General features: G+C 39.8%; 7 protein-coding genes, 1 non-coding gene and 1 pseudogene across 44 annotated transcripts; 6 read left to right on the top strand and 3 right to left on the bottom strand.

Annotated features, from left to right (window-relative positions):
* Positions 1 to 39,112: 39,112 nt before the first annotated feature.
* ZC4H2 (zinc finger C4H2-type containing) lies at positions 39,113 to 117,157 on the top strand. 7 transcript variants are annotated; one of them, XM_086390098.1, is made up of 6 exons: positions 39,113 to 39,265; positions 68,372 to 68,509; positions 87,077 to 87,248; positions 89,111 to 89,283; positions 90,104 to 90,266; positions 115,714 to 117,157. In XM_086390098.1, the coding sequence occupies exons 3-6, from the start codon at positions 87,093 to 87,095 to the stop codon at positions 115,825 to 115,827; spliced, it is 606 nt and encodes a 201-aa protein (XP_086246224.1). In that variant the 5' UTR covers positions 39,113 to 39,265; positions 68,372 to 68,509; positions 87,077 to 87,092; the 3' UTR covers positions 115,828 to 117,157. The 7 variants fall into 7 exon arrangements, with proteins under 7 accessions (XP_086246224.1, XP_086246221.1, XP_086246223.1 ...); XM_086390095.1 differs by lacking the exon at positions 68,372 to 68,509; XM_086390097.1 differs by lacking the exons at positions 68,372 to 68,509; positions 115,714 to 117,157 and adding an exon at positions 102,735 to 103,393.
* Positions 117,158 to 182,255: 65,098 nt separating this feature from the next.
* On the bottom strand, positions 182,256 to 182,750 carry LOC147340261 (profilin-2-like). Its single transcript, XM_086388798.1, has one exon. It carries the CDS (start codon positions 182,748 to 182,750, stop codon positions 182,289 to 182,291), a length of 462 nt encoding a protein of 153 aa, XP_086244924.1. The 3' UTR covers positions 182,256 to 182,288.
* Positions 182,751 to 185,594: 2,844 nt separating this feature from the next.
* MTMR8 (myotubularin related protein 8) lies at positions 185,595 to 464,516 on the top strand. The gene is given in 14 exon segments (XM_086390090.1): positions 185,595 to 185,746; positions 241,331 to 241,453; positions 245,533 to 245,695; positions 250,029 to 250,186; positions 251,495 to 251,623; positions 252,794 to 252,928; positions 282,072 to 282,204; positions 283,491 to 283,600; positions 290,789 to 290,914; positions 291,770 to 291,819; positions 298,997 to 299,197; positions 301,772 to 301,900; positions 459,724 to 459,850; positions 462,256 to 464,516. Coding segments are annotated over 14 exon segments (2,073 nt in total). The 5' UTR covers positions 185,595 to 185,722; the 3' UTR covers positions 462,721 to 464,516.
* ASB12 (ankyrin repeat and SOCS box containing 12) lies at positions 301,776 to 505,998 on the top strand. Of its 2 annotated transcripts, none has more exons than XM_086390093.1 (3): positions 301,776 to 301,900; positions 504,331 to 505,179; positions 505,723 to 505,998. In XM_086390093.1, exons 2-3 carry the CDS (start codon positions 504,396 to 504,398, stop codon positions 505,854 to 505,856), a joined length of 918 nt encoding a protein of 305 aa, XP_086246219.1. In that variant the 5' UTR covers positions 301,776 to 301,900; positions 504,331 to 504,395; the 3' UTR covers positions 505,857 to 505,998. The 2 variants fall into 2 exon arrangements, with proteins under 2 accessions (XP_086246219.1, XP_086246218.1); XM_086390092.1 differs by lacking the exon at positions 301,776 to 301,900 and adding an exon at positions 498,403 to 498,539.
* On the bottom strand, positions 304,333 to 304,436 carry LOC147340260 (U6 spliceosomal RNA). The gene has a single exon (XR_015159970.1). It is a non-coding gene; the product is annotated as a U6 spliceosomal RNA (small nuclear RNA).
* Positions 440,475 to 446,000, bottom strand: LOC147340259 (NADH dehydrogenase [ubiquinone] 1 beta subcomplex subunit 8, mitochondrial pseudogene; annotated as a pseudogene). The gene has a single exon (XR_015159920.1). The product of XR_015159920.1 is annotated as an NADH dehydrogenase [ubiquinone] 1 beta subcomplex subunit 8, mitochondrial pseudogene (transcript).
* Positions 505,999 to 521,693: 15,695 nt separating the features above from the next.
* AMER1 (APC membrane recruitment protein 1) lies at positions 521,694 to 588,219 on the top strand. 5 transcript variants are annotated; one of them, XR_015159915.1, is made up of 5 exons: positions 521,694 to 521,833; positions 542,734 to 548,057; positions 548,255 to 548,498; positions 555,352 to 555,516; positions 587,454 to 588,219. XR_015159915.1 is itself a non-coding variant. In XM_086390064.1 (3 exons), exon 3 carries the CDS (start codon positions 542,834 to 542,836, stop codon positions 546,188 to 546,190), a length of 3,357 nt encoding a protein of 1,118 aa, XP_086246190.1. In that variant the 5' UTR covers positions 521,694 to 521,833; positions 531,588 to 531,819; positions 542,734 to 542,833; the 3' UTR covers positions 546,191 to 547,604. The 5 variants fall into 5 exon arrangements, 2 of the variants coding, with proteins under 2 accessions (XP_086246190.1, XP_086246191.1); XR_015159916.1 differs by lacking the exon at positions 587,454 to 588,219 and adding an exon at positions 560,733 to 561,899; XR_015159914.1 differs by lacking the exons at positions 555,352 to 555,516; positions 587,454 to 588,219 and having other exon boundaries at positions 548,255 to 549,580.
* Positions 521,694 to 1,076,731, top strand: ARHGEF9 (Cdc42 guanine nucleotide exchange factor 9). Of its 25 annotated transcripts, XM_086390069.1 has the most exons (14): positions 521,694 to 521,833; positions 658,048 to 658,304; positions 735,197 to 736,786; positions 759,133 to 759,277; positions 765,395 to 765,489; positions 916,589 to 916,768; positions 970,706 to 970,897; positions 988,649 to 988,828; positions 1,009,246 to 1,009,478; positions 1,014,630 to 1,014,759; positions 1,028,813 to 1,028,944; positions 1,049,251 to 1,049,494; positions 1,056,573 to 1,056,641; positions 1,073,462 to 1,076,731. In XM_086390069.1, the coding sequence occupies exons 3-14, from the start codon at positions 735,257 to 735,259 to the stop codon at positions 1,073,641 to 1,073,643; spliced, it is 3,312 nt and encodes a 1,103-aa protein (XP_086246195.1). In that variant the 5' UTR covers positions 521,694 to 521,833; positions 658,048 to 658,304; positions 735,197 to 735,256; the 3' UTR covers positions 1,073,644 to 1,076,731. The 25 variants fall into 25 exon arrangements, 22 of the variants coding, with proteins under 22 accessions (XP_086246195.1, XP_086246208.1, XP_086246200.1 ...); XM_086390082.1 differs by lacking the exon at positions 735,197 to 736,786 and having other exon boundaries at positions 759,220 to 759,277; XM_086390074.1 differs by lacking the exon at positions 658,048 to 658,304 and having other exon boundaries at positions 521,710 to 521,833; positions 759,121 to 759,277.
* On the top strand, positions 884,710 to 1,014,683 carry LOC147340255 (uncharacterized). Its single transcript, XM_086390094.1, has 6 exons — positions 884,710 to 885,067; positions 916,589 to 916,768; positions 970,706 to 970,897; positions 988,649 to 988,828; positions 1,009,246 to 1,009,478; positions 1,014,630 to 1,014,683. The coding sequence occupies exon 1, from the start codon at positions 884,710 to 884,712 to the stop codon at positions 884,887 to 884,889; it is 180 nt and encodes a 59-aa protein (XP_086246220.1). The 3' UTR covers positions 884,890 to 885,067; positions 916,589 to 916,768; positions 970,706 to 970,897; positions 988,649 to 988,828; positions 1,009,246 to 1,009,478; positions 1,014,630 to 1,014,683.
* Positions 1,076,732 to 1,096,616: the final 19,885 nt, after the last annotated feature.

Raw genomic sequence — 1,096,616 nt, 5'->3', positions numbered from 1 at the left:
ATTCTGGCCTGAAGAATTCCATGGACTGTACGTCAATGGGATCACAAAGAGTTGGACACGACTGAGTGATTTTCACTTTCACTATCTTATTACGTGATAATGTGTGTGTGTGTGTGTATATATATATATGTGTGTGTATATATATATATATATATATATATATATATATATATATATGTTACTTTCTCAGTTCATCCCACCCTCACCTCCCCTCACTGTGTCCACAAGTCTGTTCTCTCCTAGATTCATCAGTATCATTTTTCTAGTTTCCATATATATGCATTAATGTATGATACTTATTTTTCTCTTTATGACTTACTTCACTTTGTATAACAGGGTTTAGGTTCATTCACCTCACTACAACTGACTCAAATTAATTATTTTTATGGGTAATATTCCATTGTATAAATGTACCACAACTTCTTTATCCATTCATCTGTTGATGGACATCTAGGTTGCTTCCATGTCTTGGCTATCATAAATAGTGCTGTAATGAACATTGTGTTACACATGTATTTTAAAACAGTCATTTTCTCAGGGTATATGCCCAGTAGTGGGATAGCTGGGTCATATGGAAGATTTATTCCAAGTTTTTAAATGAATTTCCATACTGTTTTCCATAATGGCTGTGTCAGTTTACCTTCCTACCAACAGTGTAGGAGGGTTCCATTTTCTCCACATCCTCTCCAGCATTTATTATTTGTAGGTTTTTTATGATGACCATTCTGACTGGTTTGAGGTGATACCTCATTGTAGTTTTTATCTGCTTTTCTCTAATAATGAGCAATGTTGAGCATCTTCTAATGTGTTTATTGGCCATCTGTATGTCTTCTTTGGAGAATTGTCTGTTTAGGTCTTCTGCCCATTTTTTTATTGTGTTGTTTGTCTTTCTGATATTAAGCTATATGAACTGCTTATATATTTTGGAGATTTAATCACTTTTGAGTTATGTCATTTGAAAATATTTTCTCTCATTCTGAGGGATGTCTTTTCATATTGTTTATAGTATCATTTGCTGTGCAAAGCTTTTATGTTTAATTATATCCCACTTGTTTATTTTTGTTTTTATTTTCATTAACCTAGGAGGTGGATCAGAGAGAATCTTGCTGTGATTTATGTCAGAGTGTACTGCCTATGTTTTCCTCTAAGAGCTTTATAGTATCTGCCTTTACATTTAAGTCTTTAATCCATTTTTAATTTATTTTTGTGTTTGGTGTTAGGAAGTGTTCTAATTTAGTTATTTTACATGTAGCTGTCCAGTTTTACCAGCACTACTTACTGAAGAGGCTGTCTTTACTCCACTGTATATTCTTGCCTCTTTTGTCAAAGATAACTTGCCCATAGGTGTGTGGGTTTATCTCTGAGTTTTCTACTTTGTTCAATTGATCTATATTTCTGCTGTTGTGTCAGTACCATACTGTCTTGATGACTGTAGCTTTGTGGTATAATCTGAAGTCAGGAAGATTGATTCCTCCAACTCATTTTTCTTTCTCAAGATTGCTTTGGCTATTCAGGGTATTTTGTGTTTCCATAAAGATTGTGAAATTTTTTGTTCTAGTGAAAAGAGCCACTGGTAATTTTATAAGTATTGTATTGAATCTATAGGTTGCTTCAGGTAGTATAGCCATTTTCACAATATTGATTCTTCCAATCCAAGAACAGGGTATATCTCTCCATCTGTTTGTGTCATCTTTGATTTCTTTCATCAGTGTATATAGTTTTCTGCATACAGGTTTTTTGTCTCTTTAGGTAGGTTTATTCTTAGGTATTTTATTCTTTTTGTTGCAATAGTGAATGGGATTGTTTTCTTAATATCTATTTCTGATTTTTTTATTGTTACTGTATAAGAGTGCAAGGGATTTCTGTGTATTACTTTTATATCCCATGAGTTTACTAGATTTATTGATTAGCTCTAGTAGTTTTTCAGTGGTGTTTTTATGGTTTTCTATGTATAGTATCATATCATCTTCAAACAGTGAGGGTTTTACTTCTTTTCCAATCTGGATTCCTTTTATTTCTTTTTCTTCTCTGATTGCTGTTACTAGGAATTTCAAAATTATATTGAATAATAATGGTGAGATTGGGCACCCTTGTCATGTTCCTGATCTTAAAGGAAATACTTTTAGTTTTTCATCATTGAGAATACTGTTTGCTGTAGGTTTGTCATGTATGCTGTTTATTATGTTGAAATGGTTTCCTTCTATACACATTTTCTGGAGAGTTTTTTTTTTTTATCATAAGTGGGTATTGAATTTTGTCAAATATTTCTCTGTATCTATTGAGGTAATCATATGGTTTTTATCTTTCAATTTGTTAATATGGTGTATCACATTGATTTACTTATGTATATTGAAGAATCCTTGCATCTCTGGGATAAACCCCACTTGATCATGGTGTATAATTTTAATGTGTTTTTGGATTGTTTACTAGTATATTGTTGAGGATTTTTGCATTTATGTTCATCAGTTATATTGGCCTGCAATTTTCTCTCAGTTAAATTTTGTGTAATAGATTATAGACACTGCACAGATAGTACAAATTTATAGGCATACAGGTGAAGTTAAAACCAATATTTTGGCTTTTTTCTATCCCCTTTCTAACCTTGTTCCATAAGCATTAAGGCTGCTATAAGCAATATGTAAAACATTGTTTCTTAGGACTGTCATAAGCACTAGTCTTACATTTTATGAGTGTGGGACTGAAACGTGAAAAAAGAGTGACTGTGGGAGGTGTGAAGTTGTATCAGTACAACTTCAGAAGTGTTAGAAGAGTTACAACCCCAGTGAAATGGAGCCAATTCTGTAGCTACTGAAAAATACTAAGCTCCACCCCATAGGGCTTCCCTGGTGGCTCAGACAGTAAATAATCTGCCTGCAATGCAGGAGACACAGGTTTGATACCTGAGTTGGTAAGATCCTCTGGAGGAGGGAATGGCTACCCACTTCAGTATTCTTGCCTGGAGAATTCCATGCACAGAGGAGCCTGGTAGGCTACATACAGTCCATGTGTTTGCAGAGTCAGACACCACTGAGAAACTAACACATTCACTTTTCAAACACCGCCCAGGCAACTGGGTATACCTACTCTGGCTGAGATAAAAAAACAAAATCAGAAATTGGATATAAGATAATTTTTGACTTTAATTTATCTGGGGGTTTAATTTCCATATACAAAGTAAACAAGTTTCCATATGTGACTCTATCTTTGTGGAAACAATCTTTGAGGGAATTCATATTGTTCAAAAGTAAAAGATTATATTGCTGGGCTAGTGTTTCATTATCTGGACTATTGATGCCATGTAGTATTACTCATTGACCCAGATTGGACAATTGTAGATAAGCATAATTTGAGATGTAAAGTAAAATATTAGATAAATTTCTGGCCTGCTGTGCAGCTGTGGTACAGGGAAGGTAAATAAAAGAATAACGAATGTCTTGGAGATGGTATCACAAAAGAAATAGTAGAACTTACCTGATATTCTATGGGTTTTCTCCCACAAAAGGTGACTACCATTATAGATGACCCTCATCTTGACTGTTAAGGCCAAAGGGTTAAGAGAGAATAAAATGTAGAGGAGTATAAAGGGAGAAGAGCTCTCAGATGTCAAGACACTTTGCAGGGCCCATTTTCTTGTGAACTGAGGAACTGGAGTCACTAAAGACCAGGCAGCTGAACACGGCCTTGCTCTCAGCTGCTCCTCCTTCCATTCCTCTGGGATCATCAAAGTTCTTTCTCTCCACCTAAGGTTCCTGCCACGGAAGTTATAAAATTGTGGTAATATGTTTATTCATAATAAGTTGGGGATGTAGCAACCTCTTTTAGGCTTCAAGTTTCTGTCACTCATGCACTTCAAATCAGGTTTATAAGAACTTTGTATTGCACATATAAGACCCAGGTCTAACTGATAATAATAACATGGTGCTCTGTTTACCTTTTTTTATTTGTTCTGTCTTAAGGGTACAATTAAAGGGGAAGAGTTAAGCAAAATTAAGGCACTCTTAGGTAGTCTAGCCAATACCAACAAAATCTCTTCATACCCCCAGTATGAATCATCTTCTAACATTTTTTCATCAGGTGCCTACAGGATTGTTTACTAGAAAACTCTCACTAGGAATTCTGATCCACTTATCCTTTTCCTCTACCCCACCATCTACATTAAGAGAGAATAAAATGTAGAGGAGTATAAAGGGGAAAGAGCTCTCAGTTCCTCTCCTCATGAGTACCTCCTGTGACTACAGTAAGAGTTGCTATATTATTACATTGTCGCCATAACTCTTAACCATAGTTGATCAGACCAGGGGTGAAGACATTATTTCAGATGAACCTTTTCCTTGGTCTTTTTTGAGGTGAGATGGCAGCACCAGCTCCATCTGTGCCTTCTATTAGGATTTTTAAAAAAATCTTTCCTGGGATCCTTGCAGGCTGATTCCCCCTTATGATCATTGACTAAACCTGGACGCATTGGCTACTCTGGCTTTAAGGAAGCCAGAAAGTAAATATTTTGCCTGGGAGCTTCTCATATTGCCTCCCAGAACAAATTTAGGGGTCTGTTTGCAAGGGAAAAAGTGAGAAATCAGTATTGGGAAAATAGTTAACAAGGTCCACCACACTAACACGTTTATGTACAGATTTAATACAAAAACAAATATAAACATAACTGCCTTTGCAAGGAAAGTGATCCATTTTAAAGGGAGGCTTTACTTTTATTCAGGATAGTTTTGGAAGTCCCAGCCATGGCTATCAGAGAAGAAAAAGAAATAAAAGGGATCCAAATTGGAAAAGAAGTAAAATTGTCACTGTTTGCAGGTTACATAATACTATACATAGAAAATCCTAAAGATGCTACCAGAAAACTACAAGAGCTCATAAATGAATTTGGTGAAGTTGCAGGATACAAATTATTACACAAAAATCTCTTGCATTCCTATACACTAAGAATGAAAGAACAGAAAGAAAAATTAAGGAAACAATCCCATTTATCACTGCATCAAGAAGAATAAAATATCTAGGCATAAATCTACCTAAGGAGACAAAAGACCTGTACTCAGAAAAATATAAAATACTGATGAAACCAACAAAAGGTGACACAAACAAATGGAGATAGATCATGTTGTTGAATTAGAATAATCAATATTATTAACTGAATATATTAACCAGAGCAATCCACAGATTCAATACAAATCTTATCAAATTACCAATGGCATTTTTCACAGAATTAGAACACAAATTGACAATTTGTATGAAAATACAAACACCTCAAATAGCCAAAGCAGTCTTGAGAAATTAAAACAGGATTGGAGGAATTTGGCACCATGACTTCAGACTATACTAAAAAGCTATAGTCATCAAAACAGTATGGCACTAACACCAAAAGAAAAATATCAATCAGTGAGACAGGATAGAAAGTCCACAGATAAACCCATGCAGTTATGGTCACCTAATCTATAACAAAGCAGGGAATAATACACAACAGAGAAAAGACAATCTCTTCAATAAGTGGTGCTGGGAAAACTAGACAGCTACATGTAAAAGAATGAAATTAGAACACTCCATCAGTTCAGTTTAGTTGCTCAGTCGTGTCCGACTCTTTGCGACCCCATGGATTGCAGCATGCCAGGCCTCCCTGTCCATCACTAACTCCCAGAGTTAGCTCAAACTCACGTCCATCGAGTCAGTGATGCCATCCAGCCATCTCATCCTCTGTTGTCCCCTTCTCCTCCTGCCCCCAATCCCTCCTAGCATCAGAGTCTTTTCCAATGAGTCAACTCTTCGCATGAGGTGACCAAAGTATTGGACTTTCAGCTTTAGCATCAGTCCTTCCAAAGAACACCCAGGACTGATCTCCTTTAGAATGGACTGGTTGGATCTCCTTGCAGTCCAAGGGACTCACAAGAGTCTTCTCCAATACCACAGTTCAAAAGCATCAGTTCTTCAGCACTCAGCTTTTTCACAGTCCAACTCTCACATCCATACACGACCACTGGAAAAACCATAGCCTTAACTACACGGACCTTTGTTGACAAAGTAATGTCTCTGCTTTTCAATATGCTATCTAGGTTGGTCATAACTTTCCTTCCAAGGAGTAAGCGTCTTTTAATTTCATGGCTGCAATCACCATCTGCAGTGATTTTGGAGCCCAGAAAAATAAAGTCTGACACTGTTTCCACTGTTTCTCCATCTATTTGCCATGAAGTGATGGGACCAGATGCCATGGTCTTAGTTTTCTGAATGTTGAGCTTTAAGCCAAAGTTTTCACTCTCCTCTTTCCCTTTTATCAAGAGGCTTTTTAGTTCCTCTTCACTTTCTCCCATAAGGGTGGGGTCATCTGCATATCCAAGGTAATCGATATTTCTCCCGGCAATCTTGATTCCAGCTTGTGCTTCTTCCAGCCCAGAGTTTCTCATGATGTACTCTGCATATAAGTTAAATAAGCAGGGTAACAATATACAGCCTTTTTGTACTCCTTTCCTGATTTGGAACCAGTCTGTTGTTCCATGTCCAGTTCTAACTGTTGCTTCCTGACCTGCATATAGGTTTCTCAAGAGGCAGGTCAGGTGGTCTGGTATTCCCATCTCTTTCAGAATTTTCCACAGTTTATTGTGATCCACATAGTCAAAGGCTTTGGCATAGTCAATAAAGCAGAAATAGATGTTTTTCTGGAACTCCCCTGACACTCAATAACCATACACAAAAATAAACTCAAAATGGATTAAAAGCCTAAATATAAGGCCAGATACTATAATACTCTTAGAGCAAAAGTTATGTAGAACACTCTCTGACATAAAATGCAGCAAGATCTTTTAAATCCAGTTCCTACAGTAATTAAAAATAAAAATAAATGAATCAGACTGAATTAAACTTAAAAGCAAAGGAAACCATAAACAAGTTGAAAAGACAACCCTCAGAATAGGAGAAAACATTTACAAAGAATCCAACAAGGGAGTAATCTCCAAAATACACCAACAGCTTATGCTGCTCAATATCAAAAAGCCAAACAACCCAATAAAAAAAAAAATGGGCACAAAATCCAAATGGACATTTCTCTAAGAAGACACATAGATAGTTAAAAACACATGAAAATATGCTCAACATCACTAATTATTAGAGAAATGCAAATCAAAACTACAACGAAGTATCACCTCACACCAATTAGACTTACCTTCATCAAAAAATCTACAAACAATAAATACTGGAGAAGGTGTGTTGAAGAGAGAACCTTTTTACACTGTTGGGGGGAATGCAAACTGGTAGAGTCACTATGGTGAACAGTATGGAAGTTCCTTAACAAACTGAAAATAGAGCTACTATGTGATCCATCAATCCCACTCTTGAGCATATATCTGTTAAAAAAAAAAAAAACATAATTCAAAAAGATACACGCACCCCAATGTTCATTGCAGTACTATTCACAATAGCCAGGACATGGAAGCAATCCAAATGCCTATAAACAGAGGAATGAATAAGGAAGATATGATTAGTTTATGAAATAGAATATTACTAATCCATTGAAAAGAATGAAATAATGTAATTTGCAGCAACATGAATGGACCTAGAGAGTCTCATACCTAGTGAAGTAAGTCAGACAAAGACAAATATCATATGATATCACTTATATGTGGAATCTAAAAAGGCTACAAATGAACTTATCTACAAAACCAAAGTAGAGTTATAGATGAAGAAAATATTTATTGTTACCAGAGGTTAAGTGAGGGAGGAGGGATAAACCAGAGATTGAGATTGACATGTTCACACTACTATATATAAAATAGATACTAATAGGGACCTACTGTATAGCACAGGGAACTCTACTCAATACTGTGTAATGGCCCATATGGAAAAAAAGAATCTAAAAAAGAGTGGATATATGTCTTTGTAAAACAGATTCACTTTGCTGTACATCTCAAACTAACACAATATTGTAAATCAACTATACTCCAATAAGAATTTTTAAATAAATAATTAAAAAAATGAAAAGGAGGCTCTTTGTTTAGCTGCATATCTTTTATAGGTTGGGGTAGGCAAGCTAGTAAGGAAAAGCCAGAGGGACAGGTGTGCTCTGCATAATAGAGGAGGAAGTGTTTGGAACTAAGGGAGCAGTCTGGGAGGGAGAGGGATACAAGGTGATATGAGAAGAGGAAAAAGAAGATGGATGAAAGCCACATGTTCTGTGTTCTGCGTTTTCCTGTTACCTCCAAATATTTAATGATGTCTAGAACTCGTGAAAGGATTTTTGTCGATGGATTTCTTGTGAAAAATAATGAAGGGTTGAGCTCTGTGTATAAATTGTATTGGAGTAAAACACAGACAGCATGTGCAGATACAGTTGCTATAGGCCAGAGCCTGAGGAAAGCAAGAACGTGTAAGCCCCATAGGTAATCACAGAAATCATGGGGAGAATCAGTTCATATATCCTGGAACAATAGAGGCCAAAAACAATTTTTGCAAGATCTCTGCGAAATAAAGCAGGCCCATCCAACATCTGTGATGTATATATTCCTTGTCTCCAATAAGTAGTGAGCTCTTTGAGGATTGGAATAACATTTTATGCATCATTGTGTCCTAAGATTTAGCCAGATGCCTGGTACATAGTATATAGTCTGTAAATTCTTATTGAATTAAATTGAACTGACCTTCCCTATATTGTAACTCTTAATATAATTATCTTACTCCTTTAGTAATTTGGAATCTCTATGATGAGTGTGTCTGATTCACCTTTTCATTAAATAAGTTGCTGTTAACATACTAGGTGCTAAAAGATACATTTTCAGAGTTCTGCCTTCATGGAGAGGGATAAAGTTTTTGGCAATATGAGTCCCATTCCTAGTGTAGTCTGTAGTACAAGCACTGATTTCTTGGCAGCTTGTTTCTCTTAAGCCAGTATGAAAATGAATTTCAAACAATATTAATTGATGGCAGGAAAAGGTAATACATGCACATGCTATGTGGCAGAAGGAAACTGGTTTGGAATTTTAATTTGCCGTCAATGATCCACAAAGAGTCTAGCAGACAATCAAGGGATGGCAGTATATAGTCATTACTCACAATTAGAAATTATAGTTCATTTATTGTAAATATAACTGGGTATATAATTAACAGTGGAATGATATGCACTGTAATGTTGACTGTGAAAATCTTTACAAAGTGAAATTATGGGTGATTTTTTATTCTTTATCCTTTTATGCAATTTATAAACTGCAGAATATGTTCATAAATGCTCTCTAAAGTAAATTCAGTTTATTTTTGTCCAGAAGAATAGAATTAATATTCATTGAATGTCTATTATGTGTTGATCACTATACCAGGGACGTTATAAATATTACATCATTTAATCCTTGGTAGTGCCTTATTCGGTCAAATTTATAGATGATGTAACTAAGTTCCAATATAGTCAGAAAGTTCAAGTTTAAAGATTTAAACTCAAGTTTTGTCTGGAGAGTTTGGTGAAACATGGATTGCTGGGCCTCAACCCCAGAGTTCCTGATTAAGCAAATTTAGAGTGGGACTAAGAGTTTGCATGGGGAGCTCCTCTTGGCTGCTGCCCGTGACCTCAGACATGGGATAGCTCCTGGCAGCCAAGAGGAGCTACCCCACATCCGAGGTCAGGGGCAGCAGTCAAGAGGAGCTACCCCACGTCCGAGGTCAGGGGCGGCGGGCGAAAGGAGCTACCCCACGTCCGAGGTCAGCAGAGGCGGCTGAGAGGAGATACCCCACGTTCAAGGAGCAGTGGCTGTGATGGCACGGGAGGGCCGAGAGGAGATACTCCACGTTCAAGGTCAGGAGGGGAGAAATCGTCCAAGGTAAAGAGCAGCGGCTGCACGTCCAATGTCAGGAAGCATTTAACAGGAGGCTTCCTGTGTGCTGTTTTGGATCTGTCAGGAATTCTCTGTTCCTTATTAATTCCTGAACACTCAGGAATTAAGAGGAGAGGCAAGCCTCTCCCCGGGTCTGAGGAATCCAGGCATTTCCTTCATTAGTGTTTCTACATGGTGATAAGTACCCTCTTCCTTCTTGTGAACCATACAGTAAAAGTGATTGTTAACAACTCTCTCTCTCTTTAATATGGATCGCCTATGTTTTGTAAGTCTGGAATTTTAATCTTTATCTTTGCTGAGAATAACTACCTTGTAAGACAGTATATATGCCCATACCATGTTGATTAAAACACCTTTGCTCCATCAGAGCTCTGGTCCCTGTGTCTTTCTTTCTCTCTCTCTCCCTCTCTCTCTTTTTCAGGCTGATCTCCTGGAGCACAGAGGCTCTCTGAGTTCACTTTCCTGTCCAGGCTTCTAAGACCCTCTCGAGAAGGCACCCTGCACCTTCACCTCATTGAGAGGGTGCCTGAGGCCTTCATGAACAGAGCAAACCTTGTGCAGGGGCTTTGTTGGCTTTCTGCATAAACCAAGGAATATCAGCCTCTTTCTCTCTCCTTTACTTTCTTATCATTGACTCCAGACCACCAGGTTCCAGTCCATTAAAGGACCTCAACAGTCCAAGGTAAGAAAAACCCAAGTAAGACAGTAGGTGTTGCAAGAGGGCATCAGAGGGCAGACACACTAAAAATATATTCATAGAAAAGCCAATCTGATCACAGAGACCACAGCCTTGTCTAACTCATTGAAACCAAACCATGCCATGTGAGGCCACCCAAGACAGACAGGTCATGGTGGAGAGGTCTGACAGAATATGGTCCACTGGAGAAGGGAATGGCAAACCACTTCAGTATTCTTGCCTTGAGAACCCCATGAACAGTATGAAAAGGCAAAATGATAGGATACTAAAAGGGGAACTCCCCCAGGTCAGTAAGTGCCCAATATACTACTGAAGATAAGTGGAGAAATAACTTCAGAAAGAATGAAGGGATGAAGCCAAAGCAAAAACAGCACCCAGTTGTGGATGTGACTGGTGATAGTAGCAGGGTCCGATGCTGTAAAGAGCAATATTGCATAGGAACATAGAATGTTAGGTCCATGAATCAAGGCAAATTGGAAGTGGTCAAACAGGAGATGGCAAGAGTAAACGTTGACATTCTAAGAATCGGCGAACTCAAATGGACTGTAATGGGTGAATTTAACTCAGATGACCATTATATCTACTACTGTGAGCAGGAATCCCTTAGAAGAAATGGAGTAGCCATCATGGTCAACAAGAGTCTGAAATGCAGTACTTGGATGCAATCTCAAAAACGACACAATGATCTCTGTTTCCAAGGAAAACTATTTAATATCACAGTAATCCAAGTTTTGCCCCAACCAGTAATGCTGAAGAAGCTGAAGGTGAATTGTTTTATGAAGACCTACAAGACCTTTTAGAACTAACACCCAAAAAAGATGTCATTTTCATTATAGGGGACTAGAACGCAAAAGTAGGAATTCAAGAAACACCTGGAGTAATGGGCAAATTTGGCCTTGGAATATGGAATGAAGCAGGGCAAAGACTAATAGAGTTTTGCCAAGAGAACACACTGGTCATAGCAAACATCCTTTTCCAAAAACATAAGAGAAGACTCTACATGGACATCACCAGATGGTCAACACTGAAATCAGACTGATTATATTCTTTGCAGCCAAAGATGGAGAAGCTCTATACAGTCAGCAAAAACAAGAGCAGGAGCTGACTGTGGCTCAGATCATGAGCTCCTTATTGCCAAATTCAGACTTAAACTGAAGAAAGTGGGGAAAACCACTAGACCATTCAGGTATGACGTAAATCAAATCCCTTATGATTATACAGTGGAAGTGAGAAATAGATTTAAGGGACTAGATCTGATAGATAGAGTGCCTGATGAACTATGGCCAGAGGTTCGTGACATTGTACAGGAGACAGGGATCAACAACATCCCCATGGAAAAGAAACACAAAAAAGCAAAATGGCTGTCTGAGGAGGCCTTACAAATAGCTGTGAAAAAGAAGAAAATTGAAAAGCAAAGGAGAAAAGTAAAGATATAAGCATCTGAATTCAGAGTTCCAAAGAAGACCAAGGAGAGATAAGAAAGCCTTTCTCAGTGATCAATGAAAAGAAATAGAGGAAAACAACAGAATGGGAAAGACTAGAGATCTCGTCAAGAAAATTAGAGATACCAAGGGAACATTTCATGCAAAGATGGGCTTGATAAAGGGCAGAAGTGAAACGGACATAACAGAGGCAGAAGATATTAAGAAGAGATGGCAAGAATACACAGAACTGTACACAAAAGATCTTCATAACCAAGATAATCACGATGGTGTGATCACTCACCTAGAGCCAGACATCCTGGAATGTGAAATCAAGTGAGCCTTAGGAAGCATCAGTATGAGCAAAGCTAGTGGAGGTGATGGAATTCCAGTTGAGCTATTTCAAATCCTGAAAGATGATGCTGTGAAAGTGCTGCACTGGATATGCCAGCAAATTTGGAAAACTTAGCAGTGGCCACACCACTGACTGGAAAAGGTCAGTTTTCATTCCAATCCCAAAGAAAGGCAATGTCAAAGAATGCTCAAACTAGTGTACAGTTGCAGTCATCTCACACGCTAGCAAAGTAATGCTCAAAATTCTCCAAGCCAGGCTTCAGCAATAAGTGAACCATGAACTTCCAGATGTTCAAGCTGGATTTAGAAAGGGCAAAGGAACCAGAGATCAAATTGTAAACATCTGCTGGATCATCAAAAAAGCGAGAGAGTTTCAGAAAAACATCTATTTATGTTTTATTGATTATGCCAAAGCCTTTAACTGTGTGGATCACAATAAACTGTGGAAAATTCTGAAAGAGATGGGAATACCAGACCACCTGACCTGCCTCTTGAGAAACCTATATGCAGGTCAGGAAGAACAGTTAGAACTGGACACAGAACAACAGACTGGTTCCAAATAGGAAAAGGAGTACGTCAAGGCTGTATATTGTCACCCTGCTTATTTAACTTATATGCAGAGTACCTCATGAGAAGCGCTGGGCTGGAAGAAGCACAAGCTGGAATCAAGATTGCCAAGAGAAATATCAATAACCTCAGATATGCAGATGACACCACTCTTACGACAGAAATTGAAGAACTAGAGAGCCTCTTGATGAAAGTGAAAGAGGAGAGTCAAAAAGTTGGCTTAAAGCTGAACATTCAGAAAACTAAGATCATGGTATCCGATTCTATCATTTCATGGGAAATAGATGGGGAAACAGGGGAAACAGTGGCTGACTTTTTTTTTTTTCTGGGCTCCAAAATCACTGCAGATGGTGATTGCAACCATGAAATTGAAAGATGCTTACTCCTTGGAAGGAAAGTTATGACCAACCTAGACAGAATATTAAAAAGCAGAGACATTACTTTGTCAACAAAGGTCCATCTACTCATGGCTATGGTTTTTCCAGTAGTCATTTATGGATGTGAGATTTGAACTATAAAGAAAGCTGAGTGTCAAAGAATTGATGCTTTTGAACTGTGATGTTGGCGAAGACTCTTGAGAGTCCCTTGGACTGCAAGGAGATACAACCAGTCCATCCTAAAGGAGATCAGTCCTGGGTGTTCATTCGAGGGTCTGATGTATCTGAAACTCCAATACTTTGGCCACCTGATGCAAAGAACTGACTCATTTGAAAAGACCCTGATGCTGCCAAGGATTGAGGGCAGGTGGAGAAGGGGACGACAGAGGATGAGATCGTTGGATGGCATCACCAACTCAATGGACATGAGTTTCGGTGAACCCCGGAAGTTGGCCATGGACAGCGAGGCCTGGCTTGCTGCATTTCATGGGGTTGCTACAAGTCATACATGACTGAGCGACTGAACTGAATGGAATAAGACAACCAATTCCAGGGTGGGAGTTCAACAGAACCGGAAGAAGTAAAAGAAATTTAGATAAGATCAAAAAAGAAACTAAGGGTTTATCCTAATTCTTGAATTATTGGCACTTGGAAGTTGATACAGATGTTTTATGATTGTTTTCTATATTAACATAGGTTGAAAGCGAAAGTTCGATTTGCTCAGTTGTGTCTGACTCTTTGCAACCCCATACACTGTAGGTTAATGGACAGTAAACATTTATTTTCTTCTTATTCAAATACATGAGTTCAATAATTCTCAATATATTCCATTCACAAATTCTGGAATTAAATGTGGTTCCCTCCAGCCTTTTCCTACCTTGGGTGTTTAATGTCAAGAACTTGAAGGATGTGGGGCTTCCCAGGTGGAAACAATGGAAAATAATCCTCCTGTCAATGCAGGAGACACAAGAGACATGGGTTTGATCACTGGGTTGGGAATATTACCTGGAGAAAGAAATGGCAACCCACTCCAGTTTTCTTGCCTGGGAAATCCATGGACAGAGGAGCCTGGTGGGCTACAGTCCATGGAGGTGTAAAAAGTTAGACACAACTGAAGCAACTTCACACACAGCAGAGGAAGGAAAACTCCAAAACTCATTCCACGAGGCCACCATAACCCTGAAACCACAACCACACAAAGATGACACAAAAAGAAAATAAAATTACAGGCCAATAACTCTGATGAACACAGATGCAAAAATGCTCAATGAAATTCTAGCAAACATAATCCATAACACACAAAAAGGATCATATATCATGATCAAGTAGGCTTTATCTGAAGGATGCAAGGATTCTTCAGTATATGCAAATCAATCAATGTGATACACCATATTAACAAATCGAAAGACAAACCCAAATGAGCATCTCAATAGATGCAGAGAACGTTTTTGAAAAATTCAACACCCATTATGATAAAAACACTTAAAATAGGCATAAAAGGAGCATGCTGCTGCTGCTGCTGCTGCTAAGTTGCTTCAGTCATGTCCAAATCTGTGCAACCCCATAGACGGCACCCCACCAGGCTCCCCCGTCCCTGGGATTCTCCAGGCAAGAACACTGGAGTGGGTTGCCATTTCCTTCTCCAATGCATGAAAGTGAAAAATTAAAGTGAAGTCACTCAGTCATGTCTGACTCTTCACAACACCATGAACTGGAGCCCACCAGGCTCCTCCATCCATGGGATTTTCCAGGCAAGAGTACTGGAGTGGGTTGCCATTGCCTTCTCCATAAAAGGAGCATAACTCGACATAATAAAGGCAATTAATGACAAACACACAGAAAACATTTTTCTCAATGGTGAAAAAATGAAAGCATTTCCTTTAAGAACAGAAACAAGACAAGGGTGCCCACTCTCACCACTACTATTCAACGTAGTTTTGGAAGTCTTATTCACAGCAATCAGAGAAGAAAAAATATATATAATAAATCCAGTTTGGAAAAGAAGCAAAACTCACTGTTTGCTGATGACATAATATTATACATGTGCTGTGCTTTGCTTACTCACTCAGGTATGTCCAACTCTTTACAACACCATGGTCTGTAGCCCACCAGGCACATGTGTCTATGGGGATTCTCCAGGCAAGAATGCTGGAGTGGGTTGCCATGCCCTCCTCCAGGAGATCTTCCCAACTCACGGATCAAACCAGGGACTCCCACACTGCAGGCAGATTCTTTACCACCTAGCCACCAGGAAAGCCCAAGAATACTGGACTGGGTAGCCTATCTCTTCTCCAGGGGATCTTCCTGACCCAGGAATCGAACCAGGGTCTCCTGAATTGCAGGAAGATTCTTTATCAGCTGAGCTACCAGGGAAGCCCAATACTATACATAGAAAACCCTAAAGATGTCACCAGAAAATTACTAGAGCTAATCAATGAGTGTAGTAAAGTCACAGGATGTAAAATTAATACACAGAAATCTTTTGAATTCCTATACACTAACAATGAAAAATCAGAAAGAGAAATTAAATAAACAATCACATTCATCATTGCAACAAAAAGAATAAAATACCTAGGAATAAGCCTACCTAAAGAGACAAAAGACCTCTATGCAGAAAACTATAAAACACTGATGAAAGTAATCAAAGACAACATAAAGAGATGGAGAGATATACCATGTTCCTGGATTGGAAGAATCAATACTGTGAAAATAACTATAGTACTCAAGGCAATCTACAGATTCAATGTAATCCCTATCAAACTACCAATATTATTTTTCACAGAACTAGAACAAAAAAATTCACAATTTGTATGCAAACACATGACTCAGATGGTAAAGAATCTGTGTACAGTGCAGGAGACCTGAGTTTGATCCTAGGATCAGGAAGATTTCTTGGAGAAGAGAATGCCTACCCACTCCAGTATTCTTGCCTGGAGAATCCCCTGGACAGAGGAGCTGGTGGGCTACAGTCCATGAGATTGCAAACAGTCAGACATGATTGAGTGACTAACACTTAACACAAAAGACTCTGAATAGCAAAAGAAATCTTAAGAGAGGAGAATGGAGCTGGAGGAATCAACATTTCTGACTTCAGAAAATACTACAAAGCTACAGTAATCAAGATAGTGTGTTACTGGCACAAAAAGAGAAATATAGACCAAAGGAACAAGATAGAAAGGCAAGAGATAAACCCACGCACCTCTGGGCACCTTATCTTTGACCAAGGTGGTAAGAATATACAATGGTGAAAAGACAGCCTCTTCAACAAGCAAATAGCCACATGTAAAAGAATGAAACCAGACATGGGAATTGTGGTTCTTTATAGTTACATATAAAAGAATGAAACAATGAACAGCTACATGTAAAAGAATGAAATCAGAACACCACTTAATACCATACACAAAAATAAACTCAAAATGGGTTACAGATTTATATATAAAGCCAGAAAATATAAAGCTCATAAGGATAACATAGACAGCACACTCACTGACATAAATCATAGCAATATTTTCTATGACCAACTTCCTAGAGTAATGGAAATGAAAACAAAAATAAACAAGTGGGACCTAATTAAACTTAAAAGGTTTTGCACAGCAAAGGAAACTAAACAAAGTGAAAAGACAATCCTTGGAATGAGAGAAAATAATAGCAAATGAAACAACTGACAAAGGATTAACCTCCAAAATATACAAATAGTTCATACAGCTCAATACCAGAAAAACAAATAGTGGGCAGAAGACCTAAACAGACATTTCTCCAAAGAAGACATACAGATAGCTAATAAACACATGAAAAAATGTTCAACATTGCTCATTATTAGAAAAATGTAAATCAAAACTATAATGAAGTATCACCTCACACAAGTCAGAAGGGCCATCATCAAAAAAATCTGCAGACAATAAATACAGGGTAGAATATAGAGAAAAGAGAACCCTCTTGCACTGTTGATGGGAATGTAAATTGATACAGCCACTATGGAGAATAGCATGGATATTCCTTAAACAAACTAGGAATGAAACTACCATAAGAACCAACAAGCCCACTACTGTGGACATGTACCCTGAGGAAACAATATTTGAAGAAGACACATGTATCTCAATGTTCATCACAGTACTATTTACAATAGCTAGGACATGAAAGCAACCTAGATGTCCATCTATGGATGACTGGATAAAGAAGTTGTGATACATATATACAATATAATATTCAGTTCAATTCAGTTCAGTCACTCAGTCGTGTCCGACTCTTTGCGACCCCATGAATTGCAGCACGCCAGGCCTCCCTGTCCATCACCAACACCCAGAGTTCACTCAAACTCACATCCATCGAGTCAGTGATGCCATCCAGCCATCTCATCCTCTGTCGTCCCCTTTTCCTCCTGCCCCCAATCCGTCCCAGCATCAGAGTTTTTTCCAATTTGTCAACACTTCACATGAGGTGGCCAAAGTACTGGAGTTTCAGCTTTAGCATCATTCCTTCCAAAGAAATCCCAGGGCTGATCTCCTTTAGAATGGACTGGTTGGATCTCCTTGCAGGCCAAGGGATTCTCAAGAGTCTTCTCCAACACCACAGTTCAAAAGCAACAATTCTTTGGCACTCAGTTTTCTTCACAGTCTAACTCTCACATCCATACATGACCACTGGAAAAAACATAGCCTTGACTAGATGGACCTTTGTTGGCAAAGCAGTGTCTCTGCTTTTCAATATGCTATCTAGGTTGGTCATAACTTTCCTTCCAAGGAGTAAGCGTCTTTTAATTTCATGGCTGCAGTCACCATCTGCAGTGATTTTGGAGCGCAAAAAAGTAAAGTCTGACACTGTTTCCACTGTTTCCCCATCTATTTCCCATGAAGAGATGGGACCAGATGCCATGATCTTCATTTTTTTAATATTGAGCTTTAAGTCAATTTTTTCACTCTCCTCTTTCACTCTCAAAGAGGCTTTTTAGTTCCTCTTCACTTTCTGCCATAAGGGTGGTGTCATCTGCATATCTGAGGTTATTGGTATTTCTCCCAGCAGTCTTGATTCCAGCCTGTGCTTCTTCCAGTCCAGCGTTTCTCATGATGTATTCTGCATATAAGTTAAATAAATTTTGAGCATTATTTTTACTAGAGTGTGAGTGAGATGAGTGCAATTGTGAGGTAGTTTGAGCGTTCTTTGGCATTGCCTTTCTTTGGGATTGGAATGAAAACTGACCTTTTCCAGTCCTGTGGCCACTGCTGAGTTTTCCAAATTTGCTGGCATATCCAGTGTAGCACTTTCACAGCATCATCTTTCAGGATTTGAAATAGCTCAACTGGAATTCCATCACCTCCACTAGCTTTGTTCATAGTGATGAACTAAGTGAACTAAGGCCCACTTGACTTCACATTCCAGGATGTCTGGCTCTAGGTGAGTGTTCATACCATCGTGATTATCTTGGTAGTGAAGATCTTTTTTGTACAGTTCTTCTGTGTATTCTTGCTACCTCTTCTTTTTTTTTTTGATTTATTTTTTTTTAATTTTATTTTATTTTTAAAATTTACATAATTGTATTAGTTTTGCCAAATATCGAAATGAACCCACCACAGGTATACCTGTGTTCCCCATGCTGAACCCTCCTCCCTCCTCCCTCCCCACACCCTCCCTCTGGGTCGTCCCAGTGCACCAGCCCCAAGCATCCAGTATCGTGTATCGAACCTGGACTGGCGACTCGTTTCATACATGATATTATACATGTTTCAATGCTATTCTCCCAAGTCTCCCCACCATCTCCCTCTCCCACAGAGTCCATAAGACTGATTTATACATCAGTGTCTCTTTTGCTGTCTCGTACACAGGGTTATTGTTACCATCTTTCTAAATTCCATATATATGTGTTAGTATACTGTATTGGGGTTTTTCTTTCTGGCTTACTTCACTCTGTATAATAGGTTCCAGTTTCATCCATCTCATTAGAACTGATTCAAATGTATTCTTTTTAATGGCTGAGTAATACTCCATTGTGTATATGTACCACAGCTTTCTTATCCATTCATCTGCTGATGGGCATCTAGGTTGCTTCCATGTCCTGGCTATTATAAACAGTGCTGTGATGAACATTGGGGTACATGTGTCTCTTTCCCTTTTGGTTTCCTCAGTGTGTATGCCCAGCAGTGGGATTGCTGGATCATAAGGCAGTTTTATTTCCAGTTGTTTAAGGAATCTCCACACTGTTCTCCATAGTGGCTGTACTAGTTTGCATTCCCACCAACAGTGTAAGACCGTTCCCTTTTCTCCACACCCTCTCCAGCATTTATTGCTTGTAGACTTATGGATCGCAGCCATTCTGACTGGCGTGAAATGGTACCTCATAGTGGTTTTGATTTGCATTTCTCTGATCATGAGTGATGTTGAGCATCTTTTCATGTGTTTGTTAGCCATCTGTATGTCTTCTTTGGAGAAATGTCTATTTAGTTCTTTGTCCTATTTTTTGATTGGGTCATTTATTTTTCTGGAGTTGAGCTGTAGGAGTTGCTTGTATATTTTTGAGATTAGTTGTTTGTCAGTTGCTTCATTTGCTATTATTTTCTCCCATTCTGAAGGCTGTCTTTTCACCTTGCTAATAGTTTCCTTTGATGTGCAGAAGCTTTTAAGGTTAATTAGGTCCCATTTGTTTATTTTTGCTTTTATTTCCAATACTCTGGGAGGTGGGTCATAGAGGATCCTGCTGTGATGTATGTCGGAGAGTGTTTTGCATATGTTCTCCTCTAGGAGTTTTATAGTTTCTGGTCTTACGTTGAGATCTTTAATCCATTTTGAGTTTATTTTTGTGTATGGTGTCAGAAAGTGTTCTAGTTTCATTCTTTTACAAGTGGTTGACCTCTTCTTAATATCTTCTGCTTCTGTTAGGTCCATACCATTTCTGTCCTTTATCGAGCCCATCTTTGCATTAAATGTTCCCTTGGCATCTCTGATTTTCTTGAAGAGATCTCTAGTCTTTCCCATTCTGTTGTTTTCCTCTATTTCTTTGCATTGATCACTGAGGAAGGCTTTCTTATCTCTTCTTGCTATTCTTTGGAACTCTGCATTCACATGCTTATATCTTTCCTTTTCTCCTTTGCTTTTTGCTTCTCTTCTTTTTCACAGCTATTTGTAAGGCCTCCTCAGACAGCCATTTTGCTTTTTTACATTTCTTTCCCATGGGGATGGTCTTGATCCCTGTCTCCTGTACAATGTCACGAACCTCTGGCCATAGTTCATCAGGCACTCTATCTATCAGATCTAGTCCCTTAAATCTATTTCTCACTTCCACTGTATAATCATAAGGGATTTGATTTAGGTCATACCTGAATGGTCTAGTGGTTTTCCCTACTTTCTTCAATTTCAGTCTGAATTTGGCAATAAGGAGCTCATGATCTGAGCCACAGTCAGCTCCTGCTCTTGTTTTTGCTGACTGTATAGAGCTTCTCCATCTTTGGCTGCAAAGAATATAATCAGTCTGATTTCAGTGTTGACCATCTGCTGATGTCCATGTGTAGAGTCTTCTCTTGTGTTTTTGGAAAAAGATGTTTGCTATGACCAGTGTGTTCTCTTGGCAAAACTCTATTAGCCTTTGCCCTGCTTCATTCCGTATTCCAAGGCCAAATTTGCCTGTTACTCCACGTGTTTCTTGACTTTCTGCTTTTGCATTCCAGTCCACTCTAATGAAAAGGACATCTTTTTTGGGTGTCAGTTCTAAAAGGTCCTGTAGGTCTTCATGGAACCATTCAACTTCAGCTTCTTCAGCGTTACTGGTTGGAGCATAGATTTGGATTACTGTGATATTGAATGGTTTGCCTTGGAAACAAACAGAGATCATTCTGCCATTTTTGAGACTGCATCAAGTACTGCATTTCGGACTCTTTTGTTGACCATGATGGCTACTCCATTTCTTCTAAGGGATCCCTGCGCACAGTAGTAGATATAATGGTCATCTGAGTTAAATTCACTCATTCCAGTCCATTTCAGTTCGCTGATTCTTAGAATGTCAACGTTCACTCTTGCCATCTCCTGTTTGGCCACTTCCAATTTGCCTTGATTCATGGACCTAATATTCTAGGTTCCTATGCGATATTGCTCTTTATAGCATCAGACCTTGCTTCTAGCACCAGTCACATCCACAACTGGGTATTGTTTTTGCTTTGGCTCCATCCCTTCATTCTTTCTGGAATTATAAAAAGGAATGCAGTTGAGTTAATTCTGATGAGATGGATGAACCTAGAGCTTATTATACAGAGTGAAGTAAGTCAGAAGGAAAAAAACAAATATTGTATACAACAGATATATATGAAACCTAGAAAGATGGTATTGATGGACCTATTTGCAGAGCACCAGTGGAGATGCAGATATAGAGAACAGACTGGTGGTCACACTGAAGGAAGGAAAGTGAGGGACGAATTGAAAGATTAACACTGAAACTTATATATTACCATATGTAAAGTAGATAGCCAGTGGGAATTTGCTCTATGATGCAGGGAGCTCAAACCAGATGCTCTGTAACAACTTAGAGGGGTGGGATGTGGTGGGAGTTGGGATGGAAATTCAAGTGGATGGGACATATGTATTCCTATGGCTGAATTATTTTGATCAATGGCAGAAGCTAACACAATATTGTAAAGCAATGATCCTCCTATTAAAAATATAGTAAAGATGGAATTGTAAATCAGAAAAATATATCAAGAATCTCAATTAAAACATTGCTTGAAAATACCTAGCAAAATCCAGGTAGGCAGGTTCAAATTATATGCTAAGCACCCACAGTTCTCATCTACAAAGGCAATCTTCATTAAAGCTTCAATTACTCTCCCCCACCTCCTATTATATGAATTATTAGGCTAGTTTAATTGAAGGGATAAAGGTCATACAAGTTTCTGAAAGAGTGTGAAAATGTGGTCAACTACCTCTGCCCCTAACTCACTGGTTGACCCCAGATGGATCAATCAAAATTTCTGCTCTTTAGTTTATCCATGTGCAACATGTGGGACCCTTCCAATTCTGACATCCTATAGTTGTCTTCCAGTCTTTCTGGTCTCAGTGAATAGCATTACACTATTACATAGGATAAATATCCAGGAGTCATTTTAGATGTCCCTATTTTTACCTTCATGCTTCCTCATCCCATCCATGTCCTATTCATATCAGTTTGTACATCCAATAATATGTTTCCCATCAGTCTATTTTTCTTCATACCCACGATTATACTCCAATCCATGTCACCATCATCTATTTCCTGGATACTTGCAATAATCTGGCTTGCTTTCCTGCCTCCATTGTTGTCCCAGTACAATTTATTTTCATAGCAGTCAAAATGACCTTTAAAAACTTGATAATTTTACTCCCCAGTTTGTGTGTCGTCTGCTCACTGGCTCTATTGTGGGGCTAATGGTGACCTCCTCCAAGAGGGCTGATGCCACCCTCTGTCTAGTCAAAGATCTGGTTTTTCCAGTAGTCATGTATGGATGTGAGAATTGGACCATGAAGAAAGCTGAGCACCAAAGAATTGATGCTTTTAAACTGTGGTGTTCGAGAAGTCTCTTGAGAGACCCTTGGACTGCAAGGAGATCAAACCAGTCAACCATAAAGGAAATCAATCCTGAGTATTCACTGGAAAGTCTGATGCTAAAGCTGAAACTCCAATACTTTGGCCACCTGATGAGAGGAACTGATTCATTGGAAAAGACCCTGATGCTGGGAAAGATTGAAGGCAGGAGGAGAAGGGGACCACAGAGAATGAGATGGTTGTATGGCATCACCAACTCAATGGACATGAGTTTGAACAAGCTCTGGGAGCTGGTGATGGACAGGGAAGCCTGGAGTGCTGCAGTCCATGGGGCCACAAAGAGTCAGACACAACTGAGTAACTCAACTGAACTGAATGTTACTCCCCTAGCTAAAAGTCTCAACTGCTGCCTATCATAATTAGAATAAAATCCATACCCCTCACCATGATTTACAAGATACCGTTTGTCTTTGTCTACCTCTTCAATATACTACTGTTCCCCTCAATATACTCCTCAATATACTACTGTTACCCTCAGGTTCCTGACTACTTTCTTTCATAGTCCAAGCATGCTCCTGCTTTAGAACCACTTTACTGGTTCCCTCTGCCTGGAACACTTTCTCCAGATCACCACATGACTGACTACTTCTCAGGTCTCTACTTAAGTGTCATCTCTGAAAAGAACCCTTTTCTGGTCAATCTGTGTTAAACATTTCTCCTTCTGCCACCACTCTATTCCATTATCTTCTTTTTTTTAATGTTATTTATTTTTAAAAATTGTTATTGGAGTATAACTGATTTACAATGCTGTGTTTCAGATGTACAGCAAAGTGAACTTGTTATACAAATACATACATCCACTTGTTTTAGATTCTTTTCCCATATAGGCCATTACAAAGTACTGAACAGAGTTCTTTGTGCTATATAGTAGGTCTTTATTAGTTATCTATTTTATATATAGAAGCGTGAACATTTCAATCCCAGTCTTTCAATTTACCCTCCCCTCCTTACCTCCTGGTAACTATAAATTTATTTTCTACATCTCTAACTCTATTTTGATTTTGTAGATAAGCTCATTTGTGGCCTTTTTTTAATATTCCACATATCAGTGATATCATATGATAATTGTCTTTGTTTGACTTACATCACTCACTAAGAGAATCTCTAGGTCCATCCATATTGCTGATAATGGCATTATTTTGTTCTTTTTATGGCAGAGTAATATTACATGGTATATATGTACCACATCTTCTTTATCCATTCCTCTGTTGATGGACATTTAGGTTTCTTCCATGCCTATTGTGAATAGTTCTGCAATTAACATTGGGGTGCATGTAAATTTTTGAATTATGGTTTTCTCTGGATATGTGCCCAGGAGAAGGGTTGCTGGAACATATGGTAGCTCTATTTTCAGACTTTTAAGGAACCTCCATTCTATTCAGGTTTTTAAGGAAACTCCATACTACAGTGGTTGTGTCAGTTTGCATTCCCACCAACAGTATGGAAGGGTTCACTTTTCTTCTTTATCTTCTTTTATCAGTCTTATCTTTACCTAAAATCACCATATGTATTTCTATTATTATTGTCTAGCAGCTCCCACTATAAAGCAAGCTTCATGAGAAGAGCAATAGAACATAGTGGTTAAGAGCATGAATTCTGGAGCCAGACTGTCTAAATTCAAATCCCAGTTCTGCTACCTATTAGTTGAGTGATACTGGGGAACATAATTTCCCTGTGCCTCAGCTTCCTCTTCATGGGGGCAGTAATAGTGATATTTGGTAGGGTGACTGAAATGACTAACTGAATTGATACATGCAAAGCACTATATCTCTAGTACCTAGAAGAATGTCTGGTAAATAGGAGATGCCTAAGAAGTACTTGGGCTTCCCAGGTAGTGCTAGTGGTGAAGAAACTCTCTGCCAATACAGGAGACATAAAAGATGCAAGTTCAATCCTTGGGTCGGGAAGATCCTCTGGAGAAATAAATGGCAATCCACTCCATTATTCTTGCCTGATAAATGCCATGGACAGAGAAGCCTAGTGGGCTTCAGTCCAGTGGGTTGCAAAGAGTCAGACACAACTGAAGCGACTTAGCATGCAGGCAAGACGTACATTGAATGAAGGCTGATTGAATGAAGGAATCCTTGATGCCTCTTGTTCCTTCTCTCGTTTCCTGTCTAGTTTCCCCTCAGGACTCTTCCTTCAGGAAGTTTTCCCTGACTGTTCCCTTTCCTACTTCCTAGGAGCAAGTTGGTTCTTTGATTTTGTGTGCTCACAGAACTGAGACTTCTTCTAATCACTAATTGCTGGATATAGCTGTACACTTATGTGTGTGTGCGATCTTTGTAATAACTAGTCTCTTTAACTGCAAACTTGCTGAGGGAAGGGCCTATGTCTGTCATATCTGCTATGGGATTTCTGCTGCCTAGCCTCATACTTGGCATAAAAGTTACACAATAAATATTTCTTGACTAAATGACTCATTTTTCTCTTAGAAATGTTAAGGAACATGACTTGAGAAACTGAGTGTTTTGCAGCACTTTTCTTGTTAGTTGTATTAGATTATAATGTTTTTTACAATTTTGTACTAGCTTCTGCTCTTCAGCAAAGTGAATCAATTATACATATACAGAGACCCTTTTTTCAGATTTTCTTTCCCATTTAGATCACCATAGAGCACTGATTAGAGTTTTCTGTGCTATACGGTAGGTTCTATTTATACATAGTACTGTAATATGTCAATCCCAATATCCCAATTCATCTCACTCCCCTTCCCCCTAAACAACCATAAGCATTTCTCTGTCTGCATCTCTATTTTTGCTTTTCAATTAAGTTCATCTGAACCATTTTTCCTACATTCCACATATAAGTGATATTATGCAGTATTTATTTTGCTTTTTCTGACTTTTTTCACTCTGTATGAAAAGAAAGTGAAGTCTCTCAGTCATGTCTGACTCTTTGTGACCCCATGGACAGTAGCCTATCAGGCTTCTCCGTCCACATGATTTTCCAGGCAAGAATACTGGAGTGGGTTGCCATTTCCTTCTCCAGGAGATCTTCCTGACCCAGGGATTGAACCCGGGTCTCCCACGTAGTAGGCAGACGCTTTACTGTCTGAGCCACCAGGGAAGTCTCTAGGTATGTTCACATCTATGCAAATGGCATTATTTCATTCCATTTTATGGCTGAGTTATATTTCATCATGTACATGTACCACATCATCTTTATCCATTCCTATGTTGATGGACGTTTAGGTTGATTGAATGTCCTGGATATTGTAAACGGTGCTGCAATGAACATTGGGGAGCATGTATCTTTTCAAATTATGTTTTTCACAGGGTATATGCCAAGAAGTGAGATTGCAGGGTCATATAATATAATTTTTAGTTTTATAAGGAATCTCCATACTGTTCTGCATATTGGGTACACCAATTTACATAGCCACCAACATTCACTTTCCTCTACATCCTCCTTAGCACTTATTGTTTGTAGATTTTTTAAAATGATGGCCATTCTGACTGGTGTGCAGTGATACCTCATTTTAGTTTGATTTGCATTTATCTAATATTTAGTTATCCCACTATGGATCACAACCTTTTCGTGGCACTGGGGCTTGTGTAATACAGTGAAGCTATGGGCCATGCTATGCAGGGCCACCCAAGACAGATGGGTAATAGTGAAGAGTTCTGACAGAACATGATTCAATGGAGAAGGAAATGAAAAACTACTCTAGTTTAGTATTGTCTGGAGAATCCCATGAATAGTATGAAAAGACAAAAGACAGGACACAGAAGATGAGCCTTGCAGGTTGGAAGGTGTCCAATATGCTAATGGAGAAGAGTGAAGGGCAATTACTGCTGCTGCTGCTGCTAAGTCGCTTCAGTCGTGTCCGACTTTGTGCGACCCCATAGGCGGCAGCCCACCAGGCTCCCCCGTCCCTGGGATTCTCCAGGCAAGAACACTGGAGTGGGTTGCCATTTCCTTCTCCAATGCATGAAAGTGAAAAATGAAAGTGAAGTCACTCAGTCGTGTCAGACCCTTAGTAACCCCGTGGACTGCAGCCTACCAGGCTCCTCCGTCCATGGGAATTTTCAAGCAAGAGTACTGCAGTGGGTTGTCATTTCCTTCTCTGAGGGCAATTATTAATAGCTGTAATAAGAATGCAATGCATGGGCCAAAGTAGGAACAACACTCAGCTATGGATGTGTCTGGTGGTGAAAATAAAGATCAGTGCTGTAAAGAACAATGTTGCATAGGAACCTGGATTGTTAGGTCCATGAATCAGGATAATTTGGACGTGGTCAAATTTAGGAGATGGCAAAATTGACCATCAGTATCTTAGAAATTGGTGAACTAAAATGGATGGGCAGGAATGAATTTAATTCAGATGACCATTATATCTACTACCGTGGGAAAGAATCCATTAGAAGAAATGGATTAGCCCTCATAATCAACAAAAGACTCTGAAATGCAGTACTTGGGTGCAATCTCAAAAACAATATAATAATCCCAGTTTGTTTCCAGGGCAAACCATTTGACATCACAGTAATCCAAGTCTATGCCCCAACCACTAATGCCAAAGAAGCTGAAGTTAACAGGTTCTATGAAGACCTACAATACCTTCTAGAACTAACACCAAAAAAAAAAAAAAAAAGTCATTTTCATTATAGGGGATTGGAATGCAAAAGTAGGAATTCAAGAGATACCTGGAGTAACAGGCAAGTTTGGCCTTAGAGAATAAAATGAAGCAGAGCAAAGGCTAGCAGAGTTTGTAAACACCTTTTTCCAGCAACAAAAGAGATGACTCTACACGTGGACATCACCAGATGGTCAATACCAAAATCAGATAGATTATGTTCTTTGTCCTCTTCATGGATCACAGCCTTGTCATGATAAAGGGCCTACACAACTCAGTAAAGCTATAACGCATGCTAAGCAGGGCCACCCAAGATGGATTGCTCATAGGGGAGAGTTCAGACAAAATGAGGTCCACTGGAGAAGGGAATGACAAAATACTCCAGTATTCTTGCCTGGAGAACCCCATGAATAGTGTGAAAAGACAAAAAGATAAGGCACAAGAAAATGAGCCTCCCAGGTCACAAGGTGTCCAATATACTCCTGGGAAGAGCTCCAGAAAGAATGAAGAGGCTGGGCTAAAACGGAAATGATGTTCAGTTGGAGATATGCCTGGTGGTAAAAGTAAAATCTGATGCTGTAAAGAACAATATTGCATGAGAACCTGGAATGTTAGGTCTATGAATCAAAGTAAATTGGACATGGACAAGCAGGGGATGGTAAGAGTGAACATTGATGTTTTAGGAATCACTAAAGTAAAGTGAACCAGAATAGGGTTTCCCAGTTGGTGCTAGTGGTAAAGAACTGGCCTGCCAATGTAGGAGACATAAGAGACACGAGTTCAGTCCCTGAGTTGGGAAGATCCCCTGGAGGAGGGCATGGCAACTTACTCCAGTATTCTTGCCTGGAGAATCCCAAGGACAGAGGAGCCTGGTGGGTAAGAGTCCACAGGGTCACAAAGAGTTGGACATGACTGAAGAGACTTAGCATCAGGCAAATTTAATTCTGATGATCATTCTATCTACTACTGTGGGAAAGAAAAACTCAGAAGACATGAATAGTTCTCATAGTCAAAAAATGAGTCTGAAATGCAGTATTTGTGTACAATCTAAAAAACGACAGAATGTTCTCAGTTCATTTACAAGACAAACCATTCAGCACCACAGAAATCCAAGTCTGTGCCCCAGCAAATAATGCTGAGAAGCTGAAGTTGAATGGTTCTATGAAAATGTACAAGACCTTCTAGAACTGACACCAAAAAGAGATCATTTTCATCTTGGGGAATTGGAATGCAAAAGTAGGAAGTCAAGAGATATCTGGAGTAACAGGCAAGTTAGGCCTTGGAGTACACAATCAGATCAGATCAGAGCAGATTAGTCGCTCAGTCGTGTCCGACTCTTTGCGACCCCATGAATCACAGCACGCCAGGCCTCCCTGTCCATCACCAACTCCTGGAATTCACTGAGACTCACGTCCATCGAGTCAGTGATGCCATCCAGCCATCTCATCCTCTGTTGTCCCCTTCTCCTCTTGCCCCCAATCCCTCCCAGCATCAGAGACTTTTCCAATGAGTCAACTCTTCGCATGAGGTGGTCAAAGTACTGGGGTTTCAGCTTTAGCATCAAGCCTTCCAAAGAAATCCCAGGGCTGATCTCCTTGAAAATGGACTTGTTGGATCTCCTTGCAGTCCAAGGGATTCTCAAGAGTCTTCTCCAACACCACAGTTCAAAAGCATCAATTCTTCGGCGCTCAGATTTCTTCACAGTCCAATTCTTACATCCATACATGACCACTGGAAAAACCATAGCCTTGACTAGATGGACCTTTGTTGGCAAAGTAATGTCTCTGCTTTTGAATATGCTATCTAGGTTGGTCATAACTTTCCTTCCAAGGAGTAAGCGTCTTTTAATTTCATGGCTGCAGTCACCATCTGCAGTGATTTTGGAGCCCAGAAAAATAAAGTCTGACACTGTTTCCACTGTTTCCCCATCTATTTCCCATGAAGTGATGGGACCGGATGCCATGATCTTCGTTTTCTGAATGTTGAGCTTTAAGCCAACTTTTTCACTCTCCACTTTCACTTTCATGAAGAGGCTTTTTAGTTCCTCTTCGCTTTCTGCCATAAGGGTGGTGTCATCTGCATATGGAGCAGGAAAAATGCTAACAGAATTTTGCCAAGAGAACTCACTGCTGATAGCAAACACTCTTTTCCAACAACACAAGACACAACTCCACACATGGACATCAACAGATGGTCAATATCAAAATTAGATTGATTACATTCTTTGCAGCTGAAGATGGAGAAGCTCTATCCAGACAGCAAAAACAAAACTGGGAGCTGAATGTGACTCAGATTATAAGTTCCTTATTGCAAAATTCAGGCTTAAATTGAAGAAAGTAGTGGAAATTACTAGAAAATTCAGGTATGATCTAAATCAAATCCCTTATGATTATACAGTGGAGGTTACAAATAGATTCAAGGGATTAGATACTATAGAGTGGATGGAGGTTCCTAACACTGTACAGGAGGCAGTGACCAAAACCATCCCAAAGAAAAAGAAATGCAAGAAGGCAAAGTAATTGTCTGAGGATCCTTTATAAATAGCTGAGAAAAGAAGAGAAGTGAAAGGCAAGGCAGAAAGGGAAAGATATATGCAACTAAATGCTTCCAGAAAATAGCAAGGAGAGACTTAAAAAAAAAAAAAAGCCTTCTTAAGTGAACAATGCAAAAAAATAGAGTAAAACAACAGAATGGGAAAGACTAGAGATCTCTTCAAGAAAAGTGGAGATACCAAGGGAAAATTTCATGCAAGGATGGGCATGATAAAGGATAGAAATGGCAAGTAAGTACCTAACAGAGGCAGAACAGATTAAGAAGAGAGGACAAGAATACACAGAAGAACTATACAAAAAAGTCTTAATGACCCAGATAACCATGATGGTGTGGTCACTCACCTAGAGCCAGAAATCCTGAAGTGTGAAGTCAAGTGGGCCTTAGGAAGCATAACTATAAACAAAGCTAGGGGAAGTGATAGAATTCCAGCTGAGCTATTTCAATCCTGAAAGATGGTGCTGTTAAAGTGCTGCACTCAATATGTCAGCAAATTTGGAAAACTCAGCAATGGCCACAGGACTGGAAAAGGTCAGTTTTCATCCCAATCCCAAAAAAAGACAATGCAAAAGAATGTTCAGATTACCATACAATTGTGCTCATTTTACATGCTAGGAAGGTAATGCTCAAAATCCTTCAAGCTAGGTATCAACAGTACATGAACTGAGAACTCCCAGATGTTCGAGCTGAGTTTAGAAAAGGCATAGGAAACAGAGATCAAATTGCCAACATTTGTTGGATCATAGAGAAAGCAAAAGGATTCCAGAAAAACGTCTACTTCTATTTCATTGACTGTGCTAAAGCTTTTGACTATGTGGATCACAACAAACTGAGGAAAATTAGAGATGGGAATACCAGATCACTTCACCTGCCTCCTGAGAAACCTGTATAGAGGTCAAGGAACAACAGTTAAAACTGGACATGGAGCAATGGACTAGTTTAAAATTGGGAAAAGAGGACATCAAAGCTGTATATTGTCACCCTGCTTATTTAACTTAAATGCAGAGTACATGAAGCAAAATGCTGAGCTGGAGGAATCACAAGCTGGAATCCAGATTACTGGGAGAAATATCAAGAATATCAGATATGCAGATGATACCACTTTAATGGCAGTAAGCAAAGAAAACTAAAGAGCCTCTTGATGAGAGTGAAAGAGGAGAGTGAAAAAGCTGGCTTAAAACTCAGCATTCAAAAAACCAAGACCATGGCATCCAGTCCCATCACTTCATAGCAATTAGAAGGAGAAAAAGTTGAAGCAGTGACAGATTTTATTTTCTTGTGCTCCAAAATCACTGCAGATGGTGACTGCAGCCATGGAATTAAAAGACACTTGGTCCTTGGAAATAAAGCTGTGACAATCCTAGACAGTGTGTTAAAAAGCAGAGAGATTACTTTGCTGACAAATGTCCATATAGTTAAAGCTATGGTTTTTCCAGTAGTCATGTATGCATCGGAAAGTTGGACCATAGCAAAGTCTGACTGGGAAGAATTGATGTTTTGAAATCGGGCTGCTGAAGAACACTTTTGAGAGTCCCTTGGACTAAAAGGAAATCAAAACAGTCAATCCAAAGGAAATCAACTGAATATTCATTGGAAGGGCTGTTTCTGAAGCTGAAGCCCCAGTACTTTGGCCACCTGATACACAGAGCCAACTCTTTGGAAAACCCTGATAATGAGAAAGATTGAGGGCAGGAGGAGAAGGGGACGATAGAGCATGAGATGGTTGGATGGCATCAGTGACTCAATGGATATGAGTTTGAGCAAACTCTGGGAGATAGTAAAGGACAGAGGAGCCTGACATGCTACAGCCCATGGGGTTCCAAAGAGTTGGACACAACTTAGAGAATGAACAACAACAACTATAATTTGTGAAATTGAGCATCCTTTCATGTGCTTTTTAACTATCTGTATGTCTTCTTTGGAGAAATGGCTATTTATGTCTTCCACCCATTTTTTTTTTTTTCATTCAGTTGTGTGTTTTTTTAAATTGAGCTGCATGAACTGTTTCTATATTTTGCAGATTGATCCCTTGTCAGTTGCTTCATTTGTAAATATTTTATCCCATTGTGAGGTTTGTCTTTTCATTTTGTTTGTGGCTTCTTTTACTGGGCAAAACCTTTTAAGTTTATTTCGAATCCATTTGTTTATTTTTGTTTTTATGTTCATTACTCTATGAGATGGATCAAAAAATATTTTGCTATGATTTATGTCAATGAGTATTCTGTCTATATTTCCCTCTAAGAATTTTATAGTGTCCAGTCTTACATTTAGGTCTGTAATCCATTTTTATTTTAGTGTTTTCTAATTTCATTCTTTTACATATAGCTGTCCAGTTTTCACAGCACCACTTATTGAAGAGACTGTCTTTTCTCCATTGTATATTCTTGCCTCCTTTGTCAGATATTAAGTGACCATAAGTGCATGGGCTTATCTCTGGACTTTCTATCCTGTCTCATTGGTATGTTTCTGCTTAGTCTGAAGCCAGGGAGCCTGATTTTTCCACCTCTGTTTTTCTTTCTCAAGTTGCTTTGGGGGCTTCCTTGGTGGCTCAGTGGTAAATAATCCACCTGTCAATGCAGGAGACATGAATTTGATCCCTGGTCTGGGAAGATCCCTCATGCCTTGCAGCAACTAAGCCTGTGCACCACAACTATTGAGCCTATGCTCTAGAACTCAGGAGTAACAACTACTGAGCCCATGTTCCAGGATTACAGAAACCCACACTCCCTAGAGCCTATGTTCCCATGCTCCACAACAAAAGAAGCCATTGCAATGAGAAGCCTGTGCACTGCAACTAGAGAAAAGCCAGCATAGCAATGAACACCAGCACAGCCACACACACACACACACACACAAAGATTGCTTTGGCTATTCAGGGTCTTTGCGTTTCCATACAAATTGTAAAAAGTTTTGCTCTAATTCTGTGAAAAATGCCATTAGTAATTTGATAGAGACTGCACTGAATCTGTAAACTGCTTTGGGTAGCATAGTCATTTTCAAAATATTGATTCTTCCAATCCAAGAACATGGTATGTCTCTCCATCTGTTTGTGTTGTCTTTGATTTCTTTCATCAGTATCCTATAGCTTTCTAAGTACATGTCTGTTAGACAAGCTTATTCTATGGTATTTTATTCTTTTTGGTGTGATAGTAAATGGAATTGTTTCCTTAATTTCTCTTTCTGATCTTTCATTATTGGTGTATAGGAATGAAAGAGATTTCTTTGTATTAACTTTGTATCCCACAACTTTGCCAAATTCATTGATAAGATCTAGTCATTTTCTGGTGGTCTTTTTAAGATTTTCTATGTATGTGGTATGCTTAGTTGCTCAATTGTGTCCAACTATTTGCGACTCCATGGACTGTAACCCACCAGGTTCCTCTGTCCTTTGAATTCTCCAGGCAAGAATACTGGAGTGGGCTGCCATGCCCTCCTTCAGGGGAATCTTCCCAATCCAGGGATTAAATCCAGGTCTCCCACATTGCAGGCAGATTCTTTACCATCTGAGTCACCAGGGAAGCCTTTTCTATGCAACATTTTCTATGAATATTTCTGTGTTTGTTTCTATGAAGCATTCAATGTAGTGTTTTCTATGAAAACATGTAGTTTTCATGTAAACTGCAAACAGTCACAGTTTTACTTCTTTTCCAATTTGGATTCCTTTTATTTCTTTTTCTTCTCTGATTGCCATGACTCAGACATCCAAAACTATGGTGAATAATAGTGGCAAAAATAGACATGCTTGTGTTCTTCCTGATCTTAGAGGGAATGGTTTCAGTTTTTCACCATTGAGAATGATGTTTGCTGTGTGTTTTGTCATATATGGCTTTTATTATGTTGAGTTAGTTTCCCTCTATGCCCACTTTCTGGAGAGTTTTTATCATAAATGGGTGTTCAGTTCAGTTCAGTTGCTCAGTTGTGTCCAACTCTTTGTGACCCCATGAACCGCAGCATACTAGGCCTCCCTGTCCATCACCAATTCCTGGAGTCTACCCAAACCCATGTCCATAGAGTCAGTGATGCCATCCAGCCATCTCATCCTCTGCCATCCCCTTCTCCTCCTGCCCTCAATCTTTCCCAGCATCAGGGTCTTTTCAAATGAGTCAGCTCTTCACATCAGGTGGCCAAAGTATTGGAGTTTCAGCTTCAACATCAGTCCTTCCAATGAACACCCAGGACTAATCTCCTTTAGGATGGACTGTTTGGATCTACTTGCAGTCCAAGGGACTCTCAAGAGTCTTCTCCAACACCATAGTTCAAAAGCATCAATTCTTTGGCACTCAGCTTTCTTTATAGTCCAACTCTCACATCCACACATGACTACAGGAAAAACAATAACCTTGTCTAGACAGACCTTTGTTGACAAAGTAATGTCTCTGCTTTTTAATATGCTGTCTAGATTGGTCATAACTTTCCTTCCAAGGAGTAAGCGCCTTTTAATTTCATGGCTGCAATCACCATCTGCACTGATTTTGGTGCCCCAAAAAATAAAGTCAGCCACTGTTTCCGCATTTATTTGCCATGAAGTAATGGGACCAGATGCCATGATCTTAGTTTTCCGAATGTTGAGCTTTAAGCCAACTTTTTCACTCTCCTCTTTCACTTTCATCACGAGGCTCTTTAGTTCTTCTTCCCTTTCTGTCATAAGGGTGGTGTCATCTGCATATCTGAGGTCATTGATATTTAACTTATATGCAGAGCACATAATGAGAAATGCTGGGCTGGAGGAAGCACAAGCTGGAATCAAGATTTCTGGAAGAAATGGGTGTTGAATTTTGTCAAAAGATTTTTCTGCATCTGTTGAGATGATGTTTCCCTGATAGCTCAGTTGGTAAAGAATCCACCTGCAATGGAGGAGACCACAGTTTGATTCCTGGGTTGGGAAGATCTACTGGAGAAGGGATACACTACCCACTCCAGTATCCTTGGGCTTCCCTTGTGGCTCAGCTGGTAAAGAATCCACCTGTAATGCAGGAGACCTGGGTTCCATCCCTGGGTTGGGAAGGTCCCCTGGAGAAGGGAAAAGTTATCCACTCCAGTATTCTGGTCTGGAGAACTCCATGGACTGTATAGTCCATGAAGTCACAGAGAGTTGGACACAACTGAGCAAATTTCACTTATATTTATTGAGATGATTATATGGTTTTTATTCTTCAGTTTATTAATATGGTGTATCATATTGACTAATTCGTGTATATTGAAGAATTCTTGTATCCCTGTGATAAATATTTTGATCATGGTGTATTATTCTTTTAATATGTTGTTATATTTTGTTTGCTAGTATTTTGTTGAGGAGTTTTGCATCTATGTTCATCAGTGATATTGGCCTATAATTTTCTTTTTTGTCATATCTGTGTGTAGTTTTGGTATCACGGTGATGGTGGCCTCCTAGAATGACCTTTAGAGTGTTCCTCCCTCTGCAATTTTTTTTTTTTGGCAGCACTTTTTGAAAATTAATTCAGATTGAAAGCTGTTGTTGCACCTCTGCCTCCTCTCTTAGTTCATTATTGAAACAAAGGGAAAGATGTATGAATTCAAACATTCTGGCCTTCACTCTTTAAATCTTGATCTGTTCCCTGAAAATATCAGGTTAAGAAGAAACTGGCTGGCTTCCCCTTTGCTAATTCCTTCCATTTTAATAATATTCATCCCAATATATCCTGCCTCCTTACCTGTTTCTTAGCAATAAGGACAAGGTTGATCCTGATAGAACTATGGCATTTATTTCTACTACCTCAAATCAATATTTTCTAAGAAAATAACACATTATAACTCATTTCTAATACAGCTCTAAAATATTCTGCCATCCATTAAAGAGCTTTCTAATCAACTGAGAGTAATTGAACAGTAATTGAACACTTCTTACTATAAGGCTACCAGATTGTCTTGAAGATACTGTGTTAAGTGCTACTTCAGGAGATAGAGCAGAAGGTAAGGTTTCTTTCCATTGCCTTCTCTTTATCTGTAACATTTTTCTTCATCTCACAGCTAGCTTGGGTTTCATAGCACTCAGCAAGGAGCAGGTGAGACACCTGTTAATAAAGAGGTTAAGAAACCAAGACAAATCAATGACAGTTACAACACTTATGAACCCTTTCCTTAGTTGGATACCTTAACTATTACAGATAACACAAAGCTTCTTCTAAGCTCCAAGTGCTCAAGCCCCCTTTACCTAGATTAACTGTCATCTAATTTTGATGTCCTTGGGTTACAAAGATGGAACATATTTGGTCCTCTGCAGGCTCCCTGTATTGGAGTGTGCTACCTAGCTGAAGTAACAGAGCAATTTGGATTCCGTGGGGGCACAGCAGCTTGATAAAGCCAGTGTGGGACTATGGAAAGAGCACAAGTCCCAGAGTCAAGGCTTATGTTTCTGTGTCAGACGGGCTGGGTTACCCTGGATCAGTCCATTGCCTCTCTTGTCCTGGTTCCTTATTTGTGAAATAGGGTTTTGGTGAGGCTTGAAAGAAACTTGCCAAATTTCTTTGAAAATCATATTGTAAAGGTATTAACATATTAATTGAAACAGATACAAAGCCATATCTAGATCCTTACCAGACATGTGAAAATAGCATGAGATAACGATTCTAGAAGGAAGTGGATGACAGAAGGAGAGAGAAATATTTTAAAACCTCAGAGACCATTTCTGAATAACTTCCCCAACACCCCTATACACACCTTCCATTTCTCTTCAAATCGGAGTTAAGTTATAAAATGATTTTTGACATAAATACATTTAAGATCCCATTTTACTTTTGTTCTTCATATTTTTTCGTAGATATTCCAAAGTCCCCTGGTTCAACCTGCGCCCAGGATCTAGCTTTATAACTTACTTTGTGGCTTTGGCCAAGCCAGTTTTCCAGAGTCACTTTTTTTCCTCTTAAAAAGGGATAAATCTACTCATCACCTTCACAGTGATTGAGAGGATGAAATGAGGGAATATACATACAGCTCTTAGCACAGTATCAGATACATTCCAGGAACTTACATGGCCTTGTTCCCTTCCCCCTCCTCTTATAGAACAGGGCTGCAGCTTTGGCTTTGGACTCTAAGGTACTGTAGCTCAGATCCACAGTCTTTGTGCGCAACCAACTTAATAGTCTTCAGATGCTTTCTAGTGACACTACAAGACAGGGATCCTCAAGACCACCAGGAAATTTTTAGGCTGGATACCAGGGAGAATTTCCTGGTTGTAAAGTTATTGTGTCTAGGATCCAAAGAAGATCAGGGATTCAATTCTTTCTCTAGAGAACTCTTAAACTCAGTATGGATATCCAGAATATCCTGAGACTCATGTCCCACTATTCTCCAGCTCCCGAAAATAGCACCATCTGGGAATGATTTCATTGAGTACTCACAACAAGCTTTTGAGGTGTGGCTTCGTAGGTCCATTTTTCAGATGAGGAAACTGAGGCCCAGAAAAAGAAAGGGCAAGATCAATTGGAAATAACTCCAGCTTACTTTTAGTTGGAAGTGAGTTAAAGTCCTTTATTTGTCCAAAAACCAGCTCTCTGGGCCTGTCCATGCTCTCTAAACAACTACCTCTTGTTCAGATCAGATCAGATCAGATCAGTCGCTCAGTCGTGTCTGACTCTTTGCCACCCCATGAATCGCAGCACGCCAGGCCTCCCTGTCCATCACCAACTCCCAGAGTTCACCCAGACTCACGTCCGTCGAGTCACTGATGCCATCCAGCCACCTCATCCTCTGTCGTCCCCTTCTCTTGCCCCCAATCCCTCCCAGCATCAGAGACTTTTCCAATGAGTCAACTCTTCGCATGAGGTGGCCAAAGTACTGGAGTTTCAGCTTTAGCATCATTCCTTCCAAAGAAATCCCAGGGCTGATCTCCTTCAGAATGGACTGGTTGGATCTCCTTGCAGTCCAAGGGACTCTCAAGAGTCTTCTCCAACACCACAGTTCAAAAACATCAGTTCCTCGGCACTCAGCCTTCTTCACAGTCCAACTCTCACATCCATGCATGACCACAGGAAAAACCATAGCCTTGACTAGATGAACCTTTGTTGGCAAAGTTATGTCTCTGCTTTTGAATATGCTATCTGGTTGCCCCGAAATCATTCACCTCTTTGCCTCTAGAGTCACTTCTCTAAGACATCCCTCCAACTTTACCACTCCTGTGCTTTGAAACATAAAATAACTTGGTATTATTTAGCACACTTAATAAATGTGTGACATATATGTGCCTGTATGATTAAATCCAAACTCGTTTGGATTTAAAAGCATTTCACAACCTGGTTCCAACCTATCTTTTCCAGGTACATCTCCCCATTTCTCCTTTCCTCCTCTGCACTCCATATATTAACCTTGTGCTTCAGACACCTTGGTCTACTTGCCCTTTCCTTTCTGTATGTGTTGTGCCCTGTGCTGGAAAGTCAGTCCTCTTCAGTGGACTGGAAAATTCTCAGTTACCTTTTGAGACCTATTTACACTTTCTCTGCTCAGATTACACTTTATCCATTTCTGTATTATGACAGCACAATGCACTTTAGTTAATGGGTAATTTTTCATACTCTCCTGCTCCTCAAAGGCAAGGACTTGCTTTTATTTATTGTTGTCCCACCCCGGTGCCAACCCCAGTATCCACCCAGTACTGTCCCCAGTACCTCCTTTGTTGATTGGCAAAGTCTGAACTCAGTAACTAGAATGGATGGAGGGCAGGAAGGAAGGAGGTCACCCCCTCTCCATCCTTCAGCTATAGCAGCTGCTCCCTCCTTCCTTCGCCTCTCTCTACCTCCACTCCATCTCCATCTGAATGCCAAAGCCACTAGTTTCCAGACGGTTGCCAGAACACTCAATCTCTCAGAAGCAATGTCACCTGCAGAGTTTCTCTCCAGCCCCAGTGTCCACTAATGAGCGACACCTGGCAAGCTTTTGTTGGTGTGAGGGGCCCCCGCGGGATGTGAGTGTCTCTCATCTGTTCAGTAGCCTTCTGTGGTATTTCTTCCTCATTTTTTTCCGCGCACCGCCCAAACGAATATCACTATTGTTTTGTACTCCTGGCAAACTTTGACACAATTATCGGTGACAAATTGACTTAAAGTGCGGCTGCAGGAAGAGAAACAGGAGTGTCTCGCTTGGCCTTCTGGGAGTTGTAGTCCTGCAGGCCCTGGGCTGCCTGGCTGGTCCTGGAGCTGTGAACTACAGCTCCCAGGCCTTCTCCACGTCCCTACCGCACAGGCTCAGAGCCTCCTGCCGAGAGGAGGTGGTTACATTGTGTCTATTGTATCCCTGGGTCTGTGTGTTTGTGTATTTCTCAGGACGTGAAGTTGAGAGTGAAAAGCATGGCAGATGAGCAGGAAATCATGTGCAAATTGGAAAGCATTAAAGAGATCAGGTAAGTGCAACATTTCAGTGCCCCCCCAAGTCCCCCTCCGAAGCTCCACAAATCCCTCACTACCGGAGAGGGCTATTACCTACAGAAAGTATCTATTGTTGGGCTACTTGCAGAGAGGGACGGGAAAGGATCCCATTCACTATGGAATTCAAGGATGGGAAAGAGGCAGGGGAGAGTCAGAACTAAGACTAGCAGAGAGAGAGGCAGAGAAACAGACTGACCGAGAGGGATCTCTTGTCAGATGTGTTTGAGAAAGCCAGATTGAGACATACAGTGGAGGGGGGGTGGGGGTGGAGCGGGGGTGGGGGTGGGGGTGGTGGGTGGTGTGTGTGTGTGTGTGGCCGGGGTGGCGGTGTTGGTCCCAAGACAGCTTTATTCTTCTTGGGTGGGAGTTAGGGAAATGGCATTCTTGGACCCATTATTCTTTAAAGTGTTGATTGGCTCCAAGGTGTATTTGGCTCCTTGCTCTTTATGAATCTAGATTCTTTTCAGTCTTCTGTTCAACTTCAGGACCTCGAGCTCGGCTGAGCCTTTTAAGAGCAGTCTAACGCATCAGGGGCTGGTGGCAGCAGCTGGGGACTGCCAGCTGGGGATAAGGAGGAATCTTATGCAAGGCCCGCACTGAGAGGACAGACAGCACTCGCTCTTGTGTATTTTTTGCTTTTACTCACCACTTTCTTCCTCTTCTACCAGATGCTCAGGGAGGGGAGAGGGGCGGGAGTGGTGGAGACTGGGGAGGCAGTTACCACCTACTGGCAGTTGCTCTCAGGACCCAGAGGTGATAGGCTGATGGGCAGGTTGGAAAAATGGGTGTTGCCTACATCCCCTCCCCCTTCTCTCCAGGAGTGGCATTAGCTAGAGGATGATACTGTCCTTGCTCAGATCATAATAACTTTGGTTGAGTGAACTGCCTGGGCCAACATTAGGCCTTCCTTCCTCTGCTCTTCTCTGCTAAGACTCCTTGTCCCCCACCTACCCGTCTCTGCCTCGGCTTCCACCCTTCTTCTGAGGGTGATGTGGATCGGGCAGTCTCTTTTTAGTGTTTTTTAGAAACCTGAAGAAAAATGGGGGAGAATATCAAGTGTGTCCCTTTAAGAAATAAGGCTTTGATCAACAGATTTAACCCTTGGAGTGAATGCCTTAGATGAGACTCACACATGATGGTGGTAGTGGGGAAGCGCTTTGGCTTTTTTGTCCTTTGCAGGGATTATATCTCTACCTCTTCTGGAGAGTAAAAGGAAGGAAACTATTATTTACCAAGCTGATTGACCTACTATTGCTGCAAGAGTCCTGACAACTTCCTACACTTCCTTTACAACTGGGAAAATGGAAGCTCAGAAAATTTAAGTAACTTTTCCAGAACCAAACCATTTGAAAATACCAGATTTTGACAGAAACCCAGTCCATTTGTGTGCAGAGGTTCTGGGCTTCCCATTCTGTCCCATGGCTGCTAAGTCATGTCAGTCGTGTTCGACTCTATGCGACCCCATAGATGGCAGCCCACCAGGCTCCACCGTCCCTGGGATTCACCAGGCAAGAATACTGGAGTGGGTTGCCATTGCCTTCTCCAATGCATGAAAGTAAAAAGTGAAAGTGAAGTCGCTCAGTCGTGTCTGACTCCTTGCGACCCCACAGACTGCAGCCTACCAGGCTCCTCCGTCCATGGGATTTTCCAGGCAAGAGTACTGGAGTGGGTTGCCATTGCCTTCTCCAAGGAGGGTCTGGTAAAAGGTAGAGAGGGGGCATGTGTTGCATTTTCTTTTCTGCAAAAGGATCCAGATATAGGGAGTGAGACACCTTGTTGCAGGAAAAGGTCAACTGTCATAACAATTCAGTTAATAATAAACTTTTGCCTGCAAGAAGAGCCTAGACTTATTTTTAACGGACTTTAAAGGAATCCTACCCAACCCCAAGAGAAGGAACAGTTGGAAGCAAGGAGAAGTGACCCATCTTAGTAGAGACCAAATGGAGGGGCATGACTTCCACCCTCACCGGTGGTAAACCTGGCATTCCTACCACTGCTAGCTGGGATAGGATCCTAGGAGGCCCATAGAGAGGCCAGAACTCTCATCCCCAACCAGCAATAGCAAAGAGCCTCTCCTCAAATTGGATGTCAATCAGAGACCCAGTGGATAACCTGGACTCATGCTGCCCCTCTTCCCTGCAAAAGTAGCATGTCAGAGAATGCCTGCAAAAACCAAAGAGATCCAGAGTGTCCAAATTTAATTGAAAAAAAAAAATCACTTGACATACCAACATTATCAATTTCAGTGGCAAGAGAAAGTAAACAGATGCTAGGATTGAGATGGCACAGAGGTTAGAATTGTCCGATAAGGATTTTAAAGTAGCCATCATAAAAATGCTTCAGGGAGCAAATGCATCACACTTGCAAAAATGATAAAATAGACAATCTCAGCATTTAAATAGAAAGTCTCAACAAAGAAATGTAAAGTGCAGAGCAAACCAATGGAAGTTTGAAAACTGGAAAAAAAAAAAGACTTAAAAACTCAATGAAGAGGCTCAACAGCAAGATGGAGAAGACAGAGGAAAGAATCAGACAACTTAAACATTAAACAATAGAAATAACCCAATCTGAACAACAGAGGGAAATTAAATGCAAAAAAAAAAGAAGAAGAAGAAGAAAGAAAAGAAGGACTTGAACAGAGCCAGAACCTCCAGACCTGTAGTGTTATAATAAAGGATCTAACATTCATGTCAACAGAATCTCAGAGAAGAGAAATAAAACAGGGCCAGAAAAGTACCTGAAGAAGTAGTGGCTTAAAACTTCCCAAACTGAGCAAAGGACATAAACCTCCAGATCCAAGAAATTAAGCAAATATCATTAGGAAAGACCTGAAGAAATTCATACGAGACACATTCAACAAGTAAACTTTCTGAAAACAAAAGCAGAGAAAAGATCTAGGAAGCAGCCAAAGAAATAATATTTTACCTATACCTTCTCGACTGAAAAAAATGCACAACATGAGAGTTATGAGTTAAGTTTTATTTGGAGAAATATGATGACTTCACCCAGGGAGACAGCACCTCAGATAGCCCTGAGAAACTGCTCCAAAGAGGTAGGGGGAAAAGTGGGAGTACATGCAATCAAGCACATATTTTTTGTAGAAAGTTTTTGCTGGTCTCATGAAGCTTTTGCTAGTCACAAGAAACAGTTGTTCACCATGAAAGAGTTTTGGGCTTTTCTAAATATGAGGAGATACAAGAATTGGGCTCATCAAATCAGCTCCTGAGAATATCTAACTATCTTAAGACCTGTCCTGCCAGTTTCCTAGAACACAAAATGCCTCATTTCTGCTCTCTACCCTGAACTCCTTCAGAGGGTGTTGGAGGTTAGCAGCTGCAGCAACACATGATTTAATCCTTGTAGAGGTAGATGGCAAGCTCCCACAGCAAGGGCCAATTTGTGATTGACAGGGCCCCTTCATGGTTATAAATTCAGCCATACTTTGGGAGGCATTTCATGACTATTTTGTCCCACATTGCTAGGAAGGCTCATTCTCAGGTCTCAAGAAGATTTTCCAGGCAGGCCACTCAATGTGCTATTACTGGACTAGGTCTTATCAATAGTAATCAAAGGTCTCTGGACTAATTTGTCTTAGTTAAGCCGCTATAGTCCCAGAAAATTTCCCCTTTTTGTATCTTCCCATATAGAGTTACATTATTATAATTGTTGATCACATACAGAATATTTGATCAACTGCTTCAATTTACCTAGTCATCATTATTTTCTTTGGAGGTTCAGTCACACATTTGGTCAAACAAGAAGCAATAATCTTGTAGAACAGGCAAAGTACAAATAATATAATTAGCAATATTATTAAAGTCATAAGTAAGAAGCCAGTAACTTCCATTAGGTGCAGCCCCCTGTATCCTCAGATCTTCTGACTTATTCTTATGCTGTACCAATCTTTATATTTCAGGGAAATTATATATTTTCACTGTCCATATGGCTCCCAATCCAATTTCCTAGTGTCACTAGGCTGCTTATCCTTGGCATAATTTAATTGTTCTCAAGATAAAGCGGGGTGGGGGGGATTGCTTAAATCTTAAATGACCACAATCTGGTGTTAACCATATAAATCCATCCCATAATTATGAGAAGTTGTGTTCCTTGGCTGAATTTTTGCCTGTTGCTCTGCTTGAGCTTGAACAATGACCAGGGTCAGAGCAGGCATTATTAATTGGCCAGTAGAGAAGATCCCACCTAGCAATACAAGAGTAGCCAGAACAGGACAGAAATAAAGTTTTTTAAGGGTCATCCAATTAGAGCCTTGGAGTGGAGAAATCTACCAAGGTAATTTGGAAGTACTAGACACAGGTAGTTGGCCACAACCCAACAATTGGATTGACCTTTAAAATTAGCATAGGATTGTGTCCATGGTAGAAAAACATTTGATTTATATGCAGAGGTCTAAGAAATCAAGAAAACATTATAAATGATCATATGAATCAGGTCTAGCATCTTGGGTAAGCTGTCTACTTTTGATGTCTTTTTCTCATCCTGGTGAGTGTCCTGTGTTTGAACATTGTTTTAAGGTGAATTTGAGATCAGCAGTCCTCTCTATAGAACAGTCTGGTTTAGGGGCCTTTAGAAGTGGGAATTAATCCAAGAGTCAATTTCCCTTCAGTGTTCACTGTGCATTAGCTAGTTAAGAGTACCTGATAAAAAGTCCTTTCATCCAGGTTGGAGATACTCCTTTAAATTGTATCTTTTCCAGTATGCAGGTTGTGGGACAGCTGATCTTCATCCAAAGATTACTGCTCTCCATCCTGAAGTCCTTCAGGGGGTGTTGTAGGTCAGTCGCTGCAGCAGCACATGATTTAATCCTTGTAGAGGTAGATGGCAAGCACCCATGGAAAGTGCCAACTTGTGGTTGACAACCTTCAAGGGAAAAAAAAGAAAAGAAAGTCAGCAGATTCCTCATCAGAAAGTGATGAAGCCCTAGCAGGAAGTAGCACATTTTTCAAGTGCTGAAGGAAAAAGAATCATCAACCAAGAATCCTATGTTCAGTGCTAATAACCTTCAGGAATAAAGGGATAATCAAGATACTCTTAGATGAAAGGAAACAGGGAATTTATCAGTAGGATGTCTATCTTATAAGCATGACTAAAGTAAATCTTAAAACAGAAAAGAAATGGTAAAAGGAGGAAACTTGGAAGAAAGAACATAGTAGACTAAAACCTGGGTAAATACAACAGAATTTCTTTTCCTCTTGAGTTGTATGAATATTGTTTGATAATTGGATCATAATTTATTACACTGTCTCATGTTGTTCTGAATGTGTATAGAGGAAATATTTAAGACATTTATATTATGAACAGAGAGTGTAAAGGAATGTAAAAGGGAGGTAAAATTCCATCTTATTGATCCATTCATCTGTTGATGGACACTAAGATTTCTTCCATATCTTAGCTATTGTAAATTATGATGCTATAAACATAGGGGTGCATGTATCTTTTTGAATTAGTGTTTTCATTTTCTTTGGATTATATACACAGGAGTGGAATTCCTGAATCATATGGTAGTTCTATTTTTAGCTTTTTGAGGATCTAAATTCTGTATGTTGTCTATTATATGTGGATTCTAACAAATAAAACAAACCAATGAACATAGCAAAATATAGAAACAGACTCGCAAATATAGAGAACAAACTAGTGGTTACCAGTAGGATAGGAAAGTGGGGGAAGGGAATGATAAGGGGTAGGGGAATAAAAGACATAAAAAACTATGTATAAAATAAATATTATACATAGATTGTAAAACACAGAGAATTATAGCCAATATTTTATAATAGCTTCGAATGGTACATAGTATATAAAATATTGAGTCACTCTGTTGTACACCTGAACCTAATATAATATTGCAAATCAACTATACTTTAACTAAAAAAAATTATAGATACATTAAATGGAATTCAAAAAAATGTTCAAGTCACCCACATAAATACAGAACAAAGAAAAGAGAAAAAATAAAAACAGAGAGAAAAAACAGGTAACAAAAGATAAAATGGCAGACTTAGCCTTAACATATCAATAATTATGTTGAATATAAATGGTCTAAATACAGCAATTAAATGACATGACTGAACTATATGAGAAAGGGTCAATTCACAAAGAAGACATAATTCTAGATATGTATGTACCAAAAGCGTTTTAAATTAACCTGCTTTTGACAATTTTACAGTAATATGCAAAGGTTATATCACTTGGTTTAAGAATTTAAAATGGGGAAAGTACTACAAATACATACTTGATGTTTACATATGGACAGGTAAAACATGTATTGTAAGTGAAGAGAAGGAAGGGATAGAAGGAACTGGAGAAAAGAACCAACAATGGTTGAACACCTACTAGTTTTAAAACTCTTGGCTCATTTAATACTCAATCTTGCTAATGGGAATCTGTAGTATGAATTATTATCCACACGTTACAGAAAGGATACCAAGGCTCAACGAGGTTAGGTAACCTATCTATGGTCACACAGCTAGGAAAGGAAGAGAGAATATATCCTCCTATTCACTTGGCATATGCATTTCAACAAATGCTGATAATCTGATTAACCATTATCCATAATTCTTTAGCTGTTCTAATCCTAAATCTCCTAAAGGTATAAATAAAGCAGTCTTTTTTGTTGTTGTTGTTTAAAAAAAAATACTTTTGCTTCTTTGCTAAAGTAGTAGTGATAAGGATGAAAAGTAAAAGTGTTAGTTCCTCAGTTATGTCCAACTCTGTGACCCCATGGACTGTAACCCACCAGGCTCCTCTGTCCATGGAATTCTCCAGACAAGGATATTGGAGTGGGTGGCCATTTCCTTCTCCAGGGGATTTCCCGACCCAGGGATGGAACCCAGGTCTCCTGTATTGCAGGCAGATTCTTTACCATCTGAACTACCACAGAAGCCCAATGATGAAGACAATACCACCCCATAATCTGATTAAGTCAAGCTGAGAGCCATACACACCTCCAGGCATATTCACATAAATATACATACTTGTAGTCACATATATATTTGTAGTGACACACACAAACACATTCCCACACACTGATGGCAGAATTTGAAGTGGGAAATATCACCACAGACCATTCCCCACTAATGCTTCTGACACCATGCTCACAGCCCTGTCTTTCCTTTTAATCTAAACCACACTTCAACATTATGTTCCAGATCTCAGCCCCCAAATCCCACTCTGGTATATTTTACCCATGAATTCCTTGGGCTTCCAAGTGGTGATGAAGGAGCATGTGGATATGTGGAAAGGGGAAGGGAAGAATAGGGCAAAAGAGGGGAGATGGAAAACAGGGAAGGAAAGGAGAAGAAGCTACAAGGCAAAGAATGTGAATGCAGCCACCACTAGAGCAACCAGGGCCCTTCACCAGCTCCCCAAATGCATACTAATATCTCCTTAACATGCACATGTCACATCAGATGGCCAAAGTATTGGAGCTTCAGCGTCAGCATCAGTCCTTCCAATGAATATTCAGGGTTGATTTCCTTTAAAATTTTGCATTCCCAACATCCCCTAAAGATCCCTTTATATCAAATTTCAGTCCATCTCTATTCCCACCCTCAGCCCCAGGCAATTAGTAATATACTTTCTGTCTCTACATATTTGCCTTTTCAGGACATTGCACATAACTTAAAACATTGTTTTTTTTTAGGCTCATCTACATTGTACCATGTATCAGCATTTCGTTCTTTTTTATTGGCAAGCAGTATTCCATTGTATGGTTATACATGTGTTTTGCTTATTCTTTGCTTATTCTTTCATCAGTTCATGAACACTGGAGTTGTTTCTACCTTTTGGCTCTTATGAATGCTGCTCTGATCTTTTGCATATAAGCCTTTGTGTAGAAATGTGCTTTCATTTCTCCTGGTTAGATTCCTAGCATGAAATTTCTGGGTCTTTTTTATAACTTTTTAAGATAATGCAAAGCTGTTTGGGCTCTAAAATCACGGTGGATGGTGACTGTAGCCATGAAATTAAAAGGTGCTTGCTCCTTGGAAGAAAAGCCATGACAAACCTAGACAATGTATTAAAAAGCAGACATATCACATTACCTGCAAAGGTCTGTGTAGTCAAAGCTATGGTTTTTCCAGTAGTCATGTGAGAGCTGGACAATAAAAAAGGCTGAATGCTGAAGAATTGATGCCCTTGAACTGTGACACTGGTGAATACTCTTGAGAGTCCCTTGGACAGCAAGAAGATCAAACCAGTCAATCCTAAAGGAAATCAACCCTGAATATTCACTGGAAGGACTGATGTTGAAGCTGAAACTCCAATACTTTGGCCACCTGATGTAAAGAGCTGACTCTTTGGAAAAGACCCTGATGCTGGCAAAGATTGAACGCAAGAGGAGAAGGGGACAACAGAGGACAAGATGGCTGAATGGCGTCACTGACTCAATGGACGTGAGTTTGAAAAAACTCTGGGAGATGGTGAAGGACAGGGAAGCCTGGCATGCTGCAGTCCATGGGGGTCACAGGGTCAGACACAAAGTGGCTGAACAACAAAAAAGCTGTTTCCCAAAGTGGTTGTGCCAATTTCCATCCCTAGAAGCAGAATGTGAAGGTTACAGTTTCTAATCCTGTTGGGCATATTCTTCATACATTTATTTTCCACCCATCTGTCTTCTCTGGTGAAGTGTCTACTGAAACATTTTGCCATTTTTCAGTTTAACCTTTAACCCATTTTTCAGTTGGGTTATTTGTTTACTTACTGTGAATCTTGTGTATTCTTTGCTTTCATCAGATACATGCCTTCCAAAAATGTTCTCCCAGTCTGCAGCTTGTCTTTTCATCCTCTTAAGAGTGTCTTTTGAATTGCAGAAGTTTGTAAAGTTAATAAAGTAGTCTTGCTCATCAGTACTTTCTTTTACAGATTGTGATTTTTGTATCATATAAAAGAAATCTTTGCCTAAGCCAATGTCACAAAGGTTTTCTTCCAGGAATTTTAGGTTTTACACATAGGCCTACAATCCACTCTCACTTAATTTCTGTGTGATTTAAAGTATAGTTTGAAGCCCCTTGCTTGTTTGTCTTTGCATGTAGATATCCAGTTTTTTCAGGACCATTTAGTGAGAAAGTGATTTTTTCTCCACAGAACTGCCTTTGCATCATCATTAAAAACAGTTGGCCATATATTTGTGGGTTTATTTCAGGACTCTATTCTCCACAGGTCTACTTTTGTACCTTTATGCCTATACTTCACCTATTTTGAAAACTTCAGCTTTAAAATAATTCTTGAATTAAGGCAGTGTAAGTTCTCCAAATTTGCTATTCTTCTTGAGAGTTGTTTTGGCTACTCTAGGCCCTTTGCATTTCTGTTTAAGTTTTAGATTCCACTACTCAATTTCTACAAAAAATGTCTGCACTGAGACTTTGGTAGCATTGCCAAGATACCACACTGCATTTAGACAGCTTTCTTTTGAATAGTGTTAGCATGGTGTATCTTCTTCTCCTCTTTATTTGTTTCTTTATATTTAAAGTAGGAATCTTATGGGTAGTCCAGAGTTTGGTTTGTTTATCTGTTTGTTTTTTTCCAATCTGATGATCTCCTTTTTAATTGAGGGTGTTTAGGCCATTTATATTTAACATATTTATTGATATGATTAGAATGAGATCTACCACCTTGTTGTTTCCCATTTATCTTATCTGTTTTTTGTTCCCTTTTCCCTCCCTTTCTGCCTTCTTTTGGATTAAGTATATTTTATTTGATCTGTTTTTCTGACTTTTAAGCTGTTTTCTGTTTTTTTCTTAAATTGTTTTAGTAGTTTACCTGTCACAGTTTATCTTCAAGTGATCTCATATTGCTGCAGATATAGTGTAAAAAAACTTACAATGTTGTATTTTTGTTTCTCCCTTTCTGGTCTCTGTGCTTTTACACTGATGCACTTCTTGGTTTAAATTGTTGATTATCTTTTTTAATTAATTTGAATAACAAGAAAAAGAATCATATTTTTTTCAAGTTCAGTGTTCAATATTCTTCTGCTATCATTTTATTTCTGTTTGAAGGACATCTTTCAACATTTATCATAGAGCAGCTTTGCTGATGATATAGCAGCTCAGGTATTCTATGTCTTAAAAAGTTTTAATTTCACTTTGTTTTTAAAAGTTATTTTCAGTGTGTAAAAATTGTATATTGGTAGAGGTTTTCCGCTCCCCCCCCCCCAGTACTTTAAAAATAATATGCCATCTTGCTTCTATCGTTCATTTCCCTGTGGCTAACTTTTCTTTTTTTCCCTCAAGCTGCTGTGAAGTTTTTCTGTTTATCACTGGTTATGAACAATTCCATTGTGTTATCACTTGATGTAGTTTTTCTCCTGCTTCCTATGCTCGAGATTTTTTGAACATTTTGGATTGGTGTGTGTGTTGTTTTCATCAAATTTGAAACATTTTTGGTTATTAATTCTTCAAATATTTTTCTTTTCTCTCTCCTTCCTGATCTCTGGTTACATGTACTTTTAGCCACTTGAAGTTGTCCCACAGTTTGCTGATGCTGTTTATTTTTTTAATATTTTTTCCTCTATATATTTCATTTGGGAAACTTTCTATTGGTATGCCTTCATGTTCATTAATCTTTTCTGCTTTATTGTCTAAATTGACTAATGTAGTTTTCATTGCAGTCATTGTAGTTTTCATATTTAAATATCTTATTTTTATATTTGAAATTTTTTCATCTCTCCCTCATCTCTACTTAATGTGGCTAGTATTTCTTCAAGCTTTGTGAATATATGAAATACATTTATAATAACTATTAGTATTCTTAGCTTCTAATTCTATCAACCGTGTTATTTCTTGGTCAGTTTAACTTATTATTCTCAACATTATGAACTACATTATTCATGCTTAATTGTACACCTGGCAAAGTTTTGTTAGATATCAGACATTTTGAAATTTACTTTGTCTCTGCATATATTTGCATTCCTATAAATATTCTTGAGATTTGTTCTGGCATGTCATTAAAACATTTGGAATCAGTTTTATCCTTCCAGGCCTTGCTTTTCAGCTTAGTTAAGTGGGACCATAGCAGCATTTAGGGCTGCCCAGGTGGCACTATTTGTAAAGAACCCACATGGCAATGCAGGTAACATAAGACATGCAAGTTCAATCCCTGGATCAGGAAGATCTCCTGGAGGAGGGCATGGCAACCCACTCCAGTGTTCTTACCTGGATAATCTCATGGACAGAGGAGCCTGGCAGGCTTCAGTCCTTGGGGTTGAAAAGAGTCAGACATGACTGGTGTGACTTAGCATGCACGTGCACATAGCAGCATTTAGTGTAGAGCTCATTTTCCTCAGAACTTATCTTTGTATTCTAATGTTTTATAAATTGTGAATTTTTTCTACCTTAGTTGTTTGGAACAGTCACTGTTCTCAGGCCTTTGTGGGCTCTGATCACTGCTTCCTCTAATCTTTGAGGAAAATTAGTTGTTTCCTTGTCTTCAGATAGTTAGTTTCCTTACACACACATGCTGATCAGTATTTCAGTGAGAACTTGAGGGGGAATCCTCTGAAAATTGTAACCATTCTCTATCTACACAAGTTTTCCTTCTCCAGTACTCTTTCCTGCAAACTCCAGATGACTTGGCATCCCCAGACTCATAACTCCATTTCCTCTGTTGAGGGAGATGGCCAGGCTCTGTCTGAGTTCCCTGTCTCTGCCTTGCAGATTAGAGAATTTCTCTAGGCAATAGGATACGGCAATCTTCAGGTTCATCTAAGCTTTTCCACTTCTCAGAGATCACTGACCTTACTTGCCTGATGTCCAATATCTTGAACCCCACTTTTTAATATATTTTTTTCTTGGTGTTTTTGTTTGTTTTCCTTTAGTTTTTCAAAGGTGAGATGGAAAATCTCGTTCCTCTTACTCTATCATGAATAGGATGGAAGTCAAGGCTATCCCCTAAATTTGGTTTTAGAGAATCAGATTTTACCATTAATTATAAACATATTTTATATTAAAAAAAAAAAACTAAAGTCAGGATGTGTCTTAAATACAATTCTACTTTATAATTGCTGTTGGCCAAGAGGGAACTGTGTTATTTTCCATGCGTAAACACATGGGAACTTGACCATGACTGTTCACATTATCATGCCTTCATATAATTGAATAATGTGTATGTTGTGACTGGATGTTGAGTTTAACTGCCATTAAAGTATCTTCAAAAAGATTTTATCATGGTTTTTCCTTGAAATAAAAAGTTATTGTATATGAGAAATGAATCAGACTGGAAAAGTCTGATTTAAATATTTTTTAAAATCAGTCTACCAATGACCCAGCAATCCCACTGCTGGGCATACACACCAAGGAAACCAGAATTAAAAGAGACATGTGTACCACAATGTTCATCACAGCACTGTTTATAATAGCCAGGACACGGAAGCAACCTAGAGGTCCATCAGCAGACAAATGGATAAGAAAGCTGTGGTATATATACACAGTGGAGTATTCAGTTCAGTTCAGTTCAGTTCAGTCGCTCAGTCATGTCCGACTCTTTGCGACCTCATGAATTGCAGCACGCCAGGCCTCCCTGTCCATCACCAACTCCTGGAGTTCACTCAAACTCACGTCCATCGACTTGGTGATGCCATCCAGCCATCTCATCCTCTGTCATCCCCTTCTTCTCCTGCCCCCAATCCCTCCCAGCATCAGAGTCTTTTCCAATGAGTCAACTCTTCGCATGAGGTGGCCAAAGTACTGGAGTTTCAGCTTTAGCATCATTCCTTCCAAAGAACACCCAGGACTGATCTCCTTCAGAATGGACTGGTTGGATCTCCTTGCAGTCCAAGGGACTCTCAAGAGTCTTTTCCAACACCACAGTTCAAAAGCATCAATTCTTTAGCACTCAGCTTTCTTCACAGTCCAACTCTCACATCCATACATGACTACTGGAAAAACCATAGCCTTGACTAGACGGACCTTTGTTGGCAAAGTAATGTCTCTGCTTTTGAATATGCTATGTAGGTTGGTCATAACTTTTCTTCCAAGGAGTAAGCGTCTTTTAATTTCATGGCTGCAGTCCCCATCTGCAGTGATTTTGGAGCCCAGAAAAATAAAGTCTGACACTGTTTCCACTGTTTCCCCATCTATTTCCCATGAAGTGATGGGACCAGATGCCATAATCTACGTTTTCTGAATGTTGAGCTTTAAGCCAACTTTTTCACTCTCCTCTTTCACTTTCATCAAGAGGCTTTTTGGTTCCTCTTCACCTTCTGCCATAAGGGTGGTGTCATCTGCATATCTGAGGTTATTGATATTTCTCCCAGCAATCTTGATTCCAGCTTGTGCTTCTTCCAGTCCAGCGTTTCTCATGATGTACTCTGCATATAAGTTAAATAAGCAGGGTGACAATATACAGCCTTGATGTATTACTCAGCCATTAAAAAGAACACATTTGAATCAGTTCTAATGAGGTGGGTGAAACTGGAGCCTATTATACAGAGTGAAGTAAGCCAGAAGGAAAAACACCAATATAGTATACTAATGCATATATATGGAATTTAGAAAGATGGTAACGATAACCCTGTATGTGAGACAGCAAGAGACACAGATGTATAGAACAGTCTTTTGGACTCTGTGCAAGAGGACGAGGGTGGGATTTTTGGGAGAATGGCATAGAAACATGTACAATATCATATGTGAAATGAATCACCAGTCCAGGTTTGATGCATGATACAGAATGCTTGGGGCTGGTGCACTGGAATGACCCAAAGGGATGGTATGGGGAGGGAGGTGGGAGGGGGGTTCAGGATGTGGAACACGTGTACACCTATGGTGGATTCATGTTGATGTATGGGTAAACTAATATAATATTGTAATTAGTCTCCAATTAAAATAAATAAATTTATATTTTTAAAAAATAAAATAAAATCAGTCTACCAGAGCTCTTTCAACAACTATTAATGAATATTAACATTAAAAGCAAGCATTTTGTTGTAATATAATTGGTAGCATTTCTCTCTTTTAGTAGTCCGTAAGATAATGTGTACCTTATGTCCAATGGCATCTTAGAATTAATTAAATACAGGAGCCAATTAACCAGGATATATATTAGTAAAGCTAATCCAACGTGGTTCCAGATTAACAGTGGCTAAAACAAGACAGAAATTCATCCATTTATTTCTCATATTATCAGCCTTGGAACAAGCTGCCTGTGTTTCTTGTTGTTATTCCATTTTGGGGACTCAGGCTCTTTTTATCTTATTGCATCACCATGTACAGGGTGTAGCCCTCATCTACATGGCTGAAGATGGCTTGATGTTGTGTATACATATTAGGCAGTGGGAAGAGGGCAAAGGGGAAGTGAATGACATGCTCTTTCCCTTTAGGGTCATAGCCTACATGTTGCCTATATTGCTTGTGTGTTCATTCCATTGGCCAGAAAACTGTCACGTGGTCAGAAAAAGCTACAAACGAGAGACAGAAATATAGCCCTTAGTCCAGGTGTCACATACCCAGATGACAATAAGAGGTTCTATTATGGAAGGAGGGGAGGATGAATTTGGTGGGCCAAGGAGCATTTGTGTTCTGTGTGGCCCTAGGGTTTCAAATTGTTGGAACTGCCTATAGAAGGAATGGATTGTCTAGAGAAATGGTGAAAAATCTGTGTAAGTTGTTCAAGGATAGCCTAACTGAACACTGGAAGTCATATATTATAGAAAGGACTTAAGCAGTGGTTGGGAAAGGGACAACAAATGCCTTCAAAAGTCCTTCCCAGCCTGGAGCTTCACATGTGCTCAGGTTCTACCCACACTGGTCTGTGAATCCTACTTGCTGTATGTGAATCACTTGGCTGCCGTCTGTGCCAAGTGTTTGACTTCACTGCAATTGCCCAAATACGTACAGAGAGGCATTACCGAATCAATTGACATGAGTTTCAGCAAGCACCGGAAGTTGGTGGTTGAGAGGGGAGCCTGGCATACTGCTGTCCATGGGGTCGCCAAGAGTTGGACACAACTGAGTGACTGAACTGAACTGAACTGATACAGAGAACTTTAGATAAATTTCTGTTTGGCCCCCAGAGATCAGAGAAGGGGCATGAAGGTGGGCAGAGCACAATAATTTGGTTGAGTTCAGTTCAGTCACTCAGTCGTGTCTGACTCTTTGTGACCCCATGAATTACAGCACTCCAGGCCTCCCTGTCCATCACCAACTCCCAGAATTCACTCAAATTCACGTCCATCGAGTCCGTGATGCCATCCAGCCATCTCATCCTCTGTCGTCCACTTTTCCTTCTGCCCCCAATCCCTCCCAGCATCAGAGTCTTTTCCAATGAGTCAACTCTTCGCATGAGGTGGCCAAAGTACTGGAGTTTCAGCTTTAGCATCCTTCCTTCCAAAGAACACCCAGGGCTGATCTCCTCTAGAATGGACTGGTTGGATCTCCTTGCAGTCCAAGGGACTCTCAAGAGTCTTTTCCAACACCACAGTTCAAAAGCATCAATTCTTCGGCGCTCAGCTTTCTTCACAGTCTAACTCTCACATCCATACATGACCACTGGAAAAACCATAGCCTTGACTAGACGGCCCTTTGTTGGCAAAGTAATGTCTCTGCTTTTGAATATGCTGTCTAGGTTGGTCATAACTTTCCTTCCAAGGAGTAAGCGTCTTTTAATTTCATGGCTGCAGTCACCATCTGCAGTGATTTTGGAGCCCAGAAAAATAAAGTCTGACACTGTTTCCCCATCTATTTCCCATGAAGTGATGGGACCAGATGCCATAATCTACGTTTTCTGAATGTTGAGCTTTAAGCCAACTTTTTCACTCTCCTCTTTTATTTCATCAAGAGGCTTTTTAGTTCCTCTTTACTTTCTGCCATAAGGGTGGTGTCATCTGCATATCTGAGGTTATTGATATTTCTCCCGGCAATCTTGATTCCAGCTTGTGCTTTTTTCCAGTCCAGCGTTTCTCATGATGTATTCTGCATATAAGTTAAATAAGCAGAGTGACAGTATACAGCCTTGACGTACTCCTTTTCCTATTTGGAACCAGGCTGTTGTTCCATGTCCAGTTCGAACTGTTGCTTCCTGACCTGCATATAGCTTTCTCAAAACGCAGGTCAGGTAGTCTGGTATTCCCATCTCTTTCAGAATTTTCAACAGTTTATTGTGATCCACACAGTCAAAGGCTTTGGCATAGTCAATAGAGCAGAAATATATGTTTTTCTGGAACTCTCTTGCTTTTTCCATGATCCAGCAGATGTTGGCAATTTGATCTCTGGTTCCTCTGCCTTTTCTAAAACCAGCTTGAAAATCTGGAATTTCACGGTTCACGTATTGTTGAAGCCTAGCTTGGAGAATTTTGAGCATTACTTTACTAGCGTGTGAAATGAGTGCAATTGTATGGTAGTTTGAGCATTCTTTGGCATTGCCTTTCGTTGGGATTGGAATGAAAACTGACTTTTTCCAGTCCTGTGGCCACTGCTGAGTTTTCCAAATTTGCTGGCATATTGAGTGCAGCACTTTCATAGCATCATCTTCCAGAATTTGAAATAGCTCAACTGGAATTCCATCACCTCCACTAGCTTTGTTCATAGTGATGCTTTCTAAGGCCCACTTGACTTCACATTCCAGGATGTCTGGCTGTAGGTGAGTGATCCTACCATCGTTAATCAGCATTTAGCCGTATCTTGACGGTGGTGGGATAGAGCTGCTAGCTGAGTCAGGCAGAGATTAAGAGAGAAAGGAGACCAGCTCACGATGTATTCTGTTACAGATCTCCAACGAAGCTTCCCCACTGTTCCTCCTTTCTGAGTGCAAGCACAGGTACAGGTGCCCTTATGCACTACTATAAGGAGTGTGAACTGGTGTAGACATCATGCACAGCAAATTGGCACTGCTTAGATAAAATAAGAATATAACTTAACTGTGCACCAGATTTCCCATTCCTTGGATAGAGACCCCCCCAAAAAAAATTTACGCAGACAAGTACAAGAATATTCATCAAAGTATTGCTTTACAGGGGGCGAATGGAAGCAAAGTGAGAATCTATCCTTGGAAGGGTAGACAGGTAAAAATGTGGTAGGTGGCCACATTAGAAGGAAAGAATCCTGGATCTTAATATCAGAGTGCCATGTGAAACCTATATGGTATCATTAGTCTATACTGTGTGTGTGTGAGAAAGAGAATTAGTCAGCTTAGTCTGCCACAAAGAAACAAAGGATATTCTGAGTGTCTTAAATAACAGGCCTTTATTCTCTCTCAATTCTGGAGGCTAAAACTTCATGATATAGATACCAGAAATTTTGATTTGGGTTAAGGGCTCTCTTCCTTTCCTTGTAAATGGCTGCTTCTTCCTTGTGTCCTCATACACCAATTCCTCTGGTCTTGTGTGTAGATAGAGCTCATGTGTCCCTATCTCAACTTATAAGGATGTCAGTACTACCAGATTAGGGCCCTACTCTGATGACCTCATTTAACTTTATACTTCCCTAAAAATTCTCTCTCTAAATATTTTGGAGGTTAACCTTATACCTCCTTAAAATTTATCTCAAAGTACCTGGAAGTACTTTGGGGTTTAGGGCTTAAATATATGTATATCAGGGGGCTCAATACATTCCATAACATTCTTCCCTATGACTTTTACCAAATGCATGTCCTTCTCACATGCAAAATCCATTCATCCCTTCCCAACAGCCCCAAATGTCTTAATGCATTCCAGCACATATGCCCAGTCAAAAGACTCATCTATATATCATCTAATTTAGGGTTCAATGAGACTTGAGGTCTGATTCATCCAAAAGGCAAAATTCCTCTCCAGCTGTGAAATCAGACAAATGATCTGCTTCCCAAATATAATGATAGGACAGGCATAGGAAAAAAACATTCCCTTTTCAAAAGGGAGAAACCAGAAAGAAGAGAGGAATGATAGATCTCAAGAAAGTGCAAAACCTAACAAGGCAAATTTCTTTAGATTTTTCAGGCTGGAGAATAATCTTTGGCTGCATGCCTTGGGCAGTATCACCCCCACACTCACAGCATTTTGCTGTCACTTTTCTCCTGAGGCACTAGTCAGAGGCAGCCTGGCCCACTGAAACTGAGGAGGCAACAGCCTTCCCTCCAGGGTCTGTTAGGTCTAGATCCAATGGTGGGAATTGTAGCCCTGATGACCTCTAAATCACCTTTGGTGCCATTCTTTACTTGAAGGATGAAGCATGTTTGCAGCTAAATAACTCTATTGTCCTGTCTTGTAGATTCCAAACTCTTCCCTTTAGTTCATCCTCTCTCTGCTCCCCTGGTCCATGCTGACAGTGTCTGTGTTTGCATAATCCCATCTCTATTCCTGACTTCTGCTGAGATACCTAATTAAAATCATGAGTAATCTCCTCAGGGAGTGGTTTTCTAGGCACATCCATAGTGTTCACTCCAGAACATGCTTTATATTTTTGGCAATGTGGATAGAATGAGAATTTTTCAAATATTCAAGTTCTGGTTCCTCTTGTTTAATGATTCTTTTGATTTATCTCTCCTCTTGCATTTCACTATAAGCAGCGTCTCTTCACATGCACACTTTGCCTAAAAATCTCCTCAACTAAATATCTAATTTCATTGAGCACAGTTACTACCTTCATAAAACATTAGGGCAAATTTCAGCCAAATCCTTTACCACTGTATAATAAGGATGAATTTTTCTCCAGTCTGTGACAGTCACTTAAAGGCAATATAGGCTTTTTCTAGCATGTACCTCAAAACTCTCCCAGCTTCTACTCATCACCTAGTTCCAAACCCACTTCTACATTTTTAGATTTTTATTAAAATAGTACCCCACTTCATGGTACTGAAATCTGTGTTAATCTGCTTGGTCTTCCAAGACAAAATGTCACAGACTGGGTGTCTTAAAGAACAGACATTTGTTTTCTCATATTTCCGGAGGCTAGAAGTCCACGGTCAAAGTGCCAGCAAATTTGCTTTCTTGTGAGGGCTCTCTTCCTGGCTTATAATCAGCTGTGTTTTTGCTGTGTCTTCACATGGTCTCTCTTCTGTGCATGTAGAGAGAGAGAGAAAACAACCTCTGATATCTCTTCCTCTTCTTATAAGGGCATCACTCCAATAGGATTAGGGTCCCACATTTATGACTGCATTTAACCTTAATTATCTCTCTAAAGCACTCCCTCTAAACTTGACCCACGTTTTGGATTAGGGCTGCAACGTACAGATTTTGGAAGAACAAGATTTAGTCCATGACACTCACAATATCTAGAGATCTCTACAGATAAATAGGCTGATAGATTTTATCTTTCCCTCTCCTTTTCTCCCTATCTGTTGTTCACTGCTTAGTCACTAAGTCATGTCTGACTCTGCAACACCATAGACTGTAGCACACCAGGCTTCCCTGTCCCTCACTATTTCCAGGAGTTTGCTCAAACTCATGTCCATTGAGTCAGTGATGCTATCCAAACATCTCATTCTCTGTCGTCTCCCTCTCTTCCTGCCCTCAATCTTCCCCAGCAGCAGAGCGTTTTCCAATGTGTTGCCTCTTTGAATCAGGTGGCCAAAATATTGGAGCATCAGCTTCAGCATCAGACCTTCCAATGATTATTCAGGGTTGGTTTCCTTTAGGATTGACTGGTTAGATCTCCTTTCAGACCAAGGGGCTCTCAAGAATCTTCTCCAGCACCACAATTCAAAAGCATCGATTTCTCAGACTTCTTTTTGGTCCAACTCTCACATCCATACATGAATACTGGAAAACCAAAGCTTTGACTATTCAAATGTTAGTCAACAAACAGTTGTCTCTGCTTTTTAATATGCCACCTAGGCTCATCATAGCTTTTTTTCCCAAGGAAAAAGCATTTTTTAAATTTGTGGCTGCAGTCACCATCTGCAGTGATTTTGGCACCCAAGAAAATAGTCTGTCACTGTTTCCACGTTTTCCCAAACTATTTGCCATGAAGGGATGGGGCCAGATGCCGTGATCTTTGTTTTTGAATGCTGAAATCTAAGCCAGCTTTTTCACTCTCCTCTTTCACCCTCATCAAAAGGCTCTTTAGTTATTCATTGCTTTTTGCCATTAGAGTGGTATTGTATGCATATCTGAGGTTGTTGATATTTCTCTGGGCAATCTGATCCAGCACAGCATTTTGGATGATGTACTCTCCATAGAAGTTATATAAACAGGGTGATGATACACAGTCAAGAAATACTCCTTTCCTAATTTTGAACCAGTCCTGTAGATGTCCAGTTATAACTGTTGATTTTTGTCGTGCATACAAATTTCTCAGCAGACAGGTGAGGTGTCTGATATTCCCATCTCTTTAAGAGTATTCCACATTTTGTTGTGATCCACACAGTCAAGGTTGTGGTCTGGGCTTCAGCAGTACATGAACTGTGAACTTTCAGGTGATCAACCTGGATTTAGAAAAGGCAGAGGAACCAGAGATCAAAATTTAAAAAATCCATTGGCTCATAGGAAAAGCATCATAGTTCCAGAAAAACATCTACTTCTGCTATATTGATTATGTCAAAGCCTTTGTCTGTGTAGATCACAACAAACTGTGGGAAATTCTTCAAGGATGGGAATAACAGACCACCTTACCTGCCTGAGAAACCTTTATGCAGGTCAAGAAGCAACAGTTAAAACTGGACATGGAACAACAGACTGGTTCCAAATTGGGAAAGGAGTACATCAAGGCTGCCTATCATTATCCTGCTTATTTAGCTTATATACAGAGTACATCATATGAAATTCTGGGCTGGATAAAGCACAAGCGGGAATCAAGATTGCCGGGAGAAACTTCAATAACCTCAGATACGCAGATGACATCACCCTTATGGCAGAAAACGAAGAAGAACTAAAGAGCCTTTTAAAGGAAGTGAAAGAGGGGAGTTAAAAAGCTGGCTTAAAACTCAACATTCAAAAAACTCAGATCATGGCATCCGGTCACATCACCCCATGGCAAATAGATGGGGAAACAGTGGAAACAGTGTCAGACTTTATTTTTGGGGGCTCCAGAATCACTGCAGATGGTGACTGCAGCTATGAAATTAAAAGATGCTTACTCCTTAGAAGAAAAGTTATGGCCAAACTAGACAGCATATTAAAAAGCAGAAACATTACTTTGCTGACAAAGGTCCATCTAGTCAAAGCTATGGTTTTTCCAGTAGTCATGTATGGACATGAGAGTTGGACTATAAAGAAAGCTGAGTTCTGAAGAATTGATGCTTTTGAACTGTGGTGTTGGAGAAGACTCTTGAGAGTCCCTTGGACTGCAAGGAGATCAAGCAAATCAATCCTAAAGGAGATCAGTCCTGAATACTCATTGGAAGGACTGATGCTGAAACTCCAATACTTTGGTGCCTGATGTGAAAAGCTGACTCATTGGAAAAGACCCTGATGCTAGGAAAGATTGAGTGCAGGAGGAGAAGGGGGCGACAGAAGATGAGATGGTTGGATGGCATCACCGACTCAATGGACATGAGTTTGAGCAAGCTCTGGCGGCTCATGATGGACAGGGAAGCCTGGCATGCTGCAGTGCATGGAGTCACAAGGAGTCAGACACAACTGAGAGACTAAACTGAACTGAACTGAACACAGTCAAAGGCTTTAGCATAGTCAATGAAGTAGAAATAGATATGTTTTGGAATTCCCTGGCTTTCCCTATGATTCAATCCTATTTGATTTCTGGTGCCTCTTCCTTTTCTAAGTCCAGCTTATATATCTGGAAGTTCTTGGTTCATGTACTGTTGAAGCCTAGCTTGAAGGATTTTGAATATTACTTTGCTAGCATATGAAATGAGCACAATTGTATGATAGTATAAATATTCTTTTACATTACCTTTCTTTGGGATTGGAGTGAAAACTCACCTTTCCAGTCCTGTGGCCTGTACTGAGTTTTCCGAATTTGCTGGCAAATTGAGTGCAGCACTTTCTCAGCCTCATCTTTAGGATTTGAATTAGTTCAACTGGAATTCCATCACCTCCACCAGCTTTGTTCGTAGTGATGCTTCCTAAGGCCCACTTGACTTCACACTCCAGGATGTCTGGCTCTAGGTGAGTGACCACACCATTGTGTTTAGCTGGGTCATTAAGACCTTTCTTGTATTGTTTTCTGTGTATTCTTGCCACCTCTTCTTAATCTCCTCTGCTTCTGTTAGGTACTTGACATTTCTGTTCTTTATTGTGCCCATCTTTGCATGAAATGTTCCCTTGGTAACTCCAATTTTCTTGAAGAGATCTCTAGTCTTTCCCATTCTATTGTTTTCTTCTGTTTCTTTGCATTGTTCACTTAAGGCTTTCTTATCTCTCTTTGCTATTCTCTGGAACTCTGCATTCAGTTGTTGTTGTTGTTGTTGTTGTTTTGCCTTTTAGCTCCTCATCATTTCTCACCTACTTGTATAACCTCCTCAGACAACTACTTTGCCTTCTTGTATTTCTTTTTCATGCAGATGGTTTTGGTCACCACCTCCTGTACAGTGTTATGAACCTCCGTTCATAGTTCTTCAGGCACTCTGCCTATCAGATCTAATCCCTTGAATCTATTTGTTACCTCACTGTATAGTCACATGGGATTTCATTTAGGCAGTACCTGAATAGTCTCGTGGTTTTCCCTACTTTATTCAACTTAAGCTTCTCTTTTGCAATAAAGAGCTCATGATATGAGCCAGTCACCTTAGGTCTTTTTTTTTTTTTTGCTGGCTGTATAGACCTTCTCCATCTTTGGCTGCAAAGAATATCGTTGATCTCAGTTCAATTTTGACATGTGGTGATGTCCATGTGTAGAGCTGTATCTTGTGTTGTTCAAAGAGGGTGTTTGCTATGACCAGTGTGTTTTCTTGGCAAAATTCTGTTAGCCTTTGCCACACTTCATTTTGGATCCACGGCCAAACTTGCCTGTTATTCCAGGTACCTCTTGATTTCCTACTTTTGCTTTACAATCCCCTATGATGAAAAAGAATCTTTTCTTGATGTTAGTTTTAGAAAGTGTTATAGGTCTTCCTAGAACCAATCAACCTCTACTTCTTCAGCATCAGTGTTTGTGGTATAGACTTGAATTACTGTGATGTTGAATGTCTTGCTTTGGAAAAAAAACAGATCATTGTGTTGGTTTTGTGATTTCACCAAAGTTCTGGATTTTGGACTCTTTGTTGACTATGAGGACTACTCCATTTCTTCTAAAGGGTTCTTGCCCACAGTAATAGATAAAATGGTTATCTGAATTATATTTTCCCATTCCCTTCAATTTTAGTTCACTGATTCCTAAGATGTCGATGTTCATTCTTGCCATCTCCTGCTTGACCACATCCAATTTACCTTGATTCATGGACCTAACATTCCAGGTTCCTATGTGATATTGTTCTTTACAGAATTAGACTTCACTTTTACCACCAAACGCATCCACAGCTGAGCGTTGTTTCCATTTTGGCTCAGCCTCTTCTCCATTCTTTCCTAGTATTATACTGGACACCTACTGACCTTGAGGACTTATCTTCTGGTATCATATATTTTTGCCTTTTCATACTGTTCATTGGATTCTTGAGGCAAGAATACTGAAGTGGTTTGCCATTCCCTTCTCCAATGGACCATGTTTTATCAGAACTCTCCATCATGACCTGTCTGTCTTACATGGCCCAGCATAGCATGGCTTATAGCTTCATTGAGTTACACAGGCTATGGTCCATGTGATTATTTTGGTTAGCTTTCTGTGATGGTGGTTTTCATTCTGGAGTTTGTAAGATTGTAGGAGAAGCTGCAACAAGAGAGTAGAAGGGACACAATCAAGATCAAATGCCATACCTCCAGGTGGGAAACCCACAAACTGGAGAACAATAATAAGACCAAAGACGTTCCCCTACTGTTTTGAAGTTTATAGGCTCCACATCCGGAGAAGGCAATGGCACCCCACTCCAGTACTCTTGCTTGGAAAATCCCATGGATGGAGGAGCCTGGTGGGCTTCAGTCCATGGGGTCGCGAAGAGTCGGACATGACTGAGTGACTTCACTTTCACTTTCCACTTTCATGCATTGGAGAAGGAAATGGCAACCCACTCCAGTGTTCTTGCCTGGAGAATCCCAGGGACGGGGGAGCCTGGTGGGCTGCCATCTATGGGGTCGCACAGAGTCGGACACGACTGAAGCGACTTAGCAGCAGCAGCAGCAGGCTCCATATCAGCTTTCCCAACCTGAGGATCCAGCAAAGGGACTGGGAATTCCCAGTTAATCTGACCTTGAAGGACAACGATATTTGATTACAGAACTTCCACAGGTCTGGGGAAAACAGAGACTCTTACAGGACACAAAAAACGCTTGTGTGCACCAGGATGCAGGGGAAAGAAGCCATGACCCCACAGGAGACTGAACAAGACCTGCCTGTGAGTGTTTGAGGGTCTCCCTTGGAGGCATGGGTTGGCATTGTCCTGCTGCAGGGACAAGGGCACTAACAGTCCTGGGAGGTGAGTGTTGGCATAAGCCCTTTTGGAGGTCACCAAGTAGCCTTACCATAGCAGTTGTAGACTCCAGGACTGGGTACCCACAGGCCATACAACTAACAGGGAGGGAGCACAGCCCCACCCATCAACAGACAGTTCTCTCCTTATCAATAATTTACACTTTAGAAAGACATATGCAATACAACAAATAGGCATTAAATAGTTTTCAATGGTTGCTATCTGGGGTATAAATGATGTAGGGAAGGAAGGAAGAAGAATTAGACAACAGAAAGGCCTTATCTATAGAGGAAAAATAGGGTGAGAGTAAAAAATATTTGCAATGATGGCTGAAGACTCTCCATATTTGTCAAGAGATATACACCCACTGATTCGAAAAGGATGTTGTTATTGTTCAGTTGCTGAGTCATGTCTGACTTTTTGTCACCCCATGGACTGGTTCCCACCAGGATCCTCTGTCCTGGGAGTCTACAGACAAGAATACTGGAGTGTGTTGCCATTTCCTTCTCCAGGGGATCTCCCTGACCCAGGGATTGAACACACATCTCCTGTAGCTCCTGCATTGGCAGGCAGATTCTTTACCTCTGAGTCACCTGGGAAGCCCATAATACCTAGACCAACTACTAAAATACTATAGAAAGAGGTATACTTAAAAACAGTATAGATAAAATATAATTTCATAAAATGCTCAATAAAACATAGGAAGAAAACAATAACAAACTAACAAACCAAAAAAAAAAAAAAACAAAAAACAAAACAAAAAAACAAAACACAGAGACTAAAATGAGAGAGATGCTTCAGCTTCATCATTGATCCTTCCAGAAAATACTCAGGATTGATATCCTTTACAATTGACTGGTTTTATCTCCTTGCAATTCAAGGGACTCTCAAGAGTCTTCTTCAATGCCACAGTTCAAAAGTATCAATCTTTCATTGCTCAGCCTGTTTTATGGTCCAATTCTCACATTCATACAAGACTACTGGAAAAGCCATAGCTTTGACTAAATAGAACATTGTCAGCAAAGTAATGCCTCTGCTGTTTAATACACTGTCTAAGTTTGTCATAGCTTTTCTTCCAAGGAACAAGCGCCTTTTAATCTCATGACTGCAGTCAACATCTGTGGTGATTTTGGAGCCCAAGAAAATAAAGTCTGGCACTGTTTCCATTGTTTTTCCATTTATTTGCCATGAGGTAATGAGATCGGATGCCGTGATCTTAGATTTTTGGTTTTTTTAATTTATTTATTTATTTTAACTGGAGGCTAATGACTTTACAATATTGTACTTGTTTTTGCCATACATTGATATGAATCACCCATGGGTATACATATATTCCTTATCCTGAACCCCCATTCCACCTCCATCCCCATACCATCCCTCAGGGTCATTCCAGTGCACCAGCCCTGAGCACCCTGTCTCATGCATCGAACCTGGACTGGTGATCTGTTTCACATATGATAATATACATGTTTCAATGCTATTCTCTCAAATCATCCCACCATCACTTTCTCCCACAGAGTCCAAAAGACTGTTCTTTACATCTGTGTCTCTTTTGCTGTCTCGCATATAAGGTCATCATTACCACCTTTCTGAATTCCGTATATATGCGTTAGTATACTGTATTGATGGTTTTCTTTCAGACTTACTTCATTCTGTATAATAGGCTCCAGTTTCATCCACCTCATTAGAACGGATTCAAATGCATTCTTTTTAATGGCTGAGTAATATTCCTTTGTGTTTATATACAAAACTTTTCTTATCCATTCATCTGCTAATGGACATATAGATTGCTTCGATGTCCTGGCTATTGTAAACAGTACTGCAATGAACATTGGTACACGTTTCTCTTTCAATTCTGGTTTCCTTGGTGTGTATGCCCAGCAGTGGGATTGCTGTGTCATATGGCAGTTCTATTTCCAGTTCTTTAAGGAATCTCCACACTGTTCTCCATAGTGGCTGTACTAGTTTGCATTCCCACCAACAGTAAGAGGGTTCCCCTTTCTCCACACCCTCTCCAGCATTTATTATTTGTAGACTTTTTGAAAGCAGCCATTCTGACTGGCCTCAGATGGTACCTCACTGTCGTTTTGATTTGCATTTCTCTGATAATGAGTGATGTTGAGCATTTTTTTCATGTGTTTGTTAGCCATCTGTATGTCTTCTTTGGAGAAATGTCTGTTTTGTTCTTTGGCCCGTTTTTTGATTGGGTCATTTATTTTTCTGGAATTGAGCTGCATGACAGGCCTGTATATTTTTTAGAGTAATTCTTTGTCTGTTGCTTCATTTGCTATTATTTTCTCCCATTCTGAAGGCTGTCTTTTCACCTTGCTTAGAGTTTCCTTCTTTGTGCAAAAGCTTTTAAGTTTAATTAGGTCCCATTTGTTTATTTTTGCCTTTATTACCATTACTCTGGGAGGTGGGTCATAGAGGATCCTGCTGTGATTTATGTCAGAGAGTGTTTTGCCTATGTTATCTAGGAGTTTTATAGTTTCTGGTCTTATGTTTAGATCTTTAATCCATTTGGAGTTTATTTTTGTGTATGGTGTTAGAAAGTGTTCTAGTTTCATTCTTTTACAAGTGGTTGACCACTTTTCCCAGCACCACTTGTTAAAGAGATTGTCGTTTCTCCATTGTATATTCTTGCCTCCTTTGTCAAAGATAAGATGTCCATAGGTGGTGGATTTATCTCTGGGCTTTCTACTTTGTTCCATTGATCTATATTTCTGTCTTTGTGTCAGTACCCTCTGTCTTGATGACTGTACCTTTTTAGTACACCCTGAAGTCAGGCAGCTTGATTCCTTCAGGTCCATTCTTCTTTCTCAAGATTGCTTTGGCTATTCAAGGTTTTTTGGATTTCCATACAAATTGTGAAATTACTTGTTCTACGTCTCTGAAAAATACCACTGGTCCTTTGATAGGGATTGCATTGAATCTATAGATTGCTTTGGGTAGTATACTCATTTTCACTATACTGATTATTCCAATACATGAACATGGTATATTTCTCCATTTATTTGTGTCCTCTTTGATTTCTTTCGTCAGTGTTTATAGTTTTCTATATATAGGGCTTTTGTTTCTGTACGTAGATTTATTCCTGAGCATTTTATACTTTTCGTTGCAATGGTGCATGGAATTGTTTCCTTAATTTCTCTTTCTGTTTTCTCATTGTTAGTATATAGGAATGCAAGGGATTTCTGTGTGTTAATTTTATATCCTGCAATTTTACTATTTTCATTGATTAGGTCTAGTAATTTTCTGGTGGAGTCTTTAGGGTTTTCTTTGTAGAGGATCCTGTCATCTGCAAACAGTGAGAGTTTTACTTCTTCTTTTCCAATCTGGATTCCTTTTATTTCTTTTTATTCTCTGATTGTTGTGGCTAAAACTTGGAAAACTATGTTGAATAGTAGTGCTGAGCGTAGGCACCCTTGTCTTGTTTCTGACTTTAGGGGAAATGTTTTCAATTTTTCACCATTGAGGATAATGCTTGCTGTGGGTTTATCATATATAGCTTTTGTTAAATTGAGATATGTTCCTTCTATTCCTGCTTTCTGGAGGGTTTTTTTTTTTTTTTATCAAAAATGGATGTTGAAATTTGTCAAAGGCTTTCTCTGCATCTATTGAGATAATCATATGGTTTTTATCTTTCAATTTGTTAATGTGGTGTATTACATTGATTGATTTGCATATATTAAAGAATCCTTGCATCCCTGGGATAAAGCCCATTTGGACACGATGTATGATCGTTTAATATGTTGTTGAATTCTGTTTGCTAGACTTTTGTTAAGGATTTTTGCATCTATGTTCATCAGTGATATTGGCCTGTAGTTTTCTATTTTTGTGCCGTCTTTGTCAGGTTTTGGTATTAGGGTGGTGGTGGCCTCATAGAATGAGTTTGGAAGTTTACCTTCCTCTGCAATTTTCTGGAAGACTTTGAGTAGGATAGGTGTTAGCTCTTCTCTCAATTTTTGGTAGAATTCAGCTGTGAAGCTGTCTGGTCCTGGGCTTTTTTTGCTGGAAGATTTCTGATTACAGTTTTTATTTCTGTGCTTGTGATGGGTTTGTTAAGATTTTCTATTTCTTCCTGGTTCAGTTTTAGAAAGTTATACTTTTCTAAGGATTCCTCTATTTCTTCTAAGTTGTCCATTTTATTGGCATGTAGTTGCTGATCGTAGTCTCTTATGATCCTTTGTATTTCTGTGTTGTCTGTTGTTGTTTCTCCATTTTCATTTCTAATTTTGTTGACTTGATTCTTCTCCCTTTGTTTCTTGATGAGTCTGGCTAATGGTTTGGGGGTTTTATTTATCTTCTCAAAGAACCAGCTTTTAGCCTTGTTGATTTTTGCTATGGTCTCTTTTGTTTCTTTTGCATTTATTTCTGCCCTAGTTTTTGTGATTTCTTTCCTTCTACTAACCCTGCAGTTCTTCATTTCTTCCTTTTCTAGTTGCTTTAGGTGTAGAGTTACGTTATTTATTTGACTTTTTTCTTGTTTCTTGAGGTAACCCTGTATTCCTATGATCCTTCCCCTTAGCACTGCTTTTACAGTGTCCCATAAGTTTTGGGTTGTTGTGTTTTTATTTTCATTTATTTCTATGCACATTTTGATTTTTTTAAAATTTCTTCTGTGATTTGTTATTCAGAGGTGTGTTGTTTAGCCTCCATATGTTTGTATTTTTACTAGTTTTTTTTTTTTTTTCCCCCTGTAGTTGACATCTAATCTTACCACATTGTGATCAGAAAAGAGGCTTGGAATGATTTCAGTTTTCTTGAATTTACCAAGGCGAGATTTATGGCCCAGGATGTGGTCTATGCTGGAGAAGATTCTGTGTGCACTTGAGTAAAAGGTGAAATTCATTGTTTGGGGGTTAAATATCCTATAGATATCAATTATGTCTAACTGGTCCATTGTATCATTTAAAGTTTGTGCTTCCTTGCTAATTTTCTGTTTAGTTGATCTATCCATATGTGTGAGTGGGGTATTAAAGTCTTCCACTATTATTGTGTTATTGTTAATTTCCCCTTTCATACTTGTTAGCATTTGTCTTACATATTGTGGTGCTCCTATGTTGGGTGCATATATATTTATAATTGTTATATCTTCTTCTTGGATTGATCCTTTGATCAGTATGTATTGTCCTTCTTTGTCTCTTTTTTCATGGCCTTTATTTCAAAGTCTATTTTATCTGATATGAGTATTGCTACTCCTGCTTCCTTTTGGTCTCCTTTGTGTGAAATATCTTTTCCCAGACCTTCACTTTCATTCTGTTTGTGTCCCTTATTTTGAGATGGGTCTCTTGTAGACAGCATATATAGGGGTCTTGTTTTTGTATCCATTCAGCCAGTCTGTGTCTTTTGGTTGGGGCATTCAACCCATTTACATTTTTTTTTTTTTAAATTCGTTTATTTATTTAAATTTTATTTTATTTTTAAACTTTACAATATTGTATTAGTTTTGCCAACCCATTTACATTTAAGGTAATTATTGATAAGTATGATCTTGTTGCCATTTACTTTGTTATTTTGGGTTCAAGTTTATACACCTTTTCTGTGTTTCCCGTCTAGAGAAGATCCTTTAGCATTTGTTGAAGAGCTGTTTTGCTGGTGCTGAATTCTCTCAGCTTTTGCTTGTATGTAAAGCTTTTGATTTCTCCTTCATATTTGAATGAGATCCTTGCTGGGTACAGTAATCTGGGTTGTAGGTTTTTCTCTTTCATCACTTTTAGTATGTCCTGCCATTCCCTCCTGGCCTGAACAGTTTCTATTGAAAGATCTGCTATTATCCTTATGGGAATCCCCTGGTGTGTTATTTGTTGCCTTTCACTTGCTGCTTTTAATATTTGCTCTTTGTGTTTGATCTTTGTTAATTTGATTAATATGTGTCTTGTGTTTTGCCTTGGGCTTATCCTGTTTGGGACTCCCTGGGTTTCTTGGACTTGGGTGGCTATTTCCTTCCCCATTTTATGGAATTTTTCCACTATTATCAACTCAAGTATTTTTTCATGACCTTTCTTTTTTGTCTTCTTCTTCTGGGACTCCTATGATTCGAATGTTGGGGCATTTGACATTGTCCCAGAGATCTCTGAGGTTGTCTTCATTTCTTTTAATTCTTTTCCTTTTTTCCTCTCTGCTTCATTTATTTCCACCATTCTATCTTCCACCTCAATTATCCTATGTTCTGCCTCAGTTATTCTACTGTTGATTCCCTCCAGAGTGTTTTTTTATCTCAGGTATTGCATATTCATTATTGATTGACTCATTTTTATTTCTTCTAGGTCCTTGTTAAACATTTCTTGCATCTTCTCAATCCTTGTCTCCAGACTATTTATCTGTAACTCCATTTTTTTTTTTTTTTTAAGATTTTGGATCATTTTTACTATCATTATTTTGAATTCTTTTTCAGGTAGACTCCCTATCTCTTCCACTTTGGTTTGGTTTGGTGGGTATTTAACATGTTCCTTTACCTGATGAATATTTCTGTGCCTTTTCGTCTTATTTAGATTGATGTGTTTTGGGGTGGGCTTTCTGTATGCTGGAAGTCTGTGGTTCTTCTTTATTGTGGAGGTTGCTCCCTGTGGGTGGGGTTGGACAAGTGGCTTGTCAAGATTTCCTGGTTAGGGAAGCTTGTGTCAGTGTTCTGGTGGGTGGAACTGGATGTCTTCTCTCTGGAGTGCAATGAAGTGTCCACTAGTGAGTCTTAAGATGTCTGTGGGTTTAGTGTGACTTTCGGAAGCCTGTATGTTGAAGCCCAGGACTATGTTCCTGTGTTGCTGGAGAATTTGCATGGTATGTCTTGCTCTGGAATTTGTTGGCTCTTGAGTGGAGCTTTGTTTCAGTGTTGGTATGGAGGCTTTTGGAAGAGCTCTTGTTGATTAATGTTCCGTGGAGTCAAGAGCTTTCTGGTGTTCTCAAGTTTTGGATTTAAGCCTCCTGCCTCTGGTTTTAAGTCTTATTCTTACAGTAGCCTCAAGACTTCTCCATCCATACTGCACCAATGATAAAGCATCTAGGTTAATTGAGAAAAGATTCTCCACAATGAGGGACACCCAGAGAGGTTCGCTGAGTTACATGGAGAAGAGAAGAGGGCAGAGAGAGATAGAGGTGACCAGGAGGAGAAGAGAGGGCATCAAAAGGGGAGAGAGCTATCTAGCCAGTAATCAATTCCCTATGTGCTCTCCACTGTCTGGAGTACCCAGAGAGGTTCACAGAGTTATATAGAAATGAGAAGAGGAAGGAAAGAGATAGAGATGACCAAGAGGAGAAGATGGGGAGTCAAAAGGAGAGAGAAAGATCTAGCCAGTAATCAGTTCCCTAAGTGTTCTCCACAGCCTGGTATATCAAAAGAGATTCACAGCGTTGGGTAGAGAAGAGAAGGTGGAGGGAAGAGATGGAGATGACCTTCATTTAGCTGTGGGGCCCATCCTAACAGCTTCAAGCCATCTGGGCAGATAAGGACTTGGTGTTCCCTCTTCTCACATCATGTATATCAGAGGTCCCTAAGTGCCAGCTCCCAGGCCTGCACAGAGCTCACAAATGTGTCTTGTTCAACCCCAATCAGGCACAATAGTAACCGTCTGCACAAGTTGTCTCTCAACAGAAGATCCTGATAAGATGCAGACAAAGTGCTGCCAGACCAGAAGAACTCAGGAGGGGCCCGATCTTATGTTGAGTTATAAGTCAGCTTTTTCACTTTCCGTTTTCACCTTCATCGAGAGATCTTTAGTTCCTCTTCGCTTTCTGCCATAAGGGTGTGTCATCTGCATATCTGAGGTTATTGATATTTCTCCTAGCAATCTCAATTCCACCTTGTGCTTCATCCAACCCAGCATTTCACTTGATGTACTCTGGATATAAGTTAAATAAGTGGGGTGACAATATACAGCCTTGACATACTCCTCTCCTAATTTGGAAGTAGTCCACTGTTCTATATCTGGTTCTAACTGTTGCTCCTTGTCCTGCATACGGTTTTCTCAGGAGGCAAGTAAGATGTTCTGGTATTCCCATTTCTTGAAGAATTTTCCACAGTTTGTTGTGATTCACACAGTCAAAGGCTTTAGTGTAGTCACTGAAACAAAAGTAGATGCTTTTTCTGGAATTCTCTTGGTTTCTATGATCCAATGGATGTTGGCAATTTGGTCTTGGTTCCTCTGACTTTTCTAAATCCAGCTTGAATATCTGGAAGTTCTTGGTTCACGTACTGTTGAAACGTTGCTTGGAGAATTTTGCACATTACTTTGCTAGCGTGTGAAGAGGTACATTAGATAATGACAAAAGTGTGTAGCTGCCAGGAAGACCTAGCAGTCCTAAATGGGCATACACCAACAATAGAACTGTAAAATATGTAGGATAAATCTGTTGGAACCAAAAGAGGAGAGAGACAAAGCCACAGTTATAGCTGAAGCCTTTAACATACGTCTCTCACTTGACAGAACTAGACAGAAAATCAGCAAGGGTATAGAGCTCTTACAACATCATCAATGACAGAATCTAATTAACGTTTATAGAACACTCCACTCAACAACAGGATATGCATACTTTTCAAGTGTTCATGGAACATATACCAATATAGATAGATGATATTCTGGGATATAAAAAAATTATACAGAGTGAAGTAAACCAGAAAGAAAAACACCAATACAGTATACTAATGCATATATACGGAATTTAGAAAGATGGTAATGATAACCCTGTATGCGAGACAGCAAAAGAGACAAAGATGTATAGCACAGTCTTTTGGACTCTGTGGGAGAGGGCGAGGGTGGGATGTTTTGGGAGAATGGCATTGAAACATATATAATATCATATAAGAAACAAATCGCCAGTCCAGGTTCGATGCAGGATACAGGATGCTTGAGGCTGTTGCACTAGGATGACCCAGAGGGATGGTATGGAGAGGGAGGTGGACGGGGCTTCAGGATGGGGAACACATGTACACCCATGGCAGATTCATGTTGATGTATGGCAAAAACAATACAATATTGTAAAGTAATTAGCCTCCAATTAAAATAAATAAATTTAAATTAAAAAAATAATGAAATAAAATGAGGTTAACGTTGACAAATAAATAAATATTAAAAATTAGCAAATTTAAAGAATGGAAGTACAGAGTGTTTTCTCTGACATTAATAAATTCAAAATAGAAATCAGAAAAAAAGTACCAAGGAAGTCTATAAATATTTGAATTATATAAAAAACACTTCTAAAATAATGCATGTTTTAAAGATGAAGCCTCAAGGGAACCAAAAATACATGGAAAATTTTGAAAACTCAGAAGTGACCACAGGACAGGAAAAGGTCAGTTTTCATTCCAATCCCAAAGAAAGGCAATCCCAAGGAATGCTCAAACTACCGCACAATTGCACTCATCTCACACGCTAGTAAAGTAATGCTCAAAATTCTCCAAGCCAGGCTTCAGCAATACATGAACCGTGAACTTCCTGATGTTCAAGCTGGTTTTACAAAAGGCAGAAGAACCAGAGATCAAATTGCCAACATCCGCCGGATCATGGAAAAAGCAAGAGAGTTCCAGAAAAACATCTATTTCTGCTCTATTGACTATGCCAAAGCCATTGACTGTGTGGATCACAATAAACTGTGGAAAATTCTGAAACAGGTGGAAATACCAGACCACCTGACCTGCGTCTTGAGAAATCTGTATGCAGGTCAAGAAGCAACAGTTAGAACTGGACATGGAACAACAGATTGGTTCCAAATAGGAAAAGGAGTACGTCAAGGCTGTATATTGTCACCCTGTTTATTTAACTTATATGCAGAGTACATCATGAGAAATGTTAGACTGGAAGAAAAACAAGCTGGAATCAAGATTGCCGGGAGAAATCTCAATAACCTCAGATATGCAGATGACATCACCCTTATGGCAGAAAGTGAAGAGGAACTAAAAAGCCTCTTGAGGAAATGAAAGAGGAGAGTGAAAAAGTTGGCTTAAAGCTCAACATTCAGAAAACGAAGATCATGGCATCTGGTCCCATCACTTCATGGGAAATAGATGGGCAAACAGTGGAAACAGTGTCAGACTTTATTTTTTGGGGCTCCAAAATCACTGCAGATGGTGACTGCAGCCATGGAATTAAAAGACGCTTACTCCTTGGAAGGAAAGTTATGACCAACCTAGATAGCATATTCAAAAGCAGAGATATTACTTTGTCAACAAAGGTCCATCTAGTCAAGGCTATGGTTTTTTCAGTGGTCATGTATGGATGTGAGAGTTGGACTGTGAAGAAGGCCGAGCACTGAAGAATTGATGCTTTTGAACTGTGGTGTTGGAGAAGATTTTTGAGAGTCCCTTGGACTGCAAGGAGATCCAACCAGTCCATTCTGAAGGAGATCTGCCCTGGGATTTCTTTGGAAGGAATGATGCTAAAGCTGAAACTCCAGTACTTTGGCCACCTCATGTGAAGAGTTGATTCATTGGAAAAGACTCTGATGCTGGGAGGGATTGGGGGCAGGAGGACAAGGGGACGACAGAGGATGAGATGGCTGGATGGCATCACTGACTCGATGGACGTGAGTCTGAGTGAATTCCAGGAGTTGATGATGGACAGGGAGGCCTGGCGTGCTGCAATTCATGGGGTCGCAAAGAGTCGGACATGACTGGGTGACTGAACTGAACTGAACTGAGCAAAAATGAAAATTAAACATATCAAAATGTGTGGGATGCCACAAAAGTAGTGGTGAGAGGGAAATTTGACCTCCAAGTACTTACATTAGAGGAAATACTTCTAATTAATAATTTTAGCTCCCGCCTCAAATAACTAGAAAAGAGGAGCAAAACAAACGTATGGCAGGCAGAATATAGGGAATAATACAAATAAGACCAGATATCAATGATTCAAAACAGGAAGAAAACAATAGGGAAATCAATTAAACAGAAAGCTGATCATTTGAAAAATATGTAAAATTGAAAAACCTCTAGCAAAATTAACAGAAAAGAGAGAAGACACAAATTATGGACATCAGGAACGGAACAGAAGCTATCACTACTAAACCCACAGACTTCAAAAGAAGAGCAAGGGAATACTCTGAACAACTCTCAGTTCAGTTCAGTTCAGTTGCTCAATCGTGTCCGACTCTTTGTGACCCCATGAATCACAGCACGCCAGGCTTCACTGTCCATCACCAACTCACGGAGTTTACTCAGACTCACGTCCATCGAGTTGGTGATGCCATCCAGCCATCTCATTCTCTGTCGACCCCTTCTCCTCCTGCCCCCAATCCCTTCCAGTGTCAGTCTTTTCCAATGAGTCAACTCTTCGCATGAGGTGGCCAAAGTACTGGGGTTTCAGCTTTAACATCATTCCTTCCAAAGAACACCCAGGGCTGATCTCCTTCAGAATGGACTGGTTGGATCTCCTTGCAGTCCAAGGGACTCTCAAGAGTCTTCTCCAACACCACATTCAAAAGCATCCATTCTTCAGCACTCAGCTTTCTTCACAGTCCAACTCTCACATCCATACATGACTACTGGAAAAACCATAGCCTTGACTAAACGGACCTTTTGTGGAAAAATAATGTCTCTGCTTCCAAGGAGTAAGCATCTTTTAATTTCATGGCTGCAGTCACCATCTGCAGTGATTTTGGAGCCCAGAAAAATAAAGTCTGACACTGTTTCCACTGTTTCCCCATCTATTTCCCATGTAGTGATGGGACCAGATGCCATGATCTTCGTTTTCTGAATGTTGAGCTTTAAGCTAAGTTTTTCACTCTCCTCTTTCACTTTCATCAAGAGGCTTTTAATTCCTCTTCACTTTCTCCCATAAGGGTGGTGTCAACTGCATATCTGAGGTTATTGATATTTCTCCTGGCAATCTTGATTCCAGCTTGTGCTTCTTCCAGCCCAGCGTTTCTCATGATGTATTCTGCATATAAGTTAAATAAGCAGAGTGACAGTATACAGCCTTGATGTACTCCTTTTCCTATTTGGAACCTGTCTGTTGTTCCATGTCCAGTTCGAACTATTGCTTCCTGACCTGCGTATAGGTTTCCAAGACGCAGGTCAGGTGGTCTGGTATTCCCATCTCTTTCAGAATTTTCCACAGTTTGTTGTGATCCACACAGTCAAAGGCTTTGGCATAGTCAATAAAGCAGAAATAGATGTTTTTCTGGAACTCTCTTGGTTTTTCCATGATCCAGCAGATGTTGGCAATTTGATCTCTGGTTCCTCTGCCTTTTCTAAAACCAGCTTGAAAATCTGGAAGTTCACAGTTCACGTATTGCTAAAGCCTGGCTTGGAGAATTTCGAGCATTACTTTACTAGCATGTGAGATGAGTGCAATTGTGTGGTAGTTTGAGCATTCTTTGGCATTGCCTTTCTTTGGGATTGGAATGAAAACTGACTTTTTCCAGTCCTGTGGCCACTGCTGAGTTTTCCAAATTTGCTGGCATATCCAGTGCAGCACTTTCACAGCATCATCTTTCAGGATTTGAAATAGCTCAACTGGAATTCCATCACCTCCACTGGCTTTGTTTGTAGTGATGCTTTCTAAGGCCCACTTGACTTCACATTCCAGGATGTCTGGCTCTAGGTGAGTGATCATACCATCATGATTATCTTGGTTGTGAAGCTCTTTTTTTGTACAGTTCTTCTGTGTATTCTTGCCACCTCTTCTTAATATCTTCTGCTTCTGTTAGGTGCATACCATTTCTGTCGTTTATCGAGCCCATCTTTGCACGAAATGTTTCCTTGGTATCTCTAATTTTCTTGAAGAGATCTCTCGTCTTTCCCATTCTGTTGTTTTCCTCTATTTCTTTGCATTGATCGCTGAAGAAGGCTTTCTTATCTCTTCTTGCTCTTCTTTGGAACTCTGCATTTAGATGCTTATATCTTTACTTTTCTCCTTTGCTTTTCACTTCTCTTCTTTTCACAGCTATTTGTAAGGCCTCCCCAGACAGCCATTTTGCTTTTTTGCATTTCTTTTCCATGGGGATGGTCTTGATCCCTGTCTCCTGTACAGTGTCACAAACCTCCGTCCATAGTTCATCAGGCACTCTGTCTATCAGATCTAGTCCCTTAAGTCTATTTCTCACTTCCACTGTATAATCATAGGTGATTTGATTTAGGTCATACCTGAATAGTCTAGTGGTTTTCCCTAATTTCTTCAATTTAAGTCTGAATTTGGCAATAAGGAGCTCATGATGTGAGCCACGGTCAGCTCCCAGTCTTGTTTTTGCTGACTATATAGAGCTTCTCCATCTTTGGCTGCAAAGAATATAATCTGAACAACTCTAGCTGTGTAAATTAAATAAGTTTCATGAAATGGAGAAATTCTCCAAAAAAACACTACCACAACTATTCCAATATAGAATAGATAACTTGAATAACCCTGAAACTATTTAGAAAATTTTAAAAAATTAATTTAATTTTAAAACTCCCCAAACGAGAACTTCCATGCCCATTTGCTTTCCCTGGAAAATTCTACGAAATTGTTAAACAGAATTAACCTCAACTCTTAACAGTCTCTCCAGAAAGCAGAATTGGAAAGAACACTTTTCCATTTATTTTATGTCTTAATTTTATGTCTTTTACATCTTAATTTTATGTCTTAATGTCCTGATACCAATTTCAGGTAAAGAGAGTACAAGAAAATTACAAACTAAATCTTTCATGGTTATAGATGTAAAAATCATCATCAAAGTATTAACAAATAGAATTCAACTATATATAAAAAGAAATGACCCCATGACCAAAAGAGATTTATTCTAGAGATGCAAGGTTAGTTTGTTATTCAAAAATCAGTCAATGTTACATATCATATTAAAAGGCTAAGCAAGAAAAATATCATGATTATGTCCAGAAATACAGATAAAACACTTGACAAAATTCAACACATATTTATGATAAAATCTCTTAAAAAACTATGAGTTGGGGTGAGGGGGGGCGTGGGAGTACTTTCTCAATTTGATAAAATACATCTGCAAATAGCCTTTGGCTAGCTAACATTACACTTGTGAAAAAATGAATGCTGTCCCACTCAGATCATGAGCAAAGCAAGGGTGTCCACTCTCAGCACTGCTAGTCAATATAGCTCTAGAGGCTAGACAAGAAAGTAAATTAAAGACATACAATATGGAAAGAGAAATAAAACTGTTCTTGTTTTCAGATAACATGATTTGGAATGTTGGAAATCCTGATAAGTCAAAAACAAAACAAACTCCTATGTCGAATAAGTGAGTCAACAAGATTGCAAAATTAAGATCAGCACTATAAATAGCAATGTGCATGTGGAAACTATGTTTACAAAGTATGAAACCACTTACAAGTATTCAGAAGCATGAAATACCTAAGTTTGACAAAGATTTAACAAAAAATGTATAGTGCTTTTTGCTGAAAACTACAAAATGCTAATAAAAGAAATCAAAGGAGATTTGAATAGAAGGACACTGTATTCAGGGTTTAGAAGATGAGTCAATATAAAAAAGACACAAATCCTCCCAAATCAATATACAAATTTAACAAATTTCCCATCAAAATCCATGAAAGATTTTTGGTAGATATAGACAAAATTATTCTAAAATTTATATGGCAAGGCAAAAGAACTAGAATAGCTAAAAGAATCTTGAGATATAAAAATAAAGTGGTAGAAATCACACTTCCTGATTTCAAAACGTATTACATAGCTACAGTGATTAAAACTGGGTGATATCAGCAAAGGGACAGACATATAGATAATTGGAACAAAATTGAGAAGCCAGAAATTGACCCATAGAAGTATAGCCAAGTGATTTTTGACAGGTGAAAAAGTAATCCAACAAAGGAAGGACAGTCTTTACAACAAACGGTGCTGAAGCCATTGCATATCCATAAGCAGGATAGACCACTGCTAAGAGGTAACTCTAGTACCATCAAAAGCTGCAATAATACAGCTGTCCCTCCACTAAAGGATGGGCCAGGCTCCCCGCCCCCCAACCCCGAGAAAATGACTTTAGAAATAACAGTAAATAACTCTGCTTCCCTCTCATAATAAGGAGTCAGCCCTTCTGCTCCTTAGTTGGGGTCTGCAGTCCTTGGCATTTCTTGCCACAGTGGACAATAGAAAAAGGCTCCAAACACCTTGGACTGTGGCTACCCTGGGCCTCATACCCAAAGGACAAAGTTGCCATTTTGCTGATGACAGTCCTCCTCCTGAAGGAGAGAAAATACCATGGTGCTTTGAGGAAGCCTTTGTGCCTTTGATTTTCCAAATCCAGGCAACACTTTGACTGTGACCCCACCAGGTGAAAACCTTTGGTTTATTTTTATTTAATCTGGGATTACAGTGTATCCTGCCCAACAACTTGGAGTTGTCTATAAGCAATATTGGACATGGATGGAAGACATGGATGGGGGAGGAAGGATTAGATAAAAGACACTCACCCAAGCAAGGAAATGTATGCTATGTTGATTTATACGAAGTGTCAATGAGAGAGACCTCTTACCCCTGATTTCTCACCCCTGATTTTAGTACTAATTGCTAGTATCTTAACTGAATAGATTACAAATTAGAAAGACTTGAGCCAGCCCTATAAAATGCTATTATTCTTATGCTAATGATTATTATTATAATCTTAGTAAGTGGTAATATACCTTGCTTCTCATGCTAGTACATGTGCACACATGCATACACATACATTATACATACATTTTACACATTGTAGGCTCTTTTATAACAAAGTTTAAACCACTATGGTAAAGGAGATAGCCATAACAGAAGAGATGGGCAGTGTGGGCAGGGAGAGGTACTATTTGTTGACTGCCCACCATGTGCCATATACTCTGCTTGGGAACTTTTCCTGTCTTAGCTCATTTAACCCTTACCACACAACCTGTGAAAGGTAAGTGCTGTTATTATTCCTGTTTTACTTATGAGGAGACCAGGGTTGAGAGAAGTAAAATAAGATAATCAGATTATATCACTCTCCTGCTTCTTAAATTTCTATAACAATTGTCCCTTCTCCAGAAGATAAATGTACTAACTCCTTATCTCAGTCCCTAGGCTGTATTCTGGCAACTTACCTACCTTCATCTCAGATACTTTCTCCCCCTATACACACACCTCTTGCAGTAGATGTTCCAGCCACACTGACCTTTTTTCAGTTCCTCTAATGTGTCATGTCCTTTTCAGTTCCAGGGCCATTGCTAATAGTATTCTCTCTGCCTGAAATACTCTACTCAGTGTCTATCTGCTACCCACCAGCTACCTCCTACATATTCTCCAGGTCTTAGCTTAGATGTCACATTCTCAGGTTCTCAAGGAAGCTTCCCCTGACTGCCCCCTTGACTATGGTGCCCCTCAGAATATGTTAGAACCCTTTGGTGTGTCTTTCCATTGTAATCTACATCTCATCCGTATTATTCATCACTTTGTTTTACACGTGTTGAGGGTCTATTTTCCTCATTAGAGGAAGCTTCTTCTCCACAGACTGTCCTGTTCTCTGCTCTATCTCTAGCAGCTAGTACAGTGGCTGGCATGTGATAGACGTTCCATAAGTATTTGTTGAATAAATGTATCATTAAGCCCTCTATAATTGGTACAGAATCAGTGCACAATGAATACAATTAAACTATAAATATAGTTGTTATTCATATTGTCTAAGGGCAAATAGCTAGTCAGAGGCAGAATTAGGAATTATTCTCTATCTGAATCTAAAGCTAATGTTCCTTTCATAATATGGTTCTGCACAAATGGGTTCTAGGCCCAGCACTGCCACAGACTGGCTGTATGAATCAGAGTGAGGCACTGTATCACTCTGAATCTCAGTTATCCCTTTTGTAGATTGAGGTAGAGATAGTGAAATTTAGAGTGCTCTATATATCATCTCAGTTCAGTTCAGTCGCTCAGATCAGATCAGATCAGATCAGATCATATCAGTCGCTCAGTCGTGTCCGACTGTTTGCGACCCCATGAATCGCAGCATGCCAGGCCTCCCTGTCCATCACAAACTCCCGGAGTTCTCTGAGACTCACGTCCATCGAGTCAGTGATGCCATCCAGCCATCTCATCCTCTCGTCCCTTCTCCTCTTGCCCCCAATCCCTCCCAGCATCAGAGTCTTTTCCAATGAGTCAACTCTTCACATGAGGTGGCCAAAGTACTGGAGTTTCAGCTCTGGCATCATTCCTTCCAAAGAAATCCCAGGGCTGATCTCCTTCAGAATGGACTGGTTGGATCTCCTTGCAATCCAAGGGACTCGCAAAAGTCTTCTCCAACACCACAGTTCAAAAGCATCAATTTTTCGGCACTCAGCTTTCTTCACAGTCCAACTCTCGCATCCATACATGACCAGAGGAAAAACCATAGCCTTGACTAGACGAACCTTTGTTGACAAAGTAATGTCTCTGCTTTTGAATATGCTATCTAGGTTGGTCATAACTTTCCTTCCAAGGAGTAAGCGTCTTTTAATTTCATGGCTGCAGTCACCATCTGCAGTGAGTCGCTCAGTCATGTCCAACATTTTGGGATCCAATGGACTACAGCACGCCAGTCTTCCCTGTCCATCACCAGCTCCTGGAGTTTGCTCAAACGTGTTTCTCGAGTCGGTGATGACATCCAACCATCTCATCTCCTGTGGTCCCCTTTTCCTCCTGCCTTCAGTCTTTCCCAGCATCAGGGGCTTTTCCACGAGTCAATTCATATCAGGTGGCCAAAGTATTGTAGCTTCAGCTTCCGTTCTTCCAATGAACATTCAAGATTGATTTCCTTTAGGATTGACTGGTTTGATCTCCTTGAAGTCCAAGGGTCTCTCAAGAGTCTTCTCCAATACTGCAATTCAAAAGCATCAATTCTTTGACGTTCAGCTTTCTTTATGGACCAACTCTCACATCCATACGTGACTACTGGAAAAACCATAGCTTTGACTAGACAGACCTTTGTTGACAAAGTAATGTCTCTGCATTTTAATATGCAGTCTAGGTTTGTCAGAGCTTTTCTTCCAAGGAGCAAGCACCTTTTAATCTCATGGCTGCAGTCACCATCTGCCATGATTTTGGAACTCAAGAAAATAAAGTCTGTCACTGTTTCCATTGTTTCCCAATCTATTGCCATGAAGTGTTGGGACCAGATGCCATCATCTTTATGTTTTGAATGTTGAGTTTTAAGCCAGCTTTCTCATTTTCCTCTTTCACTTTCATCAGGAGGCTCTTTAGTTCCTCTTTGCTTTCTGACAAAAGGGTGGAGTTATCTGCCTATATGAGGTTATTGATATTTCTCCCAGCAGTCTTGATTCCAGCTTGTGCTTCCTCAGTCTGGCATTTGCATGATGTACTTTGCATATAACTTAAATAAGCAGAGTGACAATATACAGCCTTGATGTACTCCTTTCCCAATTTGGAAGCAATCCATTGCTGCATATCTGGTTCTAACTGTTGCTTCTTGACCTGCATATATGTTTCTCAGGAGGCAAGAAAGGTGGTCTGGTATTTCCATCTCTTAAAGAATATTCCAGTTTGTTATGATCCACATAGTCAAAGGCTTTAGCATAGTCAGTGCAACAAAAGTAAATTGTTTTTTCCAGAATTCTTTTGCTTTTTCTATGATCCAATGGATATTGGCTATTTGATCTCTGGTTCCTCTGCCATTTATAAATCTGGCTTGTACATCTGGAAATACTCAGTTCACCTACTGTTGAAGCCTTGCTTGGAGAATTTTAAGCATTACTTTGCTAGCACGTGAGATGATTGCAATTGTGCGGTAGTTTGAACATTCTTTGGCATTGCCTTTTTTTGGGATTGGAATGAAAACTGACCTTTTCCAGTCCCGTGGGAACTGCTGAGTTTTCCAAATTTGCTGGCATATTGAGTGTAGCACTTTCTCAGCATCATCTTTTAGGATTTTAAATAGCTCAGCTGGAATTCCATCACCTCCACTGACTTTGTTCATAGTGATGCTTCCTAAGGCCCACTTAACTTCACACTCCAGGAGTCTGGCTCTAGGTGAGTGATCGTACCATCGTGGTTATCTGGGTCATTAAGATATTTTTTGTATAGTTTTCTGTGTGTTCTTGCCACCTCTTCTTAACACCTTCTGCTTCTGTTAGGTCCATACCATTTCTGTCCTTTATTATGCCCATCTTTGCATGAAATGTTCCCTTGGTATCTCTAATTTTCTAGAAGAGATCTCTAGTCTTTCCCATTCTGTTGTTTTCCTCTATTTCTTTGCATTGATCACTGAGGAAGGCTTTCTTATCTCTCCTTGCTATTCTTTGGAACTCTGCATTCAGATGGATACATCTTTCTTTTTCTCCTTTGCCTTTTGCTTCTCTCTCTCTCTCTCTCTCTTTTTTTTTTTTTTTTTTTTGACAATTTATAGGGTCTTCTCAGACAACCTTTTTGTATTTCTCTTTCTTGGGGATGGTTTTGACCACAGCCTTCTGTAAAATGTTATGAACCTCCATTCATAGTTCTTCAGGCACTCTATGAAATCTTATCCCTGGAATTTATGTGTCACTTCTACTGTATAATCATAAGGGATTTGATTTCGGTCATTCCTGAATAGTGTAGTGGTTTTCCCTACTTTCTTCAATTTAATTCTGAATTTTGCAGTAAGGAATTCATGATCTGAGACACAGTCAGCACCCAGTCTTGTTTTTGCTGACTATGTAGAGTTTCTACGTCTTTGGATGCAAAGAACGTAATCAATCTGATTTGAGTGTTGACCATCTGGTGATGTCCATGTGTGGAGTTGTCTCTTGCATTGTTGAAAGAGGGTGTTTTCTATGACCAGTGCATTATCTTGTCCAAACTCTGTTAGCCTCTGTCCTGCTTCATTTTGTACTCCAAGGCCAAAACTGCCTTTGATTGAGTCTCTCCTGCAGAGTCACGGATCAGCAGTGGCCACCATGGGGACAGGGGCTCTGGCTGCAGCAAACCTAGAAGGTGCTGTGTGTGGCATAACTCTTCTTGAAGGAGGTTGCCTTTAGCCCCATCATAGAACCACCAAGCAGATGGCCCCAAAACTAGAAAACAATTATATCAAAGAAGTTCTCACACTGTTGCAAAAGTTGTAGGGCCCACAACAGATTCCCCAACCTGGATTTCTGGCAAAGGGACTGAGACTCTAGGGAGCCCTGAGTAATCTAGAGGAAAAGAATAGAAGTCTAGATGTGAGGGGCTCCAAATAGTGGATTAATCGACAAGGAAAAACCATTATCATCCCTCTGTAAGGTAGTTGAGCAGATATCCCAAGAACACTCAATATGTTTATTATGCCCTTTAGCCTGGTAACTCCCATCAGGCCATGTGGAATAGTGGGTGGCATTAGAGAGCCCTGAGTTCAAACGCCAACATCCCATTTACTAGCTCTCTTGTCTTGGGCAACTTACCACCCCAAACCCCCAATTTACTTTTTTACAAATGGGATAATAACATCCATCCTTTTAACCTTTCCTAAGGTAAAAGCAATATAATAACTTGAAAAGAAATTTTTGAATATTGAAAGGAAAAAATCCCCCTATCATCAGCTACCCACTAACATAATTCTTTCTGTGGTTCTGTGCCATTGAGGGTCACTTTTTGAGGCAGGAGCCACAGGCAGTGTTAATAAAGGAGAGAGAATGAAGAAAGAAACAGGCTGAGGTCAGAGGCCAGGGTGTGGATCAAGAATAACCATGGGATGGATGGACTGAGGCAGATGAGAAAGCCAGCTAGAGAGGTAGAATAAAGGAGATACCTATTCTGAGTAATAGATAATGGTTAGACAGAACTTGAGAACCAGAAAGTAGAGAGCAAGTTGGAGGACAACAGTGTGCCCTAGAGTGGCTTCCTTCCTAAATTTTAAGGCTCTTTCACTTAGGCAGGCTTCAGTGGTCCCAAAGAGCCTTGAAACTGTACTCTTGTCAATTTTGTTTAGTCACATGCATGTGTATTTTGAAATTGCATCTTAGTGTATATACGTTCTTATTTTTTTTACTGAGTATCTTCAACATTTTCTGTGTCACAAGTCTTAATAATGATTCTTTTTAGTATCTGCCAAACAGTCCAATTTCACTTGTAGTCCAGAAAACATACCCATGTGTATTAACTTTTTGCTTCTTTAACTTATTTCCTTAGAATAAAGTGGGATTACCGAGCACGATGGTATGCATCTGTGAATTAACAACCAGAAATAGGCTTTATTTTTCTAAGGAAAGAAATGAACTGCAGTTCTTCCCATCCCCTGCCTCTTCTGGAACTGATGAGGAGACCCTATAGAGTTGTGTGCTCCAATATGAGAGCCATTATTCCCATGTGACTGTTAAAATTTAATTTTAATTGATTAATTAAAATTAAACAAAATTCAAAATTCAATTCCTCACTTGCATTAGCTATATTTTGAATGCTTAGTAGCTACATGAAACAGAAGACATTAAGAAGACATGGCAAGCATACACAGGCGAATGGTACAAAAAAGATCTTAATGACCCAGATAACTATGATGGTGTGATCATTTACCTAGAGCCAGACAACTTGGAGTGTGAAGTCAAGTGGGCCTGAGGAAGCATTACTACAGAAAAAGCTAGCAGAAGTTATGGAATTCCAGCTGAGCTATTTCAAATCCTAAAAGATGATGCTGAGAAAGTGCTGTACTCAATATGCCAGCAAATTTGGAAAACTCAGCAGTGGCCACAGGACTGGAAAAAGTCAGTTTTCATTCCAATCCCAAAGAAAGGCAATGCCAAAGAATGTTCAAACTACTGCACAATTGTACTCATTTCACATACTAGCAAGGCAATGTTCAAAATCCTTCAAGCCAGGTTTCAAGAGCACGTCAACTGAGAACTTCCAGATGTACAAGCTGAATTTAGAAAAGGCAGAGGAATCAGAGATCAACTTACAAACATCTGATGGGCCATAGAAAAAGCAGCAGAATTCCAGGAAAAAACATCTACATTTGCTTCATTGACTATGCTAAAGCCTTTGACCATGTAGATCACAAGAAACTGTGGAAAATCCTTAAAGGGATGGGAATACCAGGCCACCTTACCTGCTTCCTGAGAAACCTGTGTAAGGAGAAGAGACAACAGTTAGAACTGGATATGGAACAATGTACTGGTTCCAGATTGGGAAAGGAGTAGGTCAAGGCTGTATGTTGTCACCCTCCTTATTTAACTCACATACAGAGTACGTCATGGAAGATGGCAGACTGGATGAAGCTCAAGCTGGAGTCAAGATTTCCAGGAGAAATACCAACAACCTCAGATATGCAGATGACACCACCCTAATGGCAGAAAGCAAAGAAGAACTAAAGAGCCTCTTGCTGCAAGTGAAAGAGGAAAATGAAAATGCTGGCTAAAAACTAAACATTCATAAAACTAAGATCATGGCATCTGCCACTTCATGGCATATACAAGGGAGAAAAGTGGAAGCAGTGGCAGGTTTTATTTACTTGGGCTCCAAAATCACTGTGGATGGTGACTAGAGCCATGAAATTAAATGACACTTGCCTTTTAGAAGGAAAGCTATGACAAACCTAGTCAGTGTATTAAAAAACAGAGACATTACTTTGTCAACAAATATCCATATAGTCAAAGCTATGGTTTTCCAGTAGTCATGTATGGATGTGAGATTTGGGATATAAAGAAAGCTGAGCACTGAAGAATTGATGCTTTTAAACTGTGATGTTGGAGAAGACTCTTGAGAGTCCCTTTGACTGCAAGGAGATCAAACCAGTCAATCCTAAAGGAAATCAACCTTGAATATTCATTGCAAGGACTGATGGTGAAGCTGAAGCTCCAATACTTTGGCCACCTGATGCGATCTTACTCATTGGAAAAGACCCTGATGCTGGTAAAGATTGAAGGCAGGAGTAGAAGGGGACAAGAGAGGATGAAACGGTTGGATGGCATCACTGATTCAATAGACATGAGTTTGAGCAATCTCCGGGAAATAGTGAAGAAGATGGAAACCTGGCATGCTGCAGTCCATGGGGTCATAAGGTGTCAGACATGGCCGAGGGACTGAACAATAACAAAGCTACATGTGCTTGGTGGCCACTGTATTATAAAGCATAGGTACAGAAGATTTCCTCCATTGTAGAAAATGTATTGGGTAGTGCTTATCTAGAGTTTTTTTTGTTTTGTTTTGTTTTTCCGGATGTTGTGTTATGAGACTTTCCTGTTCATTGGGACTGTTTAGCATTTCTGCCTCATGTCCACTAAATGCTAGTGGTACTCTCCCTTGAATTAATCTACCAGCTAAAACCTGACCCACATTTGCGAATGTTCCATCAAGGAACTCAGTCACCCACATTTGAGACTCACTGAGCTTTTATGTTAGAAGAATCCCCTACCTTTGTGGGCATATCTTCAGGTTGCTTCTGCCTAAAGAGAGGGAAACTTAGAAAGATGACTTAACAAGATAGCCCTGGCTCAGGGCCTAACTCTGTACTCCATTCTCCCTTTCCTTCTTCCTCCTGCTGATCTGTTTCCTCCATTTGGGGGACTGCAGGAGCAAGACCCTGCAGATGGAAAAGATCAAAACCCGTTTGAAGGCTGAGTTTGAGGCCCTTGAATCAGAGGAGAGGCACCTGAAGGAATACAAGCAGGAGATGGACCTCCTGCTACAGGAGAAGATGGCCCATGTGGAGGAACTCCGACTCATCCACGCTGATATCAATGTGGTATGTGGCTGGCTGCCTGAAGCCTATTTCTGGGCACTTTGTGGAGGAATAGGCTGTAGTGAGTGCTGTGACCTCTCCTCAAGATGTGACTGTGGCCAACTTACGGGAGTAGACAGCAGGCTGTGGTGAAATGGAAGAATCTAGGAGTTCTGAGATCCAGCCCTGGTTCTGTCACTGATTGTGTATCACTGGACAAGTTCCTTCTCTCTGGGCCTCATTTTCCCTCTCTGTGCCATGAGAGGGATTCAGCCACTTCTGAGATCTTATTCAGCTCTGATGTGCTCTGATTCTGGGAGTCTGGGAGTTGAGAGCTAGCCTTGGGGAAAAGCAGAGCAGGCAGATGCCTCTGGTGGTGGGGTTGGGTGGGGGGACTGAGCAGGCAGATGCCTCTGGGGTCCAACTTAAATTTAGGGCTCCAAAGCTTTCAACTAGGCCAAACAAATCATCTTTGCCAGCCTACCAAGCTGGGGCTCCCTCATTTGAGTCTCTCTTTTGGAGACTCTTAGAATGTGGGGAATGAACTGCCTGCTAAGGTGATAGGTTTCCCACTTTTTAGAGTTATTAAAGCATAGTCTCGATGATCACCTGTCTGGGCAATGGTACTGGTGATTCCTTCACCAGGAGGGAGATTGGAGGTGCTGATCTGTAAGGCTCTTCCCAACCCTTAGAGCCTATGATAATGAGAAATAGTTTTGTTTTGTTTTTAAATTACATTTGAAGGAGCTAAGTTTCCATTCTTGGGAAACTCATTTATCTGTCAATATTTCTTTCCTGATATTGCCAGGCCTAGGATCTTAAAGAAAATATGAATGCAATTTGGATAATAGTTACTTGGGATTTTCTGTGTCACAAGATCACAGGATATGAGGGTCTTATTAAGAGTTGGTAGTTCTGCTACCAGCTAACCAAGGATAGAGATAAAACAAGTTATGAATCACAAAGGGGCTGAAAATCTGGACCAGTGGATCTCAAACTTGAACATGCCTCATAAGTCATCTAGAAGTCCTATTAAAACACAGATTGTTGGACTCCACCCCAGAATCTCTGATTGCTTATATCTGGGGTGGTATCTGAGAACTTGCATTCCTAATGAGTTCCCAGCTGATTCTGCTTATCTGGTAACTGCATTTTGGGAAACACTGATCTAGGAGAAGGGCCACTGGCCTGGGAGACAGAAGCCCTGAGGCTTTTCCTAGACTTTGCTCCTAAGAAGCATTTCTCTGAGGAAGTTCCTTCTTCTCTCTGAGTCTCAATTCTCTGACCTGTAAAATGGTGGTGGTGTGTGTACTACATGAGTTCTAAGGACCATTCCACCTTTAAGGTTCTATATTTGAATAATAATTACCAGTTATTGAGCTTTTGGGGGCTTCCCTGGTGGCTCAGCAGTAAAGAATCTGCCTGCCAATGCAGGAGGTGTGGGTATGATCCCTGGGTCAGGAAGATCCTCTGGAGAAGGAAATGGCAACCCACTCCAGTATTTTTTCCTGGGAAATCCCATGGACAAAGGAGCCTGGTAGGCTACAGTCCATAGGGGTAGCAAAGAGTTGGACACGACATAGCAACTAAATACCAGCAAACAAAACTGAGCCTTTACTTTGTGATAGCCCCTATACTGAGAGCTTATATTAATTCACTCATTGAATCTTCACCAACATTGTATGAGATAGGTACTATTATTATCACCATTACATAGATGAAGAAACTGAAGCTTGACAAGAGTCACAAAGAATATGTGGTGGGTTGAGGAGTTGATCATAGATTGGTCTGGCTCTGGAGCCTGTGCTTTTAACCACTCAGCTGTAGAGCCTCACTGAGAATCTTGGAGTTTTTTTTCTGTGTGCCTACCTCACTCTGTGTTCCAGATGGAAAACACTATCAAACAGTCTGAGAATGACCTAAACAAGCTGCTAGAGTCTACCCGGCGGCTACATGATGAGTATAAGCCACTGAAGGAACATGTGGATGCCCTGCGCATGACTCTGGGCCTGCAGAGGCTCCCTGACCTATGTGAAGAGGAGGAGAAGCTCTCCTTGGAGTAAGCTGCCTACCTCCTGTCCCTGCAACACACACACACGTGCACACACACACACATATGTATATATACACACATAAAGCCTGTCATAGCCCCAGGCCAGTCAATGGCTGACTTATTGCATTACCTTGGGTAAGTCTCTGTGTTGGGCTGTTAGATGATTAGACTAGAATTACTAGACGGCTTTCAAAGTTCTTTGTGCAATTTTGAGAATATAGGACTATGTCTATGACTTTATGTGTCTGTGTGTCTGTGACTCTTAAGATCTAGAAGTCAAGTCAAGGTCTACAAGAGGTGTCCAGAAACCTTTGAAAATACAGAAGGGTGAGCTTTCATGGCCTCCAGGGACTAGCTTAGAACTTTATCTTAAGATTCAGAGTTAAGAATTAGGCTTACTTTAAAGAGAAATAAAGTTCAGTTCAGTAGAAGGAAGCAAACTTCCTTAAGGTAGAGCAGGTTGCCTGTGGAAGTGATGAGCTTCTTATTCCTACAGGTATGTCAGCAGAGGCCTGAGGACACTTAATAGGAATGCTGCAGAGGAACTTGGGATGGAGGGTAGGCAAATGCCCTTTGAGAACTTAGATAGCCCTGTGATTTCTTGATTTTCCTGAGTCTGTCAGAGCCAAGGAGCAGGAAGATTACCTTTCCCAACAGACAGTGGGCTTAGTATGCATGGAGAAGAACCTTGTGCTGGAGAGAGTGCAGGAACTTTCTACAGTGAGCCACAGCCCAACCCTCTTTATTCTGTAGCATGGAGTCCTTAAGAGGGGTAAGATTATCCTTGCTTTCAGAATGATCCAGCTAGTGTCTCTTTTCTCCAAAGTTACTTTGAGAAACAGAAAGCAGAGTGGCAGACAGAGCCTCAGGAGCCCCCGATCCCTGAATCCTTGGCCGCCGCAGCCGCTGCTGCCCAACAACTCCAAGTGGCTAGGAAGCAGGACACTCGACAGACAGCCACCTTCAGGCAGCAGCCCCCACCTATGAAGGTGAGTGAGCTGTGTATTGACTGTGGAGGAAGCAAGGTATCCTCAAGCAGCCCCACAGAAGGTTGGGTCTGGGGCTTTGGTCTTATTTGGGGTCTTTCTAAAACAGCTTTTGTTTGGGACACAGAAGAAAGGGTCGTGCATGCTAGAGGAGACCCACTGGTCTTGCCTTGTATTCCCAGAAGAGTTAGAATGGGGGAATGTCAGTGGGCTCTGCTAAAGTATAATTTTCAAAAAGCTAGAAACATGACTTAGAAAATATATAGTGAGTGTATATCATTAGTGAGGGAACAAGCAGCATTACAAATCTAGGGTTCCAGAAGCCTTAGAGGAACAGATAATTATATAGTCAGGAAAGGAAAGGAATGCTGAAATAAGTTTGCAGTGTTAAATCCAGAAATGGTTACTGCCCTATAGAGCAATAAAACTGTAATCTTTGTGATTACCTTTTCTATGAAACACACATAATTTGCATCTATACTGGGCAAAAAACATTTTTGCCTTGTCAACATTAAGGCCAAGAATCTGGACCTTGATCAATAGTAAATAGTCAAATAGTATACTATGTAATGGAACAGTATTTATACTCAATTAAACAGAATAGAGAGCCCAGAAGTAAACCCTCATACCTACGTTCAATGTCTTCAACAAGAAGGCAAGACTACACAATGGAGAAAAGACAGTCTCTTCAGCAAGTGGTGCTGGGAAAGCTGGACAGCTACATGTAAAAGAATGAAATTAGAATACTCCCTCACACCACACACAAAAGTAAACTCAAAATGGCTTAAAGACTTAGATATAAGGCATGATACCATACAACTGCTAGATGAGAAGATAGGCAAAAGATTCTCTGACATAAGTCATGCCATTGTTTTCTTAGGTCAGTCTCCCAAGGCAATAAAAGTAAAAGCAAAAATAAACAAATGGGACCTAATCAAACTTATAAGCTATTGCACCACAAAGGAAACCACAAACAAAAATGAAAAGCAACAATATGAACTGGAAGGAAATATCTGCAAATGATGGGACAAAGGCTTAATACCCAAAATATAAAAATAGCTCATAAAATCAATAACAGAACAACAAGCAGTCCCATCAAGAAATGGGCAGAAGACCTCAATAGACATTTCTCCAAAGAAAATATACCAATAGGCACATAGGCCAATAGGCACATGAAAAGATGCTCAACATCACTAATTATTAGAGAAATGCAAATAAAAACTACAATGAGGCATCACCACATACTGGCCAGAGTGACCATCATTAAAAATTCTACAAGGGTTCTGCTGACCACTGCCAAAGACAGACCTTCTAATTATCTGTTGCAATCCAAGGAGGCCTGTCCACGTGGCAGGCAATACTGAGGTTCCACTGAGTCAGAGATCTCCACTGTGTTCTTGCACACTGGCTTTTGGAACTCAAGTAAAGGCCCTTTCATTTTGGGTGAAATTCCTCTTGGTAGATTAGACCTAGGCTGGTCTTTGGGGAGAGATCAAGCGCTGAGCTTTTGGAGTAGGAGCACTGAATCCAACATCCTAGACTACCAGAGAACTAACATGAGGGAGTATCAAATAGTGAGAACTCACACAAAGGAAACCACTTGAATACAAGACCGAGCATCACTCAACCAGCAGTAGCACCCTGTGCAGGATGCCTCATCTAAATAACAAACAAAACAAAAATACAAACCCAATCATCAGCGGACAGGATCAACACCTCACTCAGCCTTGTCCATCACAGGAAAAAAAAATACAAACAAAAATTCAGCACCAATATCACCCTATATGAAGCTTACACAAACCATTGGACAAACTTTAGGAGGACAGACACAAAAAGGAAGAAAGAATTCAAAGAAAATGAGAAAGAAGGGAAAGAGACACGTGTACCCCAATGTTCATCGCAGCACTGTTTATATAGCCAGGACACGGAAGCAACCTAGATGCCCATCAGCAGATGAATGGATAAGAAAGCTGTGGTACATATACACAATGGAGTATTACTCAGCCATTAAAAAAATACATTTGAATCAGTTCTAATGAGATGGATGAAACTGGAACCTATTATACAGAGTGAAGTAAGTCAGAAAGAAAAACACCAATACAGTATACTAATGCATATATATGGAATTTAGAAAGATGGTAACAATAACCCTGTGTACGAGACAGCAAAAGAGACACTGATGTATAGATCAGTCTTATGGACTCTGTGGGAGAGGGAGAGGGTGGGGAGATTTGGGAGAATAGCATTGAAACATGTATAATATCATGTATGAAACGAGTCGCCAGTCCAGGTTCGATACACGGTACTGGATGCTTGGGGCTGGTGCACTGGGACGACCCAGAGGGAGGGTAGGGGAGGGAGGAGGGAGGAGGGTTCAGGATGGGGAACGCAGGTATACCTGTGGCAGATTCATTTCAATATTTGGCAAAACTAATACAATATTGTAAAGTTTAAAAATAAAGTAAAATTTAAAAAAAAAAGAAGAAGAAAGGAGACCTCAAACACAATAAGTTAAAAAAAAAAAATAATGAAAAGACAGAGAAATACTACACAATGAAGGAACAAACTAGAAACACAGAAGTCCAAATAAATGAAGAGGAAATAGGCAAATTACCTGAAAAATAATTCAGAATAATGGTAGTAAAGATGATCAAAAACCTTGAAAACAGAATGGAGAAAATGCAAGAATCAATTAATAAAGACCTAGAAGAATTAAAGAATAAACACACAGAGACATACAACACTACTACTGAAATTAAAAATAGAAGGAATCAATAGCAGAATATCTGAAGCAGAAAAGCGAATCAGTGAGCTCAAAGACAAAATGGTGGAGATAACCTCTGAAAAGCAGAATAAAGTAAAAAGAATGAAAAGAACTGAGGATAGTCTCAGAGATTTCTGGGACAATATCAAATGCACCAAATTCGAATTATAGGGATCCCAGAAGAAGAAAGGGTATGCGAAAATTTTTGAAGAGATTGTAGTTGAAAAGTTCCCCAACATAGAAAAGAAAATAGTCAATCAAGTCTAAGAGGCACAAAGAGTCCCATAAAGGATAAACCCAAGGAGAAACATGCCAAGACGCATACTAATCAAACTGACAAAGACTAAACACACAGAAAAAATATTAAATGCAGCAAGGGAGAAGCAACAAGTAACATACAAGGGAAACCCCATATACTTAATAGCTGGTCTTTCAAGTGAAACTCTGCAGGCCAGAAGGGAATGGCAGGATATATTTAAAGTATTGAAACAGAAAAATATATACCAAGATTATAGTACCTGGCAAGAATCTCATTCAAAATTGATGGAGAGGCTCCAGGCTGCAGCACCAGTGGGCATGGCTGGGAAGAGCTGATCTTCTCCCTCCCAGGCAGATCTCCCTCATTACAGGCATATTCTTTACCAGTTGAGCCACCAGGGAAGCCCAAGAATACTGGAGTGGTTAGCCTATTCCTTTTCCGGCAGATCTTCCTGACCCAGGAATTGAACCAGGGTCTCCAGCATTTCAGGAGGATTTTTCCAGCTGAGCTACCAAGGAAGCCCCAAAGGTTGGATTACATAGTCTCTATTGCTCTGTTTTCAAGTTCACTAATCTTCCCTTTGTCATCTCCATTGTGCTATGGATCCCATCCAGGGGCAGTCCTAAGATGGCAGAGGAATAGGATGGGAAGATCACTTTCTCCCTGACAAAATCATCAAAAGATCATATGAACCCTGAGCAAATTCCACAAAACCACTTCTGAATGCTGGCAAAGGACAACAGGCACCCAGAAAGGCGGCCCATTCTCTTCAAAAGATGTTTTATCATCAGTGCTGTATGGATGGAGAAGTCTAGAGGCTACTCTAAGAATAAGACTGAAAGCCAGAGCCAGGTGGCTTAAATCCAAAACTTGAGAACACCAGAAAACTCCTGACTCCAGGGAATATCAATCAACAAGAGCTAATCCAAAAGCCTTATACTTACACTGGAACCAGGCTACACCCAAGAGCCAACAAGTTTCAGAGCAAGACATACCAAGCTAATTCTCCAGAGCCAACAAGTTTCAGAGCAAGACATACCAAGCTAATTCTCCAAGAATCCAGGAACATAACCCTCAACATTAAAATACAGGCAGCCAAAAGACACACCAAACCCACAGACATAAAAACTCACTAGTGGACACTTCACTGCACTCCATAGAGAATAGATTCAGCTCCACCAACCAGAACACCAATGCAGGCTCCCCTAACCAGGAAAACCTGGCAAGCCACTCGTCCAACCCCACTCACAGGAAGTAACCTCTACAAGAGGAACCACAGACTTCCAGCATACATAAAGGCCACCCCAAACACAGCAATCTAAACAAGATGAAAATACAGAGAAATATTCATCAGGGAAAGAAACATGACAAATGCCCAACAAATGAAACAAAAGAGGAGGAGATAGGGAGTCTACCTGAAAAAGAATTCAGAATAATGATAGTAAAAATGATCCAAAATCTTCAAAACAAAATTCAATTACAGATAAATAGCCTGGAAACAATTATTTAGAAGATGCAAGAAATGTTTAATAAGGACCTAGAAGAAATAAAAGAGTCAATAAATAATGAATAACACAATAACTGAAATCAAAAGCACTCTGCAAGGAACCAACAGTAGAATAACTAAGGCAGAAGATAGGATAAGTGAGGTGGAAGATAGAATGCTGGAAATAAATGAAGCACAGAGGAAAAAAAAATCAAAAGAAATGAAGACAACCTCAGAGATTTCTGGGACAATGTTAAACGTCCCAAAATTCGAATCATAGGAGTCCCAGGAGAAGACAAAAAGAAAGGCCATGAGAAAATACTTGAGGAGATAATAGTTGAAAACTTCCCTAAAATGGAGAAGCAAGAAGCCACCCAAGCCCAAGAAACCCAGAGAGTCCCAAACAGGATAAACCCAGGGCAAAACACCCTAAGAAACTTATTAATAAAATTTAAAAAGATGAAACACAAAGAGCAACTATTAAAATTTAAAAAGATGAAACACAAAGAGCAACTATTAAAAGCAGCAAGGGAAAAGCAACAAATAACACACCAGAGGATTCCCATAAGGATAACAGCTGATCTTTCAATAGAAACTCTTCAGGCTAGAAGGGAATGGCAGGACATACTTAAAGTGATGAAAGAGGAAAACCTACAACCCAGATTACTGTACCCAGCAAGGATCTCATTCAAATATGAAGGAGAAATCAAAAGCTTTACAGAAAAGCAAAAGCTGAGAGAACTCAGCACCACCAAACCAGCTCTTCAACAAATGCTAAAGGATCTTCTCTAGACAGGAAACACAGGAAAGGTGTATAAACTCGAACCCCAAACAACAAAGTAAATGGCAATGGGATCATACTTATCAATAATTACCTTAAATGTAAATGGGTTCAATGCCCCAACCAAAAGACAAGGACTGGCTGAATGGATACAAAAACAAGACCCCTATATATGCTGTCTACAAGAGACTGACCTCAAACCTAGGGACACATACAGACTGAAAGAAGGGCTGGGAAAAGATGTTTCACACAAATGGAGACCAAAAGAAAGCAGGAGTAGCAATACTCATATCAGATAAAATAGACTTTGAAATAAAGGCTGTGAAAAGAGACAAAGAAGGACACTACATGATGATCAAAGGATCACTCTAAGAAGATATAACAATTATGAATATATATGCACCCAAAATAGGATCACTGCAATATGTAAGGCAAATGCTAACAAATATGAAAGGGGAAAATAACAGTAACACAATAGTAGTGGAAGACTTTAATACCCCACTCACACATACGGATAGATCAACTAAACAGAAAATTAGCAAGGAAACACAAACTGTAAATGATACAATGAAGCACTTAGACCTAATTGGTATCTATAGGAAATTTCAGCCCCAAAAGAATGGATTTCACCTTTTTTTCGTGTGCAAACGGAACATTCTTCAGGATAGATCACATCCTGGGCCATAAATCTAGTCTTCATAAATTGAAAAAAAAAAAAAAAAATCATTTCCAGCCTCTTTTCTGATCACAATGTGGTAAGATTAGATGTCAACTACAGGAAAAAAAAAAAAAAAACAACTGTTTACAAACATATGGAGGCTAAACAACATGCTTCTGAATAACCAACAAATCACAGAAGAAACTAAAAAAAGAAATCAAAATATGCATAGAAATGAATGAAAACACGACAATCCAAAACCTATGGGATTCAGTAAAAGCAGTGCTAAGGGGAAGATTCATAGCAATACAAGCTTACCTCAAGGAACAAGATAAAAATCATGTAAATAACTTAACTCTACACCTAAATCAACTAGAAAAAGAAGAAATGAAGAACCCCAGGGTTACTAGAAGGAAAGAAATAATAAAAATGAGGGCAGAAATAAATGAAAAAGAAATAAAGGAGACCATAGCAAAAATCAACAAAGGTAAAAGCTGGTTCTTTAAGAAGATAAATAAAATTGACAAACCATTAGCCAGACTCATCAAGAAAAAAAAAGGAAAAAGAATCAAAGCAACAAAATTAGAAATAAAAATGGAGAAATCACAACAGCAGCATAGAAATGCAACAGATCATAAGAGACTACTATCAGCAACTATATGCCAATAAAATGGACAACTTAGAAGAAATGGACAAATTCTTAGAAAAGTATAACTTTCCAAAACTGAACCAGGAAGAAATAGAAAAATTTAACAGAGACATCACAAGCATGGAAATCAAAACTGTAATTAGAAATCTTCCAACAAACAAAAGCCCAGGACCAGACGGCTTCACAGCTGAATTCTACCAAAAATTGAGAGAAGAGCTAACACCTATCCAACTCAAAGTCTTCCAGAAAATTGCAGAGGAAGGTAAACTTCCAAACTCATTCTATGAGGCCACCATCACCCTAATACCAAAACCAGACAAAGATGCCACAAAAAAGGAAAACTACAGGCCAATATCACTGATGAACATAGATGCAAAAATCCTTAACAAAAGTCTAGCAAACAGTATCCAACAACATATAAAAAAGATCATACATCATGACCAAATGGGTTTCATCCCAGGGATGCAAGGATTCTTCAATATTCACAAATCAATCAATGTGATACACCACATTAACAAATTGAATGAATAAAAACCATATGATTATCTCAATAAATGCAGAGAAAGCCTTTGGCACAATTCAATATCCATTTATAATAAAAGGAAAAAAACCCTCCAGAAAGCAGGAATAGAAGGAACATAACTCAACATAATAAAAGCCATATATGATAAATCCACAGCAAACATTATCCTCAATGGTGAAAAGTTAAAAGCATTTCCCCTAAAGTCAGAAACAAAATAAGGGCACCCACTCTCAGCACTACTATTCAACATAGTTTTGGAAGTTTTAGCCACAGGAATCAGAGAAGAAAAAGAAATAAAAGGAATCCAGATTGGAAAAGAAGAAGTAAAACTCTCACCATTTGCAGATGACATGATCCTCTATATAGAAACCCCTAAAGACTCCACCAGAGAATTACTAGAGCTAATTAATGAATATAGTAAAGGTGCAGGATGTAAAATTAACACACATAAATCCCTTGCATTCCTGTATACTAACAATGAGATAACACAAAAAAAATTAAGGAAACAATTCCATTCGTCATTGCAACGAAAAGAATAAAATACCTAGGAATAAATCTACCTAAAGAAAAAAAAAAAGACCTATATATAGAAAAATATAAACACTGCTGAAATAAATCAAAGAGGACACAAATAGATGGATAAATATACCATGTTCATAGATTGAAAGAATCAATATAGTGAAAATGAGTATACTACCCAAAGCAATCTATAGATTGAGTTGAATCTCTGTCAAGCTACCAACGATATATATATATTTTTTTTACCAACGATATTTTTCAGAGAACTAGAACAAGCAATTCCACAATTTGTATGGAAATACAAAAAACCTCAAATGGCCAAAGCAATCTTGACAGACAAGAATGGAACTGGAGGAATCAACTTGTCTGACTTCAGACTATCCTACAAATCTACAGTCATCAAGACAGTATGGTACTGGCACAAAGACAGAAATATAGATCAATGAAACAAAATAGAAAGCCCAGAGATAAATCCACACACCTATGGACACCTTATCTTCGACAAAGGAGGCAAGAACACAAAATGGAGCAACAGCAATCTCTTTAACAAGTGGTGCTGGGAAAAGTGGTCAACCACTTGTAAAAAAATGAAAATAGAACACTTTCTATTTCCAGTTTTTTAAGGAATCTCCACACTGTTCTCCATAGTGGCTGTACTAGTTTGCATTCCCACCAACAGTGTAAGAGGGTTCCCTTTTCTCCACACCCTCTCCAGCATTTATTATTTGTAGACTTTTGGATCGCAGCCATTCTGACTGGTGTGAAATGGTACCTCATAGTGGTTTTGATTTGCATTTCTCTGATAATGAGTGATGTTGAGCATCTTTTCATGTGTTTGTTAGCCATCTGTATGTCTTCTTTGGAGAAATGTCTATTTAGATCTTTGGCCCATTTTTTGATTGGGTCATTTATTTTTCTGGAGTTGAGCTGTAGGAGTTGCTTGTATATATTTTTTTTTTCACAGTATTTTTTCTATTTATTTAAAACCTTTTTATGTTTCACAGAAATTTTCATATGTTATACAAACTTTCATACCTTATGTTGATTATTAATTAAAAATATTTTTATTGATACTATGAAGGGCAGTTTTCCATCAAGTTAGGGTCAGTCACTCAGTCGTGTTCAACTCCTTACTCAAACTCATGTCCATCGAGTCGGTGATGCCATCAAAACATCTCATCCTCTATCGTCCCTTCTATTCCCATCTTCAATATTTCCCGCATCAGGGTCTTTTCAAATAAGTGAGTACTTCATACTGGGTGGTCAAAGTATTGGAGTTTCACCTTCAGCATCAGTCCTTCCAATGAACACCCAGGACTGATCTCCTTTAGGATGGACTGGTAGATCTCCTGGCAGTCTAAGGGACTTGCAAGAGTCTTCTCCAGCACCACAGTTCAAAAGCATCAATTCTTCGGTGCTCAGCTTTCTTCACAGTCCAACTCTCACTTCCATACATGACCACTGGAAAAACCATAGCCTTGACTAGATGGACCTTTGTTGGCAAAGTAATGTCTCTGCTTTTTAATAGGCTGTCTAGGTTGATCACAACTTTCCTTCCAAGGAGTAAGCATCTTTTAATTTCATGGCTTCAGTCACCATCTGAAGTAATTTTGGAGCCCTCCCAAATAAAGTCAGCCACTGTTTCCACTGTTTCCCCATCTATTTCCCATGAAGTGATGGGACCGGATGCCATGATCTGAGTTTTCTGAATGTTGAGCTTTAAGCCAACTTTTTCACTTTCCTCTTTCACTTTCATCAAGAGGCTCTTTAGTTCTTCTTCACTTTCTGCCATAAGGGTGGTGTCATCTGCATATCTGAGGTTATTGATATTTCTCCCAGCAATCTTGATTCTGGCTTGTGCTTCCTCCAGCCCAGCGTTTCCCATGATGTACTCTGCATATAAGTTAAATAAGTAGGGTGACAATATACAATTTAACTCAGATGACCATTATATCTACTACTGTGGGGAGGAATCCCTTAGAAGAAATCGAGTAGCCATCATAGTTAACAAAAGAGTTCGAAATGCAGGACTTGGGTGCAATCTCAAAAACGACAGAATGATCTCTCTTCGTTTCCAAGGCAAACCATTCAATATCATGGTAATCCAGGTCTATGCCCCAACCAGTATTGCAGAAGAAGCTGAAGTTGAACAGTTATATGAAGACCTACAAGACCTTCTAGAACTAACACCCAAAAAAGATGTCCTTTTCATTATAGGGGACTGGAATGCAAAAGTAGGAAACCAAGAAACACCTGGAGTAACAGGCAAATTTGGCCTTGGAGTATAAAATGAAGCAGGGCAAAGACTAATAGAGTTCTGCCAAGAGTATGTACTGGTCATAGCAAACACCCTCTTCCAACAACAAAAGAGAAGACTCTATACATGGACATCACCAGAGGGTCAACACCGAAATCACATTGATTATATTCTTTGCAGCCAAAGATGGAGAAGCTCTATACAGTCAGCAAAAAACAAGACCAGGAGCTTGAGATCCCCGTGATCTTGTGGCTCAGATCATGAACTCTTTATTGCCAAATTCAGATTGAAATTGACGAAAGTGGAGAAAACCACTAGACCATCCAGGTATGACCTAAATCAAATCCAGTGGAAATGACAAATAGATGCAAGGGATTAGATCTTTTTTTTTTTTTTTTTTGCTTAATAAAATTCCTATTAAACTCGACGTTTGCCCATGAGGAAATATCAATATATAATCAGAGGACTACAGCTTTTATCAAAAAATATTTTAAGAGACACATTGTATTTAGATTGCTGAAGAGTTGTAATGAACCCCTACTTTCAACTTAGGGGAAAAGGAAGCCCATCATTAAGCAATCTGTTGGGCAATGCCATGTTTAACTATTCTCATTGTTCGATTTTTTTTTTTTTTAACAATGTATTTTTATTTTTTTTATTTTTTTCTTTTTTTTAATTTCAGATATACACATGCTCCCCATCCTGAACCCTCCGCCCTCCCCCCTCCCCATACCATCCCCCTGGGCCTTCCCAGCGCACCAGCCCCAAGCATCCAGCATCGTGCACTGAACCTGGACTGGCATCTCGTTTCATACATGACATTTCACATGTTTCAATGCCATTCTCCCAAGTATATTTTTGAGATTAGTTGTTTGTCGGTTGCTTCATTTGCTATTATTTTCTTCCATTCTGAAGGCTGTCTTTTCACCTTGCTGATAGTTTCCTTTGATGTGCAGAAGCTTTTAAGTTTAATTAGGTCCCATTTGTTTATTTTTGCTTTTATTTCCAATATTCTGGGAGGTGGGTCATAGAGGATCCTGCTGTGATGTATGTCAGAGAGTGTTTTGCCTATGTTCTCCTCTAGGAGTTTTATAGTTTCTGGTCTTACGTTGAGATCTTTAATCCATTTTGAGTTTATTTTTGTATATGGTGATCCAGCAATCCCACTGCTGGGCATACACACTGAGGAAACCAGAAGGGAAAGAGACACGTGTACCCCAATGTTCATCGCAGCACTGTTTATAATAGCCAGGACATGGAAGCAACCTAGATGTCCATCAGCAGATGAATGGATAAGAAAGCTGTGGTACATATACACAATGGAGTATTACTCAGCCATTAAAAAGAATACATTTGAATCAGTTCTAATGAGGTGGATGAAACTGGAGCCTATTATACAGAGTGAAGTAAGCCAGAAGGAAAAACACCAATACAGTATACTAACGCATATATATGGAATTTAGAAAGATGGTAACAATAACTCTGTATACGAGACAGCAAAAGAGACACTGATGTATAGAACAGTCTTATGGACTCTGTGGGAGAGGGAGAGGGTGGGAAGATTTGGGAGAATGGCATTGAAACATGTGAAATGTCATGTATGAAACGAGATGCCAGTCCAGATTCAATGCATGATGCTGGATGCTTGGGGCTGGTGCACTGGGACGACCCAGAGGGATGGTATGGGGAGGGAGGAGGGTTCAGGATAAATTTTAAGAAAAAAAAAAAAAAAGAATTTTCCACAGTTTGTTGTGATCCACACAGTCAAAGGCTTTGGCATAGTCAATAAAGCAGAAATAGATGCTAAAAAAAAAAAAAAAAAAAAAACACTTTCTAACACCATACACAAAAATAAACTCAAAATGGATTAAAGATCTAAATGTAAGACCGGAAACTATAAAACTCCTAGAGGAAAAGATAGGCAAAACACTCTCTGACATAAACCACAGCAGGATCCTCTATGACCAACCTCCCAGAGTAATGGAAATAAAAGCAAAAATATACAAATGAGACCTAATTAAATTTAAAAACTTTTGCATAATGAAGGAAACTATATGCAAGGTGAAAAGACAGCTTTCAGAATAGCAAATGAAGCAACTGACAAATTAATCTCAAAAAAAAAAAAAAAAAACAAGAAACTCCTGAAGCTCAATTCCACAAAAATACATGACCCAATCAAAAATGGGCCAAAGAACTAAATAGACATGTCTCCAAAGAAGACATACAGATGACAAACAACACATGAAAAGATGCTCAACATCACTCATTATTAGAGAAATGCAAATCAAAACCTCAATGAGGTACCATCTCAGGCTAGACAGAATGGCTGCTATCAAAAAGTCTACAAAAAATAAATACTGGAGAGGTTGTGGGGAAAAGGGAACCCTCTTACACTATTGATGGGAATGCAAACTAGTACAGCCACTATGAAGAACAATGTGGAGATTCCTTAAAAAACTAGAAGTAGAACTGCCATACTACCCAGCAATCCCACTGCTGGGCATACACACTGGGAAAACGAGAATTAAAAGAGGCACGTGTTCCCCAATGTTCATCACAGCACTGTTTTCAACAGTCGGGACATGGAAGCAACCTAGATGTCCATTGGCTGCTGCTGCTGCTGCTGCTGCTGCTAAGACGCGTCAGTTGTGTCTGACTCTGTGTGACCCCATAGACAGCAGCCCACCAGGACTCCTTGTTCATCACCAACTTCCGGAGTTCACCCAAACTCATGTCCATCAAGTCAGTGATGACATCCAGCCATCTTATCTTCTGTTGTCCCCTTCTCCTCTTGCCCCTAATCCCTCCCAGAATCAGAATCTTCCAATGAGTCAACTCTTTCCATGAGGTGGCCGAAGTATTGGAGTTTCAGCTCTACCATCAGTCCTTCCAAAGAACACGCAGGACTGATCTCCTTTAGAAGAGACTGGTTGGATCTCCTTGTGGTCCAAGGGACTCCTAAGAGTCTTCTCCAACACCACAGTTCAGAAGCATCAATTCTTCTGTGCTCAGGTTTCTTCACAGTCCAACTTTCACATCCATACATGACCACTGGAAAAAACCATAGCCTTGACCAGATGGACCTTGATTGGCAAAGTAATATCTCAGCTTTTGAATATGCTATCTAGGTTGGTCATAACGTTCCTTCCAAAGACTAAGCATCTTTTAATTTCATGGCTGCAATCACCATCTGCACTGATTTTGGAGCCCCCAAAAATAAAGTCTGACATGGTTTCCGTTGTTTCTCCATCTATTTCCCATGAAGTGATGGGACCAGATTCCATGATGTTAGTTTTCTGAAAATTGAGTTTTAAGCCAACTTTTTCACTTTCCTCTTTCACTTTCATCAAGAGGCTTTTTAGTTCCTCTTCACTTTCTGCTGTAAGGGTGGTGACATCTGCATATCTGAGGTTATTGATATTTCTCCTGGCAATCTTGATTCCAGCTTGTGCTTCTTCCAGCCCAGCATTTCTCATGATGTACTCTGCATATAAGTTAAATAAGCAGGGTGACAATATACAGTCTTGATGTATTCGTTTTCCTATTTGGAACCAGTCTGTTGTTCCATGCCCAGTTGTAACTGTTGCTTCCTGACCTGCATACAGGTTTCTCAAGAGGCAGGTTGGCTGGTCTGATATTCCCATCTCTTTCAGAACTCTCCACAGTTTACTGTGATCCACACAATCAAACCTTTGGCATAGTCAATAAAGCAGAAATAGATGTTTTTCTGGAACTCTGTTCCTTTTTCCATAATCCAGCAGATGTTGGCAATTTGATCTCTGATTCTTCTGCTTTTTCTAAAACCGGCTTGAACATCTGGAAGTTAACAGTTCATGAATTGCTGAAGCCTGGCTTGGAGAATTTTGAGCATTACTTTACTAGCGTGTGAGATGAGTGCAATTGTGCGGTAGTTTGAGCATTCTTTGGCATTGCCTTTCTTTGGGATTGGAATGAAAACTGACCTTTTCCAGTCCTGTGACCACTGCTGAGTTCTCCAAATTTGTGGGCATATTGAGTGCAGCACTTTCACAGCATCATCTTTCAGGATTTGGAAGAGCTCAACTGGAATTCCATCACCTCCACTAGCTTTGTTCACAGTGATGCTTTCTAATGCCCACTTGACATCACATTCCAGGATGTCTGGCTCTAGGTGAGTGATCACACCATCGTGATTATCTGGGTTGTGAAGCTCTTTTTTGTACAGTTCTTCTGTGTATTCTTGCCACTTCTTAATATCTTCTGCTTCTGTTAGGTTCATACCATTTCTGTCCTTTACCGATCCTATCTTTGCATGAAATATTCCCTTAGTGTCTCTTATTTTCTTGAAGAGATCTCTAGTCTTTCCCATTCTGTTGTTTTCCTCTATTTCTTTGCATTGATCGCTTAGAAGGCTTTCTTATCTCTTCTTGCTATTCTTTGGAACTCTGCATTCAGATGCTTATATCTCTCCTTTTCTCCTTTGCTTTTCACTGCTCTTCTTTTCACAGCTATTTGTAAGGCCTCCCAGACAGCCATTTTGCTTTTTTGCATTTCTTTTCCCTGTGGATGGTCTTGATCTCTGTCTCCTGTACAATATCACAAACCTCTGCATAGTTCATCAGGTACTCTGTCTATCAGATCTAGTCCCTTAAATCTATTTCTCACTTCCACTGTATAATTATAAGGGATTTGATTTAGGTCATACCTGAATGGTCTAGTAGTTTTCCCTACTTTCTTCAATTTAATTCGGAATTTGGCAATAAGGAGCTCATGATCTGAGCCACAGTCAGCTCCCGGTCTTGTTTTTGCTGACGGTATAGAGCTTCTCCATCTTGGCTACAAAGAATATAATCAGTCTGACTTCAGTGTTGACTGTCTGATGATGTACATGTGTAAAGTCTTCTCTTGTGTTGTTGGAAGAGAGTGTGTGCTATGACCAGTGCATTCTCTTGTCAAAACTCTATTAGCTTTTGCCCTGCTTCATTCCGTATTCCAAGGCCAAATTGGCCTATTACTGCAGGTGTTTCATAACTTCCTACTTTTGCATTCCAGTCTGCTATAATGAAAAGAACATCTTTTTTGGGTGTTAGTTCTAAAAGGTCTTTTAGGTCTTCATAGAACCGTTCAACTTCAGCTTCTTCAGTGTTACTGGTTGGAGCATAGACTTCGATTACTGTGATATTGAGTGGTTTGCCTTGGAAATGAACAGAGATCATTCTGTCGTTTTTGAGATTGCATCCAAGTACTGCATTTCAGACTCTTGTTGACCATGATGGCTACTCCATTTCTTCTAAGGGATTCCTGCCTGCAGTAGTAGATATAATGGTCATCTGAATTAAATTCACCCATTCAAGTCCATTTTAGTTTGCTGATTCCTAGAATGTCAACGTTCATTCTTTCCATCTCCTGTTTGACTACTTCTAGTTTGCCTTGATTCATGGACCTAACATTTCAGGTTCCTATGCAATATTGCTCTTTACAGCATCAGACCTTGCTTCTACCACCAAATACATCCACAACTGGGTATTGTTTTTGCTTTGGCTCCATCCCTTTATTCTTTCTGGAGTTATTTCTCCACTGATCTCCAGTAGCATATTGGGCACCTACCAACCTGGGGAGTTCCTCTTTCAGTATCCTATCATTTTGCCTTTTCATACTGTTCATGGGGTTGTCAAGGCAAGTATACTGAAGTGCTTTGCCATTCCCTTCTCCAGTGACCACTTTCTTTCAGACCTCTCCACCATGACCCTCCCATCTTGGGTGGCCCCACACGGCATGGCTTAGTTTCACTGAGTTAGACAAGGCTGTGGTCCGTGTGACCAGATTGACTAGTTTTCTGTGATTATGACTTAGTGTCTGCCCTCTGATGCCTCTTTCAACACCTACTGTCTTACTTGGGTTTCTCTTACCTTGGACGTGGGGTATCTCTTCACAGCTGTTCCAGCAAAGCACAGCTGCTGCTCCTTACCTTGGACAAAGGGTATCTCCTGACATCCGCCCCTCCTGACCTTGAACATGGAGTAGGTCCTCTCAGCCCTCCTGCATGCACGCAGCAACTGCTTGCCTTTGCTACGGCCATCTGGGGCGGCAGCAGTTCCAACTTGGTCTCCATCAGGCAGCCGGGGGCTTAGGGCTCCACAACCCTGGCCCCCTCACCTAGGCTACCTCCTTAGGGTGTTGTGATCCCGGGGCTGGGGGCTCAGGGGAGGCTCAGTCGAAGGAACACGGTGGCGGAGAGCAAGCCGCCAGCTCGCCAGTAATGGAATATTACTCAGCTATTAAAAAATAATGCATTTGAATCAGTTCTAATGAGTTGGATGAAACTGGAGCCTATTATACATAGTGAGTGAAGTCGCCCAGTCGTATCAGACTCTTTGTGACCCCATGGACTGTAGCCTACCAGGCTCCTCTGTCCATGGGATTTTCCAGACAAGAATACTTCAGTGGGTTGCTGTTTCCTTCTCTAGGGGGGGTCTTCCAAACCCAGGGATCGAACCCAGGTCTCCTGCATTGTTGGCAAATGCTTTTACCATCTGAGCCACCAGGGAAGTCTGACATATATAGTGAAGTAAGTCTGAAAGAAAAACACCAATACAGTATATTAATGCATATATATGGAATTTAGAAAGATGGTAATGATGACCCTATATGCAAGACAGCAAAAGAGACTCAGATGTAGAGAACAGTATTTTGGACTCTGTGGGAGAAGGCGAGGGTGGGATGATTTGAGAGAATAGCACTGAAACATGTATATTATCATATGTGAAATTGATATCCAGTCCAGGTTTGATGCATGAGACAGGGTGCTCAGGGCTGGTGCACTGGGATGAGCCTGAGGGATGGGATGGGGAGAGAAGTGGGAGGGAATTTAGGATGGGGAACAAATATACACCCATGGCTGATTCATGTCAATGTATGGCAAAAACCGCTACAATATTTTAAAATAATTATCCTCCAATTAAAATTAATTAATTAATTTTTAAAAATTGATGGAGAAGTAAAAAAGTTTTCAGACAAGCAAAAGTTATGAGAATTCAGTACCACCAAACCAGGTTTACAAGAAATGTTAAAGGGAATTATATAGCCAAGAAATACACGGGGAGTAGAAATAGCTACAAAATCGACCCCAAACAATTAAGAAAATGACAATGGGAACATATATATCAATAATTACTTCAAATGTAAATAGATTAAATTCTTTACCAAAGACACAGACTGACTGAATGGATTAAAAAAAAAAAAAAAAAAACAAGACCCATATATATATACTGTCTACAAAAAACCCACTTGAGACCTAAAGACACATATAGACTGAAAGTGAGATGATGGGAAAATATATTTCATGCAAATGGGAAGCAAAAGAAAGCTGGAATAGCAATCCTCATATCAGACAAAATAGACCTCAAAATAAAGAAGATTACAAGAATTAAGGAAAAACACTACATAATGATCAAGGGATCAATCCAAAAGGAAGACAAAACAATTGTAAATATCTATGCATCCAAACGGAGAAGGCGATGGCACCCCACTCCAGTACTGTTGCCTGGAAAATCCATGGACAGAGGAGCCTGGTAGGCTGCAGTCCATGGGGTAGCAAAGAATCGGACACGACTTAGTGACCTCACTTTCACTTTTCATTTTCATGCACTGGAGAAGGAAATGGCAACCCACTCCAGTGTTCTTGCCTGGAGAATCCCAGAGACGGGGGAGGCTGGTGGGCTGCCATCTATGGGGTTGCACAGAGTCGGACATGACTGAAGCGACTTAGCAACAGCAGCAGCAGCATGCATCCAAAATAGGAGCACCCCAATACATAAAAAATTAAACACTAACAGACATAAAAGGAGAAATTGACAGTGACACAATAATAGTAGGAGACTTTAACACCCCACTCACACCAATGGGCAGATCATGAAAAAAGAAAATTAATAAGGAAACTCAAGTCTTATATGATACACTAGATGAGATAGATCTCATTGATATCTTCAGGACATTCCATCCAAATGCAAAAGAATACTACTTCTTTTCAAGTGCACATGGAACATTCCCCAGGATAGACCACATCTTGAGTCACAAATCAAGCCTCAGTAAATAAGAAAATTGAAATCATATCAAGCATCTTCTCTGACCACAATGCTATGAGAGTGGATATCAATTAGAAGAAAAAAAAAACTGTAAGAAACACAAACACATGGAGATTAAACAACACGTTTCTAAATAACCAACAGTTTACTGAAGAAATCAAAAGGGAAATCAAAAAAATTTCTAGAAGCAAATGACAATGCAAACACACAATTCAAAACCCATGGGATGAAGCAAAAGAAGTTCTAAGAGTAAAGTTTATAGCAATACAATCCTACCTCAAGAAACAAACAAACAAACCAAAAAACAAACAAACAAACAAACAAAAAACATTGAATAGACAATGTAACTTTACATCTAAAACAACTGGAAAAAGAAGAAGAAGAAAAAATTATTAGAAGGAAAGAAATCATAAAGATCCAAGCAGAAATAAATGAAAAAGAAATGAAAAACAATAATAAGGATTAATAAAACTAAAAGCTGGTTCTTTGAAAAGAAAAACAAAATTGACAAGCCTTTAGCCAGATTCATCAAGAAAAAAGAGAGAATAATCAAATCAACAAAATTAGAATTGAAAAAGCAGAAGTTACAACAAACCATGCAGAAATACAAAGAATTATAACAGACTAACTATTATGAACAACTATATGGCAATAAAATGGATAACCTGGGAGAAATGCACAGGTTCTTAGAAAAGTTCAACCTTCCAAGCCTGAACCAGGAAGAAATAGAAATTATGAATAACCCAATTGCAAGCACTGAAAATGAAGCTGTGATAAAAAAAAAAAAAAAACTCCCAGAAAACAAAAGCCCAGGACCAGATGGCTTCACAAGAGACTTCTATCAAACATTTAGAGAAGAGCTAATGCCTATCTTTCTAAAGGTCTTTCAAAAAATTGCAGAGCAAGGAACACTTCCAAACTAATTGTATGAGGCCATCATCAACCTGATACCAAAACCAGACAAAGATCCCACAGAAAGAGAAAACTACAGGCCAATATCACTGATGAACATAGATGCAAAAATCCTCAACAAAATTTTAGCAAACAGAATTCAGCAGCACATCAAAATTTCAAACACCATGATCAAGTTGGGTTTATTCCTGGAATGCAAGGATTCTTCAATATATGTAAATCAAACAGTGTGATATACTATATTAACAAATTGAAAGATAAAAACCATATGATAATCTCAATAGATGAATAAAAAGCCTTTGACAAAATTCAGCACCCATTTGTTATTAAAACTCCTCAAAAGCTGGGCATAGAAGGAACCTACCTCAACACAGTAAAGGCCATTTTTGATAAGCCTACAGCAAACATTATTCTCAATGGTGAATAACTGAAAGCATTCCCCCTAAGATCAGGGACAAGACAAGAGTGTCCACTCCAACATTATTGGTCAACATAGTTCTGGAAGACCTAGCTACAGTAATCAGAGAAGAAAAAGAAATAAAAGGAATCCAGATCAGAAAAGAAGAAATAAAGCTCTCACTGTATGCAGATAACATGATACTGTACATAGAAAACCCTAAAGATAGTATCAGAAAATTACTAGAGCTAATCACTGAATTTAGCAAAGTTGCAGGATATGAAATCAATACACAGAAATCACTTGCATTTCTATATACTAACAATGGAAAATCAGAAAGAGAAACTTAGGAATCAATCCCATTCACCATTGCAACAAAAAGAATTAAATATCTAGGAATAAACTTATCTAAGGAGACAAAAAAACTGTATGCAGAAAATTATAAGACACTAATGAAAGAAATCAAAGATGACATAAACAGAGAGATATTCCATTTTCCTGGGTAGGAAGAATCAATATTGTGAAAATGACTATACTACCAAATGCAATCTACAGATTCAGTGTTTCCCCTCTCAAATGACCAATGGCATTTTTCACAGAACTATAACAAAATATTTCACAATTCATATGGAAACACAAAAGACCCTGAATAGCCAAATTAGTCTTAAGAAAGAAGAATGGAGCTGGGGGAATCAACCTTCCTGACTTCAGATTATACTACAAAGATATGATCATCAAGACAGTATGCTACTGGCACAAAAACAGAAATATAGACCAATTGAATAAGATTGAAAGCCCAGAAATAAACCCATGCACCTATGGGTACCTTATTTTTGACAAAGGAGGCAAGAAAACACAATGGGGCAAAGAATACCCCTTCAATAAATGGTGCTTGGAAAACTGGACAGCTACATATAAAAGAATGATACAGGATGCTTGGGGCTGGTGCACTGGGATGACCCAGAGGGATGGTGTGGGGAGGGAGGTGGGAGGGGGGTTCAGGATTGGGAACATGTGTACACCTGTAGCAGATTCATGTTGATGTGTGGCAGAACCAATACAATATTGCAAAGTAATTAGCCTCCAATTAAAATAAATAAATTTAAATTAAAAAAAGAAGAACATTTCCTAACACCATACACAAAGATAAACTCAAAATGGATTAAAGACCTAAATGTAAGACAAGAAACTAAAAATCCTAGAGGAAAATATAGGCAGAACACTCGATGACATAAATCAAGGCAAGATCCTCTATGAATCACCTCTTCAGTTCAGTTCAGTTCAGTCGGTCAGTCGTTTCTGACTCTTTGTGACCCCATGAATTGCAGCATGCCAGGACACCCTGTCCATCACCAACACCCAGAGTACACCCAAACCCATGTCCATTGTGTCGGTGGTGCCATCAAACCATCTCATCCTCTGTCATCCCCTTCTCCTCCTACCCTCAATCTTTCTCAGCATCAGGGTCTTTCCAAATGAGTCAGCTCTCCGCATCAGGTGGCCAAAGTTTTAGGGTTTCAGCTTCAACATCAGTCCCTCCAATGAACACCCAGGACTGATCTCCTTTAGGATGGACTGGTTGGATCTCCTTGCAGTCCAAGGGTCTCTCAAGAGTCTTCTCCAACACCACAGTTCAAAAGCATCAAGTACTCAACGCTCAGTTTTCTTTATAGTCCAACTCTCACATCCAGACATGACTACTGGAAAAACCATAGCCTTTACTAGACGGACCTTTGTTGGCAAAGTAATGTCTCTGCTTCTTAATATGCTGTCTAGGTTGGTCATAACTTTTCCTTCCAAGGAGCAAGCATCTTTTAATTTCATGGTTGCAATCACCATCTGAACTGATTTTGGAGCCCACAAAAATAAAGTCAGCCACTGTTTCCACTGTTTCCCCATCTATTTCCCATGAAGTGATGGGAAAGGATGCCATGATCTTAGTTTTCTGAATATTGAGCTTTAGGCCAACTTTTTCACTCTCCTCTTTCATTTCATCAAGAGGCTCTTTAGTTCTTCTTCACTTCCTGCCATAAGGGTGGTGTCATCTGCATATCTGAGCTTATTGATGTTTCTTCTGCCAATCTTGATTTCAGTTTGTGCTTCCTCCAGCCCAGCATTTCTCATGATATACTCTGCATATAAGTTAAATAAGCAGGGTGACAATATACAGCCTTGACATACTCTTTCCTATTTGGAACCAGTCTGTTGTTACATGTCCAGTTCTAACTGTTGCTTCCTGACCTGCATACAGGTTTCTCAAGAGGTTCCATTACTCTAAAAACCACCTCTTAGAGTAACAGAAAGAAAAAATAAAAGTAAACAAGTGATACCTGATTAAACTTAAAATCTTTTCATAGCAAAGGAAACTATAAGCAAGGTGAAAAGACAGCCCTCAGAATCGGAGAAAATAATAGCAAATGAAACAACTGACAAAAGATTAATTTCCAAAACATACAAGCAGCTCATACAACTGAATGCCAGAAAAACAAACAACCCAATCAAAAAGTGAGCAAGAAACCTAAACAGACATTTCTCCAAAGAAGACATACTGATGGCTAACAAACACATGAAAAGATGCTCAACATCGCTCATTATTAGAGAAATGCAAATCGAAACTACAATGAGATATCACCTCACACCGGTCAGAATAGCCATCATCAAAAAGTCTACAAACAATAAATGCTGGAGAGTGTGTGGAGAAAAGGGAACGCTCTTGCACTGTTGGTGGGAATGTAAATTGGTACAGGCACTATGGAAGACGATATGGAGATTCCTTAAAAAACTAGGAATAAAACCACCATATGACCCAGCAATTCCACTCCTAGGCATATGCCCTGATGAAACAAAAATTGAAAAAGACACATGTATACCATTGTTCACTGCAGCACTATTTGCAGTAGCTAGAACCTGGAAGCAACCTAGATGTCCATCAATAGATGAATGGATAAATAAGTTGTAGTACATATACACAATACCCAGCCATAAAAATGAACACATTTGAGTCAGTTCTGATGAGGTGGATAAACCTAGAACCTATTATACAGAGTGAAGTGTGTCAGAAAGAGAAAGATAAATTCCATATTCTAACATATATATATAATCTAGAAAAAATGGCACTGAAGAATTTACTTTTAGGGCAACAGTGGAAAAACAGACATCGAGAATAGACTTATGGACTTGGGGAGAGGGGAGGAGAGAGAGAGATGTGTGGAAAGAGTTACCTGGAAACTTACATTACCATATGTAAAATAGATAGCCAACGAGAATTTGCTCTATGGCTCAGGAAACTCAAACAGTGGCTCTGTATCAGTCTAGAGCTGTGGGATGGGGTGGGAGATGTGAGGGAGGTTCAAAAGGGAGGGGGTATATGTATACTTATGGCTGATTCATGTTGAGGTTTGACAGAAAACAAAATTCTGTAAAACAAGTATCCTTCAATAAAAAAAAAAAAAATTAAAATTCTACAGATAGCAAATGCTCAAGAATGTGTGGAGAAAAGGGAACCCTCCTGAAATATTGATGGGAATGTAAATTGGCACAGCCTTTATGTAGAACAGTACGGAAATTCCTTTAAAAGCTAAAATTTGTGTTACCATATTATCCTGCAATATGACTCCTGGGCATATATCCAGAGAAAACTCTAAATCGAAAAGATGCATGCACTACAATGTTAATGACAGCACTATTTACAATAGCTAAGACATGAAAGCAACCTAGATGTCCATCGACAGATGAATAGATAAAGAAGATGTGGTACATGTATACAGTGGAATACTATCAGCCAGAAGTAATGCTACTTGGACTTCAAGGAGATCAAACCAGTCAATCATAAAGGAAATCAGTCCTGAATATTCATTAGAAGGACTGATGCTGAAGCTAAAATTCCAATCCTTCAGCCACCTGATACAAAGAACTGACTCATTGGAAAAGACCCTGATGCTGGGAAAGATTCAAGGCAGGAAGAAAAGGGAGGCGACAGAGGATGAAATGGTTGGATGGTATCACTGACTCGATGGACATGAGTTTGAGCAAGCTCCGGGAGTTGGTGATGGACAGGGAAGCCTGGCATGCTGCAGTCCATGGGGTCACAGAGAGTTGGACACGACTGAGCAACTGAACTGAACTTAATGCTACTTGCAGCCACATGGATGGACCTAGAGATTAACATACTAAGTGAAGTCAGACAAAGACAAATACCATATGATATCACTTATATGTGGAATCTAAAATATGATAACAAATGAAATTACTTTCAAAACAGAAACAGACACATAGACATAGAAAACAAAATCATGGTTACCAAAGTGGAAAGGGGATGGGGCAGGGATAAATTAAGAGTTTGGGATTAGCAGACACAAACTACTGTATATAAAATAGGTAAACAACAAAGTCATACTGCATAGCACAGGGAACTCTATCCAATATCCTGTAATAAACCATAATGGAAAATAACATGAAATACACACACACACACTCATACACACACACACATATATATATATATATATGCACACACACACATACATATATATATGCATATATACATACACATATATATATATATATAACTTTGTTGTATACCAAAAATTAACACAACATTACAAATCAGCTATACTTCATTAAAAAAAAAAAAAAGAAGAAGTAGCAAATCGTCAAACGGAGCAAGTGTCAGCAAACCAGAACCCACAAGCCAAGTGTGACCTGTTTCCTGTCTTTGTAAATAAAATTTTATTGGCCCCCACACATGCCTGTTTGTTTATGTATTGTCTATATCTTCCTTTATGTTAAACAGTTAGAGCTGAGTAGTTGCAATTAAAATCATATGACTTGAAAAGAAGGTCTAAAATATTTATTATCTTGGCCTTTACAAAAGAAAGTTTACTGATACCTGTCTTCATTTCAGTTCAGTTCAGTTCAGTCGCTCAGTCCTGTCCAACTCTTTGTGACCCCATGAATTGCAGCCCTCCAGGCCTCCCTGTCCATCACCAACTCCCAGAGTTCACTCAGACTCACGTCCATCAAGTCACTGATGCCATCCAGCCATCTCATCCTCTGCCGTCCACTTCTTCTCCTGCCCCCAATCCCTCCCAGCATCAGAGTCTTTTCCAATGAGTCAACTCTTCGCATGAGGTGGCCAAAGTACTGGAGTTTCAGCTTTAGCATCATTCCTTCCAAAGAAATCTCAGGGCTGATCTCCTTCAGAATGGACTGGTTGGATCTCCTTGAAGTCCAAGGGACTCTCAAGAGTCTTCGCCAACACCACAGTTCAAAAGCATCAATTCTTCAGCACTCAGCTTTCTTCACAGTCCAACTCTCACATCCATACATGACCACTGGAAAAACCATAGCCTTGAATAGATGGACCTTTGTTGGCAAAGTAATGTCTCTGCTTTTGAATATGCTATCTAGGTTGGTCATAACTTTCCTTCCAAGGAGTAAGTCTCTTTTAATTTCATGGCTGCAGTCACCATCTGCAGTGATTTTGGAGCCCCCCAAAAATAAAGTCTGACACTGTTTCCACTGTTTCCCCATCTATTTCCCATGAAGTGATGGGACCAGATGCCATGATCTTCGTTTTCTGAATGTTGAGTTGTAAGCCAACTTTTTCACTCTCCTCTTTCACCTTCATCAAGAGGCTTTTTAGTTCCTCTTCACTTTCTGCCATAAGGGTGGTGTCATCTGCATATCTGAGGTTGTTGATATTTCTCCCGGCAATCTTGCTTCCAGCTTGTGCTTCTTCCAGTCCAGCGTTTCTCATGATGTACTCTGCATATAAGTTAAATAAGCAGGGTGACAATATACAGCCTTGACGTACTCTTTTTCCTATTTGGAACCAGTCTGTTGTTCCATGTCCAGTTCTAACTGTTGCTATTAAATAATCTTTGAGTGGGCCTGATAGACTATGTTCCAGTATAATGCTTAATGGCTATGCAATTCACATTTTGCCTTATTGCCAAGTTTTGGATATTCTTCCTAAATACCCCTCTTTGAATCTCACTCCCTTATATCCATTACATCCCTTACATCCAGCACAGATCTCCCTACTTGGGTCTCACTCATTGATTTCTGCTTCTTCCTAACAGGAAATCGTAACTGCTTTTGGAGCCCCTGGAGATCAGAAGGATGAACCATGGCCTGGAAGAATCCGACCACTAACTTTCTTTGTCTGTGTCTCCCACCAGGCCTGCCTGTCATGTCATCAGCAAATTCACCGGAATGCACCTATATGCCCTCTGTGCAAAGCCAAGAGTCGGTCCAGGAATCCCAAAAAGCCAAAACGGAAGCAGGATGAATGAAGAGAGGGAGAACACTTAGAGCTCTGCAGCTCATGACCCCTCCCCTTGACCAGAGTGATTGATGTTTCCATGTGAAAGAACCCTTCCCCACTTCTATTTAATGTGATAGAAGCACAACCCCCCTCTCACTTTGCTTTTATTTCTTTCTGCTGTCAGAGTTTCTGGTTTAGGAAGAGATGTTGTTCAGGTGCTAATGACAGTTGTGTCTGAAGGTCCCTTCTCTCTCAGCCACATTTTAACCCCTGCCCTTGTTAGGAAACAAGGGAAGGGCAGAAATCCCAGATGTGATTCTCTGTCTCTTGCTTCTGAGGCCTAGTGCCTAAGGCCTGAGGGCTGAGTAGTCCCATATCTTGTTTCAGGTGAAGGTTCCAGTGTTCCCCCTCCCTGTACTTTTATCTTAGGCTCTGAAGGGACAACATTCTTTTTTCTGGACTTTCCTGTAGGTTTGGTGCATATATCTCCCCACTCACACCCTCATCTCATCCTCAAGGCCCAGAGGTGGCTTGGACAAGCTCTCCTTTTTGTATTAATTTGGGAGGCCTAGCTGTTTTATTAGAGTTTACCACCCCATTACCCCCTACCCTGACAGTTTCCCAAATATACTAAAGTTCTCAGGTACCAGGTTATGTGTCTGAGGACCCTAAAATCTGTAGACTTTTCTCCAATAATAACCCTAGCTTTTGACAATTAGTAGTAGATGTTCCCCACAGTGAAATCAAGGAGCCAGACCTACTCTGCAAGTCCTGCCTAATTAATTTCCTAAGTGAGGGCTCTGCTACCAGGGCTGTATTAGGCTGGAGAGATTCCAGGATGACATTTGTGTTACTTTTTGTTCAAAACCATTACTCTAACACTTTACTCCAATGGTGTATCTTAGAGTTCAGAGTAATGGGTTGTGATTCAAGTGAATGCCAGTCACCTTACCATGCAGGTAAGTGGGACCTCTACTTCAGTCATCTCTCCCTCTCTTGGGTCGGCTTTCTTCTCTAAGGCAGCTTCAGCTCAGGTCAGCTTTTGGCGACTCCCTTTCTGGTGAATTGTGCAGGTGACTTTCCCTCTGAGAAGAAAAGATTCCAGTTTCCCCTAAGCCCTACAGCTCTTCCTTTTAAACTTAAGGGATGGGATGGGGACTGATGAAAAAATGTTGGCTTCAGGTATCAGGCCATGGCTGGGGAGGGGAGGATATTTTTCCTTCCTTTCTTAACTGTATTTTTAAGTTACCACAGTGTCTGTGTGTTCATAATATATAGAAGGTTCCTCTGCTCTTTGAAAGTAAGAGCATTATGTCTGTACAAATTCTTTTAAATAAACATTTGTTCATTGGAATAAATGCTGACTCAGTGCTTACTAGTGCCAGGTAATAGAAAAGATGCAATGCCATTTCCCCTTCTGGGTAGCACTTCTTCACTCTTTTTTATTCTACACTATAAATAAGAAAACCAGGAACATCACTGCATAATAATTTACCCTATTTTTATAATAATTTCCACTTATTCAGTGCCTACTCTGTGTCAGGTCTCTATGTAAGATGGTTTATATAAATGATTGTATTTGATTTTCAAAACATTTTAAGCTAAGTATTCTTATTGCCTTTTTCCAAAAATGTAAACTGAAGCTCAGAGAAGTAACTTGTACAGAGTTAAACAGACAGCTAGTAAGAGAAATTTCAGGATTTGAACTCAGATTTGTCTGGTTCCATAGTCCATTTTTTCCCCTACTTTTTCTCCATGGTCATTTTTTAAAGCTTTTCTCCATTTTGAGATGGCTTTATCACAGAAGTAGTTGAAATAACTCTGAACTAGAAGTCAGAGACTACAAATTCAATGACTGATGCAGGAGTATAAAGGCCTGGTCCTCTATGGGGATATAATAGGGAACACCTCTGAAGGGCCATCCCAGCTTCAGAGCTCCCCGTGGGTGGACTGTGGTTTCCATTAAGACTGAGTTGGTAGCTCAGCTGGTAAAGAATCCACCTGCAATGCAGAAGACCTGGCTTTGATCCCTCGGTTGGGAAGATCCCCTGGAGGAGGGCATGGCAACCCACTCCAGTATTCTTGACAGGAGAATCCCCATGGACAGAGGAGCCTGGCAGGCTACAGTCCATAGGGTGGCAAAGAGTCAGACATGACTGAGCAACTAAGCACACACACAATAGTTCAATAGCTCCTTCTGTCAAATCCTGCCTCCTTCTTTTCCCTTGTCTTCTACAAGTGTTGATCCCATGGGCACCCTAGTTAATATTCTGTACGTTAAACTGTCCTAGTTCTTTCCAGAAACCCAACAGTTGACAGAAATTTCTCTGGTTTCAGTGTTGTCATCTGGAAAAATGGAAAAAATAATAGTACCTATTTCTGGCATTGTTGAGAGCAATGCCAGGCATGGAGTAAGCACTCAATGCCAGGCATATAGCAAGTACTTCTTCCCCTTGCACCTCTGGCATCAGGTAGATTGGATGACCACACAGAAAATAATATTTTGGATTTCCCTGGTGGTCCAGTTAGTGTCTGCCTGTCAATGAAGGGGACATGAATTCAATCCCTGGTCCAGAATGATTCCACATGCCATGGTGCAACTAAGTCCATGTGAAGCCCAGGCACCCTAGAGCCTGTGCTCTGTGACAAGAGAAGCCCCTGCAATGAGAAGCCCACAAACCAAAACTAGAGAGTAACCCTGCTTTCCACAATTAGAGAAAGCCCATGTGCAGCAGCAAAGTCCTAGTGCAGCCAAAAATAAATAAATAAAAGTAATATGCACGATACTGGATGCTTGGGGCTAGTGCACTGGGACGACCCAGAGGGATGGTATGGGGAGGGAGGAGGGAGGAGGGTTCAGGATGGGGAACACATGTATACCTGTGGCGGATTCAGTTTGGTATTTGGCAAAACTAATACAATTATGTAAAGTTTAAAAATAAAATAAAATTAAAAAAATTAAAAAATAAAAAAAAAAGAAAAAAGAAACACCATTTGTCTTAGCTGACATCACCATCTCAGATTTTGTTCAGCTACAAGCCTGCTTTTGAGGTGGCTTAAACTCACCCTGTGCAAATGGAGGACACTCGGCTGTGTGACTTGAAGTACATCTTAACCTATATTGGCCTGAGTAGGTCCCTGTAAAATATAGGAGAAGTGGTTATTGCTCTGCATCTTTGCACACTGGAGGTCAGATCTGTCAATTCAGTTGTAGCCCAAATAGTCAGGTCAGCCATTTCCCAGGGAACACTTCTGAATGAGAAGGGAACAATCAAATGTTGAACACCTATATCTTCCACCCACTGGGTGGGGTGCTACTATTTCATTTAATTTTTCTAGCTCATCTATCTATTGTTGCAAAGCAATCAACCCAAAAACTTAGCAACTTAAAATAGCCATCCTTTGCTTGTGATTCTGCAATTGGAGCAGGACTTGCTGTGAATGGTTTATTTCTATTCTATGTGGTGTTACCTTAGACAGCTTTGCTGGGGCTGAAGGAATGAAGATGTATGCCCCCTCATATCTGGTACCTCAGTTGTAGTGGCTGAAACAGCTGTGGGCTGCCTGGGCCTCCCATCTCCCTTTGTAGTATTTTATCCTCCTTTCTTCCTTCATTGGGCCTCCCTTTCCAGTTAGAACAGTGAGACATTTTTTTTAATGTGGCAGCAGTCTTCCCAGAGGGTGAGAACCAAAACTGCAAGGCCTTTTGTTGCATAAAACCAGAAGCCATACAGCAAAACTGCTTCTGTACTCTACAGGTCAAAGCAAGTCACAGAATGAACCCAGATTTAAGGAGTGGGGAAAAGAGACACTACCTCTTGATAGGAGGAGCTGCATTCAGGCCAAAGATGGGAGGAATTGTTGTTCACATTTGCAGATAACTTATCACATCATCCAACAACAAACTTACATTATGTGTGCCCATTTTTACAGATGATAAAAGTGAGGCTCAAAAAAATGGGAAAGTAGTTGCCCAACAAACAACTAGGAAGGAGCAGAACCAAGAGGCAAACCTAGGTCTCTCTACCTTTAAAGCCTGTGTTTCTTCTACCTAAAAGCAGTTATTTAGGTAGGTCTGAAACCTGGTTAGAGGAGACTAAAGGAAGAAAAGGAACAAAATAGAGTAAAAGACAAAGACGATGTGGGTGAAGGAGAGAGAAAAAGGAAGAGGAAGAGAGTAAGAAATTATTTGTTATGCTGGTAAAATGCTTTATACTTAAAGTACCTTCTTCAACATTCTCATTTAATTCTCACATTAATAGCCCTGTACTATTAGGAGAGCATGTAGTATTACATTTTATAGATGAGATCCAGAGAAGGAAACTGACTCACCTGACGTCACTTAGCAAGTTAAGAGCAAAGCCACAACTAGAACCCAGGCCTTCCAATTTGGAAATAACCTGATTTGGGGCCCGCTTTACATGTTTGACACAATGAGGATGAATTCTATACATGCTTTGTGCCAGATGGCTTGCTTTTACACTGAGGATAGGGGCTCACTCCACAGGGAAAGGACAGGCAATTTTAGCAATTCTGCTCTTAAAAGTTTATTTCACTGTTAATATTATGTCCTCAGCTTTCCCATAGCAATTATCAGCATATTTGCAATGATCAATATCTCCCAGGGTGAACTCTGGAAAGTCTGTTAACTCAAGGCCAGGTGCCCTTAGGTTAGGTACTTAACCTCTCTGGGCCTCCAATATCTCATGTAGTAGTCGTCTCCTCATGGCATTGTTGTGAAGATTAAATGAGCTAATAATATACGTAAAGTGCTTAGAACAGAAATTGAGAAGCACTCAGTAAATGATGAGGAAGAAAATTATAATGATTATGACTGGCTTCCTGAGAGGCCAAAGATGACAACGATGATGATGAGGAGGAGGAGGAAGATGGGGAGGAGGTGGGGGAGGAGGAAGAGGAAAGGAAAGAAGAAGAGAAGGGGAAGGGAAGGGGAGGAGAAGGGAGGGAGAGAAAGGGAAGAGGAGACAAGGCACAGGAGGGAAGGGATTACCCCCATGTAGGGTTTCCCACCGGAGAAGGCAATGGCAACCCACTCCAGTACTCTTGCCTGGAAAATCCCATGGATGGAGGAGTCTTGTAGGCTGCAGTCCATGGGGTCATTAAGAGTCGGATATGACTGTCTTCACTTTCACTTTTCACTTTCATGCATTGGAGAAGGAAATGGCAACCCACTCCATTGTTCTTGCCTGGAGAATCCCAAGGATGGGGGAGCCTGGTGGGCTGCTGTCTATGGGGTCACAGAGTCGGACATGACTGAAGCGACTTAGCAGCAGCAGCAGCAGTAGCAGCAGGGTTTCCCACAGAGGGAAAGCTGATAGCTGAGAGTCATGGTTCCTTTCCTGGAGCTTGATGAGATTCCAAGGTTCTGTTGCCACTTGCCAGAGTCTATCTCATGGTTGTAAAAAAACAGAGGCCCCTCATGGGAACTAGGCATAAGTCCCTCTTTTCACCACAATCTTTTCTGCTATCACTGAGGAGGGAAGACCATCACTAAACAAAAATTCCCTATAAGTAGTCTAGGCTCATGTACACTTCAGTGATTTCTGTACTGTGCAGTACAGGCAAATGACACTGACCCAGGAGCCAATTGTTCCTGAGTTCAAATCCCCAATCCTTTATTTATTAGCAGTGCATTCTTGAACAAATTTTCCAACCTCCAGTTTCTTCATCTGTAAACTGGAGACAATACCTACTGTATGAGGTTGCAGAGAGAGGCAAGGATCACCATTTACAGTAGGTCCATAATTTATGGTCACTGTGGGAGGCAGCATAGTGTAGTGGCTAAGAACATGGACACCAAAGTCAGAGAGTCTGGATTCAGCTCTTAGCAAAGCCATTTGCTGACTGTGAGACTTTCAGTGAGCTTGTTAACTTCTTGAAACCTCATAATTACAATGAAGGTAATAATAGAATTTTCCTTATTGGATTGTTCCTAGGATTAGATAAGACAGTGCTTATGAGTTGCACATAGAAAGCATTATCTGAGTGTTTCATAAAGTAAACAAATCAAATCTTCCTACCAACACTCAGTGTCATCAGCTTAGAGATGAAAATTTTTAAGCTGGTAGAAGTCAAGTGCCTTCAAATTTGGGTCTGTCTAACTCCATTAAATCATAAAAATGCTTGGAATAGTGTACTGATGTCTACAATTTATTGTGAAACGCATTGAAACTTAGCAACCTCACATAGAAGGAGCGGTGGCTGCACAGGCGCAGGAGGGCCTAGACGAGCTACTCCACTTTCAAGGTCAGGAGGGGCAGCGGTGAGGAGATACCACTCATACAAGGTAAGGAGCAGTGGCTGTGCATTGCTGGAGCAGCTGTGAAGAGATACCCCACATCCAAGGTAAGAGAAATCCAAGTAACACGGTAGGTATTGCAAGAGGGCAACAGAGGGCAGACACACTTAAACCATAATCACAGAAAACTATTCAATCTAATCACACTAGGACTGCAGCCTTGTCTAACTCAATGAAACTAAGCCATGCCCTGTAGGGCCACCCAAGACAGGCAGGTCATGGTGGAGAGGTCTGACAGACTGTGGTCCACTAGAGAAGGGAATGTCAAACCACTTCAGTATTCTTGCCTTGAGAACCCATGAACAGCATAAAAAGGGAAAATGATAGGATACTTAAAGAGGAACTCCCCAGGTCAGTAGGTGCCCAATATGCTACTGGAGATCAGTGGAGAAATAACTCCAGAAAGAATGAAGGGATGAAGCAAAAGCAAAAACAATACCCAGTTGTGGATGTGACTGGTGATAGAAGCAAGGTCAGATGTTGTAAAGAGCAATATTGCATAGGAACCTGGAATGTTAGGTCCATGAATCAAGCCAAACTGGAAGTGGTCAAACAGGAGATGGCAAGAGTGAACGTCGACATGCTAGGAATCAGTGAACTAAATGGACTTGAATGGGTGGATTTAACACAGATGACCATTATATCTACTACTGCGGGCAAGAATCCCTTAGAAGAAATGGAGTAGCCATCATGGTCAACAAAAGAGTCCGAAATGCAGTACTTGGATGCAATCTCAAAAATGGCAGAATGATCTCTGTTTGTTTCCAAGGCAAACCATTCAATATCACAGTAATCCAAGTCTATGCCCCAACCAGTAAAGCTGAAGAAGCTGAAGTTGAACGGTTTTATAAAGACCTAAAAGACCTTTTAGAACTAACACCCAAAAAAGATGTCCTTTTCATTATAGGGGACTGGAATGTAAAAGTAGGAAGTTCAAAAGAAACAAAAGAGACCATAGCAAAAATCAACAAAACCAAAAGCTGGTTCTTTGAAAGGATAAATAAAATTGACAAACCATTAGCCAGACTCATCAAGAAACAAAGGGAGAAAAATCAAATCAATAAAATTAGAAATGAAAATGGAGAGATCACAACAGACAACACAGAAATACAAAGGATCATAAGAGACTACTATCAACAATTATATGCCAATAAAATGGACAATGTGGAAGAAATGGACAAATTCTTAGAAAAGTACAACTTTCCAAAACTCGACCAGGAAGAAATAGAAAATCTTAACAGACCCATCACAAGCATGGAAATTGAAACTGTAATCAAAAATCTTCCAGCAAACAAAAGCCCAGGTCCAGATGGATTCACAGCTGAATTCTACCAAAAATTTAGAGAAGAGCTAACACCTATCCTGCTCAAACTCTTCCAGAAAATTGCAGAGGAAGGTAAACTTCCAAACTCATTCTATGAGGCCACCATCACCCTAATACCAAAACCTGACAAAGATCCCACAAAAAAAGAAAACTACAGGCCAATATCACTGATGAACATAGATGCAAAAATCCTTAACAAAATTCTAGCAATCCGAATCCAACAACACATTAAAAAGATCATACACCATGACCAAGTGGGCTTTATCCCAGGGATGCAAGGATTCTTCAATATCCGCAAATCAATCAATGTAATACACCACATTAACAAACTGAAAAATAAAAACCATATGATTATCTCAATAGATGCAGAGAAAGCCTTTGACAAAATTCAACACCCATTTATGATAAAAAACTCTCCAGAAAGCAGGAATAGAAGGAACATACCTCAACATAATAAAAGCTATATATGACAAACCCACAGCAAACATTATCCTCAATGGTGAACAATTGAAAGCATTTCCTCTAAAGTCAGGAACAAGACAAGGGTGCCCACTTTCACCATTACTATTCAACATAGTTTTGGAAGTTTTGGCCACAGCAATCAGAGCAGAAAAAGAAATAAAAGGAATCCAAATTGGAAAAGAAGAAGTAAAACTCTCACTATTTGCAGATGACATGATCCTCTACATAGAAAACCCTAAAGACTCCATCAGAAAATTACTAGAACTAATCAATGACTATAGTAAAGTTGCAGGATATAACATCAACACACAGAAATCCCTTGCATTCCTATACACTAATAATGAGAAAACAGAAAGAGAAATTAAGGAAACAATTCCATTCACCATTGCAACAGAAAGAATAAAATACTTAGGAATATATCTACTTAAAGAAACTAAAGACCTATATATAGAAAACTATAAAACACTGGTGAAAGAAATCAAAGAGGACACTAATAGATGGAGAAATATACCATGTTCATGGATTGGAAGAATCAATATAGTGAAAATGAGTATACTACCCAAAGCAATTTATAGATTCAATGCAATTCCTATCAAGCTACCAACAGTATTCTTCACAGAGCTAGAACAAATAATTTCACAATTTGAATGGAAATACAAAAAACCTCGAATAGCCAAAGCGATCTTGAGAAAGAAGAATGGAACTGGACGGATCAACCTACCTGATTTCAGGCTCTACTACAAAGCCACAGTTATCAAGACAGTATGGTACTGGCACAAAGACAGAAATATAGATCAATGGAACAAAATAGAAAGCCCAGAGATAAATCCACGCACATATGGACACCTTATCTTTGACAAAGGAGGCAAGAATATACAATGGATTAAAGACAATCTCTTTAACAAGTGGTGCTGGGAAAACTGGTCAACCACTTGTAAAAGAATGAAACTAGAACACTTTCTAACACCATACACAAAAATAAACTCAAAATGGATTAAACATCTAAATATAAGACCAGAAACTATAAAACTCCTAGAGGAGAACATAGGCAAAACACTCTCTGACATACATCACAGCAGGATCCTCTATGACCCACCTCCCAGAATATTGGAAATAAAAGCAAAAATAAACAAATGGGACCTAATTAACCTTAAAAGCTTCTGCACATCAAAGGAAACTATCAGCAAGGTGAAAAGACAGCCTTCAGAATGGGAGAAAATAATAGCAAATGAAGCAACTGACAAACAACTAATCTCAAAAATATACAAGCAACTCCTACAGCTCAAGTCCAGAAAAATAAATGACCCAATCAAAAAATGGGCCAAAGAACTAAATAGACATTTCTCCAAAGAAGACATACAGATGGCTAACAAACACATGAAAAGATGCTCAACATCACTCATTATCAGAGAAATGCAAATCAAGACCACTATGAGGTAACATTCCACACCAGTCAGAATGGCTGCAATCCAATAATCTACAAATAATAAATGCTGGAGAGGGTGTGGAGAAAAGGGAACCCTCTTACACTGTTGGTGGGAATGCAAACTAGTACAGCCACTACGGAGAACAGTGTGGAGATTCCTTAAAAAACTGGAAATAGAACTGCCTTATGATCCAGCAATCCCACTGCTGGGCATACACACTGAGGAAACCAGAAGGGAAAGAGACACATGTACCCCAATGTTCATCACAGCACTGTTTATAATAGCCAGGACATGGAAGCAACCTAGATGTCCATCAGCAGATGAATGGATAAGAAAGCAGTGGTACATATACACAATGGAGTATTACTCAGCCATTAAAAAGAATACATTTGAATCAGTTCTAGTGAGGTGGATGAAACTGGAGCCTATTATACAGAGTGAAGTAAGCCAGAAGGAAAAACACCAATACAGTATACTAATGCATATATATGGAATTTAGAAAGATGATAACAATAACCCTGTGTACGAGACAGCAAAAGAGACACTGATGTATGGAACAGTCTTATGGACTCTGTGGGAGAGGGAGAGGGTGGGAAGATTTGGGATAATGGCATTGAAACATGTAAAATATCATGTATGAAACGAGATGCCACTCCAGGTTCAATGCACAATACTGGATGCTTGGGGCTAGTGCACTGGGACGACCCAGAGGGATGGTATGGGGAGGGAGGAGGGAGGAGGGTTCAGGATGGGGAGCACATGTATACCTGTGATGGATTCATTATGATATTTGGCAAAACTAATACAATTATGTAAAGTTTAAAAATAAAATAAAATTAAAAAAAATAAAAGTAGGAAGTTATGAAACACCTGGAGTAATAGGCAAATTTGGCCTTTGGATATGGAATGAAGCAGGGCAAAGGCTAATAGAGTTTTGCCAAAAGAATGTGCTGGTCATAGCAAATACCCTCCTCCAACAACACAAGAGAAGACTTTACACATGTACATCACCAGATGATCAACACCGAAATCAGACTGATTATATTCTTTGCAGCCAAAGATGGAGAAGCTCTATACAGTCAGCAAAAACAAGACTGGGAGCTGACTGTGGATCAGATCGTGAGCTCCTTATTGCCAAATTCAGAATTAAATTGAGAAAGTAGGGAAAACTACCAGACCATTAAGGTATGTCCTAAATTAAATCCCATATGATTATACAGTGAAAGTGATAAATAGATTTAAAGGACTAGATCTGATAGAGTGCCTGATGAACTATGGATGGAGATTCGTGACATTGTACAGGAAACAGGGATCAAGACCATCCACAGGGAAAAGAAATGCAAAAAAGCAAAATGGCTGTCTGGGGACGCCTTACAAATAGCTGTGAAAAGAAGAGAAGCAAAAAGCAAAGGAGAAAAGGAAAGATATAAGCATCTGAATGCAGAGTTCCAAAGAATAGCAAGAAGAGATAAGAAAGCCTTCCTCAGTGATCAATGCAAAGAAATAGAGGAAAACAACAGAATGGGAAAGACTAGAGAGCTCTTCAAGAAAATTAGAGACACCAAGGGAACATTTCATGCAAAGATGGGCTCAATAAAAGACATAAATGGTAGGGACCTAACAAAAGCAGAAGATATTAAGAAGAGGTGGCAAGAATACACAGAAGAACTGTACAAAAAAGATCTTCATGACCCAGATAATCACGATGGTGTGATCACTCACCTAGAGCCAGACATCCTGGAATGGGAAGTCAAGTGGGCCTTAGAAAGCATCACTACTAACATATCAAGTGGAGGTGATGGAATTCCAGTTGAGCTATTTAAAATCCTGAAAGATGATGCTGTGAAAGTGCTGCACTCAATATGCCAGCCAATTTGTAAAACTCAGCAGTGGCCACAAGACTGGAAAAGGTCAGTTTTCACTCCAATCCCAAAGAAAGGCAATGCCAAAGAATGCTCAAACTAGTGCACAAATGCACTCATGCCACATGCTAGTAAATAATGCTCGAAATTCTCCAAGCCAGGCTTCAGCAATATGTAAACCATGAACTTCCAGATGTTCAAGCTGGTTTAGAAAAGGCAGAGGAACCAGAGATCAAATTGCCAACATTTGCTGGATCATTCAAAAAGCAAGAGAGTTCCAGAAAAACATATATTTCTGCTTTACTGACTATGCCGAAGCCTTTGACTGTGTGGATCACAATAAACTGTGGAAAATTCTGAAAGAGATGGGAATACCAGACCTCCTGACCTGCCTCTTGAGAAACCTGTATGCAGGTCAGGAAGCAACAGTTAGAAGTGGACATGGAACAACAGACTGGTTCCAATTAGGAAAAGAAGTACGTCAAGGCTGTATATTGTCACCCTCCTTATTTAACTTATATGCAGAGTACAGCATGAGAAATGCTGGGCTGGAAGAAGCACAAGCTGGAATCAAGATTGCGGGGAGAAATATCAGTAACCTTAGATGTGCAGATGACACCACCCTTAAGGCAGAAAGTGAAGAGGAACTAAAAACCTCTTGATGAAAGTGAAAGAGGAGAGTGAAAAAATTGTCTTAAAGCTCAACATTCAGAAAACGAAGATCATGGCATCTGGTCCCATCACTTCATGGGAAATAGATGGGGAAACAGTGGAAACAGTGTCAGACTTTATTTTTGGGGGGGTTCCAAAATCACTGCAGATGGTGATTGCAGCCATGAATTTAAAAGACACTTACTCCTTGGAAGGAAAGGTATGACCAACCTAGATAGCATATTCAAAAGCAGAGACATTACTTTGCCAACAAAGGTCTGTCTGGTCAAGGCTATGGTTTTTCCAGTAGTCATGTATGGATGTGAGAGTTGGTCTGTAAAGAAAGCCGAGCACTGAAGAATTGATGCTTTTGAACTGTGGTGTTGGAGAAGACTCTTGAGATTCCCTTGGACTTCAAGGAGATCCAACCAGTCCATTCTAAAGATCAGCCCTGGGTGTTCTTTGGAAGGAATGATGTTAAAGCTGAAACTCCAGTACTTTGGCCACCTCATGCGAAGGGTTGACTCATTTGAAAAGACTCTGATGCTGGGAGGGATTGGGGGCAGGAGGAAAAGAGGATGACAGAGGATGAGATGGCTCGATGGCATCACTGACCCAGTGGATGTGATTTGAGTGAACTCCGGGAGATGGTGATGGACAGGGAGGCCTGGTGTGCTGCGATTCATGGGGTCACAAAGAGTCGGACAGGACTGAGCGACTGGACTGAACTTAACTGAAACTTAGCATATTGGTGGATGGATAGAAGCATAGATATATGATAAAATAAGTTTAGTAGAATGCTAATTTTAGGATTTAGGTAGGGGACATAAGGTGCTGTTGCTGCCGCTGCTAAGTCGATTCAGTCGTGTCCGACTCTGTGCGACCCCAGAGACAGCAGCCCACCAGGCTCCCCTGTCCCTGGGATTCTCCAGGCAAGAACACTGGAATGGGTTGTCATTTCCTTCTCCAGGACATAAGGTGCTAACTGTAAAATTTGTTGTGCTTGCAATTTTTTATAATAAAATATTGGGGCAATAAACATCTACCTGGTAATGTTACTTCTCTGTCTAAAAGCCTTGTTTTCTTCCCTAGCATTCCCACTGCATAATTTGACCTCTTGACTCATCAGCATAGCTCTCACTGAGCCCCCTACCTATGCTGAATTGGCAGACCACCAGGTAGAACAGATGATAATGCAGAAAGAGGGAGAGACAGCTTTGCACTTCTACTTAGGATGATCAACTTGTCCTAATTTGCCCATGACTGTTCTGGTTTTAAAAGTGAATGTCCTACCTCCTGTTAAATCCTTCAGTTCAGTTCAGTTCAGTCACTCAGTTGTGTCCTACTTTTTGAAACCTCATGGACTGCAGTATGCCAGGCTTCCTTGTCCATCACCAACTGCCAGAACTTGCTCAAATGCATCTCCATCGAGTTGGTGATGACATCCAACCATCTCATCCTCTATCAGCCCTTCTCCTCCTGCCTTCAATCTTTCCCAGCATCAGGGTCTTTTCAATGAGTCATTTCTTTGCATCAGGTGGTCAAAGTATTGGAGTTTCAACTTCAGCATCAGTCCTTCCAATGAATATTCAGGACTTATTTCCCTTAGGATTGACTGATTTGATCTCCTTGCAGTCCAAGGGACTCTCAAGAGTCTTCTCCAACACCACAGTTAAAAAGCATCAATTCTGTGGCACATATACACAATGGAGTATTACTCAGCCATGAAAAAGAGTACATTTGAATCAGTTCTAATTAGGTGGATGAAACTGGAGCCTATTATACAGCATGAAGTAAGCCAGAAAGAAAAACACCAAAACAGTATCAGTCAATTCAGTTCAGTCGCTCAGTCGTGTCCGACTCTTTGTGACCCCATGTATTGCAGCACGCCAGGCCTCCCTGTCCATCACCAACTCCCGGAGTTCACCCAAACTCATGTCCATCGAGTCAGTGATGTCATCCAGCCATCTCATCCTCTGTCGTTCCCTTCTCCTCCTGCCCCAAATCCCTCCCAGTATCAGAGTCTTTTCCAATGAGTCAACTTTTCTAATGAGGTGGCCAAAGTATTGAAGTTTCAGCTTTAGCATCAGTCCTTCCAAAGAACACCCAGGGCTGAACTCCTTTAGAATGGACTGGTTGGATCTCCTTGCAGTCCAAGGGACACTCAAGAGTCTTCTCCAACACCACAGCTCAAAAGCATCTTCTGCACTCAGCCTTCTTCACAGTCTAACTCTCACATCCATACATGACCACTGGAAAAACCATAGCCTTGACTAGACAGACCTTTGTTGGCAAAGTAATGTCTCTGCTTTTGAATATGCTATCTAGGTTGGTCATAACTTTCCTTCCAAGGAGTAAGTCTCTTTTAATTTCATGGCTGCAATCACCATCTGCAGTGATTTTGGAGCCCCAAAAAATAAAGTCTGACACTGTTTCCCCATCTATTTCCCATGAAGTGATGGGACCAGATGCCATGATCTTCGTTTTCTGAATGTTGAGCTTTAAGACAACTTTTTCACTCTCCTCTTTCATTTCATCAAGAGGCTTTTTAGTTCCTCTTCACTTTCTGCCATAAGGGTGGTGTCAACTGCATATCTGAGGTTATTGATATTTCTCCCAGCAATCTTTATTCCAGCTTGTGCTTCCAGCCCAGCGTTTCTCATGATGTACTCTGCATATAAGTTAAATAAGCAGGGTGACAATATACAGCCTTCACATACTTCTTTTCCTATTTGGAGCCACTCTTTTGTTCCATGTCCAGTTCTAACTGTTGCTTCCTGACCTGCATACATGTTTCTCAAGAGGCAGGTCAGGTGGTCTGGTATTGTGATCCACACAGTCAAAGGCTTTGGCATAGTCAATAAAGCAGAAATAAATGTTTTTCTGGAACTCTCTTGCATTTTCAGTGATCCAGCAAATGTTGGCAATTTGATCTCTGGTTCCGCTGCCTTTTCTATAACTAGCTTGAACATTTGGAAGTTCACAGTTCATGTATTGCTGAAGGCTGGCTTCGAAAATTTTGAGCATTACTTTACTAGCATGTGAGATGAGTGCAATTGTGCGGTAGTTTGAGCATTCTTTGGCATTGCCTTTCTTTACTAATGCATATATATGGAATTTAGAAAGATGGTAACAATAACCCTGTATGAGAGCCAGCAAAAGAGACACAGATGTATAGAACAGTCTTTTGGACTCTGTGGGAGAGGGCGAGGGTCAGATGATTTGGGAGAATGGCATTTAAACATGTATAATATCATATGTGAAATGTATTGCCAGTCCAGGCTCGATACATGATACAGGATGCTCAGGGCTGGTGTACTGAGATGACCCAGAGGGATGGTATGGGGAGGGAGGTGGGAGGGGAGTTCAGGATGGGCAACATGTGTCCACCCGTGGCAGATTCATGTTGATGTATGGCAAAACCAATACAATATTGTAAAGTAATTAGCCTCCAATTAAAATAAATAAATTTATATTAAAATTAAAATTAATTAATTTTTTACAAAAGCATCAATTCTTTGGCGTTCAACTTTCTTTATGGTCCAACTGTCACATCTGTACATGACTATGAGAAAAACCAAAGCTTTGACTAGACAGGTCTGTGTTGGCAAAGTAATGACTCTGTTTTTAATATGCTGTCTAGATTGCTCATAGCTTTTCTTCCAAGGAGCAAGCGTGCTTTAATTTCATGGCTGCAGTTACCATCTGAAGTGGTTTTGGAGCCCAAGAAAATAAAGTCTGTCACTCTTTCCATTGTTTCCCATCTATTTGCCATGAAGTGATGGGACCAGATGCCATGATCTTCGTTTTCTGAATGTTGAGTTTTAAGCCAGCTTTTTCACTCTATCACTTTCATCATCACTTTCTCTTCAATTTCTGCCATAAGGGTGGTGATGAAAAGGACATCTTTTTTGTTGTTGTTTGTTTTGGTTTAGTTCTAGAAGCTCTTGTATGTCTTCATAGAACTGTTCAACTTCAGCTTCTTCAGCATTAGTGGTTGGGGCACAGACTTGGATTACTGAGATATTTCCTGATCTGTGATAAACGAACACAGATCAGAAAATTCCTCAGACCTAGGCAAGCTGGGATGGTTAGTCACCCTATTGTACCTTTGTGCCCAGTTGTGCTCTGAGCCTTCATTTTTTCTGGTAGTGCTAATGGAAGCTGTCACCTATTGTTTCTAATTCACAGCATGTTCAGGGTCTTTGGGAAGTTTCAGATCTGGCCCTTACCCACTTACTCTGCCATCTGGGCAGAAGCTGCCCCCACTGCTGATGATGTGGTGCACCTGTTACAGAACCTTCCATCACATTGCTTTTCACACTCAGGGCAGCAGCAGTTGTGTCTCCACCCTTCTCCTCCATACATCACCTTAATCCTAGCTTTCTGTGCTTGAAATTCCATAACGCTGACAACTCCAAGAGCCTGAGACACTGCTTTTGACCTCTGGGTCCTACAGGCAGCCCTGACTCCAGATACTCTTTCACATCCTGAGCAAGTAACCACGTTGCTCCCCCGGAGATGTTTGTGTTCCATCCAGAAAGAAGAGTAGATGTGTCCACAGCAGGCAGGTAGCTATATTCATCCAAAAGGTGCAATGTATAGATGTCCATACATGGCAGCACCATGAAAAAGGGAAGAGCTGGCTTAGGAGTCCCAAGAATATAAATGTGCTCCCAAGAAAAAAGCCTACAGAGAAGTACATTCCTTCTGCCTAATGTTATTCTGGCAGGTAACCACATCCCTTTAAAAAAGTATGGCTTCCCAGTACCCTCAACGGCTTTGCTTTTGGCCTGATGCCTTCTAATATATATCCCTCTGTGACACATGCATTGGGGTGAAGACAGACCTGAAAAAGCTACAGTATAATAGCTTCTCTTTATTGAGTGAACATTTACTATGGTCTAGGCATTGAAATGTGTGCTTCACATAATGCTCACATTTAACCTTCACAGAAGTCCTAAAATATATGGGTTATTATTATCCCCACATTAAAAAACCTGAGGCACCAACTGGTTAAATTTCTTACCCATGGTAAGTTTCAGAGCTGGGACTCAAACCTAAGAAATCAAACACCAAAACTCAAGTGAATAACTAGTCTCCCAGTGAGATCCACCATCTGGTTTTCAACGTATAAACTCCTGGACATAATCATCATGAACTGACTGACATGAGTGTCCTCCTAAAGCCACAGCAGGATTGGGTGATGATACAATGAAAAGTTGTCCTGTGCCCTCTCCATCTCTGTCTTTCTAGCCTATGAACCACAACCTGGGAATAATCAGAGCGTAGCAAGAGAGTACTTCATCTATTATACTTCTTGCTGACATTAAGCTCAGATTCACCATCACTGAATAATTGCTTGCTGTTCTCCATTCTGCCCCAACAGTGGCATTTACTCCTAGTACCCCAGCCCTCAGCACATCACCAGCAGCTCTCAGCCACCTGCATGAGCAGCACGGCTTCGAAAATGTCTATAGGACCCACTAGAGTTTACAGAGGAATAATGTGAAGCCAATATTCATCCCTGAGCATGAGAGAAGACAATCTCCATACAGAGGTCATCTTTATACCCTTACCCTTACAAAAATTTGAAAACAGTTACTAAGAAAACTAAGCCCATGACATTTTGTTTCCAGTTGCCAACATCTTTGAAGATTCACTTCTTTGTTACTGACATGCTCCACCTGGCCTGCTTGGACCACATTTCCCATCTTCCTGCCCTGTGTCCAGCCCCAGCTAGTTGAGATGGAGAGCTGGAGAGCAGAATGGTGGAAGTTTGAACTTCCACTAGCACCGTAGTCAATCCCAGTTTCTGGTGCAGTAAAAGGTTAGGGGCTAGATAAAAGGTTGTAAAAAAAGCACCTTCCATCTAAGGAATACCCATGAACCCATTAGATTCCTTCAGCAATAAAGTCCAGGGCCAACTTTTATCAGAGGATAACATGTATGTGTTGGAGATAGGGATATTCCATCTTTGTTTTGGCCACTTAAGTCAACTAGAGAAATGCCCAAATTAGGCACCCCATGCCTCATAAATGCCTCAAGGCTGTTTATGACAAGCTTCTGAGGCACCCCCTTGCTTATTCCTGACATATACTTGCTCCAGTTTCCTCCTTTTGCAAGACACACTCTTTTTTTTTTAAGGTTACACATTCAGCTGTCCTGTATTTATCTTATTTATTTATTTTATATTTTTAATTTACTTATTTTAATTGGAGGCTAATTACTTTACAATATTGTAGTGGGTTTCGCCATACACTGACATGAATCAGCCATGTGTGTACATGTGTTCCACATCCTGAACCCCCCTCCCACTTCCATCCACATCCCATCCCTCAGGGTCATCCCAATACACCAGCCCTGAGCACCCTGTCTCATGCATCGAACCAGGACTGGAGATCTGATTGACATATGATAATATACACGTTTCAGTGCTATCCTCTCAAATCATCCCACCCTCACCTTCTTCCACAGAGTCCAAAAGACTGTTCTATACATCTGTATTTATTTTGTGGTCTTGCATATAGGGTCATCGTTACCATTCTAAATTCCATATGTATGCATTATATATACCATCGTTACCATCGTTACTATTCTAAATTCCATATATATGCATTAGTATACTGTATTGGTGTTTTTCGTTCTGACTTATTTCACTCTGTGTAATAGGCTCCACTTTCATCCACCTCATTAGAACAGATTCAAATACATTATTTTTAATAGCTGAGTAATACTCCACTGTGTATATGTACCAAAGCTTTCTGATCCATTCACCTGCCGATGGACATCTAGGTTGCTTTCATGTCCTGACTATTATAAACAGTGCTGCGATGAACATTGGGGTACACGTGTCTCTTTCAATTGTGGTTTCCTTGGCGTGTATGCCCACGAGTGGGATTGCTGGGTCATATGGCAGTTCTATTTCCAGTTTTTTAAGGAATCTCCACACTGTTGTCCATAGTGGCTGAACTAGTTTGCATTCCCACCAACAGTGTAAGAGGCTTCCCTTTTCTCCACACCCTCTCTAGCATTTATTGTTTGTAGACATTTGGATAGCAGCCATTCTGAGCGGCATGAGATTGTACCTCACTGGTTTTGATTTGCATTTCTCTGATAATGAGTGATGTTGAGCATCTTTTCATGTGTTTGTTAGCCATCTGTATGTCTTCTTTGGAAAAATGTCTGTTTAGTTCTTTGGCCCATTTTTTGATTGGGTCGTTTATTTTTCTGGAATTGAGCTTCAGGAGTTGCTTGTATATTTTTGAGATTAATTATTTATCAGTTGTTTTATTTGCTGTTATTTTCTCCCATTCTGAAGGCTGTCTTTTCACATTGCTTAGAGTTTCCTTCATTGTGCAAAAGCTTTTAAGTTTAATTAGGTCCCATTTGCTTATTTTTGCTTTCGCTTCCATTACTCTGGAAGGTGGGTCATAGAGGGCCCTGCTGTGGTTTATGTCAGAGAGGGTTTTGTCTATGTTTTCCTCTAGGAGTTTTATGGTTTGTAGATGTACGTTTAGATCCTTAATCCATTCCGAGTTTATTTTTGTGTGTGGTGTTAGAAAGTGTTCTAGTTTCATTCTTTTACAAGGCGGTTGACCACTTTTCCCAGCACCCTTGTTAAAGAGATTGCCTTTTTTCCACTGTATATTCTTGCCTCCTTTGTCAAAGATAAGGTGTCCATAGGTGCGTGGATTTATCTCTGGGCTTTCTATTTTGTTCCATTGATCTAAATTTCTGTCTTTGTACCAGTACCATACTGTCTTGATGACTGTAGCTTTGTAATATAGCCTGAAGTCAAGCAGCTTGATGCCTCCAGGTCCATTCTTCTTTCTCAAGATTGCTTTGGCTATTCAAGGTTTTTTGTATTTCCATACACATTTGGAAATTATTTGTTCTAGTTCTCTGAAAAATACCGTTGGTAGCTCGATAGGGATTGCATTGAATCTATACATTGCTTTAGGTAGTATACTCATTTTCACTATATTGATCCTTCCAATCCATGAACATGGTATATTTCTCCATCTATTTGTGTCCTCTTTGGTTTATTTCATCAGTGTTTTATAGTTTTCTATATATATGTCTTTTGTTTCTTTAGGTAGATTTATTGCTAAGTATTTTATTCATTTCGTTGCAATGGTGAATGGGATTGTTTCCTTAATTTCTCGTTCTGTTTTCTCATTGTTAGTGTATAGGAATGCAAGGGATTTATGTGTGTTAATTTTATATCCTGCAACTTTACTGTACTCATTGAGTTGCTCTAATAATTTTCTGATGGAGTCTTTAGGGTTTTCTGTGTAGAAGATCATGTCATCTGCAAACAGTGAGAGTTTTATTTCTTCTTTTCCAACCTGGATTCCTTTTATTCCTTTTTATTCTCTGATTGCTGTGGCTAAAACTAGAAAAACTATGTTGTACAGTAGTGCTGAGTGTGGGCACCCTTGTCTTGTTCCTGACTTTACAGGAAATGCTTTCAATTTTTCACCATTGAGGATAATGTTTGCTGTCGGTTTGTCATATGTAGATTTTTATTATGTTGAGGTTTGTCATATGTAGATTTTTATTATGTTGAGGTATGTTCCTTCAATTCCTGATTTCTGGAGAGTTTTTATCATATATGGATGTTGAATTTTGTTAAAGGCTTTTTCTGCATCTATTGAGATAATCATATGGTTTTTATCTTTCAATTTGTTAATGTGGTTATTATATTGATTGAATTGAGGATATTGAAGAATCCTTGCATCCCTGGGATAAGGCCCACTTGGTTATGATGTATGATCCTTTTAATATGTTGTTGGATTCTGTTTTGCTAGGATTTTGTTTAGGATTTTTGCATCTATGTTCATTAGTGATATTGGCCTGTAGTTTTCTTTTTTTGTGGCATCTTTGTCTGGCTTTAGTATTAGGGTGATGGTGGCCTCATAGAATGAGTTTGGAAGTTTACCTTCCTCTGTAATTTTCTGGAAGACTTTGAGTAAGATAGGTGTTAGCTATTCTCTCAACTTTTGATATTCAGCTGTGAATCTGGCTGGTACTGGGCTTTTGTTTGTTGGAAGATTTCTGATGACAGCTTCGATTTCTGTGCTTGTGATAGGTCTGTTAAGATTTTCTATTTCTTCCTGGTTCAGTTTTGGAAAGTTATACTTTTCTAAGAATTTGTCCATTTCTTCCAAGTTGTCCATTTTATTGGCATATAGTTGCTGATAGTAGTCTCTTATGATCCTTTTTATTTCTGTGTTGTCTGTTGTGATTTCTCCATTTTCATTGCTAATTGTATTGATTTCATTCTTCTCCCTTTCTTTCTGGATGAGTCTTGCTAATGATTTGTCAATTTTATTTATCTTCTCAAAGAACCAGCTTTTAGCTTTGTTGATTTTTGCTATAGTCTGCTTTGTTTCTTTTTCATTTATTTCTGCCCTAATTTTTATGATTTCTTTCCTTCTACTAACCCTGCAGTTCTTCATTTCTTACTTTTCTAGTTGCTTTAAGTGGAGAGGTAGGTTTTTTATTTGACTTTCTTCTTGTTTCTTGAGGTAAGCCTGTATTGGTATGAACCTTCCCCTTAGCACTGCTTTTACACTGTCCTATAGCTTTGGGGTTGTTGTGTTTTCGTTTTCATTAGTTTCTATGCATATTTTTATTTCTTTTTTTATTTCTTCTGTGATTTGTTGCTTATTCAGAAGTGTGTTGTTTAGCCTCCATATGTTGGAATTTTTAATATTTTTTTCCTGTCATTGCATTGTGATCAGAAAAGAAGCTTGGAATGATTTTAATTTTTTCAAATTTGCCAAGACTAGATTTATGGCCCAGGATGTGATCTATCCTGGAGAAGGTTTCGTGTGCACTTGAGAAAAAGTGAAATTCATTGTTTGGGGGTGAAATGTCCTATATATATCAATGAGGTCCAACTGGTCCATTGTATCATTTAAAGTTTGTGTTTCCTTGCTAATTTTCTATTTAGTTGATCTATCCATATGTGTGAGTGGGGTATTAAAGTCTTCCACTCTTACTGTGTTATTGTTAATTTCCCCTTTCATACTTGTTAGCATTTGCCTTACATATTGTGGTGCTCCTATGTTGGGTGCATATATATTTATAATTGTTATATCTTCTTGGAGTGATCCTTTGATCATTATGTAGTGTCCTTCTTTGTCTCTTTTCACAGCCTTTATTTCAAAGTCTATTTTATCTGTTATGAGTATTGCTACTCCTGCTTTCTTTTGGTCTGCATTTGTGTGAAATATCTTTTTCCAGCCCTTCACTTTCAGTCTGCATGTGTCCCTTGTTTTGAAGTGGGTCTCTTGTAGACAGCATATATAGGGGTATTTTTTTTGTATCCATTCAGCCAGTCTTTGTCTTTTGGTTGGGGCATTCAACCCATTTACATTTAAGGTAATTATTGATAAGTATGATCCCATTGCCATTTACTTTGTTGTTTTGGGTTCAAGTTTATACACATTTTCTGTGTTTCCTGTCTAGAGAAGATCTTTTAATATTTGTTGAAGAGCTGGTTTGGTGGTGCTGAATTCTCTCAGCTTTTGCTTGTCTGTGAAGCTTTTGATTTCTCCTTCATATCTGAATGAGATCCTTGCTGGGTAGAGTGATTTGGGTTGTAGGTTTTTCCCTTTCATCACTTTTAGTATGTCCTGCCATTCCCTTCTGGCCTGAAGAGTTTCTATTGAAAGATCAGCTGTTATCCTTTTGGGAATCCCCTGATGTGTTATTTGTTGTTTTTCCCTTGCTGCTTTTAACATTTGTTCTTTGTGTTTGATTTTTGACCCAAACATGACTCATTTGGGTCTTTCCTGTTTGGGACTTTCTACGTTTCCGGGACTTGGGAGATTATTTCCTTTCCTATTTTAGGGAAGTTTTCAACTATTTTCTCCTCAAGTATTTTCTCGTGCCCTTTCTTTTTATCTTCTTCTGGGACTCCTATGATTCTAATGTTGGGACGTTTGCCATTGCTCCAGAGGTCTCTGAGGTTGTTCATTTCTTTAAATTCTTTTGTTTTTTCCTCTCTACTTCTTTTAATTCCACCATTCTATTTTCTACCTCACTTATCCTATCTTCTCCCTCTGTTATTCTACTGTTTTGTTCCCTCCAGAGTGTTTTTTTTTTAATCTCAGTTATTGCATTATTCATCATTAATTGACTCTTTTTTATTTATCATTATTCTGAATTCTTTTTCAGGTAGACTCCCTATCTCCTCCTCTTTTGCTTGGTTTGGTGGGCATTTATCCTGTTCCTTTACCTGATGAGTATTTCTCTGCCTTTTCATCTTGTTTAGATTGCTGTGTTTGGGGTGGCCTTTTTGTATTCTGGCAGTTTGTGGTTCCTCTTTATTGTGGAGGTTCCTCCCTGTGGGTGGGGTTGGACGAGTTGCTTGCCAGTGTTTCATGATTAGGGAAGCTTGCGTTGGTGTTCTGGTTGGTGGAGCTGGATTTCTTCTCCATGGAGTGCATTGAAGTGTCCAGTAGTGAGTTTTGAGATGTCTATGGGTTTGGTGTGGCTTTGGGCAGCCTGTATATTAAAGGTCAGGGCTATGTTGCCATGTTTCAGGGGAATATGCATGGTATGTCTTGCTCTGGAACTTGTTGTATCTTGGGTGAAGCTTGGTTTCAGGGTAGTTATGGAGACTTTTGGATGAACTCTTATCAGTTAATGTTCCCTGGAATCAGGAGTTCTCTGGTGTTTTCAGGTTTTGGACTTAAACCTCCTGCCTCTGGTTTTCAGTCTTATTCTTAAAGTAGCCTCAAGACTTCTCCATCCATACAGCACCAATGATAAAACATCTAGGTTAATGGAGAAAAGATTCACCACAATGAGGGACACCCAGAAAGGTTCACTGTGTTACATGGAGAAGAGAAGAGGGAGGATTGAGATAGAGGTGACCAGGAGGAGAAGAGGGAGAATTAAAAGGGTAGAGAGCAATCTATCCAGTAATTAATTGCCTATGTGATCTCCACAGCCTGAAACACCCAGAGTGGTTCACAGAGTTACATAGAGAAAAGAATAGGGAGGAAGGAAATAGAGGTTACCAGGACGAGAAAAGTGAGGGTCAAAAGGAAAGAGACAGATCTAGCCAGTAATCAGTTTCTTAAGTGTTCTTCACAGCCCGGAATACCCAAAGAGAGTCACAGAGTTGAGTAGAGAAAATAAGGGGGAGGGAGGAGATAGATGTGACCTAGGGAAGAAAAAGGAGATTTAAAAGGGGGAGAGGGCAATCAAGCCAGTAATCAGACTCCCAAGTAAAAACGGGTACTGAAGATTGGATTCTTAAATGTTCAAAATTAATAACAAATACCAAAAAGCAAAGATTAAAAATCTAGAGTAGAGGTTAGACTCTCAAAAATACAATATTAAAAAAATAAACAAAACAAAATCACAAAGATTATAAAATATATATATGAAGTTTGCTTTAAAAATAGAGTTTTTTTTTTTTTTTTGCAAGGTTATAACAGAGAAGGCAATGACAACCCAGCCCAGTACTCTTGCCTGGAAAATCGCATGGATGGAGGAGCCTGGTGGGCTGCAGTCCATGGGGTCACACAGAGTCAGACACAACTGTCATGACTTAGCAGCAGCAGCAGTAGGTTATAAAAATGAAAATTAAAGGAGTAATAGAGGACTTAAAAATAAAAAAAAAAATTTTTAATTATAATAGTAGAAATATATCTAGGAATTTCTCTGGAGCTTTTGGAGGCAGTGTGGGGTCAGTTCAGTTTCAGATAGTTCCTTGTTCCAGCTTATACTTCTCAAGATCTATAGGCCCCTTCCAATGTAGTCAGTGCTAACTACAGGGTTTTAATCTGTTGCACCTGTCACTTCCAAAGCTGTTCCCTCTGTTTATTTTGGCTTCTTCTGTTTGCAAGTCTCTTCCGTGTCTAATTTCCACCCTGACACAAGGGGGCGAAGGTGGTCACTTACTTAGGCTCACTTGTTCAGTCGTGCTGTGGGGAGGGAGGAACACTAAAAACAACTATCACTGGCCTGTGTGGGGAATGCTCGCAGTGTCTCGGCCACATGGGTTTGCCTCTGCTCACAGCGTGTGTGCTTTCCCAGTCTACACTGCTTAGGCTCCAGGTTGCTCTGCAGGGGAACTGTCTAATGTGGGCCCTGGGTTGCATGCACTTCTCAGGTCTACGCAGCTCAGGTTCAGGTTCTCGGGTACTACACAAAGGCACAGACTCAGTTGGGCCTGTGTTTTGTGCCCTTCCCAGGTCCGAGTAGCTCAGGCGACCAGGTGCTTGACGAGCACACTCTCCTTAGGTGCGGTGCATCTTATCACCTCCCCTGTCCCAGCCGCTTGGTTTCCCTGTGCTCCATCTCAGGTGTGCCGTGTGTCTCTTCTGGGGAGCTGATCTCTGGCTGCAACCCTCCTGACAGATGTCATCCATTGAGGATCCCAGGAAGGCTTGGTTGGCAACTGGGAGCCTGCCTGCAGTTTGGTGGATGATGCGATCTCTGGGGCTGAATATGCCCCTTTCACGCTCTGGCTGCTGCCCGCCTGCCTCCCTGCCTCTGGTAGAGACTGGGCCGGTTGGCTGCTGGCTAGCCCTCCTCTGGTATTCACTCAGTCTTTTGCTTTGTGAGCGGGCACAGCAATGCCTTGGGTTAGGGCTTTTTGCAGGAAAGTTTTCTCTCTCTCTCTTTTTTTTTTTCTCTCTCTCTCTCTGGCTATCTCACAGTTTGGGTTTCTGTCTCACGTTAGCTCCCTCAGATTACCCTCAGGGCATTCAGTCACAGTCCTTACCCTAAGCAATGCAGTCTGTGCCTCCCTGTTCAGCCCCCGATTGCTGGTGGCAGATGCAAGTGTCTGGGCTACTTTTTTGCTGGGAACTGCCATTAGGCACATCATCTGTGGGTTTTATTTATTTATTTTTCCTCCCAGTTGTGTTGCCCACTGAGATTCCAAAAATTCCCACAGACCTGCCGGTGAGAGGGTTTCCTGGTGTTTGGAAGCTTCTCCTATTTTATGACTCCCTCCCCGGAATGGATCTCTGTCCCTAACTCTTTTGCCTCCCTTTTTATCTTCTATATTTTGTCCTACCTCCTTTCAAAGACAATGGGCTGCCTTTCTGGGTGTCTGGTGTCCTCTGCCAGCGTCCAGAAGTTGTTTTGTGGAATTTTCTCAGTGTTCAAATGTTCTTTCAATGAATTTGTGGTGGAGAAAGTGGTCTCACTGTCCTATTCTTCCACCATCTTAGGGCCGCCCCCTGCAATACACACTCTTGACCTTGATTATACCTCTGGTCCTTCTTGGGTCTTGGGGTTTGGGGTAACTGAGCAATACTGGTACCTTGGCTCATCCACTGGCATTCTGTCTTGGGGCTTTATACTCTGGTTGTGGCCTCTCTGAATACAACTTTGACCTCAGTCAGTAAACCTTTTAGACTAGCCGAGAGGAGCTACCCCACACTGGAGGTCAGGGGTGGCAGCCGAGAGGAACGACCACACGCCTGAGGTCAGGGTGGCGGCTGAGAGGAGCTACCCCACGCCTGAGGTCAGGGGAGGCAGCCAAGAGGAGCAACCCCACATCCAAGGAGCAGCAGCTGCATGGGCACAGGAGGGATTAGAGTAGCTACTCCACCTTCAAGGTCAGGAGGGGCAGCCATGAGGAGATACTATTCCTCCAAGGTAAGGAGCAGTGGCTGCGCTTTGCTGGAGCAGCTGTGAAGAGATACCCCACATCCAAGGTAAGAGAAAGCCAAGTAAGATGGTAAGTGTTGCAAGAGGGCATCAGAGGGCAAACACACTGAAACCATAATCACAGAAAACTAGCCAATCTGATCACATGGACCACAGCCTTGTCTAACTCAATGAAACTAAGTCATGCCGTGTGGGGCCACGCAAGATGGGAGGGTCATGGTGGAGAGGTCTGACAGAATGTGGTCCACTGGAGAAGGGAATGGCAAACCACTTCAGTATTCTTGCCTTGAGAACCCCATGAACAGTATGAAAAGGCAAAATGATAGGATACTGAAAGGGGAACTCCCCGGGTTGGTAGATGCCCAATATGTTACTGGAGATCGGTGGAGAAATAACTCCAGAAAGAATGAAGGGATGGAGTCAAAGCATAAACAATACCCACTTGTGGATATGACTGGTGATAGAAGCAAGGTCCAATGCTGTAAAGAGCAATATGGCATAGGAACCTGGAATTTCAGGTCCATGAATCAAGGCAAACTGGAAGTGGTCAAACAGGAGATGGAAAGAATGAACGTCAACATTCTAGGAATAAGCTAACTAAAATGGGCTGGAATGGGTGAATTTAACTCAGATGACCATTATATCTACTACTGTGGGCAGGAATCCCTTAGAAGAAATGGAGTAGCCATCATGGTCAACAAAAGAGTCTGAAATGCAGTACTTGGATGCAATCTCAAAAACCACAGAATGATCTCTGTTCGTTTCCAAGGCAAACCATTCAATATCACGGTAATCCAAGCCTATGCCCCAATCAGTAATGCTGAAGAAGCTGAAGTTGAATGGTTCTATGAAGGCCCACAAGACCTTTTAGAACTAACACCCAAAAAATATATCCTTTTCATTACAGGGGATTGGAATGCAGAAGTAGGAAGTCAAGAAATACCTGGAGTAACAGGCAAATTGGCCTTGGAGTACAGAATGAAGGAGGGCAAAGGCTAATAGAGTTTTGCCAAAAGAATGCACTGGTCATAGCAAATACTTTCTTCAAACAACAAAAGAGAAGACTCTATACATGGACCTCACCAGATGGTCAACACCAAAATCAGATTGATTATATTCTTTGCAGCCAAAAAGGGAGAAGCCCTATACAGTCAGAAAAAACAAGACCAGGAGCTGACTGTGGCTCAGATCATGAACTTGTAGCCAAATTGAGATTAAACTGAAGAAACTGAGGGAAAACCACTAGACCATTCAGGTATGACCTAAATCAAATCCCTTATGATTATACAGTGGAAGTGATAAACAGATTTAAGGGACTAGATCTGATAGACAGAGTGCCTGATGAACTATGGATGGAGGTTCGTGACAGAGTACAGGAGACAGGGATCAAGACTGTCCCCATGGAAAAGAAATGCAAAAAAGCAAAATGGCTGTCTGAGGAGGCCTTAAATAGCTGTGAAAAGAAGAGAAGTGAAAAGCAAAGGAGAAAAAGAAAGATATAAGCATCTGAATGCAGAGTTCCAAAGAACAGTAAGGAGAGATAAGAAAGCCTTCTTCAGTGATCAATGCAAAGCAATCGAGGAAAACAACAGAATGGGAAAGACTAGAGATCTCTTCAAGAAAATTCGAGATACCAAGGGAACATTTCATGAAAAGATGGGCTCGGTAAAGGACATAAATGGTATGGACCTAACAGAAGCAGAAGATATCAAGAAGAGGTGGCAAGAATACACAGAAGAACTGTACAAAAAAGAGCTACACGACCCAGATAATCACGATGGTGTGATCCCTCACCTAGAGCCAGACATCCTGGAATGTGAAGTCAAGTGGGCCTTAGAAAGCATCACTACAAACAAATCCAGTGGAGGTGATGGAATTCCAGTTGAGTTATTTCAAATTCTGGAAGATGATGCTATGAAAGTGCTGCACTCAATATGCCAGCAAATTTGGAAAACTCAGCAGTGGCCACAGGACTGGAAAAGGTAAGTTTTCATTCCAATCCCAAAGAAAGACAATGCCAAAGAATGCTTAAACTACCACACAATTGCACTCATCTCACACGCTAGTAAAGTAATGCTGAAAATTCTCCAAGCCAGGCTTCAGCAATATGTGAACTGTGAAATTCCAGATGTTCAAGCTGGTTTTAGAAAAGGCAGAGGAACCAGAGATCAAATTGCCAACATCCACTGGATCATGGAAAAAGCAAGAGAGTTCCAGAAAAACATCTATTTCTGCTTTATTGACTATGCCAAAGCCTTTGACTGTGTGAATCACAACAAACTTTGGAAAATTCTGAAAGAGATGGGAATACCAGACCACCTAACCTGCCTCTTGAGAAAGCTATATGCAGGTCAGGAAGCAACAGTTAGAACTGGACATTGACCAACAGACTGGTTCCAAATAGGAAGGGGAGTAGGTCAAGGCTGTATATTGTTACCCTGCTTATTTAAGTTGTATGCAGAGTACAGCATGAGAAACGCTGGGCTGGAAGAAGCACAAGCTGGAATCAAGATTGCTGGGAGAAATATTAATAATCTCAGATATGCAGATGACACCACCCTTATGGCATAAAGTGAAGAGGAACTAAAAAGCCTCTTGATGAAAGTGAAAGAGGAGAGTGAAAAAGTTGGCTTAAAGCTCAACATTCAGAAAACGAAGATCATGGCATCTGGTCCCATCATTTCTTGGGAAATAGATGTGGAAACAGTGGAAACAGTGTCAGACTTTACTTTTTGGGGCTCCAAAATCAGTGCAGATGGTGATTGCAGCCATGAAATTTAAAGACACTTACTCCTTGGAAGGAAAGTTATGACCAACCTAGATGGCATATTGAAAAGCAGAGACATTACTTTACCAACAAAGGTCCATCTATTCAAGGCTATGGTTTTTCCAGTGGTCATGTATGGATGTGAGAGTCGAACTGTGAAGAAGGCTGAGTTCAGAAGAATTGATGCTTTTGAACTGTGGTGTTGGAGAAGACTCTTGAGAGTCCCTTGGACTTCAAGGAGATCCAACCAGTCCATCCTAAAGGAGATCAGTCCCAGGTGTTCATTGGAAAGACTGATGCTGACGTTGAAACTCCAATAGTTTGGCCACCTCATGCAAAGAGTTGTCTCATTGGAAAAGACTCTGATGCTGGGAGGGATTGGGGGCAGGAGGAGAAGGGGACGACAGAGGATGATATGGCTGGATGGCATCACTGACTCGATGGATGTGAGTCTGAGTGAACTCCGGGAGTTTGTGATGGACATGGAGACCTGGTGTGCTGTGATTCATGGCGTCACAAAGAGTCGGACACAACTGAGCTACTGAACTGAACTGACCTGAATCCAGTCCTGGCCCTGTCTTATGAGTACAATGGTCATCAGACATCTGCTCCATTCCCCTTCCCCTGCCCTGCCTCCCAACATGCTAAGCACTGCCCCAGCCAAGAAATGGTAGAGCTCTGGCTGGAAATGCCCCATATCTCTCAGCCCTTTCCTTGCCCTCTATGACTCTCTCTTTTGTGGCAATTTGTGACAGGGTGATAGATGCTGGTAGACATCCATGTTGTTCGGTGAAGGCAACTCTACTGCTGCTAAGTCACTTCAGGCATGTCCGACTCTGTGTGACCACATAGATGGCAGACAACCAGGCTCCCCCTACCCTGTAATTCTCCAGGCAAGAACACTAGAGTTGGTTGCCATTTCCTTCTCCAATGCATGAAAGTGAAAAGTGAAAGTGAGGTCGCTCAGTTGTGTCCAACTCTTCATGACCCCATGGACTGCAGCCTACCATTCTCCTCCACCCATGGGATTTTCCAGGCAAGAATACTGGAGTGGGTTGCCATTGCCTTCTCTGGTAGGCAACTCTAGAAGCCTTCTAAACTGCCTTTTTAATATCACCCAAAGCATTTGGCAGGATGCGCCATGATTAGCTGCAGCATGGGGAAATGAGAGTGTTGAGTGAGATGGGAGGATTTAAGGCTATGCTGCAATACCAGCTGATGGAAGATTAATGAGTTCTCCTGATGTATCTATTTAGTCCATCTTATAATTGTAAATTTAGACACACTCATTCTCTTCCTTAAATTTGGGATTGAAGGAGGGAAAGGAGAAACCCCAGTTTCAGTTTTGCCTCAGAGCCTAAATAATGATAGGTATTCAATCAGCCTAGGGCTCTAATACAGAGAAGGCGATGGCACCCCACTCCAGTACTCTTGCCTGGAAAATCCTGTGGACTGAGGAACCTGGTAGGCTGCAGTCCATGGGGTTGCTGAGAGTCAGACACAACTGAGCGACTTACCTTTCACTTTTCACTTTCATCCATTGGAGAAGGAAATGGCAACCCACTCCAGTTTTCTTGCCTGGAGAATGTGGGCTGCCGTCTATGGGGTCACACAGAGTCGGATACGACTGAAGTGACTTAGCAGCAGCAGCAGCAGGGCTCTAATAAGGCAGCCTCTACTCTGTTATCCACAGAGAAGGCAATGGCACCCCACTCCAGTACTTTTGCCTGGAAAATCCCATGAATGGAGGAGCCTGGAAGGCTGCAGTCCATGGGGTCGCTGAGGGCCAGACGCGACTGAGTGACTTCACTTTCACTTTTCACTTTCACTTTTCACTTTCATGTATTGGAGAAGGAAATGGCAACCCACTCCAGTGTTCTTGCCTGTAGAATCCCAGGGACGGGGGAGCCTGGTGGGCTGCCATCTATGGGGTCGCACAGAGCTGGACACGACTGAAGTGACTTAGCAGCAGCACTCTGTTATCCAACCAGATCAGCCAACTTCAGTGTGAGGAAACTCAGCAGTTGTTCCTAGTTAAGCAGAGGAGTAAGCCCCCAGCACACCCTAAAAGTTCAAATTCAATAATCCCTGTGTGATCCCTTCAATTCCCTTGGATAACTTGCCTGACAGTTCCCGTTCCTTACACAGATGATCCCTTATTAGATTTGAGCCTTGGAATCTAGAGGTGGAAAGGTACTTAGAGTCATTTAGTCTAACTCGTCCTCATCCTAGTGGGTACATTAAGCCCAGAGAAAGGAAGGGACTGCCACAAGGTCACAAATCAGTCTACCACAGAGGAAGAGCTAGAACTGAGGTTTCCTCCTGAGTTCCAGCCTATTCTAGGTTTCTGATGCCACCTTTGTCCTGATTCATCAAAGTAGCTAGATGTTCTTCTATTGGATACTCTCTTCTCTGTGGCATCCCAACATAATCCTGTCTTCAAAAAGACCAAAGGATGCCTCTGGCCATTGTTGCTGCTTGGTGGTGAACTGTGAGGTAGTGGTGGAGAAAGTGTATAACGGAGCTCAGTTCAACGGGACAAGCCAACTGTATTTGGGGGAAAATTCAGCTCCGTATACCATCTAGAAAGACTGAAGCTGAGCCCCTTCCAGGGACTAGATGGTCATTTCTGCCTGAAGCTCATCTCAAGAGAAGGTATTGGTTCCCTCCACTTATAAGTCAAAGCTTGTTGGACCTTCATCTCTACATCTTTTCAACTTCCAATTCCAAGATCTGTCCATACCCAAAAGATGTGGACCTCTGAAATGTTATAACCTTATGATTCCATGTCCCCTTTCTGCACCTCACACGTCTACCATGTTTCCCAGTCTCCGTCCTCTTTCCCTCAGTTCCTCCTGCTCACCTATTCTTGGATCCCCAAAATACTTCAGGCCTGGGGCCCTCTTCTGGTCCACTTACCCCATCCTGCCTTCTTCCTCCAGCCTGGACCTCCTGGTCCATTGCTCCTGCATTTCATTTGCCAATACTCTCAGCTCTCCTTGTCCCCATCCTTTTTCCATCTTATCTGTGCTGTCCTTAGTCATTCAGTTGTGTCTGACTATTTGTGACCCCATGGATTGTAGCCCACCAGGCTCCTCTGCCTATAGCAATTTTCCAGGCAAGACTACTGGAGTGGGTTGCCAGTCCCTCCTCTAGGGGATCTTACCAATTCAGGGATCAAACTCAGCTCTCCTGCATTGCATGCGGATTATTTACCATCTGAGCCACCAGGGAAGCCCATTTTATCTGAAGAACCTCAAATCAAGGATCATTGCTAATGTTGTTCCAGGCAACCAGGTGCTGCTGGGAACAACTCCCAGCCCTATGTAGCCTGGTCCTGCTTAGCATTCATGGTCCCTAACCTCATCCGGGCCTTTAGCACTGTGCATTTAGACCCTGGTCACTATCCTTTCCTGTTCCCTTAATGAAGAGGAGTGAGGGCTGTCACCTAGAGGCTACACGGGTGCTCAGAATTGTGTGTGTTATGGCAGCATGAGTAGAGGGCAGGGGCAGTTTACAGTTGTGCTTTGTGTTGTGCTAAGTCTCTTGTCATGTCCGACTCTTTGTGACCCTATGGACCATAGCCTGACAGGCTCCTCTGTCCACAGAATTCTCCAGACAAGAATACTGGAGTGGGTTGCGTGCCCTCCTCCAGGGGATCTCCCCAACCCAATGATTGAATAGTCTTTACAGTCTGAACCACCAGGGAAGCCCAGTTTACAGTTAGACAGGTTCAAATTTGAATCTTGTATCTTCCACTTGTTGGTTGTTTGATCTTGGGCAAGTCAATAATCTCTCTTAAACCTCATTTTCTTCTTCTGTTAAGTGTGGAAAATAATGTTGTAGAGAATCTACCTAAGGGCTTAGAAGAATACTTTGCAGATGGTAGGTGCTTAATAAATGGTGGCTGATTAATAAATAAATAGTGAACTGGGCAGCATGCTGATTGGCCATACATCTTAATCCCAAGTCTGGTTGCTTGGTAGAAGCTGCTGACCAAGTTGTTACCCTGGTAGGGACTGGATCAGGGCCTGTGATGGGCTTGAGCCTGCAAGTAGGCACATGAGGGGCTTAGTTTGGGAAGACATGGGTGGAGGACCCAAGGTTGTAGAGTCTGGATTCAGACAGATCTGAAATTTTTGTGACCTGGAGTAAGTCACCTTACCTTTCTGAGCCTCAGTTTGCTCATGTGTAAAAGAGGGGTAATATTATTGCTTAGTACACCTTCCAGGACTTTGGGGATGGTAAAATGGCATAATAGATGATAAAGTGGCTTTATAAATTATAACAAATTCTACTCGTGTTAGTTGCATAGATGCATATGTGTGTGTTATCTCACAAGGGTTATCTATGTTCTTGAACCCTGATTGAGAAGGTGGCAAGAAGCAACATTAGGGTGACCTCCTTAGGATGTCATTCTGAAGAAGAACAAACCACAAGATTGGCAAGGGTCCAGTCCAGTTAACCTGACTCTTCTTTTTTTTTCTCCATTCTCGAGCAGTTTAGGGTGAAATACTTGAAGCTTTTTTCTAAGATTGAGGCTATCCTATGAGCTAAATATTGAACCATCTAAAAAGCTGATTATATGAGCTCTGCCTCAGTGATCTTTTGAAGATTCATCTAGCCCCAGGACCTGGTGGTATAATGAACTTCAAATTAGAATTATAGTCTCATCTTTGCCCCTAACTTCCTGTATGATCTTGTGTGGGTTCCATCTTCTCTCTGGGCTTCAATGTTCCTAGGAGTCAGACAAGATCTATGGTTTCCAAATGCTGGTCCATGGATTGAATGCTTCAGATCACCTGAGAAAGGAGGACCACTCAATGCTTATGAAGTAGCTACACTGATGAGTTGAACGTGAATCTGATCAAGTCTCTAAATGTAATTACCAGATTACAGGATATACAAGCGATAGAGGAGCATGTTAAATGACACCACAGGAATGAAATCAACTAAATTCAGAATGTAAAAGATTTGGTAGGATAAATGTAGTTTCACCAAGAGATAAATAGAAAAATAGAAAAGAGGGTAAGAGAAGGAATTAGTTTTCAATTCTCTGTTTTAACAAATTACTACAAACTTGATGGGTTAAAACAATACAAATTTATTATCTTATGGTTCTGTAAATGAAAGGTTCAACACGGGTATCCCTGGGGCAAAAAGTGTTGGCAGAGTTGTGTTTTTTTTTTTTCTTTCTGGAGGCTCCAGGGTATAATCCACTTCCTTGTCCTTTCCAGCCTCTATGACTGCCCATATTTCTTGGTTTATGGCCCCTGTCCTCCATCTTCAAAGCCAACAATGCTGAATCTCTGACATTCTTCTGTACTCACATCAGGTGATTGTTTTTAAACTGCTCTGAGAGTCCCCAGATGGTTCTATTGTGTCCTCAAGTATAGCCCTCAAGATGATGGTGATGACTAGGAAGGTGGTACCCAAGGCTGTCACTCATTTCAACCAAGTAATTCTGTCTTTTAATTATGGTTTTTTGTTCCACTTGATTGTCTTTGAGTAGAAAAACTGTTTTAAGAAAGATCTTGAGAAGGAACAAAAGTTGGTCTCTATCTGAGTGGCTCTGAGGGAATGAATGGGATGATATATTAGAGAGTAAAAACTTGAAAAGGAGTGGCTACCTAACAGAGTGGTCAGGGAAACTTTCTCAGCTGAAACCTGAAGAAGGAATTTTTTAAGAGGAAGCCAATTACTCAGAGAAGCAGGAGAAGAGCATTTCAGGAAGAATAGCAGTTAGTACAAAGGCCAGGGGATGAGAAGAGGGTTAGGCTGTTAGAGAAACTAAAAGGAGGCCAGTGTGGCTGGATCATGGTGAAAAGGGGTAGATGGGCAGAATGGAGTGTTGCCAGAAGAGAGTGGAGATAGAGAAGGGATTCCTTCTGATCTTATTTCCTTGTCTGTAAATTAGAGATAATAATAGCAATAGCTACTTCATTTCTCTAACCTAAGGTTCTAGTACAGAGCTTGACTGTAAGCTTGGTGAATTTATTGCATAATAGATAAGTCAAATTATCTATTATAGATAAGATATTATTTATATAGATATAGATATTATATTATTGCATAATAGATAAGTCATATAAGGACTGAAGGGCAAGATTTACTTAGAAGTGTCTCATAGACTCTTAGGGAGCCCTGCATCTGACACTGGCTAAGTTTGCAGATGCTCCAAGCTTTGGTAATCAGATTACAAATTTATAGAATTCACTGAGATTGGCTGACTTTAGTAATTTACATTCTTCCTTTAATTTATTCCTTGTCCATCCACAAGATACAACTCAATTAAGCCCCATTTAAAGGCTGTATATGTGTGTGTGTGCTCAGTCACACAGTCTGACTCTTTGTAACCCCCATGAGCTGTAGCCCACCAGGCTCCTCTGCCAATAGAATTTTCTGTGCAAGAATACTGGAGTGTGTTTCCATTACCTCCTCCAGGGGATTTTCCTGACCCAGGGACTGAACCTGCATGTCTTGAGTCTCCCAAGCCCCATTTAAAGCCATGTGCTTAAAAAAAGAAAGGGGAAGAAGAGGTCATACTAAGTAGGTGGAAAAGAGAAAAGATACAGAAATGATTCAAATTGTCCAGGGATCTGAGCATTCTTCAAGTCAAGACAAGTGGCCTGTGGCAGGTCTGGTATTAATGCCTGCTTTTGGACCAGAGCTCAGATACAGACCTTCATGTTGCCTATCCTAGAAATAGGCAAGGAAGTGAGACTGAGTCTCAAGGCATCACTCCAATCTGTCTCCAGGTCATTTTAAAGCATTTTAACTCCACCCCAGATCTTGTTCATCAGAGCAAAACTAGACTCTCTCTGGTATTTTGCTCACAATGTAGAGATACCAGATTCAGGGACTAGTCTCTACTGCCTTTTCATAGTTTCCCACCCCCCCCCCTTTTCATAGTTTTTGCTCCCTTTTGTATCCAATTTCAAAAGACTCGCCCTCTTAAGACCTAGGAAAAAGACAAGAGGAATTAATTATTATTTATCATTGACTCAATGTTGGCTTACTTACTTTTTCTGACCTAGGGAGACTAGATTAATAAATGAAAATTAGAACTATGTCTAGCTGAGTCTTGCTGCCCAGTACAAAGTTATCATTTGAGTCATGTTTCATACTGAGCAAAAAAAAAAAAAAAAAAAACAAAACAAAACAAAAAAAAAACACTCCCAGGGGGAAAAGAAGATGGCGGAGGAATAGAATGGGGAGACCAACTTCCCCCCCACAAATTAATCAAAAGATCATTTGAATGCTGCGAAACCTCGACAAAACAACTTCTGAAAGCTGGCAGAGGACACCAGGCACCCAGAAAGGCAGCCCATTCTCTTTGAAAGGAGGTAGGACAAAATATAAAAGACAAAAAGAGAGACAAAAAAGTTAGGGATGGAGACCCATCTCAGGGAGCGAGTCATGAAGAAGTTTCCGAACACCAGGAAACCTCTCACTGGCGGGTCTGTGGGGAGTTTTGAAATCTCAGAGGGCAACATAACCAGGAGGGGGAAAAAAAAAAATCCCACAGAATACACGCCTAACCACAACTCCCAACAGAGAAGTAGCCCAGATGCTCATGTCAGCCACCAGCGAGTGGGGGTTGAACAGGGAGGTGCAGGTTGCATGCTTAGGGTAAGGACCAGGCCTGAATGCCCTGAGGACAATCTGAGGGAGCTAACATAAGATAGCAACCCAAACTGTGGGATAGCCAGAGAGAGAAAAAAAGAGAGAGAGAGAAATTTCCCATGAAAAGCTCTAACCTAAGGAACAGCCTAACCCGCTCACAAAACAAAGGATTTAGCAAATACCAAAGGAGAGCTAGCCGGCTGTGGACTGGCTAACCCCCTGACAGAAGCAGAGAGGCAGGCAGACGACAGCCAGAGCCTGAAAGCAAGGGGCAATCTAGGCCCCAGAGATGACATCCTCAACCAAACTGTGAGCAGGCTCCCATTGCTAACCAAGTCTTCCTGGGATCCTGGACGGTACACATCTGCCAGGAGGGTTGCAGACTGAGATCAGCTCCCCAGAGGAGACACATGGCAAACATGAGGTGGTGCTCTTGTGGCACACCCAGGAAACCCAGGGGCTGGGACCAGGGCTGTGATGCACAGCCCACCTAGGACAGTGTGCTCACCAAGCACCTGGTCGCCTGAGCTGCTTGGACCTGGGAAGTGCACAAAACGCACGCCCAACCGAGTCTGTGCCTTTGTGGAGTACCCAAGAAACTGAAACTGAGCAGCTTAGACCCGGGACGAGCATGAAACCCAGGGCGCGCTGTGGACACGTCCCCTGCAGAGCAACCTGGAGCCCGAGCAGTATAGACCAGGAAAGCACACATGCTGTAAGCTGGGGCAAACCCAGTGTGGTCCATACACTGCGAGCACTCCCCACACACACCAGTGATATTTGTTTGCAGTGTTCCTCGCTCCCCATAGCACAACTGAACAAGTGAGCCTAAATAAGTGACCACGTTCACCCCCTTGTGTGAGGGTGGAAATTAGACACTGAAGAGAGTCGCAAACAGAGAAAGCCACAATGAACAAAAAAAGAGGGAACTACTTTGGAAGTGACAGGAGCAACAAATTAAAACCCTGTAGTTATCATTGACTAAGCATTGGAAGGGGCCTATAGACCTTGAGAAAAAGTATAAGCTGGAAGAAGGAATTATCAGAAATTGAACTGGCCCCACACTTTCCTCAACAGTTCCAGAGGAATTCCTAGATGTATTTTTACTATTATCATTATTAAATTGTTTATTTTTTTTAATTTTTAAGTTCTTTATTACTCTAATTTTCATTTTTATAACCTACTATTACCTTGCAAAAAAGACCCTATTTTAAAACAAATTTCATATATATATATATACATATACATTTTTTGTGATTGATTTTGTTTTGTATTTTTAATATTGTATTTTTCAGAGTCTAACCTCTACTCTGGTCCCATCATTTCATGGCAAATAGATGGGGAAACAGTGGAACCAATGGCTGACTTTATTTTGGGAGGGGGCCTCCAAAATCACTGCAGATGGTGATTGCAGCCATGAAATTAAAAGACGCATACTCCTTGGAAGGAAAGTTATGACGAACCTAGACAGCATATTAAAAAGCAGAGACATTACAACAAAGGTCCATCTCATCAAGGCTATGGTTTTTCTGGTGGTCATGCATAGATGTGAGAGTTTCACTATAAAGAAAACTGAGAACTGAAGAATTGATGCTTTTGAACTATGGTGTTGGGAAAGACTCTTGAGAGTCCCTTGGGTTGCAAGGAGATCCAACCAGTCTATCCTAAAGGAAATCAGTCCTGAGTGTTCATTGGAAGGACTGATGTTGAAGCTGAAACTCAAATACTTTGGCCACCTGATGTGAAGAGCTGACTAATTTGAAAAGATGCTGATGCTGGGAAAGACGGAAGGGAGGAAGAGAAGGGGACGATGGAGGATGAGATGGTTGGATGGCATCACCAACTCAATGGGGATGAGCTTGAGTAGTCTTCAGGAGTTGGTGATGGACAGGAAGGCCTGGTGTGCTGTGCTCCATGGGGTTGCGAAGAGTCAGACATGACTGAGCAACTGAACTGAATTGAACTAAACCTCTACTCTAGATTTTTAATCTTTGATTTTTGGTTATTTCTTATCAATTTTTTACCTTTAAGTATCTAATCTTCAGTACCCATTTCTGCATAGGGGTGTGATTACTGGCTTGATTGCTCTCTCCCCTTTTGATTCTCCCTTTTCTCCCCCAGGTCACCTCAATCTCCTCCCTCCCCCTTCTCTTCTCTACTTAACTCTGTGAATCTCTCTGGGTGTTCTGGGCTCTGGAGAACACTTAGGGAACTGATTGTTGGCTAGATTGGTCTCTCCCCTTTTGACTTCCTCTCTTCTCCTGGTCACCTCTACCTCCCTCCTCCCTCTTCTCTTCTCTATGTAACTCTGTGAAGCGCTCTGTGTGTTCCAGACTGTGGAGAGCACATAGGGAATTGATTACTGGCAGGATTGCTCTCGCCCCTTTTGATTCCCCCTCTTCTGCTCCTGGTCACCTCTATCTCCCTCCTCCCTCTTCTCTTTTCAATGTAACTCTGTGACTCTCTCTGGGTGTCCATCACTGTGGAGAATCTTTTCACCATTAACATAGATGTTTTTATCATCTGTGCTGTATGGACGGACAAGTCTTGAAGCTATTGTTAGAATAAGACTGTCAACCAGAGACAGGAGGCTTAAATCCAAAACATGAGAACACCAGAAAGCTCCTTACTCCAGGGAACATTAATCGACAAGTGTTCATCCAAAAGCCTCCATACCTACACTGAAACCAAGTTCCACCCAAAAGCCAACAAGTTCCAGAGCAAGACATACCATGCTAATTCTCCAGCAATGCAGTAACATAGCCCTAAGCATTAAATACAGGCTGCCCAAAGTCGTACCAAACCCATAGACATCTCAAAACTCACTATTGGACACTTCACTGTGTTCCATAGAGAAGAGATCCAGCTCCACACACCAGAACACTGATGCAAGCTTCCCTAACCAGGAAACCTTGACAAGCCACTAGTTGAACCCCAACCACAGGGAGTAACCTCCTCAATAAAGAGGAACCACAAAATTCCAGTATACAGAAAGAGCACCCAAAACACAGCAATCTAAACAAAATGAAAAGGCACATAAATATTCATCAGGTAAAGGAACATGATAAATTTCCATCAAACCAAACAAAAAAGGAGGAGATAGGCAGTCTACTTGAAAAAGTTCAGAATAATGATAGTGAAAATGATCCAAAATCTTGAAAACAAAATGGAGTTATAGATAAATAGAATAGAGACAAGGATTGAGATGATGTAAGAAATGTTTAACAAGGACCGAGAAGAAATAAAAAAGTCAATCAATAATGAATAATCCAATAACTGAGATCAAAAGCACTCTGGAAGGAACCAACAGCAGAATAACTGAGGCAGAAGACAGGATAAGTGAGGTGTAAGATAGAATGGTGGAAATAAATGAAGCGGGGAGGAAAAAAGAAAAAAGAATTAAATGAAATGAGGACAACCTCAGAGACTTCTGGGACGATGTTAAACATCCCAACATTCAAATCATAGAAGCCCCATAAGAAGACAAAAAGAAAGGTCATGAGAAAATACTTCAGGAGATAATAGTGGAAAACTTATGTAAAATGGGGAAGGAAATAGTCATCCAAGTCCAAGAAACCCAGAGAGTCCCAAACAGGATAAAACCAAGGCAAAACATCCCAAGACACTTATTAGTGTCTATTAGTGTCTTAAAACAAAGATTAAACACAAACAGCAAATATTGAAAGCAGGAAGGGAAAGCAACAAATAGTGCACCAGGGGATTCCCATAAGGATTATAGCTGATCTTTCAATAGAAACTCTTCAGGCCAGAAGGGAATGGCAGGACATACTTGAAGTGATGAAAGAGAAAAACCTACAACCCAGATTACTGTACCCAGCAAGGATCTCATTCAAATATGATGGAGAAATCAAAAGCTTTATAGACAAGAAAAAGCTTAGAGAATTCAGCACCACCAAACCAGCTTTTCAACAAATGCTAAAGGATCTTCTCTAGAAAGGAAACACATAAAAGGTGTATAAACTTGAACCCAAAACAACAAAGTAAATGGCAACGGGATCATACTTACCAATAATTACCTTAAATGTAAATGTGTTGAATGTCCCAACCAAAACCCAAAGACTGGCTAAATTGATACAAACAAGACCCCATATATGCTGTCTACTAGAGACCCACCTCAAAACAAGGGACACATACAGACTGAAAGTGAAGGGCTGGAAAAAGATATTTCACACAAATGGAGACCAAAAGAAAGCGGGGGTAGCAATACTCATAACAGATAAAATAGACTTTGAAATAAAGGCCTTTAAAAGAGAAAAAGTACACTAAATAATAATCAAAGCATCAAGCCAAGAAGAAGATATAGCAATTATAAATATATATTCACCCAGTATAGGAGCACTGCTATATGTAAGGCAAATGCTAACAAGTATGAAAGGGGAAATTAACAGTAACACAATAACAGTGCAAGACTTTAATACCTCACACACATTTATGGATAGTTCAACTAAACAGAAAATTAGCAAGGAAAAAGAAACTTTAAATTATACAAAGGACCAGTTAGACTTAACTGATATCTATAGGACATTTCACCCCAAAACAATGTATTTCACCTTTTTCTCAAGGGCACACGGAATCTTCTCCAGGATAGACCACATGCTGGGCCATAAATCTAGCCTTGGTAAATTCAAAAAAAAAAAAAGAAATCATTTCATGCATCTCTTCAGATCACAGTACAGTAAGATTAGATGTCAACTACAGGGGGAAAAAAAAAAAACTATTAAAAATTCCAACATATGGAGGCTAAACAACATGCTTCTAAATAACTAACAAATCACAGAAGAAATCAAAAAGAAATCAAAATATGCATAAAAATGAATGAAAATGAAAACACGACAACCCAAAACCTACAGGATTCCATAAAAGCAGTGCTAAGGAGAATGTTCATAGCAATACAACTTTCCTCAAAAACAAGACAAAAATCAAATAAATAAGCTAACTTTACACCTAAAGCTACTAGACGAAGAATAAATGAAGAACCCCAGGGTTAGTAGAAGGAAAGAAATCATAAAAATTAGGGCAGAAGTAAATGAAAAAGAAACAAGGGAGACTATAGTAAACATCAACAAAACTAAACGCTGGTTCTTTGAGAAGATAAATAAAATAGACAAACTATTAGCCAGACTCATCAAGAAAAAAAGAGAGCAAAATCAAATCAACGAAATTAGAAATGAAAATGGAGAAATCACAACAAACAACACAGAAATACAAAGGATTATAACAGACTACTATCAGCAACTATATGCCAATAAAATGGACAACTTGGAAGAAATGGATGAATTCTTAGAAATGTATAACCTTCCCAAACTGAACCAAGAAGAAATAGAAAATCTTAACAGACCCAACATATGCTCAGAAATCGAAACTGTAATAAGAAATCTTCCAACAAACAAAAGCCAAGGACCAGAGGGCTTCACAGCTGAACTCTACCAAAAATTTAGAGAAGAGCAAACACCTATCCTACTCACACTCTTTCAGAAATTTGCAGAGGAAGGTACACTTCCAAACTCATTCTATGAGGCCACGATCACCCTAATACCAAAACCAGACAAATATGCCACAAGAAAACAAAACTACAGGCCAATATCACTGATGAACATAGATGTAAAAATCCTAAACAAAAATCTAGCAAACAGGAACCAACAACATATTAAAAAGATTATACATCATGACCAAGTGGGCTTCATCCCCGGAATGCAAGGATTCTTCAATATTCGCAAGTCAGTCAATGTGATACACCACATTAACAAATTGAAAGATAAAAACCATATGATTATCTCAATAGAGGCAATGAAAGTCTTTGGCAGAGTTCAACATCCATTTATGATCAAAACTCTCTAGATAGCAGGAATAGAAGGAACATATCTCAACATAATAAAAGCCATTTATGATAAACCCACATCAAACATTTTCCTCAATGGTGAAAAATTGAAAGCATTTCCCCTAAAGTCAGGAATAAGGCAAGGGTGCGCACTCTCACCACTTCTATTCGACATAGTTTTGGAAATTTTAGCCACAGCAATCAGAGAATAAAAAGGAATAAACATAATCCAGATTGGAAAACAAGAAGTAAAATTCTCACTGTTTGCAGATGACATGATCCTCTACATCAGATCAGATCAGATCAGTCGCTCAGTAGTGTCAAAACCCTAAAGACTCCACCAGAGAATTACTAGAGATAATTAATGAATATAATAAAGTTGCAGGATATAAAATTAACACAGAGAAATCCCTTGCATTCCTATACACTAACAATGAGAAAACAGAAAGAGAAATTAAGGAAATAATCCCATTCACCATTGCAATGAAAAGAATAAATACTTAGGAATAAATCTACCTAAAGAAACAAAAGACCTATATATATAGAAAACTATAAAACACTGGTGACAGAAATCAAAATGACACAAATAGATGGAGAAATATACCATGTTCATGGATTGGAAAAATCAATATAGTGAAAATGAGTATACTACCCAAAGCAATCTATAGATTGAATGAAATCCCTGGCAAGCTACCAACAATATTTTTCAGAGAACTAGAACAAATAATTTCACAATTTTTATGGAAATACAATAAACCTCAAATAGCCAAAGCAATCTTGAGAGAGAAGAATGGAACTGGAGGAATCAACCTGCCTGACTTCAGACTATACTACAAAGCTACCATCAAGACAGTATGGTACTGGCACAAAGACAGAAATACAGATCAATGGAACCAAGTAGAAAGCCCACAGATAAATCCACACACCTATCAACACCTTATCTTTGACAAGGGAGGCAAGAATATACAATGGAGAAAAGACAATCTCTTTAACAAGTGGTGCTGGGAAAAGTGGTCAATCACTTGTAAAAGAATGAAATTAGAACACTTTTTAACACCATACACAAAAATAAACTCAAAATTAAAGGTCTAAATCTAAGACCAGGAACTATAAAGCTCCTAGAGGAAAACTCCTCCTGCCCTCAATCTTTCCCAGCATTAGGGTCTTTTCCAGTGAGTCGGCTCTTCGCATCAAGTGGCCAAAGAATTGGAGCTTCAGCTTCAACATCAGTCCTTCCAATGCTTGTTCAGTATTGATTTCCTTTAGAATTGACTGGTTTGAATTACTTCCAGTCCAAGGGACTCTCAAGATTCTTCTCTAGCACCACAATTTGAAACCATCAATTCTTTGGTGCTTAGCCTTCTTTATGGTCCAACTCTCACATCTGTACGTGACTATTGGAAAAACAATAGCACTGACTATATGGATTTTTGTTAGCAGTGATGTCTGCTTCTTAATGAACTGTCTAGGTTTGTCATATTTTTCCTTCCAAGGAACAAGCCTCTTAATTTCGTGGCTGCAGTCACCATCCAGTTATTTTGGAGCCCAAGAAAATAAAATTTGTCACTGCTTGCACTTTTTACCCTTCTATTTGCAATGAAATTATGGGACCAGATTCCATAGTCTTATTTTTTTACTAAAGAGTTTTAAGCCAGCCTTTTCACTCTCCTGTTTCACCCTCATCAAGAGGCTCTTTAGCTCCTTTTCAGATTCTGTCATTATAGTGTTTAGGTTTTCTGTTTAGGTCCATTTTTTTATTGGGCAGTTTGTTTTTCTGATATTGAGCTGCATGTGCTGCTCATATATTTAGGTGATTAATCCTTTGTCAGTTGCTTCATTTGCAAATATTTTCTCCCATTCAGAGAGTTGCCTTTTCATCTTGTTTATAGTCTCTTTTGATGTGCAAAAGCTTTCAAATCTAATTAGTTCCCATTTGTTTATTTTTGTTTTTATTTCCATTATTCTAGGAGGTGGGTCATAGAGAATCTTGCTGTGATTTATGTCAAGGAGTATACTGTCTATGTTTTCTTCTAAGAGCTTTATAGTTTCTGGCCTTAGCTTTAAGTCTGTAATCCATTTTGAGTTTATTTTTCTATATGGTATTATGAAATATTCCAGCTTCATTCTTTTATATGTAGCTCTCCAGTTTTCCCAGCATCACTTATGGAAGAGACTGTCTTTTCTCCATTGTGTATTCTTGCCTCCTTTGTCAAAGATAATGTGCTCATAGGTTTACTTCTGGGCTTTATGTCTTGTTCCCTTGGTCTATATTTCTTTTTTTGTGCCAATACAATACAGTCTTAATGACTGTAGCTTTGTAATATAGTTTAGGAGAGTTGATTCCTCTTGCTCCATTTTTTTTTTCTCATGATTTCTTTGGCTATTTATGATCTGTGTTTCCATACAAATTATGAGACTTTTTGTTCTAGCTCTGCAAAATATACTGTTGGTATTATAGTTTGATGGAGATTGCATTGTATTGGTAGATTGGGTAAAAATAGTCACTTTCACAATATTAATTCTCCAAATCCAAGAAAATGGTATATCTCTCCATCTGTTTGTGTCATCTTTAATTTCTTTCTTCAGTGTGTTATACTTTTCTACATACAAGTCTTTCTTCCCTTTAGGTAGGTTTATTCGTAGGTATTTTATTCTTTTTGTTGCAGTGGTTAATGGGATTGTTTCCTTAATTTTTCTTTCTGAATTTTCATTGTTAGTGTATGGGAAGGCAAGAGATTTCTGTGTATTAATTTTATATCCTGTGACTTCATTGATTACCTCTAATAATTCTCTGGTGTCATCTTAAGGGTTTTCTATGTATAGTATCACGCCATCTACAAACACTGAGAGTTTTATTTCTTCTTTTCCAATCTGGATTCCTTTCATTTCTTTTTCTTCTCTGATTGCTATTGCTAGGATATCAAATACTATGTTGAATAATAGTCATGAAAGTAGACACCCTTGTCTGGCTCCTGATCTTAGAGGAAATGCTTTCAGATTGTCACCATTGAGAATAATGTTTGCTCTGGTTTGTCACATATGGCCTTTATTATGTTGAGATACATTTCTTCTATACCTGCTTTCTGGAGAGTTTGTATCATAAATAGGTATTGAATTTTTCCAAAAGCTTTATCTGCATCATTGAGATGATCGTATGTTTTTTGCCTTTCAGTTTATTAATATAATGTATGACATTGACTGATTGGCCTATATTGAAAAATACTTGCATCCCTGGGATAAACCCCAACTGATCATGGTGTAAGAAACTTTTAATGTGATGTTGGATTCTGTTTACTAGAATTTTGTTGAGGAATTTTATATTTACATTCATCAGTGATATTGGCTTGTTATTTTCTTTTTTGTGTGTATGGCATTTTGTCTGGTTTTAGTAACAGGGTGATGCTGGCCCCATAGAATGAGTTAGAGAGTTTTCATTCCTCTTTAATTTTCTGGAAGACTTTGAGCAGAATAGGACTTTGCTCTTCTCTAAACTTTTGGTAGAATTCACCTGTGAAGCCATCTGTCCCTGAGGTTCTGTTGGGAGATTTTCGGTTACAGTTTCGATTTCCATGCTTCTGATTGGCCTGTTCATATTTTATATTTCTCTCGGTTCAGTTTGGAAAGTTGTACTTTTCTAAGAATTTATCTACTTCTTCAGGGTTGTTCATTTTATTTGCATATAGTTGCTTGTTTCTGCATTGTCTGATGTAACTTTTCCTTTTTCATTTCTAATTTTATTGATTTGAGTCTTCTCTTATTTCTTAATGAGTCTGGCTAATATTTTGATAATTTTGTTTATCTTCTTAAAGAACCAGCTTTTACTTTTATTGATCTTTGTTCTTGTCCTCTTTCTTTTTTTCATTTCTTTCTTCTCTGATCTTTATGATTTCTTTCCTTCTACTAACTTTGTGGGGGTTGTTCTTTGTAGTTGCTATAGGTGTGGGGATAGGTTGTTTATTTGATGTTTCTCTTGTTTCTTGAGGTAGGCTCATATTGCTATAAACTTCTCTCTTAGCACCACTTTTCCTGCATCCCATAGCTTTTTAATTGCTATGCTTTCATCATCATTTCATTGTTAACAAACTGTGGAAAATTTCTAAATAGATGGGAATACCAGACCACCTTACCTGCCCCCTGAGGAAACTGTGTGCAAATCAAGAAGCAACAGTTAGAACCAGACATAGAATAACAGGGGCTCTGTAACAATTGGGAGAGGTTGGGTGGGGAGGGAGATGGGAAGGGGATTGAGGAGGGAGCGCACATGGCTGATTCTTTTTGATATTTGACAGAAAGCAACAAAAATCTGTAAAGCAATTATCCTTCAATTAAAAAATAAGCTTAAAAAGCACACAAATGAAGATATTGTATATACATACATATATACACATACATACATACATACATAATGGAATATTACTTGGCCATAAAAATAAAATCTTGCCATTTACAACAACATGGACAGATCTGGCCCTGGGGTTCTGTCGGGAGGTTTTTGATCATAGTTTCGAGTTCCATGCTTCTGATTGGTCTGTTAATATTTTATCTTTCTCTTGGTTCAGTTTGGAAAGGTGTCCTTTTCTAAGAATTTACTTTTTCAGAAGTAGAGAACGATGATGATAACAATGATGAATATGGGGTAGAGTGCACTAAATAGCCAACATTGTAAGAGCACTTAGGAGCAGCAGTGGGGGCTTGGAAGATTTTTTTTAAGCGATGTGCAAATGATTTTTTATACATAGCATGCAATTCTTTCGGACTACCTGGATGATAGCCATTTGACAAAGAACAGATGTCTTCGATGGCAATAATTTGTCCTAGCTGTGACAATTGAGTGTGAAACTTTTTGGGACATCTAAAATCAGGCTTGCAGGCAGGTTCAGAGCAATATAAGAGCCTGAAAAATATTCTCTATATTTTTCAGTCTACTAGTGCCCCTGTAGTGACCTTTCTGAGTGAAAGTTGGTGTTTCTTTTTGAGATAAAGTTAATCCAATATGCTTGCATCTTGCTTTCATAAGTGAATGCTATTCATTTCTGTCAGGTGTTTCTTAGTTTTCATAGTTGCCCTAAAGAACCAAAGGCCTCCTACCCTGAACCTAGTCTGCCTCTCCCACTCACTTTGATACATCATACTTTCCAGCCAGCCACCCTAGACAAACTTCTCTTGTCCATCCAAACATTTCTGCCACTTGTTTCTTCTCTGTGCTTTTGTTCAAGCTGTCCTCAATACCTGAAATTTCCTTCCCTTTGCTTCTTCTCACCTTTGACAGTTCTGCACATCTCCATAAACACAGTTCAGATCTCACCTTCTCCCAAATTGTTCTGAAATTATTCCATTCTATATTAAGTTCTCTCACCCTTGACATTGCATTAAGGACCATAGACCTTCATTATAGTAACTACCACATTCTACCTCAGGAGAGTTACATGTGAGTGGATTTGACTCTATACCCAACACCCTCTCTCTTCTTAGTATAGCCTAACACAGGATCTTCAGCATATTAGTCCCTTGTAAATGTTTGTTCATTTACTCTTTCAGCAAATATTTATTGAGAACCTTTTATGTCCCAGGCACTGTGCTAGTTTTACTGGGGATATGACAATAATAACAATCAAACATCTATGTTCTCACAGTACTTATATTCTATTATGCAATATATAAGATAAATAAAGAAGTAAGTATATCCCCTGTTAGTAGTAAGTGGTATTTTAAAAGTAAAGCATGGTAAGAGGGATAGAGTTACAAGAATAGGAGAGATAGGGAAAACCTCAGAGAAAAGGTGACATTTTATTAAAAATCTTAATAAAAATAAGAAAGGTAGACACTTTCTTATTTCTTATATCTCAAGAAAGGGATATCTGGAGAAAGAGTGCTTTATATTATAGAAACAGCACGTGCAAATTTCCCGAAATAGGAACATGAAAGGAGGACAGTATTAGGAGACAAGGTCAGAGAAGTAGTGGGAAGCCAAATTACATAAGCACTATTGACCTAAATTGAGTTAAAAAATAAATCAAGAAAGGTGAGTACAGGAGGCTGATGGAATATAAGTAGGGTATGTTGAATGAATTCTGGACCCATGGCCAGTGTTGACTTCAGGTCTTACCTTGCACAGGGCTTTCACCTTCTAAGCTCAGCCTTTCCGTTTGCTCCTTAGTCTTCAGGCATATAGCCTACTCCATAGCTACTTAGTGCCTTTGTCTCAAGTTGAATCAAGGGCTCTGTCTAAATTAACCACAACTACAATTCAACACTAAAACAGAATCTGAGAGCTGCTTGAGGCAGGAAATCCTCAGAGTCCTGTTTTCTAAACTGAACCGGAGACTCAGAGAAGATTTCCAAAACTGAGAGGTTGTTTGGCTTGCTCTTCATTTAATCACTCAAACTCTGGGTCACTTTTGATCTGTGAAAAGAACAGAATGCTTTCTCCTCAAATAGCTTTCCAAGAAGGAAGGTGCTTATAGCTCTCTCTCTTTGGGGGCCAGGTAAAAAGGGGAATGAAGCCCTGTTTTGTGGAGGGTGTTTTGTGGAAAAGAGCAGAGGAAAGAGAATTCAGTCTTGCAGTGTTCTAGGGTGTTACACTGAAGGAAGTAGTGAGGAGGAGGAGGAAGAAAAACATAGACCACAAGCAGAAATGTGACTATTTTTATTACTGGCCTTCAGTATTAGAGCTTGTTTAGTCACAGGAAACTCAACAGCAGATCTTTATGATGGGTGGAACCCCATTAGACATTAGATCTTCCTGCCACAGACTTGGTGCCAGTAACTCTCTTGAGGAGAGAGAAACTCAGAGCTTAAACTTTATACCCCTCATGGCCACTTGGAAATGGCAAGTAGGATAAAGTTATGGTTGCTGCATCCCCTGACTGGCTGAAACTTAGATGGGAAGTAATGGGCTAGTAGGTGGTGATATTCATCCAAGAAAAACCTGGCCTCAGGATTTATCCTGGTGTGAGTTACTTCAGGCAGAATATGTTAAGGAGGGTAAAGAATGGGTTGCAAACTGGTGATAGCTATTTGTATGGCTTCAAGTTATGATTGTTTTGCCAGCATCATTTTTTTTTAAATAGTAACATGATGATTGTACATGGGGTATGAAGTCTCAAGTCCAAAACACTCTCTTGCCTTATACTGAGAGGCAGTATGTGCAATGGTTAAGAAGACTAGAGCTCTAGGATTAAATCTCTTGTTTCTGTAACCTAGATCTGCCACTCACTAGCTTTCTTTAACTTTCCCAATCTGTATATGAAGATGAGAAATGGAATATTTCTTGGTATATCAGTAGACAAGGATGTCACAGTCATCAATGATTGCCACCCTCCATCATGAGCTGGTGAGCCTGAGAAAATTCAGAAAGGAAAAGTCTGCCATCTAGCAGCTATCAGATTGCAGTCACTCCCTATGGTAAGCCCCAAGGAAACTCAGGATGTGGAAAAGCAGGATACTTGTGGAGGCCTATACCAAGGTCACAGGAGCAAGGCCTTGTACCAAGGTCATAGATGAGGAGCCCCACACCAAGGTCATCTCTGGAACTGACTGAGCACCACAGCAACTATTGCCATGAACTCCCCTCCCCACCCTGATCTAAACCAGCCAGCTCCCTGATCCAATGTTAGGTAAAAATACCCATCCTATTACTCACCCTATAGCACCCTACAGAGAAGGCAATGGCACCCCACTCCAGTACTCTTGCCTGGAAAATCCCATGGATGGAGGAGCCTGGTGGGCTGCAGTCCATGGGGTCACTAAGTGTCAGACACAACTGAGCGATGTCACTTTCACTTTTTACTTTTACACATTGGAGAAGGAAATGGCAACCCACTCCAGTGTTCTTGCCTGGAGAATCCCAGGGACTGGGGAGCCTGGTGGGATGCAGTCTATGGGGTTTCACAGAGTCAGATATGACTGAAGTGACTTAGCAGTAGCAGCATAGCACCCTAACAAATCACCTAATGCCAAACTTCCAGAGGGAATTTTCCTTGTCTTAAGACTATAAAAATTGGCTACTAGGATTGTGGTTCAAGATGGTAGAATAGAAGGATGTGTGCTCATCTCCTTCTGCAAGGGCACCAAAATCACAAATAGCTGTTGAACAGCCATCAACAGAAGGATGCTGGAACCCACCAAAAAAGATACCCTATGGCCAAAGACAAAGAAGAAGCCACAATGAGATGGTAGGAGGGGTGCAAACACAATAAACTTAAATTCCATACCCGCTGGATGGGTGAGCCACAATCTGGAGAATAATAATACCAAAAAAATTCTCCCACTGTTGTGAAGGTTCTGAGCCTCATGTCAGTCTTCCCAGCCTGGGGATTAGGCAAAGGGACTGGGAATCCCTAGGGAACCTGACTTTGAAAGCTAGTGGGATTTGATTACAGGACTTCCACAGGACTGGAGGAAACAGAGACTCCAGTCTTGGAGGACACGAACAAAATCCTGTGTTTGCCAAAACCCAGGTGAAACCCAGTGACCAGACAGAAGACTGAGCCAGACCTACCTGCTAGTGTTGGAGGGTCTCCTGTGGAGGTGTGGGTCGACAGTGGCTCACCGTTGGGACTGGGGCACTGGCAGCAGTAGTCCTGGAAAGGGCCCTTTGGCATAAGTCCTCTTGGAGGTCACCATTTAACCCTACCACAGAACCCATAGACAGCACTCAGGGTTGCCTCAGGCCAAACAACTAACAAGGAGGGAGCTCAACCACATCCATCAGCAGATAATTGGATTAAGGCCTTAATGAACACAGACCTGCCTACCAGAGCAAGACCCAGTTTTTCCCACCACCAGTCCCTCCCATCAGGAAGTTTATACAAGCCTCTTAAATTTATACAACCTCACCCCTCAGGAGGCAGACAGAAGAAAAAAGAACCACAATCCCACAATGGCTAGAACCAAAACCACATCACAGAATGTTAATCATGATGAAAAAGCAGAGGATTTCGTCCCAGATGAAGGGACAAGATAAAACCCCTCAAAATCACCAAATGAAGTAGAGATAGGCAACCTTCCAGAAAAAATATTTCAGAATAATGATAGTGAACCTGATCCATGATCTCAGAAAAAGAATGGAGGTAAAGATTGAGAAGATGCAAGAAATGTTTACCAAACAGCTAGAAGAACTAAAGAACAAACAGAGATGAACAATATACTTAGAAGGAATCAATAGCAGAACAACTGAGGCAGAAGAACAGATAAGTGTCCTGAAGGATAGAATGGTGGAAATTGCTGTCACTGAACAGAATATAGGTAAAAGAAGGAAAAAAATGAAGACAGCCTAAGAGACCTCTGGGACAACATTAAACACACCAACATTCACATTATAGGGGTCCCAGAAAGAGGAGAGAGAGAAAGACCCAAGAAAATATTTTAAGAAATAATAGCTGAAAACTTCCCTAACATGGGAAAGGAAATAGTCAACCAAGTCCAAGAAAAAGAGAGTCCTAGGCACAATAAACTCAAGGAGGAACACACAGAGGCACATAGTAACCCAACTGACAAAAATTAAAAGCAAAGATAAAATATTAAAAGCAACAAGGGAAAAATGACAAATAACATACAAGGGAATTCCTATAAGGTTATCAGCTGATTTCTCAACAGAAACTCTACAAGCCAGAGGGAATAAAAGTGAAGAACCGCCAGCCAAGAATACTCTACCCAGCAAGACTTTCCTTCAGATTTGATGGAGAAATCAAAAGCTTTACAGACAAGCAAAAGTTAAGAGAATTCAGCACCAACAATCCAGCTGTACAACAAATGCTAAAGGAATTGTCTAGGCAGGAAACACAAGAGAAGGAAAAGAACTACAAAAAAATAAATAAATAAACCCAGTACAATTAAGAACATGGTAATAGGATAATACACATAGATAATTATCTTAAATGTAAATGGACTTAATGCGTCAACCAAAAGACATAGACTGGCTCTGTCAGTTCAGTCACTCAGTCATGTCCGACTCTTTGTGACCCCATGGACTTCAGCATGCCAGGCTTCCCTGTCCATCACCAACTCCCAGAGCTTGCTCAATCTCATGTCCATTGAGTCAGTGATTTCATCCAACCAGCTCATCCTCTGTCATCTGGGTGGATACAAAAACAAGACCAATATATATACTTTCTACTGGAGACCCATATCAGACCTAGGGATACTTACAGACTGAAAGTAAGGGGATGGGAGAAGATATTCCATGCAAATGGAAACCAAAAGAAAGCTGGAGTAGCATACTCCTATGAGACAAAATAGACTTTAAAACAAAGAGTATTATAAGATACAAAGAAAGGTACTACATAATGATCAAGGGTTCAATCCAAGAAGATATAACAACTATAAATATATATGCACTCAACATATGAGCACCTCGATATATAAGGCAAATACTAACAACCATAAACAGAGAAACTGACAGTAACAGAATAATAATAGTGGACTTTAACACTGCACTTTCATCAATGGACAGATCATCTAAACAGAAAATTAATAAGGAAACAAGGCCTTAAATGACACTTTAGATGAATTGGTCTTAATTGATATTTATAGAATATTCCATTCAAAAGCAGCAGATTACACAATCTTCTCAAGTGCACTCGGAACAATCTCCAGGATTAACCACGTGCTGGGCGAACCTTGGTAAATTTAAGAGAACTGAAATCATATCAAGCATCTTTTCTGATCACAATGCTATGAGATTATAAATAAACTATAAGAAAAAAAAACTCTAAAAAAAACATAAACATGTGGCTAAACAATATGCTACAAAACAACCAATGGATCACTGAAGAAGTCAAAGAGGAGATTAAGAAATACCTACAGACAAATGAAAACAAGACCACAATTGTTGAAAACTTAATGGATGCAGCAAAAGAAGTTCTAAGAGGGAAGTACATAGCAATACAATCTTACCTCAAGAAACAAGAAAACTGTCAAATAAACAACCTAACCTTACACTTTAAACTACTAGAGAAAGAAGAACAAACAAACCTAAAGTTAGTGCATGGAAAGAAATCATAGAGGTCAGAGAAGAAAGAAATGAAATACAGAAAAAGAAAGCAAACACAAAGATCAATGGAACTAAAAGCTGCTTCTTTGAAAAGGTAGACATAATTGATAAACCTTTAGCCAGATTCATCAAGGAAAAAAGGGAGAGGACTCAAATCAATAAAATTAGAAATGAAAAAGGGAAAGTTACAATGGACAGCATAGAAATAGAAAAGATCATAAGAGACTACTGTGAACAGTTGTATGCCACTATTGGACATTAATTGACAACCTGGAAGAAATGGACAAATTCTTAGAAAGATACAGTCTCCCTAGACTGGACCAGGAAGAAATAGAAAATATGACCAGACCAATCACAAGCACTGAAAATGAAACTGATTAAAAACTTCCCAACAAACAAAAGTCCTTGACCGGATGGCTTCACAGGCAAATTTTATCAAACATTTAGAGCAGAGTTAACTCCAATTCTTCTGAAACTGTTCCAAAAAATTGCAGGGGAAGGAAAACTTTAATACTCATTTTATGAGGCTGACATCACCCAGATACCAAAACCAGACAAAGGTACCACAAAAAGAGAAAATTGCAGGCCAATATTACTGATGAACATAGACACAAAAATCTTCAACAAAATACTAGCAATCTGTATCCAACAATACATTAAAAAGATCATATACCATGGTCAAGTGGGATTCATCCAAGTGACGAAAGGATTTTTCAAAATCTACAAATCAATCAATGTGATACATCACATTAACAAATGGAAGAATAGAAGCCATATGATCATCTCAATGGAGGCAGAAAAAGATTTTGACAAAATTCAGCACTCATTATAAAAACTCTACAGAAAGTGGGCATGGAGGGAACATACCTTGACATCAGTTCAGTTCATTTCAGTCACTCAGTCGTGTCTGACTCTTTGCAACCCCTTGGACTGCAGCACACCAGGCCTCCCTGTCCATCACCAACTCCCAGAGTTTACTCAAACTCATGTCCATTGAGTCAGTGATGCCATCCAACCATCTCATCCTCTGTCATCCTCTTCTCCTCCCACCTTCAATCTTTCCCAGCATTGGGGTCTTTTCAAATGAATAAGATCTTTGCATCAGGTGGCCAAAGTATTGGAGTTTCAGCTTCAGCATCAGTCCTTCCAGTGAATATCCAGAACTTATTTCCTTTAGGATGGACTGGCTGGATCTCCTTGCTGTCCAAGGGACTCTCAAGAGTCTTCTCCAACACCACAGTTCAAAAGCATCAATTCTTCGGCACCATGACATAATAAGGCCATATATGACAGACCTACAGCTAGAATCATATTCAATTGTGAAAAACTGAAATCATCTCCTCTAACATCAGGAACAAGACAAGAATGTTCACTTTCTACACTTTTATTCAACATAATTTTGGAATTCCCAGCTACAGCAATCAAAGAAGACAAAGAAGTAAAGGGAATCCAAATTGGAAAATAAGTTAAACTTTCACTGTTTGCATATGATATGATACCATGCATAGAAGATCCTAAAGATCCCACCAGAAAACTACTAGAACTCATCCATGAATTTGTTAAAATTTCAGGTTGCAAAAGTAATACACAGTAATATGTTGCATTTCTATACACTAACGATGAAATATTACAAAGAGAAATTCAAGAAATAATTTCATTTACCATCACATCAAAAGGAATAAAACACCTAGGAATAAACCTACTTAAGGAGACAAAAGACCTGTACCCCAAAAACTTTAAGATGATGATGAAAGAAATCAAAGAAGACATAAACAGATGGAAAGATATTCCATGTTCATAGACTGGATGAATCAATATTGTCAAAATGACTATAATACCCAAGTCAATCTACAGATTGAATGGGATCCCTATCAAATTACCAACGGTATTTTTCACAGAACTAGAGCAAAGAATATCAAATTTTGTATGGAGACACAAAAGAGTCCGAATAGCCAAAGTAATCTTGGGAAAGAAAAATGGAGCTGGAGGAATCAGGCTCCCTGATCTCAGACTACATACTACGGTCATCAAAATAGCATGGTACTGGCACAAAAATAGAAATATAAATAAATGGAACAGAATAGAAACCCGGAATAAGCCCATGCATCTATGGTCAATTAATCTATGACAAAGAGGCAAGACTCCACAATGTTGGAAAGAAAGCCTCTTCAATAAATGGTGCTGGGAAAACTGGACAATGACATGTAAAAAATGAGATTAGATCATTCTTAACATTATACACAAAAATAAGCTCAAGATGAATTAAAGACCTATTGTGAGCTGGAAACTGTAAAACTCCTAGAGGAAAACATAGGCAGAACATTCTCTGACATAAATCACAGCAACATCTGTTTCAATCCGTCTCCCAGAATCATGGAAATAAAAGCAAAAATAAACAAGTGTGACCTACTTAAATGCAAATATTTTTTAACAACAAAGGAAACAATAAGTAAAATGGAAACACAGCCCACAGATACAGAGAAAATATTTGCAAATGATGTGACCAATAAGGTATTAGTTCCCAAAATTCACAGTTTATGATGATTTAACAGCATCGAAACAAACAACTCACTCAAAAAATGGACAGAAGACCTAAATAATTTCTCCAAAGAAGACATACAGATGGCCAATATTCACAAGGAAATATGTTCAACATTGCTAATTATTAGAGAAATGCAAATCAAATCTATAATGAGATACCACCTCACACCAGCCAGAATGGCCATCATCAAAAAATCCACCAAGAACAAATGCTGGAGAGGGTGTGGAAAGACGGGAACCCTCCTACACTGTTGGTAGGAATGTAAATTCATACAGCTACTATGGAGAACAGTATGAAGGTTCCTTAAACTAAAAATAGAGCTACCATATGACCCTACAATCCCACTCCTGGGCATATATCTGGAGAAAAAACATGACTCAAAAGGATATATGCACACTAATGTTCATTGCAGCACTGTTTATCATAGCCAAGACATGGAAGACGTGGAAGGAACCTAGATGTCTGTTGACAGTGTAATGGATAAAGAAGATGTGATATATATATATGTATACTCAGCCATTAAAAAGAATGAAATAATGCCATTTTCAGCAACATGGATGGACCTAGAGAGTGTCATAATGAGTGAAGTCAGTCAGATAAAGAAGGAGAAATATCATATGACATCTTTTATATGTGGAATCTGAAAAGAAATGATACAAATAAACTTATGAAACAGAAAGAGACTCACAGACTTATAAAACAAACTTATGGTTGCCAGAGGGAAGAGACACTTAGGGAGTTTGAGAGCGTCATGTGCACACTGCTATATTTAAAACAACCAACAAGGACTTATTGTGTAATACATGGAACTCTGCCCAGTGTTATGTGCCAGCCTGGGAGGGGGTGAATGGATACTTGTATACATATGGCTGAATCCCTTCACTGTTCACCTGAAACTATCACAATATTGTTAATAGGCTATATCCCAATACAAAATAAAAAGTTCAAAAGAAAAAAATTTCTGACAAATAAAAGTCCAGGAACAGATAGCTTCATGGGGGAATTCTACGAAACATATAAAGAAGAGTTAATATTTATCCTCCCCAAATTATTCCAAAAAATTGAAAGAGGAGGGAATTTCCCAGATTTATTCTACAAGACTACCATTACCCTGAAACCAAAATCAGAGAAAAACACTACAAAAAAAAAAAAAAGGAAAAGAAAAGTACGGGCCAACATCTCTGGTAAATATAGATGTAAATATCCACAAATCAAATTTAATGACATGTAAAAAGGGCCATACACCATAATCAAGTGGGATTTATTCCAGGGATGCAAGGATGGTTCACTATCTGTATATCAATTAATGAAATACACCACATTAACAAAACAAAGGATAAAATCACATGATCATCTCAATAGATGGAAAAAAAAAAGATTTGACCAAATTCAACATCAATCCATGATAAAATTTTTCATCAAATTTGGTATAGAAGGAACATAAGAAAGACCATTTAGGACAAACCCACAGTTAACATCATATTCAATGATAAAAAACTGAAAGCTTTTCCTTTAAAATCAGGAGCAAGACAAGGATCTGCACTCTTGTCACTTCTTTTTTTTTTAATTTAATTTTATTTTATTTTTAAACTTTACATAATTGTATTAGTTTTGCCAAATATCAAAATGAATCCGCCACAGGTATACATGTGTTCCCCATCCTGAACCCTCCTCCCTCCTCCCTCCCCTACCATCCCTCTGGGTCGTCCCAGTGCACTAGCCCCAAGCATCCAGTATCGTGCATCGAACCTGGACTGGCATCTCATTTCTTACATGATATTTTACATGTTTCAATGTCATTCTCCCAAATCTTCCCACCCTCTCCCTCTCCCACAGAGTCCATAAGACTGTTCTATACATCAGTGTCTTTTTTGCTGTCTCGTACACCGGGTTATTGTTACCATCTTTCTAAATTCCATATATATGTGTTAGTATACTGTATTTATGTTTTTCCTTCTGGCTTACTTCACTCTATATAATAGGCTCCAGTTTCATCCACCTCTTGTCACTTCTATTTAACATAGTACTAGGAGTCCTTGACACAGCAATCAGACAAGGAAAAGAAATAAAAGGCATCCAAATTGTAAGGAAAGAAGTAAAGCTGTCATTATTTGCAAATGGTATAATACTACATATAAAAAATGTTAAAGTCTCCACCAAAAAAAACTACTAGAACTAAAAAATGAATTTGGTACATTTGCAAGGTACAATATTAAAATACAGAAACTTGTTTCTTTTCTATACACTATACAATAATTAACTATCAGAAAGAGAGAGCAAAAAAAAAAAAAATCCCATCCCATTTAAAATAGCAGAAAGAGAAAGCAAAAAAAAAAATCCCATCCCATTTAAAATAGCATCAAATTTTTGGCAGAAACCAATACAACATTATAAAGTAACTATCTTTCAATTAAAAATAAAAATTAAAAAAAATTAAATAGCATCAAAAAGAATGAAATATCTAGGAATAAACCTAACCATGGAGGTGAACAATCTATACTCTGAAACTATGAGACAATGATGAAAGAAATTTAAGATGATACAAAAAAATGGAAAAATATTCCATGTTCATGAATGAGGAAAATAATTTCAATGAAATGGTGATGCCACCCAAGAAATCTACAGATTTAATGCAATTTCTATCAAAATACCCATGACATTCTTACAGAACTACAACAAATATTCCTACAGTATGTATGGAACTACAAAAGACCCCAACTAGCCAAAGAAATACTAAGAATAAAGAACAAAGATGAAACTATCATGCCCTTCAGACTATACTACAAAGTAATCAAAACAGTATGATATTGGCACAAAGATAGATAAATAGATCAATGGATCAGATTAGAGAACCCAGAAATAAACTCATATGCATATAGTCATCTGATACAACAAAGGAGGCAAGAATGTACAATGGGAAAAAAGACAGTCTCTTCAATAAGTGTTCCTGGGAAAACTGGACAGCTATATGTAAAAGAATGAAACTAGAACATTCTATAACATCATATACAAAAATAAAATAAAATGTATTAAAGACCTAAATGTAACATTACAAACATAAAACTCCTAAAAGAAAACAGTCAGTACATTCTTTAATATAATTCTTAGTAACACTTTTTTTTTGGAGACAGTTGTCTCCTAAGGTGCTATCACTGAATGTTCACTTTCTCTCATGTCCCACATCCAATCTGTCATCAAATTCTGCTTGCTTTACTTTCAAAACATATCATGTACCTCTGTGTTTATTGCAGCACTATTCACAATAGCCAAGATATGGAAACAATCTGAATGTCCATCAACAGACGAATGGATAAAGAAATGTGGCTTGTATACATACACACATATATATAGCCATAAAAAATGAAATAATGCCACTTGTAGCAACATGAATGGACCTAGAGATTATCATATTAAGTAAAATAAGTCAAAGACAGAATCATTTCGTATCACTTATATGTGGAATCTAAAACACTGACACAAATGAATTTATTTGCAAAACAGAAATAGGCTCAAAAATATAGAAAACAAACTTATGGTTACCAAAGAGGATAGCAGGAGGGTGGAGATAAATTAGGAGTTTGGGATTAACATATACATACCAATATATATAAAACAGGTAAACAACAAGGACCTACTGTATAGCACAAGGATATTAACTATACTTAATATCTTGTAATAACCTGTAATGGAAGAGAATTACATATATATATATATATATATATGAATTACTTTGCTGTACACTTGAGACTAACTCAACACTGTAAATTAACTATACTTCAATTTAAAAAACATACCCAGAATCTGACTCCTAATTCCCATCTTCCCTCCTATCACTCTACTTTGTGATCACCATCTCTTACCTGGATATTGCAATAACCCTATGACTGCTCTCTCTCTTCCTCCTTTGCCCTCTTACAATCTATTCTCAGTATAGTAGCCAGAGTGCTCTCATTAAAACATAATCAGGTCATTTCAACCATCTGCTGAAAATTCTCCCAAAGTTCCCCAATAATTCAGCATAAAACCTAAATTCCTACAAGGTCTTATAAGATCTAACCCACATAACTTTTCTCATCTCACCTAATACAATTCCCTTCCCCTCCTTGCTCACTTTACTCCAACCTTCACCCCAGGTTCAAACATAGCAATTCTGCTTTTACCTCATAGTTTTTTTCCTCTACCCCGAGATAATAACATGACTTGCTTCCTTACCTCTTTTGGGTCTTTTCTTTACATTGTCTATGGGTAAGGTACTCGCTGTGGTCTGAATGTTTATGTCCCCCCCAAAATTCGTTGAAATCCTAACCTTGCAAATGTGATGGTATTAGTAAGTGGGACCTTCAGGCAGTGATTAGGCTCATTGGAGTCCTCATGAATTAGATTGTTGTTCCTATAAAAGAGATCTCACAGAGCTACCTAGGCCCTTCCACCATGTGAGGACACAGTGAAAAGGTACTGGCTATGAACCAGGAAAATGTTCCTTACCAAAACACAACATCCTGGTGCCTTGATCCTGGACTTTCCAGACTCCAGAACTGTAAGAAATAAACTTCTGTTGTTTATAAGCTAACTAGTTTGTGCTATTTTCTTATATCAGCCTGACTAAAACTAAGACAGCACTCTTTATCTTATTTAAAATTGTAAATCTCCCCTATTTTGCTCCACCATTTCCTGCTCCATTCTCTGCTTTCCTTTTTTCTTTCGTGGCACTTATTACCATCTAATATACTATGTATTTTACTTAATTTTGTATAGTAGCTGTCTCCCGTATTAGAATGTAAGCTCCATGAGAGCAGGGAGTTTTCCCTATTTTATTCACAATTGTATTATCAGTGCTTACAATAGTGCTTGAACAGAAGTGGACAGTCAATAAATATTTGAATGAATGAATCAATATACTCTTTAATACCACTTACTATATTGCATTATCATTTATCTGTTCACAGTAGGCACTGAATAAATATCTGCTGAATGAATGGCAAAAGCCTTCTATAAACTGTAAGACACTCAGTGCTTTATCATTAGGAAATAGTTGCCCTGTTCCCCTCTAGACCACAAATATGAAGCTGTTTACTGCTGTTCATAAGAACTGCCTCTACTCTTTCCATAGGGGGCAACATTTTATTCTCAACCCACCTGCATCCTGGCCATCTCCAAATCAGTTAAAGCTTATTGTTATAACTAGCATCGCAGACCCGAAGTTTCTTGTCTCTGTTGTCAATTGCATGGGAGCTCAGTCTGCTCCCCACACCTCCAAATACTTGCCTGAAGACAAGTATCTCCAACTTAACCCCCGCACACATATCCCCACACCTGATCTGATACTTAAAGCACTTTATATTTTCCAAAGCACTTTGTGTCCATTTTTAAATTTGATCTCCACACTAATCCTGCAAGTATCAACATCTCCATTTTTTTTAGATGAGAAACCAGAGGACCATAAAGTGATTAGCCAAGAATATATACCTAATAAATGATAGTTCAGGGCTTGGAATCAGATTCTTAGAATTAAGTTCTTTTCACCCCATTGTAAATGCCTGTATAAAATATCCAACAAGAAAATAAACATGAATAAATGAATATACTGCATGTAGAACTCCTAGTTAGCAGAGAGAATGCATATTCCATATAACAATGAATAAGGACAGCACTCGTTGGAGTTCTTCCACTTAATTCCTACACCATTAGTTGTGTATACCATTCAACTGGCATGGACCTCACCTTATTCAAGAAATATAATAATCACATAAAGCCTCAAAACCAGAGCTAAAGATTTCCCAGAGTGAGACACTCTGCTGCCCAGAAGCAAAGGAAATGTGATAAGTGCTGGGGAGAGGAAGGACAAAGAGGACTCAACAACCTTCCTTCATTCTCCACTAATTTAAACTACAGGAAACCAAGGAAGTGGCTTGGCTGGAAAATTAACCTTTATTCATTCATTATGTCTGTCATTTATTAATCATCCAGGAGGTTGTATATTCATTGAGAACTTCCTAGCAAAAAAGCCTGCTAATAGGGATTACAACCAAATAGTCATCTCTAGGGGACCTTGAAGGCCAATAAGGTAAAGAAAACATACACATGCATAGTAAGGACTGAAAGCTGAAAGAGTTCAGTGTTACGAGAGAGGTGCAAAGCACAAAGTGAGTGATTCCAAGTCAGGAGAAAACATATCCAAACCTGGGGAATAAGAAATATCCTTATAGAAATGGACCTGGTTCCCGGATCTAGACAAATAAATTGGACATTGGCTTGCGATTGTTAGAGAAGGGGAGGGCAAGTAATAGTGGATTCTGAGAACACTGTTCAGGAAATTGTGAAGGATGTGATGAAAACAATGAGTTATTCAGTGTGACTGGACTGCAGAGTACAAGAAAGGATAAGTGAGCATCAAGGTGGCAGATGAAGGTTAAGGCTAGCTTCAGAATTCACTGTGAATACCCAAAACAGGAAGGGCACATAGGGTGGATGGAGAGGGGAAATGAATCCTCGTAGCAAGGCTCAAGTTTCTCTGTACTGACCCTGAGCTCTCATGTAGCCTGTCCTTCTTATCCCTTCTGGTAATAATACAGTCCAAATGAATTTTTCTCTTCATTCAGTTGTACCTTACTTGTACAAGGCACATTCAGTTTCTAGGGAAAGACTTCACCATGGCAACAGGCAAGCATGGTCTGGTACCACAGTGAAGTGCTTCTTTCTGGCTCAAAAGGACAGGATCTCTGCTAGGTGAACACCATGTAGGTTTCCTTCCTCTTCCCAGCTTAACACCCTGGTCCTCAGTCAGTCATACATCCAATTAAGTCTCTTGTTCAATTGGGAATCTGAATACTTTAGCTTATGCTCTAATGAAAGATTTGCTTGGGCCTTTCTAATTGGCAAGGCCATTTTCCTCAATGGCCCTAATTTCTGAACATGTGTTTATGTTTTAGAGATTCAGGCTGTAAAGAATAATGTAGAAGGCTCAATTACTCAATTATCTTAAGAATTTTCCTTCTTTACCCTCCATCTCACCTCTCTTTCTTTCCCTTCAGGGGTATGTATTAAGCCACATTGAGGCTCTATCCAAGATAAAAGTTCTACTGAAGCCACTTTCACATTTAATTTTTTTTTTTCCTGGCTTATTGCCCTACCACTATTTCAAACTCTTTTCTTAACATAAGTGAGTGAAGTGAATGAAGCCACTCAGTCGTGTCCGACTCTTTGCGACCCCATGGACTGTAGCCTACCAGGCTCCTCTCTCCATGGGATTCTCCAGGCAAGAGTACTGGAGTGAGTTGCCATTTCCTTCTCCAGGGGATCTTCCCGACCCAGGGATTGAACCCAGGTTTCTCACATCCCAGGCAGATGCTTTAACCTCTGAGCCACCAGGGAAGCGTTCTTTCTTAACATAAGCCAATGTGAAAAAGCACAAGGGGGTTTAGTTAACCAAGAGCTCAGTGTGAGTCAGAAGTATAACATGGCTGCCAAGATAAAAGTTACAGCAATTTCATTAGAAAGAGAGGATCCAAAAGGAGGGCAATGAGACTATTTGCTCTGCTTTTCTGTTCTACCCCCAGAAGACAGCATCTACTGTCTCACCACATTTTTGAGAATGCTGCGAGTGAGAAGGGAAAGGAGCATTGTCCTGGGAGGCGGCAACCACATGGGTCTCCTGATAGTTCCTCAAAAGAACAGGCACACTCCTGCCTCAGGGCCTTTGAATGGTTCTTTTCTCTACCTGCAGCACTTCCCCTAGTTCTTGACATCACTTAATTTCTCACTTCATTAGGCCCCTATACAGATATCACCTCTCCTGAGAAGCTGCCCTTGATCTCCCATTTAAAACAGTCCTTCCCATCACTCTCTACCTCTCTTCTTACTGCTTTGTTGCATGATATTTATCATCTCCTGACACATATTCTGTTTCTTCCATTAGAATATAAGCTCCATGAACACAGGGTTATTGTGTACTTTGTTTACACAGCATGAGCTCAATACATATTTATACAAACTTTTTCATGCCATCTACCTCATTGTATTGCAACTTATTTTTTTCATTTGTCTTGTCCCCACTAGAATTTTATTTAAGAAACTTCTTTTCTCTAATTTTTGACATTTTTATTAATTATCTAGCCAATACTTGGCATGAAGAGTGTTGGATGGATGGATGGATGAATGTGCTGGCAAGGATATCGTAGAGAGGTTTCAGAAACTGGATGAGGTTGGCCTAGAACCAAATTGCCAAATACAGTAGCCACTAGATACTTATGATAACTGAGCATTTGAAATTAAGCTTGTTTGAATTGAGATGTGTTACAAATGTAAAATGAACACCAGATTTTGTTTAGTTGCTAAGTTGTGTCTGATTCTTTTGCAACGCCAAGGACTGTAGCCTGCCAGCCTCTTCTGTCCATGGGATTTTCCAGGCAAGAATACTGGAATGGGTTGAAATTTCCTTCTCCAGGGAATCTTCTCGACCCAGGGATTAAACTCGCTTCTCCTGCTTGGCAAGTGAGTGCTTTACCACTGAGCCACCAGGGAACCCATGCACACCAGATTTTGAAGCCTTGGCATGAAAACATGTAAAATATCTCATTAATAATATTTTTGTTGATTATATGTTTAAATAACAATATTTTGTATATACTGGGTTAAATAAAACACATTCTACATTCTTAAAATTGAATTCAACTGTATCAATTTTTCCTTCTTAAAGTAAATATTAAAATAAGTTAAAATAAGTTACATATATGACTAACATTATATCTGTATTGAATAGAACAGATTTTTGACAACCTCCATGTTTAAATTTCGACCTTTATAGGCTTGTGAGGGTATATATGGCGGGTATTGAAGCTATTCCTTGAAATTGACAGAGAAGAAGGTTCTCCATAATTACTGCTCCTGGTGGCAGTAGGATCAAATGAGTGATAGTCACTCAATCATGTCTAACTCTTTGTGACCTTATAGACTGTAGCCTGCCCAGCTCTTCTGTCCATGGAATTCTCCAGGCAAAAAGTGCTATGGTTTATTATTCAATCTCATCTTTCTCATTCCAGTCTTCTTTCATGCCAGCTTGTCCACAGTAGCTAGCAACAAGCCAGATGGAATGGTTAGAGCTTTTTACCTCCTTTCTTAGCTTCTGCCCACCCATGTTTTCCCTGATGGTGACAACAATGAACAGATAAGTAGTCCAAAGGTGAACCACAAATTGGAAGAACAAAATCTACCCACAAATACCCTGGATCATCCACATGCAGCAGAATCCCCACTTCGAAAAATCTCTTTTCCTGATTTATCCATATAGCCAACTCCCCTGGCAAAGCCCCATGATGGGTTACCCTAGAAGGGGAAGAGAGAAATAGAAGGGAAACCATCTGTCGTTTTTTTTTTTTTTTTTTTTTTGCAGATTATAATAAAGTTGGAAAACAAAACTAATGTGTGTGTGAAAAGTTAAACAAGATTACGGGACAAGCATTCAAGAAATTCTGGGCAGAGTAAGATTAAGTACATACAAATTACCCATAGAGTTAGTACTCTAGTAATTCAAATTAGGGTCACCCCTAAAGGTTGATGCAAAGAAAGATTCCTTGAGGAGGTGTACTTGTGTTGAATTTTGAAGGATAAATATGATTATCACAAAATCATAGATTTCCAGAACTTATAGGGCCGTTAGAGACATAGTACATTCCTCATTGTACCAATAAGGAAACTGAGGTACAGAGAGAAAAAGATACCATAGTTAGAAAAAAGTTGGGAGTGCAACCAAGACTGTCTAGTTCACCGTCCAGTACTCTTCCCTCCAAGTGCTGAGATGGAAGAGATGGTTCTAGGTGTAAAAAAGGTACAGAAACTCAAATGCTTGAATACTCACTCCCCAATCTGCTCTTCTCCTAACAAGCTTACACACACACACACACACACACACACACATCTCCAAACCTGATCTGGAATTTCCCTTTATTTTCTTCAAGACTGTTAATCTGGAAGGTGAATCAGATAACACTGAATTCAAATTCCAGGTCAAACACCAAGGCCTTTTTATTTACTTAGAAATGGGCCATGTGTTGATTAATGGCCTCTTTGATGTAACCCGCCATCTCAAAAGCCTTGAGGTTGAGAGGCCCTCCTTCTGTTCCTTTTTGTCCCATCACCACAAGGTATACAGACTCGATCTGAACTACTGTCACTGCTTGGCTGCCCCGACTCTGGCCTTTGGTGCGGAGATCCATGGTGTTGTTGCCCTCAGTGTATAGGTTGTCCCGAATCAACAAGCATTTGGTCCCTGCAAGAGTGATTCCCTGAAGAAACAACTTCTCTCTCCCTTCTCTCGCCAGCAAGATCTGAATTTCTTCCTGGGTCAGTTGGAACAGGTTACCTTCAGGATAAGAAGCTAACAACCAAGGTGGGGAATTGGTGATTATCGCCGCATCATAGCACATCCCAGTCTGTAGGAAGAGGGTGATGCAGTCTTGCCAGACTTCTTCACTGATATCCCCTATGCACTGCATGATTCAGGTAAGCTGTCTCTAAATGATGAATAAAGTGATTTTTGGCAAGTAGGTCTTCAAAAGAAGTTTGTTGGTAGTTGGCTCAAGATGAGACTGAAATAAGCTAAAAATACAGTCTGTTTTTGATGGCGTCTCCCCAGCAGCAAGGTGGAGGAGGTCTTGATGACTTGTGTGAAGTTATGCCTGAGCTGCCCTCTGTTGTGACTTATCAAGCTATCTTTTGAGCAGGAGTGAGGTCACAAAGGTTCTGTGACTTGTTAAACAGTCATAATTCACCACATCATGGGTGACCTTTGGCAGTAGCTTTCAGTGGTTGTATCTCCAGCTAGTGAGATATTGGTGCAAAGCACATCTACTTACTTCCCTAGGATACCATGGGAGAAACACCAACCCCCAATATCAGAAAATCCCTCAATGTAGAACATAACTGAGTAATATTTGAGTTGGAGGTTTGGATATAAAGCAGGACATGTGAGATTTAGTGCAGCAACTAGTATTCAGATGTTGGCTAATCTGAGACCTGAGCTCTAGGTACAAAGTAAAAAAAAACACAGCCCCACTGACTTACAACTCTTTTTGGATGGACATAATAGCCTCCTAATGATTTCCTGTCTACAGATTCTTTCCATCTAGTTGTTTATCCTCTGGCCCACACCAGCTGTGAGTCTAGAGTAATTTGTTTTCATCTAGTCATTCAGCAAGCATTTATCAGGCATTCACTATTTGCCAAGTACTTTTCCAAGCACTGGGTTACAGCAGTGAACAGAGAAAAATCTCACAGAGCTGACATCATAATGACAGAAGACAAATAAATAATAAATTATAATAGAATCCCTTTCACAGAATTTTTTTTTTATGAATCTAATACTTTTTCCTTCCACATTTTCCTTCTTAGTCCCAGATGCTATCTACTCCTGTGGGGGTCCAATCTGACATGTGATTCTTCTGAAACCTTTGACAAATCACCATCTCTACCTTAATTTCCTCTGAAATGACACTAACTTGCCTTAAGTAGGGACTTTTAGGAGGAATGGCTAAAGTTAATGGAGAGAAAATTTGGGGTAGTTTAGAAAATTCACTAATTCGACAAATATTTATTGAATACCTACTGTGTTCCAGGTCTGTTCCAGACTTTGGAGATCTAGCAGTGAACAAAATGTCCCTGGCCTCATGAAGCTGACATCCTAGAGGGGAGACAAATAACAGACAAGGACATTTATAGTATATCAGGTGGTGTTCATAATTATTAATATAAAGAAAAAAGGTTAAGATGATAGAGAATTCTGGGGAAGAAGTAGTGGTGGTTTTATTTGATATAAGGTGCTCAAGTAGGATTCTCTGACATTGTGAATTTGACCAGAGACCCGACAGAGATGAGGGAGTGAGCATATGGATATCTGGGGGAAGAGCATTCTAGGCAGAAGGAACAGCAAGTGCTTCTGAGGCAGGAGAATGTATGGTATATTTGAGAAACAACAAGAAGATCAATATAACATAAAGAGAGAAAGAAAAGGGTGATAGAAGATATAGTCAGAGAGGCACTAGGCTTAGATCACACGTAGGCTTATTTTAAGCCATGTAAAGATTTGGATTTTCTCTGAAATGGAGAGCCACTGGTAGGTTTCAAGCAAAGGAGTGACATTACTATAGATTCTAGAGTCTGGAAGATGCCATATTGAGGACAGATTCTAGGGAAACCAGGGCCAAAACATGGTGACCAAACTATGTCAATAATTTAGGCAAGACAGAGGTTTTAGCTAGAATACAGGGCCCAGAGAGGTGACATGATTTGCCCAAGGTCACACAGCAAGTTAGTAGTAGCAGACCTGAGAGTAAAATCCAGGTTTTTCGACTCTCAGACTGTTCTTTTTGCCATCATAATCCTGATTCAGAGAACACTACAGAGTAGCTGCACTTCATCTGAGAGGTGGTTCAGTGGGTCTCTGGTCCTTTTCCCACATCTTTGGTGACAAAGTTATGAGGCTACTCTAATAGTTCAGGCTTTAACTAGGTTTATGGCAGTAGACTCCCCCTGGTTGAGAGGAGTGAAAGGAAAATATACTTATAAACCATCTCAAAAATATTCTATAGTGACTTGCCCAAGGTCTCACAGGAAGCTCTTCAGAAACTCAGTCATCACCACAGAGTAGTCTATGTTATCTTTGACTGGTGCCATCTCTGTTAACATTAAAGAATAGTGGAATGATATTGGTACTCAGAATCCTTACAGCATCATGGGTTGTGAGAAGGGTGCCAGCACTTGAGTCTGGGACTTAAGAATTCCTGGGCCAAACCTGAAGTCTGAACTAGGACAATCTGTTGTTGTTGCTGTTTTTACTCTTAAGAAAATGGAAGCAGTCCTAGAAATATTTGTGAGCCTAATGTTACTGTTCTGCCTCCTGTCTACAGTCCTAATAGTTTTTCCCTTAAACAATATGAAAAAAGCTCCCAATCACCGGATTTTATTTAAACCAAGCGTCCTTAGAAAGCTAGAATGTATATTTAGCAGTTTCTCTTCCCAAATAGTGCAGTGGTAAATAATCTGCCTGCCAAAGCAGGAGATGCAAGAGACTCTCGTTCCATCCCTGGGTAGAGAAGATCCCTTGGAGTAAAAAATAGCAACCCACTCCAGTATTCTTGCCTGGATAATCCCATGGACAGAGGAGCCTGGTGGGTTATAATCCAAAGGGTCGCTAAGAGTCGGATGTTACTGGGTACACACCCCTACCAAAGGAATGGCATTTTGACAGGACCGCCCAAAGAAAAGGGCATTGCCAGGAAGCAAGATGGCGTTAGCGGCGGAAGGCAAAGTGTCGCGAGAGAAGCCTCCGCGAGGATCAGGTGACGAGAACTTGAAGCACGAGAGGGAGGGCAGGGGCTAGAACCAGGGTTGGGCAAGAAGGCTGCGAGAACCGTGGTGGCGGCAGCAGCCTGAGTTGCACTAAGGATTCCGGGTGTGGGGATCCGCGGTCATGGACCATATCACGGTGCCCAAGGTAAGGAGAAGAGATCGGCGAGGCTGGGAGCCGGGGATTCCCTCTCGATGCTCAGCCGCAAGCCCAGCTACACCCTCTCAACTCTTAGAGTGCTCTTTGACGCCCTCTTCCGCGCGGGACCGGAGTAATATTCCTCGGTTCACACCCCGTTTCACCCAAACTGAACTTTCTTCTCCTTGGGACCTGCCTGCAGGCGGCTGCGGCACGCAAAGAAGAGGTGGTTCTGTACCAGTCGTTCTCTCACTTGATGCCGCCTCCGCGCTGGGTGGTTGCCTGCTGGGTCCCTCTCTGTCCTGTCTCCTCCGATCCTAGCTCCTCCTGGCTCCCCAGCGGTTACCTCATACACCCCTTTACTCCAGCCTTTTATACAGACTTGCTGCACTTGTAACATCCTTTCTTGAATTCCCCGAGTGGCATTGCCTCCCAGAGGGTTACTTCCTTTATCCAGGGTTTCCCTGCCCTTCTCTTGACTTCTACCCCAACAGTTGCTCAGACCATCAGTCCAGCTCCTCAACTTGCATGTGTGGGTTTGGGGGCAAAAGCATCTGTACAGCCCCGAGCTTGGCTATAGGCAAGAGGTGTAACAGAGTGGACCTGGCTCTGCTCATCCAGGAAGAAAAAACGTAGAGGTGACATTGCGAGGCCAGTTGGTGTCTGTGTACAGCTGACCCTAGTTAGAGCCTCTTTTATGTCTTTTCTTTCCAGATACTACTCTGTATTTCCCCAACTCCAGCCTCTTTCTTTTAGAATTCACTTCCTTCCTGTCAGTTTTCTTTCTACCGTCAGGCTGAGAACAGGGAAGGGTTACAACTAGTTTTTGCTTAATTTTTTCTATCGATCATAGGAGATACGGCCCAGGCTAATTTAAATCCATATCAAACATAAGGATTACTAACCGTGAAGAGGCAAAAAGGTAGTTTATTTGGGGTCTTAGAATTGCAATTCAGGGATCACAGAAAGTCTAGAAGAAACCAGAATAGTGTCCTACAAGGGGAAAATGGCAAGGATTTTTACAGGAAGAGGGAAATCAGTGCAGGGTTATGCAAGCTGTTTACCAACAATATGGATTGGAGGGTAAAATTATTCTATACATAAGATTTGAGTTATGGAATGAATCTCAGTCATTACTAGGGACAGTTGTGTTTTCTTAGGAAGATAAAGTCTAGTTCTCAACATCAATCTTTCCTTTTAGCAACTCAGCAACTATTCAGCAGTTTTAATTTAGAATGTTCAGCGAAAGTCCAGCACTGGTAGCAAATACGGAGGTCTTCAGGTCATGTCTTAGTCATTCCTGACATAGTTATTTTCACATTTTCCCCTTTTGCCCATGCCTTTTCCTGAAGAAAACATCATTGGAGCAATTCTTATTTCCACATAACCAGAATTGGTTGTCTGCTCCAGGTCCATCATGTCCTTTAGAGGGTGGTTTGTGATGAATCAGTGGATAGATTGGAAAATTCACTGGAAGCAACATGATGTTGTGCTGCCTCAAGTATATCGATTGGGATGAGTATCAGCTGAGCAGTAGAATGGTTAAATATAGAAGTAATCAATTTAAGCAAGCACTTTATCAATATAAAGAAGCTGACAGCATTTATTAACAGTAATAAGCCAGTTTGCAAAACAGTTTTGAACCAAGATTCAATGTTTGAGGGTAACCAACTAAACAAACCAAACATTAGGGAAGTATTAACACTATCAGAATGAAGTCAAGTGAACTTGTTTTGTAAGATTCCAATTTGAGTTTCTACTGTACCAGAGGCATTTATCCAGGTACAACAGGTGGTATTTAAGATGACACAGACTCTTCCAAGTTCTGCTAGAAGGTAATTCAAGGAAAAACTTTTATCTAACACAAGATGGACAAGCAAATTCAGGGAGTCTTTTTGGGTGCTTATTGTTTTAGCTGTGGCATTAGCTGTGTCTGCTATGATAGCAGAGGGGTTTTGAATAATTTTGTCAGTGGCACCAACTCCCCGTGTGGTTTAAATAAATCTTGGGAACCTTTGAAATCCCTCAGAAGGGGTTTCTTGGCAGAGGCAGAAAGTAGACTGTATGTGCCATTTGGTAATTTCTGACAAATTTAATGCAGTCTAATGAACTATTAAAAGTCCTGCTGCTGCTGCTAAGTCACTTCAGTCATGTCCGACTCTTTGCGACCCCATAGACGGCAGCCCACCAGGCTCTCCTGTCCCTGGGATTCTCCAGGCAAGAACACTGGAGTGGGTTGCCATTTCTTTCTCCAATACATGAAAGTGAAAGGTGAAAGTGAAGTCACTCAGTCGTGTCCGACTCTTCATGACCCCATGGGCTGCAGCCTACCAGACTTCTCCGTCCATGGGATTTTCCAGGCAAGAGTACTGGAGTGGGTTGCCATTGCCTTCTCCGATTAAAAGTCCTAGGGCACATTAGAACCTGGTGTTAGGGCATTGAGGCAGGATATGCCCTGAGTGGCAACCTTCCAACCACAAATACATAGATGGAGGGCTTCCCCAGTGTCTCAAATGGAAAAACATCTGCCCGTAATGGGGGAGACCTGGGTTCGATCCCTGGGTTGGGAAGATCCCCTGGAGAAGGAAATGGCAACCCACTCCAGTACTCCTGCTTGGAAAATTCCATGGATGGAGGAGCCTGGTAGGCTACAGTCCATGGGGTTGCAATGAGTTGGACACGACTGAGCAACTTCACTGGAGCACAGAGAAAGGAGACGTCAAAGGTGAAATTCAGCCATGAGCTGGTTATATATGAGCAGCCTAGAAGCCTTCCTTGTTGGAATATATGGGGGTTATCATGAGAATATATTTTGTTGTTGAACAATGAAATAAATTGGGTGTTTGGAAGTTGGATTTCTTGTTTCTGGATAACCACAGGGCCTCATTAGAACACATATTCCTAAGAAACTGTTTGAGGGGTTATCTGGTTCCAAACAAGGAAAACAAGGAAAGGGAACTGTGGATTCAAGTAGATGAGTTCTGAATAACATATGGTAGAGAGTTACCAGTAAGATTAGAGATAGCCAAAGCAAGGGGATCCCAGTATTCAGCGAATGATTAGGGTGCTGATGGCATATCCAACAATTTGTTAGATTTCCTCCAGTGGCTAGACTTTTGGAAATGCAGAATAAGGCATTATTTTCCCAGGTATAAAGAGTCCAGATGGATATTAAGAGAGCTAATACTATAACTCTAGTAAAAACTATCCCAATAAAAGTCAGTCATTTTAATATAAAGAGGACTAAGGGTAACTCATGGCCTTGGTGAGTGAAAGAATCCCAAGTGAAATAGAGTAATTAAATGGCCAAGAATTGGAGCCACAGGCTTATTCCCAGCAAAGTTAATATAAGATAGAATTACCATTCATGGAGGATGCCTACTCTATGTAGTAGGACAAAGCACATTAATAAAACTGTAGCTTCAACGAGGAGTCCCAAAAATTCAATTGTCCAGTCCTTTATAGTCAAAATCAAAGAACCGAAGGACCAGGGTCACTTCCTCTAAATTTTCATTCCTGGCCATAAACCTATTCATGAAAAATTTCACTCCTTGACAATATGTCTATAAGAAGGAGAAGCAAGTTGATGCATCATCAATTATTACATAATGAAGGAGATGTAACAACTCTATGATGGCAGCAATTAGAACAAGGTTAACTTGAGGGATTTCATTGATGGGGATCATGGAGAGTACCAGCCTTGTCCAAATCTTGGGAAAGCCATCCACATTAGGGGCCATTTGCCTCACTTCTGGGTCAGTTTTAATGAGACTTTGACAATAATGTAAAAGATCTCCCTTGACTAGAAGGGGATTATATAGTCCTAAGTCAAGAATCATGGATTTTTCAATAATTTTTTTTTCAAATAGTGACAGTTTGTATTTTCCAAAGGGTATAGATATTAAGTGTAATAGGACTATGTATGGCAGTTTAGGCCAAGGAAGGCCTATAGCCTCAGAGAGTTTTGCCAGTTGAGTTTTGATTACGGCTTTGTTTCTTTCCCCTGGACCAGAAGATTGAGGATGATAGTTACAGTGGAAATGTAGAAGCCGGATTTTACAAATAACATTTGGAATTTGTACAATGAAATGGGCACCGTTATCACTATGTAATTCCAGGGGAATTCCCTCAGTAGGAATAATCCTTTTCAACAGTGTTTTGGCTACTGTAAGGAGAGTTACTCATCTGCAAGGAAAGGCTTCCACCCAATGGGAATACATGCATACTATCATCAGAATATATTTGCATCCCTGAAAGGGAGATAGCGAGGTAAAATCCACTTGCCAGATTTCAAAATGACCCAGAAGCAAAGGAAAGTGGCAGTGAGAAGTATGAATAGGTATTTCTGGGTTCTGCTTAGGACAGATATGACACCTCTGACATATTTCAGCCATTACTTTGGGAGAAGGTTTCCAAAAGAATTGTTTTTCCCAGGCTATCATTTTATCAGTTCCCACAATGAATAATTTAATGTATTAATTTTAGTGTGGTTTCTTGTGTGACTTCACAAAGAGTAGAGTGGCAATTTAGCATATACCAAAGCCCAGTATGTTGATCAAATGTGCATCATTCAGAAACTCATCTCTGTTCCTTAGATGGGCAGCAGGTATCCTCCCAAGTATGGAGCTTGAATCTTGTAATGCTGCTGCCTTAGCAGCTCTATTGGTCTGTCAATTCTCCTTTCCTTCCTCAGTGTTGTCTTTGGAATGTCTCCAGACTTTTATAATTGCCAGTTGTTGTAGCAGCTAAAACAAAGGGGCCATTTATTTTTATGGGAGTATAATTGCTTTACAATGTTATATTAGTTTCTGCTGTGCAATGAAGTGAATCAACCATATTTATACCTTATATCCCCTCCTTCTTGGACCCTCCTCCAACGCCAACCCCCATCCCACCAATTTAGGTTATCACAGAGCACCGACCTGAACTCTCTTTGCTACACTGCAGGTTCCCACTAGCTATCTGTTTTGCACATGATAGTACATTTATGTCAAATCTAATCTTCCAGTTCATCCCAGCCTCCCCTTTCTGCTTGTGTCCACATGTCCATTCCCTACATCTGCCTCTTTATTCCTGTCCTGGACCTAAGTTTATTGGTACAGTTTTTCGAGATTCCACATACATGTGTGAATATATGATACTTTTTCTCTTTCTGACTTACTGCACTCTGTATGACAGAATCTAGGTTCATCCACATCTCTACAAATGATGTAATTTTGTTCCTTTTTATGGCTGACTAATATTCCAATGTGGATATGTACCACATCTTCTTTATTCATTTATCTATTGATGCACACTTAAATTGTTTCCATGTCCTGGCTGCTGTAAATAGAGCTGCAGTGACCTAAATCAAATCTGTTATGATTATACAGTGGAAGTGAGAAATAGATTTAAAGGACTGATATCATAGAGTGCCTGATGAACTATGGACGGAGGTTCATGACATTGTACAGGAGACAGGGATCAAGACCATCCCCATGGAAAAGAAATGTAAAAAGAAATGCAAAAAAGCAAAATGGCTGTCTGGGGAGGCCTTACAAGTAGCTGTGAAAAGAAGAGAAGTGAAAAGCAAAGGAGAAAAGGAAAGATATAAGCATCTGAATGCAGAGATCCAAAGAATAGCAAGAAGAGATAAGAAAGCCTTACTCAGCAATCAATGCAAAGAAATAGAGGAAAACAACAGAACGGGAAAGACTAGACATCTCTTCAAGAAAATTAGAGATACCAAGGGAATATTTCATGCAAAGATGGGCTCGATAAATGACAGAAATGGTGTGGCCCTAACAGAAGCAGAAGATATTAAGAAGAGGTGGCAGGAATACACAGAAGAACTGTACAAAAAAGATCTTCATGACCCAGATAATCACGATGATGTGATCACTCACCTAGAGCCAGACATCCTGGAATGGGAAGTCAAGTGGGCCTTAGAAAGCATCACTATGAACAAAGCTAGTGAAGGTGATGGAATTCCAGTTGAGCTATTTCAAATCCTGAAAGATGATGCTGTGAAAGTGCTGCACTCAGTATGCCAGCAAATTTGGAAAACTCAGCAGTGGCCACAGGACGGGAAAAGATCAGTTTTCATTCCAATCCCAAATAAAGGCAATGCCAAAGAATGCTCAAACTACCACACAATTGCACTCATCTCACACGCTAGTAAAGTAATGCTCAAAATTCTCTAAGCCAGGCTTCAGCAATACATGAACCGTGAACTTCGAGATGTTCAAGCTGGTTTTAGAAAAGGCAGAGGAACCAGAGATCAAATTGCCAACATCTGCTGGATCATCGACAATGCAAGAGAGTTCCAGAAAAACATCTATTTCTGCTTTTTTGACTATGCCAAAGCCTTTGACTGTGTGGATCACAATCAACTGTGGAAAATTCTTCAAGAGATGGGAATACCAGACCAGCTGACCTGCCTCTTGAGAAACCTGTATGCAGGTCAGGAAGCAACAGTTAGAACTGGACATAGAACAACAGACTGGTTCCAAATAGGAAAAGGAGTAAGTCAAGGCTGTATATTGTCACCCTGCTTATTTAACTTATATGCAGAGTACATCATGAGAAACGCTGGGCTGGAAGAAGCACAAGCTGGAATCAAGATTGCCGGGAGAAATATCAATAACCTCAGATATGCAGATGATACCACCCTTAAGGCAGAAAGCGAAGAGGAACTAAAAAGCCTCTTGATGAAAGTGAAAGAGGAGAGTGAAAAATTTGGCTTAAAGCTCAACATTCAGAAAACGAAGATCATGGCATGTGGTCCCATCACTTCATGGGAAATCAATGGGGAAACAGTGGAAACAGTGTCAGACTTTAATTTTTTGGGCTCGAAAATCACTGCAGATGTTGAGTGACTGCACCCATGAAATTAAAAGATGCTTACTTCTTGGAAGGAAAGTTATGACCAACCTAGATAGCATATTCAAAAGCAGAGACATTACTTTGCCAACAAAGGTCCGTTTAGTCCAGGCTATGGTTTTTCCAGTGGTCATGTACGGATGTGAGAGTTGGACTGTGAATAAAGATGAGCACTGAAGAATTGATACTTTTGAACTGTGGTGTTGGAGAAGACTCTTGAGAGTCCCTTGGACTGCAAGGAGATCCAACCAGTCCATTCTGAAGGAGATCAGCCCTGGGATTTCTTTGGAAGGAATGATGCTAAAGCTGAAACTCCAGTACTTTGGCCACCTCATGGGAAGAGTTGACTCATTGGAAAAGACTCTGATGCTGGGAGGGATTGGGGGCAGGAGGAGAAGGGGACGACAGAGGATGAGATGGCTGGATGGCATCACCGACTCCATGGACATGAGTTTGAGTGAACTCCGGGAGTTGGTGATGGACAGGGACGCCTGGCATGCTGCGATTCATGGGGTCACAAAGAGTCGGATATGACTGAGCGACTGAACTGAACTGAACTCAACTGAACACTCGGGTACATGTGTCTTTTTGAATTATGGTGTTTCTCAGGGTATATGCCGAGTAGAGGAGTTGCTAGGTTGTATGGTAGTTTTATGTTTAGTTTTTTAAGGAACCTCCATAGTCTTCTCCATAGAGGCTATGTCAATTTACATTCTCACCTACAGTGCAAGAGGATTCCCTTTTCTCCACACCATTTCCAGCACTTGCTGTTTGTAGATTTTTTGATGATGACTGTTCTGGCTGGTGTGAGATTAAAACCTTATTGTAGTTTATATATATATATATATATATATATATATATATATGTGCGTGTGTGTGTGTGTGTGTGTGTATATATATATATATATAATTTATTTCTTTTTGGTTGTACTGGGTTTTCATTGCTGCATGGAGACTTTTTCTAGTTGTAGTAAATGGGGGCTACTCTTTGTTGTGGTGTACGGGCTTCTCATTGCAGTGGCTTCTCTTACGGAACACAGGCACTAGGCACATGGACTTTAGTAGTTGTAGTAGGTGGGCTCAGTAGTTGTGGCTCTTGGGCTCTACAGTGGGAGTTCAGTAGTTGTGGTACATGGTCTTTAGGTGCTCCATGGCATGTGGAATTCTTCTGTGGCAGGGACTGAACTAGTGTCCTCTGCGTTAGCACGTGTTTTCCCATCCACTGTACCAACAGGGATGTCTCTCATGGTAGTTTTGATTTGCATTTCTCTAATAATTAGTGATGGCGAGCATCTTTTCATTTGCTTCTAGGCCATCTGTATGTCAGTTTAGTTCAGTCACTCAGTTGTGTCTGACTCTTTGTGACCCCATGAGCCGCAGCACGCCAGGCCTCCCTGTCCATTACCAACTCCCGGAGTTCACCCAAACTCATGTCTATCGAGTCAGTGAAGCCATCCAGCCATCTCATCCTCTGTCATCCCCTTCTCCTGTTCCCAATCCCTCCCAGCATCAGAGTCTTTTCCAGTGAGTCAACTCTTTGCATGAGGTAGCCAATATATTAGAGTTTCAGGTTTAGCATCAGTCCTTCCAAAGAACACCCAGGACTGATCTCCTTTAGGATGGACTGGTTGGATCTCCTTGCAGTCCAAGGGACTCTCAAGAGTTTTCTCCAACACCACAGTTCAAAAGCATCAATTTTTCGGCACTCAGCTTTCTTCACAGTCCAACTCTTACATCCATACATGACTACTGGAAAAACCATAACTTTGACTAGATGGACCTTGGTTGGCAAAGTAATGTCTCTGCTTTTGAATATGCTATCTGGGTTGGTCATAACTTTTCTTCCAAGGAGTAAGCATCTTTTAATTTCATGGCTGCAGTCACTATCTGCAGTGATTTTGAAGCCCCCCAAAATAAAGTCTGACACTGTTTCCACTGTTTCCCCATTGATTTCCCATGAAGTGATGGGACCAGATGCCATGATCTTCATTTTCTGAATGTTAACCTTTAAGCCAACTTTTTCACTCTCCTCTTTCCCTTTCAAGAGGCTTTGTAGTTCCTCTTCACTTTCTGCCATAAGGGTGGTGTCATCTGCATATCTGAGGTCATTGATATGTCTCCCAGCAATCTTGATTCCAGCTTGTGCTTCTTCCAGCCCAGCGTTTCTTATGATGTACTCTGCATGTAAGTTAAATAAGCAGGGTGACAATATACAGCCTAGACGTACTCCTTTTCCTATTTGGAACCAGTCTGTTGTTCCATGTCCAGTTCTAACTGTTGCTTCCTGACCTGCGTACAGATTTCTCAAGAGACAAGTCAGCTGGTCTGGTATTCCATCTCTTTCAGAATTTTCCACAGTTTATTGTGATCCTCACAGTCAAAGGCTTTGACATAGTCAATAAAGAAGAAATGTCTATTTGTGTCTTTTGCCCATTTTTTGATTGGGCTGTTTTTTTTTTTTTTTTTTTTTACATTAAGCTGCATGAGTGTTTGTATATTTTAGAAGTTAATTCTTTATCCATTGTTTTGTTTGCAAATATATTTTCCGATCCTGAGGGTTGTCTTCTCGTCTTCTTTATGGTTTCCTAGCCTGTGCAAAAGATATTAATTAGGTCTCATTTGCTTATTTTTGTTTTTATTTTTCTTTTTTGGGGCTTTTAAATTAGTTTTAATTGGAGGATAATTACAATATTGTGATGGCTCTAGTGTAGGAGATGAGTCAAAAAAAAAAAAAAAAAGATCTTGCTGTTATTTATGTCAGAGTTTTTTCCTGTGTTTTCCTCTAAGTGTTTTATACTGTTCACCATATATTTAGGTCTTTAAACCATTTTCAATTTATTTTTATGTATGGTGTTAGGTAGTGTTCTAATTTCATTCTTTTGCATGTACCTGGCCAGTTTTCCCAGCACAACTTATTGAATAGGCTGTCTTTTCTCCTTTGTATGTTCTTGCCTCCTTTGTCATAGATTAGATGACCATAGGTGTATGAGTTTATCTCTGGGCTTTCTGTCCTGTACCACTCATCTATATTTCTGTTTTTTGTGCCAAAACCATACTGTCTTGATTACTACAGCTTTATAGTATAGTCTAAAGTCAGGGAGCGTAATTCCTCTAGCTCCATTTTTCTTTCTCAAGATTGTTTTATTAGTGGCTTTTGTGTTTTCATACAAATTGTAATTTTTTTTTAATTCTGTGAAAAATGCTTTTAGTAATTTGATAGAGCTCACACTGAATCTATAGATTGCTTTGGGCAGTACAGTCATTTTCAAATATTGCTTCTTCCCAGCTATGAATATGGTGTATCTCTTCATTTGTTTGTGTTATCTTTGATTTCTTTCATTGGTGTTTTATAGTTTTGAGTACAGATGTTTTGGCTCATTAGGTAGGTTTATTCTTAGGTATTTTTTTTTCTTTTTGTTGCAATGGTAAATGGGGTTGTTTCCTTAATTTCCCTTTCTGATCTTTTATTGTTAGTCTATAGGAAGGCAAGAGATCTCTATGCATTAATTTTGTATTCTGCAACTTTGCCAAATTCTTTGATTAACTCTAGTAGTTTTCTGGTGGCATCTTTAAGCTTTTCTATGTATAGTATCATGTCATCTACAAACAGTGACAATTTGACTTCTTTTCCAATTTGGATTCCTTTCATTTCTTTTTCTTCTCTGACTGCCATGGTTAGGGCTTCCAAAACTATGTTGAATAATAGTGACGAGAGTGCATATCCTTGTCTTGTTCCTGATCTTAGAGGAAATGCTTTCAGTTTTACGGCTTTGAGAATGATGTTTACTGTGTTTGTCATATATGGTCATTATTATGTGAAGGCAGATTCCCTCTATGCTCAATTTCTAGAAAATTTTATCATAAATAGGTGTTGAATTTGTTAAAAGCTTTTTCTGCATCTATTGGGATGATCATATGGTTTCTGTTCTTTAATTTGTTAATATAGTGTATCACATGGATTGATTTGCATATATTGAAAAATCCTTGCATCCCTGGAATAAATCTCACTTGATCATGTTGTATGATCTTTCTAATGTGTTGTTGGATTCTGTTTGTTATTATTTTGTTGAGGATTTTCAGCATCTATATTTATCAGTGATATTGGTCTGTAACTTACTTTCTTTGTGATGTCTTTTTCTGATTTTGGTATCAGGGTGGTGGTGGCCTTATAGAATGAGTTTGGGAATTTTCCTCCTTCTGTAATTATTTGGAAGAGTTTGAGAGGTTAGGTGTTATTTCTTCTCTAAGTGTTTAATATAATTTGCTTGTTAAATCCTCTGGTTCTGGGCTTTTGTTTGTTGGAAGATTTTAAATTACACTTTCAATTTCATTATGTTTTATTGATTTGTTTATATCTTCTAATTATTCCTGATTCAGTCTTTGAAAGTTGTGCCTTTTTTGGAACTTGTTCATTTCTTCAAGGTTTTCCATTTTGTTGTCATTTAGTTGCTTATGAATAGTATCTTATGATCCTTAGTATTTCTGTGGTTTCAGTTGTAACTTCTTTTTCATTTCTAATTTTATTGATTTGATTTCTCCCCCCTTCTTGATGATTCTGTGTCAAGATTTATTAATTTTATCTTAAAGAATCAGCTTTTAGTTTCATTGATCTTTGCTATTATCTTTGTTTATATTTCACTTATTTCTGCTCTGATCTTTATTATTTCTTTCCTTCTACTAATTTTGGAGTATTTTTTTGTTGTTCTTCTTTCTCTAGTGGCTTTAAATGTAAGGTTAATATTGTTTATATGATGTTTTACTTATTTGTTGAGGTGAGATTAAATTGCTATAAGCTTCTGTCTTAGAACTGCTTTTGCTGCATCCCATAGGTTTTGGGTCGTCATGTTTTCATTATCATTTGTTTTAATGTATTTTTAATTTCCTGTTTTTTTTTGTTGTTGTTTTGTTTTTAATAACCTCTTGGATATTCAACAGCACAGTGTTACAAACTTCCATGTGTTTGTATTTTCTACAGTTTTTTCCCCTGTGATTGATTTCTAATTTCATAGCATTGTGGTTAGAAAAGATTCTTGATACAATTTCAATTTTCTTAAATTTTCTGAGGCTTGGTTTTTGACCTATGATATGATCTATCCTAGAGAATGTTCCGTGGGCACTTGAGAAGAAAGTTTATTCTGCTGCTTTTGGGTGGATTGTCCTATAAATATCAATTAAAATTTTCCAGTCCATTGTGTCATTTAAAGCTTCTGTTTTCTTATTAATTTTATGTCTGGATGATCTGTCCATTGGTGTAATTGGGGTGGTAACCCCCCCCCAACTATTATCATGTTACTGTTCTTTTACAGCTGTTAGCATTTTCCTTGTGTATTGAGGTGCTCCTATGTTGGGTGCATAAATATTTATAATTGTTATATCTTCTTAGATTGATCCCTTGATCATTATGTAGTGTCCTTCCTTATCTGTTGTAATAGTTTTTATTTTAAAGTGTATTTTAACTGATAAGAGAATTGCTACTCCAGATTTCTTATGAAGTTTTTATTTTAAAGTGTATTTTAACTGATAAGAGAATTGCTACTCCAGATTTCTTATGAAGTTTTTATTTTAAAGTGTATTTTAACTGATAAGAGAATTGCTACTCCAGATTTCTTTTGATTTACATGGAGTATCTTTTTCCATCCTCTCACATTCTGTCTCACATATGTATTCCCAGGTTTGAAGTGGGTCTCTTGTAGACAGCATATATATATGGGTTTTCTTTTTATATTCATTCAGCCAGTCTTTGTCTTTTCATTGGAGCATTTGATCCATTTACATTTAAGGTAATTATCGATATGTAAGTTTCTATTACAATTTTTATAACTGTTCTGGGTTTGTTTTTGTAGGTCATTTTCTTTTTTTTTTTTAATTTTATTTAATTTTTAAACTTTACATAATTGTATTAGTTTTGCCAAATATCAAAATGAATCCACCACAGGTATACATGTGTTCCCCATCCTGAACCCTCCTCCCTCCTCCCTCCCCATACCATCCCTCTGAGTCGTCCCAGTGCACTAGCCCCAAGCGTCCAGTATCGTGCATCAAACCTGGACTGGCATCTTGTTTCATACATGGTATTTTACATGTTTCAATGCCATTCTCCCAAATCTTCCCACCCTCTCCCTCTCCCACAGAGTCCATAAGACTGTTCTATACATCACTGTCTCTTTTGCTGTCTCATTCACAGGGTTATTGTTACCATCTTTCTAAATTCCATATATATGCGTTTGTATAACCCTGTGAACGAGACAGCAAAAGGTCATTTTCTTCTCTTGTGCTTCCTGTTTATGGAAGTTCAGTTAGTATTTCTTGTGAATCTGGTCTGGTGGAGCTGAATTCTCTTAGCTTTTGCTTCTCTGTAATGCTTTTGATTTCTCTGTTGAATCTGAATGAGATCCTAGTTGGGTAGAATAATCTTGGTTGTATGTTTTTCTGTTTCATCACTTTAAATATATCCTGCCACTCCCTTCTGGCCTGCAGAGTTTCTGCTGAGAAATCAGTTAACCTTATGGGGATTCCCTTGTATGTTATTTTTTTGCTTTTCCCTTGCTGCTTTTAACGTTTTTTCTTTGTATTTAGTTTTTGTTAGTTTGATTATGTGTTTTCTTGTGTTTTTCCTAGGGTTTATCCTGTGTGGAACTCTCTGCTCTTCCTGTACTTGGGAGGCTATTTCCTTTCCCATGTTAGGAAATGTTTTGATGATAAGCTCTTGAAATATTTTCTTGATCCTTTCTCTTTTTTGTCTTCTTCTGGGACTGGTATAATTTGAGTGTTGGTGTGTTTAATGTTGTCGTACATATGTCTGTGAGATTGTCTTCAGTTTTCTTCATTCTTTTTTCTTTATTTTGCTCCTTGACAGTTTTTACCACTATTCTATCTTCCAGTTCACTTATTCATTCTTCTGCTTCAATTAAGCTGCTGCTGCTGCTAAGTCGTGTCAGTCATGTCTGACTCTGTGAAACCCCATAGACCACAGCCCACCAGGCTCCGCCGTCCCTGGGATTCTCCAGGCAAGAACACTGGAGTGGGTTTCCATTTCTTTCTCCAATGCATGAAAGTGAAAAGTGAAAGTGAAGTCGCTCAGTCGTGTCCAACTCTTAGCAACCCAATGGACTGCAGGCTATCAGGCTCCTCCGTCCATGGGATTTTCCAGGCAAGAGCACTGGAGTGGGTTGCCATTGCCTTCTCCAAATTAAGCTGCTATTGAATCCTTATAGTGTATTTTTTTTTCATTTCAGCTACTGGGTTGTTTGCCTTCCCAGGTGGCTCAGTGGTAAAACATCTGCCTGTCAGTGCAGGAGCTGCAGGTTTGATCCCTTGGTCAGGAAGATCCCCTGCAGAAGGAGATGACAATCCACTCCAGTGTTGTTGCTTGGCAAAATCCCATGAACAGAGGAGCCTGGCAGGCTGCAGTCCATGGGGTCACAGAGTCAGACATGACTGAGTGACTGAGCTTGCCCACATTGAGTTGTTTATCACTGCTTGTTTGTTCCTTAGTTCTTCTTGGCTCTTGTTAAACATTTGTTGTATTTTCTTGATCTGTTGCTTCCATTCTATTTCTGAGATTATGGATCATCTTCAATCATCATTCTGAATTCCTTTTCAGGTAGGTTGCATATTTCCTCTTCATTTACTTCGTCTTTTAGGTTTTTACCTTGTTCCTTCGTCTGTAACCTATTTTTTTTGTTGTCTTATTTTTTGTTGTTGTTGTTTGTTTTTTGATGGATAGGGCCGTGTTCTTGTCTTACTGGTTTGGCCTGAGACATTTAGCATGAGAGTTTTCAGGTGGTTGGGTAGAGCCAGGTCTCAGTGCTCAGATGAGGACCTCCAGGAGAATGCACTGTAATTAATATTCCCTGGGGTCTGAGGTTCTAAATTCATTCAGTGGCTTGGAGTCAGTTCTCCCACCACAGGAGCTTAGGCCTGACCCTTGGCCTGGAAACCAAGATTCCACAAGCTATGCAGTGCAGAAGAAAAAGAGCCAATCAGTAACAAAGAATTAAAAACATAATTAGAAAAATAAAAATATATATATTAGAAGAAAAATATAAATGAAATAGCAATAAGTACACAATAGCAATAAATAAATAATTTTTTAAAAAGGGCCAGAAAAGGTTGACTGTGGGGTGGTGGTGCTTATGCAGGAGTGGAGCCTGGGCCTGGGGCGTGGGGCTTAGGGGGTTGGCTAGATTCAGAATCAGTGCTGCAGGAAAAGTCCCTATGGTGGCTTTTGGGGGTAGGGCTTAGTCTCAGCACAGTTGAAGGGGGCCTTAGAGGGTGGAGGTTTAGGCCAGGGACCCCAGAAGACTTGCTTGGGGCCAAGCAGGCAGGGGAAATACTGGTTGCTCCACTCCTACCCCCGAAAAGTCTCTCCTAGTGCCTGCTGATCCCATCAGTATGGGTGGGTCACTCTCAGTGTGGGAGCCCCTCCCGTCCCCCAGCCACCCCTTAAGGGCACCCTTTTGTCTCTCTTCTAGTTTTCTTACCCCCTTCCCCCTTGCCTCCTTAGACATGGGGTATCTCCTCTCAGCCACTCGCCACTCAGCACCGCACAGCCGACAAGGTCAGGAGCATGGGCCGTGAGGAGACACCCCATGTCCAAGGTCAGAGAAACTCCAGTAAGATGGTAGGCACTGAGAGAGGGCATCAGAGGGCAGACAGAAACCACAATCACAGAAAACTAACCAATCTAATCACATGGACCACAGCCTTGTCTAATTCAATGAAACTATGAGCCATGCCATGTAGGGCCACACAAGATAGATGGGTCATGGTGGAGAGTTCAGACAAAATGTGGTCCACTGGAGAAGGGAATGGCAAACCACTTTAGTATTCTGGCCTTGAGAACCCCATGAACAGTATGAAAAGGCAAAAAGATAGGACGCTGAAAGATGAACTCCCCAGGCCAGTAGGTGCCCAACATGCTCCTGGAGATCAGTGGAGAAATAACTCCAGAAAGAATGAATTGACAGAGCCAAAGTGAAGACAACATTCTGTTGTGGATGTGACTGGTGATGGAAGCAAGGTCCGATGCTGTAAAGAGCAATATTGCATAGGAACCTGGAATGTTAGGTCCATGAATCAAGGCAAATTGGAAGTGGTCAAACAGGAGATGGCAAGAGTGAACATTGACATTCTAGGAATCAGCGAACTAAAATGGACTGGAATGGATGAATTTAACTCAGATGACCATCATATCTACTATTGTGGACAAGAATCCCTTAGAAGAAATGGAGTATCCATCATAGTCAACAAAAGAGTCTGACATGCAACACTTGGATGCGATCTCAGAAATGACAGAATGATCTCTGTTTGTATCCAAGGCAAAGCATTCAGTATCACGGTAATCCAAGTCTATGCTCCAACCAGTAATGCTGAAGAAGCTGAAGTTGAATGGTTCTATGAAGACCTACAAGACCTTTGAAAACTAACACCCAAAATAGATATCCTTTATATTATAGGGGACTGGAATGCAAAAGTAGGAAGTCAAGAAACAAGTAACAGGTAAATTTGGCCTTGGAGTACAGAATGAAGCAGGGAAAAGGCTCATGGAGTTTTGCCAAAAGAATGCACTGGTCATAGCAAACACCCACTTCCATCAACACAAGAGAAGACTCTACACATGGACATCACCAGATGGTCAACACCGAAATCAGATTAATTATATTCTTTAGAGCCAAAGATGGAGAAGCTCTATACAGTCAGCAAAAACAAGACTGGGAGCTGACCGTGGCTCAGATTTTGAACTCCTTATTGCCAAATTCAGACTTAAACTGAAGAAAGTAGGGAAAATCACCAGACTGTTCAGGTATGACCTAAATCAAATCCCTTATGATTATACAGTGGAAGTGGGAAATATATTTAAGGGACTAGATCTGGTAGAATGCCTGATGAATATGGACGGAGGTTCTTGACATTGTCCAGGAGACTGGGATCAAAACCATCCCCAAGAAAAAGAAATGCAAAAGAGCAAAATGGCTGTCTGAGAAGGTCTTACAAATAGCTGTGAAAAGAAGAGAAGCCAAAAGCAAAGGAGAAAAGGAAAGATGTACTCATTTGAATGCAGAGTTCCAAAGAATATCAAGGAAAGCTAAGAAAGCCTTCCTCAGTGATCAGTGAAAAGAATTAGAGGAAAACAATAGAATGGGAAAGACTAGAGATCTCTTCAAGAAAATTAGAGATACCAAGGGAGCATTTCATGCAAAGATGGGCTCAGTCAAAGAAAGAAATGGTATGGACATAACAGAAGCAGAAGATATTAAGAAGAGGTGACAAAAATACACAGAACTGTTCAAAAAAGATCTTCACTACCCAGATCATCACGATGGTGTGATCACTCACCTAGAGCCAGACTTCCTGGAATGTGAATTCAAGTGGGCCTTAGGAAGCATCACTACAAACAAAGCTAGTGGAGGTGATGGAATTCCAGTTGAGCTGTTTCAAATCCTGAAAGATGATGCTGTGAAAGTGCTGCACTCAGTATGCCAGCAAACTTGGAAAACTCAGCAGTGGCCACAGGACTGGAAAAGGTCAGTTTTCCTTCCAATCCCAAAGAAAGGCAATGCCAAAGAATGTTCAAACTACTGCACAATTGCACTCATCTCACATGCTAATAAAGTAATCCTCAAAATTCTCTGAGCCAGGCTTCAGCAATACATGAACCGTGAACTTCCAGATGTTCAAGCTAGATTTAGAAAAGGCAGAGGAACCAGAGATCAGATTGCTAACGTCAGCTGGATCATCAAAAAAGCAAAAGAGTTCCAGAAAAACATGTATTTCTGCTTTATTGGCTATGCCAAAGCCTTTGACTGTGTGGATCACAACAAACTGTGGAAAATTCTGAAAGAGATGGGAATACCAGACAACCTGACCTGCCTCTTGAGAAATCTGTATGCAGGTCAGGAAGCAGCAGTTAGAACTGGACATGGAACAATAGACTTTTTCCAAATAGGGAAAGGAGTACATTAACGCTGTGTATTTTCACTCTGCTTATTTAACTTATATTCAGAATGCATCACAAGAAATGCTGGGCATTATGAAGCACAAACTGGAATCAAGATTTTCAGGAGAAATATCAGTAACCTCAGATATGCAGATGACAGCACCCTTATGGCAGAAAGTGAAGAAGAACTAGAGAGCCTCTTGATGAAAGTGAAAGAGCAGAGTGAAAATGGTGGCTTAAAGCTCACATTCAGAAAACTAAGATCATGGCATGCAGTGCTATCACTGCATGGCAAATAGATGGGGAAACAGTGGAAACAGTGGCTGACTTTATTTTGGGGTCTCCAGAGTCACTGCAGATGGTGATTGCAGCCATGAAATTAAAAGACTCTTACTCTTTGGAAGAAAAGTTATGGCCAACCTAGACAGCATATTAAGAAGCAGAGACATTAGTTTGGCAACAAAGGTCCATGTAATCAAGGCTATTATTTTTCCAGTAGTCATGTATGGATGTGAGAGTTGGGCTATAAAGAAAGGTGAGCACTGAAGATTTTATGCTTTTGAACTGTGATATTGGAGAAGACTCTTGAGAGTCTCTTGGATTGCAAGGAGATACAACCAGTCTGTCCAAAAGGAGATCGGTCCTGAGTGTTCATTGGAAGGACTGATGCTGAAGCTGAGCCTCCATTATTTTGGCCCCCTGATAGGAAGAACTGACTAATTGGGGGGGGGGGGGGACAAAAAACCCTGATGCTGGGAAAGATTGAAGGCAGGAGAAGAAGAGTACAACAGAGGATGAAATGGTTGGATGGTATCACCGACTCAATGGATATGGGTTTGGGTAAACTCCAGGAGTTGGTGATGGACAGGGAGGCCTGGCGTGCTGCAGTCCAAGGGGTTGCAAAGAGTTGGACACGACTGAGTGACTGAATGGAACTGAACTCCTCCCTTGTCTCCAGGACCCTTGCAACTGGAGGGGGCCTCAGAAGTTGGAGGTTCAGGCCCAGGAACCCGGCAGGCTCCCCTGTTCGAGTGGGCAGGGAAAATAATAGCCATTCCCTGCTCCTCCCCAGTCACTGGAAAGTCTCAGTCCCTGCTGATCCCCTCATTGTGGATGGGTATAGGAACCCCTCTGCTCCCTCAGCTACCCCTGGCAGACACTGGTCCCATCTCTCCTTTACTTTTCCTTCCCTGCTCCCTCTCTCCCATGTCCACAGGACCTGTGTAGCCGGAGAAGGCCTCAGAGAGCAGAGGTTCATGCCTGCGTCCCAGGCCGCACTCTGGTGCCTGAGTAGTTCCCTTTTGATCCAATGATTCCTCAGAGGTCTCTTCCTGACTCTGCTGATTCTCTTGCCATGAGTGGGCCCCTCTGAACATGGGAACCCCTTCCTTCTCTCAGCCACCTTTCAGGGTTGCCAGTTCTATCTGGCCTCCACTTCTCGTCCCTCCTACCTTTCCCCCACACCCTCCCCAGTTGTGCGAGGGTTCCTCTCATTTCCTTAGGTGTCTGAGGTTCCTGGCCAGTGCCTGATAGGTGCCCTAGTTGTGAGGAGATACAAACTCTGTGTCCTCCTACTCAACCAGTTCGGCTCTGCCCTCTAAAGGGGGCATTTTAAATTTAATATCCCCCTAAGGTCAAGAAATCTGTTTCCAAAGCATTCCAAAATTTTGAGCAACTCCAGAAGCATACTTGCTCTCAGTGTAAATGTTAATGCATTTGCCAAAGGCCAAAGTGAAGGTATGAGTGAGTGAATACAGTTCAGTGTGCTAGGCTGAAGAATCAATAGGCAGAGCACTGGATTCTGTTCCAGAGAAGGCAGTAGTGATACCATTTCAAGCTTTCAGATGTCCATCATTTCATAGGTAGAAGCCATCAGGGAACCAAGAAATGTTAGGGTTGTCTAAAGGTGTTTCTTATAAATCTGGCTATGGACCTACTATATTCACATTATTTTTCAAGAAATCTCTAGAACTTTTTTTTCTGCAACACTGAAACTGTATTTACCAAACACTAATTTCCCCTCCTGCTTCCCTGGTGGCTCAGATGGTAAAGAATATGCCTGCTAATACAGGAGATACACGTTTGATCCCTGGGTCTGGAAGATCCCTTGGAGAAGGGAATGGCTACCCACTGCAATATTATTGCCTGGAGAATTCCATGGACAGAGAAAGCTGGGGGGCTACAGTCCATGGGTTTGCAAAGAGTCAAACACGACTGAGTGACTAACACTAACTGTTTAAAAGTGTTTTGCAAGCCACCCTACCTGCTCTTAAGATAAAAATTTATATGAAGCTTTCCTAAAAGCAGATAACTTTTGGCTTGACTTCCAAGAAGCTGAAAACCAAATTTAGTGTTCAGTCATATTAACTACATTAGCCCTTGTATGTAGCATTATTGCTTCCTCCTCCTTTTCATGGCTTTGATTTTTTTTGTTCTGATAACCTGATTGTAGATTTATCTTTTATTAGAAACCACCTCAAATTAGGAATGAGGCAAGGTCAAAATAAATCAATATAAAACTGGTAAAGTGTTTTTCTATATCAAGGAAATGTAATTTCTAGGGATGAGGGTCGTGCTCCTCTTCCATTTCTCAGAAGTCTAAATTCAGTTGGCTTTACTTTGATCCTTTCAATCAAGGAAAGTATAATGTAGTGGGAGAAACCCTGGACAGAGCCAAGTTTGAATTACAGATATATTATTTCTTAACTCTGAGTTCTTGGCCAAATCACTCAAAAGACCTGGGTCTCAGTTTCCTCATTTGTAAAATGGAGATGATGTCTAAATCTTGGGACTATGATGAAGATTAAGATAAGTTATGATAAGGGACTGACAGAAATTAAATGTTCTATGACTATGTATTCCCTTCTCTATCAGAGCCAAACAATTGTATATATATACAGAGGAGCCTGGCAGGCTGCGGTCCATAGGGTTGCAAAGAGTTGGACACGGCTGAAGTGACTTAGCAGCATATATCATATCTATACCTCCATCTCTCTCTCTCTCTCTCTCTCTCTCTATATATATATATATATGTATATATATATATATATGTGTATATATATATATATATACATATATATATATATAAAATCAGTCCTGGAAGGTCTCAAAAAACAGCCTATCTCAAAAAGGAGTATTTTCCTGAGCATCCTGAGTCCCAAGGCTCTTGGTACTTACAGTAAAGAGAAGGGCTACCCAGGAAGCCCTGGTGGCAGTGGTCTGATATTTTATAGGAATTGAAATTGTTCTTTTTTCACTACCAGAACCTCCTCTTTTGATCTCACTTTGTAATTGGAAAACCACAGCTAAGCTGTCATTCCTGAAAACCATTGCCCTTATTTTAAAGTTGTCTTTTTAGAACTTATTTTTTGGTTTTGTGGTGCAATAATATTTAAATGCTTTAGAAAGAGTTTTTGATAATCTCCAAAGACATTTTCATTAGTTGAGAAACCCATACAGGACAGGGAGTCAGGAGACCTGATCTGATATTGACATGCTGTGTGATCTTAGGTTTTATTTTCCTTGTGGATTAAATAATAATATCTAACCTTTATTGAGCAATCACTATGTACCAAGCACTATTCTAAGTGGTTTATGTAAATATTGCATATTTATATACTCATTTAAGACACACAGCAATAACTATTATTATCCTCATTGCAAAAATAAAGAAATCAGGACCCGAAAAGCTTAAGTAACTTGCTGAGGGTCAGAAATGAGGCAGTATGTGACTCAAAAGCTTGTGCTCGTAACCCCTACAGTATACTGCTTCAATAAAATGAGCAGATTGGATTATACCAGCATTTCCTAAACTTTGTTCCTAGTGACTACTAGTCCCACAAGATAAGTTGTTAAAAAAAAAAAAAAAGATTCTAAGGTAAAATATGTTGACACTACAAACACTGGAGATTGCTAATGAATTTTCACCTATTAAAGTCTCTGAGAAACCCTGCAGTAAAGAAACCTACTTATAAAGCAGTATTTCCCTAACCTGACCACAGAACTCTGTGTGTGTATATATGTGCGTGTGCACATGCATGCACACCTATTAACATCCTGTGGAACGAGGTTTTATAGAATATGTTTTGAGAAATACTGGTGTTAATCTGGAAGATTCATTCTAACTCTTAAGTGCTTCCAGCACTTAATAATGATAGGTATGTGGACTGTAAAATGCAGTATTCCTCTATGAGTATCAATTTTTTTTAATTGGAGGGTTGATAAAAATCAGGGGGTGGTGAGGCATAAATTCAAGGCTAGTCTATGGTGTATTTTTAACACTTGCTTTAAATGACCTTGTATATCTTGACACAAAGGACTTCATTTGTCCTCTACCTTTTCCTTTCCTTCTCCCTACTCTATTGTGTATTTTCTCACTTAATACTTAAAATAAGAGACCTTAATCAGAGGTGCTTGTTGTGAAAGTAGGAGCAAGTTTTTTAATATATGCAGAGTTCAGCAATTGTTTTCATTGTCAGAAAACAACTGTCAGAACTGATGCTACATGGAGTAGGGCTTATGTGGAACATGGGCTGTTAGATATCATCATGCTATTGGTCCTCCTGGAGCCAGATGTCCTATCTTTTATTTTTGCAGTATTTCCAATTTATTATCAATAATTGTGGCAAATAAGGATAATGAATAGATTCAGAGACCTCTGAAGCACACCTGATTTCCTTCCTCCCTTCCTGGAAGAGAAAGGGGAGAAAAACATGGTTTATGATCCATAGCTTCTCTAAGAGCAATGATCTAGTAAATGTCTGCATGTTCTGTCTATAGTCCTGGTGTGCAAAACTAAAAAAGCAGCTGGGTGGCCTTACTGGGAATTAGAGTCTCTGTAGTGCTTGGTGTTGGTCATCTTCTTCTCTCTTTGCTTTCTCTCCATCTCTCTCTCTCTTTACTCTCCATCTCCTCCCTTCTTTCTCTCTACTTATTCCTTTTTCTCCCTCTCTTCTCTCTCTCTTTCCCCTCTCTTTCCTTTCTCTTCCCTTACCCTCCTGTCATGTCTTTTAAGTCTCTTCCCTGCATTTCTTTTTCTCTTTCCCCTGCTACACACACACACACACACACACACACACACGAAAAAAGCACACCAGGCAGAGACACTCTTACTACACTCTTTTAGAACCAGGGGTGTCCCTGGTGCCCATGAATGGAGAAAGGGGTGGGTCTGAGTAAAAAGTTCCCACCTGCTAATAGACACAGGTTCCCTGCAGTGTGAAGCGCTATAGGAAGTTCACATTAACAATTTCAATACCAACAATTTCCCTCTCCTCTGAGGCACTTAATAACCTTTACACATGGACATTGTGGCTTTTTGGTAGATAATGCCCTGGGCCTTCACTGGAACTCCTTTTGAGTGACCTATTTTCCCCCTTGTTGAACATCCTTCCATTCAAAGCTGCTTGTCCTGGGACAGGTAGAAGAGCACTAAAGATGCTTTATAGTTTCAATTTCTACTCCTCATCCTCTGCCATTATTTTCCTGAGATGTGACTTCTTATTCCTGAGTGTGAGAGAATGAGCTCCTCTTCCAACTAGCACTGATGTCTTCTATTAACCTAATCACAATATAGTTCCTTCTAGCAACAGCAAGCCTACTTCCTTTTAACTCTCAATTAGCTGAAGCAATTACATGTTTTTACCAAACTGTTCCCTGCCACTTCTCTGGCTCTCTTCCCCTGAAAAGCTTTGTTTCCTGGAAGTAATTAAAACCTTCTGCCACCGCCATAGCTGCTGCTGCTGGAACCACAATGAAGTGAAGTTGCTGAGTCATGTCCGACTCTTTGCGACCCATTGGACTGTAGTGTACCAGTCTCCTCCCTCCATGGGATTCTCCAGGCAAGAGTGTTGGACTGGGTTGCCATTTCCTTCTCCAGGGGATCTTCCCGATCCAGGGATCGAACCCGGGTCTCCTGCATTCCAGGCAGACGCTTTAACCTCTGAGCCACCAGGGAACCACCATAGCCACCTTGGTTTCATGGTTTGGCAAAGTATTGGTCTTTACCACCATAGGGGTCAGAACCTCTGCCTCCAAAGTTTCTTCCTATCATAGGTCCAAAATTTGAATATTGATTGTTGTAATTGGCAAAATCATGGCTTCTTCCACCTCCAAAATTACTTCCATTATTATCAAACCCATTATAACCATCCCCACATCCACCATATCGACCACCACCATGATTGCCACCAAAGCCATCATGACCACTGAAGTTTCCTCCACAACCAAAGTTATCATTCCCACCAAAACCATCTCCTCGACCACCACCACAGTTTCTAGAACCACTTCAATCTCTGGCTGGATGAAACACTAGCCATCTCTTGCTTAGATAGGGTTTTCCTTACATCACAGTTGTGACCATTCACAGTGCGGTTTTTCTGAATGACAGTCTTGTCTATGGAGTCATGGTCATCAGAGACTACAAAAGCAAAGCCTCTCTTTTGACCACTGCCTTGGTGGTTTTGATTTTGATCACCTAAGTTTTCCCATACTGTTCAAAATAATCTCTTAGGTGATGTTCTTCAGCGTCTTCTTTATTGTCACCAGCAAAAATCTTTTTCACAGTTAAGTGGGCATCAAGTCTTTGAGAATCTTCTCCTGAGACAGCCCTCTTTGGTTCCACAACTCTTCATCCACCTTGAGTGGCCTTGCATTCATGGTTGCATCAACTTCCTCCACAGTGGCATATGTAACAAACCCAAAACTTCTGGAGCACTTGGTGTTTGGATCCCTCATTACCCACATAGTTTGTGAGCATTCCTCATTGCTCAAAATGACTCCTTAGACTCATTGGTTGTTTCAAAGCTCAAACCTTCCATGAAGAGCTACTGCAGCTCTTAGGGAGACTCACTTAGACATGACAGCAGTGGAAAGGGAAGTCTGCAATGATGCTTACTCGGCGGTGTCCATGGGCAGAAAGGCCCATGTAATCTTTAGAGTCAGTTTGTTGATATGTGTAAAATAACTTGCTGGGATTTTGATTGGAATTGCATTGAATGTATAGATTGAGTTGGGAAGAACTGATATCTTGATAATACTGAGTCTTCCTGTCCATGTGCATGGAATATCACTCAATTTATCTAGATTTGTTTTTAATCAGAAATTTGTAGTTTTCAGAATATCTTGTAAATATTTTGTTAGATTTTATACATAAGTAATTTTGGTGCTACTGTACATTATATTGTGTTTTGAATTTCAAGTTCCAATTGTTCGTTGACAATATATAAGAAATCTATTTTTGTATATTAGCCTTGTATGCTGAAACTTAAGTATAATTGCTAATTAGCTCCTGGAGTTTCTATTTTGTGTATGTTGATACTTACACAACTTATCAACTTATGTTGATATTTTCTACATAGATAATCATCTGTTCTACATAGATAATCATGTGTTCTACAAAGACAGCTTTATTTATTCCTCTGTATGTTCATACCTTTTCATTTTTGACTTATTTCATTAACTAAGACTGCCAATACACTGTTGAGAGCAGACGTACTTGCCTGGTTCCCAATCTTAGCAAGAAAAATCTAGTTTCTAAGTATGATCTTAGCTGTAGGTTTTTTGCCAGTGTTCTTTATCAAGTTGTGAAAATTACCCTCTCTTGCTAGTTTGTTGACAGTTTTTATCCTAGATAGGTGCTGGATTTTGTTAAATGCTTTTTCTTCATCTATTGCTATGATCTTATGTTTTTTTAAATCTTTAGTTCATTACTGTGGTGAATTACATTAATTGATTTTCAAATGTTGAACCAGCCTTGTATATCTGGAACAAATTTCATTTGAACGTGGTATATAAGTTTTTTTTATACAGTATACTGTTGGATTTCATTTGCTAATTGTAATGGGTTGAATTCTGTCCCCCAAAAGTTAAGTATGTTGAGGTCCTAAACTCTAGTACTTCAGATTGTGACTTATTTGGAGATAGGGTCCTGACAGAAGTAATCAATTTAAAATGTGGTCATTAGTAGAGGCATTGCCTTTAGACTAGGCAAACTAATAATAATAATTTTTCTTGTTGTTGAGGATTTTCCTTCTGTGTTTGTCAGAGATATAAGTCTACACTTTGTCTTTCTTCTTCCTCCTCCTATTCTTCTTCTTTTAAGAATATTTGATATAGGATATATCCTCAACATATTTTTAAAGTACATAATACATTATTGTTAATTATGGGCACAATGTTGTGCAGTAGAATATTTCCTTTTTTCTAATGTCTTTTCCAGTTTTTCTCTTAGGGTAATCTGGCTTCGTAGAATGAATTAGGAAACAGTTCTCCGATTATATTTTCTGGAAGAGATTGTAAAGAATTGTTGTAATTTCATGTTTAAATGTTTGATAGGATTTACCATTAACCCCCATCTGGTCCCGATGCTTTCTGTTCTGGAAAATTATTAATTACAGATACAATCTCTTTAATAGATATAGGTCTACTCAGATGATCTGTTTCTCCTTGGATGAATTTGGTAGATTATGTCTTTTAAGGTATTGGTTCATTTCATCTAGGTTGTCAAATTTGTGGGCATAGGATTATTCACAATATTTATTTATTGTTTTTTTAATGTCTGATAGTGGTGGCTCCTTTTCTATTTCTGATATTAGTAATTTGTGTGTGTGTGTGTTTTTTTTTTTTTTTTTCTGTTTTCTACTTAGTTAACCTAGCTAGATATTTAACAGTTTTATTGATCTTTTCATAGAACCAGCTTTCTCTGTTACTTGCCTATTTGTCATTTCATTGATGCTTATTTTTATTATTTCTTTCCTTCTGCTTACTTTGGATTTAATTTGCTCTTCTTTTTCTCGTTTCCTAAGCTTAGATTATTAATGTTAAATTTTTTCTTCTTCTGCGATCAGTGCTATTAATTTCCCTCTAAGCATTGCTTTCACTGCATCTCATACATTTTAAAAGTTGTATTTCAATTTCCATTTAGTTCAAAATATTTAAAAAATTTCTCTTGAAGCTTTTCCTTTGAACCATGTGTTATTTAGAAGTATATTATATAATCTCAATGTATTTCGAGATTTTGCAGTTATCTTTCTATGGTTGATTTCTCATTGAATTCATTGTGTTAAGAGAGGATACTTTGTGTGAATTCTGTTCTCAGTTTATTTAAGGTGTGCTTTATGGCACAGAACATGGTCTGTCTTGATGCATGTTCCATGTGAGCTTGAGAAAAATGTATTTAGCTCTCATTGGATGAAATATTAAATAGATATCAATTAGAGCTAATTGATTGGTGGTACTGTTAAGTTCATCTATGTCCTTACTGACTTTCTGCCTGATGGATTTATCAATTGAGGGGTATTAAAATCTCCAATTATAATAGGGGATTCATTTATTTCACCTTGCAGTTCTATCCATTTTTGGCTCATGTATTTTGATGCTCTGTTTTCAGTATACACATTAAGGATTGTTGTGTCTTCTTGGAGAATTGACCCTTTTATCTCTAAGTGATATCTTTCTTAACAATCCTGATAATTTTCCTTGCTCTGAAGTCTTGCTTTATCTTCTATTAATATAGCTGCTCCAACTTTCTTTTGATTAGTGTTAGCATGGCCTATCTTTCTCTTTCCCTTTTCTTTTAATGTATATGTATCTTGATGTTTAAAGTAGACTTCTTATAGTCTATTTTTATGTACTCTGAAAATCATTTTTCATTAATGTGTTTAGACCATTGATTTTAAAGTGATTATTGATATTGATGGGTTAATGTTTATCAGTTTACTACTGTTTATTAATATTTATTAATGTTTTTATTCATTACCCTTGACCTTTGTTTTTTTTTTGCCTTCTCACTTTAACTGAGAATTATATGTAATTCTAACTTTTTTTTTTTTCTCTCAGCATAAGAATTATACTTTTTTCTCATTTTTCAGTGGTCATCTTTGAATTTGTACTATAAATTTACAAGTAACCCAATAATTCTATACCATTTCATGGGTACTGTAAGCACCTTTTAACAGATTATTACCAATTTCTGCCTTATGTCCCTTATAACATTGTTGTCATTCATTTCACATATCTATAAGTTATAATCACCAAAATATTCCTCTTATTATTCTGAACAAACTATTAACTGTTAGCTCATTAAAAAATAAAAAAAATAATAATTTCATTTATCCCTTCTCTAACATTCTTCCTTTATGATGTTCAAGTTTCTGGCCTGTATCATTTTTCCTTCTCTCTGAAAAGTTTTTAATAGTTCTTTCATGAGAAGTTTACTGGTAACAAATTACTTTATTTTTTGTCTGTTTGAAAAAAGTCCTTATGTATCCTTCACATTTGAAGAATAATTTCCCTAGAGTACAGACTTCTAGCTTGGCATTTTTTTTTTCTTTCAATATTAAATATTTTATTCCACTATCTTTTTGTTTTCTTCGTTGCTGAAGAGAATTCCAGCGTAATTCTTATTCTCTTTCCTCTGTACATAGTGTTTTTCTTTTTTTTTTCCTCCTCTGGCTTCTTTCAAGATTCTTTGGTGTTTATCATGCATGCTGTTTTCTAGATCTGATTTAGATTCTATTATTAATTTTTTTGGAAATTCTTAGTCATTATTGGGTCAAATATTTCATTTATTCCTTTCTCTTTTCCTTCTCCTTCTGGTAGTCTCATTACATATGTGTTATATCTTTTCTAATTATCCCACTTGAATATTCTTTTTCATTTCTGTATCTCTTTTCACTTCAGTTTTAGAAGTTTCTTTTGACATTTTGTTAAGTGTACTTACTCTTTTCTTGGCTGTTTCTAATCTATTGATGAGCCCATGAAAAGCATCTTTCATTTCTGTTACAGTGTTTTAAGATTTCTAGCATTTCTTTTTTACTCTCTCTTGGAGTTTCTATCTCTCTGCTTACATTACCCATCTGTTCTTACATGTTGTCCACTAAGCCATGAGAACCCTTAGAATATTAATTATAGTTATTTTAAATTCTGATAATTCCAAGATTTATGACATATCTGAGTCTGGTTCTGATGCTTGCTCTGTCTCTTTAAACTGTGTGGGTATTTTCTTTAAGTATGTTTTAATTGAAAGCCAGCCATGATGTACTAAAAGGAGTAATGTTTCCCATGGAGGTTTCTGCTTCTGGTCTTCTGTTTGAATAAGTTGTGATTCTCTGTGTTCATTTTTCTCTCCAGTTTGGGGACAGCAGTTTGTCTTGTGATACCAGTTTTCTGATGAATCTAAGAAGAGTTGCTGATTTCCAGTTTGTTCAGCTTTTTTTTTATGTTAGGGTAACAGTGATGTCTTCCAAGCTCCTTACATGCTCATCTAAGAACTGAATTTTATGAAGTCTCCATTCTTTTTTTAATCTATAATCATGATTTTACACCAGTTAACCCACCAAAAATATTCATCAAGGTCACCAATGGCCTCTGAGATCTTGATACATTATTAATATTGTCTTCCATGTCTTCATCCTTCTTTTCTTTATCCTTTTTTTCTGGCCTGGAATCATGCTCATGTCTCCATTCTATAAGACCCTTTTTTAGCAAAGGGGTCTCTCTGTAACTACTTCTTTCTTTCCTAACAAACTTCTCAAAAGAGTAGTTTATGCTCACTCTCTGGAGATAGCTGTATCTGTCAGGAACTTTTCAGTTAAGTTTCCGCTCTGACTCCTTCACTGAAAGTTCATTTGCTAAAGTCAACAATGACTTCACTCATTGCTGTGTCATATGGACATATTTAATTCTTCGTCTATTGAGCCTACATGAAACTCCATTCCTTTGGCTTCCAAGAGACCACTCTCTCTTGTTTTTTTTTTTTTTTTTTTTCCCTCGTACTTCAGACCATTACTTCTGCTCTTTGTCTGCCCTATACATATTATAGTCCCCTTTGAGTTCCATCTTTGGCCATCTTTCATGTCATTCTATACATATTTCCTTGGTGATCCCATCTTCTCCCATGATTTTAAATCAACATAAAGTAACAATTCCAAATGATTTTCTCCAGACCAAATAACTTCTGGTTTCCAGATCTGGATATGTATTCTATAAATAGCCATCTTGAACTGAATATCTAATAGATATATTACACTCTGAATGTCTCAAAATATACTTAATATTATTTTCTGTCTCCACTGGTTGCAATTTTAGTGATAACACCATCACCCACCATCCACCCAGTCATCATGCCTGAAAGGCATCTTAGAGTTCTCCTTATCCTTTATGCCCCATGTTTAGTCAGTCATCAGCCCCCTTTTTTCCTTCTAAATACCCTTCTGATATATTCTCTCCTGTATATAACTATTGCCACTCTTGTGTTCAGATACTCATCTTTTCTCACATGAATTGCTAGCTATAAGAGCCTTGCTTCTGATCTGATTTCTACATTGCTGCCAGGATGAGGTTTCAAAAATACAAATATGACCACATTAGTCTTTAGTGCAAATGCCTTATGTACCTCAAGTTTCCTTAAGGAGTTAACAAATTTCTTCACCTGGCATACAGAACTTTTAGATCTAGTCCCTGTCTGTCTCTCTAGCCTACTTCCTGACTCCTTCTCCACTCCCACTTTAGATTGGCTCCTTGTTTCAGTGTATTCTCAATTGTACTTGGAATGTTGTTCCTTTCTCTACTCCCTGCTGAATTCCTTCTTGTCTTTCAAAACTTAAGCATACTGATTGAGGCTTATGTAGTGACTCTTCTATAAAAAAAGTCTCCCTTTGTTGCCTTCCATCTCCTAGACAAAGATCACTCCCTTTACTGTAGCAATTCTATATATGTTATACATAAGGATATAGCTACACACACCAACCTAGCTTTTTATTTCCTGTTTTACATGTGTATTTTTTTCTGTATTAAGATTGAATACTCTTTGAGGGTAAAGAGCATGCTTAGGCATCTTGAATTCCATAACACTTGGTACAGTGCCTGGCATATATTAGATGCTCAAGAAATATTTGTCAAATGGGTAGATGAATGCAGGGTTTGTGCCTTATTTCCCCAGAAACACCTAACTCCATAATTTGAAAGTAGCAGGTGCTTAATAAATGTTGAGTGAAGGAACCTTTGAAAATTTGGTTCTAGTTGTCTCCCAGGTGTATCTTTTTGAAACTGGGAACTCTGATTGCTCCAGGCTCTAGTCATGCCTCTGTTTTGACATTTATCATAGGCTGTCTTGTGTTATAGCAAGCTGGGTCCATGTTTGTGTATACTTAAGAAATTATAAATTCCTGGGGGTTCAGGGCCATATACATTCTTCTTCTACTTTCCCATAATATGCTTGGCACATGATTTGATACATAGTAGGTATTCAGTAAAATATTATTGAATTAAATATAGCTTTAGTTATTTGTATTTTCTCTGGTATGTGACTCTGGGATACAGTGAGTCTCAAGATACCTGGGATGCAGTGAGTCTCAAGGAAACTTAGCTTCTTTCCTTGGGCCCATGGCTGTACCATCTTCCCAATAGATCAGCAGTCTTCAAAATTAGTTACATTTGCAGGAAGTTTCCCATGGCAGTTGCCTTGTCTCTCCTAATCTATCCTTGCCAAAAAAGAATGGACTATACTTTGGCTTGGGTATATTTGTTTTTTCCCTTAGCCTCCATACCTTTACCACAGTTTCAGTACCCTTCATTTTCTGTTTTAGAGAGAAGGCCATAGGGGTAGGAGGTCTTCAGTTTCCTTCCCTTCCCTTCTCCAACCATATTCAGTGCTATGGTGTGAATGTTTGTGTCCCCCCAAAGTTTATAAGTTGGGGTCCTGATCTACCTAAGGTGATGGTGTTGGGAGGTGGGATCTTTGGGAGATGATCATGAGAGTGGAGCCCTATTGACTGGGATTAGTACCCTTATAAAAGAAGCCTTAGAGGGATTCCTCACCCCTTCTACCATGTGAAGATACAACAAGAAGTTGGTGACCTGGAAGAGGGCTCTCTCCTGACCATATTAGCACTTTGATCTTGAACTTTGCAGCCTCCAAACTGTGAGAAATCAATTTATGCAGTTTATAAGCTACCCTGTCTTTGGTATTTTGCTATAGGAGTCTGAATGGACTAAGACAGTTACTTTCCTGTCTCCAACCAAACTCAGTTAGTTCATCTGTGGCAGTACAGAGTAATGGTTAAGAGTGTGGGTTCTTGCTTTCTTGACGTTCCTTGCCACTTATCTGTGCAGTCATAGATGAGTTTAGCTAACCTCTTTGAGCCCAATTTACACATATATGAAGTGGAACTAACAATAACACCTATCTTATAGGGTTATTATGAGAATTAAATAAGATAACATATGTAGAATATAACACAGCACTTAGCATCTTTTCTCTTTGTTCCCTCTTTTGGGTTGGAACATATCCCATAGATAGCTGTTGTTAGGGTCAGTGGATTGATTGGCCAAGACTCTGGGAATTATTGTGTCTGGAAGTGAAATATATCCTGTTCTTTGGATTTATGTATATGCATTTTAATTTGTTATAAAAAATATTAAGCCCTTGAACACTTGGCCATTTATTCCACAGAAATGGAAAATTATTTTCATTCAGAAACTTGTCCATGAATGTTCTTTATTTGTAATAGCCCCAAACTGGAAACTACCTACATGTCCTTCAGTGAATAAGTGATTAGACATATTTTGGTGCATCCATACAATTGGAATACCGCTCATCAATAAAAAGAAACACAGTATTAATATATGCAAAACTTGGATGGATATTAAGCAAATTATGTTGAGTGAAAAGAACCAATCTCAAATGTTATACCATGAATAATTCTCTATTTCCAGAACTATTTTTTTTTTTTTTCAAAATAACATTGTGGGGGTTGAGAACATATTGGATTACTGTTTGCCAAGAGTTAAGGATAGGTAGATGGAGAAGGGTGAGTGTGACTATAATGGAATAGCATGAGGGCATCTTGTGTTTTATCTTGATTGTGGTGGTAGTTATACAAAGCTATACATGTGATAGAATTGCATAAAGCTACACACACAGTATATAATTATAGAATGTTTACGTGCTGTACATGAATAGGTACATTTATAACTGGTTCAATCTGGATATGGTCTCAATTGAAGCAATGCCAGTTTCCTAAAGTTGATGTTTATTGTGTTTGCAGGATGTTAAATTGACAGTGACTGGGTGAAAGGTTCATGTAAACTTTGTAACAGTGAGAATACTGGACCACAGGACTATGGGATCATACTTATATATGATCTTGATAATGTTTCCATATTGCTTTCTAAAAGTGATACAGCATTGCAATCAGCAATGTATAATTATACTAGTTTTACCACCATCTTGCCAACATAAGGTATTTTGCAAGTTTCATTAGTGCAAAATTGTGGTTCCATATCACTTTAAATTATCACATCTGTCATTACTAGTGAGAGCTTCCCTGTTGGCTCAGTGATGAAGAACCTGCCTGTGCAGGAGATGCAAGTTTGATCCCTGGGTCGGGAAGATCTGGAGATGGAAATGGCAAGACACTCCAGTATTCTTGCCTGGGAAATACCATGGACAGAGGAGCCTGGTGGGCTATAGTCCACGGGGTCGCAAAAAAGTCGATGTGACTTGGCAACTAAATGATAACAACATTATTAGTGAAATTGAACTGTTCAAGTTTTTATTTCCCCTTGTGTGAGTTATCTGTTCATATTATTTTTCTACTGTTTCTGTTAAGGTTGTTATGCTTTTCTTATAAATGCCAAGGTGTTATTTATATTTTACAGGAATGTAAAATAATGAGAATATCTTTGATATCAATAATTATGATATTCTTCTTATTGAAACACAGAATTGTAAGAAAAACAATCAAGTACCCAGTAGATAAATGGCAATACTGTTCATAAATGTCTCTAGGAAAAGAGATGATACCATCTCTCTGTCATCCCTTTTAGCCATATATATTTCTTCTGCATGGTAATTTTTCACAAGACAAAACATGGTCCACTGGAGAAGGCAATGGCAAACACCTTCAGTATTCTTGCCTTAGAACCTCATGAACACTATGAAAAAGTGAAAAGATATGACACTGAAAGATGAACTCCCCAGGTCAGTAAGTGCCCAGGATGCTACTGTAGAAGAGTGGAGGAATAACTCCAGAAAGAATGAAGAGATGGAGCCAAAGCAAAAACAAAGCCCAGTTGTGCATGTGACTGGTGATGGAAGTAAAGTCCAATGCTGTGAAGAACAATACTGCATGGGAACCTGGAATGTTAGGTCCATGAATCAAGGTAAATTGGAAGTGGTCAAACAGGAATGGCAAGAGTGAAATTGACATTTTAGGAATCAGTGAACTAAAATGGACTGTAATGGATGAATTTAATTCAGGTGATAATTATATCTACTACTGTGGGCAAGAATCCCATGGAAGAAATGGAGTAGCCCTCATAGTCAATAAGAGTCCAAAATGCAGTACTTGGTTGCAATCTCAAAAAATGACACAATGACCTCTGTCTGCTTCCAAGGCAAACCATTCAGTATCAGTAATCCAAGTCTATGCCACAACCAGTAATCCTGAAGAAGCTGAAGTTGAATAGTTCCATGAAGACCTTCTAGAACTAACACCAAGAAAGATGTCCTTTTCATCATACAGGACTGGAATGCAAAAGTAGGAAGTCAAGGGAAACCTGGAGTAACAGGCAAATTTGGCCTTGGAGTACAAAATGAAGCAGGGCAAATGCTAACAGAGTTTTGCCAAGAGAATGCACTAATCAGAACAAACACCCTCTTCCCACAGCATGAGAGAAGACTCTACATATGGACATCATCAGATGGGCAATACCAAAATCAGATAGATTATATTCTTTGCAGCCAAAGATAGAGAAGCTCTATACAGTCAGCAAAAACAAGACCTCAAGCTCCCTGTGGCTCAGATCATGAACTCCTTATTGCCAAATTCAGACTTAAACTGAAGAAAGTAGGGAAAACCACCAGACCATTCAGGTCTGACCTAAATCAAATCCCTTACAATTATACAGTGGAAGGGACAAATTCAAGGTATTAGATCTGATAGAGTGCCTGAAGAACTATGGATGTAGGTTCATGACATTGTACAGGAAGCAGTGATCAAAACCATCTGCAAGAAAAAGAAATGCAAAAAAGGCAAAATGGTTGTCTGAGGAGGCCTTACAAATAGCTGAGAAAAGAAGACAAGCTAAAGGCAAAGGAGGAAAGGAAAGATATACCCATTGAAATGGAGAGTTCCAAAGAATAGCATGGAGAGATAAGAAAACCTTCCTTAGTGATCAATGCAAAGAAATAGAGGAAAACAACAGAATGGGAAAGATTAGAGATATCTCCAAGGAAATTAGAGATAGCAAGGAACATTTCATGCAAACATGGGCACAAAAAAGGAATGAATTGGTATGGATCTAACAGAAGCAGAAGATATTAAGAAGAGGTGGCAAGAATACACAGAAGAAATACACAAAAAAGATCTTCATGATCCAGATAACCATGATGGTGTAATCACTCACCTAGAGCCAGACATCCTGGAATGTGAAATCAAGTGGGCCTTAGGAAGCATCACTACAAACAATGTTAGTGGAGGTGATAGAATTCTAGTTGAGCTATTTCAAATCCTGAAAGATGATGCTGTGAAAGTGCTGCACTCAATATGCTAGCAAACTTGGAAAACTCAGCAATGGCCACAGGACTAGAAAACATCAGTTTTCATTCCAAACCCAAAGAAAGGCAATGCCAAAGAATGTTCAAATTACCACACAATTGCACTCATCTCACACACTAGCAAAGTAGTCTCAAAATTCTCCAAGCCAGGCTTCAACAGTACATGAACCCTGAACTTCCAGATGTTCAAGCTGGGTTTAGAAAAGGCAGAGGAACCAGAGATCAAATTGCCAACATCGATAAAGCAAGAGAGTTCCAGAAAAACATCTACTTCTGCTTCATTGACTATGCCAAAGCCTTTGACTGTGTGGGTCACAGCAAACTGTGAGAAATTCTTAGAGATGGGAATACCAGACCACCTTACCTGGCTCCTGAAAGATCTGTATGTAGGTCAAGAAGCAACAGTTAGAATGGACATGGAACAACAGACTGGCTCCAAATTGGCAAGGAGTAGCTCAAGGATGTATATTGTCACCCTGCTTAATTATCTTATATGCAGAGTACATAATGTAAAATCCTGGGCTGGGTGAAGCACAAGCTGGCATCAAAATTGCTGGGAGAAACATCAGTAACTTCAGATAAGCAGGTGACACCACCCTTATGGTAGAAATCAAAGAAGAACTAAAGAGTCTCTTGATGAAAGTGAAAGAGGAGAGTGAAAAAGTAGGCTTCAAAGTCAACATTCAAAATACTAAGATCATGGCATCTTGTCCCATCACTTCATGACAAAGAAATGGGGAAACAATGGAAACAGTGACAAACTTTATTGTTTTTGGCTCCAAAATCACTGCAGATGGTGAATGCAACCATGAAATTAAAAGACACTTTCTCCTTGGAAGAAAAGCTATGACCAACCTTGACAGCATACTAAAGGCAGAGACATTACTTTGCCATCAAAGGTCCATCTGGTCAAAGCTATAGTTTCTTCCAGTAGCCATTTTTGAATGTGAGATTTGGACTATAAAGAAAGCTGAGCATCAAAGAACTGATGCTTTTGAACTGTGGTGTTGGAGAAGACTCTTGAGAGTCCCTTGGACTGCAAGGAGATCCAACCAGTCCCTCCTAAAGGAAATCAGTCCCGAATATCCATTGAAAGGACTGATGCTGAAGCTGAAGCTCCAATACTTTGGCCACCTGATGTGAAGAACTCACTCATTGAAAAGAACCTGATGCTGGAAAAGATTGAAGGGAGGAGGAGAAGGTGATTTCAGAGGATGAGATGGTTGGATGGCGTCACTGATTTGATGGACATGAGTTTGAGCAAGATCTTAGAGCTGATGATGGACAGGGAAGCCTAGCAGCTGCAGTCCATGGGATCATATAGGGTCAGACATGACTGAGCAACTGAACTGAAATGAATTTTTCACATTGCTCCAATTTTGGCATTGCAGGTGAAACAGCTGATCTATGAGTCTGAATAGAGTGACAACCACACAAAAAACCCATGCCTATGTACCTTGGACTGAGTGTGGGTCCACTGGTGTGCACGGGTGCTGGGAACTGGATCATGGGGATTGGAGAACAATCCCAGGGTGAGGACCGCTGTTGAGTGTGGGGATTTGGCTTGAAGGAAAGGGAGGAGGAAATCTGCAACAGGAGATAATCTCCCTTTGGATACAAACTGGGCAGTCATGGAAACAGAGCACTACTGTTGAGTCACATGGAACAGATGGAGCCACCTCTGCAGCCTCTGTCTCCCTACACCGAAGCACTGGCAGCTGCACAGTAGAGAAGGAGCATCCAGGGCAGTCCTGCTCTTGTGGCCAATGGCTTCGTTGCAAAACTGGCACCACAGGGTCATCACAATCCGAGCAGCCATGCCACCTCCATACCCTATCCTCGCTGGAGCAAACCCAAATCCTTCAGAGCAGCCTCAAGAGCAGCTCCTGTGAATGACTCCAATGCAAATATAGAGATGAAGCCACAATTGAGCTCCAGGGGCAAAGTGACTAATGAAGCATATAAAAAACCATCCATGGAATGTAAAAGGACAATTAGTGTTCCTACAAAAGAAACTGCTCTAGCTCTGGCAGACATAGAGATTGGTGAGAAGCACAGGCAGGAGTAGAATCAGATTAGGGTCTGAGCTGTCCCCACAGGGCCCATTGCAGGTACAGAGACCAGCCCTCCACAGCATTGGAAGGCCTTGTAGGGAGGTGGAGATGGGTTGTGGTTCACAGCAGAGGCAAGGGCGGTGACAGCTGAGATCCTAGGAAAATATTTATTATTTTTTATGTTTTGGTTCATTCTCTTGTTTGTTTTGCTTTTTTTTTTTTTTTTGCCTTTAATCTCTTCTTTCTCTTGTTGCAATTGTTATTATTATCTCTATTAAGGCTTTTTGGATTTTGTAAATCATACTTTTTGTTTCTTTTATATACTTTTACTACTTTGGCTTTCTGCTGTTCTGTGTCTTTTTTAAAACATATGTAGATCTCTTGTTTCTATACCTCTGTTTCAGCTTGGCTTTTCTGTTTTTTTTTTGTTTTTTTTTTTTTTTTTTTACCATTTTTGGCTGTTTCCCTTGTTTTCTTGGCTTTATTCCTCTGTTGGTGCTCTGCTTCGGTTTTGCTTTCTGTTTTGTGTTTCAGTTAGTTTTGTTTTTAATTGGTTGATTTCATTTTTTATTTCTTTTGTTGATTGAATTGCTCTCTTATGGTTTGTTTTATTTCATCTCTTTTAGTTTCTTGTGTATGTGTATTTGTTTTTGTTTCTGTTTCAGTGATACTGCTTTTACCATTTGTGTTTTATGATTTTTATTGTTTCCTTTTTAAAAATCCCTTTTATTATCATGGCTTGTAGTATCTTGGTTCCCCAACCAGAAGTTGGCCCTGAACCTGTTGGATGGAGAGCTGAGTCCAGGATGTTAGATCATCAGAAAAGTTCTGACCCCAGGGAGTATTAATTGATGAGAAATCCCATGAATGCCTCCATCTGAATCCAAGATCAGCACCACCCAATTGCCTGCAGCACCCAATACTAGATGCCTCACCCAAATGACAAGCAAGACTGGAACACAAACCCAATCATCAGCATACAGACTGCCCATTGTTACTACAAAACACATCACCTCACACAATCCTGCCCATTAGAGGAAAAAGCTCATCTCCATGCATCAGAAGGAATGCACAAGCCCCTCTCAACATAAAGCCTGTGCAAGCCACTGGACAAACCTCACCCACGAGGGGCAGAGAACAGAAGCAAGAAGAACTGTAATACTACAGCCTGGGGATAGGAGACCCCAAATATAATAACTCAGACAAAATGAAAAGACAGAAATATTGTGAGGATGAAGGAACAAGGTAAAAACCCACAAGACCAAATAAATGAAGAGGAAATAGGCATATTGTGAGGATGAAGGAACAAGTTAAAAACCCACAAGACCAAATAAATGAAGAGGAAATAGGCATATTGTGAGGATGAAGGAACAAGGTAAAAACCCACAAGACCAAATAAATGAAGAGGAAATAGGCAGGCTACCTGAAAAAGAATTCAGAGTAATGATAGTAAATATATCTAAAACCTTGAAAATAGAATGGAAGAAATGCAAGAATCAATTAACACATTTAATATGACCTAGAAGAAATAAAGAATAAACAGAGATAAACAACACAGTTACTGAAATTAGAAATACTCTAGAAGAAATCAGTAGCAGAATAACTGAGGTAGAAACATTGATAAGTGAGCTAGATGGTAGAATTGTGAAAATAACTGCTGAAGAGCAGAATAAAGAAAAAATGAATGAAAATAATTTAGGACAGTCTCAGACTTTTGGGACAGTATTAAATACACCAACATTAAAATTATAGGCATCTCAGAAGAAGAGAAAGAGAAAGGATCTGGAAAATCTTTCAAGAGATTATAGATGAAAACTTTCCTACCATGGGAAAGGGAATAGTCAATCAAATTTGGGAAGCACAGTGTCTGATAAACCCAAGGAGAAACATGCCCAGGCACATATTGATAAAACTAACAAAATTTAAAGACAAATAAAAAATATTAAAAGCAGTAAGGGAAATGCAGCAAATTACATACAAGTGAATCCCCATAAGGTTAACAGCTGATTTTTCAGCAGAAACTCTACAGGCCAGAAGGGAGTGGCAGAATATATTTAAAGTAATGGAAGGGAAGAACCTAAACAAGATTACACAGCAAGGATCTCATTCAAAGTTGATGGAGAAATCAAAAGCTTTACAGACAAGCAAGAGTTAACAGAATTCCTCACCACCAAACCAGCTTTACAACAAATGTTAAAGGGACTTTTCTAGGCAAGAAACAGAAGAGAAAGAAAAGACCTATAAAAACAACCCAGAAAAATTAAGAAAATGCCAATAGGAACATATATGTAAATAATTAATTTAAATGTAAGTGGATTAAATACTATGAGCAGTTATATGCCAATAAAATGGAAAACTGGGAAGAAATAGACATATTCTTAGAAAAGTACAACATTCCAAGACTGAAACAGGAAGAAATAGAAAGTAAGAATAGACCAGTCACAAGAATTGAAATCAAAACTGTGATGAAAAATTTTCCAACAAACAAATCCTAGGGACAGATGATTTCATAGGTGAATTCTATCAAATATTTAGAGAAGAGCTAACACCTATCCTTCTCAAACTCTTCCAAACATTTGCAGAGAGAGGGACAATCCCAAAGTCATTCTACAAGACCTCCGTCATTCTGATAACAAAACCAAAGATAACACAACAAAAATTACAGGCCAGTGTAACTGATGAACACTGATGCAAAACTCCTGCACAAAATACTTGCAAACAGAATTAAACAGCAAATTAAAAGGATCAGACACCATGATCAAGTGGAGTTTATCCTAGGGATGCAAGGATTATTCAGTATACACAAATCAATCAATGTTACACACAATGTTAAACACAATGTTCAATTAACAGATTGAAAGATAAAACCCATATGATCATCTCAATAGATGCAGAAAAAGCTTTTGACAAAATTCAACACCCATTTATGATAAAAAAAAAAAAAAAACTCCAGAAAATGGGCATAGAAGGAACCAACCTAAATCTAATGTACACTATATAAAGGCAAACCCACAGCAACCATTATTCTGAATGTTGAAAAACTGAAACCATTTCCTCTAAGATCATGAACAAGACAAAGGTGCTCTCTCTTGCCACTGTTATTTAATGTAGTCCTGGAATTCTTAGGCAGGGTAGTCAGAAAAGAAAAATGAATTTAAAAATCCAAATTGGAAAAGAAGAAGTAAAACTTTCAGTATTTACAAATGACATGATAGTATACATCAGTTCAGTTCAGTCGCTCAGTCATGTCCGACTCTTTGCGACCCCATGAATCGCAACATGCCAGGCCTCCCTGTCCATCACCAACTCCCGGAGTTCACCCAGACTCATGTCCATCGAGTCAGTGATGCCATAGAAAGCCCTAAAAATGCCACCCCAAAATTACTAGAGCTAATCAATGAATTAAGTAAAGTCCAAGGATTCAAAATTAATACACAGAAGTCCCTTGCATTCCTATACACTAACAATGAAAAGTCAGAAAGAGAAATTAAGGAAACATCATTGCAATAAAAATAATAAAACACCTAAAATAAAACTACTTAAAGAGACAAAAGGTCTGTATGCAGAAAACTATAAGACACTGATAAAGGAAATCAAATATAACATAAACAGATGGAGAGATATACCATGTTCTTGGATTGGAAGAATCAATATTGTGAAAATGACCCTACCAAGCAAAGTAATGTATAGGTTGATTGCAGTCTCTATCAAATTACCAATGGCATTTTTCATAGAATACACACACACAAAATACAGTTTATATGAAAACACGAATACCCCTGAATAACCAAAGCAATCTTGAGAAAGAAAAACAGCTGGAAAAATCAACCTTCCTGACTTCAGACTAGATAGAAAGCCCAGAGATAAACCCATGCACCTATGGGCACCTTATCTTTGGCAAAGGAGGCAAGAATATACAATAGATAAAAGATAGCCTCTTCCATAAGTAGTGCTGGGAAAATTGGAGAGCTACATGTGAAAGAATGAAATTAGAACACTTCCTAATACCATACACAAAAAGAAACTCAAAATGGATTAAAGAGCTATATGTAAGGCCAGACACTCTAAAACTTTTGGAGGAAAACATAGGCAGAACATTCTTTGATATAAGTTGCAGCAAGATCCTCTTTGACCCACCACCTGTGCTGTGCTCTGCTTAGTCGCTCAATCGTGTCTGACTCTGTGACCCCATGGACTGTAGCCTGCCAGGCACCTCTGTCCATGGGGATTCTCCAGGCAAGATTACTGGAGTGGGTTGCCATGCACTCCTCCACGTGATTTTCCCAATCCAAGGAGCAAACCCAGGTCTCCTGTATTGCAGGAGGATTCTTTACCCTCTGAGTCACCATGGAAGCCCAAGCCACCTCCTCAGTTCAGTTCAGTTCAGTCGCTCAGTAATGTCCGACTCTTTGCGACCCCATGAATTGCAGCACGCCAGCTCTCCCTGTCCATCACCAACTGCTGGAGTTCACCTAAACCCATGTCCATCTAGTCTGTGATGCCATCCAGCCATCTCATCCTCTGTTGTCCCCTTCTTCTCCTGCCCCCAATCCCTCCCCGCATCAGAGTCTTTTCCAATGAGTCAACTTTTCGCATGAGGTGGCCAAAGTATTGGAGTTTCAGCTTTAGCATCAGTCCTATCAATGAACACCTTGGACTGATCTCCTTTAGAATGGACTGGTTGGATCTCCTTGCAGTCCAAGGGACTCTCAAGAGTCTTCTCCAACTCTCACATCCATACATGACCACTAGAAAAACCATAGCCTTGACTAGACAGACCTTTGTTGGCAAAGTAATATCTCTGCTTTTGAATATGCTATCTAAGTTGGTCATAACTTTCCAAGGAGTAAGCGTCTTTTAATTTCATGGCTGCAGTCACCATCTGCAGTGATTTTGGAGCCCCCCCAAAATAAAGTCTGACATTGTTTCGACTGTTTTCCCATATATTTCCCATGAAGTGACAGGACCAGATGCCATGATCTTAGTTTTCTGAATGTTGAGCTTTAAGCCAGCATTTTCACTCTCCTCTTTCATTTCATCAAGAGGCTTTTTAGTCCCTCTTCACTTTCTGCCATAAGGGTGGTATCATCTGCATATCTGAGGTTATTGATATTTCTCCCAGCAATCTTGATTCCAGCTTATGCTTCTTCCAGCCCAGAGTTTCTCATGATGTACTCTGCATAGAAGTTAGATAAGCAGGGTGACAATATATAGCCTTCTCCAAGCCAGGCTTAAGCAATACGTGAACCGTGAACTTCCAGATGTTCAAGCTGGTTTTAGAAAAGGCAGAGGAACCAGAGATCAAATTGCCAACATCCACTGGATCATCAAAAAAGGGAGAGAGTTTCAGAAAAACATCTATTTCTGCTTTATTGACTATGCCAAAGCCTTTGACTTTGTGGATCACAATAAACTGTGGAAAATTCTGAAAGAGATGGGAATACCAGACCACCTGACCTGCCTCTTGAGAAACCTATATGCAGGTCAGGAAGCAACAGTTAGAACTGGACGTGGAACCCACCTCCTAGAGTAATGGAAATAAAAACAAAAATAATCAAATGTACAGCACAGTAAACCATAAACAAGATAAGATAACCTTCAGAATGGGATAAAGTAATTGTAGATGAAGCAACTGAGAGAGGATTAATCTCTAAAATGTACAAGCAGCGAATGAAGCTAAATATCAGAAAATCTACCCAATCAAAAAATGGGCAGAAGACCTAAGCAGACATTTCTTCAAAGAGGACTTACAGATGGCCGAGAAACACATGGAAAGATGTTCAACACTGCTCATTATTAGAGAAATCCAAATCAAAGCTACAGTGAGATATCACCTAACACTGATCAGAATTATCATCATCAAAAAATCTACAAACAATAAATGCTGGAGAGGATGTGGGGAAAAGGGGACCTTCTTTCACTGTTGATAGGTATGTAAAGTGATACAACCACTATGGGAAACAATATGAGATTCGTTAATAATTAGGAATAAATCTGCCTTATGACCCAGCAATCCTTATACTGGGCATACACACTGAGAAAACCATAATTCAAAAAGACGCATGTACCCCAGTGTTCATAGCAGCACTATTTGTAATAGCTAGAACAGGTGTGAAAGTTGTACCATAAAGAAGGCTGAGTGTCAAAAAATTGGTGCTTTCAAACTGTGGTGCTGGAGAAGACTCTTGAGAGTCCTTTGGACAGCAAGGAGATCAAACCAGTCAATCCTAAAGGAAATCATCCCTGAATATTCATTGGAAGGACTGATGCTGAAGCTGAAGCTCTAACATAACACTTTGGCCCCCTGATGTGAAGAGCTGACTCATTGGAAAAGATCCTGATCCTGGGAAAGATTGAGGGCAAGAGGAGAAGGGGCGACTGAGGATGAGATGTTTGGATGACATAATTGACTCCATGGACATGAGTTTGAGCAACCTCTGGAAGACAGTGAAGTGTCGACAGGGAAGCCTGGTATGCTGCAGTGCATGGGGTCACAAAGAGTTGGACATGACTGCATGACTGAACAACAACAATAAAAACATGAAAGAGAACTAATGTCTATTGACTGATAAATGGATAAAGAAGCCGTGGTGCATATACACAATAGAATATTGCACAACCATAAAAAGGTTAGAATTTGGGACAGTTCTACTGAGATGGATGAACCTAGAGCCTGTTATACAGAGTGAAGTAAGTTAGAGAAAATCAAATATTGTTTATTAACCCATATACATGGAATCTAGAAAAATTGTACTGATGAACCTATTTGCAGAGCAGGACTAGAGAAACAGATGTAGAGAACAGACTTGTGGACACAGCAGGGGAAGGAGAAGCTGGGATTAATCGGAAGAGTAACACTGAATATGTATACTACCATGTGTAAAACAGATAACTAGTGGGGAGTAGCTGTATAGCACAGGGAACTCAGCTCAGTACTGTGTGATGACCTAGAGAGGTAGGATAGGGAGATTCGAGGGAGGCTTAAGAGGGAGGGGATATATGTATATGTAGAGCTTATTCATGTTGCTGTACAACGGAAACCAACACAGCTTTGTAAAGCAGTTATCCTCCAGTTAAACAAATTTCAAAAAAAAAGAAAAAAGAGCATTGGGCTAGGAATTTTATGTTGATGTGGTCTCAGGCATTTCTCCTTTTATCCCATTGTAAATGAAAGTCAAAATGCCTAAGGATGTAGAGGTACAAATGTTAAAAATTAGTTCAACCATGAGTGTGGATGAATTAAAGAGGCCAACATTATAGAATACCTTTTAAGTGTCTAAAAGGTTATTTCCCATAATTTAAAAAGGAAACGTGGCTTTTTGTTTGTCTCTGTTTTTCAACCTCAGATATATAGAATTGAGTTCATTACGTGTACCTCACTCATGGTGTGTTACCATCATTGATCAATGCCAGACCATCTTTCATTTATCATCATTCCTTGGAGATACTGTTCCAGACCACAGCAATGAAATTAGTATCACAATAAAGCAAGTCACATTTATCTTTTTTGCTTTTCAGTGCATGTAAAATTTTGTTTATATTTTAGTCTACTAAGTGTGTGATAAAGCATTATATCTAATAAAACAATGTATATACCTTAATTTAAATATACTTTATTATTTAAAGGGCTTCCCTATAGCTCAGTTGGTAAAGAATCCTCCTGCAATGCAGGAGACCCTGGTTTGATTCCTGGATCAGGAAGATCCACTGGAGAAGGGAGAGGCTATCCACTCCGATATTCTTGGGCTTCCCTTGTGGCTCAGCGGGTAAAGAATCTGCCTGCACTGTGGGACACCTGGGTTCGATTCCTGGGTTGAGAAGATCATCTGGAGAAGGAAAAGGCTACCCACTCCAGTATTCTGGCCTGGAGAGTTCCATGGTCTGTATAGTCCATGGGATTACAAAGAGTTGGACATGACTGAGCGACTTTCACTTTCACTTTATTATTAAAAAATTGCTAGACATCATCTGAGCCTTCAGCAATTTGTAATTTTCTTGCCTTGATGTTGGTGGCTGCTGACTGATCAGGGTTGCTGAAGGTTGGAGTGGCTTTGGTAATTTCTTAAAATAAGACAACAATTAAATTTGCCACACTAATTAACTCTTTTTTTCATGAACAATTTCTCTGTAGCATATAGTGCTATTTGACAGCATTTTATACACTTTAGAACTTCTTTCACAAGTAGAGTCAACCCTCTCAAGTCCTGCTGCTGCTAATCATTGTTTATGATTACAGCAAATCCTTTGCTGTAATTTCAAGAATCTTCATAGTTCCTTCACCAAGAGTAAATTCCATCTCCAGAAACCACATTTTTTGCTCATCCATAAGACACATCTCCCTCGTTAAAGTTTTATTGTGAGATTGCAGCAATTTAGTCACATTTTGGGGTATAATTTTTCTCTTTTATTGAAGAATAGTTAATTTACAATGTTGTGTTAGTTTTTAGCATATCTCAAAGTGATTCAATTACACACAATTATATATATATATACACACTCTTTTTCAAATTTTTTTACACTGTAAGTTATTACAAGATATTGAGTATAGTTCCATATGCTATACAGCGGGTCCTTGTTTACCTATTTTCTATATAGTGATGTGTATATGTTAATGCCAAACTCCTAATTTGTCTCTCCTCCTCTCCCACTATCCCACTGTCCCTTTTGGTAATCATAAGTTTGTTTTCTATTTCTGAGTCGATTTCTATTTTGAAAATACATTCATTTGTATCATACAAGTAATATCATGTAATATGTGTCTTTCTATGACTTACTTCATTTAATATAATAATTCAGTCACATCTTTAGCCTCCACTTCAAATTCTAGTTTTCTTGATATTTCCATCACTTTTGAGGACTGATCCCTTTAAAGTCATTTATGATGACTAACTTCCATACTCCTGATAATGTTGATATTTTGTTCTCTTCCCATGAATCATGAATGTCCTTAGTGGTACCTAGAATAGTGAATCCTTTCCAGAAGGATTTACACTTACTTTGAACATATCCATCAGGGAAATCACTATCTATGGCAGCTATAGCCTTACAAAATATATCTCTTAAATAATAAACTCTAAAAATCAGAATGACTTCTTGATATATGGGCTGCAGAAGGGATGTTGTGTTAGCAAGCTTAAAACAACATGAATCATGTGCACATTCTCTTGGTTGACCGGATGCAATTAATAATATATTTTTTGAGACTGTTTTATATTAAACAGCCAAGCATAACTGCAACACAATTTTAAATGTTTGAAAATTATGTCACAGAGTTGCAAAATGTCTATGTATGACTATTACATATTCATACAGCTAAAGCCATCAAATCTTACACCAATACAAACATAAGATTATTCCATCATTAGCTTAAAGTTTAATAACCATAAACTACATTAGTGGATCTCTTTTCCTATTTAACATTTTAATATTACTTCTGATACTGGTTTCCTTATCAAATGGAATCTACAAAGTAAATTAAAAAAAATGAAATCTTAAGTGACTAAAACGCTGTAAACCAGTAGTTGTGTTTACAGAAAATTCTGGGAGTAGTATGATAAAATACTGAGAAAGCATCAATTAGTATACATGTAAAATTTTCCCATTTTGTTCATGATTTTGATACTAATACACTCTTAAGGGACTTTGCCAAGTTGATCTGCTAGATATTAAACCTGAGACCAAACTTTATTTTCTTCCAAGTGTGGTTTATATAAGGCTAGCCAAACTTAATTCATTTTCTTATATAGTCCCCCCACAATCTAATCTGTGCTAGAGATAACAGAAATCTTGAGTAAAAAACATTTGGAGTTGGTTACAAGTACTTAACAAGTACTTTCCCCAAACTATTTATATTTTTCCTCAAAATTTTCTATTTCAAACAAACAACCAGAGCTCATCTTTTTAGATAGCACGTGGGTTATTTTGTGCAAAGGAAGTTTTTAACAACAAATCTTCCCAATATGATAATTCAAAGAAAAATCTTCATTTTTAGAGTCTCCATTTTCAGTTGATTAAAGAGAAACCAACTATCCTATCTTACTACTAAACATAACAAATAAGCCCTAACTAAGAAAGTATTTTATTTTGGTTAATTTTTAGCAGTTAGAAGTTCTGCTTCCTCTCCTAGATGAGTAACTACTGAAATTACTTTTTATAAATGTGAAACCATTTTTTTTTTTTTTTTTTTCCGTAGAGGAAGGAAAACGGGAAGAAAGCAAACAGATATGAGGCACACAGTGGTGGACAGGGTACATAAAGGTGTGCATTCAAAAAAAATAAAATAAAGGTGTGCATTCAGTATGATTTTGGTCACTTTGTTGCAACAAGGTGTTTATTTACTTGTATCTCTGTGTCTATAGTAAAATAGAAAGCTAAACCTATAAATAAAAGCAAATTTGATATAACATTCATTTTCAAGTCATAAATATATGCATTTCTAATTGTAAAGTCTCTACAATGCATTTGCATGTTTTCATAGACTAACATAATACACAAACTCATGGAAGTCTTCTGTTATGCTTTTAATTTTTCCCAGATCTGACATCTTTATAAATACTAAGTGAAGCCACAAACAGTAGTCCTATAACTTTTGGAATCTATCCAAGTTTTAAAGGAAAAAAAGATCAGCAGCAATTCCATAAAGACATAATGGATATCAGTCCCTTACTTTCTTTTGTTTTTTCTGTCAGTTGTTTGAAAAACACTAGAATCTTTCATGAAGTTTCAGGATGTGGAGCATGGGTATACCTGTGGCGGATTCATTTTGATGTTTGCAAAACTAATACAATATTGTAAAGTTTAAAAATAAAATTAAAAAAATGAAGTTTTCTATATATTGTTTAAGAACTGGATTTTCTGATTTTAGCTTCATGTTTTCTTCCCTAACTGCGTCTACTCTTGCAGAGAGGTCTTCAAGTGTGTGTTGGGAATCCAACCCTTGATTAATAAGTAATTTTTTCCCTCTAGTTCCACATAATTTTCAGCATCAGCTGCATCTATGTCAGCATTCATCATCTTAAGCAACAAATTTTCAGGTCTTGGATATAGAATTCTTGATGAGTGGTCTGCCGTTTGAGGTGCTAGCAGGGGAAGGAATTAGGAGAACACCTCAGGCCTGGACACTTGGAACAACTGGCACCTGAGGAAACATTTTGAAAGGAATCTTTTTCTGAATAGTAGGTCTCAACAGTAGGTTTAAAATATTCAGTGAACCATGTTGTAAATGGATATGGTGTTGTCCAGGATTTTTTTTTTTTTTTTCCATTTATAGAGCATAGAGTATACTTAGCATAATGCTTAAGGGCCCTAGGATTTTCAGAATTTTAAATGAACACTGACTTCAATTTAAAATCACCAGCTGCATTAGGTCCTAACAAGAGAGTCAATATGTCCTTTGAAATCTGAAGCCAGGCACTGACTTTTTTCTAGCTCTGAAGGTTCTAGATAGCATCATTGCCGGAGTCCAGCTCCAGCAACCAGGGTATCAGCCTGAAGGGGTGAGCGGTGTTGGTGGATGGTGATGTAGCCTCTGACTCATAGTACGGAACTACATGTTTATTTCAAGCTTCAGATTTTCTTTTATACTTTGACAAAAGCATTAGGTCAGAGGTTTGACATTTTTAGTTTCCCCCACCCAGATTTACTGTCTCCAGAAATCATTGTTGTCCTGCAGAGTTCCTGCTTCAGCGATTCTCTCAGAATTGGCTTTACTATCTATTATCTACTTTCTCTTATGTGTCCTATACTTAACTTGTGATTACATTGTAACTCATGCCACATTCCTCAGTTTATTTCTTATCTTTCTAAATCCTGTTTGCCCCTAGCATCTTAAGATCACTATCTCCTAAAAAGGCTTCTAGCTATTCTTAATTATTCCTAAACCCTAAACTCAGCAAACTTCTTTTGCCATAAATATTTCCCTCACAAACAGGTCTCAGATAATAATCCTTCCCATGGCCTCAAGCTCCGGCCCACATGCTCATCCTGGGACATTCTTTGTATAGATCCTTGAACAAATGTCAATGGTTATTTTATAGATTATTTTCTGGGCACAGCTGCAGAAGACTTTGTGCTTTCTCACGCTTCTCTCAAGTACCTTAACATTCTTTCCAGCCAACTCAACCAAAGAAAGGAAAGAACAAGTCAGAATCACAAGGCCTAACTCCTTCATCCCGGGACCGTGCCTGCGAGATGAGGAGAGGGGGTTGGGGCCATGCCTCCATTTTGTCAGTAATGCCTAACGTGGCTCCTGACACATCATCTTCCAAAATAAGACTGTTTTATCTACACTGAAGATCTATCATTTAGTGTAGCCACCTTTATTTATTATTTTAGCTAGGTCTTCTGGATAATTTGTTGTATCTTCTATTAATACATTTACACTTGCTGCTTTACCTTGTACTTTTATGTTGTGGAGAACAAATTTGGGAAACTCAGCAGTGGCAAGAGGAGTGGAAAAGGTCAGTTTTCATTCCAATCCCAAAGAAAGGCATTGCCAAGGAATGCTCAAACTACCACAAAATTGCACTCATCTCACAAGCTAGTAAAGTAATGCTCAAAATTCTCCAAGGCAGGCTTCAACAGTACATGAACGATGAATTTCCAGATGTTCAAGCTGGATTTAGAAAAGGTAGAGGAACCAGAGATCAAATTGCCAACATCCATTGGATCATAGAAAAAACAAGAGAGTTCCAGAAAAACACCTACTTCTCTTTTATTAACTACACCAAAGCCTTTGACTGTGTGGATCACGAAAAACTGTGGAAAATTCTTAAAGAGATGGGAATACTAAACCACCTTACCTGCCTCCTGAAAAATCTGTACGCGGGTGAAGAAGCAATAGTTGCAACCAGACATGGAACAGCAGATTGGTTGCAAATTGGAAAAGGAGTATGTCAAAGCTGTATATTGTTCCCCTGCTTATTTAGCTTATATGCGGAGTACATCATGTGAAGTGCCAGGCTGGATGAAGCACAAGCTGGAATCACGATTGCCAGGAGAAATATCAATAACTTCACATATGCAGATGACACCACTCTTACGGCAGAAAGTGAAGAAGAACTGAAGATCCTCCTGATGAAAGTGAAAGTAGAAAATGAAAAAGCTGGCTTAAAACTCAATATATAAAAACTAAGGTCATGGCTTGTGGTACCATCACTTCACGGCAAATAGATGAGGAAACAATGGAAAAAGTGACATACTTTATATTCTCGGATCCCAAAATCACTTCAAATGGTGACTGCAGTCATGAAATTAAAAGAAGCTTGCTCCTTGGAAGAAAATGTATGACCAACCTAGACAGCATATTAAAAAGCAGAAACATTACTTTCTGACAAAAGTCCATCTAGTCAAAGCTATGGATTTTCCAGTAGTCATGTATGGATATGAGAGTTGGAGTATAAAGAAAGCTGAGTGCCAAAGAATTGATGGTTTTGAACTGTGGTGTTGGAGAAGTCTCTTGAGTGTCTCTTGGATTGCAAGGAGATCCAACCAGTCCATCCTAAAAGGAAATCAGTCCTGAATATTCATTGGAAGGACTGATGCTGAAGCTGAAGCTCCAATACTTTGGCCACATGATGGGAAGAACTGACTCATTTTAAAAGACCCTCATGATGGGAAGGACTAAAGGCAGGAGGAGACGGGGATGACAGAGGATGAGATGGTTGGATGGCATCACTGGCTCAATGGATATGAGTTTGAGCAAGCTCCAGCAGTTGGTGATAGACAGGGAAGTCTGGCGTGCTGTGGTCCATGGGGTCGCAAAGGGTCGGACACGACTGAGCAACTGAACTCAACTGAATATTTGAATATATCCTTCAAAACATGATGGAATTGCATGAATTTGTATTTATATAACTAGTGATATCTTCAGTATTTCATTCTGCTTATTTTTTCACTAAGCTATGTATTTTTTGCATCTATTTATGTTTCTATGTGTACCTCTAACCTATTGCTCCTTTTCTTGTTGTTTGGTTATTAACTTGTGTCCTACTCTTTGGGACTCCATGAACTGTAGTATGCCAGGCTCCTCTGTCCTCCACTGTCTCCCAGAGTTTGCTCAAATTCATGTTCATTGAGTCGGTGATGCTATCTAAGGACCTCATCTTCTGCCGTCCCCTTCTCCTTTTGCCTTCTGTGTTTCCCACCATCAGAATGCAGAGTTTCACAGGATAGCAAGGAGAGATAAGAAGGCCTTCTTATATGAACAATGCAAAGAAATAGAGGAAAACAATAGAATAGCAAAAATTTCTTCAAGAAAATTAGTGATATCACGGGAAAATACATGATTGTATAGAAGTTCTGCATCTTTGGCCGCAAAGAACATAATGTGATTTTGGTATTGACTTTCTGGTTATGTCCATGTGTAGAGTCGTATCTTGTGTTGTTGGAACAGAGTGTTTGCTATAACCAGTGTGTTCTCTTAGCAAAACTCTATTATCCTTTGCCCTGCTTCATTTTCTATGCCAGGGCCAAACTTGCCTGATGTTCCAGGTATCTCTTGAACTCCTACTTTTGCATTTCAATAACCTATGATGAAAAGGATATCTTCTTTGATATTAGTTCTAAAAAGTGTTGTAGGTCTTCATAGAGCTGGTCAACTTTAGCTTCTTCAGCATTAGTTATTGGGGCATAGACTTGGATTACTGTGATGTTGAATGGTTTGCTTTGTATATGAACCAAGATTATTCTGTCGTTTCTGAGATTGCACCCAAGTACTGCATTTCAGACTCTTGTTGACTATGAAGGCAGCTCCATTTCTTCCAAGTGATTCTTGCCCACAGCAGTAGATATAATGGTTATCTGAATTAAATCCACCCATTGCTTCTAATACCTGCTTAATGCTCCACTACATCTTGAATTATCTATTCTCCCTGTGATGGAAATGTTCTGTATTGTATGTGTCCTCTTTAGTACCTATATGAAAACTTCTTTGGGCTAGTTTTCAGAAATAGAATTTCTGGATCATGGAGTGTACTTTGTTACTTTAATTATGTAGTACCAGATTGATTTCCTGAGTGGTCTCAATCTGTCTATATCCTGTCACCCCCTGACATTTGTAACAGATGAGGGTTCTTTTATCCCCAACACCATACTGACACTTGGCATTTTCTAGCCTTCCAGTCTTCTCCAGTCTTACAAACTTAAAGAAATGTCTTGTAGTTTTAATTTTCACTTATGTAATTACCAGTATTTTGAGTGTCTCTTCATGGTTGTATGCCTATTGGATTTCCTTTTCTGTAACTTGCCTGTTCTTATATTTTTGCCTGCTTTTCTATTAGAGCTTCTGTCTTTTTTTCATTAAGTTACAGAAGTTCCTTATATAGTCTAGATAATGATCTGTTGTTAGTTTTAGACATTTTATATATTTTCTCCCATTCTGTTATTGATTGATTTTTCAAGTCTTTTCCTGTCTGTCGATCTGACATGGTTTGCATTTTCTAGTAACTTTATAGTTTTTCCTCTTACATATAGATATATCTAGATCACACTTTTGCATATGGTAATACATAAGGATCTAGTTTTACTTTTCTTCATGTATTGATACAGTTTTCCCCACACTTTTGGTAAGTACTTACATCTTTTGTTCATAATTAGTAGTGCCACGTTTATCCTATATGAAGCGCCCATTCGTACACAAATCTACCTTTGAGCTGTGAGCCTTTATCAATGATCTATTTGTATAGTTTTGTACTAGTACTTCCGGCTTTTTTTTTTCTTTACCCTATGGCTTTGGGTATATCTTAATATCTAGTAGAGCAGATCTTCCTTTTTTCAGTCTTATCTTTTAAGATTTATTTAGCTATTTATGGGGTTATAATCTTCTATTTAGGCAATGGCAGCCCACACCAGTACTCTTGCCTGGAGAATCCCAGGGACAGGGGAGCCTGGTGGGCTGCTGTCTGTGGGGTCGCACAGAGTCAGACAGAACTGAAGTGACTTAGCAGCAGCAGGATATTTAAAAGAGTAGCAGTGATAGATGGGTCCATTTTATCTTGTTTGTGATTTTTAAGTAATGCATTTACTTTCTCCATTACACATGACATTCTTTGTAGGCTTTTAATATATAATCTTTACCAAGTTGTGGATGTTTACTTCTGTTCCTAATTCACTAAGGGTTAGCATCATAAATAGAAATGAACTCAAAAGTATTTTTCTCTATCAATTGAGATAAATCATTTGATTTTTCTCTTTTAATTTATTCATGTGATGTATTCCTTTGAAATTTTTCAGTGTTGAACTCTGCTTTCTTGAGTTAAATTTACCTGATGAATACATTTTTGAAAATATACTGTTGATTCACTAAATACTTTTATTTGAATTTTTGCATCTATATTTCATAAGTGAAATTGTATAAATTTTCATCTCTTATAGTTGTCTGTTTGGTTTTAGAATGAGGATTATGCTAGCCTCATAAATAAGACTAACTGTCATTGTTTTTCTAACACTGAAATCAATTGGATAAGATAGTTTGTTTCATGAAAGTTTGGTAGATTTAACTAGCAAATCCCTCTGGACCTGAGGGATTTTCCTTGAAATTTTTTCACTTCATGTAAGTTTTTCAATGTATTAGCATATTGTTCATAATACTCTCATTTAAAGAATTTTGCTACATTGTTTTTCCTTTTACAATCTGTATTTTGTGTATTTGCCTCTTCCCTTTTTTTTTTTTTTTTTCTTGACCAGTCTTCTCAAAGATCTATTAACCTTTTTAGAGAATTAAACTCTAGTTTTGTTCATGTTTTCTGTTGTTTTATTTTTGGTGTGTGTGTGTGTGTGTATGTGGGGGTGATTATCTGCTTATTAATTTCTGTGATTTGTCTTTTTTCTCTGTTCTTTTACTTTCTTCATTGTATTGGATGATTAGTTTATTAATATTTCTTGTTTAATAATAAGTGTACTTAAAGCTGTACATTTCCTTCTTAGTTCTGCTTCAACTGTATCCCACAATTTTTCACTTGTTGTGCTTTTATTATTTTTCAATTTTAAATATTTATGAATTCATTTATGGTTTGCTTTTAACCCAAGGTTAATTTAATAATTTTGTTTCTTAATATATGCTAACTTTGTCTATTATTCTGTTATTAATTTCTAATGGCATCGTATCATGGTATAAGAATGCAGATTGTGTGATATCGAACCTTTGGTATTTATTGAGTCTTCCTTTATAGACATTATCATGATGTCTTTTTAGAAGTGTTCTATTATTTGTCATGAATGATTTTATGTTCTTTATTTGTTGGATATAGAGTTCTCTGTATATCTAATAACTTGAAATTTGTAGTTGTACTGTAAAAGTATTCTGTATCTCTATTCATTTCTATTTTTTGTTTTTGTATGTTTAATCTATCAATTCCTAATTAAAGTGTTAAAATATCCAAGTGTTTCCTTTGTCTCTGCAATTCTGCTATAAGCAAGTACATGATGCAAGATGTATTTTGTCCTGTTCTTTGTCTCTTAATTCTGTCTTGTCAGATTTTAAGAATGCTACTCAAGCTTTGTTCATATTTGTCAGTGTATCTTTTCTATCTTTTTTATTTTCAACTTGTTTACATCTCTTAATTTTAGGTATATATCTTTTAGACTGAATATTGTTGAGTATTTGTTTTAATTCAGTCTATAAGTCTGTCTTTTAATTGGTAAGTTTAATTTGTGTATATTTGCTATAATTTCTCTTATATTAGGACTTATTTCTGGCATTTAATTTTATAATTTCCATTTATGGTACTCTTTTTTTTTTTCTACTTTCCATTGGGATAAATCAACTTTTCTCTTGCTTTTTAGAAATTTATGTATTCTATTTTCTTGCACTTTAATGGAAGATCTTAAACTTAAGATCTAATCTCATGTTATTTACCCTTATTGATTTTTCCATGCACAATAACTGCCACTTTCCTCCAATAAGATTAGTACTTCATCCATATCCTATTTATCTTCTACACACGTCTACCCTATCATAGTAACATCATCTAGAATTTTAATCCATGTTTCCATCTCACTTTTACAGTTTCTTCATGGTTGATTTAGGAAAAGGAAACACAGATCATACTAGTTTGCTACCTTGACAGAAACCAGAAAAACTCAAAGTTTTGTAGTAAATTAACAGCATTTGTCTTACTTTGATCACAGATGGTGAGTTGATAACTTAATCAGCATTTTTCTCCACCCCACCCTTATAACAGGTAGAAAACGTGAAATTACTGGATCGTTATGTAGGTAAGAAACCAGCTAATGGAAGTCTGTATCTTACTGCAACCCACCTAATCTATGTGGAAGCTTCTGGGACAGCCCGAAAAGAGACATGGGTATGTATGTTCATAGGAAGAAATATCAGAGTCTTAAAGAATTTTGTATACATGCTTTCTCACATGGTAGTTTTTTGAAATTTCAGTTAACAGTTAAATTGCTGTAAAACCTTTTCTTCAAAGACTCTATTCTGGGTGGGTCTTTTCATAAATTGAATCATATAATTTCTCTTCCCTCAAGTTGTTGACTATAGTAATTTTAAACTATATGAGACTTTTCCTCAATATTTTAAGGTAAAGTGATCTCTACGTATTTTCAAGATGCCTACTTGGTAAGCATCCTGAAGTAATTTAAAACCTTGCTACACATAAAATTGCTACACATAAAGTTGGTTCAACAACTAAGAACATCTGTATAACCTGGGAGCTTGTTAAAAATGCAAAAGCTCAGGCCTAAGGTTTTAAATTTCTAAAATGCTCTCAGGTGATGCTGGTGGCCCATGGACTATATTTTGGGTAGCAATAATATAGACCAGCTGTCTAACCTAAGACAGAGTGGTGTGTGTGTGTGTGTGTGTGTGTGTGTGTGTGTATGTATATGCATTGTTACATCTTTAAATAATATTCTGTAATTAGTTTAGCACTAGTAACATTCCTTTACATTACTTTATGCCTTACTTATCCTAGAGTATCATAATTTAATCTTAATCATTAGATTTATGCTTAGACCTCTGTAGCAAGTAAAATATGCTTCTGATATATGGCATAGCACAGCAATTAAGACTAGAGCTAGTGTGTTCAGGGTGAAATCCCAGCTTCAACATTTACTACCTTTGTAACCTTGGGCAAGTTATTTAACTTCTCTGAGGCTCACTTCCCTCATCTGTAAAATAAATGAAATAATAATGCTTGGTTATAGAAATAAAAATGTTGTGCCTAAAATCATGTCTGGCACATGATAGAGACTATTTTATAAGTATAAAATGAATTAAACAGACTGTATATTATAAAAAAGTATTTTAATACTTCCTTTTTAAATATACCATGACTTTTCCCATATGACATTATATCTTGTTCACTTTGGTATGATGAAAGGATTGAGAAAAGAAGAATCAGGAAAGTTGGTTTTAGCTAGACTCAGTTGTACACTAACTGACTATATGAACTTGGGCAAGTGACTCTTGCTTTCTGGGCTTCAGTTTCCTCATCTGTAAAATTAGGTGGTTAGATTATATAATTAGTAAGGACTCTTTAATTTCTAACAGTTTGGGAACCAGTTCTTTAGTACCGTGTCATGAGCCTTTTCCCTTTCTACCTGCATTTACAGACAGCATATATCTCCACTAATCAATGAATATGGTAAAGTTGCAGGACATAAAATCAACACACAGAAATCCCTTGCATTCTTATACACTAATAATGAGAAAATAGAAAGAGAAATTAAGGAAACAATCTCATTCACCATTGCAACGAAAAGAATAAAATACTTAGGAATATATCTACCTAAAGAAACTAAAGACCTATATATAGAAAACTATAAAACACTGGTGAAAGAAATCAAAGAGGACACTAATAGATGGAGAAATATACCATGTTCATGGATCAGAAGAATGAATATAGTGAAAATGAGTATACTACCCAAAGCAATCTATAGATTCAATGCAATCCTTATCAAGCTACCAACAGTATTTTTCACAGAGCTAGAACAAATAATTTCAGGTATTTTTCACAGAGCTAGAAAAAATAATTTCACAAACTGTATGGAAATACAAAAAACCTCGAATAGCCAAAGCAATCTTGAGAAAGAAGAATGGAACTGGAGGAATCAACCTGCCGGACTTTAGGCTCTACTACAAAGCCACAGTCATCAAGACAGTATGGTACTGGTACAAAGACAGAAATATAGATCAATGGTCCAAATTTGTTTCTACTGTGTATTATTTCAAATCTAATGAACTACATTGGGAAGGGAGAACTTATGTTAACTTTCTATATGTCAAAGGAGGCATATTTACCCAGTTAGTACTGTTAATGAAGCTCTTTCCAGCCTTAGTCTACTTCACTTTCTGCCTCTAAGTCACCAGTTTTTTGCCTGGCACCTGTTTTCAATGATCAATGTTTTACTGCTCAAACATAGATCTACCATATTGATCAGGAGGGCTTTCATATTCTTGAAATTTGATATATTAATCCTGTTACATTATCAGTAGTTTTTTGACCCTTCAAAACTTCCACAACAAGAATTAAGTTTGACAAAATAGTTAAGACAGACATTAAGATGAAAAATTCCTTCTTGGAATATGTGAGTAGTCCTGCATCTACCCCATTCTTAGATGATGGATATGATTAAAAGATTTCCTGAAAGAGATTTGTTTTCAAAATAAATGGGAGCTGGGGTATAGATTGTGTGAGATGGAGGAAAAGAAAATAAAATGATGATAGGATGGCCATTCCAGGCACAGGTCAGGAAGTCCAGAAAATGAAAAAAGTACACTTAGGCTTTAGTGGCAGGAAACATCAGAGACACAGATAGGAGGAGAACATCAAAGACTAAAAATGTAAAACCATGATTCCATGGCATTTTGAAATTATAAAGAGAGACTTGCATTATTTGTATACAGTTTCTTGTACCAGTTCCTTTTCCATTTCTTTTTTGCTGCATTAGCATGAGCAGGGATGATGTAACTAAAGACTTAATAATCCTTCATATTTTTTTTAAAATCAGAGTTATTAACCTGTACTCCCATGGGAAATAACTTTCTTAACTACAGTACAGTGCTTATATATAGTTATTTTAGTCCTTAGTCTTATAGTTTCTACTTATTCCCTGAGTCACTTAGGTAAAAAAAAAAAAATCCTTCATTTCTTCTTTACTGTCACTAGAGTCTAAGATGTGGAAGAGAAATTTTCCTTGTAGTATTTCTGCTGCTGCTAAGTCACTTCAGTCATGTCTGACTCTGTGCGACCCCATAGACAGCAGCCCACCATGCTTCCCCGTCCCTGGGATTCTCCAGGCAAGAACACTGGAATGGGTTGCCATTTCCTTCTCCAATGCATGAAAGTGAAAAGTGAAAGTGAAGTTGCTCAGTCGTGTCCGACTCTGTGCGACCCCATGGACTGCTGCCTACCAGGCTCCTCCGTCCATGGGATTTTCCAGGCAAGAGTACTGGAATGGGGTGCCATTGCCCTCTCCGTGTAGTATTTCTAATTACATTTTAATTCTAGGACTAGAGTTTTTAGACTTTCTAGAGAAATAATTGTGAACAAAGTTAGACTGTCATGGTTCAAATTCTGTCTGTGCTACTTTTTGGATGAATGTCCTTTGATGAAGAATTCACATTTAAGAGCTTTGATTTCTTCGTTCCCGAAATGAGATTATTATACCTTAAAGCATTGTTACAGGGGTTAAATAGTTAATGATCATGGAACACTTCATTAGCAATAAAGCAAAATACCAATTATTAATCATTTTAACTAGTAATCTAATAGAACAAGAGGAAGTTCTATTTTTCTCTGTGACAGTCATTCTACTATGATTTTTAAACTCCAGCAGTCTGGTGGGCTATAGTCCATGGAATTGCAAAGGGTCAGACACGACTCTGCATGGGCACGACTCTCTGCACAGACACAGTCGGACATGACAACCCAGAGACTAAACAATAACAATAGTTCTAGAAGCCATCTGTTCTGAGCCAAATTCACCACAACTGCCCCATAAATCTCCTAACCTTATATCCCTAAGGAGAGAAAAGTTTTATACCATAATTTGCTTTGCATTGAAAGTGTGAAAGTGATAGTGTTAGTTGCTTGGTTGTGTCCGACTCTTTGCAACACATGGACTATAGCCCACCAGGCTCCTCTGTCCATGGCAAGAATACTGGAGTGGATAGCCATTCCCTTCTCTAGGGGATCTTCCCAACGCAGGGATTGAACCCAGGTCTCCTGCATTGCAGGCAGATTTTTTACCACTATTTACTTCTGTTTGACAGAAACCCAGTTTTGCCTTACAATGGATGGTTATAGGCTGTAGATATGACCACATGGTTATGCTGTTACCATTACTGAGAGTCAAGCACACTGATAGTTATAGATCTAGTGCATGTCTGTGATCTTTGTTGTTGTTCTTTTCTGTTTTGTAGATTGCACTGCATCATATTGCAACTGTGGAGAAATTGCCTGTCACTAGCCTGGGTTGTCCCCTGATCCTCCGCTGCAAGAATTTCCGGGTGGCCCACTTTGTTTTAGAATCTGATATTGTGTGCCATGAGGTTTATATTTCACTGCTAAAGCTTTCTCAACCAGGTAGTTATGATAGTATTTTTATCTGTTTTAAATAATTTTTTAATTATCCACCCCTCCACCAGAACAGCATAATGGAAGGATCATGGGCTATGGAGTTCAATAGACTTAAATAAGTTTGAATCTGGGCTCTGTTTCTTACAGCTCCATGGTATTTGGGCAAGATGCATAACCTTTGAAGTCAGCTTTGTCACCTATAAAAATAGTGATAGTATAAGCTCGCAATGATAGTTGTTTCATGCATTTTCATTCAGTACTTGGTATATTGTAGATGTTTGACAGATGTTACTTCCTTCTCTTTCTTTCATCTTAAATATCAACTTGTAAATTTTTCCACAGTTCAGGAAGTAAGACTGCTTTGGAGCAAAATTTTTTTGTTGTTGCCTTGCAAGCTGTATGTTTTGCCTGTTGTTCCTACCCCTACCTTTGGTTCCAACTAGCAAACTAGGGAAATTTATCAGAGTGTTTAAACAGTTATCCCTACTTCCTCTGGCCTCACCTTCTTATCTTCCAGCCGAACTCCAGGTGGCTAACCCATAAGCTTCCTCTGGATTCGAATTATATTTCCCTTCACATTTTCTTCTACCTGTGGCCTAGAATGATTTCTTAGAATTTACTGGTATTCTATATTCAGAGGCTATCTGTTAGCTGGCCCAGCATTTTGTAAAAGGTTCTGGAATACTCCATCCATCTCTGGAAAAGTTATTGCCATAGTTCAGTTCAGTTCAGTCACTCAGTCATGTCCAACTCTTTGTGACCCCATGAACCACAGCACGCCAGGACTCCCTGTCCATCACCAACACCCAGAGTTCACACAAAACCATGTCCATTGAGTCGGTGATACCATCCAACCATCTCATCCTCTGTCATTCCCTTCTCCTCCTGCCCTCAATCTTTCCCAGCATCAGGGTCTTTTCCAGTGAGTCAGCTCTTTGCATCAGGTGGCCAAAGTATTGGAGTTTCAGCTTCAGCATCAGTCCTTCCAATGAACACCCGTTATTGATCTCCTTTAGGATGGACTGGTTGGATCTCCTTGTAGTCCAGGGGACTCTCAAGAGTCTTCTCCAACACCACAGTGCAAAAGCATCAATTCTTCAGCACTCAGCCTTCTTCACAGTCCAACTCTCACATCCATACATGACCACTGGAAAAACCATAGCCTTGACTAGACGGACCTTTGTTGACAAAGTGATGTCTCTGCTTTTTAATATGCTGTCTAGTTTGGTCATAACTTTCCTTCCAAGGAGTGTAAGCATCTTTTAATTTCATGGCTGCAATCAACATCTGCAGTGATTTTGGAGCTCCCGTCTATTTCCCATGAAGTGATGGGACCGGAAGCCATGATCTTAGTTTTCTGAATGTTGAGCTTTAAGTGAACTTTTTCACTCTCCTCTTTCACTTTCATCAAGAGGCTCTTTAGTTCTCTTCACTTTATGCCATAAGGGTGGTGTCATCTGCATCTCTGAGGTTTTTGATATTTCTCCCAGAAATCTTAATTTCATCTTGTGCTTCTTCCACCCCAGGGTTTCTCATGATGTGCTCTGCATATAAGCTAAATAAGCAGGGTGACAATATACTACCTTGATGTACTCCTTTTCCTATTTGGAACCAGTCTCTTGTTCCATGTCCACTTCTAACTGTTGCTTCCTGACCTGCGTACAGGTTTCTCAAGAAGCAGGTCAGGTGGTTAAGTATTCCCATCTCTTTCAGAATTTTCCACAGTTTATGGTGATCAACACAGTCAAAGGCTTTGGCATAGTCAATAAAGCAGAAATAGATGTTTTTCTGGAACCCTTTTGCTTTTTTGATGATCCAATGGATGTTGGCAATCTGATCTCTGGTTCCTCTGCCTTTTCTAAATCCAGCTTGAACATCTGGAAGTTCACGGTTCATGTATTGCTGAAGCCTGGCTTGGAGAATTTTGAGCATTACTTTACTAGCATATGAGATGAGTGCAATTGTGCGGTAGTTTGAGCATTCTTTGGCATTGCCTTTCTTTGGGATTGGAATGAAAAATGACCTTTTCCAGTCCTGTGGCCATTGCTGAGTTTTCCAAATTTGCTGGCATATTGAGTGCAGCACTTTCACAGCATCATCTTCCAGGATTTGAAATAGCTCAACTGGAATTCCATCACCTTCACTAGCTTTGTTCGTAGTGATGCTTCCTAAGCCCCACTTGCCTTCCCATTCCAGGATATCTGGCTCTAGGTGAGTGATCACAGCCTTGTGATTATCTGGGTCATAAAGGTCTTTTTTGTATAGTTCTGTGTATTCTTGCCACCTCTTCTTAATATCTTCTGCTTCTGTTAGGTCCATACCATTTCTGTCCTTTATCGAGCCTATCTTTGCATGAAATATTCCCTTGGCATCTCTCATTTTCTTCAGGAGATCTCTAGTCTTTCCATTCTATTGTTTTCCTCTATTTCTTTGTGCTGATCACTGAGAAAGGCTTTCTTATCTCTCCTATTCTTTGGAACTCAGCATTCAAATGCTTATATCTTTCCTTTTCTTCTTTGCTTTTTGCTTCTCTTCTTTTCACAGCTATTTGTTAGGCTTCCTCAGACAGCCATTTTGTCTTTTTGCATTTCTTCTTCTTGGGGATGGTCTTGATCCCTGTCTCCTGTATAGTGTCATGAACCTCTGTCCATAGTTCATCAGGCACTTTATCAGATCTAGTCCCTTAAATCTATTTCTCACTTCCACTGTATAATTGTCAGGGATTTGATTTAGGTCATCCCTGAATAATCCAGTGGTTTTCTTCACTTTCTTCCATTTCAGTCTGAATTTGGCAATAAGGAGTTCATGATCTGAGTCACAGTCAGCTCCTGGTCTTGTTTTTGCTGACTGTATAGAGCTTCTCCATCTTTGGCTGCAAAGAATATAATCAATCTGATTTCGGTGTTGACCATCTGGTGATGTCCATGTGTAGAGTCTTTTCTTGTGTTGTTAGAAGAGGGTGTTTGCTATGACCCGTGTGTTCTCTTGGCAAAACTCTATGAGCCTTTGCCCTGCTTCATTCTGTACTCCAAGGCCAAATTTGCCTGTTACCTCAGTTGTTTCTTGACTTCCTACTTTTGCATTCCAGTCCCCTATAATGAAAAGGAGAGCTTTTTTGGGGTGTCAGTTCTAAAAAGTCTTGTAGGTCTTCAAAGAACCGTTCAACTTCAGCTTGTTTAGCGTTAATGGTCGGGGAATAGACTTACATTACTGTGATATTGAATGGCTTGCTTGCAAATGAACGGAGTTCATTCTGTCGTTTAGTTTGCTGATTCCTAGAATGTCAGCGTTCACTCTTTCCATCTCCTTTTTGACTACTTCCAATTTGCCTTGGTTCATCGACCTAACATTCCAGGTTCCTATGCGATATTGTTCTTTACAACATTGGACCTTGCTTCTATCACCAGTCAAATCCACAGCTGGGTGTTGTTTTTGCTCTGGCTCCATACCTTCATTCTTTCTGGAGTTATTTTTCCACTGATTTCTAGTAGCATATTGGGTACCTACTGACCTGAGGAGTTCATCTTTTCAGTGTCCTATCTTTTTGCCTTTTCATACTGTTCATGGGGTTCTCAAGGCAAGAATACTAATGTGGTTTGCCATTCCTTTCTCCAGTGGAGCACATTCTGTCAGACCTCTCCACCATGACCCATCAGTGTGGGGTGGCCCCACGGGCATGGCTTAGTTTCATTGAGTTAGAAAAGGCTGTGGTCCATGTGATCAGATTGGCTAGTTGTCTGTGATTGTGGTTTCAGTTTGTCTTCCCTCTGATGCCCTCTCTCACTGGCTACCATCTTACTTTGGTTTCTCTTTTATTGCCACATAATCAATTTGTTGCCACAATTTATTGCCACATAAGTTGATCAAATGAGTTATTAACTATATGTTGAATTTTGTTAAAGAGGAAGTAGGGTTGACAGAAGAACAGATGGCTGTTTATCAGCCAGAAGCAGGTACTTGTTTTGACTAAACAAAATGCAAGAACACTGCTAATGTTTTGCTATATGTTACAACAAATACTGCAGTTAAGACATTGAAGATCAGTTAAAAATTTTGGTAAGGACCACTTTCTCAGTGTGTTAAAACTGGAAAATTGAATTCAGTCCATTATCCAGCATTGGGATCATATAAATATTTTTAAAAGAAGACTCTGAAGCATTATTTCAATTCTTATTCCTTGTACACAAATAAAGGCAGCCTTGTACACAAATTATTGTCCTTTTCAGGGGCTGATGACAAATACTCCCTTAGGGAGAAGAAAATCTAGCCTTTATTGCATTATTTGATGTTAAGTTTCATTCATTATTACTTTATTTTCATGCCTATATTTCTTCTATAGAATTACCTGAAGATCTGTATGCTTTTTCATATAATCCCAAGTTCTCAAAAGACATGAGGGAAAGTGGATGGAAGCTGATTGACCAAACATCAGACTTTGGACGTATGGGAATTCCTAACAGGTACTGGACTATAACAGATGCCAACAGAAACTATGAGGTAATTTTGTTATTGTTTTATTTTGGTTCACTTAATTGAAACAGAAGTATTTCAGCAAACAAAGTTTTGAAAAGGGAAGAAACCACTCATTATCTCTCCTTTTCATTCAACATTCAGCCATTCAACAAGAAAGTAAGTAACTAATGCATTTAAAACACCAAGTCAGAGTTCTCATAGTCTAAAGAATAGGGTGCTATGAGAGCATAGATGAAGAATATGGAATTCAAAGTGGAATGCCAGTAAGAGCCTCAAATGCTGGCGAATAGCCTGGAGAAGGGATTCTATCCTAACTTATACAGGGAGAGAAGGAAGGAAGTCAGTAAATAAACTCAGATCATGGATAAATTGAAGAATTTGAACGTTATTCTGAGGACCATAACCACAAGAGTATTTTGATTTGGAAATGTCTGTAAGTATATTTGTATTTTAGAAAGATAACTTTGATATTAGTATGAAGAATTGGTTTGCTGGAGTTAAGAATGCAGGAGAGTGATATGAGAAGTGATGAGAACCTGAACTAAGGCAAGGGCTATGGATGGTGAGGAGGAGATAGTTTTAACAGATTTTTAGGTAGTAGAAGTTAAAGAATTTGGTGACACATTAATGTGGCTGGGAGAAAGAGGGAGAAGTTTAGTAGGCATCCCAGGTTTCCTGGTTTCTGGCTTAGGTGACCCAAGTGGGTATGGATATGTTAGCAAGATAAGGATCACAAGAAGAGGGTCAGACAGTATCTTTAGTTTTAGACGTGAGTTTAAGGTGATTTAAAAAATCAGGTATTTGATATCAAGCATTTTAGCCTAGATCTCCAGAAAGATTTCTGGGCCAAGTATAGAATCTCTCAAGTGTATTGATTCACTAGGAGGACCTGGCATATAGTCACTTGTGACTGTGATTTATTACAGTGAAAATATAGAAGGCAAAATCAACAAAGGGAAAAAGAGTAAAGTCTGGGGAAAACCAAACAAAAGTTGAAGCTTTTGCCCTTTCCCAGTGGAGTCACATAGGACATGCTTCAACTCCTCTAGCAATGTGACATGTGCAAACTGTTTCCACCTATAATGTTAGTTATTCTTAAGGTACATTTTGTTCTTATATATCTCAATATTTTCATTTCTAGAAAATAATAGCATACTTGGAAGAGCTTTTTACGTCAAGGATATTTTTGTTCTTATTTTTGAGGAATCGATGATTCTAGCTTATAGATAATGGATAGCTAATGCTTGAGTGCTATTCCAACCTGTTGCTGCTAGCAGGTAAAAAAAAATGTAAGAAGATTAAGTTTAAAAAATTGAGTTTGTTTTCTTTTAGATATGCAGTACCTACCCTCTTGAAATAGTGATTCCTAAATCTGTTACATTGGGAACGGTGGTTGGAAGTTCAAAGTTCAGAAGTAAAGAACGTGTGCCTGTGCTGTCCTACCTCTACAAAGAGAACAATGTGAGTTGACAAAACTTCTCTGATGAGAACTAAACTTGGCTCTAGAAGAGCTGGGTTTAAGTCACACTACTGTCACTTACTAGCTTTGTGATGTCAAGCATGTTACTTCTCTGAACTTTAGTACTTTTGAGGGGTTTTAAGTGGGTCATATCAGGAAAAAATATATGTGTACTTTGTAAATTTTAAAGTGCTATGCAGATGTTAAGTGGCATTTGTAGTGTGTTCATTTATTTCTTTCCTGCTCTGCCAGCTCCTGCTTGATGGCAAGTAACTGTTAAATGAATGGGAACAGTCATATGGAAGGATATTTGTAGACTGTTGCCTCTCACTATAACACAGATTTCCTTATTCTTTCTCACTGTTTTTCATATAATTTAGGGTCTTATGGGAAAGCACTTGAGTCCTCTGAGTCCCCTTCCATAAGAAGAGACTTCTTGCCTCTTGTGGTCTCTCTGAGATCTGGAATTAGACAAATAGTCAAGTTCTCAGGTGTTCAAGTGCTAAAGAGTATAGTAATGTAAGTGGTTGTCTGTGTCAAACTGTTGAAGTAAGCAGACTATATAACAACACTACCAAAATGTAAGGCAGTTCATTAACTCATCATTATTAGATGTACCTGCTACATAGCTGTGCTATTTTCATATTGAAATGGCTTTAAACAAACCAGTACTATGATTTGGCATTAACTCCTAAAATGAGTGAATTCTGTTCTCTTAAGAAACTCTAGATCTTTGTTCTATCTTGAATTCTTAAGTGAGCCTCTGGTATATGGGTGATATCACTGGGACTATAAAAAGCAAGAAAATTTCAGAAAAAATACTAGCCTAATACATACTAAAAATAGATAAAATTTTATTAAAAACCTCACGATGTGATTTTCTTGTAGTCTGGGTTTGTCAAGACTGGGTTGGGAATCTTAGCCATGTAGAAGAAAGAAAAGACTATCTGAGCAACAGTTTGTAGTAACACAGCCCACATGCTGGAGTGGGGAGGGAGGAAGGAAGCTGAGCTCAGTGTTACTGAAATGCTGGATTTCAGGGCTACATATTTTTTTTATTTCACTATCTTGAGTTGGCTCATCCTCTTCTACTCACTGAACATGGGAACAAGGAGGATTTTTTTACCACCTGTAAATATGATCACTCAACTGACAAACATTTTTCTTTACAGGCTGCCATTTGCCGCTGTAGCCAGCCTCTATCTGGATTTTATACTCGTTGCATAGATGATGAACTCCTGCTAGAGGCTATTCGCCAGACAAATCCAGGGAGCCAGTTCTTGTATGTTGTAGACACAAGACCAAAGGTATCTATGTATCAAAACCCTCTCTAATACTTCTATTTTACTCATGCTGCAATGCCCCTCCCATGTAATGAGCTTTGCAATGTTAATGCGAAAGTTGGATTTGTGCATATGGGCTTGTTGTTGTTCAGTCCCTAAGTCATTTCTGACTCTTTGTGACCCTATGGACTGCAACACGCCAAGCTAACCTGTCCTTCACTATCTCCTGGAGGTTGCTCAAACTCATGTCCATTGAGTCGATGATGCCATCCAACTATCTTACCCTCTGTCGCTCCCTTCTCCTCCTGCCCTCAATCTTTCCCATCATGAGGGTCTTTTCCAATAAGTCAGCTCTTTGCATCAGGTGGCCAAAGTATTGGAGCTTCAGCATCAATCCTTCCAATGAATATTCAGGGTTGATTTCCTTTAGGATTGACTGGTTTGATCTCCTTGCTGTCCAAGGGACTCTCAAGAGTGTTCTCCAGAAGCACAGTTCGAAAGCATCACTTCTTTGGTACTCAGCCTTCCTTATGGTCCAGGTCTTACATCTGTACGTGACTACTGGAAAAACCATAGCATTGACTATATGGACTTTTGTCAACAAAGTGATGTCTCTGCTTTTTAACATGCCATCTAGGTTTGTCATAGCTTTTCTTCCAAGAAGCAAGTGTCTTTTAATTTCATGGCTGTAGTCACCGTCCGCAATGATGTTGAAGTCCAATAATATAAAATCTGCCACTGTCTCCATTTTTTTACCATCTATTTGCCATGAAGTCGACAGCTTATGGTGAATGATGTCAGATTCGTGATCTCCAAAGAAGATTTAGCTTTCCGACCAGTGACCAGGCTTGATCATTCAAGAGCTTTTGTGTAGCAGAATTTTATTAAAATATAAAAAGGGACAGAGAAAGCTTCTGACATAGACATCAGAAGGGGGATGGAGAGTGCTCCTCTAACTAGTCTTAGCAAGGGAGCTATATACTTTTTAATTGGTTATTACAGTAAACCAAAAGAATGTCTCAAGGTTGTAAAGATCTTACTAGACCCACTCCCACAATTTACATTTTAAGATGACAGGATTAGAATTAACAATAGAAAGATTTTACCAGACCCACTCCCATAATATACATTTTAAGATAACAAGATTAGTTGAAAGGTTCTCAAGAAGGAGAAACTTGTCCTCAAGCAGGATACATTGTTGTTATATAATCCTTACTAAGACTAGTGAGGGCTTCCCTGATGGCTTAGAGGTTAAAGCATCTGCCTGGAATGCGGGAGACCCGGGTTTGATCCCTGGGTCGGGAAGATCCCCTGGAGAAGGCAATGGCAACCCATTCCAGTACTCTTGCCAGGAGAATCCCACGGAGGGAGGAGCCTGGTAGGCTACAGTCCATGGGATCACAAAGAGTCGGACATGACTGAGCGACTTAACCCACTCACTCACTCACTCAAGACTAGTGAAAGTCGCTCAGTCATGACTCTTTGCAACTCTATGGACTGTTGGCTACCAGGCTCCTCAGCAGACAGTCCATGGAGTTTTTCAGGCAAGAGTACTGGAGTGGGTTGCCATTTCCTTCTCCAGGGGATCTTTCTGACCTAGGGATCGAATCCTGGTCTCCCACACTAAGACTAAGGAATGTAGAAAAAATGTTTGTCCTTTCCTTCTTCCAGACCCCTATCTCCTCTTTGAGAGCCCCAGACCCTTTGTTCCTCTTTGGGGACCATGGACTTCTTATCAACCTACCTAAAAATTGACTCTCTCATTACCCCCTTTTCTTTTAGGAGAATTGTGTTGCCAAGGGAAAGGGGCATCATTTTCATTCCATAACTACTTCCTGCTTTTGAGGAGTGTCATCCCTAAATTGTGGAGGCAACATATTCTCCTAAACCTCATATTGAGTGTCTCTGATCCAGGGGCCCCAAGTAATAGTTGGAGGAGGCTGTGGCACTTGTAGGAGCCTGGACAACTATTTGTAACTTAAAAGTTTTCAGACAGTTAGAAACAAATCCCATTATACAGTTACAGATCTAAGGCAAAATAGTCATTAAACCAAGTTAAAACATAATCAATATTAAAAGTTACATTATGTCCATAATTAAGGTACAATATGTTATCAGTCCCTCTTAGGCTTGTTAGATGTAATGAGATCAAGAAGAGGCATCAGATATGATTGTTGTTGGTGAAGGTATTTGCAGACTTGAAGAAAGTCCTTTCCATGAATGAGAGAAACTAACCATGTTAAACCTTCAATTGATGAGGAAGGGAGTGCTCCACAGAAACGGCAGTTAGAACAATTGTGTCAGCTGGGTCAGGGGTCACCTCCTGGGGTTCTTGTAATGTCTCTTGAAAAGCTGAAAGCTGAGTCACATAGTTAATTCTAAGGCTTTAGGATCTAAGACAATATCTGTGTGCAAAAACTGTCATAGAGACAGTCCCTTCTTTGGGGGATAGTTCAAGCCCTCATTAAAGGCTGGGCAATTTCCCCGTAACCCAGAATCCAAATGTGCCAGTAGCCTGTAGTGCCCAAGAGGATTATCCTCTCAGTTGTCTTAAAAGTCATAGGTAGAGGATGGTATAGTATAGGTTTAACTCTAGAAAGCATTCTTCAAATCAATGACTGAAAAAATATTTGGCTCATTCAGGAATTTCAGACAATAAAGTATAAGGATTAGGCATTTATTATTCATAAATCTTGAACTAGTCTCCATTTATCATTTGACTTTTTCACACCCAAAATAGGAGTGTTGCATAGACTATTACAAGGAATTAATAGCTCCTGTTCCTTTAAATTTTCAATGATGGGTTTTAACTCTTCCTTAACCTCAGGCTTTAATGGATACTGTTTTTGATGTGGAAATAAGTGAGGGTCTTTGAGCTTGATAAGGAAAGGAACAACATTTTGTACTCAACCCACAGTTTTTCTATCAGCCCACACTCTATGATTTACATTTTCTTCAGTTAAAAGAGCAGGTTCCATATTCATGAAAACAGAGGCCTGGACCTTGTTCAGTATGCTACTGCTGCTAAGTCGCTTCAGTCATGTCTGACTCTGTGCGACCCCATAGACGGCAGCCCACCAGGCTCCCCCGTCCCTGGGATTCTCCAGGCAAGAACACTGGAGTAGGTTGCCATTTCCTTCTCCAATGCATGAAAGTGATCAGTGAAAGTGAAGTCGCTCAGTCATGTCCGACTCTTAGCGACACCATGGACTGCAGGCTACCAGGCTCCTCTGTCCATGGGATTTTCCAGCCAAGAGTACTGGAGTGGGGTGCCATTGCCTTCCCTCCCCAAAAGGGGTGAGGGAGACTTTGGCAGGATCAGAAACTCCTGAGAAAACAGCAGAGTCCCAGTTGCAGCTTAAAGTATGACTGAAATAATAGCATTTGGCTCATCTTGACAGTCACATTACAGTAGTGGATTGGGAGGAAAGTGGACCAGGGGCTTCAGTGAGCACTGAGAAAGTTGCCTCAGGGTCCAAAAGAAAATCGACTGATTGGCCCGCCATAGTTATTAATATCTGGGGTTCCTCAGGTGTTATTAGGATGGGAGCTTGTGTGGGGACCCCAAGGCACCTTCAGTCCTGATTGTCTTGAGAGTCTGACCCCTGGGGCCTGCACCTCGAGGGCAGTCTCTTATCCACTATGGTCCTTTGCAGACTGAACATGGAACAGGGGCAGCTTAGATGCCTGAGGGCAACTTCATATGAGATGCCCCTCCTTTCCACAGTAATAACAAGCCCATCCCTTTTCACCTGGTTTCCTCTGGGCGTTTTTCTCTTCAGGCTGATTCATAGAAGTTTTCATAGCCATCACTAGAGCCTGGGCCTTTCCTTTGGTTCTTTTCTGTTGTTGTTTCTCCTCCTCATATTCTCTACTGTAATATACTGTCTGAGCCAGCTGTAACTGTTTTTCTTAAGACTTATTTGGTCCAAATGCCTGTTTTCATAACTTATGGTGGATATCTGGAGCTGACTGAGTGAGAAATCTATCTTTTAAGATCATTCCTTCTCTGCTCTTTTGGGATCAACATCAGTAAACTTACAGAGAGCCTCTTGTAGTCTAAGAATTTACCAGGAGTTTCCTTCTCCCCCTGTTCTATGTCAGCCAACTTAGCATAGTTTAAGGTCAGCATAGTTTAAAGTCTTAGTGAACGCTCATTTTAGTCCTTCAAGAATGCATCTGACAAAGTGGTTCTGTTATGAGAACTGCTTGGCTTCCAATAGGAAGGAGAGCTATTTCGTGTTCCCTCTTTCCCTTGCCTTCAAGACATTTATACCCATTTCTCTTGTTCTCTACAGAACCAACTAATTGTAAAACAGTATTATAATTATGAGACCCTTCAAAAGGCCAGCATTCCTGTCTTCCAAAGGATACCATGGCCGTTCAGTATCACAGAAGAATATCAGGAGTGTCTTTTTTAAATTCTGGGGATCAAACTTGTCCCAGTTCTTTAAAATATGTTTTAAAGGAGTGTTTCTGGAACTGCTAGCTCCCATCTGTAAGAGAGAAAAAAGTGGTATCCACAGCCTTGGCTTCTTTCCTCTGGAGGTGTCCCTCCCTGCTCTAGATGGGGATGTGGACAGACTTTCCACTGAAGCTTTCCTTCCCTGGTTGGACTTAGTCTGCCCCTTACCAACACAGGCATCATACTCATCCCTCCTGGTTCTGCCACCGAGGTAGGGTGGAAATGCACCAGGAGTAGACCTGATGGCATCCCAAATTGATTTCTAGTTCCATACCGCCAAGACCCTTGTTTGATTTACCCTTTTCCACTGATACCACCTGGGGTGAAGCAGTATAGCTTTCCCGGAATGTTTCCCAAGCTACAGCTGCTAGGGGAAACATCTGTCTTCCATGTGCCTGTGCACATTTCTGAGTACAATCCTGACCACAGTAGAAGTGGTGAGTTATTGCTATATCAGTATATATGATGGCAAAAGAGGTAGTGGAGGGTGGCCAGTGAGGAAAAAGTGATTTTTGTCCTTGAGTTACTAGGGCCAATCCTTCCAGTTCATTTCCACAGACTCCTCAAAAGAAATATCTAAGGAGTTGAGACAGAAGCCAGTGGAGCACTTTCTCTTATCTGCTAAAAGCTAGCACTACTGAAGGAAGAAGCCCATTGCAATTCCAATCAGACCAGATCCTGCACTTCCCGATCTGTGTCCTCAAAAACCTCATGGTCACCAGCAATGCTTCTATCCATATAGATCCGAGACACAGCCATGACAAAGACTCACTTTCAGGTCATTGGCCCCTGAGGCAGGCAGCCAAGAGAGTGCCCTCTAGCCTGAGAGACATTCCTGGAGCTAGAGTTCTGCCTTGCTGCCAAACGTGCTTTGGTAACTTTCGCCTCCTAGCAAGGCTAGGCTCTTCCATACAGTAACTTTCGGCTCTTAGCAAGGCTAGGTGCTTCCATACAGGCAGTCTAAGTAAAAGTACACAGTAACAGCATGGATCACAAGTCCCTTGGAAGTCTGTAATTCATCAGATTAGGTTAGGTTCAGTTCAGTTCAGTTGCTCAGTCGTGTCTGAATCTTTGCGACCCCATGAATCTCAGCATGACAGGCCTCCCTGTCCATCACCAACTTCCGGAGTCCACCCAAACCCATGTCCATTGAGTTGGTGATGCCATCCAACCATTTCTGTCATCCCCATCTCCTCCTGCCGGCAATCTTTCCCAGGATCAGGATCTTTTAACATGAGTTATCTCTTCATATCAGGCAGCCAAAGTATTGGAGTTTCAGCTTCAGCATCAGTCCTTTCAATGAACACCCACTATTGATCTCCTTTAGGATGGACAGGTTGGATCTCCTTGCAGTCCAAGGGACTCTCAAGAGGCTTCTCCAACACCACAGTTCAAAAGCATCAATTCTTCGGAGCTCAGCTTTCTTTATAGTCCAACTGTCACATCCATACATGACCACTGGAAAAACCATAGTCTTGACTAGACAGACCTTTGTTGAAAAGTAATGTCACTGCTTTTTAATATGCTGTCTAGGTTGGTCATAACTTTCCTTCCAAGGAGTAAGCGTCTTTTAATTTCATGGCTGCAATCACCATCTGCAGTGATTTTTGAGCCCAGAAAAATAAAGTCTGACACTGTTTCCACTGTTTCCCCATCTATTTGCCATGAAGTGATGGGACCAGAAGCCATGATCTTAGTTTTCTGAATGTTGAGCTTTAAGCCAACTTTTTCACTCTCCACTTTCACTTTCGTCAAGAGGCTCTTTAGTTCTTCTTTACTTTCCGCCATATGGGTGGTGTCATCCGCATATCTGAGGTTATTGATATTTCTCTCAGCAATCTTGATTTCAGCTTGTGCTTCATCCAGCCCAGCATTTCTTATGATGTACTCTGCATATAAGTTAAATAAGCAGGGTGACAATATAGAGCCTTGACATACTCCTTTTCCTATTTGGAACCAGTCTACTGTTTCATGTCCAGTTTTAACTGTTGCTTCCTGACCTGCGTACATGTTTCTCAAGAGTCAGGTCAGCTGGTCTGGTATTCCCATCTCTTTCAGAATTTCCCACAGTTTATTGTCATCCACACAGTCAAAGGCTTTGGCATAGTCAATAAAGCAGAAATAGATGTTTTTCTGGATCTCTTGCTTTTGCGATGATCCATCAGATGTTGGCAATTTGATCTCTGGTTCCTCTGCGTTTCCTAAAACCATCTTGAACATCTGGAAGTTCATGATTCACGTATTGCTGAAGCCTGGCTTGGAGAATTTTGAGCATTACTTTACTAGCATGTGAGATGAGTGCAATTGTGTGGTAGTTTGAGCATTCTTTGGCATTGCTTTTCTTTGGGATTGGAATGAAAACTGACCTTTTTCCAGTCCTGTGGCCACTGCTGAGTTTTCCAAATTTGCTGGCATATTGAGTGCAGCACTTTCACAACATCATCTTTCAGGATTTGAAATAGCTCAACTGGAATCCCATCACCTCCACTAGCTTTGTTCGTAGTGATGCTTTCTAAGCCCCACTTGACTTCACATTCCAGGATGTCTGGCTCTAGGTCAGTGATCACACCATCGTGATTATCTGGGTCGTGAAGATCTTTTTTGTACAGTTCTTCTGTGTATTCTTGCCAAATCTTCTTAATATCTTCTGCATCTGTTAGGTACATGCTATTTCTGTCCGTTATTGAGCCCATCTTTGCATGAAATGTTCCCTTGGTGTCTCTAATTTTCTTGAAGAGGTCTCTCGTCTTTTCTGTTCTATTGTTTTCCTCTATTTCTTTGCATTGATCGCTGAGTAAGGCTTTCTTATCTCTCCTTGCTATTCTTTGGAACTCGGCATTCAAATCGGTTTATCTTTCCTTTTCTCCTTTGCTTTTCACTTCCCTTCTTTTCACAGCTATTTGTAAGGCCTCCTCAGACAGGCATTTCACTTTCTGGCATTTCTTTTTTTGGGGACATGGTCTTGGTCCCTGTCTCCTGTACAATGTCCTGAACCTCCGTCCATGGTTCATCATGCACTCTATCAGATATAATCCCTTAAATCTATTTCTCACTTCCACTGTATAATCATAAGGAATTTGATTTAGGTCATAGCTGAATGGTCTAGTGGTTTTCCCTACTTTCTTCAATTTCAGTCTGAATTTGGCAATAAGGAGTTCATGATCTGGGCCACAATCAGCTCCTGGTCTTGTTTTTGCTGACTGTATGGAGCTTCTCCATCTTTGGCTGCAAAGAATATAATCAATCTGACTTTGGTGTTGACCATCTGGTGACGTCCATGTGTAGAGTCTTCTCTTGTGTTGTTGGAAGAGGGTGTTTGCTATGAGCAGTGCCTTGTCTTGCCAGAACTCTATTAGCCTTTGCTGCACTTCATTCTGTACTCCAAGGCCAAATTTGCCTGTTACTCTAGGTGTTTCTTGACTTCCTACTTTTGCATTCCAGTCCCTTATAATGAAAAGGACATCTTTTTTGTGTGTTATTTCTAGAAGGTCTTGTAGGTCCTCATAGAACTGTTCAACTTCAGTTTCTTCAGCATTACTGGTCAGGGCATAGACTTGGATTACTGTGATATTGAATGGTTTGCCTTGGAAACGAACAGAGATCATTCTGTCATTTTTGAGATTGCATCCAAGTACTGCGATTCAGATTCTTTTGTTGACTATGATGGCTACTCCATTTCTTCTAAGGGATTCCTGCCTTATTAGGAATCTTTCTTCTAAGGCATTCCTGTGGCAGAGCTTTTATGGGTTCCCTTACCCTGCTGCTCTCACCCCGGGTGCTCTTTCCCATAAAGTCTTTGCTTTGTCAGCACATATGTTTCCTCGGGGCCATGTGGCACCACCCAAGATGGACGGGTCATGGTGGAGTGTCTGACAGAATCTGGTCCACTGGAGAAGGGAATGGTAAACCACTTCAGTATTCTTGCCTTGAGAACTCCATGAACAGTATGAAAAGGCAAAAAGATAGGACACTGAAAGATGAACTCCCCAGATCTATAGGTGCTCAGTATGCTACTGGAGATCAGTGGAGAAATAACTCGAGAAAGAATGAGGTGATGCAGCCAAAGCAAAAACAACACCCAGTTGTGGGTATGACTGGTGATAGAAGCAAGGTTCAATGCTGTAAAGAGCAATATTGCATAGGAACCTGGAATGTTAGGTCCATGAATCAAGGCAAATTGGAAGTTATCAAACAGGAGATGACAAGAGTGAACAGCGACATTCTAGGAATCAGATTAGGTTAGTAGTTCTAATTCCCCACGCAATTACTAAATGGTCAAAGAGACCAGGAAAAGGTGACTGAGAAAGGAAAGTTCGGCCCACATGCTTTGCCCCTTTCTAGCTGCTCCCCTCGCAGGTATGTTGGGAGTCTCTTGGCATTGGCAGGTCTGTATAAACCCTTGACAAGGTGCCCCTTTCTGGGGCTGCCTTCAGTGATTATGAGGCACCAGGGCTCGTCACTTGCTTTGCACAGGGCATGTCGTTCATTCACACAGGCACACCCTAGTGTTAGTGAAGTAAAGTAGAAAACATGTATACTGAGAAAACAGAGGGTTAGAACTCTGAGTGTTCTTACCTTGTCCTGAAGATCCCAGACGAAGATGAGCCCCCACGATGATAGCTTACAGTGAAAAATGTTGGATTTGTGATCTCTGAAGAAGAAGATTTAGCTTCGGGACCATTGACTAGGCTTGATCACTCAAGAGCTTTTGTGTAACAGAGTTTTAATAATGTATAAAAAGGGACAGAGATAGCTTCTAACATAGTCATCAGAAAGGGAACAGAAAGGGCCCCCCTTGCTAGTCTTAGCAAGGGAGCTATACACTTTTAATTGGTTATTGAAATAAATCAAAAGAATGTCTCAAGGTTGTAAAGATCTTACTGGACCCATTCCCACAATTTGCATTTTAAGATGACAGGATTAGAATTAACAGTAGAATGATTTTACCAGACCCACTCCCATAATATACTTTTTAAGATAACAGGACTAGTCAGAAGGTTCTCAAGAAGGAGAAACATGTCCTCAAGCAGGATACATTGTTGTTATATAATCCTTACTAAGAAAAAGGAATGTAGAAAAAAAGTTCATCCTTTCCTCCTCCTTGAGAATTCCAGATCCTTATCTCTTCTTTGAGAGCCCCAGACCCCTTGCTCCTCTTCGGGGACCACAAACTTTTTATCAACCTACCTAGGAATTGACTCTCTCATCCCCCCCCCCCACCTTTTCTTTTAGGAGAATTGTGTTGCCAAGGGAAAGGGGCATCATTTTCATTCCAAAAGTACTTCCTGCTTTTGAGGGGTGTCATCTCTAAATTGTGGAGGCAACATATTCTCCATTTGGAGAACCATTTGGAAACTCTTTTTTATTATAGTCTTCACTGTCAAGCAAGACTGTGAGAAGGTACTTTGAACAACTTAGTCTTACCACTGCCTGTGAGTGTGGCAGAAAGGAGGATCCTCTGGTAAACCTGGACTCCCTTCATTAATTCCTTGACCTTCAGCATGTTGTCTGGCTCTAATAAGGATTGTAGATGAATTGTGTCCCACTAGGCAAGTAAAGGACAAATTTGTTATTGTTGTTCATATGCTAAGTCGTTTCCGACTCTTTGCGACTCCATGAACTGCAGTACACCAGGGTTCTCTGTTGATCACTATCTCCCTGATTTACTCAAACTCATGTCGAGTCAGTGATGCCATCCAACCATCTAATCCTCTGTCCCCCCTTCTCTTGCTCTTATTTTTCCCAGCATAAGGGTCTTTTCCAGTAAGTCAGCTCTTTGAATCACGTGGCCAAAATATTGGAACTTCAGCTTCAGCATCAGTCCTTCCACTAAATATTCAGGGTTGATTTCCTTTAGATTGACTGGTTTGATCTCCTTGCTGTCCAAAGGACTCTCAACAGTCTTCTCCAACACCACAGTTTGAACGTGCCAATTCTGTGGCAGTCACCCTTCTTAACGGTTGAACTATCATATCCATACATGACTATTGGAAAAACCATAGCTTTGACTATATATGGAACTTTGTCAGCAAAGTGATATCTCTATTTTAATACACTGTTTAGGTTTTTCATAGCCATTCTTCCAAGGGGCAAGTGTCCCTTAATTTCATGGCTGCAGTCACTGTCCACATTGATTTTGGAGCCAAAGAAAATAAGTTTGTCAGTGTTTTCATTGTTTCCCCATGTATTTGCCATGAAGTGATGGGACTGGATGCCATGATCTTCATTTTCTGAATGCTGAGTTTTAAGCCAGCTTTTTTACTCTCCTCTTTCACTTTCATCAAGAGGCTCTTTAGTTTCCCTTCACTTTCTGCCATTAAAGTAGTATCATCTGCATATCTGAGGTTGTTGATATTTCCCCCACAATCTTGATTCCAACTTGTGCTTCATCCAGCTTGGCATTTTGTATGATATACTCTGCATATAAGTTAAATAAGCAGAGGGTGACAATATGCAGCCTTGACATACTCCTTTCCCAATTTGGAGCCAGTCCGTTGTTCCGTGTCTGGTTCTAACTGTTGCTTATTCACCTGCATACAGGTTTCTCAGGAGGCCGGTAAGGTGGTTTGGTATTCGCATCTCTGTAAGAATATTCCACCGTTTGTTGTGATCCACACAAATACTTTAACATAGTCAATGAAGCAGAAGTAGATGTGATTTTTTTGGAATTGCCTTGGTTTTTTCTATGATCCAGCCTGTGTTGGCTATTTGATCCCTCATTCCTCTGCCTTTTCTAAATTCAGCTTGTACATCTGAAAGTTCTCAGTTCACATTTTCCATAGCCTAGTTTGAAGGATTTTGAGCATGATCTTGCTGGCATGTGAAATGAGTGCAATTGTGCAGTAATTTGAACATTCCTTAGCATTGCCTTTCTTTGGGATTGTAATGAAAACTGACCTTTCCCAGTCCTGTGACCACTGCTGACTTTACTAATTTGCTGGCCTAAAGAGTACAGCACTTTACCAGCATCATCTTTTAAGATTTGAAATAGCTCAACCTGAATTCCATTACCGCCATTAGCTATGTTCATAGTAATACTTCTTAAAGTCCACTTGACTTCACACTCCAGGATATCTGGCTCTAGGTGAGTGACCACACCATCGTGGTTAACTGGGTCATTAAGAACTTTTCTGTACAGTTCTTCTGTGTATTCTTGCTGCCTTTTCTTACTCTCTTCTGCTTCTGTTAGGTCCTCGCCATTTTTGTCCTTTATTGTGCCTATCTTTGTATGAAAATTTCCCTTCTCCAGTTTTTTTTTTTTTTTTAAGAGATCTGTACTCTTTCCCATTCTATTATTTTCCTCTTATTTATTTGCATTGGTCACTTAAGAAGGCTTTCTTATCTCTTCTTGCTATTCTCTGAAACTCTGCATTCAGTTTGGTATATCTTTCCCTTTCTCCATTGCCTTTTGTTTCTCTTCTTTTCTCAGCTATTTGTAAGGCCTCCTCAGACAGCAACTTTGCCTTCTTAAATTTCTTTTTCTTGGGAATGATTTTGGGTCATCACCTTCTGTACAATGTTACGAATCTCCATCCATAGTTCTTCAGGCACTCTGTCTACTAAATCTAGTCCCTTGAATCACTTTATCACCTCCACCTTATAATCTTATAAGATTTTGATTTAGGTCGTATCTGAATGGCCTCGTGTTTTTCCCTACTTTCTTCAATTTGAGCTTGAATTTTGCAATAAGAAGCTGATGATCTGAGCCACGGTCAATTCTAGATCTCTCTCTCTCTTTTTTTTTTTTTTTCATCTGACTGTATTGAACGTTTCCATCTTTGGCTGCAAAGAATATAATCAATCTGATTTCTGTACAGACCATCTGGTAATGCCCATGTAGAATCTTCTCTTGTGTTGTTGGAAGAGTGTGTCTGCTATGATCAGTGCATTCTCTTGGCAAAATTCTTTGCCTTGCTTTGTTTTTGCCTTTGCCTTGCTTCATTATGTGCTCCAAGGCCAAACTTGCCTGTTATTCCTGGTATCTCTTGACTTCCTACTTTTGCATTCCAGTCCCCTATGATGAAAAGGACATATTTTCTGGTGTTAGTTCTAGGAGTTCTTGTAGGTCTTCATGGAGTCATTCAACTTCACCTTCTTCAGCATTAGAGGGTGAGGCATAGACTTGGATTACTGATGTTGAATGGTTTGCCATGGAAACTATCCAAGATCATTCTTTCATTTTTGAGATTTCAACCAAGTACTGCATTTCAGATTCTCTTGTTGACTATGTGGGCTACTCCATTCCTTCTATGGAACTCTTTCCCACAGTAATAGATATAATGGTCATCTGAATTAAATTCTCAGATGTCCGTCCATTTTAGTTCACTGATTGCTAAAATATCGATGTTAACTTTTGCCATTTCATGTTTGACCGTATCCAGTTTGCCTTGCTTCATGGACCTAACATTCCAGGTTCCTATGCCATATTGTTCTTTACAGCATCTGACTTTACTTTCCCCACCAGATACAACCAGAACTGGACGTCATTTCCGCTTTGGCTCACACTCTTCATTCTTTCTGTAGCTATATCTCTGCTCTACCCCAATATAATACTGGGAACTTACCGACCTGTGGGGTTGCTCTTTCAGTGTCATATCTTTTTGCCTTCTCATACTGTCCATGGGGTTCTCAAGGCAAGAATACTAAGTAGTTTGCCATTCCATTCTCAAGTGGACCATATTTTGTTAGCCCTAACTGGCAGGAACATGCCCTTCAGCCACTCATCATAGCTCAATGACATGCCTGGTGCCCAGGCTTTCCTACTGCTGCTTCTCATTGAGCGTTTGAACCTTCACTGGCTGTCAGCTGTCAGTCAAGGACAGATTCTCATCTTATGCATCATTTAAGATTTGTGTTTCCATATTAATTTTCTGTTTTGATGATCTGTCCATTGGTGTGAGTGGGGTGTTAAAGTCTCCTACTATTACTGTTACTGTCAGTTTCTCCTTTTCTGTCTGTTAATTTTTTTCTTTTGTATTGAGATGTTCCTATGTTGGGTGCATAGATATTTATAATTGTTATGTCTTCCTCTTGGATTGATCCCCTGATCATTATGTAGTGTCCTTCTTTATCTTTTGTAATATTCTTTATTTTAAGGTTTATTTTGTCTGATATGAGGATTGCTACTCCAGCTTTCTTTTGCTTTCCATTTGCATTGAATATAGTTTTCCATCCTCTCACTTTCAGTCTGTATGTGTCTTTAGGTCTGAAGTGGGTGTCTTGTAGAGAGCATGTATATGGGTCTTGTTTTTGTATCCATTCATCAAATCTGTGTCTTTTGGTTGGGGCATTTAATCCATTTGTATTTAAAGTAATTATTAATATCTATGTTTGTATTGCCATTTTCTTAATTTTGGGGGGGTTGATTTTGTAGATCTTTTTCTTCTTTTGTATTTCTTGAATATATAAGTCCCTTTAACATCTGTTGTAAAGCTGATTTGGTGGTACTGGATTCTCTTAACTTTTGCTTGTCTGAAAACCTTTTGATTTCTCCATCAATTCTGAATGAGATCCATGCTGGGTAGAGTAATCTTGGTTGTAGATTTTTTCTTTCAGTGCTTTAATTATACTACCCTGCCATTCCCTTCCTGCAGAGTTTGTGCTGAAAGATCAGCTGTTATTTCCCTTGTATGTTACTTGTTACTTTTCCTTTGGTGCTTTTAGTATTTTTTTCTTTGTGTTTAACCTTTTTTTAGTTTTATTAGCATGTTTCTTGGTATGTTTCTCCTTGGGTTTGTCCTGCATAGGCTCTTTGAGCCTCTTGGACTTGGTTGACTATTTCCTTTTCCATGTTGGGGAAATTTTCAACTATAATCTCTTCAAAAATTTTCACACACCCTTTTTCTCTTCTTCTTCTGGGACCTCTATAATTCTAATGTTGGTGTGTTTGATATTGTCCCAGAGTTCTCTGAGACTATCCTCAATTATTTTCATTCTTTTTACTTTATTCTTCTCTTCATAAGTTATTTTCACCATTTTATCTTCCAGCTTACTGATTCATTCTTCTGCTTCAGCTGTTCTGCTATTGATTCCTTGTAGAGTATTTTTACTTTCAGTGATAGTGTTGTTTTTATTATTATTTAATTTTTCTAGGTCTTTGTTAATTGATTCTTGCATTTTCTACATTCTGTTTTCAGGTTTTTGATCATCTCTACTATCATTATTCTGAATTCTTTTTCATGTAGTTTGCCTATTTCCTCTTCACTTATTTGGACTACTGTGTTTCTAGTTTGTTCCTTCATTTGTGCAGTGTTTCTCTGCCTTTTCATTATTTTTTTTAAACTTAATGTGTTTGAAGTCTCCTTTCCCCAGGCTTCAAGGCTGAATTCTTTCCTCCTTTTGGTTTCTGCCTCTCTAAGATTGGTGCAATAGTTTGTGTAAGCTTCATATAGGGTGAGGTTTATGCTGAGTTTTTTTTTTGTTTTTACTCTCATGGGAAAGGCTGAGTGAGGTGGTAATCCTGTCTGTTGATGATTGGGTTTGTATTTTTGTTTTATTTGTTGTTTAGATGAGGCATCCTGCACAGGTGGTTTGGTAATGCCTGATCTTGTATTCAAATGGTTTCCTTTGTGGGAGTTATCACTATTTGATACCCCCTAGGGTTAGTTCTCTGGCAGTCTAGGGTCTTGGAGTCAGTGTTCCCACTCCAAAGACTCAGGGCTTGATCTCTGGTCAGGAACGAAGACTCCACAAGTGGTTCGTTATGGCAATAAGTGAAATTAAAACACATACCCTAAAACAAGAAACCAAAGATGAACCTCAGACAAATGGTCGTTAGAAAATCAGGTAAATATGATTGAAGTTATAGAATATACACACATACATAAAAATCACTACAGAAGGTGATTTTAGCCATGAAATTAAAAGCAGCACTGTTTATAATAGCCAGGACATGGAAGCAACCTAGATGTCCATCAGCAGATGAATGGATAAGAAAGCTGTGGTACATATACACAATGGAGTATTACTCAGCCATTAAAAAGAATACATTTGAATCAGTTCTAATGAGGTGGATGAAACTGGAGCCTATTATACAGAGTGAAGTAAGCCAGAAGGAAAAACACCAATACAGTATACTAACACATATATATGGAATTTAGAAAGATGGTAACGATAACCCTGTATACGAGACAGCAAAAGAGACACTGATGTATAGAACAGGCTTATGGACTCTGTGGGAGAGGGAGAGGGTGGGAAGATTTGGGAGAATGGCATTGAAACATGTGAAATGTCATGTATGAAACGAGATGCCGGTCCAGGTTCAGTGCACGATGCTGGATGCTTGGGGCTGGTGCACTGGGATGACCCAGAGGGATGGTATGGGGAGGGAGGAGGGAGGAGGGTTCAGGATGGGGAACACATGAGAAATAAAGGAATAAAAAATTAAAAAAAAAAAGAAAAAATATATATATAAAAATAAAATTCTTTAAAAAAAAATAAATAAAAAAAATAAATAAAAGATGCTTACTCCTTGGAAGGAAAGTTATGACCAACCTAGACAGCATTTTAAAAACCAGAGACATTACTTTGCCCACAAAGGTCCATCTAGTCAAGGCTATGATTTTTCCAGTGGTCATGTATGGATGTGAGAGTTGGACTATAAAGAAAGCTGCATGCTGAAGAATTGATGCTTTTGAATTGTGGTGTTGGAGAAGACTCTTGAGAGTCCCTTGGACTGCAAAGAGATCCAACCAGTCCACACTAAAGGAGATCAGTCCTGGGTGTTCATTGGAAGGACTGATGCTGAAGCTGAAACTCCAATACTTTGGCCACCTAAGAGCTGACTCATTTGAAAAGACCATGATGCTGGGAAAGATTGAGAGCAGGAGGAGAAGGGGACGACAGAGGATGAGATGGTTGGATGGCATCACCAACTCGATGGACATGGGTTTGGGTGGACTCCGGGAGTTGGTGATGGACAGGGAGGCCTGGCCTGCTGTAGGTCATGGGGTTGCAAAGAGTTGGACACGACTGAGCAACTGAACTGAACTGAACTGAACTGAACATATACATCGATAAGCAAAATCAAAACAGTCCAACAAAACAAAGTACAATAGATTGACCTAGCAAACAAAGGAAACCAAAAATTATATCTACCTGTTAAGAACAAGACTAACTAAAGCAGAAACTGGAAAACAAAACTAAAGCAATGTGCCAAGTAGGGTATAAAGCAATGAAAACAAAACTAACAAATATGTTGAGAGGAAAGGAAGGAAAGAAAAGAAGGAAAGAATAAACATTTAAAGCAAAATAGAGGCAGATAAAGAAGATTTATGTAAATTAAAGTTTAACTGCAAGGGGAAGAGAACAGTAGGAAAAGCATAAAAAGAAATGTGTAGAAAAAATAATAATAGGTTTAAAAAAATAAAATTAAAAAAGGAGAAAAGAAAAAAAGATATCAAAAAGGAAGAGGAAAAAAATAAAGAAAAAAAAAAGAAAATTCCACAGAAGTGCAAAAGCCCAAAATAGAGTCAGAGGTTTATAACAACAATAAAAAGTGTGACTGCAAAAAAAACCTCAAAAGCTTAATTAGCTTTCATAGTTTCAATAGAATCAACAACTACAACAGAAGGGGAATAAAAAGGAAATGGAAAATAAAATACAAAATTAACAATAGAACAAGTCAAAACATAAGCATAATAAATGTTTTTCTTTAGACACTGCTGTCAGGATCCTTTCCCATGCTTGGAGTCACAGTCTACCTCACCTCCCGAGGATGCCCTCCAACATTGTGCTGGTCTCTGGACCTGCTGTGGGTGCACCTCAGATTCTAATCTGGTCCTTCACCTATATGATCTTGCGTCCAGTGTCCACAGCTCTGAGAACTAGTGCATTTTGTTTTGTGGGAGCCCTCAATGTCCTTTCATATATTCCACAGAAAGTTTGCCGAGTTGATCATGGGGATTTGATATGCAGCTTGGACGGCTGATGAGAAGGTTTTAGTTCTTCTTCCTCAGCCACACTGCCCCTGGGTTTCTATTGTGGTTTTATTTCCACCTCTACATGTGGGTCGTCCACTGAGGTTTGCTCCTGAGGCTGTGCTGGAGGACTTGGATCTGTCCCAGTGAGGGCCAGGTGCAGAGGTGTTTTGTAGCTGCATGGGTCGCAGTGATTCTGGCAGCACCAGGTACTCAGGGGAGTTAGCGGCTAGGGCAGCAGGAAATACAGTGCTGTAGAAGGGTAAGGCAACCAGTATTGGCCAATACACTCCAGTATTCTTGCTTGAAGAACCCCCTGACAGAGAAGCCTGGCAGGCCACAGCCCACAGGGTTGCAAAGAGTTGTACACAACTGAAGCGACCCTGCATGCATGGATGCAAGATATATTTTTTTTTTATTTTGCCTGTGGCAGCTCTACCCCAGTGAGGGTTGAGTGCGAAGGTGGCACAGCTGTGTATGTTGCCGGGATCCTGGCAGCACCAAGTGTGCAGGGACACAGACTGCCTCAGCTGGTGGAGTTATGGCCCTATCAGTCTTTTTTCGAGCTTCTGGTAGCTGGCGATCAGAAGGCCTCTTTGGCTAATCTTTCTTTGTAGCTCTCCCTATTCAGGCACTCAGAGGGCTCCCTTGCCTGGGGTCCTTCTCTGTTGTTCGGTGCATCAGCTACATAGAGCGGCCACCCTGGCTGGGGTCCTACTCTGTAGATCAGCACATCAGGTACTTAAAAGGGCACCCTGGGTGTGGTCCTGCTCTGTAGTTCAGTGTGTCAGATGCTTGATGGGCCAGGCTCTTTATTGTTCAGCTGCTGTTGCTTGCTTATGGAGAGAGAGATGCTATGGTGATGGCTCCAACCCCTACATGTGACTCAGCAGTATTGCCTTGCTTCCATGGGTGCCTCACTTTCCTCCACAGTCATTTCTCACTGCAATCTCCTCCGTCATGTCCCCTCAGTCTGTCTCTCTGCAGTCAACAGCAGCCCTCGCCCTAAGATTGCTCCACAATCCCTAAGGTCCAGCTCCTAACCGCTGCACCTTCTAGGGTACCTGTGTCCCTGTTCAGGGTATGTATGGCTGCAGCAAGGACTGATTCTCATTCCATTTAGGCTGCCACAGATCAGCTGTTTCACTCACAGCCTTAAATGTTTCTCCTCCAACTCAGACAATTACCCTGTTGTGGGGATCAGACCCCTGCTTCAATTCCCCCACCTGCCAAGGACAGGTCCAGTCCTAGTAACACTCCTGTTTTTCCCCCTACTTCCTTCATACTGCCAAGTTTTGCTTGCTTCTATATATTCTTTTCCACTGATCAGGAACTTATGTCCACTCTCAGCTGGTGTTCTCCATGCATTTTTGTATCTGAAGGTGTATTCCTGATGCATATGTGGAGAGACATGTACTCCACATCCACCTACTCCTCCACCATGTTTCAGGTTCCCTTTTCTTAACGCCTTTTCTTTTCACACACAGCCACAGAACAAAATTTTGCCTATAATTTGATATGTGAAATGTGGCTGACTAGGTGGTTTCATTGCTAACTAGTGATTGCTAAGTCAGTGATTTAGATCGAAGCCTAAGCCAGGGGTTGTGACTGCAGAGTTGAGCATGTGCTTGAAACCACACTGTGGCTTTAGACAGATGTGTGTCCATTTTTGCAATCTCTCTGACTCACTGGGATCAGTAGAGAAAATAATTTCTGTTTTTGTTCATATACCGTCCTTGGAGTACAAAATGAATCAGGGTATGAGCTAACTGAATTCTGCAAAGAGAATGGACTGGTCATAGTAAACACCCTTTTCCAGAAATGTAAGAGATGACTTTACACATGAACATAACCAAATGGTCAATACTAAAATCAAATTGATTACATTCTTTGTAGCTGAAGATGGAGAAGCTGTGGACAGTTAGCAAAAACAAGTACTAGCGCTGACTGTGGCTCAGATCATCAGCTTCTCATAGCAAAATTCAGGCTTAAATTAATGAAAGCGTGGAAAACCACTAGAACAGCCAGGCATGACTTAAATCACATCCCCTATGAATGTGCAGTGAAGGTGATGAATAGATTCAAGGGATTAGATCTAGTAAACAGTGTACCTGAAGAACTATGGACAAAGGTCTGTAATACTGTACAGGAGGCAGTGATCAAAACTTCCCCAAAGAAGAAAGAAAGCAAGAAGGCAAAGTGGTTATCTAAGGAGGCTTTACGAATAGCTGAAGAAGAGAAGTGAAAAGTATGGGAGAAAGGGAAAGGTACATCCAACTAAATGCAGAGTTACAAAGAATAACAAGGAGAGACAAGAAGGTGTTCTTCAATGAACAATACATAAAAGTAGAGGAAAACTACAGAAGGGGAAAGACTAGAGATCTCTTCAGGAGAATTGGAAATGTCAATGGAATATTTTGCCCCAAAGATGGCCACAATAAAGGACAGAAAGTGTAGAGACCTATAGTAGAAGCAGAAGAGATCAAGAACGCTTTCCTCCCCTCTATTTGAAGTAATGGGGCCAGATGCCATGATCTTAGTTTTTTTAAACATTTAGTTTTAAAGTGACTCTTTCACTCTCCTCCTTTACCCTCATCATGAGGCTCCTTATAGTTTCTCTTTTCTTTCTGCCATTAGAGTGATGTCATCCACATATCTGAGGTTGTTGATGTTTCCCCCATCCAGCTTGTAACTCATCTAGCCTGGCATTTCTCATGATGTGCTCAGCATATAGGATAAACTAACAGGGTGACATCTTTTTTTTTGGGTGTTAGTTCTAAAAGGTCTTATAGGTCTTCATAGAACCATTCAACCTCAGCTTCTTCAGCATTACTGGTTGGGGCATAGACTTGGATTACTGTGATATTGAATGGTTTGCCTTGGAAACGAACAGAGATCATTCTGTCATTTTTGAGATTACATCCAAATACTGCATTTCAGATTCTTTTGTTGACCATGATGGCTACTCCATTTCTTCTAAGGGATTCTTGCCCGCAGTAGTAGATATAATGGTCATCTGAGTTAAATTCACCCATTCCAGTCCATTTTAGTTAGCTGATTCCTAGAATGTCAACGTTCACTCTTGCCATCTCCTGTTTGACCACTTCCAATTTGCCTTAATTCATGGACCTGACATTCCAGGTTCCTATGCAATATTGCTTTTTACAGCATCGGACCTTACTTCTATCACCAGTCACATCCACAACTGGGTATTTTTTTGCTTTGGCTCCATCCCTTCATTCTTTCTGGAGTTATTTCTCCACTGATCTCCAGTAGCATATTTGGCCCCTACTGACCTGGGGAGTTCCTCTTTCAGTATCCTATCATTTTGCCTTTTCATATTGTTCATGGGGTTCTCAAGGCAAGAATACTGAAGTGGTTTGCCATTCCCTTCTCCAGTGGACCGCATTGTGTCAGACCTCTCCACCATGACCTGCCCATCTTGGGTGGCCCCACGGGCATGGCTTAATTTCATTGAGTTAGACAAGGCTGTGGTCCTAGTGTGATTAGATTGACTAGTTTTCTGTGATTATGATTTCAGTGTGTCCGCTCTCTGATGCCCTCTTGCAACATCTACCGTCTTACTTGGGTTTCTCTTACCTTGGACATGGGGTATCTCTTCATGGCTGCTCCAGCAAAGTGCAGTCGCTGCTCCTGACGTTGGACGAGGGGTATCTCCTCACCCCCACCCCTCCTGACCTTGAACATGGAATATCTCCTCTAGGCCCTCCGGCGCCCACGCAGCCACTGCTCCTTGGATGTGGGGTTGTCCTCCCGGCTGCCGCCCCTGGCCTCGGGCATGGGGCAGCTCCTCCTGGCTGTCACCCCTGGCCTTGGTTGGAAATAGCTCCTCTCGGCTGCTCCTGCGCTGTCACAGCCTGGCACTCTCGGCTGCTGCCCCTGACCTCGGACGCAGGGTAGCTCCTATCGGGCATAGCCCCTGACCTCGGACGTGGGATAGCTCCTCCTGGCCGCCACCCCTGACCTTGAACGTGGGGTAGCTCCTCTCGGCTGCCGCCCCTCGGTCAAAGGGTCCTCCCCGCTTCTGTCCCTGACATCGGATGTGGGGTAGCTCCTCTCGGCCACGCTCTGCATGCCGTCGCAGCCACCTGTGAATACGGAATGAAGCAGGGCAAAGACTAATAGAGTTTTGCCAAGAAAATGCACTTGACATAGCAAACACCCTCTTCCAACAACACAAGAGAAGACTCTACACATGGACATCACCAGATGGTCAACACCAAAATCAGACTGATTATATTCTTTGCAGCCAAAGATGGAAAAGCTCTATACAGTCAACAAAAACAAGACCAGGAGCTGACTGTGGCTCAGATCATGAACTCCTTATTGCCAAATTCAGACTGAAATTGAAGAAAGTAGGGAAAACCACTAGACGATTCAGGTATGACCTAAATAAAATCCCTTATGATTATACAGTAGAAGTGAGAAATAGATTAAAGGGACTAGATCTGATAGAGTGCCTGATGAACTATGGATGGAGTTTCGTGACATTGTACAGGAGACAGGGATCAAGACCATCCCCATGGAAAAGAAATGCAAAAAAGCAAAATGGCTGTCTGGGGAGGCCTTAAAAATAGTTGTGAAAAGAAAAATGAAAAGTAAAGGAGAAAAGGAAAGATATAAGCATCTGAATGCAGAATTCCAAAGAATAGCAAGAAGAGGTAAGAAAGCCTTCCTCAGCGATCACTGCAGACAAATAGAGGAAAACAACAGAATGGGAAAGACTAGAGATCTCTTCAAGAAAATTAGAGATACCAAGGGAACATTTCATGCAAAGATGGGCTCGATAAAGGACAGAAATGGTGTGGCCCTAACAGAAGCAGAAGATATTAAGAAGAGGTGGCAAGAATACACAGAAGAAATGTACAAAAAAGATCTTCACAACCCAGATAATCACGATGGTGTGATGACTGACCTAGAGCCAGACATCCTGGAATGTGAAGTCAAGTGGGGCTTAGAAAGCATCACTACGAACAAAGCTAGTGGAGGTGACGGAATTCCAGTTGAGCTGTTTCAAATCCTGAAAGATGATGATGTGAAAGTGCTGCACTCAATATGCCAACAAATTTGGAAAACTCAGCAGTGGCCACAGGACTGGAAAAGGTCAGTTTTCATTCCAATCCCAAAGAAAGGCAATGCCAAAGAATGCTCAAACTACTGCACAATTGCACTCATCTCACATGCTAGTAAAGTAATGCTCAAAATTCTCCAAGCCAGGCTTCAGCAATACGTGAACCGTGAACTTCCAGATTTTCAAGCTGGTTTTAGAAAAGGCAGAGGAACCAGAGATCAAATTGCAAACATCTGCTGGATCATTGCAAAAGCAAGAGAGTTCCAGAAAAACATCTATTTCTACTTTATTGACTATGCCAAAGCCTTTGACTGTGTGGATCACAATTAAACTGTGGAAAAATCTGAAAGAGATGAGAATACCAGACCACCTGACCCGCCTCTTGAGAAACCTGTATGCAGGTCAGGAAGCAACAGTTAGAACTGGACATGGAACAACAGACTGGTTCCAAATAGGAAAATGAGTACGTCAAGGCTGTATATTGTTACCTTGCTTATTTAACTTATATGCAGAGTACATCATGAGAAACACTGGGCTGGAAGAAGCATAAGCTGGAATCAAGATTGCCGGTAGAAATGTCAATAACCTCAGATATGCAGTTGACACCACCCTTATGGCAGAAAGTGAAGAGGAACTAAAAAGCCTCTTGATGAAAGTGAAAGTGGAGTGTAAAAAATTTGGCTTAAAGCTCAACATTCAGAAAACGAAGATCATGGCATCTGGTCCCATCACTTCATGGGAAATCGATGGGGAAACAATGGAAACAGTGGGGCTCCAAAATCACTGCAGATGGTGACTGCAGCCATGAAATTAAAAGATGCTTACTCCTTGGAAGAAAAGTTATGACCAACCTAGACAGAATATTGAAAAGCAGAGACATTACTTTGCCAACAAAGGTCCATCTAGTCAAGGCTATGGTTTTTCCAGTGGTCATTTAGGGATGTGAGAGTTGGATTGTGAAGAAGGCTGAGTGCTGAAGAATTGATGCTTTTGAACTGTGGTGTTGGAGAAGACTCTTGGGAGTCCCTTGGACTGCAAGGAGATCCAACCAGTCCATTCTGAAGGAGATCAGCCCTGGTATTTCTTTGGAGGTAATGATGCTGAAGCTGAAACTCCAGTACTTTGGCCACCTCATGCGAAGAGTTGACTCATTGGAAAAGACTCTGATGCTGGGAGGGATTGGGGGCAGGAGGAGAAGGGGACGATAGAAGATTAGATGGCTGGATGGCATCACTGACTTGATTGACGTGAGTCTGAGTGAACTCCAGGAGTTGCTGATGGATAGGGAGGCCTGGAGTGCTGCGATTCATGTGGTCACAAAAATTTGGACACGACTGAGCGACAGAACTGAACTGAACAGGGTAACAGCAGACAGCCCTGTTGAACTCCCATTTTAGTCTTGAACTTTTCAATTGTTCCATACAGGGTTCTAACTATTACTTCTTGACCTGCATACAGGTTTCTCGGGAGACAGGTAAAATGGTCTCGTATACTTTAAGAGCTTTCCACAGTTTGTTATGATCCAAACGTCAAAGGCTGTAGCATAGTCAATGAAACAGAAGTAGATGTCTCTCTGGAATTTTCTTGCCTTCTGTATGATCCAGTTAATGTTGACAGTTTGATCTCTGGTTCCTCTGCCTTTTTTAAACCCAACTTGGACAGCTGCAAATTCTTGATTTACATAATGCTGAAGCCTAGCATGCAAGATTTTAACATGAGCTTATTAGAATGGGAGATGAGTGCAATTGTCTGATGGTTTGAACATTATTTAATATTACCTTTCTTAGGAATTAGGATGAGGATTGACCTTTTCCAGTGCTGTGGCCACTGCTAGGTCTTCCAGATCTACTGACATATTGAGTGCAACACCTTTTTGGCGTCATTCTTTAGGGTTTTGAATAGTTCTACTGGAATTCCATCACATCCACTAGATTTATTAACAGCAGTGCTTCCTGAGGCCCATTTGACTTCATGTGAACTCCAGAATGTCTGGCTCTGGGTGACTAACCACAAAATCATAGAAATCCAGTTCATTAAGATCTTTTTTGTACAGTTCTTCTGCGTATTCTTTCCATCTCTTCTTGATCACTTCAGCATCTACTAGTTCTCTACCATTTCTCTCCTTTATTTTGCCCATCTTTGGGCGAAATATTCCTTTGATATTTCCTGAAGGGATCTCTAGTCTTTCCTCTTCTGTTATTTTCCTCTATTTTTATGCATTGTTCATTGAAAAAGGTCTTTTTGTCTCTCCTTGCTATTCTTTGGAACTCTGTGTTTAGTTGGATGTGCCTTTCCCTTTCTCCCTTGCTTTTCACTTCTCTTCTTTCTTCAGCTATTTGTAGAGCCTTCTCAGATAACCACTTTGCTTTCTTGGTTTTCTTTTTCTTTGGGATAGTTTTATTCACTGCCTCCTGTACAGTATTATAGACCTCTGTCCATAGTTCTTTAGGTACACTGTTTACTAGATCTAATCCCTTGAATCTGTTCATCACCTCCACTCCATAAGCATAGCGGGTGTGATTTAAGTCATACCTGGCTGGCCTGTTGCTTTCCCCCTCTTCCTTTAATTTAAGCCTGAATTTTGCTATGAGAAGCTGATGATCTAAGCCACAGTCAGCTCCAGTACTTGTTTTTGCTCACTGTGTACAGCTTTTCCATCTTCAGCTACAAAGAATATAATCAGCTTGATTTCAGTATTGACCATTTGGTTATGTCCATGTGTAAAGTCATATCTTGTCTTGTTGAAAGAGGGTGTTTGCTATGACCAGTGCATTCTCTTTTCATAATTCAGTTAATCTTGCCATGCTTCATTTTGTTATCCAAGGTCAAACTTGCCTGTTACTCCAGGCATCTCTTGATTTTCTACTTTTGGATTCCAATCCCCAGTAATGAATAGAACATCTTTTTTTTGGTGTTAGTTCTAGGAGGTCTTCTAGGTCTTGATAGAACTATTCAACTTAAGCTTCTTCAGCATCGGTGGTGGGGGCATAGACTTGAATTACTGTGATGTTGAATGACTTGTCTTGGAAACAAACTGAGATCATTCTGTCATTTTTGAGGTTGCCCCCAAGTACTGTATTTCAGACTCTTTTGTTGACTTTGAGGGCTACTCCATTTCTTCTATGGGATTCTTGCTCACAGTAATAGATACAGTGTTCATCTGAGTTAAATTTGCCCATTCCCATCCATTTTAGTTCACTGATTCCTAAGATGTTGATGTCCATTACTTCATGGCAGGTAGAAGGGGAAAAGGTGGAAGCAGTGACAAGTTTCCTTTTCTTGGGGTCTAAAATCCCTGTGAATGGTCACTGCAGCCATGAAATCAGAAGACGATTGCTTCTTGGCAGAAAGGTGATGACAAACCTAGACAGTGTGTTAAAAAGCAGAGACATCACTCTGTCAATAAATGTCCGTATAGTCAAGGCTATGATCTTCCTAGTGGTCAGGTACAGGTGTGAGAGCTAGACCCTAAAGAAGGCAGAGTGCCAAAGAATTTATGCCTCCGAACTGTGGTGCTGTAGAAGACTCCTGAGAGTCTCTTGGCCAGCAAGGTGATCAAACCAGTCAATCTTGACGGAAATCAACCCTGAATACTCATTGGAAGGACTGATACTGAAGCTTAAGGTCCAGTGTTTTGATCACCTGATGCAAGCAGCCAACTCATTGGAAAAGCTTTTGATGCTGGGAAGGATTGAAGGCAGAAGGATAAGAGGGTGTCAGAGGATGAGATGGCTGGATGGCATTGCCGATGCAATGGGCATGAACTTAGGCAAACTGTGGGAGATAGTGAGGAATAGGGAGGCCTGACATAGCAAAGAGTGGGACACAACTGGGCAACTGAACAACAACAAACATCCTTCACTTTTTCAGAAGTTTGCTGTCTTACTTCAACTAAAACTGCATTTGACATTCAGGGATTAGAAAGAGTTTCATTAAATCTGTGTCTTTCACCATTATTAATCTTAAAATGGTAAAGAGAAGTACCAAGCTTTTTTAAAAAAACTAAAGAATTGGTGCCCTTTGTCCAAATGAAAGATCAAAAAGTCCATCTTTTTTTTAAGTGTATTTTTTTTTTATTTTTTTCATAAAAAATTTTTTCAATGCCATTCTCCCAAATCTTCCCACCCTCTCCCGCTCCCACAGAGTCCATAAGACTGTTCTATACATCAGTGTCTCTTTTGCTGTCTCGTATACAGGGTTATCGTTACCATCTTTCTAAATTCCATATATATGCGTTAGTATACTGTATTGGTGTTTTTCCTTCTGGCTTACTTCACTCTGTATAATAGGCTCCAGTTTCATCAGAGACACGTGTACCCCAATGTTAATCGCAGCACTGTTTATAATAGCCAGGACATGGAAGCAACCTAGATGTCCATCAGCAGATGAATGGATAAGAAAGCTGTGGTACATATACACAATGGAGTATTACTCAGCCATTAAAAAGAATACATTTGAATCAGTTTTAAGTGTATTTTATTTATTTATCTTGCTGTACCAAATCTTAGTTGTGGCATGTGGGACCTTCGACCTTTGTTGATACATGCGGAATCTTTAGTGTGTGTGTGTGTGCGTTTGTGTGTATGCTCAGTCATGTCCGACTCTTTCTGACCCCCTGGACTGTAGCCTGTCAGGCTCCTCAGTCCATAGGATTTTCCAGGCAAGAATACTGAAGTGGGTTGCCATTTCCTTCTCCAGGAATCGTTAGTTGTGGCATGCAAATTATTAGTTGTGGCATGTGGAATCTAGTTCCTTGACCTGGGATTGAATCTGGGCCCCCTGCTTTGGGAGCATGGAGTCTTAGCCACTGGAACACCAAGGGAGTTCCTCAAAAGTCCTTTTTAGTAGGTCATTTTTTCCTCTCTCAAAGAATGTACAAATATCTAGCAATATTCCTCTTCTGGATGGCTAGATCAATACTTATTAGAAACTGTATTGTGGTGAAAAAGTTCCATCCTTACGAGTTGATCAAATCTGGGTTCAGACCTTGCCTTCAGCTTTTATCCATATGATTCTTGTTGAAATTGGTTCACCACTCTGAACTCATCTTCTTATGGGGATAATAAAAGTACCCATCTTTAGTGGCTCTTGTTGAGGATTAAATGAGATAATATATGTGAAGGATCTAGCATAGTATCTAGTATACACATACTGGGGGCTCAGCAAATATTATATATTCTTTCCTACTTGAACATTAGGCTGCTTATATGTAGCAGTTTCTCAGATATGCCATACCTATTCCCAGAGACTGTGTAGTGGTATGATATAGCTAGCTATCTGTAGTAGCTGGCCTTTCTGCTGCTGCCCAAACTTGGGTAGGGACTGCTATAATTATTGTTTAATTTGTGGATGCATCCATCAATCATAATAAACTTTCTTGTTACTAGGTGGTTGTTGCTTACACCTCCTGAGGTGTCCCTTTGATGTTTGTCATTAATTTAATGAAAGCTCAGTGACATTGTATGATAAGAAATCAGAATTATCATCATTTTCCCCTTTAACAAATATCTTGCATTCTAAGTAGAATATGTTAACTTGTAGATTTTTTTTCCTGCATGTGTTAATGTGAATAGTTTGTGTTTTTGAGGTTTCAATGGCATTCTTAAATTTTTATTACTACAGAAACTACACGCTATCCATATACATGCTCCTCCTACCTTCTGAAATGCACAGTAATGGGAGATTAGAAAATAGGCCCAGACAACATTAGTAAAATGGTCATCATTATAGAAGGTATTTTGGCTCCTTTCTAGTTTTTTGATTAATGTCTCCTCTCTGCAAGTCTCAGAGAAGGCAATGGCAACCCACTCCAGTACTCTTGCCTGGAAAATCCCACGGACAGAGGAGCCTGGTAGGCTGCAGTCCATGGGGTTGCTAAAAGTCAGACATGACTGAGCGACTTCACTTTCACTTTTCACTTTCATGCATTGGAGAAGGAAATAGCAACCCACTCCAGTGTTCTTGCCTGGAGAATCCCAGGGATCGGGGGGCCTGGTGGGCTGCCCTCTATGGGGTCGCACAGAGTCGGACACAACTGAAGTGACTTAGCAGCTCTGCAAGTCTCATTTACTCTCTACCCCACCCAACATTCTTCATATGACCTACAAGTGTTCTGATTATAACAGCTGAATATAGTGTTAAAATGGCCCTTGGTAGCTCCATTTCAATTTTATCAATGAGTGAAAGTCATGTATCTCATGAAGTCATGTTTTAGACATTTTTCTACAGTAGTTCTTTATAATTAACTGGCCCTGAAGTTCTTAGACTTCTTTCTAGAGCTTCTCAGTTATAAATACTTTTGAACTTCTCAATTATAAAGACTTTTTTCTCAATATAAAGCCCTTTCAGGTGAGAAAATGTTTGTTTATAATAGGAAACTCAAAATTATTATTTTAGTTCTTCAGATCGGACATCCTCATAGCTGCCATATCCTTCAATCAATCTCTTAAGCTGGGTTTTAATAATAAAATAAAAATACTAAATCTCCTTATCTTTCCCTTTACTATTCTGTTACTTAAAATACCTTGTCTAAATGCCAATGAAATTCTCTTCATTCCAGAATGTGCTATATCTGATCTGACTTCTTTTTAAATGGGTAAGATTTAAAACTGTTTACAATGAAGCATTGAGATTGACAAACCATGTTCTTTCATCATCTGCTCTATCTGCTCTCTTATGTTCTCAATATTACAGTTAAATGCCTTGGCCAACCGAGCAGCTGGGAAGGGGTATGAAAATGAAGACAACTATGCCAACATTCGCTTCAGGTTCATGAGCATTGAGAACATCCATGTGATGCGGAGCAGCCTGCAGAAACTCTTGGAAGGTACAGGGATTTCACCTGGGCTAGGCCAGAGTCTAAAGAGATCGCATAATTATGTAAGGAAAAAGTATGTCTGATTTTGGGGTAAAATATAAAAGCAACCAGCAGAGCAGAATCAATAGGTGATAACATTTTTGACTATAATGTGAATCCAGTTTGTATAGATAGTACTGAATTATAGCAGTGTTGGTCTGACAAAGGAACTACAGTGTTTAGTTTCATAACTCTGTGGAGTCCATCTGGGAAATAATGTATCTGTATACAATTATAGAGATTGCTATGTAGAGGTGGGTAGATCAACACAAATATAAGTGAATTTGGGATTTATTTCATCTTCCTCATTTAATCTGCTGTAAAGAGTCAGTCCAGTTTCATCACTGTGCTGATAAAGGGGGTGAATTTAGACTTCAAAGGAATAAAGCTGCTATCAAGCAATTTGGGTCATCTGTCATAGCTGCAAAATAATTGGTATCAGAATGGGGGCAAGGTGAGATCAGGGCCTCACAGGACTCTTTGAGTCTAGAACATTTCTCCCAAAGCCACTATCCAGGATTCCATGATGTGATATGTCATCTCAGGCACACATTAGGGAAAACCTGCCTTCCTTAAGTGAACTCCCTGTTCTTCCTCTTCTCAATTTTTTACTTATACTGTCTGCCAGGACCTCTCCTTCACATGACTCTTATCAGATCTTGTCTCCTCAGTCTGCAGCCCTTTTAGGGTATTAGGATTCCTCTTCCTTAGGTCTCTTCCTCCTTTCTTTTTTGTCCCAGAATATTATACAGTAGGAGAAGAGAACCTTTTGCAGATTTTTTTGAGGCAAAAGATTTCCCAGTGCAAAATGCATGAAAATTAACATAATTTTTTCAACTGTTGAGACACCACAGAACTGCAAGGGAGTAGGTGGTGATGTGGAAGTAGAGACAGATGTTAAGGGCTACAGAGTTAGGATGAGTAGGAGGAGTTAGAATGGGAATCAGATGTGTTTTCTAATAGCAGGAGATGTGAGTATTTTCCTATGGATACTATCTTCTGTCTCTGTTCTTTAGAGATTTCTGTGGTCTTGGGGGTGATTCTATGGACTTGAGAAAGCAAACCCAAACTAGGAGATATGGTAGACTCTAGCTCCAGTACTGTCCCTGATTCACTGTGTGATTTCCAACTAATTATTTAACCTTTCTGTGCCTCAGCTTCCTCATTTACGAAATGGGAATCCACTTTGTCTCCTTTCTTGTTGAATAAACTGAGGTAATTGTGAATTTCAATTTATGCTTCCTTTTCTACCTTAGTTTGTGAATTGAAAACTCCAACAATGAGTGAATTTCTTAGCGGCCTGGAGAGCTCAGGGTGGTTGAGACACATTAAAGCTATTATGGATGCTGGAATTTTCATTGCAAAGGTAATAATCAGGACTTTTAAGAACTTGCACTGACTTAATTATGGGATCTCTTAAAGTAACAGTGTATCATGGAAAGAATATAAGAAAAAGACACCTGATTTCTAGATTTAGGTCTACCACTAATTTAATGTGTGCCCTTGGCAAATCTCTTTCCTTCTCTAAGTTTCATCCTCTGTAAAGCAAGGTGGTTAGACTAGAATCTAATGACATAACTTTTTTTGGGGGGGGGTACTGAACTCTTTGACAATATCATTGACCCTCTCCCCTGGAAAAATGTACATATAGCTATGCATACAGAATATAGGCCTTAATTTCAGAGAGTATACAGTATATCCCTGGTTAAAAACTTAAATAATATCTTAAATAATAACTTAAATAATATCTCATGGTCCTTCCAACTCAAATACTCTGATGTATTTTTGTGTTGATTCTAAGGTACCAAGTGGAAGTAAGACTGGGTATAAAATAAATGCAGTTGGTTTCTATGGGTTTTCAGAGCTCTGAGTATAAAGCTGACCTTTCTGATGTTTTTGTATAGGTCTGCCTCTGAATACAGTCTAAGTAGACTTCATCACTCATTTATGCTGAGTCACTTAATTTCTGACTTTCAGAACCCTGGCTTCTGTATCATTTATTAGGTGATGTTAAAAAAAGAAGAAATTTGGAGTGTACGTTTTCTCATTTTGAAATTTTGTTTATATATTCCTACATGAGAACTTCCTCTCTTCACCCCACCCCAATGATTTGTTAGAAGTGAAGAAAAGGAGAGAATCACTTTCACCACTCTTTTGCCATTTTCTCAGTTGAAGATGAGATTTATAGCCTCTGCCTTAAAAGGTTTTTAAAAGAATGTGTGTATTTAACTATCTTAAATATCTAGCCCTAATATTTTTCAATTTCCTAGTCTTATTGCTTACATTTTTCATTGTAATATATTATTAGTGCTTACTGTGTGACCCCCGCCCAGGTCATTTCAAACCCATTATTCTAGCCGCTTACTGTGTGACCCCCACCCAGGTCATTTCAAACCCATTATTCTAGCCATTCTTTATACTGTTCCTTTTTTGCATGTACTATACTCATACATTTGTATTTCCTTTCTGAAACTGACTTCATGAGACCAAAGAGAGTGAGAATGGAGAAGAGGAATAGATTTGGTAGATAGTACAACCTCATAAACATTTGTGATTTAAAATGAATGGGTGAAAAAAAATAGGCTTGCATTTGTACAATTATCCTGTGTTTCCCATCTCCATAACACCTATATATCCCCAGCTTGAAAAAGTCAGCCTTGAATTTTCTCTCTTCCCCTCTGTCTGGTAATTGCCTCATCCTGTCAGCTATCCTCAAGTGTTTCTCAAATCTATCCTTTCTTTCCAGCCTCTGCCTTAAGTACTATAATAACTTTCTGACTGGTTTACTTGTCCCTAATAGTTGCTCCCCAGTTTGGCCACCAAATTGATTCTAAAGTCATCTTTCTTGAGAAAATATGATAATGTCACTTTAAACTCAAAATCCTGCAATGACTCCCCATTGCCCATAAGACCCTGGCAATCATGAAATCTTGTTCTCAAAAACACTATAGTATCCCTCCCTCTCTCTTTGTCTCTCGTTATCTTTATTTATGTTTCTCATTATAAAAGTTATACATGTACATTGTAGAAGTAAACAATTCTAAGTATATAACATAAAATGTATATATTCCCTGTAGTTTGCCCCCACAACATATACATCACTATTAATACTTTAATGTATGCCTCTAGATCAGCACTATTTGAACTTCCTGTGTTGATGGCTTCCCTTTTGGCCCAGAAGATAAAGAATCTGCCTGCATTGCAGGAGACCTGTGTTCAGTCCCTGGGTTGAGAAGATCCCCTGGAGCAGGAAATGGCAACCCACTCCAGTATTCTTGCCTGGAATATTCCATGGAAAGAGGAGCCTGGAGTCATAAAGAGTAGGACATGACTGAGTGAGAGGGTGCTTCCCAATTCATGTGATGTTGGAAATGTTCTGGATCTGTACTAATACAATAGCCACTAGCCACATGTGGGAGTTGTATACTTGAAATGTGGCTAGTGAGAGTAAGGAATTTAAAATTTTATTCAATTTTGATCAGTTTAAATTTAAATAGCCACTTGCGGCTAGTGACTACCATATGGCACAGTACAGGTCTAGATTTTCAGCATATATAATTATATATAGGGCTTCTCTGATATCTCACTTGGTAAAGAATTATAACACTATATATATTATTGTTACTACTTTGTAAAAGTAAGATTATGTTGTGCATATTTTTCTGCAACTAACTTTTTATACTTAATATATGATAAATATTTTCTAGGTCAGTTCAATCAGTACTACCTCATTTTTTTTCAGTGACTATATAATATTCCATTAAGTGAATATTTTAATTTCATTTATTAGGTGATGTTAATAAAAGAATTTGGAGTGTACATTTTCTCATTTTGAAATTTTGCTTATATATTCCTACATGAGAACATGCTCTCTTCACCACACCCCTATTATTTGGTAGAAGTGAAGAAAGGAGAGAATCACTTTTCACCTCTCTTCTGCCATTTTCTCAGTTGGAGATGAGATTTATAGCCTCTGGCTTAAAATATTGGTCCCTGTTAATAGACAATTCAGTTATTCACATTTTTTACAAATGCAGACATTGTTGCATCAAATAGCCTTGAACATATTTCTTTATATGTGTTGGCATTCTTAAAAGTGGATTTTCAGTTGAAGAGTATGAATATTTCAGTCTTTACTAGATGTGGCCAAATTGTCCTTCAACTAGGTTACACCAGTTTCCATTCCCACCAACAATGCCTCTTTCTCTACATAGCCAGCAATGGTTATCATCAGTCTTTTTAATTTTCCTCATTTGATAAGTGATGCATTTTATGTCCTGTTTTGATTTGCACTTCTTTAATTATTAGTGAAATTGAACATCTTTTCCTATCTACCAGTGACTTTTCACTCCATGTCGAGCTCTAAGGAAAGAGTGTAGCTGCTACTATTAGGCCTCTGATACTACCTGAAGTATTTGGTTAACTGGGAAGTTTAAAAGGTTGAGAACTTTTTTCCAGATTTCTGTAACTCTTGTCTTGCAACCTAACTATTTTTCTAGGAATATCATTTTTTTTTTTGTACCATCTATTACAGAGGTTACTCATTTTCCCACACCCCTGAACCTCACAGTCCATGGCAGGTTCAATACTCCCCTTGCTTTTTACAAAGCTTTCCTCCTTTTAGGTCTGTTTCAATTAGCTATGCTACTCTATACCTCTCCTGCTGCTGCTGCTGCTGTGTTGCTTCAGTCATGTCCGAGTCTGTGTGAGCCCATAGATGGCAGCTCACCAGGCTCCCCCGTCCCTGACACTTCTTCAGGCAAGAACACTGGAGTGGGTTGGCATTTCCTTCTCCAACGCATGAAAGTGAAAAGTGAAAGTGAAGTCGCTCAGTCGTGTCCGACTCTTCGCGACCCCATGGACTGCAGCCTACCAGGCTCCTCCATCCATGGGATTTTCCAGGCAAGAGTACTGGAGTGGGGTGCCATTGCCTTCTCCGATACCTCTCCTAGTGGCTCTCTTTTCTCCTTTAAGTACTTTGGAAACCATTTTAGGTAGGTGACTTCCTTTCCATCCTGATTCTTCCTCTCAATCCTGGGAGATTTGAATGTCCATGTACAAACCTATAAAACACTCAGCACTGATATAGTTCTTTGAACTTTTATACCCCAGTTCTCACACTTTTACTCCAGCTAACCTGGTTTTTCTGTCCCATGAAGACCTCTGCACTTTTAACTCCATTTTTTCCACCTTTTACTACTTTCTTCCCTATGGAGCCAAGACCTAGTTGTGTAGCACTTCATCCATTCCACCTTGCCTCTTTATCCTTCCATTCTACCTACCCTGATAATCTCATTCATTCTCTGCTTTTATATCCTGACTACTAAACAATGCTACAAAGGAGTAAATCCCATAGCCATGTTAATTGGTATTGAGTTTATGGTGTATAACATTGGTTGGGTCCCAGCCCTGTTCCACCAAGCAAGATATTTCTAATATGTATTTTACTTTCAAGCTGGCTATAGCACTGTTACTTTCCTCTCTATAAGCACATATTCAGACTTGTCTTCATCTTTATAGAAAAATAAAGGTAATCTCTCATCTTCCCACGCAACTATTTTTTCTCCTTCCTTGCTATCTTAGAGGAAATGGTGCCTCATACCTATATTCTTAATTCCATCCCCTCCTTCTTCAAGGAAACTTTTCCCCCTATATTTTCTTTTTCCCACCTCTCTTACATTTTTAACCTTTTCCTTTCACTGGCTTCATCCCTCAGAAATATGCTCGGCACTTTTTTTTTTTTTTTTTGGGCAGGGGGAGCTACACTGGATCTTTGTTGCTGTGAGGATTTTCTCTAGTTGCAGTGAGAGGGGACTACTCTCTAGTTGCAGTGCACAGGCTTCTCATTGTGGTGACTTCTCTTGTGCAGAACAGGCTCTAGGGCACACACACAGGCTTCAGTAGTTGTGAAACACAGGCTTTAATGCCCCACAGAATGTGGAATCTTCCCAGACCAGGGATTGAACCCATGTCCTCTGCATTGACAGGTGGATTCTTAACCACTCGGCCACCAGGGAAGTAAACTTAATACTTTCTTATTCCTAAGAAAAGAATTTTTCTTATCTTCTTATATTTACTGTTCTCTTTCCTCTTGCTTAGAGCTTTCTTGAAAGTAATTGACCTTCCTTATCCACACTTCCTCACATCCCTTCACTTTTCAGTTCACTATAATCCAGTTTCCTTCCATACCATTAGTACTCTTCTTGCTGAGGTCTCTGCTGCTACGGAGAAGGCAATGACACCCCACTCCAGTACTCTTGCCTGGAAAATCCCATGGATGGAGGAGCCTGGTAGGCTGCAGTCCATGAGGTCGCTAAGAGTCAGACATGACTGAGCAACTTCACTTTCACTTTTTACTTTCTTGCTGAGGTCTCAAATGACCCCTAGCTTGTCGATTTCAAGGTCACTCTTTAACCTTTGTTCTGTTTTCACCACTCTGCTACATTTGACATTGTTATCCCCATTCTCTTTGAACCATTTTTGTAGTTCTGGCCTTAATCCAACTACTATTTCCCATTTCTTTTTCTACCTTTCAGGCTTTTTCACAAGCTGACTCCTTTAATAGCTCTCTCCTTCCTCTACTTTCCCCTTAAAAGTTACTGCTTTTTAAGGTCTTTCCTTTTCTCACTGTGGTCTCTGCATGGACAGCACCAGTCATGCAGTTTCACTTACGATCTCTACTCATATTGTGGTCACATCTATACTCTGGCTCAGTTTCCTCGTTCTCCTAAACTCCAGACCCACATATACAGCTGTCCACTGAATGCCCCATTGAATATCCCCCAACTACCTCAGACTCTCCATGGCCTCAAATTAAATCTTACTTACTCTGAACACTAACTAAAACTTGTTTCTTCCTCTGTGTTTATTGTTCAGGCTAATGGTATTGTCATCCACTTAGTCATTACTAAATGAAACATTTAAGAGTCATTTTTGACTTTTCCCTCTCCTTTATCCCACATCTCTTCTCACACTATGTCCTATTAGATTTTTATTCTTAACATCTCTCTTCTCCTTTTCAGCCCCACTGCTACCACCTTTATTCAGGTGCTTATTACCTTTCACAATTTTGGTGGCTCTTTGACTGATCTTTCTAAATCCAAATTTATTCCCTCTTATTCTCCTTATTGTCACCATAGTGAGTACATCTGATCATGGTACTTCTCTGCTTTTAAAACTCCAGTGACTCCCTATTGCTACCAGATAAAGTGCACACTTGTCAATCTGAACCTTGCCCTCCTGGCCAGACTTGTCTCTCCTCACTCCCTCACTTCTAGTGTAGCCTCAACCACCAAGCTAGTTAATAATTCCTCACCTATGTCATGCCTCCTTGCCTTTGTAAATATTGTCAGATTATGCCCCTTGCCTGGAATATCCATTCCTCCTGGTCTATTGACAAATGTCTATTCATCTGACAAGGCCGACTTTAGTTGTCTCCTCTTCTTTAGTTATTATATGCCTTTGTTGTATCTGATGTTACCTTTCATTGTTTTAGTTATCATTGGTTTATAGTCATTCATTTAAATGTTTGTCTTTTTTGTATCCCCAGTGCACACTATAATGCATCTTGTATAGTCACTCAGTAGTTATTGGCTAGGTGAGTAGATGAATGAATGTGTGAATAAATGCCCTTCTTCCTCACCTGAGAAAATCCTACATTTTCTTCAAGGCTCAAGCTTCCCTGGCTCCTACAAAAGGCTACATTACCCTATAGCATCAGTTTTTCCACTGCATTGTATTTATTTACCTTTGGTAATCCTGAATAGTTTGCTCATTGAAGGCAGAAACTGAGTCTCATCTTTGTATCTCTAATCCTTAGCATATACATGACATAGAGGGATACATAATTAAGTGCTAGAATGATTAAGTGAATGCTCAATAGCTCCCATTGCCAAAATTGCCCAGGTTGAGGAACTGCCCATATTTTTACATCATTTTGATTGTATAGAAACTTACCTAAGACAGGTAAACCTCTCCACGTTAAGTTAAAAGTATTTATATTAGTAAGACTAAATGGCTGAAGATTCCGAAGCAAATTACTATCAGGTCTGGGACTGAGATGCAGAACTGTCTTGTTTTTGAGCATGAATTCTTCCTCTTGCCCACTCCTCGCTATAATAATTGATCCATGTCTTCTTCAGAAGTTTTATAAATGTAGATCTTCTTTTGTTTTTATTTTTACCCATATAATGTGCTGGTTTTGGTTTTCTTTTCCTATTAGGTAAGCTCACCTTCTGTTACATTTCTTTATTTTCTTTTTCATTCCCCATGTGTGCATGCTCAGTTGTGTCTTACTCTTTGCAACCCTATGGACTATATAGCCTATCAGGCTCCTCTGATTCTCCAGGCAATCCTATGGACAGAGAATAGTGGAGTGGGTTGCCATTTCCTTTTCCAGGGTCATTCCTCATATAGGATACCAATATTATGAGAAGAAATTAATGTAGCCCAGTTAAGACCAAGTTCTCCGCTGTATTGATGGTAACCATATATAATTAACCCAGCATGCTGTGTAAAAGTTGTTTATGGTACTTTTTGCCTCTTGTCTTTACAGGCAGTGAAGGTAGAAAAGACCAATGTCTTAGTCCATTGTTCTGATGGGTGGGACCGCACAGCACAAGTTTGCTCTGTGGCCAGCATCCTCCTAGATCCATTTTATAGGACATTCAAAGGACTCATGGTAAGAGAGCAGTGATTGGATTTTACCTTGCACAAGTGGGCGATTATGAATAGATCAAATATAACTCTCAACCAACTTGTTTTCTATAAGAAAGAGGTCTACAAAAACAGCTCTCGTTTTCAGTTTAGCTTCTTTCACTAAAGTAGGCATTTACAGTCTACATACTTTCCATTGCACACTCAACATAGTTTCTTACCCATCAGAAGATAAGTTGGATATAATAGGCTGGTTGGTGTAAGGTAAAGGAAAGACTCAAAAAGTTAACAAAGTTTAATGGATGATTGTTAAATAAGCAAACTGATGGGCTCATCATATTCAGTGTCAGCTGTCTTGATGTCAGACTGATGTTTGTTTTCTGGTGCTGAATCCAACACTTCTTACTTTGTCTTTCTATGAAACAGAACTTACAGTAGGAGTTTATCCTCATTTTTCTTTTGGAAATGCTTTATTTTTTTTTTAATGGTTGAAATGCATTTATACCAAGATTTGTTCTTGGTACAAACTCAAATACTGCCTTTGGATTCCTGTTTCTTCATAGGTTGAATTTACGTTTATCAAGATTTCGTTATGACTTATATAGCCTGCCACACATTATGTAAAAGCCAAAAATAATGTGACACTGAGTACAAATCCAGAATGATTTCTCCTGAGAGCTTTGAAATTTGAAGATAGCCTTTATAGGTCTTTAAAGGAAATCTAAATTACTTATTTATCATGTAGGAAATTAACTTTATGATCATTCAACACAAATTTGTACAAAGTCCACTTCAGCAAAGTGTTTTGATACTTTATCGGTATGATTAATTAATTTTATGATTTTTCTAATGCAAAGTTTTCTTTTTCTATAAAATAAAGATCCTGATAGAGAAGGAATGGATATCCATGGGCCACAAGTTCTCCCAAAGGTAAAAATATCCTCATTTTAAAGGTGGAGGCTAAGGAGAATTCAGTAGGGTGAGATTTATCAAAACCCTGATATATTCTTGTATAAGAAGGAAGAATAAGTTGAACATGGCATAAATCTCTTTTCATCAAGAAACACGTATTCCATACATAATGCTAAGGAATTAGGGACACAGGAGTAACTAGGCAATCATATATGCCTTCAAAGTGAAACAAATGATTATATCAAATCATTTAATATTTCAAGGAAGACTAGACATCACAGGCCACAGAGGAAAAAGAGCTTAACTGTGTTTGAAGAACACAAGATAGGCTTCCAGGAATAGGCAATATTTAAGGATGAATTTTAGGGACTGAATAGGAGTTTGCTAGAGAGAACAGTGGGCATTCAGGTAGAGGGAGTAATATCTAATGCAATGCAACTTTTAATCTTTTATAAGAAAAAAAAAAAGGCATTTGCACATTTCTGTTCTTTGGTAAGAGGTGGCTGCAAGGACTTATATTTATTTAGTGATCTAGTGCTATTATAAGCCAAACAGCCTCACTGAGACTTTGTGTGTTAAGAGAATAACAAATATTTATCAAATACCTAACAATATGCTGTAAACTATGTGAGACACTGAGCTGATAACAAAGGCACATAAAATATGAGTTTTACCCTCAAGGAGGTTGCTATTCAAGTCTTATTATCCCACATTGGTGTGTATACATTAAATTTCTTTTGATTACTACTCTCTAGCTATTTGGGTCCATCCATTTGTTCTTTTGTCAACAAACTTTGGTCCAGGCAATATGCCAGGTTTTGAGGGTACTGTATTAGACCAGATGTGTTTGCTGTCCCTTCTTCTATAGAAAATAAAATCAGTGATGACAGTATAGTATGATACGGGCTTCCCAGGTAGCACTAGTGGTAAAGGACCTGCTGGACAATGCAGGAGATGTAAAAGATAAGGTTTAGGTCCTGGGTTGGGAAGATCTCCTGGAGGAGGGGATTGCAACCACTCCAATATTCTTGCCTGGAGAATCCCATGGACAGAGGAGCCTAGTGAGCTACAGTTCATATGGTCACAAAGAGTCAGACATGACTGAAGTGACTTAAAACACACACATAGTATAACTGCTACAAGGGAACCTTACCCATGCTGGGCAAAGGAAAATTCCTAGAACTGGTGGTATTTTAGAACATTAAGAAGATGAGGTTGATCTATTTTTAGGTTTTGAGAAATCTCCATACTATTTTTCACTCTGGCTGCACCATTTTATATTCCCACAAGCAAGTAGGATGGTTCCCTTTTCTCTATATCCTTGGCCAGTATTTGTTGTGTTTCTTTTTGAGTTTCTTTGTGGGTATATATCTGAGAAAAAACAAAAACATTAATTTAGAAACATACAGTGCACCCCCATGTTCATAGCAGCATTATTTACAGCTGCCAAGGTGTGGAAGCAACATAAGCATCCATCAATAGATGGGATAAAAAGGACGTTGTATATATAAATAGATACAGAGTGGAATACTACTCAGCTATAAAAAGGAGTGAAACTTTGTCATTTGCAGCATCATGGATGGACTTTGGAGGGCATTATGCTAAGTGAAATGAGTCATACAGAGAAATACAAGTACTGTATGATATCACTTGCATGTGGAATCTAAAAAATACAACAAACTAGTGAATATAACAAAAAACTAGCAGACTCACAGATGTAGAGAACAAAGTAGTGGTTAGGAAGAAACTAGGGAAGAGGGGTAAAGAGAGGAGTAGGTAGGAAAGGTAAAGGAAAGACTCAAAAAGTTAACAAAGTTTAATGGATGATTGTTAAATAAGCAAACTGATGGGCTCATCATCTTCAGTGTCAGCTGTCTTGATGTCAGACTGATGTTTGTTTTCTGGTGCTGAATCCAACACTTCTTACTTTGTCTTTCTATGAAACAGAACTTACAGTAGGAGTTTATCCTCATTTTTCTTTTGGAAATGCTTTATTTTTTTTTAATGGTTGAAATGCATTTATACCAAGATTTGTTCTTGGTACAAACTCAAATACTGCCTTTGTATTCCTGTTTCTTCATAGGTTGAATTTACTATGTTTATCAAGATTTCGTTATGACTCATATAGCCTGCCACACATTATGTAAAAGCCAAAAAACAAAACAAAACAAAAAATGTGACACTGAGTACAAATCCAGAATGATTTCTCCTGAGAGCTTTGAAATTTGAAGATAGCCTTTATAGGCCTTTAAAGGAAATCCAAATTACTTATTTATCATTTGGGAAATTAACTTTATGATCATTCAACACAAATTTGTACAAAGTCCACTACAACAAAGTGTTTCGTAGGTAGGAAATTTTTTAAGAGGGTTATGAAATTATATGAAATCATTTGTCTGAAACTTGTGAAAATCATAAAGCACTATAGATTTAAAGAATCTTTCATGCAAAAAGTTTTAAAAAAGATTTGTATAAATCAAAACTATAATAAGATATCACCTCACACTGGTCAGAATGGTCATCATCAAAAAAATCTACAAACAATAAATGCTGGAGAGGATATGGAGAAAAGGGAACCCTCTTGCAAAGTTGGTAGGAAAGTAATTAGATACAATAACTATAGAAGACAGTATGGAGATTCCTTTAAAAAATAGGAATAAAACTACCATATGACCCAGCAATCGCACTGCCAAGCATATACCCTGAGGAAACAAAACTGAAAAAGTCATATGTACCCCAATATTCATTGCAGCACTATTTACAATAGGTAGGATATGGAACAACCTAGATGTCCATTGACAGATGAATGGATAAAGAAGCTGTGGTGTGTATATACAATAGAATATTACTCAGCCATTAAAAAAAAAACCACACATTTGAGTCAGTTCTAATGAGGTGGATGAACCTAGAGCCTATTATACAGAGTTAAGTAAGTCAGAAAGAGAAAAACGAATGTCGTATATTATCACATATATATGAAATCTAGAAAGATGGTACTGATGAACCTATTTGCAGGGAAGGAAAAGAAATGCAGATGTAGAGAACAAACTTATGGACATTGGATGGGAGGGGGAAGGAGAGGGTGGGATGAAAGTAGAGAGTAACATGGAAACGTATATACTACCATATGTAAAAAAGATCAGTTCAGTTGCTCAGTCGTGTCCGATTCTTTGTGACCCCATGGATAGCCAATAGGAATTTAAAATAGATAGCCAATGGGAATTAGCTATATGACTCAGAGAACTCAAATTGGGGCTCTGTAACAACATAGAGTGGTGAGATGGGTGGGAGGTAGGAGGTGGGAGGGAGGTTCAAGAAGGAGGGGGCATATGTATACCCATGGCTGATCAAATTGATATATGACAGAAGCCCAATACAATACTGTAAAGCAGTTGTTATTCAATTAAAAATAAATAAATTTTAAAGAAGATTAAAGATTTGAAAGAAATAGTGGGTGTTTTGTAGAATGACTCCTTAGGAGAAAAGAGGGATAAAGACTTCCATCCAAATGAAAACATTTAGCTTGAGGTATAACCAAGAACCACCCTTACAGCAGAAAGCAAAGAGGAACTAAAGAGGCTCTTGATGAAAATGAAAGAGGACAATGAAAAAACTGTCTTAAAACTCAACATGTGAAAAACTAAGACCATGGCATCTGGTCCCATCACTTCATGGCAAATAGATGTGGAAACAGTGGAAAGAATGGAAACAGTGAGAGACCTTATTTTCTTGGGCTCCAAAATCACTGCAGATGGTGACTGAAGCCAGGAAATTAAAAGACGCTTGCTCCTTTAAGAAGAAAATTAAATCCTTGCTCCATAGAAGAAAATCTATGACCAACCTAAACAGCATATTAAAAAGCAGAAACATTACTTTGCTGACAAAGTTCCACATATAGTCAAAGCTGTGGTTTTTCCAGTAATCATGTATGGATGTGAGAGTTGGACTATAAACAAAGCTGAGCACCGAAGAACTGATGCTTTTTTTTTTTTTTTAATTTTATTTTATTTTTAAACTTTACAATATTGTATTAGTTTTGCCAAATATCGAAATGAATCCGCCACAGGTATACCTGTGTTCCCCATCCTGAACCCTCCTCCCTCCTCCCTCCCCATACCCTCCCTCTGGGTCGTCCCAGTGCACCAGCCCCACGCATCCAGTATTGTGCATCGAACCTGGACTGGTGACTCGTTTCATACATGATATTATACATGTTTCAATGCCATTCTCCCAAATCTCCCCACCCTCTGTCTCTCCCACAGAGTCCATAAGACTGTTCTATACATCAGTGTCTCTTTTGCTGTCTCATACACAGGGTTATTGTTACCATCTTTCTAAATTCCATATATATGCGATAGTATACTGTACTGGTGTTTTTCTTTCTGGCTTACTTCACTCTGTATAATAGGTTCCAGTTTCATCCATCTCATTAGAACTGATTCAAATGTATTCTTTTTAATGGCTGAGTAATACTCCATTCTGTATATGTACCACAGCTTTCTTATCCATTCATCTGCTGATGGGCATCTAGGTTGCTTCCATGTCCTGGCTATTATAAACAGTGCTGCGATGAACATTGGGGTACACGTGTCTCTTTCCCTTCTGGTTTCCTCAGTGTGTATGCCCAGCAGTGGGATTGCTGGATCATAAGGCAGTTCTATTTCCAGTTTTTTAAGGAATCTCCACACTGTTCTCCATAGTGGCTGTACTAGTTTGCATTCCCACCAACAGTGTAAGAGGGTTCCCTTTTCTCCACACCCTCTCCAGCATTTATTGCTTGTAGACTTTTGGATCGCAGTCATTCTGACTGGCGTGAAATGATGCTTTTGAACTGTGGTGTTGGAGAAGACTCTTGAGAGTCCCTTGGACTGCAAGGAGATCCAACCAGTCCATCCTAAAGGAAATCAGTCCTGAATATTCATTGGAAGGACTGATGCTGAAGCTGAAACTCCAATACTTTGGCCACCTGATGTGAACTGACTAATTGGAAAAGACCCTGATGCTGGGAAAGATTGAAGGCAGGAGGAGAAGGGGATGACAGAGGCTGAGATGGTTGGTTGGCATCACCCACTCGATGGACATGAGTTTGAGCAAGGTCCGACAGTTGGTGATGGACAGGAAAGCATGGCGTATTGTAGTCCATGGGGTCACAAAGAGTTGGACATGACGGAGTAACTGAACTGAACTGATAACTAAGAACACCTCTTCAGTGGAGACTACATGGAAGGACAGGTGGAGAAGGAACTAGGTTTGTAAATGTCCAAGGCAGAAGTTAGATATTTTTACTTGATGGCCTTGATCGTTTTCATTAATACTGTAGACGTCAATGTTAAATGTGTCAGGGTTACAGAAGATAGCTTAAAATTTGCAAGAGCTGTTAAGGGTTAATGGGAAAACTGTGTTAAGGATATACATAAAGGTTGCTGCTGCTGCTGCTGCTGTTTAGTTGCTTCAATCGTGTCCCACTCTGTGCGACCCTATGGACTGCAGCCTGCCAGGCTCCTCTGTCTTTGGGGATTCTCCAGGCAAGAATATTGGAGTGGATTACCATGTCCTCCTCCAGGGGATCTTCCCAATCCAGAGATTGTACCCAGGTCTCCCACATTGCAGGCCAAGTCTTTACTGTTTGAGCCACCAGGGAAGCCAAAGGATACTGGAGTAGGTAGCCTATCCCTTCTCCAAGGGATCTTCCCGACCCAGGAATTGAACCCAGGTCTTCTGCATTGCAGGTGTATTCGTTACCAGCTAAGCTATCAGGGAAGCCCATTAATGAAGGTTACTTGGGAGCAATTAAATTCCAGCTGAGTATGGAGACTTAAGTTGTCAATTTGCCTGGTTTTAAATTTTTCTCAAGCAGCATTCATCAGTCAGCATGTGGAAGTAGAGAACATAGCTTTGTTTGTTCCTCAGTGGTTGGATTTTGAAGGAAAATAATGACAAAAAAAGACCAGAAAGTTGAAGAAAATGGGGAAAGAATAGTTGGTGGGGGAAGATCTAGAATATAGAATAGTAAGGAAGCTAGGAGGAATCTGGCAAGTAGAGAGGTCCAAAGATGAGGGCTCGATGAGGTAAGTTGAGCAGCTTTTGGAAATATAATATGTGGTGATCAGAACAGGATATTGATATTAAGGTTTCAAAGTGGAGGAAGCACCTTTAGCTAACATCAAGAAACATGGATGCCATGGATACACAAGCCTGATGTGAAGTAGATAAAGGTAAAGATCGGTGAAGTAGATTAGTTAGTTAAAGAGTCTAAGCCAGTGTAGGTCATCTGCATCTACTCCAAAGATAAGTACTTACAACTGGAGTCAGATTCTTCAGAAAATGTAGAGAAGTGACCCAAATATTGTAGAAGATAACACTGAGGAAAATGAATGAGCATGACCCATAATGGAAGTATTTTTAAGAGAGTAAAAGGAGTAGTTGAATGCAGTGGTAATGAGGAGAAAATTGATCCCACTTCAGCTTTCTTTTAGGATTATGATACATGAAGAGTGAATAACGAGCCTTCTCCATTTTATTTGGGGCCCAAGAAGTAGTGTCCTTGGTGAGGTAGATTTCAATTATATCAAAAGATAGAAAATTCAGTGTAGAAGTTAAGGATGCCATGCATGTTTACAGTGGATTAGGGCTTCTAGTGGATGGTAGAGTTGGGAAAGAGCATCATGGGAGAGAAAACATTAAACAGTTCTGGGATGAGATTTTTTTCATTCATTTAAGGAATGTATTAAATACTATTTTTACACCAGGCACTGTCCAGTAAACAACATAGATATGACCTTTGTTCACATTAAGCTAAATGTAACTGTTAAATTAATTGAAATTAAATATAATTGAAAATTCAGTTCCTTAGTCATACTAGCCACATTTAAAGTGCTTAATAGTGACTGCCATATTGGACAGCACAAATATGGAACATTTCAATCATTGTAGAAAGTTCTATTGTAGAGAATACAAAAGGAAATAGAATAGATGACCAAAAGGTTTACAATCTGGATAATAGTGAAAGTTGCTGGTGGCTAAGAGGTCCACTGGGATTAATGAACTTTGAGATTCTAAGTTGTATTTTGGCATTAGGTATTTCCCTACCAATTCCAATACAGAAACTGAAGGTGACCTTGCTATAGCCTGTTCCAAACAGTGTAATCCCTGATGTTAATCATTGTCTTTCTTTACCTTTACTTGTATCTCTTAGGTGTGGCCACCTGGATGGGGACTCTAAAGAAGTATCCCCTATTTTCACACAGTTCCTAGACTGTATCTGGCAATTAATGGAACAATTTCCATGTGCCTTTGAATTTAATGAAAATTTCCTGCTGGAAATTCATGACCATGTTTTCTCCTGCCAGTTTGGGAACTTCCTTGGAAACTGCCAGAAGGATCGAGATGATCTGAGGTGAATTCAGTTTGTGAGAAAACACTGAATAGGGAGAGGATATCAGTATAAATTTACTAGTCACCCTGAATTTGGGACAGCAGTTCACAAAAGGGGAGGAGATGACAACTATAAAAATAATTTTTGAAGCATAAAACACTTGGTATTTGTATGGGTATTCCTCAAAACCTCAGATTCTTTATCTGTAAAATAGGGTTAATAATATATAATTTTCAGATCTATCATAAGGAACCAATAAAGCAATGGATGTGCAAGGATTTTATAAGGAATGAGTGTATGAGTAGTCATTAGCTACTATCCTTTATCATTTGTGTCTAAGATCACTAAATAGCAGGTCATAGGCCAAGTCTGGCTTAACAGGTATATTCTGTTTCATCTGTAGAGTATTTTTTAAACTGTTAATTAGTAGTCAGCATTTAAATATCATGATATTTCACATAAAAATCCAGTTGTTTTAGGATTTTTTTCCAAAATCAAAAAGCCACTGTGGCAAAATATTCTGCAATATGAGGAACTCTGGCAGTATTGGACCTGCATTTTCTAATGGCAATAATCAGTTGGAGCTGAATAATAGCCTGCTCCATTTGAATGAAGCAAGCTCACTGTTGTTTGCCACAATTCTCACTATTCTCTGTTGTTTATTCTCAGCTCACTTCATATGTTACTTCCCCAGCTCCTATAGGCACTTGAATTGGTACCGGACTTAAACTCTAACATGCTCACAGTGTATAAAATGTAAATAATTTTTGAGGTTGACAATACAGAGTTTCTGGGAATAGCATTCTCCTTGTTTTAGAGTCAGAAGAAAAGAATAGAGAGGGGAAGTGACTATCTCACAATCTACTCTAGTTTCAGAGTTGTTAACTGAGTAGCAGTTAGCTCAAGGGATGGTTCGGGGAGGGAGGTGGAAGAGGGGTTCAGGATTGGGAACACGTGTACACCTGTGGTGGATTCATATTGATGTATGGCAAAACCAATACAATATTGTAAAGTAATTAGCCTCCAATTAAAATAAATAAATTTAAATAAAAAAATAAAGTTCTCAGGCCCTGCTATGATATATCTTGGATAAGTCAGATGATATCTCTAATTCTGTTTTCTTGTTAACACTGAGAACAGTGGTGAATTTTGCTGCTTCAAAATCTGTAGTTACTTAGTACCTTCTGTGCACATTTCTATTTCATTTTGCAACTAGAACTTTCTTACCCTCTTCCCAAATGCTTATAAACACATTTGTTCTGTCTCTGACCTGCTTTTCTAGCACTAAAATCAGAGATCTTTTCCGTATACTTTTTCTCCACCCTCTTAAAATGAGGCTAATATATCGTCAACCCATTCCTCACACAAATCTGAATCTACATGTAAAAGATTAAAAATTTTAGCATATGCTTTAATAGTGGTTATATAAAACAAGCAGACATATCATTCATCCATGAAAGAAAAGACATGGACTCTAGGATCAGAGAGACCTGGGTTCAGATTTTGGCTCTGTCACCTACTAGCTATGTGACTTTTTGCAAATTAATTTTTGTCTCATTTTCTCATTATTATTTTGGGACTAAAATATCTTACAAGGTTTTATTATGAAATTTAATAGGGTATTTTAAGTAGAGTCTGGGACAGTGTTTGACACATAGTAAATAGTTAATAAATACTACTTACGTTACCACTGCAAGATTTTTTTTTCTTTTTTCAACCAACAACAAATGAGAAAGATGCATATACAGTTCCTTTGGCCTCATTGAAATGGTCTGAGGATTCTAAAAGTTACAAGACTATAATTTTTACGTCATATACCCCATATCAGTTCTCTTTGTTGTCCTCCTAGAGCTTTCTTTGACACTTTATGAGCAAATGAACTTCCCATGTGTGGATACACAGCAGCTTTCATTGGGGACAATGAATTCCATGCTTTTTATGTGTTAACTAAGTCGCTCCCCAGGGACTCAGCTAAGGGATAAGAAGAATCAGTCTTGTAATATAAATATCAAAATCAGTGCTGCACACCTAGGATAACTCACAAATATTTGCCAATATAAATTGCTACATTGTCTTTCACTGTCTTGTACCTTCTGAGGGGAGGAGAAGCTGGCTCGAAATAAAATATAGAAAAGCCAGAAATTCACCTCTTGTCTGTTAATTTACCAGATTTTTAAAAGGAATTCTAGATTTTTTAAAACTGGAAAGGTTATTCATGGAATCCAAGATTTGGAAGACACCTTAAAGATCACATTATACAAATGAGAAAATAGGCCCAGAAAGGGCTAGGGACATCCCTAAGATTACATCACTACTCTGTGACAGAGACAGAGAGTCTGCATATATACTCAACACGTTTCTCTTCAATGTGGAACACTTTCTAATCTCTTTAAAAATGGATAAGTTGAAGCCCAGATAATTTGTTACTCTATCATTCTTCATTACCATTTATTTTTATTTTCCTTGTATCATATCCTAGCCTTCTGTCTTAGGTTACTTGTTAATAGAATTTAGATGATTGTCAAGTTCAGCAAATCTATTGATGTTACCTGCTTGCTGCTTTTAATTTTTTGGCTTGTTTTTCTTTTCTTACAGAATATATGAGAAAACCCATTCAGTGTGGCCTTTCTTGGTTCAGAGGAAACCAGACTTCAGGAACCCTCTCTATAAAGGCTTCACTATGTATGGGGTACTAAATCCTAGTACTGTGCCCTACAACATTCAGTAAGTTCCTAAGCTGTTCATCCTTTCTTACAGCAAACCCCAAGGCCTCAGCTTCTTTGCCTCTCCTTGTATAGCTGACATCATCTCCATAACCCAAGCTATGGAGTAGGACATTCTTTCCCAGATTATCCATTCCTTGCTGCCTCTGAAAGCAAGACCACACTCCCATTGGTTTTCAGGGCTTTGTAGTTACTTGCTTAGGGAAATAAACAAGAAACAATAGTTTATTTATAGTAGTACAACCAGTCAAGGTGTAGGTTGTTTCATTCCTTTTAGTCTTTCCTTATGTATTTCTCTTCTTTCTTATCCTTTTCCCTGACAAAGAGAAGGAAAAACAGAGAAAGAGAATGTGCTGATATAGTTTGTTCTACTTTCCCCACAAAGTGTTAAGTACAGGGTGCCATGCTCACTGACCACAATTCAATGAGTACAAGACAGAACTGAATGCATTTATTAAGTCTAATGGTTTATTTTGTATATTCTGTAGGATTTTATATATGTAAGATCATATCATTTCTGAATAGATATTGTTTTAATTATTCCTTTCCAATTTGGATGCCTTTTATTTTCTTGCCTTATGTAGAACTTCCAGTGCTGAATAGAAGTAGTGAAAGCTAGCATCCTTATATTGTTCCTTATCTTAGGGGGAAATCTTTCAGTCTTTCTCCATTGAATATGTTATAATTTTATTTTACAAATGACCCTTATCATGTTTGGGAGAAGGCAGTGGCACCCCACTCCTGTACTCTTGCCTGGAAAATCCCATGGATGGAGGATCCTGGTGGGCTACAGTCCATGGGGTCGCTGAGGGTTGGACACGACTGAGCGACTTCACTTTCACTTTTCATTTTTATGCATTGGAGAAGGAAATGGCAACCCACTCCAGTGTTCTTGCCTGGAGAATCCCAGGGACGGGGGAGCCTGGTGGGCTGCCGTCTATGGGGTTGCACAGAGTCGGACACGACTGAAGCGACTTCATTTTATCATGTTTAGGACATTCCGTTCTGTTCCTAGTTTGTTGAGTGTTTTTATGACGAAAGTGTTTTAGATTATATCAAATGTTTTTTCTGAATCATGTTGAGATGCAGATGATTATGTGTTATTTTCTCCTTAATTTTATTTTTTGTTTGTTTTTGTTTGGCCACACTACACGGCTTGAGGCATCTCTGTTCCCTGACCAGGGATTGAACCCAGGCCATTGTAGTGAAAGCTCAGAATCCAGGGCATTAGGCCACCAGAGAACTCCCTCTTGTTAATTTTGTTAATGTGGTGTGTAGCGCTGATTGATTTTCAGATTTTGAACCAACCATGCTTTCCTAGGGTAAATCCCACTTGGTCATGGTATATAATCCTCTTACTATGCTGCTGCATTTAGTTTCCTAGTATATTGTTGAGGATTTTTGCATCTATATTCATAAAGCATATTAATCTACAGTTTTATTTTCTTATAATGTCCTGGTCTGGCTTTGGTATCAAGGTTATAGTGACCACATAGAATGAGCTGAGCATGTTCCATACTCTTCAACATTTGGAATAGTTTGAAAGAAATTATTGTTAATTCTTCAATGTTTAGTAGAAGTCACCAGTGAAGCCATCTGGTCCTGAATTTTTCTTTGTTGGGAATTTTTTGATTACTGAATCAAAAACTGTTATAGGTCTGTTCAACTTTTTTAGTTCTTGAGTCATTTTTGGAAGTTTGTGTGTTTCTAAAAATTTTTCCATTTCATCTAATTTGTTGACATGCAATTGTTCATGACTTTCTCTAGTATTTTTCTTTATTTATATAAGTTCAATAATAAAATCCCTAACTTAATTTATGGGAGAAGGCAATGGCACCGCACTCCAGTACTGTTGCCCGGAAAATCCCATGGATGGAGGAGCCTGGTAGGCTGCAGTCCATGGGGTCGCTAAGAGTCAGACACGACTGAGTGACTTCACTTTCACTTTCCACTTTCATGGCATTGGAGAAGGAAATGGCAACCCACTCCAGTGTTCTTGCCTGGAGAATCCCGTGGATGGAGAAGCCTTGTAGGCTGCAGTCCATGGAGTCGCACAGAGTCGGACACGACTGAAGCGACTTGGCAGCAACTTAATTTATGATTTTAGTAATTTGAGACTTTCCTCTTTTATTTTTTGAGGCCAAAATACCTTCGTTTAATGTCAAAAGCATCTTGTACATAAACTGGATAATACATATTAAATGATGCATTTCTGTTACTTTTAGGGATTTGAGGGGCATTTTTCCAGTTTTATTGTGATATAATTGACATATAACATGGTGTAAGTTTAAGGTATATAGTGTGATGATCTGATACATGTAAATATTGTGAAATGCTCACCACAACAAGATCAGTTAGCACATCCTCTACTCATACAGTTACCATTTTGCTGTTTGCTGTTATGGCGAAAACATTAATGCTCTACAATCATAGCAAAATTTGGAATGATTCACAAATTTGCATGTTATTATTTTACACCTGTCATGCTAATCCCTGTATCATTCCAACTGTATTATATATGCTGCCAAAATGAGCACCCTCTCATTGTTTTTAATAAGTTTAACTTAACATTTTATTGAATTTATTAATCTTTTCAAAGAACCAACTTTAGTTTTGTTGATATTCATTTATCTCTGTTTTAATCTTTATTATTTCTTCCCTTATGCTAACTTTGGGTTTAATTTGCCTTCCCTTTTTAGCTTCATAAGGTATAAGATTAAGTCTTTCTTTTTAATGAATGCACTTACAGTTATAAATTTCCTTTTTAGCAGTTCTTTCTCTGTATCCCATAAGTTTTGGTATATTGTATTTTTGTTTATATCAATCCCAAAGTACTTTTTAATTTGAATTTCAGATAGTTCAGTTTAGTCGCTCACTCATGTCTGACTCTTTGCGACCCCATGGACTGCAGCACACCAGGCCTCCCTGTCCATCACCAACTCCCAGAGTTTACTCAAACTCAGATAAACAAACAATAATTTGCCTAAAAAGCTTAGATCCTTTGATTCACTTAAAGACAGTTCTAAAATATAAGAAACAATGAATTGGGGCATTCAAGACAAAGCCTTTCTCTCCTCCCTTAGTGTCATCGTCACCCAGGTGAGACTCCCTGAACATCCATTTTCCCATGCAGGTTCCAGGATGCAGTCAGTTAAATCACTTTATTCCATAAAAGTCTACAGAATAGATTCTAAGGAAGGGGATATGTGGGTTTAAGGGAATGTGTTATTTAATTTGTTATGTGTAATGCCAGACTGAGCCTGACCCTCTTGTGGGATAGAAGCACTGCTTCTCCCTTTCTCTCTGCAGGCAGAGCTTGACTTCCAGCCCAATCCCTCTATCTACTTCCTTCAAGAAACAGCTCTGCCTTTTTCCCTGACCCTTTTCATCAACAGTGTAAGGTTCTAACCAGTGCTGTAATGAGCTATATTGGAGCCTGTTGCAATGGGTCTATATATGTGCTTACCATCTCCTACTACCCTGTTCTCTGTATCTATGTGTTTATCTTTTTTGTTTTTCTTTTTATTCCACATGTGAGTGAAATCATATTTGCCTTTCTCCATCTGACTTATTTCACTTAGCATAAAACCCTTAATATCCATCCATGTTGTCACTAATGGCAAGATTTTGCCTTTTTATGGCTGAGTAGTATCCTGTTGTATATATATGTATTATGTGTATATTTGTATATATATATATATTTTTCTTTTCTTTTCTTTATCCATCCATCAATGAGCACTTGGGTTGTTTCTGTGCCTAGGCTATTGTAAATAAATCTGCAACATACATAGGGGTGGTATGTATCTTTTCAAACTATTATTTTTGCATTCTTCATATGAATACCCAAAAGTAGAATAGCTGGAAAATATGGTATTTCTTTCTTAACTTTTTGAAGTATCTCCATACTGTTTTCCATAGTGGATGCATCAAATTACATTCCAATCAGCAGTGCACGAGTGTTCACTTTTCTCTATATCCTTTCCAACACTTGTTTCCTGCCATTGATACTAGCCATTCTGATGGGTGTGAGATGATATATTGGGGTTTTGATGTGCACTTCCCTAATAATTAGTGATGTTGAACTTATTTTCATGTGCCTGTTGGCTATCTGTATGTTTTTTTTGGAAAAATGTCTGTTCAGATCCTCTGCCCATTTTTTAAAAAATGTCATGTATGAAACGAGATGCCAGTCCAGGTTCAGTGCACGATGCTGGATGCTTGGGGCTGGTGCGCTGGGAAGGCCCAGGGGGATGGTATGGGGAGGTTGGGAGGGAGGAGGGTTCAGGATGGGGAGCATGTGATTTTTTTTTTAAAAATAAAATTGAAAAAAAAAAAAAAAAAATCAGGTTGTTTATTTTGTTGTTGCTGAGTTATATGAGTTCTTTATATATTTTATATATTAATCCCATATCATATATTTGCAAATGACTTGTCCCATTTGGTAGGTTGTCCTTTCATTTTGCTGATGGTTTCCTTTACTGTACAGAAGATTTTTAGTTTGATGTAGTCCCACTTGTTTATTTTTGCTTTTGTTTTCCTTGCCTGAGGAGAAAGATATTGCTAAGACCAACGTCAAAGAGCATACTGCCTATGTTTTCTTCTAGGGGTTTTATAGTTTCAGGTCTTATACTCCAGGATTTGATCCATTTTAAGTTGAATTTTGTGTCTGCTATGGGATAGTGGTCTAGTTTCTTTTTTTTTTTTCCCTACACGTGGATTGTCCAGTTTTCCTAACACCAATTATTGAGGAGACTACCTTTCTCCATAGTATGTTTTTTGCTCTTTTATCATAAATTAATTGTCCATATGTGCATGAGGTTATTTTTGTGCCGTCAATTCTGTTTCATTGTTCTATGTATCTTTTTTTCTGCCAATGCTATGATGTTTCTGATACTGTAGCTTTGTGGTATGATTTGAAATCAGGGAGGGGAATACTTTCACTTTGTTCTTTTTCCTCAGAATTTATTTTGCTATTTAAGTGAAAAGTGAAAGTGTTAGTTGCTCATTTGTGTCTGACTCTTTGTGACCCCATGGGCTGCAGCCAACCAGACTCTTCTCTCCATAGAATTCTCTAGGCAAGAATACTGGTGTGGGTAGCCATAGCTTTCTCTGGGAATCTTCCCGACCCAGGGATTGAACCTGGGTCTCCTGTATTGTAGGCAGATTCTTTACCATCTGAGCTACCAGAGAAGCCCAGGATGCACATAGATTTTCGGATGTTTTGTTCTGTGACAAATATCATCAGGATTTTGATAAGGATTGAATTGAATCAGTAGATTGATTTGGTAATATGGACATTTTAGTAATGTTAATTATAATCCACAGCCATGGAATGTCTTTCCATTTCTTTGTGTTTTGTTAACTTTCTTTCAACAGTGTCATAGATTTTAGCAAACTGGTCATTCACTTCTTAGTTAAATTTATCCCTAGGTATTCTTTGTCTTGTGATTGTAAATAGGATTATTTTCTTTTTAATTTCTCCTTCTGCTTGTCTGTTGTTAAGGTGTAGAAACTCAAAAGATTTTGCATATGAATTTTGTACCCTGCAACTTTATTAATTTACTATTTCTAATAGTTTTTTTTTTTTTTTTTTTGCTGGAGGCATTAGGATTTTTAATATATAAAATCATGTCATCCATAAATAGTTACAGTTTTAGATCTTATTTTCCAATTTGGATGCCTTTTATTTCTTTTTCTTTTGTAGTTTCTCTGACTAGGACTTCTCATATTGAATAAGACTGGCAAGAGTGGGCATCCTTGTCTTGTTCCTAATCATAGAGGTATAGCTTTCAGTTTTTCTTTTTGAATATGATGTTAGCTGTGGGCTTGTCATATATGACTTTTATAATGTTGAGGTACATTTACTCTATACCCATTTTATTGAGAGTTTTTATCATAAATGAGTATTGAATATTGTCAAATGCCTTTTGTGCACCTATTGAGATGATCATATAATTTTTATTCTTAATTTTGTTGATTTGGTATATCTCATTGGTTGGTTTGTGAATGTTGAACCATCCTTGCATTCCTGGAATAAATCCCAATTGTCCACATTGTATCCTTTTAATGTATTGTTGTATATGTTTTGTTAATATTTTGTTAACCACTTTTGTGTCTGTGTTCATTAGAGATACTGACCTATACAATTTTTTTTTTTAATTACTGCATTACTCTTGTCTGGTTTTGGTATTAGGTAATATTGAGCTCATAAAATGTGTTAGCAAGCATTCTCTCCTCTTCAATTTGACAAGGGTGGACATTAACTCAACTTTTAATGTTGGGTAAAATTCACCTGTGAAGGGATCTGATTCTTGATTTTTTTTCCTCAGGGTGAGTTTTTTGATTACTGCTTCAGTCTCTTTACTAGTGATCAGTTTATTCATATTTCCCATTTCTTCATTATTCACTCTTGGACAGTTGTATAATTCTAAAAATTTATCTGCTTTTGCTAAGTCGCTTCAGTTGTGTCTGACTCTGTGCAACTGCAGAGACGGCAGCACACCAGGCTCCCCTGTCCCTGGGATCCTCCAGGCAAGAACACTGGAGTGGGTTGCCATTTCCTTTTCCAATGCATGAAAGTGAAAAGTGAAAGTGAAGTCGCTCAGTCGTGTTTGACTCTTAGCGACCCCATGGACTTCAGCACACCAGGCTTCTCCATCCATGGGATTATCCAGGCAAGAGTACTGGAGTGGGATGCCACTGCTGCTTTTAGGTTATCTAATTTGTTGCTGTATAGCTGTTCACAGTATTGTCTTATAATTATTTGTATTTCTGTGGTATCCATTGTAATTTCTTCTGTTTTGTTTTTTATTTTATTTAGCTGAGCCTTCTATATTTTTTCTCTTAATGAGTTATGCTATAATGTTGGTCAATTTTGTTTATCTTTTAAAAAACCAGCTCCTAGTTTCATTCATATTTTCCTGTTGTCTGTTTCATCTCTATTTCCTCTATTTCTGCTCTGGTCTTTATTATTTCCTCCTTTCCATTAACTCTGAGCTTTGTTTGTTGTTTATTTTATAGTGCTTTTAGGTTTATGGTTATATTGTTTTTTGAGATTTTTCTTGTATCCTGAGGTAGGCCTGAATTGCTATAAACTTCCCTCTTCATACTGATTTTGCTGCCTCCCATAAATACTGGTATGTCAGGTTTTCATTTTCATTTGTCTTCAGGTGTGTTTTAATTTTGGAGCTTCTCAGGTAGTGCTAGTGGTAAAGAAGCCACCTGCCAATGTAGGAGACATGAGAAACATGGATTTGTTCCCTGAGTTGAGAAGATCCTCTGGAGGACAGCCTGGCAACCTACTCCAGTATTCTTGTCTGGAGAATCCTGTGGACTGGCAGGCTACAGTCCACAGGGTCACCAAGAGTCAGACACGACTGAAGCAACTTAGCACACACACACACACACACACACATGTTTTTATTTCATCTTTAATTTCTTCATTGACCCAATAGTTGTTTAGTAGCATATTTTTTTAGTCTCTAAGTAGTTGTAATTTTTTCCAGCTTATTTCTTGTAGCTTATTTCTAATGAATATGCCACTGTGATCAGAAAAAAAGACTTGATATGATTTCAGCCTTCTGAAATTTATTGAGACTTTTTGTGTATGTGTCCTAGCATAGGATCTATCACTGAGAATGTTCCATGCACACTTGATAAGAATGTATATTCTGCTGTATTTTTAAGAAGTAGTCAGTACCAACCTATCAAATCTGTGTGCTCTAATGTTTTCTTTAAGGCTCCTGTTTCCTTGAAGACTTTCTGCCTGGATGATTTGTCCACTGATGTAACAGCATGTTAACATGTGCTACACTTACTGTGTTGCTTTTAATGTACCCCTTTAATTCTGTTAATAATTCCTTTATATATATTTGTCACTCCTTAACATGGTTCATATATATTTATAATTTTTATATCTTCTTAATGAATTGTACCCTTTATCATTTATAATGTCCATCTTTGTATCTTGTTAAATTTTTTGGCATAATCTGTTTCTCTGATATGGTATGGCAACATCTACTTTTTTTTGACTGCGATTTGCTTCACTTTGAGCCTATGTTTGTCTTTAGAGCTGAGATAAGTCTCCAGAAGCAGTATATAGTTGTCTCGTTTTTTCCTTTATTTATCCAGCCACTCTGTATCTTTTGATTGATATATTCAACCAATTTTATTTAGAATGATTATTGCTATCAAGAACTCAGTACTGCCATGTAAACTTTTATTTCTGGTTGATCTATAGCTCTATTATTTCTTTTTCCTTGTGTTTCTATCTGCTATTTTAATTTGGTGGCTTTCTATGATTTTACTCAGTTACTGCTTTCTTGTTTCGTACTGTATGGCAGTTACCAGCTGAGCCACAAGGGAAACCAAAGGACCACTAGGACCACAGCCTTGTCTAACTCAATGAAACTAAGCCGTGCCTGTGGGGCCGCCCAAGATGGGCGGGTCATGGTGGAGAGGGCTGACACAATGTGGTCCACTGGAGAAGGGAATGGCAAACCACTTCAGTATTCTTGCCTTGAGAACCCAAAGAACAGTATGAAAAGGCAAAATGATAGGATACTGAAAGGGGAACTCCCCAGGTCAGTAGGTGCACAATATGCTACTGGAGATCAGTGGAGAAATAACTCCAGAAAGAATGGAGGGATGGAGCCAAAGCAAAAACAATACCCAGTTGTGGATGTGACTGGTGATAGAAGCAAGGTCCGATGCTGTAAAGAGCAATATTGCATAGAAAACTGGAATGTCAGGTCCATGAATCAAGGCAAATTGGAAGTGGTCAAACAGGAGATGGCAAGAGTGAACATCGACATTCTAGGAATCAGTGAACTAAAATGGACTGGAATGGGTGAATTTAACTCAGGTGACCATTATATCTACTACTGCGGGCAGGAATCCCTTAGAAGAAATGGAGTAGCCATCATGGTTAACAAGAGAGTCCGAAATACAGTACTTGGATGCAATCTCAAAAATGACAGAGTGATCTCTGTTCATTTCCAAGGCAAACCATTCAATATCACAGTAATCCAAGTCTATGCCCCCACCAGTAATGCTGAAGAAGCTGAAGTTGAATGGTTCTATGAAGACCTCCAAGACCTTTTAGAACTAACACCCAAAAAAGATGTCCTTTTCATTATAGGGGACTGGAATGCAAAAGTAGGAAGTCAAGAAACACCTGGAGTAACAGGCAAATTTGGCCTTGGAATATGGAATGAAGCAGGACAAAGACTAATAGAGTTTTGCCAAGAAAATGCACTGGTCATAGCAAACACCGTCTTCCAACAACACAAGAGAAGACGCTACACATGTACATCACCAGATGGTCAACACCAAAATCAGATTAATTATATTCTTCCCAGCCAAAGATCGAGAAGCTCTATAACAGTCAACAAAAACAAGACCAGGAGCTGACTATGGCTCAGATCATAAGCTCCTTATTGCCAAATTCAGACTTAAATTGAGGAAAGTAGGGAAAACCACTAGACCATTCAGGTATGACCTAAATCAAATCCCTTATGATTATATAGTGGAAGTAATAAATAGATTTAAGGGACTAGATCTGATAGATAGAGTGCCTGATGAACTATGGATGGAGGTTCATGACATTGTACAGGAGACAGGGATCAAGACCATCCCCATGGAAAAGAAATGCAAAAAAGCAAAATGGCTGTCTGAGGAGGCCTTACACATAGCTGTTAAAAGAAGAGAAGCGAAAAGCAAAGGAGAAAAGGAAAGATAGAAGCATCTGAGTGCAGAGTTCCAAAGAATAGTAAGAGATAAGAAAGCCTTCCTAATAAAAAAAATAAAAAATAAAAAAAAAAGAAAGCCTTCCTAAGCGATCAATGCAAAGAAATAAAGGAAAACAACAGAATGGGAAAGACTAGAGATCTCTTCAAGAAAATTCGAGATGCCAAGGGAACATTTCATGCAAAGATGGGCTCGATAAAGGACAGAAATGGTATGGACCTAACAGAAGCAGAAGATATTATGAAGAGATGGCAGGAATACACAGAAGAACTGTACAAAAATGATCTTCACGACCCAGATAATCACGATGGTGTGATCACTGACCTAGAGCCAAACATCCTAGAATGTGAAGTCAAGTGGGGCTTAGAAAGCATCACTACGAACAAAGAGTTGACTCATTGGAAAAGAGTCTGATGCTGGGAGGGATTTGGGGCAGGAGGAGAAGGGGTTGACAGAGGATGAGATGACTGGATTTCATGACTGAGTCGATGGACATGAATTTGGGTGAAGTCCAGGAGTTGGTGATGGACAGGGAGGCCTTGCGTGCTGCAATTCATGGGGTCACAAAGAGTCAGACACGTATGAGCGACTGAACTGACTGACTAAGTAAGTCTGAAATAGAAAAACAAATATGGTATATTAACACATATATATATATATAGAATCTAGGAATGTGGTATGATGAACCTATCTGTAGGTTCAGCAATAGCAATGAACCTATCTGTAGGGCAGTAGTAGAGACACAGACATAGAGAACAGACTTGTGGACACAGTGGGGGAAGGGGAAAGTGAGATGATTTGAGATTGTAGCATTGAAACTCATATATATTACCATATGTAAAATAGATAATTGGTGGGAATTTGCTCTATGACACAGGGAGCACAACACAGTGGTCTGTGACAATCTGGAGGGAGGGTAAGGGATGTGTATACCTGTCTGATTCATGTTGATGTATGGCAGAAACCAAGACAACGTCATAAAGCAATTATCCCCCAATTAAAAATGAATAAATTTTTAAAATAACAGTTAAGTTGATAATAAAAAAAAGAAGTAGCCCTTTTAAGAAAATGTCCTAATGCATCCTAGCAGCAAACTCCTTGCTCATAAACCAAGATATATGTTCTAAGGCTTCCTGCTATATTGGGCTTTGTGGGTCTTTCTTTTGTATTATGCTGGTTATACGGGCAGTCTGATAAATTTGGTTGGCCCCCAGTCTGGTTGGTTGCTACATCTTACCTTATAATGAGGTTGCTAGCTGCTGGTTTATGGGACTTGGTCACAAGATTGACTGTGGAAACCTGGGGTGCTCTGGTGCAAGTGCTTAGTCACTGGTGGATAGAGTCAAGTTCAGCAGAACCCAGGGCTTTTGCCTGCCTGTTAGTGGGTGAAGCCAGGTCCTGGGTCTAGTGCTGGTCCACTTTCATGCAGTGTTGTGGCCTACAGACTGGTTATAAGTCCTAGGTATCCCAGAGCTGGTGTTGGATCACTGGTGCTTGTTGGCCTGTTCATGACACACACAGTTCACTATACATTCTGAAGTATCCTAAAGTTTCTATTGACCTGCTGGTTAGTGTGGCCAAGGCCCAGCTGATTCTAGTGCAGAATCTAGCCCGTTAGTGGGTGGGCTGTGTCAACCAGATGCATAGCTGCTATTTTCTCATGGCTAGTTTCTGTCTATTGGGGGGTTATGCTGACCCCAAGCCTAGAGCAGGTTTACTGGTGTTGCATTTCCAGGACCCAGCTCATCATAACATGGGGTCTGGCTTGCTGGTGGGCAGGTTGGGTGCACAAATTGCAGGACTGTGGTTTTCTTGTGTCTAGTGTCTGCCCCCAGCAGGTACAGCTGGTCCAAACACTACAGTAGACTCCATGGAAGGCCTTGTCCTTCAGAAAATTCGAGAAGATTTTGGGATTCTGGGGCTAGTTCCTGCCAACTGGTGAGTGGAGCTGAGTCCTAGGCCCTCTGCTAGGAATGGCCATTTCCAGAGATACTTGGGGACTCAAAGGGTCTTAAGGTTGCTTGTCTGCTGGTGGTAGGGCTGTGTCCTTACGTAGTTAGTTGCTTGATTCAAGGTATTCCAGTACTGCAACCTATAGTCCCTTGGGCCGGAATGGGGCTAGACCCTGGGGCTCATAAGATACAGGGAAAATTCAACATTGGCACCTGCCATCACTAGTGTCCACATGGTAAAACAAACTGCCAACAATGGCAGCTTCCAGTGCCTGTTTCCCTCAGATGAGCTGAAGTTTGCTCAGTGTCTGGTACACTCTCTAAGTTCCTGTTTACCAGCCCTCTGACACTCCTGAGAGTAAGCCCCACTGACTGTCAACGTCAATTGCTCTGGGCCCTTGTCTTACCGACACAGGACCCCAATGCTTCAGAGTCCAATGTCAAGCTCAGACATCTCCCTAATTTAGGAGAGTCTCTACAATTGTAATTATTCTGTTTGTGGGCCACCAACACAGGGATATTTGACTATACTGAGACTTGCCTGTAATGAGAACAGTTACTTCTACCAATATGGTTTTGATTCCTTCTTTATATCTTTTGTTGTAGAAATTTTTCTGGTAGGTACCAGGTTTTTTCATCAGTGATTTTTTTTTTCTATAAATAGTTGTGATTTTGGTGTTGGTGTGAGAGGAAATTAGCTTCGGGTCTTTCTACTCTGCCATCACTGCCAATCTTAACTATTCCATGACTTTTAAGTTTGATTTCTGGTGAGCTATCATTTTCTTTTTGGAATACAATGTTACTGTGGTTTTTCTTGGGATATGATGAGTTGTTTATCTACTAGTGCATGTGAAGTCAGAAAAGACTTTCTTCTTCAGGTAAAACTTCTATTATTATTTTTTTTTTTACTTTATATTGGAATATAGTTGATTTACAGTATTGCATTAGTTTTGAGTGTAGAACAATGTGATTTAGTTATATATATTCATATATCTATTTCTCAGATTCTTTTCCCACATAGATTATTACAGATTATTGACTATGTGCTCCATAGTAGGTCCTCATTGATTTTCTATAGTAGTATATATGTGGTAATCCCAGCTTCCTTATTTATCACTCCCCCACATTTGGTAACCATGAGTTTGATTGCTAAGTCTGTCAGTCTCTTTCTGTTTTATAAGTAAATTAATTTCTATCATTTTGGATTACACAAATAAGTGATATGATATAATATTTGTCTTTGTCTGACATACATCAGTAGGATAATTTCTAAGTACATGGATGTTGCTGTAAATGGCATTATTTCAATATTTTAAATAACAGAGTAATATTCCATTGTATACATATACCACATCTTCTTCATCCAATCATCTGTCAGTGCACATTTAGGTTGCTTCCATGTTTTTGCTAAGTGCTACAGTGAACATTGGGATGCGTGTATCTTTTCGAATTATGGTTTTCTCCAAATATATGCAGCAGAGAGGGATACTGAATCATATAATAGTTCTATTTTTAATTTTTTCTTTATATATATATATATATATATATATATATATGTATTATTGAGGTATAGTTGACATATAATGTTTCAGGTGCACAGCCAGGTGATTCAGTTATACATATACACACATTATTTTTGAAATTATTTTCCATTATAGGTTATTACAAGATATTGACTATTGTTCCCCATGTTATCCAGTAAACCTTCATTGCTTGTTGTATGTATGTATATATATATATATACACACATATATATATATGTCTTAAACTAGAAACGTAACATTCTATTCATACTCAGCCAAAAGTATGGAATCAAAATGTCATACATTTTTAGTAGACAAAATTGTCTATTTTCTAAATTATATATTATACATATTAGTTATACATATGTATACAAAAGCTTTTCTACTATGCTTGATAAAGTCTTGACAAAGAACATCAAAAGAAAAAGAAGAGATGGAGAAATTGGAAAAAATAAGCTAAATGAAATGGGGGAACTAAATATGAAATAGGAAAAAGTGAAACAAACTAGGTAAAAGTAAAAGATCATCATATAGAACCATTATTTTTATTTTTTATTTTTAATTTATGTATTTATTTCAATTGGAGGCTAATTACAATATTGTAGTGGTTTTTGCCATACTTTGACAAAAATCAGCCATGTGTTTACATGTGTTTCCCATACTGAGCCTCCCCATCCCATTCCTCAGGGTCATCCCAGTCTGCTGGCCCTGAGCACCCCGTCTCATACATCGAACCTGGACTGGAGATCTATTTCACCTATGGTAATATACAAGTTTCAATGCTATTCTCCTAGATAATCCTACACTCGCCTTCTCCCACAGAGTCCAAAGGTCCGTTCTTTACATCTGTGACTCTTTTGCTGTCTCGCATATAGGGTCTTCATTACCATCTTTCTAAATTCCATATATATGCGTTAATATACTGTATTGGTGTTTCTCTTTCTGACTTACTTCACTCTGTATAATAGGCTCCAGTTCCATCTACCTTATTAGAACTGATTTGAATGTGTTCTTTTTAATACCTGAGTAATATTCCATTGTGAATATGTACCACAGCTTTCTTATCCATTTGTCTGCCGATGGACAACTAGGTTGCTTCCATGTCCTAGCTATTATAAACAGTCCTGCGATGAACACTGAGGTACATGTGTCTCTTTCAATTCTGATTTCCTCAGTGTGTATGCCCAGAAGTGGGATTGCTGGGTTGTATGGCAGTTCTATTTCCAGTTTTTTAAGGAATCTCCACACTGTTCTCCATAGTGGCTGTACGAGTTTGCATTCCCAACAACAGTGTACAAGGGTTCCCTCTCCTCCGCACCCTCTCCAGCATTTATTGTTTGTAGACTTTATGATAGCAGCCATTCTGACTGGTGTGAGATGGTACCTCATTGTGTATGTGTGTGTGTGTTTTTTTTAATTAATTTGTTTATTTTAACTGGAGGCTATTTACTTTACAATATTGTAGTGGGTTTTGCCATACATTGACATGAATCAGCCATGGGTATACATATGTTCCCCATCCTAAACCCGCTCCCAACTCCCTCCCCTTCCCATCCCTCAGGGTCATCCCAGTGCACCAGCCCTGAGCACCCTGTCTCATGCATCAAACCTGAACTGGTGATCTGTTTCATATATGGTAATATACAAGTTTCAATGCTATTCTCAAATCATCCCACCCTTGCCTTCTCCCACAGAGTCCAAAAGTTTGTACTTTACATCTGTGTTTCTTTTGCTGTCTCGCATATAGGGTCATCATTACCATCTTTCTAAATTCTATATATATGCGTTAATATACTATATTCATATTTTTCTTTCTGACTTACTTCACGCTGTATAATATGCTCCAGTTTCATCCACCTCATTAGAACTGATTCAAATGCATTCTTTTTAATACCTGAGTAATATTCCATGGTGTATATGTACCACAGCTTTCATATCCATTCGTCTGCCATTGGGCATCTATATTGATTCCATGCCCATGCTACTTTAAACAGTGCTGCGATGAACATTGGGATACACATGTCTCTTTCAGTTGTGGTTTCCTCAGAGTGCATGCCCAGCAGTGGGCTTACTGGGACATATGGCAGTTCTATTTCCAGTATTTTAAGGAATCTCCATACGGTTCTCCATAGTGCTGTATGAGTTTGCATTCCCACCAACAGTGTAAGAGGGTTCCCTTTTCTCTCCACCCTCTCCAGCATTTATTGTTTGTAGACTTCTTGATAGCAGCCATTCTGACTGGCATTAGATGGTACCTCATTGTAGTTTGGATTTGAATTTCTCTGATAATGAGTGATGTTGAGCATCTTCTCATGTGTTTGTTAGCCATCTGTATGTCTTCTTTGGTGAAATGTCTGTTTAGTTATTTGGCCCATTTTTTGATTGGGTCGTTTATTTTTCTGGAATTGAGCTGCACGAGCTGCTTATATATTTTTGAACTTAATTCTTTGCCAGCTGCTTCATTTGCTAATATTTTCTCCCATTCTAAAGTCTGTCTTTCACCTTGCTTATACTTTCCTCCATTGTGCAAAAGCTTTTAAGTTTAATTAGGTCCTGTTTGTTTATTTTTGCTTTTATTTCCATTAATCTGGACGGTGGGTCGTAGAGGATCCTGCTGTGATTTATGTCAGAGAGTGTTTCCCTATGTTTTCCTCTAGGAGTTTTATAGTTTCTAGTCTTACATTTACATCTTTAATCCATTTTTAGTTTACTTTTGTATATGGTGTTAGAAAGTGTTCTAGTTTCATTCTTTTACAAGTGGTTGACCAGTTTTCCCAGCACCACTTGTTAAAGAGATATCTTTTCTCCATTGTATATTCTTACTTACTTGTCAAAGATTAGGTGTCCATAGATGCATCGATTTACCTCTGGGCTTTGTATTTTGTTCCTTTGATCTATATTTCTGTCTTTGTGCCAGTACCATACTGTCTTGATGATGGTAGCTTTGTAGTATAGTCTGAAGTTAGGCAGGTTGATTCCTCCACTTGCATTTTTCTTTCTCAAGATTGCTTTGACTATTCGAGGTTTTTTGTATTTCCATACAAATTGTGAAATTATTTGTTCTTGTTCTCTAAAAAATACCATTGGTAGATTGATAGGGATTGCATTGAATATATACATTGCTTTGGGTAGTATACTCATTTTCACTCTATTGATACTTCTGATCCATGAACATGGTATATTTCTCCCTCTATTTGTGTCCTCTTTGATTTCTTTCGTCAGTGTTTTATAGTTTTCTATATATAGGTCTTTTGTTTCTTTAGGTAGATTTATTCCTAAGTATTTTATTATTTTCATTGCAAGGGTGAATGGAGTTGTTTCCTTAATTTCTCTTTCTGTTTTCTCATTGTTAGTGTATAGGAATCCAAGGGATTTCTGTGTGTTAATTTTATATCCTGTAAATTTAGTATATTCATTGATTAGCTCTAGTAATTTTCTGGTGGAGTCTTTACGGTTTTCTATGTAGAGAATCATGTCATCTGCAAACAGTGAGAGTTTTACTTCTTCTCTTTCAATCTGGATTCCTTTTATTTTTTTTTTCTTCTCTGATTGCTGTGGCTAAAACTTCCAAAACTATGTTGAATAGTAGTAGTAAGAGTGGGCATCCTTGTCGTGTTCCTGACTTTAGGGGAAATGCTTTCAATTTTTCACCATTGAGGATAATGTTTGCTGTGGATTTAACATGTATGGCGTTTATTGTGTTGAGGTATGTTCCTTCTATGCCTGCTGTGGATTTAACATGTATGACATTTATTATGTTGAGGTATGTTCCTTCTATGCCTGTTTTTTATCATAAATGGACGTTGAATTTTGTCAAAGGCTTTCTCTGGATCTATTGAGATAATCATATGGATTTTATCTTTCAATTTGTTAATGTGGTGTATCAGACTGATTGTTTTATGAATATTGAAGAATCCCTGCATCTCTGGGATAAAGTTCACTTGGTCATGATGTATGATGTTTTTCATATGTTGTTGGATTCTGTTTGCTAGAGTTTGGTTAAGGATTTTTGCATCTATTATCATCAGTGATATTGGCCTGTAGTTTTCTTTTGTTGTTGTTGTTGTTTTGTTTTTTTTTTTTTTTTGTGGCATCATTGTCTAGTTGGTGATGGTGGCCTGATAGAATGAGTTTGGAAGTTTACCTTCCTCTGCAATTTTCTGGAAGAGTTTGAATAGGGTAGGTGTTAACTCTTCTCTCAATTTTTGGTAGAATTCAGCTGTGAAGCTGTCTGGTCCTGGGGTTTTGTTTGTTGGAAGATTTCTTATTACAGTTTCGATTTCTGTGCTTGTGATTGGTCTGTTAAGATTTTCTATTTCTTCCTGGTTCAGTTTGGAGCATTATACTTTTCTAAGAATTTGTCCATATCTTCCAAGTTGTCCATTTTATTGGCATGTAGTTGCTGATAGTAGCCTCTTATGATCCTTTGTATTTCTGTGTTGTCCATTGTGATTTCTCCATTTTCATTTCTAATTTTGTTGATTTGATTCTTCTCCCTTTGTTGCTTGTTGAGTCTGGCTAATGGTTTGCCTATTTTATTTTTCTTCTCAAAGAATCAGCTTTTTCTTTGTTGATTTTTTTCTATGGTCTCTTTTGTTTCTTTTGCATTTATTTATTTCTGCCCTAATTTTTAAGATTTCTTTCCTTCTACTAACTCTGGAGTTCTTCATTTCTTCCTTTTCTAGATGCTTTAGGTGTGCTGCTACTGCTACTGCTGCTAAGGCGCTTCAGTCGTGTCCGACTCTGTGAGACCCCATAGACAGCAGCCCACCAGGCACCCCCATCCATGGGATTTTTCCAGGCACAAGTACTAGAGTGGGGTGCCATTGCCTTCTCCAGACTATAAGCTGCTGCTGCTGCTAAGTCACTTCAGTCGTGTCCGACTCTGTGTGACCCCATAGTCGGCAGCCCACCAGGCTCCCCTGTCCCTGGGATTCTCCAGGCAAGAACACTGGAGTGGGTTGCCATTTCCTTCTCCAGTGCATGAAAGTGAAAAGTGAAAGTGATGTCGCTCAGTCGTGTCCAACTCTTCAGAACCCCATGGACTGCAGCCTACCAGGCTCCTCTGTCTATGGGATTTTCCAGGCAAGAGTACTGGAGATGGGTGCCATTGCCTTCTCCGGCTTTAGGTGTAGAGTTAGGTTATTTATTTGACTTTTTTCTTGTTTCTTAAGGTAAGCCTGTATTGCTATAAAACTTCCCCTTAGCACTGCTTTTACAGTGTCCCATAGGTTTTGGGTTGTTGTGTTTTCATTTTCATTCATTTCTATACATATTTTGATTTCCTTTATTATTTCTTCTGTGATTTTTGGTTATTCAGCAGCGTGTTGTTCAGCCTCCATATGTTGGAATTTTTAATAGTTTTTCTCCTGTATTTGACATCTAATCTTACTGCACTGTGGTCAGAAAAGATGCTTGGAATTATTTCAGTTTTTTTTTTTTTTTTTAATTTACCAAGGATAGATTTATGGTCCAGAATGTGTTCTGTCTTTAAGAAGTTTCCCTGTGCACTTGAGAAAAAGGTGAAATTCTTTGTTTTGGGGTGAAATGTCCTATAGATATCAGTTAGGTCTAACTGGTCCATTGTATCATTTAAAGTTTGTGTTTCCTTGTTAATTTTCTGTTTATTTGATCTATCCATAGGTGTGAGTGGGGTATTAAAATCTCCCACTATTATTGTGTTATTGTTAATTTCCCCTTTCATACTTGTTAGCATTTGTCTTACATACTGCTGTGCTCCTATGTTGGGTACATGTGTATTTTTAATTCTTATATCTTCTTCTTGGATTGATCCTTTGATCATTATGTAGTGTCCTTCTTTGTCTCTTTTCACAGCCTTAATTCTAAAGTCTATTTTATCTGATATGAATATTGCTACTATTGCTTTCTTTTGGTCTCTATTTGTGTGGGATATCTTTTTCCAGCCCTTCACTGTCAGTCTGTATGTGTCCTTTGTTTTGAAGTGGGTCTCTTGTAGACAACATATATCGGGGTCCTGTTTTTGTATCCATTCAGCCAGTCTTTGTCTTTTGGTTGGGGCATTCAACCCATTTACATTTAAGGTAATTATTGATAATTATTATCCCATTGCCATTTACTTTGTTGTTTTGGGTTCAAGTTTATACACTCTTTCTGTGTTTCTTGTCTAGAGAAGATCGTTTAGCATTTGTTGGAGAGCTGGTTTGGTGGTGCTGAATTCTTTCAGCTTTTGCTTGGCTGTAAGGCTTTTGATTTCTCCTTCATATTTGAATGAGATGCTTGCTGGGTACAGTAATCTGGGTTGTAGGTTTTTCTCTTTCATCACTTTAAGTATGTCCTGCCATTCCCTTCTGGCCTGAAGTGTTTCTATTGAAAGATCAGCTATTATCCTTATGGGAATCCCCTTGTGTGTTATTTGTTGCTTTTCCCTTGCTGCTTTTAATATTTGTTCTTTGTGTTTGATCTTTGTTAATTTGATTAGTATGTGTCTTGAGGTGTTTCACCTTGGGTTTATCCTGTTTGGGACTCTCTGGGTTTCTCGGACTTGGGTGACTCTTTCCTTCTCCACTTTAGGGAAGTTTTTGACTATTATCTTCTCAAGTATTTTCTCATAGACTTTCTTTTTGTCTTCTTCTGTGGAGAAGGCAGTGGTACCCCAGTCCAGTACTCTTGCCTGGAAAATCCCATGGATCGAGGAGCCTGGTAGGCTGCAGTCCATGAGGTCGCTAAGAGTCGGACACGACTGAGCGACTTCACTTTCACTTTTCACTGTCATGCATTGGAGAAGGAAATGGCAACCCACTCCAGTGTTATTGCCTGGAGAATCCCAAGGACAGAGGATCCTGGTAGGAGGCCATCTATGGGGTCGCACAGAGTCGGACATGACTGAAGTGACTCAGCAGCAGCAGCAGCAGCAGTGACTCCTATGATTCGAATGTTGGGACATTTAACATTGTCCCAGAGGTCTCTGAAGTTGTCTTCATTTCTTTTAATTCTTTTTTCATTTTTTCTCTCTGCTTCATTTATTTTTACCATTCTGTCTTCTACCTCACTTATCCTATCTTCTGCCTCCATTATTCTTCTGTTGGCTCCCTCCAGAGTGTTTTTTATCTCATTTATTGCATTATTCATTATATATTGTCTTTTTTATTTTTTCTCAGTCCTTGTTAAACCTTTCTTGCATCTTCTCAATCCTTGTCTCCAGGCTATTTATCTGTAACTCCATTTGTTTTCAAGATTTTGGATCATTTTCAGTACCATTATTCTGAATTCTTTTTCATTTAGATTCCCTACCTCTTCCTCTTTTGTTTGCTTTGGTGGGCATTTATCTTGTTCCTTTACCTGATAATTATTTCTCTGCTTTTTCATCTTGTTTAGATTGCTGTGTTTGGGGTGGCCTTTCTGTATTCTGGCATTTTGTGGTACCTTTTTATTGTGGAGGTTCCTCACTGTGGTTGGGGTTGGATGGGTGGCTTGTGAAGGTTTCCCATTTAGGGAAGCTTGTGTTGGTGTTCTGGTGGGTGGAACTGGATGTCTTCTCTCTGTAGTGCAATGAAGTGTCCAGTAGTGAGTCTTAAGATGTCTGTGGGTTTGGTGTGACTTTTAGAAGCCTGTATGTTGAAGCTCAGGGCTATGTTCCTGTGTTGCTGGAAAATTTGCATGGTATGTCTTGCTCTGGAACTTGTTGGCCCTTGGGTGGTGCTTGGTTTCAGTGTAGGTATGGAGGCTTTTGGATGAGCTCTTATCAGTTAATGTTCCCTGGAGTCAGGAGTTCTCTGGTGTTCTCAGGGTTTGAACTGAAGCCTCCTGCCTTTGGATTTCAGTCTTATTCTTACAGTAGCCTCAAAACTCCTCCATCTATACAGCACTGATGATAAAACATCTAGGTTAATGATGAAAAGTTTCTCCACAGTGAGGGACACCCGGAAAGGTTCACAGAGTTACATGAAGAAGAGAAGAGGGAGGAGGGAGATAGAGGTGCCCAGGAGGAGAAGAGGGGGAATCAAAAGGAGAGAGACAGATCCAGCCAGTAATCAGTTCCCTAAGTGTTCTCCACAGCCTGGAACACAGAAAGAGATTCACAGAGTTGGGTAGAGAAGAGAAGGGGGAGGGAGGAGATAGAGGCAACCTTGTAGATAAAAAGGAGAGTCAAAAGGGGGAGAGTGCAGTCAAGCCAGTAATCACACTCCCAAGTAAAAATGGGTACTGAAGATTGGGTTCTTAAAGGTACAAAATTGATAACAAATACCAAAAAGCAAACATTAAAAATCCAGAGTAGAGTTTAGACTCTCAAAAATAAAATATTAAAAAAATAAAACAGTCATAAAAATTATATATATATATATATATGAAGTTTGCTTTAAAAATAGGGGTTTTTTTTTGCAAGGTAATAACAGATTATAAAATTGAAAATTAAAGGAGTAATAGAGGACTTAAAAATTTTTTAAAAATTTAAAAAACAATTGTAGTAAAAATATATCTAGGAATTTCATGGTGCCATTGCAGACAGTGTGTGGTCAGTTCAGTGTCAGATAGTTCCTTGTTCCAGCTTATACTTCTCAAGATCTATAGACCCTTTCCTATGTAGTCAGTGCTAACTACAGGGTTTTAATCTGTTGGACCTGTCACTTCCAAAGTGATTCCCTCTGTTTATTTTAGCTTCTTCTGTTTGCTGATCTCTTCAGTGTATAATTTCCTCCCTGACACAAGGGGGCAAAGGTGGTCACTTATTTAGGCTCACTTGTTCAGTCATGCTGTGGGGAGGGAGGAACACTGCAAACAGATATCACTGGCATGTGTGGGGAGTGCTCACAGTGTCTCAGCCGCACTGGGTTTGCCCCCGCTCATGGCGTGTGTGCTTTCATGGTCTACACTTCTCAGGCTCTAGGTTGCTCTGCCAGGAACTGTCTGAGGCAGGCCCTGGGTTGTGTGCACCTTCCAGATCTATGCCGCTCAGGTTCAGGTTCTCGAATACTCCACAAAGTTGCAGACTCGGTTGGGCCTACGTTTTGTGCCCTTCCCAGGTTCGAGCAGCTCAGGTGACCAGGAGCTTGGCGAGCATAGTTACCCCCAGTTGGGTGGTGCATCTTATTGCCTCCCCCGTCCCATCCACTCAGTTTTCTGGGTGTACAATGGCGTGCCTTCTCAGGTGTGCTGTGTGTCTCTTCTGGGGATCTGATCTCTGGCTGCATCCCTCCCGGAGGATGTCAACTGTCCAGAATCCCAAGAACTCTTGGTTAGCAATGGAGTCTGCTTGCAGTTTGGTAGAGGATGCCTCTCAGGGCTGCAATTGCCCCTTTCCGGCTCTGGCTGCCCCCCACATGCTTGTCTCCAGCAGGGGATGGGCTGGTCTGCAGCCTGCTAGCTCTCCTCTGATCCTTTGTTCTGTGAGAGGGCCTAGCAGTGCGTCAGGTTAGTGCTTTTCATAGGATAGTTCTCTTTCTCTGTCTCCCTCTCTCTCTCTCTTTTTTTTTTTTCCTCTCTGGCTATCCCACAGTTTGGGTTGCTATCTCAAGTTAGTTCCCTCAGATTGACCTTAGGGCATTTGGGCCCTGTCCTTACCCTAAGCAATGCAGCCCACACCTCCCTGTTCAGCCCCCACTTGCTGGTGAGGGCTGGGAGCACTGGGAGTTGCTGTTAGGCACATAATCTGTGGATTTTATTTATTCTTCCTTCCAGTTATGTTACCCTCTGAGCTTCCAAGAATCCCCACAGACCCACCGATGAGAGTGTTTCCTGGTGTTTGGAAACTTCTCCTCTTTTAAGGTTCCCTTCCCGGGATGTATCTCCATCCCCACCTCTTTTGTCTCTCTTTTTATCTTTTATATTTTGTCCTACCTCCTTACAAAGACAATGGGCTGCCTTTCTGGGTGCCTGATGTCCTCTGCCAGGTTTCAAAAGTTGTTCTGTGGAATTTGCCCAGCATCAAATGTTCTTTCAATGAATTTGTGGGGGACAAAGTGGTCTCCCCATCCTATTCCTCGGCCATCTTCCATGACTAACTTTGAGTAATGTGGTTTTCATTTTAACCTCTGTAGGACTGTCTCTTCTTGCTTCTTATGTCTGCCCTCTGATGGAAGAGGCTAAGAGGCTTGTGTAAGCTTCCTGATGGGAGAGAGTGGTGGTGGGAAGAACTGGGTCTTGCTCTGATGGGTAGGGACTTTCTCAGTAAAGCTGGAAACCGTTTGTCTGCCAATGGGTGGGGTTGCGCTCCCTCCCTGGTAGTTGTTTGTCCTGAGGCAACACAGCCCTATGTCAGGCTCTATGGTAGGGTTGATGGTGACCTCCAAGAGGGCTTACACCAAGGGAAACCTTCCCAGGCTGCTGCCACCAGTAACCATGTCTCTGTAGTGAGCCCTTACTGACCCATGCCTCCTCAGGAGGCCTTCCCACAGTAGCCAGTAGTTTTGGTTCAGTCTCCTGTGGGGTCACTTCTTCATTCCTCTGGGTCTTAGTTTGTGTAAGATTTTGTTTATGCCCTCCAAGACTGGAGTCTCTGTTTCCCCCAGTCCTGTGGAAGTCCTGTAATCAAATCCCACTGGCCTTCAAGGTCAGATTCCCTGGGGATTCCCAGGCCCTTTGTTGGATCCCCAGGCTGAGAAGTCTGATATGGAGTTCAGATTCTTCACAACGGGGGAACTTCTTTGGTATTATAGTTCTCCAGTTTGTAGGTCACCCACCCAGTGAGTATGGGATTTGATTTTATTGTGATTGTGCACCTCTTAATGTCTCACTGTGGCTTCTTTGTCTTTGGGCGTGGGGTAGCTTTTTTTTGGTGGGTCTCAGCATCCTACTGTCAGTGGTTGTTTGACAGCTTGTTGTGATGTTGGTGCTCTTGCAGGAGGAAATGAGTGCACATCCTTCTACTCCACAATCTTGAAACAGAGGCTACTATTTTTAATTTTTTAGAGAACCTCTGTACTGAACTATAGAATGAGGTTCGTGACATTGTACAGGAGACAGGGATCAATACCATCCCCATGGAAAAGAAATGCAAAAAAGCAAAATGGCTGTCTGGGGAGGGCTTACAAATAGCTGTGAAAAGAAGAGAAGCAAAAAGCAAAGGAGCAGAGGGAAGATATAAGCATCTGAATGCAGAGTTCCAAAGAATAGGAAGAAAAGATAAGAAAGCCTTCTTCAGTGATCAATGCAAAGAAATAGAGGAAAACAACAGAATGGGAAAGACTAGAGATCTCTTCAAGAAAATTAGAGATACCAAGGGAATATTTCATGCAAAGATGGGCTCGATAAAGGACAGAAATGGTATGGACCTAACAGAAGAAGCTATTAAGAACAGAGGGCAAGAATACACAGAAGAACTGTACAAAAAAGATCTTCACAACCCAGATAATCATGATGGTGTGATCACTGACCTAGAGCCAGACATCCTGGAATGTGAAGTCAAGTGGGCCTTAGAAAGCATCACTCTGAACAAAGCTAGTAGAGGTGATGGAATTCCAGTTGAGCTCTTTCAAATCCTGAAAGATGATGTTGTGAAAGTGCTGCACTCAATATGCCAGCAAATTTGGAAAACTCAGCAGTGGCCACAGGACTGGAAAAGATCAGTTTTCATTCCAATCCCAAAGAAAGGCAATGCCAAAGAATGTTCAAACTAACGCACAATTGCCCTCATCTCACGTGCTAGTAAAGTAATGTCCAAAATTCTCCAAGCCAGGCTTCAGCAATATGTGAACCGTGAACTTCCAGATGTTCAAGCTGGTTTTAGAAAAGGCACAGGAACCAGAGATCAAATTTCCAACATCTGCTGGATCATGTAAAAAGCAAGAGAGTTCCAGAAAAACATCTATTTCTGCTTTATTGACTATGCCAAAGCCGTTGACTGTGTGGATCACAATAAACTGTGGAAAATTCTGGAAGAGATGGGAATACCAGACCACCTGATCTGCCTCTTGAAAAATTTGTATGTAGGTCAGGAAGCAACAGTTAGAACTGGACATGGAACAACAGACTGGTTCCAAATAGGAAAAGGAGTACATCAAGGCTGTATATTGTCACCCTGCTTATTTAACTTCTATGCAGAGTACATCATGAGAAGCGCTGGACTAGAAGAAACACAAGCTGGAATCAAGATTGCCAGGAGACATATCAATAACCTCAGATATGCAGATGACACCACCCTTATGGCAGAAAGTGAAGAGGAACTAAAAAGCCTCTTGATGAAAGTGAAGGAGGAGAGTGAAAAAGTTGGCTTAAAGCTCAACATTCAGAAAACGAAGGTCATGGCATCTGGTCCCATCATTTCATGGTAAATAGATGGGGAAACAGTGGAAACAGTGTCAGACTTTATTTTTTGTGGCTCCAAGATCACTGCAGATGGTTACTGCAGCCATGAAATTAAAAGACGCTTACTCCTTGGAAGGAAAGTTATGACCAACCTAGATAGCATATTGAAAAGCAGAGACATTACTTTGCCAACAAAGGTCTGTCTAGTCAAGGCTATGGTTTTTCCTGTGGTCATGTATAGATGTGAGAGTTTGTGAAGAAGGCTGAGCGCCGAAGAATTGATGCTTTTGAAGTATGGTGTTGGAGAAGACTCTTGAGAGTCCCTTGGACTGCAAGGAGATCCAACTAGTCCATTCTGAAGGAGATCAGCCCTGGGATTTCTTTGGAAGGAATGATGCTAAAGCTGAAACTCCAGTACTTTGGCCACCTCATGCGAAGAGTTGACTCATTGGAAAAGACTCTGATGCTGGGAAGGGTTGGGGGCAGGAGGAGAAGGGGACAACAGAGGATGAGATGGCTGGATGGCATCACTGACTCGATGGACGTGAGTCTGGGTGAACTCCGGGAGTTAGTGATGGACAGGGAGGCCTGGTGTGCTGTGATTCATGGAGTTGCAAAGAGTCAGACATGACTGAGCGACCTAACTGAACTGATACTGTTCTCCACAGTGGCTGTACCAATTTACATTCCACCAACAGTGTAAGAGGATTCCCTTTTCTCCAGACCTTCTCCAGCATTTCTATTGTTTGTAGTCTTTTTGTAGAGAGCTGTTCAGGCTGGTGTGAGGTGAATGCCTCATTGTCATTTTTTTTTTTTCTTTTTTTTCTTTTTGGAAGATAGTTGCTTTACATTATTATGGTGCTCTCTACCATACATCAACACAATCTGCCATAATTTATATATATATATATATATATATATATATATATATATATATATATACACACACACACACACACCCTCCCTTTTGAGCCTCACCTCCCTCTTCTTTGTAGTTTTGATTTGCATTTCTCTAATAGTGATGTTGAGCTTTTTTTTTTTTTTATGTGTGTGTTTTTTTAACCACCTGTCTTCTTCAAAGAAATGTCTATTCAGATCTTCCAACCATTTTTTGATTGGATTGTTTGTTTTTGTGACAGAACTACATGAACAGATGTCCAATAAACACATGAAAAGATGCTCACCATCACTCATTATTAGAGAAATGCAAATGAAAAGTACAATGAGGTATCACCTCACACCAGTCAGAATGGCCATCAACAACAACAGCAAAAAATCTGCAAACAATAAATACTGGAGAGGATGTGAAGAAAAGGGAATCCTCCTGCACTGTTGGTGGGAATCCAACTGATATAGGCAATATGGAGAACAGTATGGAGATTCCTTAAAAAAAAGTAAGAATAAAACTAACGTATGACCTAACAATCCTACTGAGCATAGATACCTTGAGAAAACCACAACTGACAAGACCCATGTAATCCAGTATTCATTGCAGTACTATTTACAATAGCCAGGACATGGATGCAATCTAAATTTCCATCCACAGATGAATGGATAAAGAAGTGTGGTACATGTATACAATGGAATATTACTCAGCCATATAATGGAATGGATTTGAGTCAGTTATAGTGAGGTGGGTGAACCTAGAGTCCATTATATAAAGTGACATAAGTCAGAAAGATTAAAAATATCATATATTAACACATGTATATGGAATCTAGAGGGCTTCCCAGGTGGTGCTAGTGGTAAAGAACCTGCCTGCCAATGCAGGAGACATAAGAGATGCGGGTTCAATCCCTGGGTTGGGAAGATCCCCTGGAGGAGAGCATGGCAACCCACTCCAGTATTCTCGCCTTGAGAATCCTCACAGACAGAGGATCCTGGTGGGATACAGTCCATAGGCATGCAAAGAGTCGGAGACAGCTGAAGGGAATGAGCATGCATGCATGGAATCTAGAAAAATAGTACTGATGAACCTATTTGCAGGGAAGGAATGGAGATTCAGACATAGAGAATGACTTGTGGAAATAGTGGGAGAAGGAGACGGTAGGCAAATTGAAAAAGTAGCATTGACATATATACATTATCATGTATATATAGCTAGTGGGAAGTTGTTATAAAGCACAGGGAGCCCAGCCTGGCACTCTGTAACAACCTAGAGGAGTGGGATGGGAGGTGGAAGAGAGGCTCAAGAGGGATGAGATGTATAAATAATCATGGCTGATTTGTGTTGTTATACTACAGAAACCAACACAACATTGTAAAGCATTTATCCTCCAATTAAAAAAAGCAACAAAAAGCTTCATGAGCTCTTCATATTTTGGAAATTAATTCCTTGTCAGGTACTTCATTTGCAAATATTTTCTCCCATACAAGGGGTTGACTTTTCACTTTGTTTATGATTTTGTTTTCTGTGCAAAAGCATTTGACAAGGCCCCTTTGTTTATTATTGTTTTCATTATTCTTAGAGGAAATCCCAAAAGATATTGATGCAATTTATATCAAAGAGTGTTCTGCCTGTGTTTTTGTCTAAGCATATTATATTGTTTGGTCTTATATTTATGTCTTTAATCCATTTTGAGTTTATTTTTGTGTACAATGTTAGAAAATACTCTGGTTTCATTATTTTACATGCAGTGTCAGTATTTTCAGCCCCACTTATTGAAGAGAGTATATTCTTGCCACCTTTATCAGAGATGAATTGGTTATAGTTGTGTGGCCTTATTTCTGGACTTGTCTATCCTGTTTCTTTTTCTGTGTGTCTTGTTTTGTGCCAGTACCATACTGTTTTGATGACTGTAACTTTTTGGTACACCCTGAAATCAGGGTTCTGGATACCACCAGTTCCATTTTTCTTTCTCAAGACTGCTTTGACTATGCAGGTTCTTTTGTGTTTCCATGCAGTTTCAATTTTTTTATACTAAATCTGCTAAAATTGCCATTGGTAATTTGATAGGAATTGCATTGAATCTGTAGATTGCATTAGATAGTATAATCATTTTGACAGTATCGATTTTCTCAATCAAAGGGTATGGTGTATCTTTTCATCTATTGGAGTCATCTTCAGGTTTTTCATCAGCGTCTTATAGTGTTCCTGGAGAAGGCAATGGCAACCCACTCTAGTACTCTTGCCTGGAAAATCCCATGGATGGAAGAGCCTGGTAGGCTGCAGTCCATGGGGTCGCTAGAGTCGGACACGACTGAGCGACTTCACTTTCACTTTTCACTTTCATGCATTGGAGAAGGACATGGCAACCCACTCCAGTGTTCTTGCCTGGAGAATCCCAGGGATGGGGGAGCCTGGTGGGCTGCCGTCTGTGGGGTTGCACAGAGTCAGACATGACTGAAGCGACTTAGCAGCAGCAGCTTATAGCGTTCACAACACAAGTGTTATGCCACCATTGTTGAAACACTGTTCAGTCACTAAATCGTGTCTGACTCTTTGTTATCCCATAGACTGCAGCACACCAGGCTTCCTTGTACTTCATTGCCTCCTAGAGTTTGCTCATACTCTTGTCCATTGAGTCAGTGATGCCATCCAACCATCTCATCCTCTGGCACCCCCTTTCCTCCTGCCCTCAATTCCCAGCATCAGGGTGTTTTCTAATGAGTCAGCTCTTCACATCAGGTGGCCAAAATATTGGAGCTTCAGCTACAGCATCAGTCCTTCCAGTGAATATTCAAGGTTGATTTCCTGAAGGAACAACTGATTTGATTTCCTTACTACCCAACAGACTCTCAAGAATATTCTCAGACACTACATTTTGAAAGCATCAGTTCTCTGTTCTCAACCTTCTTTGTGGTCCAGCTCTCACATCCGTACATGACTACTGGAAAAACCATAGCTTTGACTTTACAGAACTTTGTTGGCAAAGTGATGTCTCTACTATTCAATATGCTGTCTAGGTTTTTCATAGCTTTTCTTCCAAGGAGCAAGCATCTTTTTATTTCATGGGTGCAGTCACTGTATGCAGTGATTTTGGAGCCCAAGAAAATAAAATCTGTCACTGTTCCCACTTTTTCCACATCTGTTTGCCACGACCTGATGGGACTAGATGCCATGATCTTAGTTTTATGAATGTTGAGTTTTAAGCCAGCTTTTTTTCACTCTTCTCTTTCACCTTCATCAAGACACTCTTTACTTCTTTTCTCTCTGGCATTTCAGTGGGTATATTCTGCATATCTGAGGTCGTTGATATTTCTCCCAGCAATTTTCATTTCAGCTTGTGATTCATCCACTCTAGTTTTTCACATGATGTACTCTGCATATAACTAAAATAAGCAGGGTGACAATATACAGTCTTGATATACTTCTTTCCCAAATTCAAACCAATTTTTCCATGGAAGGATCTAACTGTTGCTTCTTTACCCTCATACAGGTCTCTCAGGAGACAAATAAGGTGATCTGATATTTCCATCTCTTTAGGAATTTTCCACAGTTTGTAGTGATCTACACAGTCAAAGGATTTAGCATAGTCATGAAGAAGAATTAGATGTTTTTTCTGGAATTCCCTTGCTTTTTCTATGATCCAGTGGATGTGGGCAATTTGATCTCTGATTGCTCTACCTTTTCTAAATCAACTTGTATATCTGGAGCTCTCAGTTCAAATACTCCTGAAATATGGTTTGAAGGATTTTGAGCATTACCTTGCCAACATGTGAAATGAGCACAAGTGTATGGCAGTTTGAACATTCTGTGGCATTGCCCATTTTTGCCTTTGAAATGAAAACTGAATTTTTCCAGTCCTGTGGCCACTGATGAGTTTTCCAAATTTGCTGGCATATAGAGTGCAACACTTTAACAGCATTATCTTTTAGGATTTGAAATACCTCAGCTGGAATTCCATCACATTCACTAGCTTTGTTCATAAAACACTTGCTAAGACCCACTTGACTTCACACTCTAGGATGTCTGGCTCTAAATGAGTGACAACATTATCATGGTTATCTGGGTCACTAAGACCTTTCTTGTATAGTGCCTCTGTGTATTTTTGCCACCTCTTCTTAATCTCTTCTCCTTCTTTTAGCTCCTTGCCATTTCTTTCCTTTATTGCACCCATCTTTGCATGAAATATTCCCTTGATATCTCCAAGAGATCTCTAGTCTTTCCCATTCTGTTCTTTCCCTCTGTTTCTTTGCATTGTTCACTTAAGAAGGCTTTCTTATCTCTCCTTGCTATTCTCTGGAACTCTACATTCAGTTGGATGTATCTTTTGCCTTTTCCTTTGCCTTTCACTTCTCTTCATTCCTCTGCTATTTGTAAGGCCTATTCAGACAACCATTTGCCTTTTTGCATTTCCTTTTCTTTGTGATGATTTTCATCACTGTCTCCTGTACCATAATCCATGTACCTGAACCTCAATCCATAGTTTTTCAGCACTCTATCAGATGTAATCCCTTGAATCTATCCCTCACATCCACTGTATAATCATAAGGGATTTGGTTAGGTCATACCTTAATTCTGCAATAAGGAGCTCATAATCTGAGCCACAGTCAGCTCCCAGTCTTGTTTTGCTGACCGTATAGAGCTTCTCCATAATCAGCTCCAAAGAATATAATCACTCTGATTTTGGTATTGACCATCTGGTGATATCCATGTGTAGAGTTGTCTTTTGTTGTTGGAAAAGAGTGTTTGCTACGACCCATGTGTTCTCTTGACAAAACTCTGTTAGCCTTTACCCTGCTTCACTTCGTACTCCAAGGCCAAACTTGCCTGGTCCTCCAGGTTTTTCTTGACTTCCTACTTTTTTTTTTTCTAATCCCCTATGATGAAAAAGTCATCTTTTTTGGTGTTATTTCTATAAGGTCTTGTAGGTCTTCATGAAACCATTTAACTGCAGCTTCTTTGGCATTAGTGATTGGGGCACATACTTGGATTACTGTGATATTGAATGCTTTGCCTTGAAAGTGAACCAAGATCATTCATTTTGAGACTGCACCCAAATACTGCATTTCAGAATTTTTTGTTGACTATGAGGGCTACTGCATTTCTTCTGAGGGATTCTTGCCAACAGTATTAGAAGTCATGGTTATCTGAATTAAATTTGCCCATAACCATCCATTTTGGTTCACTGATTCCTAACATGTCGATGTTCAATCTTGACATCTCCTGCTTGTCCCCATCCAGTTTATCTTGATTCATTTACCTAACATTCCAGGTTATTATGCAGTCTTGTTCTTTTCAGCATTGGAACTTTCCTTTCACCAAAAGACACATTCACAACTGTGTTGTTTCTGCTTTAGCCCAGCCTCTTCATTCTTTCTGAAATTATTTCTCAGCTCTTCCCAAGTAGTTTATTGGACACCTACTGACCTGGGGGGCTCATCTTCCAGTGTCATATCGTTTTGCTTTTTCATGCTGTTTATGGGGTTCTGTAGTAGGTTGGTTCATTCATAGGTGTTTTTATTATTTTGGATATGATGGTAAATGGGACTATTTTGTTACTTTCTCTTTCTTTGTTAGTGTATAGGGATGCAGGTGATTTCGGTGTATTAATTTTATATCCTGCTGCTGCTGCTGCTGCTAAGTCACTTCAGTCGTGTCCGACTCTGTGTGACCCCATAGATGGCAGCTCACCAGGCTCCCCCGTCCCTGGGATTCTCCAGGTAAGAACACTGGAGTGGGTTGCCATTGCATTCTCCAATGCATGAAAGGAAAAGTGAAAGTGAAGTTGCTCAGTTGTATCCCACTCTTCGCGACCCCATGGACTGCAGCCTACCAGGCTCCTCAGTCCATGGGATTTTCCAGGCAAGAGTACTGGAGTGGGGTGCCATTGCCTTCAATGTTACCAAATTCATTGATGAGCTCTTATAGTTTTGTGGTAGCAGCTTTAAGATTTTCTATTATAATATCATGTCATCTTCAATCAGTGATAGTTGTACTTCTTTTCCATTTTGGATTCCTTTTATTTCTTTTTATTCTCTGATTTCTGTGGCTAGGACTTATAAAAGTGTGTTGAATAAAAATGCTAAGAGTGAAATCCTTATCTTGTTCCTGATCATTGAGAAAATGCTTTTAACTTTTCACCTTTGAGTATGATGTTAGCTATGAGTTTTCTTATATGGCTTTTATTATGTTGAATTGTGTTCCTTCTATACCCACTTTCTAGAGAATTTTTATCATAAATGGGTGTTGAATTCTGTCAAAAGCTTTTTCAGCATCTATTGAGATGATCATGTGGTTTTTATTCCTCAACTTGTTGATGTGTTGATGTGGTACATCACACTGATTTGTGGATATTGAAGAATCCTTGCATCCCTGGGATTGATTCCATTTGATTATGGTGTCTGATCATTTTATTAAATTATCATATTCACTTTCCTAGCATTTTCTTGAGGAGTTTTGTGTCCATATGCATTAGTAACAATTCCCTGTAATTTTCTTTTTCTGTACTATCATTGTCTGCTTTTAGTGTTAGGATGATGGTAGCCTCGTAGGAAGAGACTGAAAATGTTCCTACATCTGCATCTTTTTTGGAAAGAGTTTCAGAGGGGTTGGTGTGAACTCTTCTCTAAATGTTTACTAGAATTTGCCTCTGAAGTCACCTAGTCCTCGAGTTTTAAATCACAGATTCAATTTCAGTGCTTGTAATTGATCTCTTCATATTTTCTGCTTCATTCTTGGGAGATTTTACTGTTCTGAGATTTTGTCCATTTTTGCTAAGTTGTCTATTTTATTGGCATGTAGTTACCTATAGTACTCTTTTGTGACCCTTTGTATTTCTGTGGTGTCAGTTGTAACTTATTTTTCATTTCTAATTTTATTGATTTGTACTCTCCCCCTTTTTTTCTTGATGAGTCTAGCTAAAGGTTGATCAGTTTTGCTTATCTTTTCAAATTACCAGCTTTTACTTTCATTATTCTTTTCTATTGTTTTCTTCATCTCTGTTTCATTTATTTCTGCTCTGATCTTTATGATTTTGGTTGCCTGCGGTAAAGTTGTGTTGCTATAAAGTTACCTCTTAGAACTGCTTAACTGTGTCCCATGTGTTTTGAGTCATTGTGTTTTTATCACCATCTGTCTCCAGGTATTGGGTTGGCCAGAAAGTTCATTTGGGTTTTTCTATTAGATGCTACCAAAAACCCAAATGAACTTTTTGCCCAATCCTGTATTTATTTTTACATTTCCTGTTTGACTTCTTCAATGATCCAAGTTATTTAGTAACATGTTTTCTAACCTCCATGTGTTTTTGTGTCTTATGCTGTATTTTTCTCTAATTGATTTATAGTTTAAAAAAAATGCTTGATACGGTCTCAATTTTCCTAAATTTACTGAGGTTTGCTCTGTGGCACAGCATGTGATCTATCCTGCAGAATGTTTGATATGCACTTGAGAAGAATGTGTATTCTGTTGCTTTTGGAGATAATCCTCTATTAAATACCAATTAAGTCTATCTTCTCTAATGTGTCATTTAAGGCCTATTTTTCCTTACTGATTTTTTTCTCCTAATGATTTGTCCATTGATGTAACTGAGGTGTTAAAGTCCCCCACTTTTATTGTGTTATTGTTTCTCCTTTTATGGATGTTAGCATCTGCCTTATATATTGAAGCACTCCTATGTTGGGAGCACCTTTATTTACAATTGTTATATCTTATTCTCTGATTAATCCCTTGATCATTATGTAGTTTCCTTCTTTGTCTCTTGTAACAGTCTTGTTTTAAAGTCTATTTTGCCTTATATTACTACTGCTACTCCAGCTTTCTTTTGATTTACATTTGCCCAAAATACCTTCCCCATTCCCTCACATTCAGTCTGATTGTATCCCTAGGTCTGCAGTGGGTCTCTTGTAGACAACATATATACAGTTCTTGTTTTTGTATCTATTCAGCCAGTCTATGATTTTTGTTTGGAGCATGTAATCCATTTACATATATATTTAATCCATATAAATATGGATAAAGTAGTTATCAATATGCATATACTTATTGTCATTTTGTTAATTATTTTGAATTTTTGTAGGTTTTTTATTTCATCTTCTTTTATTTTTTTCTCTTGTATTTTGATGACTACCTTTAGCGTTGTGTTTGGATGGCTTCCTCTTTCATTTTTTGTGTATCTATTTTAGATTTTTGGTTTGTTGTTACCCTGAGGTTTTGATATAGCAGATTATATATATATATATATATATATATATATATATATATATATATATATATAAAATTGTAATAAGTTGCTGGTCTCTAAATTTCAGATGCATTTTTAATATTCTGCATTTGTATTCTTCTCACGATTACTGACTTAGATAACATATTCAGCTGTGGATGATGTCCTACCTTTATTATATGTTTGCCATTACTGGTGAGCTTTCCCATTCATGATTTTCTTGTTTCTTGTTGTGGCCTTTATTTTTATGCCTAGAGAAGTTCCTCCAGCATTTCTTTTGAACCTGGTTTGATGGTATTGAATTCTCTTAGCTTTTGCTTGTCTATGAAGTTTATGATTTCTCCATCAAATCTGAATGAGAGCCTTGCTCAACAGTTTTATTGGTTGTAGAGTTTTGCCTTCCATTACTTTAAGTATATCATTTTACTCTTTTCTGACCTGCAGGATTTCTGCTGAAAAATCCACTGATAACCTTATGGGGATTCCCTTATACATCATTTGTTACTTTCCTCTTGTTGCTTTTAATAATTTTTGTTAATTTGAATAATATGTGTCTTGGCATGATCCTCCTTGGGTTTATCCTGTGCAGAACTCCCTGTGCTTCCTGGACTTGAATGTTTCCTTTCCCCTATTCAGGAAGTTCTGGCTATAATCTCATTTAAATATTTTCTCAGGACCTTTCTCTCTCTCTTCTTCATCTAGGACCCCTGTGATGCAAATGTTGGTGTATTTAATGTTGTCACAGATGTCTCTGATACTGTTCTCATTTTTTTTTTCATTCTTTTTTCTTTATTCTGTTTTGTGGCACTGATTTCCACCCCTCTGTCTCCCAACCCACTTATTTGTTCTGCCTCAGTTATTCTGCTACTGATTACTTCTAGTGTGTTTTTCATTTCAGTTATTGTATTTTTCAGCTTTGTTTGTTTGTCCTTTAAATCTTTTAGGTATTTTTAAACATTTCTTGTATCTTCTTGATCTGTTTCTCCATTATTTTCCTGAGATCTTGAAACATCTTTACTATCATTACTAAGAATTATTTTTCAATTAGATTTCCTGTCTCCACTTCACTTAGTTTCTCTGCATTTTTATCCTGGTCCTTGTTTTGGACCGCATTTGTCTGCTACCTAATTTTGTCTAAACTTCTGTGTTTGTAGTCTCCATTCCACAGCTTGCTTGATTCTAGTCTTGCTTCTGGTGTCTGCCTCCTGATAAGTGAGGTTGGTCCAGGGGCTTGTGTAGGCTTCCTGATATGAAGAACTTGTCTCTGCTTAGTATTGGGTGAAGCTGAGTCTTTTCCTTCTATTGGGCAGGGTCCTGTTGAAGGGTGTGTTTAGAGGTGGCTGTGATCTCAATATGACTTTCGACAGCCTGACTGCTGATGTGTCGGGCTGCATTCTCACCCTGCTGTTTGATTGGCCTGAGGCATTCCAGCACTGGAGCCTGAGGGTTCTTAAGATAGGCCAAGTCTCTGTGGCTAAATGGCAAGCTCTGAGAGAGCCAACTCCAGCCAATATTCCCTAGGACTTCTGCACTAGTGTCTTTGCCCTCACAGTGAACTACAGCCAACACTCATATCCCCCAGGAAACCCTCCATGACCTGCTGGGAAGTTTAGCCCAGGCTTCTATGTAACTTCTGGAGTCGCTGCCTTGTGCTGGGTCAAGTGCACATGAAATCTTTTGTGATTCCTCCACAAGTAGAGCTTCTGTTTCCTCCAGTCCTGTGGATCTCCTGCAATCACCCATTTTACTTCAAAGCCAAATGCTCTAGGGGCTCCTCTGCCAAATGCCAGACCCTCAGGCTGGGGATACTGTTGTGGATTTCAAAATTCTCAGTTCTGTGGGAGAACCTCTGTGATATAATGATTTTTCAGTTTGTGGGTCACCCACCCAGCAGGTATGGGATTTGATTAAATCATGAATGTACCCCTCCTACCATCTCATTTTCTTGGTATTGCTTGTTTGTCTTTGGATGTAAAATATCTTTTTTGTAGGTTACAGTCTTTTTTGTTAATGGTTATTCATCATTTAGTAGTGATTTTGACTTTTTCATAAGAGGATGTGAGCTCAAGAACCTCTACTCTGCCATCTAGTACAGAATCTGTTACAAGGTTCAAGGAAACAATGTTCAAAATGATCAACAAGTTTCATTTCTCCTGAAGTTAGGGCACACCTCTGATGTTTGTTATTGATCAGTCACTAAGTCATGGCTGACTCTAAACCACATGGATGCTACACAGCAGGCTCCCCTGTTCTTCACTTTCTTCCAGAGTTTGCTCAAATTCATGTCCATTGAGAGGGTAATACCATCCAACCTTCTCATCCTCTGCTGTCCCCTTCTCCTTTTGCCTTCAGTTTTTCCTGGCATCAGGTCTTTTCCCATGTGTTGGCTCTTCACATCAGGTAGCCAAAGTATTGGAGCTTCAGCTTTAGCATCAATCTTTCCAGTGAATATTCAGGGTTGATTTCCTTATGGATTGACTGCTCTGAACTCCTTGCAGTCCAAAGGATTCTCAAGTCTTCTCCAGCACCACAATTTGAAAGTATCAATTCTTCAGTTCTCAGCCTTCTTTATGGTTCAACTCTCACATCCCTACATGACTCCTAGAAAAACCATACCTTTGACTATACGGACATTTGTCAGCAAAGTGCTGTCTCTGCTTTTTAATACAATGTCTAGGTTTGTCATAGCTTTCCTTACAAAGAGCAAGCGTCTTTTAATTTGTGATTCTGGAGCCCAAGAAAATAAATATGTCACTGTTTCCACTTTTCCCTTTTTATTTGCCATGAAGTGATGGGACCAGATGACATGATTTTAATGTTTTGAATGCTGAGTTTTAAGCTAGCATTTTAACTCTATGCTTTCATACTCATCAATAAACTCTTTAATTCCTCTTCACTTTATGCCATTAGAGCAGTATCATCTGTTGTAGAATCAATAGTCTTGATTCTAACTTGGGATTCATCCAGCCTGGCATTTCATATGATGTACTCTGCATAAAATTTAAATAAGCAGGGGAACAATATACAGCCTTGATGTAATTTTTTTCCCAATTATGAACCAGTCAGTTGTTCCATGTCCAGTTCTAACTGTTGCATCTTGAGTTGCATATAGGTTTCTCAGGAGACAGATAAGGTGGTCTGGTATTACCATCTCTTTAAGAATTTTCCACACTGTTGTGATCGACACAGTCAAAGTCTTTAGCATAGTCAATGAAACAGAAGTAGATGTGTTTCCAGAATTGCTTTCTCTATGAATCAGCAGATGTTGGCAATTTGATTTCTGGTACATGTTCCTTTTCTAAATCTAGCTTGTACATCTGGAAGCTCTCAGTTCATATACTACTGAAGCCTAGCTTGAAGGATATTCAACATAAACTTACTAGCATGTGAAATGAGTGCAGTTGTACAGTAGTTTAAACATTCTTTGGGAGAGCAGAGGGCACTTACTAATAACTCCAGAAGGAATGAAGTGGCTGGGACAAAGCAGAAACAACACTAAGTTGTGGCTGTGTCTGAGGGAGAAAGTAAAGTCCAGTGCCACAAAGAACAATATTGCGTAAGAACCTGGAATGTTAGGTCCATGAATTAAGGTAAATTGGATGTGGTCAAGCAGGAAATTTAAAGATTGAACATCATAGGAATCAGTGAACTTAAATGAATGGGAATGGGCGAATTTAATTCAGATGACCATTATATCTGCTATCAGTTCAGTTCAGTTCAGTCGGTCAGTCTGCTATAGTGGGCAAGAATACCTTAGAAGAAATGGGGTAGCCCTCATAGTCAACAAAAGATTCCAAAATGCAGTACTTGGGTGCAATCTCGAAAATGACAAATTAATCTTGGTTTATTACCAAGGTAAACCATTCAATATCACAGTAATCCAAGTATATGCCCCAACCACTAATGCTGAAGAAGTTGAAGTTGACTGGTTTATGAAGACCTACAACACCTTCTAGAACAAACACCAAAAACCAAAAAAAAAAAAAAAAAAATAGGGAATTGGAATGCAAAATTAGAAAGTCAAGAGATAATGGGAGTAACAGGTAAGTTTGTCCTTGGAATACAAAATGAAGCAGGATAAAAGCTAACACAGTTTTGTCAAGAGGATACTGAAATCAGAATGATAATATGCTTTGCAGCCGAAGATAGAGAAACTGTATACAGTCAGAAAAAGAAAAAAAAAAAAAAAAAAAAGACCTGCAGCTGTCTGTGGCTCAGATCATGAGCTCCTTATTAGAAAAGTCAGACTTAATTTTTTTTTCTTTTTTTTTTTTAATTTTATTTTATTTTTAAACTTTACATAATTGTATTAGTTTTGCCAAATATCAAAATGAATCAGCCACAGGTATACCTGTGTTCCCATCCTGAACCCTCCTCCCTCCTCCCTCCCCATACCATCCCTCTGGGTCGTCCCAGTGCTCTAGCCCCAAGCATCCAGTATCGTGCATCGAACCTGGACTGGCATCTCGTTTCATACATGATATTTTACATGTTTCAAAGCCATTCTCCCAAATCTTCCCACCCTCTCCCTCTCCCACAGAGTCCATAAGACTGTTCTATACATCAGTGTATCTTTTGCTGTCTCGTACACAGGGTTATTGTTACCATCTTTCTAAATTCCATATATATGCGTTAGTATACTGTATTGGTGTTTTTCCTTCTGGCTTACTTCACTCTGTATAATAGGCTCCAGTTTCATCCACCTCATTAGAACTGATTTAAAGAAAGTAGGGAAAAACACTAGGCTACTCATGTATGACCTAAATCAATCCCTTATGATTATACAATGGAGGTGACAAATAGATTCAAGGGATTAGATCTGATAGAAAGAGTGCCTGAAGAACTATGGATGGAGATTCTTAGCACTGTATAGGAAAGAGTGACCAAAATCATCCCGTGATGTCTAGTAAGGTTTTTATATCTTTATCCTAAGCTGTCTCTTGCTATTTTTGAGAGTAAGAACTCTCAACTATCCATCGTCTCTACTAGAGATGTCACTGAGTGCTTTCTTTCCAGGCACTTGTGCCTCTGGGTTCAGTTCAGTTGCTCAGTCATGTCTGACTCTTTGCGATCCCCTGGGCTGTAGCACACCAGGGTTCCCTGTCCTTCACCATCTCCCAGAGTTTGCTCAAAGTTGATAATGCCATCTACCCATCTCATCCTATGTCTCCCTCTTCTACTCTTGCCCTCAGTCTTTCCCAGCATCAGGGTCTTTTCCAATCAGTTGGCTCTTTGCATCAGGTGGCCAAAGTTTTGACACTTCAGCATCAGTCCTTCCAATGAATATTCAGGGTTGATTTCCTTTAGGATTGACTGGTCTGATCTCCTTGCTATGCAAATGACTCTCAAGACTCTTCTCCAGCACCACAGTTCAAAATGATCAATTATTTGGTGCTCAGCCTTCTTTATGGTCCAACTTTCACCTGTGTACATGACTCCTGGGAAAACCATAGCTTTGATTATACAGACGTTTGTTTGCAAAGTGACGTATTTGCTTTTTAATATGCTGTCTAGGATTGTCATAGCAATCGTCTTTTAATTTCATGGCTGCAGTCATTGTCCACAGTGATTTCAGAAACAATCCCCACCCCCACCCCCCTCCCCCCGCAAAAATAAGCTCTGTCATTGCTTCTACTTTTTCCCACCTCTTTGCCTTGAAGTAATGGGGCCAGATGCCATGAGCTTATTTTTTTGACTGTTGAGTTTTAAGCCAAGCTTTTTCACTGTCTACTTTCACCCACATCAAGAAGCTTACTTAGTTCCTCTTCACTTTCTGCCATTAGAGTGGTATCTGCATAAATAAGGTTATTGATGTTTCACCAGGCAATCTTGAATTCAGATGGTGGTTCATGCAGCCCAGCATTTCACATGATGTACTCTGCATGTAAGTTAAATTAGCAATATAACAATATACAGTTTAATATATTTTGACTTAATGTCTATTTTATATTTATTAGTATATTGCCACCAGCTCTCTTTTGTTTACTCTTTGCATGGAATATCTTTTTCTGTTCATTCAGTTTTTTCACATTAAATCAAAAGTTAAAGTGAAAATAGCTTGCAGCCACAAATTTTTATCCTTTTTGCAAAGTTTTGTATTGTAATTAGACAGTTAATTCCATTTATATTTAAAATAATTACTGATAAAAATTATTTTACTGGTTTCTGAGGACCCCTTTACAAATAGCAGAGAAGAGAGGTGAAAGGCAAAGAAAAGGAAAGGTATACCCATCTGAATGCAGAGATCCAAAGAATAACAAGGAGGGATAAGAAAGCTTTCTTAAGTGAATGATGCAGAGAAATAGAGGAAAAGGACAGAATGGGAAAGACTAAATATCTTTTCAAGAAAATTAGAGACACCAAGGGAACATTTCATGCCAACATGGGCACAGTAAAGGACAGAAACGGTATGGACAAAACAGAAGCAGAAGAGATTAAGAACAGGTGGCAAGAATACACAGAAGGACTGTAGAGAAAAGATCTTAATGACCCAGATAATCATGATGTTGTGATCACTGACCTAGAACAAGACATCCTGGAATTCAAAGTTGAGTGGGCCTTAGGAATCATTACTACAAACAAAGGTAGTGGAGGTGATGGAATTCCAGCTAAAGTGAAGTGAAGTGGAAGTCGCTCAGTAGTGTCCAACTCTGCAACTATACAGTCCATGGAATTCTCCAGGCCAGAATTCTGGAGTGGGTAGACTTTTCCTTATCCAGGGGATTTTCTGAACCCCGGCCTCCCACATTGCAGGCAGATTCTTTACCAACTGAGCCACAAGGGAAGCCCAAGAATACTGGAGTGATTAGCCTATCCCTTCTCCAGGGGATCTTCCTGACCCAGGAATTGAACTGGGGTCTCCTGCATTGCAGGCGGATTCTTTACCAACTGAGCTATGAGGGAAGCCTGGAATTCCAGCTGAGCTATTTCAAATCCTAAAAGATGATTCTATTAAAGTGCTGCACTCAATATGACAGCAAACTTGGAAAACTCAGTAGTGGCCACAGGACTGGAAAAGGTCAGTTTTCCTTCCAATCCCGAAGAAGGGCAATGCCAAAGAATGTTAAATCTAACAAAGAGTTGCAGTCATTTCACATGCTAGCTAGATGATGCTCAAAGTCCTTCAAGTTATGCATCAACATTACATGAACTGAGAACTACCAGATGTATAAGAAAAGACAGAGGAAACAGAGATCTAATTGCTAATATCCCTTGGATCATAGAAAAAGCAAGGGAATTCCAGAGAAACATCTCAGTTCAGTTTAGCTCAGTCGCTTAGTCATGTCCTAGTCTTTGAGACCCCATGGACTGCAGCACACCACACTTCGCTGTCTATCACCAACTCCCAAAGCCTACTCAAACTCAATCCGTAGAGTCAGTGATGCTATTCAACCATCCCATCCTCTGTCGTCCCCTTCTCCTCCTGCCTTTAATCTTTCCCAGCATGAAGGTCTTTTCCAATGACTCAGTTCTTCGAATCAGGTGGCCAAAGTAGTTTCAGCTTTAGCATCAGTCCTTCCAATGAATATTCAGGACTGATTTCCTTTAGGATGGACTGGTTGGATCTCCTTGCAGTCCAAGGGACTCTCAAGCATCTTCTCCAACACCACAGTTCAAAAGTATCTATTCCTCCGTGCTCAGCTTTCTTTATAGCCCAGTTCTCACATCCATACATGACTACTGGAATAACCATAGCTTTGACCAGATGGACCTTTGTTGGCAAAGTGATGTCTCTGCTTTCTAATATTCTATCTAGGTGTGTCATAGATTTTCTTCCAAGGAGCAAGCGTCTTTTAATTTCATGGCTGGAGTCACCATATGCAGTGATTTTGGAGCCTGAAAAAATAGTCTGTCACTGTTTCCATTGTTTCCCCATCTATTTGCCATGAAGTGATGGGACAGGATGCCATGATCTTAGTTTTCTGAATGTTGAGTTTTAAGCCAACTTTTTCACTCTTCTCTTTCACTTTCATCACAAACCTTTTTAGTTCTTCTTTGCTTTCTGACATAAGGGTTGTGTCATCTGCATATCTGAGGTTATTGATATTTCACCCGGTAATCTTGATTCCAGCTTGTGCTTCATCCAGCCTTGCATTTCTCATGATGTTATCTGCATATAAGTTAAATAAGCAGGGTGACAATGTACAGCCTTGACTTACTCATTTCCCGATTTGGAGCCAGTATATTGTTCCATGTCCAGTTGTAACTGTTGCTTCTTTATGTGCATACAGATTTCTCAGGAGTCAGGCCAAGTGGTCTGGTATTCCCATCTCTAAGAATTTTCCACAGTTTGTGGTGATCCACACAGTTGAAAGCTTTGGTATAGTCAATGAAGCAGAAGTAGATGTTTTTATGGAACTCTCTTGCTTTTTCAGTAATCCAACAGATGTTGGCAATTTTATCTCTGGTTCCTCTGCGTTTTCTAAATTCAGCTTGAACATCTGGAAGTTCAGGGTTCACATACTGTTAAAGCCTGGCTTGGAGAATTTTGCACATTACTGTGCTAGCTTGTGAAATGAGTACAATTGTGCAGTAGTTTGAGCATTCGTTGGCATTGCTTTTCTTTGGGATTAGAATGAAAACTGATGTTTTCCAGTCCTATGGCCACTGCTCTGAGTTTTCCAAATTTGTTGGCATATTGAGTGCAGCACTTTCACAGCATCATCTTTTAGGATTTGAAATAGTTCAACTGGAATTCCATCACCTCCCCTAGCTTTGTTCATAGTGATGCTTCCTAAGGCCCACTTGACTTCGCATTCCAGAATATCTGGCTCTAGGTGAGTGATCACACCATTGTGGTTATCTCTGTCATGAAGATCTTGTTTGAAACATTTACTTCTGCTTTATTGACTATGCTAAAGCTTTTGACTGTGTGGATCACAACAAACTGGAAATTCTTAAAAAGATGGAATACCAGACCACCTTACCTGCCTCTTTAGAAACCTATAGGCAGGTCAAGAAGCAAAATTTACAACCTTACATGGAACAACAGACTGCTTCAAAATTGGGAAAGGAGTATGTCCAGTCTGTATATTGTCACCTTGCTTATTTAACTTTTATTCAGAGTCCTGCTGGCTTCTCTGGTGACTAGATGGTTAAAAATCTGCCTGTGATACAGGAAACCCTGGGTTGAGAACATTACCTGAAGAAGGGAATGGCTACCCACTCCAGTATTCATGCCTGGAGAATTCCATGGACAGAGGAGCCTGGTGAGCTACAGTCCATGGGATCACAAAGAATTGGACATGACTAAATGATTAACTCCCTTTGGAATGCTGTTGCTGCTTAGTCACTTCATTTGTGTCCAGCTCTGTGTGACACTATGAACTGCAGCCCACCAGGCTCCTCTGTCCATGGGATTCTCTAGGCAAGAATACTGTGGTGGGTTGTGATGCCCTCTTCCAAGAGATCTTCCTGACCCAGGGATCAAATCCAGGTCTCCTGAATTACCAGCACATTCTTTACCACTGAGTTACCAGGGAAGTCCCTATATACAGAGTATATCATGTGAAATGCCAGGCTGGATGAAGCTCAAGCTGGAATCAAGTTTTCTGGGAGAAATACTAACAACCTCAGATATGCATTTGATACCACCATAATGGCAGAAAGCGAGGAGGAACTAAAGAGCCTCACATTAAGGTGAATGAGGAGAGTGGAAAAGCTGGCTTAAAACTCAGCATTCAAAAAATTAAGATCACAGCATCCTGTCCCATCACTTTATGGGAAATAGATGGGGAAAAAATTAAAACAGTGACAGGTTTTATTTTCTTGGACTCCAAAATCACTGTGGATGATGACAGCAGCCATGAAATTAAAAGACACTTTCTCCTTGGAAGAAAAGCTATGAAAAACCTAGGCAAAGTATTAAAAAGCAGAGACATTACTTTGTCAACAAAGATCTGTAGAGTCAAAGCTATGGTTTTTCCTGTAGTTATGTACAGATGTGAGAGTTGAACCATAAGGAAGGCTGAATGCTGAAGAATTGATGCTTTCTAACTGATTCTGGAGACTCTTGAGAGTCCCTTGGACAGCAAGGAGATCAAACCAGTCAATCCTAAAGGAAATCAACCCTGAATGTTCATTGGAAGGACTGATGCTGAAGCTGAAGTTCCAAAATTTTGGCGACCTGATGCAAAGAGCTGACTCTTTGGAAAAGTCCTTGATGCTAGGAAAGTTTGAGGGCAGGAGGAGGAGTGGGCAGCAGAGGTTGAGATGGTTGGATGGCATCATTGACTCAATAGACATGAGTTTGAGAACTCCAGGAGATAGTGAAGGACAGGGTGGCCTGGCGTTCTGTAGTCCATCATGTCACAGAGAGAGGGACACAATTGAGTGACTGAACAACAACAACTGATAAAAAGGACTTACACTACTTTTTTCTTTTCTTTTTATATACCCCTTTTTTGTTCCTTGATTTCTCCATTACTATTTTCTTGTATTGATTTTTATGCATATCATTTTGCTTCCCTTCCTCTTTCCTTTTCTGTATATATTTTTGATATTCTCTTAGCATTAACTTTGGCAATTGCAAATAACATCTTAAATTCATAACAATTCAGTTTTACTTCATACCAGCTTTGCTTCAATAGTGTATAAAATCTCTGCTTATATAGCGCTTTATTCCCCTCTTTAAGGTATTGTCACAAATTACAACCTGTACATTGTGTATCCATTAACAAAGACATAATTATGTTTTTTAAAATTATTTAAGGAAAAAAAGCAGAATTATGTACCAAAAACACAGTAATGTTTACTTTTATATTTCCCTGACTAGTTGCCTTTATTGGTATTCTTTATTTTTTGTATGGCTTTCAATTACTATATAGTGTATTAATTTCAGCCTGAGGTTTACGTTACAACTCTTCTTATAGCACAAGATTCCTAATGATTGACTCCTTCAGCTCTACTTTATCAAGAAATATCATTATTTCTCCTTAATTTTAGAAAGATATGCCAGATATATAATTCTTGGTTGACAGGTTTTTTCTTTTAGCACTATAAACATGTAGCCTACTGTCTTCTGTCCTCTATGGTTTACAATGAGAAATCAGCTGTTAATATTATTAAGGCTGGTCCATTGCATGTGGTGAGTTGCTTCTGTCTTTTTGCTTACCAGATACTCTGTATTTTGATAATAATACATCTCAGTGTAGATCCTTTTGAATTGATTCTTTTTATTGTTTATTGAGCTTTTTAGATGCCTAGATTCAATATTTTTCATCAAATTTAGATGGTTTTGGCCACTGTGTCTTTGAATATTTTTTCTGTCCCTTTCTTTATCTTCTTTCTTTCTGAGACTGTGATTTTGTGTGTGGTGGTATGCTCATGATCTCTCACAGATCACTTGTGTGCCTCACTTTTCATCATTTTTCTCTTTCTGCCCCTTGGAGTGGGTAATTCAATAAAGCTGTCTTTGAGTTAATGAATGCTTCTGAGTGCTCAGATCTTTTATGAATACCTCTAGTGAATTTCTCACTTCACCTATTATAATTGTCATCTCTAGAATTTCTATCTGGTTCTTTTTTCTTAATAAATTCTCTCTTTTTATTAATACTAATTATTTGGTGAGATTTCATTTGCCTCATGTCCTTTAGTTCTTTGAGCACATTTAAGACTATTGATTTAAAGTCTTTTCCTAGTTAGATTAATGTCTGGGCTTCTTCTTAGAGAGTTTATATTAATTTTTTTTTTCTCCTGTGAATGGGTCATCCTTTCTTGCTTTTTCTATGCCTTTTTTGCTGTTGTTGAAAACTGGACAGTTTGAGTAATATAATACAATAATTCCAGAAGTTAGATTTTCCTTCCTCTTTAGAGTTTCTTGTTGCTACTAGTATTGGGTTGTGGTTTTTTATCTAATTAGTGTCTTTTGAAAACTATTTTTGTCAAGACCATTTTCATTTTCATCAGTCATGACTGAATTCTCTTTCCATTAGCTTAGTTGTCAATAGCAGATGTTTCTTTAAATAGCAAAAATAAAAAATAGTCTCCTATCTGTGCAGATGGGCTCTGTATTGTAATACACCTCCAATGCTTAGTTAAATCATTTATAACTCTCCCTTAACCTTCACTTCCTGTTTGGGCAGTACCTAAAAGTCAGCAACAGATGAAAGCTTAGGATTTTGTCAGACATTTTCTGAACATGTGTCTAGTCCTGGTCATGCACCTAGCCATCTACTGGTGTGTACAGGAGCTTTTCAGTGCCCTTATTTTTCCATATATCTCTTTGCCAAGGCTTTTCCTCCCCAGGCTTTTCAATCTGTCTGCTGCTTGCCCCATCTATTATCCCTTTCCTCAGGTGGCTGCGGCTAGTAGATTTATCTTTAAATTCTTTTGACAATGTCAGTAAGGGAACTTCAGCTTTGAACAAGTTCTGAAGTTGAAAAAACAAGCTCCTGAACTCATCCAGGAGGAGCTACCAGGGAGGTCAAAATATACAACCACAATAATTTAGTAACAATGTATGCATTGTCCTTCTGGTACCAGAAAGCCATGCTGTTAATGTGAACTGTCATTCCCAAAGCTTCTGGAAAGCTGGAGAGGGATACTGGAAGGCAGCTTAGTCAAAATGTTATTATACACTCTTACCAAAATTTAGCATTTTTTTAAATTAAGCCTTCCCCCCATTATTGTAAGCTTTTGATTAAATTTTACAGTTTAATAAGTTGGTTATTTATAATTTTTGCCTGCTTAAGCATTGCTTTAGTGAAGGGACAGAGTTTAAGTGATCTCTACTTAACCCTTTTTAGTGATATCACCAGTGGTAGGTGTCTTTTGTTAACCAAAATGCAACAAAAAATACCTAGTAAGGGAATGATGTAATGGGAATGTTTTTCTCTCACTAAGTAAATCTAAAACCCTTGGTTATTATTTAAAAAAAAAAAAAAAAAAGCATTAAGCCGTTATAAAAGGTGGAGAGAAGATGGCAGACTGACTATGTTCCACAAAACTAAAGGAAAACACAGTGGTGAGTTCCATGGTTTGGGGGGTTGTTTTATTTTGGTTTTGGTTTTACCATGTTTGTTTTATATATGCTAAACATGGAGCTGAAGAAGTTGACAATGGAGAAACATCAAAAAGACAGAAGAGAAATCCATATGTGAAGCCAGTTCTCTTTAGCCAAAGGATCAAAAAAGGGGTAACCTAACAAAACAAAGCATTTTTTAAACTGTTATCTTCTAGTTAAACAGTATGAAAATAAACTGTAACCCTACCTATGTAGTAAATGTCATGAAAGAGCCTAGATTTCTACCTTCACCAAGCTGTAACAATGCACCCAAATGCCCCTATATCCTCTCCCTAGAGTAGTGTCAGAGAAGGTCAAGTGGAGAGCTGGGATTTTTATTCCCACCAGATACTCTCCTCCTGGCAGTATCTGTAGAGACCATGCAGGGAGCCTGGACTTCCACCTCCACTCATTGATGATAATTATCTTTCCCTTTTCCCACTTGGATGGTATCAGAGGAGACCTAGTGTAGTCATGAATTTTACTACCATCAATAATTAATAAGACCACACCCTATGACATCATTAGAATTTGCATAGGGAGAAGTAATGAAGTGCTTCTGTCTATTCCACCTGGAGTGCTATCAGTGTAACACTAGTGAGGTGCTTGAATCCCCACTTCCATGCAGCAGTACTGTGGGGGCCCTCCCCAACTTGAGTGTCAGTGGAAGCCATGTGGGGAGCCTTAAACTCTATTTCCTCCTGGTACTAATAAGAAGCACCCACATTTCCTCTGCCAGAACAGTGTCATAGTCAGCTTGATAAAACAAGACTTAAATAAGTTGTAGAGTCTCATTAAAAAATTACCAAAATTTATAAGTTTCAGTTGAAAATTACTCATCATACCAAGAATAAAGTATCAACTTAAATGAAAAAAACATTCAATAGACATCAACACAAAGATAACAATGAAGTTAGAGTTGTCTGACAAAGATTTTAGATAGCCATCATTAAAATTCTTCAACAAATACAACTGAAAATGAAAAAAGTCTCAGAAAGGAAATTGAAAATATATAGAACCAAATGGAAATTATACGACTGAAAAATAAAATAATATTACAAAAAAAACTGAATTGATAAGCCCAATAGCCCAAGGAATCAATAAAAAATTTGTAAAAAAACTTCTTAGAACTAATAGATGAGTTCAGTATGAGTACAGGATATAATATAAATGTACAAAAATCAATTTGCTGGCATATACTAGTAGTGAACAAAGGGAAACAAATAAAAATATGTATACTGTTTATTTTCTTGGGTTCCAGTATCATTGTGGATGGTAACTGCAGCTACAAAATTAAAAGATTCTTGCCCCTTGGAAAAAATACTATGACAAACCTGGACAGCATATTAAAAAACAGAGACATCACTTTGCCAACAAAGGTCTGTATAGTCAAGGCTATGGTTTCTCCAGTGGTCATGTATGGATGTGAGAGTTGGACCATAAAGAAAGCTGAGGACCGAAGAATTGATGCTTTCAAACAGTGGTGCTGGAGAAGACCCTTGAGAGTCCCTTAGACAGCAAGATTGAACCAGTCAACCCTAAAGGAAATCAACCCTGAATATTCATTGGAAGGACTGATACTGAATCTGAAGCTCCAGTACTTGGGCCACCTGATGCAAAGAGCCAACTCATTGGAAAACACCCTGGAGAGCCGACTCATTGGAAAAGAACCTGAGAAAGATTGAGGGAAGAGGAGAGGGGGGAAACAGAGGATGAGATGGTTAGATGGCATCACTGACTCAATAGACATGAGTTTGAGCAAACTCAGGGTGATAGTGAAGGACAGGGAAGCCTGGCATGAGCTGTAGTTCATGGGGTTCCAAAGAGTTAGACACAACTTAGTGACTGAACAACAATACTGTTTATAATCATTCAATTAAATATGATTCTTGAGATCCTGAATAACCAGAAACAATCTTAAATTACAAGTTGGAGGACTCACTCTTTCTTATTTCAACTCTTACTACAAATCAACAATAATCAAAATAATTTGTTAGTATAATGACACACATATAGACCGATGGAATAGAATAGAAAACCTAAAAATAATCCCCGACATATATAGTCAATACATTATCAATGAAAGTTCCAGGATCATTCAAAAGGGAATTGATAGTTTTTTTTCAACAAATGGTGCTGGGAAAACAATATCCACAGCAAAAGAATGAAGATGGGCCCTTACTGAAGTTGGACATTTACTTTACACCATATACAAACATTAACTAAAAATTGATTAAAGACCTAAATATAAGAGCTAGACCATAAATTTCATAGAAGAGGACATAGAGAAAATCTTCATAACATTAGCTTTGGCATAGTTTCTTGGATATGACACCAAAAATCACAACAGACAACACAGAAATACAAAGGATCATAAGAGACTACTATCAACAATTATATGCCAATAAAATGGACAACGTGGAAGAAATGGACAAATTCATAGAAAAGTACAACTTTCCAAAACTGGACCAGGAAGAAATAGAAAATCTTAACAGACCCATCATAAGCACGGAAATTGAAACTGTAATCAAAAATCTTCCAGCAAACAAAAGCCCAGGTCCAGACGGCTTCACAGCTGAATTCTACCAAAAATTTAGAGAAGAGCTAACACCTATCCTGCTCAAATTCCTCCAGAAAATTGCAGAGGAAGGTAAACTTCCAAACTCATTCTATGAGGCCACCATCACCCTAATACCAAAACCTGACAAAGATCCCACAAAAAAAGAAAACTACAGGCCAATATCACTGATGAACATAGATGCAAAAATCCTTAACAAAATTCCAGCAATCAGAATCCAACAACACATTAAAAAGATCATACACCATGACCAAGTGGGCTTTATCCCAGGGGTGCAAGCATTCTTCAATATCCGCAAGTCAATCAATGTTATACACCACATTAACAAATTGAAAAACAAAAACCATATGACTATCTCAATAGATGCAGAGAAAGCCTTTGACAAAATTCAACATCCATTTATGATAAGAACTCTCCAGAAAGCAGGAATAGAAGGAACATACCTCAACATAATAAAAGCTATATATGACAAACCCACAGCAAACACTATCCTCAATGGTGAAAAATTGAAAGCATTTCCTCTAAAGTCAGGAACAAGACAAGGGTGCCCACTTTCACCATTACTATTCAACATAGTTTTGGAAGTTTTGGCCACAGCAATCAGAGCAGAAAAAGAAATAAAAGGAATCCAAATTGGAAAAGAAGAAGTAAAACTCTCACTGTTTGCAGATGACATGATCCTTTACATAGAAAACCCTAAAGACTCCACCAGAAAATTACTAGAACTAATCAATGATTATAGTAAAGTTGCAGGATATAAAATTAACACACAGAAATCCCTTGCATTCTTATACACTAATAATGAGAAAACTGAAAGAGAAATTAAGGAAACAATTCCATTCACCATTGCAACGGAAAGAATAAAATACTTAGGAATATATCTACCTAAAGAAACTAAAGACCTATATATAGAAAACTATAAAACACTGGTGAAAGAAATCAAAGAGGACACTAATAGATGGAGAAATATACCATGTTCATGGATTGGAAGAATCAATATAGTGAAATTGAGTATACTACCCAAAGCAATTTATAGATTCAGTGCAATCCCTATCAAGCTACCAATGGTAGCTTCACAGAGCTAGAACAAATAATTTCACAATTTGAATGGAAATACAAAAAACCTCGAATAGCCAAAGCTATCTTGAGAAAGAAGAATGGAACTGGAGGAATCAACCTACCTGATTTCAGGCTCTATTACAAAGCCACAGTTATCAAGACAGTATGGTACTGGCACAAAGACAGAAATATTGATCAATGGAAGAAAATAGAAAGCCCCAGAGATAAATCCATGCACATATGGACACCTTATCTTTGACAAAGGAGGCAAGAATATACAATGGATTAAAGACAATCTCTTTAACAAGTGGTGCTGGGAAAACTGGTCAACCACTTGTAAAAGAATGAAACTAGAACACTTTCTAACACCATACACAAAAATAAACTCAAAATGGATTAAAGATCTCAACATAAGACCAGAAACTATAAAACTCCTAGAGGAGAACATAGGCAAAACACTCTCCAACATACATCACAGCAGGATCCTCTATGACCCACCTCCCAGAATATTGGAAATAAAAGCAAAAATAAACAAATGGGACCTAATTAACCTTAAAAGCTTCTGCACATCAAAGGAAACTATTAGCAAGGTGAAAAGACAGCCTTCAGAATGGGAGAAAATAATAGCAAATGAAGCAACGGACAAACAACTAATCTCAAAAATATACAAGCAACTCCTATAGCTCAACTCCAGAAAAATAAATGACCCAATCAAAAAATGGGCCAAAGAACTAAATAGACATTTCTCCAAAGAAGACATACAGATGGCTAACAAACACATGAAAAGATGCTGAACATCACTCATTATCAGAGAAATGCAAATCAAAACCACACTCAGGTACCATTTCACGCCAGTCAGAATGGCTGCAATCCAAAAGTCTACAAGCAATAAATTCTGGAGAGGGTGTGGAGAAAAGGGAACTCTCTTACACTGTTGGTGGGAATGCAAACTAGTACAGCCACTATGGAGAACAGTGTGGAGATTCCTTAAAAAACTAGAAATAGAACTGCCTTATGATCCAGCAATCCCACTGCTGGGCATACACACTGAGGAAACCAGAAGGGAAAGAGACACGTGTACCCCAATGTTCATCTCAGCACTGTTTATAATAGCCAGGACATGGAAGCAACCTAGATGCCCATCAGCAGATGAATGGATAAGAAAGCAGTGGTACATATACAGAATGGAGTATTACTCAGCCATTAAAAAGAATACATTTGAATCAGTTCTAATGAGATGGATGAAACTGGAACCTATTATACAGAGTGAAGTAAGCCAGAAAGAAAAACACCAATACAGTATACTAACGCATATATATGGAATTTAGAAAGATGGTAACAATAACCCTGTGTACGAGACAGCAAAAGAGACACTGATGTATAGATCAGTCTTATGGACTATGTGGGAGAGGGTGAGGGTTGGGAGATTTGGGAGAATGACATTGAAACATGTATAGTATCATGTATGAAACGAGTCACCAGTCCAGGTTCGATGCATGGTACTGGATGCTTGGGGCTGGTGCACTGGGACGACCCAGAGGAAGGGTAGGGGAGGGAGGAGGGTGGAGGGTTCAGGATGGGGAACACGGGTATACCTGTGGCAGATTCATTTCGATATTTGGCAAAACTAATACAATATTGTAAAGTTTAAAAATAAAATAAAATTTAAAAAAAAAAGAAAAATTGAGTAAAATGGGTTTGATTGCAATTAAAAAGTTTTGTGTATAAAAGGGTACTTTGGGGGCTTCCCTAGCAGTCCAGTGGTTGAGACTCCATGCTTCCACTACAATCCAGGACGCATGGGTTCAACCCCTGGTTGAGGAAATAAGATCCTGCCTGCCACAAGGTGCAGCCATAAAAAAGGTACTATCAAGAGAGTGAAAAGTCAGACTAGAAAATGCGAAAATACTTTCTAGTCATATATATGCTATGAGATTAATATCCAGAATATATAATGAACATCTAAAAATTTAGCAACAACAAAAAATAACCCTATTCAAAAATGGGCAAAGGACTTAAACACTTCTCCAAAGAAGGTATACAGATGGGCAGTAAGCACAAGAAGGACAATAAGCCTTCATCACTGATCAACAGGAAAATGCAAATCAGACCATAATAAGATATTACTTCAAACCCATTAGAGTTTCTACTATTAAAAAAATGGAGAAAAGATTGATCAGCAAAGATATAGACAAGTTGTAACACTTGTGTACTGCTAGTGGGAATATAAAATGGTGTAGTCATTATTGAAAATAATTTGGCAATCCTTCAGAAAATAAATGTAGAATTACCATATGATATAGCAATCTCACTTCTAGATTTATTGGGTTTACGAAAAAACATAAAAGTTCATTTCTGAACAAACTTTCTGGCAAACCCAGTATATCACAATTAATTCAATATCTCAAATAACTTTTGCACACGCACATTAATAACAGCATTATTCACATCAGCCAAGGATTAGAAGTAACCCAAATGTCCATTGACACAGAAATGAATAAAGCATAAATGGATGTATGTGGTATATACAGCACAATGGATTTTTCAGTTCAGTTTAGTCACTCAGTCATGTCTAACTCTGCATCCCCATGTACTGCAGCAAGTCAGACTTCCCTGTCCATCACCAACTCCAGGAGCTTGTGTCCATTGAGTGGGTGATGCCATACAACCATCTCATCCTCTGTTGTCCCCTTTTCCTCCTGCCTTCAATCTTTCCCAGCATCAGAGTCTTTTCTAATGAGTCAGTTCTTCACATCAGGTGGCCACAGTATTAGAGCTTCAGCTTGAGCATCAGTCCTTCCAGTGAATATTCGGGATTGATTTCCTTTAGGATTGACTGGTTTGATCTCCTTGTAGTCAGTCCAGAAGACTCTCAAGACTCTTCTCCAATACCACAGTTCAAAATCATCAATTCTTCAGTGATCAGTTTGCTTTATGGTCCAAGTCTCACATCCATACATGACTACTGGAAACACCATAGCTTTGACTAGTTGGACCCTTGTCAGCAAAGTGATGTCTCTGCTTTTTAATATGCTGTCCAGGTTTGTCATAGCTTTTCTTCCAAGGAGCAAGGTCTTTAAATTTTATGGCTACAGTCACAATGAAATATTTATTTTTTAATTTAAATTTATTTATTTTAATTAGAGGCTAATTACTTTACAATATTGTATTGGTTTTGCCATACATCAACATGAATCCACCACGGGTGTACATATGTTCCCAATCCTGAACCCCCCTCCCACCTCCCTCCCCATACCATCCCTCTGGGTCATCCCAGTGCACCAGCCCCAAGCATCCTGTATCCTGCATGAAACCTGGACTGGAGATTTGTTTCTTATATGATATTATACATGTTTCAATTGCCTTCTCCCAAATCATCCCCCCACTCCCTCTCCCACAGAGTCTAAAAGACTGTTCTATACATCTGTGTATCTTTTGCTGTCTCGCATACAGGGTTATCGTTACCATCTTTCTAAATGCCATATATATGTGTTAGTATACTGTATTGGTGTTTTTCTTTCTGGCTTACTTCACTCTGTATAATCGGCTCCAGTTTTGTCCACCTCATTAGAACTGATTCAAATGTATTCTTTTTAATGGCTGAGTAATACTCCATTGTGTATATGTACCACAGCTTTCTTATCCATTTGTCTGCTGATGGACATCTAGGTTGCTTCCATGTCCTGGCTATTATAAACAGTGCTGAGATGAACATTGGGGTACACGTGTCTCTTTCAATTCTGATTTCCTCAGTGTGTATGTCCAGCAGTGGGATTGTTGGGTCGTATGGCAGTTCTATTTCTAGTTTTTTAAGGAATCTCCACACTGTTCTCCATAGTGGCTGTACTAGTTTGCATTCCCAGCAACAGTGTAAGAAGGTTCCCTTTTCTCCTCATTCTCTCCAGCATTTATTGCTTGTAGACTTTTGGATTGCAGCCATTCTGACTGGCGTGAAATGGTACCTGAGTGTGGTTTTGATTTGCATTTCTCTGATAATGAGTGATGTTCAGCATCTTTTCATGTGTTTGTTAGCCATCTGTATATCTTCTTTGGAGAAATGTCTATTTAGTTCTTTGGCTCATTTTTTGATTGGGTCATTTATTTTTCTGGAATTGAGCTGCAGGAGTTGCTTTTGTATTTTTGAGATTAGTTTTTTGTCAGTTGCTTCATTTGCTATTATTTTCTCCCATTCTGAAGGCTGTCTTTTCACCTTGCTTATAGTTTCTTTTGTTGTGCAGAAGCTTTTAATTTTGATTAGATCCCATTTGTTTATTTTTGCTTTTATTTCCAATATTCTGGGAGGTGGGTCATAGAGGATCCTGCTGTGATGTATGTCGGAGAGTGTTGTGCCTATGTTCTCCTCTAATACTTTTATAGTTTCTGGTCTTATGTTTATATCTTTAATCCATTTTGAGTTTATTTTGTGTATGGTGTTAGAAAGTGTTCTAGTTTCATTCTTTTACAAGTGGTAGACCAGTTTTCCTAGCAGCACTTGTTAAAGAGATTGTCTTTTCTCCAGTGTATATTCTTACCTCCTTTGTCAAAGATAAGGTGTCCATAGGTGCATGGGTTTATCTCTGGGCTTTCTATTTTGTTCCATTGATCTATATTTCTGTCTTTGTGCCAGTACCATACTGTCTTGATGACTGTGGCTTTGTAGTAGAGCCTGAAGTCAGGCAGGTTGATTCCTCCAGGTCCATTCTTCTTTCTCAAGATTGCTTTGGCTATTTGAGGTTTTTTGTATTTCCATACAAATAGTGAAGTTATTTGTTCTAGCTCTGTGAAAAATACCATTGGTAGCCTGATAGGGATTGCATTGAATCTATAGATTGCTTTGGGTAGTATACTCATTTTCACTATATTGATTCTTCCAATCCATGAGCATAGTATGTGTCTCCATCTATTAGTCTCCTCTTTGATTTCTTTTACCAGTGTTTTATAGGTTTCTATATATAGGTCTTTAGTTTCTTTAGGTAGATATATTCCTAAGTATTTTATTCTTTTTGTTGCAGTGGTGAATGGGATTGTTACCTTAATTTCTCTGTCTATTTTCTCATTATTAATGTATAGGTATGCAAAGGATTTCTGTGTGTTGATTTTATATCCTGCAACTTTACTACATTCATTGATTAGCTCTAGTTATTTTCTGGTGAAGTCTTTAGGGTTTTCTATGTAGAGGATCATGTCATCTGCAAACAGTGAGAGTTTTACTTCTTCTTTTCCAATTTGGATTCCTTTTATTTCTTTTTCTGCTCTGATTGCTGTGGCCAAAACTTCCAAAACTATGTTGAATAGTAGTGGTAAAAGTGGGCACCTTTGTCTTGTTCCTGACTTCAGGGAAATGCTTTCAATTTTTCACCATTGAGGATAATGTTTGCTGTGGGTTTGTCATATATAGCTTTTATTATGTTGAAGTATGTTCCTTCTATTCCTGCTTTCTGGAGAGTTTTTATCATAAATGGATGTTGAATTTTGTCAAAGGCTTTCTCTGAATCTGTTGAGATAGTCATATGGCTTTTATTTTACAATTTGTTAATGTGGTGTATTATATTGATTGATTTGTGGATATTGAAGAATCATTGCATCACTGGTATGAAGCCCACTTGGTCATGGTGTATGATCTTTTTAATGCATTGTTGGATTCTGATTGCTAGAATTTTGTTAAGGATTTTTACATCTATGTGCATCAGTGATATTGGCCTGTAGTTTTCTTTTTTTGTGGCATCTTTGTCAGGTTTTTGTATTAGGGTGATGGTGGCCTCATAGAATGAGTTTGGAAGTTTACCTTCCTCTGCAATTTTCTGGAAGAGTTTGAGGAGGACAGGTGTTAGCTCTTCTCTAAATTTTTGGTAGAATTCAGCTGTGAAGCCGTCTGGACCTGGGCTTTTGTTTGCTGGAAGATTTCTGATTACAGTTTCAATTTCCGTGCTTGTGGATGGGTCTGTTAAGATTTTCTATTTCTTCCTGGTCCAGTTTTGGAAAGTTGTACTTTTCTATGAATTTGTCCATTTCTTCCACGTTGTCCATTTTATTGGCATATAATTGTTGATAGTAGTCTCTTATGATCCTTTGTATTTGTGATTGTCTGTTGTGATCTCTCCATTTTCATTACTAATTTTATTGATTTGATTTTTCTCCCTTTGTTTCTTGATGAGTCTGGCTAATGGTTTGTCAATTTTATTTATCCTTTCAAAGAACCAGCTTTTGGTTTTGTTGATTTTTGCTATGGTCTGCTTTGTTCCTTTTGCATTTATTTCTGCCCTAATTTTTAAGATTTCTTTCCTTCTACTAATACTGGGGCTCTTCATTTCTTCTTTTTCTAGTTGCTTTAGATGTAGAGTTAGGTTATTTATTTGACTTTTTTTCTTTTTTCTTAAGGTATGCCCGTATTGCTATGAACTTTCCCCTTAGCACTGCTTTTACAGTGTCCCATAGGTTTTGGGTTGTTGTGTTTTCATTTTCATTCATTTCTATACATATTTTGATTTCTTTTTTGATTCCTTCTGTGGTTTGTTGGTTATTCAGCAGCGTGTTGTTCAGCCTCCATATGTTGGAATTTTTAATAGTTTTTCTCTTGTAATTGACATCTTACTGCATTGTGGTCATAAAAGATGCTTGGCATGATTTCAATTTTTTTGAATTTACCAAGGCTAGATTTACGGCCCAGGATGTGATCTCTCCTGGAGAAGGTTCCGTGTGCACTTGAGAAAAAGGTGAAATTCATTATTTTGGGGTGAAATGTCCTATAGATATCAATTAGGTCTAACTAGTCTATTGTATCATTTAAAGTTTGTGTGTCTTTGTTAATTTTCTCTTTAGTTGGTCTGTCCATAGGTGTGAGTGGGGTATTAAAGTCTCCCACTATTATTGTGTTATTGTTAATGTCCCCTTTCATACTTGTTAGCATTTGTTTTACATATTGCGGTGCTCCTATGTTGGGTACATATATATTTATAATTTTTATATCTTCTTCTTGGATTGATCCTTTAATCATTATGTAGTGTCTTTCTTTGTCTCTTTTCACAGCCTTTGTTTTAAAGTCTATTTTATCTGATATGAGTATTGCTACTCCTGCTTTCTTTTGATCTCTATTTGCATGGAATAACTTTTTCCAGCCCTTCACTTTCAGTCTGTATATGTCCCCTGTTTTGAGGTGGGTCTCTTGTAAACAACATATATAGGGGTCTTGCTTTTGTATCCATTCAGCCAGTCTTCATCTTTTGGTTGGGGCATTCAACCCATTTACGTTTAAGGTAATTATTGAAATATTATAGTCTTTAAAAAGTACATTTTGTCATATGCTAAAATATGGTTGAACCTTGAGGATACTATCAGATCAGATCAGATCAGTCGCTCAGTCATGTCTGACTCTTTGCGACACCATGAATCGCAGCACGCCAGGCCTCCCTGTCCATCACCAACTCCCGGAGTTCACCCTGACTCACGTCCATCGAGTCAGTGATGCCATCCAGCCATCTCATCCTCTGTCGTCCCCTTCTCCTCCTGCCCCAAATCCCTCCCAGCATCAGAGTCTTTTCCAATGAGTCAACTCTTCACATGAGGTGGCCAAAGTACTGGAGTTTCAGCTTTAGCATCATTGCTTCCAAAGAAATCCCAGGGCTGATCTCCTTCAAAATGGACTGGTTGGATCTCCTTGCAGTCCAAGGGACTCTGAAGAGTCTTCTCCAACACCACAGTTCAATAGCATCAATTCTTTGGCGCTCAGCCTTCTTCACAGTCCAACTCTCACATCCATACATGACCACAGGAAAATAGCCTTGACTAGATGAACCTTTGTTGGCAAAGTAATGTCTCTGCTTTTGAATATGCTATCTAGCTTGATCATAACTTTCCTTCCAAGGAGTAAGCATCTTTTAATTTCATGGCTGTAGTCACCATCTGCAGTGGTTTTTGAGCCAAAAAAAATAAAGTCTGACACTGTTTCCACTGTTTCCCCATCTATTTCCCATGAAATGGTGGGGCCGGATGCCATGGTCTTCATTTTCTGAATGTTGAACTTTAAGCCAACTTTTTCACTCTCCACTTTCACTTTCATCAAGAGGCTCTTTAGTTCCTCTTCACTTTCTGCCATAAGGGTGGTGTCATCTGCATATCTGAGGTTATTGATATTATTTAGTGTTAAAGTGAAATTAGCTCTAAGCCCTGAAAACACATGGAGAAACCTTACATACATATTACTAAGTAAAAGAATACACTTGAAAGGTTACATTCTTTATAATTACAACTATATGGCATTCTGAAAAAAGGCACAACTTTGGAGACAGTAAACAGATCAGAATTTGGGGGTGAGAGGGGAGATTAATATGCAAAGATTAATATGCATACAGACTAATTTTTAGAACCACAAAAATACTCTATGTGGTACTTAAATGATACATCTATGTAACTTATATGTTTGTCCAGACCCTTGGAATGAACAGCACCAAGAGTGAATCTCTAGGTGAACTATGGAATTTGAGTGAGTATGATGTGTCAGTGTAGGTTCATTAATTGTAACAAATGTGCCATTATGGTTGGGGTGTTGATAATGGAACAGGCTAAATATTTGTGTGTTCAGGGCTGCTGCTACTCCTGCTAAGTCACTTCAGTCGTGTCCGACTCTGTGGGACCCCATAGATGGCAGCCCACCAGGCTCCCCTGTCCCTGGGATTCTCCAGGCAAGAACACTGGAGTGAGTTGCCATTTCCTTATCCAATGCATGAAAGTGAAGTTGAAGTCGCTCAGTTGTGTCTGACTCTTAGCGACCCCATGGACTGCAGCCTACCAGGCTCCTCCATCTATGGGATTTTCCAGGCAAGAGTACTGGAGTGGGGTGCCATTGCCTACTCCAGTGTTCAGGACATATATGGGAAATCTCTGTTCCTTACCTTCACTTTTGCTGTGCACCTAATACTTCTGTTAAAAAAAAAAGGCTTTAAAAAATAGAAGTATACGATGAGAGGAATTACTATTCCCAGTTTGAAAACTTTATAGCTATATTAACAAGTCTGAGTGGCATTGGTGAGGGATAGACTTATAGTTCAATAGAAATGGATTGGGAACCAAGAATGAAGCCTACACAAATATATCTAACTGAGTGCAAAAGCAATGCAGGATAGCTTTTTAAACCAGTGACCAGGGAGCAATTAGACATCCATTGGAGTGCAACCAACCAACCTCCATCAAAACCTCATACTCTTATAAAACTTAACCAAAATGGATTTCAGATTTACATGTAAACCATTTAAATTATAAATCTTTAGAAGAAAACAGAAAAATTCTAGAACTTAGTTAGGCAAGGCACTTAAAGGTATAATCCATAAATGGAAAGGTAAATTAGAGCCTGACAAAACTAAAATCTTTTCCTTTCTAAAAGCAATATGCAGTGGACAAAAGGTAAAGTTACATACTGGAATAAAATATTGTAAAACATATCCAACAAAGAAATGGTATCTAAAGTATATAAAGAACATTAAAGTATATGAAGTATATTAAAACTCGATAATAAATAAAAACCTAATTACAAAATGGGCTAAAGACATAAACGGGCTCTCCTGGTGGCTCAGTGGTAAAGAACCCGCCTGCAAAGGCAGGAGATGCAGGTTCAATCCCTGGGTCCGGAAGACTCCCTCGAGAAGCAAATGGCAACCCACTCCAGTATTCTTGCCTTGGGATCCCAGGCAGAGGGATTCCCTCTGAACAGAGGAGCCTAGTGGACTACAGTCCATGTGGTCCCAAAAGAGTCAGACACAACTTAGTAACTAAACAACAGAGAGAGTCCTTCTTACCAGAGAAAGACAGATATTTCACTAAAGAGGCTATACAGATGATAACTAAGTACCCAAAAAGATGCTTAATATATAAGCCATTAGGGGAGTAAAATGAAAAGGTCAATTAAATCACTGTCACAATGGCTAAATATTGTAAATCAACTATGTGTGCATGCTAAGTTGCTAAAGTCCTGTCCAACTCTGTGATCCTAGGGACGAGACTGCCAGGCTCATCCGTCCATGGGATTCTCTAAGCAAGAATACTGGAGTGGATTGCCATGCCCTCCTCTAGGGGACCTTCCTGACCCAGGGATGGAACCTGTGTCTCTTAGGTCTCCCACATTGGCAGGCAGATTCTTTACCACTAGCACTACCTGGGAAGCCCACAAATCAACTATACTTCATTTTAAAAGGTCTAGAAAACATGCTAACAATACTAAACGCTGACAAGGATGCTAAACAACATATCTTTTCATACATTTCTGGTGGGAATTGTTGTGGCTTTGAAGGATTTCATGCCTGATTGGAGATAAAGATACCACAAAGGGGGTATTAGCATAAAAGGAGCTTTATTTGGGTGGTGCTTTGATGGTTTGTACCTAAGAAATCCCACACAGCATGAGACCATGCTGTCATAATGGTACCCTGCAGAATGGGACAAAGACAAGGAAATCAGAGAGCACTGAGTACGAGTATCAGCTTGTGGTCTTTATTGCCCTGTTTTTATCATATCAAGGGCTGGCAAATATTGGGTGTAGTTTTGTAGAGGTTGCAAAGAGTCAGACACTCAGACACGACAGCAACTGAACTGAACTGAAAGGAAGCAGGCTTTATTGGATAAACATATGCTATTGTGGGCTATATTTAAAACAATTAGATGTGTAAAATTTTGAGTTTGCTCCTGGCCAGATTTTTAACTAATGAGTCCTAAAAACCACATAACATAGAGGCATTATATAGAGGACAGAAGTGAAGTTGCTCAGTCGTTTCTGACTCTTTGCGACCCCGTGGACTGTAGCCTACAGGCTCCTCCATCCATGGGTTTCTCCAGGCAAGAATACTGGAGTGGGTTGCCATTTCCTTCTCCAGGGAATCTTCTCGACCCAGGGGTTGAACCTGGGTCTCCTCCATTGCAGGCAGATGCTTTACCCTCTGAGCCACCAGGGAAGCCAAATAGAGGACAACTTTGGCTTATTTATATAACAATCCATCTCCTGACTCCATGTTTTTGTTTGTTTATGTCCTGGAAAAATATGCATAATGTAAAATTCACCATTTTTATGATTTTAAATGTATAATTCGGTGGCATTCACAATGTTTTTCAGCCACCACCATTATTTTTTACCAGAACCATTTTATCATCCCAAACAGGAACTCCATACCCTTTACACAGTAACTCCCTTTTTCCCCCTACGTGAGGCCCCTGGCAACCTCCTTTCTACTTTCTATCTCAATGAATTTGCCAATTCTATGTGCCTTATAAGTGGAATTATTCTATATTTTTCCTTTTCTGTCTTGCTTATTTCGCTTAGCAAGTTTTCAAGTCCATCCATGAATCAGAACTTCATTTCTTTCTTTCTTCAAGTTTTATTTAGAAATAATTGGCATGCAGCAATGTTTAAGGTGTACAGAGTAATGATTTGACACATACATCATGAAATGATTACCACAATGAGTTTAGTGAACATCCATAATCGCCTACAAATACCAAATTAAAGAAATGGGGAAAAAACTTCCCTTGTTATGAGAACTCTTATAAATTACATTCTTAACAACTTTTATTTATAACACACATCAGTGTTAACTATATATATCTTGTTGTACATTTCCTAGTATTTAGTATCTTATAGCTAGAAATTTCAACTTTTTGACTACCTTCATTCAATCTTCTCTCCTCCCATGCCCACTTCTGGTAGCCACAAATCTGATCTCTTTTCCTTTGAGTTTGTTTTTGAAGTATAATTGACCTACAACACTGTGTTAATTCTTGTTATACAACAGAATGATTTAATATTTCTATACATTTCAAAACGATCACCATGAAAAGTCTAGTTACCCTCTGTCACCATACAAATATATAATTATTGACTATATTCCTCACAATGTATATACCTCATACCCATGACTTTTATTTTGTAACAGGAAGTTTGTACCTCCTAATCTCCCTTAGCTATTTCTCTCCTTCTTGCAAACCTGTATGCTCTGGTAACGGAGAAGGCAATGGCACCCCACTCCAGTACTCTTGCCTGGAAAATCCCATGGACGGAGGAGCCTGGTAGGCTGCAGTCCTTGGTGTCGCTAAGAGTCGGGGATGACTGAGCGACTTCATTTTCACTTTTCACTTTCATGCATTGGAGAAGGAAATGGCAACCTACTCCAGTATTCTTGCCTGGAGAATCCCAGGCACAGAGGAGCCTAGTGGGCTGCCGTCTATGGGGTCGCACAGAGTCAGACACGACTGAAGTGATTTAGCAGCAGCATGCTCTGGTAACCATCTGTTGGTTCTCTGTATCCATGACTCTGTTTCCTTTTTGCTATATTTGTTCATTTATTTTTTAGATTCTGCATATAAGTGAAATCATACAGTTTTTGTCTTTGTCTGACTTGTTTTACTAAGCATAATACCCTCTATCTATGTTGCAAATATTAAAATTTCTTTTTTCTAGCTAATATTCCATTTTGTATATGTATATACCACTTCTTTATCCATTCACCTATTAATGGACATTTAAGTTGCTTTCATATCTGGGCTACTGTAGATAGTGCTGCCGTGAACATAGGGGTTCAGACTAGTGTTTTAATTGTCTTTGAATAAATACCCAATGTAGAATTGCTGGATCATGCTGTAGTTCTATTTTTAATTTTTTGAATAATGTATATAATGTTTTCTATAAAGCCTACAGCAATTTAAATTCACACCAGCAGTGCACGATAGTCCCCTTTTCTCCATATCCTTGCCAACAACTGTTACTTCTTGTTCTGTTGGATGATAGCTATTCTGATAGATGTAAGGTGACTTCTCCTTGTAGTTTTGATTTGCATTTCCCTGATGACTGATAATGTTGAGCATCTTTACTTTGCCTATGTGCCTGCTGATCACCTGTAGGTCATCTTTGGTAAAATGTCTGTTCAGGTCCTTTGCCCATTTTCTAAATCAGGTTGTTTGTTTTTCTAATGTTGAGTTGTATGGGTTCTTTGTATATTTTAAATGTTAATCTATTATTGAATATATCATTTGCAAATATCTTCTCCCATTCAGTAGATGGCCTTTTTGTTTTGTTGACATTTTCCTTCACTGTTCAAAAGTTTTTTAGTTTGATATAGTACCATTTGTTTATTTTTGCTTTTGATTCCCTTCCCCAAGGAGACAGATTCCGCCCCCCCCCCCAAATTATTAAGACCATTGCCAAAAAGCTTACTGCCTCATTGTTTTCTCATAGAAGTTTTATGCTTTCATGTTTTATACTCAACTCTTTAATCCATCTTGAGTTTATTTTTGTATATGGTATAAGAAAGTAGTCCAATTTTATTCTTTTGCATGTAGTTGTCCAGTTTTCCAAACATAACTTATTGAAGAGGCTATCTTTTCCTGCATTGTATATTTTGCTTCCCTTGTCATAAAGTAATTGACCTTTTAGGTGCAACTTCGACTTCCCTGGTGGCTCAGACGGTAAAGCATCTGTCTACAATATGGGAGACCCGGGTTCGATCCCTGGGTTGGGAAGATCCCCTGGAGAAGGAAATGGCAATCCACTCCAGGACTATTGCCTGGAAAATCCCATGGACAGAGGAGCCTGGTAGGCTACAGCCCATGGGGTCGCAAAGAGTCAGACACGACTGAGCGACTTCATTTCTTTCACTTTCTTTCTAAGTGCAACTTCATTTCTAGGCTCTCTATTCTGTACCACTAATCCACTTTCTAACTGCAACTTCATTTCTAGGCTCTCTATTCTGTACCACTAATCTATGTATCTGTTTTTGCTGCTGCCATTCTGTTTTGATTACTGTAGCTTCATAATATAGTTTGAAATCAAGGAGCTTTAAACCTCCACCTTCATTGTTTCTCAATATTGTTTTGGTGGTTTGAGGTCTTATGTGTTTTCATATGAGTTTTAGAATTATTTGTTCTAGTTTTGTGAAAAATGCCAAGTATTTTGATAGGCATTACACTGAACCTGTAGATTGCCTTGGGTAGTATGATCATTTTAACAATATTAATTCTTCTAATCCATGAGCATGGTATATCTTTCCATTTGTGTCATATTCATCAGTGTCTTATACTTTTCCAATAAGAGGTCTTTTACCTCCTTAGATTTATTTGCAAGTATTTTATTTTTGTGATGCTAGTGTAAATGCAACTGTTGTCTTAGTTTCTCTTTCTGATGATTTCTTGTTAGTGTATAGAAAGTCAACATATTTCTGTATGTTAATTTTTTATCCTACAATTTTACTGAATTCAATAATGGGTTCTGGGAGTTTGTGATGGGTACATCTTTATGATTCTATATCTATAGTATTATGTCCATTGGAAAAAGTGACAATTTGACTTTTTTCTGTCCCATTTGGATTTTATTTTCCTTGTCTGATTGTTATAGGTAGGACTTCCAATACTATGTTAAATAAAAGTATAAGAATGGGCATCACTGCCTTGTTACTAATCCTAGAGCAGATGCTTTTGGGTTTTCCCAGTTGAGTATAATGTGAGGTTTGAGCTTATTATATTTCTTCTTCATTATCTTCAAGGTATATTCCTTCCCTCAAAACTCACTTTGCTGAAAGTTTTTTTTTTTTTTTAATACATGGATGTTGAATTTGGTTCAAGGCATTTTCTGCTTTTATTGGGATTATCTTTTTATTGTTAAATTTGTTAATGTTGTGGATCATATTTATTGATCTGTGGACACTGAAATATCCTTGCAATGATTGGATAAATCCTACTTGACTGTTGTATATGATCCTTTTAATGTATTGGGGAATTTGGTTTGCTAATATATTATTGCTTATATCCTTCCTTTTCTCCTTTGCTTTTCACTTCTCTTCTTTTCACAGCTATTTGTAAGGCCTCCCCAGACAGCCATTTTGCTTTTTTGCATTTCTTTTCCATGGGGATGGTCTTGATCCCTGTCTCCTGTACAGTGTCATGAACCTCAGTCCATAGTTCATCAGGCACTCTTCAAGAAAATTAGAGATACCAAGGAAACATTTCATGCAAAGATGGGCTCAATAAAGGACAGAAATGGTATGGATCTAACAGAAGCAGAAGATATTAAGAAGAGGTGGCAAGAATACACAGAAGAACTGTACAAAAAAGATCTTCACGACCAAGATAATCACGATGGTATAATCACTCACCTACAGCCAGACATCCTGGAATGTGAACTCAAGTGGGCCTTAGAAAGCATCACTCTGAACAAAGCTAGTAGAGGTGATGGAATTCCAGTTGAGCTATTTCAAATCCTGAAAGATGATGCTGTGAAAGTGCTGCACTCCATATGCCAGCAAATTTGGAAAACTCAGCAGTGGCCACAGGATTGGAAAAGGTCAGTTTTCATTCCAATCCCAAAGAAAGGCAATGCCAAAGAATGCTCAAACTACTGCACAATTGCACTCATCTCACACACTAGTAGAGTAATGCTCAAAATTCTCCAAGCCAGGCTTCAGCAATATGTGCACCATGAACTTCCAAATGTTCAAGCTGGTTTTAGAAAAGGCAGAGGAACCAGAGATCAAATTGCCAACATCTGCTGGATCATCAAAAAAGCAAGAGAGTTCCAGAAAAACATCTATTTCTGCTTTATTGACTATGCCAAAGCCTTTGACTGTGTGAATCACAATAAACTGTGGAAAATTCTGAAAGAGATGGGAATACCAGACCACCTGACCTGCCTCTTGGGAAACCTATATGCAGGTCAGGAAGCAACAGTTAGAATTGGACATGGAACAACAGACTGGTTCCAAATAGGAAAAGGAGTACGTCAAGGCTGTATATCGTCACCTTGCTTATTTAACTTGTATGCAGAGTACATCATGAGAAATGCTGGACTGGAAGAAGCACAAGCTGGAATCAAGACTGCTGGAAGAAATATCAATAACTTCCGATATGCAGATGACACCACCCTTATGGCAGAAAGTGAAGAGGAACTAAAAAGCCTCTTGATGAAAGTGAAAGAGGAGAGTGAAAAAGTTGGCTTAAAGCTCAACATTCAGAAAACGAAGATCATGGCATCTGGTCCCATCACTTCATGGGAAATAGATGGGGAAACAGTGGAAACAGTGTCAGACTTTATTTTTTGTGGCTCCAAAATCACTGCAGATGGTGACTGCCACCATGAAATTAAAAGACACTTACTCCTTGGAAGGAAAGTTATGACCAACCTAGATAGCATATTGAAAAGCAGAGACATTACTTTGCCAACAAAGGTCTGTCTAGTCAAGGCTATGGTTTTTCCAGTGGTCATGTATGGATGTGAGAGTTGGACTATGAAGAAAGCTAAGCACTGAAGAATTGATGCTTTTGAACTGTGGTGTTGGAGAAGACTCTTGAGAGTCCCTTGGACTGCAAGGAGATCCAACCAGTCCATTCTGAAGGAGATCAGCCCTGGTATTTCTTTGGAGGTAATGATGCTGAAGCTAAAACTCCAGTACTTTGGCCACCTCATGCAAAGAGTTGACTCATTGGAAAGGACTCTCATGCTGGGAGGAATTGGAGACAGGAGGAAAAGGGGACGACAGAGGATGAGATGGCTGGATGGCATCACCGACTAAATGGATGTGAGTCTGAGTGAACTCCAGGAGTTGGTGATGGACAGGGAGGCCTGGCGTGCTTCCATTCATGGGGTCCTAAAGAGTCAGACACGACTGAGCAACTGAACTGAACTGAAATGTATTATTGAGAATTTGTGCATCTCTGTTCATCACTTATCAGTTCAGTTCAGTCATTCAGTCATGTCCGACTCTTTGTGACCCTACAGACTGCAACAAACAGGGCTTCCCTCTCCATCACCAACTCCTGGAGCTTCCTCAAACTCATGTCCATGGAGTGGGTGATGCCATCCAACCATCTCGTCCTCTGTAGTCCCCTTCTCCTCCTGCCTTTAATCTTTCCCAGCATCAGGGTCTTTTCCAATGAGTTGATTCTTCATGTCAGGTAGCCAAAGTATTGGAGCTCAGTTTTAGCATCAGTCCTTCCAATGTATATTCAGCACTGATGTTCTTTAGAATTGACTGGTTAGATCTCCTTTCTACCCAAGGGGCTTGCAAGAGTCTTCTTCAACACTGCAGTTCAAAAGCAACAATTCATCAGTGCTCAGCTTTCTTTATAGTATAACTTTCACATCCATACATGACTACTGGAAAACCATAGCCTTGAATAGACAGACTTTTGTCGGCAAAGTAATCTCTCTGCTTTTTAATATGCTATCTAGGTTGGTCATAGCTTTTCTTTCAAGGAGCGAGTTTCTATTAATTTCTCAGCTGCAGTCACCATCTGCAGTGATTTTGGAGCCCCCAAAAGTAAACTCTCGCTATTTCCATTGTTTCACCTATTTGCCATGAAGTGATGGGACTGGATGCCATGATCTCACTTTTCTGAATCTTGAGTTTTAAGCCAAATTTTTCACTCTCCTATTTCACTGTCAATAAGAGGCTCTTTAGTTTTCTTCACTTTCTGTCATAAAAGTAGTGTCATTTGTGTATCTGATGTTATTGATATCTCTCTTGGCAATCTTGATTCCAGCTTGTGTTTCATCCAGCCTGGCATTTCTTATGATGTACTCTACATATAAGTTAAATAAGCAGTGACAATATGCAGCCTTGACATACTCCTCCCAATTTGGAACCAGTCTGTTGGTCCATGTCTGGTTGTAACTGTTGCTTCTTGACCAGGATACAGATACCTCAGGAGGCAGGTTGGGTGGTCTGGTGCTCCCGTCTCTTTAAGAATTTTCCAAAGTTTGTTGTCAACACAGTCAAAGGCTTTAGCATAGTCAATAAAGCAGAAGTAGATGTATTTCTGGAATTCTCTAGCTTTTTTGATGATCTGACAGATACTGACAATTTGCTCTCTGGTTCCTCTGCCTTTTCTAAATCCAGCTTGAACATCTGGAAGTTAATGGTTCACATACTGTTGAAGCCTGGCTTAGAGAATATGGGGCATTACTTTGCTAGTGTGTGTGGTAGTTTGAACATTCTTTGGCATTGTCTTTCTTTGAGATTGGAATGAAAATTGACCTTTTCCCAGTCCTGTGGCCACTCAGGAGTTTTCCAAATTTGCTGGAATATTGAGTGCAGCACTTTCACAGCATTATTTTTAGGATTTGAAATAGTTCAATGGGAATTCCATCACTGCCACTAGCTTTGCTTGTAGCAATGATTCCTAAGGCGAATTTGACTTCACATTCCAGGATGTCTGACTCTAGGTGAGTATTACACCATTGTTGTTGTCTGGGTTATGAACATCTTTTTTTGTATAGTTCTTCTGTGTATTCTTGCCACCTCTTCTTAATATTTTCTACTTCGGTTATGTCCATACCATTTCTGTCCTTTATTGTGCCCATCTTTGCATGAAATATTTCCTTGGTATCTCTAATTTTCTTGCAGAGATCTCTAGTCTTTCCCATTCTGTTGTTTTCCTCTATTTCTTTGCATTGATCACTAAGGAAGGTTTTCTTATCTCTCTTGCTATTCCTTGGAACTCTGAATTCAAATGCATATACATTTCCTTTTCTCCTTTGCCTTTAGCTTCTCTTCTTTTCTCAGCTATTTGTAAGGCCTCGACAGACAATCATTTTGCCTTTTTGCATTTCTTTTTCTTGGGGATTGTCTTGATCACTGCCTCATCTACAATATCTCGAACCTCCGTCCATAGTATTTCAGGTACTCTGTCTATCAGATCTAATCCCTTGAATCTCTTCGTCACTTCCTCTGTATAATTGTAAGGTATTTGATTTAGGTCATTCCTGAATGACCTAGTGGTTTTCCCTACTTTCTTCAATTTACGTCTGAATTTGGCAATAAGGAATTTATGATCTAAGCCACAGTCAACTCCTGGTCTTGTTTTTGCTGACTGTATAGAGCTTCTCCATCTTCAGCTGCAAAGAATATAATCAATCTGATTTAGGTATTGACCATCTGGTGATGTCCAAGTGTAGAGTCGTCTCATGTGTTGTTGAAAGGGGGTGTTTGCTATGACTAGTGCATTCCCTTGGCAAAACTGTTTTATTCCTTTCCCTGCTTCATTTTGTACCCTAAGGCCAAATTTTCCTGTTACTACAGGTATCTCTTGACTTCCTACTTTTGCATTCCTGTCCCCTGTGATGAAAAGGACATCTTTTTGGGGTGTTAGTTCTAGAAGTCCCTGTAGGTCTTCATAGAACCATTCAACTTCAGCTTCTTCAGCATTACTGGTTGGATCATAAACTTGGATTACTGTCATATTGAATGGTTTACCTTGGAAATAGAGATCATTCTCTCATTTTTGAGATTGCACCCATGTATGCATTTCAGACTCTTGTTGACTTTGAGGGCTACTACTTTCCCACAGTAGTAGATCTAATGGTTATCTGTATTAAATTCATCCATTCCAGTCCATTTTAGCTCACTGATTCCTAAAATGTCAATGTTCACTCTTGCCATCTCCTGTTTGGCCACTTCCAATTTACCTTGGTTCATGGACCTAACATTCCAGGTTCCTATGCAATATTGTTCTTTACAGCATCGGTGATACTGGCCCATAATTTTATTTCTTTGTGGTGTCTTTGTCTGGTTTGGATATCTGGGTGATATTGACTGAGTGAGTTTGGGTATGTTTTTCCATCTGTGTTTTTTTTGTGTGTGTTAGTTAAAAAATGTAAATATTAACTCTTTAATATTTGATAGAATTCACCAGTGAAGACTTCTGACCCTGGATTTTTGACTTTTGTTTGTTGAGAGTTATCTCTCTTTTTTTAAATTTAGTTGTTTTTTCTTTCTTTTTTCTTTTTTGGTGATTTTTCTTTTGCTGATTCAACTTCATCACTGGTTATTAATCTTTTCATGTTCTATATTTCTTCCTTGTTGAGTCTTAGAAGACTGTACATTTCTAGGAATTTATTTCTTCTAGGTGTCTATTTTATTGGCAAATAATTGTTCATAGTAATCTCTTGTGATACTTTATATTTCCATGTTGTCTGTTGTAACTTTCCTCTTTCATTTCTGAACTTATTTATTTGGACCTTCTGTTTCTTTTTTTCTTGGTGAGTCTGGCTAAAGGTTTATCATGTTTTTAATCTTTTCAAATAACCAGCGCATAGTTTCATTGATCTTTTGTCTTGTTTTTCAGTCTCTATTTCTCCCTTTGTGTCTGTTAATATTTGCTTTATGTATTTGCTGCTGCTGCTGCTGCTGCTGCTGCTGCTGCTGCGTCGCTTCAGTCATGTCCTACTCTGTGCCACCCCATGGACTGCAGCCTACCAGGCTTCTCTGTCCATGGGATTCTCCAGGCAAGAACACTGGAGTGGATTGCCATTTCCTCCTCCAATGCATGAAAGTGAAAATTGAAGTCGCTCAGTAGTCGCTCAGTCGTGTCCGACTCTTAGCGACCCCATGGACTGCAGCCCACCAGGCTCCTCCGTCCATGGGATTTTCCAGGCAAGAGTGCTGGAGTGGGGTGCCACCGCCTTCTCTTAATGTATTTAGCTACTACTATTTTTGATTCATACATATTTATAATTGTTATAGTTTCTTTTCATATTGATCACAATATCAGTATGTAGTGTTCTTTCTCTCTTGTTACTGTGTTTGTTTTATAGTCTGTTTTCTCTGATAAAAGTATTGCATGAAATAAATTCCTCCATTACCTCACTTTCACTATGTGTTTCTTTAGATCTGAAGTGATTCTATTGTATGCAGCATATAGATGGGTAATATTTTTGTATCCATTCAGTCACTCTATGTTTTGACTGGAGCATTTAGTCCTTCACATTTACAGTAATTATTGATACATATGTACTTATTTCCATTTTGCTAACTTTTTAGGACATTTTGTGTCTTTCTTTTCCTTTCTTTCTTCCCTTGTGATTTAATGACTATCTTTAATGTAATGTTTGGATTCCTTTCTGGTTTTTGCATATATATCTATTATAGGTTTTTGGTTTATGGTAACTATGGTGTTTATATATAGCAATCTATGTATACATATATGTGATATTTTATTGGGGTATAATTGCTTCATAACGTTATGCTAGTTTCTGCTGTACAGCATAGTAAATCAGTTATACATATACATATATCCACTCTTTTTTAGATTTCCTTTCCATTTATTAAAGGGTCATCACATATCACTGAGTAGAGTTCCCTGTGCTTTACTGTGGATTCTCATTAGTTATCTGTTTTATACATACTAGTGTATATATGTCAATCCCAGTCTCCCAGTTTGTCCCACCTCCCTTCCTACCTTAACCTTAAGTTTGTTCTCTACATCTGTGACTTTATTTCTGCTTTGCAAATAAGTACATCTGTGCCATTTTTCTATATCCCACATATAAGTAATATTATACAATACTTGTTTTTCTCTTTCTGACATACACCACTCTGTATGACAATCTGTAGGTTCATCCACATCTCTGCAAATAGCACTATTTCATTCCTTTTTGTGGTTAATATATATACCACATCTTCTTTATCCTTTCCTCTGTCGATGGACACTTAGGTTGCTTCCATGTCCTGTCTATTATAAATAGTGCTGCAATGAACATTGGGGTGCATACATCCTTTAAAATTAGGGTTTTTTCCAGATATATGTCTAGGAGTGGGATTGCTGGGTCACACATATGTGATATTTTAAGTTGCCAATCTCTTGAAGATCAAATGTATTTTGACAACTCTGTATTTTACTACCAACATTCAGTGTTTTTGATATCATGTTTTACATCTTCTTTAGTGTATGCTCTAGTTATTTATTGTGGAATAGATTATTTTACTGCTTTTGTCTTTTAACTGTCCAACTAGCTTTATAAGTGGTTTATATACTACTTTTATTGTATATTTTACTTTTACAAGAGATTTTTCTTCCATAATTCCAATTGTGAGTTTTTCTTTCCCACTTAGAGAAATCCTTTTAACATTTCTTTAAAAGCTTGTTTTATGATGCCAAACTCTTCCAGCTTTTGCTTACCTTTAAAATTCTTAACCTCTCCTCCAAATCTGTATGATAGCCAGGTAGAGTATTCTTGGTTACAGTTGTTTTTTTTTTTTTTTTTAACCTATATTTGCTTTAAATATATTATGCCACTGCCTTCTGACCTGCAAACATTCTGCTGAAAACTCAATTGATAGAATTATGGGAATTCTCTTGTATGTACCTAGTTGGTTTTTCTTGGCTGCTTTTAACATTCTCTTTCTCTTTATTTTATTTTATTTTTTTTGCTTTTTAATTACAATGTGTCCTTGTGTGGTCCTCTTTGGTGTGGTATTGTTTTAGACTCTCTGTACTTTCTGGACCTGAATGTCTGTTTCTTTTCCCAGTTTAGGGAAGTTTTTAGATGTTATTTCTTCAAACATATTCTCTGCAACTTTCTTCTCCTTTTGGGACCCCTATAATGAGGACGTTTGTGTGCTTGATGTTATCCCAGAGGTCTCTTAAACTGTTCTGTTTTTTTTTTTTTTTTTTTTTTTTGCTGCACTACACAGCGTGTGAAATTTCTCCAACCAGAGATCAAACCCTTGCCCCCTGCAGTAGAAGCATAGAGTATTAATCAGTGGACCACCAGGGAAGTCCTGTCCTCATTTTTTTAAATTCCTTTTTTTTGTTTGTTTCTTTCACTTGAGTGGTATATTACTCTTTCTTCTAATTCATTGAGCCTTTCCTTTATATCATTGAATCTATTGTTGGTTCCTCTCAGTCTATTTTTTTCAGTTATTGTATTTTTCAGGTCTTTTTAAAAAAATATTTTCTATTAAAAACTTATGACTTCTCTCTCTTTTTATCTATTCTTCTCCCCAGTTCTTTAAACATCTTTATGATCATTACCTTGAATTCTTTATTGGGAAGATTGCTTATCTGCACTTTACTTAGTTCTTCTGGGATTTTATCTTGTTCTTTTGTTTGGAACATAGGCATCTGTTGCCTCATTTTGCATAATTTGCTGTTTTTATTTCTATATATTTGACAGGTTGGTTACATTTCCCAATCTTGGAGATGTGGCCTTATGTAGGAGACAAGGTGTGAGTTCCATCAGCACACCCTCCTCTGGTCACCAGTGCTATGTGTTCTAGCCTTACCTTCTATGTGGCTTGCATTGATCCTTCTGTTGTAGCAGGTTTACTACTGTGGATGTGTTTTTAGGCCTGGCTGGCTTCCAATACAATTGGTTGCCAGGGGCCTGCCTGGTGCAAAGCCTGCTAGTGGATGTGAGCAGGTCCTGGCATGGCTGGTTGTACGTTCTGGGGAGTACCATCCTGTTGCCAGTATGCTGGTGAATGAGGCCACGTCATGAGGCAGTTGTGTGCAATAATGTCCTGGAGGATCCCAGTGCTACTGATGGCCTGTTGGTGGGTGGAATGGGTCCCATGATGGCTGCCTGTGATGTTGTGGGTCCCAGAGCTAGTGCTGCCATGCTGATGGGTAGGGCTATTCTCTGACTTGGCTGGTTCTGGGTTCCAAGATGTCCCAGAGCTGGTGTTGGCCCTCTAGTGGATTAGGCCATAGCCTGGGACTAATACAGCCCACTGGTACACAGAACCAGTTCCTGGGGGTCTCTAGCTGCAGAGCTGAGGGCTTCCAGAGCTGTGTCAGCTCACTGGTGGACCAGGTCAGGTCCCAGGTGGTCCTGGGCTGGTATTTTGCTACTCGTGGGTCCTTCTATGTGCTAGAGTCCTGCCTTCAGGACCCAGGTTTCCCTGAGCTGGTTTCTGGCCATTAGTGGGTAGGACTGGAGCCCAGAGGATCCTGAAGCTAGTGCCAGCACACTTTTGATCAGAGCCTTGTCCTGGTGTCTCTGACTTCAGGGCCCAAGGGTTTGAGAACTGGTGTCTGCCTGTTTAAGGGAGGGACTGAGTCTTTTGGCTGTTTATGCCTCAGGGGTCCTGAGGCTAGTACCAGCTCACTAGTAAGTGAGGCTGGGTCTTGGGCCTTCTGATGGGTGGGACAAAGTCCAGGGGTGACTTGGTGCTCAGGGAATCCTACAGCAGCTGCTTTACCTGGGTTGTCCCAGGACTGATGATAATCAGCTAGTTGGTGTGGCCAAGTCCCATCTCTAACAAAATAGAGGGAGGATTTCTAAGTAGTGTTTGTCTGTATCAGTGTCCTTGTGGTAGAAGGAGCTCCCCAAAGGGCTGCCACCAACATCTTTCTCTCCAGGCTGAGTCCCAGTTACCTCCTGCCTCTCCAGAAAACTCTACAATATCAGCAAGTAGGTCTAATCCAGGATCCTTTCAAATTACTGCTTCTGCCTTGCCTGGGTTTTGGAATGTGTGACATTTTGTGCATATACTTTATGTGTGAAGTCTTTTTTCACAGCTCTCTGTCTTTCCTGAAAGTAAGCCCAAGTGGCCTTCAAATCCAGATGTTAATCTTCCAGTGCAGAACCCCTAGGCTGTGGAACCCACTGTAGGGCTTTGACCCCTTCCTTCCTCATTTGGAAGAACCTCTGTAGCTGTGATTATCCTCTCATTTGTATGTTGTCCACCTGGGTGTATGGTGTATGCCATTTGACTATACTGTGTCTCTACTCCTCCAGCCTGTGTCATTGTGGTTCCTTCTTTATACCTATATTTGTGAAAGATCTTTTCTGCTGGTCTTCAGGTCATTCTCATTGATAGTTACTCTGTAAATAACTGTAATCTTGTTGTGCCCTTGGGAGGAAGTGAGCTCATGGTCTTCCTCCTCCTGCATCCTGTCCACTCTCCCAGAATGTCATCACTTTTTAAGAGTGAAAAGTATACCATTGTATGTCTGTATAACAATTTGTTTAATCATTCATCTACTGATAGCCATATGGTTGTTTCTGTACTTGGCTCTTGTAAATAATGCTCCTGTTAACATTGGTGTAAAAATATCCTATTGAGTCCTTGCTTTCAGTTATTTTGAGCATATACCTAGATGTGGAATTGCTGGATTACAAGGTAATTCTATGGGTAACTTTTGGAGGGGTTGCTAAATTGTCTTCAACCATGACTGCAGGTTTATATTCCCACTGGCAATGCACAAGTATTCCAATTTATCCATATCTTTGTTGACTGTTCTTTGTTCCAGTTTTTTGATAGCAGTGATCCTAACTGGTGTGAAGTGGTATATCATTATGGTTTTGCTTTGCATTTTCCTCACAGCCAGTGATGGTGAGCATATTTAATTCCTCTCATTGGCTGTCTGTATATCTTCTTTTGCCCATTATTTAATAAGCTTGTTTGTTTTTCTTGTTGTTGAGCTTTAGCAGTTCCTTATATATTCTGGATATTAATCCCTTATATATATGATTTGGAAATATTTTCTCCCTTTCTCTAGTTTGTCTTTTCCCTCTCTTGATAGTGCCCTTTCATGCGTAAAAGCTTTTAAATTTTTATTAATTTATTTTTAATTGGAAGAACATTGCTTTACCATGTTGATTTTTTTAAAAGTTTTTAATTGTGATCAAGTCAATTTTATCTATTTGTTTCTTTTGTTATCTGTGCTTTTGGTCTCATATCCAAGAAATCATTGTCAAATCCAATGTTGTGAAGATTTTCTCTATTTCTCCCCTAAGAATTTTATGGTCTAATTCTTATATTTAGGTTTTTAATACATTTCAAGTTAATTTTTGTGTATCATGTAAGAAGCCAACTGCATTCTTTTGCATATGGATATCCTGTTTTCCCAGCATTATTTGTTGAAAAGACTGTTATTTTGCCCATTGAATACTCTTAGAACCCTTGTCAAAAATTTGTTGACCATTGTCCAACACAGGGAATATAGCCAGTGTTTTATAAACACTATAAATGGGGCATAACCTTTAAAAATTGTGAATCCCTACATTGTACATCTGTAACATATAATACTGTACATCAACTATACTTACATAAAAACCTATTGGACATATATGCAAGAGTGTATTTCTGGACTCTTTTCTGTTCCATTGGTCTATCTCTGAGTTCTTGTGACAATAAAACACTATTTTGATTCTTTTAGATTTCTACAGACTTTTGAAATCAGGTGTGAGTCATCTAACTTTGTGCTTATATTTCAAAATTGTTTTAGCTATTTGGGGTTCCTTCAGCTTTCATATGAATTAGATGATCGACTTTTCTACTTCTGCAAAATATTGTCATCAGAATTTTGATAGGGATTGCATTGAATCTGTAAGTCACTTTGGGTAGTATTGACATCTTAACAGTGTTGAGTCTTCTAATCTAAATGTTGTCCCATTTGTATTTAATTTCTTTAGACAATGATTTTTAACTTGCAGTAAACAAGTCTCTGACCTGCGTGGTTAAATTCATTCATAAGTATTTTATTCTTTTTGATGCTATTGTAGATGGAATTGTTTTTTTAATTATCCTGTTAAGATTTTTCCTTGCTATTATATAGAAATACAAATGCAGCTGATTTTTTGCATGCAACTTTGCTCAATTTGTTTATGAGGTTTAACTGTGTGTTGTTTGTATGTACATGCATGTGTAATCTTCAGTATTTTCTGCATGTAAGATTGTATTATCTCTAAAAACAGGTGATTTTACCCCTTCCTTTCTAAGTTAGGTGCCTCGTTTCTTTTACTTGCCTTTAATTGTTCTGGCTAGGACTTGCACTACTGTGTTGGATAGAGGGACATACTTGTCTTGTTCCCAATATTAGAGAAAAGATTTTAGGTTTTTGTTTGTTTGTTTGTTTGTTTTTTGCCATTGAGTACATTGGTAGCTGTAGGTTTTTCATATGTGGGCTTTGTCATGTTGAGAAATCTTTTTCTCTATTGTATTCTTTCTTTTTTCCATTAAAGTGTCTTGAATTTCATTAAGTCCTTTCTTATGCATCAGTTGAGATGATCATAAGGGTTTTTTTTCTTTGTTCTATTAGGGTGTTGTATTATGCTGATTGACTTTTGTATGTTGGATCATCCTTTCATTCTTGGAATATATCATACTTTGATTATGTTAATCATGTAGGCTGAAGAAATTGATTTGCTTATATTTTACTGAGAGGATCATTGCATCAATGTTCATAAGAGATACTGGTCTGTAGTTGTTTATTGTTTTGTTTTGTTTTTCCCTTACAGAGTGTTTTTCTAACTTTGTTATCAGAGTGTTGCTGGCCTTGTTGAATGAGTTAAGAAGTATTTTCTCTTAAATCTTTTGGAAGAGTTTGAAAAGGAGTGCTTTTAATTCCCTTTAAATGTTTAATATTATAATCATTGCCTGATTTTGCTATGAGGGTTTTGATCTTCTTAGTAGTTATAGGTTTATTCAGGTTTTCTGTTGCTTCATAGGTCAGTTTTGGTAGATTGTGTTTCTAGGAATCTGTCCATTTTTTCTAGGTGATTGAATTCATTGGTATACAATTGTTCATAGTAATCATTTATAATTGTTTTTATTTCTATAAAATCAGTACTATTGTCCTCAGTTTACTTTCTTATGTTAATAGTTCAAGTCTTTTTTCTTAGATGTCAGTCTACCTAAGTTTGTAAATTTTGTTAATCTTTTCAAAGAATCAACTTTTGGCTTTATTGATGTTCTCTATTTTTTTTTCTGTTCTTTATTTCACTTATCTTCAGTTTTCTTTATATTATTATGTTGGTGCAAATGTAATTGTGGTTTTTGCATTATTGAAAGTTGCCATTTGATATTGGAATACATTCTTAATGTTATGTTATACATCATTTTAATGCACATTTCTCAATTTATGTTTTTGGCTAATGGCTTACTACTTGCTGTTTATTTTAAATTTATTTTAGACTATGGAAATGATGTTAGACAAAAACAAAAATTCAAGTAATTTTCTTATTCGAGCTCAAAATGGGTCTTAAAGCAACAGAGACAGCTTGCAACATCAAAAACGTGTTTGGCCTGCAACTGCTAACAAACGTACAGTGCAGTGGTTGTACAAGAAGTTTTGCAAAGGAGATGAGAGCCTTGAAGATGAGGAGTGTAGTGGCTGGCCATTGGAAGTTCACAATGACCAACTGAGAGCAGTCATCAAAGCTGATGCTCTTACAATGACATGAGAAGTTGCGGAAGAGCTCAACATCTACCATTCTACATTTGATCAACACTTGAAGCAAATTGGAAAGATGAAAAAACTCAATAAGTGGGTGCCTTATGAGCTGACCACAAGTAAAAAAACTCGTAATTTTGAAGTGTCATCTTCTCTTATTCTATGCAACAACAACTAACCATTTCTTGATCAAATTGTGATGTGTGATGAAAAGTGATGACTAGTGATGACTAGTTGCAGTGATGACTAGCTTCAGTAGTTGGACTAAGAAAAAATTCCAAAACACTTTCCAAAGCCAAACTTACATCAAAAAAAAAATGTCATTGTCATTGTTTGGTGGTCTGTTGGTGATCTGATCCACTACAGCTTTCTGAATCCAAGTGAAACGATTGCATTTGAGAAGTATGCTCAGCAAATTGATGAGATGCACTGAAAATTGCAACACCTGCAACCAGCATTGGTCAACAGAAAGGGCCCAGTTATTCTGCATGACAACACCCAACCAATGATTCCCACAACCAATGATTCAAAAGTTGAACAAATTGAGCTATGAAGTTTTATTCATCCACCATATTCATCTGACTTCTCATCAACAGACTACCAATTCTTCAAGCATCTCGACAACTTTTGCAGGGAAAATGCTTGCACAACCAGAAAGATGTAGAACTCTTTCTGAGAGTGTGTAAAATTTCAAAGCACAGTTTATTAGGATACAGGAATAAGTGAATTTATTTCTCATTGGCAAAAATGTGTCAACCTGTAATTGTTCCTATTTTGATTAGTAAAGATCTGTTTAAGCCTAGTTTTAATGATTTAAAATTCACAGTTAAAAACTGCAATTACTTTTCCACCAAACTAATACTTCTGCTAGCTTTGGGTTTAGTTTGCTATTATTTTTCTACATCTTTAGGTATAAAATTAGGTTCTTAATTTGAGATATTCATTTTTTAAAGTATGTATTTATAGCTCTAAATTTCCTTCATAGAACTGCTTTTGAAGCATCCCTAATGTTTGGTATGTTGTATTTTTGTTTTATTTATCTCAAGGTGTTTTCTAATTTCATCTGTGTGGTTTTCTTTCTTTGACATGTTGGCTATTTAATTTTCACATATTTGTTAATTTACCACTTTTCATTTCTAACTTTATTTCTAGTTTCATCTCACTGTCATCAAAAAAGATAGTTTGTATTACTTTACTCTTTTCTTTGTTTGTTAAGACTTGTCTATCCTGGAGAATGACCCCTGTCCTGTTGAGAAAGATGTATATTCTGTTCTTTGTCATGTAATTATCTATACATGTCTATTAGGTCTAAGTGGCTTATAGAGTTGTTCAGGTTCTCTGTTTCCTTAGTGATATTCTTATTATTCTAACCATTACTGAACATTGGTTTTATAAGGTTTTGCAATTTTAAGTTGTATGTGATTTCATAATGCCTAAATTTAGGGCCAACGAAAAAGAATCTTAAAGGCCCAGAATCCTTTAAGGGAACAAACTAAAATTTCAAAGTACATTCACAGCCAATTTGCCCATTAATTGGGGGAAAGCAAGGAAAATATATCATAAAAGGAATATTTCATTCATTCAATAAATTTAGTTAATATAGTGATATTATGGCTCCTTTAGTGGATGCCCCTTGCTATCTATAAAACTTGGTAAGTTTTGTCTACGTGCATGCATTAAAATATATTAGATGTGAAGTAAAGTGAAAGTTGCTCAGTTGTGTCTGACTCTTTGCAACCCCATAGACTATACAGTCCATGGAATTCTCCAGGCCAGAATACTGGAGTTGGGTACCCTTTCCCTTGCTCCAGGGTATCTTCCCAACCCAGGGATCAAACCCAGGTCTCCCACATTGCAGGCAGATTCTTTACCAGCAGATTCTTTACAACATGTTGCAAACCCTTACTATAAGCAGGTAATAAACAATGGAGGATTATGCAGTTATCTATCACTGTGGCCACAGAAGATTCAAATAAGAATTCCTGTACTTTGTTCCATTTGTTAAATTCATGTAAATAATATCATAGAAATAGCTATCTGTGATTCATTTAACTATTGTGTGGTGTCCCTCATTTATGCTGTTCCTATTGCTCCTCAAATTAACAATGCCAGGGTAGTCAGTACCAAGGAGAAAAGTGGAAAACCTCATTTGTAGCATTGGAAAGACACAGCAAGTAGAATTTTTTTTTTTTTTTTTTTTTTTTTTTTGCGGGGGAAGGGTAGGGAGTACTGGAAGTTACTCAGCTGTGTAAACTATACTGGACTTTTTTGCTTTTAAAAAAATAATATTTATTTTTAATTGAAGGACAATTGCTTTACCAAATTTTGTTGTTTTCTGTCAAACCTCAACATGAATCAGCCATCAGATCAGATCAGATCAGATCAATCGCTCAGTCATGTCCGACTCTTTGTGACCCCGTGAATCATAGCACGCCAGGCCTCCCTGTCCATCACCAACTCCCGGAGTTCACTGAGACTCACGTCCATCGAGTCAGTGATGCCATCCAGCCATCTCATCCTCTGTCGTCCCCTTCTCCTCCTGCCCCCAATCCCTCCCAGCATCAGAGTCTTTTCCAAAGAGTCAGCTTTTCACATGAGGTGGCCAAAGTCCTGGAGTTTCAGCTTTCGCATCATTCCTTCCAAAGAAATCCCAGGGCTGATCTCCTTCAAAATGGACTGGTTGGATCTCCTTGCAGTCCAAGGGACTCTCAAGAGTCTTCTCCAACACCACAGTTCAAAAGCATCAATTCTTCGGTGCTCAGCCTTCTTCACAGTCCAACTCTCACATCCATACATGACCACAGGAAAAACCATAGCCTTGACTAGGCGAACCTTTGTTGGCAAAGTAATGTCTCTGCTTTTGAATATGCTATCTAGGTTGGTCATAACTTTCCTTCCAAGGAGTAAGCGTCTTTTAATTTCATGGCTGCAGTCACCATCTGTAGTGATTTTGGAGCCCAGAAAAATAAAGTCTGACACTGTTTCCACTGTTTCCCCATCTATTTCCCATGAAGTGGTGGGACCGGATGCCATGATCTTCGTTTTCTGAATGTTGAGCTTTAAGCCAACTTTTTCACTCTCCACTTTCACTTTCATCAAGAGGCTTTTTAGTTCCTCTTCACTTTCTGCCATAAGGGTGGTGTCATCTGCATATCTGAGGTTATTGATATTTCTCCCAGCAATCTTGATTCCAGCTTGTGCTTCCTCCAGCCCAGCATTTCTCATGATGTACTCTGCATATAAGTTAAATAAACAGGGTGACAATATACAGCCCTGACGAACTCCTTTTCCTATTTGGAATCAGTCTGTTGTTCCGTGTCCAGTTCTAACTGTTGCTTCCTGACCTGCATGCAAATTTCTCAAGAGGTAGGTCACGTGGTCTGGTATTCCCATCTCTTTCATAATTTTCCACAGTTTATTGTGATCCACACAGTCAAGGGCTTTGGTATAGTCAATAAAGCAGAAATAGATGTTTTTCTGGAACTCTCTTGCTTTTTCTAGGTGTACATATATCCTCTCCCTCTTGAACCTCCCTCCCATCTCCATCTTCATCCCACTGTTCTAGGTTGATGCAGAGGCTACGTTTGAGTTTCCTGAGACATACAGCAAATTCACGTTGGCTATCTATTTTACATATGGTAATATAAGTTTCCATGTTACTCTCTCCATACATCTCACCCTCTCCTTCCCTCTCCCCATGTCTGTCAGTCTATTCTCTATGTCTGTTTCTCCTTTGCTGCCCTGCAAGTAAATTCTTCAGTACCAGATTCTGCATATATGTGTTAGTATACAATATTTATCTTTTTCTTTCTGACTTACTTCACTCTGTATAATAGGCTCCAGTTTCATCCACCTCATTAGAACTGTCTCAAATGTATTGCATTTTATGGCTGAGTAATATTCCATAGTATATATGTACAACAACTTCTTTATCCATTCATCTGTCCATGGACATCTAGGTTGCTTCCATGTTATAGCAATTGTAAATAGTGTTGCAGTGAACAATGGGGCACATGTGTCTTTTTCAATTTTGGTTTTCTCAGAGTTTATGCCTAGGAGTGGGATTGCTGGGTCATATGGCACTTTTACTCCTAGTTTTTAAAGGAATCTCCATACCGTCTTCCATAGTGGCAGTATCAATTTACATTCTCTCCAACAGTGTAAGACGTTTCCCTTTTCTCCACACCCTCTCCAGCATTTGCTGGTCATTCTGACCAGTGTGAGGTAATACCTCATTGTAGTTTTGAATTGCATTTCTCTAATAATGAACAACCTTGAGCATCTTTTTATGTGTTTGTTAGCCCTCTGTATTGTCTTCTTTGGAGAAATGTCTCTTTAAGTCTTTTTCCCACTCGTTAATTTGGTTGTTTCTTTTTCTGTTATTGAGTTGTATGAGCTGCTTTTATTGTTCATTTTGGAACTTAATCCTTTGTCAGTTGTTTCATTTGCTATTTTTTTCTCCAGTTGTGAGGGTTGTCTTTTCATCTTGCTTATAGTTTCCTTTGCTGTGCAAAAACTTTTAAGTTTAACCAGGTCCCACTTTTTTACTTTTGTTTTTATTTCCATTATTCTATAAGGTGAGTAATAGAGGATCTTGCTTTGATTTATGTCATCAAGTGTTCTGCCTATGTTTTCCTCAAAGACTTTTATAGTTTCTGGTATTACATTGAGGTTTTTAATCCATTTTGAGTTTATCTTTGTGCATGGCATTAGGAAGTGTTCTAATTTCATTCTTTTACATGTAGCTGTCCAGTTTTCCCAGCACCACTTATTGAAGAGACTGTCTTTGCCCCATTGCATATTCATGCCTCCTTTGTCATAAATAAGGTACCCATAATTGCATGGGTTTATTTCTGGGTTTCTGTCTTGTTCTACTGGTCTATAGTTGCATTTTTGTGCCAGCACCATACTGTCTTGATGACCATAGCTTTGTAGTATAATCTGAAGTCAGGGAGGTTGATTCCTCCAGCTCCATTCTTCTTCTCAAGACTGCTTGGGCCATTCGAGGTCATTTTTTTTCCATATGAATTATGAAATATTTTGTTCTAGTTCTGTGAAAAATGCCATTGGTCATTTGATAGGGATTACATTGAATCTGTAGATTGCATTTGGCAGTATAGTATTTTCACAATATTGAGTCTTCCTACTCAGGAACATGGAATATCTCTCTGTTAATATCATCTTTGATTTCTTTCATCACTGTCTTATACTCTTCTGTGTGTAGTTCTTTTGTCTTCATAGGTCAGTTTATTCCTACATATTTAATTCTTTTTGTTGCAGTGGCTAATGGGATTGATTCCTTAATTTCTCTTTCTGATTTTTCATTGTTAGTATATAGAAGTGTATAGAAGCATATAGAAGTATATGCAAGTGACTTCTGTGTATTGATTTTGTATCCTATGACTCCTCACTGATTAGCTCTAGTAATTTTCTGATATTATCTTTAGGATTTTATATGTACACTATCATGTCATCTGCAAACAGTGAGAACCTTACTTATTTTTTGATCTGAATTACTTTCATTTCTTTTTCTTCTCTGATTTCTGTAGCAGTCATTGAGAATTTCACCATTAAGAATAATGTTTGCTGTAATGTTAGCCTTTACTATGTTGAGGTAGGTTCCTTCTATGCCCATTTTTTGAAGTGTTTTAATCATAAATCGTTGCTGAATTTTGTCAAGGGCTTTTTTTGCATCTATTGAGATTATCATATGGCTTTTATCTTTCAGTATGTTAATATGGTGTTTCACATATATTGATTTGTGTATATGGAAGAATTGATTTATTTGCATATATTGAAAAAAGTTATGGTTTCTTTCCGTTTGCTAATTTGTTGTTGTTGTTGTACTTCTTCTTCTTCATCTTTTTCCAGTTGCTTTAGGTTTAAAGTTAGGTTATCTATTTGATATTTTTCTTGTTTCTTGGGGTACAATTTTATTGCTATAAACTTCCCTCTTAGAACTGCTTTTGTTGCATCCCATTGGTTCTGAGTTGTTGTGTTTTCATTGTCATTTGTTTCTAGGATTTTTTTTATTTCCCTTTTTATTTCTTTAGTAACCTGTTTGTTATTGAGAAGCATATTGTTTAATTTCCATCTGTTTGTATTTTTTACAGTTTTTTTTTTCCTTGTAATTGATATCAAGTCTCATAGCATTATGGTTAGAAAAGATCCTTGATATGATTTAAATTTTCTTGAATTTATTGATGTTTAATTTATGACCCAAGATGTGGTCTATCCTGGAAATGTTCCATGTGCACTGAGAAGAAGGTGTATTCTGCATTTGGATGGACTGTCCTGAAGATATCAATGAGATCCATCTCCTCTAACATGTCATTTAAGACTTGTGTTTCCTTATTAATTTTCTGATTTGATGATCTGTTCATTGGTGTGAGTGGGCTGTTAACATGTTCTACTATTATTGTATTACTGTCAGTTTCTCCTTTTCTGTCTGTTAGCATTTGTCTTATGTATTGATGTGTTCCTATGTTGGGTGCATCAGTTCAGTCAGTTCAGTCACTCAGTCATGTCCGACTCTTTGCAACCCCATGAACCACAGCACACCAGGTCTCCCTGTCCATCACCAACTCCCGGAGTTTACCCAAACTCATGTCCATCGAGTCGGTGATTCCATCCAACCATCTCATCCTCTATCATCCCCTTCTCCTCCCGCCCCCAGTCCCTCCCAGAATCAGGGTCTTTTCCAATGAGTCAACTCTTTGCATGAGGTGGCCAAAGTACTGGAGTTTCAGCTTTAGCATCAGTCTTTCCAATGAACACCCAGGACTGATCTCCTTCAGAATGGACTGGTTGGATCTCCTTGCAGTTCAAGAGACTCTCAAGAGTCTTCTCCAACACCAAAGTTCAAAAGCATCAATTCTTCGGTGCTCAGCTTTCTTCACAGTCCAACTCTCACATCCATACATGACCACTGGAAAAACCATAGCCTTGACTAGACAGACCTTTGTTGGCAAAGTAATGTCTCTGATTTTGAATATGCTATCTAGGTTGGTCATAACTTTCCTTTCAAGGAGTAAGCGTCTTGTCAAATGGGCCTTAGAAAGCATCACTATGAACAAAGCTAGTGGAGGTAATGGAATTTCAGTTGAGCTATTTCAAATCCTGAAAGATGATGCTGTGAACATGCTGCACTCAATATGCCAGCAAATTTGGAAAACTCAGCAGTGGCCACAGAACTGGAAAAGGTCAGTTTTCATTCCAATCCCAAAGAAAGGAAATACCAAAGAATATTGGGGGCATAGATGTTTACAATTCTCATATCTTCCTCTTGGACTGATCCCTTGATCATTATGTAGTATCCTTCCTTATCTCTTGTAATCTTCTTTATTTTAAGGTCTATTTTGTCTGACATGAGGATTGCTACTCCAGTTTTCATTTCTTTTCCATTTGCATGGAATATATTTTCCATCCTCTCACTATCAGTTTATATGTGTCTTTAAGTCTGAAGTGGGTTTCTTGTAGACAACATATATATGGGCCTTGTTTTTGTATCCATTCAGCCAGTCTGTGCCTATTGGTTGGAGCATTTAATTCATTTACACTTAAAGTAATTATTCATATATATGTTCCCATTGCCATTTTCTTAATTGTTTGGGGTTTGTTTTTGTAGATCTTTTTCTACTCTTGTATTTCCTAACTATATAAGTCCCTTTAACATTTGTTGTAAAGTTGGGTGGTGGTACTGAATTCTCTTAACTTTTGCTTGTCTGGAAAGCTTTTTATTTCCCCATCAATTTTGAATGAGATCCTTGCCAGGTAGAGTAATCTTGGTTGTAGATTTTTCCCTTTCAGTACTTTAAGTATATCCTGCCATTCCCGTCTGGGCTGTAGAGTTTCTGCTGAAAGATCAATTGTTAAACATAGGGAATTTCACTTGTATGTTACTTGGTGCTTTTCCCTTGTTGCTATTAATATTTTTCCTTGTGTTTAATCTTTGTTAGTTTGATTAGTATGTCTTGGCATATTTCTCCTTGGGTTTGTCCTGAATGGGACTCTTTCCATCTCTTGGACTTTATTGACTATTTCCTTTTCCATGTTTGGGAAATTTTCAACTATAATTCACATACCGTTTATTTTCGCTTCTTCTTCTGAGACCCTGATAATTCAAATGTTGGTGCATGTAATATTGTCCCAGAGATCTCTGAGACTGTCCTCAGTTATTTTCATTCTTTTTACTTTATTCTGCTCTTCAGTAGTTATTTCCACCATTTTATCTTCCAGGTCACTGATTTGTTCTTCTGCTTCAGATATTCTGCTATTGATTCCTTCTAGAGTATTTTTAATTTCAGTAGTAGTATTGTTTGATTCTATATGTTTGTTCTTTAATTCTTCTAGGTCTTTGTTGATTGATTCTTTCATTTTCTCCATTCTGTTTTCAAGGTTTTTGATCATATTTGTTACCATTATTCTGAATTCTTTTTCATGTAGTTTGTCTATTTCCTCTTCATTTATTTAGACTTCTGTGTTTCTAGGTTGTTCCTTAATTTTTCCAGCATTTTCTGCCTTTTCATTATTATCATTTTTTAACTTATTTTGTTTTAGGTCTCCTTTTCCCAGACTTCAAGGTTTAATTCTTTCTTCCTTTTGGTTTCTTCCCTCCAAATATTGGTCCAGTGGTTTATGTAAGCTTCATATAGGGTGAGATTTGTGTTCAGTTCTCTTTTCCTCTGATGGGCAGAGCTGAATGAGGTGGTAATGCTGTCTGCTGATGATTGGGTTTGTATTTTTGTCTTGTTTTTTTTTGTTTGAAGTAGGCATCCTGCACAGGGTGGTACTGGTGATTGGGTGATGCTGGGTCTTATATTCCAGTGGTTTCCTTTGTGGGAGTTCTCGTTATTTGATACTCCCTAGGGTTAGTCTAGGGTCTTGGAGTCAGTGCTCCCACTCAAAAGTCTCAGGGCTTCATCTCTGGCCAGGAACGAAGATCCCACAGGTGGTTTCTAATGGCATTAAATGATATTAGAACAAATACCCAAAATTGAGAAACTGAAGATGAACCCCAGACAAATGGCAGCTACAAAATCAGACAAACAATAATTAAAATTATGACATATACACCCATAAGCAAAGTTAGAACAGTCTAACAAAAATAAAGTAAAATAGATTGACCCAGCAAACAAAGGAAACCAAAAATGATATATTACAGTTTAGTACAAAACTAAAGCACATGCCAAAGCCTTTGACTCTGTGGATCACAATAAACTGTGGAAAATTCTGAAAGAGATGGGAATACCAGACCACCTGACCTGCCTCTTGAGAAACCTGTATGCAGGTCAGGAAGCAACAGTTAGAACTGGACGTGGAATGACATATCTGTTCCAAATAGGAAAAGGAGTGCATCAAGGCTGTATATTGTCACCCTGCTTATTTAACTTATATGCAGAGTACATCATGAGAAACGCTGGGCTGGAGGAAGCACAAGCTGGAATCAAGATTGCCGGGAAAAATATCAATAACCTCAGATATGCAGATGACACCACCCTTATGGCAGAAAGTGAAGAGGAACCAAAAAGCCTCTTGATGAAAGTGAAAGTGGAGAGTGAAAAAGTTGGCTTAAAGCTCAACATTCAGAAAACGAAGATCATGGCATCTAGTCCCATCACTTCATGCAAATTAGATGGGGAAACAGTGGAAACAGTGTCAGACTTTATTTTTCTGGGCTCCAAAATCACTGCAGATGGTGATTGCAGCCATGAAATGAAAAGATACTTACTCCTTGGAAGGAAAGTTATGACCAAGCTAGATAGCATATTCAAAAGCAGAGACATTACTTTGCCAACAAAGGTCCATTTAGTCAAGGCTATGGTTTTTCCAGTGGTCATGTATGGATGTGAGAGTTGGACTGTGAAGAAATCTGAGCACTGAAGAATTGATGCTTTTGAACTGTGGTGTTGGCGAAGACTCTTGAGAGTCCCTTGGACTGAAAAGAGATCCAACCTGTCCATTCTAAAGGAGATCAGTCCTGGGTGTTGTTTGGAAGGAATGATGCTAAAGCTGAAACTCCAGTGCTTTGGCCACCTCATGCGAAGAGTTGACTCATTGGAAAAGACTCTGATGCTGGGAGAGATTGGGGGCAAGAGAAGGGGATGACAGAGGATGAGATGACTGGACGGCATTACCGACTCGATGGACGTGAGTTTGAGTGAACTCTGGGAGTTGGTAATGGACAGGGAGGCCTGGCGTGCTGTGATTCATGGGGTTGCAAAGAGTCGGACACGACTGTGCGACTGAACTGAACTGAAAGCACAAACTGGAAAACAAAACTAAAGCAAGTTGCCAAGTGGGGAATAAAGCAATGATAACAAAACTAACAAATATGGTGAGTAGAAAGGGAAGAAGGAACGAATAGATTTCAAAGTTAAACAGGGGTAGATAAAGTAGATTTATATACATTAAATCTTAATTGCAAGGGGAGAAGAACAGTGGGAAACGCAAACAAAGGAGTTATGCTGCTGCTAAGTCGCTTCAGTTGTGTCTGACTCTGTGTGACCCCATAGATGGCAGCCCACCAAGCTCCTCTGTCCCTGGGGTTCTCCAAGCAGGAATACTGGAGTGGGTTGCCATTTCCTTCTCCAGTGTATGCATGCATGCTAAGTCTCTTCAGTTGTGTCCAATTCTGTGCGACCCCATGGACAGCAGCCCTCCAGTCTCCTCTGTCCACAGAATTCTCCAGGCAAGAACACTGGACTTGATTGCCATTTCCTTCTCCAAACAAAGGAATAGATGTAGAAAAATAATAATAGGCTTAAAATTAAAATTAAGAAAAGAGAAAAAACAGAAGGGGAAGGAAAGGAGAACTCCACAGAACTGCAGGAGGCCAAAGTGGAGGCAGAGGTTTATAATAACATAAAAAGTGTGATTGAAAATAAAAAAAGAATCAAAAAGTTATTAAATTTCATAGTGCTCATAAAATCTACAACAACAGATTGGGGGAAAAAAAAAGAAAAAAATCCAAAAGAAAATGCAAAACAAGTCAAAAGAATAATAAATATTTTTCTTCATTCGCTGCTGTCAGCATCCCTTCGTTCACTGGGAGTCACAGTCCGCTTCACCCCCCTAGGGTGCCTTCCAACATTGCTCTGGTCTCTGGACCTGCTGTGGGGGTAGCTCAGACTCTAATGTAGTCCTACTCCTGTGTGTTCTTGCCTCCAATGTCCACAGCTATGGACATTGGTGTGTTTTCTTTGTGGGAGCTCTCAATGGCCTTTTATATATTCTATAGACACAGAGTCTGCCTAGTTGATCATGTGGATTTAATCTGCAACTTGTATAGCTTGTGGGAAAGTTTGGCTCTTCGTCCTTAGCCACACTGCCCCGGGTTTCAATTGTGGTTTTATTTCCACCTCTGCATGTGGGTCATCCACTGGGGTTTGCTCCTGAAGCTGCCCTGTAGGGCTTGGTCTGCCCCAGTGAGGACCAGGTGTGGAGGTGGTGCAGCTACTTGGGTCACAGGGGTTCTGGCAGCACCAGGTAATCATGGGAATTGGCAGCTAGGGCAGCAGGAAATACAGTGCTCTAGAGGGATATGGCAACCAAGGGTATGAGACAAATTCAAATTCAAGAAATACCCAAGGTGGATAGAAGTTATTTTCTTCCCTTTCATGCCCACAAAACTCCCTTTAATGCCTATATTTTTAAAATTTCATTGAAGGTAAATTTGTATGACTTAGTCAATTCACAATTCTAGGTAGTAATAAGTGTGTATGTTGTAGTTTACAGTTTTTCTGGCTTTTTTGAGAAGTAGATCACATATACCATTGTATAAGTTTAAAGTGTACAACATAGTGGTTTTAAAAATGTGTATATTTGAAAATGACTACCATTGTGGTTTTAGTTAACACTCCCATCACCTAACAGTTATATTTTGTGTGTGTGTTTAAAATTTAAAATCAACTGACCTAGCAATTTTCAAATATGTGGTACAATATTATTAACTATAATCACCATGTTATACTTTACATCCCCCAAACTTCAATTAATCAATCATATAACTGGATGTTTGTACCATTTTAAGATTTCCTTCACCCATTCCCTGCAACATCACTCCTGTTCTCTGTTTCTATGAGTTTGGTTTTTGTTTGTTATTTTTTCCCTAAAATAATTTTATAAAACTCGAACATATCAAAGCAGAAATAAATGAAATAGAGACAAAGAAAACAAATGAAAAGATCATCGAAACTAAAAGCTGGTTCTTTGAAAAGGTAAAATTGATAAACCTTTAGCCAGTCTCATCAAGAAAAAAAGGGAGAGGACTCAAATCAATGAAATTAGAAATGAAAAATGAGAAGTTACAACTGACACCACACAAATAGAAAGGGTCATAAAAGACTACTTCAGACATCTCTCTGTCAATAAAATAGACAACCTAGAAGAAATTGACAAATTCTCAGAAATGTACAATTTCCCAAGACTGAAGCAGAAAGAAGCAGAAAATATGAAGAGATCAATTGCAAGCTTTGAAATTGAATCTTAAAATTGAATCAAATTGATTTTAAAACTCCCAACAAACCAAAATCCAGGACCAGATGGCTTCATAGGTGAATTCTATCAAATAAAAGAGTTAACATCTGTCCTTCTGAAACCCTTCCAAAAACTGGTAGAGGAAAGAACACTTCCAAACTCATTCTATTAGACCACCGTCACCCTGATACCAAAACCAAGCAGAGATACTACAAGAAAAGAAAATTAAGGCCAATATCACTGATGAACATAGTCGAAAAATCCTTAACAAAATACTAGGAAATCAAATCCAACAATATATTAAAAGGATCACATATCATGAATGAGTGGGATTTTTCCCAGGGATGCTAGGATTTTTCAATATCTGCCAAAAGAACAGTGTGATACACCGCATTAGCCAATTGAAGAATAAAATCCATATGATCATCTCAATAGATGCAGAATAAACTTTTTTCAAAATTCAACACCCATTTGTTTATTTTTGCTTTTATTTCCAATATTCTGGGAGGTGGGTCATAGAGGATCCTGCTGTGGTTTCTGTCAGAGAGTGTTTTGCCTATGTTCTCCTCTAGGAGTTTTATAGTTTCTGGTCTTACGTTTAGATCTTTAATCCATTTTGAGTTTATTTTTGTGTATGCTGTTAAGTGTTCTAGTTTCATTCTTTTACAAGTGGTTGACCAGTTTTCCCAGCACCACTTTTTAAACAGATTATCTTTTCTCCATTGTATATTCTTGCTTCGTTTGTCAAAGATAAGGTGTCCATAGGTGCGTGGATTTATCTCTGGGCTTTCTATTTTGTTCCATTTATCTATATTTCTGTCTTTGTGGCAGTACCATACTGTCTTGATGACTGTGGCTTTGTAGTAGAGCCTGAAGTCAGGCAGGTGGATTCTTCCAGTTCCATTCTTCTTTCTCAAGATTGCTTTGGCTACTGGAGGTTTTTTGTATTTCCATACAAATTGTGAAATTATTTGTTCTAGTTCTGTGAAAAATACCATTGGTAGCTTGATAGGCATTGAATCTATAGGTTGCTTTGGGTAGTATACTTATTTTCAATATTTTCATTTTTCTGATCCATGAACATGGTATATTTCTCCCTCTATTTGTGTCCTCTTTGATTTCTTTCACCAGTGTTTTATAGTTTTCTATATATAGGTCTTTTGTTTCTTTAGGTAGATATATTCCTAAGTATTTTATTCTTTTCGTTGCAATGGTGAATGGAATTGTTTCCTTAATTTCCCTTTCTGTTTTCTCATTGTTAGTGTATAGGAATGCAAGGGATTTCTGTGTGTTGATTTTGTATCCCGCAACTTCAGTATATTCATTGATTAGCTCTAGTAATTTTCTGGTGGAGTCTTTAGGGTTTTCTATGTAGAGGATCATGTCATCTGCAAACAGTTAGAGTTTTACTTCTTTTCCAATCTGGATTCCTTCTGTTTCTTTTTCTGCTCTGATTACTGTGGCCAAAACTTCCAAAACTATGTTGAAAAGTAGTGGTGAGAGTGAGCACCCTTGTCTTATTCCTGACTTTAGGGGAAATGCTTTCAATTTTCACCATTGAGGATAATGTTTGTTGCGGGTTTGTCATATATAGCTTTTATTATGTTGAGGTATGTTCCTTCTATTCCTGCTTTCTGGAGAGTTTTTATCATAAATGGATATTGAGTTTTTGTCAAAGGCTTTCTCTGCATCTATTCAGATAATCATATGGATTTTATTTTTCAACTTGTTAATGTGGTGTATTACATTGATTGATTTATGGATATTGAAGAATCCTTGCATCCCTGGGATAAAGCCCACTTGGTCATGGTGTATGATCTTTTTAATATGTTGTTGGATTCTGATTGCTAGAATTTTGTTAAGGATTTTTGCATCTATGTGCATCAGTGATATTGGCCTGTAGTTTTCTTTTTTTGTAGCATCTTTGTCAGGTTTTGGTATTAGGGTGATGGTGGCCTCATAGAATGAGTTTGGAAGTTTACCTTCCTCTGCAAATTTCTGGAAGAGTTTGAGTAGGATAGGTGTTAGCTCTTCTCTCAATTTTTGGTAGAATTCAGCTGTGAAGCCATCTGGTCCTGGGATTTTGTTTGCTGGAAGATTTCTGATTACATTTTCATTTTCTGTGCTTGTGATGGGTCTGTTAAGATTTTCTATTTCTTCCTGGTTCAGTTTTGGAAAGTTGTACTTTTCTAAGAATTTGTCCATTTCTTCCAAATTGTCCATTTTATTTGCATATAGTTGCTGATGATAGTCTCTTATGATCCTTTGTATTTGTGTATTGTCTGTTGTGATCTCTCCATTTTCATTTCTAATTTTGTTGATTTGATTCTTCTCCCTTTGTTGCTTGATGAGTCTAGATAATGGTCTGTCAATTTTATTTATCTTGAAAAAGAACCAGCTTTTGGCTTTGTTGATTTTTGCTATGGTCTCATTTGTTTATTTTGCATTTATTTCTGCCCTAATTTTTAAGATTTCTTTCCTTCTACTAATGCTGTGGTTCTTCATTTCTTTCTTTTCTAGTTGCTTTAGGTGTAGAGTTAGGTTATTTATTTGACTTTTTTCTTCTTTCTTGAGGTAAGCCTGTACTGCTATGAACCTTCCCCTTAGCACTGTTTTTACAGTGTCTCATAGGTTTTTGAGTTGTTGTGTTTTCATTTTGATTCATTTCTATGCATATTTTGATTTCTTTTTTGATTTCTTCTGTGATTTGTTGGTTATTCAGCAGCGTGTTTTGCAGCCTCCATATGTTGGCATTTTTAATAGTTTTTCTCCTGTAATTGACATCTAATCTTACTGCATTGTGGTCAGAAAAGATGCTTGGAATGATTTTGATTTTTTTGAATTTACCAAGGATAGATTTATGGCCCAGGATGTGATCTATCCTAGAGAAGATTCTTTGTACTCTTGAGATAAAGGTGAAATTCATTGTTTGGGGGTGAAATGTCCTATAGATATCAATTAGGTCTAAATGGTCCATTGTATCATTTAAAGTTTGTGTTTCCTTGTTAATTTTCTGTTTAGTTGATCTATCCATGGGTGTGAGTGGGGTATTAAAGTCTCCCACTGTTACTGGGTTATTGTTAATTTTGCCTTTCATACTTGTTAGCATTTGCCTTACATATTGTGGTGCCCCTATGTTCAGTGCATATTTATGTATAATTGTTATATCTTCTTCTTGGATTGATCCTTTGATCATTATGTAGGGTCCATCTTTGACTCTTTTCACAGCCTTTGTTTTAAAGTCTATTTTATCTAATATGAGTATTGCTACTCCTGCTTTCTTTTGGTCTCTATTTGCATGGAATATCTTTTTCCAGCCCTTCACTTTCAGTCTGTATGTGTCCCTTGTTTTGAGGTGAGTCTCTTGTAGACAACATAGAGGTCTTGTTTTTGTATCCATTCAGCCAGGCTTTGTCTTTTGGTTGGTGTATTCAACCCATTTACATTTAAGGTAGTTATTGATAAGTATGATCCCACTGCCATTTACTTTGTTGTTTTGGTTTCGAGTTTATACACCCTTTCTGTGTTTCCTATCTAGAGAAGATCCTTTAGCATTTGTTGGAGAGCTGGTTTGGTGGTGCTGAATTCTCTCAGCTTTTGCTTGTCTGTAAAGCTTTTGATTTCTCCTTCATATTTGAATCAGATCCTTGCTGGGTACAGTAATCTGGGTTATAGTTTTTCTCTTTCATCACTTTAAGTATGTCCTGCCATTCCCTTCTGGCCTGAAGAGTTTCTATTGCAAGATGAGCTGTTATCCTTATGGGAATCCACTTGTGTGTTATTTGTTGTTTTTCCCTTGTTGATTTTAATATTTCTTCTTCGTGTTTGATCTTTGTTAATTTGATTAATATGTGTCTTGAGGTGTTTCACCTTGAGTTCATCCTGTTTTGGACTCTCTGGGTTTCTTGGACTTGGGTTATTATTTCCTTCCCCATTTTAGGGAAGTTTTCAACTATTATCTCCTCAAGTATTTTCTCATGGTCTTTCTTTTTGTCTTCTTCTTCTGGGACTCCTGTAATTCGAATGTTGGAGCATTTAACATTGTCCCAGAGGTCTCTGAGGTTGTCCTCATTTCTTTTAATTCTTTTTTCCTCTCTGTTTCATTTATTTCTACCATTCTATCTTCAGCCTCACTTATCCTATCTTCTGCCTTTGTTATTCTACTGTTGGTTCCCTCCAGAGTGTTTTGATCTCATTTATTGCATTATTCATTATATATTGACTCTTATTTATTTCTTCTATGTCTTTGTTAAACCTTTCTTGCATCTTCTCAATCCTTGTCTCCAGGCTATTTGTCTGTAACTCCAATTTGTTTTCAAGGTTTTGGATCATTTTCACCGTCATTATTTGGAATTCTTTATCAGGTAGATTAGGGCCTAATTAAAATTAAAAGCTTCTGCACAACAAAGGAAACTATAAGCAAGGTGAAAATACAGCCTTCAGAATGGGAGAAAATAATAGCAAACTAGTACAGCCACTATGGAGAACAAGGTGGAGATTCCTTAAAAAACTGGAAATAGAACTGCCATACGATCCAGCAATCCCACTGCTGGGCATACACACTGAGGAGACCAGAATTGAAAGAGACACGTGTACCCCAGTGTTCATCACAGCACTGTTTATAATAGCCAGGACATGGAAGCAACCTAGATGTCCATCAGCAGATGAATGGATAAGAAAGCTGTGGTACATATACATAATGGGGCTGAATATTTCTCAGCCATTAAAAGAATACATTTGAATTAGTTCTAATGAGGTTGATGAAACTGGAGCCTATTATACAGAGTGAAGTAAGCCAGAAAGAAAAACACCAATACAGTATACTAACGCATATATATGGAATTTAGTAAGATGGTAACTATAACCCTGTATGTGAGACAGCAAAAGAGACACAGGTGTACAGTCTTTTGGACTCTGTGGGAGAGGGAAAGGTTGGGATGATATGGGAGAATGGCATTGAAACATGTAAATTATCACATGTGAAACGAATCGCCAGTCCAGGTTTGATGCATGAGACAGGGTGCTCAGTGCTGGTGCACTGGGATGACCCAGAAGGATGGGATGGGGAAGGAGATAGGAGGGGGTTTCAGGATGGGGAACACATGTACACCCATGGCAGATTCATGTCAATGTATGGCAAAAACAATACAATAGTGTAAAGTAAAAATAAATAAATAAATAAAACTGAAAAAAATTCAACAACCATTTATGACTTCAAAACTCTTCAGAAATTGGGAATAGAGGAAACCTACAAATCCACAGCTAACATCATAAATCAATGATGAAAAAATGAAAGTATTTCCTCTAATCAGGAATTTAAAAGATATTGACTCTTTCCACTTTTATTCAACATAATTTTGGAAGTTCTAGCCCCAGCAATCAGAGAAGAAAACGAAATAAATGGGATCCAAATTGGAAAAGAAGAAGTTAATATGTGAGTTTGATTTTTGTTTGCTTATTTTTCCCTAAAAGAATTTTGTACAACTTATTTCTAGTCACAGCAGTTAATATTTATTTTAAGCCCTTCATACTAATGCTACTACCATTTTCCTACAGCACAACTGAAAAATTTAAAAGGCTAGCTTTCCTTGCATACTTTCATTAATCTCACAGAAATAATCTCTGCTCTGTTCTTGAGTATGGCCTTGAAATAAATAAAAACTGGACTCAATTGCACTAGGAATATCCAACAATCCCATGGAAATGGAAAGGATATGGCAGGGAGAGGAAAGGAAAGGAGTGATTTGGGGGTTCCCATTTAAGAACTTATTCTCAAATTTCAATCCTGATTTATCCGTTGAGACCCTGTAGGATTTTCTGGGGTTTTCTTACTTTTTTTTTTTTTTTTTTTTTTAATGGTGATAAATTGTACTTAACACAAAATGTATCATTTTGACCATTTTCAATGTACAGTTCAGAGGCATTTAGTACACTAATATTTTTTGTGCAACCATCACTGCCATCTTCCCTAGTGAGCTTCCCTAGTGGCTCAGTTGGTAAACAATCTCCCTGCAATGCAGGAGACCTGGGTTTGATCCCTGGGTCAGGAAGTTTCCCTGGAGAAGGAAATGGCAACCTACTCCAGTATTCTTGCCTGGAGAATCCCATGGACAGAAGAGCCTGGAGGGCTCCAGTCCTTAGGATTGCAAAGAGTCGGACACGATTGAAGCGACTTAGCACATACTGAAAATGACAATTAAGTGTAGCTATTCTATTGTACCAGTTAGGATCTCTATTGGCTAATTGATTTGCTCTCTAGAAGATCTGCCCATTGATCTCAGTGGAGTGTTAAACTTTCCTAATGTTATTGTATTCCCATCAATTTCTCTCTTTATGTCTGTTAATATTTGTTTTATGTATTTGGGTTCTTCTATATTAGGTGAATATATGTTGACAATTGTAAAACCCTCTTATAGTATTGATGCTTTTATCATTGTACAATGTATTTCTTAATCTTTCTATAAAGCCTTTAACTTAAAGTCTATTTTGTCTGATATGAGTATTGCAACTTCCTCTTTCTTTTCATTTCTGTTTGTTTCCATGAAATATGCCTTTTCATCCCCTTGATATCTATCTATGCATATCCTTTGCCCTAAATTGGGTCTCTTGTAGGCAACATATTATAGGGTATTGTTTGTTTGCTTTCTTTTTCCTGTACAAACTGTCACTCTGTCTTTTTATTGGAGCATTTAGTCCATTGACTTTTAAGGCAATCATATATATATATGATTTATATATAATTAATATATAGGATTTATATATATATATCCAATTTAAAACTTGTTTTCCTGTTGATTCTTCATTTTTTCTTTGTTTTTCTTTTTGTGGTTTGATGTTGTTTTACACTTATGTTCTCTCCTTTTTGTTTTTTATGAATTTATTCCTTTTTAGTTAATTTATTTTCATTGGAGGCTAATTACTTTACAGTATTGTAGTAGTTTTTGCGATAGATCAACATGAATCAGCTATGGCTGTACATATGTCTGACCATCTTGAAACACCTCCAAACTCCCCACCACCCTATCCTTCTGGGTTGTCCCAGAGCAGGAGCTTTTAGTGCCCTGCTTCATGCATCTAACTTACACTGGTCATCGATTTCACATACAGTAATATACAAATTTCACGTATTGCTGAAGCCTCACTTGGAGAATTTTGAGCATTACTCTACTAGCGTGTGAGATGAGTGCAATTGTGCAGTAGTTTGGGCATTCTTTGGCATTGCCTTTCTTTGTGATTGGAATGAAAACTGAGCTTTTCCAGTCCTGTGGCCACTGCTGAGTTTTCCAAATTTGCTGGCATATTGAGTGCAGCACTTTCACAGCATCATCTTTCAGGATTTGAAATAGCTCAACTGGAATTCCATCACCTCCACTAGCTTTGTTCGTAGTGATGCTTTCTAAGCCCCACTTGACTTCCCATTCCAGGATGTCTGGCTCTAGGTCAGTGATCACACCATCATGATTATCTGGGTTGTGAAGATCTTTTTTGTACAGTTCTTCTGTTGTATTCTTGCCACCTCTTCATAATGTCTTCTGCTTCTGTTAGGTCCATACCATTTCCATCCTTTATCGAGCCCATCTTTGCATGAAATGTTCCCTTGGTATCTCTAATCTTCTTGAAGAGATCTCTATTCCTTCCCATTCTGTTGTTTTCCTCTATTTCTTTGCATTGATTGCTGAGGAAAGCTTTCTTATCTCTTCTTGCCATTCTAAGGAACACTGCATTCAGATGCTTATATCTTTCCTTTTCTCCTTTGCTTTTTGCTTCTCTTCTTTTCACAGCTATTTGTAAGGCCTCCCCAGACAGCCATTTTGCTTTTTTGCATTTCTTTTCCATGGGGATGGTCTTGATCCCTGTCACCTGTACAATGTCACGAACCTTAGTCCATAGTTCATCAGATCTATCAGATCTAGTCCCTTAAATCTATTTCTCACTTCCACTGTATAATCATAAGGGATTTGATTTAGGTGATACCTGAATGGTCTAGTGGTTTTCCCTACTTTCTTCAATTTCAGTCTGAATTTGGCAATAAGGAGTTCATGATCTGAGCCACAGTCAGCTCCTGGCCTTGTTTTTGTTGACTGTATAGAGCTTCTCCATCGTTGGCTACAAAGAATAGAATCAATCTGATTTTGGTGTTGACCATCTGGTGATGTCCATGTGTAGAATCTTCTCTTTTGTTGTTGCAAAAGGGTGTTTGCTATGACCAGTGCATTTTCTTGGCACAACTCTATTAGTCTTTGCCCTGCTTCAGAACTGTGAACTTCCAGATGTTCAAGCTGGTTTTACAAAAGGCAGAGGAACCAGAGACCAAATTGCCAACATCCGCTGGATCATCAGAAAAGCAAGAGAGTTCCAGAAAAACATCTCTTTCTGCTTTATTGACTGTGCCAAAGCCTTTGACTGTGTGGATCCCAATAAACAGTGGAAAATCCTGAAAGAGATGGGAATACCAGACCACCTGACCTGCCTCTTGAGAAATTTGTATGCAGGTCAGGAAACAACAGTTAGAACTGGACATGGAACAACAGACTGGTTCCAAATAGGAAAAGGAATACATCAAGGCTGTATATTGTCACCCTGCTTATTTAACTTCTATGCAGAGTACATCATGAGAAATGCTGAGCTGGAAGAAACACAAGCTGAAATCAAGATTGCAGGGAGAAATATCAATAACCTCAGATATGCAGATGACACCACCTTTATGGCAGAAAGTGAAGAGGAACTAAAAAGCCTCTTGATGAAGGTGAAAGAGGAGAGTGAAAAAGTTGGCTTAAAGCTCAACATTCAGAAAACGAAGATCATGACATCTGGTCCCATCACTTCATGGGAAATAGGTGGGAAAACAGTGGAAACAGTGTCAGACTTTAGTTTTGGGGGCTCCAGAATCACTGCAGGTGGTGACTGCAGCCTACATTAAAAGACACTTACTCCTTGGAAGAATAGTTATGACCAACCTAGATAGCATATTGAAAAGAAGGGACATTACTTTGCCAACAGAGGTCCATCTAGTCAAGGCTATGGTTTCTCCTGTGGTCATGTATGGATGTGAGAGTTGGATTGTGAAGAAGGCTGAGCACCGAAGAATTGATGCTTTTGAACTGTGGTGTTGGAGAAGACTCTTGAGAGTCTCTTGAACTGCAAGGAGATCCAACCAGTCCATTCTGAAGGAGATCAGCCCTGGGATTTCTTTGGAAGGAATGATGCTAAAGTTGAAACTCCAGTACTTTGGCCACCTCATGGGAAGAGTTGACTCATTGGAAAAGACTCTGATTGTGGGAGGGATTGGGGGCAAGTGGAGAAGGGGATGACAGAGGATAGATGGCTGGATGGCATCACTGACTCTATGTACGTGAGTCTGAGTGAACTCTAGGAGTTGGTGATGGCAGGGAGACCTGGCATGCTGCAATTCATGGGGTCGTAAATAGTCAGACACGACTGAGCGACTGAACTGTACTGAACTGAATATACAAATTTCAATGCTTTTCTCTCAAACTGTCCCACCCTCACCTTTTCCCACATAGTCCAAAAGTCTGTTCTTTATATCTGTGTCTCTTTTGCTGTCTTACATATAGGGTCGTCATTACCATCTGTCTAAATTCCATATATATGCTTTAAGATACTCTTTGCTTGAGACATCATTTCTTTTTCACTTATTTCTGCTCTGAGTTTTATGATTTCTTTCCTTCTACTAACTTCGAGGTTCTTCTTTTTCTAGTTTCTTTAGGTATAAAGTTAGGTTGTTTATTTCATGTTTCTCTTGTTTCTTAAGGTAGGCTTGTATTGCTATGAACCCCCCTCTTAGCACTGCTTTTACTGAATCCCATAGGTTGGGGTTGTCGTGCTTTCATTTTCATTTTTTCTGTGTATATTTTTATTTCCTTTTTGATTTCTTCCATGATCTGTTGGTTATTCAAAAGCGTGTTGTTTACCCTCCTTATGTTTGTGTCTTTAATAGTTTTTTTTTTTTTCCCTTGTAGTTGACATCTAGTCTTACCATATTATGATTGGAAAAGATGCTTGAAATGATTTCAGTTTTTTTTTTTTTTAATTTATGAAGACTAGATTTATAGCCCAGGTTGTGATCTATCCAGGAGAATGTTCTGTGTGCACTTAAGAAAAAGGTGAATTCCATTGTTTTGGGGTGAAGTGCCCTATAGATATCAATTAGGTCTAACTTGCCCATTGTATCATTTAGAGCCTGTGTTTCCTTGCCAATTTTCTGTTCATTTGATATATCCATAGGTGTGAATGGGGTATTAAAGTCCCCCACTATTATTGTGTTACTGTTAATTTCCCTTTTCTTAGTTGTTACCATTTGCCTTATGTATTGAGGTGCTCCTATGTTGGGTACATATATATTTATACTTGTGCTATCTTCTTCTTGGATTGATCCTTTGATCATTATGTAGTGTGCTTGTCTCTTATCATGGTCTTTATTTCAAAGTCTAGTTTATTTGATATGAGTATTGCATCCATTTGCATAAAATGTCTTTTTCCAGCCCCTTACTTTCAGTCTGCATGTGTCCCTAAGTTTGAGGTGGGTCTCCTGTAGATAGTATATATAGATGACTTGTTAGAGGTTTGACTCTCAAAAATACAATATAAAAAGTACAAAACATAATCAGTCCCCCAAATTTTAAAATATATATATGGAATTTGTTTTAAAAAACAGGGTTTTTCTGAAAGGTAATAGTAGGTTATAAAAATGACAGGTAAAGAAGTAATGAAGAACTAAGTTTTTTAAAAAATTAAAAAGTGATAATAGTAAAAATATACCTAGAAATTTCTCTGGAGCTGTTATGGGCAGTGTGGGTCAGTTCAGTGTCAGATAATCCCCTGTTTGGGCTTCTACTTGTTCTCAAGGTCTATAGGTGCCCTTCAAATGCACAGTCTCCAGTGTTAAATGCAGGGTTTTATTCTGATACACAAGTTACTTCCATAGCGGCCCTCTTTTTTTTTTTTTTTTTTTTTTGGTGGGGGGGCATCCTCTGTTTGCAAGTCTCTTTAGTGTCTAATTTCTACCTTGACACAAGGGGGCGAAAGTGGTCACTTATTTAGGCTCACTTGTTCGGTGGTGTTATATGGAGGGAGGGACACTGCAAACAAATACCGCTGACATGTGTGGGGAGTGCTCACAGTGGATGGACCACACTGCGTTTGCCACAGTTCATGGCTCAAATCAAGAATTATATGTGAAAAAGAAATTACAGCTGACACCACAGAAATACAAAAGATCGTAAGAGACTGCTATAAACACCTGTATGCCAATAAAACAGACAACCCAGAAGAAATGGACAAATTCTTAGAAATGTAAAAACTTCCAAGACTGAACCAGTAAGAAATAGAAAACATGAGAGACCAATCACAAGTACTGAAATTGAAGCTGTGGTTTAAAATTTCAAACAAATTTCCAGGACCAGATGACTTCAAAGGCAAAATCTATCAAACATGAAGAGTTAGCAAATATCCTTCTGAAACTCTTCCAAAAATTGAAGAGGAAGAAACACTACTAAGCTTATTCCACAGGACCACCATCACCCTGATACCAGAAACAGATACAAAAAAAGAAAAGAAAATTAAAGGCCAATATCACTGATGAACACAGACATAAAAATCCACCACAAAGTATTAGCAAATTGAGTCCAACAATACATTAAAAGGATCATACACCATGATCAAAGTGGAGTTTTTACCTGTGATGTAATGATTCATCAGTATCATCAAATCAATAAGTGTGATACACCACATTAACCAATTGAAGATTAAAAACAATATGACCATCTTAATAGATGCAGGAAAAGCTTTTGAAAAAATTCAATACCCATTTGTGATTAAAAAAAAAAAAAAAAAAAAACTCTCCAGAAAGTGGGAATAGAGGGACCTACCTCAACATAATAAATGCCATATATGACAAACCCACAGCTAACATCATACTCAAATGGTGAAAAATTGAAAGCATTCCCACTAAGATCAGGAACAAGACCAAGATATCCACTCTTGCTATTTTTATACAACTAGTTTTGGAAGTTCTAGCCATGGCAACCAAAAAAGTAAAAGAAATAAAAGGAATCCAAATTGGAAAAAAGTAAAACAGTCACTGTTTGCAGATGACATATTATACATAGATGACGTGATATTATAAAGATGATACCAGAAGACTATTAGGGTAAAGTTATAGGATACAATGAATTTGGTAAAGTTATAGGATACAAAATTAGTACATCAAAATTTGTTGCATTCCTGTATACTAACAACAAAAGATCAGAAAGAAATTATAGAAAAAAACCCCACTTAATGTCATATCAAAAAAATTAAAATAAAATACCTAGGGGAAAACCTACCTAAGGAGGCAAAAGACCTGTACTCTGGAAACTGTAAGATCCTGATGAAAGAAATCAAAGATGACACAAACAAATGGAGAGATATAACATTCTTTCTTGGATTGAAAGAATCTATATTGTCAAAATGACTGTACTGTCCAAAGCAACCACAACAGATTTAATGGAATCCTTATCAAATTAGCAATGGCATTTTTCTGACTCAGATGGTAAAGAATCTGCCTGCAGTGCAGGAGACCCGGGTTCAATTCCTGGGTCAAGAAGATCCCCTGGAGAAGGGAATGCCAATACACACCAGTGTTCTTGCCTGGAAAATTCCATGGACAAAGGTGCCTGGTGGGCTACAATCCATGAGGTCACAGAGTTGAACATGACTGAGCAAATTCCACAGAACAACAACAACAAAAAATTAATTGTGGAGAAACACAAAAGACACCAAATATCTGAATGTAATCTTTAGAAAGAAAAACAAGCTTGGAAGAATCAGGTTCCCTGACTTCACACTATATTACAAAATTACAGTCATCAGAACAGTATTGTGATGGCACAAATACATAAATATAGATGAAGGGAACAGGATAAAAAGTCCAGAGATAAACCAACGCACCTGTGGTCAGCTAATCTATTAATATGACAAAAGCAACAAGATTATAAAAAGGAAAAAAGACAGTCTCTTCAATAAGTTGTTCTGGGAAAACTGGATAGCTATATCGAAAAGAATGAAATTAGAACATTCTGGTTCCCTTGGTGGCTCAGGCAGTAAAGAATCTGCCAGAAATGCAGAAGACTCTGGTTTGATACCTTGGTCAGGATGACCCTTCTGGAGAAGGAAATGACTACCCATTCCAGTATTCTTGCCTGGAGAATTCCATGGACAGAAGGAGCCTGGTGGGCTACAGTCTATGAGGTTGCAAAGAGTTGAACATGAATGAGCGATGAACATTAACACCATACACAGTAAACTCAAAATGGATTGTTGTTCAGTTGCCAAGTCGTGTCAAACTCTTTGTGACTCCATGGACTGCAGCATGCCAAGCTTCCCTGTCCTTCACTATCTTGCAGAGTTTGCTCAAATTCATATCCATTGAGTCAATGATGCTGTCTAACCATCTCATCCTCTGCCACCCACTTCTCCTTTTGCCTTTAATCTTTCCCAGCGTCAGGGTCTTTTCTGATGAGTAAGCTCCTCACATCAGGTGGCTGGAACTTCAGCTTCAGCATCAGTATTTCCAATGTATATTCAGGGTTGCTTTCCTTTAGGATTAACTGGTTTGATCTCCTTGAAGTCCAACGGACTCTCAAGAGTCTTTTCAAGCACCATAATTCAAAAGCACTGATTCTTCAGCGTTAAGCCTTCTTTATGGTCCAGCTCTCACATCCGTACATGACTCTTGGAAAAACCATACCTTTGACTATACAGACCTTTGTTAGTGAAGTGATGTCTCTGTTTTTTAATATGCTGTCTAAGTTTGTCATAGCAAAATGGATTAAAGACCTAAATTTAAGGCTGTATACTATAAAAACCCTTTGACAAAACATAGGCAGAATGCTCTCTGACATAAATCACAGCAATATCTTTTCTGATCCACTTCCTAGAGTAATGAAAATAAAAACAAGCATAAACAAACAGGATCTTATTAAACTTAAAAGCTTTTGCACAGCAAAGGAAACAATAAACAAAACAAAATACAACCCAACAAAATGGGAAAACAAAAATTTGCAAACAAAGTGACTGACAAGGAATTGATCTCCAAGATATAGAAATACCTCATACATCTCTGTATCACAAAAACAAACAACTGGGAGAGAACAAGATGGCAGAGGAGTAGGTGGATGTGGAGTCTCTCTCCATGGATACTTCAAGAATACACCTTCTGAAGTGCATGCAGAACACCAGCTGAGAGTGGACAGGAGTACTTGACCAGTGGAAAAGAATATATAGAACCATGCAAAACTCGGCAGGATGAAGGAAAGAGGGGGAAAAACAGGAGTGTTACTGTTGGGGGAACTGAAACAGGGGTCCAATCCCCACATCGGGGCAGTTGTCTGAGTCAGAGGAGAAACATTTAAGGCTTAGAGTGAAACAGCTGATCTGTGGCAGCCTAAATGGAATGAGAATCAGACAGTACTTGCCACAGCCATACATATGCCGGACAGGAACACGGGTCTCCTGGAAGAGGCAGCAGCTGGGAGCTGGAGTTTAGGGATTGTGAAGCAATCCCAGTGTGAGGGCTGCTGTTGACTCCAGAGAGATGGATTGAGGGGATGTGAGGGAGGGGATCGTGGTGGGAAATGCCTGTGGAAGAAAGCCAGGCAGCCATGGAAGCAAAGCGATACTGCTCAGTCATGCATAGTGGGTGGAGCCGTCACCATAGCCTCTCTCTCTACACATGCCAGTATGAACAGCTGAACAATAGAAAGGCTGGCCCATCAAACACCTGATGCATTGAAATATGGAGTAGGACCCCACCCAGGGTGCTCCTTTCAGTGTCTGATGTGCCAGTCTACAGAGTAAGACCCCAGTCAGGAGGGCCCCTCTTTGTGCCTGATACACCAAACAACAGAGAAAGTCCGCACCCAGGGTGCCCCTTTATGTGCCTGATGCACCAATCTACAGAGTAGGACCCCAGTCAGGAGGGCCCCTCTATGTGCCTGACATGACAAACCACAGAGAAGGGCCCCAGGCAAGGGATCCCTCTAAGTGCCTGAATGGGCAGAGCTATAGAGAAAGACTGGCCAAAGAGGCCTTCTGATCGCCAGCTACAAGAGGCTCAAAAAATGACTCTGATAGGGCCATACCTCCTGCCGTGGAGGCATTCTGTGTCCCTGAACACTTGGCGCCACCAGGGTCCCCACAAGCCAAGCAGCTGCACCACCTTCACTCTCAACTCTCCCTGGGGCAGAGCTGCCACAGACCAAAAAAAAAAAAAAGTCCTGTCTTTATGCATGCAGGGTCGCTTCAGTCCAGTCCTGTCTGACTCTTTGCAACCCTGTAGACTGTGGCCTGCCAGGCTTCTCTGTCAGAGAGGGGTTTCTCCAGGCAAGAATACTGGAGTGTATTGCCCAGTACTGGTTGCCATACCCTTCTCACTTCAGTTCAGTTCAGTCGCTCAGTCGTGTCCGACTTTTTGCGACCCCATGAATCGCAGCACACCAGGCCTCCCTGTCCATCACCAACTCCCAGAGCTCACCCAAACTCATGTCTATCGAGTCGATGAAGCCGTCCAGCCATCTCATCCTCTGTCGTCCACTTCTCCTCCTGCCCCCAATCCCTCCCAGCATCAGAGTCTTTTCCAGTGAGTCAACTCTTTGCATGAGGTGGCCAAAGTACTGGAGTTTCAGCTTCAGCATCATTCCCTCCAAAGAAATCCCAGGGCTGATCTCCTTCAGAATGGACTGGTTGGATCTCCTTGCAGTCCAAGGGGCTCTCAAGAGTCTTCTCCAACACCACAGTTCAAAAGCATCAATTCTTCGGCGCTCAGCCTTCTTCACAGTCCAACTCTCACATCCATACATGACCACAGGAAAAACCATAGCCTTGACTAGACAGACCTTTGTTGGCAAAGTAATGTCTCTGCTTTTCAATATGCTATCTAGGTTGGTCATAACTTTCCTTCCAAGGAGTAAGCATCTTTTAATTTCATGGCTGCAGTCACCATCTGCAGTGATTTTGGAGCCCAGAAAAATAAAGTCTGACACTGTTTCCACTGTTTCCCTATCTATTTCCCATGAAGTGATGGGACCAGATGCCATGATCTTCGTTTTCTGAATGTTGAGCTTTAAGCCAACTTCTTCACTCTCCTCTTTCACTTTCATCAAGAGGCTTTTTAGTTCCTCTTCACTTTCTGCCATAAGGGTGGTGTCATCTGCATATCTGAGGTTATTGATATTTCTCCCGTCAATCTTGATTCCAGCTTGTGTTTCTTCCAGTCCAGCATTTCTCATAATGTACTCTGCATACAAGTTAAATAAGCAGGGTGACAATATACATACTCTTCTAGAGTACTATATTACCTGCTGCCCTAGCCACCAACCCCCCGAGTACCTGGTGCTGCCAGAACCCTTGCGACCAAAGCAGCTGCACCACTTTTACAGCTGGCCCTCACAGGGGCAAACCCAAGCCCTCCAGGAGAGCCTCAGCAGCTAAACCCCAGTGGACAACCCACATGTAGAGATGGAAATAAAACCACAATAGTACCGGGGTCCAGACCCAGTTGGATCCAGGGATTCCCTCGGGAGGACGACATTGGCGATTAAAGGATAGCAAAGCAGAGATTAGAGGCTCATTATAACTGGTTTATGTGGAAAATCAATAAAACCTGTGACATCAGGTTTGCTCTGACCATGGAGGCCACAGGCGCCCTCTCAAATTGCTGAAGGTGCCCCACCTTAGGCACCTTCTCGAGTGGGTCTTAGAAGCCCAGGCAAGTAAGTGGTCCCAGAGGACCCGTGTGCTCCAATTAAATGTCCTGAAGGAAGAATAGAAAAGAAAAGGAGAGAGAAAGAAACAAAAAAAGAACAACACGGGGAGACCAAGCTTTGAGCAAGGCCCATAGCTTTATTTTCAAAGGAAGCTTATATACCTTAAGTTGTGCATAGAGGATAATAGGGGGTGTAAAATCATGCAAAGTCAGCAGTCTTTGATCCTCATCGAGACCAGGCTTTTCTTTTCTGCAGACTTATCGTATACAAATGGTTTAGGTGATTTACATCATCTTTTGGCCAGAAGGCCTGTTAACATTTTATGACTCTGATAAAGGTTTGTCAACCATAAGACTTATTTTCTCTAAGAGTAATTATTTTAAAGTTTGGTGCCATCCTCGGAAGGTGTTAGATAAAGTTGCATTCCTATAGGGCAAAGGTGCAGTGGGCTTACAACAAAGGAAAGAATTCATTATCTTAAGGGTCTAAAGTTGTTAACACCAAGGCCACTACTTATTTTTTCTATATACCAACTATATTAATTAATACACTTCCAAGGATACAATACAGGGGATGTGGAAACTTGGCAGCAAGCATTGGCTCAAAAATGAAATCTTCTACAAGTCCTATTCTAACAATTTCTAACTCCCAGAGAGGCTCTATACTAAGACTGTAAACAATTGTATGCATAGCTATAGGAGTCCGGGTAAACCTGTCAGGTAAGTTAGAGATCCGTCTGAGGGGTTTGGATTTAAACACTCCTATTATGCCCAGGAGGCTTATTAACTAGAGCTTTAAGTTTATTTCCTTCAGAGAAAGGTGGTCGGGGATAGCCCCCCGTTAATGTCAGAGGAGTTGGTGAAAGTCGTAAAATAGTAAAACAGACAGATTCTGGTTTGGGGGTAGACCCTCAGGCAGATCCGGGGGGTCCCTCGAGCCCTGACTCGCCTTTGCATATCAGGCCTCTCCACATGATCTTTGTCATGGGTGGGAACTCCCATGCTGGCTCCCCGCACAATAGAAACCCAGGGGCAGTGTGGCTAAGGAAGAAGACCCAAAACGTTCCCACCAGCTGTACAAGCTGCAGATTAAGTCCACACAATCAACTAAGCAGACTCTGAGCCTATGGAATATATAAAAGGCCTTTGAGAGCTCCCATAAAGAAAACATGCTAGTTCCAATATCTATGGACACTGGAGGCAAGAACCCACAGGAGTAGAACCAGATTAGAATCTGTGCAGCCCCCACAGCAGGTCCATAGATCAGTACAGTGTTGGATGGCATGGTAGGGAGGTAAGGTGAACTGTGATGCCCAGCATGGCAAAGGACTCTGACAGCAGTGACTCAAGAAAAATATTTATTATTCTTATTTTTTTGACTTGTTCTGTAGATTGTTTTGGATTTTTTTTTTTCCTTTTTTTCCCCTTTATATCTCCATCTGTTGTAGTTGTCGATTTTGTTAGCATTAAGAAATCCTACTAAGCTTTTGAGCTTTTTCCTTTTTTCTTACTTTTTCCTCAGTCACAGTTTTTATTGTTGTCATTAACCTCTGCCTCTGTGTTGGGTTTTTGCAGTTCTGTGGAGTTTTCATCTTTTTCTTTTTTTCTCTTTTTTTTAATTTTATTTTTTAAATCTATTATTGTTTTTGCTACTTTTATTCCTTTCCTTGCTTTTCCTACTGTTCTTTTCCCCTTGAAGTTAATCTTTAAGGTATAAAAATCTTCTTTATCTACCCCTATCTAACTTTGCATATCTCTTTCTTTCTCTCTTTCTTCTCAACATGTTTGTTAATTTTATTTTCATTGCTCTATTCCACAATTGGAAACTTCCTTTAGTTTTGTTTTCAGATCAGATCAGTCGCTCAGTCGTGTCCGACTCTTTGCGACCCCATAAATCGCAGCACGCCAGGCCTCCCTGTCTATCACCAACTCCCGGAGTTCACTGAGACTCACATCCATCGAGTCGGTGATGCCATCCAGCCATCTCATCCTCTGTCATCCCCTTCTCCTCCTGCCCCCAATCCCTCCCAGCATCAGGGTCTTTTCCAATGAGTCAACTCTTCGCATGAGGTGGCCAAAGTACTGGAGTTTCAGCTTTCGCATCATTCCTTCCAAGGAAATCCCAGGGCTGATCTCCTTCAGAATGGACTGGTTGGATCTCCTTGCAGTCCAAGGGACTCTTTTTTGTGCTTTAATTAGTTTTGTTCTGGTAGATATAATTTTTGGTTTCCTTTGTTCTCTAGGTCAATCTATTGTACTTAATTTTTGTTGGACTGTTTTGATTTTGTTTATGGGTGTATATGTATATGTATATATTCAGTCACACTTTCTGTTGTTGTTATAAACCTCTGCCTCTACATTAGGTTTTTGCAGTTCTGTGGTGTTTTCCATTTTTTCCCCTTTATTCTTTCTTCTTCCATCTTTTTCTCTTTTCTCTTTTTTATAATTTTAATTTTTTAAAACCTATTACATTTTTTCTACATTTATTATTTGGTAACCTTTCCAACTATTCTTTTCCCCTTGGAGTTAACCTTTAATGTATATAAATCTTCATTTACCTCTATTTAAATTTGCATATCTATTCTTTCTTTTCTTTCTTTCCTTTCCCCTCAACATATTTGTTAGTTTTGTTTTCATTGCTTTATTCCCCAGTTGGCACCTTGCTTTAGTTTTGTTTTCCAGTTTGTGCTTAAGTTAGTTTTATTCTTAACTGGTAAATATAATTTTTGATTTCCTTTGTTCACCAGATCAATCTATTATACTTTATTTTTTGTTTGACCGTTAACACCTTGCTCATGCATGTATATGGATATGTGTATATTCCATTATTTGAATTATTATTTGCCTGATTTTGTAACTGCCATTTGCCTGGGGTTAATCTTTGGTTTCTCCTTTTTGGATATTTGTTTTACTCTCCCTTAATACCATAACAGGCCACTTGTGAAATCTTCGTTCCTGACGAGAGATCAAACCCTGAGCCTTAGGAGTGGGAACACTGACTCCAAAACCCTAGACTACAAGAGAACTGACCTTATGGAGCGTCAAATAGTGAGAACACAATGGAAACCACTTTAATAAAAGATCAGGCATCAGCCAACCTTCAGTAGTACCCTTTGCAGGACGCCTCATCTAAACAACAAACAAAACAAAAATACAAACCCAATCATCAGCAAACAGGAGTACCACCTTACTCAGCCTTGCCCATCAGGAAAAACAAAGAAGCAAACAAAAACTCAGCACAAATCTCACCCTATACAAAGCTCACACAAACCACTGAACCAAACTTAGGAGAGCAGAAACCAAAAGGAAGAAAGAATTCAACCTGCTTCAAGGAAAGAATTCAACTTTCCTTGAAGCCTGGGAAAATGAGACCTCAAACGCAATAACATTAAAAAAAAAAAAAAAAACGCAAAGAAATACTGCACAAATGAAGGAACAGATTAGAAACACAGAAGTCCAAATAAATGAAGAGAAAATAGGAAAATTACCTGAAAAAGAATTAAGAATGATGATAGTAAAGATGATCAAAAGTCTTTAAAACTAAATCGAGAAAATGAATCAACTAACAAAGACCACAATGGCAACCCACTCCAGTACTCTTGCCTGGAAAATCCTATGGACACAGGAGCCTGGTAGGCTGCAGTCCATGGGGTCACAAAGAGTTGGACATGACTGAGCAACTTCACATTCACTTTTCACTTTCATGCACTGGAGAGGGCAATGGCAACCCATTGCAGTGTTCTTGCCTGGAGAATCCCAGGGATGGTGGAGCCTGGTGCGCTGCTGTCTATGGGGTCGCACAGCGTCGGACACGACTGAAGAGACTTAGCAGCAGAAGAAGAAGAATTAAAAAATAAGCATACAGAGACAAACAACACAATTACTGAAATTAAAAATACTCTATAAGGAATCAGTAGCAGAATATCTGAAGCAGAAGAACAAATCAGTGAGCAGGAAGATAAAATGGTGGAAATAACTTCTAAAGAGCAGAATAAAGTAAAAAGAATGAAAAGAACTGAGGACAGTCTCAGAGACTTCTGGGACCATATCAAACGCACCAACATTCTAATTATACAGGTCCCACAAGAAGAAGAGAAAATGAAAGGGTATGAGAAAAGTTTTGAAGAGATTATAGTTGAAAATTTCCCCAACCTGGAAAAGGAAATAGCCAATCAAGTTCAAGAGGCACAAAGCATCCCATACAGGATAAACAAAGGAGAAACATGCCAAGGCACATACTAATCATACTAACAAAGACGAAACACAAAGAAAGAAGAGTAAAAGCAGCAAGGGAGAAGCAACGAGTAAAATACTAGGGAAACCCCATACACTTAACAGCTGATCCTTCAGCAGAAACTCTGAAGGCCAGAAGCAAATGGCAGGATATATTTAAAGGACTGAAAGGGAAAAATCTACAACCAAGATTACTGTACCCAGCAAGGATCTCATTCAAAATTGATGGAGAAATAAAAAGCTTGTCAGACAAGCAAAAGTTAAGAGAATTCAGTACCACAAAACCAGCTTTAAAACAAATGTTAAACTGACTCATGTAGTCAAGAAATACAGCAGAAGAAAAAAGATCTACAAAATCAACCCCAAACAATTAGAAAATGGTAATAGGAACATATGTATGAATAATTACTTTAAATGTAAATGGATTAAATGCTCCAGCCAAAAGATACAGAGTAGCTGAATGGATTAAAAAAAAAAAAAAAAAACAAGACCCATATATGTGCTGTCTACTAAGAAACCCACTTCAGACGTCAAGACACATATAGACTGAAAGTGAGGTGATGGAAAAATATATTTCATGCAAATGGAAAGCAAATGAAAGCTGGAGTTGCAATCTTCATATCAGACAACATAGACCTTAAAATAAAGAGGATTACAAGAGATAAGGAAGGACACTACATAATGATCAAGGGATCAATCCAAGAGGAAGTCATAACAGTTGTAAATATCTGTGCAACCAACATAGGAGCACCTCAATACATAAAACAAACACTAACAGACATAAAAGGAGAAACTGCCAGTAACACAATTATAGTAGAAGACTTAAAAACCCCACTCATACCAATGGACAGATCATCAAAAAAGAAAATTAAGAAGGAAACACAAGTCTTAAATGATACATTAGATGAGATGTATGTCATTGATATCTTCATTACATTCCATCCAAATGCAGAAGAATATGCCTTCTTCTCAAGCGCACATGGAACATTCTCCAGGATAGACCACATCTTGGGTCACAAATCAAACCTCAGTAAATTTATAAAAAAATTGAAATTGTTTCAAGCACCTTCTCCAACCACAATGCTATGAGACTAGATATCAATTACAAGGAAAAAAAATGTAAGAAACACAAACACATGGAGATTAAACAACACGTTTCTAAATAACCAACAGGATACTGAAAAAAATTTAAAAAATCTCTAGAAACAAATGACAATGAAAACACAACAAATCAAAACCTATGGGATGCAGCAAAAGCAGTTCTAAGAGAGAAGTTTATAGCAATACAATCCTACCTCAAGATATAAGAAAAACATTGGATAGACAACCTGACTTTACACCTAAAGCAACTTGAAAAAGAAAAAAAAAAATTAGTAGAAGGGAAGAAATCAAAAAGATCTGAGTAGAAATAAATGATAAAGAAATGAAAGAAACAACAGTAAAGATTAACAAAACTAAAAGCTGTGTTCTTTTAGAAGATAAAATTGGCAAACCCTGAGCCAGACTCATCAAGAAAAAAAGAGAGAAGAATCAAATCAACAAAATTAGAAATGAAAAAGGAGGGGTTACAACAGACAATGAAGAAATGCAAAGGATTATAAGAGACTATTATAAACAACTATATGACAATAAAATAGATAACCTGGAAGAAATGGACAGATTCTTAGAAAAGTTCAATCTCCCAAGACTGAACCAGGAAGAAATAGAAATTATGAACATCCCAATTACAAGCACTGAAATCAAAGCTGTGATCAAAAATCTCCCAGAAAACAAAAGCCCAAGACCAGATGGCTTCACAGGAGTATTCTATCAAAAATTTAGAGAAAAGCTAATGCTTATCCTTCTAAAGCTCTTTCAAAATATTGCAGAGGAAGGAACACTTCTAAATTCATTCTAGGAGGCCACCATCACCCTGATATCAAAACCAGACAAAGACAACACAAAAAAAGAAAACTACAGACCAATATCAGTGATGAACATAGATGCAAAAATCCTTAACAAAATTTTAGCAAACAGAATTCAGCAACATATCAAAAAGCTCATATACCATGATCAAGTTGTGTTTATTCCAGGGATGCAAGGATTCTTCAATATATGCAAATCAATCAGTGTGATACACCATATTAACAAATTAAAAGATAAAAACCATATGATCACCTCAATAGATGCAGGAAAAGTCTTTGACAAAATTCAAAACCTATTTTTGATTAAAACTCTTCAAAAAATGGGCATAGAAAGAACCTACCTCAACATAGTAAAGGCCTTATATGATAAGCCTACAGCAAACATTATTCTCAATGGTGAAAAACTGAAAGCATTCCACCTAAGATCAGGAACAAGAAAAGGGTATACACTTTCGCCACTATTATTCAACATAGTTCTGGAAGTCCTAGCTACAGTAATCAGAGAAGAAAAAGAAATAACACGAATCCAGATCAGAAAAGAAGAAGTAAAGCTCTCACTGTTTGCAGATGGCATGCTACTGTACATAGAAAACCCTAAAGATAGTATCAGAAAATTACTAGAGCTAATCAGTGAATTTAGCAAAGTTGCAGGATACAAAATCAGTACACAGAAATCACTTTCATTTCTTTATACTAACAATGAAAAATCAGAAAGAGAAATTAAGGCATCAATCCCATTCACCATTACAAATAAAAAGAATAAATTATCTAGGAATAAACTTACCTAAGAAGATGAAAGAATTGTTCACAGTGAATTATAAGACACTGATGAAAGAAATTAAATATGCAATAAGCAAATGGAGAGATGTCCCATGTTCCTGGGTAGGGACAATCAATATTGTGAAAATGAGTATACTAACAAATGCAATCTACAGATTTAATGTGATCTCTATCAAATGACCAGTGGCATTTTTCACAGAACTGGAACAAAAAAGTTCACAATTCATATGGAAACACAAAAGACCCTGACTAGCCAAAGCAATCTTGATAAAGAAGAATGGACCTGGAGAAATCAAGCTTCCTGAGTTCAGGTTATACTACAAAGCTACACTCATCAAGACAGTATGGTACTCACACAAAATCAGAAATATAGACCAATGGATCAAGATAGAAAGCCCAGAAATAAACCCATGCACCTGTTGCTAAGTCACTTCAGTCGTGTCTGACTCTGTGCGACCCCATAGACGGCAGCTCACCAGGCTCCCCTGTCCCTGGGATTCTCCAGGCAAGAACACTAGAGTGGGTTGCCATTTCCTTCTCCAATGCATGAAAGTGAAAAGTGAAAGTGAAGTCACTCAGTCATGTCCAACTCTTCGCAACCCCATGGATTGCAGCCCACCAGGGCCCTCCGCCCATGGGATTTTCCAGACAAGAGTACTGGAGTGAGGTGCCATTGCCTTCTCCACCCATGCACCTATGGGTACTTTATTTTTAACAAAGGAGGTCAGAATATACAATGGGGCAAAGACAGCCTCTTGAATAAGTGGTGCTGGTATAACTGGACAGCTCCATGTAAAAGAATGAAATTAGAACACTTCCTAACACCATACACAAAGATAAATTCAAAATGGATCAAAGACCTAAATGTAAGACCAGAAACTATAAAACTCTTAGAGGAAAACATAGGCAGAACACTGAATGACATAAATCAAAGCAAGATCCTCTATGACCCACTTTCTAGAGTAAAGGAAATAAAAACAGAAGTAAACAAGTGTGACCTGATTAAACTTAAAAGCTTTTGCATGGCAAAGAAAACTATAAGCAAGGTGAAAAGACACCCCTCAGAATGGAAGAAGATAATAGCAAATGACACAACTAACAAAGGATTAATTTCCAAATATACAGCAGTTCATGAAGTTTAATACCAAAAAAACAAACAACCCAATTAAAAAGTGGGGAAAAGACATAAACAGACATTTCTCCAAAGAAGACATACAGATGGCTAACAAACACATGAAAAGATGCTCAGCATCACTCATTATTAGAGAAATGCAAATCTGAACTACATGAAATATCACATCACACTGGTCAGAATGGCCCTCATCAAAAAGTCTACAAACAATAAATGCTATAAAGGGTGTGGAGAAAATGGAACGTTCTTGCACTGTTGGTAGGAATACAAATTGTTACAGCCAATATGGAAGATGGTATGGAGATTCCTTAAAAAACTAGGAATAAAACCACCATATGACCCAGCAATCCCACTCCTAGGCATATACCCTGAGAAAACCAAAATTGAAAGAGACACATGTATCCCATTGTTCACTGTAGCACTATTTACAGTAGCTAGAACATGGAAGCAACCTAGATTGCATTGACAGATGAATGGATAAAGAACTTGTGGCATATATACACAATGGAATATTACTCGCCCATAAAAAGAAAGACATATGAGTCAGTTCTAATGAGTTAGATGAACCTAGAACCTATTATACAGAGTGAAGTGAATCAGAAAGAGAAAGATAAGTACCATATTCTAACACATATATATGGAATCTAGAAAAATGGTACTAAAGAATTCATTTACAGGGCAACAGTGGAGAAGCAGACATATAGAATAGACTTATGGACATAGGGAGAAGAGAGGAGAGGGTGATATGTATAGAAAGAGTAACACGGAAACTTACATTACTATATGTAAAATAGATAGTCAATGGGAATTTGTTGTATGGCTCAGGAAACTCAAACAGAGGCTCTATATCAACCTAGAGGTGTGGGATGGGAAGGAAGATGGGAGGGAGTTTCTAAAGGGAGGGGATATATGTATACCTATGGCTGATTCATGTTGAGGTTTGATGGAAAACAACAAAATTTTGTAAAGCAATTATCCTTCAATAAAATATGTTAATTATAAAAAATAAATAATTTTTTAAAAATTAAAAAAATCAAACAACTGAATCAAAAAATGGGCAGAAAATCTGTGTAGACATTTCTTCAAAGAAGGCAGACAGATGGCCAAAAAGTGCATAAAAAATGCTCAATATCACTTTTAGAGAAATGCAAATCAAAACTAAATGAAATATCACCTCCCACTGGTCAGAATGGCCATCATCAAAAAATTTACAAACCATAAATGCTGGAGAGGGTGTGGAGAAAGGGGAACCCTCCCACACTGTTTGTGGGAATGTAAATTGGCACAACCATTATATGAACATTATGGAGGTTCATTGAAAATCTATAGATATAATTAGCTTTTGATCTTCTGATTCTACTCCGAGCATGTATCTGGAAAAAAACATAATTTAAAAATATACATGCACACCAATGTTCACTGCAGCACTAGTTACAATAGCCAGTATATGGAAGCAACCTGAATGCCCATTGGCAGATGAACCCCTAAAGAATATGTGGCCCTTATATACAATGGAATATTACTCAGCCATAAAAATGAATGAAATATGATGTTTGATAGAAACCAATGCAATACTCTAAAGCAATTATCTTTCAATTTAAATAAATACAATTTTAAAAAAGAATGAAACAATGCCATTTTTAGCCGCATGGATGGAACTAGAGATTGGCATATTGCATGAAGTCAGACAGAGAAAATGAAGTATCATATAGTATCATTTGTATGTGGAAACTAAAACACACACACATACACAAACACACAATGGAATACTACTCATGCAAAAGAAGGAATGAAACTTTGCCTTTTGCAACAATATGAATTGACCTAGTTGGTTTTATGCTTAGTGAAAGTAGTCAGAGTAATACAAATAGTGTGTGATATCACTTCTATATGGAATCTAAAAAATAAAGCACACTTGTGACTATACCAAAAAGAGACAGATGAACAGATATAGAGAACAAAGTAGTAATTACCAATGGGGAGAGGGAAGAGGGAGGGGTAAGATAGGGGCAGGGGATTAAGAAATAGAAACTACTATGCATAAAATAAAAAAGCTACAAGGATATATTGTACAACACATGGAATATAGCCACTGTTTTATAGTAACTGTAAATGGAATATATTCTTTAAAAATTGTCAATCACTATATTATATACCTGAAACTAATATAATATTTTACATCATCTATACTGAATAAAAATTATTTCCTACCTTTTTAAGGCTCAATATTATATTTTGTGTATCCATGAAATTTTGTTTGTCAGTTTATCTGTTGATGGATGTGTTGCTTCCACTTTTTAACTAATGTGAATAATGCTGCTATCACATAGTTGCACAAATATCAGTTTGAGTTTTGCTTTTAATTCTGGCCTAGACCCAATAATGAAACTGCTGAGTCATATAGTAAATCTATTTTTAGTTTTTTGTGGAGCTTCCATGCTGTTTTTATAGTAACTTCCCATTGTACATTCCTACCAAAATTGGATAATGGGTACAGTTTTTCAACATCCTCGCCAATGCTTGTAATTTTCTATTTTTTTTGTTTGTTTATATGTTTGTTTTATAATAGCCATCCAAATGGATATGAAATCGTATCTCATTGTTTTTATTTGCATTTACCTAATGATTAGTGATACTAAGCCTCTTTTCATGTAATTATTAGCCATTTGTATGTCTTCTTTGGGGAAGTGTCTATTCAAATTGTTTTTCCATTTCTTTTTTTATTTACATATGATTGACATTTAATAGTGTATTAGTACTAGATTTAAGTTTTCTAAGATTTCACATATAAGTAAGAGCATACAGTATTTTCTTCCACTGACTTATTTCACTTAGCATAATGCCTGCAAAGTTCATCTTTGTTGTCACAAATGGCAAGATTTTCTACTTTTATGACTGAATAATATTACTTACTATAGATATTCATGACTGAACAATATTGTTGTTGTTCAGTCACCAAGCCATGTCTGACTCTTTGTGACCCCATGTACTGTAACACGCCAGGCCTCCCTGTCCCTCACCATATCCCAGAATTTGCCCAAGTTCATGTCCATTGACTCGGTGATATCATCCAACTATCTCATCCTCTGTTCCTCTCTTCTGCTTCTGCCTTCAATCTCCCAGTGTCAGGGTCTTCTCCAGTGAGTCAGCTCTTTGCATCAGGTGGCCAAAGTATTGGAGCTTCAGCTTCAGCATCAGTACTTCCAATGAATATTCAGGGTTAATTTCCTTTAGGATTGACTGGTTTGATCTCCTTGCTGTCCAACGGACTCTCAAGAGTCTTCTCCAGCACCACAGTTCAAAAGTTTCAATTCTTTGGCACTCTGCCTTCTTTATGGTCCAACTATCACATCCATACATAACTACTGGAAAGACCATAGCTCTGACTATATGGACCTTTGTCAGCAAAGTGATGTCTATACTTTTTAATACACTGTCTATGTTTGTCATAGCTTTCCTTCTAAGAAGCAGTCATCTTCCGATTTCATGGCTGTAGTCACCATCTGCAGTGACTAGAGCCCAAGAAGAGAAAATCTGTTACTGCTTCCACCTTTTCCCCTTCTACTTGCCATGAAGTGATGGGACCGGATTCCACGATCTTAGTTTTTTTAATATTGAGCTTTGAGCTGGCTTTTTCACTCTCCTCCTTCACCCTCATCAAGAAACTCTTTAGTTCCTCTTCGCTTTCTGCTATTAGAGTGGTGTCATCTGCATATTGGAGGTTGTTGAATAACATTATACAGTCATAAAAAGTAGGAAATCTTTCCATTTGTGACAACATGGATGAACTTGAGGGCATTATGCTAAGTGAAATTAGTCAGTGGAAGGCTTCCCTGGTGGCTCAGATGGTAAAGAATCCGCCTGCAATGCAGGAAACCCAGGTTCAGTCATGAGTCAGAAAGATCCCCTGGAGAAGGAAATGGCTACCTACCCCAGTATTCTTGCATGGAGAATTCCATGGACAGAGGAGCCTGGCAGGCTACAGTCTATGGGGTTGCAAAAAGTCAGACATGACTGAGTGATTAACACTTCCTTCCTCTTCCTCCAATATTCCACTTAGTATACATATCACTCTTTCTTTATCTATTTATCCATTGATGGAAACAAGTTATTTCCATGTCTTGGCTATTGTAAATAATGCTTCAGTGAACATAGAGATGATACAGATATGTCTTTTTTTGTTGTTTTTGTTTTGTAGTTGTTGTTGCTTTTAAATATATATATTATTGAAGTATAGTTGACTTACAATGTTTCAGATGCACAGCAAAGTGATTCAGTTATACAAAATACACATATAATATTTTTGAAATTATTTTCCATCATAGGTTATTACAAGATATTGACTATAGGTCCCTATGCTATACAGTAAACCTTTGTTGCTTGTTGCATATACATTTTTAATTAGAAATGTGTCATTCTATTCGTACTAAGTCAAACAAGCAGGATCAAAATGTCATAAATTTTTTAGATAAGCAAAAAGTCATGTTTTTTTAAATGTATATATTATATATATATGTATACTAAAGCTTTTCCACTACACTTGATAAAGTCTTGAGAAAGAACATCCAAAAAAAAGAAGAGATGGAGAAATTGGAGAACATAAACTAAATGAAATAGCAGCACTGAATATGAAATATAAAAAGTGAAACATATTAGATAAAAGTAAAACAACATCATATAGTCCAGTTGTTTTTAAACATGACTGCTCATTTGAAACATTCTGGAGCTCTGAAGAAAAAAAATTCCTGATCATTTCTATTTTTCAAAAAATGTTGACATACTTCTGCTATGCATCTTTATTTTAAAAAGTGATTGCAGGTTTTTCTGTTAGATACTAGTTTGGGTGATATAGAATTCTACTGTTTTTCTGTTGACCAGTCATGATACAATGAATGGTATTAAGTGAGTAAAATGGTTACATAATCACAGTAGTAAAAGATGTTTACCAGTTGTCACAGTCAATATCCAGACAAAAAGTAAAAGATAATTACAATTGCAAATCATAATGGAGACATAATTAACTTAGCAATATAAAATAATTACATATAATTTGGGAGGGTCAGACTGAGTGATCTGGTCAGTGGGAGTGCATACATACACATGTTTTTATCTACCCAGCCAGTCTATGTTTTTTGGTTGGTGCATTTAATTCAATTACATTTAAAGTAATGGTTGATATATATGATCCTATTACCATTTTCTTAATTGTTTTGGCTTTATTTTCTGTAGACCTTTTCATTTTCTTGTGGTTCCTGCCTAGAGAAATTCCTTTAGGATTTGTTGTAAAGCTGGTTTGGTGGTGCTAAACTCTCTTAACTTTTGCTTGTCTTGAAAGCTTTTGATTTCTCCATCAAATCTGAATGAAAGTCTTGCTGGGCAGAGTATTCTTGGTTGTAGGTTCTTCCCTTTCATCACTTTAAATATATCATGCCATTCTCTTCTGGCTTGTAGAGTTTCTGTTGAGAAATCAGCTGATAGCCTGATGGGAGTTCCCTTGTATGTTATTTGTCATTTTTCCCTTGTTGCTTTTAATATTTTATCTGTGTCTTTAATTTTTGTTGGTTTGATTTTTATGTGTCTCAGTGTGTTTCTCCTTGGGTTTATTCTGCCTGGGACTCTCTGTGCTTCCTGGACGTGATTCACTGTTTCCTTTCCAATATTAGGGAAATTTTCAGCTATTATCTCTAAATATTTTCTCAGGTTCTTTCTCTCTCTCTTCTCCTTCTGAGACCCGCTATAATGTGAATGTTGATGAATTTAATGCTGTCCCAGAGGTCTCTTAGGCAGTCCTCATATCTTTTCATTGTTATTTTTTTTTAATATTCTATTATGTGGCAGTGATTTCCAGTATTCTGTCCTCCAGATCATTTTTCCATGCTTCTGCTTCAGTTATTCTGCTATTGATTCCTTCTAGTGTATTATTCATCTCTGTTCTTTAGTTCTTCTAGGTCTTTGGTAAACATTTCTTGCAAGGGGTGCAGATACTTCTTTGAAATAGTGAGTTTATTTCTTTCAGGTATATACACAAAAGTGGAGATGTTAGATCTGATAGTTCTAGTTTTAATTTTTTGAGCAACTTCTGTACTGTTTGCCATAGTGGTCCAACTAATATACCAACAATGCACAATTGTTCCATTTTCTCCACATCCTTGGAACACTTGTTATTTCTTGTCTTGATAATAGTGATTCTAATGTGTAAGGTGATATTTTAATGTGTATTTGACTAGAATTTCCCTGGTGATTACTGACGCAGAACATCTTTTCATGTGCCTGTAGCTCATCTGTATATCTTCTTTGGAAAAGTGGCAATTCAGATCCTCTGCTCATTTTTAAATGGGTTCTTTGTTTTTTGTTGGTGGCTTGAGTTACATGAGTTCTTTATATATTTTGGATATTAATCCCTTATCAAATTTATTATTTGAAAATACTTTCTTTCAGTGGATGTGTTACCTTTTATTCTACTGATGATTTATTTGGCTGTGCAGAAACTTTTTAATTTGATGTAGTCCCATTTCTTTATTTTTGCTTTCATTGCCTTTGCTTTTGATGTCAAAAGGGTTCAAACTTTTGGGGCTCAATAATCACTGAGGAAGGCTTTCTTATCTCTCCTTGCTATTATTTGGAACTCTGCATTCAAATGGCTATATATTTCCTTTTCTCCTTTGCCTTTAGCTTCTCTTTCTTTTCTCAGCTATTTGTAAGGCCTCGTCAGACAACCATTTTGCCTTTTTGCATTTCTTTTTCTTGGGGATGGTCTTCATCACTGCCTCCTGTACATTGTCACTAACCTTCAGCCATAGTTCTTCAGGCACTCTATTGGTCACTTTCATTGTATAATTGTAAGGGATTTGATTTAGGTCATACCTGAATCATCTAGGGGTTTTCCCTACTTTCTTCAGTTTAAGTCTGAATTTGGCAATAAGGAGTTCATGATCCGAGCCACAGTCAGCTCCCAATCTTGTTTTTGCTGAATGTATAGAGCTTCTCCATCTTTGGCTCCAAAGAATATAATCAATCTGATTTAGGTATTGACCATCTGGTGATGTCCATGTGTAAAGTCGTCTCTTGTGTTTTTGGAAGAGGGTGTTTGCTATGACCAGTGTGTTCTCTTGGCAAAACTCTGTTTCACTTTGCCCTGCTTCATTTTGTACTCCAAGGCTAAACTTGCATGTTACTCCAGGTATCTCTTGACTTCCTACTTTTGCATTCCAGTCCCCTGTGATGAAAAGGACATATTTTGGGGGTGTTTTAAAAGGTTTTATAGGTCTTCATAGAACCATTCAACTTCAGTGTCTTCAGCCTTACTGGTTTGGGCATAGGCTTAGATTACTATGATATTGAATAGTTTGCCTTGGAAACGAACAGAGATCATTCTGTCATTTTTGAGATTGCATCCAAGTACTGCCTTCGGACTCTTTTGTTGACTATGAGGGCTACTCCATTTCTTCTAAGGGATTCTTGCTCACAGTAGTAGATATAATTAATGGTCATCAGAGTTAAATTCACCCATTCTAATCCATTTTAGTTCACTGATTCCTAAAATGCCAATGTTTACTCTTGCAACCACTTCCAATTTACCTTGATTCATGGATCTAACATTCCAAGTCCCTATGCAATATTGTTCTTAGCAGCATCAGACTTTACTTACATCACCAATTGCCTCCACAACTGGGCATCCTTTTTGCTTTGGCTCCATCTCTTCATTCTTTCTGGAGTCATTTCTCCATTCTTTCCAGTAGCATAATGGGTACCTACCTGACCTGGGAGTTCATCTTTCAGTGTCTTTTTTTTTTTTTTTTTTTTTTTGCCTTTTCCTACTGTTCATGGGGTTCTCATGGCAAGAATGCTAAAGTGGTTTGCCATTGTCCTCTCCAGTGGACCTCAGTTTGTTAGAACTCTCCACCATTACCCATCTGTCTTGGTTGGCCTTACACGGCATGGCTCATAGTTTCATTGAGTTAGACAAGGCTATGGTCCATGTGCGGAGAAGGCAATGGCAACCCACTCCAGTACACTTGCATGGAAAATCCCATGGATGGAGGGGCCTGGTAGGCTGCAGTCCATGGGGTCGCTAGGAGTCGAATACGACTGAGTGACTTCACTTTCACTTTTCACTTTCATGCATTGGAAAAGGAAATGGCAATCTACTCCAGTGTTCTTGCCTGGAGAATCCCAGGGACAGGGAGCCTGGTGGGCTGCCGTCTATGGGGTCGCACAGAGTCAGATACTACTGAAGCGACTTAGCAGCAGCAACAGCAGCAGCATGGTCCATGTGATCAGTTTAATTAGTTTTCTTTAATTGTGGTTTTCATTTTGTCTGCCCTCTGAGGGATAAGGATAAGAGACTTATGGAATCTTCCTGATGGGAGAGACTGACTGTATGGGAAACTGGGTCTTGTTCTGATTAGCAGGGCCATGCTCAGTAAATCTTTAATCCAATTTCTGTTGATGGGTGGGGCTGTGTTCCCTCCCTATTGTTTGGCCTGAGACCAAACTATGGGGGAGGTAATGAAGATAATGTCATCCTCCTTCATAAGGTCCTGTGCAGGTACTGCCACACTCAGTGACCCTGACCCTGCAGCAGACCACTGCTGATCCACGCCTCCACCGGAGACTCCTGGACATTGACAGGCAAGTCTGGATCAGTCTCTTGTGTGATGACTGCTCCTTTCTCCTGAGTCCTGGTGCACACAAGGTTTTGTTTGTGCCCTCCAAGAGTCTGTTTTCCCAGTCCTATACAAGTTTTGACAGCTCAACAGTAGAGTTAATGGCAGCCTCTTCCAAGAGGGCTTATGCCACACCCAGCTCTGCTGTATCCAGAGCCACTGCTGACCAGTACCTCTGCAGGAGACCCTCAAACACTCAAAGGCAGGTCTTGCTCAGTCTCTGTGGGGTCTCCTGGTGTGCACAAGGTTTTGTTTGAGCCTTCTGAGCCTCTCTGGTGGGTATGGGGTTTGATTGTAAATGCAATTTTGACCCTCCTCTAGCATATGCTTTTTTTTAATGATTTCTTTTTCGTTGTTAAATTTCTCATTGTGTTCATGGATTTTTATGTTCCTGTTTTTATTTGGCTCTCTGTGTGTTCTTGTTTTTCACTGAAATTTTTAGAGGATTATTCTGAATACTTTACCAGACATTTCACAGATCTCTATTTATTTAGGGTCAGTTAGTAAAACTTTGTTACTTTCATTTGGTAGTGTCATGTTTACCTGATTCTTCATGATCCTTGATTCCTTTTGTAGGTATCTATACATTTGAGTAAGCAGTCTCCTCTCCCAGACTTCACAGATTCTCTTCAACAAGGATATTCCTTCAGTTATCAGCATACCTTGAGGTTCTAGATGGCTCAGCTGTAGCATCCTTTGGCATACAGGGCTTCCCACTGGGTTCTTTATTAGGGTGAAGCCACTGCCTGAACTCTGAGAGTGGCAGGTACACTACTAACTCAGCTCCATGGTTGCATGAGATTATTGGCTGGGCTTCATGTTTAAGCAGGGCTGATACTTAGGCTTCCTGTTCAGGGGCCCTGCTGATTGTGTTCCTCAGTAATATGGGACCATTAGATGGGTTCTGCAGTCACCTCTGTTCAGGCAGGGTCACTGGCTCTGTTCCCTTTTAGTGTGATGCCACTGGTTGAATTATTCAACTGAGCAGAGACATAGGCTTTGCTCCACAATCAGTCCTGGTTGAGTAGAGATTTAGGTTGTGATGCCCAACTAGACAGAGCTTCTGGCTGGACTCTTTTTAAGTGGGGCCACTGGCAGGACTTCAGTGCTGAACAGATATGCAGGCAGTGCTATGTAAACAAGCTGAGATTCAGACTGTGCTGCAGAGTAGAATGGGCCATATGCTGGGTTTGGTAGTCAGGTATGTTTCTATTCAGATGTACAAGTTGGGTTTAGAAAAGGCAGAGGAACCAGAAATCAAACTGCCAACATTTGTTGGATCATAGAGAAAGCAATGAAATTACAGAAAAACATCTGCTTCATTGTCTATGTGAAAGCTTTTTACCATGTGGATCACAACAAACTATGGAAAATTCTTAAGAGCTGGGAATACCAGATCACTTTATCTGTCTCCTGACAAATCTGTATGCAGTTCAAAAAGCAATAGTTAGAACTAGACATAGAACAAAATCAAAATCGGGAAAGGAGTACGTCAAGGCTGTATATTGTCACCCTGTTTATTTAACTTATATGCAGAGTACATCATTCAAAATGCAGGACTGGATGACTCAAAAGCTGGGATCCAGATGGCTGGGAGAAATATCAACAACCTCAGATATGCAGATTATATGACTCTAATGATATAAAGACGAAGAGGAATTAAAGAGCCTCTTGATGAATAGAAAGAAGGGAGTGAAAAGGCTGGCTTAAAACTCAACATTCAAAAAACTAAAATCATGACATCTGGTCCCATTACTTTGTGACAAATATATGGGAAAAAAGTGAAAGTAGTGACAGATTTCATTGTCTTGAGCTCTAAAATCACTTGCAGACAGTGACTGCAGCCATGAAATCAAAAGACACTTGCTCCTTGGAAGGAAAGCTGTGACATACCTAGAAAGTGTATTAAAAAGCAGAGACATCACTTTGCTGAAAAAGGTCCATATAGTCAAAGCTATGGTTGTTCCAGTAGTCTTGTACGGATATGAGAGCTGGACCATAAGAAGGCTGAGCACCGAAGAATTAATGCTTTTGAGTTGTGGTGCTGGAGAAGACTCTTGAGAGTCCCTTGGACTGCAAAGAGATCAAACCAGTCAATCCTAAAGGAAATCAACCCTGAATATTCATTAGAAAGACTGATGCTAAAGCTGAAGCTCCAATATGTTGTCTACCTGATGCCAAGAGCCAACTCATTGGAAAAAGCCCTCATGCTGGCAAACACTGAGGGCAGAGGAGAAGGGATTGACAGAGGATGAGATGGTTGGATGGCATCATCGACTCAATGGACATGAGTTTGAGCAAACTCCAGGAGATAGTAAATGACAGGGAAGCCTGGCATGCTGCAGTCTATGGGGTCGCAAAGACTTAAATGACTTAGTGACTAAACAACAACATCCTGCTGCTCAACAAGTTTTCTGATTGGGGCCTTGGCTCAGGAGAGGACTCCAGCTGTATACCACAGGTAGGAGGGGCTACGTATTGTTTTGCAATTGAGCAAGGTAGCTGGTTAGGCTCCCTCATGAGACAAGGCTGCAGGCTATGCTCTATGATGGGGTGACATGCCTGGCTGGGCTTCCTGCCTGAGCACAGCTATTGGCTGACCTCTGTTGCCTGTAGACTAGGCTTCGTCACCTGGTGGTACCATAGGCTGGATTCTTAGACTGTCCATGGTCACTGATAAGGTTCCCTGGTTATGCAAGGCAGAGTCTATACAATTTGGCAAGACTGCTGTCTTGGTTCCCTGCCCAAGTATTACTTTAGGATGGGCGTTGAGGCTTTCTGGATTCTCTAGTTAGGCTTCCTGGTCGGGTGGGACTAGTGGCTATATTCAGCAGCACACAAAGCTTTGCATTTGGTTCCCTACACAGGTGGAGCTACAGAAAGAAATTAATAGCTGATTTGGCTTTCTAGTATCAGAACCAGGTAGATCTACCCACTTATCTCCCCAGCCAGATAGGGCCACTGGCTCAGCTCTACCAGTGGATAGAACTACTGGCTGAACTGCAGTAAACATGACTGAGGATGGGTTACAGGACTGCAACAGTTCTCTAGTTAGGTTTGGGTGTATATAACATGATAGTCAAACAAACATGTATGTTTTCCACCTTACATTCAGCACCTAGGTCAACTAAATTGGTAAAGGTCTTAGCCCACCATTGTCCATTTACCTATGTGAGATAAGCCTCTCAGTTTTGTTGTTGAGTATCACTGGTTAGGGGAATAGGTGCATCTTGATAAGTAAGGTTTATGTGTGAGCTGGGCTAGGGAAAAGTTAATATGTTGTGTGTACTAAAATTAGGTTGCTGGAAGGAACCTCAGAATGTGGTTAAATTTGCCATCTTATTTATTTCTGTGGCTAAACCTATATGAAGGTTGGGTTTTATGGATAACTATATTCCTCCTCTTTTATATTGGTATACTTTGGTGTTTTGGTTTCTTGCCAGTTACAGTGGCAAACAATATGTTTCCACAGTTGTGAGATAAGCTTCACAGGTGCACTCAGAAGTTTTTTTTTTTTTTTTTTTTTTTTTAAGTTATTAATTTATTAATAAGACACCAAATTAGATCCTAAATTATGGGACATTACAACATGGGATCCTCATGGGTGGGCACATTATTTCAAAAATAGACACCAATTGTATTGTACACTTTAGCCTATTTCTGTCTCTGTTTATCACAACATTGCTGTATTTCAGTGCAGGACCAGCTGCTCCATTGCTTGTGTTCTAGGGGAAATCTCTCTAGGACAGGCATTTCTATAGCTTTAATAACCTCATAGTGGACCCTTGGGAGTAGTGGTGTAACCAAACCAACAAATTTCTTCCCATGCTAAATTTGCTACTAGGTTTCTTTCTCATAATCATTTCTATCTCCTCAAAGGTGGGTTGTGTATGTTTTTTAGGACCCCAGAAGATTACCTTTGGGTCTTAATTTGCCTCAAGTATTTTCCAAATCCTTCTAACAGTGACCTTTGTAGGCCCAGCAGATTTTGTAACAGCCATAAACACATAGATGTCAATTTGATTGGGGATTCCCATGTAGAGAGAGGCTAGATCTTTATATGGGATCAAGTATGATTTTCATAAGAATTATCTTTTCAGTGATACCCAAGAGCTATGGCTATTTACTATGGGCAGGCAGCGTTGCATCTGTATTATATAAAATTTGCAGTTGGTCCTGTGAGGTTAGATTAGGGAAGAATTCCCAAGCTGATTATGCATGTGTGTGTGTTCAGTTGCTTCAGTTGTGTCCAATTCTGCAACTCTATGGACTGTAGCCCACCAGGCTCCTCTGTCCTTAGAATTCTCCAGGCAAGAATACTGGAATGAGTTGCCATGCCCTCCTCCAGGGGGTGTTCCTGACCCAGGAATTGAACCCGTATCTCCTGTGCCTCCTGCATTGCAGGTAGATTCTTTACTGCTGAGCCACCAGGGAAACTCCAAGCTGGTAATACTCCCCAGTTTTTTAGATATGCCTTGACTTAGGCTATATAGTATACATTGCCTTCCATATAATATATTAATTAGTGGTCAAGGAAGAAGTTTTTGGTACAGTTCCCTTGGTCATATGGTTAGTACAGCTTCTCTCTGCTTCAATAAATAAGACTCATAATGGAGGGGGAAAGAGAATATTATAATTAATGTTACACGAAAAAATGGGCCTATAGCCCCATAATGTAATGTAAGAATGTACATTATTGGCAGGTTTCTACACTCATCATCCTGCCACGGAATAATAAAAACTATAATTTTATCTCTGTAATCCCACAGAGTTTGTTGGTATTGACTCTGCATTACAGCATTTTTTATTTGATTACACCAATCTCGAGCATACTGATTGTAGTATTAGGTACATACTATTTCTAGGAATTCCTTAAATAAAACCCAATAGGTCATGACCTGCTGCTCTGTTAGATGGCCTTAATAATAGTTAGATTCATCTGATTTGAAGTAAAAGTTAGCACGTAGGGCTTACAAATCATTTATGAGTCATAAGTGATATTTTAAAGTTGGCTTAGTCAGAATGTGTGTTATTGATGTAGTAGACTAGACTTGAGGAGGAGGATTAGCCTCAGTATTGATGTTTGTGATTGCGTTAGTGGGATTGACTGACCCAGATAGTAATAGCATGGTCTCTGTTGTCCTCAATCTGACCCATGTTGTGTGTTTCCAATGGTGTGTATGTGGCATGCTATTTCCAGACATACTTTGTCAACCATGGAATGTATGGTTCAGGGTTAGGTGATCAATGTGTAGTTGACACTGGTGATAGTAGGAGTGGCACAGCAACAGAGTAGGGATTAAAGTTAGATGTCACCTGCAGCCAGCACTAAGGAATATGATTGCACACTGGGTATCACCCAAATGGTATTATTCAGTCCAGGGGTGATTAGTTCTAACCTCTTAGATGTTGGAAGTAAGTTCTGGTTTGTTCCACAGTACTTTTAGTGGGCAGCATATGAAGTCATATCTCCAGACAATGGTAGGTGGTTTGCTTAGCTTGCATTGAGTCATGAGTGACCACAAGCTGAGGATGGTCCCAGAATCAATGGTTCAAGTTAGGTCCTTGTCACGACTGATGGGGAAGTAACTAGGCTCTGGATTTTTCTATGAGGGAGAAGAGAAGGGTGAAAGTACAGGGAAGATATTACTTTGCTGTAGATAGCAATATCAGGACTCCCAAGTCCAAGAAAAGTGGTAATTGGGTTGTATCTGTTGTGAGTGTATATATCAGCAAGGGTTGCAGCATCTCTGTTGGTGTTCCCTTCATTTGTCAAAGATGTCAACATAGTGTAGTTATGCCATAAGGGTGTGGGGGTGAGTTAATGTAAGCAAGACTATGTGCAGTAGTTTTGGCCACTTGGAGGACCACTGTCCTCTAAGATCTCTCAGGAGCCCTTGTTTTAAAAGCTCACTATTTCCTTCTATGATATCTGCTGTCATAGGACAATGGGGTAGGTGAAAAACCCAAGCAATATTATCTTGTAGTGCCCGCTGTTACATTCGCTTTATGATGAAGTGGGTGCCTTGAACTATGTAACTGTGGCACACCCAAAGACTGTAAAAGTTGTTTTGTTAACCCCTCACAACATTAGAATTTTATCTTTGCATAGGGAAGCCAATAGAAGACCTCTGTAGGTATCCATCATTGTTAACACATATATAATGGCTCTGTCTGCTACATGGAGAGGCCCAGTGAAACTGGTTTGCTAGTTCTGATGTGGTCATTACTATAAATTTCTCCTCCCATGCCACAGGCCCAGAGTCTAGATTTCTGGCACATGGTACAATCCATAATAGCTTTGTGTAAATGTTTCTCTGCTGATTTGACTCCTCTATTAACAATCTATTTTTGCAACCCCATGATACCCAAATGCCTTGACTGACTTCTGGTATGCTTACAAATGGAAGTAGTAGGGTGGCTCCTCCCAAAGTTTTGGGAACTGTCCCTTCTTTAAGTGGTTACCTGAATTGCTGCTTTGATTAGTTAGTAAGCTTCAGCATTATACTGTGCCCCATCTGTGTCTTGTTTGATATGAGACAAGGTATGATGCATGAATATCTTCAGAGTGGTAGCCAATGTGGTGATTTTTAGAACTGTTTACCCCCAAATGTTTCAGCCTGTGTTTTCCAGCCTTGATCAAGTAGTTAGCACACAAGCCATCAACCAGGGATCAGTGAAAATATGAATCTTAGGAAAATGTCTGTCAAGGGCATGCTCTATTGCTAGAAGTATTGCATATTGCTTAGCCAATTGGATACTTTTGTCTATCCCTGTTTGAAAATCGGAGTGTTTAAAAAGGGTAAATTTTATGCATTGAACTTCCTGGCCACCTTATGCTCTATGCTCAATCCATCAGCAAAGAAATACTATTCCTTTTCTTGTTCCATGAGTGCTGATGACTCCTACTTAATTCCTTGGTTAGCAAAAGTCAGAGACATTTCTTGGGGTTTTGACAAGTTAACCTCAGTGGCAAGGTTTGTGACTGTTGTTTCTTCATGGAATTGTGACACTCCAGTAGAACTGGATTTAGCCTAATCTTGCAGATACCACTTCTGTTTTAATTAGTAAACCTCTATTGCTGATCCAGTTTTTCAGGGAACTTTTTCCATTACTCAGGTCATAGTAGGAATATTGGTCTACAGAGTGAAAGCCTCTGCTCTAGTAAGAGCTTCATTTTGATAAATGCCTAATACACCACTAGGAGTTTCCTCTCTTGTGGTGAATACTTATGGGCTGAGTTTGGGACTTTGCTTACCCTAAAGATCATGGTAGACATTTATCTGTCTGGTCAAGAGGATCCATGAAGCAAAATCACAAGTGTCAAGAAACTTCCAATTTTGAGGTCTACCCTACTAGTTTATCTAGTACCTGTTGTTGCTCAGATACACACTAAGAAGCAGATATTCCCAGGTGACATGATAGCTGGGGACCAGCAAATATTGGTGATAAGAAATGTATTAAAGTCAGAGTCCAAACATTCCTATCCAATATTCGACCTTCTTTACCAGTATGGGAGATTGAAGTGCTAGGAGCTTGTCTTTTACTAGGTTGGGAAATAGTTTACCCTTCTGAATTCCAAATGTAGTCCCAAAATGTCAACAGATTGGAAGAGGTCTTATGCCTTATGCAGGATATTTGCACATCCCCTATCTGTGACAAGTTTGCTCACAGTTGTGATGGCCTATAAAACAGAGTGTTGGTCAGGTTCAGTGAGGAGGATGTCATCAATATAATGTCAGAGCCAAATTTCTAGTGGGATGTGCAGCAGGGATCTAGGTCCTATCTGCAAAGCACATGTACTATTACAAGATTATTTACATATACCATAGGCAAACAAGAAAAGATACCTTCGACCCTGAAAGCTGAAGACGGATTGTTCAGTTCAGTTCAGTTCAGTCGATCAGTTGTGTCCGACTCTTTGTGACCCCATGAATCGCAGCACACCAGGCCTCCCTGTCCATCACCAACTCACAGAGCTCACCCACACTCTTGGCAATTGAGTCGGTGATGCCATCCAGCCATCTCATCCTCTGTCATCTCCTTCTCCTGCCTGCAATCCCTCCCAGAATCAGAGTCTTGTCCAATGGGTCAACTCTTCACATAAGTTTGCCAGAGTATTGGAGTTTCAGCTTCAGCATCAGTCCTTCCAAAGAACACCCAGGACGGATCTCCTTTAGAATGGACTGGTTGGATCTCCTTGCAGGCCAAGGGACTTTAAAGAGTCTTCTCCAACAATACAGATCAAAAGCAGCAATTCTTCAGCGCTCAGCTTTCTTCACAGTCCAACTTTCACATTCATACATGACCACTGGAAAAACCATAGTCTTGACTAGACAGACCTTTTTTGGCAAAGTAATGTCTCTGCTTTTGAATATACTATCTAGGATGGTCATAACTTTCCTTCCAAGGAGTAAGCATCTTTTAATTTCATGGCTGCAATAACCATCTGCAGTGATTTTGGAGCCCCCCAAAATAAAGTCTGACACTGTTTCCCCATCTATTTCCCATGAAGTGATGGGACCAGATGTCATGATGTTAGTTTTCTGATTGCTGAGCTTTAAGCCAACTTTGTCACTCTCCTCTTTCACTTTCATCAAGAGGCTTTTTAGTTCCTCTTCACTTTCTGCCATAAGGGTGGTATCATCTACATATCTGAGGTTATTGATATTTCTCCGGGCAATCTTGAATCCAGCTTGTGCTTCTTCCAGCCCAGCGTTTCTCACGATGTACTCTGGATATAAGTTAAATAAGCAGGGTGACAATATACAGCCTTGACGTACTCCTTTTCCTATTTGGAACCAGTCTGTTGTTCCATGTCCAGTTCTAACTGTTGCTTCCTGACATGCATACAGATTTCTCAAGAGACAGATCAGGTGGTCTGGTATTCCCATGTTTTTCAGAATTTTCCACAGTTTATTGTGATCCACACAGTCAAAGGCTTTGGCATAGTCAATAAAGCAGAAATAAATGCTTTCTGGAAGTCTCTTCCTTTTTCGATGATCCAGCAGATGTTGGCAATTTGATCTTTGGTTCCTCTGCCTTTTCTAAAACCAACCTGAACATCTGAGAGTTCACGCTTCACATATTGCTGAAGCCTGGCTTGGAGAATTTTGAGCATTAATTTACTAGCATGTGAAATGAGTGCAATTGTGTGGTAGTTTTAGCATTCTTTGGCATTGCCTTTCTTCGGGATTGGAATGAAAACACCTTTTCCAGTCCTGTGGCCACTGCTGAATTTTCCAAATTTGCTGGCATATTGAGTACAGCACTTTCACAGCATCATCTTCCAGGATTTGAAGTAGCTCAACTGGAATTCCATCACCTCCACTAGCTTTGCTCGTACTGATGCTTTCTAAGGCCCACTTGACTTCCCATTCCAGGATGTCTGGCTCTAGGTGAGTGATCACACCATCGTGATTATCTGGCTTATGAAGATCTTTTTTGTACAGTTTTTCTGTGTATTCTTGCAACCTCTTCTTAATATCTTCTGCTTCTGTTAGGTCCATACCATTTCTGTCCTTTATTGAGCCCATCTTTGCATGAAATGTTCCATTGGTATCTCTAATTTTCTTGAAGAGATCTCTAGTCTTTCCCATTCTGTTGTTTTCCTCTATTTCTTTGAATTGATCACTGAGGAAGGCTTTTTTATCTCTTCTTGCTATTCTTTGGAACTCTGCATTCAGATGCTTTATCTTTCCTTTCCTTTGCTTTTTGCTTCTCTTCTTTTCACAGCTATTTGTAAGGCCTCCTCAGACAGCCATTTTGCTTTTTTGCATTTGTTTTCCACGGGGATGGTCTTGATCCCTGTCTCCTGTACAATGTCACGAACCTCCATCCATAGTTCATCAGGCATTCAATCTATGAGATCAAGTTCCTTAAATCTATTTATCACTTCTACTGTGTAATCATAAGGAATTTGATTTAGGTCATACCTGAATGGTCTAGTGGTTTTCCCTATTTTCTTCAGTTTAAGTGTGAATTTGGCAATAAGGAGTTCATGATCTGAGCCACAGTTAGCTCCCGGTTTTGTTTTTGCTGAGTGTATAGAGCTTCTCCATCTTTGGCTGCAAAGAATATAAACAATCTGATTTTGGTGTTGACCATCTGGTGATGTCCATGTGTAAAGTCTTCTCTTTTTTTGTTGGAAGAGGGTGTTTGCTATGACCAGTGTGTTCTTTTGGCAAAACTCTATTAGCCTTTGCCCTGCTTCATTCCGTATTCCAAGGCCAAATTTGCCTGTTACCCCAGGTGTTTCTTAACTTCCTACTTTTGCATTCCAGTCCCCTGTGATGAAAAGGATGTCTTTTGGGGGTATTAGTTCTAAAAGGTCTTGTAGGTCTTCATAGAACCGTTCACCTTCAGCTTCTTCAGCATTACTGGTTGGGGCATAGACTTGGATTACTGTGATATTGAATGGTTTGCCTTGGAAATGAACAGAGACCATTCTGTCGTTTTTGAGATTGCAGCCAAGTACTTCATTTTGGACTCTTTTGTTGACCATGATGGCTACTCCATTTCTTCTAAGGGATTCCTGCCCACAGTAGTAGACATAATGGTCATCTGAGTTAAATTCACCCATTCCAGTCCATTTTAGTCACTGATTGCTAGAATGTTAACGTTCACTCTTGCCATCTCCTGTTTGACCACTTCCAATTTGCCTTGATTCATGGACCTAACATTACAAGTTCCTATGCAATATTGCTCTTTACAACGTTGCACCTTGCTTCTATCACCAGTCACATCTACAACTGGGTATTGTTTTTGCTTTGGCTCCATCCCTTCATTCTTTCTGGAGTTATTTCTCCACTGATCTCCAGTAACATATTGAGCACCTTCCAACCTGATGAGTTCCTCTTTCAGTATCCTATCATTTTGCCTTTTCATACTGTTTATGGGATTCTCATGGCAAGAATACTGAAATGGTTTGCCATTCCCTTCTCCAGTGGACCACATTTTGTCAGACCTCTCCACCATGACCTGCCCATCTTGGGTGGCCCCACGTGGCATGGCTTAGTTTCATTGAGTTAGACAAGGCTGCAGTCCATGTGATTAGATTGACTAGTTTTCTGCGATTATGGTTTGTGTGTCTGACCTCTGATGAATTGTTACTCTCCTGCAATATTTTTAATGAATAGAACATACTAGTCAAGTCTGTTACTTCAAACTGTTTATCTATATTTCTTTGAATGTTAAGGTGAAGATATCTGGTAGGGATGCTCTAAAAAAGGGAACAGCCTTGTTCAACTCTCTATAGTCTATAATTAGCCTCCACTTATTAGTAGTGGCTTTAGAGCACAGGTCGTACCAGGGAACTGAAAGGTGAGATATGAGGAATCAGTACCCATTCTTTAAGTCAAGCCATAATCCTTCAGCGCCTTGTCTTAGCTGATACTGTCTCATATGTAAGGGATCATTAACTGGTTTTTACCATGCATTGCCCACCAATAGCATAAAAGCCTTTAGTTTGTTCCATGAAATACTTGCTAACTGCAGAGCTCCATTCCAGTAATGGATAGAGGGATAGTCTTGGCAGAAGGGATAGCAGTTACAAACAAACAAACTTTTTTTTTTTTTTTTTTGCAGAACTGGGTCAATTTTAATAGATAAGTGGGTAATTATTACTTTAATCTTTCCTTCTCCCAAGCTGATCACCTCCTGTGTTGGGAGGAGAGTTGAGGGGTCCCTTTAAAAGATGAGTGATTTCTGGGGTAAGGGAGGTTTGAAAAACCATGTGCAACAGAGCCAGCCAGTGGTGGGTAGATTTTGAAATACAAAGCTATAGTTTCTTTTGTTTCTTTTTTTAATTTTTAACTTTATATTTGACTATACTTGATTTACAATGTTATGTTAGTTTCAAATGTACAGCAAAGTGATACAGTTATACACATATCTATTGTTTTTCAAATTACTTTCCTATTTAGGTTATTACAGAATATTGAGCAGAATTCCTTCTGCTATACCGTAGGTCTTGTTGGTTATCTATTCTAAATATAGGAGTGTGTATATGTCAATCCCAATCACCCAATCTATCCCTCCCACCCCCACCCTTCATTCCCGGTAACCAAAACTTCATTTTCTGTTTCTGCAAGTCTCTTTCTGTTTTATAAATAAGTTCATTTATATCTTTCTCTTTTTTTGATTCCACAAATAAGCGATATTATATGATATTTGTCTTTCTCTCTCTGACTTACTCCACTTAGTCAAATAATCTCCAGACCCACCCATGTTGCCAAAAACAGCACTATTTCATACTATTTAATGGCTGAGTCTCCATTGTACATATGTACCACCTCTACTTCATCCACTCATCTGTAGATGGACATTTAGGTTGCTTCCCTGTCTTGGCTATTGTAAACAGTGCTGCAACAAACATTTGGGTGCATGTATCATTTTGAACCATGGTTTTCTCTGGATATATGCCCAGGAGTGGGATTGCTGGATCACATGGTAGCTCTATTTTTATTTTTTTAAAGAACTTTCGTACTTTAAATCCTCTGTAGTGGCTCTACCAGTTTGTACAGTGTAGGAGGGTTACCTTTTCTCTACACCCTCTCCAGCATTTACTGTTTGAAGACTTTTTGATGATGGCTATTCTGACTGTTGTGAGGTGATAGCTCATTGTAGTTTTGATTTACATTTCTCAGTGGCTCAGTGGTAAAGAATCCACCTGCAATGCAAGAGACTTGCAGGAGATGGGGTTCAATCCTTATGGTCAGGAAGATCCCCTGGAGAAGGAAATGGCAACCAACTCCACTATTCTTGCCTGAGAAATCCCATAGACAGAATTGCCTGGCAGGCTACAATCCATTGGCTTACAAAAGTGTCCGACACAACTTCACAGCTAAACAACAACAATAATTAGCAATGCTGAACATCTTTTCTTGTGCCTCTTGGCTATATGTATGTCTTCTTTGGCAAAATGTCTATTTAGGTGTTCTCTCCATTTTTTGATTGGTTCATTTGTTTTTTTCAAACCACCATCACCCTGATACCAAAACCAAACAAGGATACCAAAGGAAAAAAAAAGAAAATTACAGGTGAATATCACTGATGAACATGGATGTAACAGTCTTCAACAAAATACCAGAAAACTGAATTCAACAATATATTGAAAGGATCATACACCATGATCAAATGGGAGTTTTCCTAGGGATGCAAAGAATTTTCAATATTCACAGACTTAATCAGTGTCATGCACTATATAAACAAATTAAAGAATAAAAACCACATGATCATCTTCTGCAATATGTACAAAAGAAAACTTTTGACAAAATTCAACATGCATTTATGATGAAAACACACCAGGAAGTGGGCATAGAGAGAACCTACTTCCGCATAGTAGTGTATGTATGTATGTGTGTGTGTCCGACTCTTTGTGAACTCCATGGACTCCATGGACTACTTCAGCATAATAAACCCATATATGACAAATCTAGAGCTAACATCACACTCAACTGTGAAAAACTGAATGCATTTTCTCTAAGATCAGGAACAAGACAAGATGTCCACTGTTATCACTTTTATTCAAGATAGTTTTTAAAGTCCTACTATGGGAATCAAGAAGAAAAAGAAATAAAAGGAATCCAAGTTAGAAAAGAAGTAAAGCTATCACTGTTTGTAGATGACATGATACATACATAGAAAATCCTAAGTTCAGTTCAATCACTCAGTCGTGTCCGACTCTGCAACATCATGGACTGCAGCATACTAGGCCTCCCTGTCCATCACCAACTCCAAGAGTTTCCTCAAACTCATGCCCATTGATTCGGTGATGCCATCCAACCATCTCATCCTCTGTCATCCCCTTGTCCTCCCACCTTCAATTTTTCCTAGCATCAGGATTTTTTTAAATGAGTCAGTCCTTCGAATCAGGTGGCCAAAGTATTGGAGTTTCAGCTTCAGCATCAGTCCTTCCAGTGAATATTCAGGACTGATTTCCTTTAGGATGGATCTCCTTGCTTTCCAAGGGACTGTCAACAGTCTTCTCCAACACCATAGTTCAAAAACATCAATTCTTCGGCACTCATCTTTCTTTATAGTCCAACTCTCACATCTATGCATGACTATTGGAAAAACCATAGCCTTGACTAGATGGACCTTTGTCAGCAAAGTAATGTCTCTGCTTTTTAATATGCTGTCTAGGTTGGTCATAACTTTTCTTCCAAGGAGCAGGCATCTTTTAATTTAATGACTGCATTCATCATCTGCAGTGATTTTGGAGCCCAAGAAAATAAAATCTGTCACTATTTCACATCTATTTTCCATGAAGTGATAGGACCAGATGCCATGATCTTAGTTTTCTGAATGTTGAGTCTTAAGCCAACCTTTTAACTCTCCTCTTTCACTTTGTTCAAGAGGCTCTTTAGTTCTTCACTTTCTGCCATAAGGGTGGTGTCATCTGCGTATCTGATGTTATTGATATCTCTCCTGGCAATCTTGATTCCAGTTTGTGCTTAATCTAGTCCAACATTTCTCATGATGTACTCTGCATATAAGTTAAATAAGCAGGGTGACAATATACAGCCTTGACGTACTCCTTTCCCAATTTGGAACAAGTCAGTTGTTCCATGTCCAATTCTTTTTTTTTTTTTTTTTTACCACAGCACTAAGTTTTATTAGGGATTTCATTAAACTTAAATTTCTAGGATTGAAGGAGTCAGTTAGGGAACACAACGCTCATGAAGCCTCCTCAGATCTCATAGTGAACCACTGGCTCAGGTTCTTTGTTGGGATCGCCGCCTCGTTCCAGGTACAGATTATTGTAAGGATACTGCTTTGGCCCCACAGGCTGGTAGGCGGGGTAAGTCTCCCCTACCCAAAACATGAACAGCATGAAGGCGACGAAGCCGAAGAGGTGCTTACACATGAGGTTCCAGTTAACAGGAGTCGGGGACGTGTCCACACGGTTCCTGATATACATGTCCAGGTCCCAGTGCATCAGTTCACCCCAGTTCAACCGCAGGTCTGGGTGTTCCCAGTCATACCATGGATCCCTCTCCTGCTGTGAGCGGTCAGGCAGTTTCGGATAGTCACCATACCCCATGCCATCATCTGGGTACGGCTCGTAGTCTTCCACCTGCATATTATACTTCTTGGCGGTGGCAGCCCGTTCTTCTGGGGTCTTGGGATAGGGTCCCGGGAGCATGTCCTTGGTAATGTGGGAGGCTGTCCGTGCACCCAGCGGCACCACGTTTTGGGCTGCCTTTTGTAGCCATCGGACTCCCAGGACCCCCACCCTGGCCGCCGCCATCTTCACCTTCTTTCTCCATGTCCAATTCTAACTCTTTCTTCTTGACCTGCATACAGATTTCTCAGGAGGCAGGTCAGGTGGTCTTGTATTCCCATGTTTTTAATAATTTTCCATAGTTTGTTGTGATCCACATGTAAGGCTTTGGCATAGTTAATAAACCAGAAGTAGATGTTTTTCTGGAATTCTCTTGCTTTTTTGATGATCCAACGGATGTTGGCAATTTGATCTCTCATTCCTCTGCCTTTTCAAAATCCAGCTTGAACATCTGTAAGTTCTTGGTTTACGTATTGCTGAAGCCTGGCTTGGAGAATTTTGAGCGTTACTTTGCTAGTGTGTGAGATGAGGGCAATTGTGTGGTACTTTGAACATTCTTTGTCATTACCTTTCATTGTGATTAGAATGAAAACTGACCTTTTTCAGTGCAGTGGAAACTGCTGAGTTTTCCAAATTTCCTGGCATGTTGAGTACAGCACTTTCACAGCATCATCGTTTAGGATTCGAAATACGTCAGTGAAAATTCCATCAGCTCCATTAGCTTTGTTTGTAGTGATGCTTCCTAAGGCCCACTTGTCTTGAACATTCCAGGTGTCTGGTTCTAGGTGAGTGATCACACCATCATGGTTATCTGGGTCATGAAGGTCTTTTCTGTATAGTTCTTCTGTGTAATCTTGCCACTTCTTAATATCTTCTGCATCTGTTGGGTCCATGCATCTGTCCTTTATTGTGCCCATCCTTGCATGAAAAGTTCCCTTGGTATCTCTGATTTTCTTGAATAGATCTCTAGTCTTTCCCATTCTATTGTTTTCCTCTATTTCTTTGCAGTGATCACTGAGGAAGGCTTTCTTATCTCTCCTTGCTATTCTTTGAAACTCTGCATTCAAATGGGTATATCTTCCCATTTCTCCTTTGCCTTTAGCTTCTCTTTCTTTTCTCAGCTATTTTTAAGACCTTGTCAGACAACCATTTTTCCTTTTTTCATTTCTTTTTCTTGGAGATCCTGCATCCATAGTTCTTCAGGCACTTTATCAGATCTAATCCTTTGAATCTATTTTTCGCTTCCACTTTATAATCGTAAGGAATTTGATTTAGGTCATACCTGAATCGTCTAGTGGTTTTCCCTACTTTCTTCAATTGAAGTCTGAATTTGGCAATAAGGAGTTCATGATCTGAGCCATAGTCAGCTCCCGGTTTTGTTTTTGCTGACTGTATTAAAGCTTCTCCATCTTTGGCTGCAAAGAATACAATCAATTTGATTTTGGTATTGACCATCTGATGATGCCCATGTGTAGAGTCTTCTCTTGTGTTGTTGGAAGAGGGTGTTTCTATGACCAGTCTGTTCTCTTGGCAAAACTCTATTAGCCTTTTCCCTGCTTCATTCTGTACTCCAAGGCAAAATTAGCCTGTTACTGCATATATCTCTTGTATTCCTACTTTTGCATCCCAGTCCACTATAATGAAAAGGACATATTTTGGGGGTGTTGTTTCTAGAAGGTCTTGTAGGTCTTCATAGAACCATTCACCGTCAGCTTCTTCAGCATTACTGGTCGGGGCATAGACTTGGATTGCTGTGGTATTGAATGGTTTGCCTTGGAATGAATAGAAATCATTCTGTCGTTTTTGAGATTGCATCCAAGTTGCATGTCAGACTCTTACGTTGACTATGATGGCTACTCCATTTCTTCTAAGGGATTCTTGCCCACAGTAGTAGATATTAATGGTCATCTGCGTTATATTCACCCATTCCAGTTCATTTTATTTCAGTGATCCCTAAAATGTTGATGTTCATTCTTGCCATCTCCTGTTTGACCCTTTCCAATTTGCCTTGATTCATGGACCTAAAATTCCAGGTTCCTATGCAATATTACTCTTTACAGCATTGGACTTTACTTTGATCACTAGTCATATCCACATCTGAGTGTTGTTTTAGCTTTGGCCCCATCTCTTCATTCTTTCTGTAGTTATTTCTCCGTTGATCTCCAGTAGCATATTGGGCACCTACCGACCTCGGGAGTTCATCTTTCAGTGTCTTATCTTTTTGCCTTTTCATAATGTTCATGGGGTTCTCAAGGCAAGAGTAGTGAAGTGGTTTGTCATTCCTTTTTCCAGTGAATAACATTTTGTCAGAACTCTCCACCATGACTCATCCATCTTGGGTGGCCCACATGGCATGGCTCATAGTTTCATTGATTTAGACAAAGCTGTGGTCCATGTGATCAGATTGGTTAGTGTTCTGTGACTGTGGTTTTCAGTCTTTAGAGTTTTTTAGAAAATCCTAAAAATGCTACCAAAAGACTACTAGAGCTCATGAATGAATTTGATAAAGATGTATATTACAAAATTAATATACAGAAATCTGTTGCATTTCTGTAAACTAAAAATAGAAGAACAGAAAGAGAAATTAAGGAAACAATCCCATTTACCCTCACATCATAAAGAAAAAACAATACCTAGGGAAAAAAAAAAAAAAAAAACCTTTACTCCAAAACCTAAGATGCCCATGAAAAAAATAGACTTCCCTGATGGTTCAGAAGATAAAGAATCTGTCTTCAATGCAGGAGACCCAGGTTCGATTCCTGGGTTGGGAAAATCCAGTGGAGAAAGAAATGCAAGCCACTTCACCATTCTTGCCTGGAGAATTCCATGGACAGAGGAGCCTGGCAGGCTACAATCCATGGGATCACAAAGAAAGAAAAAGAAAGTGACACAACCAGATGGAAAGATATACCATGTTCTTAGACTCAAAGAATCAATACTGTCAAAATGACTATACTGCCCAAGGCAATCTACAGATTTAGTGCAATTCCCATCAAATTACCAATGGCACTTTTCATAGGACTAGAAGAATAAACTTTAAAATTTGTATGGAGACACAAAAGACCCCAAATAGAAAAAAAAAAAAAAAAAAAAAACTTGAGAAATAAAACAGAACTGGAGGAATCAGGCTCCCTGACTTCAGACTATACCCCAAAGCTACAGTAATCCAAACGATATGGTACTGGCAAAAAAAAAAAAAAAACAGAAATATAAGTCAATGAAACAGGATAGAAAGTACAGATATAAACTCACCTACCTATGGTCAGTTGCAGCTGCTGCTAAGTCGCTTCAGTCGTGTCTGTCTCTGTGCGACCCCATAGATGGCAGCCTACCAGGCTCCCCCATCCCTGGGATTCTCCAGGCAAGAACACTGGAGTGGGTTGCCATTTCCTTCTCCAATGCGTGAAAGTGAAGTCATTCAGTCGTGTCCGACCCTCAGCGACCCCATGGATTGCAGCCTTCCAGGCTCTTCCGTCCATGGGATTTTCCAGGCAAGAGTACTGGAGTGGGGTGCCATTGCAGTCAGTTAATCTTTGACAAAAAGAGGCAAGAATATACAATGGAGAAAAGACCATCTCTTCAATAAGTGTTGCTGGGAAAACTGGACAGCTATATATAAAAGAGTGAAATTAGAACATTTTCTAATACCATACACAAAGTTAAACTCTAAATGGATTAAAGACCTAAATGTAATACTGTATACTATAAAACATAAACAGAACCATCTCTGTCATAAATTTGAAGCAATACCTTTTCCATCAGTCTCCTAGAGTAGTGAAAATAAACACAAAAATAAACAAATTGGATCTAATTAAGCTCAAAAGCTTTTGCCTAGCAAAGGAAACAATAAATAATATGAAAAGACAACCCACAGGATGAGAGATAATATTTGCAAATGATGCAACCAATGAGGGATTAATCTGCAAAATTTACAAACAGCTCATACAGCTCAATACCAAAAAAAAAAAAAAAAACTATAGTTAAGGTGGCAAAAGGGTGATTTTCCACTAGAAGGGGCCAGCTTCTACAACCACCCCTTATGTGACTGCCAGATCACTATATGGAGGTTGGTGCCTGCTACTGGAGGAAATCAGAGGTAGCTTTGCAAGGGTAGCGCTTTTGAAGGTGATGCCTGTTGTGGATTGTAATCTAACCCTAGTAAATATTGTAATTGCTCCACCAATTTACCAGACAGCATCCAATTTGGATTTCTCTTGTTTCTTAGGATCCAATATAACCTCTCTTGTTCATTTCATACTTCACATTTAAGCAAGGACCTGGTTATAATTGGTTTGTATAGTGTAGAGGAAAGAGACATCCCTATTGATAGCAATTAGGGTATTATTTGTATAATTAACAAGTGATGCTTGACTCTGAGTTTCTCTTTCATGTGTTTCTATTAAATGTAGTGCAGCTGTGACTTCTTCAATTGTTTTACCTTTAGCTGTTATGACTCATAAAGAGAACTTACACTTAACAGAGAAGAGGGTATGGCAACCTACTCCAGTATTCTTGCCTGGAGAATCCCATGGACAGAGGAGGCTGGCGGGCTAAAGTCCATAGGGTCACAAAGAGTCAGACACGACTGAAGCGACTGAGCATGCATATGTGCATACTTAACAGAAGACCTCCTGACAAAGAACTAGATAGACTCAAGACATAATTAAGTCACTTCTTGACTTGTAGAGTCATCATACTACCTGCCATGCTGCATCCATCTATTGCCTAATAAGTCCACTCCAACATCCCAGCTGACAGAGGAAATATTTGGCCTCAGCTAATATTTTCTATTAACAGTTTGCCTAGGCCTTTATGAGTCCTAATATAGAATGGTCAACCCTATAAGCCATAAAAATTCACATCAAAAGGAATATGTGGACCGGAGTCCAAAGCTTTCTCTATTGGTCAGTCCCACCTTTCACACTAATTGTATAGGATCCTTTATTAGGGACACCACTTTTCTATTCTGAGCAACCAACTGCTTAAATTTAGCACCCATAAGGTGAATTTTATTCACCAGATCTATTCTATATGGCCAGGCAGCCTCTTTTTTACTTCACTCTAGGGTTCTTCAAGGAGAGACTAGGCCTCAGGGGCACTGAATACAACAGTCCTTTTACCCTACCATTACCCCTCCCGTAGTTTGACCTCAGACCAAACAATGGGCTTGGGAGAGGGAGGACACAGCCCCACCCATCAACAGAAAATTTGATTAAAGATTTAATGAGCATAGTCCTGCCCATCAGAAAAAGACCCATTCATTTCAGTTCAGTCGCTCAGTCGTGTCCAACTTTTGCAACCCCATGAACCACAGCATGCCAGGCCTCTCTGTCCATCACCAACTGCCAGAGTCTACCCAAACCCATGTCCATCGAGTCGGTGATACCATCCAACCATCTCATCCTCTGTCGTCCCCTTCTCCTCCTGCCCTTAATCTTTCCCAGCATCAGGGTCTTTTCAAATGAGTCAGCTCTTCGCATCAGGTGGCCAAAGTATTGGAGTTTCAGCTTCAACATCAGTCCTTCCAGTGAAAACCCAGGACCGATCTCCTTTACAATGAACTGGTTGGATCTCCTTGCAGTCCAAGGGACTCTCAAGAGTCTTCTCCAATGCCATAGTTCAAAAGCATCAATTCTTCGGTGCTCAGCTTTCTTTATGGTCCAACTCTTACGTCCATACAAGACTACTGGAAAAACCACAGCCTTGACTAGACGGACCTTTGTAGGCAAAGTAATGTCTCTGCGTTTTAATATGCTGTCTAGGTTAGTCATAACTTTCCTTCCAAGGAGTAAGCGTCTTTTAATTTCATGGATGCAATCACCATCTGCAGTGATTCTGGAGCCCAAAAAAATAAAGTCAGGCACTGTTTCCCCATCTATTTGCCATGAAGTGATGAGACTGGATGCCATGATCATTTTCTGAATGCTGAGCTTTAAGCCAACTTTTTCACTCTCCTCTTTCACTTTCATCAAGAGGCTCTTTAGTTCTTCTTTGCTTTCTGCCATAAGGGTGGTATCATCTCCATATCTGAGGTTATTGATATTTCTCCTGGCAATCTTGATTCCAGCTTGTGCTTCCTCCAGCCCAGCATTTCTCATGATGTACCCTGCATATAAGTTAAATAGAAGGGTGACAATATACAGCCTTGATGTACTCCTTTTCCTATTTGGAACCAGTCGTTGTTCCATGTCCAGTTCTAACTGTTGCTTCCTGACCTGCATACAGGTTTCTCAAGAGGCAGGTCAGGTGGTCTGGTATTCCCATCTCCTTTAGAATTTTCCACAATTTATTGCGATCCACACAGTCAAAGCCTTTGGCATAGTCAATAAAACAGAAATAGATGTTTTTCTGAAATTCTCTTGCTTTTTTGATGATCCAGCAGATGTTGGCAATTTGGTCTCTGGTTCCTCTGCCTTTTCTAAATCCAGCTTCCCTACAATCAGTGTCTCCCATCAGGAAGCTTCAACAAGCCTCTTACCCTTATCCATCAAAGGGCAGACACAATGAAAACCACAGTCATAGAAAACTGACCAAACTGATCACGTGGATCACAGCCTTCTCTAACTTAACGAAAGTATGAGCCATTCCGTGTAGGGCCACCAAAGATGGACGGGTCATGGTGGAGAGTTCTGACAAAACGTGCTCCACTGGAGAAGGGAATGGCAAACCACTTCAGTATTCCTGGGTTGCAAACCCCATGAACAGTATGAAAAGGAAAAAGATAGGACACTGATATAAGAACTGCCCCCGTCTGTAGGTGCTCAATATGGTACTGGAGAAGAGTGGACAAATGACTCCAGAAAGAATGAAGAGATGGCGCCAAAGGGAAAACAATACCCAGTTGTCAGTGTGACTGATGATGGAAGTAAAGTCCGATGCCGTAAAGAACAATATTGCATAGGAATCTGGAATGTTAGGTCCATTAATCAAGGCAAATTGGAAGTGGTCATTAACAATTTAGGAATCAGTGAACTAAAATGGATTGGAGTGGGTGAATTTAATTCAGATGACCATTATATCTACTATAGTGGGCAAGAATCCCTTAGAAGAAATGGAGTAGCCCTCATAGTCAACAAAAGAGTCTGACATGCAGTATTTTGGATGCAATCTCAAAAACGACAGAATGATCTCTGTTCTTTCCAAGGCAAATCATTCAATATCATAGAAATTCGAGTCTATTTCCCAGCCAGTAATGCCAAATAATCTGAAGTTGAATAAATCTATGATGACCTATGAGGTCTTCTAGAACTAACACCAAAAAAAAAAAAAGTCCTTTTCATCATAGTGGACTGGAATGCAAAAGTAGGAAGTCAAGAGATACCTGGAGTAGCAGGCAGGTGTGGCCTTAGAGTAAAAACTGAAGCAGGGCAAAGGCTAACAGAATTTTGTGAAGAGAACACACTGGTCATAGCAAACACCCTCTTCCAACAACACAAGAGACGACTCCACACATGGACATGACCAGATAGTCAATACCTAAATCAGATTGATTATATTCTTTTTAGCTGAAGATGGAGAAGCTCTATAGCGTCAGCAAAAACAAGGCTGGGAGCTGACTGTGGCTCAGATCATGAACTCCTTACTGCCAAATTCAGACTTAAAGAAAGTAGGCAAAACCACTAGACCATTCAGGTATGACCTAAATCAAATCCGTTACAATTATGCAGTGAAAGTAACAGATTCAAGGGATAAGATCTAATAAACAGAGTACCAGAAAAACTATGGATGAAGGTTCATGACAATGTACAGGAGGCAGTGATGAAGACTATCCCCAAGAAAAAGAAGTGCAAAAAGGAAAAATGGTTGTCTGTTGAGGCCTTACAAATATCTGAGAAAAGAAGAGACACAAAAGGCAAAGGAGAAAAGGAAAGATATACCCACTTGAATGCAGAGTTTCAAAGAATAGCAAGGAGAGATAAGAAAACCTTCCTCAGTGATTACTGCAAAGTAATACAGGAAAACAATAGAATGGGGAAGACTAGAGATCTCGTCAAAAAAAATTAGAGATACCAAGGGACCATTTCATGCAAACATAGGCACAATAAAGGACAGAAATGATATGGACCTAACAGAAGCAGAAGATATTAAGAAGAGGTGGCAAGAATACACGGAACTGTACAAAAAAGATCTTCATGACCCAGATAACCACAATGGTGTGATCACTCACCTAGAGCTATACATACTGAAATGTTCAAATCAAGTGGGCCTTAGGAAGCATCGGGAGAAGGCAATGGTACCCCACTCCAGTACTCTTGCCTGGAAAATCCCATGGATGGAGGAGCCTGGTAGGCTGCAATCCATGGGGTCGCTAAGAGTTGGACACGACTGAGCGACTTCACTTTCACTTTTCACTTTCATGTATTGGAGGAGGAAATGGCAACCCACTCCAGTGTTCTTGCCTGGAGAATCCCAGGGACGGTGGGGCCTGGCAGGCTGCCGTCTATGGGGTCGCACAGAGTTGGACACCACTGAAGCGACTTAGCAGTAGCAGTAGGAAGCATCACTACGAGAAAAGCCAGTGGAGATGATGGAATTCCAGGAGAGCTATTTCAAACCTTAAAATATGCTGCTGTTAAAGTGCTGCACTCAATATGCCAGCAAATTTGAAAAACTCAGCAGTGGCCACAGGATTGGAAATGGTCAGTTTGCATCCAATACCAAAGATAGGTAATGCCAGAGAATGTTCAAACTACCACACAATTGCACTCATCTCACACGCTAGCAAAGTAATGCCCCAGATTCTCCAAGCCAGGCTTCAACAGTACATGGACTGAGAACTTCCAGATGTTCAAGCTGGATTTAGAAAAGGCAGAGGAACCAGAGATCATATTGCCAACATCAAGTTTGATCATAGAAAAAGCAAGAGAGTTCCAGAAAGACATCTACTTCTGCTTTATTGACTATGCCAAAGCATTGAATATGTGGATCACAACAAACTATGGAAAATTATTAAAGACATGGGAATATCAGACCACCTGACCTGACTCCTGAGAAATCTGTATGCAGGTCAAGAAGCAACAGTTAGAACTGGAGATGGAACAACAGACTTGTTCCAAATCAGGAAAGGCGTACATCAAGTCTGTATGTTCTCACCCTGCTTATTTAACTTATATGAAGAGTACATCATGCGAAATGCCAGGCTGGATGAAGCACAAGCTGGAATCAAGATTGCTGGGAGAAATATCAATAACCTCAGATATGCAGATGATACCATTCTTATAGCAGAAAATTGAAAAGGAGCTAAAGAGGCCCTTGATGACAGTGAAAGGTGAGAGTGAAAAAGTTGGCTTAAAATTCAGCATTCAAAAAACAAAGATCATGGCATCTGGCCCTATCACTTCCATGGCAAATAGATGGGGAAACAATGGAAAGAGTGACAGACATTATTTTCTTGGGCTCCGAAATCACTGCAGATGGTGACTGCAGCCATGAAATTACAAGAAGCTGCTCTTTGGAAGAAAAGTTATGACAAACGTAGACAGCATATTAAAAAGCAGAGATATTACTTTGCCAACAAATGTCCATCAGTCAATGCTATGTTTTTTTAGGACTCTTCTATGGATGTGAGAGTTGGACCATAAAGAAAGCTGAGCACCAAAGAATTGATCCTTTTGAACTGCGGTGTTGGAGAAGACTCTTGAGAGTCGCTTGGACTTCAAGGAGATCCAATCAGTCCATCCTAAAGGAAATCAGTCCTGAATATTCATTGGAAGGACTGATGCTGAAGCTGAAGCTCCAACACTCTGGCTTCCTGATGCGAAGAATGGACTCATTGGATAAGACCCTGATGCTGGGAAAGATTGAACACAGGAGGAGAAGGGAACAACAGAGGATGAGATGGTTGGATGGCATCACCAACTCGATGGACATGAGTTTGAGCAAGCTTTGGGAGTTGGTGATGGACAGGGAAGCCTGGCTTTCTGTAGTCCATGGTGTCACGAAGTGTGCTACTGAGTATGTACTGAGAAGTATGCTACTGAGAGACTCAACTGACCTGAGGCCTCAGGGGAAAAGAGATGACATATCTCTTTATCCAACTGAGATCCGGCCCCTCCTTTTTGCCCCTCCCCTTTTGCTGTTTCAATATCTCTTACTTTTGCAATCGGTTACCAGGAAAACAGGGTAAGTTATCCTCATCACTATCATGATGGTACTGTGTTGCCTTTCCCTCTAGTGGAAACTTCATAGGGTCCTACCTTCCATTTCATCTCCCCCAGAAGTTTAATCTTCAACCTCATCTTTAGGCAGTGTTCTGGTGAGAAGCTCCCTCTGGCAGAACTCAACACATAGCTAGTTGAGCTCAGAAGCACCTGTTCAGTTACTGTACAGAAATTCATCTTCTTTATGGCTTGCGGATACTGAGTGTACTTTTTCAGGGTATGCAAAGCAAGTAGGCATTAAATAACTAAAAACTGCTTATTTGGGCTATGTTGAAAATGACTGGATGGGTAAAATTTTGAGTTTGGCACTGATGGGCTTTGCAGCTAACAGGTCCCAGCCTTCTATTAAGAAGTAAACTATATAGAGCCATATGCAGAGGCCTTTTTTGGCTCATTTATATAACAGCAATCTATAATAGTATAATCACTGTGGAAATCAGTTTTTAAATTTCCTAAAAAGCTAAACATGCAACTACCATTTGATCTAACATTTGCACTAATTGCACTTCTGGACATATATCCCAAACAAATAAAAAATTTTGTTCACAAGAAACCTATACACTAGTGTTCATAGCAGTGTTATACAAAATAGCCAAAAACTTAAAACAACCCAAGTTTCCTTCAATAATTAAATTGTTCATATGTAAACAAACTGGTACATCAATGCCAGTGATTATTACTCAGCAGTAAAGAATGAACTATTGATACATGCAACACCTTGCAGAGAATTGGGGTTAAATTTTAAAGCTAATCTCAAAATATTACATACTTTATGTATCCATTTATATAAATTTCTTGAAAGGCAAAATTAATAGTAAATGGTTAGGATAATGATTACCAAGGGTTAAGGACAAAGTTGAGGGATAGAAGGTACAGAGCTGTGTGTGGCTATAAAAGTACAGTAGCAATATTCCTTATAAAGGAATTGTTATCTTGAATATATCATATTAGCCTAGTTGTGATATTATACTACAGTTATCCATTGAGGAAACTGGATACAGCTTTTGGGGGATTACTCTTTACTATTCCTTTTTAAAATTGGTAAAATACACATAGCACAAAATTTACCATCTTAACCATTTTTAGGGGTTTCCAAGGTAGCACTAGTAAAGAACCCAGTTGCCAGTGCAGGCGATGTACTAGATGCAAGTTTGATCCCTAGGTCAGGAAGATCCCCTGGAGAAGAAAATGGCAACTCACTCTGGTATTCATGCCTGGAGAATCCCATGGACAGAGGAGCCTGGTGGTCTACAGACCATGGGGTCACACAGAGTCGGACACAACTAAAGTGACTTAGCACAATGATCATTTTTAAGTGTACACTTTAGTAATGTTAAGTATATCTGAATTGTTCAATCAGTCTCCAGAAATTTTTCATGTTATGAAACTGAATCTGTACCCATTAAGTTTTCTATTTCCCTCTCACTCCATCCCCTAACAACTACCATTCTACTTTCTGTCTCTATGAATCTGAACACTCTACATACCTCATATGAGTGGAACCATATATTATATGTTCTTTCATGCCCGGTTTGTTTCACTTAGTATGATGTCTTCAAGGTTCATCCACGTGAAACTTCTGTCAGAATTTTCATTCTCTTTTAAGGCTGAGTAATATTTCATTGATTGCATATCACATTGTGTTTATTCATTCACCTGTATATAAACAACTGTATAACTTCTACCTTTTGGTTTTTGAAATTAATGCTTCTGTGAACACTGGCTTATTTTTGAGGCCCTCTTTTCAAATTCTTTTGGATATATACTGAAAAGTAGAATTAATTTCATTGATTGCATATCACATTGTGTTTATTCATTCACCTGTATATAAACAACTGTATAACTTCTACCTTTTGGTTCTTGAAATTAATGCTTCTATGAACATTGGCTTATTTTCGAGGCCCTCTTTTCAAATTCTTTTGGATATATACTGAAAAGTAGAATTAATGGATCATATGGTAAATCTATTTTTAATTTTTTTGAGGAATAACCATTGTGTTTTCCATAGAAGCTGTACCATGACACAAACAGTTCCAATTTCTCCACATTTTTGCCAATATTTTGTTTGTTTGCTTGTTTTGAAATACTAGCCATTCTAATGGGTATGAATGATATGTCATAGTTTTAGTTTCCATTTACTTAATGGGTTGCTGTGTTTCAGTCACTAAGTCATGTCCAACTCTTTGCGACTTCATGGACTGCACCATGCCAGACATCCCTGTCTTTCACTATTTCCTGAACTTTCCTCAAACTCAAGTCCATTGAGTCGGTGATGCCATCCAACCATCTTATCCGGTTTCCCCCTTCTCCTCCTGCCCTCAGTCTTTCCCAGCATCAAGGTCTTTTCCAATGAGTCAGCTCTTTGCATCAGGTGGCCAAATTATTGGAGTTTCAACTTCAGCATCAGTCCTTCCACTGAATATTCAGGGTTGATTTCCTTTAGGATTGACTGGTTTGATCTCCTTGCAGTCCAAGGGATTCCAACACCACAGTTCAAAAGCATCAATTTTTTGGCACTCAGCCTTCTCTATGGTCCAACTCTCACAAACATACATGACTACTGGAAAAACCATAGCTTTGACTGTAGGGACCTTTGTCAGCAGTGATGTCTCTGCTTTTTAATACACTGTCTAGGTTTGTCATAGCTTTCCTTCCAAGGAGCAAATGTCTTTTAATTTCGTGGCTGCAGTCACCATCTGCAATGATTTTGGAGCCCAAGATAATATATGGCCTTGACGTATTCCTTTCCCAATTTTGAACCAATCTGTTGTTCCATGTCCAGTTCTAACTGTTGCTTCTTGACCTGCATACAGATTTCTCAGGAGACAGGTAAGGTGACCTGCTATTCCTATCTCTTTAAGAATTTTCCAGAGTTTGCTGTGATCCATGCAGTCAAAGGCTTTCACTTAGTCAATGAAGCAGAAGTAGATGTTTTTCTGGAATTCCCTCGCTTTTGCTTTGATCCGGTGGATGTTGGCAATTTGATTTCTGATTCCTTTGCCTTCTCTAAATCCAGCTTGTACATCTGAAAGTTCTTTGTTCACATACTGCTGAAGCCTATCTTTAAGGATTTTGAATATTACCCTGATAGCATGTGATACCCTAATGATTAGTGATGATATCTTTGTATGCTTATTGTCCATATGTATCTCTTATTTGTAAAAATTGTCTATTCAGGTCCTTTTTTAAATTATAGTTAGTTTACAGTGTTGTATTGGTTTCAGGTATACAGCATAGTGGTTCAGTTATGCATACGCATATATTTTTTTTATTTTTCAGATTCTTCCCTCATATAGATTATTAAAGAATATTGAGTACAGTTTCCTGTGCTGTGCAGTAGGTTGTTGTTGGTTACCTATTTTATATATAGTTGTTTATGTATGTTAATCCCAGGATCGTAATTTATCCCTCCCCTTACATGTTTCCCCTTAGGTAACCTTGATTTGTTTTTGAAATATGAGATCTGTGAGTTAATTTTAGTTGCCCAGTTGTGTCCAACTCTTTGCAACCCCATGGACTGTAGCCCAATGCCAGGCTCTTCTGTATGTGGAATTTTCCAGGCAAGAACACTAGAGTGGGTTGCCATTTCCTTCTCCAGGGGTTCTTCCCAACCCAGGGATTTAACCTGGGGTTCCTGCATTGAAGGCAGTTTCTTTACCTTCTGAGCCACCTGGGAAGCTCTTGCATGATTTCATATGATATTTGTATTTGCCTGACTTCACTTAATATGATAATCTCTAGGTCTATGCCATGTTGCTGCAAGTGGCATCATTTTGTTCTTTCTATGGCTGAGTAATATTCCATTGTATATATGTACCATGTCTTTATCCATTCCTCTGTCAATGGATATTTAGGTTGCTTCCATGTCTTCACTTTTGTAAATAGCACTGCAATGAACATTGCTGTGCATGTATCTTTTCAAATTGTGTTTTTCTCTGGAGATATATATATATATATATATATATATATATATACATACATACATACATACATAGAGAGAGAGAGAGAGTAGGATTTCTGGATCATATGGTACATCTGTATTTAATTTTTTTCATGAACCTCCATACTGGTCTCCATACTGGTTGTTCCAACTTATCAGTACATTCCATCAACACTGTAGGAGGGCACCCTTTCTTCCCACTCTCTCTAGCATTAGTTGTTTATAGACTTTTTAATAATGGCCATTCTGACCAGTGTGAGGGGATACTTCGTTGTAGTTTTGATTGGCATTTCTCTGATAATTAGTGATGTTGAGCATTTTTTCACATACTTTTTGGCTATGTATATGTCTTATTTGAAAAAAATGTCTATTTAGATCTTCTGTCCATTTTTTAACTGGGTTGTTTGTTTTTGTGACATAGAACTGCATGAGCTCTTTGTATATTTTGGAGATTAATCCCTTGTCACTCACAAAGATTTACTCCCATTCTGTATGTTGCCTTTTCATTTTGTTTATGGTTTCCTTTGCTGTACAAAAGCTTTTAATTTTAATTAGTCCCATTTTAAAACTTTTTGTTTTCATCTTCATTACTCTAGGAGGTAAATAAAAAAATATTGCTTTGATATTCTGGTTCCTGCCCAGAGGTGTGGAGAGCTGGGTCTTGTCTCTCTGATTTGCAGGGCTGTGCTCAGGAAGGCTTTAAGCTACTTCTCTGCTGATGGGTGAGCCTGTGTTCTTGCCCTGTTGGTTGTTTGGCCTGAAGCATTCTAGCACTGGAGCCTACAGGCTGTTTGGTGAAGCTAATGTTCAGGAGTGCTCATACCAATGAGTGCTCCCCAGAACTGCTGCTGCCAGTGTCTTTGTCCCTAGAGTGAGCCACAGCCACCCCTGCCTCCACAGGAGATCCTCTAATATTAGCAGGTAGGTCTGGCCCAGTCACTTATATGGTCACTACTTATTTTCTCCTGTGTCCTGGTACACACAAGAACATTTGTGCACCCTCCAAGAGTGGAGTTTGTTTCCCCCAGTCCTGCGGAATTCCTTGATCAAATCCCAGTGTCCCTCAGAATCAGATCTTCTGGGGGATTCTCCCAGTGCCAGACCATCATACTGGGAAGTCTGATGTTGGGCTCAGAAATTTCACTCCTGTGAGAGATCTTCTGTGCTATAATTGTTTGGCAGTTTGTGGGTTGCTCACCCAGCAGGAATGAGATTTGATTTTATTGTGATTGCACCCCTCCTACCATCTCCGTGTGACTTCTTTGTCTTCAGATGTAGGGTATCTTTTTTCATAGGTTGCAATATTTGTTTATTTGTTTGTTGTTGTTGCTGCTGGTTGTTTATAGTTGTGATTTTGGTGTTCTCATAAAAAGGTGTGAGCTCATCTCCTTCTATTCCACCATCTTCTCATCTCCTTCTATTCCACCATCTTGAGCTAACCTCATGTCAGAGTGTTCTCCCTATGTTTTTCTCTTATTTTATAATGTCTGGCCTTAAATTTAGGTCTTTGATCCACTTTGAGTTTAATTTTTGTGTATAGTGTTAGAGAAAGTTCTCATTCCATTCTTTTAAATGTAGCTGTCCAGTTTTCACAGCACCACTTATTGAAGAGACTGCCTTTTCTCCATTGTATATTCTTGCTTCATTATCAAAGTTATGTGGACCATAGGTGTGTGGATTTATCTCTGGGTTTTCTATCCTGTTCCACTGATCAATATTTCTGTTTTTGTGCCAATATGATCCATACTGTCTTGATTACTGTAGCTTCATAGTATAGTCTGAAGTCAGGGAGCCTGATTCCTCCAGCTGTGTTTATTTCAGGATTTCTTTGGCTATTTGGAGTCTTCTATGTTTACATACAAATTTTAAAAATTTGTTGTAGCTCTCTGAAAAATGCCATTGGTAATTTGAAGGGATTGTTTTGAATCTGTAGATTGCCTTGGGTAGTATAGTCATTTTCACAATTTTAATTCCTCCAATCCCAAGAACATGGCATATCTATCCATCTGTCTATGTCATCTTCAATTTCTTTCATCATTGTCATATAGTTTTCAGAGTACTTTTCCCTCCTTAAGTAGGTTTCCTCCCAGGTATTTCATTCTTTTTGATGTGATGATAAATGTGATTGTTTCCTTAATTTCTCTTTCTGATCTTTCATTGTTAGTGTATATGAATGGAAGAGACTTCTATGTATTAATTTTGTATCCTACAACTTTACCAGATTCATGTTTGCCTTTACCACTGAGCCTTCCCATTTATAATTTTATTGTCTTAGTTGTGGACTTTTCATTTCTTCCTAGAGAAGTTCCTTTATCATCTGTTGTAAAGCTTTTTTGGTGATGTTGAATTCTCTTAGCTTTGGTTGTCTGCAAAGGTTTTGATTTCTCTGTCAAATCTGAATAAGAGCCTTGCCAGGTAGAATATTCTTGTTTGGAAGTTTTTCCCTTTCATCACTTTACATATATCATACCACAAGCTTCTGGCCTGCAGTTTCTACTTAAAAATCAGCTGTATATATGTATGTTGTCTGTTGCTTTTCCCTTGTTGCTTTCAATATTTTCTTTTTGTTTTTAATTTGTCAGTTTGATTAATATGTGTCTCAGCATGTTCCTCCTTGTGTTTATCCCATATGGTACTCTGTACTTCCTGGACTTGAGTGAGTGTTTCTTTTCTCATGGTAGAGAAGTTTTTGGCTATTATCTATTCAAATATTTTCTAAGACTCTTTTTCTCTTTCTTCTCCTCCTAGGACTCCTATAATGTAAATATTGGTGCTTTTAACATTGTCCCAAAGGTCTCTGAGACTGTTCTCATTTGTTTTCATTTTTTTTTCTTTATTCTGTTTCATGGCAGTGATTTCCACCACAATGTTTTCTAGCTCATTCATTAGCTCTTCTACCTCATTTATTATGCCATTGATTCCTTCTAGTATATTTTTTCATCCCAGTAATTGTATTATTTATCTCTGTTCTTTAAATCTTATAGCTCTTTGTTAAATATTTCTTTTATCTTCTCAGTCTACTTCCATTCCTTTTCCAAGATTTTGAAACACTTTTACTATCATTACTCTGAATTATTTTAGGTAGATTGTCTACCTCCACCTGACCTAGTTGTTTTTCTGCAGTTTTATCTTGTTCCTTCGTCTGGAACATACTTCTTTGCCATCTCATTTTGCCTGATATTCTGTGTTTGTAGTTTCCTTTCTGTATGCTTGCAGGACTATAGCTCTTCTTTCTTTTAGTGTCTGCTCTCTGGTGGATGAGGTTGATTCTGGGGCTTGTGCCTGCCCACTAGTGGGTGGAGCTGGGTCTTATTCTTTGGGGTAGGCAGGGTATGTCAAGGGGTGTGTGTTAGAGGTGGCTATGAGCTCAGTACAACTTTAGGTGGCCTGTCTTCAGCAGAGATCTTTCTGCTAAGAACATTACTTTTAAATTATGAGCATGTCCTATGTTTTTAATGTTATCATGTTACCTTACTTTTGAGATCTGCCTACCTACCAAGCTGATATTTTCTTGACATGAACAAAACATAAATAATCTATTTCTCTAGCTAAACTAACCCACTTTTTTTTTTTTCTTTTTGTTTATTCAAGGTTCTGGTGTGGGATGTATAACCGCTTTGACAAAGGGTTGCAGCCCAAGCAGAGTATGCTAGAGAGCCTCCTGGAAATTAAGAAGCAGTGATCAATGCTGGAGGCAGATGTGCACAAACTAGAAAAGGTGAAAAGTTGAATCTCAAAAAGAGAATCTCTTACACCTTCTGAGTAGTCCTAACTCACTTGGAATTGATTTGGTACTTGTGAGAAGCTACCTGGCTGGCTTGTTATCCTCTCTGCTTTGCAAGCATCCTGTGATGCACAGCTCTTCTTTTTTTTTTAACCTCCCATGCTGCTGCTAAGTCGCTTCAGTCATGTCTGACTCTGTGCGACCCCATGGACTGCAGCCTACCAGGCTCCTCCGGCCATGCGATTTTCCAGGCAAGAGTACTGGAGTGGGTTGCCATTGCCTTCTCCGTAACCTCCCATATTAAATGGTAAATATCACAGTCAGATAGTTAAGCCAATTTGTTCCCTTTTTGGATCTGGATGGAATTATGAGGAGGAGCAAGAGGGAGTTTCAGGGAAATAATGCAGGTATTTGTTATCCATCAAGAAAATAAGTATAACTTCTTGGGTGTACTAATGAGAACAATGGCATTGCTATTTCCAACAATCAAAACCTTTTAAAAAATCTGATTTCTTTCCCATGCATATGATAAACTTTGTTCATTGAATGGTTCTTTTGCTTTAGGATATGATTATGTGTTGATTTCCTTTATGATACCAAAAAAACCAAAGTCACACACTTGTTTTTAATTAGAGTTGAACAAGTCAACAGGGATTTCTTTTCCAAAAAAAAAAAAAATGGAAAATGCTGAGCTGCTTCTGGAATCCAGAGGTCCCTAGGGTATGTTTGAAATAAAGGGGAGGGATACTTCTTAGAAAAGAATTCTTAGAAAGGGTGTGCTGCTTAGGAACTGGGTGTGAACCTCCTTTCCACCAGATAAGTCATAGCATTTCTGCTGCTCCCTGTAAGTAAACAAATATCCTTTTATTTTTTAAATAAATGTATTGTGGTTGCATCAGATCTTAAACTTTTGAATGTCCTCTTGAAAAGCAACAGTCAGTTACTTAGTTCCATTAAAAAAAAAAAAAAAAGATGAAGAAGAGGGAGGGGAAGGAAGAAAACTGAAATATGACTTAAAATCAGGAAATAAAGGAAACAAGCAGTCCCAGGAAAGAAGCCCTAGGCAGAATTGAGAAGTAAGGAACCTTTCTCCTGACTCCTCTTTTACCTTTTAGCAACCTTCTCCACAGGGTCTCCAGAGCAGTTCCCCTTTTATAAACCTAGCCCTTTTATTTATTCCTGTTTAATTCCTAAGAGAATCAGATTCATTCTGTTAATAGAATCATATCACTCTCTGATTCTAAAGTTAAAAAGTAAGTAAGGCTTCCTTTTAAAATAACCAATACAATATTTTAAAGCAATTATCCTCCAATTAAAGAAAAAGAAAGCAAAAAAGACAATAACTATTATTAACATTCCTTTTTTAATACAGAGAAGAAAAACAAAAGCAGCCCATATTATATTACAGATACCCTGTTGATGTTTTTTAAAAGGCAATACAAATATAAAGTTAGAATATGCACAATACAAAAGTGTACAAAATGAAATGTTTAAAAAACTCTCCCAGCCACCTATGCAGTCAGTTTCTTTCTCCAAGTGTTATCACTGTATATGTGTGTGTATGTGTGTGTGTATAATTTTGTGAGTTCCAGGAAAATAAGGATGGTATGCTTATCCCTAAGGCAGGAGCTCTTAACTGGAGTCCATAAACCCATAGACATCCACAGATGACCTTCAAGGGATCTGTGAAACCCCTGAAATTATCCCTAAAAACTGTTTGTGTGCCATCTCATTCACTCATTTATTCCTGCATGTGATTTTCTGAGAAGAAGGTTCATCCTTTTCTCCAGATTTTCAAAGGTATCAGTGACCTCCCAAGAAAGCTAAGAATCACTGTTGTAAAATATCAGTGAATCATTATGTTATCCCTGAAAGTGAAAATATCCATTGGAGACAGCATGAAGTAGTAGACAGGTCATAGACTTTGGCATTAAGTGGAGGCAGGGTCAGATCCCAGCTCTGCCACTTCTTAAATGTGTGAATTTGGGTGAACTTATTTAAATTCTCTGAACCTCAGTTTCCTCATCTGTAAAATATAGCTAATACTTAACTAATAGGACTTAAGCATAAAATGAAATACTATAGTGGTTGGCACATGGAAGTAATCAATAAATGTTAGTGATCCTTTCCCTTGCCCTCCCTGTTCTCAGTAATAAAATAGCATTTATCAGAAAAGGGAACTTTTATAGATACAAGACCTTTGAGGATATTTAGTGGTAGGGCTTTTAAAGCACTATGTTAAGTGATGAATAAAAGATATTTGAGGATGAGGAGGGGGCAAAAAGTCATTGGCTACCATATAAGTGACAGCTGACAGGATCCCTATATGTCAGTATGATATTTGCCTAGTTTTATTCCAGTTTCTAATTCTTTTCAACCATTCCTTGCTCCCATGACAGAAACTGAAAGCCCATGATGAGCCACCAGAAGTCTGTACCTGCTCTCAATTAGGGCATTTATTATCTCAGCACCTGGGAACTCCTTTGACAAATCCTGTCTGTTTTATGGGTACCAATGGAGACCTGAATACCTTGATGGAGAATGGCACTCTTTCTAGAGAAGGAGGCCCTCTAGTTCAGATGGATCAAGTAAAAAGTCAGTGTGCAGACCTCCACCATGACTATTATGGGATCATGGGCAACCTTAGGGCCATAAACATTTCTAGGGATGTGGGCTTCTCTGGAGACACAGGCATCTCTGGGTTCTTGGGCATCTCTGACAACATGGGCACCACTGAGACTATGGGCTTCTATGAAGACACCAGCATTTCTGAGACCATGAGCTTCTCTGGGATCATGGGCATCTCTGAAGACATAGGGCTATCTAAGGCCAGCACCAAGACAGGCTTCTCTAAGCAACAGTGAGCTATTCATCTGTTTCCATGTTAGTTGTACCTACAACACCCACAATGATCCTTGTCTCAAAAAGGCTTTGCTGCTTTTCTAACTGGATTAAATGGCTGAGGCTTAAGATTCTAGAAGGGGATTTAGGGCCTTAACTAGTTAAGCAATCAGTGTATGTACCTCAGGGCTTCCCTGGTGGCTCAGTGGTAATGAATCCACCTGCCGATGCAGGAGACATGGGTTCGATCCCTGGATTGGGAAGATCCTCTGGAGAAGGAAATGGCAACCCACTCCAGTATTCTTGCCTGAGAAATCCCATGGACAAAGGAGCCTGATGGGCTCCAGAACATAGGGTCGCAAGAGTCAGACATGACTTAGCAACTAAACAACAAGAACAAACAACATATGTATGTCAAGCAGCCTAGAATATAGGCAAAAGAAAGAATACATTATAGTTCTAGAATGGGATTTAACTTTAAAAATATCTTGCTTTTCAGTTGAGATATTAGATTGGTTCCATTATTCCATTTTCCTTAAAGGTCAGTCTCCCTTACTTTTCCACCCTTACTATTCTAGCACAAGAACAAGTAGAAATATTGTCATACTGAAGAATTAAGACCCTGCTGAAGGGATGGTATGTGCAAAGGTAACTGAATTGCAGAATGACTTGAAAGAAAATTTTACTTGAAGGTATATATATAGTCATACAATGTAAGCTCACATTATTGCCAGTAGAGACCCCCAACATTTGCCTGAGAATAAATCAAAATGGTACATGGGTACTTGGTGATTTAGAACATATAAGGAAAATTTTCCCAGTTCGTTCCCTAGCTAGGTCTTATAATACTCACTTAGCCAACTCCCTTTTTTATAGATAGCCCATCAATAAACTTGAATCCACTACATTCTAAAATGATCAATTCCAAAACAGTGGGGTCTGAATTAATAATGTTGATCAATAGCATTTTCAACATCAGTTCAGGAGACAACTGAAAATCTTAGTGCTTTAGACCCTGGCTTATACATGGCATGTGTGCCCACCTAAGTTTTCCTAAAATAGGACTCTTCTTGGTTTTTTTTTTTTTTTTTTTTTTTTTGGCCATACCACATGGCCTGTGGAATCTTAGTTCTCTGTACAGGGATTGAACCCATTCCCTGTGCAGTAGAACCATGGAATCTTAATCATTGGACTGCCAGGGAAGTCCCTCTTCTTAGGCATTTTTATGAAGATCCGTGGTTTTACTTCCCTAGAGATCACATTAGTTTGTGGATTTTTAGACATAATTGGCACTACTTTTAAAATCTGGTAGGCTTAACATCTTGTACTAATGTAGACTTTTGAAAAAAGTCTGTTCTTAAAGCATGCCCAGCTACTCCAGGGGAAGGGGAAACTAAACTTTCCCCAATTTGGGGTTGATACACTTGCTGTACACTTTCCTATTGGATATACAGTCATAGTTTACCCACTTCCACATGTTGGAGTAGGATAAGCCTTGCATAGTTTGGGTCATGCAATATATTGTCAGCACTTTCAGAATTTCCTTTGGCAGTAGAATCCATATATTCACCCAGGATGTCTATTTTGTATACCATGTATTTGGTTTAAGCTAAAAAAAAAAAACCTGAGATTCTTAGTGAAAGAGCCATCTCTGTTACTATCACATCCATTTGTAAATACAGATATCTCTAAAGGATCACCTTATTAGTTACTAACTCTTCCAGAAAATTGCAGAGTAAGTTAAACTTCCAAACTCATTCTATGAGACCACCATCACCCTAATACCAAAACCTGACAAAGATGCCACAAAAAAAGAAAACTACAGGCCAATATCACTGATGAACATAGATGCAAAAATCCTTAACAAAATTCTAGCAATCAGAATCCAACAACACATTAAAAAGATCATACACCATGACCAAGTGGGCTTTATCCCAGGGATGCAAGGATTCTTCAATATCCGCAAATCAATCAATGTAATACACCACATTAACAAATTGAAAAGTATAAGAAAGGTAGGCCTTTTAATCAAAGTGTTAGAAGTAGCAGAGAAGAGCTAAACTATGGACAAAAAAATAGCCCTACTTAGAAGAAGAACTCTAAGTCATTTTGGTTGTCTTTTTTTATATGTAAATTGGAGCCATTTTTCTACTTACCTCTTCTTGATAGCTGCCTTCTTCCTTTAATGTTAAAACATCAATGTGATTTCCTATCGTATCTTCTCTTATCCCCCTCTTTCCACTAGTTGATCTTTCACTTATGTTCTTAATTGCTCAGTCATATCTGACTGTTTGCGACCCCATGGACTGCTGCCTGCCAGGGTCCTCTGTCCATGGGGATTCTTCAGGCAAGATATACTAGAGTGGGTTGCCATGCCCTCCTCCAGGGGACCTTCCCAACTCAGGGATCGAACCTAGGTCTCCTGCATTGCAGGCAGATTCTTTACCGACTGAGGTACCAGGGAAGCCCAGGGATCTTTGGCTTATATAACATAAATCATCAGATGTTGCCAGTTGTCATTTGACTTGTTACTTCTTGAAAAAAATGGGATTTGTGCAAGTCATTTTGATCTGGAAGCTCCATCTAACTCTGGCTCTGTGAAGGAGGATGCCAAAGACATTGACAATAAGAAAGATGTCAAAGACAATGACAATACCAATCATCTGCCACAAGTGAGTTTATTCTGGATTTTGCTTTATACCAAAGACTTTCTCCCACATCTCAATCTGAATTTTATAGTCCATTAACTAGCATGATATTTCCAATAGTGTGTTAAGAGTTTTCTATAAAAAAGAAAAAGGCAAATAACTTTTGCAAATCCTATAAAAGTTAAAGTCTCATATTTATTTCTACAGACCTGTACAAGGATGTACACAGTACCAAACTTTATTTCTTAGATCCAAAACAAAATTAATTATTAGTGACGAGTTTTTTTCAATACAATTCTAAACTGAGAAGTGATGAAGAAAAACACAGTGTTTCCAGTCAACTTGTTTGGTGGTTATTATGTTTATTCCTTAATATGTCCTATATTACTTGCATATGACATACATAGAACTAAGGAAAACCTTGCAAAAATCCCCTATTTACTCTCAACACCTAATACCTACTGTTTTACAGTTGGATTTGAAAATCTAAGGAAGGAAAAATGTTCAGTAGAATCCAGATATTTATGCACTGGTAAAAACCCAGTAGCTATCTGTAGTTAAGAGCCTAGCAATAGAGGGGAGAGTCCTGAAGGAAAGTTACTGAGTGTACTAGAAAAGATCATCTATTAATGGCTTTAATTTCATATCCTCATATAGCATCTATGCTGTTACAGAAATGTGACTCCCTCCACTACTGCCCTACCATTCCAGTTCCCTGGGCAGAAAATTCCATTCTTGTGTGACTGCCCGTTTAATTAGGAAGGCATTTAACCACCTGCCACTGTCTTATGCATGAACCTGACACCTGCCTGTTTCCTATACAGTTTTCACAGGTCTGGGGTCACTGCTTATCTTTTCCAAGCCTGAAACAGTCTTTGTGCCTGGGAGTGTGGCCATTCTCAGATTTTACATGAACACTTTGTTTTAAAAATTCATTAATTATTAGTTTATAGAATAACAGATTCCTCATGGTAATAAGTAAAACAATCCTAAATAACAAACCTAAGTAACAGTTAATAGTCCAAGTTTTTAAAGAAAAAAATTAAGGCTGGGGTTTGCTGTATGAAAGAAAGCATGAAGATTTATTTAGCACTAATTTGGCAAGACTAGAAAGCTTATGGTACATGTATTAGGCACAGATATCTTTTGGAAAGTCACCCTAGAAACTGTGTTCAATTACTACCAACATAGTTGTCATGCCTGTTAACATGCATCGGCATATTTTTTTCTGAGACACACCTCAAACTTCACTGAAAGTAAAATCTTTCCTTGAGCACTTCGAACAAGAAGGAATGAGAGTCTTTTTAAGAGATGTTTTCAAATAAAATTTGTAAATATTTAAGCTTGGCCTGAATTTAGCAGAAAGAGAAGTTTAATAACTATATCAGATCTTTGTTACATAGTGATTTTTATTAACACATAACACCTTTTCTTGATGCTATTAAGCGTTGATATACCACTGGGAAATCTTTCTATGAGAACATTTTATAAAGTGGCTTTTTTTTAAAAAACAGGTGTGTGAGAAAAGATAAAGTTGTCTCAAAAGGGGAATATTATATTTCAGATTGGTTTCTTCCTAGGAAGATTGTTCTCACTTTCTCTCTCAATTTCCAAAGTAAATGATTTAATGATGTCTGTTGTACCAAATCATTCCCCCACCCTCAGGCCTCTCCTTCCCAGAATTCTATGTATGATACACGCAGATATGATTATAACCAAATCTGGTTACTGTCTTCTAAGTGCCAAATCTAGACCTGACATTTTATATAGACATTTCAAAAGAAAAGTTAGAAATGGATTAAGCCTTAAATTTTTTCCTATGAGGTTACTTTTTTTAATATAATGTAAAGAGATGACAGCTGTTAGATGAAACCAAATAGGAAAAGGATAAGAGAAAAGATTTGGGGTCATAAAGGACTCTTAGTTTGTTGCCCTTTTGGAGGAAGTTCTGTTTTTACAGCATTTGATGGCAGCAATAGAAGCTTTTTCAAGGCCAAAAAAAAAAAAAAAAAATGATTTTCAAGCCATACAGAACATGTCTTCTCTAATTCCCTGGCTATGACATTTGACAGTCTTTGCCTTCCTCTTAAATGAGAAGTATTGATTTCATCACCAATCACAGCAGCCCATGTCTCCTTTCGATGTCAGTGCAAGTAGAAGTGTGTTACATGCTCTGTGATTGTGACTTGTCTTCACAAAAGGCAAGTACTCTTTGAAAGCTATCTAATTTATGCCCATGTGTCTTGCTGGGGCATTTTCTAAAGCTTTGGGGGTTACCTAAAAGCCTCTTTCTCTTCCAAAGCTTTGTTGCCTTTCAACCATTTTCATGACTTTGACTCTTAGAGAGCTGTACACTAGCCTTTATAGAATACCAGTTGTGGAGAAGGTAGAAGAAAAGGAGGAGGAAAGAGAAGATACAGAAATACATCTGTCCAGTTAATCAAAAGGAGCATATGGCAGTCCAGGATGACCAGCATGCCAATTAATTAAGATTGAATGTGCTCCAATAAGGTCCAAATTAGGTCCTCTTTTCCAGTTAGTATTATGGCTGGCATATTTTCTTTTAAAGTTATATTTTACACTGGTAGAATTGTTTTCCTTTAGAATGCTCTGTGTATTTTCTGTGTCTCAACAATTTGCACTTCTAGGGTATGTGGTCCTGGGTTTTCTTTTCTTTTAAAGGGTAAAGGATGGTAGGTGGTATCCTCTCCCATCAATATGCTTCCAAGGCTTATGTGTCCTGAGTTCCTTCTTTGCCTCTTTGTAGATAAACCACCACTTGACAGCCCTCTCCCAGAGTCAGATGAAACTATATACACCAAAGTCACTAGGTGATCACTGTTCAAAGACTCACATCTCTGATCCCACCTCACATTCAGTTGGCCACACCAGTTCACATAAAGTCTTTCTATGTCTCCAACCTCACATTTGCTGACAGGGTTGTTTCCATATTTTGCAAATGTCAATAGATGGTACAGAGCATGTATCCTAAATTTTTCCCCTTGTTTTGAAATAGAGCATGTCCTATATTCTAGTTAACAGTGTATCAGGCTTAGGAACAGATAACAAATTCAGTTTTTTAGAATGTAACTCAGAGTTTGTATATGTGTATGTGTTTACTGTAACTTTAGTAGCATCTGGTTGAACAGGTTATTTGGGCATTCATTAAGATGAAGAGAATTTATCCAAGAATAAAAAGCTGCTTTAGTTCTAGACCTCTTAACTATGGGGCTTTCCTGGTGGCTCAAAGGTAAAGAATCCTACTGCAGTGCAGGAGCCACAGAAAATGCAGGTTCAATCCTTGGGTCAGGAAGATCCCCTGGAGAAGGGAACAGCAACCCACTCCAGTATTCTTGCCTGGAGAATCCCATGGACAGACGAGCCTGGCAGGAAGTTCATAGGGTTACAAAGAGTTGGACTTGACCGAAGTGACTTAGCACACATGCATGTACTCTAACTTTGATAATGTCCAACTGAGTGCCATAGAAATTTAGGACATGTTAAGCCAGACATACAAACCAAAGAAATGGTGAAGCAACTGTCCTTTTCACTGTATCAATCAGGCATCTTTAGAAGTACTATTCATCAATGGAGGAACAGACATACAGAATATGTCTTTAATTTTTGTCAGTTTGCTTACTGTGTCTTGGTATGTTACTCCTTGGGTTTATTCTGCCTGGGACTCTCTGTACTTCCTGGACTTGATTGACTATTTCCTTTCCCATGTTAGGGAAGTTTTCAGCTATTATTTCTTCAAATATTTTCTCAGATCCTTTCTCTCTTCTCCTTCCGTGACTCCTGTAGTGTGAATATTGGTACATTTAATGTTGTCCCAAAGATCTTTTAGACTGTCTTTATTTCTTTAAATTCTTTATTCTATATTCTGTTTTGTGGCACTCAAGAGTACTCTACCCAGTAAGACTCTAGTTCATATTTGACAGAGAAATCAAAAGCCTTCCAGACAAGCAAAAGTTAAGAGAATTCAGCAACACCAAACCAGCTTTATAAAAAAATGCTAATAGAACTTCTTTAGGCAGAAAACACACAAGAAGGAAAAGACCTACAAAAAATAAACCCAAAACAATTAAGAAAATGGTAATAGGATCATACATATCAATAATTACCTTAAATGTAAATAGATTGAATGCATCAACATAGACTGAATGGGTGGATACAAAAACAAGACAAGAGATCCATATCAGACCTACAGACACTTACAAACTGAAAGTAAGGGAATGGGAGACAAATGAACTTACAAAACATAAAGAGATTCACAGACTTAGAGAATGAACTTACGGTTGCTGGTGGGGAAGGATGGAGGGAAGGGATAGTTGGGGAGTTTGGGATGGACACATATACACTGCTATACTTAAAATGGATAACCAATAAGGACCTATTGTATGGTATATAGCAGATGGAACTCTGCTCAGTGTTATGTGGCAGCCTGGATGGGAGGGGAGTTTGGGAGAATGGATACATGAATATATATGGTTGAATTCTTTCACCATTCACCTGAAACTATCACAACATTGTTAATCAGCTATACCTCAATACAAAATAAAAGTTTTTTTTTTAAAAAAGAAGTACTATTCAAATATATGATCACTGTTACCTGTAGTGTGATAATATTAGCCATATACCTGCATGAATGTCATGTAACTGATATATAAATCAGAACCCAGGCTGTGTAAGTTCTTGAAAACCTGACTTTTCATTAGCCTCAGGTTTACAGAATGACTATCACAGCAGCTCAAGTCTGAACTTTATAAGGTACAACAGTGTATATGATTGACTTTAAATTTCCTATTGTGTGTTATCTTGAACGTGTCATACCAGTGGGGTATGGGTGTGTGATGTGTAAAAATATTCACTGTTATTTCTTTAATCCAGTGTCAAATTGTTCACTGGCCCAATTTTGTACTTGTGTCCAATTTAAAGATATTTGATAACAGTTTTTTGACCTAGAATTTAAAAGCTTCAATTTTTTATGTGTGTAAGGTTACCATGTAATAGTTACAAATTAGAGGAAAAGTGGCATACCTTCAAAAAAGAAAGGTACACTGACCTAGCCTTAATGGATGAACCTCATTATAAAGACAAAATCTGCAGGTAGGTTAAATGTTAAAATAAGACAAGCATCAGAGAGGGTGCCTGGTTCTGGACAGCACTATGGAGTGCAGAGTCTAGCTAGCTTTGATGAGCTGGGAGAGCAAGACTGACACCCACTTAACTCATAAACCATACTGTCTGACAACACATTTTGTTCATTCACATATAGCCTATTTCCCTCTATTGGAATCCTCAACATCTTTTCTGATATAACATATCCTCTTCCCTGAGATGACCTGTTCAAATGGATAATTTCATCTATCTGGCAGGATTTTTTACCAACAGATTATCTAAGGGTAATTTGATCTCTAAATCAGGGTATTATATGGAATATAAGTTTTTACTTGGAATTTATCCACTGTATAGTCGCATGGTAACATTGCATTAGTTGCAGCTGAGGACATGGCAAGCCAAGTCCCCTTAAATCAGCTATTTCCACAGCCTCCTGTCACCCATAGAGATCTGGTTTCACAGGGGGAAAGGTATCAATGGAAGGCCCTGGTTGGGAAATCACTTCTGGATAAGTCTCAGCCCCTCAACTTACTATGTTTTTTTATTTTCAAAATACTAATAATCTCTTTCCTGTAAGTTTCACACTATGATTGTGGAAAGCAAGGGAAGTTGTAACTGCAAAAGCATTGGAGGTGTTTTTCATGTATAAACTGGCAAATCCTGTCAAACTGAACCACATAGAAGCTATTGCATAGAAGCAAGGAACCAAATAATCAAGAATTGGCAATGTCAATTCTTTAAGGGGAAAATGTCACAAGGGATATATGTGAGTCACAGCACATTTGAAAGTCTTCTTCATTTCTCTAGGCCTCTGTTGTCTTGTGTTTAAAATAGGTGATTTGAACTAGATGATTTCTAGGGAAAGATATTAAATACCTATTGAATGACTCATCTGTGTCAGGCCTTGAGGTAGGAGCTTTAAATGTATTTCATGTGGCTTAAATAACTGAAATCCTGTGTAAGACACCAAACGAGTATGTAAGTTACTTGGAACCCAAGGCCGCCTTAAAATTTTGTCTCTCTTCAGAATTCCGTACTCTAAAATCCTGTTTATTGGACTTCTGGTCCAGAAAAGATGTTGTAGACTCATTTATCACTGCTCCTGCCAATTAAGTACAACTTTTAAACCCTGTGAATAACACAAGAGCCAACCAAAGGAAAACTCTGAAAGGTGGTAAGAGAACTGGTTTGGGACTCCAGTACTGGAGTAACAGCCCAAAAGAAGAAAGCAGTCCAACTTAGCTATTTCCTGACCTCTAATTTAAGAACAGAAGGGCAGCCTGGGAAGGCTCATTTCTCCCCCAGATTGAAAAAGAGTCCCTCTGACAGGTGAGCATGGCAGAATCAGCAAGAGGGATTGATTAAGACCCTATCCCCCACTAATAATAATAAACTAGGTGAAGAGCTTTCCATCCCTGACTTTCCCACTGAGAGACACTGTAGTAGCCAGGAGGTATCAACAAGAGATTGCTTGCCACAACAAGTGCTCATCCCAGGAAGCTCCCTCCATTTCCACAGGCAGGGAGAACACTGTAAAAATAAAGGACCAGCCAGGGAAGCCTCTTTGTCCTTGAAGACCTGAAATTTCCATTCCCTAGTGAGAGACACAGGGCAACAGGCCTGGAGAAAGCCCTTCCACTCTCTGAGCTAACACAAGCAGAAAGCACTGGTAACACTCATTATACCAGATAAGTCAGGAAGAAAAAAGCACTACAAAGGCTCTGAAGCCTAGACTTCCATTGTAACCACAGCTGACAAAAGTAGGCCAGAATCAGCATGCTAAAATTAAGGTGACTGCCTACTAAAAAAGATTTAAATAGGACCCAGAGTCTCCTAACATACTAAACTGAAATGTTCAGGATAAAACAGAAAGTCACTCATAATACCAAGCCAGGAAAATCACAATTTGAATAAGAAAAGACAAACAGCTGACATCAACACTGAAATGAATCAGATTATCTGAAAAGGATTTTAAAACTGTCATCATAGGTACTATTAAAAAGGCAAATTATTTTGAAACAAAAGAAAACATGAATATATGAAAAAATTAATATAACAGGATAAAATTTGTGAACTTAAGGACAAGTTAATATAATTTACCAAATCTGAAAAACACGTAAAAATGGCTTTAAAAATAAATAAGCAGAGCCTCAGGGGCCTGTGTAACATTTTTTAAGCCAACATTCATATCTTTGGAATCAGAGAAAGAAAGTAGAAAGAATGGGGCTGAAAGAGTATGTGGAACAGTAATGGCTGAAAACTTTCACCAAATTTGGTGAAAAGTACAAACCTAAGGATTTCAACTGAGCAAACCCCAAATAGAATAAACTCATGTGTTTGTTAGCCATCTGTATGTCTTCTTTGGAGAAATGTCTATTTAGTTCTTTGGCCCATTTTTTGATTGGGTCATTTATTTTTCTGGAGTTGAGCTGTAGGAGTTGCTTGTATATTTTTGAGATTAGTTGTTTGTCCGTTGCTTCATTTGCTATTATTTTCTCCCATTCTGAAGGCTGCCTTTTCACCTTGCTAATAGTTTCCTTTGTTGTGCAGAAGCTTTTAAGTTTAATTAGGTCCCATTTGTTTATTTTTGCTTTTATTTCCAATATTCTGGGAGGTGGGTCATAGAGGATCCTGCTGTGACATATGTCTGAGAGAACATACAGATGGCTAACAAACACATGAAAAGATGCTCAACATCACTTATTATCAGAGAAATGCAAATCAAAACCACTATGAGGTACCATTTCACGCCAGTCAGAATGGCTGCGATCCAAAAGTCTACAAGCAATAAATGCTGGAGAGGGTGTGGAGAAAAGGGAACCCTCTTACACTGTTGGTGGGAATGCAAACTAGTACAGCCACTATGGAGAACAGTGTGGAGATTCCTTAAAAAACTGGAAATAGAACTGCCTTATGATCCAGCAATCCCACTGCTGGGCATACACACTGAGGAAACCAGAAGGGAAAGAGACACGTGTACCCCAATGTTCATCTCAGCACTGTTTATAATAGCCAGGACATGGAAGCAACCTAGATGCCCATCAGCAGATGAATGGATAAGAAAGCAGTGGTACATATACAGAATGGAGTATTACTCAGCCATTAAAAAGAATACATTTGAATCAGTTCTAATGAGATGGATGAAACTGGAACCTATTATACAGAGTGAAGTAAGCCAGAAAGAAAAACACCAATACAGTATACTAACACATATATATGGAATTTAGAAAGATGGTAACAATAACCCTGTGTACGAGACAGCAAAAGAGACACCAATGTATAGATCAGTCTTATGGACTCTGTGGAAGAGGGAGAGGGTGGGGAGATGTGGGAGAATAGCATTGAAACATGTATAATATCATGTATGAAACGAGTCGCCAGTCCAGGTTCGATGCACGGTACTGGATGCTTGGGGCTGGTGCACTGGGACGACCCAGAGGGAGGGCAGGGGAGGGAGGAGGGAGGAGGGTTCAGGATGGGGAATGCAGGTATACCTGTGGCAGATTCATTTCGATATTTGGCAAAACTAATACAATATTGTAAAGTTTAAAAATAAAATTAAAAAAAAAAAAGAATAAACTCAAAGAAATCCATGCCAGGACACATAATAATTAAACTTCTAAAAACTAAAGACAAAAAATATTGAGAACAGTCAGAGCGAAATGATACATTATCTGTAGGAGCTACCAATTCAAGTGAGAGTGAATTTTTCATATGAAGCTGTGAAAACCAGAAAAGAGTTGGTATTTTTTCCACTGCTGAAAGGAAAAAAAAAAAAAAAAAAATTGCCAACTGGAAATGCTGTACTCATTGAAACTATCCTTCAGGAATGCATAGGAAAAAGACATCCTCAGATGAAGGCAAAATAAAAGAATTTGTTGGACCTACTCTTAAATGAAGCTCTTCAACAGAAAGAAGAAATGAACAACATGCAAGAACAGATGGGTAATTTAAGTTGATAGATGGGAACTCTGAGGAAGAATGAAAAAGAAGTTTTGGAAATGAAGCATAATGTAATAGAAATGAAGAGTGCCTTTGACTGGTTCATCAACAGATTGGACACAACCAAGGAAAGAATCAGTGACTTGAAGAGACATCAATAGAATCTTCCAAAACTGAAATCCCAAGAGATTTTAAAAATGGAAATTACAAAACAGAATAACCAAGAATTGTGAAAGTTACATAAGGTATGACGTGGGTGTAAGGGGAATATAGAAGAAGAAGAAAGACAAGAAAGAAAAAAAAAGGGAGGAAGAAAGAAAAGGAGGGAGGAAAGGAGGAAGACAAGCAATATTTGAAGCAATAATGACTAAGAATTTCTGAAAATTAATGATAGACACCAACCTACAGACCCAGGAAGCTCATAGAATACCAAAAAGAATAAATACCAGGAAAGTCTACACATACGTAAATCATATTTAAAATGCAGAAGATCAAAGACAAATTCTTGAAAGGAACAAGAGAGGGAGAATTCCTATACCTATAACAAAGCAAGGGTAAGAGTTATATCAAACTTCTCTTCAAAATCTTGCAAGCACAGACAGAATAGAATAAAATATTTAAATCATTAAAAGTAGAAAACAACCAATCTAAAATTCTGTACCAGTGAAATTTTTCTTCCAATGTGAAGATAAAAGCTTAAAGCAAGATGGTAGAATAGGAAGATCCAAATCCTCATTCCCCCATAGGAGCATTTTTTAAAACAATCAGAGAGTAAATAAAATGACTTTACAAGGTTTCTTGAAATCAGACAGATATCTGTAACATCCAAGCAAATGCCCAATCAAAAAAAAAAAAAAAAGCCCCATTCAAAAAGCTAGAAAAATTTGTGATGTTTTTACTCATCCTTGATCTACTCCCTCCCTAGCATGGTGTGGATGTAGAGAAGTGGTGGCCCAGTCCCCAGTTAGTTCTTCAAACCAGAGAAAACAGAGTGGAATTAATTTGCAATGAAGGCTATGGTTTTTCCCGTGGTCATGTATGGATGTGAGAGTTGGACTGTGAAGAAGGCTGAGCGCCGAAGAATTGATGCTTTTGAACTGTGGTATTGGAGAAGACTCTTGAGAGTCCCTTGGACTGCAAGGAGATCCAACCAGTCCATTCTGAAGGAGATCAGCCCTGGGATTTCTTTGGAAGGAATGATGCTAAAGCTGAAACTCCAGTACTTTGGCCACCTCATGCGAAGAGTTGACTCATTGGAAAAGACTCTGATGCTGGGAGGGATTGGGGGCAGGAGGAGAAGGGGACGACAGAGGATGAGATGGCTGGAGATGGCTGGATGGCATCACTGACTCGATGGACGTGAGTCTCAGTGAACTCCAGGAGTTGGTGATGGACAAGGAGGCCTGGCGTGCTGCGATTCATGGGGTCGAAAAGAGACGGACACGACTGAGCGAATGATCTGATCTGATCTGGTCTGAACCTTCCTGGGGGCTATAGGAAGGACTGGTCTCTGTATTGTTTAAAATGGATCTCAGATTCCAGGTTAGGAAAAACCATGTGAAACAGCACAGTTCTTGCCGGGGTCCAGCCCCGGTGGATCCAGGGAATTCGAAGCGGGGATGGCGTCGGTGAAGATCAGGAAACAATTGCTTAATTAAATGTTAATTAAAGATATAAAGAGTAATAGAATAAGGATAGCTCAGTGAGGAAATTCAGTGGAGAAAAGAGGCTGAATAATTCAGCCAGAAAGTGAGAGAAAGAACGACATGGGGAGACCAAGCTTCGGTGAACAAGGCCCGCACTTTATTTTCCAAAGTAGTTTTTATACCTTAAGTTATGCATAGAGGATAATGGGGGAAGGGGTAGAGTCATGCAGTATGCCAGGCTTTCTTCCTGCAGACTTAATCATATGCAAGCCACCCTCCAAAAGCATTAGATAAAGTTGCATTCCTATAGGGCAAAGGTGTGGTGGGCTATAACAAGTAAAAGAATTAACTCAAGGGTCCAAGGTTACAAACACTGCCAGGGACACCGCAGGTAAGGGATATGGAGACTTAGCAGCAAACATTGGCCCAACAAGTGAAAAACCCCTCACCAATACAATTTCTAATCAATCTTTTAACTGATCAAAGGAATCTGTATTTAGACAGTTTAGAACATCTCATGCCTCTCACAGTTGGGAGGCTCTGAGCAATCACATGTGGCCGAAAAAAAACCTATTCAGGCAGGCTAGAGGACTTGCAAAGGAGTTTGTAGGTTGAAACACTATCAGACCCAGGAACTTTATTAACTGGAGCTGTAAGTTAACTCTTTTTTAGAGAGAGGCAGTGGGGGACAGCCCCCTGTAAAGTCAGAGGTGTAGGTGAGAGCACAAAGCAGTAAAGTAGGCAGACTCTGGTTTTGGGGTAGATGCTCGAGAATTTCCAGGGGGACTCCTGAGGCTCGATCCCGCCTTTGTGTATGCCGAGCCTCCTTCCTCATGACCTTTGCCACGGGCGGAGTTCCTCACGCTGGCTCCCAGAAGTGATAGAATTCCAGTTGAGCTATTCCAGATCCTGAAAGATGATGCTGTGAAAGTGCTGCACTCAATATGCAATATGCCAGGAGATGGCTTCCAGCAGTGATGGACAGGGAGGCCTGACGTGCTGCAATTCATGGGGTCACAAAGAGTTGGACACGACTGAGTGACTGATCTGATCTGATCTGAACCTTCCTGTGGGCTATAGGAAGGACTGGTCTCTGTATTGTTTAAAATGGATTTCAGATTCCAGGTTAGGAAAAACCATGTGAAACAGTGAGCACAGTTCATGAAAGCCACAGAAAGACTACAGAGCCACAGATAATGGAGGCAAGAAAATACTGGTAGAGGAATACAATATAAAAGCAAAGACCTTGAGAAATTGGGATGTTAATTCTTAAGGAAGTTATTATATTTCAGTTCAGTTCAGTCACTCGGTCGTGTCCAACTCTTTGCGACCCCATGAATTGCAGCACGCCAGGCCTCCCCGTCCATCACCAACTCCCAGAGTTCACTCAGACTCATGTCCATCGAGTCGGTGATGCCATCAAGCAGCTATTTGTTAGCACAACACCTGACCTACAAGAAATACTAGATAGAGGTCCTTCAAGTTGAAGTGAAAGAATTCTTGAAAGGAGTTCAAAGTCATACAAAAAATAAAGTTCTCCATTGAAGGTAAATATGTAGACAAATCTAAAAACCAGTATTACTGTGATTAGGTTTAAAACTCAGCTTTACATTTTCTACACTATTTAAAAGAGAAATGCCTAAAAAATAATTGGAAATCTATGTCAGTGGTTACATTGTATAAAGATGTAGCTTGTGACAACACTAACATAAAGTAAGGGAGGCAGAGATGTAAAGGGTAGTTTCCATATGCAGTTGAAGTTAAGGTGGTAACAATTTAAAATCGATTGTTATAACTTTAAGATGTTTTTGTTATCGCCATGGTAACCACAAAGAAAATATAGAAGATATACAAAAGGCAATGAGAAAGGAATCAAAATGTGTCACTACAAAAAAAGTCAACTGAACACAAAGGAAGGCAATAATGGAGAAAGGCATAAGACGTAGAAAACAATAAAATTGAAATAGCAAGCTTTTCACCAATAGCAATTACTTTAAATGTAAGTGAATTAAACTCCCAAATAGAAAGACATATATTGACAAAATGGATTTAAAAAAAACAGAATCTAATTGTATGCTATCAGCAAGGGACCCAACTTAGATCGAAGGGCATGCATAGATTGAAAAATGTTGGAAAAGGTATCCATCAAAATAGTAACCAAAAGAGAGGAGGGGTGACTATACTACTATCAGACAAAATAGACTTTAACATAAAAACTGTTACAAAAAGCAAAGAAGGACAGTATATAATACTAAAAGGGTCAATTCATTAGAAAGATATAACCCAAAGCTACCAGAAATAAGAATAGTTCAACATACTAAAATCAATCAAGGTAATATATCACATTTATGTCACAGAATATAAGTCTGTGTTCCCAATGCTGAGTGAGGCCAAACAATACCCAAAGGTCAGAGTTTGGAGCAGAGAAAGTTTTATTGAAGGGCCATGCAAGGAAACTGATAGCTCATGCCGTAAAAAGCCTGAACTCTATAAGGCTTTCAGCAAAGCACTTTTAGAGGCAAGGTGAGGGAACGGTGTAGTTAGTTGTTGCAAACTCCTTGGTGTAGGCTCCTTTGTTCTTGCAGCTGTCCAGGTAGGTCAGCCCAAGGTCAGGTCACAATGTTCCTGTAAACCTCCAACAAGACAAACTATTCTCTCTTCAAGTCAGGTCATGATCAGGCTATTTTGTGTTTTTCAAGCTATAGGCAACATTCTTTTAGAAAAGGTGCAGAGCCAGCATGACTAAGCACAGGCAACAGAGTACAAAGATTAAATGTATGGCAAAAACCACTACAATATTGTAAGGTAATTAGCCTCCAATTAAAATAAATAAATTTTTAAAAATTAAAGTAAGGTTAAAGTAAAAGGAAAGTATCAGGGTTAAAAGTAAAAGTAAAGTATCAGGGCTTCCCTGATGGCTCAGTTGGTAAAGAATCTGCCTACAATGCAGGAGACCCCAGTTCAATTCCTTGGTCAGGAAGATCCGTTGAAGAAGGAATAGGCTACCCACTCCAGGGCTTCCCTTGTGGCTAAGCTGGTAAAGAATCCACCTGCAATGCAGGTAGACTTGGGTTCAATCCCTGGGTTAGGGATTGGAGATCCCCTGGAGAAAGGAAAGGCTACCCACTCCAGTATTCTGGAGTGGAGAATTATATGGACTGTATAGTCCATGGGGTTGCAAAGAGGAAGACATGACTGAGCAACTCTCACACAAAGTAAAAGGAACAGTTCTAATAAGTAGTCAGATTTGCTCTTCCCTGTTACATTAGTAGAATGAAGGAGAAAATCATATGATCTTTTCAATTCATGAAGGAAAAAAACTTTTTTTTTAAATCAACAGTATTTCATGATTTTAAAAAACATCTCACTAAACTCGGAATAGAAGGAAACTATCTCAACACAAAAAAGGCCACATACAAAAAATCCAGAGCTAACATCATACTCAATGGTAAAATCTTTTTCTCCAAAGTGAGCAACAAGAGAGTAGTGACTGCTTACACCATTTCCTACTCAGCATTGTACTGGAAGTTTTAACCAGAGAAGTTGGCAAGGAAAAAAAAAATGTATATATATATATATATATATATATATATATATATGATACAAACTGGAAAGGAAGAGGCAAAATATGTTTGAAGATGTAAATACTTAAATAAAATAGATAATATTGTGTTAGGACGGATAAGTGAGTCTAACAAGATTGCAGAATACAAAATCAACATGCAAAAAATCATTTGCACTTCTATGTGCTAATAATTAACAATTTGAAAAGGAAATTAAGAAATCAATTCCATTTACAAAGCCATATATAATAATAAAATACCTAGGAGTAAATTTAATGAAGGAGGTCAAAGAAATGTACACTGAAACCACAAAAAGATGCTGAAAGAAATAAGACACAAATGGAAAGATATTCATATACATGGACTGGAAGAACTAATTTTGTTAAGTGTCAATACTTCCCAAAGTAATCCACAAGTTCAATGCAATCCCTATCACAATTGTAGAGGCATTTTTTTGGCAGAAAGAAAACTCCATCCAAAAATTCATATGGAATTTTAAGTATTCCCAGAGAGACAAAAATATCTTGAAAAAGAAAAACAAAGCTCAAAACCTCACACTTCATAGAAAGCTACAATAATCAAAACAATGTGGTACTTGTATAGGGAAATACACTAATGGAATAGAATGTTGTTGTTCTCATGTTGTTGTTCAGTTGCTAAGTCATGATTGACTCTTTGTGACCCCATGGACTACAGCATGCCAGGTTTCCCTGTCCTTCACTATCTCTTGTAGTTTGCTCAGATTCATGTCCATTGACTTGGTGATGCTATCTAACCATCTCATCCTCTGCCACCCTCTTCTCCTTTTGCCCTCAATCTTTCCCAGCATCAGGGTCTTTTCCAATGAGTCACCTCTACATAATGTGGCTAACACATTGGAGCTTCAGCTGCAGCATTAGTCTTTCCAATGAATATTCAGGGTTGATTTCCTTTAGGATTGATTAGTTTGATCTCCTTGCTGTCCAACAGACTCTCAAGAGTCTTCTCCAGCACCACAGTTCAAAAGCATCAATTATTTGGTGCTTAGCCTTTTTCATGATCCAACTCTCACATCCGTACATGACTACTGGAAAAACCATAACTTTGATTATATGGACCTTTTTCAGCAAAGTGTTATCTCTGCTTTTTAATACACTGTCTAGATTTGCCATAGATTTTCTTCCAAAGAACAAGTATCTTTTAATTTCGTGACTGCAGTCACCATCTGCAGTGATTTGGATCCCAAGAAAATAATATCTGCCACTGTTTTTATTTTTTTCCCATCTATTTGCCACAAAGTGATAGGACTGGATGCCATGATCTTATTTTTAATTAATTATTTTAATTGGAGGATAATTACTTTACAATATTGTGCCATACATCAACATGAATCAGCCACAGGTGTACATATGTGTTTCTTCTTTTTTTTAATGTTGAGTTTTAAGCCAGCTTTTTCACTCTGCTCTTTCACCCACATCAAGAGGCTCTTTAGTTCCTCTTCGCTTTTCTGCCATTAGAATGATATAATCTGCATATCTGAGGTTTTTGTTATTTCTCCCAGCCATCTTGATTCCAGCTCATGATTCATCCAGCCCAGCATTTCACATGATGTACTCTGCATATAAGTTAAATAAACAAGGTGACAATATATGGCCTTGACATACTCCTTTCCCAATTTTGAACCAGGCAGTTGTTCCAGGTCTGGTTCTAACAGTTTCTTGACCTGAATGCAGGTTTCTCAGAAGACAGGTAAGGTAGTCTGATACTCCTATCTCTTTTAGAATTTTCCACAGTTTGCTGTGATCCACACAGTCAAACACTTCAGTGTGATCAATGAAGGAGAATCAGATGTTGTGTGTTTTTTTGTTTTTGTTTTGTTTTGTTTTGTTTTCTGGCATTCCCTTGCTTACTCTATGATCCAATAAGGTTGACAATTTGATCTCTGGTTCCTCTGCCCTTTCTAAACCCAGCTTGTACATCTGGAAGTTCTTGGTTCTCAGCTGGGCCAAAGCAGAAACTCTCGTACATATGATCAAATGATTATCAATAGAAGCACTAAGATCATTCAACAGAGAAAGGATGAAAGGATGTCTTTTCAACAAATGTTGTTGGTAAAATTATATCCACATACCAAAGAATCGAATTGGAAGTTATAGGGGAAAGTTTCATGATATTTGATATAGCAATTATTTCTTGTATATGTCATTAGAAGTAGAGACAACAAAAGGAAAAAATGTATAAATGGATTTCCAAAATCAAAAACTTTGTCTGTAAAAAACTATTACTGAGAATGAAAAGGCAAAACATGAAATGAGAGAAAATATTTGTGAACCATGTATCTGATAAGGGATTAGTACTTAAACACAAAAACAACAAAATGAACCTGATTAAAAATGGGCAAAGAACTTATACATGACTCTAAAGAAGATATACAAATGGCAATAAGTACATGAGAGGTGTTCAGTGTCACTAATCATCAGGGAAATGCAAATCAAAACCACAATGAGATACCATTTCACACCTGTCAAAAGGGCTATTACCAAAAAGACAAGAGGTAATACATGCTGGCAAGGATGTGGAGAAAGGGAACCCTGGTGCACAGCTGGTGGGAATATAAATTAGTAGAGCCACTAATAAAAACAGTATGGTTTCTAACCATAAAAGGTCCTTGATTTAAAATATATATATATAGTTACTCAAAAGATTAAAAGCAAAACTACCATATGATCCAATAATTTCACTTTTAAGTGTATATCCAAAGGATACTAAATCATTGTCTCAAAGAGGCATCTGTACTCTCATGTTCACAGCAGCATTATTCACAATAGCCAAGACATGGAGACAACCTCAGTGTTCTATGCTGTGCTTAGTCGCACAGTCCTGTCTGACTCTTTTGAGACCCCAGGGACTATAACCCACCATGCTCCTCTGTCCATGGGGATTCTCCAGGCAAGAATACTGGAGTGGGTTGCCATGCCCTCCTCCAGGGGATCTTCCCAAGCCAGGGATCGAACCCAGGTCTCTCACACTGCAGGCAGACTCTTTCCATCTCAGCCAACAGATAAATAGATAAAGAGAAATTTTAGATATAGATACATAATAGTATGCAGCCATTAAAAAGAAAGAAATCCTGCCAACTGTGACAACACAGTTGGACCTTGAGGGCATTATCCTAAGTGAAATGTCAGACAGATATATTGAATGATCTCACATACATGTAGAATCTAAAAACATTCAACTCATAGAAACAGTAGAATGGTGGTTGCCTAAGGGATAGGGGAAATTGGGAGATATTGGTCAAAGTGTACAAACTTTCAATTACAAAATTAATAAGTTCAGGGGATCTAAGGTACAGAATGGTAAATACAGTTAACAATACTATAGTCTATACTTGAAAGTTTCTATGAGAATAGAGTTTTATTTTTCTCACCATAACAAAATGATGAGTATGGGAGCTGAAAGGTGTTTTAACTAACCTTATTTTCATAGATACTCTACATTATATATGTGTATCAAATCATCACATTGTATACCTTAATTTACATAATGTTATATGTCAATTACATCACAAAAAAACTGAAAAATTAAAAAATAGAAATTAAAAAAGTATACTCTAGGACCACAATAGAATTATACTACAAATTGATCATCAAAATGTAGCCAGCAAAGTCTAGTATATAAGGAGATTAAACAACACATTTCTAAATAACACATGGGGCAGAGAAGAAGCCTGAAAAGAAATTTTAAATGTTTGTAAGTGAAAATTAAAAATACAAGTTATCAAAATCCAGGGAATGCAGTGAAAGTAATGCATTGAGATAAATTATAGTGTTAAATTAGAAAAGAAGAAAGAGCTAAAGTAAATAAGATTCCACATTAGAAAGCTAGGGGAAAAAAGAGCAAATTAAACCGAAAGGAGGAGAAAAAAAAAATAGAGCAGACATTGAGGAAAATTATAAAGATAAAATAAAACAGAAACTCAATAAAGAAAATAACAAAACCCAAAGCTTGTTCTTTGCAAAGATTACTAAAATTGCTAAGCCTCTAGCCAAGTTAACTATGTGAAGAAGAGAGAAGATATAAATTATTATTTGGACAATAAAAGGGTAATAAGAGAATATTATGAACAACTATATGTCCACAGATTTGATAACCTAGATGAAATAGACCAATTGCTTGAAAGACAAAAGCAACAAAAATTCACACAAGTAATTAAACTCCAATTAAATAAATTTATATTTAAAAAATAAATAAAAACATCATACAAGTGTAAAAAAAAAAGAAAACCAAAAAAAAAAAAAAATTCACACAAGAAGAAATAGACGATCTGAATGGGCCTATACCTATTAATGAATTGAATCAAGAAATAATGAAACAGAATAGAGAGCCTAGAAATAAACCATAATTAAATAAAGCATATGTTCAATTAATCTACAAGAAAGGAGACAATGGTTAAAAGACAGTCTCTTCAATAAATGGTAATGAAAAAACTAGACTGCTACATGCAACAGAATGAAACAGGACCACTTCATTACACCATATACAGAAATAAACTAAAAATGGATTAAAGACTTAAATGTAAAACCTGAAACCATAAACCTCCTACAATAAAACAGGCAGTATGCTCTTTGACATTGGTTTTAGCAGTATTTTTTTGACATGTCTTTTCAGGCAAGGGCAACAAAAGAAAAAGTAAACAAATGAGACTAAAAACTAAAATGCCTATTTTTTTTGCAGGTACAAAGTTTATTATTTGAGACATAGCACAACAACAAGTGGGAGGGCACATAGAGTAATGCTTTGTTTACTTAAGATAGAAGCAAGGCAGAGATGCACACCAGGAGAGAAAGGTAAAATGCCTTTTACAGTGAAAAAAACTATCAACAAAACAAAAAGGCAACCTACTGAATGGGAGAAGACATTTGTAAACAATATAACCAATAAGGGGTTGATAACAAAAATGTATAAAAAATGTATACAACTCAATATCAAAATACCAACAACCCTATTAAAAATTGCAGTAGTGATGAATAGACTCTTTTTTCCCCAGGGAAAGCATACAAATGGCCAACAGGGACATAAAAATATGCTCAACATCACTAATCATCAGGGGAATGCAAATCAAATCCACAAAAAATACCACACCTCACACCTGTCAGAATGGCTATTATCAAAAAAACAAGAAACAATTGTTGGTGAGCATGTAGAAAAAAGAGAACACTCATACACTGTTGGTGGGAATGTAAATTGGCACACCAAGTATGGAAAACAGTATGGATAACCCTCAAGAAACTAAAAATAGAACTACGATCTAATCCACAATTCTACTTCTGAGTACTTATTTGAAGAAACAAACTAATTGAGATAGACTTTGGAAGGACTGTTGCTAAAGCTGAAACTCCAATACTTTGGCCACCTCATGCGAAAAGTTGACTCATTGGAAAAGACTCTGATGCTGGGAGGGATTGGGGGCAGGAAGAGAAGGGGACAACAGAGGATGAGATGGCTGGATGGCATCACCGACTCGATGGACATGAGTTTGGGTGAACTCCTTGAGTTGGTGATGGACAGGGAGGCCTGGCGTGCTGCAGTTCATGGGGTCGCAAAGAGTCGGACACGACTGAGTGACTGAACTGAACCCCTATATTCATTGCAATACTATTTACAATAGCCAAGATATGGAAGCCACCTAAGTGTCCATCGATAGACAAATAGATAAAGAAGAGGTAGTATATATAAATAATGGAATATTACTCATCCATAAAAAAGAATGAAATCTTGCCATTTGCAACAATGTGGATGGAGAGAAATGTCAGAGAAAGATGAATATTATATGATTTCACTTACACGTTTTGTAATCTATAAAAGAGAACAAATGAACAAACAAAGTAAAACATAAACAGACTCATAGGTATGAAGAACAAATTGGTGGTTGCCAGAGGGGAGGTGTGTTGGGGGATGGGCAAATAGATAAAGGGGATCAAAAGATGCAAACTTCCAGCTATAAAATAAATAAGTCATGAGAATGTAAAGTGCAGTATAGGAATATAGTTAATGATATTTTAATACCTCTGGTGACAGATGGTAACTAGATCTATCATGGTGATCATTTTATAATTTATAAAAATAGTGAATCACTATTCTATACTTGAAACTCATATAACATTGTATATCAATTATAATTTTTAAAAAAATTAATAACCTTACAAAGCAAATCACTAGTCTTAGATGGGCTCACTGATGGATTCTATCAGACAATAAGGGGGAAAAAATTATACCAATTATCTGCAGTTTCTTCCAAAAATTGAAGCAGAGGGAATACTTACCTCACTCTATGAGGGGTTTACCATAGGTGGCACCAGTGGTAAAGAATCTGCCTGCCCTACAGGAGATGCAGGAGACACGGATTTGATCCCTGGGTCAGGAAGATCGCCTGGAGTAGGATATGACAACCCACTTCAGTATTCTTTTCTAGAAAATTCTGTGTACAGAGGAGCCTGGCAGGCTATAGTACATGGGGTCGCAAAGAGTTGGACATGGCTAATTGTGCACGTGCGCACACACACACATATGATGAGGCCAGCATTATACTAATACCAAACCTAGACAAAAAAAAAACTTCGTAGGAAAACTACAAATCAATTATCTATCATGAACATAGCTGTAAAACCCCTCAACAAAATATTAGCAAATCAAATCAAACAATGTTTAAAAAGAATAATGCAACATTTAACAAGTGGAATGACCACAAGTTTGGTTCAACATTTGAAAATCAATTGATGTAATTCATCATAGCAACACACTGATAAATAAAAATCACATCATCATATCAATAGATGCAGAAAAAAAAAAACATTTGCGATATCAAACACTCATTTATGATAAAAAAAAAAGTTGAAATAGGAGTGCAGGGAAACTTCCTCAATTTGATAAACAATATCTGAAAAGCCTGCAGCAAACATCATACCTAATGGTAAGAACCGCAAAGCATTCCTATGAAGGAATCAATAGGCAAGGATATCTCCTTACTACTTTTCTACATCATACTGGAAGTCCCAGCTAAGAAAAGAAAATAAAAGGTATAAAAATTCAGAAGGGAGATATAAAACTGTCTATGTACTAGATGACATTATTGCATATAGAAAGTCCAAAATAATGGATGGAACAACTCCTGGAACTAATAAGAATTATAGCAAGCTTTCAGGACACAAGGTTAATATACAAAAGCCAACCATTTTCCTATATATCAGCAAAGAATAAGAATTTAGAAATTCAAAACACAATGCCATTTACATTAGCACCAAAAAATACATAGACAGGTTTATCAAAATAAATACAAGATCTACTTGAGGAAAACTACAAAACCCTGATGTATGAAATCAAAAAAGAAGGAAATAAATGGAGAGAGAGTGCATGTTAATGGATAGAAGACAAAATGTCAAGTTTTCAGTTCTCTCCGACTTGATCTATAGATTCAATGCAATCTCAATCAAAATATCAGGAAGTTATTTTGGAATATCAACAAACTGATTATAAAGTTATTATAAAGTTCATATAGAGGGGCAAAAGATCCATAATAACTGACACAATATTGAAAGAGAAGAACAATGGAGGGCTGATACTACTCAACTTCAAGACTTACTATAAAGCTGTAGTAACCAAGAAAGTGTATTATTGGCAACTGTTACTGCTAATTCACTTCAGTCGTGTCCGACTCTGTGCAACCCCATAGACGGCAGCCCACCAGGCTTCCCCATCCCTGGGATTCTCCAGGCAAGAACACTGGAGTGGTTTGCCATTTCCTTCTCCAATGTATGAAAGTGAAAGTGAAGTCACTCAGTCGTGTCCGACTCCAGCGGCCCCATGGACTGCAGCCTACCAGGCTCCTCTGTCCATGGGATTCTCCAGGCAAAAGTACTGGAGTGGGGTGCCATTGCCTTCTCCAATTATTGGCAAATAATAGACAGATCAATGGAAAGCTTAGAAGTAGAGCCATGTAAATATAATCAACTGATCTTTGACAAAGTAGTAAAGGCAATACTATGGAGCAAAGATAGTCTTTTCAACAAATGGTGCTGAAACAACTGGATATCCACATGTTAAAAAAATGAATCTAGACAAAGACCTCACACTTTGACAAAAATTAAAGATGAATCACAGACCTATGTGTAAAATGGAAAACTATAAAATTCCTGGAAGATAACCTAGAAGAAAACCTCTATGACCTTGGGTATGGCAATGATTTTTTAGGTACAAACCAAAGGCAGGTTCCATGAAAAAAATTACTGATAAGCTGAACTTAATTTTTTAAGTCTGACAGGCAAAAGGCACTGGTAAAAGAATGAAAAGCCAAAGACTTGGAGAAATTTTTTACAAAAGAAACATCTGTACAGCAGAAAGTAATACAACACCATAAAGCAACTATACTCCAATAAAAAAAATTAAAAGATACCCATGATAAAAGACTTATATAGAAATTACAAAAATAACTCTTTTTCTTTTTTTTCTTTCTTTTTTTTTTTTTTTTTTTTCTGTAAGTAGGTACTTTTATTAGCCTTACTTGAAAGATGCAGAAACAGAAATACAGACAGATTAAGTAATCTGCCTCAAGTCACACAGCTGGAAAGCAGCAGAGGCAACATTTGAACCCAGACAATCCGGCCCCAGAGCATCTGCTTTTAACAATTCTGTGTCATTTAATTCACGGTCTCTATGATTTTATAAACTTCTATCATTTATCACTTCTATCTGATCCCTCAGCCTCCAGACTGCCAGGCTATTTTTAATTACCTCCTTGGAAGAATTCACTGTTTTTCCCTCTACTTTCAAAAGTAATTCTTAAAGTCAACAATAAGAAAACAAACAACCCAATTAAAAAATGTGACAAACATCGTAACAGACACCTCACCATAGAAGGTATACAAATGGCAAATATGCATATAAAAAGATGCCTATGTCTTAGTCATCAGGGAAATGCAAAATAAAACAATAAGATACTACTGCACACCTATTAGAATGGTCAAAACCCTGAATATTGACACCACCAAATGCTGAGAAGGATCTGGAATAATAGGAACTCTTGTTCATTGCTAGTGGGAATGCAAAATGGTACAGCCACTTTGGAAGACACTTTGGAAGCTTCTTACAAAGCTAAATATAATTTTACCATACAATTCCATCAATCAAACTCTGGAATTTACCCAAAGGAATTGATAATTTATATTCCCTCAGATGGGGTTACCTCGTTGCTCAGAGTAAAGAATCCATCCACAATGCAGGAGACATGGGTTTGATCCCTGGGTCAGGAAGATTCCCTGGAGAAGGGAATGGCTCCCCACTCCAGTATTCTTGCCTGGAGAATTCCATGGACAGAGGAGCCTGGTGGGCTACAGTCTGGGTCACAAAGAGTCGGACACAAATGAGTGACTAACACTTTTCAGTACCTTTCTTTTGCACAAAACCTGCATACAGATGTTTCTAGCGGCCTTATTTATAATCTCCCAAACTTAAAAGTCACCAAAATATTCTTCAATAGGTGAACTTAAAAATAAACTGTGGAACATCCAGACATTGGAAAATTCTTCAGCACTGAAAAGAAATGAGATATTAAGTAATATAAAGACATACAGGAACTGTAAAATCAAAAACAAAACCACAGAACCCTAAATTAAATAGAGTTGGGAGACTAGAAGGAGGAGCTCTCATGCCCTGTGAGGATAGCAGAGCCCAATAGAAAGAAGGCCTTCTTTCCTGGCAAGAACTCTGACAAAGAAAAGTCATAAATTCTGTTTACTATAGCCCTCCCAACTTTCTTTTCCTCTCTATAAAAGTGTTCTCCTTTCCTTGCTGTAGGAGGACTTCCACATGACTCACCATGGTTACTGACTCCAAATTGCAATTCTCTGCTGATATTGAATAAACTCATTTTTGCTTGAGAGATATCTGATAGTCTACTTGTTTTAGGTCAACAGAATCTTAAATGCACATTACTAAGTGCAAGAAGCCAATCTGAAAATGCTACATTCTAGAAAAAGGCAAAACTATGGAGACAATAAAAATATCAGTGTTGCCTGAGCTTGAGTAGGGGTAGGATGAATAGGTGGAACACAGAGGATTTTTGAGGCAATGAGAATACTCTGGATGATACCATAATGATGGTTACATATCATTAGATATCAATATTTAACCAAATCCATAGAACATACAACACAGAGGATGAACCCTCATGCAAACTATGAACTTAGGGTCATTATGATGTGTCAATGTAAGGTCATCAGTTGTTATAAATAGCCCACTCTGGTAGGGGATGTTGATAATAGGGAAGACTATTTGTGCATAGGGATAGAATATTGGGGAAATCTGTGTATCATCCTCTCAATTTTGCTGTGAACATAAGACATAACATGACTGAGCAACTTCAAAAAAAAAAAAAAGCTATGAATAGAAGGGAAGTTCCTGAACCTAGACGAAGGGCATCTATTTAAAAAACCTATAGTTAACATCATACCTAGTGATGAAAGACTAAATGTTTCCCCACAAGACTGGGAAAAAGCAAAGACGTCCACTCTCACCACTCTTACTCAATTTATTTCTGGAAGTTCTAACCACTACAATAAGACAAGAAGAGGAAATAAGGCATACAGATTGGAAAGAAAGAAATAAAATTGTCCCTATTTGCAGATGACATGACTGAATACATAGAAATTCCAAAGGAATACACAAAAAACAAAAACACTGGAACTAGTAAATTCAGCAGTGTGGCAGGATAAAAAATCAACACACACACATACACACACATCATATATCTACATGAACACCCAATGTAATTGGTGTTCAAAATCAAAACCCAAGGTAATTTACAATGTATCCAAAGAAATTCAAATACTTAGGTATACACTTAATAAAATATGTACATGATACATACACTAAAAACTACAAAATGTGATGAAAGAAATTAAGGACTTAAATAAATGTAAAAACATATACCATGTGTAGAAAAGACAAATATACAATATCACTTATATGTGGAATCTAATGAAAGGATACAAAGGAACTTATCTACAAAACAGAAATAGTTACTGATGTAGAAAACTAGTGTATGGTTACCAGGGAGGAAGGAGGGATGGGGATAAATTGCAAGACTGGGATTGACATATACACACTACTATATATAAAAATCACGATGGTGTGATCACTGACCTAGAGCCAGATATCCTGGAATGTGAAGTCAAGTGGGCCTTAGAAAGCATCACTACGAACAAAGCTAGCGGAGGTGATGGAATTCCAGTTGAGCTATTCCAAATCCTGAAAGATGATGCTGTGAAAATGCTTCACTCAATATGCCAGCAAATTTGGAAAACTCAGCAGTGGCCACAGGACTGGAAAAGGTCAGTTTTCATTCCAATCCCAAAGAAAGGCAATGCCAAAGAATGCTCAAACTACCACACAATTGCACTCATCTCACACGCTAGTAAATTAATGCTCAAAATTCTCCAAGCCAGGCTTCAGCAATGTGAGCCGTGAACTTCCTGATGTTCAAGCTGGTTTTAGAAAAGGCAGAGGAACCAGAGATCAAATTGCCCACATCCGCTGGATCATGGAAAAAGCAAGAGAGTTCCAGAAAAACATCTATTTCTGCTGTATTGACTATGCCAAAGCCTTAGACTGTGTGGATCACAATAAACTGTGGAAAATTCTTCAAGAGATGGGAATACCAGACCACCTGATCTGCCTCTTGAGAAATCTGTATGCAGGTCAGGAAGCAACAGTTAAAACTGGACATAGAACAACAGACTGGTTCCAAATAGGAAAAGGAGTTCGTCAAGGCTGTATATTGTCACCCTGTTTATTTAAGTTATATGCAGAGTACATCATGAGAAATGCTGGACTGGAAGAAACACAAGCTGGAATCAAGATTGCCAGGAGAAATATCAATAACCTCAGATATGCAGATGACACCACCCTTATGGCAGAAAGTGAAGAGGAACTCAAAAGCCTCTTGATGAAGGTGAAAGTGGAGAGTGAAAAAGTTGGCTTAAAGCTCAACATTCAGAAAACGAAGATCATGGCAACCGGTCCCATCACTTCATGGGAAATAGATGGGGAAACAGTGGAAACAGTGGCTGACTTTATTTTTCTGGGCTCCAAAATCACTGCAGATGGTGACTGCAGCCATGAAATTAAAAGACACTTATTCCTTGGAAGGAAAGTTGTGACCAACCTAGGTAGCATATTGAAAAGCAGAGACATTACTTTGCCAACAAAGGTTCGTCTAGTCAAGGCTATGGTTTTTCCTGTGGTCATGTATGGATGTGAGAGTTGGACTGTGAAGAAGGCTGAGCGCCGAAGTATTGATGCTTTTGAAGTGTGGTGCTGGAGAAGACTCTTGAGAGTCCCTTGGACTGCAAGGAGGTCCAACCAGTCCATTCTGAAGGAGATCAGCCCTGGGATTTCTTTGGAAGGAATGATGCTAAAGCTGAAACTCCAGTACTTTGGCCACCTCATGCGAAGAGTTGACTCATTGGAAAAGACTGTGATGCTGGGAGGGATTGGGGGCAAGAGGAGAAGGGGACGACAGAGGATGAGATGGCTGGATGGCATCACTGACTCAATGGACGTGAGTCTGGGTGAACTCCGGGAGTTGGTGATGGACACGGAAGCCTGGTGTGCTGCGATTCATGGGGTCCCAAAGAATCGGACATGACTGAGTGCCTGATCTGATCTGATCTGATATATAAAAATAAATAACAGTAAGGACCTACTCTCAATATTCTGTAATGGCCTATATGGGAAAAGAATCTAAAAAAGAGTGGGTATATGTAAAAGTGTAAGTGATTCACTTTGCTATACACCTGAAGATACCACAATGGTGTAAGTCAAATATATTCCAATAAGTAAAAAAAAAAAAAAAACACCATGAGTTCAACACAGTAAAGCAGTCAATTCTCCTGAAATTATTATATAGACTTAACACAGTTTTTACCAAAGTCTCAGCAATTTTTTGTAGACATAGGCAAGCTTATTCTAAAAGGTATTGATAATTAAAAGCTACAGGTCCTAGTATAGCTAAAACAATCCTGACATGGAAGAGTAAAATGGGAGTAATCACTTTAGGGTTAGGGTTAGGGTAATCACTTTGCTCATAAATCCTATGTTATAACCGGAGTGATAAAGACCTGTGCACAGATGTTCATAAAATGTTTTTCCTTATTAGCCAAATAACTACATGCAATCTAGATGTCTTTCACTGGGTCAGTGGTTAAACAAATCATGGTACATACACACCACAAAAACAAATGATGCAGGCAACAACTTGGATGAATCCCATGGGCATGCTGGGTGGGAAAAAACGCTACTTTCAAAAGGTACAGTTTCATTTATATAATTTTGAAATGTCAAAATTATAGAAATGGAAAAGAGATTAGAGATTGCTAGGTTAAGGACCAAGGAGGGAGAGTGGAAAAGAAATAGATATAGCTATAAAAAGGAAATCTGAGGTATCCTTATTGTTCTAGAACTATTCTGTATACTGTCTGTATATTCGTATATTGGGGTGGTATACACAAAAACCTACTATGTGATAAAATTGTACAGAAGTAAACAAACACTGAGACACACATGACTACAGGTAAACTTCGGAAATCAGAATGAGATAGGTGAATCAATGTCAACATTCTACTTAAGGCACTGCATTGTCTTACAAAATTCTACCATTGGAGGAAATAGTAAAGTCTACAGGGAATCTCTGTATGTTAATATGCAATTATTTCCAAAATTTTCTATTAAAAAAATCCTACTATTTTTTTCCCAAGAATAATACTGAATAATAAATAGCTTGTTTGTTGGCTGCTAATCAGGTTTGCATGAAACCTCAGGTAATAAACAGCTACAGGCCACTGCCTCAAACCAAGCTGAAGGAGATATGCTTTTTGATGTTTCCAATGGTCAGTCCACTGGAGAAGGGAATGGCAAACCACTTCAGTATTCTTGCCTTGAGAACCTCATGAACAGTATGAAAAGGCAAACTGATAGGATACTGAAAGAGGAACTCCCCAGGTCAGTAGGTGCCCAATATGCTACTGGAGATCAGTGGAGAAATAACTCCAGAAAGAATGAAGGGATGGAGCCAAAGCAAAACCAATACCCAGTTGTGTATGTGACTGGTGATAGAAGCAAGGTCCAATGCTGTAAAGAGCAATATTGCATAGGAACCTGGAATGTCAGGTCCATGAATCAAGGCAAATTGGAAGTGGTCAAACAGGAGATGGTAAGAGTGAACGTCAACATTCTAGGAATCAGCGAACTAAAATGGACTGGAATGGGTGAATTTAACTCAGATGACCATTATATCTACTACTGTGGGCATGAATCCCTCAGAAGAAATGGAGTAACCATCATGGTCAATAAAAGAGTTTGAAATGCAGTACTTGGATGCAATCTCAAAAACGACAAAATGATCTCTGTTCGTTTCCAAGGGAAACCATTCATTATCACAGTAATCCAAGTCTATGTCCCAACCAGTAATGCTGAAGAAGCTGAAGTTGAACGGTTCTACGAAGACCTACAAGACCTTTTAGAACACCCAAAAAAGATGTTCTTTTCATTATAGGGGACTGGAATGCAAAAGTAGGAAGTCAAGAAACACCTGGAGTAACAGGCAAATTTGGCCTTGGAATACGGAATGAAGCAGGGCAAAGACTAATAGAGTTTTGCCAAGAAAAAGCACTGGTCATAGCAAACACCCTCTTCCAAAAACACAAGAGAAGACTCTACACATGGACATCACCAGATGGTCAACACTAAAATCAGATTGATTATATTCTTCCCAGCCAAAGATGGAGAAGCTCTATACAGTCAACAAAAACAAGACCAGGAGGTGACTGTGGCTCAGATCATGAACTCCTTATTGCCAAATTCAGACTTAAATTGAAGAAAGTAGGGAAAACCACTACACCATTCAGGTATGACCTAAATCAAATTCCTTATGATTACTGAGTGGAAATGAGAAATAGATTTAAGGGACTAGATCTGATAGATAGAGTGCCTGATGAACTATGGATGGAGGTTCATAAAATTGTACAGGAGACAGGGATCAAGGCCATCTCCATGGGAAAGAAATGCAAAAAAGCAAAATGGCTGTCTAGGGAGGCCTTACAAATAGCTGAGAAAAGAAGAGAAGCGAAAAGGAAAGATATAAGCATCTGAATGCAGAGTTCCAAAGAATAGCAAGGAGAGATAAGAAAGCCTTCCTCAACAATTAATGCAAAGAAATAGAAGAAAATAACAGAATGGGAAAGACTAGAGATCTCTTCAAGAAACTTAGAGATATCAAGGGAATATTTCATGCAAAGATGGGCTCGATAAAAGACAGAAATGGTATGGACCTAACAGAAGCAGAAGACATTATGAAGAGGTGGCAGGAATACACAGAATAACTGTACAAAAAAGATCTTCACGACCCAAATAATCACAATGGTGTTATCACACACCTAGAGCCAGACATCCTGGAATGGGAAGTCAAGTGGGCCTTAGAAAGCATCACTCTGAACAAAGCTAGTGGAGGTGATGGAATTCCAGTTGAGCTGTTTCAAATCCTGAAAGATGATGCTGTGAAAGTGCTGCACTCAATATGCCAGCAAACTTGGAACACTCAGCAGTGGCCACAGGACTGCAAAATGTCAGTTTTCATTCCAATCCCAAAGAAAGGCAGTGCCAAAGAATGCTCAAACTACCACACAATTGCACTCATCTCACATGCTAGTAAAGTAATGCTCAAAATTCTCCAAGCCAGGCTTCAGCAATACATGAACTGTGAACTTCCAGATGTTCAAGCTGGTTTTAGAAAAGGCAGAGGAACCAGAGATCAAATTACCAACATCCGTTGGATCTTTGAAAAAGCAAGAGAGTTCCAGAAAAACATCTTTTTCTGCTTTATTGACTATGCCAAAGCCTTTGACTTTGTGGATCACAATAAACTGTGGAAAATTCTCAAAGAGATAGGAATACCAGAGCACCTGACCTGCCTCTTGAGAAACCTATATGTAGGTCAGAAAGCATCAGTTAGAACTGGACATGGAACAACAGACTGGTATCAAATAGGAAAAGGAGTATGTCAAGGCCGTATATTGTCACCCTGCTTATTTAATTCTATGCAGAGTACATCATGAGAAATGCTGGGCTGGAAGAAGCACAAGCTGGAATCAAGATTGCCGGGAGAAATATCAATAACCTCAGATATGCAGATGACACCACCCTTATGGCAGAAAGTGAAGAGGAACTAAAAAGCCTCTTGATGGAGGTGCAAGAGGAGAGTGAAAAAGTTGGCTTAAAACTCAACATTCAGAAAATGAAGATCATGGCATCCGGTCCCATCACTTCATGGGAAATAGATGGGGAAACAGTGTCAGATTTTATTTTTCTGGGCTCCAAAATCACTGCAGATGGTGATTGCAGCCATGTAATTAAAAGATGCTTACTCCTTGGAAGAAAAGTTATGACCAACCTAGATAGCATATTGAAAAGCAGAGACATTAATTTGCCAACAAAGGTCCGTCTAGTCAAGGCTGTGGTTTTTCCAGTGGTCATGTATGGATGTGAGAGTTGGACTGTGAAGAAAGTGCCTACGAATTGATGATTTTGTACTGTAGTGTTGGAGAAGACTCCTGAGAGTCCCTTGGACTGCATGGAGATCCAACCAGTCCATTCTCAAGGAGATCAGCCTTGGGATTTCTTTGGAAGGAATGATGCGAAAGCTGAAACTCCAGTACTTTGGCCACCTCATGCGAAGAGTTGATTCATTGGAAAAGACTCTGATGCTGGGAGGCATTGGGGGCAAGAGGAGAAGGGGACGACAGAGGATGAGATGGCTGGATGGCATCACCGACTCTATGGACATGAGTTTGAATAAACTCCGGGAGTTGTTGATGGAGAGGGAGGCCTGGCGTGCTGTGATTCATGGGGTTGCAAAGAGTCGGACACAACTGAGCGACTGAACTGAACTGAACCGAATGATCAGTCATTGATCACACTGGGACACACTTGACACTTTCCTAAGGAGTTATCTAACCTCCTGTGAACTCCCTGATGCTGTTAATGTGTAAGCAGGCTGCACTACCACTTCATGAATTGGCAGACAAGACTTGGGAAGGGATTGGATAGATCTTGAAATAAATAGTAGATGGAAGGGAGCTGTTTCCACTGAGATAAGATAATGGTATTATATCTGAGATCAGATCCCCAGAGGGCTTTTTTGGGACAAACAAATTGACTGTGTTGTCTGAGGTTCTAAAAGTAAGTGAAGTTTGGATCAACAGTTGACCTCAGGAGTGCTTTATAGATGCAGATAGAGGCTTGGCTGAAAGAAGGACCAACTGAACTGTCCAATAATGAGATGTACTACTTTGGGATGTAGACTGTCCTATTTTTGGAAGCATTTAAGCAGAAGTCATTAAACGTCTCAGAAATGTGGACATTTCCTTTCAATATGCAGATTCTAATACCAAAGTAATCATATAAAACACAGCTGCTGGTATTTAATTGCAACACATCTCTCGTTCCCTCACTGGCTTTTCTTTTTTTCCTGACTGGAACCTTCTCTTCTGTGATAATTGGAAGTTAAAAAAAAAAAGTACTCTGAGGTCTTGGGATCAGTGTTCTATATAGACTGCAATCTCTGCAGGAAAATTCAAGTTATTATTGTTTTTGGTGGCATGTAGGGACACAGAACCCTGCAATTACCCCCTGGACTAATCTGAGAGATTGATATGGACACAAGATAACCATTGTAGCATTATGAGAAAAACCAATTGTTTTCATGTCTGTTTTTCCTAATAAACTGTGAACTCTTTCAAGGATACCATATTTTACATTTTTAAAAAAGTTCTTCCTACACATAGTGGTTTCTCAATAGTTTCTCCATAAAATGTTTCTCAGGCATGATCAATAGCTTGTGATGTAGTTTGTATAACAAATGCTGGCCTGGCATTTCTTCCCAGGAGGAAGAAGGTGCTCGCTTCCACTTGCTTTTTTGGGTGACATCTAAGGTAGATAATGTGACTATTTCTAAAGATATCTCTCTACCATTTCCTTCATTTAATGGCAACCAGAGGGCTAAAACAATACTTTAAAGATCTGAGCTTTTGACAGAGTTCCTAGTGCTAGACACATGAATCTAGTTTGATGTCTTAGGTGTGAAAAGGGTGGGAAGGCTCTGGATATTTTCTTTAAGCTGAGGCTGGTGGGTTGGTGGACAGGGGAGGCATTTATAAATGATCAGGGCCAACTGAGTGACTTAGCACACATAGGGCCTTCTAAACTTTGGAAAACCTTGTTGATATGTGTTCCAGTATGGCATTCTCTGCTTCCCACCATCCTCCTCACTCTTGGGAGTAGGGGTATTGGGGTGGGGGAAGGAGAGGGCAATGTGTTGTTGGTCATTCAAAAAAGGAAATAGGAAATCCAAAGAGGCTAAGTTAGGAAGAGAAAAAGAAGAAGCCTGGGACCAGAGGAAGGTGTGCTAAGAAAGACTGGGCCTTCTCTTGCCCCTTGGTGAAAGGACAGGAACACCCACAGCCAGGAGTCTGGCCTTGTAGCCTATTTTAGTGGTGGGGAGGGGTACCCTGGGACACACTAGGAGCCTAAGTCTCAGCACAGCCAGACACCTGTCAGTCAGTCCTTCCAAGACTTCCCCATGGATGGCCCTGTTCTCAAAGGGATCTCTCCCAGAAAGGCATTAGTAAGATAACACGGCCTTCAGAGCGAGGTGGAGGCGGGGTGGAGGGTAGCCTAAAATTAGCCCTCTGGATCTATTCAGCCAGACTGCAGGCAGTGTTATTAACAGTGGAAACTAGGGGCTCTGCCTGCTCCAGCCCCTGGGGCAAGTAGGGGGCTCCCTTTGGAGGGGCCACCAAGGCCCAGTGCTTCACAGAGGTGTAGGGGCAGCCTGGTGAGTACCTGGAGCCTAGAATATGATAATGCTATCAGGAACAAGTGAACTCTTAGGGCTGCTGTCTGGTGAACCTATGATCACCACCCTTTGTAGTCTGTTTCCACTGGGTCTGGTTTCTGGTGGTGCTTGGGAGGTCAGTGAGGAAACCTGCCCACAGAGAGAAGGACGGGTTCCTGCTGTGTTTGTCCCAGGAAAGTATGTCTGCCTGGGCTCTGGGATTCAAATGGTCCTACTTCTTCAGGGAAATCACTGCAGTTATGCAATACAGGAAGGGGGAAGGTTTGTTTGTCTTTGTGTCCTTGTTTAGTATAATATCTAATTCATGACTAAACTTAGAAAATGAAGCTAGATCTTGCACTGTGTCTGTTTAAATATGTCTTGGTATGTCTTTGTCTCTGGGTAATATTTTTGAGGTTAATTTGTAAATAAGCTCTATTTATTTGGCTTAAAAAAAGGTAAGCACTTACAAATCAAATAATTCTAAATTAAACAATAAATTCCAGGTTCATATGAACTGGGAAATATTCAGTATTAAATACCTGATAGTAATGCTTGTTCATTGACCTATCTAGTATAGACATGTCTTAGAGTAATTAGACCACCCTCGTGACTTCCCTGGTGGCTCAGATGGTAAAGCGTCTGTCTACAATGTGGGAGACCTGGGTTCGATCCCTGGGTTGGGAAGTTCCCTGGAAAAGGAAATGGCAACCCAGTCCAGTACTCTTGCCTAGAAAATCCCATGGACGGAGGAGCCTGGTGTCCATGGGGTTGCGAAGAGTCAGACACGACTGAACGACTTCACTCACTTTAGTATTTGTGAGTATGTGTAGATGCAGAAGGATAGGCTCAAGGACAGAAAGGCAGAGCTCCTCGATGTAGGGGGGGTGGAGAGGGGAAAACAAGCATTAAAAATAGTCTATTAATGCTTGGCAGACTATTCTGGGGCCCACTGAAACCAGCCACTCTCCCAAAGGAGTTATTAACCTAAATTCACAGACACCCTCACAAGAGGGCCTTAGATAGAATTCAAAAAATCAAAAAATACAGATGATATGAACAAATACTTTTATTTCCCCTAATCTAACTGAAATTTACTACTTCCTTCAAGGATGAATGCAGGCAGCAAATAGCAATCATATTACTAGTTTCTATAACTTGGTCACCAGAAGAAATCATAGATATTTCCTTTCATATTACAGTTGTGACAGAGATCTAGAAATGTCATTTGTGCTCATTATAACTTAGAAATTATTAGTAGAACTTGTTATTTAATGTGTTAATAAAGAACTTTTATTACTACATATGCAATTTTAAAAATATTTTGATAGCTATTTTTCAATATAATTGGTTTCCTTTAATTCTATATAGCTTATGGATGGAGGGACACATATGCCTGTGGCCGATTCATGTTGATGTATGGCAAAAACCATCACAATATTGTAAAGTAATTATCCTCCAATTAAAATAGATTAATTAATCTAAAAAAGAAAGAAAAAATTAAAAATTATTCTGAGATGGGGCCAGAAACTTAACAAGATTGCCACAGAGGCTGATGTCACCAAAAAAAGAGTTTAAAACCCCTGCACTTTGGGGATCAGGAGAAGGATCCTTGCACAGAATGGCCGCACACAATAACTCTGATTAATAAACAATAGTATGGTGAGGTTAGACAATAGATGGCTTAGATTTTCTTATCCTGTCTAATGAGATGAGGTACAATTCACTCAAGTACCCAAGGCTGCTGGGGTTTATGTCTTGTTCTCCTTCTGGAGGCTCATTATATTGGCCCTGCTGTAGGCTCATAATATGACCTTGGTAAGATCTTCAGCATTTCCCTTCACACTCCCTTTCCTCTTCATTTCCCTGAACATCACTCCCCCAAGAGTAAGATATTAATATTGTAAAATAGTAAGATTTATTTTATTTAATGATTTCGTAAAGAAATCATTTCTTTACAGATCACATGATTAAGGTCGTGGAATCCAGCATGACCTCAAACCTGAGGATTCTGGGAGCTACAATACAAATGCTTGAGGCAAGGAGGAGGGATATGTGTTTGCTTTTCAGGTGGTAATAGAAAGGACAGGATGGGGAGTAGGGAAACCTGGTTTCTATTCCATCTCTAAATTTAAGTTATGGAGCTTTAACCTCAGGAGGGAGCAGCAGTCATAGAAATTGAAGACCTAAGTAATAATAATAATCATAGTGAAAATAGTTACTGAGTACTACATTCAAGTGGTATTATAAATATTTAAGATGTATTAACTCATTTAATCCTAACAATAGTCCTTGAGATAGATACTACTATTACTCTATCTTTACAAATAAAGGAATAGACACAGAGAGATTAAATGATCTGCCCTGGGTCACACAGCTACTAAGTGGTAGAGATGAGATTGAAACAGAATCCTAGACCATGTTTTACTACTTCCATATATGGACTCCCAATCTGCAGTAGGGAAAAAACAGATCCACACAGAAGGAGTTATGATACAGTGTGATGACTGCTATAGTGCTATAAGAGCAAAGACTCAAGGAAGTAACCAATCAGAGGAAGTTGCATGTGAAAGAAGAAAGCATGATATATATCAAGAGCCATAATTTCTCCTCCCTTATTGGTGGATTTTGGAGTATAAGTAGAGGAATGATAGAAAGTGAGGCTGGAGATTTTGGCCAAGGTTTTCTCATGAAGGACGTAAGCTTGGCAAGGCATCTGGGCTATACTCTGAAAGAAAGGGGAGTCATTAAAAGATTTAAAATAGAGGATTGGCGCAGACAAGGTTTATATTTTTAAGTGATCACTTTAGCCATAAGAAGAAGAAATTATTGAAAAAGTAAACTAGGAGACTACTGTAAGAGTTGATGCAAAAGATGATAGAGGCCTAGACAAAGTACAGGCAATGAGTATAAGCTTGAGAGGGGTAGCCTATAGAGGTCTCTAGGAAGTAAAATCCATATGATTTGGTAAATCAGTTAGATGGGGGTGGGAGAAAGAGTTAAAGATACCTGACATTAGTCTGGGTATTTGGTTTGTTTGACCAGTTGGATGATGATGAACTGAGATGTGGATGTAGTGTGGTGATGGTAATGGTAGTAGTGATGGTGTGATACTGCTGATTTTGAAGTACCTGAAAGAATTCAATGAATACATACCTTTGCTGAAGAGAGAGCTGGTGTACTTGGAGTAGTGGGCTTGAAATCATCCTGATAAAGGTGAAAGCTATAGCTCTAGAAGGAGAGAACACGGAAGACAAAACTATTTCAGGGGAGAACAGAGGGGGGGAAATCAGAAGAGTGTGCTGGCCAGGAAGCCAAGAGAAGACTACAAAGGAAGAAGTGTCAGATGCTTCAGAAGAGTCAGAAAAGGAAAGATCTGAGAAATAGCTAGTAGATTTAACCACAAGGATGACTTTTAAAGAACTATTCAGTTTGTGATTAAGGTGGATGGAGCCACTGCAGAGGGTGGAAAAGTGACTTGGAGGTGAAGAAGAAAAGAAAGATAGCTAGAGTAGGACAAAGGACCATAGAAGTGTTTTGTTTCCAAAGATGGCTGAGGGAGAGGAACCAGTGGAGAGACTGAAGGCACAGAGGAAGCTCACCTTTGAAGATCTAACATGTGGTAGCTCTGTTTCTCTTGGGGTTTCCCTGGTCGCTCACACAATAAAGAATTCGCCTGCAATGCAGGAGACTTGGATTTGATCCCTGAGTCAGGAAGATCTCCTGGAGAAGGAAATGGCTACCCATGCCAGTATTCTTGCCTGGAGAATCCTGTGGACAGAAAAGCCTAGTGGGCTACAGTCCATGGGGTCACAAAGAATCAGACATGACTGAATGACTAAGCATACATGCACACACACACTCTTTCTCTTAACAGTTCCATTAAGGGACAATTATTTCTGTCTTATAAATGAGGAAACTGAATCGCAAAGAAGGGAAGAGACTTGCCCAAAGGTTACTCAGATAGAAAATAGGGATGCTGAGTTGCAAACTTAGATCTGCCTGATTTCTCAAATCCTCTTGTTATAACTGTACCCAAAAAAATGGATAAATAATAAATATATGGAGTTGATGCTGACTTATAGGGGGAGCTAAAGTTTAGGGAGACCCATCCACTCACCTCACAATTTATTCTATGAAGTGTATATTTGAGGTCCCAGGCTAACAAAGAGGGGTTGAGGTCAACGGTGAATAAAAGGAGGTGTGTGGCCTTGAGCCCAGGGCTGCAGGGTATGGGATAGGATGAAAACTCGACTTCTGAAAAACCTACCAGCTTATCCTGATGACATTACAAACTGAGATGGGTGACTTTGACTTTGGAGCATTACAAACAGGACAAGAAAGGTCAAAGCATTAGGTTGAGTCAGTCACTGGGCGATGAGTGATTTTGTAGAGCCTGGGGGTAATGAAGAGACAAGAGTTGAGGGTTGAGGCAAGGCTCCAGGCTGGGTAGAGCAGAGAAGATGGGAAAATGCTTGACTCAGAGAGATGGGAAAGATTGAAGGCAGGAGGAGAAAGGGACAACAGAGGATAAGATGGTTGGGTGGCATCACCAACTCAATGGACATGAGTTTGAGCAAACCTTGGGAGATAGTGAAAGACAGGGAAACCTGGCATGCTATAGTCTATGGGGTTACAAAAAGTTGGACATGACTTAGTAACTGAACAACAACAGCAGAGAGATGGAGAAGCCATAGTTTCCAAAGAGTTGCTGGCAATCAAAGGGACTCCTGGATTGAAGTGGTCCTGGTGGAAAATCTAGTTGTCAACAGAGAGGAGGACTTGCCCTGGAAACCTCAACTATTTCTTACTATCTCTTTAAGTTTGTTTTACTTGAAGTATATTTCTTATAATGTCATTTCTTTATTTAATCATTGAATGCCATTCAGCATCCATTTCCTGAGCAACTCTGTTGCCTGAAGCATGGGACCTGAGTCTGAGTGGACATCACATATGAGGGGCTATAAAGAGGTTGAAAAGTAAAAGTGAAAGTTAGTCACATAGTTGTGTCTGACTCTTTGTGATCCCATGGATTGTAGCCTGCCAGGTTCCTCTGTCCATGGAATTCTCCCGGCAATAGTACTGGAGTGGGTTGTCGTTTCCTTTTCCAGGGGATCTCCCGACCCAGGGATCAAACCCAGGTCTCCTGCACTGCAGGCAGATCTTTACCATCTGAGCCACTAGGGAAGCCCATGAAGTTGTTGAATCTCATCTAAAAGGCTGAGAGGTAGAGTTGAGGGCCTGCCCCCATAAGACTGATGTCAGAATGCTCAGGGATGACTGCTTGACACCACAAAGCACCATTCTGTTGGCCTAGCAACTGCCAGACTAGAACCCCCTCATTAGCCCACACATTCTGAACTAAGATGCATCTACCAACTCCCTAGCCATGATGTAGGCTATGCTTGGAGTGGAGGAATAATAAGATGGATACAGGAGTCCTCACCTTGGAGTTTACACACTGATGAAGCACAGATAAGTGGAAATAAGATGTGAAAGTTCATGGCTAAGGCCTAGTTGTAATCCTTTAGAAACCCTGAGAATGGGCAGAGATTAGGGAAGGCTTCCCAGAAGTAGGAGTTTGAAGGGTAGGCAGAACAACATATGCAAAGGTACCAGGCTGTGAAATGACCTGATCTATTTTGGCAGCCATCTGTAGGGTCTGAAATAAGATGGAGTAGGAGTTAGAAGCAGGGTGCCAATGAGTGAGGAGTCTGATAGTGAAGGATAAGGGAGCAAGCATCCAGGCTTTTGATGGCAGCCCTCAGTCTTCTGTTTTTATCACCCACAGATCTGGCATATCCTCCTGCTCATAATGAGAATAGTTCTGCTCCAATCAGCCAAGGTGAAAACCTCATGGACATCACCAAGATTTTCTCCCTCCTGCAGCCTGATGATGAGGAGGACACCAACACAGGAGAGAAACAAGCTCTCAATCAAGCAGTGTACAACAATGATTCCTATACTTTGGACCAGCTTTTGTGCCAGGAGCGTTACAAAAGATTTATCAACAGTAGGAGTGGCTGGGGTGTCCCTGGGACACCCTTGCGCTTGGCTGCTGCTTATGGCCACCTTAGCTGCCTGCAGGTCCTCCTGGCACATGGTGCTGATGTTGACAGCTTAGACGTCAAGGCACAGACACCACTTTTTACCGCTGTCAGTCATGGCCATCTGGACTGCGTGCGTGTGCTTTTGGAAGCTGGTGCCTGTCCTGGTGGTAGCATCTACAACAACTGCTCTCCTGTGCTCACAGCTGCCCGTGATGGTGCTGTTACCATCCTGCAGGAGCTCCTGGGTCATGGTGCAGAGGTCAATGTCAAGGCGAAACTACCAGTCTGGGCATCGAACATAACTTCATGTTCTGGCCCCCTCTATTTGGCTGCAGTCTATGGTCACCTTGATTGTTTCCGCCTGCTTTTGCTCCATGGGGCAGACCCTGACTACAACTGTACTGACCAGCGCCTACTGGCTCGAGTCTCACGGCCCCGCACCCTCCTCGAAATCTGCCTCCACCATAATTGTGAGCCAGAGTACATCCAGCTGTTAATTGATTTTGGTGCTAACATCTACCTTCCATCTCTCTCTCTGGACCTGAACTCACAATATGATAAAGGCACTGCATTGTTGGTACAGGCCCGAGGTGAGTGTCAAGCAGACCAGCTCTAATAGGTCTCCTGGCTTGGATGTCCCAGGGACACAAATCACCCCCAAAGTTAATATTTCTGGGGTGAATTGGAGAAAGCACCATTGTCTTCCCTTTCTTGGGGCCCCAGTAGAAAAGAGGTTACAGATTCCTTTTTAGAGAAAGGCAGTGGCACCCCACTCTAGTACTCTTGCCTGGAGAATCCTATGGACGGAGGAGCCTGGTGGGCTGTCGTCTATGGGGTCACACAGAGTCGGACACAACTGAAGTGACTTAGCAGTCACTAAGATGAGGTAAGGTTTGCACAATCCCAATTTGTGGTTCTGGCTCTGCCAATGACAGTTTTGTGGCCTTGAACATGCTCTCTCTAGGCTTCAGTGTGTCCCCATTGGTACCATGCATTTTAGGGCAGGAAGCGGGACATTTCTTAGAAGGGAAAGATCAGTTAGGGCTGCAGTAGCCAGGGCAGGGTGGATGTAGGCTTGAGTGGGAGAACTACACTGAGAATTGCTTCTCAAAACCTGTTTTTCCTTACTGTAGCCACTCCACGGTCACTACTATCACAGGCTCGTTTAGTTATCCGCAGATCCTTGTGCCACACCAGCCAGCCACAGGCCATCGACCAGCTGGATATTCCCCCCATGTTGATTAGCTACCTCAAACACCAACTGTAATCTTGCAGCCTGCCCAGAAACCTACAATGCCTCCAAGAAATCACCTGGGGACCCAGGTAGCTGGAGAGAACTACAGCTCTACACACTCACCCAAAGCTGCTCTCCTGTATTATCCTCCACAATAAAATCCTCAGGGAATAAATCCTGGGGGCTGTTGTGTCTGGTGTGTGTTAGGTTGGAGGGGGCACAGAGTTCACTGGGGGAAGGTGTCTGGTTGGTCATGGGAAAGAATTATAGTGATCTGGGATTCAACAGGCATAGGAGCCTGACTACTGAAAGATAAGACTAACCCAGTAGCCTATACCTCCCCACCAAGATCCTTGAAACAACTGGCACCGTAATGTCCTAGGAGCAAGGTCCTGAAGAAAGCAGGTAAGTATAAGGGTAGCATCATCTTGTTCAGCCCTGTGTCTCCATTGACTCTCTGGCTGCTATTGTTACTGAACCAAACTTGGGTCCACAACCAATCTATTGACACCAGGTTGTGGTGAATGAAAGCCACCTTTTCAGGGGCTGTTGCCTGTCAAGACCAGCTTGACAAGCAGGGTTTCTGAAAGTACGATATGGCAAGAGAATGAGAAACAAGGCACAAGAATTCAGAGAAAAGTGAGGATCAGGGGACCAACACCACTCCAAGGTGAAGGCGCCGAAACTGAATCTAAGCCAGCTTTATTATACTTTCAGCTGTGAATGAAATAATATGCAGGGAGTTAAATTATAATATATGTGGCCTTCAGGGCCAAAGAACAAAATGATCATTAACCATTGAGTAATTAAGAAACAGTTATCAATAACAAATCAGTAACTAAGACTAATATTCTTATCTATAGATTTTCCACCAGATACATAAAACATGTGACTCTGAGACGCCAGTTGAGAAACAGTCTGGGGTTGGTTTTCTGACCCCAGGATCATATCTTGTTTTCAAGATTATGAACTGTTCCCTCTGGACTTGTTCCAAGAGTCTCATGCCTTATAGCATCCAGTTTATCAATAATTATACATTTCTTTTGCAGCCTTGCCAGGGCCTGCTTTTCTTTTATTCTTCCTGTCTCCTACAGTTGCCAAACACTTTATTTGAGTCAAATGACCAAGGAGTCTCCCATTCACTCACCTTGAATCATAGGCTGCATTATTGCTAGTCTATTTTATAGTCAAGATCTAGCTAGGAACACAAATTACCAAATATTTATGACAACAGATTTAACATGGAAAATGGTTACATAGGTGATAGGCAGAGGATCTAAGGACAGGAAGTTATAGATTAGTCATAGCAGGAGTCTAACACCATCCTTAGGCTGAAGGGGTAAGGGAAGAAGTATGTCCAGAGTCTAGGGACTTGGGTCATCTGATGAAAAGTGAAATCACAGGTCTATCATGGATTATCCAAACAAGAAGAAAGGAAGAAACGCCCTCTCCTTTACATCATTCTTGCCCATCAGTCTGCTTCCAGTGTCTCACTGGAGAAAACTAGAGGTCAAATAATATGAGAGCTTGGGAAACACAATATAGAGGGGTCAGCCCCTCTTGCAACATCTGGCAGAGCAGGACAAGGTGAAAAGTGGACAGTGGAAGGAGGTGGTATGACCTGAGCCAGGAATTGGATCACACAGCAGAACTGGAAGTATACTGACAGCAGAAGCCATAGAAGAGACACCGCAGAGATGCCACCAAAGGCACAAAAGGTATAGCTTAAGTACCCTGGCTTCCCCACATTTCTTACCCTCCCATCAGTGCCTTCCATTGGTTGAACCCAACCAGAAGGTGGTTGACGAGGAAGCCTGGGAAATACAGCCTGCAGTGGTCAGTCAGCCTATGGTGTGGAGAAGAACAGGGGAAGGAGGCAAAAGGGGCCTGAACCAGCACAGATAGCCACCCAAATCCAGATCTAGACACCTTCAATTTTGCTAAATCTTCATCCTTTCACAGTACCTTCTTTTATATCTCCTGGACAACTGTGGGTGAGGATATGGATGAGCAGTTAAAGAGATACAAGGTGAAGGCATAGAGGATGCAAGCCCAGATAATAGCTATGTGGAAAGTACTTTTGATGTTTAGAGCTTTTCCTGAGAGCTGCCTTGACAGACCCACCCCCAACACCCCATAATTATCTCCTATCGTGCAAGATGGGAGGCAGGGAATGGGCTCGAAAATTACTTGCCTCTCCTTCTTACCACCCGCACACTCCCTAGCTCCTAGGGCTTGAGAGCCATTAGAAAGGAAGGCAAGAAAACTGGCCATCTATCCCCATGGCCCTGCCCCACACAGACTCCAGACTTTCAAATGCATAAGGCATTTTGGATGGCAGTGCAACTGTTTATGTCCAAGAAACAAGAGAAGTAAAGGACTGGAATATACTATAAACACAGATTTCAGGGCAGAGAGCCACAGGTATCTTTTACCTTTCCTTCAATCTGGGTTCCTGATGGGTGAGGTGTCTGGGACCCCACTCCTTGCTCTGTTCCCCATCCCCTTAGTCAAGGTTTAGGAGATTTGGAGTCAAGTTCAGCAGCCCCATCTATTGGGTTGGCCACAAAATTCATTTGGGTTTTTCTGTAAGATATTATGGAAAAACCTGAATGAATTTTTTGGCCAGCCCAATACTTTAGGACCCTGGGAAAATACACCCTTCAAATGGGGCCTGCCCAGAGTAGCCTCTCCTGTGCAACCTAGAATACAGATTTTCTGGTTGACCTTTGAAAACGTGTGGATACTCTTGGCATGCCAGAAGACTTGCATTTGATGAGAATGTAGGAGCACATCAAATCCTAGACAGAGAGGAAAGGCTGAAACTCTATGCCCTATTTCCAAGATAAGCAGATTGAGAACCTTTCAAAATTAAGTGCCCATGTTATTCGTAGCTCAGCTCTCGAGACCTCTGAGCTATTGTTCTTCTACTTGCTTGTGCTTCTATGAACAGAAACAACTTAAAAGCCTGGTACCTTGGTCTCTTTCCCACCCAGACAAGAGACCAGGAGTTAAAATGGATCATCTCAAATGCTGATGATGAACCTTCTGAGGCAACTTTCCCTAGGAGATATGAGAAGGAGGTGCCTGGAATGAAAGCTCACTCTTGGCCTTTAGTCTCTTGTTGGCACTGCCCCTAGATGATAATCTAGCTTCCTTCCTATCCCCCATTACAATCACCAGTTTCCAGGTACTTTGTTTTCCCAGTTAGATCTTGACTATAAGCTAGACTAGTGGGAATGCAGCTTCCAAGAAAGCCAAACTTTAACCCTTCTCTCCCTCTCTCCCTGTCTCCTTCTAACATTTATTTTCCTTTCTTCTCTCCCTATGTCATACCCTCCCTTCTATACTGGAGTTGCCATGAGCCTAGGGCTGGCTCTGCTCTGCACATGACACTAACAAGTCTGCATTCTTTCCTGCAATAGGAAAATTATTTTGCTTTATTCAGAAATGTGGCTACCAAAGACAAGATACAAACTGCAAATGGTCCACTGTCTGCAGAAACCAGAGAGTTCTCTCCTTCAGCTACTAATTTGAGGCAAAGGATAATGGAATAGGTGGTGTTTGATTTTGGCCTTGAATGGTAGAAAATATTGTAATTGGTAGAGAGTGAAAAAAAAAAGGTATTAGTGGGGGAAAATCAGTCAACAAAGACATTGTTGCTGTTCAGTCGCTCAGTTGTGTCTTTATGACACAATGGACTATAGTATGCCAGGCTTCTCTGGCTTTCACCATCTCCGAGAGTGTGCTCAAACTCATGTCCATTGAATCAGTGATGCCATCCAACCATCTTGTCCTCTGTCATTCACTTTTCCTCCTGTCTTCAATCTTTCTCATCATCAGGGTCTTTTCCAATGAGTCGGCTCTTCACATCAGGTGGCCAAAGTATTGGAGCTTCAGCCTCAGCATCAGTTCCTCCAATGAAAACTCAGGATTGATTTCCTATAGGATTGACTGGTTTGATTTCCATGTATTCCAAGGGACTCTCAAGAGTCTTCTCCAACACCACAGTTCAAAAGCATCAATTCTTTGGTGCTCAGCTTTCTTTATAAACCAACTCTTACATCCATACAAGACTATTGAAAAAGCTACATAACTTTGACTAGATGGACCATTGTAAGAAAAGAAATATCTGTGCTTTTTAATATTCTGTCTAGGTTTATCATAGCTTTTCATCCAAGGAGCAAGTGTCTTTTAATTTCATGGCTTCAGTCACCATCGGCAGTGATTTTTAGAGCCCAAGAAAATAAAGTCTGTCAGTGTTTCCATTGTTGCCCCATCTGTTTGCCATGAAGTGATGGGACTGGATGCCATAATCTTAGTTGTTTGAATGTTGAGATTTAAGCCAACTTTTTTACTCTTTCACTTTCATCAAGAGGCTCGTTAGTTCCTCTTCACTATCTGTCACAAGTGTGGTGTCATATGCATATCTGAAGTTATTGATATTTCTCCTGGCAATCTTGATTCCAGCTTGTGCTTCATTCAGCCAAACATTTCACATGATATACTGTGCATGTAAGTTAAATAAACAGGGTGACAATATACAGCCTTGACTACTCCGTTCCCAATTTGGAACCAGTCTGTTGTTCCATGTCTGGTTCTAACTGTTGTTTCTTAACCTGCATACAGGTTTTGCAGGAGGCAGGTAAGGTGGTCTCATATTCCCATAGCTAAGATTTTCCACAGTTTGTTGGGATCCACACACTCAAAGGCTTTAGCATAGTTAATGAATCAGAACTAGGTGTTGTTTTCTGAAATTCCCTTGCTTTTTCTATGTTCCAACGGATGTTGGCAATTTGATCTTTTGTTCCTCTGCCTTTCCTAAATCCAGCTTGAACATCTGGAAGCTCACGATTCACATACTGTGAAGCCTAGCTTGGAGAATTTTGAGCATTATCTTGCTAGCATGTGAAATGAGTGCTCAACATTCAGAAAACTAAGATCATGACATCCAATCTCATCACTTCATGGCAAATAGATGGGGAAACAGTGGAAGCAGTGGCTGACTTTATTTTTCTGGGCTCCCAAATCACTGCAGATGGTGATTGCAGCCATGAAATTAAAAGACGCTTTCTCCTTGGAAGGAAAGTTATGACCAACCTAAACAGCACATTAAAAAGCAGAGACATTACTTTGCCAACAAAGGTCCATTTAGTCAAGGCTATGGTTTTCCCAGTAGTCATGTATGGATGTGAGAGTTGGACTATAAAGAAAGCTGAGCACCAAAGAATTGATGCTTTTGAACTGTGCATTGGAGAAGACCCTTGAGAGTCCCTTGGTTGCAAGGGGGTCCAACCAGTCCATCCTAAAGGAGATCAGTCCTGGGTATTAATTGGAAGGGCTGATGTTGAAGCTGAAACTCCAATACATTGGCCACCTGTTCTGGAGTGCTGACTCATTTGAAAAGACCCTGATGCTGGGAAAGATTGAGGGCAGGAGGAGATGGGAACGACAGAGGATGAGACGGTTGGATGGCATCACCGACACAATGGACATGGGTTTGGGTGGACTCTGGGAGTTGGTGATGGACAGGGAGGCCTGGCATGCTGCAGTTCATGGGGTTGCAAAGAGTCAGACACGACTGAGCAACTGAACTAAACTGAAATGAGTGCAATGATGTGGATGTTTGAACATTCTTTGACATTTCCCTTCTTTGGGGTTGGAATAAAAACTGACCTCTTTCAGTCCTGTGGTCACTGCTGAGTTTTCCATGTTTACTGGCATATTGAGTGCAGCACTTTAATAGCATTATCTTTTAGGACTTGAAGTAGCTCAGCTGGAGTTTCATCACCTCTGCTAGATGTTTGTAGTGATGCTTCTTAAGGCCCACTTGACTTCCCACTCCAACATGTCTGATTCTAGGTGAGTGATCACACCATTGTGGTTATCTGGGTCATTAAGATCTTTATTGTATAGCTCTTCTGTGTATTCTTGTCACATCTTCTTAGTATCCTCTGCTTCTGTTATGTCCATACCATTTCTCTCCTTTATTGTGCCCATCTTTGCAAGAAATGTTTCCTTGGTATATCTAGTTCTCCTGAAAAGATCTCTAGTCTTTCTACTGTTTCTTTGCACTGTTCACTTAGGAAGGTTTTCTTATCTCTCCTTGCTATTCTTTGGAACTCTGCATTCAGATGGGTATATCTTTCCCTTCCTCCTTTGCCTTTAGCTTCTCTTCTTTTCTCAGCTCTTTGTAAGGCCTTGTCAGACAACCATTTTTCCTTTTTGCATTTCTTTTTCTTGGGGATGGTTTTGATCACCATCTCCTGTACAATGTTACAAACCTCCATCCATAATTCTTCAGGCACTCTATCAGATCTTATCCTTTGAATCTATTTGTCACTTCCACTGTGTAATTGTAAGGGATTTGATTTAGGTCATACCTGAACGGCCTAGTGGTTTTCCCTACTTTCTTCAATTTAAGTCTGAATTTTGCAATAAGGAGTTCATGATCTGAGCCACAGTCAGCTCCCAGTCTTGTTTTTGCTGACTGTATAGAGCTTCTCCATCTTTGGCTGCAAAGAATAGAATCTGATTTTGATATTGACCATCTGATAATGTCCATGTGTAAAGTTGTCTCTTGTGTTGTTGGAAGAAGGTGTTTGCTATGACCAGTGTGTTCTCTTGGCAAAACTCTGTTAGCCTTTGCCCTGTTTCATTTTGTACTCCAAAGCCAACTTGCCTGTTACTCCAGGTATCTCTTCACTTCCTGCATTCCAGACCCCTATGATGAAAAGGACATATTTTTTTGGTGTTGGTTCTAGAAGGTATTGTAGGTCTTCATAGAACTGTTCAACTTAAGTTTCTTTGGCATTAGTTGTTGGGGCATAGATTTGGATTACTGTGATATTGAGTGGTTTGCCTTGGAATCAAACCGAGATCATTTTGTCATTTTGAGATTGCATTCAAGTACTGCATTTTGGATTCTTTTGTTGACTATGAAGGCTACTCCATTTCTTCTAAGGGATTCTTGACCACAGTAGTAGATATAATGGTGATCTGAATTAAACTCACCCATTCCAGTCCATTTTAGTTCACTGATTCCTAAAATGCCGATGTTCACTCTTGCCATCTACTGTTTGGCCACTTCCAATTTACCTTGATTCATGAACCTAGCATTCCAGGTTCCTATGCAATATTGTTCTTACAGTATTGGAATTTACATTCACCACCAGACACATCCACAATTGGGCGTTGTTTCCGCTTTGCCCCAGCTTCTTCATTCCTTCTGGAGCTATTTTCTGCTCTTCTGCAGTAGCATATTGGTCACCTAACAACCTGGAAAATTCATTTTTCAGTGTCACGTATTTTTACCTTTTCATACTGTTCACCAAAATCACAACTAGCTCCTGAACAACTATTGACAAGAGAATGTTGGACCCCACAAAAGAAAGATATTCTGCATCCAAGGACAAAGGAGAAGCCCCAACAATTTGGTAGCAGGGGCATAACATGTTTAAAATCAAATCTCATACCCACCAGAGATGCTCGGAGGGCACAAGCAAAACCTCATGCACACCAGGACACAGAGAAAGAAGCAGTGACCTCCACAAGAGACTGAGCCAGAACTGCCTTTGAAAAGTGTTTGACTGTCTCCTGTGGAGGCATGGGCCAGCAGTGGCCTGCCATGGGGACAGCGGCTCTGGTAGCAATGGTCCTGGGAGGCACAGTGTGTGGCATAAGTCCTTTGGAGGAGGTTGCCATTTCATGCAAAGATGGACTCGATAAAAGACAGAAATGGTATGGACCTAACAGAAACAAAAGATATTAAGAAGAGGGGCAAGAATACATAGAAGAACTGAACAAAAAAGATCTTCATGACCAAAATAATCATGATGGTGCGATCACTCACCTAGAGCCGGAGATCCTGGAATGTGAAGTCAAGTGGGCCTTAGAAAGCATCACTACGAACAAAGCTAGTGGAGGTGATGGAATTCCAGTTGAGCTCTTTCAAATCCTGAAAGATGATGCTGTGAAAGTGCTTCACTCAATATGCCAGCAAATTTGGAAAACTCAGCAGTGGCCACAGGACTGGAAAAGGTCAGTTTTCATTCCAATCTCAAAGAAAGGCAATGCCAAAGAATGCTCAAACTACCACACAATTGCACTCATCTCACACACTAGTAAAGTAATGCTCAAAATTCTCCAAGCCAGGCTTCAGTAATATGTGAACCGTGAACTTCCTGATGTTCAAGCTGGTTTTAGACAAGGCAGAGGAACCAGAGATCAAATTGCCAACATCCGCTGGATCATGGAAAAAGCAAGAGAGTTCCAGAAAAGCATCTATTTCTGCTTTATTGACTATGCCAAAGCCTTTGACTGTGTGGATCACAATAAACTGTGGAAAATTCTGAAAGAGATGGGAATACCAGACCACCTGACCTGCCTCTTGAGAAATCTGTATGCAGGTCAGGAAGCAACAGTTAGAACTGGACATGGAACAACAGACTGGTTCCAAATAGGTAAAGGAGTGCATCAAGGCTGTATATTGTCACCCTGCTTATTTAACTTCTATGCAGAGTACATCATGAGAAACGCTGGGCTGGAAGAAGCACAAGCTGGAATCAAGGTTGCCGGGAGAAATATCAATAACCTCAGATATGCACATGACACCACCCTTATGGCAGAAAGTGAAGAGGAACTAAAAAGCCTCTTGATGAAAGTGAAAGAGGAGAGTGAAAAGTTAGCTTAAAATTCAACTTTCAGAAAACGAAGATCATGGCATCTGGTCTCATCACTTCATGGGAAATAGATGGGGAAACAGTAGAAACAGTGTCAGACTTTATTTTTTGGGGCTCCAAAATCACTGAAGATGTTTACTGCATCCATGAAATTAAAAGATGCTTACTCCTTGAAAGGAAAGTTATGACCAACCTAGATAGCATATTCAAAAGCAGAGACATTACTTTGCCAACAAAGGTCCGTCTAGTCAAGGCTATGGTTTTTCCAGTAGTCATGTATAGATGTGAGAGTTGGACTCTGAAGAAAGCTGAGCACCAAAAAATTGATGCTTTTGAACTGTGGTGTTGGAGAAGACTCTTGAGAGTCCCTTGGACTGAAAGGAGATTCAACTTGTCCATTCTAAAGGAGATCAGTCCTGGGTGTTGCTTGGAAGGAATGATGCTAAAGCTGAAACTCCAGTACTTTGGCCACCTCATGTGAAGAGTTGACTCATTGGAAAAGACTGTGATGCTGGGAGGGATTGGGGGCAAGAGGAGAAGGGGACGACAGAGGATGAGATGGCTGGATGGCATCACTGACTCGATGGACGTGAGTTTGAGTGAACTCCGGGAGTTGGTGATGGACAGGGAGGCCTGGCATGCTGGAGTTCATGGGGTCACAAAGAGTCGGACATGACTGAGTGACTGAACTGAACTGAACTGAACTGAATATCATCTTTTTTTTTTAATTTTATTTTATTTTTAAACTTTACAATATTGTATTAGTTTTGCCAAATATCGAAATGAATCCACCACGGGTATACCTGCGTTCCCCATCCTGAACCCTCCTCCCTCCTCCCTCCCCTACCCTCCCTCTGGGTCGTCCCAGTGCACCAGCCCCAAGCATCCAGTACCGTGCATTGAACCTGGACTGGCGACTCGTTTCATACATGATATTATACATGTTTCAATGCTATTCTCCCAAATCTGCCCACCCTCTTCCCTCTCCCACAGAGTCCATAAGACTGATCTATACATCGGTGTCTCTTTTGCTGTCTCGTACACAGGGTTATTGTTACCATCTTTGTAAATTCCATATATATGCGTTAGTATACTGTATTGGTGTTTTTCTTTCTGGCTTACTTCACTCTGTATAATAGGTTCCAGTTTCATCCATCTCATTAGAACTGATTCAAATGTATTCTTTTTAATGGCTGAGTAATACTCCATTGTGAATATCATCTTTTATATGGTTTCTGGGAGAGTCAGATCTCCTGGTTCTGGTCTCCCTTTGCCAATCCCTTCCTCTCGTAGTTTGTAAGCTCCTATTCCTTACTCTTCTCTCACACCCTTCATCATCAAGTCTGGCCAGTTCTATTTTCCAAATACATCTAGAACTCAATTACTTCTCCGCATGTCTACTGCTTCTCCCTTGGTCTGAGCCACCATTACCTCTCAACTGGATCCCTTTAGGGGCCTCCATTTGGTCTCACTGCTTCCTTCCTTGATGCTACAACTCCCTAGCCATTTTACTAAGACCATGTCAACTTCTCAACTCAAAATCTGCAAAGCTTAGTCTTTAAATAATGTACAAAGTCATATGCCATCTACCTCCCATGTCCTCTCTGACCCCCTCTTCTACCACTTTTCCCCACACTCACTCTGCTGTAGCTATACTGGCTCCCTTGTTGTTCCTCTAACATTCCAACATGTTCCCACCTTAGCATCTTTTTTAGTTGTTGTTCCTTGGGCCTGTACTGCTTCTCTTCCACATATTCTCATAGTTTGCTCCTTCAGTTCCCTCGGATCTTTGCTTGACTTTCACCTTTTCAATAAGTGCTACCTCAACTGCCCTATTTAAAGCAGTATTCTCCCACCGGTACTCCTTGTACCCCTTTCCTGGTCTATTTCTCTTCATGTCATTTATTGCCTTCTGACATACAATATACTTTACTTATGTATTTTGTTACTTGTCTGTCAGCCCTCATGGAGCTTTCATTAGCATGATGAGAAATAGACAATAACTTAAAGGGGTGGGATGAGGTGGGAGGTGGGAGGGAGATTCAAGAGGGAAGGGACATACATATACCTATGGTTGATTCATGTCAATATATGGCAGAAGTCAACAAAATATTGTAAAGTAATGATCCCCTAATTAAAAATAAATAATTTTTAAATGACTATAAAAATAATATACCAGGAAGTGATAAATTCTGTGGGTAAGAATAAAAGGACAATTAAAGGATTGGAGAATGAAGGAGGTAGGAAAAGGGATTTTCTATTTTCTATTTCAAGTATCCAGGGAAAGTTTCACTAATAAGGTGACACTTGAAAGATATCTGGAGAAAATGAGGCACAAACTATGTCAGTATTCAGAGGAAAAACATTAGGGGTACTCTGAACAGCACATGCAAAGTTCTCAGAAGGGGAACTTTAAAACAAGTCAAACTCAGACTGTCCTAAACAGAATCATTACATCCTCTAATCCTATTCCTATATTCTTCAGTTTAGTAGATGGTAACCTCATCAAGTGCCTTGCCCAAGTCAGATACTGCAGGGCATTAGTCAGATTGGCTGTGTGCCTCCTCCACTACACTGGATGCCCTGAGGCCATAAACTGTGTCTAGCTTATCACCATGGATGTGGCACCAAACACATCATCTGGTGCAGATGAGAATGACAACATCACATTTCAATAGTTGGTGTTGGCAATTAAGCTCAATATTAGACCTAAAGGTGTCTTGTTTGACTATGTTCAGCAAACACATGATTAGCACTAAGTCTGTGCTAAACTCTCTTTTGGATGCAGAGGGTATAAGTATGAAAGAGACCCCCTTCTCTGGGAAACTTGGTGTGTCTGTGCTCAATCAAAAATAATCTCTGGGTGGGAGAGATAAAATAGTGGAGAAGGACCCTAAGTTCACACCCTCTAATGAGCACACCAAATCACAAGTAACTGCTGAACAACCATCTATAAAAAAGACTGGAACCTACCAAGAATAGAAATTCTACATCCAAAGACATAAAGAAGAAACCCAATGAGACAGAAAGAGGGGCACACTTGCAATATAATTAATTCCCCAGGTGGGCAACCCATAAACTAGATAACAATTGTATCACAGAAGTTCTCCCAGAGGAGTGAGAGTTCAGAGCCCCATATCAGGCTCCCCACCCTGGGGGTTTGGCATTGGGGGGAGGGGCCCCTAGAGCATCTGGCTTTGAAGACCAGGAGAGGTTGAGTGCAGGACCTCCACAGAACTGGGGGAAATAGAAATTCCACTCTTGGAGAGTGCACACAAGGTCTAGTGCTCACCAGGACCCAGGGCAAAATCAGTGACATCATAGGAGCCTGGATCAGACTTACCTATGTGTTTTGGAGAGTCTCCAGCTGAGGCAGGGGTAAGCTGTGGCTCACTGTGGGAAAAGGAAACTGGAGGCAGAGGTACTTAAGAATATTCATCAGCATGAATTAGCCTGGAAATCACCCATGAGCCAATCCTACTCATGGTGCCAATTGTCTCGCTGTTCACACTGTGTGCACTGTTCGCTGAACCCAGGGTAAGCAAGGCGCGAGCTAAGAGGCTGGAAAGAGACTCAAGGAACTTTAGGAATTGCAGACACATTTACTCTTTCCTGACTTCTCTGGTGGCTCAGAGGGTAAGGCATCTGTCTCCAATGCAGGAGACCCGGGTTCAATCCCTGGGTCAGGAAGATCTCCTGAAGAAAGAAATGGCAACCCACTCCAGTATTCTTGCCTGGAAAATTCCTTGGATGGAGGAACCTGGTAGGCTACAGTCCATGGATCGCAAAGAGTCGGACACGACTAAGCGAATCCACTTTCTTTTATTCTTTCCTGGCTGGCATGGCAGCCATAACACAGTCTCTCTCTTGGCTGATGCAGCAGCCATAGCAGCATCCACAACATAACCATAATGTAGCTGTTATACAGAGCCATAGCATAACCTCATATAACATAACCATGATGTTGCTCCAGTGTAACCCCAAAGAAGTAGTAGCTAGGGCTTTCATGGTGAAGCTTATACAGGGGTACTGCACAAAGTAGCCATAACCAAATGAGTACCTTGTAATGCACATGTGCAGTGCTATAAGTGATCTCAGCTATTACATAACCGTGCAAAGTCATTGTTTACAGAACATGGGGCAAGAGGGCATGAGAGCATGGGGTGAGAGAGCCTGACTGGCACCATCTTGCTAATTTCCCCACACCTACTTTTCTAACTTGTTTAACTTGACATAACCATCAAGGCCATCCTCCATGAATCTTTGATGCCCCTCCCCCTCCCCCTGGAGAGAAGGAATCTTTTCATCTGCAGTGCTCCAGATCACCTTTGCTAGACCTCTAGTCTACCTTTCAGCTCCTCTCAGAACTCTATCCCCAATTTCCCCCTTCTCCCAGAATGTTATCACTGTACCCACTTCTCCCAATGCTTATCACCAGGCCTGCCATAGAGGAGGTGCCCATGGAACATTTGGGGAAGAAAGAAATGAGCACTGTAGTCATGTGAATCAGTCTATGTTTATAGAGTTGCCTCTAAACAGCCTGCACATCTGTTCTCATGGGTTTTTCACCACAGGAACAAGGTATTGAGCAGCAGAGAGATTATCTCCACTTTGTAGGTGAAGAAACTTAAGGACATATTCTTGCTCTCCACCACCAGCCCCTGTAGTGACCAAACAAGTTGATTGTGTGTCAGTCTGCATGTATAATGGGGGCCTGGAGGGCACTCTCTTCAAGAAAGCAGTTTGAGGTATAAGTTTATGCCCACACTTGGTCTTGCCATACATTGTTCCTGGGGAGGAGTGGGCCATACAAACAAGGAGCTGTGCCATCCCCCATAACCTCCCTTCTACCTTAATGTGCATATATACAATCTTCACCTGAGACTTAGAAATATCAGCACCAAGAAGAAGTGCACCCATCTGGGACCTCTTTATCATGTCAAAAATTATTTTCATTTTCTGCAATCCCTATTTCTTTTGGGCCCAGCCCAATGTCAAATACTTATCAGTCCCAAATCTGACTGCTGTGGAATATTGTTGGTAGCTGGGTAGAGGATATTGAGGACTAGCTCCTCTGACAGGAGCAGTGCATCAGTGCCCCTCACCTCAGTGTTATTTCAAGCCCACCACTTTACTACTCTGTACATCTCATCTTCCTGCTCCCACAGCTGAAACTATCCTGGCCCTGTGTTTCCCTGGACTCCAGATTTAGAAACTGTCTCCTCCAAATTGTAGTCTTTGGTCTACTCCAGAGAATCAAGGTTCTGGGTGAAATGGGAACAGGTGGCAGGCAACCAGAGGCATGGGGCAGTGAAGAAGTTTATGAAGGAGGTACTGGGAAAAAAGACACCTCCAAATCAGGTCCAATAAATGAGAATCAGGGCTTTACAGAGCAGGAAATCACATCTCCAGGGAAACATTACAGTCCAGCCATCTAAATGGGGAAACTGAGGCTAGCCACTTGTCCAACAAAGTTGCACAATGAGCCAGCCGCAGCCCCCTTCTCTCTGACATTTATTTGGACCTAAGATGATGAGAGGAGGTATGATGTTCAAATACTGATGTTTGTTGACAAAGTATAGAATGTCATGGAAAGTCATGTAATATTATAAAAAAATTGAGTTGAACTGTCAGAGTTGGAAGACTCTATATGCTTGACCAGTTTTACACCCTCCTTGTGGAGATGGTGTGATGGTCTGGCCCACAAGATAAAATGGACTGGCTAAGGTCATACAGCAAGTCTGAGGCAGAGCTGGAGCAGATCCCAGCCCTAGCAACCGTGTAACTTCCTTTGGTCCACACACGCAGGGGCAGTAGTCCTCCTCTTACCAGTTTAGCAGCTGGATCTTTTCAAGGCAAATAGAACCCAATAGAGCAACAGACAGCACTCCTTCTGCAATGCAAAAAATGGTAGGCATCCTTCTCTAATCCCTCCCCTCTCCTCAACTGTACCACTTCCGCCCCTCCTCACCCCCCTCCCCTGCTTTTTTAGACATTCACAGAGTTTTAGGGCTGGGCCTTCTGGATACTCCTGAGCTAGTGGTAGAACTGGATTCTTTGTTGCCTCAGCTCACCTGGCCCTGACAGCCACTAATGCCATTTAATGCCCTCAGGCTAGAGACCCAAATTCAGGCTGGCCCCCTACCACATCCCAGACACATCAGCAGCAAGGCTGCTACAGGCCTCCTCATTCCACCTTCAACTTTGACCTCCAGTCTGAGCCCAGACAAGATTTTTCTCTCAATACCCAGGTTTTTCAGGGATAGGGAACTGCACAAAGCCTAGCTCAACATCAAAGGGCTGAGAAGGCCACTAGAGACATTGGGGATCCCCTCAAGTTCCATAAAAAGTGGGAAATTAGGGTGAGAGTCAATCACGGAAACAGGTCTTTACAAAGAAGAAAAGTGAAAGCAGCCCTGGACTGGGAGCCCGGGTCCTGAATTCCAAATCTGCCCCAGTTACTAGCAGGATAGGTGACCTTGGGGAAGCACTCTCTCTTCTCTGGGCAGCAACAGACTTTTCATTAACTGGCAGAAGCTGGACTCTATGGTCTCTTAAGGCTCCAGTGTGCCGAAAAGGCGGAGGAAGCTGGGACGCTGGAGCTGCAACTGACTTTCCTGGCAGGTGGGTCCCTCTGAGCGGCTCCGGGGCAGGCGCCCGGGGCCTTGATTCTATGCCTAAGGAGGGGGCCGGCAAAGTGCAGGGGGTGCTCTGTAGTCCCCCAGGAACCCCAACCTCTCCACCCCGCCTCTCCCAGAGGGCCTCTCGCTCTGGAATAAACTACCGGTGGCGGCCAGCGCGCCGCGGCCCGATTGCACAGCGGCCACGGAAATAAAAGCGCCTGCAAAAGCGAAACCGGGCTCCAGAGAGCTCCATACTGACGGGACCAGCCCCTGGAGCTTACGGCGTCGCCAAGCAGCTACCCGCCCGGCGTGAGAGGGTGGGGGACCGAGGAGTCCCCGCTAGGGGTTCTGGAGCCTCTCCGCCCCCTGCCAACACCACGCCCGCGCTTATTTGCATTTAAAGAGAAACGCACCAAGGAAAACAGTGGGTGAGTCAGGAAACGCCTTCTCACTGTGGTGATTGGACCACACGCCTGCCAATCAGGAAGCCAATGCCCCACCCTGTGGCTGCGAAGTCCGGGGCGGGGGAGGGGTATGAGGGAGCAGTCCAGAGCCTGGGGAAGGGGACCTGGTGCAGGAGGTGACTGGAGCCACAGCGGCGGCAGGGGCGGCGGTGGCGACGCTCTCAGCCGTAGCAGCCAAGGCTCCAGCTCCGGCCAGTGCGGCGCAAGAGACAAAAACCCGGCTGGAAATCGGACAGGGCCGGGTAAGCATTGCGCGCAGCAGGAGCCTCCGCCTGCCCGCCATACGGTGCAGTGCTCCACTCTGGCCGCCTGGAAAGGAGCTCTAAGGGCTGGGCCGGTCGGCGTCCGGACCGCTCTGCGCTCCCCTTTGGAACCAGCTTTAAGGACTTTCTGGTGAGGGTCAGAGCCATGTCTTCTGAGCGCTAGCGACCGCGGCTAGAGGTGGAAAGAGGAAGGCAGGCCGGCGGGCTATCCTGGGCCATACCTCGGGGCTCTCGGGGGAGGCAGGGGAGGCAACCCGCACGTGCTGCCCTGTGGTCTCATGAGGGGAGAAGCCAACCAGCACCCCCAGCGGTGCTTTTGTAGGCCCGGAGCTCTACAGCTTTGTTGTAGCACATTAGCTGGAACAGCTGTGTTAGACGAGTATCGCTCATTACAGCGGCCCGGCTGCCGCCCCTCCTCTTCCCGGCGCATCTCCTGCCTTTCCCTCTTCTCTAGGGACGAAGCCTACGCGCTGGCCTGGGCCCGACGGGTACTTGCATTGGCGTGGGTTGGGGTATCTACTTTGTCTGTCTCCTCCCTCGAGGAGCTCAATTTGGCCTGTGGGCTGCTCACTTCCCTTTGGAACCTCGGCCTTGAGGCCCCAACCAGCCGCGCCCCCTGCTCCTGGGCTTCCGGGCGCATCTGGCGCCCGCCCCCGCGGACAGAGGGGCTGGCAACCCATCTCTCGGAGTACCTTGGGTTAGGTCAGCAGCTCAAGCTAGTCCTTGGGTTAGAGCTGCAAGGCCGCTTTGTCAAACTCTCCCTCGCCCCCGCGCCTCCCTCCTGTCCCTGCTCCCCCTCCCCCGCCCTGCCTCACCTCCTGTCCCCTTGGAGGGTACTGGCTGCGCTTTTCTCTCCAACCTCTGGTTTAAAAATAGCGATAACCATGGTGTGATGTGGTGTGGTGTATGTGTGTGTGGCGGGGGGCGGGGGGGGGGGGGGGGCGCGCGGTTCTGTGCCATAGGTCGGGGAAGCAATTATTGTAGTAGAGAAACAGCCGTTTGGGTGTGTGTGAGAGAGCTAGAGAAGCAGCCAAATCCTCCAACTTCAAAGTTGCTGAAAATACCCAGCCTGCTGGGCCGCTGTCATTGTCTACTGCAGACACCTCTGACTGGTGACCGTCAGACTTGGCCTAGGCTCTCCCGGCGGTGAGGGGCTGTGCTAGGCGTGCCACAGCTCAGGACAGGCCCTGCAGATCCAGCCTCCATGGGCCAAGCTTGCCTTGGCATGGGCCACGGGAGTCAAGGTGAACCTTTGCCCCTCACACAAATATCTCCTGCAGCTTTACCTGCCTGCTGCATTCACATGGGCTTGATGGAGGGTCCTTCTTTGTTGGACTCCCCACCCACACCTTGGGGAGTCCAGCAGAGCCCCCTCCCTCAGTGCAGCTCCCCTCAATCGGCCCCACCCACTGCTCAGTCTGCATGGAAGTGTGCCCCTTTCTGTGGACTATAGGCCTTTCTGAGGAGCAAGAGGGAGGGAGCTATCTGTGCTGTGCTGTACTTAGTTGCTCAGTCGTGTCTGACTCTGCCATGCCATAGACTGTAGCCCACCAGACATCTCTGTCCACGGGAGTTCTTCAGGCAAGAATACCAGAGTGGGTTGCCGTGCCCTCCTCAGCGGATCTTCCCAACCCTGGGATCGAACCCAGGTCTACTGCATTGCAGGTGGATTCTTTACCATCTGAGCCACCAGGGAAGCCCAGGAGCTGTCTAGGGACTTGAAAGGCACTTCTTGGACCTTTAACACACCTCTGAGGGTGGAAAACTTTGTACACTACAGGTCCCTGGCAAAGCCTAGGCACCTATGAGAGGAGAAAATGAGACCCAGTAAATCCCTCACTTTAATGGAAGGCTAGCTGGGGACTTTTGTGACACTAGCAAGAACTGCAAATAGGACAGTACAGTCACCTCCTCTCACTTTGGCCAAGCACCAATTCAATCCCCCTACTTACATCTGGGTATCTCTGGTTCAGAGCTGGACATGTCCTCTGCACTGTCTCAAACCAGCAGCCACCCAACATCCCTGCCCTATATGACTCTCCTCCCCACACTCTGACTCACTCACCCTACAGTGTTCAAATTCTCTTCCTTCTCAGCTCTGGGCCTATATCCTTAGTGCCTTTCCATCTCTTGCAATCCAGATGACCTCTTCTTTCTCAGAACTCAGAACTCCTCCAGGCCACCTGCATCCCTTGGGCATTTTCTGGCTTAGGAAACAAACTATAATTAAATTTCCCTGCCTCTACCTTGTTTCCCTGATACCATGAATGTCTGGGTTCTTTCCGAACTTCTCACAGGGGTAAATGAAACCTGAATCTCAGCTGAAGTTCCATGAAACCCTAGCAATGCACAGCGGTAATGAATACTCAGGAAGGACTTAATGTCTGTCAAGCTTTGGAGAAGACCTTTATGTTCCCAACTGGCTCTTGTCCTGATTCACATGAAAATGATTAGAAAAATGATACTCAAGTCTCAGATATTTATTGAGTATACATAATGATGATTGAGAAGGGGAATGGGTTTCATCTACAATTAAAAAAAATAAAGCACAGTGTCTATAAGCTCAGGACCTGCATTGCCCAGTCCCCAGCTAATTCATGAATCTAGAGACAGCTGCCATGGAGAGAGATGAGAGATCTGTGTGTACATGGGGTATTGTCCTGGGAAGCCTCCAGAAATTAGAGGGGTTTTGGTTAGGCAAAGTATAGTTGTATAAGCAAAATTAGGAATGGGAGGGAGTGGCTGGCAAGCAGGATGAGTGAAGTGACAGTCTTTTCTGGTTGAAATTGTATGGCTCCAAGGTAGAAAGGCCCCTTACAATCTCAACCAAAAAATACCCAGAACTTCCAGATGTTCAAGATGGATTTAGAAAAGGCAGAGGAACCAGAGATCAAATTGCCAACATCCATTGAATCATAGAGAAAGCAAGGGAATTCCAGAAAAACATCTGCTTCATTGACTATGCTAAAGCCTTTGACTGTGTGGATCACAACAAACTGTGGAAAATTCTTCGAGAGATGGGAATACCAGACCACCTTACCTGCCTCCTGAGAAACCTATGTGCAGTTCAAGAAGCAACAGTTAGAACTGGACATGGAACAATGGACTGGTTCAAAATTGGGAAAGGAGTACATCAAGGCTGTATATTATCACCCTGCTTATTTAACTTGTATGCAGAGTACATCATGTGAAATGCTGAGCTGGATGAATCACAAGCTGGAATCAGGATTTCTGGGAGAAATATCAACAGCCTCAGATATGCAGATGATACCACTCTAATGGCAGAAAGTGAAGAGGAACTAAAGACTCTCTTGATGAAAGTGAAAGAAAAGAGTGAAAAAACTGGATTAACACTCAACATTCAAAAAACTGAGATTATGGCATTCATTCCCATCACTTCATGACAAATAGAAGGGGGAGAAAGTGGAAGCAGTGACAGATTGTATTTTCTTGGGCCCTAAATCACTGCAGACAATGATTGCAGCCATGATATTAAAAGACGCTTGCTCCTTGGAAGGAAAGCTATGACAAATCTACATAGCATATTACAAAGCTGAGACGTCACTTTGCCAACAAAGATCTGTATAGTCAAAGCTGTGGTTTTTCCAGTAGTCTTGTATGGATGTGAGAGTTGGACAATAAGAAGGCTGAGTGCTGAAGAATTAATGCTTTTGAACTGTGTTATTGGAGAAGACTCTTGAGTCTTCTTGGACTGCAAGGAGATCCAACCAGTCAATCATAAAGGATATCAGTCCTGAATATTCATTGAAAGGACTGATGCTGAAACTGGACCTCCAATACTTTAACCACCTGGTCCAAAGAGCTGACTCGCTGGGAAAGACCATGATGCTGGGAAAGATTAAGGGCAGAAGGAGAAGGGGGCAACAGAGGATGAGATGGTTGAATGGCATCACTGACTCAATGAACATGGATTTGAGCAAACTCTGGGAGATAGTGAAGGACAGGGAAGCCTGGCATGCTGCAGTTCCTGGGGTCTTAAAGAGTCAGACGTGACTTAGCAACTGAACAACAGCAACAGCAAGGTAAAAAGGAAATTGAGGCCCAGTGGTGTTGGGTTTCCCAAATGCCAGGTTGTGAAATGGGGTCTGATCTTGAAGGAATGAAGGAAGGGGCCATCAAAGAGTGGGGAACTGGGAAGTTCTGATATTTTTTTGTGTGCAGATATGCCACAATAAAACAGGATTTTAGAAAGGGTTTTAGAATGGGTTCTTAGAAAGGGATTGGAAGAGTGCCATAAGTTGGGCGGGTAAAAAGTCATCTTTGGATCTGGAGGAACTAGGGGAGCAGGCTATCTCTAGAGGGAAACTGTATATTGTCAGCCTCTCTTTGGCCTTGCAGGGGATCTTGGTGGGGTGGCGAGGAAGGACAGAGCCAGGATTCTATATACCAATGTGGTAAAGGCTGAGTGCTCCTTAGTCCTTTGCTGATCATTTTTCTCCAAGCTGGACACGCCTTCGGGAAGCACCAGTTTGGGCTCCTTTTCTTACAGACGGGAATCCCAAGGCCTCGCAAAGCAGCAGAGACTCGCTTAAGTTCACATAGAATTTAGGGAGAGACTTAGCAACTAAACACCATCACCACCACCAACTGCCTCCTATGCAGCTCCTCTTATCCACTGTATCCATTCAGCATAAATCAGTACAAATCACATGAATCAACCCCTCTTCTTACCTCACCCATTCATCAAGAGTGAAAAGAAGCTTGGTTAGCTTTCTAGGAACTCCTCCCCTTTCACGTCTCTTGCTTTTTCAGTCTTGTTCTACAACCTGTCAGGGGCTGAAAGTTTCAGAAGAGAAGTAGTTGAAAGAAGCTGGCAATCCAGTGTTTCTCTCATAGTATAGTGGAGGTGTTAAAAATTCCTCAAGAACTGTTACATTTACACTCTCTGAACCAGAGGATGAAGGGAATGAAAGAAATAGCAACAAGTCTAGCTTCTTTGAAGAACCAAAGAGGAAGAAGGGGTTAGAAGAGAGCTGCCTAGTGTTATTTCTTCAGTTCCCCAGCCTCAAGTCCTGTCCAGGTAGATAGACTGGGTGATAAAAGTAAAGCCCTCGGAAGAGGCATTTCATAGACTTTTGTGTCAGTCATTCTTGGTTTACCCATCTCATGGCCAGGAAGTTCTTTCTCAGATGTAATCTGAGCCTCTCATGCTATACTTAAACCAAGTGTGTGTGTGTGTGTATGTGTGTGTGTGTTGGCAGGTGGGGTTGAGAACAGCTGGCCACCATAGCTCTGCTGCTGCTGCTGCTGCTAAGTCACTTCAGTCGTGTCCGACTCTGTTCGACCCCATAGACGGCAGCCCACAAGGCTCCCCCGTCCCTGGGATTCTCCAGGCAAGAACACTGGGCTGGGTTGCCATTTCCTTCTCCAATACATGAAAGTGAAAAGTGAAAGTGAAGTCGCTCATTCGTGTCCGACCCTCAGTGACCCCATGGACTGCAGCCTTCCAGGCTCCTCCATCCATGGGATTTTCCAGGCAAGAGTACTGGAGTGGGGTGCTATTACCTTCTCCCACCATAGCTCTACTGCTTGACAATTCATGGCGATTTCATGGGCATTAAACCATCTCTTCCACCTTCAACTTCTCTGAATTAAATAATCAGTCTTTCATGTCTCCTTGGTCTTATTTTTCAAACCTGTTCATGTTGCTGGCAAGGCAGGCAGAACCACTGCAGAAGTGCAGGTGCTAGCTGAATGAGGGTGCATTGCTCCCCTGCACCTCCCCTTTTGGGATTAGGGGATAATAAGTACAATGAAGAAAATGGCCTGAGGGAGTTTGGTGGAGTCAGAGGCGGGCATAATGGTGCTGCAGGGGATGGGGATGAGTTGGGGAGCTTTGCAACCTTTCGATCTGCATTTCTTGTTGCAGAGCCTTCACTGCTTTTAGCTACAGTTTTTTTTTTTTTTTTTCCCCTGCTGGGTTTCCAAGCAGATACTAACACCTCTTCTCTAGACAGTACCCCTCAACTGGGGGCTGCAGTTCTCCAGAGAGAGGGCTGGGCCTGGCCAGCTTGTGGTCCCTCAAGAATCTGTACATTTCATATATTCATAGGCTAGGCCTAGCACATTCAGAAAAGTAGAGTGTTGGGTGGGCTTGCAGAGGGAGGGTAGAAGTGAGAGGCATATGGAGTGAGGCAGGGCTGCAGTTCACCTCTGTTCTGCAGTGGGCCCAACCAGATAGGCATCCAGGCCTCCCAGTGAAGCCTAGAACCCCCAAAATGACATTTCCTCAACATGACTCCTGACTCAGCAGCCACTGGAAAACTAAACACAATACTGTCCTTTCCCCAGCTTCATGCAGCCTGGAGGAAACAGATTCCCAGTCCAGTCTCCCATTTCTAAATGGAAAAACTGAGGCCCAGAACAGGGAAGTGATTTGTTTGCCAAAGGTTACATAAGAGCGTAAAGTCCCTGGCCCTCAGTTTAATGCTTCTTCCTCTAAGCACACTGATTTGATCCCCTCCCAAACCTCCGTTTCTTTACTGAGGTCTCTCACTTAGGGTATGGTGCATATACAGGATATGGTACATATAGAGGATACCTAGGAAAGTCAGGAGTCTCCATTGTTAACTTGATCCAGCTGTTCCTCTGCAGGCTTTTCTGACTGCCTTATCACATCTCTTTCCCTGGAGTTATCTCCTCTCCTGTTCTTCATCTGAACAGAGGAAGAAGGAGGTATGTTGCCTTTGATCTCACCCTTGCTGAGTTAGTACTGAAATAATGGAAGCCTTATGATTCAGGCATGACACCTTTGAATACATTCCTTTCTAAGGCAGTTTGGGAGCCTTAGAGGAGAGTAGCAAGTAGGTGGTTCCCAGAGCCCTCACCATTCGAGGCAAGCTGGAGAGGCAGGCTCAGTAGCCTGAGGAGAAAGCTGCTGCATCAAGAAGTTTCACCAGGTAAGCCCATTTCTAGGTAGAGGCAGAGTCTGAGTGACCATACCTCCTAGACTGGATAAGCCCTGTATATTTGGGGCTGAGGCTAAGGGCCAGAGAAGTGAGCCTAGGAAACCTGCAAGCGACATGGAGAGAGCAAGTCTTGAAGGTCAGGCAAAGGGAGTTGGCCTTAATCTTGTAGGCAGTGCCGAATAATTTAGTAAGTCAAGGTGTGATGCACTGAAATCAGAGTTGTAAGAAAATGAATCTGGCAAGGGTGTGCAGGATGGATGAGATGGAAGTGGGGAGGCAAGGGGGTGGGATTTCAGTGCTGCAGCAGGAGGGACCAGAGGAAATGCTGTTAAGAGACTTTTGTCATCCTCATCTCAGTGAGGGGAAAGCTGAGGAACTAGAGTGGAGAAGGTAGCTGCAAGAGGCCCTATCACAAGGGCCCTTTATTGAACATCTTGGTACCTAGCAAGTAATCTATCTTTTATATTTATCATCTCTAATCCTTACTGTGACTCCATATGGTAGGTAGCATTTTCTTCAAAAAGGTTAGGTCTCTTTCTCAAATCTCCAGCCTGAAAGGAGTGACTCTGGCATTTTAGTTTTGGGCTGATAAGCTCTAGCTGAATTAGAATTCAGTTGAACCAACATTGTTTGAGCTGCTGCTCTGTGCTAGATGTGGTGACTGCTGTATAAGATGAAGGAGGCTGCATTCAAGAGAAAAGAACAGACAGGCTGAGGCTGGGGTGAATGAATTACTCATGGCTGAATAAGATAATTCATTTGAGGGGCTGGTGTTGAGGAAATGGGAACAGGGGCTAGAGGGCTCATTTTGGAGTCTATGCTACATCTAGAGTTAGTGAGATGCCCCCCTTAAGAAGAGGTGCCTCTCAGGAAGGCTGCAAATTAGGGGAGGAGTAGTTGCAGGGATAGCTTGATTGGGGCTCTACCAGCAGCATTTACAGCTCTCCCAAAGGGTACCAAGCTAGACAGCCCTTCCTTCAGGTCCTGAAAAAAAATGGTTTTGAGAGTAGACTTTGGCTGTGGGCTTTAGAAATGTTAATTCAAATTCCAGATCTTGTAGGTCATTTTTCTTAAACAATAGCTCAAATTCTTTAGTTTCATTTTGTCTTTACCTTTATGTTTGTCCCCAATGGCAGGTTTCTGTTTGGACCTTTGTTTTGGCCCCTCAAACTTATCTCCCAAGGAGAAGAGTAGAGGAACATGTTCCACAGTTTGGGAGTGGTGATAGTGGGGTTTCTGGATAAGAATAATAGCCACAGAAAGCTTTCTGGAATGTTCTAGGTGGGACCAAAATAGTAGTAGCCAGTGAGGACTGGAAATGCTGAAGAGAAGGCTCAGCTGGATTGGTACAAGAGTGTGATGGGAGAGGAAGAGGATGGCTCTTACAGGTGTGAGGGGAACCTGCATAGTCCTCACTCTAAGTCTTCTTCCTTGATTAGGGGCCAGCACAGTGCAGCAGAGTGGCATAGAATTGAGACTCAGAGGCCTGGAAGTTGGTGTGGCTCTGTCATCATCCCACTGTGTGACCTTTGGCAAGTCTTCTCCCAAGCCTTAACAATTTTTTTCTCTGTGTGACAAGGAGTTAACATCCCCTAGGGAAATGGCAACCCACTCCAGTATTCTTTTTTTTTTTTAATGTATTACTTTATAATTTAAGGATAATTATAATATTGTATTGGTTTCTGCCCTATATCAACATGGGTCAGCCATAGGTATACTGTGTCCCTTCACTCTTGAGCCTCCCTCCCACCTCATCCCACCCCTCTAGGTTATCACAGAGCCCCAGTTTGAGTTCCCTGAGTCATACAGCAGATTCCAACTGGCTGTCCATTTTACATATGTTAGTGTGTGTTTCCATGCCACTTTATCCATTCGTCCCACCCTCTCCTTCCTACCACTCTGTGTCCATAAGTCTGTTCTCTATGTCTGCATCTCCATTTCTGTTGTGCAAATAGGTTCATCAGAACCATCTCTCTAGATTTCATATATGTGTGTTAATACATTATATTTGTTTTTCTCTTTCTGGTTTAATTCACTCTGTATAATAGGTTCTAGGTTCATCCACCTCCTTTGCACTGACTCAAATGTGTTCCTTGTTATGGCTGAGTAATATTCCATTGTATATATATGTACCATATCTTCTATATCCATTCATCAGTTGGACATCTAGGTTGCTTCCATGTCCTAGCTACTATAAATAGTGCTGCAGTGAACACTGGGGTACATGTGTCTTTTTTAATTATGGTTTTCTCAGGGTATATGCCCAGAACTGGGATTGTTGGGTCATATGGTAGTTTTATTCCTAGTTTTTTAAGGAATCTCCATACTGTCTTCCATAGTGGCTATATCAATTTACATTTCCATCAACAGTGCAAAAGGGTTCCCTTTTCTCCACACTCTCTCTAGAATTTATTGTTTGTAGATTTTTTTATGATGGCCATTCTGAGAGGTGTGAGGTGATATTTCATTGTAGTTTTGATTTGCATTTCTCTAATTATGAGCAATCTTGACCATCTTTTCATGTGTTTTATTAGTCATCTTTATGTCTTCTTTGGACAAATGTCTGTTTAGGTCTTCTGCCCACTTTTTGATTGGATTGCTTGTTTTTTTCTGGTATTGAGCTGCATAAACTGCTTGTATATTTTGGAAATTAATTCTTTGTCAGCTGTTTCATTTGCTGTTATTTTCTCCCATTCTGAGGGTTGTCTTTTCACCTTGTTTATAGTTTCCTTTGCTGTGCAAAAACCTTTTAAGTTTACCTAGGTCCCACTTGTTTATTTTTGTTTTTATTTCCATTACTCTAGGAGGCGGGTCATGGGACTTCCCTGGTGGCTCAGTGGTAAAGAATCTGCCTGCGATGCAGGAGACACAGGTTCAATCCCTGAGTTGGGAAGATCCCCTGGAGGAGTGCATGGCAACCCACTCTAGTATTGCCTGGAGATTCCCATGGACAGAGGAGCATGGCAGGCTGCAGTCCATTAGGGTAACACAGACTCAGACAAGACTGAAGTGACAAAGCAGCAGCAGCAGTGGGAGGTGGGTCATAGAGGATCTTGTTGTAATTTACGTCAGAGAATATTTTGCCTATGTTTTTCTCTAAGAGTTTTATAGTTTCTGGTCGTACATTTAGGTTTTTAATCCATTTTGAATTTATCTTTGTGTATGGTGATAGGACAGAGTATGCAATGGCAACCCACTCCAGTACTCTTGCCTGGAAAATCCCGTGGATGGAGAGGCCTGGTAGGCTGCAGTCCATGGAGTCGCTGAGAGTCAGACATGACTGTGTGACTTCACTTTCACTTTTCACTTTCATGCATTGGAAAAGGAAATGGCAACCCACTCCAGTGTTCTTGCCTGGAGAATCCCAGGGATGGGGGACCATGGTGGGCTGCCATCTATGGGGTCGTACAGATTCGGACATGACTGAGGCAACTTAGCAGCAGCAAGGTGTTAGGAAGTGTTATAATTTCATTCTTTTACAAATAGCTGTCAAGTTTTCCCAGCAGCACTTATTGAAGAGACTGTCTTTGCCCCATTGTATATTCTTGCCTCCTTTGTCAAAGATAAGGTGCTCACAGGTGTGTGGGTTTATCTCTGGGCTTTAAGATCTTATTCCATTGGTTTATATTTCTGTTTTTGTGCAAGTACCATACTGTCTTGGGGTTGAGAAGATGGCAACCCATCTTCTAGTATTGTTGCCTGGAAATCCCATGGACAGAGAAGCCTACAGCCCACGGGGTCGCAAAAATTTGGACATGGTTGAGCTACTGAGCACGCATACCATACTGTCTTGATGACTATAGCTTTGTAGTATATAGTCTAAAGTCAGGAAGGTTGATTCCTCCAGTTCCATTGTTCTTTCTCAAGATGGCTTTGGCTATTCAGAGTCTTTTGTGTTTCCATGCAAATTGTGAAATTATTTGTTCTAGTTCTGTGAAAAATACCATTGGTAGTTTGATAGAGATTATGTTGAATCTATAGATTGCTTTGGGTAATATACTCATTTTCACTATATTGATTTTTCCAATCCAAGACATGGTATATTTCTCCATCTAATTGTGTTATTTTTGATTTCTTTCATCAGTGTTTTATACTTTCCTATATACAGGTCTTTTGTTTCTTTAGGTAAATTTATTCCTAGGATCATTTCCTTAATTTCTCTTTCTGATTTTTCATTGTTAGGATATAGGAATGCAAGGGATTTCTGTGTATTGATTTTGTATCCTGTGACTTTACTAAATTCACTGATTGGTCCTGGTAAGTTTCTGATAGTATCTTTAGGATTTTCTATATATAGTATAATGCCTGCAAACAGTGAGAGTTTTACTTCTTTTCAAACCTGGATTCCTTTTATTTCATTTTCTTCTCTGATTGCCATAGCTAGGACTTCCAAAACTGTGGTGAATAATAGTGACAGGAGTTGGCACTGTTGTCTTATTCCTCATCATAGAGGGAATGCTCTCAGTTTTTCACCATTGAGAGTAATATTTGCTGTGGGTTTATATGGCCTTTATTTTGTTGAGGTAGATTCCTTCTATGCCCATTTTTTGAAGAGTTTATATCATAAATGGGTGTTGAATTTTGTCAAAGGCTTTCTTTCTATTGAGATTATCATATAGTTTTTATCTTTCAATTTTTTTCTTTTATTTTAAATGTATTTATTTTAATTGGAGGCTAATTACTTTACAATATTGTGGTGGTTTTTGCCATACATTGACATGAATCAGCCATGGGTGTACATGTGTCCTCATCCAGAACTCCCCTCCCACTTCCTCCCCATCCCATCCCTCTGAGTTCTTCCAGTGCATTGGCTTTGAGTACCCTGTTTCACATATGGTAATATACATGTTTTAATGTTAGTCTCTCAAATCATCCCACCTTTGCCTTCTCCCACAGAGTCCAAAAGTCTGTACTTTATATCTGTCTCTTTCACTGTCTCACATATAGGATCATCATTACCATCTTTCTATATTCCATATATATGCGTTAATATACTGTATTGGTGTTTTTCTTCCTGACTTACTTCACTCTGTTTAATAGGCTACAGTCTCATCCACCTCATTAGAACTGATTCAAATGCATTCTTTTTAATAGCTGAGTAATAATTCCATTGTGTATATGTACCACAACTTTCTTATCCATTTGTCTACCAATGGACATCTAGGTTGCGTCCATGTCCTAGCTATTGTAAATAGTGCTCCAGTGAACATTGGGGTGCACATGTCTCTCTCAATTCTGGTTTCCTCAGTGTGCATGCCGAGCAGTGGGATTGGTGGGTCATAAAGAAGTTGTATTTTCAGTTTTTAAGGAATCTTTACACTGTTCTCCATAGTGGCTGTACTAGTTTGCATTCCCACCAACAGTGTAAGAGGGTTCCCTTTTCTCTACACCTTCTCTAGCATTTATTGTTTGTAGACTTTTTGACAGCAGCCATTCTGACAGGCATGAGATGGTACATCATTGTGGTTTTGCTTTGTATTTCTCTGATAATGAGTGATGTTAAGCATTTTTTCATGTGTTTGTTAGCCATCTCTATGTCTTCTTTGGAGAAATGTCTGTTTAGATCATTGGCACATTTTTTTATTGGGTCCTTTATTTTTCTGATATTGAGCTGCATGTGCTGTTTGTATTTTTTTGAGATTAATTCTTTGTCATTTGTTTCGTTTGCTGTTATTTTCTCCCACTCTGAAGGCTGTCTTTTCACCTTGCTTATAGTTTCCTGTATTGTGCAAAAGTTTTTAAGTTTAATTGGGTCCCGTTTGTTTATTTTTGCTTTTATTTCCATTACTCTGGGAGATGGGTCATAGAGGATCTTGCTGTGATTTGTGTCAGAGAATGTTTTGCCTATGTTTTCCTCTAGGAGTTTTATGGTTTCTGGTCTTACATTTAGATCTTTAATCCATTTTGAGTTTATTTTTGTGTATGGTGTTAGAAAGTGTTCTAGTTTCATTCTTTTACAAGTGATTGACCAGTTTTCCCAGCACCTCTTGTTAAAGAGATTGTCTTTTCTCCATTGTATATTCTTGCCTCCTTTGTCAAAGATAAGGTGTCCATAGATGCATGGATTTATCTCTGGACTTTCTATTTTGTTCCATTGATCTATATTTCTGTCTTCGTGTCAGTACTATACTGTCTTGATGACTGTAGCTTTGCAGTATAGTCTGAAGTCAGGCAGGTTGATTCCTCCAGTTCCATTCTTCTTTCTCAAGATGGCTTTGGCTATTCGAGGTTTTTTGTATGTCCATACAAATTGTGAAATTGTTTGTTCTAGTTCTGTGAAAAATACCATTGGTGGCTTGATAGGGATTACATTGAATCTAGATTGCTTTCGATAGTCTACTCACTTTCACTATATTGATTATTCTGATCCATGAACATGGTATATTTTTCCATCTATTTGTGTCATCTTTGATTTCTTTCATCAGTGTTTTATTGTTTTCTATATATAGGTCTTTTGTTGCTTTAGGTAAATTTATTCCTAAGTATTTTGTTCTCTTCATCACAATGGTGAATGAGATTTTTTCTTTAATTTCTCTTTCTGCTTTCTCATTGTTAGTGTATGGGAATGCAAGGGATTTCTGTGTGTTAATTTTATATCCTGCATCTTTGCTATGTTCATTGATTAGCAATTTTCTGGTAGTGTCTTTAGGGTATTCTATGTAGAGGATCATGTCATCTGCAAGCAGTGAGAGTTTTACTTCTTCTTTTCTGATCTGGATTCCTTTTTTTTTTCCTTTTTCTTCTCTGATTGCTGTGGCTAAAACTTCCAAACCTATGTTGAATAGTAGTGGTGAGAGTGGGCACCTTTGTCTTGTTCCTGACTTTAGGGGAAGTGCTTTCAATTTTTTGCCATTGAGGATAATGTTTGCTGTGGGTTTATCACATATGGCTTTTATTAGGCTGAGGTATATTCTTTCTGTGCCTGCTTTCTGGAGAGTTTTTATCATAAATGGGTGTTGAATTTTGTCAAAGACTTTCTCTGCATCTATTGAGATAATCATATGGTTTTTATCCTTCAATTTGTTAATATGGTATATCACATATGATTGATTTGCAAATATTGAAGAATCCTTGCATCTGTGGGATAAAGCCCACTTGTTCATGATATATGAGCTTTTAGATGTGTTGCTGAATTCTGTTTGCTAAAATTTTGTTGAGGATTTTTGCATCTATATTCATCAGTGATATTGACCTGAAGTTTTCTTTTTCTGTGTTGTCTTTGTCAGGTTTTGGTATCAGGGTGATGGTGACCTCATAGAATGATCGGAAGTGTCCCTTCCTCTGCAATTTTTTGAAAGAGTTTTAGAAGGATAGGCATTAGCTCTTCTCTAAATGTTTGATAGAATTCTCCTGTGAAGCCATTTTCTGGGAGATTTTTGATCACAGCTTCAACTTCAGTGCTTGTAATTGAGTTGCTCATTGTTTCTATTTCTTCCTGGTTCAGTCTTGGAAGATTGAACCTTTCTAAGAATCTGTCCATTTCTTCCAGGTTATCTATTTTATTGCCATATTGTTGTTCATAATAGTCTCCTATAATGCTTTGTATTTCTGCATTGTCTGTTGTAACCCCTCCTTTTTCATTTCTAATTTTGTTAATTTGATTCTTCTCCCTTTTTTTCTTTATGAGTCTGGCTAAAGGTTTGTCAATTTTATTTATCTTCTCAAAGAATCTGCTTTTAGTTTTATTAATCTTTAGTATTGTCCCTTCATTTCCTTTTCATTTACTTATGCTCTGATGTTTGATTTCTTTCCTTCTGCTAACTTTGGGTCTTTTCATTTGTTCTTCTTTTTCCAGTTGTTTTAGGTGTAAAGTTAGGTTGTCTATTAGATGTTTTTGTTTGTTTGTTTGTTTCTTGAGGTAGGATTGTGTATAAACTTCCCTCTTAGAACTGCTTTTGCTGCATCCCATAGGTTTTGGGTCATCATGATTTCACTGTCATGTTTTTCTAGGAACTTTTTGATTTCTCTTTTCACTTCTTCAATAACCTGTTTGTTATTTAGAAATGTATTGTTCGATCTCCATGTGTTTGTGTTTTATACAGTTTTTTTCCTCCTGTAATTGATACCTAGTCTCAGTGTTGTGGTCAGAAAAGATGCTTGATATGATTTCAGTTTTCTTAAATTTACTGATTCTTGATTTGTGAACCAGGATGTGGTCTATCCTGGGAATGTTTCATGTGCATTTGAGAAGAAAGTATTCTCCACTCCAGTATTCATGCCAGGAAAATCCCATGGACAGAGGAACCTGGTTGGGTACAGTCTATAGTGTTGCAAAAGAGACATGACTTAGTGACTAAACAGCAACAGCAACCAGGCCTGATTAATGGATCACTAGAAAGGAGAAATGGGGGTGAATGAGGATGTGGGGAACATTTTGTAAGCTGGTAAGTACCATGAGTGCTTCCCTTGTGGCTCAGTGGTAAAGAATCTGCCTGCCAATGCAGGAGATGTGGGTTCTATCCCTGGGTTGGGATGATCTCCTAAAGAAGGAAATGACAACATACTGCAGTATTTATGCCTGGGGAATCCCATGGGCAGAGGAGCCAGGCAAGCTACAGTCTATGGGAGTCACAAAAGAGTAGAACATGACTTAGTGATTAAACAACAAGTACCAGGAGTGGATGAAGGACATTTGTTGATTTGAATTTCCTTTGTATCGGTACTTTAGCTAAGTTTGGATTGTTGACCTTTCTGGCTTGGGCTAGAGAACCTGGCTAGTGGAGATTCCCAGATAAACTAGAGCTGTAAACCAGTAGCTGATTTGAGGAAATATTTTGGGCCCCCGAAATCAAAAGTTGACTAAAGGAACTGAAGCCTCCTGTGAGAAGAAATGAAGGCTCCTTCATTTACCATTTGTGTAAATTGAGGCCCAAGAAGGTTTGGTGACATACCCTTAGAGCCTGGGAAGCACCTTAGTCAACCCTGACTGAGGTAGTTTTGCTGCTAGAAATTGTCCAACTATAGTTTGAATAAAACAGAGAAGGCAATGGCACCCCACTCCAGTATTCTTGCCTGGAAAATCCCATGGACGGAGAGGCCTGGTAGGCTGCAGTCCATGGGGTCGCTATGAGTCAGATACAACTGAGCGACTTCTCTTTCACTTTTCACTTTCATGCATTGGAGAAGGAAATGGCAACCCACTCCAGTGTTCTTGCCTGGAGAATCCCAGGGATGGGGGAGCCTGGTGGGCTGCTGTCTATGGGGTCGCACAGAGTTGGACACGACTGAAGCGACTTAATAGCAGCAGTTTGAATAAAATATATGTAAAACTCATTGCTATGTTTTTGAGCCTCTGTTATATAATGGATTTTATTTGTTACTTTATATACATCAGATTTTAATTCCTTAATATAGCTTTAAAATGTAGGCACTCTTAATAGCCTTATTTTCCAGTTGAAACCAAAAGAACTTGCTGGATTTCCCCCAAGTAGGGAGAACTGATTACAGTGCAGAATTGGCTGACTCTCAGGAAGTGGGGGGAGGCTGGCTGGACTTCCTGTCCTTATTACTCCTTCCTTAGACCACCTTCCACTGCATGTACAAGCACAAGATGCACCCAGAGTGGGATTGCTCCCAGGAAAACTTCTTGGAGGAGGTCTGGGAAACTACGACTGGTTGAGGCCATGCCTCTGAAGCTACCGCATAAATCCACACACTTCTTCCCTGAACTCAGCCTTCTCTAAGTTGGCTCAGCTGGCCCCAGGAAATAGGGCTGGGAGCAGAATGTGCAAGACTCACTGCAGCTGTTTCCCTGTTACTGAGATGGATTCCTGGGGCAAATTTGTGACTGGTCTCTTGCTGTGTTTTGAGAGGAGAGGAGGAGGAAGTAGCTCTGACTTAGCCTTCCACTGGTCTAAGAATGGCCTGAGGCTGGCCTCTCTGGAGCAGGGATGGACACAGCCCAATTCCTGCCGTGCTAGCAATAGCTTCAGCAAGTGGCCCCTGCCAGGGATCACAGGGTAGCCTTAGAGTATTCCCTCACCCACCAGTCCAACTGAAACTTAGATAGGCATGCAGTTTGAGAAACCTTAGGGTGGAGGGACTCTGCACTTAGCAGGACTACTTTCTTGGCAGAAACTATGAAGGGAGCCAGCCTCAGCCTGAGGGAGCTGCAGAATCTGTCTCTTTTCAGTCCCCTATGCAGTCCCCTTTGCCTTCTGCCCCACCTCACTCTCCTGAACTGTGGTCCCGAGCAAAGGTAGCATAGCCCAGTGGGAAAGGACAGCATTGGGACCTGGTGAGGCAGTAAGGAGTATGGAAAAGAGGCCTGAGTCAGATGGCTAGGTGGGACTGGGCTTAAGGAGCACTAGCTACAGGTGATTCCTGTCAGCTTCTGTCCTACTGCCTTGTGGGGGAAACAGGGCAGTGACACTATGGGTGGGGTACCTGGCTCTGGAAGGGACAAAGCAGGAAAGTAGGAGACAGCATAATTTCAACTCTGACCTTTGCCAGCAGAGATGGCCCTGGGCCTAGTTAGGAGGAGAACCTGAAGCTAGGGGAAGAGAATTTGAATCCCAGGGATACAACCCTGCCTAGTTCACCCACTCCCACAACATATACAGAAGGCTTTTTAAATTGCCCTTAACAGAGGACTTTGTATAAATCCACAAACATCTTTAAAATCCCTTAACATTTGGCTCTTCCTTAGCATGGGCCAAGGAAGCTGGTTCCTTGGACCTCCTGTAGTTGAATGGCTTTCTCAAATGAGTGGCGTTTTACACATGGTCTCAACTTAGTGACTAAACAACAACAAACAACTACTTCCTAGGAAACTGAGATCTGACTTATATAACCGGAATGCCAGTCTTTCTCATTTGCTTTGCACTTTACAGCTTACAAAATGCTTTTGGTGTTCATTATCCTATCTAACCTCACATCTCTGTAGTGGACCACAGGTAGAGAAGCTATTTTGATCTCCATTTCACAAGTGCCCAAGGCTTAGATGGATGCCTTGGCATGATCTGGAACCCAACTCTGTGGACCATGGCTCTTTACACAGCATACTGCTGATCCCTATTACAGAGAAGGGGACAATGTAGAGAGCTGTGGGCTGGCCTCTACTCCAACAGAGCAAAGAAGCAAGGGTAAGAGAAAGCCCAAAGGGCCTACCTTCTAGCCAAGGCATCAAGGTTCTATAAAGCAGCCCTGTTTAAGATTCAGTTTGCCTAATTCTTCTGTTTGCAGAAATTCTAGCTCCAAAACCCATTGGACAACTAAACCTTCAATTCACAAGGATGGGTAAGCCTATAAGGTTTTTCACTTAGCCTTTGGTTTTCCTTGATACCCAGCCACACTTACTAGTCTTGCCCATCCTTTCCTCTAAATAATTGACAGTTTCACTCACTCCTGTCTAAAAAGGCCCAGATTGAATGCCTCCTTCTCAAGGCATTCTCTTTTCTGAGCCCAGGGATTATCTTTTTGCCTTTCAAGTTTATCCTGGGATATGATCATAAGGTATGAAGAGTGATATTTCAGCACTCAGCTTAACCAGTAAGGAGGGCTCTTCTCTAAGGTCTGCATCATATTGTGCCTTGAGACTGTTATATAGAAGATTCTCTGTTAGCCTAGGAGCTTCCCAAAAGCAAGGATTGGGGTTTTGAACCCTTCTGGCAGCACTGAGCTTAATAATTATCATTTAACCAAGTGTTCTAGTGAGGTTCCTTTCAGTAATTCCTCAGAGGGGAATAGAATTTCACAAATAACTGCACTTATTGCCACCCCATCTCCTCAATGCCCAAACCATAATGACAACATTGTCAATAATTTCAGGGCTGAGGTAAAAACATCTGTGTTTTGGAAAGTGAAGGACTCAGATAGATGGTAGGGTCCCTATTCCCTTTAGACCCCAGGGCAGAGGACTCGGAGTGTGTGTGTGTGTGTGTATCATTGTGTATTTGAGGGGTAGCACTGTTTATTGTGGTCCTATCAGTTGCAGGGTTAAGCTGGAACAATGCCATGTTAAAATATGTCACACAGAATCAAAAAACAAGAACCTAACCTGAGTAAATTGCAATACAGATTTCTGCAGAGAAGAGATCAGATGATGGTATTTTTTTCTCTTATTTTGGGGGTAACCAAACATTATCATGCTACAAGTTTAATATTCAGTTCTGCAGAGTGCTTCTGAGGGAAGCTTAGATCACATTGATGAGTCAAGTGTCAGGCCAAGCATGGCACAAGGCACAAAATTACTATTTGCAAGACAAGATTAGCGACTCCAGGAAGATTCCTCTAAGGTGGTCAGAGGATAGATTTTAGCTGCCAGGCTCTCTCCACCCCCAGAGTGCTAGTTCTTAGTTTCCCACTGTTGGTGAATGTGAGAGTGTTTTTACCGTGGCAACCAGTCACAAGGCTGATGTGCTGGCCAGCTACTCTTAGGACAACAGTGTTGCTTGCCCCTCTTTCTCTCTCTCTCTCTGGCTCCCAGCAGCTATTCTGTCTCCCTTTCCTACCCAAGCTTCTTAGGTGCTGGTGGCCACCCTGCAAAGAGAGGATAGTGGTGAGGGACTTTCCAGGGAGGGGTCACTGGGCTTTAGCAGGCTGGTCAGTGATCCAGCTGTTAATCAGCTATAGTCACTGGATTGGATACATCAGACCATGGGGGTGGGGAGGGGGATATGTTGGGATAGGTGGTGGCTAGCCCTTCTTTTTTTTTTTCCTATCTCTGTGACATTTGGCTATTTAGAGGACTGGGAGCCTAGACCAGAAGGGTGTGTCTTGCATCAGGTTTGTTTATTCAAATAGCTGTTCAGAGCCTAACTGACCAGGGACATGAGTCATGTTGAGTTGTGCCTTCAAGGAGTTCCCTTTCTAGATAGGAAGTTAGATGGGGGTCAAAATAATGAAAGAAGCAGAGAAGAAACAATCTGTCTCATGGTTCTCATGGTGGTTTCAGTTACAGAAAGCGAAAGTGTTAGTTGCTCAGTCATGTCACTCTTTGCGACCCCGTGGACTGTAGCCTGCCAGGCTGCTCTGTCCATGGGATTCTCCAGGCAAGAATACTAGAGTGGGTAGCCATTCCCTTCTCCAGGGGATTTTCCCAACCCAGGGATATGAACTTGGGTCTCCTGCATTGCAGGCAGATTCTTTACTGTCTGAGCCATCAGGGAAGCCCCTGTGGACCACATTAAAATCTGTTACCAGCAGAACAGTCACTAGAGAGTCTAGGTTAGACCTGTCCCTCACATAACCACTATGAGAGGGAGGTATTTCTAGGCCTCTTGGACAGAGTATACTGAATCCCAGAGAGTGCCTTGCCCCAAGGCTACCATGCCATCTTAGCTGATTCTGTATTGCAGCTCTGGAATGTGGGTCTGCAAGGCTACTGTTATGCACTTTTGAAGGTCTGAACATGGTCCTACAAGCAATTTAGGTAGCCTGAAGGAAGAAAGTGAAACTTCAGGTCTACTTTTCTACCCAGTTCCAGGCAAAATGTCAGTGAGAGCTCTGGCTAATATGAAATTGAGGCCTGGTTCTTACAGAACCCAGTGAATACTTAATGGGCTGTTTTTGCCAGCTGCTTTTCAAAACTTCTGTGTCATCAGAGCTGACTTCCCTTCCACCTTCCTACACCACCCCTCCTGTGGCCAATAGCACCTGGGCCTTTTTCATATTTGCAATTCTCCCTGCCCAGTGTGCTCCCCTGAACTTAAGGTGACCTGAAGTGAGTAGACCCAGCAAACGGGATAGGGGTCATGGCTGCCTGTTGCTCAGTGTATGGTTTTGGGATAGGGGTCATGGCTGCCTGTTGCTCAGTGTATGGTTTTGCTGCTTTGTGGCCCAGAGGGGTCTGACCCAGCAAGCCAAGCATATGGAGTGCATTAAGGTTTTCCCTACATTTTCTTTCTTTGTGGTTCAATTCAAGCCTGAAACCACAGACACCTGTGAAAACAAACCCAGCCTGGATGCTTGCTCACCAGTACTGTCTCTCTTTGTCTCCCTTATCTTCAGCCCCAGCTGTGATGCTTCCTGACTGATGATGTTATAACAGTGCCGAGAAGCCAAAAGGCTGCATTTTTTAGCTGAATATACCTGAGTTTTCCCCACCATCATGGAGACCCGAAAGGATGAAGCTGCTCAGGCCAAGGGAACAACAGTCTCTATGGATACCCAGGATCAAGGGACAGAGAAAGGGGCCAAAAACAAGGCATCTGAGACAACAGAAAGGCCCACATCAGAGCCACCCTCATCTGGTCCAGGTAGGCTGAAGAAAACTGCCATGAAACTCTTTGGTGGCAAGAAGGGCATCTGTACCCTGCCTAGTTTCTTTGGAGGGGGACGAAGCAAAGGTTCTGGGAAAGGCAGTTCTAAGAAGGGTCTTAGCAAGAGCAAGACCCACGATGGCCTGAGTGAAGCAGTCCATGACCCTGAAGACATTGTCAGTGAAGGAACTGGCCTCTCCTTACCTTTGCCTGAGTCATCATGCCAACTTCCCAGCTCTCAGAGTGTCCATGGGTCTTTGGAGACAGACTCCAGATGCAAGAGGTCTGTGGCTGGAGCCACGGAGAAAGCTGGGGCTGAGAAGGCTCACTTTGTGCCCAAGCCAAAAAAAGGCCTGAAAGGTTTTTTCAGTAGTATCCGGCGTCACCGGAAGAGCAAGGTCTCTGGGGCTGAGCAAAGCAATCCAGGAGCCAAGGAGTCTGAGGGGGCCAGAGCCAGGCCTCATGAGTATGTGAGCTCAGCCCTTCTGTCCCACGCTGATGAGGTCCTCCAAGCCCCAAGAAAGGAAAATGCCAAATTTCAAGATGTCCCTGGGCCGAACATTCCTTCAATATCAGAGACTTCTCTGGCAGCCACTGAGAAAGCAGCCTTTAAAGATGCAGAAAAAACCTTGGAGGCCTTTGTCTCAGCATTCTTGCAGCCCAAACCTGCCCCTGAAGCCAGTGGCCCAGAGGAGTTCCATAGTCCAGAAACAGGGGAGAAGCTTGTGGCAGGAGAGGTAAATCCACCCAATGGCCCTTTAGGAGACCAGCTGAGCCTCCTCTTTGGGGATGTCACATCTCTGAAGAGTTTTGACTCACTGACAGGTTGTGGTGACATAATAGCAGAACAGGATATGGATAGTATGACAGATAGCATGGCCTCTGGAGGCCAGAGGGCCAACCGAGATGGAACCAAACGAAGTTCCTGCTTGGTGACCTACCAAGGAGGGGGCGAAGAGATGGCCTTGCCTGATGATGATGATGAGGAAGAAGAGGAAGAGGAGGTGGAATTAGAAGAGGGAGAAGAAGTCAAGGAGGAAGAAGATGATGATTTAGAGTATCTGTGGGCAAGTTCCCAGATGTACCCAAGGCCCATACTAAATCCAGGCTACCATCCCACAACATCCCCAGGCCATCTTGGCTACATGCTTCTTGACCCAGTTAGGTCTTATCCTGGCTCAGCCCCTGGGGAACTTTTGACTCCTCAGAGTGATCAGCAAGAGTCCGCCCCCAATAGTGATGAGGGTTATTATGACTCCACTACACCAGGACTTGAGGATGATTCAGGTGAGGCCCTGGGGCTTGTCCATAGGGATTGCTTGCCCCGAGACAGCTATAGTGGTGATGCCCTCTATGAGTTCTATGAGCCAGATGATAGTCTTGAGAACTCCCCACCTGGGGATGACTGCCTTTATGACCTCCATTGTCACAGCTCTGAGATGTTTGACCCCTTCTTGAACTTTGAGCCCTTTTCTTCCCCTCGGCCACCTGGGGCAATGGAGACAGAGGAAGAACGGCTAGTAGCCATCCAGAAACAGTTGCTATATTGGGAGCTTCAGCGGGAGCAGCGAGAGGCCCGGGAAGCATGTGCCCAAGAGGCTCACACCAGAGAGGCCCATGCTCGAGAGGCCCACACCCGAGAAGCTTATGTCAGAGAGGCCCGACCTCGAGAGGCCTATGCCAGGGAGGCCTGTGGCCAAGAGGTCTGTGGTCGAGAGCCTCAAGTCCGAGAGGCCCAGGTGCGGCAGGAGAAGCCCGTCATAGAGTATCAAATGAGGCCTTTAGGCCCATCAGTGATGGGTCTGGTGGAAGGGGCATCAGGGGCCTCTCAGACTTCCCACAGAGGAACCACATCAGCTTTCCCTGCCACTGCAAGCAGCGAGCCAGACTGGAGGGACTTCCGTCCTTTGGAGAAACGTTTTGAGGGAACCTGCTCCAAGAAAGATCAAAGTACTTGCCTGATGCAACTCTTCCAGAGTGATGCTATGTTTGAGCCAGACATGCAAGAAGCAAATTTTGGAGGATCTCCCAGGAGGGCCTACCCTACTTATTCACCCCCTGAGGAGCCAGAGGAAGAGGATGTTGAGAAGGAAGGGAATGCTACAGTGAGTTTCTCTCAGGCCCTCGTGGAGTTCACCAGCAATGGGAACCTCTTCTCCAGCATGTCCTGCAGCTCTGACTCTGATTCATCCTTTACTCAAAACCTTCCTGAGCTGCCTCCCATGGTGACCTTTGATATTGCTGATGTGGAACGGGATGGGGAAGGCAAGTGTGAAGAAAACCCTGAGTTCCACAATGATGAAGACCTTGCAGCCTCCTTGGAAGCTTTTGAACTGGGCTACTATCAGAAATATGCCTTCAACAACTACCGCAGCCGATTCTACCAAGGCCTACCCTGGGGTGTGAGCAGTCTCCCTCGATACTTGGGACTACCTGGCATGCACCCTCGTCCTCCACCTGCTGCCATGGCCCTCAGCAGGAGGAGCCGCTCCCTTGACACTGCTGAGACCCTGGAGCTGGAGCTCTCCAATTCTCACCTGACCCAAGGCTATATGGAGTCTGATGAGCTTCAGGCCCAGCAAGAAGATTCAGAAGAAGAAGAGGAGGAGGAAGAATGGGGCCGAGACAGTCCCCTATCTCTCTATACTGAACCTCCAGTAACCTACGACTGGCCTGCCTGGGCTCCCTGTCCTCTCCCAGTGGGGCCTGGCCATGCCTGGATAAGTCCTAGCCAGTTGGATGGGCCTTCTAGCCATCCATTTGGGCAGGCAGTCTGTTGCATATCTCCTTTCACCATGTCAATGTTGCTCTCAGTATCAGGGCCAGAGCCAAGAGCACCTGGGGAATCCAAGTCTCAGCTAGCTCGGCCTTCGCACCTACCCCTGCCCATGGGCCCTTGTTATAACCTCCAGCCAAAGGCCTCCCAGAGTGTGAGGGCCAGGCCTCAAGATGTGCTGCTGCCTGTTGATGAGCCCAGTTGTTCCTCCATTTCTGGAGGCTTCAGCCCCAGCCCTGTGCCCCAGGCCAAGCCTGTGGGCATTACTCATGGCATCCCTCAGCTGCCCAGGATCCGGCCTGAGCCCCCAGAGCCTCAGCCCATTCACTATGGGGCTTCCCGCCTTGACCTGTCAGAGAAGGCTGAGCAAGGTGCCTCTCTCCCCACCAGCTGCTCCTCCACTGCTATGAATGGAAAACTAGCTGAGTAGTCATCATCAATTCTGGAGTGAGGGGCATGGGGCCTGAGCATGTGAATGGGGATCAGGGTTGGGCAGAGGGGTGGGGGTGGGGGTTACTGTTTAACTTGAAAATCCTTTTGGCCAAGGAAAGCTCCTATGAGTTTTCACCTTTGTTTTCCCACTTCCCTTCTGTGGCCACATTCAGCTCAAGTACATCTGCCCTGGGAGATTGCTGCTTCTGTGCTCCAATTTTTGTTTTTGGGTTTTTACCTTGTGACCCATGCAGGGTTAGAAATGCTCTAATTTTGTGCCTATTCCAATTGCCAAGGTAGTGATTTTATATATGTATAAAATCTCTGCCATTTTTCCATCCAGTAGATGAGCAGCCAAGTCTACACTGCCTCCCACTTGGGGACAAGGAGCTTGTTTGCTATTAGCAGTGTAAAATTATGGTACAAATCCTACCCACTCCCACTTCCTTTGGTCTTGGCATAGCTGCCACCATCACATCAGATAGTATAATCTAGTAGCCCCAGCTAGCTGTCCTCAGAGAGGATCAAGTAGCATGTGTCACACTGCCTGTTGCTATGGACTTAGGTATCATAACCAGCGAGGGTCTTTTAACCTGGCCTGCTATAGCTTGGGTTGAAGACAAAAATGCTAATTTCCTTAATGTAATGACCAAATTCATCTAGTTGCAAACAAGACAGGGTTATATTGTAGACACTACCATAGGTCTTGAGCTCCAGAATGATAGGATGTTTTTTCCTTCTTCGTTTCTTTAAGCTTGTGACAGCCTGAATTGCAGATGCTTTTGAATTTTGGTTCTTTTTTTTTTTCTCCAAAGGAAATTTTCGTTATCTCATTACAAGGAACACATTCTTTTAATCGAGATACGGGAAGAGAAGTGGCCTAAACTAGGCTCAGCTGTAGGGGATGGGATTTTTACAGGTTGCAGGAGAAGGATAGGAAAAGGAATTCATTCATTCTTTTCACAGAAGAGAGGATTTCATACATTGCAGAGCTCATGTCAACTCAGCTTCTTAAAAGGGAAAATTGCTTTCCCCCAAAGACAAAAACTTCCTTAAGCCTTGCCCACCCTTTCACTGGATGCTTTAAAGAGGCTTCATGCTAGCATTCCCAAGAGACAGGACACCAAGGGTATTTAGGTTACTGTTCCAGTTTTTCTAAAGAGCCTTCATTTTCCAATTAGCCAAGTTCTTAGTATCATCATAGGACTGGGCGTCTTGAGAGGAAAGACTGATCTGCCCTCAGTCTGCCAAGCTGAAGGACTCCGATTTGTGTGGTAATTGCAGCTCCTTATGGAAAGAATGGCACCCTTATTTCTGCATTCACACAGTTTTCATGTTAAACTAGCTTGGAAATATTGGTGAGGAAGAGTTGCTGTCAGGAAGACATTGCAACAGGCTAATCTTACCAGGCTCTATCTCTCATTAATCACCAATACGGAGGGGTCCTTTTAAATTTCACCATTGGAAATGGTATATGAAACTTTTTACCTAGGCATGTTGACCCAAATTATGATCCTTGCTCCCTTGATCCTGTCCCCATCCTCCACCCATCTCCATGCCTATTAAGAGGCAAACAGGGCTCTTGGTATTCCAGAAGAGATGCTGTTGCCTGCCACCTGAAGTTGAGATGACTTTGTGGGAAAACTGCCCCTTGGCCATGGGATGTGTGTGCTGGTCTTTGTCACCATTTTTCGGATTGGGGTTGGCCCAGTGCCCATCCCCACAAAAAGTACACCTGGATGGTAGAAGGTGTACCCCTGGAAGCACCACATGAATTTGCATGGCACCGACACCAGCACTCAAGGGATGACTTTGTCTGCATTGTGAAGAAATCTGTCAGTCATGAAGCTGGAGAATCAAAGAAGGTGAGAAAGGCCCTCCTCAACCCTAGCATAGCATTCCAAGAGAGAAGTGCCCCAATTCTGGCTTCTCACCAAAGTTGCCCTGGGAGGGTGGGACTAAAATTGGCCTGGCTGTTTGGCAGGAAGGAGACACTCACCAAATGCCTTTACAACAGAGGAACGCTCACCACTTGCCTCTTCTGTCTCTGCTTGTCCTTCAGGGCAGCACAAGCTCCTGTTTGTATGTAGACTGTGCCAACCACAGCAGGTAGTAGAACCATCACCAACCACCAGAGCCTGCTGGATCACCAACCTGTCTGAGAAGAGAAAAAGTAGGTGGTCAGCCTTTGGCCAAGGGCTGAGAGCTACAGTCTCTAACAAGAGGGCAGCAAGAGGTACCACCTCTGAAGAGGGCAGTCATAGCCCTGACACACATTGCTGGGCTTTGGAAGGTCTCATATCACAGTAAGTTTTAGGACTGAGCATCAGCTCATGCTTTGAACACTGCTGCCTGCAAGTCCTTTCACTGTCCTGGCCAGCCCAGAGATAGGATCCTCACCATCAGAAATAAGGCAGTCAGGGTGCATGGCTGCAGAAGCAGCCTCCTTTGAGTCTACTCTAGATCCAAGCAGTTCATTTCTGAATCCCAGCTGTGGCCTAGAAGAGGAAGGAGGACCAGCTGGAGACTTGTGTGACAGCACAGGGTGACACTGGGAGAGCCAGCCAAGCTCTAGGCCTCTCCCCAAACATACACCAGTGTTTGCTTGGCTAACACCAAATATGTCCCAGACTACTAAATGTGTAGATGTTAAGTCCACAAATGAACACCATTTCAGCATTGCAAGGTCAATGTTTTTGGATGTGACTTCACAGGAAGGTACGACTTGAGAGAAGGTGACTGCTCTTAGCTATCCAGCAAGCAGGCTTATATATAGTGTCAGATAGCTCTGATCCTGAGAATTTCCAAATGAGACTGATCCTTAGGGGACCAATGACTGTGGATAGAGAAGACCACTTAGAATGTCTCTCCCAGGGCTGTCAGTTTCTCTGTTTTAACGTCTTCAAGGAAGCCCTGCCTTGGGGCTCTTTTAAGGCCTGCCCCAATCATCTGGACTCAACTTAGGCACCAGTCCAGGAGCCTTCTGGGCCAAAGGCTTTGGTCAACACCAGTCTTTTCTCCCTCAATACTGTACCAAGGAGGGAAGTAGCTTCCCACACCCAAGGTGCATTCCCCTCATCCTGCTGCCAGTGACTTTCCTACCCTTGCCACTACTACCACCCCACCTGCCCTCGGCCCTCAGGCCCAATTGCTAGAGGGAGACGGGGTTTAGCAGGGAGACTTCAAGTTTACCCATGTGTATGTTGCATCCAAGTTGTTTTTAATATATATATATATATATATACCTATATATATATATATCTCAAAAGTCAATTATCTATTTTTGTATTGTTTGCATTTTATATTCATGGAAAACAATGTACCAATTGTTCTTTTCTGATGTATTTTATTTTTAAGCGGTGCTGTTTACAGTTTTAGACAAAACGAAGATGACACAAAAATTGCTGCTGCTTGTGCAGAGGGCTGGCATCTCAATTGCCCAGGACCCTCGCTCTTTCCCCTCTCCCCATCCCTGATGTATCGCACTGTCCATCCCCTCCCTCCATGATAGGGACAGCATAAGATGCCCAGGTATTAAGACAAATGCCAGGTGACTCAGGCATGTGGAACCTGATAGATAGCATGTCTTTTTATGGTTTTATTTTTTTCTTTCAGACTCACCTTTCCCTGTGTGTAGATCTTCTAGAAGTACTCATGTCTGTGTCTCTCTCCTCTTTATGTTTTCCGCTCTAGTTTTGAAACCAGAATGCCCATGTTTTGCTATTTGTCATGTTGGGTTTCTCCAAAGAACATTTTGGGGGTATTCTCCACCCAGTAAGGAGGGCAGGAGATTTCTCAACTATTCCCCCTTTCCCTAAGAAGCTGGGGGAGACAAATGAAAGTGATGCTTAAACCATCAGGAATTAGCCATCTCATTGAGGAAGTCTCTTACATGGGACTTTCCAGGAGCTCAGTTGATTGTGACATTCACCCAGAAGAGACGTTGGGGAATTCCTTGATCCCTCTTGCTGCTTTGGGGGAATCTCTTCCTCTACCACCATTCCCACTCCCCTGCTGTGCTCCAGCTCACACATGGATGGAACTTTGGGGGAACAGTGACTATTAGGGTGATGGCTTGCTGGCCTGATTCCCTACTTTTCCATTATATAGTCACTCCAAAGAAGAAAATTCACATGGCATGTGTGTGTGTGAGGACTGGACCTACTGAGAGGCGGGGCTTTAATTATTATTCTTGTTACTATTGGTGCTTATTTTCCCTGATGTATATGGGGGTGGGGTGGGGTGGGGTGGGGTTGGGGGGAACCAAGAATGTATACTTAGGTCATGTTAAATAAAATGGCTGGGGGACAAAGGGAAGAAGTTGGAAACTGCAGTACATCCTTACCCCAGGTATAAGAGTTCTTTCTCTCCCAGTGAAAAATGGGAAGCATGGCCCCTGGATGTGCCCTAGCTTCCCCTTCCTTATCCCTGAGACATCATGGAATTGCCTGGATTGTGACCTCTCCAATCCTAGTTCTCATTGATGTCTGGATATCTTGATGCACTGCCTGTTTGTAACAACGAATATTTCTTTTACTGAATGTTAATAAACTGGGTTCAAGAGGGACCCCCGGTCACTAAAGCGCATTCTTGTGGTTTGTTCCACATCAGTATGCCTGTGACCCATGGTTGCTGGGTTTGCCCTTGAAGGGAAATGAAGAAAGCAAAGGGATGTGAGGCGTCAACTAGCAAGGGGGAAAGAAGAGCTGAAAGTAAAGGAAAATTTAACTTCAGTTCATCCAAACCATCCCCTGCATCTCAATCTGATGATGTAGTACTCTCCATCATATTGTCCATGGCCTGAAACCTGCCAGGGAGCTGGCTAGCACTTCTGAAATTAACCTCAGTTCATGTAAATGTGTTAGCCTCCCCACCAGCTGGGAGGCAGAGGTGTGAACCTCTTACCCATGGCTCAAGCCAAAGGATACATTTCATGGTAAGACTCTCAGGCCAACCTGAAAAGAACAGCATCCTTTACTCAGGCCTATGGGCAGAGCTGCTGGCCAGGCTGCCCCACCTATTTAATTGTGGGGCTGAGTGGGGAGCATGTGGCTTCTGCCCTATTGCAAATCATCTAATCTGTTGGCACCAGAGGTGTACCACAGCAATAACTCAGTCACCTAGGTCATATCCCGATTTCCAGGCCTTTTCTAGCCTAAGCAGTAATCACTCTCCCCCTTTCTATTATGCCATCAACTAGGAGAAGGTGACTGTGTTAATGGCTCAGATTTCTCTAATCCAAACTCTTTTCATTCATCCCTGGTAAGCAAGGGTGTCTGGAGGACTAAAATAGCTGCTTGAATGTGCTGTGGATAGGGCTCCTAGGCTCCTTGGGGCCCCTTTTCAGACTAAGATGCTTATTGGCCCCCAGGACGTCATGAATCAAGCAAAGCCAAAATAGGCACAAATTAGCAAGAGAGAAAAAGGAACATTCTGGAAGGGAAGTTGATAATGATGTATAGAAATTGAATTCTCTGTCCTGGGCTCTCATTGAAGGAAGCATAGTTGCTCAGGGGACTTTTGGGGCAACAACTTCTGGAAAGGCCTTATTACATCCATGGGAAATTCATGGGGGTCAGGGAGGCTTAGATTTCTGCTGTAATTTTTGCCCCTCATTAATCAGTGAGGACTTGGGCAAATCCATTCTCCTTGTGAGTCTCAGTTTCCCCAATAATAATATATGGGTGGCATGGGCATACATTAGGCTTCCCTGATGGCTCAGCAGGTAAAGAATCTTCATGCAATGCAGGAGATGAGAGTTTGATCCCTGGGTTGGAAAGATCTCCTGGGGGAGGAAATGGTAACCCACTCCAGTGTTCTTGCCTTGAGAATCCCCATGGACAGAGGAATCTGGCGGGCTACAGTCCAAAGTGTTGCAAAGAGTTGGGCATGACTGAGTGACTAAGCACACACACACAGCACATGGGCATAGATTTGACTAGACTAGTTTCAATATGTAAGACAAGACTGGGCTAGGAGTGACCTATGGAATTTTTTCAACTACCTAAATCCAGCACTGCTGCTGCTGCTGCTAAGTCGCTTCAGTCGTGTCCGACTCTGTGTGACCCCATAGACGGCAGCCCACCAGGCTCCCCCATCCCTGGGATTCTCCAGGCAAGAACACTGGACTGGGTTGCCATTTCCTTCTCCAATGCATGAAAGTAAAAAGTGAAAGTGAAGTCACTCAGTCATGTCCGACTCTTAGCGACCCCATGGACTGCAGCCCATTAGGCTCCTCCGTCCATGGGGTTTTCCAGGCAAGAGTACTGGAGTGGGGTGCCATTGCCTTCTCCCAAATCCAGCACGTCCCACCCTATTCTAATTCAGCTGGACTTGGGGGGAGTTCTGTTGTGGTTCCCAGCATGACTGATGTATTAGACCTCTTCCTACTGTGACTAATGGCTACGTTCGCTGTGACCCTCTGGGGAGTCCTTAGCAATACTGGAGAGAGCCATTGGTGGAGGGAACCTCTAAAGACCTTTCTTAGATCATCAAGAAAACTGCCTTGGTCAGCTCTAGTGCTGTTCTCTGGTCTGCTTGGGCGCTGGGGTTGTGCATAGTGAATGGACCTTCTTTGTTCCTCATTTCTGTTTAGAGCAGATGGAAATCTGATAGACAAGAGACATTTGTGGAAGTCTTTTGGAGGATGCTGTAGACAAGCTGCTAGCTCTGTACTGCTTCTACCCTGACTGGATTCTGGGCCCCAGTGACTGTGCTCCTTTTCTCTCTGGATAATTCCTAGACTTTGGCCTGTATGGCTTTTGGGGGCCAGACCTAGCCAATAGGAACAAGTGGCCTGAGGTAGCACTTTCTAGTCTGCAAATTTCTTCTATCTCCATTATTTTCTAAAAGGCCCCTGAAGCAGTTGGGCAGAATGGATGACTTCATCCCAACTTTATAGATAAGGACATGGAGGCCATGAGAAGTGAAATGACTTGCTCATGGTGATCTAGAACATTGACTGCAAGTCAGGATGGGTAAGAGGATGTGCAGGCTGGGGTGAAAGATGTGGTGTGAGAGAATACTACTAATAATTTTCCAAGCACAAAATAAATAATATAATTGATATGTGCCAGGCACTAGACACTTTAACTGCATTATCTTGTGTAATGTTTACCTTAACTGTATGAGGTTGACATTATTGTATCTGCATTTTCAGATAAGAAAACAGAGCCTCAGAAAGTTTAAGACCCTTGCCAAAATTCACACAACCAGGTCATTAGACTTCAAATCTCCTGCTTTTTCTGTTGCACTTGTAGTGAAGCTGCTGTTTCAATGTACGATAAGGTGCTAGGAGTTGAATCTCAGCAGCAGGCCCAAAGTCAGAGCATGCTAAAGCTAAATTGGACCTCTGACTGCCTCTTTATCCCACTGAGCCCAGCCAAGCTTCCCAGCTCCAAGCCCAGGTCAGAGGCCCTTGTGAGCCCAGGGAGCAACTACTTTTCCCCATTCCCACCTCTAGCCTTGGATCTCTGAGAATTGTTCCCAGCCAGGTGGGCCTATCCCTTCTCCCATTTAAACCTGCTAATAAGCAGCCTGGGGAAAAAAGATGACTAGCAGAGTGAATCAATAGATGTGAGCTTGGAGAACTGGCATCTGCCCACTCAGAACTTCACCATCAACTGGAGCATTTCCTCATGAAGAGTTAATTGCAAATCACTTAACAGTCACAGTGAGAAACAGTCTCATTTTCTGGAAGAATAATTGCTGTCTGATGGGCTCTTGAAGGCTACTCACCTCTGTTCCTTCAGTTTCTCTCCTGCTTTTCCACTTCCTTCCTCTGGATGCCTGAACATATTTTCTCTCAGCCCATGGAGAACCTCATGAGATTTCCAATGGGCTCCTATGTAGAACCCAGTGCCAACAGGAAGTGGATGCTCTGTCCACAAATGCTGTGATTAAAATTAATATTTATGTCCTTCAAGAGGCAGAAAATGGAGTGGACATCCATGTTCATCCACAAACTCAGATGTGGGTGGGCAAGAAAATAATCCTTGTTTGTTTTATTTAAAGTAACTGAATTCTGACTCCAAACCTCCCATTCTAGCAGAGAAGCAGAAAATTCCATGTATTTCATGACTGGGGACCCACTTAAGGTTGGCACTGGAATCCAAGTGGTACTTGTATTACCCAGAAATTAAGGCAAAGGCAACTAATCTCTAATCTATTCCAGTCACCACTGATACCCTCATTTTCCATGCCTGCAGTGATGGAAGAGAAGCTGAGAGCCCCAAGGTCCTAGGTCCTGCCTCCCTCTGGGTACCTTAAAACCATCTCCTCCCCATCTTTGAGGCACTTCCCTAAGCCATTTTTATCCTTCTCTACTGCCCCAGACTTAGGAGCTCTCCATTCCTACGTGGGGCTGGGAGTGGGAGGGATCCCTCTTCAATTTTTTTTTTTCTTTCAGGACTTTTCCTTGTCCTTATATATCAATGGTGTTTTCATACTTTGATAAAAGAGTGATAGATTCAGTGATATCAGCCTGCTTTGGCTTTCTACACTGTGAAATCCATCTTGCAAGAGGTCTTTTAAGGGCCAGGTTACCTCCATGTAGCAGGGGTAGGGTATGGGGTGTGGGGATATAGAGGGGCAGCAAATAAATAAACATGAATATTTCCAGAAATTACCCTGCCACAAAATACTGCTTTATTGAAGGAAAAAATTATTTCACTGTCCTACAATTTAGGACACCAAGATTTTAGTCCCTGTTCTACCTGCAATTGATGGAAACTTCATATCTCAGAGCCTCAGGTTCTTCATCCTTAAACGAGTTGGAGAACACAGAATCTCAGACTGTGGTCCTTTCCTCACCCTTTCCTTTTTGATGCTTAAATTCTTCCTATATCATCTGTCTTGCTCCTGCTCACCTCCACTAGCATAGATTCCTGGGGCAGTTTTAATGCCTAAGATGTCCCTATTTACGTTGAGCTGGAATAGGCCTAGCTTAGTCCCTGGGAGTCACACAGATCCTATTTGCTATCTACTCTCTTTGCCCCATAACAGTCCTTCCAGATCTGAAGGCAGAGATGGTATTCTTTGGTTCAACAAATGTTAAGTACCTATTCTAGGTGCTGTGGGTCCAGCAGTGAATAAGCAAGATTAAAAAAAAAAAATCCCTCTCCCCATCTCCCTGCTTATGGGACTTACTTTTTTCTGTAGGTGGGCAGATAATGAAGCAAAATAAATAAAGTTATCATATGTCGGATGGTGATAGATACAATGGAGGGAAATAAAGGAAAGACAGGAGGTTCCAATTTAAAATAGAGTGGTCAAGAGAAGACTCACTGTGCAGGTCACATTTGAGAGAAGAACTGAAACTTCAAGGTAAGAGAAGATAATAAATACCAGGAACAAACATGAGTCCAGTGTACCTGAAGTGGAGTGAGTGAAGGGATGAGGTTACAGAGGTAATGTTGGAGTGAGGGAGATGAGAAGACTGTTGAAAAGACTTTGACTCCTGTCCTGAGTTAGAGGGGAGCAGAGAATGACATGGAGAAGGAAATGGCAACCCACTCCAGTGTTCTTGCCTGGAGAATCCCAGGGATGGGGGAGCCTGGTGGGCTGCCGTCTATGGGGTCACACAGAGTCAGACACGACTGAAGCAACTTAGCAGCAGCAGCAGAGAATGACATGGCCTGATACTTGTTATCTGGTGTTGTCTCTTTTCCAGGCAAAACAGTGTTACATCCTTCCAGTCTTTCCTCATATGTCCTTGGTCTAAGTCCCTTCCCCAGCCTTCTCAATCCATGCTGAAAGCACTCCACTATTAGTGGCCCTCTTCAAGTGTGGGTCTCAGAACAAGACTCTTTAGACAAATTCATCTAGGTCCTTTTTTATTATTCCTAAACACCTGCAAGAGGCTAAGTGGTATGAGTTTTCAGTCAAACAGACCTTGATTCTCTTTTTGGTTCCACGACCTACTTATGTGAGCTTGGATAAGTGAGAACTTCTCTAACCCTCAACTTCTTCATCTATAAAATGGAAGAAAGTGGAAGAAAGTGAAGTTGCTCAGTCGTGTCCGACTCTTTGTGACCCCATGGGCTGTAGCCTACCAGGCTCCTCTCTCCATGGGGTTTTCCAGGCAATAGTACTGGAGTGGATTGCCATTTCCTTCTCCAGGGGATCTTACCAACCCAGAGATCGAATCCAGATCTCCCGCATTGTAGACAGGCACTTTACCATCTGAGCCACCAGGGAAGTCCATAAAATGGAAGAAATAATCTATATGTTGTAGGGATTAGCAATGATGTGTATAAAACTTCTCTATCCAGTGCCTGGCCCATGTGGGCCCTACCCAGATGATGGTCAATCTCAGTTGTCATTGTGGCCTGTACCCTTGGCACATAGGCAACCTCAATTTGGATCCTTGGTAGGTGTGGACCCTATAGTGATTGAGAATCTAGTCAACCTGGTCACCCTCTGTAAAGACCTAAGCTGCTCAAGAAATATGAGTATGGGCCTTTCATACTTCTCTCACTGAGTTTTGTGAGTGCCTGTTGGTGGCTAGACTTAAGCATCCCAGAAAAGCCAGAGCTGTCAGCATCCAGGATCAAGGTCCCATGTCCCACCCCAGGAAGATAGAATTGGAGACTTCAAGGAGGATGAGTGACAAGTTTGTTTCTTTTATCAGAAATTGGAAATGCCTGGTGCCAGGAAACCTTAGCAGGCTGTACCTGGAAGAGCATGCTAAGATCTGAGCTGTATAATTAAAATTATCATCTAAGTAAGGAGTTTAAGGTAGGCATGAGAAGCTCAGGTGCAAAGGGAGGAAGAAAGTGAGGAACAGTGGGACCAAACAGGTGAGCAGGAAGGAGATAACAATGGATGGTGCTTGGTGTCAAGGCTGAGCTTTTATGAGTTGTCAATAAATGTTTGTGTAGGCATGTGAACTGTATCTACACACAGGGTGCAAACAAAGGACTAACCAAAATACTTTCCTCAGGGTCCCTCCCTTGAGGGCTGCTTTCAGGCCTTAAAGCCAAGTATTTGTAGGATATCTATAATGCTACTTCTGGGCCTGAACTTAGAGGTATGGCAGTCTGAAGGACCCTACTCACCTGGAAGTTGAAAAAAATGGCTTGGGACAGGCCTGTGCAGAGAGCAGCCAGAGTGTGTAACAGGCAAGTCCTTGAGATTCTGAATAGGTCTGTCAACAGCCCTGAGCATGTTTTCTCCCCTTCTAAATGGGGTCATTAATACCTATTCAGCCACTCTCTCCCACCAATCCTGTGCTTCAGCTGAGACTATCTTCATTTTTCCTACTGGAAAATGCATGCGTGCTAAGTTGCTTCAGTCATGTCTGACTCTTTGCCACCCTATAAACTGTAGCCCACCAGGCTCCTCTGTCCGTGGGGATTCTCCAGGCAAGAATACTGGAGTGGGTTGCCATGCCCTTCTCCAGGGGATCTTCCCTACCCAGGGATTGAACTAGCCACTCTTATGTTTCCTACATTGGCAGGTGGGTTCTTTACCACTAGGGCCACCTGGGAATGCAGTAGATAGTAAATGTGAAGGTACTTTTAAAAAAGTTGTAAAAGGCTACAGAAATGCAAAATGGTAGTAGTATTCAAATGCTTTGGTACTGGTTGTCTGCCCTCTATGAGCTCATTTTTCTCACAAAGTCAGGGCCCTGTGAAAAGGCATTTATACCTACCAGTAGCCAGATCCCTTCTGCTAAAAATGGCATTCTATTAGGTTGAAGTACATGAATTATCCAGTCATTGAATACAGTGACTTAAGAGTCTTATTTTTGACATGTATGTGTGGGGCATATTTTTTTAATTGCGGTAACTAAAGGAATTCACTTTCTTAATGCTCCCAACCTCTCGATCTCAGTTTATCCCCAGCTTCCTCATTCAATAAGATAAGAATATGAATTCCTATCCTGTCTCCCTCCTGCCTTCCTCCTAAAATAGATATGCAAATTATTTGGAAAACTGTAAAGCAAAGTATCAAAATGGTTGTTATTACTGGCATTTTCTGTGCAATTTGGATTCTTCAGGAGAAGGCTTTATGTACAAATTGACCATTACTGCCCTCATACTGAGATCCTTTACTAAATGTTATAAAGGGATATAGAGATAAAGCAGTGGTATGTTACAGCCAACTTATACCAACTCTTAAGAGCCAACTGTGCATGCACATCTCTTCCCAACTCCACATTCAGTGACATCACATGGTAGTGGTGGTTTAGTTGCTAAGTCGTGTCTGACTCTTGCAACTCCATGGACTGTAGCCTGCCAGGCTTATCTGTTCATGGGATTCTCCAGGCAAGAATACTGGAGGGGATTGCCATTTCCTTCTCCAGGGAATCTTCCCAACCCAGGAATCAAACCTGGGTCTCCTTCACTGCAGGCAGATTCTTTACCGACTGAGCTACGAGGGAAGACATCACATTGGTAGATGAAATTGGCAATGAGAGAGTAATTTCCTCTATGGAAATGGGCAAACACTACAAATACGAATTTTTTTTCAAAAATCTACAATTGTTTCAATCATAAAGGATCTGCCAATTTAGCAGTGGTGTGTGTGTTTCCATGTATATATGTCTGACTGCACATGCGTACATACTGTGTGAAAGTGGTAAGGTAAGCAGGCACATGATTACAATAGATGAAAATACTAAGTTGAACCATGTAATACTGCTGTTTGTGCCAGTCAAAACTAGGTGAGTATTGGGAAATTCATATAGTTCAACCTAACAGAATGTCATCTTTAGCAGAGGGGAGTACTTGGAATGGAAAAGGTTTTACTGAGGCCCTTCAGATGACCTGAGGTTGAGCTGGAGTTAGGCCCCAGGGCTCTTAGTTCTTTGTCTTAACCCTAAAGGCTACGTTACCACTTTTTTTTCCTCTGATTCCTTACCAAAATGGACAAGGCTTTGACATGAGAAACACAGCACTGATGGGCTAAGATATCCACAGGTCTTTTGCCTCATCGCCTCCACTAAGTTAAAGGTCTGAATTCAGGTCCTTATATCCTTATGCTATAGCCTCATTATTCCACCACACACTTCTCTCTTCCTCACTCTTTCTCTTCACTCCACCCTCACCAGTCTGCCTGTGTCTTACACCCTAAGAGTGCTGGAAATTTGAGTGTGTCCAAAAGAGAGCAAAGGAAAGTTATTATAACAGTTGGAAATAGGATCTATGAGGAAAGGTGAAAGGAAGTGTTCCTTGAGAACAGAAATGTGTCTGTCAACAGAATAATAGTCTTCACATATCAAAAGACTGATACACAGGTGATGCTATACTGCTTTTTTACGTTTCCCAAAGGCAGAAGAATTCAACATATCACTTAATGGCATTACCAGCCAGCCAGACTCCTAAAAAGAGTCATTATTGACTCCTTTCTTTTGCTCAGTCACCATATCTAATAAGTCACTAAATTCTCTTGATTCTACCCACTAAATATCTCCTGTATCAATTACCTCCTTTCCATCTTGGCTGCCATGGTCCTAGGTCAGGCCTTCACCCACTCCTAGTCGCCATGAACTCCATTTATCTACTCTCAGCTACTGCCACTAGAATGTTCTTTAGAAATCACCAAACTACTCAGGTCATGCCTCTTGTGAAGTCACTATTGCCTATGAAATTAATACTGACTTCCTCAACTTGGCATTCAAAGACTTCTATCTTATTGCTCCAAACTTTATTATAGTCCTAACTCTCACCACTCTATATACTAGAGTGGTTTCCTCAGTAGGCCCCATTGTTACCACCACAGGGTCTTTATACATGCTCTTCTTTCATACTAGACTTTCACCACCTTTACCCATTGAAATCCTTCTTATCCCTCATGACACTTCCTAAATGCTACCTCATCCTGATTTCCACATCATAGCAGGTTCATTTACTGTTCTGAACCCTATTCATTTGCCTCTTTGTATTGTTATTCAACTTAGTATAGTAGAGTAGCAGCTTTTAAGTAGGACTGCTTAGGTTTTAGTCCTGACTTTGCTAATTACTAGCCATGTGACCTCCTTGGTGGCTCAGATGGTAAAGAATCTGCCTGAAATGTGGACGACCCAGGTTTGATCCCTGGGTTGGGAAGATCTTCTGGAGAAAGGAATGGCAATCCACTCCAGTATTCTTGCCTGGTGAATTCCATGGACAGAGGAGCCTGGTGGGCTATAGTCCATGGGATCACAAAGAGTCGGACATGACTGAGTGACTGACACAGCTGTGTGACACTGAACAAGTTGCCTAAATTTTCTTGCACATATTTAAAATGGGCAACTCATTAGTACCTCTTTCAGAAGGTGTTATAAAATTTTAAATACTTATTAACTTAAACTCATGATACTGTGAAAGTGCTGCACTCAATATGCCAGCAATATGCCAGCAAATTTGGAAACTGAATGCTTACTAACTATAAACTGAAACATAGTAAATAGTAAATGCTATTGTTATGTTTATATTCTTGTCTCATCTCTCTGACTAGCCTATTGTTCCTTAAGGGCAAAAGTAATACATTACTCTTCTTTATGACAGGTAGTAATGATTTTTTTTTAATGTTTTATGGGTGTCTTCTGGACAAAGGAGCCTGGTGGGCTATAGTCCATGGAGTCACAGAGTTGGCACGACTGAGCAACTAACACACACTGGTCCAGATGTGCTTCACTTAAAATACAATGATAAATTCTGGAAATAACATAAGACATACCAGAGGAGAATGTGAAAAGTGGTAAGAAGAGGTGAACTGGTTAGGGATCATAGAATTGGAAGAATGTAGCACAACAGCAGAACATCATACATCCTCCCACCCATGAAAAAAGGTGACATAGACCTGGCATTTCCTGACCCCAAACCTAACAACAGAAGGCTGCCAAGGAAGGTTTAAACTTCTCCCAGAAAGAACAGATATCCCTCTGACAACATCATGTGGTTCCAACAGCACCAGCAAAGAGGATTGACGGGGAGTCCAGCTGATAAAAAGCAGTAAAAGGAATCATTTTCCTTCTCTGCCAGGCCTCAGAGTCTACTATTAAGAGACATCAAGTAACTAGGTGATACCATCAAGGGATATCCTAGCAAAACAAATGGCCTAGCCTGGGATATGCTCCTCCTCCTTGCAGGACAATGACTATTTTCACCCAATCTAGGTTCACCAGGTAGCCTGGCCTGGGGGATTCTCTCTAACCCCCAGGCAGCAGCATCAGAAATAAATGGGAATTCCATCAGGACCAGATAGACCATGAAGACTAAAATAGTATGGTAAAGACCCAAAGAAAACTACTGTCAGTGCCACAGCTAACAAAAGTAGTCCAGGCTACTGTTAAACCTAAACAGGATGACTTCCTTCCAACATAAAACATTTATATAGAACTTAGAGTCTCCTAACACACTATACAAAATATCCATGATAAAATTTAAAAAATCACCTGTCATACAAGAGCCAGGATAATCAAACTTTAAAGAGAAATGACAATCAACAGATGCCAACACTGAGATAAATCAGATGTTGGGAATTATGTGAAAAAGATTTTTTTTTTAATTCAAATTTCTCTTTATTCTCTGGCATTACAAGTGTCCTTGAAGTTTAAATTTAAAATAAAGACACAAAATATCTGGATATAGACTTGCATTTTCATTTAAAGACACAATTCTTTTTTTTTTTTCTTTCTTTCTTTTTTTTTTTTAACTTTTATTTTATTTTTAAAGTTTACAATATTGTATTAGTTTTGCCAAACTTAAAACATTAAGCTAGAGAGAGAGAAGAAAAAAGGAGCATTTACAACTACGAAGAGCGACATGATAGGCTTTGCAATCATTTTTTTTTTTTTTTGCTTTTTTTTTTAAATTAATTTTATTTTATTTTTAAACCTTACATAATTGTATTAGTTTTGCCATGAAAAAGATTTTAAAGCAGCCATCATAAAAATGCTTCAGTAGCCAATAATAAATTCTCCTGAAGCAAATGAAAAATCAGAAAGTCTCAAGAATGAATTAGAAGTTATCAAAAAGAACCAAATAGAAATTAAAAAAAAATTAAAATGTGGGTAGGCTGACTCATTGAAAAAGACTCTGATGCTGGGAGGGATTGGGGGCAGGAGGAGAAGGGGACGACAGAGGATGAAATGGCTAGATAGCATCACTGACTCGATGGACGTGAGTCTGAGTGAACTCCGGGGGTTGGTGATGGACAGGGAGGCCTGGCGTGCTGCGATTCATGGGGTTGCAAAGAATCGGACACGACCGAGCGACTGAACTGAACTGAACTGAGGCTCAAAACTGAAGAAGATAACAGAATCAGTGAACTTGACAGTTTAGTGGCATTTATGCAGTCTGAACAACAGAGACAAAATAGGTTGAAAACAATGAGCAAAACCACAAAACTGGTGGGACTAAAAAAAAGATATAACATTTGTATCATTTGAGTCATGGAGAGAAAAGAGAGTGAAGGTGAAAGAGTATATGAAGAAATGATAGATGAAAACTTCCAAATTTTGATGAAAGGCATAAACTTACATATTCAAGAAACTGAATGAATACCAAATAAGATATTCAAGCAATATAATTAAAACTTTGAAACTAAATAAAAGAAAAAAAACCTTGAAAGCAGCCATAGAGAAACAATATATTGCTATAGGGGAAGAAGAATTTATTTTAAAATTTATTAAAGAAAGTCAGAATTTTATTCCATTTATTGTTTCTGGTTTTAGTAAATAAAAATTCAGTGGTTCAAAAATAATTCTTTTCATATTGAAATATGATTGAATTATTTATGTTTCAGGTATACAGCATATTGCTTTAGTATTTTTAGATTATGCTCCATTAAAAGATGTTACAAAATAATGTAAGCCCCTATGTCTCCCTGTGCTGCACAATATATCCTTGTTGCTTTTATATTTTATACATAGTAGTTTGTGTCTCATAACCCTGTACCACTATTATGCCCCTCTGCTCTTTGCTCTCCCCACTGGGAATCATTAGTTTCTTTTCTATATCAGTGAGTCTGTTTCTATTTTACTATTTATATCAGTTTTCTTTATTTTCTTAGATTCCACATATAAGTGATATCTATGACTTAAATCACTACCATTATATTTTCTAGGTCCATTCATGTTGTTGAAAATGGCAGAATTACATTCTTTAATATGGCTGAGCAATATTCCATCATATGTGTGTTAGTTGCTCAGTCGTTTCCGACTCATTTGCCACTCAATGGATTGTAGCCCACCAGCTCCTCTGTACATGAAATTCTCCAGGCAAAAATACTGGAGTGGGTTTCCATTCCCTTCTCCAGGGGATCTTCCTGACCCAGGGATTGAACCCATGTCTCCCATATTGCAGGCAGATTCTTTACCATCTGACCCACCAGGGAAGCCCATTGTATACATATGACATATCTGCTTTTTTTTTTTTTTTTGGCCAAACTTTGATAATAGCCATTCTATCAGGTGTGAGGTGATATTTCATTGTGGTTTTAATTTGAATTTCTTTAATGGTTAATTATGTTGAACAGCTTTTCATATGCCTGTTAGCCATCTGTCACCTTTGGAAAAATGTCTACTCAAGTCTTCTCATTTTTTGATTGGATTTTTTTGGACGTTCAGTTGTATGAACCATTTATATATTTTGTATATTAGCCTTTTGGTAGTGATATCAGTTGCAGATATTTCTTCCATTCCATATGTTGTCTTTTCATTTTGCCAATGGTTTCCTTTGCTGTGCAAAAGCCTTTAAGTTTAATTAGGTCCCATGTGTTTAATTTTGCTTTTATTTCTTTTGCCTGAGGCAGATTAAAAAAATGCTATGATTTATGTCAAAGAATGTTCTGCCTATGTTCTCTGCTAAGAATTTTAAGTTTTGTCTTTCAGTCTTTAATTCATTTGACTTTATTTCTATGTAGTATAAGGAACTATGCTAATTTCATTCTTTTACATATAGTTGTCCAGTTTTCCTGGTACCACTTATTAAAGAGATTGTCTTTTCCCTGTTGTATATTCTTCCAAACTTTGTTATGGATTAATTGACCATAGTTGTGTGGATTTATTTCTGGGCTCTCTGTTCTGTCCTATTGTTCTATGTGTCTGTTTTTGACACCCCACTCCAGTACTCTTGCCTGGAAAATCCCATGGACGGAGGAGCTTGGTAGGCTGCAGTCCACGGGGTCGCTAAGAGTCAGACATGACTGAGCAACTTCACTTTCACTTTTCACTTTCATGCATTGGAGAAGGAAATGGCAACCCACTCCAGTGTTCATGCCTGGAGAATCCCAGGGACGGGGGAGCCTGGTGGGCCACCATCTATGGGGTCACACAGAGTCGGACATGACTGAAGTGACTTAGCAGCAGCTTTGTAATTCAGGGAAGGTGATACCTAGAGCTTTGTACTTTTTTACTTTTTTCTCAAAATTGCTTTGGCAATTTGGGGTCTTTCATGTAAAGACCTAAAATATAAATTTTAGAATTATTTGTTCCAGTTCTGTGGAAAATGTCATGGGTGTTTTGAGGAAATTACATTAAATTTATAGATTGCTTCGAGAAGTTTGGGCATTTTAGCAAAGTTAATCATTCTAATCCAAGAACACTGGATACCTTTCCATTTCTTTGTATAATCTTTAATTTCCTTCCTCAGTGTTTTATAGTTTTCAGAGTATAATTTTTCAACTTGTTAGTTAAGTTTATTCCAAGGAATTTTATTCTTTTTGATGTGATTTTTAAACAGGATTTTTTTTTCCACTTTCTTATTCTGGTAGTTTATTATTAGTGTATAGAAAAGTAACAGATTTCTGTACTTTAATCTTGTCTCCTGAAACTTTGCTGAATTCATTTACTGGATCTAATAGTTACCTGGTAGAGACTTTAGGGTTTTCTATATAAAGTATCATGTAGATGACAGTAGTGACACTTTTACTTCTTCTCTCCCAGTTTGGATACCATCTATTTCCTTTTATTGTCTGAATGCAATGGCTAAGACTTCTGATGCTATGTTAAATAGAAGTGATGAGAGTGGCCATCCTTGTTTCTCTTTTCTCAATTTTCTTTATAATTTTTGCGGCATTGTTTTTGTTTGTTTGTTTGTTTTCTCTCTTTATGTTTCTTCTTCCTTTTTTTTAACATTGTATTTTTGAAATTCCAAACTCTACTCTTTTCTCAATTTAGAGGAAAGACTTTGAAATTTTCACCACTGAGTATGATGTTAATTGTGGATTTGTCATAAATGGCCTAGCTAATGTTTGAGATATGTTCCCTCTATATTAACTTTGATAAGAGTTTTTTTTTTAATCATGAATGAATATTGAATTTTCTCAAATGCTTTTTCTGCATCTGTTGAGATGATCATGTAATTTGTATTCTTCCTTTTATTGCGGTGATGTGTTACATTGACTGATGACTATTGAATCATCCTTGAGTCCCTGGAATAAATCCCACTTGATCATGATGTATGACTATTTTATATATTGTTGGATTCATTTGGTTAATATTTGGGGGGGGATTTTGTTTGTATATTCATCAAAGATATTGCCTGAAATTTTCTTCTTTTTTTTTTTTTTAAATTATGTCTTTGTCTGATTTTGTTATCAGAGTAGTGGTGATCTCATAGAATGAACTTAGGATTGGTCCATCCTCTTCAATTGTTTAAAATAGCTTTAGAAAGATAGGTATTGTTTCTACATTCTATGTTTGGTAGTATTCCCCTGTGAAGCCATCTGGTCCTGGAGTTTGGTTGCTGGGAGTTTTGTTTATTTTTTTTTTTTTATTACAAATTCAATTTAACTTCTAGTTTTGATCTTTTCAAATTACCTGTTTCTTCTTGCCAGGTGTATGATCCTAGAAATGTGTCAATTTCTTCTAGGTTGTTCAATTTGTTGTCATATAGTTCATAGTATTCTCTTATAATTTCTTGCATCTTGTGATATTGGTTGTTACTTTTTCTCTTTAATTTCTTATTTTGTTTATGTCTCCACCCTTTTTCCTTCTTGGTGAGTCTAGCTAAAAGTTTATCAGTTTTATTTATCTTTTGTTATATCTTAAAAAACAGCTCTTGGCTTCATGGATTTTTAAAAATTGTTATTTGGTTTTATTTCATTTATTTTCTCTCTGATCTTTAATATTTTATTTTTTGCCTATTCAGACTCTTTTCTTCCTTTTCTAATTGTTTAGGGTGGTACTTTCAGTTCAGTTCAGTCGCTCAGTTGTGGCCGACTCTTTGCAACCCCATGAATTGCAGCATGCCAGGGCTCTCTGTCCATCACCAACTCCTGGAGTTCACTCAAACTCACATCCATCGAGTCAGTGATGCCATCCAGCCATGTCATCCTCTGTTGTCCCCTTCTCCTCCTGCCCCCAATCCCTCCCAGCATCAGAGTCTTTTCCAATGAGTCAACTCTTCGCATGAGGTGGCCAAAGTACTGGAGTTTCAGCTTTAGCATCATTCCTTCCAAAGAAATCCCAGGGCTGATCTTCTTCAGAATGGACTGGTTGAATCTCCTTGCAGTCCAAGGGACTCTCAAGAGTCTTCTCCAACACCACAGTTCAAAAGCATCAATTCTTTAGCATTCAGCTTTCTTCACAGTCCAACTCTCACATCCATACATGACCACTGGAAAAACCATAGCCTTGACTAGACGGACCTTTGTTGGCAAAGTAATGTTTCTTCTTTTCAATATGCTATCTAGGTTGGTCATAACTTTCCTTCCAAGGAATAAGTATCTTTTACTTTCATGGCTGCAGTCACCATCTGCAGTGATTCTGGATCCAAAAACAATAAAGTCTGACACTGTTTCCCCATCTATTTCCCATGAAGTGATGGGACCAGATGCCATGATCTTCGTTTTCTGAATGTTGAGCTTTAAGCCAACTTTTTCACTCTCCTCTTTCACTTTCATCAAGAGGCTCTTTAGTTCCTCTTCACTTTCTGCCATTAGAGTGGTGTCATCTGCATATATGAGGTGATTAATATTTCTCCTGGCAATATTGATTCGAGCTTGTGCTTCTTCCAGCCCAGCGTTTCTCATGATGTACTCTGCATAGAAGTTAAATAAGCAGGGTGACAATATCCAGCCTTGACGTACTCCTTTTCCTATTTGGAACCAGTCTGTTGTTCCATGTCCAGTTCTAACTGTTGCTTCCTGACCTGCATATAGGTTTCTCAAGAGGCAGGTCAGGTGGTCTGGCATTCCCATCTCTTTCAGAATTTTCCACAGTTTATTGTGATCCACACAGTCAAAGGCTTTGGCATAGTCAATAAAGCAGAAATAGATATTTTTCTGGAACTCTCTTGCTTTTTTGATGATCCAGAGGATGTTGGCAATTTGATCTCTGGTTCCTCTGCCTTTTCTAAAACCAGCTTGAACATCTGCAAGTTCACTGTTCATGTACTGCTGAAGCCTGGCTTGGAGAATTTCGAGCATTACTTTACTAGCGTGTGAGGTAAGTGCAATTGTGCAGTAGTTTGAACATTCTTTGGCACTGCTTTTCTTTGGGATTGGAATGAAAACTGACCTTTTCCAGTCCTGTGGCCACTGCTGAGTTTTCCAAATTTGCTGGCATATTGAGTGCATCCCTTTTGCAGCATCATCTTTCAGGATGGGTATCTATTAATTCCAGCTGCCTATTGTGTCATTTAATACCACTGTTACCTTACTGATTTTCTGTCTGGATGATCTGTCCATTGATTCCAGTTGTGTTACAGTCCCCTACTATTATGGTATTATTGTAAATTTCTCCCTTTACATCTATTAGTATTATTAATAGCTTTATATATTTAGGTGCTTCTGTATTACGTTCATATTTTTTTTGGTTCATATATCTTCATAAGTATAATATTATCTTCTTATATTGATCCCTTCATCATTATATAATGTCCTTCTTTATCTTTTGTTATAGCCCTTGTTCTAAAGTCTATTTTGCCTGATATGAGTATTGCTACCTCTGCTCTCTTGTTCTTTCTGTTTACATGAAATGTCTTTTCCCATCCCCTCACTTTCAGTCTGTGTGTATGTTTATGTCTGAGGTGAGTCTCTTGTAGGCAGCATATAGATGGGTCTTGCTTTTTTATCCCTTCACCCTATGTCTTTTGATTGGAACATTTATTCCATTGATATTTAAAGTAAATATTCATAGGTATGTACTTATTGCCAAGTTATTACTTCTTTTCTGTTTTTTTTTTTTTTTTTGTAGCTCTCTGATCATTACTTCTTTTTGATTCTTTCCTTGTAATTTGACACTTTTTTTTCCCCCGATAGCTCAGTTGGTAAAGAATCTGCCTGCGATGCAGGAGACCCTGGTTCGATTCCTGGGTCAGGAAGATCTTCTGAAGAAGGGATATGCTACCCACTCCAGTATTCTTGGGCTTCACTTGTTGCTCAGCTGGTAAAGAATCTGCCTGCAGTATGGGAGACCTGTGTTCCATCCCTGGGTGGAAAAGATCCCCTGGAGAAGGGAAAGGCTAACCACTCCAGTATTCTGGCCTGGAGAATTCCATAGACTGTATAGTCCATGGAGTTGTGAAGAGTCGGACATGATGGAGTGACTTTTACTTCCCTAGTTTTATGCTTGTGTTCCTTTATTTTTAGTTTTTTGTGTTTATTGTAGGTTTTTGATTTTTGGTTACCATGTGTTTCATATATGTTGACCTGGTGGTGGTTTTTTAAGTTCAAACTGGCTGTTATTTAAGTTCAAGCACATTTTAAAATATCTATGTTTTTCTCCCCTTCCTCATATTTTGTGTTTTTGATGTCATATCTTAAACCTTCATGTTTATCCCATACTGGTTTTTGTAGTTGTAGTTCCTTTTACAGTTTACATGATTTTTCCCTTTTGAATAGACTCTTACTTCTTTTCCATTTAGAGAAGACCCTTCAGCATTTAATTTAATGCAGTTTTAGTATTAATGGACTTTTACATTTGTGCTTGTCTGAGAAGGTCTTTTATTTCTCCTTCAATTCAACATTATAATCTTGCTGGGTAGAGTATCCTAGGTTGCAGGTTTTTTCCCCTCATCACTTCCAAAATACCATGCCACACTACCTTCTGGTCTATAAATTGTGTGCAGAAAAATCAGTATTCCCTTGTGTATGACTTTTTTTTTCTCTTACTGCCTTTAGAATTCTTTCTCACCTTTAAATTTACCATTTTAATTATTAAATGTCTTGGCATAGGTCTTTCTGAGTTCATCTTGTTTGGGACCCTCTATGCTTCTGTATCAGAGAAGGCAATAGCACCCCACTCCAGTACTCTTGCCTGGAAAATCCCTTGGGCGGAGGAGCCTGGTAGGCTGCCGTCCATGGGGTCTCAAAGAGTCGGACACGACTGAGCGACTTCACTTTCACTTTTCACTTTCACGCATTGGAGAAGGAAATGGCAACCCACTCCAGTGTTCTTGCCTGGAGAATCCCAGGGACGGGGGAGCCTGGTGGGCCGCCATCTATGGGGTCGCACAGAGTCAAACACAACTGAAGTGACTTAGCAGCAGCAGCATGCTTCTGTACCTGTATATCTGTCTCCTTCTTAAGATTTGGGACCTTTTCAGCTGTAATTTCATCAAATACAATTTTGATCTCTCTCTTCTCCTTCTGTGACCCCTGTAATGCAAATGTTGATATGCTTATTGTTATCACAGAGACCTCTTAAACTGTTCTCATGTTTTTACTTACTTACTTTATAGACATTTATTATTTTTTTATAATCACTCATTTAAAATAAGATTTTTTTTTGCTATATAGTAGGTGCTTCTTGGTTATCCATTTTAAATATAGCTGTGTGAAACTGTTTTCATGAAAAAAAAATTTAATTTCCTGTTCTAACCATTGATTTCCATTATTCTATCTTCCAGATCACTTAGATGTTCTTCTGTGTCACTTAATCTGTTCTTCATTCCTTCTAGTGTGCTTTTCATATCAGTTATTGAATTCTTCATTTCTGATTGGGTTTTTAAATAGTTTTCGAGTTCATTATCAAAATTCTCACTGTGTTCATATATTATTTTTTCCTAATTCAATTAATGTTCTTATTACCAATGATATAGAGTAAGTGGGGCTGGGGCTTTGCTTGGCTCAGGCTGGGGCACAGAGCTAGGTGGTTGTGGGAAATGAGTCAGCCAGCCATGTGATTTCAATCTGCCCTTTCTGCCCTGCCTTGAGGGAAAAGCAGGGTTCATATGCTCCTCAAGAGCAAAGTCCAGGCTTCCTTCAGCTTTCTTGTTAGTTCCAGTCCTCTACCAACCAGCCAAGGGGTCTCAACTCCTCTGTGTAGGACTCTAGAACTGTGGCACCCAATCTGTGGCTCAAAGCACTCATTCCCCAGGTAGATTTCCACCCATGTATTCTCTCTTTTCCTGTGAGTCTCCTCCCAGGTGTACAGGTCCTGACCTGATCACTTTTCTTCCCTTCCTACGCAATTACCCGTGGATCTTTCTTACAGTCTTGGTTGTACAGAAGTTTCTGCCAGTTTCCAGTTAGTTTTTAGTGAGAATTATTCCACATGTAGGTGTAACTTTGATGTGTGTGTGGAGGGAAGTGAGTTCCCCATCCTCCTATGCTGCCATCTTGATCTCTTCCGCAGGGGAGCTAGAATTTGAATGGCAGCAGATTTCTCATCCAAAACCATGAAGGACAAAGAGAAGTGGCAGAATATTTTTCAAATGCTGAAAGAAAGGAAGAGCAAAATGTGAATTCAGTGTCCTGTGAATAGGGAAATAAAAGCATCCTTGGAAAACCAAGACTAAAATGTTTAGCAAGGTTAAAAATATAAGATCAATATACAAAAGTTAATCCCAACTCTGTGTAATAACAATGAACCTGTGTAGAGCAAAATTAAAAACTCAATAACCGCATTTACAACTTAAAGCAAAACAGAGACTTAAAAGTGAAATGTAAAACTATCATGTAAAAATAGAAGAAAATTTGGGGAGATCTAAGGCTACGCCACGAGTTCATAGACTTGATAACAAACGTGTGATATATAAAAGGAAAAACTGTTAAACTGGATCTTTATAAAATTAAAAACTTTTGCTTTGCAAAATACTCACAAGAGGATAAAACGATAAGTTACATAAAGGGAGAAACTTTTATTTTGTTATGGTCATAACTGTAAATGTGAAGTGGCGTTACATTGCACTTTGGAATTATGTTTTTCTAATAAAGAATGATGTTGAGCATTTTTCTTGTGCTTATTTACCACTGTAGATCTTCTTTGGATGAACATCTATTCAAATCCTCTATTTAAAATTAGATTATCTGCCTTTTTCTGGTTGTAAGTTATGTATATATTCTAAATACTAGGCTCTTTTCAGATATATGAAGGCCTTCCCTGGTGGCTCAGCAGTAAAGAATCCACCTGCAATGTAGAAGATACAGTTTTGATCCCTGGGAAGATCCCCTGGAGGAGGGCATGGCAACCCATTCTAGTATTCTTGCTGGGAAAATCCCATTGACAGAGCACCCTGGCAGTTTACAGTCCATAGGGTCACAAAGAGTTGGACACAACTGAAGCAACTGAGCATGTGTCAGATATATGAATTCCAGTCTACAGCCATACTATCTTGAATGCACCCAATCTCATCAGATATATGAATTCCAAATATTTTCTCCAATATGTAGATTATTTCTTAACTTTCTTGATAGTCTTTTGACTCACAAAATTTTAAAATCTTGATGAAATCTAATTGATCTTTTTTTTTTTTTCTTTTGTCACTAGTTATTTTGCTTTAATATATAAGTGTGCACGCATGGTAAGTTGCTTTAGTTGTGTCTGACTCTTTGAGACCCTATGGGTCATATCCAACCAGGCTCCTCTGTCCATGGGATTCTCCAGGCAAGAATATTGGAGTTGGTTGTCATGCCCTCCTCTGGGGATTGTTTAACCTGAGATCATGAAGATTTACTCCCATGGTTATATATTAGTGAACAGCAGAAATGTATTGTCCCATAGTTCTGGAAGCTAGAAGTCCATGATCAAGGTGTCAGTTGAATTGGTTCACTCTGAGATCTATGAGAAAAATTATGTTCCATGACCCTTGCCAAACATCCAGTGGTTTGCTGGCAATCGTTGGAGTTCTTCAACTTGTAGAGGTGCCATTTAGTCATCATCTTCATGTGGTATCATCACTATGTGTATGTGTGTCTCTGTGCAAATTTTCTCCTTCTATAAGGAAACAAATCATGTTGGATTAGGGCCCATCCTAATGGACTCATTGTAAAATTACTACCTCTGTAAAGACCGTCTTCAAATGTGGTCACATGCTGAAGTTTATAAATGCAACAACTGAAGGGGAGCAATGCAACTCAACCCATTACAGTTTTTATCTAAATATTTAATAATTTTAGATTAGATTTAGCTTTTACGTGCAGGTATCTCTTCCATTTTGAGTTAATTTTTGTGTATGGTGGGAAGTAAACATCCAAATTCACTCTTTTGCATTTGGATATCCAATTGTCACTGTAGAAGCGACTGGCTACCCACTCCAGTATTATTGTCTGGGAAATCTCATGGACAGTTTAGCCTGGCAGGCTACAGTCCATGGGGTTAAGAATCCCCCTACAAAGCTAGAGTTGCAGGAGATGCGGGTTTGACCCCTGGGTCAGGAAGATCCCTTGGAGGAGGAAATGGCAACCCACTCCAGTATTCTTGCCTGGAAAATCCAATGGACAGGGGAAGCAGATAGGCTGCAGTCCATGGAGTCACAAAGCATCAGACATGACTTGGTGAATGAACACATAGTAATGACCTCATAAGATGAGTTGGAAAGTGGTCCAGTAGAATTCAGTAAGAAATCATCCTTGGCTTCTTTTTGTAAGATTTTATATGACTAAATCACTCTCTTTTATGTAATATGTCTATTCATATTTCCTATTTTTTCTTGAATCATTTTAAATAATTTGTGTTTTCATGGGAATTTATCCATTTCATCTAGGGTAACTATTGGCATGCAATTGTTCATAGCATTTCATTATAATAGTTTTTATTATGCAAAATTATGTTAATGCCCATCTCTGATTTTAGTAATTTGAAAGTTCTTTTTTTTCTTGGTCACTTGAAGTAAAAGTTTGCCACTTTTTTACCTTTCTGAAGAACAAAGATTTCTTTTTTTTTGTTTGTTTGGTTTGTTTGCAGATTTTCTTTGTTGTTTTTATATTCTCTATTTCATTTATTGATGTTCTTTTCTTTATTTGAATGAAAAGACACGAAAAGGCCTTCATCTATCACTTCTGTCTGACTTTGTGATGCTTTTCTATTATCATGAAAGCTAAGGCAGAGTTGAAAACAGCCTAACTGAATATTTAAGGCTTGCTCCAACATATACACTGAACTCCTTTGTAACAGCTAGAAAATTTACTGGTTTCAGGCATTCAAGGACATTTTTATTCATTTATTAGTTGGTCATTAAGCTATCCGAACAGAAACTTCAGTCGCCACATATGTCAAATACAGACTTCACAGAATTAGATGAGGAAAGCCACTAAACAAACAGTAACAAAAATAAAAGCCATAAAGACAAATCTTGTGGAAGAGAGCAACTAATTTCCTGAGTTGCCACATTGTATTAGTTAAAAGGCGTTTTTTTTTTTTTAATCAAAAATTATGGCACATTAAAGAATTCTTTAATTCTTTAAAGAATTAAGGAAAAACATTAAAAGAATGACTCACTAAACATAGATTTCCTAAAGAGAAAGATGCTTCCCTGGTGGCTCAGACGGTAAAGAATCTGCCTGCAGTGTGGGAAACCTGGGTATGATACTTGGGTTGGGAAGATCTCCTGGAGGAGAGCATGGCAACCCATTCCAGTATTGTTGCCTGGAGAATCTCCATGGACAAAAGATCCTGGCAGGCTACAGTCCATGGGGTTGCAAAGAGTAGGACGTGACTGGGTGACTAAGCACAAAGAGAAAGATAATGAAAGTTAAAAAAAACAACTGAATAAAACTTCTAGAGTTGAAAAGTTAAATAACTGAAATTAAAAAAAAAAAATTACAGGTGCTCAATGGAAGATTTAACCTAGTAGAAGAAAGAATCAGTAAACCTGAAGGATGTATCATTTGGTATTGTCCAGTCTGACGGACAGAAAGAAAAAACAATTAGAAAGAATAAAGAGACCTGCAGGACACCATCAAAGGTATGCATAGTGGGAGTCTAGAAGGCAACCAGAGAAAGAGAAATAAAGAATATCTGAACAAATATTAGCTGGGATCATCCTAATTTTATTGAAAAACAGTAATCCACACATCCAAAATGCTCAGTGAACTTCATGTAAGATAAATTCAAAAATATCCACATCTAACCACAATTAAACTGCCAAAAACAAGGACTCTTGAAAATAGAAAAATGACTTGTCATACACAAGAAAATCACAAGAATAACAGATGACCTGGAAACAATGGAATTAGTTGGACAGCATAGCCAAAGTGCAGAGAGAAAGAAAATAAACTATGGAACAAGAATTGTATATATGGCAAATTTATCCTTAGAAATGAAGGAGAAATTAAGACATTCACAAATTAAAACAAAGAATTTGTTGCTTGAAGATATGCCTTACAAGAAAACTAAAGGGAATTCTTTAGCTTGAAAGAAAGTGACACCAGATTCTAATTTGAATCCCCATGAAAATATTAACAACTCCAATACATGTAATTATGTAGGTAATAATACAAAGCAGAATTGCATACTTGTTTACTTTTTTCTTAACCAATTAAAAAGTAATTGTATAGTATGATGTCAGTGAAAGGGATAGGCAGTAGGACCTCGAAAATTTTCCGTTATAAAAGCAAGGTAAAGCCTGGTAAAATTTGTCAAAATCAACGTTTTCAAAACACTGAAGTTAACAAAAGACTTTTAAAAACCTGCATAGTGTTTATTCAAGAAACACAATTGAATCTCAGTAAGAATAGTGAGCTGTATGGTATTATAATTTTCTGTATGATATTATAAGTTCCAGGCTCTAGAAGTGAAGTTGCTCAGTCGTGTGCAACTCTTTGCAATCCCATGGACTGTAACTTACCAGGCTTCTCCATCCATGGAATTTTCCAGGCAAGAGTATTGGAGTGGGTTGCCATTTCCTTCTTCACGGGATCTTTCTGACCTCGGGATGGAACCCAGGTCTCCCACATTGCAGGCAGATGCATCCACGCTCTAACTTCTCTCCAATTATGCCATAAACTTAAAAAAAAAAAAAATACCAGCCCATATTCCAAAGCAACTTGACAGCCACTAGAGGAAGTAGAATGAAACAACTCTCCCAAAGAATTATTATCGAAAAATTGTTATCTGTCTGTTGGTTTACTCCAAGATCCCCGTTACAAGACCAACTCAGCTATCAGTTCAGTTCAGTCTCTCAGTTGTGTCCAACTCTTTGTGACTCCATGGACTGCAGCACACCAGGTTTCCCTGTCCATCACCAACTCCTGGAGCTTATTCAAACTCATGTCCATAGAGTCAGTGATGCTTTTCAACCATCTCATCCTCTGTCATCCCCTTCTCCTCCTGCCTTCAATCTTTCCCAGTATCAGGGTCTTTTCCAATGAGTCAGTTTTTTTGCATCAGGTGGCCAAAGTATTGGAGTTTCAGCTTCAGCATCAGTCCTTCCAATGAATATTTAGGACTGCTTTCCTTTAGGATTGACTGGTTGGATCTCCCTGCAGTCCAAACAACTCTCAAGAGTCTTCCCCAACACCACAGTTCAAAAGCATCAGCTCTTCAGTTCTCAGCTTTCTTTATAGTCCAACTCTCACATCCATACATGACTACTGGAAAAACCATAGCTTTGACTAGATGGACCTTTGTTGGCAAAGTAATGTCTCTGCGTTTTAGTATGCTGACTAATTTGGTCATAGCTTTTCTTCCAAGGAGCAAGCGTCTTTTAATTTCATGGATGCAGTTACCATCTGCAGTGATTTTGGAATCCAAAAAAATAAAGTTTCTCACTGTTTCCATTGTTTCCCCATTTGTCATGAAGAGATGGGACTGGATGCCATGATCTTAGTTTTCTGAATGTTGAATTTTAAGCTGTATCCATTGGGATTTGCTCCTGAGGCTGCCCTAGAGGACTTCAGTGTGCCCCACTGAGGGAAAGGTGCAGAGGTGGTGCAGCTGCTTGGTTCGCAGGGGTTCTGGCAGCACCAGGTACTCAGGGGAGTTGGCGGCTAGGGTAGTAGGAAATACAGTGCTCTAAAATGGTATGGCAACCAGTGTTGGCCAATATACTCCAGTATTCTAGCCTGGAGAACCTCCCTGACAGAGATGCCTGGCTGGCCACAGTACACAGGGTTGCAGAGTCAGACATGACTGAAGTGACCCTGTGTGCATAGATGCAAGACATTTTTGCCTGAGGCAGCTCTGACCCAGTGAGAGTTGAACACGAAGGTGATGCAGCTGCTTGGCTTGTGGGGACCCTTGCAGTGCCAAGTGTGCAAGGACATGGACTGCCTCCATCACAGGAGTTATGGCCCTATCACAGTCTTTTTTTGAGTCTCTTGTAGCCGGCAATCAGAAGGCCTCTTTGGCCAGTCTTTCTCAATAGCTCCACCAGTTCAGGCACTTAGTAGGCTCCCTTGCCTGGAGTCCTTCTCTGTTGTTCCTTACGTGAAGCACATAAAGTGGCACCCCTGGCTGGGATCTCACTCTGTACATCAGTGCACCAGACACTTAAAGAGGCACCCTGGGTGCAGTCCTACTCTGTAGTTCAGTGCGTCAGGCATTTGATGGGCCAGCCTCTTTATTGTTCAGCTGCCAATGAACAATAAAGGCTATGGTGATGGCTCCACCCTCTATGCATGACTCAGCACCATTGCCTTACCTCCATGGCTGCCTGGCCTTTCCCCACAGGCATTTTCCACCACAATCTCCTCCCAGACAGCCCCTCAATCTGTATCCTCACAGTCATCAGCAGCCCTCACCCTGGGATTGCTCCACAACCCCCAAATTCCTGCTCCCAGCTGCTGTGCCTTCTAGGGAACCTGTCTCCCTGTCTGGAGTGTGTATGTCTGTGTCAAGGACTGTCTGATTCTCATTCCATTTAGGCTGCCACAGATCAGCTGTTTCACTCTCGGTCTTAAATGTTTCTCCTCTGACTCAGACAATTGCCCCGGTGTAGGGATCAGACCCCTGTTTCAGTTCCCCCACCCCGTGAAGGCAGGTCTAGTATAACTAGTCCTGGTTACACTCCTGTTTTCCCCCTAGTTCCTTTGTTGTACCAAGTTTTGTGTGGTTCTTGATATTCTTTCCCACTGTCAGGTACTCCTGTATGCTCTCAGCTGGTGTTCTGCATGTACTTCTGTGTCTGAAGGTGTATTCCTGATATATCCATGGAAAAAGATTTACTCCATGTCCACCTACTTCTCTGCCATTTGGTCTGTCCTGATCTTCTGCCTATTTTTTAATTGGGTTTTTATTATTGTTGTTTTTGATACTGAGCTGCATGAGCCATTTGGATATTTTGAAGATTAATCTCTTGTCAGTTGCTTCTTTTGCAATTATTTTTTCCATTCTGTGAGTTGTCTTTTCTTTTTGTTTATGGTTTCTTTATGTTTATATTTCTTTTTGTTTATGGTTGTGCAAAAGTTTTTAAGTTTAATTAGATCCCATTTTATTTTTATTTTTTTTTCAATACTCTAGGTGGTGGATTGAAAATGATCTTGCTGTGATTTACATAAAAGTGTGTTCTGCCTATGTTTTCCTCTAAGAGCTTTAGAGTATCAGGCTGTACATTTAGGTCTTTAATCCATTTTGAGTTTATTTTTTATGTGTGGTTTTAGGGAGTGTTGTAATTTTCTTCTTTTACAAGTAGCTGTCCAGTTTTCCCAGCATCACTTATTGAAGAGGTTGTCTTTCCTCCATTGTATATTCTGGCCTCCTTTGCCATAGGTCCAGTCACTTCAGTTCAGTCACTCAGTCGTGTCCGACTCTTTGCGACCCCATGAATCGCAGCACGCCAGGCCTCCCTGTCCATCACCAACTCCCGGAGTTCACTCAAACTCACATCCATCAAGGCGGTGCTGCCATTCAGCCATCTCATCCTCTGTCATCCCCTTCACCTCCTGCCCCAAATCCCTCACAGCATCAGAGTCTTTTCCAATGAGTCAACTCTTCAAACGAAGTAGCCAAAGTAGTGGAGTTTCAGCTTTAGCATCATTCCTTCCAAAGAACACCCAGGACCGATCTCCTTTAGAATGGACTGGTTGGATCTCCTTGCAGTCCAAAGGACTCTCAAGAGTCTTCTCCAACACCACAGTTCAAAAGCATCAATTTTTCAGCGCTCAGTTTTCTTCACAGTCCAACTCTGACATCCATACATGACTACTGGAAAAACTATGGCCTTGACTAGACGGACCTTTGTTGGCAATGTCATGTCTCTGCTTTTCAATATGCTATTTAGGTTGGTCATAACTTTCCTTCCAAGGAGTAAGCGTCTTTTAATTTCATGGCTGCAGTCACCATCTGCAGTGATTTTGGAGCCCCAAATAATAAAGTCTGACACTGTTTCCCATAAAGTGATGGGACCAGATGCCATGATCTTCGTTTTCTGAATGATGAGCTTTAAGCCAACTTTTTCACTCTCCCTTTTCACTTTCATCAAGAGGCTTTTGAGTTCCTCTTCACTTTCTGCCATAAGGGTGGTGTCATCTGCATATCTGTGGTAACTGATATTTCTCCTGGCAATCTTGATTCCAGCTTGTGCTTCTTCCAGTCCAGCGTTTCTCATGATGTACTCTGCATAGAAGTTAAATCGCAGGGTGACAATATACAGCCTTGACATACTCCTTTTCCTATTTGGAACCAGTCTGTTGTTCCATGTCCAGTTCTAATTGTTGCTTCCTGACCTGCATATAGGTTTCTCAAGAGGAAGGTCAGGTTGTCTAGTATTCCCATCTCTTTCAGAATTTTCCACAGTTTGTTGTGATCCACACAGTCAAAGTCTTTGGCATAGTCAATAAAGCAGAAATAGATATTTTTCTGGAACTCTCTTGCCTTTTTGATGATCCAGTGGATATTGGCAATTTGATCTCTGGTTCCTCTGCCTTTTCTAAAACCAGCTTGAACATCTGCAAGTTCATTGTTCATGTACTGCTGAAGCCTGGCTTGGAGAATGTGGAGCATTACTTTACTAGCGTATGAGAGGAGTGCAATTATGGAGTTTGAGCATCCTTTGGCATTGCCTTTCTTTGGGATTGGAATGAAAACTGACCTTTTCCAGTCCTGTGGCCACTGCTGCGTTTTCCAAATTTGCTGGCATATTGAGTACAGCACTTTCACAGCATCATCTTTCAGGATTTGAAATAGCTCCACTGGAATTCCATCACCTCCACTAGCTTTGTTGGTAGTGATGCTTTCTAAGGCCCACTTTACTTCACATTCCAGGATGTATGGCTCTAGGTGAGTGATCACACCGTCATTATTATCGTGGTCGTGAAGATGTTTTTTGTACAGTTCTTCTGTGTATTCTTGCCACCTCTTCTTAATATCTTCTGCTTCTGTTAGGTCCATACCATTTCTGTCTATCGAGCCCATCTTTGCATAAAATGTTCCCTGGGTATCTCTAATTTTCTTGAAGAGATCTCTAGTCTTTCTCATTCTGTTATTTTCCTCTATTTCTTTGCACTGATCACTAAGAAAGGCTTTCTTATCTGTCCTTGCTATTCTTTGGAACTCTGCATTCAGATGCTTATATCTTTCCTTTTCTCCTTTGCTTTTCACTTCTCTTCTTTTCACAGCTATTTGTAAGGCCTCCTCAGACAGCGACAGCCATTTTGCTTTTTTGCATTTCTTTTCCATGGGGACGGTCTTGATCCCTGTCTCCTGTGCAATGTCATGAAACTCCGTCCATAGTTCATCAGACACTGTGTCTACCAGATCTAGTCCCTTAAATCTATTTCTCACTTCCACTGTATAATCATAAGGAATTTGATTTAGGTCATACCTGATTGGTCTAGTGGATTTCCCTACTTCCTTCAATTTAAGTCTGAATTTGGCAATAAGGAGTTCATGATCTGAGCCATAGTCAGCTCCCGGTCTTGTTTTTGCTGAGTGTATAGAGCTTCTCCATGTTTGGCTGCAAAGAATATAATCAATCTGATTTTTGTGTTGACCATCTGGTGATGTCCACGTATAGAGTCTTCTCTTGTGTTGTTGGAAGAGGGTGTTTGCTATGATCAGTGCTTTTTCTTGGCAAAACTCTCTTAGTCTTTGCCCTGCTTCATTCTGTATTCCAAGGCCAAATATGCCCGTTACTCCAGGTGTTTCTTGACTTCCTGCTTTTGCATTTCCAGTCCCCTATAATGAAAAGGACATCTTTTTGGGTGTTAGTTTTAAAAGGTCTTGTAGGTCTTCATAGAACTGTTCAGCTTCAGCCTCTTTAGCCTTATTGGTTGGGACATAGGCTTGGATTACTGTGATAGTGAACGGTTTGCCTTGGAAATGAACAGAGATCATTCTGTCGTTTTTGAGATTGCATCCAAGTACTGCATTTCAAACTCTTTTATTGACCATGATGGTTACTCCATTTCTTCTGAGGGATTCCTGCCCACAGTAGTAGATATAATGGTCATCTGAGTTAAATTCACCCATTCCAGTCCATTTTAGTTCGCTGATTCCTAGAATGTTGATGTTCATTCTTACCATCTCCCGTTTGACCACTTCCAATTTGCCTTGATTCATGGACCTAACATTCCAGGTTCCTATGCAATATTGCTCTTTACAGCATCGGACCTTGCTTCTATCACCAGTCACATCCACAACTGGGTATTGTTTTTGCTTTGGCTCCATCCCTTTATTCTTTCTGGAGTTATTTCTCCATTGATCTCCAGTAGCATATTGGGCACCTACCGACCTGGGGATTTCCTCTTTCAGTATCCTATAATTTTGCCTTTTCATGCTGTTCAGGGGGTTCTCAAGACAAGAATACTGAAGAATATAATCCTTAGTAGAGTTTAAACTGAATTGTTTGTTGTGTAATCATCACTTCTGGGCTTAAAGAAAAAAAAAATGTTTTATGTGACTAAGACTAAGGAATGTAGAGCAAAAGATGTTTGTCCTTTCCTCCTCCTTGAAAAGTCCAGAACCCTTTCTCTTCCTTGGGATCCCCAGACCTGTCTCTCCTCCTCAGGGACCCTGGACTTCTTACCAACCTGCCTAGGAATTGACTCTCTCATTTCCATATCTTAGATATTGTAATTTTTGTTGTTGTTGCTATTTAGACACTAACTCATATTTGACTCTTTTGTGACCCCATGGACTGTAACCTGCAAGGCTACTCTGTCTGTGGGATTTTCCAGGCAATTCTATTGGAGTGGGTTGCACTTTTCCTTCTCCACTATTGTAAATACTGCTGCAATTAACATTGGGATGCACATATATTTTCAAATTATGGTTTTCTCCATGTATATGCCTAGGAGTAGGATTTCTGGGTCATGTGGTAGCTTTATTTTTAGTTTTTTAAGAAGCTTCCATAACGTTCTCCATTGTGTCTGTACCAATTGACGTTACCACTAACAGTGTAGGAGGGTTCCTTTTTCTCCACACCCTCTTCAGCATTTCAGTTCAGTTCAGTTCAGTCGCTCAGTCGTGTCCGACTCTTTGTGACCCCATGAATCACAGCATGCCAGGCCTCCCTGTCCATCACCAGCTCCCAGAGTTCACTAAAACTAACATCCATCGAGTCAGTGATCGTTTGTAAAATTTTTCATAATGGCCATTCTGGCCAGTGTGAGGTGATATCACATTGTAGTTTGGATTTGCATTTCTCTAATAATTAGTGATGTTAAATATGTTTTTACGTGCTTTTTGGCCATCTCTATGTGCTCTTGGGAGAAATATCTGTTTAGATCTACCATTAATTTTTTAACTGTTTTTATATTGAGCTGCATGAGCTATCTGTATATTTTACAGATTAATCCTTTGTCAGTTACTTTGCTTCCAAATGTTTTCTCCTATTCTGAGCATTGTATTTTCATCTTGTTTATAGTTTCCTTTGCTGTGCAAAAGCTTTTAAGTTTAATTAGATTCAATTTTGTCTATTTTTGTTTTTATTTTCATTGTTCTAGGTAGTGGATAAAAAATGATCTTGCTATGATTTATGTCAGAATGTTTTGTGTATGTTTTCCTGTAAGAATTTTATAGTGTTCACCATATATTTAGATCTTTAATCCATTTTGAGTTCATTTTTGTGGATGGTGTTAAGGAGTGCTCTAATTTAATTTTTTTACATGTAGCTTCCCTGTTTTCCCAGCATCACTTATTGAACAGGCTGTCTTTTTTCCATTGTGTATTCTTGCCTACTTTGTCATAGATTTGTTGACCATAGGTGGGTGGGTTTATCTCTGGACTTTCTATCCAGTTTCATTGATCTATATTTCTGTATTTGTGCCAATTTCATACTGTTTCAATGACTGTAGCTTGGTAGTATAAATGGAAATCAGGGTGCCTGATTCCTCCAGGTCTGTTTTAAATTCTCAAAATTCCTTGGCTATTTGACGTCTTTTATATTTTCATATTTTCATGGGGCTTCTTTGGTGGCTCAGTGGTAAAGAATCTGCCTGCTAAAGCAGGAAACACAGGTTTAATTTCTGGGTCAGGAAAAACCCCTGGAGAAGGGAATGTCAGCCCACTCCAGTATACTTGCCTGGAGAATCCCATGCACAGAGGAGCCTGGTGGGCTGCAGTCCATGGGATTGCAAAGTCAGACACGACATAGTGACTAAACTACCATATTTTCATATAATTTGTTAAATATTTTGTTCTAGTTCAGATAAATATACCATTGGTAATTTTTCTTTTTACAAATTGAGTTCCATTATGATCTGAAACTTGACCTTTATTTTTCCCCATGTTGTATTGGTATTTGATGTGGTTTTCAATTTTTTAATGGATTTTTTAAAAAATTTAATTGAAAGTAAATTGCTTTACAATTTTGTGCTCAGTTCAGTCTCTCAGTTATGTCCAACTCTTTGCAACCCCATGGACTGCAGCACGCCAGGCTTGCCTGTCCATCATCAGCTCCTGAACCTTGCTCAAACTCATGTCCATCAAGTCGGTGATGCCATCCAACCATCTCATCCTCTGTTGTCCCCTTCTCCTCCTGCCTTCAGTCTTTCCCAGCATCAGTTTTTTTTTTTTTTTCCAATGAGTCAGTTCTTCGCATCAGGTAGCCAGATTATTGGAGCTTCAGTTTCAGCATCAGCCCTTCCAATGAATATTCAGGACTGATTTCCTTTAGGATGGACTGGTTGGATCTCCTTGCAGTCCAAGGGACTCTCAAGAGTCTTCTCCAACATCACAAGTTCAAATGTATCAATTCTTTGGCGCTCAGCTTTCTTTATGGCCCAACTCTCACATCCATATATGACTACTGGGGAAACCAAAGCTTTGACTAGACAGACCTTTGTTGGCAAAGTAATGTCTCTGCTTTTTAATATGCTAGGTTGGTCATAACTTTCATTCCAAGGAGTAAGCGTCTTGTAATTTAATGGCCGAAGTCGCCATCTGCAATGATCTTGGAGCCCTCCAAAATAAAGTTTGTCACTGTTTCCATTTTTTCCCCATCTATTTTCCATGAAGTGATGGGACCAGATGCCATGATCTTCGTTTTCTGAATGTTGAGTTTTAAGCCAACTTCTTCACTCTCCTCTTTCACTTTCATCAAGAGGCTCTTTAGTTCTTCTTCACTTTTTGCCATAAAGGTGGTGTCATCTGCATATCTGAGGTTATTGATATTTCTCCCAGCAATCTTGATTCCAATTTGTGCTTCCTCCAGTCCAGCGTTTCTCATGATGTACTCTACATAGAAGTTAAATAAGCAGGGTGACAATATACAGCCTTGATGCACTCCTTTTCCTATTTGGAACCAGTCTGTTGTTCTATGTCCAGTTCTAACTGTTGCTTCCTGACCTGCATACAGATTTCTCAAGAGGAAGGTCAGATGGTCTGGTATTCCCATGTCTTTAAGAATTTTCCACAGTGTGTTGTGGTCCACAGAATCAAAGACTTTGGCATAGTCAATAAAGCAGAAATATATGTTTTTCTGGAACTCTCTTGGTTTTTCGATGATCCAACAGTTGTTGGCAATTTGATCTCTGGTTCCTCTGCCTTTTCTAAATCCAGCCTGAACATCTGGACATTCATGGTTTGCATACTTTTGAAGCCTCCCTTGGAGAATTTTGAGCATTACTTTGCAATTGTGCTATAGTTTGAGCATTCTTTGGCATTCCCTTTCTTTGGGATTAGAATGAAAACTGACTTTTTCCAGTCCTGTGGCCACTGATGAATTTCCCAGATTTGCTGGCATATTGAGTGCAGCACTTTTACAGCATCTTCTTTTAGGATTTGAAATAGATCAACTGGAATTCCATCACCTCCACTAGCTTTATTCGTAGTGATGCTTCCTAAGGCCCACTTGACTTTGCATTCTCGGATGTCTGGCTCTAGTTGAGTGATCATACCATCGTGATTATCTGGGTCATGAGGTCTTTTTTGTATAGTTCTTCTGTGTATTCTTGCCACCTCTTCTTAATATCTGCTGCTTCTGTTAGGTCCATACCATTTCTGACCTTAATTGAGCCCATCTTTGCATGAAATAGTGCTCTGGTACCTCTAATTTTCTTGAGATCTCTAGTCTTTCCCATTGTATCGTTTTCCTCTATTTCTTTGCACTGATCACTGAGGAAGCCTTTCTCATCTCTCCTTGGTATTCTTTGAAACTATGCATTCAGATGGGTATGTCTTTCATTTTCTCCTTTGCTTTTTGCTTCTCTTCTTTTCACAACTGTTTGTAAGGCCTCCTCAGACAGACACCTTGCTTTTTTGCACTTCTTTTTCTTGGTAATGATCTTGATTCCTGTCTCCTGTACAATGTCACGAACCTCCATCCGTAGTTCTTCAGGCACTCTGTAAATCACCTAATGCTTTATTTTACAGATAGACCCAGACATATAACTACTAAATCAGTCCCCACCAATCTTTGGGAGGTATGCTTTTCATGGCAGCCAGTTTTCTGAGCAGTGAGCAAAGCGAGAAGTACAGAAAGTAAGAGAAATGCATTTCTCAGTAGAGGGAGAAACAATAGCTCATATATATGAGTGCCTCTTATGTGATGGTTACTGTTCTTAAGCTATACGTGCTCAGTGACTCAGTCCTGTCTGACTTTTTGTGACCTCATGAACTGTAGCTTGCTAGGCTCCTCTGTCTATAGAATTCTTCAGGCAAGAATACTGGAATGGATTACCATTTTCAATTCCAGGGGATCTTCCTGACCTAGGGATCAAACCCATGTTTCTTGCATCTCCTGCATTGGCGGGTAGATTCTTAACCATGTTTGCATAGTTAATAAGTGGCAGAGTCGGAAATGAGACTGAGGCAGTCTGATTCCTGAGCCTAAAATCCTTTTTCATCTCTTCACTTTTTTCTTGTCTTCCATCCCACATATGATCAGTCACTAAATTAAAGAAATGCTTCTTTTTTATTGAAATGTAATTGACATTAATTTCAGAGGTACAGCATAATATAATTTGTATATGTATTAGGAAATGCTCACCACAATAAGTCTAGTTAACATCCATTGCCACAAATAGTTTCAATATTTTTTTTGTAATGAGAATTTTTTAGATATACTCTCTTAGCAACTTTCAAATATGAAATAAAGTATTTTTTAACTATAGTCAACCTTCTGTAAATTACATGTCCAGGACTTACTTATTTTATAGTTGGAAATTTGTACTTTTACCTCCTTACTCATTTTGTTTGCTTTTCACACCCCACCTCTAGTAACCTCCAATCTGTTTTCTCTATATATGAGTTCAACTTTTTTTAGGATTTGTAAAATATTCCATTTATAATTGAGATCATACTGCAGTTGTCTTTTTCTGTCTGACTTATTTCACCTAGAATAATGCCCTCAACATCGATCTCTGTTTTCACAAATTGCAATATTTCCATTTTGTGGCCAAATACCATTCTATTGTATGTGTGTGCTGCTGCTGCTGCTAAGTTGCTGCAGTCATGTCCGACTCTGTGGAACCCCATAGACAGTAACCCACCAGGCTCCCCTGTCCCTGGGATTCTCCAGGCAAGAACACTGGAGTGGGATGCCATTTCCTTCTCCAATGTACAAAAGTGAAAATTGAAAGTGAAGGCGCTGAGTACTGTCCAAACCTTAGCGACCCCATGGACTGCAGCCCATCAGGGTTCTCCATCGATGGGATTTTCCAGGCAAGAGTACTGGAGTGGGTTGCCATTGCCTTCTCTGTTGTATGTGTGTGTGTATATAAATATATAGATAGATAGATAGATAGATAGATACAATACATGTATATTATAATAATGCTATGTATATATGTATAATATATATACATATATGCACAATATATGTATAATATAATATCTGCATATATAATATACAAATATATTATATATATATCACATTTTATTTATCCATTAATCCATCAATATACAATTAGATTGTTTACAGTTCTTGGCTGTTGTAAATAATGCTGCAGTGAACACAGGATTGCATATACATTTTCTTTTATTCTATCATCAATGTTTATTATTTTGACTTTTCAAAAATAATACATAAATTTAATCATTTTACGTGGAAGTTTTGAAATTGGATTTTCTTTTACTCAACATAATTATCTGGAGTTCATTTAGATTGTTGCATATATCAATAGTTTGTTCTTTTTATTGCAGTGCAGTATTCATGATATGACTGTACTGTTTGTTTAATCATTCCCACATTGATAAACATCTGGGTTTTTTCTAGTTTTGTGATATTACAAAGAAAGCTGTTATGAATATTTATATACAGGTTTATAGTTAACCTAAATTTTCATATTACTAGTATAAATATCCAGGATTATGATATGTGAGGCTGTGGTACTTTTGTTGCATGTTTAGTTTTTTAAAATTTTTAAGAAATTTTCAAAATGCTATCCTGAGTGGCTGTACTATTTTACATTCCCATTAATAGCATAAGAATAATTTAGTTTTTCCATATCCTCAAAGTTTCATATTGTTATTATTGTCATCTTTTTTTGGCTTAGTGATTCTGAAAGACATGATAAAATCTCATATTAGTATTATTCAACATTTCCTTAAGGTTGATGTAGTTGAACATCTCATGTACTTATTTGCTACCTGGATACCATCTTCAGTGAAATGTCTTTCCTTCATTCTACTAAGATTTTTTTTTTACTGTTGAGTATTGAGAATTCTCCATATTTTACTATTTATTTATTTTTATTTTCTTTGTTTATTTTTTATTGAAGTATAGTTGACTTACAATGTATTTATTATTTTCAAGTGTATAAAAAAGCGATTCTTTTTTTTACAGGTTATATTCAATTTAAAGTTATTATAAATGCACTCCAGTTTCCACTGCAGCATTATTTGCAATAGCCAGGATATGGAGGCAACCTAAATATCCATCAAGAGATGAATGAATGAAGAAGATGTGGTACATATATACAATGGAATATTCAGTTCAGTTCAGTTCAGTCGCTCAGTCGTGTCCAACTCTTTGCGACCCCATGAATCGCAGCACGCCAGGCCTCCTTGTCCATCACCAACTCCAGGAGTTCACTCAGACTCATGTCCATCGAGTCAGTGATGCCATCCAGTCATCTCATCCTCTGTTGTCCCCTTCTCCTCCTGCCCCCAATCCCTCCCAGCATCAGAGTCTTTTCCAACGAGTCAACTCTTCGCATGAGGTGGCCAAAGTACTGGAGTTTCAGCTTTAACATCATTCCTTCCAAAGAAATCCCAGGGCTGATCTCCTTCAGAATGGACTGGTTGGATCTCCTTGCAGTCCAAGGGACTCTCAAGAGTCTTCTCCAACACCATAGTTTAAAAGCATCAATTCTTCGGCGCTCAGCCTTCTTTACAGTCTAACTCTCACATCCATACATGACCACAGGAAAAATCATAGCCTTGACTAGACGAACCTTTGTTGGCAAAGTAATGTCTCTGCTTTTGAATATGCTATCTAGGTTGGTCATAACTTTCCTTCCAAGGAGTAAGTGTCTTTTAATTTCATGGCTGCAGTCACCATCTGCAGTGATTTTGGAGCCAAAAAAAAATAAAGCCTGACCCTGTTTCCATTGTTTCTCCATCTATTTGCCATGAAGTGATGGGACCAGATGCCATGATCTTCGTTTTCTGAATGTTAAGCTTTAAGCCAACTTTTTCACTCTCCACTTTCATGTTCATTAAGAGGCTTTTTATTTCCTCTTCACTTTCTGCCATAAGGGTGATGTCATCTGCATATCTGAGGTTATTGATATTTCTCCTGGCAATCTTGATTCCAGCTTGTGCTTCTTCCAGTCCAGTGTTTCTCATGATGTACTCTGCATAGAAGTTAAATAAGCAGGGTGACAAGATACAGCCTTGACGTACTCCTTTTCCTATTTGGAACCAGTCTGTTGTTCCATGTCCAGTTCTAACTGTTGCTTCCTGACCTGCATACAGATTTCTCAAGAGGCAGGTCAGGTGGTCTGGTATGGAATATTACTCAGCCATCAAAAAGCTAATAATGCCATTTGCAGTAACATGGATGGACCTAGGGATTGTCATATTGAGTGAAGTAAGTCAGACAAAGGCAAATATCATATAATGTTGCTTATAAGTACAATCTAAAAAAATGGTACAAATAAATTTATTTACAAAACAGGAATTGAGTCAGAGATATAGAAAACAAATTTATGGTAAGCAATGGGGAAAGGGGAAAGGGACAAATTGGGAGACTGAGATTGATATATACATACTACTATGTATAAAATTAATAACTAATAAAGACCTACTATATAGCACAGGGAACTCAATACTCTGTAATAACAAGAATGGTTAAAGAATCAGAAAAAGAGTGAATACATGTATATGTATACCTGATTCACTTTCCTATACAGCAGAAGCTTACACATTACAAATAAACTATACTCCAATGAAAATTTTAAAAATATAGTTATTATGAAATATTGGCTATATTCCCTGTGCTAGGCAGTATATCCTTGTAGGTTATTTCATACATAGCACTTTGTACCTCTTGATCCCCTACCCCAATCTTGACCCTCCTCCGTTTCCCTCTCCTTTCTGATAACTACTAGTTTGTTCTCTCTATCTGTGCATCTGTTTCTTTTTTTGTTATATTAACTAGTTTTTTTTTTTTTCTTTTTGTATTTTAGATTCCACATGTAAGTGATTTCATGCAATATTGTCTTTCTCTGTCTGACTTATTTCACTAGGCACAATGTCCTTCAACTCCATCCATGTTGTTGCACATGGAAAAATTTTACATCTTCATCCATTAATCTGTTGATGGATACTTAGATTATTTCCATCTTTTGGGTATTGTAAATAATTTTGTTATGAACATTGGCGTGCATGTTTTTTTTTTTTTTTCAAATTAGTTTTTAGTTTTCTTTGGATATATATCCAGGAGTGAAATTGCTGAATCATAAGGTAATTCTGTTTTTCATTTTTTGAGGAGCTTCCATACTGTTTTACACGTGGCCCACACCAATTAATGTTTCTACCAATGATGTACAAGTATTCATTTTTCTCTACATCTTTGTCAGCTCTTGTTATTTCTTGTGTTTTTTTGATAATAGCCATTTTAACAGGTGTGACAGGATAACTCATTGTGAATTTGATTTGCACTTCCTTGATGAGTAGTGATATTAAAATATTTTCATGTATCTGTTTGCCATCTGTATGTCTTCTTTGGAAAAATATCTATTCAGATCCTCTGACCATTTTATAATTGGATTTTGTTTGTTTTTGCTATTAAGTGGTATGAGTTCATTATATATTTTGGATATTAACCTCTTATCAGATACATGAATTTCAAATATTTCCCCCCATTTGGTATGTTGCCTTTTCATTTTTTTGATGATTTCATTTGTTATGCAGAGGTATTTTAGTTTGATATCGCATTTGCTTCCTTTTTCTTTTGTTGCTTTTATTTTGATGTTAAATCCAAAAAAAAAAAATCACAAAGACTGATGTCAAAGAGCTTACCACCTGTTTTTTTCTAGGAATTTTGCAGTTTCAGGTCTTGCATTCACATTTTAAATTCATTTTTAAAATATACTTAAAATATTTAGTAAAGACAAGCACACATATTAACAAGTAAAGTAGAAACCAAAAATACTTGAAGTGAGAGAAACACTCAATTTCCTACTTTTTCCCACTCCCAGTGCAATTTCTGTAGAAACGATTATTTTATTTTATTTATCTTTAATATAAATTTCTTTATTTTAATTGGAGGCTAGTTACTTTACAATATTGTATTGGTTTTGCCATACATCAACATGAATCCACCACGGGTGTACATGTGTTCCCCATCCTGAATCCCCCTCCCACCTCCCTCCGCATACCATCCCTCTGGGTCATCCCAGTGCACCAGCCCTGAGCACCCTGTATCATGCGTCAAACCTGGACTGGTGATTCATTTCACATATGATATTATACAGAAACAATTATTTTAAATTATTTTCTTGAAAAATCCCTCCGTATGTGCTAAAAAAAAAACATCCATACACATTGCATTCTCTGTTTCCTCTTAGGATATTGAGGATTTACTCTTTTACACCACTTTCCAACATTACACTCATCCTTAAAAAGTAATAATAAATCTTAATTTTAGGTAAATCAGCTAACAATATTTGCATTAACAAGAAGAAATAAATTATTTCTTTAGTGTCAAGTATTGACCTTCATTGCATTTTATTTCTGCTAAAATTTTGTTTGCTATATTTGATTATTGTTTTGCATATCGTTAGAAGAGACATTCTTAAATAAATGTTTATTTTACTCAACTGTTTCATCAGAGTCATTTTAATATACATAGAAAAAAATTGAGCCCAATATTCTTCTGTTGCCCTCTAGGCCAGTGGCTGAGGACCATGGCGACAGTCCTAAGAGTTCCTTTGTGTATGATCCTAAATAGGATCCACTGCATCCTAACTCATAAGATTTTCCTTCTTGGTATAAGCACTACCATAATCTTCAGTGCTTTCTAGAAAGAGTGTATCAATTCAGTTTAGTTGCTCAGTTGTGTCTGACTCTTTGTGACCCCATGGACTGCAGCACACCAGGCCTCCCTGTTCATCACCAACTCCCAGAGCTTGTTAAAATTCATGTCCATCAAGTTGGTGATACCATCCAACCATCTCATCCTCTATTGTCCCCTTCTTCTACACCTTCAATCTTTTCCAGCATCAGGGTCTTTTCAAATGAGTCAGTTCTTTGCATCAGGTTGCCAAAGTACTGAAGTTTCAGCTTCAGCATCAGTCCTTCCAATGAATATTCAAGACTGATTTCTTTAGGATGGACTGGTTGGATCTCCTTGCAGTCCAAGGGACTCTGAAGAGTCTTCTCCAAGACCACAGTTCAAAAGCATCAATTCTTCGGTTCTCAGCTTTATGGTCCAACTCTCACATCCATACGTGACTGCTGGAAAAACCATAGCTTTGACTAGATGGGCCTATGTTGGCAAAGTAATGTCTCTGCTTTTTAATATCTTGTCTAGGTTGGTTATAACTTTTTTCCCCAAGGAGCTTCTTTTAATTTCATGGCTGAAGTCACCAGCTTCAGTGATTTTGGAACCCAGGAAAATAAAGTCTCTCACTGTTTCCGTTGTTTCCGCATCTATTTGCGATGAAGTGAGGGGGCTTGACGCCATGATCTTCGTTTTTTGAATGTTGAATTTTAAGCCAGCTTTTCCACTCTCCTCTTTCACTTTCACCAAGAGGCTCTTTAGTTCCTCTTCGCTTTCTGCCATAAGGGTGGTGTCATCTGAATATCTGAGGTTATTGATATTTCTCCTGGCAATCTTGATTCCAGCTTGTGCTTCATCCAGCCTGGTATTTCTCATGATGTACTCTGCATATAAATCAAATGAGCAGCGTGACAATATACAGTCTTGATGTACTCCTTACCCAACTTGAAACCAGTCCACTCTTCCTTGTCCATTTCTAACTGTTGCTTCTTGACCTGCATACAGATTTCTCAGGAGGCAGGTAAGGTGGAATGATATTCCCATCTCTTGAAGAATTTGCTAGTTTGTTGTGATCCACACAGTCAAAGGCTTTGGCATGGCCAATAAAGGAGAAATAGACGTTTTTCTGGAATTGTCTTGCTTCTTCTATGATCCGACAGATGTTGGCAATTTGATCTCTGATTCCTCTGCCTTTTCTAAATCCAGCTTGAACAACTGGAAATTCTTGGCTCATGTACTGTTAAAGCCTCTCTTGGAGAATTTTGAGCACTACTTTGCTAGCATGTGAGATGTATGCAATTTTGCAGTAATATGAAAATTCTTTGTCATTGCCTTTCTTTAGAATTGACATGAAAACTGACCTTTTGCAGTTCTGTGGCCACTGCTGAGTTTGCTAAATTTGCTGTTATATTGAATACAGCACCTTCACAGCATTATTTTTTAGGACTTGAAATGGATCAGCTGGAAATTCCATTACCTCCACTAGCTTTGCTTGTAGTGATGCTTCCTAAGTCCCACTTAACTTTACATTCCAAGATGTCTGGCTCTAGTTAAGTAATCACACCATCGTGGTTGTCTGTGTCATTAAGATCCTTTCTGTTTAGTTCTTCTGTATATTCTTGCCACCTTTTCTTAATATCTTCTGCTTCTGTTAGGTCCATATGGTTTTTGTCCTTTATTGTGCCCATCTTTGCATGAAACTCCCTTGTTTTCTCTAATTATCTTGAAGAGGTCTCTGGTCTTTCCATTTCTATCGTTTTCCTCTAATTCTTTGAGTTGATCACTGAGGAAGGCTTTCTTAACTCTCTTTGCTATTCTTTGGAACTCTACATTCAGATGGTTATATCTTTCCTTTTCTCCTTTGCCTTTAGCTTCTCTTCTTTTCTCAGCTATTTGTAAGGCCTCCTAGGACAACCATTTTGCATTTTTGCGTTTCTTTTCCTTGGGGATAATCTTAATCACTGCTTCCTGTATGATGTCACGAACCTCTGTCTACAGTTCTTCAGACACTCGTCTGTCAGATCTAATCCTTTGAATCTGTTTGTCACTTCCACTGTATAATCATAACAGATTTGATTTAGGTCATATATGAATGACCTAGTGGATTTCCCTACTTTCTTCCATTTAAATATGAGTTTTGCAATAAGGAGTTCATGATTTGAGCCATAGTCATCTCCCAGTCTTGTTTTTGCTGACTGTATAGAGCTTTTCGAACTTCGGCTGAAAAGAATACAATCAATCAGATTTCAGTATTGACCAGCTGGTTATGCCATGTGTAGAGTCATCTCCTGTGTTGTTGGAAGAGGGTATTTTTTATGACCAGTGCATTCTCTTGGCAAAACTTTGTTAGCCTTTGCCTGGCTTAATTCTGTACTCCAAGGCCAAATTTGCCTGTTACTCCAGGTATCTCTTGACTTCCTACTTTTGCATTCCAGTCCCCTGTGATGAAAAGTGCATCTCGTTTTGTGTTAATTCTAGAAGGTCTTGTAGGTCATTATAGAACAGCTCAACTTCAACTCCTTCATCATTAGTGATTGGGGCATAGACTTGGATTGCTGTGATATTGAATGGTTTGCCTTGGAAATGAACAGAGATCATTCTGCCATTTTGAGATTTTACCACACTGCTGCATTTCAGACTCTTGTTGACTATGAGGACTACTCCATTTCTTCTAAGGGATTTCTGCCCACAGTAGTAGATATAATGGTCATCTGAGTTAAATTCACCCATTCCAGTCCATTTTAGTTCAATGATTCCTAAAATGTCGATGTTCACTCTTGCCATCTCCTATTTGATCAGTTTCATTTACCTTGATTCATGGACCTAAGATTCCAGGTTCCTATGCAATATTGTTCTTCACAACCTTGGACTTTACTTCTTTCACTAGTCACATTCACGACTGGGCGTTGTTTTCACTTTGGGTCTATCTCTTCATTCTCTCTGGAGTTATTTCTCCACTGATCTCCAGTAGCATATTGGTCACCCACTGACTTGGGGAGTTCATTTTTCAGTGTCCTATCTTTTTGCCTTTTCATACTGTTCATGGGGTTCTCAAGGCAAGAATACTGACGTGGTTTTCCATTCTTGTCTCCAGTGGACCACATTTTGTCAGAACTTTCCACCATGACCCATCTGTCTTGGATGATTCTCCATGGCATGGCTCATGGTTTCATTGAGTTAGACAAGGCTGTGCTCCATGTGATCAGTTGGTTAGTTTTCTGTGATTGTGGTTTTCATTCTGTCTGCCTTCTGATCATACCTCCCTGCCAAGAGTCACCACAGGAAAAAGTGCATAGAACAAGAATATATGCATCCATGCATGCTGAAAGTGTCTTTATTTAACTCACATTATTATTGGTGATTTTTTAAAAATCGGTGGATAACTGCTTTGCAATATTGTATTTGTTTCTACTACACAAAATCATTAATCAGTCATAAGTATACATATATCTCCTCCCTCTTGAACCTCCTCCCACAGCCCCATCCCACTCCTTTAGGTCATCACAGAGCACCAGGATGAAATCCCTGTGTCATACAACTTCCAACTAGCTGTTTTACAAATGGAAATGTATATATTTCAATCCTACTTGCTCAGTTCATCTCACTCTCTCCTTAACCCACTGTGTTCACATGTCTTTTCTCTATGTAGGCATCTCTATTTCTGCCCTGCAAATATGCTCATCAGTACCATTTTTTAGATTCCATAGATATGCATTAATTTTTTATATCTGTTTTTATCTTTCTGACTTTATTCTGTATAACAGGCTTTAGGTTCATCTACCTCTGTTCAATTGACTTAAACCCATTCCTTTTTGTATCTGAGTAATATTCCATTGTATATATGTACCACAGCTTCTTTATCCGTTCATCTGTTGATGGACATCTAGACTGGTTCCATGTCATAACTATTGTAAATTGTTCTACAATTAACACTGGATACAAATGTCTTTTGGAATTATGGTTTTCCCAGTATATATAACAACTGAGCTTGGTGGGCTATAGTCCATGTGGTCACAAGGAGTCCAACATGCCTGAGCATGCACACACACACATGCATAGTAGTGGGATTTCTGGGACATATGGTAGTCTTATTCCTAGCTTTCTAAGGAATCTCCATACTGTTCTCCATAATGGCTGTATCAATTTACATTCCCACCAACAGTGCAAGAAGGTTCCCTTTTCTCTACATCCTCTCCAGCATTCCTTGTTTGTAGGTTTCTTCATGAGGGCCATTCTGAACTACCTCTTTGTAGTTTTGATTTTCTTTTTCTAATAATGAGCAATTTTGAACACCTTTTCACTTGTTTGTTGGCCAATTGGATGTCTTCTCTGGAGAAATGTCTGTTTAGGTCTTCCACCCAATTTGAATGAGTGGTTTGATTTTTCTGATATTGTGCTGCATGAGATGCTTGTAAATTTTGGAGATTAAGCCTTTGTCAGTTGCTTCATTTGCAATTCTTTTCATCTTATGTATAGTTTCCTTTGCTGTGCTAAAGCTTTTAAGTTTAATTGGGTCCCATTTGTTTATTTTTGTTTTTACTTTCATTATTCTAGGAGGTGGGTCAAAGAGGATCTTTTTTTAACATAAATTTATTTATTTTAATTGGAGGTTAGTTACTTTACAATATTGTATTGGTTTTGCCATACATCGACATGAATCTGCCACAGGTATACACGTGTTCCCCGTTCCAAACCCCCCTCCCTCCTCCTTCCCCATACCATCCCTCTGGGTTGTCCCAGTTCACCAGCCCCAAGCAACCAGTATCATGCATCAAACTTGGATCTTGCTGAAATTTTTGTCAATGTGTGCCTCTTTTCATCTGAGTTTTCTAGTTTCTGGCTTTACATTTAGGTATATCTTTAATCCATTTATTTTTATGTATGGTGCTAGTAACTATTCTGATGTCATTCTTTTGTATGAAGCTGTCCAGTTTCCCAGCACCACTTATTGGAGAGGCTGTCTTTTCTCCATTGCATAGTCTTGCCTCCTTTGTCAAAGATAAGGTGCCCATAGGTGCATGGGTTTATCTCTAAGATTTCTGTCTTGTTCCATTTCTATTTTTGTTCTATATTTCTATTTTTGTGTCACTACCATTCTGTCTTGCTGACTGTTGCTTTGTAATATAGTCTGAAGTCAGGAAGGTTGATTCCTCCCACTCCATTTTTCTTTCTCAAGATAGCTTTTACTGTTCGGGGACTTTTGTGTTTCCATACAAGTTGTAAAAAAAAAAAAAAAAAAAAAAAATTCTAGTTCTGTGAAAAGTCCCATCAGAATTTGATTGGGATTGCATTGAATCTGTAGACTGCTTGGGCTAGCATGATCACTTTCATGATGTTAATTCTTCCAATCCAAGAACGTGGTATATCTCTCCGTCTCTTTGTGTCATCTTTGATGTCTTTCATCAATGTCTTATAATTTTATGCATATAAGTGTTTTGTCTCCTTACATAAGTTTATTCCTAGATATTTTATTATTTGTGTTGCAATGGTGATGGGATTGTTTCCTTAATTTCTCTTTCTGATTTTTCATTGTTAGTGTATAGGAATGCGAGGGATTTCTGTGTATAAATTTTGTATCCTGCAAGTTTAATAAATTCATTCATTAGTTCTAGTAATTTTCTGGTGGCATCTTGAGGGTTTTCTGTGTATAGTAAATAACATGCCATCCACAAACAGTGAGAGTTTTATTTATTCTTTTCCAATCTGGATTCCTTTTATTTCCTTACTTCCAAAACCATGTTAAATAATAGGGGTGAGAGTGGGCACCCTTGTATTGTTTTAGATCTTAGAGGGAATACTTTTGGTTTTTTAACATGGAGGATAGTGTTTGCTGTGGTTTTGTCATATATAGCCTTTTTATGTTGATGTAGGTTACTTATATGTCTGTTTTCTGGAGGGTGCTTTTCATAAATATTGTTGAGTTTTGTCAGAAGCTTTTTCAGCATCTATTGAGATGATCATATAGTGTTTATCTTTCACTATGCTAATATGGTGTATCAGATTGATTGATTTGTATTTGTAGAATCCTTACATCCCTCGAATAAACCCCAGTTGATCATGGTGTATGATCCCTTTAATGTGTTGTTGGAGTCTCTTTGCTAGTATTCTATGGGAGATTTTTGCACTAATGTTCATCAGTGATATCAGCTTGTAATTTTCTCTTTTTGGGGTGATATCTTAGTCTGGTTTTTGGTATCAGGTGGCCTTGTGTAATGAGTTTGGGAGTTTTCCTCCCTCTGTGATTTTTGGAAGGTTTTGAGAAGGGTAGGTATTAGCTCTCCACTAAATGTTTGATAGAATTATCCTGTGAAGCCATCTGGCCCTTGGCTTTTTTGTTGTTGTTGTTGGAAGACTTTTGATCACAGTTTCTATTCCAGTGCTTGTGTTAATTCTGTACATAATTTCTATTTCTTTTCGGTTCAGTCTTGGTAGGTTGTAATTTTCTAGGAATTTGTCCCTATCTTCCAGGTTCTCCATTTTATTGCATTTGGTTGCTTGTAGGAGTCTCTTTTGATCCTTTGTATTTCTGCATTTTTTTCCTGTAACTTCTTTTTCACTTCTAAATGTACTCATTTTAGTCTTCTCTCCTTTGTTCTTGATGAGTGGCTAATGATTTCTCAATTTTTTTTTAACCTTCTTAAAGAACCAGCTTTTAGTTTTATTGATCTTTGTTATTGTTTTATTTCTTTTTCATTTATTTGTGCTCTGATCTTTCTTTCTTTCTTTTTACTAACTTTTGGATTTTTTTTTTTTTTTTTTTGGTTCTTTTTCTACTTCCTTTAAGTGTAAGTTTAAGTTGTGTATTTGATGTTCTTCTCATTTTGTAAAGTAGGATTGTATTGCTATAAATTGTTTGTTAAAACCACTTTTTCCAAATCCCATGGGTTTGAGGTCATTGTATTTCATTGTCATTTTTTTTCTAAGTATATTTAATTTCCTCTTTGTTTTATTAGTGAATTCTTGGTTATATAAAAGTGTATTGTTTAGTCACCATATATTTATGATTTTTACAGTTTTATTCCTGCAAATTATATCTAATCTCTTAGCACTGTGGTCAGAAAAGATGCTTGATATGAATACAATTTTCTTAAATTTACCAAGGCTTGATTTGTGACCCCAAATATGATCTATTTTAGAGAATGTTCCATGTACACTGAGAAAAACTTGTATTCTGCTCTTTTGGATGGAAGTTCCTATAGATATCATTTAGGTCCATTTGGTTTAAGATGTCATTTAAGGCTTGTGTTTACTTATTAATTTTCTGTCTGGATAATCTGGTATAAGTGGGATGTTACAGTCCCCTACTATTATTACTGTCCCCCTATTGTTACTGTCAGTCTCCCCTGTTATGTCTGTTAGTGCTTGCTTTATGTATTGAAGTACTTCTATGTTAGGTTCATAATAATTTACAGTTGTTATGTCTTCTTCTTGAATTCATCCCTTGATCATTATATAGTATCCTTTATTGTCTCTTACAATATAATCTTTAAAGTCTATTTTGTCTGATAGGAGAGTTACCACTCTGGATTTCTGTTGATTTCCATTTGCCTAGAAATTATCTTTCCATTCTTGAACATTTACTCTGTATGTCTCCCTATGTCTGAAGTGGGTCTGTGGTAGGCAGCATATATACAATTTTTTTTTTTTTTAATCTGTTCAGCTAGTCTGTGTCCTTCAGTAGAAGAATTTAATCCATTTACATTTAAAGTAATTATTGATATAAATTCCAAATTGTCATTTTCTTAATGTTTTGAGTTTGTTTTTGTAGGTCTTTTCCTTCTCTTGTGTTTCATCCCTAGATAAGCTCCTTTAGCATTTACTGTAAAGCTGATTTCAGTTCAATTCAGTTCAGTTCAGCCACTCAGTCATGTCCGACTCTTTGTGACCCCATGAATCGCAGCACACCAGGCCTCCCTGTCCATCACCAACTCCCAGAGTTCACTCAGACTCACTTCCATCGAGTTAATGATGCCATCCAGCCATCTCATCCTCTGTCGTCCCCTTCTCCTCCTGCCCCCAATCCCAAGCTGATTTAGTGGTGTTGAATTATCTTAACTTTTGCTTGTCTGGAAAGCTTTTGATTTCTCCAGTGATTTAGAATGAGATCCTTTCTGGGTGGGGTAATCTTAATTGTAAATTTTCACTATCACTACTCTGACTATATACTGCCACTCTTTTCTGGCCTGCAGAATTTCTGCTGAAAGATCAGTTGTTAACCCTATGGGGATTCCCTTGTATGTTACTTTTTGCTTTTCCCTTGCTATTTTTAATATTTTTTCGTTGTATTTAATTTTTGTTGATTTGATTAATATGTGAGTCAGCATGTTTCTCTTTGTGTTTATTCTGTATGGGCTCTCTGCCCTTCTTGGACTTGATTGACTATTTTATTCCTCATTTTAGGGAAGTTTTGACTATAATCTCTTCATATGTTTTCTCAAAACTTTTCTTTTATTCTCTGGTACTTGTACAATTCCAATGTTGCCATGTTTAATATTGTCCCAGAGGTCTCTGAGTTGCTCCTCAGTTCTTTTCATTTTTTTTTACTTTATTCTGCTCTTCAGCAGTTATTTCCAACATTCTGTCTTCCAGCTCATTTATTTATTCTACTGCTCAGTTATTCTGCTACTGATTCCTTCTAGAGTATTTTTAGTTTCAGAAATTGTATTGTTCATCACTGTTTGTTTATACTTAATTTCTTCTAGGTCCTTGTTAAATGTATTAAATGATTATTGCATGTCTTCCATTGTATTTTTTAGATTTTGGATCATCTTTTCTATCATTACTCTGAATTCTTTTTGGGTACTTTGCTTATCTCCTCTTTGTTAATTTGGTCTTGTGTGTTTTTACCTTGTTCCTTCATCTGCCTGATATTTCTCTGCCCTTTCATTTTCTCTGATTTATTGTGTTTGAGGTCTCCTCTCCCCAGGCTATAGGGTTGTATTCCTTCTTGATTCTTATCTCTGCCCCTGATTGGTGAGGTTGTTTCTTGTGTATGTTTTGTGTTAGGAGGGATTTTGCCTGCATTCTGGTTGGAGGTGAGTGTTTCCCTCTGATGTGCAGGGCCATGTGAGATGATGTTTTTTAGGGTGTCTGTGGGCAGCCTGTCTGTTGATGATTGGGTTTGTGTTCCTGTATTCCCTTTGTCTGGGTGAGGCATCCAGTACTTGGTGCTGCAGGCAGTTGGGTGGAGCCAGGTCTTGAATTCCAGTGCAGATCTTCATGATAGTTCTCCCTGGGGTCGGAGTTTTCTGGAAGTCAATGTCCCGGATTCTGTGTTCCTGCCCCAGAGGCTCAGGATGGGCTTCTGATTGGGGAAACCAAGAAGCCCCAAGCCATTTGTCATGGATTTGAAGGGGATTTAAAAAAACAAAACTGTCAAAACCCCCAAAATGAAACCCAGACAAATGAGAAAAGCAAAAGCAAACGAACAAAAACAAAACAAAGGGTCATACACACACACATACACACACACACAAAGATGAATGAAACCAAAACATACCAAAGAAAGCAAAGTACAATGGAGTAACCCAGTGAACGAAACAAACCAAAAATGAAATCAATCAATTAAAAATAAAACCAACTAAAACACATAACAGGAATCAAAACAAAAGCAGAGTGCTAAGAAATAAAAAAACAGAAAACCAAAAAAAAAAAAAAGTGAATACAAGAAAAGTAAAGTTAAATAGATGTGTACTAAAAAGATATATATATATATATATATATATATATATATATATATATATATGAAAAATAACAGGAAAAAACACCTACCAAAAAAGATAAAAGCCAAAATATGGGGGAAAAAACCCCACAGAGTACCAAATAATCAAAGTAGAAGAGAAGAGCAAACACCTATCCTACTCAAACTCTTCCAGAAAATTCACAGGAAGGAAAACTCCCAAATTCATTGTAGGAGGCCAAAATCATCCTGACACCAAAACCAGACAAAGGTGCCACCCACAAAAAAGAAAAATACAGGCCAATATCATTGTTGAACATAGATGTAAAAATTCTCAACAAAATTCTGACAAACAGAATCAAACAACATATTAAAAAGATCATACAAAATGATAAAGTGGGCTTTATTCCAGGGATGCAAGGATTCTTTAATATTCATGAATCAAACAATGTGATATATCATATTAACAAATTGAAAAATAAAAACCATATGATTATCTCAATAGATGGAGAGAAAGCCTTTGACAAAATTCAATACCCATTTATGGTAAAAACTCTCCAGAAAGCAGGCATAGAAAGAACATACCTCACCATAATAAAGGTCATATATGGCAAACCCACAGCACACCTCATCCTCATTGGTAAAAAATTGAAAGCATTTCCTCTAAAGTCAGGAACAAGACAAGGATGCCCACTGTCACCACTGTTATTCAACATAGTTTTGGAAGTCCTAGCCACAGCAATCAGCGAAGAAAAAGAAAGAAAAATAATCGAGATTGGAAGAAAAGAAGTAAAACTCTCACTATTTGCAGATGACATGATCCTCTACATAGAAAATCATAAAGATACCACCAGAAAACTACTAGAGCTAATAAATGAATGTAGTAAATTTTCATGATACAAAATGAATACACTGAAATCCCTTGCATCCTATACACTAATAATGAAGAATCAGAAAGACAAATTAAGAAAACAATCCCAGTCACCACTGCAACAAAAAGAATAAAATACTTAGGTATAAATTTGCCTAAAGAAACAAAAGACCTATATATAGACAACTGTAAAACACTGATGAAAGAAATAAAAAATGACACAAATAGATGGAGAAATATACCATGTTCTTGAACTGGAAGAATCAATATAGTGGAAATGAGTATACTACCCAAAGCAATGTATAGATTCAATGCAATCACTATCAAACTACCAATGGTATGTTTCACAGAACTAGAACCAATAATTTCAAAATTTGTATGGAAACACAAAAGACCTCGAATAGCCAAAGTAATCTTGAAAAGAAGAATGGGACTGGAGGAATCAACCTTCCTGACTTAAGAATGTACTACAAAGCTATAGTCATCAAAAGAGCATGGTACTGGTACAAAGACATAAATATAGATCAACAGAAGAAAATAGAAAGCCCAGAGATAAGTCCACATACCTATGGACACCTTATCTTTGGCAAAGAAGGCAAAACTATATGCAGTGGAGAAAAGACAGTCTCTTCAACAAGTGGTGCTGGGAAAACTGGTCAACTACATGTAAAAGAATGGAACTAGAACACTTTATAACACCACACACACACACACACACAAATTCAAAAAAGACCTAAATTTAAGACCAGAAACTACAAAACTCTTAGTGGAAAACATAGGCAGAACACTCTCCAACATAAATCTCAGCAAGATCCTCTATAACACACATCCCAGAATAATGGAAACAAAACAAAAATAGACAAATGGGACCTGATTAAACTTAAAAGCCTTTGCACATGAAGGAAACTATAGACAAGGTCAAAAGACAGCCTTCATTATGGGAGAAAATAATAGGAAATGAAACGACTGACAAAGAATTAATCTCCAAAATATACAAGCAGCTCATGTAGCTTAATACCAGAAAAATGAACAACCCAATCAAAAAGTGTGTAAAAGACCTACACAGACATTTCTCCAGAGAAGACATAGAGATGGCTAATTAACATATGAAAAGATGCTCAACATCACTCATTATTAGAGAAATGCAAATCAAAACTATGAGGTATCATCTCACGGCAGTCAGAATGGCATAATCAAGTGTCTACAAACAGTAAGTGCTGGAGAGGTTGTGGAGAATAGGGAACCCTCTTACACTATTGGTGGGGATGAAAATTGGGGCAGCCACTATTGAGAACAGTGTGGAGATTCCTTAAAAACTGGGGATAGAACTGCCATACGACCCAACAATCCCACTGCTAGACATATACCCCAAGGAAACCAGAATTGAAAGAGACACATGTACCCCAATGTTCATTGCAGCACTATTTACAATAGCTAGGACATAGAAGCAACCTAGATGTCCACTGGCAGGTGAATGGATAGGGAAGTTGTGGTACATACACACAATGTATATTGTGAATATACACTGAATATTACTCAGTTATAAAAAATGAATGCATTTAAATCAGTTCTAATGAAGCAGATGAAACTGGAGCCTATTATACAGAGTGAAGTAAGTCAGAAAGAGAAAGAGAAATACTGTATATTAATGCTTATATATGGAATTTAGAAAGATGAAATGACAATCCTCCATGTGGGGAAGCAAGGGAGGTGTAGATGTAGAGAACAGACTTTTGGACTCAGTGGGAGAAGGTGAGGGTGTATCAATGTGAGATAATAGTATTGAAACATGTACATTGCCATATGTAAAATAGATGACCAGTGAAAGTTCAGTGCATGAAGCAGGACACCCAAAGCTGGTGCTGAGACAGCCCAGAAAGATGGAGTGGGGAGGGAGATGGGAGGGGGGATTCAGGTTGGAGGGACATGTGTTTACCCGTGGCCAATTCATGTTGATAAATGGCAAAAACCACTGCAATATTGTAAAGTAATTATCCTCCATTTAAATAAATTAATTAAAAGATTAAATAAAAGCAATGATTTGAAAACATCCCAAAAGACTAAATGTGTGCTGTGTGTGCTAAGTTGCTTCAATCATGTCTGACTCTGTGACCCTATGAACTGTAGCCCACCAGGCTCCTCTCTCCATGGGATTCACCAGGTAAGAATACTGAAGTGAGTTGCCATGCTCTCCTCCAGGGGATCTTCTCCTCCAGGTGTTGAACCTATGTCTCTTGCATCTCCTGCATTGACAGGTGGGTTCTTTACCACTAGCACTACCTGGGAAACCCAATAGCCTAAATATAGGAATAACGAAAACAACAGCCACAACAGAAAAAAAAAAAAAAGAAGAAGAAGAAAGAAGGAAAAAACACAAAGTAGAACTAAAAACAGAATAAATTGAAACATAGAAATGATAATAAATGTTTTCTTAGTGTCTCAGCTGTCAGCCTCCTTGCCCCTGCTGTGAGCCACAGCCCACCACTGCCTTCTTAGGAAGCCCTCCAATGCTGGTGTGGGTTGGTATCTGGGATTGATGTGGGGATAGCTCAGACTCTAATATGCCCCTACTCCAATGTGTGCTTGCCTTCAATGTCAATAGCTGCCAGATCTAGGGGTGTGTGTGTGTGTGTGTGTGTGTGTGTGTAGGAACACTCATGGTCCTTTCATATAGTCCATAGGCGGACAAAGTCTGCCTAGTTGATTGTTTGGATTTAATCTGCCACTTTTGAAGCTGATGGAAATGTTTTTGACCCTTCTTCTTAGTTGCTCCACCCCTCAAGCTCAATTGTGGTTTATCTCCACCTCTGTGTGTGGGGCATTCACAGAGGTCTGCTCCTGAGGCTGCCCTTTATGACTTGGGGGGAAGAGGGGACCCAAGTGAGGACCATGAGTGGAGGTGGTGTGGCTGCTTGGATTTGGGGGACCCAAGTGGCATCAGGTGTTCAGGGAAGCTGGTGGCCCTGGGCACAGGAGATATGACTGCATTAGAAGTTTTTTCTAGCCTCTAGCAGATGGTGCTCAAAGAGGCATGTAGGTCCTTCACTATTGCTTGGTGCATCAGGTGCTCAAAGGGCTGCCCTATCTGGCATCATTCTCTCTTGCTCATCTGTCATCACTGGTGTGTGGCAAGAGAGAGACTCTGCACATTACTCAGCAGTGAATCTCCCTGCTTCCATGGCTGTCTGGTTTTCCTCCAAAGGCATTCCGTGCTGTGGATTTCCCCCCTATTGTTCCCTCAGGCCATCTCCCTGCAGCCAACCACAGTCCTAGCACCAGAATTGCTCTCCAGTCCCTATGCTCTAGCTCCCAGTCCCCACGTGCACCAGTGGCCATACAGCCCTATCTGGTGTGTGGGGGCCGTGGCAGATTGTCTGTGTTGTTCTTACTCTTTCAGATTGTCACAGATCAGCTGCTTTACCCTCTGACAGCATCAAATGCATCCCCTCTGTCCTAACCAATTTCCCTGGATGCAGGGATCTCTCCCATGGGTGCTGGTCTGGTCCTGCTTGCTCTCCTCTTCCTTCTCCCTTCTTTGTTTTTTTTCCTACCTTGTTAAGCATCGATCCCTATAATTTTTTTTTTTTTTTTGGTGGTTAGGGATTTCTGCTAGTATTCTGTGAATGTTCTGTGAGAAAGAACTTTTGTATCTGTGGAAATATTATTGATGCATCAATGGAGAAAGATGTGCTTCATGTCGATCTACTCTTCTGCAATTTTGCCCCTGCCTTTAATTCATTTTGAGTTAATATTTGTGTATGGTATAAGATAGGTGTCCAGTTTCATTCATTTGCATGTGGCTTTTCAGTTTTCCCAACACCATTTATTGAAGTGATTGTCCTTTCTCCAGTGTATATTCTTGGTTATTTTTGTTGAAAATTAATTGACTTTTTATACATGAGTTTATTTCTCGATTCTCTTCTGTGTTGCATTGAGCTATGTCTCTGTTTTTTTCCCCATACCATACTATTTTTATTAATTACCTTTGTAATGTAGTTGGAAATCAGTGAGTGTGATGCCTCTTGCGTTGTATTTTCTCAAGATTGCTTTGTCTATTTGGGGTCTGACATTTCTTAATGAAACTGCTTCCATGCCTATTAGACCCCACTGTGTTAAATTCCTTGAGCAGTGGTTTTAGTCATGTTTACTCTTCTAATGCTTTTGGGTCCTGTAAGCAGTAAAATAAGATCTATCTCCTTCTACCAGTAGAGAAGTTCAATGAGATCCAAAAGAGGTTGAAGAGACTTCCAAAGGACAGAAGATCCAACGAGTCCATCCTAAAGGAAATCAGTCCTGAATATTCATTGGAAAGACTGATGCTGAAGCCGAAACTCTAATACTTTGGCCACCTGATGTGAAGAACTGACTCATTTGAAAGGACCCTGATGCTTGGAAAGATTGAAGGTGTAGAAGGGGATGACAGAGGATGAGATGGTTGGATGGCATCACTGACTCAATGGACATGAGTTTGAGTAAACTCTGGGAATTGGTGATAGACAGGGAGGCCTGGTGTGTTGCAGTCCATGGGGTCACAAAGAGTCAGACACAACTGAATAACTGAACTGAAGAACAGAAAGATTCATCTGAGCCTGAAACAGTGGCCAGGTTTGAATAAACAAAAGACAATTGAGAAGGCATATCAAAAGGGGAGAATAGCATAGCTGAATGTGTGGAGGCAGGAATGAGCAAAATCTGAGAGTGACCAGTCTAGCTGAAGAAGAAATCTTGTCTGGGTAAGAGTGGGAGATATAGATGAAAGGTAATGTGGGACTGTTTTATAAAGGAGCTGGAATGCAAGGATAAGGAATTGGGATATAGTTTTTCAGTCTGTCAGTCATGTCTGACTCTTTGCGACCCCATGGACTGCAGCATGCCAGGCTTCTCTGTCCATCATCTCCCAGAGCTTTCTCAAACTCATGTCCATTGAGTCAGTGATGCCATGCCCTGATTGGGATGTATAAGGGCAAAGAAAACTGAGAGTCTCCAGGCACAGTCTCAAGCAAGGATCCAGGCTCCTGTCAGCAAATGTTAAGATGCCACAAGAGGGCTTCTTACTTAACCTTGGGGTCTTTATCATCCTTCTCTTGGCACATAGTAGACACTCAATAAGTGTATTTTTTCTCCCCTACTTTGTCTATCGAGCATATGATCAGGGTATGTAAGGTCAATTTTGTCCAGTTCCACAGGCCACTTCTCATGCAAATGCTAATCATTGAGAGCTGTGGAAGCAATTCCTTAAGGCCTTTCACATTTTCTTTCCTTGGAGACAGCCTGAGAGGCTCCCAAGACCTCCATAAGGTCTACTGTATTTGATCATATTAACTTCAACACTAGGACAAGCCAAGGTCTTATTGATTTGTTGGTATATTAATTTTCTATTCAGTTCACTTCAGTCACTCGGTCGTGTCTGACTCTTTGTGACCCCATAAATCACAGCACACCAGGCCTCCCTGTCCATCACCAACTCCCAGAGTTCACTCAAACTCATGTCCATCAAGTCGGTGATGCCATCCAGCCATCTCATCCTCTGTCATCCCCTTCTCGTCCTGTCCCCAATCCCTCCCAGCATCAGAGTCTTTTCCAATGAGTCAACTCTTCGCATGAGGTGGCCAAAGTATTGGAGTTTCAGCTTTAGCATCAGTCCTTCCAAAGAACACCCAGGACTGATCTCTTTTAAAATGAACTGGTTGGATCTCCTTGCAGTCCAAGGAACACTCAGGAGTCTTCTCCAACACCACAGTTCAAAAGCATCAGTTCTTCAGCGCTCAGATTTCTTCACAGTCCAACTCTCACACCCATACATGACCACTGGAAAAACATTAGCCTTGACTAGATGGACTTTTGTTGGCAAAGAAATGTCTCTGCTTTTGAATATGCTGTCTAGGTTGGTCATAACTTTCCTTCCAAGGAGTAAGCATCTTTTAATTTCATGGCTGCAGTCACCATCTGCAGTGATTTTGGAGCCCCCCAAAAATAAAGTCTGACACTGTTTCCACTGTTTCCCCATTTATTTCCCATGAAGTGATGGGACCAGATGCCATGATCTTAGTTTTCTGAATGTTGAGCTTTAAGCCAACTTTTTCACTCTCCTCTTTTCACTTTCATCAAGAGGCTTTTTAGTTCCTCTTCGCTTTCTGCCATAAGGGTGGTGTCATCTGCATATCTGAGGTTATTGATATTTCTCCTGGCAATCTTGATTAAGCTTGTGCCTCTTCCAGCCCAGTGTTTCTCATAATGTACTCTGCATATAAGTTAAATAAGCAGGGTGACAAGATACAGCCTTGACGTACTCCTTTTCCTATTTGGAACCAGTCTGTTGTTCCATGTCCAGTTCTAACTGTTGCTTCCTGACCTGCATATAGGTTTCTCAAGAGGCAGGTCAGGTGGTCTGGTATTCCCATCTCATTCAGAATTTTCTATTGCTGCATAATAAATTGCCACAAACTTAGAGACTTAATGTTCATTTTACATTTCTCAGTTCTATGTCAGAAGTCAAGCACAATATGACTGGGTTTTCTGCTCAGGGTATCACAAAGCTAACATCAAAGTGTTGTCTTTGCTGAGTTTCCAACTGGAGAGTCTAGAGAACAATCCATATTTAGGCAAATCTTGCTGATAAAAATCAGTTCCTTGCTCCTAGCAACAAGGTCCTAGGTCCAATCTTTTAGATCTTCCATGTGGCCTTGTCTACCTTCAGACAGGCCAAGACAAGATAAATTCTCCTCATTCTTAACTTTCTCTCTTAAATTCCTCTTCCTCTACCAGACTGAGAAAACCTTTTTTTAATTGAAGTACAATTAATTTACACACAATGTTCTATTAGTTTCAGGTATACAATATAGTTACCAACATTTATATACCTATAAGATGATTATCATGATAATTCTAGTAGCTATCTGTTAGCATTTAAAGATATTACAATGTTATTGACTATATTTTCTATTCTGTATATTACATACTCATGACTTGCTAATTTTATAACTGTAAGTTCGTGTCTCTTAAGCCCCTTCACTGGTAATGTTTTTAGTGTCCATGTTTCTAATAATAGTATATTCATAACAATTAAGACATTCTCTATCATACTCCTCAAAGTTCTAGCCTTCACCCATTGCTTGATTACAAAACTGCTTCCATATTTTTTTAGTATTTACAGCAGCACCTCACTTCCAGTTATCAAAATCTGTATTAGTTTTCTATTATTATATAACAAATTGCTACAAACTTAGAAGCTTTAAATCACAATCATTCATTAGTTCAAACTTCTTTAGATTAGAAGTCTGGGCACAGTACACCTGGGTTCTCTGCCCAGAATATCCCAAGGCTAAAATCAAAGTGACAGCTATGGTGACTCATCTGGAGGCTCTGTGGAAAAAAAAAATCCACCCCAGCTCATTCTTGTTGTTAATAGAATTTGGTTTCCCTTCATCCCAGCCCAGCATTTCACGTGATGTACTCTGTATAAAAGTTAAATAAGCAGGGTGACAGTATACAGCCTTGATGTACTCTTTTCCCAGTTTGGAACCAGTCCAATGTTCCATGTCCAGTTCTAACTGTTGCTCCTTGACCTGCATACAGATTTCTCAGGAGGCAGGTAAGGTGGTCTGGTATTCCTATCCCCTTTCCACAGTTTGTTGTGATCCATATAGTCAAAGACTTTAGCATAGTCAATGAAGCAGAAGTAGATGTTTTTCAGGAATTCTCTTGCTTTTTCAATGATTCAATAGATGTTGACAATTTGATCTCTGATTCCTGTGCCTTTTCTAAATCCAGCTTGGATATCTGCTAGTTCTAGGTTCATGTATTGTTGAAGCCTGGATATTGAATATAAAACTAAGGGCTTCATTTCTTAGTTGAATGTCAGCTATGAGCTGCTTTCAGCTCCTAAAGTCCACCCACTTTCCTTGCTACTTAGCATCTTCAATCTTTAAGCTAGCAATAACACAAATCCTTCTCATTTTAAACAGATAATCTAATCAAATTCATAGCCCTCAGGAGTTATGTAGGGCATGTACATGATGGGGGTGGGAAATCTTGGAGCTATCCTAGAATTCTGCCTACACAATGGGTTTACCTAACTCTGTAGTTATGGTGTCATTCACTGGCAAGTTTTTTAATCCCCTAACCCTGGGAGAATTTGGCCGCAGTCTGTAAAAGCATCTGAAGTTCTGAGTTTATCCCTGTGACTTTCAATTTCCTGGTAGAGGTCTAGTCACTGTAGAGCTTTATTTCCAGCCTGATATGATTTTTGAGGTCTTCTAAGTGAGGTCATTAAAGCCAGCTTCACTTTATCACCAAGCTAATTTTAACTTTTGGTTTACTTAGTCCATGCTTTCTTTTCCAGCTGAGCTATTTCAAATCCTGAAAGATTATGCTGTTAAAGTGCTGCACTCAATGTGCCAGCAAATTTGGAAAACTCAGCAGTGGTCAGAGGACTGGAAAAGGTCAGTTTTCATTCCAATCCCAAGGAAGGGCAATGCCAAAGAATGTTCAAACTACTGCACAATTGCACTCATCTCACATGCTAGCAAAGGAATGCTCAAAATTCTCTAAGCTAGGCTTCAACAGTATGTGAACTGAGAACTTCCAGATGTTCAGGCTGAATTTAGAAAAGGCAGAGGAACCAGAGATGAAATTGCCAACATCCATTGGATTATAGAGAAAGCAAGGAAATACCAGAAATACATCTACTTCTGCTACATTGACTACGCTAAAGCCTTTGACCGTGTGTATCACAGCAAACTGTGGAAAATTCTTAAAGAGATTGGAATACCAGACCACCTTACCTGACTCCTGAGAAATCTATATGCAGGTCAAGAAGCAACAGTTAGAACTGGGCATGGAATAATGGACTGGTTCAAAATTGGGAAAGGAGTACATCAAGGCTGTATATTAAAACCCTGCTTATTTAACTTGTATGCAGAATATATCATGTGAAATGCTGAGCTGGAGGAATCACAAGCTGGAATCAAGATTGCCTGGAGAAATATCAACAGCCTTAGATATGCAGATGATACCACTCTAATGGCAGAAAGTGAAGAGGAACTAAAGACCCTCTTGATGAAAGTGAAAGAGGAGAGTGAAAATGCTGGCTTATAACTCAACATTAAAAAACAAAGATCATAGCATCCTGTCCCATCACTTCATTCAAATAGATGGGGAAACAATGGAAACAGTGAAAGACTTTATTTTCTTGGATTCCAAAATCACTACAGATGGTGATTGCAGCCATGAAATTAAAAGACACTTACTCCTTGGAAGAAAAGCTATGACCAACCTAGCAGCATATTAAAAAGCAGAGACATTACTTTGCCAACAAAGGTCCATCTAGTCAAAGCTATTGTTTTTCCAGTAGTCATGTATGGATTTGAGAGTTGGACCATAAAGATAGATGAGCACCGAAGAACTGATGCTTTTGAACTGTGGTGTTGGAGAAGACTCTTGAGAGTCCCTTGGACTGCAAGGGGATCCAACTAGTCCATCCTAAAGGAAATCAATCCTGAATATTTATTGGAAGGACTTATGTTGAAGCTGAAACTCCAATACTTTGGCCACCTGATGAGAAGAACTGAGTCATTGGAAAAGACCCTGATGCTGGGAAAGATTGAAGGCAGGAGAAGTAGGGGATGACAGAGGATGAGATGGCTGGATGGCATCACTGACACACTGGACATGAATTTGAGGAAGCTCCAGGTGTTGGTGATGGACAAGGAAGCCTGGTGTGCTGCAGTCCACGGTGTCACAAAGAGTCAGACACAGCCGAGTGACTGAACAGAATTTGCTTTCATCTCTCCCAGAATAAAAGATGTGAAACCCCCATGGGGCAGATATTCCTGGTCTCCTCAAACCCAAGATACAGCAGGGGCACCAATGGATTTATTGATATTCTCCTAGTAATTGCTTCTAAAAAAACTGCACAGTCATTATTTTTGTTTTCTTTTTCCAGTGCAGCAGAATTGCAACTGAAAAAAAAGAGGTAGACTACTTCTAGTATGAACAAGTGATTTCAGTGTCTCCAGTAATCAAAACACTGCACTCCTATTTTCTGCTGTATTCAATGAACAATGGAAATTTCAAATAATGGGGAGAGACTGGGAAGCACATAGTGGTTAAAATACCAAATCTCTGAAAAGGCCATCTTTCTGACATTACTCCATCTTCAAACAGGAGAAGGAAGGCAAGAGTTAGTTGTATATGATTTAGATTCTTATGGAAGTAACAGAATGTCAGAACTGGGAAAAAAAAAAAAAAACTAACATGGGCTTTGTATATTAGTAGCCTCTTGGGTGAAATTAGGCCTATGAAACAAAATGTGTTTTGTTTGACCAACCTAGTTCAGTTCAGTTCGGTCGCTCAGTCGTGTCTGACTCTTTGCGACCCCATAAATCGCAGCATGCCAGGCCTCCCTGTCCATCACCAACTCCTGGAGTTCACTCAGACTCACGTCAATCGAGTCAGTGATGCCATCCAGCCATCTCATCCTCTGTTGTCCCCTTCTCCTCCTGCCCCTAATCCCTCCCAGCATCAGAGTCTTTTCCAATGAGTCAACTCTTCGCATGAGGTGGCCAAAGTATTGGAGTTTCAGCTTTAGCATCATTCCTTTCAAAGAAATCCCAGGGCTGGTCTTCTTCAGAATGGACTAGTTGGATCTCCTTGCAGTGTTTTCTTTTAAATGTTGAACCTGAAAACTTTAAGTAGGGCATGAATGGTCCAGGTTTTGATGCAGTCCTCACCAATCCTTGGTGTCTTAAACCAGGGTTCATATATTTTCCCAAAGCCTGAGAAATAGAATGGAAAGATGAAGAATGTGGCCTCTGAAGGCAGACTGCTTGGGTACAGTTCAGCTCTTCTACTTGTGATTTTGTGCAAAGTACTTTATTTTGTGCTTTCATTCCCAAATCTGTAAAAATGAAGTTAATAAAATAGAGTTGTATTTCCCTGGTAAGACCAGGGATATCTGCCCCGTTGGGGGTTCCACATCCTTTATTCCACATCTAGTGCCTGGCACATAGTATTAGTGCTGTTGAACCCCAGAAATCATTTCAGTTTGTGTCTCCTGATTTCAGTAAAATTTCTTGATCTCATATTTTACAGGTGAAGAAAGTAAATCCTGACAAGGACAAAGGGTTACCCTGGTTGTCTGATGCCAAAGTATATGTACTTAGTCACTGTTCATTGACAAAACTGTAATAATATTATAACAGTGACTTACATAAGATTTCTCTGTACCGGGTGCTATTCCAAGTACTCCATACAAATTAACTCTTTTAATACCCATAGCAATCCCAGAACATAGGTATCAATATTTGTTCTGTCTTAGTCAGTTTGGGCTTCTGTAACAAAAACATCATAGACTGAGTGGCCTAATTAAACATTTATTTCTCTCAGTTCTGGAGGCTTCAGGTTCAAGATCAAGAACCTATTTAATTCCTGATGATGGCCCTCTTCTTAGTTTGTAAATGGCCGTCTTCTTGCTGTGTCCTCACATGGCGGAAAGTAGTGAGGGGAAGCAAGTTCTCTCACATTTCTTCTTATAAAGGCACTAATCCTATCACAAAGCCTCAACCTTCCTGATCTAATTACCTCCCAAAGTCCCCAAATCCAAATACTATCACAGTGAGGATTAAGGTTCCAACATATGACTTTGGGAAGGGGGACACATTCAATCCTTAGCAAGCTCCATTTTTTATGGTTGAGAAAACCAAAGCATGGGAGATGAGTACTTTCTAAAGCTATGAGCTTAAATTATCAAGTTTTACCCAAGGAATTTTGGTGTTTTCCTTGGTCTCCACTCAGATGGATTTAATATGGTGCATACCGTGGTGAACAGGGCCTGGAATTTGTAGTGGGACAGCTGTGGGCTTCTCTACTAGCAAGCTATGAACTTGGAAAAGTCATTTAACCTGAGGCTTGATAAAAATAGTAACGAGAGATATATCCCAAGGTTGATGCATGGGTCAAATGAAGTGACTGTGAAAAATCCTAGCACATAGTTACATAGTTAAGCATTCAACAAATGTGTTCTTTTTCTTTCCAACTATGTACTAAAGTTGTGTTCTTGTATAGTGATGTTTTTGTATATAAATCTCGCAACTGACCCCCAACCCTGACTACCACATAATATTTTAAAATCTTTATACCATGAATCTTGGCTACATCTTGGCTTTGCTGTCTTTGGCATTTCTACTGGTGGATTGTCTCTGTCAACAGTATATTCTGGAATGTCTCATCAGATCAGATCAGATCAGATCAGTCGCTCAGTCGTGTCCGACTCTTTGCAACCCCATGAATCGCAGCACGCCAGGCCTCCCTGTCCATCACCAACTCCCAGAGTTCACTGAGATTCACGTCCATTGAGTCAGTGATGCCATCCAGCCATCTCATCCTTTGTTGTCCCCTTCTCCTCCTGCCCCCAATCCCTCCCAGCATCAGAGTCTTTTCCAATGAGTCAACTCTTCGCATGAGGTGGCCAAAGTACTGGAGTTTCAGCTTTAGCATCATTCCTTCCAAAGAAATCCCAAGGCTGATCTCCTTCAGAATGGACTGGTTGGATCTTCTTGCAGTCCAAGGGACTCTCAAGAGTCTTCTCCAACACCACAGTTCAAAAGCATCAATTCTTCGGTGCTCAGCCTTCTTCACAGTCCAACTCTCACATCCATACATGACCACAGGAAAAACCATAGCCTTGACTAGACGAACCTTTGTTGGCAAAGTAATGTCTCTGCTTTTGAATATGCTATCTAGGTTGGTCATAACTTTCCTTCCAAGGAGTAAGTGTCTTTTAATTTCATGGCTGCAGTCACCATCTGCAGTGATTTTGGAGCCCAGAAAAATAAAGTCTGACACTGTTTCCACTGTTTCCCCATCTATTTCCCATGAAGTGGTGGGACCTGATGCCATGATCTTCGTTTTCTGAATGTTGAGCTTTAAGCCAACTTTTTCACTCTCCACTTTCACTTTCATCAAGAGGCTTTTGAGTTCCTCTTCACTTTCTGCCATAAGGGTGGTGTCATCTGCATATCTGAGGTTATTGATATTTCTCCCGGCAATCTTGATTCCAGTTTGTGTTTCTTCCAGTCCAGCATTTCTCATGATGTACTCTGCATATAAGTTAAATAAACAGGATAACAATATACAGGCTTGACGAACTCCTTTTCCTATTTGGAACCTGTCTGTTGTTCCATGTCCAGTTCTAACTGTTGCTTCCTGACCTGCATACAAATTTCTCAAGAGGCAGATCAGGTGGTCTGGTATTCCCATGTTTTTCAGAATTTTCCACAGTTTATTGTGATCCACACAGTCAAAGGCTTTGGCATAATCAATAAAGCAGAAATTTCCTTCCCCTTGGTCCATATATCCATTGATTTAGGGGAATCCAGTTCCCCCACTGGGAAGACCTGGGTCTAAACTTCAGCTTTTCCCTGTGTGACCTGGGGCCTATTCTTTCTCTTCTCTGGTCTCATCTGAAAAATGAGAGAAGTTGGACTGAATCATCTCTAAAGACCTTTCATCACCCAACACTGGCATTCTTCTGGGCTATGACAAGGTTGTGGTCATTTTGGCAGTAGCTGTGGGCAACTTTTAGGTAAGGGAATGGAGGAGTCTCCCAACTCTGAACCTAGAAAGCCTGTGACAAGTAGGTGAAGATTTCTCCTAGGCCCAACCAGTACTCAATTGAAAATACTTAAAAATTGCTTCCAGTCTTAAGCAAAATAATGTATCAGTTTTGCTAATTAATGTTTTGTTTGGCCTTTTGTCCCCAGGGATAAAGGTTTCTTGGGAAGCAGTATATTCTTTGACTAATAATTAACAACTGAATGGAAAAGTGTCAATGAAATGCAGTCAAGTTAGAATTTCGCAAATCTTCCAGTGTGTTACAGAGAACCGTATCTGGCCAGCAAGCTTGTGCGTGTTAAACTGTGAATTGTGACAGGGACCTTTGCTTTACGTTACTTGGCATTTCCAGATTTCAGTCTTTAATTCTACCAAAAAATACATTCTGTTTAGATTCTGCCACGCTCTGTGTGATATTGAATCAATCCCTTTCTCTCCCTAGGCCTCAGTTTCCTTCTCTGTACAATGTGAAAAGTTGAGCTAGAAAGTTATGATGTAGGATTCCATGAATGGTAATGATGAGCTTACACTTATCTTGCATTTACTATATGCCCCACATGCTTCTAGATTCCTGTGTGGGTTATCTCATTATATTTTTGTACCATTGCTATGAGGTAAGTGTTATTTTATAGGTAAGAGTATTGAGGCAACAGAGAAGATAAGATTAAGGATGGATTTATGTCTGAGTAGTCTAGTTATGATATAAATACTGTGACCAGAGTTTCACCATAGGTTTTTCATTTGACCTGCACAATACAAGTTAGTTCTATATAATGCAAGCTGGAGGCAGGAGTTGGGGGCTTCTTAAGTTACAAGATTTGATAGAGGGCAAAGAAGGCAAAGGCAGAGGATGGATCCTGGCCACAGGACTTTATCTTCCTATTAAATTATATGTATGTGTGTGTTTCTGTGCTTTAATGTTTAAAAATTATTTCACATCTATTTTCCATGTAACTTGCACATAACACTGGGAAGCTAACAGGGCAGGGAATATAAACTCTGCTTTGTAGAAATAGATGCTAAAACTCTGAGAAGAGAGGCTCCTAAGTGAAGAACCCTCTATGGGAGGCAGTTCAGCATATTAGTTAAAAGCTGAAGACTCTAGACTTGAGCTGCCTTCACAACCACTGGCAAATTCTGATCTTCTGAGAGAAAGTTTAAATTTTGATAGATAAAATGATGAGCAAAGAGAGCTGCTTATTTGGGCAAAAATAAGGCTTTCCTGAGGCTGTTATCAGAGAAGGCAATGGCACCCCACTCCAGTACTCTTGCCTGGAAAATCCCACGGGCAGAGGAGCCTGGTAGGCTGCAGTTCATGGGGTCGTGAAGAGTTGGACACAACTGAGTGACTTGACTTTCACTTTTCACTTTCATGCATGGGAAAAGGAAATGGCAACCCACTCCAGTGTTCTTGCCTGGAGAATCCCAGGGACGGGGGAGCCTGGTTGGCTGCCATCTATGGGGTCGCATAGAGTCGGACATGACTGAAGCAACTTAGCAGCAGCAGCAGCAGAGGCTCTTATAATGCCTTGAGAGATGTCTGTCCCCCAGAGTAGAGTGATGAAGAGTAATTGTGCCAGACGTTAAACTTAATTCATTCTCCAAACAACCTGCTAGAAGAGCTCTATTAGCTCTGTTTTACTGATGAGGAAACTAAAGTTCAGAGAAACTTAGTAGCTTATCCAATATCATTCAGATAATAGGTGACATAGTGCTATTTGAATGCAGGTTTATCTACTTCCCATCTTCTGAACCATAGCAGAATCATAGGAAAAAGTGGACAGCTTCTTAGGGAGCATGCATGCTTGGTAAGTTGCTTCAGTCATGTCCAACTCTTTGTGACCCTATGGACTGTTGCCCACCAGGCTCCTCTGAACTTGGGATTCTCTAGGCAATAATACTGGAGTGGGTTGTCATGCCCTCCTCCAGGGGATCTTCCCAACCTGGAGATTGAACCTGAATCTCTTACATCTTCTGCATTGTCTGGTGAGTTCTTTACCACTAGAGCCACCTGGAACTTTGCAAAACAACCTTCTAGGATATGTAAGTTGAAGGGAAAAAAAAACCTCATCTCTTTATTTTGCAATCACATATATTTATGTAATATCAGAGAGGCAATGATCCCAGGGCAATTTGTTCATGAAGCTGAGCACATCAACATTCACATCTACAGACTGAGCCTGATTCATTCATTGAGCTTCTAATGTAAAGATGGGAGAGAGAGTGCTAAGTTAGTGTGGGGTATAGCACCTGTGTTGGCACCACTCATGGTGTGATTTCAGAAATCTGTTTTATCCACTCCAATTGACCAATGTCTGAAATCCCTCCATTAAAGCAACATTCTTCTAGCTTAGGACTCTTCTAATTAAAATATAGCTTCAAGGAGGAAAGGTAATAGCATAAATAAGTATTTCTTATAGTGCAACCTGTTTTGGATATCTGGGATGGGGTAAAGTTACTAGGTGTTAATAGTAAAAAAAAAAAAAAAAAAAAAGGCAAAAACTAAGGGGTTCTTTGACCTTGAAATTTCACAATGTATATTAAAAACCCCGAAAAGTTCTGTGGCAGACAAAGCATTGATCTTTATTTAACTCATTATTTCCTAAACTTGTTTGAAGATGAGACTTTGTCTACAGTTTTACCATCCTGAACATGCCCAATCTTGTTTGAAGAGGAGAATTTTTTTCTTTTAACATAACAGCATTCTACAGAAGGAGTGTTTTCCAGAGTATACTTTAATGTACTTTAACCTGTTCTCAGTGGTTTATACCTTAACTGAAGAAACATTTGATGAGAGATTGGGGATTAAAAAGTAATATGCCTGTGATAGAGTGAGGGTGCCTGCTATTTATGATATTGTCTAGGATGTCCTGCATTTTGTTACGTCTTTTTTTTTTTTTTGGCTGTGCTGGGTCTTTGTTGAGGCACACATTGCATTGCAGTTTGTGGGTTTCTCTAGTTGTGTTGTGTGGGGTATAGAGTGCAGGCTCAGTAGTCACAATGCTTGATGCTCGGGCTTAATTGCTCTGTGGCATGTGGGATTTTAGTTCTCTGACTAGAGAATGAACTCACATCCCCTGCATTAGAAGGTGGACTGGTAACCAGTGGACCACTGGACCACCAGGGTAATCCCTTGTCTTGTCTTTTTGATATTGGCCATTCTAACAGGAGTGAGGTAATATCTCATTGTGATTTTGATTTGCATTTCCCTGATGATTAGTGATCATCTTGAGCATCTTTTCATGTACTCGTTGGCCTTTTGTATATCTTCTTTGGAGAGATGTCTATATACATATATTTTGGATATTTGTCTCTTATGAGATATAGGATTTGCAAATTTTTTTTGCATTCTGTAGGTTGTCATTCACTTTGTTGATCATTTCTTTTGCTGTGCAGAAACTTTTTAGCTTGATGTAGTACCATGTGTTTTTTTTTTTTTTTGGTAGCTTGTGCTTTAGGTGTCATATCCAAGACCCATGTCAAAGATCTCTTTTCCTATTTTCTTCCAGGAGTTTCATGGTTTCAGGCTTAACATCTAAGTCTTTAATACATTTTAAACTAATTTTTGAGTGGTGTAAGATAGGGGCTGAGGGAATTCTCTGGCAGTTCAGTTCTATGATTTCACTGCCAAGGGCCTCAGTTCAGTCCCTGGTAGGGGAACTAAGATCCCTCAAGCCATGCAATGAGGTCAAAAAATAATAATAATAAATTGCACTCTTTAAAAAATAGGGCTGAGTTTCATTCTTTTATAGATGATTCTTCCAGCAGCATTTGTGTAAGAAACTGTCTTTTTTTTCCATTGTGTATTCTTGGTTCCCATGTCAAATATTTGTTGACCATATTTGTTTGGGTTTATTTCTAGGCTCTTGATTTTGTTTTATTGATCTATTTGTCTGCTTTTATGCTGCTGCTGCTGTTGCTGCTGCTAAGTCACTTCAGTCGTGTCCGACTCTGTACGACACCATAGATGGCAGCCCACCAGGCTCCCCCATCCCTGGGATTCTCAAGGCAAGAACACTGGAGTGGGTTGCCATTTCCTTCTCCAATGCGTGAAAGTCAAGTCTCTCAGTCATGTCTGACTCCTAGCGACCCCATGGACTGCAGCCTACCAGGCTCCTCCGTCCATGGGATTTGCCAGGCAAGAGTACTGGAGTGGGTTGCCATTGCCTTCTCTGACCAAAATGCCTATAGTTGTAGTAATTTAGTTTAGGAAATGAATTTCCCTGTACCCCAGCTAATCAAAGCTATGGTTTTTCCAGTGGTCATGTATGGATGTGAGAGTTGGACTGTGAAGAAAGCTGAGTGCCAAAGAAATGATGCCTTTGAACTGTGGTGTTGGAGAAGACTCTTAAGAGTCCCTTGATCTGCAAGGAGATCCAACCAGTCCATTTTAAAGGGGATCAGTCCTGGGTGTTCTTTGGAAGGAATGATGCTAAAGCTGAAACTCCAATACTTTGGCCACCTCTTGCGAAGAGTTGACTCATTGGAAAAGACTCTGATGCTGGGAGGGATTGGGGGCAGGAGGAGAAGGGGATGGCAGAGGATGAGATGGCTGGATGGCATCACCGACTCTATGGACGTGAGTTTGAGTGAACTCTGGGAGTTGGTGATGGACAGGGAGGCCTGGCGTGCTGCAATTCATGAGGCCGCAAAGAGTCGGACACGACTGAGAGACTGTAACTGAACTGATGTGGAAAAATTTTATATATATTTAGGAATAGCTTTAACTGGTAAATAACTATAGGAACAGCAGCTGAATATATCAAAACAAGATAAAAAGCTCATCAAAAAAAGGCTGAAAGGAGAAAAAAAAGTAAAAAGAATCTTAGAATGATTTTTTTTTTAAACAAGAAAAACACAGAGGAAAACTCCACAGCACCACCAAAGGTTAATATGAAGGTGGGAATATGCATGGGGAGTAAAGAGTGTGGTTTTTAAGAAAAGAAAATAAAATCTTGAAGTGATTTTTTAAATAAGAGAACCAAAGAGGAAAATTCCAGGACACCACAACAGTCTAATGTGATGGTGGAAATGTTTAGGGGGAATAAACAGTGTGATTTATAAGAAAAGAAAAAAAAACTTAAAATGAATTTTTTTTTAACAAGAAAAGCAAAGATGAAAAACTCCAGAGCACTGCAAATGGCTAATGTGAAGGTGGAAATATGCAGGGGAAATAAACAGTGTGATTTATAAGGGAAAAGAAAAAAATAAGGTTCTCAAGATCGTAGTTCTTCTTGGTTGTGGAGGCTGCTCCCGTGGGTGGGGTTGGATTAGTGTCCTGTGATGTTTTCCTGGTTGGGGGAGCTTGTGCCTGTATTCTGGTTGATGGAGCTGAATCTTGTCTTTCTGAAAGGCAGTGCAGTGTCCAGTAGTAGGTTTTCGGGTGTCTATGGGCTCAGTATGCCTTTGGGCAGTCCTTCTCGCTTTGGCAATGTTAGATATGTCTATTTCCACAGCCACTTCAAAGTGGCCCTCTCAGCATGTCTTCACTGCCGCCAGTCCCCTACTTCTCTCTGGGATCATTGCCAGTGCTTCTGTTCCCTGTCCTGCCCTGTAATGCTGACTGAAGCTTGGTAGTGGCTTGTGTGGATATTTTCTTTTGCTGTCTGCATCATGGAGGCTTTGTGGGCTTCTTTCAACCCCCTCAGCTCACCCTTCATGTTGCGGGGCTTGTGTGCACTTATGTCATCTCCCCAGGCCAGCCCTGTATATCATGGGGCTTGTGTGCACTTGTCTCTGCTCCCTGTGCCTGCCATCTGCTTCGTGGGGTTTGTGTTCACTTGTCTCAGCTCCCTGTGCCCTCCCTCTGCATCAAGGGTTTTGTGTGCACTTGTTTCATCTCACCTGCCTGACCTATTTGTCACACAGCTTATGTGTTCTTCTTTAGACTCCCCAGGCCTGCCCTCTGTGCTGCGAGGGTTGTGTGTGCTCCAGGGGTTTGTACACCATGCCACACTCGGCTACTTGGGTCTTCCCTCTGTGTCACAAGTGTTGTGCACACTGACTAGGTTTGTATGCCTTCCCACACTCGGTTCCCCAAGTCCACTGTCTGGTTGGGGCCACAATCTGTGAGCTGTTTATGGGCTGAAAGTGCAGCTTTCTCTGTTTTCTGCCCTCTAAGTCCCTGCTTTGCCAAGTTTCCCAAGACTCTGCAGCTCCTCCTTGGGCCCACCTGCAAGGGAGCTTCCCTGTGCATGGGAATTCCTCCTGTTTCAGGACTCCCTCCCTCCCTTGGGGCATACGCTCCTGCCCAGAAGATCTCCCTCTTTCCCCTTTTTATGTCTCCATCGTCTCTCCTACCTCATTTCAGGGAGCTTAGCCTGTCCCCCTGGAGGCCTGGGGTCTTTTGCTGTTGCCTAGAGGTTGCTTTGTAGGAGTTGTTCCCTATCTTGATGAGTTTTTGATGTATTTGTGGGGAGGCATAGATCTCCCCGTCTTATTCCTCCACCATCTTCTTCTGCCTCAGGAAGGCTTTCTTATCTTTCCTTGATGTTCTTTGGAACTCTGCATTCAGATGGTTATTTTTCCTTTGCTCCTTTGCCTTTCACTTCTCTTCTTTTCTCAGCTATTTGTAAGGCCTCCTCAGACAACAATTTTGCCTTTTTGCATTTCTTTTCCTGGGGATGGTTTTAATTATGTCCTCGTGTACAATGTTCCAAACCTCCCTCCAAAGTTCTTCAGGCTCTCAGTCTATGAGATCTAATCCCTTGAATTTATTTGTCACTTCTACTGTATAATCATAAGGGATTTGATTTAGGTCATATCTGAATGACTTAGTGGATTTACCTACTTTCTTCCATTTAAGTCTGATTTTTTTCTATAAAGAGTTCATGATCTAAGCCACAATTGGCTTCAGGTTTTGTTTCTGCTGACTGTAGAGCTTCTCCATTTTTGATTCAAAAAATTATGATCAATCTGACTTTGGTACTGACCATCTGGTGATATCCATATATAGAGTCCACTCTTGTGTTGTTGGAAGTGGGTGATTGCTTGACCAGTGTGTTCTCTTGCCAAAACTCTATTAGCCTTTGCCCTACTTCATTTTGTACTCCAAGGCAAAACTTGCCTGTTCTTCCAAATATTTCTTGACTTCCTACTTTTGCATTCCAGTCCCCTATGATGAAAAGGACATCTTTTATGTGTTTTAGCTTTAGAAGATCTTGTAAGTCTTCATAGAACCATTCAACTTCAACTTCTTTGATATTAATTGGGGCAATAATTTCTATTACTGTGGTGTTGAATGGTTTGCCTTGCAAACAAAGCAGGAGCCTTCTGTCGTTTTTGAGATTTTACCCAAGTACTATGGGGAAACAGAGGAAAGAGTGGCTCAATTTATTCTTTGGGGCTCCAAAATCACTGCAGATGGTCATTGCAGCCATGAAATTAAAAGATGCTTACTCCTTGGAAGGAAAGTTATGACCAACCTAGACAGTATATTAAAAAGCAGAGACATTACTTTGTCAACAAAGGTCCATCTAGTCAAGGCTATGATTTTTGCAGTGGTCATGTATGGATGTGAGAGTTGGACTATAAAGAAAACTGAGCACCGAAGAATTGATGCTTTTGAACTGTGGTGTTGGAGAAGACTCTTGAGAGTCCCTTGGACTGCAAGGAGATCCAACCAGTCCATCCTAAAGGAGATCAGTCCTGGGTGTTCATTGGAAGGACTGATGTTGAAGCTGAAACTCCAATACTTTGGCCACCTGATGCGAAGAACAGACTCGTTTGAAAAGATCCTTGTGGGCAGTGTGGGGTCAGTTCATTTTCGGATAGTTCCTTGATCTGGCTTATATTTCTCTAGATCTATAGGCCCCTTCCTATGTAGTTGGTACTAACTACAGAGTTTTAATCTATTGCACCTGTCACTTCCAAGGAAGTTCCCTCTGTTTTAGCTTCTTCTGTTTGCGGGTCTCTTCAGTGTCTAATTTCTGCCCTGACACAGGGGGCGGCGGTGGACACTTTTTTAGGCTCACTTGTTCAGTCGTGCTGTGGGGAGGGAGGGATGCTGCAAACAAATGACACTGGCATGTGCTCACAGTGTCTCGGCCACACTGGGTTTGCCCCCGCTCACGGCGTGTGTGCTTTCGCTGTCTACCCTGCTTAGGCTCTAGGTTGCTCTGCCGGGAACTGTCTGAGGCCGGCCCTGGGTTGTATGCACTTCCCAGGTCTAAGTCGCTCAGGTTCATGTACTCAGGTAGTCCTCAGAGGTGCAGACAGGGTTGGGCCTGCGTTTTGTGCCCTTCCCAGGTCCGAGCAGCTCAGGTGACCAGGTGTTTGGTGAGCGCGGTTGCTGCGACTTATCTCCTCCCCCGTCCCTGCCGCTTGGTTTTCTGGGTGTACAACTGGCACACCTTCTCATGCGGATGTTGACAGTCCCGAATCCCAAGAAGTCTTGGTTAGCAATGAAGCCTGCTTGCAGTTAGGTAGATGATGCCTCTCTGGGGCTCCGACTGCCCCCTTCCAGCTCTGGCTGTCCTTGCCTGTCTGTCACTGTAGGGGGGAGATGGGCCGGTCTGCAGCCAGCTAGCTCTGCTCAGTCCTCTGTTCTGTGAGCGGGCCTGATGGTGTCTTTGGTTAGGGCTCTTCGCATGGTAGCTATCCCACAGTCTGGTTTACTATCCCAAGTTAGTTCCCTCGGATTGCCCTTGGGGCTTTCAGGCCCAGTCCTTACTCTAAGCAATGCAGACCATGCCTCCCTGCCCAGCTCCCGCTTGCTGGTGGCGGATGCAGGCGTCTGCGCTGCTTCTCTGCTGGGAGTTACCATTGGGCATGTAATCTGAGGGGTTTAATTATTTATTTATTTTTCCTCCTGGTTATGTTGCCCTCTGTGGTTCCAAGGCTCTCCACAGACTCGGCAGTAAGAGTGTTTCCTGGTGTTTGGAAACTTTTCTCTTTTTTAAGACTCCCTTCCCAGGATGGAGCTCCATCCCTACCTCTTTTGTCTCTCTTTTTATCTTTTATATTTTTTCCTACCTCCTTTCGAAGACAATGGGCCACTTTTCTGGGTGTCTGATGTCCTCTGCTGGCATTCAGAAGTTGTTTTGTGGAATTTACTCCATGTTCAAATGTTCTTTGATGAATTTGTGGGGGCAAAAGTGGTCTCCCAGTCCTATTCCTCCGCCATCTTAGGACCACCCCCCTGAAAAGACCCTGATGCTGGGAAAGACTGAAGGCAGGAGGAGAGGGGGACGACAGAGGATGAGATGGTTGGATGGCATCACTGACTCAAAGGACATGGGTTTGGGTGGACTCCGGGAGTTGGTGATGGACAGGGAGGCCTGGTGTGCTGTAGTTCATGTGGTGGCAAAGAGTCAGACATGACTGAGCCACTGAACTGAACTAGAACATCTCAAAAGATTTTTTCTCTAAACTTATAAAAAGATATATTAGTTAGGCTTATTTGATATATTAAATTATGGGGAAAGCATTGTCAGATAAGTGATGCTAGTCCTTGATGTGTTATATTTTTTGTAGATATATACTATTAACATGAGTATTCCAGAAATTGTATAAAATTCCTAGAGATCTGCTATGTCCTGGTATGCTATCACTTGTAATTCTAGTTGTTTTCTTGAAATGTTATTTGTCACAGAAATAATCAAACTTCTTTGGCCAAAAAATTGCAACTCTCAGCAGATCTTTAAGTGTGGAAATTAAGTCTTTTGTCATTTATAATTATTGCTTTACTCTGATGCATTTACAAAATTGTCCCTGTGAAGAGCTTGGAGGTGGGATCAGAAGGTGGAGTAGGAAGTTCCTGAGCTCACCTTCCCCCACAAATACACCAAAATTGCAGCTTTAACATAAAAGTAAAAACAACAACAACAACAACAACAAAACTCTCTCTGAGAATAGCTCTTCTACAACTAAGGATATAAAGAAGAAAATATATCAAGACAGGTCGAAGGGAAAAAGAACTGATCCAGTCATGACACATACCCCTGGAAGAGGAAGAGGATATCACGAACTTGGAGATCACCTCTATGGAGTGAAGAATTTGAGCCCCACATTGTTCACCTCAGCCCAGAGGTCTTGCACCAGGAAGACAAAACCCCATAACTGATTTTGAAAACCAGTAGGACTTATAACTGAGAGAACTAGAGGACTCTAGGAAACCAAGACTCTGCTACTAAAGGGTGTGTGAGCAAACTTACTCATTTCCAGTCCCAGCACAGAAGCAGCAGATTTAAAAGTGCTTGGTGCTTAAGTGTTAATCACTTAGATGTGTCTGACGCTTTGTCACCCCAGTGGACTATATTCCACCAGACCTCTCTCCATGGAATTCTCCAGGCAAGAATACTGGAGTGGGTAGCCATTCCCTTCTCTAGGGGATCTTCCCAACCCAGGGGTCAAACCCACATTGCAGGCATACTCTTTACCCGCTGAGCCACTGGGAAAGGCTGATGCCCAACGTGGCCTGCAAAAACTGTCACAGCATGTCCACCAGCCTGCACCAGGCTCTGGAACCAACAATCCTTTTGACAAGGTGGCCACCAGTAAGCCCAGGGGAAACTACCTTGAATCAGGCCCTAGCTCTAATCCCTCAACTACACTCACAATTCTTGCTGATGTAGCAGCTTCCAGCATGCCCCTGGTGAAGACTCAACTCACATGGGGCTACAGCTTTAGCCCATCTACCTTCAGCTCCACTCCTCCATGAAGGCATCAGTTAGCAATGCATCCCAAAGAAAAGTCCTGGCCCACACTTTCTTCAGATCAACCATTCTCAGCAAAACCACTGACCACAAGTAGACTGCATAGGGATGCTCCCACACAAGGACATACCTTCAAGAACAAGATTTCACCTAACTTCATAGATACAAAAAGTAAAGCAAAATGAGAAATTAGAGGAATACATTCCAAACAAAAGAAAATTAAACCCAGGGAGAAACTAATAAATAAATGTATAAGTATTTTACTTAATAAAATATTCAAAGTGGTTGTAATAAAAATGCTCTGAACTCAGGGGAAAAATAGAGGAACACAGTGAGAACTTCAACAAAGGATTAAAAAATATAATGTCAGAAAATATAAAATTAGAGTTCAGGAATATAATAACTGAACTGAAAAATACACTAGAAAGAATCAACAACAGATTGGGTGATATAGAAAAATGCATGAGACCTGGAGACAGAATAGTAGAAATCACCAAATAAGCAAAGCAAAAAAAATATGTTTTTTAATGAGGATAGTTTAAACGAACTCCAGGAAAACATCAAGTGTACTAACATTAGCATTATAGTGGTACTAGAAGAAGAAGAGAGAAAAGGGAGTAGAAAATACATTTAATAAAATAATGACACAAAACTTCCCTAACCTAAACAAGGAAACAGATATCCAGGTAGAGGAAGCACAGAGTCTCAAAGAAGATGAACTCAAAGAGATCCACATAAAAACAGCATGATCAAAATGGCAAAAGTACAAGCGAGAATTTTGAAAGCAGCAAGAGAAAAAGAATCACATTCAAGGAAAATTCCATTAGACAATCAGCTAATTGGTCAGGAAAAACATTGCAGACCAGAAGGATGTAATATATTTAAAGTGCTGAAGGGTAAAAACCTACAACCGAGGACACTACCCAGAAAAGAAATCATCCAGAATGGAAGGAGAGGTAGTTTACAAGACAAGCAGAAGTCAAGAGTTCATCACCACTGAACCAGTCTCATAGGAAATGTTAAAGGATCTTCTTTAAGCAAAAAAGAAAAGGCCATAACAAGAAATAGGAAAGTATATAAAGGAAAAAAATGTCACTGCTAAAGGCAAATATAGTAAAGATGGGGAACAAACACTTTAAAAGTTATAGAGGATGAAAAACAGAAGTTGTAAAATCAACTATAGCTACATAACAGTTATAACAGTTAGGGGACTCACATAAAGATGTAAAATATGGCATCAGAAACAAAATGTTAAGGGTGAATAAAGATATAGAGCTTTTAGAATGTTTTGGAACTTACATTACTGTCATCTATCTATCTATCACATGGTATTCACAAATCAGAAACCTACAAAAGACACACAAAAAAAGAGAAAGGAACCCAAACATAACAATAAAAAAATTTGTCAAACCAAAAGGGAAGAAACTAAAAGAAGAAGAAAACAAACAGCAAAATCAACCAGCAAACAAGTAACAGAATGGCAATTAAATGCATACCTACAGGCTTCCCTTGTGTCTCAGCTGATAAAGAATCCTCCTGCGATGAGGGAGACCTGAGTTCGATCCCTGGGTTGGGGAGATCCACTGGAGAAGGGAAAGGCTACCCCTGCCAGCCTTCTGGCCTAGAGAAATTCCATGGACTGTATAGTCCATGGGGTCACAAAGAGTTGGGCATGACTGAGAGACTTTCACTTACTTCCTTACTTATCAGTAATCACTTTAAAAGTAAATGGACTAGATACTCTATTCAAAAGACTAAGAGGGGCTGAATGGCTAAAAAATAAGACTCATTTGTATGCTGCCTACATATAAAGTAGGCACCTACTACAGTCCATGGGATCGCAAAGAGTCCGACACAACTGAGCGACTTCACTCACTCCATATGCTGCCTATAAGAAACCCAGGCTGCGACAGCACAGGAGCAACCAAGAGGAGCTACCCTTGGCCCGAGGCCAGGGATGGCGGCTGAGAGGAACAACCCCACGTTCAAGGTCAGGAGGGGCGGTGGTGAGGAGATATCCCTCGTCCAAGGTCAGGAGCAGCGGCTGTGCTTTACTGGAACAGCCGTAAAGAGATACTCCAAGTTCAAGGTAAGAGAAACCCAAGTAACATGGTAAGTGTTGCGAGAGGGCATTGGAGGGCAGACACACTGAAACCATAATCACAGAAAACTAGTCAATCTAATCACACTAGGACCACAACCTTGTCTAACTCAATGAAACTAAGCCATGCCTGTGGGACCACCCAAGATGGGCGGGTCATGGTGGAGAGGGCTGACAGAATGTGGTCCACTGGAGAAGGGAATGGCAAACCACTTCAGTATTCTTGCCTTGAGAACCCCATGAACAGTATGAAAAGGCAAACTGATAGGATACTGAAAGAGGAACTCCCCAGGTCAGTAGGTGCCCAATATGCTACTGGAGATCAGTGGAGAAATAACTCCAGAAAGAATGAAGGGATGGAGCCAAAGCAAAACCAATACCCAGTTGTGGATGTGACTGGTGATAGAAGCAAGGTCCAATGCTGTAAAGAGCAATATTGCATAGGAACCTGGAATGTCAGGTCCATGAATCAAGACAAATTGGAAGTGGTCAAACAAGAGATGGCAAGAGTGAACATCGACAATTCTTGGAATCAGAGAACTAAAATGGACTGGAATGGGTGAATTTAACTCAGATGACCATTATATCTACTACTGCAGGCAGGAATCCCTCAGAAGAAATGGAGTAGCCATCATGGTCAACAAGAGTCCAAAATGCAGTACTTGGATGCAATCTCAAAAATGACAGAATGACCTCTATTCATTTCCAAGGCAAAGCATTCAATATCACAGTAATTCAAGTCTATGCCCCAAGCAGTAACTTACTTCTTCAGTAAGCTGAAGAAGCTGAAGTTGAATGGTTCTATGAAGACCTCCAAGACCTTTTAGAACTAACACTCAAAAAAGATGTCCTTTTCATTACAGGGGACTGGAATGCAAAAGTAGGAAGTCAAGAAACACCTGGAGTAACAGGCAAATTTGGCCTTGGAATACGGAATGAAGCAGGGCAAAGACTAAGAGAGTTTTGCTAAGAAAATGCACTGGTCACAGCAAACACCCTCTTCCAACAACACAAGAGAAGGCTCTACACATGGACACCACCAGATGGTCAACACCGAAATCAGATTGATTATATTCTTTGCAGCCAAAGGTGGAGAAGCTCTATACAGTCAACAAAAACAAGATCAGGAGCTGACTGTGGCTCAGATCATGAACTCCTTATTGCCAAATTCAGACTTAAATTGAAGAAAGTAGGGAAAACCACTAGACCATTCAGGTATGACCTAAATCAAATCCCTTATGATTACTGAGTGGAAGTGAGAAATAGATTTAAGGGACTAGATCTGATAGAGCGCCTGATGAACTATGGATGGAGGTTCGTGACATTGTACAGGACACAGGGATCAAGACCATCTCCATGGAAAAGAAATGCAAAAAAGCAAAATGGCTGTCTGGGGAGGCCTTACAAATAGCTGTGAAAAGAAGAGAAACAAAAAGCAAAGGAGAAAAGGAAAGATATAAACATCTGAATGCAGAGTTCCAAAGAATAGCAAGAAGAGATAAGAAAGCCTTCCTCAGTGATCAATGCAAAGAAATAGAGGAAAACAATAGAATGGGAAAGACTAGAGATCTCTTCAAGAAAATTAGAGATACCAAGGGAACATTTCATGCAAAGATGGGCTAGATAAAGGACAGAAATGGTATGGACCTAATGGAAGCAGAAGTTATTAAGAAGTGGCAGGAATACACAGAAGAACTGTACAAAAAAAGATCTTCATGACACAGATAATCACGATGGTGTGATCACTCACCTAGAGCCAGACATTGTGGAATGTGAAGTCAAGTGGGCCTTAGAAAGCATCACTACGAACAAAGCTAGTGGAGGTGATGGAATTCCAAATCCTGAAAGATGATGCTGTGAAAGTGCTTCACTCAATATGCCAGCAAATTTGGAAAACTCAGCAGTGGCCACAGGACTGGAAAAGGTCACTTTTCATTCCAATCCCAAAGAAAGACAATGCCAAAGAATGCTCAAACTACCACACAATTTGCATTCATCTCACACGCTAGTAAAGTAATGCTCAAAATTCTCCAAGCCAGACTTCAGCAGTACGTGAACCGTGAACTTCCAGATGTTCAAGCTGGTTTTAGAAAAGGCAGAGGAATCAGAGATCAAATTGCCAACATCCGCTGGATCATGGAAAAAGCAAGAGAGTTCCAGAAAAATATCTACTTCTGCTTTATTGACTATGCCGAAGTCTTTGACTGTGTGGATCACAATAAACTGTGGAAAATTCTGAAAGAGATGGGAATACCAGACCACCTGACTTGCCTCTTGAGAAACCTATATGCAGGTCAGGAAGCAACACTTAGAACTGGACATGGAACAACAGACTGGTTCCAAATAGGAAAAGGAGTACGTTGAGGCTGTATATTGTCACCCTGCTTATTTAACTTATATGCAGAGTACATCATGAGAAACGCTGGGCTGGAAGAAGCACAAGTTGGAATCAAGATTGCCAGGAGAAATATCAATAACCTCTGATATTCAGATGACACCACTCTTATGGGAGAAATTGAAGAGGAACTAAAAAGCCTCTTGCTGAAAGTGAAAATGGAGAATGAAAAAAGTTGGCTTAAAGCTCAAATTCAGAAAATGAAGATCATGGCATCTGGTCCCATCATTTCATGGCAAATAGATGGGAAAACAGTGGAAACAGTGTCAGACTTTATTTTTCTGGGCTCCAAAATCACTGCAGATGGTGACTGCAGCCATGAAATTAAAAGACGCTTACTCCTTGGAAGGAAAGTTATGACCAACCTAGACAGCATATTCAAAAGCAGAGACACTATTTTGCCAACAAAGGTCCATCTAGTCAAGGCTATGGTTTTTCCAGTGGTCATGTATGTATGTGAGAGTTGGACTGTGAAGAAAGCTGAGTGCTGAAGAATTGATGCTTTTGAAATATGGTGTTGGAGAAGACTCTTGAGAGTCCCTTGGACTGCAAGGAGATCCAACCAGTCCATTCTGAAGGAGATCAGCCCTGGGATTTCTTTGGAAGGAATGATGCTAAAGCTGAAACTCCAGTACTTTGGCCACCTCATGCGAAGAGTTGACTCATTGGAAAAGACTCTGTTGCTGGGAGGGATTGGGGGCAGGAGGAGAAGGGGATGGCAGAGGATGAGATGGCTGGATGGCATCACTGATTCGATAGATGTGAGTCTGAGTGAACTCCGGGTGTTGGTGATGGACAGGGAGGTCTGGCGTGCTGCGATTTATTGGGTCACAAAGAGTCGGACACGACTGAGTGACTGAACTGAACTGAATAATGAAAGAGAAAGCAAGAAAATAATCAAATTTATAACTGAATCAAAACCATAAAATCCCTAAGGATAAACTTTAACAAGGAGGTGAAAGACACTGAAAACTATGGACATTGTTGAAAGAAACTGAAGATGATATAAATAATTGGAAAAATATTTTGTTCAGGAACTGGAAAAATTAGCATTATTAAACTGTACACACAATTCAAGGCAATCTACAGATTTAATGCAATCCCTATTATAATATTTATTGCTGTTGTTCAGTCGCTAGGTTGGATCTGACTCTTTGGGACCCCATAGACTGCAGCATGCCAGGCTTTTCTGTCCTTCACTATCTCCCAGGGTTTTCTTAAATTCATGTCCATTGAGTCAGTGATGCTATCTAAAGAGCCCATCCTCTGACACAACTTCTTTTGCCTTCAGTCTTTTCCAGGATCAATGAGTCTTCTCTAGTGAGTTGTCTTCTTGCATCAGGTAGGCAAAGTCTTGGAGTTTCAGGTTCAGCATCAGTCTTTCCAATGAATATTCAAGACTGATTTCCTTTAAGATTGACTGCTTTGATCTCCTTGCTGTCCAAGGGACTCTCAAGAGTCTTCTCCAACACCACAGTTCAAAAGCATCAACTCTTTGGTGCTCAGCTTTCTTTATGGTCCAACTCTCACATCTATACATGACTACTGAAAAAACCATAGCTTTGACTAGCTGGACTTTTATTGGTAAAGTAATGTCTCTGCTTTTTAATATGAGAAACTGCCAGGATATTTTTCATAGTGGGTGCACCATTTTACATCGCCTTTAGTGATATATGCTGCTGCTGCTGCTACGTTGCTTTAGTCGTGTCCGACTCTAGCGACCCCATGGCCTGCAGCCTACCAGGCTCTTCCGTCCATGGGATTTTCCAGGCAAAAGTACTGGAGTGGGGGGTTCCAATATCTCCACATCCTCACCAACACTTGCTGCTGTTTATTATAGTCACTCTAAAAGATGTGAAGTGGCATCTCACTGTGGTTTTAATTTGCATTTTACTAATCCAAATTCACTAATGATGTTGAACATATTTTCATCAACTAATAGATAATTGCATATCTTCTTTGGTAATTGTCTATTGGCATCCTTGCATATTTAAAAATTATATTATTTCTCTTTTACTTTGAGTTGTAATATATTTACTTATTTGCACATTTTAGATACTAGGTATAACAGGTATCTGATTTGTAAAAAGTTCCCTCATTGTGTTGATTGTCTATTTCAATTTATTTTTCAGCTCACTTCAGTTCAGTCAGCTCAGTCGTGTCCGAATCTTTGCAACCCCATGGACTGCAGCATGCCAGGCTTCCCTGTCCATCACCAACTCCGGGAGCCTACTCAAATGTATGTCCCATTGCATTGGTGAGGTCATCCAACCATATCATCTTTCATTCCCTTCTCCTCCTGCATCTTTCCCAGCTTCAAGGTCTTTTCCAATGAGTCAGTTCTTCGCATCAGATAGCCAAAGTATTGGACTTTCAGGTTCAGCATCATTCCTTCCAATGAATATTCAGGACTGATTTCCGTTAGAATGGACTGGTTGAATCTCCTTGCAGTCCAAGGGACTCTCAATACTCTTCTCCAACACCACAGTTCAAAACCATCAATTTTTTGGCACTCAGGACAGGATGCCATGATCTTAGTTTCTGAATGTTGAGTTTTAAGCCAACTTTTTCACTCTTCTTTTTAACTTTCATCAGAGGCTCTTTAGTTCTTCTTTGCTTTCTGCCATGAGGGTACTTTATTTTTAGTATCTTTTAAAGTGCAAAGTTTTTAAATTTGAGGAATTATAATTTTTCTAGCTTTATTTTATTGTTTATGTTTTTTCATCATATCTAAAAATCCACTTCCAAACTCAAGGTCATAAAAATGTGCATTTATATTTTTTCAAGAAAATCAGAGATACCAAGGGAACATTTCATGCAAAGATGGGCACAATAAAGGACAGAAATGGTATGGACCTAGCATAAGCTGAAGATATTAAGAACAGGTGGCAAGAATAAACAGAAGAATGATACAAAAAAAGATCTTCATGACCCAGATAACCACGATGGTGTGATCACTCACCTAGAGCCAGATAGCCTGGAATGTGAAGTCAAGAGGGCCTTAGGAAGTATCACTATGAACAAAGCTAGTGGTGGTGATGGAATTCCAGTTGAGCTATTTCAAATTCTAAGAGATGATGCTGTGAAAGTGCTGCATTCAATATGCCAGGAAATTTGGAAAACTCAGCAGTGGCCACAGGACTGGAAAAGGTCAATTTTCATTCCAATCCCAAAGAAAGGCAATGACAAAGATGTTCATACTATCACACAATTGTACTCATCTCACATGCTAGCAAAGTAATGCTCAAAATTCTCCAAGTGAGGCTTCAGTAGTTCATGAACCATGAACTTCCAGATGTTCAAGCCAGATTTAGAAAAGGCAGAGGAACCAGAGAACAAGTTGCCACCCATTGGATCATAGAAAAACCAAGAGAGTTCCAGAGAAATATCTACTTTGGTTTTATTGACCATGCCAAAGTCTTTGTGTGGATCAAAACAGACTGAGGAAAATTCTTCAAGAGATGGGAATACCAGACCACCTAACCTGCCTTCTGAGAAACCTGTATGTAGGTCAAAAAGCAACAGTTAGAACCAGACATGGAACACGGACTGGTTCCAAATTGGGACAGGAGTACATCAAGGCTATATATTGTTGCCTTGCTTATTTAACTTATATGCAGAGTACATCATGTGAAATGCCAGGCTGGAATCAAGATTGCCAGGGGAAATATCAATAACTTCAAATATGCAGATGACACCACTCTTATGGCAGAAAGCAAAGAGGAACTGAAGAGCCTCTTGATGAAAGTAAAAGAGGAGAGTGAAAAAGCTGGCTTAAAACTCAACATTCAAAAAACTAAGATCATGGCATCCTGTCCCATCACTTCATGGCAAATAGATGTGGAAACAATGGAAACAGTGACAGACTTTATTCTCTTGGGCTCCAATATCACTGTACATGGTGACAGCCATGAAATTAAAAGGCACTTACTCTTTGGGAAAAAAGCTGTGACAAACCTAGACAGCATATTAATAAGCAGAGACATTACTTTGCCACCAGAGGTCCGTCTAGTCAAAGCTGTGGTTTTTCCAGTAGTCATGTATGGATGTGGGAGTTGAACCTTAAAGAAAGCTGAGGACTGAAGAATTGATGCTTTGGAACTGCAGTATTGGAGAAGACTCTTGAGAATCCCTTGGACTGCAAAGAGATCCAACCAGTCAATCCTAAAGGAAATCAGTCCTGAATATTCATGTGGGAGACAGCAGGCACAGGAGAGTCAGTCCTGGCAGGGCCCTTCCTGCTGCCTGGCCAAGGACATGTGAGAGCCAACCCAGAGGTAATGAAGTAAGTGGAAAGGTCAACAACCACAGGCATGAGAGAGCTGGCCCTGGTGGTGGCCCCTCCCAGTGCTTTGGGGAGCAGGTGCTGGTGCATGTGGAGAGAGGTTGCAATGGTGACTCTGTTCCTTGCATGTCATTTAATAATGGCACTCTGCTTCTGTGGCAGTCCTGGTCTCCTCCACAACCCTTCCCAATTACAGACCTCCTCACTCTTATTCCCTCAGGCCTTCTCTTCCCAGCCAACAGCAGTCAGTCTTCTCCCAGAGTTTGCTCTCCAAACCTCAAGTTCTAGTCCTCATCTTCACCAGCATACATTTGTCTTAGGTTGGGGTGTGCAGGGCTATGATACAGACCATCTGTGTAGGTCTCACGTTGTCTTGTATGCCACAGATCTTTTTCTGTACTCTCCTTCAATAACCCTCAAAGTTCCTCTTCTGTCCCAACTGATCTCTTTGGTGAGGGGCCTTCCTCAGGTGCAAGCACATTCTCCTCTTCTTCAGCTCTTCCATTGATGGGTGGGTGAGGGTCCTGTCTTGCTTCCTGTCCTCTTTTTTTCCCCTTATTCTTTCCTCCTAGCCAGTTATGTAGGGATATTTCATGTTCTTTTAGGTGTCCAAGGTCCTCTGTTCTGTAAGAATTGTTCAATTTGTGGATGTATTCTTGATGCATTTGTGGGGAGATATGAACTCCACGTCCTCCTACTCCTCTGCCAGGTTGTCTTAGTTGTTTCTTATTTCTTTGTTAATCAACCTAATTACCACTAATTATTCTCATATTTTTACTGGCATCTCTAGGACCCATTGAGTGGAAGCAGACACCAGAAATAAGGCTTCCCAAACTGTTTTTGTTTGTTTGCTTTAAATTAAAGGAGTTCTTAGGTTGACTATTATACTGTGCTGTGCTTAATCACTCAGTTATATCTGATTCTTTGTGACCCCATGGACTGTAGCCTACCAGGCTTCTCTGTCCATTAGGAGTTTGCACAAATAAAAAGGACCATAGTACACTAAGTTGAACAATGCATGTGTGCTTATTCGCTCAGTCATGTCCAACTTTTTGCAACACCATGGACTTCAGCTCACCAGGCTCCTCTATCCATGGGGATTCTCTGGGCAAGAATATTGGAGTGGGTTGCCATACCCTCCTCCAAGAAATCTTCCTGACCCAGGGATGAACCCAGTTCTCCCACATTGCAGGCAGATTATTTATCATCTGAGCCACCAGGGAAGCCCAAAAATACTGGAGTGGGTAGCTTATCCCTTCTCCAGGGGATCTTCCTGACCCTGGAATTGAACTGGGTTCTCCTGCATTGCAGGTGGATTCTGTACCAGCTGAGCTATCAGGAAAGCATATATATACATATACACACACACACACACATACATACACACATACATACATACATATGTATTTCCCACCCTCTAATTTGTTTTTGTTTATACAGGTACCACTAAAACAACTTTATAATGAATGCTATTAAACATTTATCAGTTTAGAAGTTTTTCCAATTTAAAAGATTTAACACTTGCCTGTTAAGGAGACATATCTTAATAATATCTCAAATCAATAAGATGCAAGAGGCATCCCCACAATAGAGTAAAAAGCATGCTGCCTAAGTAAGACCCAGAAAGTTTATTCCCAAAAATATAAGTAAGTAAAGACCTTCATTATACAAGCTGATACAACACAGGTTAAGATGTCAAAAATACACTGAGAATTGGCACAGAGAAAAGACTGCATAGCATCCCAGTCTATTTGATTGGTTGCCAAATGTACACACTATGTGTATCTTGCAGATGCCAGAGACCATGTTCTTAATACACAGACACAGACACACACACACACACACACACACAGAAGATCATATAGAACATTTACTACTATTAATATTTACTCTTTTAGTAAATTTGCTAAATTTATTGTTTAGTGTTACTTTTACATTTACTGTTACTTTTGAAAGACACAGAAAGAGAAATATAAGTTCTTCCTCAAAGGACTTTAGTTTCTTTACGGTCAGAATTTTTAAAGGATGTATTATCAAGTTGGCTTTCTCTGACTTAACTGTGTATGCAATAAAAGACCCCCATCTTAGTTATTTTTCAGGGTGAGGTTGCTTTAATTTATAATTAAATAAGTATTTTAAGTGTAAGTTTTGTAGATACATAAACCTCAGATATGCAGATGACACCACCCTTATGGCAGAAAGCAAAGAAAAACTAAAGAGCATCTTGATGAAAGTGAAAGAGTAGAGTCAAAAAGTTGGCTTAAAACTCAATATTCAGTAAACTAAAATCATGGCATCCTGTCCCACCACTTCATGGCAAATAGATGGGGAAACAGTGGAAACAGTGACAGACTTTATTTTGGGGGGCTCCAAAATCACTGCAGATGGTGACTGCAGCCATGAAAATAAAAGATGCTTTCTCCTTGGAAGAAAAGCTATGACCAATCTAGACAGCATATTAAAAAGCAGAGACATTACTTTGCTGACAAAGGTCCATCTAGTCAAAGATATGGTTTTTCCAGTAGCCATGTATGGATGTGAGAGTTGGACTATAAAGAAAGCTGAGCGCCAAAGAATTGATGGTTTTGAACTGTGGTGTTGGAGAAGACTATTGAGATTCCCTTGGACTGCAAGGAGATCCAACCAGTCCATTCTAAAGGAAATCAGTCCTGAGTATTCATTGGAAGGACTGATGCTGAAGCTGAAAGTCCAATACTTTGGCCACCTGATGCAAAGAACTGAGTCATTGGAAAAGAACCTGATGCTGGAAAAGATTGAAGGCAGGAGGAGAAGGGAAAGAAAAAGGATGAGATGGTTGGATGGCATCACCAACTCCATGGACATGAGTTTGATCAAGCTCCGGGAGTTGGTGAAGGACAGGGAAGCCTGGGGTGCTGCCGTCCATGGGGTCGCAAAAAGTAGGACATGACTGAGTGACTGAACCAAACTGAACCAAAACAGTGATGTATTAGTTGGAGCCTGGCAATCTTTCATTCCTTTTTCTCTTGTTTGAAAGTTTTGTTCTCCATTCTAAGCTTACTTTGTCAAGATAATTAAAATGAATGTGTTTCCCTATAGGGTTAGCTGCATGATATGAGGACTTGCCTCCACTTCTCCATAAGTTTCTCAGTTGTCTGAGAACATCATTACTGGCTGGGAGGAGATATACCTTCTTTGGAGCTGAAGGTTCTCGTGAGATAATTTCACTTTTATTTTAACACTATCTTAAAATAGCGAATTCAAGGAAAAACAAAAAGCCAATCTTGTACCTAATTATCCAGTCCAACTTTACTCAGTATCTTTCAACTGTACAAATTCTTCTCAGTCTTTGAAGTGAGGATAACCTACTCAGTGACTAAACTGAGCAAAAATCTTTGCAGTATCTTTCAACTGAATATAACCCAGATACCTTTTCTTGAAACCAAGTTTCAAGGATAACTTTCTCTTCCAGAGAGGAATTCAACACCATCAAATAAAACTTATGATCATCAGCCAATATTGGGAGATCCAAGAACCAGGTGAGACTCACACAAATTCATCTGGACTCTGCAAGGAGTCAGACAGGCTGAAGAGGCTTCTGCTGATACCAGGCTAAAAAAGCTGCCCTGGGTCCCTTTGTTGGTTGCCAAAGCAGCCAATTAAAAAAAAAAAAAGCACAACCTAAAAGTTAAGAACTATGTTTTATTTAGCAGAGTTGCCGAAAACTTAAGCCTAGGAGGCAGTCTCTTAGAGAACTCTGAGGGACTACTTCAAAGAGGTAAGAGAGGAGCCAGGCTATACAGAGGTTTTTGAAACAAAAATCAAGTAATAGGAACATTAAAAGATTATGATTAATTTAAGAAAAACTAGAAACCTCATGTCAATGAATTTAGCACTTTTTGTGTATGGAGAGATGCAAGAGTCTGGGCTCACTTAAATCATTCCTTTTATATGCACTTTAACTATCTAGGGTGAGTATCTTGTTTTTCTCCATCTTGAATCCCTTCAGGGTACAGTCAGGGGAAGTTGCTGTGGCTGATCGCTGCAACATCCTTTGTTTATCCACACGGCAGAAGACATTTTTGTCCACAACTGTGACAGTAGTTTTCAGACAGTAATGTATGAATTGCTGCCTTTTTGTTTTGTCTTGTTGTTTCTTGCAATGGATTCTCTCAGCTCTCCAAAAGAAACTGTTCTGCAACATTTCTGGATCACATCTCCTGGTGTCTCATAGTCAGGAGGTGTTTAATAATGCCTACCTAGAAGCTGAACTGTTGCTCTTTGCATCATTTTTGTCCTGCCTGGCTGTTGGAAAACCAGTAATCAACAGCCAATGATCACCATTATCTCCCCACTTTGACCCCGTTATTGTTAATGGTCCCTTAATAGAGTTGGAGTTGCTATATATAGGGTTGAACAATCTGTGTTCTGTACGACTCTAGGGAGTAAGATTCACCTAGACTTCAATGTGAATTGTACCCCTTGGAACTGAGCAACTTACTGGTTCTCTGAGAGCTCTGCTAATTAGATAGGCCCAACTGGTTTCTATAGCAAGTAAAGCCTCTGTATTTTTATAATGCACTTCCACTGCTGAAAGCAGATGGGGAGGAAGTGAGACAACCCCCACATCCTCTTTGTCTAGGAACAACAGTTGTAATGGCTATGCCTCAACTTCCCTTTCCTCTTGCAGCCTCAGCCTTCACTAGCAGTCCTCACACAAGACTAAAGAGTACTCAAGAGAGGGAATACTTCTTTTATCTTCTTCTTTGGCTCCGTTAAGCTTATAAATTTTCATTTCTTAATCAAGATAATATCCTTAACAAGTATCTTTAGAATTTCTTTGAAGAAGACATGGCTTTCCCAGAAACAATAGAGACAGCACTTTCTTGGCTGACTTTTTGGTTGTGACTAAAACAGAAATGTTTAATAATGTTACAACCTAGATCTACTACTACTGTTTTAATTCCTTCAAGGTCTACCTTTTAGCATCCCATGCTTAATAACAGTCCTTACTTTCCACACCTCTAAGAAGCTTGCTCCAGAAACCACAATTCTGCTGATTTGGAATATAATTCTTCCAGAATTGAAGGATATGATTGTGAAATGCAGCTAGAAACTAGACTATCAGGATTTTTGAATGGAGGGGAAAAGGAAGCCATGGATAACTCGCCCAGGATGGGTAATCAAATATGTAACCATTTGCTTAACTACTGTCAGATTTATTTGAAGTTAACATGTGTGATTGCTTCAGAAGGGACCAAGCAAATCTTGCCAGCAAGAGTCTACTTACTGGGGTCTCAGCAACAGACTACAGGCTTATGCCATATGAGGAAATGCTTGTTTGTTTTCTTCTGTGACTCACTCTCAGAGTTGTGAGAAAAGGGACTGCCACAGCAATGGTGTGGGCACAAAGAGGCACAAAGCCTGGATCTCATGCCAAGATGTGCTCAGGTACTATTAGGTGCATCAGAAGAATCCAAAACCAATAAGACCTATGAGATCATTCTTCTCTGCCCAGGAACCAGTAAACTACTCCACCTACTCCTTTTACCTTCCTCTATCTACCTATTGGGTGATTCAGAAAGCAATATTTTCTTTATCTTTTCTTCTATTTTATATTTAGTAGTTACTCTAGCAAGAGTACTGGGCAGGACAGTCTGTTCTTTTTTAGTCCTGGGTTTAATTGCAATAGATGAACTTGTCAACATCCAGTCAAGAGTTCTTTAGGCAAGAAAACCAGGATGCAGCAAAATATAGTAGCCATTCCCAGTCTCTCCCTCACCCCAACATGCAAACACCTGAAGTGCATGTAGGTGAAATTCAGCACAGGATCCTAGACATGAGGAACATGGCTTAGATAGGGAATGGCAAGATGCTAAGTCATCATTCAGTATCTTGCTGGCTTGACTGGATATGTACAATCAGAGATGGTTAGTTTTTTTCTACAGATTAGCCTGGGGATTGATTCAAATTGATTGGCTTCTAATCAATCTTGAGTGGATGGGTGGCACCTATAGCCCTCAGAACAAAAGATGCTTTCAAATGGGCACTTATAATAAAAGATAAAAGACTTTGGACAGTCAACAGTGACCACATCTGCATTCTCTGTGGTCAAAACAGAATAAAATCATAGCTTCATATTTTTAAAAGAAATCTCTAATATATTTACCTCTTTAAGACTTTGTACAAATCTATATGTTGGTTGACCATTTTAATTAAACTTATCTTCCTTTTTTAAACCAGTGGTATTACAAGGTAAATGCTCTTTTAAAAATTATTCATTAAAATTTTAATTCTTTTATAACTGATTTCATTCCTTCTAATTAAGATCTTAACAAAAGATATATAGTACATTTGGCATGATTTATCCTTTTTATTAAAAAAAACAGACTTTATTTTGTGCTAATTGTAGATTCACATGCAGTTGTAAGAAATAATGTAGAGAGATCCTGTATATTCTTTATACATTTTCTAATGTTACCCATTAGTAACATTTTGCATAACTGTAGTACAATAATCACTGGAGAAAGCAATGGCACCCTACTCCAGTACTCTTGCCTGGAAAATCCCATGGACGGAGGAGCCTGGTAGGCTGCAGTCCATGGGGTCGCTAAGAGTCGGGCATGACTGAGCGACTTCACTTTCACTTTTCACTTTCATGTATTGGAGAAGGAAATGGCAACCCACTCCAGTATTCCTGCCTGGAGAATCCCAGAGACAGAGGAGCCTAGTGGGCTGCCATCTATGGGGTCACACAGAGTCGGACACAACTGAAGTGACTTAGCAGCAGCAGCAGCAGTACAATATCACAATCAGAATATTGTTATTGATACAATCCAGTTTTCAGATTTCACCAGTTTTATATGCAGTCAAGTGTAAGTGTGTGTGGGGGGTAATTAAGTTCTATTCAATTTTATAATGTGTAATCATCACCAAAACTAAGATGAAGAACTGTACTGTAGAAAGTATCCTTTATGCAATGTTTTTATAGATACAGTCACCACCATCCTACTGTCTTTCCTAACCAACTGGAAGCCACTAATATTTATAATTATGTCATTTCAGGAACATTATAAAATTGGAATTATACACTATGCAACTTTGGGGATTGCCTTTTTTTCACTCAGTATAATTCCCTCTAAGGTTCATACAAGTTGTTGTGTGTATCAAGAATTTGCTTCTTCTTATTGCTGATTTGTATTTGATGACATGAATGTACCATTATTGATTTAACCACGCAGCTTCTAAAGGACATCTGGGATATTTCTAGGTTTTAATTATTACAAGTAAAGCTTCTATGAATATTCATATATAAGTGTCTGTGTGAATAGTAGTTTCTTTTTTCTGTAGAATAAATGCCCAAGAGTTCAAGCTAGATTGTGGTAATTGCATGGCTTCTTGTCTAAGAAACTGTCAAACTGTTTTCCAAAATGTATGACCATTTTACATTCCTAAGAGCAATGGACAAGTGATTCAGTCTCTTTAAATCCTCTCCAGCATTTGGTGTTATACTATTTTATTTTTAATTTCTATATTTGGCTTTTGATATACATTCTTATAGGTGTATAGTAATATCTCATGGAGGCTTTAATTTGAATTTCCTTATGACTAATAAGGATCATCTTTTCAAGTGTTAATTTGCTATCTATATAAAGATCAGCAGTATGATTTCCCTTCAGTGAAATATCTGTGTGTTTTGGAATAACTTCACTTTTCCCTCCTTTCTCTACTTCATAAGTCTTTCCAAAATTCTCAAGTGGAATGTACGATCCCCAAACACTTTAGAGGTGTAGAAGTTACTGATAAGGACATTTACTGGGTCTCAGAATCATCTCTAACCATCTACCTATCACCAAAAAAAGCCCTGATAAGTATCTTTCTGAACCTGGGGGATCTTATTATAAAGTCTCATTATAAGAAGTCTCATTATATAAGTATAATGAGAAGTCTCATTATAAAAATCTCATTATATATGTCTCAGTATAAGAAGTCTCATTATAGTGTTTTGGCAAACTAGGATAAGAAAGAATCAGAGATGGAGTTTTTATGAAAAGTTCACTTTCAAAAAGTACACATTAACATAGAGAGATGAAACTAAATAGCTTGTCAATGCAGAAAGATCTTTATGCTCTATCTTTAGTCTTCCCTGAGAGGCTTCAGAAGCACACAGTTAGCCATGAAAAATAGGAAAGTTGAGGTTTCCATTTTTTTTTTCCCCCACTGGATTGTAAAAGTTAGCCACAAGATTCTTCTTGAGCAATTCCTCAAGCTCTTATTTTAGTATCAGTACTATGATTGTTATGCTTCTGGTAACTGTTTCATAAAACAGAGGCTGGATAATAGACCTTGTGAAGAAGATTATTTAGATAAGGGCTCAGCTTTTATGCAGTTGGCAATAAGAAAATTCAGAAGCTTGTATGTGCCTATGCTTGAAGACTGATGTGTGATTCCATAGGTAAGGCTGAGGAGGCAGCTGAACCTGCTGTTTTAGTTAATAATTAATGACCAGACTCAAGATCACCTCTTCTTTAAAAGGTAATGAACCAAATCCCAAGTTTGAAGCGACATCATTTCTAGGGTGTCCTTTCCCCTGTTACGAGCACTAGCCAAACACTATGATCTTTGGGCCTTGAATGGGTGTGAAGAAATAACCTCTCTTCCCTTTCCAGTTTATATCATGTGTTTTGTGATCAGATAGGTAACATAATGTATGTGAAGTATTTAGCATTAATGACTGACACTCAGTAAGACTTGGATTTAATCTTGCCCTTGACTTTGCTTGAATGAGAGGTGTTTAAGTATATTATGAACTTCGAATATGCTACTGTAGTTTCCAGGTGGTGACATCAGGCACAAAGAAGAGAAAAGCTGTTTGGAGATGGAAACTGAAGAAATGGTGGACTAAAAGAAGATCAAAAGAGAAAAACTTGAGAGGAGGGGAGGTCAAGATGGCAGATTAGGAAGATGCTTCCTCCATATGGAACACATAATAAATACATCTACATGTGGAAAAACTCTCACTGAAAACAAACTGGAGGCTGGCAGTAAGGTTCTCCTATAAACAAAGCTATAAAGATTCACATGAAATTGTGTAGGAAGAGAGAAGCAATCAGGTCTGGAGCTATACTCTTAGCAGAAAACACAGAAGAGGAGAAGAATATCACGGGCTCAGGAATCCTTCCTGGGGAGCTTGAGCCACATATTGGGCACCTAGGCACTGGGGACAAACACTGTAAAGATAAGTCCACTCAACTGATTTAAAAACCAATGTGACTTACTGGAGGGCTGTAAGAAACTGAGACTGATCCTGAAGAGTGTGCACACTATGGGATGCAGTAAAGGCACTTGTAAGAGGGAAGTTAATAATAATACAGGCTTTCCACAAAAGAAAAGAAAAATTTCAAATAACAAACCTAAACTCCCATTTAAAGGACTTATAAAGAGAAGAATGAATAATATCCAAAACCAGCAGAATATGGAAAATAATAAAGATCAGAGTATAAATAAATAAATTAAATTAAATTAAATTAAATGAGTAAAATAGTAACCAGAAAATGATAGAAAATATCAATGAAATCGAGTTGCTTTTTTCAAAAGATGAACAAAATTGTTAAGCCTTTATTTAGACCCAATAAGAAAAAAAGAAAGAGGACTCAAATAAACAAATTAAGAAATGAAATGGGAGAAATTACAACTGATTTTTACAGAGATTACAACTGATATATGGGAGAAGGCAATTGCAATTCCACTCTTGCCTGGAAAATCCCATAGACGGAGGAACCTAGTAGGCTGCAGTCCATGGGATCGTTACAAGTCAGACACAACTGAGCGACTTCACTTTCACTTTTCACTTTCATGCACTGGAGAAGGAAATGGCAACCCACTCCAGTGTTCTTACCTGGAGAATACCAGGGACGGGGAAGCCTGCCATCTATGGGTTAGCAGAGAGTCGGACACGACTGAAGTGACTTAGCAGCAGTGGCGGCAACTGATATACACAGAATTCTGTTGCTTTTATATACTCTCATAATGAGAAAGCCAAAAAAGAAACACTTAAAATTGCATCAAAAAGAATTAAGTACTTAGGAATAAACTTAAAATGGAATTGAAAAACCTATATTCTGAAACTATAAAAAATGATGAAGGAAATTAAAGATGATACGAAAAATGCAGACATTAATATTACTATTAATATTAGTAATACTATTCTTTTGCATACTATTCTAAGCAATCTACAGATTTAACATAATCTGTATCAAAATACCAGTGACGTTTTTCACTGAACTAAAACAAATAGTCCTAAAACTTATATGGAACCACAAAAGACCATAATAGCAAAAGTAGTCTTAAAAACAACAAAGCTGGAGGTATTACACTACCCAATTTCAGACTACATTACAGAGCTACAGTTATCAAAATTGAATGGTACTGGCACAGAAACACAGACATAGATTAATGGAGCAGAGTAGAAAGCCCAGAAATAAACTTACACATTCATGGCCAATTAATCTACAACAAAGTAGGTAAGGACATACAATGGAGAAAAGACAAATTCTTCAATAGGTCTTGCTGGAAAAAGTGGACAGCTAGATATAAAGCAATAAAATTAGAACATTTTCTCACACCATATAAAAAATAAACTTGAAATGGATTAAAGACCTAAATGTAAGACTGGAAACCATAAAAGTCCTAGAAGACAACATAAAGAACAATTTTTAACATAAATTTTAGAATTTTTTTTTTGTATCTGTTTCCTAAGGCAAAGGGAATAAAAGTAAAAATAACCCATAGGACCTAATTGATCTTAAAAACTTTTGCAGAACAAAGGAAACCATTGACAAAAATATTTAAAGTATATAAGCAGCTCACACAATTCAATATCAAACAAACAACCTGCCTGGTTAAAAAAATAGGAGAAGATCTGAGTAATCATGTTTCCAAAGAAGATTCACAGATGGCTAACAGGAATGTGAAAAGGTTCTCAACATCACTACTTGTCACATAAATAAAAATCAAAAGCACAAAGAGGTATCAGCTTACATCTGCAACAATGGGTATAATTTAAAAGTCTACAAATAGGGATTACACTGAATCTGTAGATTGCCTCAGTAATATGGTCATTTAAAAAATATTAATTCTTCCAATCAAAGAACACAGTTTATCTTTCCATCTGTTTGTGTTGTCTTCAATTGCTTTCATCAGCATCATAGTTTTCAGAGTATGAGTCTTTTGCCTCTTTAGGTTTATTCTTGGTGTTTTATACTTTTTGATACAATAGTAAATGTATTTGTTTCCTTAATTTCTCCTTCTGATCTTTCATTGTTAGTGTATAGTAATGCAACAGATTTCTGTATATTAACATTGTATCCAACAAATTCATTGATGAGGTCTAGTAGATTTCTTGTAGTGTCTTTATGATTTTCTATACACAGCATCATGTCATTTGCAAAGAGTGACAATTTTACTTCTTTTCTAATTTGGATTCTTTTCATTTATTATTTTTTTCTTCTCTGATTGCCATGGCTAAGACTTCCAAAACTATGTTGAATAAAACTGGTGAGATTGGACATCCTTGTCTTGTTCCTAAATGTAGAGGAAATGATAATTTCAGCTTTTCACTGTTGAGAATGATATTTGCTGTGGGTTTGTCATGTATGGCCTTTATTATTTTGAGGTAGGCTCCCTCTATGTCAATTTTCTGAAAAGACTTTTATCATAAGTGGATGTTGAATTTTATCAAAAACCTTTCTGCATCTATTTAAATGACCATGTGGTTTTTATTCTTCAATTTGTTAGTGTGCTGTATCACATTAATTGATTGGTGGATATTGAAAAATTCTTACATCTCTGGGATAAATCCTACTTGATCATGGTGTATGATACTATTAATATATTATTGGAGTTGATTTATTGGTATTTTGTTGAGGATTTTTGCATCTATGTTCACCAGTGATATTGGCCTGTGATTTTCCTTTTTGTGTGTGGAACCTTTGTCTGGTTTTGGTATCAGGGTGATGGTGGTCTCATAGAATGAGTTTGGAAGTGTTCCTTCATCTGCTAGTTTTTGGAAGAGTTTTAGAAGAATAGTATAATCCCTATCAAATTACCAATGGCATTTTCCATATAACTAGAACATTTTTAAAATTTGTATGTAAATACAAAAGACTCTGAATAGCAAAAACAATCCTGTAAAGGAAGAATAGTGCTGGAGGAATGACCCTGCCTGACTCCAAATTACACTAATAAGCTACAGTAATTAAAACAGTATGTCACTGGCAGAAAAAGAGAAACATAGATCAGTGAAACAGGATAGAAAGCACAGAAATAAACTTACATACCTATTGTTAAATTAATCTACAACAAAGGAATGAAGAATATACAATAGAGAAAAGACTGTCTATTCAATAAGTGTTGCTGGGAAAACTGAACAGCTACATGTAAAAGATGAAATTAGAACATTCTGTAACACCAATACAAAAATAAACTCAAACTGGATTAAAGACCTAAATGTAAAGCCAGGTACTATAAAATTCCTAGAGGAAAACATAGGCAGAATACTCTTTGAAATAAATTACAGCAATAACTTTTTTGGATCCATCACCTAGAGTAATGAAAATAAAAACAAAAATAAACAAATGAGACCTAATTAAACATAAATATTTTTGCATGGCAAAGGAAATCGTAAACAAAACATAAAGCAAAGAAAATATTTGCAAATTATGCTATGGACAAGGGATTGATTTCCAAAGTAAATAAACAGCTCACAAAAGTTAATATTAAAAAAAAAAAATGGGCAGATGACCAAAATAGACATTTCTCCTCAGAAAACATAAAATGGCAACAGGCATATGAGAAGATGCTCAGCCTCGCTAATTATTAGGGAAATGCAAATGAAAACTACAATGGGGTATCACCACACACTGGTCCAAAATGGCTATCATTAAAATGTTGACAACAATAAAGGTTGGAGAGAGTGTGGAGAAAAAGGAACCCACTTACACTATTGGTAAGAATGTAAATTGGTTCATACACTATGGAGCATAGTATGGAAACTCCTTAAAAATCTAGAAGTAGAGTTACCATATGATCCTGTAATCTTATTCCAGGGCATATAGCTGGAGGAAGCTCTAATTCAAAAAGATGCATGCACCCCAGTGTTCAGAGCAGTACTGTTTAAATAGCCAAGCATGAAAACAGCCTAAATGTCCATCAATAGATGAATGATTAAAGATATGTCATATATATATATATATATATGCATATATATATGTGTGTGTGTGTGTGTGTTTCCTGTGTGCTGACTCTTTGTGACCCCATGGACTATAGGCCACCAGGCCTCCTCTGTTCAGGGGGCTTTTCCAGGCAGGAACACTGGAGTGACTTGCCCTGCCCTCCTCTAGGGGATCTTCCCAACCAAGGGATTAAATCCAAGTCTCTCGCATTGCAGTTGAATTCTTTACCATCTGAGCCACCAGGGAAGCCCATGAATATTGGAGTGGGTAGCCTATCCCTTCTCCAGGGGACCTTTCTGACCCAGGAATTTAACAAGAGTTTCCTGCATTGTAGGCAGATTCTTCAATAGCAGAGCTACCAGGGAAGTCTATATATATATATATATAAAATACAGGGAATTTGACTTTGAAAGCCAGTGGGGTTTGAATACAGAGCTCCCACAGAACTGAGGAAACAGAGACTCTTGGGGGGCAGAAACAACCTTGTGCACACCAGGACCCAGGAGAAAGGAGTAGTGATCCCACAAGAGACTGAGCCAGCTTTGCCTGTGAGTGTTCCGGAGTCTCTGGTGGAGGTGTGGGTCAAAAGTGGCCTGCCGCAGGGTTAGAAGCACTGACTACAACAGTTCTGGGAGGCAGGGCATGCTGGCATACATCCTTTTGGAGGAGGTCACCATTTCCCTTACCATAGTTTGGCCTCAGGACAAATTATAGGGAGGGAACAAAGCCCCACCCATCAGCAGAAAATTGGATTAAAGATTTATTGAGAATGACCTTGCCCACCTGAGTAAGAATCAGTTTTCCCCACATCCAGTCCCTCCCATTAGGAAGCTTGCACAAGCCTCTTATCCTCATCCATCAAGGGAAGACAGAATGGAAACCACAATCACAGAAAATTAACCAAACAGATCACATAGATAACAGCGGTCTAACTCAGTGAAACTATGAGAAATGCCATATAGGGTTACCCAAGAAAGACTGGTCATGGTGGAGAGTTCTAAGAAATGAGGTCCATGGAGAAGGAAACGCAAACCACTTCAGCAATCTTGCCTGGAGAACCCCAGGAACAGTATGAGAAGGAAAAAAGATATGTCACTGAAAGATGAAATCCTTAGGTCAGTAAGTGCCCAATATGCTACTAGCAGAGTGGAAAAATAGCTCCAGAAGAAAAGAGGAAACTGAACCAAAGTAGAAAAAATGCCCAGCTGTGGATGCCTCTCATGGTGAAAGTAAATTCCAATGCTGTAAAAGAACAATATTGCATAGGAACCTGGAATCTTAGGTCCATGAATCAAGGTAAACTAGACATAGCAAATATGCTCTTCCAACAATACAAGAGATGGCTCTACACATGGACATCACCAGATGGTCAATACCGAAATCAGATTGATTCTGTTCTTTGCAGCTGAAGATGGAGAAACTCTATAAAGTCAGCAAAAACAAGACCAGAAGCTGATTGTGGCTCAGATCATGAACTCCTTACTGCAAAATTCAGACTGAAATTGAAGAAAGTAGGGAAAACCACTAGACCATTCAGGTTTGACCTAAAAAAAATCCCTTACGAATATACAGTGGAAGTGAGAAACAAATTCAAGGGATTAGATCTGATAGAGTGCCTGAAGAACTATGGATGGAGGTTCATGACACTGTACAGGAAGCAGTGATCAAGACCATCCCCAAGAAAAAGAAATGCAAAATGGCAAAATGGTTGACTGAGGAGACCTTACAAATAGCTGAGAAAAGAAGAGAGGCTAAAGGCAAAGGAGAAAAGGAAAGATATCTGAATGCAAAGTTCCAAAGAATAGCAAGGAGAGATAAGAAAGCCCTCCTAAGTGATCAGTGCAAATAAATAGAGGAAAACAATAGAATGGGAGAGACTACAGCTCTCTTCAAGAAAATGAGAGATACCAAGGGAACATTTCATACAAAGATGGGCACAGTAAACGACAGAAGAGGTATGGACCTAACAGAAGCCAAAGTTATTAAGAGGTGGCAAGAATATACAGAAGAACTCTTCAAAAAAGATCTTAATGACCCAGATAGCCATGATGGTGTGATCACTCATCTAGAGCCAGACATTCTGGAGTGCAAAGTCAAGTGGGCCTTAGGAAGCATCACTACAAAAAAGCTAGTGGAGATGATGGAATTTCAACTGAGCTATTTCAAATCCTAAAAGATGATGCTGTGAAAGTGCTGCACTCAATATACCAGCAAATTTGGAAAACTCATCAGTGGCCACAGGACTGGAAAAGGTGTTTTCATTCCAATCCCAAAGAAAGGCAATGCCAAAGAATATTCAAACTGCTGCACAATTGCACTCAACTCACACGCTAGCAAAGTAATGATCAAAATTCTCCAAGCTAGGCTTCAACAGTACATAAACTGAGAACTTACAGATGGATTAGAAGAGGCAGAGGAATCAGAGATCAAATTGCCAACATTTGTTGGATCATAGGAAAAGCAAGAGAGTTCCAGAAAAACATCTACTTCTGCTTCATTAACTATGCTGAAGACTTTGACTGTGTAGATCACAATGAACTGTGGAAAATTCTGAAATACATGGGAATACCAGACCACCTTAGCTGCCTCCTGAGAAATCTGTATGTAGGTCAAGAAGCAACAGTTAGAACCAGACATGGAACAACAGACTGGTTTCAAATAGGAAAAGGAGTACGTCAAGGCTGTATCTTGTCACCTTGCTTATTTAACTTATATGCAGAGTATATCATGTGAAATGCTGGGCTGGGTGAAGCACAAGCTGGAATCAAGATTGCCAGGAGAAATATCAATAACTTCAGATATGCAGATGGCACCACTCTTATGGCAGAAAGTGAAGAGGAACTGAAGAACCTCTTGATGAAAGTAAAAGAGGTGTGAAAAAGCTGGCTTAAAACTTAACATTCACAAAACTAAGATCATGGCATGCGGTCCCATCATTTCATGGCAAGTAGATGGGGAAACAATGGAAACAGTGACAGACTTTATTTTCTTGGGCTCCAAAATCACTGCAGATTGTGATTGTAGCCATGGAATTAAAAGATACTTGCTCCTTGGAGGAAAAGCTATGACCAATCTAGACAGCATACTAAAAAATAGAGATATTACTTTGCCACCAAAGGTCCCAATAGTCAAAGCTATGGATTTTCCAGTAGTCACGTATGGATGTGAGAGTTGGACCGTAAAGAAAGCTGAGCACTTAAAAATTGATGCTTTTGAACTGTGGTGTTGGAGAAAACCCCTGAGAGTCCCTTGAATTGCAAAAAGATCCAACCAGTCACTCCAAAAGGAAACCAGTCCTGAATATTCATTGGAAGGACTTACACTGAAGCTGAAGCTCCAATATTTTGCCCATCAGATGGGAAGAACTAACTCTTTGGAAAAGACACTGATGCTGGGAAAGATTGAAGGCAGGAGAAGGGGACAACAGAGGATGAGATGATTGTATGACATCAGTGACTTGATGGACATGAGATTGAGTAAAATCTGGGTGTTGGTGATGGACAGGGAAGCCTGGTGTGCTTCAGTCCATGGGGTTGCAAAAAGTTGGACACGACTGAGTGACTGAACTGAATGAACTGAACTGATAAAGAAGGATATACGTAGAATTTTATCCCTTAAGTAACTAATAAGTTACCCATTTCCCAATTGTCAATTACGTAGTGGTCATGTATAGATGTGAGAGTTGGACTATAAAGAAAGCTGAGGGCCGAAGAATTGATGCTTTTGAACTGTGGTGTTGGAGAAGACTCTTGAGCGTCCCTCGGACAGCAAGGAGATCCAATCAGTCAATCCTAAAGGAGATCAATCCTGGGTATTCATTGGAAGGACTGATGTTGAAGCTGAAACTCAAACACTTTGGCCACATCATGCAGAGCTGACTCATTTGAAAAGACCCTGATGCTGGGAAAGATTGAGGGCAGGAGAAGAAGTGGATGACAGAGGATGAGATGGTTGGATTGCATCACCGACTCAAGGGACATGGGTTTGGGTGGACTCCGGGAATCGGTGATGGACAGGGAGGCCTGGCATGCTGCGGTTCATGGGGTCGCAAAGAGTCGGACATGACTGAGCAACTGAACTGACTGAGTTACATAGTCTTCTCAGGCCTAAGGTGATTGCAATTTCTCCTTGAATTATTCTATTATCAAAGCATTTGATGGGTATTTCTATTTGGTTGGTACATTTGGCTGAGGTATTGGGCCCATCCCAAAGACCTGTAAATACCATGGCTTCCCTTCCACCAATAAAGAGATGTATGGCATATATACTCTCTCCTTTGCTTCCTCTCTCCCTCCTTCTCGGCCTAGTGGTCCCAAACTGACAAGGATTTCTCTCTACTTCTCCTGTGGAGCTCTCTCTCTAGTCAGTCCTCTATCCCCAACCTCCTCCTCCAGATAAAGTTCAGTGAAGTCCTTCTCTGCATTGTGTTGGCAGGGAGCAGCATGTCTTTCAGGCAAGGCCTTCCTTGCAATTAAGTGATGAATGCATGAAGAGAAACATCTTGGGCCTCTGCCAGGCAGAGCAGACAGCTGTTTGGGGTAACCCACAGGTTACTGGATAAAAGTCTGGCTACTTACTAGGACCATCTAGAATAGGCCTGAGTCATAGGCCTACTGTCCTTTTGGAGAGGGAAAGTTAGAAGAAGCCCTGTATTCATTTTATACAATTAACACCCTGCAGTCTGCTTCCAAGGAAACTGGTAGTTAAGAGCTTGTGGAAAAACATTTGACTGACTTAAAAAGATTCTGCTATACAGGTGGTCAGAAGCAGTTTAAGCCAAGGTCAGGAAGAAATTAGGTGAGGCTAAAAAGAAATCAGACTGTAAGGAGGAATTATTAGTAAAATACAAACCCATACTGGAATTTTGGTCTTTTCCTATGATTTTGTTTACATGGGATATTGCATGTGTTTTTTTAAAAAATATTTCTTGTATATAATTTGCATACCATAAAAATCTACTCTTTTAAAGTATACCACTCAGTGAAATTAAATATATTCAGAATTCAGCAACCATTACTGTTATCTTTTTAGCACCCCAAAAGGAAACTCCATACTCATTTCCAGTTGTTTCCCATTTCCTTCCCTCCCCCAGTCCCTGGCAACCATTAACCAAATTTCTATCCCTATGAATTTGCTTTTTCTGGATATTTCATATAAATATAATCGTAATATATGGCCTTTTGTGTCTGGCTTCCATCACTTAGCATAATATGGTTAAGTTTCATCCATATTGTAGTTTATCCTTTCTAAAAGTTGAGTAATATATAGTACTCAACTGTATGGATAGACCACATCTTGTTTGTCCATTCATCAATTGATAATATTTGGTTTGTTTCAGCTATTATAAATGATGCTCCTATGAACCTAGGAGAGGAATTGTAGGTCATATGGTGACTCTATAATTAACATTGTGAGGAACTACCTCACAATGTATGAGGGGCATTTTTAAGTATGGGACATTTTAGGTTTATTTTGTGGACTGATTTGGTGAGTATCTACCAGGACTCTACTCTGTGTGTAAGAAGATGAAAATATTAGGTTGGCCAAAAAGTTTATTCAGGTTTCCATCATACCATCATATGGAAAAACCTGAATGAACTTTTTGGCCATCCCAATATATCAAATAAATAGGGTTCAAGTAAGGGAAGGGAAGAGGTGCTTCATTTTTGCTGGATCAGGGAGGGCTTCATGGAGAAAGTGTCATTTGGTTAAGCTTTGAAAGATTAATAAAATTTCCTTAGGCAGGTGAAAGGGAGTGGAATCGAGGGGACAGTAGTGGGAGCAGCATAGCAAAACAGAAGTTTTGGAAAGGATGTGACAATGTTAGCTGAAGCACAGACTTCAGATAATGATGAGTTGATTAGTAAAGGAAGGCAGGGCTAGATCGTAGAAAGCTTCCAAATGTCATGCAAGGGATTTGAGACTATATTTCTAAAGCAATGAAAAGCCACTGTATATTTTTCCTGATACAAGTGACATTTTGGGGCGGGTGTTTGAGGAAACCCAGTAATGGTTCACTGCTTTTCTTTTCTTAGGATTACTGTGACATTGACTAGAAAATGAAACCAGAGAATGTTAGTGTTATGAGAATATATACTGTGAGGTACTCTGAGTAAAGTGATTGTAAAAGGCCAAAGCGGAGGTACAGAAATACATTATGTCTGCAAGTGCATGGGAGTATGTCATCTCCTTTCAAAAAAATTAAAAAGCTTTGATGCTTTCCTTCCAGTACCATCATTTCTTGATTTTCTTTCTTTTCTTACTGCTTACAACCTCACCATCACTGATTTAGCACCTCCCCACCAAAGTGTAAAAATAAAGGGGATGCAGACAGTCACAGAACAGTGGTGTAATTCTAAGAACTATTGAAAAATGTTGGAAGGGATCTTCCAAATAGTCTAGAAACTTTCTTATGTTACAGATGGGGAAACAGAGGCTCTGAGTTGGAGTATTACCTACCCAAGGTCATAAGTGAACTGATAACAGAGCTGGGATTTAAAACTCAAGCCCTTACGTAACTACTTCAGCATACCATACTGCCTAATTAACATCCTGTAGGATATTTAGAAATTACACAATGTATTGTTCTTTGTTTAAGAAGAAATATACCAACTGAACCCAGCACACCATTAAGGTATAGAAGTAATAGATATAGGTTACAATGAGATAGGCACTTTTTCCCTGCTCTGACCACTTTGCTGATGAGTGACATCAGTTCATTCATTCATTAGGTTAGTTAGTTGTCCAGTAAGTAGAAATGTGTTGAATGCCCTTTGCTGTGCACTGTAGCTTAAAATCTGGTAGGGAGTTGTAGCAAAGACACAGACAACAAACTTGATGAGATAGAATTAAATATGATTATAAAAGTATATTCATTTTCTTTGGCTACTGCAACAAATTACCACAAAGTTAGTGACTTAAATTTATTCTCTTACTGTCGTGGAGATCAAAAGCCTAAAATTAGTTTTATGGGGCAAAAATCAAGATGTTGACAGGGCTGTTTCTTCTAAAGGCTCTGGAGGAGAATAATTTCCTTGTCTCTTCCAGTTTCTAGTGGCAGTTGGGATTTCTTTGCTTGTGGCTTCATCAATACAATCCTCAAGGTCAGTAGCTTTAAAACTCACACTGCTCGATCTTCATATCCTTTTATTCTCCATGTGTATAAATCTCTCTCTGTCTCCTTCTTATAAGGATACAGGTGTTTGCATTTAGGGCCCAACTGGATAATCCAGGATAGTCTCCCGATCTCAAGAACTTTAATTACAACTGCAAAGTCCCTTTTGTTATGTAAGGTAATATTTTACAAGTCTCGGGGATTAAGATATAGATATTTGTGTGAAGTAATTATTCAGTCTTACACAAAAGGTATATGTTTTAAAGTTGATGGAAGGCATAAAACCCAAGTATGGATCTAAGAGGAAGATGGCAGGATGAAATATAAGGGCTGGGGAAAGGGTTTTTGTCTTGTTATCCCCAATTGCAGAGGCTGTTACCCAGCACAGACATTATTATTGTTGTTATTATCAGAGTGAGTATGATGAAGAAGAATTATGGCAATCAAAATATGTATTCTTACCTATTTTCAAAAGCATGCCTGCAACTTGTGTTTCTCAGTCGTGTCTGACCCTTTGTGACCCCGTGGACTAGGGCCCCCAGGTTCCTCTGTCTATGGAATTTTCCAGGTAAGAATACTGAAGTGGGTTGCCATTTCCTTCTCCAGGGGATATTCTCAGGGATCTACATATGGTATGTAGAAAGAGCTGGCCTTTGTTTTGAAGTCTCTGATCTGAGCTCATTAAGACAGGCCTGTAGGGACTCTTCTGGCAGTCCAGTGTTTAAGACTCCATGCTTCCACTGTAAGGGGCATAAATTCAATCCCTGGTCAAGGAACTAAGATCCTACAAGGCATAAGGAAGACTAAAAAGAAAAAAAAAAAAAAAAACCAGGCCCTTTGGAAAGCATGAAGGGGCTTGTTTTTAAAGCAGGAAGCTAGGCCCTTTCCCTCAGAGTATGGTCATCCATTGGTGATCTGGTTCTGCCTTCATCAAGGGCAATGGGCCATGTACAACAATGAGAATAAAAGGCAGTCTTGGAATCACTATCTTTCTTTTGTCTTGGAGGAAGAAGAGAAATACAGAGCTCTGATTATTGGCCAGGCACAGATCAACCCATTGAATCCTTTCTAAAATACTGGGAAGAAGGTCCTTTTATTAGTGTCATTTAATAGATGAAGAATATTGAAGGTCTAAGGGCTTCCCTCACATCTCAGTCGATAAAGAATGTGCCTGCAATGCAGGAGACCCGGGTTTGATTCTTGGGTTGGGAAGATCCCCTGGAGAAGGAAACGGCAATCCACTCCAGTATTCTTGCCTGGAGAATCCCCATGGACTCCTCTGAACCTGGTGGGCTACAGTCCATGGGGTCACAAGAGTCAGACACGACTTAGCAACTAAACCACCACCATTGAAGGCCTAAAGACGTGAAAGCTTACTTAGCTCATAGGTTTCCTCTCAGTTTGGAGGTGGTGAAGTCTTCTCAGACTCCTACCAGATACTACACACTCTGGAAGGAAGACTAGGAGCAAAAGGAGAAAATGAGAGGTAGGAAAGGAGTAGGAGGAGTGTAATGTAAGAGAAGCCCCAGATCTGGCTTTTGTATGGAGTTGACCATCTATCCTGAAAGTCAGGTCCCCTTTCACATCTCCGTGGCAATGTTACAGGATAAACTTGTTCAGTACACGCATTTGTCAAGGATGGTTGCTTTTCAACCTACTGGCAGAATTTCAAGAAAATCGTTTCCAGAGGAGTGCTGCCTTACACAATTCCCTCCATTGAACACTGATGTTTTTAGAGTGCTGAAGTGATTCATGTGAGTCCACCCCGCCCCCCCACCCCGCTTGAGGCATGTTATACAGATTCATTAGTATAATTTCTGGGTTGATTAGCTTAACTTCTCTATTTAAAAACAGAGGTGTGTTCACTAAGCCCTCCGGAAAAATTCTGAAGTCAGTTCCTTCCACCTAGCAAGCAAGGGCTCAAATGTAGGTTTCCTCAGCCAGGAGGTGGGATATCTAAGAGGCAATGTTCCTTCGTGTTCTAGTACACATCTGGTGAGAGCTGAAGGAAAGCAACATTCAAGTCCTCCTGCCCACCGCACTTGAGCTGTGGAGCTGTGTCTTTTCCCAACCATCCCAAGCTTGTAGGCTGGAAGCATGCCAGCTAAATTTTCAAAAAGATAGGGGGGAGGTGGTTTAAAAATGCACACCATGATTAACAGGCGGGGAATCTGCCCTCCTGGGGATGTTGTAATTGCCAGGAAACTTCGAGTAGCGGATTGAATAGATCCAGGAAAAGGTTGTCGACAGTCCGTCGCGCCATCCCACCCCACCCTCCCCTTCCCTCACAAATCGCTGGGCCTCCCGGAGCCATGAGATGGGGACTCCAGGCCAGGGTGTGGTGCACCGTAGGAGTCTCTGGCGGCCTCTCAGAGGGGCCTGGAAAGGGGAGGATCCCTCCTTACTCTGCCCTCCCAGCCTTTGGCTCCAGAGAGGTCAGCCATTTGGCTAATGAAATGTTTGTGTTACGTCAGGTATTGGTGGACCAAGTCAGTCTTCGCGACCCAAGCACACGGCAGGGAGGGGAGGTGGGTGGCGTTAGCGAGCAGCGAGTTTGACGCTCTGCCGCTCACCCTAGCTCCGGTACCTCCGCCTCCACCCCCTAGAGTATCTAGGCCGCCCAAGTCCGCCCCTGGGAGGGAGTGTGCGTTGGCCTTCAGCCAGCCTTCTCCGTGCAGGCAGCAGAGTTCCGATCTGAACTTCAGGATTGGGGCCCCTCCCTACCACTCCTACTCACTTTACTCGCCTCTAAGGCTCCGTCTTCCGCCAATTGTGACCCGAGGAACCCGCCGTCCTGACGCCCAGTAGCTGGCGAGCAGCAGCGCCAGGAGAGGCTCAGTTGAATTCAAACCTCCTTGACCCCTAGCTGACGCCGCAGGCACCTCCGCCAGAGCTCTCGGGCGTGCGGGTATCCTGCTGAGAGCGACTGCGGCCTACAAGCGAGGCGCAGCTGGGGGCCAGGGGCTGTCACAGAAACCGGTGGCTGATTCTCTCTTTTGGGCTGCCTAGGCGGCGACCAGCAGCGCTCCCTCCTCAGCGGCGCCCCTTCCGAAGCTGCCTCTGTGCTATCCTCTGCCGGCCCCCTAGCCCTGCTGCTCATCAGTGGTCAGTCCAACTCCTGGCTACGAGGGACGGGAACCCTCCATCCAGCCTGCCGCTCTATTCCAGGCCTGACCGTGGCGAAAGGAGCGCAACCTAGGTGAGGACCCATCCACCTCTAGGTCCAGTCGTCCAACGGAGCGCTTCAACCACTCAATGCTTGCAAGGTAACTCCCACTGTAGGCTCTCTGCTGAACTAGTGTCTTGTGCCCGCCAGGGCAAAGGTCCACTTTTGCCACCAGCTTGGGGAAAATGCTCGAGACAAGGGCTACCTGGGGGGCCTGCAGGGACCACTGGGGCATGCCAGGATAGGTAGTTGAGCAGGAGCACCTGCCTGGCGCGACTCAAGGCTTAACAGTTTACATGGTTCAACAATTGAGCCTACAGATTTAGGGATGTAGGGTAGCTGAGTTCTACCGTGGGAATGGGATGGGGAAATGAGGAAGAGAGATGGGGGAGGTAAGGAGCCAAGGACAGTGTTGGGGAAGCTACCAGTGGCAGTGTGAAGCTACTGGCTCACCTGAGGACCGAACACTTCAACACTTGGCCACCTTGGGGTGTTGTGCTCAGTTCAGCCTTTGCTTGTGTTGTAAGGGGTTTGAGGCCACAAGGTAAGTGCACTTCTGTTGGCCCAATTCTCCAGGCAGAGACCAAATGACAACCTCTCATTATAAATGTAATGATTTTGTGGAAAATGAGGCCAACCTTAGTCCCCCTATTTGCAGGAAGATGAAATCTGAGTGGGTGAAGGATAGTCTTGCAGTGAACCATTTTGAAGGAAGGGAAGTAGAGCAAGGGTGCTCTCTTCACATGCCTTCAAAGCTGTCATGTGGAAAAGGATTATTTGTCCTAAGTGTCTCTAGACAGGAGGACCTAGGATGGGTCAGATTTCAACAGAGTGGAAACCACCAGGAGGCAGAATTAAGCTTACTATAAAGGAACTTCATTCTAACAGGGAGGGAGGAGTATTTTTATTGTGTATCAGGCAATTTGCTAAGTGCTTTACATAAATTCCCTGGTGGCTCAGAGGTTAAAATGTCCACCTGCAAGGCGGGACACCGCGGTTTAATTCCTGGGTCGGGAAGATCCCCTGGAGAAGGAAATGGCAACCCACTCCAGTATTCTTGCCTGGAGAGTCCCATGGACAGAGGAACCTGGTAGGTTATAGTCCGCAGGGTCACAAAGAGTCGGACACGACTGAGCGACTTCACTTTCATTTTCACTTCTTTACATAAATTATCCCATTTAACACTTAGCAAGGTTTGGATATGTCCAATGATAAAATGGAATGCCAGGAAGTAACAGAGTCTCTGTTCGTCTAGGCTGCAGCTCTTTCTGTTCTTAAGACGAGGTTTGTGACAACCATCTATTCATTTGCTGGGGCTGAAAAAGGCTTGTACAAGATATTGGGAGAGTCAATCATTCATTCATGCCGTGACTTTAGAGAAATACCATCATCTCTCTGGACTTCAAGTCCCTCTTCTTTAAAGTCAGAGAATTAGACTTCACTGGGTTACCTGAAAAAAATCCCTTTGACCAGTAAAAATAAAATTGTAAAAAAAATGGGCTTTAGTTTTTTGCACTCTTGAATTTACAGGAGTTGTAGAATTGGATCTCCACAACATCTTGAAGATGGATCCCTAAAGGAACTAAAATGCCTCTCCCTTCTTTCACTGGCTGAGGTGTGACTCTAATGTCCATCCAACAGATACACTTTGAATGGCTGTAGTGTTTCCCAACAGCCAAGGTCTCTGAAGAGTAAAAACTCAGGGCCTCCTTTGATGTTGCTTAGATTGTCCAATGACAACTGCATTGCTTTTTAGTCACTGCAAAGGCAATTGCTCTGTCTTGTTATGCAAAAACGCAGAGCATCTGCTGGTGTGGTACATTGTACTGAGCAAATGGAGATGAGGACAGAGAGTAATGGATGAAATAGGCTCTTGCCCTTAGAGAGCTTCAAGTCATTTATGGGAAAGGCAGGTACAAGGATCACAGACCGTATTATAAGGCAGAATGTTGCTTTGAGGGGGGTGTACAGAAAAGACAGAAATCATGTGGAGCCATAAAAATACACTAGGTTAGAAATTTGGGAGCCTTAGATTCTAATCTTGGCTGGTCACTTAAGGCAGGTCAGCCCACCTTCTGAGGCCTGAAACTTTAAGACTTTCTGGTATTAGATGAGAATTTCTGGTTTGGGTGGGTCCTCAAGAGGCATTTGTGGTGGGCCTTGAAGTGCTCTGGGTAGGGTTTACACTAACAGAGGAAGATAGCAGAAACTGGGACAAAATTCCTGGACACATGAAAAACATATGTGCCTTCATGGATATGTTGTTGTTGTTCAGTTGCTCAGTTGTGTCCTACTCTTTGCAACCCCGTGGACTGCAGCACACCAGGCTTCCCTGTCCTTCACAATCTCCCGGAGCTTGCTCAAACTCATGTCCATTGATTCAGTGATGCCATTCAACCATCTCATCCTCTGTCATCATCCTCTTCTCTGCCTGCCTTCAATATTTCCCAGCATCAGAGTCTTTTCCGAGTCAGCTCTTCACATCAGGTGGCCAACCTATTGGAGCTTCAACTTCAGCATCAGACCTTCCACTGAATATTCAGAGTTGATTTCCTTTAGGATTGACTGGTTTGATTTCCTCGATGTCCAAGGGAGTCTCAGGAGTCTTCTCCAGCATCAGAGTTTGAAGGCATCAGTTCTTTGGTGCTCAGCCTTTTTTACTGTCCAGCTCTCTCATCTGTACATGGCTACTGGAAAAACCATAGCTTTGACTATATGGTCCTTTGTTGGCAAAGTAATGTCTCTGCTTTTTAATACACTAAGTTTGTCATTGCTTTACTTCCAAGGAGCAAGCATCTTTTAATTTCATGGCTGCAGTCATCGTATGCAATGATTTTGGAGCCCAAGAAAATAAAGTCTGTCACTGTTTCCATTGTTTCCCTGTCTATTTGCCATGACATGATGGGACCGAATGCCATGATCTTAGTTTTTTGAATGTTGAGTCTTAAGTCACTTTTTCACTCTCCTCTTTCACTTTCATCAAGAAGCTCTTTAGTTCTTCTTCACTTTTTTGCCATAAGGGTGGTATCATCTGCTTGTCTGAGGTTATTGATATTTCTCCCAGCAATCTCAATTCCATCTTGTGATTTATCCAGCCCAGCATTTCACATGATGTACTCTGCATATAAGTTAAACAAGCAGGATGACAAGATACAGCCTTGACATTCTCCTTTCCCAATTTGGAACCAATCTGTTGTTCTATGTTTAGTTCTAACTGTTGCTTCTTGTTCTTGACCTGCATACAGGTTTTGCAGGAGGCAGGTAAGGTAGTCTGATATCCCCATGTCTTTAAGAATTTTCCACAGTTTGCTGTGATATACACAGTCAAAGGCTTTAGCATAGTCAATGAAACAGAAGTAGATGTTTTTCTAGAATTCTCTAGCTTTTTCTATGATCCAGCAGATGTTGGCATCGATCTCTGGTTCCTCTGCCTTTTCTAAATCCAGCTTGTACATATGAAAGTTCTCACTTCACATACTGTTGAAGCCTAGCTTGAAGGAACTGACAGCTAATGGCTAGTGTGACTGCTGATCCAAAAAAGGAAAATAGAAATTGGGGTTGCAAACGGAGCCCTTGAGCACTAGACTGACAGTTTGTACCTGCTCCTGGAAAGGCAAAATTAGCAGCTTGCAGCCACGCTTGGTTTTTGAGCTGGGCAGTGCCAGTGAACAAACACCTGTGACATTGTGTAGTCTCCCATAAAAAACTATGCCTTGCCCAATCTTCATTCTACTCAGAAGTTCAAGGAATGGCAGTGCTTCCCTGTCTAATGGTAGACAGTACCTCCTAATGACAATGGAGAAGAAACACCATAGGGGTGGAGTGAGCCATCCTTAAGATGGCTTCCAATGAACTGCATATGGTCTGGCCCTTCGCTAGGAGTGAGGGTGGTCAGCCTTGTTGGCTGCTGAGGGATGGAGGATGACACTGATGGGCTGAGTGTAATCCTCACTGTCTGACTGAGGCTGAAGGACATAGGGCACAGTGGAGACTTGGAGAAGGGCAAGGGAAGACAGACTTTTTGAGATCATGTGACTTGATTTAATGGTATATCCTGTCCAGAAAAAGATTTTGGAAACCACTGGTGGAATCAAGAGTAGATCCAGGTTTCTGATGTGGTCTGGTGATATTGAAGAAGCCTAGCCAGTCCTGCTACAGAGATGGAAAGAACTTTTGCCTGGGAGTCAGGAGACTTTAGTTTAATCGAGTTTCTTTCCCTCTCTGAGCCTCACTTTTTCCACTGTTACTTGTGGAAGTGGGAGAGTTCGGCCTCAGTGAGTCTTTAGGTCCTTTCTAGCTCTAAAGAGCTAGGAAAGATATATAATTTCTATCCCCCATGGATGAATCCAGAGAGACTGTCCAGATTTGAAGTTATAAAACTGGGATTCATTGTGAACCTAAGGCTTACAAAAGAATCTTTGTATTGCAGACTGGGACTCCTTGTCCTTATTAGAGGAAGGTCAGAAGGAGTGTCATTGAGCTGAATTCTTAGGATATTTCCTTTCTCAAATCCACTTCCTTTTCCATCCTCTACCAACAATTCTTTTTCAGATTTCGAGTGACCATTGCTCTGCCCTTAGCACCTGGCACATTGGGCCTTTTTTTTTCCTATTTCTTACAGAAGGGAGCTTTTGGGCTCTTTGCCTTGTGTTTACACAGTGAACCTCAGAGCCATTGTCATCTTCTCTTTCCTAGAATCCAACATATACAACCTTGTCCCAGTTGACTTAACTGCTAAGTCTTTATAGTCAATGTCAATAATATCTTTTGTCTTCTGCAACTTACTTTGAAATGCATCAAAAGATAAGAAAATACAGTGCCAGACTGGGCTCTATGCTACACAACAATGGATGGGATGGGGGCAAGGGAGGGAAGCCAGGGAGGGAGGGGGTGTATGTATAATTATGGCTGATTTGCGTTGTTGTACGGAAAAAACCAACACAATATTGTAAAAATTAAAAAAAAAAACTTTACAAAAAGACTTCAATCAAAAATGGATAGATGGATTAATAAGTAGATAAATGAATAATTAATAAATGGATGCTAAATCAAAGATAAATGAATGGCAAACAGATAAATAAAATATCAGGGGAAATAAGTAATGTACAGTTAAAAGTGCTATGTGCTCAATCACTCAGTTGTGCCCATTTGTGGCCCCATGGACTGTAGTCTGCCCTACCCACCCCCCCAGGCTCTTCTGCCCATTGAATTTTCCCAGGCAAGAATAATGGAGTGGGGTGCCATTTCTTTTTCCAGGAGATCTTCCCAACCCAGGGATAGAACCTGCTTCTCTTGCATCTCCTGCATTGACAGGCAAATTCTTTTACCACTAGTGTCACTTTCTTATTGGTTGCACTAGTGGTAAAGAATCCTTCTGCCAATGCAGAAGATATAAGAGATGCAGGTTCGATCCCTGGATCCCTGGGTTGGGAAGAGCACCTGGAGCAGGGCATGGAAATCCGCTCCAGTATCCATGTCTAGAGAATCCCATCGACAGAGGAGCCTGGCAGGCTACCGTCCATAGGGACTCACAGAGATGAATACAACTCAAGCGACTTAGCACACACGCCACCTGGGAAGCCCCAGTCAACAGTCATATTGCAGACAATTCGAACTATATAAAAGTACACAGAATAAGAAGGAAAAGCTCCTTACATCCATATTTTCCTCCCAGAGGTAAATATAGTTCACAATTTTCTGTGTATTCTTCTAATCCTTTTTTCTATATGTATCCAAAACTATATACATCCATATCAACCTAATAGTTTTGCTTTTAAATTTAAATGGATCACACTTTATAGCTGAGTCAGTAATTTGCATTTTTGACTTCACAATATATTTTGGACATCTCATTTCAGTATATGGATCTACCTCATTTTTAAAAACAGCTACATATTTCATAGTATGGGTATACCATAGTGTATTTTAATATTTCTTCTGATGTATAGCTAAATGATTTCCAATTCTTTCCTATGACACATAAGGCTTCAGGATACCTCTTTGGTTATTTATTATGTACATGTGAACATCTATGTCTGTAAGGTAGATTCCTAGAAATGAAATTGTTGTGCCAAAAGAGTTATGCTTTAAAATTCTGCCCCTCCCCTCCAATATTTCATTATGGATATTTTCAAACATACAGATAAGTTGAAAGAATTATACAGTGAACACCCATATATCCACTACCTAGATACTACCATTAACATTTAACTGTATTTGCTTTATCACATATCCCTCTTTCTATACATTCATTAAGTCATCTTTCAAATTCTGTACATTGTACAAATGAAATATGGTTTTTTGAGCCATTTACATATTCCTTACTACTGCAGAGGTTAAGCATATAAAAATACACTTAGCCATTTATATTTCTTTTCTATAAATTTTCTTTTCATATTAGTGCTCATTTGTCTGTGGTAACTTGTTCATATTTTGCTCGTGGATCTGTGAAAGCTCTTTATTTTGTAATATGTCTTATACAGTGATGATCTTGCAGAACTCAGAGTTTTTCCAAAAACATAATTTGGCTGATTGAAAATTCCTTCCTTTCAACCCATCTCACTATTTTCATCCTCAAGCTGTCATAATTTCTCTCCTGGACAATTTGTTTAAAAACAAATATGATGGCATCACTCTCCTGCTTAAAACAAATCTGATGATGTCAACAGTCCCACAATGCAGAATATAGTCCAAGCTCTTTAGCCTTAAGTCTAACTCTGACAACAAACTGCCTCTCTATTGCTATCCCTTCTACTCTAGTTTAAAACTCCTGAATTCAGCCAAATTTAGCAACTTGCTTTTCTTCATATGCACACCAAAAATTGTATCCTCTTTTTTTTCCTCAGGCCTTCCATCTGAAATATTTTTTACTCCTCCCATCTCCACATGACTAAATTTTGTTTATCTTTTAATGCCTCTTCCACATGGTCATCCCAAAGTCCATTCCTTCAAAATGCATGTACTTTAGAGGAAATGTACACTCTTCTCTGAAGTTTCAGCCTCTCTCACTCTCTCCTTCCTCTTCCCCATGCTCCACACCTGAACTAGCTATTATACTATCTAATTAGCTACATGCATAAAAAGTATTACATTTTCTGTTTTCTTTTTCTTTAAGGGCCTTAAACATTAGATGTTCAAAAAATTAAGAAACAGATGAATTTAGCCTGAAAATAAGTGCAAACCCATATACCTAAAGAAAGGAATTTCCACATCTGCCTTGGCATTCTTGGTGTATCTGAAGATTTTGGGGTGGAGTGCAATAGAGGCATATGGAAGGATAAAACAACTTGGAACGTTTTTAGTGCTGACTGATGTCCTTTCTCTGAGACAGATGATGTAAGAAGTATAGCTTAGTGATGGAGGTTATGGGTGGGAATCACAGAGCTATTTCTAAGCTGTTAACACTTTGGGCACTGCTGATTTGCCAAAGTCAATCTGAATGTAATGTGGCTAAAGCTACTTTGTTATGTCATCTTGGACAGACTGCCAACACACTCTGAGCTTCAGGTTCTCATTGGTCAAACAATGGGAAAATAATACCTATTTTGCCATAGGAAGGAGCAAATTATATGATCTGTGGAAATAAAAACATACAGTTTAAAAAGAACTAAAATACTACATAAGTTTGAAGTATTTCTGATTCTTGTGGTGTTGAGTCAGGAGACCTGAGTTCGAGGTGTTACTTTTGACAAGTACCTTGCTCTTTCTTGGCTTTGGTTTGTCATCTATACAACTTGATTAGACTAGATTTGTGATTTTCAGCAAAGATGTATTCCATGGAAGCCCAGTATGCTCCCAGTGGAACTCCTTGGGCTCTTAGATTATCTTCTGTGTTGGTACCCAAGAGATGGTCTAGACTAAGCTAAATAATCTCCAAAATTCTTTGAGTTCTGATGTTTTTGATTCTGCCTCTCTAGTGGCTCTACCATCACTGCAAAACATGGTGGTAATGAATCTATTCGGATAGATATATTCCAGATATTCCTATCTGAACTTCTCTCACACTTCTTTCCCAGGGTCTTTACTGTCTCCAGTTTTCTGCCAGGATCTGTGGCCTGTCTCCTAGGACTGGCTATTTTAGGAGCTTGTTCTTAGATACCAACGCCATTATTAATGCCACAGTTGAGGGCTGTGGGGGCAATGGCCAATGGAAGAAGGAAGGAAGGCACAGCCTGAATTCCCAAGTGCTTTTTGGAAGCCCCCTTGACCATGACCTTTTGGGTTATGAGTGGGAAGAGCAGCATCAGTGAAACAAGTAGCCTACGAAGGTTCACTATCCATTCCCCTAGTTTGATTCTCAAAGCTTACAGCTAGCTTCGATTAGCTTACAGTTGCTATCTGAAGTCACGCCTGGCTTTTGGACACACAAGCAGACAGTACTGGCCCTTGCCTAACACCTAAAGCCAAGCTCTCAGTCTAGCTCCCAAGGCATCCTTCTAAACTAGCCTATTTATCCTATTTTTTCCATCCATTTATTAGGTAACTGAATCCTAATAAACCTAATTGAGGACCACCCTCAAATAAAATGTAACTGAGCTCCAGAAAAGCTCATTAATGACCATTTGCAAACAAGACACCACAGTTTGTTCTGTTTCAGAATGGCATTTTCCTGATTTAAAAAAGAACAAGGAGTGAAAAACTGTAGTCAACATTTTGAAATTCCTCCCAAGTATATTTCAATCCAAGTATTGACTGAGGAGAGAAACAAAAGGGGAAGAAAAGAAGAAAGAGAGATGGGGGAGGGAAGGTGGGATGAAAATCAGTGAGTGACGCAGGCACTCACAAAGGTAAAATTATGAAGTTTTGAAGTGCTCTTTATCCCTGTGCCTTCACAGCTTCGATCTGAATGAGAGGGAAATTATTCATAATAGCTCATCAGAAACAGTGATCAGAGTACCATTACCCCAGACTATCTCTGGTCTCCCAGAATTAGGCCCCCTTAAACAAGCCATTTGTTCACTTTTTCCTTGCTTACCCATCCCCCCAACCTGTTTGTTGATATCTTGATGCTTTCATAACTACCATTCTGCAAGCTAGACTGGGGTACAGGAGGTCAAGAGAATTGGGATGTTGGAAGATGAAGATGGGTAGGGAAGTTTGGACCCTCGGGCTGAGGACCTTGAAGCTAGAAGTGGGAGAGTTTATATAGTTAGTACTCTGTTCTTCCTGTCCCTGGTGATGGGGGGTTGTTGGGAGTTGGGGGTAGGGTTAGAGGACAAGATAATGTAGGCTAAAGAAACTGGGTCATGAACATTGTTGAAGTCAGATAATCTTGAAGTCTGATTTTAGTCAACAGCTTCCATCACTTTTTTCCTAGCCCCAAACCAGTGATGAAGGCACATTTGCTTTTCTTTTTGTTAGTTTTACCATTTTTATTCCTGTGGAGCAAAATGAGAAAGAGCCAGGGGGATAAGACTTGGGAGGAGGGTCAGGTGAAATGAGTCAGCTAGGGTTTCAGAGAAGAGCTGATAATCAGGACAGTGGGAATGGGTTTCTGGAGCAGAACAGGGGCTGGTGGGAGGAGTTTCCCTGCTTATCTGTCTTGGATTCTGACAGAATCCTGAGCAGGAAACGGGCTGTACTCATATTGCTCTCCAAGGTTGGAAGATAGGTGCCTTGTGGCCTTCTCCATCTGCAAAAGTAGACAAAGGGCTGATGGGAAAGCACTAGGCCCTGTGTCTGGAGTCTCTGCTCTTCCCATCCCCAACTTTGATTACTGGGCCTCCTTTTATAGTGTGTGTGTGTGTGTGTGTGTTTATTTTAATGTATTTTTTTCTGGTATGGAAAACAGTAGACCTCATGAGTCCTGAGAGTCTGATTACAGGAAATAAGGGGTTAATATGGGTGAGTGTGGGGCATAGTGTCTATCTTCAGGGTATTCTAATTGCCCACTTCATTTGCTTCATCCCCTTGCCCTTAGCTCCCAAGTGCCGTAGCTCGACAATTTCCTGTCTTTTCTCTCTTCCCTTCCCTTCTGTTCCTCCCCTCAGTTAAAACCCAATTTCTTCTATGCCATTTGATCTCAGCTAGATTTTAGGAAATGTCCTGTGATTAATTCATACTAAGGTGTACTGATTGATTTACAGCCATCTTTTCCCACCCCATTCTCTCACAGGATAGTTCTTCCTCTCTGATAGCAGTGTTTGGCTATCATTGATGGACCTTTCTGGCTTCTGGCCCCCATTCACACTTCATAGTTCAGTTCTGTTCAGTCACTCAGCCATGTCTGACTCTTTGTGACCCCGTGGACTGCAGCATGCCAGGCTTCCCTGTCCATCACCAACTCCCCAGACCTTGCTCAAACTAATGTCCATCAAGTCTGTGATGCCATCCAACCATATCATTTTCTGTTGTTCCCTTCTCCTCCTGCCTTCAACCTTTTCTGGCATCAGGGTCTTTTCCAATGAGTCAATTCTTCATATCAGGTGGCCAAAGTACTAGAGCTTCAGCTTCAGCATCAATCCTTCCATGAATATTCAGGACTGATTTCCTTTATAATTGATGGGTTTGATCCCCACTATCCAAGGGACTCTCTCTTCTCCAACACCACAGTTCAAATCTGACTTCACAGGGAATAAATAGAGCAGATTTTTCTCTGTCATCAGGTTATTATTCTGTTAACCAGGATAATAGTAACCACCTCATCACCTTATTATGAGAATTAAATGAATTTATGCAGTAAAGCACTTGGAACAGGGCCTTACACAGAGTAACCCCACAATAAATGTTAGCTGTTATTAATTCTGTCATGAAAGAAGCAGTGTGGTAGTATGAAGAAAGCACTGGATTAAGAGTCAAAAGTTCTAGTACTGGCTATTCCACTCTCTTGCTATGTCTCCATGGACAAGTCCCTGAACCCTCTGGAGTTTAGTTTCACTACTGAGCCATGAGGAATGGAACCAAGTTATTTCTAAGGGCCCTCATAGGTCTGTCATTCCTAGTTATAGAATTCTAATCCCCTAAGGACAGCGGATACTTGGTCAAAAGGGTGAGGTAAGAGCAGGATATATAAATTGCCTGGGTAGTAAGCCTTCCACAGAGTAAAGGTTTTTGCTTGGTACTGGCACTAGAGCTGCCTTTAGGCTGTTATAAGTTGACACATAAGCCAGAGACTTTTAGCTGTAGACTGAGAAGCTGCAGTATCTTCAGAAGTCCTCTGTATTTAGTTATATAAAGGCTTAAAAATCCTTATATATAGGCAAATTCACAAGACTCTTACTACCTTAGGGGTGTATGGGAGCTATCATCCAGAATATAAGCTTACTCTCTGCATGTCATTCTCATTTCAAGCTTTGCTGTGATCACTTGTCCCTTAGTTCAAGACAGAGTTGGCTGGGCCATTCACTGTTCCCCAGAAAGAAACAATGGGTTACATATGTGAAACATAGACTGATTTTCCCTGGATTGAGATCCTCTCCTCACCTCTCAGTATATCTCCCTCCCCAGAACTCTGAGGCTCTTTACCTTCCTAGGCTTGGGATGTGAGAGAGATCACTAATCTAATAATGAATCTAAGAGGAAGTGGAGCATTTTGCTGAACCTTTGGCTTGACCCTTGGTAATGAATGGGACAGAGTTTTCTGCACTAATCTTCTCTTGCCTATAACTAGAATTTGGTGTGCCAACTTCCTTTTGGCTGAGTCAAGAATGAATGTTATAACCTGGGGTCATGATGTATCTCAGCTTAGAATCATAGGAAAAAGTTTTTCCTATTACTGTCTTTTGTTTTTTCCCCCCTGAATGTTATGCATCAAAGTAATACAGGCCGGTTGGCCAGTCTTAAGACTCTGTGGTGGAGAAACAGCTGCTCTGTCTGAGCCCATGCTATTCCTGTGACAGAAGCCTGCAAATGTAAATTACTTTGCAAAGGTAGGAATGAGCTACTCAAACTCTTTCCCTTATGCAGAGATGAACCTATGGAAGGTTGAAGGTTGGAGTTGGTTTGGGAGAGTGTTTGGGTAAAAAGGAGAGCAGGATGGGAAATAGTAAGACTAACTTTTAAACAGTCAGCATTTATTGAGGGTCAGCTATGTGCTTAGCCTTGGACCAGGCAATGTTGTAGAGGGGAGGAGAGACTCAGGATTGGTGAAAAGAGATTGTAGGGAAGGTCAGAGGGGCAAGGACCCTAGCCCAGAATTCTTCACATCTAAGACTTCCTCACTGCACTTTTGGAGCAGCAAATGATAGTTAAGTTATAACCTGTGTGATCTTAATATTCAGAAAATAAGAGGAAGTAGAAATCACTTCCCACTGATGTGGGCCAGTGCGAACCTTTGTAGGGTGTGTAAGGAGAAGCAAGGATAATATTCCAAGCAGAGTGTAGGGCATTATGGCTGAACTGTTAATAAATGTTGGTCCTCTTCATCTGTTTCACCATCTAGGACAATTACTTCATTTCTCTCCCCACATCTCTTACCCTCCCTTCCTCATGTTCTTTGACTTAACAAAATTGCAGCCAACACTTGGAGATGCCTCTTTGGGAGTCAGGCAAAACTACAGCTTTGTGAACTGGTCCATGTGTCTCTTGGTCATTATATTCCACTGTCCTGGAACATGCAATAGAGAAGTTTTGAAGATGGGAAAAGCCTCTTATCCTCATCTCATCCATCAGAGGACAGAGAGAAGAAGCAAGAACTACAATCTTGCAGCCTCCAGAATGAAAACCACAATCACAGAAAGCCAACCAAAATGAACATATGGATCACAGCCTTGTGTAACTCCATGAAGCTATGAGCCATGCCATGGAGGGCCACCCTAGAAGAATGGACATGGTGGAGAATTCTGAGAAAACATGGTTCACTGGAGATGGGAATGGCAAACCACTTCAATATTCTTGTGTTGAGAACCCCATTAACAGTATGAAAAGGGACAAAGATATGACATCAGAAGATGGGCCCACCCAGATCAGTAGGTGTCCAGTATGCTACTGGGGAAGAGCAAAGTAAGAGCTCCAGAAGGAATGAAGAGGCTGAGCCAAAGTGGAAATGATACCAAGTTGTGGATATGACTGGTGAAAGTAAAGTGTGATGCTGTAAAGAACAATATTGCATAGGAACCTGGAATGTTAAGTCCATGAATCAAGTTAAATTGGAAGTGGTCAAACAGGAGATGGCAAGAGTGAACATCGACATTTTAGGAATCAGTGAACTAAAATGTTCGCTAACTAAACTAAATGAACTAAAATCAGTGAACTAAAATGGACAGGGATGGGTGAATTTAATTCAGATGATCAGTACATCTACTACTGTGGGTAAGAAACCCTCAGAAGAAAATGGAGTAGCCCTCACAGTCAACAGAAGTGTTCAGAATGCAGTACTTGGGTGCAATCTCAAAAACAACAGAAGGATCTCAGTTCGTTTCCAAGGCAAATCAATCAACATCTCAGTAATCCAAGTCTATGCCCCAACCACTAATGCTGAAAAAGCTGAAACTGAATGGTTCTATGAAGACTTACAAGACCTTCTAGAACTAACACCAAAAAAAAAAAAAAAAAAGATGTCCTTTCATCTTAGGGGATTGGAATGCAGAAGTAGGAAATCAATACATACCTGGAGTAACGGGCAAGTTTGGCCTTGGAGTACAAAATTAAGCAGGGCAAAAGCTAATAGCATTTTGTCAAGAGAAAACACTGGTCATAGCAAACAATCTCTTCCAATAACAAGAGAGGCCATTCTATTCATGAACATCACTAGATGGTTAATATCGAAATCAGATTGATTATAATATATTCTTTGCATCAGAAAATGGAGAAGCTCTATATAGTGAGCAAAAACAAGACCTGTATCTGACTGTGGCTTAGATCATGAGCTCCTTATTGCAAAATTCAGGCTTAAATTGAAGAAAGTCGGGAAAACCACTAGGCCATTCAGATATAACCTAAATCAAATCCCTTATAATTACCTAGTGGAGGTGATAAATAGATTCAAAGGATTAGATATGGTAGACAAAGTGTCTGAGGGCTTCCCAGGTGGGGCTGCTGCTGCTTCTGCTGCTGCTGCTAAGTCGCTTCAGTCGTGTCTGACTCTGTGCAACCCCATAGACGGCAGCCCGCCAGGCTCCGCCATCCCTGGGATTCTCCAGGCAAGAACACCGGAGTGGGTTACCATTTCCTTCTCTAATGCATGAAAGTGAAAGGTGACAGTGAAGTCACTCAGTTGTGTCCGACTCTTAGCAACCCTATGGACTGCAGCCTACCAGGCTCCTCCGTCCATGGGATTTCCCAAGCAAGAGTACTGGAGTGTGGTGCCATTGCGTTCTCTACAGGTGGGGCTAGTGGTAAAGAAATCACCTGCCAATGCAGGAGGCATAAGAGACACGGGTTTGATCCCTGGGTCAGGAAGATTCCCTGAAGGAGGGCATGGCAACCCACTCCAATATTCTTACCTGGAGAATCCCATGGACAGTAGAGCCTGGCAGACTAGAGTCCATGGGGTTTCACAGAGTCTGATATGACTGAAGCAACGTAGCATGCACACACACACAGAGTGCCTGAAGAACTATGGACAGAGGTTCACAACATTGTACAGGAGGTGGTGACCAAAACTTTCAAAGGAAAAAAAATGCAAAATGGTTGTCTGAGGAGGCCTTACAAATAGCTGAGAAAAGGAGAGATCAAAGGTAAGAACCACAAGAAACTAACAGAAGTAGAAGAGATGAAGAAGAGTTGGCATGAATACACAGAAGGCCCATACAGAAAAATTCTCAATGACCCAGATAACCACAATTGTATAGTCTCTCTTCTAGAGGCAGACATCCAGGAGTATGAAGTTAGGTGGGCTTTGGGAAGCACTACCTAGAGCAAAGTTTGTGGTGGTTATGGAGTTCCAGCTGAGCTATTTCAAATCCTAAAAGATGATGTTGTTGAAGTGCTGCACTCAATATGCCAGCAAATTTGGAAAACTCAGCAATGCCCACAGAACTGGAGAAGGTCAGTTTTCATTCCAATCTCAAAGAAAGACAATGCCAAAATATGTTCAAAGTACCATACAACTGTGCCAATTTCATATACTAGCAAGGTAATGCTCAAAATCCTTGAAACTAGGCTTCTACAGTAACTGAACTGGGAACTTCCAGAAGTACAATCTGGGTTTAGAAAAGGCAGAGAAACCAGAGATCAAATTTCAAACCTTAGTTGGATCATAGAAAAAGCAAGAGAATTCCATAAAATATATACTTCTCCTTCATTGACTATGCTGAAGCCCTTGACTGTGTGGATCACGACAGACTGGAAAATTCTTAAAGAGATTGGAATATCAGATCACCTTACCTTCCTCCTGAGAAACCTGTATGCAGGTCAAGAAGCAACAGTAAGAATCAGACCTGAAACAATGGAGTGGTTCAAAATTCAGAAAGGGGTACATCAAGGCTGTATATTATCACCCTGCTTACTTATAAGCAGAGTACATCATGTGAGATATCTGGCTGGTTGACTCACAAGCTGGAATAAAGATTGCTGGGAGAAGTATCAACAACCTCATATATGCAGATATTACCACTCTAATGACAGAAAGCGAAGAAAAACTATGCTGGCTTAAAGCTTAATATTCAAAAACCGAAGATCATAGCATCCGGTCCCATCACTTCATGGCAAATAGATGGAGGGAAAGTGGAAACAGTGACAGGTTTTATTTTCGTGAGCTCCAGAATCTGTACAGTTTGTGACTGCAGCCACAAAATTAAAAGACGCCTACTCCTTGGAAGAAAAGCTGACAAACATAGTGCATTAAAAAGCAGAGACATCACTTTGCCAACAAAGGTCCATATAGTCAAAGCTATGGATTTTCCAGTAGTCATGTACAGATGTGAGAGTTGGACCATGAAGAAGGCTGAGTGGAAAGAATTGATGGTTTCCAATTTAGTGCTGGAGAAGACTCTTGAGAATCCTTTGCACTGCAAGGAGATCAAACCAGTCAATCCTAAAGGAAATCAACTGTGAATATTCATTGGAAGGACTGATGCAGAAGTTGAAGCTCCAATGCTTTGGGCACTTGATGCAAAGAGATGACACATTAGAAAATACTATGATGCTGGGAAAGATTGAAGGTAAAAGAAGAAGGGGAGGACAGAGGATGAGATGGTTAGATAGCATCACTACCTCAATAGACATGAATTTGAGCAAAGTCTTGGAGTGAAGGACAGAGGAGCCTGGAGTGTTGTAGTCCATGAGGTCACAGAGTCAGATGCAACTCAGCAACTGAAAAACAACAAAATTTATTTAATTTTGCTTTTATTTCTTTTGCTTTAGAAGACAGGTACCAAAAATATTACTACAGTTTATGTCAAACAGTGTTCTACCTATGTTCTATTCTAAGAGTTTTATGGTTTCAAGTCTACCTTTATGTTTTTAACACACTTTGAAGGTTTTTTTTTTTTAATATGGCATGAGGGAATGTTCTAATCTCTAATTATTTAAAATATAATTGTCTAGTTTTCACAGGAGTCATTAATGATGGGACTGTCTTTTCTCTATTGTTTATCCTTGCCTCATTTGTCATACATTAATTGACTAGAGGTGCATGCATTCATTCTGGGGTCTCTATTCTGTTACATTGATCTATGTATTTGTTTTTATGCTAGTACTATGCTTTTCTGTAAAAAAATAGTGTTAGCTTTGCAGTGTAGTCTGAAGATGGGAAAGTTGATCCCTCCAGCTTTGTTTTTTGTTTTTTTTTTTAATTTTATTTTTAAACTTTACATAATTGTATTAGTTTTGCCAAATATCAAAATGAATCCGCCACAGGTATACATGTGTTCCCCATCCTAAACCCTCCTCCCTCCTCCCTCCCCATACCATCCCTCTGGGTCGTCCCAGTGCACTAGCCCCAAGCATCCAGTATCGTGCATCGAACCTGGACTGGCAACTCGTTTCTTACATGATATTTTACATGTTTCAATGTCATTCTCCCAAATCTTCCCACCCTCTCCCTCTCCCACAGAGTCCATAAGACTGTTCTATACATCAGTGTCTCTTTTGCTGTCTCATACACTGGGTTATTGTTACCATCTTTCTAAATTCCATATATATGCGTTAGTATACTGTATTTATATTTTTCCTTCTGGCTTACTTCACTCTGTATAATAGGCTCCAGTTTCATCCACCTCATTAGAACTGATTCAAATGTTTTCTTTTTAATGGCTGAGTAATACTCCATTGTGTATATGTACCACTGCTTTCTTATCCATTCATCTGCTGATGGACAACTAGGTTGCTTCCATGTCCTGGCTATTATAAACAGTGCTGCGATGAACATTGGGGTACACATGTCTCTTTCCCTTCTGGTTTCCTCAGTGTGTATGCCCAGCAGTGGGATTGCTCTGTCATAAGGCAGTTCTATTTCCAGTTTTTTAAGGAATCTCCACACTGTTCTCCATAGTGGCTGTACTAGTTTGCATTCCCACCAGCAGTGTAAGAGGCTTCCCTTTTCTCCACACCCTCTCCAGCATTTATTATTTGTAGACTTTTGGATCGCAGCCATTCTGACTGGTGTGAAATGGTACCTCATAGTGGTTTTGATTTGCATTTCTCTGATAATGAGTGATGTTGAGCATCTTTTCATGTGTTTATTAGCCCTCTGTATGTCTTCTTTGGAGAAATGTCTATTTAGTTCTTTGGCCCATTTTTTGATTGGGTCATTTATTTTTCTGGAGTTGAGCTGTAGGAGTTGCTTGTATATTTTTGAGATTAGTTGTTTGTCGGTTGCTTCATTTGCTATTATTTTCTCCCATTCTGAAGGCTGTATAGTTTCCTTTGATGTGCAGAAGCTTTTAAGGTTAATTAGGTCCAATTTGTTTATTTTTGCTTTTATTTCCAATATTCTGGGAGGTGGGTCATAGAGGATCCTGCTGTGATGTATGTCAGAGAGTGTTTTGCTTATGTTCTCCTCTAGGAGTTTTATAGTTTCTGGTCTTACATTTAGATCTTTAATCCATTTTGAGTTTATTTTTGTGTATGGTGTTAGAAAGTGGTCTAGTTTCATTCTTTTACAAGTGGTTGACCAGATTTCCCAGCACCACTTGTTAAAGAGATTGTCTTTAATCCATTGTATATTCTTGCCTCCTTTGTCAAAGATAAGGTGTCCATATGTGCGTGGATTTATCTCTGGGCTTTCTATTTTATTCCATTGATCAATATTTCTGTCTTTGTGCCAGTACCATACTGTCTTTTGTTTTTTTTTTTAAATCAAGATTGCATTGCCTATTTTTGTCCCTTTTTGGTTCCAAATGAATTTTAGAATAATTTGTTCTAGTCTTGTGAAAAAAATATCATGCATATTTTAATAGGGATTGCATTACATCTGTAGGTTCATTTAGGTAGTTATGCCATTTTCACAATATTCTTCTGATACAAGAGCACAAGCCATCTTCTCACTTCTTTGTATTATCTTTATTTTCCTTTATGAATATTTTATAGTTTTTAGCATATAGGTCTTTGACCTACTTGGTTAATTCCCAGATGTCTTGTTCTTTTTGTGTGACATTAAACAAGATTTTTAAAGAAGTCTTTCTGTTTCTGATATTTCATTATATGTATATAGAAAAATAATAGATTTCAGTATATTAATCTTGTATCCTGAAACTCTACTGAGTTAATTTCATAGTTCGAGTAGATTTTGTGTGGAGACTTCAGAGTTTTCTATATAATGTATCATGTCACCTGTAAATAGATACTGTTTCACTTCTCTTCATATTGGGGTGCTATTTACTTCTTTTTCTTTTCTAATTACTGTGGCTAGGACCTCCAATACTGTGTTAAATGTAAGTGGTGGGACTGGGAATCCTGGTCTTGTGTCTGAATCTAGAAAACATTTTCAGCTTTTCACTGTTGTGCATAATGTTAATTGTGTTGCCTTTATTATGCTGTGATACGTTCCCTCTATACCCACTTTGATGAGAAATTTTATCATGAATGAATGTTGAATTTTGTTAAATCTCTTTCTGCATTTCTTTATATAATCATGTGGTGTATCACACTGATTGATTTGCAGATGTTGAACCATCTTTGTGACCTTGAATATTTCTAACTTGATTGTGTTGTATGCCCCTTTTTATGTATGTTTCAGTTTGGTTTGCTAATATTTTGCTGAGGATTTTTACATCTGTATTCATCAAAGATATTTGCCTATAATTTTCTATACTTTTGCTATTAGGATAATGATGGCCTTGTAGAATAAATGTGGGACTTTCCATCCCCTTCAAATTTTTGAGTAGTTTTTGAAGGTTATGTATTATTACTTCTTTAAATGTTTGGTAGAATTCCTTGTGAAGCCATATAAAAGTGAAAGTTGCTCAGTCGTGTCCGACTCTTGCGACCCCGTGGACTATATAGTCCATGGAATTTTCCAGGCTATAATACTGGAGTGGGTAGCTGTTCCCTTCTCCAGGGGATCTTCCTAACCCAGATATTGAACTCAGGTCTCCTGCATTCAGGCAGATTCTTTACCAGCTGAGCCACCAGGGAAGCCCAAGAATACTGGACTGGGTAGCCTATCCCTTCTCCAGTGAATCTTCCTGACCTAGGAATTGAACCAGGGTCCCCTGCATTGCAAGAGGATTCTTTACCAGCTGAGCTACCAGGGAATCCCATCTAGTCCCATACTTTTGTGAGCTGGGAACTTTTTATTACAAGTTCAATTTCCCTACAAGTGACTGATCTAATCAAGTGTTCAGTCTTCTTGATTCAGTCTTGGCAGTTCTTCTGTTTCTAGAAATTTTTCCATTTCTTCTAAGGTGTTCAATTTTCTGGACATAAAACTGTTAATAGCATTCTCTTTATTTTTGTATAACTGTGATATCTGTTATTTTTCCTCTTTAATTTCTTACTTTTTTCTTTTAATTTGGGTCATTTCTCTTTTCTTCTTTGTGATCCTGGATAAGGACTCATCTTTTTTTTTTCCCCCATTGTCTTTTTGAGCTCTATTTTGTTTATTTCCTTTCTGATCATTATTACTCTTTCCTTCTGCTTACTTTGGATCTTGCTTCTTCTCTTTTTTTTTCCATTTTTTTAAACTGCCAGCAAGGTAATTTATTTCAAGTTTTTTCTTGCTTCCCAGATGTAAACTGCTCTTAAAACAGTGTTTGCAGCAAAAGCAGAACCGAGGATTCCAAACAATGTCTCTTTGAGTTCACATTGTTTGACATCCTGTTCTTCCTCCACATGGATATATGTTTATTTTAATTTAGGTTTAATAAGTTTGTAGCCATAATTTTATCAAATGCATTTTCAACCCATTTCTCTTTCCTTCTGGGACACATATAATGAGAATGCTGGTAGGCTTGATGCTGTTCTAAAGATCCCTCAAATTGTTCTTACTTTTTAAATTATTATTTTTTACTGTTCTGTTTGGGTGATTTATTTTATTCTGTCTTTCAAATTGCTTATGTGATCTTCTGTATCACATAATCTGCTGTTAATTCCCACTAGTGTATGTTTCACTTCAGTTAATGAATTATTCTGTTCTGACTTCTTTTTCATATTTATTTCCTTGTTAGAATTCTCACTGTGTTCATCTCTTCATCTGTTCCATAATTCAGTTATCATTTTATTACTAATGCTTTGAAATCTTCATATGGTAAATTATTTATCTGTTTCACTAATTTTTAGTTTTTCTTCATATTCTTTCATTTGAAACACATTCCTCTGTCTTGTTATTTTGCTTAACTTTCTGTGAAATTAGATGAAACAGTTACCTATCCCAGTCTTGAAGGACTGGCTTTGTGTGGCAGCATCCTATACACTCTGTGTGTGCCCAGTGATTTTGGTGGGAGACCTGTATTTTATGTAAGCATGAGTTGTATCTTCCCCCACGTTGTGGCAGTTGGCACATTGGTAGGAGGTGAGGCTGGAGATGAAGTGTCTAGAGCCAGAATCAGGTGTGAGCTGGGTCTTCTCCTTTGCTCAGTGGCCAACATCACCCTATTGAGAGTGGGATTGAGGCCCAAGTTGCTAGAGCAGAAGTCTTGAGAGTTGAGTCTAAACTAGTTCTGTTCCTTCTAAATATGTGTTCTCTCTCCTCCCATCATTGGAACCCACACCATAGAAGGGATTAGAGCCAGAGAAAGTGGGGCTGGAGCCAGCACGTGGTATCTGTCATGATATTGCTAAAGCAGTCCTGGAACCAGAGTTCCAGACCACTCTAAATCTGCTGCTTCCATGAGTAATGGCTACCTTTGCCTTGCCCAGTTGCGATGGCAGGTCTAAGCTGGCTTTGACCCCTAAAACTATACACTCTTCCTGGCTGTGGCTATTTTTCCCTAGTGTTTAATTGTGCCATAGAGTACTTAGGGTGGCAGAATGCACTGGGCTCGAGTTGAGGTACATGCTAGGGCAGTTGAGAGAACCAAGCTGGAGTCCTGGGTAGTTTTAATCTACTTTTCTTTGTTTCTGGAGTAAGCAAGTGTGTGAGTATTCTTTATGAACAATAGAGTCTAGGTTTCTTACAGATCTGCCCTTAGTACCATTGGTTTTCAAAACGGCTAAGTGGATTCATCTTCCCTGTGTGGACCATAGATCTAGGGAGCCCAATATGTAATTCAAACTGTTCATTCCACAGGGAGGATTTCCAAGCTCATATAATCCACCTTCACTTCTGTGCCCATCTTAGGGCTGCAGGTGCTGATATGATCATTTCTGTTTTTGTCCTATTTGACTTTCTGTGGATCTTTCTTACAGCCTTGGTTGTGTGTCTTTCTGCCAGTCTCCAGCTTAATTTCAGTGAGAATTGATAGACATATTGATGCATTTTTCATGAGTTCATAGAGAAAGGTGAACTCTGCTTTCTCCTACTCTATCATCTTGATCTCCTCTTATTTTTCTTGGCCAATATATCTAAAGATTTGTCAATTTTCTTTGCTATTTCAAAGAACTTTAAAAATTTATTTTCAATTTTGTCTTTTGTTCTTCTCTGCTCCACTATTTATTCATTTTTTTTTCTCCTAGCATTGATTTAACATTGCTTTTTGTTTTTCAAGTTCCTTTTGTATGTATAGTTTAATTATTGATTTGAGACTTTCTTTTTTAGTATATGAATTTACAGGTATAAATTTCCTGTCTTAGTACTTTTTAATTGTGTCACATAAATTGTTTTCTTTTTCATTTTTCTCAGAGGGTTTTCTAATTTCCTGTTTCAAGGTTTTTTAAAGAGTGTATTGCTTAATTTCCACATATTTATGAATTTTTTTCTGTTATTATTTTCTAGTTTCCTTCTATTGTGATTAGAAGAGATAATTTATATAGTTTCAATCTTTCAAAACGTCTTAGTCCCTGTAAGGTTTGTTTTGTGGTCTACTATCATTGGCTGTCCTGGAGAATGTCCACTTGAATAAAGTATTTATTGCACTGTCATTGGGTAGAGTATTCTCTATATGTCTGTAATGTCCAATTGATTCATTATTCAATCATTTATTCCTTATTGATCTTATATCTAGTTTTTTTATCCATTAATAAAACCAAAATATTGAAGTCTCTATTAATGTAAGACTGTTTTTTCTCCCTTCATTTCAATTTGCTATTCACTTCATATATTGTGGAACCTGTGATGTTTGACACATATGCATTTATAGGTATTTATAGGTATATATTTGAGGAAAATTGATCATTTAAATCAATATGTAATGTTCTTTGTCTTTTGTAGCAGTTTTTTAAGGTATCTATTAGCTCAGGTTACTATAACAAAATACCATAGGTTGGTGTCTTAAGGAGGAAAAAATAATTTTCTCACAGTTCTGGAAGCTAGAAGTCCAAGACCAAGATTCCACTAGGGCTGGTTTCTGTGAGAACTCTCTTCCTGGCTTGTAGATGACTGCCCTCTTGCTGCATCCTCCATGGCCTTTACTCTGTACATTAAGATAGAGTGTGGTCCTTGCTGTTTCTTCCTTTTTTATAAGGACCCTAGTCCCATCAAATTAAGGTTCCACCCTATGACTTCACTTAACTTTTTAAATATTCTTACAGGCTTTATCTCCAAACATTGGGGTTGAGACTTTCAAGATGAATTTGCTTTGGAGAGGGGCACAATTCATCTATAAGAATATTTTGTCATACTAGTGTAGTCAGTCCATCTCTGCTTTGGTTATTATTTGAATGGAGTGTTTTTTCCATTCTTTTAGTTTCCATCTATTTGTGTATTTAAATTTTAGAGTTTCTTTTAGATGGCATATATTTGTGCCATTAAAAAAAAAATCTATTCTTCCAATCTCTGCCTTTGATTGGAGAGTTTAATCTATTTACATTTGATGTAACTACTGAAGGGCTTCCCTGGTGGCTCAGCTGGTAAAGAATTCTGTCTACAATGTGGGAGTCCTGCGTTCAATCCCTGGATTGGGAAGATCCCCTGGGGAAGGGAACAACTACCCACTCCAGTATTCTGGTCTAGAGAATTCCATTGATTGTACAGGCCTTGGCGTCGCAAAGAGTCGGACATGACTGAGCGACTTTCACTTTCACATTCACTGAAAAGGAAGGACTTACTTCTGCAACTTGCTCTTAAGATGTTTTCTAAATTTCTTGTAGCTTTTTTGACCCTTGTTTTCTCCATTACTGTCTGATTTTGTGTTTAACTGATTTTAGTAATGACACGCTTTGATGAATTCTCATTTCTTTTTGTGTATATTCTATAGGTATTTTCTTTGTGGTTATCATGGAGATCATATATAATATCCTAAAGTTATAATAATCTAATATGGATTGCCACCAACTAATTTTCAATCACAGGCAAAAACTCTGCTCCTATACAACTCTGCACATTCTATGCTATCAGTGTGACTAATTGTACCTTTATAAGTATGTGCCCAAAACATAGATCTAATATTATTTTATGCTATTATGTTTTAATTATATAGAAGATATATATATATATATATATATATATATATATATATATATATATAATAGAGTTACAAAACAAAATTACTATGATATTGGTTTTTATTTTTGCCTATATCAGAGATTGTTATATCTTCAGAGGGCTTTGAGTTAATATTGTTTAGTGTCCTTTCATTTCAACCTAAAAAATTCTCTTCAGCATGTCTTGGAAGGCAGGTCTAGAGGTAATGGTCTCCCTTAGACTTTGTTTATCTGAGAATGTCTTAATTTCTTCATTCATAGAGGACTGTTTTTCCTGGAAAGAACATTTTAGGGTGACAAGTTTTTTTTTTTTTTTTTTCTCTCAGCACCTCTTATCAACCATTGCCTTTTGCCTGCAATATTACTGGTGAAAAATTGATTTATATTTGTATTGAGGATTTCTTTTTCATAAGTTGATTTTCCTTGTCTTGACTTACAGCAGTCTCTTTGTTGCTCTTTGTGGGTCCCTGAATTTATTCCCATGTGGAGTTTTTTTAGCTTCTTGTAAATTCATGACTTTCAACAAATTTTGGATTTTTTGTGCATGCATTATTTCAAATATTCTTTCTCCCCCGTTTCCTCTCTCTTCTAGGATTCCCATAATGCATATGTTGGGCTTGATTGATCTTGCCCCACAAGTCCATTAGTCTGTGTTTACTTTTCTTCATTTGTTTTTCTTTCTGCTCTTCAAATTTGGTTATTTCTGTTATCATATCTTTATGTTTGCTGATTCTTCTTCCTGCACAAACTTTATCTGAGTCACTTTTGGTGAATTTTTCATTTCAGTTATTGTACTTTTCAGTTCTAGTATTAATTTAATTTCTTTTTATCTATTTTTGATATTATTTTTTGGTTCATGTATCATTTTTCTGATTTCCTTCAGTTCTTTGTCTATGTTTTCCTTTAGCTCTTTGAGTATATTTAAGAAAATTGTTTTAAAGTACTTTTCCAGTAAATCTGATGTCTGGACCTCCTTTGACATATTTCTGTCCAGTTATTTTGTTTTCCTGAATTAACCATGTTTTCCTGTTTCTTTGTGTGACTTGTGATTTTTTTTTTTTTGTTGTTGAAAATTGGGCATTTGATTATTATAATATGGTAGTTATGGAAATCAAAGAAGGGTGGTCCCAAGATGGTGGAGGAATAGGAAGGGGAGACCACTTTCTCCCCCATAAATACATCAAAAGATAATCTTCAAGTGGAACGACTTCCACAAAAAAAAGTTCTGAACGCTGGCTGAAGACCCCAGATACCCAGAAAGACAAAAATTCTCTTCAAGGTGAGAGATTTTATTACTGGCTTGATTGCTCTCTTATCTTTTGACTCTCTTTTTTCTCTTCCTGGTCACCTCTATCTCTCTGCTTCCTCGTTTCTTCTCTATATAACTTTTTGAATCTCTTTGGGTATTCCTGTCTGTGGAGAGTTGTTTCACCCTTAGCCTAGGGACTTTATCATCTGTTCTGTGTGGACAGAAAAGTCTTGGTGCTACTGTAAGAGGGGGACCAAAACCCAGAGGTTGGAGGCTCAACTCCAGATCTTTGACCAACACAGAACTCCTGATCTCAAGGAACATTAATGGATGAGAGCCCACCCAAAAGCCTCAATACCTACACTGAGACCAAGATCCACCCAAGAGCCAGAAAGCTCCAGTACAAGACACCCTACACTAATCTTCCAGCAAAACAGGAACACAACCCTGAACATTAAAGACAGGCTGCTCAAAGCCATACCAAACCAACAGACACCCAAAAATGTACTACTGGACACTGTGCTGCCCTCCAGAGTGACAAGATCCAGCTCCACCCACCAGAACACAGACACAAGATCCCCCAAGGAGGAAACCTTCACAAGCCACTGATCCAAACACACCAACAGGGAGCAGACTCCACAATTAAAAGGAACTACAACCCTCCAGCCTGCAGAAAGGAGACCCCAAACACAGCAATCTAAACAAAATGAAAAGGCAAAGAAATATCCAGCAGGTGAAGGAACATAATAAAAACCCACCAAACCAAACAAATAAAGAGAAGATAATCTACCTGAAAAAGAATTCAGAATAATGATAGTAAAAATGATCCAAAAAATTGAAAACAAAATGAATTTACAGATAAATAGACTAGAGACACAGATTGAGAATATGCAAGAGATGTTCAGCAAGGACCTAAAAGAAATAAAGAACAGTCGATCAGTAATTAACAATACAATAACTGAGATTAAAAACACTGGAGGAAACCAACAGTATAGTAACTGAGACAGAAGAAAGGATAAATGTGCTGGAAGATAAAATGGTAGAAATAAATGAGGCAGAGTGGAAAAAAGAAAAAAAGAATATGAAGAAATGAGATCAGCCTCAGCGACTTGAAACAATGTTAAATGCCCCAACATTCTAATCATAGGTGTCCCAGAAAAAGAAGACAAAAAGAAAGGGCATGAGAAAATATTTGAGGAGAAAATAGTTGAAAACTTTCCTAAAATGGGAAAGGAAATAGCCACCCAAGTCCAAAAAGCCCAGAGAGTCCATACAGGATAAACTCAAGGTGAAATATGCTGAGACACATATTAATGAAACTAACAAAGATCAAACAAAAACAGAAAATATTAAAAGCAGCAAGGGAAAAGCAACAAATAACATTCAAGGGGATCCCCATGAGAATAACAGCTGATCTTTCAACAGAAACTCTGCAGGCCAGAAAGGAATGGAAGGATGTACTTAAACTGATGAAAGGGGAAAACCTACAACCAAGATTATTCTATCCAACAAGGATCTCATTCAGATTTAAAGGATAAATTAAATGCTTTCCAAACAAGCAAAAGCTGAGAGAATTCAGCACCACCAAACCAGCTCCTCAACAAATGCTAAAAGATCTTCTCTAGACAGGAAACAAAAGTTTTGTAAGAATGAACCCAAAACAATATAGTAAATGGTAATGGGGTCATACTTACCAATAATTAGCTTAAACATAAATGGGTTAAATACTCCCAACCAAAAGACCAAGACTGGCTGAATGGATAAAAAAATAAGACCTGTTTACAAGAGACCCACCTCAAACCTAGGGACACATGCAAACTGAAAATGAGGAGCTGGAAAAAGAAATTGCCTGTAAATGGAGACCAAAAGAAAGTGGGAATAGTAACACCCATATCAGATAAAATACACTTTAAAATAAAGACCATTAAAAGAGACACTTTAGAGACAAATTATAAGAGACACGTTATAAGAGACAAATTAGAAAAACACTACATAGTGATCAAGTGATCTATCCTCTAAAATAGATATAAGAATTATAAATATATATACCCAACATAGGAGCAGCTCAGTACATAAGGCAAATGGTAACAAATATGAAAGTGGAAATTTACAGAAAGACAAAAATAGGGGGGGACTTTAATACTCCACTTACACCAATGGACAGATCATCCAGACAAAATTAAAAAGGAAACACAAGGTTTAAATGATACATTGAAACAGTTAGAGATAATTGATATCTACAGGGCATTTCATCCAAAAGCAATGTATTTCACTTGTACCTCAAGTGCACATGGAACACTCTCCAGAATAGATTACATCCTGGGCCACAAATCTACCCTTGGTAAATTAAAAAAAAAACTGAAATCCTTTTAAGCATCTTTTCTGATCACAATGACATAAGATTAGATATCAACCACAGGGAAAAAAACTATAAAAAACAAAAAATATGGAGGCTAGGCAAAATGCTTCTGAATAACCAATAGGTCACCAAAGAAATAAAAAAAAATCAAAATATGCATAGAAACAAATGATAATGAAAGCATGAGAACCTGAAATATACAGAATTCAGTAAAAAGCAGTGCTAACAGGGAAGTTTATAGCAATAGAAGCCTACCTTAAGGAAGAAGAGAAACATCAAATAAACAACCTAAATTTCCATCTAAATCAACAATAAACAGAATAATAAAAATATGTCAAAGTTAGTAGAAGAAAAAAAATCACAAAAGTAAGAGCAGAAATAAATGAAAAAGAAATGAAGCAGACTATAGCAAAGACCAATGAAACTAAAAGCTAGTTCTTTGAGAAGATAAACAAAATAGACAAACCATTAGCCAGACTCATTAAGAAAAAAAGGGATAAGACTAAAATCAATAAAATTAGAAGTGAAAATTAAGAAATTACAATAGATAACACAGAAATACAAATGATCATAAGAGACTACTATGACCAACTATATTGCAATAAAATTGACAACTTGGAATAAATGGATAAATTTCTAGAAAAGCATAACCTTCCAAAAATGAACTGGGAAAAAATAGAAAATTTGAACAGACCAATCACAAGCACAGAAATAAAAATTATAATAAAACATTTTCCAATGAACCAAAGCCCAGAACCAGATGGCTTCACAGGTGAATTCTACCAAAAATGTAGAGAAGAGATAACATCTATCCTACTCAAACTCTTTCAGAAAATTGTGGAGGAGGGGAAAACTCCCAAACTCGTACAAGGCCAGCTGCACCTTGATACCAAAATCAGACAAAGATGCCACCCAAAATAAAAAACAACAGGCCAATATCACTGATGAACATAGAGGCAAAAATCCTCAACAAATTTCTAGCAAACAGAATCCAATACCATATTTAAAAGATTATGCATCATGACCAAGTGGGCTTTATCCCAGGGATGCAAGGATTCTTCAATTTTCACAAATCAGTCGATGTGATACACCATATTAACAAACTGAAAGATAAAAACCATATGATTATTTCAATAGATGCAGAGAAAGCCTTTGACAAAATACAATACCCATTTATGATTCTCCAGAAAGTAGGCATAGAAGGAACATATGTCAACATGATAAAAGCCACAGACAACAAACCCAAAGCAAACATTATCCTAAATGGCAAAATATTGAAAGCATGTCCTGTAAAATCAGGAACAAGACAAAGGTACCCACTACTCATCAATCTCACCACTACTATTAAGCATAGTTTTGGATGTCCTTGCCACAGCAACCAAAGAAGAAAAAGAAATGAAAGGAATCCAGATTGGAAAAGAAGAAGTAAAACTCACCCTGTTTGCAGATGACATGATTCTTTACATAGAAAACCCTAATTATGCCACAGGAAAATTAGTAGAGATTATCAAGAAATATAGGAAAGTTGCAGGATATAAAATTGAAACACAGAAATCACTTGCATTCCTAGAAAACACTAACAATGAAAATTGCCAGGAGAAATATCAATAACCTCAGATATGCAGATGACACCACCCTTATGGCAGAAAGTGAAGAAGAACTAAAGGGCCTCTTGATGAAAGTCAAAGAGGAGAGTGAAAAAGTTGACTTAAAGCTCAACATTCAGAAAACTAAGATCATGGCATCCGGTCCCATCACTTCATGGCAAATAGATGGAGAAACATTGGAAACAGTGGCTGACTTTATTTTTCTGGGCTCCAAAATCACTGCAGATTGTGACTGCAGCCATTAAATTAAAAGACGCTTACTCCTTGGAAGGAAAGTTATGACAGATCTAGATAGCATATTAAAAAGCAGAGACATTACTTTACCAACAAAGGTCCATTTGGTCAAGGCTATGGTTTTTCCAGTGGTCATGTATGGATGTGAGAGTTGGACTATAAAGAAAGCTGAGCACAGAATTGATGCTTTTGAACTGTGGTGTTGAAGAAGACTCTTGAGAGTCCCTTGGACTGCAAGGAGATCCAACCAGTCCATCCTAAAGGAGATCAGTCCTGGGTGTTCATTGGCAGGACTGATGTTGAAGCTGAAACTCCAATATTTTGGCCACCTGATGCAAAGAGCTGACTCATTTGAAAAGACTCTGATGCTGGGAAAGATTGAGGGCAGGAAGAGAAGGGGACAACAGAGGATGAGATGGTTGGATGGCATCACCGACTCAAGGCACTTGGGTTTGGGGGACTCCGGGAGTTGGTGATGGACAGGGAGGCCTGGCGAGCTGTGGTTCATGGACTCGCAGTTTGACACGACTGAGTAGCTGAACTGAACTGAAATGAACAATGAATAATCAGAAAGAGAAATTAAGGAAACAATCCCATTCACCATTGCAGCAAAAATAATAAAATATCTAGGAATAAATTTGCCTAAGGAAACAAAAGACCAAGTGCTTGAACAGGTGGAGCTATGCAGAAAGACTGGGCAGAGGCCTTTTGATCACCATCTACAAGAAGCTTGTAAAAAGACTGACAGGGCTGTAATGTCTGCCACAGAGGCACAATTGGCGCCTCCAGGGTCCCCGCAAGCCAAGTAGCTGCACCACTTTCACGATCAACTCTCACTGGGGCAGAGTTGCCACAGGCAAAAAAAAAAAAAAAAAAAAAAGTCTTGTGTTTATGCACGCAGGGTCACTTCTGTCCTGTTTGACTCTTTGTCACCCTGTAGATTGTGGCATGCCAGGCTTCTCTGTCACAGAGGGGGTTTTCCAAGCAAGAATACTGGAGTACATTGGCCGGTACTGGCTGCCATACCTTTCCAGAACACTATATTAACTGCTGCCATAGCCGCCAACCCCCCTGAGTACTGGTGCTGCCAGAACCCATGCGACCCAAGCAGCTGCACCACCTCTGCACCTGGCCCTCACAGGGGCAAACACAAGCTCTTCAGGGTAGCCTCAGGAGCTAACCCCAGTAGACGACCCAAATGCAGAGGTGGAAATAAAACCACAGTTGAAACCCAGGGGCAGTGTGGCTAAGGAAGAAGACCCAAAACATTCCCAACAGCTGTACAAGCTGCAGACTAAATCCACATGATCAACTAGGCAGACTCTGTGTCTATGGAATATATAAAAGGACATTGAGAGCTCCCACAAAAGAAAATGCACTAGTTCTGATACCTGTAGACAATGGAGGCAAGAACACACAGGAGCAGGACCAGATTAGAATATAAGCTGCCCCCACAACAGGCCTAGAGATCAGGACAGTGTTGGAGGGCATCCTAGGGAGGTAAGGTTGACTGTTATTCCCAGCATGGGAAAGGACACTGACAGCAGTGACTCGAGAAAAACATTTATTATTCTTTTGACTTGTTCTGTAGATTCTTTTGGACATTTTTTCTTTTTTCTTTTTTTTCCTTTTTATCCCCCTCTATTGTAGTTGTTGATTTTATTGGCACTAAGAAATCCAATTAAGCTTTTGAGCTTTTTTTTTTCCTCAGTCACATTTTTTATTATTGTCATAAACCTCTGCCTCTACGTTGGGCTTTTGCAATTCTGTGGAGTTTTCTTTTTTTCTTTTCTCTTTTTTTAATTATAATTGTTTAAACCTATTATTATTTTTTCTACATTTATTCCTTTGTTTGCTTTTCTTACTGTTCTTTACCCCTTTTAGTTAATCTTTAATGTATATAAATCTTCTTTATCTACCTCTATTTAAGTTTGCATGTCTATTCTTTCTTTCTTTTCTTTCTCTCCTTTCCTCTCAACATATTTGCTTTATTTTCATTGCTTTATTCCCCAATTGGCACCTTGCTTTAGTTTTGTTTTCTAGTTTGTGCTTTAATTAGTTTTGTTCTGGTAGATATAAATTTTGGTTTCCTTTGTTTTCCAGGTCAATCTATTGTACTTAATTTTTCTTGGACTGTTTTGATTTTGCTTATGGATGTATATGTGTATATTCAGTCACACTTTCTATTGTTGTTATACACCTCTGCCTCTGCATCGGGCTTTTGCAGTTTTATGGAGTTTCCCTTTTTTTCCCTTTTTTCTTTCTTCTTCCTTTTTTTTTTCTTTTTTCTCTTTTTTATAATTTTAATTTTTAAAACCTATTATATTTTTCCTACATTTATCCCTTCATTTGTCTTTCCTACTGTTCTTTTCTCCTTGCAGGTAATCCTTAATGTATATAAATCTTCATCTACCTCTATTTAATTTTGCATATCTATTCTTTCTTTCTTTGCTTTATTTCCTTTCCTCTCAACATATTTGTTAGTTTTGTTTTCATTGCTTTATTCCCCACTTGGCACCTTGCTTTAGTTTTGTTTTCCAGCTGTGTTTAAGTTTGTTTTGTTCTTAACTGGTAAATATAATTTTGAATTCTTTTGTTCACTAGATCAATCTGCTGTACTTTATGTTTGTTGGACTGTTTTCACTTTGCTCATGGGTGTATATATATATATATATATGTGTGTGTGTGTGTGTGTGTGTGTGTGTGTGTGTATTCCATTATTTGATTTATTATTTGCCTGATTTTGTAACTTCATTTGTCTGGGGTTTATCTTTGGTTTCTCGTTTTTGGATATTTGTTTACTCTCCCTTAATGCCATAACAAACCACTTGTGGAATTTTTGTTCCTGACCAGAGATGAAACCCTGAGCCTTTAAAGTGGTAGCACTGACTCCAGGACCCTAGACTACCAGAGAACTAACCCCAGTGAGCATCAAATAGTGAGAACTTCCTCAAAGGAAACCACTTGAATACAAGACCTGGCATCACCCAATGACCAGTTGCACCCTGTGCATGATGCCTTATCTAAACCACAAACAAACAAAAATACAAACTCAATCATCAGCAGACAGGATTACCACTTCACTCAGTCTTGCCCATCAGAGGAAAAACAAACAAACAAACAAAAAAAAACAAAACAAAAACTCAGCACAAATTTCACTCTATATGAAGTTCACACAAACCACTGGACCAACCTTAGGAGGGCAGAAACCAAAAGGAAGAAAGAATTCAACCTTCTTCAAGGAAAGAATTCAACTTTCCTTGAAGCCTGGGAAAAGGAGACCTGAAACACAATAACTTAAAAAACAACAACAACAACAACAACAAAAAAAAACAATGAAAAGGCAGAGAAATGCTGCACGAATGAGGGAGCAAACTAGAAACACAGAAGTAAAAATGAAGAGGAGATGAGAAAATTACCTGAAAAAGAATTCAGAATAGTGATAGTAAAGATGATCAAAAACCTTGAATTGAAAATAGAGAAAATGCAAGACTCAATTAACAAAGACCTAGAAGAATTAAAGAATAAGCATACAGAGACAAACAACACAATTACTGAAATTAAAAATACTCTAGAAGGAATCAATAGCAGAATATCTGAAGCAGAAGAATGAATCAGTGATCTGGAAGATAAAATGGTGGAAATAGCTTCTGAAGGGCAGAATAAAATAAAAAGAATGAAAAAAGCTGAGGACAGTTTCAGAGACCTTTGGGACCATATCAAATGCACCAACATTCGAATTATAGGGGTCCTAGAAGAAGAAGAGAAAAAGAAAAGATATGAGAAAAGTTTTGAAGAGATTATAGTGGAAAATTTCCCAAAATGGAAAAAGAAATAACCAATCAAATCCAAGAGGCACAAAGAGTCCCATACAGGGTAAACCCAAGAAGAAACACGCCAAGACACATAGTAATCAAACTAACAAAAACTAAACACAAAGAAAGCTTCAAGGGAGAAACAACAAGTAACATACAAGGGAAACCGCATATGCTTAATAGCTGTTCTTTCAGGAGAAATTCTGCATGCCAGAAGGGAAATGAAGAATATATTTAAAGGACTGAAAGGGGAAAATCTGCAACCAAGATTACTGTAGTTAGCAAGGATCTCATTCAAAATTGATGGAGAAATCAAAAGCTTTTCAGACAAGCAAAAGTTAAGAGAATTCAGTACCACCAAACAAGCTTACAACAAATGATAAACGGACTTATATAGTCAAGAAATACAACAGAAGGGAACAGGTCTGCAAAATCAACACCAAACAATTAGAAAATGGCAATAGAAACTTATATATCAATAATTAATTTAAATCTAAATGGATTAAATGCTTCAACCAAAAGACATGGACTGGCTGAATGGATACAAAAACAAGACCCACATATATGTTGTCTACATGAAACCCACTTCAGACCTCAAGACACATATACACTTAAAGTGAGAGGATGGAAAATATATTCCATGCAAATTGGAAGCAAAAGAAAGCTGTAGTAGTAATCCTCATATCAGACAAAATAGACCTTAAAATAAAGAAGATTACAAGAGATAAAGAAGGACATTACATAATGATTAAAGGGTCAGTTCAAGAGGAAGACATAGCAATTGTAAATATCTATGCAGCCAATATAGGAGCACCTCAATACATAAGACAAACACAGACATAAAAGGAGAAATTGACAGTAACACAGTAATAGTCAGAGACTTGAACATCCCACTACACCAATGGACAGATCATGAAAACAAAAAATTAATAAGGAAACACAAGTCTTAAATGATACATTGGATGAGATGGATCTCATTTATATCTTCAGGACATTCCATCCAAATGCAGAAGAACACACCTTCCTCTCAAGTGCACACAGAACATTATCTAGGATAGACCACATCTTGGGTCACAAATCAAACCTCAGTAAATTTTAAAAAATTGAAATCATATCAGGCATCTTCTCTGACCACAACGCTATGAAACTAGATATCAATTACAAGAAAAAAGTGTAAGAAAGAGAAACACATGGCTATTAAGCAACACGCTTTTAAATAAGCAGCAGGTTACTGAAGAAATCAAAAGGGAAACCAAAAAAATTCTAGAAACAAATGACAATGAAAACACAAGTAAAAACCTATGGGATGCAGCAATTCTAAGAGTGAAGTTTATAGCAATACAATCCTACCTCAAGAAACAAGAAAAACATGGAATAGACAACCTAAACTTTACACCTAAAGCAACTGGAAAAAAAAAAAAAAAGAAGGAAAAAGCACCCAAAATAATAGAAGGAAAGTAATCACAAAGATCTGAGTGGAAATAATTGAGAAAGAAAGAAACAACAGTAAAGATTAATAAAACTGAAACCTGGTTCTTTGCAAAGATAAACAAATTAGACAAACCCATAGCCAGACTCATCAGGAAAAAAGAAGAATCAAATTAACAAAATTAAAAATGAAAAAAGGAGAGGTTACAACAGAAAATGCAGAAATACAAAGGATTATAAAAAACTATTATGAACAACTATATGGCAGTAAAATAGATAACCTGGACGAAATGGACAGATTCTTAGAAAAGTTCAATCTTTCAAGACTGAACCAGGAAGAAAAAGAAATTATAAACAACCCAATTGCAAGCACTGAAATTGAAGCTGTGATCAAAAATCTCCCAGAAAACAAAAGCCCAGGACCAGATGGCTTCGTAAGAGAATTCTATCAAACATTTAGAGAAAAGCTAATGCTTTTCTTTCTAAAACTTTTCCAAAAAATTGCAGAGGAAGGAACACTTCTAAACTCATTCTATGAGGCCAGCATCACCCTGATACCAAAACCAGCCAAAGACAACACACACAAAAAAACTACAGACCAATATCACCGATCAACATAGATGCAAAATCCTCAACAAAATGTTAGAAACAGAATTCAGCAACATATCAAAAAGCTCATACTCCATGGTCATGTTGGGTTTATTCCAGGGATGCAAGGATTCTTCAATATATGGAAATCAATCAATGTGATACACCATATTAACAAATTCAAATGTAGAAACCATATGATCATCTCAGTAGATGCAGAAAAAGCCTTTGAAAAAATTCAGCACCTATATATGATTAAAACTCTTCCAGAAATGGGCCTAGAAGGAACCTATCTCAACATAGTATAGGCCATATATGATAAGCCTACAGCAACAGCTTATTTGACTTTATCAAAGTGCCCCAACATTCAAATCATGGGTGTCCCAGAAAAAAGAACACAGAAGGAAAAGACATGAGAAAATATTTGATGAGATTATAATTGAAAATTTCCCTAAATGGGGAAGGAAATAGCCACCCAAGTCCAGGAAGCCCAGAGAGTCCCATACAGGATAAACCAAGGAGAAACAAGCCAAGACACATATCAATCAAACTAACAAAAATTAAACACAAAAAATAAATATTAAAAGCAGCAAGGGAAAAGAAACAAAAACATACAATGGGTTCCCCATAAGGCTAACACCTGGTCTTTCAACAGAAACTCTGCAGGCCAGAAAGAAGTGGCAGGAGATAATTAAAATGATAAGAGGGGAAAACCTACAACCAAGATTGCTCTATTCAGCAAGGATTTCACTCAGATTCAAGAGAGAAATCAAAATCTTTACAAACAAGTAAAAGCTAAGAGAACTCAGCAGCACCAAACCAACTCTTCAACAAATGCTAAGGGAAGTTCTCTAGATAGAAACACAGAAAATTCTTAAAAAAAAAAACCCCAAAGGGTCCTAAATTGGTGAAGGAATAGGACGGGGAGACCATTTTCTTCCCCACAAATTCATTGAAAGTTCATTTGAACGCTGAGCAATTTCCACAAAACAACTTCTGAATGCTGGTGGAGGACACCAGGCCCCCAGAAAAGCAGCCCATTCTCTTTGAAAGGAGGTAGGACAAAATATAAAAGATTAAAAAGAGAGACAAAGAGTTAGGGATGGAGACCCATCCCAGGGAGGGATTCATGAAGGAGAAGTTTCAAAACACCAGGAAATCCTCTCACCAGCGGGTCTGTGGGGAGTTTTGGAATCTCAGAAGGCGACATAACTGGGAGGAAAAGGAAAACAAAAACCCACAGATTACGTGCCTAACCACAACTCCCAGGGGAGAAGTAGCCCAGCCGCTTGCATTGGCCAGCAGCGAGTGGGGGCTGAACAGGGAGGCATGGGCTGCATGCTTAAGGTAAGGACCAGGTCTGAAAGCCCTGAGGACAATCTGAGGGAGCTAACCTGAGATAGCAAACCAAACTGTGGGATAGCCAAAGAGAGATAAAAAAGAGAGAGAGAACTTTACCGCGAAAAGCTAAGGCACAACCTGGCCCTCTCACAGAACAAAGGATTGAGAGAATACCAGAGGAGAGCTAGCCGGCTGTGAAATGGCCCCTCCCCCAACACAGGCTCAGTAGTTGCAGCTCACAGGCCCTGGAACGCCAAGGATTCAGTAGTTGTTGTACATGGCTCAGTAGTTGCAGCTTGCAGTCTCTAGAGCGCAGGCTCAGTAGATGTAGTGCACGGACTCAGTTAAACTGCATCATGTGGTGTCTACCCAGATCAAGGATCAAACGGGTGTCCCTTGTATTTGCAGGCAGATTCTTATCCACTACCGTACCAGGAACTGTATTGTACATTTTTGATTTATTGTTACCATGTAGTCCATGTATGTTGACCTGTAATGATATCTACTTGTTTTAAACTGGTACTCATTTAAGTTAAAATATATTATAAAAATCTATATTTTTTATTCTCCTTCCATACATTTTGGTTTTTAATATCATATTTTGCATCTTCATACTTATCTCTTAACAGCTTATTCTAGACAAAATTGCTTTTACATTTTTGTATGTCAGTACACATACTAGCTTATTTAAGTAATGTTTAAACCTTATTATACAGTTGCATTTGTTGATACGACTTTCCCTTTTCTATAAGTTCTTACTATTTTCCATTTAGAGAGGAGAGGGCTTTTCAACTTTGCCTTTAAGTTAGGCTTATTATTGGTGGCTCAGAGAACAAAGCTAGTGGAGGTGATAGAATTCCAGTTGAGCTATTCCAAATCCTGAAAGATGATGCTGTGAAAGTGCTATACTCAATATGCCAGCAAATTTGGAAAACTCAGCAGTGGCCACAGGACTGGAAAAGGTCAGTTTTCATTCCAATCCCAAAGAAAGGCAATGCCAAAGAATGCTCAAACTACCGCACAATTGCACTCATCTCACACACTAGTAAAGTAATGCTCAAAATTCTCCAAGCCAGGCTTCAGCAATATGTGAACCGTGAACTTCCTGATGTTCAAGCTGGTTTTAGAAAAGGCAGAGGAACCAGAGATCAAATTGCCAACATCTGCTGGACCATGGAAAAAGCAAGAGAGTTCCAGAAAAACATCTATTTCTGCTTTATTGAGTATGCCAAAGCCTTTGACTGTGTGGATCACAATAAACTGTGGAAAATTCTGAAAGAGATGGGAATACCAGACCACCTGATCTGCCTCTTGAGAAATCTGTATGCAGATCAGGAAGCAACAGTTAGAACTGGACATGGAAAAACAGACTGGTTCCAAATAGGAAAGGGAGTACATCAAGGCTGTATATTGTCACCCTGTTTATTTAACTTCTGTGCAGAGTACATCATGAGAAACGCTGGGCTGGAAGAAGCACAAGCTGGAATCAAGATTGCTGGGAGAAATATCAATAACCTCAGATATGCAGATGACACCACCCTTATGGCAGAAAGTGAAGAGGAACTAAAAAGCCTCTTGATGAAAGTGAAAGTGGAGAGTGAAAAAGTTGGCTTAAAGCTCAACATTCAGAAAATGAAGATCATGGCATCTGTTCCCATCACTTCATGGGAATAGATGGGGAAACAGTGGAAACAGTGTCAGACTTTATTTTTCTGGGCTCCAAAATTACTGCATATGGTGACTGCAGCCATGATATTAAAAGACGCTTACTCCTTGGAAGGAGATCCAACCAGTCCATCCTAAAGGAGATCAGTCCTGGGTGTGCATTGGAAGGACTTATGCTAAAGCTGAAACTCCAATACTTTGGCCACTTCATGTGAAGAGTTGACTCACTGGAAAAGACTCCGATGCTGGGAGGAATTGGGGGCAGGAGGAGAAGGGGATGACAGAGGATGAGATGGCTGGATGGCATCACAGACTCGATGGACGTGAGTCTGAGTGAACTCCGGGAGTTGGTGATGGACAGGGAGGCCTGGCGTGCTGCGATTCATGGGGTTGCAAAGAGTCGGACACAACTGAGTGACTGATCTGATCTGATCTGATCAGATGGTAAAGAATCTGCCTGCAATGCAGGAAACCCAGGTTTGATCCCTGGGACTGGAAGATCCCCTGGAAAAGAGAAAGGCTACCCACTCCTGTATTCCTGCCTGGAGAATCCCATGGATAGAGGAGCCTGGCAGGCTAAAGTCTATGGGGTCGCAGAGTCAGACACGACTGAGTCACAAAGACACTTTTATTATTGATGTACTGTTTTTCTTTGAAAAGTTTTTTCCTTATATTCTAAATAATAATCTTGTTAGAGTATAGTAAATTACAAGTTTTCCCCTTCAGTTCAGTTCAGTTGCTCAGTCATGTCAGATGCTTTGTGACCCCATGAACCGCAGCACACCAGGCGTCCTTGTCCATCACCAACACCTGGAGTCCACTCAAACTCGTGTTCATCGAGTTGGTGATGCCATCCAACCATCTCATCTTCTGTCATCCCCTTCTCCTCCTGCCCTCAATCTTTCCCAGCATCAGAGTCTTTTAAATGAGTCAGCTGTTCGCATCAAGTGGCCAAAGTATTGGAGTTTCAGCTTCAACGTCAGCCCTGCCAATGAACACCCAGGACTGATCTCCTTTAGGATGGACTGGTTGGATCTCCTTGCAGTCCAAGGGACTCTCAAGAGTCTTCTTCAACACCTCAGTTCAAAAGCATCAATTCTTCTGTGCTCAGCTTTCTTTATAGTCGAAATCTCACATCCATACATGACTACTGGAAAAACCATAGCCTTGATTAGACGGACCTTTGTTAGGGAAGTAATGTCTCTGCTTTTGAATATGCTGTCTACTTTGGTCATAACTTTCCTTCCAAGGAGTAAGTATCTTTTCATTTCATGGCTGCAATTACCATCTGCAGTGATTTTGGAGTCCCCCAAAATAAAGTCTGACACTGTTTCCACTCTTTCCCCATCTATTTCCCATGAAGTGATGGGACCATATGCCATGATCTTAGTTTTCTGAATGTTGAGCTTTAAGCCAGCTTGTCCACTCTCCTCTTTCACTTTCATCAAGAGGCTTTTTAGTTCCTCTTCACTTTCTGCCATAAGGGTGGTGTCAACTGCATATCTGAGGTTACTGATATTCTCCCGACAATCTTGATTCCAGCTTGTGCTTCTTCCAGCCCAGCGTTTCTCATGATGTATTCTGCATAGAAGTTAAATAAACAGGGTGACAATATACAGTGTTGATGTACTCCTTTTCCTATTGTTCCATGTCCAGTTCTAACTGTTGCTTCCTGATCTGCATACAGGTTTCTCAAGAGGCAGGTCAGGGGGTCTGGTATTCCCATCTCTTTCAGAGTTTTCCACAGTTTATTGTGATCCACACAGTCAAAGGCTTTGGCATACTCAATAAAGCAAAAATAGATGTTTTTCTGGAACTTTCTTGCTTTTTCTGTAATCCAGTGGATGTTGGCAATTTGATCCCTGGTTCCTCTGCCTTTTCTAAAATGATCTTGAACATCTGGAAGTTCACATATTGCTGAAGCCTTGCTTGGAGAATTTAAGCATTACTTTACTAGCATGTGAGATGAGTGCAATTGTGCAGTAGTTTGAGCATTCTTTGGCATTGCCTTTCTTTGGGATTGGAATGAAAACTGACCTTTTCCAGTCGGGTGGCCACTGCTGAGTTTTCCAAATTTGCTGACATATTTAGTGCAACACTTTCAGAGCATCATCTTTCAGGATTTGAAATAGCTCAACTGGAATTCCATCACCTCCACTAGCTTTGTTCATACTGATGCTTTCTAAGGCCCACATGACTTCACAGTCCAGAATGTCTGGCTCTAGGTGAGTGATCACACCGTCGTGATTATCTTGGTCGTGAAGATCTTTTTTGTACAGTTCTTCTGTGTATTCTTGCCACCTCTTCTTAATATCTTCTGCTTCCCTACCATTTCTGTCCTTTATTGAGCCCATCTTTGCATGAAATTTTCCCTTGGTATCTCTAATTTTCTTGAAGAGATCTCTAGTCTTTGCCATTCTGTTGTTTTCCTCTATTTCTTTGCACGGATCACTGAGGAAGGCTTTCTTATCTGTCCTTGCTATTCCTTGGAACTCTGCATTCAAATGCATATATCTTTCTTTTTCTCCTTTCCTTTTCGCTTCTCTTCTTTTCACAGCTATTTGGAAGGCCTTCTCAGACAGCCCTTTTGTTTTTTTGCAGTTCTTTTTCTTGGGGATGGTCTTGATTACTGTCTCCTGTACAATGTCACGAACCTCCATCCATATTTCTTCAGGCACTCTGTCTATCAGATCTAGTCCCTTAAATCTATTTCTCACTTCCACTGTATAGTCATAAGGGATTTGATTTAGGTCATACCTGAATGGTCTAATGGTTTTCTTCACTTTCCCCTTCAGCACGTTGCATATATCATGCTACTCCCTTCTGTCATGGAAATTTTCTGCAGGAGAATTAGCTGATAGCATTATGGGGATTCTCTTGTACATGAATTTTTTCCTCCCCTTGCTACCTTTAGAATTCTTTCTTCAGATTTAATGTTGCTATTAAAATGTTCTATTCATTGGTGTGAGCATGTTTGGTTTCATGTTGTTTGCGACACTCTATGATGCTTACTGCATCTTGGCATCTCTTTCATTCTTCAAGTTTGGGAACTTTTCAGCCAAAATTAATTCAAATATTTTTCAGTCCTCTTCTCTTCCTGTTTTCTTTTTGGAATATTTATCATGCTAATTTTGGCACACTTATACTCCTAGAGATCTCATACACTGTTTTCATTTCTTTCATTTATCTTTCTGCTTTAATGATTGGATGATTTCCATTATTATGTCTTCCAGATTACATATGCATTCCTCTGTATCACTTAGTCTAGTACTCATTCCTTCTAGTTTTTTTTTAAATTTCAGATATTGAATTATCTATTTTTAATTGAGTCATTTTCATATTTCCTATTTTCGTCTTAAAATGATCAATTCTTTACTCCAATTCAGTTAACATTTTTATTGTTGTTCAGTCACTAAGTCATGTCTGACTCTTTGGTACCCCATGAACTGCAGCACACCAGGTTCTTTATCCTTAACTACCTCACAGAGTTTGTTTAAATTCATGACCATCGAGTCAATGATGTTATCTAAACATTTCATCCTCTGCCACCGTCTTCACTTTTTGTCTTTAATCTTTCCCAGCACCAGGGTAATTTCCAATGAGTTGGCTCTTTCCATCAGATGGCCAAAGTATTGGAGCTTCAGCTTCAGCATCAGTCCTTCCAGTGAATATTCGGGGTTGATTTCCTTTAGATTGACTGGCTTAATCTCTTTGCAGTCCAAGAGACTCTCAAGCATCTTCTCCAGCACCACAACTCAAAAGTAAAATTTCTTCAGTGATTCAACTTCCTTTATGATCTAACTCTCACATCCATACATGTCTATGGGAAAAATAATAACTTTGACTATACAACATTTGTCAACAAAGTGATATCTAAGCTTTTTAATTCACTAAGTTTACCATAGCTTTCCTTCCAGAATCATGCATCTTTTAATTTCACAGGTACAGTCACCATCCGCAGTGATTTTTGGAGTCCAATGAAAGAAAACCTGTCACTACTTCCACTATTTTATCTTCTATTTGCCATGAAATAATGGAACCAGATATCATGATCTTAGTTTTATTCGTGTTGAGTTGCAAAGCCAGCTTTTTCACTCTCCTCTTTCACCCTCATCAAGAGGCTTTTTAGCTCCTCATCACTTTCTGCAATTAGAGTGGTATCATCTGCATATCTGAGGTTGTTGGTAATTCTCCCAGTGATCTTGATTCCAGTTTGTGCATCATCCAGCCCATAATTTTGCATGATATACTCTCATAGAAAGTGAATAAGCAAGGTGACAGTATGCAGCCTTGTCATACTCCTTTCCAATTTGGAACCAGCCAATTGTTTCATGTGCAGTTCTAACTGTTGCTTCTTGACCTGCATACACGTTCCTCAGAATACAGGTAAGGTGGTCTCGTATACTCATCTCTAAGAATTTCCCACAGTTTATTGTGATCCACACAGTCAAAGGCTTTAGCATAATCAATGAAGCAGAAGTGGATGTTTTTCTGGAATTCTCTTACTTTTCATATTATCCAATGAATGTTGGCAATTTGATCTCTGCCTTTTCTAAACCCTACTTGTACATCTGAAAGTTCTAAGTTCACATACTGCTGAAGACTAGCTTTAAGGATTTTGAGCATAAAATTACTAGCATGTGAAATGAGTGCAATATTATGGTAGTTTGAACAATCTTTTGCATTGCCCTTATTTGAGATTGGGCTTCCCTCGTGGCTCAGATGGTAAAGCGTCTGCCTGCAGTGCAGGAGACTTGGGTTCGATCCCTGGGTTGGGAAGATCGCCTGGAGAAGGAAATGGCAACCCACTCCAGTACTCTTGCCTGGAAAACTCCATGGACTGAGGAGCCTGGTGGGCTACAGTCCATGGGGTCGCAAAGAGTCGGAGACGACTGAGCGACTTCACTTTATTTGAGATTAGAATGAAACCTGAGCTTTTCTAGTCCTATGGCCACTGCTGAATTTTCCAAATTTGCTGACATTGAGTGCAGCACTTTAACAATGTCTTTAGAAATTTAAATAGCTCCTGTGTATTCTTGCCACCTTTTCTTAATCTCTTCTGCTTATGTTAGGTCCTTACGATTTCTGTCCTTTGTCATGTCAATCCTTACATGAAATGTTCTCTTGATATCTCCAATTTTCAAGAGACCTGTAACCTTTCCCATCTATTGTTTTTCTCTATTTGCATTGTTCACTTAATAAAGCCTTCATATCTCTCCTTTCCATTCTCTGGAAATCTGCATTTGGTTTGTTATATCTTCCCCATTCTCCCTTGTCTTTGGCTTTTCTTCTTGCCTCAGCTATTTATAAAGCCTTCTCAGAACCATTTTGCCTTCTTGCATTTATTTTTCTTTGGGATAGTTTTGGTCACTGATTCCTGTACAGTGTTACAAAACTTAGTCCATATTTCTTCCAAAAATGGACAAATTTCTAGAAATATACTGTCTTCCAAGAGTGAACCAGGAAGAAATAGAAAATGAACAGATAAATTACCAGTAATTGAAATTAAGCAGTAATTATAACAATTCCATGAAACAAAATTTCAGAATCAGATGGCTTTGCAGAGAAATTCTAGCAATCATATAAAAAAAAGTTAACACTTATTCTTCTCAAATTGTTCAAGAAAATTGCAGAGGAAGGAAAACGTCTGAACTGACTCTATAAAACCAGAATCACCCTGATATCAAAAGTAGACAAAGACTTTTTAAAAAAGAAAATGCAAGTTAATATCACTGATGAACCGAGATGCAAAACCCTCATCAAAATATTAGCAAACAGAATGCAACAATAGGCAGCATATTAAAAAGCAGAGACATTACTTTTCAGACAAAGGTCCATCTAGTCAAAGCTATGGTTTTTCCAGTAGTCATGTATGGATATGAGAGTTGGACCATAAAGAAAGCTGAACATTGAAGAAGTGATACTTTTGAACTGTGGTATTGGAGAAGACTCTTGAGAGTCCCTTGGATATCAAGGAGATCCAACCAGTCAATCATAAAGGAAATCAGTCCTGAATATTCACTGGAAGGACTGATGCTGAAACTCCAATACTTTGGCCACCTGATGTGAAAAACTGCCTCATTTGAAAAGACCCTGATATTGGGAACGATTGAAGGGGACCACAGAGAATGAGATGGTTGAATGACATCGCAGACTTGATGGACATGAGTTTGAGCAAGCTCCGGGATTTCGTAATGGACAGAGAAACCTCGCGTGCTGCAATGCATAGGATCACAAAGAGTCAGACAGGACCTAGCAACTGAACAGCAACAAGGGGACAGTGACTGGCAGGTGAAAAGTCAACAGTGATAGACTGGGGTGTGAACAATGCTGCAGTAATGCAGACTAGGGGTGTGCTTCCCTCTGGAAGTACTTAGAAAACTGCTTCTTAGAAAACTGAGCAGTTATATGTCGAAGACTAAATCTATAACATTTGCTAACACCATAAACAGAAATAAAGTCAAATTTATTTGAACCTACATGTGAAACCAGGAATAATAAAATTCCTAGAAAAAAAACATAACCAGAAGACTCTTTGACGTAATTAATTATTTATATTATATTTTCATTTGTTTCCTAAAGCAAACAAAAGCAAAATAAAGAAACAGGATGTAATTAAACTTAAAAGCTTTTGCACATTAAAGGAAACCATTAATGAAATGAAAAAGCAACCTATCTAAATTGAGACTATCTTTGCAAATGATATGACCAATAATGGGTTAATATGCAAAATATATAAACAGCTAGTACAACTCAATATCAAAAAACAAAGAGGGCGGTCGTAAGATGGCTGAGGAATAGGATGGGGAGACCACTTTCTCCCCTACAAATTCATCAAAAGAACATTTGAATGCTGAGCAAATTCCATGAAACAACTTCTGAACAGTGGCAGAGAACATCAAGCACCCAGAAAGGCACATTGTCTTCGAAAGGAGGTAGGACAAAATATAAAAGATAAAAAGTGAGACAAAAGAGTTAGGAATGGGTACCCAGCCTGGGAAGGGAGTCTTTAAAGAGAAGTTTTGAAACATCAGGAAACCCTCTCACCGGCGGGTCTGTGGGGAGTTTTGGAGTCTCAGAGGGCAACATAACAAGGAGGGAAAAATAAATAAATAAATAAACCCCACAGATTACGTGCCTAACGGCAGCTCTCAGCAGAGAAGTAGCCCAGATGCTTGCATTCACCACCAGCAAGCAGGGGCTGAACATGGAGGAGCAGGCTGCATTACTTAGGGAAGGACCACCTGAATGACCTGAGGGCAATCTGAGGGAGCTAATGTGAGATAGCAACCTAAACTGTGGGACAGCCAGAGAGAGAGAGGAAGAAAAAAACAAAGAACCGTATTAATGAGTGGGCATAAGTCCTGAATAGACTATTTTTTTTTTCATTTCCAAACAAGAAAAAACTACAAATGGCCAATTGGTACATGAAATTATACTCACAATTATTAAAATTCATCAAAAAAATGAAAGTCAAAATCACAATGAGATATCACTTAAAACCTGTCATAATGACTCTCATCAAAAAGACCACAAATAAAAAATGTTGCTGAGAAAATGGAACCAGTGTACAATGTTGGTGGGAATGTAATCTGGTTTAGACACTTTGAAAACATTATGGGGTTTCCTCAAATAATTAAAATATAGTACAGCAATTCCACTTCTGGCTACATATCCAAAAATAAAATGGAATGTACTGTATGATATCATTTATATGTGGAATATAAAAAAATAACAAACAAATTAGTGAATGTAACAAGAAGGAAACAGACTCACATATGTAGAGAAGAAACTAGTGATTATCAGTGGGGAGAGGGAAGTGGAGAGGGCCATAATAGGGGTATGTGATTAAGGGATGCAAAATACTTTATGTAAAATAAGGTTTAAGAATATATTGTACATAATTGGGAATTTAGGTAATATTTGATAATAAGTATAAAGTATATTATAATCTTTAAAAATTGTTCAGCACTGTTATGCATATGAATTATATAATATTGGTAATCAACTATATGTCAGTTAAAATTTTAAATAATAAAAAAGCTTTTTTTTTTCCTTCACACAGTATTTCTTCAAACGCTTCCATTTTTTATGTAGTTCTGAGTTCCTAGCATACATAATTTTCCTTTTCTTCAGATAACGTTTTACATTATTAGAAGGGATGTGGCCTTGGGTGTGATGGAAAACCAAGAGCAAGGCCCAATATAAAAGAGGCAAAACTGATACCTTGGGAGACCTGTGTAGCAGAGAAGGGCTTATCTGTTTATTCTTCCCAGTAAGAAGAGGAAGCAGTATGTAGAAAACATAAAAAAAATACAGGCAAGTGTAACAGAGGGGTGTGTGGTGGCTATTTATATGGTGTTGTTTGATGAGTGCTAGGAAGGTTCTGCAGTCCATGGGGTCGTGAAGAGTCGGACACGACTGAACGACTTGACTTTCACTTTTCACTTTCATGCATTGGAGAAGGAAATGGCAACCCACTCCAGTGTTCTTGCCTGGAGAATCCCGGGGGCAGGAGAGCCTGGTGGGCTGACGTCTATGGGGTCATACAGAGTCGGACATGACTGAAGTGACTTAGCAATAGTAGTAGCAGGAAGGTTCTCTGCCCCCAGATTTCTCTCTTACATACATGAAATTCTACTCTCAGTGATTCATTTTTTCCAGGAACTTAGCAGTGGATTTTGCAGAGAAGACTGACTTATTGGCTTGAAAGGAAGTTCTCTGAATCTTGTTGTAACTCTATGTGAGGATCTGAGGAAGAACTTGGGAAATAAATCTCAGAGATGTAAGGGGCCTTGGAGAGATACAGATGATGTTTATGAAAGAAATAAATGAGAACCCTCCCCTCACTTTTTGCTGAGAGGTGCTCTTTATATTCACAATACAGTGTCCAGATCAGCAGCATTGGCATCAGTTGGTAACTTGTTAAAAATGCAAAATCTCAAGTCCTACTACATACCTACTGAATCAGAATTTGCATTTTAATAAGATCCTCACATTATTCAGGGCTTCCCTTGTGGCTCAGACAGTAAAGGATCTGCGTGTAATGCAGGAGACCTGGGTTTGATCGCTAGATTGGGAAGATCCCCTGGAGAAGGGAATGGCTACCTACTCCAGTATTCTTGACTGGAGAATTCCATGGACAGAAGAGCCTGGGGACAGAAGAGCCTACAGTCCATGGGGTCACAAAGAGACACACCTGAGAAACTAGCACTTCACTTTCATGTTATTTATGTACACATTCAAATGTGAGAAGCTAGAGTTTTTCATAGTTATAGTTCCTTTATTTCCATAGTTACATAGTATTTCATTGTCTGAATGTACTACAACTTTTTTTAATTGAAGTATAGTTGACTTACAATATTATATTAGTTTTACACATACAACATAGTAACTTGATACTTTTATAGATTATACTCCATGCAATTTTATCATAAAATATTTACTATATTATTTGTGCTATACATTACACCCTAGTAACTTATTTTACACCTAGTAGTTTGTACCACTTATTCGCATTCACATATTTTGCCCCTCCCCTAAACCTTTTCCTTTCTAGTAACCACTAGTGTCTTTCTGATTTGTTGTATTTGTTCATTTGTTTTATTTTTTATAATCCACATAAAAGTGGATAAAGTATTTTTCATTCTCTAAGCATAATACCTTCTAGGTCCATCTATCTTGTTACACATGGTATATTTTAATTCCTTCAACAGCTGATATCACATCTTCTTATCCATTCATTGGTTGATGGACATTTACTACTACAAGCTAGAAACTTCTAAAGCAACAAAGGAGCCTGCAGTGGTTCCAATTTGGTTCCTTCCAGCCTCAGTATCTTCTTGGAATGTTCTCATTTATGCCCTGATGTTGTTCCCACTGTCATTCCTAGAACATAGCCAAAACCTAGACACAGACAGACCCTGGGGCTCTCTGTTGAGATTCATTAATAAGAAAGTTAAACAAAAAACTAATCAATGAATTAATTACAAACAATGTACATAATAACAGGTTTTCAAAGTTTATCTTTGTATAAATATAACATTAGTAATTTTTTTCCTGTGTGAAACAGCCAACACAATAGCCTGTTGAGAGAATATGAAATACAGGTTTCTGATTCTATAAATGTAATATATGTAGAATATTACAGTTACCCTTTTCTCAAGGTAACTAATTCCCTTCTTGCCCCAGATTGGCTGGCTTTGCTTTTCAATTACTTCACTAGGGTTTTACTCCCCTTCAGGTTCCTCCCAGCAACATGAGGTGGGCAGTATCTTATTTCTTGCTACATGGCAGTTGGTGATGGACAGGGAAGCCTAGCATGCTGCAGTACATGGGGTCACAAAGAGTCGGACACAACTGAGTGACTGAACTGAACTGAACTGAACATGGCAATGGCTTTCCATGAGTAAGAACAGACACAAAAGACCTTCACTTTTCATTCTTAAGCCCTAGTTCCCAAACTCTGTGTGCCTCAGAATTACTGAGGGTACTTGTTAAAGATGTATATTTCTTAGTTTCAACTACCAGGGTTTCTGTATTAGGTGGCTATGACTCAGGTGTGCTATACCGTACTTTGAGAATATTGTCTTAGGGGAAAGATGCTAGCCGAATGAGAGAAAGAGTTTTAATTAACAATGTTTCTTCCTTTCTCTGGACTTCAATATTTCTATCAGTATTTACCATTTAGGGTTGGCTGGACCATATGTTTCCCATGGTCTTTTATATTTTCATTAGCCCATAGATATGTATACACAAAGTAGTCAGTGTGTATACTACGACAAAGGCAGTGCCAGTGCTGTGAAAACTAAGAAAAATGACTGAGTCCAAATATGAAAGAGGGCCCAACAAACCAGGAATGTGGTTAGGTGAGCAGATTGCAGAGGGGTTGAAGGAGCTGGTGCTTTACACCTTCAACAGAGGAAACTCAGGTAGATGCCATCTTTGGCTTCAGGAGCTGTAATATAGAGAAGAAAGAGCAGATAGGGCCTCCGTGGCTCTACCCATGTATGCATAGAAGGGAAAGTGTGAGAATATTAAGTATTTAGTGAATACTTAACATGCTTACCTGAAATCTATAGGGTGACATATTTCAGCTTCACACAAACACAACATTTCTGACCATGAAATGTACTGTCATAAGGTTAATGAACTCTCCATTACTGAAGGGTGAAAGCTAATTTTTGCTTTATGGGAGTGCCACACGTGCTTGCATGCTAAGTTGCTTCAGCTGTGTCTGACTCTTTGTGACCCTACGGATGTAGCCCACCAGGCTCATTTGTCTGTGGGGTTCTCCAGGCAGGAATATTGGAGTGGGTTACCATGCCCTTCTCCAGGGAATCTTCCCGACCCAGGGATCAAACCCACATCTCCTGCAGCTCCTGCACTGTAGGTGGATTCTTTACTACTGAGCCACCAGGAAAGCCCCATGGGAGTGTCATATTTAAACATTAGATAGTGACAAGTGCTGGCAAAGGTTGTTGAGGAGTGGGGAGAAAAGAGGGTCAGATGAGATGGTTTTTAAGGTCCTTTGTCAAAGTACTAAGAACCAGTGAAGTTAGCCTTTGACATTCCTGCTTCACTTTTCTGTACCCACTTTGGCCCCAAATCCCTTGTGCTACCTGCCTAGCCTACTAGGGGCATACAGTAAGGCTACAGAGACTTTAGCAACCCTCTTTCCTCTCCAGAGTTATTTTGCCCCAGGTTCTGGACCCCTCTGACATCAGAAAAATCTAGGAAATCCTAAACAGTTACCAGCATCCTGTCTGAGGATGCCCAATTCTATGTTTTCTGGTATGTAGAAAGGATGCAGTTTTATGTCATTGTCTATGTGTGTGTGTGCATGACAGAGACAAAAATGAATAATAAAAAACATTAAAATAGTATAGATGTTAAAACTGTAAAATTGGCTTGAATTTTAAGCAAAAAAGGCTGAAGCATTCAGAAACTCTCATCTGGGGACTGTCTGACTCTTTAATTCTGTGTGGACTGCTGAAAGAGGAAAGTGTGAGGAAAGGCAGGCTTGAAGAGTACTGAAAGGCAACCTGGGATGAGAGTTGCCCTGCTACTAAGGACCTCAGGTAAATTGGCTTCTTTCTCTGGTTCTTAGTACCACCATCTGTAATGTGAAGTTGTTGGCTCAATGGTACATGGCAAGAGAATTTGGGCCAGCACCCGCTCCCTCATGGTCATATAAGATGGTAATATCTCCATTAGTCATATCTCCAATTCTCAAAATACTCACAAGGCAGGGCTACATGGGCCCTATAAGACCGTTAGAAAAGCAGCAGAGGGTAGTGATTAAGAGATTAAGAAATCGCAAGCTTTCAGGTAGTCCTGGATAGCAGTCTTGACTCTTCTACCTAGGAGCTATGTGTCTTTGGGCAAGTCACTTAATTTCTGTTTTCTATCTGTAAAATGAGAGCCCAATAGCACCTGTATTACAGGATTTTAAGGATCGTCAAGGAAAACAGTGATTGACAGTACTCAGAAATTTGTGCTACAAAGTAAAGGCTGAATAAATGGTAGCTATTATTGTTACCATTATCTCATCCCTGCTCCTGGTGCCTTGGGCTTTCATCAACATTGCACTGTGGACAGAAGTTGTGTTGCTTAAGCAGGAACAAGTTTGAAAATTATGACCATCACTGCAAGGAGAAGCTGCCTCTTCCTCTGTCCTCCTTGAAGTGTGAGACATTTGGGAGTGGTGCCTTCTGTTTCTGTGGACTCTGAGTTGGGGCTTATTCTTTCTGTTGGGCTAGGCACAACCACACAGCTGGGTCTCCTGCTACTCATGCTTACAGTGTTGCTGTGCCCTTGCTGGTTTAAAGAATATGAACTGAGGGCAGTGGGCTGTTTTCCTCTGGCTGGGAATTTGGCCAAGGGACACAGGAAACACAACTAGGGTGGGGCCAGGCTTTCTAGCTGGTAAGCAGGAACAATAGGAAGAGAGGGCTTTAACTGGGATTTCTGAATAGGGAAAAAATAGAAGAAAGATGAACTGACAGAGGGGAGCTCCATGAAGACTCAGGTCCACACCTGCACTATTTGGTCCACATTCTAATGTTAGCCCAGTGTCTTCTGAACTGATACACCAGTTTCCTGCATGTATTTGAAAATGGTGCTTCTTGGCAGGTCAGTGAACTGCAATTATGGAGAATATGCATGCAAGCATGCATTCACTACATACTGAGTGACAATGTAGTGGAATCGTTAGGAACAGGACTCTGCAGCTAGACTGTCTGGGTTTGAACTTTTACTCCAAAACTTACCAATTGTATTATTTTACTTCTCTGTGCCTCAGTTTCTTCATCAGTAAAATACAAATAATACTACCTACCTTGTAGTCTTTTTCTGAGCATTAACTGAGTTAATAGTGAAAGGCATCTACAGCAGTGCCTGACACACACTCCACAAGTGTTTACCATCCCCATTAAGTCAATAAGCAGTTCAATCATTAATTTAAGGAGGGAAGTTCAAAAGGGAGGAAATATATCTATGCTTAGGACTGATTCACATTGTTGAAAGGCAGAAACCAACACAACATTGTAAAGCAATTATTCTCCTATTAAAAACAAATTTAGAAAACTTTAAAAAATTAAAAAAGAATTTAGTCTTCAGTCAATGCTTACTCTGTGCCATATTGGGTACAGAACATAAAAGTGATGTATAGGATGCGGCACTTGCTCTCGAAGTCCTTATATCTAGTAGTGTTATGCAAAGAGCTTTGAGTGATGGGGCAGAAGACCTGAGTTTGAGATCTGGCTCTGCTGCCGCTGCTGCTGTCACTTCAGTCGTGCCCGACTCTGTGTGACCCCATTGACGGCAACCCACCAGGCTCCCCCATCCCTGGGATTCTCCAGGCAAGAACACTGGAGTGGGTTGCCATTTCCTTCTCCAATGCATGAAAGTGAAAAGTGAAAGTGAAGTTGCTCAGTCGTATCGACTCTTAGCGACCCCGTGGACTGCAGCCTACAAGCTCCTCCATTCCTTGGGATTTTCCAGGCAAGAGTACTGGAGTGGGGTGCCATTGCCTTCTCCAGACCTTGCTCTACTACTTGCAAATCTAGAGTAGTAGGTTGAAATGGAGGTAATCTGGCTTAACACTATCCTCCTCCTGCCATGTAATATGTAAAGTCCCCTAATGCCTGCTAGAAAAAGACAATCAAATTCTGATTGAAACCTTCAGAACAAGGACTCACTCCCTATCCAGGTTAGCCATGACACATTACTTGACTACTCTATGCCTCAGTTTCTCATCTGTTCAGATCAGTTCAGTTCAGTCGCTCAGTCGTATCCGACTCTTTGCGACCCCATGAATCGCAGCACGCCAGGCCTCCCTGTCCATCACCAACTCCCGGAGTTCACTCAGACTCATGTCCATCGAGTCAGCGATGCAATCCAGCCATCTCATCCTCTGTCGTCCCCTTCTCCTCCTGCCCCCAATCCCTCCAAGCATCAGAGTCTTTTCCAATGAGTCAACTCTTTGCATGAGTTGGCCAAAGTACTGGAGTTTCAGCTTTAGCATCATTCCTTCCAAAGAAATCCCAGGGCTAATCTCCTTCAGAATGGACTGGTTGGATCTCCTTGCAGTCTAAGGGACTCTCAAGAGTCTTCTCCAACACCACAGTTCAAAATCATCAATTCTTTGGCACTCAGGCTTCTTCACAGTCCAACTCTCACATCCATACATGACCACAGGAAAAACCATAGCCTTGACTAGACGGACCTTTGTTGGCAAAGTAATGTCTCTGCTTTTGAATATGCTATCTAGGTTGGTCATAACTTTCCTTGCAAGGAGTAAGCATCTTTTAATTTCATGGCTGCAGTCACCATCTGCAGTGATTTTGGAGCACAAAAACAATAAAGTCTGACACTGTTTCCCCATCTATTTCCCATGAAGTGATGGGACCAGATGCCATGATCTTCGTTTTCTGAATGTTGAGCTTTAAGCCAACTTTTTCACTCTCCACTTTCACTTTCATCAAGAGGCTTTTTAGTTCCTCTTCACTTTCTGCCATAAGGGTGGTGTCATCTGCATATCTGAGGTTATTGATATTTCTCCCAGCAGTCTTGATTCCAGCTTGTGCTTCTTCCAGTCCAGCATTTCTCATGATGTACTATGCATAGAATGATGGCAAATAATATGTACATTAGAAGCTTGTTGTGAACATCAAAAGAAAGAATATTTGTGAATCTGTTAATCACCCTAACACTTTAATATTCTTTTCATTAGGGTCAAGGAACATCATTGCAAAGTAGATGTAAGATTGGAAGTCTTTCAAAGGGGGCATCAGTCCTTTAGATTAATATTCAGAGTTGATTTCCTTTAAGATTGACTAATTTTATCTCCTTCTTGTCCAATGAACTCTCAAGAGTCTTCTCTAGAACCACAGAAAGAGCCAACTCATTGGAAAAGACCCTGATGCTGGGAAAGATTGATGGCAGGAGTAAAAGGGAGTGACAGAGGATGAGATGGTTGGATGACACCACTGACTCAATGACTGTTAGTTTGAGCAAACTCTGGGAGATAGCAAAGGGCAGGGAAGCCTGGTGTCCTGCAGTCCATGGGCTCATAAAGAGTCGACATAACTTAGTGACTGAACAACAACAGCAAAAGGGGCAAGAGAAGTTTATTCTCCCATCTTGTGATACATGTGTGTAGGGGATGGGTGGCTATGTATTAATCACCAGAGCTAAAATGAGAAGCAGAAGGTGGAACTTACATTATTCTTGGGAGTGGAGCTAAAGGGGATTTTCATAGCTTGGTGGGCTGGGGATCACGGTGGGGAGAAGAGAAGCTGTGCTGTCAGCTTTCAGCCCCCACAGAGATGCACCTGTGCTGACTGCTAGACTGTGACAAAGAGAGGTATGGCAGCTGGAACTTGTCTACAGGGAACTGACTGTAGGCTCATGTACCAGGTCTGGCACACTCCCAAAGGTTTGCAACTTTTTGACTGACACATGGATCCCTGCCTTTGCCCAGAGGCATGCTTCCACATCAAGTTGCCAAATGTTTGTGGCAACCAGAGTGTAGTCTCAGGTTATCAGTTACTAGAGCGTAGACTCAGGTTTTCAGTTACTAAGGACTGTCTGACTGTGTTCTCAACATCTCTGTCAACAGGATAAAGGAAAGGAAGGAGGAGGAAAGCAGTTCTGAAGGACACATCTTTAGAGCTCACCCCAAAGCTCCTGTATTTGAGAAATATGATACAAAGCCCCTCCCTATCACATTCTGAGCCTACCTAACAAATACAGATTTCTATCACTACTTTTAGGGTGCTGACAGGCTGACCCCTGATGCCACTGGATATACCCAGAAATAAGAAATAAGAGGGATTGGTGCAAACATTATTTTTTTTAAATTTTATTTTATTTTTAAACTTTACATAATTGTATTAGTTTTGCCAAAGATCAAAATGAATCCATCACGGGTATACATGTGCTCCCCATCCTGAACCCTCCTCCCTCCTCCCTCCCCATACCATCCCTCTGGGTCGTCCCAGTGCACTAGCCCCAAGCATCCAATATCGTGCATCGAACCTGGACTGGCATTTCGTTTCATACATGATATTTTACATGTTTCAATGCCATTCTCCCAAATCTTCACACCCTCTCCCTCTCCCATAGAGTCCATAAGACTGTTCTATACCTCAGTGTCTCTTTTGCTGTCTCATACACAGGGTTATTGTTACCATCTTTCTAAATTCCATATAGATGCATTAGTATACGGTATTGATGTTTTTCCTTCTGGCTTACTTCACTCTGTATAATAGGCTCCAGTTTCATCCACCTCATTGGAACTGATTCAAATGTTTTCTTTTTAATGGCTGAGTAATACTCCATTGTGTATATGTACCACTGCTTTCTTATCCATTCATCTGCTGATGGACATCTAGGTTCCTTCCATGTCCTGGCTATTGTAAACAGTGCTGTGATGAACATTGGGGTACACGTGTCTCTTTCCCTTCTGGTTTCCTCAGTGTGTATGCCCAGCAGTGGGATTGCTGGATCATAAGGCAGTTCTATTTCCAGTTTTTTAAGGAATCTCCACACTGTTCTCCATAGTGGCTGTACTAGTTTGCATTCCCACCAACAGTGTAAGAGGGTTCCCTTTTCTCCACACCCTCTCCAGCATTTATTATTTGTAGACTTTTGAATCGCAGCCATTCTGACTGGTGTGAAATGGTACCTCATAGTGGTTTTCATTTGCATTTCTCTGATAATGGGTGATGTTGAGCATCTTTTCATGTTTGTTAGCCCTCTGTATGTCTTCTTTGGAGAAATGTCTATTTAGTTCTTTGGCCCATTTTTTGATTGGGTCATTTATTTTTCTGGACTTGAGCTGTAGGAGTTGCTTGTATATTTTTGAGATTAGTTGTTTGTCAGTTGCTTCATTTGCTATTATTTTCTCCCATTCTGAAGGCTGTCTTTTCACCTTGCTAATAGTTTCCTTTGATGTGCAGAAGCTTTTAAGGTTAATTAGGTCCCATTTGTTTATTTTTGCTTTTATTTCCAATATTCTTGAAGGTGGGTCATAGAGGATCCTGCTGTGATGTATGTCAGAGAGTGTTTTGCCTATGTTCTCCTCTAGGAGTTTTATAGTTTCTGGTCTTACGTTTAGATCTTTAATCCATTTTGAGTTTATTTTTGTGTATGGAGTTAGAAAGTGGTCTAGTTTCATTCTTTTACAAGTGGTTGACCAGACTTCCCAGCACCACTTGTTAAAGAGATTGTCTTTAATCCATTGTATATTCTTGCCTCCTTTGTCAAAGATAAGGTGTCCATATGTGCGTGGATTTATCTCTGGGCTTTCTATTTTGTTCCATTGATCTATATTTCTGTCTTTGTTCCAGTACCATACTGTCTTGATAACTGTGGCTTTGTAGTAGAGCCTGAAGTCAGGCAGGTTGATTCCTCCAGTTCCATTCTTTCTCAAGATCGCTTTGGCTATTTGAGGTTTTTTGTATTTCCATACAAATTGTGAAATTATTTGTTCTAGCTCTGTGAAGAATACTGTTGGTAGCTTGATAGGGATTGCATTGAATCTATAAATTGCTTTGGGTAGTATCCTCATTTTCACTATATTGATTCTTCCAATCCATGAACATGGTATATTTCTCCATCTATTAGTGTCCTCTTTGATTTCTTTCACCAGTGTTTTATAGTTTTCTATATATAGGTCTTTAGTTTCTTTAGGTAGATATATTCCTAAGTATTTTATTCTTTCCATTGCAATGGTGAATGGAATTGTTTCCTTAATTTCTCTTTCTGTTTTCTCATTATTAGTGTATAGGAATGCAAAGGATTTCTGTGTGTTGATTTTATATCCAGCAACTTTACTATAGTCATTGATTAGTTCTAGTAATTTTCTAGTGGAGTCTTTAGGGTTTTCTATGTAGAGGATCATGTCATCTGCAAATAGTGAGAGTTTTACTTCTTCTTTTCCAATTTGGATTCCTTTTATTTCTTTTTCTGCTTTGATGGTGCAAACATTATTAATTGAGCCTTGGAATACTTGGTCATGTTGCTGATGCATCTTAAGTCTGGGAGCATGAAGCAGTGAGTAGCATGAGAATAACGTTAGACACTTAATGCCATGAATCAACTAACATGTACCCAGTCCTTTTCTGAACATATTAGATTACTAAGAAAAAGTCTCACTCCTAGCCTCCAGGAGACTCCCTCCATGGGACTATTCCCCAAGAGGGACAGTTCAGCCCAGCAGGCAAGGTTCTGAGCTACAAACAATAGAAATCAACTCTGATTTAGTCATTCAAGGAATGGCAAAAAGGAAACAGTCATATATGGGCAACAGATTGAGGCCAGCCCTGGGAACATAACCTGAGTCTGACAGGCTCCAAAGCCCATCCTCTATCTGTGTTCATGGACTAGCAATAGTAAAAATAGTTCATAATTGTGTAAATTTTACAAGTTTACATATTGTTCTATTAAAATCATTATATGTTATTATGATTACTTGATCTGCACAAATAAAGCTTGGAGTACACAGGGAAGGTGTTATTTTGACCATTCTCCAGATGAGGTAAATGAGGTTCAACAGGATTGGATACTAGAGCCAAGATTTCAAATCAGAGTTTCTACTCCAAATCTGATATTCTTTTCCTTATACATGTCATGGATCCCTCTGACTATATAAGTAAAGGAGTTGACCCACTTGGTGCTGATCCCAAGAATCATAATTAGGGGAAAGCAAGTATAGAAAGACAGATGACACAAAAAAGAAGGTCCTAGCTAAAAGTTTCATCATAGAGGACTGCTTCAAGAATGAGTGAGCTCCTCAACACCAGGGAATAAAAACTGAAGATTGCTTGCTGGAACAGAATGGAGTATCTGTCTGAGTCTCTTAATACTTCCTGTAATTGGCTTTTACCAATCAAGACTGGTCTTAAGATACCTACTCAGTGTTTCAAGCATCTCAGAAACAGAGGCCATTTATCTTTGTTTCCCTGACTTCAGTCCACCTAATTAACTTCTCCACAAATTTGTGGGTGGTTTTCTATGCCTTTTTCTCTGAGCTGAACCATCTGTTTCTTCTCAGCCTCTCTTCTAGGATCAACAAGCTTGTCTGATACCTTTTTGTTTTCCTTTTTCCTGATTATTGCCTTTGTAACTTTACCTGTGGAATGGTTCTCATATAAGATATTGTTGTCATCTCCTCCTCTTGCTGCTTCTTTGCTCCCTTTAACATACTCAAAATTACTCCCAGCTCTAATTATCTCTACCCACTCCCCAAGCCATCCTAGAGCTCTACAACATGGTCTCAAGGTTTCCCAAATAGTAATTTCCTCTTCAGCACATTCACATCTTTTTCCCACCCCTCCATTCTGACTTTTAAACTCCTCTAGTATCCTCACACTAGTCACCTGAGGTGATTAGGTCAAGAATTCTTCCCAAATTTGACAGGGGGAAACTAAGGCCCCAAGGAGGTAGGATGAGCAAGTTCCTCTAGCATGGGCATTGGCGATTTTTTTTTTTTTTTTTCTGTGAAGGACTGGACTGTAAATATTTTAGGCTTCAGGGCCACTGTGGTCTTTATCATTCCTTCTCCTCTTCTTCATCTTTCTCCTTCAACAATTTAAAAAGTGAAAATCATTCTTCCCTAAGGGCCTTTCAAAAACAGGCCCCTTACTGCATTTTGCCCAAACTTGGTAGTCTATCAACACTTGCTATAAAGAATCCTTCCCATCTAGTATTTAAAAATCTTCACTTTCAAGAAGTTCTCTTCAAGATCTAACTCTTGTTTCCACTTGTGTATTTTAAGACAATTCAACTTTGGTAAAATTTTTCTGTAAAAAGTTTGTTATTGTTGTTGCTATTTTCCAAAGTGCTCATGAAAGTGTGTTGTTGAACCGTGAAAGATGCTGGGATTCTTGGCCTCTGGAGGAGAGGAATTCAATCCAGGGCCAGTGACAAGGCTTGATCACTCAGAGCTTTTGTGTAATAAAGTTTTATGAAAGTATAAAAGAGATAGAGAAAGATATAAACATCAGAAGGGGGCAGAAAGAGTGTCCTCCTGCTAGACTTTAACAGTATGTTATATACCTATCAGTAAGCTGTTAATTAGAGAAAAGAGATGTCTCAAAACTCAGAGTGGCACCAGGCCCCTCACCCACAACATGCATTTTGAGATAACATTGACACCAGGTGAGTCATTCCGGGCCATAAAATGACTGACATGAATCGAAGAAAGACAGGTTTTCCGCTCTCTGACATAAATCACAGCAGGATCCTCTATGGCCTACCTCTCAGAATAATGGAAATAAAAGCAAAAATAAACAAACAGGACCTAATTAAACTTAAAAGCTTTTTCACAACGAAGGAAACTATAAGCAAGGTGAAATGACAGCCTTCAGAATGGGAGAAAATAATAGCAAATGAAGCAACTGACAAATAATTAATCTCAAAAATATACAAGCAGCTCATGCAGCTCAATTCCAGAAAAACGAAAGACTCAATCAAAAAATGGGCCAAAGAACTAAACAGACATTTCTCCAAAGAAGACATATAGATGGCTAACGAACACATGAAAAGATGCTCAACATCACTCATTATCAAAGAAATGCAAATTGAAACCACAATGAGGTACTATCTCACGCCAGTCAGAATAGCTGCTATCCAAAAGTCTACAAACAATAAATACTGGAGAAGGTGCGGAGAAAAAGGAACCCTCTTACACTGTTGGTGGGAACGCAAACTAGTACAGCCACTATGGAGAACAGTGTGGAGATTCCTTTAAAAACTGGAAATAGAACTGCCATACTATTCAGCAATCCCACTGCTGGGCATACACAACAAGGAAACCAGAATTGAAAGAGACATGTGTACCCCAATGTCCATCACAGCACTGTTTACAATAGCCAGGACATGGAAGCAACCTAGATGTCCATCAGCAGACGAATGGATAAGAAAGCTGTGGTACATATACACAATGGAATATTACTCAGCCATTAAAAAGAATACATTTGAATCAGTTCTAATGAGGTGGATGAAACTGGAGCCTATTATACAGAGTGAAATAAGCCAGAAAGAAAAACACCAATACAGTATACTAACACACATATACGGACTTTAGAAAGATGGTAATGATGACCCTATATGCGAGACAGCAAAAGAGACACAGATGTAAAGAACACTCTTTTGGACTCTGTGGGAGAAAGCGAGGGTGGGATGATTTGAGAGGGTAGTGTTGAGACGTGTATATTATCATATGTGAAGTGGATCACCTGTCCAGGTTTGATACATGAGACAGGGTGCTCAGGGCTGGTGCACTGGGATGACCCTGGGGGATGGGATGGGGAGGGAGGTGAGAGGGTGGTTCTGGATGGGGAACACATGTGCACTCGTGGCTGATTCATGTCTATTTATGGCAAAAACCACTACAATATTATAAAGTAATTAGTCTCCAATTAAAAAAAATTAATTTAAAAATTAAAAAAATAAAAAATAAGGACAGGTTTCCAAGTAAATATATAGTTTCATTAACAGATTAGGAGAGCTATGTATGAGTAAAACATATAGGTTTGTTGAGCCTTTATCAGTTCTGAGTCTTAAGTGGAACCAACTTGAAGAAAGACAGAGTCTAGGGTAAATACACAGTTCATTAACATAGCTTAAGAAAAACATTTCCATAAGAAAAACACATTGGTTAGCTCAAGGTTTGAGAAAAGTTAAGTTCAGGTGGAGCCAGGTGTCATTATGCCAACACAGAATTTTAAGAGAAATCTCTTTTTAAATGGGTATAGAGAAGGGGAAAAAATCTAACACTTGTTTGTTTCCTCCTGCCCCTTAAGAGAGAGATAAAAAATGTCTGACAGTATTTTCTCCATTTGAGACCCCTGGCCTTCCTGCCTGTTACCCTCTCACTCATCTCCTGCTGCTCTTGCCGATTTCTCAGAATTTTTTTTTAACTACTCTAAGGTACTGTTCTTTTTTGTACAGTTCTTCTGTGTATTCCTGCCACCTCTTCTTAATATCTACTGCTTCTGTTAGGTCCATACCATTTCTGTCCTTTATGGAGCCCATCTTTGCATGAAATGTTCTCTTGGTATCTCTAATTTTCTTGAACAGATCTCTAGTCTTTCCCATTCTCTTGTTTTCCTCTATTTCTTTGCATTGGTTGCTGAGGAAGGCTTTCTTAATTCTTGCTATTCTTTGGAACTCTGCATTCAGATGCTTGTATCTTTCCTTTTCTCCTTTGCTTTTCCCTTCTCTTCTTTTCACAGCTATTTGTAAGGCCTCCCCAGACAGCCATTGGCTTTTTTGAATTTCTTTTCCATAGGGATGGTCTTGATCCCTGTCTCCTGTACAATGTCATGAACCTCCATCCATAGTTCATCAGGCACTCTATCTATCAGATCTAGGCCCTTAAATCTATTTCTCACTTCCACTGTATAATCATAAGGGGTTTGATTTAGGTCATACCTGAATGGTCTAGTGGTTTTCCCTACTTTTTTCAATTTAAATCTGAATTTGGCAATAAGAAGTTCATGATCTGAGCCACAGTCAGCTCCTGGTCTTGTTTTTGTTGACTGTATAGAGCTTCTCCATGTTTGGCTGCAAAGAATATAATCAATCTGATTTCAGTGTTGACCATCTGGTGATGTCCATGTGTAGAGTCTTCTCTTGTGTTGTTGGAAGAGGGTGTTTGCTATGACCAGTGCATTTTCTTGGCAAAACTCTATTAGTCTTTGCCCTGCTTCATTCTGTATTCCAAGGCCAAATTTGCCTGTTACTCCAGGTGTTTCTTGACTTCCTACTTTTGCATTCCAGTCCCCTGTAATGAAAAGGATATCTTTTTTAGGTGTTAGTTCTAAAAAGTCTTGTAGGTCTTCATAGAACCGTTCAACTTCAGCTTCTTCAGCGTTACTGGTTGGTGCATAGACTTGGATTACTGTGATATTGAGTGGTTTGCCTTGAAAATGAACAGAGATCATTCTGTCGTTTTTGAGATTGCATCCAAGTACTGCATTTTGGACTCTTGTTGACCATGATGGCTACTCCATTTCTTCTGAGGGATTCCTGCCCGCAGTAGTAGATATAATGGTCATCTGAGTTGAATTCACCCATTCCAGTCCATTTTAGTTCACTGATTCCTAGAATGTTGACGTTCACTGTTGCCATCTCCTGTTTGATCACTTCCAATTTGCCTTGATTCATGGACCTGACATTCCAGGTTCCTATGCAATATTGCTCTTTACAGCATTGGACCTTACTTCTATCACGAGTCACATCCACAACTGGGTATTGTTTTTGCTTTGGCTGCATCTCTTCCTTCTTTCTGGAGTTATTTCTCCACTGATCTCCAGTAGCATATTGAGCACCTACTGACCAGGGGAGTTCCTCTTTCAGTATCCTATCATTTTGCCTTTTCATACAGTTCATGGGGTTCTCAAGGCAAGAATACTGAAGTGGTTTGCCATTCCCTTCTCCAGTGGACCATGTTCTGTCAGACCGCTCCACCATGACCCGCCCGTCTTGGGTGGCCCTATGGGCATGGCTTAGTTTCATTGAGTTAGACAAGGTTGTGGTCCTAGTGTGATTAGATTGACTAGTTTTCTGTGATTATGGTTTCAGTGTGTCTGCCCTCTGATGCCCTCTTACAACACCTACCATGTTACTTGGGTTTCTCTTACCTTGGATGTGGGATATCTTTTCATGGCTGCACCAGGAAAGCACAGCCGCTGCTCCTTAACTTACAAGAAAATCAAGATGGTGTGATCACTCACCTAGAGCCAGACATCCTGGAATGTGAAGTCAAGTGGGCCTTAGAAAGCATCACTATGAACAAAGCTAATGGAGGTGATGGAATTCCAGTTGAGCTCTTTCAAATCCTGAAAGATGATGCTGTGAAAGTGCCGCACTCAATATGCCAGCAAATTTGGAAAACTCAGCAGTGGCCACAGGACTGGAAAAGGTCAGTTTTCATTCCAATCCCAAAGAAAGGCAATGCCAAAGAATACTCAAAGTACCACACAATTGCACCCATCTCACACGCTAGTAAAGTAATGCTCCAAATTCTCCAAGCCAGGCTTCAGCAATACATGAACTGTGAACTTCCAGATGTTCAAGCTGGTTTTAGAAAAGGCAGAGGAACCAGAAATCAAATTGCCCACATCTGCTGGATCATCAAAAAAGCAAGAAAGTTCCAGAAAAACATCTATTTCTGCTTTATTGAGTATGCCAAAGCCTTTGACTGTGTGGATCACAATAAACTGGAAAATTCTGAAAGAGATGGGAATACCAGACCACCTGACCTGCCTCTTAAGAAACCTATATGCAGGTCAGGAAGCAACACTTAGAACTGGACATGATACAACAGACTGTTTCCAAATAGGAAAAGGAGTAAGTCAACGCTGTATATTGTCACCCTGCTTATTTATCTTATATGCAGAGTACATCATGAGAAACGCCGGGCTGGAAGAAGCACAAGGTGGAATCAAGATTGCTGGGAGAAATATCAATAACCTCAGATATGCAGATGACACCACCCTTATGGCAGAGAGTGAAGAGGAACTAAAAAGCCTCTTGATGGAAGTGAAAGTGGAGAGTGAAAAAGTTGGCTTAAAACTCAACATTCAGAAAACGAAGATCATGGCATCCGGTCCCATCACTTTATGGGAAATAGATGTGAAACAGTGGAAACAGTGTCAGTCTTTATTTTTTTGCCTCCAAAATCACTGCAGATGGTGACTGTAGCCATGAAATTAAAAGAGGCTTAGTCCTTGGAAAGAAAGTTATGACCAACCTAAATAGCATATTCAAAAGCAGAGACATTACTTTGCCAACAAAGGTCTGTCTAGTCAAGGCTATGGTTTTTCCTGTGGTCACGTATGGATGTGAGAGTTGGACTGTGAAGAAAGCTGAGCATCGAAGAATTGATGCTTTTGAACTGTGGTGTTTGAGAAGACTCTTGAGAGTCCCTTGGACTGCAAGGAGATCCAACTAGTCTATTCTGAAGGAGGTCAGCCCTGGGATTTCTTTGGAAGGAATGACGCTAAAGCTGAAACTCCAGTACTTTGGCCACCTCATGCGAAGAGTTGACTCATTGGAAAAGACTCTGATGCTGGAAGGGATTGGGGGCAGGAGGAGAAGGGGACGACAGAAGATGAGATGGCTGGATGGCATCACTGACTCGATGGACGTGAGTCTGAGTGAACTCCGGGAGTTGGTGATGGACAGGGAGGCCTGGCATGCTGTGATTCATGGGGTCACAAAGAGTCGGACACGACTGAGCTACTGAACTGAACTGAACTGAAGGTACTGTTCTAAATGAAAGTGGGCTTCCTTGATATCTCAGTTGATAAAGAATCCGTCTGCAATGCAGCAGACCACGGTTTGATTCCTGGGTCAGGAAGATCCGCTGGCGAAGGGATAAGCTACCCACGCCAGTATTCTTGGGCTTCACTTATAGCTCAGCTGGTAAAGAATCCGCCTGCAATATGGGAGAACTGGGTTCGATCCGTGGGTTAGGAAGATCCCATGGAGAAATGAAAGGTACCCACTCCAGTATTCTGGCCTGGAGAATTCCATGGACTGTATATTCCATGGGGTTGCAAAGAGTCAGACAGGATTGAGTGACTTTCATTCTACATCACATGGTACTGTTCTAAATGAAAGTTCATTGGAGGAAAATAAGAGTTAATGGCATTGATGGCCTCTCATTGATTGATTTGTAGCATTTTAAATCATCTGGGACTGTTTCTGGGCAAAGAAAAAAATCTTCCATCCTGTTGCTGGGGTAGTAACGTAACAGCCTCTTCCTGTTAGAGATGCAAGGTGTGTCTCTTCCTGTTTGGGGAAATCGACAATGAATGGAAGGGCATGAGAACTCCTTCTTTAAGACTCTCCAGCTTCATTTTTAGTATAAGTTATCTTTTTTTATTTTCTCATTTTTCCCTTGTGATCAATACTTTTCTCTGACAACTTTGCTGATCAAGAGTCAGATTCTCAACATATATTCCCACACAAGGGATGGTATCTATAGATGCATTCACTGGCATAGAAGCATTGGCATCATTAAACTGATAAGCTGTCTGAATATATAGGTATGTTAGCAAATTTATAAAGGGCATCATTTATGTTGATTGTCCCACAGAAACTCTTTTATCTCATTTTCCCATACCTGGATTGGATTAGATTAAAGCAGGGATTGAGGTTAGGTGAGCTTAGTACCCTAACTTTATTAAATGGGCCCACAGGACAAGTTAGTAAAATTATTTATAAGGTGAACTAAAGGGACATTACTGTCTTGAATAGACTGAGATTCCTAGTGACAAATCCAACAATTAGAGTGGTTTCTCCTTTTCATAATAGATTAAGAAATGTGGAATGGGTCCTGTATAAAATATCGTGGGCATTGTCTTTCCATGAAAGAGAGAAAGAAAAAGGAAAACAAAAACAAGCAGAGGTTAAAAAGATATATAAATCTGGCCCAGACATCCTGAGAAACTTGTCTCCATCCAATGCTGTCTCCTTGAGTTCTTGGAATTCTGTACTTTCGGGTCACCAACTGATTTGCATATCCAGTCAGGAGTTTGGTGGTTTTTTTTTTTTTTTTTAGATGTAACATGTGAATCCAAAAGTCTGTCCCTTTCAGTTTGGTGACACAAAAATCAGTCATAGTACCTGATAGGTATCTTTCCAGTGAGGCTAGAGAAGGCCCTCTTGAAAGTGTTTTTTGTAGTAAACAAAATTTCCAGATTGCAGAATGGTGTTGAGTCTTCATTTCCTGGGAACGTGGTATGAAAAGATTGCTTTACTAAAGCATGGATAATTTCGATAAAAACAAGTAAGCCTTTACAATATTGAAGTATATTCCCATTTTACTAGCTGTGAATCAAAAGAAGAAGCAGTCAGGTGCATTAGACATCCTGTCACATGGAGAACATACTCCTATTAAACTTACACATTGGCATGAAAAACAAGAATATTTAATAAGAGTTTAAGAACCTTTAAGGATCAAGTAAGAAGAAAAATGATAAATGCTACAACCTTTGTTGCAAAGATACAATTTGCCAATTGCTTTAACTTAAAGTAGAAGAGAAGGGGTCCTTCAGGGCTCAGAAATCACTGCAGATGGTGACTGCAGCCATGAAATTAAAAGACGCTTACTCCTTGGAAGGAAAGTTATGACCAACCTAAACAGCATATTCAAAAGCAGAGACATTACTTTGCCAACGAAGATCTGTCTAGCCAAGGCTATGGTTTTTCCTGTGGTCATGTATGGATGTGAGAGTTGGACTGTGAAGAAGCCTGAGTGCCAAAGAATTGATGCTTTTGAACTGTGGTGTTGGAGAAGACTCTTGAGAGTCCCTTGGACTGCAAGGAGATCCAACCAGTCCATTCTGAAGGAGATCAGCCCTGGGATTTCTTTGGAAGGAATGATGCTAAAGCTGAAACTCCAGTACTTTTGCCACCTCATGCGAAGAGTTGAGTCATTGGAAAAGACTCTGATACTGGGAGGGATTGGGGGCAGGAGGAGAAGGGGATGACAGAGGATGAGATGGCTGGATGGCATCACTGCCTCAATGGACGTGAGTCTGGGTGAACTCCGGGAGTTGGTGATGGACAGGGAGGCCTGGCGTGCTGCGATTCATGGGGTCGCAAATAGTCGGACATGACTGAGCAACTGATCTGATCTGATACCTGGAAACAAAACATTAAAACAATTGATTTTCTATTTGAATTTTATAAATTATTGCCTCGTTTAGTATTATGTTCTTGAAGACATCAAAAATCGTTGAGGTCCTTCAATGGACCGGAACCTGGTGTTCCGGAGTCGAGCAATGAGAATGTAAAGGAGAGAGAAAGAGGCTGACAAAGCCAATAAAGCCCCTGCACAGGGCTTGCTCTGTTCACGAAGGCCTTAGGCCCCCTTTCGATGGGGTGAAGTTGCAGAGCACCTTCTCGAGAGGGTCTTAGAAGTCCGGACAGGAAAGTGAACTCAGAGAGCCTCTGCGCTCCAGGGGATCAGCCTGAAAAAGAGAAAGAGGGAGAGAGAGAGAGAAAGCAAGACACGGGGACCAGAGCTCTGATGGAGCAAAGGTGTTTTAATCAACATGGTGGGGCATATATATTGTAGTTATTATCAGCAAAGATAAATGTTAAAATGCCAGACTTACAAAAATAGGAGATCCATATTAAAGAGAGAGAGTTGTAAACAATCACTTTTACCATATGGTGCACAAGAAGGAGGAGGGTACTTATCACCGTATAGAAAAACTAATGAAGGAAATGCCTGGATTCCTCAGCCCCCAGGAGAGGCTTGCCTCTCCTCTTAAATTCCTGAATATTCAGGAATTAATAAGGAACAGAGAATTCCTGACAGATCCAAAACAGCACACAGGAAGCCTCTTGTTAAATGCTTCCTGACAACCAGAGTCCTTTCTGTGAATTTTTCTGATGGTGAAACACTTGAAAAAGCATCACAGTGAAGCAATAACTGTCTATAAGTGTCAAAAAGACCTGAAAATGCTCATTACAAAAGATTTGATGAAAGTTCATTATAATGAAATTGACAAGGCATCTGCTTATTTCTGTGATATACCTGTTAAAATTATGGCTGGTAACATTATATATAGAACACGTGTATTAAGTACCATTTCATATTAGAACACTTGTACTAAACTTATATGCAGAGTACATCATGAGAAACGCTGGACTTGAAGAAGCACAAGCTGGAATCAAGATTGCCGGGAGAAATAGCAATAACCTCAGATATGCAGATGACACCATCCTTATGGCAGAAAGTGAAGAGGAACTAAAAAGCCTCTTGATGAAAGTGAAAGTGGAGAGTGAAAAAGTTGGCTTAAAGCTCAACATTCAGAAAACGAAGATCATGGTATCTGGTCCCATCACTTCATGGGAAATAGATGGGGAAACAGTGGAAACAGTGTCAGACTTTATTTTTGGGGGCTCCAAAATCACTACAGATGGTGACTGCAGCCATGAAATTAAAAGACACTTACTCCTTGGAAGGAAACTTATGACCAACATAGATAGCATATTCAAAAGCAGAGACATTACTTTGCCAACAAAGGTCTGTCTAGTCAAGGCTATGGTTTTTCCAGTGGTCATGTATGAATGTGAGAGTTGGACTGTGAAGAACACTGAGCACCGAAAAACTGATGTTTTTAAATTGTGGTGTTGGAGAAGACTCTTGAGAGTCCCTTGGACTGCAAGGAGATCCAACCAGTCCATTCTAAAGGAGATCAGTCCTGGGTGTTCTTTGGAAGGACTGATGCTAAAGCTGAAACTCCAGTACTTTGGCCACCTCATGTGAAGAGTTGACTCATTGGAAAAGACTCTGATGCTGGGAGGGGTTGGGGGCAGGAGGAGAAGGACGACAGAGGATGAGATGGGTGGATGGCATTACTGACTCGATGGACATGAGTTTGAGTGAACTCCGGGAGTTGATGATGGACAGGGAGGCCAGGTGTGCTGGAATTCATGGGGTCGCGAAGAGTTGGACACGACTGAGTGACTGAACTGAACTGAACTGAAGCAATGTTTAGCTTTTTTAAAAGGTGAGAAGATTCAATCTTAAGTAATCAAAGACTTGATTAAGATAACATGAAGCATAGGAAATAATTTTGATAAAACACACATCTTTATTTTCTAAGATTACTTGAAGAAAAAGAAAAAACTTTCACAAGCTCTTATCAGGAGCAGATCAATAGTCCAATAATTTGTTGTTGCTCAGTTGCTCAATTGTTTTCGACTCTTTGTAACCCCATGGACTGCAGCATGCCAGGCTCTTTGTTCTTCACTATGTCCAGGAGTTTGCCCCAACTCATGTCCATTGAATCAATGATGCCATACACCTGTCTCATTCTCTTTCACCCCCTTGTCCTCCCCTCAATCTTTCCCAGCATTAGGATATTTTCCAATGAGTCGGCTCTTTGCATCAGGTGGCCAAGTTATTGGAGCTTCAGCTTCACCATCAGTCCTTCCAATGAATATTCAGGGTTGATTTCCTTTACAATTGACTGGTTTGATCTCCTTGATATCCAAGGGACTCTCAAGAGCCTTCTCTAGCACCACATTTTGAAAGTATCAGTTCTTTGCCACTCAGCCTTCTTTATAGTCCAATTCTTACATCTGTACAGGACTACTGGAAAAACCATAGTTTTGACGAATACCTTGTCCTTACAGAGAGAAAAACCAAATCCCAATTTTACAGTGTATTTTTGACATTAAAGTCACTTAAAAACAAACTTATTTTAATCTTAACCAGTATGAAAACACATAAAACTCAGGTTTCAAAGATTCCTTTCCATCACCCTTGTGCAACTTACTATTTCCATTTCCATTCAACTTTTGTTCTGTCTTTTATGTTTTCCTATACTAAAACAATTAGCTTCACTTTAGGACAAAATTACTTTCTTTCCCCTTATTATTTCTAGTAGCCTTAAACAATTGTGAATGGTCTTTTACTGGCAAATTTATGAATACATTTCATGATTCCTAAAAGTGTATTTTCCTTGTTGCACATTTTCCAATATGGAATGTCTACTAAGAGACCCAAATATCTTTGGTTCTTTTGTAAAGGAAAACAAAAGTGGATGAACATATTCTTAGTAATGTTTCAATATTTTATTTGGAAATGATCTAGATATTTGATGACTACCTATAGTCCTATAGTTTAATATAATTTAGCAAAACTGTAAAGTTTCAGGTTACCAAAAAGACTTTGGGAAGCTATTTTAAACGTTCACTTAGAAACATTAAACTCATTTATATACATTTAATTTATTTGTTTTCAACCACTATGTTAAGATTGCTTATGGTAATTTCATCATATCAAGTTGTTTACTTCCTAAGAAATTTTGTGACAGAGATAACGTGAATTTATCTGACCAATCAACCCAGGTAGAGTGAAAGTTTTCAGTGCTAACTCCAAAGACACACCTGTTTCAATTAAACCACCAACTTTAAGCTGGCTTTTATTTACTAAAAATTTACCCTAGATCATGGGCTTCCCAGGTGACTCAGTAGGTAAAGAATCCGCCTGCAATGCAGGAGTTGCAGAAGATGTGGGTTCGATCCTTGAGTCAGGAAGATCTCCTGGAGGAAGGCATGGCAACTCACTCCAGTATTCCTAACTGGAGAACCCCTTGGACAGAAGAGCCTGGTGGGCTACCGTCCATGCAGTCACAAAGAGTTGGACATGACTGAAGCGACTACACATGCATGCACCCTAGATTATGTGAACTTGAAAATCATTTGGTTTAGTTTTTTTATATTTCTTTAATTTATATGAGTACTTGTTTGTTTTATGCCAATTAAATAGAGCTCTTTTGCAAATTAATTTTAGCAATGCCATACAGAGCTAGAAGAGAAAAAAAAAGTCACACATATATACACGTGTTTAGACACACATGAGCATATATACAGATGCAAACAGAGATCTTATAGTTTTATTTTAAATTTTAGTTATGTATCAGGTGCAATAACCCAAAAGTCAAAAGAATGGATGGATCCAAGTTGTGTTTCTGGCAGATGATCTAGGTTCAGGTTATTTGCTGTAGGTATGAGTCTTCTTAAAGCTGTTTTAGAGCAAATCTGTCTTTCAGAAACTCCTTCATAATAATCAAAGAATGCATTCCATTGTCTCTTGAGAGGTTTGAAATCCTCTTGTTCAAAAGTGACCCCTAAGGTATACTTATTTAAAACAAAGTTTCTTCCCATTGAACAGGACGGGTAACTTACAAAGACAGAAACAGAAAGCAGGTTTTCCCTTGGGCCTTTTAGAATATATTTATCTGTTATAAAAAAAATCTAGGTTGATAGATACTTACGTTTTTCCTTCTAATCTTTTTTTTTGCCCCAGTTAACTTAGAAACAGTAATTAAGTCTTTAGTATTTAAATCTTCAGAGTGCCTGATTTTAAAGGAGCAGGTTTTCAAAAAGGAGGAGAAGAAGATGGCACTGGGGGCAGGATAGGTGCACAAGATGTCTACCCACATGAAGAAAATGGGTGAGGGGAAAAGTAAACCTCAGAAGCCATTTTGTCTTATTTCAATTGTTTGTTCATATCAATTAATTTAGAAATTGTATTTTGCAAAGAAGTGATTGTAGAATTGTGAATATAATTGGAAGACTCCAGGTACCAAGTAAAATAAAGGTGAAATTAAATTACCTTATCTTAGAACTATGACTTTATAATTTAGTTCTGAGAAAAATAAGCTTGAAAATTGAAAGTTCATTATAATGGCCACTGCAGTTCTAGATTAGTTTTGTTCATGTTGGCCCATTTATTTAAAAATGTGTATATGTAGGGCTCATAGTTCTTAAATGTCCCTGAAGGAAGGCTGCCCTTGGAGCATTTAGATGACTGGGATTCTATTTCTCAGGATTTTTCCAAGAACAAAGGAAAATTGCTAGCTAGGCCAATTCCATTCCAAGAGGAGCTGCACCAAAGTGTTAGCACACTTCCAAAAGGGAAATAATTGATTACTTCTCTATGATAAAGCATTGACAGCAGGGACAGAGCCTTGAACCACAAAGGATAAAGCATTTCATGGTCCTGAATTAAACTGGAGAACTCAAAATGCAAAGAGAATGGGCCCAGGATCTGAGAGACTCATCAAACCAGAAGAGGGTGACAAATCAGGGAAGTCATGAGCACAAGAGCTCAGTGCAGGTACCTTGCACAAGTACAGAAGTTGCTTCCTTCCATCCCCACTTCTGACATTATAACTGTCAAATTTAAAAATAAAACATACAGTTATCTCTTCAGTTAAATGAATTTATTTGGAAATAGCCAGAGAAATTGGAACTAAGGAAATACAACTTATAGTAGACCATAAGTAAATCCAAAAAACAAAGCTTGCTTTTATAGAACAAATAGGCAATTGGGAGGGCTTGTTCTAAACGAAGGTTTATTGGAGGAAAGTAAGAGTTCAGGATGGTGAAGATTTCTCATTAGCTGAGCTGTGGTATTTTTCATTGACTGGGCTTATTGCTGGGCAAGAAGAAAATTTTCCTTCCTTTTGTAGTATATAGTATATAGCAAACTGTAGTAGTATAGCAAACTTTTTCCTATTGGACATAAAAGGTACATCTTTTCCTGTTTGGGGGTATTCAATTATGAGTAATAGGGCATGAGCTCCCTCTACAGGGTTTCTCAACTTCAATTTTAGTTAGTTCATTTCAGTTCAGTCACACATGCTTGTCCAGCTCTTTGTAATCCCATGGACTTTAGCATGCCAGGCTTCCCTGTCCACCACTAATTCCTGGAGCTTGCTCAAACTTATGTCCATTGAGATGGTGATGCCATCCGATGACCTCAGCCTCTGTTGTCACCTTCTCCTCCTGCCTTCAATCTTTCCCAGCACCAAGATCTTTTCCAATGAGCTAGTTCTTTGCATCAGGTGGCAAAAGTATTGGAGTTTCAGCTTCAGCATCAGGCTTTCCAATGAATATTCAGGACTGATTTCCTTTAGGATTGATTGGCTTGATCTTCTTGCAATCCAAGGGACTCTCAAGAGTCTACTCCAACACCACAGTTCAAAAGCATCAATTCTTCAACACTCAGCTTTTGTTATGGTCCAACTCTCACATTCATACATGACTACTGGGAAAACCATAGATTTGACTAGACAGATCTTTGTTGGCAAATTAATGTCTCTACTTTTCAATATGCTATCTAGGTTGGTCATAACTTTCCTTCCAAGGAGTAAGCATCTTTTAAATTCATAGCTGAAATTACCATATGAGGTGATTTTGGAGCACCCCCCCCCCAAAAAAAAAAAAAAAAAAGCCTCTCACTGTTTCCATCGTTACTCTTCTATTTACCATGAAGTGACCGGATTGGATGTCATGACCTTAGTTTTCTGAATGTTGAGTTTTAAGCCAACTTTTTCACTCTCCACTTTCACTTTCATCAAGAGGCTTTTTAGTTCCTCTTCACTTTCTGTCATAAGGGTGGTGTCATCTGCATATCTGAGGTTATTGATATTTCTCCCGGCAATCTTGATTCCACCTTGTGCTTCTTCCAGCCCAGCATTTCTCATGATGTACTCTGCATACAAGTTAAATAAACGGGGTGACAATATACAGCCTTGACGTACTCCTTTTCCTATTAGGAATCAGTCTGTTGTTCCATGTCCAGTTCTAACTGTTGCTTCCTGATCTGCATACAGGTTTCTCAAGAGGCAGGTCAGGGGGTCTGGTATTCCCATCTCTTTCAGAGTTTTCCACAGTTTATTGTGATCCACACAGTCAAAGGCTTTGGCATACTCAATAAAGCAGAAATAGATGTTTTTCTGGAACTCTCTTGCTTTTTCCATGATCCAGCAGATGTTGGCAATTTGGTCTCTGGTTCCTCTGCCTTTTCTAAAACCAGCTTGAACATCTGGAAGTTCATGGTTCATGTATTGCTGAAGCTTGGCTTGGAGAATTTGGAGCATTACTTTACTAGCGTGTGAGATGGGTGCAATTGTGCGGTAGTTTGAGCATTCTTTGGCATTGCCTTTCTTTGGGATTGGAGTGAAAACTGACCTTTTCCAGTCCTGTGGCCACTGCTGAGTTTTCCAAATTTGCTGGCATATTGAGTGCAGCACTTTCACAGCATCATCTTTCAGGATTTGAAATAGCTCAACTGTAATTCCAGAAGGCAATGGCACCCCACTCCAGTATTCTTGCCAGGAAAATCCCATGGATGGAGGAGCCTGGTGGGCTGCAGTCCATGGGGTAGCTGAGAGTCAGACACGACTGAAGTGACTTAGCAGCAGCAGCAGCAGCAGCAACTGTAATTCCATCACTTCCACTAGCTTTGTTCATAGTGATGCTTTCTAAGGCCCACTTGACTTCACATTCCAGGATCTCTGGCTCTAGGTGAGTGATCACACCATCGTGATTATCTGGGTCAGGAAGATCTTTTTTGTACAGTTCTTCTGTGTATTCTTTCCACCTCTTCTTAATATCTTCTGCTTCTGTTAGGTCCATACCATTTCTGTCCTTTATCAAGCCCATCTTTGCATGAAATGTTCCCTTGGTATCTCTAATTTTCTTGAAGAGATCTCTAGTCTTTCCCACTCTGTTGATTTCCTCTATTTCTTTGCATTGATCACTGAGGAAGGCTTTCTTATCTCTTCTTGCTATTCTTTGGAACTCTGCATTCAGATGCTTATATCTTTCCTTTTCTCCTTTGCTTTTTGCTTCTCTTTTCACAGCTATTTGTAAGGCCTCCCCAGACAGCCATTTTGCTTTTTTGCACTCTTTTCCATGGGGATGGTCTTGATCCCTGTCTCCTGTACAATGTCACAGACCTCCGTCCGTAGTTCATCAGGCACTCTATCTATCATATCTAGGCCCTTAAATCTATTTCTCACTTCCACTGTATAATCATAAGGGATTTGATTTAGGTCATGCCTGAATGGTCTAGTGGTTTTCCCTACTTTCTTCAATTTAAGTCTGAATTTGACAATAAGGAGTTCATGATCTGAGCCACAGTCAGCTCCTGATCTTGTTTTTGTTGACTGTATGGAGCTTCTCCATCTTTGGCTGCAAAGAATATAATCAATCTGGTTTCAGTGTTGACCATCTGGTGGTGTCCATGTGTAGAGTCTTCTCTTGTGTTGTTGGAAGAGGATGTTTGCTATGACCAGTGCATTTTCTTGGCAAAACTCTCTTAGTCTTTGCCCTGCTTTATTCTGTATTCCAAGGCCAAATTTACCTGTTACTCCAGGTGTTTCTTGACTTCCTACTTTTGCCTTCCAGTCCCCTATAATAACATTATAAAATATAATGTAAATAAATATTTATTTATTTATAAAATAAATATTTTTATTTTACTAAAATATAACTACATTTTAATGTAGTGCCTCATACTTATAAATGTTAGCTATTGTTATTTTCTTGAGTTGTACAGAAAGCCTACTTGGAGAAACAGAATTCATGGATGAGGGTAGAAATGTGGGACTGAGGTAAAGAAACTTCCTGGCCTGGAGGACTAGGCTTCTATTCTTGGCCCGCCACTGGCTTGGCATATGACCTAGGTCAAATCTCTTCCTCTTTTTTTTTTTTTTTTAAATTTTGATTTTGTTTATTTTATTCATTGAAGGATAATTGCTTTACAGAATTGTGTTGATTTCTGCCAAACAGCTACATGAATCAGCCATAGGTACACCTATGTCCCCTCCCTCTTGAAGCTCCCTCCCATCCCCCTGCCCATCCTATCCCTCTAGGTTGTTACAGAGCCCCAGTTTGAGTTCCCTGAGTCATACAGCAAATTCTCATTCGCTATCTATTTTATATATGGTAATGTAAATGTCCATGTTACTGTCTCCACACATCTACCTTTTCCTTCCTCCCCACTTCCATGTTCATTTATGTGTTCTCTGTGTCTGTGTCTCCATTGCTTCCCTGCAAATACTTTCATCAGTACCATCTTTCTAGATTCCATATATATGTGTTAGTATATGATATTTGTTTTTCTCTTTATGACTTACTTCACTCTGTATAATAGTATCTAAGTTCATCCACTTCATTAGAACTGACTCAAATGGGTCCCTTTTTATGACTGAGTAATATTCCATTGTACACATGTACCACAGCTTCTTTATCCATTCATCTGTCAATGGACATCTAGGTTGCTTCCATGTTCTAGCTATTGTAAATAGTGCTGTAATGAACATTGGAGTGCATGTGTCTTCAATTTTGGTTTCCTCAGAATATATGCCCAGCAGTGGGATTTCTGGGTCATATGGTGGTTTTATTCCTAGTTTTTAAAGGAATATCCATACTGTTTTCCATAGCGGCTGTATCAATTTGCATTCCCACCAACAGTGCAACAGGGTTCCCTTTTCTCCAAACCCTATCCAGCATTTATTGTTTGTAGACTTTTTTGATGATGGCCATTCTTACTGGTGTGAGGTGATATCCCGTTGTAGTTTTGATTTGCATTTCTCTAATAGTGAGCCATGTTGAGCATCTTCTCATGTGTTTGTTAGCCACCTGTATGCCTTCTTTGGAGAAATGTATGTTTAGGTCCTTTTTCCCACTTTTTAATTGGGTTGTTTGTTTTTCTAGTATTGACTTGTATGAGCTGCTTGTAAGTTTTGGAAATTAATCCTTTGTCAGTTGTTTCAAGTCCCTTCCTCTTTTTGGTCTCATTTTCCCAAAATAGATAATCTCACTGGTCAAATGAACATTTTGTGAGTCAAACAGATTCTGCACAGGCTGTGCTCATAAATATAGGAAAGATACAGATTAAAGACATACTTCAGGTCAAGTGAAGTTAACTCTGCAGACCAGACCCGAGGAAGAGGACCAAAGAGACCATGAGCTAGTAACCTGACACCCGGGACAACCATCAAAAAGGCAGAAACTGTCTTTAAGCTCTGGGCTCCACCCACTTTCTCTTCTTTTTCCTTTCTTTCCTTTCAGCCTCTGAATATTAACCTGCCTTCTTGCCTCTCTCTTAGCAAATTCTGTTCCAGCCTGTTCAGGGCAGAGGGGCAAAAAGCATTGAATGGAGAAAGATTTCATCATGGGTGAGCTTCTAGTTCTAGTCCCGGCTGTTCTCGGAAACATTCTTGGGACTTCTAATCTCCTTTTTGCTTCCTTGAAGAGGCACCTCCTCTACTGTTCCCTTTCTCTTTCCCTCTAAGTTTCTGCTGCCCTTGTGGATACCTCTGTTAAAGCACTTATCAGGCTGTATTGTAATTGTTTATGTCTACAAGTCTCTCCCAGTAGAATATGATCTCAGATGAGAAGCTGTATGTGTCTATAATCTTAGTGGTATCCAGCTCTTAGCTAAGGGGTCAATGCTTAGTGGGTGTTTGACTGGTGAACTCACTTCCTGCTGTTTTTCTGTGTGAAAGCAGGAGCATGGAGGAGCAAATGAGAGAGAGGGAAGAATGGACTGAATCCTTACCTGCTGCTCCCTTGGTTTTGTAGTTTAGACAAGATAAGTATCTTCTCTGGATCTCTAGAACCTCTTTATAAAATGAAAGGATCAAAGTGATAGACTTTTGAGATAACTTGTGCTTTTTTTAAAATTTATTTTTTGGCTTTTTAATGTATTTACTCAATTATCAAGATCTGATAATAATAGCTGTTAAGTTTTGTCCTTCTCCAGTATATTTGTATTTAAATAAGAATTGAAGGATGTTTTGGCACACAGGATAAGCTGTGATCTTCCCCAATCCTAAATTAGTGGGGTCCAAATGAATGCACTTTTGCTTTGCAAAGGTCCGAAAAATTTAGTGGTCCAGTGGTGACAAAGTATGAATCATTTATTTGATTGTGACAAATCTGCAAAGAACCTTGTTTGTGGCTTTGCGTAATCTAGCTCTCTCTCTCTCTCTCCCCCTCTCTTTATCTCTCTCTCCTTGTCAGCTGGAAATAACTCACCAACCCTCCCTCTCTGCCTTTGTGGCCCCATCCCCTGCTGTGACCATGGAGACTCTCAGCAGCTGTCGGACTACCTTCCTCTCTGATCTGGTGCCCAATGGTTACCTGGTTCAGGTCTTCCCAGGCCACCCTGAGGTAGAAGGCCTGGCCAGGGAGGTAGGGCTGGAGAAGTCTGAGCAGTGTGACCAAGGTGATTTGAGCTCCAGGGAAGAGAATGGTCAGAACAAGAAGAAAATCAAAGTCAACAAGATCTGGGATTTTATGAGTCGTAGAAAAGAGGCCTCCAGTCAGGCGAAGAGACCCCAGTCCATGATTTTACTGGGAGACAGTTCCAGACCATCAGAGTTGAAGCCCAAAGTCACATTAAAAGATCGAATGAAGGCATTCAAAAGGTTGAAGCCTTCGACTGGGGCCTCCAAGAATACTACTCTTAGGAGCAGCAAGGTCCAGGAACCCCAGGAGGTGTCACATATTTACCACATGAGAAAGGCCCAGGAGGCCTCAAAGCCTTTTCGTTATTCCTACTCAGGACACAATGAGGGCCTGGAGCCCTTCCTTGCAGATGTGCAAAGACTGATGCCCAAGAACCAGAAAGTGTTGGCCTTTGATGATTTTGGCATCCATGTGGAGGAGGATCACTGGGAAAAAGAGTCCTCTGAGCAGTCTGGTAGGGGCAGGTGGGCCAGGAGCTACCTGAAACACACATTCCCTGGAGACTGTGAGGCCCCATGTAGATCAGCTGGAGACTCCAGAATCCAGGATCCTGAGTCTGCCATTAAGGCCTCCACCTTAGAAGGGAATGTGGAAAGGGGCTACGAGGAGAGCCTTAGGCACCTGCGTCGAGACAAGGCTGTGCCTTTTGGTAGTGTTGTCAAGTTCTTCAGCAATGTGGCCGAGATGGCCCGCAAGTGGCGTGCATTATCCCGGGAAGAGCTGCAGATGAGCCACCGGCGTGACAAGACCTACTTCATCAGTGGTGGCAGTGAAGCCCTCATCATAGAGGGTGCTGCCTCCCAGGCCTCCTTCCCACTCAGCCAGACCCCTGAGGTTATGGTGTGGGGCAATGTCATTGAGAGGTGCCAGCACTGTCACCAAAAGGCCTCACAAGCCTCATGCACATTTGAAATGAGCATTGAGGGCAAGAAGACTTTGGGCCAGGCCCTTGAAGACCCCTGCACTGCTGCTGCATTAGTCTCAACCTCCACCTCACCTGTCTTTGAGCTCCAGGATGACCCAACTCCACAGACTGGGTGCAGTTGCCATTATGGCCATGTCTTCACCATGGAGAGCTCCTCAGAGGAACTTGATGAAGACATTGAGACTGTGGTCAACATCCTTAAGGAAGATGACAGTGCTGGACAGTCCCCTGAGCCAGGCACCTGTGCCAAGTTAACCACCAAAGCTGTCATGGAGAAGCTAGAAGAGAAGCCCAATGAGATGGAGAAACCAGAGGCCTGCAAGGGGGCCGGGGCATCCATCCAGGGAGGACAGCCCCAGGATTCTGACTTGGATATGAGAACAGCAGGTGCAGACAGAAAAGCCAGCAAGTCCAGTACTGGAGTCCTGGGTACTCAGGTAAGGTGGGAGCTGACTTTCCAAATCACCATTTGAAACATTCAGAACCCCGGAAGCCAGTTAAACTCTCATGCCTTTCCCATTACCCTACCTTCCATCAGAAATGTCCCAGAAGGAATGTTCCCACCAGTCAGTTGCCTGGGAATTGACTCATCCTAAAAATACTGGGCAATTTTTGTCCCTTCATTGGGCTGAACGCCTGCAGTTACATCTCAATTCAACCTTGAACAAAAACTGAAGCTCTGGGAATGCCAGCAGAATGACCAGGGTCATTTAATTATGCTCAAGAGAGCCATAGTCTCCTATTTTCCTTAGCTGTGGGGCATTTCCATGGCTTTGCCACCCTATCCTTCCCCACCAACAGGAGCTGAATTCAGAGACTAGTGTCCAGCAAATCCTCTGGGACTGAGTGTCAGGAGACCTGGATTTGTGTCTCAGTTCTGTTCTCAGTTGTCCATATGACTTTGAGACAAGTCCTTTCATCTTGTTGGACCTCAGTTTCCCTGTGGAGGGGAAGGCGCTTTCTTGGTGTCTGGAAAATCTCTAGGTGTCTTCTGACAACAACACTCTGTTGTTCAGCCTGAAGAATGTAAGTAGAAAACAGCCCAATAACCTTCTTCCAGCATTCATTATATCCAACATCTGTCAGGGTGTAGTCACATTACATTGTTTTCATTTAATTAAAGTAACCTTGTGAGGATGGAGTGATTATCCTCATTTTACCAGTGAAGAGGCAAGCTGAGAGGGGTTTAATGACTTATCCAGAGTCATAGATTGTAGCAGAATTTGGATTCAAATTTTCACTTTTGACTCCAAGTCTGGTGCTTTTGTCTAGTTGTCTGTAGTGTTCCAGGGATTTTACTTGAGTGATGACAAGCAGGTACTCACCATGCCCTCATGCATGGACAAAAAGAAATGTGCTAAAAGTAGTAGGAGGAATGTTGGATAAGTATGAGAAGGGACTATCTGGCTTTGGGACTTAAGAATGTCTTTGTAAGCAGATATTCTGTAGTTTATCCAGATAATTTTATGGCAAAGTGTTTTTTAAGGGTAGCTAATTAAAATTCTTCTTGGTGGTGGTGATGGGAGTAGTCTAGCCTGATAGCTCTCAACCTGTCCTGTCATCTTTCAAATCATACTTTGAGAGAAATTGGGTCCCAGCAGGACAAAAGCAATAAGCCTGCTTTTTCTGGAAGGGAATTAATATGTTTATAAATATTTTATTTTTATTTTTATCATATTTGGTAAGCTTTAAGAATATAAAGATTGGCATAATATTATTAGGAGTAAATTTTATTGCAGTGGTTTTAAGACCAACAATCAAACAAGCAAACAAACATACTTAATGATTCCATTAGCTGATAATTGCAGTTGGAGACTGCATATCTGATGTTACCAGTCACTAGGAAAAGGGTATAGATGAGCAAGCACCTCACTAAGTGGCTGTGTGGACTGGACACAGAGATGCTTTGTAGGTTCTTTAAAAGCATGGGCTTTGGAGTCACAAGGGCTTGAGTGGGATTTTCCTTCTCATCTGTGAAACAGGATAAAACACATCCTATATAAGGGGACTTGTTATGGGGAATCAAATAAGCTAGAGAACCCAGTCTATCACCTTTTGTGACACATTGCAGGTTTCCACAAAGTGGTAACTGTTGCAATTATTAAATTTTGGTAAATTATTAATAATTGTGAACAATATCCAGCCAGGAAAACAATTCAAAACAGTACTGCAGCTGGTGAAGGCTGCTGAACAAAGTGTCTGAAGTCAGGAAACTGGCTTCTTTCTAGTGCCATTTATATCCTTGAATTTGTGAACTTAAGACAGATATTTCCCCTCTATGGGTCTCAATTTCTCCATATGATCCAGAAAATTTGTACCAGATAATTCCTGAGTATCTTTCCTCTTTGCCATTCTCTAGTTTTTTCCTCTCAGCTATTTCTCTGAGTCCAGTGGGAGACCTCTTACTGTGCAGTGGGTTGTTTTGGATTAGATCTCTTTGGCAGGCTTCCTGTGCCCTCTGCTGGTTGCTCAGATATGCTGCCTATCTTTCCTTGGAGTAGTAAACAGCAGCCTAGACAGACGTTGAGGTCCAGGGAATAAGCAAAGTGTATTGGAAAAGCTGCATGCCAGGAAACATTGGTGTAGGACAGGGGTCCTGTTGACCGTCTGATCCAGTCACTCTGTTTTACAGATGATGGGGACACTGAGTGCAACAGGGACAGGATTTCCCCTGATACACAGAAACGGTGAGGCAAGTGGGATATGAGAGTTCTAGTCTAGGATCAGCCACAAATTTCTCCTGACAGACCCCCCTCTCCCTTTGGGTTTTAGCATCTACCAAATCTTCATCCTTCCCAAAGACACCTTGCAGGTCCACTGTGAGGCTAAATTGACATAATGAATATGAAAGCAGTGCATTGTTAAGTAGCAAAGACCATGTGATTACAGTGGATCATTACATGTTAATAAAGGTGAAAAACCCTGCTTGCAGAATGGCTTAGGTCTTTTTGTGTTTCCTAAGGAAACTGCTCGGCTTGCCCCACAATGATGGGGTTTACCTTCAAGGGAATAATATCAGAATGTAGGGATGGGCTTTCTTCAGAGTCCTTAATTTGGAGTTTATCAAGGGAATTGAAACTTCTCTGTGCCTCACTCTTTGTATTAGGAAAACCAGGGAATTGATATTAATTATAGCTAACATTTACGAAGTGCTTATTATGCACTCAGGCACTTACACATATGGACTCATTTCATCACACAACTACCCTCTGAGTCATGGAATGTCTTTAAAATACAGATGATAATAATACTTACTTCATAGGGGTTTTGGGAAGATGAAATGAGTGCTTGCTTATAGTAGTGTCTGGCTAAGAGTCATGGTGCAATAAATGTTAGCTATTTGCATAAGTTATTAAAAACAAGATTGCTACTTTAAAAAGTATTCACAACCTAAGAAGTTGAGAGTTATGTTTTATTTGGGAAATGTTATGTTATGTTATAAATGTTATGTTATATGTGGGAATTTTTAGGACTTCAAACCTGGGAGACAGCTTTTCGAGTATCTCTGGGAGAACTAATCTCAGGAGGCGAGGAGAGGAGCCAGGCTATATAGAAGTTTTTCAAAAAGAGGCAAGTAGTCTGAACATCAAAAGGTTACTGTTAGTTAAGGAAAACCAGATAACCCAAGTTAAGGAATTTAGCAATTTAGCACTTTTCTGTGTATGGGAAGATGCAAGAGTCTGGGTTCACTGAAATCATTCCTTTGATATGCACCTGAGCTATCTGGGCCAGTATCCTGTTTGCACATTCTGAGTTTCTCATGACTCACCAAGGGGAGTGATTGTAGTCTAATGGCTACTAGATGACAGATATTCTTCTTCCTGAGTTACCTTAGTACTCACCAGCTCACATTGGAGGGCTGCAATGGCTGATGACTGTGGCATCCTTGTTTACTGATACGGCAGGAAATATTCCATTCTTCAACATATAACAAGAAGAGACTGTACCTCAAGTCTGGCATTAGCTAACACTTTAGTGAGGATTAGTAGAGTACAAATTGAAGGAAAAAGGAAAAGAAAGATAAGCATTCTTTAGATTTGAAAGGGACTTTGTAGAGTGCTTTTCCATATATAAATTGATTGCAAAACTAATTATCATTATTATTATTTTCATATGATAGATAAGGAACTTGAGCCATGGTTTATGAGAAACAAAATATTGAAGCTGGAAGCAAAATGCCTATTATCAAATTTGTGGTTTGTCAACTGGTATGACAGAACATACAAACACTTGCTCATCAGTTTTCATTAAAGATTAAGACTTTTATTTATTTATACTTTTTTTAAATTTTATTTTATTTTTAAACTTTACAATATTGTATTGGTTTTGCCAAATATCGAAATGAATCCGTGACAGGTATACATGTGTTCCCCATCCTGAACCCTTCTCCCTCCTCCCTCCCCATACCATCCCTCTGGGTCGTCCCAGTGCACCAGCCCCAAGCATCCAGTATCGTGCATCGAACCTGGACTGGCGACTCGTTCCATTTATGATATTATACGTATTTCAATGCCATTCTCCCAAATCATCCCACCCTCTCCCTCAAGTTTAGAATTGTAATATGTGCAATTAAAGCTACAGGGATAGTAAGAAAACTATTTCAGTATTCAAGGAGAGTAGGATGTGTATTTTCAGGAAAAGATGGTATGAGGAATGGAAATGCATTTTGTTTAGAGGAAGAAAGTGATTTTTCCCCTAACACTGGTTATTTCTGTATGGAATGAAAATATGAGACAAATAAGTATAGATACAAAAAATTATGAGAGGTTTGTAAAAAGGAAGCCCTGAGAAAAGAGTTTTGTACAAAGTCAGGCTGGGATTAGATTATGTTTAATTAAGAAAGTGGATTTTGTTACAGAAGGTAGGCAGGTGTAGGCCTAGAGTTTGGTTTTCTCTCTTTGCTAAGAGAACAAAATTTTCTTGGACTGTTGAACTACTTTTGATAACAGATTGTGAGTTTCCTTGCCTTCTAAATGATCTGTATCTGCATTAAAATATTATATTGTCACTTCTGAAAAAATAAGTATTGTTTCATACTGATCTATGATGCTTTTAATATTTGCTTTTTGTTTTTTTTTAATTTATTTTAATTGGAGGCTAATTGCTTTACAATATTGTAGTGGTTTTGCCATACATTGACATGAATCCACCATGGGTGTACATGTGTTCCCCATCCTGAAGCCCTCTCCCACCTCCCTCCCTAACACATCCCTCTGGGTCATCCCAGTGCACCAGCCCCGAGCACCCTGTATCATGCATTGAACCTGGACTGGCGATTCATTTCACATATGATAATATACATATTTCAATGACATTCTCCCAAATCATCCCACCCTCACCCTCTCCCACAGAATCCAAACGACTGTTCTATACATCTGTGTCTCTTTTGCTGTCTTGCATATAGGGTTATTGTTACCATCTTTCTAAATTCTATAAATATGCATTAGTATACTGTATTGGTGTTTTTCTTTCTGGCTTACTTCATTCTGTATAATAGGCTCCAGCTTCATCCACCTCATAAGAACTGATTCAAATGTATTCTTTTTAATGGCTGAGTAATATTCCATTGTGTATATGTACCATGGCTTTCTTATCCATTTGTCTGCTGATGGACATCTAGGTTGCTTCCACGTCCTGGCTATTAAAAACAGTGCTACGATGAACATTGGGGTACATGTGTCTCTTTCAATTCTGGTTTCCTCAGTGTGTATGCCTAGCAGTGGGATTGCTCTGTCATATGGCAGTTCTATCCCCAGTTTTTTAAAGAATCTCCACACTGTTCTCCATAGTGTTCCCACTAACAGTGTAAGAGGGTTCCCTTTTCTCCACACCCTCTCCAGCATTTATTGCTTGTAGACTTTTGGATTGCAGCCATTCTGACTGGCATGAAATGGTACCTCATTGTGGTTTTGACTTGCATTTCTCTGATAATGAGTGACATTGAGCATCTTTTCATGTGTTTGTTAGCCATCTGTGTGTCTACTTAGTTCTTTGGCCTATTTTTTGATTGCGTCGTTTATTTTTCTGGAATTGAGCTGCAGGAGTTGCTTGTATATTTTTGAGATTAATTCTTTGTCAGTTGCTTTGTTTGCTATTATTTTCTCCCATTCTGAAGGCTGTCTTTTCACCTTGCTTATAGTTTCCTTCATTATGCAAAAGTGTTTAATTAGGCCCCATTTGTTTATTTTTGCTTTTATTTGCATTACTCTGAGGTGGGCAGGTGAGTCTTTTTAATATTTCCACCTTGTTGGGAAGAAGTCTCTAGAGTTTCACCTCAGTTTTATCTTATTTCCTTGTTAATCAACCTAATTAACTATCCTAATGTTTTATTTGCATCTGTAAGACCCATTATGGTAAAGCTGGTTTATTTTTTTATTTGTTTGTTTTAAACTAAGGAAGTTCTTAGGTTAGCCATATATATTTGTGTGTGTGTGTGTATATATATATATATATATATATACACACACACACATATATCTCACATACTAGCAAAGTAATGCTCAAAATTCTCCAAGCCAGACTTGAACAGTACGTGAACCATGAGTTTCCAGATGTTTGAGCTGTGTTTAGAAAAGATAGAGGAACCAGAGATCAAATTGGTGACATATGTTGAAGCATAGAAAAAGCAAGAGAATTCCAGAAAAACATCTACTTCTGCTTCATTGATTATGCCAAAGCCTTTGACTGTGTAGAGCACAACAAACTATGAAAAATTCTTCAAAAGATTGGAATACCAGACTTCCTTCACTTGCCTCCTGAAAAATCTATATGCAGGTCAAGAAGCAACAGTTAAAACTGGAAATGCAGGGGTTATTATTCAGCTGCCTGTTGCTCTGGCTAAGCCATGAGAAAAACACCATGGGGAAAGAATAAAAGCAAAATATAGCAATACAGTATAATCTAAACAAAAGTACATCAGGTTTATTAGTTGGGGTCGTCAAGCCCTGCAAAGCTAAGGAAAAATATAGTGTGGACCTTGGAATGCTGGGTCAGTGCCACTTCAGAATGCTGCTTGTGCACACACGAAGATGTTTTCCCAAGGCATATGTGGGTCTATGACCTCCAACTGGGTGATACCACTTCTACAAGAAAATAACAAAGATAGTTCAAATTAATCAGTAAAATAAGAGACGTGACCGGGGATACAGGAGGCTGACTTCATCATAGCATAACAGATACGTTCTGCTTACCAAGACACTAAATAAAAGTGATGTGACTCCAAGGAACGGGGCTCTTGATCCAAGAGGTCTTGAGTCCCTCAGTCCCATCTTTTTAAAGCTTTAATTCTGTCTCTAGCTTCTTTTTCTCAAACTGTGCATCGACCACTTTTGATCCCTACTTGCTGTGCTGACCACAGCAAGTGGTGCCCAACATAGGGCTCCAAAGTGAAGGATAGCTGAGAGCAAAGCTAAAGTTGAAATATCAGTGCAGGGTCCTGAAGAACAGTGGGATGAGGTCTTGAAAATACCCCTTTGCATTAAGTAATACTCTCTCAGGCATTGAAACTGGGGTTAAGCATGGAAAATTCAGAAAGCTCAGAACGATACCGGCCATATATATGCTTCTTAAAGCAGCTTTTAAAAATGAGGGTGAGGGGGTAAAAAAAATAAGTGAAGGCCAGCTATTGGAAGTTTTACAAACCATTAAGAAACATTGCTTATGGTTCCCTTCTCTCAGTACTTTAGATTATACTGTATTGCTATATTTTGCTTTTATTCTTTTCCCATGGCTTAGCCAGAGAAACAGGTGGCTGATTATTAACCCCTGAACCTTACCTGCCTCCTGGTAAATCTGTATGCAGGTCAAGAATCAACTGTTAAAACCAGACATGGAACAACAGACTGGTTCCAAACTGGGGAAGGAGTAAGTCAAAGCTGTATATTGTCACCCTGTTTATTTAACTTTTATGCGGAATACATCATGAAAAATGCTGGGCTGGATGAAGCACAAGCTGGAATCAAGATTGCCAGGAGAAATATCAATAACCTCAGATACACAGATGATACCACCCTTATGGCAGAAAGTGAAGAGGAACTGAGAGCCTCTTGATGAAAGTGAAAAAGGAGAGAGAAAAAGCTAGCTTAAAACTCAACATTCAAAAAACATGGCATCCGGTCCCATCACTTCATGGCAAATAAGTGGAGAAACAATGGAAACAGTGACAGACTTTATTTTCTTGGGCTCCAAAATCACTGCAGATGGTGACTGTAGCCATGAAATTGAAAGATGCTTGCTGCTTAGAAGAAGAGCTATGACCAACCTAGACTGCGTATTGAAAAGAAGAGACATACTTTGCTGACAAAGGTCCATCTAGTCAAAGCTATGGTTTTTCCAGTAGTCATGTATGGATGTGAGAGTTGGACTATAAGGAAAGCTGAGAAGTCAAGAATTGATGCTTTTGAACTGTGGTGTTGGAGAAGAATCTTGAGAGTCTCTTGGACTGCAAGGAGATCCAACCAGTCCATCCTAAAGGAAATCAGTCATGAATATCCATTGAAAGGACTGATGTTGAAGCTGAAACTCCAATACTTTGGCCACCTGATGAGAAGAACTGCCTCACTGGAAAAAACCCTGATGTTGAGAAAGATTGAAGGCAGGAGGAGAAGAGGACAACAGAGGATGAGATGGTTGGATGGCATCACCAACTCAATGGACATGCCTTTGACTCAACTCTGGCAGTTGGTAATGGACAGGGATGCCTGGTGTGCTGCAGTCCATGGGGTCACAAAGAGTTGGACACGACTGAGCGACTGAACTGACTGATATATATATATATATATATATATATATATATATATATATATATATATATGGTGGGCAGGGCACTCCCTGAGTGAGTAAGACTGCCCCCCCCCCCCCACCACCGCTTGTGGGTTCTGCTATCTAGTCCTTCCAGGACACTTGAAAAGGAAGAAGAAAGTCCAAAATGAGTACCACATTAAGGTGTTTCTGAATGCACCAAATTGTGAAGTTGATGCTGTTGCAGCCCCAATTTGGCAACCCACTCCAGTGTTCTTGCCTGGAGAATCCCAGGGACAGGGGAGCCTGGTGGGTTGCCATCTATGGGGTCGCACAGAGTTGGACACGACTGAAGCGATTTAGCAGCAGCAGCAGTTTATTTTCCAGAGAAGACAAGGGCACCCCACTCCAGTACTCTTGCCTGGGAAATCCCATGGATGGAGGAGCCTGGTGGGCTGCCGTCTATGGGGCTGCACAGAGTTGGACATGACTGATGCGACTTAGCAGCAGCAGCAGCAGCAGCACCAGCGGCAGCCGTATATTTTCCTTTAAGACATTATAGTCTATGGATAGTGTAACCTTAATTCAGAATGTGCCCTAGTAAAAGTACAATTGGCTGCCTTTCACCTTGTTTTTCTTAGCCTCTGACTGATTTGGAGGCCCCTACCCCTGTCCTCTAAGCTTAAAGCTGCTTAGTTCTGGTATCCCTCTAAGCTCACTTTCCAAAAGGCTGTGTCCTCCTGAATTGCATAGAATAGTGTTTCACAAATACTTCAAGTCCTAACGCTTAGTACCTGTGAATGTGACCTTATTTAAGAATAGGGTGTTTGTAGATGTAGTCAAGTTAAAATGGAATCATACTGGATTAGAGTGGGCCCTAATCCAATGACTGATGTGTTTATGAATATTGAGAAATTTGTACAATAACAAAAAGACACAAAGAAGACCGTGGAATGATAGATACAGAGGCTGGAGTAATGTACCTGCAAGCCAAGGAATTCCAAGGATTGCTGAGAGCTACCATGAGCTAGGTCCAATAGAAGCAAGGTCCGATGCTCTAAAGAGCAATATTGCATAAGAACCTGGAATGTTAGGTCCATGAATCAAGGCAAATTGGAAGTGGTCAAACAGGAGATGGCAACAGTGAACGTCAACATTCTAGGAATCAGCGAACTAAAATGGACTGGAATGGATGAATTTAACTCAGATGACCATTATATCTACTACTGCAGGCAGGAATCCCTCAGAAGAAATGGAGTAGCCATCACGGTCAACAAAAGAGTTCGAAATGCAGTACTTGGATGCAATCTCAAAAACGACAGAATGATCTCTATTCATTTCCAAGGCAAACAATTCAATATCACAGTAATCCAAGTCTATGCCCCAAGCAGTAACGCTGAAGAAGTTGAAGTTGAATGGTTCTATGAAGACCTCCAAGACCTTTTAGAACTAACACCCAAAAAAGATGTCCTTTTCATCATAGGGGACTGGAATGCAAAAGTAGGAAGTCAAGAAACACCTGGAGTAACAGGCAAATTTGGCCTTGGAATACGGAATGAAGCAGGGCAAAGACTAATAGAGTTTTGCCAAGAAAATGCACTGGTCATAGCAAACACCCTCTTCCAACAACACAAGAGAAGACTCTACACATGGACATCACCAGATGGTCACACTGAAATCAGATTGATTATATTCTTTGCAGCCAAACATGGAGAAGCTCTATACAGTCAACAAAAACAAGACCAGGAGCTGACTGTGGCTCAGATCATGAACTCCTTATTGCCAAATTCAGACTTAAATTGAAGAAAGTAGGGAAAACCATGAGACCATTCTGGTATGACTTAAATCAAATCCCTTATGATTATACAGTGGAAGTGAGAAATAGATTTAAGGGCCTAGATCTGATAGGTAGAGTGCCTGATGAACTATGGACGGAGGTTTGTGACATTGTACAGGAGACAGGGATCAAGACCATCCCCATGGAAAAGAAATGCAAAAAAGCAAAATGGCTGTCTGGGGAGGCCTTACAAATAGCTGTGAAAAGAAGAGAAGTGAAACGCAGAGGAGAAAAGGAAAGATATAAGCATGTGAATGCAAAGTTCCAAAGAATAGCAAGAAGAGATAAGAAAGCCTTCCTCAGTGATCAATTCAAAGAAATAGAGGAAAACAAGAGAATGGGAAAGACTAGAGATCTCTTCAAGAAAATTAGAGATACCAAGGGAACATTTCATGCAAAGATGGGCTAGATAAAGGACAGAAATGGTATGGACCTAACAGAAGCAGAAGATATTAAGAAGAGGTGAAAAGAATACATAGAACTGTATAAAAAAGATCTTCATGACCAAGATAATCATGATGGTGTGATCACTCACCTAGAGCCAGACAACCTGGAATGTGAAGTCAAGGGAGCCTTAGAAAGCATCACTACGAACAAAGCTAGTGGCAGTGATGGAATTCCAGTTGAGCTACTCCAAATCCTGAAAGATGATGCTGTGAAAGTGCCGCACTCAATATGCCAGCAAATTTGGAAAACTCAGCAGTGGCCACAGGACTGGAAAAGGTCAGTTTTCATTCCAATCCCAAAGAAAGGCAATGCCAAAGAATGCTCAAACTACCACACAATTGCACTCATCTCACATGCTAATAAAGTAATGCTCAAAATTCTCCAAGCCAGGCTTCAGCAATACATGAACCGTGAACTTCCTGATGTTCAAGCTGGTTTTAGAAAAGGCAGAGGAACCAGAGATCAAATTGCCAACATCTGCTGGATCATGGAAAAAGCAAGAGAGTTCCAAAAAAACATCTATTTCTGCTTTATTGAGTATGCCAAAGCCTTTGACTGTGTGGATCACAATAAACTGTGGAAAATTCTGAAAGAGATGGGAATACCAGACCACCTGACCTGCCTCTTGAGAAATCTGTATGCAGGTCAGGAAACAACAGTTAGAACTGGACATGAAACAATAGACTGATTCCAAATAGGAAAAGGAGTACGTCAAGGCTGTATATTGTCACCCCGTTTATTTAACTTCTATGCAGAGTACTTCCATGCAGAGTACTGAAGAAGGCATTACTCTTGCCTGGAAAATCCCATGGACGGAGGAGCCTGGTAGGCTGCAGTCCATGTGGTCGCTAAGAGTCGGACACGACTGAGTGACTTCACTTTGACTTTTCACTTTCATGCATTGGAGGAGGAAATGGCAACCCACTCCAGTGTTCTTGCCTGGAGAATCCCATGGACAGAGGAGCCTGGTGGACTACCATCTATGGTGTTGCACAGAGTCGGACACAACTCAAGCAACTTAGCAGCAGCAGCAGCATGCAGAGTACATCATGAGAAACGCTGGACTGGAAGAAACAGAAGCTGGAATCAAGATTGCCGGGAGAAATATCAATAACCTCAGATATGCACATGACACCACCCTTATGGCACAAAATGAAGAGGAACTAAAAAGCCTCTTGATGAAAGTGAAAGAGGAGAGTGAAAATGCTGGCTTAAAGCTCAACATTCAGAAAACGAAGATCATGGCATCCGGTCCCATCACTTCATGGGAAATAGATGGGGAAACAGTGGAAACAGTGTCAGACTCCAAAATCACTGCAGATGGTGATTGTAGCCATGAAACTAAAAGATGCTTACTCCTTGGAAGGAAAGTTATGACCAACCTAGACAGAATATTAAAAAACAGACATTACTTTGCCAACAAAGGTCTGTCTAGTCAAGGCTATGGTTTTTCCAGTGGTCATGTATGGATGTGAGAATTGGATTGTGAAGAAAGCTGAGTGCCGAAGAATTGATGCTTTTGAACTGTGGTGTTGGAGAAGACTCTTGAGAGTCCCTTGGACTGCAAGATCCAACCAGTCCATTCTGAAGGAGATCAGCCCTGGGATTTCTCTGGAAGGAATGATGCTAAAGCTGAAACTCCTGTACTTTGGCCACCTCATGCGAAGAGTTGACTCATTGGAAAAGACTCTGATGCTGGGAGGGATTGGGGGCAGGAGGAGAATGGGACAACAGAGGATGAGATGGCTGGATGGCATCACTGACTCGATCGATGTGAGTCTGGGTGAACTCTGGGAGTTGGTGATGGACACAGAGGCCTGGGTGCTGCGATTCATGGGGTCGCAAAGAGTCCGACACGACTGAGCGACTGAACTGAACTGAAGCATGAGCTAGGAGGCAAGGAAATATTAATCCCTGGAGTCTTCATAGAGAGCATGTCGCTGCTGATACCTTGATTTCAAACTTCCAGCCACCAGAGCTGTGAGAAGAAATTCTGATTGTTTAAGACACTCAGTTTGTGGTGATTTGTCATGGCAGCCCTATAAAATGTATGCTCCTCCAGCTAGAGTTCTGGCCCCAGGTACAGCCTGGAAAGAGATCTAATTAGGCTAATTAATATGGAGGTCTGTTTTCATCCTCACAGAGAATGATGAACCCCTTCTGCAAAATGATATTGAAATTAGTGGACTGTCAGTAATTGTGACCAGAGAAGTGAAGATGTTCAGATCATATAAAGAGGATTTAGGGGCAAGTATCTCCAAAATCTTACTGTAGAATTTGACTTCATGCTCTGTAGGTATCTCCCCCTCCCTTTATCCAAAATCAAAAGAATTAAGTGATGTAGTCCCTTCCATTTCTGGGGCTCAGTGTTTTTTTTTTTTTTTTTTTTTCCATCTGTTTAATGAGAGAGTTTGATTGTATGACCATAAGAGGCTTTCCAGCTCTAACAATTTATGGATCTAGGAGGCAGAGTTAGGATTAAGGAGAATTATAAAAAGCAAGCTTGTGACCATGTCTAAGGATTCATACAGATTTAGTACAGTAACTTGTACCTTCTACTGCTTTATTTTCAGAACTACCCAGTGGCTTTTGTTGTGCCTAAGAATGAACTGACTTTGATAACTTGTCTCAGCCCTTGGAAACTGGGTTACCAATTTGGCACAGAACCTTACCTGTATTGACCTAAAACAAATAGACTGCCAGATATTTCTCCAGCAAAGATGGGTTTCTTGGAACGCCACAAAGAAATACAATTCATGGTGTGCAACTTTGGCAGGCCATGTGCATGTCCTTGCACAGAAAAGGAAGGAGAACACTTTTATACAGGAGAAAAGAAATTTGGGAAGGCTATGGTAAACAAAGAGTCCATGGCTTTTCATTGGCTGAGTCCTTGCCAGGAAAGAATATGAGTCTTTCCTCTTCTTTTTTAGTTTTGCTATTTTTTCCAAACCAAACTTGGCCCACTTACCTGATGGGCAGCAAAGCCAATCTACTGGCACTAGGTTGTGGGGAAGGAAAGTGCTACATCAATTTTCTCTCCCTTGGTTCTTATTTTGTCATAGCAAAGAATTGAAATGACAGACCAGGATAGCTTTGGGAGGCAAGGTTTATTGAAAAAGCAGTACACTCTCAAGACATGAGAGCAGGCCAAACCCTGAAGGAGTGGTCCCGTTCAATTCTGGCTTTCATTTTTATATCCTTTGTTCCCTCCCCTGGGTGGTTCAGTTCAGTTCAGTCGCTCAGTCATGTCCGACTCTTTGCGACCCCATGAATCGCAGCACTCCAGGCCTCCCTGTCCATCACCAACTCTTGGAGTTCACTCAGACTCATGTCCATCAAGTCATTGATGCCATCCAGCCATCTCATCCTCTGTCATCCCCTTCTCCTCCTGCCCCCAATCCCTCCCAGCATCAGAGTCTTTTCCAATGAGTCAACTCTTCGCATGAGGTGGCCAATGTACTGGAGTTTCAGCTTTAGCGTCATTCCTTCCAAAGAAATCCCAGGGCTGATCTCCAGAATGGGCTGGTTAAATCTCCTTGCAGTCCAAGGGACTCTCAAGAGTCTTCTCCAACACCACAGTTCAAAAGCATCAATTCTTCAGTGCTAAGCCTTCTTCACAGTCCAACTCTCACATCCATACATGACCACAGGAAAAACCATAGCCTTGACTAGACGGACCTTTGTTGGCAAAGTAATGTCTCTGCTTTTGAATATGCTATCCAGGTTGGTCATAACTTTCCTTCCAAGGAGTAAGCGTCTTTTAATTTCATGGCTGCAGTCACCATCTGCAGTGATTTTGGAGTCTGACACTGTTTCCACTGTTTCCCCATCTATTTCCCATGAAGTGATGGGACTGGATGCCATGATCTTCGTTTTCTGAATGTTGAGCTTTAAGCCCACTTTTTCACTCTCCACTTTCACTTTCATGAAGAGGCTTTTTAGTTCCTCTTCACTTTCTGCCGTAAGGGTGATGTCATGTATATCTGAGGTTATTGATATTTCTCCCAGCAATCTTGATTCCAGCTTGTGCTTCTTCCAGTCCAGTGTTTCTCATGATGTACTCTGCATATAAGTTAAATAAGCAGGGTGACAATATACAGCCTTGACTTACTCCTTTTCCTATTTGGAACCAGTCTGTTGTTCCATGTCCAGTTCTAACTGTTGCTTCCTGGCCTGCATACAGATTTCTCAAGAGGCAGGTCAGATGGTCTGGTACTCCCATCTCTTTCAGAATTTTCCACAGTTGATTGTGATCCACACAGTCAAAGGCTTTGGCATACTCAATAAAGCAGAAATATATGTTTTTCTGGAACTCTCTTGCTTTTTCCATGATCCAGCGGATGTTGGCGATTTGATCTCTGGTTCCTCTGCCTTTTCTAAAACCAGCTTGAACATCAGGAAGTTCATGGTTCATGTATTGCTGAAGCCTGGCTTGGAGAATTTTGAGCATTACTTTATTAGCATGTGAGATGAGTGCAATTGTGTGGTAGTTTGAGCATTCTTTGGCATTGCCTTTCTTTGGGATTGGAGTGAAAACTGACCTTTTCCAGTCCTGTGGCCACTGCTGAGTTTTCCAAATTTGCTGGCATATTGAGTGCGGCACTTTCACAGCATCATCTTTCAGGATTTGGAGTAGCTCAACTGGAATTCCATCACTGCCACTAGCTTTGTTCATAGTGATGCTTTCTAAGGCCCACTTGACTTCACATTCCAGGATCTCTGGCTCTAGGTGAGTGAACACACCATCGTGATTATCTGGGTCATGAAGATCTTTTTTTGTACAGTTCTTCTGTGTATTCTTTCCACCTCTTCTTAATATCTTCTGCTTCTGTTAGGTCAAACCATTTCTGTCCTTTATCAAGCTCATCTTTGCATGAAATGTTCCCTTGGTATCTCTAATTTTCTTGAAGAGATCTCTAGTCTTTCCCATTCTCTTGTTTTCCTCTATTTCTTTGAATTGATCACTGAGGAAGGCTTTCTTATCTCTTCTTGCTATTCTTTGGAACTTTGCATTCACATGCTTATATCTTTCCTTTTCTCCTCTGCGTTTCACTTCTCTTCTTTTCACAGCTATTTGTAAGGCCTCCCCAGGCAGCCATTTTGCTTTTTTGCATTTCTTTTCCATGGGGATGGTCTTGATCCCTGTCTCCTGTACAATGTCACAAACCTCCGTCCATAGTTCATCAGGCACTCTATCTATCAGATCTAGGCCCTTAAATCTATTTCTCACTTCCACTGTATAATCATAAGGGATTTGATTTAGGTCATACCTGAATGGTCTAGTGGTTTTCCCTACTTTCTTCAATTTAAATCTGAATTTGGTAATAAGGAGTTCATGATATGAGCCACAGTCAGCTCCTGGTCTTGTTTTTGTTGACTGTATGGAGCTTCTCCATCTTTGGCTGCAAATCATATAATCAATCTGATTTCAGTGTTGACCATCTGGTGATGTCCATGTGTAGAGTCTTCTCTTGTGTTGTTGGAAGAGGGTCTTTGCTATGACCAGTGCATTTTCTTGGCAAAACTCTCTTAGTCTTTGCCCTGCTTAATTCCGTATTCCAAGGCCAAATTTGCCTGTTACTCCAGGTGTTCTTGACTTCCTACTTTTGCATTCCAGTCCCCTATAAGAAAAGGACATCTTTTTTGTGTGTTAGTTCTAAAAGGTCTTGGAGGTCTTCATAGAACCGTTCAACTTCAGCTTCTTCAGCATTCCTGCTTGGGTCATAGACTTGGATTACTGTGATATTGAGTGGTTTGCCTTGGAAATGAACAGGGATAATTCTGTCATTTTTGAGATTGAACCCAAGTACTGCATTTCAGACTCTTTTGTTGACCATGATGGCTACTCCATTTCTTCTGAGGGATTCCTGTCTGCTTTAGTAGATATAATGGTCATCTGAGTTAAATTCACCCATTCCAGTCAATTTGAATTTGCTGATTCCTAGAATGTCAACATTCACTCTTGCCACCTCTTGTTTGACGACTTCCAATTTGCCTTGATTCATGGACCTGACATTCCAGGTTCCTATGCAATATTTCTCTTTACAGTATCGGACCTTGCTTCTATCACCAGTCACATCCACAGGTGGGTATAGTTTTTGCTTGGCTCCATCCCTTCCTTCTTTCTGGAGTTATTTCTCCACTGATCTCTAGTAGCATATTGGGCACCTACTGACCTAGAGTGTTCCTCTTTCAGTATCCTATCATTTTGCCTTTTCATACTGTTTATGGGGTTCTCAAGGCAAGAATCTTAAAGTGGTTTTCCATTCCCTTCTCCAGTGGACCACATTCTGTCAAAACCTGAGTGGTACCTGGGGCTTAAATGCTTGTGCCTTATGAAAATGAGGCATGAGCCTGAGACCAAACAGAGAAGCGGATGTGCCAGGCATATTTTCCCAGCAGAAGTCTTCAATGAGTTTCACAGTTCTCCTTTTTTGATTTTTATTTTGTTCACACTCTGTGTGTGTGTGATCTCCTAGTCATCACTTTGTCTGACTGCAATTTTGGAACCTTTTCTTCCTAATCTAACTGCCTAACACGCCCCCCTCAAGAGATGGGAGGCCCAGTTCTTTAGGAGTAGGGACACCAAGATCTCTCTGACTACTTCCTGCTGAACTGGGGTGGCAAGGGGTGTTGAGCCTCTCCCTTTTGCTATTCTTAGGCCTTGGGGTCCTCAGGGTCTGGATAACAGTGTCTATCTAAGGGCAAGTGGTAGATACCATCAGTATTTATCTGTAGTTCTGTGTATCCCCTCTGAAGCATTATGGCATTTTGTAATTCGGTTACCTGGGCAGAAACAAAATGGGTTAAACAATTAATAATGCATGGAGCAACCATGAGCAGAATTAGTATGGTGACAACAGTGATCAGCAGAGGCAGTAGCCAACACCAAATCCCTCCTCTCCAAGAAAAGATCCCAAAGAGGGACTGGAGCCAATCTGGAGGTGCCCCTGCTCAATCATTAAGATCTTAGGTGATTTATATGATCTTTTTTTTTTTTTTTTTTGAACTTTTTGAGAACTGAAAAGCTTTCTTCAATTTTGATTGAGGTGTTAACTCCAAAACAGCAGGTCTCATTCAGAATGGCACAGGTTTCTCCTTGTTCTGCATTCAAAAGATCTATAGCCTGCCTATTTTGGAGTACCACCCCTTCCAAGCTGTCAATAGACTTGTTGAACCTCTAGAGCTGATACTGTGGCTTCCCATCCCTGTTGCATCATTATTGAAATATTAAGCACTGCCCTTGTGAGGAGGGTGATCCCCACAAACCAAAGAGCCCTGTAGCTATAGAATATCCTATCTCCAGTCTTTCCAAGATGGGATTATCACTAATGTATGTGCCTCCTCAACTGGATGGTATATGGTAAGAGGGGAGGTCGCATAAGTGTTGATATGTGACTTCTTTTATTGCCTGTATTGTGCAGATCCTATACCATTTGGTCAGGAGAATAAAGTATAGAGATCTTTGACATAAGAAATGATATCCCATTCCTACAAGGGAAATTCCCACCTAATGGGGGCTGACCTAGGTTGTTAGATTTAGCCCTAGTTGGGTGAATCTGTTCCCTGTGCATCGGATGGAGGCCTGTGCTTGATGGTGATACCCCCATTTTATATACTGTGTCACTATTGAGGGTGATGTTTGGCATGAGGGATGTGTTCGCATTAGTTGACAAATGGTGTTTCAGAAGGTGAGTGAAATAATATTATGAGGGTGTGCATGGACTGGTTAGTGTAGCATGGCCTTATTTCTCATGTATTTCCACAATCTTGGTCAGGGTTTCAGAGATTTGTTCCCCATATATTCCCCAGATCCTCCCCCAATCTCAACTCAGATAGATGTATATAATTGTATGTGGGCATCTGCGAACCAGGCTCCATTATTATTGTTAGGGAAGTTATTGGTTATTGTAGGTCTAATAGCCATACACTGTGCCACTTGTTTTCCAATTTTGGGGAAGAAGGTTCCATTTCCAGCCCCAAGGATTGGTGGCTAGAATTTCACATCATGTAATTCTTTCTGAAGTGTGTCCTGGGAAGCTTTTAGCTTTAGCATATTTGAGTCTAGCAACCCAGAGTTGAGAGGAGTTCAGTAGCTCCATAGTCCAGTTACAATGGGAGGATGAGTTAAGTGCCCCAGTGAAGAGATCACTAGGAATCTTTATGAGTGGTTTTCCATCTCACCAAGGGTAACTCACAAAGCATTTGGGCATGATGCCAGACATTATTTCAACTTCCCTGATCTTTAAGATATTTTTTCCTTCTGAGTTAACTCATTTAGGTTTTGCAGAATTGAGAGTGGAACTTAGCCAATTTCCACTGACTTGTGTTAGGTTGGCAAAGGGTACAGTAATGGCCAATAGAGAGCACTCAAGCAAGTTACCATTGGCACAATTTTGTTTTTTATGGCCAGATCAGGGCACACCCAACAGTTAGACTTGTTCCGGCATTTGGTGACCTTGGTGATGGCCAGTCTTAAAGGATGTATCTATGAATAGCCTAAGCCAGACAGACAAGAAAGAGGTGCCACATCATGGTGTGTAGGGCATGAGGCTTAGACAAGAAAGAGGTGCCATATCATGGTGTGTAGGGCATGAGGCTTATGGGATCTGAGTATAGCAAATATGGAAAGAGTTTCCCTGGGAAAAGCAAATCAAGAGGGTAATTGTAATAAAGTATAAGCAGAGCAGTAGGCTTAACCTGAGAAATTCAGTTTCCTGAATATTCATCTGAATAGCACTAATCTGTAGTCTTGAATAGATATCAGAGGTCTCCCAAGGGTTCGCAGGTGTACTGAGCATCCTCTTTTTCCTTCCACAGCTTGACTCGAGAGTGGTGAATCTAGGAGTTATGTCCTGGTACCTTGACTGTAGGAGTAAAAAAGTAGGGTATGGGACCTTCCATGTAGGCTGAAATTGAGACCCTGGAGATTCATCTTTCTGAACTTTGATTAGCACCTGGGTCCCAAGAGCATACAAAGGTGACTATTTGAGCTCCATTGAGTCTTGATTATTTGCCCATAAGCACATCTCTCACTGAAATTGCCCACTAGTCATAGCATAGGAACAAAGAGCTTGGGATTCTGGGTCTAGAAGGAGGTCATTTACATAGACAAAGTGTCTTCCATATAATGTCTCACAGAGGCTGAGACTGACTTGTTCTCTAGGTGCAATGCAAGTGCTAAGGAGAACTAAAGGTAGGCCTTTCTCTACCCCAAAGAGGTCTCTTGGATTCTTTCTTATTGCTATTTTAAAAAATTGGTTGGCTCTCTCTACTTTTCCTGAGGACTGAGGTCTCCAGGGACAGTGTAGATAATAGTTTATACATAGAGCTTATTTTTTTGTTTGTTTTTATTTATTTTTAAAAAATTTATTTAATTGGAGGCTAATTACTTTACAAAATTGTAGTGGTTTTTGCCATACATTGACATGAATCAGCCATGGGTGTACATGTGTTCCCCATCTTGAACCCCCCTCCCACCTCCCTTCCCATCCCATCCCTCAGGTCATCCCAGTGTGCCAGCCCTGGGGACCCTGTCTCAATGCATCAAACCTGGACTGGCGATCTATTTCACATACGATAATATACACGTTTCAATGCTATTCTCTCAAATCATCCCACACTTGCCTTCTCCCACAGAGTCCAAAAGTCTGTTCTTTACATCTGTGTCTCATTTGCTGTCTTGCATGTAGGGTCATTGTTACCATCTTTCTAAATTCCATATATATGCATTAATATACTGTTGCAGTACCCGGGCTTCTCATTGCAGTGGCTTCTCCTGCTGCAGAACACGGGCTCTAGGGTGCCTGGGCTTCAGTAGTTGTGGCACATGGGCTCAGTAGTTGTGGTTCCTAGGCTCTAGAGCATAGGCTCAATAGTTATAGTTCACAGGCTTAGTTGCTCCATGGCATGTGGGATCTTCCCAGACCAGCGATTGGTAACTCGGATGGTAAATAATCTGCCTGCAATGCAGGAGATCCTTGGCTGGGATCCCAGGGATTTGATCCCTGGGTGGAGAAGATCCCCTAGAGAAGGGAATGGCAACCCACTCCAATATTCTTGCCTGGAGAATCTCCTGGATAGAGGAGCCTGGTGGGCTATAGTCCATAGGGTTGCAAAGAGTTAGATATGACTGAGCGACTAACAGTTTCACTTCACTTGATAGGAGAGGACTCTTCTTCTTGTTGGGCTCTGCTATCATTACAGGTCCTAAGAGCTCCCCGTTTTGATCTCTGGAATTTATTTATTTTAATTTTTTCTTTTAACTTTTAATTTTGTATTAGAGTATAGTCAATGTTGCAATAATTTCTGGTGAATAGCAAAGAGACTCAGCCATACATATACATGTAGCCATTCTCCCCCAAACTCCCCTCCCATACAGGATGTCTAATGAGGTGGATGAACCTAGAGCCTATTATACAAAGTGAAGTAAGTCAGAAAGAGAAAGACAAATACTGTATATTAATGCATATATGGACTTTATTTAATTGAAGTTTTTATTAGGTTTTTACACTTGTTCCATCCAAATTGTTAACTTCTCTCCACATCCAGTCCTCTTAGGGATGAATAGTACAGGTGGAAGAAACCTGTAATATGTTCATGTGACTTAGGAATATTGAGGAGGAACTTTAAGAATGTCAGCTCAAGGAACTATTTATCTTTTCTGGTCTGTAGTCAGATAGACCTAGAAAATCCCATGAACGGAGGAGCCTGGTAGGCTGCAGTCCATGGGGTCGCTAGAGTCGGACACGACTGAGCGACTTCACTTTCACTTTTCACTTTCATGAGTTGGAGAAGGAAATGCCAACCCACTCCAGTGTTCTTGCCTGGAAAATCCCAGGGACGGGAAGCCTGGTGGGCTGCCGTCTATGGGTTGCACAGAGTCGGACACGACTGAAGCGACTTAGCAGCAGCAGCAGCAGCAGTTAGATAGACCTACAATTCAGTAGTTGTGAGACCGTGGGCAACTCATTTATTTTTTCTGACCCTTGGTTTCCTTATTGTAAAATGGGCTACTAGCTACCTTATGGAGTAGTTATGAAGACTGAATGAGACAATATGCATAAACATAGTAGGGTATCTAATACATAATACTGTGCTATACAGTTATTTCACAGATGTTACTTACTTCCCTCTTTTTCCACTTGGAGGTCAGGATTTTGGAAAAGAAAGAAGGATTGGGATTTAAAACAGATGGTTATGTTGATATCAAAGGAGAGGACTTGGTCTTAGCTAAAATATGCTTCTGGCAAGAGAAAGTTTCTCTCTTTCAATCATTGTCTCTCACTCTCTCATTCTCATTTTTGTGCTTTATATGCATTATCTCATTTTTGAATCTTAATTCTACAAGTTAGGTGTTATCACAATCCCTTTTATGTAGATGAAGAAACTGAGACTTAGATAAATTAACTTGCTCCAGGCCTCACATTGAGTAAAGGTTAAAGTTTATAGCAGGTGCAGAATCCTCACTTCCTCCATCTTAATACTAACCAAACACACACAAAATGCTTAAGAAAGAGTAAACATATAGATGCTATTTTCTTTAAATAAGTTAATTTTCCTTTTCAACACTCCTTGATGTCTTTTAAGCTCTTTGTAGTTTGATCTTTGATCACATTTATTGATAATACATAGTGACCCTGCCTGAATTTGGAGGCTGGATCAGATGATATTTCAGATTGGAAGTTCTTCTGTTTAAGCAAAGTGTTGGCCCACACCCCAACCCCATGAGTAACTGATCCTGAACAGTTTTCTTTGCAGACTTTCTTTCCCCCAGCTGAACCATCACCAAGGACTGCACCACTCAAAATCCTTCTGGAAAAATGCCATTCTCTGTCTATCTCACAGAGCATCCCCATGGAGCTGGATCAAGTGGGTTGGAGGAGATCCAGGAAGCTTTGCACAGGTATGGCTTTTATGCCCTTTTTTTCTTGAGGTGGGATATGCTTGGCAGGCCTCATGCACAGACAGATTGTGTTGACATTATCCTACTTCTGTGACAACCCTTCCCCCACCCCCACCCCCCCGCCCCGCCCAGTTCCCTAGTTCCCAAGTCCCTCATTGGCACTTGAAAATTCACATTAGCAATGACAAGGTATAGATTTTTCCCTCTCCATGCTCTTCTTTTCTTATTTGGGGCCTTTAATATCAATACACTCAAATATCTTGCTAAAGCCTTCTTTTCCCCTCAAGGCCCTCTGTACCCAGTACCTTCCAGGTCTCATAAACTCTAGTTCCCCCTCTTCACCATTTTCATAGTACTCCTATATACACCTTCCTCCTGGCCTCAAATGGACCAGTCCCATTGTTCCCATCTCCCATGGTGTCATTCTAGCCCTGTCTCTTTTGCATCTTGCTTAAACTTACTCTCTGTGGGTCCCAGGTCATCCCGTGTTTTGCTGACCACTGACCATGGAAAGCCCCTCAAGGCTCAAGGCAACTTCATTTACCTCACTCAAAACACAGAGATTTCCCCCAAGCAAAACCAGTTACCTCCTAGAGCTTCAGGGTATATCCTTCCTAACTCAGGCCACTGACCCTGCCTGCTAGACTGTTGTCACTTGCAAGTAAAGCTCCATCTTTTGGTACAAATGGGAGAATCCATGCTCTCTTACCCATTGGCCTTAGACCACACCCTAACAGTCTCCTAGCAGACCCCACCACCAGTCATTTTACAGCAATATAATTTGCATGAATACTAAGGATACACAAGATTTCATAACATTCCTTTCCAAAGTTTTCTATAGTGTTACAAGCTCTGGGAACCTTGATCCTACTTCTCTGTGAGCCAAAGATTCCCTCAATCCCAAAGGATCTGTAGCTGCTCTGAACTGGCCACATCTTTTTTATCTTCACTTCATGTGTGGAGAACATGTGGGATGCTTTGACTTGGAGCTTATTTCCAACCCTGTGATTCCTTGCCAGAATTCTGTGAAGTTAGGAGCCAAAGAAATTGCAAGCTTGGGTCTTTTGTAGCATCATCTCCCTCAGAAATCCCCAGAAGCCAGCAAGGTGGTGAAAGGAAAGAGTGAAGAATTCTGAACGGAGATAATCCTTCACTGTCAAAATTAGGAGGGTCCTTATAGGTTTCTCAGTCCTCTTGATCTATGAATGGGGAAATAGGCTGATACAGGGAAAGGGACCTGTTCAAGGTCATAATCAGTTCATAACAGAGTTAAGACAGGACTTCAACCTCCTAACTTTCAACATGTCAGAATGTGATTTTACTACAGTTCTAGAACAAAGTCTTAAACATTGGAATTACAAGCTTTGATTACTTTCAAGCTCATCTGTACTGGAATAATAAGTCACCTCCTTCCCCTTAAAGAAGATGGCAAGTGGGACACAAATCAAGTCATCAAAGTGGCAGCAGATGCCTACCATAATTTCTAAGTCCTCTGCCTGAGAATAAGGCATGCTCTCATAATCCCCTGGGAGATTAGGCCAGGGGTATAAAGCAGGGGATATGGTCAGAGCTGTTTCCTTCCTCTCTCCCTCTTAGAAAATGAGCCCAACCCCTTAGCAATTCAGAAGCTTTTTAGCAGCTGCTCCACTCCACTGCCGATTGCATCAGAGTGCCCCACCCCCACCATGCTCCTGACTGCTAACAGCAAATAGCAATCACTCAGGGAGAGTCTGGCAAATTCAGGATTAATAGCTACCTTGAGGACTGTTATGGGCTTATTTATAAGCTATGGGTGGGAAAATGTACCCCTGAGTTTGGCACTTTCACCTTAGGGATATAAGTGGCTCCCATGTTTTCAAGGTCCCAAACAGACACTTGGGTTAAAAATATCCCTAGGAAGGAGGATGATATCAGGATCCCATTTGGGAAGTCTGTTTCAGCTCCTCTTACAACCCTGACTGTGATAGCAATGAGATCCAAGGATCCCATTCCCACTATGTTTAGTACCTGTTTTACTTCCATATTGCTCAAGGCCTGAAGGACTTCAGTTTTTTTTAGTGCTCAGTCTCTGTCCTTACATGTTTCTCTATAAACACTACCAGTTCCTTCCTCTTGGCTTCTAATCAGGAGTTTCCTAAGGCAGACTATTATAGTGGAAAGAATCAGCTTTGAAGTTGAACAGACCCAGGTTCAAATTACTATTCCACCACATTGTGCAAGTTGCATAACCTCTTTGCACCTCAGTTTCACCATCTGAGGAATGAGATGCTGGATAACATCTGACTTATGGGATCATTGTGAAGAATGAGTGAAACAGAATCTATGAACATTCCTGCCACAGTTTCTGGCTTGCAGGGTGCTCAGTGATGGCAGTTTTCTTCTTCCCACTGCTCTCTACCAGTTCTGAATACCCAAGGACTTACCCCACATACACACTAACAGACATTACTATGGGGCCCAATCTGAATTTGCTACTTCCTCTGATTGTTCATTCATTTTCTCATTCACTCAACACATATTTATTGAACAAAACTAGAAAGTCAATGGAGTTTGCTCTCCAATAGCCTGTTGTGCTGGAAGGAGCAAAAATTTTGAAATCAGACATACCTGGATTTGACTCTTGGCTCTGTCACTTATTAGCTATGTGATGTGGAATAAATCACTTTACTACTTTGAGACTTAGTTTTCTTATCTGTAATGTTAGGGTAATAATTTGAACTTCACAAGCTCAAAGCAGATAGCAAACATAAAAGTGCTTTATAAGCTCTGAGGTGCTATACAACTAGATGGGAATGATAGTAATAGTAATAACAATAAACAAGTTAAGAAATAAGAGTTATGTCTTATACCTATCCAGGGCCCTTACATAGTTGAATATATATATATATATATATATATATATAAAATATATAACACATATAATATAACACTCAGGTGTTAGAAGACCTGAGTTCTCTTACAGGTTTTCTCTTTTTAAAAAAAAAAAAAAATATATATATATATATAAAATCAATTATATTATGATAATATTGTGTGTGTATATATATATGGCAATATTGGAAGTCGAGATTTACTTTCTAAATGAAGTATTGAAAAAGTGGAAGTGTTAGTCGCTTAGACATGTTAGACTCTTTGTAACCCCATCAACTGTAGCCTGCTAGGTTCCTCTATCCATGAAATTCTCCAGGCAAGAACACTGGAGTGGGTTGCCATTCCTTTCTCCAAGGGATCTTCCTGACCCAGGGATTGAACCAGGGTCTCCTGTATTGGAGGTAGATTCTTTACCATCTGGGCCACCAGGGAAGCCCAAATGAAGTGTATGTGTGTGGCGGGGCGGGGGCGGGGGGATGCTTCCTACTTGAAAGGGCCAGAATTCCAGAGCAGACCCTATGCAAGCATTACCCTTATGCATATCACCCCACATATTTGCTGAGCTATGCTCAAACCTCTTGAAGCTTGACTGACTCAGAAGCCCTTTTGGCAATGACAATCAAATAATTTCCCACTGAGGATCTATCCCTCCCAGTAGGGATGACTTTAGGTTCATATTGATCTAGAGTGTTGGAAAGTATAGCAAGAAGAACCTAATGCCACTCAGTTAAATGGCTCTGGGGCAGTTGTAAGCAATGCTAAGCAAGACACTGGCTGCAGCAAGGTAACAACAAACTGATATATCTTTATCTATTATTTTAGTATATCTGTGGTGAAGGTATCCTTTAGCCATGCTTAATGACTGAGCCAGGTGTTAGAAGACCTGAGTTCTCTTACAGGTTTTCTTTTTTTTTTTAATTGAAGTGTAGTTGATTTAGAGTATTATGTTAGTTTCACGGGCATGTCATAGCAATTCAGTATTTTTGTAGATTATATTCCATTACAGGTTATGGGTTAGATAATAGGTATAACTACCTATACTACCTAGTATATCCTTGTTGCTTGTCTATTTTATATATAATAGTTTAAGTTATTAAAATTTTCATTTTTGAAGCCAATAATTGGGCAAATTCCAAAACAGTAGCAATATAGACTATTTCACAACATTTTAACATCTACTTAGCAGTCCATTTTTGCATTTTGTCTCCTCTAAGCAAATACACTAGATTAAAACAACAGTGCCCTTAACCCCAAGTTCAGTGCCTGAGTATTTCCAGTATTTATTTTGAGCACATAATAAAGCAGAGGCAATTACTTTTCTTGAAGATTTTATTTCCATTCAGAGCTTAGCAATTACTTTAGCTTCACATTATTCTTTTATAAATGATAACCAAATAGCCTATATAAGTGGTTAAAATCATAAAACTATTGTAAGCCAAGTCGATGGTATATATATAAAGTTAAAATGACAACTATACTGGTACATATTTGTTTTGAACCCTACTAAAATATACCAAAATAACAAGCTTTAGTAAAGAATGAGGTCCTTGGATAGACAGGGGGATAAAGAGTTATATCATCAAAAATTATTAGGGAAACTGTAGGCAAAAAAAATTATTCTACAGTTTTAACCAAGTAAAGGAGGAAAGAAGAGTACAACATCGGAGTGATAACAATTCAGGAAAACTCATTCACCATCCATCACAGACTTGCTCACCACATCAAGAGCACAGCACCAGGCTCTTCAGGCATTGCTACTCTCCTACTAAGTTTCTTTATGTGGAACATAAACCTACATTTATGGTAAGAACAAGATTTTATACTGCTCTTTAATCTCACAGCAAAAAAACAGGAAAAATTTGTTAGGGACAGACTGAACCTCAGACCATGTCTGTCAGACCGTGTATGTCTGTTAATCTCATACTCCTAATTTATCCCTCTCCCCTTAACTCTCTTCTTTGGCAATCACAAGCTTATTTTCTATATCTGTGAGTCTGTTTCTGTTTTGCATGTTGATTTACTTCTTTTTTTCTTTTTTAGATTTTACCTGTAAGTAGTAGCATATAGGGAGAAGGCAATGGCAACCCACTCTAGTACTCTTGCCTGGAAAATCCCATGGAAGGAGGAGCCTGATGGGCTGCAGTCCATGGGGTCACACTAGTTGGACACGACTGAGTGACTTCACTTTCACTTTTCACTTTCATGCACTGGAGAAGGAAATGGCAACCCACTCCAGTATTCTTGCCTGGAGAATCCCAGGGGCGGGGGAGCCTGGTGGGCTGCCATCTATGGGGTCGCACAGAGTCGGACACAACTGAAGCGACTTAGCAGCAGCAGCAGTAACATATAGTACATTCTTTCTTTGACTTATTAGACTAAGCATATTATCCTCTAGGCCCATCCACATTGCTGCAAATGGCAATATTTCATTATTTTTATGGCTTCAGGGTCTTTTGTGGTTCCACATACATTTTGGGAGGGCTTCCCTAATAGCTCAGTTGGTAAAGAATCTGCCTGCAATGCAGGAGATTCCAGTTCAATTCCTGGGTCTGGAAGATCTGCTGGAGAAGGGATAGGCTACCCATTCCAGTATTCTTGGGCTTCCCTTGTGGCTCAGCAGGTAAAGAATCCACCTGCAATGTGGGAGACCTGGGTTCAATCCTTGGTTGGGAAGATCCCCAGGAGAAGGGAAGGGCTACCACTCCAATATTCTGGCATGGAGAATTCCATGGACTGTATAGTCCATGGGGTCACAAAGAGTAGGACATGACTGAGCAACTTTCACTTCACATACATTTTGGGATGATTTGTTATAGTTCTGTGAAAAATGTCATGAGTACTTTGGTAGGGATTACTGTAAATCTGTAGATTGCTTTGGGGAGTATGGCCATTTAAACAGTATTACTTCTTCCAATTCCAGAGCACTGGATATCTTTCCATCCCTTCTTTCATCTCCAATTTCATTCATTAATATTTTATAGTTTTCAGAGTGTAGGTCTTTCAACTCCTTGGTTAAGTTTACTTCTGCATAGCTTTATGTGATTTTTAAATGGTACTTTAAAAAATTTTTCTCTTTCTGATATTTCTCCCCATTACTGGAATCACTTGAGCAGAACCTTACCTCCCATGCCTCATTCACCTCAGTTCTGGTGGTTCTGAGTGGTATACTAGGTTGACCAGCAGCCAGAACCTCTCTAAAAGAAGCTGCAGTCGGTATTCAATCTAAAGGGTATTCTTTTACCACAGATAACTTGGACCAGGGCTCCAAGACACTAGAAACCTGCAAGAACATTGGTGGATACTTCAAACCTCAGGGACCAGGAACTGAGCATATTAATGAGGTAAGATCTGTTTTCTTAGTTCCTTTGGAACTTACTGGGCATCTAAGACCATTTATTTTCTCTAAGCTTTCTTTTTATTAGACAAAATGCAAATATTAGAGCTTCCAGTATGTGGAATGGAGACAATTTTTTAAATTGTTTTAAAATGGGTTTATTTTATGACTACCAAAAAAAAAAAATTCGGAGCATTAACCTTTTCTCCCTGAGGTTAATTTTCCTATGAGATAAATTGAAGACTTTTTATGACTTCCACACACCCTGCTGCTGCCAATGTATTTGGCTGCCTTTCCTGTAGCAGACTGGATGGTGGACTGTGAGATTTTTAAGGCATATGTGATTTGATTTACTTTTATTATACCCTCTGGGTTCATGATCATCTTCAGTGCTAACTGGTGGCATGTTTATATGCATTTCCCTGGAGAAGATGTTTTATAAATGCAGATATAATACCTGATGCTTAGGAATTCAGAGGCTTCTCTACCTCCATGTCTTCATATCCATGTCTGTTGAGTACTTAGGTGAGTGTAGTAAGTGTAGGTTTTTCTTGTTATATCTCTGTGCATGTGCATGCTTGTTCATATATATCTATTAATATACATGCATCTTTGTCCACCTACATATCTGAATTAGAGTACTTCTCTTATGCATGTATGGTTTTCCTTGAGCATGACTACAATGTGTTTTTTTAACTGAAGTTTTTGTTTGTGTGTGACCCCCTTTGTGTCCTCCCTTTCTATATATCTATATCTCTCTATATCAACATATTTTTATCTGAGTTTATCTTTGGGTATTTTGACATTTGATACTTTTTTGTATGCATTTGTATCTATGGGCCTGTTAATTTGCATCTTTTTGGTTGAGGTGTGTGCAGATATCTGTTTTCTATTATGTCTCTATGTCTGCATGAGTCAGTCTATGTGGGAACAAGTATCTACAGCTCTGTGGTTAAACCCTGGTGAGAAATTACAGCTAAAATGCAATCCCCAGAGATATCTGGCCTAGTGACTTAGCTTTCACTAATCATTACCCTCAAACTTGAATATTCTTGCTCAGAAATAGACATCTAGTCACAGCACTTCAAGCCTGTTTCATGACAAAAACTCTTGGTCAGGGAGAGGTGTCATGAAGTTGAGAGTTTTGTTTTGTTTTGTTAGTTTGGCGGTTGCAAAGTATGGCCCAGAGGAAAAGTTCTATGGCACTTGGCTTGCCTTCTATTTGCTGCCTCTGCACACTTGCTTTCTTGCCAGCCTTCCCTCACTTGAGTTCCTTGGTCCAGATTCAAACTGATTCATTACTCCTAATACAAAGGGCATCAACAGACAAATCTGAACACCTGTTTTCATTTCAGCCAGATCTCCATGCTGGTCCTCTTTTTACTCAGAGAACAAATGATCAGCATACTTCTAATCAATAGTTTTTGTATGCTCAAAGGCAACAACTAGTCATGTGTGATAAGGCCCTTGCTTTGAGGAAGCCAGACTTTGTATGGCCTCAGGAAATGAAATCCAGGGAGGTGGTTCCAGCAGGATAAAGTGTCCAGACTCAATGATTAAAAGGAATGATGGAAGTCACCAAGAAAGCCTTGGGGAACTCTATGGCATTCACAATACTTGAAATACTTAAGCAATTGTTTTTGTAGTCCTGGTTCATCCTTGGTCTTTTTATGAGAGTAATAATAGTAATAAAAATGGCTTACATCAAATGGTCTGGATTCTCAGGAAGAAAGGAGCTTTCAAGGCTAGAAAGATAATACAGTTAGATGTAGTATAATTAACACAGACTTGATAATCAAGACACCCAAGTCCAATACTGGTTTTGCTAATGTTAGCTAATCTTAAGGTTGTTTAAGATCAACTTGAGACTTTTTCTCTGACTCTGTTAAATAGGGGCAATAATACGATGCCTTGCCCTCTCAGGATATGAGGTTCCAAAGAGATGATGGATATGGCTGCATTTTAAAAACTTTAACACATATTATTGTGATCAGAATCTCTACTCTGTAAAAAAAAATTCACCAGATCCAGAGACTGCCTATAACCTAGAGTCAGGAGAAACACATTGGATCCTGAAACTTAAAGCTCATCCTCCCCAACTCTTCTACACTACTTTCTCCTCATCAACTTATTAATAAGAGAGAATCTAGAGTATTTTGGTTCAGCTTTATGAATATATAATTTACTCAAATTAAAACTCACCAAGTTTAAGTATGAAATTTGAGGCAGTTTGAAAAATATGTATAGTCACATAACCACCAACACAATCATGATATAGAACATTTTATCACCCCCCAAAATTTCCCTCATGTACCTTTCTATTCCATGCTGTCCTCCCACTCCCCTGGCAGTTACTGATATACTTTTGATCTCTATAATTTTGCCAGAAGTTTTGAACCTGTGATAATTAATTTGTCCTCAAAAAGTTGTGAGGACAGTAATGATCCCTATTCTGAATCTTGCAGGGAACTGAAATGATTTTTTCTAAGTCACTCATTGTATTTGTTTATTCATTAATTTCTTCATTCAGAAGACAGACTATGTGCCAGGAACTGAGCTGGGTGCTTGGATACAGAATTTAAAAGACAAGTATGCTCTCAAGGAATCCATGGTCTAATTAGGAGAGAACAATAAACCAGTGAGGAATCAGATCAGTGGGATACATCCTAAGAAAAAAACGATCAAGCCCAAGTTTGTAAAAGAAGTGCTTCACTGTTTGAAAAAGTCAAGGAAACAGATTAGATCCTGAATCCCAGAGGAGGTGTTCTTTGAAAAATGATCAGAAGTTCTGAAAATGGTGTGTGTGTTTGGAGTGGGTGGTGAGAGGTATGGGATTGTTGTGAAGACAACAATCAGCACGTCATGCATGGGAAACTGTAAGATGGATGGATGGGGAGGTGGACATCCTGGAAAATTTAAAAAGAGTCCTAAAAGGCAGGAGTACTAGTGGGCTTGATAATAACCATGACATCAAGTTGGCAACTTTTAGGGAGTGCCAGAGTGACAATTATCTTCTGAAACCCTGGGGTATTGGGGCTTTCAAGACTGGAGTTGGACAAAAGTTCAGTGTTGAGAACAGATTTCCTTGCTCCGAATGCAAAGATATATTATCTCAGGACCTGGAGGATCCTGCAAGTTGCCATTTGCATTTTACCAAGAGCACAAGATCAGTAGAGGCTATATTCTTCTCAGCCCACTTTGGCTACATACTCAATATTATGGGAGCTTCAGTTTGTGGGAAACTCAGAGCTGGGAGTGATGTGTATGTCATGAAATTGTTATGCTGCCAGCATTGCTGTAGCTGACTATGAACTTTAGAGACTGGTGAACCTCACTCTACCAGAAGCTAAAATATTTCTTGAAGGAAAAGCTTTCCTCAGAAATTGGGCTCTGGAGTCAGACAGGTAGGGATTTCCATCTCCATCCTGGCTTGGATAAGGACCTGAGAGGGTTTTTTCCCCTCCTGATACAAACCAATTCTGAAGAGACCAGCAAACAGAAGAAGCTAAAACAGAGGGAACCTCCTTGGAAGTGAAAGGTGCAATAGATTAAAACCCTGTAGTTAGTACCAACTACATAGGATGGGGCCTATAGATCTTGAGAAATATAAGCCGGATCAAGGAACTATCCAAAAATGAACTGACCCCACACTTCCCACAACAACACCAGAGAAAGTCCGAGATGTATTTTTACTATTGTTTTGATCTATTTCAACTATCCAGAAAGTGTTGAACTATTTTTGATGAACTTGTTTCCTACACTGTGGCTACATGGCCACTCTAGGCAGCCTAGCCAGTAGAACAGAACCAATACATAAATGTATTTAATCACGTACATAAAGAGATTTGTTATGAGGAATTGGTTCATATAATTGTGGAGGCTAGAAAATCCAATCTACAGACTGCACCAAGTGGGCTGAAAACTCAAGGGAAGTCAATATTCCATTTAGAAGGAGGAAGAACTGAAGTTCCAGTTAAAATCTAAAGGCAGTGCACTGGGAAATACTCTTTTGCTTGGGGGCTTCTATCTAGGCCTTTAACTGATTAGAAGAGGCCCACACATATTATAGAGGGAAATCTAATTTACTGATTAAAAAGTTAATCTAGTGAAAACATTCAGGAAGAAACATTCACACAAACCTACTTAAAACAAAATGAGAAGGAAATAGTCATGATAATTATGGTCCTCATTCCTATAACTGGTCACATAGTCATAGCTAGTATTCATAACCACATTCTTCCACTGTCCATTCAGTATTCCCTTTACTCTCAACAAGCACCTCAGCTGGCTGTAGTTCTTTGCCTGACAGAGTGACCCAAACCTTCATTTCTGAAAAGTCCAGGTCATTAGCAGTCCTACGTGGCTTGGGTTGTCATAGTTTTCCACTGACTTTAATCACTGGCATGGTAATAGTAAAAGATGCCATAAGGGATCTCATGTATTCCAGACATGCTCTTCCTTACTTCCATTGTGAAGTAACAGTCCAATTCCTCCTTGATAGTCAGGCATGATCACCCCAACCAGCACAGTAAATCCCATATTTGCCAATTGATTTAGAGACAAAATTTTGAGGACCTAAGTAGAAGTCCTATATGTGTGCTATGAAATCCCAGATGAGTTACATCTGACTAGTGGTAGAGGGGGCAGAAGAGAATCATGTAAAATTTCATGGACTGCTCACTTTTGAGCTGGGCTTTTAAGGACCCTCTAGAAATTCAGTGCTGACTTAAACCAAGGATATCCTCAAAGGGAAGATACAAGGCCTTTGAATGAGAAACTGCTATGTGCTCTGCCCTAGCCAAAGCATGTAAAACACATGCTTAGTTAAACTGGGAAATCAGAGAAGGTGGAACTCAAGTTACTTTCTTACCTGAAGCCAGTGTTCTACACTCTGTCCTTTCTCCATCTCTCACAGTGTTCTCTTTATTTCTTAATTTTTATTTTTAATTAATTAATTTTAATTAGCATACCAAGGAAACATTTCATGCAAAGGCAGGCTCAATAAAGCACAGAAATGGTATGGACCTAACAGAAGCTGGAGATATTAAGAAGAGGTCGCAAGAATACACAGAAGAACTTTTCAAAAAAGATCTTCAAAACCCAGATAATCATAATGGTGTGATCACTAACACTCACCTAGAGCCAGATATCCTGGAGTGTGAAGTCAAGTGGGCATTAGAAAGCATCACTATGAACAAAGCTAGTGGAGGTGATGGAATTCCAGTTGAGCTATTTCACATCCAGAAAGATGATGCTGTGAAAGTGCTGCACTCAATATGCCAGCAAATTTGGAAAACTCAGCAGTGGCCACAGGACTGGAAAAGGTCAGTTTTCATTCCAATCCCAAAGAAAGGCAATGCCAAAGAATGCTCAAACTACCACACAATTGCACTCATCTCACACACTAGTAAAGTAATGCTTAAAATTCTCCAAGCCAGACTTCAGCAATACATGAACCATGAACTTCCAGATGTTCAAGCTGGTTTTAGAAAAGGCAGAGGACCAGAGATCAAATTGCCAACATATGCTTGATCATGGAAAAAGCAAGAGAGTTCCAGAAAAACATCTATTTCTGCATTATTGACTATGCCAAGGCCTTTGACTGTGTGGATCACAATAAACTGTGAAAAATTCTGAAAGAGATGGGAAAAGCATACCATCTGAACTGTCTCTTGAGAAACCTGTATGCAGGTCAGGAAACAACAGTTAGAACTGGACATGGAACAACAGACTGGTTCCAAAAAGGAAAAGGGGTACATCAAGGCTGTATTGGAGAAGGCAATGGCACCCCACTCCAGTACTCTTGCCTGGAAAATCCCATGGGCAGAGGAGCCTGGTAGGCTGCAGTCCATGCGGCCGCTAAGAGTCGGTCACGACTGAGCGGCTTCACTTTCATTTTTCACTTTCATGCATTGGAGAAAGAAATGGCAACCCACTCCAGTGTTCTTGCCTGGAGAATCCCAGGGACGGGGGAGCCTGGTGGGCTGCCGTCTATGGGTCACACAGAGTTGGACACGACTGAAGTGACTTAGCAGCAGCAGTAGCAGCAAGGCTCTATATTGTCACCCTGCTTATTTAACTTATATGCAGAGTACATCATGAGAAACGCTGGGCTGGAGGAAGCACAAGCTGGAATCAAGATTGCCAGGAGAAATATCAATAACCTCAGAGATGCAGATGACACCACCCTTATGGCAGAAAGTGAAGGGGAACTAAAGAGCCTCTTGATGAAAGTGAAAGAGGAGAGTGAAAAAGTTGGCTTAGAGCTCAACATTCAGAAAACTAAGATCATGGCATCTGGTCCCATCACTTCATGGCAGATAGATGAGGAAACAGTGGAAACAGTGGCTGACTTTTTTTGCGGGGCTCCAAAACCATTGCAGATGGTGACCGCAGCCACAAAATTAAAAGATGCTTACTCCTTGGAAGAAAAATTATGACCAACCTAGACTGCATATTAAAAAGCAGAGACATTACTTTGCCAACAAAGATTTGTCTAGTCAAGGCTATGGTTTTTCTAGTGGTCATGTATGGATGTGAGAGTTGAACTATAAAAAAACCTGAGTGCCAAAGAATTGATGCTTTTTAACTGTGGTACGGAGAAGACATCCCTTGGACTGCAAGGAGATCCAACCAGTCCATCCTAAAGGAGATCAGTCCTGGGTGTTCATTGGAAGGACTGATGTTGAAGCTGAAACTTCATTAATTTGGCCACCTGATGTGAAGAGTTGATTCATTTTAAAGACCCTGATACTGGAAAAGATTGAGGGCAGGAGAAGGGAATGACAGAGAATGAGATGGTTGGATGCCATCACCAACTCAATGGACATGGATTTGGGTGGGCTCAGAAAGTTGGTGATGGACAGGGAGGCCTGGTGAGCTGCAGTTCATGGGGTCGCAAAGAGTTGGACACGACTGAGTGACTGAAGTGAGGCAATTACTTTACAATATTGTAGTGGTTTTGGCCCTACATTGACATGAATCAGCCATGAGTGCACATGTGTTCCACATCCAGAAGCCCCCTCCCACCTCCCTCCCCATCCCATCCCTTAGGGTCATTCCAGTGCACCAGCCCCGAGCACCCTGTCTCATGCATCGAACCTGGACCACCGATCCACTTCACATGTGATAATATACACTTTTCAATGCTACCCTCTCAAATCATCCCACCCTTGCCTTCTCCCACAGAGTCCAAAGGATTGTTATTTACATCTGTTTTTCCTTTGCTGTCTCACATATAGTGTCATCATTACCATCTTTCTAAATTTCATATATATGCATTAATACACTGTATTGGTGTTTTTCTTTCTGATATACTTCACTCTGTATAATAGGCTCCAATTTCATCCACCTCATTAGAACTGATTCAAATGCATTCTTTTTAATCGCAGAGCAATATTCCAATGTGTATATGAAATATACAGCTTTCTTATCACAAAGCTTTCTTATCCATTCATCTGCCGATGGACATCTAGGTTGCTTCCATGTCCTGCCTATTGTAAACAGTGCTGCTATGAACATTGGGGTACACATGTCTCTTTCAATTCTGGTTTCCTCAGTGTGTTCCCAGTATTGGGGTTTCTGGGTCGTATGGCAGTTCTATTTCCAGTTTTTAAAGGAATCTCTGCACTGTTCTCCATAGTGGCTGTACTAGTTTGCATTCACACCAACAGTGTAAGAGGGTTCCCTTTTCTCCACACCCTCTCCAGCATTTATTGCTTGTAGACTTTTGGATAGCAGCCATTCTGACTGGCGTGAAATGGTACCTCATTGTGGCTTTGATTTGCATTTCTCTAATAATGAATGACGTTGAGCATCTTTTCATGTGTTTGTTACTCTTTTGTATGTCTTCTTTGGAGAAATGTCTTTTTAGTTCTTTGGCCCATTTTTTGATTGGGTAGTTTATTTTCCGGAATTGAGCTGCAGGAGCTGCTTGTATATTTTTGAGGTTAATTCTTTGTCAGTTGCTTCATTTGCTATTATTTTCTTCCATTCTGAAGGCTGTCTTTTTATCTTGCTTGCAGTTTCTTTTGTTGTGCAAAAGCTTTTAATTTGCTGGAAGAGTTCAGATTACAGTTTCGATTTCCGTGCTTGTGATGGGTTTGTTATGATTTTCTATTTCTTCCTGGTTCAGTTTTGGAAAGTTATACTTTTCTAAGAATTTGTTCATTTCTTCCCAGTTTTCTATTTTATTGGCATATGGTTGCTGATAGTAGTTTCTTATGATCCTTTGTATTTCTGTGTTGTCTGTTGTGATTTCTCCATTTTCATTTCTAATTTTGTTGATTTGATTCTTCTCCCTTTTTTTATTGATGAATCTGGCTAATGGTTTGTCTATTTATTTACCTTCTCAAAGAACCAGCTTTTAGTTTTGTTATTTTTTTTTTTGCTAAGGTCTCCTTTGTTTCTTTTTCATTCATTTCTGCCCTAATCTTTATGATTTCTTTCTTTCTACTAATCCTAGGGTTATATATTTCTTCTTTTTCTAATTGTTTTAGGTTTAGAGTTAGGTTATTTATTTAATTTTTCTCCTGTTTCATGAGGTAAGCTTGTATTGCTATTAACCTTCCCCTTAGCACTGCTTTTACCGAGTCCCATAGGTTTTCAGTTGTTGTGTTTTCATTTTCATCCATTTCTATGCATATTTTGATTTCTTTTTTAATTTCTTCTGTGATTTGTTGGTTATTCAGAAGCATGTTGTTTAGCATCCATATATTTGTATTTTTAATATTTTTTTTCCTGTAGTTGACATCTAATCTTACCACACTGTGATCAGAAAAGATGCTTGGAATGATTTCATTTATTTGAATTTACCAAGATGAGATTTATGGCCTAGGATGTAATCTATCCTAGAAATGTTCTGTGCACACTTGAGAAAAAATTGAAATTCATTGTTTTGAGGTGAAATGTCCTGTAGATATCAATTAGGTCTAACTGGTCTATTGTATCATTTAAAGTTTGTGTTTCCTTGTTAATTTTCTGTTTAGTTGATCTATCCATAGGTGTGAGTGGGGTATTAAATGAAATTCATTGTTTTGAGGTGAAATGTCCTGTAGATATCAATTATTTATTTATTCTGTTATTTCTTGGTTATTCAGCAGTGTGTTGTTCAGCCTCCATATGTTGGGATTTTTAATAGTTTTTCTCCTGTAATTGAGATCTAATCTTACTGCATTGTGGTCAGAAAAGATGCTTGGAATGATTTCTATTTTTTTGAATTTACCAAGGTTAGATTTATGGCCCAGGATGTGATCTATCCTGGAGAAGGTTCCGTGTGCACTTGAGAAAAGTGTGAAATTCCTTGTTTTGGGATGAAATGTCCTATAGATATCAATTAGGTCTAACTGGTCTATTGTATCATTTAAAGTTTGTGTTTCCTTGTTAATTTTCTGTTTAGTTGATCTATCCATAGGTGTGAGTGGGGTATTAAAGTCTCCCACTATTATTACGTTACTGTTAATTTCTCATCTCATACTTGTTAGCATTACATATTGTGGTGCTCCTATGATGGGTACATATATATTTATAATTGCTATATATTCTTCTTGGATTGACCCTTTTATCATTATGTAGTATTCTTCTTTTTCTCTTTTCATGGCCTTCATTCAAAGTCTATTTTATCTGATATGAATATTGCTACTTCTGCTTTCTTTTGGTCTCCATTTGCATGAAATATCTTTTTACAGCCCTTCATTTTCAGTCTGTATGTGTCCCTTGTTTTGAGGTGGGTCTCTTGTAGACAGCATATATAGGGGTCTTGTTTTTGTATCCATTCAGCCAGCCTTTGTCTTTTGGTTGGGGCATTCAACCCAATTACATTTAAGGTAATTATTGATAAGTACGATCCCGTTACCAATTACGTTGTTGTTTTGAGTTCGAGTTTATACACCTTTCCTGTGTTTCCTGTGCAGAGAAGATCCTTTAGGATTTGTTGGAGAACTGGTTTGGTGGTGCTGAATTCTCTCAGCTTTTGCTTGCCTGTAAAGCTTTTGATTTCTACCTCACATTTGAATGAAATCCTTTCTGGGTACAGTAATCTGGGTTACAGGTTTTTCTCTTTCATCACTTTAAGTATGTCCAGCCATTCCCTTCTGGCCTGAAGAGTTTCTATTGAAAGATCAGCTGTTATTCTTATGGGAATGCCCTTGTGTGTTATTTGTTGCTTTTCCCTTGCTGCTTTTAATATTTGTTCTTTGTGTTTGATCTTCATTAATTTGATTAAAATGTGTCTTGGGGTGTTTCACCTTGGGTTTATCCTGTTTGGGACTCTCTGGGTTTCTTGAACTTGGGTGATTACTTCCTTCCCCATTTTAGGGAAGTTTTCAACCATTACCTCCTCAAGTATTTTCTCATGGTCTTTCTTTTTGTCTTTTTCTTCTTCTGGGACTCCTATGATTTGAATGTTGGGGCGTTTAACATTGTTCCAAAGGTCTCTGAGATTGTCCTCAGTTCTTTTAATTCGTTTTTATTTTTTCCTCTCTGTTTCATTTATTTCTACCATTCTATCTTCTACCTCACTTTATCCTATCTTCTACCTCTGTTATTCTACTCTTGGTTTCCTCCAGAGTGTTTTTGATCTCATTTATTGCATTATTCATTATATAGTAACTGTTTTTTATTTCTTCTAGGTCCTCGTTAAACCTTTCTTGCATCTTCTCAATCCTTGTCTCCAGGCTATTTATCTGTAACTCCATTTTGTTTTCAAGACTTTGGATCATTTTCACTATCATTTTTCGGAATTCTTTATCAGGTAGATCCCCTATCTCTTCCTCTTTTGTTTGGTATGGTGGGCATTTATCCTGTTCCTTTACCTGCTGGGTATTTCTCTGCCTCTTCATCTTGTTTATATTGCTGTGTTTGGGGTGACCTTTCCAAATTCTGGGCTTCCCTGGTGGCTCAGAGATTAAAGCATCTGCCTGGAATGCGGGAGACCTGGGTTCAATCCCTGGGTTGGGAAGATCCCCTGGGGAAGGAAATGGCAACCCACTCCAGTACTCTTGCCTGGAGAATCCCATGGAGGGAGGAGCCTGGTAGGCTACAGTCCATGAGGTTGCAAAGAGTTGGACACGACTGAGTGACTTCACTTTCACTGTCCATATTCTGGCAGTTTGTGGAGTTCTCTTTATTGTGGAGTTTCCTCCCTGTGGGTAGGGTTGTGTGGGTGGGTTGTCAGGATTTCCTGGTTAGGGAAGCTTGTGTCAGTGTTTGGTGGGTGGAGCTGGATTTCTTCTCTCTGGAGTGCAATGAGGTGTCTAGTAATGAGTTATGAGATGTCAGTGGGTTTGGAGTAACTTTGGGCAGCCTGCATATTGAAGCTCAGGGCTATGTTCCTGTGTTGCTGGAGAATTTGCCTGGTATGTCTTGCTCTGGAGCTTGTTGGCCCTTGGGTGGAGCTTGGTTTCAGTATAGGTATGGAGGCTTTTGGGTGGGCTCTTGTCAATTAACATTCCATGGAGTCAGGAGTTCCCTGGTATTCTCAGGATTTGGACTTAACCCTCCTGCCTCTGGTTTTCAGTCTTATTCTTACAGTAGCCTCAAGACCTCTCCATCTATACAGCATCAATGATAAAACATCTAGGTTAAAGATGCAAAGTTTCTCCACAGTGAGGGACACCCAGAGAGGTTCACAGAATTACATAGAGAAGAGAAGAGGGACTAAGGGACAGAGGTGACCAGGAGCAGAAGTGGGGGAGTCAAAAGGGGAGAGAGCCATCTAGCTAGTAATGAATTCCCTATATGCTCTCCACAGCCTGGAACACCCAAAAAGGTTCACAGAGTTACATAGAGAAGAGAAGAGGGAGGAGGGAGATAGAGGTGACCAGTAGGAGAAGAGGGGGAGTCAAAAGGAGAGATGCAGATCTAGTCAGTGATCATTTCCCTAAGTGTTCTCCACAGCCCAGAATATCCAAAGAGATTCAGAGTTGGGTACAGAAGAGAAGGGGGAAGGAGGCGATAGAGGTGACCTGGGGGAGAAAAAGGAGAGTCAAAAAGGGGAGAGGGCAATCAAGCCGGTAATCACACTCCTAAGTAAAAATGGGTACTGAAAATTAGATTCATAAAGGTACAAAATTGATAACAAAGACTAAAAGGCGAAGATTAAAAATCTAGTGTAGAGGTCAGATCTTCAAAAATACAATATTAAAAAAATCACAGAAATTATAAAAAGTATATATGAAATTTGCTTTAAACATAGGGTCTTTTTTTTTTGCAAGGTAATAGTGGGTTATAAAAATGAAAATTAAAAGAGTAATAAAGGACTTAAAATTAAAAATTTTAAAAATGATAATAGTAAAATATATCTAGGAATTTCTCTGGAGCTGTTGCAGACACTGTGGGGTCAGTTCAGTTTCAGATCGTTCCTTGTTCCAGCTTATACTTCTTTTTGATGTCTGTAGGCCCCTTCTAATGTACTTGGTGCTAGCTACAGGATTTAACCTGTTGCACCTGTCACTTCCCAAGCAGTTCCCTCTGTTCATTTTGGCCTCTTCTGTTTGCAAGTCTCTTCAGTGTATAATTTCCACTCTGGCACAAGGGGGTGGAGATGGTCACTTATTTAGGCTCACTTTTTCAGTTGTGCTGTGGGGAGGAAGGAACACTGCAAACAAATATCACTGGCATGTGTGGGGAGTGCTCGCAGTGTCTGGGCCACACTGGGTTTGCCCCCACTCATGGCATGTGTGCTTTCGTGGTCTACACTGCTCAAGCTCCAGGTTGCTCTGCAGGGGAACTGTCTAAAGTGCAGCACACCAGGCTTTCCTGTTCTTCACCATCTCCCAGAGTTTGTTCTAACTCATGTCCACTGAGTCAGTGATGCCATCCAACCATCTCACCCCCTTCTCCTCCTGCCTTCAATCTTTCCCAGTATCAGTCTTTTCCAATGAGTTAGATCTTTGCATCAGGTGGCCAAAGTATTGGAACTTTGGCTTCACTGTCAATCCTTCCAATGAATATTCATGGCTGATTTACTTTAATATTGATTGGTTTGATCACCTTGCTTTCCAAGGAACTCTCAAGAGTCTTCTCCAGCACCGTAGTTCAAAAGCATCATTTTTATGGCTCTCAGCCTTGTTTATGATCCAACTCTCACATCCACACATGACTACCGGAAAAACCATAGCTTGACTATATGGACCATTGTTGGCAAAGTGATGTCTCTGTTTTTCAAAATACTGTCTAGGTTTGTCATAGCTTTTCTCCCAAGGAGCAAGTGTCTTTTAATTTCATGTATACAGTCACTACACACAGTGAATTTGGAGGCCATGAAAATAAAGTTTGTCATTGCTTCCATTTTTTCCCCATCTATTTGCCATAAAGTGATGGGACAGGGTGCAATGATTTTCATTTTTTGAATGTTGAATTTTAAGCCACGTTTTTCACTCTCCTCTTTCATCTTCCTCAATGGGGCTCTTTAGTTAGTTCCTCTTCACTTTCTGCATTAAGGTGATGTCATCTGCTTATCTTAAGTTACTGATATTTTTCCTGGCAATCTTGATTACAGCTTGTGATTCATCCAGTCTGGTATTTCACATCATGTGCTTTTCAACTGTGGTGTTGGGGAAGACTCTCGAGAATCCCTTGGACTGCAAGGAGATCCAACCAGTCCATTTTAAAGGAGATCAGCCCTGGGATTTCTTTGGAAGGAATGATGCTAAAGCTGAAACTCCAGTACTTTGGCCACTTCATGCAAAGAGTTGACCCATTGGAAAAGACTCTGATGCTGGGAGGGATTGAGGGCAGGAGGAAAAGGGGACAACAGAGGATGAGATGGCTGGATGGCATCACTGACTCGATGGACGTGAGTTTGAGTGAACTCTGGGAGATGGTAATGAACAGGGAGGCTTGGCGTGCTGCAATTCATGAGGTCGCAAAGAGTCGGACACGACTAAGCAACTGAACTGAACTCTGCCTATAAGTTAAATAAGCAAAGTAATGATATAAAGCTTTCACATATTCCTTTCCCAATTTGAAACCAGTCCATTGTTCCATGTCCAGTTCTAACTGTTGTTTCTTGCCCTACATACAGATTTCTCAGGATGCAGGTAAGGTGGTCTGGTATTTCCATCTCTTTAAGAATTTTCCAGTTTGTTGTGATTCACAACAAAGTCATAAACTAAAGTCAAAGACTTTAGTGTAGTAATGTAGCAGATGCTTTTCTGGAATTCCCTTGCTTTTTCTGTGATCAAATGGATGTTGATAAATTGATCTCTGGTTCTTCTGTCTTTTCTAAATACAGCTTCTACATCTGAAATTTCTCAGATCAGATACTGTTGAAGTCTAGCTTGAAGGATGTTGAGCATTACCTTGCTAGCATGTGAAATGAGAACAATTGTGTTTGAACATTTTTTGCCATTGCCCTTCTTTGTCATTGGAATGAAAACTGTCCTTTTCCAGTCCTGTGGCCACTGCTGATTTTTCCAAATTTGCTGGCATATTGAGTGTGGCACTTTCACAGCGTCATCTTTTAGGATTTGAAATAGCTCAGCTGGAATTCCACCACCTCCACTAGCTTTGTTGGTAGTAATGCTTCCTAATGCCCACTTGACTTCAGACTGCAAGATGTCTGGCTCTATGTGAGTGACCACACCATTGTGGCTATCCAGGTCATTAAGACCTTTTTTGTACAACTTTTCCATGTATTCTTGCCACCTCGTTTAATACCTTCTGCTCCTGGACCTTAAATGTGAATGGACTAAATATTCCAACCAAAAGACATAGAGTGGCTGAGTGGATACCAAAACAAGACAGATATATATGCTCTCTACAAGAAACCAACTTCAGACCTAGGGACATATATAGACTGAAAGTGGGAGCATGAAAAAACATAGTCCATGCAATGGAAATCAAAAGAAAGCTGGAGTAGAAATAGTCACATCAGAAAAAATGGACTTTGTAATAAAGACTGTTGCAAGAGATAAGGAAGGACATTAGATAATGATCAAGGGATAAATCTGAGAAGATAAAACAGTTGTGAATATTTATGTACCCAACACTGGAGAAGGCAATGGCAACCCACTCCAGTAATCTTGCCTGGAAAATCCCATGGACAGAGGAGCCTGGTAGGCTGCAGTCCATGGGGTTGCTAAGAGTCGGCCATGACTGAGCAACTTCACTTTCACTTTTCACTTTTCACTTTCATGCATTGGAGAAGGAAATGGCAACCCACTCCAGTATTCTTGCCTGGAGAATCCCAGGGACAGAGGAGCCTAGTGGGCTCCTGTCTATGGGGTTGCACAGAGTCAGACACAACTGAAGCAACTTAGCAGCAGCAGCAGCATGTACCCAACACAGAAGCATCGTGATACTTAAGACAAATGCTAACTGGCATAAGAGGGGAAATCAATGGTAATACCATAATAGTGGGGCTTTAACACCCTGACTTCCCTGGTGGTTCAGATGGTAAAAACGTCTGCTTACAATGAAGGAGACCCGGGTTTGATCCCTGGGCTGGGAAGATCCCCTGGAGAAAGAAATGGCAACCCACTCCAGTATTCTTGTCTGGAAAATCCCATAGAAAGAGGAGCCTTGTAGGCTACAGTCCATGGGGTCACAAAGAGTTGGACATGACTGAGCGACTTCACTTTCATTTTAACACCCCACTTACTCCAGTGCATAGACCGTCCAGACAAAGAATTTAAAAAACAAAAGCCTTAGATGACACATTATACTAGATATAATTAATTTATATTTAGAAGACATCCCAAATGAAAGCAGCAAAATGTACTTTCTTCTCAAATGCACTAGGAACATTCTCCAGGATAGATCTTATCTCAGATCAGAAATCAAGCCTCTGTAAATTTAAGAAAATTGAAATCATATTAAGCATTTTTCCAACCACGAATTTTAAAATCAATTATAGGAAAAGCTGTAAAAAACCCAAACACATGGAGGCTAAACAGTATGCTACTAAATAACCAATGGATCATTGAAGAAATCAAAGATGAAATTTTAAAATATCTAGAAATAAATGACAATGAAAACATGGTGACCCCAAACCTACGAAATGCAGCAAAAGTAACTCTACGAGGGAAATTTATAGCAATACAATCTCATCTCAAGAAAGGAGAAAAATCTCAAATAAACAACCTAACTTGACACCTAAATCAACTAGAGAGAAAAGAACAAACAAAACCCAAACTAGTTGAAGAAAAGAAATCATAAAGATCAGAGCAGAAGTAAATGAAATAAAAATGAAGAAAACAATAGCAAAGATCAATGAAACTAATAGTTCTTTGAGAAAAACAAAGCTAAAAAAACTTTAGCCAGACTCATCATGAGAAAAAAGGAGAGGACCAAATCAGTAAAATTAGAAATGAGGAAGGTATGTTACAACTGTCACAGCACAAATACAAAGGATCATAAGAGAATACTACAAGCAACTATATGCCAATAAAATGGCCAACTAGGAAAAAAATGGACAAATTCTTAAAAAGATACTATCTTCCAATACTGAACCAGAAGAAAAAAAAATGTGAACAGACCAATCACAATTAATGAAACTGAAACTGATTAATAATTTTCCAACAAACATAAGTCCACTACCAGATGGCTTCACAGGCAAATTCTATCAAACATTTAGAGAAGAGCTAATACATATCCTTCTCAAACTCTTCCAAAAATTAGTAGACAAAGGACCACTCCCAAACTGATTTTATGAGGGTATCGTCACCCTGACACCAAAGCCAGGCAAAGATACCACACCAAAAAAAGTTACAGGCCAATATCACTAATAAATATAAATGCAAAAATCCTCAACAAAATAGTGAACCAAATCCAACAATATATTGAAGGTATCATATACCCTGATCAATTTGGATTTATCCCAGGGTGCAAGGATTCTTCAAGTCATGAAAATCAATCTATGTGATACACTATATTAACAGATTAAAGAATAAAAACCATATAAACATATCAATAAATACAGAAAAACTTATAATAAAATTCAACACACATTTATGTTAAAAACGCTCCAAAAGTGGTCTTAGACAGAACCTACCACAACATAATAAAGGCCATATATGACAAACCTACAGCTAATAACATACTCAGTGTTGAAAAGATGAAAGCATTTCCTCTAAGATCAGCAACAAGATAAGGATGTTACTCATATCACTTTTGTTCAACACACTTTTGGAAGTCCTAGACACAGATAGCAGAGAAGAAAAAGAAATAAAAGGAATCCATATTGGGGAAGAAGAAGTCAAACTGGCACTGTTTGCATATGACATGATATTATATATAGAAAATCATAAAGATGCTCCTAGAAAACTAGTAGAGCTCATCAATGAATTTGATAAAGTTACAGGATGCAAAATTAATACAGATAAATCTCTTGCATTCATATACACTAACAAAGAAAGTTAAGAAAGAGAAATTAAGGAAACAATTTCATTTAATACCACAGGAAAAATAAAATATTTAGGAATAAAGGAGCCGAAAGACCTGTACTCAGAAAGCTGTAATATATTGGTGACAGAAATCAAGGACAACACAAATATATGGAGAAATATACCACGTTCTTGGACTGGAAGAATCAATATTTTGAAAATTACTGTACTACCCAAAGAAATCTACAGATTCAGTGAAATCCCTATCAAATTACCTATGGAATTTCTCACAGAATTATAACAAATTATTTTGCAATTTTTATGGAAACACAAAAGACTCTGAAAAGCCAAAGCAGTCTTTTTGAGAAAGAAAAATGTGCTTGGAGGAATCAGGCTACCTGACTTTAGACTATACTAGAAAGCTACAGTAATCAAATAAGATGGTACTGGTACAAAAACAGAAATATAGGCCAATGGAATAGCATCAGTTCAGTTCAGTTCAGTTGCTCAGTCATGTCTGACTCTTTGCGACCCCATGAATCGCAGCACACCAGGCCTCCCTGTCCATCACCATCTCCCAGAGTTCACCCAGACTCATGTCCATCGAGTCAGTGATGTCATCCAGCCATCTCATGCTCTGTCATCCCCTTCTCCTCCTGCCCCCAATCCCTCCCAGCATCAGAGTCTTTTCCAATGAGTCAACTCTTCACATGAGGTGGCCAAAGTACTGGAGTTTCAGCTTTAGCATCATTCCTTCCAAAGAAATCCCAGGGCTGATCTCCTTCAGAATGGACTGGTTGGATCTTCTTGCAGTCCAAGGGACTCTCAAGAGTCTTCTCCAACACCACAGTTCAAAAGCATCAATTCTTTGGCACTCAGCCTTCTTCACAGTCCAACTCTCACATCCATACATGATCACAGGAAAAACCATAGCCTTGACTAGACGGACCTTTGTTGGCAAACTCTGCTTTTGAATATGCTGTCTAGGTTGGTCATAACTTTACTTCCAAGGAGTAAGCATCTTTTAATTTCATGGCTGCAGTCACCATCTGTAGTGATTTTGGAGCCCAAAAAAATAAAGTCAGCCACTGTTTCCACTGTTCCCCCATCTATTTCCCATGAAGTGATGGGACCAGATGCCATGATCTTTGTTTTCTGAATATTGAGCTTTAAGCCAACGTTTTCACTCTCCACTTTAACTTTCATCAAGAGGCTTTTTAGTTCCTCTTCACTTTCTGCCATAAGGGTGGTGTCATGTATATCTGAGGTTATTGATATTTCTCCCGGCAATCTTGATTCCAGCTTGTGCTTCTTCCAGCCCAGCGTTTCTCATGATGTACTCTGCATATAAATTAAATAAACAGGGTGACAATATAAAGCCTTGACAGACTCCTTTTCCTATTTGGAATCAGTCTGTTGTTCTATGTCCAGTTCTAACTGTTGCTTCCTGACCTGCATGCAGATTTCTCAAGAGGCAGATCAGGTGGTCTGGTATTCCCATCTCTTTCAGAATTTTCCACAGTTTATTGTGATCCACACAGTCAAAGGCCTTGGCATAGTCAATAAAGCATAGATGTTTTTCTGGAACTCTCTTGCTTTTTCTATGATCCAGCGGATGTTAGCAATTTGATCTCTGGTTCCTCTGCCTTTTGTAAAACCAGCTTGAACATCTGGAAGTTCACATTTCACATATTGCTGAAGCCTGGCTTGGAGAATTTTGAGCATTACTTTACTAGCGTGTGAGATGAGTGCAATTGTGCGGTAGTTTGAGCATTCTTTGGCATTGCCTTTCTTTGGGATTGGAATGAAAACTGACCTTTTCCAGTCCTGTGGCCACTGCTGAGTTTTCCAAATTTGTTGGCATATTGAGTGGAATATGAGTGGAATATGAATGGAATAGAGTAGAAAGCCCAAAAATGAACTCACACACCTATGCTCACCTAATCTATGACAAAGGAGGCAAGAATATGTATACAATAGAGAAGGTAATATCTTCAATAAGTGATGTTAGGAGAAATGGACAGCTACATGAAAAGGATAAAAATAGAACACTTCCTAACACCACACACAAAAATGAACTCAACATGGATTGAACACCTAAATGTAAAGTCAGAAACTATAAAACTCTTAGAGGAAAACATAGATAGAACAGTCTTTGACATAAATTGCAGCAAGATCCTCTTTGACCCACCTCATAGAGTAATAAAAATTAAAAGATAAACAAATGGGATCTAATTAAATTTAAAAGCTTTTGCACAGCAAAGGAACCCATAAACAAAACAATAAGACAACTCTCAGAATGGAATAAAATATTTGCAAATGACACAATTGACAAGGAATTAATCTCCAAAATATGCGAATAGCTCATGCAGCTCAATATCCAAAACATTAAGGAAAGTGAAACTGAAAGTGAAGTCGCTCAGTCATGTCCCACTCTTTGCGACCTCATGGACTATAGCCTACCAAGCTCCTCCCTCCATGGGATTCTCCAGGCAAGAGTATTGGAGTGGGTTGCCATTTCCTTCTCCAGTGGATCTTCCTGACCCAGGGATCAAACCCGTGTCTCCCGCATTCCAGGCAGACGCTTTAACTTCTGAGCCACCAGGGAAGCCCAATCAAAAACAGGATGAAAATCTAAATAGACACTTCTCCAAAGGAAACATTCGGATGGCCAAAAAACACATGTAAAGATGCTCAATAGCACTAATTATTAGAGAAGTGCAAATCGAAACCTCAACGAAGCATCACCTCACATAGGTCAGAATGGCCATCATCAGAAAATCTACAAACAATAAATGCTGGAGAAGGTGTGCAGACACAGAAACCCTGATACCCTGTTGATTGGAATATAAATTGTACAGCCATTATGGAGAATGGTATAGAGGTTCCTCAAAAAACTAGAACTACCATAAAAATATAGAACTACCATATGACCTAGAAATCCCACTCCTGGTTATATACCTAACACAAATCACAATTCAAAAAGATGCATGCACCCCAATGTTCATTTCAGCACTATTTCCATTAGCCAGAATATAGAAGAAATCTAAATGTCTATCAACAGAACAATGGATAAAGTAGATATGGTAAATATATACAGTGGAATATTGCTCAGCCATAAAAATGAACAAAGTAGCACCATTTGCAAAGATGTGGATAGACCTAGAGATGGAAAATACAGAGTGAAGTATGTCAGAAAGAGAAAAACAAATATTGTATAACATCACTTATATGTGCAATCTAGAAAAATAGTACAGATGAACTTATTTGGAAAGCAGAAATAGAGATACAAATATAGAAAGCAAACTTATGGATGCCAAGGGAGGAAGAGGGATGAGACGAAATGGGAGATTGGGATTGACTACTATGCATAAAATAGATAAATAATGAGAACCTATTGTACAGCACAGGGAACTCTACTTAGTGTTCTGTGGTGACCTAAATGGGAAGGAAATCTAAAAAAAGAGGAGAGATATGTATATGTATAACTGATTCACTTCACTGTAGAGCAGAAAGTAATACAACATTGTAAAGCCACTATACTTCAACAAAAATTAATAATAAAATGAAAGAATTTGGTGCCTCCAACCATCTGTCAAAATGCACTCCACAAAGCCTTCTTTATAGAAATTCTCCTAGGGTCTGTCTTAGATCCTGAACCTAAGTTACTCAGAGAGGGAGAGATATGGGCCTGGCTGAGTAAGTGTGATATAAATCTGCAAAGCAGGTATTGGTATTTCTTGTACCTTTAAGCAGGTGAGGTCTAAATAGATCTACTTGCAAATGCTCTCCAGTAGTTTTTTCCTACAAGTACATTTTATTTTTTTAATTTTTTTTCTACAAGTACATTTTAATAGACTTTTAAGAAATAATGCTTTTCTCACCCAATCCATTAATGACTCAAAGGCTAAGAATTTGAAGATATTTTAATAATTAAACAGAATACTTAAATGGAAAGAAATTCAGATATAATTACATCTTATCCCTTTCTTTATAATCAGGGGTAAGTGATACTCAGAGAAGTCAAATAACTTGCCCAAGGATACATACATGGTCCAAAGCAGAAATTCAACTAGAACCTAGCTCTTCTTATACAGAAGGTTCTTTTCACTAACATGTGGTGTTCTTGAGTTTTAGGACAGAATCAGTGAACATACAGGGAAAACATTAAGCTTTGGAATTATATAGTGATTTATACAGATTCTTGGGAACAAAGGTAACAAACTCGTCTCCATTTGCTTATAGAGGGTATTTTGGCCAGCTTTGTCCTACACAGTTTCCCAGCTTAGCCATTAGTGGAACAGAAAACACTGCCCACTTTATTGGCTTGCTGGCATCCCTTTCCTGAAAGAATGCTATTAAATGTGTTTGCATATAATTTGCATACTCATTTAATTTATTTATAATATCTCTTGAACTAATATCAATATATATAGAAATCTCCTCCATCTCATACATTGGTACACACAGAATCTCAAGCGTTCTTGGTGCTTGCATGTAAAAGATGTGTGCCATTAAGCAGTCTAACTTGCTGCAAGTGATGAAATATCTAAGAGGAACTTTACTCTGGGGAAAGGTTTGTGTTTCCAAGAATCTCTGTTAAAATACATATACATCTTAAGAGCAATCACATCTTTTATCAGCTTTCTTATCTTGGAAGGAATTGATTTAACAATCAGCCCAGCAAACCATAAGGCAGTGAGACACATAGTTGCATAGTGTTGAGGTGAGCCAGACCTAGGCTTGAATCTCAGCTCTGCTTGTGAATCGAACCTTGATTTCTTCTGCTATCCCATGGCACTGATGTAATAACAGATGTCATACCTCATGTGGTTTTTGTGAAGATTAAAGGAGGCAATTTAATGCTTCTTAACATAAGTTGCACTGGATAACATGCAGTTCACAGTATGGGTAGTGGATCTGAGCGAATTGTTTAATCAGAGAAAAGCAAATTTCTTGGGGTTGACTGGAATCAAACTGCTTATATTCAAATCTCAGTCTTGATATGCATTTTTTGTGAAACTTTAGACAAGTTATTCAAAATTTTGTGCCTTAATTTCCTTTTTATAAACCAAAGACAAAGATGGACCCCACCATATAGGGTGATTTTGATGGTTGAATGAGTAAATATATATAAAGTGCTTAAACAATGCTTAGTATATAATAAATGCTATATGAGTATGCACCATTATGTCTCACCGATTGTACTGGTTCCTTAGAACTCTACCATCTCTACATCCTTTTCTTCTAACCTCTCCTCCTGCTACTTATACCCCTGCCATTTACTGGAGATCATCTTACCTACATCTCTACCTTTAGATAGCCTCTTATCACACCAACAGATTCTGGCAGAGAGGTCTCTTACTCTTAAAGCTCTCCAAGGAAGATGCTTCAGCCACCCAAGATCCTTAAACAGATCCTACCAGTTCTAAAATCAGAATTTCTCTTCAGGTTTCATGTCCTGAAATGGGGCAAGTGAGGGCATCCTAATTAGCAAAAGAGTATGGTGCAAAGTATAACTTATATGCAGAGTACATCATGCAAAATGCTGGGCTGGATGACTCATGAGCTGGAATCAATATCAACAAGCTCAGATATGCAGATGATACCACTTTAATGGCAGAAAGTGAAGAGAAACTAAGGAGCCTCTTGATGAAGGTGAAAAGAGGAGGATGAAGAAGCTGGCTTAAAATTCAACATTCAAAAAACTAAGATCATGGCATCTGGTCCCATCACTTCATGGCAAATAGATGGGAGGAAAATGGAAACAGTGACAGATTTTATTTTCTTGGGCTTCAGGATCACTGTGGATGGTGACTGCAGCCATGAATTTAAAAGATACTTGCTCCTTGGAAGAAAAGCTGTGACAAACCTAGATGGGCTATTAAAAACCAGAATATCACTTTGCTATCAAAGTATAGTCAAAACTATGCTTTTTTCAGTAGTCTTGTAGGGATGTGAGAGTTGGATCACAAAGAAGGTTGAGGGCCAAAGAACTTATGCCTTTGAACTATGGTTCTGGAGAAGACTCTTGAGAGTCCCTTGGATAGCAAGGATATCAAACAAGTAAATCCTGAAGGAAATAAACCCTCAATATTCACTGGAAAGGATGATGGTGAAGCTGAAGCTCCAATATTTTGACCACCTGATGCGAAGAGCCAACACATTGGGAAAGACCTTAATGCTGGGAAAGATTGATGGCAGGAGGAGAAGGGGGTGACTGAGGATGAAATGGTTGGATAGCATCACTGACTCAATGGACATGAGTTTGAACAAACTCTGAGAGATAGTGACGTTATTGTACTATCCATGAGGTAGTCCATGAGGTCGCAAAGAGTTGGAAACAACTGAGCGACTGAACAACAGCATAGTGCAAGGAGCATTTCAGAGATACCTTGGTGTCATATGGATCTGAGTTCAAATGTCACTCTGCCATTTACTGGACCCATGACTTGGGCCAAGTCAAATTCCCTTTATGGAGCAAGTCATTTTTCTTTCTAGGGCCTTAGTTTTGTATGCTGAAACATGGGCATAATAGTTAAGTACCTACTGTATAGATTTGTGATGCAAATAATGAAACAAGGCATCTGAGAATCCAGCCCAGTACCTAGCACAAATTCAATAGATGATGTTGCCTGTTCTTATCATTAACAAAAACAATAGTGTTTTTTATGCCTATGCCAGGCTTTACCTCTCCTGTCCCTGGAACTGGTATGAGTTTAATTATGTCCCCTTCAAATTCATATGTTGGAGTCCCTATCACCAGTACCTTAGAATGTAACCTTTTTTGGAAATAAGATCATTGCAGAAGTACTTAGTTAAGATGAAGTCATACTGTAGTAGTGTTGGTCGCTCAGTCATGTCCAACTCTTTGCGACCCTATGGACTGTAGCTTGCCAGGCTTCTCTGTCCATGTAATTCTCCAAGCAACTATACTATAGTGGGTTGCCATTTCCTTCTCCAGGAGGTCTTCCCAACCCAGGGATCGAACTTGGGTCTCCTGCATTACAGGGAGATTCTTTACTATCTGACCCACCAGGGAAGCCTATACTGTAGTAAGGTGGACCCCTAATCCAATATGACTGATATCATTATAAGAAGGGGAAATTTGCACGCATATATGTACACAGGGACAAGGCCACATAAAGATTAAGACATAATCTACAAGCCAAGAGACATCAAATATTGCCAGAAATAGTTTACCAGAAATTAAGAGAGAGGCATAGACCAGATTCTCCCTCACAGTCCTCAGAGGGAACCAACTCTGCTGTCACCTTGTTTTCAGACTTGTAGTCTCCAGAACTGGGAAGATAAATTTCTGTTGTTTAAGCCACTCGGTTTGTGATACTTTGTATAGTAGCTCTAGCAAACTAATACACAGTCTAACAAACTCCACCTGAGCCCAGGTATTTTCACTGTGTCCCAGGAATTCAGCTGCTTCCTCTGTTTCTGCCATCAATCCCAGAAATAAAGCAGCTGCTGCTGGCAGTCCTGATGCACACTCACTATTAGGATCTGGCTTGGCACTTCCCAATCTTTGTCCAACTGCCTGTGTAGTGCTAACTGTAGCAGAAACTTGTTTGTGTTAGACAAAGAAAGAATGAAATGACTTGAAGCCACCAGAGTGTAGCTTCATTTCAGCTACAAGTGACTATTTTTATCATTGTTTTCTGCCTAGAGATGATCTCCTAGCTAGTCAGTTTTCATAAACCTTTTAGCTGTAGGCTCGATTCTTCCCTCCTCCCTTTTCTTATCCCCAAATATAGAGTGCTGTAAGATGAGGAGCCAATTTTTCTGACTCTCTGAACTAGGGGCTGGGGAATGGCTTAAGTGTTAGAGAAGGTCAAGCCAAATACTGGGCCTACAGCAAAGATTTATGAGGTAGGCATATGTTGGTGGCCCTGTCTTAGTTGTCACTGTTTTCTCCAGAGACTTAATCAAAATAATAATCACACACCACAGTAGGAATGAGGCTTCCAATCCATCATATCCACTTGGCAAGATATACGCCATCCAGCTGATTCATGTTTTCTCACTGGCTGTGCACAAACAGAACTCAGTGTGCTTGTTAGAGAGGAAGGGAAGAGCATTAAGAAGGAGACTGTGGGCAATGAAAGAGGAAGAAGGAAGGATTGGGAATGAAAAGAATAAAATAAAGATAAAGAGCAGGATAGACCAGGCTAGACTTCTTAGCCTTTGAAGTGGTATTGAATTGAGGAGCCCTGTTAAAGGAAAAAGGGAAATTAATAGTGCTACTTTACTGGATCATCATTTGCTGAGAAGAATTTATACATTTATTAAATGCCTGTTTCCTGCCAGACCCTTTGTGCACACTACTCTCAATGAGGAAATTCAGGATCCAGAAGTGCAATTCCAAAGCCTTCAGATGGTCTCTCACTTATTGCAGGTACACGTTTCAATATGCCTTGTGGGGATCCTTAGCTTGGAATTAGAAATAATAAAAAGAAGAATTATAAGCTCCCAAGGATAGGTATCAGGTTTCCATCATTGTCTTTGGTGTCAATTAAAAATTAAAATACAGAAGAATAATAAATCTCCATGCTATTCAGCACCATATGGACCAGCCCCTGCTTGATGCTCTTCACATATTAATCATTTTCCAAATGATATTATCAACTTGGGAGATAAAATGGTACTCACAATATACCAGGGAACCAAAGGAGATCTGAAACATGAAAGAGTCACCCCAGGAGAATGAGCATAACCCATGGCATGCTTTAGGAAGATAGTAGATAAGTCTATTTGTAAGTCAAAACATATTGGTCATCAATACCCCCAGAAGCCACTCTTATAATTGATTTGACTGCTAATCTGTTGTATACGCACTAATCTGGAATCAGGAGGCTTAACCAGATGATCCTTCAAGGTCCTTGCTAGTTTCCTATTTTCTGGAATGGAAGATACTGGAGTCAGTATTGGTGGTTAATATTTTGGTTTCTGACAGTTTCACCTTGGGTGAAATGGCAATGGTGACTGTAGGAAGAAGTCTATTTTTAAACTTTTGTATTTTGATATTTTTGTTATTATTACATGTGGGTCTAATACTTTCCATGGGTCATTTTAGCAGAAGAACTAATGAAAAACAGCTTTTAAATGAACATTAGAGTGGCTCTCTAGGTTACTGTGGCATGCTTGGAAATAACTTTCAGATCAGAGGCAAAAAAGCAAGAGATCAAATGAAGAAGCTGTCCTCAATAGAGAAGGATAGGATGGAGCTCAATTAGCCAACTAACACCAACAGTCCTGGCGAACAATTTTGTATCATTTTTTTTTTCCTTCAGTAAAAAAGCGGATCTACTTTAGATTTGGATTAGGCACACCTATCACTTTGTCCCTTGGGGCCTCCAAGGGCCAAGGGAAATGCACAAAAATATCTTAAACCCAGAGAACAAATTACTTATACCAAGATAAAATATAGAACAAGTCCTCTAAACCCACTCAGCTTCAAACATCAGCATTAAAGCATCTCACATAAAACATTTGATACAGTCTACTAGAACCTGGGTTGCCTTCATTTTTTTGTTCCTGAACTATAACTATATGGAGGGAGACTTACCACCAAATGTTATGCCCGCTGGATTCCTTGCTGTAAATTGGACAGAGGGACCCTGGCTGCATTTCCCAGGTTCCAGGAGATTCAATTCTACCCTTACTGCTTCTCAGATCTCTGAGGTCCTGCCTTCTGACTCAGGTTTAAACAGAAGGGTATGATAGCTTACATGAACAATGTCAGATTCGTGATTTTGGAAGATTTCACTTCGGGATCAGGGTTGATACTCAAGAGCTTTTGTGTAGAAGAGTTTATTACACTATAAAAAGGGACAGAGATCGTTTCTGACATAGACATCAGAATGGGGATGGAGAGTGCCCCCTCACTAGTCTTAGCAAGGGATCTATATACTTCTTCAGTTGGTTATTACAGTAAATCAAAAGAATGTCTCAAGGTTGTAAAGGTCTTACCAGACCCACTTCCACATTCTACATTTTAAGATAAGGGGATTAGAACTAACAATAGAAAGGTCTTACCAGTGATCAAGACCATCCCCATGAAAAAGAAATGCAAAAAAGCAAAATGGTTGTCTGAGGAGGCCTTACAAATAGCTGAAAAAAAAGAGAGAAATGGAAGGCGAAGGAGAAAAGGAAAGATATACCCATCTGAATGCAGAGTTCCAAAGAACAGCAAAGAGAGATAAGAAAGCCTTCCTCAGTGATAAATGCAAAGAAATAGAGGAAAATAATAGAGTGAGAAAGACTAGAGAGCACTTCAAGAAAATTAGAGATACCAAGGGAATATTTCATGCAAATACAGACACAATAAAGTACAGAAATGGTATGCATTTAACAGAAGCAGAATATGTGAAGAAGAGGTGGCAAGAACACACAGAACTATACAAAAAAGATCTTCATGACTCAGATAACCACGATGGTGTGATCACTTACCTACAGCCAGGCATCCTGGAGTCCAAAGTCAAGTGGCCCTTAAGAAGCATCAGTATGAACAAAGCTAATGGAGATGATGGAATTCCAGTTGAGCTATTTCAAATCCTAAAAGATGATGCTGTGAAACTGCTGCACTCAATATGCCAGCAAATTTGGAAAACTCACCAGTGATCACAGGACGGGAAAAGGTCAGTTTACATTCCAATTTCAAAGAAAGGCAATGCCAAAAATGTTCAAACTACCACACAATTGCACTCATCTCACACATTAGCAAAGTAATACTCAAAATTATCCAAATGAGACTTCAACAGTATATGAACCAAGGGCTTCCAGATGTTCAAGCTGGATTTAGAAAAGAAAGAGAAACCAGAGATCAAATTGCCAACATCCGTTGGATCATAGAAAAAGCAAAATATCTACTTCTGCTTTATTGACTATGTCAAAGCCTTTGACTGTGTGGATCACAACAAACTGTGGAAAATTCTTAAAGAGATGGGAATACCAGACCACCTGACCTGCCTCCTGAGAAACCTGTGTGCAGGTCAGGAAGCAACAGTTAGAAGCAGACATGGAACAATGTACTGATTCCAAATTGGGGAAGGAGTATGTCAAGGCTGTATATCATCACCCTGTTTATTTAACTTATATGCAGAGTACATCATGTGAGATGCCGGGCTCGATGAAGTACAAGCAGGAATCAAGAATGCCGGGAGAAATATCAATAACCACAGATATGCAGATTTCACCACCCTTATGGGAGAAAGTGAAGAAGAATTAAAGAGCCTTTTGATGAAAGTGAAAGAGGAGAGTGAAAAAGCTGGCTTAAACTCAACATTAAAAAAAACTAAGATAATGGCATCTAGTCCCATCACTTCATGGCAAATAGATGGGGAAACAATGGAAACAGTAGCAGACTTTATTTTCTTGGGCTCCAAAATCACTCCAGATGGTGACTGCAGCCATGAAATTAAAAGATGCTTGCTCCTTGGAAGAAAAGCTAAGACAAATCCAGACAGCATATTAAAAAGCACAGACATCACTTTGCCAACAAAGGTCCGTCTAGTCAAAGCTATGGCTTTTCTAGTATTCAGGTATGGATATGAGAGTTGAACCATAAAGAAAGCTGAGAAATGAAGAATTGATGCTTTTGAACTGTAGTGTTGGAGAAGACTCTTGAGAGTCCCTTAGACTGCAAGGAGATCCAACCAGTCAATGCTAAAGGAAATCAGTCATGACTATTCATTGGAAGGTCTGATGCTAAAGCTGAAACTCCAATATTTTGGCCACCTGATGCGAAGAACTGACTCACTGGAAAAGACCCTGATGCTGGGAAAAACTGAAAGCAGGAGGAGAAAGTGACAACAAAGGATGAGATCATTGGATGGCATTGCTGTGTCGATGGACATGAGTTTGAGCAAGTTCTGAGAGTTGGTGATGGACAGGGAAGCATGGTGTGCTGCAGTCCATGGGGTTGCAAAGAGTCAGACATGACTAAACAATAGAAATGAACTGAACTTAACCAAACCAGACCCATTCCTTTAATATATATTTTAAGATAAAAGGATTAGTCAGCAGGTTCTTAAATAGGAGAAACATGTCCTCAAGCAGGATACTTTGTTGTTATATAATCCTTAGTACAGAGTGTAAGATGGGTTTTTTTGTTGTGTAATGATCAGTTCTGGGCTTTAAGGGAAAAAAAAACACACACTTTATGTGACTGAGACTAAGGAATGTAGAAAAAATATTTGTACTTATCTCCTCCTTGAGAACCTCAGACTCCTATCCCCTCCTTGAAAGCCCCAGATCCCTTTCTCCTCCTCAGGCACCCCGGACTTCTTATCAACATACCTAAGAATTGGCTCTCTCAGGTATGGCCTTGAGGCCTAAGCAGGGCTCCCAGCTCCAAACTGGAAATGGCTTTTACAGAATAGAATTGAATGGCTCTGAACTAGGAGGTCATCTAGTAAACGCCATTCACTTACTGACTGTTGTAACCTTGCTGTTGCTTTACCTGTTGTTCAGTTGCTCAGTTGTGTTGGACTGTTTGCGACCCCATGGACTGCAGATGCCAGGCTTCCCTGTCCTTCTCCATTTTCCGGAATTTGCTCAAACTCATGTCTATTGAGTCTGTGATGCCATCCAACCATTTCATCCTGTATTGTCCTCTTCTCCTCCTGCCTTCAATCTTTCCTAGCATCAAGGTCTTTTCCAGTGTCAGTTCTTCCCATCAGGTGGCCAAAGTATTGGAACTTTATCTTCAGCATCAGTCCTCCCAATGAATTTTAAGGACTGATTTCCTTTAGGATTGATTGGCTTGATCTCTTTGCTGTTATATCCAGCAAAGATATAACAGCACCATGGTGATCTCCAGCACCAAAGCTCAAAGGTATCAATTATTCAGTGCTCAGCCTTTTTTATTGTCCAGCTCTCTCACATCTGTACATGACTACTGGAGAAACCATAGCTTTGACTTGACAGACCTTTGTTGGCAAAGTATTGTCTGCTTTTTAATATGCTATCTAGGTTTGTCATAGCTTTTCTTCCAAGGAACAAGCATCTTTTAATTTCATGGCTGCAGTCACCATCTGCAGTGATTTTGGAGTCAAAAATAAATAAATAAAGTCTGCCACTGTTTCCATTGTTTACCCATCTATTTGCCATGAAGTGATGGGACCAGATGCCATGAACTTCATTTTTTGAATGTTGAGTTTTAATCTAGCTTTTTCACTCTCCTCTTTCACTTTCATCAAGAGACTCTTTAGTTCTTCACTTTCTGCCATAAGAGTGGTGTCATCTGCATATCTGAGGTTGTTGATATTTCTCCCGGCAATCTTTATTCCAGTTTTTGATTCATCCAACCTTGGGCCCACTATTTCCTCTGTCTGTGCCTCAGTTTCCCCATCAGTAAAATGAATAGAAATTACTTCCTAGCATTGTTGTAAGGATTAAATGAGGGAATATATGTAAAGAATTTAGAACAGTGCCTGGCACATACAAGAGCATATGTAGCATCAGCTATCACAGTGATAGTTATACTGCTACCTTCATGTTTCACATGAGGAAACTGAGGCACAGAGAGGTGAAATCATTTGCTTAATGTCCCATTGTTCCATTAAACCCCCTAATTAGCCCTAGTCTCTTGACCCAGTACACTTTTTTGTAAGCAAAGATAAAACCACCTTTGCAGAAAATGGTTTCAAAAATTTTGGCCAATTCCATATTATTGGTCAGAGGTAAATCATATCATGCCTGGATTATCTAAATTCTTAACAAGTATTTCAGAGTCTAGCTCATAAAGATACTCCATAATTAATATTTATTGCATAATGAGTTGTTCTGAACAAACAACCCAAGAGAAGACTCTACACATGGACATCACCAGATGGCCAATACCAAAATCAGATTGATTATATTTTTTGCAGACAACAATGAAGTTCTAAACAGTCAGCAAAAACAATACCGGGAGCCGACTGTGGCACAGACCATGAACTCCTTATTGCCAAATTCAGACTTAAATTGAAGAAAGTAGGGAAAACCAATAGACCATTCAGGTGTGACCTAAATCAAATCCCTTACAATTATACAGTAGAAGTGACAGATTTAAGGGATTACACCTGATAGAGTGCCTGAAGAACTATGGACAGATGTTCGTGACATTGTACAGCAGGCAGGGATCAGGACCATCCCCAAGGAAAATAAGTGCAAAAAGGCAAAATGGTTGTCTGAGGAGGCCTTAAAAATAGTTGTGAATAGAAGAGAAGTAAAAGGCAAAGGAGAAAGGGAAATATATACCCATTTGAATGCAGAGTTCCAAAGAATAGCAAGGAGAGATAAGAAAGCCTTCCTCAGTGATCAATGCAAGGAAATAGAGGAAAACAATAGAATGGGAAAGACTAGAGATCAAGAAAATTAGAGATACCAAGGGAATATTTCATGCAAAGTTGGGCACAATAAAGTACAGAAATGGTATGCACCTAACAGAAGCAGAAGATATTAAGAAGAGGTGCCAAGAATACACAGAAGAACTATACAAAAAAGATCTTCCCAACCCAGATAATCACGATGGTGTGATCACTCACCTAGAGACAGAAAAGGCTCACTATGAACAAAGCTAGTGGAAGTGATGGAATTCCAGTTGAGCTATTTCAAATCCTAAAAGATGATGCTGTGAAAGTGCCATACTTGATATGCCAGCAAATTTGGAAAACTCAGCAGTGGCCACAGGACTGGAAAATGTCAATTTTCATCCCAATCCTAAAGAAAGGTAATGCCAAATAATGCTCAAACTACTGCACAATTGCACTCATCTCACAAACTAGTTACCTTACTAAAATGCTCAAAATTCTCTGTAAAATTTGATCTGTAAAATTCCAGATGTTCAAGCTCGATTTAGAAAAAGAAGAGAAACCAGAGATCAAATTGCCAACATCTGTTGGATCATCGAAAAAGCAAGAGTTCTAGAAAAACATCTGCTTCTGGTTTATTGACTATGCCAAAGCCTTTGACTGTGTGGATCACAGCAAACTGTGGAAAATTCTGAAAGAGATGGGAATACCAGACCACCTGACCTGCCTCTTGAGAAATCTGTATGCAGATCAGGAAGCAACAGTTAGAACTGGACATGGAACAACAGACTGGTTCCAAATAGGAAAAGGAGTATGTCAAGGCTGTATATTGTCACCCTGCTTATTTAACTTATATGCAGAGTGAATCATGAGAATCACTGGGCTGGATGAAGCACAAGCTGGAATCAAGATTGCTGGGAGAAATATCAATAACCTCAGATATGCAGATGACACCACCCTTATGGCAGAAAGCAAAGAACTAAAAAGCCTTATGATGAAAGTGAAAGAGGAGAGTGAAAAAGTTGGCTTAAAGCTCAACATTCAGAAAACGAAGATCATGGCATCTGGTCCCATCACTTCATGGCAAATAGATGGGGAACAATGGAAACAGTGGCAAACTTTATTTATTCATTTTTGACTCCAAAATCACTGCAGATGGTGACTGCAGCCATGAAATTAAAAGACACTTACTCCTTGGAAGAAAAGTTATGACCAACCTAGACAGCATATTAAAAAGTAGAGACATTACTTTGCCAACAAAGGTGCATCTAGTCAAAGCTAAGGTTTTTCTAGTAGTCATATATGGATGTGAGAGTTGGACTGTAAAGAAAGCTGAGTGCTGAAGAATTGATGCTTTTGGAACTGTGGTGTTGGAGAAGACTCTTGAGAGTCCCTTGGACTGCAAGGAGATCCAATCAGTCCATCCTAAAGGAAATCAGTCATGAATATCCATTGAAAGGACTGATGCTAAAGCTGAAGCTCCAATACTCTGGCCACCTGCTGTGAAGAACTGACTCATTTGAAAAGACCCTGATACTGGGAAAGATCGAAGGCAGTGGGAGAAGGGGACGACAGAGGATGAGATGGTTGGATGGCATTACCAACTCAATGGACATGAGTTTGAGTAAACTCCAGGAGTTGGCACTGGACATGGAGACCTGGTATGCTGCAGTCCATGGGGTCACAAAGAGTCAGACACGACTGAGTGACTGAACTGAACTGAACTGAAACTTCTTCCATACTTCCTGTCTGTACAGTAGCTGGGAGGCTCATTTAGTGCAATTCTTTACCTGAGACTTGATGTCTTCCTCCATACTGGAAAAGAAATATTGAAATGCAAAAGTAGGTATTTGGGGATAGTTCTAGTGGAAGAAATTACTGATATTAAAGGTTTGCTAGGCCCTAGAACCAGTCGTCTGCTGGTAGATGTTTAACAACCAGCCCTCCACTGTGATAGAGGGTAGGACGAGTGAGACCTAATTTGTAGCATTCACTGATTTCAGACTACCAACTCCATGTCATTAAATGCAAATTTAGGAAGAGATGTGCAGAAGCATATATTATGTAGTATTTCCATGATGCATATATTATATATTATATATGTGTATAATGTAGCAGTAATATTATACATAAATTGTGAAATACGGTAAAAAAAATTCTTAGAAGTGATGACTTTTGAGTACTTATTACCTTGTTTATAATATAATTTATTTAATTCTAGGTTTATATAATTTAGTTACATTTTATTTTTCATTTTTAATCATGATAAAAAACACAGGATTAAGTATATTCACATTGTTGTGAAACAGATCTTCAGGACTTTTTCATCTTGAAAAACTGAAACTTTAGTCTGATTATCCAACTTTCTATTTCCTCCTCTCCCAGCCACTAGCAACCACCATTTAACTTTTTGTTTCAAATTTGATTACTTTGGATACCAATGTAGGTAAAATCTTACATGCAGTGTTTATCTTTTTGTGACTGCTTTATTTTACTTGGCATGTGTGTGTGCTCAGTCGTGTCTGACTCTTTGCAACCCCATTGACTGTAGCCCCACAAGGCTCCTCTGTCCATGGAATTTTTCCAGGCAAGATTACCAGAGCAGGCTGCCATTTCCTATTCCAGGGGATCGTCTTTACCCAGGGATCAAACTCGCATTTCTCGTGTCTCCTGCAGGCAGATTCTTTACCACTGGACCACCTGGGAAGCACATTTTACTTGGCACAATGTCCTTACAGACATGTTATAGCATATGTAGAATGTATTTCCCTTTTTAAAGACTTAGTAATATTCCATTGTATGAATATAGCAAAGTTTGTTTATCTATTCATTCATCCATAAATACTTGGGTTGCTTCCTCTTAGCTATTGTGCATAATGCTGCTATGAAAATGGATATTAATTTAATTTTAAATGATGGCTATGTTTAACAACTTGCAAAGATCCTCAGAATTTGACAATCAGTTCTTGAAAGCTAGTACTAGCTGATTTCAGGATATCACTGCTTGAAACTAATGATCAGGGGTGTACACAAACCTTCCCTTGAAGATTTTAAAACTGGGGGACTTTGTCTGGGGTATATTAAAGCATGCCTCCCATCTGGGGATAGAGAAATAGATAAAATTATCAGGAATTTTGGACTTGTGTGATTGCAGAACTGGGAGGTCCCTGAGATAATTCAACCTTGTTACTCAATGGACCTGGGAATTTGTTAGAAATATAGAACCCCAGACTCCACTTCAGACCTACTAAGTCAAAATTTCCATTTTAACAGGGAGGTCATGTGTACTTTAAAGCTTGAAAAACACTAGTTTGGTGCACCGCTATTCCTAACACATACACATCACTCTACCTCTCCTACACCATTATACAGATGAAAAAATTTAGGTCTACAGAAAGAAACTTTTCCAAAATTAGAGTGTATATCAGAGGCAGAGGTGAAAGCAAAACTGCTGAACCTGTAAAGGAGCCTTCTGTATCCTTCATTCATCTCTGATTATATAAAAATATATATTAAAAATATAGTCTGAATTATTTATGAATAAAATGATATGATGGTATATTTGGGTTTTGCTTTACAATATTCTGGAAAGAATGTTTGTGTGTGGGAAGGATTTGGATAAAATAAGAGTGACTGGTTTGCTAACTATTGAAGCTGAGTGATAGATACATAGGGATTCATTATATGACTCTATTTGTGTGCATGTATGTGTTTGAAAATTTCCATAACCAAAAAAGTTTAGTTGGAGGGAGGGTTCCAATAATACGGTAGTAGCTGAAGGTTTTAGATTATTTGTGGATTTTATTTACCCAGAAAGTGAACTCTGTATCCAGAAAATCCCAGCAGCTGCATGGGTCCCAGGAAGGAGGGAAGCTGGCAAAAGACATTCCTTCTGTCCAGGAGCCTGAGTATCTGACACTTGGAGGTGGGCTGGATTTACATAATTAGTACTCTTTTGCCTCTACCAGACGAGATAGGAGAAGGCTTGAAAAAGAGTCCCAAGCACTGAAAAGCAGAACCTCTCATCTGATTAGATCCTGACACACTGGGGTGTTGCCCTGTCAGGCTCTTCCAACCCAATCTGTTTGGAAAGCATCTAGTCCTGGGAATAAGAAGGGACTGGGATAGCAATGAGTAGGGAGATATACCTACTAACTAGACATTCAGCAAAACTAAATTAGGGGAAAAGGTGAAAACTTTTTGTTCTAAAGATGGCACCATGCTTGTTGAATTTTATGGAAGACTGATATCTGAGCCCAGATCTAGGGTTGGAAGCAGGGATGAAAGCCACATAATTCACCGTAGGCAAGGATTTGTTCTTCAGAAAGTTGGGGTATAGTTCAGAGACAGTTTGTGGACAGGAATCACCCAGCATCCTGTCTCCTTTCTGATTTCCTGACTCTCAGGAACCAGAAAATGACTGAAGCTGCTCCTTTAGGAATTATAGAATTCTCAGAGCTGTTTCCATTTCTGATTTATGGCTGTAATAGGATGGGAGAAGACTGTGAAGTTGACAAATGAGAGAGATACTCTAATAGAGTCCCACTCTCTGAGAGACTTTCTGCCCCACCCAGTCTCCTAAAAGTTCTCCCAGCTTAGGATCCACAGCTGTACCCTTGTGGCCAAGAGACCCATATTTAACAATATGATTGCTTGTGGTATATTTATTTGGTGGAGTTCACAGAAGAGTGCACTTCAAGTCTCCCAGTCCTTTGTTACCCAGTCAGGGAAGGCCTTGTATAAAACTGTGACCCCTGAAGTTCCCCAAAGTTTTTCCAGCTCTCTTATTCCTAGAAATTAAGGCTTTTTATTTTAGTACATGTGAAAAACACTGTAAATACCACTGTGATGATTGGACCTGGGCAACTACCAGGGCTGGGAGGTGGGGGATATAGGCCTCTGTGGTATAAGTCATTTGGGTTGGAGGTGTGGTGTACCTTATTTAGTGGGGTATAGAGGAAGGCCTGGCAAGGAGGAACAGCTCTCTGAGGAAAACTAAAAAAAATGATATATCTTACACTATAGTCTGTTCCTAGTACTAGGGTAAAAGTCCTAGAGAAAAATTATTCAAGTCACAAGAATGTCGGGGGCTCCCAAGCCATGAAACAGTCTAGGGCTAGGGGCTGGGAAATCCACTCTTTGTACTATTTCTCTGCTTTTGTATGTGTTCAAAAGTAGATCTCCCTCAGTCTAAAGTGTAAGTGGTTTGGTCTATCCTTAAGCCAAACTCAAGTAGGCCTGGGTTACCATAGAGTGTTAAGGTATACAGAAAATATACCAAAATAGCATTGCTGAGCTTAAAGCATGGAAGGGTTTTAAATCCCCCCGCCTTGATACATGCATTATTTCACCTAACAGTAGTCTCCAAGGTGTGCCCTCAGAACTCTCTCTGCTCTGTTCAGTCACTCAGTCATATCTGACTCTTTGCGACCCCATGAATTGTAGCCCACTAGGCTGCTCTGTCCATGAGATTCTCCGGGTAAGAATACTGGAGCAGGTTGCCATTTCCTTCTCCAGGAAATCTTCCTGACCCAGGGATTCAACCCATGTCGCCTATGTCTCCTGCATTGACAGGTGGATTCTTTACTACTGCAGTACCAAGGCTCCTTAAAATGATTGCACTAATCTATATTTCCCCTTTTTAAACATTTTCATTTATTATAAGAACTTTGAAACATCTATAAAAGTAAAGGAAACAATATAATGACCCCCCATACCCATTATATGGCTTCTGCAATTAGTAATTTATCTATTCCTCCATCTAATCCTTCATTAAAATTTTCTTTATTATTTTGATGCAAATCTTGGACATCATATCTCTCTAAATTACAAGGATTCTAAACATTATAACTAATACCATTATCAAACCTAGAAATATACTAAGAATAATTCCTTACTAGCATCTAGTATTCAATCAATGTCCAATTTCCTTGCTGTCTCACAAAAGTTATTTTTAAACAGCTGTATTCCCATACAGATCCTAATAAGATACATATATTAAAAATGACTAACATGTCCCTTAAGTCTCTGTTGAATTTAGATTCTCTTTCTCTTTCTCTCCACCCCTCCTTCTCTTTCTCTCAGTGTATTTATTGAACAAACATGAACTGCTTAATTTGTCCTATAGTGCTTTCTACTACCTTGTCTGCGTTTCACTGACCACATCTTTGTGGTAGACTTCAATGTTCCCCACTATTCTATTTCCTGCAAATAAGAGACATCTGGAGGCCTTGATCAGATTCAGATTCATTTTTTGGCAAGATTGTTTCACAAGCAGTTAAATGTCATCCCATTCAGAAGCATTTAATGGTCAGTGGCTCTCTATTTTGATATTATTGTCTTATTTCTTTACAGACGGGAGATGCAGATTCAGACAAGGACAATGCTAACCAGAGCTGGGAAATCTATCAAGGCCAGATCTTCTGACTCCCTAGCCAGTACTCTTTGCCCTATACTACATCCTACTAGGTCCTTGGAGGAAGTATTTAATGAACAGGTCAGGAAGACCAGTGGGAAGAACTGGCTACTTTTTCTGTTTCAAGCAGAATTTCTCCTTAGAGTCCTAGGGGTCTCTGGCTCCAGCTTTAGCCCAGTATTCCTAAAGCAAAGTTTAGAAAAGCCTTATTTGGAATAAAAGGCAGGGGTGAGTGTCCTCACTTGTTTAGGAAAATTTCAAATAGGGTGGGGCAAAGTGGCTCCTACAAGATGGGAAAGGAAAGGAATCATTTGGCTTAAAACAGGAGGGGTATATGTATGAATTGGTGGAACTGAAAGTGTGAGGGGAGGGCCTTGTCTACTAGGAGAAGCATCCTGGGCTCACTGCCAGTGGAGTCTAGAAGAAAGAGAAGATAGGAGGTAAGAGAAAATATGGAGTGAGAATTCTGGGAAATCACCCTGAAGGAAGAGGTTGGCCTTTGGTGCTTCTGCTCTTTGTATTGATAGAAGGGAAGAAGAGCATTCTCAGCCTTCCTAAAAACACCCTTTCTGCCTGGAGATTACCTAGTGATTGATTGGTAAGTTCAGATTCTGATTGCAAAGATTGGTTTATCTATTGATTTATGTCAATCTTAGATTTCTATCATGTTTCAAGGACGAAAAGGGCTATTAATTGAGCTTAGGTGATCTGGAAATTCTTTGACAGACCTTAGGAGGTCATCTTTATCCCTACCTTTCCTAAGATATTCCCCCAATTTCCTTCCCTCCAGTTCTGTTTCCCTTTTTTAACAACCTTCACTACTGGGCATTCTTTTCTTAAAGTTAACTCAAATCCTTCCTAATGAAGCATAAACTCATTTTCTTTTCCTTTCCTTTTCAGAAAGGACAAACACCTCCAAGCCATAAAAAAATAACTCAAATACTTAGTATTATGGTTCAGACCTCCATTATATCCTAGGCTGATGATTCTACTTAGCTATCTCTATGCCTCATCTCTCATCCCTCTCATCATCATCATCTAGTCCTTAATCTTCACAAGAGAGAGCACTGCTCATGTTAGAGAAACTGTAGAACATTATGATCAGAGTATGGACTGCATGCTTAATCAACTATCCAGTTTGGCTACTTCCTGGCTCTGTGACCTTAAATTAACTTCTCAGGTCTGTTTACTCAAGTGTAAAAGTATATATTATATTGTTGTGAGAGTTAGGCATACGTTAGGCACTTAAAACAATATCTGGCACATAGTTTAGGCTTTGATTTTGACATTTCTTCTGCCTGAACTAACCATTCCCTATTGTCTCTTTTCTCTGTTTCTTGAATTCTACCATGCTTCTAAGTCCAACTCAAATGCTACCTCTTCCCTGAAGATTTTCTTGACTCCTCAATTGGAATCAACCATTTCCTTCTTTATGTTCTAGAGGATTTTTATTTGTATAGGTCTTATGACATCTCCACATTGTCATTGCTTACATGTGATATCTTAATGATATATCCTTAAGAGAGATTGCCAGATACACACCTCCCACTTCATCTACTGCTCAGTCAGTGGGGATGGTATTATTCATAGATGCTTGATGTTTAACCAAGTGGTTCAATCCCGGACACGACTGAGCGACTTCACTTTCACTTTTCACTTTCATGCATTGGAGGAGGAAATGGCAACCCACTCCAGTGTTCTTTCCTGGAGAATCCCACAGATGGCGGGGCCTGGTGGGCTGCCGTCTATGGGGTCGCACAGAGTTGGACACGTCTGAAGTGACTTAGCAACAGCAGCAGAAGCAGTATATCCCAGATCGTCTGACTTAGTCTGTTAAATAACTATAGGCTGTTGTTAATCTCCTGGTTGTAGATCATAGAGCATCTGATTCTTATCCAAAGATTGAATATGAAGTTAGGCTTCAGAAACAAACTTAGAATATCCTCTTATTAACTCAACTAAATCTTATAACAGTATAGTATAACCACAAGGAACTACTGGGGAGTGAGTCTTGGCAAAGATAGGCCCTAATTAACAAAACTAGAATTAAACATACAGTGAAGCATAAGTTTTTTGAAGTTACACCCATTTTTATTAAACACAGTCAAGACAAATTTGTTTTTAAAAATAAGTTTGGTCCATTGACTATAGATGCATAGGCCTGCCATCAAATTTTGCTTAGGTGAGGATTTTTTCCTCTAGAGGTTCCCAAAGTAATTTGATATTTCTCTATATGTTAGGAGACAGTCTTTTTATTTATCTGATAAGGCTTTTCAGAACCAAGGTGTCTCAAATTTCTGGAGGGACAAGGCAGAGAGAAAAGAAAAATGCTTTAATTTTACCCACAGGTATAAATCACCAAATTGTTTTGAACCATAAGTAGCTTGAGAAGACCTTCTTTATATCTGAAAACAAAGATTAGAAGCCAGTAAATATGTCAGACCAAAAGTCATGAAAATTATAATCATATGTAGCAGTTTATTTCATCCCTCATTATTAATTTTTGTCCTATTGGCCTTGCCTGATGATTGAGGATGATAGTGACAGTGATAGTTTTTAGAAGTTTGTGAAGTTTTTGTTAAGGCTTGTATGATTTGTTCAGTGAAGTAGGTGCCTTAATTGCTAGGGATTTTAGAATGTATACCCAAGTGGAAGACACATTTTAAACCATTTTTTTCTCTAAGGTGAGAGAAAAAGCCAGGAAAGGCTTTATCCCATCAAAAAAAAAAAAAAATGAGGTTTGTCAGGGAGCCAGGAAAAGCCAAGTAACCTTCTTGGATTTCCCATAGCTTGGGCTGTTTGATTTACAGTCATTGTTTATCCATTTTAAATCCTCTGACTTGCTGCTGCTGCTGCTGCTAAGTCTCTTCAGTTGTGTCTGACTCTGTATGACCCCATAGGCAGCAGCTCACCAGGCTCCTCCATCCCTGGGATTCTCCAGGCAAGAATACTGGAGTGGGTCGTCATTTCCTTCTCCAATGCATACATGCATGCTAAGTCGCTTCAGTCATGTCCAACTCTATGCGACCCCACGGACAGCAGCCCACCAGGCTCCTCTGTCCACAGGACTCTCCAGGCAAGAACATTGGAGTGGGTTGCCATTGCCTGCTCTGCCTGACTTATGAGTAGGCTGTTGCCATGTTTCAAGGACATCAGAGTAAAAGTCTGACAGTGAGGGGTTAATATTTGTAGATGCAGAGTGATCTTTGTCTATATATGCCATAGTCTTCATAGATCATTGTGAAATAATATTTATTTTATCACAGTAACAGTAAGTTTTAAAAACAAATATAAATCACTAAAAGGCAAAGAAATTTACATAGTCTGTTATCAAAAGCTGCATTCCAAGAAAACATTATTCTTTTAACAGGGAGAGAAAACCAAATTCTAGTCTAGTACCAGCTTATAGTCACTGTGAAACAATAGTTATTCACTTAGTCAAAGTAATAATAAAAGGTTTCAAAGGCAGTTTAATATCCTAAGAAACTTGTACCATGCACAGAACTCTCTTCTTGGGTTTCACGTCCCACAAACCTTTTTTGCACTTTCTGTATTCAACACTTTATTTGCCCATTCATAGAACTGCCATCTGTAAGGCACATTTACTTCTTTTTCCCTTAATAAAATGTAATTTCATTCCTTATACCTTTTTTACTGAAAACATACATCCTACTTTCCTTCAGAAACCATGAACTGTCATTTATATTAATATGCTATAGATTGGTAAACAAAGTTTTTGTCTCATTTGCACTTTCTTTCCTTAAAAGTTTCTTCATAATGAATTCTTAAGATATGTCTATGTTAATTAGATTCACAAACAAACATTAATAGTGAATATTTCCCAGTTCACATGAACCTGAAATTCATTTACTTTAATTTTTCTTGAATTTGGAGTTGTTTGACTTGCAATCACTTACTTTTCTTTAGGCCAATTAAATTAGAGCTCATTTACAAATTAACCTGAGCAATATTATCCAGAGACAAAGACATACACTGAGACATACATATATATCCAGACAGACAGAGATCTCACAGTTTTCTGCTTTAAGATTTAAAAGGTCTCTTTGCCCTTTTCTTTTCCTTGGCTTGAAGTTCTACTAATTTGCCCAAGGCTAACATCTGAGGCAAAGTGGGTTGTCTATTTCAATAACATGAAAAGAGTTAACTACAGGCTTTTGCCTAGGCAAGTTTCTGTTATACCAGGGTTCAGATCAGTTCAGTTCAGTCTCTCAGTTGTGTCCAACTCTTTGCGACCCCATGAACTGCAGCACGCCAGGCCTCCCTGTCCATCACCAACTCCCGGAGTTCACACAAACTCATGTCCATCGAGCCAGTGATGCCATCCAGCCATCTCATCCTCTGTCGTCCCCTTCTCCTGCCCCCATCCCTCCCAGCATCAGAGTCTTTTCCAATGAGTCAACTCTTCACATGAGGTGGCCAAAGTACTGGAGTTTCAGCTTCAGCATCAGTCCTTCCAATGAACAACCAGGACTGATCTCCTTTAGAATGGACTGGTTGGATCTTTTGCAGTCCAAGGGACTCTCAAGAGTCTTCTCCAACACCACAGTTCAAAAGCATCAATTCTTTGGCGCTCAGCCTTCTTCACAGCCCAACTCTCACATCCATACATGACCACTGAAAAAAACCATAGCCTTGACTAGACGGACCTTTGTTGGCAAAGTAATGTCTCTGCTTTTGAATATGTCATCTAGGTTCGTCATAACTTTCCTTCCAAGAAGTAAGCGTCTTTTAATTTCATGGCTGCAATCACCATCTGTAGTTATTTTGGAGCCCCCCCCAAAAAAGTCTGACACTGTTTCCACTGTTTCCCCATCTATTTCCCATGAAGTGATGGGACCAGATGCCATGATCTTAGTTTTCTGAATGTTGAGCTTTAAGCCAACTTTTCCACTCTCCTCTTTCACTTTCATCAAGAGACGTTTTAGTTCCTCTTCACTTTCTGCCATAAGGGTGGTGTCATCTGCATATCTGAGGTTATTGATATTTCTCCCAGCAATCTTGATTCCAGCTTGTGTTTCTTCCAGTCCAGTGTTTCTCATGATGTACTCTGCATATAAGTTAAATAAGCAGGGTGACTAGATACAGCCTTGACGTACTCCTTTTCCTATTTGGAACCAGTCTGTTGTTCCATATCCAGTTCTAACTGTTGCTTCTTGACCTGCATATAGGTTTCTCAAGAGGCAGGTCAGGTGGTCTGGTATTCCCATCTCTTTCAGAATTTTCCACAGTTTATTGTGATCCACACAGTCAAAGGCTTTGGCATAGTCAATAAAGCAGAAATAGATGTTTTTCTGGAACTCTCTTGCTTTTTCTATGATCCAGCGGATGCTGGCAATTTGATCTTTGGTTCCTCTGCCTTTTCTAAAACTAGCTTGAACATCTGGAAGTTCACTGTTCAGGTATTGCTGAAGCCTGGCTTGGAGAATTTTGAGCATTACTTTACTAACGTGTGCTGCTGCTACTGCTAAGTCGCTTCAGTTGTGTCTGACTCTGTGTGACCCCATAGACAGCAGCCCACCAGGCTACCCCATCCCTGGGATTTTCCAGGCAAGAAAACTGGAGTAGGTTGCCATTTCCTTCTCCAATGCATGAAACTGAAAAGTCGCTCAGTAGTGTCCGACTCTCAGTGACCCCATGGACTGCAGCCCACCAGGCTCCTCCTTCCATGGGATTTTCCAGGCAAGAGTACTGGAGTGGGTTGCCCTTGCCTTCTCTGACTAGCATTTGAGATGAGTGCAATTGTGCAGTAGTTTGAGCATTCTTTGGCATTCCCTTTCTTTGGGATTGTAATGAAAACTGATTGTTCCCATCCTGTGGCCACTGCTGAGTTTTCCAAGTTTGCTGGCATATTGAGTGCAGCACTTTCACAGCATCATCTTTCAGGATTTGAAAGAGCTCAACTGGAATTCCATCACCTCCACTAGCTTTGTTCATAGTGATGCTTTCTAAGGCCCACTTGACTTCACATTCCAGCATGTCTGGCTCTAGGTGAGTGATCACACCATTGTGATTATCTGGGTCATGAAGATCTTTTTTGTACAGTTTTTCTGTGTATTCTTGCTACCTCTTCTTAATATCTTCTGCTTCTGTTAGGTCCATACCATTTCTGTCCTTTATCAAGCCCATCTTCACATGAAATGTTCCCTTGGTATCTCTAATTTTCTTGAAGAGATCTCTAGTCTTTCCCATTCTGTTGTTTTCCTCTATTTCTTTGCATTGCTTGCTGAGGAAGGCTTTCTTATCTCTCCTTGGAGTTCTAAAAAAAAAAAGTATTTTAACAAGTCCACTTTTTCTAATTGCACATGCAAAAAGAACCGGTTTTGCAATTTCAAAAAGATTTCATTTAACCAGGTTTCTCCAGGGTTTAAAGAATATCATAGCCATCCTTTGTCAAAAATTCCATCTCTCCTTTTTTATAGCCATAGTATCATAGCTAAAGTATAGATCGAACAGTGCTCAAATTGGCTCTGCTGACAGGGGCAGACTGAAGATGTTGTCCTAGCAGGGATTGTTCCTTTGGGGAGGTGGGGTCTTCATTTGATCAGAAGACTCTGAAGGATTAAGGGAACTTGCAGGAGTAGGGAAAGCTTGGTTTTTTCTCATCCCCTCCTCGCCTCCCACCCCCCCCCCCACCCCAGCTCTGAGAAATATGAGGAGTTAGAAGGGGAGTACTTTCTTATGGGAGAAAGTCCTGGGCTGGGAGATCTGATGAAGGGAGAGATGGGAGGGAATGAGAGGATAGGGCATGAACAGAAATAGATATACAGCATGAATCCCTTAGGTCTAGATTCTGACTGAGTGCCATAAAGATTTGAGTGTAAGGAATGATAAAAGAGATCAAGTTGGAGGATTATGCTATAATTTAGTGTGCCATTAAGAAGCCATTTTTCTTCATTCCCCAATGTGTACTGACTCCAAGTTTTGTTGCAAAAGAATCTGAGTCTCTTTAAGATTTTCAGGGTCAGAATTTTTCCAATTCCTGAAAACATAGCCTAGAGGTGAGTGTGAGGGAGGTTCTCAACATGTACTCAAGCCCATTCTTACAATGGGAGTAACGAGAGTTCACCAGCCACAGAAGGTGTCCCAGCTGTCCCAGCTGTCCCATTGAACCCTCCATGTGTCACAAGGTATTTTGTAGCTAATGGCACAAATGGTCAACGATCCCAATGATTGTGTCTGACAGTGAGAGGGGACCCCTGAGCATGTGACAGAGAGTGGTACAAAACTGTGCAGCTAGGCCCAAGCCTAGGCACAAACTGTGTGCAAATGCACTGGTCAGTAGCCTAAGACCAAAAATAATAGAAAAGAGTTTCCTGGATCCAATTGTGACTCAGTTTTTGATGACTCCCTGAAACATGGAAGGCATTCTTTGGGATGATTCCGAGGCTAGTCCTAAGGCTCCTGTGAATTCATCCAAACCAAGGGAGGAAAAGTGAAAGAGACAGAAAAGACAGGCTGTGGAATCCACCTTATAATACTGCTGGGAAGGTCTGGGGAATGGGCTTAGTGTTTTGCCTGAACCAGTATGTGCCTGAAGTCACATGGACATTGTCTTGCTGGGGGCAGATACTCTGATAGCCTGTCTGTTCTGTGACATCATCTTGTCACACAAATCTTAAAGTGGCAGGTGCCCTAATGCCTTTAACTGTCTGACCCATGCCTGCACACTTTTAATTGGCCTGGTCCTCACCTTAAGGGAGAAGCAGGAAAAAGAAGAAAGGAGAACCCTCACCTGTTTGGGTGGCAGCTCCTGGGGCACAGTGGGCAATGGGACCTTTGTAACACACCAGAGAGCAACTCTGACCAGAGTTCCTCAGTTGATTCCACAGCCACTTGCCTGTTGGCAGAGGGTTCGAGGAAAAGGAAAAGAAAGAAGAAAGAAGAATGGGGTAGGGCCCCCGAGAGTCCCCAAATGGGCCACCAAATGTTGAGGCAGTCCAACCATGAGTTGGAAAAATATTTCCAGACACAGAGCATTTCAGAAGAAAGGGAGATTATTAAGAACAAAGAGCAGAGATAACTTGGGCACTGAGAGCACAGTGGGCCGACCTCTTCGCAGACCAGGGAGAATCAACAGTTTCCAAAAGTTAATAGCCAATTTTTATAGCCTCAAGATAAAGAAAATCCTTTCTGGAAGGTTGACATTAGGTGATTGCTTGGTGTGCTATAGGGTGTTTACTGGAGTGGGCATCTTTGCCTAATTTGGAGTCAGGAAGCTTGTTAGTGATGATTAGGGGCTTTTGGCAATGGTTACTGCTGCTGCTGCTAAGTCACTTCAGTCGTGTCTGACTCTGTGCAACCCCATAGACGGCAGCCCACCAGGCTCCCCCATCCCTGGGATTCTCCAGGCAAGAACACTGGAGTGGGTTGCCATTTCCTTCTCCTATGCATGAAAGTGAAAAGTGAAAGTGAAGTCGCTCAGTCGTGTCCGACCCTCAGCGACCTCATGGACTGCAGCCTTCCAGGCTCCTCCATCCATGGGATTTTCCAGGCAAGAGTACTGGAGTGGGGTGCCATTGCCTTCTCCAGGCAATGGTTACAAAGGGGCCCAATTACCTTTCTTCTTGGTTCTGGGCTCCACTTCTGTGACTTTGGTACAAGGCCTCACACCTGTGGCTTGGGGCAGAACTCAACAGTTCGTTTTAGTTCCCAAGGCCTGATTTTTTTTGAACATCTGAGTCACACACATACACACACACACATACACATACAAACATGCACACATGCATTGCCATCTTTCATGCTTTATATGTAAATTTCTCAATCATTGCACTGCTTACTGCATGGTTATTAAGATCTATCAGGCCTCCATATGGTGAGGGGAGATGGGAGGTGAGGGCTTTCTACTGGAAAAGCAATTTCAAGTTGCATCATGCCACAAGTGTGTGTTGGTAAATGTTCACTCAGGAAATTCTGAAAATATGTAATGTTATATACTGATTTCCTATATTTAATTTTCTCAATAGCAAAGTGACCATACTAGGAATGACAAAGCACATTTATAAGTAATACAAGGAATAAGAATCCTTTTTCCTATTTCCCTTACCCAATGGTGATTGTATGGTATAGTACAGGATGGTAAATATGTCACCCATGCTCAGTCTATGTCCAAACCAGACAGCAATAATCAGTTATGACCCCTCTTTCCCAATGAGCCTTAATGCAGCCTTCCTCATTAAGTGCTACAGGCAGCTATCACACAACTGATCACAGTCTGTATCAGTCAAGAAATCCATTTTCTTTCCTCAAAGTGAGTGAAAAGTCAGGGTTTTAGGATAGTAAAGGCCTAGAGTCTCCTTCCACTTTTTCCACTTACAAGCTCTGTAGCCTTTGGCAGGTCATTTCTCAGAGCCTCAGTTTCCTTATCTGTGAAATAAGGAAAACAGGACTGCCATGAAAATTCAAAGTGTAAAACACTTGACACATAGTCGATATCCAACATGTTATCACTGAGTTCCAGAACCTTATAATTAATATGTCTGCCTTTCAGAATTCTTTTTAAAAGGGGCTAGGAGCACTTGAGAATTTATCAGCAGCTAGTGGGGCAAATGCAACCCAAGAGATAAACGGTATCAAAGAAAAACCTTACTGAGCTGAGCCATTTTTTGGTCAGACCTTGTTTCCCTTGACCCTGGGCATTCACAGTCCTTATGCCCAATCTGTTCTTTCCTCAGAATTTCCTTGTTGTTGTTTAGTCGTTCAGACGTGTCCAACACTTTTCGACTCCATGATTTACAGCAGTCGGGCTTCCCTGTCCTTCATTATCTCCCAGAGTTTGCCATCCCCTTCACCAGTGGACCACATTTTGTCATAACTCTTCACCATGACAACCATCTGTCTTGGGTGGCCCTATATGGCATGGCTCATGGTTTCATTAAGTTATACAAGACTGTGATCCATGTGGTCATTTTGGTCAGTTTTCTGTGATTATGGTTTTCATTCTGTCTGTCTTCTGAAGGATGAGGATAAGAGGCTTGTGGAAGTTTCCTGATGGTAGGGACTAGATGTGGGGAAAGTTGAGTCTTGCTCTGGTTGGTAAGGCCATGCTCTGTAAATCTTTAATCCAATTTTCTGTTGATGGGTGGGGCTATGTTCCTTCCCTGTACTTTGGCCTAAGGCCAAACTATGGAAGGGGTAATGGTGACCTCCTCCAAAAGGACTTATGTCAGCATGCTGGGCTTTCCAGGACTGTGGCTGTTATTGTCCCTGACCCCACAGCAGGCCACTTTTGACCTTCACCTCTGCCAGAGATTCTCACTTACAGGTAAATCTGGCTCGGTGTCCTGTGGGGTCAATGCTCCTTTTCCTGGGTCCTGGTGTACACAAGGGTGCCCTCCAAGAGTCTCTGTTTTCCCAGTCCTGTGGAAATTCTTTAATCAAATCCTGATGACCTTCAAAATCACATTCCCTGGGGATTCCCATCCCTTTGTTGGATACCCAGTTTGGGAAGTCTGTTGTGGAGCCTGAACTTTCACAACAATGCAAGAAGTTTTTTGGTATAATTGTTTTCCAGTTTGTGTATTACCCATCTGGCAGCTCTATAGTTGGGATAATGGCAACCTCTTCCAAGAGGACTTATGCAACATGCTGCACCTCCCAGGACTTCTGCTGCCAGAGCCCCTGTTCCCATGGCAGGCTGCTGCTGGCTCATGCCTCCATAGGAAACCCTCAAATAATCGCAGGCAGGTCTGACTCAATCTCTTGTGGGGGTCACTGCTCCTTTCCGTGGGTTCTGGTGTGCACAAGGTTTTGTTCATACCCTCCAAGTGTCTCTGGAAGGCATGAGGTTTGATTTTAAACATGATTGCACCACTCCTCCTACTGTCCTGCTGTGGCTTCTCCTTTGCCCTTAGATATGGGGTATCTTTTTTTGATGGGTTCCAACATTCTCCTTTTGATCATTGTTCAGCAGCTAGGTGTGATTTTGGTGTTCTCCCAGAAGATGAGTGCATGTCCTTTTACTATGCAACCTTTTATTAATTTTGTTTCCTGAGAAACTAATAAATGCTTCAAGATATTTAATTGGGACAAAACAGCACTTCATGGAGAGCCATGCTCTTGCTAGTCTCCTACCCTTTCTGGTGGCTCAGTGGTAAAGAATCTGCCTGTAATGCAGGAGCCACAGGAGACATGAGTTTGATCCTTGGGTCAGGAATATCCCTTGGAGAAGGGAATGGTAACCCACTCCAGCACTCTTGCCTGGAGAATCCTATGGACAGAGGAGCCTGGGGGGGCTACAGTCCATAGGGTTGCAAATAGTCAGACACAAATGAAATGAGTGAGCACACATGTACAGCCACTCCTAGGAATTTAATTCCTAGTTGCCTAGTTTTCTAGGGCTGCCATAAAAAAAAGCATCACAACTTGGTGGCTTAAACAACAGAAATTTGTCTCACATTTCTGGAACCTAGAAGTTCTAAATCAAAGTATCAACAAGGTTGGTTCCTTCTGAGGGCTATGAGGGAAAATCTATTTCATGCCTTATTCCTATCTTTTGGTTGTTTGCTGGAAATATTTGGCATTCCTTGGTTTTTGCTGTATTATTCTAATCTTAGCTTTCATCTTTACATGGCATTCTACCTGTGTGTGTGTAAATCTAAATTTCTGTTTTATATAAGGGCACCAGTCATACTGGTGTATAGGCCAACCCTGTTACAGTATGACCTAATATTAATTAATTAAATGTACAGTGACCCATGAAATTAAAAGACACTTGCTCCTTGGAAGAAAAGTTATGACAAACCTAGGCAGCATATTAAAAAGCAGAGACATTATTTTACCAACAAAGTCCATCTAGTCAAGGCTATGGTTTTTCCAGTAGTCATGTATGGATGTGAGAGTGGGACTATAGAGAAAGCTGAGTGCTGAAGAATCAATGCTTTTGAACTGTGGTATTGGAGAAGACTCTTGAGAGTCCTTGGACTGCAAGGAGATCCAACCAGTTCATCCTAAAGGAAATCAGTCCTTAATATTCATTGGAAGGACTGATGGTGAAGCTGCAACTCCAATACTTTGGCCATCTGATGCGAAGAACTGACTCATTGGAAAAGACCCCGATGCTGGGAAAGATTGAAGGTGGGAGGAGAACGGGATGACAGAGGTTGACATGGATGGATGGCATCACCGATGCAATGGACATGAGTTTGAGTAGGCTCTGGGAGTTGGTGATGGGCAGGTAAGCCTGGCGTGCTACATCCACGGGGTCACAAAGAGTTGGACACGACTGAGCGACTGAACTGACTGATTGACAGTGACCCTGTTTCCAAATAAGTGCATATTCTTAGGCATTGTGGTTTAAGACTTCAATGTATCAATTTGAGGGGAGTTACAATTCAACCAATGACACTGATCATCTGATGAATTCCCCCAAAGACCATCAGTACTACTACTCTTACTGATATTCAGATCTGTATGTCAACTGCCTGATGGACTAGTCCATCTATATGTCTCTTAGGCATTTCCAGCTCAATCCAGATGCTTTCCCTGCTACCACCACTAGGATCTCACTTAAACTTGGCTCTCCTTCTGAGTGATTGCTGGTATTAGCTCTACCATTCTCCTAGTCATGTAGCTGTTAAACCTCAGTCTTCTCTGACTCCTCCCTCTTTCTTTCCCTCCCATTATAATCATTTGTCAGGTCTTGAAGATTCTAGTTTTATGATATCTTAATTATGTCTTGTCTTGCTTCTCCTTTGTCCTAATTGAAGGCTGGTATCATGACTGAAGCGACTTAGCAGCAGCAGCAGCATTGCTTTTCACCCCACAACCTCCTAGCTGTTCTCCCTACTTCTCATCTCACCTCCCCTCGGGTCCATCCTCCTTGGCATATGAGTCTGTCTTTAAGCATAGTTCTTCCAGTGGCTCCATTCACCAGCAGCAGTTGCTTTCCCATTTCTGAGCCTTTCCTGTGTTGAACCTGCTCCATTTAATGCCCTCCCCTTACATTCACCAATTTAAATTTTAGCTGTATGCCCGTACAGTTTCTGGGCTCTATTTATAATTCTCCAAAAGCACTTAACATATTCTACCCTGTCTCAGAGCTGTATAATGTTTTATCTCCATTATTATCGTCCACACACACACTAATACAATGTAATTGTGTTAAGGCAAGATCTGAGACTTCCTCATCATGGTATTCTACATGTCTGGCTCACAGCAGGTGCCCAATTTGTTGAATGATTTAAAAAACCTTGAACCTTGCTGCCCTGGTCTCTCTGTGCACTGCTGTATATTGCCGCATAAAACCCAGCCCTCTCAGGTTTAAAAAAATCTTCTAAATTGGGTCAGTTTATTGACTAGGAATATCAGCTGCTTAGAGCTCACCAACCAACCTCCTCAGCAAGCACCTTCCAGTGAGCTGATAGGGAAGCCCGGGACAAAGAGGGATTGGATGAGCTCCCCCCACCTAGCAGCAGCTGCTCAGCAGTAGGATAGGGGAGGCTCAGAGAGCAACAAGGCCAAATATACAGGTCAAAACCCGATTTATACAGGCATAAAAAAACATGTGGTGACCTTAATGGCAAGGAGGCTTATCATCTAAAACTTACTGTGTCAGACATCCCAGAAGCATTCATTGAGGGATAACTTTCTAGCCTACCCCTATTGTAAACTTCATTTGAATCTTCTTTTGACTTCTCTTTGAAATGAAATACACACACACACACACACACACACACACACACACACACACACTAAGCTGTTACTGGGTATATAAAATAATCATTTTTACATCCTCTGTTGCTAAACTTGGACACAAAGACTTTTCATCTGCCCACTTCTCAGCAGTGGAGATGAGCATGAAGACATCACAAAGGTGAACTGTCTTACACAAGGTCATAAGGTACCAAGGAGGGGCTCAAGCTTAAAATTAGAAGGTATCTTTGCCATCTTTTCTCCTTGCAAGAGTCCAAGGATGGAACGATGCATCACTGGAAATGAGCTCTCCAAAGGACTAGAGGGGGCAAATAGTGAGATGCAAATAAGTAGAATCTGAGGCCTAGAATACCTAAGAGCACCACTGTAGCAAATGCCAAGGGAAAGGAATTGCCCACAGCTTAAAAACATGGGCCCCAGGGTGTGAATGACATAAACAAATGATAAAATGTGTGTTGCTACTGGCTACAGAGAGAAAAGTAGTTTATTGAATAAATGAATGATGTGATTATATGGAATGCAATAGCTCTTCACTTCTTAGGTAATGGGTAAGAGTGTGGGCCCCAGGCTAGTCTGTTTTCATTCCAGTCTTGATTCTACCACTTGATTCTTGTGACCATGGGCAAATCATTTAAATTCTCCAAATCAGAAAACTTAAGCCTTAGTTTTTTTTTAGTTTCCTCACTCAGAAGATGGTGCCTGTTATTCACAAATATATATTGAACACATGCTATCCAGGCACTGTTTTAGGTACTTGGGATATAGCAGTGAATATAACAGACAGAAATCTTGACCTTGTAGAACTGGCATTCTACTTAGAGGGATAGTTACAAATGATAGTCCTCACTTCTTAGAGCTGTAGGGAGGGGTAAATGAAAGAATTCTTAAAAGGTGCTAGGCACAGAGCTTGTACCAAATGAATGTTCCAGGTTAAACTTGACTTGGCAAAATGGAGAACTTAGATGTTTTAGAGTAGTGAAAATGGTGCCTACCTTCCTGTCCTGTCTTTCCACTCTTCCATTTAGCTCCAGCCCTATTCAGAATGGAATAGATACTGTACTGATGAACATCCAAGATCAGAAGAAGGTAGAGGAAGTGGCATTTGAACTTGACCTTTAAAATGAATGGAAGAATAAAGAGGTGGAAAGGCCATTACAGGCCAGGCCAAGGTCTTTGGGCTTTGTTATGTGTGGGGACACTGACAGTTTAGGAGTAAAACTGTCACAGACTAGGGAAGCTTTGACTGGGTGAAGGGTAAGAGGTCTCTATTCTTTGAGATTGGAAGTGGGTGACAGAGCTTCAGTTCTATGGGGTGTGTCTGTGTGTGTGTGTGTGTGTGTGTGTGTATGTATAAATTAACCGAAATTTCAGCAAGTCGTTCTCAGGGGAGGAATCCAGCATTAATCTTGGCAAATTACATGAAAGATCTTATCATTGTTCTGAGGTAGAGTTTATAGAAGCCAATTGAAGCTACAGTCAAGCCAATGAAATATAGAGGCTGGGAAAGTCCAGGTAACTGGAAGGGCAACAAATAGTGATGATTCTGTAGCTTGAATTCAGGTCCATTATCCCCTGACTCCCTTCCCTCTGGACTTGTAACACCTTTTCCCACCCTGAAAGCCAACAAGAGCCCTGACTGCACCAATTTCCCCAGCTTTTATTTCAGTGGAACAGAATCAGGCACGATTTCCCAGATCTTTTGCCCCTCTGTGGAGGGTCATTAAAGGACAGTACATTTGCTACCCTCAGCCTGGGCTTATTGTCTGTTGCTATACTACTGATATGGCCTCCATATAAGACTGACTTTTTTTTTCTTCCCATGTCAAGATTTCTGGCTTTCACCTTGCAGTGAAACATAGCAGTAAAGAGTGTGTTGGCTCTGAAATCAAACTGCTTTTGTTTGAAATCTGTTTCTGTTACTTCCAAGCAGTGTGATCTTGGGCAACATGGTTAATTTCTCTGGACCTCAGTATCTCTGTGTATAAATTGTGGAGGATAATACTTACCTTACAGGATTGTTATGTATGAGGATTCGGTAACTTTCTTCAGGTAAAGCTACTAGAATTTTGCCTAGCTCATAGGAAGTGCTATCTAAGCTATAAGCTAATGTCTTGCTCTAGTCACTTCCCCTTTGGGGGAAGGGGCTCTCTTTCCTCTTATGTGCAATACAATAATGCTTACCCTGTAGAGATCCTAAAGTCAGGAACCAAATGAATGAGATAGCATTTTAATAAGAAAAGTAATAAAGAATGCAGTGTATTTTCAGGGAGTGGTATAATGTCTAGGGCATGTTTAAGCAGAGTTTTGGGTATAACTGTAATTAATGCAAATTGTTGAAATTAAGGTGTAGATATGATTGGTGACCTTCATCTAATGACTTAGATAGCTGAGATTAATTGTGGAGGGTTGCACCAACCTCTATTTTGATTGACATTAGGTGGTCTCTCTCTTACACACAACTTTAATTTTCCAGACAGTGAAATATTTCACAGCCACTTGTTACTTTTGACTGTTATAACTTAACACTTACATGTAGCTAGGTTATAGCTAATATTTAATAATGTCAAAGGTAATTTTATTCAGTCAGTCCTATTAAAGGAGTTATAGATATTTGACTAATTTAAAAATTTATTTAAAAATTAAAAAACTAATATTATGATAAGTAACTTTTAATCTTATGTTAGAGTTTTGGAATTTCCATGCAAAATCAAAAAATGGCCATGTAAAATATCAGGAATGTGAATAGAGTCCAGTCAGGTCAATTTCCTCATCTGTCACTTGGGATTGATAATCCTTTCCCTGACAGGACAATGGTAAAACTAAAATGTGATCATAAATGTCAAAATGAGTAAAAATTATAAAGTAATATATACCTATGAATTATAATAACAGTAATACTAACAATAATGATCATGTATTGAGTATCTACTTTGGGCTAAGTGCTTTTAATAATGATAAACAACACTCCATGCCCAATGCTATTTACAAAATTTACATGAATTAATTCTCACAACAACCTTAGTAAATACTGGCATCATCATCATCCCTGTGGTACAAGGATGACACTGATGTACAAAATCACTTGTCCTAGGCTAATAGCTAATATGTGGCAATTCTGGGATTTGATCCCAGATAGTTTGATTGTGGAATGTATACATATAATCACTATACTGCATGCCTTTAGAGTCTTTCAGAGTTGTGTTGGGTAGTGTTGTTTAATGACAGTTAATCTACCCTGAAAAGCTCTCCCATTGGCCAAATAGTGGCAAATTTTTAAAAATGCAAAAACATACACTCATTTCCTTCTCCACAAAACCAAAACATCATGGGTAAATGAATGAGTTGAGTCCATAAGAGTCTTGAATCTATAAGCATGCTGCTGCTGCTGCTGCTGCAAATAAAACACTGACTCAATAGAATTGGGTAGAAATGCTTCAGGCAGCAACAATAGTGATAATAGCTAACATTTATTAAGTTTAATGCTTATTGACTTTATTAGATTACTTACTGTGGACCAAAGTGAAGTTGCTCAGTCGTGTCCGACTCTTTGCGACCCCATGGACTACAGCCTATCAGGCTCCTCTGTCCATGGGATTTTCCAGGCAAGACTGTGGACCAAGGACTGTTCTAAATAATTTACACATATTAGCTCATCTAATCCTCACAACAGATGCAATCATTGTCATCCCCATTTTACACATGAGATAAATTGAGGCACAAAGAGGTTATATATTATATCCAATGTTCTAAGAATAACAAATGGTAGAGAAAGGATTTACAACCCAAGCAGTCTGGCTCCAGAGTCCTTTGTACTCATCCATCATACATTACTCCCCAAATACATTCACTTATATTCTTTCCTGAGGCTAAATCCTGGGTTGTTAAATATAGTAATTAACATTTGTTGAATGCTGACTGTGTGTCAAGCACTGTGACAGCTTTGCAGAAAGGGAGATAGATCCCTTCCAGGGCCCAAGAGTGGGACTTTTAGTATTCTTATCAGCACTTGGAAATTAATTGTCCGAGGAGACACATGTACTGACAAAGCAAGAGACTGTTGGGAAGGGACGCCCTGGCAGGGAGCAGCAGGGTAAGGGAATCTAGAACTTCCCTGCCATTGGGGTCACAGTCTCAGGTTTTATGGTAATTGGGTTAGTTTCTGGATTGTCTCTAGCCAAACACTCTGACTTAAGGTCCTTCCTGGTGGTGCGTGCATCACTCAGCCAAGACGGATTCCAGCAAGGATTCTGAGAGGTTGGTAGGACATATAGACTGGAGTCTCCTCTCTGCTTTTGACTTTTCCTGAATTCTTCTGGTTGGTGGAAGTTTGTTAGTTCCACATTCCTTGCCAAGACCTCCTTTTGTAAAATAATCTATGCAAGTGGCTACTCTCTTGCCTTCCTAGGGCAGGTGGTTTTAGTCAGTGTTTTCTCTAACAACAAGACCAATTACAAACAAATTTATTTAATCTTCAAAATAATCCTGAAAATCAGGGACTATTTTTTAATCCCCAATTTGAGAAAAGGAAATAATTAGAAAGGATTATATGAGTTACTACTACAAACAAAACACTTAGATCTGTGCCAGGAGTGTCAAGAGTGGGGGCCCAAAGTCATAAAGCTAGCTAAGTGTTGAAGGTGGCATTTGAACTTCAGTCTTTCCTCTACCCAAGGCTATGGCAACAATACCTCCTCAATGTGTTCACCTTCATGGTCCCTCTAGATCTACTCTCCACACTTCAGCCAGAGTAATTTTTTTCTGAAATGTAAATCCAAGCAAATTCCTTTCATTTTTCCCCTTTGGTTTTTGGATAAATCCCCTCTAGGAGGCCCAGTGGCTACATGTGGGAAGGAGGGAAGAGCCATAGGTGAATGGCTTCTGAGAGATTGGTACTAACTCCTGCAGGGCTTTGGAGGCCTTGTTTGGATTTTATGTCAGAAGTCACTGGAGGTGTTTGAGATGGGCAGTAACATGATTTAAATGGCTCTCTGGTTTCTAGGAGGAGAATGGTCTCCAGGGCCTAAGGGAGCTGGGAGCCCAGTGAGCAAGACTGCTGCAACATCCAGGTGGGAGAGAGTGTTGGTTTTGACGAAGTGATCAGAGTCTGCAAATATTATTATTTAGAAGGTAAAACTGATGAGCTTTGCTGACAGACTGGTTAGGGGTGTGAGGGAAAATGAAAAATCAAAATATTGCCACTAGTTTTTTGGCCCCATCAATTATGTGATTGGTGGTATTGCTGGTTAATGAAATGGGGAAAATGGGGGCAAGGGAAGGGAATTAGTGAAAATTCAGAGTTTTTTTGTCGGATATGTTTGAGATGCATATAAGAGAAAGAAACTGTGGGAATTCAGAGCAGGAGGCAAATATTTCCAGATGTGGAGATCAGGGGAGACTTTCTGACAAAGGTGGCGTGTATGTTATACTGGGCTTGGAAGAAGAGGTAGGATTGGGTATAACAAGTTAGTAGAAGGAAGGGCCATGGAAGAGGATAGAGCAATGTTTCTTAAACTGCAGAAGTTTTGCCTTTTTCAGTGATAAATTTACTTATTATTTTACTTTAAAGTAACCCATTTTTTTTTAAAGTTTGATACTAAAAAAGAGCTTTATACTGGTATTATAAATTGATTTTTGTTATCTGTTCTGAAATACACGTTTAAAATAAGCATCTATTAAAGATCTTGTTGATGTAATAACAGCTGGCATTTGTTGAATACTTACTGCATGGTAGAAACAGTTCTAAGTGCTGCAGATCAATAATTTTGTTTCACTCTGACACTAATTGCTTATAAATTCTGTTCTAAGTGCTTTACATGTGCTAATTCGTTTAATACTTTGTGACAGTGTTATGCTATAGGGATTGTCTTTCATGTTTGACAGATGGGGAAGCCATAGCCCAAAGGGGTCAGACAACACGCCCAGAGTTGCACAAATAGTGAGTAGCAGAGCTGGTCTTTGAGCTCCAGGTCTGAATCACTACTCCACTGGCTCTCAGTCTTGGTTGGCTATGAAAATAACCTGTGTAGGTTTTTTTTTTTTTTTAACACTCACATTTAATATTCATTTTTTTAAATACTCACCCCACCCAGACCAATTAAATCAGAATCTCTGGGGTAGGACTTTGGCATTATGTCTTTGGAAAGCTCCTGGACAATTCTCATATACATCCAGGAGTGAGAATATGTGCCCTATGCAGTAAGACTTCTACCATGCATAATCACCCCTTAACTACAACACTCTGGAAAACATGAGCTTAGGGCATTTGAGGCAGAGAAAAGCAGGCAAAAGATGAAGATGTTCATTAGCAGCTCAAATAAATGAATGTGGCCTCCTTTAGATTCACAGAGGTCCAGGAGTTCATGCATCTGGTGGGGAAGCAGCAACTGACACTGGGGATGTACTGGGTAGAGGGTCACACAGTCCTCCAAGATGAACTTGGATCACCTGGTTCCCAATTAACATGCTGTCTGATCTTTTCACCAAATTTAATTTGCTGGCAGATTATTAACTTCCAGTTGCTGAAATGTGCTGGGGCCTGAGAGGGGGAAGGAAGCCTAGCAACAAATTACATGGCTTAGCAACGAATTTCCACACTTCAGTTACAGCAGATGTGGGAGTCTGTCTGCAAAATTGCCACTGTTGGAGCTGAAAAGACTAGTCATAAACTAGTCATGCAGCAGCAGCTGGTAGCAAGTAAGGGGAAAGTACCTTACCACTAATTCACTGCTTACATATTTTTCACTCAGTTTCCCCAATGCTAAAATAGGGATAGGTTCCAGGGATCAAATGAAAAATGTCTGCTTTTTTAGCAAATATGAACTTGGATTAAGAGTTATTTCGTTTTGTATTTATCATTTATAGGGCACTTACCATGTGTATTCATTTCCTATTGCTACTGCACAAATTACCACACACTTGATGGCTTAACACAAACAACATTAATTTTCTTAACGTTATGGAAAGCAAAAGTCCGAAATGGGTCTCACTAGTTAAAATTATGGTGTCAGTGATAATGTATTCCTTTTGGGAGACTTTAGGAGAGAATGCATTTCTTGCTTTTTCCAGCTTCCAGACACTGTTGACATTCTTTAGCTTAAGGCTACAGTCCTTCTTCAAAGCCAGCACTGGCTGATCAAGTCTTTTTCACATCACATCACATCATTCTGACACCTACTCTTCTGCCTCCTGCTTCCACATTTAAGAATAATCCAGGATAATCTCCCTATTTCAAAGTGTCTGATAAGTGTTGACTGGAAAAAAAAAAAAAAAAAGGACACAATATGAGAGCTGTGAGTTTCAGTTTTATTTGAGAACTTATTGGGGACTGTAGCAGAGGAGACAGCCTTGAGAAACTGCTCCAAAGAAGTAAGAGGGGAGATCAACATATATGTGATTTTGGTGACAGGAGTACCTGCAACCAAGCACACAACTTGGTAGAAGTTTGCTGTTAGTCATGAAGAATAGATGTCTTAGTTAATGGTTTTAGTGTGCTTTTATAAGCATGGGAAGATGCAAGAGCTTGGGTTCATGGAAAAAAAAAAGTTCTGAAAACATCTACCAATAAGAAGGTCTATTCTTCCAGTTTCCCAGAATACAGAGTGCCTAATTCCTGATATCCAACCTGAACTGTTTTCAGGATATGCTAAAGGTCAGTGATTATAGTGGCTAGTGACATAATTATTGTAGAACTAGATGGTGAGCAACATTTTTAGTTGTCATTAGCAACCTTAATTCCATCTTCTATCTTAATGCTCCTTTGTCCTGTAACCTTTGTCCTCTCCTTTGTTCTGTAATCTAGGATTGAGAGGGAGTGAAGTCACTCAGTCCTGTCCCACTAGATATCTTTGGGACACAATTAGTCTGCTTACCACACCATGAGTGAGTGAGTGAGTGAAGTCGCTCAGTCCTGTCTGACTCTTTGTGACCCCATGGACTGTAGTCTATCAGGCTCCTCCATCCACAGGATTTTCCAGGCAATAGTACTGGAGTGGGTTGCCATTTTCTTCTCATGAATCAGTCACTATTCTAAGTGCTGTACATGTATTTAGTTTAGTTCAGTTCAGTTCAGTCGCTCAGTCATGTCTGACTCTTTGCAACCCCATGAATTGCAGCATACCAGGCCACCCTGTTGATCACCAACTCCCGGAGTTCACTCAAACTCATGTCCATCGAGTCGGTGACGCCATCCAGCCATCTCATCCTCTGTTGTCCCCTTCTCCTCCTGCCCCCAATCCCTCCCAGCATCAGAGTCTTTTCCAATTAGTCAACTCTTCACATGAGGTGGCCAAAGTATTGGAGTTTCAGCTTCAGCATCAGTCCTTCCAATGAACACCCAGGACTGATCTCCTTTAGGATGGACTGGTTGGATCTCCTTGTAGTTCAAGGGACGCTCAAGAGTCTTCTCCAACACCACAGTTCAAAAGCATCAATTCTTCAGCGCTCAGCTTTCTTCACAGTCCAACTCTCATATCCATAAATGACCACCGGAAAAACCATAGCCTTGACTAGACAGACCTTTGTTGGCAAAGTAATGTCTCTGCTTTTGATTATGCCATCTAGGTTGGTCATAACTTTCCTTCCAAGGAGTAAGTGTCTTTTAATTTCATGGCTTGCAATCACCATCTGCAGTGATTTTGGAGCCCCAAAAAATAAACTCTGACACTGTTTCCACTGTTTCCCCATCTCATTCCCATGAAGTGATGGGACCAGATGCCATGATCTTAGTTTTCTGAATGTTGAGCTTTAAGCCAACTTTTCTACTCTCCACTTTCACTTTCATCAAGAGGCTTTTTAGTTCCTCTTCACTTTCTGCCATTAGGGTGGTCTTATCTGCATATCTGAGGTTATTGATATTTCTCCCAGCAATCTTGATTCCAGCTTGTGTTTCTTCCAGTCCAGCGTTTCTCATGATGTACTCTGCATATAAGTTAAATAAGCACGGTGACTAGATACAGCCTTGACGTACTCCTTTTCCTATTTGGAACCAGTCTGTTGTTCCATATCCAATTCTAACTGTTGCTTCCTGACCTGCATACAGATTTCTCAAGAGAAATTTTTCAGAGCTTTCCACAGTTTATTGTGATCCACACAGTCAAAGGCTTTGGCATAGTCAATAAAGCAGAAGTAGATGTTTTTCTGGAACTCTCTTGCTTTTTTGATGATCCAGCGGATGTTGGCAATTTGATCTCTGGTTCCTCTGCCTTTTCTAAAACCAGCTTGAATATCTGGAAGTTCACGGTTCACGTATTGCTGAAGCCTGGCTTGGAGAATTTGGAGCATTGCTTTACTAGCGTGTGAGATGAGTGCAACTGTGTGGTACTTTGAGCATTCTTTGACATTGCCTTTCTTTGGGATTGTAATGAAAACTCACCTTTTCCAGTCCTGTGGCCACTGCTGAGTTTTCCAAATTTGCTGGCATATTGAGTGCAACACTTTCACAGCATCGTCTTTCAGGATTTGAAAGAGCTCAACTGGAATTCCATCACCGCCACTAGCTTTGTTCGTAGTGATGCTCTCTAAGGCCCACTTGACTTCACATTCCAGCATGTCTGGCTCTAGGTGAGTGATCACACCATCGTAATTATCTGCGTCATGAAGATCTTTTTTGCACAGTTCCATGTGTTCTTTCCACCTCTTCTTAATATCTTCTGCTTCTGTTCAGTCCATACCATTTCTGTCCTTTATCGAGCCCATCTTCGCATGAAATGTTCCCTTGGTATCTCTAATTTTCTTGAAAAGATCTCTAATCTTTCCCATTCTGTTGTTTTCCTCTATTTCTTTGCATTGATCGCTGAGGAAGGCTTTCTTATCTCTTCTTGCTATTCTTTGGAACTTTGCATTCAGATACTTATATCTTTCCTTTTCTCCTTTGCTTTTCACTTCTCTTCTTTTCACAGCTATTTGTAAGACCTCCCCAGACAGCCATTTTGCTTTTTTGCATTCTTTTCCATGGGGATGGTCTTGATCCCTGTCTCCTGTACAATGTCACAAACCTCTGTCCATAGTTCATCAGGCACTCTCCCTGATGAACTATGGACAGAGGATCTAGGCCCTTAAATCTATTTCTCACTTCCACTGTATAATGATAAGGGATTTGATTTAGGTCATACCTTTATGGTCTAGTGGTTTTCCCTACTTTCTTCAATTTAAGTGTGAATTTGGCAATAAGGAATTCATGATCTGAGCCACAGTCAGCTCCTGGTCTTGCTTTTGCTGACTGTATAAAGCTTCTCCATCTTTGTCTGCAAAGAATATAATCAATCTGATTTTGGTGTTGACCATCTGGTGATGTCCATGTGTAGAGTCTTCTCGTGTGTTGTTGAAAGAGGGTGTTTGCTATGACCAGTGTGTTCTCTTGGCGAAACTCTATTAGCCTTTGCCCTGCTTCATTCCATATTACAAGGCCAAATTTGCCTGTTACCCCAGGTGTTTCTTGACTTCCTACTTTTGCATTCCAGTGCCCTATAATGAAAAGGGCATCTTTTTTGGGTGTTAGTTCTAAAAGTCTTGTAGGTCTTCATAGAACTGTTCAACTTCAGCTTCTTCAGCATTACTGGTTGGGGCATAGACTTGGATTACTGTGATATTGAATGGCTTGCCTTGGAAATGAACAGAGATCATTCTGTTGTTTTTGAGATTGCATCCAAATACTGCATTTCAGACACTTTTGTTGACCATGATGGCTACTTCATTTCTTCTAAGGATTCCTACCCACAGTAGTATATATAATGGTCATCTGAGTTAAATTCACCCATTCCAGTCCATTTTACTTCACTGATTCCTATTAGCCTCACTTAATCTTCACAACGACCCTCTTAAACAGAGAGTATTACTATTTCCAGTTTACAGACAAGGAGACTGAAGCATGCAGAGGTAAATTAGATTGCCCAAGGTCCCACAACTAAGAAGTAATAGAGTTAGAATTTGAACCCATGGGATCTAACTCCAGAGTTTAACACTCTTACCTATTTACCTAATCAATAATGGTGCAGATGTCCCAACCAGATTGGGATGGAGTCTCATTCAATTGTATATACCCCAGTGCTTAGCACACTCCCAGGCTCACATGACTGTTGAACTGAATCAAGTAAGTAGGCATTTATTTAATGGAGAGCAGATATGAATAATTGATTAGAGGCAGAAAGATACAGTATCATTTATGATAAAGAAATAAAATGCCTGCGACAAGGAAGGGACCAAGAGAAAGATTTTTTTTAAGGTATTTTAGAATTATAGGGTAGTTATTTGGGTTAGACCTAATTATAATTTTCTCTCCAGCATTCATCTTTACTACCTCAAAGCCAATCTAATGCTTGTCTTACGTATTAGGAATTACATTCAGCTGCTGGTAACAGAAATGAAATATAACAGTAGCTAAAATAACATAGACAATTATTTTTCTATCATGTAAAAATGATCTAGATAGAGGTAGGCTGTTCAGGGCTGGTATGGTGAGTCTATCATCCTTAGCACATGGTTTTCATCCTTAAGGTCAAAGTTAGCTACTAGAACTCAAGCTGTCACATCTGTATTACAAACAGTGGGAAGGACAAAAATGGCATATGCTACCTGCCATCGTTTTAAGGAGCTTTCCTGAAAGCTCCCCCCAAGAACTTCCACTGACCTCCTATTTGGCAATCTTAGTAGCAAAGGACTCCTGATACATTCATACTCAAGAAGAAGGGAAATGGGTTTTTGTTAAGCAACTAGTTTCCCTAAAACAACTCTTAAGAATGAGAAACAAGCCTCTGAGAGTCCATGACTCTGCCTCCTCAGCATATCTTTCTCCAGGAAGCCCTAGGATGGGACTGTCTATCCCTTGTTTGGAAGAATGCTGTGAAATTTAAGGAGGGAGAGGTAAATCATAAATGCCTCTAAGAGTTTAGTTGATAAGTTACATGAGTGGTATTACAGAGTGAATTCATTTGAAAGTGGTGAGGAACATGGCAAAACCCTTTCTAAAGGAGGCAGCCACTATTTAGCCCCATTGGACCCTGGTCATTTGGAGAAGTGAACCTATTTTGCCAGATCTTATAATTTAGTTCAGTGGAATTTGGAAATCCAGATTTTTGTGCAATATTGTTTTTTTTTTTTAAATGTTAGATCAAATTTTTTTAAAATTTTGTGATACAAACTAAACAGATTCTAGCCCCAAGATACTAGTTTTCAACCACTGATTTAATGAAAAAAGCGCTACATTTGGAGAACAGGATGCTAGTTCCAGATGCGCTGTGTGACCATGTGTAAGTATCTTCCTATCTATGGGCTTCAGAGTCCCCATCTTTATTCTGAAAGTGTTTGACTAGAGAATTTCTATGGAGTCTTTGAGCTCTGATGTTCTATAATTTTTCCTTATATGTAATAGTCAAATGAAAGATCACTTTATTTAAAGTTTTCTAGATATTTATTCAAAATTTTGTTTTTTAGGAGACATAACCCATCATATATTGATTTTCTATCTCTGGAAATATTATTTAGTCACTTATTTACCATTTGTTGTCAAAACTTTCTTAAATAGAACCTACTTGCTTCATCCAATTCATTTAGGAATTTAATACCACTGAAAGTCCTACTGAACTTAAATTTTCTAATGTGTTCTGTCAGTGGTGACATTAACTAATAAATGGTTGATATTTCCATCTAGCTCAATTATTTCTCGTAACATTTCAGCAAAGGTTGGTGGGGAAGATGGGGAGTACTGGAATGAATCAAATCTAACAAGAATTCTTCTGGGGAAGAGTGAAAGAAGCAGACAGCTAATAGCAGAAGGATATAAAATTAATCAAGAAAAACTGCTATTTAAAAAAAAGAAAAAAAAAAGAAAAACTTCTATTTTTGAGCACCTACATCTGCTTTCTATATATTATGTCATTTGATATACCCACAAACTAATTAGAGGTATTTTCTTCCGCTTTTATAGTATGGAGCAGGGAAGGGTAACATCTTTCTGTAAAGGGCCTTATAGTAAATATTTTAAACTTTGTGGACTATATTAGGTCTCTGTTGCATGATTTTCCTTTTTTTGAACAATTCTTTCAAGATGTGCAAGAATACACAAAAACAGCATAGCATGTGTGCAGGATTTGGCCCACATCTGCTAATGCCTGTTTGAAAAGGTTAAGAACATTTACACTGCAGACAGCAGATTTAAAATTCTGGATCTGCCTCTTAGTAACTGTGTACAATTGAACTAGTCACTTAGACTCTCCCTTGCCTCAGTTTTTTCATCTGTAAAAATGGGATAATTATACAACTTACCTCACAGGGCTGTTGTGGAGATTCACTGAGTTATTATTTGTAAGTGCTTAGAACAGTGTCTCTGGAGAAGGGAAAGTCTACCCACTCCAGTATTCTGGCCTGGAGAATTCCATGGAATGTATAGTCCATGGGGTTGCAAAGATTCGGACACAACTGAGAGACTTTCACTTTCACACTTTAGAGCAGTGTTTCACACATAGTGTTGATTGAATAAACAAGAAAGGCTAGAATCTGATCTTGGAATGGGAGGATGTTTGGAGAGTGTGCTTCTAACTACTCTCTGCTGCTGCTGCTAAGTTGCTTCAGTCGTGTCCGACTCTGTGCGACCCCATAGATGGCAGCCCACCAGGCTCCCCCGTCCCTGGGATCCTACAGGCAAGAACACTGGAGTGGGTTGCCATTTCCTTCTCCAGTGCATGAAAGTGAAAGGTGAAAGTGAAGTCGCTCAGTCGTGTCTGACTCTTAGCGACCCCATGGACTGCAGCCTACCAGGCTCCTCTATCCATGGGATTTTGCAGGCAAGAGTACTGGAGTGGGGTGCCATTGCCTTCTCCAGACTGCTCCCTAGTGTGCTTATAATTGTACCCTATGGGTAGCTGCTCCTTATACATCTATTTCTGGTAGTCCAGTGTTTCCAGTGTGGTTCACAACTACAGCTGCTCTGCTCTCTGTATTAAGTGTCTCACATGACACACCAAGCACACAGAATTGCTGGCCAGTCCAGCCCAGGTCCATGTGCCTCTTGAATCAGAATCTTTATGCCACACTGCCTCTATATAGACCACTCAAGAAGCTGTTATCTAGGGAGCAAACACTTCCCCTTCCCTAAAAACACATGCCACTGTTATGTCAGCTTTCCATGGGCTAACCCTCTTACTAACCCGTAAAAGAACCCCTCTCAACTGTACTTGACAAAGCTGACTATTCCTTCATCATTGAAATTCTGTCTTCCTTGGTTTCCAGGATGCTCTTCTGGTCTCACTCCTTCCTCACTGACTGCTCCTTCTCAGACTCCTCTGCTCCTTTCTCCTCATTTTCCCAGTCTCTAAATGTTAGAAGGCTCCAGGGCTCAGTCTTTGGACCTTTTCTCTTCTCCATTTATATTAGCTTCTTTGGTGAATTCCTCATCTAGCCTCATAACTTTAAATAACATTTATACATTAATGACTCCAAGCTTATATCTCTGGCCTGGCCTGCCTGGACACATCTAGCTGCCAATTTAATATTTTCACTTGGATATCTAATAGGCATTTCAAACTTAATATGTCCCAAACTGATTTCTTGATATAAAACCCCATATCTGGTTCTCTTGCAATCTTCTCTGCTTCAGTAAATAGTAACTCCCAAATACTTTCTTCTAGATGCTCAGATCAAAATCCTTGATAACTCATTTTCTCTCACATCCCACATCCAATTCATCAGGAAATCCAGTTGGTTCTACCTTCAAAATTCATGTGGAATTGATTATTTCTCTCATGCTACCACTCTAGTCTAAACCACTATCATCTCTCACTGTTACTGCATTATTCTTCTTTCTGTCCTCTCTGTTTCCTCCTTTAACCCCCTAGAGTCAATTCTTTACACAGCAGCCAGAGTGAGCTTGTTAAAACTTAAGACAAATCATGTCACATATTACTTCTTGGCTCACCATTCTTCATTTTTCTCCCACCTCACTTAGAGTAAAAGCCTAATCCTCATGATAATCTATTAGACCCTACATGCTCATGCCTATTACCTCCATGACCTCATTTCCCACCATTGTCTCTTATTGCTTACTCCATTCCAGTTATACTGCCCTTCCCTATCTTATTCCAAATCACCAGGCATATTCCAGTCTCAGGCCTTGCTTGCTATTCCTTTCACCTGGAACACTCTGACCTCAGATGTCTACATTGCTTTCTCACTTCAATCAGGTCTAGTTCACATGTCTTCTTAGTGATATTGTCACTGACTATCCTTTTAAAAATTGCATGTTTGTTACCCCCATCTTCTCTGCCTTTTCACCTAACAGCATTTTTAACCATTTGACATACCATAAATTTTATTTATTTATTTTTCCTTGTTATCTGCCTCTTTCTGCTAGAACATAAGTTCTATGAAATCAAAGATTTTTTGACAGCTTCATTCACCAAAATATCCCCAGTACCAGATACAGAAAGTGCCTAGCACATAGAAGGTGCTCAATAAATATTCTTTGAATAAAAATAAATGACAAGAATTCTTCCCTGCCACTGCCTACTTATATCTCTTTACATCTCCCCAAGAATATAAGATAGACCTAATCATCCTGAGACAGAGAAGGCAATGGCAACCCACTCGAGTGTTCTTGCCTGGAGAATCCCAGGGACGGGAGAGCCTGGTGGGCTGCTGTCTATGGGGTTGCACAGAGTCAGACATGACTGAAGTGACTTAGCAGCAGCACCCATCCTGAGAAGACAAAGCAGCAGGCTCACAGAAGAATCACACCCCGAAAGGAAAGAAAGATTGATGGAAAATAAGCAAGTGGTCTTATGCCTGCCTGTATTTCATTTGTCTGACTCCCAGGGTTTCATGAGGCTCTTTCAATGTATGCTCTGTGCTTTGGAGACTAGGATATTTTCATTGCTCCTAACACAACTGTCCCCCTATCCTAGGCCCTCTTTTCTTCCTGGCCATCCTGAATATTAGACCCCAAACACTTTATTTTGTGACAGGCTCAGATTCCTCACCGGAGCAAAGTGACAGACATGATTCATTACTTGTAGGGACTATAGTTTGTGTGGGGCTATTGGATGTACAAGTATGTGTGTGTGTGTGTAACTACATATAGTTTGTATCATATTTGGACCCACTATGTATGAGTGTCACTTCATGTGGTCAACAACAGATCTGTCAAGGTCTTTTACCATCCTTAGAGATCCTTACTGCAATCTTTTCAACCCTACCCCCTACCTCCATCCCACAGTTAATCACTATCATCAGGGTTAACATGTGCCAGAAACTGTGCTAAAGACTTTATGTGTATTCACTTGTTTACTCTTCACAGCAACTTTTTGATATAGATACTATTAGTATTCTTGTTCTTCTGATGAAGAAACTGGGATCCAGAGAGATAAAGTAAATAGCTTATGTTACTTTATCTTGCTCTCAGCCAATGTTGGCTTAGGAAAACATATTTTAAACTCTTTTGACTGGAACCCACATTAAAAACTATATATTCAACATCACAACTAACATACAAAATAGAAACAAACTTTTCAAACAATTTATTATTTGCCATGTAGTTAGGCATTATTTATTATTTGCCATGTAGCCTGAAACTTTCTCTTCAGTTAAAAAAAAAAAGCTAATCAGGACACACCTAATTGGTTTTATTACCCAAATGGGTCCACATTAGTGGACATTCATTGAAGGCTTGCAGTCTACCCTTTGAAAATCAGTGCTTTAGGCTGGGTGCCCCCTTTCAAGGTTACTTTCATTTCTCAGAGACCTCAAAAATGTCTCCAGTTCCAAAAGGGGGTTATTATAATACTGGAATGTGAAGAATCAAGAGGAGCATTAGTTGTGGAGGCGGAGATGGAGACACCCCTAGTATGCCTTAAAGCCTCCAGTAAAAGGTGAACCCTACATGAGTCACTGTACCCTTTTCAGAAATACCCTCTCTGAATCCACATGGAGCCCTTTTTAAAATGCCTTCTCTGAACATAAATTCATTAAACAAACATTTTCTAAGCCTCTGAACACTAAGTGCTCTGCCAGAGGCTGTGGGGAAGCAAAATTATATGGGGCAGACAAGCTCATAAACATCTAACTACATATAGCAAGCAGTAACAAGTGACATAAGGTTGCCAGTAAAATGTCGTGAGCATACAGAAAAAAAGAGATGGATTTCAATTTGGGTTGAAGCTTCCTAGAAGAGATGACTTTTGAACCATGCCTGGAAGGATAGCTAGGACTTAGACAAGCAGAAATAAGGGAAACATTTCTCAAATGATATTTTTAAAATTAATTAATTAATTTGAATTGGAGGCCAATTACTTTACAATATTGTAGTGGTTTTTGCCATATATTGACATGAATCAGCCACAGGTGCACATGTGTTCCCCATCCTGAACCACCCTCCTGCCTCCCTCCCCATCCCATCCCTCAGGGTCATCCCTGTGCACCAGCCCTGAGCACCCTGTCTCATGTATTGAACCTGGGCTGGCGATCTATTTCACATATGGTAATATACATGTTTCAATGCATTCTCTCAAATCATCCTACCCTGGCGTTCTCCCACAGAGTCCAAAAGTCTATTCTTTAAATCCATGTCTCTTTTGCTGTTTTACATATAGGGTCATCGTTACCATCTTTTTAAATTCCATATATATGCATTAATATACTGTACTGGTGTTTTTCTTTCTGACTTACTTCACTCTGTATAACAGTTTCATCCACCTCATTAGAATGGATTCAAACACATTCTTTTTAATAGCTGAGTAATATTCCATTGTATATATGCACCACAGCTTTCTTATCCATTTGTCTGCCAGTGGGCATCTAGGTTGCCTCCATGTCCAAGCTATTGTAAACAGTGCTGTGATGAACATTGGGGTACACGTATCTCTTTCTTTTTTTTAATATAAATTTATTTATTTTAATTGGAAGCTAATTACTTTACAATATTGTATTGGTTTTGCCATACATCAACATGAATCCGCCACGGGTGTACACGTGTTCCCCATCCTGAACCCCCCTCCCACCTCCCTCTGCATACCATCCCCCTGTGTCATTCCAGTGCACCAGCCCTAAGCATCCTATATCATGCATTGAACCTGGACTGGCGATTCGTTTCACATATGATATTATACATGTTTCAATGCCATTCTTCCAAATCATCCCACCCTTGCCCTCTCCCACAGAGTCCAAAAGACTGTTCTATACATCTGTGTCTCTTTTGCTGTCTCCCATACAGGGTTATCATTACCATCTTTCTAAATTCTATATATATGCTATATATATAACATATACTGTATTATATGTTAGTGTACTGTATAGGTGTTTTTCTTTCTGGCTTACTTCACTCTGTATAATAGGCTCCAGTTTCATCTACCTCATTAGAACTGATTCAAATGTATTCTTTTCAATGGCTGAGTTATACTCCATTGTGTATATGTACCACAGCTTTCTTATCCATTCGTCTGCTGATGGATATCTAGGTTGCTTCCATGTCCTGGCTATTATAAAGAGTGCTGAGATGAACATTGGGGTACATGTGTCTCTTTCATTTCTGTTTTCCTCAGTGTGTATGCCCAGCAGTGGAACTGCTGGGTCATATGGCAGTTGTATTTCCAGTTTTTTAAGGAATCTCCACACTGTTCTCCATAGTGGCTGTACTAGTTTGCATTCCCAAGAACAGTGTAAGAGGGTTCCTGTTTCTCTGCATCCTGTCCAGCATTTATTGTTTATAGACTTTTGACAGCAGCCATTCTGACTGGGAGGTCAGGTGGTCTGGTATCCCATCTCTTTCAGAATTTTCCACAGTTTATTGTGATCCACACAGTCAAAGGCTTTGGCATAGTCAATAAAGCAGAAATAGATGTTTTTCTGAAACTCTCTTGCTTTTTTGATGATCCAGTGGATGTTGGCAATTTGATCTCTGGTTCCTCTGCCTTTTCTAAAACCAGCTTGAACATCTGGAAGTTCACAGTTCATGTATTGCTGAAGCCTGGCTTGGAGAATTTGGAGCATTACTTTACTAGCGTGTGAGATGGTGACTGCAGCCATGAAATTAAAAGATGTTTACTCCTTGGAAGAAAAGTTATGACCAACCTAGATAGCATATTGAAAAGCAGAGACATTACTTTGCCAACAAAGGTCCATCTAGTCAAGGCTATGGTTTTTCCAGTGGTTATGTATGGATGTGAGAGTTGGACTGTGAAGAAAGCTGAATGCTGAAGAATTGACGCTTTTGAACTGTGGTGTTGGAGAAGACTCTTGAGAGTACCTTGGACTGCAGGGAAATCCAACCAGTCCATTCTGAAGGAGATCAGCCCTGGGATTTCTTTGGAAGGAATGATGCTGAAGCTGAAACTCCAGTACTTTGACCACCTCATGTGAAGAGTTGACTCATTGGAAAAGTCTCTGATGCTGGGAGGGATTGGGGGCAGGAGGAGAAGGGGACGACAGAGGATGAGATGGCTGGATGGCATCACTGACTCAATGGACATGAGTCTGAGTGAACTCCAGGAGTTGGTGATGGACAGGGAGGCCTGGCGTGCTGCAGTTCATGGGGTTGCAAAGAGTTGGACAAGACTGAGCGACTGAACTGAACTGAACTGAACTGATTCTGACTGGCATGAGATGGTACCTCATTGTGATTTTGATTTGCGTTTCTCTGATCATGAGTGTTGTTGAGCCTCTTTTCATGTATTTGTTAGCCATATGTATGTCTTCTTTGGAGAAATGTCTGTTTAGTTCTTTGACCCATTTTTTGATTGGGTCGTTTATTTTTCTGGAATTGAACTGCATGAGCTGCTTGTATATCACATGATATTATTTTAAAAGCATGTGAGCTGGAAACTGTAGATACTCAGAGAGACTAAAGAGTATTTAGAAGATCTAGGGCCAGGTTATAGAGACTTGTTAATATCTTTTTAAATAGTTTGAGCTTCGTTTTGTAAGCCATGAGGATTCATTAAAAAATGTTTCATGAGAGGAAGATCAAATAATGCTTTAGGGCTCTAACTCTGGAAGTAGAGTGAGAATGGATTGGACGGCAGCAAAAATGGAGGTATATTGGCACTTAAGCAGTTGATGTGATGGTCAGAAGAGAAATAAAGGCTTGGCCTGAAGCAACTGTTATAAGTATGGGAAGGAGGGGATAAAGAAAAAATGCCATAGGGGCAGAGCCAACAGGACTTGGCAACTAATTGTATGTATATGTATAGGTGATGCCTTCTCTCTTCCTTCCTGGTTTACCCCTCACCTCTGGACTTCCACAGAAGCCTGATGAATTCTGTTAATCCACCTATACCAGGAAGAGGAAGCATGGGTGTGGATGGGTGTCTCCCGCTATGCAACTGGTGAGGAAGAAGAAACATTGCATCATAGGTAAGCTAGGAGGCTAGGCTGAATGCAGTCACCTTGTCCTGTTGCCATAGCATTTCAGAAGATCATTGAAAGGGACCTTCAATTCAGTTCAGTTCAGTTGCTCAGTCGTGTCCGACTCTGGATCCTGCTGTGAAGATATTCTGCTGTGAGGAGTGGTCAGATGAGGATGGAATGTAGCAAGGAGGGAGCCTTTAGGAAAAGTCTTAGCCTTGACCTCTTAAGCTCACCTCTTTCCGATTCTTCCTCCTTTCCTTTCCTCCCACCTCCTCCTCCCTCTTCTTCTTTCCCTTTTCCCCTTCCTCATCTACCACTGCTTCCTCCTCTAACTTCTTTACCCTCCTTTTTCTCCCTCCATCACTTCATCCTTTTACCTCTCCTCCTTATTACCTTATTTTTCTACTTATTCTCTTCATTTCCTCTTCTTTTTCTCCCATTTCTCCCTCCTTTTTTTCTCCCCTCTCCCTTGACTGTCCTCAGCACCTTCACCAGGAAAAAAAAAAATGTCCTTGAAGTTCAGGAGTCAGAATTTGGAAACTGAGAGGTGACTCAAGTCATCTAGGTTGATGGGAGTCAGGGGGTGGGGGGCCAAGTGTTCTTGAAGGAAACGTACCTTCTGGTAAATGGACACCTTGCTGATTTTCTTTGCAATGCTTTTCCTGGCCAAGCATGCCTCTGGCTGGAAGAGTCTCTTCTTGTCCTCTGACCATCCCACTCTTACCATCCCCAGGCCTGGGGAATGGTTAGCAGAAGATTTAGTAGTTTTCTCAGAGAAGCTCTCAATGAGAATTGGGACTGGAGCCCATGGCTCTTGCTTCTTCTTTACTTTTTCTATTGGCCTCTCACTTCTGTAAGTGTGGGCCATGGGTCAGTAGTATCTGTATCACCTGATAATCTATTAGAAATGCAGAACCTTAGGTTCCATGCCAGACCAAACTGAGTCAGAATATTCATTCAGAACATCCGTGAATATTAAAATTTTAAAGGCATTGCTCTTCATGGACTACATCCCTATACAGACAAAATCATTCCTAAATCATCCCATTCTGAGTTTGTCTGAAACTGTGTCTGCATGCTAAGTCACTTCAGTCATGTCTGACTCTTTGCAACTCTATGCACTATAGCCAACTAGGCTCCTCTGTCCATGGGATTCTCTAGGCAAGAATTCTAGAGTGGGTTGGCATGCCCTCCTCCAGGGGATTTTCCTGACACAGGGATCAAACCCACAACTCCTGCATTAGCAGGTGGGTTCTTTACCACTAGCCCCACCTGGGAAGCCCCCCTGGAACTATGAAGAGGTAAAGAAGCAGAAGGTCAGAGAGCCCTAGAAAGCAGGAATCACCACTCAGATGTCCGCAGAGGCTAGATAGGGGCCAGTAGTCAGGCACATTGGCTCTAAAGAAGGAAGCTGCCACTTAGCTAAGCTGATGGCTGTATGGTGGGAATACCAGCCCTAGGCTGCCAGACCTTCTGATGTTTCTAGAGAAGCTGGAACTTCATATTTTATATGAAATATCCCAATTAAAAATGTATATCCATATATATTTGTTGAGCATCCCAAAACTTAAAGCACTGGTGGGCTGTTGGCCAGACTTTCCATTTTCAGCCTTTGATGTAGTCTTGGTTTGTTTTTAGCAGCAGGGATGCTTTGTTTAACCAGAATCTTAGCTAGAAATTTAATGCATTAAGCAGATGAAAGGAGAACTACTTGGTTGAAGTGGGGCCCAGAGCTCCTCCTACTCAGCCTCCTTCATGTCCTCCAGAAAAAGAAGTGGCCTCTGAAGGACATTCTCTACACTTTGTAAAACCACAGATCAAAAAGCATTAAAAGACTCTAACAACAACATTTGACAGGTAAAAAGTCTGAATGGCTTGTCCAAGGTCACACAGCAACTCAGCAGTCATCTGACTCCCAGTCCAGTGTTTTTTTCATCTTGGCTCACTGACTTCTTTGCACGGTTCTCTAACACACCCTTCCATCAATGGAAGATTCATTCTACAGCATCTCTGGCAGGTGTTCTTCCAGACTCTACTTTGTTGCCTTCAATAATGGGAAACTCATCACTTCATAAGGTTGAACATCAACATGTGAGTTTGTTTTGCCAGAGAATCTTTGAGCAGATACACAGGCAATACCTCTGCCCAGATGGGGATTTTTTCTGTTCACCCAACTGAAGCTAGTAGTTCATGCAGTTATTTCAGCTCCTATCTTTGTAACTAAAAATGAATAGTGTATTTTTGAATAGGAAAGAAAATCTCTTAGATAAAGAAGAAGTTGTTTGAGGCTGAAAGGCATAGCATATGGGAGAAAGAGAAGAGGGAGAGAAGGAGGAAAGAGGTGAGTGCTAGGAAAAGGGTTTGACTGAAATGAATGTGAAATTATTTTATTTATCTAAATTTAAGAGTAAAGACCCTATGGAGAGCTTACAGGAGAAGAGTAACTAATGGATCTCTACCACAGAGGAAGGAATAGGCTTTTCATCTGACTTGTGGCTGTGATCAAGCTAAAGTTGCCTTGGGGGAAGGCAGTTGGGCCAAGGACCCTTACATTTCAGGGAAGTGATTTCTGTAGCAGCTCTAGCCTCAGCTCTGCCTGCTGAGGCCTGAAGAAAGACAAGTGTGACTATTTCCTTCCTGCTCTTCCTTGGGCTGCTTGAAGCTACATTAAGAGCTTATTTCAAGTGTCTCATGATCCACTGGATCTCTACTGTGGCTTGGATCTGCAAGATCATTGAGCTGCTTGGGGAGCTTAAGGATGAGGAATTGTGTTCCTAGACAAGTGACTATCTTCGCTGATGTTCCCTCAGAAGAAACGGGAGTACACATGTTCAGCAAACCTTCTTCCCCAAATCAGGAACCTTAGCTGATCTCAACATCTCTGACTATTAATTATGCATCCATATATACATGAAGATGTTTCCTACCCTTTTTTTAGCAAGGAAAATTACCTCAATGACTCCAACCTAGTGGCATGAGTTTGGTCTAGAGATGGGCTTTCTACGCTTTAATGTGCATGTGAATCACTAGGAATTTAGTAAAAATACTGGTGTTAAGTCAGTACGTCTGGGGTGGACCTGGGAGTCTGCATTTCTAATAAACTCCCAGGTGATGCTGATATCACTGGTCTGAGCTCCAGACTTTGAGTAGCAGCAAAGGGATAGATGACCTTAAAAATTCATCTAGTTGGATTTTTCTTCTCAAAGTCTAAGCCAATGTATATTAAGTCTATATATTTAGATATATACCTATACACACTTTTCCTATTGCACTAACATCTTGCTTTAAATTCTTCCCTGTTTTTGCTTATTTGGGATGACATCTATCGTGTTTAGCACTTCTTCCTCTCCTGCCTTCAAAACTCTCAACTCCTTGGAAGCACAAGTCATCTGCATCTGGCACCAACTCTCCTTTCTTTTTTACTTTCCTCTCCTGATATTCTGGTCCTGCCTGCTTCTCTGACATTATCTCCCACCACTGTCTTGTGTTTTACTACATTCTGCCATGTTGATCTTTTTCTGCCCCTCACACATATCAGTCTAATTTCCAGTTCTGAGCCTTTGCTTTTGTTGTTCCTGTTGTTTGGAATGTTCTTCCCCCAGCTCATTTTTTAAATTAACTAATTAATTTATTTTGCTGTGTCCGATCTTAGTTGCAGCACACAGGATCTTCATTATGTCATGTGATCTTTCCTTGTGGTGCACGGACTCTCTCTAGTTGTGGCACCCAGTCTCAGTAGTTGTGACATGCAAGTTCCAGAGTGTGAGGACTTCAATAGTTGCAGCATGTGGGCTCTCTAGTTGTGGGGTGTGGGCTTTGGAGCACATGGGCTCAGTAGTTGCAGCATGCAGGCTTAGTTGCTCTGTGGCATGTGGAATATTAGTTCTCTGACCAGGGATCAAATCCATGTCCCCTGAATTGCAAGGCATATTTTTAACCACTGGACCACTAGGGAAGTTCCAGCTGGTTTCTTATCATTGTGGTGTCAACTCCGATGTCATCTCCTCAGAGAGGCCTTCTTTGGCCACCTAGCTAAAATAATGTTTTCCTTTCTCAGTTACATTTTATTATATCACCCTGTTTATTCAGGTATTACCTAAATTAAATCCCTTATGACTATACAGTGGAAATGAGAACTAGATTTAAGGGACTAGATGTGATAGAGTGCCTGATGAACTATGGACGGAGGTTCATGACACTGTACAGGAGACTGCAATCAAGACCATCCCCAAGAAAAAGAAATGCAAAAAAGCAAAATAGCTGTCTGAGGAGGCCTTACAAATAGCTGTGAAAAGAAGAGAAGCAAAAAGCAAAGGAGAAAAGGAAAGATATAAACATCTGAATGCAGAGTTCCAAAGAATAGCAAGGAGAGATAAGAAAGCCTTCCTCAGTGAGCAATGCAAAGAAATAGAGGAAAACAACAGAATGGGAAAGACTAGAGATCACTTCAAGAAAATTAGAGATACCAAGGGAACATTTCATGCAAAGATGGGCTCAATAAAGGACAGAAATGGTATGGACCTAACAGAAGATATTAAGAAGAGTAGGCAAGAATACACAGAAGAACTGTACAAAAAAGATCTTCATGACCCAGATAATCACGATGATGTGATAACTGACCTAGAGCCAGACATGCTGGAATGTGAAGTAGGCAAGAATACACAGAAGAACTGTACAAAAAAGATCTTCACAACCCAGATAATCACAATGGTGTGATCACTCACCAAGAGCCAGACATCCTGGAATGCAAAGTCAAGTGGGGCTTAGGAAGCATCTCTATGAACAAAGCTAGTGGAGGTGATGGAATTCCAGTTGAGCTATTTCAAATCCTTAAAGATGATGCTGTGAAAGTGCTGCACTCAATATGCCAGCAAATTTGGAAAACTCATCAGTGGCCACAGGACTGGAAAAAGTCAGTTTTCATTCCAATCCCAAAGAAAGGCAATGCCAAAGAATGCTCAAACTACCACACAATTACACTCATCTCACACACTGGTAATGCTTAAAATTCTCCAAGCTAGGCTTCAGCAATATGTGAACCATGAACTTCCAGATGTTCAAGCTGGCTTTAGAAAAGGCAAAGGAACCAGAGATCAAATTGCCAACATCCACTGGATCATCAAAAAAGGAAGAGAGTTCCAGAAAAACATCTATTTCTGCTTTATTGACTATGCCAAAGCCTTTGACTGTGTGGATCACAATAAACTGCTGAAAATTCTGAAAGAGATGGGAATACCAGACCATTTGATCTGCCTCTTGAGAAACATGTATGCAGGTCAGGAAGCAACAGTTAGAACTGGACATGAAACAACAGACTAGTTCCAAATAGGAAAAGGAGTATGTCAAGGCTGTATCTAGTCACCCTGCTTATTTAACTTATATGCAGAGTACATCATGAAAAAAGCTGGGCTGGAGGAAGCACAAGCTGGAATCAAGATTGCCGGGAGAAATATCAATAACCTCAGATATGCAGATGACACCATCCTTATGGCAGAAAGTTAAGAGGAACTAAAAAGCCTCTTGATGAAAGTGAAAGAGGAGAGTGAAAAAGTTGGCTTAAAGCTTAACATTCAGAAAACGAAGATCATGGCATCTGGTCCCATCACTTCATGGGAAATAGATGGGAAAACAGTGGAAACAGTGGCTGACTTTATTTTTCTGGGCTCCAAAATCACTGCAGATGGTGATTGCATCCATGAAATTAAAAGACGCTTACTCGTTGGAAAGAAAGTTATGACCAACCTAGATAGCATATTCAACAGCAGAGACATTACTTTACCAACAAAGATCCATCTAGTCAAGGCTATGGTTTTTCCAGTGATCATGTGTGGATGTGAGAGTTGGACTGTGAAGAAAGCTGAGCGCCGAAGAACTGATGCTTTTGAAGCTTTGGAGAAGACTCTTGGGAGTCCCTTGGACTGCGAGGAGATCCAACCAGTCCATCCTAAAGGAGATCAGTCCTGGGAGTTCATTGGAAGGACTGATATTGAAGCTGAAACTCCAATACTTTGGCCACCTGATGCGAAGAGCTGACTCATTTGAAAAGACCCTGATGCTGGGAAAGATTGAGGGTAGGAGGAGAAGGGGACGACAGAGGATGAGATGGTTGGATGGCATCACCGACTCAATGGACATGGGTTTGGGTGGGGTCCGGGAGTTGGTGATGGACAGTGAGGCCTGGCGTGCTGTGTTTCATGGGGTCACAAAGAGTCAGACACGACTAAGTGACTGAACTGAACTGAACTGTTTATTATTTTCATAATAAGTATTCAGTACCTAATATTAACTTATTGTTTTGGGAGTTTAATATCTAAATCTCTTCATTATAATATAAGCTCCCTGAGAATAGAGATCTAATATGTGTTTTTCACTTCTGTATCCCTAGTACCTAGAACAAAACTTGGCACATAGTAGGTGCTTTAAGCATAATTGTTAGCTGGTAGAGTATCTTTCTGGATATTCTTCCTCATTCATTGAAGACTTTAGCTCCTGTAGCATCACTTGTTTTCATCTTTCTCTGGTCTGTCTAACCTCAATATTCCTGTAGTTGGCTTATTCAACCCTGGCCTCACTTTCATCTCCTCAGTCAGAAAACTCCTGTGGTAATCTTTGATCTTGTTATAGCAAATATCTCAATGAATTGCCTCCAGAATCTCAATATCAGGCATTTCCCCGCTGATCATTTTCCTATTCTTCCAGCCCACTTACACTGGTGCATCTACTCCAGCAATTCTTCCACATCATCAAGATATATAATGTCATTAACCTAACCCATACTCATCATCCCTTCTCATGTCTTTTCTTTTCTGTCCAACTTAGGTTACCTGGTCTGTTATTATTATCAATTCCTTGAAAACATTTTCAGCTCTATTTCCCATTTCTTTTCCTATTGTGTTTTCCTGGCAAATCTACCCCAGATTTAACCAACCACCTATCCTTTCTGTACCTGTGCTTGAACAGCAAGGGAAACTGAATAAAAAGTCCCACGGTTGAGCTGACTAATTTTGCTTTACCACAAGTCTCAGCTGGACACTCAACACTTCCTGTTTAAATCTCCTCTCATGATTCCAGTGTGTAACTGAGACTGAGAACCATTGCTCTTAGAGGACTATTACATACTTGCTCCAAAGCACTTGCACCCTTGTGCATTTTTTTTCTTCCTTCTTGCTAGAGTATAAGAAGTAGCTCTGTTCCTGCCAAGAGCAAGTAACATGTCTTATGCTCTGGACTTTCCCTATCACCTTCTTGAGGCCTTTGCTCCTGCAAGTATCCCTTCTGCTGAACCAGTGCCTCTGAGAATTTAAAATACATGCAAATCACCTGGATTTCTAGTTAAATGCAGATAGTGATTCAGTGGGTCTGGGATGGGGCCTGAGGTCTATGTTTATAATAAGTGTCCAGGTGATGATAAGGCTGTTGGTCTGTGGACCATGCTTCAAGTAGCAAGGTCCTGTGTCATCAACCTTTCCTTCTCACCCTCATCATCATATAAGCATGCTCTTAAACTCTTATTTAAATTTTAAAAAAGAACAACTTGATCACACATACCATTTCAAATATTACCCTATTTCCTATTCCCTTCAGCGCAAAACTTTTCAAAGAGATATCTATGCTCTTCCAACTTCTTTACCTTCATTAACTCTTTTCCCCCTCATTCACTCCTCAGCTCATTCCAGGATGACTTCTGTTACCTTTGTGCTAATGAAGCTACTCTTCTTAAGACCAATGGCTATGACTGTCTTACCAATACAATGGTCATATCTCTATTAATATCATCATCCACTCAAGTTCTCAGTGTCATTTCTCAGAACTTTTTTGTGTGAATAAGATTTCTTCTGGTTTTCTTTCTACTGTACTGACCACTACTTCTCAGTCTCCATTTTTGACCCCTCCCTCTCAACATTAGTCTAATTCTTGAGGGTCCAGGACCCTTTCCTACCTACATTCTCTCTCTGGATAATCTCATCCTGTCTACCTGAGGATGACTCCAAAATGTATATTTCCCAGCAGATATTTGCTCCTGAGGTCTAGGCTTGTATATCCCATTGTCTTTCTGACATCTCTTCTAACAATATGACTCAAGTATAGCTCACACTTAACACATCAAAAATGGAAGTCTTGATTTCCTCCCCTCCTCAAATCTGTTTATTCTAGTCTCTTCATATCAGCAAATGGTGCAACCATCTACCCAGTTGTTCAAGCCAGAAACCTAAAGGCATCCTTAATTTCTCCTCTCTTTGCCTCATACTCTACATACAACCCATCACAAGTTCTGTTGTTTCTACTTCTAAAATATATCTCAAATATTTTTACCTCTATTTATCATCTTCACTGCCTTTCCATCACAAGATACATCATCTTTTTCCTGGATGACTACAACAGCTTCAACCTATTGTCTCTCTATCAATTTGTTTATCATTTAACAACCTAAGTGGTCTTTACAATACAAATGTAAATCAGATCGACTCATTCTCTTGCTTGCTGCTGCTGCTGCTGCTGCTAAGTCGCCTCAGTCATGTCCGACTCTGTGCGACCCCATGGACTGCAGCCTACCAGGCTCCTCCATCCATGGGATTTTCCAGGCAAGAGTACTGGAGTAGGGTTCCATTCTCTCCCTGTTGTTCTCAAAATAAAGGTTTTATATGAAATGTTTCTGTCAAATATGTCTCCTACACTCTCCTATTTTCTTTCTATGTTTCAGCCTCACTGGGCTTCTAATTCCTGGGGCTCTCTGTGCGCATGCATGCAAAGTCGCTTCAATCATGTTTGACTCTTTGCAACACTATGGACTGTGTAGTCTGCCATGTTTCTCTGTCCATGGGATTTTCCAGGTAAGAATACTGCAGTAGATTGTCATGCCCTCTTCCAGGGGATCTTCCCAACTCAGGAATTGAACCCGCATGTCCTTGTGTCTCCTGCAATGGCAGGTGGGTTCTTTACCCCTAATGCCAGCTGGAAAGTCGAATCTTTTGGACTTTCTGTTTTCTATGCCTGGAATACTTTCCCCCTACCTCTTTACATGGTTGGCTCACATTCAGGCTATAGTCCTCAACTTAAATGTCATCTCCTTGGAGAAACCTTTTTAATCTAAATTCTGTCTTCCCTCACAGTGACTCTTGATTCTTTCACTTTATTTCTCTCATAGCATTTGTCACCTTCTGTATTAACATTTATTTACCTCATTTACTTGTTTATTGGATAGAAATGAAGGCACCAATGGTGTCTGTTTTGTTCATTGTTATATAATCAGTGGTTAACATACTATGCCTGCCACATAAGCAGCCATATTTATTGAATTTACAAATGAATAAACAAGAATAGATAAATGATATATGTAAATAATATTTTGTCAAGACATCAGAGGTTATAAGGTGGATTTGAGCATTGGACTCTCAATACTAGCATCATAGTAGTTGTGTACATTTAACTTTTATCTTTTTTCACTGCCACATTCCACTCTCTGTCAAGAATCAAAGGTCTTAGTCTCATTCCAGTTCAGCCATTAACTTACTCTGTGACTCTGGGAATTACATTTATTCTTGGAGGCTACATTTGATTGTCAGTCACAGAAAAATAACCAAACAGATCACACAGACCACAGCATTGTCTAACTCAATGAAACTATGGGCCATATGAGCCATCTAGAGCCACCCAAGACAGACGGGTCATGGTGGAGAGTTCTGACAAAAGGTGGTACACTGGAGATGGGAATGGCAAATCACTTTTGTATTCTTGCTTTGAGAATCCCCTGAACAGTATGAAAGGCAAAAAGATATGACACTGAAAGATGAGCTCCCCAGGTTGGTAGGTGCCCGGTATGCTCCTGGAGAAGAGTGAAGAAATAACTCCAGAAAGAATGAAGAGATGGAACCAAAGTGAAAACAATGCCCAGTTGTGATGTGACTGGGGACGGAACTAAAGTCCAATGCTGTAAAGAACAATAGTACATAAGAACCTGGAATTTTAGGTCTGTGAATCAAGGTAAATTGGAAATGCTCAAATAGCTGATGGCAAGAGTGAGCATTGACATTTTAGGAATCAGTGAGCTAAAATGGACCAGAATGGGCAAATTTAATTCAGATGACCATTATATCTACTGCAGTGGGTAACAATCTCTTAGAAGAAATGGAGTAGCCCTGATAGTCAACAGAAGAGTCCAAAATGCAGTACTTGGGTGCAATCTCAAAAATGACAGAATGATCTGTTTCCAAAGCCAACCATTCCATATCACAGTAATCCAAGTCTATGCCTCAACCACTAATGCCAAAGAAGCTGAGGTTAAACAGTTCTGTGAAGTCTTTCTAGAAATAACACCAAAAAAAAAAAAAAAAAAGAATTCCTTTTTATCATAGGGGGCTGGAATGCAGAAGTAGGAAGTCAAGAGATACCTGGAGTAACAGGCAAGTTTGGCCTTGGAGTACAAATTGAAACAGGGCAAATGCTAACAGAATTTTGTGAAGAGAATGCACTGGTCATAGTAAACACCCTCTTCCAACAACACTAAGGATGACCCTACACATGGACATCACCAGATGAGCAATATCAAAATCAGATTGATTATATTCTTTGCGGCTGAAGATGGAGAAGTTCTATACAGTCAGCAAAAACAAGACTGGGAGCTGACTGTGGCTCATATCATGAACTCCTTATTGCAAAATTCAGACTTAAATTGAAGAATGTAGGAAAAAATCACTAGACCATTCAGTTATGACCTAAACGAAATCCCTTATGATTATACAGTGGAAGTGACAAATAGAGTCAAGGGATTAGATCTGAAAGACAGAGTGCCTGAAGAACTATGGACAGAAGTTCATGACATTGTACAGGAGGTGATGATCAAACCATCGCCAAGAAAAAGAAATGCAAAAAGGCAAAATGGTTATCTGAGGAGACCTTACAAATAGATGAGAAAAGAAGTGAAAGGCAAAGGAGAAAAGGAAAGATAAATCCATCTGAAGGCAGAGTTCCAAAGAATAGCAAGGAGAGTTAAGAAAGTCTTCCTCAGTGATCAATGCAAAGAAACAGAGGAAAATAATAGAATGGGAAAGACTGGAGATCTCTTCAAGAAAATTAGAGATACCAAGGGAACATTTCATGCAAAGATGGGCACAATAAATACAGTATACTAACGCATATATATGGAATTTAGAAAGATGGTAACAATAACCCGGTGTACGAGACAGCAAAAGAGACACTGATGTATAGAACAGTCTTATGGACTCTGTGGGAGAGGGAGAGGGTGGGAAGATTTGGGAGAATGGCAATGAAACATGTAAAATATCATGTAGGAAACGAGTTGCCAGTCCAGGTTCGATGCATGATGCTGGATGCTTGGGGCTGGTGCACTGGGATGGCCCAGAGGGATGGTATGGGGAGGGAGGAGGGAGGAGAGTTCGGGATGGGGAACACATGTATACCTGTGGCGGATTCATTTTGATATTTGGCAAAACTAATACAATTATGTAAAGTTTAAAAATAAAATAAAATTGGAAGAATAAAAAAAAAAAAAAAAAAGATGGGCACAATAAAGCACAGAAATGGTATGGACCTAACAGAAGCAGAAAATATTAAGAAGAGGTGGCAAGAATATACAGAAGAACTATACAAAAAAGATCTTAATGACTCAGATAACTATGATGGTATGATCATTCACCTAGAGCCAGCTATCCTGGAGTCTGAAGTCAAGTGGGCCTTAGGAAGCATCACTACGAACAAAGCTAGTGGAAGTGATGGAATTCCAGCTGAGCTATTTCAAATCCTAAAAGATTATGCTGTAAAAGTGTTGTCAATATGCCAACAAATTTGGAAAACTCAGCAGTTGCCCAGGACTGGAAAAATCAGTTTTCATTCCAATCCCAAAGAAAGGCAATGCCAAAGAATGTTCAAACTACCACACAGTTGCACTCATCTCACATGCTAGCAAAATAAGGCTCAATATTCTCCAAATGAGGCTTAGACAGTACATCAACAGAGAACTTCCAGATGTTCAAGCTGGATTTAGAAGAGACAGATGAACAAGAGATCAAATTGCCAACATGCATTGGATCAGAGAAAAAGCAAGAGATTTCCAGAAGAACATCTATTTCTGTTTTATTGACAATGCCAGAGCCTTTGTGTGTGTGTATCACAACAAACTGTGGGAAATTCTTAACAAGATGGGAATACCAGATGACCTTACCTGCCTCCTGAGAAATCTGTATGCAGGTCATAAAGCAAGAGTTAGAACCAGACATGAAACAATGGATTGATTCAAAATTGTCAAAGGAGTATGTCAAGGCTGTATATTGTCACCCTGCTTATTTAACTTATATGCAATGTACATCATGCAAAATGCTGGGCTGGATGAAGCACAAGCTGGAATCAAGATTTCTGAGAGAAATATCAATAACTTCAGATATGCAGATGACACTACCCTTATGGTAAAAAGTGAAGAGGAACCAAGGAGCCTCTTGATGAAAGTGAAATAGGAGAGTGAAAAAGCTGGCTTAAGACTCAACAATCAAAAACATGAATATCATGGCATCTGGTCCCATCCCTTCCTGGCAAATAGACGGGGAAACAATCAAAACAGTAAGACACTATTTTCTTGGGCTCCAAGATCACTGCAGATGGTGACTGCAGCATGAAATTAAAAGATGCTTGCTCCTTGGAAGAAAAGCTATGACCAACCTAGACAGTTCGTTATTTTACCCACAAGTTCCATTTAGTCAAAGCTATGGTTTTTCCAAAGACATGTATAGATGTCAGTTGGACCATAACAAAACCTGAACACTGAAGAATTAATGCTTTTGAACTGTGGTGTTGGAGAAGACTCTTGAGAATCACTTGGACTGCAAGGAGATCCAACCAGTCCACTCTAAGGGAAATCAGTCCTGAATATTCATTGGAAGGACTGATGCTGAAGCTGAAACTCCAATTCTTTGGTCACCTGATGCGAAGAACTGACTCACTGGCAAACACCCTGATGCTGGGAAAGATTGAAGGCAGAGGAGAAGGGGAAGACATAGGATGCAATGGTTTGATGGCATCACTGACTCAATGGGCATGAATGTGAGCAAGATCCAGGAGCTGGTAATCGACAGGGATTCTTGCCCTGCTGCAGTCCATGGGGTCACAAAGAGATGGACACTACTGAGCAACTGAACTGAACATGTTATCATCTCTAAAATGAGAATGTTGAAGAAGATAATCTTGGAGATCATTGCCAACTTTGATATATATGCATAAGTGATTGTTTAAGATTATTACAATTTGGATGAAGCACAAGCTAGAATCAAGATTTCCAGGATAAATATCAATAACTTCAGATATGCAGATGACACCACCCTTATGGCAGAAAGCAAAGAAGAACTAAAGAGCCTCTTGATGAAACTGAAAGAGGAGAGTGAAAAAGTTGGCTTAGAGCTCAACATTCAGAAAACTAAGATCGTGGCATCTGGTCCCATCACTTCATGGCAAATAGATAGGGAAACAGTGGAAAAAAAACTCTGGGAGTTGGTGATGGACAGGGAGGCTTGGCGTGCTGCAGTCCATGGAGTCACAAAGAGTCAGACACGACTGAGTGACTGAACTGAACTGAAGACTATTACATAAATGACGATTAGTTTATTCATTGGATAATTGAGAAATGTGATGCAGAGAAGCTGGGCACTTGAACCAGGTTACCCAACTGTAGCGAATTCAGTTCCTTATTCTGCACAAAGCCACAGCCACATTAGATAGTGACTAATTTGCGCTGGTAGCTCTGCCCTCAGAAGCCTGCCTCTGAGTTCCTTGAATCACGATGGACTCAAATAAAGAGAATGTAGCTGGGGACATACCTATGATTGTCTCTCTCCTCATGCTGCTCATGGCTGAAAAGAGGACAGCATTTGGCACTTGTCCACTGAGAGCTGCTGCCCGGCTAATTACCAAATAGGCTTCTGGGAGATCACAGGACTTCAAAGGCGAGGTCTGGGGCACAGACCTTTTCTGAATACTTACTGGCTGCCAGGGTTTGCGCTAAGTACTTTCTTTCCATGGACAAATTTATCAAATGTTCAAAACAATCTAGTGAAGTAGACAATATTATTACCCTTATTTCACAGATAAGAAAACTATCGAGATGCAGAACATGAAATATCTGGCTGAGTAATTACCAAAGTCAATAATTAAATTCAAGCAGTTCTGGCCTCAGAGCTTATACTCTAACCTTCTACATTGGGTACCTGCTAAGTTGCTTCAGTTGCATCCAACTCTTTGTGACCCCAGGCTTCTCTGACCATAGGATTCTCTAGGCAAGAATACTGGAGTGGGTTTCCATTCCTTTCTCCAAGGGATCTTCCTGACCTAGGAATTTAACCCGTGTCTCTTAAATGTCTCCTGCATTGGCAGGCAGGTTCTTTACCACTAGTGCCACCTCATTGTATCACCTATAGCTGCTCATAGGTTTTAGGCAAATAGCACTCCAGACATACTGGATTTGGTAGTGTCTATGCCCAAATAGGGAAAGGAGTACGTCAAGGCTGTATATTGTCACCCTGCTTATTTAACTTATATGCAGAGTACATCATGAAAAACGCTGGACTGGAAGAAGCACAAGCTGGAATCAAGATTGCCAGGAGAAATATCAATAATCTCAGATATGCAGATGACACCACCCTTATGGCATAAAGTGAAGAGGAACTAAAAAGCCTCTTGATGAAAGTGAAAGAGGAGAGTGGAAAAGTTGGCTTAAAGCTCAATATTCAGAAAACGAAGATCATGGCATCCGGTCCCATCACTTCATGGGAAATAGATGGAGAAACAGTGGAAACAGTGTCAGACTTTATTTTTTAGGGCTCCAAAATCACTGCAGATAGTGGTTGCAGCCATGAAATTAAAAGACGCTTACTCCTTGGAAGGAAAGTTATGACCAACCTAGATAGCATATTCAAAAGCAGAGACATTACTTTGCCAACAAAGGTCCGTCTAGTCAAGGCTTTGGTTTTTCCTGTGGTCATGTATGGATGTGAGAGTTGGACTGTGAAGAAGGCTGAGCACCGAAGAATTGATGCTTTTGAACTGTGGTGTTGGAGAAGACTCTTGAGAGTCCCTTGGACTGCACGGAGATCCAACCAGTCCATTCTGAAGGAGATCAGCCCTGGGATTTCTTTGGAAGGAATGATGCTAAAGCTGAAACTCCAATACTTTGGCCACCTCATGCGAAGAGTTGACTTATTGGAAAAGACTCTGATGCTGGGAGGGATTGGGGGAAGGAGGAGAAGGGGATGACAGAGCATGAGATGGCTGGATGACATCACTGACTCGATGGACGTGAGTCTGAGTGAACTCCGGGAGTTGGTGATGGACAGGGAGGCCTGGCGTGCTGCAGTTCATGGGGTCGCAAAGAGTTGGACATAACTGAGTGACTGAACTGAACTGATGCCTACGGGATCAACATCTGTTCTTCCACATATGTCATACATTAACACTGAAATATTTGCCCTCAGATCAGTTCTTCCCCCTTCTCCTGCAAACTAAATTTCTCATATTCCCTTGCTATCTCACTTGTTTTGTCCAAAGGAAGATGCCTGTGGGAGACTGGTGAACAGGAGGAAGAGTATTCCTTTACCTCCTGCTTCAGAGTCTCCTCAGTGACTCTAGTTTCTGGGGACAATTCCTCTATTCATGGCACCTGCACCACCAGGCCAACCACCCCATGCTTTTAGCTTCAATTTAATACCAGTTTCTGGGTTCTGACAATGTTACCTTTTCCCATTACCCATCTAGCTCTAGATGGGTAGAAAACTAGTAATAGCTTTCTATGGTTGCTACATGTTGGCTTGCCCCACCATCCCCTATTTGGCTTCTTTGTTTTGACAGTGTGATTTGTTCTCTGTATTTAAACCATTCAGAAGAAATATCTAGAGTGGTTTGTATTTTCCTGACTGGGTCATTATTGATATAGGCAACTTCTATAATCCCAAGGCTTCTCACTATCACACAAATTGGTGTATCTCCTTCAAAGCATGTGTCACAACCTTTCATTACCTTGTTTGTTTACTTTTTTGTTGTTTATCTTTTCTCCACTTCAAGTAGATTACAAAGTCCATGAGGAACTTTGTCTTGTATTTTGAATAGCTATCCCAATGCCTGGAACAAGGAAGCTCAATAATATTTTTTATGTTTTGTCTTTTTATTTATTTTTTTATTGGAGTACAGTTGCTTTACAATGTTGTGTTAGTTTATGCTGTACAATGAATGAATCAGCTATATGTATACAAATATCCCCTCAATAATATTGTTGACTGAATGTATCCATTAAAAAAAATCCAAATTTTATTGGATATCTCCTATATGCCAGTCACTACTGTAGGAGATAACAAGGTTAGTAATTCATTGCCTCTGCTTAAAAAAAAAAAAAAAACACATATTTCCACTTAAGTGACATTAAATAGAAAAATGTACACATAACTAGTGTATTAATTTGCCAGGGCTACCATAATGAAGTACTGCAGTCTGGGTGGCTTAAATAACATAAATGTACTTTCTTACAACTCCAAAGGCTGGAAAGTCCAAGATCAAAGTAGTCTTTTCCAAGGCCTCCATGTCCAAATTTCCTCTTCATGTAAGGACACCAGACATATTGGAGTAGGGCCTATACAATGACCTTGTTTTTACTTAACTACCTCTTTAAAGACTCTGTCTCCAAATACAGTCACATTCTGAGGCACTGGGGTTTGCACTTCAACATACGAATTTGGGGGCGGGGTGCACAGTTCAGCCTATAACAATCAGTGAGTAAAAGATTATTTTCAATTGAGAAAACTAAAGGTGGAACTATAGAACTTAGATGAAAGGTGATAAAATCAGGTCTTAGAGTATTTCAGAAAAGCTTTCCAGAGGCTGTGTGCCTAGTGTCAGGTCTTAAAGAGATTTTTATAGAGTCGTGAGAGTTGAATGGGCTGGTTGGCCATGGAGGTGCATTCAAGAGCCTCAGTCTGAATGAAGGTCCCTAGATGAGACAGTGAGGAGACATTGTAGAATCTCTGAATACTGAACCATCAGACTTGAAAGGAAGTTGAAAGGTCACCCGGGCTAAGTTCCCATTTGATTCAGGAATCCCTTGCCAAAGGACAATTCAGCTTCTGCTTATACCCCTCCCAGGACTGAATACTCATTAAGGCAGTTATTTTGATATTAGGCCAGCTCTGTTTGGCCAAAACAATGCCTTGGATGAAGAGGGGAGCATTTGCTCGAAAGGAGAGGACAGTAAAGTAGTGTGTGGGGCATGCCAGTGATGTCTTCATACCAACCGCCTTCAGGCACTTCTTTCTGATGTCATATTTTAATTCCTTCTTGCTGTAACCCCAGTCTCTGCTTTTTGTAATCCCTTTCTTGCTTGAACCTCCCTGTGGGTCAGGAGCCTTGGATTCTTGCCTTCTTTGGTTGTGCTACCATGGGCAAATATCTTTCACTCTCTAGTCTTCAATGTTCATGTCTATAATAAGGGACTAATTAATTAACACTGACTGTAATGTCTTCCTCACAAAGTTATTGTAAGACTATATGCAATAATAATAGGTATGAATGTGACCAACAGCATCAACTCCCAGCAGATGCAGAGGGGCCAGTCTGGGTTGAAGAGGTGGGTGGTTTCTCCGTTTGCCTGTTTTGCTGATGTTCATTTGACTTATTCTCAGCAAAATAAGCAAATGGAAAATTCATCCATCAACAAGCTACCTTTTATATTCCTGAGGGTGTCAGGAAGAATCATGAGGGTGTGTGTGTGTGTGTGTGTGTGTGTGTTTGTATGAACTATAGCAAAAAGAAGCGTGGAAAGCTGCAGAGGGTAAAGTTGAGACTATCTTTTTTATGTGACCTTAGGTAGGTCTCTTCCATCATCTAAACCTCCACTTATTTATCTGTAATATGGATATACCAATGCCTGCCTCCACAAGGTTGTTCTGAGAAATGAAAGTGATAAAGCAGGAGAGTGTTGGCATGGCTTCACGGGGGCAGGATCGTATTATTTCAAAGCCTGGCCGAACACCTCTGGCAACTTTGGAAAAGACTTTTCGCTGACTCGACACAATTGGGGAGCCCCACAATAAACAGCATCTAACTCCAGCACAGCCGGAGGCAGGCAGAGGTGGCAGCTGCCTTCTCCTGTGCGGAGGTTATTCACCCACATCATCTCCCTGCATCCCTGCCTCCCAGATCTCAAGCCTTGGCAAGGGACAAAGGCGGTCGGTGGGAACCCCCCCTCCCACATCTCCCCAGGCCAAGCACCTCGGGAGCTGTGGGGCAGAGAGGCAGAGCCTGCTGCAGGGATGGAAAAACCTGAATGAAGGGGAGGTCCAGAGAAGAGGGGATTGGGCTGTAGGGCTGTGAAGGAAACGAGGGGGAGGGGGCGCTGGGGCTTTCGCTTGCTCCAGCGCTGCCAGCCCAGCCTGCCTGAAACAACCCGCGACAGCCTCCAGGGCCTTGACGAGAAGCCGGACTTCATTAGCACCATGCAGTGGATAAGGGGCGGATCGGGAATGGTGAGTGAACATAACCGCAGCTTCCCCAGCTTCAGTCCCCTAGCCCCACCCCCAGTTCCTTCACCAGCCGCCATGCAGTGAGCCCCCTAGCTTCTGCACACAGCCCTCTCCGCTGTCCTTGAGATACCAGCAAGCTTGCTGTGGCCATTTTAGGAGTCTTTGCTCGCCTGCCTGTGAGGAAAGCCCCCTCCCTTCTCCGTCCCCTTTCTTACCACCCCGGAGTGGGAGTGGGATAAGAGTGTGTGTGTGTTGGGGGGCGGGGGGTCACCTGGCAGACCAGAGAGGCAAGGGGGTGGGTAGAGGGACTCTCTGGGATCAGTGAGTCTCTCAGGAGAGAGGATTGGCTGGGGGCGGGTGGGGAGGCTGGGGGGTGGCACGGGGTTGGGAAAAAGGGGGGAGTTACAAAGCCTGGGATTGTGCAGGGGGCAGTATGGGAGAATTGCATTGTCCCCCAAATAGGCTGTGTGTATCCCCTTACTGGGAGAGCCAGAGAGCCCCTCTCAGAGAAGCTGCCTGGGGGAGTCCTAAAGCCTTTCTTTGCCTAGGCTGGGGTCACCCTGTCCACACTTGAGGCTTTGCCAAGGAGAGGCTACAGAACCTGCCATTCTGGAAATGGGTCCGGCCCCATTCGGTTAGAACTCTCTCTGCCACCCCCATCCAAGGAGTGTGTGCTTGTGTGTGTGTTTACTATCATCCTCCCAACAGTTCACTGTATGCTGTTATGTTCCCTTCTCTACCTGGAGACCTTGGAATGACTTCCTTTGCAGAGAGGAAGTGGTGGCTTCATCTTGATGATTCTCTGACTCAGCGAGGGGTAGCTCAAGTCTGGTTTGGGACTCTGGGGCATGGGAGGCCACCATGCCTTTGTCTTCAGCTGGGAGGCATCGGCAAGAGAGTCTTGGAGGTCAGTCAGGTTGGGTGAGCAGGCACTGATGGCAATGCCAGCCTACAGTTCCCCACTGCTACCCATAACCTGCAGCTGAAGGAAGGTAGCCTGAAGCTTTTGGGGAAAAATGGATATTTAACTCCTTTTTTGTTTCCATTCTGGAAGGGAGGCGTAAATTTGGTGTGGGCTAGGACTGTGTTCAGAGGAGTTTCCTCAGACCTCTGTTTCAGTGGTTCTTGAAATCATTCAGTCTGTATTTGCCAGGGCTTCAAGGGACTCTTCTCAGATCTTCCTCTTTCTGTGGGGTCCCATAAGGCTATTTCAAATGTTTGTAGAACCAGAAAGCAATAGAACAGGAAAAGACCTTCAGACCCGTGTTGTCCATCCAGGAAAGTTGTGATCCAGAGAGTGGGAGAGACTTGCCCAGGGCCACACAGCTCCATGAAGGTAAAGCTCAGTCCAGCACAAGAGTCTCCTGACTCTGTCAGTGTCCCTCTCCACTACTCCACAGAATCATCAAATGGTGCTGAGAAAGGCAGAAAGGAACAGAGAGTCATGATCTTGGTAAAAGACTTCTTTCATAATGAACTAATGCCATGAAATTTGCCTTAAAAAAAAATGAAAGTCCTAGTATTTCTGGAAGCTGGGTCTAGGAGATACTTCCCTTCTCCTCTAAGTATATTATAACGTAGGGATCCAGAGCCACCCATTGACAACAGAGTAAGTTAATAGAGAAATCTGAAGTTTTGCTAATCGTGTATGAGAAAGAAGAGAGGGAAACAGAAACCTTGTGGAGACTATGTAATTGAAGATTGATGGAGAAATTGCATAATATTTTTAGGGGACTGAAGTAGTGAATATTGTATAATGAAAGCATTTATTTAACTGTTTGCCAGAATTCAAGTGATAGGGGTAGTAAATTCCATTACAGCCTGGAAAGCAAGAAACTTCTAATCTTGGCTCTGCTGTTTACTAGGAGTGCTTTGAACCTCAGTTTTCTCACCTATTAAATGGGGCTATTAATGATTACCAAAATCCTTCCAGATCTGAGATTCTCAGATTCCTAGGAGTAAATGTTGGGTAAAATTTAACTAGTGGTCCATTGTGAAAAAATAAGAGTGCATATTTAGCCACCATTTTATAATGTGGCTGGTCAAAAGGTCATTGCTCCTCGTTCTTTCATTTTCAAAGCCCTGGAAATTCATATTGAGCTTTTCATTACAGTCAGAGTTCTTCACTGAACACTCGACTGTTGAACTGATTGCAAGTGTCACATGTTATTCAAAGGTCCTTGAACATAAAACAGTTGGCATTTACAGAATAAAATCTGTCTCAGTAGATAGTGTTAAAAAAGAAAAAAAAATATGAGCTCACTTTTGATGGTAAATTGTTCAGTGTATTTATTCATAGCTTGTATCTGCAATGTCAGTTTGTGCTAGGTTAGGCAGTACTTCGAGTGGAGGGAACACTGATCTCAGAATCACAAGTCTGACATTGAAGGGCCTGGCTTTCATACTTCTCAACTCTGAAACACTTGACAGTTGTCAAACCTCTTTCATTCTCAGTATTCTCATCCATCAAATGGGGCAAAGTACCTTATCTCATAGATGCTACTGAGTTTCTTAATTAATTCAACAAAAATACAGAGGCTACTATGAATTGATACTGATCTAGGTATTGGAGGTTGCAGTGAACAAAATGAAATTCTCTGCTATCATATATCTTACATTCAAGGGGTTGAAGGGGCTCACTAAACAATTGCACAAATAACTATGCAATATGTCAGAAGGTGCTTAGCTCTAAGAAGAAAAAGAAAACCTAGTAAGAGAATAGAGATAGGGTTGGAATAATGTATTAGATGTCAGTTGAACCTCTCTAACTAAGAAACATTTGAGTGGATATGTGAAGGAAATGAAGGAACAAGGTCTGTGGGGATATTTAGGTGAAATGGGTGAAAAAACAGCCAGAGAAAGAGAGAGAGAGAGCACATTTGGTTTGTTTAAGGAACACAAGGAGGCCACTGTCCTGGGGACATTTAATCTGAGTGAGATGGGTAATTTTTGGAAGGTTTCAAACAGATGAGGGACTTAATCTGACTTAAATTTTAAGAGGATAATACATTGTAGTGGAGCAAAGAGCTGTGAGGTGGCTCTTGTAATAGTTCAGGTTAGAGGTGATGGTGGCTTGGGCCAGGGTGATGATAATCTATATGAAAGGACTGTACTGAGCATTATAGATGATCTGTATCTTTCTCCTTTCTGGCCAGTCATCCAAATCTCAGATGGCTGAATGTGGAGCTAGAATGAACACAGAGTGGGTAGATGCATGCAAGGGAATTTTGTGTCTAAGTTAATGATCAAATGATCTTCTCTGGGCTCCTGGCCTCTAAGTGGGCTAACTAAGGGTTGATTCTGTATGGATTATCAATGAGTCAGTCTCTTGCTTTCTGGGATTCTGGAGAATATTAAGTATATTATTAGTATTTTGGAGATATGATACACTTAACATATGTAACATCTGGAATGGATCATTTTTAATACTCTCTTCTCTATGTGACAAAATTATTTTCAGTAATCATGTAATAATCAGTTCTAATAATTATTTTATTGATTTGTTTTTTTAATTTCCAAATAATTAACAATGAAAAAGAAGAATAATTCAATTTTAAAGATATGCAAATTCAGTAACATCTCATATTTGATCTAAAATCTGTACTTATTGAACAAAAGTACTACACTCTATAGTTTGTATTGTTTTCTCTGTTCTATATTTTAAACACAAATAAAAACTCTAATTGGTCACAAATGACAGAATTGAAATAACTTACATTGTATCTTTGACTACAATTATTGTGCTATCTTTGTTTACTTCAAACCTGCTACTTAAATTCTGGAACATTTAATCCCACAGGGATCTGCAGACATGAAATGCACCCAAAGCTACTTTGAATGCTTCTTAATCTGGGTTTCCCAGGTGGCACTAGTGATAAAGAACTCACCTGCCAATGCAGTAGATGTAAGAGACATGGGTTTTATCCCTGAGTGGGGAAAATCCCCTGGAGCAGGGCATAGCAACCCATTCTAGTATTCTTGCCTGGAGAATCCCATGGACAGAGGAGCCTGGTGGGCTCCTCCAGGAGTCCATAGGGTCACAAAGAGCTGGATATGATAGAAATGACTTAGCACCCATGCACACAAACCTTTTCAAAGTAAAATGAACTAAAGAAACTCATGTAAAATCTGTACGCATGTTGGGGGTGGCAAGTGTACAACTGGAATCAGCTGAATCAACTCTGAATCAACTTCCATGTAGAATACAATATTATTAAAGGATAAGTAATAAAAGTTGCTTTGAGACTGTATGTATATATTACTAAAACTCAGTAATAACAATAGTTGTTTAATGTTTTGACCAATGAAAGATGTTTTTCAAGGAGGAATATTCTGTTACTGAGATTATTTAAAATTGCTGGTGCATGGTGATACTAAAAATACACTTTTACTTTTAGTCTTAAAATAATCTATAGGTAGTGCACTCTTTCATTACATACACTAAGGATTGTCTACTCCTATTGTTCCACTCTTGGTATGCCACTGCTTTGAAGACTATGGAATCTTGAACTAATTCCATGACAAATTTCATGTTGCCAGTATAAAAGCCACAGCATTTGAGCTGGTGGAAGTCTCTGCATAAGCAAGATAAAGTGGCAACTGGTAAGTTTAATGGTTGATTTATTTCTGCTATGAATAATAGGAATCTATTCACAGTGGCTTAAAACATGCAGATTTCATTCTTTCACATGAAATAGGTCAGAATATAGGCATACCTGGGCCAGTATAGTAGCTTTAAGAAGTCTTTGGGGACTTCTCTGCTCCACCATCCTTAGCATTTTGCTTTTATTCTGGAGGTTGCTCCATGATCCAAGATGGGTGTTGAAGCTCCAGAACATTTATTAATATCCATATTTTAGGTATAAGGAAGACATAAAAGAGGAGGAAACAGACTTGACCCTCCTTTTAAAGGAAACTTTCCGTGAAATTCTATTTAATACTTCTCCTTAAATCTAGTTGGTCAGAACTAAGTCACATGGACACTTTCAGCTGCAAGGGAAACTTGGAAATGTAGTCATATAAACTGGCTGGTTATGTGCACAACTAACAATCAGGGGAAAGATTTCTGATACAAAGGAATAAGGGGCCATTGGGAGATAACCTACAGTTATTGTCACAGTTAACCCACATGTATGCCAATCAGTGTAGAAATGCAGAGATTTAGGGCTTGAACTCAGCTTTGGACTATGAGCTACAACCTAATAGATGTGACCAACAGCTAAAATGTGGCCAATAGTAAAAATGCTGCCATCAATCTGGTGAAGGATCAATCAAGGCTTGATGTATTCTAGCCTTCCATTACATCCCCTTGGTGACAGTCTTTTTGTGAGACCAAGTGGATGGTAATATCCTTCACAGAGATCATGAATACAAAATGAGTATTTAGAGAGGGTAGGGAGGGGAGATGACTAATACAGTCTGAGCTATGTTAAGTCTAAGATGTTCAAACAGCCTCAAATGGGAGATAGCTAATAGGCAGTTTGTGATCTACACATTGAGCTCATAGGAGGATTGGGAGGCATTGGTTACAGTTGAAGTTCTGACAGTAGATGAATTGCCAAGTAGTTTGAAATGCAGATCAGCCTGGGAAAGTGAGGGGTAGGATCAGAATTTGAGCCTTCTCCTTTTTGTGGTCCTCTACTCTTGAGCAGACCCAATGTACTGTTTTATCTACTTTCTGGAATTTCCGTGGCAACAATATAATTTCGGGCTTTACTTTCTATACTGCTTAAGTTGCTTCTGGACTGCCTTAGCTATAATGTCCAATCTAGTTGATATTGGGTATAATTTAGCCCAACTCTTTAGATCAGGGGTCAGCAAATTACAGCCTAACGGTCAAATCCAGCCCACAGACTAAGAATGATTTTTACATTTCTAAATAGTTGGGAAAAAATGAAAGAACATTTTTTGACATATATGAAATTACATGGAAATTTATATGAAATTCTAATTTCAGTGTCCCTAAAGTTTTATTGGTGATGGACAGGGAGGCCTGGCATGCTGCAATTCATGGGGTTGCAAAGAGTTGGACACAACTGAGTGACTGAACTGAACTGAAAGTTTTATTGGAGCACAGTCATGCTCACTATGCCTTCATGGTACAAAGGCAGATTTGAGTAGCTTTGACAGAAACGATATGGCCTGAAAAGCCTGAAATATTTATTATTTGGCACTTTAAACAAAAGGAGTGTGGACTCCCTGCCTCAGAGCCCTAGGGTTGCCATGGCAGTTCCTCACAGGAAGGGGATGGACAGGGGCAAGAAAAAGTTTGGATCTCCTACTTTTGATTTATCCAAAGCACCTAGGTTTTTGCTTTATGTGACTGTTGCTTGCTGCTGCTGCTGCTAAGTCGCTTCAGTCGTGTCCAACTCTGTGCGACACCATAGACGGCAGCCCACCAGGCTCCCCCGTCCCTGGGATTCTCCAGGCAAGAGTACTGGAGTGGGGTGCCATTTCCTTCTCCAATGCATGAAAGTGAAAAGTGAAAGTGAAGTTGCTCTTTCGTGTCTGACTCTTAGCGACCCCATGGACTGCAGCCTACCAGGCTCCTCCATCCATTGGATTTTCCAGGCAAGAGTGGGGTGCCATTGCGTTATCCGAGGTTGTTGCTTACAGCTTTGGAAAAGGGTTTTACTTTCCCTGTGTTCTCCCTACTTCCCACACAAAAATTTTTTTCATGCCACTCATTTTGTAGATTGTGAAAACTGAGCCTCAGATAGAGAGGGTACTTTATCCAAGACCACAAACTGAGTGTAACTTGGAAAAGAATCCACATATTCAGCTATATTTCAATTAAAAAGAAAAAAAGAAAAGACACACACAGAATTCAAGAGATAGCAGTAGTAAATTCTGTTATAGCCTGGAAAGCAAGAAACTTCTAATCTTGGCTCTGCTATTTAATAGGAATGCTTTGAACCTCAGTTTTCTCACTTATTAAATGGGGCTATTAAAGATTACCAAAATCCTTCCAGATCTGAGATTCTCAGATTCCTAGAAGTAAATGTTGGGTAAAATTTAACTAGTGGTCCATTGTGAAAAAATAAGAGTGCATATTTAGCCACCATTTTATAATGTGGCTGGTCAAAAGGTCATTGCTCCTTGTTCTTTCATTTTCAAAGCCCTGGAAATTCATATTGAGCTTTTCATTACAGTCAGAGTTCTTCACTGAACACTCGACTGTTGAACTGATCGCAAGTGTCACATGTTATACAAAGGTCCTTGAACATAAAACATCAGTTGGCATTTACAGAATAAAATCTGTCTCAGTAGATAGTGTTAAAAAAGAAAAAAAATATGAGCTCACTTTTGATGGTAAATTGTTCAGTGTATTTATTCATAGCTTGTATCTGCAATGTCAGTTTGTGCTAGGTTAGGCAGTACTTCGAGTGGAGGGAACACTGATCTCAGAATCACAAGTCTGACATTGAAGGGCCTGGCTTTCATACTTCTCAACTCTGAAACACTTGACAGTTGTCAAACCTCTTTCATTCTCAGTATTCTCATCCATCAAATGGGGCAAAGTACCTTATCTCATAGATGCTACTGAGTTTCTTAATTAATTCAACAAAAATACAGAGGCTACTATGAATTGATACTAATCTAGGTATTGGAGGTTGCAGTGAACAAAAAGAAATTCTCTGCTATCATATATCATATAACTTGGAAAATAATCCACATATCTAGTTATATTTCTATTAAAAATAATAGAGAAACACCCAGAATAATCTTTGACCAGATGTCTAGCATCACTATGGCCCAGTCAAGTTAATACATAAAATTAATCATCACATAGCCTAACTTATCTTTCCAGTTTTTTGTGAAAATCGTATGTATGAGTAGATAGGAAGGAACTGTGTAAATTTTGTTGCTCTCTACCCATAGGGGAAGATTATTATTCTTGATAAGACAGAAGGGATACACATGTGGGTAGGAAGAATATGATCTTTCCTACTACCCTGAATTCAGCTCTCAGAAGATGAGACCCAACTTACTCTTCTCTGAGTGTCAAGAGATCCAACAGGAATTTCATTCACAAATAACTATCCCTCCCACCCCAGCCCAAGGCTTCTTGAATTCTCTGCTTGAGGAGAGACAAAAAGGCCCCCAAACAGTCCCATGACATGATGAGAGGAACTCCTTCTTAGGAACCTATTGTTTTGAGAAGTTTGTACATCAGGCTGTTTTTGGTGTGTGTGTGTGTGTGGGGGGGTAGTTGTGTGTGTAAGTGTGTGTGTGTGCAAGAGAGAGAATGTGACTAGTTCTCCAAGTGATTAAGCTGTTCAATAATGAAAACCAAGCAGTGGCAGAAAACAAATGCATTCAGCTAGCTCTAAGAAGTCCTGTTGGCATGAAGAAATATTTTGTCAAAGTGCCTGTGTGGCATACAAGGGAAGTGGCATTCAAGTTGAGTAAGCTATGTAGAGATTTGGAGAAAAATCTTAACAAACTTGCATTATAATAAAAAATAAAGAATGAGATAGTGAAGTTTTTGGGGAGTCTGGGAGAAGCAGCAGGAATTGTGTGTGTAAAGTCCTTAAGGTTGAGATAGTTTTGTATGCTCAAACGACAGAAAGAAGGCAAGTTTGGCTGGAGCACAGTCAGAAGGGGAGACAAGTGGCATGATAAAAGTTAGAAAGTCAGGCAGGGACCAGATCACACAGGATCTTGTAGGCCCAGGGAGCTTGCAGGCCCAGGGAAGATATATACCACTATACTCAAAGATAGTATGGTTCTGTGTTTAATAGCATATTCAACCAGACTGCCTAGGTTCAAATTCTCACTCTGCCAGTTATTAGTTTAGTGACCTTGAACATGTTACCTAACCTTTCAGTGCCTCAATTATGGCCTCTGAAAAATGAGGATAATAATGGTCTATCCATACTGTTATTGTAAAGATTGAGTTGTGCTAACATTGTGTGTGATAGTGCTGGGCACTGACAAGTGCTATTTATTATAAGTACAGTAGGAAGCATTTGAAGCTGTGGAATAATGGGATCTGCTTTGTGATATGAGAAATTGAATTTTTCAGGCTATAGAGGCTAGACTGAGGAGAGTGAAAGTGGAGAAGTCAAGCCCAGTTAAGAAACTGCTGCAGAATAAAGTCATTGGAGCTGAGAAGAGGGCAGATTGGACATAATTTTGAAGATAGAATCAATTAAAATTGATGCTGGATTGAGTGAGAAGTATAGGATAGGGAGGAAATGTGAAAGAAAACCTTTAGGTTTCTGGCTCTGTCACTGACTAGTTGTGTGATTTGGGGCAAAGGATTTAACCGGATATCCTAGGCTCTAGTTTCCTTATGTATTAATCAAGGTTCTCCAGAGAAACAGTACCAACAGGATATGTATGCACATGTGCGCACACACACACACACACACACACACACAGTTGACTCTTGAACAACACAGGTTTGAACTGAGTGGGTCCACTTATATGTGCATTTTTTTCACCAAAATATAGACTGCAGTACTACATGATGTGAAACTGTGGTACAGAGGGCTGTCTGTAAGTTATACATGGATTTTCAACTGTGTTATTGCTCAGCACTCTTAACCCTTCCATTGTTCAAAAGTCAACTTTATAAATAAATAAACATACACATACACAGAGGGTGAGAGATTTATTTTAAATAATTGGCTCCTGTGATTGTGGAGATTCAAATCCAAAATCCGTAGGGTAGGCTGGCAAGCTGAGAAAAGTTGCAGTCTGAGTCCAAAGGCAGTCTGCTAGCAGAATTCCTTCTTGTTAGAGGGATGTCAGTCTGTTTTAAGACCTTCAACTGAGGCCCACCCACATTGTGAAGTATGATCTGCTTCACCCACAGCCCACAGATTTAAATGTTGATGTCACCTAAAAGAATAATTTCACAGAAATATCCAGAATAATGTTTCACCAAATATCTGAGCATCGTGGCCCAGACAAATTGACACATACAATTAACCATCACACTTTATCTATGAAACTAGAATGATAGTCATCATTCGTCATTGGTACTATTGTGAAGATGAAATTATGTAAAGCACTTGAAACAGTGTATTTCACATAGCAAGGGTTCAAATAATGATCATCCTTATTATTTTAATGCAATAATAATCTCACATTTTGGGGGTATTTTGCATTCCCAAAGCCCCTTCACATACATGCATTTATGTAGGCATCACAACAGTCTTCATACTTTAAAGCTGGGGAAACTGAGACTGGGAGAGATGACATATCTTCTTTTCCTCTTGATGAAAGAGGAGAGTGAAAAAGTTGGCTTAATGCTCAACATTCAGAAAACTAAGATCATGGCACCCGGTTCCATCATTTCATGGCAAATAGATGGGGAAACAGTGGAAACAGTGGCTGACTTTATTTTTCTGGGCTCCAGAATCATTGCAGATGGTGATTGCAGCCATGAAATTAAAAGACGCTTACTCCTTGGAAGGAAAGTTATGACTAACCTAGACAGCATATTAAAAAGCAGAGACATTACTTTGCCAAAAAAGGTCCATCTAGTCAAGGCTATGGTTTTTCCAGTGGTCATATATGGATGTGAGAGTTGAACTATAAAGCAAGCTGAGTGCCGAAGAATTGATGCTTTTGAACTGTGGTGTTGGAGAAGACTCTTGAGAGTCCCTTGGACTGAGAGGAGATACAACCAGTCCATCCTAAAGGAGATCAGTCCCGAGTGTTCACTGGAAGGACTGATGTTGAAGCTGAAACTCCAATACTTTGGCTACCTGATGCGAAGAGCTGACTCATTTGAAAAGACCCTGATGCTGGGAAAGATTGAGGGCAGGAGGAGAAGGGGACGGCAGAGGATGAGATGGTTGGATGGCATCACTGACTCAATGAACATGGGTTTGGGTGGAGTCCGGGTGTTGGTGATGGACAGGGAGGCCTGGCGTGCTGCGATTCATGGTGTCACAAAGTTGGACAGGACTGAGCCACTGAACTGAACTGAATTGATCTTCAAACAAAGCCAGGATGAGACCTTGAGCATTACTCACCCCGCTTGCCAGGAATGGATGTTTGCCTGGCTTCCTTCATTCCAGTGGTAAGGGGTACCAGTAATAAGATCATGAATGCAGTAGGGCTTGAGAATGCTGCTGCTGCTGCTAAGTTGCTTCAATTGTGTCCGACTCTGTGTGACCCCAGACAGTAGCCGAGCAGGCTCCTCTGTCCCTGGGATTCTCCAGGCAAGAATACTGGAGTGGGTTGCCATTTCCTCTGGGTTGAGAATAAGGGCTAACATTTACAAAGCCAATGTTCATCTTGTGACAGGCACTGCATTGCTCTGTTTTGCATGTGTATCTAGTTTAATCTTCCCAACAGTCCTATAAGGTAGGTGTGAAATTACCAGGTAGGTTGTGGAAGAGAACAGGGCTCTTAGGCTACATGCTGAGAACTCAAATAACTTTTGCTCCTTCCTCTCTCACTATTATAAATTCTAGAGATTGTGAAAACTGAGAGAAGCCATTTGAATGTTTGTGAGACATATGTATTTGGGTGTGTAAAGGTCAATGAGGCCTGGCAGAATGCCTTTTGTGTACAGAGCAGGTACTCCTATGAATATTTGTGGAATGGATGAGTGAACTGATGAAGGAAAAGATTCTTAAACTGCCTATAGTCAACCATACTGGAGCTGGCCCTAGAAAAGGCAGAGGAATTTGTGATAAATATTTTCTTTGGCCCAGGTGAGACACCCCTGAACCAGCCAGGCTGTTAGGTGAGGGTTACAGGCTGAAATGGGAAGCTTCAGAAGTCCTTCCTGAGAAAATTGCTTAACTCCTTTGGATACCAGTTTACTAATATGCAAAATGGGGCCATTTTATCCCTCTCTTTTTCTCTCTCTCTCTCCCACACACACATGCACACTGCCCTCCCCACTCCTTCATTCACTTATTCAATAATACATATTGAGCATCTGCTATGTACCAGACACTGTTTTAGGCACCAAATTGTGAACAAATCAGACAAAATCCTGTTCTTGTGGAACAAATTTTCTAGTACGGCAGATACATGATAAGCAAATTATTACATAAAGCATATAGTATGTTCTAAGTGCTAAAGAGAAAAAATACAGCAGGGAAGAGGGAGAAGAAGTATACATAGGGGCAGTTCGAATTTTAATTTCCTATTTTCGGCTGCACTTCTCTCACAAGTTTGCCATGAGTTTGAAATGTGATAAAAGGCTTGTTTAAGAAGCTGTGAATTTCCATTTCAATGTAAGCTGCAGTTATTCTTGGTGGGGGGGAGGATAATTTTTCTTGATCCTTATTTGCTGTTCTCTTTTCTATCAGTGTAGTAAGAGTTCTGATCTGGAGGACAAGAAATTTGGGTTCTAAGCCTAGCCCTGGTATGATAGTTTCTTAAAAATTCTAAATGTATAGAACTTTATGGACTCGAAAGTACTGTCCCCAGAACTGAGTTTTCTGGCTTTTAATTCTTGGTTCTTTCTATTCTACCATGAAGCAGTGAGAGCTGAGGTAAGTCTCTTTCCTTCTGAGAACCAGAGTGTTCCCCTTATGTAAGTGGAATTACCCTCCACCCCTTGCTAGCCTTCTTTGGCTGTTGTGAGGTCCAACCAGATAATGTCATAAAATGAGCCTGTAAGGGCTGTTTGCTGTGATCTGGAGAACTGGTACTCCTGCTTAAGTGACTTTTTTTTGTACTGTATAAATTGGTTGTATGTGTGGAGGTGGGAGAGTGAGCCTTTGGGACTGAGTGCAACTTTCCTTTTGCAGAAGCTGCTGGGTATAGTGGAGGAATCGATGAGTCTTAGCACCTCCAGAAATGAACAGTTATACAGAAACATTTAGCATCTCATGATGAAGTGGCAACCAGTGGTGTTCAGCCCCTTTTCACCACTCTGCTTTAGAGAAGTGGGAACCAGGACTAACCTTTTGACATTTAATACACAAGTGACTCATGACCTTTAGAGACTTCCCCTTGCTGCTTAGATATGATCTCATTCAGAATACTAGGGGTGGGATGGGGAACACTGAATAAGTAGAATCTTCATTTAGTATTCCCCTCACTTTTTCTACTATAACAGTTATTCTCTTCTTAACCAAATGTTTTACTCCATATAGAACTTTCAAATTCATTATATCATCATCTTTTTAGTAGGTATTATTTGTTTCTTCTATTATAGATGAGGAAAATGAGGCTCGGAGAGTATATTATTTGCCTAAAGTAAGGGGAAAAGATAATATTCAAACCTTCAAATAATAGTAATTGTTAGCATTTACTGAGCTTCCTATATGCCAGTCATTATTCTAAGTGCTTTACATGAATTCACTCGTAAACCCTCACCAACAACTGTCAGAATCTCTCTATTTTTCAGGTGAGGAAACGACAATACTAAGAGTCTGGAGCTTGCTTAAAGTGAAGGGCAGAGTGAGTACCAGGACATTATAGAATTCTCCCCATTTTAAAGGTAAAAAAAAACGAGGCTCAAAAACATTAAGAAACTTGCTCAAGGTCAAGCAACCAACAATCGGAAGAACTGAGGTTGAAATTCAGCAAGCTGACTCTAATGCCTATGTTCAGACTCTCAAACTGTACTGCTTCTAGTGTAGGGCTCTTTGTAACCAGGTTAATTGAAGCAGAGAGAAAGAAAAAGGGGGTGCATATTAACATTACACAGCATATTTAACATTTAAAAATTAATTTTTAATGAATATAACAGTCACATCTTTAAAAATCAAGCAAACTTTTTAAATGTATAAATGAATGAACCTTATTCATCCGGGTCCCCCCATTAGAGGTTACTAGAGTTTCTTTATGCAGATATGAGCAAAATTATTTTATTTTCTTTATTCTTCATCCCCCAAATCATACATTTTATGTACCATTCAATATATTTCTTTGTACTTCTTTACTGAAGTATAATTAACTTATTATATTAGTTTCAAGTGTACAACATAGTGATTCAATATTCTTATACTCTACCAAATGATCATAACAGTAACTCTAGTTATAATCTGCCACCATACAATGTTATTATAACATTATTGACTATATTCCCTATGCTGTACATTACATCACCATGAGTTATTTATTTTATAACTGGAAGTTTGTGCCTGTTAATCTCTCTCATCTATTTTACTCATCCCTTCCCCCTCTCCCCTCTGACAGTCACCAGTTTTTTTTTTCTCTGTATCTGAGTCTGTTTCTGTTTTATTATGTTTGCTCATTTGTTTTTTTAGAATCCACATGTAAGTGAAATAATACAGTATTTTTCTTTCTCTGTCTGACTTGTTTCACTTAGCATAATACCTTCTAGGTCCACCTGTGTTGTCTCAAATGGCAAGACTCCATTCTCTTTAAGGCTGAATAATATTCCAGATCTTCTTTATCTATCCATCCATTAATGGACACTTTAGGCTGCTTCCATATCTTGGCTATTCTAAATAATGCTGCAATGAACATAGGGGTATATATATCTCTTCAAATTGTGCTTTTGCTTTCTTTGGGTGCCCAGAAATGTAATTCTTGTATCATATACTGCTGTTGCCTCTGCTGCTACTAAGTCGCTTCAGTCATGTCCAACTCTGTGTGACCCCATAGATGGCAGCCCACCGGGCTCCGCCGTCCCTGGGATTCTCCAGGCAAGAGTACTGGAGTGGGTTGTTGCCATTGCTTTCTCCAGTGCATGAAAGTGAAAAGTGAAAGTGAAGTTGCTCAGTCATGTCCGACTCTTCGCGACCCCATGGACTGCAGCCTACCAGGCTCCTCCATCCATGGGATTCTCCAGGCAAGAGTACTGGAGTGGGGTGCCATTGCCTTTTCCGATTGTATCATATAGAAGTTCTATTTTTAATTTTCTGAGAAACTGTTTTCCATAGTGGCTTCACCAATGTACATCCCCAGCAACAGTGCACAAGGATTCCCTTTTCTCCACACCTTTTCCAGTACTGTCACTTGTCTTTTTAATGATAGCCAATCTGACAGGTGATATTTCATTGTGGTTTTGATTTGCATTTCCCTGATGATTAGTGATGTTGAACATCTTCACATATTTGTTAGCCATCTCTATGTGTTCTTTGGAAAAATGTCCATTCAGGTCTTCTGCCCATTTTTCAGTCAGATCTTTTTTTTCCAATATTGAGTTATATGATATTGTGTATCTTTATATTAACCTCTGATCAGCTATATCATTTACAAATATTTTCTCCCATTCATTAGGCTGCTTTTTCATTTTGTTGATAGCTTCCTTCACCACATAAAATCTTTTTAGCTTTATGTAGCCCCATTTGTTTGTTTTTGCATTTGTTTCCCTTGCCTGAGGAGACACCTAAAAGAAAATATTGCTGAGACTGATGCCAAAGAGCATACCATATGTTTTCTTCCAGAATTTTTATGGTTTCAGGTTTTAACATTCAAACCGTTAATCCATTTTGAGTTTAATTTTGATATATGGTATGAGAAAATAGTCAAGTTTGATTCTCTTACATATGTATGTCTATTTTTCCCAACAACATTTATTGAAGAGGCTGTTTTATCCCCATTGTATGTTCTTGCTTTCTTTGTTATAGATTAATTAACTATATAAAAGTGAGCTTTTTTCTGGACTCTCTAATCTGTTCCATTGATAGATGTGTCTGTTTTTGTGCCAGCAGTATACTGTTTTGATTATTGTAGCTTTGTAGTCTAGTTTTAAATCAGGGAACATGATACCTGGGCTTCCCTGGTAACTCAGCTGGTAATTCAGGCTACAATGCAGGAAACCTTAGTTTGATTCCTGGGTCAGGAAAATCCCCTGGAGAAAGGATAGGCTACTCACTCCAGTACTCTTGGGCTTCTTGGTGGCTCGGTAAAGAATCTGCCTGCAATATGCGAGGCCTGGGTTCCACCCCTGGGTTGGGAAGATCCCCTGGAGAAGGGAATGCCAGCATACTCCAGTATTCTTGCCTGGAGAATCCCCATGGACAGAGGAGTCTGGCAGCTACAGTCCACAGGGTCACAAAGAGTCAGACATAACTGAGTGACTAAGCACACACACATACACAGCATGATGCATCCAGCTTTGTTCTTTTTTTCTTAAGATTGTTTTGGCTATTTAGAATCTTTTATGTTTCCATACCAGTGTTAGAATAATTTACTCTAGTTCTGTGAAAAATGCCATTATCTGTATCTTGATAGAGATTGAATTGAATCTGTAGATTGCCTTGGAGAATATTAACAAAATTAATTCTGCATATTTCTTTTTTCATACAATATATCTTTCAGATGTCTCCACATCAATCCACAAAGACTTTCAGAAGTCTCATCTTGATGCTCACAAATCTCTACAAACCTCTATCGATCTGTGTGTCCTGCACACATCTTTTTATTTTTTACCAACCTTTGGTAGTGTCCAACTCTGTTTACATCTTCGCTCAGAGCCTCACTGCTAGACTATCTGGGACTTCTATAGAAAATATAGTGCCTAAACTAATTCCTTGGTCTTCCTCTGACACATAATCCAGTATCTTACAAACTCCCTAGCTGAACTAACCCCCTCCCCTCCTATTGCAGTTTCAACTTACTCCTATCATCTACCTACCTACCAGCCAATCTACCTGCTTATCTATATAATGCTTGTTGGGCATCTATTCTGAGCAAAGCACCATGCTTACTTTGATGATGAATGCTTAGTGTCCTTGCTGTTCAGCAGTTTTCAGTTTAAATGGAGCCTGTAAATAAATAATCTTGGACATAGGAGTCAGAGAAGTAGCGGATTGAGTGAGTCATGAGGCCCAAGGATGGAATTGTTCAGATTAGGCTCCTAAACTAAACACTGGGCCTCAGGGAAGGGTTCACTGCCCATATAAACCCTGAATTAATGCATTATTGGGTTTGGACTTCCCAGAAAAATCCTGAACCTGATATGAAAGCATAGTACTTCCTCTGAAGGGTCTTTTAGACCCTTGCTACTTTCTTCTAACCAGTCCTTTCTACTCTGAGTAGAGGCAAGTTGTCTGACCCGCCAGCTTGCTTGAAATGGAACTGCAATAAGCCTCCACCCTCACCCCCATCCCCCGCAAAAAAAAAAAAAAAAAAGAGAGAGAGAGAAAGAAAGAAATAGGCCCCAAATAAATCATGTAAAGAAACAGGAGGAAATGCTGGTTCTGGGTATTTATTCAGCAATGTATTCAGTCTTTGGCCACAGGAGGGCGGTATAGGCAATGTTTCTTGAGGGAAGGGCTTCCTTCTGAGTGGTGGTTTAGGATGGCTTCTGCCAACAGGGAACAGAAAACCAAAGAGGTCCTGAAATTCTCAGGCTGTAATCTGGAAATTTTAGTCCCTTTGGAGAAGTTCTAACTAACGGAAGCCCTAGGGGAAGGGAGGCAGTGCAAAGGTTGGTATTCACAGCCCACAGCAGAGAATAATTCCGTGACACTTTTCTTCTACATCCTAAATTGTGAATCAAGAGGACTATGCCTTGATCTTCATTCACTCATTCATTCATTTACCATTTAGTTATTCACTCATTTAAAAATATTTATTGAATTCCAAGCACTGTTCTAGGTGCTAGAGATACAGCAATGAAAAAAACAGTCTCTACCTTCATGGAGCTTACACTTTATAAAGGGAGAAAACAAACCAATAAACAAATAATTATAACATTTCAAGGCTAGAAAGAAAAGCAGGATTATGGAATAGACAGTGATTGTATGGTTCAGGGATGGACTCCTTTTGAAGAGATGTAATTATACCTAAACTTGTAGATAGCTAGGAGAAAAATCTTCAGGCAGAGTCAAATTCTTAATCCTGTCTGATTTTCCCTGTAAAATGCCACCCACACAACTATACAATTATATGCAACCTTATTCTTTAACTTAAACCAATCACTCGCCTTTCCTCAGGGTACCCCACTTGAGACCAAATCCACGTCTGCCACATTTTTAGCAAGGCTGTTGAAATTTTAAAACAACCAATGCTTTAAGTTACAACTTTAAAACAAGTCACGGTCTTTTAAGTTTTAAGTAAGTTTAAGGACTTGTTTGAGGTCATACAGCTTTAGCTTTTCATCCACTGTCCTTTTTTCACTTTGCCATCAGCTTCTCAAGGCATTGTGGGGGCACAGCAGCACACGAAAGCATCAGCCATTTTAGGTGAACATGAGTTCACAGGTAGCTCTTCCTAAGAACTAGTGTTTAGAATAAGGGAAGTGACAGTTTCACCATACTCCCCATTGTCACTTCCACCTGTATGTGTGTTCTGAGGGATGTGTGGGCAAACTTCCCAAGCAAAAGTCCCAAGGGGACTGTAAATCATGCCACAAGGGGAAGGGCTTAAAGAAATGTCATGTTTACTTGGAAAACGTGTGTGTGTGTGTAAGATAGGTGTTCGGGGGGGATCAGAGTTTGAACTCATGATAGATATCTTCAAACACTTAAGAAGACTGTTGCTTAGATGGGTAGATCCTTCTTGCATAGCCCAGAGGCGAACAAATGGACAGAAACCAGAGAAGAGTGAATTTCAGCTCAAAATGAATAATGGCTTTGGAAGCTACAGGATGAGATTTTTTTTTCTTCTTCTTGTTACTGAAGATATTCTAGTGGCTGCTAAACAAAACTTATCAAGGGTATTGGAGGAAGAAAAAGTGGGCTTTGGAAATAGATCTCAATTTAAATCCTGCTATTGGATTTGGGAACCTATATGGCTATGAACAAATGATGTAAACATTCTTAACCTTAGTTTTCTACTCCTTAAAATAACAATAACAGTTACTTCTTTGGGGGCTTCTGGGAAGGATTAAATATAATATGTTGAAAAGCCTAAAGTAGATATTTCTTCCTCCCACTCTACTTCCTCTACCCTGTCACATATACTGTAGTGAGGAGTCCTACAAAGGGAGGTTGGGAGGAAATAACTTTTTTTCCATTTCAAGTATGGAATTCTTTGATTTGCTCTATAATCATCAACAGCTTTATTCATTATCTGATTATGCTTAGAATACTATGACTTTGAAATTACATGCATTTGTGATTCTTTTTCTCACTAGACTTTAAGTTTCCCAAGAGGCTCTCTTTACCCCTTAGCTGTCAAAATAACTGCTTACTGAATTTAACTGCTGAATAACTGAACTAACCAAGAGTTCCTGTCCTCAGGGAATTGCCTCTCCTAAATAGAACTGACATAATGAATGTACAAGAGCATCTAGTCATATAGGTTACCAAGAAAATTAACAGACAAGGTTTAATATCTTCAGATTGTCCATGGCAAACATCAGGGACTATGAGGTGGCTGAGGTGGGAGTTGGATGGCCAATGAATGAGTAGCAATAGAGGTCAGGACAAAATGTGGAACTTTCCTTGGGTATGCTTTCTGATAGAAGTGGGGCTTTGGGAGCTATTTGAACCATGAGAAAACCAAGCATTGGCTTTTCCCTGAGAGAAGGCAAATATTTAAGACCTAGATATCATACCTGGGTGGTAGGCCATTTGGATTCAAGTCAGAACATTGAAACAGTTTATTCTTGTGACTGAGGAGATATCACGTCAAATGCTTTTGGAAGGTGGAACATGTGTCACCTAGTGGCATTTATACAGCATAGTGTTGAAAAGCATAGGCTCTAGAGCCAGACAGGGTTGGTTTGCACCTCGGTTCCACCACTGACTAGCTATGTGACATTGGGCAAGTTATTTAAGGTCTATGCCTCAATCCTCTCATCTGTAAAATAATGACAATAATAGTATCTTCCTCATAGTGTTATTGTGAGGATTGAAATAATTAATATATGTAAAAGGCTTAGAACAATTCTATGAGTAAGCACTCTATAAGCATTTATTATTATTATTATCTAATGAGTTCCCTTTGGATCCTGAGAAATATGCTGGGTACTTATAGTAATTTCAGTGTGAGTTTGGCAACATTTATATTCTAGACAATATTTATAAGTTTATATTATATATATATTTATATTTATAAACAAACATTTATATTCTGAATAATATAATTCTATATTATATTCTAATCCATGTCATTAGCTCCTCAGCAGTGGCTGTAATAGAAGTAGTGATAATATCTGGCTCAAAAAGATGAAAGAACTTTTCACCAACTGAAATTGTCCAAAGGACTACCAGGTTATCTTAGGAGAGAGGAACCTTTCTATTGTCGTGGGTGTTGGAGCGGAAAACTGGATGAGGATGTTACAGAAGGGATTGAAGGATGAAATTGGGACTTTGCTATGCCAAGAGAGTTTCTGATTTCTTGATTCTTATCAGCAGAAGGGCTGCCTTTGAGGTGCTTCTTGAAATGTCAGGGCCTCTTCTAATTTTTTGAAATTAAAATTGTGAGTCACCTTACACAGAAAGCTAACTGTAAATAAATGGGGCTGGGATCAAATGTCATGTTTCAAAGTCTGAAATCCCCCAAAAGTACTTTCAAGACTCAAGAAATGAGTTTTGTTTTCTGCTCTGCCAGTAATTAATTATGTAACCGTGTATAGCTTACTTTCTCTGGGCCTCAGTTTCCTAACCTAGAATATGAGGGGTTAGAGTAGATTTTCTCTGAGGTCTCATAAGGTTACCTTCTGTGGTTGGAATATATAATTCTCTGAGTAGAAACAACTAGGTGAAGGAGCTATTCATGTATTCAGCAGATGTTTATGAAGCACCTGCTAAGTGTCAAGCAAAGGATACCAGATTGGCAAGGCATTGTATGCCATGCTACAGAATTTGCCTTAAAGGCAGTGGGGAGCCATGGAAGGCCTTTGAACAGAGGAACTATATAACTCAGTGTTCAGCTGTGGAAATTATATTGCTCTAGTTATTTTCAGCAGAGTTTTAATATAGAAAATTTAGTGTTTCCAAAATTGGTAGAAGGGCTGAAGGGGCAAGCTTTAGACTAGGCCTCCAGGAATGAATCTCAGAATGAATACAGCTGTTTTCTCTGCCAGAAGAAAGAAGGTAAAGCATCAGCAGCTTTGGGAACACTGTACCTGATTTGCAATCTAGGAATTAGGAATCTGCCACTGCCTTAACTATTGTATAGAGTATCATTATGCCTGCTAGATCCTCCATAGCAAAAACAAATAAGTAAAAATATTTGAAAGTCTCATTCCCTGCTTGTACAAAGACACAAAGCAGGGTCTAGACACTGAGACCTATGGAAAGGTAACACAGCTGCAGAAAACTCTAAAACCCCACCATTCTACTTGTCACTAGAAGCAGCAGAAGTATGTTTTCTGTATTATCACTTTCTTTCAAATATTGTGCATATGCCTATGGTTGGCAGAAATAAATCACATCCAAAACAATGGATGCAAAGAAGTTTGAGAAATCACAGGTTGTTGTTGTCATTTTGGTTTTTATTAATAGCTTTTCAGCAATACAGGAAGGTAAGCTAGAAGGAGGGTGGCATGGATTCTCAGCATCCAGTATATAGTATCCACCATAGAATTAAGAAGAACAGGACTGCTTTTGAAAGAGATAATTTGTCCAGGAGAGTAGAGGCTGAATTGGGGAGACAGAGCAGCACAAAAGACCACAGTAGCTGGCAGTAGGGAGAGAGAGGAAGAACACATTCCTCAAGGAGGAAGAGAATCACCAAGACTTAGAGACTGGTTAGCTAGTAGCAAGGTGAGGGAAAAGGAAGACTTATGGATATTTCCTTCGTATCTCCTTGGCTAATTCTGTGTGTGACATTCCCAAGGGACAGGGAACTCAGGGAAAATAGGAAGCTGGCAGGGGTGGGAGAAAACTGCTTTGATTTTGGACTTACCAAATTTGAGGTTCTTGTGAGATATTCAGGAGACATCCAGAAGGCAGGTGGAGATTCATCTCTGGAGTTCAAGAGAGTTACCTGGGGCTTATCAGCTAACCCCCAGGGAGGTTGTAAGCTCCCTGCAGGCAAAGACCAATGCCTGTTTTGTTCCTCCACTGGTGTCCTGTAACCTTGTTGAAAGGTGGTACTTCAGTGTGTAATGTAGGTGGCGGGTAGTTAAAGCCTTGGGAATGGATAGGTCCATCATTCAGTGCAAGTGTGGAATAAGAAGAAAAGGGGACTGAGATTAGAGGAACTTTGAGAAATCATGGCCTTAATGACTAAATGAAGAACCCAAACAGGAAGCAAAGATAATACAATCAGACAGGTCATGTGAATGTGTCCCCAAGGCAGAGGGAGTAAGGAAGGAGTAAGGCATCAATGGAGACCAGACCATTCAGAAGATGATGGAAATTTGAATTCTTTCCATCTTTTGGCTATGGTGAATAATGCTGTTATTAATACACACATACAAGTTTGTTTGTGTGGCATGTTTTAATTTTTCTTAGGTGTATATATAAGAGTGGAATTGTTGGGTCAAATGGCAACTCCATGTTTAAGTTTTTGAGGAACTGCGGACTATTTGCCAAAGTGGTTTCATCATTTTACATTCCCACCGGCAGTGTTATGAAGGTTCCAATTTCCCACATCCTCCCCAACACTTATTATGTAGCTTTTTGATTATAACCATCCTAGCATGGGATGGGGGAGCCTGGTGGGCTGCTGTCTATGCGGTTGCACAGAGTCAGACATGACTGAAGTGACTTAGCAGCAGCAGCAGCATGTGTAATGTGGTATCTCATTACAAATCTGATATAGCAAATATCTTTCATTTGCATTTTCCTGATGATTAATATCGTAAGGGATTTGATTTAGGTCATACCTGAACAGAACTGAATAGTCTAATGGTTTTCCCTACTTTCTTCAATTTAAGTCTGAATTTGGCAATAAGGAGTTCATGATCTGAGCCACAGTCAGCTCCTAGTCTTGATTTTACTGACTGTATAGAACTTCTCCATCTTTGAATGCAAAGAATATCATCAATCTGATTTCGGTGTTGACCATCTGGTAATGTCCATGTATAGAGTCTACTCTTGTGTTGCTGGAAGAGGGTGTTTGCTATGACCAGTGTGTTCTCTTGGCAAAACTCTATTAGCCTTTGCCCTGCTTCATTCTGTACTTCAAGGCCAAATTTGCCTGTTACTCCAGGTATTTCTCGGAGAAGGCAATGGCACCCCACTCCAGTACTCTTGCCTGGAAAATCCATGGACAGAGGAGCCTGGTAGGCTGCAGTCCATGGGGTCACTAAGAGTTGGACAAGACTGAGCGACTTCACTTTCACTTTTCACTTTCCTGCATTGGAGAAGGAAATGGCAACCCATTCCAGTGTTCTTGCCTGGAGAATCCCAGGGACGGGGAAGCCTGGTGGGCTGCCGTCTATGGGGTCGCACAGAGTCGGACACGACTGAAGCAACTTAGCAGTAGCAGCAAGGTATTTCTTGACTTCTTACTTTTGCATATAATGAAAAGGACATTTTTTGGGGGGTGTTAGCTCTAGAAGGTCTTGTAGGTCTTCATGGAACCATTCAACTTCAGCTTCTTCAGCATTAAGGGTCAGGGCATAGACTTAGATTACTCTGATATTGAATGGTTTGCCTTGGAAATGAACAGAGATCATTCTGTTATTTTTGTGATTGCACCCAAGTACTGCATTTTGTATTCTTTTGTTAACTGTGATGACTACTCCATTTCTTCTAAAGGATTCTTGCCCACAGTGGTATATATAATGGTCATCTGAATTAAATTCACCCATTCCAGTCCATTTTAGTTCACTGATTCCTAAAATGTCAATGTGAGAAATATATTCAAGGGATTAGATGTGATAGACAGAGTGCCTGAAGAACTATGGACAGAGGTTCGTGACATTGTACAGGAGACAGGGATCAAGACCATCCCCAAGAAAATGAAATGCAAAAAGACAAAATGGTTGTCTGAGGAGGCTTTACAAATAGCTGTGCAAAGAAGAGAAGCAAAAGGCAAAGGAGAAAAAGGAAGATATACCCATTTGAATGCAGAGTTCCAAAGAATAGCAAGGAGAGCTAAGAAAGCCTTCCTCAGTGACCAGTGCAAAGAAATGGAGGAAAATAATAGAATAGGAAAGACTAGAGATCTCTTCAAGAAAATTAGAGATACTAAGGGAACATTTCATGGAAACATGGGTACAATAAAGGACAGAAATGGTATGGACCTAACAGAAGCAGAAGATATTAAGAAGAGGTGGCAAGAACACACAGAAGAACTGTACAAAAAAGATCTTCACGACCAAGATAATCACGATGGTGGGATCATTCACCTAGAGCCAGAAATCCTGGAATGTGAAGTCAAGTGGGCCTTAGAAAGCATCACTACGAACAAAGCTAGTGGAGGTGATGGAATTCCAGTTGAGCTCTTTCAAATCCTGAAAGATGATGCTGTGAAAGTGCTGCACTCAATATGCCAGCAAATTTGGAAAACTCAGCAGTGGCCACAGGACTGGAAAAGGTCCGTTTTCATTCCAATTCCAAAGAAAGGCAATGCCAAAGAATGCTCAAACTACTGCACAGTTGCACTCATCTCACATGCTAGCAAAGTAATGTTCAAAATTCTCCAAGCCAGGCTTCAACAGTACGTGAACCGTGAACTTCCAGATGTTCAAGGTGGATTTAGAAAAGGCAGAGGAAACAGAGATCAAATTGCCAATATCCATTGGATCATCAAAAAAGCAAGAGATTTCCAGAAAAACATCTGCTTTTTTGACTATGCCAAAGCTGTTGACTGTGTGGATCACAACAAACTGTGGAAAATTCTTCAAGAGCTGGGAATACCAGACCACCTGACCTTCCTTCTGAGATATCTGTATGCAGGTCAGGAAGCAACAGTTAGAACTGGACATGGAACAACAGACTGGTTCCAAATCGGGAAAGGAGTATGTCAAGGCTGTATATTGTCACCCTTCTTATTGAACTTATATACAGAGTACATCATGAGAAATGCTGGGCTGGATGAAGCACAAGCTGGAATCAAGATTGCCAGGAGAAATATCAATAACCTCAGATATACAGATGACACCATCCTTATGGCAGAAAGTGAAGAAGAACTAAAGACCTTCTTGATGAAAGTGAAAGAGGAGAGTGAAAAAGTTGGCTTAAAACTCAACATTCAGAAAACTAAGATCATGGTATCTGGTCCCATTACTTCTTGGCAAATAGATGGGGAAACAATGGAAACTATGACAGAGTTTATTATTGTTATTTTTTTGGCTCCAAAATCATCACAGATGGTGACTGCAGCCATGAAATTAAAAGATGCTTACTCCTTGGAAGAAAAGTTATGACCAACCTAGACAGCACATTAAAAAGCAGAGACATTACTTTGCCAAAAAAGGTCTATCTAGTCAAAGTTATGGTTTTTCCAGTGGTCACATATAGATGTGAGATTTGGACTATAAAGCAAGCTGAGTGCCGAAGAATTGATGCTTTTGAACTGTGGTGTTGGAGAAGACTCTTGAGTCCCTGGAACTGCAAGGAGATCCAGTCAGTCCATCCTAAAGGAAATCAGTCCTGAATATTCATTGGAAGGACTGATGTTAAAGCTGAAGCTCCAATACTTTGGCCACCTGCTGTGAAGAACTGACTCATTGGAAAAGACCCTGGTGCTGGGAAAGACTGAAGGCAGGAGGAGAAGGGCACGACAGAGGATGAGATGGTTGGATGGCATCACCAGCTCAATGGACATGAGTTTGAGTCAACTCTGGGAGTTGGTGATAGACAGGGAGGCCTTGTGTGCTGCAGTCCATGGGGTTGCAAAGAGTTGGACACAGCAGAGTGACTGAACTGAACTGATGATTAGGATATTGAGTATCTTTTTATGTCTTTTTGACCATTTTTTGGAGAAATGTTACTCAGATCCTGTGCCAATTTTTAAATTGTGTTTTTAAAAATAATTGAGTTATGAGAGCTCTTTATGTATTCTAGATACAATCCCTTATCAGATATATAATTGGAAATATTTCATTCTGTGTATTCTCTTTTCATACTTTTTTCATATTTCTGTCATTTTTTAAATAAAATATTATTTTTAATTGAAGGATAATTGCTTTACAATATTGTGTTGGTTTCTGCGATACATCAACATGAATCAAACATAGGTATACCCTTCCTTTTGAACCTCCCACCCACCTCCCCCACGTCCCACTCCTCTATGTTGTCACAGAGCACCGGTTTGAGTTCCCTGAGTCATACAGCAAATTTCCACTGGCTATCTATATCACATAGCATATTTTTACCATATATTAAATAGATAGCCAGTGGGAATATGTTTTCCACTGTATATGTTTAGCCAGTATATATGTTTTCATGATAGTGTCCTTTGAAGCACATAAGTTTTTTAACATTGACCAAATCCAATTTATTTACGTTTTGTTGCTGATGCTTTTCATGTCATATCTAAGAAACCATTACTAAATCCAAGATCACAAAGATGTACCTGTATTCTCCTCATTTTGTTAAACTTAGCCACAATATCATTACCACAGCTAAACAATTAATAGTGATTCCTTAATATTACTGAATATTCAGCCTGTTCAAGTTGCCATTTGTCTCATAAATGTCACATATGGGTGGTGATGCACACATATGCAAGTTCCACCTGAATCGATCACTCTTTTTCTTCATTGTTTACTTGTTAGAGAACCAGATTTTTGGTCCTGTAGTTTTTTACAGTCTATGTCACCATACTGCAGTTTAAATTTCTTTTTTGTCCTCTGTGTATCATGTAAATAGCTAGATCTAGAAGCTTGATCTGATTCAAGATATTTTGCCATTTGTTTTGGCGCAAATCATTCATAGGGGATGTGATAAGTCAAACTTTTAAAGTGGGCATTTCTTTGGGTTTTATTCTATCTTGTAAGGCTAGGGGCCATTTTATTTATACCTCCATTGACTCAGAATTTCCACTCACCAAGTTTGAATAGCTGACTTTCCTAGACTCAAAGATTTTTTGAGAATAGAAAGCAATTCTCATTCCTCTTGGAGTTTATAGTATGGTAGAAATACCAGAAATTAATTAGTTCTATCCCTGGATAATCTAGTTTCTTGCCCCTTTCCACCAATATCTATCTGTTCATGTGTACAGTCCTGTAAGAGTAAGAAAGGCCCTTAGAGATATTCAGTGTAAGTTAGTCCTTGGTTTTGAGGGCCCAGAAGCCTGCTCTATATTTTTCTGAGGTAAGGTTCAGAGGTTTCACTGAATTCTGACAGGTCTAAGGTCTCCTGTGGCAGAAGGGAGATGGAGTCCCATAGAGGGGAAAGGAGTTGCCCAAAAGTCTTATAGGAAGCTTGAAGTAGGCCTAGGAGTAAATCTGAAACCTTTCTGTCTCTACTCCAGGGCTTCTCCATTTCAGACACCAGACCACAAAGACAGAACAGGGCAGTGATTTCAAGCAGATTGCAAGTTTTATAGGTTTTGTAGAGGCTTTTCCAATGCAAAACTGTCCTCTCTTCCTAGTACCCAGTATGCTGGAATAGTGCAAGCTGTCATAGTTCAAAGAAACAAGAAATAGGAAAGAAATCTGATCTGCAAGTGCAGAGATATCAGAGAAAGATAAATATAATTGAATTTTGTATAATTTGTAGAGTGTCCTTGTGATTCTGTACACAGCACTGATTTGTTGGATTTGTATAGCTAATTGTGAGTGGCCTATAATACTTGAAGTGAAGTTGCTCAGTTGTGTCCCACTCTTTGCAACCCCATGGACTGTAGCCTACCAGGCTCCTCCGGCCATGGGATTTTCTAGGCAAGAGTACTGGAGTGGGTTGCCATTTCCTTCTCCAGGGGATCTTCCCGACCAAAAGCATCTTTGCTTCCTCCTTGGCCCAGGCTCCAAAGTTGCTCCAAAGGGTCCCTTCCCGCCACGCACCCCCATTCCTTTTCCCTCCTCCCTGTCCTTTTCCCATCCTTTACCCCAAGCTTCTATTTCTTCATCATACCCCCCCCACCATTTCTTCTTTCTCTTTCCCATCTTTCCTTTTTTTTTCCTTCTGCTTCTCACCGTCTTCTCATCATTCCCTCCTCTCTCCCTGCCATGCTCTCTCCCCTCTGGTCCGTTCTGTCCATTCCCTTCCTCTCTCCCAGGCCTTTCCCTCCTCTCTCTCCTCAGCTCCATCAACCCACCCACAACAAGCTCGCCACCCCTACGCCAGAACTGGCAGCCTGGAGCTCCGGCTGGGCTGGATGGAGCGGGCCTGCTGGGGGACCATGTGTTCACCGATTGGCTGCCGCTGGTAGCACGCCAGCTCAAGTACCGCCCCCCCGGCGAGTAAACTCTCCTCTGCGGCACCTGTTATTGGTCGGCGGGCCTGTCAGCATTTTGGCTGCACCTCACGCAGGCGCGGGCAGTCGTTCAGTGAATAAAAACGCAGAATATGGGCTGGGGGGTGGGGAGAGGCGAGGAAGAGAGCCAGCGAGGCAGGGATCGAAAGAGTAGCTGGCAGCCCAGAGCCCGGCGAACAGAGCGAGCATAGAAAAGCGAGCGAATTAGAGGGAATAGAGGAGACCGAGACTGACCGGTAGCCAGCCAGGCAGGCGGACGGACGCACCCCCGGACAGACAGACTGAGCAGGCGCCGGAGAACCTCGCGCTGGTTTCTCCTGCCTTTCTCTTTGAAAGCCAGGATTTTGCCTTTTCCCGTGGCGCCCGAGAGAGAATGCTGGACTCTGCAGACTTCAGCGCAAGCTAAGATTTCTCAGCTAGGGAAGAAAGATCAGCTCAGTTCTGAGAAGGGGGAAGCAAGCACCCCTGTCCCCATCCCCCCTTCCCCCCTCCCATACCAAACTCGGGCGCCAAACCCAGCCCTTCCCCAACCACCCGACTTCCTCCTCTCCTTTCTAGCATGGTGGCTGTATGGACAGTCTGACAGAACAGAGACTGACATCTCCCAATCTGCCAGCCCCTCATTTGGAACACTACAGTGTTCTGCATTGCACCATGACCCTGGATGTGCAAACTGTAGTCGTTTTTGCCGTGATTGTAGTCCTTCTGCTTGTAAATGTCATACTCATGTTTTTTCTGGGAACGCGCTGAATGGAGTCCAGCCGCCTGAGCTGTCTGGAATTCTCGCTTTGATTTCATCCCGAGAACCTCCAAGGAAAAAAAAAAGAGAGAGAGAGAGAGAGACAGGGAAAGAGAGGGAGAGAAAGAGCACGCTTTCTTACTCAGGGGGGAAAACGTTTTGAGCTTCAACATGGCCTCGCTGTGATATGTATGACGTTGGTATATTATCTCTCCCTAAATCTTTTGTTATGTCTTGTCTTTTAAGTATGCCTGTGAGTGTAGTTGCTTATTGCTTGAGTAAAATTGTTGATAAAGAAATGCTTTCTATTTAAGTGTGCATGTGTGTGTGTGTGTATGTGTGTGTGCATTCTTCATTGATGTGACGTTCATGAAGCAAGCTCTGCATCCTTACACAATGGCTTTGCTGATTGTGGTGTTTTGTCAATTCATTTTCTGGAAAACGACCTTTAAATTCCATCAGAGAATTTTAGAATTTCTTTCTTGCCATCAGAAGATGGCATTTGGGTTTGTCTGGGGCAAGGGAGGTTGTGGGAAAAGCATGATGAATTTCTGGCAGCTTAGGAAAAACAGTGTTGCACTAGATGTTTAGAGGAAAGAAATTGATACAGGAATGAATTTAGGGAAATTATTCTTCAGTCTCTTAATGAGAAGCGAGAATATGGAAAGTGATGTGGTGGGGTGCGTTGTGCTGGCAGTTGGTGACTGTGTTCTCTGAATCTTAATTTGCTGTCCAGCGTTTACAGTTTCCAATTTGGAAAGAAGCCACGTTTAAAACATTTCTTAAAAATCATTAAATGTCAATTTCTTTGGAATAATGGTATGTGGCATCAAAATGTTCTTTGATTTTTATGAATTAGCAGGAGAAGACGTTGACAGTAACTGTTTGGGTTCTTTTTCCCAAAAATTGTACCTATGAATTTGAGTTTGGGGATTTTGTCTCTATGGCCTCCAAAAACAACTAAAGCTAGCTTTCTACCAACCTTGGGAATAATATATTTAGATATGCCTCTTTGGGGTAATCTCATTTGCAGTGATGTTCTTGAACTACATTTTAAATAGAACTTGCTAGTGTTAATAAGAAAATGGTGGTTTTGTTTGCTTCCTTGTTCTTTAAAATCAGAGGTCTCTCTATTTGGAAAGTTTCCATTTTAAAATGAAATTATGTATCATGCTAAATTGAGAGTTTTGAGCACCCTCCCCCCCCAAAAAATGACTGGATGGAAAGGGATGAAAGCTCTGGAAAACGTGAGCTAGAAGCAACATTCCAATTTGATATTTATTTGCCTGTCTTTATCAGGTGGTAGTGGTGGTCATTGCTGTTATTTTTGCTATTGTTATTATTTTTATATTTCTGTTTCCCCTAAGAAAGCTTTTGTCAAATCCAGTAAAAAATTTGTCTCTGATGCCAGTGTGCATAATATTATGCACCCCCCTCCCCCACCTGCTGTTGTTGGCAGGTCTTCTTTCTGTTGCTTACCTGACTTGAAAGAGTACCATTTCTGTCTCATATAGCAATTAATCAGGACACATAAAACATCCACACACATGGTCCTCCTGCACCCATGTGGGTGACTGTTCATGAGTGTTGTGTACATCTGCTGGCAGTGTGCTTTCAAGTACCATGTACTGTTGTTCGGACTGTTTGGAAAAGATTTTGAAGGGAGGAGGGCTGTGAAGGGGGCTCTTGAAATTGTCCAGACCTTGGGGCCCAAAGAGTATAATTTTATGGCATTAGAAGAGGTTTTGAGTCACAAGGTGTGCTCTCGATGGCTCTGTGTGGGTAAGAAACTGATTTTTTAATTTGGTTGGCACCATGTTGTAAGCATGATCTGGGAAGTTTGCTGGCATTGATTCTTATTATTTACTCTTTAGTCCCTTTGTGGGAGCCCCCGGGTTGAACTAAGAACTTGATTTTTTTGCAAAGAGAATCTAGTGAGTCCCACTTGCCCTCCCTTCCTGCATTTGCTCCAACAGTATTGTGTGAAGTAACCTGATATTTTAGTTGGACACTTTGTTTTGAGACAGTGTTGGAGAGTGATGAAAGAAAGGCTGTAGGCCGGGCAGCTACAGACCTGGGTCTTCTCTGTTCAGCAACTGCTTGACATTGAGCAATTTTGGGATTCTCTATAACATGGCATTTGGGGATGGTTGGACTATGTTTTTGAATTCTGTGATTTTGGGTGTCCATATGCACTTGAAATCAGAGGCTAATGAACTGGGAAGATAACTGAAAAGGCAAATGAAATGTTAATAAATGTTCATCAAGGGGTGATGGGAGGGGGGAAGGAGGAAATATCTGGTTGCTGGTATCTGGAGAAACTTGTTTTACCTAAGAGATTCTTTTACCTAGTTATGTGGGAAGAAAACTGGACTACAACAATAGAATGCTTTTTGATTTTTCCTTCAAGGAGATAAGGATTCTCCAAGGCTAGTCTTTGAACCAGGTTTATGACAAAGTATGTGTCACCTTTGGATGCCTGACAGACCCTTGGCAGAAAGCCTTTGTAAATGTATGTGTGTAGGATGTGTGACAGTATGTATGTGGGTGTGTATGCACATCTACTCTGTGTGTCGGATACAGACTCCTGAATCTGGATGGGGTTGAATGTGCTAGGAATGAAGAAAAACAGCAGGACATGAATTGAGTTCCCCAGTTCTGAAAGGCCTCCTTGTGCTAAGGCCTACAAGGATTTGACTGGTGCTAACTCTGATGCTGGGAGAGATTGGGGGCAGGAGGAGAAGGGGACGACAGAGGATGAGATGGCTGGATGGCATCACCAACTCGATGGACGTGAGTCTGAGTGAACTCCGGGAGTTGGTGATGGACAGGGAGGCCTGGCGTGCTGTGATTCATGGGGTCGCAAAGAGTCAGACACGACTAAGCGACTGAACTGAACTGAAGGTGGATGAGTGTCCCCCTCTATCGGTTTTCCCCTACCCTACACAGCCTCAGACTAAAGGGGTAGCTTGGAAGAGCTCTTTCATCAGTAATTTAGTTTGTGAAATGGGTAAACATTTTTCAAATTAACTTATCTTTAGGCACATAAGGGAATGTTGCTAGCCAGATGGCAGGCTACCATAGAGCAGCTAAAACGGAGTTTAGGGAGTAGTGAACAGGGTGACTTTTTACTTGTGTGGATCCTGAAGGTTTGGCATTTCTTCTTCAAGATTGTGAGAGTAAGCAAAAAGAGAAAAGAGTGGGAGAAAATGAAAAATGCAGCCAAGAGGAGTGGGACCCTCTGCATTTTGACTTTTTCCTCCTTTCCTGTCTCTTCTCTTCATCTTCCCCCTTCTAAGCTTTTCCCCTCTTTGCTGATATAGCCTCCTCTCTCTCCCCCACCATCCCTGCTGTAAGGGGTAGGAAGAAGAAGGCTTTACCTCTCTGATTTGTCCCAACATTTTCTGACAGAGCTCCTTGTTCCCTTTCCTTCTGTCTAACTCCTTTGTAAAGGATACTTTTTGCTACAAGCTCCCCACTAGAAGATTCAAGAAAACGTCCTTGACCAGTATCCAAGCAACTCCTGCATCACATAGCTCCCGCTGAGGTCTAGGGCACTTGAAAGTTCCAGGCACAAGCGCTTTTGGAGAAAGGCGGGAGCTGGCAAGGCAGGACTTGGAAAGATGCTTTTGGGGAGAGGATAAAGAAAGAGCAAAATCCTCATTGCCCACAAATACCTAGAAAACATATCCAGGGAAGGCATACAGAGCCTCGCTGCATCCCAGTCATGGGACTATTTATTTGAAGGTTCTTGGGTTCAAATCCCTGTCTAGTCACTGCCTTCTCCTTAAGATTAAATGAGCCATTTCACAGTCTAGCTTTAGTGCAAGGAGATCTGAAGGCTGTGAAAAATGTTTATGTCCACCATGCAGGGAGGAGGTAAACGGATAGTGTGCATGCATGCTAGTTGCTTCAGTGGTTGTCTGACTCTTTATGACCCTATGGACTGTAGCCCTCCAGGTTCCCTCATCCATGAGATTCCTCAAGGCAAGAATACTGGAGTGGGTTGCTGTGCCCTCCTCCAGGGGGTCTTTCAGACCCAGGGATCAAACTCAAGTCTCCTGCATTGCAGGCAGATTCTTTGCTACCTGAGCCACCTGGGAAGCCCAAAGGGATAGCATGTGGGAACAAACTGAGCAGTGCTTCCCCTCTCCCCATTGAGACAGCTTCTATCTGTCAGAACCTGTAACATCTGCCTGTGCAGTGTACTCCAATTTTGGCTGTGGCTAGAGAAACTTTTGGAGAAGGCAATGGCAACCCACTCCAGTACTCTTGCCTGGCAAATCCCATGGATGGAGAAGCCTGATAGGCTGCAGTCCATGTCGCTGAGGGTTGGACACGACTGAGCAACTTCACTTTCACTTTTCACTTTCATGCATTGGAGAATGAAATGGCAACCCACTTCAGTGTTCTTGCCTGGAGAATCCTAGGGACTGGGGAGCCTGGTGGGCTGCTGTCTCTAGGGTCGCACAGAGTTGGACACGACTGAAGCGACTTAGCAGCAGCAGCAGGGAAACTTTCCCAACCTAGCTGCAGTGTGAAATTGGTTTTTTGTTTGTTTGTTTCTATGTTGTTGGTCTCTGAATAGATTCCAACTGAGATAGCTGAGCAGATTGGAGAGGCCAGTTTGATTGTTAGTTTGGTGAACAGGGTTTGGGCCCTGATTCAGACTTTCTCATCCGTGTGTGTGTGTGTGTGTGTGTGAGAGAGAGAGAGGGGGGGGTGGTGAGAGAGAGAGAGAAATTAAGTTGCTAGGGGCCTGAAGGATCCCAATGAACCTGTGGGTGAGGTGCTCTTCTGTACTCTGGTGAGGTCTAGATTGGGAGTGCTTGGCTATAATCAGAGGGTACACTTTAGCAGTTGCAGAGATGCTGCCAAAGCATGTCCTCCTTCTAGCCTCTCTTTGTCATCTTGGCCTCTGCTCTCCTTGGCCTGTGGAGTACTTGCTCTGTATAGAGATATGATTGGAAACTGAGCTATTCTCAAAAAATAACTGCCTCCTCAGAAGACCTCCCAAAAAGCATCTGGATTCAGTCCCATTGGCTTTGCCCCAAAAAGTGGGATGGAAGTAGGGAATCTCAGACCCTCTAGCCCTTATTTCTAGCTCTGCAACTTGTTTAGGCCAACTGAGTCTCTGGCTTTCCAGGAATCCTTGATCAAAGCTTAGCTTTTCTGATGTCTACCCAGAGTGTCTCCTGTCATTAAGTAGGTACAGCCCTCACGAGTATTTGGTATGGTGCTTTGCCTTGGCACCAAAGTACTGAGTGGGAAAACTAGAGAGGGGAAGGGCCTCGTAGGGAGAGAAGACTGGGGAAATAGCCCAGTAATGACAATACTAATAATCCCTTGTCAGTGCATGGGCCTATACAAAGCAATTCTGTATTTTTTCCCAATTTAGAGCATCACATCAACCTTGTGAAGTAGATAGGAAGTATTGTTATTCCTGGTTTTACCGATGCAAGAGGTAAAAGTCAGATTTATGGGATGGTAGTGGGTCTGCTTTTCAAATGGACAGGGGCAAAAGAGTCAGATTTGATCATTCCCAGTTAGTGTGCAGCTGAATGGAGTCAGGTGGAGGGGAAGGAGCATAAGTCATCCCTGAAATCATACTAGCTTCCTCAGTTACTTGCTTTAATTTTTAGTGCTTTTTTCATACCTCTCATTTATATAGCAATTTTGGACAGAATTCTTTATTCAATAAAATGTTGCTTTTTAATCTTGCATATACATCAAAGAGTTCCCTTTAGTCTCATGAAAACTCACTATTTGGGATCTTCAAGGAGAAAGTCAGTGTGAATTGGTGAAGCCTGAAACACTATATATATATAGATATATATGTATGTATGCTGCTGCTGCTGCTGCTAAGTCGCTTCAGTCGTGTCTGACTCTGTGCGACCCCATAGACGGCAGCCCAACGGGCTCCCCGGTTCCTGGGATTCTCCAGGCAAGAATACTGGAGTGGGTTGCCATTTCCTTCTCCAATGCATGAAAGTGAAAAGTGAAAGTAAAGTCGCTCAGTCGTGTCCGACTCTTAGCGACCCCATGGACTGCAGCCTACCAGGCTCCTCTATCCATGGGATTTTCCAGGCAAGAGTACTGGAGTGGGGTGCCATTGTCTTCTCCGATATGTATGTATATATACATACATATGTATGTTTATATATGTATAAACGTGCTGCCCAGAACTGATCATATTATACCATGTGCCATCTAATCAGGATTAAATTAAAAAAGGACTTTGTCTATGAAATACCTAATTTTGCAATCTTCTACTGGTCCTCAGTCCTCAGTGAACATACAGATCACTTGGAGAGTTTTTATTTTATTTATTTATTTTTTTTTTTGAGAGTTTTTAAATACCTGTGCCAAGTTTCCACTCTAAGAGATTCTGATTGAATTGTCACATGATAGGTTCCAAGCAGCTTTTTATTTTTAAATAAAAAATAAGTATTCCAAGGTGATTCAAACATGCAGAGAGGATTAAAAGCCTTCTTAATGGCTTTGCTGCCTCGTCCAGTCGTCTATGCTCTTGTGAAATTGGCCTTTTGAACCTAACTTCAGGTGTTTTTGAACCAAGCACTAAATTTTGTTTGGTTGATCGATTACTCTAGCTTTTTATGGCTTTTAAAATTTTGCTTCATTGTGCCAAAACTTAGCAGTTCCTTCTAGCATTGCATCAGTTGAACTTTTTTTTTCTTTGGTTGGTCTTTCCTAGCTTTTGGAGTTTTTCTTTTTTTCCTTGCCATGAAACAGATTAGCAGTCTCTTCTAGCATTGCATCATTTAAAAACTGAATAAGTACCATCCAAACTATTGATTCCAAGTGGTGTTGAATATAATTTGATTAATGCTAGCTCCTCTGGCAACTCATCAAAGCTGCCTCTTGGAATTGGAGCCAGGAGGAGAAGGGGACGACAGAGGATGAGATGGCTGGATGGCATCACTGACTCTATGAATGTGAGTCTGAGTGATCTCCGGGAGTTTGTGATGGACAGGGAGGCCTGGCGTGCTGCAATTCATGGGGTTGCAAAGAGTCGGACACAACTGAGCAACTGAACTGAACTGAACTTTTGTGTACATCTGGTCAGATAGTGCAGAATCCACTGGGCCCTACCATCATCTATCCTATCAGCCTGTTGATGAGGATAATGTAGCATGATGGATTTGTTGTATGCTTTGTGGACATCAATTTGTACGCAAGTTTCATAACAATCATCTACCAAGCCAATGACCCCATGAGAAAAAGTATGAATCATTTGGTATCTTACCCCTAGTAAATCCTTTTGCAGACTTTGGGGTTCCCTGTTTTCTTTGAATACCCACAAACCATATGTTTCCTAATTGAGTCCAGAATTTGCCTGAGGGTCAGTGCCACAAATGTAGATTTTGGGTACCACTTTCTTTTCCCCTCTTTGGAAAAGCAGGGCATCATAGATTTAGCTTTAAAATAATATATTTAGTTTTCAAACAGTTCACGTAACTCTGTATGTGTATTTCTTTTGCTTGACTGCATTGTTTCTATTAACATGGTGGTTCTCAGCCCTAGCAGCACATTGGAATCACCTGGGGAGTTAACAAGACTAACAACAATTCCTAAGATCTCTGGGGGAGATCTTATTGAGTTGGTCATGGTGAGGCCTGGCATCAATATTTTTTTAAAAGCTCCCTGAGGTGACAAGAATGTTCAGCCAGGGATGAAAATGACTGCTATGTTCAAAGGAAATGTCAGCTCAGCCTGAATCTGGCTTGTTGCACACATGAATAGGCAGGCTTCACAGATGGTGAAATTTTATTCTAGGATTGTGGGGGCCTTGATGAATCCTAGGGGCTTGTGCCCACACCAAAATGGAGGATTCAACCCTAGAGAGTGAGTAGTCTGAGGGTCTATTTGGATTTTGAATTATCAGCTGTGAGATAGTTTGAACCTTTCAGGAAAAAAAGTTCCTATGCATTTTCTATAATGGTGAAGAAGATTCTGTTCATTTGCTGGGTGACCTTGGTCAAATTATCTCTCCCCTCTGAAATTTGGTTTCCTCATCTGCAAAGTAAGATCAGGTGGATTAGATAGCTTCAAAGATTTCTTCCAGGTTTAATGATCTGTGCTTACTTTGTGATGAATACTAATGATCAAAATGATTAAGAATATTATTATTCAAAACTAGTAGGTGATCCAAAGATCTCTTTTAGCAGGTTTGGGATGCACAGGGTTATTTTGGAGGTAGGAGACTTGCCTTCCTAATTATATTTAGCTTAGGTCTCTTCTAGAATAACTGAACTATGGGGTTATATTCATTGAGCACACACTGGTTGCCCACAGGGAAGTGAAATCTACTGTGAACTGAGTGGCAGGGGGGATGTTAGTTTGGGATTTAGTATTTATTCAAGAGACATGTTGCATGGGTAATTGAAAATTGCCTCTTATAGATAAAATGCCAGCCTTATAGGTCTGGGAAAGCCTGGGAGGCAAGCAGCTGGCTCTTTTGACACCTCAGAACCCCTTTCCTACAGTATTTTAAGTAGCCATTCATTTAGTTAATACTGCTACTAGTGCTAATATGAATTTAAATGAATAAAATTTTGTACTTATTTCATTGGCTGTTCGCTTAAATCTGGAAGTAGTTGAAGGAAACTGAGGCACTGGGAGATCAAGCATCTTACTCAAGGTCACATATTCAGAAAGTGATCATTCCTGGCTTAGAACCCAGGTCTCTTGATGGCAGATCTTTTCAGTTCTTCCAGTGTAGCCTGCATACTGAACTCTGTGGTCAGAATGTGGTCATGACTGAGAATTTAAAAGTTGTTACTGACGTACAGCAGAATTCAAGAGAAAACTCTGAAGAAAGGAACAAAGAGATAACCTAGAGGAAAGGGAAAGGTTAAGGGAGGGATGTGTCCGAGGTCAGTTGTTTCTTGCTTTTATCACTCTTCTGTGCTAGTTTCAGGCCCCTGACAAGAATTGGGCATTTGGGCTTTGAGCATCAAGATTGAGAGTTGGTAGTAGAGAAGAGGGAAATTGTGAATGCATGACGGAGAGACAGCATATGGAAGGCAGATCTTTAGTAGGAGAAAAAACTCTATAAATGGCCTTGGGCCTACTAAAATCAAGCTGTGGCTCTGTACCTACCTTGCTGCCAGAACTTGATCAAAGCCCTTCTCCACTAGGCCTCTTGTTTCCATGTGACTAAAATGAGAAGTAGATTTAGTAGGAGAATCGTGTTCTTAAATGAAATTTTAGCCACAAACTTCTCTATAAAACATGGCATGAAAAAGCAGAACTTGTCTTTTTGAGTGGAGGAGAGTCTAGAGTTCCAGACTTGCTAGTGCAGACCTTATTCATTAGGGGAATTAGAAGAGCAGGGATGGTTGCCCAGCACAACCAAATTGCTTGGAAGATAAGGTAACTCCATGGAGGAGGCCAGGGTGGGCCAGCAATTAAAGTATTTTGGAAATTTGCATGCCTCTCCCCGTCACGTTTTACAAGTGAAAGAATTAAGGCACTGAGGGAGAAAAGGTGGGTCTGGTATCCTGAGTCATCAAATCAGCCCCTTGCCCCCTATAACCTTCTACCTCTGCTATAGAGTTCTGGCTCTGTGCTCCCTTGGCTGTATCAGAGACCTGGATGCTCTCTCAGGTTTGGTTGGAGAGAGCTCTTAGAGAGAGGCTGGGAGAACAAAAGTATTATGTAACCTCCTAAAGGGGAAAAGGCCTGTCAGAGCCCTTAGGGTGCCAGGCAGTCAGATGCGGGTAGGGGAGCGGAGAATCTTCTGCAGACTACATCAGTTCTTCTGAGGAAGGGCTCCCTGGGTGCAATACTGTGCTGCTCAGCCATCCACCCTCAGGGTCCAGAGGCATCTAGCATTGTGCATCCATAGCCAGATCTGGGAATGGTTCTGGCAGCTATGACCTCTGTTTGCCTGCCTTCATTAGAGGAGGGGAAGGATGTACCTCCCTGCCCAGCAGGCTGCAGGAAGGATGTGCTAAGAGCCCACCCACACCCCCCCAGAGTGTGTTGCCTAAAGGCAGCATCTACTTTTAGCTGTGCTTCCCACAGCCTCTCCTCTGCCCACTCTCTTCCATCCTCCTCTCTCTGTGAACCCTGCTGGTTGGCAGTAGGGCTGGGCAGTGGGTGCTTTGACATTTGGAAAGAGGCATGGTAGAGCCAGGAATCCTTAGGAGAAGCTTTGATAGAGCTGACATGGTGGGGAATGCTCAGAACAGGCATAATGATGAGACTGCTTTGTGTTTAGGGCCTAATAGGCAGTGGAGAGATTTACTAATGTCCTTTGGACCTTGCAGCCAGCTGAGGCACTTGTTTTGAAATCTAGATTGAACTGCATAGGAGGGCTTAGAAAAATTTATTGGATAGAAAGTGTATTGACACTTTCTCTACTTAGATTTAGAGAAAAGCCACTGGGGCTGGTGGATGCTTGCTTGATTCTTGACTCTCTTGAACATTGTCTTAAACTTTTCAGTGGGTTTTGCACATTGTCTCACTTGGTAGTGGCCCTATGAAGTAAGTAAAACAGGGACTACTGCATTTTGCAGATGAGAAAAATGAGACTCAGGGATGTATTGTCATATAGTGCCTGATCTGGGCTCAAGCTTTGAAAGTTACAGTGCCATTTAAATCATTCCGAACAGCTCTATCTTCTAGAAAGGGAGTGTTACAGCTGTCTTGAGTCCAATTTCCTCATTTTGGAAGCTGGGGAACTAGGCTCAAAATAAGAAAGGATTCACACAAGGAAACACACAGTATGTTTGAAGCAGTACTTGAGCTATAGCTTGCAAGAATGTGAGTTCCTGGATCCATGGGACTTGCAAGCTGCTCTTGTCTTTCAGGAATGGTAAAGGAAATCTGTATGATGTGATAGAAAGCAAAAGATCACTGAACTAATTGTCATTTTTTAGCTCTGTGACCTTGGGCAAGTCACTTAGCCTCTCTGAGTTGGTTTTCTTTTCTATTAAATGGGGCTGATAATCCCTGAGAACTTTCTGAGGCTAAAATCCCTGAGTGACTGCTGTAGTGGAAGGGCCTGACACTTGGTAGGCCTCTACCTTTAACAAATTCTCTCTGTAAAGGATTTGTTAAAGACTTACACATGAATATAAAGAGGGGCTATAAATATGAACTTAGTTGCTGGGTGACCTTTAACAAATTCCATTGTCTTTGTGCCTCATTTCTCTCTGTTACAACATGGAGGCCTCTTTTATTTTCCTCCCCTGGAAGGATAGAATCCCTATGTCCCGGCCCATGTCTTGGGTCATTGGTGGGAAGCTGGAATTTTTTTTTTTTTTCTTATAAGAAGCTTTCTTTTATTTAGCCCCATCTCCACCCACCCCACCACCTGGCCACACATGGTACTATAAATACCAGACTATCTTTCTGTCTCCCTATCTCCTGCAAAGATAAAAGAGGAGCTTGGAAGAAAGCCAAAGTTAATTGTATTTTTATTTAGTGCCTTCTTAAATCCATCAAGCCAGAATCACCTAGGTACTTAGCTTTTAAAAACCAATTCTTTGCTCCCAGGTCCTTGACCAGAATTTGTGATGGGCATTACTGGGTTTCATGATATGATTAAGAGCTGTGTTTAGATTTCACAAGCTCTGGACAAATGACCTAATTAGGACACGTCTGCACTTTTTACCTTTATCTGTATTACTTTGGAAAATTCTCATTACCTCGTGAACAGGGCAAGAGGATAAGGACTATTGTATAGTCCTCTATAGTCATCTGTTCCTGCCATGTTTTTATTTTCTTACAACCCTGTGAAGTGAGCAAGGCTTGGATTATTCTCCCCATTTTAAGGTTAAGTAAATTGAAACTATTAGTGTTTCCTCTTAAAGCAGTGGTGTGCTCTTAAGAGCATTGCATATATAGTTAGATGTTATCAACCCACCCATACCAAATGGCCTTGAGCAAGGAGTTCATTGTAAAGATGCCTTCTGCACTTTGCTTTTATCCATGTCTTGTTATAAAAGTCAGTCAAGATAGCGGAGAAAACTAGGCAGATGTCACCATGTAACTCTGACTAGGATGGCATTGGACTACTAATTGGCAGCTCAGATACAGTTATTTGACCTATAAGTCCACCCATGCATGAGAGGCCTTGCCAAATTCAGAAGGGTGGCCCTACATCCTGTGACCCTTCACGCCCTGTTTGGAGGTTTTCTCTTTGTAGATTTATCTGGTTGTACCTTGAGCCTAAAATGGCTTAGTACCATCACTAGTTCCCACAATCATCCCAAAAGATGGGAAAGGAATGCTTTGGATAAACCCCATCTCATTTTGCCTGAGCTTTAGTGAACATTGTATGCATTTAGAGTTTTATCCTTTTTACTTCAAGTGGCTCAAGACACTGGAAAAATGAGTGTGGAATGACAAATGTAGGGAAGCAACCAATAGCCTGTCCAGGGCTAAAGGGAGTCTAGCTAGAATGAGGCATCTGTACGTGCTAATCCATATGCACATATATGTACAACTTTCTTTTTGTTGTGGTAGTGGTGGTAGGAGAGATCAGAGTTAGTCCATGATGCTTAAACTGAGTAAATCACTGGATAAGAATGAGGAACAACCCATAAGCCCACTCCCTCACGGTACTGCTAAGGAAACTGCTATCTGGGGAGAGGTAAGGACTTGCCCAAAGTCTTAGAGTTGGTCCTTGATCCTTGTCTTTCTTTTTGAGGCCTCTTGGATAAATGGAGTGGTGGCTAAGCCTCTTGGGAAAAGCACCTATGAACAATATATTCAGAAAGTGACAGATGAAATTTGAGTCAATGTCCTCTGACCTTCTTGGGAGCAGATTAACTCAGGTGTCTTAGGGGAAAGCTGATAGAAACAAATTGTACAGGAGGAAAATTAGTTCAGTCTTGCTGTCTATCAATGGCCTCTGCCCATATTCACACATTATAGGTCACATGTGATGCACACACTCAGACATACGTGGAGTATATTTAGGATACACACAGGACACACATATGGGATATACTTTCTCATTGACACCCTTGGAGCATACACATTCAGTTTGCCATGGGGCACACTCACACTTGCACATGCTTGGCACAGGCAGAGTACACACATACACACGTGAGGCATGCTTATGAAAATTTGTGTGGGCATACGTGGATGCATATAAAACATAACTGCACATTCACATACATGTAGAGTATACTGAGATGAATACTCAGATATACTCCTACCCCTGGGCACACACTTCTAAGGACTTGAACAAACAACCCCCCCACCCCACCTTGAGACACATTTGAACCCATCTATGGGACACACACACAGGCCCCACACATCCTTATGGGACACATTCTGATGAAGAACACAGTGTATCCCTAAGACCAGTCAGCTGTCCCAGTCTTTCAAGTAGGCACAACAGGGCACTGGCCCCATCTGGTGGGGCCTCTATCAGTTTGCTCTGCCCCTTTATCCCTGAAATCAGGCTTCAGGGAGCAGTAAGCTCAGTAATAAAATGGATACTCAAGGTGGCATGTGTTATAGCAGGCTCCATCATTCAAACAAAACTTAGAACTGAGCCCTGAGATGTTAACAGGCAGATGGAGAAGATAAATTGACATTGATCAACATAGAAAGTTTGAGCCTGCTCCTCTATTCCCTAATCTACTTACAGACCATTAGGGAATGGTATAATTGTGAAGTAATATCCTACAAAGCCAAAAGTAATTGATATTAAAGTTTGTTTTTCTTGGGAATGAAGTAACAAGTTGGAACAGAGTAAGTATATCTAAATTGTGAGTGGGGGATTGTGAGGGGAAGTACATAGGATGCATAAAGGAGGGCAGAGGTTCAGCCTCTCCTGGGTCAGTGGTGGATGGAGAGAACAGCCACATCCTTAATGACCACAGCCCTGCCCCTAGGCACAGCAGCTTGGACCATCTGGCCCCACTAATGAAGATCTGTTATTTTTAGAGTTTCTCAAGCTGGAAACCAGGTCGGGGTGTCCTGGAGAGGCCTTTCTGGCCCTTAGTACCAAAGGCTGGAGCTAGAAGGAGGGGCCCTAGACTGTGTCTGGGTAAAGGGTGGGGAGGAATTAGACAGGTGGCCAGTGTGCCAGGTCTGCCTTTTAGCAGCAGCCTCAAAGCCCCAGGGGATTACTGTTGAATGTGACAGCCTCATGTCTGTTTCTGAGCTTTGGACTTGAAATCAAGAAACACAAATTTCTTACTATGATTTTACATTTAGGGTAGAAGATTTTGAAGATCGAAAAAAATTCTAATATTCTTTTATATTGTTCCTTACCTGAAGAAAGAGTGCAATAAAATTTCAAACACACACACACACTTCAGTTGCTATTCTGCCACTTGGGGTGTGTCTCAGTCAGGTTCCCTTCCTCTCTCTGAGTCTTATTTGGTCTATGTGTAAAATCACCAATATTGCCTCTCAGAATCTGGCAAAGCTCAGATAGACTCAGTTGAGAAAATGCTTTGCAGATCTATTTGTTCTTCACCCATAAAGCTGTATCTCCCCTATTCCTAAGTTGATGTCAATACCTGCCAACTACTGAGCCTAACTTACAGAGTAGCAGTAGAAAGAAAGACCAAAGAGAGGCAACCTCATGGGGTCAGGTTGGTCAGTTATGCTGGGATCACCCTCACTCATAAAGATGCTTTTCAGTACCAGGTCAGTCCTTTCCCAGAATACAGGTTTGCAACATTTATATGGTCATATAGCTTTGGCTTCTTAGGAACTCTAGGTAGGGAAAGGGGGGAGCATCAGAAACAGTTTTCTTTCTAAACTAGAAAAAGCAAGCTCAGATAGCCTGTACCTGCCCCGTGCCAGAGGATGTAGCCTTTATTTCCAGTATTGACCCTGAGAATGTGCCTTATTCTAAGTTTTGTGCTCAGGGCCATTTCCACCTGCCTTGTTGAAGGGGGTGGGTCAGGAACTAGACTATTAGCACAAGTTCAGATTTCTCCTCATCCCATAAATTATGGGCAAATTCCTTCTGAGTCTCTTTTCTGGTCTGTAAAATGGGCTTAACTGTTAAGTTTCAGGATTGTGGGGTGCAAGAATTCATAGTGACAAAATATGTAAAAGTGCCTTTTAAAATGTTGACCATGTTTTACTATTGTTAATTGTTATGAGTCTATCCAAGTTGTGATTACATGTACTTTGGAGGTAATCTAGGAGCTTGTCTTCACTTTATTTCTCAATTTCTTCCCCCTACCCTGTTATACGGAGAAGGCAATGGCACCCCACTCCAGTACTCTTGCCTGGAAAATCCCATGGATAGAGGAACCTGGTAGGCTGTAGTCCATGGGGTCACTAAGAGTCGGGCACGACTGAGCGACTTCACTTTCACTTTTCACTTTCCTGCATTGGAGAAGGAAATGGCATCCCACTCCAGTGTTCTTGCCTGGAGAATCCCAGGGATGGGGGAGCCTGGTGGGCTGCTGTCCATGGGGTCGCACAGAGTCGGACACGACTGAAGCGACTTAGCAGCAGCAGCACCCTGTTATAAACTAGTATTGTCTCCATTTTGCAGATGAGAATACTGAGTCTGAGGGTACAGGGTTAGGTAATGGTGGATTCTGGTCTGGAAGCCAGGCCTCGAGACTCGTGTTCTTTCTATGGCCCCAAGCTATCACCCCATGAAGTCCGGTACTAAAAGGAAGCTGCTGGTGGCAACTTAATGTTAAAAATTTAGGTTTGTCTCTGACACATAGCAAGGGACAGGAGCTCTCTGGGGCACAGCCTAACCCAGAAATGCCCTGCTTCTCCATGAGAGGCACTGACCTGTCATCCCTTCCACAACAGCTCACGTCCTACTTGTCTCCTGCATATTAGAAGCAGTGAAGCGTTAGAGAAGATGCTAAGCTGTTGTGAGAGGGAATTGTGCTGCCGATTTAATTCACTTCAGGAGGATCCCTGAAGGCACTTGGTTTACCTTAGCTACTCCCACCTCCTCACAGCTTCGACTACAGAAGCCCTGTATGACTGACCTGCCTAAGGGGTTGGACCTAAAGGTATCTGAAGAAAAAATATTTTAAACCCTTAATCTTTGGGGTATTTTGCCAACTCTTGAGAGTTAAGATAGTAGAGATCCAGAAACCACAGCTGAGAGAGTTCCCTGAGACCATTTGGGCTGACTCTTACCGGCCTTGATGTGAACATTAAAATATAGCTAGGCTGACTTTTTCTCCCTTTGTGTATTTTTCTTTGTACACCACAGACTCACAAGCTAGGCTAAATTTCCTAGAGCCTTTCTAGCTTGTGTATTTTCCCTTTCTCAGCCCAGGAGAAGGGTGGGTAAGCACACTGAGACAAGAGTGGTGAGAGGAAGGAAATGGAAGAATCTGTGGAGCTTAGGCCTTGGGTGCTAGGCTCTGGGGAAGGCCTTTTGTGTCTTTTGTCATCTGTCCTACCACTAATAGGTTATTTTCCTATAACTTACAGATTTGCTATGAGAGCCTAACTCAAACTGTTGCTGTTTTCACTTGTGCCACTGAAACCTATGGAATGACTATAATACTGACCTTTAAAGGGGATTGGACAAGCAATGTCAGGGGTTAGGAAATTGGAATAAAAAAGGAGAGAGACACCTTCTGTTCTTAAATTTTGAGCACCCAGAGAAGTGGATAGGGAAGGGTCAGTCACCAGAGCTCTGCCAGGAAGCAGCCACATAGTTTCTTCAGCTCTCTTGACTATAGAAGATTCATTTTAAAATTACTTTATTTTTGAAAAGGAAATACAGTCACATGGTCCAAAAGGTACACAGTGAAAAGTCTCACTCTAGCCCTGCCTTCCAGCCACTTGGCTTCCTCTGCAGAGGTCATCAGTGAATCCTTCCAGAGAAATGTTACATGGATATATAAAACATATATGAATATATTTTTCTCTGTTTATGATAATATACACCCTAATCTATATCTTGCTATGCTTTGGAGGTTCTGTGATCCTGTAGGAGCATGAGGATATGCTGTGGAGAGCAGAGGTTAAGAGCAGTGGTTCTAGAGTAAGACTACCTGGGTTTTGGTTCTGACCCTGTGTGACCTTCAGCAATTACTTCATCTTTCTGAGCCATGTTTTTCTCATTTTTAAAATGGGGATCAAGTAAGTTAGTTTATGTAAAAACTTAGATTTGTCCCTGACACATACTAAAGTGAAAGTGAAGTCACTCAGTTATTTCCGACTCTGCGACCCCAGGCTCCTCAGTCCATGGGACTCTCCAGGCATGAATACTGGATTGGGTTGCTATTTCCTTCTCCAGGGGATCTTTCTGACCCAGGGATCAAACCCAGGTCTCCTGCATTGTAGGCAGACGCTTTACTCTCTGAGCTACCAGGGAAGCCCTGACACATACTAAGTACTCAGTAAATGTTAACCATTTTTTATTATTAGAAAAATTCTGGACTGTGAGTCAGAAGATTTGGGTTCTCTTTTTGCCCGTTCTCCTGGGATACCTGAGGGACTTCCTTTGTCCAAGCCTGTTTCCTCATTTTAAAAATGAGGTCTCATCCCTGCTCTTCTTACTCCCCAGAATTGCTGGCAGGATCTAGTGAGCTCATGAATGTGTAATGAATATGAAAGGAATTTAGAAACTATAATGTGTTAAGCTCATGGTAGGTGAGCTGCTTTCTCTTTTCTTGAAACTACTTTAGGTGGCTTGAACTGGGTGGAGAAAGCAGTACTCATTCTTCTGGCAGCGGAACCTAAAGGCCATCCTTGTACTAAAGTTCTATTCTGGGTAAAGGTAACCCATGGCAAAAATCTAAAATAGTCAAGTTTTGTCTTCTGACCTTTCTTATCCCACTCCATCCCACTTCTGACTTCCTTGTTTCCATGTCTTCTTCAATTCCCCTCTGTCTCTTGACAGCAGCATCTGTCAAAGACAACCTAACTTTCCATTTGAGATAAGCTGGTACAACTAGCTCAGGGAGTTATATTTGCTTAAGTTCAATTTGCTTAAGTTCAATACTCAGAAACCAAGTCAAGCCTGGAGCCCATTCTTTCCTTCCCACTGTTTTTTCACTAGCATTTTCATTTTAGTGTAAATTTGAATTTCAGACTCCTTAGCAAAAACATTTAGTGGTGAATGAGATACTGGAAGTAATTCGTACTTAGCCTTCATTTCCAGGGAGGGTCAGATTTGTTTGGGGCCCTGAGAGGAGGGTGAGGCAAGTGATGGTTGTAGTATTCAAGGGGTGACATCTGTAGGGCAGAGGGAGGAAGGACCATCAGAAAATGTCTAAAACTGATCTCCAAAATTAAACTTAGGAAGAAAATATTGCAAGTTCTTTATATATTAAATTGTTAATCTCATCATTTCATTTCTACTTTTTTGTATAGATTTTTTGTAAAACACATACTACATTAGTAGTAGGTAGATACTGGGATAGATGTTTATTTTTTTAACCAATTGATTATTTTTTAAACAAAATCTTGAACTTTTTATTTTGTATTGGGGTATAGCTGATTAACAATGTTTTGATAATTTCAGGGGAGCAATTTTTAACCAAAACAATTGACAACTGTCCTTTTAAACTATTGTAGGCTTGGTTTCTAATCTTGGCTCTGCTGCTGACTAACTTGACATGTTAGCCACTTCTGTTTACTAGAACCTCAGTTTTCTTATCTGTAAAATGTTAGACTGAACTAGATGTGCTAGCTCTTGGGAGTCTCCAATCCTGGCCTTCTCTGAGTATAATAATTCACTCTTTCAGGCTTTTGAACCTGAGACAGAGTCAAGAAGAGTGGGTTCAAGCCCTAGTATCTTGCTGTTTGCCTTGTCCCTCAGTCAGCTTTCCTGGGTCCCTTCCCTTCTCCACTCCTACCTCCTTTACCTAGCCCAGACAGGCAGAGGATCTCTTACATAAGCCTAACTGACCTACTTGAAGATCTTTTGTTACAAGCACAATCACTTTTCCTGCAAACACAGATTGGGTGTTTGCATCCAATCTGCATTCTATCCTTCCTGGGCCCTGAGGGGGGGTCTGATTGTGCTTTTCTTGTGTCTTCACTGTTAGCCTAGGTTTAGATGTTACATCCCTCTGTCTGTAGTCTTAAAGGACACAGTCTGAAGGGGAGACAGCTCAGCCAGTTTGAGTCCCTGGGGGCCTGATCTAGTGAATGCTCACTGACCATTTCTGCTCATCAATCATTTATCATGTCTTCTGGGAACCCAGGACAGTGCTAGACTTTGTCAGGAGAAAAATGACCCATCCCTGAACAGGAAACTACTGACAAGGGCCAGAAACACTGCTAAATGTCTTGGCCAATGTCTTTTCTCTTGCAGGGAGTAAAAGAGAAGAGGGAAATCAATAAGCCACTGGAAACCATCTTTCACTTTCTAATGGGCTGTTTAAATGCAGATTTCCCTTTTGGGCTATAGGGACTCCTCAGGAGATAATTACATTCTCTTTGGAAATGCCTGCCAATGCTAGAGACTTTGCAAGCCGGTGTCCTGGGTGGGCATGCTCAGTAGAGTTCAAGGTGGTTTAAGTTGGTTGAAATATATTTATTTTTTCTGTTTCTTCTCCAGGTATAGAAGCAGGTCACAGTATACCTTACTAAATGCTGTTCCTGTTATCACTACCTTAGACCAGATGGCCACATTTAAGAATACATTAGAACTATTAGTTCCAACCTATCTCCTCCTCTGCTCCTCCCCCCCACCTACAGTCCTCTTTCCCCTACAAGATTTTAACACGACATCTGTCAAATGGATAAAAAATGACTTTCCCTTCTTGCTGCCTTGCCCACCCACCCTCTGGCTGCGGTGTTGATGAGTATAGAACTATACATGTGGGAGACACAGAGGACAAATTCTTCATGTAGTTCTAGCCCCCTCCTCCTAACCCTTCTGTAAACCTGGAGGAGCCCCACCTCCATCCTTTGGAGGAATTCCAAGGCTGGCCTTCAAGTCACAGTCCAGAAAAAGTTAAAGCTCCCAAGTCTTGTCTCAGTGGAACTATGTATAGAAATTCAAGAACCCAGGTGTAGGGTGATGGGTCTAGGTCACTTCAAGCATTTGGGGCTTTTTGAATCTCCTACCTATCCCTCAGGCTTGCCCTGGCCATCTTTCAAGGTATGTAGGAAACAAGCGACCCACATGGATAGGTGGAACTTAGTAGCCACAGCAAGCCAAGAAGGGTGAGATAATCAGGGCAGGAATATTTTGGAGATAGGTCCCAGTCTGACTCCAGAGATAGGTAGGGGTCAGAGGACCTCCAGCTTGGGATGACATGCTTCTGACTCAACTCGTGGAAAGAGCATTGCTGGGTCTTTTTTCTTTTTTTACTGATAATTTTTCTCTTAGAGTATTGGGAGCTGACTTGGGTAGATTGAGCATAGCTCTAGGAAATTGCTTCCAGATTGTAGTGTAGAGACATGCTGCAAAAATTTTCCATTAGGGGCATCAATGTTGAAGGTCTAGGAGGGAGTGGAAGTAGGGGTGCAGGTGCAGATAGTCTCTTGAGGCAGCCTAGGAAAATCCACTTAGACAAACTACTATAACTCCTTAGCCTGCTTGAAAACTGACACAAGAAAGAGAAGCCAAGAGCCAGAATTTCAGAGATTCTGGTTTCTTCGGAAACCATTGCAATTAGAGGAAATTCTTGTACTTCAAACTCAGGCTCTAGAAAGTTTAAAAGACACTTGGTCTCATTGTGATATATGATTTAGAATCACTCAGTCTGCTTGTTAAAAATGCTGCAGTGATTCTGAGCAAAGAGTCTGGGAATGACAATTGAGAAACTGGTATAAAGAATCAGAGTCACCTGGATGATACCAAAAAATTCCCAAACAACTTGACAGTAACTTTTATTTCCAAGATGCTTTGAAGGTGCAAGCTGATGCTTATCAGGTTGGGAGCTACTCTGTTGAGGGGGACCTCTGCAGCCAATGGTATCATAATTGGTGGTCTGGAAACACTTCTTTCTGATCTTTGCAATCCTTGGCCCTGTTGGCTGCATTTTCTCTAAAAGACCTATTCCTTCAACAAGACCGAACTCTTGACATCATAAGCTTTGGGGCAGCAGCTGGGTCTTACTTCAGAAACTCCTGGGCCAATTAGGTTGAGTTAATGGCTGAAGTGTCATACTAGAAGAGTCAATTGCTAAGGTGTAAACCAAACAAGCAACTTCCCTTACCTCATATATTTGGTCACTGTTATAGCTGAGATCACTTTGTAACTTCTTTTAGAAGAGGTCTAGAAAGAGGTGTTATCCTTTGTTATTAGTCTGTAATAATTGAGAAAATGTCCTGGATGGCTTCATATCTTAAGATGCTTATCTGGATTTACCAAGCTTTTAGGAGCTGACAGGTGTGAATTGGCTTTTGACATATTGGCCTCTGGATCAGGTGGTCTGTTTTGTTCCTGCTGAGCTGACCTGCATCTAGCCTCTTCTTTCAAATCAAGCCAGCTGGGCTGGGGTTTGTATCTACCAGGTGTGGCTAAAGCCAACCTTCATTTTGTTAAAGTGAAAAATTATGTTAACAGTGGGATATTGAAGGAAGCCAATGCCTAATGACTCACAAATCACATGCCCAAACTAGGAAAAAGATAATCACGTCATGAAAAGTGGCAATATTTGCATACTTCCTTTTAATACATTTAAAGCCACCATCACTTGAATGCATTAATTATTCTTCTCAGAAATGAAATTATCTGGTTATGGGTGATTGCAGCATCCAGATTAAAGCTGAAACTAGCTAGGTGTGAAGTATTAAGTCATATGGAAAACAAATAGCAGTCCTTATGATTTAAAAAAAAAAAATCAGTTTTTTTTTTTTTCTTACCTGACATTTCTTCTTTCTCTGATGACCATTGAGCATCTGTGAAGATCTTCAGCAAAAGCCAGCCCACCCCAGAAGCCACCTGGCCATAAATTCTATCAGCAATGGATTGGCCTATAGGGCATCTGGTACATATTATGCAAACAATTTCTTTGACCCCATAGAATATTCTGCAACCTGACAGAGATGCTGACTCTTTTACTGTGATCTTCCTCAGAGCTTACCTTGTTTTAGGGCTCTGGGCACAGAACTTTAGAGGCTAAAAACAGTGTTCATTATAGATTAAGCAGATGTTTTAGATTTACTGTTCACAAGTATACAGTCTGTTTGGAGAATAACACCCTGGTTAACAACTTGAATAACTCTATGTTATTTAATATCTTCTTCTTATCCTAGGTAGAAATTAGGGAAAGAGGCAAGGGAGAGAAGATACAGGGTGGAGTCGTCAGGGACAAGATTAAGGAGCAGGTGGGCCAAGATCATATGGCAAGGAAGAGGAAGTGTATCTCGTATCCCTACACTTAACCATGGACAAGGGAATGGCTGAATCAGGCACAGAGGTAGGAGTCATCTACCTGAAAGAGACTCTGTGTTACCAGAGTGGAAGGTCCCTGTTGGTTCAAGACAAGAATTGGATCCATAGATGGGACTAGATTAAGGAGAGCTTTGAGAGATTGACAGTAGGGAGTTTTTGAGGCTTCCTGAGCATGAATAGTGGCACCAACAAAGAAGTTTTAAGAAATGCATTATTAAGGAGGAGAGAGACCTGTGAGCCATAGGAAGGTCAGTTAGGAGGCAACTTGAGGTGATAAGGCCCAGGCCTAAGATGAGGCATTGAAAAAGAAGATAAAGGGTCATATCTATATGTAGAAGAACAAAATCAGCAGGCCCAGAAAGTTTATCAGAAATGAGAAAAATAAGGATGGAGGGGAATGGGGCCTTAATGTTATGAGTTTTACGTATGTTTTATTGGAGGCAGTAGCAGGCCCCCGGGGAAATGTGAAACAGGTAGTTGGAAATATGGGACTGGAGGTAGTAAGAGCTGATGTCATGAGAAAGATGATTTATCTGAGGAGCTATGTGGCTAGAACAAAGAGCAAAGGTCCTTACTGACTTTTATTTATTTTTGGCTCTGTTGGGTCTTTGTTGCTGTGCATGGGCCTTTAGTTGTGGCAAGCTAGAGCTACTCTCTCACTGCAGACTTCTCACTGCAGTGGCTTTTCTTGTTGCAGAGCACGAGCTCTAGGCACATGGGCTTCAGTAGCTGTGGCACGTGGGCTCAGTAGTTGTGCTTCATGGGCTCTAGAGCACAGGCTCAGTATTGTGTGTTGTGTTAGTTGTCCCACAGCATGTGGGATCTTCCCAGATCAGGGATCAAACCCATGCTGCTGCATTGGCATGCAAATTCTTTACCACTGAGCCACCAGGGAAGCTTTCCCTGCCACGGACATTTTTTAAAATTTATTTTTGGCTGCACTGGGTCTTCATTATGGTGCGTGAGCTTTCTCTAGGTGTGGTGCAAGGGCTTCTCTATTTGTGGTGTGTGGGTTTCTCTTGTTGCCATGGGGCTTAGTTGCCCCATGGCATATTCCTCCACCAAGGACTGAACCCAAGTTCCCTGCATTGGAAGGCAGAGTCTTAACCACTGGACCACTAAGAAAGTCCGCCCCCACCCCACTGCCCCACAGCCCCACACTGACTTTTGAATAGAGCAGTCAAGGGCTAAAGTAGAAAACCCATTCCTCAGTTTTCCCAGTCAGTCTGACTGGCTTGTCCTTTAATGTGTCACTAACAATGCCTGAGTGAGTTATATTCAGGAAGGGACTAGCCAGTGTCAAGTTCTCATTTTCTTGAGTAGAGAGCAATAAAAAAATCCTATCAAGTGCAAAACTTCCCTTGTACCTCAGTCGGTAAAGAATCTGCCTGCAGCGCAGGAGACCTGGGTTCGATCCCTGGGTTGGGAGGATCCCCTGGAGAAGGAAATGGCAACCCACTCTAGTATCCTTGCCTAGAAAATCTCATGGACAAAGGAGCCTGGTGGGCTGCAGTCCATTGGGTCGCAAAGAGTCGGGCACGACTGAGCAACTAACACTTACTTATTTACTATCAAGTGCAAAGATCAGTGAGAAGAAATAATCTACAATAATGAAATTCCTGACCTTTGCAAAGCTCAAGTGTTACCCTTAGTAGAAAGCCAGAACTGGAAAGGGCTGTTTGATTCAAGTCTGTAACTTGACAGATAAAAAAACTGAGACAGGTAAAGGGACCCATCCAAGATGATTCAGTGACTTACTGGTAGAGCTTCTTCTAATAGCTAGTCTTTTGATACCTCCCCACTATTGTTGAAACAGTCTGAGTTACACCTTTGTAACCCAGAAATGGGTAAGAGTCTTGTCCTTGAACAATTTGGGCAAGATAAGAGTCTGTTTACAAGGCCATATGCAAAAGATCTCTGGTTTATTCAGGAGAGAATAAAATCCCAGCCTATTTTGGATGTGTGTAAAGGAAACAAGGGCTTCCCTAGTGGTTCAGATAGTAAAGAATCTGCCAGCAATGTAGGAGACCCAGGTTCAATCCATGGGTCGGGAAGATCCACTGGAGAAGGGAATGGCTACCCACTCCAGTGTTCTTGCTTAGAGAATCCCATGGATAGAGGAGCCTGCAGGGTTACAGTCCATAGGGTCATGAAGAGTTGGACATGACTGAGCAACTAACATCAATCAGCCAAATGGAACAAAGAAAAGGATTTTCTTTTGTCCATGCCTAGCTGTTTAGGGCACTCCAGTACTCTTGCTTGGAGAATCCCAGGGACGGGGGAGCCTGGTGGGCTGCCATCTATGGAGTCACACAGAGTTGTACACAACTGAAGCGACTTAGCAGGATCAGCAGCAGCTGTTGAGGGAGGGGAGCTTTTGAGAGAATGGGGGCAAGTATCAACTGAAAAAAAAACCTTATAGAAAGGCAAAATCCTTCAGGCCGCTTCTTATCCCCTTGTGAAGCTTCTCAGAAGGAAAGCCAGGCTCAGCTACTTTTCATGGCAATAGGACATATACTATTCTGAACAACAGTTTTTTAATCCTTCCCTCTGCTGATCCTTGCCATTAAAACTCTAGTATTTCTGGCAGCCACCCAGGCTAATTAAATAACTATTTTGGGGGTGGTTCTGTTCAGCTAGAGGTCAAGAATGTGAAGAGGAAGACAAGAGGTGCAAGAAAGAAGGAAGACAAAAAAACTGGGTGAGGGTTTTATTTCTGTGTTTGCAAGGCCTGGCATTGAGAATGCTCCCTATGTGACCCAAAATACTCATTCATTCTCAGACATACCAACCAATAAGCAGTACATTGTTACCAAGCAAGGAGTGGGGTGCCATGGGGATCCTTAGGAGAATGAGGCATCAGGAAAGGCAGGGGTAAAGTCTAGACTAGAAAGACCCTCTAGGTCTGTGGTTCACCAAGTGTGGTCCCTGAACCAGCAGGCATCCCCTGGGAACTTGTTTGAAATGCAAGTTCTCAAGCCTCACTTCAGAGTACTGAATAAGAGACTCATGGGACCTAGCAATCTGTATTTTAACAAGCCTTCCAGGGGATTGAGAACTACTGATTTAGATCATTCACAGGGTGGACTGGTCTCCCTGGAGAGAGAAACCAGCTGGGAGCCCTCTCACCGTGCCTTCTTGATAGGTAGTGTTGGGGATTCATAAAAGCAAAGCTATACAATAAGGTCAGCTAGACATTCATATCTGCTCGACCACCTACTAACTTGGTGACTGTGGGCTATTTGGTAACCTCACAGGTTATATTCAGTAAAAATGAGTATATTAATGCTTACCTTGGAGACCTATAGAGACTAAGATCACAAAAGAAATCCCCTTACCCAATGCCTGGCACATGTTTTCAACAAGTGCTTCTCTTTCTCTCTGTTTTTCTTTCTTCCTCCCTCTTCCTTGCCTTCTTTCCTTCCTCCTAAAAGGGCTCACTGGCCACTCCAAGTTAGCTATAGGCACATGCCTCATTGTTGATCAGAAACCAGCCTGAGAGATCAAACTCCCAATGCCTACAATGAATAGTGATCATATTTTCAGGTAAGAAGTCAGGACACATGGGTCAGATAACAGATTATTTGTAGGACAATGGAATAGAATATTTGAAATTAGAATTGCTGGGAAATCTAGATTAAAAAGGAATTGGATATTATTCCTTTAAGAATTATGACTCTTCTCCCTCTTCATCTTTTTATTCATGTCCAAAAGTGTCTTTGGTTTGGGAATGCAGAACACCATGTGCCCCACTCAGTGGTAAGTCTGAGCAAGAACCAACCTATATTTGGTCCTGTACTTGAAATGCCCTGAGGATTGGGAAGTATTTTATTAGAAGTCACATCAACAGTGTCCCAAGGCCAGGTGCAATTTGGGCACCTTGCTGGAGTAACCCAATACCATCTCCTGGCTTTTGGGGATGACGGGATCGCAAGATGAAGAAGTTGTGACCATTGGGAAATTAGGGATTTTGGTGGGGGTCATAAAACAGTTATAAACAAGAAATGAAGAATTTAAGCCTTGATACAGCCACTCCCAAATAGACTTTTCTTGATTTTTTTTTCCTCTCATAGGTAGTTCTGTTTTATTTGATAATTTGATCAGTTCCTGCTGCTGAAAACACTTATCCTTGGTTTTTGTGAGATTGAACCCCTGGGTATCCTAACTATGTGCTGACAACTCCATTTTCATTTGTTTCTCTGGCTCCTCTTCTCTTCTTCACCTCCCATTATTGCTGTTTTCCTAGATTTCTGGTCTTCTTTCTTAGCACTTTCTTCCAGGGCAAACTTCCTTGGTTTCTATAATTTCTTCTGGATCATTGGCTCTCAAACCTATATAACTATCTCCCTTGCTCTCTCTTGAACTTCAAATCTACTTGCATGTCCTGCTGGCCACCAGCATTCAGCACATTAGAGAAAACATTATCTTTTATGCCACTCCCAAACCAACATTTCCTCATTACTTATCCTTATGCTTTAATGATCATATTTAGGATTGAACTCCCTCTACCAAATCAACTTTGATCTCCTTTTCCTCAAATGAAATTTAAAGCCTTCAAACAAGACTCCAATCAACCTTTCTAGCTGTCTTTCCATCCCAATCTTCCCAGCCCTTTCCAAACTTCACTATGTTTACCATCAAATTTCCCATACTCTTTACCTTTGAGACTGTAGTCTGCCTCCCATGCCTTTTCTGTTTCCTTCTCTATCCATTACAATAGTACCTATTCTTTAAGGCCTACTTCAGTGCACCACAAAACTGTTTTAGAGCCCACACATGAGCCTTCCTTCCTCTGAAGTCTTGCACTAGGCCAGAGTATACCAGACACAGTACTAGACATTATACATCTAGCACTCAGTTCACTTTCTCTACAATTCTGCCTGTGAGGCAGGTATTAATAACCCCATTTTGCATATGAAGAAACTAAACTGAAGGTTGTATAGCTTGAAAGTTTTGTCTATGGCTTTTGTGATAGTGTACTCTTGGTATCCTTAATTACATGCTGACAGTTCCATTTTGGATTACTTATGTGGCTTCTCTTGTATTCCTCACCTCCCATTGTCACTTCTACTTTCTAAAGTAGCAGAGCCCAGAACTGAAGCTAGGTTTGCTTGCCTTTAACCACTTTGGCATACTGCTTGAAGGGCATTCACTGTTGGTACAGTGTTGAGTGAAAAATGGATGAGCAGAGAAAAGTCATATTTATGAAAAATTGTAGCAAGTTAAAAGTCAATTCTATATACAAAAGGGAGATTTGAAACTAATTTCCAGCCCAAATTTAGCTTACTTTTAAATCATCTCAGAGGATAAGAGAAGAATATCCCCTTATTCCTGCTTGCATTTGTGACTAGAGAACACAGGAGCCCTATATAACTACATCCCCTTCTAAAGTGCCCTCTTCTCATTGTCTTTACACACATTTGTCAATTCTTGGTTCAGTGTCTTACAGCTCATGAATCATGTGGGAGTGTAGAATTATCTTCACTTACCAGATGAAGAAAGTGAGACTCAGAGGCAGTATAGTTTGTAAGAGCAAAGATGCTATAAAAATCAGACTGTGCCTGCATTTGAATTATGGCTTCAGTACTTATTGGCTGTATGGATTTGAGCAAATTTTTTAATTTCTCTGAGCTTCAGTTTCCTCATGTGTAGGATAGGAATAATAATAGGGCTGCTATGAGGATTAAATGAGTTGATGTGTATAAAGTGCTTATAATAGTGTCTGATATATAGTTAGTGCTCTGTATTAGCTAATATTATCATCTTTGCCATTCCTTCTTTAGCAAGGTCTTAAATCCAAGTATCCTTTTTCCACCTTCTCTATCAATTGTGTTATGATGGGAAAATGGGAAAGAGGTTGGCCATCTATTGAGCTTAGGCAAGTCACTACTGCGATATTATACCTAATCTATAAAATGAGGTATTAAGGGTGATGATCTTTGAAGTGCTATCCAGCTTTGTCACTGACTCCAAGTAGGCCCTGACAACAGGCTTTCCAGTTGGTTTATGGCCACAGGGTCCTATCTAGGGATTGGTTTTCTCCAGGGTGTAGCTGGAGTTTATGACCTGAGGGCCCAGGCATGTCAACTAGACTAAATGGGGACAAGAATGAGCCAACTGCTCCTGGGGAAAGCCAAGAATGGACTCCCTAAAAATAAGACTGCACTGTGAAAAACATACAGGTAGCAGAATCAAGTAGACCTGGGCCTGCTGTTGCTGCTAAGTCACTTCTGTTGTGTCTGACTCTTTGTGGCCCCATAGACAGCAGCCCACCAGGCTCTCCCTTCCCTGGGATTCTCCAGGCAAGAATACTGGAGTGGGTTGCCATTTCCTTCTCCAATGCATGAAAGTGAAAAGTGAAAGTGAAGTCGCTCAGTCTTGTCCGACTCTTAGCGACCTCATGGATTGCAGCCTACCAGGCTTCTCCATCCATGGGATTTTCCAGGCAAGAGTACTGGAGTGGGGTGCCATTGCCTTCTCCCAGACCTGGGCCTAGGGGAATTCAAACAGCATCACAGTTAGATTCGTGAGCAGAGTGTTGGTAATTGATGCCAAGATACTCTTTTGACCCTTGATAAACAGTCAGTGATAAAACTTTAAACCCTCATGGTGCTCTGAGTTGGGCTGTAGGTACTTGTTAAGCTCTAGTAACACCCTGTTGGTACCCATTTTTGGCAGGAGAGGGGAGACTTCTCTGTAAATACTTATTTTATTGAGGCCAGTGACCAGCAATTCTTTTCCTGCACTGTGGTCAGAATAAGAAGAAATTGACTTTTAGTGTAATTGTAAAAAGACAAGTTTAAATGAAGCTCCATTTAGAAGGGGTACCAGTGACTGAAAGTGGCTGTCCAAATCTCCTTCTTCGGGGTTCTTAAAGAATAGGAACAATCTGGTTTATGGTGTGAATGCAGTTCTATGAGTTAATTATAGCTAATTAGTAAATATCAATAACCTCAGATATGCAGATGACACCACCCTTATGGCAGAAAGTGTAGAGGAACTAAAAAGCCTCTTGATGCAAGTGAAAGAGGAGAGTGAAAAAGTTGGCTTAAAGCTCAACATTCAGAAAACTAAGATCATGGCATCTGGTCCCATCACTTCATGGCAAATAGACAGGGAAACAGTGGAAACAGTGTCAGACTTTATTTTTCTGGGCTCCAAAATCACTGCAGATGGTGACTGCAGCCATGAAATTAAGACGCTTACTCCTTGGAAGGAAAGTTATGACCAACCTAGATAGCATATTGAAAAGCAGAGACATTACTTTGCCAACAAAGATCTGTCTAGTCAAGGCTATGGTTTTTCCGGTGGTCATTTATGGATGTGAGAGTTGGACTGTGAAGAAAGCTGAGTGCCGAAGAATTGATGCTTTTGAACTGTGGTGTTGGAGAAGACTCTTGCGAGTCCCATGGACTGCAAGGAGATCAGTCCTGGGTGTTCTTTGGAAGGAATGATGCTAAAGCTGAAACTCCAATACTTTGGCCACCTCATGTGAGGAGTTGACTCATTGGAAAAGACTCTGATGCTGGGAGGGATTGGGGGCAGGAGGAGAAGGGGACAACAGAGGATGAGATGGCTGGATGGCATCACCAACTCGATGGATGTGAGTTTGAGTGAACTCCGGGAGTTGGTGATGGACAGGGAGGCCTGGCATGCTGCAGTTCATGGGGTTGCAAAGAGTCGGACACGACTGAGCGACTGAACTGAACTGAATTAGTAGACATTGGTAGTATGGCATGATAGATATGGGGGCATATGCAGTCAAAAGACTGAGCTCTATTACATGTGTGATTGGCCAAAGGACCAGTTCACCACTTTGAGACTCAGTTTCCTCATCTTTAAAATATAGCTCATTCATAAGGATCAAGTGATACAGTAGATGTGAAACACTTTGTAAACAGTAATTCATGAGGTACTCAAAAGGTGGTATTATAAAAGGTCCTATTTGAAATCTCTCTTGCATCCAAGCTGAGGAGCTCCCTCTATGCCTTCTATCAAAAGAACAATGGCTATAACCCAATAAAGGATTCCTTATGCAGGAGCTAACCAACAGAATGTCGTAACTAAGTCAAAAGATCAGTGTGTGTGTTTTTTCCTATGTGTGTCATGTGTTATGCATTAATATCATGACCATAGGGTTATTCTCTGGCTGGTGTGTTGGAAGGCAGACCTGTATGAGAGGATGCATGATCCATATTCTGTCTCTGTTGTCTGAATTATTTTGACTTTGGTTTTGCGGAGCCAATAATTACCTTGGTGTCCTTCATCAGAGTAGACTGATAGAAAAGATGACTTCTAGAGGACATGTTCAGCAATTCAGTTCTTGGAAGGGAATGTTTAAGTCCTTTGCCTGATGAGCCATATGTTCTCATTCTGGAAATTGTTTCTCCAAATGCCAAGAAGATTGATGACCCATACAGGCTGGAACCAGTTATGGAGGAAAGGAGAACAAATAATACAGTAGTCAAGATGGTAGCCAGAGAGAAACAGCCTATTCCCCCATACCCATCCTCATTAATGTGCCTAGACAAATGTCATGAACATGTGTGTGTGTGTGTTTATGTGGAAGTGGCAAGATGTCTGCCTGCTACTATGTGGAGCCAAGTCCTGCTGGCCATAAAGTCTAAAGACCAAGGTACATAGCCCCTACCTTGCTGGGTGATCTGAGCTTACCCTTTAATCTCCTTGTGGCTCAGTTTTGACATCTAGCAAATGCAGACGTCAACCTACATTCCCTATGTATCTCACAGGGTCATTGTATAAATCACTGAATGAATCTGTGACAAGGTCAAGTTTCCTGGGAGCAAGGCATCACAGAATGCCAGATTCTTTCATACCTATGAACACATGAATTCTCTGGATAACATCATGTGTGGGTGAGAACAGGAGGCTGCAGGACTGGGGTCCATTATATGTGAGGAATGCCATGGTCTGTAACTCATGAGGGTGAGGTACAGTAGAGTTAAATAATGTATCACCAACTCTCAATTAGACAGTTGAAAGGAAGAAGAGGAAATGGGGAGAACAGAGAGTTTAGAGCAAATATGTTTGAGCCTCATTTTAACAATTGGTTTCAGACTCTCCACTTGTTCCAGATCCAGAGCTGCCTTGAAGCATCAAGGACAGATGGACTGGAGCTTTTTCTTTTCTAGGGGAGGAGCTCATGAGTAGGGATAAAAGTTTGAGGCCTGCATAGTCCATATACACATTCTGGGTCATTCTACCCACTGGCTAATGGAGAGTTGATAGTATTGTCTTGTGGTCCAGTAGAGCTTGCTCTCCCAGTGTCATCTCCATCAACCCCACCCTTCACTGCTAATATGTGAGTTTTTCCATAAGTAGTAGAGCTTCGGGGAGCGGGGGAAGTAAGGTAGCTAGATGTGTGGACTGAACACATTCTTATTTTGTCTCCTAAGCTGATCACTGGAGATTCCATCGTTAGTGCTGAGGCAGTATGGGATCACGTCACCATGGCCAACCGGGAGTTGGCATTTAAGGCTGGCGACGTCATCAAAGTCTTGGATGCTTCCAACAAGGATTGGTGGTGGGGCCAGATCGACGATGAGGAGGGATGGTTTCCTGCCAGCTTTGTGAGGGTGAGTGTCAGCTTTCACTCTCCTCTCCTTTCTCCTTGGCTACTTGCCCCTGGCTTCCCCCTCACCAGTCCCTTTTCTCCTTCTCATTCCCCTTCTTGTGGCTCCTCACATTTTTCCTCCATGTTTTTGGTCTCCTACCCGGGACTTGGGCTTTCTTTAATCTTTGCCCTTCTAATGTTGAGGTTTTTTTCTTGTTTTTATAACAATTCCCATCTCCTGCCTCCCACCTTCTACCCATTGTGACTTTGCACAAATTACTTCCCTTTTGGCCTTGATGGTTTTGAAGACCTTTTCAACTCTATATTGCTGTGAAATTTTACCTTTCTTACCTCTCTTTTTTGCTTTCTTTCTTTTACTTGCCTCTTCTTTTTTTATCCTGTCTTTATATAGCTCTCTTCCCACCCTCTTTCTGCCCTCCCCACTCCTCTCTGCTTCCTTTGCCTCTTTTCTCTCATTTAGGGAAGTGTGAACACCCCTGCGTGTTGTCTCATGATTGTCTACAGCTGTTAATGTAAGAATCTGGGCTCCCTACCCTCTCAAGGGCTAGAGTTACTAACTGCAAATATTGCTTTTTGCAAGGTGGTTGGGAACTAAGATGTGCCAAGGGTGGGAAGCAGGCAGCTTGATAAGGCTGCCAAGGCCTTGGCCCTTTTGACATTATGCCATGAAGAACCTGGCCCTTAAAAGAAGGGGTTCTTGAGAAGGGGATCCTTAGCAGTCTCTTCTTCCTCTGTGTTATCCATTAGCAGGATGCTAATGGGGGAAGAACACTGACCTGGTGTTCCAGCTTGTGGCCTTCCTTGGTGTTATGAGCTAGAATTAGCTGTTTGGCAGTCATGAGCTCTGATTTTCCCCATATGCAAAATGCTGTTGACAATTATTTCATGCTAGGGTTTATCACAGTGAATAAAATAATATATATTAAAACAGATTCGTGGCAATACAAGTACCAAAGCCACATCAGGGTGTCTTATAGCTATCCTTACTATCACCTTTTGTTAGTTTCTTTTGTAAGATGAGGGTGAAGTCCTGACCTCAAACAAAATATCAGAGTGGCTTGGGTCCTTGGAGAATGAAGGGCCTCAGGATATGAAGGATAGAAGTGTGACATGAGGAAAGGAGCAGGGCATTTGGAATCAGATAATCCAAGATGAAGATGTAGTCTCATTTTTACTACTTCCTGCCTCTATGGCTTTTGGCAAGACTTTTATCTTTCCTGAGCCTTATTTCCTCATCTGAAAAATAGGAATAGCAGAAATTTTATGATGATTAAATGAGATTACTGTGTGAGTAAAGTGTCTGGCACATAGTGGGTACTTAGCACATGGTAACTTGCTTTATCATCCTCACCACCACCCCCTTATTATTAATAGCTCTAAGAAGGTCTATGTATCAAGGCTGACCATAATGATTGAAAGAAGCCTCCTTCTTAGGGGAGTTGCAAATGTAGGAAGCACTGTTATCTGGTTACAATAATTTAGGTGAGAACACTGCTCAGAAGCAAAGAGGTAGACAAAATGGCCTCTCAACCCCTCTGTACTGAGAATTTCTTAATGAAATATCCAGTCCTTTTCCCTCTAATATATATGGTGTCTTCCATCAGAGTCTCCACAGACCATGTGTCCCAACTCAGCTTTTTGGTTAATGAATTGGTCCCAGGGGTAGTTAGAAAGAGCACAACAATAACCATGGGCCTTTGTAACTAGCATGAGACCCTGTATACAGACAGCTTGTGTGCCTTGGGCTGACAGCCCCCTCTTTAAAAAAAGGATTAAATTGCACTCAGTGAAAATCACCCAAATCTGCATGTATTTCATCTTCAATGAAATGTCATTTTTATAATAAACTGTAATTCAAGGGGTGGGATAAAATACTGGGAAAAGCAGAAAGACTAGGAGACAAATAACAGAACCAAGCTTTAGAATATCAATGAACTGACGTTGATGTTCATACATCCAAGACCAAGAGGGGTGTTTCTCCAAGCACATAGCTTCAGTAGCCACATGGGTGGGCTGAAGCTGACCTTTGAGGGGACCCCTGGCTAGGCCAGACATGCACAGTATAGAGTCTAGCCTGCTGTTGCTGCTGCTGCTAAGTTGCTTCAGTCATGTCCAACTTTGTGCGACCCCATAGACAGCAGCCCACCAGGCTCCCCTGTCCCTGGGATTCTCCAGGCAAGAATACTGGAGTGGGTTGCCATCTCCTTCTCCAATGCATGAAGGTGAAAAGTGAAAGTGAAGTCGCTCAGTCCTGTCTGACTCTGAGCGACCCCATGGACTTTAGCCTACCGGGCTCCTCCATCCATGGGATTTTCCAGGCAAGAGTACTGGAGTGGGGTGCCATTGCCTTCTCCGAGAGTCTAGCCTAGTGGTCCTCAATCTTGGCTGCACAATGAAATAATTCACTTCGGTAGCTTTAAAAGACACAAACACTAAAATCCCAGCTCTAGGCTGGTTAAATCAGAATCTTTGATATTGAGAACGATTTGGCTTAGGCCAGTATAGTCCAATAGAAATATAATGTGAGCCACAAATGCAAGCCACAACTATAAAATTTTCTATTAGCCACACTAAAACAAGTTAGGAAGATATTGGTGAAAGTAATTTAATGTATTTTAGTTAACCCAATATATATAAAATATTATGGTATAATATTATCACTATACATTTTTAAATATTTTACTAAGTTTTTGAAATCTGATGTGTATTCTATACACATCTCACTTCACACTGGTCACATTTCAAGTGCCTATTAGCCACATGTGGCTAATTGCTACTGTATCAAATAGCACCAATCTAGACTGAGAACCATGACAGCAGACCAGGAGCATTAATGAAAAAGCCTAAATCATAAGTTAGAACTCCAATATTCTATTATACCAGTGTTTATTCTTTGAGAAACTAAGATGTTGCCTCAGATTGTATTTGTAATGAGTTTTTGATCATTGCAAACCTTTTTAAGTGATAAGTAAATGGACTTCTGATCTCTAAAGGGGAATACAATGGAACTTTAGCAGCTAGCAGTTGTGGTGTCACCAGTAAAAGGAAATCGGGTTAAACTGTTGTGTGAATGATGTGAAAATTGATGCCAAGTTAGACCTTTCAGTTCTCATAAATGAGCATTTATGTATAGGTTTACATTCTGGTAAGATTGTGTTACTCAAGGAATTGAAGGGCAGAGGTTATGTAGGCTCTTTTCTTGTTGTTGTTTGTTTGCTCACTCATTAAGTTGTGTCCGTCTCTATTGTGACCCCATGGAGTGTAGCCTGCCAGGCTCCTCTGTCCATAGTATTCCCTAGGCAAGAATACTGGAGTGGGTTGCCATTTCCCTCTCCAGGGGATCTTCCCAACCCAGAGATCTAACCCACATCTCCTGAATTGGCAGGTCGATTCCTTACTACTGAGCCACCAGGGAAGCCCAGGCTCTTTTCTAGTACGTATTTAAAAGTAGAATTGCTAACAACATTCTTCTACATTGATTTTGGTTGAGGTTAGAATTGTACTGTGGAGGCAGTGCTAACTATATTAGAAAATGAGAGACCTGAGTTGTAATCTTTGCTTTTCCAAACATTCGACGTATCATCATGGGTTTTCCAGAGAAGGCAATGGCACCCCACTCCAGTACTCTTGCCTGGAAAATCCCATGGACGGAGAAGCCTGGAAGGCTGCAGTCCATGGGGTCGCTGAGAGTCAGACACGACTGAGCAACTTCACTTTCACTTTTCACTTTCATGCATTGGAGAAGGAAATGGCAACCCACTCCACTATTCCTGCCTGGAGAATCCCAGGGGGTGGAGCCTGGTGGGCTGCTGTCTATGGAGTCGCACAGAGCTGGACACGACTGAAATGACTTAGCAGCAGCAGCATAGGTTTTTAGTTCCTCCTTCATCTCTGAAGCATTCTCTAGAATCTATTCAAGCTCTGACATGTCTAGGTAGGACATATAGATTAATAACACTCAACTATTGAATCTTCATTAGTACTGATATAGGTAGATGTTGATTTCCTGAGATGACGTACCTCTATGTTGTAGTATTGTTGCCTTGTTTATCCAGTCTCATCCTGAGCTGAGATTCAGTGACTCCTTGAGAATACTGTCCTTAGGGTATTTGACATATAACATAAAAGTATAATGGCAAAGAAAAGACTTTCCTCCTAACTCTATCGCAACTGGACACCTTTGTGGATCATTGGACCAAATAGGTCACTGACATAGTGGAGCATTTCCATTTCCTACCTGGAAGTCTCATTGCTATGTGAACATCAGCCCTAGGATGTTTAGTGCTGTTCTGTCCAAGGTAGACTTACCTGCTGTTGCTGCTGCTGCTGCTGCTGCTGCTGCTAAGTCACTTCAGTCATGTCTGACTCTGTGTGACCCCATAGACGGCAGCCCACCAGGCTCCCCCGTCCCTGGGATTCTCCAGGCAAGAATAGTGGAGTGGGTTGCCATTTCCTTCTCCAATGCATGAAAGTGAAAAGTGAAAGTGAAGTCGCTCAGTCGTGTCCAACCCTCAGCAACCCCATGGACTGCAGCCTTCCAGGCTTCTCCATCCATGGGGTTTTCCAGGCAAGAGTACTGGAGTGGGGTGCCATTGCCTTCTCCGTTACCTGCTGTTAATTAGGCTTAAATTAGGTGGAATCTGAGAAACTGGATTCTTGCCTCAGTTCTGAGTATGCACCTTGAACAGTTTTCTGTATATTTTTGAAGCCCAATTTTCCTCCTTGTAAAATGGGGATAATTAAGTCTTGTGAAAATAATTTGTAACCTTAGGTATGCTGGATATCTGTAAATAGGAAGTGTGATACCATTTTGGGTGCTGTACAAGACACTTCTGAGTTTATATGCCTTCTATCCAGTCAACTATCTGCCTCTCCTTTTATTCAGAATTTTAGTCTGTATGTACATAGATGTATGTGTGTGTGTGTGTTCTCAGTCTCTCTCATATCTCTGGGGATATGACTTCACAAGAGCAATGCAGGAGTTGATTTACTTTCTCAGCAATTGGTCATGCATGCTCAGTTGTGTCCATGGACTGTTATCCCGCCAGGATCCTCTGTCCATGGGTTTTCCCAGCAAGGATACCCGAGTGGGTTGCCATTTCCTTTTCCACAGCAATTGATCAGGTTAAGTGAATTAGAGCTTGCTGAACATCAATCCTCACATCTAAGTGCTGACATCTTCAGCTGCTTTTCTGGGCTGGTGTCCCCTCTGGGAGCTGAAAGCCGACTGCCAGGATATGATGTGTCTCTTAAGTAGAAAATCCCATTCCTGTGGTAGGCCTCCTATCCCATTCGGGGCCCTAATTTCCAAATCATTCAGTCATATTTCTTTTATCACCATGTAAAAATTGGCCTTTGTTCTGACTTTGGGCCATGGTCTGGGGTCAGCTTATTGCCCACTCGAGGGCAGGATCTGTACAGAATACGTAATAACCTGCTATTAGTGGTAGCTGAGGCCTGAGAGACAAGGCATGGGTTTGTTCAGAGTGTAAAGAGCCTACTCAGAAGCCATCAGCATATATTTTCCTTGTTTCTTAAAATTCTAGATCTCCCTGGTTTTTGGCCTTCTGGCAGAAGATGAAAGGATGAGCTAATCAGATCATTACCATCATTCCTTAGGGTTGTGCAGATCAGATGTCACAGAAAGTAAACCTCTCCCATTTATAGGAAAGCCCATTGCCCCCAGAATATTACTTGGCTTTTGATTATATAGTGTCTCTTTTTTCATTGCACTTGGGAAAACTTTTCACCTATATAAAACCCTGGACTCACAGTAGATTTAGAGCTGTAAAGACCCATCTTAGCCAGGAGTAGCTGACTTAGATGTTTACAGGGCCAGGCAGGTAACTTACATGAGTAAAGCAGCCTGGTACTAGGGTAAGTGGGAGCCTGTGTCAACCTGGGAAATCTATGGCCTACCTAAAGGGAGCAAAAGTGACTTGGATACTTCTCATTGGTAGAATGCTGCTGCTGCTGCTAAGTTGCTTCAGTCGTGTCCGACTCTGTGCGACCCCATAGACAGCAGCCCAACCAGGCTCCTCTGTCCCTGGGATTCTCCAGGCAAGAACACTGGAGTGGGTTGCCATTTCCTTCTCAATGCAGGAAAGTGAAAAGTGAAAGTGAAGTCGCTCAGTCGTGTCCGACTTTTAGCAACCCCATGGACTGCAGCCTACCAGGCTCCTCTGTCCATGGGATTTTCCAGGCAAGAGTAATGGAGTGGGTGCCATTGCCTTCTCTGCATTGGTAGAATAGAGTATAGCAAGTATGAAAGTCCAGCAAGCTCAGATCTTCCAGATTTTTCAAGAAAAGCCAAGAATTGGATTTCATGTAAAAATCTTCATGTTTTAAAAATGTTGACCAATAATTAACATTTTAAAAGAAACACTGTGAAGAATAAACTGAACATATCAGTAGGCTAAATTGAAATGTCATTCCCAGCTTGTGACCACTGGTCATCCTAGTTTCCTCATTTTATAAATCCCAAAGAAACATAGACTCAGAGAATGGAAGTGACTTTCTTACTCATGTAGGGAATTAGTGACAAAGACAGGACTTGAACTCAGGCTTGCTGACTCTTACTTAAGACAGGTGATATTAAGTCTTTGTCTAGTAAGTACAACATATGGAATTCCTCAGGTATGGTTTCTGTCTATTGTTTTCCTGTGTATGGGCCATAATTTCCTGTTTCTTTGTATGCCTTGTAATTTTTTTTGTTGAAAACTGGGCAGTTTGAATATTATAGTTTGATAACTCTGGAAATTAGATTCTCTTCCTTCCTCAGAGTTTGTTGCTGTTGTTTGTTGAGGGATACAATTGCCTACTTATTTAGTGACTTTTCCAAACTTTTTTTTCTGCAAAGACTACATTCCTTGCCATGTGTAATCATGCAAGTCTCCATTCCATTATTTCATTAGTCAGCCAGTAAACTGACAGAGATTGCTTTTAAATACCTGAAGCCAAAATAAACAAATTACTGACCAGGTCTTTGCAACTTGGCTAAGATTTGGGGCATTCCTTCAACACTAATCCAGGCTGCCCACATCTCTGCCTTACTTTTCTTTTCCTACATTCCCGATTGCATGGAACCTACAGACCCTCCAGAAGTGCAAGCCTACCATCTACTCAGGTGTTTACTGAGCACGCATCTGGTTCAGGGCATGTGTGTTGCACTCTGACTTCCTCGGTGTGCACAGTGGCCCTTCTGAGGCTTTATTCTCCCAAGAAATTTTTTCCTCAGTCTCTTTCTTTCTGTGGCATTGGATCCATTTGCTGTTTGCCCCTTCTGCCATCCTTTGCCCCAGATGGACATGGGAAGTGTAAGTCTTTAAGTCTTGCGACAAAGGGAGTCATGACCTCTAAAGCCAATTTAACCTTGTGTAGGGGTATAAGACAAAGGTCAGTCTCTATGCCTGACCCTTAGGATCAAAAAGGTCAAAACACACAGCCACAGTATTTTAAGAACAAGGTCATTAGCCCCTTGGCACCAGCAAGCTGCAGGAGGAATATGGGCCACCTTTCTCTCAGCTGCTGGGGAATCAGAAATGGTAGACAAATTAGCACACTGCTTCAAAATTCTCTTATCAAATTTTAGCCACCCTTTTCTGCATCAAGAGGGATAAACTGGAAGATTGGGATTGACATATACACACTATTATATATAAAACAAATAACTAATAAGGGCCTACTGTATAGCACAGGGAATTATACTCAATACTCTGTAATGGCCTATATGGGAAAAGAATCTAAAAAGAAGAGTGAATACATGTATATGTATAACTGATTCACATTGATGTACACCTGAAACTAACACAACATTGTAAATCAACTATACCTTGATAAAATTTTTTAAAAAGAGTTCCCTGCTTGTTGTAAGTTTTGGATTAGATTCCAGAATTCTGAAAAAGTTGGTTCTGTTGGTCTTAGTCAGCTAAAGGGTGATTCAGTAGAGGGACTTATTATTTGTACATCCCAATCTACCACTTTTAGTGATGTTCCCCTCTCCTGAATCTTAATCCTGTGCATTCTGGGCTACAGAACAGTCAGGAAAGGGTATACATGGGCTGCTAACACGACTGTTAATGCTTGAGGACCTACTTCCCATTTTAGGCTAATGGCAACAGTGTTTTGATTTCTTGAGATGAGTTCAAACATGCTCTTGTTTACCCATTCAAGTTTCAGGTGGACAAAGACCTATAGTCTTAACCATCTATGTAGAAACTCTTGTTTGTGATGCTGGAGGTGATTTATTATAAGATCTGTGAATTAAGGATGGCATAAGCAGGGAGGGCCTTTCTTCCTGGATTACAGAAATTTCTCTTCTTCATACTAAACTTTCAAATAGCATTATTAGCAGTCATTTGCATTCACATGATCCACCTTAATTGCTTCTCATTATATACACACTTTGTTTTTTTTTTAATTTTATTTTATTTTTAAACTTTACATAATTGTATTAGTTTTGCCAAATATCAAAATGAATCCGCCACAGGTATACATGTGTTCCCCATCCTGAACCCTCCTCCCTCCCCATACCATCCCTCTGGGTCATCCCAGTGCACTAGCCCCAAGCATCCAGTATCGTGCATCGAACCTGGACTGGCATCTCGTTTCATACATGATATTTTACATGTTTCAATGCCATTCTCCCAAATCTTCCCACCCTCTCCCTCTCCCAGAGTCCATAAGACTGTTCTATACATCAGTGTCTCTTTTGCTGTCTCATACACCGGGTTATTGTTACCATCTTTCTAAATTCCCATATATATGCGTTAGTGTACTGTATTGGTGTTTTTCCTTCTGGCTTACTTCACTCTGTATAATAGGCTCCAGTTTCATCCACTTCATTAGAACTGATTCAAATGTTATATACACACTTCGGATAACATTATCCACTTCATCTTTTGGCTAATTGGAGGGGATTTTTTTTTTTTTTAATATGAAGTCATCCAGCTCAGAGATAAGATGATTTCCTCCATATTAAAGTAGGTCACCCTGTAGGTCTCACTTCAGTTCAGTCGCTTAGTCGTGTCCAACTGTTTGTGACTCCATGGACTGCAGCACACCAGGCTTCCCTGTCCACCACCAACTCCTGGAGCTTGCTCAAACTCATGTCCATCGAGTCAGTGATTCCATCCAACCATCTCATGCTTTGTTGTCGCCTTCTCCTCCTGCCTTCAATCTTTCCCAGCATCAGGGTCTTTTGCAATGAGTCAGTTCTTCGCATCAGGTGGCTAAAGTATTGGACTTTCAGCTTCAGCATCAGTCCTTCCAATGAATATTCAAGACTGATTTTCTTTAGGATGGACTGGTTGGATCTCCTTGCAGTCCAAGGGACTCTCAAGAGTCTTCTCCAACACCACAGTTCAAAAGCATCAATTCTTCAGTGCTCAGCTTTCTTTATAGTCCAACTCTCACATCCATACATGACTACTGGAAAAGCCATAGCTTTGACTAGACAGACCTTTGTTGGCAAAGTAATGTGTCTGCTTTTTAGAGACATTACTTTGGTCTCATTCTAAGGTCTCACTTAGAATCCCCAAATTGAAAATAACCATGAAGGACATATAATCTGTGTCCCAGTCTCCAGGCACGATTATAACTAACTCATCTTGGACTTTTGAGAACCTGGCTAGCATGTGTCAGATAAGCCTAAGCTACTTCGTTGATTAAAGCTGTTAGCCCTTACATTGTAATCTAAGCCAGTTTCTTGAAACATTGCTATTTGCATGAAGCAGATGATATTTAAGAGCTTGCAACAGTAGAAGACACTGTGACTCATTCCCTTCATGGTGGGGCTTTCCTTCCAAGGCTCTGTTGTTTCATCCATAACATTAGTTGGAAATTTGATTGGCTGCCTTAGTTTTAAGACTATGATCTGAAGCCTAGGGCCTGTTTTTCTTTGTGTAGCTAACCCCTAGGTTCATTTAGGGATAAGACTGGGCCTCCCTAATACCATGTCTACATTGTTTTGGTGGTCTTGATGATTTTTGGAGAGGAAGATCATGACTGACTGAATGCTTGGGGATGAAATCTGTTTCTGAGGCTCTTTGGGAAGTACACAATTTTGTAAAATCATGATAATTGTACATATATATTTCTGTTTATATATGTTTCTTTTTTGTCATTATAGATGTCATTATGAATCAAGGTAAGCCTCTTACCTTTTTCTTCTTATTATTACTGCTGTTACCATCTGCTCACCAGTATTTACTAATCCTTGAACAAAAGTGACTGTCTAGCACTTAGCAAAGCTGCCTCCTTGAGCCAGGTAGACAAGGGCTGAAGTTATCTGGCATCTTGAGAGGCCTCCTCCCAGGAACTTTGTCCTGCTTATTAGAAGGTCACCAGAAAAATCATACTTAGATACCCATGGGTCTCTTTTTTTTTGGTTTTCAGAAGTGAGTTTTCTTTGAAGAACCTTGATTTGGGAATGCCTTAGTGTTGAGTGAGAGAATTGACCTTTTTTTTTTTTTTGCTTTAATTGTTCCCAGAATGGGTTTGGTCCCTCAGGTTAACTCAGGGAGGACATAAAGGCTGGTTGCCAATCTCTAGGATGTGAGCCACAGAATAAAGGGCCTGAGGGCTCAGGCCTTGTCTGTATCATTCGTTTTAGAGATCCAACCAGCAAGGGAGTCTGATGTTTCGCGGCCTAAATACAAATAGGTACCATTGCCTTTTTAGAGACATTTTTCTCTTGTACAATAGGACAGGAACAAAGCAAAAGTAGGCCCGAGCCTTAAGCAAGAGACTAGACTCCCTCATCAAGAACGGTACTCCCTGAGTATGGTAGACTGGACTAACTTAACCTTTGCTTGACTAGGATTAGAATTCAGATCCAGTGAGATCTGAGCTGCAATGTAACTTTTGTTGAGTTTTTTGCCTTAAAGGAGTCAAAAGAGTAGGTGAATGATGCTAAGAGGGCAGGAGAGGAGTATGAATAGGGAGCTTTGGGGAGAAACTTCTCTAGCCTTTGAGGTTGGGTGATCCTTCTCTATTGGAAATATGCTGTGTAGGAATATCAAAGATCAGTTTCTGTGTGTTGAACAGGGGGCACTCTCTTTGGAGGAATAGGGAATGATAGGGCTCCTTGGAGATAGAGAGATGAAACACTTGACAGATTACCATGCAAGAAGAACATAGTGAAGGTAGCAGGAGCATTGGGCTGTAAAGTCAGAGATCTGAATTTAAGGGTCAACTCTGATGCTGATTCTCTGGGAATGTCAGGGAGGTACCTCTTCTTGGCCTCAGTGTCTCAACTAAAAATGCAAGAAGTTGGACTTGGTGGTTTCTGATGGCCATATCTGCACCAGTTTGAGCTTATTCCATGATTCTGTAACCAAGATCACCTGTGTTTACCTGTCTGCATTCAGTCAGAATGGTATATCACATTGGTTTGATGGGACTTTCTGCTGGAGAAAGAAGGATTTGGCTTCACATTACGGTTGTTGACTAGAGAGTGGAGGAACCACTGACATATTAATAGGTAACACTCCATCCCCAGGATGTGGTAAGGCTGTTTCTGTGAGGCACCAGCCAGTGAGTACCAATAGGAAGATGATGCAAGGTTGTGTGAAGAAGCCATTCAGCAAAGAAGCTGTGCCCTTCTGTCCTTTATACAGCCAGATTCTAAATTAAGAGGCAATTTGCTTTTGATCTCTACCTGTATCAGTTGAGTAGGGAGCTTTCTGAGGTGAAAATATCCTGGCCCAAGGCTCATCTTAAATTTAAGCCAGGCTGCTCTCTATTAGAAATCAGAGCCTCTCATTTCATATTTTAAAATGTTTTTAATTTTTTATTGGAATGTAGTTGATTTATGATGTTGTATTAGTACAGAAAGTGAGTCAGTTATACATATACTCTTTTATTTTTAAGATTTTTTCCCATATAGGCCATAACAGAGTATTATGTGGAGTTCCCTGTGCTATGCAGCAGGTTATTAGTTATCTCTTTTATATATAGTAGTATATATGTCAATCTCAATCTCCCAATTTATCCATCCCTGCCTTATCCTCTGGTAACCATAAGTTTGTTTTTCTACATCCATGTCTCTACCTCTGTTTTATAAATAAGTTCTTTTGTACTCTTTTTTTTTTTTTAATTCCGTGTATAAGCAATATCATATGGTATTTGTGCTTCTCTGGCTTACATCACTCAGTATAACAATTTCTAGTCCATCCATGTTGATGCAAATGACATTATTTGTCATTGGTCTTTTTTTATGGGTGAGTAATATTACACTGTGTATATGTACCACATCTTTATCCATTCCTCTGTTGATAGACATTTATGTTGCTTTCATGTCCTGGCTATTGTAAACAGCACTGCAATGAAAATTGGGGTGTATGGATCTTTGGGAATTATGGTTTTCTCTGGGTATATATCTAGGAGTTGGATTGCTGGTTCATATGGTAATTCTTATTTTTAATTTTTAAAGGAATCTCCATACTGTTCTCCATAATGGGTATACTGATTTGTATTCCCACCAACAGTGTAGGAGGGTTCCCTTTTATCCACACCCTCTCTAGCACTTATTGTTTGTAGAGTTTTGATGATGGCCATTCTGATTGGTGTGACGTGATACCTCATTGTAGCTTTAATTTGTATTTCTCTAATAATTAGTGTTGCTGAACATCTTTTCATGTCCTTTCTGGCCATCTGTATGTCTTCTTTGGAGGAATATCTATTTAGATCTTCTGCCCATTTTTTTTTATTGGGATATTTGCTTTTTTGATATTGAGCTGCATGAGATTAATCCAATAAGAAAATAATTAGTCTCCTTTCATTTTATAATTACCACTTGGCTTTAAGATGCGGACTTCAGAGAAGGAAGGAGAAGGCTTTAGCCTCTTCATATTGAAGTGTGAATGACTGATATCAGACTTTTGCTTGAGAATGATTTGGAGGAGAGAAGGGACCATGAAGGAAGCAAGGAAACAAAGTCAGCAAAACCAAAAAAGAAAAGGTAGATGGGGGAAGAAAAGTGGAAATAAACACAAAACACTATGGAAAGGGAGAGTTGCAAACACACTTACTTTTAGCACCTCCATTTGTTTGGTGCCAGCTGGTCCTCCACAGGGACTTCATGCCCCTTAAGAAGTATTTCAAATTCTAGGCGACTGGCCTGAGAATCAGATAAAACTGACTTCATATCTTATACCCAAGTACTTGTGATCAGTGTGACCTTTAAAATAATTTCTTCATGTCTTTGAACCTTTTTTTTCTCACCTGTAAAATGAGGACAGTGAGCCCAATTTTCCTTAAATATCAGACCCTGATATTTGAATAACATGCTATAGTTTGATGTGGCATAATTTGCCCTCTCTCATATAGAGCAGGGCAGAGAGGTTACAGCTGAAAACCAGAGCAGAGAGAGAGACTATCTTCTCCAGAGACCTTAGAGTAATACCTAAAGCTTCAGCTTCTTAGGGATCACAATGCAGTACCTTCTGCATTCTCCATGACCATTGTGGAGTTTGAAAGAGTTAATCCATGTGAAAGGAGGTTAACAGCTCTGAAGTCTATGCCTGCATGAGAGATTAGACTTGCTTTTAACCTGAAGGAAGCCTGAAGATTGAGTTGGCTTTCTTGAAAGGGAGAGACCACAGGTAAAACAGGATCAGATCAGTGCAGAAGGAAGCTGCCTAACAAATGAATGCCCCTGGTACTGTCAGAGCCACCTGCTCATGATAGCTTGGCCCTGACAGTTCTCTTTTGGCTCATATTTGTCTTCCAGTTCCAGTTCTAATATGGCAGGATTCTTAGGTCCTACTTACTAATGACAAGTTTCTGGACTGGCCTAGAGCCAAAGTATCCCTGGCTATTAGACTGCTAGTCTCCAGGCCTCTTTATGACTCTGCAAGGGCCAGCCTCTCCTTTACTTGATGCCCTTCAGAGGGATCTGGAAACATCTTACAGTAGCTATGAAATCTCCAAGTATATAAAGTTTGGCTTTAGAATGTACCTCATTCTCTCTTTATCTTCTCTTCTCTTGATCTCGCCAAGTAAGTCTTTGAAACAAGTTGCTGCCCAGAGCAGTACATCTGCTCAGGTGAGCTACTGTCCCAAATAAGCATCAAACTCAGGTTCAGGTTGAATTGGTACCACAATATGCCAGAAATAGGGTGAGCACTGAATTTCTGCCCGTCTCAAAAGAACTAGAGTTCTAACCCCTGGGCAACAATTATTGGTTCAAGATGAGATTGTCTTCCTTAGGTTCTTGCATTAACTGGCTGAACTCGGAATAGTGAGTAGTCTTGAGGTGCAATCCAAAGGAGTTATATAACATGAGGACAATTGACCAAACCATTCTCTTCCCTTCAGATTTTATTACTTTCCCAAGAGCTTTATTTCTGGCTTTAATTTCGTTTTCTTGATTGGGGCAGATTGGAGACTATTCCCTGGCTCTTCCTCCCACCCCAGACACAAATACAACCCTCTAGCCTTGGAATAGGACATTTAGAGCTGACAGAAAAATTCACTTATTTTCTTCCCTCATGTAAGACTGATATGGCTGTCTTTGGATGACGTATTAAGACAATGAGTAGAAAGTTGAAGATAGGATGTTTTTATATAACAGCATATCTGAAGTGGCACATCTAAGGTGCTCTATCCTTGATCGTCCTATAGGGATGATCCTGGAGAAGGCAAGACCAGAGCAAAACACAATTTCAGGTTACTTCCTTAGAAAGGAAAGCATTTTCCTTTATGGCCAGTTCCATAAATGCCCAGTTTTCTTCTTTTACTTTGCTTGCTTTTTCCCCTGTTTGCTGGGGAAAGATGCATTTATACAAGGAGAAATCCACTTGAGTTGGTGGTGGATACGAGTTCTTTGTTAAAAAATAGATGAAGAAGACTTTTGACAAAAAAGGGTCCACTGGAGAAGGGAATGACAGACAATTTGAGCATTCTTGCCTTGAGAACCCCATGAATATTATGAAAAGGCAAAAATATATGACACTGAAAGATGAAGCCCCCAGGGCAGTAGTTGTTCAATATGCTACTGGAGAAGAGTGGAGCAATAGCTCCAGAAGGAATGAAGAGGCGGAGCCAAAGTGGAAACAATGCCCAGTTGTGCGTGTGTCTGGTGATGAAAGTAAAGTCTGATGCTGTAAGAACAGTACTGCATAGGAACATGGAATGTTAGGTCCATGAATCAAGGTGAATTGAAAGTGGTCAAGCAGGAAATGGCAAGAATAAATATTGACATTTTAGGAATCAGTGAACTAAAATGGAAAGGAGTAGGTAAATTTAATCCAAATGACCATTATATCTACTACTGTGGGCAAGAATCCCTTAGAAAAAATGGAGTAGCCCTCATAGTCAACAAAAGTGTCTGAAATGCAGTACTTGAGTGGAATCTCAAAAACGACAGAATGGTCTTGATTCTTTTCCAAGGCAAACCATTCCATGTCACAGTAGTTGAAGACTATGCCCTGACCACTAATGCCAAAGAAGTTGAAGTTGAATGGTTCTATGAAGACACAATAGAGTTTCTAAAACTAACAACAAAAAAAGATATCCTTTTCATCATAGGGGACTGGAATGCAAATGTAGGAAGTCAAGAGATACCTGGAGGAACAAGCAAGTTTGACCTTGGAGTACAAAATGAAGGGGGACAAAAGCTAACACCTTCCCATGTTGGTTGGGACTGGCTGAGGCTGTGAGATGAGTGAGGACCTTTCCAACTGTATACATTGGGGGAAGTACAGCTCAGTAGGGAGAGTGCAGTGTCAGGCTGTAGACAGAGGGTGACTGTGTTGCCATGACAAGTGGTTGATGTTAGTGGGTCCAACACTGAGTTGTTGGCTGTGCTCCAATAAGTAGATGACAGGGAATTCAGAGGCAGGCAGTGTGCAATGAACCAATAATGGTTTTCTTATCTGTAAAATGAAGTCCTTAGAAATTCCTCCAACAGATTATCATCAATTAGTTACTGAGGAGGTACAGAAGTACTTTGCTGACAAAGGCCCATATATTCAAAGCTATAGTTTTTCCAGTAGTCAAGTACAGATGTGAGAGCTGGACCATAAAGAAGGCTAAGCGCCAAAGAACTGATGCTTTTGAACTGTGGTGCTGGAGAAGACTCTTGAGAGTCCCTTGAACAGCAAGGAGATCAAACCAGTCATCCTAAAGGAAATCAACCCTGAATATTCATCAGAAGGATTGATGCCAAAGCTCCAATACTTTGGCCATCTGATGTGAAGAGTTGACTCTTGGAAAAGACCCTGATGCTGGAAAATATTGAGGGCAAGAGAAGGGGGCCACAGAGGATGAGATGGTTCGATGGCATCTTCAACTCAATGGATATGAGTTTGAGCAAATTCTGGGAGATAGTGAAGGACAAGTAAGCCTGGGATGCCACAGTTCATGGGGTCACAAAGAGTCGGACATGATGAGCAACTGAACCACAGCAACAGAAGTACTTTAGACCTGAAGCCAATCCAACAATCCTACATGATAGTAGATATGAAAACTTATATAGGAATTAAATGACTTACCTAAGTTCTGTGACCTTACTCAAATCCTTTCTGTTTTCTAGATCACAGTTTTCTCACCTAGAAGATGGAGGGATTGGACCAGATAAACTCCAAGAATCCTTCTAATCCATACTCTATAATTTTTAACATTGACATAAAATACACTTAACATAATTTTTTTTACCATTTCAACCATTTTAAAGTATACAGCTCAGTGCACTTATGATGCTGTAAAACCATCACCACTATTTAGTTCTAGAACTTTTTCATTACTCCTAAAATAAACACCTACCCATTAGTAATAATTCCTCTTTCTTCCCTCACCACAGCCTCTGGACTCCATAACATTTGTATACAGGTCAGCAGGTATAAGGCAGAGGATTTTGAGGGAAGGGATGTGGTTCAGTAGTTCAGTAGTAGGAAGAAAGAGGCAAATGAGTAGCTACAGGAGACTATTTCAGCCTGGATAGGATTGAGAAGTGGTTAGAAATACAAGGCAGATGTTGCAGGAGAACCCTAAACAAGGAACATGCCAAGTGTGGGGCACTGGCACAGTTCTATAGGATTAGTTAGTGAGACCCTACCTGTAGAGTAGCAAGTGATATAGCCTAAACAACATAACAGGTCTGACTCTAAAGTGACTCCATTTTGCCAGGTCACCACACTGAAGCAGTTTTTCTAATGTCTATCAAGTATTGTGACCTTTCTAGGAGATGAATAGATTTCAGAGAAAAGTGAACTTCCGAAAGTTCTGGCAAAGTCCATAAATATCTATACATGTACACATGTTACTTTTTTGTTACCCATCTGTCCCCCTCTCCACCCCTAGGGCACAAGACTTTGCACACAATATTTTAGAAGTAAATTCTGCATGATTTTATTTTATTTAATCAAACTATTCCTTTTGTGATTATTTGACTAATAGAAACCTAAATTCTATCAAGGTCTAAGCAGTTGATAGCCTTAGAGATCAAACTGCAACATCTGTTTGATGATAGAAAAAGCTAGAGAATTCCAGAGAATTCTACTACTACTACTGCTTCATTGACTATGCTAAAGCCTTCAATTGTTTGGATCACAACAAACTGTGGAAAATTTTTAAAGAGATGGGAGTACCAGGCAGGCCACCTTACCTGCCTCCTGAGAAATCTGTATGCAGGTTAAGAAGCAACAGTTAGAACCGGACATGGAACAATGGACTGTTTCCAAATCTGGAAAGGAGTACATCAAGGCTGTATATTGTCAGACTGCTTATTTAACATCTATGCAGAGTACATCATGCACAATGCCAGGCTGGATGAAGCACAAGCTGGAATGAAGATTGCCAGGAGAAATACTAATAACCTCAGATATGCAATTGACACCACCCTAAGGACAGAAAGCAAAGGCTGTCTTTTCTTCATTGGTTATTCTTGCTTCCTTTGTCAAAGATAAGGTGCCCATATTTCTGTGGATTTATTTCTGAGCTTTCTATCTTGTTCCATTGGTCTATATTTCTGCATACAGATCTTTTGTCTCTTTAGGTAGGTTTATTCCTAGGTATTTTATTGTTTTTGTTGCAATGGTTAATGGGATTGTTTCCTTAATTTCTCTGAGTTTTCATTGTTAGTGTATAGGAATGCCATGGATTTTTTGTGTATTAATTTTATATCCTGCAACTTTACTAAATTCTTTGATTAGCTCTGGTAATTTTTTGGTGGAATTTTTAAGGTTTTCTATGTATAGTATCATGTCATCTGCAAACAGTGAGAGTTTTTTTCTTTCCAATATGAATTCCTTCTCTTCTCTGACTGCCATAGCTAGGACTTCCAAAACTATATTGAATAATAGCGGTGAAAGTTGGTACCCTGGTCTTGTTCCTGATCTTAGAAGAAATGGTTTCAGTTTTTCCCCATTGAGAATAATCTTTGCTGTGGGTTTGTCATATATGGCCTTTATTACATTGAGGAATGTTCCTTCTATGCCTACTTTCTGGAGAGTTTTTATCCTAAAGGGTGTGGAGTTTTTTTGAAAGATTTCTCTATATCTATTGAGATGATCATATGGTTTTGATATTTCAATTTGTTGATATGGTATATCATATGAATTGATTGCATGTATTAAAGAATCCTTGCATCCATGGGATAAACCCCATATAATCATGGTGTATGACCTTTTAATGTGTTGTAGGATTTTGTTTGCTGGAACTTTTTTGAGGATTTTTACATCATTGATATCAGCCTGTATTTTTCTTTCTTTCTTTTTTTTTCTGGTATCTTTTTCGGGTTTTGGTATCAGGGTGATGATGGCCTTGTAGAATGAGTTTGGGAGTTTTACTTCCTCTACAATTTTTTGGAAGAGATTGAAATTAAGCAGGATAGGTGTTAGCTCTTGTCTAACCATTTGATAGAATTTGCCTAGGAAGTCATCTGGTCCTTGGCTTTTGTTTTTTAGATCTTTTTTCACAGTTTCAATTTCAGTGCTTGTGATTGGTCTGTTTATATTTTCTATTTCCCTCTGATTCAATCTTAGATGAGTGTTCTTTTCTACGAAATTATCCATTTTCTTCAGGTTGTTCATTTTATTGGAATAGGGTTGCTTATAGTAAGTAGTCTTATGATCCTTTGTATTCCTGTGTTGTCTGTTGTAACTTCTCCCTTTTCACCACTAATTTTTTGATTTGAATCTTCTCCCTTTTTCTCTTGATGAGTCTGGCTAATGGCTTGTCAATTTTGTTTATCTTCTCGAATAATTTGCTTTTAGTTCTATTGATCTTTGCTATTGTTTCCTTCATTTATCCCCATTTATTTCCACTCTGATATTTATGATTTCTTTACTTCTAGTAACTTTGGGTTTTCTTTTTCTTCTTTTTATAGTTGTTTTATGTGTAAGCTTAGGTTGTTTATCAGAGAAAGCAATGGCAACCCACTCCAGTACTCTTGCCTGGAAAATCCCATGGACAGAGGAGCCTGGTAGGCTGCAGTCCATGGGGTCGCTAAGAGTCGGACACGACTGAGTGACTTCATTTTGACTTTTCACTTTCATGCATTGGAGAAGGAAATGACAACCCACTCCAGTGTTCTTGCCTGGAGAATCCCAGGGATGGGGGAGCCTGGTGGGCTGCTGTCTATGGGATTGCACAGAGTCAGACACGACTGGTGACTTAGCAGAAGCAGCAACAGGTTTTTTATTTCTTTTTCTCATTTTTTTTCCCCCAGGGAGGATTGGATTGCTATAAACTTCACTGTTAGCACTGTTTTACTGCACCCCATAGGTTTTGATTTGTCATGTTTTTGTTGTTCGTTTCTATGTATTTTTTATTTCCTCCTTGATTTCTTCATTTACCTCTTGGTTATGTAGAAGTGTCTTGTTGAGCCTCCATTTTTTTTGCACAGATTTTTTTTCCTGTAATTAATATTTAATCTTACAGTGTTGTGATCATAAAAAATGCTTTTTACAGTTTTAGATTTTCTTATATTTACCAATGTTTGATTTGTGACCTGAGAGGTGATCTATCTTCAAGAATGTTCTGTGTGCACTTGAGAAAAAAGTGTATCCTTCTGTTTTTGGATGAAATGTCTTATAGATATCAATTATATCTGTCTTGATCACTGTGTCATTTAACGTTTGTGTTTCCTTATTAATTTTCTGTTGGGATGATCTGTCCTTTGGTGTGGGTAGAGTTTGAAAGTCCCCCAGTATTATTGTGTTACTATTGATATCTTTTATAGTTGTTAGCATTTGTCTTATGTATTGAGACATATGTTTGTATGTTGGTTACATATTCTTGATTTTTTTTTTTTTTTTGCATTCATCACTTTGTATGTTGGGTGCATAATCTTGATATTTTTTCCCATTCATCACTTTAAATATATCCTGCTACTCCATTCTGGACCACAGAGTTTCTACTGAAAAGTCAGTTGTTATTCTTATGGCGAGTACTTTGTATGTTTAATATTTTGCTGCTTTTAATATTTTTTCTTTGTGTTTGATTTTTATTAGTTTGAATAATATGTGTCTTGGCGTATTTCACTTTGGGTTTATTCTGTATGGGACTCTCTAGACTTTCTAGACTTAGTTGGGTATTTCTGTTCCCATACTAGGGATGTTTTCAACTATAATATCCTCAAATATTTTTTTTTAATCCCCTTTCTCTCTTCTTCTGGAACCCCTATAATTTTAATGTTGTTGCACTTAATGTTGTCCCAGAGGTCTCTGAGACTGTTCTCGTTTCTTTTTATTCTTTTTTCCTTAATTTGCTCTGCTTCAGTATTCCCACCATTCTATCTTCTAGCTCACTTATCCATTCTTATGCCTCAGTGATTTTGCTATTGGTTCCCTCTAGTGTATTTTTTTCCAGTTATTATGTTGTTCATTGCTGATTGTCAGTCTGTTCTTTGTTTCTTCTAGGTCCTTGTTAAACATCTCTTGTACCTTCTTAATGCATTCCTTCATTCTATCTGTGCCTCCATTTTATTTCCAAAGTTTTGGATCATCTTTAATATCATTACTCCAAATAATGTTTCAGATAGACTGCCTATTTCCTCTTTATGTGTACTTTTTTTTTTTTTTTTACCATACACCTTCATCTGCTGCGTGTTTATCTATCTTTTCTTTCTGTTTAATTTACTGTGTTTGGACTTTCCATTCTGCATGCAGGCTCGAAGGTCATAGTTCCTCTTGCTTGTGGAGTCTGCTCCCAGTTGGTGGGGTTGAACTAGGGCCTTGTGAAGATTTCTTGGTGAGAGGGACTGATGCCTGTTTTCTGGTGGGTGTAGCTGCTTCTTGATTCTCTAAAGGAAAGTTTCATGCTCAGTGGTATGTTATAGGGTATCTGTGTGCTTAGTATAACTTTGGACAGTCTTTCTGCTAATTGCTAGGTTTGTGTTCCTGTTTTCCTAATTGTTTGGTGTGAGGCATCTGGCACTGGAGCCTGCTGGCCTTTTGGTGGGGCCAGGTCTTAGGGTTGAGGTGGAAGCCTTTGGGAGAGCTCTCGCCAATTAATATTCCATGGAGTCAGCAGTTCTCTGGTGATCCAGTGTCCTGGATTTGGATTTCCTATATCTTACTTTCAGGCCTGACCCCTTGCTGGAGCACCAAGACTCCACAAGTCATGCAACATGGAAAAGAAAATGAAAAGAAGAAATAGAGAAATAAGTCAAAAATGCAAACTAAAAAAATTGGAAACACAGGACTCCAAGATAAATGGGAAAAGCAACATTAATTAGACAGGAACACATAAAGAAACCCACACACTCACACTCACATAAAGAAAAAATAAAGAATACAAAAAGGAACCAAGAAAGAAGAGAGTTATTCTCTCAATTTATCCCGCCCTCTCCTTCCCCCACTGTGTTCACAAGTCTGTTCTCTGTGCTTCCATTGCTGCCTTGCAAAGAGTTTCATCAGTACTGTCTTTCTAGATTCCATACATATGTGTTAATCATGATATTTGTTTTTCTTGTCCCGACTTACTTTGCTCTCTGTAATAGGTTCTAGCTTCATCCACTGATTAAATCTTTAACCATGGTTTCCTCAGGAAAGGTGGAAAATAACTAGGATGAGGAGTAGTCAAAGCAGAAATTTCACTTTATCTAGACTTTTAACTTTTTCTTTATTTTTTTATAAAGTTGTAATCCACATATAGAAATTTAACATTTTAAAATGTACAGTTTAATATACACACATACTTGTGTGTATGTGTATATATGATATAGATGTATGTATGTATGTACACCACATCATCACATTTTGGCTTATCCATTTATTAATTAATGAATGTTGTGATTGTTTTCACTGTTTGCCTATTAAGAATAATGCTGCTATGAACATTTGCATATAAGTTTTTGTCTGAACATATATCTGCAGTTCTCTTGAGTATATGCCTAGAAATAAAATTGCTGGATTATATGGTAACTACGTGTTTAACTTTTGAAGAACTGCCACAGGGGCTGCACCATTTTATATTCCTATCAGCAGTATATGAGGGTTCTGATCTCTCCACTTTTTCATCAATACATGATATTATCCTTTCATTTTTATTATAGCCATCCTGGTGGGTATAAATTGGTATCTCATAATGACTTTGATTTTTATTTCCCTGATGACTAATGGTATCAAGCATCTTTTTATGTGTTTATTGCCATTATCTTTTTTGGAGAAATTTCTATTCAGATGCTTTGCCCATTTTAAGTGGGTATTTGCCTTTTTACTGTTGAATTCTATATATTCTGGATACTAGATCCTTATCAGATATAATATGTGCAAATATTTTCTCCCATTCTGTGGGTTGTTTCACTTTCTTGATGCTATCACTTACAGTACAAAAGTGTTTAATTTCAATGAAACCTAATTTATATTTTTTCCCTTTGGTTACTTGTGATTTAAAGGTCATGTATAAGAAGTTAGTCTAATCCAAGGTCACAAAAGTTTGCTTCTATGTTTTCTCTGAATTATTTTATAATTTGGCATCTTACACTTAGGCCTTTGATACATTTTGCATTAATTTTATATACAGAATGAGATATGAGGACAAATTTATTCTTTTGCATTTGGATATCCCATGGTCTCAGCACAATTTGTTGGAAAGATTATACTCTCCCCCTTGAATTGTCTTGACAACTTTGAAAAATCTTAATTCAGTATAAATGTAGGGTATATTTCCAAACTTCATCTATCACATTAATCTTTATGTCTATTTCTGTGAGAGTATACCTTTGGTTGTATACCAAAGAGTATACACTTTGGTTATTAAAGGTTTTTAGTAAATTTTGAAATCAGGAAGTGTAAGTCTTCCAACTTTGTTCTTTTTCAAAATGTTTTGGTTACTTTCAGTCTCCTGAATTTCTATATGAAATTTGGAATCAACTTGTCAATTTCTGCAAAGACTCAGTCTGAATCTTTTGATATGGATTGTATTGAATCTAAATCATTTTGCAGTTCAGTTCAGTTCAGTAGCTCAGTCGTGTCTGACTTTGCAACCCCATGGACTGCAGCATGCCAGTCCTCCCTGTCCATCACCAACTCCCGGCGTCCACCCAAACCCAGTAAATATTTAGTGATCATTCATTCAGGAAGTTTTTATTCAGAGGCAGTATCAGTTCAGTTCAGTTCAGTCACTCGTCATGTCCAACTCTTTGAGACCCCATGGACTGCAGCATGCCAGTCCTCCCTGTCCATCACCAATTCCCAGAGTTTACTCAAACTCATGTCCATTGAGTTGGTGATGCCATCCAACCATCTCATCTTCTGTCGTCCCCTTCTCCTCCTGCCTTCAATCTTTCCCAGCATCAGGGTTTTTTCAAATGAGTCAGTTCTTCGCATCAGGTGGCCAAAGTATTGGAGTTTCAGCTTCAACGTCAGTCCTTCCAATGAACACTTAGGACTGATTTCCTTTAGAATGGACTGGTCTTTGCAGTCTAAGGGACTCCCAAGAGTCTTATCTAACACCAGAGTTCAAAAGCATCAATTCTTCAGTGCTCAGCTTTCTTTATAGTCCAACTATCATATACATACATGACTACTGGAAAAACCATAGCTATGACTAGACGGACCTTTGTTGGCAAAGTAATGTCTCTCTGCTTTTTAATATGCTGTCTAGGTTGGTCATAACTTTTCTTCCAAGGAGCAAGTGGAATCTAAATCATTTTGCAGAATACTACCTTAACAATGTTAAATCTTCCACTTGATGAACATGAGGCATCTTTCTCTTTACGTAGGTCCTCTTTACTTTCTTTCAACAATGTTTTGCATTTTTCAGTGTACAAATATTGTACTTCTTTTATTAAATATATTCCTAAATATTTTGTTCCTTCTAATGTACATATATGTAATTGTTTTCTTAATTTCATTTTTAGATTGTTTATTACTAGTGTCTAGAAAAACAATTGGTTTTTGTATATTGATCTTACATCCTGCAACATTGCTGAACTCATTTATAATTAGTTATAAAAGGAGTTTGTTTTGTGTGTGGATTTCTTAAGATTTTTTACATATGAACACATCATACATGAATAATTTTGCTTTTTCTTTCTGATCTGAATGCCTTTTTGTTGCTTTTCTCCCCAGTTGCTCTAGTCAGAATGTTCAGTACAAATGTTGCATGGAAGTGATGTTCATTTTGACTGTAGGATGAAAACATTCAATCTTCCACTCTTAAGTATAATATTAGCTGTATTTTTAAAAATAAATTTCCATCATCAGTTTGAGAAAGTTCCTTTTTAATCCTAATTTGTTGAGTGTTTTTTTTTTAATCAAGAAAAGTGAAAGTGACATTGCTCAGTCGTGTCTAACTCTTTGTGACCCCAAGGACTGTAGCCCACCAGGATGGATTCCATGGAGAATCATTGGAATTAGACAACCTGAAAAGATGGACAAATTGGAGGATTCCATGGAGAATCCTTCCATGGGATTCTCCAGGCAAGAATACTGGAGTGGGTTGCCATTTCCTTCTCTAGGGGATCTTTCTACCCAGGGATTGAACCCGGGTCTCCTGCATTACAGGCAGACGCTTTAACCTCTGAGCCACCAGGGAAGCCCTTTATCAGAAAGGGTGTTGAATTTTGTTAAATGCTTTTTCTGTGTCTACTGATATGATGATGTCTGTTTTTAAAACCTTTATTTCATTAATATAGTGTATTCTGTTGACTGATTTTTATGTTGAAACAACCTTGCATTTCTGGGATCAATCCCATTTGGTAAGGTGAAGGATTTTTTTAAGTGTTAATGGATTTTATTTGCAAAGTATTTTGTTGAAAATTTCTGCATTTCTATTAATATTTTTCAGAAGGGCTTATGAAAACTTGATGTTATTTCTCTGTAAATGTTTGATAGAATGCACTAGTGATGCCATCTGGTCCTTGGCTTTTCCCAAGTGGGAAGTTTTTTATTACTAATGCAGTCATTTTTTTTTGTCATAGGTCTATTCAGATTTTCTATTTTTTTCTTGAGTCAGTGTCTGTAGTTTTTTTGTAGTTTGTTTCTTTCTAGGAATTTGTCCATCTTTTCAGGTTGTCTAATTTGTTTTTATGTACAGAGTATTTCCTTTAATCCTTTTTATTTCTGCTAGATTGGTGCTAATATTCCCTCTTTTATTCCTGATTTTAATAATTGGAATCTTCTCCCTTTTTTCTATTTTAACTTTTTACAAAGCAATGTATTCCTGTACCAACTATGTAACTTAAAAAAAAAAAACAATAAAAATGGAAGATGCATACAAAATAAAAAGACATATCAAAATGGTGATCTGGGTATGTTGCTAACACCTTAGTAGTCATTTCTTCTCTATGGGCCCCAGTTTCTTTATTAGGAAGTTGAGATGTTGGTTTATAGTTGCTGAAGCAGTTGAAAGTTTTTGGATTGTATTATTTCCATATTCAAATGTGGGATTAAACAAATTTCCATGTTCAAATATGGAATTAAAGATTATAGTTGAGAATGTTTCTGGACAGAAAGTTAAACAGTTTGGGAAATGTCCAGTATTTCTGAAGGGGCATAATAGAAGGTAATGATGGAAATGTAGACCGAAACCATATTATTGTAATTTCTCTGTAACATGAGAGACTTGGACTTGGCAATGGGGAGCTATTTGAGAATTTGGGGGTGTGAGAGTAGCCAATCAAAGGGTTCATCAAGGAAACCGGCCTGATAGTGGTGTGTGGGCAGGGATTAGAGCTGGGAGATCACCCAGGTAGATCACTCAGGAAGTGGGGGCCACATCAATGGAAATGGAAAAGGAAGAGATGAAAAACAGAGATTTTTTTTTTTCTGATTTTGAAAGTACTCTCTAGAAATGAGGGAAGAAGAGTCAGTTGTCTTGCTTACCCCATGTTGCTCACAATGATTAGGCACAGAATAAGTCCAAAGTAGATATTTGTTAAATTGAATTACATTAACACAGGCTTGTTTAGAGTTCAGTAAAGGCTGAAGGAAATTGTCTTCAAGTACTCTGGAAGTGCTTCCAAGAAAGCCTTCCAATTTGCCAGGTTTAGGGCATTGTCTATCTTCTTATTTGTGTGCATGTTTGCTAAATTGCTTCAGTCCTGTCTGACTCTTTGCAACCCTATGGACTGTAGCCCTCTAGGTTCCTCTGTCCATGGGATTCTCCAGGCATGAATACTGGAGTGAGTGCTGTGCCCTCCTCCAGGGGATCTTTCCAACCCAGGTATTGAACCCATGTCTCCTGTGGCTCCTGTATTGCAGGCAGATTCTTTACTGCTGAGCTTATTATTGACAGTCTTCTTACTTGTCACCCAGGAGCCTGTGTATGCTCATTGCAGTGTCAATGAATAGTATGTTCATACTTGTAAGCAGCCTGAACAAATTTTTGGGAAACAGATTGATATAGTACTCTGGGTACTTAGAACATCCAGGGAAAAAGCTCATGGGCTGATTTGGATCAATTCACTTTAATGTGCAAGCAGAAAAGGGCATTCATCTCCATAGAACAGGGATGTTCTCAAGAGCAGGAAACTTAGAGGTTAGATCAGAAAGTCATAGCCTCCTGCTCAAGGTATCTTTTATGAGATCTTGGGCCTGGCGGGAGGCACAATAATTGGATCTTATGTGACACTTTTTTCAAGGCTGAGAAACATCATCCCAGGAATATCAGCTCCACAAAAGGCAGATATTTTTTTTTTCCTGTTGCTGCTTTATCTCTGGTATCTGGTATACAGTAAGCAATTAACAGATTTAATGAGTGAATGAATCTGCCAGTTGTTCTTTAGGATTAAGGCAGTATCTTAATCCAGGTAGTGGGCTCCTGGGGTTGTTACAGTATAGTAAAGAAAGGCTTTGTCTTCTGAGTCTCCTTATGAATGGTCTTGCCAGAAGAGATTCTTCCACCAAATTCTGTGTAAGGCATCTGCATCTCCCAGGTTGCAGTTGCCTTTCTGCCCTCTCATTTTTAATTGGAGTATAGCTTAACCCTAATTATGATTTTTGTCTTGCCCTGACTTCCCTGGATGCCCTCCCCTTCTAATATCCTGTGTTCCTTCCTACTTGAATTGTTCCATATAGTCATCTCATTCAAGCCATCTAAAACCAGCATTTTGACCTGATTTGTCTTAAACTTCTAAGAATCAAAGAAATATTCTTATCTCTTAAAGGCTTGCCTATGGTACCCTTTTTATAGCAGGACTTAGCTTGCTTTGTGAGAAGCTGCTGCTGCTAAGTTGCTTCAGTTGTGTCTGACTCTGTGCGACCCCATAGACAGCAGCCCATCAGGCTCCCCCGTCCTGGGATTCTCCAGGCAAGAACACTGGAGCGGGTTGCCATTTCCTTCTCCGATGCATGAAAGTGAAAAGTGAAAGTGAAGTCGCTCAGCCGTGTCCGACTCTTAGCGACCCCATGGATTGCAGCCTACCAGGCTCCTCCGTCCATGGAATTTTCCAGGCAAGAGTACTGTAGTGGGGTACCATTGCCTTCTCCTGTGGGAAGCTAGGGAAAACTAATGGATGATTAGAGGATGGGGTTTTATTGTTATAAATAGCATGATGTATATGATGTGTTTTCTTCAATGCCAAAAAAGAGTCACTTTTTTGAACAGACTTGTTCCTTGAGTAATCCTCCCACATTATTGCCTACTGATTGTGTTAAATGGCAGCTATTAACATATCAAAGATATAAAGCTGACATTTGGAAGCTGGAAACAGATTTTCAGTAGAGCATTTGCAGAAGTTGATAGGTTCTAGGTATAGATACATTTTTGCACACTTAGCTGTTTTGCAAAATGTATTAGAATTGAGTGAGCCCTACTTGCTGTGGCCTGTAGCAAATAAGTAGAATATATGCTAGTGACATCCCAAGGTTACTAAGTAGAAACCATGCTCCCTACTCTGCAAAGCAAAGGGAGAGAGGAGAGTCCATGGACTTGGGAAATAACTACTGTCCCTGTGGCTTCATCCCAATACCACTGTCCCCTAAGGTCACCCACCAACAGGTTTTTCTGGTGACAGAAATAGGGGTGCATCTAAATTGCTTAATCTCAGCTTCTTGAGGCAGGAGTGTGGGAAAACCTGGGGAATATGGAAGGATAAAGATGGATTGTTGATTAAGGCTGTGGATACAACTGACAAGCTCTTTGGCTAATTCCCCTGGCAGATTTTAACCACTTCTCCTAGGGTCCCACCCTTCCCTTTCTCCCTACATATGGTTTTCTTCCTTCCTAGGACAGGGATGAAATGAGCAATCTCCCTGATTTAAGCTAAGTCATCATCCTAGATCCAAGGAAATTTCAAACATCCTCCCCAAAGGAGGTTTTTCCAACGTACCTTTACCTTCATGATTTGGGATGCATAGTCTCAGTCTCTATCCACTATACTCATTTCTGATCATTCTAACAATTCTCAGCTCACTTTGGGCCAAGTTCTGTCTCCCTTAGAATAAGAAGCACAAAGGTGCTAGCACAGTGTTTAAGAACATAGGCTCTGGAGTCAGAGTGCCTGACTCCTATCCTAGCTACTCTGCTTCTGAACTGTGTGACCTGGGACAAATTCCTTAACTTTTCTGAGCATAAGTCCCCTCTTCTGTGAAATACTGAAACTAATGTACCTGCCTGCAAGATTGAAAGCTCTTAGCATAGTGACTGATATATAGTAAGTACTCACTCAAAAGCTGTTGCTATTATTATTATTATGTAGTATGAGAAACTCTGCCATCCTCTGCTCCAACTTTGAGGAAGTAGAGATCTTTGCATAAAAAAGGAGTTATACAATCAAATTGTAGAGATTATTTTTACACGCTTTGATGGAAATCTACACCAGAGGCCCTGTATCAAGATGCCCACTCTAGTATCTAACTTTGGTCTCCAAGTACATAGGAGTGTTTGATAATAATCCAGATGTGGCACCCAAGATATATAGCTTTTTAAAAATACAGTTATAATTAATATACAATATTATGTTTCAGGCATACAGCATAGTGATTCTATATTATTATAGTTATGAAATGATCCCAGCATTAAGACTAGTTATAGTCTGTCACTATACAAAGTTGTTACACTATTATTGACAGTATTCCCTATGTACATTAAATCTTGTGACTTATTTATTTTACAGTTGAAAGTTTGTACTTCTTAATACCATTCACTGATTTTGTCAGTCTCCCCAACCCTCTCCCCTCTGACAACCAGCAGTATGTGCTCTATGAGTCAGTTTCTGTTTTGTTTTGTTTCTTCATTTGTTTTTTAGATTCTACATATAAATAAAGGCATATAGTATTTGTATTTCTTTGTCTGACTTACTTCACTTAGCATAATTACATCTAGGTTCATCCATGTTGTTGCAAATGGCAAGACTTCATTTTTTTAAAACAGATTATAGGAGTATAATTGAATTACTGGGTTGGCAAAAAGATTTTTTTTTCTTTTTTTTTCCCCAGAAGATACGCTAGTAGCACTTAACTGTCCTTAATTTCATTTGAAGCAATTCTGTTAGATTGTATGTGAAAGCTGTCATATTAGCATACATTTAAAAATCCATCAAAATTGTTGAATTTTTGTGTAGCCATTTACATGTTGAAGATGGAAGAAAAATAGCAACATTTTGGGCATATTATGCTTTTTGTTTCAAGAAAGATAAAAATGCAAATAAAAGGCAAAATAATTTGTACAGCATATGAAGCAGGTGCTGTGAGTAACTGAATGTGTCAGACTTGGCTTGCAAAGTTTCGTGTTGGAGATTTGCTAGATGATGCTCCATGGTCAGGTAGATCAGTTGAACTCAATGGTGATCAAATCGAGACATTAACTGAAAACAAAGAATATTATACCATGTTGGGGATAGCCAACATATTCAAAATATCCAAATCAAGTGTTGAAAATTATTTACACCAACTAGGTTATGATAATTACTTTGATATTCAGGTTCCATATTTGTTGTTCAGTTGCTCAGTTGTGTCCGAATGTTTGTGAACCCCATGAACTGAAGTACACCAGGCTCCCCTGTCCTTCACCATCTCCCAAAGCTTGCTCAAACTCATGTCCTTTGAGTTGGTGATGCCATCCAACCATCTCATCCTCTGTTGTCCTTTGACGGTACAGACCTCTGATTGCAAAGTACTGTCTCTGCTTTTTAATATGCTAAGTCTGTCATAGCTGTTCTTTCAAGGAGCAAGCATCTTTTAATTTCATGGCTGCATTCATCATCTGTAGTGATTTTCAAGCCTAAGAAAATAAACTGTGTCATTCTTTCTATTGTTTCCCCATCTATTTGCCATGAAGTGATGGGACCGGATGCCATGACCTTACTTTTTTGAATGTTGAATTTTAAGCCAGTGTTTTCACTCTCCTCTTTCAATTCATCAAGAGGTTCTTTAGTTCCTCTTCAATTTCTACCATAAGGCTAGTGTCATCTGCATATCTGAGGCTATTGATATTTCTGCCGGCAGTCTTGATTCCAGTTTGTGCTTCATCCAGCCTGGCAATAGGCATGATGTACTCTGCATAGAAGTTAAATAAGCAGGTGACAATATACAGCCTTGATGTACTTCTTTCCCAATTTGGAATCAGTCCTTTGTTCCCTGTCCGGTGTTTACTGCTGCTTCATGACCTGCATGTAGGTTTCTCAGGAGGCAGTTAAGGTGGTCTGTTATTCCCATCTCCTTAAGAATTTCCTACAGCTTGTTGTGATCCACACTGTCAAAGGCTTTGGCTTAGTCAATGAAGCAGAAGTAGATGTTTTTCTTGGATTGTCTTGATTTCTCTATGATCCAGCAGATGTTGGCAATTTGATCTCTGCTTCTTCTGCCTTTTATAAATCCAGCTTGAACATCTGGAAGTTCTGGCTTCACATACTGTTGAAGCCTGGCTTGGAGACTTTTCAGCATTATTTTGCTAGCATGTGAAAGGAGTGCAATTGTGTGGTAGTTTGAACATTCTTTAGCATTCCCTTTCTTTGGGATTGGAATGAAAATTCACTTTTTTCCAGTCCTGTGGCCACTGCTGAGTTTTCCAAATTTGCTGACATATTGAGTGCAGCACTTTAATAGCATCATATTTTAGGATTTGAAATAGCTCAGCTGGAATTCCATCAGCTCCACTAGCTTTGTTCGTAGTGATGCTTCCTAAGGCCCACTTGACTTTGTGGTCTAGAATGACTGGCTTTAGATGAGTGATCACACCATCATGGTTATCTGGGTCATTAAGATCTCTTTTGTGTAGTTATTCTGTATATTCATGCCACCTCTTCTCAATTTCCTCTGCTTCTGTTGCTGCTGCTGCTGCTGCTGCTAAGTCGCTTCAGTCATGTCTGACTCTGTGCAACCCCATAGACAGAAGCCCACCAGGCTCCCCCGTCCCTGGGATTCTCCAGGCAAGAACATTGGAGTGGGTTGCCATTTCCCTCTCCAATGCATGAAAGTGAAAAGTGAAAGTGAAGTCGCTCAGTCTTGTCCGACTCTTAGCGACCCCATGGACTGCAGCCTACCAGGCTCCTCCATCCATGGGATTTTCCAGGCAAGAGTACTGGAGTGGGGTGCCATTGCCTTCTCTGCTACTTCTGTTAGTTCCATACAATTTCTGTCCTTTAGTGTGCCCATCTTTGCATGAAATGTTCCCTTGATATCTCTAATTTTCTTGAAGAGATCTCTAGTCTTTCCTATTCTATTGTTTTCCCGTATTTCTTTGTATTGATGGCTTAGGAATGCTTTCTTATCTCTCCTTGCTATTCTTTGGAACTCTGCATTTAAATGGATATATCCTTCCTTTTCTTTTTTGCCTTTAGCTTCTATTCTTTTCTTAGCTATTTGTAAGGCCTCATCAGACAAGCCTTTTGCCTTTTTCCATTTCTGTTTCTTGGGGATGGTTTTTATCACTGCCTCCTGTACAGTGTTACAAACCTCCTTCCATAGTTCTTCAGGCACTCTATTAGATCTAACCCCTTGAATCTATTTGTCACTTCCACTGCTTAGTCACAAGGTGTTTGATTTAATTCATTCCTGAATGGTCTAGTAGTTTTCCCTAGTTTCTTCAATTGAAGTCTGAATTTTGCAATAAGTAGTTCATGATCAGAGCCACATTCAGCTCCCAGTCTTGTTTTTGCTGACTGTATAGAGCTTCTCCTTCCTTGGATGCAAATAATATAGTCAATCTGATTTTGGTATTGAATATCTGTTGATGTTCATGTGTAGGGTCATCTCTTCTTTTGTTGGAAGAGGGTTTTTGCTATGACCAGTGCATTCTCATAGTGAAACTGTGTTAGCCTTTGTCTTGCATCATTTTATACTCCAAGACCAAACTTGCCTGTTACTCCAGGTATCTCTTAACCTCCTACTTTTGCATTCCCATTACCTGTGATAAAAAGGACATCTATTTTTGGTGTTAGTTCTAGAAGGTCATGTAGGTCTTCATAAACCGTTCAACTTCAACTTCTTCTGCATTAGCTGTTGGGGCATAGTCTTGGGTTACTGTGATATTGAATGGATGTGCGCTCATCTTCTCCTGCAAGAACACCAAAATTGGAGTTAGCTGCTGAACAATCATCAACAAGAGAATGTTGGATTCCACCAAAAAGGACACCCTGTGTCCAAGGGCAAAGAAGAAGCCCCAAAGAGACAGTAGGAGGGGTGAAATCACATTTAGAATCAAACCTCACACCTGCCAAAGATGCTAGGATGGCACAAGCAAAATGCTTGTGTGCAGCAGGACCCAGGGAAAGGAGCAGTGACCTCCACAAGAGACTGAGCCAGACCTGCCTTTGAGTGTTTGAGTGTCTCCTGTGGAGGCACGGGTGAGCGGTGTCCTGCCACTGGCATAGGGCCACTATCTGCAGTAGACCTAGGAGGTGTGGTGTGTGGCATAAGTCCTCTTAGAGGAGTTTTCCATTAGCCCCACCATAGAGCCATCAAGCAGACGACCCACAAACTGGAGAACAATTTTACCAAAGAAGTTCCCCCACTGTTGTAAAAGTTCTAGGGCCCACAATAGATTTCCCAACTTGGGGATCTGATAAAGGGAATGAGAACCCCCAGGGAATTTGAAGGCCAGTGGGATTTGATTATAGAATTTCCACTGGACTGGGAAAACAGACTCTTAGAGTGCACAGACAAAATCTTGTATGCACCAGGACCCAGGAGAAAGTAGCATTGATCCCACAAAAGGCTGAGCCAGACTTGCCTGGGAGTTTCCAGGAGTCTCCAGCAGAGGCATGGGTTGACAGGGGCACTGAATACAACAGTCCTGGAGCCTTGGTGTGCTGGCATAAGTCCTTTTGAAGGAAGTCACCATTACTGCCATTACCCCTACCATAGTTTGTCCTCAGGCGAGCCTACAGGGAGGGAACACAACCCCACCGATCAGCGGAAAATTGGATTTAAGATTTACTGAGCAGGGCCCTGCTTACTAGAGCAAGACCCAGTTTACCCCACAGCCAGTTCCTCCCATCAGGAAGCTTCCACCAGCCTCTTATCCTCATCCATCAGAAGGCAGACAGAATGAAAACCACAATCACAGAAAAATAACCAAACTGATTCCATGGATCACAGCCTTGTCCAACTCAATGAAACTATGAGTCATGCCGTGTAGGGCCACCCAAGATGGAAGGGTCATGGTGGAGATTTCTGAAAATACGTGGTCCACTGGAGAAGGGAATGGCAAACCACTTCAACATACTTGGCTTAAGAACCCCATGAACACTATGAAAAGGCAAAAAGATATGACACTAAAAGATGAACTCCCCAGGTCAGTAGATGCCCAAGTTGCTACTAGAGAAGAATAGAGAAATAGCTCCAGAAGGAATGAAGAGGCAGAGCCAAAGTGGAAACAACGCCCAGGTATGGGTGTGTCTTTTGCTGAAAGTAGTCCGATGCTATAAAGAACAATATTGCATAGGAACCTGAAATGTTAGGTCCAGGAATCAAGGTAAATTGGAAGTGGTCAAACAGGAGATGGCATGAGTGAACATCGACATTTTAGGAATCAGTGAACTAAAATGGACTGGAATGGGTGAATTTAATTCAGATGACCATTATATCTGCTACTGTGGGCAAGAATCCCTTAGAAGAAATGGAGTAACCCTCATAGTCAAGAAAAGGTTTCCACATAAGCTAAGCAAAAATAAAAAATAAAAAACAAAACAAAAAAAAACCCCAAAAACTTCCTTGACCATATTTCTGCATGTTTCTCTACTTAAACATAACAAAAACATTCCATTTTAAAAGAAATTTTGTGATAGGCAATGAAAATAATGTGGAATGAAGGAGACTGTAGGTAAAGTGAAATGAACCACCACCAACCACACCAAAGGCTTGTCCTCATCCAAAGAAGGTGCTACTGTGTATATGGTGAAATTGGAAGGGCATCTGCAATTATGAGCTCCTTCCCAAAAACCAAATTATTATTTCTAACAAGTAAGACCAAATAAAGCCAGCTGTCAACAAAAAGCATCTGGAAATAGTGAGCAGAGTATACATCATCTTCCATCAGGATAACACAAGACCACAAGTTTTTTGATGACCAGGCAAAAACCGTTACAGCTTTGCTAGGAAGTTCTTATTCATCCAGTGCATTCACCAGATATCACATCTTTAGCTGTCCATTTATTTCGGTCTTTAAAAAATTCTCTTTATGGAAAAAAATTCAATTCCCTGGAAGACTAAATGGCACCTGGAACAGTTTTTTTTTGATTCAAAAAGACCAAAACTTTTGGGAATATGGGATTATGAAGTTGCCTCAAAAATGACAGAAGGTAGTGAAACAAAATGGTGAATACATTGTTCAGTAAAATTCTTGATGAAAATGAAAAAAAATGTATCTTTTATTTTTACTTAAAAAAAGATGAAACTTTATTGGCCAACCCAGTACAATGTTCTGGTAGTTTCAGGTGTGCAGCAAAGTGAATCTGTTATATATATATATATATATATATATACACACACACACACACACACACACATATACATACACATACATACACAGACATGCACGTCTTATCCAGTTTTTTTTTCCCATATAGACCGTTATAAAGTATTGAGTAGAGTTCCCTGTGCTATACACTAGGACCTTATTAGTTATCTATTTATATATAGTAATGTATATTTGTCAACCCCAGTCTTCCAATTTATCCCTCTCCCCATACACACTGGTAACCATAAGTTTATTTTTTACATTTCTAACTCTTATTCTGTTTTGTAGATAAGTTCATTTGTAACCTTTTTTTAGATGCTACATATTAATAATATCCTATTAATGTATTTGTCTTTTTCTGATTTACTACACAGTATGAAAATCTCTAAGTCCATTCATGTTGCTGCAGATGGTATTGTTTTCTTCTTTGTTGTGTGTTTCTTTCTTTCTTTGTTGTGGCTGATTAACATTCCATTGTGTTTGTGTGTGTGTGTGTGTGTGTGTATATACCACATTTTCTTTATCCATTCCTTTTTTGATGGACATTTGAGCTGCTTCCATGTCCTGGCTATTGTAAATCATGCTGCAATGAACATTGTGGTGCATGTATCTTTTTGAATTATGATTTTTGCCAGATGTATGTCAAGGAGTGGGATTGCTGGATCAACTGGTAGCTGTAAGATTGCTGGATCATACAGTAGAAGAAGAGGGTGACAGGAAATGAGATGGTTGGATGTCATCACTAACTCAAAGGACATGAGTTGGAGAAAACTCTGGGGGAGAGTGAAGGACAGAGAAGCCTGGTGTGCTACAGTCTATGGAGTTGCAAAGAGTCGGACATGACTAAACAACTGAACAATAACAAAGCTGTATTCTCAGTTTTTTAAGGAACCTCCATACTGTTCTCCACAGTAGTTGTACTTTTTTGCATTGCAGCCAACAGTATAGGGTCATTCTGTTTTCTCCACACCCTCCCCAACATTTATTGTTTGTAGGTTTTTTGATGATGGCCATTCTGACTGGTATGAGGTGATACCTCATTGTAGATTTGATTTGCATTTATCTAATAATGAGCAGTGTTGGTCTTTTAATGTGTTTATTGCCAATTTATATGTCTTTGTTAGAGAAATGTCTATTTAGATCTTCCATCCATTTTTTTGGTTGGTTTGTTTGATTTTTGATACTGAGCTTCATGAGCTGTTTGTATATTTTGGAGATTAATTCCTCGTCTGTTGATTCCTTAGAAATATTTTTCTCCCATTCTGAGAATTGTCTTTTCATTTTGTTTATGGTTTCCATTGCTGTAAAATGGCTTTTAAGATTAGTTAGTTCACTTTTGTTTGTTTTTATTTTCATTACTCTTAGGAGGTGGATCAAAAAATATTATCCTGTGACTTATGTCAAAGAATGTTCTGCCTACGTTTTACTCTAAGAGTTTTATAATATCCAGCCTTACATTTAGGTCTTTAATGCATTTTGAGTTTATTTTTGTGTATGGTGTTAGGATGTGTTCTAATTTCTGTCCAGTTTTCCCAGAACCACTTATTGAAGAGACTGTGTGAGGTGGGTTAGTTCAGGATGGGGAACACTTGTACACCTGTGGCTGATTCATGTCAATGTATGGCAAAACCACTACAATATTGTAAAGTAATTAGCCTCCAATTAAATAAGTTAATTTAAAATAAAAAATATATAAATAAAAATGAAAAAGTGTCATTAGTAATTTAAGAGAATAGATTTCTGTTTATTTATATTAATCTTATATCTATACAAATATATTTAAAATTTTATATCTTATACATTATTAGATGTCCATAGGACATTTTAAAAAAATGGAAAAAAGAAAAATTATTAAATTTCAAAAAGTAGAATTCTTTTTGTGTGTGATTCAGTTATACATATACACATACATTATTTCTGAAATTGTTTTCTTTTATAGATTATTGCAAGATATTGACTATAGTTCCCTGTGGTAGTCAGTAAAACTTTGTTGCTTATTGCATATATATTTTTTAAAAATTAGAAATCATGTGTAAGCCAATGTTCTTCACAGCACTATTTGCAATAGGTAGGACATGGAAGCATCCTAGATGTACATTAGCAGATGAATAGATAAGAAAGTTGTGGTGCATATACACAGTGGAATGTTTCTTGGCTATAAAAAGGAATGCAGTTGAGTCACTTCTAATGAAGTGGATGAACTTGGAGCCTATTATACAGAGTGAAGTAATTCAGAAAGAGGAATATAAATATTGCATGTTAATGCATATATGTGGAATTTAGAAAGATGGTACTGACAATCCCACATGCAGAGCAGCAAAGGAGACACAGATGTAAAGAACTGATTTTGGATTCAGTTGGAGAAGGCAAGGGTGGGATGGTTTGAGAGAATACCACCAAAACATGTACATTATCATATGTAAAATAGATGACCAGGGCAAGTTTGATGCACGAAGCAGGGCACCCAAAGCCCATATTCTGGGAAAACTCGGAGGGATAGGATGGGGAGGGAGGTGGGAGGAGAGTCCCGGATGGAGGGGACACATGTATTCCTGTGGCTGATTCATGTTGACATATGACAAAAACTGTCACAATATTGTAAAGTAATTATTCACCAATTAAAATAATTTAAAAAATAAAATGGCTGATTCATGTCAATGTATGGCAAAACCACTACAATATTGTAATTAGCCTCCAATTAAAATTAATTAAAAATAAAATATTAAAAAAAATCACAGAATGAATGTCAGAATTAGAAGAAACAAAGAGGTGTAGTGCTTGTTCCTCTTTAGACTTCAGCAAGTGTGCTTTTTGCTTGATTGTGGTAGTTTTTTTATTTCTTTTTCTTAAACCTGAACTATAAGGTTATTATGAAAAGAATCCTAAGTATAATCCATTTCTAATTCTCATTAACAAAAAGCATTGTATTAATAATTCCATTAATATATGGAAATATTCTTTTCAAAAAAATGTGCTGATTGTATACTTGGATTTATTTGAATTCAATTTTGTTTGATTTTCATGATGTTGATTAAAAAGATTAGTGTTTTCAGTATCTCAATGGAAAACTCTGTTATTCAGTTGAAATTGGGAAGAAAATCTCTAAATCTATGTCAGATTTTATTAAATTCACTTTATAATATAAAAATGATAAATTAGAAATCTAGCATTCTATTTATACTAAGTCAAACAAGTGAAATAAAAATGTCATAAATTTTTCAGTGAGGCAAAAATTCATTAGTTTCCTAAAATATTTATATGATAGATTTTATTTATATATATGTATATAAGAGCTTTTCTACTACACTTGATAAAGGCTTAAGAAATAACATAAAAAATAGAGGAGATAGAGAAATTGGAAAGCATAAACTAAATGAAATGGGAACACTGAATATGAAATAGCAAAAGTGAAACAAACTAGATAAAAGTAAAAGATCTTCATCTAGTCCAGTTGTTTTTAAACATGGCTGCTCATTAGAAACATATCTGGAGTGGTGGCAGAAAAGAAGCAATACCTGAGCAGTTGCATTTTTCAAAAAATCAAGATAATTCTGGTATGCATCTGGATTTAAAAAGTAATTACAGGTTTTTCTATTACATGGTGGTTTTGGTGATATAGAATTCTACTATTTTTCTGTTGACCAATCATGATAGAATGTTATTAAGTGAGTAATAGTTACATAATCACAATCGTGAATGATGTTTATCAGTTTTCACAATCAATAGCCTGACAAAAAATAAAAGACAATTACAATTGCAAGCCATAATGGGAACATGATTAAACTAAGAATATAAAAAAAAAGCATTTCTCTGATAATGAGTGATGTTGAGCATCTTTTCATGTGTTTGTTAGCCATCTGTATGTCTTCTTTGGAGAAATGTCTATTTAGATCTTTGGCCCATTTTTTGATTGGGTCATTTATTTTTCTGGAGTTGAGCTGTAGGAGTTGCTTCTATATTTTTGAGATTAGTTGTTTGTCAGTTGCTTCATTTGCTATTATTTTCTCCCATTCTGAAGGCTGTCTTTTCACCTTGCTAATAGTTTCCTTTGATGTGCAGAAGCTTTTAAGTTTAATTAGGTCCCATTTGTTTATTTTTGCTTTTATTTCCAATATTCTGGGAGGTGGGTCATAGAGGATCCTGCTGTGATGTATGTCAGAGAGTGTTTTGCCTATGTTCTCCTCTAGGAGTTTTATAGTTATCAGAGAAATGCAAATCAAAAGCACTATGAGGTACCATTTCACACCAGTCAGAATGGCTGCGATCCAAAAGTCTACAAATAATAAATGCTGGAGAGGGTGTGGAGAAAAGGGAACCCTCTTACACTGTTGGTGGGAATGCAAACTAGTACAGCCACTATGGAGAACCGTGTGGAGATTCCTTAAAAAACTGGAAATAGAACTGCCTTATGATCCACCAATCCCACTGCTGGGCATACACACTGAGGAAACCAGAAGGGAAAGAGACACGTGTACCCCAATGTTCATCGCAGCACTGTTTATAATAGCCAGGACATGGAAGCAACCTAGATGTCCATCAGCAGATGAATGGATAAGAAAGCAGTGGTACATATACACAATGGAGTATTACTCAGCCATTAAAAAGAATACATTTGAATCCGTTCTAATGAGGTGGATGAAACTGGAGCCTATTATACAGAGTGAAGTAAGCCAGAAGGAAAAACACCAATACAGTATACTAACGCATATATATGGAATTTAGAAAGATGGTAACAATAACCCTATATCCGAGACAGCAAAAGAGACACTGATGTATAGAACAGTCTTATGGACTCTGTGGGAGAGGGAGAGGGTGGGAAGATTTGGGAGAATGGCATTGAAACATGTGAAATGTCATGTATGAAACGAGATGCCAGTCCAGGTTCAATGCACGATGCTGGATGCTTGGGGCTGGTGCACTGGGACGACCCAGAGGGATGGTATGGGGAGGGAGGAGGGAGGAGGGTTTAGGATGGGGAACACATGTATACCTGTGGTGGATTCATTTTGATATTTGGCAAAACTAATACAATTATGTAAGGTTTAAAAATAAAATAAAATTAATTTAAAAAAAAAGCATACAATTTGAGGGATCAAGCAGAGTGATGTGGTAAGTGGAAGTGCAAACACGCACAGGTTTTCATATGCTCAGGCAGTCTATGTCTTCTGGTTGATGCATTTAATCCATTTACATTTAAGGTAATTATTAATATGTATGATCCTATTGTGCTTTAGTCACTCATTCATGTCTGACTGTGACTCCATGTGCTGTAGCCTGCCAGATTCCTCTGTCCATGGCAATTTTCAGGCAGGAATACTGGAGTGGGTTGCCATGCCTTGCTCCAGGGGATCTTCCCAACCCAGGGATTGAACCCAGGTCTCCCACATTGCAGGTGGATTCTTTACTATCTGAGCTACTAGGGAAGCCCTATTACCTAATGATCCTATTACTTTTTCTTAATTGTTTTGGGTTTATTTTCTGTAGGTAGGTCTTTTCCTTCTCTTGTTTCCTGCCTAGAAAAGTTCCTTTTGTATTTGTTGTAAAGCTTGTTTGGTTGTGCTGAATTCTGTTAACTTTTGTTTGTCTGGAAAGCTTTTGATTTCTCCATCAAATCTGAAGAAGAGTTTTACTGGGTAGAGTATTCTTGGTTGTAGGTTCTTCCCTTTCATCACTTTAAATATATTGTGCCTGAAAGAGATGGGAATACCAGACCACCTGATCTGCCTCTTGAGAAATTTGCATGCAGGTCAGGAAGCAACAGTTAGAACTGGACATAGAACAACAGACTGGTTCCAAATAGGAAAAGGAGTTCGTCAAGGCTGTATATTGTCACCCTGTTTATTTAACTTATATGCAGAGTACATCATGAGAAACGCTGGACTGGAAGAAGCACAAGCTGGAATCAAGATTGAGGGGAGAAATATCAATAACCTCAGATATGCACATGACACCACCCTTATGGCAGAAAGTGAAGAGGAACTAAAAAGCCTCTTGATGAAAGTGAAAGTGGAGAGTGAAAAAGTTGGCTTAAAGCTCAACATTCAGAAAACGAAGATCATGGCATCCAGTCCCATCACTTCATGGGAAATAGTTGGGGAAACAGTGGAAATAGTGTCAGACTTTATTTTTCCGGGCTCCAAAATCACTACAGATGGTGACTGCAGCCACGAAATTAAAAGATGCTTACTCCTTGGAAGGAAAGTTATGACCAACCTAGATGGCATATTCAAAAGCAGAGACATTACTTTGCCAACAAAGGTCCGTCTAGTCAAGGCTATGGTTTTTCCTGTGGTCATGTATGGATGTGAGAGTTGGACTGTGAAGAAGGCTGAGTGCCAAAGAATTGATGCTTTTGAACTGTGGTGTTGGAGAAGACTCTTGAGAGTCCCTTGGACTGCAAGAAGATCCAACCAGTCCATTCTGAAGGAGATCAGCCCTGGGATTTCTTTGGAAGGAATGATGCTGAAGCTGAAACTCCAGTACTTTGACCACCTCATGCGAAGAGTTGACTCATTGGAAAAGACTCTGATGCTGGGAGGGATTGGGGGCAGGAGGAGAAGGGGACGACAGAGGATGAGACGGCTGGATGGCATCACTGACTTGATGGATGTGAGTCTGAGTGAACTCCGGGAGTTGGTGATGGACAGGGAGGCCTGGCGTGCTGCGATTCATGGGGTCGCAAAGAGTCGGACACAACTGAGCAAATGATCTGATCTGATTTCATTCTTAATGTCCCAGATGTTTCTGAGTGTGTCCATATTTCTTTTCACTCTTTATTCTTCATTCTTTTCCACACCAGTGATTTCCACCATTCTGCCTTCCACCTCACTTACCTATTCTTCTGCCTCATTTATTCTGCTATTGATTCCTCCTAGTTGATTTATTCATTTCTGTTACTATATTGTTCATCACTGTTTGTTCTTTAGTTATACTAGGTCCTTGTTAAACATTTCTTTGATCTTCTTAATCTATTGCCTCCTTTCTATTTTAAGATCTTAGATCATCTTTACTGTCATTACTGTGAATTCTTTTTCAGGTAGATTGCTTATTTCCTCTTCATTTGTTTGGTCTTTAACCTTTTTTATGTTGCTTTTTTCATATGCAGTATGTTTCTGTGTTATCTCATTTTGTCTTACCTACTCTGTGGTCTCCTTTCCACAGATTGCATAGTTGTAGTTCCTCTTGCTTTTGGTGTCTGCCCCCTGTTGGATGAGATTGGTTCAAGGTTTGTGTAGGCTTCCTGTTGGGAGAGACTATTTCTTGCATTCTGGTGGGTGGAGCTTAGTCATGTTCCTCTGGTGGCCAGGGCCATGTCAAAAGGTATATTTTCGGGTATTTTAGTATGACTTTAGGCATACTGTCTCTAATGGGTGGGGTTTTTGTTCTTGTCTTGCTGGTTGTTTGGGCTGGTTCATCCAACACTGGAGCTTGCAGGCAGTTTAGTGGATCTGGGTCTTGGTGCCAAGGTGCAGACCTCTGAGAGAGCTCACACCAATTGATATGCCCTGGGCCTGGGAATTCTCTGGCAGTCTGGTGGCCAGACTCTAAGCTCCCATCACAGGAGTTCAGGCTTGACCCCCATCAGGGAACCAAGACCCTGCAAGCTGCATATCATGACCAAAAAAAAAAAAAAGTAAATAATATATACAAACAAACAAAAATCATGACAAATAAAAGCAAATCAAACAAGCAAAAATACAAGAAAAAAAACAAAACCCCCAAAGCAACAATGATGAACCTATAGAATGTCATATTGAGTGAAATAAGTCGGACAGTGAAGGAGAAATATTGTATGACATCCATTATATGTGGAATCTAAAATGAAATGATGCTAATGAATTTACTTACAAAACAGAAGGAGATACACAGTCTTAGAAAATGAACTTATGGTTCCTAGGGGGATGGGATAGTTAGGGACTTTGGAAAGGTCATGTACATACTGCTATATTTAAAATGGATAACCAACAAGGACCTGTTGTATAGTACATGAAACTATTCAATGTTATGTGCCAGCCTGGATAGGAGGGGGAGTTTAGGGGAGAACAGATACATGTATATGTAAGGCTGAGTCCCTTTGCTGTTCAGCTGAAACTACCAAGTAACAACATTGTTAATTGGTTATTGTTTAGTTGCTAAGTTGTGTCCAGGTCTTTGTAACTCCATAGACTGACAGGTTCCTCTCTCCATGGGATTTACCAGGCAAGAATCCTGAAGTGGGCTGCCGTTTCCTTAACTCAATACAAAAAAAGTTTAAAATTTGAAAAAAAAGCAAACCAAAATATTAAAATCATAACTAAAAAAAAAATGAAAAAACAAACCACTAAAAATCAAAAAACAAACAACAAATAAACTCACGGAATAAAAATAACAGAAAAGAGAAAATGAAAACAAGAAAAAAAATTAAAAAATAGAAAAATCAAGATATATTAAAAATAAATCAGCAGAAAAAAGAAAACAAAAATTCCTGAGGCCTATACTATCTATCCTTTCCTCCACTGTGAGCCACAGCCACCTTCGCTTCCCCAGGAAGACCTCCAGTACCTCTAGTTTGGTCTATGGACCTGCTATGGACACTGTGGGGGCAACTGAAACTCTGACCTGGCCTAACTCCCACATATCTGTGCTCATAAAGTCCACAGCCACTAAAACTAGACTGGGCTTAGTTGTAAAAACATTTGTTTTCCATTCAAATGTTTCTCAGAGGCTGGGTTTACCTAGACTATCACAGAGATTTAATGTGCAGCTTGTGCAGCTGCATGGAGGGATTTCAGTGTTTTTTTTTTTTTTTTCTTTCCCCTAGTAGTACAGACAATCAGGCTCAGCTTTGTTTTTGGCCACAACTCTACATGTGGGCCACCCTCAGGCTTCTGCTCCTCTCTCAGGCAAGAGGGGCCAAAGGCAGCGACTGAGGCACACTTGTTGGCTTAGATGGGAGGGGCAAGAGGTGGCCATAACTGGAGTGCATGTGCTCTATCTGATGAGATCTCCTCTCTGGTGCCTGTGGAGGCAGGGGCTGTGACAGACTGCTACACAGTCACTCCTGTGGATGTTCCTCCCAGTGCACATGGAGGCAGGTGCTGGCATGTGGGAACTGAGGCTGCTACAGTTGGATGGGAAATGAGATAGTTGGATGGCATCACCAACTCAGTGGACATGACTTTGAGCAAGTTACAGGAGATGGTGAAGGACAGGGAAGCCTGGTGTGCTCCAGTCAATGGGATTGCAAGGAGTCAAACATGACTGAGCAACTGAACAACAACAAAGAGTAGCCACACCCCTTGCATGCCATGCAACAATGGTGTCTTGCTTCCAAGGCAGTCAGTGCTTCCTCCTGGAACATTCCCAGCTGCAGAATTCCTCACTCTCATCCCCTCAGGTTTTCTCCTTGCAGCTAACCTCCTCACTCCCATCACTTCAAGCTATCTCCACACAGCCAACAGCAGGCCTCTCTCTAAGTTTGCCTGCCTAACTGCACACTCCAGCACCCAGCCCTCCTCTTGCTTTGGTGGACACCCATCTCAGTCTAGGGCACATCAGGCTGTGGCTCAGCTGTTCTTGCTCTGTCCTACCTGCCACAGGCCAGCGACTGCTCTTTCTTCCAGTAGCTCCCAAAGTTCCCCCCCGCCCCTTGCCATTTCAACATATCTTACTCTTGGTGAGGGAGCCTCCCCTGGAGTGGTAACCAGCTCACCCAACCAGAAGTGCAGGTCCCATTCCATTTCCTCTTTTCTTCCCTTTCTCTCCTTTGTCCTACCTGGTTGCACAGAAATCTTTTCTTGTCCTTTTTTATGTTGAAAGGACTCTGCTAATGTTCAGCAGAATCTCTGCATGAATAATTTCACTTGTAGATGTATTTTTGATGTACTTGTGGAGAGAGGCAAACCCTAGGTCCTCGTATTCTACTCTCTTGACCCTCCTTCTTCATTCTTTTCTACAGCTGAGTCATATTCTGTTGTGTGTGTGTGCCCGTTCATCTATATCCATTCATCATTTAATGGAAACTTGGGTTGCTTCCATGTCTTGGCTACTGTAAATAATACTGCAATTTATATAGAGGTGCATATATCTTTTTTGATTAGTGTTTTTGTTTTCTTCCAGTAAATACCCAGAAGCACAATTGCTGAATCGTGTGTGTGCATGTGTACTGAGTCTTGTGCGATTCTTTGCAACCCCATGGACTGTAGCCAGCCAGGCTCCTCTGTCCATGGAATTTCAGGCAAGAATATTGGAGTGGGTTGCTCAATTATATGATAGTTCAAAGTTTTTGAGGAAACTTCATACTGGAAAACTGTCTTCTATTAAAGGCTCATGTGATTAGGTCAAGCCAATTGGATAATCTTACTTTTGTAGAGCCAACCATATAATATACCCTAATCATAGGGATAAAACCAACCTATTCAAACTTGGAAGGATTATTCAGGGCATGTATATCATAGAGATGGGAGATATTGGAGACTATCTTTGAATTCTCCTTATTTATATGTTTTTATTTATTAAAAAAAGGTAAATAGTATATACAGACAAAAATCATGACAAGTAAAAGCTAATAAAACAGACAAACAAAAATACAAGAAAACAAACAAAAACCCCAAAGCAACATGGATTAACCTATAGAATGTCATATTAAGTGAAATAAGTCAGACAGAGAATGAGAAATATTGTATGACATCTGTTATATGTGGAATCTAAAATGAAATGATGCTAATGAACTTACCTACAAAACAGAAATAAACCCCTTATCAGATATATTGTTTGCAATGTCTTCTCCCATTGAGTAGGTTGCCTTTTCCTTTTGTTGGTGGTTTCCTTTCCTGTGCAAAAGCTTTATAGTTTGATGTAGTCTGATTTATTTATCTTTTTGTTTCCCTTGCCTGTGGAGACATATTCAAAAAGATTTCTAAGACCAATGCAAAAGTGTACTGCCTGTTTATTCTAGAAGTTTAATGGTTTTAAGTCTTACCACTAAATCTTTAATCAAGTTTGAGTTTGTTTTTGAATATGCCATAAGAAGATGGTCCAAGTTCATTATTTTGCATGAAGCCATCCAATTTTCCAAACATCATTTATTGAAAAGACTGTTTTCTTTCCCAAATATATATTCTTGATTTCTCTGTCATAGATTGGTTTGGTATATGAGCATGGGTGTATTTCTGGACTCTGTCTTTTTTTCTATTGATTTTTGTATCTGTTTTCATTCCTGTACCATACTGTTTTGTTTACTGTAGCTTTTTATCATAATTTCAATTCAGGAAGCTTGATACCTTGAGCTTGGTTCTTTCTCAAGACTGCTTTGGCTAATTGGCATCTTTTGTGGTTACACACTATATTTAGAATTAGTTGTTCTAGTTTTTTGAAAAATGTTATTGCTACTTAATAAGGATTACATTGAGTCTATAGACTGCTTAGTGTAGTATGGCATTTTAATGATAGTGATTCTTCCAGTGCATGAACATAGTATATCTTTCCATTTGTTTGCAGTTGTCTCCAGTTTCCTCCATGTCTTATAGTTTTCAGAGTATAGGAGGTCTTTCACCTCCTTTGATAAATTTATTCCTAGGACTTTTACTATTTTAGATGAAATTGTGAGTAGGAATTTCTTCATTTCTCTTTCTGATAATTTGTTATTAGTTTATAGAAATGCAACAGATCTCTGTGTATTCATTTTGTATCCTGCAGCTTTACTGAATACATTTATGAGTTCTAAGAGTTTTTTAGTGAAGTCTTTTGGGTTTTCTATATATAGTATCATGCCGTCAGCAAATAATGATGTTTTTACTTCTTTCTTTCAGGTTGGATGTTTTTCATTTCTTTTTCTTGCTTAATTGCTGTGGTTAAGATTTCCAGTACTATTTTGAATAAAGTAGCAAAAGTTGTTATTTTTCTCCTGTTCCTGATCTTAGAAGAAAAGTTTTCAGATTTTAACCATTTGATATTATGTGAGCTGTAGGTTTGTCATATATGGCCTTTATTATGAAGTATGTTCCCTCTGTACTCACTTTGTTGAGAATTTTTGTGTTAAATTGATAGTGAATTTTGTCAACATCAAAACCAAAATTTTTCCTAAAAAAATTTATTTTGTATTGGAGCATAGTTGAGTAACAATACTGTATCAGTTTCAGGTGTGCCCAAACTGTTATTTCTGTATCCATTGAAATGATCCTATGATTTTTACTTTTATTTTTATTAATATGGTATACCACACTGATTTATGAAATTCAAAATGTTCTTTCATCCCTGAAATGAATCCCAGTTAATTATGGTATATGATCCCTCTAATGTAATGTTGAATGCATTTTGCAATATTTTGTAGAAGATTTTGATATCTGTTTTCATCAGATATTCTGGACTGTAATTTGTGTGTGTGTGTGTGTGTGCGTGTGTGCATGTGTGATTATCTGACTTTGCTATCAGTGTAATGCTGGGCTCATAAAATAAGTTGAGATGTGTTCCTTGCTCTTTAATTTTCAGGGATAATTTTAGAAGGATAGGTATTAACTCTAAATATTTGGTACAATGGTGAATCCTATGAAACCTTAGACTTGTGCTAAAGTTTTGTCTATTTTCTTTATCTTTTCAAGAAACCAACTCTTAGTTTCATTTATTTTTTCCTATATTCAAATCTGTATTTCATTTATTTCCACTCTGATCTTTATTACTTTATTCCTTCTGCTAACTTTGGGCTTTGTTTGTTCTTATTGTTCCACTTCCTTTAAATGGTATGTTAGGTTGTTTATTTCATATTTTCTTGCTTGTATAAGTATGAACTACCCTTTTAGAACTCCTTTTGCTGCATCTTATAGATTTTGTACAGTTATGTTTCCATTTTCAGTAGTCTCAAGGAATTTTTTAAAATTTCCTCTTCAATTTTTTTCATTGATCCATTTGTTCTTTAGTAGCATGTTGTTTATTCTCCATGTGTTTGTGCTTTTTACAGTTTTCTTCTTGTATTATATTTCTAGTTTCATATCCTTGTGTATGGTAGAGATTCTTGATATGATTTCAGTTTTCTTAAATTATTGAAGTTTATTTTGTGGCATCCTATGATCTATCCTGAAGAATGTTCCTGTACACTTGAAAAGAATGTGCAATCTGTTGTTTCTGGATAGAATGTTCTATATATATCTATTAAGTCCATTTGTGATTTACTGCGTTGCCTAAAGCTATTGTTTTCTTATTGATTTTCTGTCTAGATGATGTAAGTGTGATATTAAAGTCCCCTACTATTACTGTGTTACTGCTGATTTATCTTATTTTATCTAGTATTTTGTATACATTTAGGTGCTCTAATGTTGGATGCATAAAAGTTTACAAATGTTAAATCCTTTTGTTGTGTTGATCTCTTTATCATTATGTTACCATTCTTTGTCATTTGTTATAGTCTTTGTTTTAAAGTTTGCTTTGTCTGATATAAATGTTGCCACCCCAGATTCTTTTTTTTTTAATTTGCATGGCATATTTTCTTTTCCATCCCTTTGCTTTTAGTCTACATATACCTTTAGACCTTCAGTCAGTCTTCTGTATGCAGCATGTAGATGGGTTGTGTTTTTTATTCATTCAGCTCTCCTATATCTTTTGATATAGAATGTTTAGTATATTTATATTAAAATAATTATTGATAGATATGCGCTTATTGCCATTTGGTTAATTATTTCTGGGTTTATTTGGTCTTCTCTATTCCTGTGTTCTTCTCTTGGATTCTTCCTTTGAAGTCTGATGGATTTCTTTAGTGTTTTTTTTAGAATTTCTGTCTCATTATTTTTTGTGTACCTTTTGTAGGTTTTGGGGTTATAGTTGATATGAGGTTTATATATATATCAACCTGTATATAGCTGTCTTTCTGGAGGTATTAGTAATTGCCTTCCATTCTTCCCCAGTAACATATTGGACACCTTCTGACCCGGGGGGCTCATATTCCAGGGTCATTTCTTTTTGCTTTTCATACTGTTCTTGGGGTTCTGCTGCTAAATCACTTCAGTCGTGTCCGACTCTGTGTGACCCCATAGACTGAAGCCCACCAGGCTCCCCCGTCCCTGGGATTCTTCAGGCAAGAACACTGGAGTGGGTTGCCATTTCCTTCTCCAATGCATGAAAGTGAAAATTGAAAGTGAAGTCACTCAGTCGTGTTCAACCCTCAGCGACCCCATGGACTGCAGCTTTCCAGGCTCCTCCATCCATGGGATTTTCCAGGCAGGAGTACTGGAGTGGGGTGCCATTGCCTTCTCCGTCATGGGATTCTAGCAGCAAGATTACTGGAGTGATTTGCATTTCCTCCTCGAGTGGACCATGTTTTGTCAGAACTCTTCACTATGACCCATGTGTCTTGGGTGACCCTGCTTTGCATAGTTCATAGCTTCACTGAGTTATACAATTCCCTTTGCCACAAGGCTCTGATCCATGAATGAGGCCAAAGCAGAAACGATGCTCACTTATGAATGTGTCTGGTGGTGAAAGTAAAGTCTGATGCTATAAAGAACAAGATTGCATAGGACCTGGAATATTAGGTTCACAAATAAAGGTAAATTGGACATGGTCAAGTAAGAGATGGCAAGAGTGAACATCAACATCTTAGAAATCAGTGAACTAAAATGCACAGTAATAGGCAACTTTAATTCAGATGACCATTATACCTACTACTGTGAGCAAGAATCCTTTAAAAGAAATGGAATAACCCTCATAGTCAACAAGAGAGTCTGAAATGCAGTAATTGGGTGCAATCTCAAAAATGACAGAATGATCTCAGTTCATTTCCAAGGCAACCATTCAACATCACAGTAATCCAAGTCTTGCTCGAGCTACCGAGGCCAAAGAAACTGAAGTTGATCAGTTCTAAGACAAAATACAAGACCTTCTAAAACTAACACCAAAAAAGATGTTATTTTCATCATAGGGGACTAGAATGCAGAAGTAGGAAGTCAAGAAATACCTGGAGTAACAGGCCGGTTTGGCCCTGGAGTATGAAATGAAGCAGGGCAAAGGCTAACAGAGTTTTCCCAAGAAAACATACTGCTCATAGCAAACACCCTTTTCCAACAACACAAGAGGTGACTCTACACATAGACATCACCAGATTGTCAATACTGAATTCAGTTTGACTATATTCTTTGAAGCTTAAGATTAAGAAACAGTACACAGTCAACAAAAGCAAGACCTGGAGTTGACTGTAGATCAGATCATCAACTCCTTATTGCAAAATTCAAGCTTAAATTGAAGAAAGTAAGGAAAACCCCTTGATCATTGAGGTATAACCTAAATCAAATCCCTTATGATTATACAGTGGAGGTGACAAATAGATTCAAGGAATTAGATCGGATAGACAGATTGCCTAAAGAACTATGGAGAGAGTTTCATAACATTGTACAGGAAGCAGTGACTAAAATTACCACAAACCAAGGAAATGCAAAAGGCAAAGTCGTCTGAGGAGGCTTTACAAATAGCTGAGGAAAGAAGAGAAGTGAAAGGCAAGGGAGAAAAGGAAATATATACCCAACTGAATGAAGAGTTCCAGAGAATAGCAAGGGGAGATTAAGAAGACTCTCTTAAATGAACAATGCAAATGAGTAGAGGAAAATAATATAATGGGAAATACTAGAGACCTCTTCAAGAAAATTGAGGTGATCAAGGGAATATATCATGCAAGAATGGGCATAATAAAGGAGAGAAACAGTAAGGACCTAACAGAAGCAGGAGAGATTAAGAAGAGGTGGCAAGAATACACAGATAATCTATACAAAATGTCTTTATGACTCAAATAACCACGATATTGTGGTCATTCATCTAGATCCAGACATGATGTGGTGTGAAGTCAAGTGGACCTTAGGAAGCATTAGTATGAACAAAGCTAGTGGAAGTGATAGAATTCCAGCTGAACTATTTGATTTGAAAAAAATAAAATCCTAAAAGATGATGCTGTGAAAATGGTACACTCAATATGCCAGCAAATTTGGAAAACTCAGAGGTGGCCACAGGACTGGAAAAGGTCAGTTTTCATTCCAATCCCAAAGTAAGGCAATTTCAAAGAATGTTCACACTATTGTACAGTATTGCTCATTTAACATACTAGTAAGGTTATGCTTAAAATGCTTCAAGCTAGGCTTCACTAGTACCTGAACTGAGAACTTCCAGAGATACAAGTTGGGTCTAGAAAAGGCAGAAGAACCAGAGGCCAATTTGTCACCATTCCTTGGATCATAGAGAAAGCAAGGGAATTCCAGAAAAATATCTACTTCATTGACTATGCTAAAGCCTTTGACTGTGTGGTTCTCAACAAACTGTAGAAATTCTTAAAGAGATGGGAATACCAGACCACCTTTACCTGTCTCCTGAAAAACCTATATGTGTCAGGAAGCAACAGTTAGAACCTTACATGGAAAAGCTGACTGGCTCCAAATTGGGAATGGAATATATCAAGGCTGTATATTGATTCCCTGTTTATATAATTTGTATGCAGAGTACATCATGTGAAATATCATGTTTGATGAATCACAAACTGGTATCAAGGTTGCTGGGAGAAATAGCAACAACCTCAGATATGCAGATGATACCATGCTAATGGCAGAAAGTGAAGAGGAACTAAAGAGCTTCTTCATGAGGGTGAAAGAGGAGAGTGAAAAAACTTGCTTAAAACTCAACATTCAGGAAACTAAGATCTTGGCATATGGGCCCATCAATTCATGGCAATTAGAATGGGAAAAAGTGGAAGCAGTGACAGATTTAATTTTCTTGGGCTCCAAAATCACTGCAGATGGTGACTGCAGCCATGAAATTAAAAGACACTTGCTCCTTGGAAGGAAAGCTATGACAAACCTAGATAATGTATTAAGAAACAGAGACATCACTTAGCCTACAATGGTCTGTATAGTCAAAACTATGGTTTTTCAAGCAATCATATACAGATGTGAGAGTTGGACCATAAATAAGGCTGAAGGCCAAAGAATTGATGCTTTTAAACTGTGCTGGAGAAGACTCTTGAGAATCCCCTGGACTATTAGGTCAAACAAGTAAGTCCTAAAGGAAATCAACGCTGAATATTCATTGGAAGGAATGATGCTGAAGCTCCAATACTTTGGCCATCTTATGTGAAGAGTTGACTCTTTGGAAAAGACCCTGATTCTGGGAAAGACTGAAGGCAAAAGGAGGAGAGGGCGACAGAGAATGATATGGTTAGATAGCATCTCTGAATCAATAGACATGAATTTGAGCAAACTCTGGGAGACAGTGAAGGTAGTCCATGTGATAACAAAGTATCGGCCACAGCTTAGAGACTGAACAGCAAACAACAACATATATCTGTCTATTACAGTGAAAGTTTGAAGGCATTCTCAAAGCACTACACTTTTATTCCCTCACCTCACATTTTATATTTTTGATGTCACATTTTGCCTCTTTTTATTTTATGTATCCCTTAACAAATTAGTATAGTTATAGTTGGTTATTCTACTTTTGTCTTTTAGCCTTCATTGCTTTTTAAGTGGCTAATACACTGCCTTTTCTATATTTGCCTTTACCATTAAGATTTTTTCTTTAATAGATTTTATTTCTATTTATGAGCTTTTCTTTTCCACTTGAAGAAGATCCGTTAATATTTCTTGTAAGATTGATTTAGTGGTAATGAAGCTTTTGTGTTAGTAAATGGATTTTCTTACTGTATAGTCTAGGTGCTCTTTATTTTTACTTCTTTGTTTTCATTTTATGTTGGAATATAATTGATTAACAATGTTGTGTTTCAGATGTAGAGCAAAGTGATTCAGTTATATGTATGCATGTATCTATTCTTTTTCAAATTATTTTAAGTTATTACAGAATATTGAGCAGATATATAACAGTTCCCAGTGCTATACAGTAGGTTTTTGTTGTTTATTTTAAATACAACAGTGTGTACATTGTCAGTACCAGACTCCCAATCTATCCCTCCCCAATCCTTTTCCTCTGGTAACTATAAGTTTGTTCTCTAAGTGTGTGTGTCTGCTCTTTAAACTGCTGGGTTTAGGTGAGTCTTTGCTTATGCCCCTCAGCAATATCCCTTACCATGCAAATTGCTACTTCAGAGGTGTGGTTCATGGATATCATGTTTCCATCTTTACTACCTATTTCTATCTGGTCCTTTTATGTGCAGTAACTATCCAATCACCCCTCAAAAATTGCTCTATAAAAATAAAATGAAGTCCAGTTTTAAAATTGCTCTCTATATAGGTGTAGATTTGGTGTATCCATGGGAGGAGGTGAGATCAGGGTCTTCTAATGTCACCATCTTGGACCCTTCACCTCCCAATATTATAATTTAATATGTATTTGTTGATCCAGCTGTGATGGCTCAATATGCTCCAGCACAAATGAGTTCTGCTTGCCATAACTCTTTTCTCCTCTGAAACCTTCCTAGCCAAGAAGTCTCTTAGAGATGATTTAGTCCTACTCTTCTCCATCCTCCATTTTATGGATAGGTCACTAAAGGCCTAGAGAGGTATAGACTCATAGATAAGTCCAACAAGTCACCCTAGAGCTGGTCCTGGCATTCAGTTTAAGAGGGCTCTGGTTGAAGGTTCTGGCTCTATGAATACCTGAATATTTTAGTTTATCCTTTTTCTACTTGGCTGAAAATTTCTCAAAGAAGGAAGCTAACCCATTCTTCTTCTTCTGCCTGCCTCTACAGCTATGGGTGAACCAGGAGGATGGGGTAGAGGAAGGGCCCAGTGACGTTCAGAATGGGCACCTGGACCCCAACTCAGACTGCCTCTGTCTGGGCCGGCCACTCCAAAACCGGGACCAGATGCGGGCCAACGTCATCAATGAGATCATGAGCACCGAGCGTCATTACATCAAGCACCTAAAGGACATTTGTGAGGTAGGCCCAACTCTGATGGTCCATGTGAGGGCCCTTAGGATAAGATAGAGAACACTTCCATGAAGAAATGACAACCTTCCTGGGCTATACCTGTGACAGTCCCAAGGTGTTAGAAAAAGTAGCTGGACTGATCTAGACTCTGTTCAGTGGATGAAACTGCTCCCTTGGGATTACTCTCCCTCTGTTTACTTCTCCCCTTTTTGCTATCTATCTGTTTGTCTAACTTTCATATGCATATTCATATTCTCTCTCCCCCCCTCCCTCCCTTCCTCTGTCCCCTCGCTGGAATCTCTATCTGTATCCTCTTGGCTTCTGATCCAGTTGTTGGCACCCCATGTAAGGGCCTGACTTCATTATAGCACACAAACATTTCGGTAAGCCAGTAGTTTACAAACTTGAAAGTACACCAAGGTTCCTGTGCAAGCTTGTTAAACATGTCAGAGTTCTTATTTCTTGTTTTTTAAATTGGGGTGTAGTTGCCTCACAATGTTGTGTTAGTTTCTGCTGTATAACAAAGGGAACCAGCCACATGTATACATATATCCACATGTATACATATATCTCCTTCCTCTTGGAACTCTCTCCCAACCTCCCCTCATCCTTCCCATCTAGATCACCTCAGAGCACTGAGCTGAGCTCCCTGTAATGTATAGCAGTTTCTCACTAGCTATCTCTTTTACACATGATAATGTATTGGATTGGGCAAAAAGTTCATTTGAGTTTTTCTGTAAGGTATTAGGGGAAAACCTGAATGTACTCTTTGGCCAGTCTAATATGTATGCCAATCCCAATCTTCCATTTTATCCCACCCCTCTCCCTGCCCCGCTGCATGTCCACATGTCCTTTCTCTACATCTGTGTCTCTATTCCTGCCCTGCAAATAGGTTCATCTGTGCCATTTTTCTAGATTCCACATATATACAATGATATACCATATTTGTTTTATTCTTTCTGCCTTACTTCACTCTGTATGACAGACTCTAGGTTCATCCATGTCTCTACAAGAGATCCAACTTCATTCCTTTTTGACTGACTAATAGTCCATTGTATATATACACCACATCTTCTTTTCCATCCATCTGCCTTTGGACATTTAGGTTGCTTCCATGTCCTGGCTATTGTAAACAGTGCTACAATGAAGAATGGGGTGAATGTCTTTTTGAACTGTGGTTTCCTTATGGTATATGCCCAGTATGGAATTGCTGGGTCATATGGTGGTTCTGGGGCTTCCCTGGTAGCTCAGCTGATAAAGAATCTGCCTGCAATGCAGGAGACCCCAATTTGATTTCTAGGTTGGGTAATTCCCCTGGAGAAAGGATAGGCTACCCACTCCAGTATTCTTGGGCTTCCCTGGAGGCTCAGATGGTAAAGAAACCTCTTGCAATATGGAAGACCTGGGTGTGATCCCTGGTTTGGGAAGATCCCCTGGAGGAGGGCATGGCAATCCACTCTAGTATTCTTGCCTGGAGAATCCCCATGGACAGAGGAGCCTGGCAGGCTACAGTCTATGGGGTCATAAAGAGTCAGACATTACTGGGTGACTAATCACAGCACAGCACTGTGGTCCTGTTTTTATTTTTTAAGAAACCTCCATACTGTTCCTCTTAGTGACTGTAAAATCTTTTGCACAACAAAGAAATCCATAAACAAGATGAAAAGACAACCCTCAGTGTGGGAGAAAATATTTGCAAATAAAGCAACTGTCAAGGGAGTAACCTCCAAAGTACACAAATAGCTCATGCAGCTCAATAACAAAAAAACAACACAATCAAAAAATGGGTAGAAGACCTAAATAGGCATTTCTCTAAAGAAGATATGCAGATAGCCAAGAAGCACATGAAAAGATGCTCAATATTACTAATTATTAGAGATGCAAATCAAAACCACAATGATGTATTACCTTACACTGGTAGAATGGACATCATCAAAAAACCTACAAACGATAAATGCTGGAGAGAATATAGAGAAAAGGGAACCCTCTTGCATTGTTTGTGGGAACGTAAAGCCCTTGTTTCTGTAGTGCTGCATAGTAGAACTTTTTGCAGTGATGAACAAGTTGTATATCTGTACTCCCTATTACAGTAGCCACTGGTCAACCATTTGTGGCTGCTGAGCATTTGAGATGTGGCTAGTATGACTGAGAAATGGAATTGTAAATTTTATTTCATTTTAATTTAAATATCCACATGTAACTAATACCAACAACAACTGCATGTGAAGATATTAAGGCCAAGGACTTTGGGCCTTAACTTTCTTCACCTAAACTCCTTTTCTCACCCCGTCCAGGAAGGTTGAAGTTTATCTTCTTCCACTTCCTCAAAGCAATAATGTAGGATAGAAACAACAAGGGCTCTGTAGACATGGAGTGCTGGCTTTCACGTCTTAACTTAGTCACTAATTAACTTGTGGCCTTGAAGGTGCCCTTTACTCCTATAACCTTTGATTTTATGATTTCTCCAGTGAGTTTCATTTTCAGTTCAGTTCAGTTCACTCAGTCATGTCCAACTATTTGCAACCCCATGGATGCCAGGCTTTCTTGTCAGTCACCAACTCCTGGAGCTTGCTCAAACTCGTATTCATTGAGTCAGTGGTGCCATCCAACCATCTCATCGTGTCTTGTCCCCTTCTCTTCCTGCCTTCAATATTTCCCAGCATCAGGGTCTTTTCCAATGAGTCAGTTCTTCACATCAAGTGGCCAAAGTATTGGGGCTTCAGCAGGCATTAAAGAGAATGAAATAATGCCATTTGCAGCAACATGGATGGATCTATTTATTGTCATACTGAATGAAGTCAGACAGAGAAGGACAGCTATCATATGACATCATGATATTGTGGAGGCATGGGTCGACAGTGGCCTGACACAGGGCCAGGGGCACTGAATACAACAGTACTGGCATAAGCCCTTTTGAAGGAGGTTACCATTACACCATTCGATATCACAGTAATCCAAGTCTATGACCCAACCAGTAATGCTGAAGAAGCTGAAGTTGAACGGTTCTATGAAGACCTCCAAGACCTTTTAGAACTAACACCCAAAAAAGATGTCCTTTTCATTATAGGGGACTGGAATGCAAAAGTAGGAAGTCAAGAAACACCTGGAGTAACAGGCAAATTTGGCCTTGGAATACGGAATGAAGCTGGGCAAAGACTAAGAGAGTTTTGCCAAGAAAATGCACTGGTCATAAAAAACACCCTCTTCCAACAACACAAGAGAAGACTCTATACATGGACATCACCAGATGGTCAACACCGAAATCAGATTGATTATATTCTTTGCAGCCAAAGATGGAAAAGCTCTATACAGTCAGCAAAAACAACACCGGGAGCTGACTGTGGCTCAGATCATGAACTCCTTATTGCCAAATTCAGACTTGAATTGAAGAAAGTAGGGAAAACCACTAGACCATTCAGGTATGACCTAAATCAAATCCCTTATGATTATACAGTGGAAGTGAGAATAGATTTAAGGGCCTAGATCTGATAGATAGAGTGCCTGATGAACTGTGGAATGAGGTTCGTGACATTGTACAGGAGACAGGGATCAAGACCATCCCCATGGAAAAGAAATGCAAAAAAGCAAAATAGCTATCTGGGGAGGCCTTACAAATAGCTGTGAAAAGAAGAGAAGTGAAAAGCAAAGGAGAAAAGGAAAGATAGAAGCATTTGAATGCAGAGTTCCAAAGAATAGCAAGAAGAGATAAGAAAGCCTTCTTCAGCAATCAATGCAAAGAAATAGAGGAAAACAACAGAATGGGAAAGACTAGGGATCTCTTCAAGAAAATCAGAGATACCAAAGGAACATTTCATGCAAAGACGGGCTCGATAAAGGACAGAAATGGTATGGACATAACAGAAGTAGAAGATATTAAGAAGAGGTGGAAAGAATACACAGAAGAACTGTACAAAAAAGATCTTCATGACCCAGATAATCACGATGGTGTGATCACTCACCTAGAGCCAGAGATCCTGGAATGTGAAGTCAAGTGGGCTTTAGAAAGCATCACTACGAAGAAAGCTAGTGGAGGTGATAGAATTCCAGTTGAGCTATTCCAAATCCTGAAAGATGATGCTGTGAAAGTGCTGCACTCAATATGCCAGCAAATTTGGAAAACTCAGCAGTGGCCACAGGACTGGAAAAGATCAGTTTTCATTCCAATCCCAAGGAAAGGCAATGCCAAAAAATGCTCAAACTACCGCACAATTGCACTCATCTCACACGTAGTAAAGTAATGCTTAAAATTTTCCAAGCCAGGCTTCAGCAATACCTGAACCATGAAGTTCCTGATGCTCAAGCTGGTTTTAGAAAAGGCAGAGGAACCAGAGATCAAATTGCCAACATCTGCTGGATCATGGAAAAAGCAAGAGAGTTCCAGAAAAACATCTATTTCTGCTTTATTGACTATGCCAAAACCTTTGACTTTGTGGATCACAATAAACTATGGAAAATTCTGAAAGAGATGGGAATACCAGACCACCTGATCTGCCTCTTGAGAAATCTGTATGCAGGTCAGGAAGCAACACTTAGAACTGGACATGGAAGAACAGACTGGTTCCAAATAGGAAAAGGACTTCGTCAAGGCTGTACATTGTCACCCTGCTTATTTAACTTATATGCAGAGTATATCATGAGAAAAGCTGGACTGGAAGAAACACAAGCTGGAATCAAGATTGCCGGGAGAAATATCAATAACCTTAGATATGCAGATGACACCACCCTTATGGCAGAAAGTGAAGAGGTACTCAAAAGCCTCTTGATGAAAGTGAAAGTGGAGAGTGAAAAAGTTGGCTTAAAGCTCAACATTCAGAAAATGAAGATCATGGCATCTGGTCCCATCACTTCATGGGAAATAGATGCGGAAACAGTGGAAACAGTGTCAGACTTTATTTTGGGGGGCTCCAAAATCACTGCAGATGGTGATTGCAGCCATGAAATTAAATACACTTACTCCTTGGAAGGAAAGTTATGAACAACCTAGGTAGCATATTCAAAAGCAGAGACATTAGTTTGCCAACAAAGTTTCGTCTAGTCAAGGCTATGGTTTTTCCTGTGGTCGTGTATGGATGTGAGAGTTGGACTGTGAAGAAGGCTGAGCGCCGAAGAATTGATGCTTTTGAACTGTGGTGTTGGATAAGATTCTTGAGAGTCCCTTGGACTGCAAGGAGGTCCAACCAGTCCATTCTGAAGGAGATCAGCCCTGGGATTTCTTCGGAAGGAATGATGCTAAAGCTGAAACTCCAGTACTTTGACCACCTCATGCGAAGAGTTGACTCATTGGAAAAGACTCTTATGCAGGGAGGGATTGGGGGCTGGAGGAGAAGGGGACGACAGAGGATGAGATGGCTGGATGGCATCACTGACTTGATGGATGTGAGTCTGAGTGAACTCCGGGAGTTGGTGATGGACAGGGAGGCCTGGCGTGCTGCGATTCATGGGGTCTCAGAGTCGGACATGACTGAGCGACTTATCTGATCTGACCATTACACCTAACATAGGTTTGCTTCAGGGAATGCAGCCCCCATACTTAAAGTGAAAACTGGATTAAAGATTTATTGAGCACAACCCCGCACATCAGACAAAACCTAGATTCCCCAGAGCCAGTCTCTCCCATCAAAGAGCTTCCACAACCTCTTAGTCCTATCTGTCAGAGGTCAGACAGGATGAAAATGACAGTCACAGAAAACTAAACAAACTGATCACATGGATCATGGCCTTGTCTAATTCAGTGAAAATATGAGGCATGCTGTGTAGGGCCACCCAAGGTGGACGGGTCATGGTGGATATTTCTGTGAAAACATATTCCCCTGGAGGAGGGAATGACAAACCACTTTAGTATTCTTGTCTTGACAACCCATGAACAGTATGAAAAGGCAAAATTTTATGATACTGAAAGATAAACTCTCCAGGTCGATAGATGCCCAATATGCTACTGGAGAAGAGTGGAGAAATAGCTCTAGAAAGAGTAAAGAATGAACCAAAGTTAAAACAATGCACAATTGTGCATGTGACTGCTAATGGAAGTAAAGTCTGATGTTGTAAAGAACAAAAATGCATAGGAACCAGCAATCAAGGTAAATTTAAAGTGGTCAAACAGGAGACAGCAAGAGTGAACATAGACATTTTAGGAATCAGTGAACAAAAATGAACAGGAATGGGAAAATTTAATTCAGATGACCATTATATCTACTATCCTGGGCAAGAATCCCTTAGAAGAAATGGAGTAGCCCTCATAGTCAACAAAAGAGTCCAAAATGCAGTACTTGGGTGTGATCTGAAAAAAGACAGAATGAACTCTGTCCCCTTCCAAGGCAGACCATTCAATATCACAGTAATCCAAGTCTATGCCCAACCACTAATGCTGAAGAAGTTGAAGTTGAATGGTTCTATGATGACCTACAAGACCTTCTAGAACTAACACCACAAAAAGGATGTCCTTTTCATCATAAGGGACTTGAATGCAAAAGTAGGAAGTCAAGAGATACCCAGAGTAACAGGCAAGTGTGGCCTTAGAGAACAAAATGAAACAGGGCAAAGGCTAACAGAGTTTTGCCAAGAGAATGCACTGATCATAGCAAACACCCTCTTCCAACAACACAAGAGAGCACTCTATGTATAGGCATCACCAAACGGTCACTACTGTAATCAGATTGATTACATTCTTTTTAGCCGTGGTTGGAGAAACTCTATACAGTCAGCAAAAAGACCAGGAGGTGACTGTAGTTCAGATCATGAACTCCTCATTGCAAAATTCAGGTTTATATTGAAGAAAGTAGGGAAAACCACTAAGTATGACCTAAATCAAATCCCTTATGATTATACAGTTGAAGTAACGACTAGATTCAAGGGATTAGATCTGACAGACAGAGTGCCTGAAGAAGTATGGATGGAAGTTCATGACATCGTACAGAAGGCAGTGATCAAAACTATCCCCAAGAGAAAGAAATGCACAAAGGCAAAATTGTTGTCTGAGGGGGCCTTACAAATGGCTGAGAAAAGAATAGAAGCGAAATGCAAAGGAGAAAAGGAAGGATATATCCATCTGAATGCAGAGTTCCAAAGAATAGCAAGGAGAGATAAGAAAGCCTTCTTAAGTGATCAACGCAAAGAAACAGAGGAAAACACTAGAATGGAAAGACTAGAGATCTCTTCAAGAAAACTAGAGACACCAAGGGAACATTTCATGCAAAGATGGGCACGATAAAGGACAGAAACGGTATGGACCTAACAGAAACAGAAGATATTAAGAAGAGGTGGCAAGAATACACAAAAGAACTATAGAAAAAAGATTTAATTAACCAGATAACCACAATGGTGTGATTACTCACCTAGAGCCAGACATCCTGGAGTGTGAAGTCAAGTGGGCCTTAGCAAGCATCACTACAAACAAAGCTAGTGGAGGTGATAGAATTCCAGCTGAGCTATTTCAAATTCTGAAAGATTATGCCGTTAAAGTGCTGCATTCAATGTACCAACAAATTTGGAGAACTCAGCAGTGGCCACAGGACTGGAAGACGTCAGTTTTCATTCCAATCCCAAAGAAAGGAAATGCCAAAGAATGTTCAAACTATCATACAATTGCACTCATCTCACATGCTAGCAAAGTAATGCTCAAAATTCCCCAAGCTATGCTTCAACAGTAGGTGAACTGAGAACTTTCAGATGTTCAAGCTGGATTTAGAAAAGGCAGAGGAACCAGAGATCAAATTGTCAACATCTGTTGGATCGTCAAAAAAGCAAGAGAGTTCCAGAAAAATATCTACTTCTGCTTTATTGACTACACCAAAGCCTTTAACTGTGTGGATCACAACAATCTGTAGAAAATTCTTAAAGAAATGGAAATACCAAACCACTTTACCTGCCTCCTAAGAAATCTCTATGCAGGTCAAGAAGCAACAGTTAGATCAGGACATGGAACAATGGACTGGTTCCAAATTGGGAAAGGAGTATGTCAAGGCTGTATATTGTCACCCTGGTTATTTAACTTATATGCAGAGTACATCATGCGAACTGCTAGGCTGGATGAAGCACAAGCTGGAATCCAGATTGCTGGGGGATATATCAATAACCTCAGATATGCAGATGATACCACCCTTATGGCAGAAAGTGAAGAGGATCTAAAGAGCCTCTTGATGAAAGTGAAAGAGGAGAGTGAAAAAGCTGGCTTCATTTTACCAAACTCTTAAGTTCATTGAGGAAATTAAGTAAATCTAATATTATAAGTATTTGGGGAAATGTGGTTTTTCTTTCCTTCTTTCCCTTTTCTTCTGTTTGCCTATCCATCCATGCCTCTCTTTTATCTTTTTCTCTTCCTCCTGTCTTCTTACAAATGGTTAATTTTTTTTTAATTACCCTCTAGAATGTGTTAGTTAAATTGGGCATCAAACCACTGATATTCATTCAGCAAAAATTTAGTGGAGCTCTGCTCTTTGCCAGGCCTTGGACATATCTCCTACCCTCAAATTGTTCTGCCCTTGACCAACAGCATATGAATCACCTTGAGTTTTTAAGAAATTCAGAATCTTTAACTCTATTCCAGACATGAGTTCAAATCTGCATTTTAACTAGGTTAACATTTGACTTACAATACATATTAAAGTGTGTGGAGCACTGCTATAAAATGATAATTATCTTAAACTATTTACAATAGCCTGGATATGGAAGTTGCCTAAATGTCCATCATCAAGAGGAATGGATTAATAATTTTGTGGTACATATATACAATGGAATATTAATAAGCCATAAAAAATAACAAAATAATGCTATTTGTACCAACATGAATGGATCTAGGGATTGTCATACTGAGTGATGTAAGTTAAAGAGAAAGACAAATATATGATATTGCTTATATGTGGAATTCTAAAAAAGGCCATAAATGAACTTATCTATAGAACAGACAGTTACAGACATAGAAAAGAAACTTATGGTTTTTGAGCGGTAAGGAGGGGAGGGATAAATTAGAAGACTGGGACTGACCTCTGCACACTACTATATATAAAATAGGTAACTAATTAGGACCTACTGTATAGCATAGGGAACTGTACCCAATATTCTGGAATGGCCTATATAGGTGAAAGTGAAAGTGAAGTAAAGTGAAGTCACTCAGTCGTGTCTGACTCTTTGCGATCCCGTGGACTGTAGCCTACTAGGCTCCTCTGTCTGTGGGATTTTCAAGGCTAGAATGCTGGAGTGGGTTGCCATTTCCTTCTCCAGGGCATCTTCCCTACCCAGGGATCGAACCCACGTCTCCTGCATCGTAGGCAGACACTTTACCATCTGAGCCACCAGGGAAATGTTCGGCCTACATAGGAAAAGAATCCAAAAAAAGAGTCAGTATATGTTTACATATAATAGTCACCTTGCTGTATACCTGAGAATAGCACAACACTGTAAATCAAATATACCCCAATACAAATTTTTTAAAATGATAGCTGTCTTATAAGCTCTAATACAAGTTAGTACATTCTGTTCTTTACTAAGCAGCCAAGGGATAATATATCTAAGTCAGTTTATATCACTTCTCTGCTCAAAACCACTATGAGGTACCATTTCACACCAGTCAGAATCGCTGTGATCCAAAAATCTACAAGCAATAAATGCTGGAGAGGGTGTGGAGCAAAGGGAACCCTCTTACACTGCTGGTGGGAATGCAAACTAGTACAGCCACTATGGAGAACAGTGTGGAGATTCCTTAAAAAACTGGAAATAGAACTGCCTTATGATCCAGCAATCCCACTGCTGGGCATACACACTGAGGAAACCAGAAAGGAAAGAGACACATGTAACCCAAATGTTCATCGCAGCGCTGTTTATAATAGCCAGGACATGGAAGCAACCTAGATGTCCATCAGCAGATGAATGGATAAGAAAGCAGTGGTACATATACACAATGGAGTATTACTCAGCCATTAAAAAGAATACATTTGAATCAGTTCTAATGAGGTGGATGAAACTGGAGCCTATTATACAGAGTGAAGTAAGCCAGAAAGAAAAACACCAATACAGTACACTAACGCATATATATGGAATTTAGAAAGATGGTAACAATAACCCTGTGTACAAGATAGCAAAAGAGACACTGATGTATAGAACAGTCTTATGGACTCTGTGGAAGAGGGAGAGGGTGGGAAGATTTGGGAGAATGGCATTGAAACATGTATAATATCATGTATGAAACGAGTCGCCAGTCCAGGTTTGATGCACAATACTGGATGCTTGGGGCTAGTGCACTGGGATGACCCAGAGGGATGGTATGGGGAGGGAGGAGGGATGAGGGTTCAGGATGGGGAACACATGTATACCTGTGGCAGATTCATTTTGATATTTGGCAAAACTAATACAATTTGTAAAGTTTTAAAATAAAATAAAATTTAAAAAAATAATAATAACTGGAAAAAAAAAAAACTTTCCAGTGGCACACCTTTCCCTCCTGAATAGAAGACAAAGACAAAGTTCTCATTATTACTTACAAACCTGTGTGATCAACATTTCCTTACTTCTGTGACTTCATCTCTTGCTCCTTTCCCATGTGCTCTCACTATTTTAGCCACAATGGCCTACTGTTGTTCCTTAAAAAGGCCTGATATGCTCCCCACTCATAGCCTTTCCACTGGCTTTCCCTTCTGCCTAAAATAGTCCTACCTCAGTTCAGTTCAGTGCAGCCGCTCAGTCATGTCCGACTCTTCACAACCCCATAGACTGCAGCGCTCCAATCTTCCCTGTCCATCACAACTCCTGGAGCTTGCTCTGACTCGTCCATTGAGTTGGTGATGCCATTCAACTGTCTCATCCTCTGTCGTCCCATTCTCCTCCTGCCTTCAATGTTTCCCAGTATCAGGGTCTTTTCCAATGAGTCAGTTCTCATCAGGTGGCCATAGTATTGGAACTTCAGCTTCAGCATCAGTCCTTCCAATGAATATTCAGGACTGATTTCCTTTAGGATTGACTGGTTGGATCTGCTTGCAGTCCAAGGGACTCTCAAGAGTCTTCTCCAATACCACAGTTCAAAAGCATCAATTCTTTGGCACTCAGCTTTCTTTATGGTCCAACTCCCACATCCATACATGACTACTGGAAAAAGCATAGCTTTGACTAGATGGAACTTTGTCGGCAAAGTAATGTCTGCTTTTTAATATGCTCTCTATGTTTGTCATAGCTTTTCTTCCAAGGAGCAAGCGTCTTTTAATTTCATGGCTGCACACACCATCTGCAGTGATTTTGGAGCCCAAGAAAATAAAGTTGTTTCTCCATCTATTTCTCATTCTCCCCTACTATAAAGTAAATTGCATGAGGGACAGTTTTCTTCATTTATTTACTGATGCATACTCAGCACCTGGCACAGTAGTTGGCAGATGGTAGATGCTCAATAAGTATTTTTGAAAGTCAGATTTAATTACAAGTGCACATGTGTATGTACGCTTTGGCAAAGTACATTCACATCTTGACATTTCATTTTCATACAGGAAATAGGTTATTATTGTCATAACTATTTTTGAGGTCAGTAGACTGAATCTTTAAGAAACAAAATTACTTTCCTAGAGTTCTCAAATACTGGCCCAGTATAAATCTGTTAAGTCTTAGATGGATTTTATTCTCAACTTTCAAATATCTTGGCCTCTTTTCCCAAATTTCTTGGGCATGGGCTCAGGACAGCAATGCAAGAATTTATCTTTCCAAAAGATGGAGTGTCATTCCCTGCTTTGAGAAATTTCCCAGTCCAACTAACCTAACAAAGTTTTTTTTGGTGATATTTTAGTTCCATATCTCTTAATTATTCTTGGTGCTGAAGCTAATGGTTTAAATGGGAAATATCTCTTTGCCCCTGCAACCACAGATGTCAAAGGAACATTTAGCTAGAACAAAAGAAGGGTAGAGAAACCTGTGTCCAGCTGGGTCAGAAAAACAATATTTTAGCTCAGGGTTGTGTCACCTCTAAACCAAAAGCTATGAGGAACAATATGATTTATAAGAAAGAATACCAAAACCAGAATTGGGATTCCTAAGTTTACGTCCCACCTTAGTCACTAACTGACTGAGGAACCTCAGGTGAATCTTTTCCATCCTGGAACTTGTTCCCTAATTCTAAAATTAGCAGATTGGAAGAGTTGCTCTTTAAGTGCTGTCTGGATAGTACTTTCTCTGATTCTGTGAAATCTAGGTATGCTCTCACTAAAGAACACTGTGATAGTAATCCATGTTACTTCTGCCTTTTCTGCCATTTTCTCACTGATACCAATGGAGGCATGTCTTACTCATGCACAAATGTGTTAGCATGGTATCTACTCTTTCTGTAGGTTAAGGGAGATCTATAAATATTGTATTCAGTGTAGAAAAAAGTCACTATCAGAAAATAATCATTTTTTTGTATTTATTTATTCATTTATTAATTACTCCTGGAAGCAGAAAGTGCCTCACCATTTAAGTTACACTACAACCTAGATAGCATATTGAAAAGCAGAGACATTACTTTGCCAACAAAGGTCTGTCTATTCAAGGCTATGGTTTTTCCAGTAGTCATGTATGGATGTGAGGGTTGGACTGTGAAGAAAGCTTAGCGCCGAAGAATTGATGCTTTTGAACTGTGGTGTTAGAGAAGACTTTTGAGAGTCCCTTGGACTGCAAGGAGATCCAACCAGTCCATTCTAAAGGAGATTAGTCCTGAGTGTTCTTTGGAAGGAAGGATGCTAAAGCTGAAACTCCAGTACTTTGGCCACCTCATGTGAAGAGTTGACTCATTGGAAAAGACTCTGATGCTGGGAGGGATTGGGGGCAGGAGGAGAAGGGGACGACAGAGGATGAGATGGCTGGATGGCATCACTGACTCGATGGACGTGAGTCTGAGTGAACTCTGGGAGTTGGTGATGGACAGGGAAGGCTGGCGTGCTGCGATTCATGGGGTCACAAAGAGTCGGACACGAGTGAGAGACTGAACTGAACTGAACTGAACGCTCATTTTACAAATGTGGAAGTAGGAAATAGAGTTATTTTTATCAAAGTTATTCAGTGAGGCCAGTAAAAGAAAGTATATTTTTTAATGAGTTCTCTGAAAAGATGACATTCTTCTTTCTAAATTCAAACAGTGATATAAAAGAGAATTGGCTTAGTTCTAGGCCATCTTGACCAATGGCTTATGGTATTTACTCTTGTTTCAGAAATCATATTGTGATCAGGGAAACTGAGACACAGGTCAAACAAAGTTAAATACTCTCTGAGTAAGACAATCTCAGTCATTTGATACCTGTGAAATAAATTCTGTCCTCAAATGCCTCTAGAAAAGCTAGACTAGTTGTCCTTTGCCATTTGTATTAGTGTCTCATACACCATCAAGGAATTCTTCCTAGACCTGACAGAGTTTCTCATACTATAGCTTCAAGACATTTACATTTGATATGTTTAAGCCTGGAGTTTTCAAACTTCCTGACTTTTTCTTTCTGTTATTTGCCTATCCTGATTTATTCCCAATTGTCTTTATATCTTGGTGTATATGTAGAAAATAACACATTGTAATAAACAATAATATTTGTATAGCATACTAAACTAAAAAGATAAGGCAGCTCCTTGGCCTTTAGTGACCAGCCCAGGGTTTTCTGGATGCTCTAGGCCCTACCTATCCATACCACCTGGACACTCGAGGCCCTTTACCTATCCTCTGCCCATTTTCCTGTAGTTTCTCTCTTTTTTTTTTTTTTTTTTTTTGCTGATTTATAGGAGTTCCTGGTATATTCCAGATATTAATCCCTTGGCAGTTTTCCAAATTGCAAATCTTCTTCCTGTCATCCTCTTATTTTTTAATGGTTTCATTTAATCTGAAAAAAAAAGACTTCATGGACAAAAAAGTGAAAGAAGAAAAGCTCTAGAGATACAGCTGTGAACAGGGCAACCATGGTTATCATTCCCTAATAATATTGAAATTATTTTCAAGACATATATCAAGTCTCTTTTCAGGCTTCCAGGCAAAACAATATATGATATCTATAGCGAGTCAGAGTTGAATGAGGCCCTGTAAATCTTTTCTGATATATACATTTTATAGATAGAGTCACCGAGGTCCAGGTTTGCACAGCCCTTTCCCTAAAGGTTTTTTAAAACCATAGTTGATTCAGAGGTTCTTTGATTAATCTTATTTCCCACAAGTCTTTGGAATCTTCTCTGGAGGTCATGATTTTGATTTGTATCTCATATAAGGCACTGATTCTAGCTCACTGTATTAGATTTAGACTTTTAGATCAACCCTGAGGGTTTAGAAACAGTAAAATTAATAGTCAACCTTCTTTGCCTATTACCATGGCAATAGCAGGGCTAATTCATGCTGATTGTGATTGATTTGATAACTCCCACAGTACTGCCTTCACATTCATGCTCACTTTACTCCTAAGAAAGGTGAGGCTCTCAGAAACTACTTTTGTTCAGTTAGTTCACACCTGCTGCCACATCACCTTATTTTCTCTTACCATTCAGATGGAGCTAGAAGGTGTTCAAAGCATGCTTGACAGTAAGATCCATAGACCCCTTCTGCTCCCTTTGCCCTGTGACAAGCCTTCAGAGGTCCTCTGCAACTTCTGTTCTCTAGGACAAACAACCCTGGCATTCCACCATTATTCATGGTGTTGTTTTCAGGCCCCCCTCTGCCCTGTCTATTTCCTTCTGGCTCTGTATCCTTTTTTTCATGTTTCTCTGAAAACAGGGCTCAGAACTGAATGATGCTCCCCTGAAGTAGTGTGATTGCCTTTCTATTACTTCTCTCATTTCACCTTCTCAGTCTGTTTTCCCTTTATCCCTAAATTAAAATGGCATTAGGTTTCTTTTTTTTGAAAGTCATATTCCACTACCAACTCATCTTAAACTTATACGTCCTTAAAAATGAATAGATGAGAAGAAACAAAGATTGACTGACCCCTAATCAAAGTGCTGTTCATTGTTTTTGTGGAAAATTTGATAAAAGTCACTAAGTCAGCCAAAGAAGGTAGTGAAAAATAAAATCAAGACTCCAGAGAACTAGTCAACTCTCCTGGCCTTTGTCCCCTCAGAAGCCTAGGCAGTTGGGTGAAATAGGGCTAAGGATGACATTTAAGGGTTCTCTGGCTACTCCCATATCCTTATGTCCCTTTTTTAATTTCCTTCATAAGGACATGTGTGTGCCAAGTCGCTTCAGTCATGTCCGACTCTTTGTGACCCTATGGACCATAGCCCATCAAGCTCCTCTGTCCATGGGATTCTCCAGGCAAGAATACTGGAGTGGGTTGCCATGCCCTCCTCCAGGGGATCTTCCCAACTCAGGGATCGAACCCATGTTTCTTATGTCCCCTGCGCTGATAGACAGGTTCTTTACCTCTAGAGTCACCTGGGAAGCCCAATAAGAGCAGTTTCTATCTATTATTTTGGCAAGTCATGTGTCTTAAACACTAGGGCTGGAGAATTTAAGAAGACATTGGATTCTCCTCCTTTGCTTGATAATATTGTGTTCAAGGCAATCTTCTTGAGGCTGTATTTTCTTTGTATTCTCTGGCAAAGACTTTTTTCTTATTTTTAATCATAAAGACACAGTGACACCATTTTGTATTCTACTTCTTAACTTTATACCATAAACACATCTCCATGTTACAAGATAGCCTTTCTGACTTTAATGGCTGTGTGATATTCCATTAAGCTAAATGCACCATAATATATTTATTTATAATCTAGCATTAGCTTTAAAGAAAAACAGTTGACAGTACAGTCTAGGGCCCTACCATCCTATGGGTAGTTACATTTCTCCTAATATATAACCTTATATTCCCTTGTTACAGCACATTCCCTTTCTATATAATGTAATATAAAAAAAATGGTATCCTTGACAAAGATAATGAATAGCATATTGGGGGAGTTAGGAAGCCATTCTGACATCTCTGTCTCTTTTTTTTTCAGACCCCACTTTTTCCTTTTTCCCCCATTTCTGTTGTATTCCATACTCATGTTAAGATATAGCATCCTTGCTGCACTTTTAAGGATTTGATGGTAATTTGTCAGTTCCCTGAGATGTTGCAAATGGGAGCAGTAAACAAAACTATTAAGTATTTCATGAGCTGGCTTATCAGGGGATGAATGAGCTGTCCAGGCTGACTTCTTCTGTTTCCTGTCACTCACTAGTACTTACTACCAACTCAGAAGTGACATGCTAATGTAACATTGTTACCATTTTTTTCCAGTTATACTCACAAGCCAACTTTAGGGTGAAAAAGTGGGAGCAGAGGTGAGTCGGTCTTTGCCCCTTGCCTAATGTCAAGATGGAAAAGTTCCTGCCAGATGATATGCTCACTGATTTTCTTGCTCTACTGTAGCTAAGACACTTCCAAAGGTGTTAAGAGTGAAAAAGAGAGAGTAGGGAGAGAAGGGAGGAAAATAGAGATAAGGAAACTAGGAGTTACATATTAGGCAGAGAGGAACCTTCAGGAATTTATTACCTGTCTTCCTATTAGTGAAAGAAAGTTTTTGAGGGAAGCAGAATTTCGGAATCCACTTTAGTAAAGAGAGTGAAGCTAAAAGGATATTCTGGGAGTAGAAAGTGTCTTCCTCTTGGTCAGGAATTGTATATAAATGAATGTAGGACATCTTGAGCATAGTAGTCAGGGAGGGCATAAGCCATTAATTAAATAAATGTCAACACAGGCACAAACTATTAATTTGCAAATTGTTAAAAGACACTCATTAATGGCTGAATTGGAGGGTAAGAAGATAAAAGAGAAGTGAGATTTTGGTAGGAGTTGGTAAAGGGCATTGAAACCAGGGATGAGAATCTTCCTGGAGTAGCCTAGATGCCTTCATTGCAAACTGTGTTAGAGGAGACAAAATGGAGTTAGATAGGGCCAGAAGTGATAAGTCATTCACCATAATGCTCCTCATTAGGGGTTCAACGGATGTTATAAAAATCACATTTAGCTTTTAGATAAAAGCAAGTGGGCATAATTCATTCTCACCGGGCTTTTTACATGCTAATGATTTCTAATGAAGACCATTACTATTAGTTAAAAATGTACACTGGGAGGTTCAGAATGGAAAACTGTGTTTGTTTGTTTGTTTGTTTCCTTTGCCCTGACTTACAATGTGTTCTGAGTCTGATTGTGTTATCTCAGTTCTCTTATCAGACTAAGAATTTCTTTCATTGATTCGTTTTTCATCAGTGGCTAGCTGTATTAACTCATCCATTTATTCACAAATGTGTCCTAAACACTTACCCTGTTGAAAACACCATGCCTGGGCACCTGTGGGCTTGCTCACTAAGCTCATCCAAACAACCTCTCCTGACCAGCTACTCAGATGACTACAACATTCACTTTAAGAATGGTTTGGTTTTGTCTGTTCCTTTTTGGGAAGTTTTCCTACCAGAGCCTTTGGACTGGTCCTACAAGAAATAGACCATTAGAGTTGTGAATCAATTCAGCTAACCCAATAGCTACTAAAGCGAGTGAAATTATTTGTGCTTAACCAGATTCTAAGAAAGAGTCCTTTCACTTTTGGGGGTCCTTGTCATAGAGAATTGTGGACAAAGCTCTATGCTCTGGAATCTTTGCACTCTGGAGACCTTTCCTTAAGATCCAGCTTTCCTAATTATTCACTTATCGAGTGACTTCTTTCTTTAAACCCAATTTTCTTGTATGAAAAATAGAAATAATTATACCCTGTTTACATCATGGAACTGAAATAAGGCTCCCAAATGCTTAAGTGGTAAAACCCTCAAGGAATGAAGGGCATCCTCATCCTGGACTTTTACTTTGTCTGCAGGGCTACCTGAAGCAATGCCGGAAGAGAAGGGACATGTTCAGTGATGAGCAACTGAAGGTGATCTTTGGGAACATTGAAGACATCTACAGGTTTCAGATGGGCTTTGTAAGAGACCTGGAGAAACAGTACAACAATGATGACCCCCATCTCAGCGAGATAGGACCCTGCTTCCTGGAGCACGTAAGCATCTTCCCCTTTGGGGAGGGTTTTGAGAGACGTTTGGAATCCATGCAAGGAGTCTCTGAGCTATCTGGTCTGCTCAGCTGCTTTGTCCCACAGTAGTGGATGGATTCCTCTCTGACCTTGATGTTCACCCCCTTGCTACAGCATGAGAACTTGGAAAGATATGATGACTTGACCAAGGACTCTCTTTCTTTACTGTTCCCCTCTCTTTTTCTCCTCTTCCAGATAGTTACCAGTAGGATTTTTCTTCAACTTCTCTTTTTCGTTCCTATTGGGCTCAGTTCCCATGGGACCCAACATTTTGGGAGGGACTCTGAACATATTCACATATTCCAGGAGTCTGAGAAATAGGAAAGACTGTGGTCACCATGAAAGTGGACCCCTGCAAGGCATTTAGGGGAGAACACTATGGTAGGGGAAGTGACTTGTGTAGGAAAAAGGGCCACGTGACTTAAGAGAAAGGAACACTAGAAACAGGAAAGTGAGGATGCAAGTCATAAATATAATGACTGTCTCAGTAACTGGGTAAGTTCCTTACCTTCTTTGGGCTTTTTCACGTGGATTTAAGAAGGTTTCACTTTATACTTCTATGGTTCTCTAATGTCCTTTAGGATCTTATTCACAGGTAACCTAGTTTTGACAACTTTTCTCTCCCTTTTTATAAAGTACTTATTTTTAAAAAGATGACACATTCATGTGGTATAAAATTCAAATGACACATGGAAGTATGCAGCTGAAAGTAAGTCTTCTTACAAATTTTCCTACTTTGACTGTGGGAATTTCTGTTGAGGCGATAGCCTTAAGGCAACCCCTATGTTCAGTGATTTGCTGGAAATCCCAGGACTCAGCATATAGTCATACTCATGGTTATGATTTAATATAACTAAAGGATACAAAGCAAAATCACAAAAGGAAAAGGTATATAGGACAAAGTCTGAAGGAAACCAGGTATAAATTTTCAGAGTCCTCTCCCAGTGGAGTTACACAGGGTGTAATTAATTCCCTTTACAATGAGTTATGACAGCACATGTGAAATGTTGTCTACCAGGGAAAATTATTAAGGACTCAGTGCCCAAGATGTCTATGGGAGACTGGTCATGTAGGCACTCCATGTCTAGTGTGTACCAAAATTCCAGACTCACAGAAGGAAAGCAGGTCTTCAGCATAAACCACAATGTTCATACAAATAGTTTAGGCAGAGTGAGCCATTCTTGTCAGGGAATGGTGAGAACCCTCTTGAGATCCAAATTCCAAGATGCCAGCCAAGGGCCAACTTTTCAAGTAGGCCTTTTTAGGGATAGCAGTCTCAGGCCTAATAAGTTAAGTGCTTTTTTTTTTTTTTTTTTTTACAGCTTTAAACTGATTCAGTCATTCCATAAAACACCTGGGTAGTATTTACCAAAGTTAAGCATGTTTACTACTTACTGGTTTCATTTGTGGGAATATATCCCAGAGAAATTCTCAGAGGTCCATGAGAAAGGGAACATTTACAAGGCTGTTGATAACATGGCAGTGTTATGTCATTGAGTGCAGTTAGATGCAGCTTAGGTATTTATCACCAGGGCATGGATGTGAAACATATGGGGAATGCTTACTCTGGGTTAATATGTAGTAAGAAATAACAAGACTAGATGTGTGTACCCAATAGAAATGTGTGTGAATATCATAAATATAATATTGAGTTGGGAAAGTAGAATGTGGAATACTGACTCTCAATGAGAGTCTACCCTGTGCCTTGTAGAGTGCTTAACAAAATATCTATTAAGCATTTTCTATCTACTGGAGGTCAGTAGCAACGCTTTCAGTTGTGACAACTGAAAATGTCTCCAGATGTTGTCAAATGAACCACTAATCTATTGAAATGATCTTATGCTTTTACCCTGTAATGTTAACATGGTGATTTAAATTAAATAATTTTCATATCTTAAATGAGCATTGCATTGCTGGGGTAAATGCTAGCTAATCGTGGTGTATTATCCTTCTTTAATAATGCTGCAGTTCATGGGATTGCAGTCCATAATAATGCTGCAGTCCATTTAATGCTGCAGTCCATTGGATTGCAAAGAGTTGGACATGACTGAGAGACTGAACTGAACTTAACTGATCCTTCTTTATGCATTAATTCACATTTTTAAAAGTATTAGATTGTTTTCTCTTTACAGTTCTAAGGTTTCTTTTTTTTAGGATTTCATTTTTTATCATCTTTGTTTAGGTATAATTTACAAGCAATAAGATTCACCAAATGTTTAATTCGATGGGTTTTAACAAATGCATGTAGTTGTGTCAGTTCAGTTCAGTTCAGTTCATTTCAGTCGCTCAGTCATGTCCGACTCTTTGCAACCCCATGAATTGCAGCACGCCAGGCCTCCCTGTCCATCACCAACTCCCGGAGTTCACTCAAACTCACTTCCATCGAGTCAGTGATGCCATCCAGCCATCTCATCCTCTGTCGTCCCCTTCTCCTCCTGCCCCCAATCCCTCCCAGCATCAGAGTCTTTTCCAAAGAGTCAACTCTTCACATGAGGTGGCCAAAGTTCTGGAGTTTCAGCTTTAGCATCCTTCCTTCCAAAGAACACCCAGGACTGATCTCCTTTAGAATGGACTGGTTGGATCTCCTTGCAGTCCAAGGGAATCTCAAGAGTCTTCTGCAACACCACAGTTCAAAGCATCAATTCTTTGGCGCTCAGCTTTCTTCACAGTCCAACTCTCACATCCATACATGACTACTGGAAAAACCATAGCCTTGACTAGACAGACCTTTGTTGGCAAAGTAATGTTTCTGCTTTTGAATATGCTATCTAGGTTGGTCACAACTTCCAAGGAGTAAGCGTCTTTTAATTTCATGGCTGCAATCACCATCTACCACCATAATCAAGATTATGGAACATTTCTATCATTTCATCAGGTTCTAATGTTTTTCCTTTGTTATCAAACTTTGCTTCCACTCTGGCTCTTGGCAAACATTGATCTGCTTTTTGTTACTATAATTTTGCTTTTTCTAGAATTTCATATAAATGGAATCATACCATAATGATATTTTATGTTGTATTCCTTTAACTTAATTTCTTTGATATCCATCCATATTCGTGCATGTATTAGTAGTTTTTTTTTTTTTTTTTTTATTGTTTAGTGATATTCTCTTGTGTGGATATGCCACTCATTCACTAGTTCATTCCAGGACATCTGGGTGGTTTATTAGGTTACTTCCATGTTTGGAATTACTGGGTTGCATTGTAGGTGCTTATTTAATTTTATAAGATACTGCCAAACTGTTTTCCAAAGTTGCTCTTTCATTTTGCATTCTCACTCTAATCTATAAGAGTTGTAGTTGTTCTGCATGGTTGTCAGCACTTGATATTATCAGTATTTTTAATTTTAGCCATTCTAATATGTATGTAGTGGCATTTTATTGTAGTTTATTTTTACATTTGCTAATGATATTGAGCATTTTTAAATGTTCTTATTTACCATCTGTATAAAATCTCTGATGAAGCATCCTTGTCTTTTGTCCTTGTTTACTAAGTGAGTTGTCTGTTTTCATATTATTTAGTTTCAAGAGTTATTTCTTATTGTGTTTGCAAGTCCTTGGTCATATATGTGATTTTCAAAGGTTTTCTCAGTCTTTGGCTTAGTTTTTCATCTTCTTAGCATTGTCTTTGAAAAGGCATAAAACTTTAATTTTGTCAATTCAGTTAATCATTTTTTCATGGTTCATGTTTTCTGCTTCTTATTTAAGAGATCTTTGCCTAATACAAAGTCACGAAGTTTTTATCCTGTTTTCTTATAGATATTATGTAGCTTTAATATTTATATTTAGGTCTAAGATCATTTTTGAGGTAACTTTTAATATACAATGTGACAAAAGGATCAAGGTAAATTTGTTAATTTGTTTCCATATGGATATTCGGACATTCCAGCACTTTTGTTGAGAAAGCTTGTTAATTTCCCCATTGAATTACCTGGCATCTTTGTCAGAAATCAGTTGATCATATATGTGTAGTTCTATCTTTAAGAAGACTATTCTGTTCCAGGGATCTATATGACTATTTATATAGTAATGCCACACTATGTTTTCTTGTTGTTTTAATTGAGATATAATTCTCATATAGCATTATATCAGTTTCAGGTGTACAGAATAATAATTTAATATTTCTATATGTTATGAAATGATTGCCACAATAAATCTAGTTAACATCCATCACCATACATAGCTACAACTTTTTTCTCACATCATCTTGAATAATCTAGCTTCATAGCAGGTCTTGAGAGCAGGTAATCTCCTTTGTATTCACTTTTTTTTTTTAAATAATTTTATTTTAGATGATTTTTTGATTTATTTTTTATTGAAGGATAATTGCTACAGAACTTTGCTGTTTTCTGTCAAACTTCAACATGAATCAGCCATGTGAATGAGTGAAGTGGCTCAGTCGTGTCCGACTCTTTGCAACCCATGGACTGTAGCCTAACCAGGTTCCTCCATCCATGGGATTTTCCAGGCAAGAATACTAGAGTGGGTTGCCATTTCCTTCTCGAGGAGATCTTCCCAACCCAGGGATTGAACCCAGATCTCCCGCATAGTAGGCAGATGCTTTACCGTCTGAGCCACCAGGGAAAATCCGTATATACCCTCCCTTTTGAACCTCCCTCCCATCTCCCTCCCCATCACACCCCTCTAGGTATTTCTATATATATATTTATCTTATCACAATAAGAATTTTGTTCTTTTTATTGTATCTATATGAGATGAGGGAAGTTAAATAAACATTGTGATTATCATTTCATAATATATGTAAAGCAAGCCATCTTGCTGTACACCTTAAACTTATACAGTGATGTATATCAGTTATTTCTGGATAAAACTAGGGGGAAAAGAATCAGCTTGCTTAGATCTATGAAAAACATGCCAACTAAAAAGAACTCTTCAGGCAATTTGATTAGAACAAACACCCTCTTCCAACAACAAAAGATAAGACTCTACACATGGACATCACCAGATGGTCAACACCGAAATCAGATTGATTATATTCTTTGCAGCCAAAGATGGAGAAGCTCTATACAGTCAGCAAAAACAAGACCAGGAGCTGACTGTGGCTCAGATCATGAATTCCTTATTGCCAAATTCAGACTTAAATTGAAGAAAGTAGGGAAAACCACTAGACCATTCAGGTATGACCTAAATCAAATCCCTTATGATTATACAGTGGAAGTGAGAAATAGATTTAAGGGCCTAGATCTGATAGATAGAGTGCCTGATGAACTATGGAATGAGGTTCGTGACATTGTACAGGAGACAGGGATCAAGACTATCCCCATAGAAAAGAAATGCAAAATCAAAATGGCTGTCTGAGGAGGCCTTACAAATAGCTGTGAAAAGAAGAGAAGCAAAAAGCAAAGGAGAAAAGGAAAGATATAAGCATCTGAATGTAGAGTTCCAAAGAATAGCAAGAAGAGATAAGAAAGCCTTCTTCAGCAATCAATGCAAAGAAATAGAGGAAAACAACAGAATGGGAAAGACTAGAGATCACTTCAAGAAAATTAGAGATACCAAAGGAACATTTCATGCAAAGATGGGCTCGATAAAGGACAGAAATAGTATGGACTGAACAGAAGCAGAAGATATTAAGAAGAGGTGGCAAGAATACACAGAAGAACTGTACAAAAAAGATCTTCATGACCCAGATAATCACGATGGTGTGATCACTGACCTAGAGCCAGACATCCTGGAATGTGAAGTCAAGTGGGCCTTAGAAAGCATCACTATGAAGAAAGCTAGTGGAGGTGATAGAATTCCATTTGAGCTATTCCAAATCCTGAAAGATGATGCTGTGAAAATGCTGCACTCAATATGCCAGCAAATTTGGAAAACTCAGCAGTGGCCACAGGACTGGAAAAGGTCAGTTTTCATTCCAATCCCAAGGAAAGGCAATGCCAAAGAATACTCAAACTACCACACAATTGCACTCATCTCACATCCTAGTAAAGTAATGCTCAAAATTCTCCAGGCCAGGCTTCAGCAATATGTGAACCATGAACTTCCAGATGTTCAAGCTGGTTTTAGAAAAGGCAGAGGAACCAGAGATCAAATTGCCAACATCCGCTGGATCATGGAAAAAGCAAGAGAGTTCCAGAAAAACATCTATTTCTGCTTTATTGACTATGCCAAAGCCTTTGACTGTGTGGATCACAATAAACTGTGGAAAATTCTGAAAGAGATGGGAATGCCAGACCACCTGATCTGCCTCTTGAGAAATCTGTATGCAGGTCAGGAAGCAACAGTTAGAACTGGACATGGAAGAACAGACTGGTTCCAAATAGGAAAAGGAGTACGTCAAGGCTGTATATTGTCACCCTGTTTATTTAACTTATATGCAGAGTACATCATGAGAAATGCTGGACTGGAAGAAACACAAGCTGGAATCAAGATTGCCGGGAGAAATATCAATAACCTCAGATATGCAGATGACACCACCCTTATGGCAGAAAATGAAGGGGAACTCAAAAGCCTCTTGATGAAAGTGAAAGTGGAGAGTGAAAAAGTTGGCTTAAAGCTCAACATTCAGAAAATGAAGGTCATGGCATCTGGTCCCATCACTTCATGGGAAATAGATGGGGAAACAGTGGAAACAGTGGCTGACTTCATTTTTCTGGGCTCCAAAACCACTGCAGATGGAGACTGCAGCCATGAAATTAAAAGATGCTTACTCCTCAGAAGGAAAGTTATGAACAACCTAGATAGCATATTCAAAAGCAGACATTACTTTGCCAACAAAGGTTCGTCTAGTCAAGGCTATGGTTTTTCCTGTGGTCATGTACGGATGTGAGAGTTGGACTGTGAAGAAGGCTGAGTGCCGAAGAATTGATGCTTTTGAACTGTGGTGTTGGAGAAAACTCTTGAGAGTCCCTTGGACTGCAAGGAGATCCAACCAGTCCATTCTGAAGGAGATCAGCCCTGGGATTTCTTTGGAAGGAATGATGCTAAAGCTGAAACTCCAGTACTTTGGCCAGCTCATGCGAAGAGTTGACTCTTTGGAAAAGACTCTGATGCTGAGAGGAATTGGGAGCAAGAGGAGAAGGGGACGACAGACGATGAGATGGCTGGATGGCATCACTGACTCGATGGACATGAGTCTTAGTGAACTCCGGGAGTTGGTGATGGACAGGGAGGCCTGGCGTGCTGCGATTCATGGGGTCGCAAAGAGTCGGACCTGACTGGGTGACTGATCTTATTGTTTATAGTTTTCGTTTGTATAGTTCTTGATCTTATTTATAAAAATTTATTTCCAAGTAATTAATTTTTTGCTGCTTTATAATTTGCATTTTTATTTCAATTTCCTGTAGTTTGTTATTATGGTATAGAAATACAATTGTTTTTTTTTAATTTAATTTAATTTTTAAACTTTACATAATTGTATTAGTTTTGCCAAATATCAAAATGAATCAGCCACAGGTATACCTGTGTTCCCATCCTGAACCCTCCTCCCTCCTCCCTCCCCACACCATCCCTCTGGGTCGTCCCAGTGCACTAGCCCCAAGCATCCAGTATCGTGCATCAAACCTGGACTGGCAACTCGTTTCTTACATGATATTTTACATGTTTCAATGTCATTCTCCCAAATCTTCCTACCCTCTCCCTCTCCCACAGAGTCCATAAGACTGTTCTATACATCAGTGTCTCTTTTGCTGTCTCGTACACTGGGTTATTGTTACCATCTTTCTAAATTCCATATATATGCTTTAGTATACTGTATTGGTGTTTTTCCTTCTGGCTTACTTCACTCTGTATAATAGGCTCCAGTTTCATCCACCTCATTAGAACGGATTCAAATGTATTCTTTTTAATGGCTGAGTAATACTCCATTGTGCATATGTACCACTGCTTTCTTATCCATTCATCTGCTGATGGACATCTAGGTTGCTTCCATGTCCTGGCTATTATAAACAGTGCTGCGATGAACATTGGGGTACACATGTCTCTTTCCCTTCTGGTTTCCTCAGTGTGTATGGTTTTTTATACAGCTGTCCCCCAGTATTGCAGGGATTTGGTTCCAGGACACCTAGCAGATTGAGGTTTGATTTGTGAACCAAGATATAGTCTATCCTGGAGAATGTTCCATGTGCACTTGAGAAGAAGATATATTCTTCTTCATTTGGATGAAATGTCCTGAAGATACCAATGAGATCCATCTCATCTAATGTATCATTTAGGAGTTGTGTTTTCTTATTAATTTTCTGTTTTGATCATCTGTCCATTGGTTTGAGTAGGTTGTTAAAGTCTCCTCCTATTATTGTGTTACTGTCAATTTCTCCTTTTATGTCTGTTATTGTTTGTCTTATGTTTTGAGGTGCTCCTATGTTGGGTGCATAGATATGTACAATTGTTATGTCTTCCTCTTGCACTGACCCCTTGGTCATTGTCTAGTAGTCTTCCTTATCTCTTGTAATGTCCTTTATTTTAAGGTCTATTTTGTCTGATATGAGGATTGCTATTCCAGCTTTCTTTTGCTTCCCATTTGCATGGAATATATTTTCCCATCCTCTTACTTTCAATCTATATGTGTTTTGAGGTCTGAAGTGGGTTTCTTGTAGACAGCATATATATGGGTCTTGGTTTTGTATCCATTCAGCCAGTCTGTGTCTTTTGGTTGGAGCATTTAATCCATTTACTTTTAAAGTAATTATAGATATATTTGTCCCTATTGCCATTTTCTAATCATTTGTAGTTGATTTTTTAGATCTTTTTTCTTCTGTTGTGTTTCTTCATTATATAAGTCCCTTTAACATTTGTTGTAAAGCTGTTTGCTGGTACTGAATTCTCTTAACTTTTGCTTGTCTTAAAAGCTTTTGATTTCTCCATCAATTTTGAATGAGATCCTTGTTGGGTACAGTAATCTTGGTTGCAGATTTTTCCCTTTCAGTCCTTTAAATATATCCTGCCATTCCCTTCTGGCCTGCAGAGATTCTGCTGAAAGATCAGCTGTTAAGCATATGGGGTTTCCCTTGTATGTTACTTGTTGCTTCTCCCTTGCTGCTTTTAATATTCTTTCTTTGTGTTTCATCTTTGTTAGTTTGATTAGTATGTGTCCTGGCGTGTTTCTCCTTGGGTTTATCCTGTATGGGACTCTTTGTGCCTGTTAGATTTGATTGGCTATTTCCTTTTCCATGTTGGGGAAATTTTCAACTATAATCTCTTCAGAAGTTTTCTCATATCCTTTCTTTTTCTCTTCTTATTCTTCTGGGACCCCTATAGTTCAAATGTTGCTCATTTGATATGGTCCCATAGCTTTCTTAGACTGTCCTCAGCTCTTTTCATTCTTTTTACTTTATTCTGCTCTTCAGAAGTTATTTTCACCGTTTTATCTTCCAGCTCACTGATTCATTATTCTGAATCAGGTATTCTTCTACTGGTTTCTTCTAGAGTATTTCTAATTTCAGTAATTGTGTTGTTTGTCTCTGTATGTTTATTCTTTAATTCCTCTAGGTCTTTGTTAATTGATTCTTGCATTTTGTCCATTTTGTTTTCAAGGTTTTTGATCATCTTTACTATCATTATTTTGAATTATTTTTCAGGTAATTTTCATATTTCCTCTTCATTTATTTGGACTTCTGTGTTTCTAATTTGTTATTTCATTTATGCAGTATTTCTCTGCCTTTTCTTTTCTTTCTTTTTTTTTTAAGTTATTGTGTTTGGGGTCTCCTTTTCCCAGGCTTCAAGGAAAGTTGAATTCTTTCCTTGAAGAATGTTGAATTTTTTCTTTCTTTTGGTTTCTGCCCTCCTAAGGTTGGTCCATTGCTTTGTGTGAGCTTTCTATAGGGTGAGATTTCTGGTCAGTTTTTGTTTGTTTGTTTGTTTTTCCTCTTCTTGGCAAGGCTGAGTGAGGTGGTACTCCTGTATGCTGATGATTTGGTTTGTATTTTTATTTTGTTTGCTATTTAGACCAGGCGTCCTGCAAAGGTGCTACTGGTAATTGGGTGATGCCAGGTGATATAGTCAAGTGGTTTCCTTTGTGGGAGTTCTCACTATTTGATATTCCTAGGGTTAGTGTTCTTGCCTGGAGAATCCCAGGGACAGGGGAGACTGGTGGGCTTCCGTCTATGGGGTCGCACAGAGTCGGACACGACTGAAGCAACTTAGCAGCAGCAGCAGGGTTAGTTCTCTGGTACTCTAGGGTCTTGGAGTCAATGCTCCCAGTCCAAAGTCTCAGGGTTTGATCTCTCGTCAGAAATGAAGACTCCACAAGTGGTTTATTATGCCATTAAGTGAGAGTAAAACAAATATTCAAAAACAAGAAACTAAAGATGAACCCCAGAGAAATGGCAGTTACAAAATCAGGTACGTAGTAATTCAAATAATGGAATATATACATATACATATACACCCATGAGCAAAATGAAAATAGTCCAACAAAAATAAAGTACAGTAGACTGATCCAGAGAACAAAGGAAATCAAAAATTATATTTAGCAGTTAAGAATAAAACTAACAAGCACAAACTGGTAAACAAAACTAATGCAAGGTGCCAGGTAGGGAATAAAGCAATGAAAATAAAACTAACAAATATGTTGAGAGGAAAGGGAAGAAAGAAAGAGGGGGGCGGTCCTAAGATGGTGGAGGAATAGGATGGGGAGACAACTTTCTCCCCCACAAATTCATTGAAAGATCATTTGAACGCTGAACAAATTCCACAAAATAACTTCTGAACACTGGCAGAGGACACCAGGCATCCAGAAATGCAGCCCATTATCTTCAAAAGGAGGTAGGACAAAATATAAAAGATAAAAAGAGAGACAAAAGAGTTAGGGATGGAGACCCATCCTGAGGAGGGAGATGTGAAAGAGTAGAAGTTTCCAAACACCAGGAAACCCTCTCACCAGTGGGTCTATGGGGAGTTTTGGAATCTCAGAGGGCAACATAACTGGGAGGAAAAAATAAATAAAGCCCACAGATTATGCGCCTAACTGCAACTTCCAGCAGAGAAGTAGCCCAGACCAGCGAATTCGCCACCAGCAAGCGGGGACTGAACAGGGAGGTGTGGGCTGCATTGCTTAGGGTAAGGACCTGGCCTGAATGCCCTGAGGATAATCTGAGGGAGCTAAGGTGAGATAGCAACCCAAACTGTGAGACAGCGAGAGAGAGAGAGAGAGAGAGAGAGAGAGAGAGAGAGAGAACTTTCCCATGAAAAGCTCTAACCTAAAGCACTGCCAGACCTGCTCACAGAATAAAGGACTGAGCAAATACCAGAGGAGAGCTAGCCACCTGTGGACCGGCCCATCCCCTGCCAGAAGCAGAGAGGCAGGCCAGTGACAGCCAGAGCTGGAAAGGGGCAATCTCGGCCCCAGAGACGGCATCCTCTACCAATCTGCAAGCAGGCTAGCAGTTGGTAACAAAGTCTTCCTGGGATCCTGGATGGTTGCCATTCACCAGGAGGGTTGCAGTCAGAGATCAGCTCCCCAGAAGAGACACACGGCACACCTGAGATGGCTCTCCCACTGTGCACCCAGGAAATCGAGGGGCTGGGACTGGTGAGGCGATAAGATGCACCACACTCCTGGGGAGAGTGCACTCACCAAACAACTGGTTGCCTGAGCTGCTCTGACCTGGGAAGGGCACAAAACACAGGCCCAACCGATTCTGTGCCTTTGTGGAGTATCACAGAACCTGAGCCTGTGCGGCTTAGACCTTGGAAGTGCATGCAACCCAGGGCCTGCTTTTGACAGTTCCCCTGCAGAGCAACCTGGGCCTGAGCAGTGTAGACCAGGAAAGCACACACACTGTGAGTGGGCTCAAACCCACTGTGGCCCAGACACTGCAAGCACTCCCCATACACGCCAGTGATATTTGTGTGCATTGTTCCTCCCTCCCTACAGCACAACTGAACAAGTAAGCCTAAATAAGTGACCACATTCGCCCCCTGTGTCAGGGCAGAAAGTAGACACTGAAGAGAGTTGCAAATAGAAGAAGCCAAGATAAACAGAGGGAACCGCTTTGGAAGTGATAATTGCAACAGATTAAAACCCTGTAGTTAGCACAGACTACATTGGAAGGGGCCTATAGACCTTGAGAAGAAGTATAAGCTGGAGCAAGGAACTATCTGAAACTGAACTGACCCCACACTGCCCACAACAGCTCCAGAAAAATTCCTAGATATATTTTACTATTATCATTTTTTAATTTTTTCATTTTAAGTCCTTTATTACTCCTTTAATTTTCATAGTTATAATCTATTATCTTGCAAAAAAGACCTTATTTTTAAAGCAAATTTCATATATATTTTTAATAATTTTTGAGATTTTTTTTTTAATATTGTATTTTTGAGAGTCTAATGTCTACTCTAGATTTTTAATCTTTGGCTTTTGTATTTGTTATCAATTTTGTACCTTTAAGAATCCAATCTTCAGTACCCATTTTTACTTAGGAGTGTGATTACTGACTTGATTGCCCTCTCCCCCTTTTGACTCTCTTTTTTCTCCTCCAGGTCACCTCTATCTCCTCCCTCCCCTTTCTCTTCTCTACTCAATTCTGTGAATCTCTTTCAGTATTCCAGGCTGTGGAGAACAGTTAGGGAACTGATTACTGGCTAGATCCGTCTCTCTCCTTTTGACTTGCCCTCTTCTCCTCCTGGTTACCTTTATCACCTTCCTCCCTCTTCTGTTCTCCATGTAACTCTGTAAACCTCTGTGGGTGTCCCCCAGTGTGGAGAATCTTTTTTCCATTAACCTAGATGTTTTACCATCAGTGCAGTATAGATGGAGAAGTCTTGAGGCTACTGTAAGAATAAGACTGAAAACCAGAGGCAGGAGGCTTAAATCCAAAACTTGAGAACACCAAAAAACTCCTGGCTCCAGAGAACATTAAGCAAAAAGAGCTCATCCAAAAACCTCCATACCCGAACTGAAACCAAGGTCCACCCAAGTGTGAACAAATTCCAGAACAAGACATACCACACTAATTCTCCAGCAACACAAGAATATAGCCCTAGGATTAATATACAAGCTGTCCAAAGTCACACCAAACACATAGACCTCAAAATTCACTACTGGACACTTAATTGCACTCCAGAGAGAAGAGATACAGCTCCACACACCAGAACACCGACTCAAGCTTCCCTAACCAGGAAACCTTGACAAGCCACTTGTCCAACCTCACCCACAGGAAGGAACCTCTATAACAAAGAGGAACCACAAACTTGCAGCATACACAAGGGCCACCCCAAACACAGCAGTCTAAACAAGATGAAAAGGCAGAGAAATATTCAGCAGGTAAAGGAACATGATAAATGCCCACCACACCAAACAAAAGAGGAGGAGATAGGGAGTCTACTGAAAAAGAGTTCACAATAATGATAGTAAAAATGATACAAAATCTTGAACACAAAATGGAGTTACAGATAAATAGTCTGGAGGCAAGGATTGAGAAGATGCAAAAAATGTTTACCAAGGACCTAGAAAAAATAAAAAAGAGTCAATCAATAATTAATAATGCAATAAATGAGATCAAAAACAATCTCGAGGGAACCAACAGTGGAATAACTGAGGCAGAAGATAGGATAAGTGAGGTGGAAGATACAATGATGGAAATAAATGAAGTAGAGGGGGGAAAAGAATTAAAGGAAATGAGGACAACCTCAGAGACCTCTGGGACAATGTCAAATGCCCCAACATTTGAATCATATGAGTCCCAGAAGAAGAAGACAAAAAGAAAGTCCATGAAAAAATATTTGAGGAGATAATAGTTGAAAACTTCCCTAAAATGGGGAAGGAAATAGCCACCCAAGTCCAAGAAACCCAGAGAATCCCAAACAGGATAAACCCAAGGTGAAACACTGAAGACACATATTAATCAAATTAACAAAGATCAAACACAAAGAACAAATATTAAAAGCAGCAAGGGAAAAACAACAAATAACACACAAGAGGATTCCCATAAGGATAACAATTGATCTTTCAATACAAACTCTTCAGGCCAGAAGGGATTGCAAGACATACCTAAAGTGATGAAAGAAAAAAACCTACAGCCCAGATTACTGTACCCAGCAAGGATCTCATTCAAATATGAAGGAGAGATCAAAAGCTTTACAGATAAGCAAAAGCTGAGGGAATTCAGCACCACCAAACCAGCTCTCCAACAAATGCTAAAGGATCTTCTCTAGACAGGAAAAGAAGAAGTAAAACTCTCACTGTTTGCAGATGACATGATCCTCTACATTGAAAACCCTAAAGACACCACCAGAAAATTACTAGAGCTAATCAATGAATATAGTAAATGTGCAGGATATAAAATTAACACACAGAAATCCATACCATTCCTATACACTAACAATGAGAAAAGAGAAATTAAAGAAACAATTCCATTCACCATTGCAACAAAAAGAATAAAATACTTAGGAATAAACCTACCTAAATAAACAAAATACCTATATATAGAAAACTATAAAACACTGATGAAAGAAATCAAAGATGATACAAATAGACAGAGAAATATACCATGTTCATGGATTGGAAGAATCAATACAGTGAAAACGAGTATACCACCGAAAGCAATCTATAGATTCAATACAATCCCTATCAAGCTACCAGTGGTATTTTTCAGAGAACTAGAACAAATAATTTCACAATTTGTATGGAAATACAAAAAACCTAAAATAGTCAAAGCAATCTTGAGAAAGAAGAATGGAACTGGAGGAATCAACCTGCCTGACATCAGACTATACACAAAGCTACTGTCATCAAGATGGTATGGTACTGGCACAAAGACAGAAATATAAATCAGTGGTACAAAATAGAAAGCCCAGAGATAAATCCATGCACCTATGGACACCTTATATTTGACAAAGGAGGCAAGAATATACAATGGAGAAAAAGACAGTCTCTTTAACAAGTGGTGCTGGGAAAACTGGTCAATCACTTGTAAAAGAATGAAACTAGAACACTTTCTAACACCATACACAAAAATAAACTCAAAATGAATTAAAGATCTCAATGTAAGACCAGAGACTATAAAACTCCTAGAGGAAAACATAGGCAAAACACTCTCTGACATAAATCACAGCAAGATCCTCTATGAGCCGTCTCCCAGAGTTATGGAAATAAAAGCAAAAATAAACAAATGGGACCTAACTAAACTTAAAAGCTTTTGCACAATGAAGGAAACTATAAGCAAGGTGAAAAGACAGCTTTAAGAATGGGAGAAAATAATAGGAAGTAAAACAAATGACAAAGAATAAATCTCAAAAATATATAAGTAGCTCTTGCAGCTCAATTCCAGAGAAATAAACATCCCAATCAAAAAAATGGACCAAGGAACTAAATAGACATTTCTCCAAAGAAGACATACAGATGACTAACAGACACATGAAAAGATGCTCAACTTCACTCATTATCAGAGAAATGCAAATCAAAACCACAATGAGGTACCATCTCACACTGGTCAGAATGGCTGCTATCAAAAAGTCTACAAACAGTAAATGCTGGGGAGGGTGTGGAGAAAAGGGAACCCTCTTACACTGCTGGTGGGAATGAAAATCAGTACAGCCATTATGGAGAACCGTGTGGGGATTCCATAAAAAACTGCCATATGACCCAACAATCCCACTGCTGGGCATACACACTGAGGGAACCAGAATTGAAAGAGACACGTGTACCCCAATGTTCATCACTGCACTGTTTACAATACCCAGGACATGGAAGCAACCTAGATGTCCATCGGCAGATGAATGGATGAGAAAGCTGTGGTACATATACATAGTTGATTATTACTCAGCCATTAAAAAGAATGCATTTGAATTAGTTCTAATGAGGTGGATGAAACTGGAGCCTATTATACAGAGTGAAGTAAGTCAGAAAGAAAAACAACAATGTAGTATATTAACGCATATATATGGAATTTAGAAAGATGATAATGACGACCCTATATGTGAGATGGCAAAAGAGACACAGAAGTATAGAACAGTCTTTTGGATTCTGTGGGAGAAGACAAGGGTGGGATAATTTGAGAGAATAGCATTGATACAGGTGTATTATCATATGTGAAACAGACCGCTAGTCCAGGTTTGATGCCCAAGACAGGGTGCTCAGGGCCGGTGCACTGGCATGACCCTGAGGGATGGGATGGGGAGGGAGGTGGGAGGGGGGGTTCAGGATGGGGAACACATTTACACCCATGGCTGATTCATGTCAATGTATGGCAAAACCCACTACAATATTGTAATGTAATTAGCCTCCAATTAACATAAATAAATTAATTTTTTTAAAAAAAGAAAGACTAGATATGCAAAGTTAAATAGAGGTAGATGAAGAAGATTTATATACATTAGAGATTATCTGCAAGGGGAAAAGAACAGTAGGAAAAGCAAACAAAAGAATAAATTTAGAAATAATAGGCTTAAAAAATTACAATTATAAAAAAGAGAAATGAGAAAAAAATGGAAGAAGAAAGAAAAAAGGGGAAAAAAGAGGAAAACTCCACACGATTGCAAAAGCCCAATGTAGAGGCAGAGGTTTATAACAACAATAGAAAGTGTGACTAAATATACACATATACATATAGACACATAAGAAAAATCAAAACAGTCCAACAAAAATTAACTGCAATATATTGACCTGGTGAACAAAGGAAACCAAAAATTGTATCTACCAGAACAAAATTAATTAAAGCACAAACTGGAAAACAAAACTAAAGCAAGGTGCCAATTGGGGAATAAAGCAATGAAAGTAAAACTAACAAATACGTTGAGAGGAAAGGAGAGAAAGAAATAATAGATATGCAAAGTTAAATAGAGGTTGATGAAGAAGATTCCTATACATTAAAGGTTAATTGCAAGGGGGAAATAACAGTAGGAAAAGCAAACAAAGGAATAAACGTAGAAAAATAATATTAGGTTTAAAAAATTACAATTAAAAAAAAAGAGAAAAGGAAAAAAAAGAGAAGAAAACTCCACAGAACTGCAAATGCCCAATGTAGAGGCAGAGTTTTATGACAATAAAAAATGTGACTGAGGGAAAAAAAAAAAAAAAAAAAAAAAACTCCAAAGCTTAATTGGGTTTCTTAGTGCCAATGAAATTGACAACTCTAACAGAGGGGAGAAAAAAGAAAAAAAAAATAAAATCCAAAATAATCTACAGAACAAGTAAAAAAATAAGAGTAATAAATGATTTTCTTGAGTCTCTGCTGTCAGAGTCCTTTCCTGCTCTGGGAATCACAGTTCACCTTACCTCCCTAGGTTGCCATCCAACACTGTACTGATCTCTGGACCTGTGTGGGGGCTGCTCAGATTCTAATCTGGTCCTACTCTTGTGTGTTCTTTCCTCCAATGTCCCCAGCTATCAGAGCTAGTGCATTTTCTTTTTTGGGAGCTCTCAATGGCCTTTAATATATTCCACAGACACAGAGTCTGCTTAGTTGATGGTGTGGATTTAATCTGCCACTTATACATCTGGTGGGGATGTTTTGGGTCTTCTTCCTTAGCCACACTGCCCCTGGGTTTCAGTTGTGGTTTTATTTCCACCTCTGCACATGGTTCATCCACTGGGGTTTAGCTCCTGAGGCTGCCCTGGAGGGCTTGGGTTTGCCCCTGTGAGGGCCAGGTGTGAAAGTGGTGCATCTCCTTGGGTCGTAGGGGTTCTGGCAGCACCAGGTACTCAGGGGGATTGGCGGCTAGGGCAGCAGGAAATATAGTGTTCTAGAAGTGTATGGCAACCAGTATTGACCAATAAGCTCCAGTATTCTTGCCTGGAGAACCCCATCTCTGACAGAGAAGCCTGGCATGCCACAGTCTACAGGGTCACAAAGAGTCGGACAGGACTGAAGCAACTATGTGTGTGTAAACACAAGACTTTTTTTTTTTTTTTTTTGTCTGTGGCAGCTCTGCCCCAGTGAGAGTTGAGTGTGAAGGTGGTGCAGCTGCTTGGCTTGCAGGGACCCTGGCAGCACCAAGTGTTCAGGTACACAAACTGCTTCCATGGCAGGAGTTATGGCCGTATCAGTCTTTTTTCAAGCCTCTTGTAGCTGGTGATCAGAAGGCCTCTTTGGCCAGTCTTTCTCCATAGCTCCGCCTGTTCAGGCACTTAGAGGGATCCCTTGCCTGGGGTCCTTCTCTGTTGTTTGTCACGTCAGGCACATAGAGAGCACCCCCCCCCCCCCCGCCCCGACTGGGATCTACTCTGTAGATTGGCGCATTAGGCACTTAAAAGGGCACCTGGGTGGGGTCCTACTCTGTAGTTCGGCTCATTGGTACTTAAAGGAGCACCCTGGCTGGCGTCCTACTCTGTAGTTCAGTGCATGAGGCATTTGATGGGCCACCCTCTCTATTTTTCAACTGCAGATGCTGGCATGTGGGGAGAGACATGCTATGGTGATAGCCCCACCCCCTATGCGTGACTCAGGAGTATCACCTTGCTTCCATGGCTTCCTGGCTTTCCGACTTCCCTCCATAGACATTTCCCCCCATGATCTCCTCCCTCACATCCCCTCAATGTGTCTCTCGGCAGTCAACAGCAGCCCTCGCACTGGGACTGCTCCAGAATCCCTAAACTCCAGCTCCCAGCTGCTACACCTTCCAGGGGACCTGCATCCCTGTCCAGGGTATGTATGGCTGTGTCAAGGACTGTCTGATTGTCATTCCATTTAGGCTGCCACAGATCAGCTGTTTTACTCTCAGCCTTAAATGTTTATCCTGTGACTCAGACAGTTGCCCTACTGTGAGGATCAGACCCCTGATTCAGTTCCCCCACCTGCTGAGGGTAGATCCAGTCCTACTAATACTCGTGTTTTTCCCCCTAGTTTCTTCATTTTACCAAGTTTTGCGTGATTCTATATAATCTTTTCCACTGGCCAGGTACTCCTGTCCGCTCTCAGCTGGTGTTCTGCATGCACTTCTGTGTCTGAAGTTGTATTCCTGATGTATCTGTGGAGAGAGATGTACTCCATGTCCACCTACTCCACCACCATCTTGTTATCTCAGCTTCACTCTTTTCTCTGCAGCTTTCGCATCTCTTTCAGCCTTTGCAGAATTGAAGAGAGTTAGAGTCTTGCTCTGGGTTAGGTTAGTTTGATCTATCCAGACCATTTAACCTTTCTCCATATCAGCAATAAGGTTGTTTTCACTTCCTTATCATTTGTGTGTTCACTGGAGTAGCACTTTTAGTTTCCTTCAAGAATGTTTCCCTTGCATTCACAACTTGGCTAACTATTTGGTGCAAGAGTTATAGCTTTTAGCCTGTCTCAGCTTTTGATATACCTTCCTTCCTAAGTTTACTTATTTCTAGTTTTTGATTTAAAGTTAGAGACATATAATGCTTCCTCTCACTTGAACACTAGAGATCATTGCAGAATTATAAATTGACTTGACTTCAGTATTGTTGTGTCTTAGGGAATAGTGAAGCCAGAGAAGAGAGAGATAGGGGAACAGTGGAGTAGGCAGAACACACAACACTTATGTATTACATTCACCTTGCTATATAGGTTTGTAGCATCCACAAACAATTACAATATTAACATCAAAGATCACTGATCATAGATCACCATAACAAATATAATAATAGTGGAGAAGTTTGAAACATTGCAAGAAATACCAAAATGTGGCACAGAGGCATGAAGTGAACAAAAACTATTGGAAAAATGATGCCGATAGACTTGCTTAACCAAGTCTTTCTCCCAAACCTTCAATTTGTGAAAAACATATCAGTGAAGTGCAATAAAGTGAAGTGCAATGAAATGAAAGATGCCATTTACCCAGATTCATCTAATATTAACATTCCTCTGATTTTGGTATATCATTTGAATATACTCCCCTTACCTTCTCTTCCCTTCTTTACATGTACACACACACACACACACACACACACATACACACACACACACACACACACACTGTTTTCCTCAGCCATTTGTGTTTAACTTGCATTCATCACTCCTCTTTACTCCTGAAAATTCCATGGTAAATTTCCTACAAAATATTCTTTGGAGACAATTAAAAACTCTGGATGATGTGATTCATTCAAACAGAAATTTATTATGTTTTTTCCAGATTTTCTAGCTTTTCTCAGTGATTAAGTTTCATATAAAACTATTTAGTCTGCCACTACAAGAAATAGACCTCTGACCTACCTCTATGATCCAATGCCCGAATTTTATTACGATATTTTGTTTTACTATTTTCAGGGTCAGTCTCCTCTCATTAGCCTTCTTTTATAGCATTTACATGCTATTCCTACTTATTTATTTTTATATATGAATTTTTGCAGTTTGTCTAATTCCCAAATAATTTGTTATTAAATTATGAATCAGTTTAGAAAAGATTGACGTTGTTTTCATTTTTATATTTCTACATAAGAAGACGGTTTGTCATTCCATATCTCCAGAATTTCTTTTGGAGTCCTCAGTAGCATTTCCTTTTCTCTCCATCTTTCCTCTGCTCACAGCAAGATGGATTCTGGATATACTCTGAGTACTGTAACAATCACCTGGACGCCTGTATGGAGCTCTCCAAACTGATGAAGGACAGCCGCTACCAACACTTTTTTGAGGCCTGTCGCCTCTTGCAGCAAATGATCGACATTGCTATTGATGGTTTCCTTTTGACTCCAGTACAGAAGATCTGCAAGTATCCCTTACAGTTGGCCGAGCTCCTCAAGTATACCGCCCAGGACCATAGGTAAGGGATTGAGGGAGGCAGTAGTGAAGGAGAGAACCTCCTCTATATGCTAGTCCTTATTGACAGTATATGTTCTTTTGCCTTTTCTGAGCTGTTAGCTTATATGTACAATGGGATAATGATATATTCTTGCTTACTTCTCAAGACTCTTGTGTGTATAAAGTGAGGTAGTATTTATAAGAGTTGTTTATAAATTTGTAAATAAATATATACACAAAATCAGTGTGCATCATTATTGTACAACTTAAGACACTGTCTTCAGGAAGCTTATAGCCTGGTCCTTAGTCCTGAATTCAGCCAAGTGAAGGTGTTTGGCTATTCAGTCATGTCCAGCTCTTTGCAACCCCATAGACTGTAGCCCACCAGGCACCTCTGTCCATGGGATTTCCCAGGCAGGAATACTGGAGTGGGTTGTCATTTCCTTCTCCAGGGGATGTTCCCAACCCAGGGAACAAACCTGCATCCCCTGTGTCTCCTGCATTGGCAGGTAGATTCTTTATCACTCCCTCACCTTGGGAAATTAGCCAAGGGAACCAACTTTTTATTCTCCGCTTGATAGAGTAAAATATCCTGGTAACAGACTACTCAGCTTGTACTGACCTTAGAATTCTTCTGAAAGGCTACATACTTGGACTTCTTTAGTCTTTTCCTCCCTCTTCTGCCTCATCCTAACTGTACCCTCCCCTTAGATCTAGAGCATAACTAGGAGGAAATAGACTTGTGAGTTCCCCTGAAGTTTTTCAAAAGTTTTTCAGTATTTTCAAGAAAACACCAAAAGGATGAAAGAACTTTATTTGTCTCTTTGAATGGAAATAGTACTTCTGATCCCCTATTAGTAAGGTATATACTGGAAGTTGGGCTTTCCAGGTGGATCAGTGATAAAGGATCTGCCTGCTAAGCAGGAAATACAGGTTCCATCCCTGGGTCAGGAAGATTTCCTGGAGAAGGAAATGGCAACCCACTCTAGTATTCTTGCCTAGGAAATTTCATGATCAGAGAAGCTTGGTAGTCACAGAGTCAGACATAACTGAGGGACTAAACCACCATACTGGGAGCTATCTCCAGCAATGGGAGTGGCCTACAGTAAACCATCCCCTAGTTTTGCATATCCTTTACTTCATGACCTAGAACCCCCAGGCTATTTATAGCATGCTTTTGATTGATATTAAATATCTGACCTTAGGTTTGTTGGCCCAGCTCTCAACTCTCTTCCTGATTGAGCACTCCAAGAATAAAGAAGGCCTTTGCCCAATTTCCTTTAGTTTTTGTCTCATTCTCATCAGGCTCATATCTTACTTTCATTTAACTTTCCTTGGAGCTGATTTCCAGACTTAGTTGCATAAGGCCACGTGTGGGAGTCAGCTGGCTTTTGTCAATCTCTAGGTTCATTTTTAAGTTGATATTGTTTCTTTAGCAAATCATGCGTCATGTGCTCCAGGGTTTCTGAAGCCCTGGACAGATTCAGATTTGAAACTAAATGTGGCAGCAATGGGCTCTCCCTTTGTGTAAGTAACACCACCAGTGATAGCTCTGCCTTCCTTGATCCATTGGCTGTGAGGGAAGTAGGTATAGAAAGACTTTGCAAAGGAAGGCTCTGTGTTCTCTTCTCCTTGATTCTGTTTACTAGCTGGGGGATGGGAGTACTCAGACATGAAACTTGGAGGTGAATAAATCTCACTTAAAATATTTAATATAGCCCATTACCAAAACTGAGTCCCAACTTTTCGAAGGAGAAGACTTGTGAGAACTAATAGGATACTGAAAAAAACCCACTAAATTAAAAATAAAAATGAAAAACATTTATGGCCCTAAAATGGCAAGGGCCTTAAAGGAAGTTCTTCTAGTCAGACTTCCTCATTCTATGGCTGGAGAGACTGAGTCCCAAAGAAAGAAAATGACAAAGAGGAAGCCTGTGGCATAGCAGGGACACAAAGTATGGCCAGTGGTCTGGGAGCCTAGCCTTTTACAGAGTCCTCCAAGTGCCCAGGAAGATTTGTGAGCTATTATACTACACAATCTGGAAGGCCTTTTCTAGTTCTGCCCGCTCATGATGTGATGAATTTAAATGACCCCCACAGGTATATTTCAAGGTGCTAAGTGACCAGAAACAGCCACTCTTGTACCTAAATCTCAGTGGAGCAGCTTTCAGATCAATGGTTCTAAAATCAGTATATTCAAAGAGTGATTCTCAAATGTTTTTATATCACAGCTCATCTCCTGCCTACTCCTGAGTATCTGTTCCATGGAACCTACCTAGCAGGAGGCTCTAAAAATCAAACTTATGGACTAATGATATTAATTATGTAAATTATATATTTGCATAGGTGCTTTTAAAAGTCCTCCAAATGTCATTTTTAAAGCACAGCAAAAAACTACGTTAGTGTTTTAGGCCAAAGCAATCGTAAGGCCTTTTTGGGTTTAGTGGGAGTCAATAAGATAGAATATCTCCCTGGGATTTGCCATTCCTATACTCCTTCACCTTGTGAGTGGAACCCCTGCCTCAAGGCCTTTTTTCCCCTTTGTCTCTGGTCTCCTCCTCTTCCAGCCCCAGGCACTAACGTGCTGAGAGAATGTTTCAGGCAGTTGCAGGCTACATCAATCCCTGTCCTCATTTGGGGTGACCCACTGAACCTAGCACTATCTCCAGTCCATGGACAGTTCCTTCTTTCTGGCCTCAGGAAGCTGTATCAAGGTGATAGGTCCTGCACTGCATGTCAGAGTAGCTTGGATTTGAAGGCAATTAGAGGCTACTGCAAGCTTGAAGGCTTAGTAACATAGGTATTCAGTTAGGTAAGTCTGAAATGTAGGCAGTCAGAGTAGTTTATGAGGGAGAAGATTAGATGGATAGAGAATGATAAGTGGAGAATAATGCTACCTTTGTTTACAGAAGGGTGACGTGTATTCACCCCCCTACCCAACCTTGCTTAAGCTGACAAGAAGGAAGGCTCTGTGCAAGAAGGAGGTTAGCTGACCTGTCTAGAACAAGACAATCTTGGTTCAGTCAGTCTCCTCACTAGGGTGCTGGACTCAGACCCCCTCTGGAAGCCTGAGGGCTCTAGAAGGGTTCAGGCTAGACCACAGCTATTTATTGACAGTTTGGCACAGTGGCAGTGATAAATTCATGGCTGAGTAGTACATGGGGTCAGGTAGAGCATTCTCATACCAGTACTCTCCAATAAGACTTTGTACAGTGATGGAAACATTCTATATCTGTAACGTTTAATATAGTATACACTGTCAGCATATGGATATTGAGAACTGAGAAATGTAGCTGGTGCAACTAAATAATTAAATTTTAAAATGTTTAATTTTAATTAAATGTGGCTAGTGGCTACCATATATACAGTGTAACTCTATGCTTTACTTCCCAGAATGTGGCTTAAGGCATTTTCCTGATGCTCTCAAATCAGAGAGTGGAATAACATAAGACTAAATAATGGGGTGCTTATTTATATCAGCAGCTTCTGCACTGCAACTACCCCTTCTGTCATTACCCTACCCTGCTTCTAAATGGCGGGCTAAGATAGTCTTGCCAGAGCAAAACTTTGACAGTTTTACAGAGCACAGTAGTTATGCTATAGATTGAAGCAAGTAACTGTAAAACGTTGTAATGCAATAGGAACAAATATAATATTTTGTGGTTGGGTCTAAGAAGTCAACAATTCAAGGACCAACTGAGAGAAACACAGCTTCTAGAAAGCATATTATAAAGAAATTTAAGAAGTGTTGGTTAATTATAAGTTCAGTATGAGTCAGATGTGACATCCATAAGAAAAACTGGTAATAGCCAACATTCATTAGACTCAGAATAAAAGAGTTTTTGGTGCATGTGTGTGTGTGTGTATGTGAGCACACGCGCATGTTAACAGAGTTGTCTTGAGACAGAATGGACTGCTTAGGATATGTAGTGAGTATCTTGTTACTCGGGGTGATAAGATGTAGTAACACTTGAAGACTATAGTCTGGAAGGTATGCAGAGAAAAGACTGGAGTCAGGGAAGCCAGATAAGAGGAGGCATCTGCCCTGGCAGTTACAACTCCCTTTCTTCTGTGCTGATGTTTGATCTACCACCCCACAGCTCAATATATTAGGAAAGAAAAAGACAATTGCTGTGCTCTTCTCTTTCTCTTCTCTTCTTTCCAGTTGGTACTGGGACAGTGAGCAGGTTAGTGACCACAAAGTATGTTCAGCTTAACTTTTCCTTAGAGAAAAGTTAACTCATCGTCCTGCCTTCTCAGTTTATAGTAATTCCACCAAATATCTGGGGTTTCACTTTCAACATGCTTTTCACAGGAGCTATTTGATTGGAAATTAGAGCAGACAGGCAGAGAAAACTTGGCAGGGTGATATAACCTTCAACAAGTGGACCATCCAAAGTCCCAGGAAAATGAGATTAGGATTATACTTCTGAGTTAGAGGTTTTGAGAGACAACCCATATAACATCTATACTAGAGAAATGTTTCCTTTGTATTAATAATACTGCTAACATTTGCTATAAGCCAAGAGTAGAACCATTGTCATGGATTAATAAAACTTCAACAAATTCTACTGTAATTCTCCCCCATTTTACAGATAAAAAATATGTCACTGAGAAGGTAAATGTGATTTGTCAAAGACCACACCACTTGTCAGTGACTAAAGTCTGTTTTGTGTCCAAGGAGTTTATTTCTGGGGGGGGAAGGTTTGATTGTTATTTTATAGTTACTTTGGGCAGAGTTCCCTAGAAATAGGTGCTAGAACAGATGGTAAAGTTGTCTGGACTATGCCATGTGTAAAGCTCCCTTCTGGATCCTTTGCGAGTATGGAGCTTGTCCTTATGATCCAAGATGGCTGGAAGAACTTCAGCCTTCACATCTAAATTCTAAGCATCAGGATGAAGTAAGGACCAAAGAATGGCCTTCTGTCTTTCTTAAAGGAGATTTCTCAAAAGTTCTGCCTAACATTTCTATTTATATATCACTTAACAGAACTAGATCACATAAATCACCTCTTGGAAATGTATTCCTTTACTCCACATGGCTTGGATTCCATCTGAAAATGAGGGCTCTGTTGCTAAGTAGGAACAGGAGAATGGATGTTAGGGTTGACACCCAGCACATTGGTTCTATGGCACATTAACTCATCCAACTTGTAATTTTGTGTCTTCACAGTGACTACAGGTATGTGGCAGCTGCTCTGGCTGTCATGAGAAATGTGACTCAGCAGATCAATGAACGCAAACGTCGCTTGGAGAATATTGACAAGATTGCACAGTGGCAAGCCTCTGTTCTAGACTGGGAGGTAGGACACTTTCACCAGCAGGGACACTGGAGAGTTAAAATACCTTAGCCAGAACCTCACATTTTAGCCAAAGATGAAAAAAGAGTAATTATATTTGAAAAGCAGGAGAAAGGATTTAGATTAGAGCCAAGGCAAAACTCACTGCTAATGAGAGGTGTCGTGTACTTAAATAGCTTTCTAAGAAAGTTAGAGAAAAGTCTGTAGTAAAAGTTTACTAGGACTGGAAAGATTCATTTCCTTGGGTGTTACTAAGAAACAATTGGGTTGACTCAGTAAACTTTCAAAGCTATTTCAAGTCCTGGAATTTTATTACCACCAGATAAATACTTGGATAAGTCGTAATATATAAAAATCCATTCCCAGACCCAGAATGCAAGGTTGGTTCTCTGATGCAGGCCAGCCAACATACTTCTTTTCCTCTTGTCAGGGATCACCTCACCCTGACATATCTACTAGTTCTATCGAAGCCTGCACACTTGAGGTCAGGATCATCATCCCTGCCCAAGTGATAGACCACATTCTGTTGTTTAATCATCTGATCATAAAAATAATCCCTGAGTCTTAATTCTATTGGAAACAATCATGACTTCTCTGAACTCAGAAAGCCTTCAGTGAAGTCACTAAAGCTTTGTCATCTGAAATGTTCACTTGAAGAAGATATACAGAGCCTAACAACTAAATAGAGATTTTGCCTCTAATGCCATAGTTCCTCTGAAGTTCCTGAGGTGTCTGTTCAGTAGAAACAGTGATGGGAGTTTTAATACCTCACAGGTACCTATATGTTAAGTACGGTATTTATTGTTTGTCTCTTGTGCCCATCAGGAGAACCAGGAGTAATGACATTTCATATTTATCTCTTAGGCCCAAGTTATAAAATATGACAGTTCATAGCTAATATAACCAAGATGGAAAAAGCTGGACATGCTACCACAGAGGAAGAGGCAATCTTAAGCCTTGTGGTCATAGTGTAAAAGTTGAGTCAGCTCCGCATTCCACTCGCCTCCACACAGGTATAATTTCCTGTAATTTGAGAGGTAGTATTCCTCTAACTTCTCATATAGTTTAGCACATTATGAGGGGATTAAATATCAGCCTTAGAGTTACTTAACCAAGATCCAGGAAAAAATCATCTTTCCTTTGTTCTGTGACCTCTGTTGCTCTTTAATGTAAATGGCTGGAAATGTCCACAGTTCTGAGCAGCGGGCATATTTTTGAGTCTTATTTAAAGGATAGTATCCCCATATAGAATAGAAAACAGCAGTGATTCTTTGAGGTGCAGGGAAAGGAAGGAAACATCTAAAGAGATCTTCTTGCTCATAAGAAGCCAGCACTGGCACAGACTTATTAGAAAATCACAGATTCTCTTTCCCTTCGTCTGGTTTGCTTTGGCTAGTTGCCTGATCAAATGACCTCTAGCAAGGAAAACCACTAAACCATACAGGTATGACCTAAATCAAATCCCTTATGATTATACAGTGGAAGTGAGAAATAGATTTAAGGGCCTAGATCTGATAGATAAAGTGCCTGATGAACTATGGAATGAGGTTCGTGACATTGTACAGGAGACAGGGATCAAGACCATCCCCATGGAAAAGAAATGCAAAAAAGCAAAATGGCTGTCTGGGGAGGCCTTACAAATAGCTGTGAAAAGAAGAGAAGCAAAAAGCAAAGGAGAAAAGGAAAGATATAAGCATCTGAATGTAGAGTTCCAAAGAATAGCAAGAAGAGATAAGAAAGCCTTCTTCAGCAATCAATGCAAAGAAATCGAGGAAAACAACAGAATGGGAAAGACAAGGGATCTCTTCAAGAAAATCAGAGATACCAAGGGAACCTTTCATGCAAAGATGGGCTCGATAAAGGACAGAAATGGTATGGACCTAACAGAAGCAGAAGATATTAAGAAGAGGTGGCAAGAATACACAGAAGAAGTGTACAAAAAAGATCTTCATGACCCAGATAATCACGATGGTGTGATCACTGACCTAGAGCCAGACATCCTGCAATGTGAAGTCAAGTGGGCCTTAGAAAGCATCACTATGAACAAAGCTAGTGGAGGTGATGGAATTCCAGTTGAGCTATTTCAAATCCTGAAAGATGATGCTGTGAAAGTGCTGCACTCAATATGCCAGCAAATTTGGAAAACTCAGCAGTGGCCACAGGACTGGAAAAGATCAGTTTTCATTCCAATCCCAAAGAAAGACAGTGCCAAAGAATACTCAAACTACTACACAATTGCACTCATCTCATACGCTAGTAAAGTAATGCTCAAAATTCTCCAAGTCAGGATTCAGCAGTACATGAACTGTGAACTTCCAGATGTTCAAGCTGGTTTTAGACAAGGCAGAGGAACCAGAGATCAAATTGTCAACATCTGCTGGATCATGTAAAAAGCAAGAGAGTTCCAGAAAAACATCTATTTCTGCTTTATTGACTATGCCAAAGCCTTTGACTGTGTGGATCACAATAAACTGTGGAAAATTCTGAAAGAGATGGGAATACCAGACCACCTGACCTGCCTCTTGAGAAATCTGTATGCAGGTCAGGAAGCAACAGTTAGAACTGGACATGGAAAAACAGACTGGTTCCAAATAAGAAAAGGAGTTCGTCAAGGCTGTATATTGTCACCCTGCTTATTTAACTTGTATGCAGAGTACATCATGAGAAACGCTGGACTGGAAGAAACACAAGCTGGAATCAAGATTGCCGGGAGAAATATCAATAACCTCAGATATGCAGATGACACCACCCTTAAGGCAGAAAGTGAAGAGGAACTCAAAAGCCTCTTGATGAAAGTGAAAGTGGAGAGTGAAAAAGTTGGCTTAAAGTTCAACATTCAGAAAACAAAGATCATAGCATCCGCTCCCATTACTTCATGGGAAATAGATGGGGAAACAGTGGAAACAGTGGCTGACTTCATTTTTGGGGGCTCCAAAATCACTGCAGGTGGTGACTGCAGCCATGAAATTAAAAGACGCTTACTCCTTGGAAGGAAATTTATGACCAACCTAGATGGCATATTCAAAAGCAGAGACATTACTTTGCCAAGAAAGGTCTGTGTAGTCAAGGCTATGGTTTTTCCAGTGGTCATGTATGGATGTGAGAGTTGGACTGTGAAGAAGGCTGAGCGCCAAAGAATTGATGCTTTTGAACTGTGGTGTTGGAGAAGACTCTTGAGAGTCCCTTGGACTGCAAGGAGATCCAACCAGTCCATTCTGAAGGAGATCATCCCTGGGATTTCTTTGGAAGGAATGATGCTAAAGCTGAAACTCCAGTACTTTGGCCAGCTCATGTGAAGAGTTGACTCATTGGAAAAGACTCTGATGCTGGGAGGGATTGGGGGCAGGAGGAGAAGGGGACGACAGAGGATGAGATGGCTGGATGGCATCACTGACTCGATGGACATGAGTCGGAGTGAACTCTGGGAGTTGGTGATGGACAGGGAGGCCTGACGTGCTGCGATTCATGGGGTCACAAAGAGTCGGACACGGCTGAGTGACTGAACTGAAATGAACTGAACTGAAGCCCATAAAGTCTCAGGTACTCTGAAACTTTGGCTGGCTTGCAGGCGTCTCTTTCTCTACCCTTGATGGGATTCTCTGTAATACAAGTTTCCCAGCAGCAATTGACTTTTTTTTTTTTCCTTTTTTTTTTTAAATTTTATTTTATTTTTAAACTTTACAATATTGTATTAGTTTTGCCAAATATCAAAATGAATCCACCACAGGTATACATGTGTTCCCCATCCTGAACCCTCCTCCCTCCTCCCTCCCCATACCATCCCTCTGGGTCGTCCCAGTGCACCAGCCCCAAGCATCCAGTATCGTGCATCAAACCTGGAGTGGCAACTTGTTTCATACATGATATTATACATGTTTCAATGCCATTCTCCCAAATCTTCCCACCCTTTCCCTCTCCAACAGAGTTCATAAGACTGTTCTATACATCAGTGTCTCTTTTGCTATCTCATACACAGGGTTATTGTTACCATCTTTCTAAATTCCATATATATGCGTTAGTGTACTGTATTGGTGTTTTTCTTTCTGGCTTACTTCACTCTGTATAATAGGCTTCAGTTTCATCCACCTCATTAGAACTGATTCAAATGTATTCTTTTTAATGGCTGAGTAATACTCCATTGTGTATATGTACCATAGCTTTCTTATCCATTCATCTGCTGATGGACATCTAGGTTGCTTCCATGTCCTGGCTATTATAAACGGTGGTGCGATGAACATTGGGATACACATGTCTCTTTCCCTTCTGGTTTCCTCAGTGTGTATGCCCAGCAGTGGGATTGCTGGATCATAAGGCAGTTCTATTTCCAGTTTTTTAAGGAATCTCCACACTGTTCTCCATAGTGGCTGTACTAGTTTGCATTCCCACCAGCAGTGTAAGAGGGTTCCCTTTTCTCCACACCCTCTCCAGCATTTATTGCTTGTAGACTTTTGGATCACAGCCATTCTGACTGGCGTGAAATGGTACCTCATAGTGGTTTTGATTTGCATTTCTCTGATAATGAGTGATGTTGAGCATCTTTTCATGTGTTTGTTAGCCATCTGTATGTCTTCTTTGGTGAAATGTCTATTTTGTTCTTTGGCCCATTTTTTGATTGGGTCATTTATTTTTCCTGGAGTTGAGCTGTAGGAGTTGCTTGTATATTTTTGAGATTAGTTGTTTGTCAGTTGCTTCATTTGCTATTATTTTCTCCCATTCTGAAGGCTGCCTTTTCACCTTGCTAATAGTTTCCTTTGATGTGCAGAAGCTTTTAAGTTTAATTAGGTCCCATTTGTTTATTTTTGCTTTTATTTCCAATATTCTGGGTGATGGGTCATAGAGGACCCTGCTGTGATGTATGTCAGAGAGTGTTTTGCCTATGTTCTCCTCTAAGCAATTGACTTTCTATCCCATGGAACATTTTTCCCCTTTCCACTACTTGGAATACTATCTAATTCCTCCATGTGCTCTGAGCCTCCAGTCCCTGCATCTGGGGTCATACAATACTAAGAATAGCTTGAAATTGTTTGCCCTGCTCAGGAAGCTTCAGTCACACCCAACTTGAAAGCAGTGAACTATAATTTAGAGATTCAGCATCTCAGAAAGAATTTTATATTTTTATGTCTATAGGTCAGGGGGGAGTGAGAAACAAAAAGGCAAATCTGAGGTAGGATTGATAGGAGGCAGTTACTCTCTCCCTCTTTTGTAAGCATGATTGATTTGTCCTCTAATCTCATCTAAGCCCACACAACCCTGCTTGAAAAAGCCCTTATTTATCTAAGTTAGTTAGAAGAAAAATTCTTTGTGGTTAACTTTTCAGACTCTGTGGTCACTGTGGAACTTACCAGATGCAGAGAGGTTGCACTCTAGGAAGGCTTTTCTTTAGCAAGGCCTGTTGGGTACATCTCAGAAGCCAGGCCCAAAGTTTCAATCAAGGCACCATAACTAGTCTTAAACACTTCTAGAATGTCAGTGTCACTAGGGCTTTTAGTGAATTCCCTGAGCAACAACCCTGGTCATGCTTATGCACATGTGTGTGCATAAACATACACATGCACATGCACATATGCATACACATGCACACCTTGTAATGATGGTGAAAGTCTGAGAAGCCTATTTCTCAGCAAGGCCAAATAGCAAGTCAATGACAAAACTAAAACTTGAATCTAGTCTCCAAATTCTTTTTTTTTTTTTTTTGGAGATACAAATACAAGCACTTTGTTTTAAAAAGTAAACACAAAAGATAGATGTAAATTCAAAAGTGTTTAAATACTTCCATTTTGAATAATTCAATTAAGAGGGTATTCTTTTCACTGCTGCACCACATACTCTTGTAGCCTTCTGCTTCCTGCAGCCCAGTTGCTGTCTTTTATGATATTACAGGGACTTGTTTCTGCAGTAAAGTGTCCATATCTAAGAAAGAGAGGAAAACTCTCTTGGGGGTGGGGTGAAATCCAAATCCCAGTAAGGCTAAAGGTGGATGAGTGCCGGAGCCTCCCCCAGAAAGAAACAGGATGTGTCTGTTCCATGGCTGGTTGGCTCTTGGCTTAGGTGGTCCAAGATCACTGGTTCCTTTCATTGTATATTCCACCTACCCAAGCAGTTGAACAGGCAGAGAGAAGCTCTGCCAGCTTGCCAGCTTGGTGCGGGCTGCTGTGGACAAGGCTTGCATATCAAGAAAATGAAGCAGTGCTTTTCTCTTTCTGCCACTCCCTTACCTCCTCCAGATGTTTGGAAAAACAAGGTAGCTGTTAAAAACATCTACAGAATAATTCAAGTTTAATTTGTCAAATGAAAAAGAACAGTCATAGAAGGAACCTTCAGAGCTTAATATCACTTGAAGAGAAATTAGGAAAAAGGGTGGACAGTTGGTAGTATACAGGCAATAGCAATTTTTGCCTTCTCAATAAATCAGAGCATTTGGCTGGAGAGCAGGACATCTTGTATTATATCCACACCTGGCCCTCCCTTAACTTATTCCATGAACATTCTGGGTCTTTTTGCCCACCTCCCGTTACCATCCTTCTCCATGTCAACCTATGGGGCTTAGAATTCTTCGAGTACCCCCTGCTCTGCCTCACCCTCTAGGGCTCCTGAAAGTCAGTACCAGTATCACCTATACTTCTAAATAATAAGTCCCTTGGACAGCTTAGGGGAGCAGCAGGAAGAAGAACCTGCACCCAAGAATTACAATGTCTTGGAAATTTCTATTTCTAATTTCTCTGATGCTGATATTTGGTTAAGCTGTCACTTTGCTACCCTTCACATGCATTAGATCCACTTGAAGGGAAGGGAGAAGGAGCATATCCCTGACAGCTTCTTTTTATCTTTTTTATTTTTTTCTGGAGATTTTTACCAGGATCCCAAATTTGCAGCTCGTATGTAGGAACTTGATTGTGTGTAGTTGTGATTACTTGTTCATAACACCCCTCCCCTCAACAGCCTGGTTGTACAACACTCAAGAGCATGTTCTAGTTTACCATTGGAGTTCCGAATCCAAAGAATTTAGAGGAAACACAAAAGCCCAATGTGATGGAGGCAGCAAAAACATCTACTTAAAAGCTAAAGTGACTGGATGAAGCATGCTCCTGGGACCATTAGATAAAATGTGGAGCTGAATGTATTTGTTAATTCCATGCCCTCCTGCCAGCAGGAAGAATCAAAAATAAACTATGAGAAGGATAGCATTTCCCTTGTCCTTCTCTCCCTTGATGTTCTCAGGGCACAGCCCCACACAAGATAATTAGCCTGTAATTAGAATGAGGTGCTAGAAACTGAGATATCGAGATGAATGAGATGTGGCCTTGGCTATCCAGTGAGGGCGAATATGTCCTAGGAAGAGCAAAATCATGGAAGAATAGAAGAAAACAGAAGGCATGTAGGGGAAGAGGAAGTAAGAAGTGATTGCACTCGAGGGGTCAAGGCAAAGAACTATGTGGTGCAAGTGGGGCAGAGGGGCAAAGAAGAGAGCTCTAAACCTAAGGTCTCTCTCCCTTACATGAACTGATTTGATGCTCTCAAGCAGCCATGTAAAGTGGGTTAAACAGAAACTTTTGTATTAGCCACATTGTTTAAATGAAGAAGCAGATTGATGGTAATTAAGCTACCTCCTAAGGAAGTGAGTTGGTGGCAGCACTGGCCCCAGAACCTCATACTTGACATTCCCACCTTAGAAATCTTCCAAGGCAGCTGGTTGTTCCATTATGGGATCATTATTTTGCTGTGGTTTGATGGTTTAAAGCATGACAATTAGAGGGACTCTGTCCTATATTCTTTCACTGTGGCCATATTACTTCTAATTTCTCTGACATTGGTTTAGGAGTAAATAACAGTACCTCCCTTATTCATCAGAGGGCAGACAGAATGAAAACCACAATCACAGAAAACTAACCAAACTGATCACAGGGATAACAACCTTGTCTGATTCAGTGAAATTATGAGCCATGCTGTATAGGGCCACCCAAGATGGACAGGATATGGTGGAGAGTTCTGACAAAATGTGGTCTTCTGGAGAAGGGAATGGCAAACCACTTCAGTATTCTTGCCTTGAGAACCCAATGTCAGCTCAGTTCAGCTGCTCAGTCATGTCCGACTCTTTGCAACCCCATGAATCACAGCATGCCAGGTCTCCCTGTCCATCACCAACTCCTGGAGTTTACTCAAACTCATGTCCCTCAAGTTGGTGATGCCATCCAGCCATCTCATCCTCTGTCGTCCCCTTCTCCTCCTGCCTTCAATCCCTCTGAGCATCAGGGTCTTTTCCAATGAGTCAACTCTTCGCATGAGGTAGCCAAAGTATTGGAGTTTCAGCTTCAGCATCAGTCCTTCCAATGAATACCCAGGACTGATCTCCTTTAGGATGGACTGGTTGGATCTCCTTGCAGCCCAAGGGACTCTCAAGAGTCTTCTCCAACACCACAGTTCAAAAGCATCAATTCTTCAGCGCTCAGCTTTCTTCACAGTCCAACTCTCACATCTATACATGACCACTGGAAAAACCATAGCCTTGACTAGACGGACCTTTGTTGGCAAAGTAATATCTCTGCTTTTCAATATGCTATCTAGGTTGGTTATAACTTTCCTTCCAAGGAGTAAGTGTGTTTCAATTTCATGGCTGTAATCATCATCTGCAGTGATTTTTGAGCCCCCCAAAATAAAGTCTGACACTGTTTCCACTGTTTCCCCATAACCCCATGAGCAGTATGAAAAGGCAAAAAGATATGACACTGAAAGATGAACTTGTAGGGTCATAGTTGCCCAATATGCTACTGGAGAAGAGTGGAGAAATAGCTCCAGAAAGAATGACGAGACAGAGCCAAAGCGAAAACAATGCCCACTTGTGTTTGTGACTGGTGATGGAAATAAAGTCCAATGCTGTAAAGAATAGTATTGCATGGGAACCTGGAATGTTAGGTCCATCAATCAAGGTAAATGGGAACTGGTCAAATAAGAGATGGCAAGAGTGAACATCGGCATGTTAGGAATCAGTGAACTAAAATGGACTGGAATGGGTGATTTTAATTTTGATGACCATTATATGTACCACTATGGGCAGGAATCCCTTAGAAGAAATGGAGTAGCCCTCAGAGTCAACAAAAGAGTCCAAAATTCTGTACTTGGGTGCAATCTGAAAAATGACAGAATGATCTCTGTTCGTTTCCAAGGCAAACCATTCAATATCCCAGTAATCCAAGTCTATGCCCCAACCACTAATGCTGAAGAAGCTGAAGTTGAGTAGTTCTATGATGACCTACAAGGTCTTCTGGAACTAACACCAAAAAAGGATGTCCTTTTCATCATAGGGGACTGGAATGCAAAAGTAGAAAGTCAAGAGATACCCGGAGTAACAGGCAAGTTTGTCCTTAGAGTACAAAATGAAGCAGGGCAAAGGCTAATAGACTTTTGCCAAGAGAATGCATTGGTCTTAGCAAACACCCTCTTCCTACAACACAAGAGAAGACTCTACACATGGGCATGACCAAATGGTCAATACCAAAATCAGATTGATTATACTCTTTGCAGCCAAAGATGGAGAAGCTCTATACAGTCAGCAAAAACAATACTTGGAGCTGACTGTGGCTCAGATCATGAACTCCTTGTTGCCAAATTCAGATTTAAATTGAAGAAAGTGGGGAAAACCACTAGACCATTCAGGTATAACTTAAATCAAACCCCTTACAATTATACAGTGGAAGTGACAAGTAGATTTAAGGGATAACATCTGATAGAGTGCCTGAAAAACTATGGATAGAAGTTCATGACATTGTACAGCAGGCAGTGATCAACACCATCCCCAAGTAAAAGAAATGCAAAAAGTCAAAATGGTTGTCTGAAGAGGCCTTACAAATAGCTGAGAAAAGAAGAGAAGTGAAAGGAAATGGAAAAAAGGAAAAATATTCCCATCTAAATGCAAAGTTTGAAAGAATAACAAGGAGAGATAAGAAAGACTTCCTCAGTGATCAATGCAAAATAGAGGAAAACAATAGAATGGGAAAGACTAGAGATCTCTTCAAGAAAATTAGAGATACCAAGGGAACATTTCATGCAAAGATGGGCTCGATAAAGGACAGAAATGGTATGGAACTAACGGAAACAGAAGATATTAAGAAGAGGTGGCAAGAATACACCGAAGAACTATCCAAAAAAGATCTTAACGACCCATGTTACCATCATGATGTGATCACTCACCTAGAGCCAGACATACAGGAGTCCAAAGTCAAGTGGGCCTTAAGAAGCATCACTATGAACAAAGCTAGTGGAGGTGATGGAATTCCAGCTGAGCTATTGCAAGTCCTAAAAGATGATGCTGTTAAATTACTGCACTCAACATGCCAGCAAATTTGGAAAACTCAGCAGTGGCCACAGGTCAGTTTTCATTCCAATCCCAAAGAAAGGCAATGCCAAAGAATGTTCAAACTGCCACACAATTGCCCTCATCTCACACATTAGCAAAGTAATGCTCAAAATTCTCCAAGACAGGCTTCAATAGTACATGAACTGAGAACTTTAGAAAAGGCAGAGGAACCAGAGATCAAATTGCCAAATCCATAGGATCATAAAAGAAACAAGAGAGTTCCAGAAAAACAATTATTTCTGCTTTATTGACTACTCCAAAGCCTTTGACTGTGGATCACAACAAAATGTGGAACATTGTTAAAGTGATGGGAATATCAGACCACCTTACCTGTCTCCTGGGAAATCTGTATGCAAGTCAAGATGCAACAGTTAGAACTGGACATGGAACAATAGACTGGTTCCAAATTGGCAAAGGAGTATGGCAAGGATATATATTGTCACCCTGCTTATTTAACTTATATGCAGAGTTCATCATGAGAAATGCTGGGCTGGATGAAGCACAAGCTGGAATCAAGATTCCTGACAGAAATATCAATAACTTCAGATATGCAGATGACACCACTCTTATGGCAGAAAGTGAAGAGGAACTAAAGAGCCTCTTGATGAAAGTGAAAGAGGAGAGTCAAAAAGTTGGCTTAAAACTCAGCATTCAGAAAACTAAGATCGTGGCATCTGGTCCCATCACTTCATGGCAAATAGATGGGGAAAAAATGAAAACAGTGACAAACTTTATTTTGGGGGGCTCCAAAATCAGTTCAGATGGTAACTGCAGCCGTAAAAGTAAAAGACGCTTGCTCCTTGGAAGAAAAGTTATGACCAACCTAGACAGCATATTAAAAAGCAGAGACATTACCTTGCCAACAAAGGTCCACCTAGTCAAAGCTATGGTTTTTCCACTAGTCATGTATGGATGTGAGAATAGGACCATGAAGAAAGCTGAGTGCCAAAAAAAAACTGATGCTTTTGTATTGTGTTGTTGAAAACTCTTGAGAGTCCCTTGGACTGCAAGGAAATCAAACCAGTCAATCCTAAAGGAAATCAGACCTGAATATTCATTGGAAGGACTGATGCTGAAGCTGAAGTTCCAATACTTTGGCCACTTGATGTGAAGAACTGTCTCATTGGTAAAGACCCTGATGATTGAAGGCAGGAGGAGAAGGGGACAGCAGTAGAATGACATCACCGACTTGATGGACTTAAGTTTGAGTAAACTCCGGTATTTGGTGATGGACAGGGAAGCCTGGCATGCTGCAGTCCATGGGATTGCAAAGAGTCAAACATGACTGAGTGACTGAACTGAACTAAACAGTACATCCCTTATTGGGTTATGAGTATAAATAGGAGCATGTGGCACAAGATTCGGGGCACACAGTAATATTCAAGATAATAGCTATCATTATGTGGAAAGTACACTTAGAAAAGTACACTTTTCTAAGCACTTTGTATGTTATATAATTCTTGCAACAGCCAGATGAGGTTGGTCATATTATCATCATTTTAAATGAGGAAACTGAGTAACAGAGAACATAAGAGAGTTACCTGACAACAGTCAGCTTGGTGAGCACAGAGGTGTATTTATTCAAGTTTCCTTCTTGGTAGAAAGACACCAAGTGGCACTCATGGCAAGTACTTAGAATACAATTGATAGAATTGGGGTACTCCTCACTGGTAGAGTGGGTGGACCAGATGGCAATGAGCAGTACCCTTGGTCTGATCATCTTCAGCTTAGCAAATTGTGCCTTTAAAAGTCATCCTGCACATCTTTGTATAGCATTGGCCCCCTTTATACCTTTCTTTCACTTCATACATGTTTAAAATGGATTTTAATACATGTTCCTGGCCTGCCTCAAGTTGGGGCATGGATGAGTGGTACCACTTTCAGCTTCCAACCCCTCCAACACTAAAACCTTGCATGGCCCCCACACTCTCAAGGATTTTTTTCCTAATCCTGGGCCTCCAGAAGTTCTGGGTTAGTATGTGGGCCCGCCAAGGAGGAATGTTTATCAAAATTCCAAGGAGCTCCTAGGCTGTGGTCTGGAGTCACATTAGTATCACTGAGATTTCTTTTTGAGGTTGTATTATTAGAAAATATTTCCACAGAGCTCCTGTTTTTCTTCCTATCTCTTAGACTGAAAAAAAAGTGGTATGCTCAAGAATAACATTTCTAGCTACCCCTCTTTTTGTGCCACTGCTTTGCCCAGGTTGTTTGCCTCTGATTGTTTCCAGGAAAATGCAGGACCCTCCATGTCTAACTTTGACTTGAAACTTTTTGGTGCAAGGCTGAGATCTTAGCATTAGAGTGTCAGGGCTAGCATTGGAGAAGGAAATGGCAACCCACTCCAGTATTCTTGCCTGGAGAATCCCAGGGATGGGGGAGCCTGGTGGGCTGCCGCCTATGGGGTCGCACAGAGTGGGACACGACTGAAGTGACTTAGCAGCAGTAGCAGCAGCAGCTAGGAGCTTAGAGATCATCCTCACATACCTCATTTAACAGCTAGAAAAACTGACACCCAGAGAGAGAAAGGGACTGACCCTTCAGTGCCTTTTTGGCCTAGAGACAATATAATGTATTGGCAAAAATGAGCACACTTTCTGGAGTTGCAGACTTAGGTTTGGATTATGAATCTTTGGCTAATTAGCTGGGTGACCATGGCTGATCACTTGACCTCTTTGTCCTTCAGAATATACAGATGATAGCAAGACTATCTACCTCCCAGGGCTATTGTGATGCACAAAAGACAGAGTGAAAGTATGTAGCATGATGTCTGACCCCTGTAGGTGCTCAGTAAGCATTAACTCTCCTGAATCATGGAGCCACTGCTCTTTGTCCCCATAGTTTGCCTTGCATTCCACAAGTTCTGAGCATACCTGTAGTAGACTCCTCTGCTGAGGTGTAAACTCCTTAAGAACAGGGCCAGATATGGCTTGGCATCTGACATACACCCCTACATATCAAGTTCCTACAAATAAAAGGCCCTTGGAAACTGTGGAATAGAATTAGCTAAGAGTTAAGTGTCTTAATGGGGCTTTTGGTGTGTGTCTGATTCTACATAGCCAGAAAGATAAGCAAGTTATTCAGGCTTTCTGGATATCAGACCAAGGTAGCATGTGGTGATAAAATTTCCTATTTAATCAGTATATTTTAATGAACTGAGAAAAGAAGGAAACACAATTTTAAGAGGGTGAATGGATTCCCTTTCTCTCCCTCAAAAATCATCTCCTCTTTATCCCTCCTTGTCTTGTTTTACTTGTCTAGGAACCAAAGTGACTTCTTACACCTGCTCAGGCTTTACTCTTCAGGTACAAGAAAGAGACTTAAAGTCTAGAACTGGGATGAAAGATTAAGATGGAAAGAGAGATTCATAGAAAAAAAAAAGAGAGGGAGAATATGAGAGACAGAGAGAGAGAAACATCTCAAGGCAGCTAGTGGCTCTGTGGCCAGAGAGCAACTGGTAAAGAAGGACTGTAGCAGTCCTGGGTAGTGGGGCTCATTTGACTTCAGAGTAAACAAGACTATGGGTCTTTATAACTCATGGAGCCTTTCAGGGACTCCCAGGGATCCCTCCCTCCATTCCTTCTTCCTTACTAGTCCCTTTCTGTCCTGCTTATTTCCCAGCTTATAGCCAACTCTAGGTGCCTCCAGGCAGATGAAGATGCCATGCTTCCTGCCTGGCTGCCTCTCATTATCATATGTTCTTTCCAGGGCGAGGACATCCTAGACAGGAGCTCGGAGCTGATCTACACTGGGGAGATGGCCTGGATCTACCAGCCCTATGGCCGCAACCAGCAGCGAGTCTTCTTCCTGTTTGACCACCAGATGGTCCTCTGCAAGAAGGTAACCATACCCCTTTCTTCCCTGAGGGAGATGGTCACCTAAGGAGCACCAGACCCTTCCTCACTGTCATCCCTTGCTCCAAATGAGGTGGGCAACCCTGCCAGGCAAGAACAAGACAGGAAATTGGCAGCAATTCCATGTCATCAGTGGTATGCCTTGACATCACAGGCAGTGCTGTCTTATTGGCTGTGAAACTCTGAAATTCGTAAATTTTGTGTTGCCATATTTTTTACACTTTTCCCTCCTGCTCTTCATGGTGATCTTTCTCACTCTCTTCCACCCAGAGCTGATAGACTACACTGCTGATCTGTACCAGTTCCTAAAAATATTGTAATATTTCTATCCTAGTTTGTGAACAGTGGCTTCCCTGAGTATCTCCTCCCATTTATTCTCTAATAGCTTTGCCCATCTGGCCCTTACTGCCCTAGGAAACAACACAGGACATCCTAACTTACCCTTACAGGTAGGTACCTTTGTAATAGGAAGTTTCTCTGTTCCCCTACCCATTTCCTCTATAAGGTGAGTCACATCCCTATAACTCTCAACTGAGCTCTCCTTTACATTCCCTTCTCTTTAATTCATTTGAGAAAATGTCTTACTCTTATGATTAACTCAGTATGAGTGTTTGTTTCTTAGTATCTTCTCCTTGGCAGGTAGGAGGGTGGCATATGTTTTCAGCCTGATTCCTCCAAATTGGATACTGTTTCCTCTACCTCCTCCCTTAGGATAGGGAGTTCAGATAACTTTTGGCTCCAAGGACTGCTGGAAAGAATTTGGGACCAGGGAAAGTAAAAGAGGAGGGCAAAACCAAAGAATGCTTAGAGTGACTAAATTCACCATCCTACCCTTGGCTCTTTCTCCATAATTCACTCCCTTTGTTCTCTTCCTCACCCATAGAAAATACCTTTGCAAGGGAATACTAAGTCATGAAACATTAGGTTAAACACTGATGTTTTCTAACCCGGAGAAGGAAATGGCAGCCCACTTCAATATTCTTGCCTGGAGAATTCTATGGACAGAGGAGCCTGGTGGGCTACAGTCCATGGAGTCACAAAGAGCTGGATACGACTGAGTGACTTTCTTTTTTTTCAGCCTGGAACAAGAACCACACATTTGTTTTTAAGCCGCTGTTCTCTGTGTATGCCACATCTTGTATTAAATCTTTGTTCATTTTCCTTTGATGGTACATTAAGAGAACAAATTGAGTTTCAAGTGAAACCTCCTCAGTGTTTGGGGATAAGCTTTTAAGTGCCAGCTCTGGAACTGATAGCTGGCTAGTTAATAGAGATAGTTACTGCCTTGGTCTTGACCTGGCCCTGGAAGAGATAATTTTTAGGAATCTGGAACTTGGCTAAGCACCCAGCCCTCTTATTATTTACCCCCAACTCTTCCTTAGACCTACATCAAATCAGGAGGCAGATTTTTGAGCATTAATTTAGGTAGCCAAGGAAATTCTCAGCATATCAGCCATGTTACCCATAGGCATCTGCCCATTCTTCCCATTGAGGCATTTTTACACTCAGAACAACCAGTCAGAGAGAGACACAGAAAAACAATTAAGAAGCTGGTTTATTTTAGAGTTGTGCACAACTCAGACCCTGTTAATCTGGGTACCTGTCTGCCAAGGCTGAGATTACTTTAAGTAAAATGTGAAACTCAGCTCTGGAAAGATGTAGATATAAGAAACTAAGAGACAGTGCCAGGACCCAGGACACAAAATAGTGAGGCAAAGGCTAGGAATAAAGGGAAGAAACAAGATGGACAGTGGGATTAATTTATGAGCAAGGGGCAGAAGAAGAATAAAATTGAATGAGAGTCAGCTCCAGGCCAGTTAGTATGAGCCAGTGATTAAGGAGAAACCAGAAGTCAAAGCAGGGTTGGGGGTTCAAGCAAGCCAACCTGGCAGGATGGGGGTAGCAGGCAACGAGGATCACAAAAACAAGAGAAACCTTGAAGCTAGCATAGCTTTATTCCAATGAGAGGCTTCTTTTTCTAATAAGAACTGTGGACTCGCATTCCAGAACAAAGCTAACTCAGACTCTTGAGTATAAAGGGCACTAACTACATACCTGGGCCTTCTTGACTCTGGTTCCTCAGAGCATGAGCAACTACAGTTTGATTTTTCAAAGGCTATTAAAGCTATATATGATGCTTGTGTTGAGGCTATGGTTGAGGATTTCTATTTGATACCTAAAATAGACCTTTCTATTCAGCAAATAGGGAGTAAACTTTTGAGAAATGACCATGAAGTCAAAATAAGGTATAGAAAGAGACAAGGTCCTTTGTCTGCTGAGTGGTTGAGAGACTTCTTGTCACTGCTATAAAAGACTTTCCTTATGAGGTAGAGCTGGAAGAAATGGACAGAGCCTTTTGAAGGTGAAGATTCCTTTGGCAAAGGAAATATACAAAGGAAAAGAAGAAGGGCCAGGACTAGAACTGGGTGAGTAAGGCACTCACCTTAGGCACAGATTTAAAAACAATGCCCCAGAACACAGTAATCTTTTTACAAGGAAGAAAGGGGACAAGAAAGCTAAGTAATCAAATGTCACTACACTAAGCTTTCTGATGAGTTCATATTTTAAAAGGAAGAGGAAACATGGGGCCCTAGCAAGTGGATAGATAATAGGTAACATTTTATATGTGGTAGGATGTTTAATAGGAGTGACAAAGATTAGTTTCATGAATCCTAGAATGGGTAAAAGTTAGTTATTAAAGATTCTAAGATAATATCAATGATTTTAAAAGATCCGTTCATAGAAAGAAGAAAAAAAATGATATTCTGTCAGCTCCCTGCTAAGGATAACTAATTTACTATTAACAGAGGAACATAAAACTTCTCTGTCAATGGAAAAAGAGCATAAACCTGTTGAGGGGAAATTTAAACCTAAAGTATCTGTAGTTATAGGAAAACACTTCAGTGTTCTGAATTTCATGCTGTAATTATTGATCCCCTGCTCTGTGCCAACCAGCTCTGCCTTCTTCGGGCTTGTGATCTAAAATAATTTAAAAATATATACATCATTGGGCACTGAAATAATTCTCAGATGTCCTCAGCAGAATTGCTGTAGATAAATGCAACAGAATCATGTGTTCCAGGAGATCTATCAAAACACTATCAATTCAGTACAGTCTCTCAGTCGTGTCTGACTCTCTGCAACCCCATGACTTGCAGCACGCCAGGCCTCCCTGTCCATCACCAACTCCCGGAGTTCACCCAAACTCATGTCCATCGAGTCGGTGATGCCATCCAGCCATTTCATCCTCTGTCATCCTCTTCTCCTCCTGCCCCCAATCCCTCCCAGTATCAGAGTCTTTTCCAATGAGTCAACTCTTCGCATGAGGTGGCCAAAGTACTGGAGTTTCAGCTTTAGCATCAGTCCTTCCAATGAACACCCAGGACTGATCTCCTTTAGAATGGACTGGTTGGATCTCCTTGCAGTCCAAGGGACTCTCAAGAGTCTTCTCCAACACCACAGTTCAAAAGCATCAATTCTTCGGTGCTCAGCTTTCTTCACAGTCCAACTCTCACATCCATACATGACCACCTGAAAAACCATAGCCTTGATTAGACGGACCTTTATTGGCAAAGTAATGTCTCTGCTTTTGAATATGCTATCTAGGTTGGTCATAACTTTCCTTCCAAGGAGTAAGCATCTTTTAATTTCATGACTGCAATCACCATCTGCAGTGATTTTGGAGCCCCTAAAAAATAAAGTCTGACACTGTTTCCATTGTTTTCCCATCTATTTCCCATGAAGTGATGAGACCAGATGCCATGATCTTCGTTTTCTGAAAGTTGAGCTTTAAGCCAACTTTTCACTCTCCTCTTTCACTTTCATCAAGAGGCTTTTTAGTTCCTCTTCACTTTCCGCCATAAGGGTGGTGTCATCTGCATGTCTGAGGTTATTGATATTTCTACTGGCAATCTTGATTCCAGCATGTGCTTCTTCTAGCCCATGTTTCTCATGGTGTACTCTGCATATAAGTTAAATAAGCAGGGTGACAATATAGAGCCTTGACATACTCCTTTTCCTATTTGGAACCAGTCTGTTGTTCCATGTCTAGTTCTAACTGTTGCTTCCTGACCTGCATATAGGTTTCTCACAAGGCAGGTCAGGTAGTCTGGTATTCCCATCTCTTTCAGAAGTTTCCACAGTTTATTGTGGAAGGCTTTGGCATAGTCAATAAAGCAGAAATAGATGTTTTTCTGGAACTCTCTTCCTTTTTCGATGATCCAGTGGATGTTGGCCATTTGATCTCTGGTTCCTCTGCCTTTTCTAAAACCAGCTTGAACATCTGGAAGTTCACGGTTCATGTTGTACCACTTTTCAAAATTTAAAAGATTCTATAAAATATAGATTGACAATGATGGACTAACATTCACTGTGTACCTCTATGATTCTGTTCTAAGACCTTTATTTTCATTAACTCAATTTAATCATCACAACAAACATATGAGGTAAGTACTATTATTTTTCCCATTTTAAATATATATAAAGTGAGGTACAGAGAAGTTATATGGTTATGAAGTTGCCTAAAAATTGACAGAAGGTAATGGAACAAAACCCTGAATATATTGTTCAATAAAGTTCTTGGTGAAAATGAAAAATGTATCTTTTATTTTTGCTTAAAAAAACAAAGGAACTTGTTGACCAACCCAATATAATTTGCCCAAGGTGATACCATAGCTATTGAGTGATGGAGCCAGGAATTGAATCTAGGAAAGCTAGCTCCAGACTTTTCATTAGTAACCTCTATGTCATTATTCCCATTGAGCTTGTCAGAATTCTATAATAGATTATCAAACAGAGGTGAACATTTAAATGGAGGTACAGTGACAGGGACTCACCATTGGTTTCCTAACAGCAGATCATGTCACATAAAATCCAGTTTCTGTCTTGCCATTAACTAGAGTAGTTGATGAGCAGGTTGCACTAGATAGAAAATATCATGATTTTAGCCTGGTGCTTCAGACTTTCTAAGGTTTCCTTGGAGATAGAAGGAATGTGGAGTGGTAGAAAAAGCATAAAATTTATGGTCAGATTTTGGGCTCCTTAGTTCCAGCACTCCCTAACTACATGATTTCAAACAAATGACTTTTCACTTCCTCCACTTTTATTTCATTGTCTGTAAAATGGAGATAACAGCTATTCTACAGGATTGTGAAGATTAAATGAAATCAGTGCATATAAAATGCCTGATAGAGGGCCTTACACCTAGTAGGTACTTGTTAGTCTTCTCCCAACCCAATAAAGAAATAATCAGCCCTGTAAGATAGTGAGGCCTCCATCACTAGCATGCATGCTCAGTCCTCTGTTGATGAGATTCTCCAGGCAAGAATACTGGAGTGGGTTGCCATTTCCTCCTCCAAGGGATCTTCCCAACCCAGGGATCAAACCTCCATTTCCTACATTGCAAGTGAATTCTTTACCCACTGAGCCATCAGGGAAGCCCCTCCATCACTAGATGTACCACCAAGTGAGCTAGATGTTTTTCTGCCAGAGATAGTATAAGAGAGATTGAAAGACCTGACTCCTGAGATAATTTGGCCCAGTTATTATTAATAAGTTCTCATCTAGCTCTCAAGATTCTGTTCATTCCCAAAAAGTTAAGCTAAAATTTCCCTAACTGGAAGCTGGGATTGTGTACACCACTTATAACAGCTTGAAAAACGTGTAGCTTGTTTCAGAGTGTGCATATATGTGTGTGAATATATATATGAAGATGCTTTCTAAGGGTCATTATACTCGGTGGAAAATGACACCAGTGGCTTCTAACTATGTGATCCCTTCCTTAACTTTTGCTGCTTCCCTCTTTGTCACTTTTGTTTTGAAAAATTTAGATAAGCCTTTTTTTGTTTTCTTGTCCATTATGATATCACTTAAGTTTCTGCTCCTCTGCATCTTGTTGTTGTTGTTCAGTCATTAAATCATGTCTGACTCTATGTGACCTCATGGACTGCAGCACGCCAGGCTTCTCTGTCCTTCAGTATCTCCCTGAGTTTGCTCAAACTAATGTCCATTGAATAGGTGACGCTATCCAATCATCTCATCCTCTCTTGGCCTCTTTTCCTCCTGCTATCAATCTTTCCCAGTATCAGGGTCCTTTCCAATGAATAAGCTCTTCTCATCAGGTGGCCAAAGTATTGGAGCCTCAGCTTCAGCATCAAATAGCATCAGTCCTTCCAATGAATATTCAGGGTTGATTTCCCTCAGGATTGACTGATTTGATCTCCTTGTAGTCCAAGGGACTCTCAAGAGTCTTCTCCAGCACCACAGATTGAAAGAATCAATTCTTCAGTGCTCAGTCTTCTTTATGGTCCAAATCTCACATCCATACATGACTACTGGAAAACCATAGCTTTGACTATACTTTGTTGGCAAAGTGATATCTCTGCTTTTTAAAATGCTGTCTAGGTTTGTCACAGCTTTTCTTCCAAGGAGCAAGCATCTTTTAATTTCCTGGTTGCAATCACTGTCTGCAATGATTTTGGAACCCAAGAAAATAAACTGTGTCACTGCTCCCAATTTTTCCCCATCTATTTGCCATGAAGTGATGGTACTGAATGCCATGATATTACTTTTTTGAGTGTTGAGTTTTAAGCCAGCTTTTTCACTCTCCTCCTTCACCCTCATTAAGAGGCTATTTAGTTCCTCTGCACTTTCTGCCATTAGAGTGGTATTATCTGCATATCTGAGGCTGTTGATATTTCTCCTGCTAATCTTGATTCCAGCTTGTGATTCATCCAGCTTGGCATTTCTCATGATATACCCTGCATCTAAATTAAATAAACAGGGTGACAGTATACAACCTAGACATACTCCTTTGCCAATTTTGAACCAGTCCATTGTTCCATGTCCTGTTCTAAAAGTTGCTTCTTGACCTGTATACAGCCTTCTCAGGAGACAGGTAAGGTGGTCTGGCATTCCCATCTCTTTAAGAATTGTCCGCAGTTTGTTGTCGTCCACACAAAGACTTTAGCATAGTTAATGAAGCAGAAATAGATATTTTTCTGAAATTCCTTTGCTTTCTCTGTGATCCAATGAATGTTGGTAATTTGGCGTCTGGTTCCTCTGCCTTTTCTAGACCTTGCTTGTACATCTGGAATTTCTCAGTTCATGTACTGCTGAAGCCTAGCTCGAAGGATTTTGAGTTGCTAGCTTATGAAATGAGCACTACTGTACAGTAGTTTGAACATTCTTTGGCATTGCTCTTCTTTGAGATTGGAATGAAAACTGACCTTTTCTAGTCCTTTGGCCACTGCTGAGTTTTCCAAATTTGCTGACATATTGAGTGTAGCTTGTTAACAGCATCATCTTTTAGGATTTGAAATAATTCAGCTGGAATTCTATCACCTCCACTGGCTTTGTTTGCAGTAATACTTCCTAAGGCCCACTTGACTTCACACTCCAGGATGTCTGGCTCTAGAAAAGTGACTACATATTTGTGTTTATCCGAGTCATTAAGACCTTTTTTGTATAGTTCTTCTGTCTATTCTTGCCATCTCTTCTTAATCTCTTCTGCTTTTGTTAGGTCCTTACCAATTCTGCCCTTTACCATGCCCATCCTTGCATGAAATGTTCCCCTGATATCTCCGGTTTTTTTGAAGCGATTTCTAGTCTTTCCCATTCTATTCCTTTCTTCTGTTTCTTTGCATTGTTTGCTTAAGAAGTCTTTCTTCTCTCTCCTTGTTATTCTTTGGATCTCTTCATTCAGTTTGGTATATCTTTACCTTTCTCCTTTGCCTTTTGTTTCTCTCCTTTTCTTTTTTTTTTTTTTATTTTTTTAATTTAATAATTTTAAAACATGTGTTCCCCTAAAGCCTCCTCAGACAACCACTTTGGTTTCTTGAATTTCTTTTTCTTTGGGATGGTTTTGGTCACTGCCTCCTATACATAGTTACAAACCTCTGTCCATAGTTCTTCAGGGACTCTGTCTACCAGATCTAATCTCTTGAACCTATTTGTCACCTACATGGTATAATCATAAGGGATTTGATGGCCTGTGGTTTTCCCTACTTTCTTCTATTTAAGCCTGAATTTTGCAATAAGGAGCTCATGATCTGAGTCAGCTCCAGGTCTTGTTTTTTGCTGACTGCATACAGCTTCTCCATCATTGGTTTTCAATGTTGACCATCTGGTGATGTCCATGTGTAGAGTTGTCTCTTGTGTTGTTGGAAGAGGGTGTTTGCTATGACTGGTGTGTTCCCTTGACAAAACTCTGTTAGCTTTTGCCCTGCTTCATTTTGTACTCCAAGGCCAAACTTGCCTGTTACTCCAGGTATCTCTTGACTTCCTACTTTTGCATTCTAGTCCTCTATGATGAAAAGGACATCTTTTTTGGATGTTGATTCTAGAAGGTCTTGTAGGTCCTCACAGAACTGTTCAACTTCAGCTTCTTTGGCATTAGTGGTTGGAGCATAGACTTGGCTTACTGTGATATTGAATGGTTTGCCTTGGAGACAAACCGAGATCATTCTGTTGTTTTTGAGATTGTACCCAAGTGCTAGGATTTCCTGATAGCTCAGTTGGTAAAGAATCTGCCTGCAATGCAGGAGGCCCCAGTTTGATTCCTGGGTTGGGAAGATCCCCTGGAGAAGGGAAAGGTTACCCACTCCAGTATTCTGGCCTAGAGAATTCCATGGACTGTATGGTCCATGGGGTTGCAAAAAGTCAGACATGACTGAGCACCTTTCACTTTCATTTCACCCAAGTACTGCATCTTGAAGTCTTTTGTTGACTGTGTGGGCTAATCCATTTCTTCTCAGGAATTTTTGCCCACAGTAGTACATATAATTGTTATCTGAATTTAATTTTGTTTAATAATTTTTTTGTTATTTTCCTCCTGAGATGATTATATTGGAAATGATTTAGTTGCTTCCGGAAATTTTACCCTTTTTTGTTTCTTCCCTTTCATATTTTATTGAGGAAGAGAGAACCCCTTTTCCCTCTCCTCAGTCAATCATCCACCAATATTGTTACAACTCTGCTGTTGCCACAAACAGCCTTTTCCCTATCTTTCATCAATTGTGCCAGTCTGGACATGCTCTGTTGTCCCCTGCGTCATAACTGCTTAGTTTTTTGTTGCTTTCATCATATTCTGGGAGAATTGGAACTAAATTGAATGTAGGGATGCTGGAGAGATAATTTCTTCTGTTCATGGAACTTTCTGCCTTTGGACCATTTTTTCATGAACTAAAGGGCCAGACTTGGAGGTTGAGGCATTTGGAACAACTCAAAAATGCATCAGAGATGGAATAGAGTAGAAAAAAAGATTTCTACTTTAAAACCAGTGGATTTAAAACAAGAACACTTGAGTCCAAGACTCTACTATCTCTTACTAATTTGCTTAACCTTGCATCAGTTCTTTAAGTCTTTATTCTTATCAATGTCAAGTCAACCTGATGATAGAATTCACTTCAGGAGGATTTGAGGAGAATCACTTGAAGGAATGGGATGCAGTGAGCTATAATGTTAAGGTCATGGGTTCTAGAGCCAGACAAGAGACCACCAGTTTACTTTTTCCCATCAGCTATGTAATCTTGGACACCTCCTGGGTGCCTTTTATTATCCCCTCATTTGCAAAATGGGAATCATCAAGCTGAACTGAATAGTATCTACATGCGAGGAAGTGTTGCATGTTGTTGTACCTCATGCAAGTTCATGTACATGTACAAGTGTGTTGTATCTCAGTGTTAAATGAGGTAATACAGTTATAGGGCCTGGCACACAGTAAATATTCAGTGATCATTCATTCAGGACATTTTTATTCAGAGGCAGTATCAGTTCAGTTCAGTTCAGTCACTCAGTCGTGTCCAACTCTTTGAGACCCCATGGACTGCAGCACGCCAGGCCTCCCTGTCCATCACCAACTCCCAGAGTTTACTCAAACTCATGTACATTGAGTTGGTAATGTCATCTAACCATCTCATCCTCTGGCATCCCCTTCTTCTCCTGCCTTCAATCTTTCCCAGCATCAGGGTCTTTTCAAATGAGTCAGTTCTTCACATCAGATGGCCAAAGTATTGGAGTTTCAGCTTCAACATCAGTCCTTCCAGTGAACACTCAGGACTGATTTCCTTTAGAATGGACTGGTCTTTGCAGTCCAAGGGACTCTCAAGAGTCTTCTCCAACACCACAGTTCAAAAGCATCAATTCTTCAGCGCTCAGCTTTCTTTATAGTCCAACTCTCACATCCACACATGACTACTGGAAAAACCATAACCTTGACTAGATGGACCTTTGTTGGCAAAGTAATGTCTCTTCTTTTTAATATGCTCTCTAGTTTGGTCATAACTTTCCTGCCAAGTAGTACGCATCTTTTAACTTCATGGCTGTATACACTGGTTAAAACAAGAACAGATTTTTAGAGCCAGATATCTTAGACTCAAATCCCAGCTATGCCATAAATGGTAGCTTTTATTCCTGGGCAAGTTTCTTAACTGCTCTATGTCCGCAGTTTCTCATAAAATGGGATTATAACAGTACCTAACTTGTAAGATAGGATGATTTAAGTTAATAAATGCAAAGTGTAGTTGCCAAGGGATGAACACATAAAGGTAACATCATACACACACACATATACACAATGTGATATTATTAAATATTTGAAAAAGAAAGAAACCCTGCTGTGCCCAACAACATGGTTGAACCTGGAAGATATTATTCTATGTAAAATAAGGCAGAGAAAGACAGATACTATATTATCTCATTTATATATGGAATTTAAAACAGTCCAACTCATAGAGGTAGAGAGTAGAATGGTGGTTGCCGGGGCTCATTTGGGTGGAGAAAATGGGGAGATGTTGGTCAAAGGGTAAAAACTTTCAGTTATGTAGGATAAATGAGTTTTGGATAGCTAATGTATTATACATATGGTGACTATAGTTAGCAACACTGTATTGTATAATTGAAATTTGCTAAGAAAATAGATCTGAAGTATTTTCTCATCTCAAAAAAAGACAACTATGTGAGATGATGGATATGTTAATTAACTTGATTGTGATGATCATTACATAATGCATACATATATAAAAACATCAAATTGTATACCTTAAATATATATAAGTTTTGTTATTTATCCCTCAGTAAAGCTGGGGGGAAAGTATTTAGAGTAGTGTCTGCTGCATAATGTCTGTTGTTTAAGTGTTCACTGTTGTCGTTGTTGTCGTTATGGCTGATTTATGTCAATGTTTGGCAAAAACCACTACAATATTGTAAAGCAATTAGCCTCCAATTAAAATAAATTAATTAAAAAAAGAATGTATTCTAGATGCTGCAATGTTATAATGATAAAGACAAATCCAGTCATAGCACCATGTGCCTTCCCCAGGATCTGAAGAGAAAGCCAGGGTTGTTAGGCTAGAGGTGAGTAGCCAGGGCCCCCTCAAAAGAGGTAGGGAGAACCTTGCTGACAAGCAAGTGAGGCAAACTTCAATCCTGAACAGTTACATTCCCCAGACTGCAGCATCTGCCATTTGTACAAAATGTACTATAGTATTTCAGTAAACCCCATGAATACCCAGTAAGGCCAAGTTCAAACAGCTCCCAGCTGTTTCAATCACGTAATGTCAGGGATGGGGATAAGCTCCTTGCTGGAGACATGGCTAGAGCCAGGGCCAGAGTGCTTGGCTGCAGGTGCCAGGACCATCCTAGAGAAGCACTAGCTCCCTTAATCTCCTCCAACTTGGATGAGTAGAAAGGAAAAGGAGGAAGGTGGCCATCCTGTTAGAAACAACCCCATTTAGACAGAGAAATTGTGAAGACCCAAATAGCATCTGTGAAAGTGAAAGTGAAAGCTCAGTCCTGTCCGACTCGTTGCAACCCCATGGACTGTAACCTACCAGGCTCCTCCATCCATCGGATTTTCTGGGCAAGAATACTGGAGTGGGTTGACATTTCCTTCTCCAGGAGATCTTCCCCACCCAGGGATTGAACTCCGGTCTCCCACACTGTAGACAGACGCTTTACCGTCTGAGCCACCAGGGAAGTCTAAATAGCATCTGTGCTGCTGCTGCTGCTGCTGCTGCTGCTAAGTCGCTTCAGTCGTGTCCGACTCTGTGCGACCCCATAGACGGCAGCCCACCAGGCTCCCCCATCCCTGGGATTCTCCAGGCAAGAACACTGGAGTGGGTTGCCATTTTCTTCTCCAATGCATGAAAGTGAAAAGTGAAAGTGAAGTTGCTCGGTCGTGTCCGACTCTTAGTGACCCCATGGACTATACAGCCCACCAGGCTCCTCCGTCCATGGGATTTTCCAGACAAGAGTACTGGAGTGGGGTGCCATTGCCTTCTCCGAAATAACATCTGTAGGGAGCACCTATTCACCATGTGCCTTTGAAAGCACTCAGATCACCATTAACAATTTGCATGTGGGCATCCCAGTCCCAGCAGTCCCACAGGCAACTAGGGCCCAGGAGAGCTTTGTCCCCTTGCTATGTGTGGAAGCTGAGCAGAAAAAAAGTTTGAGCCTTTATCAGCTTTCCTTCCCTGGATAACTCCTAAATGAGGCAAAACCAAGGAAAGCTCAGTACGGGGCACAACCTGAATGGACAGACAAAATTAGCAATAAAACATATAAAACAGAACTAATGCAAATTCACTAGGGTGGTAATTGAATGCTGGTTGTCTTCATAGTCTTTATAGTTGTCTTCATAAGTGTCTTCATAGTCTTCATAGTCAGTGCTAGTGTTCAGAAAAGGAAAACTGTAGTGATGTGATCTAGAGGGTGCAGTCATGGAAGGCTTCTTTGAGGAAGAAGAATGTGTGAATTTGGTCTTAAAGTCTGAAAGGACTGGAATAGAAGGCTTCTTTGGGTCAGGGAGGGGATAGTAGTGTGAGCCCAGGTATAGATCTGTGATTTTGGTGAGTAAGTAGCAAACAGTATTTGCCACCCACCACTAATACCACCCCTGCCCTGAAAGGGTTTATGGAATTTCCAGGGACAGTGGGGTAGCTATGTACATTTTAAAACATTCAGAGTTGCTTTGACTTTGATTTCTTTTCTATCACAATATTTAACTTACTTTGAAAGTTCAAATGAACTAAAGGAGGCAATGGGTTTTTTACATTTATCAAAAGGAGTTTTTAAGATCTATGAAACACTGGTCTGAAAGCAAGAAAGCTCAGCACCATGTTTATCAGGTAAGGCTAGCCTCATGACCTGGATACTGCATGTTTAGATTTGAGATTTACAACAATTTTACAAGGTAAATATGACTCTCCTAGTTTTATAGTTGAGGGAATTGAGCCTTAGCAAGGTTAATTCATTTGCTGAGTACCACACAGCTAGGAGATTAAGCAGCTAAAATTCAAACTCAGAACTTTAAACTCTAACTGATGTTCTTTCCACCATTCTGTGCTGCTTAGTGGCCTTAGCTACCCTTTCTGGTTGGTTTTCTGAACAGTGGGTCATTCTTAATCATTCCTAGCACATCCCTTCACTTAGCTTTATGACTAATCTGATGTCTGAAAGCTCACTTTCAACCCTCTGGGGAGCCAGAAAGACCAGGAAAAGGGAGAATTTTAATGACACATCCCTCTAGTCCTATTCCCCTGCCACAAAGACAGAATTCTCTGTCATTCATTATTATCCTCAAATACCTATAGAAACAATAGGAGGTTCAGTTGATGCTTTTAATTTAGCTCTAAGATCATGTGCATCCTTTCCATTTTTGAAAACTATTAAAGATTTTGAAGGCTAATAATGTTTATGACACACCAATTCAGAGGGAAAGGAAGCAGCAGGCTGAAGTTAGGAATAGAGGGAGGGTTGACTCTGCCTATATTCTAGCCAGGTGGGCACCCACCTATTAGCTGTGTGGTCCAGGTCTATGTGCATGTGTATTATGTTTTGTAAGGTAGGTTTCATGCCTTTACAGAATCAAAGTAGACTACATGGATACATTCTCCTCAGCTTGTCCTGCTTTTGTAGTTAGTTTGACAGGGCCAACTTTTTATGCATATTGTTTCACAAAGTGTTCCTAGGTATTATAGGAGTTAGTTCATGAGTGTGCATGTATGCTTAGTCGCTCAGTCATGTCCGACTCTTTATAACCCTTTGGACTGTAGCCCACCAGGCTCCTCTCTCCATGGAATTTTCCAGTCAAGAATACTGGAGTGGATTGCCATTTCCTACTCAGGGAATCTTCCTGACCCAGGGAATCTTCCTGACCCAGGGATTGAACCCACATCTCCTGTGTCTCCTGTGTTGCAGACAGATGGATTCTTAACCTGCTGAACCATCAAGGAGCCACCCCATTATTTTGGCAGGACCAAACTTGTCCAATTTGAGCATGGTAAAAGGAATCCAAACTCTGAAACAGACTTGTAACTACATTGTCCCACTCTGTATAGCAGACCTATCTTTCTTGTAAACTTGATATCAGGATTACCCAATGGATTAGAACCAATCTCTATGCAAAAACTTAGAGATTGATTATAAATAAAATGATTTATATGATTACAAGATGATTTATGTGCATAATCATTATGGAAAGAAAAGAACACCATGATGTATTTGGCAACCTAGGGTTTTGAGATGGACAGAGCTATGCTGAGAATCCTTAAAGACAGTTTTCCACACCCTACAGAAAAGCTCTGTTTACCATGCAGTGTGAAGACTTAGGATTGGGAATCTGAATATATGTGTGCTAAGTCCCTTCAGTCGCGTCCAACTCTCTGAGACCCTATGAACTATGGCCCATCAGGCTCCTCTATCCATGGGATTCTCCAGGCAAGTATACTGGAGTGGGTTGCCATACCCTCCTCCAGGGGATATTTCTGACCCAAGGATCAAACCCATGTCTCTTAGGTCTCCTACATTGGCTGGCAGGTTCTTTACCACAGCGCCACCTAGGAAGACCGGGGAATATGACATCAGTTCAGTTCAGTCGCTCAGTCCTGTCTATCTCTTTGTGACCCCATGGGCTGGAGCACACAAGGCTTCCCTGTCCATCTCAAACTCCCTGTCCGTCACCAACTCCAAGAGTTTGCTCAAACTCATGTCCATTAAGTCGGTGACACCATCCAACCATCTCATCCTCTGCCATCCCTTTCTCCTCCCGCCTTCAATCATTCCAAGCATCAGGGTCTTTTCCAATGAGTCAGCTCTTTGCATCAGGTGGCCAAAGTATTGGAGTTTCAGCTTCAGCATCAGTCCTTTCAATGAAATTTCAGGAGTGATTTCCCTTTGGATGGACTGGTTTGATCTCCTTCTGGTCCAAGGGACTCTCAAGAGTATTTTCCAACACCACGGTTCAAAAGCGTCAAGTCTTTGGTGCTTAGCTTTCTTTATACTCCAATTCTCACATCCATACATGACTACTGGAAAAATCATAGCTTTGACTAGAGGGACCTTTGTAGGCAAAGTAATGTCTCTGCTTTTTAATATTCTGTCTATGTTGGTCATAGCTTTTCTTCCAAGGAACAAATGTCTTAATTTCATGGCTGCAGTCACCATCTGCAGTGATTCTGGAGCCCAAGAAAATAAAGTCTGTCTCTGTTTCCATTGTTTCCCCATCTATTTGCCATTATGTGATGGGACCAGATGCCATGACCTTAGTTTTTTGAATGTTGAGTTTAGGCCAGCTTTTTCACTCTCCTCTTTACCTTTCATCAAGAGGCTCTTTAGTTCTTCACTTTCTGCCATAAGGGTGGTGTCATCTGCATATCTGAGGTTACTGATATTTCTCTTGGCAATCCTGATTCCAGATTTTGCTTCATCCAGCCTGGCAATTAGCATGATGGATTCTGCATGTAAGTTAAGTAAGCAGGAATTGCTGACAATATACAGCCTTGACATACTCCTTTCCCAATTTGGAACCAGTCTGTTGTTCCATGTCCAGCTCTAATTGTTGCTTCTTGACCTGTATACAGCTTTCTCAGGAGGCAGGTAAGGTAGTCTGGCATTCCCATCTCTTGAAGAATTTTCCACAGTTTGTTGTGATCCACACAGTCAAAGACTTTGGGTAGTCAATAATGCAGAAGTAGATGTTTCTCTGGAATGCTCCTGCTTTTTCCATGACCCAACGGATGTTGGCAATTTGATCTCTGGTTCCTCTGCCTTTTCTAAATCCAGCTTGAACATCTGGAAGTTCAGGATTCATGTACTGTTGAAGCCTGGCTTGAAGACTTTTGAGCATTACTTTGCTAGCGTGTGAGATGAGGGCAATTGTGCAGTAGTTTGAACATTTTTGGCTTTGCCTTTCTTTGGGACTAGAATGAAAACTGACCTTTTCCAGTCCTGTGGCCACTGCTGAGTTTTCCAGATTTGCTGGGATATTGAGTGCAGCACTTTCACAGCATCATGTTTTAGGATTTGAAATAGCTCAACTGGAATTCCATCACCTCCACTAGCTTTGTTGGTAGTGATGCTTCCTAAGGCCCACTTGACTTCACATTCCAGGATGTCTGGCTCTGGGTTAATGATCACACTATCACGGTTATCTGGGTCATTTTGTATAGTTCTTCTGTGTATTCTTGCCACCTCTTCTTAATATCTTCTGTTTCCGTTAGGTCCATAGCATTTCTGTCCTTTATCAAGCCCATCTTTGCATGAAATGTTCCCTTGGTATCTCCAATTTTCTTGAAGAGATCTCTAGTCTTTCCCATCCTATTGTTTTCTTCTATTTCTTTGCATTGATCACTGAGGAAGGCTTTCTTATTCTCCTTGCTGTTTGGAATTCTGCAATCAAACGGGTATACCTTTCTGTTTCTCCTTTGCCTTTAGCTTCTCTCCATTTCTCAGCTATTTGTAAGGCCTCCTCAGACAATCATTTTGCCTTTTTGCATTTCTTTTTCTTGAGGATGGTCTTGATCACTGCCTCCTATACAATGTCATGAACCTCCATCCATAGTTCTTCAGGCACTCTGTCTATCAGATGTAATCCCTTGAATCTGTTTGTCACTTCCACTGTATAATCATAAGGGATTTGATTTAGGTCATACCTGAATGGTCTAGTGGTTTTCCCTACTTTCTTCAAATTAAGTCTGAATTTGGTAATAAGGAATTCATGATTTGAGCCATAAGAAAGCCTTCCTCAGCGATCAATGCAAAGAAATAGAGGAAAACAAAAGAATGGGAAACATTAGAGATCTCTTCAAGAAAATTAGAGATACCAAGGGTACATTTCATGCAAAAATGGGCTCAATAAAGGACATAAAAGGTAGGGACTTAACAGAAGCAGAAGATATTAAGAAGAGGTGGCAAGAATACACAGAAGAACTGTACAAAAAAGACCTTCATGACCCAGATAATCATGATGGTGTGATCACTCGCCTAGAGCCAGACATCCTGGAATGTGAAATCAAGTGGGCCTTAGGAAGCATCACACGAACAAAGCTAGTGGAAGTAATAGAATTCCAGTCGAGCTATTTCAAATCCTGAAAGATGATCCTATGAAAGTGTTGCACTCAATATGCCAGCAAATTTGGAAAACTCAGCAGTGGCCACAGGACTGGAAAAAGTCAGTTTTCATTCCAACCCCAAAGAAAGGCAATGTTAAAGAATGCTCAAACTACTGCACAATTGCACTCATTTCACACGCTAGTAAAGTAATGCTTAAAATTCTCCAAGCCAGGCTTCAGCTGTATGTGAACTGTGAACTTTCAGATGTTCAAGCTGGTTTTAGAAAAGGCAGAGGAACCAAAGATCAAATTGCCAACATCTGCTGGATCATCAAAAAAGCAAGAGAGTTCCAGAAAAACATCTATTTCTGCTTTATTGACTATGCCAAAGCCTTGGACTGTGTGGAACAAAATAAACTGTGGAAAATTCTGAAAGAGACAGGAATACCAGATCACCTGACCTGCTTCTTGAGAAACCTGTATGCAGGTCAGGAAGCAACAGTTAGAACTGGACATGGAACAACAGACTGGTTCCAAATAGGAAAAGGAGTATGTCAAGGCTATATATTTTCACTCTGCTTATTTAACTTATATGCATAGGACATCGTGAGAAACGCTGGGCTGGAGGAAGCAGAAGCTGGAATCAAGATTGCTAGGAGAAATATCAATAATTTCAGATATGCACATGACACTACCCTTATGGCAGAAAGTGAAGAAGAACTAAAGAGCCTCTTGATGAAAGTGAAAGAGGAGAGTCAAAAAGTTGACTTAAAGCTCAACATTCAGAAAACTAAGATCATGGCATCCGGTCCTGTCATTTCATGGCAAATAGATGGGGAAACAGTGGGAAAAGTGTCAGACTTGATTTTTTTGGGCTCCAAAATCACTGCAGATGGTGACTGCAGCCATGAAATTAAAAGACGCTTACTCCTTGGAAGGAAAGTTATGACCAACCTAGACAGCATATTAAAAAGCAGAGACATTGCTTTGCCAACAAAGGTCCGTCTAGTCAAGGCTATGGTTTTTCCAGTGGTCATGTACGGATGTGAGACTTGGACTATAAAGAAAGCTGACCACCGAAGAATTGATGCTTTTGAACTGTGGTGTTGGAGAAGACTCTTGAGAGCCCCTTGGACTGCAAGGAGATCCAACTAGTCCATCCTAAAGGAGATCAGTCCTAGGTGTTCATTGGAAGGACTGATGTTGAAGCTGAAACTCCAATACTTTGGCCACCTGATGCAAAGAGCTGACTTATTTGAAAAGACCCTGATGCTGGGAAATATTGAGGGCAGGAGGAGAAGGGTATGACAGAGGATGAGATATTTGGATGGCATCATCGACTCGATGGACATGGTTTTGGGTGAACTCTGGGAGTTGGTGATGGACAAGGAGGCCTAGCCTGCTGCAGTTCATGGGGTCACAAGGAATCAGACATGACTGAGCGACTGAACTGAACTGGACTCATCTGAGCCATGATCAGCTCCCACTCTTGTTTTTGCTGACTATATATAGCTTCTCCATCTTTGTCTGCAAAGAATATAATCAATCTGATTTCAGTATTGACCATCTGGTGATGTGTAGAGTGTAGAGTCTTGGAGAGTGTAGAGTAATGTGTAGAGTTGTCTCTTATGTTGTTGAAAGAGGGTGTTTTCTATAACCAGTGCATTCTCTTGGCAAAACTCTATTAGCCTTTGCCTTGCTTTATTTTGAATCCCTTAGAAGAAATGGAGTAGCCCTCATAGTCAACAAAAGCTTCAGAAATGCAGTATTTGGATGCAATCTCAAAAACGACAAAATCATCTCTGCTTGTTTCCAAGGCAAACCATTCAATTTAAGAAATAAATCATTATAAATATCGTCTTCCTCCTCTCCCTCTTCCATCCATTTCCCTTTTTTCTCTCTTGTCCCCATTCTCCTCTTTGTATTCCCTTGAATTTGGCATGTATCATTGTTGTATTTTTCTTATAATTTTTGTATATATCCCTAAACATTATGTGGCATTGTTTTGTGTTTTTTTAAACTTTATATAAACAGAATACATGTAGATGAGATAAAATTATATAGAATAGAAAGCAGGGGAATTATGAACATGTGATTTAATATGTGGGCTGCCTTGGTGTTACAGGTTTTGGAATGGGCATTGGGTTCACCAAAACTTAATATGTCAATAAAAGTAAGTAAGCAAGTAAATGAATAGAGATATAAGGGCACTATACATTGAGTAATTATGAGTGTCTAATAGACTGGGTTTAATTCAATTTCATATACCCAAGAATAAAAATAACAATCATAATGGATAGGCAATATATTTTTTGTATCCAACTACTACTTTTATTTTTCTCATGCAATAAGATTTGTGAGATTCATCCATGTCAACATATGAAGCTTTTTATTCACTTTCCCTACATTTCTCCTGCTAGACGAGTCCTTTTCCAAAAACCCCCAGAATTCTAAGTGTTCAGCCTTCTCTAGGTAATCCTTCCTGGCCAGCAGCCTTTGACTACCTAGCTACTCTTATCACTCATTCCCTCTCTGATATGCCAGTCTTGATGGCCTACTTAGATTCCTGAGTATACTTCAGGCAACTAGTCAGTTCATTTCATACTTCTGGAAGGCTTTCAAATATTTTGGAAGAGGAAAAGCCCTTTGTAGCAGTGCATGTGTGGCTTACTGCTTCCTACTTCACATCAGCAGTCTTGTTGTAAACACATATGTGCATTGAGGCTGAGGTCTGAGACAAAATCCACAGATGTAGGCCAGAGGATTTCTCTAATAGCATCTAGTTAGCCAACTGTTAGTGTCATAAGCTAAGGTAACCTGTCCAGATTTAAACCAAACCACCTCTCACTGATACACCAGAACAATGGCAATGTTAGCGTTCTGCTGTGCATATGTGCCAACTGTCCTTATACCCACTCTCCACATACCTCCAACAAAAAGCCTTCTCTTTCTTTCTGTCTAGGACCTGATCCGGAGAGACATTCTATACTACAAAGGCCGCATTGATATGGATAAATATGAGGTAGTGGACATTGAAGATGGCAGAGATGATGACTTTAATGTAAGCATGAAAAATGCCTTCAAGCTTCACAACAAGGAGACTGAGGAGATACATCTATTCTTTGCCAAGAAATTGGAGGAGAAGATACGCTGGCTCAGAGCTTTCAGAGAAGAGAGGAAAATGGTACAGGAAGATGAAAAAATTGGTAAGTGACCTGAGAGGAGAAAGAAGAATATGGATATGAAGAACATAGAAGAGTTAAATTAATTTTCATTTTTCTAGAGGCAGAGAAATTTGTGTTGTAAACTGACATAATCCACTTTGGTGGTTTCCTATTATTAGGTTATTTTTGGCAGATAACAATAGTTTCTATTAGTCAGGGTTAAGTGATACTTAGAGGTTGATTTCCCCTACATTATCACTGTTAGATGAGATTAATACACTTAAATCAAACCTCAGGCTCAATTCTCCCAAACATACAAAAGTGTATTAGCAAACAAACACAAAAGCAGTCATACAGCCTGTTCTGTAATTTCAATGAAGTCACAACTCTGTCTTTAGATACACAACAGCATCTTCTGTGAAAAGTTTAGGTTAGTTGAGGCAGATTTGGTAATTTTGGAGAAGGGAATGGGTACATACTCTAGTATTCTGGCCTGGAGAATTCCATGGACTATATACAGTCCATGGGGTTGCAAAGAGTCGGACACGGTTGACAGACTTTCACTTTCACTTTCAGCTAACTTCCTAGTCAAAGTCCGGTGACAAAATCCTCTGATTAGGCCAAAATATAGTACTCATTTTCAATCTTAAATTTCAGGCTTCCTTCTGAAGTATATATATAGGCTATAGGGTTCACTGTCAGTGAAGGCAATGGCAACCCACTCCAGTACTCTTGCCTGGAAAATCCCATGGACAGAGGAGCCTGGTAGGCTGCAGTCCATGGGGTCGCTAGGAGTCGGACACGACTGAGCGACTTCACTTTCACTTTTCACTTTCATGCATTGGAGAAGGAAATGGCAACCCACTCCAGTGTTCTTGCCTGGAGAATCCTAGGGATGGGGGAGCCTGATGGGCTGCCGTCTATGGGGTCACACAGAGTCGGACTCGACTGAAGCGACTTAGCAGCAGCAGCAGCAGCAGCAGGGTTCACTGGATTCTTATACCCAGTTCTTGTGAAGGCTTAAGTGCCTATATGACATTTGTGGAGAGGGCACATCTTGTACAGCATTCTTTTTTATCAGTGAAAATTCATTTTCACATGTATTAGACTAATTAGGCCTCCCAAATTAAGGTGACTGAACTGCTGGTAGTTGTGGCCTCTTGAGCAAAGACTTCTGAATGTTCAATATGTTAACAAATCACTTCTTGAGTGTGTATTCCTGATTAGATCACTTTAGGTGTTAACTAAATGCCCCTATTAATGTTCTTGTATATATCATGTTCTCTGTATAAAAGTATTTTAAAGTAAATTATAGAAAATATAACAGGGCCACTTGCATGATTTAAAACCAGGACCATTTGCATGATGTAGAATCACACTAAACCATACTCTTTTATTTCAAATAAGTTATTCTCCTTTCCACAGGGAATATAGCTGGTAGAGATACTTTTTATACTGCTTTCCCACTGTGGGATTTAGCATTTAACCTTGTGGTTTACAAAGTACTATCTGGTCTCCTGCTCATGGTCCTGCCTTTCTGGCATAAAAAATACAATACAGCCAGGCTTTGAAATTCCTTGAGAGGACACCAGAGTTTCTGGTTTTGCCTCACTCCTGCTGCTGCTAAGTTGCTCCAGTCGTGTCTGACTCTGAGCGATCCCATAGATGGCAGCCCACCAGGCTTCCCCGTCCCTGGGATTCTCCAGGCAAGAACACTGGAGTGGGTTGCCATTTCCTTCTCCAGTGCATGAAAGTGAAAAGTGAAAGTGAAGTCGCTCAGTCATGCCCAACTCTTAGTGACCCCATGGACTGCAGCCTACCAGGCTCCTCCACCCATGGGATTTTCCAGGCAAGAGTACTGGAGTGGGGTGCCATTGCCTTCTCCTGCCTAAAGGAGGAGAATTATACCTTAAAACATCTGTATTCAAGTTGGAAGAAACTGCCTCTCAAAAAATGGGCCTACCATTTGAGTCCTGGTACAAATATATTTTCCTATCTGAAGTATTGGGATTGAAATGGTCCAAAGGCAAGGAAGGATCATCAGAAAGACACTGCTTAGTCTTATCTAAGTCTTCTCAGGTTTTGGGTAGAGTACTTATTGATAATTCACTTTAAGTCCCATTGAATTCAGTTTGCTTTTAGCATTTGGGCACTGCTTTAGGACATGATGTAGAATCATTACAGAAATTCTACTGGCTGCTTGTCCTAATGGAAGGCACCAACAATCTCTGACACTGCCTAGATTGTTAGTGCTATTAGAGGAATTGTTTTAGTGTGCTTTTTGCAGATCCTAGATCAACTAGAAGACTCATACCATTCACTCTGGTTCCAACATATCTCCCACACTGTAGAAAAGCTTCCAGAAATTGCTTCCCAACAGTCGTCTTTTTAAAAATATTAAGAATTTGGTCTAATTATAACAGTAAGTCATTTTCTTTGAAAGAAATTTTGGGGAAAAAACACAAAATACAAGGAAAAAAACACCTAAAAATCACACATGAACATACTACCCAGAGATAAATTTTATAAATATTTTTGTATATTTCCTTCCCATCTTTTTTCCTATGTGTCTAAATTAAAAAAAAAATTAGAGTGCCTGAATCTTTATTTCTGTCTCCCCCAACCTCTGCCACTTCATGACAGATATAAATTTATATCTTTGTCACTTAAAATTATATCATTAACATTTCTGTAAATCATTTACTATTTTAATCATTATTTTTATGGCTGTCATGTGGATTTACTATAATTTTTGTTTTTTATTTTTATTTTTAAATTATAAAATACATAGTCATAATAACCATTTAAGCACATATGGAAATATAATAAAGTTTAGCATTCTGTTCCCTTCTCTGTTGCTCCTATGCTGTGTGAGATAATCAGTATTAATTTGATGTGTTTCTTTTCATACTAATCTCAAGTTCATATAAACATATACACATAAGACTTTATAAAAATATAAATATTATACTAAAAGATACAAATTGTACTATACATATTACTCTGTAACTTGCTTTCTTAAACATAATTTATCATCAGAACCACTCCAGTTGAAGAATACAGAATCTAACTATAACTCCTTATATCAGTCAGGGTTCAATAAGAGAAGCATAACCAATAAGAGATAAATTATTATTAAGAAATTTATTATAAGAATTGGATTATGTGATTGTGAAGGCTGGCTAAGCAACTCCAGGCATTCAGGTTCAAACATCATGGGTAGACTTGAACTCGTGGGCATAGAGCAAAGCTGTCTTTGGATAGGGCTTGTAGGTCCGAAGCTTGTAAGGCAAAATTTCTTCTTTTAGGTGAGACCTTAGCCTTAGTTTTTTAACTGGCAAAAACACCATGAGCTCTGTACTTAATTTTTTTCCTTTTATTTATTTGTTTTTTAATGTATTTATTTATTTTAATTGGAGGCTAATTTAAAGGCACAATATACTAGTCTTAGCTGTATGCTTATTGTTGTGCAAGTTTCAAGGACTTATTCATATCTTATGTAAATGAAACTTTATAGCTATAGAAAAGCAGCTCCCTGTTATCTCTGGTGATTCTCTCTGGAATCACCATTCTGCTCTCTGTCTATGAGTTTCACTAGTTAAGACACTTCATATTCATGCAAATATAGAATTTGTCCTTCTGTGACTACATTATTTTAATTAGCAAATGTCCTCCAGATTTATCCATGTTGCCACATATGGCAGAATTCCCATTCTTTTTAGGGCTGAATAATATTCTAGTGTGTGTGTGTGTGTGTGTGTGTGTATGTGTGTGTGTATATAAAAAGATACATACAACATTTTCTTTATCCCTTTATCCATCCTCAGGCATTTAGATTGTTTCAATTATCATGGCCTTTGGGAATAATGCTGCAATGAATATGAGAGTACTGATATCTCTTCAAGATCTTGATTTCAATTATTTTGCACATATAACCAGAAGTGGGATTTCTGGATCATATGGTAGTTTTCCATAGTGACTAAATCATTTTAATTAACCTAACAGTTTACTATGGGTCCAGTTTCTCTACATTCTTGCCAATACTAATCATCTTTTGTTTCTTCAAGAATAGCTCTCTAAACAGGAGTGAAGTGATATCTTATTATGGTTAAGATTTGGATTTCCCTGATAATTAGTGATGTGGAGAATACTTTTATATACCTGTTGGCCATTTGTATGACTTCTTTGAGAACATGTCTATGCAAGTCCTTTGACCATTCTTTTTAATTGCTATATGTTTGTTTGTTTATTTACTGCTGAGCAGAGAAGTTTCTTATATATTTTGGATATTAAGCCCTTAGATATATAGTTTCCAAATATTTACTCCCATTCCATAGATTGCCTTTTTTTTTTTTTTTTAAGAAAATTCTTGACTGAGCTCAGTGAACTTCAGTTTGTGTGTGGGCATGCTCAGTCATGTCTGACTCTTTGGGACCCCCAGGGACTATAGCCAACCAGGCTCCTCTGTCCATGGAATTTTCCAGGCAAGAATACTAGAGTGGCATAGATTGCCTTTTTATATGTTGTTTCTTTTCTTTGCTGTGCAGAATCATTTTAGTTTGATGTAGTCCTATTTGTCTGCTTTTTCTTTGTTGCCAGTGCTTTTGGTATTTAAGAAATCATTGTCAAGAAGATTTTTCCCCTTTTTTCTTCTAGGAGTTTTACAATTCCAAGTCATACAATCAAGTCTTCAGTCCACTTTGCATTGATTTTCATGTATGGCATAAGATAGAAGTTCAGTTTCATTCTTTTGCATGTGGATATCCAATTTTCACAAAACCATTTGTTGAAGAAACTATCCTTTCCCCATTGTGTATTCTTGGCAGCCTTGTCAAAGATATGTTGACTGTATATGTGTGCATTTATTTCTGGCCCTCTATCCTATTCCATTGATCTGGAGTTCTCTCTTTATGCCATACAATACTGTTTTAATTACTGTAGCTTCATAATATATTTTTAATCAGGAATTGTGAAGTCTCTAGCTTTGCCCTTCTTTCTCAAGATTGCTTTAGCTATTATGGGTCTTTTATGTTTCCACATAAATTTTAGGCTTGCTATTTCTGTTTCTGTAAAAAAAATACCGTTGGGGTTTTGATAGAATTACATTGACTCTATAGATAGCTTCAAGTCAGAATGGATATTTAACAATATTAAGCCTTCCACCACAAGAAAGGTAAACTACAAATCAATATCTATAACAAAATCCATGGGAAAGTCCTCTGTAAATCACTGGAAAAAAAAATTCAACAATACAATAAGAGGATCAGACACCATGACCAAGTGGGATTTATCTGGGATACAAGAATGGTTTAACATATGTAAATCAATTAATGTGATACACCACACTAACAAAATGAAGGGGAAAAGTCACATGATCATCCTTATGGATACAGAAAAATCATGTGAAAAAATTCAACACACTCTTATGATAAAAACTATCAATAATATATAGAAGGAATTTACCTCAATATATAAACCATATATTGAAAGCTCACAAGGCTCATAGCTAATATTATGCTTATTGGGGGAAAGCTGAAAGCTTTTTCTCTAAGATCAGGAACAAGAGATGTTTACATTCACCGCTTCTAGTCAATGTAGTAGTGAAAGTCCTAGCTAGAGCAATTAGGCTTAACTAATTAATTCCTCCAAATCAGGAAAGAGAAAGTAAAATTATTCCTGTTTGCAGATGAGATCATCTTATATGTAAAAACCCTAAGATTCCACAAACAGCTTTTACATCTAATAAATGAATTTATTTGTAGGATACAAAATCAACATACAAAAGTAAATTGTGTTTCTATGTACTAACAACAAACTATATGAAAAAGAAATTAAGCAAGCAATCTCATTTACAATTGCTTCAAAAAGAATATAATAGTTAGATATAAACTTAACCAAGGATGTAAAATACTGGTACACTGAAAACTACAAAACATTACTGAAAGAAATTAAAGAAGACATAAATAAATAGACATTCTGTATTCTTGGAATGGAAGACAATGTTAATAACATGGTCATTTTACTAAAGATTTACTATAGATTCAATGTGCTCCTATTAAAACTCCAGTAGCATTTTTTATGGAAACAGGAAAAAAAAAGAACAATCCTAAAATTCATGGGGATCCACAGTATACCCATGAGAGAGAAGAATAAAGCTGGAGACATCACAATTCCTGATTCAAAATATATTACAAAGCTATAATAATTAAAACTGTTTGGTTCTGGCATAAAGACAGACATGTAGATGAATGCAATAGGATAGGGAGCTCAGAAAAACACATACATTTATATATTCAACATATCTTCAACAAGGATTCCAAAAATACACAATTGGGAAAGGATAATTTCTTCAATGAATGATGTGAAAGCTGGATATCCACATGAGAAAGAATAAAATTGAACTCCTACTTTATGCCATATGTGAAAATCAGTTCAAAGTGGCCTGAAGACTAGAACATGTGACTTGAAACTGTAAAAATCCTAGACAAAAACATTCGGGAAATATTTCTTGATGTTGGTCTTGACAGTGATTTTTTTGGATATGACACCAAAAACATGGACAGGAAAGCAAAAATAGAAAACATCAAACCAAAAAGCCTTTGCACAGCAAAAGAAAAAAAACAACAACACGAATAAGCAACCTGTTAAATGGGAGAAAATATTTTCAAAAAATACATGTGATAATTTCTAAAATATATAAGGAACTCCTACAGCTCAATTAGTTAAAACCCAAAACTCAGTTAAAAATTGGCAAAGAACTTCCACAGATATTTTGATTATTTCTTTGATTGTTTTTGCCATTCAATTTTTTTCCTCCTTGTAAAACTTTTCCTTAAGTCTATATATATTTTCTGCTGTAATCTCATTTTTTAGCTCATTTTTCTTTTTAGTTTTGCTTTTGATTGTGAAATGTCTTTCCACTTTTCACCATATTTTATTCAACCACTCTCCATTTAACAGCCTCTTAACTCATGTTCTCACCTTTTTGCCCCTCTATACATTGAAATGCATTGTTGTAGGTAAGTGTTAATATTACTCTTCCAGAAAACTTGTACTAATTTATACATTTTAAAAAAGGTCTATGTTACTCATAACAAAATGATTTATTTTTGTGTTATAGGGTTTGAGATTTCTGAAAATCAGAAGAGGCAGGCTGCAATGACTGTGAGAAAAGTCTCTAAACAAAAAGGTAAAACTGCCTTTAACTACAACCTCCCTGACCTCACTCACTCTCATTGTGAAACTGAAAAGCCATAAGCTATGTATTTGCATATTCATATGCTTATTTCCATGCTAAAGTTCACTTAGGGTCATGGGAAATGTCCAGATTCCCAGGTGTCTCTGATGATAAGTGGTAAATGATCTTTAAAAGACTTAAGGCTTAGGAGTGAATAATTTAAGATAACCATGTCTACAGATAGCTCATTGGGTACAGGAAAAAAATAGAAACTTTGTTTCTTTTATTTTCCCTTAAAGTGAGAAACTAAATTTTATTAACAATTTAGAAACAGTTGGACAATAGTAAATATATGGAATTTATTAATACATGTATGTATGTATGTATATATATATATATATATTAGGGATATGCATATAACCTTCTTTCATTGGACTGGGGGCATTTGCCAAATCATGAACCCCAAATCAGAATGGAGGACTTCAAACTGAACCTAGACAGAAGATTCAGATATTTGTTCTCTTTTTGAGTCATAAACTAAAGTATTTTAAAAAGAAAAATACCTTGGAAATCAACTTGAGTATGAAATGAAGCTTTATTTTCTCATTTTCATGAACTAGAAAACATTAAAATGGTTAATTGAACAAAGGGAAGGAACTACCCTCTGTTTATTCAAGAAGCTATTCAGTACCAGTCATTTTATATAAGTTCCTTCATTTCGCTTTTATGATACCCCTGAAAAGGTAGACGTTATTAGTCTTATTTTCCAGATGAAGAAACTGAAGATATTTGGCATAAATTGACTCTGAACTTAAGTCAGCTTGTTTCCAAGTCTGCTGCACCCTCCTCTCCACCTCAGGGTTCTGTTGATCCTTCATGCTAGTTAAGAACAGCTCAATTTTTTTGTCTCACCTCAACCACTGACAGCTGTTTCTATTACTGACAGCCATTATTATTCTCCCCAGGGTAGGCAATCTTAGTGAGACTTCATTTTCCTTAGGCCCTTCTTTGTGCTCTCTTAAAGGGCTCTCTGATTCAGAATTAGTAACCATTTAAGTGATTAGATTCAAGTTGCCTGAAGTTCTAGCAGTCACATAATATACCCTTAATTATTCCCAATGAAGTTCCTTTTTATTGAAGAGGTTTAGTGCCTGTGGATATCTGATTTCCAGTTGACCAGTGCACCTAGCTTGGGCATCCAGCTAGTCATGGCCTTCCTTTTAACTTCTTATTGCTTCTTAGTCTTTGAAGATGCTCACTGACACTTTCACTCGTTGTGGAAATGTGATTCATTTTAGGTAGGAAATTAAAGGCAACCACTCCTAACTCCTTAGTGGTGAAAACAGGAGTGTTAGAAAGTAATCTGGAGTTAATTACACTAAGTCTATGATCTGTATGGATAGGAGAATCCTTTGAGAGAATGTGCTTATTCCTTAGAGATATAAGCCCCCACTACCTGGACAGTCTTCAGGGTACAAAAGGGCTGCTGTCCTAGTGGCCCACCTCTGTCTCCTGGAGGCTCTTTCCTCCTGAACTTCTCTCATTCTGAATCCTTCCACTGCCCCTACCACATTGACCTTCAAAATGGGATGGTATTCCTTTACCTCAGCCCAAGTTCTCCCAAGTCTATCTGAGACTGGCTTATTTTTCCACTGAGAAACCTTAAAGCAGAAGAACATGCACAAAGCAACCAATTAGAAAATAGTCCTACTTGCTCATACCAAGCGTTTGTGTCATGTTCCTTCTCTGCCTTGTCTCAAGACTATCTCTTGCAGGTCTTTTCTTGTCTCCCAGTATCCAAACAATTGTTCACCTGAACAGCTTTCCATCTAGACTTCAAATAAACTTATCTGGTTTCAAACCACTGAATTCCTAAAAATTTCCTCCATTATTTCTGTTTCCATTTTCAAGGCCCTCCTAGTCCAGGACTGTGGTGACTGATATATTTGAGACACATGGGCACTACATTTGTAGAAGTGATTTTCACTACAATCCATGGGGTCCCAAAGAGTCAGACACAACTGAGCGACTAACACACACACACACATATGGGAAGAACAAATGAGTTTTCTGAGATACCTAAGAAAGCCAGCTTTCTTAATCCTTCCAATGACACCTTTTTGGAAGTGATAAGGAGCATTTTTATCATTTCTCTAATTCAGATTTAATATAGATTCCAACACAATCTATAATGCCATGTGAAGTGAAGTGTTAGTCACTCAATCGTGTCTGACTCTTTGCAGCTCCATGTACTGTAGCTTGTCTTGGCCCTCTGTCCATGGAATTCTCCAGGCAAGAATACGGGAGTGGGTTGCCATTTCCTTCTCCAAGTCACATGAGCCACCATGGAAGCCCATAATGTCATGGGGCCTTATTCACTTAGTCTATTGTTCTGGGGGAGGGAAGCCTGGCTGAAGAAAAGCAGAGGACAGAGCCTAGCTCCAAGGGAGGCCTTTTCACTTTACATTTGCCTTTTATACTGTCTTGAGAGTCGATTATTAATTCCTGGTACATCAACTCATTTCAGTTTGCCATTATGGAGCTCTCTAGGGCCACAAGTACAGTCCTCCTCTCCAGAGGCTTTAGGACAGGTCAAAATCAAATGAATATGTAAGAATAATTAAAATAAATGTGAAATAGAATAAAGTTTGAACAATAAGTCTACCCTGATTTCAACACTAATAGCTACAGTAACCAAGACAGTGTGGTGTTAGTAGAATAGACATAGTAGATTGTTAGAGAATAGAGAACCAAAAAAATAGACGTACACAAATATGTCCATCCAATTTTTTGACAAAGGTACAAAAGCAATTCGGTTAAGGAAGGATAACCTTTTAAACAAATGGCACTGAACAACTTCAGATATGCATATGATACCACTCTAATGGAAGAAGTGAGCTAAGACACCTATTGATGAGGAAAAAAGAGGAGAGTGAAGAATCTGGCTTAAAACTCAACATTAAAAACCTAAGATCATAGCATCCCATCCCAGGGTAGTCCCATCACTCCATGGCAAATAGAAGGGGGAAAGTGGAAACAGTGACAGAGTTTACTTTCTTGGGCTCCAGAATCACTGTGGACAGTGACTGCAGCCATTAAATTAGAAGATGCTTGCTTCTTGGAAGAAAAGCTATGACAAACCTAGACAGCATAGTAAAAAACAGAGACGTCACTTTACCAACAAAGATCTTTATGGTCAAAGCTATGGTTCTTCCAGTAGCTATGTACGGATGAGAGAGTCGGACCATAAAGAATGCTGAGCGCTGAAGAACTGATGCATTCAAATTGTGGTGCTGGAGAAGACTGTTGAGAATCTCTTGGACAGCAGGAGATCAAACCAGTCAATCCTAAAGGAAATCAAGCCTGAATATTCATTGGAAGGATGGATGCTGAAGCTCCAGTGCTTTGACTACCTGATGGGAAGAGCTAAATCATTGGAAAAAACCCTGATGCTTGGAAAGATTGAAGGCAAAAGGAGAAATGGGCAGCAGAGGATGAGATGGTTAGATAGCATCACCAACTCAATGGACATGAGTTTGAACAAACTCTGGGAGATAGTGAAGGATGGGAAAGCCTGGCATGCTGCAGTCCACTGGGTCACAGAGAGTCAGACACGACTTAGCAACGGAAAAACAAAGACAATAATCTCAACCTAAATTCACAACCTATAAAAAGTAACTCAAAATAGATAATGAATTTAAATTTAAAGTTACAAACTTTTAAAAAACAGTAGGAGAAAATCTTCAGGATTAGGTTTAGGCAAATAATTCTTTAGAACTGACACCAAAAGCTTGAATTATAAAATCAAGTATTGATAAAATGGACCTCATCAAAGTAGAAAATTTTGCCTTGTGTAGGACCATGTGAAGAAGATGAAAAGATAAGCTACATGCTAGGGAAAATGTTTTCAAACCATGTACCTGACAAAATAATGGTATTTAGAATATATAAAAAACTCTCAAAACTCAATAGTAAAAAAATAAATGAAAACAAACAAAAACAAATTACACATTCCAATTAGAAAATGGGCAAAAGACAGATAATTCACTGAAGATGATATTTGGGTATCAGCTGAACATATGAAAAGATGTTCAGCATCATTAATCATTGAAAATATGCAAATCACAATGAGCTATCACTACATATCTTTTACAAAGGCAATAGAAAAATAAATAGTGAAAACACCTAATGTTGGCAAGGGTGTATAGAAACAGAATCATTCATACCTTGCTGATGAGAGTGTAAAACAGTATAGCCACTGTTTTACATAATTGTTTGGCAGTTTCTTAAAACATAAAATAAACAACTACAAGATGATCCAGCAATTACACATCTGAGCATTTATCCCAGAGAAGCGGAAATTTATTTTCACTTAAAAACTTCTAAACAAATGTTCATAGCAGCTTCGTTCAAAATAGACCAAACTGGAAATAACTTAGATGTCTTTCAGTGGGTGAGTAATTAAGCAAATACTGGTACATCTATATCATAGAATACTATGCATCAATAAAAAGAGCCAACTACTGGTACATGTAACAACTTGGGTGAATTTCTAAGGAATCTTGATGATTGAGAAAACCTGATACCTAAAGGTTACAGATGATATGATTCCATTCATATAATGTTCTTCAAATAATATAATTTGGAAATGAGGAACATACTAATGGTTGCTAGGAGTTAAGGCGAGATTGAGAAAAGGAAAGAAATAAGTGTGGTTATAAAAGAGTAATAAGAGTAATCCTTTTGATGATAGAAATGTTGTCTCTTGACTGTGTCCTATAACAATGTTAATATCCTAGCTGTGATATTATAATATAGTTTTGCAAAATGCTATTATTGGAGAAATTAAATAAAGGGTCCAAGGCATATTTCCATATTTTTGATTCCTGTATGTGAATTTACAATGACCTCAAAATAAAAAGCTTAATTAAAAAATTAAAATGAACACTCCACAAACTCCCTCCCTAATATCTATATATCATTTGTTGGCCTCTGATACTGTCATATTTTTGATACCACATTTGAAAACTGTTAGACAACATCATCAAAATGGCATAATAGTTTTTTACCTTAGTCTCTCCAAAGAACACAGATTTTGACAATTACTAGCAGCTGGGAGTGTCATTCTGAGAGTCTGGGAGCTCAGTGGAGAAGTTCCAGACAGAATAATCTATGATTGGATGCAAAAAAGAGGCCAGTCAATAAAAACTGGAATATGTGACTGCCCCTTTTTATGCAAAGATAGCAACACAAAACTAGAAGGAATATGAAAAGTCAAGGAAACAAGACATCATCGATGGAATGCAATAATTTCCAGAAACTGACACCCAAAGACCAGGAGATCTGTGATTTGCCTGATAAACAATTCAAAATATATTATAGTTATTTTAAGGAAGTCCAGAGAGCTACAAGAGGGACAGTTCAACAAAATCAGGGAAACATTGTGAACAGAATAAGAAATTTAACAGAGGAAATTATAAAAAGAACCAAACAAAGTATAGAGCTGAAAATACAATGTATGAAATGAAAAAAATACAATACAGAGCATCAATAGCAGACTTCATCCCCTAGAAGAAAAGTATCTGTGAAGTCAAAGAAAGGTCATTTGAAATTGTCTAGTCAGACTAGGGAAAAAATGAAAAAGAATAAAGTATGCCTATGTGACTTATGGGGTAAAATTAAGATTAACAATCTATAAAATATTAGAGTCTAATAAGGATAAGAGAAGAAGGAAGGAGAACAAAGACTGTTTAAACAAACAATGGCTAGAACTTCCCAATTCTGGGTAAATATTTGGATATCCGAGTTCATGTGGCTCACTGATATCCAAACAATTTAACCCAAAATGGTCTTCTCTAAGACACATTCTAATAAAGCTATTTAAAATCAAAGACAAAAAGAGAAGATTAAAAGTAGCAAGAGAAAAAAAAAAAATCTCATGTGCATGGAAACCTGCATGAGGCTATCAGCAGATTTCTCAACAGAGAGTGGAATGATATGTTCAAAGTACTAAAAGAAAGTATCATCCAACAAGAATGCTGCACCCAGAAAATAAAGGAAAGAAAAAGACTTTTTCAGACCAGGAAAAATTTAAAAAGCAGAAAGAGTTAATCACCACTAGATTTGACTTACAATAAATGCTGAAATTTTTTCAAGCTGAAATGAAAGAATGCTAATTAGTAACATGAAAACCTGAAGATGAATGTACAATAGGGGCAGCAGACAATATATCAGAGTAGAAAGAGTTGAGCTCACCTCCTTTCATGAAAGCAACAAAATCAAAACTAACTGCTGAACAATCATTAACAAAAAAGTCTTGAACCTATGAAACAATGTATTCTACAACCAAAGACAAAGAAGAAAAAAGACAGTGGGGGGGGTGCTTTTGCAATATAATCAAATCCTATACCTGCCAGGTGGGCAGCCCACAAACTTGAAAATTATTATATTGCAGAGGTTCTCTCATAGGAGTAAGAGTTTTGAGTGCAACATTAGACTCCAAAGCCTGGGCTCTGGCCATGGAAGGAGAAGCTCACAAACATTTGGCTTTAAAGGCCAGTGGAGCTTGTGTCCAAGAGTTTCACAGGACTGGGGAAATCAGTGATTCCACCCTTGGAGGAATCACACATTTTATGTGCACTGGGACCCAAAGCAAAGCTGTGACTCCATAGGAGCCTAGGCAAGACCTGCCTGTGAATCTTAGTCTCCTAGGGAGGCAGAGGTTAGCTATGAGTCACTATGGGGACAAGGACACTGGTGGTGGGAATTCCGAGGAATATTATCCACATAAGCTCTCGTAGAAGTCATCATATTGGCATCAAGATCTCGACTCACTCAACAGCCTGTAGGATCCAGTTCTGGGATGCCTCACATCAAACAACCAAAATAGTGGTAACACAGCCACATCCATCTGCAGACAGGCTACCTGAATTCATCCTAAGCCAACAACCACCTATAAACACATGGCTTGACATGGCCTTGCCCACAAGTGGGACAATACCTAGCTCTGCCCACCAGGGGGCAGGCACCAGTCCCTCCCACCAGGAAACCTGTACAGGGACCTTGGATCCACCTCACTCAACAAGATGCTGGCACAAGAAGCAAGGGAAATAATCTTGCAGCCTGAGGAAAAGGGACCATAAACACAAAAATTAAGACAAAATGAGATGACAGAGAAATATGTTAAAGAAGAAGGAACCAAATAGAAACCACAGAGAAACTAAGTGGAGATAGGCAATCTACCTGAGAAAGACTCAACAGTAATGACAGTAAAGATGATTCAAGAAGTCAGAAAAATAATGAAGCACAGACCAAGAGAATACAATAAATGTTTATTATAGACCTGGAGAAAGAAATGGCAACCTACTCCAGCATTCTTGCCTGGAAAATCCCATGGTCAGAGGAGCCTGATAAGTTAAAGTCCATGGGGCTACAAAGAGTCAGACATGACTAAGCAACTTCACTTTCACTTTCTTCTAGGAGCTTAAAAGAACAAAGATGAACAATACAATAACTGCAATGAAAAATACACTAGAAGGAATAAATAGAATAAATGAGGCAGAAGAACAGATAAGTGAGCTAGAAGACGGATTACTGGAAATCACTACTGCAAAACAGAATAAAGAAAAAAGAATGAAAAATAATGAGAACAGTCTTAGAGACTTCTGGGATATTAAATGTACCAACACTTGCATTATAAGGGTAACAGAAGAAGATGAAGAGAGAAAAGGCCTGAGAAAATGTTTGAGGAAATAATAGCCAAACTCTTCACTAAAATGGGAAAGGACACACTTACTCAAAACCAGGAAGCACAGAGAGTCCCATACAGGATAAATCAAGGGAGGAACATGCTGAGATACACATTAATCAAAGTAATGAAAACTAAAGACAAAGAAAAAATATTAAAAAGCAACAGGGAAAAGCAACAAATAACATACAAAAGAATTTCCATAAGCTTATCTCCTGATTGTTCAGCAGTAGATCTGCAGGCCAGAAGAGAGTGGCATGATATATTTAAAATGCTGGAAAGGAAAAAACTACAACCAAGAATACTCTACCCAGAAAGGTTCTCATTCAGATTCCACAGAGAAAACAAATGCTTTATGGGCAAAGAAATGCTAAGATAATTCAACACCACCAAATCAGCTATACAACAAATGCTAAGGGAACTTCTCTATATGGGAAAGAAAAGGCCATAACTGGAAACAAGAAAATTATGAATGGGAAAGCTCAATGGTGAAGGCAACATACAATAAAGGTGGGCAAGCATCCATATAAAATATAATAACAAAACCAGTAACAGTGAAAAGAGAAGAGTATAAATGTAGGATATTGAAAATGCATTTGAAATTAAGAGACCAGCAACTTTAAACAATCTTGTATATACAAAGACTGCCATAACAAAACCTCATGATAAAAAGAAACCAAAAATATGTAATAGATAAGAACAAAGAAAAAGAAAAAGCAATCCAAACACTAAAGATAAACATCAAATCAGAACAGTAGAGAACAAAAGAGGAAGGGAAAGAAAAAGAACTACAGAAATTAATCCAAAACAATTTTAAAAATGACAATAAAAAATACACATTAGTGATCACCTTAAATGGAAATTGTTTAAACACTCAATAAAGAGATATAGACTGGATGAATAGATACAAAAACAAGACCCATATATATGCTGTCTACAAGAGACATACTTAAAATCTAGAGACACTTACAGACTGAAAATGAGAGGATGGAAAAAGATATTCCATCCTCTGGAATGGAGTAGCAATACTAATATCAGACAAAATAGACTTTAAAATAAAAGAGTGTTACAAGAGACAAAAGAAGGACACTACCTAATGAACAAGGGATCAATCCAAGAAGAAGATATAACAGCTGTAAATATGAATGTACCCAACATACGAGCACCTCAATATATAAGGCAAATTCTAGCAGCCATAAAATGAGGAATTGATAGTAACACAATAATATTGGGGGCACTTTAACGACCCATTTTATTCAATGGACTGGTCATGCACACAGAAAATCAGTAAGGAAACACAAGCCTTAAAATGTCATATTAGACAAGATGGACTTAATTGATATTTATAGAACATTTCATTCAAAAGCAGAAGAACACACATTCTTCTCAAGTGCACGTGAGAGATTCTCCAGGATAGCATTCTCTCAATTGCTATGCCATAAAAGAAGCCTCAGTATATTTAATAAAATTTTAATTATATCAAGCCTGCATTCCAACAAAAATGCTAAGAGATTAGAAATTAGCTATAAGAAAAAACTGGAAAAAACACAGTCACATGGAGGCTAAACAATATGTCACTAAACAACCAATGGGTCACTGAAGAAGACAAAAAGGAAAAAAAAAAAATACCCAGAGACAGATGAAAATGAAAACATGATGATCCAAAACCTATAGGATGCTACAAAAGCAGTTCTAAGAATGAAGTCTGTAGCAATACAATCTTACTTCAGGGGAAAAAAATACAAACTAACCTAAACCAACAGACAAATAAGAACAAACAGTGGAATCCAATTTGGAAAATAAGAAAAATTGTCACCGTTTATAGATGACATGATATTGTACATAGAGAATGCCAAAGATGCTACCCGCCACCCCCCCCACACACACACACACACACTAGAGCTTATCCTTGAATTTGGTACAGTTGCAGGATAGAAAGTTAATACTCAGAAATCATTCACATTTCTATACATTAACCACAAAAATCAGAAAGGGGAATGAAGGGAACAATCTCATTTACCACTGCATCAGAAAGAATAATGTACATAGGAATAAACCTACCTAAGGAGGCAAAAAATTTTACTATGAAAACTGTAAGATGCCAGTGAAATAATTGAAGGTGACATGTCAAATTATATACTATGTTCTTGGATTGGAAGAATCAATATTGTCAAAATGACTATACTACCCAAGGCAATCTACAGATTCAGTGCAATCCTTATTAAATTACCAATGACATTTTTCAAAGAACTAGAACAAAAAAATCAAATTTACATGGAAACACAAAAGACTCTATGGTGTTAAAATCATCCTGAGAAAGAAAAACAGAGCTGGAAGAATCAGTCTCCCTGACTTCAGACTATACTACAAAGGTACAGTAAGCAAAAAAAAAAAAAAAAAAAAAAAAGTATGCTACTACAAGGGCCTACTGTATAGCATGGGCACATTTGCTCAATACTCTGTAATATACTAATGGGAAAAGAATCAGAAATAGAATAGATACATGTATAATGGAATCACTCTCCTGTACACCTGAAACTAACACAACATTGTTAGTTAACTATATTCCAACATAAAATAAAAATGTTTAAGTTATTACTAAAAAAGAGAGTGGAACTGGCACGCACACACACACACACGCACACACACACACACACACACACACACACACACACACACACACAAACCCAGAAATATAGATCAGTGGAATAGAATTGGAAGCTAAGAAATAAACCCACACACCTACGGTCAGTTTATTTACAATAAAGAAAGCAAGAATATACAATGGAGAAAAGACAGTCTCTTCAATAAATGGTGCTGGGAAAATTGGGCAGCTACATGTAAAAGAATGAAACTAGAACATTCTCTAATACCACACACACAAAAAAACTCAAAATGGATAAATGACCTAAATGTAAGATTGCATACTGTAAAACTCTTAGAGGAAAACATAGGCAGAACATTCTTTAACATAAATTTGCAGCAATATCTTTTTGCATCCACCTCCTAAAGAAAATAAAAACAAAAATAAACAAATGGGACCTAATTAAACTTAAAAGCTTTTGCACAGCAAGAGGAAACATAAAAAATGAAAAGACAACCTACAGAATGGAAGAAAATATTTGCAAAGCGACTGATAAGGGATTGATCTCCAAATATATAAACATCTCATGCTGCTCAATATCGAAAATACCAAACAACCCAATCAAAAAATGGGCAGAAGATTTAGTAGATACTTCTCTAAAGAAGATATACAGATGACCAAAAATCACATGAAAAGATGTTCAACACTGCTAATTATTAGACAAATGCAAATCAAAACTACAATGACAAAACTTAAACTTTTCAGAATAGCCATCATCAAAAAAATCTACAAGGAATAAATGCCAGAGAGATTGTGGAGAAAGCTCTTATACTGTTGGTGGGATTGTAAACTGATACAACCACTATGGAGAACAGTATGGAGGCTCCTTAGAACTAAAAATAGAGCTATTATATGATCCAGAAATCCTACTCTTGGGCATATATCCAGAGAAAGCCATAATTCAAAAAGGCACTTGCATTACAATATTCATTGCAGTGCTGTTTCCAATAGCTAGAACATAGAACCAACCTAAATGTCTATTAACAGATAGGTAGATAAAGAAGATGTGATACATACATACAATGGTATATTACTCAGCCATTAAAAATGAAATAATGCTATTTGTGGTGACATGGATGGATCCATGACATGGATGCTATTTGAGATTGCCATGCTTAGTGAAGTAAGTGAGGCAGAGAAAGGTATATATCATATGATATCACTTATATGTGGAATGTAAAAAAGGTACAAATGAACTTATTTATAAAACAGAAATAGAGTCACAGATATAGAAAGCAAACTTATAGTTGCAAAGTCAGAAAGCAGGAGAGGGATAAACTGGGAGATTGGAATTGACAAGTAACTAGTAAGAACATACTGTATAGCACAGGGAACTCTATTTAATACTCTGTAATTACCTTTATAGACTTCCCTGGTGGCTCAGATGGTAAAAGCGTCTGCCTACAATGCAGGAGAACAGGGTTCGATCCTTGGGCTGGGAAGATTCCCTGGAGAAGGAAACAGCAACCCACTCCTGTATTCTTGTCTGGAAAATCCCATGGACAGAGGAGCCTGGTAGGCTACAGTCCATGGGGTCGCAAAGATATAATGACCTTTATAAGAAAAGAATCTAAAAAAGAGTGGATATATGATATGTATAACTGATTAACTCTGTCATACAGCAGAAACTAATGCACATTATAAATGAACTATATTCCAATAAAAATTAATTTTTAAAATGTGCAGAATTCATAAATACCCATTTTCCAAAGAAAATTTTCCAGTAGCTACCATATACATGAAAATTTCTCTGCATCATTAATCATCAGGAAATGCAAATAAAAACCACAGTGAAATATTACCTCACACCTTCCAGAATGGCTGTTAACAAAAGAAAAGTGCTGACAAGTGCTGGCAAAGATGTAGAGAAAAAAGAACCCTTGTGTTCTGCTGGTGAGAATGTAAATTGATACAGCTGTTATGAAAAATAATATGGAGGTTCCTCAAGACTTAAAAATAGAACTACTATATAATTCAATTCCAGTTCTGAATATATATCTAAAGAAATGAAATAGCTATCTTGAAGAGATCTCTGTACCCCATGTTCGTTACAGCATTATTTATAGTAACCAAGAAAACAGAGGATGAGATGATTGGATGGCATCACTCAGTATCCAAACTCAATGGACATGAGTTTGAGCAAGCTCCAGATGGTGAAGGACAGGGAAGCATGGCAGGATGCAGTCCATGGGGTTGCAAAGAGTCAGACATGACTGAGTGACTGAAAAACAAGACACAGAAACCACCTAAGTGTCTTTGACAGATGAATGGATAAATACACAATAAAACTTTATGCAGTCATAAAGAAGGAAATCTTGTCTTTTCCACATCACGGACTAACCTGGAAGGTATTCTGCTAAAAGAAATATTGCAGAGAAAGAAAGACAAATACTTCATGATCTCACTTATATGGGGAATCTAATAAAATTGATTTCATAGAAACAGAGAAGAGATTGGTGTTTGCCACATGCAAAGAGTGTTGGTTAGGGAAAATAGGTAAATGTGATCAAAATATAGAGACATTCAAGAGCTAACATGGAAAAAAAGATGTCCTTTTCATCATATGGGACTGGAATGCAAAAGTAGGAAGTCAAGAGATACCTGGAGTAACAGCAACTTTGGCCTTAGAGTACAAAATGAAGCAAGGCAAAGGCTAACAGAGTAATCCCAAGAGAATGCACTGGTCATAGCAAACACCCTCTTCCAACAACACAAGAAATGACTCTACACATGGATATCACCAGATGGTCAAATACCAAAATCAGATTGATTATACTCTTTGCAGCCAAAGATGGAGAAAAAACAAGATCAGGAGCTGACTGTGGCTCAGATCATGAACTGCTTATTGCAAAATTCAGACATAAATTCAAGAAAGTGTAGAAAACCAATAGGCCATTCAGGTATGACCTAAATCAAATCCCTTATGATTATACAGTGGAAGTGACAAATAGATTCAAGAGATATGATAGAGTACCTGAAGAACTATTGACAGAGGTTTAAACATAGTAGAGGATGTGGTGATCAAAACCATCCCAAAGAAGAAGAAATACAAAAAGGAAAAATGAGGAGGCCTTACAAATAGCTGAGAAAAGAGAAGCTAAAGGCAAAGGAGAAATGGAATGATATACCCATCTGAATGCAAAGTTCCAGAGAAGAACAAGGAGAGATAAGAAAGCCTTCCGAAGTGAGCAATGAAAGAAATAGAGGAAAACAATAGAATGGGAAAGACTAGAGATCTCTTCAAGAAAATTGAAGCTTCCAAGGGAACATTCCATGCTTCATGGGCACAATAAAGGACAGGAACAGTATGGACCTAACAGAAGCAGAAGATATTAAGAAAAGGTGGCAAGAATACACAGGAGAATTATACAAAAAAAAATCATAATGACATAGATAACCATGATGGTGTGATCACTCACCTAGAGCCAGACATCCTGGAGTGCTAAGTCAAGTATGCCTTGAGAAGCATCACTACAAACAAAGCTAGTGGAGGTGATGGAATTCCAGCTGAGCTATTTCATATCCTAAAAGGTGATGCTGTTATAATGCTGCATTCAATATGCCAGCAAATTTGGAAAACTAGGAGTGGCCAAAAGACTGGAAAAGGTCAGTTTTTATTCCAATCCCATAGAAGGGCAATGCCAAAGAATGTTCAAGCTACCATACAATTGCAGTCATTTCACACACTAGCAAGGTAATGCTAAAAATCCTTCAAGCTAGGCTTCAACAGTATATGATCTGAGAATTCCAGATTTACAAGCTGAATTTAGAAAAGGTAGAGGAACCAGAGATCAAAGTACCAGCATCAGTTGGACCATAGGAAAAGCAAGAGAATTCCAGAAAAAATAAAATCTACTTCTGCTAAAGTCTTTGATTGTGTGTATCACAACAACCTATGGAAAATTCTTAAAGAGATGAGAATACCAAACCACCTTATCTGCCTTCTGAGAAACCTGTATGCAGGTCAAGAAGTTAGAACTGGACATGAAATGACAGACTGGTTCAAAATGGGAAAGCAGAACATCAGATTGTATATTGTCACCTTGATTATTTAACTTATATGCAGAGTACATCATGCAAAATGCTAGGCTGGATGAAATACAAGCTGGAATCAAGATTGCCAGGAGAAATATCAGTATTCAAATATTCAATAACATAATATTCCATGGTAAGAATTTGAAGGCATTTCCCCTAAGATCAGGGAAAAGAGAAGGACACCAACTCTCACCACTCCTATTTGGCATAACTCTGAAAATCCTAGCCAGAGTGATCAGGAAAGAAAAAGCAATTAAAGTCAGAAGTCAATTATCTCTGTTTGCAGATGACATGATTTCATACGTATAAAACTGTAGAGACTCTTAAGACATAAAAATATTCTAATAGTCAAGGAATTCAGTAATATTTCAGTATACAAAATCAGTTGTACAAAAATCAGTTTTGTTTCAATAACAATAAATATCCACAGAGAAATTAACAACATAACCCCCTTTGTAATAGAACAAAATAATAAAATACTTAGGAATAGGTTTACCAAGAAAGTTAGAGATCTGTACATTTAAATCTATTAGACATTTATGAAAAAATTTGAAAAAAAACAAATAAATGGAAAGATATCACATATTCATGGATTATAAGATGATATTGTGGAAATGACCTTATTACACAAAGCCATCTGTATATTTGGTGTAACCCCTATCTCAAATTCCATGGCATTTTTCATAGAAGGAGGAAAAAAAAAGAGTCCTAAAATTCATATGAAACCAGAACAGAGCCCAATTTACCAAAGAAATTCTGAGAAAGAAGAACAAAATTGGGGGCAATCATACATCCCAATTTCAAACTATATTACAAAACTATAGTAATCAAAAAAGTATCAACATATACATGAGTGGAACAGAATTGAGGGCCCAATTATAAAACTATACTTATGTTCAACTACTATTTGTAAGGGGCCCAAGAATATTCAGAAAGGGAAAATTTGTTGTTTTTGTTTTAGTGGCTTATGATGTCCAATTCTTTGCGACCCCATGGACTGTAGCCCACCAGGCTCCTCTGTCCATGGGCTTACCCAGGCAAGAATACTGGAGTCGGTTGCCGTTTCCTTCTCCAGGGTATCTTCCCAACCAGGGATCGAACCTGCATCTCCTGCATTGAAGGCAGATTCTTTACCGCTGAGCCAGGGTGGAAACACAAGGGAAAACTACTCTTTTATAAATGACATTGGGAAAATTAGATATTTACATGCAGAGGACTGTATCAACCCCCCCATACTACACCAGTCACAAAAATTAACTCAAAGCAGATTAATGATTTATGTGTAAGACCCACATATGTAGAAATCCTAGAAGAAAACATAGAGAAAATACTCCTTGACATTGGTCTTGCCAATGAGATTTAAATATAACACCTAAAGCACAAGCCAGAGAAACAAAAATAAGCAAGTGGGACTTGTAATCTGCTCAGCAAAAGACAAACTATTAACAAAATGAAAAGGCTCCCTATGAAATGGGACAAATTATTTATAAACCATATACCCAATAAAGACATATACATATACACCATGGTATACTGTTCAGCCATAAAAAGAAAGAAATCCTATCATTTATGGAAATATGAATGGTCTTTAGGGAGTTATGCTGTGAGAAATAAGTCATAAAATACAAATATTATCTGATGTCTCTTTTAAGTGCAAGCTGAAAAAAGGAAAGTTATAGAAATAGAAAATAGATTGCTGGTTGCCAGGATTTGGGGTTGGCATTGAGGAAAGTGGGGATTTGTTGGTCAAAGGGCACAAACTTCTAGTTACATGATGAAGTTCTGGGGATATAATATACAGTATGGTTAATATAGTTAACAATACTCTATTGTATACTTAGGAGGTGCTAAGAGTATTACATACTTAGGAGGTTCTTAAATGTTCTTACCACAAACAAAAGTAATTGTGTGAGGTGATGGATGTGTTAACTAACCTTATTGTGGTAATTATTCCACAGTATATACATGTAATGAATCATCACATTAACATCTTAACACTTACACAATATTATGTCAGTTATATCTCAATAAAGATGGAAAACAATAAGAATAAAAAACAGCAAAATACTCACTTTTAGAAGTGTTTCCTTCTCACTGACCTGCCAATGGCTTAATATGATATATGATGGCTTAATGTGACATTGCTTCCAGGGTAATGGGATCAAGTAATCAAACAAAGACAAACAGAGAAGCTGTAATGTTGAAATTTCAGACACTGACCAGCAAATGAAAAAGGTATTTGGGAGCAACAGAGAAATCATCCTTGCATTCTGAATCATATGCTTTGTGCTTCAGCCTATTCTGTTCTGAATATAGATAAGGATTAAAAGTGGGGCACTAGGTGATTTGAGAAGCCCCTTGCTACTTAATTTATACCATTTCCCTTTGATCTCCCATCTACTCTAGGTGTCAACTCTGCCCGCTCAGTTCCTCCTTCCTACCCACCACCACAGGACCCGTTAAACCAGGGCCAATACCTGGTCCCCGATGGCATCGCTCAGTCGCAGGTCTTTGAGTTCACCGAACCCAAGCGCAGCCAGTCACCATTCTGGCAAAACTTCAGCAGGTTAACCCCCTTCAAAAAATAATACCAACAGGGAGGCAGATAATTTTAAAATAAATAAAATTATATTTATAGATGGACCTTTTTTTGGAGAAGCACTGTTGAAATTTATATATATATATACATATACACACACATGCATACACACACATACACAAAAACACACAAAGTCTTGAGTGTACACACCCACACACCCAACTACACACACACACTCACACTCACACTCACACTCACACTCACACACACACACACGCAGAAGGACCAAAAATGTTTTCTGTTGTTTTGGGCAAGTAAAATCTGTAGTTGGTAGGAAGAAGTACCAATGACTTCCAAACAGGTGATCCCTTAAAAAGTTTTCTGTTCTTATCCTGCCCCCCTCCCCTTTACTTTCAGAAACTTACATTTCTATTTGTTCCTTTTTTGTTGAAATAATCTTTTTGCTCTCCTGTGAATGATTCATTGACTTGTCATTATTAACATAGATGTGTTGTATTGTTTTTTACTTTCCTGATGATACTGATGCTGATGACTTTTGAATTTAATTTAATATGGTGGAGTTTGGGAGTTTTGAATTTCTTTTTTTTCCTTTTACTTCTCATTGGGTAAAGGAAGGATCCCCTTTCTCCTCTCCCTCGACTGATCATCTGCGAATGTTTCTGCAGCCCTGCAGTTACCCCAAATAGCCTTTTTCCTGCATCTTCTGTCCTAGTCATACCAGTCTGGACATGCTCTGTTGTGCCCTGTGACATAACTGCTCAATATTTCTATTGCTTTCACTGTGTTTTAGGTGTTGTGGAGGGATTGAAACTAAACAGAAGTAAGAGAACATCAGAGTAATGATACTAGAAGGGACTTTTGTTCAGAAAATGTTCTGCATTTGGGCTGTTTCTTCTTCTAGCACTGGGGGTTCCCATGTTGTAGCACTGCTGGGTCATGACAGTTTTGTATCTGGGGTTTAGTTTGGGTCAGTTATTCTCTTCTTCATGCCACTTTGGTTATGGGGTTTCTTCTAGGCTTCTTCCTCCCCTAACTTAAAAAGTCTGAACTAGAAGCAAAGAGGCTGAGACTCTGCCCCTTGAAGGAGGGATTCAACTGTCTCCAGTAACAGGTAGGTTTAGGATATGGTTCCCCACTGCAGTCAGTTCAGCAGCCTGGTTATACCTGCTTCACATTTGCAGATTGTTTAGGAAGCATTGTTCAGAGTCTGTGAGAGGTCAAAACAGAGCTCACCTGACCAAGATCATCAGCTGTATTCAAATTATTGACCTAGACAGAATCCAGGGCTGAGAGTAATGTAGAAAAGAATAAAGATGGGGATGGAAAGAGACGTCCTCAGTCCAAGATATGTACTTAAAGTTCCTAACTTAGGTGTAACTTGCCCCATTGTTAGCAGATTGCATGGATAATCTTCCATGGCTCCTTCCATCTTCCTCCCTGTTTTCTTTCTTTCCCCTGCTCTCCCCTACACAGGAGGATTGCTGGTATGAGCATAATTAAAGCACTTCTGGAACTCAAAGAATGCCCTATTTCCAACATTCTCCCATCCCACCACATTTGAAGTAAGCAAGTGAGAAACCCAGAGGACACTTCCCTGTGGAGAAAGGATCTGAGGCAGAGTTGCTGCCCTCAGGTTCATTTTTGGCAGGCTTTACACTTCCCACACAAAGAGACAGGCTCCCTATGTGTACTCCCTATTCCTCCTCTCCACATGGCCTCTTGGGTAGATAGACCTTGAATTGTAAGAAGAATGTAGTACAAAGGAGTAAAGATGGGCCCTACTATGGAGCGCCATTCTAGTGAGGAGATTGAGTCTGTCCTGGACCCTGTGGGAGAAGACTTCATCATGAAAGGACCTCAGCTTAATGAGCAGCAGCTGTGGCTGCATGGGACACTTAACATAGCTAGCTTGATTGCTGCTTTTATGCTTCCTGATCCAGACCAGGCCCTGTCCAGCCTGGGAATTTTTCCTCTTTGGGAATCAAATTACAAGCTGTTTAAGCTCACATTCCACCACACCCAAATGAGACTTGAGGAGTAAGCCAAGGATAAGCCTGAATTGAGCAGAGGGCTAGAGCTCGGGACTGGCCACCACTGCTCAGCACAAGACCCAACTACTTAAGCTCCGTTGGCAAGGAACCTGGTACTGAGTGCCTAAGCTAAATTGACCTCCCTGTCAAACAGAATAGCTGGCTGTGTAGGCCTCCCTTGAGTGTACATTATTTTCCCACTTTCCATTCTTTCCCATTAGGCCTGGCCTTGACATGTTTCTCCAGAGCTTGGGGGCACACCAAAAGGGGATTCTTGGACAGGTCCCTGGAGCTACAACTTCTCTTGGCCAAGCTCCCTCCCACACCCCCTTCCTGCTCCCCTGGGACTGTGTCCAGGGAAGCAGGACACAGAGCTCCAGGATCAGGGATTATCACCTCTTTTCCACCTACCTCTCACTCACCCAACTCACTGGTCTCATCAGATGCCAATAACTTGTGAGAACAATAAGAAATCAGTTTACCATTGGTCAGAAAATTCACCTAACCAATGACAGCAAGCAGACCAGTGATGGACAGCCTCAAGGGGATCCCCCATTACCTGAGTTCAGAATTCAAGCCTATTCTATGTCCCCACAGCAGTGCTCTCCCCAAGGAATCTGTAAATCTCTGTTTCTGCATGGCCCAGAGATCCCCTTTCCTCACTTCAATGAGGCCTGGATTTGCTCTCCAAAAGGCTTGGAACCTGCCATAGAATGGCCTAATCCAGAAGCTCAACTCCTCTTTCTCCCTCTCTCTCTCATCCCTTCTACATGTATATCTCTAAAGGATGTGTAAGGACAGCAACAAGAGAGTTCTAACAATTCTAGTGTGAAACCAAATAGTGATCTTTTAGTGCTTTGGGGATGGGGTGGGCTGGGGTGGATGGATGGGCAACAGTGATTTTGATTACCCCTGCTGCTCTGCACTTGCCAGTTTATTATTTCATTTCTTCTATCTGATTGTTTGACCCTGTCAAACAAGTGTCAAAGTTGTGTGTTTAAAAAATGTTTAACAAAAATATGATGTTGTAATGACACAAAGCCTTATGAAAATATTTATGGAGTTCAATAAAAGAAGTAAAAGACACCTCTAGGCATAGCTCTCATGCTATTTTGTGTGTGTATGTTTTACCAAGTGCTAAATAAAGGGAATTTGCCTGGTGGGGGCAGCTTATCCCAGCCTCGCCTACCAGTCCTGTTGTTCTATAGCCAGGCATACGATGGGCTGTCTGTGGCCTTCCATGTCATTTCTTAAAGAGTAGGCCACAATAACCAATTTTGATTCTGTAACAGAGGCACTTCAAATGTCTTTATGGGTAGGACTGTCATTCACGTCACTTCACCCTTTGACAAGTCTTAAAGACCCATTCCTGACTTTGCTCCTTTTCCTTGCAGCTGCCAAGTCCAGTACTTGCCCTGTGCACTCTCACATGATCTTAAAAGCTGCTTTTTGAACCTAACCAGAATACATATCACTTAGGAATCCTTCACCTCCAGCTATTTCCTAATGCTTCCAGTCCTGTTTCCTCTGAAATAGACATATTTATCCATCCCCCAAAGTGTTTATTTCATCATGGTGTCTCCTACACATACATGCTCCTTGTTGTCCACAAGGCTCCTGTGTGGTATCTTATGTTACCCAGCAGAGACACAATAATAGTTTGTATGTTCTGGTACTACTTCACCTGCCTTTCTCCAGAAGAAATAAACACTGATCCCAGTAAAATGCTTATTTGTCACTCATCTCCCAATCTGCTTCAAACTGATCTCAGAGTTGCTTACTCTTAGAGTGTTCCTGGGTATCACATGAATTGAGGGGAGTTGGAAGCAAGAATATGGAATGAGCTGATACTAGCATATGAATGAGTATCACTCTCTATATTCTCCTCAAGAGCCCTGTCTCTTTAAGTTTTCTAGCGTAGGCTTCCAACAGATGACTACGACCACCGGTCCTTTTGTCTCTAGTACCAAGAGCAAATAGAAGGAGGCCCAAGGTCTCTGCTGTGGGTTTTGGCTTACTTCAGTGTTTTAGTCACTGAGGCCACCACTCTACTGCTTAGCCTGCTTAACTTTTGGACCCTTTGGAATTTCCCTATTTATATTGACCTGCTTACCCCTGCCTCCCAGAGGCTTCTGTCCTGCATAGAATAGAATGCTGATTAGATAGACCTTGCTCACCCAGGCCTTTACCTATCAGGTCCAAGATAACAAAATGAGATCTCAGCATTCCCCCAAGTACAACCACTTGCAGTGCAACAGTTTAGCCTGGTCATAGGTATATTAGACAATCTGGGTTTCCCAACATGGTTGGAGAGGAATTTTGGAGGTTACTTCATGTTCACTAGAAGCACACTATTCTGGTTCCATCTCTCCCAATTCTTTCTTTTTTCTCTAGTAGGCCATGAGTGTTTTCTCATATGATTGGGGAAGAGTGAAAGGAATGGTGCATGGTCCTTTGTCCTTCAGAAGCCTGTATTACTTCTATTTAACTCACCAATAGGTCCTTCAAGGCAGCTTTTTAGGTGAGGCTTTGTCCATCTCCACAACAGCCATGCTGCCAACCAACTGAATTAGATTCAACTTGCATGTCCTAAGTATATAATCTGGGCTAGGCCTTGTGGTTGGTACACAAGAGATACCAAGATGACTAAAATAAAATCTCTGCCTACAGTCTCAGAGTTCAGTGAGAACATATAAACATGGGCCATAAGAAGGATGGATGAAGTCCTCAAGGCACTCAGAAAATGGAATGGTTAATTCTGATTGAGGAACATCTTTGTAATCAGTCAGGATAAGTTTAGTGTACTGCAGTAAGAGATATTCCCTCAAATCTTTTTTTCCTTGTTGTTTATCCATTTTATTTTTTAATTTATTTATTGTAAATTGAATGATAATTGCTTTACAATATTGTGTTGTATTCATACATCAATATGCATCTTAATGGCTTAACATATAAGAGTTTATTTCTTGCTCATACAAATCCTACTCTGAGTCCAGGCGACTTTCCAGAGCAGCTATCACCCATGTGATAGTACACAATCTGGGCTTCTGCTGCCTTGCTACACCTCCATCTCAAGATGTAGTTCTATAATCACCACAGCTGAAGAGAGAGCCCTAGATTGTTTCTCACTTACAGTTAAATTCTCTAGCCAGAACTGATCATATGGCCTCATCCAACTTTAAGGAAACAGAAAACTGTAAAAGTCCTACAAACTCAGAAGGGCAGGAGAACTAGATATGAATGAACATTAGACATCTCTACCAAAGAAGGAAATGTTTGAACTAAGTCTCAGAAGACAAGGAAAATTCTACCATATTGTGAATGTTAGAGCAATTGAGAAGTTAGGGGAAAGAGTTCACACAAGACAACCCTTCCTTCTGACACCAATTGAGAGTCTAGGGATCCCAAATAACACCCTTCAGTTCAGTTCAGTTCAGTTCAGTTCAGTCATTCAGTCGTGTCCGGCTCTTTGCGACCCCATGAATCACAACACGCCAGGCCTCCCTGTCCATCACCAACTCCCGGAGTTCACTCAGACTCACGTCCATTGAGTTAGTGATGCCATCCAGCCATCTCATCCTCTGTCGTCCCCTTCTCCTCCTGCCCCCAATCCCTCCCAGCATCAGAGTCTTTTCCAACGAGTCAACTCTTCACATGAGGTGGCCTAAGTACTGGAGTTTCAGCTTCAGCATCATTCCTTCCAAAGAAATCCCAGGGCTGATCTCCTTCAGAATGGACTGGTTGGATCTCCTTGCAGTCCAAGGGACTCTCAGGAGTCTTCTCCAACACCACAGTTTAAAAGCATCAATTCTTTGGCGCTCAGCCTTCTTCACTGTCCAACTCTCACATCCATACATGACCACAGGAAAAACCATAGCCTTGACTAGACAGACCTTTGTTGGCAAAGTAATGTCTCTGCTTTTGAATATGCTATCTAGATTGGTCATAACTTTCCTTCCAAGGAGTAAGCGTCTTTTAATTTCATGGCTGCAGTCACCATCTGCAGTGATTTTGGAGCCCAAAAAAATAAAGTCTGAAACCGGATGCCATGATCTTCGTTTTCTGAATGTTGAGCTTTAAGCCAACTTTTTCACTCTCCTCTTTCACTTTCATTAAGAGGCTCTTTAGTTCTTCTTCACTTTCTGCCATAAGGGTGGTGTCATCTGCATATCTGAGGTCATTGATATTTCTCCCTGCAATCTTGATTCCAGCTTGTGTTTCTTCCAGCCCAGCATTTCTCATGATGTACTCTGCATATTAGTTAAATAAGCAGAGTGACAATATACAGCCTTGACACACTCCTTTTCCTATTTGGAACCAGTCTGTTGTTCCCTGTCCAGTTCTAACTGTTGCTTCCTGACGTGCATACATGTTTCTCAAGAGGCAGATCAGGTGGTCTGGTATTCCCATCTCTTTCAGAATTTTCCACAGTTTATTGTGATCCACGCAGTCAAAGGCTTTGGCATAGTCAATAAAGCAGAAATAGATGTTTGGTTTGATAATTCACTACAAGACTCACAGAATTCATTGGTATACTCATAGTTATGCCTTATGAAACCTAAATGATACAGATGAAAATCAGCCAAGGGAAGAATCATAGAGCGGAGTATAAGAAAGTACCAAACAGAGAGCTTCAATTTTCCTATTCCTGTGGAGTGAGGACAATGTTACTTTCCAGAATAAATATGTGACAATATGCATGGAGTATTGCCCCCAGGAAAGCACACTCAAGTTTCTTAAGATTTTGTTAGAGCTTTATCATTGCACTTGTGGCTGATCCCTGTATACAGTCCCCTCAGAAGATGAACTGATACCAGGTAACTCAGCGCCCCCACCATAAATCACATTGTTGGTGTGGACAAAAACCCCATCCTAAATCACATTGCCATCCAGACAGAAAATTAGTAAGGAAACACAGGGCTTAAATAAAACTTTAGATCACATGGACTTAATTGAAATTTATAGAACATTCCATCCAAAAGCAGCAGACTACGCATTCTTTTCAAGTGCACACAGAACATTCTCCAATATTGACCACATGCAGAGCCATAAGGTGAGTCTCAGTAAATTTAAGAAAATTAAAACCACATCAAGCACCTTTTCTTATCACAATGCTATAAGATTAGAAAGAAACTACAATAAAAATTACAAAAAATACAATATGATATTTAACAGCTAAAGGATCACTGAAGAAATCAAAGAGGAAATAAAAAAATACCTAGAGACAAATAAAAACAAAAGCACAACAGTCCAAAACCTATGGGAGACAGCAAAAGCAGTTCTAAGAGGGACGTTTATCACATACAGTCGTCCTCAAGAAATACAAATAAATCTCAGATAAAAGTCCTGACCTTACACCCAAAATATCTAGAGTAAGAATAAACAAAAGTAAAGTTAACAGAAGGAAAGAAATAACATCAGAGAAGAAATAAATGAAATAGGAACAAAGAAAACAATTGTAAAGATTAATGAAATTTAAAGCTGGTTCTTTGAAAAGATAAACAAAACCAATAAAACTTTAGCCACACTCATGAAGGAAAAAAGGGAGAGGACTCAAATCAATAAAATTAGAAATAAAAAAAGAGAAGTTAAAATTTACTCTGCAGAAACACAAAGGGTCATTAGAGACTACTATGAGCAACTCCATGCCAACAAAATGGACAACTTGGAAAAATGGACATATTCTTAGAAAGGTGCAAATCCCAAAAGTGAACCAGGAAGAAATATAAATTATGAATATACCAATCACAAACACTGAAATTGAAACTGTGATTTTAAAACTCCCAGCAAACAAAAGTCCATGACCTGATGGTTACACAGGTGACTTCTATCATACATTTAAAGAAGGGTTAACACCTATCTTCTGAAACTGTTGCAAAAGATTGCAGAGGAAGGAACACTTCCAAACACATTCTATGGGGCCACTACAATCCTGATACCAAGGCCAGACAGAGATACCACAAGAAAAGAAAATTACAGGCCAATATCACTGATCCACATAGATGCAAAAATCCTCAACAAAACACAAGCAATTTGAATCCAACAGTACATTTTAAAAGACCATACACCATGATCACAGGATTCATCCCAGGTATGCACGGATTTTTCAGTATTTGCAAATCAATCAATGTGATACACAGTATCAACAAACTGAAGAATAAAAAATATACATTTCAATAGATACATAAAAGGCTTTTGACAAAATTCAGAACACATTTATGATAAAAACCCTCCAGAAAATGGACATAGAGGGACTATACCTCAACATAATAAAGGCCATATATGACAAACTTACAACTAACATCATACTCAATGGTGAAAGCTGAAAGCATTTCCTCTAAGATCAGGAGAAAGACAAGGATGTCAACTCTCAGAGAAGAAAAAGAAGTAAAGGGAAACCAAATTGGAAAAGAAGAAATTAAACTGTAACTATTCACAGATGACATGGTACTTACTATACATAGAAGATCCTGAAGATGCTACCAGAAAATTTCTAGAATGCATCAGTGAATCAAATAAAGTTACACGTTTCAAAATTAATACACATATGCAACAGAAATCTGTTGCCTTTCTATACACCAACAAGGGAATTCCAGAAAAACATATACTTCTGCCTCACTGACTACGCTAAAGTCTTTGACTGTGTGGGTCACAACAAACTGTGGAAAATTCTTAAATGGAAATACAAGACCAACTTATCTGCCTCCTGAGAAACCTGTATGCAGGTCAAGAAGCAACAGTTAGAACCGGACATGGAACAACAAAATGGTTCCAAATTGGGAAAGGAGTAAGTCAAGGCTGTATACTGTCACCTGCTACTTTAGCTTATATACAGAGTATGTCATGCAAAATACCAAGCTGGATGAAATTCAAGCTGGAATCAAGATTGCTGGGAGAGATTACAATAACCTCAGATATGCAGATAACACCACCCTAATGGCAAAAAAAAAAAAAAAAATGAAGAACTAAAAAGCCTCTTGAAGAAGGTGAAAGAGGAGAGTGAATAAGCTGGCATAAAACTCAACATTCAAAAAGCTAAGATGATGACATCAGGTCCCATCACTTCATAACAAATAGATACGAAAACAATGGAAACAGTGACAATTTTATTTTCTTGGGCTCCAAAATCACTGTGGATGGTGGCTGCAACAATGAAATTAAAAGACACTTGCTCCTTGGAAGAAAAACTATTACAAATCTAGACAGTGTATTAAAAAGCAGAGACATTACTTTGCCAACAAAGATCTGTATAGTCAAAGCTTTGGTTTTTCCAGTAGTTATGTAGGGATGTGAGAGCTAGATAATACAAAAGGCTGATCACTTTTGAACTGTGGTGCTAGAGAAGACTCTTGAGAGTCCCTTGGACAGCAAAGAGATCAAACCAGTCAATCCTAAAGGAAAAGGAAATAAACCCTGAATAGTCATTGGAAGGACTAACACTGAAGCTCCAATAGTTTGGCCACCTGATGTTAAGAGCCAACTCATTGGAAAAGACCCTGATGCTGGGAAAGACTGAGGGCAAGAGGAGAATGGGGCAACAGTGGGTGAGACAGTTCAATGGCATCATTGGCTAATGGACACGAGTTTGAGCAAACTCTGGGAGATAGTAAAGGATGGAACCCTGGCATACTGCCATCCATGGGGTCCAAAAGAGATGGACATGACTGAGTGAGTGAACAACAAATGAAAAAATCAAAAAGAGAAATTCAAGAAACAATTCCTTTTACCATCACATCAAAAGGAATAAAACACCTAGGACTAAACTAGGAAAGACTGAGGGCAGGAGGAGAATGGGCAACAGAGGATGAGACACATGGATGGCATCGACTAATGGACACGAGTTTGAGTAAACTCCGGGAATTGGTGATTGACAGGGAGGCCTGGCATGCTGCAGTCCATGGGGTCACAAGGAGTCAGACATGGCTGAGCGACTGACCTGAAACATACCTAAGGAGACAAAACACCTGTATTCCTCAAAACTATGAGAAACTGATGAAAGAAATCAAATACTCATGTTGATGTTTGGTAAATACCAACACAATTCTGTGAAGCAATCATCCTTCAATTAAAAAATAAATAAATTAAAAAAAACAAATAAGACCCAAACAGATATTCATATATTGGAAGAATTAATATTGTCAAAATTACTACACTACCCAGGGAAATCTTCAGATTCAACACAATCCCTATCAATTACCAATGGCATTTTTCACAGACCTAGAACAAAAAATTCTTAAAATTTCTATGGAGACAAAAAAGATCTGGAATAGTCAAAACAATCATGAGAAAGAAAAAGTAAGCTGGAGGAATCAGGTTTCCTGACTTCAAACTATGCTACAAAGCTACAGTAATCAAAGCAGTGTGGTACCAGTACAAAAATAGAAATATAGATGAATGGAACATTATAGAAAACCTGGAAATTACCCCCATGCACCTGCTGCTGCTCCTAAGTCACTTCAGTCATGTCCGACTCTGTGCAGCCCCATAGACGGCAGACCACCAAGCTCCCCCGTCCCTGGGATTCTCCAGGCAAGAACATTGGAGTGGATTGCCATTTCCTTCTCCAATGCATTAAAGTGAAAAGTGAAAGGGAAGTCGCTCAGTTGTGTCCGACTCTTCGCTACCACATGGACTGCAGCCCACCAGGTTCCTCCGTCCATGGGATTTTCCAGGCAAGAGTACTGGAGTGGGGTGCCATTGCCTTCTCCAACCCCATGCACCTACTGTCCATCAATCTATGACAAAGGAGGCATAGCTACACAATGTCAAATTGATAGTCTCTCAACAAATGATGCTGTGAATACTGGACAGCTAAATGTAACAAAAATGAAATTAGATAAATCTTTAACAACATACACAAAAATAAGCTCAAAATGGATTAAAGACCTAAATGTGAGACTGGACATTGTAAAACTCCTAGAGGAAATCATAGGCAGAACACTCTCTAATAAATCACAGAAAAAAAATTTTGATATATCTCCTACAACAATGGAAACAAGAAATAATAAACAGATGGGAGCCTACTCAAACTCAAAAGCTTTTGCACAGAAAAGGAAACAATAAGCAAAACAAAATGACAACCCAAAGATTGGGAGAAAATATTTTCAAATAATGTGACAGACAAGAGATTGTTCTCCTGCATTTATAAATAGCTAATTATGCTTGGACATCAAAACAAATAGTTCAATCAAAGAAATGGGCAGAAGACCAAAACAGACATTTCTCAAAAGTAAACATACAGATGTCCAAGAGACTCATGAAAAGATGTCCAACATCATGAATTATTAGAGAAATGCAAATCAAAACTGCAATGACATATCTCCTCACACCAGCCAAAATGGCTGTCATTAAAAAATCCACAAGCCATAAATGCTGGAGCAAGTGTGGAGAGAAGGGAACCGTTTTGCACCATATGTGGGAATGTAAATTTGTACAGACACTATGGAGAAGAATATGGAGGTTCCTTAAAAAACTAAAAATAGAGCTACCAAATGATTCTCCAATCCCACTCCTGGGCATACATCTGGAGAAAAATATGATCCAAAAGGATACATGCACCTTCCCATCAAGAAGTTTCAACAAGCCTTCTAAGTTTGTCCATCAGATGGGAGAGAGAATGAAAACCACCACAATAGAAAACTAATGAAAGTGATCACACGGATAATGGCTTTGTCTAACTCAATGAAACTATGAGCTATGCCATGTAGGGCCACTCAAGTTGGACAGGTCATGGTGGAGAGTTCTGACAAAACGTGGTCCACTGGAGAAGGAAATGGAAAACCACTTCAGCATTTCTGCCTTGAGAACCCCATGGACAGTATGAAAAAGCAAAAAGATATGACATTGAAAGATGAACTCCCCAGGTCAGTAGGTGCCCAGTATGCTACTGGAGAAGAGCAAATAAATAGCTCCAGAAGGAATGAAAAGGCTAAAGCAAAGTAGAAACAACACCCAGTTGTGGATGTGTGTGATGGTGAAAGTAAACTCTGATGCTGTAAAAACAATACTGCAAAGGAATGAGGAATGTTATGTGCATGAATCAAGGTAAACTGGAGATGGTCAAATAGGAGATGGCAAGAGTGAACATCAACATTTTAGGAGTCAGTGAACTAAAATGGGCTTGAATGGGTGAATTTAATTCAGATGACCATTATAGCTACTGTGGGCAAGAAACCCTGAGAAGAAATGGAGTAGCCCTCACAGTCAACAAAAGAGTTCAAAATGCTGTACATGGGTACAATCTCAAAAATGACAGAATGAACTCTGTTTGTTTCCAAGGTGAACCATTCAATATCACAGTAATCCAAGTCTATGACCCAACCACTAATGCTGAAGAACCTGAAGTTGAGTGGTTCTATGAAGACCTACACGATCTTCTGGAACTAACACCAAAAAATTATGTTCATTACATCACAGGTGACTGGAATGCAAAGTTAGGAAGTCAAGAGATACCTGGAGTAACAGGTGAATTTGGCCTTAGAGTACAACATGAAACAAGGCAAAGATTAACAGAGTTTTGGCAAGAGAACACACTGGTCATAGCAAACGTCCTGTTCCAACAACACAATATAAGACGCTACACATGGGCATCACCAGATGGTCAATACCAAAATGTGATTGATTATATTCTTTGCAGCCAAAGATGGAGAAGCTCTATACAGTCACCAAAAACAACACCGGGAGCTGACTGTGGCTCAGATCATGAACTCCTTATTGCCAAATTCAGACTTAAATTGAAAAAAGGGAAAACCACTAGACAGTCAGGTATGACCTAAATCAAATCCCTTACAATTATACAGTGGACATGACAAAAAGATTCAAGGGATTACATCTGATAGACAGAGTGCCTGAAGAACTATGGAAGGAGACTCATGACATAGTACAGGAGGTGGTGATCAAGACCATCCCCAAGAAAAAGAAATACAAAAAGGCAAAACGGTTGTCTGAGGAGCCCCTATAAATAGCTGAGAAAAGAAGAGACACTAAAGACAAAGGAGAAAAGGAAAGATATACCCATTTGAATGCAGAGTTCCAAAGAATAGCAAGGAGAGATAAGAAAGACTTCCTCAGTGATCAGTGCAAAGTAACAGGAAAACAATAGAATGGGAAAGACTAAAGATTTCTTCAGGAAAATTAGAGATACTAAGGGAACATTTCATGCAAAGATGTGCATAATAAAGGACAGAAATGGTATGGACCTAACAGAAGCAGAAGATATTAAGAAGAGGTGGCGAGAATACACAGAAGAACTATACAAAAAAGATCTCTCTGACCCAGATAACCACGATAGTGTGACCACTCACCTAGAGCCAGACATCCTGGAATGTCAAGTCAAGTGGGCCTTAGGAAGCATCACTATGAACAAAGCGAGTGGAGGTGATGGAATTCCAGTTGAGCTACTACAAGTCCTAAAAGATGCTGCTGTTAAAGTACTACACTCAATATGCCAGCAAATTTGAAAAACTCAACAGTGCCACAGGGCTGGAAAAGGTCAGTTTTCATTCTAATCCCAAAGAAAGGCAATGCCCCAAAATGTTCAAACTACTGCACAATCACACTCATCTTGCATGCTTTCAAAGTAATCCTCAACATTCTCCAAGTCAGGCTTCAACAGTACATGAACCTTGAATTTCCAGATGTTCAAGCTGGATTTAGAAAAGGCAGAGGAACCAGAGATCAACTGCCAACATTCGTTGGATCATTGAAAAAGCAAGAGAGTTTCAGAAAAACATATGCTTCTGCTTTATTGACTACACCAAAGCCTTTGAATGTGTGTATCACAACAAACTGGAAAATTCTTAACAAAATTGGAATACCACACCTTAGCTGTCTCCTTCGAAATCTGTATGCAGGTCAAGAAGGAAGAGTTAGAACCAGGCACGGAACAACATACTGGTTCAAAATTGGTAAAGGAGTACGTAAAGGCTGTATATCATCACCCTGATTATTTAACTTATATGCAGATAACATCATGAGAAATGCCAGGCTGGATGAAGCACAAGCTAGAATCAAGATGGCCAGCAGAAATGTCACTAACCTCAGATATGCAGATGACACCACTCTTATGGCAGAAAGTGAAGAGGAACTAAAAAGCTTCTTGATGAAAGTGAAAGAGGTGAGTGAAAAAGTTGGCTTAAAGCTCAACATTCAAAAAACTAAGATCATGGCATCTGGTCCCATCACTTCATGGGAATGAGATGGGGAAACAGTGGAAACAGTGTCAGACTTTATTTTGGGGAGCTCCAAAATCACTGCAGATGGTGACGGCAGCCATGAAATTAAAAGATGCTTACTCCTTGGAAGGAAAGTTATGACCAACATAGATAGCATATTCAAAAGTAGAGACATTACTTTGCCAACAAAGGTCCATCTAGTCAAGGCTATAGATTTTCCAGTGGTCATGTATGGATGTGAGAGTTGGACTGTGAAGAAAGCTGAGCACCGAAGAATTGATGCTTTTGAACTGTGGTGTTGGAGAAGACTCTTGAGAGTCCCTTGGACTGCAAGGAGATCCAACCAGTCCATCCTAAAGGAGATCAGTCCTGGGTGTCCATTGGAAGGACTGATGTTGAAGCTGAAACTCCAGTACTTGGCCACCTCATGCGAAGAGTTGACTCATTGGAAAAGACCCTGATGCTGGGAGGGATTGAGGGCAGGAGGAGAAGGGGACAACAGAAGTTGAGATGGCTGGATGGCATCACCAGACTCAATGGACATGAGTTTGAGTAAACTCTGGGAGTTGGTGATGGACGGGGAGGCCTGGTGTGCTGTGATTCATGGGGTCACAAAGACTGAGCGACTGAGCGACTGAACTGAACTGAACTGAACTAGGCAACTTGGCTGCTTCAACAAGTGCAGAGGTGGAAAAACAATGGCTTGTTATAAATGTGAAATTTTCTCTCCTCATGTAGATTTGACTCCAGTCTCATTATCCATGGGCCTGCCATCAGCCCCTTCTGCCATGGCATCAATGAGAAGATATGCCATTCTCTGCCCCTGGCAACACTTCCCTCTAATCTTGGACTGAGTGTATTTCCTGAAATAGTCCTGTGACCCACATCTAGCCCTACTCTACTATAGTCCTAAGGAAGTCCTGACAACCTAGAGACCCACCCAGGGCACAGCCAAGGACCCATAAGCATCCCTGGTAACAGACATTCCAGCAGCATCCAAGGGACATGGCTGACAACATACAAGGTTGCTAAAAGCCCCAGCTACTTCTCTGTCACAATCTGATTTATAGTGGTCAAGCTCTGCCAATTTTACTGCCACGTCTGTGAGGTTAGACATGAGTGGGCCTCCTAGGAAGTGACTCACACTACTAGGGAAGCTCTATGTTCACTCTGGGCTCATTTTTTTCCCCACTAGGGAAACTATAAGCTCAGGAAGGCCCTCTTGGTATGACTTTATGCTGGCCTGGGGGTGGGATGGCAATGTGGTCAGAGTATAGCCACCCTTCTTACAATTTTGAACCAGTCCTTTTCAGTCTCCCTGTGTTCCAGGGGTTGCTTCAGCCTCACTCTTGGGTTTCAGGATTTCCACTCTGGTGTCTTTTCTTTAAATAGTTGCTGCTAGGTCTTCTTGTGAGGGAGACTATGTCACCATATTGGTCTATACAAGTTTTATTTGACAAGTATACCTCAAGAAATCTGAGTGGGGATACATATCAAACTTCTGGTTCCAGTTAGATAAGTGGCTTAGAGGTTACCATTCTATCCTAACAACAAGTGAAAAGTTGAAGTGACAGAAAAATCAACATCTCTTCTGCTGGGTAGAGCAAAGGGCAAATTGCTGTACTCAATACTGGAGCCATGGTTTGCCTGAGCAGAGACTCATGATCAGAATATACTTGGGAATCAGTTACCCAAACTGTAACTGATGAATTGCTGGAAGCTCAGTGTGGACAACTCAGAGTTGAAAACTCAATTGGGACAAAATCTTAGGGGGTCCTTTACAATACTGTGAGATTTAACTCCAGGAACTCAACAAGGTTCTAACAGTAAATATTGGAGAAAAACAACAATCTTGCTTATGGTATGAAACAGGAAAAAGGAACAATTTTGAAATATGCCAAAACAATGTGTTCTTCTAAGAAAAGCCCACCACCAGAGGAAATTAGTTAATGAGAACCTAACCTGCTGGAGTATTATCAAAACCTAACTTCCTGGCACAAGGGCAGTACCCAACTATAGCTGAATCTAGCTTTCCACATGAAAGAAGGAAAATACCCAATTCTAGCCCGTTCTAAACCATTCTGACCCAACTAAGGGGAAATAAAAAACCTGAGAAACATTTGTGAATTTAACAGTCTAAAAACAGGGTCACTAAAAAACTGACACCTGATTTTAGGACTACAACACATTTTCCCTGCCCCCACATCTCACACACTTTAGTAAAGGCCTATTTACCTTTTTACAGTTCTTTTTACCCAGTACAACATTTCTGGCTATAAAGGAAAAAAATTATAATATGTATCAAGGCAAAGACCCTCACCTCTGAACACACACGCACACACACACACAATTTGAAGAGAGCAAGCATCAGGACATACCAAGAATGTTGGGATTATCAGTCTGGGAATATAGAACAACAGTGATAAATATACTCAGTGTTCTAGTGGTAAAGTCTACTGCATGTAAGAATACATAGGAACTTCCCTGGTTGTCTAGTGGCTATGACCCCATGTTCCCAATGCAGGGGACCCAGATTCCATCTCTGGTCAGGGAACTAGATCTCACGTGCAACTAAAGATCCCACATGCTGCAAATAAACAATTAACATGATGCAACAAAGATCAAATATCCTGCAAGCTGCAGCTAAGACCCAGCAAAGACAAATAAATATTTTGTAAAAGGATAGGAAATGTAAGCAGAGAGATAAAAATCTTAAGACAGAACCAGAAAACAAAAGCTAGAGATTAAAAATAAACAAACACTGCTATAAAAACAAAGAATGGCTTTGATGGGCTCATTAGTAGATTGGATACAACTGAAGAAAGTATCTCTAAGATAGATGATTCAATAGAATCCTCAGAAACTGAAAGAGAGAAGAAAGAATGAAAAGAAAAGAGAACAGAACATTTAAGGACTATGGAAAAACTAAAAAAAAAAAAAAAGTATCATTTGTCTAATGGGAATACCAAAAAAGAGAAAAAGAAAGAAACAGACTGTGCGCCTTGGTGCCCTTGGAGGTGCTGGTCACCCAAACCCTCTGGGATGGCTCAGCTGTCCTTGGCTTGAACAACTTCAGTGCTGGTTTATCAAGACACACTAGCCTCTGGTGGCTGGTTTTTCTGGAAAATTTTAACTGTGGAAGAGAAAGGAAATATCTTTGCTTTAAGCTGGACCTGCCTTGAGGGTGAGGCAAACAGGTGGAGGGGCCTCCATTTCTAAGAAGTAGAGAGGAGTCTGGAGGAACATATAAGGTCCTGAGGGCTTCTGAACCCCAACCATATTAGCCAAGCATGGCTTTGCCCAACATGCCCCTTGGAAGGGAAGAAGTGATATCAAGCTCTGAACATTTGGAGTGGGAGCACTGATTCCAAGACCCTAGACTACCAGAGAACTAACCCTAGGGAGTATCAGATAGAACTCCCACAAAGGAAACTGCTCGAATACAACACCTGGCATCATCCAACCACCAGTAGCAAAATGTGCAAGAAGCCTCATCTAAACGACAAACAACAAACAAACAAAAAGTACAAACCCAATCATCAGCAAACAGGATTACCTGTCTGCTGTCAGGATTCCCTCAGCCTTGCTCTGCTGACAGCATCTGCTGTCAGGATTACCTCAGCTTTGCCCATCTGAGGAAAAACAAACAGGAACTCAGCACAAATCTCACCCTATATGAAGCTTACACAAACAATTGGGCCAATATTAGGAGGGAACAAATCAAAAGGAAGAAAAGAATTTAACCTTGAAGCCTGGGAAAAGGAGACCTCAAACATAATAAGTTAAAACAAATAAAGAAAAGGCAGAGAAATACTATGCAAATGAAGGAATAAATTAGAAATACAAAAGTCCAAATAAATGAAGAGGAAATAGACTAGCTACATGAAAAAGAATTCAGAATAATGATAGTAAAGATGATAAAAAACCTTGAAAACAAAATGGAGAAAATGCAAGAATCAATTAACAAAGACCTAGAGGAATTAAAGAATAAGCATACAGAAGGAAACAACACAATTACTGAAATTAAAAATACTCTAGAAGGAATCAATAACAGAATACATGCTTCAGAAGAACGAATCAGTGAGCTGGAAGATAAAATGGTGGAAATAACTTCTGAAGAGCAGAATAAAGTAAAAAGAATGAAAAGAGCTGAGGACAGTCTCAGATACTTATGGGACCATATCAAATAAACCAACATTTGAATTATAGGGGTCCCAGAAAGAAAAGAGAAAAAGAAAGGGTATGAGAAAATTTCTGAAGAGATTATAGTTGAAAATTTCCCCAAGATGGAAAAGGGAATAGCCAATCAAGTCCAAGAGGCACAAAGAGTCCCATACAGGATAAACTCAAGGAGAAACATGCCAAGACACATACTAATCAAAGAACAAAGACTAAACACAAAGAAAGAATATTAAAAGCAGCAAGGGAGAAGCAACAAGTAACATACAAGGGAAACTCCATATGCTTAACAGCTGATCTTTCAGCAGAAACTCTGCAGGCCAGAAGGGAATGGCAGGATATATTTAAAGGACTGAAGGAAAAATCTACAACCAAGATTACTGTACCCAGAAAGGATCTCATTCAAAATTGATGGAGAAATCAAAAGCTTTTCAGACAAGCAAAAGTTAAGAGAATTCAGTACCACCAAACCAGCTTTACAACAAATGTTAAAGGGACTTATATAGTCAAGAAATACAATAGGAGAAAAAAGATCTACAAAATCAACCCCAGATAATTAAGAAAATGGCAATAGGAACATATATATATCAATAATTACTTTAAAAGTAAATGGATTAAATGTTCCAACCAAAAGACACAGACTGGCTGAGTGGATACAATAACAAGATCCATATTTATGCTGTCTACAAGAAACCCACTTCAGACCTCAAGACACATATAGACTGAAAGTGAGTGGATGGAAAAATATATTCCGTGCAAATGGGAAGCAAAAGAAAGCTGGAGTAGCAATCCTCATATCAGACAAAATACACCTTAAAATAAAGAAGATTACAAGAGATAAGGAAGGCTACTACACAATGGTTAAGGGATCAGTCCAAGAGGAAGACATAACAATTGTAAATATCTATGCACCCAACATAGGAGCACCTCAATACATAAGAAAAACACTAACAGACATAAAAGGAGAAATTGACAGTAACACAATAATAGGAGGAGACTTTAACACTCCACTCACACCAATGGACAGATTATCAAAACAGAAAATTAATAAGGAAGCACAAGTCTTAAATGATACATTGGATGAGATAGATCTCATAGATATCTTCAAGACATTCAATCCAAATGCAGAAGAATACATTTTCTTCTCAAGTGCACATGGAACATTCTCCAGGATAGACAACATCTTGGGTCACAAATCAAACCTCAGTAAATTTAAGAAAATTGAAATAATATCAAGCATCTTCTCCAAAAACAAAACAACTAGGTATCAATTACAAGAAAAAAAAAACAAAACTAAGAAACACAAACATGTAGAGTAAACAACATGTGTCTAAATAACCAACTGGTTACTGAAGAAAGCAAAAAAGAAATCAAATTATTTCTAGAAACACATGATAATGAACACACAACTCAAAACCTATGCTATGCATCAAAAGCAGTTGTAAGAGGGAAGTTTATAGCAATACATTCCTATCTCAAGAAACAAGAAAAACATTGAATAGACAACCCAACTTTACAGCTAAAACAACTGGAAAAAGAAGAACAACAACAAAACACACACACAAAATCAGTAGAAGGAAAGAAATCATAAAAATCCAAGCAGAAATAAATGAATAAGAAGTGAAAGAAACAACAGTAAAGATTAATAAAACTAAAAGCTTGTTCTTTGAGAAGATAAACAAAATTGACAAATCCATAGCCAGACTCATCAAGAAAAAAAGAGAAAAGAATCAAATCAACAAAATTAGAAATGAAAAAGGAGAGGTTACAACAAACAATGCAGAAATACAAAGGATTATAAGAGACCGTTATGAACAACTATATGGCAATAAAATGGATAAACTGGAAGAAATGGACAGTTCTTAGAAAAGTTCAATCGTCCAAGACTGAATCAGGAAGAAGTAGAAATTTTGAACAACCCAATTACCAGCACTGAAATTGAAGCTGTGATCAAAAATCTCCCGAAAAGCAGCAGCCAAGGACCAGGCTTCACAGGAGAATTCTATCAAACATTTAGAGAAGAGCTTATGCCTATCCTCCTAAAACTCTTTCAAAAAATTACAGAGGAAGGAACACTTCCAAATTCATTCTATGAGGCCACCATCACCCTGATACCAAAACCAAACAAAGACAACACTAAAAAAGAAAACTACAGACCAATATCACTGACGAACATAGATGCAAAACTCTTCAACAAAATTTTAGCAAACAGAATCCAGCAACATATCAAAAAGCTCATACACAATGATCAAGTTGGGTTTATTCCAAGTATGCAAGGATCCATCAATATCTACAAAGCAATCAATGTGATTGTTTGAATATTGACAAATTGAAAGATAAAAAAAAACATATAGTCATCTCAATAGATGCAGAAAGACCCTTTGAAAAAATTCAGCACACATTTATGATTCAGTTCAGTTCAGTTCAGTCGCTCAGTCGTGTCTGACTCTTTGCAACCCCATGAATCACAGCATGCCAGGCCTCCCTGTCCATAACCAACTCCCGGAGTTCACTCAAACACACGTTCATCGAGTTCGTGATGCCATCCAGCCATCTCATCCTCTGTCGTCCCCTTCTCCTCTTGCCCCCAATCCCTCCCAGCATCAGAGTCTTTTCCAACGAGTCAACTCTTCACATGAGGTGGCCAAAGTACTGGAGTTTCAGCTTCAGCATCATTCCTTCCAAAGAAATCCCAGGGCTGATCTCCTTTACAATGGACTGGTTGGATCTCCTTGCAGTCCAAGGGACTCTCAAGAGTCTTCTCCAACACCACAGTTCAAAAGCATCAATTCTTCAGTGCTCAGCCTTCTTCACAGTCCAACTCTCACATCCATACATGACCACTGGAAAAACAATAGCCTTGACTAGACGGACCTTTGTTGGCAAAGTAATGTCTCTGCTTTTCAATATGCTATCTAGGTTGGTCATAACTTTCCTTCCAAGGAGTAAGCGTCTTGTAATTTCATGGCTGCAGTCACCATCTGCAGTGATTTTGGAGCCCCCAAAAAATAAAGTCTGACACTGTTTCCACTGTTTCCCCATCTATTTCCCATGAAGTGATGGGACCCGATGCCATGATCTTCGTTTTCTGAATATTGAGCTTTAAGCCAACTTTTTCACTCTCTTCTTTCACTTTCATCAAGAGGCTCTTTATTTCTTCACTTTCTGTCATAAGGGTGGTGTCATCTGCATATCTGAGGTTATTGATATTTCTCCTGGCAATCTTGATTCCAGCTTGTGCTTCATCCAGCCCAGCATTTCTCATGATGTACTCTGCATATAAGTTAAATAAGCAGGATGATAGTATACAGTCTTGACGTACTCCTTTTCCTATTTGGAACCAGTCTATTGTTCCATGGCCAGTTCTAACTGTTCATTCCTGACCTGCATATAGGTTTCTCAAGAGGCGGGTCAGGTAGTCTGGTATTCCCATCTCTTGAACAATTTTTCCACAGTTTATTGTGATCCACACAGTCAAAGGCTTTGGCATAGTCAATAAAGCAGAAGTAGATAAAACTCTTCAAAAATTGGGCATAGAAGGAACCTACCTCAACATAGTAAAGGCCATATATGATAATCCTACAGCAAGAATTATTCTCAATGGTGAGAAACTGGAAGCATTCCCCCTAGGATCAAGAACAAGACAAGGGTGTCCACTTTCATCACTATTATTCAACATAGGTCTGGAAGTCCTAGCTACAGCAATCAGTGAAGAAAAAGAAATAAAAGGAATCCAGATCAGAAAAGAAGTAAAGCTATCACTGTTTGCAGATGACATGATACTGTACATAGAAAACCCTAAAGATAGTATCAGAAAATTACTAGAGCTAATCAGCGAATTTATCAAAGTTGCAGAATACAAAATCAATACACAGAAATCACTTACATTTCTATATACTAACAATGAAAATTCAGAAAGAGAAATTAAGGAATGAATTCATTCACCACTGAAACAAAAATAATTAAATATTAGGAATAAACTTACCTTAGGAGACAAAAGAACTGTACAGAGAAAATTATAACACACTGATGAAAGAAATCAAAGATGACATAAACAAATGGAGAGATAGTCCATGTTCCTGGGTAGGAAGAATCAATATTGTGAAAATGACTATTCTACCAAACACAATCTATAGATTCAGTGCAATCCCTATAAAATTACCAGTGGCATTTTTTCATAGAACTAGAACAAAAAATTTCATAATTCATATGGAAACACAAAAGACCCTGAATAGCCAAAGCAGTCTTGAGAAAGAAGAATGGAGCTGGAGGAATCAAACTTTCTGACTTCAGACTGTACTACAAAGCTACAGTTATCAAGACAGTATGGTCCTGGCACAAAAACAGAAATATAGGCCAATGGAACAAGATAGAGAGCTCAGAAATAAACCCATGAACCTATGGGTACCTTATTTTTGACAAAGGAGGCAAGAATATGCAATGGGGTAAAGACAGCCTCTTCAATAAATGATGCTGTGAAAACTGGACAGCTACCTGTAAAAGAATGAAATTAGAACACTTCCTAACACCATACACAAAGATAAAATAAAAATGGATTAAAGACCTAAATGAACACCAGAAACTATAAAACTCTTACAGGAAAACATAGGAAGAACACT

Source organism: Bos grunniens, chromosome X (genome assembly GCF_055505025.1).
Source record: "Bos grunniens cultivar Pamir isolate PY7600 chromosome X, Bosgru_T2T1.0, whole genome shotgun sequence".
Taxonomy (NCBI): Eukaryota; Metazoa; Chordata; class Mammalia; order Artiodactyla; family Bovidae; genus Bos; species Bos grunniens.
The sequence above is the reverse complement of the archived record's forward strand: the minus strand, read 5'-3'. Positions and strand labels throughout refer to the sequence as shown.

What these genes read in the sequence shown, in the direction of transcription:
- LOC147340261 (XM_086388798.1), bottom strand. Translation starts at nt 182,750, where the DNA reads ATGCAGTGCATAGGGGATATCAGTGAAGAAGTCTGGCAAGACTGCATC.
- AMER1 (XM_086390064.1), top strand. Translation starts at nt 542,834, where the DNA reads ATGGAGACCCGAAAGGATGAAGCTGCTCAGGCCAAGGGAACAACAGTC.
- ZC4H2 (XM_086390095.1), top strand. Translation starts at nt 39,213, where the DNA reads ATGGCAGATGAGCAGGAAATCATGTGCAAATTGGAAAGCATTAAAGAG. An exon ending in GAAAGCATTAAAGAGATCAG is followed by an intron (nt 39,266 to 87,076) that starts GTAAGTGCAACA and finishes GGGGGACTGCAG; the next exon opens with GAGCAAGACCCTGCAGATGG. An exon ending in TCCACGCTGATATCAATGTG is followed by an intron (nt 87,249 to 89,110) that starts GTATGTGGCTGG and finishes TCTGTGTTCCAG; the next exon opens with ATGGAAAACACTATCAAACA.
- ASB12 (XM_086390093.1), top strand. Translation starts at nt 504,396, where the DNA reads ATGGACATCACCAAGATTTTCTCCCTCCTGCAGCCTGATGATGAGGAG. An exon ending in ATTGTTGGTACAGGCCCGAG is followed by an intron (nt 505,180 to 505,722) that starts GTGAGTGTCAAG and finishes TCCTTACTGTAG; the next exon opens with CCACTCCACGGTCACTACTA.
- ARHGEF9 (XM_086390074.1), top strand. Translation starts at nt 735,257, where the DNA reads ATGGAGACTCTCAGCAGCTGTCGGACTACCTTCCTCTCTGATCTGGTG. An exon ending in GACCCTGCTTCCTGGAGCAC is followed by an intron (nt 988,829 to 1,009,245) that starts GTAAGCATCTTC and finishes CTCTGCTCACAG; the next exon opens with CAAGATGGATTCTGGATATA. An exon ending in AAAAGTCTCTAAACAAAAAG is followed by an intron (nt 1,056,642 to 1,073,461) that starts GTAAAACTGCCT and finishes CATCTACTCTAG; the next exon opens with GTGTCAACTCTGCCCGCTCA.
- LOC147340255 (XM_086390094.1), top strand. Translation starts at nt 884,710, where the DNA reads ATGGACAGTCTGACAGAACAGAGACTGACATCTCCCAATCTGCCAGCC.